At 42.8% G+C, this 1,153,433-nt stretch overlaps 2 protein-coding genes, 2 long non-coding RNA genes and 1 other non-coding gene across 33 annotated transcripts; 2 read left to right on the top strand and 3 right to left on the bottom strand.

The window, feature by feature from the left end:
- Positions 1–119,572: 119,572 nt before the first annotated feature.
- Positions 119,573–119,679, bottom strand: LOC132648171 (U6 spliceosomal RNA). The gene has a single exon (XR_009586548.1). It is a non-coding gene; the product is annotated as a U6 spliceosomal RNA (small nuclear RNA).
- Positions 119,680–217,594: 97,915 nt separating this feature from the next.
- Positions 217,595–1,001,790, top strand: Dlgap1 (DLG associated protein 1). Of its 24 annotated transcripts, none has more exons than XM_060368163.1 (16): positions 217,595–217,841; positions 329,660–329,821; positions 497,649–497,782; positions 616,129–616,217; positions 713,135–714,178; positions 782,746–782,859; positions 792,755–792,969; positions 848,835–849,012; positions 853,256–853,496; positions 900,145–900,174; positions 950,956–951,242; positions 956,895–956,986; positions 973,541–973,962; positions 992,690–992,781; positions 996,433–996,585; positions 999,290–1,001,790. In XM_060368163.1, the coding sequence occupies exons 5-16, from the start codon at positions 713,204–713,206 to the stop codon at positions 999,497–999,499; spliced, it is 3,009 nt and encodes a 1,002-aa protein (XP_060224146.1). In that variant the 5' UTR covers positions 217,595–217,841; positions 329,660–329,821; positions 497,649–497,782; positions 616,129–616,217; positions 713,135–713,203; the 3' UTR covers positions 999,500–1,001,790. The 24 variants fall into 24 exon arrangements, with proteins under 24 accessions (XP_060224146.1, XP_060224148.1, XP_060224143.1 ...); XM_060368161.1 differs by having other exon boundaries at positions 217,603–217,841; positions 497,654–497,782; positions 950,872–951,242; XM_060368159.1 differs by having other exon boundaries at positions 217,603–217,841; positions 950,872–951,242.
- Positions 916,836–945,026, bottom strand: LOC110558487 (uncharacterized). Of its 2 annotated transcripts, XR_009586409.1 has the most exons (6): positions 944,748–945,026; positions 944,221–944,597; positions 937,449–937,563; positions 920,783–920,933; positions 919,955–920,036; positions 916,836–917,235 (listed from the first exon to the last, which is right to left on the bottom strand). It is a non-coding gene; the product is annotated as an uncharacterized LOC110558487 (long non-coding RNA). The 2 variants fall into 2 exon arrangements; XR_002477015.2 differs by lacking the exon at positions 937,449–937,563 and having other exon boundaries at positions 944,748–945,022.
- A 25,084-nt stretch (positions 1,001,791–1,026,874) lies between the features above and the next one.
- Positions 1,026,875–1,036,104, bottom strand: Tgif1 (TGFB induced factor homeobox 1). Of its 3 annotated transcripts, none has more exons than XM_021653416.2 (4): positions 1,033,936–1,034,285; positions 1,033,511–1,033,827; positions 1,028,821–1,029,047; positions 1,026,875–1,027,965 (listed from the first exon to the last, which is right to left on the bottom strand). In XM_021653416.2, the coding sequence occupies exons 2-4, from the start codon at positions 1,033,524–1,033,526 to the stop codon at positions 1,027,390–1,027,392; spliced, it is 819 nt and encodes a 272-aa protein (XP_021509091.1). In that variant the 5' UTR covers positions 1,033,527–1,033,827; positions 1,033,936–1,034,285; the 3' UTR covers positions 1,026,875–1,027,389. The 3 variants fall into 3 exon arrangements, with proteins under 3 accessions (XP_021509091.1, XP_021509092.1, XP_060224141.1); XM_021653417.2 differs by having other exon boundaries at positions 1,033,511–1,033,688; XM_060368158.1 differs by lacking the exons at positions 1,033,511–1,033,827; positions 1,033,936–1,034,285 and adding an exon at positions 1,036,084–1,036,104.
- A 137-nt stretch (positions 1,036,105–1,036,241) lies between these two features.
- LOC132648046 (uncharacterized) lies at positions 1,036,242–1,052,969 on the top strand. Of its 3 annotated transcripts, none has more exons than XR_009586406.1 (3): positions 1,036,242–1,036,818; positions 1,036,932–1,038,002; positions 1,052,166–1,052,969. It is a non-coding gene; the product is annotated as an uncharacterized LOC132648046 (long non-coding RNA). The 3 variants fall into 3 exon arrangements; XR_009586407.1 differs by adding an exon at positions 1,038,109–1,048,953 and having other exon boundaries at positions 1,036,242–1,038,002; XR_009586405.1 differs by having other exon boundaries at positions 1,036,242–1,038,002.
- Positions 1,052,970–1,153,433: the final 100,464 nt, after the last annotated feature.

Here is a 1,153,433-nt window from a genome sequence, read left to right as displayed (position 1 = left end):
CTCATTCCAAGGTTAGGGACAGTGTCAGTGAAACAAGAGCTCAGACTTTAACACCTTGTAGACCTAGAATGCCAGGAGACAAAGTCTCATATAGAGGGGCTGAGAGCCTCTTTCCATCATGCCCAGCAGGGACTTTAATTTGCTTCTGATTAATAGCATTTACTCGCTGGGAGAAAGTGCATGCTGGATTGGCAGAAATAAGCAAGTGAGCTTCCTGGAGGCAGCCACTCTTTTTCTTTCTTTCTTTCTTTCTTTCTTTCTTTCTTTCTTTCTTTCTTTCTTTTTCTTTCTTTTTTTCACAGCTGACGAATGGGTGTATCCCTGGTGTAGGTAAGGCCCCAAGGATTTTGCCTCAAGGTTGCTTATTGTTGCTGTACTGCCTTTAAATGCTTGTCTCATGTATCTGGCATGGCAGAGACCCTCACTGCTCATTGCTTTACTCTGTTGGGCACATTTCCTGCTGATTATTTTGAAGATGTACCTTCATAGTGCTGTTTAAATGAATTAGTGATTTCATAACCCCTGGTGATGATTTTAAAGAATTTCTGACTTGATACAAGTAATTTAAAAACCTTCCTGCAGTATAACTGAAACTGCTAGGAGCTCTGTGAACCTCTATATGTCAAGCTTGATTTACATTTATTCTAGGTTTAATCCAAGGATAAGGCTCAGGCATACACCACAATAAGAAAGACCATATGAGATCAGGAAGGGGACTGATTCCTCCATATTAAACCAGATAAGTTGTCCAAGGCAGCTGTCTCCAGTAGAAATGCAGAAATATATGAAAGTATTTATTTTTGAGACAATGATATATTTTCAGGTAGTCCTATGGAGGAAACTTCCAGCAGGAGGGGAGAAATTGTGCGAAAGAGAGAGAGAGAGAGAGATTTGAGGTAAAGTGAGAGACTTTAATAATTGAGAAATAATATAAGAGGGAAACTGAGAAGAGTACAGGGGAAGCATATACAATAATATAAGAAAATAAACTATGAATACTATGAATTATGTGTGGCTATTTACAGAAGTAATAGTATGTATCAAGTGCTGTGACGGTAGTATGTGATATGTACTACTCTGATTTCCTTACAAGTCATCATCTATGTTTCCTGCAATAATTGCAACTTGTAGCATTTCTACTTTAAAGATGAAAAATCTGAAATCAACAAAATCACGCAACTTTCCCAAAGTCAAGTAGGTAGTAATTGACAGAAATCTGACTTAATTTTGAGTCTAATTCTAAAACATGGGCTTTCTCCACAGCACATTTCTTTTTTATTTTTATTTATTTATTATTTATTACAATTTATTCACTTTGTATCCCTTCTGTAGCCCTTTCTCTTGTCCTCTCTGAGTCCCACCTTCCCTCCCTCTTCTCCCTCTATGCCCCTCCCCTATTCCACTGAGAGGAGAGGACCCTCTGCCCTTTTCTATCTGACCCTAACCTATCAGGACTCATCAGGACTGGCTGCATTCTCATCCTCTGTGACCTGGCAAGGCTGTACCCTCCAGGGGACCCCCTGCTCAGATGTGCTCCACAGATATGGTTCACAGCTCAGATGAGCTTCACGTTTCTAAGCATCTCTTTGGTTTCTAAGCATCTCTTTGGGGCTGTACCAACAGCTTCCTTTAGAACCACCGACACCCTTTAGCATTTTCTGCATATGAAATGCTAAATGTTTACATGTTGGCAACAACTGAGACAATACTTCAGGGAGCCTTCATATTCTGCATGTCCTGTGTGAACTGGAGTTTGAGCTCTCTTTCCAAGAATTAGTGTTTAAGAAGCTAGCTCTTTCTGCTGCACACAGCAGGTTCACTTGGTATTCTTTATAAAGGAGACAGTGTCTCTCTTCAGGATGAATATCTGTTGGGTTTGGTTACAGTCTGTCATGAAATGTGAAGATTCCCACAGCTCAAGTTTCCTGAGTTGAGCTGTGAAATTCACTGTGTATCACACCCACTGGCTCTCCCCTGCACCCTTCTCCTTGGTGTCTGGTACAAGGGAGTTTACAGTTTGCTGTGCTCTAAGAACAGCGCTTGGTCTCCGACCTAACAGTCTCTGGGTTCCTACAAGATGTCAGACAAGCCAACTTGTTAGGCTGCCAGTGAGATGAAACCTCAAGCTCCACAATTCTGACATTAATTCTTCTCTCTTCATGATTGTTATTAAACTAATAATTGTGCCTTCGATTGACACATTTCATCCAGTTGTTCTCAGACATACTTTGAAATGTTTGAACATTGACCCATCCTTTTGGGTGCTTTTTTTCCCCCTTCATTATGCTTCCTCTTTGCTCTTAGAGCCTTTGTGTGTGTGTGTGTGTGTGTATTTATCTTCTTTTCACCTTTCCCTGAATTTTAACTGTAAAAATTGTATCCATTGTTCACACTTTAAGGTAAAATAAATGTGTTACCTCTCTTAGAGATATTTGCATTTTCAGTCTCAGTTTTAGATACAGACTCTGTCTCTGGAAATAGCAATTTAGGAATTTTTAATAAGTGAGTAGAAGAAAATTTACTGTGCCAGAGATTAAGATTCATTCTCTTTACTTCTGAACTCAAAATGCTCATTGTTTTCAGCTCTTTCTATAAGTTAAGAAATTTTTGGATTAACTCCAAATTTCGCTCTCTACAGCCATACTCAAGGGCTTTACTTCTATGGGTTTGACCAACTGCACATCAAAATCATTTGGGAATTTGTGCTTTCTTGTACTGAATATGCCCAGATTTTTTTTCCATTATTCTCCAACTAATGCAGTAGAGGAACTATGCCCAGCTTCTCCACTATGTCAGGTCTTGAGCATCTGCAGATGCTGTAACGTATAGAAGTGGGGTTTTCATATCCAGGTTCTATGCGAATTTTAAAACATTGCATCTGCAGAGTTTGGGCATTTGCGGATTTGGGTATCTTCTGGGGTCCTGGCAACAACTCCCAGGGGTACTGAGCAATGACTGTATTTACCACTTGGAAGTGTGATGAAAGTTTCCTTAGCTGAGCCAAGCACAGCTTGTTATTATAATACAAACTTTTGAAATTCAGTAGGCTAGTAAAAGCACATTTCTTATTCACGCTGAGAGCAGCGTGTGCTTGGCTGCAGATCTGCCTCATGGTGAACCTGGCCTCACAGGCTCCTTCCATTCATGGGGCGGATAGACGAGGGATTCCACAGCCTGGCCAGACATCTTACTCAGCACCCAGGCGGACTGAACGTGTTTTCCCTCTTCTCTTACTCTATTGGCCGATGTTCGTTCACGTGACTGCAGCTACATGCCGCGAGCTCCAGCCCAGAGAGCTCAGCCTCACGACCAGAAAGAAAACGACACAGGTTGAATTGAACACAGAGCTACCCCTAGCACAGGATTTGTACTCTCTGTTCCAGAAGAAGCCAGCAGCTCTGGATATTTCTGACAAACGCTCATGAATAATTCACTCTGACACAGTGAGGAAATGCCATATGCTGCTTGTATTTGTGGCTTCTTCAATTTCAAATCAGTTTGCTTCCTTTTCTTGCGGCGAAAATAATAATAGTTTACACTCTTTCACTTAACATTAAATAAAAACTCAGCTTCGCAAACAATTTGCATAGTAGATACCATTATTGTAAATGTGGACTGAGTTCACAAACGACATCTACAAAGAAAACTATCAGAGTGTGTCAGCAGCCCATTCCTTGGCAACAGAAACCACTTCTGCTGTCTTATGTGTTCATGTAGTTTTCTGGAAAAAAAAATATATATACAATTAGAAAAGCAAAAATATTTCTATTTAAAATAACAGAGACCGGCTTAACATGTGGGAGTTAGACTAGGGTGCTCTCACACTCCCGATTTTGTTGCTTAAGTAAGGCAGCATTAGGAGAGTTACACCCACTTTGCAGATATGAGACCCCGAGGCTGAGTTGGAGGAAGAGCTTGGCCAAGAGTGCGCATCCAGAACTAGTCAGCCTAAGACTTATACCCACATTCCGTTTTTTTTTTTTTTTTTTTTTTTTATTTCATCACGTCTGTCTGCCCCCTCAGCATGAAGTTGACTTCAGGAGCCTCGGCAAACTAGTGTGCTTTTGATTGCTCCAGCAGCTCTTGATTTCCATGGCGGTAAAACTCACACGTGAACTTCTCTAAGGAATTCGTCCGTAGCTCTTATTAGACAGACACACATAAAGTGCTTTGGTGGCTTGCCCTACAGCGTGAGGCAGACTCACGTGAGGAGAAGTTTTGTGAGCTTTTAGGTGGTTTTGAGAGAAGGCTCTTTGACACAGAAATTACAGCGTTAGTAGCCGTTCCTCTGTATTTCCAGCGGCTTAACATAGCATGCTCCTAATGAACCCTGGGTGCCTCCCCGCCTCCCCCGCCCGCACGGCAAGGATTAGAAAAGTTGCCAGCCCGTCTTGTCAGTACCACATCAGATCCAGATGGCTCTGCAGACTCCATTTTTAGTTCCTATTTTGTTTTCACCTCTCAGGGTAAAAAAGAACAGCCTGTAACATTGCTATGGATAAATTTCTGGAGCAATTTCTGCACAGCGACTACATATGAAAGGCAGGGTGGCCGCTATATTTCTGTGCTAATTAGCCTCTCGCTGACATAGCCATCAGCACCCTCCACCTGTCTGGTACTGAGAAGTGGTACTCAGGGGCTACTGGTAAGAACCAGAGAAGATTCAGATGAAGAGATATTTAGCTACAAAGATGCAACTTGCATTTAAAAAGCTCATGCAGACACTGAAGGACATAGAGAAGGAAAATAAAACAAAAACTACGCCTTCCTGAGAACTGGTGTTTGGCGTGGGCTGGTAACTAGTTATTACATTAGTCAAATGGTATGTCCAATCCAATGCTGGTGACAGGTTAGGTTAGTGGCAAATAAATGTAGTCAAAGCCTTCTTTTATGGCTCTCTCCTATAGAGTTCGGCCCCATCCCACACTCTCTCTCCCTTTAACCTTTTGTCAGTACTGTTGCATTATGGCAGAGGGTGGCAGAGAAGCTGTTATCTTAGGTAGCAGGATAATTTTGGTCCTCAGAGCTCTCGTGTTTCAGCAATGCTTCCTGGGAGCACGAACATAATGTATAAAAAACGAGGAAATGAGAGCGTTGACTCTCACTGAAAGCTGTGGCCAGTGAGACAGTCAGGAGTAACTCTACAGATCACAGGGCGATTATCTCAGCGTCACCGAGAGCAGGTCAGGCATGTGTCACCTTCCCTGAAGGAGACACAGTGTTTCTGACTCTTAGCTTGAATAGTGAAGCGATCCCAGAAAAAGTTTTTAGATAATTGTCAAACCCTTCAAAGAGTCAAAATAGAAATTATCCACACGAAGATGACACAAAGTAAAACAGACACATACGAGGCAGGAGGTTTCACACCTGCCACACTGACCACTTGATGAGTTACATAACATGTTTCCTTAATAATTTGCAGGCCTGTCATTACATCAGAACGCAAGAGAAGGAGGAGGTGTGATGTGCCCTAATTTCTAGAAGAAAATCATCTTAAGGCAGCTGTGCACACCAGATGTTGTGGAGCAGTTACAGTGCCTGTGCATACCATGTGATGCTGTTGAGGTTTGTGATTAGAAAACCTGTGTTTAGCGAATAAAAATGAGGCGGCCCCTTTGAAAGTTAGAGCACAAGACCTTGGCCTTCGTTCTGAGGTAGGATCAAGCATTACTGAAAGGAAATTATTGGTCCTCATTATGAAAAGGTGCAGAGACCTTTGTCCAGTTCTTCCTTGTACCATCCAGTTTGCACTATGAGGGCACTGTAAGATGCATGAATGCTCTTGATGAGACGGTTGATAAAGGGCATGAGCCGATTCTCAAGACCCAGAGGTTTGTGCCCCTTCAAATGATGGTGCATGGATTCTAGTCATTTCTGGTTTGCCCCTTATAGATTTCCTGTCCTACCACCCTCAAAACCATTTCTAGATATGACTGTGCTATGTGTGGAATTAGTGTGAAGAGGAACCCAACGATCCAAGAACTCCAGCTCCATAAGTAAAGACCAGTGTGCCTTGAAGGTGGCCTGTCTGAGTACCACTCAGCACTGTGTAGAGAGGAGAGCTGGTGTTAGAACACAATACCAAAGCATGACACCATGGTACAAGGGAATGGTCATTCACACCCCCTCCTTGCTGGTCTTGCTTTTCTCCCATGGGGACCCATGAAAAGAATTATGTCAATCTGCTTTGACTTAAATGTGAAATGTTCCTCATAAGCTCATGTGTTTGAACAATTGGTCCCCAGCTGGTGTCACTTTTTTGGAAGGTTGTGGCATTTTGTAAAGTGGAGCCTTGTTCAAGGGATTGAAGCACTAGGGATGAACGGCCGGGCCTGCTCTCTAGTTTGAATGTTTCAATGCAGCATTGTTTTTCTAGTGCCTGAATTCAGGGGCTTCATAAGTACCCATTTGTTTTTGACTGATTCACCATTACACCTTCACCTTTTCAAACTGTCACTTCTTTTGTTTGCTTCCTCAGAAGTGATGTACTATTTCACTGCAGCTGCAAATGAAACGCAAATGTAACTAACTCTACCTTAGTTGTAATGTTTCAGCATTTGAGGATATATGGAGCTTTTTCAACTGAGAACAGCATCAACTTCTTTGGCCACTCCAGTCAGCTTCCTCATAATTCCTACTCAACTATAGCCACCAGGCAGAGAGAACTTACTGTAAATTTTATGTTGTGCGTCTAGTCTTTATTTTTTCTCGTTCTTTTTACTATTTTAATTAAATGCTTCTTAAAATGTTCTCTTCACAAATGCTATTTGTGTTTATTACTTTTCTCCTTGCTGTGACAAAAATGTCTGACAGAAGCAGCTTGAGGAAGGAAAGGTTTGCTGTAACTCACAGTTTGTCACAGTGGGGGGTCATGGAGACTGGCTTCTGAGACAGCTGCATTGCAGCAACAGTCAAGAAGCAGGGACAGGAGGAGGAGGAAGAGGAGGAGGAGGTCAGTGTTCATCTTAGTTTCTCCCTTATATGCAGTCTGGGAAACCCAACCCACGGAGCAGCACTCCTACAGTTAGGGTGTGTCCTTCCTATGTCAATTGACCTGCTGCAGATAATCCTTGACGAATGTGCTCAAAGATACATCTCCATGTTTATTCATCTTATCAAGTTGCAAATCAAGAGTTGAACCATCACACCATCTACCCCCCGATGAGACAGTCTTCTCATTGACAGCTTTTCAGAGAGATTGTCTTTGTTACTTGTGGAATACTGCATCTGGCCCAGGATCATTAAAGAAGCATGTGTCACGCAAGGAAGCACATGTTAAATAATAGCTAGCAGTACGTTCTGATTAAGAAGTGTCCCCAGATTCCACACAGTGAAGACGTGGGTATCTGTGTGTATCATTATTGAGAGGCAAAGCAAGCCGTAGGAAATGAGGCTTCGGGGAGGAAATCAAGTCACTGACAGAGTACCTGTGGATAGAATGTCAAGACCCCAGCCTCTCCTGTGTCTTTCTTTCTCTTTACTTTCTGACGAGCATGAAGTGAGCAGTGTTGTTCCAACATGATATTCTGATTAGATGGGAGGCCTAAGCCACATTGAATAAACTTCTGGAGCCTTGAGCCAAATAAACCTTTCTTTCTTACAAACTAATTGACATCAGGGGATTTGTCATGATGACAGAGACTCACTATTACAACTCAGTTGTATTTACGAAGCATGTGTTTGAATCATTTTCATTCCTTTCCATGCACCTAAGCCCAACGATGACTTGGTGAAAGTGGTATTCTCACAAATGTTAAATGAGATGTATTGCGGTCCTTTGGTTTGACTAAGCCTCAGAGCCCTGCCCTGCAGCCCAAGCTGAAATCGAGGTAAACATGGTGAAGTTCATGCTGCCAATCAAAAGTAAGGTTTTTATTTTACCCCCCAAGTATCAGGAAGTGAATAAAAGCCAAATCCCCAAATAGGCTGGTTTATTTAACATGATAAGCAAAGCAATGTTGAGATGTCCTTAAAGTTCTAAGTTTCTCTTCCTTAACCCTTTATTTATGTCCTTAAAGATATACTCTTTGTTTATCTCATTAGAACTCTCATTTTATTTTGTAAGCAAAATGATGCCACAATCTAGAATTTCTGTTGGAGCCTTTAAAATAATTCGTAACATGTGTGTATGTGTTTGTATAGTGTAAACATGTGTGTGCATTTGTGTTGTTTAGGTATGCTCATGTGTGAAAGGATGGAGGCCAGACATCAGCATTGGGTGCCTTTATCTATTGTTATTCACTTTTCTTTTTGAGATAGGGTCTTACCTACCCCGGAGCTCACAGTTTCAGCTCGACTGTCCAGAGAGGTCCCGGTATCTGTGTATCTCTGCTGTTCTCAAGCACCGCCCTATGATCTTATACCCCCTTTTACCTTATACCTTATACCTTATACCCCCTTATACCGGGCTTTTTGCTGGGTGCTGGGCAGCTGAACTTACATGGCAATGACTTTATTCACTATTGACCTCACTAGCTGTAATTTGACCCTTTGATGGCGTTGGTATCTCCACTGTACACAAAGAAACAGAGGTATCAAAGGACTAGAAAATTTACCAAAGGCCACAGAACTCAGAGGTAGATGAGGCTGGATAAGATGCAGACGGTTCAGTTCTAATATCAGAAATGTTAATTGTTAGTATTTCTGTGTGCACACATTCTAGTCTGATTTTGCAGCTGTTAGCCATATAGGGCGCTGCACTATGGATATCGTATCAAGCTGCTTATCTCTTGATTAGCATCTGTGGCTATTTCATGGATGCTTACACTTACTATGAAAATGGAGCAGGAATGAAGTGTAGAAACTGCAGAAGATATAAAGGGAACATAGCAAGAAATGAAGCTGAAAGACTACTTATCAAATGGTGACTTGTAGTCTTAGAGGACAAACCATATGTGACTTGAAAAAAATGATCTTGTAACTATTTCAAAAGTAAAACTAGAAAAAGATCAGGTAACAGAGAGACTAAAGGCAGATTATTCAGTAAGCAAAAAGAAAGCACTGAATTATGTTCTCTTTATCTATTCATTTAACAAATGACTATGCCAAAGCAAAACTGGGATGGAGACAAGAAGTGAGAAAACAACTGGGCAAAAATTTCTTCATTTATGAAACTTAAATTCTGTTGAGATTAATATCAAGAAAAAAAAATGGAAGAATGAAATGGTACACTTTCCTAACCCATTTCAAGTTTGTGGCTGAGAGGCTGTAATAAAAAGGAGGTTAACAAAAATTAAGACATAAAACAAAAATTAAGAATACAAGTTCTGCAAGACACAAGAAACTTTGTGGAGATGAGCCCATTCTCAGGGCTTCACTTCTTAGTGAATTATTTTTATGCTCATTTGTGGTGAGCAGTGGGAAGTCTTGGACGAACATAATCAGAGGGAGAAATGATTTGATCAAAGACGATAAGCAGAGGCAAAGTGACTATCAAAGCATGTTGTGTCAGGGTTAACTGAGTCTAGACAACATTCCTCCTTTGGGTACTGGATGAGGATAGCTGCTAGATGAGGGTCTTAGGAGGAGAGGAGACTTGCTTTCCTGGGTATAGCACTTTGAATGAAATGGCCTCCAGAGCCCCATAGAGACTGGCACTATTTAGAAGTATGGCCCTGTTGGAATAAGTCTTTCACTGGGGGTAGGGGGTAAGGGGTAGGGTGGGCTTTGAAGTTTAAGATGCTAAAGCCAGGCCCAGTGTCACTCTCTCTCTTCCTGCTACTTATGGATCCAGATTTAGAATTCTTTGCTTTACATCTCCAGCACCATGTCTGCCTGAATGCCACCATGTTCCTGCCATGCTGACAATGGGCTAAACCTCTGAACTGTGAGCAGCTGGCTCAATTGAATGTTCCTCTTTATAAGAGCTGCTGTTGTTATGGTGTATCTTCAGAGCAATAGAACCCTAACTAAGACACTGGGTCATAACCTGAGTATCCTACTCCTATAGTTTTCTTAGTTTGTGAGGTGCCATGTTTTCTATAGCATTTCATCCACCCTACTATAAGGCAAGCATTGTGGTAAGTATTTTGTGACAATGAATGAAAAGGAAAAGGAAAAAAAATGAGAAGATTTTTCTTGCCATTGATTGCCATTGAGATGGGGGTTAGGATAGCTTCCCTAAGAAGAAGCTATTTCAGTGAAAAGCATGAACATGGAAGCCTGCAGCTCTCTCATGTCAAAGCAAGGAGTTTCGAATGAGTTCACAGTTTCAATGCCTATAGCCAATCACTGCTCAGGTCGGGCTGGTGCCTGAAGTTACTTGTGAGGTCACTTTCCTCCAGTTCCAGTGAAAAGGGCTTGGCTTCTTTTTCATTCCTTTCAGTTTTCCTTTGTTTTTAGTTGCAAATGTATAGCTTTATGAAATGCTTTATTTTTAATAGTAAAGCTGAACAATAAGAGTAAAAAAAAAAAAAAACCCCGTCATTTTTAGCAGTTGTTATATAATTGCACAGAAGCCACCAGTATATGAGAACTAACTTTTAATAGAAAAAAAGTAACTCCTTGTAGTTTAGGAATCCTCTATAAGATTCTAATCTTATGGGAAAATAGTAAGACCTAGAGTTGGCGACTAAACTAGGACAGAGTATGACAGTGTACTGAGCTCCAAAGCTAAGCTTTTCACCTCAAAAGCTATTCCAGATTGACTTCAATTAAAATCGCCCGCAGATCCTCTTCAAACTTCCCTTTCTCATGGTGCTGATTCCTTTAATAACTGTACACTTCTTGTCTACAGCTTTTCAGCTTGCTCTCTGCTGACCAGTCCTCATGTTTTCCAAAACATCCGCTCTGGTTTTTCCTTTTGAAAACATCACAGTAAACATGGCTAAAAATGAGAAACAACAACCATGCCACACCCTGAACCTCATGCCACCTTAATTAGTCAGTTCCCTTTAAATGCAGTCTCCTACAAAGTTTCTAGACATTGATGAAATATAAGCAGTTTCAATACATAATACAAATGGCCTCAAGCCCCTGGATTTTATAAATTTTTTGACATGTGATATCAGAAATTATTTCTCTAGTGTTAGATATGATTTTCTTTATATTTATTACATTTAATTTTTTTAATGTTGGAATCTACACACTAATGTTTTCCACCAAAGTTGAGAAGTTTCTAGTTTTTTTCAAACATTATCTTTTCCTTTCATTTAAACATATATTTCCACTTGTTTACTATTTCTCAAATAAGCTCATTTCTTCATTATATCTATGGATCTATCTCCTAGTCATAGTAGTCTATTTTATTCTATTTTTATTTTTATAAATTAGGGTATGAGTAGCATAAGTAAAACTTTTTTGCATAACTTAAAAACCATTTTTTTTTTGTATTGCAGAATAACATGAAGCCTGTAAAACAAGAGCTTGTCACCAGGCAGCTCTGATAAGACCTAGACCTCAAAGGCAATATCTGATGAGTTAGTTAATGGACCAACCACAGCAGGCCACAGCATAGCTTAGACACTAGCCAAGTCCATGACAGACCTGGACATGCCAATGAACTAACCCCAAGGTCCACTGATATGTTACTGAACCAGCCCCAAGCTGTAATCCTTGATATTGCAAGGAGGTGACCCAATGAAATGATATGATAATTGAAACTTTGGAAATGGTCTCTATGATCACGGCGTCTCTAGGAAGATATAGCCTCTCTATCTTCTGTGTAGGTAATTGAAACTCGGTGTGTGGCCCTGGCCTCAGTGACTACTGAACCTCAGGCACTTTTGCTGAGTAAACATACACCCTCCTGTCAACACAAGCTTCTTCTGATGTTCTCAAGGGCCTTCTGGGACCTCTGTCAGTGACATACCTCCCCAACCTGTTGTGGCTCTCCGGCACTACCCCCTTTGTCTCTTAGTAAGGAAGCCTGGGGTTGGGGGACACATGACTCAGATGGCTGTGAGCACCACAGAATGACCTGTGGGATCAGCTGCATGAAGGCAGATCAATTTTATTCAAGGTGAAGGAGGGTTATATAGAACCTTGGGTATGGAGTGGGATTTCCAAGATGGGTGAATGCCAATGACAGAGGGCTAAGGTACTGAGATGCCTCATTTACATGGGGAGGCATTTCAGGAATCCCAAGTGCTTCCTGAACAGGTTCTCCTGGGAGAAAGGGAAATGGGCCTGTAATTTTCCTAAAGACTATATGTCTCAGGTCAAGGAAGCAGGGATTCAGGGTCACCTAGGGAGAGAAAAGGAAGTTTTGTTGACAAAGGAAGTCACCATTTTTGCACTGAGCTCAGGGCTTTCCAATCTCAACCTTAGCACTGTTTCCTAACTGCCTATCATGGTGCAAGGACTTCATGGGAGATGTGGGTTGAGCCTGCAAGCTCCCAAAGTGCCATCTCTACAATGATTCCCCAGTGGAATCCTGTTGCATCATTTTCTGCCTGATCAACTGTTCCCTGCTTGATGAGAAATCTGTTTAATTTTTATATTAGCATGGTATTACAAGGAAGGTTTGTGTGAATAAATCCAGCAGAATTGGAAGACAAATCTTGTTTGGACATCCTAACTGCCCAAATGCCTCACAGTCCACAGTCCATTTACCCTAGACAGAGTCTCACTATGTATCCCTCGCTAGACAAGAACTGTTTATGTAGACCAGGTTGGCTTCAAACTCAGAAACCTGTTTTCCTCTGACTCCTGAGTGCTAGGATTAAAGGTATGGGTCACTGTGGCTGGCTAGTCTTGCTAATCCTGTTTGTGATAGAACTAGAAAAAGCTCTGATACATGGGGGTGGGGGATTAATAGATTCCTACATGGTACCAGATCTCAAGATAGTGATGGATGCCAGCCAGTTGGGAGAGGGAGAGATTGATTCAGTAAAGAAAATCTCCATTGGCTATCATCAATCTAGTTTCTTTCTACTTTCTAAGCATGGAATTAATTTGTGTGTGTGGCTACAAATGCCTGACAGAAGCAATCTAATTTGGAAAAGTTGCTTTCTATTTGCATTTTCAGAAAATTCAGACCATGATTGCTTGGTCCCATAGAATAGAAGGGGCTATTCCTCTCGTGCTGGACAGGAAGCGGACAAAGTCAGTCCCGAAAGGGACCGAGCTAGTCTCAAAGGACATTCACCTAGTCTCAAAGGACATTCACCTAGTCTCAAAGGACATTCACCTAGTGAAGCAACCCACTTCCTCCATCTAGGTCTACTTTTTGCTGCTTCTTAACATTGCTGTCGAATTATGCATCAGTCAAGGGGCCAAATCCGTTCACTAGATCAGAATGCTTATGATTTTACTGGGTCTTGAAAGTCTCTGACAGACCTCAGCAACATGCTTTACTTACCCCCATGAGTTTCTCGGTTGAAGTCACACTAATCATCATGTCTTGCATCTTTAAATCTGACTATACCCAGTACATATAAAAGCCAAAGCAATCTCATAAGATTAGGATACAGTTTATACGAAATCTACAGCTTTCAACTGTTGGTATTAAAAACAAAACAAAACACGTGCATTGAATTAATCAATATCTTCTCCAAGTTCACTATGTTTTCTGTAGGAAGTATAACTCTTTCCCAAGGGCTAGATAAAAAGAGATGGGATAGAGATGGAGATGTTTAAACTATGCTGGCCACATGTTTTATATAATATAGAGAAGGTAAATATGCTATATTGGATTAAATGAAGTAAATACGCTTTAAAATTCTCAAAAATTAGGCAGCAAAGCATTAGCATTCATTGTTATCCTCACACATGGCAGCGCAGCCTTGTCATCCCCTGCTGTAACGCACTAGCTTTACCTTGTAGTTTCCCAGTACAACAAGATTCTCTTTGAGAGTGTTGCTCCCTTATGAAATTTGGCAGAAGAAAGCTCAATTCTTATTCATCTTAAGTATTCGTTCTTCCAATTACCATCACTCTGCTCTTGAAACAGCAATGAAACTTCCAAGTCTATTTATGTAGCACAAAATTAGACTAGGAATATTGACTTTCCAAATGTTTTTTTTTTTTTTTTACAATATTCAACATACATTTTAAACACTTTCGTTCTGCATGAATGTTTCAAAGTTCTGAAGCAGGAAGAACTTGGGTTTTGAGGGAATGCTGAGTTCAGGGTGATATCGACGAGGTGGCGTAGAGCATTGTAGAAGCCTGCCCAGACAGACAAATGCCGTATCCTGGACAGCCTCACAGACTATCAGTTTTGTATTTTGTTTCAAAGTGATCATGGCCTCGAGCAAGGGAAGGACCCCTGGCCAGATTGTTGGATTCATCGGGCAAATGGCAGAGTCGTCTGCGCGGGCAAGAGCTGTGACTGAGTCTACAGACACTACTGAGAAAGGAGGGATGAAAGGTCACCTCTCATGTGCTCCCGTTTGGACACTGAAAGAACCTATTCCTGGGGTGATGTGAGTGTGAGAGAAAGCAGGAAGTGAGGGATACGTCTTGCCCTGCTCTGGTGACGAGTGCATGTTCGCCCGCTATCTTAAGGAAGACCACAGAAGGCAGAGTAACCTAACCCGTTCTCCTCCCTAAGGAGGTGTTGTGGGATAAGCCAACATGCTAACATGGTTTCTAAAAACTGAACAGCTCAGCCACGTTGCATAGAGTCTGCTGGTGACTGGAACGTGGCCCTGGAATGAAGAAACAAACAGACACTCAGGCTAGTGTGTATCTCCGCAGGAGAATACTTGTCTGCCATGTGTGAAACACACTTTCGCCCCACCAACCCCAACACAAAGAGAATTTTAATATTTTTATTTTTTTTAGAACAGAGGTGCCTGGAAAAGGACTAAGCGAGAGTGTAGGGTGAATGACAGGGGAAGACAGATTTCTGTATTGGGGGTGGAATGCATTCAAGTCAGTACTCACCAGGAACAGAGAGACCCAACTTGCCCAGCTGGGATAGAAGCTGAGAGGTTTGTTCCAAGGTGTGAAGATTCTACTTAATAGATCTGGTCACCCTGGAATTAGAAAAAGGAAATTTGACAAGTATTTGGTAAATATTGAACTGCAGTTTACACACAAGTAACATATGGCCCGAGCAGGTTGTATTTACGTCTTTGGGAATGCACATACATACACACAGAAACACATACATATATGCATGTTTATAACCCCAACTACAGAAAAAGAAGCCATGAATCGGAGAGAGAGCAAGGTGACTGGGTTCATAAGAGAGGTTGGAGAAAGAAAAGGGAAGAGGTAAATGATGTAATTATATTATAATCTCAAAAAGCTTTAAAAATAGTTTTTAAAAAGATCAGGACCCGGCCCAGTGTTTGGGCAGCGCCAGGGGCTATCCCGACCATTGCAGAGTCAGACGGGAGTGTGACACCAAAGAAACAGAGTCAGGGACTCTCTTAAGCCATGCTACTGTGCTCCTCCCTGTTAGGGGCAAGTGCGGGGTGCCGGGGGGGGGGGGGGGGGAAGCAGGCCAGCCACCTGCAGCTGGGGAAACGAGGTCATCTTCCTTTCTCCCCACGACTGTTGGCACCTCACCTTCGGCCCCGCCCTCCCCACAATGCCTTCTTGTTCTCTCACCCACAAAACCCGATGACTAAACTGCTTGAAAATGATGCCCCTGTTGCAACTCGGTCACACCGCTCTAAAGTGTTGCATGCAAAATGCAGCCTTCCTCTGGGAAAACAGCAAAGGAAAATGAGCTAGTGAAGGGGAAGGCGTGTAGCTGCAAACGCTACCTACCAATTTCTCTTTATATATCACGGACACCATTTGGCCGACGTCCCTCCCCTGACTTCATTGGAAATTCACTAGGAAGTAGTAGCCAAGAAGCATGTTGAAAACCTCCGATGTAAAAACTGTGAAGCGATCATGCATTTGATCAACAGTGGAATTTAGGGGTCAATGATCCCCTGAAAGCAATCATACAGCAAGTCGGTTTCATTTTCTTGAAAAACAATGACTGTGCCTTCTTTGATTTTCTCTGTTCGTGGTGTTTTGCTTGTTTGTTTTTTAAAATTGGGTCTTGTGTATAAACACCCTGGCCTCAAGCTTACTGAAGCTAACCTGACTCTACTACTCTGGCCTCTGACTGAGCTCTAAGTTATAGATTAAAACTACTAGTGTCTTCTCTCTGATTTTAGAAAAACCTCAGGTAGGACGGGAGCTCAATTTATGTAAGTTTAGTCCTCAAGAGGATTCCTGCAATTATTAGAACTCTCCCCCTTGTGTTGTTTTCTTTCAAGGGTAATTTATGGCAGCTTGCCCTGTGACATCTCTGGCTGGCTCATCTTCTTCACTCTATGTAGATGGCTTTGGTCCTCTCTTTCTGCTTGACCTGTGCTGCCAAATCTTATTTGCTCCCAACAACATCTCCTTAGTGTGAAGGATCATCCTGGAATTGTGCCCTTGTGGGAAGGCAAGGGGATAGAAGAGTTTCCTGAATGAGTTCCTAAAATTAAGTAAAAGATTGGAATGCCTTCTCTCACGCTCTAGTCTCTGAAAGATTATATAAAATGGGAGCTGGGCAATCAACCCCTTCCCACATGTTCTATGAGTTGTAATTACTAAAAAGCCTGGCCTGCTCCCAGAAAGCAGAAAGCCTGACATAGTGATCAGGACATTACTTCAGGTCCAGAACGTCACCCTCCCACTGTCAGCTTTCCCAGAAGAAATCCAGGTCCATCTACGAGCAATAGGAAAACAAGTCCATCACCAGCTTCTTACTTGGATCCTAAGTGCTTTTTTTGTGATATACTTGCCCTGACCCTGCTGTGCTGCAGCTCTGGGCATCACAGCTTCCAGCAGGGAATCAGAGCGGAATGAAGAAGAGAACAACGAAGCAAAAATGCAGCCAAGAAAGGATTTTAAGTAACAATAATATTTATTTTTTGGTAGAATTGTTTTGTTTCTTCCACTTAAAACTAGAAATGTCATGATATAAATAATGTGATTCTGGAATAGTATAGTTCTCTGTGAAGTTTATTTTCATATTCAATATATACAAGGTTCATTGTGAAATATTGAAACAGCACCTATGAGAATATAATTCTCTCCCATAAATTTCTAAGTTTCTTGTACATGTTGAAGATGTAGAGGTAAGTGTATAAGTCAGACTATGATGATTTAAATATGCAAAAGAGAATAAGCAACACGAAAGATAGTTTTTTTTCAGCAAATACTACTAGAACAACTTGACATCCATATGTAAAAATTAAAGATAATGCAGACATAAAATGCAAGGCTCTCTACAGACATAACTCAAAATAGATTAAAGTGCTAAATATAGAGCTCAAACATACAAAATAAGATAGCATAGATGACAACATAGATGAGCTTTAGTCCACCAATGTCTTTCTGATACAATGTCAAAGAAAAATCCATAGAAAACAATTGATACATTGTATTACTGTGGTTTAGATGCGTCTCCCAAAGGCCCACGTGCTAAAAGCTTGCTCCAAAGCCATAACACTGTCAGGAAATGATAGTGCGCTGAAACCTGGGGCTGCAGAGAGGAAGCTGGGTGGTGGCAGCCATGCCTTTAAAGGAGATTACAATTCTCAAGTTCTTGATGCACCTCAGCTGTGAGATGAGCATGCTTCTCTATGATGGTGGGCTTCCAACAAAACAACACACACACACACACACACACACACCCTACAGAACCACCTACCTGTGGCGTGAAAATTCTGAATGCTGAGCCAAAACGAATATTTTCTTATTGTGTTCTCTCATGTTTATGTTACAGCCAGAAGGTACTCACCAATGTGGACTTCATTAAGATAAAAAATGAAGCGAATACTCAGACAAATACACTTCTATTGCCATATGGCTCTTGTCAAGGGAAGACGGACGTGAAGACACAGCGCCAGTATGAGACACAGTGATGGGAAAATAAAGGCAGAATTGGAACGGAAGAAGAAATGTTTGATGTATAATAATGTCCTGTTCTTCAGAGCTGGCTCATATCTGCAGAGCTGATGCTTACGGCTGAGGTTTATATATGAAGGGATCCTACATTCAGGACAATGAACTCGATGCTATGGTCCACACAATGAGGAGTAGAAATTCACTGTATAAATTACCCCGATCTTCTTATTTTCTTTTCTTCAACCTAATACTATAGTACATAATCCAGGTTAGTGTTGGTGAGTATTTGGCAAATTTCACATTAGAACATATTATTACAAAATATTCATATAGAAGATATTTTGTTGGCAATTTTGCAAACTCCATTTTGGCTATCATGTTTGTAGTTTTTAAAATAAGTTTAGACAGGACATATCCCCACCGGACACGGGAAATTTGACAACCTTCTAAAATCCAAAAAATTAATGTCTCTCCATGAAGTGGGGGAGCTCTCTGAAGAGAATGCAATAGACCTCAGGCATGTCTGAGTTGCATAAATTATATGAGCACAAATTAGTTTGATAGTTTTACTTATAAACATGTAAAAGTAGTTTTTGGTTACAACAAAAGCAAAGATATACTCATATTTCTATAGTAATATAAATCCTGGAGATGTTTTCCAGGCAGTCTGTCTCCTAAATTACTCCCTGGATGTGACTTCAGAGGAGATCCATTGGCTCACTGAGTTCCCTCGGAAGCTTTCAATGAACGTTGGCAATGATAACCGTGAGGCTGGAATGCATCATCCCAGACCTGGCCCTTAGCAATGGTGTATTGAGTGGTGGCCACTCAATAGATGTACACTGCATTCCAGCGAATGAATTAGAGCCGGGTCGTACCCTAGTCAAGACACCCTCCTCAGTAGGAAAAGCTGAAGAAGAAATGAACATCGAAAGTAAGTGAACATACACTGAGAGTGAGCACAAAACAAAACAAAATCACAAAACAGAACAAAGCATAAAAGTACGTTCTGACACGAAGTCCTAATGAATGAGCAGCAGGACAGTGAACACTTCAGTGATGTCTGACATAGTTAAAACAACAACCACAACATCTATTCAAACCAATAGTCCCATGCTTGTGCTGTCCAGCAGTGATCTCAAATGAAATATACAGAAATGTACTTTCATAAAGCTGTTGGAAGTTGTCCTGTGAAATTGCCTGGTGTTGAGCTATCATTCTAGCATCCTGACTGAGGGCTAACACAATCACCTAAGAAATACTGGAAGAAAACTCACTAGCAGAGGAACATAGTCAGTGCTTGGAGAATTCTGCAATATGAAGAGTCCTTTTATGATTTTGGTTTTTGAGAGACAGTTGTTGTGTAACCAAAGTGACCTCAGATTGCACTGGTCCTCAGTCTCTTGCACATTGACATCACAGACATCGGCGAGTGTGCTTGGATTTTCAGCGTTCTTTGCCATTCTGAGTGGGTGTTTCTTTATGAAATTCACTGATCTTCACTCTACATTGGAGCTACACAGTCAGGCTCACATCTACCAGAAGGTTGGCCCTGACTGAAAACTGGTCCCAGAATAGCAAGGTATGTGTGTGACATCTTTCAAATATTAAAAAGCTTTCACAATTAAAAACCTAACTCAAGTCTGGAGGGTCTAAATGTCAATTCAAGTTCTTAGTGTATGATTGTTCCGATGTCAACTTCTGGTTAAAAGCAAACATGTTACTGTCATCGCCACCCCTCCTACTATTACCAAAAAAAAAAAAAAAAAAAAAAATCAGTGGATGACAGTGGACTAGGCACTAGCAACAGCACTGGAAATCCCATGATCTATTCAATGAGAAACAGTCATTGTCAATGCTCACTAGAATGTGTGTATTCAACTTCTAAAACTTTCCCAAACTTTGCTCACTCTTTTTCTACCAATACCTTGATCTTCTACAAGTTGCTTACTCCCACTCTTGCCACCCCTTGATTAATTTCCACACTCAACCCAAACTCTTATACAAAAACCTTCCCTTTATAGTAGCTTTTGATTCATAATAAAATGGAGAGGAAAGCTGGAAGATATCTGATCTGTGTTCTGTCCCTATACATCTGACTCTCCCCCCCTACTAACCTCCGGCACTAGTGGTACAGTGGAGAAGAACCTTCACGGACCTTCCTGGCATCACAGTTTATATTAGTAGACATTCTTGGTAAGTCCTATTGGTGTGGGCAAGTCTGTGATGGCACATTTCCCCCTACAGTGCCACACAACGTCATTAACACTGCCCTAATGCCTACTGTCTGTTCGTCTTCCCTCCTCTCTCCTCCAATACCTGGCGATCACTGATCCCTATAATGTGGCCACACCTTTGTCTTCTCCATAAAGTCATATAGCTGGAAACACATCATGTGCAGCCTTTGAAGATTGGTATATTTTACTTATTAGCATATCATAGCCTATATCAGCATATGAAGTTTCAGGACATCTTCATGGCTGGAGACCTTGTTTCTTTACATCACCGTATTCTTCATATCAAAGTAATAATCCATTTTATAAATGTACCATGGTTGATTTACCTATCCAAGTGAAAACTCTGAAAGACAACTGGTTTCTCCAAGCAGGTAAAGGCATGGTTGCTAAGTTGGATCAAGGGCCACAGAAGCCTTTTATAAGTTAATATACCCTAAAAAAAAATGCATGCACTGAGAGCATTTCTCTAGCCCAAGTTACAAAAACTTTGCCACGCAACCAGAGTTTAGTGGTTTCCTTGACCATGATTTATCCTGTCCTACACTAAGAACAGCTCTTGACATTTACCACACCAAGGCAAAGTCATGCCAAAGCATACTGTTACAGCTGCTTCACGAGGTGGCGTCTTCCTTTCGAAGTTTTGTGACATTGGCTCAATACATCACACAGTATGGAGACATGGTGGCACTGCCTTTCTCCTCTTACATGTAGCCGTCTGAAACCCTGCAGAACGCAAAGTTAAATATGGCCTCTGTCCTGTCTCCTTTATCTCCTTTTGCTTCCTTCTCCACTACACACATGACTGCTCCTGGCAGCCAGCATTGTACCCGCCTTACTCTTCAACTGTTTGTAACACAGATATCTTTCCTTGGTCTGCAGTGATTATCACGATGGAGGCCAGTGACCCTTACTTGTTAGGTAGTTGCTCAGAACTTAGCTGACTGAGCTGCTGTTGACACTGGACCCTTCTCTCATGACGGAAGGGTCTGAACCCTATCTCTTATTTCCCTAGTAACATTAATTTTTAAAAAGGAAAATGTCACGTGCGATCTTCTTAGAGCTTGAAATACCATGTGAAAGGAGTAAGGAAGCATCCAAAACACCCTCCCTGAAGACAAAAATCCCATAGTAAAGAGAGCTGGGTGGAGGTGGAGAGCTTTATAAGGCTCATTAAGGAAAAGCTATTTCTTCCTTATAAAACATGGGTATTTTACAGATTTTTTTTTAAGGTAAAAAATATTTAGTCTACTATAGTACATGATTTTTGGTCAAAACAGGTTCTGAATCACATCTCTGGCCTTGGTGGAAATGCCATTCTAAACAGTCCAAAGAATTATAAGTTTATAAATTATTGTTGTTCATTCTTCAAGATGAGTGAGGCTGTCAATCACCTGAATAGAAAACTATCCAGCAAGACAGCTGCCTGTCCTGTATAAAAGCCATGCTGAAAAGATGGAGGAATTACCATCCCCTCAAGAGACTCATCCTGACCTGTTCCGTTTTCTCCCTCTTCCATGGAGCCTATCACAGAGGGCCTCTGAAAGACTCCACCCAGCAGTGTATCAAAGCAGATGCTGAAGCTCATAGCCAAATTTTGGGCAGAGTGCAGGGAATCTTATGAAAAAAGGGGGAGATAGAAAGACCTGAAAGGAACAGGAGCTCCACAAGGAGAGCAACAGAACCAAAACTCTGGGCTCAGGGGTCTTTTCTGAGACTGATACTCCAACCAAGGACCATGCATGGAGATAACCTAGAACCCCTGCACAGAAGTAGCCCTTGTCAACAGGGACTGTCTCTGACATGAACTCAGTGGCTGGCTCTTTCATCACCTCCACCTGAGGGGGGAACAGCCTCACCAATCCACAGAGGAAGACAATGAAGCCAGTCCTTATGAGACCTGATATAGACTAGGGTCAGATGGAAGGGAAGGAGGACCTCCCTTATCTTTGGACTGGAAAGGGACATAGGAGAAGAAGAGGGAGGAAGAGTGGGATTGGGAGCAGCTCAGAGAGGGGGCTACAGCTGGGCTACAAAGTGAATAAACTGTAATTAATATAAAAATAAAAATTAAAAAAAGAGTCTCGTCCTTCTGAAGTCTCTCCTTCAATGCCACTGCTTAGGGGCCCTCACTGCTTGCTCACTTTTCTGAATTTTAACATAGAAATTTTAACTTACTTGACTCCTTCCCATCTCTTACCCTTCTGTAGGTAGCCACCAAAATTTACAGTTTATCTAGACTATTTCTTCTTTTTTTTTTTCCTCTCAAACCCCATGGAAATTGTCCTTGTGTTTGCTCTGTTTTTTTGTAAATTCTGTTCACCTTGTCATCATGTCCCGTCTGTGTGAGCTATCATAACCTGTTAAATTCACTTGTCTGTGGGAGGAAGATTCTTACAGGATTCCCAGTTCACTGGTAACAGACAGACAGGCTCCTCCTTCCAATTGTGTTTAGTGACACCTTCTTCAGCGTGGTGGCCTTGCATCTAATATGCCCCATGTTTAGCAGAGGTGGCTTACGTAAGTGTCTATGTGCTGTTGAATTCTGCAGTTGACCGTTTCTCCTGCTGTGAATTGTCATCTGTAACTTAAATGTAAATATGGGGACTTTCATAGCGTCCACATTCTAACAATTCAGAAATTAATGACAATGCAGGGCACAGAGTGCTGGTGCAGGCAGCCAGCGAAATGCTGAAAAGTAAGAACCAGAGAGTGCAAACACCAGAACACTGTATGCATGGCTGGAGAGATGAATATTTTCTCCAACTGGTTTTTCCATTAGAATGCTCCTACTAAAGTAGCTATGAAATGCTTACTGTATAAATACTCAGTTGGAAGCGGAAAGAGGTTTCTGAAAAAAAGTTGATTATCTCTGTAATTTATAATTAATTGCTTGCATTTTTTGTTGGAGGTTGGTCTAATGTTAATTACTAGCACTCAATATTTGGTTACTGCCAGCCAGATAACACCCAGCCTTGTTTGTGTAAATCTGCCTAAAACGTTATCCCTGATTGGTTCATTAAATGGCATTTACCAGGGCAGGGCAGAATGGGGTAGGCATGGCTAGGTTTCTGGGCTTTTGAAGGCAGAAGAATCACTAGAATCACGAGACAGAGAGAAGGGAAGAGAGGAAGAAGGGTGATGATGGGTTAGCCCAGAAAAGAAACCTCAGCAGGCCGGGAGGAAGGACCCCAATAACGGTGTGAAAGGCCCAGATGAAGAATAAAAGCAAGTATTTATAAGCTATGGATGGAAGATAGGATGGTTAAGGAGGATGGCATTGGATGGGGGCTGGGAGATGGGTCGTGATGTGATTCAGACAGTGCAGGTATAATATCTGCCCAGCCCAAGGTAAAGAAGGCAATGATAAAATCTAACAGGTGTCTGTTTCATATTATATATGCTAGCAGGTTAGGTAATACCACCACGATAATCTTTGGGCAAATAATAAATAACCCACAGCCCAATATATTATTAGTAAGTAATAAATCATATAAACATTTTTTACTACATTTTTTTCTTTTTTAAATTTATCTGTTCTTGGGAGACGTCAATCACTGGCTCTCTGGTATGAGTTGCTGACTATTGAATCATTCTCCTGTTAAGCAATTTATCTTAGATAGATTATAAAATGGTTATTTTGCTTAAAGCAAGAAAATGAGACCATGTCTATGCTCTTAGATCCAAAGCAGCAAAGTAGTGAATCTCACAACCTCCAAGACAGTACTTGTGCATTTGCTGTGCTCTGCTCATGTTACTGACATTTTCTCTGTATTTTACAAACTAATACAAGGGAAAAAAAAACTTTATAATTTAACAATTGTCATTTCTTTTCGGATGTGCTTCTGATAGGCTGCTTGTGATTCTGGGGACAGCCCTATATCCATGCACAAAACGCCTGGAGTAAGCAGACTCAAGTGCATGTGAAAAATATCCATACACAAAACACCTGTAGTAAGCAGACTCAAGTGCATTTGAAAAATATTACGTTGACACTGGGAGGAAAACACGGTGTGTGGGTATGGAGGAATTTGAAAAGGAAATGGGATTATGTTTGTTTAAAACATATTATATCCATATCTGAAATTTTCAAACAACGAATTTTAAAAGTGTGAGCAACTGAGATATCTATGGTTATTAATATGAATATAGGATGAGTCGGAATCATCTAAAACATAAAATTAAACATAAACTTATAAACATAAAATGGGTTAGATTTTGATAACAGAATTCTCTAACCCTTTTCATATCAGTTGCTATATATTTAGAGACTTTAATCAGGTGAGATTTCTTTCTCTTACAGAAGCTGTGAGGTTCGTTTTCTTTCATACTCAGCAAGACATAGAAGCATGTCCTCCAAACACGCAGAACAATGGAAGGCATTGTACTGTTCTGCTTATACAGTTATGTCAGCACACTTTACACCTTACTTTCTTGTAGTACCTCTCTTTATATTCGTTTGGCCAGCATTTTCAAACTCTAGCATCTTGATATAAATGCCACCAAACAAAAAGGGAGACGAAGGCAGAGAAAAACTGTATTGTGCTTTAACATACATTCTATCACCACAATTCATCAAGGTCTGCTCTGCTTTTTCTACTTGGTGACCCAGATCAATCCTTGCTGGGCATTACAATTCTGCTTATATTAAACATAATATAGTTACATTAAAATTTTAGTTAAATATTTTGGAAACAATTCAAGAATTGAAAACTTTGAACAAAAATTAAATAGAACACAAATATGCCCTTTAGTGCTTTGAATGAGAATGGCCTTCATAGGCTCCTGTGTTTGAATACTTGGTTCCTAGTTGGTGGAACTGTTTGGGAAGGATTAGGAGGTGTGTCCTAGTTGAAGGAGGTGTGTCACTGGGGTGAGCTTTGAGGCTTCAATAGCTCATTCCATTCCTTAGTTTTCTCTGCCTCCTGCCTCATGGTCACTATCACATGTCCACTTAGTTTTAGAAAGTGCTGGTGCTTCTGACTTGACTCCACCTTCACCTTTCTGCGAATGGACAGCTTTTTGATTATACCCACTCCTCATTTGCCTGGCACTTGGAATACTTCCCTAGCTATTTAGTACTGGCATTGGCCTATAAAGTGATAACTCAGTTAAGTCTAAGGGAATAACAGATCCGATTGTAAAGAACATAAAATTTGAAATTATAACTGTTTTTTTAATTTTTGAAATTATAACATAATTTCACCATTTATAAATTCACCCCTCCTTTTCTTCCCTTGATGTTCTCATGTATGCCCCTCCTTGTTCTCACTCCACTTTGTAGCCCCCTTTTTTGTTAACCGTTGTTACATATACTTAAATACATAAGAGCACCCTGATTGGTCTGTACAGTGTTATTTGCATGTGTATGATGTCAGGACAGACAGTAAGGTGTTGGATAACAAACAGATATGATCTTCCCTGGGGAGTATTTCTCCTGCTCTTGGCGCTGATTAGTTGCCTGTAGTTCTTTGTATAGGATGAGGCCTCATGGGCTTTCCCTTGTCTGCTTTAGCACGTCTATTGTTATCCCTATTTAGCTTATGTTTAGGCAGACATGTTCGTGGATTTCATAGGTGTAGATTCTGGTATTTCTAGGAGACACAGTCTCATAGCAAATTCCATTTCTCTGGCTCTTACAATTTTTCCAACTCCTATTCTGAAATAGTTCCTGAGCCTTAGGAGCAAGAGTTACATTGTTGTGGATGTATCAGTTGGGATTGGGCTCCACAACTCTGCATTTTGGTTGGTTGTTGTTCCTTAATGGCCTCTGTCTGTTGCAATGAGAAGTTCTCTAAACGAGAGCTAAGAACTGCACTTATCTGTAAGTATAATGGCAAATATTTAGAATGTAGGGTTATGCTGGTTTAGTAAAGCGACAATGTAGGTTCTTCTCTAAGATCCATGGCTTCACTAGCCTTGGGTAATTGGATAGGTTGTCAGGCCAGTGTGGGATGATATAGAGACTGAGATATCAACTGAGGAACATGCATTGTCTGGACCTAGGCCCCTGCACTCATGTGGCCAGCGATCTTCATATGCGGCACCTGGCAACTGGAGGGGGCGGGGCTGTTTCCAGCATGGACTCTATTGCCTGCTTTCCTATTACTTCCTATTACAGCCCTGGCAGGCCTGCTTTGCTGGGCCTCCAGGGATGAAGACATGCTCAAGTCCCCATGTGACTTGATGTGCTGGGGAGGGTTGATCTGAAGGGAGGGGAGCTCTCCTTTTCTGGGGGAAAGGGAGAGGGGAAGGAGGGGAAAAACTGGGAGGAGAGGAGGGAGGGGCACACTTGGGATGTAAAGTAAGTGAACTTAAGTAAAATAACAATTAAAAAAATAATACTTTCTACGATATTTTTCTCCTTTTAAAAAATCTTATTGAACTTCTGATAGGCAGAAATTACAGCTTTGTTTCATTATTTATAGCTTTGTTTCATAAAGTGCTTTTTGCTTTGGTCCAGGCAGAGCTGCATATTTCTTGCTTTATATCTATTCTTCCTATAGTTAGGAATGCCTGTGGTTCAGCTACCACGGGGGTTTGTCAATTTCCTCCAAGGCTTGGTGTTTTACCTACTGCCCCTGATAAGTAACCAACAGATTCTCTTCAGGGGAAGTGTGGCTTCCCTTCCTTGGAGATCGCCATAAATTCTACCTGACAAAGCCCGTACATATCCCTGTTTCTGTAGCCGAATGAAACCATTTAGTCTCATTCTCTGTTACTTGTTGCTATATTTTTTAAAAATTAATTAAATGTTTTGTTAATTACAATTTATTCACTTTGCATCCCAGCTGTAGCCCCCTCCCTCTTCTCCTCCCAATCCTACCCTCTCTCCTTCCTCTCCTCCCATGCCCCTCCCCCAGTCCACTGATAGAGGAGGTCCTCCTCCCCTTCCATCTGGACCCAGCCTATCTCATCAGGATTGGCTGCAGTGTCTTCCTCTGTGGACTGGTAAGGCTGTTCCTCCCTCAGGAGGAGGTGATCAAAGAGCCAGCCACTAAGTTCATGTCAGGGACTTCTGTTCTCATTATTAGGGAACCCACTTGGACACTTAGCTGCCATGGGCTATATCTGGGAAGGGGTTCTAGGTTATATCCATGAATGGTCCTTGGTTGGAGTATCAGTCTCAGGAAAGACTCCTGTGCCCAGATTTGTTGGTTCTGTTGCTCTCCTTGTGGAGCTCCTGTCTCCTCCAGGTCTTTCATCTCTCCCTTCTTTCAAAAGATTCCCTGCACTCTGCCCAAAGTTTGGCTATGAGTCTCAGCATCTGCTTTGATACCCTGCTGGGTAGAGTCTTTCAGAGGCCCTCTGTGGTAGGCTCCTGTCCTGTTTCCTGTTTTCTCCCTCTTCAGATGTCCATTCCATTTGCCTTTCTGAGTGAGGATTGAACATCTTACCCAGGGTCCTCCTTCTTGCTTAGCATCTTTAGGTGTACAGATTTTAGTATGTTTATCTTATATTATATGTCTAATATCCACTTATAAGTGAATATTACCATGTGTGTCTTTATTCTTCTGGGATACCTCACTCAGGATGCCTTTTCTAGTTCCCACCATTTGCTTGCAAATTTCATGATTTTCTTCTTTTTAATTGCTGAGTAGTATTCCATTGTGTAAACATATCACAATTCCTGAATCCACTCCTCTGGGCTGTTTCCAAGTTCTGGCTATTACAAATAAAGCTGATATGAACATGATTGAGCAAATGTCCTTGTATACTTAAGCATATTTTGTATATATGCCTAAGAGTGGTATAGTTGGACCTTGAGGTAGCACTATTCCTAATTGTCTAAGAAAGGGCCAGATTGATTTCCAAAGTGGTTATAGCCCCCTCTCTCATCCCCTACCAATCCCACCCTTCCTCCCTCCTTTCCTCCCATGCCCCTCCCCAAGTCAACTGATAGGGGAGTTCCTCTTCCCTTTCCCTCTGTCAATAGAGGAATATCGAATGGCAGAAAACCACTTAAAGTTGCTACCTTTGATACCACTGAAATAAATTACTATTTAAGAGTCCATCTTAAGCATCAAGTCCAGTTTGTTCTGTCCATGCATTCTTGGATGTGTGCCTTCCCATGGGGCGAGATTAAGCTAGTAGAGTTCACACTGATAAGGAAAACTGGCCTTCTTCCAAAAGGCAGCCATTGCCAGCATTTCTCAGGGCAAGACTTTACCCCCTCTTCCCTTTCTGTGAGGGAAGGAGTTGGAGCAAGAGGGTCATGGGATCAAAGTACTTTCTACAAATTCTCAAAGAACTAATACAAAAATATAAAAATATGAAAAAAATTTAAAGAGACCGTTTAGTTGAGTTCATTAGAATTTGAGCTTTTCCTATTTATCAGTCTGTTAGCTACTGCACCATTTCTCGTTTTTGTCTGAAGAATCCCAAGAGCTACTTCCTGAAGGTACTGTCCTCAACTGTTACTCAATTCTCTTGCTGGGAATAACAAGCAATCACCCTGTATCTGTATAAGCACATGTATAAGGATAACAGTCACATAGAATGACATAGAGTGAAAACCCCCCAAGTCTCAAGGCTTGGCCTGTCTCTTGAGCATCATTATAATAACAGCAGCTACAGCTCAAAGAAGCCTCCACCTCAGCAAATCCTAAACCACCGTATTTACTTGCTGTCTTATTCCCCCCCAAATATTCCCTTCAAACAACAACAACAAAACAACAACAACAAAACCCACATTTTGTTTGACACACAGATCTTCATCCAGACCTTTACTTAGCTAAGCAATCAGTGAGACATTTTTATCCCAGTATTATTTAGTGAAGTATTTGGGCAGATTAAAATATCTGTACCTAATTTTCCCTTACGATGGGCTCCTCTCTGCTTAAGTCTTGCTTCCTCCACTGTCCCACTTCACTTCTCTCTTTTAACCTATAACCCGGCGTGCCCCTCCCTTAGCATGACCCTTCCTCAAAGGCCTCTTTCTACTTTCCTGACTCCCACCTGTGCTCCAGGAAAAACGCACAAAACAAAAAGATTTGAATCGTGGATTCCATACGAGAGCAAACATGCTACACTTTGTCTTTCTAGTCCTGATTTACCCCATTCGGTATATATTTTCAACAACATATATTTCTCAGCAGGTTTTTATGATTCAATTTTTTTCTGCTGAGCATTTATTCAATTGTTTATATGTACCATATAATTTTATTTTTTTGGTTTTGGTAAATAGTTTATTTGTCCATCTCTTCGTGGACATCTAGGTTGACTCCGTTTTCTCAGTGTTGTGAATAGGGAAGTAAGGAACATGGCTGTGCAAGCGTCTCGGGAGACTGTCAGGTACGGTCCCAGGTGTGATGTAGCCAGGTTCTATGGCAGTTGTATCTGTATTAAGAAACCTCCAGAGTGACTTTCACAGTGGTTGTGTTAATTTATACTCCTACCCACAGTACATAAGGATTCTCCTTGGGCCACATTCAAACCACTGTTTGATTTCATCTGTATTCCTGATAATGACCGTTCTGAAGGTGTGAGCATAATCTTAAATTGGTTTTACTCCGTATTTCCATGGTGGCTAAAGACGTTGAGCACCTTTTAAATTTTTTCCTAGCTGTTTGCATTCTTCTGGGAAATTTCCATTCAGTTGCATTGCCTGTTCTTAAATGTGCTGTTTATTTTCCTGCTGTTAGGGCTTTTTAGCTCTCTGTATAGTCTGCACATTAATCCTCGGCTGGATGGATACCTGGAAGATTTTCTCCTATTATCTGGGATGCCTATTGGTTTCTTTCACATTTCCTTAGCTTCTTAGTTTGGAGAGATCCCATTTGTTGATTGTTGGGCTTATTTTCTTTTCTATGTTATCAGAGTCTTATTCAGAAAGTTCTTTCCTGTGCTTGTCAGTTGAAGAATGTTCCTTACATTTCCTCTAGCAATCTCAGGGGCTGGTTTTATATTGAAATCTTTGATCCATTTGTAGCTGAGCTTTGTGCATAGTGAGAAATACAGATCTCGTTCCATTTTTTTTTTTCTTCATGTTGAAATCCATTTGTCCCAGCATCATTTGTTAAAGATACTGGCTTATTTTTCTAGTGTTATATTTTTAGCATCTTTAAACAAAACCAAATACCTGTAGTTTTATGGGTTTATATATTGGGTCCCTAATTCTGTTCCATTGTCCCATGTGTCTGTCTTTGTGCCAGTACTATGCTGCTTTTATAACTATGGCTTTATGGCATAATTTGAGATTAGATATGGTAAAATGTCCTGAATATTTTATTTTTTAATGTTTCTTTATTATTTGAGAATTTCGTGCAATGTACCCACTGCGTCTTGACCAAATTTGTCCCCACCCTAATCTGCTGCCATTGCCCCATTCCTCACCACTATTTCCTCCCAAGTTCTTGTGTTCTCCTTTTAAACTGCGTAGTCCACTCAGTGCTGCCTGTATGTGCACGTGTGTAGGACAGCACTAGAACACGGTCACCTCTGAGAGAACATATCCCTGACAAAAAACCCTCTCCTCCTCCCAGCTGCCAACAACTACCAATAACTCCTCATCCTCCACTAAGGGTTTGTAATCACCTTCCCAATCCACGTGGGGCTTTTGTCTGACTTGATCTTGCACAGATCTTGTGCACACTGTCACAGCTGCTATATGTTTATATGTCCAGTCTTCCTACTGTGTCCAGAAAACACTGTTCCACTGTAGTCATTCATTTCCTCTGGCTCTAACGGTCTTTCTACCCACTCTTTCTCAATGCTCTCTGAGCCTTGGGAGAAGAGCGTGTGATATTGATATCCCATTTAGGGGTGGGTGCGCTAATGCACAGTCTCCTAGTCTCTGTGTGTTGAACAGCTGGGGGTCTCTGTGGTAATTATCATATAATGAGAAAAGGAAGCTTCTCTGATGAAGGCCGAGAGAGGTACGAATATCTGGGTATAAGCATACATCATTAGGAGTTGCTCTAATACCATAGTCATTTAACAGAATAATATAATAATAGTAGGCTCTTTTCCAGGGCCAGTACCTACCCAAGCATAGGTTGTTGGCCTTGTTAACAGTACCGAGCATGAGTTCCATCTTACAGAATATACCTTAAGTCCACTCACTGAGTGGTTGGTTACTCCCGCGTTGTTCATGTCACAGTTTCACAAGTGGGCATGGTTTGCTGAGCCACTCGCTGCTGTGGCTTGCTGGATTGATTGATGACTACTTTTATCCCATTGTAGAATACACAGCACCTTCTAGTGGTGTGGAAGCTAACCAGTAAGGGTAAATGATGCTTCCAGGTTGGTACCATCTTACTTTCTTCATGTGACTCCAGCCTGTGTTGTCTTCAATTGAACCTCATTATCAAGTTTTGCAGTATAACTAAGAGCAATGGCAGTAGCCTGTAATGTTTGTGGGGGTTCTATGGGATCCCAGTGACCAACAACTCAAACCTCACTATGGTGGTTCAAATAGGGTTAGCCCCCACAGACTCATGTGTTTGAGTGCCTGGACCATAGAGAGTGGGAGGTGTGGCCTTGTTGGAGGAACTGCTACAAGGAGGTGTGGCCTTGTTGGAGGAACTGTGTCATTATGGGGATGGGCCTTGAGGTCTCCTATGCTCAAGTTCTACCCAGTATGACACAGTCTTCTGCAGGCTGTCTTCAGATGAAGATGTAGAATTCTAGCACCATGTCTGCCTGCATGCTGCCATGCTTCCCACCATGACCATAATGGACTAAACCCCTAAAACGGTAAGCCTTCCCCAACTGGATGTTTGTTTTCATAGGAGTTGCCTTGGTCATCGTGTCACCTCACAGCAATAAAACCCTAACTAAGACACCACAGTATTCATTTTGCTTGGGATTTCCTTGGCTAGCATTGTTTGTTTGTTTGTTTTTTGTAAATCCACATAAGTATTTGAATTTTCATGTGTAAAAATAATTGCTTAAAATTTTAATTGGGCTTGCATTGCTTTCATGATGCCAAAAAGGTATGCTGGATGCTGGGAAAGGAAAGATATCATTATCCTCATCCAGTGCCAGATAATGTATTCTATAATACCAGCCTGTCAGGAAAGATGTGCTTATAGGTTCAATAGTTATGAGGTAACTAGCAGCTTTCTGACTGGATTTAAGGTATGATTCACAGGAGGGAATTTCATAATTTCATTCTTGGTACTGAATCACAGTCCAATGCCTATATCTGGACTGGTCATAGGCCTTAGGGTAGAACCTATGATTATCATTTTGCTGTTAAATTGACTTCTGAATATATGTTTAGACCTGTAGACCTTGGGCAGAGAAGCTTCTTATAGAACGTCAACATAGAGAGATAATAACAAATCAAATGCCGAAACTAAAAAAATTTAGTTCTCAGCCCTAAACAGGACATCCATGCTAAACCTGCCACCAGAAAGGCTCAGGGATCATTACCAAAGAAGGGACAAAAATCATGTAAGATTCAGAGATGGAGAGGAGTGTGATGAGGCTCTATATTCTTGACATGACATGGTTATTATATTCATAAATGTACAGACCTATACAAGAGCATCCCAGCCAAGATTCTTGCACAGAGTAGGTAGATGGACTCCAGGGCCCACTTCTAATTGAGTATTGATTGGCAGTAGATAGCTTCTTGGGAAAAGATGTGACTACTGGTATGTTTTTTCTTGCTCCAGTGGGTGGCCTCACTCCCATGAGCATAAGGCCAAAATTAATTAGACATAGTAGAGTATCAAAAGGTTGAAAGGAGGAGACGGAAGAAACAAAGGAGGAAGAAGAATAAGAAAAAGAGAAAGAAAGAACATAAGAAAGAAAGAAAGAAAAAGGAAGAAAGGAAGAAAGAAAGAAAGAAAGAAAGAAAGAAAGAAAGAAAGAAAGAAAGAAAGGGAGGGAGGGAGGGAGAAAGAAGAAACAAGGTTTAGAAGGAAGATATAATGGGGGATGTGGAGAGGGCTGGAAAAGAAACAGGGGTAAAGGATGATCATATTCATTGTATACCTGTATGAAATTCTGAAAAATAAAGAAAAAATATAACACTATGTAACATAAATGTGTGTATATATTATATATAATGTATTATATATGAATGTATTACACATACAAATATTTTTGATGGTCTTTTTATTATTATTATTAATTACACTTTATTCATTTTGTATCCCCCCATAAGCCCCTCCCTCCTCCCCTCCGATCCCACGCTTCCTCCCCTTTCTGCATGCATGCCCCTCCCCAAGTCCACTGATAGGGAAGGTCCTCCTCTCCTTCCTTCTGATCCTAGTCTATCAGATCTCATCAGAAGTGGCTGCATTGTCATCTTCTGTGGCCTGGTAAGGCTGCTCCCCCCTCAAGGGGAGTTGATCAAAGAGCAGGCCAATCAGATTATATCCGAGGCAGTCCCTCTTCCCATTACTATGAAACCCACTTGGACACTGAACTGCCATGGGCTACATCTGTGCAGGGGTTCTAGGTTATCTCCATGAATAGTCCTTGGTTGGAGTATGAGTCTCTGCGAAGTTCCCTGTGTTTCAATTTTCTTGTTCTGTTGCTCTCCTTGTGGAGTTCCTGTCCTCTCCAGCTCTTGCTATTTCCCACTTCTTACATAAAATTCCATTCACTCTGCCCCACAGTTGGCTATCAGGCTCAGCATCTGCTTTGATAGTCTGCAGGGCAGAGCCTTTCAGAGGCCCTCTGTGGCAGGTACCTAGGTTACTATTTATATACAATTATATTACATAATTATAAATGTATTAATATATAAGTATATAATCTATTATATATATGTGTGTTCACTAGTATTAATATATAAGTATATAATCTATTTTATATATATGTGTGTTCACTAGAGTGGTCCATAGCTACATGTGACTTTACATGACTTGAAACATAGATGTAGCTTACAAACTAAATTTTAATTTTAACTTAAGCTAATTTGTGTTTAAGTAAGCACTTGAGGCTAATGGCCACTATATTGATTGTTGTTCGCCATCATGACCCCAAAAATGCATTTTCCACTTAATATCGATGTTGATGGGTTCCCTAATATATACATAAAATGTACACATGCGAAATAAAAAAAATAAAAAGAACAACAAGTGGAAAACATGGAGGGAGGTGGGCATTTTATGGTACCTAGGATTTGGTAATGTAGGTGAAACAAAAAGTAATTATTTCTCTATGCGGACTGTAGCCTTATGATTTTACATGAAATACAAAAGAAAATCAAAGAGCATACAGGATGTCTGAGTTTAGACACATTTTTCTAGCATATTGGTCACTGTTTAAGAAATTTTGGACAAAGTTGGAAAATGATGCAAAAATTCTTCATTTTCTTTACTATATACATATTCAGTGATCAAGTCTTAGTATACCCAGTTTTTTATTAAATTTTTATTTTTTATATTAATTATAGTTTATTCACTTTGTATCCCAGCTGTAGCCTCCACCATCATTCCTTCCCAATCCCACCCTCCCTCCCTCATCTCCTCCCATGCCCCTCTCCAAGTCCACTGAGAGGGGAGGTCCTCCTTCCCTTTCATCTGACCCTAACTTATCAGGTCTCATCAGAACTGGTTGCATTGTCTTTCTCTCTGCCCTGGCAAGGCTGATCTCCCCTCAGGGGAGGCGGTCAAAGAGCTAGCCACTGAGTTCATGTCAAAGACAGTGCCTGTTCCCCTTACTAGGAAGCATTGTATTAAAGTAGATGCTGAGACTCATAACCAAACTTTGGGCAGAGTGCAGGGAATCTTAGAAAAGAAGGGGGAGATACTATGACCTGGAGGACATAGTAAGACAGGAGCTCCACAAAGAGAGCAACAGAACTAAAATATCTGGGCACAGGAGTCTTTTCTGAGACTGATACTCCAACCAAGGACCATTGATGAAGATAACCTAGAACTCCTACACAGATGTAGCCCATGGCAGCACACCCAGTTTTTAAACAATTTTCACATGTCATTCCTTACTTACATTGATTTTTAATGGTTAACCATAAAATAATGCTAAACAATTGTGCTCAACACTAAAAACATATTCTCATACAGCTCTCAATGAACTATTTACTCAGCATTTCCATACTGTGTCAGTTACTGTTCTATTGCTGTGGTGAGACACTGTGACCAACACAACTTATAGGGGAAAGCATTTCATTGGATTTCATTGGGGGCTTGCTTACAGTTTCAGAGTGAGTACACGATCATCATGGTGGGAACACAGAAACAGGCAACAGGCAATGTTCTGGATAAGTAGCTGATACCTCACATCTGATTCACATGTTGCAGGCAGAGAGAGAGGCGGGAAGATAGAAAGAGAAAGAGAGAGACTCAGCCAGGTATGGGCTTTGAAACCTCAAAACCCAACCCCCCAGCAACTTACTTCCCCCAAGGCCACACTTGTTTTAGGCCACACCTCCTTAACTTCCTAATCCTTCTCAAATAGTTCTACTCTCTTGTTACTAAGCGTTCAAATGCCTATAACACCACAAAATGACGTTATCTGAATACATTTTAAGCACTGCACCAAATCTATTATCAGCTTTGCATATGATTACTTTTTAGAACTGAGATATGTTCCTTTTGAATTATTCTGCTGACTTCATGTACAGTTGAAAACAGTTTGTTCTCATTTATTCCTTCCTGAATGCTAATTGTGTTGATGAATGTCAAGTCCATACAGGCTGTTCAGTTCAGTGACATGAAGCACTAGGGATGGTTTTAGTACTAGCATTCAAAACAAAATAAAACATGATTTCTGTCTCAGTTTAGTAGCTGAATTCATAAGGGCAGGTATTTTGAGAAAAATTAATTATAGCTCACTGTGAGGTACTGACTGAATAGTTCACCAACTTCTCTGTAAGGCATATTACCGGAAGAAAATATTGATATGTGCCATCATGACCTTCTATGTTTTCTTCATAAAACTTTCTATATAGAGCTTCTTCCTATGTTTTTTTAAATATAATTCATGTGTTCTCAAAGAAATCACTGGAATGAAGCTAGCTCCCTTTATGCTTGCTTAAAATTCTGCAAACCTCAGTCATGGACTCTTAGGTCTAGAAACAAGCCCATTGCCCACATTTCAACATTTCAACATGTTTTCTCCTGAGCTGTGTGGTTTCTTGGTCTTGTCTTGGGTGTCTCACCTTTAGTTGTCAATTTATTCTTATCTCTCACCCTCATGAACACGTGAATACTTAAAATAGCTAAATGCAGAACTGTTTCATTCATTCATTCATTTGTTTGGTTGGTTGGTTTGTTTAGGCAGTAGTGATGCTTGATCCCAAGGCTGTGTGCTTGCTAAATAAGTGCTCCATCACTGAACTGTCCCCTGTCCAAGCTTTTAATTTTAAATTTTTCCACCGCTTCACTTTTTCCTCTACCTTCTTCTGGCTTTCTTGTCACATCCTATTTCTTCAGGTCAGAATTAAATTCCCTTCTGATTACTATCATTTCTTATACTCCATCTCCAGCAGAAAATTCTTTCTTCTTTCTATAAATCCAGTAAAGGCATCTGATACTAGGAATGTCATCGTAATCTTCATTGACATTGGGGTTATTTCTCATTTTACATAATTATCTGAACATATTCCAACATCTCAAAAGCATGCGAAGCTGACATTTTTCATATAGTTTTTTTTTAACCTTACAAGAATGTTCTCACCTTAACTATGCTTCTGTCAAGTTTTATTTCTTCTGAGAAAATAATTTTTCTATTAAATTTTTAGACTCCTTTTCTCCCCCCAAACCTTGATTAGATCTTATACCTAAATGTTATCTAGTGTACCAACACACTTTCTGGTTTGTTTGTTTATATTTATTTTATTTCTAGGCTGTAGTTTTAAACAATAATAAATTGGAGCCCTTATATTGAAGAGTTTAGCATTTTTTAAATAGGCATATTAACATAAATTCCCTGTGATTTACAATACCACATATTCCAAGAATTTTTTTGTGTGAGTGTAGTAAAAAATTACCTGCTTTTGTAAATAATCTTTCCAATGTTAATTAGTGTGAAAGCTACAAGTACTGTTTTCATGTTCTTATGTTGTTTGGAAATGAGCTGGGCATCTGATCTTTACTCAGAGATGTGTTTCCATACTGATAACAATCATAGGTAGATTCTACTTTATTCTATCTTTTGCATATTTATGTGCTCTCCCAGCATTCTCCAGTTCTTCCCTTTGTCCTCCAATTGCTTTTTAATCTCAGTTTGCCATAATCCTTCAGTCACTGGACACAGAGAGAAGCTAAGGTTATAGCTTATGTTCTCCTGTATTTGACTCTGTCTCATCCATAGTTGCTTTAATTTCCAAACAAACTTCAGGCAAAACTGACTTCTAAAGGCATGTTTTACCATATACATTTTTCCATAAAAGAACAGAGTTTTGTTTTGTTTTGTTTTCCTACTTAACTCTGGCTCAATTGGAATTACTTTATTTTCATGTCCTGGCTTCCATCTTCTCAACCACTGCATAAGAAAGTGTAATTTCTTCCCTGCAGTTCTTTCTTATTGTTGTTTCCTGGTAGAACTCCAGTACATTTGTCCATGTGTGCTTGATAAGCTGAAGTTTACATTGTGAAAAAGAACCTTAGATCTAAAACAGGCAGAACTGAGAGACTGTATCCAATGCTCCAAAGAGACACTGTCTAGCTTGAGGCAATCACATAAACTTCTGGATAACAAGGGGCTTGCAACATCCCGTGGATTTGTTTTTTTCTAATGAGCTTGAGCAGTTATGTGAGAAAATGCTTAGCCTAATTCCTTGCACACTGTAGCTTTACACAAGTACTGAGTGTTAACCAGGTGAAAGGAAGGAGCTCTGAATATGCGCTGAGCTCATACAGAGGCATACCTTCACCTGTGTCATTTCCTTCCCTTTCGTCATTTCTTTCAGGATGCCTCTGCTGTACTTATGAACATTATGACTGTAACTGTTCACATGTGACATTTAAAATAACAATTTAAAGTTTTTATGGCTATATATTACCTATACATAATTTACTGAGCCATGTATATGGCAGTCTGCTGACTGTGAAACTCCAGGTAGCTCATTTTCTAGCAAAGGTGTGCTACTATATGAAAAAGCCCATATCCCAATGATCTTGCCCTGTTTTAAACTTCCTATAGTTTGACCAAACATCAAGCCAGCTTGTGAACTTTACTGGTACTGGTCCTTTGTCATAGTGCTTGATTTGTGTCATATGAACATCCCAGTCATAATTTGGATCTTGTATGAACCTCAAGGGCATTGTTTGGAGGTGGTAGAATCCATAGGATATAGAATGAAGTAGGGGATGAGGTGACACAGGATATGAACAAATAGGGGATATCTATGCTCAGGCCCTGCCTGTTTTACTTTTTGTCTCCTAGGTGAATGAGGCCTCTTCTGCCAGGCAAACTCACCCTGATGCACTGTCCCACGCCAAGTCCAGAGTAACAGGGCCAAGCGAATCCTTTAGGCCAGGCTCAGGCACTTTGTTATGGTGGAGGGCAGGTAGCTAACCTGAGCCACTACCTCAGTTCTGAGGCTATGAAACAGAACCTTGAGATAAACCATGTCTTCCTGTAGTCCTTTTCTTCTCTTTGGCACAGAATTTAAAACTCACTCAGTAAGTTGGTATCAGAGGACCTGGAAGTCCTAACCAAAGCACAGTAGATCCTGCATTCTAGTTGGGGGAAGCCATAGAATGAAAAATATATAAATTACAAGGTGTACTATAAAAATGCAAGTCATTGCCTGGAAAAGGGAAACGGTGAGATCAGGAGTTTTAGGCCTGGAATTTCAAACAAGGTTGTGAGGCTGTGGCCTTTGAAGCATGCGTGTATCTGATGGGAGAATATTCAGGCAGAGGAGAAAGGATATAGAGAAGCCCTGCATGAAAGCACCCTGAGTCTAGAAGCTTTGTGAACAGGTAGCCACGGAGGGGAAGCCACGGGGACACTCATGTAGGTAGTTGGATGTGGCCCGGGTGTTACTCCAAACTGGACGTTTGGAGTTATCCCTTTGCTCTGAGTAAACCGATGCTTCTGGAAGGCTCCAAAGAGAAGATGACATTTTTGACATGGAGCTTGAAGTTGGTTGCTAGCACTACAATAGAAAATTCAGTTTCACTCTTTTTATAACATATCCTTCTTTTGTTAATAACAGGCTTGATTTTCACAGCACCATCATGTTTAAAAATTACATTCTCTACTGTTTTATGCCCTGGTAAAGGCCTAGACAAAGAATCTCACTGGTGGTCTTAGTAAATGGGTTGACAAAGCCTGAAAGGTTATTCTTAGTAATTAAAGAGAGTGATTCTGAAAATTTGATTAAGAACAGAGTAATTCTGTAAAAACTATTGATAAAATTAGTGTAGTATAAAATCAGTAGACAACAGATGCAATCAAATTTATACATAATGAAATATAAAGAAAATTTCAGATGGAAGGGGAGAAGGACCTCCCCTATCAGTAGACTGGGGGAGGGGCAAGGGTAGAGAAGAGGGAGGGAGGGTGGATTGGGAGGGGATGAGAGAGGGAGCTGTTGGGATACAAAGTGAATAAGCTTTAATTATTAAAAAAAAAACTAAACAAAAAAAGGAAATTTTCAAATATACACAGGAATAGCAAAATCACTCTTACCATAATCACCAGAAGTTAAGAGAGCCTCATTCATGGTCAAAGTGGCAAATGTGGATTACTCAGCCTTACATGGCTTCCAACCAAGGTGTAGGGAAGATCCTGGAGGACAGGGCCAAAAGCATGTAAGATCAGGTAACAAGAGGTGTGTTTCTGAAAGACTTCTTCTGGACATGACATGAGCTCACTGCAGCTGCAGAAGAGTGAGCCTGTCAGCATTTCATCATGGGTGAAAAGGTGGCTCATGAGGCCCTGCCCCACCTGGACAGTTGCCAGTTAACGGTGCAGGGGAGCATGTCACTGTCTTTAGACATGAGCGCCACGGGAAAGCTGCCTGTGCTCTAGGACATACTCTTCTGGTCATGCTTGTGTGAGCAACTCTAATTAAACTCTAAAGCACGCATATACACACACAAGAAGCACACTTGCACCCAGACATGAAGCACACATGCACCCATGCACACATACAGACAGACATGAAACACACATGCATACACAGACATGAAGCACACATGAATACATACACACAGACAAGAAGAACACACATAGAAATGAATCACATATGCACCTACACATGAAGCACACAAACACACAGACATGAAGTACACATGCACAGATGCACACAGACACGAAGCAGACATGAACAAAGCCATGAAGCACACATACAAACAGACATGTAGCACACATGCACACACATGCACACAGACATAAAAATGGGAAGAGGAGTTACTGGGAAAATATGTTTCATGGGGAGAGGGAAGGAAAATGAGAATGAGGGGGATAATCATGAAAAAATTTACTACACACATGCATTAAAATTTGAACACAGGGGTCTTCCCAGAGACTCATACTCCAACCAAGTACCAGGCATGGAGATAACCTAGAACTCCTGCACAGATGTAGCCCATGGCAGTTTAGTGTCCAAGTGGGTTACATAGTAATGGGAAGAGGAACTGCCTCTGACATAATCTGATTGGCCTGTTCTTTGGTCACCTCCCCCTGAGGGGAGAGCAGCTTACCAGGCCACAGAAGATGACAATGCAGCCACTCCTGATGAGACCTGATAGACTAGGATCAAAAGGAAGGAGAGGAGAACCTCCCCTATCAGTGGACTTGGGGAGGGGCATGAGTGAAGAAGGGGGAGGGAGGGTGGGACTGGAGCTTCTTCATATCAATGAAGACCTTCTATTAATACATAAGAAGGAGGAGGAGGTAGGGGCTTATGGGGGGATACAAAGTGTATAAAGTGTAATTAATAAAATATAATTTAAATATGTCAAAGTATAAAAACTTAAAACTAAAACTTAAAAAAGAAATCACTGGGATGCTGTTTATGGCATATTTATTATGTTATTCTTTTTTGTTTGTTTCCCGGAAGTAAAGACACAACTTTACGAGTTGTGTGTGCTCCAGTGGGTGACACTGTTTCTTTAGACCTCGTTGATCACCTCTGGCTACATGTCTGTTTGTATGTGTGTTTCATGGCTTTGTTCATGTCTGCTTCGTGTCTGTGTGCATCTGTGCATGTGTGCTTCATGTCTTTGTGTATGTGTGCTTCATGTGTAGGTGCATATGTGATTCATTTCTATGTGTGTTCTTCTTGTCTGTGTGTATGTATTCATGTGTGTTTCATATCTGTGTGCATGTGTGCCTTGTGCAATGCCTACACAACAGCCACTGTTCAGAAAGTGTCAATAACAGAGTTAAAATATAAGTTCCAACAAGTTCATAGGCTTTCTTTGCTTTGACAAGCACACAGAAAACTAACTTTGTTATATTCCGGGAAACACAAGAAAGCTAGAAGGAAAGAAAAGGGAGAAAACATTATGCCAGGAAAAGATTGGGTGACAGAAGAGCAGGAAGAGGGTAGAGAGGAAGAAAAGAAGGAAGGAAACTGTGGAGTAAAGAAAGGTAAGAATGATTAATAATCCATGAATTCTAATATTTATTGAGTGCTCAAGTTTGGATACATGGAATATAGTAATTCAGACAACTTTTCTATACTTTTATTTATAGTTTCATGAAACATGAGTTAGATGTTTCTAAGACTGACAACTAAATAGCATTTAATTAATTTTTCTTGAAACAGGACAATGTGGCAAAAAAAATTCAAATTCTTTTGGAGGATGGTTGGGATAAATTTTAATTCAAAGTTTCCTACTGACTCTATGAGGTGGGTAAACCTTGTCAGTCAAAGTCCTATTTGGAACTCTCTCTCTCTCTTTCTGTTTCTCTCTATTTCTGTCTGTCTGTCTTTCTGTCTCTCTGTGTCTCTCAAAAACAAAAAGAATAAAAAAATGAGGCCCAAATGAAACAATAAAACCCAATGAGTTCATTTTGTGTTGGCTAACTACTCTTTGGCATGGGACTTTCCCTGGAGTATGGTTGGTAAATCAGTGACACTCCACTGGAGGACACAGATTTTCCCTTAGCAATATAAATTGCAAATAGCATATGTTAGGGAGGCACCCAGTGTCTACTTCCCTCCTCTGTGCTGGAGTCCCACCTGGCTTGAACCTGGCAGGTCTTCAGCATGCCACCACGGCCTCTGTTAGTTCATATGTGCTCCAGTGGGTGACATTGTTTCTTTGGACCTCGTTGATCACCTCTGGCTCTTACATTGTTTTTTCCTCCTCTTCCGCATGGATCCATGAGCCCTGGGAGGAGGGCTTCAATGAAGACCTTCTATTAATACATAAGAAGTTGCGTTACCATGCGTCCAGTTCTCAGATGATATGAAGGACTTGGTGGATTCAGAATTAAAATTCAGCTGCAAATTGTAGCCCTCTTCCAATTCCATTGTGCATACATCTGCACAAGGGAACAAAAGACACAAACCAGCATACATCTTTCCACTTTTATTTTTTTTCCTTTGTTTCTAATTTCTTTTAAACTTTCTGCTTTCCTCCTACCTCAAATGATGTTCCTGCTACCTGGTGTTCTAATTCTCTTGACCCAGGAAGAGCCCCAGGAGGCTCAGCCCCATGAATCCCACCTACCCTTTTCTTTCCTTGTGACAGACACAGACTATGAACCACATACTAGAAGTTTTGTGTTCACCCTCCTCTTACTTGCACAGTACAATGAAAGCCATGTGAAGAAGCAGGAGTTTGTGTCACCACGATTACTGGCCTGAATAGACCTAGGTTGCTCATCTCTCGAGTGAGCTAATTGGTCTAGGTAAACACTAGACTTCTCCACCCTAATAATTTTTAAATTTCGTATCAAGAGCTGGTTGTCATAGCATCTTGCCCATTCCTTATGAAAATCTTGTGAAGTTACCTATTCCATTATATTCTTTTACATAAATTTTTTCTCAATGCAAAGTTAAATTCTGTTCACTATGTAATGTTTATAAAGAGTTCTTCGGAACAAAATGACAGCCTATATCTGATACAGGGCTAATATCCAGAATACATAAAGAACTCAAGAACTTAAGCAACAATCAAGTAATCCACTTAAAAAATGGGGAACAGAGCTAAACAGAGAATTCTCCATAGAGGAATATCAAATGGCAGAGAAACACTTAAAGAAATGCTCAACATCCTTGTCATCAGGGAAATGCAAATCATAATAACCCTGAGATTTTACCTTACGCCCATCAGAATGGCCAAGATAAAAAACTCAAGTGACAACACATGCTGGAGAGGATGTGGAGAAAGGGGAACCCTCCTCCATTGCTGGTGGAAATGTAAACTTGTACAACCACTTTGGAAATCAATCTAGCACTTTCTCAGACAATTAGGAATAGTGCTACCTCAAGATCCAGCTATACCACTCCTAGGCATATATCCGAAAGATTCTCAAGTATACAACAAGGACATTTGCTCAACCATGTTCATGGCAGCTTTATTCGTAATGGTCAGAAGCTGGAAGCAACCCAGATGTCCCTCCACTGAAGAATGGATACAGAAATTGTGGTACATTTACACAATGGAATACTACTCAGCAATTAAAAACAAGGAAATCATGAAATTTGCAGGAAAATGGTGGGAACTAGTAAAGATGGTCCTGAGTGAGGTATCCCAGAAGCAGAAAGACACACATGGCATATACTCACTTATAAGTGGATATTAGACATATAATATAGGATAAAGATACTAAAATCTGTACACCTAAAGAAGCTAGGTAAGAAGGAGGAGCCTGGGTAAGATGATCAGTTGTCATTCAGAAAGGCAAGCAGGACAGACATCAGAAGAGGGAGAAAACAGGAAACAGGACAGGAGCCTACCACAGAGGGCCGCGGAAAGACTCTACCCTGCAGAGTATCAAAGGGTATCAAAGCAGATGCTGAGACTCACAACCAAACTTTGGGCAGAGTGCAGGGAATATTATGAAAGAAGGGGGAGATAAAAGACCTGGAGAGGATAGGAGATCCACAAGGAGACCAACAGAACCAAGAAATATGAGCCCAGAGATTTTTCCTGAGACTGATACTTCAACCAAGGACCATGCATGGAGATAACTTAGAACTCCTGCACAGATATAGCCCATGGCAGCTCATTATCCAAGTGGGTTACCTAGTAATGGAAACAGGGACTGTCTCTGACTTGAGCTCATTGGCTGACTCTTTGATCACCTCCCCATGAAAGGGAGCAGCCTTGCCAGGCCACAGAGGAAGACAGTGTAGCCAGTCCTGATGAGACCTGATAGGCTAGGGTCAGAGGGAAGGGGAGGAGGTCCTCCACTATCAGTGGACTTGGACTTGAAAAGGGGCATAGGAAGAGATGACAGAGGAAGGGTGGGATTGAGAGGGGTTGAGAGAGGAGGCTATAGCTAGGATACAAAGTGAATAAACTATAATGATAAAAAGTAATTTTAAAAAAGAGAATATCCCCAAACAATGCCCCAGAATCATGAGCACAGCCCTATGTGTAAATCATGCCTAAGGCACAACACCCATACCTGGAAAATTGGCTAGAAGAGTATCACAGTACAAGTCACTATGGAGGAAGAACTTGCTTTTCATCTATCTTTATGCTCTGAATTGTTAGTGAGTACTCTTTCATATAACCAGACTTTGGCCAAGAGAAAATAACAGAAAATAACTAACCTTCTGTAATGCAGCCAATACAGTGATGTATGATCTGACGAAGCTGATTCTGTAGCACTGAAGTCAGGTCCATCATTGCTGTAGATAGATCTAAGCAATGTATATTTGAGCCTTGTCACTTTTGACATTTTTCCTCAAAATCAAATGAAGTGCTTTCATATTGAGAAGCTGCCCCGGCTAAAAGCACAGCATATCAACTTTCCGTCGTACTTTTTCATTGTTTGCTTCCCTACATTTGTCTCACAACTGAATACCCCTACTGGTGTAATGGGGACCTCCATCCACATACATTGCTTGGGCTTGAATATTTGTCTCAGAAGCATCTAGGGAAATCAAGACCAGCAGTCTCTTAGGCTGCTGTGAGGATTACAGGATGAAAAGTATTTCTGTCAGTGCTGAGTCCAATAGCAGTGACTTGCCAGCATTTCTTATTATAAGATGGAACTCAGCGCTGATGGAGACTGGTTTTGCTACTCCAGGCCCAAGTCTGTGAAAAGTTCATGTCTTCTTCGTGTCTCTGTTTTATGTGTTATCTTTTGGCTTCAATGCTCTCCATTTTTGAGGGGGAATTAAATAAAGATGAGGTAGGAGACAAAACTATATCAAAGATGGACAGACTTCTCCAGTTTTTTGTGGAAACCATATTTCTGAGTAGTTAATTCTAGGACATTTGTGGTAGTTAAATTTTATGAACTTGACAGAACCTAGAATCATATAGAGGGCAAACTGCTGGGTATGTCCATGAGGGTATGTCTAGACTGGGCTATTGAAGTAGAAAGACGCATCCCAATCGGCAGCAGAACCATTTTGTAGGCTGGGACCCAGATGAGAACAGAAGGGAGAAAGCAAATGGAATACAAACACTAACCTCTCTCTGCTTCCTGACTGAGGATGCAATGTGTCCAGCCACCCTGTGTTACTGCTCCCGTGCCAACCCCACTGTGATGGACGATACCCCTAAAATATGAGCCAAACTAGAGCACAAATTTCTTAAGCACCTTATGTCAGGTAATTTTTCAAAGCAAAAACAAACAAACAAACAAACAAACAAACAAAGCAATAGATTGAATATCCTGTGAAATAAAATACTTTCTTGAGCATGGCAATAGTTTGTCCAAAAAACAAAAAAACAAAACAAAGCAAAAAAAAGAGTTCTTTAAAAGCTTATGTAATACAAATAATCCCAAGCTCTCACCGTGGAGTGATAAAAATCTCATGAGTTTAACTTTTCCAATATATGTCTTCCTTATGAGACAGCAGAATTGTCTTTTCACTCACCTCGTTTTCTGTAATTACATGCCAGCATGCTGCCTTAGTTTGGAAAGTTAATAATTTGGGAGAACTGCCTGAACTCCCTGCGATTGCCTGATCCCCTGTGCATCTCCCTCCTTCCAAAGGACTCTGAAAACAGCTCATTGTGTCCTCCAGCACTGTGGGAAATGCCACATAGACACCTCACACTCCCCTGTTAAAGCCATGGAGGCACAGACACGTTCACAGCCTTCCTGGAGTCGTTTAAAGATGTTTGTCCAAGATTAAAGTAAAAATTACTCTTTTTATGTTACAACTATCCTGCTTCTAAAATATGTCAGGTTATTTTCACACAATGGTAAGATAGTAGCCCCCAAATGCATATTTTACAGACATCATCTAGAAAAATCAATGACTTCTAAATGTTAGGCAGTGGTGGGCATTTTGCTTACACTCTCTCAAATTCTGCATTGAAATGCTGAAAATCTGTGTTCAGGAATATAGTCTAAAATACTGCTTCTAGAAAATCACATTTCCCAAAGGAAAGAAAGGATGACCAGAGAAAAAAATCCACATCATGCCATCTCCCTCCACTCCTACTGTGTTTAAGGCACTTACACAGCATCAGGGATTTGAGGCTGTTCAGACTTTCAAAAGACATTACACAAATATTCTCCCAAATTGGCTACACACTGAGCAAGTTCAATGACGGCCTCAAAGCTGAATAGATCTTTGAAATTGTCAATTACAACCCAGCTTTAAGGGTGCTGGTCAATAGCAGCAGTGTGCCAACTCTGCTGTTGCTGTTACTTGGCACTTTGTGTTAGGAAATCCAACACTCAGGCTGCCATCTCTAGCTAACGAATCCTGAAACGCTCAAGCATTTGTTTTCCTGGCCTCATTCTTATTCACATACTGCTTTAGTTGGAAGAAACCCAACCCATACTGCTGCACGTAACCATAGCAAAGACTATAACCAACACATTTTTTTTTAAAAGCCCCTTTCAAATGTTCAGCTTCCACCTGAAAGAGAACAACATCATTCAAAACGTATGCAGGCAAGCTTTGGAAAGCGTTAAAGGGTCACTAGATCTCACTGCAAATGCCGCGTGGATATATGTGCTCATTTGAATTTACTCTCCACTCAAACATGTGGAAAATTAGGGCCAGAGAGATGGCTGTGTGGGAAGAGGTGTGTGGCATAGCTCTCAGATCCCACAGGGTGAAAGGAAAACTGACTTCTGTACCTTGTCATCTGACCACCACATGGGTCCCTCCACTTACCCTGCCTCACATGCACAAAACAAATAAATGTAAACATATATGTTAGAGCACTCTCTTCTTTTCCTAACTTTTCTAATACCTCTCCTTTTAACCTTTAGATGATTTTCCTTTATGTGCTTCACTTTGTGTATTCTAAGGTCCAGTTCCTCATCTGTTTCATACTCTTCTACTTTCAGCTTCATGCTTTTATTAATATTTCTCACAGGTAGATTTAGGTTTCCGGGGTATCTTTGGACTAGCGGCTAATTTGTAAAGCTTACATAGTCCCTTCTTATTATTTGGGGATACAGAGCAGAAGGCTCCTCTCCCAGTCAGATAGAAGCTAGAGTTGTTACTCCTTGTCTCCACTGTAGACTCTAATACCATGAAAAGTATGATGCTCCCAAAATGACAACCGACAGATATTTTTCAAGTGATTTGGGAAACAACTTACATAGAAACATTTGAACTATCTAATTTACCAGTAAAGGTTTACTAGGTGTGCAGTGTGAAACATGATACTTTGCTGTATGTGTACCTTTAAAAGGATGAAATCCATAACGCAACTCATCACCTCAAAATGTACTCTCTTCAGCGGCAAGAACATTAAAAATTTATTTTCTTGCCAATTGACACAGTAGTTGCCATGCTGAGCAGTGGCTCTCTAGAATATGATGCTTTGGCTGGGTTTTCTCCATCCAAGCCATCAGTTTCAAGTTTTGATGGTTTTGTATTGATATTTTAATGCCACGAGAACCCAAACAAATGCCTACCTGTACTACGCCATAAAGAAATATCCCATTATCCTCATCATTAAACTTCTATTGCTAAATATAGACAGCCAGTAAAAGAACAAAATGAATACACCATAGACATGAAAATTAAGCAAATTCAACTCACAAAGGCAAGTAGTTGCATTTCCCGATACTCTTAAAGTGACTGAGACACCATGTAAATACATGTTGTCAATTATAAATTAATATTGATATCCAGAAATTTCGATGCATTGCTCTGTTTTCAAACAAAAGAGAAACATATACCAAAGCATTTTACGTTACTCTCCTTACAGGAAGGAAGGCTTTCTGAAATAGTGTACCTCATCCCAGGTCCTATTTGTACTGAATTGAAAAATGTTATGTGAAGACACTCTTTAAAAAAAAAAAAAGCAGAGCAAAGGTGTTGGAGGCCAAAAACTCATACATGCTTAACAGTATAGTAATTTTAACTCTTAGGAAAGGAAGGCAAAAATAGATGACCTGAGCATCCCGAAAATTAATTGAATCATGCCAATCCATTCCTACCTTGACCCTTTTCCCTCAAAGAGACATTCTAATTGTGTCCCAAAATAGTTTTTCTCTGCCATTTCCCTCTCTGTCTTTGCGCTGCCATTTCCTCCTGAAATCAATGCTAACCCTTCTGTCTTTACAGACACTAAACAGTCTCCAATCCAGAAAATGTTCGTCATCTATGACAGCCAAAGCTTTTATGCAACCAGAGGTTGTATCCGGTGCTCATTGACTTATTCACTGACTTGTTCATTCATTCCAGGGCCTGTTCAGCCCATATACAGGGGAAGAAGTACATCTCTGCTTCCAAGTATGAGTCACAGTGTGATGCAGAGAACAACACAAAAGACAAGAGAAAGGAGTCCTTACGTAGAGCGCATTGTACCATCATCTAGATGTCCACGTGGAGATGTTCTGAGCTCTCAGGGCATGCTGGGCAATTCTATATAGTCGGAATTGTGTGTTTGTGTGTGGGGGGTGGATTATTTGCCTTAGCAGATATTTAAATTTCCTTTGAGCTTCACTTCTGTCTGGTGACTGACATAGGAGATGCATAGACCTTCTGCCCTTCAGAGGTAGCATCACGTATGAACATGTGAGCAAAGCCAGCAGCAAATTGACTTGGATACTCATGTGTAGAGAGAGAGAGAATCAAATTGATGCCTTCCCCCTACCCTTGAGATCAATAAAGATCTGCCCGAGTTAGCACCGAGTCCTTGGCTCGTATCTGTAGGCTGCCATTTATACATTTAGGCATCACAGGTGTATTTATCCCTCAGGAGTTGGTGTTGGGAGTCTTCCTTTGTTCATCTTCACCTTGTTTTTGAGAAAGGATCTCTCACTCACCAGTTGCCTGGATTGGCTGTGGCATGAGCTCCCAGGATACTCCTCTCTGCCTCCTAGGACTGCATGCCCACATCTGTCTTTTTATGTGGGCACCAGGGTCCAAACTCATGTTTGCCCGACAAGCAACCTGCCCCCAAGCAGCTTTCCATGCCTGCCTGTGAGGCTTTGTTGAGCTCTCCTGGTTGTCAGGATCCAGATGGAAGTGAGCCATCTCTGCTCCAGGTCTTGAGCCTGTCTCTCACTGTACAGATATTGGGACTTAATGGATCCAAAATGATGAGAGCCAGTTTCTTATACTGTCTGTGGCGGTATCTCCTATTTTTCTAGAGTACCCTGGGGCATGCAGGCCTAGGTAACCGTGTGCTCTCTTTAAAAATAAAAATTAAAATTAAAAGTAGGTCTTCCTTCATGAGTGAGCATTTAGGCTATAGTTCAGCGTTCCACAGGAAAGGAAAGACCATGGTGACAAGGTGACAGAGTATGGTCTACTTCCTACAGAGAGTAGAAATCTGTACAGGATATTTCCTGTAACTCACAATGGGATTATTTCCATTTCCTCAGCATTTCTTAAAACAAACATGGCCTCTGTTGCCCACTCTTAGATCACTGCCCCCTGGTGAGGCAGTATTGCCAGGCCACAGAGGAAGAGGATGCAGGCAGTCCTGATGATGACAGGCTGTGGTCAGATGGAAGGGGAGTACTGAGCTCCCCCTTTCTGTGGACTAGAGGAGAGGAATGGGAGGAATAGGGAAGGAGGGTGGGCCCTTGCAACTGGGAGGAGATGAGGGGGCTACAGTTGGCATGAAAAATGAATAAATCATAAAAATAAATAATTTAAAAATTAAATTTATAGATTACATGGGGTACCAATTTTACAGATACAGAATAAAAAAACTTTAGAAATGTTTTTATTAAAAAAAAAAAAGAAACCTCAATCTTATTCAAAATATCCAGATGGCAGGGTCTTATCTAATTTCCCAGAAGGAGCAATGGGGTGTCCATTCTACCTCTTGCCTGTGCTCTTCCTATTATGATACCTACTCCATATTTCAGTTACAGGTGGGACTTTGGATAAACTGAAACGAGCCTCTTCTGTACCATAACTGGCGTAGGTGGCCCACCACTGTACTGATCAAAATTAGTTGTGCATTTCAGAGGAGCAGTCTGCGGTAATTATAGCCTGGAAGGAACAGCCTCATCATCTGCATTTAGATTTCCTTTAAAACAATCTGACAATCTATTATAAAGCCTCTGGTGTCTCTTCCAGTTCTTTCCTTTCAAGAGGTTCTAGGAGATACCAGCACTGATGAACCATCCCTCCTTAACTTCGTTCTGCTTAAGTCAGCCCCCACTATGAAGTTATGTTTTACTTTAGTGTGGTGAATACAGTGGTTGCATAGCAACACAATGGGGAAAAAAAAAACATCATCAGGTTTTCCCTATTTGCAAACCGAATGTCTCGGTGCCCAGCTCAGCATCTTTGCTTGAAGAACAGGAAAACCTTCATTGACTCACTGAGCAAATGGCACAAAATCTCAGAGTTGTGTTCCATAATCCCAGGCCCCAGGAATGGTTGTGTGGGAGGTCAGTTGGTCAGGAGAAGACACAAGGCCATACAAAAATTTAGAGGGATTTCAGGTCAATTTAAATAATGAATGCAATGGTATTTCATGAATTGTATGTGCAAAGCAATTGATTCCTGGCCCTTGTGGGGTTGGTAGAATTACAAGTCTATTAGAATATGCTGATGAAGCTGGTTTGACATTAACTATTCCAAATACTTGTTATGATTAGTTTATAAAGGGAAGAGATTTATTTTGGCTCCTGATTTTGGGTCAGTGCGTGGTTCGTTGGTCTCATCTGCACTGTGATCAAAGGGAACACTACAGTGGTAGCATGTAGTGGAATTGTTCACCTCATGGCTAGAATACCAAAGAGAGAAAGAAGAGTCTATGGTCCCAATCCTCTTAAAGGCATGACCCCAGTGCCTAGATTCTCTCTCTCTCTCTCTCTCTCTCTCTCTCTCTCTCTCTCTCTCTCTCTCTCGGCTGCATATCCTGATGTTTACACAGGATATGAAATGGGCTATGAACTGTTTACCAAGCATTAATGCATTGTCTTTGGGGAGAGAGTTCTGCAAACCATAGCATCAGGTGTAGGGCTAGTATCCTTTATATTCCTAGGATACCCAATTCTTTTATCTTTAGATTTATTTTTAACTAAAAGTTTTAAATATGATAAAGCCTTGAATTTTCAGTTCTCAAATAAAATATAAGTTTTTTTTTTCTAGAGAATTTGAGATACAACATGAAATGCTATATTCAGCTGCATAAGAAACAAAAAAAGTTACACCCGGCTTTTATCTTCAGGAAGTGTGTGTCAGGCTGGAAAGGGGCTCAGTGGTAGAGCATTTTCTGGCTCACACAAGGCCTTGGATTTGATCCTCAGTACTAGAAGAAAAAAAGAAAAAGTCTAACAGATATGCCTGTTATTGTTCTGACTTGCAAACCATTTCCTTTGAGGTTATACCTGGAAATGCTCTTCTCTGTGAAAGCTTCCTGGAGGCTTTCCACACAGCAGACTTCCTCTCTCTCCTTTATTTTCAGCATCCCGTTCCTCTGTCCTTCTCTCCCTCTATTGAATCCAAACATCACTGGTACAAGAAACCACTAAGCACAAAGACGATGATACTTTTCCTTTAGTTTTTGCTGTTTTCTGAGACATCATCTTTTAAAAACATCAGTGCGTTTAACCACCACAGTTACCTCCAGTTACACCAGGTAGTCTTCCTCTCTGCAATTTGCAGAGTTTTGGAACACCAACAAAGTGTCCAACTATTTCAGGGACACCGCTTTTGCTGTAAAGCAAGTACTTTTTTTTTTTTTTTCTGAGCTATGTTGTATTCTGTAACGAACAACCAAAGCTGCTTGATCTGAATTCTAGGTGTTACTTTGGGCAGTGGTCCAAAATATGAGTGTGTAGTTTTCAACACTGTCTGGTCATCTTCCAGAAAAGAGGGACTGGGTCTGTTAAAGTCACTCCATTGAACCATCAACCAAACAATTAGACTTCCAACAAAAAGTAAAAAAAATGCAGCTATTACCATGGAGGCTCTGATTACACACAGGCATCCAGATAACCTGTGAATGCTTTGTAGCTTTAATTAACGCGAGGGAGCAAGCTGCTTGCCTCACCCCCACCGTTGGTTTGCTGCTGATCCAGAAATATCATTCTGTAAACAGATTTAATATGTATTTTCTGGTTATGCTTTCATAGAACAATGTTATAAACAAGCATTTACTGTAAGAAGAAAAATGATTTTATATGTTACATTTTTCTTTAATTAATTAATTTACTTTGTGTCCCAGTAGAATCTCCTCCCAGTTCCTCCTTCTCCTCTCCCCTCATTGTGGCTTCCCTCTCTTTTCAGAGAAAGGGAGACTTCCCATGCGTATCACCCCACCTTGGCATACTAAGTACGACAGGACCCATCTTCCTGTACTGAGACTAGGCAAGGGTGTCCTGTTAGAGGAAAGGGATCCAAAGGCAGGGAATAGCATCAGAGGCAGCCCCTGCTCTGGCTGGATTAACAGACAATCCATATATCCGTTACATATATGTGTGGCCTAGAACCACCCCTTGCATACTCTCTGGTTGGTAGTTCAATCTCTGTGAGCTCCTACGCGTCCAGTTAGTTGATTTTGCAGGTTTTGCTGTGGTGCCCGTGACCTCTCTGATTCTTTAAATTGTTCCCCCAGCTCCTTTGTAAGATTCCTCAAGCTCCTCCTAATGTTTGGCTGTGTGTCTCTGCATCTGTTTTCACCAGGGACTGCGTGAAGCCACTCAGGAGATGACTGTTATGCTAGCCTCCTGTCTGCAAGAATAACAAAATATTATTATTAGTAGCAGTGGTGGTGTCCCTCTCATGGCATGAGACTCAGTCATTGATTTGCTGGGTGGAAGGTTTTGTGTGTGGGTTGATGTCCCCTCCCTCCACTGGAAGTCCTACAGGAGGTGGCCACTTCAGGCTCCATATCCCCTGCTGCTAAGAGTCTCAGTCACAGTCACTACCATAAACTCTCAGGAGCCTCCCCTGTCTCACAGATGCGCCCTCTCAACACCACTGATTTCAGTTCTCTTTCCTAGCTGTTGCCTTCTTTTCCCCATACCTGATTCCTATCCCCATCATCCTCCCCACACCCTCTCTCACCCAACTCCCTCCCTCTATCTACCTTAGGTGTCTATTTTATTTCCCCTTCTGAGTGTGATTCAAGCATCTGGCCCTCTTTGGCTACTTTGGGTCTGTGGACTGTAGAATGGTGATCCTGTACTTTATGGCCAATATCCACTTATAAGTGAGTACATACTATGCATGTTTTCTGGGTCTGGGTTACCTCACTTGGGATGATTCTTTTCTAGTTCCATCCATTTGCCTTCAAATTTTGTAATATCTTTGTTTTTTTAAATAGTTGAGTAATATTCTATTGTATAAATGCACCACATTTTCTTTATCCATTCTTCAGTTGAGGGAGAGCTAAGGGTTTTTTTTTTCCAGTTTCTGGCTATTACAAATAAAGCCAGTAAGAACATAGTTGAGCAAATGTCCTTGTGGCATGGTGGAACATCTTTTGGGTATAGGCCCAGGAGTTGTATAGCTATGTCTTGAAGTAGAACAATTCCCAGTTTCCTGAGGAATTATCCGATTGATTTCCACAGTGAATGTACAAGTTTGTACTCCTACCATCAATGGAGGAGTGTTCCCTTTGCTCCACAACCTTGCTAGCATGAGCTGTCGCTTGAGTTTTTGATCTTAGCTATTATGATTGGAGTAAAATGGAATATTAGGGTCTTTTGATTTGCATTTCCCTGATGACTACTGACACTGAGCATTTCTTTAAGAGTTTCTCAGCTATTAGAAATTACTCTGTTGAAAATTTTTTGTTTAGCTCTGTACCCCATTTTTTTATTTTCATCATTATTATTATTATCATTATTATTTATTAAATTTATCAATTTATTTACTTTGTATCCTCGCTGTGTCCCCCTCCCTCGTCTCCTCCCAATCCTACTTTCCCTCCCTCTTTTCTACCTATGCCCCTCCCCTAGTCCACTGATAGGAGAGGTTCTTCTCCCCTTCTCTCTGACCCTAGCCTATCAGGTCTCATCAGGACTGGCTGTATTGTCTTCCTCTGAGGCTAGGCAAGGCTGCACCCCCCCAGAGGGAGGTGATCAAAAAGCCAGTCACTGAGTTCATGCCAGAGAAAAGCCCCTGCTACCCTTAATAGGGACCCCACTTGGACACTGAGTCTATGGGCTACATCTGAGCAGGGGTTTTAGGTCCTCTCCATGCATGGTCCTTGGTTGGGGTATCAGTCTCTGCAGGACCGCTAGGGTCCAGGTTTTTTTTTCTCTGTTGGTATCCTTTTGGAATTCCTGTCCCCTCCAGGTCTTTCTATCTCCCCCTTCTTTCACAAAATTTCATGCCCTCTGATCAAAGTTTGACTATGAGTTTCAGCATCTGCTTTGAAATCAGTAGAGTCTTTCAGAGGTACTCTGAGGTAGGTTCCTCTCTGTTCCTTGTCTTCTCCTGCTTCCAATATCTATCGTGTTTGGTCTTCTGAATGAGGGTTGAGCATCTTACCTAAACAACAAGGGTCTTCCTTGTCTAATAACCGCTTATGAGTGAGCATATACCATGTGTGTCTTTCTGTTTCTGGGATACTTCATTCAGGATCATCTTTTCTAGTTCCCACAATTTGCCTGCACATTTCATGATTTCCTTGTTTTTAATTGCTGAGTAGTATTCCATTGTGTAAATGTACCACAATTTCTGTATCTATTCCTCGGTTGAGGGACATCTAGGTTGTTTACAGATTTTGGCTATTGTGCATAAAGCTGCTCCACATATGGTTGAGCAAATGTCCTTGTTGTATAGTTGAGCATATTTTGGATTTAGGAGTGATATAGCTGGATCTTGAGGAAGCATTATCCTAATTTTCTGAGAAAGTGCCAGGTTGATTTCCAAAGTGGTTGTTCAAGTTTTGTTCCACCAGAAATGGAGAAGGGTCCCCCTTTCTCTACATCCTCTCCAGCATGTGTTGTCACTTGGGTTTTTGATCTTAGCCATTTTGATGAGTGTAAGGTGAAATCTCAGGGTTGTTTTGATTTGCATCTCCTTGATGACTAAGGGCTTGGAACATTTCTTTAAGTATTTCTCTGCCATTCAGTATTCCTCTACTGAGAATTCTCTGTTTAGGTCTATACCCATTTTTACTTGGTTTGTTGATGTTTAACTTCTTAAGTTCTTTATATATTCTGGATATTAGCCCTCTGTCAGATATAGGGTTGGTGAAGATCCTTTCCCAGCCAGTAGGCTGCCATTTTGTTCTAAAAACAGTGTTCTTTGGTTTACAGAAGCTTTTCAGTTTCATGAGGTCCCATTTATTCATTGTTGATCTTAGAGCCTGTGCTGTTGGTACTATGTTCAGGAAGTTGTCTCCTATGCCAATGAGTTCCAGGATCTTCCCCACTTTTTCTTCTAACAGGTTTAGTGTGTCTGGTTTTACGTTGAGGTCTTTGATCCACTTGGACTTTAGTTTTGTGCAGGGTGATAAATATGAATCTATTTGCATTTTTCTACATGTAGACATCCAGTTAGACCAGCACCATTTGTTGAAGATGCTATGTTTTTTCTATTGTATTGTTTTGACTTCTTTGTTAAAAATCAAGTATCCATAGGTGTGTGGGTTTATTTCTGGGTGTTCTATATTCCATTGATCCTCCAGACTATTTTTCTGCCAGTACCATACAGTTTTTATTACTGTTGCTCTATACTACAGCTTGAGATCAGGGATGGAGATACCTCCAGAAGATCTTTATTGTACATATGTTCTCATGTCACCTGCAAATAGTGATACTTTGACTTCTTCCTTTCCAATTTGTATCCGTTGGAGCTCTTTTATTTGCCATATTGCTTTAATTAGAATGTCAAGTACTATATTGAATGGATACAGAGATCATGGGCATCCTTGTCTTTTCCGTGATTTTAGTGGCATTGCTTTAAGTTTCTAATTTGATGTTGGCTATAGGCTTGCTATATATTGCCTTTATTGTGTTTAGGTGTGCACCTTGTGTCCCTGATCTCTCCAAGACTTTTAACATGAAGGGGTGTTAGATTTTGTCAAAGGCTCTTTTAGCATCGAATGAGATGATCATGTGGGTTTTTTCCTTCAGTTTGTTTATATGGAATATTATATTGACGGAGTCTTGTATACTGAACCATCTCTGCATCACTGGGATGAAGTATACTTGATTATGGTGGATGATATGTTCTGATATGTTCTTGGATCCAGTTTATAAGTATTTTATGGAGGAATTTTGCATCAATGTTCATAAGGGAAATTGTTCTAAAATTCTTTTCCTTTGTTGAGTTTTTATCTGGTTTAAGTATCAGGGTGACTATGGCTTCATAGAGTGAGTTTGGCAGTTCCTTCTGTTTCCATTCTTTACTCTGAGGTAAATGTCTATCTTTGTTGCTGATGTGTGTTTCTTGTATGCAGTAGAATGCTGGATCCTGTTTTCACATCCATTCTGTTAGCCTGTGTTTTTGTATCAGATAATTGAGTATGCTAATGTTGAGAGATATGAATAATCAATGATTATTAATTCTTGTTATTTTGATGTTGATGGTGATTGTGTGTGTGTGTTTCCCTTTTTGTGGTTTTGCTGATGTGAAATTATTTGTTTTTTCTTTGTTTGTTTGTAGCAGGATTTTTCTGTGTAGCCTTGGCTGTTCTTTTTTCTTAATATAATTTTTTATTTATTACAACTTATTTACTTTGTATTCCACTAGAACCCCTCCCTCATTCTCTCCCAATCCCATCCTCGTTCCCTCCCTCATCTCCTCCCATGCCAATTCCTCAGTACACTGATAATTGAGGACCTCCTCCCCTTCCATCTGACCCTAGCCTATCAGGTCTTATCAGGACTGTCTTTCATAGTCTTTCTATGTGGCCTGGTCAGGCTGCTACCCCCTCAGGGGGAGGTGATAAAAGAGGCCTTGGCTGTTCTTGACTTGATTTGTAGTCCAGGATCTGCTTCCCTGAGTGATGGAATTAAAGGTATGTTCCACCATGCCTGACTGTATGAAATATTTTTTTTTGGTATAGTTAAAACACTTGTGTTGGAGTTTTCCTTCTAGTGTCCTCTCTAGGGCTGGATTTGTAGAAAGATATTGTTTAAATTTGGATTTGTCATAGAATGCCTTGTTTTCTCCATCTATATTGATTGAGAGTTTTTCTGGGTGTAGTAATATGGCATCTGTGATTTCCTTTTTTTAATTTAATTTTTTTATTATTAGTTACATTTTATTAACTCTGTATCCCAGCTGTATCCAGCTCCCTCATTTGCTCCCAAACCCTCCCTCCCTCATTTCCTCCCTGCCCCTTTCCAAGTCCACTGATTGGGGAGGACTTCCTCCCCTTTCATCTGACCCTGTTTTATCAGGTATCTTCAGGACTGGCTGTAAAGTCCTTCTCTGTGGCCTAACAGGACTGCTCCTCCCTTGGGGGGTGGGGAGGTCAAAGAGTCTGCCATTGAGTTCTTCTCAGATATAGTCCCTGTTCCCCTTACTATGGGAAACCAATTGGTTACTGAGCTACCACAGGTTACATCCAAGCAGAGGTTCTAGGTTATATCCGTACATGGTCCTTGGTGGAGTGTCAGTCTCAGAAATGACCCCTGTGCCCAGATATATTTGGTCCTTGTGGAGCTCCTATCCTTTCCGGGTCATACTAACTCCCCCTTCTTTCATATGATTCCCTGCACTCTGCCGAAGGTTTGGTTATGAGTCTTAGTATCTGCTTTGATACACTGCTAGGTAGAGTCTTTCAGAGGCCCTCTGTGGTAGGCTCCTGTCCTGTTACTTGTTTTCTTCTACATCCAATGCACCTCCCATTTGTCTTTCTAAGTGAGGATTGATCATCTTACTTTGGGTCCTCTTTCTTGTTTATCTTCTTTAGGTATATAGATTTTATTATGTTTATCATATCTTATAGGTCTATATAAGAGAGTATATACCATGTTTGTCTTTCTCCTTCTGGGATACTTCACTCAGAATGATCTTTTCTAGATCCCACCATTTGCCTGCAAATTTCATGATTTCCTCATTTTTGATTGCTGAGTAGTATTCCATTGTGTAAAAATACCACAATTTCTGTATCCATTCCTCTGTTGATGGACATCTTGGTTGTTTCCAGGTTTTGGCTATTACAAATAAAGCTGGTACAAACATGGTTGAGCAAATGTCCTTGTTGTGTACTTGAGCAAATTTTGGGTATATGCCTAGCAGTGGTATAGCTGGGTCTTGAGGAAGCACTATTCCTAATTGTCTGAGAAAGTGCCAGACTGACTTCCAAAGTGGTTGTACCAGTTTACATTCCCACCAGCAATGGAGGAGGGTGATTTCTTATAGACTATAGGCATCTACCCAGGCCGTTTTGGCTTTTAGAGTCTCTATAGAGAAGTTAGGTGTAATTTTCAGTGAAGATACTCACAGTAAACTTTTACTCTAATCCAACAATAACAATAGAAAGAAATGAATGAATGAGTGATGAGGTTTTTATTAAAATACATCAACATAGTTATTTAAAAATTTTATCAATGTGTAATTTAATTACTCTCCAAGACTTTAAACATGATGGTTCAAGAAAATCGATATTCACTTAAGAAAATAAATCTGTCCTACTATTGGACATTCACTCTGGTCTCCTACATCTTTCTTCTGAGATATCCATGTACTTGAACCTTCTTGTCCAATTATAAAAATTATAATGTTTGACTGTTGAATAGTATTTTCAACCAGATTTTTAATTCTAGGAAGTTGGGAGTCCAGAGTCTTGATGCTATTTAAATAATTTCTTTTAATCAAGAAATGTTTCCTTTTAACCAATTTACTTAAAATTTTTGTGAACCTTCTGCATAGCAGATTATTCTCAAATATCACATCTACAATGGCTTTAACACTTTCTTTTACCCCTTTGATAATAGACATCTGTGACATTATGCCCTAAATTTTTTTTTGTGAGTCTTTGTTCATCCAAGAAAAATCTGCCAGGAAAACATAATTAATTTTTTAAGGTACTTTAAAAAGGAGATTTTACCACCACACTCTTATTCATTAGTTTTCAGGATTTATTTACATTAGAAAATACCATTGAAGCATCTTGGAGAGGAAAACTGCACCCATTTCCTCACCCTCTGTATTTCCTAGGAAATACATTCAACATAATTAGTTTTCCCCACTAGCCTCCTTCTTTGTCTCAGTTATATGCTGCACACAGCTAAGAGAATTGAATGAATTTCTATTTTCCACATGGGCATATAGGCTTATATTCTCACAAGTTTACAGTGTGCATTTTTTTTCTCTTATAATTTCACCAAGAACTTAGACATCTTCTGAGTCCCCAGGAAAGTACTCAGAAACCTGCATCAGCACCTTCTCTGCACAAGTAACCCACTCACTTCTAGGGTGGCTCTCTTCCATGTTTGGAGCTTGTCTTGGACATCCTCAGCCAGGACAGCTCTCTGGGACTTGCTTTGCAGGGACTACCAGTCCCAGAAGGCATGGGTTTTTCATCTGGCAGTAGAGATTTTGTGAGGAAGGTCCAATTACACAAGACTGTCTGAATCCCACACTCTAAAGCATAGACATTTATTTGTGTATTTATTGGCCAAGGCAAACCAAGAGGTCACACTTTTTAAAAACCAAAGGTTCCTCCTGCTTCTTGATGGAGTATCTCAAAGTTGCAAATACTGAATAAAGAGCAGGGTAAAAAAAAGTGTTTCCATCTGTAAGCTGTCTTTCCACCAGCACTTTATCAGCTTCATTCCTATCCCTTTCCTTAGGAAAATCTGACAAAGAGTGATTTCTGTGTTCTATGACTTACATTTTCTTCTTTCTTCTTGCTTGTTTGTTTTCTTCTCCAGCCTCTCAGATGTGCTGAGATCTGTACTGGTGTGCCTGGTTTATGTAGGGCTAGGGACGAAACATGGGGCTTAGAGCATGCAAGACAATCATCCTACCCACTAGGCCACACTCCCACTCCCCCTTTGAATGTTGTTTGCTTTATCTAAGCTTGTGGCATCTTAGCTATTTGCCCTGTTTTGTAAGGAAAAAAAACCCTTATTTTCTTCATAGTTCATGGGTACAGTTCATTGTGAGAAAAGTCACGGTGGGAGGATATAAAGGAAGCAACTGGTCAACCAGCATTGTGTCTGTGGCCACAGAGCAGAGACCAGCTCTGTTCAGGTTTTTTGTTCAGTCAAGGACCCCATCCCATGTAATGTTTACACATATTTAAGATGGTTCTTCCCACCTCAACTAAGCTAACAGAGATTCTCTTTCACAGCCTTGCCCAGAGGCTAGCCTCAACTAAACAATCCCATTTAGACATGACCAGGTTTGTCATGTCTAAATTGTCACCAAACTGACAATTTTAACCGTCACTTCTCCCCCCTTTTTTGACTTGATACCCCACAATACTACTTTCAAGCCATAACGTTCTTCCTATGTTTTCATGGGTTTATGTTCATTCCATAGTGCAAAATGTATTCAAGTACAACTTCAAAAGCCTTCATAGTCTTTAGCACTCCCAGGTCTATTTAAAAATTTAAGCTCTTGGAGCTGGAGAGATGGCTCAGCACTTGCTACTTTTCCAGAGAAGCCATGTTCAGTTCCCAGCAACCACATGGCAGCTCACAACCATCCTGAACTCCAGTTCCAGGGGATTCAACATTCTTTTCAGCCTCTCGGAGATAAAATATGCACGTGATCTATATATCCCAAGCTTGTGCGAGGTGCATTTACACTCATGCAGGCAGATACTCATACATAAAATGGAAATATTAACAAATAAATAAACATTCAAGACCTCTTCAAGATAAACCCTTAAGTGTGATCTCTTATTTTTGAATATCATAGTCCATAGTTCTCATATACAAAGACATGGCCCCATCCTAAAAGAAAAGAAACTAGGGATATCAAAGAATGATCAAACCAAGGTGACCAACACCAGAAGGCCTGCTAATGCTCCCATGGTCTCCTTGGTTTGCCTGTGGTGTATATGCAAGATTAGAGTCTCACAACAGCGTAATGCAGCCATGACTATTCAGGCCTTTACAGCCATTGAAGCAGGACAGTCTCCCCAAGCATGGTTGGCTACCATAAAAAGCTAAAATGTTATGCTCAGGATGCGAGGCTAAGCACTGCACTCAGGGTCAGCTGCTTTCAACCCAGAGAAGAGCAAGTCTGATTACATGCGGGTTGATGCCCCAGGTCCCGCCTCTGAGAAAAAGGTATCGGACAGGTCTGAAGCTCTTTGGGTGGATGACACCTAAATAAACATCGGTACAAAGTCCCAATTTATTTCTAATATCAGAGATCAGACCTCTACTCTTGCCTGATGTGTCTAAAACAAAAAGGGAGAACTGTAGAGAGCTGCGTAATGCCATGCCTTAAAGATGGAGCTGGTTTCTGCCTTCCACCTTCCCGATGGTGAGTGCTCTCTGTCACAAACAACTCCACATTTGGCTAAGGCTGAGGATCTGGCTTGCTTCCATGTATGTGGATCTATCTGCATTGCCCACGTGGCACGCCCGGGTTGGCTACCCAGAGGCTATTAAGCTGTGGGCTGGCTTTCCCCAGGGTCAGATGATTGTTCAAGGTTCCTGAATAAACTGCATTGAAAAAAAAAAAAAAAAAAAAAAGAATGATCACACCAAAGCCAGATCAAAACCCAAGGGAGCAAAAGCCACATCCTGAAGCTCCGTGCCAAGTGTCTTGAAGTGTCCATGCTTGTGCTCCAGATGGCTTCAGTAGGCTGCTCCCCAGCTCTTGCACCATCCGCAGCCGCTCTCTTTGGCTTGCTTTTCTCTGTGCTTGCATTTCTCCTTGGCGACTGTCCGATGATCAAGGCATCTCCAATACCGTGATGACTCTATTGCAACTTAGGCTCTACTTTCGCACCTTCACACAACACCTTCTCAGGGCTTTCTTGTAGAAACTCTGATCAAGCTATACTCTCTGGCCTCAGCAATCTGAAGTCATGGATCAAGTCGATGGGACTCACTCAATCTTGCATATTTCCCACAAAGCTAGTATTATGTGGACAACAATACCAAGTTCTGCTATGAGTTTAGGATGGAGCCTGGCCTCCTTGGGGCCCCATTTACAACAACCTCCATATGCCTTGGTGGCTGATCAGTAAAATCAGGTTTCCTAGGAAGTTATTTTCCAGCAAGGAAGCCCTTCAGGGGCCTTCTCGGCATAGAATTTCTCCTTTGTCATACATTTACATTTTTATAAGTTAGCGCCTTTGATGTGTGGGGTCTCTCCTTCAGGGTATCTTTCCTATAGTGTCAATGAGGAGACCAAGGTTTCTCTTTAAGGGCTACTGATGCTTTGTCGTCTGCATTCTACTTATGTGCAATTTTAAACTTGCTTCACTACTTTCCAGGCTGAACTTAATTTTTTTTTTAATCTCTCATGGAAGGTGTGAATAAGAGCTCAGAGAAGACTAACTACAATGCTGTCTTGAAGTTTCATCTGGCAATGAAATTAGTCTGTTACATTTAAACACAGTCTCACTCAAGTTCTAAGGACAGGGGGAGAATGTAGTAAGGACGGCTACTAGGCAATAGGCTCCTTGTTCTCCCCTGAAAGCTCCCAATACACGCTTCTTTGCATGTGTTTGTCTCCGACTCCTGGTCTTCTAAACTACCAGAGGAACAGACAGACCACTTAGCTCCACTTGCACTATTCAAGCGCTTCTCTAGCCTAATATTCCAACCTCTTCCACATTAATTTTGCAAACCAGTTCCAAATGCTCAGGAACCACGTGGTGTAGTCACACTTATCACAGCAACATGCAAATTTTTCCAGTCTTAGTTACTTCTCTTGCTCCTGTACCACAATACCCTGATGAAAGCAACTTGAAGGTGAAGAGTATTTGGGCTCACAGTATAATGGTACAGTCCGTTGTGGTAGGAAAGTGGCAGTGAGACCGTGGCAGTGGCAGGAGACAGATGGGCAAGCTGGTCACGTGGCACTGTGGCACTCATTAGTCCTGAGGCACAAAACTGGGAATGTGGCTGGTTTCCTCTTTTTATTAAAAGATTCCATCCCGTGAAATGTTCCAACCACAATTAGAGCTTCCCCCCAACCTAATCAAAATAACTTCACACAGGCCTGTCAGTGGCTTATCTCGAAGGTGATTCTACCCTTCCAAAGAGACCTTCAATAATGTAGGGATTTTAAAACAATTTTAAAAGTATTTATGAGGTTTCCAAGTTTCCTCATTTTTTTTTTTTTTGAAATCTAATTAAATTTCATTGTGGTCTACCTGAATGATTCAACCTTATAAAACTTTATCAGACCGGCTTTATGTTCTAGCATTTGTTATATCTTCATTAACTCACCATGCGCTCTTAAGAAGACTGTTCTGTAGCTTGAGCTGTCTATAGTTCTCATTCAGAAAACATGGCTTAGCGCTCTGTTGTGGTGGTTTTCTAATATTCTTAGCGCCGTTGCGCTTAATTAATATTTCGGTCATTAGGCTGGAAATTTCGAGTATTTACAGGGTTCACTGTTGAGTTGTCTAAGAATCTCTTCAGTGTTGTCATTTTTGCCTTATGGATTCTGACCCTCTGTTGTTTGGTACATATGTGTTTGTGTGCCCCGACACCATCCCTTTTCCATTATAAGATGTCCTTCTTTGGCTGTGACAATGCTTTTTAATCTTGAAGTCTACTTTCTCTGACTTCATCACCATTCCAGCTCTTTAAGGGTAACATTATATGTAATAGACTAGAGACATAAACACATATTTCCTTTTTTACTGCAGACTCCTTGTGTCCTGGCAGCTAACATGTGTCTCTCATTGACAACACGTAATTTGATGGTATCATTTTTAGCAGTAGTTTCAACTGGATGGTCTCTTAATCTTTGTGTATTTGTCTATCTCTCTGTGTGCATCTGTCTGTCTGTCTCTCTGTTGTATGTTTATGTATAGCATGAATACTGGAGTGCCCACATGTATGAGTTCAGGCAAGCATGTGCCACGTTACATGCATGAAGGTCAGAGGATAACGGTAGGTGTCTATCCTCCCCTTCTACCTAGTTCGAGGCAGGATCTCTTGCTCTTCCCTGCTGCATACACTAGGCTGTCTGGGCCATGAGGTCCTAGGTTTCTCCCATCTCCAGAGCTCATCACACTGTAAGAACTCTGCTGTTACAGATGTGAACTGACACATCTGGTTTTACATGGCTTATGAACACAGGTCCTCAGACTTGCATGGCAAAATTTAACCTATTGAGCCACTTCTCCAGTCCTATTTAGAATCTTAATACTTTGTAGTTTAATGCAGTTACAAATAGGGGAAAGTTCACATCCGCCATTTCATTAGTGTTGTGTGCATATTTTTTTTCTTCTCTTCGTCTATCACTTCTTTCTTTGGGTGTTAAAAACGTATTTCCTGGTTTCCCATTTCAAACACTTTAATTGTCTTTTTACTGTACTTTTGAGTTGTTTTTTGAGTAGGATTTTGGAAACCTACTTCAGATTACTGTTAACTAAAATCTAATCATTTATTTTTACCTACCTGTATAAGTATAAATTATCATCTAACCCTTTATTTTCAATCTGAAATATTCCCAGTAATATTTCTTATTTCTATTTACAGATAGTTTTATTCTCTTACTATTTTGGAAGATAATACTGATAAACATAGAGTTTTTACAGACATTATTCTTCTTTGAGCTCTGATTATGTCATCCAATCAACTCTGGCCTCCATTGCTTCAAATAAGTTTATGAATGACCATATTGATGCAATTGGCATAAAATGAGTTATTTTCTTTCACTGATTTCAAAACCTTTTTGTGATAGATTTTCAAAGGTTGATGACAAATTATCCCTAAATTTGACCTGTGTAGATTAAGTTGGGCCATATATATTATGATTTTTATAAATTTTGAGAACCTTCTAGCAACATTTATTTTATGCATTTTCCTGCTGCTTCCTTCCATCCTTCTTGAACTCCACACCTGTATGTTTTAGTTTATAAACCAGCATCCTACAGGCTTCTGAAGCTATGTCCAGTTTTCCTTTTCCTTACTTTAGTCCTCCTGTTTGTCTTCTTCCTATTCTTTCCCCTTATCTTTTCTGCCCTCATCTTATTTTTTTTTCCCTGAGACTGGGTGATGTCTGAATCCCTATGAACTCACCCTCACATTGTAAGTTGCTGATTTTGCAATCCCAAATGGAACCTATCTACTCAACTTCATGTTTAGATTTTTGCTTTCATATTCAGAACTTCTAGTAGCACTAAAACTTTTCTATATCTTTATTCATGCTTTTTATTCAGTTAAATATAAAATTGTCATCTTTAATCTTTTATTGTGTTTTTTAGTTCTTTGAACATGTTTATAGTTGTGACTTAAAGTCCAACAGGCACCCTTTCTTTCCTCCCTCCACCCTCTATATCCTTCCTCACACATCTTCAAATTCGTGAACCCCTTTATCACTGTTACTGCATGCACGTATGTATATATTCCAAATATAATCTGCTCAGTCTGTAAAATGTTACCCAGTTTTCAGTGCTGAACACTTGGCATTATAGAGCCAACTGATGTGCTCTTCCTGGAGAAGGCCATCTCTCGCACTCCCGGTTTTCCTTGGTGGCCTATAATTCTTTGTGTAGGCTTCTCAGCTTTCTTTATCCACTTTGGCTAGACCACTGCTGTTGTCCTTGTTCAATGCACATCTGGGCAGTTACACTGGTGAAACTTTATGGGTGTATCTTCTGCTATTTCTAGAAGACACTGTCTCACAGAAAACTCCCTGATCCTCTGGCTTTTACAACCTTTCTGACGCCTCTTCTACAGCATTCCCCTAGCCTGGCTGGAGGAATGTTCTGTAGATATCTCCATTGGAACTAGGGTCCACAAATCTGCATTTTGATTGGGTTGAGTCCTTTGCCCCTTGTGTATAAGCTAGAAATTTTTTTGTGCCTTTATTTGTGTCTTATATCATGATGGATGAAAAGGAAACAGTTGGAAAACTATGCTACAACATCCTTGGAACCAGTTTCTTCCTTAGCACTTGCTCTTTAGTTAGTCTGAGATCACATGTCCTCACAGAGTGCTTGCTGAGTCCTTTGCTCCCTGTGTTTTTAGCAAAACATCTGAAGCTACATGTTTTACTTTATAAAGAGAATTACTTGCTTATGACTAGAGCAGTTAGAGCATGCAAAGAGTATGAGACTAGCATACTAGTAAGAATTCCCTGGCTGTACAGCAGCATGGCAAAGAAGCAGAAAGGCAAAGGGATATGTAGAGAAGGACTCAGATGGTAAGACAGAAAATTAGAAGAAATCAGGGCAAGGCTTGCTTTTTTTATTTTTTAGTAACAGCATACTCTCATAAGAAACAATAAGCTCCATCACAGGATTACATCTGAGCCTCCTCATGGCTCAGATGACCCAAACACCCAAACAGCTCTATGACTGAGAGACTTCATTACCTCACCTTCGTCCCTTGGACCAGGTTCCCAGCACTGAACCTTAAGGAAAATTGGTTCTTCCTCTCTCAGGAGCCATCCACCATCAATAGCTCTCAGCCTGAGATAGGAGCTTCCCAGCCTCACCCTTCTTCATGTGGGAAAGTTGCCTAGCTTGATCTTGTTCAGTTTTTATGCTATTTGATCACTATTCTTGCTGATTTTATGGGGCTAGTCAATGCACTGGGGTCATTCCTTCATTAACAGAAGAAGTGAAAACCTTTGTTTTTTCCTTTGGAAGAAGATAACGTTACTAATAAATAAGAAACATCTCTTACTTACTTCATCGGGAAGAGGCCAAGCACTGATTGAAACATCTTTGTAAATGAAAGTATATTTCATAATGCCTAGTGATAACTTTTCAACATTTTACTTACAGTATCAATTAGTAAAGCATACAGAATTTATGGCAACACTAGGAAAAGTTTCCTTGATCACAAGAATATGAAGATTTGTAAGGATTTTATCAAATACTGAAAGAATTTAAGTGGCATGCCTTTTTGTATGTGAGATTGAGTTATGTAGTATTATGACCTTATGTTCACAGTTTTTCCCAAGTTAATACCATAAAAAATATAACACACTACATTCATGACAGTAAAGGCTGTGCTATATTCAAAATATTATTTGTAAATATATGATATATATTTTATTAAAACATACAAGTTAGTTTGCCTGTGGAAAGGCAACAATGTATGTTAACTAGAAAAACATAAATAATATTTTAACTGATAGGTTTTTATGTGAAGAAAAAAATCCATTCCATCATCAGGGAATTTGATTTTTTTGTTTTTTTGTTTTTAATAGATTTTCTCTTAGAAATTCAATATTGAGGCTGAAGAGATGGCTTAGTGGATAAATTCCTTCCCGTAAAATCCTAACAGCTGGAATTCTGATCCCTAGAACCTGAACAAAAGCCAATCTCAATAGTGCACAAGTCAATAATCCCAGAAGCCTATGGGAGATGCAGATAGAAAGCCCCCCTGGGGTTCCCAGCAGTGGGCATCAAGAGAGACCCTGTCTCAAAGGTAGGTGGAAGCAAGGCCTGAACCTGAGGTTGTCTTCTGATTTCAACATGTATGCCTTCTCTCACACATGCTCACACGCGCACACACACACACACACACACACACACACACACTGCTTTCAAAATAATTCAAACTTGATGCTTGATTTTGATCAACTAAAATTCTTCAACATAAAAATCAGTGGCAAAGTGTGCAATTCTCCCCTTTTTTCACCCCCCATCTTTCTAATTATATCAGGACTCCTCACAATATCAATATTATCATCCATGCAAAAGGTGAAAAGCTTTAGTCTAGAGGAATCACTCTGCTACTCTTCTTTTCAGCCATTGTTGGCAGAGTCTCAGGGAAATAGAACGAAGCCCTTCGTATCGCAAGCTACCGGAAATCTTCCAGAAAGAGGAAGACCTTGCTGCACTACTTGACCTTGTGTGTGCTGTGTCCTCGGATGGCATCCTCAGAATCCGAGTGTCTACGTAACTCATCTATTAAACAGGCGAGAATGGCAGCCGGCAGGATAGCATTCCATCAGCTCAAGGAAGCGTGCAAAGCACTTAGCAGATTTCTCACACCTCTGAGCTGAACATTCAGCACCAGAGTAGCCGTGATCTTGGGAGGAGTTACTAGGTTTTAAAGGAGAACAGTTTTAACCTAAGGACTCTTCATACCAACAGTCAGTAATGTGTTACTAGTGAAACAGCAGCACAGTAAGAAAATGTAGAATTTAAACATATACACTAACACTGCTTCATCCAAGGGTAAGGGACCTTTGCTCTTTTTTTTTCTGAAGATGATTTTATTATCAGATATCAGAGAATTATTATCAATGATTGCCAGCTGCTGATTATGAATAATGATTAAAACCTACATTATCTCCCTATAAAGACTGTAAACCCACTGGAGGCAGTCATGCTTTTAGTTTGCTCTGAAGAATCAAAATATAGCAAACCAGAAAAAACAATACTTGGAAATTTAATCAAGGTCTATGTTTCGAAAAGTAATGATCAAAATTAGGACAAAACTAAAAAACAGTGAAATGGAATCTATCCTTTCGTTCCATGAAAAATGTTTCCCAAGGTAATGACTTATTCTGATAATGAGAATAAAACAATCTATTAATGTGACTCATGTCAGAAATGTAAGCATGAATGCGTGATTATAGTGAAGCAGACTGACATGCCATGTCTTATTAAATGTTCTCAGGACAACTGATAATCTCAGTAAAGACTTGTCTGTGTGGGAAGAGGAGTAGACTTGAGATGGAGGTTTCTGAAATCTCCTTATTACTTTTACCATAATATTTCTCTTAGCCAGTCTTGTAACCATTAGTCCAGATTCACTGGGCAGCATAATGAGGAAATCATGATTCTCACCATCGGATCCATTGATGTCTTTACCTAGTCAATCTCCAGTGTGTTCATGCCCGAAACAGCACGCCAAATGCTTCTTAATTACCAAAACAATATCTAAATGGTTCTTTTCAAAAGCAAGTTTAAAAGTAGGTCTGGAAAAATTATACAGTGAGTACACAATGACATTTATTCAAAAGAGTGACATTCAGTAAGCATTCCATGTATTACAGAAAGAAAGCCTCTGGACAAATGGGACTCTCTGAATGAAGACTGTTCTTTGGACAGGCAGGACCTTGTACTCACAGTAATAATGTGCCTTCTATTCTGCATATCAACATTGAAAAGACTCACTTTACCTGCCTCCACAGACTAGCTTTCTGAAATGCCAAACAGATCCCGGTGACAGTTGAATATAAGAATTGATGCGAACGTTCTCCAAGTTTCGGTCACATTTCAGCCTTCATCAAATCCCTGCATCCAGAGACCTGAAATAACCTGGCAATTTTCCATCCAACGATGCTACAGAAAGGACATAGAAAGATCAAAATAAACATAGCCACACAAAGAAAGAAACAACATTTAGGTGATTTAGCTCTGGAAGAAATTCCCAATATATGAGGTAGAAATACCCTGTACGTGAATATATGTTCATGTGGATATAAGTGTGTATGCACTAGCCTATATTATATATGTTTTTTCTATCCTTTGCCGGCAGGATTTCTTTCCAACTAAACAATTTAGTGTCAGTCTGCCAGGCAATGTGGGAAAGAAATGAGATGATTCTACCCTTCACATTAGGTAATAAACTCAAAAGAGAAGTGATGGTCTATATTATGACCAATAACCCAGGGGGAGTGAACTCTTGACTGGCACCGAAATTTTTCTTTAGTAGGAACAGCAGTGTTCACTAATGTGGGAAGTTCCATCAAAACTCCTTTTAGGAAGACCCATTGTTAATTAGCTTACAAACAGGTGAGGTTCCATAAGCCTTTTTATTCCCCATCCCTACAAGTCATCATAAACAGATATGATTGATATTTCACTGTAGATTTGGTTTATATTTTCATGCTGGGTAATGATACGGGACATCTTTTTATATGCTGTTGGCCACTTCTGTATCTTTCTGGAGAACTTAGGTGCTTTTCTCATCTTAAAATAAGCTATTAGTGTTGCCATTATGATGATAAGTCCTTTATGTATTCTGGATACATCCCATTTTGAATTTATGGTCTACAGACATTTTGTGCTTTGTCTCTCATTTTCTTGATGGTTCCATTTGAAGAACAAATTTTCATTTAATGAAGTACATCTTAGTATTATTTTCTTTTATCCCTTATACTGTTTTATTGTTTCTAAGAAGCGTTTGCCTAACTCAAGATCATTAAGATTTACTTCTAAGAATACTATTTCCCTGTAACTTTTATCCAACATCAGTTACTTTTTAATTTTTGTTTCCAACGGGTGTGACTTCATTTTTTGCTGGTTGTTCTGACTTGTTTGGTTAAAAGAACAAAATTTCAACTCAGCTCAGTTTTCCTGGAACCTGTTTCCAATACATTTTAATTAAATGCAGAATAATTTCAGTCAAGCATGAGAATATTCTTGATCAGAGTAGTGATATAAAGTGCCTAATTTCTCTCTTCTTTTCCAGTTGCTACTATTATGACTGTAGACCCTTCAAAACCAGAATGTGAATTGCTTTATAATCAATAAATATAGTTAGAATACAGTCTTGAGTAAAAAGCCATTTTATTGGTTTGTTTAATATTGTCCTTGCTCTTGAGTCCAAAATGCAGGCAGCCTCTCACGGAGCCGCTCAGTAAGTGGCCTGATGCATAAGCACTTCAGTGTTTGATGCCATAATATCATCCCCATCATTAGTTCCATTATGTCCACGTCAGCTGAATACAGATAAACGTGATGAACGACTTCTCAGACATCCTGCAGTACCAGATGGAACTCATTTCCCCACAGCCACTTAATCCACAGCGGCCTGATACAGTCCTCGTATTGTTCATGTGCCACAGACAGAGCACATTCATTTGCAACAAGATTTACCCATGACAGAGAAAAGTACCATGAACTGCGGTCCACTGTAGCAAGTGGATTTCTTCAAGACCTTCAAACACTCTACATAGAACCCAACCCAAAGCAAACATGGGAGGTTTTGAAATTATTGTTAGGCTGAATAAACTTTATTTCTCTGGGTATCTTTAAATTATAAGAGCACAAATTAAAACTGTATTCCATGAGGACTGTCACTCTTTGGATTAGTAAGGAAAATACCTCTAAGACTAACTCATTAAAATATAATACAGCCATTTGAAGAAATATTTGATACTAGATTTAATCTTTATTTGTAAAACAAAACACAGACAACTAATCAAAAATTCATGATATGAAAATTTTAAAAAATCACTCTTGAGGGAATTCAAAACAACCTATACAATAAGAAAAATATTTCCAAATCATGTACCTGATTTGATACTGAAATAGAAAACCCATAAAGAGCTTTTACAAACTTAAGAACATGACAGCCCAATTTAAAGTTGGGTAAATGACTGGAATAAAAATTTCTACAAAAAAAAAAAAAAAAAAGCAGTCATGTGGCCAGTAAGCACACAGAAGTGTATTTGTTACAGTCAGTGATCACTAGGGAAATGCAAATCAAAACTACAGCAAGGTGACACTTCATATTCATTAGATAACTATTATTGAAAAAGCAAAACAGAAATAACAGTCATTGGCAAGGATGTGGGGGAAACTGGCGCCCTTGAGTGCTGCTAATGGAAATGTGAACTGGCACAGTCACTGTGGAAACAGTATAAATTAGACAAAAAAATTAACATCTCAGCTAGCAATTTCATTGCTGGATATCTATCTCCAAAGAAGTGAAAGTGAATACTTCAACGGATACTGTGCACCCATGTCCCTGGCAGCTTTGTTTATAAGAGCTGAAACTCGAAAAGCACCCCATTGGCCACTAGCATATAGCGGATAAGCAAAATGTAGCAAATACACACTGGAACATTACTCCACCTTAAGAAGTACAATTGTGTCTTGTACCACATGAGCAAACTTAAAAGACGTTGATTTGAGATGGAGTTGATACTGTACCTTTCTGGTTAAGGGTCACTTCTAAAACTGATCCGCTCATGAAGACAGAATCATAACGGTGATGTGGTGTGCATGGACAAATAACCCTCTTTTTTTTTTTTAATGTTCAGTCATTTAGCTCAGTTTGTCAGTTAAGTAATAGCTTCATAGCCCTGTGTAAACTCATTCATTCTTCTGAGCTGAAATTTCCAGCTTCTTTTATTTTATGTGTGTGGCTTTTTGCCTGCATCTTTGCACTATGTGTGGGCATTGCCTGTGGAGTCCAGAAGAGGGTGTGGGATGCCCTTTGCCAGTGATGGAGCCTGCATCTTCTGGAAGAGCAGCCACTGCTAATAACCACTGAGCCATCTCTCCCTCCCACCTAAAATTTCAAGTTTCTTAAAGCTACCAATCCCTTCAGAAAACTTTTTAAATTCTAGTAAAACACACTGGTATCTTTTAGCTATCAGCTATTCTGAACTGCTTACCTACTAGAGAGAATTCTAAATGCTTGAGGAGTGTTTTATGTGCTACTTTTCTGAAATTATATATATATATTCAATATATAATTATATATATTTATATAAATTTATACTTATATTTATATATTTATATTTGTAATTATATATAATATATAACAACAAACCAAACAAAAAACATGTTTTCAATTATTTCTTATTGTGTTTTTGGTGACTATGAAAGGAATATATCTTCTTTTTCTCTAATTAAAACTCTAAGGTTGTTAGGTATGTGACACTATTCCCAGGATTGAGAGGCAGAGACAGGTGGATCTCTGAGTTCCAGATCACTGTGGACTATATAGCAAACTCAAGCCATTCATGACTACATGATAAGACTGTCAAAACCACAAACACCCCTTCCCCAAATCCCACAAACAAAACCTGCACTGTCTTTATCTACCTGAGGAGTTTGCATTAAATGTTAGCACAATGATTGTTTTCATGTGCCTTCATTTGGAATCAAATTGAGCAGAGAAGATGAGTTGGGTAACTATGGCCTTTGGTCAAATTTCAAAACTTTAGGGGCTGGGATAGTGCATTTGACTAGCATGGAGGACTTCTAAGGTATAATGCCTGCTGTGCGCATGTATGTGTGGATAGTACACACACACACAACACACATGCTACATTATATTTCAACATCTCCATAATTAAATACACATGGTTTTCTTTAATGGCCTTTGATCTAGTCAACATGACATCTAATATTTAATATGAGCTCCTCTTGTCGCCTTGGGCCCAGGGCAAACACAGCCATGAGTTAAAACATGAACAAAATAGGAGTGACAATATCCTCCTCACTCTTACCTTGTGAGGGAGAATGACTGCTGAGTCTGAGATCTCCTCTCTCCCCTGAGACAGCAGCACATTCTTCTTGGTGCCATGTAAATCTTGTGCAGGCTTAACTCTGTCAGGGGACATCTGAAGATGTCAGTTAATCTGAGTGAGTGGAAGAAAGACTCTTGCTTGCAGGTGTGTGTGTGTGTGTGTGTGTGTGTACATTCATGTGTGTGCCACTGTTAAATAAGTGCTGGCACATGTAAATATTCAAAATACTAAAAACATTTTCTTGGAGGTCAAGTGTATGTGTCTCCTGAGACAGCCTTCTAGTGATGATAGTCATAGCAATGATGTAAGAATGAGATGAGGATGGAGCTAGTCATTCAGTACTTTATACCAAAGTAGGAATGTCAACCCGGGTTTTGCTAAAAGACCAAGCCAACTTCTGTGCTATTTTAGTTATTAATGTCTTAATCCGGATTCTCTTCTTCTCAGTATTGTTTTTTTTTTAATTTATTTTTTTTATTAGTTACATTTTATTAACTCTGTATCCCAGTTGTATCCCGATCCCTCATTCTCTCCCAAACCCTCCCTCCTCCCTCATCTCCTCGCTGCCCCTTTCCAAGTCCACTGATTGGGGAGGACCTCCTCCCCTTTCATCTGACCCTGCTTTATCAGGTATCTTCACGACTGGCTGCAAAGTCGCCCTCTGTGACTTAGCAGGGCTGCTCCTTCCTGGGGGGTGGGGAGGTCAAAGGGCCTGCCATTGCGTTCCTGTCAGATATAGTCCCTGTTCCCCAATTGCTTACTGAGCTACCACAGGCTACATCTGAGCAGAGGTTCTGGGTTATATCCATACATGGTCCTTGGTGGAGTGTCAGTCTCAGAAAAGACCTCTGTGCCCAGATATATTTGGTCCTTTTGGAGCTCCTATCCTTTCCACATCATACTAACTCCCTCTTCTTTCATATGGTTCCCTGCACTCTGCAGAAGGTTTGGTTATGAGTCTTACTATCTGCTTTGATGCACTGCTAGGTAGAGTCTTTCAGGGGCCCTCTGTGGTAGACTCCTGTCCTGTTCTTGTTTTCTCCTACATCCAATGCACCTCCCATTTGTCTTTCTAAGTGACGATTGATCATCTTACCCTGGGTCCTCTTTCTTGTTTATCTTCTTTAGGTGTATAGATTTCATATCTTATGTTTATCATATCTTATAGGACTATATAAGTGAGTATATACCATGTGTGTCTTTCTTCTTCTGGGATACCTCACTCAGCAATTAGCACATTGTATTCCTTTTAGCTATGACAAGATGCTGCCACTATGATCCAATGTTCTTCCTCTTCCAAGTTGACACTGAGAATATAGGAGCTACTGACTGTCCTCCATTCCAGTATCAGGGCTTTGCTTGCCTCACTGTCACATCTTATTAAGGAGGATGTATGATGTGAGCTTGAAGAAAATGCCATCTTGAAAAAAGACTCTTGAGGGCTAATTGCACACAAATTCAAAACAGAGCCTGGTGGCCCCTTGCTCACATGGTAAATGTTCCTTGGAACAACCACAAATTGAATTTCATCTTTCCTACTAGTTTCAGTTGGCAGAGAAAGAGCTGTTAAAAATGTCCCATTTTCCCCACCTGGACTCGGTGAACGAGCTGTGACCTAGCAGTCAAATTTAAAAGCCATCCCATTCCAGTGGAGCAGGCTTGGAATACTCATTTCTAGCATACCAGCATGGGAACTTGGGTGGAAACATACTCATGCAAGTTAATCCCCATCTCTTTCCCTGTCAGGGCACACTGCGGTAGGGAAGGCTTCCTATCTGTGGTGTATAAACTTACTGAAGAAGGACATTTTCTTTTAAACTATTTCCTAGTGAGTTTTTGTTGTCATTTGGCTCTCTCATTTATATAGACATCTCTAGACTCCTAAGCAAATGGACAAAAGCCAAAGAAAGAGAAATTCGGTTTCTATGTTGCAGTTTAGGATTGCTATGGAAGCACAGAGCCAACTGGGGGAGTAATGTTGAAGAATCAGGAGGAAATTTTAAAAATCTCCTTTTTCATGATATATGCTGGGTTTGTGATTCCGGCATCGTAGAGAGGGAAAGAGGACACTAATGACATTCGGTTTGAACCACTTCTCTATTCTGACTCTGATAATGCCACCTGTTCTTCAAATCACCTCCTGAGAGGCCCTGCAGACCATGTTAAGTTTCCTGACTTACAAACGACGTGCTCACAGTCACAGGCTTCACTGTGGTGGTTCTATGGGGCACCTGTTCTCTCATCTTAATTTTGAATTCAGCTCATCACAATAGAACGAGAAGGTGCTGTGTGTTCAGTGGTATCCCCGGGCTGACACACAGAAGACAGACCACAAGCGTTCATTTAACAAATGTATAGATGGCAATAGGTTACTCATGAGCTCCATCCTCCAACCCACGTCCTGAGCACTGTGAAATTTTGCTTAGCACAAAATTCAACTACCAGAGCACAAACATTGTTCATGTGCTTTAAGGAAAAACTAACTTTTCATATCATAATTTCCATAAGCTCTCTATAATATAGGAATAATTTAAGTTCCTATAAATATAAGTGGTATTGTCTTTCAGTCTGTCTCTTTTTAAAATTAAACATATATATATACATAATCTATATGAATTTTTAGACTATAATGTTCTTTGCATTTTAAATCTGAACAATGGATCTCCTTTTTGCACTAAAATGAAAGGTTTTTAACGTTGTTAATAGTGTTTATCTTAATGATTAAAGATGCTTCCTCTAAGGAGACAGACTAAACACCCATGCTTTTGAGTTTGTTCTTTAAATCGGGGCCTCAGTCTCTACAGCGTTGACTTCCAGGGCTCAGGGGGTGTTTTGCTCTGGGGTTGTGCTGTGCATTGGAGGTTGCTTAGCAACATCGCTGACCCCTGCCCTTTAGGATCCAGTAACCCCATCCCCCCACAGACAGTCATGACAAGTAATTGTGCCCATAGATGTTACTTGGTGCTGCCACTCGGCAGAGTCACCCCTAGAGCTGAGTACAATACTTGGGTATTTTCCGTACAATTGAGCTCCGAAGAAGTCCATTCTAAAATGAATATTTAAAGGGACACATTTTTGTAACAATTAAATGAACAAGTTTAGCAATGGTCTTGCAAAGTTGATGTCAAAGTGTTCTCCAGGGCCCACTGATGTTACCTGCTGTCCCGTTCACCAATTGCTAATGCTTTAAGAGTATAGTTTTAGAAGCAGAGCTCTTATGCTTGTTATGAATACAATGCTCCCCGGAGGAGTTTTTCCGTTGCTTCCCAGGAAAGCTGTGAAAGTTACTGGAGTTATTTTTGGTTCAAATAACTCCTGAAGGAAGGAACCCTTCATCTGTCACAGTCATTCCCATTTGTCTTGGGCTTTCAGAGTCCCTTTTACATTAGCTCCATCCTGTTAGAATGTAGATGAATAAGAACAAAGCTCCATGGCAAAGGTGAGAGAAGTTGAAGGGAATGTCATTTAAATTGCCTTCCTTCACCTGCTGTGTGAGGGAAAGTCTCCCCTTTTTAGTACAATGTCGCTGTTATACAGCACTTACATTTTAGTCATGGACCGAAATAATAGAATTCTGGAAACCCAGAATAGTCTGAGCCAGTTTTGTTTCTCTTTTTTTTTAAATAATGCATTGGAGTAATTTTCATAATACCATAGAATACAGCTGTATGGATGAGTATGAAGTCTCAGATGGCAGCGATAAAACAGGCGCTTGGCTTCCAGGTTTTGCAAAATCGATTTCTTTGCCTACGGGGAAGCCCTGAGAGGGCATCACCCTGGTCATAACTCTAGCTAGGTGCAGGGCTCAGTTACCTGATGCTACACGGAACAGGGCAAGGGGCTCCATTCTTCCTCTGCTGGGTCACAGCCAGGATTAGCTCAGCAGAGGAGATGTGGGCAGCGTGTAGCTGCACTCGGTGGTGATTACCACTGGGCCGTCCCCTTCTTAGTGCAGGTGACAGCCAGGAACACGTATTTATTGCTGGTGGAACCCATCCAAGCCTCTAGGCCTGGCTGGCTTCTGGTGTAACCTTTTGTCTCAGGGGTCAGCAGCTGTACAAGGAGAGGGCCAATTTGCAAACCTTTGTTTCGGTATCATTTATATGAGGATAATGGCACAGAAGACGTGACTATCTGCTCTGAGCATCCTTTTTTTAGAATGTCTCCTGCAACCATCATGCAATTGTGCTCATTTGGGAAATGAGTGCCTCCTGACAAGATTTTCACACTTTCAGATCATCCAGCTGAACCCCTCATTCTGAGGGGAGAGCAGGTGTAGCTAAGTATATATGACTTATGTTTGACAGAACTTGTATCGTTTGATACATTCCTAAATATAAAAGAAATGCATCTTAGCATGCCTTGATGACATCGGGCAGAGGCTACTTTAGTTAGCTAGGGCAAGAAAATTTTCAGTATTACAGCCCAGAAAGCCGAAAGTCTAAGATACAAGTACCAGAATCATTGGTGTCTAGTGAAAGCATGTGTATGTGTGTATGTTAGTGTGTGTGTGTGTGTGTGTGTGTGTGTGTGGTGTGTGTGTGTGTACATGTGTATGTGTATTTGTGTCTGTGTGTGTGCATGTGTGTGTGTTACTTGCATGTCGGTGTCAAAAGTCAGCATTAGGTGTAATTTTCATTTACTCTCCAACTCAATTTTTTGAGACAGGGACTCTCTCTGAACCTGGATCCTGAGTTCTAAAGCTTGTGACTGCATGGCGTACATTGTAGGCTTAGATTGTTCATCCTACCTGCCTTATAAAAATAGCTTTACCAATACATGAAGCGTCTTGTCAGCTGAGCCACTTCCGCAGCCCCAGAGCCGCCAACCTGTGGTCCCATACAGCCATTCCTTAGTTCTGGTAAATGGACAAAGAGAGGGGTCAAGCTTCTGTTGTTCCCCTGCTCCTGTGATTGGATATAAACCTAATCGTCTCCCCCAAACCTTTTCTAAACACTGTCAAACTGTGCTCAGAGTTTCCGAGTAGTTGGGGAAGCACTATTGAGTCTGTCCTAAATGGGAGGAAGAGTTTGGTACATGACTCTCTTCAGAATTGGACACACAGAGGGAGGATATTTTAATTATTTGAACATGGCTGCCAAAGGTAGAGGTGTTAGCCAAGGTAGCATAACAGTATATAAGGCAACTTTGACAAACTCCTTTGGGGTCTGCTGGAAATCACTGCTGTACAAAAGAGAGGGCAGCTCACATCTGCTTCTGCTGGCCTCCACCCATGGCCACACCTTCTCACTGGAGTTTAAACAGCGACTCTCCTTTCTCCATCCTACCACACCCCCAATACTCTTTATTTTTAAGCAAAACAAACCAGACTTCTCTTACTATAATGGCATTATCTCCATCTCATTGCAGTCTCCTTTTTTGCAAGTTGGTGTGTTCGTGTACTTCTTTCTTCTGGGAGCCCTGCAGAATTACCCAGTTGGGTGGTGGCAAATAGCCCCCTCATGCACTGGAAGGCATTGTACCAACCGCAAAGTGCCACTAGGAGGGAGCTGGTGGCTGCAGCACAATTAACATCAGCTGGGAGTTCCCATGGGGCCCCTTCCCTCTCTTTAACTCCCTGGAACTCCTGTTGGAGGCCCTTATTGAAGAGCATAGCTTTGATACGTTTCTGCCCTACTTCTATCCTTGCGCACTGTGCTTATGTGAACATACTCTTATTTTTATTATTTGAAGCTACCCAAAGCCTGGATCCTTCCTTTCAAGATGATATTTGATACAATCATTTCAGAACTCATCGTTACTCAATTTTAATGCAAAGAGCCTTGGAGAAGTACACCCAAAATATACTTGTCATTTTGAGAGTCTGAGTGTGCCCCAACAATGTGCTTTTCTGGTTACTTTTGGCTTTTATGTTGTCATCTATAATTCAGACAAGTGTTAGTTTATTCTGTTAGGGCACAGAGAATGAGTTGGGCAGGCCATCAGTTCTGAATGCTCTAAATTCTGGTTCTACTGACTTCACTATAAATGCTCTTGCCAATTGTTTCTGCCTGGGTCACTGTTAGGATCTGTTCAGCCACTCACCATGAAACTCCCTTCTTTTCATTCAATAACAGTCGAGGTCACTGCAAGCACACCCTAACTGCGCTCAAGAGCATCTGTCCCTTAATCGATCGAGATTGTTCCCACTGTTGCCACTGACCCTATTATCTCAGGCTCTTTCTAGCATTGTTCAATTCAGCCTCTGCGAACAATAGGCACCTCTGTACCCCCAATTAAGAATTGCCTGGGTTTGCACTCTGCTGCATGGGGTCCTAACAGTTACTCTGAGAATAAACACAAAACTAGTGAAGGGTGGAGATAGAACATTGGACAGAATGTAAGACAGGAAACAAATAAGGCGTTGACTAGAAAATAATCAGTGTGAATGCTGTAAAAGAAAACTTAGGTAGTATAAAAGAATTGAAAAGCATAGCTTTATAAAATATAGTTATTATGGATATAGAATTGGAAGCATTTATTTGTTCAGCCAGTCTTGACAGTGTATCCATTCTAAGCTGAGCACCGGGCTCAAGGGCTCAGAATGCAGCCAAGAACAAACAGCATGACAATGTCTCCAAAGACAGAGCCTGCTCCCATTGTCAAGAGGCCATGACACATTTTAAGTTTTAACAATGATATTAGACTCCAGAGCATGCAATGGCTGAGCAACAAAGAGAGGGAAACATAGAGGGCTTTGGGATTTCGGCTCTATCGGTTATGACGTAAGAATTCAGGGCCCTCATTTTCCATCTCTGTAGTTGTTTCAGTATAGCACAGAGCCAATGATGCTTAAGTGACTCATAGAAGTTTAAAGTAGAGCTTGAAAGAGAGTAAGCATTAAAGAAGACAAGAAATATCCAATGCAGGAAGTTTCTGAAGTAGTGTGTGAGTTTGACAGGAGAGGTCTTCATGCTTGATTACTAATGTCTGCAATGAGTATAAGCAATAGTGGTGTATGTCCTCTTTATCTTCTCCTTTCAGTTCCTTATTTTGTAGATAAAGACACTGAAATGTTGAAGGATCAACACAAGGAAGTTTGGGGACATGGGTAATTTAACAGCAGAGCTGGGTTTAGAATTTAAGCCTACGATAATTAGCTTAGCCCAAAAATCTTTTATTAGATACAAACGAAAGATTTCCAGACAGGACTAGACAAATAGTTTATTAAACAAAGATGAGAAAATAGCTACCAAATATGTATTAAGACAGCTATACACAAATGAACTAAGGATAGTTTGCTTGGCTTCTTGAGTTATACAGTTTAGAGACTAAGGGTAAGGACTTAATTCTTGCATTGATTCCTTAACAATTCAGTTTTCTTTACCATGTCTTTTAAATATACTTGTCCAAATTGAACCTAAAGTCATTTCACTTGCTTTTCTATGATGCTAGGCAATATATCCAAAGTGTTTTACATTAAAAATTCCAGAGTCATAACATATACTAGCTGCTTCTCCTGTTTAGGTTTCTGTATTCTAATAGCCTTAAAAGCACAGACATTTTGTAAATTACAATATATTAGGTGATAAATGTCATTTAAATTAAATGGAATCATTAAGCCTAGTCATTGCAACTTTATTCTGTCTTCACACACACACAAATAATTCTTTCTTGTTTGTAACAGGGAAAAGACACAGAAAACTGGAGTTTCTGTGTAATGATCCACAGGAAGCAGAAATAATCCTACGGAAAATCTAGCAGACCTTCAACCTTGCAGCGTCATTTTGGCTGCCCCACTGTATACCCCTGGCAGAAACATGGGAAATCCAAGGGTTAATATTTGTAAGGCAAGACTGTTGTGTTTCCTTTTCACAAAGAATAACAGTATAATTGAGAGCTCATCAGTATGTGAGCTTAAACCTATTTTGTTTAAGCTTGTAGTTTAATAATACAACTACAGGTTTGCATTGGATGCTAATCATTTATTATTAAATTCAAACATATGATGAGTTGTTATTTGATTGAAAAGAACAAAAACACAAATATTTTACTTCATTTAAAGTTAGTGAACAGGACCTGGTGAGAAACTCAACTTAGGTAAAATGCTTGACATGAAAGAGTTGAGTTTGGTCCTATATCTACGAAGAAGCCAGGAGCTGTAGGAGTGCTTGGATTCCACTCTGAGGGGGCAGACACCAGTGGGTCCCTGGAGTTCCTGGCCAGCCATTCTTGCTTAATTAGTGACCCCCTGGGTCCTGATGAGAAACATGTCTCAATAAACAAGGTAAATGGCCCTGAGAAATGACACCTGAGGTTGACATCTGGCATCCGGATACATATGTGAACATATGTGAGTGCACTTCCCAACTATACACCTGCAAACACACACACACACACACACACACACACACACACACACACACACACACGGGGCTGGAGAGTGGATAAAAGAATTGAAGACCAAAACACTGATCTCTAAAGCCCATGGAACTTATTGACTATTCAGTGGTAGATTTGTTGAACCTGTTCAAACGAACATACAAATAGAAGGGCGAGCTGCCTCATCAATATTCTTTATTAAACAACAACAAAAAAATCTTAGTAAATGGTAAAGAATGTGAAAACTTCAATAATTGAAGTGAAATGTGGATTTTTGAATAGATTCCGCTCCACTACAATATCCCGAGGGTTTAGCATAAGCTCCCAGAGAACAAAAGTCCCTGTTTTATACACTGATGCTGGCACCATTGCTGGTGGTCCTCCTCTTGAAGATGTTTCATTTCCACACAGCCTCCTCATACAGTGTTGGTGAAATGGTCTCCTGACCACCTGTACTTTCAAAGGGAAACACATCCTGTATGTCTGCCTGCCACCATGGAAATGAACTTTTCCAGCACTGGCACTTGGCATCAGACTAAATGGATTCCCTCTGGGATGCATCTGTCAGAGGAGGAGGACTCAGGTCCAGCAGCAGCAGCACGGGCCACAATGTCTTTGATGTGTTTAGGAAGCCACATCTGCTATCTTCATTTTTATTGTTATTATCATTTATTACAATTTACTCAGTTTTTATCCTAGCTGTGGTCCCCTCCCTCCTCTCCTCCTCCTCAATCTCATTCTCCCTCCCTCATCTCTCCCATGCCCCTCCCCTAGTCCACTGATAGTCCTCCTCCCCTTCTCTCTGACTCTAGCCTATCAGGTCTCATCAAGGCTGGCTTTATCATCTTCCTTGGTGCACTGGCAAGGCTGCATCACCCAAGGGGAGTTGATCAGAAACCTGCCACTGAGTTCATGCCAGGGAAAGCCCCTGCTCCCTTTACTAGGGTCCGCACATGGAGACTGAGTCTCTGGGCTACATCTGAGCCAGGGTTTTAGGTCCTCTCCATGCATTGTCCTTGGTTGGGGTATCATTTTCTTCAAGGCCCCCATGGCTCAGGTTTTTTGTTTGTTTTTTTTGTTTTGTTTTGTTTTGTTTTCCTTGTTTGTTTTTGTTTTAGCTATGTTGACATCTTCTGGAGCTCCTGTCCCTTCTGGATCTTTCTGTCTCCCCCTTCCTTCATAAGATTCCCTGTACTCTGCTGAAAGTTTGGCTACGAGTCTCAGGCTCTGCTTTGATACCTCAATTAGTAGCGTCTTTCAGAGGCTGTCTATGGTAGGCTCCTGTCCTGTTCTCTGTTTTTTGCTTCCAATGTCTGCGGCATTTGTCCTTCTGAATGAGGATTCAGCATCTTCCCTGGGTTTTCCTTGTTGTTTAGCTTCTTTAGGAATATGGATTTTAGTATGTTTATCCTATACTGTATGGCAAATATACACTTATAAGTGAGTATATACCATATGTGTCGTTCTGCTTCTGGGATACCTCACTCAGGATGATCTTTCTAGTTCCCACCATTTGCCTGCAAATTTCATGATTTCCTTGCTTTTAATTACTGTGTAGTATTCCATTGTGTAAATGTACCACAATTTCTGTATCCATTCCTCCATTAAGGGACATCTAGGTTGTTTCCAGATTGTGACTCTTATGAATAAAACTGCTACAAACAAGGTTGAGCAAATATCTTTGTTGTATAGTTGAGTATATTTTAGATATATGCCTAAGAGTGGTATAGCTGGATCTTGAGGTAGCACTATTTCTATTTTTCTGAGAAAGCACCAGATTGATTTCCAAAGTGGTTGTACAAGTTTGCATTCCCACCAGCAATGGAGGAGGATTTCTCTTTCTCTACATCCTCTCCAGCATGTGTTTTCACTTGAGTATTTTATCTCATTCATTCTAATTGGTGTAAGGTGAAATTTCAGGGTCATTTTGATTTGCATTTCCTGGATGACTAAGGACATTGAACATTTCTTATTTTATTTTTTATATTAATTACTGTTTAGTCACTTTGTATCCCAGCAAAACCCCCCTCCATCACCCCCTCCCAATCCCATCCTTCTTCCCTCTTCTCCTCCCATGTCCCTCTCCAAGTCCACTAATAGGGGAGGTTCTCCTCCCATTCCATCTGACCCTAGCTTATCAGGTCTCATGAGGACTGGGTGCTTTGTCTTCCTCTGTGGCCTGGTAAAGCTGATACTTCTTCAGGGGGAAGTGATCAAAGAGCGAGCCATTGAGTTCATGTCAGAGACAGTCCCTGTTCCCCTTACTAGGAAATCCACTTGGATACTGAGCTGCTGTGGACTACATCTGTGCAGGGGTTCTAGGTTATCTCCAAGCATGGTCCTTGGTTGGAGTATCAGTCTCAGAAAAGACCCCTAAGCCCACATTTTTGGTTCAGTTACTCTCCTTGTGGAGCCCCTGTAACAGAATAGGAACCTACCATAGAGGGCCCCTGAATGACTCTACCCAGCAGTGGATCAAAACAGAGCTGAGACTCACAGCCAACCTTTGGGCAGAGTGCAGGATATCATATGAAATAAGGGAGAAAGAGAAAGTCATTGAACATTTCTTTAAGTGTTTCTCTGCCATTCAATATTCCTCTATTGAGAATTCTCTGTTTAGCCCTGTACCCTAGTTTTTAATTGGATTACTTGGTTTACTGGTATTTAATTTCTTAAGTTCTTTACATATTTTGGATATTAGCCCTCTGTCAGATGTAGGGTTAGTGAAGATCTTTTCCCAGCCAGTAGGGTGCCATTTTGTTCTAAAAACAGTGTTCTTTGGTTTACAAAAGCCTTTCAGTTTCATGAGGTCCCATTTATTCATTGTTGATCTTAGAGCCTGTGCTGTTGGTGTCCTGTTCAGGAAGTTGTCTCCTATGCCAATGAGTTCCAGGCTCTTCCCCACTTTTTCTTCTAACAGGTTTAGTGTGTCTGGTTTTACGTTGAGGTCTTTGATCCACTTGGACTTTAGTTTTGTGCAGGGTGATAAATATGGATCTATTTGCATTTTTCTACATATAGACATCCAGTTAGACCAGCACCATTTGTTGAAGATGCTATGTTTTTTCTATTGTATTGCTTTGACTTCTTTGTCAAAAATCAAGTATCCATAGGTGTGTGGGTTTATTTCTGGGTCCTCTATTCAGTTCCATTGATCCACCATTCTGTTTCTATGCCAGTACCATACAGTTTTTATTACTGTTGCTCTATAGTACAGCTTGAGATCAGGGATGGAGATACCTCCAGAAGATGTTATTGTACAGGATTGTCTTAGCAATTTTGGGTTTTTTGTTTTTCAATATGAAATTGAGAATTTTTCTTTCAAGTTCTGAAAAGAATTGTATTGGTATTTAATGGGAATTACATTGAATCTGTAGATTGCTTTTGTTAAAATGGTCATCTTCACTATGTTAATCCTAGTAATCCATGAGCACTGGCGATCTCTCCATTTTCTGATATCTTCTTCAATTTCTTTCTTCAGAGACTAGAAGTTTTTTTCCTGCAGGTCTTTTATTTGCTTGGTTACAGTCACACCAAGTACTTTATGTTATTTGTGGCTATTGTAAAGTGTGTGGTTTCCTTAATTTCTTTCTCAGCCCCCCCTTTTTTTTGTATATAGGAGGGCTATGGATTTTTTTTTTCTTTTAGTTAATTTTGTATCCAGCCACTTTGCTGAAGGTGTTTATCAACTGAAGGAGTTCTCTGGTAGAATTTTTGGGGTCATTCATGTATACTATCATATCATCTGCAAGTAGTGATACTTTGACTTCTTCCATTTCAATATTCCCTTTACCTCCTTTAGTTGTCTTATCCCTCTAGTTAGGACTTCACGTACTATGTTAAAGTGATACAGAGAGTGGGCAGCCTTGCCTTGTCCCTGATTTCAGTTGGATTGATTCAAGTTTCTCTCTGTTTAGTGTGATGTTGGCTATAGGTTTTTATATATTGCCTTTACTATGTGTAGGTATGTGCCTTGTATCCCTGATCTCTCCAAAAGTTTACACATGAATGGGTGTTGGATTTTGTCAAATGTTTTTTCTGCATCTAAGATCATGTGGTCTTTTTTTTTCCTTCTGTTTGTTTATGTGGTGAATTACATTGATGGATTTCCGTATATTGAACCATCCCTGCACGCCTTGGATGAAGCCTATTTGGTTATGGTGAATATTTTCTTTTATGTGTTCTTGGATTTGGTTTGTGAATATTTCATTTAGTATTTTTGCCTCAAAGTTCATAACAGAGATAGGTCTGAAGTTCTCTTTTTCTGTTGGGTCTTGTGTGGTTTAGGTACTAAGGTTACTGTGGCCTCATAGAATGAGTTTGGTAATGTTCATTTTGTTTCTATGTTGTGGAATAATTTGAAGAGTAGTGGCATCAGCTCTTCTATGAAGGTCTGGTAGAATTCTGTGTTGAAACCATCAGGCCATAGGCTTTTTTTGGTTTGGTTTGGTTTGGTTTTTGTTTGTGTGGTTTTTTTGTTTTTTGTTTTTTTTTTTCAGGGAGACTTTTGATGACAGCTTCTATTTCCTTGGGGAATATAGGAGTGTTTAATCTATTTACCTGATCTTGGTTTCACTTTGGTAGTGTCTGTCACTGTGGCAAAAGTGTGTTTCTTGGATACAGCAGAATGTTATATCCTGTTTCCACAACCATTCTGTTAGTCTATGTCTTTTTACTGTAGAGTTGAGTCCATTGATGTTGACAGATAATAGTGACCAATGAATGTTAGTTCCTTTTGTTGTGCAGTTGATAGTGATAGTGTGTTTGTGTGTTTGTATCCATTTGATTTTTTTTCTTGTGAAGCTATCTATGTCCTCTCTTTTCTTGGGTGTAGTTGATTTCATTAGATTGGAATTTTCCTTCTAGTATCCTTTGTAGGCTGGGTTGCTGTGTAGATATTGTTTAAGTTTAGTTTTGTCATGAAATAGTTTGTTTTCTCTATCTATGTTGATTGAAAGTTCTGCTGGGTATAGCGGTCTGGTTTGACACCTGTGTTCTCTTAGAGTCTGCATGATATCTCTCCAGGCCCTTCTGGCTTTCGTGGTTTCTGTTGCAAAGTCTGGTGTGATTCTGATAGTTCTACCTTTGTATGTTACTTCGCCTTTTCCCCTTGCTGCTTTTAATATTTCTTCTTTGTTCTGTAGATTTACTTTTTTGACTATGATGTGACATGAGGCGTTTCTTTTCCGGTCTATTCTATTTGGTGTTGTGTAGGCTTCTTGTATGTTTAAGGACATCTCTTTAAGTTGGGAAAATTTTCTTCTATGATTTTCTTGAAAATATTTTCTGGACCTTGGAGCCTGGAATCTTCTTTTTCATCAATTCCTATTATTCTTAGATTTTTTGTCTTTTCATGGAGTCCTTGATTTCTTGGATGTTTTGTGTTTGGGACTTTTCAGATTTTATTTTTTTCTTTGTGAAATGTATCAATTTCTGCGAGTGTATCTTCAGCACCTGAGATTCTCTCTTCCATCTCTTACATTCTGTTGGTGATGCTTACCTTTGTGGTTCCTGATCTTTATTCTAAGTTTTCTAGCTCCAGGGTTTTCTCTGTTTGTGTTTTTGTTGTTGTTATTGTTGATTCTAATTGTTTTCATGTCTTGCACCATTTCCTTCATCTGTTTGAGTGTGGATTCCTGTCTTTCCATGATGACATCTATTTTTTTATTCATTTCTCTTTTACATGCCTTTATTTCTGTGGCTAAATTTGCCTGTATTTCTTTGAGGGTTTTGCTTGTTTCCCCTTTATGTGCCTCTAATAACTTAATAAGCATAGTTTTAAAATCATTTTCCTGTGTTTCCAATGAATGAAAATATCCATTGATTTTGGGGGTTGCTGGTGAAGCCATAATGTCATGATTTTTGTTGGATGTTTTCTTATACCTGCCTCTAGCCATCTGATGGTCAGTAGCCTTTGCTGTTTGTTCCTGAAATCTGTACTGCAGACTGGGTCCATTGTCTCTGGAGTCTGGAGTATTCTTCAAGAAGATGGGAGAGGTCTACCAGTTTGAGAGTGGGTGTTGGTGTTTCAGATGCAGGTAAGGAAGGATGGTTGCAGGTGCAAGGGCACAAGCCCAGGAGAGTGTCTGGAGGAATGCCTGCCTGGAAGGGTGAAGTGAGAGGGAGAAGCTCAAGCATAGGTGCAGGTGCCATTCGCATGTTCAGTGTGTTTGCACAGGTGCCCTGAGTGGATCAGGGGCCCACGGGCCTGTCTTGCTATTGTGGTCCAATCACTCATATCTGTCTGGACTGTGCCATCTTGGCTCAAGGATTTGTTTGGCTAGACTCCACTGGGAGACCCACAGAACAGGGGTTTCAGTGTTGAGAATATTGTCCCAGAGATCCCTCTGTTGCCCACATCAGGGGTGTGGGTGGGAGGAATCAGCTGCTAGCATAGAGGGACCCTGATCTGGGGCTCTGTATGCACTCTCTCACAAAAGCACTCACTTGCAGGCATATGAGGAAAGTGCAGAGGGCCTGTGAACTCACTTGTAGGTGTATGAGGTAAGTTCAGCCCAGTTTTCTAAACTCAGATTTGGGTCCCCTATTTGGCCATTAGAATAAGGAGATGCCCCTTGCCTGGGGTTATGCACCACCCTGCTGCCGCTGCTGCCATAGCCTTTGCCACAGGAGCTAACAAAGGTGCAGTTGAAAGTGCAGGGGTTGATAGTTTTCCACTCTCAGACCCTGGAGACTTCTACGAGATGGCCTGGATCCAACCTGTCCCAGCTCACAGGTTGTCCCCTCTCACTCAGGAAGCCTCAAAGTCGATGCTCTGGCTTCAGCTGCACACGTACTCACCAATTTTGCAGTTTTGGATTGTGTGCCCCTCAGAAACGGTGCACACTGGTAGCCGCCATCTTGGAGTCCCCCTACACTATCTTTTTAATATCTTGTGGTGGTTAACCTGCCTTGTCAATTTGCCTGGATGTGGAATTACCTACAAGATAGTGAGGAACACTGTGGATGCCAGTGTCTCCAGAAAGGAATTAAGTTAAAATATTCTAGTAAATGCCAGTCTTTGTAAATTTACCACCCTGTTTTTTAAAATATTTTTTTCACATGAATAGTTTCAAGATCCACTACGTGAAATGTTGCTTGTAAATTTTCAAGAGATGTTAGTTAACTATTCCATATAAGGAATCTTGTATGTATTACAAGAGTTATGGGCCACACATGATCTCTGCAGAATGCTTTAAAAACAACAACAACAACAACAAAAAAACACTTTTGTTTTGTTTCTAAAATGTTTGGAACCAAGAATTAAACATGCCTTCAAAATGTAAGGAGGTGATGTCATAAGTGACCTGTGTTCTGTTTGGGATTCATTACCCCTCACTGCCCAGCATACAACATTTCAGAAACAACGTTTCAGTACATTATGCCTGTTTATGTTTGTTTTCTATAGCAAACGTCATCTCATTCTTGTTGCTTCTAGTTCAGATTTCATAAAACCACCCTGATTTCCTTCCGGTCTCGCCATTCTGGGTCCTACCAATTCTGTGAGGTTAAAGGCTCCATCGAGGAATTTCCTTTGGCTCCACTGAATAGAACAATCTCCTCAGATAAAAGCCACAGCTCTGTCGACGTGGAGCACTCGAGCAGAGCAGTCTGGTTATTTCCTGTGCTCTAAGGGAGAAGAAAAGTATCAGTTAGAAAAAACTTCGTGGCAAAAATTGTATGATTTTGGTTTTGAATCATTTTTTTTCTGAGAAAGCAATTTAATTTTGAAAAGATAATCATATACAAATCTTATGTGTAAGACATGTAAGATTTATAGACATTTAATGAAAATGTACCCACAACATGAACATGTACACACACATATATATGAGCACCAGATTTTTGTCTTCAGTCGTTTGATGAGTTCGGCCATCAATCACGCTCATTGTCCTTGAGAAGACTTTAGACATTTCTAGACTTATCAAAACTGTAAGAACTTGCCTAATTTGCTTTCCACACTGTCAAAGCCAGGGGCCATTTAAAGAACTAAGCCGCGAGCTGTATAAAAATAGCTTTTAAAGAAATAGAAACTGGCATCTCTTTCTCTTTCCATTAAACTTCTACATTCAGAATATAACTACTTAAAGTTAGAGCTTTGAGGATTTCAAAGGAGAGGGAGAGATGAGAATGTAAGTAAGGCGCCTGGCGGATGATGAAAAGAAATGTCTGCATCTAGGAGTGAGTGTTTGACCAATAGCTCCAAGTCTATGACTAAGGGGCCACAGTGACCTTGACTTGTAGGTGAATAGAAAACCACAAGAGAAGACTAGAAATTCAGATTTAAATGAATTCTTAAGCATCTGGGTTGAAGGCTGCAGCAGATCCTTTATCAGTGAGAAAGTGTTCCTAGAGATCCTTTTCATGTGTTCCTAGAGCTAGGTCCTAAAGCAACTGATAAGGAATAGATTCTACAATCTTTCAACAAATGGATCTTGACAGCAGCTACTTTAGAGCACGATGGACTAAATGAGCCGTTTTCTCAGGGCACTGAGCTAGTGCCTGACAGTCCCTCAGCCTGAGCCTTATACTGCGAGGGAGGACTCTGGACTTCTTGCCACCTTTGTTAGGATTCCAGGCTGTCTCCAGCAGAAGGGTTCTCTGGAATTCCTCCCTCTAGCCTTAAACTCTGTTTACCATCAAAACCCCTCACTATGTTAACTAATCTTAGGGTACAAATCTCCATTACTCCCTTTTTGGGCTATCCCTAAGTATTTACCTGCTCTGATTCCGTTTTGTCCTGCCTGCCCCACCCGTTAGTCAGAAGTGAGATCACGAACCTTTCTTGCCTATTATTCTCTGTCACATCCCACCTCACTCGCGATAAGCAGACTCTTGTGTGCCCAGCAGTGCCCCAGCCTGGGGCTGATAGATACACACCGATCTCAACTCCTGTCATCTCCAGGGTGCTTGGAGATCTTCCGTTACCTGGCCTTCCTCCAAGCTGATCCTCAGTTTCTGCAGACTGCTCCTTCCTGAGGGCCTTTACCCGACTCTCCTCGCTCACCTCACTTTCAGAAACTGGTCATCTCTCGAGGAAACACACTAATCCCAAACCATCCATGGAATCATTACCTCTCAGCACCCCCGCCCTTTTTCTTTCTGTGTCTCCACGAATACCTCAGATTTGTTCCTGAAGCAATTCATGGCATCACTCCTCAGGGAAAGTGTTATGATATGCCCACAAAGCATAAACGATAGATTAAAATAAAAAAATAAAAACATAAATATGGCCCTAAAAAAAAGGAAAGTATACATGTGTGGGCCTCACAGATGCTTTGCTTCCCAGGGCCTCCCAGAAGGCACTGCGGCCATTCACCTAGTTCCCCTCGCCCTATTAATCACAGAAAACATGTCTCTCCTGTGGTAGCCATCTTCTTGCCAGGTACCTGACAGGGCGTGGTAGTTTGTGCTTGCCCTCTGGAGTCCTCTGACAGCCTTGAAATCTATGTCCCTGGTAGATTTCCAAGGACATTTTCTGCCTGTAGAATTTCTACATCATACCAACAAATCTTGCAGATCTATTATTTATACTTTGCAAATTATTGATAGTTTTATAAGAGCGGCTTCCCTTCATTAGGTGAGGTTGAGACTCATGTCTGACTCTTCTCAGCGAGTGAGGCCAACAGCTGCATTCCATTCCGTGTTAAAACAAGGAAAGGCAGTTAAAAAGACCAGCCGGAGCCACTGCTGTTCTATTATATTTAAATCACAGATAGTTTGAGATACTTTAAAATCTGTTAATAAAGAACTGGGCAGGGTGAGCTACCTAAAAAGTGGCATATTTGTTAGTTGAGTTTGCTAATATGGTAAATGACAATGGAATAATAATAAAATTCAGGAGAGAAATGCTTTGGCTGGGGAATTTCATGAAGGCAGGAGGACTACAGATATTTCTGCGTTGATAGAGGCCACAGTATTAGGTATAACTAGAGCTAGATAGACTTCAAGTACACTATGATTATTGTATTTTCCTTTATGCAAACACAATGAAATTTGCCCTTGACTGCAACATGAAAAAATACAATGGAAATGTCTATTTGTCTACTTGGAAAGTTGTCTATAATGTACTGTTTAGAGAATAAAGCATGCTGACATACATATTTATACATGGAGGACATGAGCTATTCATAGAAAATGCCCTGAAAAGATACATACAAACAATCAATATTTACCTTGCTTGGAACAGCAAATTTTAGGATGGCATTTTAAAATGTGGCTTCCCTTTGCAGTACCACTTAAACTAAAACAGCATAAAATGTACAAGATACAGGGACAAACTCAGGCAATCGCCTCACTCTGAAGGCAGAAACAGGAAGGCTGTGAGTATGAGGTCAGCCTGGGTTACAAGGAGAGACCCTATCCCAGACAAAAAGTATTTTTGCAATTATCATAAAATAATTTTAAGTATTGAAAACTTGACTCCAAAATTATGTTTTTGGCAGTTGAGTTCTCTGATGTACCGGATTTCTTTGTATGTATGAATGATGAAAGAACCCTTTTTCTAGCAACTAATGGGTGGGGAAAGGTGGGTTCTTCCACTCAGAGCATTACTAGACCTCACCCAGCTTGCTTGGGCCTTAATCTTTAATAATAACTGCTCATTCCTCCCCTTCATTTGAAGACCCAATCTTGTTTTTTACAGATATGACCCTTTGTATTTCATAGATTTACCTTTCTACGCTAGAAACTGGCCCATCTCCCTAGAGAGGGACACCAGATCATTAATGGTTTGGAGACTTTCCAATAGTCAATTAATTAAAGATCCAGCATTTTGACCAATAAATGCTTGTCAGGCAGGAATCGCCCCTGCTTTGGGTATGCTGGGAGGGACCAGAATCTTTAAATCACCCAACTATCCTCAGCAAGGAGCTTTTGGCCCTCACTACTTTGGTGTTAGGGGATGAGACCCCAACTGCAACTTGTAATGATTTCTAATAAAAAGATCTTCATGTGGTTTAAAAAAAAAAAAAAAAAAAAGAACCCTTTTTCTAGTGATTAGTTCTAGTGATGGGAGTTCACAGAGGATCCCCAGGTTCTAGGCTTACTCATGCCGTAGAATTTAAGTATGCTTCATGTCAGTGACCTGCTTACTCAGACTCTTCAACTGCGCTCTCGGGCACTTGATGGCAAAGGCTGTCTAGATCACCGTGCTTCTGATATTTGGCTGATATAGTAGTGTGTATATAGTAAGAGATGACTGAAAGAAAATAATGATAATGGGTCTTGATACGCTGAACTTTAAGTGTACATGTGATTGATTGGTGAGAGAACAGATTACTGTAAGTCAGTAAAGCAGGAAACTGCATCTACAAAGGCAAGACAGTTAACAGTTTGCTTTATAGAGGTGGGCTGTGTCAGGAAAAAGGCTGCTCATATGCTACGGAGGAAAAAAAAAATCAATGGTGCTTGGAATGGTTTTAAGTAAGCAGCCAGAATCAAACATGAACTTCAAATGATGATCTCAAGTAGCGGAACAAAAGTAAGGACAAGAGGGAAAGGACTGTGTGTGAGGATGTAGTACCTAGATGTGAGTCAGGGATGGCGCGTTTCAGGGATTGAGAGGCAATCAGAGAGAAAGGGAACGCAAGCCCAGGCCTAATTGGATCATGGGTTCACGGTGAGGCTCACACGTATCACTTGCATGGAGCAGATCACCTCCGTGTGGTGTTAGGAAGGCTTTGTCGTAAATGAGCTTATGTTTGGCCTCTATTGATGGTTGGGTGTGAAGGCTTCATGTGGCACAGTCACTAATTACAAAATTGAGGCTGAGACTTATAGTTCCCTTTCAAAATTTCTCAAAACATTAGAAATGCATTACTTTAAAGAAATGCAGAGAGTAGGGAGATACAGGAAGGGGGCAGGTGTTTGAAGCCGGTCTGGTCTTTCTTCTGTGATCTATTGGCTGCAAAAGGAAGAACATACAAAAACCAGCCACCAGAAGCCTCACATCTAGCTTAGAATAGAAACGGCTACCTCTTTATTCCCTACTTTCTTTTGAATACCTGCCCACTCTCAATACAACAAGTATCCCTGTCCCTAGCTCACCTACACAGGAGAAGAAAACAACTTCATAATCTTCCTTCCTGCCTCCCTTACTCCATCTAGGCCATCTCCTACCTTCTCATCATCCTGGCAAATCCAAGGATCCCCTGAAGGACTAAGCGATGTGTGTGGGAGTAGCCGAGAGCCAGGCCTTGTGCTCTGCATTCACAGCCCCACCTGCTTCCTCACTTATGGACACCTCAGGGTTGGCTAGGGGCCACTGAAGCATGAAACTCTTCCTATGCCATTTTTCTCTCAAAATAGTGATAGATTTGCATATATCACAAATAACTTACTAGACTCAAACAGCTTGTTCACTTCAATGTAATGTTTACCTTTTCCTTTTTATTCTTCCTTTTTTCATGAAACCATTTAGTTCATAGAGTAGGCAATCAGCACATACAGCACAAGGAATTCTAATAAACTAGTTCATTCTAAACTTTCTGAGGGCATCTACGAAGGTAAGGATCGTGCAGTGTCCACAACGTGGTATCCTCCTTTCTGTGACTAGCAGGACAGTAAAGACTATCTTCGGCCGTCAGTGAGATGTAAGCACTTACACATTGTACTAACGATCACAATACCTCTCCTTTCCAAACTGATGATTTAATACCGAATAAGCTGCCAGTTTCAATTCTATGTACCATGTACTATATGTAAGTAATTTTACTTACATATGTTCTATTACATGAAATAATAGCAAAAAGCAGTTATTATTGTATATTTTAAATTAATTCTTATCTGTTAAAATGTAGGCAGGGGGAAGGCTCAGAGTAAAAGTCCTTGCTATGTAAGTATGCAGACCCAAGATCAAATCCCCACAGCTCACATGAGAAGCCAGACACATAGCACAAACATCTATAATACTAACCTCATTGCTTCTTTGAGGAGATGGGAGGCGGAGACAGGAGAATTTCAGAAATTCCTGAGATGGCTAGCCTGTTTTACACAGTGGGAAAACAAGGGAGAAACCCTGTCTCAACAAGGTAGAAGGTAAGAAGCAGCATGATGGCTTGTCCTCCGTTCTCCCGTGGCACATTCACACTGGAATCCTCACACACGTGGGAAGGAGCACACATGGGAGAGTGAATATACATGGGTGCACACGCGTGCACACACACACACACACACACACACACACACACACACTACATCATATACACTTAAATAAACAAATGGAAAAATAAAATAGCTAATTTTATTTTATTTTTGTTTTGTTTTCTATTATTATTATTATTATTATTATTGTTATTATTAATAATAATTTGTTCATTTTGTATCCCAGTTGTAGGCCCCTCCCTCATCTCCTCTTTGTCCCAGCCCCCCTCCCTTTTCCTTCCCTATTTCTCTCCCCTAGTCCATTGATAGGGGAAGTATTCTCCCCTACTGTCTGACCCTAGCCTATCAGGTCCCATCAGGACTGCCTGGATCCTCTTCCTCTGAGGGCTGGCTGGGTCATGCTACCTGGGAGAAGTGATCAACGAGCTGGCAACTGAATCCATGTCACAGACTGTCTCTTCTCCTCTTACTAGGGAATTACATGGAGACTGAGCTGTCTCTGGACTACAATTGGGGCAGGGATTCTAGGTCCTCTCTGTGTATGGTCTTTGGATGATACATCTGTCTCTGCAGTGTCCCCTGGGTCCTGCATTTTTTTTTCTTCTATAAGACTCCCTGCTCTCTGTCTAAAGTTTGTCAGTCTCTGCATCTGTTTCAATTCCCTGCTGGTTGGAGTCTTTTTGAAGACATCTGTGGTCAGCTCCAGTCCTGTTTCCTTCTTCTACTGCTTCCAGCAACTATCCTGTTTTAACCTCTGAATGAGAACTGAGTATCTTCCCTAGGATCCTCCTTGTTGTTTAGCTTCTGTAGATTTTAGTATGTTTATCCCATGTAATATGGCTGATATCCACTTATAAGTGAGTATATACTATGCATGTTTCTCTGCTTCTGGGATACCTCACTCAGAATGACTTGTATTAGTTCCATCCATTTGTCTGCAAATATCATGATTTCTTTGTTTTTAATAGCTGAATAGTAGTCCATTACGCAAATGTACCACAATTACTGTATCCATCCTTTGGTTGTGGGACATCTATGTTGTGTCTATATTCTGCCTATTATGAATAAATGCTATAAATATAGTTGGCAAATGTCCATGTATGGTTGAGCATGTTTCAGATATATGCCCAGGAGTGGTATAGTTGGGTCTTGACATAGCACTATTTCCAGTTTTTCTGATGAAGCACCAGATTTATTTCCAAAGTGGTTGTACAAGTTTACATTCCCACCAGCAATGAAGGAGGGTTCCCCTTTCTCCACACCCTCACCAGTATATGCTGTCGCTTGACTTTTTGATCTTAGTCATTCGAATTTGTGTAAGATGAAATCTCAGAGTCGTTTTGAATTGCATTTCCCTGATGACTAAGGATGTTGAGCATTTCTTTAAGTGTTTCTCTGACAGGATCTTCAACAAATGGTGCTGGTCTAACTGGATGTCTACATGTAGAAAAACGCAAATAGAACCATATTTATCACCCTGCAAAAAACTAAAGTCCAAGTGGATCAAAGACCTCAACATAAAACCAGACACACTAAATCTGTTAGAAGAAAAAGCAGGGAAGAGCCTTGAGTTCATTAGTACAGGAGACAATTTCCTGAACAGGACACCAACAGCACAGGCTCTAAGATCAACCATCAATAAATGGGACCTCATGAAAGTGAAAAGCTTCTATAAAGCAAAGGACACTGTCATCAAAACAAAACGACAGCCTACAGAATGGGAAAGAATCTTCACCAACCCTATATCTGACAGAGGGTTAATATCCAGAGCTAATATCCAGAATATACAAAGAACTCAAGAAGTTAGACACCAACAAACCAAGTAATCTAATTAAAAACTGGGGTACAGAGCTAAACAGAGAATTCTCAACAGAGGAAAATAGCTAATTTTAAAATGTAACATCTTTTAGAAAACTATCAAATTTTTTTTCTTAAGAATAGGTAAAAGTAGAGCCTGTGTTACATCCAAAATTTTCAGTGTCATATGATGGTTTTGGCCAGGATAACAACCAAGAAAGAGAAACTTTTAAGGATTTAAAAGAAAAATATATATAATGTCAATATGTTGAGGCCATTGGTGCTTCTATGAAGAAGTGACTGAAAAAGAGAAAAACATGTTAACACAAATTGTACAGTGAGAAAGAGAAAAGAATCTGGAGATAAATGCATTAGAGCAAATGCCCTGAGAGATAAGGGCGACACTAAAAATATAAAACCACAATGACAAAAAGGTACAGGCTGAGCAGACAGCTCAGCTGGTAAATCATTAGCTGCTCAAGCATGAGGACCAGAGTGTGAAGCCCATCACCCATGCGAGAGCCCGGGAAGGAGATCGGGGTTCTTAACCTAGGGCTGAGGAACAGGAAGCAGGCAGATCGCTGGGTCCCAGTACAGCGGGTCTGCAACAGCAAGGCCATGTTCAGTGAAAGACCCTTTCAAGGGAAGTACAGTGGAGAACAATGAAGGAAGGTAGGTGTGCCAAACTCTGACCTTTAGATGCACACACACACAGGCTAATGCAGCACACACACACCGATGCACACACATCCACATCCACACACACACACCTCAAAGAAATGGGGAGAATAATGAGCTGTATATGTGTTAGATCCTCACTGGTCAATGTGTCAATCCCATCTGATTTATCAAATTTGGACTTCTTAAGAAAACCTGAACCATTCTATTTTGTTTTATTTTGAGTGAAACATGGAGGGCTTATTTTGGAATGTGAGTGAATAGAATGCAATTGTAAAATACCAGGGAGACTCTCCTAAGAGCTGACTAGACAGCATCTGCAGCTCTGGGCTCCAAGGCACAGCGTCAAGTTACAGAAGTAAAAATGTAATCTTAATATAGTAAACAACACAGATGCACCAGGAGAGAAACAGACATGACACATAGGGACACCTGGCTTAAGACAAAAAAAATCATTGCAAAGTGGGACATCTTGGAAAGATGTTTGAGCAGTACAGATATCCACGATAAAATTATGAACAAATTTCTACCATGCTCCTTGCGTATGCACTAACCCATGGAGGTCAATAGTTGAATTGTTTTGAAATTAAAATAACAAAGCTACTGGAATATGACATAAAATGGCTTCATAACCTATAGGTGGGAAATATCAAAATAAGTCTCAGAAGGCACTAACTACAACAGAAAAAAATCATAAATTTTACTATATTAAAATTCATATTATAATCTTATCAGAGATAAAAAGAAATACACAGCTTGTGAAAATCTATTTTAATAAAAAACCAGGAAAGGAGACAACACTCAGCCCAAGAACATATCTCCAAGGTCAATAAGAAAACCAAACCAATCTTGTCTCATACAAACAGTCGATCACCTGAATGGCATCAAATAAGACCTCATGATTTTCGGCAGAGATGCAAAAGTATCACGTCTCAGTAGTACAGTGAAGTCCACATTCAAAGTCACAATGAACAGGCCATAGCCATGATAGCAGTAAATGAACCCACCGCCTCGGTAAAAATCTGTGTCTGACAGTACCAAAGCTTGGCAAAGAAGTGGAGCAGCTCAGATTTTTGTGAATCATTGAAAGGAATGTTACTTGTAAAACCTCTTCAACAGAAGCATTGACAAACCCCGAAGAGCCGCGTGACCTTTTTCATTGATAGTTTTTTTGTAGCCCCCAAGAAACATTTACTTCAGGGTACCAGATTATATCCACAGACTGGCCACAGAAAAAGAGTTCAGAATGGGTTTGGTGAGAAATAGTCAGGTGTTCAGCAATAATAGAAAAGATAAAATGCTGTGCCCCATGGAAAATTCTGGGACATGCAGTACCACCAGTGAACTTCAGAAATGGATGAATGAATGTTGAAGACACAGCGCTAGAAGACACCAGGCCCAGATGAGTGAATCGTCCATGTTAGCTCACACTGTGATCACAGAGCACCATCGACTGGAGGGCTTAGACGACAGGAAGTTACTTTGCACAGCTGAGGAGCTGATTTCTAAGGTCACGGGGCCAGCAGATCTGTGCCCGATGGGTTTTCTGATTCACTCTCTGTCTTCACACAGTACAGGAGTGAGGTGGCTCTTTGAGGCTTCTTCTGATAAGACTCTGCCCCCTCCATGGGAATTTTATGCTATATAATCTCTACCAAAGGCCCAATTTCTTAAACTACCACTGGGTGCTACGCTTTGTATGCTTATTCTTTGTATAAGTGTTACCCAGGCTTAAAGATCAGCAACTCATGACATTATGGGGAACATTTGAGTTCTAGGAGCTACAATGTTCTACTGGGAGAACATTGTCAGTGATAACGCCCCCTTGAGGGGGTGCTGATACTCTAGCCTCTTCTCTCTATGATTGGCAGCCACTCTGGGCTGAGGCAGTTAAGCCATTCCACTCCACACTAACATATGCTGCCTGGGCATAAGCCCCAAAGCAACAAGACCAAAACCTCTGGAACACACAGCAAAAGCAAACCTTTTCCCTATTTAATTTGATTATCTCAGGCAGTTTGTCACTGTAGTGGAAAGCTAAGACAATAAGGTTAGCATTTCTACATATGAGGACACAAATTCTTTTGAACCTATTTCCCTGCATCCCCTTTCCTGGTGTTTGGTATTATAGGTAGGTGCCACCGTGACCATTGTCTAAAGTCCTAGGGATCAAACCAAGCTCCCGGACATGCTAGACAAGCACTCTGTCAACTAGATTCATCAACAGTCACGATTTTAGAAGATTTTAGAATAAACTGAGATCCAGGTATGATAGTATATGCCTATAGTCCCAACACTTGGGAGGCTGAGATAGGAAAATCATGAGATCCAGGCACATGAGGATTACATAACAAGTTCAAGGCCAGCCTGTGGTGTATGCAGTGAGACTCTGTCTCTAAAATAATATAAAGTAAAATATGGCTCAGAAAGTTAGAGAAAGCACTGAAAGCAAGTGACAAAGCTGGGGCTGGGTCATTTTTTTGTTTTTCAAAGCATTTTCCTGGCAATGATCTGGCAAGGATAGGTCATAATGAACATGGAAAACATTCAAGATTATAAAAGTCTCTTTCAGACTCCCGTATGTAATTGACTGAGTTGGACAGAGAGTGCCTCAGTGAACCTGCATTCTGTGCAGGGGTTTCAGGGGCAACCTTGAATCACAATGAGGTCCAAAACCAGTCACTGTAAATCACACCCCATCTTCCTCAAAGGAGAAAGAATTACTAATCCATCCCTGCTGATGGTCTCACATCTTTGTCTTCATTCTGGAAAAAAAAAAAAATACTGACAGTTTGAGAAAAGATACCGAAGCGTCCTAAGGCCAATCACAGATGTTCAGTGTGTGTAGAAACTGTCTCTGAATCTGGAGTAAATGTTAGAACAACTCAGAAGAAAGACATTACAAACACTGACCGTGTGCTGAGGTGGCCTCTCCCCTGTCTGGATCCAGTCAGACATTCTGTTAGCATTTGGATATGCTATGCATTGTTTCTGAGTCACAGAAAAAAAACATTCTTAGGAATTCTGTATCTACTTTCATGTACACCCTTGCTAAATCTCCTTGAGTAGTCCAGCATGCCACAGCTTTCCCAAAGTTAACTCCAGGTCAAAGTGCCAAGGGATGAAACTGAAGGCATGTTCTCAGATGCTCCCTTCGTGAAGAGCACCCCGATGGCTTCCCTCTCACCCTGACCTGGCCTGCCAACGAGAAGTGTGAGTGGCGAGGACCCAGATGACAGGCTGTGAAAAGTGATGGGAAACATCGTGCTGTAGCCTGGCGAATGTAATTTCTGAGAGACTTGTGGATGTAGGAGGAGCACAGGTGCACGTGGATGAGCCAGACAAGAATCCAGTGTGACTTTCAGTTGAGTTCTGTGGCTGCAATGTAGGCTGACGTTTTTCAACGAACCTACTTTATTTAGGGTTCTTAAACGCTTCCACCTCCCTTCCAGCCCATTGACCAGAGGTAGGGGAGGATGAAGGTTAGTAGGAAAAGTGGGTTGTAGTTCCTTGAGGTGAATCCACTCTTTGTGTCTGGATACCAGCAGTCCAGTCCAAATGCCAACACCAAACAGCAACACAAATCAGCAGATCGGGACAAGTCAGCGAAGCCACAGGACTTGGTTTACCCGGAGAAGTTCTCTGGAGCGTTTCTCTTTGGGAAGTGAACGGCCAAAGAAGAAAGACCAGCAGAGCGATGTCTACCATTCTCTCACTGTCTGTGGGCTTCTGTATAGATCACTTCCCCTCAGAGTCCATCCATGGATGTTGACAGCTGGCCAAAATCACGCCCCTCACACAAGACAGCTCGGGAGAAAGCTTGCAGCAAAACGTCACGTGACACAACTGAGTCGTCACAGAAACCATAAACTTCCACTTCACGTCAACTTCGCCACGAGATCAGGCCACGGGCAATATGGTTTCATTAGAGTGGCAGAGCACACAGACACCTGGAGCCTGAGCTAAAGCACAGCGTGACTGCCCCCCCCCCACTCCCCAGAGGGTAGGGGGTGCTCTGTTGGCCTCACATTGGAGAAAGACATTAATGACGGTGTAGGGCGATGGCTGAGGGTTCAGCTGTGCTCTGCTCCTCTGCACCGCAGATGCGGGGGTCCGCACTCTGTCTAGCAGCTTTACACTTGCGGCGGTGCTTGGGTTGACTTTCCATTCTGAGTCTCTGAGCATCTCAGCTTTGCGTCTAAGAGGAACGCTACGCGTTGACACAGAATCCACCAAAGCCCATGTGTGGAAACCTTCCTGCACAGCAAGGAGCCAAATCATGTTGAATGTGACTGCTGGGCTCATGGGCACTGGGCAGCGTAATTATTTTTATTTCCAGAATACTGATTAAAAAACAATCAGACATTTCCAAGGCAGAATTTTATATTCTTATGGGAAAACTTTAAAAATAGATGTACGAAGAATAGGCTACTTTGAACTAAAATTCTCTGTTATAACTCTAGTGAGAAAACTATTGGAGAGTCTTGATTAGTTTTTAAGAACAGAATATGCATTTGATGTCTGTCATAAATGTGCTAATTTTGAATGAAAAATAGAAATCTTGAATGAACCTTACAGGAGGCCGGTAGTAGAACGCAAGTACAATGAAAGTAAAGTTGGGCCTATTGGGGTAGAAGGGGAATGGTTAGTAGATGAAGATAATAGGGTGACAGAGGAAAGAAGGTATAATAAAGCCATGAAGAAACCTAGCACCTGCCTTCTAAACCAAATTAACCATTATAAAGGAAATTTTGAAGGGAAATACCCTATGTGGCTGTATAATGTTGCTTCTAGAAGCAGAGAAATGCGCAACAAAATTCTCACACTAGGTGTGGGAAACCTCTGTAGGAGTTTGAAGAGGCCCAATGGCATTTTCCCCAACAGTGCAGAGGTCGCCTTTCTGCTTGATTGAAAACTAGAACTAAATGATAAGACTTTTTTGTTTTTTCTTTCAAAGACACCCACACAGCAAGGCTAAAAGATACAGAGAAATCGAGCTGGAACTGAGCTCAGCCTCTCCTTCCTGCTGGCTAGATTTCAAGGCGCGTTAAGGTCCAGTGAAGACTGCTGGGAAGGGCACCACTGGCTGACTCCTCGTTGAACTCCGTGAACCACAGCACCCTGTGGGCCCACATGCGCAAAGGTGGCATGGCTGTTACAGAGACAGTCAGCTGCTCTCTGGTTGCGTTTGAAGCCTGGTCCATGGCAGGGAAGGGATCTCATGCTGGTTCTCTAAAAATTCATGCCTCGGGAAGGCACAGGTACCTTAAGGATTATTACTGCTGATGTTAGCTAAATATACACACTGTGAAACTGCTTTCTAAATAGGTATGTTAATGCTCTCAGACAAAGGCTATTCTCAACCCCAACCAGAGAAGCTTCTATTTGCAGTGAATGCAGAGGCTCATGGCTGCCTAAAGGCTGAGAATAAGTGACAGATGACAGCTTAGCCCTAAACAAGTTATTTACCCCCTCCTCAAAGGAAGGCTCAGGGACATCGCAGAAGAGGAGATGGAAAGAATTTAAGAGCTGGAAGACAGAGGGAAGGGCAGTGAAATCCCCTTCTCTTGACAAAGCACAGCTGATGTAACCATGAACTCATAATTACTGTAATTACGTGCACTGGGTCTCTACAAAACAGGCCCTCTTGACAATCAGTCACAGGTGGGGGAGAGGCTCCTGGGGCCCCAAGCCTGCTGCTGCACTATAGGATACAGATAGAATCTGCGATATGAGGAGTCAGATCCTTCAGTTGTGTGCCACTAGGCTCCAGTAGATAGTTCTAATTCCATGGCACAGAAGACCCTGGTCAAAGCTAGAAGGGAAAAACCAAACCAGAAAAACGTGAAAGTGGGAACAAGAGTATCAGGAAATGGGGATGTAGGGTAGGGAGGGAGATAAGACAAGATGGGGATGAAAGCAATCAGAAGATATCATACATATGTGAAATTGTCAGAGAACAAATTTTAATAACTTTTTAAAAGAGGGGGGAAGGAGAAGTGGAATTAAATTATATCCCACTCATATATTAATGTTTCTAAAGCATAATGCTTTTTAAGATGTGCCCATAAACTTTCTGGAATGAAAAGATAAAAGTAGTGTAATTTTGTTTGTTCAGTAGCAAATACAAGGGAGCTGCGGATGACACAGCAATAATGTCACCATCTCACTTGGAATGCTATGATGCTCAGATGAACCCCACAGTAATTTCCTCTCCTCATTGACAGATCTGTAAGAGATAAAACAAAGAAACTAGGTTAGCTCTGTGCCAAAACATACCCACCGGCTATAAAGTGCTCAATGAATGTTCTTTCCAGAAAAAAATAAAAGACTGAGATGCTTATGAGACATTGTTTGTAAGAAGAAAAAGAAAACTATTCAACTTAAATTTGTTTCCTATAGTGTTAAAATTAAAGGGATATCTCTAACTGAATGCAACTTGCTACTTGAAAGGCAAGTAAACTTATCTAGACAGCACGTTAAAAAGCAATGGACATAACATTGTTTGTTTGTGTGTGTGACCTTGAGAAATCACCCCCCGGTTCCTACTTTGGACAACCAGGCACTGGAATAAGGCCCTCTAGCGCCCAATTTCATACGTGTCAAATGTTTCTGGTGACCAACTTCAGGATTTTGCATCATTTTCTTTGAAAACTACACCTTCCACCATGGCATCTGCTCCTGATGGGAGATGACAAACATGGCAGAGACACACCATAGGATCTGCACTGTTCTTGGTAAAAAGGGCTGTGTCTGGGACACACAGGAGACTCCTCCCGAAAGGCAGGGAGTATGAGATGGGTTCTCCGAGGAGCTGATATTGGGCTGACCATGATACAGAGCTAAAGTAACTGATCCAAGGGCAAGAGAGGGGGGTAGGTATGGGGGGACAGTGGTCACACAGTGTTCCCAGCAGTAGCGAGAGCACATGCACTCAGGAAAGAATGATATTTAGAAAGCCTTGGCTTTGTTCGTAAAGATATGAGCAACTCTTGAGAGCAGAAATGAGCCCAAATCAAAAGCCTAATCTTACAACGATTATACTAAATGTACTGTGAGAAATGGAGGGAGGACAGACTGAGTGCGTGAGGAGTGAGGGGGACAGCTTGTCCTTAGGAGAGGAGTAGTGAGGTCCCCTTGCATGGAGCAGCAGGAGGTGCCCAGCACCATGAGGTCCGTGGAACTTTCTGTGCGCTTTCCAGGGATTGCTGGGACTCCAGCGATCTCTTGATGTTTCCAGGGTCCTCATGGCTCTTTAGCTGAGCTGAACACACCTGGGTAGAAGTAATTTGCAGAATGAGATTGGAAGCTTTGACTGGAGGTCAGCTAAAGTAGCTGTGCCTCTCCAATTCACTATTCAAATCCCTGGCGAACGGTTGATGCGGAAGTGCTGGAAGTCGAATTAAATGTGACAAGATGAAGTTTCTGACAGGTCTTAGCATCATGACTGGGAAGTTAGCATTCCCTAGGGAATTTTTTAGAGGTATGGGTGCTGTTATCAGGGGTCATTAGAGGTAAGTGGAAGCAATTTGCCTAAATTATGGCCCACGTGCATGTATATAACCTTTTATTTTTTAATGCCATCAAAGTTAGGTAACACTTTAGTTAGGTAAAGTTTAGTTAGATTAAACTGGGACATCTATTCTGGAAACCATCAAGCTCTCACTGTCCTCTTGAGAACTTATGGCTTTTCAGAGGTGACCGCCCTCTCCTTTCTGTCACTCATCTCTTCTCACATTCATCCTATTATTTTTTTATCCATTTTATAAGCTAAGTATTTACTCCAGTTATAGTAAAGACAAATTATTATTTCTCTTTATGGCTTTCAATTTTTTTAACATCATCTATACAGCCTTGGTCACTGAGGCTCAGACCTGAATATCATGGGTCCTTGTCATTGCCACTGTATTCAGGCTTCTTCTATCTATCTGAATGATGCAGTTCTTGGGATCAAATCTAAGGCTTTGCATGTATTGGACAAATGCTGTGAGGTATATACCAGCCCTGAAGTGCACTGAATTTTTGCAAGACACATAACTGTAAAATTAAAGTTTTTTTTTCCTTGCCTGCCCTAGCTCCCAATAATGACACAAGACCTTTTACATTTGTTATTAAGTTTCAAGTACTGTATCTGAGTTGTTGTAACTTCTCTATACTGGCCTGGACTACTTCCTAGTCAATTAGACCAGTACCTGCTGTCTTAGTATCATCCTGGCTTCTCTGCTCCACCCCTGTCCTCATGCCAACTCCCTCATGGTGACTGCTCTCTCTTTCTCTCTCCCTCTCTCTGTCTTTCTCCCTCTGTCTTTCTCTTCTGTCTACCTGGAAACCCCCTCTCTGGGATTGGAAGTCCTGCCCCATCTCTCCTTTCCAACTATAGACTGTTCATCTCTTTATTAGCCAATCAGAGCTGATGGAGAACAATTTTTACACAGCACTAAGACAGGAGATGCTTCATAGACATTACAAATGCCAGGACTGCAACCAAAGCTCTGGTATAGAAATGAGCATTGGAATAGACAGTGCACAAAAGCACCCTCCAACACATGGCTGTTTATTTGTTATCCTATGTCTCAGTTTTCATTTCAGGTAAATATGCCTGGATATGAATGGACACAAGTGTCTTTAGAAAACGGAGTCTAAACACTCTAAATTCTTCAATTCCACTCTAAAATCTGGAAAGCAGTTCTCTCATGTTTCTACTTATCATTCTGCTTTTCTGTTCATCATTATCTTGGCTCACCAGAGAAGCCCTGACAAAGTTACATTGGCTTGTTCTCAGTCTTGGTTATTTTTTTGTTGTTGTTGTTTTGTTTTTTGTTGTTTTTGTTTTGTGTGTGGGGGTGTGTGTATTTTCCCCATAAGTGTCAGGGATTTTGTCTTAGGAAGTGCAGAAGCCAATTAGTCCACAAACACAGCCCACACATTCTAGCTCTGTTCACTAGAGATCAGGAAAGATTGGGACAAAAACTTCAGGACAATGCTGTGACTCATTCTTGACTCTCTCTTATTACTCTCTGCCAAATGCTTCCCATGAAGAATTAATTCTTGGAAGAGTTACTATGGGGTTAGTGAGTGTCTATCCTTAGGTTTCTTGGTGGTAGTGCCTTTTAATAAAAACAGAAATTTACCTCAATTGTTGATAAAAAATGATGATGTTTTAGTGTTAAACAGTTTCATGCATTATTTAAAAATTGGATTATGATGGCTGGAACTCAGGGAGTCAGAGGAGAGGAGAAAGCCAGGCCTATGGGTTAAGGGTTCCCAGATTATACAAGGTTTCCCTATTACACCTGATACCACATTCTCTCTTAAGAGAAATAAGTGGAATTTTTTTGAAAGGTAAGTGAAATTATTATTAGCCTCCCAAGTGAAAAAAATTATTCACATATACATACATACTACATAATAAATAAATAAATACAGACAGACAGAAGATTTGAGATGAGGTCTTGCTATATAGCTCTCACTAGCCTGGAAGATTCTGGCCTTGGGATTTTGGCTCTTCTGTCTTAGCATCCTAAGTGCTGAGATGACAGGCTATACAGACATGCCCAGCTAAAATGTCCTCTTGGTGGGAAGAACCATCCTGCAAATTTTGTATGCAGTGCTGAGGACTGAATCCAGTGTTTTTTGCTTGTTAGGAAGCTTCTATATATCTGAGCCTCACCCAGTTCCTTGAAGAAGAATACTCTAGGCTTTCTCATTGATGATTAAACAGCTCTCAAATAATTGTTAAATTTGTCATATTTCATTAGTTCATTTATATGTTCTTGTTTATTTTTTCTGATTTATTTTCTTATTTACTAATAAGATACAGAGAATGATATTTTAGAATTTATAATTACTTCCAGTTTTGTCAATTTCTTAAATTTTTGGATGATAGACTCAGCATGTAAAATTGTACAAAATTTACCTTTATTATGAAGAGTAACAACCTTAACAAATGTGAAAATCCACAGAATTCACAAGACAACAAATACTCACCTACTATTAAAATAACTTTGTAAGGTTTGTAAAATGAATTCTTTTCTGTCTTTATACAAAATGTACAAGGCAGACTTCTAAAGTCAATTGGAAACTGTGTCATCATTGGAAGAATGTGGAAGAGATACTAAGATTTTGTAATCTCTTTAGGAACCCACCTAGCTCTCCAAGTCATTGCAATTCTCTGTTAGCTGGCCCGTGGGGATCCATAAAAACAGTTATGCTTGAAAAGCTCTAACTACTAGTGCAGAAGAGAATTGTGTCGGTTTATTTAGTCATGACGCGGAGCCTTGAGGAAGGCAATAAAATCCCTGGTGCTTTCCAGAAAAGCAGAATCTTAGCACACAAAAACAAAGTTCTAAAAGGGCCTTTACTTCTGGCTCAACTACTTTTTAGAGAGGAAAGCAAGAAGCCATGGAATAAGGATATCTAAGGGCATTACATCACCCTGTAGATAACACAAAGAAAATCAGGCTAATGAAAACTGGGGAAAGGACATTATAGATGGCCAGAAAAAGATGATCGGTGTCGTTCATCACCAGGGAAACACCGCCAATACAGCAATGAGCTTCTGCTTACATATGTTAGGATGACTAGAATAAAAAAACTGCAGATGGAAACACGCATCAGTGAGAACACTCAGATACTCAAATCCCTTATGCTGCTAAGAGAATATAATGAGCACCTTTTGAAAATGGTCTAGTACTTCATTGAATACTGAATGTAGAGTGTCCTTATGTGTCTGTGATTATACTCTGACACATTTACCCAAGTGATGCAAAAAGAGGAGCTGTAGTGATGTTTAAGTGCTTAGGACTCCATATTCACTGAGAGACTATCTCAATAAATAGAAAAGTGATAGAGCAGGATATTCAAAATCCCCCTTTGACCTCTCTGTGGATGTACACATCCTCACATACATGTGTGCAACACATATATACACACACACAGCATAAAAAGATGTCTACACAAACTTTGTTCATGAGCTGGGCATGGTGGCACATGCCTTTAATCCCAGCAACAGAGAAGCAGAAGCATGTGGCTCTTTGTGAGTCTGAGGGCAGACCAGTCTACACAGCAAGTTCCAGGCCAGCCATAGCTACATAGTGAGACCCCGACTCAAAATAAATTAATGGATTTATTCATGATGGAGTGATAGCACCATTGTGAAGAGCATGCTCTGCTCTTGCAGAAGACCCATGTGCATTTCCCAGCATATAAGTCTAGTGGCTGCTGATAAACCCTGCCATAGGGATCAGATGACTCTGGCCTCCAGGCACCTGAACTTATATACACATACTTACCCTCACAACAAGTGTCATTAAAATTATAAATAAATCTTTATAAAGCATTGTGCATGAATATGCATGGGTGATAGCATTATCTGCGACAGCCACAAACCAAAGGTGAATAGAAGTCTAATTAAAATAAACTGAAAATTGTACATAGTCTATATCTACAATGAAAAATTATTTGGCCACAAAATTCTAATAACTGCTACTTTTTGAAAATATGACCCCATGTAATGTCAGTCACGAAAAGCAGCAAAGTTTATTCATTCCACTCACATGAAATGTCCTAAATTAGGGCACCTATGCATCTGAACACCAACTAGCAGTTGCCTTAGGACTAGGTATAGAATGTGGATCTAGAGCGGCAGCTAAGGTTGTAGGATTTCTTTTAGAGGTGATGAAAGCAGGCCAAAACTATAGCGATCATTCCACAAGCCCAGAAGACTACAAGCCATTGAACTTCACACGTTACTGCTGCACGGGAAGGTAAATTATTTCTGAGCAATGTTTCAAGAAAAGCTCTTTGGGGAGAGGAAGAAAATTAGCCAATTTAAATGACAGTAACATCTCATCATGCTTAGCCTTAACTTTGATATGAATCCTAAAGTAAAAGGGCGTTGATAGAGAATCACCCTGATCATGTCCTTGCGACACAGTGGCCAAAGAGGTAAACGCCTTCAAGCATGACAGCAACCGTTCCAGAATGTGTGCAGAGCACAGCCTGCAGACTGAGTGAAGAGATAAAAAGTACTCAGGTACGTGATGCCAGTCTAATCAACAGTGGAAAGTGAACCAGAATGCCAATTCTAAAAACAGAATCCTTCTTTTGAGGCCTGTAAACTTTCCTGAAAGGCAAACATTAGATCAAATATGAAAAAAAAAAAAAACACCACCCCTGAATATTCTGTTTTTTTGAGTGTTAGAATTTTATGCTTGAAGGTCAGGTGCATCTTCTCTGTTTTCATCTTTCATTATATTTTCATTATATCCGTAGATATAATGCATTTACCAACTCTAGTGCATCTACCAACTCTCACTAGAGGGCCTTATTCACAGTAAATGATAGAGATAAGTAGTCAACATGCAGAAAATAAGACCTCGGAGAGCTCAGCTAGAAATGGAACAAGCACATCTCCCCACCCTGCCAAGTATCAGGATTGTCTTGAAAGAGGTGGGGGGGGGGTGGAGATTTTAAGAACCAGAAGCGGTGGTGCCTGTCCTAAAGCAGTGTCCAGCATCATCACGGTGGTTGAACACATGCATCCTTAGTAGCTCTGACGGCCCGAGGAATGCCTACACACTATCAAGCCAGCTCAAACCCCAGCACGGATCAAGGAGGTCTCATGAAGTGCCAATCCTAGTTCAGGAGCTGTTGGCCAGTTATGGCTACTGAGGGAAGGATGGATCATTTTTCTTCAGGGAGTCAGCCCCTGAGAGGCTACTCATGCTCCAGAAGATGATCTTACACACAGTGCAGACAGGGACCACTAAGGGGATGGAGTTGGTTTAAAGAAAAAAATAGAACATTAAGCTAGAAGGGGAAAATGGAGACAGTAGGACATGGGCAAGGAATGGGAGAGAAAAGGAGTCAGAACATATTATATGCATGTATGAAATTCTTGAACAAAACTCAAAAATGCTTAAAAACTAATAACTTTATAACCGTTACCAAATAAAAGTCCATGTCAGCAGCAGAATCTTGCACACACAGTGACACTGATAAAGACAGCCTCATGGTTGCTCAGTCTCCTGTTCCTCCCCCTCACTTCCTACTAGGGACAATCAGCATTAACCTGCCAGAACTCAGGGAATCCCTCTTCTCAAGCTGGGCTCTTCCCTGAGAATCTCTTATTGTTGCTGTTACAGTAGCTGATTTGTGCTAAAACATTTTTCCACCCAGAAAGTGAAGTTTAGAGTTGCGTATGTTCTTGACCAGAGCCCTTTCATTAAATAACAACAACAACAACAAAATCTCCCACAGAATTCCATTCAAGGCATTTCTCTGTCATGTTTTACAAAGCGCTACTGTCCCTGGGTGCTTCTACACAACAGTCTCACAACAGCAGCTCATGGTGTACAAAATCTTCCAGAGGCATTTCATGACATCTCCTGTTTGACAGTATCCCTCCTGGGAGCCTGTTCAATGTAACGTTACGCTTGTTCGAAAGGATAACATTGATCTTATCGAAACAAGTAATCAACCACTTATCTTTGTAAAATGTCTCACAGAACATAGCTATCGGGTAACATTGCAGAATTAAAAGATGATACGCGATGCCTGAATTAATTTTAATTCAAGAGCAGCTCCTCTTATTTTACTTGGTTTTCTTTTAACACAGTGGCTTGACACTAGCACAAGTTGGAAATTGCAATGACAATTTTATATGCAGATTGTTCTGGGACTATCTCCATTTCAAATTACCAGTTTCACTGTCTCCACGTATTCATAACTTATCAGGAAACATGTCTAAATTTTTCACTTGTAGAACACGATCCTTCCACTTGCCTGAAGCAATTGGATACTGAAGTTCGTAAGTGCAAACGGTCTCTAGATATATAATAAATGATACAAATTCATAAAAAGATACAAAGAATTTAATTTAGTTTGCCAGATTTTTTTTTTTAAATCTCAAGACAGTGGAAGACTACTCCTTGATAATACCAAATTCCATAACATAGAAGCTGGTATTCTGGATTCTTTTCCTAAGTCTTCTTTTCATTCAAGGGTGGGTATGGTGTGTGTGTCCCAAGATGCCTGGTATTCCCTATAGTCTGAAAACCTCCTACAATTCTCCATTTTGTAATTTAGCTCCAGCATGGAAATGCTTATTTCCCTAGACAGGAGAAGTGTATACTCCTCATTGATTATCCAATTAACGTTTATTAAGGTGAGTAAGTTTTTATAAATTTCCCTGTCATTCTTGCCCAGCTACTTATATAACTCTTCTTAAAATCTTAGTACTTGGAAGTACTAATCTATACTGAGGCAGGCCCTTCCAGGGCTTAAACTTTGGACGTTCTCGGTTAGGTAGTTTTAGAAGCTATCTGTACTCTTTAAAACCACGAGGGGTCTCTTTAGTAAATAGCTACTTCTGTGCTAATTTGCATGGCTGAGTTGCTCTAATTTTTGCATGGGATGGGAACCTGGGAGGGCATAGTGAATGAGCAGAGCTGTTATGAATGGCTGGATGTGAATGAGTCAAATTGCTCCAAGCTGAACATTTTGGAAGACTGTTGTAGCGTGTGGGAGGCTTGCTATAGGTGATATTCAGGTTGAGGTGCTGAAGCAAAGGTACTTTTAATTTAGTGTTTCAAATAAGCCCTATCTATTTTTTCACTTACTGATTATGGGAGCACACAATAGAATGATGAATCAGAGGAGAGAACAGCCCTGCTTGTGAGCGCTTCCAGGGACTGAAGACTTTTCTTTCCTCATGTTGTGCTGGATTTTAAAGTGCTGTCTTGAGCCTGGTTGAAACGTCCATTTTTTTTTCCTACAGTTTCCTTTTTTCTCTATAGTTTCTTGTTTCATTTAAAATCAATTATAAGCTCGTGGATTCTTTAGCAGATGCGGGAAGGAAAAACAAGCAATGAGAAGAGGAGAAACCATAAAGGCTACGCCCTCCAAGTAACATTTGGAGAGCAAAAACAGACTTACAAATACATTCATTCAGGCATTGAAGAAAGGCATTTCTTAAGTGGGTTAGGCATTTTTAAGACAATAGAAACTAAGTAAATATTCCCAAATTATCTTATTTATTCCTAATGAAAGTAGACAAAATAGAGAAAATTACGTTCTCTAGTATAATTTGTGCCGTGCAACCCCCCCAAAAAAACAGCGTTTCCCAACATTTCAAGTACATTAAAAGTGCTGGGAAAAAATCATAAGCTGATATTGTTATAAGCTGAAAATGGACCAAAACTCTAAGAAAATTAACAAGGTAGAAGAAGGCAATGGACTTCATCACATGAGAGTTTGTCTTTCAACTTGGAAATAGAAAACACAAACCATATACGATTATATATAACTGAGGAAGAATTTAAAATTCTTAAATAACTATGATCCATTTAAACAAGTAGGTAAAGGAGTAAATGAAATATATATATTATATGTATATTATATATATTAATTATATATATAATTAAACTGTGATTCATAAATTTGAAAAAATATTTTGTGGTGCATAAATTACTGACAGGAGAATTCTCATAAGCATCAATAATGGAAAGGGTGAACACTCAAGTTGAAGGAGATAACAGAAAGAGATAATTCTCAAACAGTCCCCAGATATACAAAATACATTCAAAAAGAGTATACTGAAATTATGATCTGTAATTTATATTTTCCAGGCATTTTTTCATATCTACCTTTTGACACCCTGCAATGTCATCCTTGTGTCCTTCATGCTCAGTGTCTCTCAGCAAAGTGGGAAAGGGAAACTGCAGGAGAGAGCTGGGCGCGTTGACCTTGGTCGGATGTACATCTTTCCTCTGTTGAGCGGAGAGGGCTGAGAAGCATCTGTGATGTGCGAATGGAGGGATTCAGGGAAAAGAGAGTTCTCTGAGGTATTATCTAAAGCGATGGGACCCCTGGGGACTTTATCCATTCCATTAGCTGCCGATGCTTAGTTCTTTTGACACCTGCCTTGCTCTTGGAGTATAAGCTGTGGTTGAGAGCCTCATAGATCTTCCACATTTGCTGAGACTATAGAATGTAGTCATTAGTCACATTGAAGGAAGGAAGAAACTAAGGCAAGAAGAGGACGGGACAGTAATGTTTTTTGTTTTTGTTTTAGTTTTTTTTAACTGTCTTTTTCAAACAATTATGTTTTATATTTTAAACAGCATTTATTTAGTTTTGTGATTCATCACTCAGAAAAATATAAAAAAATTAAGAAGACAATATAAGACACTTTAAAGTGTCTTATAGAGGTACTTTTAGAGGTGCACTTTGCTTTAATGTATATTAATAGCTATTTTATACAAAATTGGGAAGTTGTCTAAATAAGATAATCTGCTAGACTTTTCAAAAATAAAACTTTATCTTTTTAATACTAATACTGATATTTGTGTTTACTCTACATGACTCACATTCCAACATTTTGGCTTCAGAATATTGAAAAATAAAATTTAAATTGTGTTTTTTTTAATGTAGATTGTAGCTTATTAGAAGTTTTAAATTGAAAAATGGAAAAAACATCTTTCTTTTTTTTTTTTTTTTGAATTTTTCTTAACACTTTATTTATTTTTTTTTTCAATGCATTTTATTCAGGAACATTGAACAATCCTCGGACCCCGGGGAAAGCCAGCCCACAGCTTAAATAGCCTCTGGGTAGCCAACCCAGGCGTGCCACGGGGGCAATGCAGATAGGTCCACATACATGGAAGCAAGCCAGATCCTCGGCCTTAGCCAAATGTGGAGTTGTTCGTGACAGAGAGCACTCACCATCGGGAAGGTGGAAGGCGGAAACCAGCTCCATCTTTAAGGCATAGCATTCCGCAGCTCTCTACAGTTTCCCCTTTTTGTTTTAGACGCATCAGGCAAGAGTAGAGGTCTGATCTCTGATATTAGAAATAAATTGGGACTTTTCTATAGGCAATTTTTAAACTGCATCATCTAATTCTACCTTAATTCCATTTTCTGAATTTATCGAAGACTTTCTCATCACAACTCCACTCTCTTGCACTTTCTCTGAGACTTCTGTCAAGGCCCCCACAATGAAAAATGATAGCCCATATGTTCCTGAGCACTGCTATCCCAGCCTGGTGTGCTAAAAATGTGTGCACCGATATTGTTTGACAGATACATCTTTAATGTACAGAGCCATCACAGCAAATGGAAAGTGTTTGCTAATGATGCTGCCTGAAAATCTACATGGAACGGAGAAAGGAGATGAACTGTGTGCTGTTCATCATCAAATGCTAAAGGTCATGTTAACTTTGGGGATTTTTTGTTGTTGTTGTTGTAGTTCACAGAAACGTATAAAGACAATCTCACATATGGCCCACTCTTTTAGTGTTAAGGCAAAACTGTCAAATTTTAAAAGTCAGGAGCACGTTCTTGCAAGAAGCTTTAGGTCAGACAGACTATAACAGAGCTGATATTTTGTCTTGTTGTTTTTTGTTTGGTTGGTTGCTTGGTTGTTTTTTCAAGACAAGATTTCTCTGTGTAGTCTTGGATGTTCTGGACTCGCTTTGTAGACCAAGCTGGCCTTGAACTCACAGAGACCTGCCTGCCTCTGCCTCCCCGAGTGCTGGGACTACAAGTGTGTACCACCTTGCCTGGAGTGCTGGTATTTTAAAATCTGAAAAATGTCTGCCCATCCATGAGATATCATAAAAGTTTTTTTCAAGAGGGAAGTAGTGACTTGAGTTTTTGATCTTAGCCATTCTGATGGGTGTAAGGTGGAATCTCAGGTTGTTTTGATTTGCATTTCCCTGATGACTAAGGATGTTGAACATTTCTTTAAGTGTTCCTCTGCCATTCGATGTTCCTCTATTGTCAATTCTCTGTTTAGACTCTGTATCCCATTTTTTAATTGGGTTACTTGATTTGTTGCTGTTTAACTTCTTAAGTTCTTGACCTGAGGTAAGATGCTCAATCTTTATTCGGAAAGGCAAATGAGACGGATATTGGAAGAGGGAGAAAAGGGAACAGGACAGGAGCCTATCAGAGAGGTCCTCTAAAAGACTCTACCTAGTAGTGTATCAAAACATATGCTGAGACTCATAACCAAATTTTGGGCAGAGTGCAGGGAATCTTATGAAAGAAGGGGGAGGTAGAAAGACCTGGAGGTGACAGGAGCTCCACAAGGAGAGCAACAGAACCAAAAATCTGGGTCCAGGGGTCTTTTCTGAGACTGATACTCCAAACAAGAACCATACATAGAGATAACCTAGAACCCCTGCACAAAAGTAGTGCATGACAGCTCAGTGTCCCAGAGGGTCCCCAAATAATAGAAACAGGGACTGTCTCTGACATGAACTCATGGGCTGGCTCTTTGATCACCTCCACCTGAACATCTTTACCAATCCACAGAGGAAGACAAAGAAGCCAGTCCTGATGAGCTCTGATAGACTAGGGTCAGATGGAAGGAGAGGAGGACCTCCCCTATCATTGGACTGGGGGAGGGGCATAGGAGAAGAAGAGAGAGGGAGGGTGGGATTGGCCAGGGATGGGGTAGGGCACTACAGTAGGGATACAAAGTGAATAAACTGTAATTAATAAAAATAAAATTAAAATTAAAAAAAAGAAAAAAAGAAGGAAGTAGTGAAAGATTAATGACCGTTTTGCAATACATCCTGGGTGTTGGGGAACACAGAAAGCATCTAGCAGTGTTTAGAAGCAGGAATAACGATCCCTCAAACCTCAAGTTCAGTCATCTATCACCAAGCACGTTCAAAGTCATGCTCAGAACTATGCATAGTGTTCTGCCAGTGTTCAGTGCGTGTTTCTGTGTGCTACTTACAGTAATTCTATGACATAATTACAAGCTAATAGTTCAGATACAAACAAACAAATAAAAACAAAAACTTAAAAAAAAACACTTTTCAAATTTTTGAAGTAACAGACATATTATCTGCCACAAATACTCCTTTCTAGAGCAAAATAGACTTTTCCCATTTACTTTGGTTATAATAGGAAAATATGAATAAAATTAATTCCATTAATTTTTTTAAATTAACTGTTGTTCCATCCATCCTGCCTGCAGATTCCATGAAGTCCTTGTTTTTAATAGCTGAGTAGTATTCCACTGTGCAAATGTACCATTCTGTATCCATTCCTTGATTGAGGGACCTCTACGTTATTTCCAGATCCTTGGAACTGGAAAGACAGGAGGGAGAGGAAGCTGAGATAGAGCTATAAAGTAAATAAAAAATTAATAAAATATGTGGTGGGATATTGTCATCTCAGAAAGAAGACTGGAAAACATTAAACCACAAAGTGGGTTTTTTGTTGTTGTTGTTGGTTTTTGTTGTTGTTGGTGGTGGTAGTGTTTTTGTTGTTGTTTTGTTTTGTTTTGTTTTTTGTTTGGAAAATGTAAAATTTTCCTGAGGCCTACATAAGAACAAAGGAAAGTACAAATATTTCCTTATTTGGAACTTTGACATAATTATGAAAGAAAAATCATGGCTTAATTTATTCATAGAACTTGCTCCCTCCTCCCAATCATTCTTTTGTTCTATTTTTAATTCTTTTTTTTTTTTAATTATAGGATGTATCAGTCAAGGTTGAGCCAGAGAAATGAAATCAATCCTGCCACATATTAAGAAATTTCATTTAAAAAAAAAAAAAAGAAATTTCATGAAGAAAATCACTCACGTGATCATGGGGGAGGAGAGACTTGTCAACATGGAAATCCTAGGGCAGCCAGGGAAAGAACAGGCTAGAACTCACGTGTGAGCAGATACATAGGTGGAGTTGTTACCTCGGGAGCTTGCAGCTCTCTGTGAGGCTTTTCAAGTAACTGACACAGGTCACAAGGTATGTAGGGTGGCTAAGGATTGGTTCTCTTAAGTTGTTTGACTACAGATGTTTAAAAATTGTGGAGCTATTTAGAATGCCTCATAGATCTAATATGGTAAATTAAAAAAAAATACTCGACTCAGTCGAGTAATATATTCACACAAACACTGTACATCAACCAACAAATAAAATAACAAAATAATAATCCATAGTCTGACACAATTTTAGAATACTTCTTAGGATTGGTTTCAGTCCAAGATAAGGTCTTTAGAAAACACAAGCTTATTTCTCATTCACATGACCCCACCTTGGATATAGACCAGCTAGGCTATCATGATAGCTGCTGTCTCATTAGTGACTTACTTGCTTAGGCAGATCTCCATCAGTCAGGTTAACTGACCACATCTTTGTTGCTATACTCTAAGTGACAAAAAGGGCAAGGAGCAGGAAAACCTGACCCTCTCCCCTTTAAGGATCTCCCTGGAAGTCCCACCCTTCTGTCTATGCTTCGCTGGCCAGTATTTGTCCACACATAGCCACAGAGAGCTGTAAGGTCGGGCATGAAATACAGTCCCTGCTTCCAAGACATATGGACACTTAGCATCATGGGTCAAGTTGAGAAAGAAAGGAAAATGGATGCTAGAGTAAGAACCTCCTGCTTTACAATGGACTTGCAGTACTGACAAACATGCTACATTTGTGTGCCCTTTAGGTGCCCGGGTATTAAAGAATCGATGCCTGGTCTAACACTCAAGGAAAGTGTTTCCACACTAAGGCCTAAGTAAGGCCTGGGCTACTAGGGATGTACTATTGAAGGATATTGGGTACCGTTTCTTTCTCTTTATCACTTTTCCTTCCTAACCCATGAAATGTGCAGCACTGTGCCAGCATGTGTCCCGGCCAGGCTCGGCTGCCTTCCTCAAAGCCACAGAGCCAACTCCTCCCAGCCATGGACTTCCTAAACAAAACTGAAATAAACCTTTCTTCATGTAACTCAGTTATCTCAGCTTGTTTTGATGGTAAAGGAAAAAAAATACGTAGTTAACAACAATAGTTGGGATATTTATGCTAGCATAGATGATTTCTGAGAGTGAGCCGTGCAGGTGTGATCTGCATGCTCTTTAGGTATACTGGGTTTTTCCTCTTGCTTTTAAACACCTTGCCAGGTCAGCAAATTTTGAAGCCTCTTGGCTCTGAGTCTGTGCTGACTCTGACAACTAAATATTTATCTTGTTTTCAAACACACTCTATGACATAGTCACTTTGTTTTACATGAATGACTGTATATATATATACACATGTGCATTTTCTTTTACTTTTCTTTTTTCATTTTTATTTATTTATTTTTATTATTAGTTACATTTTATTAACTTTGTATCCCAGCTGTATCCCACTCCCCCTTTCCCTCCCAATCCCACCATCCTTCCCTCATCTCCTCCCTGCCTCTTTCCAAGTCCACTGATAGGGGAAGACTTCCTCCCCTCTCATCTGACCCTGTTTTATCAGGTATCTTCAGGCTGCTAAGTCCTCCTCTGTGGCCTAGCAGAGCTGCTCCTCCCTTGGGGGGTGGGGAGGTCAAAGAGCCTGCCATTGAGTTCCTGTCAGAAATAGTCCCTGTTCCCCTTAGTAGAGTACCCACTTGGATACTGAGATACCATGGGCTATGTCTGAGCAGAGTTTCTAGGTTATATCCATACATGGTCCTTGGTTGGAGAAATAGTCCCAGAAAAGACCCCTGTGCCCAGATATATTTGATCCTTGTGGAGCTTCTGTCCTCTCCAGGTCATACTGCCTAATTCCCCCTTCTTTCATTTGATTCCCTGCACTCTGCTGAAGGTTTGGTTATGAGTCTCAGTATCTGCTTTGATACACTGCTAGGTAGAGTCTTTCAGGGGCCTTCTGTGGTAGGCTCCTGTCCTGTTACCCTGTTTTCACCTACATCCAATGCCCATCCCATTTGTCTTTCTAAGTGAAGATTGATCATCTTACCCTGGGTCCTCTTTCTTGTTTATCCTCTTTAGGTGGATAGATTTCAGTATGTTTATCCTATCTTATAGGTCTAAATAAGTGAGTATATACCATGTGCATCTTTCTCCTTCTGGGATACCTAACTCAGAATGTTCTTTTCTAGATCTTACCATTTGCCTGCAAATTTCCTGATTTCCTTGTTTTTAATTGCTGAGTAGTATTCCATTATGTAAAAAAAAATATGGAACGCTTCACAAACTTGCGTGTCATCCTTGTGCAGGGGCCATGCTAATCTTCTCTGTATTGTTCCAATTTTAGTAAATGTGCTGCCGAAGCGAGCACTTGTTTTCAGTCTTCTTTAGCCTCGTCCACATATATTAGACTTCACTCATCCAAAGGTGGTGGCGAGTAGTTCTGCCCTCCTCTTACCAAAGCATCCTTAGAATTTTGTGTGTTTCTGATAGTGCTAAAGAACTTACTGTGTGTGTGTGTATATATATATATATATATATATATATATATGTGTGTGTGTGTGTGTGTGTGTGTGTGTGTCTGTATATGTCTGTGTCAATACGTGTGTGTATTGGTTTCTGAAAGCTATTTGAAGGCTTGCAATGTACAATATTGTCACTTCTCTTTCTTGATGTTACTCAGAAAACAATCTGTGTCTCTTTAAATACTGTTATAATATTATCCCTTTTATGTCCAGTGAGGGAGGTTTAAACACAAGAATATAGCAATGAGCCATGAGGCGAGTGGCAGTATTTTGGGAGGAACAAAAATTACCTTTATTTTTTAAAGCTGCAAGGAGGGTGTAGTTAGCGTGCAGAGGAGAACACTCACTTCTACTAGTGTGAGGACAGGCCTCCTGTGCTCACACCTGACTCCCTCTGCTAACATTGGAACTTCCGGGCTATGCACAGAGAGCCTGGGTGCCTTTTCCTTTCAGCAACTTGTGATCACTTACAAGGTCGTAGAGTGATAATTTTATTATTGCAGTTAGAAGATGAACCTGTCAGGAAATAAAAGTGACCGAGTGTTCACTCCTTACAGCACTGTAAGGAGAACGATGAGGCCAGTCACTTCTTTCCATGAGATGTTGGCCTTTAATTGGTAAGTCTGGAGTACAATAACAGCCAGCAGAGAATGGCTTAAAGCCTTTGTTTGCCCCAGATGGTCAGAAAAGGACTATTGTCTTTGTATGGTGACCATGGTCCTTCATAGCTGCATTTTTTTTATTCTCTATAATTTTAAGCATTTTCACATCTTCCTTTTGTCACGATATATTCCTTTTCTGGAACCATCTTTGGGAAAACCCTGGCCATTACATTCACTTCATCTACTCTTATTATATAACCACCTCATAAATTTATGCCACTATTTGAGTATTATGTTGTTTGAGGGGTTTTTTCCCCTCCCTTTCAAAGCAGAATTGACTCATTTCAACTCAGAAATGGAGCCAGCAGCCTAAGGCAGCACTCTGTCCGCTCCAATAGGAAAAAAACAGCAGAATAAACTACAGACTAATAACCCTTCCCAAACTCTGTTTGCTCTCCTTGAAATCATGACCTATTTTAATAAATTCTTATTATGTTCATATGTCTATGTATATATACATACATACATACATATATAATCCTACATATAACCTGCTCATATTATATAATGTTACTTGTCTGTGCATGTTTCAGAGCCATTTGATATTAGATAATTCATTGGTTTGCTCTTCCGTGAAGAAGACTATTCGTCATGGAAGAAATGTTATCTCTGACTCTCAGAATTCCTAAACCTGCCAAAGAGGAGGTGGAAAAATGCAGGCACCAGAGGATCAGGAAGTTTGATGTGAGGCGGTATCTCTTAGTAATGTCTGAAGCTACACCAATGAAATCTCACCAACACAACTTCGCAGACTGAGCAAGGATGACATCACGCCAATGTGAAAATTTCTTGATGGGAAGCTGGAGTCTACTCCTCTGCATCTAATCCAGTTATGTAAAATATTGGAAGATTATATCAGAGTAGACACATTGGATTTGGATGTGCATATGATAAGGATTTACAGGGCTATTATGAAGAAAATGGACTGACCCATTCCAGTTCTCTCTCTCTCTCTATGTGTGTGTGTGTGTGTGTGTGTGTGTGTGTGTGTCTAGTGCGGTGTTCTATATGAATGACCACATTCCATGGCCCTAAAACTTTGCATAATTATCAGGCATCCAAGAACATCATCTTCCTTACTCCTGTGATAAAAAGCTGCACTGTGGCTCTCCTTGGTGGTTGTTTCCTAAGCCATGGGTTCTGGGATCTACTATGTCTGAGTTTAAATCCTGATACTAAATCCTGTTTGGCTTCGTGACTTTGGTTAAATTATCTGTCTGTCCTCTGATGCTCTCTTCTTAGGATGGACATGGTAGTGTGCACCCTCTCCATTTCTGGATGAATAAAATGATATGCCCAGAGCGGGACAACACCTTTACACAGTGAACACTATACTGTCATCCATGGTCCAGTTGTTTTGGTACCATTATCATATTGTATTCCTATTTTTTAAGCTTACATAATACAGACCATAAGAACTGAAATGCCATAAAATGCTTTTTTTATTTTCAGTTAAAAAATAAAAAGAAAAATAGAGTTGCCATTCTTATAAATTTAACTTTGTCACCTACATTCAGGAATGGAGTTAACAAGAACAGAAAAAAAGAGTGTTACAGGCAAGAAATGGTTACATAACAGAAAAACAAGTCCCCAAACACTGAGCAGTTTTCTTGTCTGACCTTGAGTTAGGCTGTTTGTGTCACAGAGTTTAGACACTATTGTGGTAGTAATGGCATGTCAGAATTAAAGGGATAGGACACTTTAATCATCCTCCACAAGTTGATTGTAAGTTACCACACGCAGATGTTAACTAATGACTTGTTAAAACCCCCAGAAAAGGTCAGTCCTCGTGCTTTATTGCCACTCATCTGAAACACACAGACACTATGCTCTCAAAAGGCCATGCTCAATACAAACTGTAGAAGTTCAAAATGAATATGGATGAAAATATCAATCAATGGAAAAATCTAGGTTAAAAAAAATCAGTCATCATTACTTAAATTTTGATGAGGAACTTCTACTAGGGAAAAGGTCTCTTCAACAAATAGTGTTGGGACAACTGTATAGTACTTGCAGTTGGCAACACTGGACCCTTACTTCTTACTGTAGACGAAGCTAATTCAAAAGGGACCACTGACTTACGCGTCAAGCCTACTACACAAGGTGCTTTGATGAAAACACAGACATGACTTTTTGTGACCTCGGATTAAAAATGTTCATAGCAATGACACCAAAAACACACATGTCAGAAAGTCAAAAGTTTTTGGGGTACAAAGAATCGACCCATAAAGTGGAGAACCCCCACCGGTTGCTGACTGGATAAGAAGCATGTGTCCACAGCCTGAGAAAGTGTGTTATAACTCAGTAGAAAAAGAAAAGTAACTCGACCAAATATGGGCAAATGGTACTTATGACTGGTCTTAGCTACTTTGTAGGTTCTCCTTTCTTCCACCCTTCTCTGCTCTTTTTCCACCCTTTCAACCCCCTAACACTAGCTATGAAAGAGAAAAAAAAAGAATACAGAGGAAAGAAAAAAAAATCCCTTAATAAAGTCAGAGGAAGAAAATGGGGTGATATTATCATTAAGCTACTTCCTGCTGATTGGGATTGTTGATCTCCTTTGGGCAAGTTTGATCTTCTTTGTCAGGATACCTAATTTCTTGTTGTTTCTTCACTAGGCACAGCTACTTAGTGAACCACAACCAACAGTAACTACCAACCAACCAACAACCCACTTACCAGGCTCTGGCATGTATACACCCTCTGAAAAGTTCCCAGAATTCCAAACATCGCACAATCACAGAAACTATCTGCAGCTGGCAAAACCACTCCCCTGCATGAGGCAAATTGTAGTCAGCTTCTGTAAAGCAGCCCCATATTCCCGCACCTGGGATTAAAATAAAAACATACTCTTATAATATGGCTGTGTTTTTAGAGAAACCGAAATTCCAGAATTCTCACTACAGGCACTAATCTTTTGTTCTAAAGCAGTCTTACGAATGATCAATTAACATACGGAACTATGACTGATGTCACTATTTAGATAATAAAAATTGAAGCCAGGATGAGATATTACTTTATACCATATCTTTGGCAGCAAGGAAATGTAGTTAGTAACAAGCGTTAGTGAGAATTGTGGAATTTGAAATAGATGCTATTGATAAGAATATAAAATGAAGCTGCCAGTATAGAAATCAGGACAGTTCCCTAAAAGGTTAATCATGGGATTTCTATTGATCCAACAGTCTACTAGACATATACACAAGAGGACTTAAAACATCCTTGCAACATTCTGTACATGCATATGCAGAGCAACATTTGAAAAAAATCTGAAATTAGAAACGACCTATGTGTTCAGCTCATGAATATATGAATAAATGTGGTATGTCCACAGTAAAGTTAGCACTGTCTCTGTTCTCTTAACACGGTCTCTCACATAAACATTTTTAAAAACAGAAAGGTTTGTTTTGCCTCAAGGTTTGGAAAGTGCAGTCAGCATTGATCGGCCGCTTAGCTTTGAGGTCTGTCCTATGCGTTGTTTTGCATGCAGCATGCAGCAGAGCAGAACTATTCACCTCCTGGCTGGAAACTGAAACAAGAGACCAGGGCTTCCATGACTTACTTCAGGGGCACACTTGCACCTTTCCTATGACCCAAGATTTCCTCCTAGGTATTCGCAAGCATGTGTGTGTGTGTGTGTGTGTGTGTGTGTGTGTATGTATGTGTGTATATCTGTGTGTTATGTGTGCATACGTGTGTATGTCTACGTATGTGTGTGTGTTTGTATGTATGTGTATGTGAGTGAATGTGTATGAGTGTGTATGTGTGTGTATATACCTTCTCAAATTTCTGTGAACCGCATGTGTGCAGGGGTCCAGGGAAAGCAAAACACAAAGAACAGTGAGAAATCTGCATCCTCTAGAACTGGAGTTATGGGCTGTTGTGATCCCCCCGATATGTTTGCTGGCAACCAGTTCTGCATCCTTTACATGACTGGTCCACCAAGCCTATCTCACTTCTTAAAGGTCCTTCAGTCTCCCAACAGTGTCAAACTGGGGAACAATCCTTTAATATATTGGCCTCCAGGAGACACAGATGATCAACATTGCAGTAATATTGAAGTGAATTGTGGATGCACAGTATTACTTAGATTAAGCTTGGAAATGTTATGCCATGAGGAAGAAGTCAGTTGCAAAAGGCTGCATTCTGTATGAGTTTATTTATAGGCCATGTCTACAATGAGCAAGTCCATAAGAAGCAGAAAGTAAATGAGCAGTTGTGTGTGGCTAGGGAGAGAGGAGTAGGCACTGTGTAAGAGTTCTCAGAATGGGGTTTACACACTCAGAACCCATGGGGACCCAGCATGCCCTAAGTTTACCCCCAGGGAAAAGAAGCAAAATACAGATTAAAATAAATTTTAAAAACAAAATCTAGTGTTAAATCCTGGTGTGGTAGTGCAGGCCACTACTCCAAGAACTTGAGAGACTGAAGCAGGAAGATCAAGAACTCAAGGCCATCCTGACTGCGCAGTAGGTTTAATGCCAGCCTCCAGGCATGTTCATGTTCAGGACAACATGAAATCCTGACTTAAAACAACAAGAACAATTGCTCATATTTCCTTCTTCACACAATTAAAAACCTACCAAACTATTAATTTACAAATATATTTACAAGGTTTATAGGTTTATAGTTAAGATAGTTACATTCATTTATATTTTAAGATCATCTTTTTCATGGATCTGATATAGTGCCATATAGTAAACAGATTTTCTGGCTGTGTGTTTATGTAATCTGTGGGGAAGCAAAGTAATATCATTATAGCATTATGATCATCATAATGATGATCATCATTAAACACATGGCATAAATACACACATGGAAACTCCTTAGAGAAAATGAGGAAGTTTGTGGTGTCTAATGTAAATCTTTTCAGGAACATCATTCTTGGAGGTCAGCAGTGAAGAGTGTTCTCTGCTCTTGGAGAGGTACCAAGTTTCGTTCTCAGCTCCCATGCTGGGCGGCTCACAACTACATCCACACGGGGACTGCGTCACTGAGCTCACAAGCGCACCCCCACCCCACACCCACACATACATATGATTGAAAATAACGAAAAGAGATCTTAAATAAAGAAAAGGAAAGACATAAAAACCTTATTTACTGAATCATCCTTGAGGGAGCATGCAGTATGCTTCAGCACCTTCTCCCTCTCTCAGGGCCGTCCGCAAGACTGAAGAGGCCAGCTGTACTCACTTGGAACATACATTAAAATTCTGCTGTTTGCAATACCATTAATTCAATTTTTTGCTTTTGCTGTAACAGAAAATATAGTCATCTGGGCTAGCAAGACGGCTCAGTGGGCAAGAGTTCTTGCCTAATTCATGTACCTGCATGGTGTGTGGGAAGATAATGGACTCCAGGAAATTGTCCATTGAGTTCACACAGGCACACACACACACATACACATGCACACACACATGCATGAACTCACACAATTTAAACGGTTTTACAGAGAATAATCTCATGTTTTGTCTTGTAGATTGCTAAACCATTCTTGGTTCTTACACATGTGTTCTTTGGCAGAGTTTTTTTCTCAAGCTGTTTTATGCGTGTTACACTTGTTTCAATCTTTTTCACTCTTACAGCAAGTTTCCTGAGACCCTACTGTGCATTTTCTTGTGTTGTCTGGCTCTACAAGGGGAGATAATAGAACCCCATTAATGTGAGGAAATTATTTTCCCTAGTAAGATATGCTATGGATTTGAGCATCTTGGGCAACTCTGTGAGGACAGTCTCCAGTAAGTGGGCTAGAGAACTCGAAGGACCACAGCTGAGCGTTATTCTTGCAGCCACCGAGCCTAGGTGAGTGTCTTCCTCATCCACCACTATCAATTGTTTGTACAGATGGACAGATTCCAAGGATAGCATAAAAGTCATATTTCTACACATTGGCATCAAAGAAAGTGAGAAGATGTAGCTTCTGCTGATTGTCAGAGAGAAGGCAAGAAAAGAATATCAAAATCCAGAGAGTGATGATATTATTTGATGATTTTCTTTACTTTGGGGATTTTAATGTCTTGAGCATTTTCTCCTGTGTTATGCAGTAATTCCATTAAAATCTTTTTATGTATTTTAGGAAGCTTCTACGGTACTATATTTCCATATGGCTTTTCAAAGGGCCTTTATTAGTTGTCGCCCCATCTTTTCTCACTTACCCGGCTTGCCCATTGCATCTCCACTTAATCTTCCAATTCTATTTCTCCTTTTTTTTTCTTTATATTCTATTTCCCATTCTTTAGGAGATTTCCTCCTCCTGCCCAGTCTTTTACTAGCTACCTAACTCCATGGTTCTTTGAATTGTAGCACACATATCAAAGGCTTGAAAATTAATATTTATCTCTTGGGAGTTGGGTACCTCAATCAGGATGGTTTTTATAGCTCCATATATTTACTTTCTACAATTTTTATTTATACTAAAAGCTGAATAATGTTACATTGTGGAAATGTACCGCAGTTTCATTATCCATTCATCAACTGATGGACAACTAGGCTGTTTCCAAAGCATGGCTATTAAGACCGGAGCAGCAATGGACATGGTTGAGCAAATGTAGAATCCTTTGGGTATATGACCAACAGTGGTGTACCTGCATCATGAGGCATCTCTATTCACAGCTTCCTGGGGAGCTGCCACACTGATTTCCACAGTAGCTGTACACTTTTCCTCCCTGCCAGCAATGAGTAGGTGTTACTTTTTCCCAACAACCTCACCAGCACGAGCTGTACTTTGTTTTATGGATCTTGGCTATTTCTGACTTGCTTAAGATGAAATCTCAAAGTAGTTTTAATTTGCATTTATCCAATGGATAAGATTGTTGAATATTTTTAAGGTGCTTCTTGGCCATTTGTGTTTCATTTTTTGAAAACCCTTTATTTTGATCTACACCCCATTTTAATTGGGTTATTTGTTTTCTTGAGGCTCAGTTTGTTTGTTGGTTAGTTTTTTTCAGTTCTTTGTATATTCTGGTTACTAAGCCTCTATCTGATAAATACTTGGTGAAGATTTTTACTCATTCTGTAGGCTGATGTTCAAATGATGGCGTTCTTTAATGTGCAGAAGAGTTTTCTTCATGAAACCATATGTATGAATTGTTGGTCTTAATTCCTTCACTATCAGAGTCTCTTAGATGTGAATTTTATAGTGGCATTTTTTTCAATTAAGATTTCTTCTTTCCAGATATGTCTCGGTTTCTGTAAGGTTGACAAAAAACAACTGACACCTTGTCAAGTTAACACAAAACACTAAACCATAACTTTTTCTTATTTATCCCCAAGGTCTCCTTTAAATATCATAATATTCAAATAGTATAACTTTAAAAGTCCTACAATTCTCTAAAACCTTAAACACTTTAAAAGTCTCAGATCTCTTTTTAAAAAACCAACATCTCTTTAAAATATTCTATGTCCTTTAACTGTGAGCTCCTGTAAAACCAAAAACAAATTAAATATTTCTTATGCCCCAGGGCATAAGAATCAGGAAACAGTCAGAGTCAAACCAAAACAAATACAATTTCAACATTGTAAATAGCTAATGTGTGATGTCTTGAACCCTCCTGATCTTCTGGGCTTCAAGGGGCCTGAATGTCTCGATCCCCTCAGCTCTGACATCCACAGCGTACACATATCACCGCACAGGCTCAGCCAGTGCCACTGCTGGTGCTGTCTTTAGCTGTCATCCCAATGTACTGGCATTTCCAATATGCTGGGGTCTCCACTGACACTTAGCATCTTCGCCAATAACTTCTCCTGGCTGTGTTCTGGGACTGTGACCCTGTCATATGGTGGAAGCCTCAAATTCTATCCACGACTCCTTCGATACGGTAACTGAAGCCTCACCTTTACCAGTAGTCTCCTCTGGCCTCTCACAGTGCCAAGCCTCAGCTGCTCTCCATGATACCTTCAAATCTTCAAAACCCTGAACAGCCTGGGACACTCACACATTTCCAGGTTCAGTTGCCAGTATGAGATACATACAGCCTTGCCTGTCTTTGGACTACAGTTTCTGTGTGCTGTCCTTGAGGAGACATTTGCTAGTGACTTTTTGCCTCAAGGATGATGGTCTCACTCACAACTGATTCTACATCCCCAGACAACCAGAGTTTTAACTTTTTTTTTCAAATTATTATTTATTACAGTTTATTCAATTTGTATCCTGGCTGTGGCCCCCTCCCTCATCCCTTTCCAATCCCACCCACCCTTCCTCTTCTTCCCCTATGTCCCTCCCCTAGCCCACTGATAAGGGAGGTCCTCTTCCCCTTTTTTTGACCCTAACCTATCAGGTCTCATGAAGACTGGTTGCATTTTCTTCTTCTGTGGTCTAGCAACTTAAAATATCTATCATTCCAATGGCTCTGATAGAATCTTTACCTGAATTGGAAACTTCACAAGCCAGACCTCCGTTGTCTGCATCTTTTTATGAATTTCTAGATTTCAAGTCCCCAAATAATCACAAATTAAGTTTTAATCTGCAATGAATTTTCTAGCCCAAATGTCCAGACACTCCCACAGTTTGGACTGGGCAGGTGGTCAAGGTCGTATAAGAAAGCAGGCTGAGCAAGCCATGGGGAGGAAACCAAAAAGCAGCATTTCTCTGTGGTTCTCTATGGTTCTGCATCAGCTCCTGTCTCCAGGCTTCTGCCTTGAATTCTTGCCATGACTTCCTTTGATGATAAGCTGTGCTGTGGAAGTGTTAAGATGACATAAATCTTTTCCTCCCCATGTTGCTTTTGTTCATGGTAGAATAAAAACTGTAAGTTTAGATTCTTCACCAAACCTACTTTATTTAGGGTTCTTAAATGCACTGACCTCCATTCCATCCTCCCCCCAAACCTTATACAGATTAGTAGGGAAAAGGGATGTAGACCTCTTTTATCTACTTCCTGCTGAGTAGGGTCGATGGGTCTTTAGGGATTACCAAACTCAAATAGTCAGGATACCAGCAGTCCAGTCCAATGGCCAACACCAAGCAGCAACACAAAGTCAGTGAAAGTCACAAGACTCAGTTGGATTGCCCCAAAAAGTTTCCTGCAACTTTTCCCTCTTTGAAGTCAAGTGTCAAAGCACAAAGATCAGTGCAGCAATGTCAATCCAAAAAGCTATCCCTCATTGTTCATGGGATTCTGTATAACTCCTCTCCTCAGAGTCCACCCCAGATGTTCTCAGCTGGCCAAAGTCACACTCCTTGTACAAAAGAGCTCCCAGCAAAACATCATGTACCCAGCTTGCAGCAAAATATCACACTGAGTCTTCAAAGAAACCAGAAATTTCCACTTCATATCCCAGTTCCTGTTTTTTTTTTTTTTTTCTTTAACATCAACAATCTACACACAGTAAGAACAATTCTGGGAACTATGAACCTAGAACTTTACATCAAACAATAGTCAAACAAAATAACATTAAATTTCCATCAATATACAATGATTAAACAAAATAGTTTTTAAATTTCCAAAGTTACACAAAATGACCTTGAGTTTCTATCAACATACATGAATCCATACCAAGGTAAAATAATACACCAGACAACCAAAAACATCCTCCCCACCTTTTGGGAATGCGGAAGTCCTGTAGGGGAAGACATCTTTTGGGTGCCCTGTGAAAATTTAGGATATTGGCCAAGTCCCAGAAAAGCTAGCTGTCTCTTTTTCTGTCCATTTTCTATGTTGTCTGTCCAGTCTTTGCGTTGTCTGTCCTTTGGGCTGGCTCGTTTGAAGGTGATTTGCTTGCAGATTTTGGAAAAACTGGTAATTGAGGAAGTGTGAGAGTGAGTCACCTGGGATATTTGCTTTGTGAAGCCATTCACGTCTCCGATGATAAAGGTTTTCCCGGTAAGATCTAATCTTTGTAAGTTTTGCTGGTAACCATACTTTGTCATTTCCTGTAGATACATGAGCATAACTACACCCCCACCTCAAAAACTATTGCAGGTTGCCACTCCAATGTTACCACATCCTTATAGTGTATTGTTTGTCCTAGTTCTTCTGTTTTGTTTTTCTATAACCCAGTGTCTCTCAGCTGCTCTTGTTCCTTTTTCACCAACATTAAGAACATTAAGAGTTAACAAAGCATTATTTAGTCTTTCCCTGGGGTTTTTACTCTTTTTTGTTTAATAAGCATCTCTTTTAAGGTACGGTTGTCTCTTTCTACCACCGCTTGTCCTCTAGGATTGTGTGGAATACCCATAACATGCTTCATATTGTAATATGCAAAGGTGTTTCATCATGTGAAGACATCCCCATAGTTGCCATTGTTTCTAATGAGTGTGCAATTACACAATCATTGTTTTCAGAACTTAAAGCAGTTGCCCATTGAAACCCTAAGAATGTGTCAATGGTATGGTATATATACCATTGTTTTCCAAATTCTGCAAAATAAAAAAACATCCACCTGCCAGATTTCATTTTACCTGATACCCCTAGGGTTACTGCCAGCAGGTACCAGAATTTGGTTGTATAGTGAACACATAGGACTTTTTTATTATAATTTCTTTCGCTTGTTGCCAAGTGATAGATATTTTTTTTTCTTTAAACTTGTCCCAAACATGATATTTCTCATGAAATTTGGAGGCTTTTAACACATTCCCTTATAACAATTCCTCATTTCTAACACATTGCCTTCTAACAATTTCCTTATTTCCTTGTGCCAATGGACTTGGCAAACCTGTATGAGACTGAATATGAGTAATATATAATGGATAGCTTCTACTTCTGATGGCCTGTTTTAATTGTATAAAATCCTGAGTTATCAGGAACAAATTCAGCAGTCTCTATAAGCAAAACAACTCTTTTTGCATATAAAGAATTGGTAATTATCTTAAAAGATTCAGGAAAAATTTAATAATGCTGTAAGGTGTGCATACAGTTCTGATTTTTGAACTGAGGTGTTTGGACTTTTGATCGCCTTGTCTGACCTGCCATCCCCATCTTGTTTACAGCAGTATAGAATGTTGGTGTCTCTGGGATTGGTGTTCCCTTTACGGTATGTGGAAGAATCCAATTCGTTCTCTTTATAAGCTGAATATGTTTGCTTTTAGGATATTTATATTATTAATTTCTCACAAGTAGTTACTACAAGCTCTTTGCCAGTCTTCATTGATCACCCACAATGACACGATCTCAGTTTTAGTAAAAGGTGCCACAATTTTGGCTGGGTCTGTTCCTGAGAATCGATGTAGTCTGATTCTACCTTTTATGATTAATTCAGAACTCTTTTCTATGTATGTCTTGATTTTTTTTTTACTTTGTTTATGTGCTAAGAAAATCCATTCCATAATACTATCTTCCGTTTGCATAATGAGTCCAGTAGGAGATGAGTTGAAGGCAAAATGGCCAAAAAACAATGAAGTTTAGGATCAATTCGATCCACAACGCATCTTGCAGTCTTTGTTCTACAAGAGTTGACTTTTCTGTTTCAGCTGTTAGACATCTTGGACTGTATAAGTTTGAATCTCATTATAATGTCTGAAACAATTACTTAACTCATAAGTACTCAATCTAATTGTAGGCCTCAGCAAGTTAATATCTCCCATTAACTTTTGAAAATCGTTCAGAGTTTGTAATAGGCTCCTCCAGATCTGGACCTATGGTGGTCGATTCTTTTGTTGACCTTTTTTTATAACCCAAATAACTAAATGAATCTCCTTGTATTTATTTTTTTTCTGGAGCAATCTGTTACGTCCACCTTGGCAGAATCCTTTATGTTCCCTTAAACATCTTCCCTAAAGTATCTGCATGAGAATCAACAACAAAATATCATCTACGTAATGATGGATGATATTGAGGAAATTGCCTACAAATTATTTCTAACGGTTGCCACACAAAATGCTGACCTTACGATGAACTATTTACCATCCCCTGGGGTAACACCCTCTATAGTCTCTCTATTGTTCAGAGCAGGTACTAAGAAAGCAAACCCTTCCCTCTCCTGCTCATGTAAGGCTATGGTGAAACAGCAGTCTTTCAAGTCAATTATTATTATAGGCCACGGTCTAGGGAACGAAGAAGGTAAAGGAAGTACAGGCGGTAAAGCACCCATTGCTTGAATTACTCCAAGAAACTCTAAGGCAATATGGGAATAAACAAACGAATGGTCGTTTGCTTGTTGAATACACCCTCCTTTGAGGAAAGGTATACTGAGTGAATGAATCTCTGTAAATTACATGCTGTTGTTGTTCTCTTAGGCTGAGAGCAAGCCTCCGGAGGTGCTCTGTGGCTTGCACAAAGATGAAGTCTTTTTCTGCCACTGGTAAATCTCCCGTCTGGAGTGTAGTTCTCCTAAAGCAAATGTTTTCAGAGCACTTCCTCCAACACTTGGTATTAAATTCCTCTGTGTGCCTTAGCCTAATTTGCATGTTGCTCTCTCTTTCTGTAGATTCCATCTGAGGCATCTAAACTATTATCCAGGAAAAAAAAAATTATTTCATGCAATCTTAATAGAGCACCACAAAGGTTATCTAGCTCAATTATCAACATAACTTTGAGGCATTGTGTGAAGCTGTATTATCACTTGAAAGAACAGAGGAAAAGCCATTCAAAGGAAATGCATGAACAAATACAGCATCTTCAGGGGATTTTACTTCATGCCCATGGTTAAAATATTCTGATTCATTCCGATTTTGTTTTTAATCTACTCAAATTAAGATGGGCAAATGAATTATGATAGGACACAAGCAGCAATGAAAGCAGGGATTTTCAGAAATGCTGAGATAATAGAATATATGTAAAATACCAGTTATTAAGCAAAAATTTGTTTACCATTTCTGAAAATAATTTTTTTAAATTTATCTTTAGTTTTAAGCCTATTTGCCCATTTGTTTCCATTTCTTTGGAGTCTTATTTCATTATCATGTGCCTCTCCCAGACAGGTACACATCAAAAGCTTTATGTGTACATTCTTCCTAAGAAAACAATACCAACAGGAATATTGACTCCAGAGCCATGTGATGGACTGGATTGTGCTGACTAGGCAGGTGGGCATCAGCTCTCTAAGTGCCAGACAACCCATAAAAGGTAGAAATGATTACAGTTTGTTTCTCCGAAGGGAAAATGATATACACTTTAGAGTGTTTGCTGAGGTATCACCACACCAAGTGATCAGCTTTAAGAACAAATTTTTTATTACTGTGCAGTGGAATCCTTGTCTGTTTTTGAAAATGTTTACAAAACTGTAAATTTATAAATATTTTGCATGAAACAAAAGGTTTAATTGCACAGTCACATTCTCCCAACTTATACTTGACTAGAATTCAAACAGTGAGAAAACGTTCTGTAATGGTACAATGGACATTACTCACTCACCAAGACTCAGGCATTCTCTCCCTTTAGCCCCGAAGACTGTTTCTTTCCATCTTCAGGTTTTCATGCATCTGTGGGTATTTTACTGGGAACATGTGCCTGCACCTGTCTCTCTTTGGTACAAAGATCATATTTTTGAGTTTTACCACTTATATGTGCAATTGTCACTTTCCTACACCTGTGACAAAGTACTTGAGAAAAATACTTCAAAGCAGGGCAGGTTTGTTTTAGCTCACGCTTTCAGGTGTTCAGTCTATTTTAGGCCTGTTCCTGAGGACCTGTGTGGAGAGCATGGTGGGAGGCAGCTGCTTCCAATCATGATAGCCAGAAACGGAGACGGGGAAAGGCAAGGGCCAGGGACAAATGCTCCCTCCTCGTGAGCTGCTTGCTTCCTCCGGGCTGAATCTCCAGAAGTTTCCACACATCCCAGCAGCTCACTGAACTGTGACTATATCACCAGTCCATCCCTGCTTGGGATCAGAGCTCTCAAGGTTCAGTGACTTCCCCAAGGCCCCTCAATAAGTGCTGCTGCACAATCTTTTGGGATATATTTACTATCCAAACCCATCTGCTCGTATGAAATTTATAGCTTAGTATATAATATGTCGGTCAGATTTCATGTTATTCAGATTTCATCAGCTATTCTAATAAGACTTTACAGCTGTTTTAGTATTTTCGTTTTGATCTAGAACCCAAATGTTAACTTGTCAAAAGTTACTGTCACTTTTGTCTCTTCATCCAGGTAAATCCCTGAATGTCTTTTCTTTGACCTTTGTGATATTAGTTTCAGGATCATACTATCAGCCCTAGATCAATACCCTGCAATGTGAATTTATCTGGTTCACTTTTTGTTTCTACATCTAGGCTTTAAATTCATGTTCAACTTTCCATCAAGAAGCCACCATCAATGGAACTTGCACTTCTCCAAGTGTCACAGCGAGGGGCCTCGTGTTGTCTCTTTCTCTGTGACATTAAAGTATGGTCTCTGGGAGTGTCCCATCTTCAGAGGACACCATGCACCAGGGTCCATGCTCCTTTTGCAGTAAATAATCTAGGAAGTGGCATCCTGAGAACAAGTGTCTCTTATTCTCCAGACATTTTTCAGCAAACAAATTCAGCTCTGAATTACAGTTCTTGCCTGAGTCGCTTTTTGGTAATAATTCTTGCAAAGTTGGGGCTTTCTAATGACCCCTTTCCTGCAGTTTTAAGTTACTACTGTCCTGTAGAGAAAGGACCGATGTTGTGTTGGCGTAGACTCACCATCAACTCACTCATCTTTGAATGATCATATGAGTTACAGTTAATATGTTCAGGACATGAATGCCAAGTATTTCCCCACTCTGTAAGATAAAAGCTGTATTGCCCCTGACGGCTCCGATCAGTGACTTGAAGGTCAGAACAAAAGCATGCTGTGACCGACTTAGAAGGAGCTTAAACCTGATGTGAACTTTTGAGATGTATGTATGCTTCGTTGATAATTTGCAATGCTATTGCTCTTTAGATGGACAGAAGACCAAGTTATTCCTTAAACATAAATCTCTATCAGTTGTACATTACATAGGTTACACAGAGTGTCATTCTTGAGACGTAAAACACAAAGAAGAAAGTAACTCCAGAGCTGAGTACTCCAACCCCGTAAAGTGGCAGGCCTTAAGTAAACGTTTATGATGATGATCACTGTGCGATTCAGATGGCATCTTCAAAATAATGATTTGTTCTGCTCACAGGTGAAAAACAGATTACTGATCAAACGGTGGGGCTCTTGTTGGTTTCCACTACTGATATAATGGAAGTTCTGGTTTCTTTGTAAACTCAGATATGTTATGTAAATATGTTTTTGTTTTAATACTAAGTATGGTTTTAGTTTAGCTATAGTTTGTCCACACCTTTTGCCAGCTGGTAATGGACTTCCACTTTCGGTTGAGAGAGAGAGAGAGAGAGAGAGAGAGAGAGAGAGAGAGAGAATATGTGGCCTTTGGTGTTGGCATGTGGCATGTAGCAGTTTGGAGAGAACTGAGGAAAGGATGGTGTGGTGGTTTGGAGCAGACAGGAGGAGAGAAACCCTTCAGGGCACAGCAGCATGGAGGAGACTGCTGGCTGCGTCTGCTGTTGATGGAGTTTGATCTATAGCCCTAAAGGGTCCATTGACCCAAAACAGCCGGGAAGAGAAAAGGGATCCTCTTCCCCCTAACCTTCTCTCTCCTATGTAGGATTGGGAAGTTGGAAGAGCGGTTGAGGCCTAACCACTCCAAATAAAGCAGAATTTTAATACTGCGGAAGTGTTTCCAAATTCTACTGAGGCTCCCAACTTCACATTTTATTGTGAGAAGTTATTGTTAACCGTGTTGTCTAAAACTATAGCTATTTCCTTGTAAGCACTCCGTTTTCCCTTTGGGTCTGCCCAAGGCTTGTTCGTGCTCTGTTTTCTAAAATTCCCACAGGAGGCATCCTTTTGGGCATCTCTGTTTTGCTCTTCACTTGCTTATTGCTTCTTATGAAACCGCTTTCAGATACACAGTTTAGCCTTTTAAAACATTTATTTTTGTATTCATTTTACATCCTGATTACAGCCCCCTCCTCCTCTCCACCAGGTCCCACCCTCCTTCGCTCTTCCCCCATTCCTCCCCTTCTCCTCAGAAAAGGGAGTTCTGCCCCCATTCCCCCCCCCACACACACACACACGCACCGGCACATCAAGTCTCATTAAGACTAAACGCATCCTCTTCCACTGAGGCCCAACAAGGCAGCCCAGCTAAAGGAAAGTGATCCAAAAGCAGGCAACAGAGTATGTATTGGAGAAAGCCCTCTCTCTACTTGCTAGGGGACACACATGAAGACCAAGCTGCTCCTCGGTTACATATGTATCAGAAGCTTAGGTCCAGTCCATGCATGTTGTTTGATTGGTGCTACAGTCTCTGTAAGTCCCTATGGGCCTAGATTAGTTGAGTCCAACGGTCTTCTTAAGGAGTTCTTGTCTCTTCCGGGACCTTCTATCCTTCCCCCACTCTTCCGCAAGACTTGCTGAACTCTGCTTAATGTTTGGTTGTGGGTTTCAGAATCTGTTTTGATCTGCTGCTGGGTGGAGCCCCTCAGAGGACAGTTATGCTAGGCTCCTGTCTGCAAGCAAAGCAAAGTATCATTAATAGTGTCAGGAATTGACTCTTTCCTATGGGGTGGGTCTCAGGTTGGGCCAGTAATGGGTTGGCCATTTCCTCATTCTTTGCTCCATCTTTATCCCTGCACATCTTGTAGGCAGTGTAAATTTTGTGTCTAAGGTTTTGTGGATGGGTTGGTGTCCTCCTCGCTCCACTGAGAGTCCTTGCCTGGCTAGGAGGTAGTCACTTCAATCTCCAGGTCCCCCACAGCTACGAATCTCAGCTAGAGTCACCCCATATCCTCCCAGGAGCCTACTCTGTCACAGGTCTCCAGCTTGTCTCAGAGATGCCCTTCTCCTCAGTTTCCCTTCTCTCTCCCAGCCCTCTGGCCTCCCACCTCCACTCTCTCCACATCTGATCCCCATCCTCCTTCCCCTCCCCACACCCTCTCCCTCCCAGTCCCTCTCTTCATCAACTTCCATTGTCTATTATATTTCCCCTTCTGAGTGAGATTCAAGCATCCTCCTTTGTGCCCTCCTTGTTACTTATCTTCTCTGGGTCTATGGATTGCAGTATAGTTATTCTATACCATATGGCTAATATCTACTTATAAGTGAGTACATACCATGTGTGTCTTTCTGGATCTGGCTTACCTCACTCAGGATGATCTTTTCCATTTCCATCCATTTGCTTGCAAAATGCATGGTGTTTGTGTTTAATAGCTGAGTAGTATTTCGTGTGCCACAGTTTCTTTATCTATTCTTCAGTTGAGAGACATGTAGGTTGTTTCCAGTTTCAGACTATTACAAATAAAGCCACTATGAACATGGCTGATCAAGGGTCCTAGTTATATGGAGGAGAATCCATATATATAGCTAGGTCTTGTGGTAGATCTATTCTCAATTTTCTGAGAAACCTCCAGATTTATTTCCAAAGTAGTTGTACGAGTTTGCAATCCCATCAGCAATGGAGGAGTGTTCTCCTTTCTCCACATCCTTGCCAGCATGTGCTGTTGCTTGAATTTTTTATCTTAGCCATTCTGACAGCTGTAAAGTGAAATCTCAGAGTCATTTTGATTCATGTTTCCCTGATGACTAAGGATATTGAGCATTTCCTTAAGTGTTTCTCAGCCATTCGAGTTTCCTCTGTTGAGAATTCTTATTTAGCTCTATGCCCCATTTTTTAAATTGGATGATTTGGTTTGTTAGTGTTTAGTATCTTATTTATTTATTTATTTTACTTATTTATTTATTTTCTATTAGCCCTCTGTCAGATGTTTTTGTCCGTGACATTCTTTATCTGTCTATGTTTACTGCCTCTTCACTGCCCTGCTCAACATTCTGTATTTAACTTTTTTTTAATTTGGCAATATTTTCTTTTTTATATTAATTACAGTTTATTCACTTTATATCCCAGCTGTAGCCTCCTCCCTCCTCCCCTCCTTACTTTTTCCACCTCCTCTTCTCTCTTGATCTTTTCATCTGTGTTTAATGCAGGTAACTATATTTGTCTGGATTTTCAGTTATACATTTTCAGAGTCCTTTGCTTTTGCTGATATACTATTTTATTTTCTGTAGAATGTCATTTTTGTTTTTTACATCTGGAATTTATTTTAAAATACTTACATTTTTATTCCTTACATTCCCATGCTCTTTTATTAAGTTCTTGGTATATTTTTGTAACCAAGTATATAGTATTCTTAAACACTGGAAGTTTATGGCTGTGAATTGATCCTTGTTGGGCTTCTTATTCTGTAATTCTATAATGTGAAAATCTAGGATGGAAAAATTTCATTAAATAAATTTTAAAAAAAATCTCTCAGTGACTCCTGTGCCCTAAGGAGGTCACAAGACAGATGACAATGTTTCTTCATGGGATTCTGCATCAAAATGAAAATACAAATAAAATTATATAATTTATAATGATTATATTATTATTAAGGTGGCCAAAAAAAGTTGAATATGGTCTACTTTCCAAGAAATTATGCAGTTTGAAGCATAAATACCACCCCAAAGCTCATATGTTGAAGGTTTAAGACCCACCACTGAGCTGTATACAGGTGGGACATTTTGGAGATAACTGGGTTATGGCTTTCATCTTAGCCAAGAATTAATAACAAGTAGGTCCACATTTTTTTTTTCTTAAGAAAGAGTTTTTCTGTATAGCCTGGGCTGTCCTGGACTCACTTTGTAGACCAGGCTGGCCTTGGAGTCACAAAGCTCCACCTGCCCCTACCTCCCTGAGTGCTGGGATTAAAGACGTACACCATCACGCCCAGCGTAGGTCCACATCTTAATAGTCTCTTGGAAGGCTATGGAAACTTTAGGAAGAGGGACCTCATGAGAGGATGCGGGTCATTGGGTAATTGGGGCCTAATCAGATGAAGAGGGCTACTGGTAGGACTGCCCTTAAGGGAATTGTTTGTTCTAGGACCCACTTTTTTCTTCTCTGTCTTCTTCTTAGCTACCAGGAAGAAAGCAGTTATCAAGTCTTTCTTGTCTGGAATGTCCTCCTGTAAAGAACAATTCCTTTTTTTTTGAAGGTTCTACATTTTATTACTGGACAAACCACATCCCCAATTTAGACATGGCAAAGTCTCCAGGTTAAAAATGTCGAACACCATCTGGTAGGATTGATCAATGACCATCATTCATTATAAACCTTCACTGTTGCCATTGTGTGAATCTTTATAGTCAGGAACCGACTCTTGTAATAACGTCTTGGATTTTTTAAATTTGGGTCTATAATATAACACTTCTCCCTTCCCTTGCCTTCTTCCAAGCTCTCCCATATGTCCCTCTCTGCTGTCCTTCCAATCCATGGCCTCTTAGTTCATTAATTGTTATTACGTGCATATATGGACAAACATATATATCCATAACATATATTCCTAAGTAGAACCTGCTCAGCCAGTATAAGGTTACTTGTGTCTGTGTTTTCAGGTCTGATTATTTGGCACTGGACAACCCACTGTTGTGCTGTTCCCTGAGGAAGGCTGCCCTCCTAATCCCAGCTTTCCTCAGTTGCTTGTGCTTCTTTGTGCCAAGGTCAGAGTCTCAAAAGAAACCATCCATTAAAATGTTAAAAAGAAACAAAACCTTCACCACTTTCCTAAAAATGGAGGTGTGTATGTGCAGGTGTGTGTGTGTGAGCGTGTGTGAAAGTATATGTGTACACATGTGTGTGAGTCTATGTGTGTACACGTGTGTGAGTGTATATGTGCACATGTGTGTTAATGTGTGCACATACGTGTGTGTACACCCATGTGTGTTCACCCATGTGTGTTAATCACTTTTTAGAACATTCTCCAATGAGACGTCTATCTTAACACAGTTTCAAAGATTGAACCCTCAGCCCTTTGGCAGCCAAAGTCCAGGTCCTAAATCATGCAACACTTTATCATGACTTCTGACTTCTGTAACATGAATGTTGACCGTTCTGCCTTGCCCTTGTCACTGAGTATCAGTGGCCTTACAGCTCTGTATGCATCTCCATGGACAACATTGACTCGTATTCCTTGATTTCGCAACAGGGTGGTTTATGAATAAAGGAAGGTTACTTGGTTTTCTTGGAGTTTCTTTATGTTTTTAAAGTTTTCAAACAATGCCATTAGATGTATTGTTACAACTACTTCCCATTGGTCACCTTAACAAGACCTTCATGATGCTCATATCAGATGACATGCCAGTATATATGGGGAGGATAGTAAAGTCATACCCTTAGGTGACAAGAAACGTCCAAGTAAAAGCTGCTAAAAGAAAGAAAGTCAAACTTCTCTAGCAGCACAGGAAGAGTTGGAAAGAAGACAGAATAGGTTGAAAATGACATAAATGAAGAACTCATGTAAAAAATACTCACTAGATCTTACTATTTCCCACTTCTTTCATAAGATTCCATGCACTTTGCCCAACATTTGGGCATAAGTCTCAGCATCTGCTTTGATAGTCTGCAGGGCAGAGCCTTTCAGAGGCCCTCTGTGGCAGGTTCCTAACTTGTTTCCTCTTTTCTTCTTCTTCTGATGTCCATCCTCTTTGCTTTTGGGGATGGGGATTGAGCATTTTAGTCAGAGTCCTCCCTCTTGATTAGTTTCTTTAGATGTACAGATTTTAGTAGGTTTATCCTGTATTATATGTCTATATGAGTGAGTATATACCATGTGTGTCTGTCTGCTTCTGGGACAGCTCACTCAGGATGATCTTTTCCAGTTCCCACCATTTACCTGCAAATTTCATGATTTCCTTATTTTTCATTGCTGAGTAATATTCCATTGTGTAGAAGTACTAAAATTTCTGTATCCATTTGAAGGGCATCTGGGTTGTTACCAGCTTCTGGCTATTACAAATAAAGCTCCTACAGTGGGAAATAGTAAGATCTGGAGAGGACAGAAACTCCACGAGAAGAGCAACAGAACCAGAAAATTTGAACACAGGGGTCTTTCCAGAGACTCATACTCCAACCAAGTACCATTCATGGAGATAACCTAGAACCCCTGCACAGATGTAGCCCATGGCAGTTCAGTGTCCAAGTGGGCTCCATAGTAATGGGAAGAGAGACTGTCTCTGACATGAACTGATTGGCCTGCTCTTTGATCACCTCCCCCTGAGGGGAGAGCAGCCTTACGAGGCCACAGAAGATGACAATGCAGTCTCTCCTGATGAGATCTGATAGACTAGGATCAGAAGGAAGGAGAGGAGGACCTCCCCTATCAGTGGACTTGGGGAGGAGCATGCGTGAAGAAGGGGGAGGGAAGGTGGAATTAGGAGGGGAGAAGGAAGGGGTTTATGGGGGGATACAAAGTGAATAAAGTGTAATTAATAAAAGTTAAAAAAAGAAACAAAAACAAAAGTCACATGCAAATTAAAAAAAAGAAATACTCAAAAAATAAAAATTAAAAAACTGAATCAAGCAGTAATGCCCACTGTTTTAAACACCAGTCACTTATGATCAGGGAAGCCACTGTCTTGTAAGGAAGATACGCCAACAGGCAGGGAGTATAGAAGAGTCAGTTCAGAGGGCACGGAAGGAAGTTTGGCTGAGAGGACAGCATAGCAGAAGGCAGGAAGCAAAAGCAATTGTTAATGTAACAGAACATCGGGTAGTGTGGGTCCTCAGTATGCAGTTTGTTCACCCCTGTGCTGCTAAATGCAATTGCTAATCACCTGCTTCTGCCTCTGCAACTTAGACACAAGACATTTGAAGCTGCATGCTTTTTAAAAATTTTTATTTTATTTTTACTAATTGCAGTTTATTCACTTTGTATCCCAGCTGTAGACCCTCTCTCATCCCTGCCCAATCCCACCCTCCCTCTTCTCCTATGCCCCTCCCCCAGTCCAACCATAAGGGAGGTCCTCCTTCCCTTCCATCTGACCATAGTCTATCAAGTCTCATCAGGACTGGCTGCATTGTTCTTTCTCTGTGGCCCGGTAAGGCTGCTCCCCTCTCAGGTGGAGGTGATCAAAGAGCCAGCCCATGAGTTCATGCCAGAGACATGGCCTGTTGACCAGGCCTTCAGTCTAGTTAAATAATTGTTGATTGCCTCTAAAATATAAGTACCATTGTTGTGCATTGGTTATATCTTGTCCTGCTGCTCATTGCTATGCTTCCCTGTAGAATTGTTAATTGTTTTCCCCTTTGGAAGCTTGTATACTTTCAATACTAAGCAAGCTAGTCCTTGGGGAAGAGGCTGCCAGATAAGCCAGCTCCTTCCTCCAAGACTTGCATCCAAAGTATGGGGTGTCTTACTTTAATTTCTGTGGTGTGTGTCATGCTTTAAATAAAATAACATTTGCAAAACGTGCACCTGAACAACAATGAGCTTTCTATGTTACCTACGAGTGTTTAGGCTTGTACCCGAGGTTTCCTTAGGGAGCTGCAAGTGGTTAAGTAGAATGCATAGCTAACTTCATTGTTTTTCTTTTCCTTCTAGTTTTCAGTACTGTCACAGGGCTCCTATGGAGCTTTAGTATTAGCCAAGTTGAGGGCAGAGCAAACCTTTTTACAATCCATGGCTTGATGAAACAATGGCTGCTGTAGATAGAGTCTGTGAGCAGCGTCTCCCACCATCAAAGAAAATGGTTGCCCTAACATTTTATCTCTACTCTTTAATAAAATCCATTTTTTTAATAATATAAATCATTCTAAAACTAGAGAAGGCCACCCAATTTATTTCCTATGTTTTGTTTGTTGTTACTGTTTTGTTGGGTATTTATTTATTTATTTATTTTTCTTTTCAAAACAGTCTTGGCTGTCCTGGACTTGCTTTGTAGACCAGGCTGGCCTCGAACTCACAGAGATCCACCTGCTTCTGCCTCCAGAGTGTTGGGATTATAGGAGTGTGCCACCATGCCTGGCTTATCCCCTATGTTTTAATAAATATGTGCTTCCTTAGTATAAGGAAGTCTACAATATTTCAGCCTGATATTATGTTTCATGAGGTAATAGATGTCAGATGTTCTACTAGCTTAATTGTAACACCAAGTTTTAATGAATTATTTAGTTACTTTTTGTCACAACTGCCAATACTAGAATTGGCCTGGGAATGGATCTTATTGCCTTATACAGGCTAACTAATCAGACCACGAGCCTAATCAAGGGAACTTGTGCCACTTTCTTCATTGGTAGGTGCACTTGGCTGTGCTTGAGAGAGACAGCAACGTGTGCCAAGGAATGTCCTGGATTGAAGGAAGCCCTGAGAGCATTACTTTTCTACATACCAAAAAGGGGAGGTTCCTGTGAGCGAGCACTGCAAGACAGAGACCAGGTAGATAACTGCTACAGACTTCAGCAAGACTGACATACTGTAAGACTCTGATAACAGAAGGGCATGTTTGATCTTATTTGAATCATTTAATTTCTACAGGCAAAATTCTGCAAAATTTTTGCAATTTAGTCATTAACTGCAGAACACCAAGGATCACCTCGTGTCTGAATAAAACAATGGAACAGTTTAATCTCTTTTTCTGTATACCAAATAGCAACTGACGTAGTCAGGGTCCATTGCTGTGTGGCAAATCACCCAAAACTCAGGGGCTTCTGCTGCTGGCCATGCTGATTTCACTATGTATCTGTAGTAAGCAGGCTCGGTATAAAGAACAATAAAATGTCAAGAGTAGAACCATCTACAGTTCTAGTCACTCACATGCCCATCTTGACACTGAAGATATGCTTTCAGCTGGGTCCATCATCAATAGCACCTTATCTAGCTTCCCAACTTGACACGTGTGTGCACAAGCATGAATGTATGCCCACACACTTGCTCATGCAGGTAGCATGGAAACCATAGGTTGATGGCTGAATGCCCTCTGTTGGCTACCCATCCTTTTTTGTCTAACTTGGCCAAGTGTTTGAGTTGGACTTGTTGGTGAGCAAGACCCTGGGATCTTCTTGGCTTACCCCAATTCCTAAGGCAAGAGGAACAGGCCACTTGTCTGTAGGTGTCTCAGATCACAAACTAGCATTCTCCAGTTCAGGCATAAAGCACTTTACTCTCGTATTTCAAATCCTTATCACCCTATCTAAGTTTCTTTAAAGCAGAAGTCCAAGAATGAGTGTCCCCGCAGAAAGAAGGAACCTAACTGTAAGCCGAGTCACCATCTATGGCTCAGCACTGAAAGTCATACTTGGCCATGCCTGCCACATTCTGTTTGTCAAGCTATCCGCAGAGCCTCACCACACCGCACTTGGGAAGGGATTGCCACTGTTCTGGAAGAACACATTAGACCAGAAAAATCGCTGTGGTTATTTCAGGAAAACATAATATGCTTTCATCTGCCCTCTGGCCACAATTTACATCCCTCCCACGCACAAAGTACATTCCGGTGCATTTTCTATTTGTTCTTTGATGAATTTGTTACTTCTCTGCATTTTTATTTGCATTAATATTGAATTGTATTCTTTTGCTTTTTAAATTTAACTTTTCTTTTTTTGTTGTTGTTCCTTCCATGGTTTTTTGAAGTTATACACATTATTCTCTTGAGTTTTGAAAGTATACGCTCTAGAAGTTTTACATGCTAATTTAGCAGATTTTAAAATTAAGGAGCAGCTCTACATTTATCACCAGAAATGCAATTTCTTGGCACACTTTACCCGTGATTATCCCTTTACCCAACCTGCCCTGGTTCAGGCTGTAGAAATCAAATGCTTCGATCAGGGAGGCTGGCTTAGGCTGAATCTAGTATCTCTTCACAAACCATGTGTTAAAGTATTAACCCTACTCACTAACATTTGGAAGACACTGAGCATTAGGCAGAGACTTGAAAATGGAGTCAGTACCTTGTCAGGGTTCTGAGAGAATCCTTCAATGGGTATATTTTAAGAAAAGTCACTTTATGGAATGAGGCAGCAATAGGGGTCAATAAAAACTGGTGTATGTATTGATATAGACAAGAAAATGCAATGATTCCTTTATTCCATAAATGAAACAAAGGAAGCCATTGGTTTCCTGAAAAGGAAATACTGCAGAGTACTTAAAACATCAGAGTTTGAAGCAAGCTTTGTATGTATGTAATCAAGCCCACTAAATTTGTGGATTTAGTTTATTTTTCTTTCAGATCCAGATCTCCAATTTAGAAAGCAGGAAACATATAGAAAGAAAAAAACAAACCTTCTTTCCATAATGTTGGCAAAAAGCGACAAATAACAACAAACAAGACAGTCACACTCTTGGTCTGCAGCAGGTTCTACGGGGCAGGGTAGGATTCGGTGCATTGGCGTCACAAGCTTCATCTAGGGGAGGCTTCACAGAAGCCAGGCCTCTTGTTAGAATTTCACACATGCGAAGTTTTCAGTTCAACTGTCTAGTGGCAAGTAGCGCTGTGGGATGGAGATCTCACCACCAGTCTCCAGCAACCGGATCGTCCTCTCTCCCCATGCAGTGCCAGCTCCTGAAGAGCTCAGCTTCCCTGTCAGCCCTGAGCTGCAGCTCCCATTTGCTGTCCCTGCTGATTCAAGCAGGACAGCAGCTGGAGGCTATTTCTGCACAGAGAGAACTGTCATCAAAGGGTAGTCTCTGCCATCGACTTTCTTTGTTATGTTGGAAATAATTCCAGTTCCTCTGAAGTTCATTTTTCTATTTTTGTAAAACCTTTTAAAAAATTATGGTAATAATGTTCCTTTAGGTTGGCCCTGGAGTGTGTGCTGTGACCATAAACTCTAATAAGAAGATTTAACCCGGTTTTTACTTGATTTTGGATTAGAAGTTATATCTTTAAATGTGAATTCCATCATGGTGGGCCAGTTGTATATAATTACCTAAGAGAAGCTAAATTGTTGGGTTCTATCCCAGTACGTGACCAACTCACATGCTTCAAATGTCTAACCTATACCGAGCCAAAGACTGCTTCCTGAAAGAGTGTGCAGTATCGGCTCTTGCTTTGTTAACACACCACACCACAAACCAGTGTCTTAAAATACAGTGGTCATGTGTCAGTTTTCAAAAGCCCACAGGACATTTGGGGGTTCAGCGAGGGAAGTTCGACATACTCAGTCTCATCTAGAATCTCTAATGCACTATTGTCAGGGGTTTGCCCAAGGTTTAGCGACCTAAGGAAGTCAGGGCTAAAGTGTGAGTGCCTGGGATAACTGTTTCCTTCACATGTCTCTGATAAGCCTCCATCAGGCTAGGCCAGAATGTCTCTCAAGACTTGAGGGACAAGAAGTAAGACTGAAAGGGGACAGGGAGAAGAGGCCATCTTTTCCTTAAACCTGGCCTGGTTCTGACATTCTCTCACCTCCTGCTGTAAAGCAGGTGGCTCTGCCCTGCTCAGGTCATGCCTTGTAACCTTAGGTCCAATATGGCAGTAAGAGGAGGAAGGTCCTGGAATTAGCGAGGACGAGATGTGATCATAAGGGCAGTGCCTCTGTGACAGCCTCAGAGCCCTTGTAAAGACAGGCCAGAGCTTCCCTTCTCCTCCATGAGAGAATGCTGTTGATTGCTTTGCAAGCCAAGAAGAGAGTCATGAAAAAAATAAATCTAGCAATTTGACCTTGGATTTCTCAGCCTTCCAAACCATGAGAAACAAATGCCTGTATTTTGGTCTTCGACAATGCTGTTGTGCTAAGGCAGAATGAGCTGAAAACCCGCTTCTGTTGATTGACAGGATGCATCACTTGCTGAGTTCAGTGTGAAAACAGAGAAAACTATAGGGCAGAGGGCAAAGGACAGACACGGTAGAGCAGTCATGGCGGGGAGCTAGAATCGATCAATACTCACTCTCTGCATCTGCCCAGAAATCCTATAGCCTTGGGACTTTTAGGGCTCTTATGTAATTGCTCTTTAAGCATACATAGCAGGAAGTTGATAATTAGTCGCTATTATTATCTCTCTGGTGCATGTTGCTGAGTTTACCTAGTGATGACATTTTACTTTTTTTTATTATCTGTTATTTTTTTTTTTTAATGTCAATGCTTTAAGGATTGCAGGAGATGCAATAGGAAATGCTAAAAACTGATGCTGGTTTTTTCAGCAGCTTTAAAAAGTTACAGGATTTTTACTTAAAAGTTAAATTTTAAACTCTATTTTTTAATTACCTAGTCACTGTAGGGAACACAGTAAAAAAAATCACTTTTTCACGGAAATAAATACATTTAGAATTTTTAAAATTATTTTTTTATTCATTTTACATCCTGGTCTTAGCCCCGTTCCTCCTTCTTCTGCCCCCCTCCCCTATTCCTCAGCAAAGGGAATGACTCCTTCTCATCCACCACCCATCTACCACAGTTCATCACGCTGTATCAGACTTGAGTGTGTCCTTTTCCCCTGTGGACTAGCAAAGCAGTTCCTACAGGGGTAAGTAATTGAAAAGCTGGTAAGAGAATCCATGTCAGAGAGAGCCCCCACTCCCATTATTAGAGGACCCAAGTGAGACCTGAGCTGCCCATCAGCTACATTTTTGTAGGAGGACTAGGTCCAGCCCGTGCATGGTTTTTGTTGGTGTTTCAGTCTCAGCAGGCTCTTCTTGGCCCTGGTTAGTTGGCTCTGTTGGTCTTCTTGTGACTCTCCTATCAGCTCCAGGTACTTTCCTCCTTCCCCCACTTTTACACAAGGCTCCCTATACCTCATACAATGTTTGGTTGTGATTCTCAGCATCTATTTCGTGGTGCTGCTGGGTGGAGCCTCTCAGAGGACAACTCTGCTTGACTCCTGTCTGCAAGTTTAGAAGAGTATGGTTAGTAGTGTCAGGGGTTGATTCACTCCCATGGGGTGAGCCTTGGGTTGGGCCAGCATTGGTTGGATCTTCCCTCCTTCTCTGTTATATCTGCTCTATCTTTATCCCTGCACATCTTGTAGGCAGGGTGGATTTTGAGTCAAAGTTTTTGTGGCTGGGTTGGTGTTCCCCTCCTTCTACTAGGAGACTTGTCTAGTTAGAGGGTGTTCTCTTCCGTCTCTATGGCCCCTGCTACTAGGAGTCTCTGCTGGAGTCCATCTCATACCCCCTCCCAGGATCCTGCTTTGAATAGGTCTCAAGCTTGCCAGAGAGATGCCCTCTCCCACAGTTTCACCTTTCTCTACAGGCCTTTTGTCCTCCCGCACCCACTCTACCCAGCTCTGATCTCCACCTTCATATCTCTCTGTGTTTCCTCTCCTATCTTGTTCTCTCTCTTCAAGCACTACCTCCGTCTATTCTATTTCCCCTTCTGAATGAGATTTAAGCATCCTCCCTTGGATCTTTCCTGGTACTTATCTTCTTCTGTCCTGTAATCAGTTTATCCTGTACTAGATTGCTAAAATACACTTTTAATTTAGCACATACCATGCATGTCTCTCTGGGACTGGGTTTCCTCACTCAGGTTGATCTTTTCTAGTCCCATCCATTTACCTGCAAATTTCATGGTTTCTTTGTTTTTAATAGCTGAGTAGTACTCCATTGTGTAAATGTACCACAGTTTCTTTATCTGTTCTTCAGTTTAGGGACATCTCAATAAGGCTGCTATGAGCAAGTGTCCTTGTTGAATGGTGGAGTATCTTTTGGGAGTGGTGAAGTGGTAAAGGAGTGGTAAAGCTGCAGTGTAAAACATATAATATGCTTCCAAAAAGATGTGGTCAAACTCCCAGAATAAGAAGTTCATTCAATATAAAAGAACAATATATTTCCATATATACATTTTCAACTTGCCAGCACCAAAGTCAGCAGTTTGTCAATCTACTAAGTGATAATGAAAGTTTTTCTTACTAAACTTTATCAAGCTATCTTTAAATCTTGTCATAAAGTAAGCACGCTTCATGTCTTAAAATGTACAGAGCCGAATGAGGGAGTGGGATACAGCTGGGATACAGAGTTAATAAAATGTAACTGATAAGAAAAAAATAAAATTATAAAAAAAAATGTACAGAGCCATCATTTCCTTCTACCTACTGGCTAATATCCACCTTCTGAGACTAAAGAGATATATCCTGCTATAGAGACTAAACAATTACTTTATGGAGCTATAATTATAACAGTATTTGTCTGTTTTATTTTGTTTTATGAGCATGCACTTGAACACACACCTGTATGTATGTATGTATGCATGTATGTATATATACACACCATATGCTTTCAAGAGACCAAGGTGATCAGGAGGAGTTGAAAGGCACAATGTAGGTGCAGAAAACAAAGTTTGGCTCTTCTGTAATACTGGTATATACTTTTAACCATGTAATATATATATAATCTCAAGATTTGTTTGTATTTTTAAAAGATATTTTTCTCTCCAAGGTGGTTGTACAAGTGTGCACTCTCACCGGCAGTGGAGGAGAGCTCCCCTTTCTCCACATCCTTTCCAGCATGTCACTTGAGTTTTTGATTTTAGACATTCTGATAGGTATACGATGGAATCTCAGAGTTTTTTTTATTTACATTTCCCTGATGAATAAGGATGTTGAGCATTTAAGTGTTTCTATGCCATTCTATATTCCTCTGTTGAGAATTCTCTGCTTAACTCTGTACCCCAGTTTAATTGGGTTATTTGGTTTGTTGGTGTCTAATATCTTGAGTTCCTTATATATTCTGGCTATTAGCCCTCTATCAGATATAGGGTTGATGAAGATCCTTTCCCAGTCTGTAGGCTGTCATTTTGTTCTGCTGACAGTGTCCTTTGTTTTACAGAAGCTTTTCAGTTTCATGAGATCCAATTTATTAATTGTAGATCTTAGAGCCCGAGCTGTTGTATTTCTGTTCAGGAAATTGTCCTCTCTACTAATGAGTTCGAAGCTCTTCCCCATTTTTACTTCCAATAGATTTAATGTGTCTTGCTTTTATGTTCAGATCTTTGATGCCCTTGGGCTTTAGTTTTGTACAGGGTGATAGATATGGATCTATTTGCATTTTTCTGCATGTAGACATCCAGTTAGACCAGCACCATCTGTTGAAGATGCTATCTTTTTTCCATTGTATAGTTTTGGCATCTTGGCCAAAAATCAGGTGTCCATAGGTGTGTGGGTTTATTTCTGCATCTTCTATTCAATTCCATTGATCCACCATTCTGTTTCTATGCCAGTACCATGCAGTTTTTATTACTGTTGCTCTATAGTACAGCTTGAGATCAGGGATGGAGATACCTCCAGAAGATCTTTTATTGTAGAGAATTATTTGAGTTATTCTGGGTTTCTTGTTATGCCATATGAAGTAGAGATGGTTAAATCTCATTCAAAATGACAAACAGGATAGATACCAGAAGCAGTGAAAGAGAGGAAACAGGATGGGAATCTACTATAGTGGGTCCTCTGAAAGGATTAACCCAACAGGCAATCAAAGCAGATGCTGAAGACTCAGGGTCAAACTTTGGTCAGAGTGCAGGGAGTCTTATGGAGGAAGACAGGGATGGGATTAGAGGGACATGGAGGGGACAGGAGCCCCACAAGGAGGCCAACAAAGCTAAAAGTTTTGAGCCCAAGGGGTCCTGCAGAGACTGATGCACCAACAGAAGACCATTCATAGGGAGGACCTAGACCACCTGCTCAGATGTGGCCAATTGGCAGTTCAGACTCCGTGTGGATCTCTGAGTGAGGGGAGCAGAGCCTGCCTCTATCATGAACTCAGTTGTCTGCTCTCTGATCACTCATCCCTGATGATGCAGGCTTGCCAGACCACAGAGAAAGAGAATCCAAGCAGTCCTGATGAGACTTAACAGGCTATGGGAAGATGGCAATAGTGGAGAACTCCCCTTTCAGTGGACTAGGGGAAGGGGATGGGGGAAAAAGGGAGGGATGATAGGACTGGGGGAGTGGAGAGAGGGGACTTCAATCAGGATATATAATGAATAAATTGTGAAGAAAAAATAAAAAATTTAAAAAAGATATTTTGCTCATTTCCAAAATAGCTTTCTGGTTTCATGTAAAATAAGCTTAACATGGTTTACTTGAAGAATTCTATCTTCCTCACAAAACTACAGTTTTTACGTATTCTACTTAGAATGTTATCACATTTTAAGAGCAAAATTAATGCACATTAAGAAACACTTTTGTGACAACACATGATGAAGAGGTTGTAGAGAATTGGGAACCCTCCTCCACTGCTGGTACGAATGTAAATTTGTACAACCGCTTTGGAAATCAATCTGGCACTTTCTCAGAAAATTAGGAATAGCGCTTCCTCAAGATCCAGCTATACCAGTCCCAGGCATATATCTAAAAGATGCTCAAGTACACAACAAGGACATTTGCTCAACCATGTTTGTAGCAGTTTTATTCATAATAGCCATCTGAAAACAACCCAGATGTCCCTCAGTGGAGGAATAGATACAGAAATTGTGGTACATTTACACAATGGAATACTACTCAGCAATTAAAAACGAGGAAATCATGAAATTTGCAGGCAAATGGTGGAATCTAGAAAAGATCATCCTGAGTGAGGTATCCCAGGAGCAGAAAGACACACATGGTATATGCTCACTTATATAGTCCTATAAGGTAGGATAAATATACTAAAATATGTGCACCTAAAGAAGATAAACAAGAAAGATGACCGGGGGTAAGATGATCAATCCTTACTTAGGAAGACAAATGGGATGAACATGGGAAGAAGGAGAAAACAAACAGGACAGGAGCCTACCACAGAGGGCCTCAGAAAGATTCTATCTAGCAGCATGTCAAAGCAGATGCTGAGACTCATAGCCAAACCTTCGGTAGAGTACAGGGAATCGTATGATAAAAGGGGAAGTTAGTATGACCTGGAGAGGACAGGAGCTCCACAAGGACAAAATATATCTGGGCACAGGGGTCTTCTATGAGGCTGTTCCTCCAACCAAGGACCATGTATTGATATAACCTAAAATCCCTGCTCAGATGTAGCCCATGGTAGCTTAGTATCCAAGTGGGTTTCCTAGTAAGGGGAACAGGAACTATTTCTGACACAAACTCAAGGACTGGCTCCTTTACCTCCTCCTACCTCTGAGGGAGGAACAGACTTGCCAGGCCACAGAGGAGGACATTGCAGCCATACTGAAGATACCTTATAGGCTAGGGTTCAGATGGAAGGGGAGGAGGACCTCCCCTAGCAGTGGACTTGGAAAGGAACAGGGAGGAGATGAGGGAGGGAGGGTAGGACTGGGAGGGAATGAAGGAGGGGGCTACAGCTGGGATACAAAGTAAATAACCTTTGATTAATATTTAAAAATAAAAATTAAAAAAGAAAAGAATAAATTTATGTTACATTTAGTGTAAAAATAAAAGTCCAATGCCACTGTGTTTAAAAAAAAACACACTTTTGATTTTTTGAGTTATTTATTTATTTACTTTTGTTATGTAGTCCAAACTGACCCCCAAGTTATGGATGCTATTGCCTCATCCTTCTGAGCACCAGGGTTAAAGTCTTATGTCCCTCTTCTTCGATGGTCCAGTTTTCTGTTATAGGTGAACCCAGCTACCCCTGGGTATCTTCATATGTCTGCCTTTTTATATTGACGTGATCACTGTAGCCAGAGTCGCCTGGGAATCTTTTATGCTATACCACTCTGCTTTCATTAAATTGTATCTCACTCTGACATATGAAAAATTCAAGACGTGAGGGGACATGTAAAGGATAATATTTAAAAATTCATGGCATGCAGCTAGTTAGATGTGAGGAGGCTTGGTGGATACTGTGGCTTCCTTGGTGGATACAGGCTCCTCCCACATAGTCAGGACTATAAAACAAACCTGGCTCTGCAGACTCTAATTACTGTTCAGAAGAGTAAGAACTGAGTCTAGTCATTAGCTCTAAGAGGAGACACGGCCTCCTGAGGAGTTCAGAAGGTCGTTAATAGATAATTATCTAAATTTGGCTCTGGAGCCCCAAGGCTTATATAATTGCTATACATCAAACGACGTTCTGATTTATGACAAGGATATACCATTGTACCATTCTGTAGGATTCGCTCCACATGGACCGGCCAATTACAGGGACAGGACAAAGATCCCCAGGAAGAACTGGTTGTTCTGGACACTCTAGCAATAGCATAAAGCCTAAAATGCAGATTGGCACATGGTCCATTTGTACTTCATTCATTCTTACTATTTGAGGATACATCTTTTCACCCTGCATTAAGCTTGACCCGTCTCTGATACTACTGTCTGTGTGTCATCTGAATGCCTTCAACAGTGACTGCAGGCAGAGGGAACAAAGGAAGGCCGGACAGAGATCTCAGCGATAACCAACGTAGTTAACATATCAACAACATGTGATGATTGCTCACGGCAGGAAAATCTATGTAGCAAAATGATGAATCTCCCTTTTGCATTTTAAGAAACCAATCCCATAAGTGTGTGGGTTTATTTCTGGGTCCTCTGTTTGGTTCCATTGATCCGCTATTCTGTTTCTATGCCAGTACCATGCAGTTTTTATAACTGTTGTTCTATAGTACAGCTTGAGATCAGGGATGGAGATACCTCCAGAAGATCTTTTATTGTAGAGGATTGTTTTAGCAATTCTGGGTTTCTTGTTATTCCATATGAAGTTGAGAATTTTTCTTTCCAGGTCTGTAAAGAATTGTGTTGGTAATTTGATGGGAATTGCATTGAATCTGTAGATTGCTTTTGGTAAGATGGCCATTTTTACTATGTTAATCCTGCCAAGCCATGAACATGGGAGATCTTTCCATAAAACGGTCAATCCCCATCCTGAAAGGCAAAGAGGATGGACATCAGAAGAAGAAGAAAACAGGAAACAACCTAGGAACCTTCTACAGAGGGCTTCTGAAAGCCAGAAGAAGAAAACAGGAAACAATCTAGGAACCTGCCACAGAGGGCCTCTGAAAGCCTCTGCTCTGCAGACTATCAAAGCAGATGCTGAGCCTGATGGCCAACTGTTGGGCAGAGTGAATGGAATTTTTTGTAAGAAGTGGGAAATAGTAAGAGCTGGAGAGGACTGGGTCTCCACAAGGAGAGCAACAGAACAAGAAAATTTGAACACAAGGAACTTCCCAGAGACTCATACTCCAACCAAGAACTATTCATGGAGATAACCTAGAACCCCTGCACAGATGTAGCTCATGGCAGTTTAGTGTCCAAGTGGGTTACATAGTAATGGGAAGAGAGACTGCCTCTGACATAATCTGATTGGCCTGCTCTTTGACCACCTCCCCCTGAGGGAGGAGCCGTCTTACCAGGCCACAGTAAAGGACAATGCAGCCACTTTTGAGGAGAACTGATAGACTAAGATCAGAAAGGAGGGAAGAACCTCCCCTATCAGTGGACTTGGGGAGTGGCATGCATGCAGAAAGGGGAGGGAGGGTGGGATTGGGAGGGGAGAAGGGAGGGGCTTATGGGGGGATACAAAATGAATAAAGTGTAATTAATAAAAAATTTTAAAAAAAGATAAAAAAAAGAAACCAATTCCCCTTCCCATGATTCACAATAATAATGCCAAATTTTCTCCAAGACTGTGAGGTATTTCATATTGAAATGCATGCCTTTTAAAAGATTTCTTAGAAGTCTTATGACTAGAAAATTATTTACCTTTGACCAAGTAATTTCAGAGCAAGTAATTAAGTACTGGCGATGTAAAGGAATGTTTCCCCAAATGGCATTAGTGGTTATTAAACACTACTTGAAGATCAATAATAGAATGTTCAGTATTAACTTAAAAAAAATATTCCACTGAATTCTGCACTAGTGGTAAAGGATCTCCCTTTAATTTTCTCTCAGGGGTTCCTACATAACTGATGAATTAATGACGCAGCTGCAGCCACTTCCATGGTGCCCATTGGAACAGCTGCCTGAATTTGTGATGTGCTAGGCTGATATCAGACTCAGAAACAGAGAGAGAAGAAGGGAGTTTGTCATAGCTGAAGGAATTTTCACTTCACTCTGCAGAATCCACACTGGAACCATGACCAGGAATGAAATAATTGCCCACTGACAGTGACTCTGTTCATAGTTTGGGAAGCATACCTGCCTAAAAATGCTAGAGTAAATTTCTGGAGGCCCAGAGAGTTAATGGAAATTGCCCTCATTTTTACTAAAAAGAGATGACAATAGAAAAAGAATGAAAAAAGCAGATTCTGCATTTTGAGTTTATTTTGCGTGTCAGCTGTGGCCAAATTCTAGGAAAATGAAGATTCATTATTACCAGGCTCTAACAGGATATTTAAGAGCAATAAAAATGAATAAATTTGATTTTCATGAAGCAATATGGATGAGACTGTCAGAACTAATTGGCAAGGATAAAAGACAGGTTGGAAGAGACTGATTCAATTCAAGCACAGTTCAAAAACTATGCAATAAGTATAGCTATAAAATCCTTATAAATATCTGGGGAGATGTGTGTACATGCAAGAAAACTTAAAGTTCGAATTAATCTATTATACAATGTTTACAGTATCACTGTATAACAATCATTTTGTTTATGATTTCTTTGATATTTGAATTTTCACTTCTGTAGAGAGCTGTGATCTATAAAATCACTGTTTCAGATGTCTGTCTGTGTGGTATGTTTTCCTAAGATAAATGAGCTCGTAGGTTGATAGTTCACAGCAGATCTCATTACCTTTCTATGGTACATGCTGCAATTATTTTTCTTGGATTTGGGCTTGCCATTAGAAATATATTTTTAATGTGGAAATATTTATATCATTGGATTTATCACCTTTCTTTTCTTATTTCTAAATCTGACATAAAATTACAAAAGCATTATACCCTCCAAGATAGTTACAAAAGTTGTTTTCTTTTCCTGATATTCATTTTTTAAACATTTCTCAGTGATTTTTGTCATAGGTACTTCTATCTCAAGCACTACAGATGACATTTTCAACATGCACTCATGTTTTGATCTATGTTTTACAATTGTGATATTTGAAATCATTGGATTTACTTGAATAATTTAATTTTTCATCTTCTATTTTTATGTTAGATGTCTTTTTTTAGTGCTTGGCTACCATTATAAGAACAATTATAAGAACAGATACTGCACTTTCATTGAAAGGCAGATATGTGAGGTTCATAGCTATGATCGTATTGTTATATTACCACCTCTTCTGCATTAAACATAAGTACTATTTGGCATTTCTACCCTTAACCGCTTCCTTCAAACTGTCTAAAGTTACTTCATTTTCTTCTTCTGTCTCAAACTTGGAAAAAATCTTGGAACTTTAAAACATTCTGATCCAAACTTATCATTATATTTCAATACATTTTTAATTAAAATAGAATTACATACCTTCTACTTACTTCCCCCCCCCCACACACTCCTCTCAGATACTCTTCCACCAACTCCTGGCTTCCTCCCCACTCTCAAATTGATTACCTTCTTCTATAAATTTGCATGTGTACATATACATATATATAATATCTAAATAAAACCTACTTTGTCTGTTTTTGTTGTTTGTGTGTATATGACATTGTGTAAACAAACAATGTCAAATGCTTATTTTAGCATGTTCTTTTCTCTAAGGTTTGTAGATAAAACTTAACAACATTTCCTGACGGTTACTCATCTACAAAGCTAGCATTTGTTTCTTACACCTCACCCCCATCCTTGTTGCTTCTTTCTTTGTTCGGTTTTCTTCTTGTCGAGTAGACATTTAACAGTTGTTTTAATGAGAGTCTGTGTGGGGGATAAATTCTTCCGGTAATTGAAGGCATAAAAGTTCTGCACTGTTTCTTTGCACAAGAGTAGCGCGTTCTTTGTATATACAGTTCCTTTATCTCCCTTTAACACGTCCAATATGTTATCTCACTGTCCTGCAGCGCTTGGGCTTGTTGGTGCTGTGCACTGGTTTGATGGTGCTACTCCCGCCATATCTTTGGACTTGTCTCTTCTCCAGGTTCTACAACTCTGTGCCTGTGCATCCTTATACCGGTTCATTCTGTTCCGTACTTGAAGTGTAATTTTGATTTCAGAAAGTTTCAGTAATCACTTCTTCAACTATTACTGCTCTGATGTGTTCCTTTCTATACTTACTAACTAGGGCAAAAGTGTGGGTCTTACTGTGTATCCATGTGGCTTTCTCGAGTGGCATGGTTGTCTGTGTTACTGTAGTCTTTCGTGGGACATTCTAGGCAACCTCGGTGTTGATTTCTAATTGAAATTCCTCTTAGAGGCTGTCCTGCCTAATGTCCATATCATACTGTCATCACTTCTGCAAAACACAGGGCGCTCTTTGATATTTCTACCCCACGACTTTTCAGTGTTTTTTTGTTTTGTTTTGTTTTGCTTTTAAGAACCTAAGCCAAGTGATGTTGCCTTGAACTTGGAATGTGGCCTTGGTTACTTCTTTGTGATTTATGACAATTAAGTCATCAAAGGATGAGCTGAGTACAATTCAACAGTCTAGCATTTTATACTTGCTTTGCAAAGTTCTGTGCTATAAAAACTTGCTCAGAGATTTAAGATTAAACAATAAAATGTACATTATCTGCATTTTATTGCCTTCAATAGCCCAAACAATGCCTACATCAATACTGAATACAAGGGCAAAACATTTTAAGACATATGGAGATAAAGTTGCTAAATGCTTAATTAGCTCATTCAACAGATGACATTATGAGTCAGTATGGAAAGCACCACACTTTGTTCACATTCCTTTTTTATAATATTAACAATTATTCAGACAAGAAGACGAAGTTCCTAAAATACTACAAGTTCTTCCGAGACTGCTTTAATGCCTAAAAGATGTTGTCTGTCTCCATTGTGTTTTATTGCAGAAGGTCTTATAACTTCTGAAGTAGAATCAGCTCATATCCATAAATTACACCAAATCTTTTCATTAAGTTTGTAAATTGCCGTTGATGATTACTGCCTAACTCTATAAGGCTATTTTTAAAAGTAGATTCCTGTGTTTATGTGCACTGCGTGCCGTTTCACTAGGAAATATGGTTGAATGTCTATGAAGTCAAAAGGGTAACTTTTGGATTAACGCTGTTTGTTTCTTAAGATTTACGCTCCTATAAAGTTATGTTGCCATTGCTATCACTGATCCACTCTTCTAAATAAATAAAAGGGAAGGAAAAAATGAAGAGCAGCAATCTCCCCTCACAGTTGTCACATCAGTGAGTGAGCTTTGGCTCTTAAAACAGGTGAAAAGTTCAATAATTGTATTAGCCACTATGGACTTTTTGTTCGTTTAATCATTCATGAGCTCATTCTTTCTTTCAGCATATTTTTAGCATATCGAGCTCTGTCTTAGCTACAATGAACTAAATGGTTGAACAAAACAGACCCTAAATTTCTCACCTTCATAAAATTTAAAAGGCAGTAAGATAAGCATTTTAAGTCATTCTATAAATAGTTTTGGATCTGCAATTGTGATTAGACCAAGGCTGAGGTAAATATCCAACAGCAGATGTGACATGTTTGGAGACCAGAACCATGGAGAGAGCGGAGAAGTGAGTAATATAAAAAGGAATGAAGAGGCTAGAGAAAAGTTTCAGTGGTTGAGACCACAGGAAGCCCTTCCAGAGGACCCTAACTTCCAGTTCAAAGACTGCACAGTGGCTCATAACAATCACAACTCCAGTTCCAGGGACTCCATCATCTGTTTTTTGCCTCTGTAGACATTGAATGCATGTGGTCATAGATTTACAGGCAGGCAAAACAATCCATAAACATAAAATAATAAAAAAAATGGTAGAGTGGGGTGGGCCAGGGCAGTACAGGGAGAAGACAGAGAGTGCCTCTGAGAGCCAGGGGATATGTGGGTACCTGGGGCACAACAGCATGGCAGGTGTGGGCAGCATAAGAACATAGGAAAAGCAGGAGCAATGGGGCCTGTAGGGCTGGAGAAGCAGGCAAGGCTCATATTTCATATGAGCCTTGTGTTCATATTTTTCAAATATTTTGCATGTAATAAATTTTGATCATGCTTTTCTCCTTCTCCAACTTCACTCAGAGTCTCCCTGAGTGACGAACCCATCCAACGTTGTCGTTTTTCTCTCACTTTTTAAATTTTTATTTTTTTATATTAATTACAGTTTATTCACTTTGTATCCCAGCTGTAACCCCCTCCTTCGCTCCTCCCAATCCCAGGCTTCCTCCCTCATCTCCATCCATGACTCTCTCCAAGTCCGCTGATAGGGGAGGTCCTCATTCCCTTCCATCTGACCCTTGTCTATCAGGTCTCACAAGGAGTGGCTGCACTGTCTTCCTCTGTGGCCTGGCAAGGCTGCTCCCCACTCAGAGGGAGGTGATCAAAAAGCTAGTCACTAAGTTCATGTCAGTGATAGTCCCTGTTCCCATCACTAGGGAACCCACTTGGACACTGAGCTGCCATGGTCTACATCTGAGCAGGGGTTTTAGGTTATCTCCATGCATGGACCTTGGTTGGAGTATCAGTCTCAGAAAAGATCACTGTGCCCATATTTTTTGGTTCTGTTGCTTGCCTTGTAGAATTCCTGTCCCTTCCAGGTCTTACTATCTCCCTTTTCTTTCATAAGATTCCCTCCATTCTACCCAAAGTTTAGCTATGAGCCTCAGCATTGGCTTTGGTACACTGCTGGGTAGTCTTTCAGAGGCCCTCTGTGGTAGGCTCCTGTCCCATTTCCTGTTTTCTTCCTCTTCTGATGTCCATCCTGTTTGCCTTTCTGAGTGAGGATTGATCATCTTACCCAGGGTCCTCCTTCTTGCTTAGCTTCTTTAGGTGTACAGATTTTAGTATGTTTATCCTATATTATATGTCTAGTATCTACATATAAGCGAGTATATACCATGTGTGTCTTTCTGCTTCTGGGACACCTCACTCAGGATGATCTTTTCTAGATCCCACCATTTGCCTGTAAATTTCATGATTTCCTTGTTTTTAACTGCTGAGTAGTATTCCATTGTGTAAATGTACCAAAATTTCTGTATCCATTCCTCTGTTGAAGGACATCTGGGTTGTTTCCAGCTTCTGGCTATTACGAATAAAGCTGCTACGAACACGGTTGACCAAATGTCCTTGTTGTGTACTTGAGCATGTTTTGGATATATGCCTAGGAGTGGTATAGCTGGATCTTAAGGTAGCACTATTCCTAATTGTCTGAGAAAGAGCCAGATTGATTTCCAAAGTTGTTGCACAAGTTTATATTCTCACCAGCAATGGCGGAGGGTACCCCTTTCTCCACATCCTCTCCAGCATGTATTGTCACTTGAGTTTTTGATCTTTGACATTCTGATAGGTATAAGGTGAAATCTCAGAGTTGTTATGATTTGCATTTCCCTAATGACTAAGGATGTTGAGCATTTCTTTAAGTTTTTCCCTGTCATTCTATATTCCTCTACAGAAAATTCTTTGTTTAGCTCTGTACTCCATTTTTTAATTGAATTACTTGATTTGTTGCTGTTTAACTTCTTGAGTTCTTTATGTATTCTGGATATTAGCCCTCTGTCAGATTTAGGGTAGGGAAGATGCCTTTCCCAGTCTGTAGGCTTTTTCGTTTTGTTCTGATAACAGTGTCCTTTGCTTTACAGAAGCTCTCAGTTTCATGAGGTCCCATTTATTGATTGTTGATCTTAGAGCCTGTGCTGTTGGTGTTCTGTTCAGGAAGTTGTCTCCTGAACCAATGAGTTTAAGGCTCTTCCCCACTCTTTCTTTTAACAGATTTAGTGTCTAGGGCTTTATGTTGAGGTCTTTGATCCACTTGGAGTTTAGTTTTGTGCAGGGGGATAAATATGGTTCTATTTGCATTTTTCTACATGGGGACATTCAGTTACACAAACACCATTTGTTGAAGACACTGTCTTTTTTCCATTGTATAGTTTTGGCTTCTTTGTCAAAATTCAAGTATCCATAGTGTGTGGGTTTATTTCTGGGTCTTCTTTTTGATTGCATTGATCCACCAGTCTGTTTCTATGCCAGTATCATGCAGTTTTTATTACTATTGCTCTGTAGTACAGCTTGAGATCAGAGATGAAGATACCTCCAGGTGATCTGTTCTTGTACAGGATAATTTTCCAATTCTGGATTTTTTGTTTATCCATATGAAGTTGAGAATTTTTTTCAAGGTCTGTAAAGAATTGTGTTGGTATTTTGATGGGAATTGTATTGAATCTGTAGATTGCTTTTGGAAGGATGACCATTTTCACTGTTAATCCTACCGATCCACAAAATGGGAATCTTTACATCTTCTGATATCTTCTTCAATTTCTTTCTTCAGAGACTTGAAGTTTTTTCCAAATAGGTCTTTCACTTGCTTGCTTAGAGTCACACCAAGATACTTTATGTTATTAATAGTTATTGTGAAGGGTGTTGTTTCCCTAATTTCTTTCTGAGCCCTTTTGTCTTCAGTATACAGGAGGGCTTCTTATTTTTTGAGTTAATTTTGTATCCAACAACTTTGCTGAAGGTGTTTATAAACTGAAGGATTTCTCTGGTTTAGTTTTTGGGGTCACTCATGTATACTATCATATAGCATCTGCGAATAATGATACTTTGACTTCTTCCTTTCCAATTTGTATCCCCTTGATCTCCTTTAGTTGTCTTATTGCTCTAGCTAGGACTTCAGGTACTATGTTGAAAAGAGAGTGGGCAGCCTTGCCTTGCCCCTCATTTCACTGGGATTGATTTAAGTTTCTCTCTGTTTAGTTTGATGTTGGTTATAGGCTTTTTGTATATTGCCTTTACTATGTTTAGGTATGTGCCTTGTATCCCTGATCTCTCCATTACTTTAAACATGAAGGGTGTTAGACTTTATCAAATGCTTTTTCAGCATCCAAGGAGATGATCGTTTGTTTTTTCTCACTTGGTTTGCTTATATGGTGGAATACATTGATAGATTTCCATATATTGAACCACCCCTACAAGCCTACTTGGTCATGGTGGATTATATCTTTTATGTGTTCTTGGATTCAGTTTGCAACTACTTTATTGAGTATTTTTGCATCAATGTTCATAAGAGAGATAGGTCTGAAGTTCTATTTTTTTTTGTTGGGCTTTTGTGTGCTTTAGGTATCATGGTGACTGTGGCTTCATAGAATAAGTTTAGTAATGATCCTTCTGTTTCTATTTTGTGGAATAGTTTGTAAAGAATTGGAGTTAGCTCTTCTTTGAAGGTTTGGTATAATTCTGCACTGAAACCATCTGGCCTTGGGATTTTTTTTTAATGAGACTTTTGATGACTGCTTCTATCTCCTTGGGGTATATAGCACTATTCAATCTATTTACCTGATTAGACTTAATTTTGGTAAATGGAATCTATCAAGAAAATTTTCTAACTCAATGGCTGGCTCTTTGACCCCTCCCCACCCCAAGGGAAGAGCACCCTTTCTAGGCCACAGAGGAGGATATTGCAGTGAGTCCTGAAGAGACCTGGTAAGCCAGGGTCAGATGGAAGGGGAGGAGGACCTCCCCTATCAGTGGACTTAGAGAGGGGCAGGGAGGAAATGAGGAAGGGAGGGTGGGATTGGGAGGGAATGAGGGAGGGGGCTAGAGCTGGGATACAAAGTAAATAAATTATAACTAATATAAAAATGATAATTTAATTAAAAACAAAACAAAAATAAGCAAGAAATCGAAAAAAAAGAAAAAATTTTCCATTTCATTTAGATTTTCAAATTTTGTGGCATACAGGCTTTTGTAGTAAGACCCAGTGATTGTTTGGCTTTCTTCACTGTCTGTTGTTATGTCCCCCTTTTCATTTCTGATTTTGCTGATTTGGATAGTTTCTCTCTGCCTTTTAGTTAGTTTTGCTAAGGGTTTGTCTATCTTGTTGATTTTCTCAAAGAACCAGCTCTTGGTTTCATTGATTCTTTGAACTGTTTTATTTGTTTCTAATTTATTGATTTGAGTCCTGAATTTTATTATTTCCAGCAGTGTTTCTCTCTCTCTTTTAAATTTTTATTTTTTACATTAATTACATTTTATTTGTTTTGTATCCTAGCTGTAGTTCCTTCCCTCATTTCCTCCTTTCCTCCCAATCCTACCTACTCTCCCTCATCTCCTCCCATGCCTCTCTCAAAGTCCACTGATAGGAGAAGTCCTCCTTCCCTTCCATCTGACCATAACTTTTCAGGTCTCATCAGGACAACAGGACTGGCTGCAATGTCCTTCTCTGTGGCCTGGCAAGGCAGCTCCTACCTCAGGGGGGTGGTCAAAGGGCCAGCCACTGAGTTCATTCCAGAGACAGTCCCTGTTCCCCTTACTAGGAAACCCACTTGGATACTGAGCTGCCATAGACTACATCTGAGCAGGGATTCTTGGTTATATCCATGAATGGACCTTGGTTGGAGTATCAGTCTCAGAAAAGACCCCTGAATTCAGATATTTTGGTTCTGTTGCTCTCCTTATGGAGTTCCTGTCCTCTCCAGGTCTTACTAATGCCCCCTTCTTCCATATGATTCCCTGCACTCTGCCCCAAGTTTGGTTAAGAGTCTCAGCATCTGCTTTGATACACTGGAAGGTAGAGTCTTTCAGAGACCCTCTGTGGTAGGCTCCTGTCCTGTTTCTTGTTTTCTCCTTCTTCCCAATGTCCACTAAATTTGTCTTCCTAAGTGAGGATTGATCCTCTTACTCCAAGTCCTCCTTCTTGCTTAGCTTCTTTAGGTATACAGATTTTAGTATGTTTATTCTCTCTCTTAAAAAAGAAAGATAAACAAAAAAAATCAAGAAACACAATACTGTTCACTATAGTATTATAGAATAGGTTGTCAATCATAAGCCTCATGGAAGATCCTGGACAGTCATTACAACAACAAGAATTATTCACTTGTACACACTTCATGTCAAAGGAAGAAATTCCTGGCCATCGGACATTTTGTATTTGTTTTGGTTTGTGCTCAATTTAATACACACTTGTACCTTGTTCAGTCAGCTGACTCATTCTCCACTACATTCTTTATTTATTTACATTTATATCATGTCTGTGAGTGTTTGCCTGCATACATATGTGTACCTGATGTGGATGCCTGGTACCTGTAGAAGCCAGAAGAGGGCATCAGATCCCCTGAAACTGGAGTTACAGACAGTTAGAAGCTGCTGTCTGGGTGCTGTGAACTCAACTTTGGTCCTCTGAGAGACCAACGGGCGCTCATAGCTTCGGAGCCTTCTCTCCAGCCTTGTGCTGTGTTCTTGTTTGCTTACTAATGCTTTCAAGGCATTTGGCTATTTCTTCAGTAATCATTAACCTACTATGCCTTAATCTTTTAATTATCAAATTCACTCTTTGCTTTCTTGTCTTACAACTACATGTTTTGCAAGTAGAACAATTGAAAAATGCTCACTGTTTGATAATTTCATATATAATTTCAAATTTGTGTTGTGTGTAAAAAAAAAAATGAATGAGCTCTCTCATGAGGTGCAGTCACCTAGAGTGGGAAAGAATAGGGATACTGAAGACAAGGTGTCAGCACTCAGAGTACTGAGTCCTTGAGCAAGGCTTCCTAATCTAACAGTTCCAAGAGAGAGAGAGAGAGCCCACAGATATAAAATCATTGTTTCACATACGTTTTAAGTGTTACTTTCTTTTCATAGCTTTGACTAATATCAAATTGTTAGCCATAAAGCAATCATTCAAAGTGCTTATTGGAGAGTGATCTTGAAGTGAATTGGTGAGAAATATCCGGGGAATAATTAAAGCTGTTTTGTGTCTAGTTTACAACATATTTGAAAAATAAGGACTGTCAGAAAACATTTTTTTAACAATAAAGTAAGACCTAGTTAAAAATCAATTAAAATATCTCTTTGCTTCACATATGTCAAATATTTTAAAACAGTTTAAAAGTAGAACTCATAGGATATTTTCAGTGGAGATTCTATAATATACTCAGAGTTTATAAACAGTGTAGTTGGTTTGCCTGTTGGCTAGCTTTAGCTTTTTGAAACAGTTTGTGTCTACACAGGCCAGACTAACTTCAAATTTCTAGTCATCTTGTTTCAACACCTACTGGAAGGGTGCCTCGCAAATATGAGCCACCAAACCAGCTTAAATATTGCTATATGCCATTTTTCGTTTGCTATTCCACATTATCAGCATTTTCTACTGTAGGTGATGTAAATAAATATCAGTTCTCTGGTGCTCATGTGGTGTCTCAATTTTTCAAGTCTAATGGCTGTTTGGAAACTACTGTGGGGAGTGACCGTTCATTTTCCTGTCTATTCCCTATGTTATCTCTATTTTATTAGTTTACTGAGTTTTGCATATTTCAGTATCTTCTCCCATGTAGTTCGTAAATGGAAGCCTTCATTTCAGTATCTTCTCCCATGTAGTTCGTAAATGGAAGCCTTGCTGCTTCCATTTACGAACTTGTTTGCTCTTTCTGTTGTTAGTCTCTTGCTTCATATGTTTTAATGCTTGCATCTGGAGCTCTTTTCATTCTGCCCTCATTATTTTTTCTATGTTATTTCCTTTTACATGGACAAGCTAATGAAAAATTCTTTTGCTTTTTCATTGCTAGGTTAAATTTAAGTTTTAAGTCAACAAACTCTATACATTCAGCATTTAAAAATATAACTTAATTATTTTCTGTTCTCTTTTATGTTAGTTGAGAGGTCAGTGTTTGGACTTTTTCAGGGGCCTTAAAAGCAAGATGACTTTAGTCTTCTCGTCTTTCAGAGTTTTCTCAATCAGGATGATCTTTCCTAGTTCCATCCATTTGCCTGCAAATTTCATGATTTCCTTGTTTTTAATAGCTGTGTAGTATTCCGCTGTGTAAATATACCACTGTTGCTTTATCTATACTTTGGTTGAGGGATGTCTAGGTTGTTTCTAGTTTCTGGCTATTACAAATAAAGCTGCTATGAACATAGTTGAGCAAGTGGCCTTCTTGTAAAGTAGAGAATCTTTTGGGTATGTATCTTTTAGATACAGCTGGGTCTTGAGGTAGAGCTATTCCCAGTTTTCTGAGAAAGCATCAGATTGATTTCCAAAGTAATGGTACAAGTTTACACTCCCACAAACAATGGAGGAGGGTTCCCCTTTCTCCACACCCTCACCAGCTTGTGCTGTCACTAGAGAATTGGATCTTAGCCATTCTGACAGGTGTGAGATAAAATCTCACAGTCATTTTGGTTTGCATTTCTCTCATGACTAAGGAATTTGAGCATTTCTTTAAGTGTTTCTCGGCCATTGGAGATTCCTCTGTTGATAACTCTTTGTTTAGTTCTGTGCCCCATTTTTTAATATTATTTTGATTATTGGTGTTTGATTTCTTGAATTCATTATAGTTTTTGGATATTAGCCCTTTGTCCGATGTAGGATTGGTGAAGAGCTTTTCCCAATCTGTTGGCTGTGATTTAGTGCTATTGATGGAGTCCTTTGCTTTACAGAAGTTGTTCAGTTTCATGAGGTTCCATTTATTAATTGTTGATCTGAGAGCCTGAGCTGTTGATGTTCTGTTCAGGAAGTTGTCTCCTATGCCAGTGAGTTTAAGGCTCTTCCCCACTTTGTCTTATGATAGATTTAGTGTACCTGATGTTATATTGATATCTTTGATACAGTTGAATTTGAGTTTTGTGCAGGAAGATAAATATGGATCATTTTGCATTTTTCTACATGTAAACATCCAGTTAGATGAGCACCATTTGTTGAAGATTCTTTTTTCTATTGTATAGTTTTGACTTCTTTGAAGAATGACACACATGGCATATACTCACTTATAAGCATATTTTAGCCATATAGTACAGGATAAGCATACCACGAGGCACAGACCCAAAGAAGGTCAGTAACATGGAGGATCCAAGGGAGGATTCATAAATCTCACTCAGAAGGCGTCATAGAATAGACAGGAGTACTGGCTGAAAAGAGGGAGGGAACAGGGTAGGACAGGGGGTTCAGAGAGATAAGAGGGTGGAGATCGGACATGGGGTGAGTGAAGGCAAGAGGACAGAGGCCTGTAAAGAAAAGAGAAACTGAGGGTGGGTACATCTCTGAGACAAGCTGGACACCTAAGTCAGGGTAGGCTCCTGGGAGGATATGAGGGGTGCTCAAGCAGAGACTCCTAGTAGCAGAGGCCATAGAAACTGAAAAAGACACCCTGTAACTAGACCAGTCTCCTAGCAGAGGGATGGGAACACCAACCCACCCACAAAGTCTTCGACCCCAAATTTACCCTGCCTACAAGATGTGCATGGTGAAAGAAAGACAGAAGAGTCTGGGCAGAGATCGAGGGAATACCCAACCAATGCCTGGCCTAACCAAAGACCCATGCTATCAGAATGCCAACCCCTGACACTATAAGTGATACTCTGCTAAACTTGCAGACAGGAGCTGTCCTCTGAGAGGCACTATACAGAGGTACCTCCAAACAGATGCTGGGATTCACAGCCAAACAATTGGGCAATGAGTAGAGTGGAAAAGTGGGAGGAAAGAGAAAAGGACCTGGGGATGACAGGAGCTCCACAAGAAGATCAACAGAGCCAACTAACCAGGGCCCAGAGGGGCTTGCTGAGACTGAAACATCAACCAAGGACCCCGCAAGAACCAGACCTAGCCCCCGACAAAGATGTAGCGGATGGGCAGCTTAGGCCTCATGTGGGTCCTGTAGTAAGGAAAGTGGGCTTACTTGTTAGATAGCTTTTTGATCACTTGCCCTGGCAGGACTGCTTTGCCAAGCTACAGGGGAAGAAGACACACTCAGTCCTGATGCAACTTGATGAGATGGGGTGGGTGAGAAAGGGAGCTCCCCTTTTGTGAGAAAAAAGGGAGGTCAGGTGGGACTGGGAGGGAAGAAAGGATGGAGCTACAACAAGGCTATAAAGTGAATACAAAAATATTTTGAAAAATTGAGGAAAAAAGGTTTTCTCAGGCTTTGGGTTTCTACTTTGTTACTTGGATATACTTTCTTGTAATTTTCTGTTTTACTGTGCTTGAGATACAGTTCATTTTTGTGGTATGCAGCTGATATTTTATCAGTTTTGGGGAACTGCTCTCCCATGTCTGGTCACATGATACTATTATTCTAGTCTCTCCTCTCCTTTATGGAACCCAACTATTTAGCATTAAAGACTCATAACTGGTTTAAATGTCTTTTCTCTTTAGATAGTTCTGTTTGGGCATATTATTTTGACCCATTTTTCATTCTACTCATTCTTTCTTCAACTATATTTTATATGCTTTTTTTTTAGTTTAATATTATGAATGCTGTGACTTCCAGTTGGCACTTTGTAGAGATTCTTTTGCCTGTTGGTCTGTTCTTCATATAATATTTAGCTAGTCTCCTGATTTAAAATCTGTTCAACAATCCTTTGACCTGAAACTCCTGTGGTTCTACTCACCGAATCTCCCCCGCTCCTTCTTTACCTTTTTTCCCTTTCCTGCATTTCTTTCTCTTTTCTCTTTTGGCTCACATGATCTTATTTACTGATATTTCTAGTAATGTGTGATTGAATTCTTGACACTGTGAGTGAAAATTTGGAAAGATGATTGGAGACTCTGGCTGATATGATATCCTACCACGCAGAGATTTTGGTTTTGGCTCTGTCAGGTATTTATGTGGACAAAGATTCCACTCACAGAATCAGAGACTGCGTTGATGTTTTAGCATGTTTGAGGCTTTGGGGAAAGTGGTATTAGTTGTATTTCAGCTCTATTACTGGAGTGACAAAGATTCTGACAGAAAGAAATCTTTTGTTTGGTTGCTTTTTTTTTTTTTAAATTGAACATAGATTTTAGCATGACTATGTTTAGCATGGTGCATGGCTTTAACCCCAGCACTCTAGGGTTGTGGAGGACAGAGGTAGGCAGATCTCTGAGTCAAGATCAGCCTGGTCTATCACACAAGTTCAGGATAGCCAAGGCTACACAGAGAAATCCTGTCTCAAAAAAAAAAAAAGATTTTTTTCACACAACTGTTTCTCATCCCTCTACTCCTCCTTATTCCTCTCTCATCAGGATCCACCCCTTTCCGTTTCTCATTAGAAAACAGTCATCCAAGAAATAATAGTGAAATGAATTTAAAAGAAGAGAAATTAAAGTAGGACAAAACAAACAGAAGGGATAAAATCCCAAGAAAAGGCACAAGAAATAGAAAGAGACACAGAGACCCACTTGTTCACAAATTCGGGAATCCTATAAAAACACACAACTGGTGGCCATAGGAACCCTAAACAAAACCTGCAGAGTAAAAATAAATAGATGATAGGTATATGGATAGATAGATAGATAGATAGATAGATAGATAGGTGATTGATGATAGAAATAAAGTAAAAAGTTTTAAAAGGCTCTATGACATTATAAGACAAGGAACAGAAAAAAAAATGTTGTCCTTAAGAATAGTTTGTTTCCCCACTGAGACTCCCTTGGAAAAAAAATTGAATTTTCATTTGCAAGTGGTTTTTAATCAGACATAGCTTTTGGGTTAGGGAGGAGCCCACATGTCCACTTCTCCTTTCAGCTCTAGAACCTCATCTGGTACAGACCCGTGCAGGCCCTGTGCATGCTGCCTTAATCTCTGTGTTCCTAAGAGCACTGGGGCTGCCATGTTTAGAAGACTTGTCTCTTGGTGTCCTCTATCCCCTTTGGATCTTACTCTTTCCCTCCTGCAGTGTTTCCCAAGCTCAGAGGGAAAGGATTTACTAGTGATTTCCCATCCAAGGATGAATGTTTGAATGTGTCTCACTGTCTGCATATTTTCTGGCTATGGGTCTCTGTATTTTCCCATCTGCTGCAGGAGGGGGCTTCTCTGATGATGGCTGTACAAGACACTGATCTGTGTGTATAGCAGAATATCATGAGTAGTCATTTTATTGCCGTGGTTTTTGTTGTTGTTCTTTTTGCTTTTAGAACAGCATTATCCCTGCCCTATCTAGGTTTTTGGTCATCTAAGCAGAGTCCTGTATGGGTTCTATCTCGTGGGGTGGACCTGAAACCGATCAGATATTGCTTAGTTGGCTCCACAACTCTTGTGCTACCACTCTTTGCCCTAGCATGTCATGCAGGCAGTACACCATTGTAGATGAAAGGGCGTGCAGAGGATGGTGTTTATGTTTATCGTTTGATAACATGCAGCCTACCATCCTGAACCAGAACACTAGCCAGAATGGGTGAAACCGTGAGGTAGGAACCATCTCAACTTCTCTGAATTTAATAAACTGTGTAGGAGTTATTTTCAGCAATAGAGCCTTGACATCAGTTTGTGGAGAGCAGCATCAAGTTCGTGCAATGGCATGAGTTGTTTGGGGATTCTCATGGGACCTTTTTGGTCATGAATGGGTGTTGGATTTTGTCAAGGGCATTTTATGAGTCTAATGAGACTATTAATGTAAGGATTACACTTATTGATTTATGTATTTTTAAATTTTTATGTATTTTCTATGATGTTTGAATGTATTTTATATAGATTTTTACATCTATATTCATAAAGGAAGATAGTCTATATGCTTTTTCTTTGTTGGATCTTTATTTTATTTAGATATCATGGTAACTGTTCTCAGGAAATTAATTGGACAATATTGCTTCTGTTCTGTAGATTACTTTGAAAAGTACTGACATTAATTCTTCTTTGAATGTCTGGTAGAATTCTGCACTTAATTCATCTCCCCCAGGCTTTCTTTTTGTTGGTAAACTTTAAACAGTGTTTCTATTTCACTGTAAGTTATAGATATGTTTAAATTGTTTATCTTATATTTATTTAATTGGTCAAGTGGTACGTATGGAGAAAATTATGTATTTCTTTTTTATTTTCCTATTTTGGAGAACAGCTTTCCAAAGTATGTCCTTATGATTCTCTGTATTACCTCAGTGCCTGTTGTTATGCCCTCACCCCATTTCATCTCTAATTTTCTCAGTTTGTATCTTTTCTCTCCTTATTTTGGTTAATTTGGCCAAGGGTTTGTCAGTCTGATTGATTTCCTAAAAACAAACAAAAAACCCTCTTTGTTCCTTGGTCCTCTGTTGTATTATGTTTTTCAGCCCTGTGTTTTATTATTTCATGCCATCTATTCTTTTTTTGCACTTAGTACTATGATCATGTCTCTTAGAACTGCCTTCATTGTGTCTTATAAGTTTGGGTATGTTGTGTATTCATTTTCATTCAATATCTAAATTCATTGAATTTCTTTCTTTTTTTGTTTTTTTTTTTTAAATTTTGTGTAATTTATTAGGTGTTTTTTTTTCCCTTTTTTTAAAATTTTTCATCAATTACACTTTATTCATTCTGCATCCCCCCATAAGCCCCTCCCTCCTCCCCTCCCAATCCCACCCTCCCTCCTCCCTCTGCATGCATGCCACTCCCCAAGTCCACTGATAGGGAAGGTTCTCCTCTCCTTTCTGATCTTAGTCTATCAGTTCACATCAAAAGTGGCTGCATTGTCCTCTACTATGGCCTGGTAAGGCTGCTCCCCCCCAGGGGGAGGTGATCAAAGAGCAGGCCAATCAGATTATGTCAGAGGCAGTCCCTCTTCACATTACTATGTAACCCAATTGGACTCTGAACTGCCCTGGGCTACATCTGTGCAGGGGTTCTGGGTTATCTCTATGAATAGTCCTTGGTTGGAGTATGAGTCTCTGAGAAGTTCCCTGTGTTCAAATTTTCTTGTTCTGTTGCTCTCCTTGTGGAGTCCCTGTCCTCTCCAGCTCTTACTATTTCCCAGTTCTTACATAAAATTCCATTCACTCTGCCCAACAGTTGCCCATCAGGCTCAGCATCTGCTTTGATAGTCTGTAGGGCAGAGGCTTTCAGAGGCCCTCTGTGGTAGGTTCCTAGGTTGTTTCCTGTTTTCTTCTTCTTCTGATGTCCATCCTCTTTGCCTTTCCGGATGGGGATTGGACATTTTAGTTAGGGTCCTCTATCTTGCTTAGTTTCTTTAGATGCACAGGTTTTAGTGGGTTTGTCCTATGTTGTATGTCTATATGAGTGAGTATATACCATGTGTGTCTTTTTGCTTCTGGGACAACTCACTCAGGATGATCCTTTCCAGATCCCACCTTTTACCTGCAAATTTCATGATTTCCTTATTTTTCATTGCTGAATAATATTCCATTGTGTAGATGTACCACAATTTCTGTATCCATTCTTCAGTTGAGGGGCATCTGGGTTGTTTCCAGCTTCTGGCTATTACAAATAAAGCTGCTACAAACATGGTTGAGCAAATGTCCTTTTTGTGTACTTGAGCCTCTTTTGGATATATGCCCAGGAGTGGTATGGCTGGATCTTGAGGAAGCGCTATTCCTAGTTGTCTGAGAAAGCGCCAGATTGATTTCCAGAGTGGTTGTACAAGTTTACATTCCCACCAGCAGTGGAGAAGGGTTCCCCTTTCTCCACAACCTCTCCAGCATGTGTTGTCACTTGAGTTTTTGATCTTGGCCATTCTCATGGGTGTAAGGTGAAATCTCAGGGTTGTTTTGATTTGCATTTCCCTAATGGCTAATGAGGTTGAGCATTTCTTCAAGTTCTTCTCTGCCATTCGGTATTCCTCTACAGAGAATTCTCTGTTTAGCTCTGTTCCCCATTTTTTAAGTGGATTACTTGGTTTGCTGCTTTTCAGCTTCTTTAGTTCTTTATATATACTGGATATGAGTCCTCTGTCAGATAAAAGGTTGGTGAAGATTCTTTCCCAATCTGAAGGCGTTTGCTTTGCTAGAGCAATAAGACAGTTGAAGGAGATCAAGGGGATACAAATTGGAAAGGAAGAAGTCAAATTATCACTATTTGCAGATGATATGATAGTATACGTGAGTGACCCCAAAAACTCTACCAGGGAACTCCTACAGCTGATAAACACCTTCAGCAAAGTGGCCGGATACAAAATTAACTCAAAAAAATCAGTAGCCCTCCTGTATACAAAAGACCAAAGGGCTGAGAAAGAAATTAGGGAAACAACACCCTTCACAATAGCCACAAATGACATAAGGTACCTCGGAGTAACCCTAACCAAGGAAGTCAAACACTTGTATGAAAAAAATTTCAAATCTCTGAAGAAAGAATTAGAAGAAGATATGAGAAGATGGAAAGATCTCCCATGCTCATGGCTTGGCAAGATTAACACAGTAAAAATGGCCATCTTACCAAAAGCAATCTACAGATTCAATGCAATGCCCATCAAATTACCAACACAATTCTTTACAGACCTGGAAAGAAAAATTCTCAACTTCATATGGAATAACAGGAAACCCAGAATTGCTAAAACAATCCTCTACAATAAAAGATCTTCTGGAGGTATCTCCATCCCTGATCTTAAGTTGTACTATAGAGCAACAGTTTTAAAAACTGCATGGTACTGGCATAGAAACAGAATGGTGGATCAATGGAACCGAACAGAGGACCCAGAAATAAACGCACACATTTATGGACACCTGATCTTTGACAAAGACACCAAAACCATTCAATGGAAAAAAGATAGTATCTTCAACAAATGGTGCTGGTCCAACTGGATGTCTACATGTAGAAAAATGAAAATAGATCCATACTTATCACCCTGCAAAAAACTGAAGTCCAAGTGGATCAAAGACCTCAACATAAAACCAGACACATTAAATCGGCTTGAAAAAAAAGTGGGAAATACCCTAGAACTCATTGGTACAGGAGAAAACTTCCTGAACAGAACACCAACAGCACAGGCTCTAAGAGCAACAATCAATAAATGGGACCTCATGAAACTGAAGAGTTTCTGCAAAGCAAAGGACTCCGTCATCAAAACAAAACAAAGTGAATTTCTTTCTTAATCACTGTCTTGACCCATTTTTCATTCAGTAGAGAGTTGTTTAGTTTCCATGAGAGTTGTTTAGTTTCTTTCTGTTATATCTGTTGTTTATACTCATCTGATCTATGGTGGTCAGATAAGATGCGGTGTGTTATATCAATCTTCTTGTATCTGTTGAGACTTGCTTTGTGTTAAAGTATGTGCTTAGTTTTGGAGAAAGGTTCATGAGGTACAAAAAAGAAAGTATATACTTTTTGTATTTGGGTGGACAGTTCTGTAAAAATCTGTTAGGTCCATTTGGTTTATGACATCAGTTAGCTCCAGTGTTTCTCTATTTAGTTTTTAATCTGGATGACGTGACCTATCTAATGGTGGAGTAGGGTGTTGAAGTTTTGAAGGTCAATCTTTGATTTAAGCTGTAATAATGTTTCTTTATTAACTTTGTTGCACTTGTATTTGGGGCCTAGTTGGTAGGAACTGAGATGCCAATTAGTGGATTTTTTTCCTTTGATGTGTATGTATTGTCCTTCTCTATTTCTTCTTTTTGGTTTGAAGTCTTTATACATTCATAGTGATTGAACATTTTATTGGATAGAGTAGCATAGGCTGGCTTTTGTGGTCTCTTAGAATTTGTGGAATATCTATCTAGACCCTTTTGGCTTTTAGAGTTTTCATTGAGAAGTTGGGTATTATTCTAATAGGTCTGCCTTTATATTTTGCTTTGCCCTTTTTCCTTGCAGCTTTTAAAATTCTTTCTTTTTTTTCTGTTCATTTAGTGCTTTGATTGTTATGTACCAAGGGTGATTTATTTTCTCGTTTGGGCTATCTGATGTTCTGTATGCTTCTTGCACCTCATTAGGAATCTCCTGCTTTAGACTGGGCAAGTTTTCTTCTACGACATTGTTAAAAATACTTTCTTGTGCCTTTGACCTGGATTTTGTGTCCTTCCTTTACTCCTCTTATTTTTAGATTTGGTCTTTTCATAGTGTCCCAAATATCTTAGATGTTCGTGCTTAGAGTGTTTTTTAAATTTAATATTTTCTTTGACTGAGGTATCTGTTTATTCTGTATTGTCTTCAATGCCTGAAATTCTGCCCTCCATCTCTTACATTCTGTTGGCTTGCCTCTGAGCTTCCTGTTCTAGTTCCTAAATATTGATTTCCAAATTTTTTTCAGTTTTGCCTTTTGGATTGATTTTATTTCCACTTTCAAGTTCTTCCTCCTTCTTTGTGTGCTTTTCACAAATTTCTTTCATTTTATTTTCAAGGACCATTATCATGCTCATAAAGGCTACTATAAGAGATGCTGAGCCTGATGGGCAACTGTTGGGTAGAGTGAATGGAATTTTATGTAAGAACTGGGAAATAGTAAGAGCTGGAGAGGACAGGGACTCCACAAGGAGAGCAACAGAACAAGAAAATTTGAACACAGGGAACTTCCCAGAGACTCATACTCCAACCAAGGACTATTCATAGAGATAACCCAGAACCCCTGCACAGATGTAGCCCAGGGCAGTTCAGAGTCCAATTGGGTTACATAGTAATGTGAAGAGGGACTGCCTCTGACATAATCTGATTGGCCTGCTCTTTGATCACCTCCCCCTGGGGGGGGAGCAGCCTTACCAGGCCATAGTAGAGGACAATGCAGCCACTTTTGATGTGAACTGATAGACTAAGATCAGAAAGGAGAGGAGAACCTTCCCTATCAGTGGACTTGGGGAGTGGCATGCATGCAGAGGGAGGAGGGAGGGTGGGATTGGGAGGGGAGGAGGGAGGGGCTTATGGGGGGATGCAGAATGAATAAAGTGTAATTGATGAAAAATTTAAAAAAAAGGGAAAAATAATTTAAGAACCTTAAATGACTTTCAAAAGTGGAGGAAAACATGGAGTTAGTCAATTTACATGGAGCACGTCTCGCCCCTGGGGGCAATGGTCTCCTGAACCTACTCAGAGCTCGGACACCACCACTGCTAGTTCTAGAATTGATGCAGGATGTTCCAACGAGGGGGTTAAGGCTTCTCATAATATTTCCTATAAGCCCACACCTGTTTGTTTATATCCCCCATTTTTATTCATTATTAGCCAGATAGAGCTAAGTAATTGTGGTAATGATACTTGCTTTTTTGCCCAATGCTGGAATGCTAGTGAATTTAGGTATGCCCTGGTTACTCGCATGCCTCGCTGGGTGCCTGTGCCCGTTGATGCCCCTCACGCTATGACTCTCTTCAGACAAGAAAGGGATCTTGGAACTACAGCCGCCATTGTTACTGCCATCTCATTGGCGGCTGTTGGAGCTACCACCGCGGCATTAGCCATGAGTCATACTGTGCAGACTGCTCAGACCCTGAATAATCTTTTAGCCAATGTAGCTCATGCCTTAGATGTACAAAAATGAATTAATGCTCAACTAAAAGGAGGCTTGATGGTGTTCAATCAGAGGATTGACCTCATGCAGGAGCAAATTGATACCCTATGGCAAATCGCTCAACTTGGCTGTCAATGAAAGTATGCTGGACTTTGAGTGACTAGCGTACAACATGAGAATTTTTCCTGTGCTGCAAATCTGTCTAAACAATTGTCTAGCTATATTTTAGGTAATTGGACTGGAGAATTCGATACTACGATGGAGCAGCTGAGAGTGGCCATTGTCACGGTAAATTCTACCAGAGTGGATGCAGGACTAGCCACAGGATTATCATTATGGATTGCTGCAGCCATGAATCATCTGAAGGAATGGGCGGGCATGGGAGCGTTAGCAGGCCTTCTGGTGTTGGTCTCCTTTGTTTGCCTGTGGTATATATGCAAGATTAGAGTCTCACAACAGTGTGATGCAGCCATGACCATTTAGGCCTTTACAGCCATTGAAGCAGGACAGTCTCCCCAAGCATGGTTGGCTACCATAAAAAGCTAAAATGTTATGCTCAGGATGCGAGACTAAGCACTGCACTCAGGGTCAGCCGCTTTGGACCCAGAGAAGAGCATGTCTGATTGCATGCGGGTTGATGCCCCAGGTCCCGCCTCTGAGAAAAAGGTATCGGTCGGGTCTGATGCTCTTTGGGTGGATGACACCTAAATGAACATCGGTACAAAGTCCCAATTTATTTCTAATATCAGAGATCAGACCTCTACTCTTGCCTGATATGTCTAAAACAAAAAGGGGGAACTGTAGAGAGCTGCGTAATGCAGCGCCTTAAAGATGGAGCTGGTTTCTGCCTTCCACCTTCCTGATGGTGAGTGCTCTCTGTCACAAACAATTCCACATTTGGCTAAGGCCGAGGATCTGGCTTGCTTCCATGTATGTGGACCTATCTGCATTGCCTACGTGGTACGCTGGGGTTGGCTACCCAGAGGCTATTTAAGCTGTGGGCTGGCTTTCCCCAGGGTCAGATGATTGTTCAAGGTTCCTGAATAAACTGTATTGAAAAAAAAAAAAAAAAAAGAGCCTTGTCTTGTGCTTTAGCTATGCTGCATTTTTCAGGACCTACTATAGTAGGGTTCCTGGGCTGTACTGTGAAGTTGCTACTGGTTGTGTTTTGTTTTGTTTTGTTTTGTTTTGTTTTGTTTTGTTTTTTCCGTAGGTGTCCAGGTTTGAGGTGATTGTAATTCTAAGTGCTGATATCCGGTCTTGTTTTTGTTGGGTGGGTATTTTGTTCTTTGGTTTCTGTGGCTCTCTTTGGTTCTTAAGAGGATGTGGTAGCTGTGTGTGAACTGGTAGGAGATGATTCTGTAAACCCATTAGGAGTTTCTAGGTATTGGAAACCAATACTTAAAAGTGAGAATGGACTAGAAGGGAAGACCTGAGATGGTCCATAGGAGGAAGGGAACCAGGGTGTTCCACAAGAATCTGCTTATTCTCCTGAGAATGGGGACAATGAGTAAGGGGAGGCCACAGCAGGTAGTCTTTTACAGGGGTGAAACTGAGACTGGGAGATTGGACTTGGAGGAAAAGAGGGAGAGTGAAGATCTGAAATTTGCCACTTACCTGCTTCACTGGCCAACTTGCTTCTCTGGCAAGCTTGGTGGAAGGGTTTCCAGTAATTCATGCTGGAGTTTGGGGCTGAGACAAAGGGACAAGTAGGGAGGAAGGTTGGAGGAAGATATCTGTGTGGTCTGCTATAGATGGGACAGAGAGAAAGGAGAAGCTGCAGGAGATGTCTGCCGTAGAGATGGACATAAGACCGAGGGTTGGATTTGGAGGAGAGTGTGGAGAGCAAAATCTGTTTCTTGTTAGGTCGTGATCTTCAATTTTAGCATGTCAAGACAATAAGACTGTGGGATTCATACTCAGCTTTTAGCTTCTCCCTGTGATTCGACAAAAGGCCAGGCTAAAATCAGGTGCTTATGGGATTTTCATATCTCTGGTACTTGCTGCCTGGTTGGCTTTTGATGTTGGCATTTGCTTTTCGTCTCCAAAAATTACAGCTGATCTCAATAGGAAGATTGATCAGCAGGAAGCTGAGCCTGCCTCTACTGGATATGTAAACATCCTAATTATATTTTAATGACCATGTTTCTTAATTTGAGAAAATACAAAGGAATATTTTGATTAGAACTTTGGGTGTGTTCCTTTTAACTTTTTTTTTTTTATTGCAAAAGCTGTAAACTTTTAAGCAAATTTTTGAAGAAGGCACATAGAAAAACAACAGAAAACAACAAGGCGCTTTCCACATGATCTTGCTATTTCTTGGGAGGCTGTCGGCTGATTCTGGCCTCTGCTGTGGCTTGTTCACATGGTCTATGAACTGTTTTGGACTCCAGACTGACTTTCAGAAACTACGGCAATACAACGTGGTAGAAATGAACCTGGCATCAGCGTGTTCCTGTAGGCTCTTCAGCACTTGTATTTGTTGAATCTTCTACATTGTGTAGATCAATAAATTTAAATTTGGGTGATTTGATATCACTGTATAAGCAAACTGGCTCCCTGCTTGAATCCCAGTCCCTGCTTACGGAAAGCCAGACTCCCTTCTTGCTCTGTGTGCTGGACGCTGTCCTCCCATTGTAAGAGATGGGTATGCTCACTGGTTCCTCTTTATAGCCCATATCTTACACTCTGCATTTCTAAAAGGGGCAGTTTACATTGTCTATACTGTTCTCCAGTGAATGAAATCAGAGGAATTGTTCCAGATAATTTAAATGCATCGCTGCTCCTCCTAAGGCCACAACATTGGTGGTGGCCTGACAAATATCTTTAAGGAAACTGTGAACCTAAGGTTATAAACATCAAAGGCATTTCTACTTGTGATTCTGTATGTCAGCAATATCTGTTTATTCTCAGTGACCTTAATGCTATTAATGGAATTGACTCATTCCCTTGAATTACTCCCTAACTAACCTTACAGTTGTGAAATTCATTCTCCTCCTACTATTTGAGTGAACTATCTAAAGCATGAGTCAGAACATATTACTATACTTTATTGATATGTGTACCAAATATTTACACAGAATATATCAATGTCCTTCAAGTATATCACTTTATATTTAAAAAGTTGATTTTTTTTGTCTTATGTGGTCACCTCCTTTCCATCTAAAAGTATGCTCAATATACAAATGAACATTGCAGCTATAAAACAAATATCCACATTCACACGATCATATGATCCATATGTATAATCACATCATATAGGCTTTGCCATCCATCTGGCAGAGCAAGGTTATCCCTTGCTGGCTTGATGGACATTCTATGGGAATAACCATGACAAGAATTGTAGAGGGACTTAGCCATGGGAAATCTAGAAAGGCTGATGGGAGTAAACAACTGGATTCTTCCCCAGCCTGGGTAAGCTTGGAAATACATCTATCCTGAGTCAAGTTTCTGATAAGATCACAGCCAAACTTTGGGCAGAGAGCAGGGAGTCTTCTGGAAGAAGGGGGGGGTAGAAGGACCCAGAGGCGATAGGAGCTCCACAAGAAGACCAACAAAGACAAAAAAAATTGGTCCCATGGGGGTCTGCAGAGACTGATGTACCAACTAAGGTCCATACATGAAGAGGACCTAGGCCCTTTTCTCAGATGTAGCCTATAGACAGCTCCGTCTCCATGTTGGTACCTTAGTAAGGGGAGCAGGGGCTGTCTCTGACATGAACTCACTTTCCTGCTCTTTGATCACTTCTCCCTGTTGATGTGACCTTTCCAGGCCACAGAGGAAGAAGATCCAGGAAGTCCTGATGAGACTTGATAAGGTAAGGTCAGATGGCAAGGGAGGAGAACTCCTCTTCTCAGTGGACTAAGGGAAAAGGATGGGAGAAGTAGGAGAGAGGGAGAGACTGGGAGGAGGTGAGAGAGGGGTCTACAATTGGGCTATAAGATGAATAAAATTGTAAAAAATATTAATTTAGGAAAAAAAAACAATAAAGATTTAGCTCTTGATATTCTTTAAGATGGAAACCCTGAAGCAGAGAATTCTCTTGAGGCAGACCTAACTCCCATCCCACCCAAGCAAGTGCAGTGACTTATTTAAGCTGCAGTGTCTATGGGGACATAGCTACAGAGCAGCAGGGACACACGCCCATCATGTTATTTCCAAACCATGTGCGTTTTACCTTCATGGGTCCCTCATTTTCAGCGATGCCACCTACCCACGTCTGTTCAGCTAGTGTTCTCTTTTTCCGTTAGCTTTCTGATGAGAAAATTAGTCATTCCCACAAAGCCTGTGAATTCCTTCTTGAGCTTTACAAAGCACAAATAATTATTCATGTTGTCGTATAAACTAATTAGTTAAAATGTTCACTTTTAAAGGTTTCATACCAAATCAGTGCTAGTGTTTAGGGAGTATGGCAGGGCTGAGGTGGTCTGACTTTCCGTGAAGAGCCACTGGAGGAGTGTCATCTTCAGTGTCACAGGACTCTACCTCAATTCTGCTGAAAGGGCTGTTACAGTAAGAACTGTTCTAGCCCATTCCCACCCCTCTCTCTGGCTTCCTGTCTTACCTTTTAGCTCTTCTACTAGCATGTCCTCCTATAGTGACATCTGTGGTCAGGAAATCTAATCAAAGGAGTCTTCTGAGAGGCCATATTAGTAAGTGCCACTTTAGACTTTTAGCCTCCAATACTATGAGCTAAAGAAAGGTCTTTGATTAAAAATTATTTAACTTCAGGTATTTTGTTACAATAATGGAAAACAGACTTATACAGTCAGGAATGATTATTTTCCGTTGATTCAACTTGAACACAAAGCAGCACCATAAGTAAATTTTTTTTTTCAATTTTTTTTTTCAATGCAGTTTATTCAGGAACCTTGAACAATCCTCGGACCCTGGGGAAAGCCAGCCCACAGCTTAAATAGCCTCTGGTTAGCCAACCCAGGCGTGCCACGGGGGCAATGCAGATAGGTCCACATACATGGAAGCAAGCCAGATCCTCAGCCTTAGCCAAATGTGGAATTGTTCGTGACAGAGAGCACTCACCATTGGGAAGGTGGAAGGCGGAAACCAGCTCCATCTTTAAGGCATAGCCTGCCACAGCATATGGAACTATATGTATGAAAACACCCCTACAAAATTTTTATCATATGTAGTACAAGCTCTCTGCCTTTACTCTTCATATCACTTCCTTTGGGTTGTCCTTTCTATTCTTTTCCCTTTATGTTAAGCTAATTTCTCATTCAAGGCAAGCTATGCTCTAACCATCGCTCACCATCTTTGAATACATATGCTTTACGCTTGACAGCCCAAACTTTCATGACGAAGAAAAACTGGACCATGTTTACAGAGAGTAGAGCTGTTGCCTGGCTTTCTTAGTGTGCTCGCTGCTCATTCTACATGCCACGCTGAAAATAAATCTTACCTGTTATAATGAAGCAGGCACCGGATGAAATTTACCTTCTACTCCTTCCCTACGCGAAACTTCCTGTGTTTAATCACTCCTGGTTTTTGAGAGAAACCAAACACAACTGCTTTTGCTTGAGTTTCCAGAGCATAGAGGCTAACACATATGAGACACCGATAGTTCTGTGATGTTGTTAGAGGAAAAAGTGTATACTGTAGCGCGAAAAAATTTTAAAACAATAAGTCATTGGATAATGGATGAAACACAGTCAATTCACAGAAAGATAAAATCATATTTATACAATTATTCTGGGAGTAGAGGGGACACAGTGCTGGCCACCACTCAGGAGTCACGTAGGACAGCACAGTGCAGAGGCTACCAACAGAGGCTCACAAGCAATAACAATGCATTTTTAAGGGCTGAAGTGGAAATTAGGTAGATTAATATCTAAAGTGCACCTACAGGAAGCCCAAATGCTTATTAAAGTGGGTGTGTTGAGCTTGAACGTCTATTATAGAAGAAACTGAGGTTAGGTTACTGGCTGAAGAAAAATTACTATGTTGAGGCATAAGCAATGCATCAGATCCCAAATCTCAGGATAGTAACATTAAACTGCAGTGACTTATAGTCATTTGCAAGAGGTTATTCTAAAGAAAGAAGTGTAAATTAAAATAAAGGACTATTTCTAACAGGAACTCAATGGCTGGCTCTTTGACCTCCCCACTCCCAAGGGAGGAGCAGTCCTGTTAGGCCACAGAGGAGGACTTTGCAGCCTGAAGATACCTGATAAAACAGTATCAGATGAATGGGGAGGAGGTCCCCCCCCATCAGTGGACTTGGAAAGGGGCAGGGTGGAGATGAGGGAGGGAGGGTGGGGTTGGGAGGGAATGAGGGAGCTGGATACAGAGTTAATAAAATGTAACTGATAAGAAAAAATAAAATTATTAAAAACATAATGGTAGTTCTTATTCAAATTAGCAAAGATTCGAAAATACAGGAATAACCTCAAAGTACCTTGTAAAAAGAGAGCCTCTGAGATTCCTGGTTTCTTGGGTTGGTGGTAAGAATTTAAATAGTGAGGCCCTGAGGACGGTTAATTCTGTTATGACACCTAGATTTAACGGTTGTCTTACCATAGATTTATCTACCCTAACTGGGAAAAACAAAACAGCACAGATATGAAGACTTTGACCACTGTATAATTTGTAATACTCTTGCGTATATGGAGAGAACAATTGTTAAAATATAACTCTCATATTACTGTAATATTTGCTATTGAGTGAAATGCTCACTATGTATGCTATCATATACTTGTTACTGCATGTTGTGATTATAGAGAAAAATAGATAAAATAATGTTATTTTTAAAGAGTATTTGGATCAACTGTTTTTAATAGTCAATTAAGAGATAATTTTTACATATAAAATTAAACATAGAGAATACTGGTATTATAATGGAATTAACATTTGTCTATATGTATTTTAAATGAGTGACATTTTCATTTTTCTCTCAATTTTTAGTTACCATTAAATTGTTATAATGAACATATGTTGCTTTTAGACTTTAAAGAAAGACTGTTAAGTATTATCTAAAAGTAATTTCAAAGCCTACATCTAGTTTATGAAGGATCATGGGATAGGATCAAAGCGCGGAGCATAAGATATGGAATGCAGACTCTGTGTAAGCCATCCACAGAGATAACAGTGCCATGCTTCACTGCCTTGAGATGACCACGTTAGAGATGAGCAGTTAGGTGCACTGCTCACCTCATGATCCCAGGAATCACAGATGGATGCTGCAGAGGAAGAAGGGGTCGTGTGCAGCGCAGCCCATACTCAGGTCTGACCATTCCTGCTTCCTTCTTTCCTTCCTTCCTTCCTTCCTTCCTTCCTTCCTTTCTTTCTTTCTTTCTTCTTTCCTTCCTCCCTTCCTTCTCTCTCTTTTTCTTTCTTTCTTTCTTTCTTTCTTTCTTTCTTTCTTTCTTTCTTTCTTTCTTTCTTTCTTTCTTTCTGTATGCTAATGGTGACTGCAGCCATAGCCAAACAAATATCTTACAATCACGGAAGAGCCTCATAGCCAGTGAGCTCAAATCACAAGGGAAGCTCATCTATAGTCTCTGTGCTTAACACAGATCATAGCTGAGACTTTTTATTGGGGCAACAATGCTACCCAGGAGAAAACAAGATGCAAAATATTCCTGTTTTCTCAAAATACCAGTTGTCAGCATGTACCACAGCTTCCAATGACTTAGTTTGATAAAGAGCAGAACACATCACCTTGTTACTCTGGCATAGCAAATACCATGAATCAAAAATAAATAAATAAATAAAAATAAAGAACCTTTGGAGTGCTCTTGGCAAGAATCCCTGGCTCTGCCTCCTTTGTAACAGCTTCTAACACATTCAGCGGCTCTAATGATAACAAACAGCCTTCCACTTCTGTCACTAAAGAAAAGCAATTTAAGCCGATTTTTACCTTCTGGGATCTAATGGAACATTTTAACATTAGAAACGATCTTTATATTGCTTTTTCCTGTGGACGGCATCGGGTCATTGTCTCACCTGATTTTAGTGCAGCGTTTGACACTGACGATCAGTTCCTCTTAAAAAAAAAATCCCATCTGGCTGACTTCCTAGCAACTTGGGGAACTGATTTGTATTCTTTAATCTCTTTTTTTATGATTGCCTTTTCTCTCTCTGCAAGTGATGTCCTGCAATATGTATGATACCACAGAACAGCATCAGCTCATTCTCCATGAACAATGGCATACATTTATTTGGATTCACATCTTAAAGTGATTTAACTTTGCTCCTAGGCTCAATATTTGAAATAGCTCATTTCCCACCTTGACATCTTCATTTTGAATTTGTACAGGGACCGTATCATAGTCATTTTCTGTTCTTATAACAAATTTTCTGAGACTAGATAATTTCTAAAGAAGAAAAAAAAAAGACCCATGTAAGTCATTAGTGTGGAGTCTAAGAGCACAGTGTGGGCATCTCCTTGGTTTGTGGTAAGGGGCTCACGGGACATGCTCAGTCAGGGAAGAGAAGGAAGTGGATGCTGGCAACATGCAGAAGTGTGTGCGCTGACCTGCTTCACACCTGCCCACCACCGTGACGCACACAAGGCTAATCTGCCTTAAAGAGCTCAATACTGAACACAGCAAACGTGATGATTTGGCTTTGTGAGTGGGCTGGGCGGGATACAGCCTCGCCGACTTTACTGAACACATTGTCCTTTTATATAGTTCCCATAATAGACTGAGACAAAGTGCCCTTTTATGAAATGATACTCTTCAAAAATTCCAACAAGGACCTACTAATAACTGCAAAAAAGAAACAACAGACATGGCAAGGCCAATAGGGTTCTCTATAAAAAAAAAATGAAGTTAGTTACACTTTATTTAAAGCAGGTAGGAAAATGGGCTTTTGACAACACTACAACTGGAAAATACTTTTAGGTAGCTGGGGAGATGTCCTTATGTCCTTATGTGCTTGTCACACATGCATAAGGACCTGAGTTTAACCCTCACACACACACACACACACATACACGAAGGAAGTATGGGAGGTGCACCCTTGAACAGACACCCCTCCTGGGAAGGCATGCCGTGGAATGCCATCCTCTGGGCTTCCCCTCATGAACTCTCAGCAGCCATGCTTATCTGCACAAGGTCACACCTGTCAGAAGTTACAGCACGGAGCATGGAGGGTTTCTCAGGACCACACCCCTAACTGCAGAGTGACTGGCAGTTGGGGGCTTCCCTGAGAGGGTCACTTTTGTTTGGATGTGGCTACTGAGGGGGTGACCATGCCTTAATGCCCGTTCTATAGCCACGCACACGTACACAGCACTAGCTGTGGGCTGTTTTGAAAGCGCATGGCATGTAATTTGGATGGAGAGGTGAGGCGGAACAGAGGGAGTCAGAAGAAAGCCATGGGGGAATATGACTAAAATACATTTTATACATATGTGAAAATTTCAGGAAATGAGAAGATGTGATAAGTGTTCATATGAAACACAAATGTTTTTAGCCATGAGTCATAGAAATGAATGTGATTTAAAGATTCCGAGCAGAAGCACAGTGCCAGCTAGTGAGACCCTTACTCCTGTTTGGCCTGTGATTTAGCATTACAGCATCAGATACATTTATTAATCTCTCTGAAAGCATTTTTATCTGATGTAAACTTAGGTTAGTAGCAGACTGCCCGGTGGGACACTTATAAGGATGAGATGGGGCCTTAGCTAAGCCTCCTACAGAGCAAATGTCCCTTGCTTGACAAGTGACATTGAAATTTGTTAAGGGCTAAAGGAATAAAAATGAAAAAAATACTTGAGCTAAGGTCACACAACATGAATCAAGATTACCCAAACTCAGGTTCGTGACTGCTAAGATTACAGACAGGTGCACTGGAATGCCAAGACAAAGACGATCTAAACGTGTTTAGAAAAGACAAGTGAAGGCCCAAGAGTGGCCATCAGTGGCGGGCTTGTGTGAACTGTCGTGGGAAGGGGGCAGCTGATGGGGTTTACTGCTGCCCTGTGCCGTCGCTGTCACATGCTCTGCTCCAGCAGAGGAGCTGTCCCTCAGCTGTGTCACAAGGGTGGTTTCGGCAGTTGTGACTTTCAGGTGTCCCAGCAAGGAGCAAGTTCATCCCCCAGCCTCAAACTGGAGTAGAAAACGGCTTGTATTTAGTTTTCAAAATTTCCCTCATGGTTGAAAGACAAAACAACAAAGAAAAGGTAAGCAGCCACGTGTGTCCTTTACAGTCGTTGCTTCTCTGCTAATAAGCTGTCCCGATACAAAGGCAGTTAGTTGGCTCTGACGTCATTGCTGCCCTTCCCTGGGACCCCTCTCCAGCTCTTCCCACTCCCACACCAGGACGAGGCCTTCCTGGTCAAGGTCTGAGGCAGGAGGGTGCAGGCTCCTCGGGATTTTTCTTTTTCTCCCATTCTATCCTTGTGAGTTTCTGGTTTATGCGAATAGATTTCCTGAAGCTTTTTATCTGCTCCATTTTATAGTCAGCTTCTTTCCCACCTTTCTGTTCAATGCAGTTTAAGATCTGGTGATGAATGAAAGAATACAAGCTTTATAGATACTGCTTCATCACCTCCCACAATCTCATTAGCCAGTAGGCATGTATACTGCAAACACACACACACACACACACACACACACACAAGCACACGCGCACCTACTTACCTATCTAAGGACTTGGTTCTTTGCTGGTACAGCATTGTGTGATAACATAGTCTGTTTACTGGTGTTGTGATTGATTTTTACAAGGAACTGTACCATGAACAGTGACAGTGGAAATTTCCCTGTCAGTGTCTCCAAATATGACAGCAAATATATAATAACCATGCCATGCAAACATTTGCGTTTGTCTGCTAATTTCCTTATCACTTCATATCATAATTGATCTATGAAATAAATAAGCAAATGGATGCCTGAAAGGATGGAAATTTTGAAAGTAGATACAAATAACCATTTGAAACAATTTATGTAAAAGCAGAAGTGTGGCTTTTTTGTGTCTATCATAGTATATGTTTACCTATAGTATCAGAGGCTGTAACACTGCTTAATCTTGAGGACAAACCACGTATCTTTTAATTTCTCTTGTTAGTATTAAATAGGTTTGCTTTGTAATCAAAACAGACTAGAACAGAAATACCTATTAGTGAAATTCAAATCATCACCTTTCCTTCCTACTTCTACTATGATAACTTTGAGCTTGGCATCAACCAAACTGGGTTTCTTTGTGTAAAACAAGGGGAAAACCCTGTAAGAAAATTATACAAGTGAATATTCTGAACTGTATCCTTTATGCAGAGAAACTATTCTTAGTTTGCATCATTTCTTTTTTCCCATACAGGATTTGCTGTGCTGCACTTGTGTCCATGGTAACACCCATAGTTAATGAGTAGATCACTACTGGTTTGCTGCCACCACCAATCATTGCTGCCTAGAAGCCAGGGAAAGTCCTTCCTGACATTGGTGTGTATCCCTCTGCTCTGATGAGCAAGACTTGAACCTTCACCACCAATGTTCAGCATCAATACAGCATTGTTTGTCTGTTGTCTTATCTAGCTTACCATAATAAAAATGGCAATATTTACCCACAAATAATTAGACAGATGAAGAACTCTCATGTTCTTTTTATATAACAAGTAAAAAAATACATTGGCATATGTCATGTGTATGGAAAGCATCATGCATCGTGTGCCATTTTGATGAGTAGTCATGTTTTTTTCAATGAAAACCTAAACTATGAAAATAAGCACATGAAATAAGCATGAAATTAATAAAATGACACGTTGGGTGCTGGTAACTATCTGAGAAAGGATTCTAAAGCCATGCTTTCTTCATACAAACTATTTCTGTGACTGAGTCTTAAAACTGATGTAGATATTTGTGGTCGGCCCTTTTGTGACATAATAAAATAAGGTAGAAGAGACACATCATAAGTGGTAAGAGTTATATAGAGAAAGAATAAAATTTAAAGTATATGCTCCACAATTGTCATCACACACACAATAATAATTAATAGCATCAAATGGTGTTTAGGCTCTGGTCCTCTGTAAAGTCCCCTGAGAAGGCAGTTCAGCCAGTAACTAGACGTTCATTTGTTTGGACATTCCGAAAAATGGCTCACAGATAGACATCTATTTCTCTAACAAAGTTAGCATGCTTTGCATTCACTAGACTTCCCACGTTTATTTCTTAGGAATTTCCTAACAATTTACCACAAAACAGGTGGCGTGAAAGATCACTCTCTTACAGTTCATGGGAGAACTAAGTTTAAAATGAAGTTGCTGTGGAGATCAAGCTCATGCTCCAGTTTTGGGTGACAGACCCCAGTTCTTGGTCCTCCTAGGTTTGCGTGTAGATGCTTCCATTGTTTGTCATTATACAGATATCTGCCTTTGTGGTCCTCACATGGCCATCTGCTCAAGCCACTGCGAATTTTAAACTCTCTCCGTCTCAGCGGTAATCTCCAATTCCTGGTGCCGCCGAGTTTGTATCTGAATGCGGTCAGTTGCTGTCACCACTTAGTGTGTCCTCCGTCACCTCTCTTCTTATTCAAGCCAACTGAGCTTCTAAGGGAATGACTGACCGGATGCATAAATGGCACAGCTGACCTCTGACGAAGACATTACTCAAAAACCTTCGACCATGTTACTAGGGCAATCTAGCTAAATAGGCAGGATTTTCAAATAGTTGGGTTTTGTTTGGTTTTTGATTAGCAATTCCTTCCTCAGTACACTCCTTTCTCATTTTTCTTGTTAATCTTTTCCTCCACATTTTGGTGTTCAGCACTACAATTATCCATCCAACAGCTGAAGACAGTTTAAGGAAATCTCAGCACTTTGAAATGAAGATGATTCCAACACTGGTCCATAAAAGGTCCTGGTGTCAGCATTAGAAACTGAATCCATCACAGTACAAAAAGTATCTACTTTGTGGTATGCTAAAAACACCACACAAGACATTTTCCACTAAAAAGAGTAAAATATTCAAATCAGAGACATTTAAATGTTCAACTATACAGAATTTAAAGTAACTATTTGGCATCCTAGTGTAAATAGCTTGAATTTTTAAGAAAGAGCATCTTTATACAATTGATATTTATAGCTATCATTCAGCTTGAAATGTTTTAACTAATATTGTCAATACAAATCAACAGAAAAGAAACATTTGGCAAAAGTAATAGATTACCTGTCAACTTTATTTACAAAAAGTCACTTTCAGTGAAACTTAATTATATGTGTGCAGGGCATGTTAGATTTTTAACTCTATATTACCTAGCACAGTTCCTGACGTGTGAAGTGTATTTTAAAATGATAATTTATGTCATGTAGCAAAATAAGTGGTCCTCAGGCATTTCCTGCCTCTCCACTAGCTTTGTAAGAACAGGTATTGCTTTGTTACAAATTGACAAGTTATTGTCATTAAATACTTTCTACTTTATTCTTAATATATATATATATCACTTTTGCATATCTTTAGATTGTGAAATGCCTCTTAACTTCTCCTGAAGAAATTTTTGACAATCTGTCTGAACTGATCTATTTTTATTACATGACTTCTTAGAAATCACACTATTTTGACTATAATATGAAGTGTTAGTAGCACCTTAAGCAAAAAATGAAATAAAATAAAATCCAGGAAAACAATTCATTAATACATGAAAATCACTGAAATAGTAGCTTGAAGATTATGAACTGCACTGTAAAATTGAAACTGCCCTGACTGTTTATCACAGTTTTGATGGTTTTTAGGTAAGTACATGACACAACAACAACACAGCAAACATAATGTCCCCTAAATAATGAGACACACACCTCTGGTGGAGCCAAATAAAATTTAGCCAATGAAGACAACCATCATCAAATAAATAACATCTTTAAAATAACGTGTGATAGCCAGGGTCCAAAAGTTGTTTCCAACAAACTTTGTGAAGTTCGTTATTTTACTTCATTGCCCCCTTGAATAGAACCAGTCCTGTGATTTCCTTTAACTCATGTAACGCGGCAGAGGTACTGTGCTCTTTCTAGATTCAGTTCATAAGAAAGCTGAACCAAGTCTAACTCTGATTACGTGGCTCTAAACCGTCGGTTGGGAAACATCTCTGTCTTGCCATAGACAACACAGGGAGGTGGAATAGGAGGTCAAGGAAGGAGTAGAATTCTGAGGGCACGTGGATGGAGAACAGAACCGAGGCTTCCCAGTTCCCAGCTGTGCCTAGGATCCAGCTATCTTTGCCAATGCACCGTCTGTGTAGATGAAGAGATCTTGATATTCCAACTTCAGAATAATGAAAAAGTAGCATGCACCTGATGTGAGACCAAGAGACTTAGCCAACTGAATCAACTTCAATTAAAAGAAGCACAGGGTTTTTTTTCCCCTTTTAACTAAAAGTCTTACGTGTGCACAATATATACTTTATTTCGCCTTCTCTCCCAGCGCCTTTCATGCTGTGCCCACTCCTTTCAAATTCATGACTTCTTTATTATTAACACATACTGATACTCATATATAAGTAAAGCCTGCTGAGTCCATTTAGTGGTGTGTGTGTGGTATGGGATAACCAATTATGAGGTTTATCCCTGGGGTGGAGGTGCTGACTTTTTCCTTTCTCAGTAGTCATTAATTGCCTGTATCTATTTGTCTTCAGGAAGGGAGTTATGAGGTTTGCCACATTTAAGCTGATGTATCAACTGATGTTGTCATTATTCAGCACCCGTTTAAGTAACCATACTGTTCTGAGTTCATGAGTTTGGCTTTCTGGACATCAACAGCACAATCTCCGTTAGATGTCTTGGTTCTCCGATTCCTACAATCCTCCTGTTGTCACTTCTGTGTGGCCTCAGGTATAGATGCTGTGTTGTAGATGTATCCTTTGGGGCTGGACATGCTTGGTGGTCCTCTGTATTCAGATCAGTTGCGTCTTTCTACATGGCCTCCCTTCGGTAAGTGTCTAGAGCTACACATATCTATAGGTATAATATTAAGGATAGGATTGAGGGTTGTACATTTGGGAAAGTGGTAGCACTAGGCCATCCTCTAGAGTACATGGCTTACCCAGCCATGGGTAGTTGGCTAGGGTTACAGTACTCCATATGATGTCCTGCCTATTGAGTGAGCCTTCTGTCCAACTAGACAGAATTTGGTTACTGTCCCTATATAAGTGACATGATTGCACCTTTGCACATATTTTGCCTTTCTGGTCATTGTTGTTGTTTATAAAATCACAGATGTCTAGGATTATTGAGTACTTTTCTCCCTTGACTGCTTGCATGGCACCTTTTGGTCCTATGAAACTAGTCTTCACAGAGGGGCTCTTTAAATCAGATCCAGATTGACTACTCCATACCCTCCTGTACCCAAAGTATGTGGTGTCTTAACTGTGTTCTTCGAGTAATTTGTTACAGTGCAGTAGTTGGACAGAAAATAGTTGTGTCAAAGCATATACTCTCAATGTCATATCAAAGAAGGAAGCAAAGGAAGGAATAAGGAGAACAAGGAGGGTCTCCTGGAATTTCCAGCTGACCTAGTGATGCTTCTGTTAAAGAGGGTTAAAACATCTACCATATTGAGCAAACAGAATAGTGTAAATAACACGGATTTCTCTCTAGAACTTTTAAATATTTCACTTATAATCACCCTGTAGATTTTTTCTAAACATAGTTTAAATCACCATGTCTGGAGGTTGACAGTCACTGATTATATTTTAAAAGTTATAACCACCCATGATTATAAGCTTATTTTATTATTCAGTAATTCTGCCATATATGAGGAATTTATGAGAAGTATAGCCACATAGATAGATTTGAAAATGTGAATAGTGATACTGATCCTATAAATCAGTGATCCTATAAATCCTATATATCAGTGATACTGATAAATCAATAATGTCCTCAAAACATAGAAGACCTAAGCAATGAATTGCTGCAAATTTCATTAAAATGTATAGTATTATATCTAATACCACTTCATTTAGGAAAATTAATTACATCAATTTTATCTATGAGCAGCTATCAGTTGCAAACAGAATCTGGTTTGGGTGTGATTTTGTCTGCTTTAAACTTATGAAGCTTTACATCCTGTCATGGTCTCTGGGTTCATGTGTGCACCAGCCATATTATGTCTGAAGATGCTTTTTCTTGAAATAGTCCACCATCTTGCAATCTGTAAGTCCTCTTCTGCATACATCCTTGCATTAGTCACTTCTGTAGTATGACAGAACTTATAGAATGAACACACACACACACACACACACACACACACACACACACACACACCAGAATGACTCATAGGCTGCCGTTCAGCTAATCCAACAATGGCTGGCTGTGAACAGAAAGCCCAAATATCCAGTAGTTCTTCAGACCACAAGGCCGGATATCTCAGCAGATCTTTATATGTAGGCTGGAAACCCAAAGAGTTAATTCTAATGCTCGCAAAGGCTAACAGGCTAAGAACAAATGCTTCCTTTCTCCATGTCCTTATAGGCTTCCAGCCGAAGGTGTGGCCCAGGTTAAAGTTGTGCCTTCCCACCTCAAGATCCAGATTAAAGGCATGCCATCCTAACTCAGATCCAGATCAGACGTGGATCTCCGTACTTTAAATTAGGCAAAAATATCCTTCACAGATGTACTGTCCATGTTGAGGGTTTTAGTTCTAGATGTAGTTGAGCTGACAACCGAGAACAGCCATCACAATCCCTGAGCATTGAAAGCTGTATCTTAATGAGTAGATAATAAATGGTTATGGTTGATCAAAGCAGAAAAACAAATTAGCTGAGATTGTTCTGAGGAAAATAGTATGCTTCCTTTATTGGAGAAACAGCTGATTCCCAGCCTGAAAGTAAGTCTCCAACATCTTGTATTATGAACAAAGAAGGACTTGAGAAAAGGAAGGAGGAGGAAGAGAAGGAGAATGAGAGAAAAATAGACATGATGTAAGGAGGAAGAGAAGAGGAACAAGAATAATAATAATAAGAGGAGGTAAAGAGAGATAGAGATAGAGAGAGAGACTCCTCAAATGCCCATTGATGGATTTTATTTTTAGGAGCAAAGTGAATAAAGTAGGGTTGGAGTTATTTTAGTTATAATCAGTATGAATTCATAATGTTACATACGAGTGAATAATTGAATAAATACAAAGAAATGGATCTGGAATAAACATTCCCAAGTACTTTGTACATACACAGGGCCATGGGAAAGTAGAGCATAAGATCCTCACTGATAAAGTGTGAATTGTGCCTGATGACTCCCTTCTGATGATGTATCCACAGGGAAAGAAGCAACACAGATCTCTTTTTGGAGCACAAAGCCCTACCAGCATCCTCAGATGGTGCAGAGTTCTATAACTTAGAGGGAAGCCATGCTTGGCTTCAAAGCTCCAGAGCGCAGGCTGACTTGCTGGAGGCTAATGAAGCTGTTGACTTTAAGTTGAAACCTATGCTCATCTACCATTCCCAAATTCAGGGCCCCAAAGAATCTGTCTAATCTCCTCTGCCTGTGCTCTGTAAATGAAACAACAAGGCCCAAAGATAGCACATCTGTTTACAACATGGCTTGCTTAATATTTTAAGCCCCCTGTTGAGACTTACCACTCTGAAAAAAAAAAGATTCTTTTCAAAATACTACTGTCATTGACAATACACCTGGTTACCCAGGAGCTCTGCTAGAGAGATGTACAAGATTAATTCTGTTACCTTGCAGTGTTCACACAACGGTCATTCTGCAGCCACTGGATGTAGGAGTGATTTCAACTGTCAAGTCCCATTATTCAAGAAGTACCGCTACAGTGATTGGTCTGGTGGACAAAAAAATAAACCCCAAACCTTTTGGAAGGGATTTATCCATACTAGTACCATCTAGAACATCTGTCATTTATAGGAGGAGGTCAGCATAGCCCCACTTTGACGAACAGCCTCAACTGGTCTCTCTTCAGGAGCTCTGACTCTACCACAAGGTGCCAAGCCTCAGCTTCTTTCCGTGACCGCTTCCAGCCTTGACCTTCTACTGCAGCAGTTGCACTGTCACCAGTGGCCCCTCCCTTCAGGGACTCCAGTCCTACTAGACAGCACCAAACCTCAGCTGTTCTCCACGACCCCTTCATGCCTTCAAAGCCAGTACCACCTGGGAGACACTTACATTTTACCAAGTTCTGCTGCTAGCATGAGATGCAGCCTTGGCCTCCTCTGATCCCAGTTCCTGGTGCTGACCCTGAGGGAATACTAAGATTTTACATTAATGATGCTGTCCTCCCCTTATAATTAACTCCTCAGCTCCAGCTAACTAACATTGATTGTCACAGCAAAACAACCATTTCACTCTTGTTGTTTTTAATTCAAAATATCACATAACTGACCTTGAAGAATCTTTGCTTCCTTCTGACACCTCACAAGCAGGCCTCTGTATCTGCAGTGCTTTAGCATTACCTTCAAATTTGCCGTAATAGCACCTCCTGAAGCTCTGAACACTTGATGGCTTCTCTCCGCTAAATTTCCAAAGTCCTTCACAATCCTCCCCCAAGACACACGGTCAAGTCTGTTCAGCAATATTCCACAATCTGGTAATGGGTTTTTGTTTTAGGGTTTCTATTGCTGTGATTAAACAGTATGGTCAAAAGAAACTCGAGGAGAAAAAGATTTATTTCGGCTTACAGCTGTAGTCCATCAAGAAGAGACGTCATGAACATGCAGGCAGAAACTGAAGGAGAGAGCATGGAACAACGCTGCTTCCAGCTCCTAAACAGCTTCCTCTTAATGGCTTACTCAGTCTGCTTTCTTAGACACGCCAAGACCAGAAGCACTGGCTTCCCAGCCAAGCAGTTGGCTGCTTGGCACTGGCTTCCCAGCCAAGCAGTATCCACAACCTGCAGTTGGCTGCTCCCTTCCACATCAACCATTAATCAAGAAAATGCCCACAGGTGTGCCTATAGGCTGGTCTTCTGTAAGGCATTATCTCAGTTGAGGTCCTTTCCTCTCAGAAGACTCTATGTCACCTTGACAAACGGTCCGGCCAGCACACTGTGTAAATAAATGTGTCCTTTACATAAACTGGGGATCCGAAAAAGTGTGTGACTCACTTCTTGGGGTATAACTTTGATATCAAAGAATGAGTCATCACCAGATGTATGGTGGTTTGAATGAGAATCAGCCTCTCAGCCTCATATATTTGAATGTTTGGCGCCCAGTTTGTGGAATTGTTTGGGGAATGATTAGGAAGTTGTTAGAGGAGATGGCTCACAGGGAATGGGCTTTGAGTTTTCAAGTGTCCGTGCCATTCTCAGTTAATGCTCTCTCTTGCACTCTGTCTCACCCTCTCTCCCTCTTCTCTCTCTGGCCCCAACTTGAAAATAAGATGTAAGTTCTTGTTACAGCCCCATGTCTGCCTGCCATGATGATCATGGACCAACTCTCTGAAACTGAGAGCAATAACTGTTTTATAAGTTGCCTTGGCCATCGTGTCTCTTCATTCAATAGAACAATAAACTAAGGCAGGCTGCATTTATCAAATATCAGCTTGGTATTAGCAGTGGTGTTTCCTGTTATTTCGATTTAATAATACAAATTTCCAAAATCCCATTGTGTTTTATAACCTCAGCCACTGGGCCTCAAACAACAACAACAACTCTTGCTTGTCTGGAGACCAGCAGTCCAGTCAAATAGCAAACACCAAACAGCAACAGGAATCCACAGCAGGGGCGTAATTCAGCAGGAACAGCAAGATGCTGCCGAATCACCATGAGTCAGGGAAAGCGGCAAGACTCAGTTGGAGTGCCACAGAGAAGTTCTCTGGATCTTTTCTCTCTGAGAAGTGAAGTGTAGAAAAGCAAAGACCAGTGAATCCATGTGAACCTTACAAAGCATAGCAGTGCAAAACCGTTGTCTATCTGTGGGCTTCTGTTTATCCCTTTTCTGAGAATTAACATGGCTGTTTTTCCAGCTGGTAAAACCCACGTTTCTTGTATGAGACCGTTTCCAGCAAGACATTACAAGACCTCTCACCTGTCTGTTTTCAGCTGACTGAGATCATGTGCCCTTTCATGAATTTGTTTTCAATTGAGGATGAACTAAAAATATTTCCGCATCCCATATTTGGGACCAAAACAAAAAACACATAAAAGAAACCAAAATGTTCGCTACACATCTTCCCTCGGCAGCCAAAAGAGCAGTAAGTTAAATGTTCAGAATCAACCAATACTGTCAAGGTCAGCTGGCAGAGGAGGGTCAAGTTCAGTCAGGAGGACCTGAGGCTAATCATGTCTGAGAGAGAATCTAAGCCAAACCACATGCAAATTAAGAAAGAAAAACCGCATTGCATTGAGTAGACTATCTCAGTTGTTTCAAGTGACTTGCTCTGTTGGGGAATCTGAAACTCCTTATCGATAAAAGCTGTACAAATTAAAACTGCATATTGCTTTAACTTAACAAAGACTCTTTATTGAAATACAAAACAACTAATAAAATCATTTGTGATGCAGAATGAGCCACAAAGCATGTATGAAAAAGAGGTTTTACCTGAGCAGCACCACCAATTTTGTGTGTTCATCCTAACGGTTTGCCTATCCACACTTAAATAAACTTAGTTGAATTCTCCCAGGTAGACACTGTATGCCTCAGGAGTTGCTGGAGCATAAAATACAGCAGATTCAACTTAATGAACTTATGATTTGGGGAACATAGAGAGTTGTAAAATAGGTATATAGTTTACCCAGTGGCAACAAATGTTGTTCCCAAGCCTGTATAACTTCTGTTTAAAGCAGTAAAACCTCTTCTGAGAAAAGACAGACAGCACATAATCACCCCATTAATTTCTCCCTCTTTTTATGTTAAGCAATCAAAATTCAGTCCTTTTTTCTACTGGGAATTCTTTGCACAAGTACTCTTGTACAATGTTAATTTTAAGGAAATATTATTTTGGAGTAATAATACCCTATAATTCTATCAAATGAGTTCCAATCATATGCCAGGCATAACTCTGTTATCTTGTGTTTTTACCATCAGTGGCAGGACATAGAATCTTGATGAAAATTTGATTTTCAAAACTGGCTTCTATGGTCCTCAGATGTATCTGTTTATGTGCATACCGAGGGATGACTGCATGTAGAGCCTTGTATCTCTAAAAACTTCAGACCAAGTCAAAGAATGTGAAAGGGGCAGATTGGCAGAAACTACATTATATGATGACCTAGGAAATAATAACAAAATTTACCTAAGATCTTTCAAGGAGCTACTCATGGTGAAGTTAGAATTTCTCTGTTTCTTTCTTTTATTTTGAAGTTTGAGATTGTGACATAACTTTACTCTTTCTCTTTCCCTGTTCCAAACCCTCCCATATACTTCTCTTTGTTCTCTTGAATTTTTTTTTTTTTTTTTTTTTTGAGACAGGGTTTCTCTGAGTAGCTTTGTCTGTCCTGGACTCACTTTCTATCCCATTCTCCTGAAAATTTATGGCCCCTTTTTTCATTAATTGCCATTGTATACGTTGATGTATGTGCAAATAGGCGTATTTTCTAAGTATAACCGTGTGAGTCTGTATAATGTTACTTCCATGTTTGTTTTCAGGGCTGACCATTTATTCTTGGATTGTGTTGCTGTGCTCTTCCTTGGGAAAGACTCTTTCTCTTGCTCCCAGCATTCCTTAGTTGCGTCTAGTTCCTGTGTACAGTTGAGGCCTGCTGGGCTTTTGGACATCTCTTATTGTGTCTATTGCTATCCTTGTTCACGTTCAGGCCACCCCTATTAGCATTTCCATTGCTATTTTTGTTCATGTTTAGGCCATCCCTCTTAGCATGTCTATTGCTATCCTTGTTCGTGTTTGGGCTGCTGTTTTAGTGAGACTTCATGAGTGGAGCTTCTGACATGTATAGGGTAGTTGAAGATGTTGGCCTGGATTTCCAGATGTTCCTTGATTTTTAGCTTCTGAAATATGCAACAGCCATAAAAATAGAAGACAGTCTCAAGAGTTCCATTTTACCTCTGGGCAGATTTCTGCTCCTGTATTTGTCATCACGGTGACAAAACAGTAATGTCACATAATCCAGAACCTTGCATCTATGTCCTTTTACTTTGTTATTGTAATGACATCTTTATGCAGTTAATATATCAATTGCTCCTCCCTTTTATTCCACTCCTAATATGAAAGCAGAGTTGACTTTCCAATCCTAGTGACTAAATATCTTCAAACTCTCTGATACCAGATTAATATTACTATTTTCTCATTTAAAGTGTCTTCATGTATATCATCACCCTTCTTAAACATCAAAATAAATGTGAAATATTATCCCACCAGCTGGTGAAAACCTATCTTATCTCTAAGTTCGACATCCTCAGAGCCCTTGAAAAAGCACTCTGTGGTTGGGCTCATGCTTTTACTTAATAAAAGGAATGATGGCGACAGCATTGCCTTGTGAATTCATTAGAGCATCAGTTGGAAGAGAGTGAGTCCTCATTACATACTAGCTATCTAGATACAGATAAGGCAATGCAAATGCAAGCTCAAAGAAAAGCCTCTAATTTAGGTGAAGTCCCTTCTGAGAAGGTAATTTGAGTAGCTCCTTATGGATCAAGGGACAAATCGATTCAGAGGGTCATTTTGTCAGAAAGTTTATTCACAGAGAATCTTGACTGCTTTTTGTATGGTTTAGTTCACTACCAAGTATCCCAAGGCAAAAGCAATCTTGCTTGAGGTCTCAAAAATTATAGATCTTTATCAAGACCCAAAAAGAAAAAGAATAATAACAGAACACCATTGATGTGACACATTTATATGTAAAAAGATCTAACTTATCTAAGAAGACAAGAATTAGTCTTTTCATAAGCACCTGTTGAGTGATGTCAGAGGCACAAATGATACAGGATGACCATTTTCTAGGCTGACATTTCCCAGTGATCAAACTCATATTCTAAAATATGAATTCTACTTCATGCACCATTCATTATCCTACTACGAACATATTCATATCTCTTACCAGTTTTCCAGAGTACAACCAGCAGAGTGAATTCCAGCCATTGACGGTATAAGCTGCAAACATTTGATGTGTTAGTTCCACAACTCATGTCTTCCAAAGAGCTTTATTTTGCTTTAGTTTTTTTATATAGGCAGGCCTACTTTTGGTTTACATGGAGCTTGAATTTTGCTTACAAGGTTAAACACAAATTGTTGGCAATGTTCCCTATATATTTCATCAAATCATCTTGCTATAGCTCATTGCTCAAACAAACTAGGAGTTTTACGGGTGGTTTTTCAGTCCTCTAATGATATCTCCTTGGCCATGGTGAATTACAGATTTAATTCACTTAGCTTTATTCAATCAAGTTACGTATTGTAAGAAGGCTGTGGGGGAACCTGTTGTATGTCACTGTTGATTTCTCTAGGTTCTTCCTCGGTGATGAACATATTACAGGAATCATCACATGTGGCATAAAAATGTACAAACTGACATGATTCAAGCAGTCAAAATGAGAACTTAAAACTGGCCAAAGTCATAAGAGTAAGTGAATGCTCAGTGCTCAGTCCTCAATAGGATATCTATGCCAACAATTTGGAGGCTCAGGAATATTAAAGACGAGGAGTTGGAAGGATTTGGGGGTCCAATGATGAGAGAGCCTTAACAAAGTTCTATCTTCCGCGTACATCATCAGCACTGTAAACACTAAAACACAGAACCTGTAAATTCCTGTAGGAGGCAGGAATAAAAAATGGAAGAGGGAAGGAGGAAAAGGAGAAGGGAAGTAATAGGGAGAGAAGGAAAGAGGGGAAGAGAGAGAAGGAGGAAAGAGAAGAGAAAAAGAAAAAGTGAGGGCAGGAGGGGTACTGGACGGGAAGAGAGCCAGTGTGGGGTGGGGAAGAGGGTAGTGACGTTTGCCTGTGATCACTACATTGTGATCAAGCATGACATTGTCAAGCGTGTAAAATATTTAGTGAAAAATGATGACCTTTTTCAGTTAGCAGAATACATTTAGGACCCACCTGTTCTGCCTGTGTCAATAGTGTTATTTCACTACTGACTAATATTCCACTGTATGGATGTACCACCACTTGGTTTTTCTTTCCCCAGGTTAAAGACCGACTCATTTCAAGTTTTGGACAAGTTGGAATATAATGGTGATAAACACTCTCAGATATGTTAGCTGAACATATTTCATTTCACTGGATTAATACACTGGAAGAAATCTGCCCTGGTAAAAATATTTTTGAACATAAATAAAGTCGTTATATTCTTTACAAAGACTGAAGCACTTTATTCCTGCCAGCCATGTCTGCTGTTTCCAGTTCCTTCATTTCCTCCTCAGCATGTATTTTCTTCATTGTTTTAAACTTTAAATATTCTCTTGGCATCACATTATGATTTTAATCCTCATTTCTCTGATGACTAATGATCTTGCATTTTTATTTGTGGGCTAATTTACCATCTGTGTATCTTTAGCAAAATGTCTGTTCATATATTACAGCCACTTTGTACTTGGGTGTCGTCTTTCTTATTGCTGGGTTCGAATTTTCTTCATGTGTGCTAGATACACCACCTTGATCAGCTATTCACTGCACAGAGTTTTTTCTCCAAGCCTGTTCTCTTTTGTTTTCATTGGCTTAACAATGGCTGACACTGAAGAAATGTTAAATTTTGGTGAAGTCTTCAGTGCCTGACTAACAAACCAAGACAGTCCACTCAAAATAAAGTCCTCGAAACGTTCTCCTCTAGAGGAGAAAGTCTTTTCCTCTAGAGGATTTTATAGTTTTAGGATTTATATTTTTTTTTTTTTTAGAATTTCATACACAAGAGCACCATATTTACACAGCCCTCAGTCCTCTGTTGCCCTCTAACTTCACCTGTGTCTCCCCTACATTCTCTCAACTCCATGACACACACTGGGCTCATATGTGCATATGTGTTTAGGGTTGACTTCCTGGCATTAGACTAACAGTGGGATCGTCAGTGGAGAAGACTGTATCTGTCTCTGTCAGCAGCCATTGATTTCTCATAGCTCTTCCTTATCTAGGAGTGGGACCTTGTCCCCAAGTACACTGGCATGTCACCTGGTGAGGTCACTTTTTAGGCCTTGTTTAGACAGCCATATTATTTAACTCTCATGGGTATTGCTTCTCCTTCTGATGTAGAGGACAGTATTTGACAACATCACTGTCCCCTGTATGTTATGCTCTTCCCACACTCTCTTTTGTGATGGCCCCTGAGCCTTAGGTGAAGGGGTTGTTTTAGATGGGCACCCTAAATGTTTTAGATGGGTCTGCTGTTCTCTGAACTTGGACCAGTTGGAGCTTTCTGTGATTGTCTCTTTCCTGCAAAAACAAATGTCTGTGATGGGAATGAGAGCTACTTTTATCAATGGATATTTAGAATGAAGTCAGAAATTGTACCGGTTTAGGAAAGTGACAACAACAGGGTTTCTTCTAGGGTCTTTGACTTCACCAATCATAGGTCGTTGGCTTGTTTTGCAGTACAAGGCATGAATTTCCTCCTGTAGACTGAAAATGAAGTCCAGTTAGACAGCTTTGGGTCACCTCAGGATGCAAATGTTATTGCTGTGCCATCAGAAGTATCTTGCTGCTGGTCATTGCTGTGTTCTGTAGGCTTCACAGCTAGGTGGGGCCACTGGCTTGGTTTCTCCTTTGGTAGCTTACATGTCAACTTCAGATACTCTAAGAGTTGATCCTCAGAGAGGGGGTTCCGGGTCAGTTTCAGCCCTGTTTCCCCAAGTTCCATGTCCAAAGTGGGCAGCATCTTCAGGAATGGGGACTTACCTTTAGTTTCGTGGAAGTAACCAAGGACAACAGCAATAGTCTATGTTGGTTCCACAGTCCCTTGGACCCCCTGATGAACTCCAAGGGAGGTTTCCTGTGCCTGCAACTGGGTTAGTGTTAGAAAGTCTATGGCTCTTGGGATTAGTAGTAGAGGCGTGTGTGTGTGTGTGTGTGTGTGTGTGTGTGACATGTATAGGACTCACCACAGGTTCCAGAAGAGGAAGCCAGAGTCCCCTGGCACTGAAATTATAAGGAGTTGTGAACCACCTGACATGGTTCCTGGGAGCTGAACTAGTTTCCTCTGGAAAACACGATACATTGCTAACCACGGAACCATCTCTCCAGACCACACACAGTTACAATTTTAGAAGTACAGTATGATTTTTAGTTTAAGAAATAAAGTGTTGGTTCTTCAGAAAGAGCTTAGATCTTCTCGGTGTTTTAAGCATTGTTGACGGTTATACCCTTGTTTGAGATGCTTTACTTGAGTATATAAGATACTTGGTGCTAACATCAGTAGGTGAAACAAATCATTTGCAGTATTCAAGGTTGATCTGAACCAACATACGCAGTACACTAGTAGGACCAACAAAGAGAGAGGAAACTAACCAAATAAACAGACAAAAATGGAAATCTCACAAGTTATAATTGCTGATTAGATGTCAAACTGCCCAGAAGGAACTTCATGGCATCTTCCCTAAGGAACCCAGCCATGTTCTGTAGGAGTAGTAGAAAAACTTGCTTACCTGCTAGTGTCCCAAGACATGTCACTCTTTATTCTGGCTTTGCAGAGGGTTAGGGAGACGGGAGTACTGTACAGAACCTGACCTGAGGTCGGTTGCTGGCTATCCTAAGCTGTGACATGGAGCTGGAGGACAGAGACGGAGTCATGGACCAGGTGAGTGAGAGGAGAGAGCAAGGCCACAGGGAACAACATCTGTATTCACTAATCTCTAATTTAACATGAGATCGTGCATCCATCGAGTATGCGGCAGTTGAGAGTTCTGATAACTACAGCTTCGTTTATAAAACTCACGAAAATTTGCAACCACCTTCTTTGTTTCCATCCTAAACCTTTTAATTGCAGTCTTCATTTTAAGATTTTTCCACACCTGGTTTCCTCAGGGACCGACATGAGGACCTCTCACAAATGAATAGCCTTCTGATCTTTTCTTTACTCTCATGTCCTTACGCCTTACTTCATTAGCTTTTATAAGTCATAGAGCCCTTTCTTAGGGGGGAAAAACACTTTTTTTTAAACTATTTATTTATTTATTTATTTTTCAATGCAGTTTATTCAGGAACATTGAACAATCCTCGGACCCCGGGGAAAGCCAGCCCACAGCTTAAATAGCCTCTGGGTAGCCAACCCAGGCGTGCCACGTGGGCAATGCAGATAGGTCCACATACATGGAAGCAAGCCAGATCCTCAGCCTTAGCCAAATGTGGAGTTGTTCGTGACAGAGAGCACTCACCATCGGGAAGGTGGAAGGCGGAAACAGCTCCATCTTTAAGGCATAGCATTCCGCAGCTCTCTACAGTTCCCCCTTTTTGTTTTAGACGCATCAGGCAAGAGTAGAGGTCTGATCTCTGATATTAGAAATAAATTGGGACTTTGTACCGATGTTCATTTAGGTGTCATCCACCCAAAGAGCATCAGACCCGTCCGATACCTTTTTCTCAGAGGCAGGACCTGGGGTATCAACCCACATGCAATCAGACATGCTCTTCTCTGGGTCCAAAGCGGCTGACCCTGAGTGCAGTGCTTAGCCTCGCATCCTGAGCATAGCATTTTAGCTTTTTATGGTATCCAACCATGCTTGGGGAGACTGTCCTGCTTCAATGGCTGTAAAGGCCTGAATGATCATGGCTGCATTACACTGTTGTGAGACTCTAATCTTGCATACCTTAGTTGTACATAAAGGAAATAATGCTCAACTAAAAGGAAGCTTGATGCTGTTCAATCAGAGGAGTGACCTCGTGCAGGAGCAAATTGATACCCTATGGCAAATCGCTCAACTTGGCTGTCAATGAAAGTATGCTGGACTTTGAGTGACTAGCGTACAACATGAGAATTTTTCCCATGCTGCAAATCTGTCTAAACAATTGTCGAGCTATATTTTAGGTAATTGGACTGGAGAATTCGATACTACGATGGAGCAGCTGAGAGTGGCCATTGTCACAGTAAATTCTACCAGAGTGGAGGCATGACTAGCCACAGGATTATCATCATGGAGTGCTGCAGCCATGAATCATCTGAAGGAATGGGCGGGCATGGGAGCGTTAGCAGGCCTTCTGGAAAAAAACACTTTAGTAAAGGATATAGTCCCGAGCTTGGAAAAGAAAATGCCTCCCCAAACCCATCTACAGCAGGGTTTGAAATAACAGTAGCAGCAATGAAAGGAAATGCGATGCCAGAAAACGTCAAATCAGTGTTCAATATGCCAAGGACAGAGACCACTACTCCCCATTAGCTGAGGAGGTACCGGTGGAGTTCAGCAGATTGCAGACAAGTGGCATCCGATAGCATACCGTGTGCCCGAGCACTGCCGAAGAATACTAGAAAGCAGACGGATGGAATGTAGACTGATGGCCAGCCAGGGTAGAGCCCCTTTTGTGCTTCAGTCGGGGATGTGTATGAAGCTTCACTCTTGACCCTTCGTTTTTAAAATTAACTTCTCTATGAAGCTTGTGGTCTGGGGTCAGGCTACAAAGGGGCCATTGCTTGTGTGTGGGGGGTGGTAACCACCCAGGAAAGAGTCAAATGTTTCTGAATGAGATATAGACATCTGATAATACTGTACAATTTCAAACGTTAATCTTATATTTCACATATTCATTCCTGATGATAAAGTAAGCAGGTTTTTTAAAGCTGAATTGGAGCCATCATGTGTTCTGTACAAAAGAATTCTATAAAAATGGTGTGTTTCTTGGAGTATTTTAAAATGTGAAATTATGCTCATTTCTACTTTCTCAATTTTTTTTTAATTGTTGAATTGTGCTGTGGTTTAAAGGAGAAATCTCCCTTACAGGCTCAGGCATTTGAACATATGATCCCCAGCTGGTGGCAATGTCTGGGGAGGTTAGAGAACATTTAGCAAGTGCAGCCTTAGAAGAGTGAGTAAGTCTCTGGGGGGTTGCCCTAAGGGCTTATAACCTGACTCCACTTCCTGTTCTCAGCCTACGTTTCCTGTGTGGAGATAAATGTGGTCTGCCAGCCTTCTGATCCTCACAGCTATTGCCATGCTGTGCCTGGCATTATGGACTCCAGCCTTCAGGAACCATAAGCGAAACTAAATTCTTTCCTCTTTAGATGGCTTTTGGTCATGGTTATTTCATCACAGCAACAAGAAGTAACTTTTTAAAAAATAGAAAAGATAAGAGAGAAAACATTCTGCCAGAATGTTTTGAACTTACTGTTTTAATGTCCTGCCACATTCAGTTTTTCTTCAAGCCAAGGTCGGCTCAGACATAATGTTCTGTGAGAATTGTGTGTCCCCACTGTTGATGTTTGCTTCGTTCCTAACAAAATTATCTCTGGAACAGAAAGGCCTTCAAAACCTCTCTTTCTACTCTTCACCACTGCTAGTTTTGTTTTTGTTTTTGTTTTCTATTCTTTTCCCCTGCTTTTTTGTTTGTTTGTTTAGGGAACAAGCAGGTGGACCCTTCTTCAAAGCCTCATTTGAAAGGAGCCCTCTAAAAAATGTATCTTTTAAAATATTTGGTTTTTGTTCTTCTTTTGTTGGTGCTTCAGTGATGTGATTCTGGGGTTCTTGCTGCGATTGACTTTAGTACCCCCAGTCCTTGAGGAAGACACCTCAGAAACTCCTGATTGCTAGTGCCCTCGTATGTAAGTTCAAGCCGCTCGGAGAGGTGGAAGGCATGGCCTCAGGAGCTACAGCTGGTGTGCACAGTGCCACCTTGACCTTGTTTCTCTAAGGGGCTTCTGAGAATTCAACATTGTATTAGTGACCAGAGTCAAGGCTGCTTCTTCGTTGTGAAAAAAAAAAAAAAATTCGCACATCTACCCAAACCTCTTTCCATATGCCTATACAGTGCCTGCATCTGACTGACCACTGAGGTTCTCCGAGCTTCTTTGTGAAGCCAGCTCACAAAGAATACAGCTCACGTGGATATCACCAGCCGTAAAGGAGGAGGAAAACCTGAGTAGAGGCAGCGCTGTCATCTTAACTTAATGCCCTCAAATAATTGCAAAGAGAACAAATCTATGCTACTGGTTGCAGTCTTGATTGTATCAGATTCCTAAGAACTTAATTAGTAATAGGCCAAAGAAAGAAACAAGGAAGAAATAGTAACCTTTAAAAATACAATGTACTTCACTGTGCTAGTATCTGTTAGAATCCTGTTAGTATTTTAAAATTAGATTTTACCCTTTTCCTTTTATTTTTTGAGATTTCAGTGTGATTGTAGCCTTTCCCTTCCCTTTCCTCTCTTCAAGCCCTCCCATGTGTCCCTCGTTGCTCCCTTTCAATTCCATGGCCTCTTTTTAAAAACTGAAATGCAGAAACAAAATAATTATATATATTTATGGTGTACCATGCGCTGCTTCAATACATGTACACATTATATAATACTGAGATAAGAATACATACACCAGGCCTCTCAACCACTTCACGTTGCCTTAAGAAAAGTACAAAAATCCTCTGTTCTTCAGCCATAATAAGTAATTCAATCAGCTCATTTGTAGCAACATGGATGCACTGGAGATCATTATGTTCAGTGAGATAATAAGCAGAGAGCCCGAGACGCACAGAATCTATTCATGGAGATAATTTTCTTCCTTTGTCACAAGGTTAATTGAATGAAAATTGTTAAATTTCTGGTAAACATTGACGGTCCTCTGGGGGGCTCCGGCCAGCAGCAGATCCACACAAATGCTGGGACTTTTAGCTAGGCATGGGGCGGAACTCGGAGGGTCCTGTAGAAGTTTGGGGAAAAGATGGAAGGACCTGGAGGGGACAAGAATCTCATGAGAAGACCCACAACTACCCCAGTCCTTTGGGGACTTACAGAGATTGCGTTATCAGCTAAGGAGCATGCGTGGTCTGGACCTAGGGCCCCTGCACACATGTGGTCAACTGGAGGTTTGGTCTTCAAATGGAGCACTTTGCAAGTGAAAGGGGGGGCTGTTTCTAACATGGACTCTATTGCCTGCTTTCAGATCACTTCTCCCTGGCAGGGTTGTCTTGCCTGGCCTCATAGGATGAAGATATGCGCAGCCCTGATGTGACTTGATATGCTGGGAGAGGGTTGATGGGTGGGGAGGCTCCCCTTTTCTGGGGGAAAAGGGAGAGGGGGAGGAGAAAGGACAGGAAGTGGGGGGTGGACTGGGGGGAGGGAGGGGCACCCTCAGGATGTAAAGTAAACAAACCAATATAAAATTTTTAAAAAATTCTAGTAAACAAAACACATTTTTAGAGTTTCCCATACACAGATTACCACCCTACCCCTGGTGTTAAAAGTTGGCCACATATTACAAACACAACCTCTGATACCAATAGCTCCTTCCTGATGGTATACTAGTTTAACTTCAGGCATCCACTCTCCAATAAAATAAATAAAATACTGTCCGTGGAAGATTAGGTAAGTAGTAGACGCTTGGAAGCTCTTTGAGTCTTTTCTTCATATTTTACCCTACTATTTAACTAATCAACCTCAAATCCTCACTCTATGCTCATAGCCATAGAAGACAGTAGAGATGCATAGGTACACATGGTTCGGGAAAGCAAATTGCTTACACGCCCAAGAAGCAGCTAAACTTCAGTTGATTGGAGAAAGCTGGTGCACTCCTCCTACTCTCCCCGAGCGATGAAGATCTAATGAAAGCACAAATGAGCCTGAAGTGTGATAATCACCACTGGTGCAGACAGCAGCAGCATTGAATGTTAACTTACCAACGACACACACCACATCGTGATTAATGTTTACCAATATTATTTTTTCTCCTTATTTCATCGTGTGTGTGTGTGTGTGTGTGTGTGTGTGTGTAGTTCAGGGGTCAGGGCTGAAGGTCTCCGGTGATTGTACCCCTCCTTATTTTTTGAGACAGTGTTTCTCACTGAACCTGGAGATCATTCGGTTCCCTCATTTGGTTAGGGTGTCTATAAAATTAGCTTCAAGAATACACCTGTCATCACCCCCACAACCCCTCAAAAACAGGCTACAAATGCCGCTACCGTAACATGCTGTTAACATGGTTGATTAGAATCCAAAACCAGGTCCTGATGCTTTCAAGAGGCTGGTGAGTAGACACTTTACCCACTGAGCCTTCTCCGAGCCCTGTCAAACTTAATCTTTTAATTTCTTCTTTAGAATGGAGAATTATTAGAGACTGAAGACATACCTTGTTCTTTTCTGTGCAAATCCCCTGGTATCACATAGAATAAGAATAGACTATGATTAGGTTTTTTTCTTTTTCTTTTTTCTTTTCTTTTTTCTTTTAAGAATGAATAAGAGAAATAAAATTACCCAGCAATCCTCAAGAATTTTATTTCAGTCTTTCTAGTGTCCCAGACCTGAGTAGATCCCACTTTACTTTTTGATATCTTGCAAATATGTTAGCATAGACATTAGTATTAAAATACACAACTGGATGTGATGCTTCTTAGCATTCAAGATATATCTTTTGACAGATGTAGCTCTAAAGAACCTGATTCGTAGGAGAGTATAGTTTACTCACGGAATGCTCCATGTGTGTCTTTTCCATCTTTTTATGCTGGCGCTAGGCAGTTGCTTGTTTCTCTTGAGCTACACCCACTTTCGCTGATAGAGTTTTTCTTATCCTCTTTGTATAATAATGTAAATAGCACGAAGCAGCAGTTGAGTGTTCATCGCTCATTGACTGTATAATTGTTGCCTTATTCTGCTTTTAGGTCATGTATGAGTTCTTCTTAATCTGGATTATCTCCACTGAGGGTTGTGTTTAAAATCTTTTTTCCTCTAACAGTGTATGAGTAAAACCACTTAACACAGCAAACTGTGTGAACTGGAGTTGGAAGGATCAGGAAAACAGATTAAATGTAACACGAAAACAGGTTGCTCTTAATAATGATGTGATGACTCCTGGGTGTATTGCCTCAAAAGGATCAAAGGTCAAATCCTCCTGCTGTTATTTGTTCTTGATGGATTTTACTTAAGGTAATCTGTCAAGCACATTTATGTCTGTACAGAAATTAGAATACTACAGGATTATACAACTTTATTCAACGGGTTAAATATCTTTCTAAATTAAGTAGCTTAAAGTAGAGTTGTTAGTATTATAGTTCCTTGACATAAAAATATGAGATTTTACTCCTTCAATTTTTCGTAATAGTAGCTTGTCTTTGCTATTACATGGGCTTCTGGTTTCTCTCTCTCTCTCTCTCACTCTCTTTCTCTCTCTCATGTTCACTTCTCTTTTGCTGGTAACCTTATATGGTAAACATTCTAATTTTTAAAGTAACTTTCCAAAGATACCCTTGATTTTTTTTCTTATCAGAAATTGTTATTTCTAATGTTAAAATGACTTTAATTAAATTTTTAAATACAGTCCAAGTCCAAAAAGTGATTCCACTCAACTGAATTATTTTGATAATGTAACGATGATTGTGAATGACTGTGCATGTCATATCTAAGATTTTCAATGGTATCTTTAAGAGAGAAGAAACTTACACAAAGTTTAAGGCATTGGACTGAAGTAAATAGCTTCTTGTTTCAGGAAACTAAGAACATTTGGTGATTAAGTAGATGTGGCAGTAAGGCTGAAGGAAGATGCTCAGCGAGATGCATCTCTGGCTTCTGATTTCTCACCTGGAGTCCAGTTATGGTTAGTCATGAACTTATGACTAGCTCATTCTGCCATGTGAAGACGCTCAGTGGATGATGGAATCTGCGATTGGGGTGGGTGAGACCCCGCTAGCACTATGCAGAAGATAGCTCGGTTGCTCTGTGGCGCTAAAGCGAAGATATCTTTGCATTTCTTTCATACAGGAGTACAGAAATGAGGGTTTGAAGCCCAGGCTTGGTGGGTCTTAAATCTTAAAGTTCCCGCATTCTTTGGTTATGTTGACTGTCTTTCTAGATCCCCTCCCACATCTCCAGTCTTGAGCCCTGCTTCTTCTTTCCATGGTGATTGTGAAAGGGACTCCCAAAGTCCAGACCATGAATTCCCCTTCTGAGGGCTCATCCTCAAGAATGGCCTCAGTTCCTATTTAGGTACAACTTGAGAGGAAGGGGAAAGGAAAATCAGGACACAGTGAGATACATCACTGAAGTTCCTAACTGCGGAACACACACATTGTTTGGTTTATTAGTTTGAGACAGAGAGTCTCTACACAGTCCAGTCCGGTCTCAATTTATTATCCTCCTGCTTCATCTTCCTGATATTTGTGATTGAAAAATATGTGTTGCCATACCCAACAACCTTCTGATGAAATGTTTTAAAACAGATTATTGCTATTCCAAAGCTGAACGAAGCCAAAGCAGATCTGCCAATGAGGATGAGCGATCAGAGGAAGATGTAGAGCAGTTCATCCGTTGGATTCCAGCACTAACGTTTCTATAGACTTTACTATCTTTACTATCTTCACAAAATAGTAAATGAAACAGAAAGCCAAGATGCTCACTGAAATGAACTTGACACTGAAAACATTACATTTCATTGCTCTGACTATCTAGTAAAAGGGAAATCCGGACAGAGTATCTAGTTCTCTTCAGATTTGCTTCGTTGTTGCTGCTTTTTTTTTTTCCCTTGGCTTTCTTTTTCAACTTTATTTTAATTATTTTGGAACTTTATACATGAGTACGCAGTGCTTCCCTCTTTTCCACCTCTCCCCAGCTCCTCATGTTTGGCCCCGCTCTTCTCAAATTCTTGACCCTTTCTTCTATAATTGTTATTTTTGCAGGAGGCCAGTTAGTGTTGCTCTCATATGAATGCTTGTTTGGAGCTATCCGCTTAAGATTAGGAAACCCACCTAAGGGCTTATCCTCGAAGAAAAGCGATCTTCCCCCCCCCCCGCCCCCAGGAGCCACTGAGTAGCTACAGCATTTTATCTGCCGCTGGGGCCTCCTCAAGTTTCCCCACACCCCCTTTGCCCTGTCCACTGGTGTGGTCTTGTTCAGCGACTGTTTCACTGAGAGTTCATGAGTGCAGCGTCCCTGTCCTTTCTAGATGACACAATCTCTTGCAGCACTCATCCTGGTCCTTTGGTTCTTACAGTCTTTCTTCCCTTCTCTCATGATGTTTCTCTAGTCTTAGGCATAGTGGTTGTATTGGTAATGTCCCAACTGGGAATGAGCATACCATGATCACTTACTCTTTGCCTTGTTTTGGATATCTGTAGTAACTCCTGTATGTTATGAACAGAAGTTGTCTTTGGTGAGGGGTGAGAGAGATGTACTTATGTATGAATGTTAGGATAGGTATTTAGAATACAGCTGGAGGCTATAGTAATTTAGGAAAATGCTAGTAATAGGCTCTCCTCTACGATCCATGACCTCTTCAGCAATGATTTTTCACTATATATATATATATATATATATATATATATATATATATTAACAGGCATAAGTTACTCCATATCAAGTGGGCCTTAGTTCCAATTAGATAGCTGTTGGTTTCCCCCAAGACATAAGTCCCACTATTGCTCTGCCGGGGACATCTTGTAGGGTCAGCTATTTTCATGGTTTTCAAGCTTTATAGCTAGTAGGACTCTTAGTAGCATTTTTCCCCTTGGGCAGTGTATATAGCACTTTCTGATAACATGAGAGCTACCCCTTAGAAAGGAGTCTTCCAAGTCAGTATCATCAACTTGATTCCCCCAAGTTCTAAGACCAAAGTGTGTGACATCGTAAGCAGCAGAGTTTTTTACCTTCAAGTTTTGTAAAGCAACCAAGTGCAATATTGCCTATTGTGCATTGGGAATATATAGCCTATTGTACATTGGGAATCCTGTGCATTCCTTGATCAGTCTCTAAGGGAGGTGTCTTGCTTGGCACAAAGTTGGTTTTGTTTGTTTGTTTTAGTTACTCTAGTTCCTGGATTCGGGGGAGGGGTGCACTAATACCACATATGAAGTAACTCATTCAACACACATGTGTATATAAAAGTACATAATATATAACATATATATGTATATCACATCTGTGCTTTAAATAAATATAAAAATAATTAAAAGGATGTTTGTTTTCAAACATCCTTAAGCATCACTTAGCTCTCCTCCCTCCCTCTTCATCTGTGCTACCCTTCTTCCCTCTGCAGTTGAGTCCCCTCTAATTTCTCCATTTCCTACACCATAATATCTATGTCTTAATATCTCTTCTCTAGAGTTTCTTCTCCCTCTTCCTCAATGACCTCTTTCTTTTTCCTGATTTATGCCATTACTCTACTTCATACACTGAAAAAGATTGGATTCTCATTTCCTAGACATGTTAAGGGAATGGATTTTAAATTTGCCAGCAGGTTAATATTGTATCACACCGACCCCTATTAAATCACATTAAGACATATACTGACATCATAAAATACTCGCAAAGCTGTTATGATCAATTGAAATTGCAAATATGTATCAACTGTGGAAAAACAAGTGCTAGGCTAGCTTTTGTTGACCTAAGTAGGCACGGAATCTCGGAAACATAACCCAGGCTACCTGACCTTTTTAATAAGTAATAGGCATGGTCAGCATTGGTCAGCATTGGTCCAACCCCAAATTTGTAAAAATAGTTTACTTGAAGCCACTTTTGACATAAATATTAGTCAACAAAGAAGAGACATATCCCTGAGAGAAAATCTGAGATAGTTACACTCGTTTGACAAAACTCATCACATAAATGGTAGTAGAGAGAGCAATTCTAACTGTGAAAGAAAATGTACAAACCATGTACGCAGAGACCAAGGAAGAAGGAAGAAGCAAGGACATGGAGACTTTGCACATCATGATGAATACTTACACTTTATAGAGATGATTGTGACTATTAAAAACTTTAAAGTAGTGCAATCACATGACCAAAGTTGTGGTTTTAACATGTTTTTAAAAGCTATGCCATTCGATTTGGAGAAAAGGAAAACCCAGATTAAAGAAAAGAGATTAGAAAAGATATTATAGTAAACGACAGGGGAGGCTATGGATACCCAATAGGTCTGTACACTAGAAATGGAAACAGAGGACAGACTCAAGACCTGTTGAAATCCATCAGTAGTTGTTGATTGAAGCTGACTTGTTAGTATGAAATCTAGTGTAATTCACAGGTTTCTGATATGAGTCCTGATGATGTGGTGGATGATATCGACATGGGTGAATTCAAGAAGTTGTCTTTATTTTTATATTTTAAATTTTCACTACTGTTTTGAATCAAAGACCTCAGATGTGCTGGAGAAGTGGTTTATCTCTGTGCTACACCATCGCCAGGAAAAGAAATAAATTTGAGTGGAGGGAAAGAGTAGATGATGGATTAATTTTGATCTATTAAGTCTGAGGTATATGAAAAATGCAGGTGGATTTTTTCAGAGGGTTTTGGAATTCACAAATCTTAGCGGAGACGAAAAGACTGAGAATATCTGGATCTAGAAATCACCACTTCAATGTTATCTAAAATAAGGAAAATATTCGAGAATGCCCAGTTAAAATAAAGACATGTCTTTCATGTTTACTTTTCAAATAGGTCTTCGGGTTCTTTGGTCACTGTGTGGTTATTCACTTGGACTTCTACCTGCCTTCATGTGTCATGGCCAAGGTGGAAGGCCATCATTTGTTTTAGACAGAATATGAGACACTCTGCAGCAGAAAGCCTATCTGCCTGTGGTTGCGAACGTTCTGTTTGTAGGGTCAGGTTTGCTTATTTAGCCAACCCTGAGTAAGCTTCTCTAGAAGTGGATACACCTTTCTGGTCTTATATGGCTAGAACATTCTCATGCAACCAGCTAGCAATAGGGGATCTTCAAGAACATGAGCACTGGGCTAGGTGAAGGCTTTATACGACTTGTCTCTGGCTACTATTAAGGATTACTACAAAACTGGTGGCTAGAAGACACATCAGGTTATCAGAAGTCTGACCTCAGTGGGCTGAAATTGAGATACTAGCAGATCTCTCTAGGTAACTCTGAGTGGTACCTCTCTCTCCATATGGCTACAGGGATAACAAAAATGCAGAATACCACCTTTCCTCTCTCCTTTCCCCTCTGATAATAACTGTTGTCATTAGAAAGACTCAAAAGAGTAAGGGTGATAATCTTTATGTCTCAAGATTTTTTAACTTAATCTTAACTAAGTTCCTTTTCCCACGAAAGGCAGCATTGACTAAAGACATCTTTTCATGCATTATTCAGTTAACACACTGTGGTAGAAAGGAATATAGCTGACTAGCTGTGACGTGTATACTGCTTATATTCTGCTTATATAAATAATTATTTTATGGTAGATAATAAGTAACATTCAAAACATTCAAAAGTCAAATCAAAAGAAGCATATGGACAACAAAAAGAAATGCTATCAGTTTTCCTTATAAAATATGATTTGTTTCAAAGTAACTGTAAGAACATATAATGTAAATTATATGTTATACATGTACACAACGTGTTAAATTACAAATCCTGTAGTTGGTCAGTGAACTAGACATCCTGTTTAAAAAAAAAATCCCAGTATCTAATTCTCCTTCTTTTGAACTCTCTGATCTTATTTTGATGAATTAACTATTTCTAATCCCTCGTGGGACTGAAAGACTGGTAAGTCCATGTATGTAAGTCATGGACACTGAGGCTTCCGATGTGCTCTTGTCCCTCCTGGTGTAGCCAGGCAGTTAGTCCCTCTCTGAAACCTGGCTGGTCAGACTCCCAAGCCAGTGACGAGAAGTCTTGGCCCAGCAGTGGGAGCAGAACCAGCCATCAGTGTTCTCTCTTTGTGACTCTGTAATAACAAAATAAACTCATTGTAGCTTTCCTGATCTCCACCCCCACCCCAACTCCTGCTTGTAAGCAATGCTGGGTGCGAGCCCATTCTTTAGTTCTGGAAGTTCTTGCTATCTTTCTGATGAACAGCTCTCAATTATGTCAGTCATATTTGGTTTCTAGTCCACTCAGAAGATACTCATAAAAGTGATGGGATAGGAGCTCCACAAGGACCAAATATATCTGGGCACAGGGTCTTTTCTGAGACTGACATTCAACCAAGGACCATGTATGGATATAACCTAGAACCTCCACTCAGATGTAGCCTGTGGTAGCTCAGTAACCAATTGGTTTTCCAAAGTGAGGGGAACAGGGACTATTTCTAACAGGAACTCGATGACTGGCTCTTTGGTCTCCCCACCCCCGAAGGGAGGAGCAGTCCTGTTAGGCCACAGAGGAGGGCTTTGCAGCCAGTCCTGAAGATACCTGATAAAACAGGATCAGATGAATGGGGAGGAGGTCCCCCCCATCAGTGGACTTGGAAAGGGGCACGGTGGAGATGAGGGAGGGAGGGAGGGAGGGACTGGGAAGGAATGAGGGATCGGGACACGGCTGGGATACAGAGTTAATAAAATGTAACTGATAAAAAAAAATAAAATAAAAAAAAGTGATATTGTATGGACATTATTCTCCTATTAGAATTTTCTGCAATCAACCCCTGAGCTATGCAGAATATGTTGTATATTAAAAAAAAATTTTTTTTCCAAGTCCACTGATAGGGGAAGACCTCCTCCCCTTTCATCTGACCCTGGTTTATCAGGTATCTTCAGGACTGGCTGCAAAGTCCTCCTCTGTGGCCTAGCAAGACTGCTCCTCCCTTGGGGGGGTGGGGAGGTCAAAGAGCCTGCCATTGAGTTCCTGTCAGAAATAGTTCCTGTTCCCCTTACTAGGGTACCCACTTGGATACTGAGCTACCTTGGGCTACATCTGAGCAGAGGCTCTAGGTTATATCCATACATGGTCCTTGGTTGGAGAAATAGTCTCATAAAAGACCCGTGCACAGATATATTTGGTCCTTGTGGAGGTATTGGGGGGGGGGGGATGAGGGAATGGGATAGAGCTGGGATACAAAGTGAATAAACTGTAACTAATATTAAAAAAATTAAATAAAAAAAACTATTTTCAATAAAAACATAAAGGAAATTTGGTTTCTGGCAAGGTATTTTTATTTTTTTACTAAAGTTTTCTAACTAATGTTAGGGCTTAACAATTATGAATGTTTTCTTAAATATTTGGTATCACATAAAAGCATCTATGGACCCAACATATGCATAAGCCCATAAAAGGCCTGTAGTTACCCTTTCCGAATTATGAAAACTGTTTTCACGGGCCTTTTCAGGGAACCAGACAGGAAGCCCAGGCACCAGAACATTGTCATTCTTGAATTGGCTGGGGATATCTGTTAGAAAGCTAAGAATTTACCTCTATTTAATAGCTTAATTATTTCTTTTCTTTCTTTAGTGGAAAATCAGTTAGTGAAATTGTGGAGATTATTTATCTGAGTCATAATTTTATGGAAACTGCGTTTCACTTCCATGCATTTTTAGAAGTGTTTTCTTTAAAAGGGGCTATTCTATTAATATTTATAATTAGATAGCACACAAAACAGATGCTAAATCTTATATTGTAACTCTCCGGGTACAATTACATAAAGAAGATTATATACTTTTCATCATCTCCCTGGGTGCTGAAGAACAAAAGGCTTTCTCTGTGAACAAGCCATTTCTTTTTTGGGGGGTGGAAGCAAACAGGAAGATAGCGATTAAGCACAATTAACCATTTTAGCATGCTAGTGTTGGTCCTGAATGTCATACATAACGTCTAGTGTGGCACCGAGAAGGGTGTGTTCGTAATTGAATGACTTGTTGGTCTTTTTTTTTCTTTCAAAACTTAGTTTTCAATTATCCTGTTTACATTATTATCCTGGTCCTTCTGTGACGCTGATGGGTCTATGGTATGGAGCTCAATATCCACGAACGTGAAAGTTGCTGAGGTCAGAGAACAGAAGGAATAAAATTCATTTCTGTTCTTTAGTTAGAATCGTGAGTGAATGAAACATATATTGTCCGGTCTAATCCACATAACCCGCCCAAGAACTGCTGATGTGGAAGATGAGGAAACTGAGTCGCCAAGGAAAACCGGTTTTGAGTGTTGGTGCCAGGTTTGGTGTGATGTGTGAGTCCCAGCCTTTCTGTGTGTTTGTAGGAAGTGGTTACTTCCAGAGATCCTACAGTGGGCTCTGGGGCTGGAGAAGAGAGCTTTCCAAAAACGCCCTTCGCCCACAGACAGGGTCTCACGGGTGGACCCTGCGCTGAGTCCTCTGCATAGAATGGCAGAGCAAGGAACCAGCGCTGGGCAGACAGGAGCGGAAGTTTACTTCCCCTCAAGATGCTGCGCAAGGGTACGGCTAGGTCACGCCCACTAGCGGGTGGCCGCTCCCGGGCTCCCCGCTGGGATGCTGGTGTCCGCTCGGGCTGAGGCGCGGACACACTCGCCGCGGGAAGCTGAGCGGGAGAGAGCGCAGCCCCCGGGGGCCGCCGGCGCCTCCCCGCGGCCCGGGACGCGCGTGCGGGAGCCAGGGCCGAGGCCGGCGGCCGCTCCGTAGTAGCCGGGGCGGGTGGGAGCGCCTGGCTCCCGGCCGCGGCCGCCGCCCGCCCGCCGGCTCCGGTGGTTGGGCGGAGGAAGCGCGGGACTCCTCCTCCTCCCCGCCGTATTAACATGCACCCAGGGGCGGGTGACCAGCCCAGCCTCGCCGCCCCTGCCCGCCGCGTCCCGGCGCTCAGCCTCCGCGCCAGGGGCGAGCCTTGCGCTCCGGGCGCCGCAATCCCGGGGACGCGGCCTCGCAGACACCTTCCCCGCCGCCGGGGAGCGGCCGCAGCCACCTCGGCGCCTGGCCGGGCTCCTTCGCTTCACCCCGCCGAGAGGCGTCCCGGACTGCGGGGCCACCGCCGCTCCGACCCTCGCCCCGAGGCTCGTGGGACGGACTGACGGACGGACGGACGGACGCAGCCGGCGAGGAGCGGACTGCGGGCGGAGGCAAGGTAATGCCGGGCTGCGCGGCGGGGCTGGGGCATGCTCGGCGGCGGCGGCGGCGGTGGCGGCGCTGGCGCTGGGTGGCTCCGACTCACCTCCCGCTGCGAGGTCGAGGCTGCCCCGGCATCCCAGGGACTGCGGGCTGCCACCGCTGGCCGTCGGCCTGCGCTCTCAGTTCCCTGACATCTGCCCCGGGAGCGTGTCTGGTCCCCGTAGTGACCCCGGGATCCCCGGGGCCAGCGTACCCATCCTCGGGCTGAGGATCTTCGCAGCCCCCTTGGGTGTTGGAGAAGGGACAGAGATTTTTAACTGAGACAGGGTCCCTGGAGGAGGAGGGGAGGGCACAAGGACAGGGGTCCTGTGTCTCCGGCCCAGTTCAGCACCTTGCGGGCGAAGGCAGCTGCTCACTGCGGGGGGTCTTCACCGCGGGCGCCCGAGTCCTTTGGCAAAGCAAGTTGTTGCACTCTTTTTGTGTGACATTTTTGGCTTTGGTTGTGAAGAGCGACCCCTTCCCTGTGCGGGGGGAAAAAGGGAGCCAGAGAAAGAGAGGCACAAAGACAGCGGCACAGAGAGGCGCACACAGAGGAGAGGGTCCCAGGGGGTGGGGGGTGGGGTCACCGGAGAGTCGCTGAGGCCAACTGCCTGGGCATCGCATGGCGGGCGGCGAAAGCCTGTGTTCTAAGGACAGAATGGGTGACGCTGGAGCCGGGACGAATGGGCACCTGTCCTTGCTCCGGGCTGATAACACATTGCACTTTGATGATAGGAGCGGCTGCAGCCGAGGAGGGGTCCTTAAGGATTCGTGTGGAGATGGAGACCCCGCAGGCAGCACCCGCCCAGAGCGGGCGGTTGCCGTCCAGTCCTCATCTGGTCCCCGAGGCCGTGGGAAGGGGTGGCCGCGGTCCCTGTACCCGCTCCAGAGACACTGAGCGCCTGTGCGGGCGGGAGGCGCGCTGGCCCCGGATGCCTGCTCACCCCTTGCCTGGCCTGGAGCGCTGCGGAATTTTCTGTTTGAGAAGGGGGGTGGGGGCGTGGGGAAAGGAAGGGGTTGCAGGTGGCAAGGCAAGGGGGACCAGCTCGCTGTGGGGTGGGAAGTTATGTCTTTAATGGACTCGGTGAGGGGCGGGGGGAATGTTCACTCCTCTGTAGGAGAGGCAGAGAAACTGGTTCTGAGCTCCCAGAGGCTGCTGATCACGCCTCCTGGCCTAGCAAGTGAAGTTACAACAGAATTACAAGATAGATAATAAAAGTCACAATTAAGGACACACCTTTAGCTTGTGTGGTCTTCATGAATGACTTCTTAGAAGATGGCATGGGCTATTCTAACAGGAGTGAGGAATGCTTAGAACTTAGAACTCAGAAAAGGCATTTAGGGCCAACGGGGCAAGTCTGACAATCCTCTCCCAACCCCCTCTGGTTCTGCTTCGTGTTTGTTTTAAATCAGAAAGGACGGGTGTCCAGAATAGCTTTTCGGACAGTTATTTATGTCACAATTTCAGTTTCAGGAAGCAGCTTGCTATTGGCCCTGGCCATTTTGGGTAGATAGCAATACTGTTTATTCCAATTTAGATGTTTATTCCAAGTAAGCGAGGAACGATGCAACCGTTCAGGTTTATACAATACCAGAGGAAGTGTTGTCTTTGTTTAACGGTGTTAAAAAGGAAATGAAATGCATTAAAACATATTTGCACACATGTTCGGAATTTAAGTGCTTAAAAATTTAAAAGCTACCTTTGGGCCTAGAAAATTAAAACTTTGGAATGAAATGAGGTTGATAGAAATCTGGTGTCCATTGCTTCTTCGTTTTATTTGGGTTTGAAGGTTCAGCTTAAAGTTGTGCAGACCACTACCTTAAGATATTTATTCCAAGTTCTAGGTCTAAAATTCTGAGAAAAATCTGAAGCTAAGCGACTTGCTTGAGAGAAAAGGTAACATTGCAAGAGAAAACACTTGCAAATGTAAGCTAAGGTTTAAAAACTACTTTTGCATCTTTCTCTCCCTGTTATGCTAAGATTTGCTGTTAAATAAAATATATGCAACATAAGGATGGAGTGGGAGATGGGTATGACCAAGATATATTGTATATTTGTATGAATTAAAAAAAAAATAAATACAGGCAACATACATCTTGGCAAAATGGACTAGCTAGCAGACATTTTAAAAGATCCTGAAGTACTTTTCTGACAAATGTTTCAAATTATATTCAAGCCCTTGTGCTCAGTGGGAATGACACACAAACGTTTGACCTTTCCCTGTGGGGACTTTAATGGTTTCGCACCTCTGATTTCTCCATCCACCGAAAACATGGTGAATCACATGAGTGATTATTGAAAGCAAGTGGACAGAGGACCTCAAAATATTATGCAGAAAGAGACCACAAACCTACATAACATGCTCTGCTGCTCTGCTTTCCAAATTCTGATGTTTTAGGTTTCTTACTGAATCCAGATTTAGGGACAGAAGCATTGAGACTTGGATCTACTGAAAGCATAGCTGTGTTCCAGATAGTCATCAAGACTGATATTTTATATAACACTAATACTGATAAATGGCCCAGGGACACACAGCAGTGCTGTGGCTATATCTTGATTGAGGTATGCATCATAGTTTTTTAAAGAAACTCTCTTCCTTCCACCTAAGACTTTGTAATCAAGGAAGAAAGTACAGTGCTGCCCAGTGAGCATTTCTGCAGTGAAACTTGCACATTCAAGCTGACCCACATCGTGTTACTTTAGTGATTGTTCTCAGCCACTGTTTTAACCCTTTTCATAGGAGAGAGAACTAGTTTTCAAGTGAGAGATTTCCAACCGGAAGACTTCATGAAGATTTCATTTCTTTAGAAACTGTTCCTCCTGATTTAAGGAAATGCTATAGTTGTGAATTCTTTTGTTATTTCTCTTTGCATTGGTGGGTTGGTTTTCCTTTTGAAAATCACCATTAAAAAACCAAGAAGGTTAATTAGGGTCTTTAAAAACTCAATACTGACATCCCATGATTACAATTTATGCCTATTGTATGTTGGTCTGTTGTTAATTTAAAAAACATTAGGTTAAGAGCACACATAGCTCTTGCAGCAGGCTGTATTTAGTTCCCAGCATCCTTACTAGGCAACCAATAAGTACCTGTAACTCCAGATCTGTGGACTCCAGTGCCCTCTTCTGGACTCTGTGTGTATATGCACCTAAGTGCATATACCCACACATGAATCCACAATTAAAAATATAAATCTTTTTAAAGTTAGATAACTATTCTAGCAGGAAGGCCTATTGCTAACATTCTAAAAAATTTTTGTGCTGCTAAGAACATTGGGGTTTGAAAACACCCCATGCTTGGGCTGCTTTTTATTCCAAAAATTCTAAGTGCTTTCAGTTCTCTGTTTTCCAGGAAAAGAATCATTATAGTGCCCCTCAAGACACTCTTCATGGTTTTAAATCATAGGAGACTTTGCAGCCTGATTCCATTTCATTGCTGGTGAAGGTTACTTTCACTAGATTTGGTCTCTGTCAGGAGTTATCAAGATTTGTTGCTAGGAAGACCTGAAACATTCTCCAGAAGAAGGTTTGGAAGTACCTTCTAAGATCCCCTCTAACTTAAACAACTGCAGAGGACCAGGGGCATGAGATGCCAGATGCCAGAACCTTATCTCCAACCCGTGTCCATTTAGCTTTATAATTTATATTTACGGCTTCCTTCTCTGTAACCTTACAACGTACAAACTTACATAATAAATGGGATTCAGAAGAACAACTGTATCCAGGTGTGGTGTTGCATGCCTTCAATCTCAGCACTTAGGGAGGCAGAGGCAGGTGGATCTCTGTGAGTTCAAGGCCAGCCTGGTCTGCAAAATGAGTGCCCAGGACATCCAAGGCTATACAGCGAGACCCTGTCTTAAACAAACAAACAAACAAGCAAACAAAAAAGACAACAACAACAAAATGGACATATATATCAGACAGTTTGAATGGTGAATGAATGGCCATTCCTTGAGGTACACTGTTTCATACTCTGATTTTGAAGGTGGTCTTGCACAGAGTTGCTGATTCAGCAGTTCCCAGCCCTTCAATCTCAATCTATGGATATTTTCATCCTTTAATAACTTAAGATTTTCCTGGTTGATATTTATTATTTTCTGCTTATTGTAGAAGTTAATAACTACCAAGAAACAAGTGATATCCCAATTAGGAAAATTGATGCACACAGCACTCTCTCTCTCTTTCTCTCTCTCTCTCTCTCTCGACTATGATACAAGCCAGGGTGGCTGGGATGTGTCTGCATATTTTAGTATTCTACTTTTGGTTGCAAACTAGATAGCAATGCCCTGAATACACAAAGGAAATGTAAACACACCCTCTTCTTTTTTTTTTTTTTTTTTTTTTTTTTTTGCTAGAATTTGCCAGAAACGAAATCATTTATTTTCATATTCACTTATAACTTGAGTCTGTTGCCACTGACAATTTCTCTGTCTTCTCTCAATGTTTCCTGTCAGATTAGTAAGCAAGTACACAAAGCCCAGCTATGAAGTGCGTCGTTCGGAGCTGCCCATCCTCGTCAGGTCTTCTTAGTATTCAGCAGCAGGATGAGCTTTGTGGAAGCCACCGCTACGCAATTAGAAAAGGAGGGTTGTGCTGTGGCCTCCTTTATCTCCCCGGCCTTGACTCTGAACCTTAGCACCAAGATTGTCGAGAGACATTGAAAGGGCCGCCTCAGGCGGCTTGTGAGAAGGTCTCCCTGGGCACATTTCCGGCTCTGCCGCCTTACTCTGTGGCATGGTAAAGCTAATTTGAAAACATCTGCTAGAGTAGCTTCCCTGATAGCTCCACTACTGGCAAGTGCCTTTGAGGGTATGATGGTCGGATTGGCGTTAACCCCTACTCTAACTCATGACGACTGCCCTTTCCCTGGAGACCCTTTCTGTCTTGGTTTCAATTTCAGTGGGAACTCAGTTTTGTGTGAAGTCTATTTCTGGACTAGAAATCTCCCTGCTAGATATCACCCAGATTTCTTTATAAGAGCACGTGCTGCAGTTGGCAAGGAAAATGGCGTTTTGATCTTGTCCCGGACTCTGCCAACAACTGCTCTTTGATGGGATTCATCCCATCATACACTAGGAAGACCGCAGGACTAGCTCATGTCTGTCAATGCTATTTTCCTTCATCTCTTAACCCAGAATTCATGGCAGTCTTCTCACTTTCCAAGCAAGGATGTGCTTTCCTCTTTAATTGGGGAGGGCCTCTGGGGGATCAGGAAGCCCCGCCACGTCTGGAACTCCACTGTGTGAACTCAGCTAATTCAGAGGAGGCGCACGTGACTCTGTAGCTTGTGTGAACTGTGGTGAAAAGTCTTCTCTCTCTCTCTCTCTCTCTCCCTGGAACCCATTTTCTTCAATTGTTTCTTCTTTCATACCCCTCAGCTGAAGAGTCATTTAATTAGAGGCTCGCTCCTGCTGGGTATAGTTTGACGGCTTTGCAGCCTCTTCACCGTCCTTTCACAGTTAATCAGGAGATGTTACCTGATGATGGCGTGACGGAATGACAGCCGCCGCCGCCACCCCGCTCCCACCCCGTCCAGAACGGTGTACTTCCTGTGATCTCAGGAGCTAAAGATGACACGCTCGTCAATGCCACCGATGTCCAGCCCAGTGCAGGGCACTCGATAAACAGTCCGTATATACCAGCTGTGTGAACGCTTGAATAATTGAATAAACGAGCGAGTAAGTGTGGGGTGTCTTCCAGCTGTGCGGAGACAGTAACTCCATAGGTAATGTTTCATTGTTTTTGCATGGCTCACCTTGCTAGATCAGATTCTGCATTGTTTAGTCTTAGGCTTATTTGAATAATACCTTTGAGAGACAGATGAGCCCAGAGTGGCCAGAGTATATAATATTAATGGCTGTGTTTTCCAGCAAGGGGCCTGCACTCGTTTTATGAAAAGAGGTAAGATTCTAGATGGAATAATTAATAAAGGGTCTCTTCCTTCCTCTTTATCCACAGCAAACTTATCAATTTTAGCTTTTTTTTTTTATTTTTTTTTCTTTCTCAATTTTTCCATTTCTTTCTGCCTCATCTGGCAGATCTTTTTTTTTTTCCCCTGCCACCCACCATAGGGAATCTGGTACAGGTGTGCCTTTTTATTCTGTGGTTTTCTGTTTCTGAAGGCCAGAAGTTCAAGGGCTAACAGAGCTAGTGACTAGCATACGACTGCCCACGGAAGGAAGCAGAAGTTCACTGGGGCCTGGGCCGGCTGGTCTGACATGAAGGTGACACTAACTAGAGTCACCTGGAGAGGGTGCCTCTGTCAGACTGGCCTTTAGGCACATCTTTGTGTCGTTTTCTTCACGGTTCATGTGGGAGGGTCCAGCTCACTGTGGGCGGTGCCACTCCTGGGCAGATGGTCGTGGGAGTTGTGAGGAAGGTAGCTTAGTGTGAACCTAGAAACAGGTTGGAGTAGTGCTTCTGTGTGGCCTGTTCAGTTCCTACCTCCTGGTTCCTACCTGGGTTCCTGCCCTGACTTCCCTCAGTGGTGGAGGGTGACAGGGGGAACTACACGCCAAGCCAGATGGATGCCTTCTTCCCAAAGCTGGTTGGTAGTTTTGGTCACAGCAATAGAAAGCAAACAGGACAGGGACTGAAATAGTGAACCCTGTCACAGCACTGAGAGACAGACATAACACCTTCACTGACTTTCTGAGGGCTGACTTCTGCGTAAGCACCACGATGCCCCCATTTATGGATTATAGTCAAACCCAACATCTCAAACTAAGTGTGTGGGGGGGTGATTTTCTCTGATTTATCCAATAAACGTTTTTAAAACTTTTTTAAAAATTAGACATAAAGATCTATTCCTCCCAAATCTGTGCTTCTGGCATATTTGAAAACTAAAGGCATAAGGTTCAATCAAAAGGATAAGATTGAAACACAGGAAATACTGGAAGGATGAAGTAGGGTGATTGGTATGAGTTCAAGGCCAGTCTTAAGATCAAACTCAGTTTCAGGCTAACCTGGGCTACAGAGTGAGAACCCATCACAAAATCAACAAGAGGATGCAGGAATAATTAGTAATAATACATTAGGTGATAGAATAAAACCAACTGTTCAAACATAAGGGACTACAGATCATATTTATTGTGTTTATTTTCACCATCTATGTATGTGTGGGGCTTATCAAAGAATCAAAACATTCTGGGCAGAAGAATCTTAAACAGGAGCCTCATGGATTGGTAGGAATTAAGACAAAGAAAATGATGACTTACAGACTCAGTAAATATCTACAGAGATGTGGCAACCTGTGATCCCAGTCTAGGGAAATGGTTCTTAATTCTTGTACCCAGAAATTTGATTTTGGAAGATGGTGACACTACAGATGAAGACCTTCCACAGAGGGCTTGATAAGGGTACAGGACTTGTTAGGAGCCACTCAGGGATCCTAAATAGACAGTAATTGGAAGAACTGGTCACCCAGAAGTAGACCAACCATCTCCCAGAACTAGAGCAGTATATTAGGGAACATTCTTATATTTTTGGTTGTGAGCCTAGCTTTTTACAGCTGAGCCATTTCTCTAATCCCTTAGTGATATGCAGGAAATGTATGTGTTTTTTTTCTCCCACTAATTTTTGACCATTTTTCACTTACTCTGACTCATGTATTTTCAATACCAAAATTCTATTATTACAATTTCTTTTCATTCGCAACTTCTTTTTTTTCTTATAACAAAATATTTTAATGGCATCCAGAAAATGAAGTAGCATTATAGTGAATACTTTACGCCTGCCAGCCAGAATCTGAAATAATCTGTTTACCCAGTGTCCTGTGGACTGCTGACACTTCCCAAACATACTGCCCCCTACGTGTACGTCGTATGCTGTTTTGTGTCCTTACCATTCCCTTGTGCCTTGTATGCTCTGCTGTGTGTAAATAGACATACAAACAACATAGTTTGGATTTGGGCCCCTGTAAGAATTGTGACATTCTTCGTATTCTTCAGCTCTCTTTTATTGTTTGGACATGTGTTGTGCACAGGCTCAGTTTGTTTGTTTTTACTGCTTCATAGTATTCTACTCTGTGGCTGCATCACGATTAATGTGTCCGTCTTGATGGGTGTTTAAGCTGCGTCCGAATAAGGCTGCTGTTCATATTCATGCTCTTTCCTTATTCTAACAAAGGAGAGCTCCTTGGGGTATCGCTGGAGAGAGCAATTGCAGGAGGAAGGCATTTTACCTGCATACTTGGCAGAATGTGCCTGATTAAAGTTGGTAGCATCTATTTATACTCCACCCAACAACCCATATGAAGCCCTTTTGTTCCCTGTTCTTGCCAGCACTTGATGGTGCGTTTTGTTCTTTACTAAGCTTGTGAGTGTGAGACGGTGTCTCGTTGTAGCATTAATTTGTTCCCAGAGACCGCTAGGAATCTAGGAATGTTGGCCAGTTTTTCCTTCGTAACATTTTGGTTTCTGGGGGTTGGCTTGTCACATACAGTGTCTGCTTTCTTCCTGATACTCATGTAAAGACAGTGATTTAGATACTCTGGATGTCAGATGTTTCTTTCTCAGTGACATGAAGATGAGTTCTCACTAAGTTAGTAGCTTCCCTTTTGATTTTGATGCTATCTTGTGGTGAAATGTTTGTTTGTTTGTTTGTTTGTTTGTTTTTTAAGTTCTACAAGATGCAGGTCTGATAATTTGTTCCTGTAGGTAGCTTATGAAACCTTTTCTGAGTCTGAAGTGATAAAGAAGTTATCCTTTCATGTCTCATAAACTACTAAAGCTATACCTTCCCATTGAGTTTTTTTTAAGACTTTAGCATCTATGGGTACTTTATAAAGCCTTTAATTACATCCCAGATTTGCAAGACACACAATTTTGTCTTGCTCTTAATTTATTCCTCATTAAGTTAGAATGAGATTATCGGATATTTTAAAAATGAATTCTGACTTCATTTTATGGCTGGAATGTACAGAAGCTTCTAAACTGGATTTTAGCCCCAAGGTTTTTTTCCTTTCCTTTTCCTTTTCTTTTTTCTTTCCTTTGTCTTTCTTTTTTCCTTCATCCCTCTCCCCCTCCCTCCCTCTCTCTTCTTATCCTTCCTTTAGTTTCTCTCTTCATTCCTTCATTTTCCCCCAAACCTGTGATGTAGGGTTTTGCAACATAGCCCAGGCTGGCCTCAGCCTCACAGTCCCCTGCCTCTGTTTCCCAAATATTGGTATCACAGGATTACATCAGCATTCCCTGCAAGATTTGTTTTTCTGAAGTCTCATGAACACTTCTGAAAAACACATTCATTCTTACTCCTCACTCATCTACCGCAGCACCAGGAATGTGCTGCCCATATCATGTGCTGTGTCACTGGAACATGAACCATGGAACATACCAGGCTGCCTTTGTTACTTAGCCCCACTTTTTAATTAGTCCTCTGTATTAAATTCTCCGTAATGGCCACCATGCCTGGCCACAACTTTGCCATTGTCCATTCTGGCTTCCTTATTTGTTTCTCTGCTCATCATGTGTTTTTATTCTTCCTATTTGACAAATTATGGCAGCTGATTCACCCAGATCATGCCAATGAGAATTAGGATTCTCTCTTTCTCTCTCTCTCTGTCTCCTCTTCTTCCTCCCTCTTTCTCTCCCTCTCTCCTTCCCTCCCTCTGCCCTTTCTTCTTCTGTATGGATTACATTGCCATGAGCAAACATTTCTTTTGAAATAATTGTTTTAGAGCACAGACAAATATTACCTCTCACATGAAACATTTATGGCCCTTTTAGCTGAGGGCTAACTCTCTTCTTAATTTCATTTGTATTTAACTGGATCATTTATTTTATGACTTACACATGTGGATACCGCTAGATGTTAAACTCTCTCAGTGATGAATTAATTTATGTAGTTTTTGCATCTCTGGGCTAAGCCTAATATCTAACAAAGTGGTTTTAACGGGGAACAGCTGCTTTCTTGATGATTGGTAATTAGTTATTGGAGATGACATAGGCTAAATGGAAACTTGGACTCTGAGGTTATTAGGAATAGGAACGTTACTGGGACATGAAAGGATTTGAAATCATGAGCACATTTGGAGTAACTAAGCTATAATTTGCTTGTGATATTTAAAAAGATAGAATCTCTCCTGTAAGTAAGAAAAAAATTAGACCTGAGTTTCTGACATGATAAAATTTGAGATCTTAATTAGAGGGGGGTCAGCAGGTTTTTGGCATGAGCCACCATTTCTGTGTTGCCCGTGGAAAAAGCCACACCTCTCCGCAAGCATGACTCATGAGGCCAGCCCCTTTAACTAACTACATGACTTTGTGCAAGCTAATTTCATTGAGCCTAGTTTTCTCATCTGAAAAATGAGGATCATTAAACCTGGATTTCAATGTATTTGAAAGGAGTAAATGAGCCAGCCTGTACAAAGTATCTAGCTCAAAGCTGGACCCATGGCGAGCAATTAAAACATGTTCTTAATAGTGTATTTTATCCACAGGAACTAGCTTTCTGGCCATCTTTCTGCATCAAAGCGATACGGGGTAAAGAGCTTAAAAATGACTTGTCTAGGTGTGAAACACTTCTCTTCTCCTACTAAAAGCTAACCCCGGGATCTGAGCATTTCATGTTCCTTTATTACCCACTCACATCGACATTTGTTGAGCAACTTCACAAGAGCTAGTGTTCATTGAGCACCATGGTCTTTGTACTCAGTCAGGATGCAGCTTTCCTGTGTCACCTGCACAGGATGTAGGTTCTGAATCCACAGGGTAGCTCCCACGGCCCCCCAGCCCCCCAGCCAAGCTCTGCCTGACACTCTACCATCTGATGTGAGGAGAAGACAATGGAACAGACGTAACTTTCTCCCCGAGGAAGATTTAACTTTGATGTGAGGATGTGAGGAGATATCCTCGCAGAACAGTTTGCTGCACCTGGAGCAACACGCAAAGTAGAGATTTTAATTACTTTGGTTAGACTGTGCGTTTCCCAAGGTGGGGTGAGACATGGGGAATGGAGAAACCTGGCAGGATGGGGCCATTGTGTCTTGATTTCTATGGAGGAGATTCTTCCTGTTGCCATATAGCTCCTGGATGGCGCCATTCTCTGATGGCCTTTGCTTGTCCACTACCAAAGCCCACATAGTCCTACACTCAGTCAGCTCAGTTTCTCTCCTTAGAGAGAAGACTCTATAGTTCAACTATCCAACAAGACAAGTGAGAGCTTTCCATAGATTGAGTAGAGGGGAAACCCACTGCTTTTATTTCTTCCATTAAAAGGAAACACTCTTAAGAAAGCTGTATCTATTTGGGACATCATCTGTTATAATAACCCCCACACCAAATATTTGTTGTTTGGATTTAAAACATGATATAATATTTTTTATTTTATTTTTTAATATTAGTTACAGTTTATTAACTCTGTATCCCATCTGTAGCCCGAGTCCTCATTCCCTCCCAATCCCATCCTCCCTCCCTCATCTCCTCCCTGCCCCTTTCCAACTCCACTGATGGGGGGTCCTCCTCCCCTTCTCTCTGACCCTAGCTTATCAGCTTTCTTCAGGACTGGTTGCAATGTCCTCCTCTAAAAGACTTTTTTTGTGAACTTATTATTCCAGAAATCCGGTTAGGGCAGAGATGCTGGCATTCACAGAGTGTCCCGAGTTCTCTGTAGAGGGCAGATGAGTGCAGCACTAATGGACTGTGTTCCCATCATGCACTGATAAGCTGAATAGTTTATTAATTTTTAATTCTTTCTTTTTTTCAAAATATAATTCAATTATGTAATTTTCTCCTTCCCATTCTTTCCTCCAAATACTCCTGTATACTCCTTGCTCTCCTTCAAATTCATAGCCCCTTTTCTCAGTTACTGTAGTTATATACATACTCCTAAATATGTCCACTCAATTTGAATTGTGTTGCTTGTGTGTATGTTTTTAGGGCTAACTATTTGGTATGGGATACCCAGTAGGTGTCCTTGTCCCTGGGGAGACGAGTTCAACTACTATCATCATTTATTAGTTGATTGTAGCTCTTGCGTAGGCTTGAGGCCTCCTGGGTTTTCCAGCGTCCATGCTGGCATGGCTGCTGTTCTTCTCATTCAGTACATGGCTAGGCAGTCATGAAACTACTTTATGGGTATACCTTGTGCCGTTCTCAGGAGACATATTCTCACAGAAAACTTTACAGTTCTCTGGCTCGTACAATTTTTCCACCATCTCTTCAATGATCTCCGAGCCTTAGGGGTAGAAGTTGTATTGTAGGTATATCCCTTGGGACTATCCTTCTCAACTCTGCATTTTGGTTGGTTGTAGTCTTCTGTAATGGTTTCCATTTGTCACAAAGAGAAGTTTCCTTGATGAGGAATGAGACTACACCTAACTGTGGACATGAGAACAAATATTCAGGGATTATACTGGCTTAGTAATTGGTTGTTGTAGGTTCTCCTCCAAGATTCAGTAGCCTTGGGAATTTGTTTACAGTTAGAGAACTATTGGTTACTGACCAGGTGTGTGTGCCACTATTTGTACCCTCAAGGTTATCATTTTGCTGGTTGTCATTGTGTTACACAGGCATCCTAGATAAATAGGACCGTTGGTTATTTCCCTCCTTTGGAAGATTACATAGTGTCTTCTGTTACCATGATGGCTAGTCCTTATGGAGGAGGTTTTCAGGCCAGTTATAGCTCAGGAGAACTTTGGACATTATATCTGGAGGCATGGCATCTTTAGCAATAGTGACTTACCATCTATCTCTGTGAGGTAACCAAGCACAAGAGCAGCAGCCTACACTGCTTTGGGAAACATTGGAGAATCCTGGCCATCAACTCAGAAGAGGGCTTCTCATGCCTGGTATTGGAGTTTTTTGTTAGATGGTATTTGACCCTTAGAGGTAACACCGCCAGCTTAGATGGGGAATTTTCATCTAAACTATGTATATTTATTTATACATCAATGTACACATATATTGTATGCATTCATAGGCAGATCTTTAGTAATATGATTCCTTATTCCTTATTCCTTTTTTGGAATCCTGTTAGTTTAACCTCTTCCCTGTTTCTGTTTTTATCTCCCTCATGGTCACTAATTAGAGGTTCCCTGTTCTTCCCATTTCCCTTTCACTCCCTATTGATCCTCCACACCCAGACCCTAAAATGGCCCCTTTACCTTACTGAATTCTGCAGTCATTACAAGGTCTATACTCATATCTTCGGATGAGAGAGAACATTCATTGTTTTTCTGAGTCTGGGTTATCTCCCTATGTCTGATCTTTCCCAGTTCCATCCATTTACCTACAAATTTCACGATTTCCTTTTTCTTTACAGCGAACTAGTATTCCATAGTATATGTGCAATGCAATTTCATTACTTACTCATTTGTTGAGGGGCATTTATGTTGTTTCCATTTCTTAACTACTACCAATAGTGTAGCAGTGAACATGGCTGAGCAAGTATCTATGGCGTAGGCTGACAGAATGTTAAGTCCTTTGAGCAACTCAGAATAATGTAAGGGAGTACTTTAAAACCTGTACTCTATTAAGTTGGAAAACCTAAAAGAAATGGATGAATTTCTAGATTCAGCCAACCTACCAAAATTAAATCAAGAAGTCAACAGCCTAAAGAGACTTACACCAAATGAGCAGATTTTACCCATCCAGCTAAAAAAAAGTTCAAGGCCAGATGGATACCCAGTAGAATTCTACCAAACAAAGAAGAAAATATCTACACCCCATCCAAGAAGGAGGAGGAGGAGGAGGAAGAGGAGGGAAGAAACATTCTCAAACTCCTTCCATGAAGCCACTAACACTCCAATACAATGAAAACATTTTTGGTAGGTTGTTGTTGTAAATATTTTTTCATACAATATGCTCTGATCATAGTTCCCTTCCCCATATCCTCCCAGATTCTCCCCATTTCCCTACTCATACAATGAAAACTTTAACCCTTTAGTGTATATATATATATATGTACATATATATACATATATATATGTATTCTAGAAAATAGATACCTATCCTCATGAATTGATAGGATTACTATTGTGAAAATGGCTAGTTTACCAGAATCTATTTACAGATTCCATGCAATCCTCATCAAAACTTCCCACCCTGTTCTTCAAGGAAATGGAAAAGCTGTTGTAAACTTCCCATGGGAACATGAAAGCTTAGCAGATGCAGATGAAGCGGGCTCTCCCCTTTGAGACTGTCTTCCAGCTGGTGACAGCTTCTAAGGTAGCTGTGCATAGACTCTTTTTGATGCATCTTCTATAAGCCAAACACAAATGCACCAATGAAAGTCATAAATTTATGAAGAAACCCATTCTAAAGCAACCATGGCCACCCGCCATACTGTGTTCTGTGAAGTATGGCTTGCTCTGGCTCCGCCAGTGAATGTCACTGTGTGATGCTGCGTCATCAGCTCCCATCGTCCAGATCTAGTACCAGAACTGAGTGAAAGCCACGTACAGCTCAATGCATTGATGTTGCTGCCATTAACCCTGCTTCCAGAGCCACCATGTCTCTAAGGCTGTTTGGGAGTAAAGTTTCCAGTGAAGTTGTGGGTAGTAACTTAGGTACTTTTTGTTAAATCTTTTCCTATCACTTCAAACTTTGAAGATGCCTACTCTTAGATGATGCCCATTATCCATTCATTCCTTCATCCCTCCATTTTTAACCCAACGAACAATAATATATTCAACACATATTTTGTGCTCTTCACTACTCTGAGTTCTTTTAATTTAGCCTTGAATAATAATAAAATAATGTTGGAGTATGGTCTAGTGCTTTGCACTTGTTAATTGCCTCCCTCTCCCCCCCCCCCCGTTTACATGTAAACTGTCATGTAGCCCAAGTATTGTTGTTTAACCTAGCCTAAGACTTTATTCCTGATTGGCTGATTAAAAGACCTAAACCTGGGCAAGGCTGAATGGGGTAGGTGTGGCTAAAGTTGGGGGCTTTGTGAGAAGAGAATCAGGGGAAGGAGACAGAAAGAGAGGAGGGAAGAGGAAGCAGCTATGGGTTAGGTAAAGAGAGAACCACTTGGGCCTGGAGGAAGGACTCCAAGAATGGCATGGATGGAGGAAGCGACCCAGATAAGAACATTAGCAAGTGTTTGGAATTATGGAGGTTAGCCTAATTAGGAATGGTTAAGGCAGATGGCATAGGATGTGGGCTGGGAGATGTGAGATAGTATAGATGGAATTATCTGCCTAGCCCAAGGTGAAATAAGGCAATTTTAAAATATAACAACTGTCTGGTCTTTATTTGATTGTCATGGCGGATTAAATAATACCGTTGTAATAATAATAAGTTTAACAATAAATGATAGCCCCATATCATTTATTCACCACAACAAAAGAGTAACAAAATATGTAAATCAGGATCCTGCAGATGTCTGGTCCTTATATAGGATGGGAAGAAATGCAATGCACATGTCTTTGTCTTCTATCTTAAATACATGGTCTTCGTATGTAGCCTCAGCTTTACTTTAAGTAGCTGTTGTACTACCTCTGCCTTCTCAAAAATGAGATTATACATGTGTGTAGCCACAGCATACTTTGTAGTTACATATTTCTTCCAGCTATGGAAAAAAGAATAAAATGAAGTTAGCAGGGATTAGAATACTTATCATGAATGAAAAAAAAAAAAAAAAACAACAAACCTTTGTATCTCTGCTTAAATTCAGAACTTCACTCGACATGTCCTAGCTTTAGGATTTGAAAAGGTTCTATGGGAAGTGTGGGATTCTTTCACTGATGGTATTATTTTGTCCTGTTCTCTTTTTACAGTTGTAGACATGCTCTCAAATACAGTGTTCACCATTCTAACTATACATTTCTCTTCTCTCTACTATTTCTAAGTGCTAGGATTGGCACATGCTAGGCACATTTCTGCTTCTGATATGCTTGTCTCCTGCCCTTGCCTGGTCTCTTTTGGAAGTTGAGGTCGGACATAGCTCGCTAGGAATCCCAGGCTTGCCTGGAACTCATCATCTGTTTGCATCTGTCACCAAGGTTCAGGGTTCACAGGGACTCACCATAAGACTAATGTGACTTTGGTTTTTGATATCCTAGTAGACCATTAACTCTAGCATCAGTGAAATTCCCTACAAACTTATATTTCCGAAATAATAATAGGCATTCTGTTTTACTGGATGTGATTTATACACATCCAGTATATCCATTATATACACCCATTATATCAGTAACTGTTTTTTATATTCGCACTCGCCTTATGTAGACAGTGATACAGTTTACTGAATGTATTCTTGAATTTCGGAACTCTCACCGATGGAGTTGATAATCGAACTGGGGCCTGTAATATGGTCTGTGCCTCCCTGGCGTCTAACCCATTGCCCAATTTTGAGTGGCAGCTAAGAAATATAGAGTGAAATGGAAAATGGAAAATTAAAAAAAAAAGTATCATATTGCAAAGTTGAGGGCTATCAGAAATGCGTTTCTAGCTGCTTGAAAGACACACTCTTCTTGGTTTAAATGATTTCACTTTGAAGCTTGGAAGGCCCAGCAGGTGGTTATTTGAACATTTTAGAAAGTGGTAACTTTATTTTTTTCCAGCTCCCTCCAGCCGTTGCCATACGCATATAGAGAACATGACGGACATGAAATTACTTCTATTAAAATGCTGTTCTTGGGCACTTTCCTACCTGTGTGCCCAAATAAATAACTGACTGAAAGCAACTTCACTGAAGAAAGAATTCTTTTGGCTCCTGGCTTAGAGGGTACCCCCTGCCAAGGCAGGAAGGTGTGTCAGCGTTTGTGGTAGCAGCGACATACAGGTGGGGACTCCTCCCATCTGGGAATACCTGGAAGCCTAGCACCGGCCATGTCTGCCGGTGTTCTTTTTCATTCAGTCATTGTCTGTGGCACACAGATTGCTGCCACCCACGTCAAGTGTGGGCCTTCCTTTCTCTATTTAGCCTCTCTGGAATGTCCTCATGGGTATACTCGGGGGTGTGTCCCAGGTGGTTCCACATCCAGTCAGGTTGAAGATGAAGACGAACTACCACAAATGCCAAAATCCCAAGCTTCTGGTTTAAAGGTGAAGTTACTTGGCTCTCTAATGCCAGTTAAAAAATAATAATTCTTTTATTATTGTTCATATCTGTCTTGGGATTTTGACCAGTCTCTGCTTCAGTGGCCTATTTTGGGACCTGGGCTATTTTGATGAAATCAAGAACAAAGTACATAAATAGGTTGCATTTGGCTTGCCTTCCTTCTCTGTGTGTATTCCCATTTGTCAGAGAAATCCTGCATGACAGAGGTGAATCTCTTTGGAAATTTCTAGGGGTGTGACCATCTGCTAGGCCTGGAGAAAACTAGTGTCTTCTTTCCAGGGAAGGATCTGTCAGCTGTAAAGTAACTTCAGCTCTCTGCTTCCCATTGAGCAATCTGTTTGAGGGAGTAAATAAGTACAGATCTCAAAGACAAAGGGACACAAGCGGAGATTTAGCCTGCAATAAAGATGTAGTTAAGAGAGCATAATTAACTGGCCAGGCACAACCTCTACAAGGATCAGATAAGGACTTCCATAGCAGGGGAGAGCAAAGGATATCCACTCGCCCTCCTAACACAAACCTGAAAACTGCATGCTGCTTATCTTCAGGCTCCTTTGCAGCTCAGCTTGGTGGAATTAAAACATCAATCTCTTTAAATAGACATTGGCAAATCAGAGTTGCTATTCAACTTGAAAGCAAGGTTATTCAACTTGTCCATAAAATGCTAAAGCAGTACTGTAGTTTATTTTCAACTTTAATTTCTTAGCAGGAAAGTGAGTATGTAAGTATCCTTATAACCATTTATAAGAGATGTTTTGCTCATGTATATTGACAAAAGCTGCAATGAAGATGATTTCACATGGCAGAAGAGCAAGTGTTCTTTATAATGTCCTTACTGTCCCTGTAGCATCATAGATGAAAAATATATTTTATGCGTTAAATATCTCCATTCTTTCTTGGTAAACTTCTGTGAAGGTTATTTTTAATGCTATCATTTTGTTTTGAATCACCTGACAGAGAATAAAATTGGAATTTTTAAGGTACTGAAAAAAGTAATGTGCTGAGCTGCCATGAGCTACATCAGTCTCCAAGTGGGTTCCCTAGTAAGGGGCTGTCTCTGACATGAGCTCAGTGGCTGGCTCTTTGATCACCTCCCCCTGAGGGGGGACCAGCCTTACCAGGCCACAGAGGAATACAATGCAGCCAGTCCTGATGAGACCTGATAGGCTAGGGTAAAATAGAAGGGGAGGAGGACCTCCCATATCAGTGGACTGGGGAACGAGCATGGGAGGAGAAAAGGAAGTAAGAGCAGGTTTGGGAGGAAACAAGGGAGGAAACTACAGCTGGGATACAAAATGAATAAATTTTAATAAATTTTAAAGAATAAATAAAATAATAAAAAGGCAATTTGCTACCAACCAAGGACTATGCATGAAGAGGACCTAGATAGACCCCTTGCTGAGATGTAGCCAATAGGCAGCTCTGTCTCCATGTGGGTTCCCGAGTAAGGAGAATAGGAGTTGTCTTTGACATGGACTCAGATGCCCTCTCTTTGATCACTTCCCTCTGGTGAGGTGGCCTTGCCAGAGGAAGAGGATCCAGGCAGTCCTGATGAGACTTGAAAGGCTGGGGTCAGATGGGAAGGGAGGAGGGCTCCCCTTTTTTGTAGTGTAGGGGAGAAGGATGGGAGGAAGAGAGGTGGAGGGTGGGAACAAGGAGATGAAGAAGGGGGCTCCAATTGGGATATAAAGTGAATAAATTATAAAAGTAAATAAAAAGAAAGAAAAAAGTAATGTGCTAATAGTAATGCATTGTTTTATTAGAGACAAGAACTATGGAGTCAAATGCTTTACCACACTTAAATCATAATATGCCATGTGCTGAAAGTCAAGGTCAACTTGTTTATGTTTTTTTTTTATTTTTATTTTTAGTTATATTTTGTTAACTCTGTGTCCCGGCTGTGTCCCGCTCCCTCATTCCCTCCCCAACCTCGCCTTGTTTATGTTTAATATACTGTCAAAATCAATGTATCTTGTATTGTGTATACATAAGTAAAATGTTTTATTAGAAATCGTGTAATGGAAATAAACAATCACACATTAGTCATGGTAGATAAGATTATTACCTGAGATGCCCTGGTCCATCTCCTAGAAGTTCATCCCCTTGGTGAGTATATACTCTTTTCACATGACTGTTTCTTCCTCATTAATGTAACTATCATTTGTAAAACAGTTTCACCCACTCTGTTCTCAGCTTCTATTTAGTATACGTATTTGTCAAATATGTACACTAATAGTTATATTCAGAGGGCGGACATGAGGTAATAGCTCAGTGATTTAACCTTCTTGCTTATGATAACAACTGTACATGATTTGAATGATTGTCAGTTGAAGCTGATCATGAGATGTTGACTTTAAGCTTGAGTTTTGTGATTATGTCAGTTCCTCACATGCACTGGATATTTGCTGTTGGAAATGACACCACCATTGTTTATTGACCTCACTCATCAATCAGAAAAATCAAATAAAGGTTCTACCATCCAGTATCATGATGAGCATCAGGGAAGTGTGGGAGGTCTGAAGAGCTCACTCAACTGAGCAGACAGATTTACCAGAAGCGGGGATTGGGGTGTCAAGGGAATTGAAATGGTGGGATAGAAGTGTGGATCTTCCAAAAGCCTTTTAAGACAGTTTTTGTGAAGCTCACCATTTTCAAGCTCACCATCTTCCCAATGTTACGTTGCTAACAACAGCTTTCTGGGGCCTGTAATATGCTCTTTTTTCAGGGTCTATGTACAACATGTCTCAACTCACAGGTACAAGTCACGCATGACTTCAAAGTTTCCACAAAAACTGTGACATCACTGTTATCAGAAACATGGATGAATATAACCCACAAGTTTAAAGAGGAAAGTCAGCGAGCTTTCAGAAAGAGGTCTTCCTGAATCCAAAAAGGACTTCATCACTTACTACTTAAGGTTCTGACCACATGCATTAGTAACTGGGAACCACATTTACACACTGAATTATCCAGGAACATTCTAAAAAAGGTAGCTGTTATCTACCTCCCCAATGTGCTGGCTTAACCATAAGGATATTTACAAAGCTGGTCCAGTTGTTCTGGCCAGCATCCATGGATGGGAGCCAAGGACTCAGAGTTGTGATTCCCATTGTAGTCCCTTGAGCATCATCATCATCTCACTTGGGACTATGTAGTAGTACCGGTTCTCAGGCTCCAGTTCGGACTCTAAGGGCAGGTCCCAGAGGTGGGTATTTTACCAAGTTTTCCAGGTAATTTACTGACCCATACATCAAGGTCTCAGAACCACTCACATTTCAGTTCTTATCTCCAGGGAGATACTTATTCTGAATACCTCTGCCTACAGGTCCCATGACTGAGAATATGTACTATTCAGAAGAGAAAACTAAAAAAAAAGTAAAGGTCACTGATTATAGTAAGAGACTCTGGCAAGTACCATGATTGTTTTCTGAGTGGATTACCATCTCCCTGGACTTCTACAAATGTTTCTCCAAGTTTCAACTCTTCCTTTCACTTCCAAATACCTCTTGAATAATTTAAACTACAATGATGATTAGCATTGTATTCTGCCTTTTTTTTTTTTTTTTTAGCAACAGACACATATAATGTACAACAAGCGCATAAGCATTCGCTCTCGTGTGCTTACACTTCCTCCCCAAGCTCTTGGTGTATATGCAGAGTGTCCTCTGTTATCATATTATCCTGCTCTATGCTTGTGACTCACTGATAACTTGGCTTAGGGTGCTTTCAGTTTTAACTTCTCATGTCTTGGGAGAGGAAAGTGAAAAAAAAATTCAGAACCTGAGTGTTTTTTCATCTCCCCAGCATTACCTTTTATTACAGAATGTTTGTATTACTGTGATTAAAGAGTTAGGAGTTTTTTTTAGAACATCTGGAGCGATTGCACTCAAATGCACAAAAAAATCTCTTTCTCAAGTCAAATTATGGATGCTACTAAATCACGGTAATTTTACATGAATATTCCCTCTCCCTAGCATAAGGATTGAGCTCTGATTGAATGTGGCTGCCTCATTTATTTCCATTTTCACTAACCCACCTCAATTTCTTCTTCTCTTCTGCCTTTTAAATTATTTTCCTGGGGTCTAGGAATTCCAACTCCCTTTTCTTTCATTTTCATTTTGCTGTACTGTATCATTTTCACTATTGAGATTTTTTTCTTTTAACCAGCATTCAACATGGCTGTAGCTTCTATTTTCTACCGATTATCTTTGCAGTTGCTCAACCCAGAAGCATAAAGAAAAAGCCTATATCTTTACTTCCCCACACCAACTCATCAGATTTTATTGACTAACTGCCTGGGTTTCTCTCAGGTTAACTTTCTACATCTTAGAAATGTCTACCTTACTGGATGCCTTTAACATCCTTATTACCTCTCAAACTTGGAGTACCTTAACACTCAGTGTTCAATTTCATTCTCCTTTGAATTTTATTTTGAAGTTCTATTCTATAAATCACTTTGAAAAGTTTATTCAAGTTCCCAAATTGAATCATTTGTTGTCTATCGCCCCCATGATCTATGAGCTAAAGCTGGAAGTTTGTAATGTGCATGGCACTGGGATTTTTCTGTAACTCAATGAATACAGTTTTGCAGCCTTAACTCCTGACATCACTCAGCTTGATGGAGTTTTGTACTTCTGGCTATTTAACTCATGGTTTCCTAAATGGCACCATCTTTTATAATGTTCCTCTCTGTCTCGCAACAATTGCACCCTCTCTTCAGGATGTCCTTGCTTTATTTTCTGCATGACAGATCTCTAAATGTGTTTAAGAAGAGCTTGAGGCACCCCTGGCTTTCCCTGGGAAGATTTACATACAATCTCTTATATTTCCAGAAGTATTTCATGTATTCTTCATATAAAATATTGAAGGCTTTTCTATTATGTTGTCTCTGCACGATCTCCTCCGAGAAGAACGATCATTTTCTGGCACAGGGGATGCAGCATTCTTCCTGCAGAGGAGTTGAAAGGTAGGAACACCAGAGGATGTGGGATCCAAGATGGGTGAAAAGGGCGATGGAGACCATGCAGCACAAAGGAAGAAATAGAGATGTTGTTTAATGTGAACAAATTTAAGGAGAAAAGGAATTTAGTAATGAAGGCTCAGGAAATAAAGCAGAGCTTAACCAGTGACTCAAGAGAATAGAAAGTGTTGAGCTTTGGGTGTCAAGTCACTAAGCCTTAGTAGTTAGAGACCATGAACAGGTATTTTATCATCCTTACAGATTCGCAAATTCAGACAGACCATCTTGTTTTTGTGGCAGATATAAATACATACATACACACATATATATACACACACACACATTAGAGTCTGATGTTACACAGAAGAAAATGCTGTTTTATACAAGTGACATGCCTTGGGAGCGTGGAGCAATTTTTAATTCATAGGACGGTATAAAGGCAAGCATTTACTAAAGAAGTGGCTATTAGGTTCCCTTTTCACAAACGAGTCTGTACAGTGGCCCAGATTTAAAGGCTGAGTTAGTGGAAGAAGTTGACTAGCTCACACTGAGGATGTGTGAAGTTGGCTGTAGGATCTGTGGCTGGATGTGATGTGGTGAGGAAGTTGAGAATGTGGGTTGGAGAATTTGATCTTGTTCACCACACAGCTGAGTATCATTTAGGACATCATAACGGGCAAATGGGTAGGGCCTCGTGGGTAAGGGAGCTGTACGCCAAGCCTGACAACCTGAGTTTGATCCCCTGGACCCACATGATGTAAGGGAAAAACTAATTCCCATTAGTTGTCCTCTAACCTCCACGCGTGCACCATGGCTTGAGGGAGCCCCCCCCCATGACAATCAATAAACAAAAACTTAAAAAAGCGCATGAAATATCATGTACTTGAAAGTTGTTAATATCAGATCTCAAAACACACATACATACACACAAATACATATATATCTATATATACACACAAATATATACACACACAAACACATGTACATACACACAAATGCATATATATCTCTATATGTACACAAATATACACACATACAAAATACATACAACATACACACAGCATATACACATACACACAAGCACACAAACATACATATATACAAACATGTACAACATACACAAAGACACACATACATGTATACACATAGATATACACACATACATACACACAAATGCATACATACATACACAGCATACATATATAAACACGGAATACATAAATATACACACATGAAAAACTCATTCATACAGCATACACATACACACAAACACACACATATGCATGTAAGATGGATATATTAATTAGCTTTTCTCTCTTGACATGACCTAAGAGGAAAACACGGGAGACGAGTATTATGTATAAAGTTTGTGCCTGAATGTCAAACAGGAAACTGTAAGCACCCAGGGAGTCTGGGTGATGAACATATTATTGCTTTGAACCCTCCAGTAGTCTTTCAGAAGGGACTCTTTTTCCCTTTTTATGTTAAGAGTCTAAGTTCCGTGAGTATGAGAGCTGCTGTGTCTATGCTGGCTAGAAAATGCTTAGTGTATTGATATGAAAAAGCCAAATTTTCATGTTCCTTAATGTCCCTCCACTAGAGGATCTACCCTTTTCCCTTCAACTTCTTAAAAAAAAATCAAAGTTAAGTAGATTTTAGAAGTTTTGTTTGAGCCACTGACTTCTATCGAATGCTTCTTTGACTAGCTAATTATTAGAACAAACAGAAACTCCCAAGAGCAAACTTGAATTAGTAGAATTATATTAGGCTGGAACAGGAAATGTTGCCAGAGAGTATTAGTCCAGACCTTATTACAGATGAGCAAACTGAGGCTTAAAGGAACCAAGTGACTCATCCAGGTCACTCAGACTAGCTAGTGAAGTGTTGAAGCCAGGATTAGGAGCCCATGCTGATAACGGCTGTGAATTTTTCAGTTGCGTTACAACGCATAACGCTTTAGGCTCAAAAGTCAAACCTTAGCTTGAATTGTAGGGACAGTTTTATTTTCTCTGCCTGTATCAAAATCCTAGAGGGAAACCCCACTTTGTGTGACTGCTTAAAAAAAAAAATGTCAATCTTTGAGTTCTTTGGCAGAACTCAAGAAAGGAAAGGAAATTGATGTTACGATGTTGTTGAGTAGCTCAGTGGTTTGTGTTGGTATGTGTGCACAGGTACATGTGCCTATGTGCACACACACTGGTGTGTGGAGGTCAATGGTCAGCATCCAGTGTCTTTTTCACTTGCTGTCCATCTTGGGTGTTTCAGAAACAAGATCTCCTGAGATGGTTCGTCAATTCTGCTAGACTTGTGCAGCAAGGCCCAGGGATGCCCTTGTCCACCAGCGCAGCCCTGGCTGACTGCTGCACCCTACACATGGCTTATTAGACAAGTTCTTGGGGTAGACAAGTTCTTCTGACAAGTTCAAGTCAGTTTCTTGTGCTCAACAAATGCGCCAACAGAGCAATCTCCTCAGTAACTATCACCTTGTTGCCATAACCTCATGAGGGCCTGTTTTTGAGACTTGGGTTTCCTATTGGGGTAGAAGGCTCAAAAGGTCTGTTGAATTACAAACAGAGTCCCTGGGATCCCGAGGGAGGGAGAGTGCACGCACTAAGCAGATAGTCAAAGCTTGCAGAAGTTTGGAGGAGTGTGCACTAGGGTCCGCTGGGTAGAATGGTGATTATTCTTGACAATAACATGGTTTGCTTGAAAACAGTTAAAGATAGTAGATGGTATTTTTAACATTTCTTAATTAATTAGTTGGTTAATTAATGCATATATATGCCCTCTGGAGATTAGACATCTTGCCTGGGTTGATTCCTGGCTTCCACCGGGTCAGTCTGCGAATCAAATGCAGATCATCAGGCTTGGTGTCTGGGAACATTTACCCCAGAGCTCTCTCACTGCATCAGAAGAGCAGGTCCTAAGTGTTTTATCACGAATATACTATGAGGTGATGGCTATCTTAGTCAGATCAAGTGTAGCAGTTTGGTTGTTTTATATACAGCAAACATACTTCTAAAGGTATTAAATTTACTTCAGCATGTAGTTTCACTTTCTTTTTTGTCTCTTTCAATTTAAGATATAATCGCATCATTTCTCTCTCCTTCCCTTTCCCTCAACTTGACTCCTGTCTGACTTTCCCTTAGGAAATTTTTATTTAAAATTTTTAAAATTATATTTGCATGTTTACTTCTTTTGTATGTATACATGTGTCTCTGCTCATGACAATGGGGCATGCATGGAAGTCAGAGGACAAATTTTGGGAGCCAGTTCTCTTACTCTACCACGAGCATCTGGGGGGACTGACCTGAGGTCTCATGCGTTGTAGCTAGTGTGTGTAAACACTGAGACCTTTCCCGGGTAGTTCTTCTTCTTTGTTAATGAAATTCATTATTAGGAATGGAAAATATTATTAATTTAGCAAGTATTAAGTACTGACAGTAGATAAAGTTGTTGGCTCATGCGTTTATGAAAGTCATTTTTAATAGTGAAAAGATCTGGCTATATTACTTAACTGAAGAAAATATCTCCTAGCTATTAATTTTTAAGGATATCACGTTCTCATTTTGATATAATTTAACATTTTTTATCTAATTACTGATATGTCCACCATAATTTTGCCAAGTTTTTAGCCTCCCTATCATGTATGAGTTATGACTTTTGCTCAGAAATTCCTGTGAGAGCAGGCTGGAGAGATGGCTCAGTAGTGAAGAGTGCTTGCTGCTTCTCCAGAGAATATTCTGTCCTCAGCACCCAGGCCAGGCTCTCAGTGGCCGTAATTCCGGCTCTGGGAGATTTAACAGCCTTCTCTGGACTCCAAGGGCTTCTGAATACGTGCGGCACACAGGTTTGGTGTGGGTACACTGCATGTGGGCGCACACGCACATACACACTCACACACAAATTCTAAACAAAAAAGGGTTACTTAAATGAAATCTGTGTTTAAGATCACTTTATTGTGATGATACTATACATCAAAGCGTTGCATAGGTGACTTGAGGAAATCACTGAAACACTCGCTCAGCTTGTCCCAAACTCCGCACCTCTCTCATAACTTCTAATCAGTTAGAATGTCCATTTTGAAACCATGGAGTTTTTCTTAGGCATTTACACTTGGACTACCTTAATCATTCATCCAACACAAAAAAGACACCGACAGCATTGAAACTAGAATGGTTTCTGCTCCTATAATGCTCTTGTGCCTTTTGTGTGCATTCCATCCTTCCTTTTATCTAGTACTGCCCTTTCTTGGTCTCCTATCAAAATGTCACAGGAAATCCACATACATATTTGTTTACATATATACATGTATTCATTGTAGCGTAGCATCCATATATGAGGGAAAATGTTGAGACTTGGGTCACCTCAATATATTTTCTTAGTCCATCAATTGTTCTGAAATTTTCATTTTATTTATATCTAAATAATGCTCCATTTTTTTAAATATTTGCCACATTTTCATCATCTGTTCATCTGTTTGTGGGCTTCTAGGTTAGTTCCATTTCCTTGCTGTCATAAATGCAGCATCCCTCTGTCAGATGCAGGGTTGGTGAAGATCTTTCCCAGTCTGTAGGATGCTGTTTTGTCCTGTTGACAGTGTCCTTTCCCTTACAGAGGCTTCTCAGTTTCATGAGGTTCCACTTGTTGATTGTTGATCTTATTGCCTGAGCTATTGGTGTTCTGTTCAGAAAGTTGTCTCCTGTACTAATGAGTTCAAGGCTCTCCCCCACTTTCTTGTCTATTAGATTTAGTACATCTGATTTTATGTTGAGATCTTTGATCCACTTGAACTTGAGTTTTGTGCAGGGTGATAAATATGAATATATTTGCATTCTTCTACATGCAGACATCCAGTTAGACTAGCATCATTTGTTGAAGATGCTTTCAGAAATAATACGATCTGCAAGCAAATGGATAGAACTAGAAAAGTTCATCCTGAGTGAGGTAACACAGACCCAGAAAGACATGTGTGGTATCTACTCACTTTTAAGTGGATATTAGCCTTAAGGCATAGGACAACTGTGCTACAATCCACAGACCCAAAGAAACCAAGGAAAACCCAAGGGAAGATGATAAATCTCATTCAGAACATGAAGTAAAATAGACATCTGAAGTAGATGGATGGAGGGAATTTGGTGTGAGAGGGAGTGGGGAGGATGATGGGGATAGGGACCAGGTGTGCAGAGAGAAAGATGGGTACATGGGGAGGATCTAGCGAGAAATGGAAATCAGTGGGGTTCATTTCTGGGGCAGGGGAGGCTGACTGGAGTCTATGGGGTTTTCCTAGTTGAGACTTCTAGCAGCAGGGGCTTAGGAAGCTGAGGTGGCTACTTTCTGTAGCTAGGTGGGATTTCCAGTGGAAGGAGGAGGACACCAACCCACTCATAAAACCTTGGTCCCAAAATTTGTCTTATATACAAGAAGTGTGGGGTTAAAGATGGAGCAGAGATTGAAGGAATGGCAAACCAATGGCAGGACCAACTTGAGACCCACCCCATGGGAGAGAACCAACCCCGTCACTGTTAATGACACTCTGCTATGACTGCAGACAGGAGCCTAGCATGACTCCTCTGGGAGGTTTGATCTAGCAGCTGATGGAAACACATGCAGTGACCCACAGACAAATATTAGGCTGAGCTCTGGGAGTTCTATGGAAGAGTGGGAGGAAGGGTAGAGGGAGCTGGAGGGGTCTAGGACACCACAAGAAGTCCTTCAAAGTCTACTAACCTGGGCCCATGGGGGCTCACAGAGACTGAACCACCAACCAAAGAGCATGCATAGGCTGGGCCCCTTACACCTATGGTGCAGCTTGGTCAATATGTGGATCCCCTAATGATGGGAGTAGGGGCTGTCTCTGACACTCTTGCCTGCCACTGGATTCCTTTCCTCTAGCTGGGCTTCCTTGTCAGGCCTCGGTGGGAGAGGATATGACTTGAGATGCCTTGGGTGGGTTGATTCCCCTAGGAGGCCTCCCCTTCTCTGAGAAAAAGAAGAGGGGGGAGTGGAAGGAGGGAGCCTGAGGGAAGGACTGAGAGGAGAGGAGGGAAGGGCCTGGGATCTGGCTATCAAGAGATTAAATAAATATTTAAAATTCAGTATCAGTAAGCATGGAAATCTCTATGGTAGGATAGAGCCCAGGACATCAAGCAACCTTGATAAAGCTAAATGATGGATACAAACCAAATGTGGTTTCTACATAATTATAGAATTGTGTGATAAGTATGACCATCTCACCTTTTCACTTGGCAAAAGAGTAATGTGGACCCAAGGTGCCACGTTATTGGGCACTGTCACTAGCTGTAAATCACAGCATAACTAGTCTGAGGAAGTAGAAGTGTTCATTGGTAGAAATGTTGTCTAATGTAGCAGGTTGTTTTCTGCACAAAGAGAATGAGAAAACACTTTCTGAAATTTGTTTAGAATACAGTTCTCTTGATTGCTAACAGTCTCATCTCACTGGCTTAAATGAACAAATGCAGAAAACAGAGCTGCTCCTTGACTGGCATCACTTTGCTTGAACCAGAATTCTGTTGATCCAAGTGATAATCAATGATGACTTTAAAGATTTATTAATGTGTCTCCTTTAAGCCAAGGTAACATTTCAGCTAATAGGGGACAGTTCTGCTTGCACATTCTTCATTGCTCTTTACCTGAAGAGAATTCTATTCTTAAAGCATTATTTGAATAAAGTTTATACTAAAATTTCATTTCCTCTACAGAATTAATTCAGGTACATAGGCTACAAATGACAAAGTCAGATTTTTAAAAGAAAACAGTATAGTAGATGCTAATTCATAATAGCCGTCAACAGATTCAATAAATATTTTTTTCACAGGCTTAAAAGTTACCGTAGTCTGAGGTCACAATCAGTAAGATTCTATGGCATGATCAGATTCCCAGCACAGTGCCTGGGCCATACTGTGAGGAATCCAAAGAAGAATCTTTAGTTGGTGCTTTCAAGATGCCTTCAAGAGACATGCTGTCCTGGTACTCTGTTTCTTTGACAAGTTGAGACATACGTAACAATAAAGTACCTATTGAACAAGCTACAAACCTCAGCTTGACCCTGGAACACACATAAAGCTGGAAGGGGGAACCTGGCATCAGAAAGCTGTCCTCTGCCTGTCTGTGCTTCACGCACCTCTCAACACACCACACGATAATAATATGTAACATTAAAAAAACAAAACAAAACAAGAGTATTCTGCACACTGCAATCCACCATCCTCTCCCTCCCGTTCCTATTACTGTCCCCCAACATGTTCCTTCTTCACATTCATGTCTATTTTTTTTTTCTTTGAGATTCACTGAGTTTAACTGCGATTGTCTCTGTGACCGTGAATTTGGAAAATGACATTAAGTATATGGCTGAAGACAGCAATTGCCCCTCTCCAGAACCCATCTGCTGCCAGTCACTCATCAGGGGTGGGTAGGGCCCCAAGAGCCCTCGTGGTCCATGTGTGATTGTAGACACTCCCACTTCCTGTGCAAGCCACTGCTTCTGTGAGCTCACTGGCTGTGCTTGGCCCATGCGATGGCACTTCATAGCCCTTCTCTTTCCTAGTTCTCTCGCTCTCTCTTTTTAAACTTAACTTTATTTCATTATTTTATTTATTACAATTTATCCATTGTATATCCTGATTGTAGCACCCCCTCCCTCAACTCCTCCCAGTGCTACCCTCCTTCCCGCTTCCCCCCATCTCCTTCCTTCTTAACACTGAGTTATTACTCTAGCCCCTTACATGACACATTTAAAACCACAGTATGACAGTTCCACGTGTAGTAATGATAGGAGGCACAGTGCCTCAGTGGGTTCATGCACACAGTATCCATCTGCAGATAGACCATCATGAGCCATGACCAATACCCGTGAGTCCCCTGCACCCAACCTCAGGCCCCTCTTGAGGACATGAAGACCTCTCCTAAACTTTATTGCACATGCTGGAGAGGATGTGGAGAAAGGGGAACCCTCCTCCATTGCTCATGGGAATGTAAACTTGTACAACCACTTTGGAAATCAATCTGGTGCCTTCTCAATTAGGAATAATGCTTCCTCAAGATCCAGCTATACCGCTCCTAGGCTTATATCCAAAAGATACTCAAGTATACAACAAGGACATTTGCTCAGCCATGTTCATAGCAGCTTTATTTATAATAGCCAGAAGGTGGAAACAACCCAGATGTCCCTCACCGGAGGAATGGATACAGAAATTGTGGTACATTTACACAATGGAATACTACTTAGCAATTAAAAACAAGGAAATTATGAAATTTGCAGCCAGTCCTGATGAAACCTGATAGGCTAGGGTCAGATGGAAGGGGAGGAGGACCTTCCCTAGCAGTGGACTGGGGGAGGGGCATGGGAGGAGATGAGGGAGGGAGGGTAGTATTGGGAGGGAATGAGGGAGGGGGATACAGCTGGGGTAAAAAGTGAATAAACTGTAATTAATATAAAAATTAAAATTACAATTAAAAAAGAATAAAGATTGTTTATTTAAAAATAGCAAAATGTTTTCTTCTGAGAGTTGTTCTCCCCCTTAGCTGTGTGCTTCCATATCAGTGTGTGGTAGGGCTCATGTGAATGCATTTCAGCAGTCTACCTATAGCAGCCTAAGATCTACAATGCATTTTACCCATTTTCTCATTTCTGTGTGTTTGATTCAAGAGTTTCTTTTATTTTTCCTACTGGTGAGCAGTCTTCCACATACACTCTCCTTCATATGTCATGACATGTATGTGCAAGAGGCTTGGCTGTGTAGAGTGCCAGGTTCAGAAGACAGTGCCTAGATGTTTGGTAAATTGACTGTGCCAGTTTCAACTCCAGAGAGCACTGCATGAGTCCCTAGAGTTCCCAACTCTTGCCAACACCAAGTGCCACCAACCAGCCCTGTTAATTTTTGCCAAGTTGGTGGGCTGGCATTAACAATGAAGTATTATCTTTTTTATATGGTTTGGGGAATAAGATTGTTCTGTAAGACATCTATTCACAATGTTACATGAGGATGCAAAAATCAGCACCTTGTATTCACTTCGGGTCTAATAATTAAGAAAAAAAATTTCACATTTACATGCAGAAAGCCCCAAGTTTTTGTAGTTGGAGGGGTGTTTTCACACATTCAGGATGATAGTTGTTGCTGAGCTCAGCAATAGCACCTTCAGGCTCATCAATATTTAATGATAATCTGGAATTAATTAAATGAAGCTCAATTTATGCATATTGATTCTGTCGTGCTGTTTTAACTCATCCTGTAAGAGAATGCAGGGAGACAGAAATGACCCATGTGTCTGTACAAATGACTCAGAATGAAATCATATAGTGACCTAAATGGATTACGCTAAGAAGGTTGACAGAAACGACCACAGTCTAACTCTTAGAACTGCTGTGAAAGTTCTACAGTGAAAAGGTGTTGGGGGGGGCGGTGGCTGGAGAGCACCCTGGCTCTGTTGGCTGACAGACATTTAATGGTGCCAGTGATGTGTCATAGGCATTATTGTTTGTTTGCTGCCCCGGTGGGTCCTGATAAAATAGTGTCACCTTCCCATTTTAATACGTGGTGAAGCTGAAGAACCCCTAGAAGCTGTTCTCACCCTCCCCTGAAATGAAGAAAGCTACTTGCTTGAAAAATAGTTCCTGGAGTTTGGCTAAGTACAGGGGTACTTGTCTGGCATGCTGAAGGCATCTCAGTTTGAGCCTCAGAATCATTAAGTAAATTAGCAAGTAAAGAAATAAAATAAATAGATGAGCAAAGTTGAACAAGTGTTCAAAAATGTTTTGGTTAGAACCCAGTCAGCACGCATCAATGGAGGTTTAATAGCCATATCTTCCTCTGACCGCTAATCTGATTATTTCGCGTTCAAGTTAGACAGTAAAGATTGTTTTGTTTTATAAAGCCGTGTTGCAAAGAGACTCTGAGCATTGACATAATGGGGTCACTTCAAACATTATCGTTTGCATAAAGATATCAGGCTGCCAATGATTAGTCATTAGAGGGGGGGGTAAATTTTAGGGACCAGCTGCTTTTTTTTTTTTTTTTTTTTTTTCAATGCAGTTTATTCAGGAACATTGAACAATCCTCGGACCCCGGGGAAAGCCAGCCCACAGCTTAAATAGCCTCTGGGTAGCCAACCCAGGCGTGCCACGGGGGCAATGCAGATAGGTCCACATACATAGAAGCAAGCCAGATCCTCAGCCTTAGCCAAATGTGGAGTTGTTCGTGACAGAGAGCACTCACCATCGGGAAGGTGGAAGGCAGAAACCAGCTCCATCTTTAAGGCACAGCATTCCGCAGCTCTCTACAGTTCCCCCTTTTTGTTTTAGACGCATCAGGCAAGAGTAGAGGTCTGATCTCTGATATTAGAAATAAATTGGGACTTTGTACAGATGTTCATTTAGGTGTCATCCACCCAAAGAGCATCAGACCCGTCCGATACCTTTTTCTCAGAGGCGGGACCTGGGGCATCAACCCGCATGCAATCAGACATGCTCTTCTCTGGGTCCAAAGCGGCTGACCCTGAGTGCAGTGCTTAGCCTCGCATCCTGAGCGTATCATTTTAGCTTTTTATGGTATCCAACCATGCTTGGGGAGAATGTCCTGCTTCAATGGCTGTAAAGGCCTGAATGATCATGGCTGCATCACACTGTTGTGAGACTCTAATCTTGCATATATACCACAGGCAAACCAAGGAGACCAACACCAGAAGGCCTGTTAACACTCCCATGCCCGCCCATTCCTTCAGATGATTCATGGCTGCAGCAATCCATGGTGATAATCCTGTGGCTAGTCCTGGGTCCACTCCGGTAGAATTTACTGTGACAATGGCCACTCTCAGCTGCTCCATCGTAGTATCGAATTCTCCAGTCCAATTACCTAAAATATAGCTCAACAATTGTTTAGACAGATTTGCAGCGCAGGAGAAATTCTCATGTTGTATGCTAGTGACACAAAGTCCCGCATACTTTCATTGACAGCCAGGTTGAGCGATTTGACATAGGGTATCAATTTGCTCCTGCAAGAGGTCAAATCTGATTGAACACCATCTAGCTTCCTTTTAGTTGAGCATTAATTCCTTTATGTACAACTAAGGAATCCCCATCCAGAAAGGCAAAGAGGATGGACATCAGAAGAAGAAGAAAACAGGAAACAACCTAGGAACCTACCACAGAGGGCCTCTGAAAGCCTCTGCCCTTCAGACTATCAAAGCAGATGCTGAGCCTGATGGGCAACTGTTGGGCAGAGTGAACGGAATTTTAGGTAAGAACTGGGAAATAGTAAGAGCTGGAGAGGACAGGGTCTCCACAAGGAGAGCAACAGAACAAGAAAATTTGAACATAGGGAACTTCCCAGAGACTCATACTCCAACCAAGGACTATTCATGGAGATAACCTAGAACCCCTGCACAGATGTAGCCCAGGGCAGTTCAGAATCCAATTGGGTTACATAGTAATGTGAAGAGGGACTGCCTCTGACATACTCTGATTGGCCTGCTCTTTGATCACCTCCCTCTGGGGGGGGGGGGGAGCAGCCTTACCAGGCCACAGTAGAGGACAATACAGCCACTTTTGATGTGAACTGACAGACTAAGATCAGAAAGGAGAGGAGAACCTCCCCTATTAGTGGACTTGGGGAGTGGCATGCAAGCAGAGGGAGGAGGGAGGGTGGGATTGGGATGGGAGGAGGGAGGGGCTTATGGGGGGATGCAGAATGAATAAAGTGTAATTGATGAAAAATTTAAGAAAAAAGGGGAAAAAATAATTTAAGAACCTTAAATGACTTTCAAAATTGGAGGAAAACATGGAGTTAGTCAATTGGCATGGAGCATGTCTCGCCCCTGGGGGCAATGGTCTCCTGAACCTACTCAGACCTCGGACACCACCACTGCTAGTTCTAGAACTGATGCAGGATGTTCCAACGAGGGGTTAAGGCTTCTCATAATATTTCCTATAAGCCCACACCTGTTTGTCTATATCCCCCATTTTTATTCATTATTAGCCAGATAGAGCCAAGTAATTGTGGTAATGATACTTGCTTTTTTGCCCAATGCTGGAATGCTAGTAAAGTTAGGTATGCCCTGGTTACTCGCATGCCTCACTGGGTGCCTATGCCCATTGATGCCCCTCACGCTATGACTCTCTTCAGACAGAAAAGGGATCTTGGAACTACAGCCACCATTGTTACTACCATCTCATTGACGGCTGTTGGAGCTACCACCAGGGCATTAGCCATGAGTCATACTGGGCAGAAGGCTCAGACCCTGAATAATCATTTAGCCAATGTAGCTCATTCCTTAGTTGTACATAAAGGAATTAATGACCAGCTGCTTTTAAGATCTACTTGGAGTTCAGTAATTCTCCTCTTACGTAACTCAAACCTGTGCTTTGCTGGAATGTCTCAGAGCAATGAATGAAAGTAGCTTCTGTTTTTAGTCAGAAGCCAGACTGAGCACAGACCCACCCACCTCCCATTGGCTAGAGCCTTTAGGGTAGCAAGTGGCAGAATCTAGACTTCAAACTGTGAGCATTGGAAGGAGCCAAGGCAAATTATGAGTGTTCCCCAAAGCGGCCTTTCCTAGCCCCCAGGTTTCCCCCTATGCTCTCTGAAGCCCGACTGAAGATCTCGGGTTTCATTTATTCTGCCTGGGTTTTAATGTCAAGATCCGATGTTCGTGTTCACCGTTGTCACAGTCCCCTCTGGATCCCATTCGTTATTGCGTAAGTCCCCTCAACGCCATCGCCAACCTTCTCCCAGGGTGGAATTAACCCATCTGCTTGTCACTATGTCCCCATTTATTCTTCATTTCCTCTGTGTGCGGCTTTGCCCAATATGATATCACCAGCTCGGAAAGGCAGTCTCTCTGCTCCATTTGGCTAATTAATCTCCGACTGTGTCTGTGGTTCACCTTGTACTTATGTTTACAAGATGATAAAACTCTGAAACTTTCTCACCTTGGTTTCCTTTCACTTTCACACAGCACTCCCACTGAACTGCAAAGTACAAAGTTTGGTTGGCAAACCATTCTATTTCTACTTACGTAAAACCCCTAACTCCCCCAACACCAGAAATTTCACAATCTTACCTCAGTATTGTGTTGCTATTCATTTCATGTGCTTATTATTAAACTCAACATATTTCCCCTTCATTGTTATTTTGTGCCCGTCCTGGCCACTGCTTTTTGTTGTTATGTAAGACGCTCCATCTCATTTGATTGGTTTTACATGATTTCATATCTAATTGAGGAGGTAAGTCAATTAGCAAAAGGAAAAGGACAATTTAATAATGTTCCTCACTGAGTGGGGTCCTGTTTTGTTGAAGGCAGGTGAAGGTTTGATAATTGTGTTATGTTTAGTACCATTTAATTCTCACAGTAAGCTCTGATAGAATGTCTGTATCATTTTATCGATAGGAATACCATAACACAGAGCTGTTGATGACACCCTGTGGAATGAGTAGACCTGTGGAGTCCGGCTTTAGATTTAGCGTTCTTTCTTTGCCTTCTGTGTTGAGACAGGCTTTCACCATTTCCCCCTGACAGTCTCAAACCCACAGTACTCATGTCTCAGTCTTCTGGATGCCGGGGTTCCTAGACTCTCACCGTGCCTGGTTCAGTAACAGCATTCTCACTCACAAGCCCTTACCGTTTGAAGTCATCAAACACATGCTTTTTCCTCTTGTTAGCCCTTCTGAACACAACAGTCCTGCTGAACGAATAAATCTGTTTCTTGGCACAAGGGGATGGGGAGAACGTGGTCATCAATGAAAAGGCAGAAATTAAACAAACAAACAAACCCACGGCTGACATTTTAAAAGGGCTTTCTGCGTTTTATACAGAGTGCATGGGTAAGACAGGGCTTACAAACACCTCCTCAAAACAACAGGGGAGAGGCCTCTGTGTGGGGAATGGCTCCCCCTGGGGTGGCCTTAAATTCAGCCTGATTGATTTCTTCCATGCACTGGAGGTTTGAGGAGAGGGTTGAGAGGGGCAGGACTATGCTTGAGGGTTAGTCGAGCAGTGCATAGCAAGGTACTTGATAGGGGCTTTCCTAGAGAATTTCTAGCTGCATCTATGTAGCTTCCTAAGAAAGTCCTTTCACTATTGCTTATAACTGGGAGGGTATTTGGCCTTATGAGCTTTGTAGAGAAAAGTGTTTAGTCTATGTGCATCACTAGGCGGGTGACAGAGGAAGTTAGACAGGTATCTGTCTGTGACACAGAGATTGACTCTTATGGTAGGAGAAAATACTGATTCAGTTCGGTGGCTTCAGGGGAATCTTAGTAGGGGCCTTATGAGGGCAGCTATGAGACCTGTGTATAGTTTGTTAATCTTCCCAGGGATCAAGGGGAAGAGTAGGGCGGTACTGATGCCTTCCGCCCCTCCTCAGTCTGTCCTGTTCCGTGGGGGTCGTGGGCGTGTATGGCTTTGTCACCCCTGTGTCACCCGCCTCTGGCTCAGTGCCCAGCCTCCAGCAGATGGTCCATAGAGGTAGAGAGCGTAAATGCAAGTCTGTCTGGGGAAAAAGGGAACTCGGCACGCTGTGAATAAATGCAGATAAAAAAATGTGGAACTCTCACAAAATAACTAAAAACAGAAGCACCGTAGCGCCCAGCACTCCCACTGCCGGTGTACTCCCAAAAGGAAGGCAAGTCACACGGTGAGGAGACGGCTGTACGGCTGTGTTCGCTGTAGGGTTGTTCACAAGATAACGTGTCAGGAAAATATGATACACGACGCGGCGCTTCAGCCAGGAAAGGTAGCAAGTCTGTGACTGCAAAGGACATGACATTAAGTTAACGAAGCCAAGCGCTAAAGAGCAAGTCCAGTGAGAGACTGTGCTCTCCCTGTGAAATCTAAGCCCTGCACCTCTCACAGAAGTTGAGAGTAGAGTGGGGCTGGGAATTGGCTACATGGAGGAAATAAATGTTAGTGGTGAGTAGCACACTCGGGGAACCCAGACACCAAGAACATGCAAATTTCAAAGTAGAAAGAAGAGAAAATTTAGAGTATTTTACCGTGAGGAAATGTTCAGTCCTCCCAGGCCCCATAGGCCCCACCCTGACTCTAATCACACGTTAGCTCTATATTTCTACAATTATTGTACGTCTATTTTAAGAAAAGAAGTGTAGGTTGGAAACGAAAGGGAGATAAATCTTTGTCAGTTTTGAAAGCAGTGCAATATGTCTTGTCTGTGTTTGAACGGTCCAGGTAGCACCTTTGGAGAAGTTGTGTTCAGTTAGTAAGGTTGTATTCCGCGTGCCCAGTACCTGGGAAGTGGACCGGACACCTTCCTGCAGGTCAGCATCAGTTCAGCTTTGGCCCGGGCAAAGCACATGAGTCGATTAGTCACCGGTGTCCAGTATGGTGTGGCCAGAATAAACAGTTTTATAATTGGACTTCAAAAACTAATCTGCGGTGTTTTATTTTGGTCTATGAGTCATCTAGGCTTCATGATGGTCATTTGTGGAAGCATTTCTCCAAACATAATATTTTAATGGTTTTCAAATACTTTTTGTTAACTTTGAATTTGCAGAAACAACAGTGAAAAAGTTCAAGGATATCCATCCAACGTTAGCCCCTGGAAAGTGGATAGCTGCTTGATTTCTCTGGAATTTTGCACAGAGTTTGGTATGCATTGGTTATTGGAGGTGCATCGAAGTAAAAATAAATAAATAAATAAAACTATGTTTTAGATTTAAAAGAAGTCTCTTCCATTAGAACAAACAACATGCATGCAGCTCAAGGAATTTAGCAACAAATTGGTTTTATGTAAGTCAATAAATGAGATGCTGACTTAGTAAGCTTCACTGTCATCAATATTTGTACTATCTTTCTGCAAACATTAAAAAAGGAAATATCATTTTAAATAATAAATATTTAAGCACACTATTTTTCTGTTGCAATTTGTGATGACAACTCTACATTTTCTGATATGCAGTGAATTAAATAAGAATCCCACAGGGAAAAGTTGGGTGAATATATGGTCACAGTGTGAAGTCATTTCCAGATGGTTTGAACAACAAAACAGCATTATAAGAGAAGGCAGTATAAATTACCAATTTTATCCTTTAAAATATTAACATTCCTTCAATCTCAGTAACTGTGGTGGGTTATCATGTATCATCTTCCCATTGGAGGTACATTTTGTAAACATATATTAACATATTTTTCATTCTAAAAATACTGAAAATATGGAAGAAGAGGCATAAAGCAGAAGATATTCCTTCTGGAAAAATTTTTTTGGGACCAAGCTTTGTCCAACCTTGAAAAAAATTTAGGGTGCTGAGATTGGGGTCCCCTAGCACATTGTCAACACAGTTGGCCTTGAATAGTATGGTCACAGTTTGAAGTCATTCCCAGATGGTTTGAACAAAAAACACAATTTTAAGAGAAGGCAGTATAAATTACCAGTTTTATCCTTTAAAATTGGATCCTGTGTATGCACCACCCTTTCTGCTATGTTTTTGGATTAGAATATTTAAGACTCTTAAAAAGGAACAAAGTTGAAATCATTGCCTCATGGCTATATTCTGTAGTAAAAGAGAGTCCTTTTATGGGCTCATTCTCTGAATGACAGACGTTGGAATAAATATATGTGAGTTTTCTTTAACATATTGAAATAGACTTGTGAAATATTATTCATAAACATCAGTTTGGAATTTTTTCTGTTTGATAATTTAAGATGGCTGTAGAAAGTTGAGAAATATAATTGACAGCATTCTTGGTATAATTAATTAAATTTGCTGCAGAATTTCTCGCACTTAGTTGTCAAGCTTTCACAGAATGAAGTAACAAAAAAATTAACAACTGATGAATTTCATACCTGGTAGATTAATTGTGCTCTGTCTCTCACCTTAATAGGAATGCAAAGTTTCTGCTTTAGAAGTCTCCATTATTCATTTTATGATGAGCCACATAAAGTTCCCCATAAAGCTTTAGGAGGACATTCTTTGATTAATCCATTTTCCAGGTGAAAAAGCAAATACTGCTGGAAATATTTATTGCATTCAGCAGAACTAGTGGATCGCATTTAATGACAGCAAAATGTAGTTCCGTGAATTTTTTTTTTTAGGTTTGAGCTATAAAATATACTATGTCTTGGTAGTATATGAAACATCATTATTTTGTGATTTATATATAAATCAAAGTAAGTGCTGAAATATTCATTTTGCAGAAAAGAACAGTACTAATCATGGTACTTAGATCTCTTTCAAAACAATTAAATTTAATAATTTACGCATATGATTTAACTTTGTAGATGTGGTTCATTCATAGTCCTATTTACCAGGCACACATCATTTACTTTTAAGTGGCTTCCTGGCTGTGTTTATAGTTATAGACTAGCTTTTCCTTAAATAATGACTGTTTATTATATTCAGTGATAAAGGAGATTTTATTCGGTTGCCAAGATATAAATAATTAATACTAGCATTAATATTTCCAACTGTAAATTTTTTATTTTATTTTTATTTATTACAATTTATTCACTTTGTATCCCAGCTGTAGCCCCCTCCCTCATTCCCTTTCCAATCCTGCCCTCCCACCCTCTTCTCTCTTGCCCTCCCTCAGTCTGCTGATAGGAGAGGTTCTCCTCCCATTCCATCTGAACCTAGCCTATCAGGTCTCATCTGGACTGCCTGTATTGTCTTCCTCTGTGGACTGGTAAGTCTGCCCCTGCCCCCTCAGGGGGAGGTGATCAAAGAGCCAGCCACTGAGTTCATGTCAGAGACAGCCCCTGTTCCCCTTACTAGGGTACCCACTTGGACACTGAGCTGCCATGGGCTACATCTGTGCAGGGGTTCGAGGTTATCACCATGCACCAGGTGTTTAACATCAGGTGTTTTTTTGGATTATCAGTCTCAGAAAAGACCTCTAGGCCCAGATTTTTTGGTTCTGTTGCTCTCCTTGTGGAGCTCCTGTCCCCTCCAGGTCTTTCTATCTTCCCCTTCTTTCATAAGATTCTCTGCACTGTGCCCTTTTGGCTATGAGTCTCCATATTTGCTTCGATACCCTGCTGGGTAAAGTCTTTCAGAGGTCCTCTGTGGTAGGCTTCTGTCTATTCCCTGTTTCTTCCCTCTTCCAATATCTATTCTGTTTGCCTTTTTATATGAATATATTGAAGGAAAAGTTATGTGTTTGACAAACAAATGTAGGTTTTACTTTCATAAGAAAATTAGAAGTAAGATCACTGGAAGAAAATTAAAACTCAAGGACTAAGTCAAGCTCTGGTGATCCTACATAGCCTACTCTAAGCCAGTTTACCAGATTATTTTAGGTTCATGTTTGTCCTTAAACATGATCATAAAATGTGTAGCATTTTTACAACCTTTATTTTAATAGCTAAAGCAGTCACATTTCTCCTTCTAGAGAAAATAATAATAATAAATTTTGACACATGGAGAAGAAGACACAGTGAGGATAGGAACGGGGAGAAAGAGGCAGACGCTAGGGTTTAGGTAGAGATAGACAGCAAGGTGGGGACAGAGGCTGTAGTACGAGGAATGCCAAGGACCCTCAACAACCGAGAAAGCACAGGGATAGGATCCTACCTGGGGACTTCCAAGGGGTGATGACCCTGTTATATCTCTATTTTTAATATCTGACCTCCGATATCAATTTACATAGTTAAAGCCAGCAAGTTTGTGGTGTAGCACTCTGCGTGCCTGAGGGAATCAGTGGCGTGCTGTGGAGGTCTCGGGCTTTTTTTAAGAGATGCAGTTGCACCTGTCATGTTCCTTTCTGTGTTCACATGAAGCCTGAAAATGTTAAGCGGAGAATTCTGGAAATACCTTGTGAGTTTTAAGTTGTGAGTCAGTCTGAGTAGTGACGAAATCCTGCACGCCCTGCCCCACTCACACGGGTACATAATTCACCTCAGTTCAGCATGCCCACCCTGTGGAAGACCCACCTGTTCAGTAGCCACCTGTGCTGTTGGATAGACTGACAGTTTGGGGTGCTGGTGTGTGTGACTAGCTTGCTTCTACTCAGTCATGGACCCAACATGCAACAGTCATGTGTTTAGTACTCTCACTACTAGTGAAATGCCATGCACATACTACTTTACTATGTTCAGTTTATGTTAGACTCTCCCATAATACTTTTTGGGAAAACACAGTATATGTAAGGTTTGGTACTACCTGAAGTTTTAGGAATCCACAAAGGACCTGAGGATAGATACTCTGTGGATAATGGGAGTTCTGTGGTATGTAATATCTCAAAGGCAAAAACCTGACCCATAATCTTTTTTTTTAATTTCATTTTATTTACTTTACATCTCAAGGGTGCCCTCTTCCTCCTCGTCTCCTTTCTCTCTCCCTTTCTTCTTAGAAATTGGGAGGCTCCCTTCCTCCATATCACCCCTCCCCAGCACATCACGTCACATCAGGACTGAGCATATCCTCATCCCCTGAGGCCAGGCAAGGCAGCCCCGCCAGGCAGGAGTGATCCAAAAACAGGTAACAGAGTCCATGTTGGAAGCAGCACCCCCTACCTCCACTCTCCAAGTGACCCACATGAAGGACAAGTTCCCAAATGTATAGAGAACCTAGGTCCAGCCCATGCATGCTCCTAGATTGAAGTCTCAGTCTCTGTAATCCCCCATGGGTCTGGGATAGCTGTCTCTGTTGGTCTTGTGAGGTTCCTGTCCCCTCCACGTCCTTCCATCTTTCCAAAGGACGCCTGGAGCTGTGCCCCATGCTTGGCTGCAAGTCCCAGCAAGTGTCTCCTTCAGCGGCTGGGTGGATCCTCCCAGACGATAGCTATGGTAGGCTCCTGTGTGCAAGCATAGCAGAGCATCATTAATAGAGTCAGGGGCTGGCTCTCTACCGTGGATGGTTCTCAGGTTGGGCCATTTATTGGTTGGGCATTCCCTCAACCTTTGTTCCCTCTTTATCCATGCACTTCCTGTTGGCAGGATAATTTTTGAATCAATGGGTTGTTGTTCCCCTTCTTCCAGTAGTCTTGCCTGGCTAGGAGGTGGTCACTTCAGTCTTCATGTCCTCCCTACTCCCGGTTAATTCAGCTAGAATCACACCCATGTCCTCCCAGGAGCCTACTCTGTCTCAGGCCTCCAGCTGACAAAGAGATGCCCTCCCTCCCAGTTTTTCTTCTTGTCCCAAGCCCTCTCACCTCCTACCCCCTTTCTTCCCACATCTGATCCCCAATTGTTTTCCCCTCCATATTCCATCTCCTTCCCAGTTTCCTCTCTTTATCCACTTCTGCTGTCTATTCTATCTCGCCTTCTGAGTGACATTCCAGCACCCTTCCTTGGGCCCTCCTTGTTACTTAGCTTCTTTAGATCTATGGATTGGAGTGTGGTTATCCTGTACTGTAGGTCTAATGTGCACTTATAAGTGAGTACATACCATGTGTGTCTTTCTGGGTTTGGGTTACCTCACTCAGGATAATCTTTTCTAGTTTCATCTGTTTGCCTAAAAATTTCATGATGTCCTTGTTTTTAATAATTGAGTAGTATTCATTGTGTAAATGTGCCACAGGTTCTTTATCCATTCCTCAGTTGAGGGACATCTAGGTTGTTTCCAGATTATGGCTATTATGAATAAAGTTCCTATGAACATAGTTGAGCAAATGTCCTTGTTGTATGGTAGAACATCTTTTGGGTATATGCACAGGGGTGGTATAGCTGGGTCTTGATGTAGAACTATCCCCCATTTTTTTGAAAAAGCCCCAGGTTGGTTTCCAGAGAGGTTGTATAAGTTTGCACTCCCACCCTGACCCATAATCTTTTTTTTTTTTCAATGCAGTTTATCAGGAACCTTGAACAATCCTCGGACCCTGGGGAAAGCCAGCCCACAGCTTAAATAGCCTCTGGGTAGCCAACCCAGGCGTGCCACGTGGGCAATGCAGATAGGTCCACATACATGGAAGCAAGCCAGATCCTCGGCCTTAGCCAAATGTGGAGTTGTTCGTGACAGAGAGCACTCACCATCGGGAAGGTGGAAGGCAGAAACCAGCTCCATCTTTAAGGCATAGCATTCCGCAGCTCTCTACAGTTCCCCCTTTTTGTTTTAGACGCATCAGGCAAGAGTAGAGGTCTGATCTCTGCTATTAATCTTAAGAATTATCAATACCATCCATATTTTCTGTGAGAAAGTAGGTTGAATCAGCGATGCAGAGCAAGCCAGCAAGCAATGTCTGTGTATTGCTTTCTACTTCAGTTTCTGTCTCCAAGTACCTGCCCAAAGTTCCTGTCCTGGCTTCCCTGTGATAGAATTATAAGGTAAGTTGAAATAAATCCTTTCCTCTATGAGTTGCTTTCAGTCACGGTCTCTTATCACAGCAGTAGAAAACGAACTAAGATAGATTGACTAGAAAGTTAGTTCATGACTACCTTTAGGAACTCAGAATTGTACTTACATAGGGCCTTTTTCTACTTCTTAGTGTTCCATAGATATTAACCAAGCCTGTTTCATGCTTCCTAGAGTGAACATTGTATGTTCTACAAATGTCATCCAGTTGTTTTTACTTACAATAAAAGCTTATTGACATTACTGTGTTTTTTCAATTTGTTTTTTATAAATAAGAGCAACTCAAAGTTTAAAATCTATTGTTAGTAAAACTGGACCATTTGATCTTCTTTTTAATGTAGCATAACTCTTATTAATGGCTTCTTACTGTCTTGCCTTGGCATAATCTCTTCTATGGAAGCAGGAGCCGCCTTAATATATTCACAAAGAACACAGCAGCCATGGCATAGGACAGTAGGTAACGGTAGTACAGATAATAGTGAAAGATGTGGTATGAACCTAATCTTTATTCCTTCCTAAACACCATTGCACCTTTGTGGAATTTCATGACATATTAATCTGTCACTACACCTCTAGGTCCTGAAGTGTAAAATATCTTCTAGCCAGAATGCTTGGCAAGGAATAAGGGCCAAGGCCTAGACACTGCAAAGTGGTTCTTAAACGTTGCAGACACAGTGGATAGGGCTACAGGTGCGTATTTTGCATTAGAGTGTGAAGTGATTAAATCAGAGGGAGAGAAAGAACATAGAAGTTTCATAAAAACTCAGACTTAATCATTTCTGGGAACCCAATGATGAGTCATAATACAAGTGTCGGGCTATGGCTTCCTCCTTTCTTGGACTTCCTCTGTTTTTCTGTGCATTCTGTGTTCTTTCCTATCATTAGTTGTTCTTCAGAATTACAATATGAAAGAAGCGATAAGCCCGTTGTTCGGATGAAAGCTCCCAGGTGCAGATTGATTACAAAAACAAAGGTTCAAGGGCTTGAGAGCTGGCTCAGTGGTTAAGAACACTTGATGCTCTGCAGAGGGCCCCGGTTTAGTTCACAGAACCCACACACTGACTTTGGGGATCTTATGCCCTCTTCCAGACTGTGTGAGCATCAGGCACAGATGGGGTGCATATCATATGTGCAGGCAGAACATTTAAACACATAAAATAAAATTATAAAAATATTTTAAAAAAATTACTTCAGGATGCAAGGTTCTTGAATGATAGTGGTCAATTACCAGCATTTATTAACCACATAGTTATGGGTTTCATAAATGCAATCGCAAATAGATAATGCACCTTGGTTATATTCATCCCTGCAAAAACTCTTCTTCTCTCCCTATCCTACCTCTTTTTTTCTGTGGTCCCCTCCGCCCCCTGTCTTCCCTACTGCTTTCAAGTCACAAAATTATTCAATGACAGCCCTTATTTTTGATGTACAATGTACAATGTATCCCATTTATATTCTTCCAGGCTGATTTTTGCAGAGGTAGAAAATTATTGAACCAGAAATACTTGAAGAATTTTGTTCTTGGAAACTTGAGTTAAATTTGTTGCTAAAAGGCAATTCAATCTGCTGAATTATGTCCTGATTAGCTTTGTAAATCTTCTGCCTGATTTACTGCATGCAAGCATTCTTGTAAAAGTTTTCACTTTTGAATGCTTATTTTATGAGGCAGGCAATAAAGTAGCTTTTAAATATTACAAATAGTGTATTATTTTATAGATTATATTTCATAAAACATTGCATATAATTATATTTGCTAAATCACCATGACTCTCTTCTCTTATAAATGCTAATCAGTAAAGCTTTCAAAACATGGCACTATCACTTCAGTCCTGCTTTTTGTTCCCATACTATTTGTATCTCATTTATCAAAATTGCGTGATGTATAATTCACTACTGCTCAGCCCGTGTGCTGAGCATTAAGGTTTCATGACCGTTGGCACTCAAGATGCCTTTAAGAACTATTTATTGGCTATAGATTATTATTATAATCTCAGAGGCCACCATATAAACATCTGTTCTTGACCAGAAAAGGAAGAAGATATGGAAATTGTCTGTTTAGGTTGACTCAGTATTGCAAGCTTGATTTTATTTTCTCTAGTATCACATAAAACCTTAGAGTAAGTATCGTCTCCTTTACTGTAGAAATGAAAAAATAGCAAATGAAAAGCAGTTTTGGCCGACAGATGCTGCTAACTCAAAATTTCTACATAAAAGTGTCAATACTTTGTATCGAGTGTTCATTTGACACTATGAAGCCACATACTCTTGTAAGAAAATATAGTATCTGCAACTGCTTATCAGTATTCTTGTAACAGATTCAGTATTTGTCATAATAATTGTTTTTATGTGCAGTGTAATGTCATGTACTAACTATAATTCATCATTATGCATACTCCTACTAAAACAACAGTAACATTTACATTATTTATTTAAAATTTAATTACATCATTTTTTTTCCTTTTTTCTCTCTCCCAATTTCTCCTGTGTCCTCTACTGCCAAACCTCCTCCAGTGCCTCTCCAACTCCTTCTCAAATCCATGGTCCTCTTTTCTTTATTATTATTACACATGCACACACACATAATACATGAACAAGTATACATACACATATGAACACACATACCTACACACACATGCATGTGCACACACACAAGTGTACATACATACACACACACAAGCATGCACACACACAGTAGCAGCACAATTGTAAGTGTCCAGCTTGATGGATGTCTAGGTCATCACATCTCTGTCAGTGGCATCTGGGTAAGAAATACAATGTTTCTTGAAAAGCCTTGTTATCCCCATATTCTAGCCACTATCCTCGTCTAAAGGAAGGCTGTCCTTGTATCTAACATACATTTTATTTCTGTCTGTGATCAGATTTTATAAAGGCAAAGCAACTTCCCCAGACCTGATGCCTCAGTGGTGGGCGACGCCCAGGAAGGCTGTTAGGGAGCCCTCCCAGTGGTGTCCTAGGTTGAAGGAGGGAAGGCAGGATGTTTCATCCACAGGAAAGGTTGAATTGACACACAGTTGTTCCAAAGGCCACCCACAGTCCCGCTCAGAATTCCGAATTGAATGTCACTCACCTTTCCCTCCACCACTGCAGTTAGCTGCCCATCATAATGTCACTAATACGGGTCTCGAACTTGGCTGTAGGCTTCCAGGATTCCACTGATCTCCTAGGTCTTGGCCAAAGCTGGTCATATGTTTCTCTCCATGTTTCCAGGGTCCGTCAAAGCACCCACTTATGACAATTGCAGTATGGATGTCTGTGCGCACTGTCAATGGTTGTAGTTCATGAGTGAGTGATGTTCCTTGTCCAAGGGACTGAGCATACAGCCAGCCCTAATCCCCAAGCTTTGTTCTCTGGGCTGAATCAGGTTGCTGCCCTTTGACTTAGGAGGTACTGAAGACTGGTAATGGAGATTCTGTGTTCATACTCAATCTATTTTTCCTATCTAGAAAAATAGATGGAAATTATTTAATTTAACTGCATTAAGATAGCATCTTTTTATAATTAAAGAAAAAAATCTCAACAGTCCATTAGTATTATCAGAGAATTAGAACTAAATTTGCAGTACCCCTAATTTTTTTGTTTGTTGGTGAAAACGTTACTTTTTTTTAATTAATTTTTAGCTAAACTGTGTTTGTCCATTATTGTTTCTAGTTGGTAAAATTAGAATTGCCAAAGTGGTATAAAATTTAACTGTTAGTATTCAAGAGCCAGAATTACGTAGAGTAAGCCACCTTCTTATATAAAACAAATAGACCTCGTGGTTTTAGCATGCGAATTAACCTGGAGTGGCAGGGACAGTTTTAGAAGCAAAGATCCTGATGACTACCATTTCATGACATTTTTTGAAGAGGCCACAGAACTTGCATTTTGTTCAAACTATGAACTTAAAATAACATCATGGAAGTATATTGTGTTAGTCAGTGTTCTGTGCCTACTATGAAAAATAGTTTTATTGAGAGAAAAGGTTCAGGTTGGCCCAAAGCTTTGGAAAGGTCCATGATTCACTGGCCCCACAGCTCTGGGCCTGCAGTGAGGCCCACACATCACGGAGAAGTATGGAATGGACCAGATGCCACTATCTCATTGACAAGGAAAAAAATCCTAGGTTTCACAGTCTTGGGAATATGGGCAATGACCAGAGAACTTCCCATTGGGCCCTACCTCTTCAGATGCCAAAACCTGTCATTAGCGCCACCCTGTGGATGAAGTCTTTAGTGGCTGAGACTTGGGGAGTATCCAGTAACTAGACCAAAGCCTATGTCTGTCTCGCTTTTAGCCAGATTCTCTTTACATCCTTTCATGGGGTCATGATTTTGTATTTTTTTAGTTTTGATCATGTGCAAGGCTTATTCTGATTTCTGTACCAGTTGGTTCTCTTGTACCTCATTTGTCGCTTGTTTGTTATGTACTTGAGGTTGACGGTAGAGGCGGACGGTAACTGGACCTCTGGCCCCCACCTGAGTCTGTGGTGCGACGATCCCGAGCATTCTGCATTCAGTCTATACTAGAGTCTAATAAAGGACATCTGCTACTCTGAAGCTTGTCTTCCCCCCCCCTCCCCCGGTGGAAAGATGCTCATCTTCTCCCGGCAGCTCAGCCGTGCACATTCACTGGCCTCTGCCGACCTCGGTGTCCTCCGCTATAAAGAACGGCCGTCCCCCACAACTGCACAGATCTGTTTCAGAGATCAAAGCTGTCTTACATCTACAGAAGGCTTCAGAACAAATGGTCAGATGTCCCTCTGGCTCTGATTTTGTTCTAAAGAACTATCAAAGGAAATGTCTGATCTTATCCCAAGATTACCCAGCGAATGGCTGATTGCCGTACTTGCATCTCTGTGTGGTTCCTCTTATCGGCTCTTGCTCTCTGAGCTGAGCAGCTGATGTCTGTACCCCTGCTCCATCCCTGCGAGGCTTGTTGATTCTGTTCTAGCTGATGATCCACTGGGATCAAGAATGATTCGTTCAGTTTTGTAGTTAAACTTTCTGATTGACATGTATTCGTTGTCCATCTTATTTGGGGCAGCCGTGGGCTGCGGTTGCTTCTGCTTTTTCAGTGCACAGGCCTTCCTGGGTGGTCGGCGCATTATCTAAGCCTAGTCTGGATACCCAGTTAGTGACATTAGTTCTAGTGTTTGGAGCCATTTCCCAGGATTAATCTCTGTCCCAAAATAGTCTTCAAGGTCAACCAGTTAGATGGCCACAAATGAAAGACACTTTGTGTGACATGTGACAGGTCAGATGTGAGCTATTGTGTCCGCTCAGCATGTGCTTTCTTCAGTCTAATATCTGTATATCTCCCGGTAGACATACAGTATCTAGAGCTTTTGAAAGAAAATATTCACTTTGTTTCAGAATTGCACATGGCAGGGCACTAACATGGAAGCACTATGGGTTCTTCAAGAGCCTATTCCCTAATGCTTCACGGTGACCATTTCTGGGAGTTGACCAGACTAAAGCAGCTTTCCAGAGAAGAGGATCATAGGTATTATAAATGTATTTGTCCTAAGAAAACATTTCCTGGGAGAATGAAAGAGAGCAAGCACCTGCCTCTGGATCTTGGGCACCTTGAGCAGTGACTCAGGCCTTGACAACCCTGCTTTGTTGCAGCCTTGTTTGCTTTCTGACGTACGTGCAGTTTTGAGTTGTGGCTCATAATTAATACAGAAATGCCACTTTCCCTTTCAACTGCTAACTGATCCAAGTGCTGAAACCTCACTTGAAAATGTTAATGTTTTTCCAACTGTGTGTAATTGAATGTACTTAATCTTAAGTAGAACTCTATTATTCTTGGTTATTTTATTTTATTGTATAATGAAAGAACCATTCTTCACCAGTTATTCTTGGAACTATTTACTCAAAGAACTAGTAGAATACAGTTATTCCTATTTTTTTTATTTTAATTTTTATATTAATTACAGTTTATTCACTTTGTATCCCAGCTGTAGCCCCCTCCCTCATCCCTTCCCAATTCCACCCTCCCTCCTTCTTCTCCTCCCATGCCCCTCCTCTAGTTCACTGATAGGGGAGGACCTCCTCCCCTTCAATCAATCTGACCCCAGCCTGTCAGGTCTCATCGGGACTGTCTGCATTGTCTTCCTTTGTGGCCTGGTAGGGCTGCTTCCCCCTCAGGGGGAGGTGATCAAAGAGCCAGTCACTGAGTTCACATTAGAGATGGTCCCTGTTCCCCTTACTATAATTATATCATTTCCCCCTGTTCCTTTCCTCCCTCCATCCCCTCTCACCTAGTGCTCCAATATCCTATTCCCATTCTCTTACACATTCATCACTCTGATCTCTTGTTATTTAATGTGTGTATGTTTGTTCCTAAATATATAAATGTGATATGCTTAGTCCATGTAATATTCCTTGTATAGATATGATCACATGATTTCAGGGCTGGCCAATTGATATTTCTATTTTTAGGCTTTCTTTTGAGAACATTAGAAGACACAGAGAGAAGTCATGTTTGGTTTGTCTTTATTCAGAAGGCAGATACTTAAACAGCTCCTGTATGACATGTGTGTATGTGCATGTGTGTGCGTGTGTGTGTGTGTAGGGTTCTTTTTCATGGAAGAATTTTCAGTGCCTTTACTACATTTTTGCAGCCCTTTCTAAATTTTCCACATAATGTTCTTCCTTTAGTTTCAGTTTTTTTTTTTATAATTTCTTTTGTTATTTGTTTTGAATAATTTGACTTCACTTGAAATGAAGCTTATACAGTAGAATGATTTGCCTCCAGTGTTTTCAAGCATGTGATAGGCCCCCAGTATTTTAAAATTGGTAAATGAAAGAATAGAAATGCTTAAAGCAAGATCATGAAAAACTTCTGTGGAACAAAAATCTACAGTGCATTGTAATTCAGTAGCTCTCTTTTAACGTTTACACATTACCAGGCAGCCTTTTGCTCAGTCCTGTGTTTATAGCAGTCAGCTCATGACTTAGACATTCTGTCGTGGTTGTCACACACATATCCCTCATCGGAATCTTTGAGACCAGATTTTCTGATATTTAAAAGATAGTCAGACTTTGGAATATTTCCATACAAACGCTGCTGATTTATCTTGGAGGTGGGAGCCATGTTGACAGATGAAACTGATTTGCATTTCTTCCATACCTTACGGCCTGAAGGTAGCTTTATAGAGTATTTTACATAATTCTGTAGATAAAGATTAATTCCACAGCTTGAAAAATTTAACTTGTAGCAGCAGGTTGACACCCGAAAACTTTGAATTTTGCAAAACTTCACATTTTAGATTTTCATTTAGGGAAATTCAGCCTGTGAACAGTTTATTTTAGCTTATTGCTTTAAATCAACATTTTCTTGTTGTGTCCGCAACAGTTCATGTGTCCTTGAAATCTGTTCCCTCTGTTAATGAAGTAATTATTAAAAAAAAAAATGGTTTCACAGGAAGAAACCCAAATTTGTTTGGAATTCAGTACAAGCATACTTCTAATTATCTAATGATATTAAATGGCATTTCGCATATCTCCACTTATTGATGAAAAAGGTTCCTATTTCTTCTGAGAAAAATGAATGGGAAGGTAAAAAAGAAGTAACTATTGACTGCAGAACATGCTGTTCCCCATATGAAGCTCTGCATTTTCTCTCCTTCAAATGCCCCGTGGCCTTGGTCTTTGGGGTAGAGCCTCCTCACCCAACACTGGCCATCTGCGGCTCTCCAGGACCTAGTCATGAGGGCAGGGTAGCAGAGGGGTTTTGACTGGACTGAGGAGCTCCACAGGCTGATGACTAGAGAGCAAATGAGGCAGCAGCTGAGTTAAGGAAAAGGGGTGAATCAGAATGAACTAGGATGGGGGAGGACAAGTGATACCCAGTTCTCTTTAGTATTGTATACCCCAATGTGCATATATGTGTATATATATATAGATATATATGCATATATGTGTATCTATACATACCTATGTATATGTATATATGTATACACATACATAGATATATGTATGTATATATATACACATACACATTTTTCCCAGAGCTTCATATTGGTCTAAATATTAATCTGTGTCTTTTTACTGTTAGAGTTTGGCAAGGGAAAAGATAAAGGGAGAAGAAAGGGAGGAAGAAGGGTAGTAGGGGAGCATGATGGGCTCTTTCCAATAGAAAAATATGGCAACATCGAAGAAATATATGTTGAAGCTGGAACAAAGTTCCCCACTTCAAAACACAAAATATATTTATTTATATAAATAAAACAATCCTCAAAACAAAAATTAGAATTTGTCAGGAACGGAAACTTGACATGGTAAGGTCGTCATCAGAATGTTGTGTATGCATAGTGAGATTTTCAGGCATTGCTCCCTTTGGGAGTGTTCAGTTACCAACACACCTGCTTTCTTTTAACAGTGGATTGCTTCAAACAGCATTGGGAAAGCTGTGTTTGCAAGATGAAGTGTCCATTGTGTAATGACAATTGCTATTATGCTAGTGACATCACACATTTTAGTCTTCAGAATTTAGCCTGTATGTTACAAGCATTAACAAGTAGCTTGTCACAGGAAGGACTTTTTTGGTTGACCTTTTCTACATTTTTTGCAGACTACAGAAACATTGCATTTTAAATTTTTTTTATTAATTACACTTTATTTACTTTGTATCCCCCCTGTAGCTCCCTCCCCCCTCCCCTCCCTATCCCTCCCTTCCTCCCCCTCCTCCATGCATGCCCCTCCCCAAGTCCACTGATAGGAGAGGACTGCTTTTCCTTTCTTCTGACCCTAGTCTATCAGATCTCATCAGGAGTGGCTGCATTGTCTTCCTCTGTGGCCTGGTAAGGCTGCTTCCCCTCAGGGGGAGGTGATCAAAGCGGAGGCCAATCAGTTCATGTCCGAGACAGTCCCTGTTTCCATTACTATGGAACCCACTTGGACACTGAAGTGCCATGGCTACATCTGTGCAGGGGTTCTAGGTTATCTCCATGCATGGTACTTGGTTGGAGTATTAGTCTCAGGAAAGACCCTTATGCCCAGATTTTTTTATTTTGTTGCTCTCCTTGTGGAGCTCCTGTCCTCTCCAGCTCTTACTATCTCCCACTTCTTTCATAAGATTCCCTGCACTCTGCCCAAAGATTGCCCATAAGTCTCAGCATCTGCATTGATAGTCTGCAGGGCAGAGCCTTTCAGAGGCCCTCTGTGGCAGGCTCTTGACTGAAACATTGCATTTTAAGTGTCCACATTAATGAGCAACTACTTATACATTCAAAGGACGTATTTTTGGTTTAATGATTTTATTATTGAGACCCTCATATATAAGCACACATAGCACCCACCTTCCCATTCCCCTGTAATTCCTCCTATGTGCCCCCTCCCAAATTCATAACCTCTTCTTTAAATGTAAGTATGTATATGCATACATCTATGTATAACATATTGAGTCTGTTTATCTTTGCCTGTATGTACATTTGTCCAGGGCTGATCACTGTCTGTATTTGGACAACCCCTTAGGAGCTCCTACCTGGAAGAGATTAACTCTCCTTTTCTCATCAGGCATTGAGCATCTGTAGCCCTTCACCTGTGAGTGTAATCATCTGGAAAAGGAAGTTTTTAAATGATAATAGAGCACAGAGTTTAAAAAATACACTGGCAGAGGTGGTGCACACCTTTAATCCCAGCAGTTGGTAAATAGAGGTAGGTGGATCTCTGAGTTCGAGGTCAGCCTGGTCTACAGAGTGAGTTCCAGCCTGGGCTACAGAGAATGCCTGCTTCAAAAAAATCCATATATATTAGATAGATAGATAGATAGATAGATAGATAGATAGATTATATATATATTTAGTTCAACTCTAAAATTGGTCAGTATTTCCAAATCAGGACAAATAGTACCTAAAGTTGGTTAATTTTGGCAATGACTATTTAGTTTGAAATACTTTGCAGAAGAAGAGAAATGGTAGGATACTTTTAATTCTGATATTATGCTGGTTTTTGTGGTGCAGGCCTGTTCTTGCTTCTCAAGACAGCAAGGGAGGGAGGAAAATATCAAGTTCAACTTAGCAAGATCCTGCTGGAGACATTGCTCCATGGTGAAGCATGTGCAAGGACCTATGTTTAATCCCCAGCATTGCAAATACACAATATGATATTATCCATAGCCAGGTCCTAGCGACAACACTTCCTTCAGCTCACATAATCAGGTATGATAGCCTACAGCTCTGCTGAACTTATTAACACCTATAAATCTGTATAATCTCCATCAAGACTGTCCTGCCCTGTAAATATGCTAAATCATGTTCTTTGGAGACAGAGATTTTGATATTAGACCTGGTGAGAAAATAAGTCAGACCTAATCTACGGATGGCTACAGAATTTTTAGTTGGCCTATATCAATTGTTTTACAACTACCTTCCCTTGAATTAATTTAGTGCCTTTAAATAATGATTTTAGAAAGCGTTTTGCAATGACAAAGTCCTGCTATCCAGCAACAACTTGTGTTTAATGAGAAAATGTCTTCATCAGATTGCCTTTTGGCAAGTCTGTGGAGGTGTTGTCTTGATCAATGGTTTTTGTTGGTGGGTCACTTTCAAAGGGAATTGTACCACCCTGAGGAGGTGTTTGTAGGTGCCTAAGAATGTTGGCTGAGCAAACCATGGGGAGCGAGCTAGTAAGCAGTATTCCTCCAGGGTCTCTGCTCTAGTTCCTGCCTTCAGGTACCTGTCTAGAGATCCTAATTTGTCTTCCCCTAATTGTGGACAGTGAAAGCCAAATAAATCATTTCCTTTCCCCCACCAAAAAAAACCCTGGATTTCAAACCTGATTTGTAAATGCTGCTCTCCTTTGTCCCCCAACTGTGAAACAAAATGAGCCAGGGCTTTTTTGTCCAGCTCCTACAGTTTTCCTGAAAGCACATGTATCAACAGATACTACCTATTGTGAGAAAAGACTTTGTTAGATGAATGTATGAGGTTTTGTTAATTTAGTTTCTAGCATAATAATACAAAGAGAGATTCTGTTTCCAAGTGGTGTATTTTGTTCAATTCAAAATAACTTCTGTCTATCTAGTGCACCTTAGAAAACATACCAACATAATTGTGAGTTAAATTGTAACATTTAAACATGTTAGTGTCTGCAGAAATATTAAAAATAATATCAGCTAGATTAACATAGTTACTACATGATGTACTCGTGCTTTTTGGATCAAAGAATAGCCAAGTTCAGCCACTGGAAAAACAAAAACAAAAAGAAACAAGCAAACAAAAAATTAATTTCCCGTCCCTTAGAGCTATAATCAAGAGCCTTTGCTCCTAGCTTTTTCGAGTGATGACATTCATTTCCTCTGTCTGTGTAGGGAAGCATATAGTGTGGTATACGCATGTGTGTGTGTGTGTGTGTGTGTGTGTGTGTGTGTGTGTGTGTGTGCGCATGCGCACTTGTGTGCATGTGGACTCCAGATGTCAACCTAGGGTGTAGTTCATCAGGTACTATCCAGCTAGTTCTTTGAGATGGTCTCTCATTGTCCTGGAACCCACGTATCAGGCTAGACTAGTTAGCCAGCGAGTTTTGGGTTCTGCTTATTGCTTCCTTCCACGTGCTTTGGCTGTAGGTGTGCACCACCACCAGGCATGGCTATTTCTGTGGGTGTCATGAGTCAAGCTGTGTCCCTTTGCCGATGGAACTGTCTGTGCCTCTCTAAGGAGCCCTGAGCACTCCACTCTGTTTGTCTGTGTCATGTGAGTGCTAGACATTGGCTCACTGCAATCCTGACTCCTGGGCCCTTGCTGCCTTTATGGTGTGACGATTACAGATAAGATAGACTTCCACCTGCTGCAGACACAGAGTCCTGATGAGGTGTCACCAGATTCTTTGTGTAAAAACCTTTATGCAAAACCAGCCGCTGGTAGTTTGCTTTGGGTTTTGTTTTTAATTGGCAGTCAGGTACCATGTCCAGTACTGCTTGGTGTCTTACCTATGCGGAACAAAGGAATGAAGAAAGGACAGGCACACATACAGAAAGGCAGGGTGAGGTGGGATCTGTGCGTTCTGATGGAGTGGTGCCCACTACGAAGAGCAACAACACCAACCTCAGTGTGTTTATTATGTCCAGCAAATAGGGGGACGGCCGGGGGTCAGCTAGGCTCAGGAGGCATTCTCTGTCCAGGTCCAGCCACCTGCTTCAAGCAGCTGTGGTTGCTGCTCTTTGCACACACTGCCAAGACTAAAAGGGGACCAGAGGAATGTTTTGACAGTTCTAAGCCTGAGCTGCATGGGGGAGACTTTGCCAGTTTCCCATGAGTCTGTGCGCATGCCTGTCTTGATATGGCTGTGCCCATATCAACAATACACATTCACTAAAGGATTTCTTTGCTCCCTGCAGTCACGCTTAACTCTTTTTCTGCTGTTGTTCTAGCCAGGAAAATCGTCATTAAAAAAAGAAGAAGAAAAATAAATTTAAAAAAATGTAATGAGGAATTTAAGAATGCATACTTTTTTTGTTTTTTTGCAACCCAACTGGTTCACACATATCAACTTAGATATTATTAAACTCATTTTGATGGAATGCTGTTATGGACTATGACAGACACTGACTTAACTCAATCTACTCTTTGGCACTGGGATTGTTGACCATATGGTTCATTGACATTAGTGATGGTGTGTATATGAGTTGATTTTTGCTTTTAACTTATTTTATCACGGCCAACTCTGTTGTGTCCAACAATGCCTACACTCTGGAGTCACTGGGAAGGTTTTGCAGTATTATAAAAGTGCCTAATGTAAGAACTAATTTGTGTTTGAACTTGCAAACAAGTAACCTTTGCTGTTTCCATATAACAAGCTTTTCAGGTATGCACAGACTAAGGTAAAGGAAAGGAAATGTTTGAGTATTTGAAGCCAGTATCAACTATGACCCCAGAATATTTCTTCAGGTTCTTTTTTTTTCAACATTAACTGACATTAATCATTTAATAAGCCAGACACTTCCATTTTGTATGAATCTTCCTGTTTAAGCCCTACATAGCTCACGAGGTCCTCTTTATCAGCATGATGTCACTGAGGAAACTAAACAAAGGCGTTAACTAATTTACATAAACTAATAACACTTAGTGAGCGGCAGACTGTAGAATCAGTGGACTTGATATTTGTGGAACATCAAGTCATCCCATAATTATATAATTGGAGCCCAGGGAGAGGCTGGAGAGCTGCTGTACTGGGGCCTCTGGCTGAGGTTTCGCTTCTGGCTGGAGGTGGTTCTTGAGCCCTCAGATGTAGCCAGCCCTTCAGTCTTCATAACCTTCATTGCCAGTTACAGTGACACCACCGGTCCTGTGGTTTCATTAAGTGGGATCTGAAATGAAGCCTCTGCATTAGATTTCTTATGTGGGGAAGCAAGCGTTAAGCCCGAGGTCCTCGCGCGTAAAGATCGTCCTTTTGTAATTTATTGAAATATTTGATTTTTTTATTCTTTTAAAATGGAAAATAACAAAATAATGGAAAATATTATTGTATTTTCCTCCTAGAACCTACGGCTTCTCTTGACTGTCATGCTTGTCCCAGCCTACTCCACTGGCTTTGTTTCGTTTACTGAGTTTATTTATTGAGCGGGCATATTCCATGACATGCCTGCAGAGGACAGAGGGCAGCCTGTGGGAGTTGGTTCTCTCCCCTCACTCTGTGGGACTCCGGGAACTAAACTCAGATGTCAGGCTGGGCAGCGGGTGCCTTTCTTTGCTGAGTCGTCCCTCCGGCCCCTGCTTCTGCTAACAGCGCCACTTTGTTATGCCACGGCTGCTCTGCTACACAGCCAGCAGCTCTCGCCTTTATTCTGCTGACTTCTTCCTCCCAGCAGCATCTTCTTTGTGTTTATGTGCCTCATGCAGGTGGAACCTCAGTTACATGTATGGAAAATCAGGGCCTGGGTTCGCCTGGGTTCACCTGGGTTCACTTTACAAGCGCCTGCTCCCTAAAGTGCCTTCTCTGAATGTCTCCATATCTTAGCTCATGTCCTTTAAACTTAGTAGTGTATGTGTGTGAAAATATGCCTAGGTAACAGCGACAGCCGACCCGACAGTGTGATTCTCTGGGCTCAGACCGGCCCCCTGGTGACAGAAGCCTTCCCAGAGTGCCCAGCCAACACCTGCCCGTTAACAGCTGTTGTAGCAGCAGGTTCAATAACTTGCCCTGTCCTTTTTCTGTAATAATAGCAAGAAAGAAATGTCCTTTCTGTTACATAGATTCAAACCTTCAATACGTGCATAGAACAAATCAGAGCAGCTTTTCTTTAGCTAAAATCAACATTTGTTTTACAATATCTATCTCCTTTAGCTCAAATAAAGCAAGGGTCCTATGGGCGCGGTGCAGACCCCTCTTCGCATCTTGTCTTGCTGGCATGATCCTTGCAGCCCTCCACTTAAGGCTTTGATGAGGGGTGCTTCCCAGGGCCATTCTGAGACTTGACAGCTCAGGCCTTTCACCTAACCCAGTGCCACTTAATGTGCATGGTAATTAGGTGGCACTCACACACACTGTCGGGCAGCCAAGGAGAAAAGCACGCCTTGGAAAACACGGGGCACTTACGGAATAATTGGAAAGATTTTCTTCCCTTCCCCTTTTCTAATGGCTGCCTCTCTCCATGCCTACCTGCTTTCTCCACCTGCCTCACTTGAGAAAGCTTGCCTCTACACCTGTAATTTAAAAGAAAAATATTAAGCATCGAATACTTTAGGATTAATTGGACCGAGGCAGATTCCTGGCTTTATTTCTGTTTCAACAAAAGATTTCTGTGAAAAGTGGGGAATAATGGTTGCCTAGAACATCATAAATTTGTGAAAATTTAAATCCTTAAAAGGCAGCTGCACGGCTCCCAGTGCTGAAGCAGAGTGGTGCCTTGATCTTATGAGCAGGAGGCCAAGGTGAGCAAGCACAGTGGGACAGCACCTCAACAGCAAGAACCAGAACAACAAAGAGCATCAATACAAGCCAAGAAAAAGAAAATATCAGTTATTTTGTATATGCTTTTGTTTTTCTATTTGTTCCAAATTTAACTGTGAACATACTAAGCTTCTGGTCTCCAGTTCCATTGCTTCAAAATGAGATGATAGTACTTGTTTTTCTGCATGTTTTTGCTTCTAACTATAATTAATATAAACTAAAAACACTTAAGTAGCCAGTGGATATAGTTTATTACTTACATTATTTTAGGAATTTCTGTTCATTATAAAATACTAAACTCATGTACAATGTAGACACAGTAATTTATTTTGCTGTAATTTTTTTTAAAGGTAGAAGTGATTATTTTTTTTTTTCAGTTTGACATTTGAATTGCCAAAGGATGTTTTCAAATGAGTCTATCTGAGAGACTTTAAAATAGGCCCCATTTGATCTGGAATAGACTGGATGTTTTAGATGGTTAAACCCAAAAGATGCTACTGTTTTGACATTTACTGTCTTATCTTTGGCCTAATGGACATACAGGAAATAAATGTAACAAGTGAAAGCAGAAGAACTTTAGTTTTTTTTTTTTTTTTTACATTTGCCAATTGTCAGTGTTTCTGAAGTGCTTCATAATCCTTTCAACGCTCATCTCCAGAACCACCTTCGATCGTTTTAACATAATTTCTCTAATATCTGCTAAGTTAATAGATATCACCAGCTTGCCACGCTCCAGGTGGTGAACAGTTTACGCGGAATGGAGTAGGAGTAGGATTGTGTGACTTCAGACAGCATAGCTGCAACATAGTCCCTAAACCCAAAAGCATCTTCTGCTTTGACTGTGGTTTACTGTGACATCTATTTTAAAAATGGGGAGTGATGTTTCTAATATTATTAAAATGCTTTATTAAAGTCCTTGTCTTTATGCTCCTGAGGAAAAGCATCAGGGCACAAATTGGGATTTTTGTAACATTGGGTATATTGATGTTTCAATATATAATGCTTTAGTTTTTGTTTGTTGTTTACTGCTGTCTTCATGTGGGCATGCCTTTCACCCAGGCTGATTTTATGTTCTTGATAGTTCTGAGTTTACAAACACTTGTTAACTTTAGTACTGATATGTATTCATAGTTCTAAAACCTACCTGGCAAAAATAGCATGTATTTGAGAAATAACACATACTTGTTCATGATGCTGGTCCAGTCTCTTTTTAGAATTTACTCCTTAAAAAGCCATTTAATCTTGAAAACAAAAGTACACAGTAAATTAAAGTAGCCATGAATAATCTGTAAGGAAGCATATTTTACTCTAAAATCTGCTTAATTGTCAGGAAAAAATATCTAGGAAAAATAAATTTGGACCACTTTATCTCTAGCTAATTAATTTAAATTATGAATATTACTAGCTCCTAAAATATGGTAAGATTAGGAAATAAAGTCTGCTATTTATTCTTTGGTGTCTCAGAATTTAGTCTATTAGAAATGTGGTAATGAATGAAGTTACTGCTTTAAGTTCTAATAACTCCAGCTTCAAGGCATTGAGCCCCATTAGCTTGTAACTTATGTTTAATGAATGGCTTTCTGTGGGCCAGCCAGGGCAAAGGATAGAATCCAAGAAAATATGGTCTAAGCATATTCTGGTGTAATGTAAAAAAAAAAAAATTCCTGTGAGTAATTTGAAGTCAGTGTTTATTTGAAGAAAGTGAGCACAGGGACTATGTAGTGATTTGATACAATGTGTGGCTTCTAAGTACATAGACATGACAAATGAGAGATCTAAAGTGTTACAATGTAGAGACTTTAATAACTCTAAATGGTTTGTCCAATAGTGAGTGTAGTTAGCTCTCTGACTGCTGTACATTACATGACCATGGATTCAACCAACTGTGGATAAAGATATTTAGATAAAAAGTGTGTGAAAACTGAATATGTAACTGTTTTTTCTTATTATTGTTGTTCAATACAATATAACAACTATCTGCAAAACATTTTCACCAAGTGGGCATTTTCAATAATCTAAACATGATTTAAATATGTAGGCAGATATGAATAAATTATTAGTAGTTTTTTCAGTTACTTTTTTATTCATGTGACAGAACACCATGATCAAGGCAATTTATAAAAGAAAATTTAATTTAATTGTGCTTACAATATCAGAGGGTCAAATTCCAGAGCGGTAGAGCAGAGGCAATGTGGCAAGAACAGCTGAGAACTCACGTCTTGATCTGATTGTAGGAAGCAGCAAGAGAGGTAACTGAGCCTCATCACACCTCCAGTGACACACCTCCTCCAGCAAGGCAACTCCCAATCCTTCTCAAACAGTTCCACGAAATAGGACTAAGTATTCAAATATGTGAGTGTATGAGGCCCATTCTCATTCAAACCACCACACAATTATCATTTCATTTTATATAAGGGGTTGAGGAGTTCTGAAATTCAAGGGAGGAATTCTTTTACAACTGGGTACACCTTGACTTTGGTATCAAAGTTGTTAGGAACAATACTGAGCCTTCTAATGGCTTAGGAGTTGTGGCTGTTGAGGAAATCATTCTGAGTAACAAAGGCCACGAATTGTTACACAGTAAGTACTCTAGTAGACCGCTTATGTAATATGTATTTATGAGTGAAGAATGAGGAACTTCAGGAGCATTTCTTGATCACGTGATCTGGTAAACAGCTGTAAGGACAGACCTCAGGAGTTGCTAGCTCTACTGGGAGACTTGGCATTCTGACTCAACCACTTTATTTCTATGATTGCTTTTCCTGTCCCTTTTGGTTATTTCCTCATTGAAAACTTGTACATGTGATATATATTCTCATTAGCCCATAGAGCATAGTATGTATTATAAAATTTGGAAACTGTGGGCTAGAGCAACTTAATCCACTGAATTAAGCCTTCCCTCTCAGCCTGTGGACTCTTTTCACCTGACTGGGAGATGAACTCACTGGCTCTGACTGGGTAGAGAATAAGGGATTTCTTCTTTCCTCTTTCCTTTTGGTCTCTTTTGGATGTTCAAACCACAGTATGGGTTCTTCTCTTCCCACATGGGTACATTCGGCTAATGGTGCTATCACTTTGTGTTGGTCATACTCTTTCACCAAGTGAAGAGAAGGGGCCTTGTCATGGTATGGTCTTTGTAGATGCCTTTTTATGTGAGAGCAAAATCTGTCTTCTCTCTTGCTTACTTTATTCTCTTCTTCCTTAGAATTGTAATTGAGTTATTTTGTAGTTTTACCTTATTGAACACTGAAGGCAAAAACCCCAAGGAGAGGCTACCTAGCATCTTTTACACATACAAAGCATTTCCTCTGAATACCTCCATGCCTGTAGATTGGAGAGTGAGATATTAGCATATTCTAATTAAGCTCAGGGTATTTTTACCATTTATCTAGGATCTATAGGATATATATCTTTGGGATACATTGGTTTCCTGAGTCTGCCTCAGCAACTCTAATTTTCCCTAGAGTCTAACATCAGGATCCAAGATATCTTTAATTTGATTTTATTCTGATGGTTATAAAAAATTATAGTAATTTCTGCTCAAGCATTCAGTGATAGCTAAGCATTTGCCTGCAAATGTTTCCATATATCTTCCTGTAATTTAGGAGTGGTGTTTTGTAGTCAGACTTCAAAAATACCTTGAATTTATCTTCATATACCACAAATAGTCTCTATTTTATCTGCCCTGCCTCTATCCATATTTGTTAATTAATAGCAACTCTTCATAGTACTGATGTTTGCCCACCCCAGCAGATTCCCTGGGTCAGAAACCATCAGTGCCAGGTGTTACTGTGTGCTGAGATTTTTAGTATGTACTGAAGTAGACACTAAATTGGTCACTGTGAGAGTAAGCTTAAATCTTATTTTAAACCTACTCTTTTATTTTAAGTGAGTTTATCTTGATTTCTTACGACCCAAGAGGGAGCAACACTCATCTTCCTTTTTTTTTTTTAGAGAGAAAAATTACAGAAATATAAAATGAAAACTGGTAAGATTGAGTAAAAGTTATTGTTCACTGGGATTTTACCATCTCCCTCTTGTTTTATATGGTGCTAGGAGAAAAGTGTAAGCTCAGCTAAATAGTTCGAAATACAATGTAGTATTACTTCCAACGTGTATTTTGTGAGAACGTTAAAAATGCACACCACACTAAAGAGGCTGCAAATGGGACACTGGAGGATTAATAGTGAGAGAGCTTGGTTGTTAAACTTGTTTTTGTAAGACTGTGTTTGTTTCTCTCTCTCCCTCTTCACCCAGCTATCACACAAATAACCGAGACTCCATTATATTATTTGAACTGGCTTCACAGCACAATCTTGAACAGTCTTAATTCTATTTTTCATCCTCTAAGCTTCCTGCCAGTATATATCCCAGAGATACTTGCACTTTGTGATTTTTCTCTGCTAAGCTCTCTCTGCTGGTCTCTTTAAAGCATCTTGCCCCTGGCTGAATCCCCTGCTTCCTCCTCTAACTCTTCCTCGCCTGGCTGACAGGAAGTCCAGGCCTGTTCTCTCCCCTGCTCAGTGATTGTCTGTAAGTTGCTTTATTGGCATACCAGGGGACAACTGGAGAGCGGTATTTACACTTCATTGAGACAAGATATTCTCAGAAGAAGGATTGCAACCAGTTAAGGGGAGGATCTGAAAATTAGCATTTGAATTACACAATAACCTTATGCCTACACCTGGTGAGCAGCCAACCAACCAACCCAACCAACAGTTGCTGTTGCTTGTTTTCTCTGACCCATTAAAATTTTATCCATTTCTTAGCAAAAATAAAATGCATGTCATCTAGCAGAAGGAGACTCTCTCTATGGATCACAGAATCATGGGTAGCTTGCTTCTTTTTCTGTCTCATGTCCTGTGTCTGGAAACTTTGTCACACTGCCTTATTCAGCCATGTCAGTATTTTCACACACCTTCATTCAACACTGTGTAGTGTAGACCTCTACATTTTTGTGGCGTTAGGGAATGTGGACACACAGTGGATTCGATAAAGGTCATGAACTGTCTTAGATGACAGTGGAGTTCCTCCACGAAATTCCTCTCTTAGCTTGGCCTCATGGAACATGTTCATGCCTTCTTTTATTCCTTTTATCCACATTGCAGTTCTTTCTTTCTGAGATAAACGATATTTTCTTAACATCCCTGTCAGTCTACACAGTTTTCAGATAATAGGGGCTTCTAATAACCTGCTCTCAAACAACAAGTCAATAACACACATTTATTTTATTTATTTGTTATTGTAAATAAAGAGGGATGGTATCATAGTTATACATTAGATGTGTAGAGTTGAAGCCAGGATGTTTCTGTTGAAGTGATCCACTGCTCTGGTGAAGTTCAAAACAGCCTGGGCTTAGTGGGTGACTCTTCAGCATGAGAACAGGTTACTGGGGGCACACTTTAGCAAAGGGTAGAGGTACCTTGACCACAGGACAACATTCAATCAGTGGCTCTACTTGCACAACCCTACAGATTGTGGCTGTCAGGAAGGATTTGTTTATTTAAGTTGCAAGCTGTAATTAAAGAATGTTGCTATGGCTGTGTGGCTGCCTTTGTAGTTTCTTTAAGCTAGTGGGCTCTTCAGCATAAGAATCACTGGAGTCATCAATAGCAAGTGACTGTCAGCTGTTGGTTGAGACCGATATTAGTCAGTATTGGGAATATCAAGGAAATAGCCAACAATTAACTCTGTTGCAGCAAAGCAGGTCAATAAGACCCTTGCCTCAGGAAAGACTTTGTATGTTGAGAATGTAAGGAAATCTGGTTAGTCCAAAGGCAAAGGTAGTCTGCAGAAAGCAGATTTTTAAGCATAACCTTAGCCCATGGACTGCCATTTTTCTTGAATGAGGGAGTCTCATAATCATAGAAGACATTCACCTACTGCCTTTGTCTAAAAGAGCAGCAAAAAGACCAGCAGATTTATCAACAAATGTACTGGACTCCTGGTGACATAGATGGATAAGCTTATCATTCTTTTCTTTTATTATCTAATTTAAAGCAAATCCAATTTCAAGGGAGAAAACTTACATGACTAACTCTCAGTCAGGACAGACTAAAATGTGACGAGGTAACAAAGTATGTTACCTATGATAAAAAGCCCCTTTTCTCTCCTTGAGTACTGGTAGGTAGATCAATACCAGGATTCCTTCCCCCTGAGTATAGAGTGTGTGCAGGATAAGGAGCTACCACTGGTGAACCTGCTCAGAGGAGGTCAGAGAGAGGGGGAGTCCAAGAGGCATCCAGAACATGAATGACCCCATAAAGCTCTGCTGAAAGGGGCTCCAGAGCCCCACAGGGATGTTTATCTAAATGTTTCATTCAGATCTGTCAAAACTTAGAGGAACCAAGAAGTCTCAGTGACAAACTGAGATATGTAAAGGCTGTTATATGCAAGTCATGGAGTGACACAAGGAAGAGAGCTAGAAAGCTCCAAAACTCCGTGCAGGAAACAAATGAATATTTTATGGCAAGCGAAAAGAAGTCAGTGTGGAAACTAAAAGTAGTATCCCAAGTCCAACTGCGACTACTGGAAAACAGAAACATCACACACACACACACACACACGTGCACACAAACAGCTTTTGGTTGCCAGGGGTGAGGAGATGGAGGCAAGGTGAATGGGGGAGTGTAGAGGATTTTGCACAGGAATGCTCTATGAAGCTGCAAGGGTGCATATCCTACCTTGGAAGCCAGAGCACCAAGAGCGGCTTCTGCCGTGAACACTGGGATGCTGGCTGTGTGTTAACTTATTGAGTTCCACTGGGGTGTGATAGAACAGTGGGAAGGATGTTGTGTACCTGCAAGGACAGAGGCCACCAGGAGATTTACACCTTTTCCTGAGCTTTTTGTTGAAATTAGAGCTGTTCGAAAATTGTGCTTTATTCACGAATGTGAAAAGAATACTCCATCACTTGTTGAACTCACCGGTCAACAGAATATGGATAAACGTTGTTTCATTAAAGAAAAACACAGAATAGTACATTCTACCCTAGCAACCCGTTTGTTAAGGTAAAACCTATTGCTCATCTATCTTGTAAGCAGTAGTGTCTTAGGTGTACTTGGTGTTCAATGAGATTTGATTAGTTTGCATCCTTCAAGAGTTATACAAACATGAACGAGGTTGTCAGGCTTAATAATGAGTAGTATCCATCAGCAGTAGTTAAAGAACAGACCGTTTATTTATTTATCTTTATTACTTTGAATTTATGTGTATGTGTGAATATATGAGGATGGGTGTGGGCACATGAGTGCGGGTGGCAAAAGTGTTGGGTCCCATGAGCCTGGGGTTTCAGATGGCTACGAGCCTCCTGGCATAGGTACTGGGAACTAAACCCTGGTTCTCTGGAGGAGCAGCAAGTGCTCTTAACTGCTGGGTCTTCTCCACAGCCCTGTGTATGTTGTTCTTTATGCATTGTGCCAATCGACATGCCTTTTAATAGCTATCTATTCTTTATCCATGGCAGACTCATGGCACACAGCGTGAAAAACATTAATGCAGTCAACTCTGAAAGCATGCTGAAGTTCTACCCTCAACCTGGCTATGTGAGATGGTCAGGACAAATTTGTTTTAATGACTTCTATTTGACTTCAGAAGTGAACATCCCATTGCAGTAATTTGGGATGATACATGGAGAAGAGGAAAATCATAGTTGTTCAATCAGTGAAAGAAAAATCACTGCAAATCTGGGTTGAGTTGCCTTCTAAATTTTTTTAGTCATGAATGATATTTTGAAACCAATCATAAATTTAAAAATGGCTGCAGTAAAACAAGTGCCAGCTAAAGTTTATCATCATAGTCATTTTTTTGGTGTAATGGTCACTGCTGTTGGACACATTCACCCCATCTCCAGAAAGCTTCCTTCCTGTGACGCTGGAACTTGAGACCACCTCTCTAATGTCCGTTGCTATGGATTTGACAAGCCAGACGTTATATGATAGATTCACGGTATATTATTTATGTCTGTGTATTTTAGCAAGGCATCCTCTGGGTTCAGCAATGCTCTAGTACGTGTCAGGAGGCTTTCGTCTTCAAGGTGGGGCTGAATATTAATCCACTGTGTGTGTGTCATTGTTTATTTCTTCATCATTCTTGCTTGCTTCACTTCCAAGCTTGAACTATAATTGTAATGCAGCCATGAAGTACCTGGGAAAGAATTCATTTTTATTTCTTTCGAGCACGAATCCTCACGTGGGATTATTAGATCTTTTATAATTATTATTATTTTGAGGCCCTAAATGCCCTACTATGTTCTGTTGTGGCAACATCATCTTTTAATTTCCATTAGTAGTATTCCAAGTTTTTAAAACTTAATACTTACTTTTTTCTGTCCAGAGGGTTGAAATGATATTTCATCATTATTTATCTGCTTTTTGATAGCCATGTATGCAATAATGTAACAAATTGTGTTAAATCTGCCGTCGATTAGGGTGACATTCACGTGGTGGTGTGAGACGTTTTGCTCTGGTTAATGGGATGCTTGAGATTGGTAAAAACTTTGTCTAAGACAACAGAGGCAAATTATCTGCTAGTAATTACCATACTGTATTGCTCCCCCTTTCCTCCAGTAAATATCTTTGCCTTTGCGTGAGGTTTAGGATGGCCTTATGTTCCTGGAGTACATTTTGCAGAGTCTCAACTTAGTATCCCCTGAACACATGCCCCAAAGTGAAGTCTGAACCCCTCCTTCACACTCATGTTAGTTTCACTGTCCTCTGATCAGAAAACTGAGATTCGTTCCAGAATTTTCCATCTCCATGTTGTCCTGTTGATTTACCTTCTTTACCTTGCGCATCTTGTCATCTTGTTAGTGGATGCTTACCGGTTGCTTTGTTCCTACTTCACAGCACCTCTTTGTACAAGGATCTCTCCATCTATTGTGATGTTCTCACCTACTTTAGCATCTGTCATTGCTAATTCAGTTTCTATTCCTTAGATCAACTTGTGGGTTTACATTAAGATTCATAACAGCAGCAAAATTACGAAGTAATGACAAAATTAGTTACATGGTTGGGGTCACCACAATGTGCGAAGCTAGAGTAAAGGGTCATAGCAATAGGAAGGCTGAGAACCACTGCCTGAGACGCTGAGGGTTTTTGTGGTAAATGGTCCAGCTTCCTGAGATTAACACATAGATCATTTACCTAACCACTTGCAGTCATACTTTCCTTAAATGTAATATAGGCTCTCATAGCTGTATGACCAAACAGTTCTGTCATTGTATAAGCATCATAGCATATCCTTATATAGAGTATTAGGACTGCAGTGTAACTGGGGTATGAGATCTTATGGAACCGCATTCAAACATACAAGTCATCGTTGACCAAAACTTTGTTAGGCAACTAAAATCTCGTAACTGTTTTCACTAACTACATAAATTTCCATTACATTTGCTTTCAGCGACATTTCAGAACCATCATCTGGCCAATGATCTGGCTACGTTTTAGTCTTTATTACTGTCTACAAATTACTTAAATGAGGCCATGTTTGTTTTATTTTCACTCTAATACCTCTTACTTCCCAATTACACAATGGAAATCATTATTACACCCCAACTAACTAACTAAATGCCTCGTAGGCACATTTGTAATCCAGGCTCAGTAAGTGTCTCTTGTCTGATTAAAGTCACCTACCTTTCCACTCAAACATGCCCCATCATTTTCCACTCTAAGCTTATCATCCATCCCTACTGCTTTTATTGCCATTCCAATGAGCACTTATGTACTTAGAAAACAGTGGGTGTTCAATAAATATTAAAGAGGAACAGCATACTTCCCATGCTCAGTAAAGTCTAGTCTCATTTCCAGGCATGCTAGAAAGGTAGTTTAGTCTTATTTATCCATGAGTAGTATTGAGGAAACAATTCTCTTTCCCTCCAAACACTTGCCTCACCGATTTTTATATCCTAATTATCCTTATTATACTGCTTTGATGCTTCCCTGTTTTTCTCTCCTCACCTCATTTCCATTGTCTTAACTGGCATCTCCTCAAATCCAGCATACTTTCTTGGAATACCCTTTCATGGATTCGCAGCATTTCCACAGACTGTTGTTCTCCGAGAAAGGTACCATCTGACGTCCACTAGTGACTGTCCATTAGCCCACTCCTTATCAGTGCTGTGCTCTTGTGTTATCCCTTTTACTCTTAGATCCTGGGAATATTCCTACCCAGATCGTCCTGTGTTCACCAACATTGACTCGTAGCCAGATCTTTGACCTTTGGGATATTTGTTGGCTTATCCAGGGACTGATTTAAAAATGCTCAATCACTGTCAACTTTTTCTTTCACATCTTGCTAATGTAACATTAACTATGATTAACTGCAGCTCTGTTTAGTGATTTGCTATGTTCAGTGGACTGTGTACCTCCTGAAGGGGGTTTTAAGTCCCAGAGAAGTCATATCCATCACTGCAGTCACCCCTAAGCACTTATCTGGTCAAAGACGCACTTAAATACTTTTTGAGGAAATGACCCTTAGCTTTAAAGGTACTTCATCAACCCACAGCAGTGTTCTTTTCCCTGCTTGAGGCAGTTAACATCCTGGAACTCATTCTGTGGATTGCATCTGATTCTCTCTGCCTGGAAAGCTTTCATAGGATTTCTTCTGAAGACTAATAAAAAGTTCCCACCTCTGCCAGAAGAAGAAAACACTTGAACAACAGCGTAACATTATTGTCAATCGAAGGCCTATTTATCTGTGCTTTTTTTCTACATTGTTCTATAATTAATATGAGGTTATTCACCACTAATGTCATAGAAGTAAAATGTGAAGTCTAAATTGACTGCTGTTGTATTATGTATATGTGTATTTTGGCACATATTTTTACAAATTTCTGGATGATGTAAATCTTGAACGTATTTTTATTACTGAAGCACCCTGCCTTATGGTTTTGCAAGATCCATATTGCTCATTCCAGTGGTTCTTAATTAACTGATTTGTTTATAATTTCATTTAATGCATTTGTTTACAGTATGGTACATCATTCCTTTTCATAACCAACAATTCTGTATCTCAAATCAGTTGTGATGAACAGAAGAAAGGCTTTCTGTTAAGATGTGGACAGAATGAGTATGTTTCAACAATGTAACTGGGAAAGAATGAGAAATAACATCCAGTGTGATGTTAGCTTCAGTTTAACACAGACTTTGAGGAAGTTGAAGACACTGTAAGAACTTTCTTGAACATAGTGGGTGTACGCCATATGCATTCTTATGTAGTCACAGGAGTGTTTCATTGTCTGCCATTACTTTGACATCCTCTGTCTGCATGCTGCCTGTTATCATCTGAAAATGAAAGTGATAAAAAAATAAAAGTGAAGTCTACTGGTCTACTTAATGTTGGTGTATTCTATTTCTGGCTCTGTCTTCCCTTCTTGGCTGCAGTACAGGCTGCCTAAGCTTTCATTATTACTTATTTTATTGCACTGTATTGTTTTTTAAAGTGATTATTTCCATGGCAACGAGGCACTATTCCAGGCATCAGGGACGGATAACAGCCACAGTGGAGTTGGAAATCAGCAAAGAGGATAAAAAAAAAAAAAATGGAGAGAACATGAGGAGGACCCACAAGAACCTAAAGCAGAAAGGCAAGATGGGACAACAGATCATTGTATATGCCCTCATTTCTTATATTAGTTACTGGAAAAGTTTGCTTTCTTCTTGTTTACAGGGTCAGAGAATAAAATACCTAGATTTATGCTCGTTTTCTTATAGTGCAAACTAAAAGGATCCTCTTAGGAAGTCAGCAGTACACAGTCCTCCTGGTCTATCTGCCATCTTTAATCTTCAGAAAAGTTCATTGTCCAAAGGCGATAGGAAGTAGTTACGTTAGCATAAGGAAATGAATGAAGTACCAGCTGTGGAGGTGGCCCTAGGTTAGAAAATAAGCCAAAACACATTACATGTTGCTTTTCAGAGAGCAAAGACTTGGATTTGTGACTATCAATTAGGCATTGCTACTGCTTTATGTGATCAAAGTGGACCGTGGTGATTACAAAGAAAACAAAAGTAGTTGACAGGTAATCATAATCACAAGGATCTCAGCTTCGACCAGACAGAGGCATGGGTCTTACTTCAACATGTTAGCTTCTCCTTGTTGCTTTCCTGACAAGAAGGAGATGCTCTGGCTTTATGACTAACATTTTTAATAAACAGTTAGCCTTTGAAATGTATTCCCTACACCACAGATCTGGAAAAGGTCTTGGATGGCACACTTGGAATACAAAGGATTCAGGAAGTACAGAATGTGCCATATGTTATTCATGAGAACTAACATTGCAAGACACATTTGGCTCTGTCGTTAGCACTTTGCCTTGTAGGCAGCCCCAAACTGCTGACCTAAGCTGCACATCGCCTGTTGCCGAGAGGATAATTACGGTTTGGTGGTGTAACTGTTGTCTCTGGGTGTGTTTTGACTTTTGAATATTGTTTTAGACGAGTGAGCTGTGTTTTTTTTTGTTCATCTCATTTTCACTGAGCTCAAGAGTTGCTTTATTTCTTATACGGCAGCTAATGATGTGATCATGCTCATCTTTCTCCTCAAACTCACGATTTCCATGTGTCCATGAAGCAGCTCTGAGAGGAAATGGAATATTAGCTTCTCTCTGCCAACCATCATACTATAGAGGTCTGCTCTATTTGTGTGCCAAAGAGGACCACATAGTCATGTTATTTCAGCTCTTTTATTCTACACAGTAGTAGTCCCAAAATGATTCCTCTAGACCCTAAAAAGTAAATATTCCTAGGAGTGCACTGTATTTAATGAATAGAAGTGTTGAAGTTTATATTGTTGTGCATACAGTTTGTTTAAGAATTAATAGATTCAGAACCTGGATGTCCTAAATCCAACTCTAGTACATTCCCTTGACAATAAACAAGGTATCTGACATCCCACTTTCATTAGGATTTTATTATCAAAATTTAATTGTGAACGAAAGTGAAAATGAACGCTAATGAATACCACCAAAGTCTTATTATTATATTGAATATTTTGAGATCAAGTGAATAATATTTGACTCATTAATAACTATGCTTGCAGTGCAGTTGAATTTTAAAAGTTATACTTGTAGCAATAATGACCTTTCCATTAGATGAATAGAAGAACGTTATTCCCTAAGTAATAGTTTAATTTTTTTGTTTGTGCTTTTGTTTTATCTGGAAGATGTTTCAGTAATTCTTACGACATTTTGCCTGTGTAAGAATAAGAAATGAGCTAATTAACCTTAAATTTCTCTGTTAAACTTGTCTAGCAGGCAGATCTGTTACTTGACCTCTTATTAGACAAGATAATATGGTGAAAAAAATGGCCAGAAATTCTCCATGAATTCTAATCAGATTTCTATAATACTGATTTCCCCTATGCATGTACCTTGGTTTGTCAGGAAATTAGTTGCCTTAGATTTTTTTCTTTTAATTAAATTTTTTCAGTTTATTTACTTTACATCCCAATGTTGCCCCTTCTTCCTCTCCTCCAAGGCACCCCTTTCCCCTTCTTACTTCCCCTCCTCATTTCCCCCCCAAAAAGGAGAGCTTCCCTCCCCCTGTATCAATCCTCCCCAGCACATCAAGTCACATCAGGACTGAGCATATCATCATCTACTGAGGCCAGGCAAGGCAGTGCTGCCAGGGAGAAGTGGTCCAAAAGCAGGCAATATAGTCTATGTTAGAAACAGCACCCCCCACACACTTGGCAGGCGCCCCATATGAAGACCAAGCTGCCCATCGGCCACATATGTTTTGAAATAATTCCTTGTTGAAATATAAAGTCAGTTTCACTTGATTTAAATGGCTTAAGTAAATGCATTCAATGAACCTTTCATAAGAATACCCATTATGTCTCAGGTGCTGTATGAAATCAAGGTTCTGTACATGCAAGGCAGCATGTGTAAAAGAAAAGTGTCATTTATTGAATAATTTTTATGTACTCTCTTCCAAATGTGGAATGGCATTCCTATTCATGGTGGCTAGCAAGTGAATGTTTTATTTAAATCGTAAGCTAAGGTCTGGAAATCTGCAAAAGAGAGGACTTCTCTTAGATGTATTGTAGATGTCCTGGAAAGGGACTGCTCAGTGGACCACATACAATGTAAGCAATTGTGGCTGCACGGGATTACATCACCCAGTAACACTGTAGCCAGCTCAGTTTGTGTGAGTGCACTCTGATATTCGCATAGCAAAACAGTCTAACAACACATTTCTGGTTAGATGCTGATGGTTGCCTGCGGTTGATTCTCTCTGCCAAATTTATCCCTCTGATCTTATCAATATTTCATTCAAGAACTTAATTTTTTTTTTTTTTTTTTTTACCACCAAGAAGTGCTTTAAAAGTAGCACAACCGTGTGGCTTTTCTAGCAACATGGCATTTATTTTTTCACAATTTATTCATTCTATATCCTGATTGAAGCCCCCTCCCTCAACCACTGGAGACTTATCCTCCCTCCCTCTTTCTCCTATCCCCTTCACCTAGTCCATTGAAACAGAGAGTTCTCCTCCTTTGCCATCTGCAAAGTTTATCAAGTCTCATCAGGACTGCCTGGATCGGATCCTCTTCCTCTGTGGCCTGGTAAGGCTGCATCATCAGGGGTGAGTGATCAAATAGCAGGCAGCTGAGTTCATGACAGAAGCAGCCCTGACCCCTTACTCGGGAACCCATCTTGGAGACTGAGCTGCCAATCCACTCCATATGAGCAGGGGGTCTAGGTTATTTCTACGCATGGTCCTTGGTTGGTTTAGCAGTCTCTGCAGGACCCCCTGGTTCAGATTTTTTAGCTTTGTTAATCTCCTTGTGGCATTAAAAAAAAAATCTTAGTCAACTTAATAAGTTTTTCTTTGAGGAAAAGTTAAAACATAGAAATGCCTTAAAGACTAGTGTAGTCTGGTAATGGCTAGTCTTTATTGATTCCCTGATATTTGAAAGTATGCAAGCCCAAGAGATGACAGCTACACTTAGACTCGTCTCATCACATCTGTGAGGAAATTGAAGCTCAGTTGTTGTTGTGTCCAGTGGACTGCAGAGCCTGGGGGTCTTGGTCCTCTCCTCCACTTGTGAGAAAAGCATGATTGGAGTGCCATGTTAGAGTAGTATAAAAATAAAGGCATCCAGACACGCTGAGTAGGAAGACACTCCTCAGATTCAAAAAAGATATGATATTGGTCGGGCTTCTTAGAGTGAAAAAAAATAAACTTACATATTAAGGAGTAAGAAGGCAAGATGCCAAAGAAGTAGGAAATGAAAAAGTTTTACTAACATAAAGAATGAGGATGAGAAACAACATTGAATACTACAAAGTTCGAAGTGCATGAGAGACCATACACAAAAAACCCCAGAAAGACACATTGTTGCTACTAATCCAGAAACTTTTACTTTATTCTGTAGGAGATTACTTTTGAATATCCTAGATGTATCAGATATATGAAATCTTGCCTGTGAACTGTCATTTTCAGATTGTTTCTCTAGTTTCTGTTTCTTGAGCATCATTCGACTCCAGTTTGTAGTTTAAACGTTCTGCTGAGCTTCAGATTATTCTTTCATTTCTAATAGCTTGACAGGGTCTCAGTATATAAACTCAGACTGGGTTTCAGACTGACAGTCTTCCTCCCTCAGCCTCCCTGTCGCTAGAATTATAGCTCTAATGAGCTAAGCCTGCAGGCTTCCCGAGTGACAGTATAATTCATGAATATTCGTGGTTTTGTTTCCTCATTTATTTGGTTTTGCAGTACTAGGGCATGAACAGAGTCTTGAACTCTGGAAAAGCACTCTACCTTTGAGTTATGTACCCTTTCCTTGAAAAATTGTCGTCTGTCGTCTATTATTTACCTACTTACTTATCTAAGTGGTTGCCACCCATTCGCCATCTCTCTAATATTTTTTATCATACACACAGTATGTATAGCACCATGACCATCTGTGATATTTGATTTTTCATGATTTCCCAACTCTAAGGAACCACAGATATTGATTCCATGTTGGCACCTATGGCAATTTTGATTGGACTCTTTTTTCAACTTTTCTTTATTATTATTTATCATTATTATTATTATTATTATTATTATTACACTTTATTCACTTTGTATCCTGGCTGTAGACCCCTTCCTGCATCTCCTCCCAGTCCCATGCTCCCTTTTCTCCCCCTATGCCTTTTTCCTAGTTCACTGATAGTGGAGGTCCTCCTTTCCTACTATCTGACCCTAACCTATCAGGTGTCATCAGGACTGTCTGGATCCTCTTTCTCTGTAGCCTAGTTAGGCCATATCTCCAGAGGGAGATGATCAAAGAGCTGGTCACTGATCCCATGTCAGAGACTTCCCCTTACTAGGGAACCCCCTATGGAGACTGAGCTGCCCATGAGCTATATATGAGCAGTGGTCTGGGTCCTCTCCAACCATGGTCCTTGGTTGATCCATCAGTCTATACTGGACCCCCTGAGCCCAACTTTTTGACTCTGTTGGTATCCTTGGGGAGCTCCTGTCCCCTCCATATCTTTCTATCTCCCTCTTCTTCCATAACATTCCTTGCACTCTGCACAAAGTTTGCCTATGAGTCTCAGCATCTGCTTTGATACCCTGATGGGTAGAGTCTTCCAGAGGCCTCCTGTGAAAGGTTCCTGACCTGTTCCCTGTCTTCTCCTACTTCTGATGTTTATTTTCTTTGCTCTTCTGAATGATCATTAAGCCTCTTCCCTAGACTCCTCTCCTCAGAAAATTAGGAATAGTGCTCCCTCATGATTCAGCTATATCCCTCCTGGGCATGCATCTGAATGATGCTCAACCATACAACAAGGACATTTGCTCAACTATGTTGATAGCTTTATTCATAAAAACTATGTTCTGGAAGCAAACTAGCTGTCCCTCAACTGAAGAACGGACTCAGAAATTGTGGTACACTTATACACTGGAATACTACTAAGCAATTAAAACCAAGGAAATCATGAAATTTGCAGGCAAATGGTTGAGAGTAGAAAAGATCATCCTGAGTGAGGTAACCCAGAACCAGAAAGACACCCTTGGTTAAACTCTTAAGAAACAATTTGACTGGCTTCACCTATCAGTAATAAGTTGAGTATTGAGTTGGAGGCAATCAGATATGATGACAGAGGACAGGAGACCTCTTCCTGTGAAAACAGAAAGGGAGAGGCTCATTCTTTCTTTGGGTCAGGGGAGATAAAACTCCCCTATGAGTCTGTATAATCTCCATCAAAACTGTCTTGCCCTGTAAATATTCCAAATTAAGCCCTTAGGAGACACAATTTGTATTTCTATTGTAGTAGGTATCAGAAGTCTTCTAGAGTTCTTTTAAACTAGGCAGAGTGAGTCATGTCAGCTATATACAGTTACCAGATGTTTTGTATAAGGAAACTTAATATATTTGAAGCTTGTGATATATCCACGGGATCCTGGAATTGATCCCTCGTGGATACCAAAGAATAAGTACATGATGCTCATATCATACCATAGTATGTATTCAATGTAACCACTCCCATGAGTGCTTGGTCAATAATAGTTAAAGAAATTGTCCTTTAATAATGTAGTATTGAGCATTTTATTCAAACTTTTTTGGATACATAATTATGTTTATACATGAAGGATTCTAATAGACTTAGAATTATACAATTTGGGGATCAAAGATACATGCTCCACAGATTTTGTTTTTATACAGCCAAGTGCCTTTGCCAAAAAGCAGCACCACCAGGCGCTGCTGTCAGTGGTAGAGAAGCTGCCTCTTTTCTACTCCTCCCCCAGTTTTTTTTTCTTGGTAACTTTTGAACATGTTTTATTAAATCAGTGGTGTTGATTATATCTTTATTAAAAGGTAAAAATATACATGGTACAGTATGAAAATGATGTAATAACTTTTCTGAGTTATTGGAGAGATCAACCTGAGGAGGGTGATCTCTCAACTGAACAGTATCCTCCCGAAGGAAATGGCCATATTTCAGGGAATACCAAAGTCCGTGTTTCATAGAAGAGTATGGCCCAAAACGGAAGGTGTTTGAGCTTTTAGAAATACTTGACACTTGGAAGAAATGTATTTGCACAAGGAAATTAACTCAGAGTCAGAAATTAGCGAACTTGAGGGAATGTTCATGCTCTGTTCATTTTGAATGTAACACTCTTCTCTCGGTGATTAAAGAAGTAGCAAATATTCATCCCAGTTTACAAAAGGAGAATGAATAATTAGCCCTTCTTTTCTTCCTCTTCATCCAGGTCTTGGGGGAACATCATCCACAGACATCTGTCCCTGGGCCATGTATGTTGTCTGTGTGTGTGCACATATATGTGTTCATGTGTGTATACAGTCATATGTGTTCATTAGTGTGTATCTTCATGCTCATGCCTGTTTGTGTGCATGTGTGTGTGTAATAAAGTGTAGCAGGGATATGGGATATTCATCTGACCTTCTAGAAGTCTCTGGGTTGTGTGGCAGTGCCACAGACCTTTAAAGGTGTTATATGTTTACTATGTGCAGTGAACTATCTCTCCTACCCAGTCACTATGTGGTGTTAGAATTTAGTTTACTGGCTTCGGGTACTCTACCATATACATTATATAGGTAAAGCTGTCAAGTAAGTCATATTTTTAGAGTGCTCAGGAAGGTTATAAATTAGTTCTTGGATGCATAAAGTCAGCTGCTAATATCTGACACCAGGCTGTATATGTAATAGTAAACACTTAAGGTGCCTGTTAAATAGACCTGTTTCACCTCTGTAAGGGATTTGGCAAAAGAAACACAGCCAATTAAAGGAGTTTTTGACCAAGTGCTTAGAACCATTTTTCAGGTGTCCCAACTTTCTTGTCAGGTTGGCTTTTCAAGATGAATGGCCTTTTTAATTTCTTCTGACTTAGAAATTTTCCTGTTGACACAGTGACATTTTAGCTAGCATTAGTATTTCTTAAATCATGGTATGCTTTCAAAAGAAACAACAAAGATGACAGTCCTGAGATGAGGACGGCGTGGGGGATGGTACCAGCTGGTGCTGAGGTTAAGATTGCATCGCTTTAAAGGAGCATCCTCTGTAATTCAAATTCCTTGCAAGGGCATCAGGATATATGAGATAAATCAGTGGAAGGGTGGAGGGCTTGGCTACTTCTGCGTAGATCTGTACTGAAGGGGCTCTAGTTTTCCCTCATGGGAAATGTAATCAGATTGAAAGCTCTTGAGATTGACGATACCAGCTATGGAACTCGAGTTATGTGCCAACAGTAATTACTGGGTTTACTGCAAAACAATTTTAGTAAGTTGCGTAGGAGAACACAGTGACATGAACAGCTGGTTACTGCCTTGGCCCTCATACTGTATTTGAAATATTACCATTACATATGCCAAGCATTATTTATGCTGATGGTGGCTTTAGGTAGCTGTTAGGTACTTTCTATGGTCAGATCTAATTCAGTGTTTTTAGTTTGCTTTCCTATCTCTTGAAAGAAGAACCTGCAGATTTGCCTTTTTTTTTTTCATTTAGGTATCAACAAAGTATGTATTTTAAATTAGTACCGGCTGGATTTGCCAAGTTTTCAAACATGAACATTTATAAACTGTGAGCTTTAACTGAAGAGAGAAAAGTCATTTATAGCTATAAGCAATGGACTTCCCAAGTGGAGAAAGTCTTAAATATTAAGTACACATAAGGAATTGCCTTGGCAGTGATAACATTTAACTCTAAAGTCACAGTTTATTTTAGAAGATTTTATTCTTCGACTTCTTACTCATTCTGGGCCTTCTGCAGATAGATCTTGGGTTCCCACATCATTTTTTTTTAATTTATTTTTTATTTATTACATATTTGTTCACTTTTTTCCATTATTATTTTTTAAATTATACTTTATTTACTTTGTATCCTCCCTCTAGTTCCCTCCCTCCTCCCCTCCCAATCCCTCCCTTCTTCCCCCTTCTCCACACACTCCCCTCCCCAAGTCCACTGGTAGGGGAGGGGTTTGTTTGTTTGTTTGTTTGTTTTCTTCCTTCTGATCCTAGTCTGTTAGGTCTCATCAGGAGTGGCTGCATTTTCTTCCTCTGTGGACTGGTAAGGCTGCTCCCCCCTCAGGGGGAGGTGATCAAAGAGCAGGCCAATCAGTTCATGTCAGAAGCAGTCCCTGTTCCCATTACTATGTAACCCTCTTGGACACTGAACTGCCATGGGCTACATCTGTGCAGGGGTCCTAGGTTATCTCCATGCATGGTACTTGGTTGGAGTATGAGTCTCAGGAAAGACCCCTGTGCTCAAATTTTTTGGTTCTGTTGCTCTCCTTGTGGACCTCCTGTCCTCTCCAGCTCTTATTATTTCCCACTTCTTTCATAAGATTCGCTGCAAATGCTCAATCCTCACTCCGAAAGGCAAAGAGGATGGACACCAGAAGAAGAAAACAGGAAATAAGTTAAGAGCCTCCCACGGAGGGCCTCTGAAAGGCTCTGCCCTGCAGAGTATCAAAGCAGATGTTGAGACTTATGGCCAAACTTTGGGTTCCCACATCTTTCAGAGGCACTAGAATGAGCTTGGGCATCAAGGAGGGCCCAGAGACTGATGTGTCAACCAAAGACCATACATAGAGAGGACCTGGACCCCCTGCTCAGATGTAGCCCATAGACAGCGCAGTCTCCATGTGGGTTCCCTAGTTACGGGGAGAAGAGACAATCTCTGACATGATTTAGGTTGCCTGCCCCTTGATCACTTCTCCTTGATGGGGTGACCTAACCAGCACAGAGAGGAAGAGGATCCATGTAGTCCTGATGGGACCTGATAGGCTAGGGTGACACAGTAGGGGAGGAGGATTTCCCCTATCAGTGGACTAGGGAAGAGGGATAGGGGAGGAAGAGGGAGGCAGGGTGGGACTGGGAGGAGACGAGAGAGAGGGTTACAACTGGGATACAAAGCGAATAAATTATAAACAATAACAACAATGGTGATAATAATAATCATAATAATAATAATAAATAAATACCAAAAAAAAAAGAGGTGTGATCCAATGTGTGCATGAAATTAGGGCTTTGTAGTGGAGTAGGAGCAAGAGGGCAACACCGCTCATTGATGGTGATGTTGAAATCCCAATGGTTGTGGAAACTCATGGATCAAGCAGTGCTTAGAGGAGAACACCTAAGAGGAGAACACAGATTCCATCTCAGCGTGGTCTTTCCCCAAAGGAAACAACTGGCTTTGGAACTGTTCACATTTGGGTACATCCAGATGTGCGCAGATGGGGAATGTGTGGTACCTAGGTTAACACGTGATTGAACGCCAGGGCCAGGCCTCAGTTCCTGTTGAGCTTTGAGTGGGTGGAATGAGTCACCGGGCTCTGCAGTTTTGGGTTAATTTAGTCCACTTAATCCAAACACCGCTGTATGAATTTCAGATGAGGTCTGACCTTCTTCTGTTTCCCAATCTGCATACATTTATTAATATTTCAGTAAAACATCTTTGGAAGGCCCCGGTGAAAGCTATCAAATTACAGAAAATCATGCCTCATAAGGAGAGGAGAGCTCACAGCCTCAGACTCCCGATACAGCTTAGCTTCCAGGGTTTTGTCACCAAATTATGTGGGCTGGCTTGCTTTCCTGCGAATTAAATACAAAATCAGTCAATCCTCAAAAAAAAAAAACTGAAAGAAAAAGTGACAATTTAGCTCTTCTGTTTGATCCTTTATTAATAGAAACTAAAAGTTGTTCCTTCCCTATATTTGCAAATTAGTATTTATAGTTAAACTAGATTTAAACGTGGCTATGAGTCACATCTCATTAGAAAATATTTTAATTTCCTAAATATGATCAATGTTTAAATAAGTGCATTTTCTTTATCTCATTAAACTACTGTGGAATAGATTCAGTGTCATTTCTGTGTCAGCTCTAGCTGTTCTGTTTCTCTTTGGGGTAATTGTAGATGTTTTAGTAATAGGTGCCCATGAGGAATATCATTAAGTGCTTCTGCAAAATCATGAAGGTTGACATGTTGCTCGTGTAATCTTCACAGCATCTTGGCAGAGTATAACCTTTATATTCTGTTTTTTCAAACGTTAAAATGAATCCTGCAAGCAACACTTCATTGCCCTGTGCACAGTGATATACTGGAAAGCCGGTCATGCTTTCCAGTTGCAGCTGTGTCTGTCTGGCTAGTTTTCTAAACATCTCATTTTTGCAGTTGAGTAACTTTGGTAGGGTTATGTCTCAGTTTGGGCCATTTCTGTGACCAGTTTTCTCAGGGGAAAAATGTGTCCTTTAAACCTATGGAGAAAAATATAATTTTGGCTTTCTTTAAAATCCCCTGGTATTTATGTTGTTTAGAAACTTTAGAATTTTTTTTTTCTTTTCTTCTTTTTCAGAGACTCTGTTAGAACAAATTCACTGTTTTTACTCCCCAAATTTACTTCTGGGGAGACATGTATTCCTCTTGTAAAGATCTAAAAAATGGGACCCTTTGAGCAGTTCTGAGATGCCACCCATGGGAAATTCCATACCATGAAACTTTATTTTGTTAATAAAACTATTAAAAACATGTGGAAATATTTTTCAGTCTATGTATTTCTACATATTGAAGCTGCTCATCAGACATAAATGAGTTGTGTGGTTTGACTTGTGTCCCATCCCCATGATAACCCATGCAGGTATTCCAAATTCTGTTAAAGCAAAACCACAAATCACACACTTCTGATGTAAAGCATTTCACAAGAGGTGTGCACAAGCTGCCACTCACCTTGAGCCATTTCACTTCCCGTCGTGAATATGCCTATGATCTGTAGCCATAGCCCCTCAGTAAGTAAGCCATGTTAGTGTGTATGAACCATGCCTGCCTCATCTTACAAGTCTGTTCATTGGGTGCAATGATATTACAGGGGTTTCAGGTGTATCTTTATCAGCTTGACCGTTGACATATGCATGTGCTGTAGAGTGATTTAAAACAAGGTTGTGTTTGAAACTGAGAATAGCAGCCTTGTCTTGATACTCCATCTTTAGAGAGACAAATCAAATTTTAGGTAAGGAATCAACATCTCTGAGAGGAAATTGACCTGGCGCCACCTTTATCTGAATTAGACCGCCGCCGTGGGTTCCATTAAGTACTTAGTCACTGGTCAGGAGATGTAAATTCAGAAAATAGAATTTCTCTGTTCATCATTTAAACTCCCACTAATCCTGAATACCACATACTTACTCTCTGGTAAAGGCTTTATGCATTTGTAGCATTCCTGCAATTTTATTCTGAACAGCAAAGATGCATGAAGTTACATTTTATTAGACAGTGATTAAGGACTCGGGTTTATAAGAGAAGTGATAACGGTGACTTTAAAAGCTTAGAACAGGACAGCAGAGCAAAGAACCTTTGAAGGTAGGAAGTGTTGAGTCTTCCACATCAGCCAGTTGAACTTGACAAAGGATCTGTTTACATCAAAATACGGGGTTTGTGATCTAGTCAATGTTTTGTGGATTGACCGACAACCAAGATGCTTAAGAACAGGACTCCAGGCATGTTGCTTCTGTCTGGCAGAGGGCCCAGTTTCCCTATGCCCCGTTCTCTCCAGTTGCTCCTTTGAGCCTTGCTTTTGATCACCTATGCTTGACTTTGTTTCAACTTATTTTCTTACTTATATCCTGGGATTTGACTATTGCTTGGGTGGACTGAGGTATATAAGTGAGACCAGTGTAATGGATTGTCCACTGCATGACACAGACAGTTGATCTTTCCTAGTGGCTTTGCCCATGCTACCGCCATTTTCTCTGTCTTCCTATGTTTCTGTTGATTTGTTACTGAGTGTGCACATGTGTGCTGCCTTGTTGCTACGTTGCCATAGTTTCACCTTTATTTGGAATTCATATGTCCCTGCAAAAAGAACTAGTTTTTAACCTCAGTTAGAAGAAGATATGACCAGTGCTTGATTAATTTGAATTAGCTAATTAATTAGTGAGATAGGTTCTTGTTAGGCAATGCAGGCTAGACTTGAACTTGCTTTATAGCCCAGGCTGGTCTCAAAATCACAGTCTTCCTGTCTCAGCCTTCTGAATGCTGATGTAAGTTGAGCCTCCTTTACTCTCTGTCTCCTTTATACACATGACTTTTCATGGATGGAGTAGTTCTGTGTTAATTTTGAAAAGCAAAAAAAAAAAAAAATGCACATGTGTGTACCTATTTCCAGCAGCATTAGAGAACAGGAATGAGTGGGGTGAGGAACAAAAAACCCATCTTCAAGGCACCTTTTGTTTCCCGTCTATACCCACATCCCCCTAGATGAGGTGAGGTGTCAAGGTGGCTTCATTTCCGTTTTGGGGGAGATGAGACTGTAATTAGCTTTTAGTACAGTTTAATCCTAAAGCATAATTAGGTATATGATGTTGATGAAATACTTGGACAAGAGGAAAACTCAATGAGAATTGCTTTTATCACTGCATGGCCTTCCCCAGTACAGTGGTTCTGACGGCCTGATCATGCCTCCATGAACCCCAGACCAAGGCATTTAATAGACAAGAGAGTCTGTATCTGGATATCCCACTTGAAGCCAGTAGTGATGATGTCACTGTCTCTCTCCCATTTTCTGTCCCCACTTGGTCTGTTTTCCCTTGCTAGTTTAGCAGAAACTACGGCTGCTTCTTCATTCTGCCCATCTTTTCCTCTGGTTCTAGCTTCAGAGTTGTTTCTCTGATCCAGTTCATTCCAGCAATTTCAATGTAAGAGGCTGATTTTACCCAAGGTTTCAGTCAACTGTGGATGGCATCAAAACATGTATAAACATCACAGTAAGATAGATGAGGTGTAGACACATACATGCACATAACATACTCACATGTACACACATATACTTGGAAAGATATATATAAATAGATGCATACACATATACACATATGTACATGCACATGTGTATACATGGATAGATATCCAGATATGTAGATGAACACATGATATATGCATGTATATGCATATGTATATATACTTATATACATGGCTAGATAAATAGATACAGACAGGAAGGCAGATATTTATCAATAGGTCTACTGTGACTAATTTATCAACAGACCTCATTTATAAACTGGTGAGAGCACATATGACAAGCGTTACATACAAAGATCTTAGTACCCCCTGTGAGTTTTGGCACCCCCTGGCGTTTTGGAAGACGTGAATACAGAGGAGTGACTCAGTGTATCTTCATCCTAAACTCCAACCCTTGTCGTGTCTGTTCCAGGTGCAATATGGCTTCACACTCTTCTTTGCTCACATTCCTCCTTTGCACAGTTGTAAGGATGGTCTGGTCACAGGAAGTTCACGCTCTCTTCCAAACTGCCTCACTCCCCTAGTCCTTTGGGCCATAGGCCAGCCTTGCTCTAGCTCCATCACCCAGAGCACCATTCTTTTTTCTTAATACTGAGGCTCTCTCCTTTGAGACTTCAGCTTTGTACTGGGTTTTGGACCCCCTCCCCCCCCCCCCCGGGATTTCTGCTCTAACAGTTGTTGACAACAACAATAGTCCTCCAGTCTTCTCCACACACTCCTGATGCCTTTCACCGCGGGAGACTCCCGTCCTCTGGTCCAGAGTCTAGGGCCATCTGTCCATCAAATGCTGTGGACAGTGTGACATTTACCTCAGTTGCTCACTATTGAACCTTTAGTTAACTGGAATTCAAGAGTAAACAGTAATGGAATATTTGTGTTATTGAAAAAGCAAAACAAAACTTGTGGGTAATTAGGAAATTACGTAAAGATTTCCCCTGTACCTTTTTTTTTTTGGGGGGGGGTGTTATTCTTGTTTTGGTTTTGTTTTGCTCTTTTTTTAATTTTGTTTTTGTTTTTTTGAGATGATGGCTCACTGTGTTGCCCTGACTGACCTTGAGCTGGTTTGTGCAGGCCTTCCGCCTCAGGTCTTGAGTAAGACACTACGTGATTATTTCTAGTTCTTGTTTGAGGTTATGCTCTGAAGCCTGAGGATTTTTGTCAGCTGGAAACAAAATGGAAGAAAAAAAACAGTATTACATAATTTTTGTTTCAGTTTGATGTTTGGGTGTGAGATTTCAGTATATTGCTTAGCATGGCTTCAGGATTATAATCCACCTTTCCCTATCTCTGAAGTTGTGAAATTACAGACATGTGGCATCACATTTGTCAGAGCATGACTTCCCATGAAACACACATGTGAATATTCAGACATGTATTTTCAGTCATATGTCTATGTTTGAATTCACACTTATGTTTGTATTGTATCTTAGGGAAGAAGAAAGGAGGTGTCATTTCCCCTGAGCAGTGCATGCTGGGTACAAGGAGAGGCAGTTATGTTCCTGCCTCCTTCCTCAGAGATTATGTGATCTCAGAATTGTCTTCCCTCATCCAATTCTGTTTCCCACCATGAAAAACAATCAGCTGCCCACCACTGTTGGCTGCCGGCTGGCTGGAAGAACCTACCTATGAGAGAAACATTTGCATTGTCTGTCGATCCATTGACCTACCCACCTACCAACCCATCTATCTGTCTATCTACATACCTACCTACCTACCTACCCATCCATCCATCTGTCCATCCATCTGTCCGTCCGTCCATCGTCCATCCGTCTGTCTGTCTATCACCTATATAGCTATCATTATATATCTTCTATTTACCTATTTTATCTACCTGTGTATCCATCTATCAATCCATCTAGCTATCCGTGTATTCATAAATATATGCATTCATCATCTATCAATTTTAATAACATTTTATTTTAAAATAAAATTATTTTATAAATTTTAGTATATAAAAATTTTTATATAAAAATTTTATATAATAAAAATAATAAAATCAAATTATTTTAAGTCACTATTTATTTAAAAACTCTAGTGCTATTATATGACCTTTAAAATGTAAATAGTTTTACTTGTGTGTATAGGAGACAGAAGGATAGAGAGGGAAGGAGAAAAATAGAAGGAAGAAGAAAGAGGAAGAAAAGAGAATGTCTTATGAACATGGGAGGAGTCAGGCTGAGAGGGTGAAAATGATCATAATATACTGTATAAATTCTCATAAGAATTAATAAATATTTTAAATATGAAAAGTAAATATGCAATTAAGTGATACCAAATAGTGTGGTATGCAGTAAGAAGGGGCATTGAAGTTTATGTATTTAAGATCTGTGACATTTGCACGTGGTGAAACTGGATGATGACGCTTGCACAGGGCATATTATGGTAGTTGAGAATACCAAAACTGGATGGCTTGTGAAGAATGGCTTTATCTGGCTCATGACCAGGTCTCTGACTTGTGTTTAATGTTTGCTGAGGGCCTCCTTGCATCACCCTCACGTGACAGAGTGCCATCTTGAGTGTCTCTCTCACACACATGCCAATCCCGGCCCTGTCTTCCTGATCTCCTTTGACCCTCATTATCTCTTCAATTGCCTCAAAATGCTGTAGATATGTTATTTCACAAACAGCAGGCTTCCAGGCAATGAATTACGGTGTGAGGCACTCAGGGGTTACTACTGTTGGTGTTGATCTCTGTTTTAAAGAGCGTTGAAATGGATGTGTCACTAATGTTTGTTTGTTTATTTCACAAACAAATGTCAGTATAGTAAAATTCATTTAATTCTTTCACTGAAAATTTTTGAGTAAAATACATAACCGATACTAACACAGAAATGCTGTTTCAAAAACTCCCTAAACTCTTGAGAGAGATAATTTTCTATTTCTGTGTTCTTTCTATTTTGCACATAATTTGGGGGTGGAAGGTTTAAGAGAACCGCTGTCTTTGAATGGGATGGCTGCATTTCTTGGTAGTTCATGCATTCAATTTAGCAGAGTTGCCATGTTTTTGTTTTTTGTTTTTTTGTTTTGTTTTGTTTTTACTGTGGAAGAGCGCTTACTTGGTGAGGGAGGATGAAATCGATTAAGGTAGGCCAACAGTAATGACGGGCGCATTTCATAAATTAAAACAATGAGCCAAGTCCAGCTACGATTTCATGGTGAGTGGTTTAGCGTTTCAGTATTTCTGAAAACCGAGTGCCCGCGAAGCCCTCGGAAATTACACGGTGGCAGATCGTCTAACGCGTCTGCGCTTCAGAACAGCCCAGCACATTAGGTGTGAGATGTAATTAGTGGCTAAAATTAGTGTGCCCAATGGTCTTGAAGCCAATCCTTTATAATTTAGGTCAGCAGAGAAAATGCCAGTGCGCTCTATTAGGACCATCTTCACCATCCACACCCCTCCAACCCCTTCTGGCAGCTGCAGGATAGGAAAACAAGCCCCGCCCGGCAGTGGGATGGACTCTCACATCGATTGTAAGAGTAAAGATCAGAAAGTCAATTAATTCTCAGTCGGATTAGCTTACTGTCTGCCTGTACGTCATTGTTGTCCAATGGACTCTTGTTCACGAAATGAGACATGCTCATGCGTCGCCCCCACAGAACCTCTATCGTTGAAGGAATACAGGTCTAGCGGCTGACTTAGTATCTTAGCGGTAAATACCACGTATGAAGGTAAATGTTTTTAAAATTTAAGACAGCGCCCAGTTGCTTAATGTGAACATTCCTTTATATATATATATGGCCTTACGCAGAAAGAAATATCTTATTGATTATAAAAAGGTGAAGATCGGGGAATAAATACTTAAAAGTTTTAAAGCCACCCTCTTGCTTACCACTAAATTTGATTTAGCGACGTTGAACTGTATTTATTTGTGATAACACATGTGCATGTTTTTCATTGCCAATTAAGTCATTATGTTTCAGTGGCCTTATTGAAGTTAAATCTATTCATTTTAGTTATATAACCCAGTGACTTTAAGTACCTTTGTAAAGTTACACAATTACCCTTGCAATCCATCTTTAGAAAATTCTTTGGCACCCCAGAAGGATACGTACAGCCTGTTTTCAGTAACCCCTCCACCCCATGCCAAACCCCAGGAGATCATTAATCTATGCTCTGTCTCCATAGGCTCTATTTTGGTTGCCTTTTATAATAATGGAGTCTGCTGGCTCTGGCTGACTGGCTTCGCCCATTTTTGGATGGAAAATTTGTGTGCTGATCCTACATCAGTCTTTTCCAACATTACCCTACAGAGATCTATCTTCCTCCTTACTAATGCCTCTGCTGATTCTAATAAAGGGTGATACCCTGTATCCACATTCACGTGAACCACATACACCACAGTAGCTTTTTTTGTTGATGCTAGACAGCAGGCTTATCGTATAAATGCAAGGAATAGTACTTGCACAGTGATGGAATCATCAAGTGGTCATGTGTTTCCTGGAGTTTATCTCCATCTTCAGGCTATGAATAACTGTAATTCTGATATTTCTGAAATGTCCTGTTTGAATCAGTTGCTTTGGACATGTACTAATTACCAAATATTTATAGATTCCTCAGCATATTTCTGTTGCAGATTCCCAATTTTATTATATTGTAGTCGCTCACAGTATTCATATGCTGTGATTATTATCCTCCTAAATTTGCAGAGATGAATGCAGGGCTCAGCATAGTTCGCTGTATATGTTGGCTTGTGAGTTAGACTTTTCTGTAAATGTGAATTAACCCAGTTAGTTGACAGTGACATCCAGATCTTCCCCAGGCTTGATCTGCTGTCTAATTCCATCAGTAACGGAGAGTGATGTGCTTAGGTTTCCTACTGTTATTGCTGAGAGAAAGTCCTCATTTTGATTCTGTTAGATTTGATTCATTTATTTTGATTTTTTAATTTACTTTTTTTATGTGCACAGCTGTTTTGCCTGCATGTATATCTGTGCAAGGGTGTCAGATCTTGGAGTTACAGACAATTCTGAGCTGTCATGTGGGTGTTGGGATTTGAACCTGGGTCCTCTAGAAGAGTAGCCAGTGCCCTTACCCACTGAGCCATCTCTCCAGCGCCCCATTCATATATTTTGAAGCCTTGCTAGTAGTAATGCATAAGTTATGATTTTTATGTGTTTATTTGAATTGATTCTGTTACCATAATGAACTGTTCCATTTGCCTTTGTTTTTATTTCTCTCTCTCTCCCTACTTCCCTCCCTCCTTTTTCTTTTTGTCTCTCTTCCTGCCTCTTGTTTGTGTCTGTGCTTACACACCTCCATGTTCCAGAATATCTGTGAAGTAGAGGGCAGTGGACAGCTTGCAGAGTCAGTTTTCTCTTTCCATGATTTTGGTCCTAGGAAACGAACTAAGGATGTCAGCTGTGGCAACAAGCACATTTATTAGCTGAATTACCTTAATGGCCCAAGGGGTCTGATATACACTTAACCTTTCCAGCTGTTTCATAGTTACTATTTACCTATATCTCCACATCTCCACCTCTAACTCCTATCCTCCTTGGGCTTTAAGTGTAAAGCAGGTGACATGTAGTGGGGTCCTGTCTGATTTGTTTTCTAAAGTTCCACCTTAAGCCTTGCTCAGAATTAATCAAAATCATGCGCCCTTATGATCACAGCTTTTAATCATCAAAATCATTTGTTTTAATAATTAGTTCCATATAATTACTGATGTACTTGGATTTCTTGTTTTTAATTACTTTTCTACTGCCGTGACCAAACACCATGTCCAAAGCAACTTATGAAAAAGGAAGTACTTAATTTAGGGGTGCACTGATCCAGAGGGTTAGAATCTATGATCTTCATGGCAGTGAACATGGCAGCAGGTAGACAAGCATGGCACTGGAGTTGTAGCTGAGAGTTTACATATGACCACAAACAGGAAGGAGAGAGGACACTGGGAATAGCCTGGGCTTCTGAAACTCCACTAGTGACACATCTCCTTGAACAAGGCCACACCTCCTAAACCTTCCCAAACAGTTCCATCAACTGGAGACAAAGTATTCAAGTATATGAGCCTAAGGTGACATTCCTAATCAACTATCACATTTGTTGTTTTTCATTTTGCTGTTTCTTTCTCTTCCTTCATTGGTCTCTTCCTCTTACGCTGTTCTTGTTGCTAAATGCTTTTCGGTGTACTGTGTTCATATTTTGTTACTGTCTTTACAACTTGTTTATACTGTTTTTTTTTAGAATCTTAGTTGGAAATCACAATATACACCTTAATTTACCAGCCTACTTTATGTGAGTATTAACTTAATTCAGCGAAATTTAAAAGTATTTTGGCAATATTGCTTTCCCTCTCCTTTTATTATGACTACCTTACTTTTACAGCTTTATCATTCATAAAGCTAGCAGTAGAGTTTTAAATTCTTACTTTATGCAGCTCCTTTTGAGGTCGGAAGTGGGGGTAATGATATATTAATATACTCCTTTGTAGCTTTTTGCAGTTTTCTTTTGTGCATTTGAGCAAATATCTGCTATGATATTCGTTTATTCCAGATATCTTCTGTCAGTAATTCTTTTAGGATGGGTGTGTTCATGATGAATTATCTCAGTGTATTTTATTTGTGAACATATATTTTTGCTGCTGTGTTTTGTTTCTTGATTTGTTCATTGTTTTCTTTTTTTTAAAGACAGTCTCACTATTTTTTTAGAGATTGAGATAGCCCTAAAATCATGATGTAGACCAGGCTAGCCTCAAACTCAAAATAATCTACCTGCCTCTGCTGCTCAGTGCGTAATTTAAAAGTGTGTGCTCCAGTACCCAGCTTTATCTGTGAATATCTTTTATTAATCTATGTTTTAATTTTACTTGTGTATATATGTATTTGTCAATGTGTGTGTGTATACCATGTCTGCTCAGGTGCCTGCAGAAGCCAGAAGATGGTGATAGATCTTCCAGGACAGAGTTACAGAGTGATGGAATCAAAAATTGTATCTTTTGTTAGAGCAGCAAGTGTTCTTGACCGCTGAGCCATCCTTTCAGCCCTCACCTTCATTTTCTTAAAAAAAAAAAAAATACTTTTGCTGAATGTAAAAATCGCAGTTGAGAGCTTCTACCCCACACTCTGAATATGTTGGTTTGCTTTCTGACTGTGTTGTTTCTGATAAGAAATGGGCAGTCCATTATGTATTTCTCTCCTGTATTTAGCCAGTCATTTTTATGTCCTTCAAGGTACTATCTTTTTCTTAGGATTGCAGAAATGTTTTAGGTTGTTCCTAAGTGCATAACTCCAGTTTTGTTATTTGAATGACATACCAGAGAAGGCTGATTTTATGAAGGAAAGGTTTGCCTTATCTTGTGGTTCTGGAGATGAACCATCTGAGGTGCTCACCTGATCATTGCTGTATTGCTTGTATAGTGCTGTTGAGATGGGGGATTCAAGCGTGTGAGCGAGCATCTGTCATGTCCTCTAGGGTTGATGAAGCCGTGGGGACTCACCCATGAGCGCTCTACCATACTGACCATAGGTAAACCCAAAGGCCCTACCTTTAATCACCATAGTCAGATAAATTCTCACCCTCTTCGTACATGCCAGTCGGGATCAAAGTTCCATACATGAAAACCTCAGTATTGAAAACTGTCCAAATAAAAGCAGGAACTGTTTTATTTTTTTTCTTTTTCCTCTGTTTGTTTTTAAATTTATTCTATTGGGTATCCTTTGAGGGTTTTTATGTGAAATATTTTATGCTATTATTTAAGACATTGCCAGCCATTATTTCTTCAGAACATGATGCCTGCCCTGCTCTCTCCCTCTCTGTGCACTTTCTGATGGACTTGGTGCTGTTCGTGGGTCCCTATTCATTAATCATTATTTTTCTTTTTGGGGATTACATACTTTCTGTTTTGCTGTGTTCAAGTTTGCAGTTTCTTCTACCTCAAGAACGCTCTGGTGCCCCTGTGGTGAATTTTATTTGTTTTCTTCTCTCTTGAACTCTTGGGTTGCTAGTTTCTTTTTCTGTAATTCCTGCATTCATAGCCCATATTTGAAATCTGACACCATGCTGGCTTTTACTTCCTCACTCCCGTTTTCTTTGGTGCTCGAATTTATATGAACAACTTTGTAGTCTTTCTCTTGCTGACGTCTACATGTGGGTGCTGGAAGAATTTAACAAACCTGTTTGTTCTTTTTTGTTCTCTATGCCTCTATTTCTGGTGAAGGACATTTTCCTCTCAGGTACAGACCAAACATCTCTCACATAAGGGCCTTATGACCTTCATCGAGAGGTCAGAGAATCCCTTCTAGCTTTTATGAACTCAAGGAATAAAGGGCAGAGTGAGTTGTTTTTCTCAAGTGCTACGTGCTGTTTTTGAGGTAATGGCTTCCGAACCCAGTTGTTCTTTGCTATTTTTGCAATTAGTTTATTCTCCTCTGCAAGTCTGTCTTCAGACAGAGGTTGGGATGACCTAAACATAAAACGGATCACCTTATCTCTTGTTTGAAAACTAAAATAAGTGTTTCTTTGGAGTGAATGATAATTCTACTGTCACCACTAGAGTTTTAAAGCAATGAGAGGAGCCAAAGGAGCCAAACATGGAGGGCAGAGTGTCTTCCTCATTGCTGGGGCTCCTAGAGAGTGCAGCTTAAGAGAATCAATTATGAGCTCCGTGCTCCTGCACTAGGATCGGGCATACAGTCCAAAGCTGTGCAGCACTGATGCCATGAAGGTGACCCAGTCCTCAAAGTCCCTTTCCAGGCTCTCAGCTCTGCTCTGGCAGAGCAAAGGGAATGGCCTGGCCTCTTTATGCCCAGCTGTTACTCTAAAACCCACCAGTCAAAGTTCTAGGGCAAGAGACAAGCCTCCAGCATTGGTGTGGAACCCTGCTTCCATACAAAGAAGACATTAGGAACAGAGATGCAGTATTTCATTTTACAGTAACATTTTGATGTATCTTTTGTCTAGAATGAGACATGGCATCCTCAAGTGGGATCAGTGGGTTGAGAGGCTCTTCTGTTGTATCCACCAGTTCTGACTCCCTTGTCTGCAGCTGTGCTGCCAGCACCCTGGCTTGAGGTCTGTTTCTCACTCAGGCCACAGGAGCCCCCCCAGAAGCCTTTCTTCCTTTCAAGGATTTCTCTACATTCTTGGACAGTTTTAGACCTATTCTTGTTGTTTTAAGACAATGTCTCACTATCAAGCCCAAGGTAATCTTGGAATCATTTCCCTTCTGCATTGCCTCTTGTGTGGTGGGATTTTAGGCATGTAGCATCTTGCCTAGTCTATATTTGCTTTTTAAATTTACAGCATCCAGCATTTTTGCCCACTCCCATTTCATCTGCTTCCTCCCCTACTCCCTCTTTAATTCACCACCTCTTCTTTTTTAACTACCGTTACACAGTCACATACACGAACCTTACTGAGTTCGTTGAGTGTTGCTCGCGACTGTACGTGTGTTTAGTGATGAGAACATGAGACAGGATAACCTTTCAGGGAGCTCATCCCTAAAGAAAGTGGATTCGCTCTCTGTTTCAGCCATTAAGTGCCTGAAGCTTTTCATCTAGGTGTGGGACCTTGACAGTCAGAATGGACTAAGACACCTCCCCTCTTCAAAAAAAACAATAAAAACAACTGACAAATGCTGGTGAGTCTATGGAGGAAGGGGAAACTTCGTTCCCTATTGGTGGGATTGCAAACTGGTGCAGCTACTGTGGAAACCAGTGTGAGCATACTCAGAAAGTTAAAAATAAAGACACAGTGTGACCCAGCCCTACCACTTCTTGGCACAGAACTCAGGAATAGAAATATCACCTGTTATTCCTGCTCTAGTCACAATATCTAAGACATGAAAACTACTTGAACTTCATTTATTTTAAATATTAGTTAGCATATCTTATGGCATACAGATGTGTCATTACAATTAGTTTCAATTCGCTCCCCTCCACCACTGTTTTTCTTATCCCCCTCTTTTTATCCTCATATAGTACTCCTATGTTGAAAAGTCTTGTCAACTTGAGGCAGAGTCATCTGGGAAGAGTGGACCTCCGTTAAGGCATTGAACCCATCAGCTTGGCCTGAGGGGCATTTTCTTGATGGCTGATCAGTATAGGGGGGTCTAGGCCACTGTGGGTACTGCCAGCCATGGGCAGGTTGGTCTGACTTTTGGAGAAGGTAGCCAAGCAAGTCAGAGGAAAGGTAGGAAGCAGTGTTTAACTGTGGTCTCTGTTTCAGTTCCTGCCTCCGAGTTCCTGTCCTGACTACTCTCAGCTCTAATGTCTAATCTGGAATAAACCTTCTTCTCTCCGGGTTGCTCTTGGTAAGGCTGTTTATCACAGCAAAAGAAAGCAGAGTCGAGCAGCTTCCTCTGCTTTCATGCCTTGTGAATCCCCTTATCCTTAGTTTTTACCCATCTTCCCACTTTCTTACCCTTTCTACTTGTATGCTTGCCGCAAGCACACACCCATGTGCACACATCCACCTCTGGATTTAAATCTCAGTTCCACATATGAGAGAGCAAGTGGTGCTTGCCTTTCTGAATCTTTTGCTTAAATAATGATCTCGAGTTCCTTATATTTTCCTGAAACTCACGGGATTTTCTTTTCCTTCACTGAGAATAATGTTTCATTGTGTGTATGCACCATGTTTTCTGTATCCAATCACTTATTGATAGACCTTTCGTCTGGTTTTATTTCTTAGCTGTTACAAACACTTTAACAGTCATATAGATATGCAAGTATCTCTGTGGGAGATTGACCTCAGGGTCTTTGGGTTTATTTACAGGACTGATAAGACTGCCCATACTGTCATTCTTCTAGTTTCAGGATTTCTTTTCTTTTAATGTCTCTTCTCCTTCCTTCCTTCCTTCCTTCCTTCCTTCCTTCCTTCCTTCCTTCCTTCCTTCCTTCCTTCCTTTCTCCCTCTCTCCCTCTCTCTCTGTGTCTTTCTTTCCTTCTTGAGAACTGGTCTGTACCAGTTTATATTTGCATCAGCAGTGTCTCTCTTTCCTCTCCAGTGTTGCTTGCATATGTTTTCTGCATGAAAACATCTGGCTTGGGTGAGATGAAACTTCACAGTTGCTTTAATTTGCATTTTTCCACTGGTTTAGGATATTGAATCGGCTTTCAGTATTTTTTTTTTTTTTTGCCATTTGCATTTCTTAAAATCTCTCTCCAGTTCGCTAAGTTCACTTACCTTACATATTGTGAATGACAATATCCTGTCTGAGCTGGACTCACAAACATTCTTCTCACCTTGGCCATCTCTCCTCATTTTCCATAGTAGTTACTATTATTAGACACACACACGGATGTGTGTAAAACCTATTGAGTCCATTTCATGTTGCTCATGTGTGTATGTGTTTAGCATTTTGGTTTTTTTTTAATTTTTGTTTTTTAGAAGTTTTTTGATGTCATATGATCCCATTTTTCAATTCTTAGGATTATTTCCTATGCCATATGCATCCTCTTTAGATAGAACTTGCCAGTGCCTGTGTATTAAAACGTTTTACCTGTTTTCCTTGTGCTATTTCGAGGTTTCGGCTCCTACCTTGGGACCTCTGAACATGTCCTTTCTCCAATGTTTGCCTTCACAGCTTGTCAAAATGTAGGTATCTGTACCTAAATTTTAATTCTGGGCCCTCTCTTTGGCTCTATTGAATCACATGTATGATTTAGTGCAGATGCCTTAATCTTCCATATTATTCCTCTGTACTTTCTGGGCATTTGAGATCAAATACTGAGGTGCCACTTTTGTTACCCTTTCTGCTTGGGATGGCTCTGTCTTTTGGCTATCTTGTGTGCTTCTCTGTAAATCTTATGGCTGGTTTCCTAGGTCTGTGGAGACTACCATGGGAATTTTGTTCGATGTTCACTGAATCTTTTCAATAATATAGTCATTTTCATAATATCTCAGGTTGGGAGGGCTTTCTATCTTCTAATGTCTTCACGTGTTTTGAAGTTTTCATTGTAGAGGGGTTCTCACTTATTTTATTTAATTTCTAAGCAGTTTTTAGAAGCCATTATAAAGCTGATTTCCCCTAAAATTCTTTTCCAAGCAAGATCACTTGGAAAAATGTATGTGGTTTGTACCTTTCTACTCTTTTGAAAGTGGGCTGTGAGTCTCAGAATTGTCTGAGGAAGTTGAAAGTATTCTGGGTATCAGATTATATTATCTACAAGATAGAATGACCTTTATTCTTTATCTCCTATTTTTTAATCTCATTTATTTAGTTAGTTAATTTCATTACTCCAAATTTTTATATACTATCCTGAGTGAAAGCAGAGAGTGGATAACCTTATCTCATTCTCAATTCCAGATCAAATGATTGAAAATTTGGCTCCACTTAACACAGTATTTACTATAAACCTGTCGTGTATAGCCTTTGCTGTGCTGAGATATGCAAGTTCTATTCCTGGTGGCTTCAGGGCCTTGATCACAAAGGGTAATTGAATGCTGTCTCTACTGAGAGGATCATGTGACACTTGTCCTTAAATTTATTTATGTGGTTTGTTGCGTTTATTGATTTGTAAGTGTTGAACTAATCTTGTGTCCCTGGGATAAAAAAATCAACTTAGTCATGGTATGTTATCTTCTTAATGTGTTATTAAATTTGGTTTGCCAGTATTAAGAATCCTCACATCTATGTTAATTAAGGAAATTAGCCTGTAGTGAGAATATTTGTGTTTATGGTCAGGGAAATTAGTTATAACTTTCTTTCTTACCGTGTCCTTATTTGGCCTTGGTAGCAGGGTAATACTGTCTTTCAAATGACTTTGGTACTGTTCCTTGCAGCTCTATTTTCTAGGACAGTTTATGGAACATTGGTGTAAGCTCTTCATTATAGCTTTCCTAGAACTGGAGAGCATAGTCATTTTGTCTTCACTTTTGTGTGTGTGTGAAAATTATTATTGCTACAGTCTCATCACTTGTTCTGAATCTGTGTAACTTACTTTCATCCTGTGATTTAGCTTTGGTATCTCATAAGTGTCTCTCGATTTATCAACTTGTTTTATCTATCTATCTATCTATCTATCTATCTATCTATCTATCTATTTTTTGGTTTGCAAATAAAAGTTTCCAAAGCATTCCCCAAGCATCCCCCAGGATCATGGTAAAGTTGAGTAACCTACCTGTTATTTCTCTCTAATTTTATTAATCTACAGATTCTATCTTTTTTTGCTACTTTGGCTAGGACTGTTTATCAAACTTGTTTTCATTCCAGTGACCCAGTGCTTTACTTGGTTGACCCTATACATCATTCTCTTAGTGTTTCAGTAGATCCCCACATCTTTAGTATTTCTTGCTGCCTGTGCTTTGGGTTTGGCTTGAGTTATATTAAAACTTTGAAGTCTATCATTGATGTCTTTATTTGAGATCTGTGTCAGTGAGTTTTTTCTCAGCTTGACAGGAGCTCGGATTGTCTAGAAGAAGGAATACCAATTTTAAAAATGGCTGTATTTGGCTGACCTGTGGGCAAGTCTCTGAGGCATTTAATTAATGACTGATGTGAGAGGGCCCACCCACTGTGAGTAGTGTCACCCCTGGGATGCATAAGAAGTAAACTGAGCAAGCTGCAGGGAGCAGGAAAGGAAGCAGTGTTTCTCTGTGGCCTCAACCTTAGTTCCTGCCTCCAGGTTTCTGTTGCTCATGTTCCTGCCTGCCTTCCCTAGATGATGGATTGTGACAAGGATGTCTAAGCCAAATAAACCTCTTCCTCCCCCAAGTTTCTAGTCATGATGGTTATCACAGCAAAAGAAAGCAAACTAGAATGGGACCGCTCTGATTTATAACGTACACTCACAGCTGTAAATCCGCCACCCCCCAGAACTAGCTACGCTGTAACCCAAAGATTTGGTTGTGCTTTTATTTTTATTTTATTCTAGGAATTTTTCATTTCCTTCCTGATTTCTTCAGTTGACTTAAAGAGTAAATTTTTGGTCCACAGGTATTTTTTGTCTAGATTTGATTTCCAGATTTATTCATCTATGGCCAGAGAAGAATTTAAAAATGTAACAATTATTGGCATTTAATAAGAATTATTCTGTGGCCTTGAAGGTGGCCTAAAGAGAAGATTCCTTGAGCTCCTGAGTGGAAAATCACACCGACTGTTAGACCGTTAACCAACTTGCATCTTCCATTCATTTGTCATCCAGTCAGTTTTACTATTACCTAAAATTATATTGTTCCTAAACTGTTTGTGTGGATTGCTATTTGTTTCTCTCCAGCTCAAGAATAGTAATTGTGGTTTTGATCTCTAATTTTTTCTTGGGTCTAGAAGACCTACTTCTTGGCAGCCCTTTATAAACAGTTGTAGAAGGAATGAACGGACAGTTACGTATTGTATTCTTCCTAATATTCCAGCTCTGAATGAGAAGCTTTGACTCAGGAAACCGTATGTGCATGTGTTTGTAATCTACTAATACTTAAAGTAGCGTAAACCCAGAGGTTCATGCTTCAGGTTACCACGGGAAGTGGAGATAGGGAAGTGTGAGTGGAAACAGGGAACTATGCTTCTTTTGCCCTCAGTTCTGTAGGGCCCTTGGGATAAGATGGGTAGAATAACATGGGGGGCTGACTCGCCTCTCAGTGCTCCGTGACTTAAAGACCTTGCAGATAGGAGAGCATCAGACACCATGACCTGAGCAGCCACAAAACAGAAGCGTTTCTCTGTGGTTTCTTAGAGTTCTCCAGGCATAGGCCACCCAGCTATCCTTTTAGAAGGAGAGCATAACTAGTTAAATAATGTCTTTCTGTAATTACCGAAAACTCTATGTATTCTAAGGATAATTTTTACACTAGAAGCATGGAAGTGGAAAAACTGGCAGAGACAGATCCAACCAAGGACCGTGCATGGAGAGGAACTAGACCCGCTGCTCAGATGTAGCCCATAGGCAGCTCAGGCTCCATGTACATACCCTAGTAAGGGCAGAAGAGGCCATCTTTGACATGGACTCAGTGGCTGGCTCTTTGCTCCCTCCCACCCCAGGAGCAGAGCAGCCTTACCAGTACACAAAGGAAGATAATACAGCCAGTCCTGATGAGACCTGATGGACTAGGATCAGATATTAGGGGAGGAGGACCTCCCCTATCAGTGGACTACGGGAGAGGCATAGGGGGAGAACAGGGAGGGAGGGTGGGGTTGGGAGGACATGAGGGAGGGGGCTACAGCTGTGATACAAAGTAAATAAATTGTAATAAATAATAATATGAATTTTTAAAAAAGAATGAAAAGAAAAAACTCAGATAAAACTCTCTGATCCATGAAGTTTCTATTCTAATTGGAATCCATAGATAATAAATATATAAATGATATATATTTGTGTGTATATATATGATACATATGTATAAAATCATATGTATGAGACATACATATACACATATATGTGTGCATGCATATATATCAGTCATGCACACATATGTAAGTCACAGACACACAAACAAATAATAGATAAATAGGTAATTAGTTATGCATACACATCTATATTACTCATAGACATACAGAGATAAAGGGTTACACACACATGCATTTCTCCTGAGATGATGTCAGGTAATAACACTTTGTGTCCCTACAAAAAACATCCTACCTTGAGTAGCTAGTTACAATGTGAAGAGGGTTAACAATGTGAAGGGAGATTTGTTCAGCTCCCCATTCTGTAAGGTCACAGTCCAGGTAGGTCAGCACGGCTGCACCACGGCGAGCCCTGCTTCTCAGCTGCTTCACTTGCTGGCACAGCTAGACGTGTCAGGACGCATTCTTCAAGTTTCATAAAATTTATCGTGACATACCTGGAAATAAATGAAAACATAAGAAAACTGACCATATCCAAAGTCTCTGCTCGAAGGTATATGAAAAGATATATCTCACTGTACTTCTGTATAGTTAGAATAGGCATTCAGAATGGAGGCTGTGGAGCTTTGTGTTAGGTTTTACACTTTCAGTACTGGATATGTTTTACACACTTTTCCATACCTAGGTTCCATGACAGAATTAGAACTAGGAAAACCATCACCTTGCAGACAGGTACACCTGTGTTCATTGCTGATTCACCCTGCAGACAGGTGCACCCGTGTTCATTGCTGGTAGCACAGCAAAGCACTGAACTCAGTCTACTTGTCCAACAAAGTGAATGGATAATGAAAAATTAACATACTTATAAACTAATGCCACCAACTCTAAAAAATAAAAATGATAAAAATGAAGTTAAACATTTGCAAGAGAATAGATGGACCTAGAGCATATAATGTTAGGCAGGAGGAATCAAAGATGAGGTGACTGCATCCTGAATCAGGAGCAGAGCCAGATCTGAGAGGGACTCAAGGGGACTTCATATGCCTTCTCCTGAGGACCACTTCTCAAGAGCATCTCCACAGTGACCCACACATCTTCAGCTGAAGTCCGAAGATTGTAACACTGCAATGGTGTCAGGCTGGAGACCAAGCCTTCCGTCATGACTTACACATTCAAAGACGCTCAGATCCAATCTAGACCTGTCTGTCATCTATCTACCTAGTTATCTTTTCAGCCATCTGTGTGTCTAATTACTATCTACCTACCTACTTTTTGATCTTATCTCTCATCTATCGATCATCTATCATCTATCTATAACACCTATCATGTTTCTATCATCCATCCATCCATCTATCTGTCTATCTATCCATCCATCCATCCCAGCACTGGTTTGTGAGTCCTATGGGAAATGGTAAGGAATTGTAAGAGACATCCATAAGGAGATACAAACAAATGTCTACTCATCCCAGATAGGAACCAACTTGTCAAATTTAGGGACATTTGTGTGCTGATCTTCCACACAACAGTAAGAACAGAGGAGAAAGATTAAACCTGTTACAAGAATTCAGACTAAAATACTGATGGACCAAAACAGGATAGTGAAAATCAAAACAGTAGGGTATTCTTCAATTTAGGATTATTTTTGAAGGAGACAACAGCATAGATTGGGTGTGATAGGAAAAAATAATACCACTATTTTGACTTGTTTTATTAGAAATACAAAGTTGTTTTAATACTGAATAGAAAAAAAATCCTTCAAAAGACATGTTTTGTGGGCTATCAGGGTTTCATTTTGAAATGTATTAAGTGAAAGATATAATTTTAACTCACCACATAGAGACTGTCCTGGTCAGCCTCATCTGCCAACTAGATACAACCTAGACTCACCTGAGGAAGGAGTTTTGACTGAGGCAGTTCTGAGATAAGTCTGGCATGGCCATGTGTGTGAAGGATTATCTTGATGATTGGTGGTTGTGGAAGGGCCCAGTGCACTATGGCTTTTGTCACCTCTGTTCAAGTCCTTCTGGGCTGTATAAGAACTCTATAAAGCATGAGCAAGAGAGCAAGCAGGGCAACAGGCAGCCTGATTGTGAAGAACTGTTACTTGGAAGCGTAAAATGGAGTAAGCCCTTTCCTACCCCACATTGTTGTTATTGGTGTTTATCATGGTGCATATCATAGAGCACAGTTGGATTGAATATGTATTAAGTAAAAATTTGAAATAAAAAAAAAACACTATTTGGACTGGAGACTCGTGTTTGGAAGTTTGAGGTCATCATATGTAACCTTAGGAATATAAATAGCTTTGCCGAGTGAAGAGAAACCTCAGAGCGAGACAGAGAAGAGCCTCATGATGGAAATTAAAAGCACCACAGTGCTCCATGAAGTGAAGACAGCTCCACACCAGCTACTGCCTGATCACTTCTGTCAAACGTGGGGCTGACAGCTAGAGCCTGGGCTTAGAACTGTGATGGCGTTGTCATGATGACAAGGAGAGTCACATGACAGCCGGTGGGTGGGTCAGAGCACACTGCCGCAGACCTGTGGCAGGATCACCCAACTGGTTGGAGACAGAACTTTGGGGATTGCTGCGAAGAGCATGGAGGAAGGTATGACTCGGGAGCTAGCTGTGCTTGGGAAATCAAGGAAGACACCTTAACTTTATAGCCTTTTTCTTTGAAATTATGGATTCATAGGAAGTTACAAATATATACGTAATATACAATGTGTTTGGAGTTCCATGTATCCCAATCCAGTCTTCCCAAAGGTGGCAACTTGCATTGCTATAGTAAAATGCCAAATACAAAATGGGCATTGCCATCCATAGCGGTTCTGACACTTCCCGGACATGAATACGCTTGTGTATATGTGTTCTGTTAAATCACAATTGCAGATTTGTGTGACCACCTACACATTCCATTGGTTTGTGTGACTACCTACACAATCAAGATCCAGACCTTTCCGTAATCATATGATATGTGCTATCTTTTTAAAACCATCTGCCTTCCACCCCGAATGTCTAACATTTTTTTTATTTTATTATTATTTTTTTTATCAGTTACATTTTATTAACTCTGTATCCCAGCCGTGTCCCGATCCCTCATTCCCTCCCAGTCCCTCCCTCCCTCCCTCATCTCCACTGTGCCCCTTTCCAAGTCCACTGATAGGGGGGACCTCCTCCCCATTCATCTGATCCTGTTTTATCAGGTATCTTCAGGACTGGCTGCAAAGCCCTCCTCTGTGGCCTAACATGACTGCTCCTCCCTTCGGGGGTGGGGAGACCAAAGAGCCAGTCATTGAGTTCCTGTTTTTAATGTGTTCTCTATCTCTGTATTTTTTGGCACAGTCTCACTGTAGCCTCAAGTACAAAGAGACATGCCTGACTCTACTTGGTGGATACTGGGATAAAGGCATGAATGACCATGCCTGGCCGTTCACAATTTTGAATTCAGGAGTGTTGCAGATGGGGACTCATGTGTTGTGCTATCTTTGAGCTCTGACCACTGCACTCACCGTAATGCCCCTGGGAAACATCTAAGCTATTACCGTATCAAATATATACAGATCTATGTGATGTACAGACATATGTGATGAAAGCTGTCTAGGCTATTTCTAGGTTTGGGCCTCTGTAAAGAACTGCTATAAACATTTGTGTGTAGGGTTTTATGGAAACATAGATTTTCATTTCTCTGGGAGAAATGCCCAAAAGCACAATTGCTAGGTTTTATGACAACTGCATCCTTCATTTTATAAGACATTACCATGAATTTTCCCAAAGTAGTTGTACAGTGTTTTCCAGCTAGCAATGTGTGTGTATTCCGGAATCTCCACATTCTGGCCAGCACCTTTATGTTAGGTATTCTTCCTTGTTGTTTCAGCCATTTTGATGTGCATGTAGGGAGAGGTTTACTTTTTAAACTGAAAAAAAGGTCAAGAGGCTCTCTCATTCATTAGCTAAATTTTTAGGTAGTTTAAAGGTTGTTCATAATTCTGGCTATAATTGTATAGCACTGTTTGCCACATTGGTACTTAGGTTGTATTGCATTTTGTAGATTTGGACATCCAGATACTGGAAAGGGACAAATATCTTGTCTTTGTCAAAGAACCTTACGTGTGTCATCTGCACCAATATAAGCCCATTGAGGCTGCTGATATATGTGCTTTGGAGGAATGTGTCATTCACCCCAGTGGTATACATCGAGGCACTAACTCCACTCATCCTCTAGAGTGAACCTACAGGTGATAGTCTGAGTTCTTTAATGGCTTATTTACTCGTTCACTTTTCAGAGAGATGCAGAAATCCCCTTCCAATGTGTCTGAGTGTTTATACAGGCTAACAACATTAAGTACTGGTGAGCTGAACAGTAAACTTCAGGACAGAACAAAGTATTCAGAAACATAGAAGGAAATGTAGATATAGGAAGAAAGTAATGTGAAAAATATACATGGGTTTGTGATCACTGCATATATGTGTGTGTGTGTGTGTGTGTGTGTTATAAGATAGTATTCCTTATACTCTTTCAAGATTCACACACATTTTTAGAATAAAAAATTCTTTGTCTGAAAGCACCTTGTTTCTGTAAGCCAAATTTGTCCATGAGGAAAACAACAACAACAACAACAAAAAACATAATCAGAGCACCAAAGGCCAAGGAGGGTTTCATACAAGGAGGCATAGCGTAGCTTAGGATGACGGAGAAGCCACAGAAAGCCCCCAGCCCCAGGGAGTCATGCCTTCATTACACTTGTTTTGCCTACAGAGGGGTTCTGTCTCAAAGCTGACTACGACCACCTGACTGGACAGACACAGCAACTGCAGGTCATGCCAGCTTGGGAAGAGTGATCCTAAAGACGTGGCTGCCTGACCCTATTCATTGGGAACCGTTTGTTAAGAGCCAGCTTCTCGTTTGGGACCTGTAGAGAAAGGAAGAATGATACAGAGCAAAGTGGGGTGTCGGGTGGGATGTAAGCGGCTGTGTGTTCTGGGGACGGTGACACACACCTCCAGTTCTTTCAGCTCCTGATTTGTGGTGGATCAGTTAAAGTAGAGGCAGTGCAGACAGCAGGAATGCTTCTCCAGGTCCTGTTGTCTCACATGAGGTGACTGGGTGATTCTATACTTCTGATAGGCTGTTCTCTCCAGAAAACTTTTTGAAAGAGCAGGAGGAACAGGGATTACCTGGGTGCATGCTTGCCATATCCACATATGGTGTTTGTGCTTCATTTTACAGTGTAAATTACCTGAATGGGAATTTTCACCTGCATGTGTAAGAGGCATGGAGGGTCACCAACAGAAAAATCACTGGCTGAAGACTAATAAGTCGGATAGGGATAAGATTTAAACAAAGATGAGACAGTAACAGGATTTCAAAAAAGGGGATGGTGACTGTATGCTTTGGCACCTCAGGGAGCAATGAGGACAGAGCTATAGGGGATGGATGTTGGGGTAATGGGATAATAGCTTTTATTAATTTAAATGGAACAGCTGCTGGGAAAGATAAGATGTTAGAAACAGGTGAAAAAGAGGAGAGAATGTCTTATAATGGAGGTTACTTGATAAACAAGCACCATGGGACATTCATCTCTGTTGAACAAACAAACAAACAGTGACATTCACAAAGCAGATACTTACTCAGCAAATGCTATGAGCTTGATCAGGGAGGACCAACCCAGCCATGGTGAGGACAATCAGGGTTGAGTTTGTAGACTCACAAAGAGGTAAGATCATAAGGGAAGGGGACCGTGTGAGCTTTCTCTGAAGTCGGGAGTTCTTTGCAAAGATAATAAAATTCCATATATAATACAGAGAGAATTATTACTCAGGAGCTCTCTATCCTTGGGTAAAGGTCTTAGCCTAAGTTTAGAAATACCCTTCCTGCAGCATCTTCCTAGACAAAGAAGCAAAAGGAAAACAGTGCAAAGTTGAGGGAACGTGTTAATGAAAGCGGTGTTCAGGGCGGGGTACTGCGCAGGAAAAAACAAAGGGCAAGGCTAGAAAAGAAGCAAGAACTGACGGCCTCAAGGCTTTGTCCACTGAGCCTTTTATTGAGTTGAACATTAAAAAATCATGTGGTCTTCCCAGAATAATATGAGTCTCTGGAGTGGCAACTGTTCTCTGACTGCTTGGGCTAAACAAGAAAAAAGAATAATCAATCATAATCTATTACTGTAAGTTTTAACTTTGTGGACAGTGTATTCTGTGTGGCTAAAAACTCGTTGGTGTTCCAGAGGTAACTGACTACTTACTAACATGACTTTACGTTTTAGCCTTTATTAGCTTTGGGCTTGCAAGGAGCATCAGGAGTCTCTATTGCTATGAATTTACCCTTTAGCTTTAATTAGCTCTAGGCCCAGAAAGCATTGTGTTAATGCCATCAGTTTACTCTGGTTTTGCAGCCAGTATGAAGCCCTGTAATTGGCTCGTCCTTTACCTAAGACTGGCAAGTCCCAGTCTGCCCCTGTATTTCCTTTACAATGCAGCATTGACAGGCAGTTGAAGGGGGCTGCTGAACTGTGTTAGATTGTTCATGTTTTGAGTTCCCTTTTGAGAGTCTGCTTTCTCCCTGAAGGACTCTAGAAACTTCATTCCACTCTTGACCGTCAGGTTCTCAAAACGACAGCCAAAGTGAAGTAAGACAGCAAACTGGATGACGTCACTGATTTAAACAAACAGCCTGATGCTGTTCCGGAAGTTGTGCAAACTTTTCTACGAACCATTTTGTTTTTGCAAATGGTCCACTTCTGTCAAACATTTCAACACCACAGTTTTATTCCACGTTCATAAATAAGTTGTGGCCTGTGTGACAAAACTATTTCTAGGTATCACAGAAAAAAAAAATGCACTTAAGCGTTTCATAAATGCCTAAGCAAATATGCTACTAAAGAAAAAGAATATTCATTTGAAAACTAAGCAAAATTCAAACAAAACACATAAAATAAATAATAAACTTCAGCACAGTATTACTTAGATTAATGATTTCATTTGTAGCATTGCCTTTGTTCAGTGAAACTAATTTATTCAGGATGAAACTCCTAATACATTGACATGATCATCTTTTCAGACTTAATCCTTATTCAAGAGGAATCAGAGAAATTGTGTCATCGAAGGCAGAATGTAGTTGTTGATGCTGGTTTTATTCAGTACATTTTGATGTGCCATAGATTTAAAAATATTTTATGGTGCTCTTTGTATATCCTCTTAATTAGAAGAAAAAAAATGAAGTCTAGCAAGTAAACATTATTTTGTGTTTTGAGACAGAATGAGCTAAGATTTTTAGCATGTCTAACAAAATTATCACAGAACTATTAAAAACTTACAAATGTGACCCTGGGTTCTACCCATATGGCTATTTTTATGAATTCTTGCAGACCAGGAGACTCCTCCCCCAAATATGCCAGGCTTAATTTTCTGCTCTGTGGAGCACAGCTAGCTGGCCAGCAAGGCCCTGTGGCATCTCCACAGCTTGAGTTGCCAACCACTAGAAGCCCGTGGCAGCGCTTAATCCACAGTGTACAAGCTGACGATTGTGAAGACAGGTTTATGTAATTCTTGCTAATATTCCTCGCTGGTGATGACATCACCACCGGAAAACTGTAAAGGCAGAACCGGTGAATGTCTAAGAAGCTCTTTCCTCTCATTATAAGCTGGTACTCTCTTTCCATTCTCCGCCTTGCAGATTGCTTGCGATAACCTCTGAGTTTTTGCTAAATGCCTGAAATCATAAAGCATATTTGATTGTCTTCAGTATGTGTGAAGGGTGTGATTTCGGTCATCAATATTTCTACAAAGTGGCCTACATTCTGACGTCTCCTGAAGAGGTTTAACTAGTAAAATAAAGGCATGCTGCTCCCTGGATTCTAATGATGTGGTAATTAGATCAAACCTATAATTTGAAGAATTTGTGATGACAGCAGTTAAAGTCAGTGGAACTTAAAAACTTTATTTATTGCATGGGTAGAGTAAAATATAGTTCAGAATAGAATTCTCTGCTGTGTTATGCTCAGAAGTATATGTGTATCACCAAACACCGCTGAAGTTTGAGGGAAATGTAATTGTTCAAAGTCATACTGAGGCACCTTCATTTGGCTCTAGGACCTATAAATTACTCTATGTATACACAGTAATAACTCATTTACCTGGCAATGTGTTGATAAAGAATGATAAATAGGTAAGCATTTTAGCTAGCTGGAACACATTTGTGGAGTCAAATTTAATATTATGTTAATTTCTGTAAAAATTATTGATGGTTTGTTTACTTTTTGCCCTAGATGTATCATTACCTTTCAGAATTAAAAAATTCACACATAGACGTCTGTCCATTATCTTCAGAACCAAAGAATGCACATACAGTATGTCCATGATAAGAGACCACCTTACAGGACTTTTGGGTGGCAATGGAGAGGCACAGGAACTCTCAGCATCTGGGATTCTCTTGGTTGAAAGTGGTATCTGTGTGACTGGAACCCACATTTATTCATCAGTGATAGGCTCACTTATTTTTCTCAATAGACTGTGAAGTCCCCAAGGGTACGGTGTGTGATATGTAGAGAAGAGGGCCTCTGCAAAATTTTAAGAGTGGGTGCCATTTAAAAGATTATTCAGTTCTGTTCATTCAAACTAATTGGTTGGTAACTGGAGTAGATCCCCTCAGAAAACTCTGACATTTTATAATTATGCAAGAGATATGTGATTGCATTTGCTTTTAAGATCTATAAAATAACTTTTTAAAATGACACAATTTCCACAAACTTTGTACCTTCACCAAATGTCAACCCCTTACATAACTATGATATAATTTTAAAATCATGAATATTGATGTTATTTATAACCTGCATCAAATGTTGCAATCATGATACACTTGTTGTATTTCTTGGCTGGCTCATCTTTTTCAGTTATTCTCTTGGATTCATCCTTCTTTGACTTAGAGAAGTCCCTGAGACTGTTTCTTTCTTAATCTTGATGGTATAAGATTGTTGGCTTGTTGCTTTGAAGAATGTCCACCATTTGCTTTGCAAAGATTTCCTTTCTGGCTAAATTCAGGTTATTCATTCTTTGTCTGAATATCAAAATATACTTAATTACATTTCTACAGCAATGCATAAAGCTTCCTTTCCCCATATACTCAACCAGCACTTGTTCTTGGTTTTCTTGATAATAGCCATTCTGATAGGGTGAGGTACAATATCAGTGTAATTTTGACTTGAATTTTCTTCATGGTTAAATGTGTTGGCATTTTTTATAAACATATGATCATTTGTAATTTTTTTTGAGAGCTATCTAGTCTATTTGTCCATTAGTTGGTTGGATGTCTGGGGAGGGGAGGGCTGTGTACCTGAGCTTTCAGGGTTTTACACATTCTAATTAAATATTAAATATCCTGTATTGAATATCTGGTGGCTACAAAATTTTTCCTATTCTGTGGGCTGTCTCTTCTCTCTGTCAGTTGTTTCCTAGGCAATATGTTTCATTAATTCTTGTTATTAATTTTATGGGTTACTGATATTCGTTCCAGAATTCATTGTCTGTGCCTAGAGTTTAAAATGTTTTGTATTTCTTCCAGAAGACTTGGTCTGTTCTGTGAAGTGTTTTCCTGGAGTGATTTCACAGTGTCATGTTTTGCATCAAAGTCCTTGATCTCTTGTCATAACTGCTTTGTTCAGAGAAACTTGTGTGCTTTGTCATCAGTATCGTTAATCAATTGACCAGACTTCAAATGCTCTCTAAATAATTTTCACAATCACCGTTTTATACCACTATGAAAAAAAACATCTTTGCTGAGAATATGGCATGTACACAAAGATTTTCTTATATTTAGACTTGGCATATTTAATCACAATCATGTCTTTGGAAATTACTTTGTTTACCTCCATTCTTTCTCAAATTCTTAAGTGTGACTACTTAAATGTAATACAGGGTACATGAAGACTGTGAATTTCTCAATTTTATATGCTATGGTCTTGATTATTTAAATACTTGGTATTTTCTGCTTATTGTTTTCTGATTCATGTCGCCTGTAGGTACAGATATCTCTGTCTCTTCCCTCCCAAATCAGTTTTTCTGCATTTCCCTTGAAAATTGTCTAGTTTATCTTGATTTCACACGTGTGTGCATAGATACCTAAAGAGCAATTTTTCATAATTTTACTTCATTTTCTTTTTCATTAGTTAGTTCCCATGTAATTTCTCATTTGTTTTTAGCTTTGCTATTTTTCTTCCATTTTCTGTTCAGTTTTATGTTTTACTGGTTTTGTTAATACACAAACAGTGTATTAATTTTTGGGTTCCCTCTTTCTGATTTACTGTTGTTATTTTCTATTTCTGTCTTGGCTATTTCCTCTGATATACATTGTTTTGTATTTACCTAGAAATTCGATTTATTACTCTTGTCATTTCGTTCACCCTTGTAGAGTATTTAATTCATCTACAGAAATAATGTAATATGTTTTGATTAAGCAATATTTTTTTCATGGAAATTTAACTCATTGTTTTAAAATTAGTATATTTCCCTCACCCATGGAGGACTCCATAGCTAGGAATTGTGAAACGTGCCTGTAAGCCCATCTCTGGAGGTGAGGACTGGACAATTACAAGTTCAAGATGGGCAAGTGTTACTTGGCAAAATCTTGTCTAAACTAAACCAAAATCAACGTCCAAAAACATGAAAAAGTAGCAGGGTTGGAGGAATAAAAGAAATTAGACCAAGAAATAGCATTGGACCTTGAAGATCAGACAGGCGTGAAGCCTCAGATCCACTGTTTCTTGTCATCTGACTCTGGCATATTCTGAATTTGCTGAGTCTTAGTTTGTTTATTTATTTATTTTGTAAAACAGAAATAAAGACATCTCTTATGCGTAGTGAGTGATTTCTAAAAAACAGCAACCTAAGGCTTTTTATTTTACACTCCATGAATAGCCCCCCCTTTTCCTCATAATATTTTAAGCAACAACAGGAGAGAGAAAAAGAGAGAGAGAGAGACGGGGAGAGAGAAGTCAAGAGAAAAGGAGAGATAGAAAGGAAGAAGGGAGACACTGGGTTACAAATAGATACAGTAAGTGTTCATTAAATATTATAAAGTGCTTGACTTGAGGCAACTTAGTTTAGTTTCACAGGTGACTGCACAGAATGTGCAGTTTTCCCAAGAGGTCAAATACTTGGCTTAACTGTCACAAAGTGATTTGAACCCTGGGCACATGACTGTAGTCTTTATTTTACTTACAATACAAGGTAGTCTCCTCTTATTGATACTTGCACTGTTTATGCAACTTAGCTGGTCAAAGGCTAAAATATTAAATGGAAAACTACCAAAATTAATATCTTGTGAGTTTAAATTATTCTGTTCCGTATAACATGATGAATTATCATGCTGCATTGATCCATCCTGCTTGGAGCGAATTATGCTCTTGGCTTTGTTAACTGAGTTGTGTATGATATCCACTTTTTGGCTACTTAGAAACCATAGAGTGTCTAGTTTCACAGTGTTTGTGGTGCAGGTAACATTTCTTTTACATAATCATGGTTCAAAGCTCAAGTGATGTGATACTGGATGTTTTATCAGAGTAAACTGTCATTATGACTATTATAATAGTTATTTTAAATTCTTACATTAATGTATAAACTGAATGTAGGTTAATGTAGGTTAGGTGTGTAAATGAACAACAGCTACAACTATAGTTCACTATTATCTGAGGCATAATGCATCCATTGGGAATCTTAGAGTTATTGCTACTTTTTGTTTGTTTATTTTTACAATTTATTCACTTTATATCCAGCTGTAGCCCTCTCCCTTACCTCTTCCCAATCCCTCCCTTCCTCTCTCCTTCCTATGCCCCCAGTCCTCTGATAGGGGAGGTCTCCTCCCCTTCTTGTTTTTTGCTTAATGTTTTTGTTTTTGTTTTTTTAGAATTTTTCTTTTTCTTTTCTTTCTTTTTAATTTATTTTTTATTAAATGCAGTTTATTCACTTTGTATCCCAGCTGTACCCCCCCCGTTAATTGTCAATTCCCAAACAACCCTCCCTCCATCCATCATCTCCTCTCATGCCCTTCCCCAAATCCACTGATAGGGGAGGTCCTCCTCCCTTTCCCTCTGACCCTAGCCTATCAGGTCTCATCAGGACTGGCTGCTGCATTGTCTTCCTCTGTGGCCTGATAAGGCTGCTCCCTTCTCAGGGGAAGGTGATCTAAGAGCCAGCCACTGAGTTCATGTCAGAAACAGTCCTTGTTCTCACACTTGGAGACTGAGCTGCCATGGTCTACATCTGTGTAGGGTTCTAGGTTATCTCCATGCATGGTCCTTGGTTGGAGTATCAGTCTCAGAAAAGACCCCTGTGCCCAGATTTTTTGGTTTTATTGCTCTCCTTGTGGAGCTCCTGTCCCCTTCAGGTCTTTTATCTCCCTCTTCTTTCATAAGATTCCGTGCACTCTGCCCAAAGTTTGGCTATGATTCTCAGCATCTGCTTTGATACCCTGCTGGGTAGAGTCTTTCAGAGGCCCTTTGTGGTAGGCTCTTGTCCTGTTCCCTGTTTTCTCTCTCTTCGATGTCTGTCCAATTTTTTCTAATTCCCACCATTTGCCTGCAAACTTCATGATTTCCCTGTTTTTAATTTCTGAGTAGTATTCCATTGTGTAAATGTACCACAATTTCTGTATCCGTTCCTCAGTTGAGGCATCTCTGGGTTGTTTCCATATTCTGGCTATTACGAATAAAGCTGCTGCAAACCTCCTCCCCTTCTATCTGACCCTAGCCTATCAGGTCTCATCAGGACTGGCTGCATCATCGTCCTCTGTGGCTTAGCAAGGCTGCATCTCCTAGGGGGAGGTGATCAAAGAACCAGCCACTACGTTCATGCCAGAGACAGTCCCTGTTCTCCTTACTAGGCTTGGAAACTGAGCAGCCTATAGGCTTCAACTGAGCAGTGGGTCTAGGTCCTCTCCATGCATGGTCCCTGATTGGAGTATCAGTCTCTGCAGGTCCCCCTGGGCCCAGATATTTTGGTTCTGCTGCTCTCCTTGTAGAGTTCCTGTCCCCTCCAGGTCTTTCTATCTCCCCTTTCCTCCATAAGATTTCCTGCATTCTGCCCAAAGTTGGGCTATGAGTCTCAGCATCTCGATCCTAGATACCCTGATGGGTAGAGTCTTTCAGAGGCCCCTGTGGGAGGCTCCTGTCCTGTTCTGTGTAGGTGGTGTTGGGCTCTGACTCCGTAGCCTTAGGCCACCTGCCAAAGCCCACCTTTATTTTTAGTTAACGTGTAAAACATACAGCATTATTGACTATACTAGCCTATTTGCTAAGAGATAAGCCACAGGAGTTGTTCTGTTTTGTAAATGTATCCATTAGGACTAGGCTCAACAGTTCTGCAGAAGGTCATTGTGGATAACATAAAGACTGAGCAGGTTATATTTAGGAATATATACATAAACACATATGCATGTGCCAACAGTTAATAAGAAAGAGGCCATGAACTTGAAAGACAGCACAGAGGAGTATATCGGAGGGATTGGAGAGAGGAAACAGAAATGATGCAATTATCTGGTAATATAAAAAATAAGAGAAATAATATAAAAAAAAAACCAGAAACTCTAAGGTGTTAAAAATGACAAGCTGCAACTGCTTTGTGGATAGATGGGTACATGTAATGTTGAAGGAACAACTGAGGAGCTCTGTGAACAGATTCCCATTCTGATTTTTTTTAACCACCTTCTCTATTTCAGAAAACTCTGAGTGGTTCTGTTGGGCCACCTTGAGTGACTACTGCTCAAACCTGTTTCTTGGACCCTTTCTTCAAAAGACCAGCACACACCCAGATTGCTCAACTGTAATCCCAAATTAATGGAGTTTTTCTAAAGAGGACTACATTAGTCACACCAGGACTGGTAAGAGCTTAAAATACCTTTGCCCTGTTCTTATTGATTGTCAAGATCTGTTCTTTAAAAGCATTGATGCATCTTTTTCAGTATCCAGGTAAATGCTGATCTGTTTAAAGGAGTTTTAGTACATAAGAATACTGAGTTAACATTTAGTGTAAGTAGAATTTCCTAACAAGCATTCTTTTTTGCAGAAAAGTGATACAATGTATGAAACGTCTAATTGCCACAGTCTCTTGGTGTTCCCTCTGTAAAGGTAATAGCTGTAAAATGGGAAAGCAAGTTCTTTAAAATTGGTTGTGATGAAAATGTGTATCTTGTAGTTACCTATATTCAAATTCTTCCCTACCTGGGTGTCCCTCCTTGTTTTTGCTAGTGTCTATAACTTATTCTCATTTCTTTCTTTAGGTTTGATATATTTTGTTATAATGCATAAAAATGCCAGCTACTTTAATAAGGGATAATTTTCAGAGAATCGGGGCTGAGAAAAGAAAGCGAGGTGGGACCAGATGGTAGAGCAGGCAGGGCCTTTACTGCAGGGACTCCTGAGGGAGACTGGATAAAAATGGCTGTGAATCTTCTGGACACACAGTGGCTCCCTGAGAACAGCAGCCTGGGGATGAAAACCAGTGATGGCTTCAAACCAATAGGTTGACAGATGTTGGGAAATGGAAGCCATCCAAAGGGTTTCCTTCTCAAACATCGAAGTTATTCTTTACCTCTCATATCTGATACTCAACATCTAAATGAGTGCCCCTGAGACATAAATCAGGTGGAAGACAGTCTTCTGAGGTTCACATTCACCTACAGTGTCCAGCAACTTTTCATGTATTTTGTGGATGACAGTAAGAAATTATTTCCCCAAAGTTTATTAGTAAGAAAGCCCTGGAAAATGGGAACTTGAAGGTTGAAGGTGTATAATTGCCAGTGTTCAAACATGGTGGGTGAGTTCTGACCCTGCTACCTTCTGGGCGTTACTTCTGGGGTAGTTTTGAAAATAAAATAAATTAATATATAAATATATAAATAGAGTCTAATACTAGGTCTTGTACTCAATAAATGTTCAATAAATAGTTGTATTTTATTAAGCCATTGTACAAACATTTAAAGTGATGTTTTGGGGCTAATTGGTCTTGATCTTAATTTCCTTTTAAGTTTCTCATTCGAAAACTCCATTGTGCTGACTTTTCCTTACTCTCACACAGCCATACGCAGTTAGAACACATTACCAGCATTCCCAAGAGTAGATCTGAGAGTTTTAAATATGATGAAAATATCTCTGAAGACTATTCTAGTTTAAATTTTATCATCATTCCTGTCACTTCTAACATCTTGATTTACTGAGCAGAGTATCTAACTTTTCTAGATTCCCTTGTCTTTGAAACAAGCACAATAGAATATTTATCCCAGTGGTCATAAATAGTAAAGGCTACAGTTCACAGGGCATGCACAGAATTAACAAATTCGGATTAACCACAGTGGATATTGCTGTCCTCATGGTTATGATTGCTCTTCCTTAATACACACTCAGCTGCCTTTGCTGTGGTTGCTGATGTGTTTAGTCTACTTGGTTCTACTGTGGTAGGGTCTCAGGTAGCTCAGGATAGTCTTCCATTACAGGTGTTGTTGCCCAGAAGTTGTTGCTGGCCTTTAATTTGTGAAGCTGAAAAAAAAACATCCCATAGTGCTTTTAATTTAGCTTTTGAAAAATGCCGCCGCTGCATCATTTAGACCTTTATTGTGGTATGTTTAGCTTAAGCAAAAATCTCATCTTGTGATGCTACTAATTCTTCTCTATGGAAAGCTACTCATAAGTTTTCCAAATGTTATCATTTCCAGAGAAAATTATAAAAGATTGATTTTTTTTTGTGTGTGTGTTGCCTTACGCTTTGATTCCCAAGAGCAGGTTTTTCCAGTTCCATCCGTATTTAGAACTTTGAGACAGTGACTCAACCTTCAAAGTCACAAGATAAACAGGCTTACAGTAAGCAGGATGCCACCAGATCCCGCAGCCCTTTCTCTGTTTGGTCTACAAGGTCTTGGACACTTAGAATCTGGCTCTGTATTCTAACCTTAAAGTCAGCTCTCATTTGGTTTATGATTTGCCACTGACAGATGAGTTTTAGAAAGCCAAAACCTTTGAGTCTATATCTTATGCTAAAGTCTGATGTGACTCACCCAGAACTGAGCAGCAGAAATTTTTGGAAAGAACACAATCACAGTTTAGAGGGTTTTTTTCTTACATTCAATGCTGTTTGTTTCCTTTATATTGTTAAGTAAGTTAGTTACAGGAACAAGCAGTCATAAGAATTATCCTCTACATCTCCCAAGATGTGTCCTGAGATTTATGGCTTATCTAGCATTAAATATTGTAATCTTCAGTAGTGTTTATTTACCTATTTATGTAATCTGGGCCTGTGTTGGATTTTTTTGACAGGAGCAATGTAATTAAATTATTTCATTGAAACATGCATAACTAAGTAGACTGTAAGCTCTTTCAGTGTAGGTAATGAGGCTGCATGAGACCATATGCACAAAGTTGCAAAGTTAAAACCTACTTTCAGTGGAAAAATTAAATCCATTTAGTTTTAGATACATAAAATATTTTTCAACAGTGTTTAAAATGTAAACATCAATAGAGTATTTTTTCTATCTATATTATTGCATCTAGTCTTTTATGTTCCAAAAAATACAGAGAACCAATTTAATTATAAGATTTTTGGCCTTAACAAACAATAGGGAATCCCACAATCAGCATTTCTAAAAACGCCAACTGCCAAATTCGGAACTCAACACGAGCTATAGTCTGAGACTGTATCACCAGATGTTGACTTGTAGGGCTATTTACGCTATGAACTGGAGAGGACAAGTCATGTTTAGTTAATCAGTTCAGAAGATGATGTTATACGAGTCCAATTATGGGAATTTCTTAACGTGACATGAAGAATAAAGTAACTGTCTCAAAGTCATACCACCAAGAAATGGAGAGAGAGACACAGAGAGAAATAGAAAGACATATAGAGATAACAGGGATAGGGGTGAAATGCAAAAGTCTAATCTCAATCAATTCCAGATTGTAATGTCTTACAACAAAATGTAGCATGCTTTCCATTTAGTGATCTATGAAAGGTTCTGAGACAAGATTTTCCTCCAATACAAGGTCCAGACTAAATCTTTCTGGGATTTTACATCTGACTGAAAATATGTTAATGAGAAGTTTCTCAAATACCACGACCAAAATTTCAATCTCTCTCTCTCTCTCTCTCTCTCTCTCTCTCTCTCTCTCTCTCTCTCTCTATGGGAACTGTCTGTATTGTTTCTGGAGTAGAGTGGCAGGGTAGGGCTGGAGAAGGAGTACAGGGCAAAACTTTACATGACCAGGTGGCTTTCAAGACATTCTACTATGTCCTCTGAAAAGAAAAAAATCTTCACTAGTGTTTTTGATTCTCTAAAGGAAACAAAAGGCTTCATATTGGTGGTTAATAAAAGTTTTAGACACAGTTAACTTATGCTTTTTCACTGGGTCCATATTTATTCAGCATTGATACTAACAATTGTTGTTCCCTGATAATCCACTCATTTTATTAAGATGCTAAAAGTGATCCAACCTTTCCACCCAAGCAGATTTTGCACATCCTTCTCTAAACTGACGTGTTGCTTGACACTCCTATATACCCACATTCCTCAGTCTACCAGATCTTCCCTGGTTCCCACATCCGGCGTCCCCAGCTTAGTCTGGCCACTATTGGCTGTACTGCAGTCAGCCTCAAAGCTTCTCCCAGGACCTGTCCTGCCTGTCTCCCAAACCAGAGGCCACTCACATGCCTCATGCAAGCTCTCTACCCAGCCATCGACTCCCACATGACAGGCTTGGATAAAGCCCACATCTTGTAACCAGATTCCCTTCTGTTCCCACACAACTTCACTCTACAGAAGCCTTTCAAACTCTAGTCTCAACTTACCTGCTTATCCTCTCTTCTGCCATGAGCAGCTCTGTTTACATCAGGCACACAGGTAACAAGAGAAGTGCACATGCTCAGATCTCATTTCACAATGTGAAAGATCAAGGTAAAAATCTCCCCTCCAAAATCTAGCAGTGTTGTAGAAATGTTGACCAATGATAATTACCTAGATGAGTGCTGGGACATATATTTCAAATCATATATATGCACATACACATATGTATATATAATTCACCATAGAATTCAAGGAGTTTGAAGAATATACAAGGAAGTATCTCAATGAAATTAAGGAGGGAGTAACGTAAAGAAAATTAACACCTGAGTGGTGACCAAGAAAAAACAAACATAAAGTGGATAGAAATGACAAAGCCAATCCAGTTCTTGAAAAAGGAATCACTGAAGAGAGACTCATGCTGAAATGAAGATGGAATTAAAAATACAGTACACCAGGTAGAAAAATCAGGGGAAAAACTTCCAAGTAGAATGGATGAAGAAAAAGAGAGAATATTAGGTCTCATAGATAAAGTAGAGAGTCTAGGACACATAATCAGGGATTATGAATTTTTTAAACATATGAAAGAAACACATAGGAAACATGGGACACCTTGAAATTTCCAAACTTTTAAATTATAGGCATAGGTGAGAGAGAAGATTCCCAAGTCAATGACATAGGCTAGCTTTTCATAAAAGCCATAAAAGAAAACTTCCCCAAACTAAGGAAAGATATACATACAGACACAAGCACACAGAACACCAAATAGACAAGAGCAGAAAATAGAATTACCACAGCATATCATAGTTAAAACACTCACTATATAAAACAAAGGAAGTATATTGAAAACTGCAAGAGAAACAAAAGCAAGTCACATATAAAAGAAAATGCATCAGAATCATAGCTTATTTCTTTTTTAATATTTTCTCCTTTTTATTTAAATTATTTATTTAAATTATTTATTCATACAGTATTTTTTATCATGTTTTCTTTATCTTTTCTCAGTTTCTCCCCATCTACTTTCATGTTTTCTTTCTCTCCCTCTGAATAAAACCCAAAACAAACAAAAAACAAAAAACAAAAAAAACAAAGAAGAACCTCAACTGAGGAAGAGGGGTCCTCAGTTGAAAAAATGTTTCTATTTACTTGGCTTGTAGTCAATCTGAGGTGCATTTTCTTGATTGATGATCAATGTGGAAGGACTCTTCCTATTGTGAGGAGTGTCAGCTTTGATAAAGTGGTCCTGAGGTATATAGAAAAGTAGGCTGCTGAGCAAGCCATAGAGAGAAAAATCACTAAGCACCATTCCTTTATGGTCTCTGCTTCAGTTCCTGCCTCTAGGTTCCTGCCTTGAGTTCCTGTCCTGACTCTCCTTTAAGATAGACTATAAATTATAATTTGAAACAAAGGTTTTAATTTTCAAGTTGCTGTTCTTTTTTTTCTTTTTAAATTTATTTTTATTAATTACAGTTTATTCACTTTGTATCTCAGCTATAGCCCTCTCCCTCAGCCCCTCCCAATACCACTCTCCCTCCCTCTTCTCTATGCCCCTCCTCTAGTCCAATGATAGGGAAGGTCCTCCTCCCCTTCCATCTGACCCTAGTCTACCCAGTCTCACCAGGACTGGCTTCTTTGACTTCCTCTGTGGGCTCGTGAGGCTGCTCCCCCCACAGGTGGCGGTGATCAAAGTGCCAGCCCATGAGTTCATGCCAGAGATGGTCCCTGTTCCTATTATTGGGGAATCCTCTTGGACACTGAGCTGCCATGGGCTACTTTTGTGAAGAGGTTCTAAGTTATCTCCGAGAGATTTCACCTTACACCCATCAGAATAGCTAATATCAAAAACTCAAGTGACAATACATGCTGGAGAGGATGTGGAGAAAGAGGAACCCTACTCCATTGCTGGCGGGAATTTAAACTTGCAGAACCACTTTGGAAATCAATCTGGTGCTTTCTCAGACAATTAGAAACAGTGCAACTTCGAGATCCAGCTATACCACTCCTAGGCATATATCCAAAAGATGCTCAAGTATACAACAAGGACATTTGCTCAACCATGTTCATAGCAGCCTTATTTGTAATAGCCAGAAGCTGGAAACAACCCAGATAACCCTCAGTTGAGGAATGCATACAGAAATTGTGGTACATTTACACAATGGAATACTACTCAACAATTAAAGAGAAAGAAATCATGAAATTTGCAGGCAAATGGTGGGATCTAGAAAAGATCATCCTGAGTGAGGTATTCCTAAAGCAGAAAGACACATGGTATATACCCACTTATAAGTGGCTATTAGACATATAATATAGGATAATCATACTAAACTCTGTACACTTAAAGAACTAATCAAGAAGGAGGAACCTGATAAGATGCTCAGTCTTCATTCAGAAAGGCAAAGGAGACAGACATCAGAAGAGGGAGAAAACAGGGGACAGGATAGGAGCCTATCATAGAGGGCCTCTGAAAGACTCTACCCAGCAGGGTATCAAAACATATGCTGAGATTCATAGCCAAACTTTATGCAGAATACAGGGAATCTTACGAAAGAAATACCTGGAGGGAACAGGAGCTCCACAAGGAGAGCAACTGAACCAAAAAAATCTGTGCACAGGTGTCTTTTCTGAGACTGATACTCCAAACAAGGACCATGAATGAAGATAGCTGATTTCTTAACAAAAATTTTGAAAGTCACAGAACCTGAAACAATAAAAACAAGTTCGAAAACAAAACATGGCAGCCAACCTGAACTAAAATGGCTATTAAATCTATCTATTATATGCATCATATAAATATATGTGCTATCAAATTCACCTAAAACAAATACAGGAAGCAATTATTTCAGGCTAAAGAGAGAAATGGACATATCCAAGAATCCGCAATTAGTAAACCAGAAAGTACACTGAACCCCCCCCCAAAAAAAACATCAAAAAATCAACACCATGATTACAAATTATAACACAGATTTCAATAACAATTATAAATACATGATTATACACTATGACCAAGTTGGTTTTATTCCTGAATCGCGGGTATAGGTCAATGTACAAATGTCAATAAATTTCACAATATGTGTAAATGGACTTAGATGTAGAAAAGGTCTTTGGTAAAAATCTGACATCTGTAGGGTAAATTGATGTGGCGAACACAGGGCTAGAGGGAGCATAATAAGAAACATAAGAAGTGTTGTATATGAAAAATAAGATGTGTACATGAAGTTTCACAAGCAACAGCATCGTAAATGGATACAGAGGAACTAATTCCACTGAAGTCAAGAATGGTGCAGAGGTGTCCTCTGTCCCCACTCCTTTTCAATACTGTGCTTGAAGCACTAGATGAAGCAGTAAAACAACAGAAAGATAGCAAAGGAATACAGATAGGGAAATGATCAGTCTATTTCTTATTTAATAAGTCTATGTAATAAACTAAATAAGTGTATTAAGAAATTACCCCTCTTTCCAGATGACATGATACTCTATACATTAGAGATCCCAAAGGTTCTACCAGAACTCGTCTAGAAGTGATAAACAAATTCAGCAAGGTGGCAGGTTAATTATCTTGCACAAATAAATGGCTTTTCTTTTAAGCCAACAATAGTCATAGAGAAAAGGAAGTCATGGACCCCCTCCCATCCACATAGGCTCAAAGACAATAAAATACCTACAAATAAACCACACCAAGGATAAGAATGGCATTTATAACAAAAACCTTAAATCTCTGAAGAAATAGAAGGACGCCTATGCTAATGGGTTCATAGAATTAATGTTGTGAAAATCAGTATCTACCAGATGCCATTTACTGATTCAGTGCAGTCTTATTCAAAACTCCTATTTCATTCTTTGAAGAAATAGGGAGAAAACATATCCTAAAATTCACGTAGAACCACAAAAGGCCCAGATCTCCAAAACAGTCCTGAAAGCAACAAACAAACAAAAACAGTGATGGAAGGATTGCTGTTTTATAGTGAGAATTCTTGCCAAAAAAAGATGGTCTAGAAACTTCTTTGGCATTTTAATATTTATTTTAAACCAGAATCTGGTGATTACATGTGAGGAAAATGTCAATTGAATTCACCATATGTGTGTGTGTGTGTTTGTATGTGTTTTTATGTGTATGGGTGTGTGCATGTATGTCAATATGTGTGTGTATATGTTTATGTGTGTCCCTGTGTCTGGATGTCGATGCCCATACCCAGGACTGTGCACATGCTGGACATAAGGTCCAGCACTAAGCTTCACCCTACCCACAGTGGATTCACTTTCTAAGCATGTCTAAGCATTAGGATGGTTTGTCTTTGAAATCTCTCTAATGCCTCACTGAATTGTGGCTATAAAATGCTTCGACAGCATCTCTTTGAAGTTGAAGACTGTAAGACTAGTCCATGTGTGTGTTGCTATTGCCGGGCTATCTTTAACATGAATGTTAATATGTTAATGTTGATAGAACTCCATCCTTTAATATTAATGGAGTTCTATCAACTCTTTTACAAAATTCCCAAGAGAAGCCTTTTCTGTGGACTCTAGCCCATATGGAGTTATTGTTCCCATGTTGAAGTTGGATGCCTCTTCCATCTGGAGTTCAGTGGTGTGGCCTCATTGCAGAACCTGCTCCATCAGAGTAAATGTTCAGTTTTGACTTTCACCATTTTATTATTAAAATTTAAGTCCACATTGGATTGCTGACTCCTGCATTGGTATCTGTGATTATCTTGGGGGGTTGGGTACAGGATATTTTTTTGGTGGTTTGGGTTTTTGTTGGTGGTGGTGGTTTTAGTTTGGTTTGGCAAAGTTTAGTTTGGTGAGGCAGAGTCTAACTATAAAACCCTGGCTGGCATAGACTCAATATGCACACCAGGCTGATTTTGAGTTCACAGAGCTCCATCTGCTTCTGCTTCCCAACGATTGTGATTACAGATGCTCGTCACCATGTCTGGCTTCTCTCAGTGGGATTTTAAGTGAAGAATACTTTTAAACAAAGAATAAGCCTGTCGTTTTTAGTAGGTCTGGTAATAAATATATTTCATGACATACCAGAAAACAGTGATGGATGTATTATGATACGATGTCTTGAAATATAGAGAAACATAGTCAGTCCTAGCCTCCCACCCAGAGCAGGGACTGTTAATCAGTGCACCTGACAGAGACTGCCAGACAGAGGCAAGAGCACATGCTTCCTGCATGTACAACCAGGGCACGTATTCTGACACACTAGCACTCTACCACACTGCGGATCTCTGTGGGAAACCTTTCACTGGAGCCATGGTGTCTTTCACAGCCCACTGGGTAGAGGTGCCTGGGTGGCATTCCAGTCTTTACTGACTGCTCTCATATTCAGGTGGCCCGCTGGCATTTGGGGAGAGGACCTTTTCTTCCAGGAGAACAGCCATCTTTACCACAGCCACTAACATGTCCAGCCCTCTGGTTTCATCATGCTTAATGGCAAACAGGGATCAATATCTGAAAACAGTGAGTATAGGCCATTATTTCCCATTCCAGGACAACAGGGTACATGGCAGTAAGCTCAGGATACACTGGCCTCTAGTCCCCCAGTTCTACTTCACCTTCTCTTACATGGTAGAATGGCATAAAGAGTGCTTTTAATAGCAAAAAATAAAAACAAAAGTTATAAAGAATTGACCAACTACCACTTTTTCTGCATGAACTATATATTATTTTGTTGCCAACAAGAAACACTTAGATATAAATGAAAACTTGTCCCTGAATGATTAAGGTTGATGGAGAAAATGGTAATTTATTGTTCTGCAGTCAAAATTCAGTCCCATCTGAGCCTAAAGTCTAGGCTCATTTCTAGTTACAACACATTCTTATATGTAGCATAGGAGAAGTCAGTGTGCTGACTCACTGTGGCCAAATACTTGAGAAAAGCGCCTTACATGAGAAATCTTTGCTTGGCTCACAGTTTCAAGGTCCAGTAGGGCTGAGAGAGTGGAGCAGAGGAGAAAGAGAAAAGGGACAGGAAGAGGTGAGGATCAGACAGCGTGCCTAATGACACATGGGGTGTTCTGTCTCACATTTTATCTCTCATTCAACAAGGGATTAAATTAGCAGGGGATATCTACGAGACTCTGCCCATCAGGGTATAGAAGCATATGTAGAAACTCATAGCTAAACTTTGGGCAGACTGCAGGGAACCTTATGGAAGAAGGGGAAGATAGAAAGACCTAGAGGGGACAGGAGCTCTACAAGAAGACCAACAGAGCCAAAGATATCTGGGTTCTGCGGGTCTTTCAGAAACTGATGAATCAACCAAGGACCATGCTTGGAGAGATCCTAGACCCTTTGCTCAGATGTAGCCCATGGGCAGCTCAGTCTCCATGTGGGTCTCCTAGTAAGGGGAGCAGGGGCAGTCACTGGCATGAACTTGGTTGCCTGCTCTTTGATCACCTCCCCATAGTGGGGTGGCCTTACTAGGTGACAGAGAAAGAGGATCCAGACAGTCTTGATGCGACCTGATGGGATGTCAGTGGACTAAGGGAGGGCATGGGGGAGGTGAGAGGGAAGAAGGATGACACTGGGAGGAAATAAGGGAGGGGGCTACAGCTGGGATACAAAGTGACTAATTTGTAATAAATAATAATAAAGAAAAAGTATTTAAAAATATTATTGGAAAAAATAGAGCCCTACTAGCCTAACCCTGTCTGAAAACAGCATCATAGACGACTCCAGGCAACAGCCTTACTACCAGCCTCCTCCTCATTTCTCATCTGAAGCAACTACAGTCAAGAATAACTGTCCACTAGTTATGCAGTGCGGGAGTATCTTGATATCTCGGACACAGACTACATTGCCTGCTTTTTGATCACTTCCCCCTGATGGGACTTCCCTACCAGGCCACAGGGGAGGAAGACAAACTCAGTCCTCATGTGAATAGAGGAGCTAGGGTGTCTGGGTAGGGGACTCCTGTATTCTGAGGAATCAGGGAGAGAGGATGTGGAAGACAGGGTGGGTCTGGGAGGAGAGGATGGAGGGATCTATGACCAAGATGTAAACTGAAGTAATTAATAAAAGAAAACATTAAAAAAATAACCACCATAGCCATTGGCCTGCAGGATGTTAACTGAGGGCTCTGTCTTTATTAGCTGGACACTCAGTGCTGTATAAACCGTTGAGGATGTGTAATGAGCTTTTTTTTTTTTTTACAGAAATTTTAAATATGCAAGCAGGCAAGACATTTTTTGAAGTCTTGCTTTAACTTGAGGCTATTTATATCTAATAAATGTCTTAATTATTGCCTTAGTGAGCTATAAAATGACACACAGATGACTATAGTAGGAAATATCGCATTTGTATAATAATCTAAGAAATGATTCTCCCACCTTGTATTAAATGCTGGTCTCCTTGATCTAAGCTTGTCTTTCCGGTAGTTTCAATTCTATCAAGTGTAATAGTTGAGGGTTACAGATGTAGGTAAGTGTTATCCTCTCAGTTTGTCAGATATCCGGGTACCACTCTCTGTCTCTCTGCATACCATGCTGGCATCATGCTTTGATGCTATGATCTGAGAGTAAAAATGGGAAAAAAAGACACAGTACTACAATTGTTCCTTTAAACTGCATTGTCTATATCAAGTTTTGGCATTAATATAAAATCTAAAACAAAGGAAAGTTGACATTAAGTTTTAAATTATCTATTGCAGCTCCAGTTGCAAGAGAATATTTATTTTTATAAGAATATTTTGTTAGGAGGAACATAGGTGTGATAATTGAATCTTTTATAAAATATTTTACAGGAACTCACCAACCCTTTGGGTAACTGTACTCTCTTTGACTAACCTTCTCTGTGTCTCTTTTATTCTTTCTGTGAATCTGTCTTATCTCTATCTTTCTACCTTCAGTCCTAACCTTTTATAGCTTAATGGCTCCAAAAACATAATTTCTATAGACTTTCTAGATTGATCATTGAGTGCTATGTAAATTGCTTTCCTCATTCCCATCAAAATACTCAAAACGTTTGACAAAAGTAATTAAAGGAAGCATGGGTTTATTGGGTCACAGGTTGAGGGTGCGTACCATTAAGGGAAGGCACAGTGCCAGCTGGTCACATTCCATCCTCAGGAAGTGCCATGGGTGCTGGGTTTATGCTCACTTTCTTCTTTTTCTTCAGGCCAAGATCCCAACTCTTGGACTAGTCCCACTCATACTTAAAGTGAGTCCTTCCCCCTCAACCTATCCAGTCTAGAAACTCCCTCACAGATGTGGCCAGATGTCTGTCTTCTGGGTGATTCTAGGGCCCATCAAGTTGATAACATATCACCAGAAGCACCAAGTGAGTCTCTGTGGATTGTAATAGATTCCTGAAAAATATCAGATTTATTTTCCTGGAATCAGCTGTTTGTACACAATTCACTAAGCACTAATGGGAATAATTAGTGCTATGTGAAATATACATAAGTGAAATATACATACAAATAGTGCTATGTGAAATATACATAAGCTTATTTTCTGCAAATACGTAGTTAACACACCTAGCAAGGGAGGTGTGAAGTGGAATGTTGCTAGCACCTACTCATCAGCAGACTGGGATGTACAGGATGAAGGTAGGCAGGTTGGCCTGTGTGGTTTACAATGGTGGCTTTTAGGTGACAGGTTAAAAGCTTATCTCTTGATGCATCAGCTTATGCTGTAGTGGAACTGGAAACCAACCGATAGTTACAGTTCTGAACCATGAAAATATCACAAGTAATTCATGGCCTATGCACACTTTAAGTACCTGCATCTGATAAGATGCTGAGAGAATTTTAATTCAAAAGCCCAAGGGCATTTACATATCTTAAAGCACCACAGCATTTCAATTGCTAATTTCTTCTTCTAAAGTACATTTTGCACCACAAGTTTCAGAGTATTTGGGTTTTGAGGGCTTAAAATAGGAAATGAGTAATTTTGATCTCTGTTTTTTATATTCTCAAGTTTGCTGTACAGTCCTCCTTTAGGATCCATTGGGGGGACTGCTTCCAAGACATCCTTCCGGACTCCAGACTTTGAGATGTTGATATTCCTTATACAAAACAACACAGTGTTTGCATCAAACCTTCTCCACCCTTGCATGGAGGTATTCAAGGTCGTGTCTAGGTTACTTATAAGGCAGAACACAGTATCAATAGTTGTTGCAGTATGATGTTTAGGGAAAAATGACAAGGAAAGTCTGTATTTCATTGTGTGGTTTTACTTAGTTTTTGATACTATTGGATACTGTCTGCTGGACATTTTTGACCCTTTTCCTACTTCCCCCAAGATACACCCCATTCCACACCTTCCCAGCTTCGCGGACCCCTTTTTTTAACCCCCTGAATCTCATCAATGCTCACCAGAGCATGTTAGATTGATCAGGAGCCACGCTCCTCGAGAAAATTAATAATGCTGTCTATTTTTCAAATATTTTAGATATATAGACAGTTGGTGTGACATTAGTGTCATCAGTGTAACAAATAGAATCATCTGGGAGACAGCCCTCTGGGTGTGCCTGTAGAGGCTTATATGTATACCTCTTCATCCTATGGGCAGACCTGCCACTGTGGCCTCATTTCCTGGCTTGGATCCTGGGCTGTATCAAGGGAGGAAGCCTAGCCGCTCTAGGCTTCTAGTTCTCTTTTCCCACTGCACATACTGGATCATTTTGACCAGGTGCTTCGAGCTCCTGCCCCCTCCACTTCCCTGCCTACTCTAAATAAACCCTTCTTTCCCAAAGTTGCTTCCGTCAGAAAAACAGCAACAAGAGAGACCAGCGTCTTGGATTTATGGGTGGAGGGCGCATTATCTGGAGAGCCAGAGACCTGGGGTTTGACATTTAGCCTGAGAGAGACTGTGTTCTTCCATCACTGTTGCTCTATGGCCTTGGGTTGCTTTATAGAGCTAGGTAAATCTCTAGGTCTTTCAGTTTCTGTTCCAATTTTCAACTAGTATTTAACCCCAATAATTCAAGTCAAATCACAGCAGGCATTTCTGGTATGGTGAGGCTGTTTAGCTCTTTAAACAACTAGATTCGGTATTAACAGGTTCTATGAATTTTACTGTGTACAGCAGTGAGTTCATTGCTGAAGGCAGAGTGGGGGCCCTTGTTTTGTCTCTCACTCAGTGGCTGGGTTATGAATGGGAGGGTGAAGGAAGTGCAGCTTTATCCCACTCAGGCCTTTAAGTTTGTCTTTCTCTTCGCTCTTTAGGATGTCTTTGAAGCCAACCACAGAAGTCTTTCTGTTTCTATTTTGAACATTTCTACCATTTTGCAATCTTGCCTAGTGAGATTTTTTTATTGCTTAGTCAACTGGATTTTCTCCTTTATGAATTAACTGTGTGCTGCCTTATTCAACCCAACTGTAGCCATTTAATCTGTAATTCAAAAAGAGAAATTCTTCAACCAAAGATCTGTTTTGAATAGTGTTAGGGGCTCGGTACATAAAACTGTCTGGAATGATATATAAATTCACATTAAATTTTAACAGTCATACAAAGCAAATATAAATTACAGTGAGGTTTGGAAATACTTTATGATGTTTCTCATTGTCCCATTGATTTTTTTTTCCTAAAGAATTAGACTCCTGCTAGAATGTACTACTATAGCCATAGTTCCTATAATTTATCTCAAATCCGGGTGGAGATGAGTGTGGGTCTGACAGTGAGGAATGATGCAGTGCTGCTAGTGACCCGAGCTGCTGTCATTTCCAATGCCTTTCCCCTTTAAGCAACATGAATCTTCTGCGCTTTCCTTCCCAGGAGAAGGCGAGGTGGCGTTCATTCACAGCACTTCTGAGGGCACACAGCCCAGCCTTAAATACAGACTAAGATCTTTTCACAAGCTGCTGTTGTTTTATGTTTGTTTGTTTGTTTTGTGAAGTCAGGATCCTTCCGTCACCTGTTAGAATTCAGGGATTCCAGGTTGTTCCTCAACAGTCGGAGCCTCTTGCAGAACCAACGCAAAGTAAGCCAGGATTCATGCTAACAACTTGAGTCATACCATTTCTTTTGATAAACTCACATGCAAATGCTACTAAAATGCCACCAAAAAAAAAAAAAAAAAAAAAAAGCTCAAATTACTGAGGTATCAGATGAACACAGATGCAAATATCTCATTTTTTGTATTCAGTTTGGGGTACCTTTTGTGGGTGGCAGTGATGAGTAGAATCAAAGAAATTATTATTACTTTGGGTTTTTATTTCTGTTCATCTAATAACATAATCTATTGTAAAATACACACACATAAATTTATAACTCTGTGTAATTAACATATCTCTTCTCAAAGGGGGCTGTTTTGGCCAATGGGACATTCATTCATAGCACATCGTTGACCATACATGCACAATGAAGGCTATGTTTTGATGATTGAGGACCCCGTATCATGTAGCCTACTAGATGATGAGAGATATGTGACCCAGTCCCTAGCCAGCTTCTACATCTGTCCACATGTCCATCTGGACCAGGAGACCTGTCTGATCCTCAAATGCTCCTCAAAAGCCTATGCTAGGTTTTCTGGGTTAATGAATCCAAACTCAGACCAGAAAAACTACTTGACAGAATCTGGAACAAATTAATTGAATACAATATTAAACCAGTGAAACAGTCATGGTTACTAAACACAAAGAGCTAATGGATAAAGGAAATGAAAATGATCCATTTGTAACATGAATGAAGATAGAAAAGCGTAGATGAACTATAGGCATGGACCACTGAGTGAGGTTTTCAAATATCCCATTTTTTTATGATCACTGAATCTATCTCTTCTCTATCTACATTAAAGGAAGAATGGAATTGCATTACCATATTTGGAGAAAACCTAATATATACAGTCTTGAAATACAACTATTTCTTATTTCCCGTTTTTATTAAAACAGTCTCTATCATCTTTAATTTAGTCTTAGGAATCAAATGTTATATGTTTTTCGCCTTTGTTGTTCTTAGATCTTACGTAGATTCATAAAATAATCTGTGCATATGTGGCATGAAGACATGGAACTAATGGAAAAAGGGGAACTAATGGAAAGTGGGAAGGAGCAGGAAAAGGTTAGGTGTGCGGTGAGCAGAGGAATATGTTCAATATAAAGTACACATGGTATAAAACATGTTTAAATTAATGGAAAGAAGACAAGGAGGACAGGAACCAGTTCCATACTTGTGCAGAGATACCCAGTCTCCTGCTGTGACTTGCTGAAGGCACTGTGCTTTCCATTGTCTGTTGTCAATGACTATGTTGAAAAGCAGTGGACAAACGTGTGGTTGCATTTTAGGCTTTGTTTCTTTCTCCATTAGACAACACATCCGTTCTAATGCCAGGGCCGTGCTCTCCGGATGACTGGATCTTTGTCCTGTAGTTTGAAATTAGCTCTTGTCATATCTCCAACATCATTCCTTTTTCTCTAGTTGACATAAAGCTTCCCTACCACCTCCTCATTGTATTGCACAGTGCATAGGCTCAAGACCTGAGCTAATTGCTGAACTAGGGAAAGCTCTTACAACGTGTTCTGGGTTCTTTCTGTTTTGTTTTCTTGTTGGATTGAATCAACGTATACTCTGGGCTATGTGGGTTTGCTTTGGGTTCTAGGGATACTTGGAAGTTTTATGTCTCTATAGATTCTAAGTTTATTTTTAAAGGGACAGTGGTATTGGGATGGGCTATGATGGGTCAGCTCTTCAGTTCTGTAAGATGCAGCTCTGCCACTTTGCACAGTAAATATAAATGACAGAATGTCCCATCCTCAGACAGGAAGTGACTGAGTAATTTTCTGTATTTACATCTCCCCATCAATAATTGGGTGCTGTCAACTGTGAACATGAAGCCCATAAACTTGGTAAAATTATAATGACAGTGTATTATAATGTCATTAATTATGTAATATTTCTTATGACTAACACAGATTGAGCCTGTGTAAATTATCCCCACCACCTCACTTTCTGTTAACATTAGACTCAGGTATTTATGAATCTATATTGAATATTAACTGTTGACAACACAAAAGAATCTCTCATCTTGATCCTGCAAATTGAAAATGATGTTTTTATTATCTATACTTGACTGCTTCATCCCCAGACAGAAGCAATGAGAGAAAGGTGACTGACGGCATGCCTTGAAAGATAGTTTCCTTTTGTGAATGATAGAAAATTTAATGAATATACTTTTGAAATATACCTCGTGTCATGTACTGAAAAATGTCTGATTTTTTAAATTTAATTTTATTTATATATTGATTTATTATAATTTATTCACTTTGAAGCCCCTTCCCTCTTCTCCTCCCACCCACCCTCCCTCATCTCCTCCTATGCCCTTTTCCTAGTCTCCTGATAGGGGAGGACCTCTTTTCCTTCTATCTGATCCTAGCCTATCAGGTATCATCAAGGCTGGCTGCATCATCTTCCTCTGTGGTCTGGCAAGGCTGCATCCCCCCAGGGAAGGTGATCAAAGAGCCAGCCACCGAGTTCATGTCAGAGACAGCCCCTGTACCCCCCCTTACTAGGGAACCCACTTGGAGACTGAGCAGCCAGTGGGCTTTCTTTGAACAGGGGATCTAGGTCCTCTCCAGGAATGGTCCTTAGAGTGTCAGATCTCTACAGTTGTCATCCCCCCCGGTCCCCCCGGCCCTGGGGCCAGGTATTTTGCCTCTGTTCTTCTCCAGGCAGAGTGCTGGAATCCTTATGGAAGAAGAGGGAGATAGAAAAACCTGGAGGGGAAGGAGCTCCACAAGGAGAAGAACAGAGCCAAAATGTGTCTTTTTTTGTCTTAAAGCTCTGGAATTCAGAGTGTTGTGAAGGCTGTTCATAGGTTACCACTAATAAGGATTCACTGAATTTATTAATATCAAAAGTTTTAAGGGTAACTGTGGTCTTTGTTGAATTTTCACTTTCTTTAGACAAAAAAATTTACAAGTAACTCCCATTGTTTAGGGTTTTTTTTTCCAGTTATATTCTTTTATATGTGGATGGAATCATAACTAGTGTTTCTTCATGTTGTTGTTAAAGCTTGAAAAGGGCCCCTGTAATTCATTACACATGAGGGCAAGAGTGAGTGAAAATGAGAGCTTTTCATTGTGTTTATAAGAAAGCTGAAGGGGTGGTCTCAGACAGATTCATTTGGTGGTTCCATGTTTGATGGATCTCCCATTGGCTTTTTGGTTTCACCTTCTACTCTGTTTTGCTGTTGACAGCTAAGAAGACATTCATTTTATAATGTGGGAGTGTGTTCAAGAGAACAAGAGAGTTATAAATCATGAGACAATGGTGAAATCATGTCATTTATTGAGCTATAATAAAAATAATCCATTTGATTAAAAAAAACAGTTATTAAAAAGTGCTTACATTTGCTTTATTCAGTTTGAAGCATCTACAGAGAAAAGGGAAGGCAGACATTCAGGCATCTTGTGCATCTGGACTTTGTACTTGTCACTCCCCTTAGCCCAGTAGCTAAAATGACTCAGTGACTGCCAAGCGGGTAAGGGGAAGGCAGAGTGGAGACAGTAGCCATTACACAGTGTAGACCTCCATCTTCCTCATGACCACCCCATTTCTAAGCAGGCCCCTAGAGCCTTCTGCTGTGTTCATATAATATTTTTGAGATGATTCTTCTGGCATTTAACGAGAACTTAACTAGCAAAAGTTATATTAGTAGGAAAGGCATGGAAGAAGTTCCCTTGAGCTCCTTGAGAGAGAAGGAAGTGATGGATCCTTTCTGGGAGTCAGAGCTGAGAACGAGGTGGAGAATGGATCTTCCTCAGAATCCGGTAAAAGGAAGAGAGGCCTTCGTGTACACGGAGGAGTTCAGGAAAGTCCTCTAAGCGCTTCTGAGTCCGCTTTGTAAAGCTGTGGTCTTCTTTTGCTCTTCGGAAGTGCTGGGTGTAAGCCTCATGAGGATGGAGCAACAGATGGTCAGTTAGTGCCCTCTCAGCAGTGTTCCTCATTCACACTCTAATGTTGTGCTGTGAAAAACAGAGTCCAGAGCACAGCAAATGCTTTTGGACCTTTTCAGTAATTCCATCCTTGACCTGAGCTCTGTCAGATTTTATCAAATCATCAGGACCCGGTTGAACCGCTCCCAACATTCCCTAGTGCTAAGACAATCACCTACAGGTGTGGAATTTGACTTCTCCTGCAAGGGAGTCACTATTGATTATTAATACATCTCTGATAGAGCTTGCCTCGAGTGTTGATTTTATCTGTTTGAGCAAGGCATAGGCACCTTTTCTCCAAGACTATGACCCAAGTCTAATGTGATAGACCCTCATGAAGGAAGGGGAGAACGAAATTCCTCAAGTTGTCCCTGACTCTCATATGTATGCCCATATACAAGCACACCTGCACATAATCACTCACACACACACATTCATGTATACATTAATAAGTAAATTAATTAAAGACCACTTCAGTTTGCACCTTCATTATGAAATAAAGTCCTCAATATAAAACCAGACACACTAAACCGCTTAGAAGAAAAAGTGGGGAAGAGCCTTGAACTCATTGGCACAGGAGACAACTTCCTGAACAGAACACCAACAGCACAGGCTCTAAGAGTAACAATCAATAAATGGGACCTCATGAAACTGAAAAGCTTCTGTAAAGTAAAGGACACTGTCCTCAGAACAAAACGACAGCCTACAGATTGGGAAAGGATCTTCACCAACCCTATATCTGACAGAGGGCTAATACCCAGTATATATAAAGAACTCAAGAAGTTAAAAAGCAACAAATCAAGTAATCCAATTTAAAAAAAAATGGTGTACAGAGCTAAACAGAGAATTCTCAATAGAGGAATATCAAATGGCAGAGAAACACTTAAAGAAATGTTCAGTGTCCTTAGTCATCAGGGAAATGAAAATCAAAACGACCCTGAGATTTCACCTTACACCCATCAGAATGGCTACGATCAAAAACTCAAGTGACAACACATGCTGGAGAGGTTGTGGAGAAAGGGGAACCCTCCTCCATTGCTGGTGGGAATGTAAACTTGTACAACCACTCTGGAAAGCAATCTGGTGCTTGCTCAGACAACTAGGAATAGCGCTTCCTCAAGATCCAGTTATACCCTTCCTAAGCATATACCCAAAAGAGGCTCAAGTACACAACAAGGACATTTGCTCAACCATGTTTGTAGCAGCCTTATTTGTAATAGCCAGAAGCTGGAAAAAGCCCAGATGCCCCTCAGTGGAGAAATGGATGCACAAATTGTGGTATCTACACAATGGAATATTACTCAGCAATAAAAAAACAAGGAAATCATGAAATTTGCAGGTCAATGGTGGGATCTGGAAAAGATCATCCTGAGTGTGCTATTCCAGAAGCAGAAAGATGTACATGGTATATACTCACTCATATAGACATATAATATAGGATAAACCTACTAAAATCTGTACACCTAAAGAAACTAATCAAGAGGGAGGACTCTTGCTAAAATGCTCAGTCCCTATCCAGAAAGGCAAAGAGAATGGACATCAGAAGGTGAAAAGAGGGAACAAGTCAGGAGCTTGACACAGAGGACCTCTGAAAGGCTCTGCCCTGCAGACTATCAATGCAGATGCTGAGACTTATGGACAACCTTTGAACAGAGTGCAGAGAATCTTATGAAAGAAGTGGGAAACAGTAAGATCTGGAGAGGACAGTAACTCCACAAGGAGAGCAACAGAACCAAAAAATCTGAGCACAGGGGTCTTTCCTGAGACTGATACTGCAACCAAGGACCATGGAGGGAGATAACCTAGAACCCCTGCACAGATGTAGCCCTTGGCAGTTCAGTATCCAGGTGGGTTCCACTATAATAGGAACAGGGACTGTCTCTGACATGAACTGATTGGCCTGCTCTTTAATTACCTCCCCCTGAGGGGGAAGCAGCATCACCAGGCCACAGAAGAAGACAATGCAGCCACTCCTGATGAGACCTAACTGACTAGGATCAGAAGGAAGAAAAAAAGACCTCCCCTCTCAGTGGACTTGGGGAGGGGCATGCATGCAGAGGGTGGAGGAAGGGAGGGATTGGGATGGGAGAGGGAGGGAGGGAACCACAGGAGGGGGATACAAAGTGAATAAATTGTAATTAATAAAGAATTTTTAAAAAGAATAAAAGTCTTGTAAACAAACAAAAAGAGTAGAAGTCTCAAGCCACCATATTTTAATTTTTATAAAACTTCAGTGGTCTTGCGAACTTAAATAAGGACATTTCATGACAAATCACCTTTTATGATTCCATTATTTTTTCTTTTTATTAATATTATTATTTACAATTTATTCTTTTCATATCCCAGTTTTAGCTCCTTCCTTCATCTCAGGTCCCCTCCCCCGCTCTTCCTACTCCCGGTAGTCCACTGATGGAGGATCTCCTCCCCTACTATCTGACCCTAGCCTATCAGATCTCTTCTGGACTGTCTGGGTGCTCTTCCTGTGTGGCCTAGTAAGGCCATCCTACCAAAGTTGGGTGATCAAAGAGCCAGCCACTGAGTTCATGTCAGAGACAACCCCTGCTCCTCTTACTAGGGCACCCACTTGGAGACTGAGCTGCCCATGGGCTACATTTGAGCAGGGGTTCTAGGTTATCTCCAGGAATGGTCTTTGGTTGATGCATCAGTCTCTGCAGGACCTCCTGGGCCCATAATTTTTAGCTCTGTTGGTCTCCTTATGGAGCTCGTGTCTCCTCCAGGTCTTTCTCTCTCCCACTTTTTTTTCCATAAGACTTGCTGCGCTCTGCCCGAAGTTTGGCTGTGTGTCTGTGCATCTGCTTTGACCCCATGCTAGGTGGAATCTTTCAAAGGACATCTGTGCTAGGCTGCTGTCTTGTTTCCTCTTTTCTGCTGCTTCTAATATCTATCCTGTTTGCCCTTCTGAATGAGAATTAAGCATCTTCCCTAGGGTACTTGAGTAGGCATCTCACCAACCCCAAAAGTACGACATTTCAAAAGTAAAGGAAATCTTGTCTCTCCCCATTTTCTTTGCCTTAAGATGTAACTTCCATATTGTCTCCAGAAAAGCTTTTGTGTTCTCTACTGATGCTTGCTCCAGACTCTTCTCTCAGGACTGGAAAGAGCTCCATGTTCTGCTCATGGAGACTCTGAGAATTGGCATAATCCTCATTCAGTCTTCAGCATGCACCGCACATGGCCTTTAATTTTAATATCATATTACAGCTTTCAGATTTCCTACTGTCTCTCATGCTGTGCATTTTCGTGGTTCAACAGTTCACATTTTAATAATTCTTATTCTGTAAAATAAAGCTTATTAATGATGCTGTACTGAGCAGTACAAAAAACCCTGACTTTTCTTACAAGTTAAAAGTGGTAAAGCAACATAGAAACACTTTAGCTTTGTTCTGAAATTAAAGGAATCCTTGGAAGTGTTTGAGCCAAGGAACCATATCTGGGCAATGTGGGATAACCTTCTTTGTTAATGTTACTTTCTCATGGTAGCAAAGTAGGACTTTTAAATAGAACATTTCCAGTTCTTTCTGTATCTTTACTTCCACACCCAATGAAGTACAGCAAACATTAAAGTATGTTTGATCAGTTGTGGCCAGAAATCCTCATTCTATGTCTGTTCTTCGTCTTTTTCTCTAGCCTAGATTCTACTTGCGACCTTGGAGAACAAGCATGACACAGGTAGAGGTAACATTTGAGCAAGGTTTTGAAGCTTCTTAGCTTTCCAAACTTTTCAGTTCATGAATGGGTCACCATGAGACCCTTGGAAGCATATTTTTCTCCTGATCTTTTTACTCCCAAATTTAACAACAGAACATGGAATAAGGAATGGATGCCCTTACTGTAACAGTGACCAGGAAACCACAGTAATGCACAAAACCTCAAAGGTAACTCATGGTATATCTTAAAAACTACCCATTTCTGCCTTGACATAATTAATCTTGTCCTGTCAAATGTTATTAGATAAAAGCATTAAGTCCAGTGCAGTGAGCCTTTGGGAAGATGGAAACAGATGAGGCATTATATAAGCAGCTGAGCACCTCTGTAACAGTTCTGACAGGGAGTGAAGACTATGTCTCCCAGCAGGTGGGAGAGCATCATAGCAAGGCACCCAGGGTCACTGGCATAAGAAGGAACATATACACAAAATACGAAAGCTCCCAGCATTATCCCTTTATTCCAAACGTCTTTCAGATTTTATAGAGAATCTAAAACTTGGTCTACTATTAAACAGACATGTACCATATATGCCCAGTATCTCACACCTTGGCTGTCTCCATTGTGGACCTAGCTGGTAGGTGTGGGTACAGATCGTACGGTCAGAATGGTAGACATGGGAGAGGGACTTCTGAGGGGAAGGGGTGGTGACATTCCTTTATTTCTGGAAAACGCCAGCAATTGTGTGTTCATGTTCCTGTCATAGACCAAGTGGGGGCCTCAGCAGGGACATAGACATGGAGTGTGGAGATTCTTGGGTTCAGTGATAATTGTGGCTGGTATACAGCCACAAAAACCTGGCAGCAGGACAGTTAAGGTTTGATAATAATGTGAGGCAAGCATAGGTTTCAGGCAGTCTTTACTCTGCCCTTGGGATGTGGCAGTCATGGTATAGGGAGATTTTGCAGTGCCTTTGTTGTCACCTTTAAAATCTTCTGTCGTTGGTGGCCTTTTTACTGCACCGAGAACCCTCAGAGCAGTTGTGGTAGGGACAGCCAACCGTGGTTTCCCAAGGTAGCACTGTGTATGACTGACTATCAAGTGTCTTGGTTAGTCACTTGAGGGTTGCTGATTATCACTGTGTGATTTTGTCCCTGACAAACGTTCATTCTCCCCATGAAACCTGTACCAGCAAGTTACCACGCCACAGGAAGCAGAGAGCAAAGCTGCTTGTTTTTTTGTGTGGTACGCCCATGCATAGTAAATAGAAATGAGACGTCGTTCACATCCAACATAAACTCTAAACAGCACATAGTTACTTTGTAAGGTGCCCATGTGGTTTTCCTCCCCCCCGAGACAGCATAAGCTATAAAATAAAAAAGAAAGTTCAAATTAGTGGTCCAAAGCATAGGAACTATGCTGTCATCTTCCTTCAATCTGCCCTGTCTTCAACAGGAAAAAAAGAAATCCTAAACGGCAGCAAAAGAATATTCCAGATAGTTTTTCAGTTCGTCTACATTCCTGTCATATTTTCTCTGTGTTTACGTCACGTGTATGGAAGTCATTGCTGTATTATGTTTAATAACAACAAATAACAGTATCTTCAAGCACTCTTTAGATCATTGCACCAGCTTTGAAATATCATCAGCTCAGCCATTCATTCAACTAATCAATTGTATTGAGCACTTCTGACATCTGAATCTTATACCTCTCGGCTCATTTGTTGGACTCAAAGCTACTGAGTTAGCATGAAAACATTAGAGACAAAGAACTGGAATGTATATCAAGTTTATTTCAAGCATTTACATAATTTTGTCAGCTTCTTCCAACATCTAGAGCCTGAATTATCTTTCTTTAGTTTAAGTCTAAAAATCATTTCATTTTTCCTAATTACTGACCTCCAGATAGGTTTGAAATGTTTAACTGGGATGAATTTGGGGATTATAAGGATGATAATTATCAGTGTATACATAATAAACAAAAGCCTATAACTTACTTGTCTATTTCTATAAAGCCTTTGAGGTAATTTACAGTTTCAAAACTACTATAATCAAAATAATTAGACTGATCACAGACATATCAGAAGCTAATTAAAAGGCAGTGACAATTGACAGGCCCCAAGGAATATTTTTATGGCCACTGAAAATTTAGCTCACTTAGAAATGTCTAAGTTTGTGCCATGGACGTCTGCATGGTATCAATTATTAATTAAAATTACATAGACACTAAAGACAGAGATAGACAGCCTATCACTGTCTGCCAGGAACTGTTATCAGTGCCTTATCTCTGCAGCTTAATTAAACTCTCACAATCCTAAAATTCATGATACTATCCCAGTCTTTCCAATTGAGAAACTCAGCTGATGTCACCTGTCCGGCTCTTAAGGGCTCCAGAGAAGTGGGTAGGTACCACTCCAGATGTCAGATTCCAGCACTCTTGAGTTCACAAATATTCCTTCAGATTATTAACTTAATTGCTATATGTGGATTGTATTTTAGTACAATGTGTAATAAACTCTAAGAGTTCCCATAGTTACATGTTTGGAAAAATAAAACTATTGTTTCTCCGATGGCCATGTCTCATGCTATCTCACTGTAACTGTGCTGCCTTGGGTTCAAGAAGTTATTAGTCATTTGAAAATAGTACATTGTCCTCATATCTTTAAACTTTATGATCAGTATTTCTGCTTAGCCATTGGTTCATTTTTTAAATGTTTAATTTCCCTATGGTCAACTACAGACTGAATATCTTTTTCTTAATTTTTGAGATAATAATATAATTATAACATTTATCTCTATTTTCCTCTCCTTCTAAAAACTTCCATCTACCCCTTCCTGTGATCTTTCAAATTCATGGCCTTTCTTTTCACTGATTGTTATTGTTGCATTTGTATGCATATTTGTGTAAACACATGCACACACACACATAATTTCCTTTTTTGTTTGTTTTGTTTTTCAAGGCAGGGTTTCTCTGTATAGCCTTCTCTGTCCTGGAATCACATTGTAGGCAAGGCTGGCCTTGAACTCACAGAGACATGTCTGCTTCTGCCTCCCCAAGTGCTTGGATTACAGGCATGCAACACCAAGTCTTACACAGTTATTCCTAAATATAGTCTGTGCGGTGTGTGTGTGTACATATTTTTTGGGGGGCTGACCATTTGACACTGGACCACCACCTCTTGTGCTCCCAGCGTTCGTCCATTGCCTGTAGATCTTTGTGCGCAGTTGAGTTCTCAAGAACTTTCTGAATCTAGCTTGGCATGCTCACTGGTGGCATCCTTCTTTAGGTCATGTCTGGGTTGTCATGTTGGTGAGACTTTATAGGTGTAGATTCTGATGTTACTAGGAGACACAGTCACACATACATTCCTTTATCCTCTGGCTCTTATAATCATTTCATCCCTCTTATGCAATGTTCCCTCTACCTTAGGTGCAGGAGTATTTTTTAAATATATCCATTAGGTCTGTGCTCCACAACTCTGCCTTTTCATTGACTGTGGGTTTTTTGTTTTGTTTTGTTTTGTTTTTTTGTTTATTTTGGTTTTTGTTGTTTTTGTTGTTGTTGTTGTTTTAAAGAGTTTTCTTGATAAAAGGTGAAGACTGCTTTATCTGTCAGTATAGTGGTAAATGTTTATATAATATTATTAGGGATTATGATAGTTTAGTAAATTTTCTTCCAATAGTTATGAGTTCACTACCTCTGGGTACTTAGCTAGGTTTTTAGTCCCTGGAATGGTATCCCTCATGCTGTGAGTGGGTCTAAACTCCAATTAAATAGATGTTATCTTAAAATGGTTGAGAAGAAATAATCTATAAGCTTTATATTGCATTTTTTTAAAGTAGTGTGTTGAAATCTAGACCCATCTATTGTGTCCTCCCAGGTGCCTGGATCAGTCCTTTGTAAAGGGACACCTTATGTGCTACCCACCGACTGTTTACATAGTAACCCTCAATTTTACTGGATTGTTTGTCCTGGTGTCACCATATTTGTAGCAGAATTAAGCTTACTGAACAGTGGTCCCAAAGCACAAAACAAGTGATGCTGGTCAATCATACATCATACTAAGGGGAGACAGAGTCTGCTTCCTATAGGGAAAAAAGGAGAAAGGCACATTTGCATGTGTTAATACAGTATATTGTTATAAGTGCTCCTGTTTCTCTCCATTGTTAGTGACTTGCTGTGTCTAGAAAGTAGTTACATTGTGTAAATGTACCACAGTGTCTGTATCCATTCCTCCCTTGAGGGACATCTGGGTTGTTTCCAGATTCTGGCAATTAGGAATAGAGCTGCTGCGAACATGATTGAGCAAATGTCCTTGCTGTATAGTTGAGCTTCTTTTGGATATATGTCTAGGAGTGGTATAGCTAGATCTTGAGGTAGCACTATTTCTAATTTTCTGAGAAAGCACCAGATTGATTGCCAAAGTGGTTGTACAAGTTTACATTCCTACCAGCAATGGAGGAGGGTTCCCCTTTCTCCACATCCTCTCCAGCATGTATCACTTGAGTTTTTTATCTTAGCCATTCTGATGGGTGTAGGTAAAATCTCAGGGGTTTTTTGATTTGCATTTTCCTGATGTCTAAGGACATTGAACACTTCTTTCAGTGTTTCTCCGCCATTTGATATTCCTCTATTGAGAATTCTCTGTTTAGCTGTGTATGCCATTTTTTTAAACTGGATTACTTAGTTTGTTGTTGTTTAACTTCTTAAGTTCTTTATATTTTCTGGATATTAGCCCTCTGTCAGATATAGGGTTGGTGAAGATCCTTTCCCAGTCTGTAGGCTATCATTTTGTTCTGAAGACAGTGTCTTTTGCTTTGCAGAAGCTTTTCAGTTTCATGAGTTCCCATTCATTGATTGTTGCTCTTAGAGCCTGTGTGTTGGTGTTCTGTTCAAGAAGTTGTTTCCTGTGCCAATGAGTTCAAGACTCTTCCCTACTTTTTCTTTTAACAGGTTTAGTGTGTCTGGTTTTATGTTGAGTTCTTTGATCCACTTAGACTTTAGTTTGTGCAGTGTGATAAATATGGATCTATTTGCATTTTCTGCATGTAGACATCCAATTAGACCAACACCATTTGTTGAAGATGCTATCTTTATCCATTGTATGGTTTTGTCTTCTTTGTCAAAAATCAAGTATCCATAGGTGTATGGGTTTATTTCTGGGTTTTCTATTTGATTCCATTTATCCACAATTCTCTCTCTATGTCAGTACAATGCAGTTTTTGTTACTATTACTCTATAGTACAACTTGAGATCAGAGATGGGGATATCTCCAGATGATCTGTTGTTGTACAGGATTGCTTTAACAATTCTGAGTTTATGTTTTTCCATATGAAACTGAGACTTGTTCTTTCAAGTTCTTTAAAGAATTGTTTGGGTACTTGGATTGAAGGTCTAGATTGCTTTTAACAGGATGGCCATTTTCACTGTGTTAATCCTAATGATCCATGAACATGGGACATCTTTCCATCTTCTGATATCTTCTTCAATTTCTTTCTTTAGAGACTTGAACTTTTTTTTCATACAGGTCTTTCACATACTTGGTTAGAATCACAACAAGGTATTTTATGTTATTTGTGGCTATTGTAAAGGGTGTTGTTTCCCTAATTTCTTTCTCAGCCCTTTTGTTTTTTGTATACACGAACGCTACTAATTTTTTTGAGTTAGTTTTGTATCCAGCCACTTTGCTGAAAGTGTTTATCAGCTGAAGGAGTTCTCTAGTAGAATTTTTTGGGTCACTCATGTATACTATCATATCATCTGCAAATAGTCATACTTTGACTTCTTCCTTTCCAATGTAAATTCCCTTGATCTCCTTTAGTTGTCTTATTGCTCTAGCTAGGACTTCAAGTACTATGTGGAAGAGATACAGAGAGAGTGGGAAGGCTTGCCTTGCACCTGATTTTAGTGGGATTGATTTAAGTTTCTCTCCGTTTAGTTTGATGTTGGCTATAAGCTTGCTATATATTGCCTTTACTATGTGGTACATTTACACAATGGAATACTGCTCAACTATTAAAAACAAGGAAATCAGGAAATTTGTAGGCAAATGGTGCAAATTAGAAAAAATCATCTTGAGTGAGGTAACCCAGAAGCATAAAGACACACTGGTATACACTTACTCATAAGTAGATATTAGCCATATAATACATGATAAACTTACTAAAATCTTTAGTCTTAAAGAAGCTAAACAACAAGGAAGACCCTAGGGAAGATTCTTAGCTCTCATTCATAAGGACAAATGTGATAGACATCGGATGCAGGAGAAGACAGGGAACAAGACAGGAGCCCACCACAGACAGCCTCTGAAAGACTTTATTGATTGAAGTATCAAAGCAGAGGCTGAGACTCATAGCCAAACTTTGGACAGAATGCAGGGGAATCTTTTGAAATAAAGGGGAGATAGAAAGACCTGGAGGGGACAGGAGCTCCAAAAGGAAAACAATAAAGCCCCCCCCCGCAAAAAAACCTGAACTCTGGGGACCCTGAAGAGAATGATACCCCAATCAAGGACAATGCATGGAGAGGACCTAAAACCCCCTGCTCAGATGTAGCCTCAGTCTCCATGTGCTGTCCCTAGTAGAGAAGGGGCTATCTCCTTCATGCAGTCAGTGGCTGGCTCTCTGATCACCTCCCCCTGGGAGGGGGGTTGCAGCCTTTCCAGGCCACAGAAGAAAACAATGCAGCCAGTCTTGATGAGACCTGATAGGCTAAATGTCAGATAGAGCAGGAGGAGGACCTCCCCTAGCAGTGGAGTAGGGGAGAGGCATAAGGGGAGAAGAGAGAGGGGAGTTGGGATTGGGTGGAGATGAGGGAGGGGCCACAGCTGGGATACAAATTGAATGCATAGTAATAACTGATAATTAAATTTTTTTTAATGTAGTTACACTTGTATTGCACGAAGTGGCATGTATATATAGGATATCCATTGTGCTTTGTAGGACCGTGTCCACCAGACAGGGTAAGGTGTGTCATATCTGACCTGACTGTCCATAACCTGCTGCCTGGGCTCTTTGCAGCTGTTGCTTCTGTCTTTGCAACATTCACATGCAGCTTCACGCCGAATAAGAAGCCACAGTTGGTGCCACAATCATTCTGAAACTATCTTCTGGATGTTCCCATTAATTCATTTGAGAATGCATATCATCTGTCTAGGCACTGGCCTATGTCTGGTGGTGAGGACAAGAAGAACACGTTTCACTCTTAGCTTCCATCACACATCCATCTGACTCTCCTCACGAGAACAAGATTTGTTACTTCAGTTTAAGTGATAGAGGTATCCTTAGGTGATGAATGCCTTGTGCAGCTCTTCAGCCGCCCTCCTCCTGCCTTCAACTCTCTAATCACTAATCGGGGGTCGAGTTATCTCAGGTCGCAACGTCCCTGACTTCCTTTCTCCAGACATCTCTATTCACCTCCCGGTATGTGCGTCCTTTCCTCTCTAACAAATACCATTCTCTACCTGCTACAAATACTGTTTTTTTCCTGTAGGTGTGGTAATGTATAATAATTGCCGTGAGTAAACATGAATGATTGTTGGATGATTGAACGCCACACACAGAGGACGTTAAGAACATAGTATTTTCAGTAGAGAAAAAGGTCACTTTTTTCATTGTTTTTGGTTTTCTTTTCTGGAAGCCTTTGAAAGAGCACACTAGCTGAAGTGATAGTGTGATACAGAAGGGCACAGCTGCAGTGACTTTATTTGTGGAAGTCAAACAAACATATTTATGCAGCTAACGGGAAGATACTGCTACACAAATGCACTTAACAAATGACTTTTATTTCTCCCAAACAAATTTCCCAAGTGCCTTATCGTACTATAAAAAAAAATTTAGATTATAACACACAATAGAATCAGGTAGAAAAATCTGCACACTGGCACAGATATGATCATAACCAAATATTCAGTAAGTATATGATGAATAAAATAAAACAAGTCTATTGGGAGAATACTGTGTTACATTTACTGATTGTCACCTGGGTGTTTTTGTCAGTTTCAAGTCTTCGGAGAAATATTTCCTTATTTACTACTTACTCTATGTATGTATAGGATTTTTGGTTAAAACATGTTCAAATTCTAGACCTGTGCACACGTCTTAGATGCTGCCTCTTCTCAGCTGTGAAACAGTCAATAAAACTGTAAAGCATTTCTGTTTTTATATATAAATCATGAACATTCCCTGGCAAATTCTTCTACCCAACAATCCCTCTGAGAGAATCTTAAGGAGATGATTGACATTCGATGTAGAGAAACTCAGATTCAGATGTTGACTTAAATACCAGAAAGCCATTGCTAAAAGTGTTGCGAAGAGAAAATTCTAGATGATATACTTAATGGCCTGTAATTTCTAGAGCTGGAATCAATATTGAAACCAAGCAGAAGTAAACAGAACTTGACGCTAATATAGCCCCTGGACCACTCCAAAGGATGCTACAGAAAGACGCAAACCTAGTATTACTGCTTCACAGATGCTCAGTGTCTGTGAGTCAGTGCTATAGATAGAAATTGCAAAGGCACCCCTGGCCTTTTAGGCTTATTATCTAAATAAAGCAGACATGACTGAGACAGCGGCTGCAATTATCCCTATGGGCCCTCTAAAATAGTGAAGTTGGTGGATAAATTAGGAGGTTTTATGAATTAGAGGCTAAAGAGCTTTTGCCTTTGTCAAAGTTTAGCTGTATGCAGTAAAATGCTGAGTAGTGGCACTTCAGTTAGTATCCAGTACCATTGGCTGTAGATGACTTTGCCCAAAGAGAAAAGGAATTCTTCTCAAGTAAGGCATCTGGGTCTACTGTGTTGGACTGTGTGTTGACACCTACCTGGGTTGCTTTAGTATGGTGTGGCAGAACCTTTGAAGTAGGTTTTTACTGCTAGGTCTGGGCTTTAAAGGGAACGAGGAGTCAACATTGTTCACATGCAAGCATAAATGGTCACTTCATGGGAAGGAGGGGAGTGCAGTTCTTCCAGGCATTTAAAATTGCAGTTGTCAAGTTGCTGTGAAGAACGAGGCCAGGAAACCAGTCACATCTGAGAGTGATTTGGAGAATCACAGAACCAAGAACGAATGTGTTCCTTCCAGGTATGGTAGAGCGGGTGTGCAAAGGGCAAGGGCAGAATGGCATGTCTGTTGTTTCCAGAAAACATGCACAGAATGTGACATTATATGCCAGGCAGTGAAACAAGGGGACAGATAGGGAGAGAGGATTCCTGCTCTACAGGAACTCATAGCACCTGGTGAACAAGAGCATAAAAACAACTGGTTTTGACCTCTGCAAAAATAACATATTATTTTTGCGAAAACTGTTGTATGTGATTTGACTAAAGTGTTTATTCTAACACTGTTTCATTAAATTACAAAATCATGAATAAACCACAAAACGTTTAGTCCTCAAATTAACAGTGGCATGTCTGCCAAGTGTGGAAACCTTCCCATGTTAAATTAGAGGTCTATTCCATGTCCCCTCTCTAAACTAAGAAGAAACTCCATGAAAAAAAAGGGGGTGAAGGTTATTTTATGGACATTATTTTCAAAAATCATAGGAATGAATTCATGCTAAGTCTATTTTAGAAAAAATAAAATCTTGACCTTAGATGGAGGTCACATGCCCTGGGGCACAGAGCAGAAACTTGCCTTCATTCCTGCAAAACCTAAGTACTGTTCTGTGGCACAGGTGTTGTTGCTGTGGCTTTTGTAATTCTTTTCCACCTGACCACTGTTCTTGAAAACACTGGAGAAAAGTAAAATGATCCCCTTTGTCTTGGGACTACTGTGAAGTTTGGGCAAAGGAGGGAGGTAGCTCTCAGAAGGAAGTGCTGAAGTCTTAACTCCTCCTGTCACTCGTCCTTCCTTGTGCTTTATCCCCCAATCCTCTCAGATCAGCAAAACTTCATGCAAATTTTGCTCTCTTGCTATTAGACCTGTTTCAGCACTTTCAAACTTTTCTTACCCAGTCCACAAAATCACTGTTGGCTATACTCTGTCATACTTTCAGTAAAAGTATTCTCTCTCTCTTTCTCTATCTTGTGTGTGTGTGTGTGTGTGTGTGTGTGTGTGTGTGTGTGCGCGCGCACACACAGGAAAGCCAGAGCCATGTGTCATGTGCCTTCCTCTGTTACTCCACAGTGTATTTTCTGAGACAAGGATCAATGGACTTGGAGCAAGAGCAGAGGGACCTCCAGGTACCCTCCTGTTTCTGTCCCCTACACGGCCAGTGTTATACCTGCATGCTGGGACCACACTCAGCCTTTTTACCCCTGTGCTGGGAACGCACCTCAGGTCTTCATGTTTGTACAGCAAGGACCGTTCTGACTAAGCCACCTTCTCCGGCATTTAGCAGGACAGTTTTCCCCATGGACAGTTTGCAGGCCGACAGTACACATGAGCTGGGTATAATCTCCTTTCGACACAGCCCGGTGCGGCACAGCAATGTGAACACTCATTCCTGTACAGCGAACCACTCTACAAGAATGCATAGTGACCACTAAGGTCACAGGTTCCATTGTTTACTAACGTGTTTCATCTGGTTGGCATTTTTAAAAGGTGGAATTCATTTTGCTTGGCTGGAGTGTGTGAGCACAAGCCCCTTTGCCTGAGGCAAATTAGGGCTTGGTTCAGGGACCTTCACTTAGACAATGATGCTATTTCTTATTGAGCCCACCCTGCTCCTGAAACACCACTAATGTCCTTTTTTTGTCTAGGGTTTAATCCTGATCTATTACTGTTTGCACAAAATCAAACAATTTGTGAACACAAACTGATCTTACTTTGAGGGTCAATTGTCAGGTATAACAAGGTTGGTTCTTTGTTTTTATTGATAGTCAGATGAGTGCTTTTGGAGTTTTTCTGTGTCCTGTTACAATAAGGCATACAAAGGTAGAAAGACAGTGCAAAAATAGAACACTGATTTGAGGCACACAGCCTTCTTGTTCAATTTACCATCCATTAAATTCAAAATGCTACTGGTTATAAAGACTGTTGCTTAAAATATGTAAATGACTTTAAAGAGCAAAGGCAGTGGCTTTGCTCACTTTTTCATGTCTGGCATATTGCTATGTTTTTTTGCAGTTCCAAACACACAATTATCAAGTATTTAGGTGGAATTGAGATAGGAGAACAGTTGTAGGTGGCTGTGGATGTTTGGCTGTCCTGAAGAATTAAATGCAAAGCAGAAGCTCAAGCACAGTGGTCAGGGGATTGCTTAGACTCTTGGGCAGAAGAGTCCCTGGCCACTTGGCCATCTGACCTCTTGTCACATGTGTGGTAGTCTTCAAGTAATATTTCTCCTTGCATTTAGTTTCCTTAGCCATGTGTGAGAATAGCTACCTTGCTGGTCAACTTGTGTTAAAGTTCAGAGGTGACTACAAATGGGAAACCTGGCCCTTCTGCTGGCCACTATGTGGCAGTCACTGGACACAAAGCTAGGGCTACAGTGCAGACATCAGGGTCCGGAACCTGGCCTTTCTATTTTCCAGTTCTTTCTCTTGGAATATCATTTCCCCAAGCATGAAAGAAAACAAAGCAAAGCAAAACAAAACAAAAAAACCCCAACAACCATAACTAAAGCAGTTGTACTGGAGTGGTGGTGTTCTCTGTGTAAATGGGATAGTTTATGTCTGGGATGCTGTATGGCATCCTAGACTATACTTAAGCCATACTCCAGGATTTAAGCCTATTTATTAATGCTTAAAAATAGCAATCCCAGTGTCTATCCTATGTCTATTCTGAATGTGGATTAAACATCTTCTCTAGGGTTCTCCTTGCTGTTTAGCTTCTTTAGGGCTATAGATTTTAGTATGTTTATCCTATAGTATATGGCTAATACTTATAAGTGAATATATATCATTTGTGTCTTTCTGCTTCTGGGCTACCTCACTCAGGATGATCTTTTCTAGTTACCACCATTTGCCTGAAACTCTCATGATTTCCTTGTTTTTAATTGCTGAGTAGTAAACAGGATACATATCAGAAGTAGGAGAAGACAAGGAACAGGAGAGGAACCTTCCACAGAAGACCTCTGAAAGACTCTACCCACCAGGGTACTGAAGGAGATACTGAGACTCATAGTGAAACTTTAGGCAGAGTCCCAGAATCCTTCTGAAAGAAGAGGGAAATAGAAAGACCTGGACAGGAACCCCACAAGGAGAACAACAGAGCCAAAATACCTGAGCCCAGGGGGCCCTGCAGAGACTGATACTCCAATTAAGGACCATGCATGGAGAGGACTTAGACCCCCTGTTCAAAGGAAGCCCATTGGCTGCTCAGTTTCCAAGTGGGTTCCTTAGTAAGGGGAACAGGGGCTGTCTCTGACATGAACTCAGTGGCAGGCTCCTTGATCACCTCCCATTGCAGGGGGGGGGGGTACAGCCAGCCTTGATGAGACCTGATAAACTAGGGTCAGATAGACGGGGAGGAGTTCCTCTAGTATCAGGAGATTAGGTAAAGGGCATAGAGGGAGAAGAGGGAGGGAGGGTGGGACTGGGAGGAGACAAGGGACTGCAGTAGGAATATAAAGTGAATAAATTATAATAAATAAATATATAAATTAAATTTTAAAATTAGTGGTCCTATGAGTGTGTATTTGTTTTCTTACCTTTCTTACCTCTGTTCTCCCAGTCACTCTTTCTCCCCGTATTCTCTTGTTTTTCTTCTCATATCCTCCTAATGTCACATATCAGATGCTTTGGAGAAAGTTATGGATGCTCATTAGTCTGGACTCTTTATATAGGCTTTCTTTCTGTGGCTGTACCTGCTTTCCCAGGACCCGGGGATAGATGAGGTACAAATGATTGGCAAGCAAGAATTCCTCACTCAAATCTTACATAAATTTACCATTCTTCTAATATCTATTGCTTTTCTAAATATAAAACTTATTACCACCGGTCTGTTTTCTCCTCTGTAATTCTTCTCTGGTGAGGGGATTGACATTCCAGGAGTGGCTTCATTAATGACATTGATGTCACTGTACTTAGTAACTTGCCCCAAAGCACAATTTAAAATTCCTGGGACAAAAAGAAAGATTATTTTAGCATACTTCCCTATACCCCTTTCCTTATTTTCATATGCAATGTGCATTATTTTACCATAATGTTCTCATTTTGTTGATTTGTTTTACCACTGCGAGTGATATGTAATGTGTTTAAACCATAGCTCTTTAAGTAAAACAAGATAAGTGAAGAGAATCACTAACAACCAGTCCCTCGGGGTGGAGAATGTTAGTGAATGTCTCTGAGCTTTGACCATTTCTATGTAGAACAGCAGAGCTACTTCACTAGGACAGTGGTTTAAAGGCTTACGTATATATATATATATATATATATATATATATATATATATATACACATCTGGAGTCAGTGTGACCAATGGTTTTCTTGTTACTGTTAACATTCATTCTTATACTTAGCTTGTCTCTCTTCCCTCTTTATCACTAACTCATCCCCATTCACACATGAATACTCAAATCATGAGCTTTTGAAACTCAGAATCATATAAGAAAAAACATAATCTTTAATAAATAGTTATTAAATGAATGCAATTCCAATCTACATATTTCTATATATTTCTGTTCACATGTCATAGCACATTTATTAATGTATTGAATAATATATTTAATAATGTCAAAGAAAAAAAAGAATGGGTGAAGAGAGCATCTGTAAGGAAGAGATTGAAATGAATTATGTTGAAATCATTCACAAAGACTTTGCTCTTATTAGTGGCCTGCTTGAAAAGGACCATGACAGTAACTTTGGAATAGGCTTCCTAAAACTTCAGCAGTATTAAGGGGGTGGACAATCAAAATAATGAGAGGAAATCATCACATTCTTGTCACATTCTTCCAAACTGAGTTTTCTCATCCGACATCTGTGTGGAATGCTAAGTGCACTCGCATTGCTGGATAGCCATCACCACCATCACCTCCAGAGCCCCAGTTGAGACTCAGCGCCCACCAGGCTGCCCTCTACTGTGCCTTCCACCTGAGACCCAACAAGCACAAAGCTACCCCTTCCTGCGCCCTTCTAACTGACTTCCCAACAATCTGTAATTATTTTTAACTAAAAAAAAACTGGGAATATTAAGATCAATAACTACTTAAATTCCACAAAGCTACCCACTTACTGTGCCCTTCAAACTGACTTCCCAGTTCTCTATAATTATTTTTAACTCAACAAAAATGGAAATGATTAGATCAATAACTACTTACTAAATATATAAAATGGGAGGAAATTTGAATTCTCTATTGGGAATTAGTTAAAATACTTGTAACTTTGCAACAAAATATGGGGGTTTGTTTTTTCCTATCTTGAGATAGCATCTTTTGAAAACTTTTCAAAAACCAAAGCCCAAAGCTTGTCTAGAATGGAAAAATAAACTCAATAGAGGAATATCGTATGGCAGAGAAACACTCAAAGGAATGTTCCGTGTCTTTAGTCATCAGGGAAATGCAAATCAAAACGACGCTGGTATTTCACCTCACTTGTAGAGTTTTAATAACAACTTTTTATTTCTTTCTCATATGTAACTTATATACATCAGCAATGGTTTTACATACACAGAGGTATTGTTATATTAGATACTATTGGGCACTAATGTACAGGGTACCCGTGGGAAAAGAAGAGGGATCTTCAGGGTCCACTAACAAGAATCCTTCCTGTTATGTTGCAAATAACCCCTATTTAATTTGTCCAAACCTCGCCTTCCTAATGGGTAAAATCCGATGCCTTCTAAATGTTATTGTTGACAAAAAGAACATTTCCTGGTACATCTCTTACCTTTGAGGTGTTCAGAAATGACAATAGTAATTGACATTAGTTCAGAACTGTTGTGGTACCCTCTCTAAAGTAACACAGAAACTCATTAAGCAGCCAGTTTAGATGAACTACATACATGTCAGGTTCAACTGGGGTAGTTGTCCAATGCCAGAAAAATACATCTCGATGATGCTCTGGATGAGGAAATGCAGTTGGGTGATTAAAGAGGCTGGAGGTTTAAATCCACCCCAAGTCTATGTAGGAGGTGTTGTCTTTGCCAGGCACAGGGGAGCAACTTGGTCAGAGGTCACCTGTTCTGCCCGTTCAGTGTGCAGATGAGAGGAGAAGAAATGGAGATATGATTTCCTATGGAGAGTGCCTGGCCTCAGGAATTTGCTTCCACGTGGTTGTTTATTCTTTTGGTGCTGACTGAAACTGTCAAGATCAAAAGGTAAAGAACGATTTTGGAACACAAAATGTTCTATCCAACAGAGAATGTAGACATCACGGTGCCATTAATCAAGGCAGTCAAGCTGAAAGTGACTTTAATGACAGGGTTCAGAAGACAACAGAACTTGGATCTGACTATAAGATGACTCACTATTGTAGGACGACAACCTCAGCTGAACTGCAGATTTTAAAAAGTCAACAAATTGTGGCCGAGGTACAGTAATTCAGTATTCAGATGGATATGGTCTGCTTGGATGGTTCAGTTTATCTGCTCAAGTCCTGGCTTGATTATTTATTTATTTATTTTTTTACTCATATCCTTCCATGGAACTAGATCATCACCCCCAACCTGTGTATTTGTGTGTGTGTGTGTGTGTGTGTGTGTGTGTGTGTATGTGTTGCTTTTGTGTAGACAAGCTTAGGGTTTGAATGATATGAAGCTGACAGACATAGTCTGGTTTTGAGTAATTATAGTGGGAATGTAAAGTGAAGTGATGTGTCAATGTATAGTAAGGCAGATTCCAGCAAAGTCAAGACACAGGTAGACTGGGCCAGAGCATGTGACTGTCATCATAGGTGCTGTCTGGAGTGTTGTGTGTTTGCTAAGGGACCAGGTCATGAAGTGGTAATAATGGATTTTACTTTCTCCTTCCTGACCTGTAGCCTATTATTTTCCCATCAGTCCCATCAGACTCATTATTTGAATCAGTAGTATCTACATACAGCCAATAAGAGCCTTTCTGACAAGCATAGCATGAGGTTTCTTAGGCAGTGGTGAGATAGTATTTATTTATTTTTTTAATTATTTTTTTATTTTTTATATTAATTACAGTTTGTTCACTTTGTATTCCAGCTGTAGTCCCCCTCCCAATCCCACCTTCTGTCCCTCATCTCCCCCCATGCCCCTCTCCAAGTCCACTGAGAGGGGAGGTCCTCCTCCCCCTCCATCTGACCCTAGCCTATCAGGTCTCATTAGGACTGGATGCATTGTCTTCCTCTGTGACATGGTTAGGCTGCTTTCCCTGTCAGGGGGAGGTGATCAAAGAGCCAGACACTGAGTTCATATCACATACAGTCCCTGTTTCCCACCTTTTGCCCATAAATTTCATGATTTCCTTGTTTTTAATTGCTGAGTAGTTCATTGTGTAAATGTACCACAATTTCTGTATCTATTCCTCTGTTGAGGGGCATCTGGGTTGTTTCCAGGTTCTGCTGTTACAAATAAAGCTGCTATGAACATGGTTGAGTAAATGTCCTTGTTGTGTACTTGATTGTAATTTGGATATATGCCTAGGAGTGGTATAGCTGGATCTTGAGGGGGCACTAGTCCTAATTGTCTGAGAAAGCACCAGATTGATTTCCAAAGTGGTTATACAAGTTTACATTCCTACCAGCAATGGAGGAGGGTTCCCCTTTCTCCACATCCTCTCTAGCACGTATTGTCACCTGAGTTTTTTTTATTCTTTATTAATTACACTTTATTCACTTTGTATCACCCCCTGTGATTCCTTCCCTCCTCCTGTCCCAATCCCTCCCTTCCTCCACCCTATGCATGCATGCCCCTCCCCAAGTCCACTGATAGGGGAGGTCTTCTTTTCCTTCCTTCTGACCCTAGTCAATTAGGTCTCATCAGGAGTGGCTGCATTGTCTTCTTCTGTGGACTGGTGATGCTGCTTCCCCCTCAGGGGGAGGTAATTAAAGAGCAGGCCAATCAGTTCATGTCAGAGACAGTCCCTGTTCCTATTACAATGGAACCCACTTGGATACTGAACTGCCATGGCCTACATCTGTGCAGAGGTCTTAGGTTATCTCCATGCGTAGTCCTTGGTTGGAGTATCAGTCTCAGGAAAGACCCCTGTGCTCAGATTTTTTGGTTCTGTTGCTCTCCTTGTGGAGTTACTGTCCTCTCCAGATCTTACTGTTTCCCACTTCTTTCATAAGATCCCTGCACTCTACCCAAAGGTTGTCCATAAGTCTCAGCATCTGCATTGATAGTCTGCAGGGCAGAACCTTTCAGAGGTCCTCTGTGTCAGGCTCCTGTCTTCTTCCCTCTTTTCTCCTTCTTCTGATGTCCATCTTCTTTGCCTTTTTGGATAGGAATTGAGCATTTTAGTCATAGTCCTCCCTCTTGATTAGTTTCTTTAGGTGTACAGATTTTATTAGGTTTATCCTATATTATATGTCTTTGTGAATGAGTATATACCATGTACATCTTTCTGCTTCTGGGATAGCTCACTCAGGATGATCTTTTCCAGATCCCACCATTGACCTGCAAATTTGAGGGTTTTTTATTTCCTTGTTTTTTATTGCTGAGTAATATTCCATTGTGTAGATATACCACAATTTGTGCATCCATTCCTCCACTAAGGGGCATCTGGGCTTTTTCCAGCTTCTGGCTATTACAAATAAGGCTGCTGCAAACAGGGCTGAGCAAATGTCCTCATTGTGTACTTGAGAATCTTTTGGGTATATGCCTAGGAGTGTTATGGCTCAATCTTGAGGAAGCGCTATTCCTAGTTGTCTGAGCAAGCGCCAGATTGCTTTCCAGAGTAGTTGTACAAGTTTACATTCCTACCAGCACTAGAGGAGGGTTCCCCTTTCTCCACAACCTCTCCAGCATGTGTTGTCTCTCGAGTTTTTGATCTTAGCCATTCTAATGGTGTAAGGTGAAATCTTAGGGTCGTTTTGATTTGCATTTCCCTGATTGCTAATGAGGTTGAACATTTCTTTAAGTGTTTCTCTGCCATTCGATATTCCTCTATTGAAAATTCTCTGTTTAGCTCTGTACTCCATTTTTTAATTGGATTACTTGATTTTTTGCTGTTTAACTTCTTTCATTCTTTATATATACTGGATATTAACTCTCTGTCAGATAAAGGGTTGGTGAAGATTCTTTCCCAGTCTGTAGGCTGTCATTTTGTTCTAATGACAGTGTCCTTTACTTTACAGATGCTTTTCAGTTTCATGAGGTCCCATTTATTGATTGTTGCTCTTAGAGCCTGTGCTGTTAGTGTTCTGTTCAGGAAGTTGTCTCCTGTGCCAATGAGTTCAAGGCTCTTCCGCAATTTAGTGTATCTGTTTTTATGTTGAGGTCTTTGATCCACTTGGACATTAGTTTTGTGCGGGGTGATAAATATGAATCTATTTGCATTTTTCTACATGTAGATATCAAGTTAGACCAGCACCATTTGTTGAAGATGCTATCTTTTTTCCATTATATGGTTTTGGCTTCTTTGTCAAAAATCAAGTGTCTGTAGGTGTGTGGGTTTATTTCTGGGTCTTTTATTTGATTCTATTGATCCACCATTCTGTTTCTATACCAGTACCATGCAGTTTTTATTACTGTTGCTCTATAGTACAGCTTGAGATCAGAGATGGAGATACCTCTAGATGATCTGTTGCTGTACAGATATAGTATTTATTGAGGACACATTTGTGGTTCATACTCTGCTGAATAATTTATTTGAGTTTATAAACAGAGTAGAGCTTGTTTTTATGCCCAGTTTACATATAGTTAAGTAGAAGTGAAGAATAATATAATTTTCCCAGGCCACAAGACCTAAAACATTGTAGAGTCATGTGAAAGAGCATGTTGTATGACACCGCTCCTGGGAAGGTGGGAGCAAACAGCCATTCATTCACCTTTGACAGGGAGCCAATGACAGCAAGGTACAGATGCTGCCGGAAGTCTACCTCCATCAGTGAGTTTTTTTTAGAATTAGTTACATGAGTTTGGAAGGGGGATTACCTACCAGAGCAGAAATGACTCAAAGACAGCTGTATCACCAAAATCGCCAGAATGGGAGACAGCTCACCAAAGCTGGAAACCTGGACTGTACCGTATGCAACCTGTGTGCATCCTGCAGGCAGTTCCATGGGTGGTATAGTGTCCTTCCCAGGGAGCCCAGTTCCTCTGAGCCTCTTCCCGGCAGCTGGACCACTCTGCTTCTTCCAGCATCCTTTCCATTTACTTGTGCTTGGAGAGGATGGAACCCAGTGTATCTGGTGAGTTTCAGGGACTTCCTGAGGTCTTTAATTTGTTTACCTCCGGAGCTTAACATGTTTCCCCAGAATTACTGCATATTTAATCTTTCCTTACAAAACCCCATTGTTTCACCTCTTTTCTAACATAAAGTGTCTTAACTAGCTTTCCTTCAAAATGAAAGAATTTAACCTCAGAGGGAACTTCTCTACAGCAGAATGCTAGGTCATTTAGAATTAGAGGCTCTTGGTCTTCATTTTTTTCATCCATCCATTTGTCCTTGTTGTGATTCTGTCCTTACACCTGTAATGTGCTAAATATTTTATTATCTCTCTTCCTGTTCTTTTTTTAAAAATTATTTATTTATTTATTTATTTATTTTTATTTTCATTGGTGTGGGACCCCTTGGAACTGTTACAGCCAGTTGTGAGCTACCATGTGGGTGCTGGGGATTGAACCAGAGTCCTCTGGAAGAGCAGCTGGTGCTCTTAACCACAGAGCCATTTCTCCAGCCCTCTCGCTTTCTGATCTATTCATTCAGTACTCTAATGGAGAAACGAGACATGATTGCAATTCAGGAAGCAAAATTTGATTCAACATTGCCAATGTTTGTTGAGACTCAGTAAAAACGAGGGACAGGATCACCATTACTCCCCTGGGAACAACATATATTACCAAGGAAGCAATTGTAACGTGGTGGCTGCTGGGACTCAGTGTGGACATTCTGGGGCCACAGGGACAAGAAGAGTCAAGGATTTTAAGTGCTTTGCCACCACTGCATCAGTAGATGCCACATTGAGGCCATATGTCTCCCCATGCAAGCCGAGTGAATGCTGTCACAAAACCTGAGGCACTTTCACTGCAGCTTGATGGGTAAGTGTTAAATAGCCCGGAAGGCATTTTATCTGGACACATGACACTACAGATGTGATCAGATATGGAAAGAATGTATATAGTTTGTCTTGATGAGTGGACATGTTCAGAAGAATATAGGGGGAGTGAGCTATGGAAAGGTGTTCAAAACAGATTGATAAAACAGCTGTGAATGTCATATCAAAGGCAATTCTTGATCCACAGATTAATATGGAAGATAAGTTATGTCCCAGATGGAAATAAAAAAGGGGAGAATAAGGAAAGCTTCAGTGTTCTTCTCCTTTAAACCCATGGGATTTATATCGCTCAGATTTTCATATAGTTTGAGATGAGGGAAATAGGATGGGCACAAGTAATCCTATTAGCATCAACTTTAAGAACATATTCTTTCGGTAAGCCTGCGCTTGACTTGTCCTCAAAGGTAGAATATTAGTTCACTGGTTTGTTCATTGTGATAAATCATAAGTTTTCCCCATAAACTTCTCAGCTGCTCCCTCCTAAGAGTTCTGGAAGTCTTCTAACCTCGGACTAAATTACATAAATAAAGTAAAGATATGTTATTCTGAAATGATTTTTCTTGTTCCTAAATGCTTGAATTCTCTCTTGGCTGGGGGATGGCGGGTTGAAGGAGAAGTGTGGGGAGAGAAAAGGGTTGGTCAGAGATTGGCTAGGGAAAACTACTGAAATGGCCCATTATCCATTTTTTTCTAAGCTAAAGCTTTTTATCATAAAGACATAAAGACATAAAGTTAATCTATACTCAGAGAAACATATATCATAAATAGAACCTCTGTCAATGCAAAACACACCTCTCACCCCAAGAGGATAAAGAGAATGTTTTTTTCCCCCTGAGCCAATCTCTGACCAGCATGCAGAAGGCCATGGGGGATTCCCTGTACTAAACAAACGAACAAACAGGTGAATGAGTGCATTTCAGGGCCTTACAGAGGGATCTGTAAGTGGTCGTCAGCGGGCCAGGTTAGCTTCTTTGGAAGAGACCTGCTGCCTACAGCAGCTTTGAGCCCCTTCCACACACTGCTTCTACCTGAGGCTGTTCTCCACCAGCTTTCTAACACTCTGCTCCCTTTTATGGCTTCTATATTTGAGCAAGGAGAAATATAGTCCTTGAAATTAAATTTTGCATGGCCTAATTTACTTATAAGGAAGTGTGTGTGTGTGTGTGTGTGTTCAGACTGTATGCCACATTCCTAAAATATATTAATTCATAAGTTGTAAGGAAAATTTTACCCTAAAGATGTCATTCAAAAACAATATTTGTAATGTACCTTTTTTCTCCAAATTTAATTAAGAAGAAATTAGTAATGCATTTTCTAGTATTGACAAAGATGAACTGTGTATTGCAGTGTTTTAAGAGACTAGTGCAAAAGAAAATATTGCTACATTATAATATAATATTACTACATTAAGAAACTTGCTAAACTACAGTCTAATGATCTCATTTAAATATATATATGTACACATGCATGTACACACACACAAATAAAAGCAAAGTGTTTAAACATCAGGAAGAAAAATGGGAACAGTGGTACTGAATGATCATGTACATAATGGATAGCTTTTTTGGCCTTTTACTAATGTTTCTTATTTTCCAAAAAAAACTGTACATTGAAAATATAATTAGACAATGCCGAAGAGGATGCTTTTCACAGAGTATCCATTTCTAAACTTTCTATTTTTGATAGTTGGTAGTTCCTTGTGTTAATGCTGAATTCCTTATGTTAATGCTCTGCTTGAGTGTTGAATCCACTAATGGTAGAAAACACGTTGAAAACACCCATTTACAGTGGTTTTCATGAAAGCACATTATTTTAACAAGTTCACGTTTGCATTAGCTTTGTGCGCTGACTGCTCTCACCTCCCACCTTTCTGTCAGCCTGCCCGCCCTCCCCTTCCATCCTGACTGTCTCTCCTGCAACTGTGTCTGTTTGTTTTGTTTCATATCCTTACCAGGATTACCCGGGGCCATCTGCGTGTCCACCCATTTGAACCTATCAGCTGGAGCCTGGTAGGCTCAACAGATGCTCCACAGCTGAAGAACACAGACCCTTTACCCTCTTAGAATCCACAGAGACAGCCCTGCTGTGGCTGAGTGCTGATGGGATGGCAGTGGGCGCCGGGAAGGTTGGTGACAGTGGTCACAACAGCCCTAGCAAGTGGGGCGTTTCCTATCCCTCCAGCCTGCTGTCCAGCTCTCGTGTACTCCTCGTTCCCTCTTCAGCAGCGTTCCCTGGTTCCTGAGCCTTAGAGTGGGCGGTGTAGATTCATCTGGGGCTAATAGGATGGCTCTTTTATATATTGTGTCTATTTCTCTCGCTAACTTTCTGTAGCCCTGATCTGTCTAAAAACTGAGACCCCTTTAGCAGTAAATGTGAACATATGTATATGTGAACTGACCAAAGCGCACACACGCACGCACAAGCGCGCACACGCACCCACACAATCATACCTGGTAAGAATTGGAACTTGAAAAACTGATTTTCAAACCATTGAACTATTTTGTCAGGACAAGCTAAGTAATGTGCTGTTGAACATCTAATCAAGAAAATATTTGTATTTCATAATTAAACAGAATCACACCAATATGCGTGATGCCAAGAACGGATATCCAGCATCTTCCAAGGTTCCCAACCTTCAGTATGCTGTTACCTCAGCACGGCTGAACCAGAATCTGTCCTCTGTGCTGACAGGCTGACCTGTTCCTCCCTCCTAATGTACAGTGAGTCTTGGCTCCTACCCCATTAGAATTTTGCTCTCATCTGTGTTATCTTCTAGAGGACTGAGAGCAATAGCCTGTGTTTTCTGCCCCACTGATGTTATTCTGTATGCCATGAATGCTCAGGTCGGGGTCCTTTTATTTTCAGTGTCCAGCATCTTAGGTGTACATGCAATAGCTGTTGCTCTGAAATAAATCCAGACTCCTGTGTCTATCCTTTCCTCTCTTTACTGAGCTTTTAAAATTTAATCATGGACTCTGCACCTCGGTCTCTATTGTCTCCTTTTAACAGACACACAAAGCACCTCCATCGCTCCTGGAAGGGCAGTTGGCGTTAGGCTTCTAAAATGCTCGTTAAAGACTGAAGGAGTTGGTAGAGTAGGAGGCACACACGTTTGTTTTCTCTGCCCGTGTAAGGCCGGAATGCCCTGACTTTGCTTTTGGAGCACAGGTTGCCTGATGTTGAAACAAGACATCACTGGTAAACTGTAACCCCGAACACCTGAGGGTTGTTGATTGACATCTCAAACATGTGACCTCTCCTCTGGTTTGGTTTTTCTTGGGTTTTAATTTGGAACTTACATTGTTCCTCTTGGGACTCTCGGTAGCATTCCTACTCTGTCAGTCATTAGTTAATTATTGAAGATGTCATGACAGACTGAACCTCAGCCCTGCAGTGGCCATGAAGCACATAACAAGAGCTGCCTCTTCCGTCAGGGAGTCTGTTTCATCTGCACACTTCACACTCAGCCGTTGTCTCCTGCTCCCCTAGAAAGGAGGGCTGTTGATTTGATTTCATACATCAGCTCAGCTAAAATCATTTTAAAAAACGTTCAGTTCTGATACTCATATTTTTACAGTTGTACCTACAGAATACATTTTCCCCAAAATAATTTTTAATGACAAGTACTAATGCCTTATTCATCCATTGATTTTTTTTAGAAATTCTGTACTTAGTAATGGTTCTGGGTCCTTTTCCGCTGTGAAAATCACCATGATCCCAAGCAGCCTGGCCAGGAAAGGGCCGACTTGGCTTCTACTGCCAAGTCATAATCCAGCATTGAGGGAAGTTGGGGGAGGAACTGAAGCAGAACCCACAAAGGGATGTGGCTGGCCATCTTACTCCCAGCTCTCTGCTAGCTTTCTTATTCAGTCCAGGCCTACCTGCCTAGGAATAGTGCCGCCTATGGTAAGCTAGCTCCTCTCTTGTCAACCAACACTTGAGCAGAGGCCAATGTAATTTAGACAACTCATCAGCTGAGGCTCCCCATTCCTAGGAGAATCTTCAATTGACAGCTGAAGATAACTAGGACAATCCCTACAAATATTAACGACCATCACTCACCTTTTCTGGAAACAAGAGTAGAGAGATCAGGTGCCTCACAGCACTTAGGGGCAGGCCCCAAGCCCTGTAGAAAATGGCTAAAAAGCACACTCAGTGGTTTTCTTGTAGACTTTTGTTTCGTTTTTCTTTGTTTCAATGTATTTTTCTGTCTTCCTGTCTTTTGCTTGTATATTATTGTCTCCAATTTAGAGTTTTTGTGGGAGTTTTCTTCTGTGGGAGCTTCTTTGTGTGTGTGTGTGTGTGTGTGTGTGTGTGTGTTTGCTTGTTTGTTTTCTGAGTAGAGCAATAGAAGAGCCTCGTACTTGGGTGGGTGGGTAGGTGGGGAGGATGTGGGATGAGTTGGGGAGAGGAAGGTGTGATCAGAATATATTGAATGAAAACAGAAACTAATAAAACAGAAGTCTGCTTTTGCAGGAGAACGAAGTGGAAAGTCATGAGGTACACATGATTTGCCACAAGCAGCTTCTGGTGTTGCTTGATATTACTTCCTTTTTCATATGATGTCATATAAAAATAAGCTGAGGTGATAGAATATAGATCAAAAGATAAAGAGTCTCAGAGATAAGCCTTGAAAGGAAATGGGAAATTTCCCTTAATATATGAGTGCTATGTTTGGGTACACGAGTGCTTTATAGTAACTTGTAATTATATAAAATCTAGGTTATAAAATAGGTGTATTTTTCATGGGTGCAGACTAAAAGGAATTTAAACTCATAACTCTAGGACATATTTCTTGTCACTTAAAGCTTTAAAACTAGGTTCATTCATCTCTCTCTCTCTCTCCTGATTTTACTTTTTCGATACATTTCTTTTTATTTTTATGTGTCTGAGTGGTTGCCTGCACTCAGGTCAGGGCAACACGTGTGTGCCTGGAGATAACCAAGGCCAGAAGTGGGTGTGATGGATCCCTTGGGAACTGGAGCTGCAGATGTTTGTGAGAGACCTGTGCCCAAGAGATCCTGGGTCTACTGGAAGGGGAGCAGTGCTCCTAACTGCCGGGCCATCTCTCCAGCGCCCTCCTTCCCTCTTTAGTAGAACCTTCCAGAAGTCAGCTTCATTATGTTTAAGGTCTCCGGAAGGAAGTACCCATACGCTCACCCCTAACCTCACTGACGATCTTGCATGTTTTTTCACGACTATCTGGGCAGTCGAGGAATGAAGTTAGACCCGGGGCATTTTGTAGAGATCATGAGTAGAATCAGCGGTCACCTCCTGATTTGTGCAACTTAGTCCACGTTATTCCATATCATCACCAGTACGTCATCATACATGCCCACGCCCACTCACGCGTGCATACGTGTACACATACATGTACACTCACACATTCAAACATACTCACACATGTGTGCATGTACATTCAGTGCATGCACATACATATGCGTGTACACACAGACACACTTATACACACATACAGGTACACACATATGCACACTCATGCATGCATAGATGCACAGTCACACACAGACACACTCATGTGTGTACACACAAACGCCACACACACAGTCATACCTGAGCATCTCTTAGTCTACTAAGAGAACACTTACCTGTGTTCATTTGGCCAAGTCTTAAGTGTTCCTCGCTATGAACAGCTTGCCTCAGAAGACTCGGAAACAGAGCAGGGTTTTATTTTGGTGTTCTCAAGACCACGTCACACCACCGGTTAGCTGTTACTCCATTCTGTTACACTGTACTCCCGCTGTTAATGCAGTAGAGTAAGAGGACGGAAGGTTCACAGAGAGTCTCCCTTCAGAGATAGAACGCGCATCAGCAACCACAGGAGACCTCAGTGGACCTCCTTACGTCATTAGTTAGTCCTCTCCAGGAGAGGTTTACGGTAAAAACGGAGGAGTCACACTGACGGCTGGAGCCCAGCTTCCCTTCCCTGCTCAGTCTCAGGCAGCTGCAGAACTGAACAGCCTGTGAGTAGATGGTAAAGGGACTCCTAGAGCGTTGTGTATATTTATGTCACCTTACCAAGTGTCTGGCGCTCTTTCATTTTACCTTTTGTGTGTGTGTGTGTGTGTGTGTGTTTCACAGAATATAGGAAATCATTACAATATAGGGCCATCGATACACTTTTGAAAGCACAGACACATCCCTGGGACCTAGGCTGCTTATCTCAGAATTTATGTGTGCTGAATTTTAATACGCAATCACAGATACGTCAGCTACCACTTATAGAACAGAAGAGGCCTCCTCTGTCACTTAGAGGATGTCACCTCACGTGTGTGTTTGTTTGGTTTTGCTTTAATGCTTCCTGGGTGTCAAGCTTAGCTTCCTGACCTGACTCAGTTTCTTTGCTTGCCCTAATGGCTTATTCATGCCTACCACCTATTTACTGGGCTCCCGGTATGCCAAGGCTGAGGGTGTACTGTGATGGCCTCCATTCACAGGGTGCTCTGCTCTTTTACCTGCCAGTTCTCATGGCTTGCCTCCGAGTGAACTCCAAAGTGCGGAGGACACATTTCTGAATGCCCGTGAAGTTCACACCTTCACTCTTTCGTGTGGAGTAACAGTAAGCCACTGTCCTGCAGCCTCTGTTTCAGTGCTCGCTTGTCTCTACCTAGATGCACTTCTCTGTTTTGCTTGTTTTTTGCCGTCTGTGCTGAGATGGCAATTACGTAAGGCTGGGGTTTCTGTCTTTTAGGTTTTGTTTTTTTTGTTTGTTTTTGGTTTTTTTGTTTTTAGGTGTCCTTAGCATTGTGGCTGGCCTTGCCACATACCTTGTGAGTGGCTGACAGAATTATATGTGTCTCCCTACCCAGACTCAACACACTGACAAGGGTCAACTGTGCTCTTCTTGCCCTGAATTTCTGGAAAGCCTCTGAAATTTGTGGTCATTCTCAGATGCCCAACTGACCATTTTCTGATACTATTTGCAGCATGTGTCCTAATGAGCCCTGACCCTTAGATGTTTGTGTCCATTCGGCTTTGAAGACCCCAGGCTGAGGACTAGTCCGTTTTGCCTCTTTGTCATGAGGATGCTTCTTTGGTTCCTTTCAGACATGCGAGGATCACTTTCAGGTTTGCTTATGGGATGCTCTTACCTGCCGCTTAACAGGACCTGTGTCTGCTATCGCATGCGTGTCCTGGTTCACTTGCACAGTATTTGCTCTTTCTTTATGCCCTCTCAGTCTGGACCTTTCCCTTCCATGCCTCTCTCCATCTTTTGCATGTCCCCTCAGTGAAGGACGCAGGAGTGCTGCACTCCAGATTCACTTGGGTGTCCTTCGACTTTCCAAATACATCGACTCCTCTGAGCGGGACAGGCTAACCATCCTTCAAGGAATCAGGCCCCTTCTACCCAGGCCACCCTGAAAGTTCAGAGCACACACACTCTCCTTGTTTTCCCAGAGAAGACTGTCTTACCTGCCTTACATTTTCTTTTTCTCTGAGAACACTTTGCTCTTGTCTCTCGACTCTGCTAAATTGTACCTTCTTTGCCATCCCCCCGACTCCGGTACTGATAGACACTTTGCTTCATTGGTCCATTTCTCCTTGAGTCACAGAAGGATATCCTCAGGCATGCGAGCTGTTTCCTCATCCCTTCTAACTAATGGCAATGGTGCAGCGTGTTGTGTATTTACTTACAGAGGAAGCAGCCAAGATTCCCTTCCTCATATGTTGTTTAGTAGGAACATGCTCCAGGGTCTGGGCCTTGGGTGACCATGATCAGGACTTATGACGTGAACACCCAGAGTCAGCCTGGCACCTAAGAGGCTGCCACTGGGTAAATCCTGTCACCTGAATCCAGCTCCTTACTTTAAGTCCTGAACTGACTAAGGCAGCCAACTGGGTATCCGAAATAGTCCTGGTAATTCACTTGTAAAACGGAAGAAAACAAACTTCGACATCATGTGCAGTTGTCCTACTACCGCTTGGGAAAGGCTGCAGTGGAACCCACGAGACCTACACCTACCCCATTAAAACCCACAGTCTACTTGAGGTTCACTAAATTCTAACTTTCTGTGCTCCCAATCAAGCTCTGATTAGTACCTCCTGGGGAGATGGTTCGCTTATCCTAATTCTCCTTCCATAACAATGCTTTGATTCCTGTGTGCCTTCCCATCCTGACCCTCTTCTAGCCTGCCCTGCCCTTAGGAAGAGGAGGGAATTCTGTGCTGCTGAAGGGCTTCTCCCTGCTTAGGAGGCTGCAGTTGGTCTTCAGGTGGAACTGACCTCTCACTAGTGCCTTTGAATGCCCCATTTGGGACCTTTGTGTGATCCTTTATTCTCACCTCCAAACCTCCTCCTCCTTAAAATTCCACTAATGTGCCAATCAGAACCCATGTTTCTTTCATCAGATAAGAGCATATTTACACAGCAGTTAGGATGTGACCACACTGTTGGAAATTAATGACATATTTCCTACTGGTTTCCTTAAGTTAAATTGTATTCAGATACCTGGTTGGCATCTTGGAATGTATACAAAATACATATTCATGATCATGTGTGTTTTGTGTCAAAAGATTCTTCACCCCAAGGCCGTTCTTTCTCTTCATTCTTACATTGCAAAGCCTCAAGATGAAGATGCAATTTTCCCTCTGGCGTAAAACCATCCTCCAAGTGTCATTAAGAAAATACCACATGGAAGTAAATAATGAAATTATTTTCACTGGTACTGTCAATCTCTGCACTTTCTATTTCATGTTTGTTTTCTATACCCTTTACCCTCTAGTGGTTGGTCACTCATTAACTATCACGTTAATAATGCTACTTCAGGATGTCAAAGTAAATCTAGTCTTTCTGCTACGTAAAACTTCTTGAAACACAGAAAGTCTCAAATAATTCTGTAGTCCCCATTTTTTATGGTAACCTCTTCTAGCTTATCAGTGTTTATTTGAGAACTGACTCAGAAATCATCACATTACCTCAGAGTCTGTGTTGCCCACAGAACAGTTGTTGCTCTTTGTTATTGAGGTTAGTGTTCTTTAAAATAGAGTTCAAACAGTCTTCTCTGCCCCCTAATATTTCATTAACTCCTTTTGATCATTTCTGCATCCTAATATTTCATTAACTCCTTCTGACCACTACACAAATCATAAACCATATAATTCTCACTCATACTCCCTATAGCTTGTCTTATTCCTTCTTTCAGAACAAGCTTCCCAGATCCTATATGGCTGGGCTTGACATGTTGGACAGACCGATTAGTGTTTTTGGAACTAATGTTTTCCCAAATGACAAAATTGAGACAAGACCATCTAGACCATCCATCATGGTGTTTGCTAATTTATGACATATTTCCTAGAGCTGTTTGCTATTATCAAATCTATATTTTAAAGGCCAAACTCTGAGTCAGAGGTGTGCTGCCAACGTACAAGAGAATATGCTGTTTCCTCTCTTTTTTTACCCTCAAGAGTTCCCAGTTGTTACTCACATAAGAAAATCCTTCTCTTATGTGCAGAAACTGAGTGAAGCTTCCTTAACATATGCAGGGATTTGCTAACACCTCCAAATGAAATGCTTCTTTTGAGATCTGAGGCTTTCACTCTTCAGTGCAGAACCTGCCCCACACGTGTCACTCAGTCAAGTTGGAAGGAAGCCTAAGATCTTCCTTCAGATTGCTGCACTGCTCACGTCTATGGTCACCTTCGTAACGGTGGATTCGTGAGGATTTGTCATCGTTAGTACTTGTCCATCCTGTCCATATACTCAAGAATTATTGTCTTACTACAAAGATGCATTTATTTTGTTATTGTTTGAGACAGTATCCCACTGTGTAGGTCTAGTTGGTCTGTAACTCACTAAGTAGACCAGGCTGGCCTCAAACTCACAGAGATCAGCCTGCCTCTGCCTCTGCCTCTGCCTCTGCCTCTGGAGTATTGGGATTAAAAGCAAGTCCTGGCCTGTTTATTAATGAATTCATTCATTCATTTACTTACTTATTTACTTACTTACTCACTTACTTCTTTAATGAAAACATACCGTACAACAGTGAAAAACACCGCTCATTTTTATTGGTTCCATCCAGAGTTCTGGAGTTGACCTCCAAAGCTTAATGAGGTCATGAGGAGGGAACTTAAATCAAGTAAATTCATTGTGGAAAAGCCAGACTTAAAAAAGAAAGCCTTTAATATGCTTGGGAAGACCAAGGAAGTGTGGGAAAGGAGGCATAGGTTTTCATAGAACCCTTGAAACTACTTCTGTACTTCAGAGGGAAGTGGTTTCTGAGCCTCAGCAGATGAGAGTAGTGGCAGATGTTGTTTCTAAGGCTTGGAACCATATGAAGAAAAGAACTTGAAAACTAGTGGCCGAGCAGAAGTCACACAACCAAGCAGATAGAGCCAGAGCAGCTTGTCTCCTCCTCAGTAAGTTCTGTCCCTGTAATATACCTGGGAACTCTGGGTTAAAATCATGGTGATAACAGCACCTAGAGTAATTAATGCTAAATAGCCCAAAGAGGATAAATGTATCAAGCCCAGTTACTTTATATACAAGGTCTCTTCTGGGAAAGCTCCTTTTAATGTAGAAAAGAAATATTTTATGGCTGATATACTAATCCATTCGACATATTTCATTGAGCAGATGACATATATCTTCCCACACATGAAGCCTACACAAACTATTCTTACTTTTAGAAAATTTGCAAATACACCTTGAGTTCAGTGTAACCATGACATCCAGAAGTGATCAGAAAAGGAGCATAGCCCATTGATGTGTAAAGATGTACACAGAGAGAGAGACAGACAGACAGAGGCAGAGAAAATTATCTTCTATTTTCAAAACTTACGTCTAAATAAAAATTTAAGAACCCTTTTAGGAAAACTTAGAAATTCCATGTCTTTCCTGCAAGAGCCTCAGCATTTCTAAATCATGAAGGCTGGCATGGCACCCTCGCCCCAGTCAGAAAGATTGTGAAATATGGGCATTTTCTGACTGGGGCGAGAGACTTCGTATGGATGTTCATGGCAAGAATGTTCTTGGAGGTGGGGCACCCCAAGCAGAACTGGGACCTTCTTAAAGTAGCCAGTGTGGCTGGGGCAGAGTGGGCGCACCAGGCACTAGAGACCAGATACAATGAAAATAAGAGTCAAATATCCGTAAATATGTTTTTATGCATTCATGCACATTCATTCACATTCACAATTGTTACTCTAAAGCCTAACACAGAGAAATTGATTATAATTACCACTAGATTAATGTACCAGTTTTAAAACTTTTGTATTGGGTGAGAAATCTTTGCAAGGACTTTGTATTAAACTTCAAGACATTATTTAGTTTCTTGACACCAGCATGTTGGACTTTAATGATCAGGGAAAGGTTTTGGTCATGGAGTAGGTTTACTCAAGAACCTGTCGTATTGTCTAGATAGATGTTGGCTGATTGTATGCTGCTAATGAAGTTGCTTTGTTAGTTTTATGCTTCTTATGATCAAGTACATATCACTTCTATACATTATCTGTTGAGAGCTGCGTCCAAATACTCAATGGTGCTTGAGGCATGGCTATAGCATTTGCTGCCTGTGGAAACAGGTGATGGAACTCTTCCAGAATCAGCTGTGTGCTTGGCAAGCAAACCTCAGTAACTGTAGAGGGAAATAATGCAGGTGGTGTCCTCTGCTCCCTACAAGTGCGGCTAAAACTAGAAATGAATGTGGAGCAACCCTGGGAAATTCACAAACACATGGAAATTATACCTGACACTATGAATAATTAATGAGTTAATAAATAAATCCAAGGGAAAATCAGAAAATATGCTGAACTGAATGGAAGTGAAAAGGGCACAGAGAAGCGTGAAATGCAGACGAACTATCACCTAGATGGCTGAATGAATTGCTAGGAAGGCCTGAATTTGACAAGAGGGAAATGTGAGATCAACCACTTCCTCGCCTGCCCTAACGTAATGTTGGAGAAATGTAACTAAATCTAAAAGATAGAAAATATATGAAGAAAGATGTGAACAAAGACGTTATTTTTACATAAATTGGTGAAAATAGAACAGGAAATGGGCAAATTATAAAAATATGCTTGATGGCAAAAGTCAGAAAAATTGCCAAGCCTTGCTCTTACCAAGAAAAGGAAGGGATCTCAAATTACTGAAGTTACAAATGGAAGTGCAGAGGTCACGAGTGGACTTACAGAAATCATGAACATTGCGTGGCAGGCACATAGGCAGTTGGAGACACTAACAACCTGAAGGAAACTGAGGCCTTCCGATAAGATGTTTAGTTGTTGCCTCTTTGCGGCCTGTTCTTCTCTAATGAGAGACAGAAAGGTGGTGGATTTGGAGGGGACCGGAGGTGGGGAGAAACTGGAAGGAGTAGAGGTAGGGAAAGCCATATATAACATAAATTGTATGAGAAAATAATCTGTTTTTAACATAAGAGGAAATATTTTGAGAAGACAAAAAAATGTATCAACCAAAACAATTATAAGAAAGCAGAACGGGAAAGCCGTGACGCTGAATCTTGCAATGGGTTTTTGCACATGGCATCAAACACTGGAACAGCAGCACTGTTAAACTATTAAACAACAGTTCATTAGATTTTAAGCAAAATTAGAAAATTTATAGCTCAGTGGGCACCATCAACTAAGTGTAAGGCCAAATCATAAAATGGTAGAGAGTTTTGAAAATTGGATGTCTGGTTAATGATTTGAATCTAGAATATGAAGAATAAAAACTCTTTTAAGATTCAATAATAAAACGTAAAAATTGGAGAAATTGTTTCTCCTGAACAAGTTTACAAGTGGCCTATGAACCCAAGCCAATCAGTCAATATCAGTAGTCATCAGGAAAATGCAAATCAAACCATAATTGAGTATTTAGTGCCAATTTGCAATTGAACCTAGGGCCTTGTGTTTGGGGGGCAGGGAATTTCATGACTAAACCGTTCCCTAGACTCCTTATGGATTTCTGATGTGTACCTTAAAATTACACAAGTCTATATTTTATATAATACTGTCACTACCATTTATTACCATTGAGACTATATTAACGATATGGTGTCATTATGTATTAGTCTGATGCCATAAAATGTAAATAAATTCTATACAGGTCGTGAGCCTGTGAATGAAAATCAAGATAGAACACCTTCAATAAATCCACACTGACTGTTTTTTTTTGCAATGGGTTCTTTGACTTATCTTCTAACACTAAATTGTTCATTACTTCACTGTTTCAGTGTTGGAGATACACCTAGGCACTACATGAAAATATGTCACTTCTTGGGTATTCCAGGCTAACACTCAGACATTCTGGTCTGATGTCAGTTCACAATTAGGCATCATGATATTGAGAATATTACCAGAGTGTTCCTGGGCAAATAGTTCCTAATGCCACAACTGTATGTGGTATTACTTTTGTTACCCCTGGTGCCTCTAGTTGGAAACTTTGTGAAATCCTGCTGTTTTGGGGGTGTCATGTCCACAACCCTCCTAGTCTCTGTTGGCTCATTTCTTCACAATTGGATCACGCATTTGAACTGTGCACTGCAGGTTCCTGGCCCCTCTGTCATGCAAAGACACTCACTGCTAATGAGTATATATTCGGGGAGTACAACGCGAAAACATCTCAAAGATACATTCTAAATGTTCTTTTAGTTCTTTTATTCCAACTGATATTCTAAGCAATGTAGCATTTCAGTATGTGAATCCCCTCCTTATGTAGCAATAAAATTCTGCTCGCTTAAATTGTTCTTAATATAGCCATGCAGGAGAGAAAGAAACTAGTAAAAACTCCACTAGGAAAATTGCCAGTATCCATGTTCTTTATCATGTAGGGCAGACATCTGTTTCCACAGAGCGCCTGCAGACGTGTCTACATCATTGCTGGTCTTGATGTAATGTGCATGATCACCTGTTTTTTCAATCGCCACGTTCTTCCCAAGTTACATTAAGTCATTTCAGCATAATCAGTACTGACATCATGGCGTAGAGGCCGGAAGGGCAAAAGCAAAGGCAAATCAGTGGATGAAGTCACTTCGCGGCACTAAGAAATAATCATGGGGTCAGGACATTAAGGATCACCGCTTCCACGAACCTTGAGAGCTTCCACAGCCAGTTAGTGGAAGCGCCTAAACACAAAGCAGGGTAATATAGTGAGAGACACTGAGACTGACCGTATGAAGAAAACACCAAGGTTAATAGATAGTCGTCTCTTTGTATCCACAACCAACCACAGATGAAACTAATGTATAAAATGAGCATGTGCCGAAGTCAGCATTTCTGCTTATCAGTATTCGCTACCCAATACCAATGTTGCCTATAGTGCACTCATTGTTTTAGATCCCATGAGTGATGCAGAGATGACTTACGGTACACCGGATGGTGTGTCCAGGCTAAATTCCATTTTATTAAAGTACTTTAAAAAGTCCATGGGCTCCAGAAACTGCACGTGGCAGTTCTCCACTCAGTCCCTCAGTGTTACAGAGGAAACACAACTGTGTTTTCTTCAAGATACAAACATATGTAATGTTTGCTAGGAAGATTTGTAGTAGGTTTGCTTAAACTTCAATAGCTGACCGATGATAGGCTAAATCTCTATGACCCGGTGAATTCTTCCATTCAGATCAATAATTTTCAAAAGTATGATGCAGATGATGTGTAAGTTACGTCACCCTAATACTGGTCAATTCATATAGGAAAAGTGATAGTATTAGGGAAAGTGTGATCTCCATGTAAAGTTCTTTGAATATCTTAAGGAGAGGTTCCTAATCCGTGTTTCGTTTCACAGCAGTCCTTGGGCCCTTATTCAGGTCAGTAAAACCAGGGTTTCTAGGGATCGACCTGGGCTTGGTTCTGAACTTGAACTATTTGTAAATCTTTCCCAATGGTTCTAGTGCAGAAGAAGCTTGGCGAAGTCTGCTAAAAAAAAAAAATGAAATGAGGAGGGCGGGAAGGAAGCAATAGTAGGACTCCCCCCAAAGACTGAACCACAGTGTACACCTTTTAAACAAGAATGACATTTTGAATCAATGAACAAGATGGAAGGCCGTCAGTGAAGTCTTGTGCCTTCGCCATAGAAAACAATCCACAGGGAATGGAAATTTTCCCGACGAAAACTGTTACTCAGAGCTGTAAGAGCACAGGGATGAAACAAGAAAAAGCTGTGGTGATCAAGAATAGCACTCGCCATGCAGACCATGTAAAGTGTGTGCCGACATCCGCGAACAGCAACAGAGATGCGCCCACACGGAACGCGTTACTGTTGTCCTCTTGAAAAGCGTTCTGGGAACTTTACTTTTGAAAACTAAGCTTATGAAAAGCCTCTGATTACTGAATTAAAATTTGTTCTGATGGAAATATGCACGAAACTTCTGCCAGAGCTTTCAGAAGCTTAATTTGGGAAGGTGTAGGCAGAGAGTTTGGTGTCATAAGTTTTCCAATTTAGTAAATAATCTAAATGATATTTCTTTCATTAGAAAGGAGCATTATTAATCTCCCCTCTCTTATATGGGTTTTTCATAGCTCTTTACTTTTGTATTTTTTAATTGAAAGTAGAATCTTCTCTCATAGAACACATCCTGACCACAAGTTTTCCTTCCCTCCATTCACCTAAACTCCCCTGCCCAGCTCACCTCTCCACTCGATCCACTCCCGCTCCATTTCTCTTCAGAGAGTAGCAGTGCTCCATGGGAAGACAAGCAAATAGTACAAAATGAAATACAATAAGACAAGGAAAAAGCCCTCATATGGAGGTTGGACAAGGCAGCCCAAAGGAGGACTAGAGTCCCAAGAGCCCACAAAAGATTCAGAGACGTACGTCCTCCCACTGTTAGAAGTCCCACAAAATACCATGCTAAGTGCTATTACATAAAGGCAGAAGACCTGTACAGACCCATGCAGGCCCTGTGCTTGCCGCTTCAGCTTCAGACTCTGTGAGCTCACGTGAGCCCCGCTTAGCTGATTCTGCAGGCCGTGTTCTCCTGGCATCCTCCATCTCCTCTGACTCCTATAAAGTTTCCTCCCCCTCTTCCATGGTATTCCCTGAGATCTGAGGAGAGGAACCTGATGAAGACCACCAAGTATGCTCTGTATTTACAATAAAAGTGCCTCTTAAGAAACAATACATTTAAAATTCGAAGTTGGTAGTTTTCTGTGGTAAAAAAAAAAGTCAACATGGACAAATTTTGCTGAAGACTCATTCATGAAGAAATTATAATACTGAAAACTCTGAGCTCAGATTTTTGACTTGACAGGACATTTGTTCTGCACCACATATTCTGAATGCCTCTAAAGTGATTCCATCAGGGATTTGGAGACCAGCCTAATAGGATAAGCTGGAAGTTTCTTCCTAAGAACAGTGTCTCTGGAGTAACAGCAAAGGGAGGTCTTGCTTCACACTTTAACTGTCCATAGCTGCAAGGGAGACAAGAGGAGATTGCATCGTTGAAGGAGGTGGGTCCGGGAAGAGCACCGAGTTCATGAGTTTGCCCCTGGTCCTCATTAAGTACCACACTCTGAATAATGGTGTGTTCTCTCTTCCCTGAGGGGGAGTCCCCGGAATGTGAAGGAGAGCTGGTGCTTCACGGGAAGAAAGTCCGCCAGCTTTTCTGAAATTGAATTTTAACAGTGAACTTTAAAAGAGACGGCCATTATTATCTATGTGTGAGTGCATGGTGGCGGTGAGTGTTCTTGTGCCAATCAGAGGACATTCTTGGAGAGTTGCTTTCCTTCCGCATGTGCATAGGTTTGGTGTCCCAGGCATGCCAAAATAAAATAAAATAAAATAAAAAAAGGTGCCTTTCATGTGAGCCAACTGACTGGCCCCAAGCCTCGACTTTAAAACAATTAAGATGGTTTTACTATAAAAATCACAGGATCCTACCCCGAAGGATGAGTCATTAGTGTAATAAATGGAGCAGCTGCTAAAGCCCAGGTGGAAGAATAAAATCAGTTAACAGTTTGTCATGCAGCATTCATGGTTAGGCCCGGCACCTTCTGTACACTCGGGCACACTTGTGGAATGGTGAGGTTGCCCCTTACCTAGATGCGTTTGCTGCTGTTAACTTCATCCTGGTGATAAGATCTGCAAATTATGTTAATGGACCTTTCCGATAGCTTTCCTTTTTTGTGTGTGTGAAGGTGCAATGTGAATAAGAATGGTTCTCATACGTTGTTTCTGCTTTCAAGGAGTCAACATTTTAGTCAGGATTAAGCAGATGTGAAGTAGACGTATGGACAGGCCAAAACTGGATGCAGTTGGATTTACTACCCATGATGCACCACTGCAAGTAGGCAGAAATACAGCAAATAGCAGCGGATCTACTTGTCTTTGAAAGGATGCCCTAATATTATAAAACAGTTTATTCTGATTTACCAATTTTTAATAATCTGCCAGTCTGGCCTACATGTTTTTGGCAGTACTAAATAGCTTGTTGAAATCATCTCCAAAGAGTTTCTGGTCCGGAGGCCAGAAATGAGTTGTGTTAGACTGTTGCCTCTCACTGTGACAAATTCCCAAGAATAACTGAAAAGAGGTTTATTTTCACAGGGCAGGGTTCAGCTGGGGCTCATAGTGTCAAGATCTTTAATCCATTGTCATCTGTCCATGCTACTTTGGGCTGTGGTAGAACAGTGTATTACGCTAACATGCAGCAGGAGAATTGGTCACTGAATGTCATCTGGAAAATGAGGAAGAGGGGGACAGTGCTGGGACTTTACATCTGCAAGAGCACACTCCCAGGGACCTAGTCTCTGCTCACTTGGCTCCACCCATTAAGGTTCGGCTGCCTCCTCATAGCTCCACAGACTGGGGACCAAACCTTTGGCATTTGGGCCTTTGAGAGAGCACGTGAGATCCAGGTCGGATAATGTCAACACAGCACTGGATTCAAGAACCCTTTAAATGCCATTATATTCACGGGGTGCTCCCCCCTCAGTCACGTGTCCCTTCTTCAAACTGAAGTGACACTTTGGACCCTGCAATGATCTTGAAAAATATGAAATACTTTTATTTAGTTCATTGGTGCTTGTTTTTGGTAACAAGCAGCAAACACATGAACTGTTTAATCTTTAAATCAAGAATAGCTGCTTCTGGAATATTTCAAATTTCAATAGTTATTCCTTCCCAAAGTTAGTAGTTATAAATGTTGGTGTCAAATATCCTTGTAGAAATCTAACCCTGCCCTATCTCCGTGCTGGCCACATAATCTCGGTTGTCATCACAAGACTATATCTATGGCTATCGCATACCTTTTACTGCTAAAACTACAAGACAGGAAGCTAGCCTGGAGCTATGAGGAGAAAAGAGAAGGGATCAAATTAGGACTGGTATGGTAAGAACAGTGGGATAGATCACTGTCTAAATATCTGCAACAGCATTAAACAATCATTTGTTCCTGTCTATCAACGACTGTGTCTCTGTTTCTTCATTCATCCATTCTTTCTCTCTTTCGCTCTGTTTTCTATCTGCACATACCATTGAAAATATTATTTGAATATGCTGTGTTTGCTCATTTGTAAAAGTTGTAAAAGTGTCATTCAAATTGAAATTTTTGTATTTCAGCAGTTACATATATACCAGTAACAAGTGAATTGTGTTTTGGTATGTCCTCTCCACTCTTACGAGGCTGGCTTGTAAGTGGGCTCCACTGCTACGGGGGCTAATTGCGGAGAGAGAGATTGCACTGCCTTCATGCGAGGCTGCCTCTGCGAAGGCCTTCGTTGACTCACCTTCCTGACATTCGTGTCGACACGCATCCCTGTGGCAACTTCTAGTACAGTCACGTGTAAGTTAACAGCAGTGTATGTTCTTAGGAGTCCTTTGGGCGATTTGTCATTGAGACTATAAAGAGACTCCTTATCCCACCCTAGATGGTGTAGGTCAGTCATAACTTGCCGCCTGATGCGGCTTAGAGACACAGTGAACAAGGGGCATGTGTGGCTCCTGCCAGCATGACGCATCACACTGTTTCATGGTACGTTTTTATATGCAGAAGTGCTCTCAGAACTCAGAGTAAACATTAGAGCAATTGCCTAGACCAGGAACAGTCATTACTTTCTTTCTTCTGAATGGCATCACAGTCGACTGCTCTTACCAGTGTGGCCATGAAATTATGAGTGATGCATTGCCCACAGCACAGTGAAGTCTCCATCTCTGGCAGTGGGAGCTGTTCAGCATCATTAATCATGGTCTTGGGGAAACATCATTGTATACATATGTTCCAGTGTTGGCTGACTGAAGTGTCATCATTCACACATGACTAATCTTATGCGACAAGTAGAATTTCATTTCTGGGGCTAGAAGGTAAAAGGCACTGTCCATCCTCACTGGCCAATCTCCCTCACATGCATGAATCATCCAGTAGGAAAACAATCTTTGTACTGCATGCATTCCTCAGGGAACCTGTGTTATTGCTTGTTTGTATGGCTTCAGGGCTCATCACTCTATCCTGCACAATCAGAAAAGGGGCTCATCCCTGGAAGAGGCCAGTTTTTCTCTCCTAGTCAATAACTGTGCAGCTTACCTCTTGATGGAGTCTTAAGTTCCCCCTCCCCCGACAAGGGGTCACAGGGCTGGAGCTCTGTCCTTAGCTTTTTTCGCTGGTTTTCACAACTTTGTGCATCTCTTGCTCTTCCTCTCTTTGGATAGAGGATTTTGCTTTGTTTTCTTATTTTGGTTCTTTTTCATTGGTTCACAGACAGGCAGCTTCTAGTATGCTATTTTACCTGGAAGCCATCTTTACTGTTTCTCTTGTTTATTTGTTTTATTTTTGTTTATATTTTTATAGTGTACAAGACCAAACCTAGAGCACCATCCTTGGTGGACAAGGGCTGTGCCATGAACTACATCTCCAGCCTCTAACACTGTAGTTTTTTTAAAAAATAACATATTTTGACAAATCTGCTAAAATAAAAAAAATCTCTCATGTCAGATTATTTTTTAAAATTTATGAATGAATTTCAGATTTAGCGACATCACTGAGTTACAAAGCATTAGAGTTCTTCAACTAAACAATATAGTGTTGGCTGTTTTAACCCAATGAGTAGTTCCCAGAAACATTTAAAATACACTGAACAAAATTCTCAAAGGATTAATAAAAAATGTTTGATAAAAAAAAGAGTTCCCAGAAGCCTGCTTCTTTGAGAGAGTTTTGATGGATGAGCCAAGGAAAGGAAACTGCATTTTGCAAAGCAGCCATATGTTCTGAAGTATTTTGGTTTCCGTATGTATTTATGCTTTGGAAAACTGTTTATTTACTACATTAGTCCACCTGTTGTTCAGAAGATTTCTTACGATGCTTAACTTTTGTAGTTCTTTTTGTATTCTGGATGTGAATCCCCTCTCAAATGTGTTTCTGGCAAAGGGTTTTCCCTTGTTTGGTAGGCTGCTGTGTACCTAGTGATATTTCTCCTTGCTCTGCGGAAGCCTATTTGTCAACACCTGACATTGTTTTCTGTCCCTTTCAGGTCATTCTCAAATCACCTGTATCTTGAGTCAATGTTTTGCCTTTGAGGCTTAAAGAAGCTTTCAGGTTCCAGGTCTTATGTTGTTGTTGTTGTTGTTGTTTAATTTGTATTATTATTATTATCATTATTTACAATTTATTCACTTTGTATCCCAGGTGTAACTCCCTCCCTCATGTCATCCCAGTCCCACCCTCTCTCCCTCTTCCTCCCCTATCCCTCTCTCTTAGTCCACTGATAGGGGAGGTCCTCCCTTACTGTCTGCCCCTAGCCTATCAGGTCCCATCAGGACTGCCTGTATCCTCTTCTTCTGTTGGCTGGCTAGGTTGCCCCACCAGGGAGAAGTGATCAAGGAGCAGGCAACTGAGTTCATGTCAGAGACTGTGTCTTTTCCCCTTACTAGGGAGTCCACATGGAGACTGAGCTGTCTGTGGACTACACCTGAGCAGGAGGTCTGGCTCTTCTCTATGCATACTCTCTGCAGTACCCCGTGGTCCAAAAAACGAGGACATTTGCTCAACCGTGCTCATAGCAGCTTTATTTGTAATAACCAGAATCTGGTAACAACCTAGATGTCCCTCAGCCAAAGAATGGATACAAAAATTATTGTACATTTACACAATGGACTACTACTCAATTTTTACAAACAAGGAAATCATGAAATTTTCAGGCAAATTGATGGAACTAGAAAAGTTCATCCTGAGTAAAGTATCCCAGAAGCAGAAAGACATGTATGGTATATACTCACTTATAAGTGGATATTGGCCATGTAATATAAGATGATAAACATACTGAAATATACAGGCCTAAAGAAACTAAAAACCAAGGAGGACCCTAGGTAAAATGCTTAATCCTCATTCAGAATAGAAAACAGGATAGATACCAGAAGCAGTAAAGGAAAGGGAACGGGATGGGAGCCTACCACAGATGTCCTGTGAAGGACTCTACCCAGCAGGGGATTAAAGCAGATGCAGAGACTCACAGCCAAACTTTGGGCAGAGCTCAGGGAGTCTTAGGGAAGAAGGGGGATATAAAAAAAGACCAGGAAGGAACAGGAGCCACCCAAGGAGACCAACAAAGCCTAAAAAAGCAGGGCCCAGGGGGGCCTGCAGAGACTGATGCATCAACCAAAGACCATACAATCGAGAGAACATAGACCCCCTGCTCAGGTCGTATTTTTAAGGCCTTTTCTCTGTTCTGAATGGATTTTGTGCGTGGTGAAAGGCGTGTATCAAGTTCTGTTCTTCTGCAGGTGGACAGCTAATGAATCAGTTGCTGTACTCAAGCGGCTGTGGCTGTGGCTTTATTTGTGGCTTCATTCTGTCAGTCTGCAGGTCAGTTTTCATACCAGTCCTATGCTTTTCTCTTATTGTGGCCCTGCGCTATAGTTTGGGATTGGGTTCTTTCACACCTCCAGTATTACTCTTGCTGTTTATGGTTTTATCGGCTAGTCTTTTGTGCCGTTATATGAATTTTTTAATAGTTTTTGTTCTTCCGTGAAGTACAAAAAGATTTCATGGGGTTTGCACTGTATCTGCAGACTGCTTTAGGTAATACAGCCATTGCCTCCATTTTCACTCTTCTAACACACGGTCCCACCGGAAGAGCTGACTCTCACCGCTGTGTTCTCTGCCATGCACTCCTCAGTGTTTCTTGCATTGTAGAGCTACTTCACTTCCTTGTTAAGTTTATCCCGAGGTATTTTTCTTAGAGCTTAATATGAACAGATTTTTTTCCATGACTCCTGTCCTAGTAAGTTTGTTATTAGTATAGAAAAGCTACATCTATTTTATTCTGCTATGTACATAAAAGTGTTTACCAGTAATAAGCATTTTTGATGAAAATATTAAGGTCTTTCCTAGTATAGGGCCATGCAGCTCCCAAATAGGTATGATTTTCCTATTTGTATCCCTTATATAAAGTCTTCTTGTCTTATTCTTGCAGCTAAGACTTCAGATTCTACATTGAAGGAGAGTGAAAACCACGGGCACCTTTAACTGACATTAGATCGAGGGCATGTGGCCTCCATTTTCCTTCCTTCGGTAAATGCTGGCTACAGGTTTGCTCTACATGCTTCTACTGCGTAGGGTTTTTATCTGTTTCATTTCTAGTTTCTTCAGTTTCCTCACGAGGGAATGCTGAACTTTGTTGAATCGTTTCACATTTATTGAAAGGATTGTGTGATTCTATCCTTCTAGGGTTTCTATTCCATCCTTAAACAGATAATGTCATTAGAATGTAGTTTCTTTGTTGTTCTCTTTCTCTACTCAGGTCTCATTCTTCTGGCATTAGCTGCCTTACCTCCTCCTGGCTCTTAGTAGAGGTCTATTGGTACTGTGTGTGACTTATTTACCTTTTATGGAGCTGGACATTTAGAAAGATAAATATGCTCATCTGAGCAAATATCTATTCATAGCCACTCATGCTAGAAAAATAAAAACCTTGGGTCATCAATTTACCTATAACAGAAGACAGAATTGGAATATTTAAATCACTATATTCTGTAAGATGTGGGCAAGAGACAAGGACTGTGTGGAACAGATGGGGGGGGAAGAGGAGGAAGGTTTAAAAAGTGTTTTCTGAAATAGATGATTGCATCCTGTGATTGGATAATGTTGAAGCTGCACGATCCTTGAATGCACAAAACCATTTAGGCCTCACATGAATGATGCCCTGAATGATTTACAAGCAAATAATAGCTAATGTAAGCAATTTATAATCAACGTTTTATTAAAGAAAAATTAAGGCTAACCAATTGAAGGCACCAGCCAACCTATATAAGCAGTAAATTTCTATAAAATAAGATCAAAGATGATCACTTAATTACAACAAATCATATATATTCTTTGTTTTTCATATATATATATATATATATATATATATATATATATATATAAACCTGATTTTGTGTTTCCTAAGTGGAGTTCTAATTCATGTTTCTGCAAATAAATTTTTTATGTTTTTGGTTTGTTTTCAGTTTACCTTTTAACACTTAACATAATCTTAGTCCTTTGCAAATAGAGAAGATAATGTAAACTTGTTTATTTTAAGCAAAGCTAGAAACAATATTATATGCAATCAGCCACAAAATAAAAGCTCCTTGATTTCAATTTCCATATAATGAAATGAAATATACTAGTTCCCTGAATTCTAAGCAAAATCTTCTCTACTATTTTAATGTATTGAAACAACTCCTCATAAAAGAAGATTTTTAGCTTCAACATTGTACACTAAGATTAGTAAAAAAAAATAATAATAATAAGTAATGGAGAATTTAATGAAGTAGAATAATAAAAGTTAGCAGTAAACCTAGAAAGGAGCTGCTTGTTTTGTATTTTCTGTTTCAATAACACACTTGTTTTCTCTCCAAGGAGACAACAGGCCCTTTGGCAGGACTCTGTTGTTCTGGGTTCATTTTGCTTTTGTTTATACTGTCTACCAAAATCCACTAACTTTGCTGCTGAGAACGGACTGTTGCAACATTCTATGAATATAGGTCAATACCTAGCCCAGAGACTCTCAAGGCACTATTTAAATGTCTAAGGCAATGTTGTTTCTACAGCTCACATTTTTTCCTCTTTCGAACCACAGCCACTGGTTACTTAACTTCAGGTTTGTCTTCTGTCCAGCCTTTACAGTGGATAAGGTTGGCTAACTGAATGCTCATCAGCCCATTTCTTCTGTACCGCAGCCTATCGGAAAGTTTACCATGAAGGCCCAGACATACTTTGTGGTTTTCCAAATGACTTTTGAGAGATATCACCGAGGGATTAGGGAAGGGAGCAGTCACAGAGCTTGATGCTTAAGCACGAGGGACTGAGTTTGATCCCCTGTACTCATACCCCACCCATCCCCCAAATAGGCCATGGGAATGACACACCTGTAAGCTCCGGTGCTGGGCACATGGATGGAGATGGGAGATCCGTGGATCCCTTTGACCAACTAGGCAAACTGACGAGCTCTCAGTTCAGTGAGAGGTCCTGCCCACACACATCAAAACAGTGTTAGACAGAAAGCAGGAAGCCACTTGATGTCGGTCTTTGGCCTCTGCATAAATGTGTATACACGTACACACACACACGCACACACACACACACACTTGATATCTCAAAGAAAATTTCCAGGGCGTATTTGTCATTGTTTTCTCTGTATTCAGTGCTTACACAGACGAGGGTACTGTTTCTTTTCTCTCTTCATCTCCTCTTTTGTCCCCACGAGTTTCTCCCTAGTGCAGCAGGTCCGCATCTGTTTGCCTCCCTCGTAGCCTCTGGGAGGTGATGCTTATTACATATCTTTAAGTCAATTTGGTATGCCAAGAACTGTTCAGAGCTGAACTCGGGGACAGTGGGCTCCAGAGCACAACTAATGTATTCAAATGATATACGTAATGGCTCATAGTATGTAAAAGCTTTCACAGGTATGTCTTCTCGGCAGCATTTCTAAGATGGGAAGCAGCTGTGTGATCAATGTTTTATAGAATTTATAACAGTTCGAAAAAAAAAAAAGAAACAAGCACAAGGGCTGTTTTGCCTTGATCCTTCCTTTCAAAGATCACAAGACTTTGGGTACCAGGGTTTTTAATTCATATCCAAAGACTAGAAGAAGACATGTGTTCAGAAGTGTGGAGAACCCTCTCCACCTCATGCTCTTCCCTTGGTGGTCACTGATATGTTGGTTTATACTACCATGAGGAACATGTTTCTGTAATGAACTGTGAGTTGAGAAATTAAATTTATTAACTTTTCCAAATTACAGTATAATTTGTTTTCAGCATGCACCATTTTAATATTATCTATGTTTTACTTTTCTTGTTTGACCAAATGTTTCTGGTTTTTCCAGTTGGATATAGAAACGTACATAATCGTATTTTTGTCCAACGCTGTATTTTTCACATTTGTGCACACTTAATGGGAGTGCATGATAGTAAAATGGGATGTAGGGGAAAACAAATATAAAATAGGTTTCTAATCCATATCAAAATATTTTGCCTTTCAGAAAAAGGAAACTTTGGAAAAGGTCATTCACTAAGTATAGCGTTGGCTGTTATATGAAAAATAAGAGTTTTTATCTTTGGCTATCATAGGGGATTCCTTGAAGCCCACCTAACCTGAATCTTTAGGGTGATCATTACCTATTGCCCGAGTTACATAGTTGTCCAAACCAAAGTCTTGCTTTTCCTGACAGAATCCAATGCAGATTCCTGGTGCATGTGTGACTTCTGTCATCATATAGTTACTCTGGCTTTACACAGAAACAGAAAATCAGGTGGCCAGAATAGCTGTGCTTTGTTGTTGGTATCTGTTAGTTAGACAGTGGTTATTCCTAAACCATTTGTATACCCAAATCACCACACAGAGACTAGGATTTATTTAGTTAACCTAGAGTACAATGCTGGGCAATAGTTACTCCATCCTAAACCTCCAAGCCCACATAGTTTCCTCCTGTTCAGATTTCCCACATTATACTTGCTTTAAGTCATATCTTAGGTCCAGTTCATCTCTCCTCATGGTTCCAAGTTCTATCCTGCCGATCTTCCTCTCCCCCTCCTCTCACTCGCTTTCTTCTCTCCCCTCCGGACCAGGATGTCCCACCCTATTCTCTCCATTGCACAGCTTTGGCTGGTTCTTGTTTTTCAATTTTTTTTAATTAAAGTTTATTTACTTTGTATCCCAGCTATAGCACCTTCCTCATTCCCTCCCAGCCCCACCCTTCTTCCATCATCTCCTCCCATGCCCCTCCCCCAGTCCACTGAAAGGGGAGATCCTCCTCCCCTTCCCTCTGACCCTAGCTTATCAGGTCTCATCAGGATTGGCTGCATTGTCTTCCTCTGTGGCCTGGTAGGCTACTCCCCACTCAGGGGGAGGTGATCAAAGAGCCAGCCACTGAGTTCATGTGAGAGACAGTCCCTGTTCCCCTTACTAGGGTACCCACTTAGAGACTGAGCTGCCATAGGCTACATCTGAGCAGGGTGTCTAGGTTATCTCCATGCACGGTTCTGGATGCTGATTGTTTAACTGACAGTTACAGAGAACAAACGGTGGTGTGTTTACAGAAACTTGAGACAGACATCACAATGCAATGTACAGACTGAAACCAGACAGTGGGGTAGAGAAATCAGCATTTAATGAACAAGGGTAAATTATATACATTCCACAAGAACATTATACCAACAGTGCTTCTAGAAGCAGAGCTCGTGCATTTCTAGCAGAGAGACTTGACTGACACATGCAACAGTATTTGACAAATCCCTTTGGTGAGTTTGTTTAAAACAAGTTTTTGTTAGAATTCTAGTCTTGTAATGATTCAAACTGTTTTTATTTACCCATGAGGTAGAATGTACACTGAGGCATTTGTCCATTCCCGTGTTGTAGGCCTAACAACTTAACCCCCGGGCCTCAGGGCTCAGTTAAGTGCCCTCGGCAGCCCAATCAGTGGTCCATCATAGCACAGGGATGCTTTGGGCTTCCACACACAATTCGGACATTCCCTTAGTACTTTATTTCCTTACTGTAGCTCATGAAAGCCTTCTCCCTACTTCAGCAGCTCAGAGTCCTGCCTTCTCCAGAGGTCTTCAGTAGTTTTGAAACTCTGAACAGAGTTCAGCCCTTACTCTGCTCTCTGTAGAGGGGCCACACACACTAGAGCACTCAGTAATGTATAATTTCTGTTTCTTCTCTCAGTGAGAACCAGTGCCACCATCACTGTGAGTGATGACCGTGCTTTGTGATAGGCTGGGGCTCAACACTTCATCCCTCCCCTTTTCTAGCTGTCTTTGCCCTTCTTGATAACATCACGTTCCTGTATCCTCTACTTCTGAGGGATCCAGTACCACAGAGTGAAAAAAAAGGCGATTATCTTTATAGCCTGTTCTACATTTAAAGAGATATATTATTCATGTATATGTTTATAGCATAGATAGGTGATGTATTTCTGCATTTGTAAGAGAGGTAGACAGATGGGGGAGAGAGAAACAGAGACAGAGAAACAGAAACAGAGAGACAGAGACAAAGAGACAGAGAGAATGAGAATGTTGTTCTAGGAATCCCCAGATACCTAAATCAGAATTTACATATAGCCCACGCACATCCTTAGTTATATATAGTACCCAATACAATGCAAATGCTATGAAAATAATCAAATCAGTATTTTGGGGAATTATGACAGAAAAAAGCATCTGTACATGTTGAGTCTGGACACAACCAACACAGCCCTCTTAGTCCTAACTCTATAGCTCATGTCAGCAAAAGGATATGATTCGTGGATTTTTTTCCCTTTCTCAGTTTTTATTTATGTGATATGCCTGTTTACATGTGAGGCACATGTATGTAAGAGAGGAAATGCACATGGGTGCCCATGCATGTGAAAGCCCAAGGTTGCTGCTGGAGATCATCTTTCTATGCTTTTCCACATTTCTTACAGAGGCAAAGTGTCTCAGTCAGACTCAGAGCTCAGATGTGTGGCCACTCTTGCTAGGCAGTGTGGCCTGGAGAGTCCTGTCTGTGGCTTAGGAGGCTGAGCTCACAGGTGGTCACCACACTTCCCTGGCGGTTTGTGTGGGTTCTGGGCATCGGAACTTCCACGCTCATGCTTCGCTTTAACCACGGGGCCATCACCCTCATCCTTTACTGGTATTTCTGGTCTCAAGTTGGTTCAGTCTTGAGAGGCACAGCTAGAAGTATGGAGAATGTATATGTGTGTATGTGTAATCCCCACCCCTCTAAAGAGTCGAAGTTGAATCAAATTTAATATATGTATACATATATTCGTATATATAATTTAATATATGTATAGATATAGTCTCCGAAAGAAGGCCAAGTTGAGCATGTCTGCATAGATCCTAGGAATCTAACAAAGCAAAACAAATCCAGGTGAAGCGGGGTTAGTGCGGAAGTATGATTTTCATTACTAATATAGCTTTGGATTGGTTGTCGCCACAGGGCTGGCCAAGAGAACCACACATCAGATGATTGGTGTGTGGTAATGCAGAGAGTCAGCAATTCAGCTTGGATTAACGTCTCCATGTGTGTCTGTGGCCATGAGATGTCAGACTCTTTGAGCTTCCCTTAGTCCTTCTCCTCGCACATAATCAAACAAATCACCAATCTAATTAAAGAATTCTCTCGCTCAAGAAACTAAGTTAGGGTTGAAATGGGAATCTCACTTGTAACCTGCTTTTTTCCTTTCCAAGCACATGCACATACCCACATGACACACATTCACAGGCACATGCACATGCACACACATTCGGGACATGCTCATTATGAGCCCTTTATGCCATCTTAGTTTCTGTTGCCACTTTATGTTGTATTATGCTATATACTCACATCTGATCATTTGGAGCTGGACAGCACAGATGAGAGAGAACAAATAGCCTTTGTCTTTCTGGGTCTGTGTTACATGACTAAAATAATACTTTCTAGATCTACCCAGTTCCCTGAAAATTTCATGACATTTCTTTAGAATGAGTTGGAAATTTCCATATTAGGAAGTCTCTAATGTTTTACAGCAAACTTAATTGTATTTGTATCTTTTTTTTTACAAAAGTAAAAATAAAGCTTATAATTAGTATATTTGGGGAAAATTATTTTATATCACTTCACTAAAGTTTTAAGTAATAATTTATTGGATTTGGTTTCAGCTGTGATGAAGCAAACTATAATTAGGAAGATCTGGAGGGAACAGGAGCTCCAAAAGGAGACTAACAGAGCTATAAAAACTGAGCCCTGGGGGCCCTGAAGAGAATGATACCCTAACCAAGGACAATGTATAGAGAGGACCTAAAACCCAGGCTCATATGTAGCCCATAGACTCAGTCTCCAAGTGGGTTCCCTACTAAGAGGAGTAGGAGCTGTCTTTGGTATGAACTCAGTGGCAGGCTCTCTGATCATCTCCTCCTGGGGAGGTGCAACCTTGCCAGGCCACAGAGGAAGACAATGCAGCCAGTCTTGATGAGACCTGATAGACTAGGGTCAGATAGAAGGGGAGGAGGACCTCCCTTATCAGTGGAGTAGGGGAGGGTCATAGAGGGAGAAGAAGGAGGGAGAGTGGGATTGGGAGGAGACAAGGGAGGGGGCCACAGCCGGGGTACAAATTGAATAAATTGTAATAAACAATAATAAAAAGAGATGAACAAAATAATCTTAGCTTAAGGAGATACCAAACAATGGTAGGAAGACATTCGTTCCATTTGTGAATCACTAACAGTGGGAATCTGCTGCTATGGCTGCACGCACGCACACGTGTGCGCATGGTGGTGCTGGGGTTCACAGGAAAGTTGAGAAAAGGAACACTGCAAGATGATAGAAAGGCATTGTTCTGTTGAGTAAAAGCCTGCATGAAGAGCTCAGAAATCTGAGGCCGGAGACGAATGGAAACTAGTGCTGTGTTCATTTGTCTGCTGCCTTGTTTCCACTTTCTCTGCCCAATTGCTACAGTCGATCATGAAGGGCGATCTAAAGGGGAGAGGAGCTGGATCTCGGACTCCGCTCCATGGTGCGTTGAGTTTAACTGCCAGTGCTAAGTTTTGATCTAGCGTGCTTGAAATGACGGCCACGCCATGCTCCACTTGGCCCCAGCATCTCTTCCTCGCTTTGATCTGATCACTGTCCTCGCCGGCCCACTGTGCTAGACCTCTTAGCTTTTCTTCCTAGATCAGGCTTTCCTGAATTCCGCTCCAGGGAGTATAGATTAGCAGCACTCTGCCCTGTTTCATTTCCTGGTTGGTGTGGCCGCACTTCCTCATCAAGGAAGCCACCTTAGGTCACATTTTTCCTCTTTCCTCCTTGGGCTGTTGAAGCATTGAAGACACAGCAAAGCACTCTTTGATTCTTTCTGAAGACAGAAGTGAAGTCGAATGGGAAAAAAAAAAAATCTTCACCTCAACTTTCATAACTGGGACAGACCAATGGTAAAACATACAGAACTTTCTATGCTTTTCTACTTCTTGCCCTCAAACTATGGTTTCCATGTGTTCAAGGAAATATAAAATACTGTGGTTGAAGGCATTATTTTAGATTTCAGATAATGTCCCCAAATGCAGGACAAGATTCGTTGTGGTAAAAGCAAAATCTTGGGTAAGTCCAGATTGAAGGTGGTAAAATATCAATACTGATTTGACCCACAGACCAACTGCTGGGAATCTCAGAATTAAAATCTTGGGCTGTCAATTTTCTGCTTATAAACTGGGAGGCCTTGTGCCTTCACTGGATGTGAGTGGCACCAAAATGGGGCATTTGGGGGCACATTTCTAATCCCAGAGTGTTCATTTAATTGTTGGTAAATGAGTCCACAACCTGAGATCATGTTTATGATCAATGTAGGGTACCTATGTTGGGACATGCAGAGAAAACAAACATGTCTAAGAATCAAGAATCGCAATTTAGATAATGAGAAGAAGATTTCTCAGGAAACATTTGTCATACATGAACTGTGTCCTCTCTCTTATTCTTCATCCCTGCCCTGCCTTGCTTGACACAAGATGAGAAAACTGTGTGCTGATGTTCAAAGTTACTGCGTGCCACGGAGTATCCAGAGGTGAAAGGAACAGAAGAAGGCAGGATGATATATAGGATGATATGTACAACTCCTGGGTTTTATGTTTTCTAAAGCACACGTATTTCAGAAAGTTTGAGAGAGGAAGCCTCCCCTAGATATGGTAGATAGGCACCAACAGCAGGAAGCCAGATAGTTGAAGCAACACACAACACACTAGAATAAATGGTAGAAACTGAAATTGGTTGAATCCTCCCAAATTTTAGTCTTCTCTTTGACAAAACCATCCAGGAGTTAAGCAGGTACTTATGTTCATTCTGTCTCAGAGTTATTGGTACGTGGGGCCAAAATTAATGATTAACTTGGAAACTGATCTGTGTTTCTCAGTAGAAGTTCTAAGAACAGGGTGTGCCATTTGCTTCATTAGAATTTTTCTCAGTAGCATTTTCTTTTTCTCACTGAAACTTGTCTTTGGGTCTCTCATACACCAACTGCTTATTCTCATCCTGTATAGCACCCGACACAATGTAAATGCTGTGTAAATAGTTATTAGACTATTGTTTAGGGAATTTGGGTGAGAAAAAAAAAGTGTTCATGTTGAGTATAGATATAACCATCATAGCCTTAACCACACAGCGTGTATCAAGCATAAAATGCCTTTTTACGGATGCTTTTGATCTAAGGTAGGTTCGATGTGTGGATGGTCACCCTGGGAAAGACCAGCGGGAATAGACGCAATGGAGGCGATTGGTCACAGAGCCCTGTTGCATGGTGCTCGGTGTGTCTTTGGGGTTTTTCCTTCGTGACTTTCCTGAGAAGTGAGTGTCCCTTTGATATTTTCTCAGGCAGAGTGAGTTAGTGAGTGCGTCAACTTCATCCACTTTGTGCTGCATCCGTGGCCTGCGTTTATTCTCCCCCAGGAATTTCAAATACCAGCCAGCAGCATTAGGCCATGGTCCTTTGAGTCAAAATATCAGTCCCTAAGTGTCTCAAAAGCATTCTGCTTCCAAGTATCTTGAAAATAAGAAAAAAAAAAATAATGTGGCTCTGTCTGAGAAAAAACAAAGGAGTCTTGCGCTTAACAGCAAGGCAGTGGTTGATTTGTGAATTAAACTCTGATGTTCCGGTCTGGGGTGATAAATCCCAAGGACCTCTTGAGCAATGTTCCCTTGTTTCATCATCAGTAAATGTTTTATCTTTGGTGGCTGCATTTGAATTCTGGAAAAAAAAAAACACTATTATTTTTGGAAGGGAAGGGAAAGCTAGCTGCATTGTTTGTTTTGAATATTCTGCTTTTCTGTTCTGGAGTGTTTGTTTAAAGGGAAATCACAAGTGTTTTAAACACCTATTGCTGCAAGTTTGGTGAGTAGCCTTTTGTGTAAGGCAATGAAGTTAAAAAAATAATGCTGTGTGGAGACACAGGCTGCTGTCTTTCTTTCTTTCTAATTTTCTTTCTTTCCTTCTCTCTCTCTTTCTCTCTTTCTTTCTTTCTTTCTTCCTCCCTCCTTCACTCCCTCCCTTCCTCCCTCCCTCTCTTCTTCCTTCCTCCCTCCCTCCCCCCCTCCCTCCTTCCTTCCTTCCTTCCTTCCTTCCTTCCTTCCTTCCTTCCTTCCTTCCTTCCTTCCTTCTTTTCTCATTTCTTCAGTGTAAGTATACAGGGCAGCGATCCTCAGCTTCAACCTCAGCTCACTGCATCAGTGCTGACAGAGGTTTCATTTAGTTTCACTCTGTTTCGCTCACTCTAATGCTCCCCTAAGGCTTCTCCTTGCAGAAGTCTAATGGAAGAGGCCTGATTTGCACACTCCCAATCACAGAGTGATGGAAGTAAGACAGAACATAGAACAGAGGACTCTGAAGCCCCACAGGTTCCTTCCTCCATAGGGGAGGTTTACAGGGCTCTCAATGTAGTCCCTGTAAAGTGACACTTGCTTCGCTAATGACTTGAGTAGCTTCCCCAAAGGCTCCTTGTTGCTTGAGTGATATAGGGAGTCCTGTTTCTCCGTATAATCTTTTTGTTTCTAGGTGCCTCTAACAGCTCACAGAGAACCAGACGGGCACCTGGGACAGGAAAGGTTTTGGGACAGAACCTGGGGTAGTTCATGAGTGGGGACTCCACCCCAGAATTAAATGCAAAGGGTTAGAGGGGCGCCAGAAATAATGACTGCTTTGGACATAAATTGTGTAGTAAATCGTGTGCAAATTACATAGCTCATGCTGGCTTTGAACTCATTATGCAGCTGAGAATCGTCCTAATCTTTGAATTCTCCCAACTACACTGCACTCACCACGTGCTGGAATGTCAGCTCTCCTTCAAGCTGACGGTGCCAGATGATTCCTAAATATTACTTTGCCTTACAAATAAAACCTGTGTTTGAAATTCTCTGTTTTCATTGGATTTAAAGGAGGCTAAGCTCCCATAAATATCCAGACATCAATCTATCAAGTGAGACCCTGAGTTCACAGACTTGACAAGGTCTCAGAAAATTCTAGGACTTTCCATGGCATCAGTACTAAGCCAATTGTGTCTGACACAGGCTACTGGGGCAGGGTTGGGCCTCCCGTGGCCGAGCTATACTTCATTGCTCACTAAACCTCCTCCGGGTGTACTATCGCCTCTGGAAGGCAAGTTCTTAGACTAAGTGAACATGACAGATATTCTAGCTCGAAAAGTTATGTAAGCTGTATCTGGAGAACCTTCTTAAGACAAAAGCAAGTAATTTAAAATATGAATATATGAAGATTTTTAAAAGAAAAGTACAGTCTCTGTCTCTTTTCTCTCTCTCAGTGTGTGTGTGTGTGTGTGTGTGTCTGTTTGTCTGTCTGTCTGTCTTTCTCATGTTTTCCTGGATACTGTGAATATTTACAGTTCCCTTCACCTCTGTGTTTCTATGGTGTGTTACGTATTTGAACATTTCAGCTTAACTGTCTCCTGAGTCCTTTTAGATTTTTACTTTGGCAAATTCTTCTCCTAGTTTTACACCCTCCTTCCACCAGAAGTCGAGAGAAATCTGCTTGTTTTTACATATGTATGTGTATGTTTGTTCATATGTGTGTTCATGCATATATTTTGTATTCAGCATATTGCTCATAGTTGCTGACTCAGTTTATATGACCATATTCTTTCCAAACCACGGGGTTTAATTTTTCTTCTGCGCCACGGGAATCTGCTTTTAAGTCAGTAATTTATGCCGTGGAATTTCATTTTGAGGTCCTGTTTTATAGTCCAGCTTTACCTGTCAGAATCTGTTGGATGTAAGGGCATATTTTCACTCGACTTCACACTGGGAAATTGCATAGAATTTATATCAAGACAGCCTTTCTCCTAATTTGAAGTCATTTTTCAGTAAAAATCCTGCTTAAGAATAAGGAAAGACCTGGAGGGAACAGAAGCTCCACAAGGAGAGCGACAGAACCAAAATATCTGGGCCCAGGGGTCTTTTATGAGACTAATCCTCCAACCAAGGACCATTCATGGATATAACCTAGAAACCTGGCATAGATGTAACTCATGGCAACTCAGTGTCCAAGTGGGCTCCCTAGTAAGGGGAACGGGGGCTGTCTCTGATATGAACTCAGTGACTGGCTCTTTAATCACCTTCCCCTGAAGGGGTATCAGCCTTGCTAGGCCACAGAGGAAGACAGTGTAGCCAGTCCTGATGAGACCTGATAGGCTAGGGTGAGGGGAAAAGGACCATCCTTATCAGTGGACTAGGGGAGGGGTATGGGAGGAGAAGAGGGAGGGAGGGTGATATTGGAAGGGGATGAGGGAGGGGCCTACAGCTGGAATACAAAGTGAATAAATTATAATAAGTTTTAAAATAAATTAAAATTTTTTAAAAAGAACAAGGATAGCAGGCAGAAGAAGGTGACAAAAAAAAAATGTTCCCAAGGTGGAAGAAAATAGTCTTTAGAAATTAATGAAACATAATACATAAAATCACAGAACAATCATTAACAGCTGTTCTGTCCACCTTGCTGAAATCAGGACTTTCTCAGGTACGTTGAATGTGTGACCTGGCAGCCCATGGGAGTATTTTATTTTATTTATTTATTTTTTTGTTCCGTTAAGTGTTTGGAGGAGGTGATAGCTCTGTGGTACCCAAAGCAAAAATATGCTGGGCACAAATTATCAACACCAAGGTTAGTCATATTTGTCTTATGTAACTGCTATTGGCAAAGAGAAAGGAAGATCCAGGAACAAGGAAGAGAGCATCCCCACGCACCTGAAGACTCAGCTTTGCCTCCAGCCGAGACCAGCATCTGCCAGGTTTGCAAGTGTGAGTTGTTTGGTGCAGTGTAGGCTCTAAGGAGGCAGGGAGTAGGAAGTGGCCTGTTTGAAGAGAGGGCTGGAGAACATAAGTAGTGTTAGGTATAATCGTGTGTAATGGAATAGAGGGGCAGGGGAAGAAAGGTCCTCCACCGCATGCTGATATAGAGAGGCTGAAACTGAGAAACTGTTCAGCCGTCATCATTATTGAAGTCTTACCTGGCTGACTTCGGGAGAGGTGTTGCCTGCCTCTTTGGCTAGGAATGTCTCATAGGCACAGACAGTGTTGACTTGCTTTTTCTTTGCCAGAACATTTACTCAAGCTGTTAATTCGATGGACTCTTTATTACCTCCAAATGCCTAGGTATACATTTAGTCTTCGCACACCCAGGCTTCTCTCTTTATTTTGCAAGATTTAGAATTTCACTCATTCAGAAATCTACGTTGAGCTTTCACTGTGTGCCAGACAGTGTTCTCTGCTTTGGAAATAAGTTGTAAAGAAAACTGACTACAAAAACTTGTCTTCATCCATTTAATATTCTAGGGAGAACATATAGTGAGGAGTGATATATTATTACATGTACGTCTGTATACTGTATGGTTGTAAGTGGAACAGAAGAAAATTACAGCAGGGGAGCGTGAGTGGGATAGGGCGGGATTTCCATAGATGGCATAACGGTACTGTCCCTCAGGGAACAACACCCCTCTACATAGCTGGGTCTTACACGCTCAGCAGTCTCTGGAGGTGGACATGTTACAGGCTGAGGTGGCACACACACAGTGGAACAATGTGCTGAGGCAGGGGGACCCATGAGTATGCATGAAAGCAAAGGGGTACCTCACCATGTAGAGACACAGGATCTACTGCGAAGAGTTTGCTTTTGGTGAGTAAAGAGGAGGCCCCTTGAGACATTTTATGATAAGAGTGGCAGAGTCTGGGTGACTTTCAAAGGATTGCATCATCCTCTTGAAGTTAGACTTATAAGGAGAAAAAAAAATCAGAGGATATTTATAAACTTGTAGACATCCAGGTGGAAGAAACCAGAAACCACATGGACAAGACTGAAGTCCATTGGCGCCTTCCATTGTACTTTTCCTCTCCTTTGTTCATGTTAAGGGTATCTAAATGTCTCAACTCTTCCCTTGAATTATTCAGCAGATTAGGCAATCTCTATAAAGAAATGATGTAACAGGCAGTTATTTTAAAAAGAGAGCCATTTGCAAACCAGTTGTGCTGGAAAAATAATTGAGAAGTCAAAAAGAGTTTTGCTTTAGGATAGAGTAAACTTTATCGAGTGAAGTAAAAAGCATACCAGACTCAAGATGTAAATACCATGAAGAAACTGAAGAGATGGTCCCAGCTGCTACCCTCATTCTCCCAGGGAAGGTGAGAGCTTCCTTTGGGTTTTAAAGGTCTTGCTGTCTACTTAGCTTATTAGTGCAGAGTTGGACCCAAGCTAGATTTTGCAAGAGGCTGAGCCAGTCTGTAGCTTAATCATATTTTAATATAGGCAAGTCTGCTTAGAGGCCCACTGAATTTTGGGACATCGTGGATAAGACATGTTATAGGCCTTCCCAACTTTGAAATATGGTATCATAATGAAAAAAATTATTCTTCTGTCCTTTCTCTGGTCTCCCCTAAAGGAAGCAACAAAGTACAGTGAGTTCACAAATATCACTGAGAAATTTAAAGAAACTGCCATGGTCGTTATCTATAACCACTGTTGTCTTTGCTTCACTTGCTTTATCCTATAATACACTGACAGGAGCCTGTTTTCTATTCCAAGTAGTTTTCCTCAAGATTAAAATCCCCCAAAACAAGGATCTATGTGGTGGGACAGAGGTGGTCGTTCTGAGGTGTCCCAGGAAGCACTCTGCCCTTTCAGGCTGAGCTGGAACACAGGATTCTCAGCTGTTGCACCCCTGAGTAGGCGTGAACCTCTCCCTGCCATGAGAGCTGTGGCCAGTCATCTGTGGAGCCTTCAGCACTTAGAAGAGATGTTAAAGACAGGTGCAGTACCAATTCATCTATTAAAATATCCCCATGCTCTGGGTGTTCAAGAAACATGGCCCACTTATAAAGCAAACAAGCAAAAAACACGGTAAAATGTAATGTTGGGGATAGAGATTAACTATCAGTTCTTGGATAGCAGGATGGAATGGTTTGAAATAGTAGGAATAATTACGTTGAAATGAGAATACATGAGGTCATCCACAAGAATACATGTGCTAACAGTGCATTTAACATGTAGCCTGTTATCGCTTAAAATCATGTACACAATTAACAGATAGTCTTCGTTCTAGAAATCATAAATAAAATTTGTTTGGCTTGCTCAAAATAACGACTGCTGTGATATTTCTCCAACAGAGACTGAAAAATTATTTAGAATATTTTAAGTATCTATGCTAAGAATTTCATAAACCTAATATATTTTATTAGATTTTCTAGTTCTTTTAGGCTATTCTTACTAGCCAACATAAGACATGTGTCCTTTAGATACCCTAAGACACAGATGGATGAATAGACAGACAGACAGATATACACACACACGTATACACACATACTACCTTTCAATAATAACAAACACACTGTTTAGTTATAAGACAAAGACCTTCTAAGAGTGTTTCTTTCTACTCAAATAATGGAGTAGTTGTAAATTATCAGTGGAAGTACGTGAATTTCAGGGACCTGAATGTCATGAGAAGGGTTCCTCCACCCTGTGATGCTGACTTAAAGTGGGGCCCTGCCCAGCAGGCAGTGATGAATGAGGGCCCTGCCTTCAAGCCTTAGCATGCACGGCAGCATGTTGGTGTCATGTTAATAAAAACGTGTTTGCATTTCACTGGTGTAAATTCTCCTGGCCTTGCCTGAACTAACCGCAAAATCAAATCTTACGTCAAAGGAGGCAGAAAGCTTCTTGGCAAAGTGGTGCTGCCCAAGCGCATTCTGGTGATACGGCATGGCTTCCTGCTGTAGGTCAGTGAATTTCTCGGGGACGCTGGGTGACTTCCGTGCTGCTGTGCCCTGGCACTGGCTGCTCATTTCATCATCGAAGCCTATTGCTCATGTTAAGGCTCTGGAGATATTGAAATGTTTGTTTCACTGCATTAAAAACAGAGCAGTAAAAGCTGCAGAAACAGCAAGATTTGCTCTCTTTCCAGTAAGATCCCTTACTTCACTAAAGAAAGATACCGGAGAAACATACGCTTCTGAAACAGGGCATATGTCTTTCTTGGGCTTCATGTCATAGTTTTAGCACACCATGAGATATATATTCACAATGTGCTATCCACAGAGTGTTAGAACATCAAGGATAATTAGTATGGAAATATTGAGTCTTTATAGATTTAGTAATTACAGTGTTCTCTTTAGGAATTCAGTGTTGTCTTCCTCATCATATATACAAATTACACAGCTGTTGATACTGAGATAATGTTTTGAGTAATGTCAGCAGTAGATAAACACGGTAAAACTATGGGAGATTCTAGGTTGAACAATATGAAATTGCTATTATTAGATCACTCTAACATGTAAAATGATTTTATATCATTTAACCTTACTGTATTTATACCAAGAGTAAGAGGGAATTATCTGATGCTTATTTGATTACTTATTTGATGATCATTTACAAAAGTGCATCACCAAACACCCGTTACATTGTGAGAATAGCTCCTTTACAATACAGTACACCGTTATGGCGCTCTTGCCAAGACTGTTATGTTACATTGGATGACAGTAGATAATATTGAGTCACATGTGGCTTAGGTTTTACTCTACACTATTGCCTGTGAACGAAGAGTAATTTCTTGCTACCTCGTTATCCTTTTACTGTCTGTGTGATACTGAAGGTGATATAAAGATGACTCTTACATAGTATAGGGTCAAAAGACTGGCCAACATTGTTCTGTTGCCATTGCCAGCCCTCTCCCCCCCCACCCCGGTCAGTAATAGAGTGACGTAGTTTTGATTATTCTGACACATTTAAGCAATGCTTATTCTAAAAATATACTAAACAAATTGCTGCAATAACCATGAACTACTCATCAAATGTAAATGGGCAAATTGTGCAAATAAGTGTGCTGAAGTTTAGCAGCAAAACACTAAGATATTCAAACCAGCTTGAAATGATGCGGAAGTAAGATTGCAAGGATCACCAAAATAGCCATAGCTGTTGAACTCAGATGATTAACTTTTCATCGCTATGAACTTTTTATTACTATTATTATTTATTACAATTTATTTACTTTGCATCCCACTGTAGCCCTCTCCTTCATCTCCTCCCGGTCCCACCCTCCCTCTTCTCCCCTTATGCCCTTCCCCTAGTCCCCTAGGGGAAGTCCTCCTCCCCTACTATCTGACCCTAGCCTGTCAGGTCTAGGATACACATACTAAAATCTATAGTCTTAAAGAAGCTAAACAACAAGGAGGACCCCTGGGGAAGATGCTTAATCCTCATTCATCAGGGCAAAATAGGAAGTTCAAGAAGAAAGGAAACAGGGCAGGAGCCTACCACAGATGGCCTCTATGAATTCTCTAAAGTTCATTTGAAAACTACAAATGTAAGGAGAGAATATTCCAAGGAATATAGCTTCCATTCGTGCAGATCACTTAAATATCACTTATGTTTTTAGCCACGTGTACAGTCACCTATCAAGGAAAAATTGGATATTCAAACTTATTGTGGATTAGGGAGTGAAATCTCAACCATATTATGCACCGTGAAGTGACCTTTCAATAGTTCTTTATGAGATCACCGATGAAAAACCTCTCCAGTGGGATGGAGTCTCTTCTCATGGTGCCCCAGCAGCATCAGGTCCTGGAAGGATCTGGCAGCCAACAACAAGAGTGGCGCGGCTCTTCTGGTAGTCGCTGTTTGTTATTTGGCAGATGCCTCTGTGTGCCCTAGCAATGGCTGGGTGCTTGGTTTCATTTCAGTGTGTGGCTAGATGCCCATGCTGTATTGTGAACAGTTTCTGAAGAAGGAATAACATCCAGTCTACAGACGGGAGAAGTTAAAACATGAAGTCTTTTAGTTGTGTATAATAAAGCCATGTCACATCATGAGCTCTGCCCGGGGTGGGCGTGGTACGGTGATTAGCTGAGCATTAGCATAGCCACAAGCATGTGGCTTGTGACACATTTGAATCAGTGTCCCTCTAGCCCTTATCGTGTTCCTAATTCCTATAACAGATACCTTCTGGCTTTCCCCTTTTCTTGCCTATTAACCTAATATTTCTGAAAATCATGTTTGAATGAGAATAAAGCAGAGATCACTGTTTTGCCTTTTCTCAAAGGAAAGCATGACTGTTCTTTGAAAGAGAAAACTGAATTTTAATTTGGAGTTTATGAGATCAAATCTGCCCTAAGCCCATGAAATAACTAGGTGTTGGTGAAGTTCCTTCATTTCAGATCTATCTATCTAGATATTTTTGTTGTATTTTGAGAATTTCATATACCTATGCAATAAAATACATTTTATCATCTATATTCCCTATTCTTTCCCCTAAATCCTCCCAGATCAACTCACAACCCCACACTCTCTAAACCTCATGCACCCCTTGTTAAGGATAGCCCACTGAGTCCAGTTTGTACTGCCCATGTAGACGTGTGTGGGACCATCTGCGGGAGCATGAGCAACCTGTCAGAAGCCACAGCTGTGAAGAGAGCTGGCTCTCCCTCCCCTGGAAGCCATCAGCTGTAATCAGCCCTTCAGTTAGGAGTGCCGATGGCGAGCCTGCACTCCACGGGAGAGTGTTGGCCAGCTTTGTCTCGTGCAGGTCCTGTGAGGGCAACCAGAGTTGCTTCAGGGTGATTGGTGTGGTGGTCCTGTCTCTGGCCCGCACAGTAGTTCTGAGCCGTCTTCCGTGGTGTTCCCCGAGCGTGGGCGTGATGCAGACGCAGCATTTGTAACTGGGCACTGCACTGCCTCTTGTTTTCTACACATCGAGTTGCGAGTTTCTGTGTCAGCCACCACCTAGGACACAAAGCAACTTCTCTGATGAAGTCTGAGGGCTGCACTTAAATCTGTGGGCGTAGAGATAGGAATCTAGAGGGCACTTTGATGTTATGTCCATCTAACAATATAAATCTTGATACTGAATCATATGGATAATATTTGTATAATCTGTCTTGAAGAAATAACTACAGTTCTCCTAAACAAAGAATTAAAGTATATTTTAGTATTTGTGGAAGGATACTTTCTTCAAAAAAAAAAAAGAAACAAACAAACAAACAAAAAAGAAGAAACAGAAACATATAATACTGAAATCATTAAGGATACAGGTAAACCTATCTGTCACCTTATGTTTTGTTTTTTTTTTTTTTTTTTTTTTGTGAGAGAAGAATCCTAATGTACCCCTTCTTTACATAGTGGCCAGTGGAAAACATGGTAAATAGGAGACCGTTTGGTTTAGCAATTCCACAATATGTAAACACCCAACAAACTGTAAGGAATATTGTGCAATGTTTATTTATTAGCTTAAAAATCAATTTTAAGAAGTGTTTTTAAATAGCTGCATAAAAAAAATAACCCACAGGAGAAATATCTTTGGCTGGTCAATATTCTAGCTAAACTATTGCCTGAATAATATTCCAAAATATTCATGAGCTTACCAATGGGTAATAATGTAGTGGTATTCTTCCAAATTGAGTAGTTTTGACAGTAAAATAAAAGGAAGATAAGTCTCACTTTTTGTTGGTAGCATCACAAATCTTACAGCCAGTGCTGCTGAATTTTGCATTTTTATTTGTTTTAGACTGATGCTAAATTATTTCATTTTCTTTTTTTATCCATTTAACAAAGATTTATCTCATTGTAAGCTCTGGGTAATTTGTCATGCATTTGCATTTTGTATGAAACCATTGTTTCTAAGAGCTGTGTGCAGACCTGACATAGTGCACTTTATTTTAATTTTACCTATGGATTCACAGTCAGATTTCAACATCCTAACAAGCTGGGGAAGAAAAATAGCCTATGGTTCACGCTTTGGTTCTGTAGCTTGAGTGTGCTCTCCCAAATTACCACATCAGCACCACCTGGGAACTTGCTGGACCAGCAAACAAACATTTTAATCTTCTCAGTTCTTTATACGGTCTAGATATTAACCCCTTGTCTGACCTATAGTCGGGAAGACAACTCTCCCTTCTCAGCCATCTCTCGAATCTGATGGGGGTTTTATTTCCCATGCATGTAATTTCTCAATTTCATGAAAATGTTTGTCCACTTTTGAGGTGATTTCCTGTGCAGTATGAGACCTTTTCACAAAATCTTAAATAGACATAAATATTAAAGTGTTTTACCATTTTCTCCTAGAAAAAAAAAAATCTCAGTTTTAGATATTCTAATAAGGCCTTTGATAATTTCTAATTGACTTCTTGAAGGGCCACTCAGAAAAATGGTCTAGTTTCAGTTGTCTACATGTGAATATCTGATTTTGATTCCAAGTTGCTTCATCTTTTTTTGACACCTTTGTTAACTTAGAAAGCTGTATCTTTGTAGGTTTGTATCTGGCTATTCTATCCCATTGGCTGCATGTCTGTTTGGGGGCCAGTACCGTGTTATTTTGTTACAGTTGACCCAGAGAATAATTTGAGATCAGGCATTGTACTCTTTCTGCTCAGAACTGCTTTGGCTGTTCAGGACCTTTGTGCTTTCATATGAACCTTAAGACTGTTTTTAGTTCTCAAGTGAAGATCCTTGGAATTTTAATGAGGATTGTGTTCTATCCAGAGAGTACATTTGGTAATGTACAATATTGGTTCTGCCAACCCATAAAGGTGGAATCCTTCTGTTTTCTAAAATTCTATTCAGTTTCTTAAAGACTCACTAGGAAGTTCTTCCACCTCTTTGCTCAGTTCTTACATAGTTTTTATTTTCACTTTTTTATTTTTAAGTTATTCTGAATAGTATTTCTTTTCTAATTACTTCCCAGCAACTGAATTTCATTGCTGTTGAGAATGAAAACTGGTAAAGCCACCATGGAAGTCACTTTAGAGGTTTCTGCAAAAACAAATGATAGAACTACCATCTGGTTCAGGTGGGCTTCAAGAAGGTTCAGTCAATCTAGTATATTTTTACATATCCCTAAGATGGACCAGCCTATATGTCCACCAGTACATAAATGGATAAAAGTTATGTAGTACATATATATACTGGGATTTTATTCAACCGTGAGGGAAAATGAAACTATGGAATTTCCAAGAAACTAAGTGAAACTGAAAAATCATTTAAAAAAATCATTACGAAGTGAAATAAGACACTCAAAAGTTAATTGCAACATTTCCTTTCAAATGTAGAACTTATGTGTTAATTGTATCTGTTTATGTATATAAAGGGAACTAAGCAAGAGACCAGGTTGGGGGTTTCTCAAGGAAGTAGGTAGTGAGGGAAAGAACTCCCCTCCCCAAAAGAGAGGATCCTGGAATACAGGTGTCATAGAGACAGAAAGAGGACATTGAGGAAATGGGACAAGAAAGAGAGAGATGGGGGATGAAGTTGGGGTAGAAAGTCGGGAAAGTAGCAAAAACAAAAAAAGCAAAAACAAATTATGTATGAAAATGCAGCAATTCACTTATTACTTTGTATAATATAAAAAAATTATTAAAGGGCATAAAAATGTAAAGTTAGGTTCTCACCACAGACTTCCTGACTCAAAAGCTCTGGGACTAATCGTGACCCTTACTGACTTAAGAATGATCAAGGTGATTCATCAGGACTTGCTGAATTTCAAAGCGACTGAATTACAGAAATAAATAACCAGTTACGGAGCTAGTTTTGTTGCCTGGATCCAGGTCACATTGCACTGGTGTTTAATACACCCAGGATGAACTGCCCAAGTTAGCAAAGAAGAGCAGAAGGTTGCCACCCTCTCTCTGGTGCATGCATCCTTCTGAGCATGGAGAGGGGAGAGCTGGTGACTCATGGATCTAGTGACACTGGGGTCAAAGGGCATTTGCCCCGTCTGTTGCTCTTACCATCTGCCATCAGTGAGCCAAATGAAATGCTGTAAGTTCATATTTCATGTGAACCATTTGGAACTTAGGAGCAGGGCAGCATTTGTTCCTTGAAAAAAAAATACAGAACTTATGCCAATTTCAAGAGATTTTCTAGTAGTGGAATATTGACTTTTTTAGGAACATATTTTCAAAGAAAATGTACTTAGGGTTCTATGTTCCTTTCAATTCTTGGTTTCTCTAAGCTAATGTTTCTTTTACTTATGTGTTATCTGGTCGTAAATTTGATAGTCATGGCTCACTTATGCTGGAAAAGATGACAAGAGTTTCCTTAAGTCTAGGTGGAATAAAATACATTGTACTTCCTCAAGGGCCTTAAGGAAAACTCCACACGAGAAAACTACCTAAAGAGATGATGTGATCCAAACAGACAGCGTGCTTACCAAGGTGACCCTGCCTATTGAAAAACAGCAGCTCAATAACTAGTTTACATTTCAGGAAAGAAATGCCCAGCTGAGAAGAGATTTAAGTAGACAGAGTGTGCGAAAGAAGATGAAAGAAACGAGGAGGAAATATCTGGTGGGAGTGAAAACCATGCTCCCCAAGTTGAACCACCTCGGGCAATCTTCTCTGAGGGACCTAACAATCTCACATTTTAACCTTCTAGGTTAGAATTATTTTGGACTCTGTGACTGAAAATTTCCACAAGGCAGGCCCATTTGCCTGCCTTTTACATGAAGACAGTTGGCTTCATATCTGACTTGAGGAAATGGGTGTTGAGGTGCAGCAACTCCGACTTAGGACTCTTAGGGCCTCTCACACACTCACACCACTTCAATGTGAATAAGACTAGTTTTTGAAATCAGTTTTTAGTAAATTTTTTATTAAAATATGATTATATCACTGTCCCCCTCCCCTTTTCTTTCTCCAGCTCCTCCTGTATACCCTTCTCTTTTTACATCTTGAAATCATGACTTCTTTTTCTTTAGTTATTGCTGATATGTGTATGTTCATTGATATGAATATATATTTGTATGTGTATATTCATATATATGTACATACATAGATATACCTAACCCTAATAGGGATTTGTATGCATCCATATATTATGTCCAAATATATAAATGCGGTATGAATACCATCTTTTCAGTCCATTTACTGTTTTGTAGGTATAGAGTTTCATGGATGACCACTTAATATTGGCTAGCCAATTAGGCTCATTACTGGAGACAACTGACAATCCATTCTAGGAGGCAGTCCTTAGTTGCCTGTAGTCCTTTGGCCATGGTTGGACCCTGTGAGAGGCCTCTGCTATGTCAGTGTGTCTGTTGGTGATGTGCCCTTCAGTCTTATTTAGGCAGTCAGGTTGGTGAGTGACCATCAAGCAGTAACACAATTTGGGGTGCTGAACCCATAATGAGGCAAAAAAAAACATGGGTTTTTATAACATTTTTCCCTTGAACAACTGCACCTGCCAAGCTGCAGGTCTCAGGGGATGAAATCATTTGTAGTACATTGCTGTCTAATATTTCTGAATAAAGGAATTTGTCCTTTCTTCAACTCCCTGGTTTAAAGACCTGAGCTTCAAAAGGAATGAAGCGAATTTGTTTTTCAAGATGATAATTGATTTAGGATTTAAGGAGTCGATCAAAAGATGACCTTTCATATGTTTTATACTTGGTGACATTGACAACGTGGGTGTTTAAAAATGCAATGGTCCAACATTTAATTACTGTGTATCAGTCGTTACTTTTGGTATACGTGACTGAAAACGTCATACAGTGCTTCATAAATATGTACAAGCATATGTGTCAGTCCAAAAATTTAAAGACCGTGTGTGAGTGGGATGCATTCCCTCGGTTGCTATTTTGGTAACTCTTCCTGGTAATGACCTCAGCCTGTCCAGGTCCTGTACAACACACACTGAGACACAGCAGTCTCTGATACTTTTAGTGCACAGCATTGGCTGTTGTTGCTTTCTGTCTTCTCGGTGATAAAGTCAATCAGAAGTCATCTCAACTATGTTCGTGGAAACCATACGGGAGGTTTATCACTGGCGTTCATTCCTACTCTTTCATACTCTAGAAACTCATCCATTTCATTTCACAAATCAGCTCTTTGGAAAGTTAAGCCATGTCATTTAGATGCAAAGGACCTAAGGATTACTCTTGTGAGATCTTTACTTGAAAAAGTACCTGTTTCTAGCATTTGTACAGTTCAGCACCTCATTGCCAGCCTACTTACTTTTAGTAGCCTATGGTTATTGCATAGTTTGATTAGAACTAATAAAGACAATGATGCTATAAGTGTTCAGTCCCTCATGGCCTTCTATCATTCCTGTGTTTGTTTGTTTGTTTTTTTTTTTTAATGCAATGGACATCCTCTGTAAAAACTACAATCTAAAAACAAAACAAAACAAAAAGCCTGCCTTCTTTTCAAGGTACTACACCACAGTTATTAAGTGTAAGAGAGGGGTAATATTTCTCAAAACCTCACCTGTGTATCTGCATAATTTTAAGACATTCCAGTACTAAGAAGCATTTTCTGCTTCTATTTAATTAAAAGAATATGTGCTTCGTCAAAACACTGCCAGGAAACTGTCAATTGATTTCCTAAGCTAGATTTGCTCTTCAAGTCTCAGTCTTTAAATGTTTCTCTGAAGGGCCAAAATTGGTTTGAATAGGAAACAGTTTGTAATGTCTCTTTCATCTAGGATCATAGTTAATGTGCATTCTCTTAAGAATGGTCAAAGGTATTGTCTCATTTAATTCATGATCCTTTGAAGACTGTGGTCCCTCTCATTCACACATAATGAGAATTGCTTCACAGACTGAGGTATACTCTTCATGACATATGGCATCTGGAGACTGTTTTCACAGGTGGAATATCCAAATGAGGTTTTTTTTTTTTTTTTTTTTTTTTTTTTTGCTTTGCGTATATGCGTATATAACAAGATTGCATCATAATATTTCCATTATAGCTTTATAACTCATAGTAATTCATTTGGTGCTAGGCATGAATGATGACATAAAATAATTGCAAAGTGATTCATGTCACTATAACTTAGATTACACTGGAGCCATTTCTCCACGTTGTATTTCAGTCAACTCATAATGTGGGCAGCAGTTGCTTCCTTTTCTTTCCCTCAAAACTGGTGAGGAATAAGATCAGTTACAAATTAAAACAACAACAACTGTAGGTAACATACTCGGATGAGGACTGTTTTAGAATGAGCTTGGAGAAGTAACAAGTCTAGAGAAAAGGCTGCAGAGTGTCGGCCCTGGTGGGATTTTTGTCGGGGACACAGACTAGAGTCATTTAAGAAGAGGGGGCATCAATTGAATGCCTCTATCAGATAGTCTGCAGGCGAAGCCTCGGGTGCATTTTCTTGATTGATGATTGAGGTGGAAGGGCACAGCCCTCTCTGAGCAGTGCCATTCCTGGGCAGGTGATCCTGAGTGTGTTAGAAAGAACACTAAGAACGCTAGGACGAAGCAAGCCAGTAAGCAACACTCCTCTGCGGCCTCTTCTTCAGTTCCTACTTCTAGGTTACTGCCCGAGTCCTTGGCCTGATTTCCCTCAGTGATGGACTGTAATGTTGAAAGCCACTGTCTCCCCAAGTTGCTGTTATTTTCTTACAGCAATAGAAAGTATACTGAACCAGTACTCATCTCTGATAAAATAAGACACCGCAGAGCTCTTGGGTGTGAACACCTTCCTTCGGATGCTGAAGCAGCCACTTCCTCTCTTCCCTGAGAGTAAAGCCATTGACTCCACTTTTGCTTTGCCTGTTCCACTCAAACTCTTACCATAAGAAGCTCAGGGACTCACTGAGCTTTCAGTATTTAAAATCTCCCTAAGATTATATTTGATGGAGGAGAAGAACCTCTCTCAAGAACTAGGTGTCCTATTAGGGGAAATGAGTAACATCAATCAACAATAACAAGAAAAAGTATCTGCTAGGATGTTTTGAGAAAGGAAAATAAACAGCTTCTCCATAAGTCCCTGAATTTGTTTCATACATACATACGTGCTATAAAAGTGGACACACACACACACACAAACACACGGATGTATGTGAGCTGGTGTTGGGGAGAAAGAGAAAAGAGGGGAGAAAGAGAAAAGAGCAGAGAAAGAGGCACAGAGCTTAGAGATGACAATGTCACCTGCTTGAGGTACCAGCTGACTGGAGAATGCTGCTGTGTTAGAATTGTAGCCAGGCAGGCTGTTCAGATGTCACCTGTTAATGAGACAGAGACTTCAGCAGCTGGTGAGCCCCAGCACACCCCAGGGGACCGGTAACCAAATGGCAGCAAGTAGATCGACCCCATCACTGTCAGGCAAGCCCAAAATGGAGAAGGCACACGTGCTGAGCTGGGCCGACTCCATCCTCCTGTCATCCACTACAATGTCACCCTTTATCATCGGAAAGAATAACAGGTGAGTAGAAAGAGCTACCAAAACTTTCAGAAGAAATGTAAAATTTAGAATTTGGGGTTTCCCACAAAACAGGATCCAGTATAGTTGAATTTTATATCGTCAAAGTACATTATGCACAGAATAAAATTCATCTAGAATTCTCTAAATAGAAAGTTAAACTTTTTCATAACATGATAGTCCTTTAATTAGCTACTGTTATCATTTTGGCGTGGACAGTGCTTTCATTCTAGATGTCTATTTTGTTGATTAATTTCATGTCATCTTAACACAAGCTAGAATCACCTGAAAGGAGGAAAGCTCAATTGAAAAAAAAAAAAAATGCCTCCATAAGATCCAGCTGTAGGGCATTTTCTTAATTAGTAATTGATGAGAAAGGTCTCAGTCCCTTGTGAGTGATGCCGTTCCTGGACTGCTGGTCCTGGGTCTATAAGAAAACTGGCTGGACAAGCCGAGGTGAACAGTCTAGTAAGCTGTACCCCTCCATGGCCTCTGTATCAACTCCCAGTTTCCTGCCTGAAACGAGTTCCTGTCCTGAGTCCCTTACTATAGCAATAGTAACCCAACAAGGATATTCTAGATATACACATCTGCATCTTGACTTATATTGTAACACAAGCATCCAAGTCAGGCTTAGAGCTTTTCACTACCTTCTCATGCTGCATGTTATTTTTTTTTAATAAACAAGTTCTTAAAAGCAAACTAGGCACTGTAGAGAAATGATCGTTTATCAGCACATTCTGTATACAACATTTTATCTCTGTTGCTTTATCTTTATGCTGAAGGACAGGAATCATCTGGTGGTATTATCTGCAGATTGAATTTTATCTGTTTTTGGTTTCTCTTTAGCACCACATTGTATTGGAACTAAACGTCACTCAATACTTCCCAGAATATGTGAGAGTAAAGGATATAGTCTAGGATTCTTTGTTGCATTTGGGCTGGATACCTGGATGCTATGAATGTACAATGCTGAGTACAATCATGAGTTACAATTATAATATTATTTATCTTTATAATAAATCCATAGAGCAGAACCTATAATCAGCAGAGATTGAGAAATCAAGTCATTTCACAGATGGGGAACCACTGAGCCACACAGATGTTGTCAACGGAGATAGTCAGTCGATGAATCTGTGTATTTCAGTATACTTTGAGAGAGCTTCCAGTGCAAGATCTACAAATCTTTTCCCCACAGATTGTAGTCAAGGATCATAGTTCAAATATCTCTTGGTCATGTAATAAGCTCAGAGCTAGTGAAGTTCCCATAGCATTTCCCTCATTAGGGCTTCCTCCATCTGAACACAGAGGAATTTAATAACCTCTGTCACTGTCCCCTGGGAAGTCCAATAGTGACAAGCTTAGTCTTGACGAATGCCACAGAGCTTCAAGTTCAGACTCTACCTAGATCAGAAGAACTGGGGGCCACAGAGAATGTAATTTCCAATGACAGGAGAATGTTGGTCTCCCATGCTAAGATATGCCACTAACTATATCTTATTGTATTGTTCAGCAAAGAGCCTTTAAGATGGTTCAGTAGGTAAAGGCATTTGCTACTAACCCTGAAGATCTGAGTTTGATCCCTAGGCTCCACATGTGGAGAAGGGAAAATCAAGCCCTGTAAATTTTCCTCTGACCACCATACATGTGGCGTGGCACACGTGTCCCCACACACATGATAGCAGATAAATGAAAATATAAAAAGGAAGCAAAATGTGTTAACTATTCAGTGCATGTTTAATGAAAATGGTGGGGCTCTATCAAAATAAAGGGCATTTAATGTCCCAGAGACTAGCAGGAATGTCCGTCTCACATCTTTAGAGTTCCACTGGAAAGGCAAATGCATAGAAAGCGATGCTTTATGTTTGTGTGATAGAAACTATCCTTTCTAAGATAAACATTAACGTTCAACATGAGAGTTAGACAAAGTGCATTAAAACGTTAAGATGACTCATTTAAGAGGGGGAAACGCCAAGTTCTGAGGGTCTGAGCTGTGAGATACGGCCTAAGTAAGGAGCCCATTTTGACTGGCGTTTGAGAACGTCAGTTCTCGCTGGCTCCACTGGCCCACAAGCAAGCAGATCTCCGAGCACACTCTGCGTTAACAGTGCTCCCTCTGCCATTCTCTTGGGACCCCTCCACAATATGCACTGGGGTGTCCAGGGAAGAGCGTTAAGGGCCTAAAGTGCTAGAACTCTGTTTTAGTCCCTCTGTGAGCCAGTCCATATGGGAGTGCCTTCTTGCGTGTTACATAAAACCGCCACAGAATCCTCAGGTAGGGAGTATTTATCCCTAGTGTGTGACCTTAGGTAAGAGATTTCCAGTGTCTCTTACGTAACTTCAAGCTGTGATTGAGGCACAGTCTGAACCCAGGAAACATCCTAAAATCCATAGCTGTGACTGACTGAACAGTACACAAGGAAATTCTCACGTTTTGTTAAAGGAAGGAAAAGAAAGAAAAAAATGAAAGAAGGGGGAAAGCTGTTAAAATATGTAAGAATGTAGTGAATGATAATGTATATAACTTTGATTTGTCCTTCAGTTCTCCAAATAGTAAAGGAATTTGATGAATTTAGACAGGAGAAGACATTGCATGCAAAGACGAAGATGCAATCAAAAACTTCCCTCAAAAGCTGTGTTCTACACTGTGCTAAGAGCCAACCAGCAGACTTAGATCATTGCAGGGATGACAGTTCCATATGCAGAGCAGCTGCTATTTCATGGTCAAATAGAAGCAATTTTCCTCCATGGTACTCATGATGTTAGTCTCAAGCTTCTGTCAGGAATCACCCACTGTCCGTCTCCACCACCGGCCTTCTCAGAACTGAGAATTCCTCAGGCTGCAGTTCTCTGCTTCCTCCTCTTCTTTTGTCGTGGGTGAATGTCATGGACTGTAATGTCCTAATTGTGCCCCTTCACTCCCAGCTCATGCAACAGCTTCTTTGAACCTAACCTTTGCCCAAGCAATTCTATATGTGGCATTTTGACATGACCAGAAGTCACTCTTATTCAACCCTCTCTTGTTCTTATTGCCTTCTTTCTCAAACAAAACATAAACCTCTCTCTCTCTCTCTCTCTCTCTCTCTCTCTCCCTCTCTTTATATATATACATACATATATTCAAATGCCTTTTTGAATAAGTTTACTTCCTACCTGGAAGGACTCAAAGTGCTCTGGTCCTAACACTAAATCAAACCAAGAACTCAAATGTGCTCTCTCTCTCTCTCTCTCTCTCTCTCTCTCTCTCTCTCATTCTCTCCCTCTCCTTCTCTCTCTCTCTCTCTCCCTCCTTCCTTCCCTCCCTTCCTCCTCCTTTTGCCACCTTTTTCTCTCTCTTTCCCATCCCCAGGCCTGCTACATGGTAGGCAAACCCAGTTCCACTGAGCTGTTCCATCCTACCAGGTTGTTTTTTCTACTTGTGCTTCTAAGCAGTTGGAGACACCAAGCAAAGGGCTGGGGCTGAGCCACACCCCTGGGCAGCACCAATGCTCGGAGCCTTCGTTTTCATAGTCTACATGGAATAGGAACAGTAGCTCTGGATAGTCAAGTTCATTTCCTTTCCACTGATTTTTTTTAACCTCCAAATTTTATACATTGACTGTATGCAATTTAGAAATTTCTGAAAAGAAAGGATGTTCTATAAATTCAATTTAATAAAGTTAATGAATAGGCACTGTCCACCGTGTAGTGGCCACCATGGGGGAACAAGATGAATGTGCCATGCTTTACAATCTTATGAACTTCTTCATCAAAGGATAGAATATGTGCTTTCATGGAACTAAAAGATGGTTTCACAGTTAAACATTAGAAAGAAGGCAGAAATGCTCTACAGCCCACACTAACAGAGCCAATACTGACCTGTGGTGAAGGCAGGGAATTGTTCGCAGATGAGGCAAAACTGGCTTTGAAATTTTATACTTTCTATTTTAGTATTTCTTACAGAAAAGGAGGAAGGGAAGAGAGGGTGGGGGAAAGATAGGAAGGTAAGGAGGGAGGAGAAGGATACTAAAATAATAGTGTTGGAGTCTACATGCACTTGTTCTCTGCTGCACCTCTATGTTGCTTTGGAATTCTTTGTTTAGCTTTATCTTTATGGACTATAAAAGGCTATGAGGAATGCCGGCATTTAGCCAAGTTACCATGAGAATAAAAGGGCATGCTGAGAAGTGGTGATGGAACTCCTTCTCTACTTACATAATAACTCTAGTTTTCAAACTCCTACTAAATCTGTTTGCCTGTTATTCTCCTAAGAGAATATATGTTTTCTAAAATAAAGTTCAAAGAAGTGCTGTTTTGATAACTGTGTTGTACTAAATATTTCCCATTGATAGGGCTTTTCTATCAAACTCAAACTTACAAATATTTCAAAGAAAATCACTGTGGTATGGAGGGAAGAGGCACAAGTTTATCACTGAAGGTGGACAGGCTGGTGAATATTTAGGGACACTGGAAGTGGACCCTACCTCAGCATTGCCACCAGACTTAGCCTGGGCTTATTAAGAACTGTTAGTCCAAGAGCACTTCCTTGGTGAGTTTTAAAGCACTTGTCATGCTTTATGTATAATTCAACATATAATTAAAATAATACTGTTAGCGTCCACATGCACCTGCTTCTCTGCTACACACCTTTATGTTGTTTCTGAATTCTTTGTTTAGTTTTATCTTGAATTTCAGTACTACTGATATAACTTTGTACTGTAAAAATAGACTATATGGGAAACTTCAGTACTTGAAGGTAGTTCGATACCCATTATTAATATTTACTGGATACTATTGTCAGAATAATCTAAAGGGAAAGAGCTGATACAATGAATATAGATAGATAGATATTATATTGAGATATTATATGTTATTACATATGTTATATGTTATGTTGTGAGATTATATATATATATGAAATATATTAGATTGTCTTGTGTGATATCATCCAGCAATAGCTGACTCACAGTAGTGAGGTGAAATTCTGTTGCTCAGGCCACAAGGCTGGATGTATCTGCAGTCCTTATCTGATACTGAAGACCTGGGGGATTCCTAGGGATTCCTGATCTTCAGTCTGTGTTGGAAGCCTGAAGAAGGTGGTTCTAGTACCAGTGAAGGAATGCCACAGTAACAGGATGAGTTAAGAGTGCTGTCAGGCAAGCAAAATGCAAAAGTTTCCTTCTTCCATGTCCTTTGATCTGGGTGGTCACCAGAAAATGGCTCTTCCCACTTGAAATAATATGCTCGATAAGGTCCCTCATGGAAATAATGAGAAGCTTCTGTTTTGGTTGCTTCAGTCAATTTAACAACCAAGTGTAGCTACCTGTAACAGTGATTAGAGGTTAAGCCTGTTTGATCTTGTAACTGGGACAGACAAGACAGATAAAACAAGAGTATGTCTTTTGCCTGGAGAAACTTGTGCATGGTTTTTATATATATATTTGGAGTTCTTTTATTTTTTTTCTTTCAAATTGAGTTAGGGGAAGGGAAAATTGGGACACTTGGTATCTACTCACACTCCTGAGTTTCAAAAAGAATTTTTGAATTTTGCTCTAGTAAACTTATAATAAAAAGTATTATATTTTGAATATGTTTCTTATGTGGAAATAAGAATGTCTCAGCTGGTCATAAGTAGATGATGGAATCACGAATGAGGCTCTGTGGCCAGTAGAAAAGGACTTGCTGGCAAGCTGAGAGCCAGCAGGCAGAGAGCAAAAGCTTCCTCCTTCGTGTCCTATTATAGGCTTCCAGGTGAAAGTGTGGCCCAGATTGAAAGTGTGTCTTCCTACCTCAAGGATCCACATTAAAAGTGGATCTTCCTACTTCAAGTTAGCAAAACTCCCTGCAATTGTGCCCTTTATTTTTGCTGCAGTCAGGTTTACAAACAAGTAGCCTTTACACCACGAGTCCCAGTGATCAAGCTCGGGCCTTTAGGACAACATGAGAAGCACTTCTACAGGTAACATAAAAGAAGACATCACATAAGTTCTATCATTTTGTTTTGCCTACAAGAGGGTTGCAGCTTCTGACAAACACCTTTTTTGTGGTGAGTAGCAGGAATTCTTAGGACATGATGTGTATCTTGTGTTCATATTTCTTCTTTAATAAAATAAGTCTAAATGGGACAAAAGAATTACTTGGTTTTCAATAATGTTTTATTCTAAGATGTTTAGCTAATTTCATGATAACCTCTAGGTTATGAAGTCATAAATATTTAATTTACATAGTAATCGACCATTTCTGCTGATATGGCTACTATCCTGACAAAAAGCAATATATGAAAGGAAAGGGCTTACAGTGCTGAAATACTGTCATTTCAAGGAAGAAATCAGGAATTTGAGAAGCTGATCACATCCACAGAAAAGAGCAAAGAGGGAATAAACAAATGCTTGCTTTCTTGACTTCATCATTTCTCTCAGATAATTTCCTCATCCTGTATACCATTTGAGGATACTCTGCCTAGGGAGTGGTGCTGCCCACAGTAGGCAGGCTCTTCCTACATCAATTAATAATCAAGACAGTCATCTACTGACCAGCACACAGACCAATTTGATCTAGTTTATACTTCATTAGGACTGTCTTCTCAGGTGGTTTTAATTTGTGTCAAATTAATTGTTGAAATGAAGCAGCACACAGTCTTAATAAGTTAGATGAGTATGTGTTAACATTTTCAATGAAGGGGCTATTATTGCTGGTTGAACCAAGCATCTATCTATTTCCAACTACAGTATATGTCTTTCATTTATACTAATTTGTATATCGTATAAACATTTTATATCGCTTCTTGCCTAATGGTGTGATATGTTGGTTGTGTTGTGACTGCCTTGAATCAAGTATGGGCCTGTCAGGGAATAGGACAAACATGGTTGGCTTATATGAATAATTTCTAAATGAAAAGTCTATTTATCAAAGTCTGTCTCTCTGTCTCTGCCTCCCTCTATGTTTCTGTCTCTGTTTCTGTCTGTATCTCTCCTCATCTTCCTTTCTCCCCCCTTCCCTCTTTTCCTGAATATAGCCAGAGACAGAAATAGCTGAAGTATTTTTCTTTCCTTTAATAAGGGAATAAGTCCAAAAAGAACTGGAAACTCCCCAAATAGATTACCCAGTGGAAGTGCTAGTCTTTAAAATACTGAACTGTTTCATGATACTTCGGTCAAAACAATAAGATGGAGAGAAGGTTTCAGTTTTAGGTTTTTTGTTGTTGTTGTTGGTCCCTTCTGATAGTTACTTGCTCTCCTAAAGACAGTCCAAGTGCATGGACAATCAAATAGAAACTAGTTAGCTTTATTCTGTGCTATAGACTTGCTGCTACACCCTCTAAGACAGAACATACAAATTTGGAAATGAGGATAATATAAAATAAGCAGCATACCTTCATGAGAAGACACCTCATTCTATGGAATTCATTTTTTGTAAGTTTTATGTAGAATGTGCTTAGATATAAAGTTGTGAAGATTTTGTCCAAAGAGCGATATAAACTGAATAATGTCATTATTTCTAAACATAATGCATACTTACTCTCAGGAGACAGTCTATTTCACAAGAAACAAGGAATTAAAAAAAAAACATACTTGATAGGTAATTGTTTTGTTCATTTACATACATATTGAGTAAATAATGAAGCAAACCCTAGGGACACCCTCTCCGGGACGGTGGACAGATTCCAAGTGGCTGCTCTTTAAAGTTCCAATAGTCCATTGAGCTTAACCCCATTACTATGGCTCAAATTTCCCAAGTTGTGTTTAAATTGTTGAGATAAAATTTTGTTTAGTTGTAAAACGATGTTATGAAATTATAGGTAAGAACTGTAGTGTGATGATTGGGCCCTTAAATGCAGACCCTGTTCCTCACATAGATAGTTCTGTGGGAGCTGAGGACAGGTTGGTTCTTGATGTTGTTTCTGTGTCCTCAGTGCAGACTGGGAATAGCTGAGCTCCATGCTACGGAAATGGATGTCAGAGAAACCGTTCTGTTTGGACTACAGCTTCAAAAAAATTACATTTCTAACTCGAATACTTAGTGTGCTGCTTCCAGAAGTAGAATATTACAAAGACCTAGTGGACTTTGTAATATGAAGCGTTGCTACATGACCTTGAGATTTACTGAAGTAATTATGCATAACTTCAAAAACATTTTCCCACCAGACTCTACTAAGCTGTGAAAGTTCAAAACTGGATCAGTTCTTGCTGTATTTCTTCAAGTAAACAAATAGGAGGAACAGCAAGCTAAGCCCATCTTACCCTCTAGTGAAATGCTGTTTTTACTCTGATGTAAACATGTTTCATAATTGTAGGGATAAGAAGTTACATATTTATTTTGTTAAATATTAATTATGAAACCTAAAATTTATAAAAACATCACTAAGACATGAAAAATAACAACAACTAAGCACCATACAAGCCACAGTTTAAAAGTAAGATGGAAGCAGCATCCTGAGTGTATCTTCATCAGCCCTTTGATTTTTTTTTTTTTGCTTATACTTGTACCGATTTTGAATTATGTTCACATCTTTGTCTTCTTCATTTTAACATCCCTAAATCTAACACTGCTCTGATTTTGTTTAGTAAAGGCTTCTATGGATTTATTCTTTATTGTGTCTTCTTATTCTTACAAACTAGTTTCTAACCAGGACTGATTTCATATGGTCTAGAATATATGTTTAATAATTCCCTGTACAAAGCTGTTGCATACTGTACATAATCTTGAGTTTTTATTTATGTAAAAATGTTCTTCATGCTAGTTTGTTCTCAAGAGAATATACACTTATAAGTTGGATGTTTTAACTTGCAGCCTCTTAAGTAAATTATTTAATTGACTTCTGCCTTCCATTGTACTGTTAACAAGTTAACTGACTGTGGTCAACCATCAAAACAACTACTTTGAATTTTTAACATCATGTTAAAAATAACATCCGCGCTTCCACTATGATGTTTGTGGCTGTTAATTATTTTTATCTTTTGCCATGCTTGGACTTCCAGATTCTTCAACATCAAGTACAGTAAGGTTCAAAATGCGCCTTGTATCTGTCATGTCATGAATAAGTGCTTGTGAGTAAATGAATGAAAATAAAATAAATAACAATATTTTAAAACCCAATAAATAGCATACATTAAAAACAGGAAAAAAATAAGAGCAAAGTTTTAAGAGCTTAGTGTTAACAGCATTATATTGAGGAATGTTGAACATAATGTATCCTAAGGTATTTGAATAATGATATAAAGTAAGAACTTTGCTATCCTAGAAACTAGAGAGATGTTTGGAATATATAAAATTGAATATCACTACCATCAGGGTATAGAAGGAGATACTGAAATGCCTAGCCAAACTCTGGGCAGAGTGCCAGAATCCTTATGGAAGGAGAGGAAGATAGAAAGACCTGGAAAGGACAGGAATTCTACAAGGAGAACAACATGCCAAAAAACCTGGGCCCTGGGGACCCTGCAGAAAATGATACTCCAACCAAGGACCATGCATGGAGAGGACCTAGACCCCATGTTCAGAGGAAGCCCATAGGCTGCTCAGTTTCAAAGTGGGTTCCCTAGTAAGAGGGACAGGGGTTGTCTCTGACATGAACTCAGTGGCAGACTCTTTGATCACCTCCACCTGGGGGGTACAGCCTTGCCAGGCCACAGTGGAAGATGATTCAGCCAGCCTTGATGAAACCCTGATAGGGTCAGGTAGAAGGGGAGGAGGTCCTCCGCTATCAGAGGATAAGGGAAAGGGCATAGGGGGAGAAGAGGGAGGAAGGGTGGGACTGGGAGGAAATGATGGAGTGGGCTGCAATGAGATACAAAGTTAATAAATTGTAATAAATAAATATTTAAAAAGAAAGTTAGAAAAATGAATAAATTGTAAAAAAAATTAAGAAGGAAGTTTAGAGTGATGGCAAACTTTGGAATGTGAGTCCAGAAGTAAAAGTAGGTGGACGGGTGGTTTGATCACAGTGGCTGAGAGGTTACATAAGCTAATTACTTATATATGTTAAAGACAGTCACTGTCATAGCAGAAAAGACAATCTGCAAGTGCTAACATCGCTGATGAATACACACTTTTCACCTGAAGACATAGAAAACAGGGTTAAAGTGAGGATGGTGCCTGTCATTATCTATTTCATCCATGGACTGATAGAATTTGAAACTGATACTGAATAGTTATATATATGTATGTGTGTGTGTGTGTGTGTAATATATATATATATATATATATATATATATATATATATATATATATATATACTTTCTAGATACTACCTATAAATATTTGAAATGTTGCCTAAAAATTATATGTATTCATATGATCCAAATAAGAAAAATTACATTGAGTCTAAAACTATAGATCTAAATAATTAGTGACTAGAATAGACTATTTAGATTAATTACTGCAGTTAAAAATGTCAGTTCTTAGCACAACTGCAGTGAAAAACATCCAAGCAATTCATACTCTGGAAGTTTACCAAGTGGTTCTGAAGTTCATATGAACAAGCAAAGTACCAAAATAGTCAATGCAGAAAGGGAGACAGAGAGGCTGCTGACTGACAGTCGCTACAGACGCTGACTAAAAGCTCTAGCAATTAAGCAGGATGCTGAGTGAATAGAAAAAGAAATCAGTGAAATAAAACAAAAGAGCCCAGAAGGAAACTCAAGCAAATGAAGTCAAATGATCTCTGTCAGAAGAAGCAAAGCCAATTCAATGGAGCAAAGATAGATGTTTTAACAAATGCTGCTTGAACAATTGGGTAAGCACATGAACAATTCTAGACGGATTTTGTCCCATTAATAATTCAAATTAAAATCTGTGCTTGGGTTTTGTCTGGCTGGAGCTTTTAGAGGACTTGTGTATGCTGTCAGTCTCTGTGAGTTCGTGGATGTGTCAGTCCTTCTGTGTCTGGAAAATGCTGTTTCTGATGTTGTCCTCCACCTCTGGCTCTTAACAGTCTTTCTGCCTCTTCTTCCGCATAGATCTCTGAGCCCTGAGGGGAGGGGTGTGACAAAGACATCCCATTCAGCACCGAGTGCCACATCACCTCCAGCTTTCTGCACATTGTCCATTGTCCATGTTAATTCCCATCCGCCACATGAAGTACCTTCTCTAATGAAGGCTGAGCAATTCGCTCATCAGTGGGTATAGCAATATGTCCTTAAGAGTCCCGAGTGCAAAGTCTTCCCAGAACCAAGAAGCGCTTTGAAATGGATAGCCAGATAGCCACTGGGAGTGGGAAAATCAGTTTTCTTCAGTTTACTGACACTGGGTCTATACCTATACCTCAGGTATACCTCAGGGAAGATGCCTGTGATCAGGGGTGATTGGCTAACACAAAATGAATGAACTTCATGGTGTGTGTGTGTGTGTGTGTGTGTGTGTGGTATGTGTTGGTCTGGCTTTTTTCTTTTTCTTTGTTTTTTTTTGTTTTTTTGTTTTTTTTTTTTTAACAGAACATGAAATTGCATGGTTCGGGAGGCAGGCAGAGGAGCTGGGGAAAGTTTCAGGAAGGGGAAGAATGTGATAAAATATATTAAAAGAAATTTTCGAAAGATACCAAAAATTAAATTAAAATTAATAGTAAACCAGCTTGTTAATTTGAAAACTGAAACATACAGACAATAACATATTAGAAGGTTAATATAATACCAAGAGAACAGTCTGTGAACGGAAAAACTCATATTTTAGTATTTTAATTAAATTTCTCTGTAAAAGACAATTATTAGAATAAAAACAAGCTAGACACAGGGAGAAAATATTTATTAACTACATATTAAGCACTTAAATCCAAAATTATGAAAACTCTACAGTAAGAAAATAATTAAAATTTAAAATGTGAAGTCTGAACACATGCCTCACCACAAAAAGACACACAGATAGCAAGGTGGCACACAAAGATAACAAAATTTTTACATCTTGGAACAGTGAAATAAAACACAATGATACTGTAAACCTTCTAAAATAACCAGGATACAAAGATCAGACAGTACCAAGTGCTAACAATCTAGAGAATAAAGAAACTCTCGTTCGATGCTGGTGAAAATGCAAATGCTTGGAGCATATTTTGACTCTTTCATAAAAATATGACTATTCTGTTCCAATGGTCAAATTACTAAGTTCTTGTGCAAGTCAGCTGAAAATTTATCTGCACATAAGATGACTGTGTGTATTGATATTAGCCTTGTTCACATTTGGTAAAAACTGGAAACAATCATGATACCCTTCGAGGAGTGAAGGGATAAACAAACTGTAGGAAGTCAATACTGTGGGGCATTGTTCACCTCTAAAAGGAAATGAGCAGGCATGCCTCAAAGAGACAGGGAGGCATCTCACATTTGCCCATCACTGAAGAGAAGAAGTGAGTCTAAAATTTCAGCGTACTAACTACACACTCACTAGCGTATTACATTTTGGAGAAGAAATGAATCACAGACAGTAAGAAAGACTTGTGGCTGCCAGGAGTCCAGTGAAGGAGGAGGGGAGGGTGACTGTATGGAACACAATTAATATTTAGGAAAATCAACCTGTTTGATATAATGTAATGATGAAAATATAACGCTTAACAGCTGTCAAAACTGATAGAACCAGAGAAAGATGAACGTTCACATAGACTATGGGTCTGAGTTAAGAATATCAATCTGGATTACCAGTTACAACAAAGATCCCACATTCATGCAAGACAGCAATAATAGAGAAAATATTGGTAACCAATGAGGCCATTAAAATATGTTTTCTACTCACTTTTCCAGGCAAGCTACAATTATGATGAAAATAAGTTCCATTGGATAAAAAGCACATTAATCTAATTTAACTCTGTGAAAGAAATTTTTATTCTGTATGTTTTGTGCTTTTTTTGAACATCCAAATCCTACAATGACACCTAAAGGATAAATCTGAAGACTTGGCCATTGTTTTATTAAGCTAATAGACAAAGGATAAATCTGAAGACTTGGCCATTGTTTTATTAAGCTAATAGACATTTATTAATCCTTCAAAACTCGCATGTTCCTGTGTGGCATGCTCACATACAACGTGTCATCTAAGGGCTGTGACCGTGAATATAAATAAAGGGTAAGCAGGAAGAAAAATCTAGAGAGCAGTCATTAAAATCAGTTGGTAAGATGCTGAATTTCAAGGATGTGATATATTTGTACATTCTAAAATTACTTCGTAGTTATCTGTTTTTGTCTCTTCCCTCAAGTAACTGTTGACCTTGTTCCTTGAGTTTCCAAGATCCATCTTCCTTCCCAAACCTGTTCCTGTCCCAGCTTTTGGCAGGACAAAGAGGCACCTGGGTTAGGGACAGCCAGGTTGCCAGGATGTAGCAGTTACTTTTGCCATGAGAGCAGCACCAAGCTTATTTTAAACACACCAAACAAGCTCTTACTCAGGTGGCTTAAAAAATGTACCAATGTCCTTGGCACAGAGAGGGTGCCCCAAATTAATTCTGACCCCCTTTGCTTTGGCTGGTAAATGAGTCCATCTGTTTTAATGAAAAGGGAAAGATTGTCTCTCTCTTTGGCCACATAAGCAGGCACAATCATAAGCATTGCACAATCAAGCAATGACTGCTCTCCTCCCAAGAGTATTTACTACCAGGCTTCATTTGGTGAATCAATCAATCCAACAAAACATGTCCGGGTCTGATGGGAATGTTGAACACAGGAGAGGAACCTGGATCACTAAAAATATGAGACTGTTTGCCCTCTGGCTGTTTGTGAACGCCTTCACTCTTTCTCTTGAAAATCGTGGGAGTCGTGTAAAGTCTGTATTTAAGAATGGACAGAGATAACGGAGAGCAAGGCACTTGGTGCAGGCCTTGGCACAGTGTCACACACGGCTTTTATTGGCAGATTTGTTAGTGGATATCTAGAGAAGTCCATTGTGTCGTCGTGTTGAATTCTTTTTCCAGTAGTGAATGATGCTGTTTGTACAGTAAGAGTAATTAGTATGTCTGAGAAATTTTCAAAGTATTTTAGACAAGGCTATCACTTTCTTTATCCGGCACATATATATTCAATAGAACACAAACTTTTGTTTCTTCCTATGAATAAATAAGCCATCACAAAATATAATGTAGTACCAGAAGAAGGCCTTTGATTTTTATAGAAAATTAACCTGAATATTGCATGCTACTCTCTATAACTATTTGCAGGTCTCATATGTCATCCTCATTTAATTACATGTTGTTTTACCAAAGGAAATACACACTCTGAAGGAATGCATTAAAGTCCTAAAAACCAAGGGGAAACGGCATGTGGTTTTTGTTTGTTGTTTGCTTTTCCTGTTGGGTTTTCTTCTCTAAATGAACCAGATAATTAATCATGATCTCTGGAGTAGAAAATTGGCCTGATTAGACCAAGGTCAGAATGTAGCTCACTGCTGAGGTTAATGAATTCCAGTCCCCTCCCTAGTTTCATAGCTACGGCAGTGGTCAACATTCAGGATATAATGTTTTGTGATTGTATTAGAGAAGGTAGGATGCTTTAGGTTGATTTTCATATCCAAGAAACAGAAAAGCATACAGAGTTCTTCTGCTGTCACAGCTCACTGTGAGTCAGCGCTAAGATCATCATCATAGATGATCTTGGATGATGGCGGTATGTTACACCTTCCATCCTATCACCATCACATTCCCTTCCTTGTGGGAAAGGACCCCGCTCATAAGATCACTACATGCACTGCATGATTTTCAGAGTGCCGGCATAAGCTAAGGCTTAAGTCAGTCTTTCTGTGTGACTAGAAAATGTGTCTTCTCTGTGGGTGAGATCTAAAACGTGAGATTTTACACTGAATAATACCAATACAAACCCTCACCTCTTCAACCTGCACACCTTGATCTATCCACAGTCCTCTGTTCCATTTTCCACAGTCACCTTTGTCATCTATGCATCAGGTTGCCTTGTCATTTAGTTTCAACCTTATTATTTTTTTTCCCTTGGTCTCTTTTTCATAGTATTGAAACATTTCTATCTTCAAGACAAAAGATCCAAAATCTTCTTTGATCCTGTGTCCTACTTTTCAGTCTTTACAGTGATGTTTCTTGGGGGTCATCTGTTGTGACTACGCAATGCAGGGTACTATGTTTTCATGGAAACTTCTTTGGCTAAGATATAAGAAGACCCCTTAGTCCTATGTCAGGGGATCTTACTCAGCAGATTCTGAATTAACAAAGTCAGTTGTGAATTTGTCAATGTCAAAAACATATGTCCTAATCTTTACTCCACCCCTTGCTTTTCCTCAAACTTATCTGGCTGTTTCCCAATCTTCTTGTCCAGAATCTCCCAGCCAGGAGTTAATCGTGGAGAGGATGTATCGTAAGGTGTAAATGGCTCTAGTGGTATTCATGGTTCATCAAGTGGCATTACAAAAGCATCATGTTCAATGACATTTGGAAGTGGGTCTCCCCCGCCCTTCCTGTCAGTGCTGAGCATGAAGCAGCACATTGCTTTCTACCTGCCCTTCTGTGGCAGTTCAGTCTTCCTCAGTTCCAAACACTGGAAATCTGTTTCTCCTGTTTTGCCTTGTTCCTTTGATAAGCCTTGCCCTGCAGTCGGGTGGGTGTTCCCACACTCTTCTGTGCTTTTTCATAAGAATGTTTGTGTTTGTGTAGCTCCCACTCAGACACGCCAGGATTTCTCCACTGACATTTCCCATAGATGTCATTTTATCGCAACATTTCTAAGGATCAAACCGGGATGTCTGCAGGATTACACATCTGTGAAGGCTGCCATCTTAGGCTTATCTGGAGGGCTGAATGAAAATGCGAGAAGAGTGCCCCCTTCTCACATCTCAGAGTTATGTCTTTGATGTCCACCAGGCCCCTCCAATGTTTCTCCTTTTGCCATTATTCTCTTCCATCAATATTAGTTCAGTAGACCTGCCATGAATCACGGCTCACCTGAATTTCAGTGCTGTTTCTCCAGTAGGACCTCCAGTCACTTTCCCAGCTAATCCTCATTAGAAGGTCACTGTTCCCCTCCTACAGCCTCTTCAATGTCCTTCCATTGCCTTGAGCACACAGATGAAATTTCTTATGATCAGTACTCATGTTTTGGTTCTTACTTTCTCCTGGAATATGCTTCAAGGATGAGCAAATGTGATCACTGTCACCATCCTCATTAATTGTGCTGATTTATTGCGCCTTCCTAGAAAATGTTTTGAATGTTAAAAGCAGTGTCCTTGAATGTGATATCAGCAATGGGATTTTTAAAGATTCTATTTTTTTCTTTTAATTATGTGCATATGTCTGTATACTTGGAATAGTTCACCAGAGTTGAGGACTCAGGGAGACCAGAAAGGAACATCAAATCCCCTGGAACTGGAGTTATAGGAGGTCATAAGTACCCCAATATGAGTGTTGGGAACCAAAGTTCGGTCTTCTCCAAGACCAGACATATAGTCTCATAACCATTGTTTCATCCCGCCAGCCTCAGTAATGGAATATTTATATGCAAAAATAATTTATAGGGCTGGTAATATAACTCCGAGGTGCTGCATTTGTCTAGCATGCTTGAGGCCCTGTGTTCAACTGCCCAACACAACAAAAATAGTTTACGTGTCCAATACATTGACTTCAGATGACCTAGAATATTTGTATTGTAAACATTTTTATTAAAAATATGTGACAACAATTAGATGATTTCAGAAATATCCCCATTATGTGGCATAATTATAAGTCCTGTTCAAGGAACCTGCATTTCCGGGTTAATAGCAGTGTCTGTCTGTCTGTCAGGCAGGAGTTGCTGATGAAGAGGATTGCGGTAAAGCATAAATGGCGCTCGTGTTATTTAAGGCTCAGCCAGAGGCATCACAAACTCTTCTTGTTCCTTGACACAGTGTCCCCTGTCCCTCCTGCTTGAGCTGTACACTAGGCGACACAATGCCTGCCTGCCTGCCTTTCTGTCACAGCTCAGTGATATACAATTTAACCTGTGCAGAATAGAATGATTCAGAGAAAACGTTTTCGTACTAGGACCGTCTCCATTAAATAAAGAGAGAAACACGTGGGAAGGAATCGTCTCATACACACTATGGTGAAGGGAACAGTTTTGGAAACACAGACTAGACATGGGTTAAGTCTGCTCAGACAGGACAGGAAGTCTGGGTTCTGCCCTGCTGAGTTGCGGGTTGAGCTGAGAAGGGATCCTGCATGCAATGAAGCAAAGCCTGAATCCAGAAAAGCGTTGTTGGTTCAAGAACTTACGCTGGCTGCAGTGGGTTTGTCCTGTCACCAAGTCCACCTCTTCATCCTTGTCTCAAGACCCTGATGTCTGTTTTCTCTGCAAAGACGTGCAGTGTGATTGCTGCTGTCTCTGGGTAAATGTAGGGCATGCTGTCTTCCCTCTAAACCTTTCAATAGGATTTCTGCCTGTCTGCACTAATTCTGCTGAGATGATCTAGAATATTCCATGAGGAGAATACATCAAAGAACAGCTCTGTCCTCAGCTCCCCCTCGGCATTAAAGGGGTATCAAGCCATCTAATGTTTCTCGGTTTAAAATGAAGACCCTACCAAAAATTAAAGCTGAACCATCTCTTCGATAATGGCAGTATTGAGTAATGGCAAGATCTGATGGGTCCGTAACCCATCAGTCTCATCCGTCAGGCCTTTATTGGCCAGCCCATCCCTTTTATTTTGTACTTAGCGATAAAGAACAGATGTTTACCATTCTTTACAAACTGCCTTCTGACCGATGTCATTAAAGCTCGTCCCTCGGCACAAGGCCCCGCCACCTGCAGGCTCTTGAAAGCCACCACAGCTCTAGAAAGTCAATGACTTTCTAGACTTCCATGCGTGTGGCTGCACCTCACTCCCATACCTCAGTGTGGAGGTAAGGAGAGAAATTTCTACCTCAGACTTCACAACTAGGTTCTTACATGTTGATTGAGATAACAGTTTCTTTCAGCTTAGGGTTGGATCCTGTCCCTCTCCAGAACCACTGTGGGAGCACCGTCCTTGGTGCCTGGAGTTGTCCTGTCTCTACCATCAAGCTCTCCCTGGATGCTCTGTTTCCTAACATGGAGGTAAAATTGCTGCACTCACATGAAGGGTCATTCATACGGCAGGAAATAGACTCACAGACGCAGCTCAGATATAACGGATCAGGGGATTTCTAAATCTCAACTGTGATGTGTCTATTTTTCTATCTGGGAACCTCTGGGGTAAAAAATAAAATAAAAATAAAGAACCTTGTCCACTCAGCCCTGGAATTTTATGTTTATATTCTGATAGGCTGTCAGATCATTAAACATAATCTGCAACATTTATTATTTCTCTGGCTCACTGTCCTGGGGGATACCCGTGTGCAGTTAAAATTGTATCAGACACAGCAGTAAAAATTATGAGAAAAATGTTTGCTCCATTTGAGTCACCTTTCCTTAGTCATGCTTCCACGGGGTTTAATGAAAATGCTTGAGTCCAGTTTTGCAATCAGTAGTGTTACACAAAAAGATATTTAAGTCACACTGAGTCAGCTACAGCCCAGCATTTCCCCTTTCATCCCCTGTCACACTTCATTTTGAGTCTACTGTTTCTGAGCATTGCTGTATGGTCATTTTTTCAGTCACTTATCTATCAAAAACTTACCTAATCCTTAGTAATTACCCTTCACAGAAAATTGAAGTATATGGGTTCTAATAAAAGATATACAGGTAGTGAACAAACTAAGAATTCTTACAAATGAACAATGACATGGATCAGGCCATGAGACTCCATGAAAGGGTAATTAACCAATTCTGCGGGTCTAGGAATAGTTTTCTCATTAACTAAATTTTAAGCTCAAAGATCACTGCAGAGACTGAATTAAGCTGATTTGGGGTCTATTTAAGTCATTTTAAAGGTTTCTGAAGGCTCTATGTATAAATGGAATAGAGCTGTAGTAAAATCGCAATGAATTGTGGAATAAGTTGGAGGTCCGGAAGTGTCCATATGAAATATTTTGTGTCCTTCTACTCCTCGTCTGTTCTCTTTCAGGAACTGATATGTCCTCTTCCAAACTCTGCAGTGCCAGTAACTGAGTGACCATTTTGGACTCACTCGTAGGGGGTGAAGCTCTATTCTCTCTAATACTACTGAGCGGTGAGCTCCTACAAGCCAGATAGCACCCTGTGCTTTGGATCTTCGGTGTCCAATTTTCCAATGGAGCTAAGCTAACATGTGCCCCTGCCCACATTTCTCCGTCTTCCTCTTCTGACCCCAAGGAAAGCATTCTCTCACCTTTATTGCCACAAAGTTTTTCTGGTGGGTTCGCTTGACCCTGGGCCTGTTATGCGTTCTTCCTCATCCATATTCAAATCAACTTCTATAAAATACAGACACAATGCACTTGTTCCGTTACCAGAGGGTAGAGGGTAGCATTCTCTACTTTTCTTCTATTTCTAGCTTGCACATACTTCTGATCAATACATTTTCCATTCTAACAGGCAGAATATGGTTCCTAAAAATGTTTTAAACAGGCAAGAAATTATTCCCTTACACCAAAAGGTTCAGAGATTTATGAAAGAAAGAGAAACTGAACATTGTATTCTCACTCACAACCAGCCTCTTTGTGATGGTCTGTGAGGCATATCATCCCTTTATCCTCAGGCTAGTAGCAAAAGGTCAGTACCTCTCAGTGTCCAGTCTGGCCACATTCAGAAGAAAAAGCAGGTTTGGTGCTCCTCTTTTTGCCTTTTTGACCAGAGACCATTTTTTTCCCAAAGACTGCTAGCACACATCCACTCATAATCATTACCCACCAATGAGAAAGGACAAAAAGTTACCATGATTGACATGCTTAATGAGAATGTAGCTGATGATGCTAGACCACAAAGGTCTGAGATGACTGCCTGGATGGTGCTGCCAACTAGAAATGGCATTTGTTGGTGGGGGGCAGCCAGTGACGAGTACCACCCTGATAACTTTCTTGAGCCAGCTCCTACCACTCTTTCCCAAGGCACAGGTGCTCTCTGGAAGAGTGTTCTCTATCACCCTTTCATGTGGCTCGGTCTGGCCTCTCCGTGTTGGGCTCTTATAAATCACCTTTCATAGAAACTCCTCCTCATCTCCTGAGTGATGCTGTGTCAACCTCCGGTTCTACTGCTACAACCCACCTCAAAATAGAGGGTGTTTCCATTTACTTATGCTGTGCTTTCTTTTCCAATAAGGCAGGAGCTATATCTTTCTTACCTATCATTATACTATATTCACACCTAACAGATCACATATGCAAGTACTCATAAAAGTTTTGTATGATAAATTAAACTTTATAAATATATTTCAATTATTAAATATTAATCAATGTAGTGTCCTGTATTGATTTTTATTTTATTTTTGGTTCTTTTGAGATGGCTTTTTTTTTCTAACAGCCCTGACTGTCCTGGAACTCTCTCTGTAGATCAGGCTGGGCTCACACTCAGAGAGACCCTCCTGTCCCTGCCTCCCCAGTGCTGGGACTGAAGGCATGTCCCCCCATCCCCCATTTAGTGTCCTGTTTTATAATGCATTTGTTTATTTGCAGTTTTCCCTCCCAGAAAGGATCTAAGTTTGATATAAAGCTTTCATCATAAATATATTTAAATATAAACCAGGCAATCTTTTTTTATTTTATTAAACCAATATAGAGAGTTATATACTTCAAACAGCTACTGGCTATATCGATTTCAATTACTCAGCTTGGAGGACCTATTAAAGAGAGTGCTTTGCAACACTTTTCAAGATGGCTCAGCTAGTCACACACTCAGCAGGACTGAACAACATTCTGACTTACATGAATATGGCTCTCAGTGAAAAACTGATATTTGTCCTTATGACATTCATCTTCTGGCAAGGATAAGTTTAGCTTGCTTTGTTTGGTCTCTTTCCATGGCTACTGTTCTTGCTTCTTGGCAGATCCCAGGCTAATTGTGATGACTCACAAGTGCTATGAACCTAATCCTGTGCCTCTCAAGTAATACAGCAAAGGGAGCCTCTAGTCTTCTGCTGGATGTTGTGGATGGGTTGAATTCCTCAACTGAGCTACATCCTCAGCACCAGTGTGGTGGTTAACCCTTCTTCCTCTCCCTGTGATGGAGACAGCACCCATTTCCTCCCTACCTGAGAACAGTTAATGTCATCTCTTCCATTGCCTAGCAACTTAATTGCCAGTAATTGTTGCTAGGGTCACAAGGGTGCTGTCTCTCTACTTTTCTACAGGTAATGAATTTGGTGCCTATTTTAGCTGCCATTTTAGCTTCCTCTTGAGTTCATGGTTAGATGGCTGGCTCCTTCCCAAGGCTCTCATTCTCTGGCTCTCTCAATTCTCTCCTTTCTCATTTTTCTCCCTCTAACTGACTGCCTCTTAGTTTTAGGCAAAGACAGGGACATCGTGATTATCTGAAGTCCCATATTGGAGGAAAACAAAATGTATCTCAGAGCTCAAGAGCTATTTAACCATCTGTTTCTGATCCAGCACCCTCAGGCATCAATCAGACTTTCCCTACTGCTGACTGGTCTCTTATATCCTGAATCCAATGAAATGTTACCAGCATAATGGAAATGGACCAAAATAAATGTCCAGCTTCACCCCTGGCTCAGTCTCCAGCAGAGGATTAGGCCAGGCTTTTCATAAGATCCAATAATGACAAAGAAAAAGGAAAACAGATCGGGATTCCAGTTGCTGTTTTTCCATTATTTCATGCAAATCCTGGTATGTCAAGTATATTGTATATTAAATTTGCTTTTATGAGCTGTCCCAGAAACCTAATTATAATTTGTAATATTTTTCCATGGAAATCGTGTTCTATGTTCCAAAGTACAGAACTTACAAGCTAATTTCTGAAACAGCCTGCTTATAAGGTGTGAACAACCTTTTCAGGAAATCAGAATGGTGGGAATTTTATCTTCTACCTCTTCTTTGTTGTATTAAGCATAAGCAGGGCAATTTTCACCGTAAAACTTAATTGCATAGAAATTTTGTCTGTGCAGTTGACCTTTTACGGAAAATGAAAAATATTTTACAGATGAGGATCCTTAGAGTCAGGGAAGAGGATAGGTACTTAAACAGACATGGAAATCTGGTACTAGAAATGGTAGCCTATTGGTTGTTTCAAAAAAAAAAAAAAAGACATGTGTGATTCTGGTAGACTGACAATTTGAGACACATTGATGATTTAAAAAAGAAACTTTAGAGCACAAAATAAGCACTCAAACTGATACAAGCATATCTCTAAAGAGAAATACTAAGCATGGGTTATATATCTACAGTACAGAGAATGCTAAATGAAAGGTAAGTGACTGTGGAGTTCCAAAGACTAAAAGTTTCCTGTTGAGAAGGGTGTGATTGTGCACCTGGGCTTGTAAGATTTCTGTGGACTTCAGAGAGTTGGGGAGAGATGGGAGGGGATTAAGAAGTACCATCAACCATGGTGTGAAATAATTCTCTGCTAAGCACCTGTGTGCTGATGTGGGCTAAGCCCAGATTGATGCATTTTAAAGACTAGAAGCCATAACTTCTTTCCTATGAACTGAAAAGTTGTTCATTCTCTGCGGGCATCACTGACCTCAATTATTTGGAGCTAGATTACATGGAGGAGCAGTGGCCAATTGCTAGTACTCTTAGCTGGTGCAATTCTTTTACGTTGATATTTCGTAGAGAGTAAATGAAGTCCTCTTACCTCCATGCCAAGCCTTTATCTGCTGTGAATTAGATTTTTTTTAACTGAGAATAATCTCCACTGAGCCAGACTTTTGCTTTATAATCAGCAACTGAATGTTGCTCATCCATATTAGAAGCAGCACAGTTTATTGGCATTTTCGGCGACTTTGGGAGCATTTTCTATCTGTGTTGTCCAATGCTGCTACCATTAGTTTCTGGTGGCTGTCGAGCATTTAAAGGGTGGCCAGTTCAACTGAGTAACTGAATTTTTGTTTGTACTTATTTTTAATTGAAATCAAAGTGGCTGCTTGTGGATCTTGACCATTACAATGCACATTACATGTCTAAAGGAAAAAATATAAACTATCTGATGTGGTATGTGCAATCTTTATGGGCAGTCACAGAGTTCCCATCTCTACCCTATCAGCTGATGTAGTATGCTGCAGTCCCACAGATACTCACCCTGTCCCTGGAACTCCTACATGCTTGTCCTCTGGCTTCCTTCCTTTGTGAATTGGCTTACAGAGGGTATGTAACTGTCTTTCATAATCTCTCAGAAACTCCCCAGACCCTACAAGCCCGTGTTCTGTGAGGTTTCCACAAATCCTTCTCTTGAGCTCCCATCAGCATCTCTCTGGGGAATTCAGTGACTGTGAAACAAGTTTCTAAATTACTATAGCAGGTAGATAGCTAACACGTTTCGGGGAGAAGAGTTAGGTTAAACTTCAAAATCAATTAAACTTAATGATGGCACATGTAATCCAAGCTTTTAGGAGGATAGGAAAAGAGGATCATGAGTGTGAGGCCAGCCCGGTCATACCCTATCTCAACAAGGAAAATTAAAACAAAACAAAGCACAACAACAACAGCAACAAACCCCCACATTTTTTCAAGTAAGTTATGAGAGATAATAAATAATGAAGAGGTAGGGAGATGTTCACTGACCATTACAACCTCTGTATAGTGCAACGTGTATATGTCTTCTGAGAAGACATAAAGAGAGAAGTTGAGTTTGACCTTCATAGAACATGAACATTTCCCTTTGCAATTCTAAATTGAATCCTTTCAGCTCTTCCTTCATTTATATTTCAAATGTGTTCCTGTTTGATGTCAAATCTCTTAAAACTAATTAAGTAATAGATTGCCCGTTGAGCACATCATATATCTTTCAAGGTTAAGCAAGAATAAAACACTTTGCCTGGGTTTCCCATTGTGAAATTGCTGGTGAGGGGGAGGACCCTTTTAAAGTGACGCACTTCAGTAGGAAAAAAAAAAAAAAAAACTCAGTTAAAATTGCTAGATACAGCCTGCATCATAAATGTTTTATAATCATTGTAAAAAAAAATTGAAGTGAATTAATGATAATTTAAAATGTTCCTTTGGAAAATGCCCTTTTTCTCATAGAGTTTTCTTGGAAAAGGTCCCACCTTTGAAATTACTGGGGAGTGAAGCGAGCCATATCCTTGTCCTGGTTTTATGGGGTGCAGAACAATCTTTTCTGTTTTGAAGAATGCTAATATTACCATTTAAAAGAAAAGTTGTTTAGAAAAATGTTCTCCTTAGCACCTATTCAACTAGTCTCATTGACACTATTATGCACAGACAGCTGAATGAGTTAGAGCTATTAAAAAGAGTGGAGTATTGTGAGAAGGGAATGCATAACGAATAGGGTTTTGTTACTTCCTGTTTTGATTATGAGGACCATCATCAATTAGATTTCTAATTATGGACTGCGTGGTGTTTGACAGTCAATCTAGAAATATTGGTGAATCCGAAGCCTCTTGAGCTTGTGAACAGGAAAGCAGGGGAATATCCCGAGAAGGAAACGAAGCATTAGCTCAGCTGCCTCATCTTAGATTTTATGTCCTCCCTTTGGTCAGTGGAAGCCTGACTGTGTGCTCAGGCATCTGTGTGCACTCATGTTCACCACTCAACATGGGAAATGTGTTCAGATGTGCATGCTTCTGCATAGTCAGGGAACGTGTCCTGGTCACTTCCTTCAGGACCCCCCATGTCGCTCTGGCTGAATAGATAGAGTACATGTTTGAGGGGAGGAGAAAAGGAGGAAGGGGTGTGTATTTTCTGGATTAACTGGGTGATGAGTAGATTGCCATTAAATTTTGTAATCTCTGGAAGTTCTTAAACTTTGAGAAAACTAATGGCTTTAAAATATGTTGAAGAAAGTAAAAGCTCATGGGAAGTAAGGTATAGTGGAGTAGAATATGCCCGAAGTATATCATATTTTTGTATAAAAGTGTCCTTGTATAACCCAAAACCATGTGTCATGAATTTATGCCAAGAGAAAACGAAAACAAATAAAAATACACAATTTATAAAAGTTTTGACAGGCTTGTATTTTCAATGATAGCTTGATTACAGTTTCTGTTTTAAAGCCCTGAGAAGCAGAATCAGATTCTGCCCATTAAAGCTAATCCCTCATGATAAATTCACAATCTTAAAAATTGGGTTTCGGAATTCTGGGCATAGAACACAGCTTTGCACATATTATGCATATATTCTAATACTGAACTAGACATGCAACCAGAATGTAATTCATATCAGAGATGCATTTGCAACCAAAGAGAATTTTATGTTAGATTTGTGCATTAAAATAACTGCTGTGCCATCTCTCCAGACCTCCCCCACCAAAAAACAAAAGTTCATTTCCTAACACCCATATAAGATTATAAGATATAGGATAATCATGTTAAAATCTGTAAACCTAAAGAAGCTAAGCAAGAAGGAGGACCCTGGGTAAGATGCTCCATCCTCATTCAGAAAGGCAAATGGGATAGACATAGGAAGAAGGTGAAAACAAGGAACAAGACAGGAACCTACCACAGAGGGCCTCTGAAAGAGTCTACCCAGCAGGGTATTAAAGCAGATGCTGAGACTCATAGCCAAACTTTGGGCAGAGTGTAGGGAATCTTATGAAAGAAGGGTGAGATAGAAAGACCTGGAAGGGTCTGGAGCTACACAAGCAGAACAACAGAACCAAAATTCTGGACCCAGGGTTCTTTTCTGAGACTGATATTCCAACCAAGGACCATTCGTGGAGATAACCTAGAACTCCTACACAGATGCAGCCCATGGCAGCTCAGTCTCCAAATGGGCTCTCTAGTAAGGGGATCAGTGGCTGGCTCTTTGATCACCTTCCCCTGAGGGAAGCAGGAGCAGCCTTACCAGGCCACTGTGTAAGACTATGAAAGACAGTCCTGATGATATCTGATAGGATGGGGTCAGATGGAAGGGGAGGAGATCCTCTCCAGTCAGTGCACTGGGGAAAGGGCATGGGAAGAGATGAGAGAGGGAGGAAGGGTGGAATTGGGAGGGGATGAAGGAAAGGACTACAGCTAGAATACAAAGTGAATAAATTGTAATAAATAAGAAATATATTAAAAAAATATAAGAGAGCTGACCACTGTCTTTGGCTCCCACTCTGTGGGATCCTATGCCCTCTTCTGGCCTCCACTGGAACTGACACACACACACAAACGCAAACACACAAACACATAAATATAGTAATATTTTTAAAGATAATACCCTTTTATAACAATTTCATATTTTAATAGAATGACTTGAAGACCATTTTAGAGATAAAAATCTGCCCGTATTCGTATGTACCTCCTAAAATGTGACGGTGCTTACGTGATTATCTTTCTGTCAAATGTTTGATGGAAGAGTCAGGCTGAAGTAATAGACACTGTGCAGTCTGCACATAAATGAAGTTTTCCCTGTTGGTGTTGCCATGGCCTTGCTACATTTCTTCTGTCTATGAGTGCCAAATTCTAGGACATTCTAGCTAGAAGATTACAGTGCAACTCAGTTAAGTCTACCTGTCCAGGAATGCACCTACTGTGACACACCTCACTACATTGTCTTGACATCTGGGAGATTTGGTGGATTTGCATCTGCAGCTGTAGAGTGGACCCACACAGTCACTTTTGCTTGTTAGTCTGAGAGTAAGCTATTTCCAAAGGTTTGGCCTAATTTTGGTAACACAGTTGGTAACTACCCTTTCAACTACTGGATGCAGCTTTTGAGCCCTCAGGGAGGTTGAAACCACTGTCCTGAGCCCTCACAAGATATAAGAATAAATACTGGAGAATATCAGTTTGATAGAGCATTGCTTTGTTTATTTGTTTTAGTGTTGTCATGGTGAGCAGAGTTTTTATTTATTTATTTATTTATTTATTTATTTATTTTAAATTTTTCATCAATTACACTTTATTCATTCTGCATCCCCCCATAAGCACCTCCCTCCTCCCCTCCCGATCCCACGCTCCCTCCTCCCTCTGCATGTATGCCACTCCCCAAGTCCACTGATAGGGGAGGTTCTCCTCTTCTTTCTGATCTTAGTCTGTCAGTTCACATCAAAAGTGGCTGTATTGTCCTCTACTGTGGCCTGGTAAGGCTGCTCCCCCCCCCCCCCCAGAGGGAGGTGATCAAAGAGCAGGCCAATCAGACTATGTCAGAGGCAGTCCCTCTTCACATTACTATGTAACCCAATTGGACTCTGAACTGCCCTGGGCTACATCTGTGCAGGGGTTCTGGGTTATCTCTATGAATAGTCCTTGGTTGGAGTATGAGTCTCTGGGAAGATCCCTGTGTTCAAATTTTCTTGTTCTGTTGCTCTCCTTGTGGAGACCCTGTCCTCTCCAGCTCTTACTATGCAGTTTTTAATTTACTTTTAATTTCATATATAGCACTGTACTCGTACCATTTCCTCCTCCCTCTCTTCCCTTGAGCCCTTCTCCTATCCCTTATTCCCTCTCAAATCCATGACCTCTTTTTTAAATTATTATTTGTATACACACACACAGAGAGAAATATATAATTCATTTTAAACATTCATCATTAAGTACAAATCTGTGTTTGCTTTTATTTTATTATGCACAATTAGAGATATTTTCTAGTATCTTCTAGGTTGCCGGGTGTGTTGTTCTTATCACCATCAGTTTTAGCTACAGTTTGTCTTTCTACAGGATATGGTCTGTCATTCTTAGTCAAATTGCACTGTAAGGCTAATAGAGGAATGTGTCAGAGCAGATCCAAATCGCGAAGTTGTGAAGGTAACGAGACAACCCTAATTATTTGTCTAAGACCTTCAAGCTTAATGAATTCCATACCTCCTCCTGGTGCTCTGCCATAAATGCTTTAGTCAGAAGAGCAGACAAGCACTTAGGATGATGTAACACCACCAACCACACATTCTCCTTATACTTCAAAATCGAGAGGCAGAATTACCGTAATTTCAACCTGCACCAAGGATAAGCAATTATAACTTACCTGTGCAATGTTGAGCTCGTAGCCCGAGTTCTGTCTACAGAACCCACAGGGGCAGCACAAACATATAATCACAACTCCAAGGAAGCAAGGACAGGGCGGTCACTCACGATCGCTAGCCAGCCTGTGGGCCTTACGTGGTGAGTTTCAAACTGTCTCAGGAAGAAAGGTGGGCTGTGCCTGAGAAGGAAAACTCTAGGTCAGTGGTTCTCAGCCTTCCTAATTACAGTTCCTTGTGGTGACCCCCCCAAACCGGAAAATTAGCTCTGTTGCTACTTCATAACTGTAGTTTTGCTATGCTTAGGAATCATAATGAAAATATCGGTGTTTTCTGACCATCTTAGGTGACCGCCCTGTAAGGGTCATTCGATCCCCAAGGGTTCATGACACGCAGATTTCGAAATGCTGCTCTAGGTCAGCTGCTAACCCCCAGCTGTGCCTCCACACATACTTCCTCACACACAAACATGTAGTGAACACACGTGCACGCACACGCACACACACACACACACACACGCACACACACACACACACACACACACACACACACGCACACACACACACGCACTAGTAGGCAATCATAAAAATAAGAATATTGGTCCCACTTAAATTATCTGGGATTGCTTTGAAATTTCTGGCCATGGCAGCCAGCAAAACATGAAGTTGTAAACTCTTGAAAAGCTGTATATAATATTATTTCTCTGTGATGTTACGGTGCAGTTTTTAGAGAAGAATGGATCAACTCAAAAAAAAAAAAAAACCCGTAATTCATATGATGTTTGTAAGTTACAAACAATTGTAATCTGTGATTATTTTTAAATATATAAAATGGAGGATATTTACTGTAGCAAACTTGTGTAAAAATAGCTTGCATTTATTTTGATAAGATTTTTCTGCATGACCTGAGAAAAAGCTAAAAAGTCTGACACTTAGCATATATATTTCAGTTTTCTGTGATTTGACAGGTTTATTGCAATGGTAATAGAAACTTCAAGAGTCTCTTTTTAATAAGGTGACCAAATATTTCTAAAGTATGTCAGAGATATTGAGAGAGAAATACAAACATACAAAAAAATGAGTAAGAAGGTCATGAGAAGAGTGACTCCGACAGGATATTTGCACAGTAATAATTATTAGAAAGGATATATTTATTAGCCAAAAAAGGTACTGAAATATCCATAAAGATTTACAATTCACAAGAATTATCACAAGTTTCTGAGGAAGAGAAAATGATCCAATATGTGGGATGAGAATAATTAGAAGACAAAAATCTCTAATAAAGTCAACTGAACTCCATTCGAAATACCACAGTGAAACAAATCTCAGACCGGCGAGATGGCTCAGCAGGTAAAGGCAGTTGCCACCATCCTGACCTCCTGAGTTGGATCCCCAGAATCAACACGGGAAGAAAAAAACTGAGTCCTGTAAATTGTCCTCTGACTTCCATGTGCACCACGACACTTGCACGCACACCCAGACACACAAAGACAAACACAGACACACGCATGTGCATGCTCACACACACACACACACACACACATGTGCATGCTCACACACACACACACACACACACACACACACACACGGAAAGCCAGAATTAGAGCTGATTGTCTTTGCTCAAGCACTACATGAATGGAATTGCTACTGTTACAAAAAGCATCTGAAGAACCGGTGCACTTGTTCTACGGAAATCATGAAAATATGTAGCCATAAATATGAGAAGTCATATTTCTTTTTAAATGGTGTTTTTTATTATTTTTATAATTTTTCATACACACAAGCTGATTCTAAAGAAACACTTCAAAATACACAAGTGCTGTGAGTTTCTATTACCACATTTCGGAAACAATAGAGAAAAATCACATGTGAAATATGATCTATGCATATATTATTATGTAGCTACTGAAGATGCTAACTGATGGAGGGTGGATAACAATCAGAAAATACTTGTGATGCTTACAAATAAATACATAAGACACAAGATGCAAATTGTAGATACCCTGTAAAGTGTAAAAAATGGTTATGAAAGAAAGCCTAGAAGGAACAGAACCATACTATGAGCGGACAGCTGCGTGAGTGATTGCATCTGTCTGTTTGACTTTGACAATGAGAAGTATCTGCAAATGTGAGACCTTCTGAAAGACGGAGTTACTCATTTAAGTAGACACACCATCTTCGTACTCCTTAATTGCCCATAAAGCTCTTAGAAAAAAATACTTCCTCTCATAACGAAGCTGCTATGTCCCTATTATGATATACAAAGAACTCTCATTTTCAGTCAGGAAAACCAGCTCTGAGCATCAGCAGAAGTCCTCATTTCTTCCCTTAATCTGAAACATGGGCTTAAAGCTAAAATAGTTTCCCCACCAGGCATCTTTCCACAACGGCTTGATTTCCGCTAGCCTATCTGGGACGCAGAGCCTCTCTGTGGCAATGTGATGGTTTTTACGACACAGTTAAGTCGAACCCCCTACGCCAGTTGTCGAACCCCAGGTGGCATTGGCACCCCTGCAGCATAGCATAAGACAGCCCAGGATAATTTAGCCTTAATTCACCCACTGGCTTTAGCTGTGACATATATAACAATCATAGACATTACAGTATGTGCCACTGAGTCAGAGCACAAAAATGTCCTGGGGAAATGATACAGTGGGCAAGAGCTTGCCGTACAAGGATAAGAACTGGCCTCCATGTCCCCAGAACATAAAAGGTGGCCATGGATGTGCTCTTGCAGTCCCAGTGCTGGGAAGGTAGAGATGGGGAATCCTGGATACACTAGTCAAATTGGTGAGTTCCAGGACCAGAGCAAGAAAGACCCTGCCTCAGTCAATAAAGTTGACACCTCATGTCAACCTCAGGCCTACACACAGAGAGAGGCATGTATGTGCATGCACACTCACATACATGTGCTCACACACATGTATGTCAACCACATACGTGTATATACATTATAAAGAAAAGCATATATTTATAAGCAGGTGAGAAGCTGTTGATTGCCGAGTCATCCTCTTTTTGCATGTTAATAAGGTTTGAAAGTGCATACTAAAATTAATGGACCCATCGACATTAACACGATCAGAGTCATTCCCCTTTGCTCAGGAGATGTCGGATGGCAAGCAGGAAGAGCTAAAGTTTTCTAGTACCGACATAGATAGGAGGTTTGCCTCCTCAGGGACTAAAGGTCTGGGTAGACCACAGTGAGTGTAATGCTGCCTCCAGCAGCTTGCACACAGCTTACACCGAGGGTCAGTTTGTTCATTTTATATCCACAAATGCTTCCGTCACCATCGACTACCTGTTGAAAGCAGGAGAGGCAAGGAATAAGGCCATTTATGAGGGAGGCACGCATCTCCCCATGTGTACCCTCTCTTAGGATTACTGGGCACTGGTGTGTGTTCTTCGTTGAGATGTGTGCCTATTCCTGAACCCCTGTTTTCTCACCATTCTGGTGCAAGGTGAAATAGAGCTGTTATAACCTGATCATTAGTCTACCTTACTTACTTCTTTTCTCCTTTAATTAATTTATTCACTTTACATCCTGATCACAGCATCCCCCTTCTCTTAGTCCCCACACCTCAAATGCTCCTCCTTCCTCCCCTCTCCTTCTCCTCAGACAGGGGGGATGTCCCCCAGGAGTACCAACCTGCCCCCACACATTAAGTTGCAGCAGGATGAGGCGCATCCTCTCCCACTGAGGCCAGACAAGGCAGCCCTGTTAGGGGAACCGGATCCAAAGGCAGGCATCAGAGTCAGAGAAGGAACCCACTCCAGTTCTTGGGAAAGCCACATGAAGACCAAGCTGTGCCTCTGCTACATATGTGTAGGAGACCTAGGACCAGTCCATGCATGCTCTTTGATTGGTGGTTCAGTCTCTGTGAGTCCCCATGGGTCCAGGTCAGTTTACTCTGTAGGTCTTTTTGTGGAGTTCTTGCCCCCTCCAGCTCCCTCAGTTATTCCCACAATTCTCCACAGGACTCCCCGACCTCTGAGTACAGATTTGGGTGCTGGTCTTTGCATTTGTCTCCATCAGTTGTTGGGTGAAGCTTCTCAAAGGAGTTAAGCTAGGCTCCTGTCTACAAGGGCAGCAAAGAATAGGGTCCAGGATTGGTTCTTTCCCATTGCTTTAAAATATATCATTGAAAGACCATCACCTGTGTTTTGAGGTACATGTAGAAGGAATTTAGGGGAAATATTAATTATACAATTTGAAGCCAAATAATGTAAATCTCTTATTCTTATTCTTGTTAGTGATCGAGCAAATGAGGTCATGTGGAAGGGTTACTGTAGTAAACTGCAAAGTTGGAAATTCTTGCCATAATACGGTAACGTGAGAGTCACATAATTGTCTGTAGTTCCTAGCCAACTCATTCTATTTAATTAAATGACTTTACTTTTTCAGAGTTCCAAATTTTTATAATATTGGCTATGGCAAACAGAATATTGTTCTGAATTTTTTAAGCAGGCATTATTCAAATGTGACCCCTCGTGGTCTCCACTGTTATTTAGTAGAGGTATTTTTGGTAAATAATGGAAGATCGGGAAATACACAGGAAAAGGGCTTGGCTGGCTCAATTGGTAAGGCTCCTGACCCCGAATCTGAGAAAAGCACACAGGAATGTGGCATCTGTGGCTCTCACCTCTCATTGATGTCACTGTTGCTTGAGATCCCTTGGGCTCTGGCTCTCTTTGCAGACGCATGATATTTTTCTAATGGGCTGTGAGCCTCTCTTAGGAATCTGAAGAACATGTTTTAATATCTTTCTCTGCAAAAATTTTCAGCCTTGTATGGTTATAATAACTATGTGGACACGGGGAAGCAAGTGCGGGCTCCCTTTCTCCCTCAGTCAGATCTCCTTCGTTACATTATGGTGTCTGTGGGTTTTAGCTAACTCCTGGTTATAAATGATTCTCAGACTTTGTATCCTAACCTCTCTTAGAATCTCCATCCTTAATAGATACGCTGTTGGCCAGCTTGAAGTCTGGATGTCTTACGCGGTGCCCATAATCCCTTTCTCATCAAGGCATGCTTTCTGTTATCTCTCTTTTAGAATGCTACATGTGCTCAGTAGTAGTATTAGTCAATGTTCTCTAAAGAAACGGAAAGGATAGAATGAATAGAGATAGATAGATAGATAGATAGATAGATAGATAGATAGATAGATAGATAGATAGATAGATGAATTTATTACAGTGCCTTACAGGTTATGGTCCACCTATTCCAATAATGGTTGTCTCCTGATAGAAAGTCCAGGAATCTAATTGTTGTTCAGCCCAAGAGACTGGATTTATCATCTGGTATTCAGTATATGCCAGAATCCCAATAATGTAGGATGCAATACCAGTGAAGGAATGATCTTGTAAGCAATAATGAGGGCAGACACACAAAGAGCAAATGCGTCTCTCTTCCACGTCCTTTATATAGGCTGCCAACAGAAGGTGTGGCCAAGATTTAAAGTAGATCTTCCCACCTCAAAAGATCCTCATTTAGGGTAGGGTCTTCCCATTTCAAAACCCTTTTGCACCTGTTCCTGGATGCTTGGGGTTTAGTTGGTTTCAGATGTAATTGAGTTAGCAGCCAAGAATAGCCACAGAGGCTACAAAGCATTGTCTGCCACTTCCCACTGCCACCATGGGTCATCACTGTGTGTGTGCCATCCTCCATGCTCGGAGGAGAATGTTCTGGAAGAGTTGCTGTCCCTTCCTACTGACTTTTCTGTAATTTCCCCTTACTAGGCATTTTCTTGAACCACTCATTCCTCTTCCCAAAGTGCGTGTCTGTCCAATGATGTGTATCTGCACGAAGGAGAAGTAATGAATGAGAAAAATAAATACGTGCATAGCACAAGCCAGGCACAAGCTTCCTGTTTAAACAAACACAGTGATAGGTTCTGAGCATTTGGTGATGCCTCTTTGTCACCAGGATTATTCCCACCTTCCTCCTGAGTGCCCTCTGGCTTTTATTTATCCCTTTATCAGATCACAGTTGATCTTACTGTGTACATAGGAGCACACCCTTTTGTCCAGCTAATGAACAGCTGGCAGCAGAGGGCACGCCACTTTCACTGCTGTATTTTCAGTGGTGCAGGGTATTGCTGCTCATGCAGGAAACATGCGGTGGATTGTTTTAGAAATGAATTGAAGTGAAACTGCAAATAAAGGCATTTTTTAAAAAGTTGAGAGCTAAGAACTTTTCTCTCATTCTCTAAATGGTGTTTGTGGAAGCCTTGGCTTTAAGCAGGCAGGGTCAGCTTCCTAGCTTCCATTTCCAGGCCATCTCTCATGGCCCCTTTTCACTTTGTAATAGATTATACATGGGAGTGTGGTGTTTTGTTTTTTTGCTTTATTTTTTTTTTCTGTGTCTCCTTTGTATGAGGTCAAGGAAACTAGACACCTGCCTGTGCCTGTCCCTTTGTGGGCTGTGGGAAGCAGTCAGTGTCAGGTACCGAATGCAGTGCTGGGTCAAGGCGACGGTCGGTCCCATGACTGTTTTCATTCACTCACTGTGCTGCCTGTAGCATGGACACTTACTTCCCAGCTCACAGTAACAGACCAGAAGTGTGGCTTTTCAGTGTTCCTAATTGCACACTCTTAAGGCTTATCTTGGGGACTACAAACCCTTCGTGTTTTACGTGTCAGCTGCTGTGATGAATGGTATCTTCTTTACAAAAGCATTTAATGGAAGACAACAGCACTTGTTGCTGTGGATGGAGCTTCATAAGACAGCACTAGCCCAGCACCCATGAGACCCATGGGATTGACAGCACCTCATTCTAGGAAACCATGTTTTCACATCTGACATTACAATGATGATTTTTTTTTTTAATTGCAACAAGTAGCCTTCGAGTGTCAGGCCCTCCACCGGCTGCCATTTGTCATTGCTAGGTGAAAGCATGAAGACTGACTGGGACTGGGCTGCAAAGGGCACAGCGTGTCTCACACTTCCTCCTCTTGTGCCTCAGCACACATTACGAACTTCTTAAGGACCCATGATGTTCTATCAAGTGACTTGTCTCCCCACAGTCTCATGTGGCAAAGCCTCATTTGCACAGTCTCTTGTATGCGATGTTTCATGAGTTGTGAGGTGAAAATATACTTTGTTTGGTTATCTCCCAGTGAACACAGAGGTTTGTAGATTTCTAGACAATGATAAATCACTACTGTTTTAAACTATATCCTAACTCTAGAACAGTGATCGTTACGAATGGTAACTTCAGCTATTTTTTTTTCTTTTTATTCAGGAGATATTTTTGTTTTAAAATATCTCTAGTAGAAAGAATTGGTTTGGGTATTTATTGCACAGTTAATAGTAATGTATTTTTGTCTTTCAAATAACTGTATATTTAAAAGTTCTAACCACAGAAATTACTAAGTAAAATGATGGCTGTGTTAATTAACTGGACTTAATAGACTGTTTCACAGATCATACATATATCAAAATATCAAATTGTGTCCCATAAAAGTCTGATTTGTTAATAAAAATAGCAGTAATCCAAAAGTAAAATTCCCCTATAAACTCAATTAAATAGTACAGTATATTCTTGCATTTAATCTTTTTTTACCTTTATTTATTATTTTTTTATTTCACTTTATTTACTTTATATCCCAAGGGTGCTCCCTCCCTCCTTTCAGTCCCCTTTTTTTCCATTTTTCCCCCAGAAAAGGGGAGCCTCCTCCCCCCATCAACCCTCCCCAGCACATCAGGTCACATCATACTAATATCCTCATCCCCTGAGGAAAAGCAAGGCAGTGCTGCCAGGGGTACATGATCCAAAAACAGGCAATAGAGTCCATGTTAGAAACAATGTCCCCCTCCACTCGCCAGATGCCCCATTTGAAGACCAAGTTTCCCATTGGCCACATATGTGCAGGGAGCGTAGGTCCAGACCACACATACTCCTTAGTTGATGTCTTAGTCTCTGTAAGCCCCCATGGGACTGAATTAGTTGTCTCTGATGGTCTTATTCTGAAGGTCCTGCCCATGCCAGGACGACCTGTATTTCTTCCAAGACTTCCACATGACCCCTAGAGTTCCGCCTCATGCTTCGCTGCAAGTCTCAGTATCTGCCTCATTCTGCTGTTGGCTGGAGACTCCCGGAAGACAGTCAAGTTAGGCTCCTGTCATGTGCGTCTGTCTAGGTCTGAGTTATTTCACTTAGGACGATCTTTTCTAGTTCCATCCATTTGCCTGCAAATTTCATGATTTCTTTGTTTTAAGTAGCTGATTTAACAAAGAAATTTCATGATTTCTTTGTTCTAAATCACTGTGGTGGCGGGCTTTGAGATCTCATATGCTCAAGCTATGCACAATGTGACACACAGTCTCCTGCTGCCTGCAGATCAAGATGTAGAACTGGAGTAGGGACTTTTTCTGGCATGAACTCAGTGGCCTGCTCTTTGATCACCACCCCTGAGGAGTGCAGCCTTGCCAGGCTTCAGAGGAAGACAATGCAACCAGTCTTGATGAGACCTGATAGGCTAAGGTCAGATGGAAGGGGAGGAGGACCTCCCCTATCAGTGGACTAGGGAAGGGGCATAGGAGGAGATGAGGGAGGGAGAGAGGGTGGGACAGTGAGGAGATGAGGGAGGGGACCATATCTGGGATACAAATTGAATAAACTTTAATAAATGATAATAATAAAAATATTTTAAAAAATAGATGAGTAGTATTCCATTGTGTAAATGTACCATGATTTTTGTGTCCATTCTTCAGTCTTAACACCAATCAGGATGGCTAAGATAAAAAACTCAAGTGACTACATATGCTGGCTAAGATGTGGAGAAAGGAGAGCACTCCTCCATTGCTAGTGAGAATGCAAACTTTTACAAGCTCTGTGGAAATCAGTCTGGCACTTTCTCAAAAAAAAAATGGGAATAGTTCTACCTCAAGACTCAGCTATACCACTCCTGGGCATATACACAGAAGATGCTCCACTATACATCAAGGACATTTGCTCAACTATGTTCATAGCAGCTTTATTCATAATAGCCAGAAATCAGAAACAACCCAGATGTCCCTCAACCAAAGAATGGATACAGAATCTTATATTTTAAGTTGCATATAATTTTATATTTTGTTAACTATAAAGACTAAAACTTAAAATGTGTGTAGAGTTTTTCATTTCTAGATTTGGGTTCAAAGTCTTTGTTGGAACATATTCTGAATAACTTCAAAATTGTTTTTGTCTTGAACTCACTAGCCCAAGTAGACTTCAGCAAAGCTAGTGACTTTATTAGTATAAGACATATATTTTTACTTTTGTCTTTTTCATTAACAAAAAACATCCCAGAATTTTGTTGCAGTTTCATTGTCTGAAACGTGGTGAATGAGGAAATCTAATTTTAAAAAATGAGTTACTGGCACTCTAGCCAAGGTTCGGCTATGAGTCTCAGTCTTCTTCGATACCCTGGTGGGTAGAGTCTTTCAAAGGTCCTCTGTGGAAGACGCCTGTCCTGTTCCTTGTCTTCTCCTACTTCCGAGGTCCATCCTGTTTGCCTTTCTGAATGAGGATTGAGCATCTTCCCTAGGGTCCTCCTTGTTGTTTAGCTTATTTAGGAGTATAGATTTTAGTATATTTATCCTATATTATATGGCTAATATCCACTTATAAGTGAGTATATATCATATGTGTCTTTCTGCTTCTGGGATACCTCACTCAGAATGATCTTTTCTAGTTCCCACCATTTGCCTGCAAATTTCATGATTTCCTTGTATTTAATTGGTGAGTAGTATTCTATTATGGAAGAAGAGGGAAATAGAAAGACCTGGAGAAGTCAGGATCTCCACAAGGAGAAGAACAGAGCCAAAATACCAGGGACCTGCAGGGGCCATATGATACTCCAACCAAAGACCATGCATGCATGGAGAGGACCTAGACCCCCTTGGAAAGCCCATTGGCTGCTCATTCTTCAAGTGGGTTACCTAGTAAGGGGTAGAGGAGCTGTCTCTGACATGAACTCAGTGGCTGGCTCTTTGATCACCTCCCCCTGGAGGGCGGGGTACAGCCTTGCCAGGCCACAGAGGAAGATGATGCAGCCAGCGTTGATGAGACCTAATAAGCTAGGGTCAGATAGAAGGGGAGGAAGTCCTCCCCTGTCAGGGGACTAGAGAAAGGGCATAGGGGGAGAAAAGAGAATGGGGGTGGGGCTGGGAGGAGATGAGGGAGGGGGCTGCAACAGGGTTACAACGTGAATAAATTGACAAATAAAATTAAATTTAAAAAAATGAGTAACTGAAGATTACTTTCTTCTCTGTCTATGTTACTCTGTTAAATATTCAAGCTTTTACACTAGAATTTGGCCCTAAGTCATACAAAGTCCTTCATATTAATGAATGTGTTGAGCTCAATTTACCGCATTTTGAAAATACTCTCCAAACGGAAGCGGCTGAGTGTTCCTGTACATGAGGCATGCAAATCCTAACTCTTGGCTTTGTTTCTCTTGATTTCTTCCTCAACGTTCTTTACTGCCTTCATGCCCTTAACCAACATCTTAAAATGAGTCATGCTATCATCACATTTCCATTCACAAAATTCTGCAACATGGAGACATCTCTAGCAGTGAGCCTCTTCAGCACACCCACAAAGCTGCCCCTTCTTCTTGCTTATTGTGTCACTCTTTCCTGAACTCCTGTATTCTCTTAGGCAGAAGCTTTTCTGCCTAGTATTTGGCCCATTTTCTCCCAAAGCCATTCCTTAGGGAAAGTGTCACAGAGCTGGAATATGCGTCAGTTTCAGCACTGCTACCACATATGGCTTCTTCAATCCTTCGCACTTGGACAGAATGATTGCAAACTTGTTATGCACTATTAACTCTACTTAGCTGATGATTTTAGCTTTGACCCATTTCAATAATTTATGCATAATTTGGAGGATATAAAGGAAACATACTTTAAAATGACATCAAATATGAATTCTAGCCAGAGCTGACCATGTCCCAGTCCTGAAATCCAAGCCAGGCCCTCATCCAATACAACCAATTGTCTTCAGCATGCCCCAGAGAAGCTGTGTCATATTGGCAAAGAGTTTGGCGACAGTAGTGTCCTTAGAAAATCTCATGGGGACTCCTAATTGATTCAGTAGCATTGACTGATCAGTGTCCCTTAGGATAGCTGAGTCATCAATGCAGAGATGGCACGAATAGCAAACACGAGACATGGAAATAAAACTCCACCAGGGAAGATACAATCTCCTATGTTATGCACCTTTCTATTTACCCTTCATAAATAAGCAGATTAAGGTATTTTTTCCTGGAATTCATTGTAAATGCCTCCCTTCGATGAGAAGCTAATTTGGGTCTTTGCCTTTCTTCCCACATTACTTCTATCAGCTCTCTTATTTTTCTATTTATTTTATTCACTTTACATCCTTGTTTTTGTTTTTTTTATATAATTTATTTATTTTTATTTCCTGTGCATTAGTGTTTTGCCTAAATATAGGCCTGAGTGAGGGTGTTGGACCCCATGGAACTGGAATTACAGACAGTTTTGAGCTGCTGTGTGGTTGCTGGGAATTGAACCCAGTGCTCTTAACTGCTAAGCCATCTCTCCAGCCCCACTTTACATCTTTTTTGTAGTCCCACCCCTCCTTCCCTCCCAGTTCCACTCTTCTTCCCTCTCTTCCTTTGCCCCTTCCTCTCTTGCTTCCCCCTCCTCCCTCCTCTATTCCTCAGAAAAGGGGAGCTCCCTTTCCCATCCACCCCAGCTCCCTCTATGTTTTATTTTAAAAACTGAGCTTATACCTCTTTGTTACTTTTATTTGTGTCAAAAGGGATAGCTTGATAGCTTATCCCTCTACATAATGAATTCAATTTTATTTTCTGAGTATACAACAGTTTGTTTATGCATTTATCTGTAGAAGGGCTTCTTGATTGATTCTAGTATTGAAAACCATGAACAAAACTGCTATAAATTACATTCATGTACAAATTCACTGTAAGCATACGTTTTCAACTCATTTGGTGTCTTGAATGTGATTGCCGTGTGAACCTGTGTGTGAAACTGCCAGAGTGTCTTGTAAAGCGACTGCACATTCCTGCAAGGAATGCATAACCATCCCTGCAGCTTCTAAGAACTTATTCAGTTTTCCTTGTGATTATCCAGTATTTTCAACTCTATTTGTTGACTCCATGCTTTTTTTTTTTCAATAAATTGCCTTTCCTAGTTTGCCAAAGATAAATTGACTTCATTTGTGCGGGTATAGTCCTGGGTACTGTGTTTGCTCCAGTTGATTTATTAGCCTGTTCTGTCCCAAATAGTACACTCTTTCTCTTACTGCAGTTTTGCAATAAACGTGAAGCCCAGTCTTGGATGTGGTTCTTCTTCAACATTGTGTGGTGGCAACTCTGTTTCTCTTGCCGAATTAGTTCTCTATAGGAGTAGAAGTGACAGAATGGATAAATTAAAAGGGGACTCTTCACATTCGTTTATATCACACAGCCCGCGCAGTCTGACAGTGACTGCCTCCTCAGTGGAGAGCCTGGGAATCCCTAGATCCTCAGTTCAGGAGGCTAGATGCCTCAGCAGGGCCAATATGGAGCACAGAGCATTGAGTATTTGTAGGAGCTCATTGAGCATTTCTAGGTCTTTGGTCAACAATGGAGATGTGAAGAAACTGGATTCTTATATTAGCATATAATTGCAGAAGCAGTAAGATGAACTTGCAAATAGAGTAGATGAAGTGACAGTGAGATTCAAAAGGAAAGAAACACTTTTTTTTCCCTGAGAACTTTTATCTGAGCTTCCACTTGAAGGTGACACCCACATTTAGAATGGGGTTCCCCACTTTAGTTAACTTGATCAAGAAAATCCCTTGCAGGTGTACTCAGCCACGTATCTTAGTCCCAAATGCAGTAGATCTGACAACCAAGATTCTTCACTATCAGCCTTGCCTTTCATGGAAACATTGAAATCAGTGTATCAGCCCCTGTAAAATAATATGCTGGGGTTTTAATTGAGTGCACAAGACCTAAAGATCAAGTTTTTTAAGAAGATAAAATCTTAATAACATTAAGTTTCTGTGGTATTTGGGTCCTTGATTTCTGTCATCAGAGCACAATGTAGATTCTGTGCATAAGTTAAAATCTTTCTGTCTAAATGAGGAGAAATCTGTACCTTAAGCTTACTGGCTTGCAATTAGACTATCACTGCTTCAGAAGATATATCACCTAGTTAATAAAACAAAATTTAAGAAAAAAATGCATCTCTAGAGGTCATATTGAAATAAATATTAAAACTGCATGAAAATAACCAAGAATTATAAATAAATGGTATCTTAAATATTTTATCCATCAAATACATTATCATTGATGACAAGGAGACCCTACTTTCAAAGATGCTATAATAGTACAAGATATTCATAAAATTGCAGTTTTTACTCCTGATAAAATGGATCCTATGTGCATATAATGCTCATTGCCCTAAAATTTTGAAAAGAACTTGGCAAACGTGGTAGTTCCTGATTTGTGAGGCTGAATTAACCATGAATAAATGTGAAATCATGAAACATATGGTTCAGCTGCACATTTGTTCACATGTGGTCCAGGCTTCCTGACATTGGGCCTTTTGGACCTTGCTTGGTGTGCAGAGACACAACCTCCCATTAAAACAGCAGTCATGGGGGTTGCCCTAAGTATTTTGAACCTCCCTGAACCAGCCTTTTACCTAGAAAATACATTATGTTTCTAACAAAAACAAGAACCACCCTTATTACAAAATGAAAGGGCAAAGGGCATTTTGACATTTTGCCCAAGCAGAAAACCACGTGTGATATGTTTTTCTTTCTGTGTGGGCTTACCAGTACTTACAAACACTATTATTAAGTGAGTCTGCTTGCCTGTTTTTGAGGACCATGTATAACCCTAATGGACTGAATAGATTTAGGGTAATGGCCCTATATATGCAATGAGAAATTTTTCTCTTCCCTGGGTAAACTAAAGTTATCACTACCAATGGAAGAATTCTTGACCTTTAGAACAATAATTTTTAATGTGTTAGCCAGTAAAGACTTGATTTTTTAGTCCACCAAAAAAAATTATCTTCGTCTGTAGATTAATAAATGTAAATAATTATTCCACCCATGGTAATTCGAGGATGGCTGTGGCCTGGTGCTCTTCCCTGAGGGCTTTGGTTCAAGTACCCAGTGCTGCTCCATGAACTGTGCAGAAGTTAATTTAGGTCATGATCAATATGAGCAATTAAAAAGCTGTGCAAAGTGGCTGAGGCTTTGAATTCGTTTAATTATTTTAAACCCACTGTGGGAAAAGAAAAGGTTGCTTTTTCTCTTAGAGTTTATCCACAATTATTTCTAACATTTAAAGAATTTTCTTCTTTTTCTGTGCGCAGTACAGATCTGCTTTGCGTAAACCAGTGCTATTGGTCTAAAAATAGACACTGCGTAGAATATTATTAACTTTTCTGCGTGGGTACTTGTGCACATTCTGTGCTGTCACTCTCTGCAGCAAGACGAGAAAATACCCTCAGGTTTCTCTACCTTACTGTGAAAGCATTCCAGAAAAATAAAGGCAATCACTTCTTAGACCACAGTGGATATTAAAAAGGATACAGGGTTTTCCACTCTTTGGGGAGATTAGAGGCAGAATCCATGTAGAAGAATGACCTAGGCTTGCTGTTGTTAAAGACATGACTGTGTGACTCCTGGATAAAGGTTATTTAATGTATGCTGTGGAACCCTGAATGGTACCAAAGCCTTCTTGGTTTAACACAGATGGTGCAATCCTTGGGTCGGCACATTTTATGCCCAGGTGAGTGGATGAGTAGTCATGTAATCTACGCAGAACAAGGACTAAGGAGGCTAATAAAGAATAAAGCACAAGAAAGTAAAACAATAGTATAAAAATTACTATAGTCAACCTTCAAATTTGAAGGTGGTATATATACGTATGTGTAGGCATATACACACTTAGTATATATATGGACATGGATAAATAAATAATGTACATCGGAATTTTCTCTTTCATCTGCTTGTGCTCATGTACTTTATGAATTTATGAACTCTTGATAAATTCCTCTCCTTGTAGATATTGACTTCCTTGGCCGAACACAATGAATCCCTCAGTGGTCATTTTATTTTGTGCTCTAATTGAACTAGTCTATTAAAGGGTGCCATTAGTGAAAAATGCTTGCTTCATAGACATCGAGTTATGAGAAAGTAGAATTGATGACTTCACGTTTGGCTTGCATTTTAAGGTACCAAGGATTTGATTTAAGTTTTTTTTGGGGGGGGGATTTTTGTTTGCTAATTTACTTGTTTTTGTTTGTGTGTGTGTGTGTTGAATAGCCTACTTTAACAGTTTATGTTTCTGTGAGTCTCGGCCATCACCCTGGCAGAGACTTGCTTTCAGTTGCTGTTTCTGAAGAACATGACTGTGATCGCCGTTATTGGAACTCTTTCCTTTCCTTGTTTACAGCTTTCCCAAACACTGTTCTGCCCTGTGTCTTTATGAAGTGAATCCAACTGATTAACCTTCAAGTCATTTTGGTTCGCCATCCAGGTAGCAGCCTCAGTAAGGACACACTATTGTTTCAGACTTTATTTTTTTGTCATACAATATATTATGATCTAATATATTTCTCTCCCTCAACTTTTCTCAGATACTCTCACCTCTCTACCCATACAACTTTTCTCTCTCTCTCTCTCCCTCCCTCTCTTTCTCTCTCACATGTCTCTCTCCAATAAAAAATGAAAATAAATAAGACAAAAAGTACCAAAACAAAACAAAGCCCTTGTACTCTGTTTTGTGTTGTCCAACTACTTGGCATGGGCCCTATCCTGGAGTGTGGTTTTTATACCCAGGGACACTCCCTCCGAGAAAACTGAGCTTCCCTTTACAAGCAGATATCAAATGCAAATAGCTTCTTGGTTAGAAGTGAGACTTTGTGTCTAATTTCCCTTCTCTGTCTGGGACTGTTTTGTCTTGTTTTTCTGGTTTCAGCATTGTGCATATCAAGAACAGCACTTTCCAGTGTCACCTATGCACCATCCCACAGTAAGCCATAAACACAACCCAGAGAGCCTTATACCTACAGGCAAGCCAGGTGACGATACATAACTGATTTAATGAAGATCATAGATGTTTATTAGCAAGCATTTTTTATAGTTCTAAGGGTGTGCCCAGAGAATGAGTATAGCTTCAGAAAGGTAACATTAAATCCCAGCATACATGGCATTCTCAACAATGACAGTATGCTTTTAGGACTATGAAAACTGAAAGGAATCTATGTTTCTAGAGGTGGTAGCTGACGTGGACCTGACTGAAAGGTAAAGTCCAGCGAGTGACTGACTTTGATGGAGATCCTTCTGCTGCCCTCTCCTGATCGCTAGTATCAGAAGCTGTCCACAGTTTCTCTTTGGTGGAGAGGGACCATGGAGTAGGTTTTGCATATGTGAAGGTGTGGCCTGCTTTTTAGACAGACAGAGGGAACATGCTGAGCTTTCTGTATCTGCTTCTTCCTGACTGCCTTCCTCCCAGCTCACCTGTGTGCATGCCAAAGAGGCATGCCTTGGCCACCTCTGTGGTGTGTGTGTTTTCTGCATGGCCAACTTCCATATACTAGAGAATCTTCACAGCCCTCTGCTGTCGAAAGAAAGAGGCATCCTTTACCCAGCTCATAACCACCCACCTCAACACTCCACTCCAAGATCAAACCCATATGTGAGGCTTTGTCAGTCCCTCTACTATCTTCGTCACTGAATGCACCCACAGTTCAGACCAGAACATATGTGTGTTATTGCTGTTTTTTTAATATCAGAATACCCTTCTGTTCGTTGGTAGTATTGCTACAATGTTCTCAGTGTAAACAGAACATTATTTACACCAACAGCAGGCTATAGATATGTTTGTTTATTAGAATAATGGGTCAATGCGACCAAAATGAAAAAAACATAATCTGATTGGCCTGCTGTTTGATCACCTCCCCCTGAGGGGGGAGCAGCCTTACCAGGCCACAGAAGATGACAGTGCAGCCACTCCTGATGAGATCTGATAGACTAAGATCAGAAGGAAGGAGAGGGAGACTTCCCCTATCAGTGGACTTGGGGAGGGGCATGGGTGAAGAATGGGGAGGGAGGTGGGACTGAGAGGAGAGGAGGGAGCGGCTTATGGGGGGATACAAAGTGAATAAAGTGTATTTAATAAAATAAAATTAAATTTAAAAAAAAAGAAAAAAATGAAAGTACCCAAAATACTAGATACTTTCTAAAAGTGTTTTCCGTCAAGGTAGAAGGAACTTCTTCTCACATGTTGACATCCATTCTACCATCAGAGTTAATCACTGCCACACTCTCTCCTTTATGCCACCATAATATATATGTCAGCCAAGTGTGAAATTAAAAGCGTCTCCCAGTAGCAGTTGGATCCACTTTGATAGTTTGTATCTTATCAAAAACCGTTTCAATGCCTCTCTGGTGACATTTCAATGATAATTGAGAACAGGTTCCCAAAGCTTCAGGAGGCAAGCTTATTTTTCAGTTGCTACACACTCGCTCATTGTAACTCTGTCAGGAAATCAGTCCATCATATAAGCAGAGCTATTATTCTTTAGAGAAAGGGGGCTTAATTTTGATATTCTACTTATGAATATGATAGGGGTCCTTTGATTTTTTTAAAGAATTATAGGTACAAAATTTCTAGCCACCAGTAAACTTGTTAATTGGAGTCAAATTGTAAAAGAAATGTGAAATTATCTCTCTAACCTGGAGAGCAATAGAATATTAGCTTATTTCCACTCAAATCCATCAGCTCCTACTGCCCACTCATTGAAGAGCTTACTTTAGTCCCACAGCAGCCTCTTCACAGGGTTCTCGCATCGGTTTTCTTTTTAGACCTTAATACACACCCTTATAACTGTCATTGTCCAAAAGTAGTGCTCTGTATATTTATAACTTCCCAAAAAGTGCTTTTTCTGAATACCAGTGTCCAGTAACTCTTCGAGGTGAGAAGTGACTTCTTGCTTGTCTTGGCACATGAGGGTCAGATGAGCTCATGTAGATTAATTGAGTAAGTGTGGTTCAGAGGATGGAAGTGATGAAGGGAAGAAGCCATGCCAGTACCAGGAGCGTCTTTATGAAGGATGTGTGCATGGTCATTGTAGTAGTCTTTCAACTTTTAAATATATTCCAAATAAATGCTTTTAGAGAAACCTTTAACAAACCCAATCTGTCATACTCCATGATAGTTCTCCTGTGGATGCCAACTCTTCTGATTTTAGCAGCTGGTTGTGGTTAAGTCTTAAAGGTACACAATTCCTGATAAGAGTACAAACAGAAAGTCTAAATACACAGAAACTTCAGAAACTATGATTTGTTTGTGGGGGCATTAATAGTGTCTCAGTGTACTATGCAGTTTAAGCCAAGAAGGGCACATCGGTCACCCTGCCCTGGGCCACTCTGAACAAATGAAGCAGAAAATGATGGTGCAGAAAGAAAGACATTTCTGTTTTATTCTGTGGACAATAAGAAACCAGACAAACAGGAGCCTACCACAGAGAGCCTCTGAAAGGCTCTACTCAGCAGGGTATCAGAGCACAGGCTGAGAATCATAGCCAAACTTTGGGCAGAGTACAGGGAATCTTATGAAAGAAGGGGGAGATAGAAAGACATGAAGGGGACAGGAGCTCCACAGGAAGACTAACAGAACCAAGACATCTGGGCCCAAGGATCTTTTCTGAGACTGATACTCTAACCCAGGATCATGCATGGAGATAACCTAGAATCCCTGCACAGATGTAGCCCATGGCAGCTCAGTCTCCATGTGGGTTCCCTAGTAAGGGGAACAGGGGCTTGCTCAGTGGCTGGCTCTTTGATTACCTCCCCATGAGGGGGAGCAGCTTTACCAGGCCACAGAAGAAGACAATGCAGTCAGTCCTGATGAGACCTGATAGACTACGATCAGACAGAAGGGGAGGAGGACCTCTCCTGTCAGTGGACTGGGGTGGGACATGGGTGGAGATGAGAGAAAGTGGGTGGAGTTGGGAGGGAACAAGAGAGGGGGCTACTTTGTATCCCAACTGTAATTAATAAACTGTAATTAATAAAACTGTAATTAATAAAATAAATAAATAAATTTTTAAAAACTGGAAAAAAAACAGACAAGACTCTCAGCTACAATGGGAGAGAGCTGTGTTACCAAATGTGTGTTGTTGACTTGGTTTCTTTTCCTCTTGCTGTGATAAAATATCTTGACAAAGCAAATTTAAAAAAAAAAAGGAAATGTTTATTTTATATCACATTTCAAGGCACTGTTACTCATGGAAGGGAGATTAAAGCAGCAGGAGCTTGACACAGTTGTTCACATTGCATTCACAGTCAAGAAGCAAAGGGCAAAGAACATATGACACAGAAGTGCAGCTTGTTCCCTCTTTATGTTACAGGATTCTTTGCCTAGGGATTAAGACAGGCCTTCTCATATAGAATATTGGAATCAAGATAATCCTCCGAAGACATAGCCAGAGGCCCATCTCCCGGTGATTCTGTCGGGTGGGAACATTGAGCACCACAGTTGTGTTAGAAGGAACTTTAGGGTACAAGCGGTTGTGCACTGAGGAAGAGCATGTACAAGGTGTGGGTTGTTCTGTTGTTTGAAGATTCTCACTGCCTGCTGGGTAAAGTCCCTTAGCTCAGAGTAGAAGACACGCTTGTGAGGACCACTGTCTCTGCAGGGAGTGTCACCGACTCTCCATCACTTCCCAAACAATTTCCAAAGTCAGTGCTACCACATTCAGCTTTCAGGTGTGGACACTGATTACCAGAAAGGTGAAATGCCTCCCAAAGGGCGCTCAGTCACAACTGGCCGAATTGGAAGTCACACCAATGGCTGTCTTCAAAATTTTCATCTTCTATTCCATTTATTATTCACAGCCCACACCCCATGCCCCCACGAAAGCCTTATACTGACTACACAGTTCTACTTGAACTCCTCAGACATGGACATGTCCTGATGTTCTGCCCACGTAAAATCTCTCTATCATTTAATGATGCTCCTTTGTGCAATCCTCTGATGTTCATCCTGCTAGAAACTTTTATTTCCATTGGTAAACACCTGACTTATTCTGTCTGTATCATTTATATAACCTTTCCTATTTGCCCATTGCTTGGAATGGCATAATAGTTCACAGTGTGTCTTGGGTTTCAGATGAGAGATTGGGATCTGCTTCTGACATAGGATGTGTGTGATCTCAACCTCTGGTCTTATGCTATATGAGCTTGTTTTCTTTCTTTTTTCCTTATAATTTATTATAAGGAATTTATAACCTAATTGTAGCTCCCTCCCTCATCTCCTTCCAGTCCCATCTTCCCTTCCTCTTACTCCCATCCTCCTCCCCTAGACCACAGAAAGGGGAGCCCTCCTCACTACCATCTGACCCTATCCTATCAAGTCTCAAGAGGACTGCCTGGATCCTCTTCCTCTGTGACCTGACACATGATCAAAGTGATCAAAGAGCAGGACTCAAAGTTTATGTCAGAGATGACCCCTGCTCCCCTTAATAGGGACCCACATGGATACTGGACTGCCTTTTGGCTAGATCTGAGTCCTCTCCATGCATGGTCCTTGGTTGGTGCATTAGTCTCTGCAAGGCCCCTGGCACTGGAGTTGTTGTCTTTGTTGGTCTTCTTGTGGAGCTCCTGTCCCCTCCAGGTCCTTCTATCCCACCACTCTTCCATAAGACTCCCTGCATTCTGCCCAAAGTTTGCCTGTGAATCTCAACATCTGCCTCAATCCCCTGCTGATTGGAGTCTTTCAGAGGACATCTATGGTAGGTTTCAGTCCTGTCCCCTCTCTTCAACTGCTTCCAGTGTTTATTCTATTTACCCTTCTGAATGAGAATTAAGCCTCCTCTGTAGGGTCCTCCGTGTTATTTAGCTTTTTGGGGTCTGTGAATTTTAGTATGGTTATCCTGTATTATATGGCTAATATCTACTTATAAGTGTGTATATACCATGTGTGTCTTTCTGGTTCTGGCTTATCTCACTTGGGATGATCTTTTCTAGTTTCATCCATTTGCCTGCAGATTTTGTTTCTAATAGCTGAGTAGTATTCCATTGTGTAAATGTACCACAATTTCTGTATCCATTCCTCAATTTAGGAATATCTAGGCTGTTTCCAGATTCTGGGTATTACAAATAAAGCTACTATGAACATAGTTGTTAAGTAGAAATCAACAGAAGATATTATCTATAGGACTACTATAAAAATAATCATTACGAAGATAACAAGAACTAAACCATTGTCTCCAATGAAATTTCAAAGCTCTTAAGGATGAAAAATAAAAACCTTCAAAACTGACGTTTCCATTTTCAGATACTAAGGACTATGGCTTAAGTATATAAGGTAACCAATGTGCTTGCTTAACGAATAAACCAAGGACCTTGGTATAGTATGTTAGCTTGGGAGTGGGTGCAAATAAAGATTTTTTTAAAAGAATAATGAGATTTAATAAGCAGCCAAACGTGTATTTGATGGAGCTGTTGAAGAAAGAATTAAAATCAATTATGTTTCAATTCTTTGACAAAATAACTAAGTGCTAAACCTAAACAGGATAGTACTGAGGGGTCAAAGTTGAAATGGACCTTGTATTCTGTGGCTTAGGATAATGTACTGGATATTGCAGCAGTGTGACCTTCAACAAAACCCCCTGTCCCTCAGTTCCTCTGGATTTTTACAGAATGGGAATGTTATCTTCTATAATTACTGTAGCCCAAGACCATGACCCCTGCCAAGTTTTAATCTTCCAGACCTCAGCAAGGATCCATCTTTTAGCCATGTGACCTGGCAGTGGCGGAAGAAATGGAGATTTTTGAGAAAGTTATCGGTAAGACTCAGCCAGTTTGACATAGTGTGACCCAGTGTGTGAACATATTATGTATTAATATCATGCATGTAATAAGAATTAATGAAAACAGATCATGAATTTGAAAAGAGAGTAAGAAGGGGTACATGGAAGGGTTTAGAAGGAGGAAAGGAAAGAAAGATATGGTAAAATTATAGTATAATCTCAAAAAATAGTCCAGAAGACTGAATGAGTTTTCTTGTGAAGGGAACAGTTTGATTTTATAGATAAAGAAGAACTGAAGAAACAAGAAAAAGAAGAACAAATATAGATAGGTCATTTCAACGTTACTTTCCTTATAAAAATTAAGGTAATGCTTTTTATCATGCTGGCAAAAACTCATTTTGTTAGGCGTTGTCTATCTCTCCTTGTCCCAATTTCACAGGAGATCAGACCCACACTTAGTTTTGGCCTGGAGATATAAAATGTAAGCATGGATAATTCCATTTTAGTTTGGTCAATTTTGCCTAGAGCAAAAACTCAGAACAAACCAATTGCTGCCTCCTGGGCCCTTGCCTTCTATAAGATGAATCGGTAGGCCCATTTCACGAACCCTACCCTTCTAGTAATAATGGAATTGAGCCTCCCCCACCCCCGACAAGTAGACTCACTGCAAGCTTACGGAATTTAGAGAAAACGGCAGGGATGCCTAGTGGCAGTATTCTGGCAGAAACCTTGAAATCCATGTGGATCACATTAATGTGCTGATGTGTCCAGTTTTTAAGTACATGCTCCTGTTGGCCCAGCCAGCTCACGTTATCCCATCTTCATGGTTCCTGGACCCCTCGGGGTGCATTCTATCCTCAAATCTCAGAGACTCACTGGTCTTTATCTGGGTTCTTCCTCCAAAGAATTTGGCTCTGGCCCTTCCTGTCTTGGTTGACGCTGACCTTTGATACCAAGGAGAAGAATCTGAGCTTCCCAACTTCAGGAAATGTCCTGCGATTGTGTTTGTTCATGATACATACCCATCATAATGAAATTATTCAGCTCACATCCTTCAAATCCTAGTTGTACAGGCTTTTATTTCAATCAATGTAAAAATATTTATCTTAATGAAAACAGTACATTATGGATCTTAACATTGTTCAAGCGCTAATGAAGTAGATTCATAGCGTCAGTATATTTTATTTTAAAGTGATCCTTTCAAACAGCAGAAAACCTTTTATCTTTGAACATAATTGTAGATTGTTCTCCAACATTGCAAAAAAACATATCAGTCTGCGTGAGAACAGTTGGCGAAGATTTAGATCTGTAGCACTTGGGCCTGGAGCATGCAGTCAAGGCAGCTTTCATCTGGCACTAGAGTGTCTTCTAATAGTGAGTAACAGTGTTGCTTAACACCCTTACTCTCACTGCCCTTTATGAAGGCGAAGTGAGTCCATGACTTGGGCATGGAATTAGAATATTTCTTCTAATTCTTCTGTGCTGAAGCAGCTGTGGTTGCTATGCCATCAGCTTCGTTGCTATGGGGGATGCCTTGAGTGTTTGCCAGCCTATGATTGGTTATTTCAGAGACCTTATGTTCAGCAGTTGACATTTTTCTATGGTGAATCATGCTATTTTATTTTAATTTGAAGGGTAGTCTCAATAATGTTGGTATGCTTTGAAAGAGCTGAAATTAGATAGGAAAGGATTCCACGACTTTATCTTCTCAGGAAACACTAAAAACCCGAATGGGCTGCAGGGGAAACACACACGTCTATAAGAGCATGCAGAATTAAATGGAGATATATTTAGAAGCTCGCCTGTGTGCAAGGCGTGTGACTCTTAGGTCGTGAGATCTGGAGAAATGAACAAGGGTAAATGTTGGCATCTACGCAGCTACCCTAAAACAGAGAAATCATTTCAAATTGGAGGTGGCCATATCCTGTTAACGTCAGTGACAGCTATCAAAATCAACACAATCACTGGTGTTTGGGGTACATTTTCTATAAATGCTGCTCTCCTATGTGCCAACAGAAATAACCTTTGAAAGACAAGATCCGGGAGATTCTGTGCCCTGTTGCCTAGTCACTAAGCTGTTTAAACAAGGCAAGACACAAGTTTGTAACATTTCCCAATAAACACTAAGAAGGGGATCATGAAGGGAATGTGAATATGCCGGCTGAACACTGAGTAGTCGAGATTTTGCTACCTAGAAGCACAGAGGGATCCAATTTTAGAATCATCTTTTTACTATGGAATTTATACTCCTCAATGTCTGATAACACAGACATTGGTGTATGAGCAAATGTGGCATTTCTTTAATAAATTTTATTTTAGGAAATAATTGAACCCTTTTCTGAAACATTATTCTCAACTTCATAGTGAATGGGGATATTTTGTTTATGTTTTGGTTTTTTTTTTTTTCATTTCAATAATTTCCCATTTCACAAATACCTTCCATCTTTCGTTAGGATAGTGCATGCATTTGTGTTACTTGGGGTACAGTTTAACATTGATTTCAAGCAGTTATTTATTAAGGGTTTTTTCATTTGGGTGACATATAGATGGATAGATACAGATACATTTTCTAATGAGAAGTAAAGTTTTTCTCATGCTTGATCAAATGTGATAACTGAAGAAGACTTTAGAATAAATTAATTTTCATGTACAGTTCATGTACAGGTCCTGATACAAATGAACATAGACTAGAAGGTTTAAGTCACCCAGCAAAGCGATGCTGTATCTTCCTTCCCATCCTCCATGCCCTGAAGGGAAATAAGCAAAGACATCCTTTACAAAAAACTAATTGATACCTTTGTCAAAATTCAGGTGTTCATATGTGTGTGGGTTTATTTCTGGGTCCTCTATTCGGTTCCATTGATCCACCATTCTGTTTCTATACCAGTACCATGCAGTTTTTATTACTGTTGCTCTATAGTACAGCTTGAGATCAGGGATGGAGATACCTCCAAAAGATCTTTTATTGTAGAGGATTGTTTTAGCAATTCTGGTTGTCTTGTTATTCCATATGAAGTTGAGAATTTTTCTTTAAAGGTCTGTAAAGAATTGTGTTGGTAATTTGATGGGAATTGCACTGAATCTGTAGATTGCTTTTAGTAAGATGGCCACTTTTACTATGTTAATCCTGCCAAGCCACTAGCATGGAAGATTTTTCCATTTTCTGATATCTTCTTCTAATTCGTTCTTCAGAGACTTGAAATTTTTTTATACAAGTCTTTGACTTGCTTGGTTAGGGTCACACCAAGGTACTTTATGTCTCTTGTGGCTATTGAGAAGGGTGTTGTTTCCCTAATTTCTTTCTCAGCCCTTTTGTATTTTGTGTACAGGAGGGCTACTGATTTTTTTTTTTTTTTAGTTAATTTTGTATCCAGCCACTTTGCTGAAGGTGTTTATCAGCTGTGGAAGTTCCCTGATAGAATTTTTGGGGTCACTCAGGTATAGTACCATATCATCTGCAAATAGTAATACTTTGACTTCTTTCTTTCCAATTTGTATCCCCTTGATCTCCTTCATTTGTCTTATTGCTCTAGCAAGGACTTCAAGAACTATATTGAAGACACGGAGAGAGTGGGCAGCCTTGCCATGTCCCTGATTTCAGTGGGATTTCTTTAAGTTTCTCTCCATTTAGTTTGATGTTGGCTATAGGCTTGCTGTATATTGCCTTTACTATGTTTAGGTATATGCCTTGTATCCCTGATCTCTCCAATACTTTAACATGAATGGATGTTGGATTTTGTCAAATGCTTTTTTAGCCATGTAAGGAGATTATCATGGAAAAAAGATAGCATCTTCAACAAATGGTGCTGGTCTAACTGGATGTCTACATGTAGAAGAATGCAAATAGATCAATACTTTTTCACCCTGCACAAAACTAAAGTCCTAATGGATCAAAGACCTCAACATAAAACCAGACACATTAAATCGGTTAGAAGAAAAAGTGGGAACAGCCTTGAACTCATTGGCACAGGAGACAACTTCCTGAACAGAATACCAACAGCGCAGGCTCTAAGAGCAACAATCAATAAATGGGACCTCATGAAACTGAAAAGCTTCTCTAAAGCAAAGGACACTGTAGTCAGAACAAAATGACTGCCTACAGATTGGGAATCTTCACCAACCCTATATCTGACAGAGGGCTAATATCCAGTATATATAAAGAACTCAAGAAGTTAAACAGCAACAAATCAAGTAATCCAATTTAAAAATGGGGTAGAGAGCTGAACAGAGAATTCTCAATAGAGGAATATCGAATGGCAGAGAAACACTTAAAGAAATGCTCAACATCCTTGTCATCAGGGAAATAAAAATCAAACCAAACCTGAGATTTCACCTTACACCCATCAGAATGGCTAAGATGAATAACTGAAGTGACAACATATGCTGGAGAGGATGTGGAGAAAGGGGAACCCTCCTCCAGTGCTGGTGAGAATGTAAACTTGTACAACCACTTTGGAAATTGATCTGGTGCTTTCTCAGAAAAATAGGAATAGCACTTACTCAAGATCCAGCTATACCACTCCTAGGCATATATCCAAAAGATGCTTAAGTATACAACAAGGACAAGGCTCAGCCATGTTTGTATCAGCTTTATTTGTAATAGCCAAAAGCGGGAAAGAGCCCAGATGCCCCTCAGTTGAGAAATGGATACAGAAATTGTGGTACATCTACACAATGAAATATTACTCAGCAATAAAAAAACAAGGAAATCATGAAATTTGCAGGCAAATGATGGGAACTGGAAAAGATCATCCTGAGTAACCCAGTAGCAGAAAGACACACAGGGTATATACTCACTCATAAGTGGGTATTAGACATATAATATAGGATAAACATACTAAAATCTGTACACCTAAGGAAGCTAATCAGGAAGGAGGACTCTGGCTAAGATGCTCAATCACAATTCAGAAAGGCAAAGAGGATGGACATAGGAGTAAGGAGAAAACAGGGAACAGGACAGGAGCCTGCCACAGAGGGCCTCTGAAAAGCCCTATCCTGCAGGGTATCAGGGCAGATGCTGAGACTCCTAGCCAAACTTTGGGCAGAGTACAGGGAATCTTATGAAAGAAGTGGGAGATAGTAAGACCTGGAGAGCTCCACAAGGACAGCAACAGATCCAAAAAGTCTGGGCACAGGGGTCTTTTCTAAAACTGATACTGATACTCCAGCCAAGGACCACTTATGGAGATGACCTGGAACCCCTGCAGAGGTAGCCTATGGAAGTTCAGTATCCAAGTGGCCTTTATAGTAATGAGGACAGGGACTGTCTCTGACATGAACTGATTTGCCTGCTCTTTGATCACCTCCCCCTCAGTTGGAAGCAGCCTTACCAGGCCACAGAGGAAGACAACACAGCCACTCCTGATGAGACCTGATAGACTAGGATCCGAGGGTAGAGGAGGAGGATCTCCCTTTTCAGTGGACTGGAAGAGGGACCCAGGTGGGGATGAGGGAGGGTGGGATTGGAAGGGTAGGAGGGAGAGACGTACAGGAGGACACAAAGTGAATAAAATAAAAGTGTAATTAATAAAAATAAGTAAATAATAAAAAAGAAAAGGAAAAAAAAAACTGATTGAATGCCAGTATTCTTTTCCAACTATTTACAGAATGCCTTAAATTCCTTTTTTGTGGGAATTATTTGAGGGGGCAGTATCTAATTTTGTTCTTACATAAATAATGAAGTTAATATCATTTGTATCTGTAGATTAGGTAAAAATGCACAGTTTCATCCATCTTTTCCCATTCTAATTTGCCATTCCCACACTTGGGTCACCTCTATCTGCTGATAGGACCGGGACTGTCGGAACAGTTTTTGAATCCTCTGTGGTCTGGTGCATGTTGTCCAAAGGATTAAGTTACACTCAACTCTTTTGCGTCACTTCATCACTCCATCCATGTTTTTATCTTGGGTGTTACTGTACTCTTCCCTGGGCTTTATCTTGGTTTCCCTTTTGCTTCTGTCTCCATCCCCTGGCCTCTCTAGGCATTTTCCCAAAACAATACCAATAATCCCTGCTTGCTATTTATTCTTATCTGGATGTCTAATAGACCATTAATAAATGTAACGTATTGACATTGGAAGTAGGAGAAAACAAGTAACAGGACAGGAGCCTACTGCAGAGGGCCTCTGAAAGACTCTACCTAGCAGTGTATCAAAGCAGATGCTGAGACTAATAACCAAACCTTCAGCAGAGTGCAAGGAATCATGAAAGAAGGGGGAGTTAGTATAACTTAGAGGGGACAGGAGCTCCACAAGGACCAAATATATCAGGGCACCAGGGGTCTTCTCTGAGACTGTTTCTCCAACAAAGGACCATGCATGGATATAATCTAAAACCGCTGCTCAGATATAGCCCATGGCAGCTCAGTATCCAAGTGGGTTCTCTAATATGGGGCTCAAAGATTATTTTTGACATGAACTCAGTGACTGACTCATTGACCCCCCCCCCCCCGCAAGGGAGGAGCAGCCTTGCTAGGCCACAGATAAGGACATTGCAGCCAGTCCTGAAGATACCTGATAGGCTAGGGTCATATGGAAGGGGAGGAGGACCTCCCCTATCAGTGGACTTGGAAGAGGGCAGGGAAGAGGTGAGGGAGGGAGAGTGGCATTGGGACAGGAAGAGGAAGGGGGCTACGGCTGGGATACAAGTGAATGACCTGTGATTAAAATAAAATTAAAAAAAAAAAATGTAACATGTTGAAACCCAACAATTGAGTTTCCCAAATACCAGGCCTTTTTCATTCTCAGTGGGTTTTTTCAATCAAGGTAAAACACGCTCTATGAATCTATTTCTGAAGCGAAATGCGCCGACCTTCTTAGCCTAAGTCTGTCTTTTATGCCCAGCCCTCAATTGAAAAAGCAAATCCCATTGGTCCCTATGAGAACATGTAGAGTCTGCACATGCGTTCTCTCTTGTCCCCTCCCAATCCCACTCTAAAACCTGCCTGATGCCCAGGCATGACAGTTGTCCCCAACAGTTGGCGTGGTCTCACAGTGCTACCCACTGTCTTTGATTCTAAAAGTCCAATGTAAGTAAAGCAGGGTAAGTGGGATGCTTTCATGTTTTAGAATAAGGATCTAAAAGAGTTTCCAAGTTTGACCTTGAATTTAAGATAGAAGTCAAGGCCCATTTGTGCCACCTAACTCTCAGACAACTCCCTGTACCATAATATCAAACAAACAAACAAACAAAAAAACAAAACAAAACAGTAACTCCCACTGGAAACCAAGTGCTCAAATAAATCAGCCTGTTCAGGATAATTCACACTGACTATTCCTGGAACTTTTTTATTAGTACAAACAGCAATTTTACCCAGAGAGCAATAGCATGCCCGTCTTCCCAGTTCCTGGTAACAGTTAGTTTATTTTATTTTATTTTATTTTTGTCTCTATGAATTGTCTTATTCCAGAAATCTCACCTCTCTGAAATCATGCAACATCTGGGTTTTTTTTTTTTCTCCTCAGCATTTTTTTTTTTATTTTGCTTAGCAGTAACAATTTCATAGTTCATAAGAACTTATAACATTGTCAGGGTAATATTGATCTGTATGTTTTTCTTGTATTTTAACTATTTGTGCTCATGGACACATGGGCTGTTCTCTGCCTGTTGGCTATTGTGAGTTAAGGAGACCATGAACATTAACGTGCTAACATCTAGCATGGGTCTGTAATTTCAGGTCTTTTGGGTTTATATTAAGATGCAAAAGGTCTACATCAAATGATACCTCTATGGTTAGCTTAACCTTATGAGGAATGCCATACCATTTTCCACAACAACTGTACCACCGTACATTCCCACAAACAACCCTAGAGAAACTCAGTTTCTTTACTTCCTTGTCAACACATTGTATTCTGCCTGTTTCTTTTCATATTCGAAATATCAATGTTATGGTGCCTGAGAGGCAGAATATTATGGTTTTGATTGGCATTTATCTTGCATTTAATGGTATCACATATTTTCCTGTGTGTTTATTGGCCTCATATTTTGTTTTGAGTCTGGTTGTTGAAACAGGGTCTCTCATAGCCCAGGTTGGTTTCAAACTCAATTATGTAGCTGACCATAGCCTTGAACTCCTGGTCCTCATGACTCCTCCTTGCAGGTCTTGGGATTATGTACCATCATGTGCAAATTTTTTATTGGCCATTTGCGCTTTTTTTAAATTGCTATTGATTTTCCCATTTCTCACATTTAATTAAAATGTTTTTGTTGGTTTTGTTTTCATTGACTTACCTGTATCTTTGTATAGTATAGATAGTGATGTCCTACCAGCTACGTGACCTGAAAATGTTTATCTGTGATGGTTTTGAGTATAACTTTATGTCATTTTCATAGAAATCTCTCTGAGTATTAAAGTAGACAGATGTGATTCACCATAATCCACTGATACCAACTTTAAGAAATTCTTCCACATCTGCCTTTACCAGTGCGTATGTACCATTACCCTGAGTGTCCACTTCATTTCAAAACAACCTCCATCAAGTACGGTTTGTAAGTAATAGGACTGTTTACTTGCATATTGTGGTTGCTCTTCTTGCCCTTTTTCATACATGTCAAAATTATTTTATCTTTTGTTTAAATTTGCATCTATTTTTAATTGAAAATAAGAAAGTTATTTTTTGCAATAGCTTCTGGTCATGCTTTCCTGGTCTCCAACTCCTCCCCCTTCCTCCCTGTCTTCCTACCGATCCAACACCACGCCTTTCCTTTCTCTCTTTAGAAAACAAGCAAAAGAAGAGAAAAAGAAGCACACACATGCACAAATAAAGCCTAAAAGAAATACAAAATAGAAAGTGTAATGTATAAGCAAAATAATAGTAAGACAAAAAAAATGTCCAAACAAAGCAATACGAGGTAAAAAGTATACAAAAATACAATTATAACTTTGAGTTTGTATTGTTTTGTCTATCTACTGCTAGGCATGGCCCTACCCTGAAGTAGGTTAATATACCCAGTGAGATTCCATTGGAGAAAAGTAATTTTCCTTTTGTAAGTGGCTGTTCATATGTGTGTCAGTCCTGTTTTATCTGGAAGATAATGTTTTCTTAGTGTAACACATCCCCTCTGGCTCTTACAATCCTTCTGCATCCTGTTCTACACGGCACCTGAGCCCTGAGGTGTCTATGAATACATCCTAAAACTGAGTGTCCAACATCTCTCACTCTCTAAAAATTTTCTGGCTATGGGTCTCTAAGTAGTCCCCATCTACTGCAAGAAAAGGCCCTCTGGCGATGGCTAAGAGAAACACTGGTCTATGGGTATAGCAGAATGTCATTAGGAGACATTTATTGTTGTGTTCCTTTAGCCAAATAATAGCACCTGAGCCCATAGCCTAGCCAGTCTTGTGGTTATAACTTCTGTATTTTTTTATGTCTTGATTATCCTTTTTTTCTTTAAACTTCATTTAACCAATTTTTAGATTTGTTTTGATAGCTTACAGATACTTGTAGTTTACCCTTGTAGTATAGTTGACAGATTTTTTTCTTTTATTTTCATATTTATATTCTAATTTGGTTTCCTTCCTACAACTTCTTCAATATTTTTAATTTTCCATGGTAGAAGAGTTTTGCTCATTCCTTTCTTGGGTAGAGTTTTGATAATTATAAACCCAAAGTTTAGATCCCTTGTTCCCTGATGAACATTTTTTTTTTTTCAATTCCCTCTGGCATCTCTGGTTTCACATGAAAAATCTGCCATTCTTCACCTCAGTATCTTTCCAGGGAAATTATTGTTTTTCTGTGGGTATTCTAAAAATATCTTTCTTATCTGTCTCTTTTAGAAGATTCAGTATAATGTGTGATAATATACATTTCTTTGGGTTTATCCTATTTGTAGTTTCCCTAAAGTCTTGGACAATGATACACAAGTTAAGTTTTCTATGATTGACCTGTGCGGCCTTGAGGCCTTTGTTCAGCATTGCTAAGAAGCAGTTTTCTTCTTGGCTCCTCATATTTGGTGAATGAAACTGATCTGACTTCACATTTACCCATTCTGTCACCTCTCCTCTTTTGAGTTCATCCACCAATTCTCCCTCTAGTTTTTTAGTGTATTTTACTTTTAGTCCCACAATTTGGGTTGTTTTTTGTTTTTTTAAATAATGTTGTGTGAATTGTTTTCCCTTTATTTCAAGAGAATTTCTAATTAATGGAATATCATTAGGATAATACCTTAAAATCATGGTCACATAATTCATCATTTGATTCATCTCAGTATGCTGACTAATTTTATTTCAACCTGAAAGAAGCTAAAGTCATAAGAGAGGAGGGACCATCTGGCTATTGACAAGGACCTTTTGTTAATTAGTGATAGAAGGGAGAGGGCCCAGCCTATTGTGGGTGGTGCCATCCCTGGGTTAGTGGTTCTGGGCTCTATAAGAAAGCAGGATGAGCAAGCCATGAAAAGCAAGCCATTAAGCAGAACCCTCATGGCCTCTGCTTCAGCTCCTGCCTCCGGGTTCCCGCCCTGTTTGAGTTCCTGCCCTGACTTCCTTCAGTGATAATGAAGTGTAAGCCAAATAAACCCTTCCCTCCTGGAGCTGCTGTGGTTATGATGTTTTATCATCACAGTAGTAACCCAAGCTGGAACAGGGAATTACGCCATGTCCTTCCTCATACAAGTCAGATTTTGCTGATTTCTGTGTGGACAGGTGTGGGAGTTCTGCTTTGTGTTGTTCTTAATTATATCCTGGGCCTTTTGTTTGTTAAATCAAGGCCTCAGATTGTATTTACCTCTCTTTATTTTGGCAGCAGGTCTCACTTTTCAGGGTTAACAAGAGGGTTCTATCCTGCCTTACTGGAGCACCTCTAGGGGAGATGTAACCCCCAGTCTTTCCTTTGTTCACCCATGGCTGATGTTGACTGGAACTTCCTGTCCAGGCTCTGAGACCTCTCCTGAGGGAGGAGCCTCTTAAATATGCAAGGACAGAAGATCCTGAACTAAGCTACTGATTGTCAGAAATTAGAATTTTATTGAAGGAAATTTAAAATGATACCTGGAAAAAAGAAAAAGAAACTATAATGGAAATTGGCTACAAAACAAACAAAAACAAAAAGAGAAAATGATTCAGGGGAAGAGTGAATGCCTTCACAGCCTTCTCTAAAGGTTGGCCCTAAAAGCTTTCCAGCGGTGGTGGTGACAAATGACATGAAAGAGGGCTCCCCACATTCCTGTGCATAGCGTTGGCCTCTGGACCAGACCATCGCGCTGCATTTTCCGGTTGGTGGCCGTGTTGCCCTGTGCTTTGAAGATGGCTTCCATGATGACATTGACACTGGAGGGAAGGGAGTCCACAGCCAGTACCGGCTCTTCCACAGTTGTGAGCGTGGAGGAAACTTCTTAGACTGGGTGATCACAAAGCTCATTGCTTTCATTTGCTACGCTTTATAATGTGCTTTCACATGGATCAGACCTCTAAAACGTCACTGCCCCACTCTCTCAGACAGGATGGTAGCAGGGACAAATCACACAAGGCATCCGGCTGTAGTTGCATTTTAAGTCATCCACACATTGTCTTTTCTGAATGGGACCATGTACCTTTGCCCCACCAAAGCAGCAAATAAGGAATTCATTATAGATGAAAATGTACTTTTGAAAAGCATGGTAGAGGGTTATTTGAAAATGCATCTTCAGCAATTCAACATTCTTTGTAAGCAAAGGTCAAGGATTATGGATTTGCAACAAAATTTATTACAACCTTATTGAGATATATTCATATATTTTTTGGCTTTTCTATGGCTGGAAATGAGTGAGAGTGTCCCGTTGGCCTTTGGTGGCACTCTTCAGGCAACAATCTATCCCTATTTAACAGTGTTACTGAATGACAGACTAGAGCATTAACATCTGAAGAAGAGGAATGCATACTTTGTGATTAACTTAAATGTAACAATATAATGTTAAAAACCTCTATTCACTGCAGATAATTGTGTGAGTTGACACCATAACATATTGTGGTTAATAAGTTTACTACTTTAAGCTCTAAGACTCTTGGTTTTCATTATTAAATGGCTTTAGGGTACTTGCTTTCAGACTGATGGGAAACGTTACCAGCCTTAGTGGCTGAGCACTCGATTTTATCACTCCATTGTTATAATGGTTGGGGGGGAAGAGATTATGTGTCAATTTAGAGGCCAATTTACATTTGGATTTTATTTCTCTGACACTGAACATGTTATAAAAATTAGTTATATGACTTTTTAAAGACTATGTAAGTCAATTTCAGACTTTTTAATTGGAATTGGGGATTTCAGGTTATTTGCTTAATTATTGTTATAACTGATATAGTACAACAGCTCTAGAGAATGATTTTTAATTGTCACAGAATAAAAGGCACTGTTAGCATGTCGAATTTTCCTAAAGTAGTTTGATATCAGAAGAAATATACCTCTAGAATCTACATGACTTCATTTCATTCTTGAAAGCAGGACTGCATTTCTGCCTTCCCATTGGTCCTTTATAATCCCTGGATCCCTATTTATTCATCCCACTGTAATGTCTGGGGTTTGATTATATGTGCAAACCTATAAAAATGCTGTTTAAGTCTGCATCCTGCAAAGACAGACCCATGAGGGAAGAAGGGACAGGTCAGAACTGCCTTAGAGATGATGGAGAAGTCCATGCCAGCTGGGGATGCTTGGAGCTTTAAGTGTGGCTCAGTACCAGGGACACCAGGAGCTGATGCTCATCAGGAAACAGAAGCTCCACAACCCCAAATGGCTGCTGCTGTGTGTTCTTGAGCTCACAGGTCAAAGAGTCTGGAACTGTGATATGCAAGGGCAGGAGAAATGTTGGGCCCACTCCAAGAGAGACAACAGCCTGCCTTTTGCCTGTCAGACTAACTGCTGGTTGGATGATAGCCACTCACATTGAATTTTACGATCGCCCTACTGACTCTCAAAACCTGAGATAGTTCTTCATTCGCTCAGATAGACACCGAGCATTGGCATTGCCCATAAACTAAACAGCTCTCATCCTGAACCAGCAGCTAGATTCAAAGAAACTTACATCATAATATGTTCTTTCTTTAAAGGTGATTGCTTTTCACTATTATGACGCCAGGATACAAATCTGAGTGAAAACAGGAAAATTTCCATGCTGTCCGCTATGCTACCTGAGAACAGTATTTAATACATAGTAGACACGTAACAGTGAAGAAGAGTATTTCTTTCAACATTGTAAGAAGAAACGACCCTGTAGGCTGCCTTTGTTGTGCGGGACCCAGATTTTCCGTGAGGAAATGCCAGGAGTTGTCCCAGCCCAGCTCTGCACTCGCTGTGTGGGCTCCTTTACCCCTCTACTGCTCTCTGTCATCCCTCCCAACTCTCTACAAAGTGAACAGATAATGTTGATGAACAGCAAATTCCAACCTGGCTTCTAAAGTGTTCGATTCACTGATTCACCAGTGACTCGCCATGGGAATTCAGGAGGTATCTTGGCTGGGAGTAGAGCTGCAGTTGGTGGTCGTGGGACCAGCGTTGCCAGCTGGCATGCAGAGGCTTACAAGTAAGACTTTGTCTCTCTGGCAACTGAAGATTTGGCTCTAATATTTGAGCTAGTCACCAACATGTTTCAAAAACCAATAAGGCTCTTCTATATTTTGGCAGCAAACTTGATTTTTAAGAATACAGGAAACTAAATCTAAAACAGAATAAAACAGGAAATAGTGATACATAGAACTATAGTAACTCCTGGCTCCGAGATTTCCTGTGAGTCTTTGGCCTTATAACTTAATCTTTATGCCTCAATTTTGGCACCTGTAAAATGGGATAATGATAACAACACCTAAACGAAGTCATTAACTTAAAGCTTCAGGGACATGATAAACTTTGTAAGCTTGACAGCCAGGTGAGTGTAAAGATATTGCATAAGTGGGTGGAAATGATTCGTGAAGAACAAATTGTAACATTTGTCTGGAGACAAACACTGAGCAATGAAATTGGGACCTCTTCTCCCTGCACTGCAAGCTGGCCAATTTCTTAACATCTGTGTCACGCTGTGTCAGTGATAACAGCTGCCTCAAGGGGATCATGAACACCAGGTCACCACTACACTGTCTTGAGAGCATGGTCGCCACGTGGTCTCCATATTGTAGCCATTTTTTTTATTGTGTATGCCAACGCCATCCAGAAAAGGCATGATCAAAGACGTGTAGAAAGCATTCAGCAAACGAGGAGAGAGTGATGGGATTTGTCTGCTTGGCCACATAGGTTCTGAGAATCTGGTGGGGTTTTTTTTTTCCTATACAATAGGAGAGTATGTACAATCATATGACATTGATGAGATAGGAAATAAGCCTATCTATCACCCAGTGATGGATACGCCATTTTCATTTGGTGGGAAATATTGAGATAGGTTTGAACGTACATTACTTCATTTTTGTAATGTGTTCACAGTTTGGAAAGAGACATCCGCATGTTCCTGAAAGTGGATTGTGGCAGAAGGGCCTTCTTAATAGGAATAAATAGATGGTTCTCACTCCTCTTTTAAAACATCACGTCTGGCTGGGGCAGTGACTCAGTTGAGGAAAGTGTTGGCCTTGCAAGTTCAGGGCCTTAGCATCCCTGTGAGTGCCTGGTGGATGTGGCTGCCTGCCTTGCCATCATAGCAAAGGAGGGAAAGGATAGAGGGAACTCCCTCAGCAAGCTGACTGGGTAGCCTGCTCTTAAAGCCAGCATGGGGTTCAACTGAGAAACCCTGACTCAGTAAGTGAAGTAGAGCGTAATCCAGAAAAATTACTCATTTCAGCCTTACACCTCCACATGCATGCGCATGACAAGTGCGCCTCACATGCGTGTGTCTCTACACACACGAAAACATGCTCACAGTTGTGCACAGCATGCTCACGTGGACATACACAAAAATATTTTAACACGTCAAAGTCATCTACGCTGGGAGAAAGTGCATGCAGGATTGGCAGAAGTAAGCAAGTGAGCTTCCTGGAGGCAGCCCACTCTTTTTCCTTCTTTCTTTTTTTCCACAGCTGATGAATGGCTATATCCCTCGTATAGGCAAGGCCCCAAGGATTTTGCCTCAAGACTGCTTATTGTTGCTGTACTGCCTTTCCATGCTTGTCTCATATATCTGGCATGGCAGAGACCCTCACTGCTCATTGCTTCACTCTGCTGGGCACATTTCCTGCTGATTATTTTGAAGATGTACCTTCATAGTGCTGTTTAAACGAATTGGTGATTTCATAACCCCTGACGGTGATTTTAAAGAATTTCTGACTTGATTCAAGTAATTTAAAAACCTCCCTTCAGCGTAGCAAAAACTGTGGACCTCCCTGTGTCACGCACTTGATTTATGCCAAGAGGGAAAAAACAAGATAGAAACAAATTAATAATCAAGGAAATACATTCATTCTAGGTCTAGCCCAAGGATAAGGCTGTACACAACAATAAAAAAGACCATACGAATGTAAAAACAAAGAATAAATGGCTAGCTATACAAGACAAGATGGACACCTGTTCCTTAGAAAAACCTTGATATAAAATACTTGCTTTGAACACATAATGTACATTTGAAATAAGAAGATAAAACTTCTGCTTTGAACTCATGAGCATATAGATAAAACCACTGCATTAAACTTATGATAAACAAAGCATCTAGTTAGATATTAGGATCAATAATCTTACTGTAACTCCCCTTTTATGTATCTATGTTTGAATGATGTAGTTTTTCCATAAATAGAGAACCTTTTTATTAGAGATATAAAAACCCAAGATAGAATTAAACATGGATTGAAGCCTCCTGCTTCATCTGAAAATGTCTGTCTGTCTAATTGTCTGTATATATTGTTTATATGTATATATGTGTGTGTGTGTTTGTTTACATATTCGTACGTGGATGAATAGTACCTTTGAAAGTTCCCTTGTTTTGTCTGTTGTTTGTATGTGTGCATGTGTGTGTGAGGTTTGTAAATATCTGCCTGTTTTGTCTTCCAAAGGTATATATTTTTACATATTTCTAAATTATTAAGTTTAGTAGTGATAAGCAATCCAGGGTGTTTTATCAGTCTTAATTAGGACTCTACCTTCCAATAATTCACTGTTCACTGCTGAGCCATTAAGTTAAAAGGAACTAAGGTTTTTCTCCTTATAACCCCTTGTATTTACAGCAAGGAGCTGTCAGGGCTGTGGCCACTTCTTGTACTCTTAAGCTAAAGGATCCACCTGGCTGAACTGATTAAGACCTCCTGCTGTCTTGTTCTTTAGAGGCTCTCGTGACCAGCGACCAGCGGCCCCTGGGAGTTAAACTATACATATAGAATTAAACTGTATATATATAGAGAGAGCCCCAAATAGCAAGGCCACCAGGCTGAAAGATTAAAGTGTAGATTAAAGTATAAGAGGGAACACTAGCCATCAGCTGGCCATCGCTGTGACCCACCTTGTAACCCATGCTGTATGCTGGAGCTGGTCTCTAGCACATTTGGGTCTAACGAATTCCTAAAAACATTTTATTGAGGTCAGCTTGTGACAGGAAATAGTTCATAACTTTGAAATGTGCAGTCTGAGGAGTTTGGACAAACACGTTTTAAGATGTGACTAGTCCGTGAGAGTATCAGGTTTCCATTATTTACTACTTAGAGTAAATTTCTTTTGTTACTGCCTGTCTCTGATAAGTGTTCCGCCAAGAGGGAAATGAGGTTTTAAAGGGGAGATTTATGCTAAATTAGAATTGAACCAGCTTTAAAGCTGAGGAACTTCTGAAGGGATAGTTTAAAATTAGGAAATTTGGTCTAATATCCAGGGAGTCACTTGGTAAACCAGGGGAACATGCTAACAAGGAAAGCAGAAACTAAACTGATTTACTTTGTAGTCGCGCTGCCATTACAGGCATAGCTGGACCAGTTCCAAAGTCCCCTATTTAATGCTAAAGCTCTGATTAACACCCGCAGCGCCTGCAGGAGCCTGCACCAGTTCCTTACGGTGGGGTGAGCATTAACGGCCCTGTAATTTTTAGGGTCCGGGGCAAAATGAAAGCAGGTACAAGGGGCCACAAAAGGTGCTAACATACAAGCCATTTCCTGAATCCTGCCAGCTCTCTTGATATAGGAGAGCGAGTGGCTTTGTTTGCTATTGCCTGTTGTTCTGAGTGAAAACGAAACTCAACAGCATGAATTATTGGCGTGAGTTTTACCATTAGCCTTTGTATTGTGCAGTGCGTGTTCAAGATCACCTAATCCTCACAAATCACACATGCGTTCACATGTTGATCTCATGCACCATGGATATGTGCTTCGCTCTTACCAGAACAGTGAACATCCACCACAGACCTGTCCTCACATCACTCTCAAATGTGTGCCTCTTCTAGCGCCTACCTCCCTCCGGCTCACTGAGGAGTAGGCGGATTGCAAGAAAGAGGCATGAGTGCTTTTTCTTCCTTCTGCTCCCTTTTCTCGTCACTTCCACTCTGTGGTAGGATAAAAACGAGGGAAGCACGTGATAGGGAGAAGGTGTGACAGGTCTCTTTCTTAGGGCGCCTTTGTCTTCTTAATCATTTGGAGGGAACTGTGGTCTCCAGTGAAAGCAAGCTCCCTTGGCCTGCAAGCTTCCCTGCTTACTCTTAGAGATAATGTGCTTGCTCAGCCTCGCCTACTGAACCTCGCTCAGCTCTGTTGGATGCCCGTCAGACATCCTACCCTGGGAATGAGTGTGAAATGAAGCAGTAAGGAATATTTACACACCTGTGTAGCCTGCATACTTTCCTGCTCCCAGCACCTTCAAGTCCTGTTGGAGTTTGCCCACACTTCACTCTCTGCATTAAATGAAGCATGAGCCTTTTAAACCCACAGATCACACACCCAGGAAGCCAGCCTCACCTGAAGGTTTCTCATCCACAGTTGAGGAATGGCTCTCAGCAGTGTGGTTTGCCACGGAGGGAGAAACTGTTTGGGCTTTCTTTTATATTACATGATCTAACACTGCCGTGTGGGGAGTCACAAAACACAGGCATTGTTCTGAAGTTCATGCTGCAACTGTCAGGGTAGGCTGAGGGGACCACCAAGCAGGTAGGTACTGTAATAGGTCTTTTATTGGTTTTAGTGTAAGATACAAGTGAAAATTTCAGATGAAAATATAACATTTTCCAAGGCATGCTGTTATTGTATAAAACAGATACTTGAATGAAAACAAACTTAAACGAAATTATGAGGAACGGGACAGTTAAAAGGAGAAATAAAAGACCCAAAGGCTATTCCTGGCTTTGCCATCGGTTAATTGTAGCCTAAGAAATATGGTTTCATCTTCCTAGTCCCAAAGCCTTCATCTGTAAAGTAAGACTTGAGCATGGACAGTTTCTAGTTTAGTGTTTATTCAGTGAAAGAGGTGTTTATGCCACAGAAACTGCAAGGAGACAAGGTAGATAGCACCTATAAAAAATTAGGTGTAGGAAAGGACTTAGCATAAAGTACTGCCTTTGCCCAGGCACGAAGGCCAGTGATTGGTAACTGGGCCCTCATGAAACTGCAAAGTGTCTGTATGGCAAAGGATTGTAGTCTTTTAAAGAATTCTTCCCATGGTTACAAAAGGCTCTGATGCTCGGCATGTGTGGTCTCCGGACTGTTATGGGATCTGTGGTTTGAATATTCATCTGTCATAGTCCATACATTCCTTATCATAAAGGTCTATTGATTGTTCTTAAATAACACACATGTAAGTAATAGCATATCAAATAAGCAAGACGTGCATTTAAAGAGAGACAGGGTGAACAAGATTTAATACGACTTGGGAGACTCTTCCTAGGCTAATTTCTTTTATTTTTCTTTGGATTATTTTTCAACTCTTGTCCAAGGTAAACTTTGCCTAGCTTCCTGGGAAGTCTAGTCAAGACTCATTGAATTATCTTCCTTACATTTAAAAAAACTGACAAAAATAAAATAGAGCTTTTTTATTATGTGTTGTAGAAGTTTTCACAGATAAAAATCTTATAGTGTAGTCAACAAAAAAAAATAAATGCACAAAATAAAGTAAGATTCATTGAGCTCCTATACACACCAAAAATGATGCTTTACATATATTGTTCACATCTCTGTAGAATCATCTTTGGTAAATGGAACCTGAGAATACTGCTTGTTTCTTGAGCTAATTGCATCACCAACCTAGTCCATGCCTTTTCCCAACATTCCAGTATTGTGTATCCTGCTACCTTCATGACAAACCAAGTAGGCACTGACATCCCAATTTAACACTTCATCATATTTATTATTTCTTTCTGCTTAGTTGCCCCCACTAAATTGAAACGTCCCCAGGTATATTCCCACAATTTAGTAGTGCCTGGCATATTATATGATATGCCTTTGTGGAATGGTGTGTGTGAGTGAATGTGTAAATGAGAGAAGTGTTGGGCATTGTACTGTTCCAAGTTCATCCACAGGTACTCTATAAATAAAGGGATTCTATAAACAATTTCAAACAAAAATTGTAATCCCAAGAGACCTAGTTATGCTGACAAGTCCAGAATCTTTTAAGAAAAAGGGGTAAGATTGAGGGAGACTCTCAGCTGAACCTCCTCTATCTATCATAAATATAGTTTACAAAAGTACAGGCATTCCATAAAATTCAATGCATGTGTAATATTCATTTCCATTTCTGTACCCTCAGGCAAAGTTTTTAAATAAGCTCTTCTGAAAACTGGAAGTGGTTTGCTTATATAGTAACTCCCATGAAATGAGTGGTATTAGCTACATTAGTTTAAACTTTGACATCAGAGTTAAAGAAAAATTCAACACGGTTAGAGTAATACAGAAAGCTAATTTTAAAACAATTTTGTTGTAGAAATAACCCAAAGATATTTCAGCTCAGGAAAATCACAGGATAAATGTTAAGAGAGGAAGTGGGAGACTAATGAACTTCAGGAATTTCAGCTACAAAGTGCCGGCCTTCCTCCTCCCTCCTCTCTCCAGAGTTCAGCAATCTTGGAGTCTCCACTCATAGAAGACAAGGTGTCAGAGCCCTGACCATCAATTTCTAAACCAAGGCTGCAACTTGTACTTTTTTTCTTGCATGCTTGCTTGGTGGGTGGGTTTATGTTTTGTTTCTTTATTCTGTTTGGCCTTTTGGGTGAGGTTTCCAGATGAAGCCCAGGAGTAGTGCTTCCTCAAGATCCAGCTATACCACTCCTAGGCATATATCCAAAAGATGCTCAAGTATACAACAAGGACATTTGCTCAACCATGTTTGTAACAGCTTTATTTGTAATAGCCAGAAGCTGGAAACAACCCAGATGCCCCTCATTTGAGGAATGGTTACAGAAATTGTGGTACATCTACACAATGGAATATTACTCAGCAATAAAAAACAAGGAAATCATGAAATTTGCAGGCAAATGATGGGAACTGGAAAAGATCATCCTGAGTGAGGTATCCCAGAAACAGAAAGACACACAGGGTATATACTCACTCATAAGTGGATACTAGACATATAATATAGGATAAATATACTAAAATCTGTACACCTAAAGAAACTAATCAAGAAGGAGGACTCTGGCTAAGATGCTCAATCTCCGTTCAGAAAGGCAAAGAGGATGGACATCAGAAGAGGGAGAAAACAGGGAACAGGATAGGAGCCTGCCACAGAGGGCCTCTGAAAGGCTCTACCCTGCAGGGTATCAGAGCAGATGCTGAGACGTATAGCCAAACTTTGGGCAGAGTTCAAGGAATCTTATTCAAGAAGGGGGAGATAGTAAGGTCTGGAGAGGACAGGAGCTCCACAAGGAGAGCAACAGATCTAAAAAATCTGGGCACAGGGGTCTTTTCTGAGATTGATACTCCAACCAAGTACCATGCATGGAGATAACCTAGAACCCCTGCACAGCTGTCGCCCATGGCACTTCAGTGTCCAAGTGGGTTTCCTAGTAAGGGGAACAGGGACTGTTGCTGACAAAAACTGATTGGCCTGCTCTTTGATCAGGCCTCTCCCCTCTCCTGAGGGGAGAGTAGCCTTACCAGGCCACAGAGGAAGACAATGCAGCTACTCCTGATGAGACCTTATAGTGTAAGATCAGAAGGAAGGGGAGGAAGACCTCCCCTATCAGTGGACTTGGGGAGGGACATGGGTGGAGAAGGTAGAGAGAGGGTGGGATTGGGAGGGGAGGAGGGAGGAAGCTACAGGAGGGAAACAAAGTGAATAAACTGTAATTAATAAAAAATAAAAAGATAGTATCTGAGAAATTAAAAAAAAATTCCAGAGCCTCCATATGTGGAAAATCAATAAGATAGGAATGAAAAAAAATATATCTATGTAAATCTTCTAGCATTGAGTAGCTACAGTTGTTCTTTTGCTCTTCTTTTTCTAGACTATCTGGACTAAATAACTCCTACTTAACCAAAGCAAATTTTAAGGGGGTGGGAGGATAGGGCCTCTTGGGATATGGAAAAGGTGAGAGTACCAGAGAAACAGTTCTGTATACTGGACTCAGTTTCATCACCAAGAAGCAAATGCCTGGAGCAAGTCAGTGCTCTAGGCTGTGTAATGAAGATGGTAAAGACCCAGGAGCACGCCCAGGAGTAGCTGGGAGCCATTTCAAAATGCAGGTTCCCCTGACTTAGCCAGGAATGTCCCAGCTGGGGTGGTTGTGCATGGCTAGGTGTGGTGGTTTATACCTGCAGTGTTACCTACCCAGGGGACCGACGCAGAGGATGCAAGGCCAGCTGGGTAACATATTAAGATGCTGTCTCTAAATATTTGATTAAAGGTGAAATTTCATAGTCCCATGATTTGCATTTTGGAGAAGATTTCGAGGTGACAATGATAGCTAATCATATTTGGGACTACACTCTACATGGGGTAGTATTTAAGATTTCTTTTCCTGTTTAAAATAGATGTTCACCTAATAATTATATAATTTTCACAATGATCTATTTGTACTGAAACTTATTTTTTGTTCATACTCTGGTATCCATTTTTACAGATTGCATCATCTCTCCACTTTTTAAATGATCAGCACCATTTAGTTGAATATTTAGACTCTATTGAATACAAAATAAAGTCTCAATAAATATTCATGAATAGATAAGTGGTCAAGCTGTTTGTTTTGGAAATCAGTCTTTATTCATTATCTTTAAGTAATTCTGTCCTCACATATATGGGAAGATGTTCTCCTCAGACTTTGATTTACTGGAACATTGAGAATGCTAAGCAGGATAATAGTTCATAAAGCAAGGCTTCAAGTCTTCAAATTGTAACTGATAATGGAATCTCATTCTGTCTTCTCTAGGATGGAGAAATGAGATATGTGTCCTTCATGATGTCTCTAGGGTGCATTATTAAGTGTTGTGTAGATGATCAGTGTGGTTGAGTTACTGTTGATCTTGTAATCCATTGCCAGTGGTCTTCTAATACCCATCAGTTTTGCCAGCCTCAAAATAATATTAACAAAATGATGTCATCCATGATCTCTTTGACCATCCAGTGTTCATTTTGGAAATTAAAGCCCCACAGTGCTGGGTGGCAGGACTCTCAGGCAGAAGCCCTGGGATGTAGTTTTTGCCTTTGACAGCTCCAAAAAAGTGGTCAGACCACATCATCTCCAAGACCTCTAAACCCTGTTCTAAAACATGAACTCTGTATTACAGTTCTTACAGAGATTAGGTTAGAACAACAGTCCCAGTGCTGGAACACTGAGGCTTTATAGGAATACTCAGAGGTTAGCTGAGGCTCCAGGTTACCTTGCTGGGCCCTCTGGAACTTCCCTGGGTGTTTCATCTGAATGTCAGGTTCACTTGCTAAATCTGTAGCTTCCTCAGACCAAAACTCGTGATAAACTCAGTATTTTCCATCACCTCGTTAAGTGAATGCCGTACTGCGGTCAAGCTTCTGGCTGCAAAGAGGTTTGTCCCTGGAGATTCTTCCCAATGGCTCTTATAAAAGATAACACATTTTTAAGAACAGTGGTAACCACGAAATCAAAATCTGTCGCGGCTCTGCAGAGTATAAATGCTTGTCTAGCTGTACAGTTATTCCACCTCATGGTAAACATAAAGACACCCACAGGAGCTTAAGGACAGGCTTTCTGAACAGCACCTCAAAGCTCTGAAATGCCTGTCTCTGGTACCCTCAGTGATGGGGCAGCTCAGATTCAACACCCTGCTGACATGTACAGAAGTGACCTACCCAATCCCAACATGCTCTCAGCCAAGTTTCACCGTTGGAGGATCCAGAGGAAACACAGAGGAAAAGATATGGAGCTCCCTCCGCCATTTATGAAGCCCTCCGTCTTCCTGACATCAAGTTTTTTTCCTAATGTCTATGCCTCACTGATGGGGCTGTGCATTCTCCCTGTGGTGAAAGCTGAGAATGAGCAATGAGTGCTATGAAAACGGAGGAAAAGTGTCTCAAAGCAGAGTTGCGGGACACTTTGCTTAACATAAGTCTTGATATAAAACATGATCTGGGTTGTTTCCAGGTTCTGGCTATTACGAATAAAGCTGCTATGAACACGGTTGAGCAAATGTCCTTGTTGTGTGCTTGAGCATATTTTGGATATATGCCTAGGAGTGGTATAGCTGGATCTTAAGGTAGCACTATTTCTAATTGGCTGAGAAAGTGCCAGATTGCTTTCTAGAGTGGTTGTACAAGTTTACATTCCCACCAGCAGTGGAGGAGGGTTTCCCTTTCTCCACATCCTCTCCAGCATATATTGTCACTTAAGTTTTTGATCTTAGCCATTCTGATAGGTGTAAGGTAAAATCTCAGGGTCGTTTTGATTTACATTTCCCTAATGACTAAGGACGTTGAGCATTTCTTTAAGTGTTTCTCTGCCATTTATATTCCTCTCTAGAGAATTCTGTTTAGCTCTAACCCTGAAACAACCCAGATGTCCCTCAACTGAGGAATAGACACAGAAATTGTGTAAATTTCATTTACACAATGGAATGCTACTCAGCAATTAAAAACAAGGAAATCATGAAATTTGCAGGCAAGTAGTGGGAACTAGAAAAGATCATCCTGAGTGAGGTATCCCAGAAGCAGAAAGACACACATGGTATACTCACTTTAAGTGTATATTAGACATATGATATTGGGTAAACATACTAAAATCTGTACACCTAAAGAAGCTAAGCAAGAAGGAGGACCTTGGGTGATATGGTCAATCCTCACTCAGAAAGGCAAACAGGACAAATGGAAGAGGCAGAAAACACTGAACAGGACAGGAAGCTACCACAGAGGGCCTCTGAAAGACTCTACCCCCTATCAAAGCAGATGCTGAGACTCATAGCCAAACTTTGGGCAGAATGCAGGGTATCCTATTAAAGAAGGGGCAGATAGTAAGACCTGGAGAGGACAGGAGCTTCACAAGGAGAGCAACAGAACCAAGAAATCTGGACCCATGGGTCTTTGCTGAGACTGATACTTCAACCCAGGCCCATGCATGGGGATAACCAAGAACCCCTGCACAGATGTAGCCCATGGCAGCTCAGTCTCCCAGTGGGTTCCCTAGTAATGGGAACAGGGGGTGTCTCTGACATGAACTCAGTGGCTGGCTCTTTGATCACCACCCCCTGAGAAGGAATTAGCCTTACCAGTCCACAGAGGAAGACAGTGCAGCCAGTCCTGATGATACCTGAAAGGCTAGAGTCAGATGGAAGGGGAAAAGGACCTTCCCTATCAGTGGACTTGGAGAGGGGCATGGGAGGAGATGAGGGAGGGAGGGGGTGCTTGGAAGGGAATGGGGGGGGAACAACTAGGATACAAAGTGAATAAACTGTAATTAATATAGAAAATAAAAATAATAAAAAACCAACAACAACAACCAAAAAAAAACATGATCTGGATTTAATGGTGGATACACATCAAACTCTATACAAACTCTGTACAAACTCCTCCTACAAATAATTCAGAAACCATTGAAAATACCTAAAAGATTTTTTTAAATGGCTGTTGTCTTCTATTTTCTGTTTGGAATAAAAGCCTGTGGTATAGTAGGGCCAATTAATCACTGCGTGCCTCGCTGATAAACCTCAGGTGAACACTTCATTAGCTATTGGTAACCCACGTATTTCGATGGCCCCTGTTTGAACTCTCATGCTTTCAATACCTGTCTGTTCATCCAGAAGTTGGCATTGGGAGTCCCCAGATGCTTCTGTGCTAGTGGCACTCTGGAATTGTTTTAGTTAAAAGTTGTTTTAGGTACAACATCTTCATTGTGGATCCAGTAGTCAATTACTGAGTTATCAGGCCTTTGGAAAATGAGTTGGGTGAGAGAAATACATTTGATAGTGTGTTACCATGAAGTATACCGTTGACCTTTGAATTGTAGGAGTTGCAGGTATTTAAAAATCTGTGGCAGCAGTGCTTGGAAGGCAGAGGCACAAGAATCATAAGGTTTAGGCCAGCCTGGGCCACACACTGAGACACTGTCATAGATAGATAGATAGATAGATAGATAGATAGATAGATAGATAGATAGATAGATAGATAGATAGATAGATAAAAGATAAACAAACAAACAGAAATGAAGACTGTGGTGGAGCCTAGTGGTTAAGCTTCAGTACTGCCAACTGTGTGACGGGCAGTCATGGGAATGACAGGTTTGTGAGCTCAGCCTGTGGCTTTCACGTAGATTCTGTCAGGACGGAAGACCCTCAAAGAAACAATTTACGGTGGGAATGCAGAGCCAGGCCCTGTTCTCCACCTTTGGTTGCTGCTGTTTACATTCGTTTATTGAGCCCACATTTTCATAGGCCTTTTCACAGGAAAATTCACGTCTGCTTCGTGGTGAAGACAGACCCAGAGGCTATCCACACAGGCAGCAGTGGACTGGTCTGTTTTCTTCTTTTTGCGTGATTATGTCTACTGCCTCGTCTTGATTTATGAGCAAAAACCTACAAAAATAAATGTTTTGTGGTTTATCTAAAAAAAAATATAATACAGAAAAATGTTTTTGGTGAATAAAATCAATTTTGTATAGTTCATTTCAATCTAAATAAAGTGCTGATTTTGTTTAAAAAACAACAGTCACATTAATCTCAATTGTGAATCTGACTACATTTTTACTTATTGCTTGAATATATTTTTCTCTTCTGAAAGTATTTTTATATGCTACCAAGGCACAGAGAATTATGTTGCTTAAAAAAAAAAAAAGAAAAAAAAAACAAGAAAACAAGAGTGTATCTCAGTGTACCCCAACACTGTAAAACATCGGGCCATTTGTGTGATGAGCTCTGTCTGTGACCTGCTAGAAAGGAGAGTCACAGCTCCTCTCACAGCATGTGTTGTGATGTGAGGGAAGCTCTGTCTCACAAGGGAGCCCAGATATAATTTCTGTGTAGCCACTTTGTAAGAAAACATCATAGATCATCTCGTGAATGGCTTGGCTTAGACATCAGAATGCGCACAGTTGGACACTTGGGAATAGTATGCCATGTTGGATCCTGCTGTAAGGTCAAAGAAATAGAAATCACAATGGGAATAATGCCAGTTTTTACTCCTTTTAAAACCATAGTTAGTTACTTGCAGTATTAATAAGATATGTAATTCCCAGAAAGTGACTGAAATCTTGTACATATGCTGTACCTTACAAAGTCATGTATTTGATACTCCTACTTCATTACTTTTTAAAGGCTTATGTTTTTTATTTTCAGTTGTGTGTGTTTGGGGGCGGGTCTTTGCACATGAACGCAGGTGCCTGCAGAGCCCAGAGGCCTCAGGTCCCTGGAGCGAGTATTGCAGATGGCTGTGAGCCTTCAGATGCTGGGGTGCTAGGACCTGAATTTGTGTCCTCTGCAAAAGCAGAATGTGCTCTTAACCCCTGAGTCATTCCTCCCTACCTCTGTTTATTACTTTTTAAAGAGAATATAAGTGATGATTATAGACAAGCATTTTGTAGAATATCAAACTTACCTATAATAGTGACATAAATGTTTTTATTTTCTGGTTGATTTGATTTTCTGAGATGCATAAAGATGCCGAGTGCAATATCGTCACAAGAACCACCATGTAGATTTCTTTGTCTCACATCAGTGGATTTAATGGCTCCCAGTGTCATTTTTATGAGATCAGTCCTCAGTGAGTTTCTGTTTTGAATGAGTCATCATGTCTAATTATTGCATTTGTTATTTTTCAGAGCAGTTGAACATCACATACCAAGAGTGACATCTGGCTAACAATATCACAACAACCTGAAGTTAGGATCTTTTTTGGAAGCGAAAAAGGAAAAAAGAAACATTTTTTTTAAAAATGGAGGAGTGATCGTCAAAGGTAAAACTTCATTTCCTTTGTATAACCCACTTCTACAACTCTCTCTTACGAGGCACTACATGAAACAGTTCTTCTCTTTTTATAATGTGATATATTTCTACCTTAAAGTTCCAAAGCCATAGGAGGCTGAAGAATTTAAAGTCTGTTTTTTAACTCCATGGTTACCTGTACAGATTTTGATCAAGATAGAGTTCGCATCTGTAGTGATTATTGTTATCAATCTAGAATGTCAGATCAGGCAAATGCAATTTTCAGGACTGGGAGATAAAATACCGGACCTGAGGTTAAGCATGGAATGAAAGAAATTGATGGCACCGAATCACTTTGTATTTTCTTTGCGTGCTGTACAAATTTGCATTCATCAGCACAGGCATGCCCACTGCGATGTAAATCTGGTAGGAGAGGCAGTGAAAATGCTGATGCCCATGCTACCATCTCCACTCTCTTTCTTTCATGGGCTCTGTTAGGAGGAAAAGACCATAAAATATATAAGTCAAATGTGTTCCATGTAATGTCAGATCAGAGGGGGATTAATATTGCTGAATACATTAGTAAGCTACTGTCCTGTTTGGGTTATTTGTACAACAAAGACAAGGACTTAAAAATGGCACTTTGCTGGGAAGGTGATCCCATGAATCCAGATAAGAGCAGCTGGGCCTTCTTACTGGTACATGAAGTAATTTTCAGGCAGAAAATACAGAAGGATAATAAGATTGAGTGTAGACTGAACTGCATAGCAACATTTTGCTGACATTATAAAGGCAAAGAGAACCTGATAGAAATGTCCATCTCTGCAGCTGTGGCTGCAATTGCATGTGGTCCAGAGGTCTTATTCAGCCAATCAACGACTTTGTTACACCCCCTTTTGCTGGATTTTTAAGCAGGTCATTTTTCTCCTGGATGAAGCATCGAGAGGAAAGAGCTTCGTGTCAGGGAGCCAAACTGAACAGTTCCGAGATAAACTTTTACCAATAGATCTGTGATCAAAATGAGAGATGCATTTTGGCATACGATATTTATATATATATTAATATATATAATATATACTATTTATTCTATAAATATATATACGCACAATAGATTTCAAAGTGTGTTGAGCATTTTAGAAATAGTTATGGCTAATGTAATAACATTTAATGGTACTTTGGAAGTTACTTACTGGGTATTATTCACAATGAGAGTGTGCACACACGTGTGTTTACTCTTTGTCTCTCTCCCCCATCTCTCTTTCTCTCTCTCTGTCTCTTTCTCTCTCATCTCTAGAGGATCATTTGAGGGAGTTGGTTCTCTCATTCCACCATATTTAGTATATGAGCTTCCCGTTAAGTCCACTTACTAGCTAGTTCATCTCACTGCTCCTGACTCCTTTTTTCTTTTTTCAGCATTAGAATGTTAAACAAACAAAAAAAAAGTTGGATAAAAACAGTGGTTTTGTTAAAATCTATAAAATCACATGGTAAGTTGTGACTAGAAAGGAACAGCTATGAATTATGTAATCTACAAGGAGACATTTTCTGCAAACATCTCAACTAGTGCATGGTGATACACAACTTTCTAGTGAGAGCAGTGAAAATGGCATGCAAGGAGCATTGGCAGGAGGTGATGGGTTGTGGGGCCAGGGAAGTTGTGGCAGATGACATGGCAAAAAAAAACCAAAAGGACGAGACTTCATTGACAGTGGGGAGGTGTTGCTCAGATCAAGTCTGTTCCTGAGGATGAGATGCAAAAAGAGTGAATTTCCCCGGGGACTGTGAGATGGCAACCATCTCCTTACTGCACTTGCAGCCACCTCTGTACCATCACAGCTTCCTTTGATTTCTGTTCTTCCAGTGTGAAAGCTCTGATTACACCTGGTTTTAGCTCAGGACAAATATTCTCAGATTCATCTCTCTATTGTTATCCAAACTGCTAATTCTGAGGTTTTTAAAGCCTGCCACTCAGTTTTCTGGCTTACTTTTACTCTTCGATTTCACTCACCAGTGGTGTAACGCACTGTCTACAACTATCTGTGGTCTATCAAGCTTTCGATTGTGTTTGTGGGTCTGCGGTTGTCTGGCATAGATCAGTGCAGGACAAGGTCACAAATGTGCACTTCCAACGAGCTTTGAGCAGGTGCCTACCTGTTTGTTCAGACACCTGACTTGGAGAGCCGAGCTATAAACAGAATGATCCGGGTGGAACTATGATGCTCATGTTACAGACTGAGTTAGAGAGAGACGAGGTTCATATTGTGGAAAGTTAGGTTAACTTCAGACTGGATCTGAGTCTCTTGGAATGAAATGAGATTTAATAGCTGGGCATGGTGGCACAAGCCTTTAATCCCAGCACTGGGGCGGCAGTGGCAGGGAGGTTTCCTAGTTCAAAGCCAGTCTGCTCACATACAGTGTTCTAGGCCAGCAGCCAGTGCTACAAAGTGAGACATTGACTCAAAAAAGAGGAAAAAAAGATAAAAATACATAAGATCCTTTTTCTAGATGATTTATTTTTTCTTTTTTATGTGTATGAATGTGTGCCTGCATGTATATATATGCACAATATGGTTTCACTGCTCATGAAGGCCCCAAGAGGGTGTCAGATGCCCTGGAACTGAAGTTATACATAGTGGTGAGCTACCATATCGGTGCTGAAGACCAAACTTGGGTCCTCTGCAAGAGCAGTAGTTACTCTTAACCTCCGAGCCTTTGCTCCAACTGTGAAATAAGATCTCAATATCATGAAAGTTTGCATACTAAGTTCCCAGATATATCTCCTGTCCTCTACTGCAATATAAACTTTGGAGAATAATAAATATTGATGGATGGATGGATGGATGGATGGATAGATGGATGGATGGGTGGGTGGATGGATGGGTAGATGGATGGGTGGGTGGATGGATGGGTAGATGGGTGGATGGGTGGGTGGATGGATGGGTGGATGGATGGATGGGTGGATGGGTGGATGAGTGGGTGGATGGGTGGATGGGTGGGTGGGTGGATGGATGGGTGGATGGATGGGTAGATGGGTGGATGGGTGGGTGGATGGATGGATGGGTGGGTGGATGGGTGGATGAATGGGTGGATGGGTGGATGGGTGGGTGGGTGGATGGATGGGTGGATGGATGGATGGGTGGGTGGGTGTATTCAACAAGTGACTTCATACAAAGAAATCTCTGTGGGATTCGTGTAAAGAGTGACAAGATTTCCTTTGCAGGGAGTCTTCCTTAAATGACACTCAACACAGAAGGCTTCTTAAGAGAGGACTAACCCTGCCCAGTGCTTCTGGGTAACCCTGGGCATCTCTGTGCTCTTGATAAGCACAGCCCTCCATGGAAGACAGCTTGCTATCTGATTCACTACAGTGATAGAAATGTCATCTTATCAAAACTAACTGTACATTTTACTTTATGAAAGAGCCACTGGGTGTGTGAAACGGGGAAATCACCTCAGTTTAATAATTTCCTTTGTGAAACTGTCTTCTGTGAGTTTAGATTTTGCAGGGCAGGTTGGTCCAAATACTCATTCACTCCAAGGACAAAAGCACATTATGGTTCCTGCATTGGAATGTGTTCATGATCAATATTGCATGTTTTCTTTCCACATCTTTATCTGCATTTTTCAGACCATGATTAGATTGGCAAACTTATCCAACTTTTCTTGCTAAATAACTTTCCCGACTGTCCATTTTCTGCCTGTTCTTCAATTTATTCCAGGAAGTAGGCTCAGTGCCTACTTTCAAAGCTCAGTATAAATTTTCTTCTGTATGCTTTAAGAAAAAAGTCCCATATATTTTGTTCCTGTGTATTTTTGTTGTCTACTAAACTTAAAATACATCCATGAAAAAGCTTACAATTGTGTATTACCATAATTAACCATAGAAGATGATGAACATGAAAATTTATCTTTAAAAATATATATCATAACTCATATTAGTAGTAGAAAAATTAGTAATTTCATTTTATTTCATAGCATGCTTCAGGTGAAAGCTTAAATATTAATTAAAGCAAAAAATCCTAGCTTCAGCTTTATTTTTCTATGGATGTATTTACTTGGCTGAGTCCTAGACTTCCTACCTCAGTTAGAGAAAGAAGCAGTTGGTGTTGGGGGGATACCTCAGTGGCTAAAATACTCACCACACCAATGTGAAGAGCAAAGTTCAAATTCTCACAGCCAATATGAAGCTGCACCCGGTAACCCATGTCTATAATCCCAGCACTCCTAATGGTGAGATGAGAGGCAGAGACAGGAGAATTCTGGGAAGCTCCTCATGGATGCCCAACTATGTATACACAGAGAGGGAGCAGGGGAAGACAGAGAAAGACAGAGAAAGACAGACACACACACACACAGATACAAACAGATACACACACACACACATACACACTTGACTTTAAGAGAGAAGAAGAGAGGGCTACAGAGATAGCACGGTGATTAAAAGAGAAGCACCTTGGCTTCTCTTCCAAGGCACTTGCTTTTTGGTTCCCAGCACCCACATGTCAGCTCACAACCACCTGTAACTCCAGTTCCAAGGGATCCAGTGCCCTCATCTGGTCACTGTGGGCACTAGGCATGTACATGGGGTACATAGAAATGCATGCCAGCAAAACACATAAAATAAAAATAAATAATTTTTTTTAGAAAAGGAGAGAAAAGAGAGGTGGGAAAGCTGCTTAGGTCAAAAACCCTGAGATTCATTCCAATGACCAACTTCAATCTGAGGGTATATAGCTCATGCAGTGTTACCTAAAACTAGCTTCAGAAGTATGAAAGGGTCAATCTGTTGACTGCACACAGTTTGAAGGAGATGTTTAAAGGCAGGGTTTAAGACTGAAAAATATTTTATTTCAACACTCAGATTTTCTCTTATCTCAGGGCTGCCCTTAAACAATATTCCAAACCACATTACATACTTAAGTATCTCTACCTGTAAAATGAGTTTTGTATTTTATTATTACTCTTATAATTGGGATTATGACTTTCACTTGTAAGGTTGTCTTGAAAACAAGAAATAATGTACAAAAAAAAAATCTAGAATGTAGTTAAAGCTCTAACAGCCTGCTCAGAGCTCAAGCTCACTAAACCCAAACTAAGATTTCAGAAGTAAGTAAACATTTCCTTCTCTTCCACCAGGCTAAGGAAATCTTTGCTTGAGACTTTAAAAGATGAGTACACTTTAGAAAATGTATCCAAAATTTAGTCAAGTGAGTCTTGAACAGCTAATGGAAGAATTCCTTGTGCATTTTAATCTGGATGGGATGTCTCTGACCATTCCCCATACTAGCGAGTATAGGCAGAAAGCCATGCCCTTTACCTCAACAGTCATTCCTTCCATGGGATATGATGTATACATAGACTATCTCAATGCTTGAGAGGCCAAAACAGAAGGATCAGAAGCCTAGGGCCAGCCAGGGATATATAGCAAGTTCCGGACCAAACAGGGCTACCAAAAGAGACCCAATGTTCCCTTCCATCCATTCACCAAACAAACAAAAAATATGACTCCTTAATCTTTGAGTAAAAAGTCTGCAAATGTCATCCTGTGTCCTCGCTTGTAATCTAACCACAACTTTGGATTCCACAAACCCAACCTAGAGGTTTTACAAACCACAGAGAATCGTCCTAAAAAAAATGTCCGTATGCTTAGAATTTAGATATGATTACAGTATATGCAAAGTCGTTTCTTTTTCATTTCTCAAAATAAAAAGTTCATTTTCACAGCCAATTTGCCAGGTGCAGCTTCATCTCCAGAGGCAAAAGAAATCAAATTTTGGTCGATAGAAGATTCATTTGCTACAAGAATCATGTTCACGTTGAACATATTTCTGTTTTTCAGAAGTTCTTGAGGTTGAATTGTCTCTCTGACACTGGTTAACCCCAATACTTCATCATCAGAAATTCAGAGTTGCATACTTAATAGACAATCAATGTAGCTTTGGATTTCAACCTCAGCATAGGATTTCATTCTTTTCTTTTTTTTTTTTTTTTTGTTTTGTTTTTGTTTTTTTTTTTCAATTTCAATGTCCTATAAATTTGCTGTAAGTGAATGTCTGGAGTTAATTCTTCCTGTTTAGTCATCTGTCCCTTTTATGGCAGAAATAATTTATAAGCTGAAAACCGCTATGCCCTCTGGAAAGCTTGATTCATTCAGATAATTGTAAGAAACTGAAATCTAACTGTGGGATACTGTGTGCTGTGCTGGTCATGTCTCACAAATATCACCATCAAGGTGAAAATCCTGCTGATGGGGGTGTGTGAAGGTTTATGGGATAAAGATAGATTATAGATAGAAGGGTAGTTGATAGGGATAAATATAGATGATTCATAGATAAATAGATGACAGATAAATAGAGTGAGTGAGAGAGACAGATCATAGAAGGATAACAGATTTAGTGAATGGTGTGAATTATGATATTATTTATTTAAACAACCCAATATTTCCCAGTAGAGCAGCTTTTTCACTATACCAATTATTCATGATATATAAAAGCAATATACTATATAACCAGATAATTTGTTTTTAAATAAACCATAATGAACTTTATTGCAGTTCACTGCTTGTAGGTCTTTGCTTACCTGTGAGAATACACGGGAATCAGGTTTATTGCATTCAATGGATACAGCTTGCCAAGAATAATGAGAAAAAAAAAAAAAAGACAGGATTGCTGGCTGAGTTTATTTCATCTTTGTGTATCCTTAACATATGCTACGGATTTTCGCCCAACAGACCATGTTCATTAAAAGCTAAATTTGGGGAAATGCTGATACTATGCTAAATACCTAACTTTAGCACTGGCATTTCCCATCCTTCCAGTGCAATCTGGGAACTGAAAATCAAATAACATATAAGTTTGACAAAACTCTAGGATCCACGAGGTCCATCTCTCTGACATTTCAAATATCGGGGACGTTTTATTGAGACATTTTCTATGTGGCCCTAACTATCAGGAACTCCCTATGTACATAAAGCTGGCCTCTAACTAATGATTAATATGGGAGAACCAAGCCCAAGCAAGCAGTCCTGGATGTTGTAAGAAATTTGGCTGACATAAAATTCCATTCACAGGGGAAACAAGCCAGTAAACAAACAGTAAACAGCCTTCCTTCATGGTCTCTGCTTCAGTCCCTGCCTCGAGCTCTGCCTTGGCTTTCCTTGACGATGGACTCTAACCCGGAAGCTAAAATAAGCGCGACTCTCCCTGACTTGCTTTTGTCACAGGAATAGAAAGCAAACGGGGACGGGGACGCAGGGCGAGAGCTGAGAAAGTTCGGAGAGTGCCGTGCTTCGGTGATGTTTCCTAATGCGATTTCTGGCTGCGCGATTTAATGTCCATGTACAGTTGTGGGTTTGCTTCCGCAGGCTGGTAGTGACGTTAGTGGTGCTGCTGAGACTATACAGACATGCGGAAGATTTCTTATTTAAGAGCTGGAGGGCTTCGCTCTCCACAGAGGTGTCATGTGTACTGATAGGTACAGGCTATTGCCAGTGGTAGACATGTTTCAGCAATGTCTACCTTTTAGTTAGGTCACCGGGAAGCATTCTTTACCCTGGCCAGGCCCCTTTCCTACTCAGACTTCCTGGATCTTAGTAAAAACCCCAAGTGCTTAAACCTGAAATGTATAGTGGGGCTTAATTAGGCGTTCACTTAACTATCCTTTGGGGAATTAACCACCTCTAAATGTTATACATAAGAAAGTATTTCATGAGCGATTTGAGAAAGGTTTCAAATATTCTGTTAAGAAACATTACCAGTAACTAACATTTACATGGGTATGAAAAGTTTTTAAAATGTATCCTTTCTGAACTTTGAAGTTACTGCTTCTTTTTAAATATATAATTATCATTTTTTTTTCACTCCAACCTGTTTCCAACCATGGAAATGTTTTTTATTTCTTTTTCTTTTTTCATTTATATTTTTTATTAATTACAGTTTATTCACTTTGTTTCCTACCCGTGGCTCCCTCCCTCCTCCCTTCCCAATCCCACCCTCCCTTTTACTTCTCCACCAATGCCCTTCCCCAAGTCCACTGATAGGGGAGGTCCTCCTCTTCCTTCTGATCCTAGTCTATCAGGTTTCATCAGGAGTGGCTGCATTGTCTTCCTCTGTGGCCTGGTAAGGCTGCTCCCCCCTTAGGGGGAGGTGATCAAAGAGCAGGCCAATCAGTTCCTGTCAGAGACAGTCCCTGTTCCCCTTACTAGGGAACCCACTTGGACACTGAGTTGCCATGGGTACATCTGCTCAGGAGTGGTAGGTTATCTCTATGAATGGTCCTTGGTTGGAGTATCAGTCTCAGAAAAGACTCCTGTGCCCAGATTTTTTGGTTTGGTTGCTCTCCTTGTGGAGCTCCTGTCTTCTCCAGGTCTTACCAATTTTCTTTCATGAGATTCCTGCACTCTGCCCAAAGTTTTACTATAAGTCTCAGCATCTGCTTTGATGCCCTACAGGTTAGATTCTTTCAAAGGTCCTCTGTGGTAGGCTTCCTGAACTGTTCACTGTTTTCTCCCTCTTCTGATGTACATCCTCTTTGCCTTTCTGAATGAAGATTGAGCATCTTAGCCAGAGTCCTCCTTCTTGATTAGTTTCTTTTTTTTTTTTACCTCAACGTGCTTGTTTTTATTAAAATATGAACTTCTTTTGAAGCTAAGGCAGAGATCCTTTGCAGCGATTGTTTCTGTACTAAACTGAAGGGAACTTTATTAGGTGACGAATATGAAAACCAAGATTAGTTTCTTTAGGTGTACAGATTTTAGTATGTTTATCCTATATTATATATCTAATATCCACTAATGAGTGAGTATATACCCTGTGTGTCTTTTGGCTTCTGGGATACCTCACTCAGGATGATCATTTCCAGTTCCCACCATTTGCCTACAAATTTCATGATTTCCTTGTTTTTTATTGCTGAGTAATATTCCATTATATAGATGTACCACAATTTCTGTATTCATTCCTCTTTTGTGGGACATCTGGGTTGTTTCCAGCTTCTGGCTATTACAAATAAAGCTGCTACAAACATGGTTGAGCACATGTCCTTGTTGTATACTTGAGCATCTTTTGGATATATGCCTAGGAGAGCTATAGCTGGATCTTGAGGTAGCACTATTCCTAATTGTCTGAGAAAGCGCCAGATTGATTTTCAAAGTGGTTGTACAAGTTTACATTCCCACCAGCAATGGAGGAGGGTTCCCCTTTCTCCACATTTAATGAAAATATTATTACGTCATTTTTCTCTTTTCATTTCCTCCCTACTACCTTTTCCATGCCCCCTCACTTACCCCTTCTCAATCAGTGGCCTCTTTGCTTTAATTGTTACTGTTAATCAGTCAGAGGCTCATCCTTCCTCTCTCAGCTGCCCTTGGTTGTCTGAGATTCTTTGTCCAGATGAGGACGCCATGAGATTTCCTCCTTCCACAATAGCATATCTGTTGACGATGTGCTTGTTCAGATCTTGTTCAGACAGCCCTACTGTTGAGGTATCATGGGTGTAGCGTCTCTGACATCTCTAGAAGACAAAATCTCATAGCTGACTTCCTGGTCGTACAGTCTTGTCACATCCTCTTCTGCAAGGTTCCCTGAGCCTTAGGTGCAATGGCTGGACACTTGTTGGCAGTTGTTCTTTGCTTTTTGAGCAGTTGTGGTTTTCTGTAATGGGGGCCATCTTCTGCAAATAGAAGCTTCTTTGATAAAGAGAAAGGAAAACAAAACAGTAAGATATACACTCTTCTATGACCTTAAGGATAAGCGTTCAGAATTCCATTCAGGGCTTGTGCTGGTCTCATAAAGCGGTGGCAGTTGGTTTTCCTGTAAGACCCATGACCTCACGAGTCCTGGGCAGTTTGCTAGGTTTCCAGTTTTAGTCATGATATTTTCCTGATGATGGGTCTTAAGTCCAATTACATAGTTGTTGTTTACAGCCAATATATGGGTACTGCTATTGCCACCTTTTGATATTTTACCATGTTGGTCATTGTTGTGGTTCCCAGACATCATAGTACAACTATTGGTTGCTCTTTGTTGCTTGCATAGAACCCGTCTGGATGATCAAAGGTAGCTCTTTGATAACTCACATCCTCCAAGTCCTGAGTATGAAGTACATGGTGTCTTCAGCAATAGGGACTTAACCTCAACTTCAGGGAGGAAAACGAGGACAAAAGCAATAGTGTATATTATTTGAGGAGCTCTCAGACTGCCCAGATCAATAACCCAAAAGGTGATTTCTCCTGCTTGGTACTGGGGTTTTTGTTAGCTAGTCTGTGGCCCTTGGGAAGGAATATTATCAACTCAAATGGCATAACTCAATTTAAACTATGCATATGTGTGTATACTTAAAATGTATTATATGTAATTTTAGGTAAATGAGAATTAATATGATTTCTTATGGCCTTTTCAAACATCCTTAGTGCTGTTTTCCCCTACTTCCTCCCTTTCCTTCTGTATTGACCAACTTCCCTTTTCAGTGTAATCTTTTCTAGTTCCACCCATTTACCTCCAAACTTTATTATATTTCTTTATTTTTTTTTCTCCACAGCTGAATAGTATTCTACTGTGTGTGTGACCACAATGTCATTATCCATTTGGCAGTTGAAGGACATTAGGTTGTGTTGTTTCCATTCCCCATTAGCTATGGAAATTTTTTTTGTAATTGTAATATGGAAGAAGATGCTTTTAGGCAAGAATACTGAAGTCCTGGGGCCGAATAGGATATGAAGAGGAAGTTGACGCTTAGCTCAGCCCATCACCCCCAGGACAAACTGCCAAAAGGGACAGGGGGTTAGATCCTGGGCTCTGGGAAGGACCATCCTGTAGATGATAGGAGAAGATGGATGTCAGGGTCAGAGCCTGGGTACTGAGATGTTTAGGGATGGAGAATTTTTTGCAATCCAGACTAAGACAGAAAATTTTGAGATCCAAATGGGGATTTTATTTTATTTTATTTCATATTTCATTTTATTTTATTGCTGTGGTGCTAAAGACTGAACCTAGAACCTTGAATGTTCAGGGTATGGATAATGTCTCTGAGCTATACCCCACTCTTCAGAGTAGGAAATTTAATTAATATGAACTTATTCTTAAAGTAAGCTTAATCTGAGCTTATTTTAAGCTTAGAAACTTCTTTCAATTGTGGCATCTGTCTTCAAAGTCTGTATGATTGTAAATTGCAAAGCTCATTCACCCCAACTCCCTGATCTGACTTTTTGAAGAACCATTGTTGTTTCAATGTCAGAATCTTGAGACTTGCCCTTTATTTTAGTCCCACCTTCTTCTCTGACCCCTCACTAGGTTTTGTTTATGTTTTCTGGTTCTCTCATTCCCTCCCTCCCACCAGCTCCCTTCCTTATGCTTGAGCCACTTCATTAATACCCTTACCAATGTCCGGGCCTCATGTGAGCCTCTCATCACAGTTTTGTTTTGCAAGCTGTTTTTGTATTAACTTCTCCCAAATAATATCATCGCAGATGCGTTGTTTTTATTTTAACTGATACACAAAAACAGAAGTTGAACATACTTCTGAGGTCACATGCAAACTGTTATATATATATATATATCACATATATATAGTGTATATATATATATATATATATATATATATATATATATATACACACACTAGATAATCTTTAAATCAGTTATCTGTCATGTCTGTGGTAAAATTATTTTTAAGTCTTTCTAGCTTTTTGAGTTGTACAGCCTGTGATCATTATCTGTCATCATTGTTCTGTGCAGTGATACCCTGGAGCTTTTTGCTTCCATCTGGTTGTAATTTAGTGCCTGTTGGTCAACCTTTTCCCCTGACTCCTCGCCTCTTTGCAGCTATGGAAACCACCATTTATTATCAACTTCTCCGAGATCAACCTCGTTACATTTCGTATATTAGAGATGTCATGTGGGTCTTCTCTTGTGCTTTTTTTTTCTCACTTAACAGAATGCTCTCTAGTTCTATCCAGTTGTCACAAATAACATGGTTTAATGTTTTTTTTAATGAATGAATAATATTCCTTTGAGTGCAAATACCACATTTTCTTTGTTTATCCATCATTTGAGAGACACTGGCATTGCTTTTATTTCTTGGCTATTATGAATAGAGCTGCAATGAACATGAGCATACAGATATCTGCTCAATGTAATTACATCTGTAATGTGTACGCCCAGCAGTGGGATGATGTATTTGCAACAGTAATTTTTGTCTAATCTGATGTGCCAGACACCATGCTAAGAGTTTTAACTTCCTTTTGTTTTTACCACAACTTCAAACAGTAGGTGCTGTGATCATTCCTGTTTTATATATGTAAAAAGAAAAAAAAATGCTACTGAGAGAGTTTTAGAAAATATAACCCAAGGAGGAAAGTTTAGTGCCAAAGCCCAAGCCAGTAACATTGTGTCATAAGACTCTCTATCTGAGTAGAAGAAAATGATGGCCAGACTCCAAGAGATAAGCCTGGACAGATTTTAACTGATTGTGAATTATCCTTGATGGGCAAACACTGACTCAAGAATTTTAATGACCCAACAAGGGATACATGTGGCTAGAGGCCATAGTCCTAAGTAGTTCTGATGGGCAGATGGTGAGATCCAACTTTCTTGGAAGTTGGATCTGCAGAGATCCTGGCACCTTCTGTGTAGAAGCAATGTCTGTGTCACTCTTATGAGCATGTCGGGTTCCCTCACTCTAATGGGAGGAGCTGCCCTCTCCATGAGACATGTTACTGACTATCTCTAGTTCGCATGCTCTGCCAAGTCAGTTCTGTATGGCCCACTGCCTGGGGAAAGCATTTCCTAGGCTTATGACCTCTATTCAAGGGCCTCTATGAAACACTCAGCGTGTAGTTGCAGGTTATGTAGCTAAGCATCACGCATCCTCTGGCTCCCAGGGCCTGTTGGGGTATCCCGCCCACGTGTCAGGATGAGGGAAGCAAAGCTCAGAGCTGCCATGAGAGTTTCCTGAAACACCTTCAGCTCATATGTAATACACATAGTAAATGTTCAACGATACACGTAATACAAGCACTGATTGCTACATCTGTTAAAGCCGCTTATCAAAACAAGTTAAAGCTCCCAAGAAGTAACACTATTCAAAGGTTCGTCACCATCACATGAGTATTTCCAGAACAGACAAAGCTACTTGCTTTACTTATCCAAATGTTTTCATTTTACATCATTTCCTTTTCCATTTTGAAGAAAGATGCCTTCTGGTAGAATGTTAGGTGAGTTCTGCCTTATGTAGTAATCAGTAGGATACCATGCCTTGGTGGAGAACCATTTGTACCCTAGAAACGTGTGACATTTCTATTTAATACCTGTGTAGTAAAGAGAAGGTGCAAATTAAAATAATGTTAACAACATTACCTTTCTTGAAATTTGACCATGAAAGAGACAGAGTGCTTTATTAGTAGCATATAATTTTATTCTTTTAATACTTAACTGAGTGCTTTTTTATATATATTCTCATTTTACCAATTTGCAAGGAAGACACAGAAAGTTTTAGTAATTTCTCCCCAAGTTTACACAGCTGGTAAATAGGAGACTAAATTTTGGATCCAGGCACCATAGCTTAGAGAATTTCTTTTTTCTTTTTTTTTTTTTTTTGTCATTTTCTCTCTTTTTTTATTGATTTATTATTATTTAGTTTATTCACTTTGTATCTTGGCTGTATCCCCTCCCTCATCTCCATCCAGTCCCACCCTCCCTTCCTCTTTTCCCACTATGCACACCAGCCCAATCCACTGTTGGGGAAGTCCTCCTCCCCTTCTATCTGACCCTAGCCTATCAGGTCTCATCAGGACTGGCTGCATCTTCTTTTTCTGTGGCTGGCAAGGGTGTCCCCCCAGGAGGAGTAATCAAAGAGTGAGGCACTGAGTCCATGTCAGAGACAGCCCCTGATCTCCTTATTAGGGAACCCACATGGAAACTGAGCTGCCTATGGGCTACATCTGAACAGGGATTCTAAGACCTCTCCATGCATGGTCCTTGGTTGGAGCATCGGTCTCTGCAGGGCCCCTGGGCCCAGAATTTTTGGTTCTGTTAGTCTCCTTGTGGAGCTCTTGTCCCCTCCAGGTCTTTCTATCTTGTCCTTCTTCCATAAGATTCCCTGCATTCTGCCCAAACTTCGGCTGTGAGTCTCAGCATCTGCTTCAATACCCTGCTGGGTAGTCTTTCAGAGGCCCTCTGTGGAAGGCTCCTGTCCTATTCCGTCTTCTCCCACTTCCAGTGTCTAGGGAAGGTGCTCAATCGCCATTCAGAAGGGCAAACAGCATAGCTTAGAGTTTCTGTTCAGATACTCAATGAATAAACGGGCAGCATACACTCTGCTGTATGCCAGGCATGTTTTTTGGACCTAATAGGTCATCAGTGAATGTGAACTTAGTGATTGTGCTGTGTGAGTGCTCAATCAAGATATCCATTGGCTGAAAGCAATGTCTGAGTGGCAGTTGAGTCATTTCAATTTTCTAAAATTCATTGCCTGAAGCATCCATTTTTAGTGTTCAGATTTTACATGCTGTACCAATTCATCCTCAATTAAAAGAAAGTAATTGCAAAGTGCTTGGGAAAGAGTCAGTTATTGTCTGAGCTGCCAGGTTTCAGGAATCAGCATTCTAGAATCTGCAAAAATGGTAAACTGCAAAAAAAAGAAGAAGACAAAAAATTATCATTCACTGTGTTGTAGTTTAAATTTTGGAGTCTTATAATTTCAGATTTGGATCAGAATTTTGGATTATCTGTGCCAATTTGCTACCTCCTACCAGAAACCTTCACACAGCATTTTAAAGATAAAATCTTTGATAAATATTCCTCTAACCTTTGCGTAACATCAATAGAAATAGTGATAGGGGTTTTTGTTGTTGTTGTTGTTTTGGTTTTCTTTTTTTCTTTTTTTTTTTTTTTACAATGCCATATTGCAATGAGCCTATGGCTAGTATAGTATTAGGATAGCCAGCCAGTGAAGTCCTAGAGAAGTCAATATACTCTTTCTTTTCATACCTACATTTTAAGGCTCTGATTTCTATTATTTCCAGAATTTTTAATTTAGACGTTATTTTGTGCTGACTTCTGTTCTTCTAAAGCAGAAGTCAGCAAATGTTATTCCCATCTAGCTTTGCTCTTATTGCTGAAGATAAAGTTTTTATAGCACTGACACATGTGCTCTCTTGTGTCCTGTTTGGTTTGGGGGTGTTGTGTTGTGTTGTTTTACTGTGTTACCGAGGACTGAAGCCAGGGCATTGTGAACCGTGAGCAAGGATTCCAACATCAGGTGTAACCTAGTATCTGTGACCCTGTGTTTTATCTGAAAAAGCCAAATGAGGTGGTTGCAGGGAACACAGCATTGTCAAGAAAGACTAAATCACTGTTATCTGACACTTTGAGAAAATGTCTGTCAATCTGTGCTATAAAATGTTGCAATTTTTCATGTGTTCTGCCTTTATCTCCTTTATCCTTAACACATTTGCTGTGTGTCCCACCTAGGGTCACTGTTGCTCTGAAGAAACACCATGACTAAAGGTTTATTTGGCTATTGCTTCATTATGCCAGTTCATCCTCAGAGGAAGTCGGGACAGAAATGCAAACAGGGCAGGAACCTGGAGTCAGGAACTGATGCACAGGCCATGGAGGGGTGCAGCTCACTGGCTTGCTCTTCATAGCTTGCTCAGTCTGCTTTCTTATAGCCCCAGGACCACCATACTGAGGTGACCCCACCCACAATCGGCTGGGCCCTCTCATATCAATCACTGATTAAGAAAATGCCCCAAATTGAAGCAAGGAGCCAGCTTGCTTATAGCCAAATTTTTCCTTTTTTTTTTATTAAAAATTTACTTTACATCCTGATCACAGCTTTCCCTCTCTCTTTTCCCAGTTTTTTACTCTCTCTTCTCCCCTGTGCTCCATCCTCCCTTTCTCCTCAGAAAAAGGGAGGCCTCCATGGATTTCAACCCACCTTGGCAATCAGGTTGTAGTAGGACTAAGAACATCTATTGTTGCTAGACAAGGCAGCCCATTTAGAGGAAGAGGATCCCAAAGCAGGCAGCAGAGTCAGCCCAGCTGACCCCTCGTCAGCTTGACACGCAAACACATCACTGTTAAACCTCAACCATTCCTTTTTTGTTCTTCCCCAAGATCACACATTAACCAAGACATCACAAAATAAGACATTTTTGTAAACTTAAAACTTCTCACAGCCTTACAAATTCAAACAGTTTAAAAGTTGTATCTAAAAATATGTGTTCTCCTTCAAAATCCATAGTCTCTGTAAAACTCCAGAATTTCTCTGTTTTTTTGTTGTTTTTTTTTTTTTTTAAGTTCAAAGTCTCTCAACTGTGGGCTCCTTTAAAATCAGAAATAAATGCTTTATTTCGAGAGGGAAGAACCAAGTCAAGAACAAGAGCACAGTCTCAATTTGTACAAGGAAAACCAGACTCATACAGCGTAAATAACTCAGTCTAATGTCTGGGATTCACTCGTTGTCTTCTGGGCTCCTCCAAGGAACTTGGCTCATTTCTCCAGCTTCATCCTCTGCAGCATACACATCTTGTCTCCTAAGCTCAGGCTGGCTCCACTCTACCACTGCTGCTGTTCTTGGGTCTCATCCCAAGGTACTGGCATCTCCAAAACGCTGGGGTCTTCTGCAACTGAGCTGCACTTCCCTCTTCCTAATGCCAAGCTCAGCTTCTCTGCATGACCACTTCAATCCTTGGCCTTCAACTGCTACTGAGGCTGTGCCTTCACCAATGGCCTCTCCTGGCCTCTCAGAGTACCAAGCCTCAGCTGCTCTGTTAGTTGTGGCACATGCAGGTAGGATTTTCTGGAAAAGGAAGAGGCAGGAGGATTCGAGTTCAAGGCCAGCTTGGGCTACACCCTTCCATGCCTTCAAAACTAGTATCACCCAGGTGACTCTTAAACTGTGCAGTTCAGCTGCCTTCAAGAGGCGCAGCCTTGGTTGCCTTTGGAATATACCTTATGTCTGTCTCTGAGGAGACACTTCCCAGAAGGTTGTACCTTAATGATACTCATCTCTTCTTAGTCACCAGGAATTTCTCAGCTCCAGCTGACCAGTGTCAACTGTCCCAGTAATGCATAGTTTTCACTTCAGTGATTCTGACTTCCTGTTAATCACAGTTGGGTCTTCACCTCCAGCTGTTCAGAACCACAGAATCTTAATTCAAAATAACAAATGACCCTGGTAGAATCTCTGAACTTCTCTCTGAAGCTTCACAAGCCAGGACCCTGCATCTGTCTGCACTGCTGTCAACATATGTATCTTCCAAGCTCCTAACAGAACACTGAGCTCTCAACACTCAATGGCTTTTCTAGCCCAAAGTCCTGCCATCCTCCCAAACACAACATGGACAAGTCTGTCACAGCAATACCCAACTCCTTCTACCAATTTCTGTCCTAGTTAGGGTTACTGTTGCTGTGATGCAGCACCATGACCAAAGCAATTTCAGGAGGAAAGGATTTGTTTGGCTTATGGCTCATCGTCATGGTTCATCATTGAAGGAAGTCAAGGAAGGAACTCAAACAGGGCAGGAACCTGGAGGCAGGAGCTGATGCAGAGGCCAGGGAGGGGCGCAGCTTAGTGGCTTGCTTCATACTGCTTGCTCAGCTGCTGTCTTTTAGAACCCAGGACCACCAGACCAGGGATGTCCTCAGCCACAGTTGACTGGTCTCTCCAGATAAATGAGTGAGAAAAGGCACTATATGCTTGCCTACAGCCTGATCTTATGGAAAGGTACTTTCTCAATTAGGTCACCCTCCTCTCAGGTGACTCTAGCTTATATCAAGTTGACATGAAATTAGACATCGTACCATGTGGTACAAATTTATTACCATGATTGTAGTAGCCTGAATGACATGAGTACAAAGAATACACACAGAGCTTAACTACCTTCTCAAAATTTAATAACTGTTCACACACACACACACACACAACATACATGCTTCTAATTAGCTAGGGAAAAATAAGGACTTTTTCTTTCTTCAATAAGTCAAATGCCTGCAATTGCCTCGGTTATAGCATAATGTGTTTCTGGAAACATAAAGAAGAATATAGTTACAACTATTAGAGACACTAGCGTTACATGTATTAGTGACTTTAAATTTTTAATTATACATAGCTACCACTGCCCATCATCCTTTCCCTGGCTGACTCCTGGACAACTGGGGTGAGTAATTCCCTTAAAGGTTTTACAAAAGACCAATCTCTGGCTACTCCTGCTAGATATTCTCTGGTCTTCTTCCTGCCTCTTGTATCCTCTGTGGATTCTTTGCTAAATGTCAAAGCTGGTGTCCTTGGCTGTAAGTCTCCTGGAGCTCCTCCCTGAGACTTTGCTAACACAGCACTAAGTGCACACTTCGGTTTTGTGTGTGCCTGAGGGATGGGAGGGAGTGGTACTGCTCTTTATTCCGCAGCAGCAAGGGCTAAGGCTAGCTAGCTCACCACTGCCTCTTCTAGTTTCTAATTTATTAGTTGCTTAACAAATATATATATATATACCTATATATATCAAACACAACAGTCCTGAAAGTATTGAAATAGCAAGAGATTTTAAAATATATTCATATTTCTTGAGAATCTTTGTCCAACTTAGTGAATGAAGTCACTGTATGTTCACCATAATCCATTCCATATCATTGAATAAGCTGTATCCCGGGTACTGTGTATATGCGTCCCTAAGTAAGGGTGACGTGGCTATACATGTGTCAACAATGTGACTGAAACTGACTCGTTCAGAAAATTTGGAAAATAGGAAATAGCCATGTACTACATCACTCATAAGCTTGTGTAAACAGTACTTTTTTTAAAATTTTTTCATCAATTACACTTTATTCATTCTGCATCCCCCCATAAGCCCCTCCCTCCTCCCCTCCCAATCCCACCCTCCCTCCTCCCTCTGCTTGCATGCCACTCCCCAAGTCCACTAATAGGGGAGGTTCTCCTCTCCTTTCTGATCTTAGTCTGTCAGTTCACATCAAAAGTGGCTGCATTGTCCTCTACTATGGCCTGGTAAGGCTGCTCCCCCCCAGAGGGAGGTGATCAAAGAGCAGCCAATCAGATTATGTCAGAGGCAGTCCCTCTTCACATTACTATGTAAGCCAATTGGACTCTGAACTGCCCTGGGCTACTGTGCAGGGGTTCTGGGTTATCTCCATGAATAGTCCTTGGTTGGAGTATGAGTCTCTGGGAAGTTCCCTGTGTTCAAATTTTCTTGTTCTGTTGCTCTCCTTGTGGAGACCCTGTCCTCTCCAGCTCTTACTATTTCCCAGTTCTTACCTAAAATTCCATTCACTCTGCCCAACAGTTGCCCATCAGGCTCAGCATCTGCTTTGATAGTCTGAAGGGCAGAGGCTTTCAGAGGCCCTCTGTGGTAGGTTCCTAGGTTGTTTCCTGTTTTCTTCTTCTTCTGATGTCCATCCTCTTTGCCTTTCAGGATGGAGATTGGACATTTTAGTTAGGGTCCTCTCTCTTGCTTAGTTTCTTTAGATGCACAGTTTTTAGTGGGTTTGTCCTATGTTGTATGTCTATATGAGTGAGTATATACCGTGTGTGTCTTTTTGCTTCTGGGACAACTCACTCAGGATGATCCTTTCCAGATCCCACCATTTACCTGCGAATTTCATGACCATTCTGGAAATCAATCTGGCGCTTTCTCAGACAACTAGGAATAGCGCTTCCTCAAGATCCAGCCATACCACTACTGGGCATATATCCAAAAGAGGCTCAAGTACACAAAAAGGACATTTGCTCAACCATGTTTGTAGCAGCTTTATTTGTAATAGCCAGAAGCTGGAAACAACCCAGATGCCCCTCAACTGAAGAATAGATGCAGAAATTGTGGTACATATACACAATGGAATATTACTCAGCAATGAAAAATAAGGAAATCGTGTAAACAGTACTTTAATTTAGATTGAAAACCAGAAGCTTGTTATGGGTTCCCCTTAAGCTCAAATTCTCTGACAGTTTTCCCCTACTTTTAACTATGAATACCATGCGGATAGTTTTTCCTTCTATGGAACTTGGAAAAAGGACATCCTCATTTTCTTGTTCAGCTTGCGATGGGCATTAATTGGGCTGTGACATTTCTGTAGCCTTTCTTCAGAGATCAATTAGCTAGTTTTAGACCATCCTGCGCTTAAGGATGGTCATTGACTGCATATGCCTCCTTTTTCCCCCTCCACTACAAAAGCCAAAGAAGCTTGCTCCCTCTGTAGGTTTGTGTTAGGAATTTCTCCTGAGTTTATTTTAGAATAGTGAGTACAATATTTCAGTGAGAAATTTGTGGGCATTTGGGTAAAACTGCAAGAAAGAGCAAAAAAATAATAAACTACCTGCCAGTGTTTCTCAAAACTGAGTTCCATTTAAATTCTTTTGGGATCATTAAAACACCCAGGTCTAAGCACACATATTGCAAACAATAGTGAAGTATTAAGTAAATTAATAGATATTCTCAAAACTAATTTAAGTAGTTTTCATTTCTTGGTAATAATCTCTTTGTTTCTCCTCTTTTTAAAGTCTGTCTTATTTATTTGTTGTCCTCAAGGAACTTTCTTTATTAAATTTTTATTTTTTATATTAATTAAAGTTTATTTACTCATATCCCAGCTGTAGCCCCCTCTCTCATTCCCTCCCAATCCTCCCATTCCTCCCTCATCTCCTCTCTGCCCCTCTCTAAGTCCACTGATAGGGGAGGTCCTCCTCCCCTTCCATCTGACCCTAGCTTATCAGGTCTCACCAGGAATGGCTGCAGTGTGCTCTTCTGTGGCCTAGCTAGGCTGTTCCTCCCACGGAACAGCCATTGAGTTCATGTCAGAAATAGTCCCTGTTCCCCTTAGTAGGGTACCCACTTGAATACTGAGCTGCCATGGGCTACATCTGAGCAGGGGTTCTAGGTTATATCTATGCATGGTCCTTGGTTGGAGAATCAGTCTCAGACAAGACCCCTGGGCCCAAATATGTTTGGTCCTTATGGAGCTCCTGTCCTCTCCAGGTCTTACTAACTCCCCCTTCTTTCATATGATTCCCTGCACTCTGCCCAAAGTTTGGTTATGAGTCTCAGCATCGGCTTTGATGCCCTGCAGGAGGAGAAGTAGACATTCTCTGACTAATTAAACAAAACAGAGCTCTAAGTACCATTTGTCAATTATTGGAGTGGACGTTAATCTTCTTATTGTCATGGACCAATAAACCTTTGGCAGTTAAGAAGAGATTTTCCAAAGTGCAGAACAATGCACAACAAAGTATTCCAAAGAGAGGAATGACTTCAATAAAAATGAAGACCAAGAGAAAAAAAAAAATACCCTGGTCACTATGGTCCAAATTGCCAGGTCTTGTATCTGTTTCTAACTTGATCATTGACTCTGACCTCAAGCCTGGGCTTCACCCTCCACTTTGCTAGATGCTGCCTTGACAGGAGGTTCTGTGAAATAACTTGGGACTTTGCCAACATTATGCTTCCATTTCCTGAACGTCATGCAGGCTTTAACCTTTAAGAACCCAATTACCTTTATGAGGACTCCGTCCTTAGCTGTGGTGGTTCCTATCCAGCTGTTTTTCCTTTACTCATTTGAATAGCCTGTGAGCCTTGTAGTGCATTTATAAAACAGAAAATGGTGTGCAAATGGTATGTAGATAGTCATATTCTCATGTGTAGAATCAGCATTGTGGAAAATGGACCATTGCCTATAGTGACATAGAATGCTCTCAGTGAACTTGGTGGCTTTTTGAGGGAAAATAACACGTAGCTAACAAAGGGAGGGGAATTCCACTAAAAACAAGGCTTATCCAAATTCAAAATGCTTTTTTTAAGAAACCTCAGCCTACACTTTTCTTTTCACAGTGACTGGATGGTTTAAACTAATTGGATAAGTCAAGACAAATGACATAGCTAGCTGGGATTGTGGCTTTAATTTTTTTTTCTGTCTTTCAGCCCTTATTTTCAGAAGTTTTAATTCACTATTACATCAGAAAAGATATTAGCGAAAAATAATATTGTAATACCTAGTTTCCTGTTTTGAAGCAAATATATGATCCTCACAACTAGGGTCAGCTGCGTTTCTTAGATAATGTGTTTAATTCTGAGAAACTGGCCTCATTGGCTCAGTGGTTGATGATCCCACGTATTCCTTGCTGTTGACAGACATTTTTATTTCATGGATGTGCTAATGAAGTAGACGCTTTCAAGTATACTCTTTTACTATCCTTTCTCCAAAGTTGAAATCCCTTTTTTTACCTTTCTTTTCCCAGATCCTCTTTTCCCCTGTTACCCTTATGCTTGCCCCATCACATTTTTACACAAAGTTGACTAATTGCTAGTGAAAGTTGTAATTGTCAGCTACCATCGATATAACAAACACCTTAGGTTTTCGTTAGGTGCCTGATTAAGAGAATAGGATTTATTTTGACTCACAGTTTTGGAGTATTTGCTGTCACACACACAAGGATAGTTCTGTCTCTATATTAAGAAATATAAATCTAAAGTAAAGAGAGGGTGAACTTTTTAGATTAAAAAGATTCAAGGAAAAGAGGGAAGAGCATTTGGCCAGATAAAAGGACTGAATAAACCCTTTCATTGGATTGCTGGAATAGTCCAGGTCTGGTAATTTTTCCATTAGTCATGAGGACATGAGGATGATTATTTTTTCTGAATGTTTTGAGTGTTACTTTTTAAAATGTTTTGACATGTTTTTGCTATGTAGCCCAAACTGGCCTCAGGTTCTCTTGCCACAGCCTCTCAAGTGCTAGGAACATATGGGGGGATGGGGAAGGAAGGAAGGAAGGAAGGAAGGAAGGAAAGAAAGGAGGAAGGGAGGAAGGAAGGAAGGAAGGAAGGAAGGAAGGAAGGAAAGGAGGAAGGGAGGAAGGGAGGAAGGGAGAAGGGAGGAAGGAAGGAAGGAAAGAAGGAAGGAAGGAAGGAAGGAAGGAAGGAAGGAAGGAAGGAAGGAAGGAAGGAAGAAGGAAAGAAAAAGACAGGTAAGGAGGGAACAGGAGGGGAGGAGAGGAAAGGAGAGGAGAGAAAGAACAGAGCCTGATATCCTAATATCTTTCTTATTTAAGAGAAGGGTCAGTAGCCAGTCCTTTGGGAACAGCAAGGTGGCCCTTGCAGCTCCCTGGTTTCTATCATTGCAGAAAGAGTAGGAGTGATGAGGAAAGGATGTGTCTCGTTCTACGTAGTGTTGGCAACTAAGGGACTCTGAATTTACTGGACAACAGGATCTGAATTGAGGCCTGAGAATGCATTTGCCTTTTGCAGCCCGAGAGATCCTCTCTGCTTTGGCTTGATTGGCCCCATTGCTTATTTGCCTGTACAATCTGGTACATTGTGGTCAGGAAAGTTTGGTGAACAAACCTGTCCGACTAAAAACCAGTTAATTGGAGGGAAAAAGGAAGGTTCTAAGGCTTCTCTGGCTGTCCAGGCTACACCCCCGCTGACAACATGCCCCATTAGCCCCGCCTAGCACAGATTCTACCTTTTCCCAGTCAGCACCATAGTCTTGGGTCTCAGCCATTGCTGCATATCTTTAATAGTCATTCCGAATGCTAATTCTAGCATTAGGAATTTCCCTGTTACACCGAGAGGAAAATATGAAATAGTGACTATTTTCCTTGTGGAACAAGTACTCATTTTTCCTGCAAGGGTGCTGTAGACTGCCAATCTACTTTCTGTGGTACATAACTGCATCTGTGTTATGAAGCATATGTGGGCATGTGCATGGCTTTGGATGAGCTTGAGGGTACACAGTTTCTGTTGCTTGTCAGAGTTCTCACCTTACAAGTCAGTGCCACTTTGGTGGCACTTCCTCTTGTTCTTCAGAAATTATTCCTTGGAAATTCCCGTAGATAGTATAGTATTCTGGACCAGATCACCAGGGTTGCAAAAATATCATCATGCCAATATTGTTCCTCAGGGTAGAACAGATGGGCTGGTGCTCCAAGGGTGGAAAGAATAGAGTGACAGAAATGCGCTTTCTGGACAACATCAAGCCACTTTTGGCTCTTTCTTGAAGGATGTTCCCATTTCACCAAGGGAGGACGGTGGCATTAATCTGGGACAGCTACCTCAAGAGGTTTTATTCCTTTCAGAAGTTGCCTTTGAAAGGTTTCTTTGATAGTTACATGTCCGGGTTTCTGTGATTTAGATTTTCTTTTAAATCTTTCAACATCACATATAACCACTTTATTAGGGTTGCTGCTGGGAGGGACACAGTAGTCTCATGGCAAGTCAGAGGAAAAGCCATTATAGGATTTCCAAGCAGCTATAATTCCCTACAAAAATGTTCAAAAACATGCATTGTATTAGAACCATAGAAATAATCAACAACATAAAGAGAGAGATGTAATTATCTACTTATAACACACACACACACACACACACACACACCACTCCATTTGGACATCTATATAATTAAAGCAAGCAGATAAAGGGGTGTTTTAACTGTGCCATGCATATTTTCAAATGGTACATTTGTGCATGGTAGCTAACAGGTTAACTCTAAGATGGATCATTAACGAGCTCTGAATTTTCCTGGGAGACATGGGCCTGGAAGTCATCCCTCTATAATTGTGAGCAAATGAGTTTGTGTGCTGCTGATAACCCTACTGCTGTACTTAGGGGCACAGCGGAGTAATCTCAGAGACGAGTGTTTAATGATGGTGGAGAATTCCACTGTCTCCGTGTTTGCCGGGACTCGTATCTATTTTGCAATATGCTTTCCCAACCTGACCCATGAGAGGATTCACTTTACAGAACTAGAGCTGTGTCCCTGCTCGACACGGGCTCTGCCGGCCAGGTGCTTCAGATAGCAAGCTTCCATCTATGAGCCTGGACCAGCTGTGCTGGGATTGATCCCTGCCACACAGGAAACAAAACCGAAAGCCAGAACTAGGTCAGAAAACTGCCTCCCTCATCAACTCATGCCAACTCCAGCTTGTGTCCTCATTTCCTTCCTTGCTGACGACTGTCCCCTGTCCTCTCTGGAGTCGTGTGGCCTCAGTCACACTGGCCCTATAGAGGTTTGTAAGCATTCACCTTGTGGCTGTAACACCACACTGGACTTCAGAATGGTTCTTGGTTCCAGGCTAACACATACAGAGCAACCAATGGTTAGCCAGGAAATGAGGCGGTCGACATCTCTTCCCGCAGTTCTAGCATCTTTGGTCTACTTTTTCCAACATCCCTGTGGTTAGAATTCATGCCTCATGTCCTCAACTACTTTACTTCTGGATTGATTGGTTTGTTATCGTCCACAGCTCAACTGTGCTGGGATTAGTGTTCTTTTCCTGGCCAAACACGGACATGTAAAGCTGACTCTTGAGAGTCCTCTGTCCCAGCCCTGTCTGTGTAGCTAGACACGGGGCTGGGTACTTGGGTGATATTGTTGGATCTCAGCAATCCATAGTTACAGAAGCTGAAACTCTTCTTCCATCCCCAATTCTAGAATGCTTTTAATTTCTGCACCAGTAGGACTCAGCTCAGGCATCCATTCTCCACGGGAACCTCTGTGGTCTCTCTTCCTACCCCTGAGGTAGGCTGCATGGCCTTTCTTTGGACTTTCAGAAGGGCTGACACATATTTCAAACATGCACGACTATGAATTACAATTGTATAAATAAATGCATATCTACCATTGTCTGTGGGCTTCCCATGACCAACAAAATGCCTACTGCTACATGCAAGTGTTCAATTGTTTCCAGTGAATGAATGAATTTATGACTTATATTTCTGCATCCCATATCTGCATCCCTTTACCTTGTTCCTGTATACTAACGCTCAACCCCACTCTGTTACTTATGTTCACTGGCTATAGTACTTCAACTATGACATTTGACCAACAACCTAGACCTAATATTTGTATTTGCCTTTAATTCTGGTCAGTGATGAAGGGTCTTCAAGAAAATCCATCAAAGTCTCTACTGTTTTTGTTTTTGTTTTTGTTTTTGTTTTTTTTTGATAATGGCTGGAACCCTGGGACAAATGCATAGCAAATACTTTTACTTTTGTGTCTAGACAGGAAATAGTGTAATTCTCATAAAGTCTGAACCCAGGAGAGAAATGCCAAGTGCATCAACCTTTCTTCTTGATGGGAAAGTAGAAAGGATTGACTAAATTGCCTTTAATACCTTTAATGATGATTAATGAGATGATGAAGTATGATGAAGAATTTCTGTAAACCCAAAACCATTGTTTGAAAATTGAGCTGAGTACGGTGTCAGCTGAGATCCAAGCTCTGCCTGGATCAAAAGCTGCTCTGAACCCGATGAGTCAGGGGCACTGACCTGTCATTATGTATGGTCTGAGGCCTTCTACTGTGACTTTCTTTCCCTTGGCGCATCAAAAATTAATACACAGAGTGATTTAAGGTTGGTAAGACATACATACATTCCTTCTTTTAGAGGCAGGAGAATTATTCAAACATTTTCTCCAATGATGCTAACTCCTTGTAGGATTTCTGTGGGGATAACATCATCAAAGATCTCCTTTGTGAACAAGACCCTGTTGTGCCCAAAATCTCTTGGGCCTTAATCTTCTCAGTCAGCATCTCCAGCTACCTCTGTGGAGACTGAAGAGTGGATCAGCATTCGAACTGTTCTGACCATGTTGGACACTTAGATTCACATGATAACGAAGTGAGCACAGGAAAGGGTGGTCATTTTTAGATCTCACTGCCAGAACACCATTTCCATCGTACATACTGAGTCTATTCTAATAAACATGCTTTTTAGGCCTTCCTTTCGTCTTCCCGCCCCTCTTCTGTGCCTCCTTGTACAAACTGTAAGAGTCTACAGAAAGACCTCCCTCTCTCTCTCACTAGACATATGGTTTGCCTTGCCAACATTCAAATTAGCAGTTAACTTTATCCTCGTAACCCCAGAATTCCTGCACCTGGGACATAGGGAGAGAAGGAGTCTGAAATTCTCCAGTCACTAAAACTCTCAGCCTCCTTTTGCCCCAGCTACATACTTAAATGACTGCCTAAGTTATGTCTCCCCCATCCCCACATTGCCACAAGAGAGAAAGGGATGGGGGGTAGTTTTCAGTAATAACTTTTATTAGTATGAACAGAGATGAAAAAGGGAAGGGGGAAGAGGAGATACACAAACATTGGAAGAGTTGTTTGCATGGCCCTGTTATTTGAATTCAGAAGAAAGAAAGCAAGAAGAAACAGTGGTCCATTACTCTACTATTTTCTGATCTTGTCAAGAGAAATACTCAGACCGGGCTTCCTTTCTGTCACGTGCTGGATTAGATGCAGAATCTTGCTATGTGTTTCCTTTGAGCAAAGCTTCCAACTTCAGCCCTTCCACCAGGCTGCTGCCTCCACCAACCTCCAATGATTTAATTGGACAAGGTAATGCATGCTGTAGCATCTTCTCGCTCTTTTTAATACTTGCAAACATAAGTGTCTGAGCAATGAAGGAGGCCTTAATTTCATGGGTGTTTTTCGAACAATGGACAGTTTTTAAGTTTACTTACTAAGTGGCATCACAATTAATCTTTACCGGCTTCAAATTAGTTATTGGTTTTCAAAATAGTTATTGGTTTAAGGGAACTTCTTAATTAAGTAACAAGTATAATTCAGTACAGTCTTTTTTTTTTTTAACTCAGCCAGCCCCCCTCTTCTGTGAAAAGGTTGCTTTTTGTGGGTGTTTTCCCTCAGTGGCATTATTAAATCTCAAAGAGAAATTCATTATTGTATCAAATAAAGAATAGTTGCAAATATCAAGTAATTTTGCCACTGAACATATTTTATATATATATATATATATGATGATGTCTTATTTCATAGACAATTTTACCGTAAGCACAAATTTCATCATGCAGAGAAATAATTTCCAGATTAATGATGATACAAACCTCCATGGGTAAATGTAGTGCCATAGACAGTCTTAGCATAAGCACAAAATTCATCATGCTGTTATCAAATTAAAATATGCAGAGAAATAATGTCCAGATTAATAATGATACAAACCTCTGTGGGTAAATGTAGTGCCACTCCAGGCAGAAAATAAGCATGTTTTAAAAGACTGCTCCTTGTTAAGGTCTTCTAGGATCTGATTGCCAAAGTCTCTCTCTGCTTTGGCAAGGCTCCAGGGTCCAGTGTAAGATCTGGGATGGGATGCCGAGTTCCCTGTTCACTTTATCTCTTGGGTCCCAGAGCTGATGGCTCAGGCATCAAGCAACCAATCATGAAAGATGATTGAAAGAAAAAGAAATAGGGGAGGGAGCCCAGGATTCCTTCTCTAGATCTAGGGACTGGCTATACTGCTACTAAGGAGGAAAACTTTAACTGGTCACCTTTTCTTTTCCCTGCAGCCAGGACTGTAAAAGGATTCTAGCCAAAACTGCAAGGAGTTGTAAAAAGGGGCTCTTTGATCTGAGATTTGCTCCTGCACAGGAGTAGGCTGCTGTGGAGGCCTCCACAGGCTAAAATAAACTTTCCTGCTTATCGTAGGCTGATAGATCCTGAATCTGCTAACTTGCTTGTAAATCACTAAGAACATGAAAGGAGGAAAGAAAGTAAGCAAAGATCATTCAAGCACCTATTCAACGGACAATACAAAAAAAGCTCCTTACATACAGAGAGACAATTGACATACATTCATGTAACATACATACAAAAACAGACAAATAGACATATTTACATGTAAACACATATCTATATACATATTTATGGCACATGGATAAAGCGATTCCAGCCAGCATTCATTCAATGGGCTTCTACCACCTGGCTTCTGCCAACAGAGTGTATGTGAGATCTACCACATACTGTATATTGTGTGGTCTTTTATGCCTCTGAGACAAAGCTCTCAGAAAAGGGATTACCTCATAGTCAAAAATGACAATTAATCACAAAAACATCTGAACTCTAAAATACAACAGGGTTACATGTTTTAAAACTACACATTCCTTATTTATGTACCCATGACATAAGTTCATAGTAAGTTCAGAGTAACAAAGGTTGACAAGGCCTAAAGGTAAACACGGTCCAAAAGTTACACGAATATATGTCTTTTCAATTAAGACTGACCTGCTCATATATTTTTCAGGTATCTTTGGAATGGTAATCTTATCTGTCTTTCATTCCAAGAAACAAAGTAAATGCAAAATGACAGCATATAATGCCATAAGGTAACAAGGTATAAGGAATTATAACAGAACAGTTTGTATGTAATGACATAATTTGGGTTCAGGGGAAGCTTAAACCAACTTGCCTATATTTATGGTGTATATCAGGATTTGTGAGTGAAGTCTATCTGAGGTTACAAATATGCCTTAAGTCTGTCTCTAGTGAGGCAAGCCGAGGTCCACAAAGGTATTTATTGCAGCCATAAACTTCCCAAAGTTGTTTAAGAAGTACTGAAATAATTCAACTTTTAAAACGGTTTAAATCAAATCAGAAATTCTGTAATCAAGAATTAATTCATCTGAACAGCAGTAAATGTCCAGACAGTGATAATTCACACCATCCCAGATTATAGGGAGATGCAGCCATGCACAGAGAATGAGTGTCAGAGAGTGGATGCAATTTGGGGGTATATCATGGTACAGACCTTGCAAAATACCGGATCCCCTGCCAGAACGCCCACCTGCCTAATGAGAGCCCCCTTAACAGAATGGCTCCTGACAACTCCCCACACCCTTGTAGGGGATTAAACAGGAGGGCTCACATGTGTTGAGCAAGTGCCCTACTTCTGACTATACCTTCAGCCTTAAAGAAGTGTACATAAGAACCCTGCTTATGAAGCACTGAGGTGCTCTTACACACACAGGGGCATTAGGAGAGTGCAGTTCTTCTCATCTTTCCCATCTTCCTGACTGGGGCTATGGATTTATCCTGGGAATTAAGGGATACCATTATTTCTCATTTCCTTCAGCCCTATTTCATTCCAGGCAGGGGAAAAAAAATACATCATCTTCTTCTTTGTTTCAACTCACCCCAATTTATAAGATATAAGTTCTCCCTAGGAATACCATCCCAAAAATATGGGGACTTAATCACCCTCCCCCCACAGGTTACTGACACCAACATTTCACCTCCAGAAAGGACACCAAGAAAACAGAGAGCACCTCTCTCTCTCTCTCTCTCTCTCTCTCTCTCTCTCTCTCACACACACACACACACACACACACACACACAACAGAGACTACATCTGGGAGAAGCAAGCACTTAGTGGTGGTAGAGAGGAGAGACACAGTCCAGGGAAGAAGATAGGTCTTCAAGGATAAACTCCATAATTCTGCCAGAGGGTACTCACTTTATTTAGAGCATGGAGAACTCCATGCCCAAGGACATTGTCAAAATCGCTGAACATCTTGGTGGGGAGCAGTTAGGAGCACTTGAGGCTTTTTGATGTAAGCTGCAGAAAGCAGAACAGCAGGTCAGCCAGCTAAGGGAGAGAACAATGGACAGAGGGAGCCACAAGAGCGCTCCCACCGTCCCTATAACCTGCGGCCTGAAGGCTGATTGCAGCGCTAGGCTGTGCTCAGAGAGGCGAATTAGGACACAGTGCGAGGTAACCTGAACGCCTGTCTAAGTTGCACATGTGTCAATCGGCACAGGGCGGAATGCTCCCTGGTGTTAGAGGCTTATCACCAAAATCTAAAGCCTTAGCTGCTCCTACCCAGAGGCAACTTCTAGAAAAGTAAATGAGAAAACAAACTCATATCTGCCTGAAAGTCTGCAAATATGCATAGGTCTGTGCCTTCTCAGGGGAGATGGGATGATGGGAATCCAACCTAGGAGTAAAAGGGGGAAATCCAGGCCAGAGATCCTTGGCAAGAAGTGGAGGTGAGGTGAACACAGAACTATTTAAACTGTGATAACAACCAGTAAGTCATATATAGATCAAACGATAAAGAGTGAAAAGGTGTGTGGTTGAGAAAGTTTTCTATAATGCATGTGTGCTGTGCTGACCAAAAAGAAATCACTAAGTAGCCAGACTACAAGATAGGAGCAAGCTGGGTGCTATAGAACACACCTCTAATCCTAATGCTTGGGAAGCAAAGACGAGAGGGTCATGAGTTCTAGGACAGCCAGGACTACATATTAAAAACCTGGGTCAAAAGAAGGATGAGGAGGGTGCAGTAGAAGAAGAATGAGAAGAAGAGAAGGAGGAGGAAGAGGAAGAGGAGGAGACATGAACACATAAATTACAAAAACAATATTACCGACCCAGTAGAATAGAGAGGAGGTGAATTGATTTGTTACAATGTATTATGCAAAAATAACAAAATTTCAACAAAAATTAAAGACATGCAGAGAAACAGGGACTTGTTAGCCTGTGTTAGTTTGCTAGATATTCCTATATCTAGACTGGGTGGCTTAAAGAACAAAAATTGTTTTGTTTTGTTTTGTTTTGTTTTGTTTTGTTTAATTCTAGATAGTAGGGCTGGAGAGACTGTTCAGCCATTAAAGGCTAGGCTCACAAGCAAAGCATCCAAATTCTGGATATCTTCATTCCAAAATCAAGCTGCCAGCAGAACTGTTTCCTTAGAAAACCTGTATGTTCATCTCGTTCACCTCCCACAAGCATCTTCATCTATTTTTCTTCTTGTGCTTGACTGGATTACAGACCAAGCCTGTCAACTCATGTTTCCTTAGTCACCTCCTTAAAGACCCTGTGTACAAATACAGTTACATTCTGAGGCTCTGAACGTAAGTATTTTAGCATTTAAGTTTTTTGTCTGAGACCATTGCACTTACAACAGACCCACCAGAAGAATAAAGGCAGGAAATGCCTTTTTTAAGTGACAGAGTCTCATGTAGCCCAGGATGGCCTCTAACCCACGTATGAAGCCCAGGCTGGTCTAGAATTCCTGGTCTTCCTGCCTCGGCCTCCTGAATGTAGGATTTACAGGTAGATGTCAACATGTTCAGTTTAGAACATTCCTTCTGAAGGAGCCTAAATGGCTATTCCAGCAGACCATGTCATCAAAGCAGGCATCATAAACTTTTCCAAAGAACCAATAGAGATAATGTCTGAAGAATCGAATGTCTGAAGACAATGTCTCATTAAATACAGAAAACCAGAGGCAAGTGACTCACGTATCAAGACTCCAGACCAAAGGGAACAATAGGAAGTCTGAGCTCCCACAGGCAGAGAAAATAAATCTTCAAAGATCATATAGTCATTTAATAATAAAAAAGGTGAGGAACGTGAATAGTGTTTAGAGAAATGTGGGACACCGTTCACCCTACCGGAGAACACATAGAGGAGTACCAGGAAGACAGGATCAGGCAGGAGATGCTTAAAAGACACAGGTGACCTACATCTGCAAGAAGTTCAGTCAGCTCCAAATAATCAACAGAGAGAAATCCACTGCCAGCCACACTGTCAAAAATGCTCAAAGACCAAAGGAAAAATGAGTCACCATTGTGGACACGGCTTGAGAATATTAGCCCTGACCTCTCCTCACAGGCAGCCCAGACCACGTGAGAGTGACACAGCCACAGCACCGAAGGGGAGAACATTAAGAGCCTAGACAAATTCTCTCTATGGAAAATAACGTTCCCAGATTTTAAAAAGCTGTTGGTTGGCGTGACTCATGGAAGACTTGAGCCACCCGTCCTGCTCTGATCTCAGGAGCCAAGTGGAGTTGGGCCTGCTGAGGTACCTGGATGGGACAAATACTCAAGAGAGGTTTTCATACTTTAAAAAATCATGCCATAGGGAGAAAAGAGGAAGAATACTGATAAATCTATTCATGTAGGTAAATTTCAAAGACAGTCCAGTTGAAACTGTTCTTCTGTGAACTGCTTCAAGAGAGAACCTGCATCAAACATGCCTATCATATCGTCGAATCTGTAGCAGTAGTAAGTAAAGAAGCGGCCATTAATGGGGGAAATTTTGAGGAGTGGAAAAAGGGGTGGGAATGATGTAGACAGTGCTTAATGTGTGATGTTACAAAGAAACAAAATTTAATAGATATGACAAATGTAGATGACATGGAGAGAAGCGAAGGTCCACTGGGGTAAGAAGACAACACGAGATGGTTACATGGTTGCTCATATCCACAGAAATGAGGACATTCCCAGCTGCTGTATCAGAAGTTCTGTTGATATACTTCCTTTCTTCGCTGTGCCTTGAAATACAGGAGATTTTACAAAATGGAGCACATAACAATATATTTTTGGTTCACAGACTTTGTATCCTAGTAGCTGTACATACAGCATCCAGTAGCAGCCAAGGAGAATTTCCATTTCCACAGCCGAACTCAGGCAAGAGGAGTGAGAGCAGGTGATACAACCTTTCTGCAGACGCTGCTTTCTCGGCTTCCTCCACCTCAGACTTCCATGAGGCCTCTTCAGAGAGCTGCATGAGAAAGTCCCTCAGGCCTTGTGAACCTGATGCAAACTTAGAAAACGATGTTGTTAGCATGCTACAGTGTCTCCTCTTCCCCATCCATACATTTTCAGTGTTTTGAGAAAAATAGGAAAGCAAACATAAACACCAAATGGCAGACTAAAAAAGTTAAAGTGAAGTGCAACAGTCAAATGTCCCTGAATAAGTGAGACCAAGCATCCCTGTGCACGCCATTACATGAACTACTGTTGTAGCCAAAGAGAGAGAAGTCCTCTTCTTTTTAGTAGCCCTGTTGAGAAATAATTCTCACTCCAAGCAATTCTCCCATTTACAGTGTGTATATAGTTCAGTGGCTTTTCATTTGTTCATTCACTCAACGTCATGCACTTATCACTACAAACTAAATTTCATCTCCCCAGCAACAAATGTTGAAATCCTTTTGTTTATCCTGGCGAAGCGTAAGGCATGATAATCCATGTGGGGCCCATGGAGGGAAAGTGGAACAAGCAGGGGGTAAGGGGGGTATGTGTTCTCTGTAGATCACTTGGGTCTCCTGGGCCTCAGCTAGAAGGCAGGTATTTGGGAAATGCTTTTCCCTAGCAAATTTAGCTTGCAGAAAATTCACTGTGTGGTTCCACTTAGGCCTAATGGGAGTGTCAGGCCCCATAACATGGCTGAATTGTGAATTACATTCCTCCCTGCACCGATCCCCAGTCTTTTCCAAAGGGAGGCTGAGAGAGAATTTGAGCTCAGTGTGTGTTTTGCTTCAGCAAAGAAGCAATTGTAATCAAGTGGTGCTGTGTTTTAGCTAGGCAATCTTAAAACAAATACTTGATTTTAAAAGGCCTGTGCAGTTTTCTTTCATTTTCTTCTTTTGAAGTTTCAGGGACCAGAGTCTGTGAAGAAAAGCTAGTGCAATTTACCTTACAATAATTGCTATGTGACTAGAGTGTACAGCAGCCACAAACAGCTACATCAGAATACCCGTGTCTGTTCCTTTCTGTGAGTGATAAACTCTGAATTGATCTAAGAACTAACACCAATGGGGGTGATGTGACGGCAGCTAGAATCAGCTTGTATCGTGCTTTTGCATTCCTACCTTTCTGTGGGTAAAGATTTCCATCTGACTTTCGAAATATGTTCTTCTGGTCTTAAAAGTCCCAGTAAATAACCCTTTCAAAAGCAGATTTCTAACCACCCCTACCTCTCCTTCCCTCCCTTCCTCCCTCCCTCCCTCCCTCCCTCCCTCCCTCCCTCTCTCTCTCTCTCTCTCTGTGTGTGTGTGTGTGTGTGTTTGGGGGGGAGCAGGTAGGTTTTGCTTCAGGTTTTTTTCTGTGAAGACAGGTAGTGCTTTACCAGAAGTTTACCATGCATTCCTCTTCCCTCTGCCGGCTGAAGAGAAGTATTGCCAGCCTGTTTCCCGGCCTGCAGAGGAACAGCTAGATGACATGCAAAAGCAATCTTTACAGTTTCTGAAGACAAATGAAGTGTTTCTACTTAAGCCTCCTCTTGGCCTCCTGTACTGCGAGCAGGATGTGGAAAGGTGACTTGCACAGGGATTGCCGGTACGTGGCAGCCATGGTCGGAGCCAAAAGACAGCCAGGCAGTGGATGACAAGAGGGGTGATCTTCCCAGAGGAAGCCTTGACAGGAGAGCTCGGGAGTGATCTGAGAGTCTGTAAGGACCCAGAGCCCTGGAAGTCAGTTACAGTATTGTAGGTAACCACGATTAGTGTGTTAAGTATCCCCCCAACCAAAGGCCTCCATGTTGAAGGTTTGGTCCCCAGCTTGTGGCACTATTGCCCAAAGGTGGATCCTTAGGAAGAGGGATCTGTGGGAGAAACTTCAGCTTTGTGGGGCCGACATGCTGAGGAGGAGATACTGGAATCTTAACACAGTTCTCTCTCTTTCTCTCTCTCTCTCCCCTCCTCCCACTCAGCTGCCTTGAGAAAGCCAGTCACCACACTCCCCACTGTAGCAGGTCGGCCTCACTACAGGGCCTGAAGGCCGAGCCCACTCGCCGTGATCTCATGCTCTGAGCTCATGAGCCAAGGGAAACAGCTGTGGGCTGAGTCTCCTCACTTTTCTGTCGCAGTGACAGAAAGCTGGTCAGCACAGGGAGTGGTGTGTGTGCTGCTCATTCTGGTCCTCTGGGAAAGGTGATAGGACTATGTCATCTGTCTCTGACACATGTTGAGAAAGTCTATTCCCATGTCCAGTTACTGTCTTAACCTCCCATGAACTCAGTGGCTGGCTCTCTGATCACCTCCCCCTGGGGGGTGCAGCCTTGCCAGGCCACAGAGGGAGATGATGCAGCCAGTCCTGATGAGACCTGATAGGCTAGGGTCGATAGAAGGGGAGGAGGACCTCCCCTATCAGTGGACCAGAGAAAGGGCATAGAAGGAGATGAGGAAGAAGGGTGGGACAGGGAGGAGATGAGGGAGGGGGCCAGAGCTGGGATACAAAGTGAATAAACTGTAATAATAAATAAATTTAAAAATAAAGAAATGAGGCCAAGGTGTGCGGGGGTGGAGTGGGCATCAGCTGAAGATATGGCTGAGCCGATGAGTACTGGCTTCTCTCCTAAAGGACACGGGTTCAATCCCTGTACCACACGGTGGTCAAAACTGTTCCTAACGAAAGCCCCAGGGTTTCCGATGGCCTCTTCTGGCCTCCCTGGGCACACACAAGCTGCACAGACATTCCTAGAGACAGGACCACCCCCACACAGAATGAAAGAATATCAATTGTTTGAACAATGGAATGAACAATCAGGGAGGGGGAAACACACCAGGAGAGCTTCTGTTTGCCACGTGGGAAACAGTTTAACCTGAACAGGGCAATAGCAGCAGAATGCCAGACACTTGAGAGAGGCTGGTGGCACTGAAGCTGTACACCCGAGAGCCCAGCCAAGAGGGTGGCAGCAAAAGCTCTCAGCTGTCAGTTTCTCACAGGGTCTTGGGGTGCCACCCGGAGCAGATCTTGCACAGAAGAGAGATCACCAATGAGGTAACGCTGCAGTGTGCCTCCTGTGTCAGTCAGGTCTCAAAGGCTGAAGGAGCCTTTGCCTTTAGTTTCGTACGAGCGACCTCACCAGGCTCCACAGGAGTGGGGTGATCACAGGTGGCCCTCAGGCGAACCAAGCGAATCACAAGACAAAACCAAGTGTGAATCCAAGAAAAGAGTCAGTGGGGAAAGAGGGACAGTTTATAGGAGAAAGAAAATAATCAGAGTTTATGATGTACGCTTACAAAATTGTCAGAGAACAAATTTAACTGAAAGGGTGGGCTGCAGGAGTCTCTCTGCTTACAGCTGAGGAAGCAGCAGTCACAAGTGGAGGCAAGAATGACGGGTCTCAAAGCACCAGTGTCTCCCAGAGCAAGTTCCTCTGTCTAGAAAGGTCTTCAGTAGACCTGCCCCTTGCCGGTCTCTAATAAACCTCTTGGAGCTGAGCCCCTGGCTGAGAATTGGATTCGTGCTTAGAGCTGGCCCCTGAAGTCTTCCGGCTTCTACCTCTAAAAAGAGGAGTGGTTAAGAGCCTGCTGGAAGTTGGACTGGTGAAGAGCCTGTGTGTATTCCTTTCTGTAGAGTTGGGTCGACCCTGGATGGTGAGATGGTGTTCGTATACAAATGAGTCCTAAACTAGGACCAACCAAGAGAGAATTGTCAGACCTAGAGGGGAGAAGAGAGACCCAAACTGCCAAAAGTGATCACATCTTATTGCCTTGGCAATGGTCGACAACCAGCTGTCTAAAGGGTACCAGGGGGTAGTGGACAACAGGCAGTCTGTGTGCTTCCAGTTGCCGAGATCCCTGCTGACTGTGGCTGTCCCACTGGTGTCCACTGACAGTCTCATTAGGCAGCCCAGTCTTGGATCCTAGTTGCAGCCTGTCAATTGCAGCCTGTGTCTGGCTTTGATTGTGCTTGGGGTTTTTCAGTCCAGCAGGTTCTGAAGCTTCATTCCCACCTAGTTCCTGGCTGCTGCTGTCATGACAGCTGGGGCCCCATACATCTCTGTCAATATTATCACCAAGCAAAAGACCAGCTGCTGCTGCTGCCTTAGAAGAGGAGGAAAAAAAGCTATGCTTTAACTTCACCGCTTTTTTTCTTTAATGGCTTACCGCTTATGTTAGTTTGCTGTTACCATGACAAAATACCTGAGATGAACAAATTTTTTTTAAAAGATGTATTTTGGCTCACCGTTTCAGCGGTTTCTATCCGTTGACATTGCGTCTATGGTTTGAGGACCTTACTAAGCATCATAGTGAGGAGTGTATGGTACAGTACAGTCATTTACCTTGTGATAGTTAGAACTCAAAATGGACAGAGAGGAAAGCCTGGGTCCCAACTTCACCTCATCAGGGCCTCTGTACGAAATGTTCCACCACTTCTCAGCAGTGCACAAGCTGGCCAAGAGCCCTCAGTGAGCAGCCTGGGATACGTCACACCCAATAGTCCAGGTATCTTCTGTTGCTAGGTATGTTGGCTCGTGCTTTTAATCACAGCACTTGGGATGCAGAGGCAGGCAGATATCTGAGTTCAAGGCCAGCCTGGTTTACAGAGTGGGTTCCAGGACAGCTGGGGTTACACAGAGAAATCTTGTCTTAGAGACCATAACATAAAATAAAACAAAAACAGATTGCTTCTGTTCCTTTCCTGGATTCTAGATATTAGGATTAAAGAGGCAATTTTCAGAAATAGATTGTACATGTCTTAAATCATTTTTAAAATTATTTTTATCCTTTATGTGTTCTTTGGGGGAACACAAAAGTTCAAAGGCTAAATTAAAATGGCTAAATTATAATTATGAACTCAATGATAAATTTTTATAATATGACTCTAAACAGTGTTGCTAAAAGCATCAAAAAACACCTAAAATTTTGATATGTAGACTAAATTTACAGTTTTATGGAAAATGATATTTCTGGATTTGTTGGTCTGCTTGTGGAGCTCCTGTCCCCTCCAGGTCCTTCTGCATCACTCTTCTTTCATAAGACTCCTTCTGCTCTGCCCAGAGTTTGGCTATGAGTCTCTGCATCTGCTTCAATCCCCTGCTGGGTGGAGTTTTCTACAGAACATCTGTGGTAGGCTCCCATACTGTTCCCTCTCTTCTACTGCTTTTGGCATCTCTCCTGTTTTCCCTTCTGAATGAGAATTAAGCATCATCCCTAGGATTCTCCTTGTTTAGCTTCTTAAGGTTTTAGTATGTTTATCCTATAGTATATGGCTAATATCAGCTTATAAGTGAGTATACACCATGAGTGTCTTTCTGCTTCTGGGTTACCACACTCAAGATGATCTTTTCTAGTCTCATGCATTGCCTGCAAAGTTCATGATTTCCTTGTTTTCCTTAAGATACTGATGCATCAACCAAGAACCACACATAGAAAGGACCTAGCACCCTTACTCAGATGTGGCCCATAGACAGCTAAGTCTCCATGTGGGTTCCCCAGTAATGGGATCAGGGGCAGTGTCTGGCATGCACTCAGTTGCCTGTTCTTTGATCACCTCCCCTTGGTGGGGTGACCTAATTAGGTTGTAGAGGAAGAGGATCCAGGCAGTCCTGGTGAGACCTGATAGGCTAGGATCAGATTGTAGGGAAGGAGGACCTCCCCTATCAGTGGGACTAGGGTAGAGAGATAGAGGAGGAAGAGGAAGGGAAGGTGGGACCAGGAGGAGATGAGGGAAGGCACTACAACTGAGATACAAAGTGATAAAATTATCTTTCTACCTCTGAAGTCAAAATAGTACTTCACATCCCATTTTGGTAAGTCTTAGTGGTACTCTTCTTTCTCAGCAAATCATTTCTGAAATTCACAAATATGTGCGACACTAGGTTTTTGCCTGTCTGCCTCCTTGCATCACGTCAGAGCTTGAGGAAAGGCTTACAACCCAAGATCATGTGGTAAGGTTGAGTGCTTAATGACCCTTGTTGGGTTGGTGCTTTGCTTCATCCATTCTGGGGTCACTGGAGATGGATGGCCCCTGCTGAGCATCTATCCATTCCCTGACAGCTTGAGTTTATTTCAGAACACTTAGTACATTCCTCAGTAAGACACAGCCTTTGTGGGTCACATACCAGGCCTGTGCCCACACACTGTATATAGGCACCTTTTACATAGGCACAGTATTTCAAAGTCACAGCACTTAGCCCTAGGAAGATGGGGGTGGGGAGAGATGTGCACAAATGTATGCATCTCAATCCTTGCTCACTCTATGAGTAAAGCTGATCCAAGTCTCAGGCATTTCCGTTGGTTCTTGTTGATAATGGTGGTGGTGGTGGTGGTGACAGTGTTCCTTTTAGATTTTAGTTTTGCTTGATTCGTAATCATTGAAGATATTCATGGATTCCTGTGTGATGTTCTGAAGCACATGAACATCGTAAAGTTATCACATCCTGTTCACCACCTCAGTCATTTACTGCCCCTCTTCTAGCTATTTTAGTGTTTCGGCAGTTCCTTCTGTGGAGAGTTAGTGTGGAGGCAGGACTAACCTAGTAGAATTGGAATGGCATCAGAACTGTTGTGAGAACCACAGAAACACACTTGATGATCCTATGCTTAAAGGAGAAGCGAAAAATTTTTGCTTAAAGCAGAGAACATTGGCTGAGTTGTCAAGACTATGACCTTCTTATTTTGTCCTTATTTCTAGTATAGATGATTAGATTTGATGGAGGGGAGATACGATATCATGTATGTGATCTTAAACTAGAATGTATAGGAAAAGTGACATCGTCAGTTTGAATAGTTCCAAAATGTAAGGGTATGAGGCAGAAATAATCAAAGCGTAAAAGTAAACAGTACTATAGAAAGAACAATGAATCAAAGCCTGCATTCTTAAAGCAAGCCTTGAAATTTACAGGTTCTTAGCAAGGCTGATCAAAGGGAAAGACTGATGGCAGCAAACAATGTTAGACACAAGGAAAGGGGAACTACAGCCAAGGGGCTCTTTACATAGGGAATACTCTGTACACACGTGGAAATGCCACAGTGTCCACTCAGTTATATAGATATAGATATATATATATCCAAATAGGCTTCCAAAATAATCTCTGACTAACCTGTAATTTACTGTGAAGACCAGGCTGGCCTCCAAATCACAGATTCCTTCTGGGTATTTTTACTAGGGTAAAGGTGTGCTCTCTCCACCATGCTCATCCAGGAAAAGGAAATTTAAATTTAAAAGAGCAACAGTTATAGAAATTATATAGTACAAAATGTATCCCTAAAAATAGGTATAAGAAGTGAATAAATTGTGTGGTGTTTAAGAAATATTTAAATAACATACTGTTAAACTCTTAAAAACCACATCCAGGTTATTGAAAAGACTGTCAATATTCTGACTGATTATGACATGCTAGAAAACTCTGATACTCAACTGGATGAGTGAAAGAAAATGGAAAGTCACACTCACTTATAGATTTGGATGTGAAGTTTCTAAATAAATAATTAGCACATAATACTTCTGCAGAATTGAGCATGTGGAATAAGCATTGTGTATACCAACCATATAAACCATCTCAACTGAAAGTATCTTTTAAAGCCACTATCCATTTTTAAACAGGGGGAAATGTGTGATTTGTTCTGAAAAAAAAAAAGTATTAATGCAATATAGAACTCATTAGAGATTTTCAGAGCAGTAGAAAACAACGGAGGAAGTTTACTGTAGCCTGCTGTTATTACCCAGGCAACATAATCAATTGTAATACACTGAGGAAATAGCCATACAGGAACGAGCTTTGGATATATGCTGTGTCAGATGTTTTCTACACAGTATAGTTTCTACCCAATAAAATGAATGGAGAGGAGTAAATTTTTATTATTTAAGATGCTGGAGAGGGGGTCCTAGAGAGATGGCTCAGAGGTTAAGAGCCAGTGCTTGTCTCCTCTTCCAAAGGTCCTGAGTTCAATTCCCAGCAACCACATGGTTGCTCACAACCATCTATAATGCAATCTGATGTCCTTTTCTGGCCTGCAGGTACACATGCAGACGGAACACTGTATACTTTAAAAAAAAAAAAAAAAAGAGATGCTGGAGTGGAGCAAATATTTTTAATATTTAAGGTGTTGGAGAAGAGCACATTTTTATTATTTACGATGTTGGAGAGAAGCAAACATTTTTATTATTTAAGATGTTAGAGAGGAGCAAATTTTTATTATTTAAGATGATCGCATCATCCATGTGGAGTCAAAGGTCAAGAGCAAACGGTTAGAATCAGTAAAGATTCAACCAAGTGTGTCAGAACTAGTGAGGGACTGACATAGAATGCCCTAAAAAGGTGCTAACAGTGGAGCAGGCGCAGCCTCAACTACATCCTTCTTCCCTTCATTTCAACGCAGGCACCAGGCCACAGGTGATGTTCTCGCCTCAGGAGGAAGCCGAGAGCGCAGTTCTCTCGATCCCAGAGGCATGGCATGAGAACTGTAGTTTCTCTGTAATATGGCTCTCTCCCCTCCCGAGAGAAAGGGAAGGCAAGATGGAGGTACAGCAGGTAAGTCGGGCTGTACCTCCGGGAGCTGGCATGAAGCACTGGCGGAAGCATCACTCAGGTCAAAGGGTTTAGATAGGAACACGGCGTCCTTCGTCCTTCAGAGAATCTTCATGTTTTCCTCCTGCATTAAAGATGGTGAGCTCAGGCCACCATAACAACACTTACAATAAAACAGCTTAAAGGGAGAGAGGTTTATTTCTCTCTTCCATCCGAATCTGAATCTCAATCTGTATCACTCAGTGGCTTTGATCTTCATAACCATGCAGGTCCTCCTCATCATGTCTGGGTTTGGGTTTGTAGGGATAAGGGGAGCAGGGAAGAGGCACCTGTTGCCTCCAGGCTCTGACTCCAGGAAGCAGGCAGCCTGGAGACTCCGTTGGTAAGTACTTGGTCACGAAGCTGCATTCAACTGGAAATAAGCTTGGAAAACATGATTAGGCTGGATCATGACTAGGTTGGACCTGCCCACTTGTGAGGAAGGGGAAATGGATTCTGGTGGAAAATTGGCAGCCCCTGCTTATGGCCCTGGATTCAGCAGTTTGAGGATAAGGATGGCTCATTGACACCCCTGCAAAATATGCCAGGAGACAAAGCTTATAGGCACACAATGATAATAGAAAAGAACAAAAAAACACAAATGCCCAAAGGCAGAAGAGGAAAACCTACTGGGTATACTCACACATAGGAACAAAAGTGAATGAATCAATGGGCACAGTTGGGAGGGGTCATACAAGGTACTTCTAAGTGATATTAATGTTAGCTGAGTGGTGGACTCTTGTGTACTTTTCAATATGCATATTTTATATCCATGCACACTGTAGACCTAAAATGAAAAGCTTGGTACTACATAATGAGTTCTCTCTAACACAAAGGCAGAGTAGGCCTTACCTACAATACTTTTTGGCCAAGAAGTACTTTGAGTTTTAGATTTTTCTCAATTTTCTGAATGAGGTGGAAGTTCCGGGGCTCAGGGACTCATTTATGGTTCACCTTGAGGTGATTTTGTTTGTAATTTAATTTCATGCACATGCGTCTAGTCTGTGACCTGTCACATGACACCAGGCTGAGAAGTTCTATTTGTAGTACCGTGTCAATGCTCAGAAACTTTTAGAGTGAAGCAGGTAGGATTTTAGACTAGGAATGCTGCATCCCCATAGTTAAAGACAAATTCAAGTGCATGTGTTTGTTGTGTAATAACAGGGCACGCCTTTGGGTGTGTCTGTGAAGGCTTTCGTACAGAGCATTAACCAGGAGGGAAGGAGCAAGGGAGGGAGGGTGGGATATTTATTAATGTAAATGTTGATTCTCACATCTGATTATTTTTAACGTTCCAAGTATGTTGGTAATTGAGATTACTAAAGTGATCTTTTGTGTGTGAAAACTTTGTGCACCCTTGGTCCTTCATAACCATGGCTTCACCATGTGTGAGTTAAACAAACCATGGGCTGAAACATAGTTATGTCTGTGTTGGTTACACCTGTGGGGAACATGCATGGACTTTTTCATTATCCCCTGCACAGGACAATATCACAAATACTCACATGGTCTTTATGTTACATTAGGTATTATAGATAATCTACGCAAGATTAAAACACGTGGCAGGCTATGTCTAGGTTGTCTACAAATGTTACATAATGTTCAGGAAGGGATTCGAGAACCTGTGGATTTGAAGGGGCTTCTAAAACCAAAACCCCAAGGACAATGTTTATATGCATTCGCAAATGAATAAGCACTTATAAATATACAATATACTTATATGTACATATCATATTTATATGTCTTTACAAATATGTACTTGCACTAGGAAATACTATAAAAATAAATGGAAAATTAGTTAAATATAGTAACAAGCAAACTTTCAATGTTTGTCTTTTAATGTGGTTTTGACTTTTATCAGCATGTAAATGGACATTCTAGCTTTTGAAGTTTAGAAAAAGGAAATCTGAAGCAGCAATAGATAAACATACTTATAACGTATCAGAAAGAAAACCTCTGCTGGAAAAACCAGTATCTGTCCCCACTTTCTCCGATATTCCCCGAGTTGTAGATGTCGTGGTTGCTGTGTAGATGTGTTAGCTGTGGTCAGGGTCCCCACCGTCCTCTGCACTGTCATCAGATACGGATTTCTGTAGGTCTCCATCCATTACAGAAGGAAGCCTCTCTGATAAGGTGAGATCTGCGCTTGTCTTGGGTACACGGGTTCTCTGTGTGTAGAACAGAGTTAGAAACTGTGCTGCTTTTTAGTGTAGCAGTAGTTATGTTTTCCTCTAAGGTCCGTGACCTCGGTACCTGTGGGTAGTTAGCTTGGTTTATACTAGCAGATGTGGATTCCCTGATACCAGGACATCTGCTGCTATGCGGTGGTGTCTTCTCTGTCTGACAAGGAAGCTGCATCTGTGAGACATCAAAAGTAGACACCTAAACGAGACCTGCAAAATGACAATTCCAGGTGACACGCCAGCATTGATGGGGGAAGGGGGAGCGTGAATCTCACATGTCCCTACATCTGGAGGAAGAGGTGCCGGCAACCGAAGGCTGAGGAGAGGCCAATCAGGCTTTTCCAAGCCCCCGATAGGTTATCCAATCCCGTGGACTTATCCCGGGGCACAGTAGTTTTTTGTTGTTGTTGTTTTGTTTTGTGTGTATGATTGTAACAACAATTTTAAAAGAAAATACTAATTTTAGGAGTGTGTGAGGCACAAGAGAAGTTTGAAGGAAGGGAGGTGCCAGAAATAATATGAATATGATGCACATGTAGGAAATGCTCAAAAATGAGAGCTTAAGTCGCAATTTTGTTTTTTTAAAGCTTTATCAAGGCCGTCGATATTTTTAATTGCTTATAATAAAATAATCACTTAAACTCAGGTGTTGTGTGAGATATCCAGTGAATCTCTGAGTTTATAAATGTGGATGAGGCAACAATCTCTGTGGATGTCTCTGTATTTATTATAAAGAGCTCAGCATCCTAAGAAGAGACATGTACCTCAACATGAGAAATGAGCAGAAGTCTGCATACAGCTCTGCTGAGCACTGAGTGGAGCTAGACAAGCTGGGCAGCAAAAACACCTGTTTCTTTAGAATTCACCTATACGTTGACAGTGTCTAGGTTGTCTTTAACTGGATAAAACACCACGTGTGCTGGCAGAAAACGTAGTCTGACCTCTAATTTCAAGTGCGAGGGCCTCTGGAGCAGGCCTGATGTTGAATAAAAAACTATTAAAGTGTTTTTTTTATCACATGCCAGTTATTCTAAGCACTTTTTATCTTTTCATTCCCACTGCAAATGCAGAAGATAAGCATGGATGGGAAAAGCAGCTTAGAGGAGTTAGTTGAAATAATTTACAGAGCTGGCAGTTCAAACAAACGTAGTGCCAACCCAAAGGTGGCTTACACCAAACCCAGCTCCCGTGAGGGACCCTGGTTCATGTGCAGGCTTCCCTGCTTGGTGCATTACAAAACCTGTGAGCAAAACCACTGTGAGCACCACAGGCTCTCTGGAGTCATCAGACAGAAGGATGAAAAACTGTAACACACCAAGAATGTCTGATGTCGCATTGAAATCTGAACTATTTCCCATGTGTTGCGTTACTTTTTTTTTTCTCACTATTCTTGCCCCAGGCATCCTTGATACATCCTGTGTCTGTTTTCCATACTTGTGTAGTTTGGTAATTATCTCACTTCCTTAGGATTAAAATATTGTAGCTTCTCAAACATGTAAGTTTCTCTCTCTCTCTCTCTCTCTTTCTCTCCCTCCCTCTCTCTCTCCCTCCCTCTCTCTTTCTCTGTGTGCATGTATGTGTGCCATGTAGTCTCCATGCCCCATGCCCCATACATTTTTTTTCTCTAACATATCTGCACCTTTTATTTCCTTTTTTGGTTATTAACAAATATAATTTTAATTTGTTTTCTTTGTTTGAGTCACAGTCTTATTTAGAACCCCATCTGAGTCACTAAATACACTATAATGTCTAATACGTATTAAACCTAGTAAATTGCAGTATATATTTAATCCTTTGTCTTTGGACCATCATTCCTAGCATGACAGTCTTCTATAGAAGAGAAATCTGAGAAGTTATTTGATAGTGGTCTGGTTAGAAGTAAAGGAACATGTTTTTAGTATGGTTCCTTCTTTAGGATAGTCTAGACCTGTCAATCTTGAAATCACTCCTAACATCAAAGGTATGGGGCTAATGCTAACTACTCTAGAGGCAACGTTAGAAAAAACTAATCCTTCCTGTTTTCTGTAGTTGGAAGGGGAGATTTTCTCAGTTATGATCTTCCACAGAACACTTCTGAGTAGTTTCCTTTATATTGCTATCATAAAACACACCATGACCAAGGCAAATTACAAGTGAAGACATTAAATTGGCTTCCAAAGGTTAGAGTAAATGATGGTAACAAAAAATTATGACAGCAGGAAGAGCTTAGAGATCGCATTTTGAGGCCCATACAGGAGGTAGCAAGTACAATGTGCATGGTCAGAGGCTTTTAAAAGCTCAGCATGTGCCCACGTGACACACTACTTTCAAAAAGGCAACACCTGTATGGCCCTGTCCAAAGTGTTCCACCAGCTGGAAAATAAGGATTTAAACATATGAGTCTATGGGAGCCATTCTCATTTAACCAGTAGATCTTTCTTCAACTCTTAGACAGTGAAAGCTACTCCTTATCAGACCACATTCCACTCTGTCCTTACGTGAGCCTGCTTCCAACAGGCAGCTTCACAGAATAAACAATCCTATTCCACAAAGAATGAGGACACAGCAAAAAAAAAAAAAAAAAAAGAACAGACTGAAACAAGACCCAAATCCAGCAGGGAAAACATCAAATATTGTAGCTCCTTGTTCAGCTACTTGAAATTATGATGAAATTGCCTAGATTCTAAAGAATGTAGATATTCCCACACCTCCAGATCTGTCACCAGAGGTGACATAGCGTCTTTCAGGCAAACTCCACGACCTTTCTGCAGCTTTCCTTAAAGATGGTCCTCGTAAACCTAATCTCTTGTGAATTCTTGTCTATTTTATTAATTTATTTATTTTTTATTCACTTTACATCCTGGTGGTAGCCCTATTCCTCCTCCCCTCACAGGGCCACCCTCCCTCCCACCACCATCCCCCTTTGCCTCTTCCTCAGAAAAGAGGAGCTCTCTTTCCCATCCACCCCAGCTCATCAAGTTACATCAGGGCAGACTATGTCCTCTTTGCCTGTGGTTTTTGTTTGTTTTGTTTTACTAGACAGGATTTCTCTGTGTAGCCTTGGCTGTCCTGGATTTGATTTGTAGACGAGGCTGGCCTCAAACTCAGAGATCCACCTGTGTCTGCCTCCCTGAGTGCTGGGACTTCTGTCCTGCACCACCATGCTCGGCTTCTTGTTTCCTTCCCTCCCGAACCCCGCCAGCATATTTTTCTTTATTTTTTTATTTATTACAGTTTATTCACTTTGTATCCCAGCTGTAGCCCCATCCCTCCTCCCCTCCCCATCCTGCCCTCCCTCCCTCTTCTCCCCTGCCCCTCCCCGAGTCCACTAATAGGGGAGGTCCTTCTCCCCTTCCATCTGACCTTAGCCTATCAGGTCTCATCAGGACTGGCTGCATTGTCTTCGTCTATCTGGAAACAACCCAGATATCCCTCAACTGAGGAATGGATATAGAAATTGTACATTTACACAATGGAATACTACTCAGCAATTAAAAACAAGGAGATCGTGAATTTTGTGGGCAAATGGTGGGAACTAGAAAAAATCATCCTGAGGGAAGTATACCAGAAGCAGAAAGACACACATGGAATATATTCATTTATAAATGGATATTAGACAGATAATATAGGATAAACATACTAAAATCTGTACACCTAAAGAAGCTAAGCAAGAAGGAGGACCCTGGGTAAGATGATCAATCCTCATTCAGAAAGGCTAAGAAGCTGGACATGAGAAGAGGGAGAAAACAGGGAACAGGACAAGAGCCTACCACAGAGGGCCTCTGAAAGACTACCCAGCAGGGTATCAAAACAGATGCTGAGACTCATAGCCAAACTTTGGGCAGAGTGCAAGGAGTCTTATGAAAGAAGGGAGAGATAGAAAGACCTGGAGGGTACAGGTTGGATTATTAACCAAGGACCATGCATGGAGATAACCTAGAACCCCTACACAGATGTAGCCCATGGCAGCTCAGTGTCCAAGTGAGTTCCCTAGTAAGGGAAATAGGGCTGTCTCTGACATGAACTCAGTGGCTGCCTCTTGTTTCCTTCTTTTTTGAATTCTTTTTTTTTTTGTTAATTATTATTATTTATTACAATATATCCATTTTATATCCTAGCCAGGCCCCCCTCCCTCTTTCCAATTCCACCCTCCTTCCCTCTTCTACCCCTATGCCTACTAGTCTACTAATAGGGGAGGACCTCCTCCTCTTCTATCTGACCCTAACCTATCAGGTCTCATCAGGACTAACTGCATTGTCTTCTCCTGCACTAAAGTCCAAGTGGTTCAAAGACCTCAACATAAAACCAGACACACTAGTCTTGTTTGCTTCTTAATCCTTTGCCACAAAAGAAGTCCAGACTTAGTTACTGCTGCCCCTCGAAGGAGGGAGGTGACTAGGGAAAAGTCACCTCCCTGCTCTCCAGCTCTGTTATGTCTTGGGTATTAAAGCCTTTTCTTATATTTTACTTCACTCAGTAGCATAAGAGTTAATGAATTTACAGTGTGATGGCAGAACTTTCTACCATGTTTCTGAAATACTCTTATTTAGAGTTCTTACTTTCTTTTGATTCTTGATACCAAAGTCTATAGCCATTAATTATATATTAAGCCTTGAAGTAATGCTAAATGATTAATGTCACCATCTTCTTTTGTAGAAAAACATGTCATTGTATTTGTTGATGTTCAGTAAGTTTTGATATGTTGTGAGGAAATAGACCTGTCTGAATTTCTTGTTGAAATATCTTTTAAAAAAAAAAGTTTTTTTTAACAATTAAGAAAACTTTCCTGTATTTACTTTAAATGTATGGGGAGGAAGTTTGTGTGTTGTTATCCTTAACCTAAGCTTTTATATGTTGGTTGACAACCAACTATTGAATTCTCACCACATAAAATGTATGCTGCTGTCACTTTGGGAAGCATGGGTATAAAGCAGCTTAAATTCCTGCCTGTGAGAAGCCTGGAGTCAGAGGAAGAGAGTCACTACCTCTACTGCTGTAGTTTTTAGTTCTGTGACGTTGCAGTTCCCGACAGTCGGCTAGATTGAGACGAAGAGCTGTTCTGCAAGAGGATGATGATGGCGGAAGCATCAACTAGCACAGAATAATTACCTTGGGCCAGTTTAGAAAGCCAAGCTCTTTCATTAACTGAATTCACTTAATTTCACAAGTTTGTGAGGTGTCGCTGTCTGCTGAGTTTTATACATAAGTAAACTGAAGTACTGAAAAGTAAATAAACGTTGTCAGCATTAACGTAAAGTCAGGACAGCATGGACAGGGCAGCATGCTAAGCTACATAGTCTGAAGTTTCTACTTCAGCCAGTCATACTTTCTTAGAACACCCATTACAAACCAGAATGAGGTTGGAGACTCTGGCCCTATCAACTTGTGTCCCACTGTGAGAGCTAAGTGGGCAAAGCTAACAGCCTTCTGAAGAAAGGTGTAGGTAGGTATTTGTCCATGGACCACAGGTCAGTTGCTTGCCCTTTCTCCATTCAAGAATAAAAGGGATGAAACTTGTGAAAAAGAACCAGAAAGGAGAGGAAAGCATGAAGAGCTTTCGTAGAAGAGAAAGCCTGCCTTTGAAAGGACATCTCACAGCACAAAAGAAACATGTGCGTGCTTTTTAGACAAAACAGAAAAGACATGGTGTTGTTATAAGCAACAATAAACTAATATTAAATTAATATAACCTTCTTTACATTCCTATAGCTTAATTTGATTCTTTTCTAGACATTTTCCTTAAACCACTAAAATAAAAGACCCAAATGTTTATAGATCAGTAATTGAAAAAAATTAAAAAGTAATTTTTTACATGAAATCCATTCTGTGTATAAAGAAAAATGTTAAGAATAGATGCATATTAACCATGACATGAAAATACCATGCAAATGCCAATGAAAAGAAACCTGAATTGGTTATATGGGCAGCTGGTGACACAGAATCAGAATTAGAGTATGAAGAGGCACCAGAGGAGCACTAGCATTTCATAATAAGGCCATGGAGAATTCCCCAAGGGAAGTTTACAGTCTGACATATGAGTGCGTCTAACAACCAATCCTCAAATACATAAGGCGAAACCTGACAGAACCAAAGGGAGATAAAACAAATCCATAGTTATATTTGGGAAATTCAACACTTCTCTCCAAGTTAAGTAATAGAGCAAGACAGAAGTCAGCAAGAATATGGAAATATTAAACATCACAAGCAGGCAACACAACCTGACAATTACAGAACTCTCAACCCAACAACAGCTGTCTGTCTATTTCTAAATGGTACACATACCAGAAACAGGTCAGGTTATGGGCCACAAAATAAATATTGACACAATTAACATAATTAAGGATATACTGCATGGAACTAAATCTCCAAACATTTTTAGGATAAATAACTATGAACTATATAGCTCACAGGAAAAAAAAAAGCCACACTTACTTTCAAGATTCCCCTGATGACTATTTCAAGAGTAGAGTTCAATGCTTCAGACTCAAAGCTAAGCTCTATCTTGGGCTCTCCTCAGTACCATCATAGTTCAACTCATAGCTCTAATCTGGCATGGAATCTCCATGAGGTGCAAAGAAATGGGTACCGTGTGTGTAACCCACATTCTGATACTGCCACCAAATTTACTGAGTAAATGCCTTGACTCTTCACTCTTCGTTTTGTGAATATGAAATGCTCATTTGACCACTTCTGCATTGGAAACCTGTTGGAGGTAGCCAAGTTTTTCTGTTCCTTGACCAGGGTCACTTATATTTGGCCCAGAGTAGAGAAATAAATAGGGTTGAGCCTTCTGCCTTCTCCACATTTCAGATACACAAAAGCATAAGTGGTTTTATTTTCCTGCCTCTGCCCAGTGTAATTTTCATTTATGTCACCAAAACCTTAAACCAAGTTGATAACAAAATCAATACTGTCTTAGTCACTGTTCTATTGCTGTGGAGAGACACCATGATCACAACAACTCTTATAAAGGAAAGCATTTAATTGGAGGATTGATACAGTTTCAGAGGTTTAGTCTATTGTCATCATGGCAGGGAGCATGGCAACAGGCATGGCAGGCATGGTGCTGGAGAAGTAGAGAGCTACATCCTGGCCACAGGCTGGAAGAGGGAGAGAAAAACTGGGCCTACCATGGGCTTTCAAAAACCCCAAAGCCCACCCGCAGTGGCACACTTCCTACAACGAAGCCACACCTCCTAATCCTTCTCAAATAGTGCCAGTCCCTGATGACTAAGCATTCAAATATATGAGCCTTTGGGGGCCAATCTTCTTCAAACCACCACAAATAGTTACTTCTAGGAGAGCTTCCCGCAGGAGGCTGAACGAGATAATGCAGAATCCTAACAAAAGGAGAAAACTCCCTGAAAAGTTGAAGAAAGAGATGAAACCGTAACACCATCATTTCAGATTGTTGGAGTAACCAGGTAATTACCCTCTGTGGCCATCTAAGAAAAATAATTTCTGTTTAGAATGTAAAACTACACTCTATTCTCCTTAGGGGAAAGGATTGAAATCAAGTAGGGATGAGTTGACAACAAGACCAGGAATCTGAAGGCTCCTTCAAAGGAGCACAGGCACGAGGCATTCATAAGGCAGGTTTCACTCTTCAGCTAATTTTTATCCGAAAAGTTGTTTCTAAAATTTAGTACCTAGCAATTGCAGACTTAGATCTATAAGAACCTAATGCCCTAATACCCAAGAAGTCCCTCTTGTGGTAAGGGATGGAGTTCGCCTCCATGGCTGCTTATGATGTAAGCTTGGTTTTCTGAATTAACACAAAGGAAACAGATTCTTCAATGAAGATAAAAGCCTCTAATTAGTGTGGAAGTGAATGGGAGGCTGGCACCTCTGAAAACAGTCAAAACCCATGACTGCCCACATTTGTTTTTCTGTCTTGCTGACTTGACTACATGATAAATAATTAACTTCTTGATTTGTAAAGAGGCTGGCACTTGGGAGATTTTGCAAATGGTATTGTCCCTCTCCGTTTTCATGTCCTCATTTAGTTCTGCTACCTGGTCACATAGAGACCGCATGGCCTGCTGTAAAATTTTTCATATGTTATAGAGAGCAGTATAGGATAATCTGGGAGGATGGAAATTCTCTTCACTCATATGCTTATAATTGGTAGGTGGACAGTGTGGTATGCCCCACCATTAACCACCCTGAATTTAGTTGATGTTTTTTTCTTTGGGGCAGGTTCTTCTTGACTTAGAATCAGTAAGAAAAAAGATTTAGGTGGATGTGGTGGCTTACACCTATAATCTCAGGACTTGGGAGGTTGAGGCAGAAGCAGCAGGGGTTCAAAGTCATCCTCTGCTACACCAGGAATTTCAACCCAGCCTGGACTACATGAAACCTGGTCTCAGTCCGTCAAGGAAGGAAGAAAAGGAGGGAGAGGGGGAGGAATACAGTATTTTTCTTCCACTGTCTTAGCATACTTGCCTGTGTCCAAAATTAAGACTGAGAAAGACGTGTTGTCAGGTTTGATGTGCATAGTTCAATTCATAGATCTATATGGCATGGAATCTCCATGAGGCACAAAGAAATGGGTACTGGGCATAGTTTACACTAAATCTGATGAAACGGGAGGGTGTGGAGAAGGTACATCCGGTAAAAGGGTGGGATTGCATGGTAACCACACTTGGTCAGGGCAATGGGTTTGGGGTCTTCTCTGCCTCTCTGTATCAGAAACAAGGATATTCCTTCCCTCTGGGTATAGGGCAGGCATCTCTCATATGTCATTTGCTGTGTCACGGGGGAGAAGGTGGGAAATTGGAAACTTTGCTTCTGCATCTGTCTCAGGTGACTCGGGCCTAAACACTCAGTATGCCAAGGACTGTATTTGCACCTAGTTCTCCAGTGGTTTTGAAACTGCAGCAAGAATAACTCTAAGCTTTTGATAATAAAAAAGTTATTAGACAGAATGTGATATAGCATCGTTTTTCTCTAAAGTAAAATCCTTAGACTAAATCAAAATGTAAAAAACTTATATATTCAAATTCATATCATAAATTATCTGTTCCCAGTAGATAGGTGATAGATCACGAGAAAAATAGGCATGTGCATAGATTTGGACCATCTAGTCCCATTTTTGTTGCATTGATAAGCACTTTGACCAAAAGCAAGTTAGGGGAGGTAGAGTGCCTGGGGACACACACACACACAAGCACACGTGCACACACACACACACACAACAAATAAACCTAACAAGTGCTTAAAGACAGAGGACTAGCTCAATGGTGGTACAATGGTCTCCAGTGTCAGAGACTGTGGCCTCCAGAACTCCTTTCAGAAAAAGTCATGCTTAAGTAGCATTCGAAAAGCTCTAGTATCGTGTTTGACACCCTGTAGTCAATAAGTTATAGTATCTTTCGATGTTCCCAAACATGTGTTTTCTCCATGTCACCAAGAGGGAGACATTTTTTGCAACTCTTGTTACCATTAATCAGGTCTCAAGAGCACCACTGTGTGGTGTAGTAAATGGAATTTATAATTAAGGCCATTTTACTCAGGCAAAACGCTACAGCGTATCTATTTTTAGCTAAAAGAGAAACTTACATTCTATTGCTCCCTCTTTTCAAATTCCTGGCAAATGGAAGCATAGTTCTTCCACTATGTGCTATAAAGTGCTTGTAATTTGACAAAATGGAATTTGAAATTTTCTTTAAAATTGGAAACTACCCAGCAAAGGGAGGAAGGAAATGCTTCCTAGGTAGTTCGCACTTCACTTTATTTTGCTTCTGAACATAACGGAGAATTGGATGGACACACACTTAATGCTCTGAGTTAAACCATGACAGAACTCTATCATGAGAGGCATGCCTTCCTGTTAATGTCTTTGGAGCCACTGCCCCAAAAGACTGTACAAGCCTCGCTCGAGGCAGCTACAGAATCATAGCTCTGTGTTTGGACTCACTGAGTCAGAGACTCTGGAACGAAACCAGAAATCTCATTGTTAGTAAGCCAAGGACTGTTACCTACAGGGAAGCTGCTTGGCCAAGCTCACGCAATGTCTTTTCCATGTGGCGACAGATGGGAGCAGAGGGAGGTGGTGAGTTCCCACGAGTGCCAGGAACAGAACACAGCTTGCTTTCTGCCTTTTTTCCTCTCCTCTCCAGACAGATCTGTTTCTCACCTACAATTCCACTACAAATGCAGGATTTCTTACTCCGCCATTCCAAGACTAAGCCTACAAGTGAATAAAGTGAACCAGAAAGAGACCATTTCCTTGATGTGCATGGCAAGACCTTACACACACACACACACACACACACACACACACACACACACACACACACGTTCTCTCAGATTTTCCCATGCTGGGTGGCCAATATATAGAGTCGCTGAAGTCTGCCCCGTTAGTTTTGTTTGCTTTCGATTTATATGGGAAACCGACACTCTGCTCCTTCTCCACCTGTGCATCAAGGCTGAAGCCAGAAGCTGCTGCTCTTTGGCTTTTCAGACCACGTCTATTCACCTAAGCTTTCTGACTACGAACGACTGTAAAACAGTCAAAGTTGCCTATGGTGGTCTGAATGAGACATCCCTCAGAAGGGGCAAGCATTTAAATACTTGGTCCTTAATGGGTGGCTCTCTGAGGAGTAGGGGGTGTGGCCTTGCTGGAAAGTCTATGCTGGGGCGCTGGGGCGGGCTTGAGGATTTAAAAGCCACATTACTATTTCTGGTAAGCCCTCGGTTTCTTGCTTGTGGGTTGACAAGTGAGTACTCAGAGGCCAGCTCCAGCTCGCTGTCTGCACCATTATGGACCCTAACCCTCTGGAATTAAAAGCCCAGATACATTTTTTTCTTCTGTAAATTTGTCTTCATAGTGGAGTTTTATCACATGTTTATACATTTAGGAAAGTAATTAACACACACATGTAACAGATATACAACTTGGTCCTCATGTGGATGCCCTAACAGAAGGAGCAGGGGCTACCGCTAACTCTGCTGCCTGCCTTTCGATCCCTTTCCCCTAACCTGACAGCCTTGCTTAGCCTCAATACAAGAAGATGGGTCCGGTCCTAGTTAGTGTCCCAAGGCAGGTTGCTGTCCATGGAAAGTCTCCTCCTCTCTGAAAACAAAGGTAGGGGGATGCAGGGGAAGGGAGGGCGGATTAGAGGGAAGGACAGAGAGGAGAGGAAGAGGGGGACTTCCTGCCAGGATGTAAAGTAAATAACTTAATTGATTAAAAAATACGAGAAGTAGTTTAATACATTGAGGACTATAATAATGGCCATAAAATCGAGAGCTGCAGTCTACTCCATGTGAGAACTGGTCTGAGGTCTTTTTATCATCATCCCTGCCTAATAAACATGCAAGTGCCGAGGCTCTGTTACCTAAAAGGCCTTGATTTTCAAGGAAGCATGAATCCCTGTGTAAATCCCATCATTTTTCCCACATCCCTCCCCCTGTGCCCTCATTCTTCCCCACAAGAAATGCTGAGAACCAGGTGTACGGATTGTGAGAGCATTTCGGGGACAGGCAGCATGGCTCTGCTTTGTAAACCTGTGGTGTCAACTCTAACATCCCTGTTTGCACACCACTTCATATACCATTTCTTTTCCTCTGAAAGAACTTTTGAGAAGTTGATCCCATTCAGTGTGTAAAGCATCTCACACCGCACTTTTCATTTACCCTGTCTGATTCCCTGGGTGGGGAGTTGGGAAATGGCAATCATCTTTTCCCAAAAGTTCTTTGGGGAGCCATTAAAAAAAATACTAGTTTATAGGTCCATCCCTGGATTTTAGAATGGGATTAAAGGCCTCTGGTTTTGTTTGGTCATCATCTTTCTTGTGGTACAGAATTAAAATAGGGTCTCATATATGTCAGGGAAGCAGGGCCAGATCTCATTCAGTTATCTCCGTCTAAATATAAATGCATAGAACTTTATGAGAGCCTGAGATTCTAATGTATACAGAAAAGTGTATCATCTCAGTTCCTCTAGTTTTGGTCCTGCCTCTCTTAGTGATTGACAACATTAATCCTCCTCATGTTAGTTTAACTTTATAGCTTTTTAGAGTAATACATAAATAAGCTAGTTTAGATTCCATCCTAACTCTGCCAAGTCTCTGAAACTAATAATTGGGGCAGGGCATGTGTGTGTGTGTAGCTGTGGTAACCTTGGGTGTCGTTCTCAATGATGTCATCCACCTCCTTTGAAACAAAGTCTCTCATTGGCCTGAACCACACCAATTAGGTTAGACTAGCTGGCCACCAAGCCCTAGAGCTCCTCTTCTCTCTGCCTCTCCAGGGCTGGGGTAGCAAGCACAAGCCATCCCATGAGACGTTTTTATGTATATTCTCTGAGGATCAAACTCAGGTCCTCATGCTTGCAAGGCAAGCAGTTTACTGACAGAACTGCCTCCCTATCCCTGAAGCCATCCTAATGTATGTCCCTGGGAAAGGATCTTGTTTGTTAGAAATTATGTGTCTCGTTTTCTTTCTTGTTGTGATAAAATACTTTGACAGAACAACATGGGGAAGAAAGGTTTATTTTAGTTTGTAGTTCTGGGTTGCCGTCCATAGCTATTGGGAAAGCAAGGCAGCTAGAACTTGAAGCAGGTAGTCAAATTCACAGTCAAAAGCAGAGAGATAGAGAGAGAGAGGAAGAGAGAGAGAGAGATCTTCAAATCCCTCCCTTCAGAGCTCAGGGATCCCCACAGAAGAAGAGGTCGAAAGAGTGGGGAGATGAGTTGGAGGACACAGGAGAACAAGGACATCAGAAACAACTGAGCAAAGTTCACATAAACTTCCAGGGACTGAAACAGAAATCACAGGCTTTAAAGGGGTATGCACCAGGTCTGTTACGTATATACTACAGCTTGAAGTTAATACTTTTTATGGGAACTCTGAATGTGAACACGTGGGTCTCTGATTCTTGTGCCTTCTCTTGGGGCGCTTATATGTCTCCGTTGGCCTGGCTTGTCCAGCTTTGATGTGATGGGCTTTGTTTTATCTTAGTATTTTATCTTGCTACGTTTTGTTATCTCTTAGCATCCTGTTCTTTTCTAATGAGAGACAGAAAGGGAGTGGATGGGAAAGGAGGTACAGGGGAACTGGGAGGAGTAGAGGGAGGGGAAACTATAATCAGCTTGTATTGTATGAGAAAAGAACATGTTTAATAAAGGGGGGAAGAATGTGAAAAAAAAGAGCACAGAGAATGCATGCGTGCTTGCTACAGTTCAGCTAGCATTCTCTATTTTCATATCTTCCAGGGCCCAAACCCAGGGAATGATGTCACCCACAGTAGGCGAGCCTTTCCACCTCGATGAACAGAATCAAGCACTACTTCACGTAGACTTCAGAACACCTTTACTGAGACTCTCTCCCAGTTGATTTTACATTGTGTCAAGTTTGCAACTAATAGTAACTGTCGCACTACATATACCCAGCATAGCACCTGGCTTCTCCATGACTCAGAAAACTGTCTGACGTTGAAAACCCCAGAACACTCCCAAACACTCACACTGTCTGAATGTAGTCTAAGTCCCGGCTGTATTCCACAGCAGGTTTCAGCATCCCTGCTCTCTATACTTGGCCTGTTTGTATTCCCACTAGGTGAAGTGATCCTCCCTAAGACTCAGAGCTCTCAAGTACCAAATGCTTTCTGCACCAGAGCCTAAGGATTATCTAATAGATAGTTCAAATTTGCATAGGACTTGGGGACCTGCACAGTCCTAAGTGGGTTGCTTTACCCGAATCATTGTTAAGATTTAGGAAGCTCATCTGGAGAGATGGATCAGTGGTTAAGAGCACTGACTGCTCTTCCAGAGGATCTGGGTTCAATTCCCAGCACCTACATGGCAGCCTGCAACTGTCTGTAACTCCAATAAGTAACACTCTCACAAACATACGTGCACACAAAACACCAATACACATAAAGTAAAAATAAAAGATTTAGGAAGCTCAATGTGACTTGGAATGAGTTCACACATTGCTCTTCTCTGCACTGAATCCCTTTTTCTTTGTCCCTGCCTCCCTCATTATCTGTGTATGTCTTACAAACATACATAGAGAGAAAGAGGGAGAGGTGGGGAAAGAGAGCAATACTTAGCTCTTATTCAATCAATCCCTTTAATATACTTACATTAATTGTGCTTTTTGATGTCAGACTACTAAAAGGAATTAAAATATGACCCTTTCACCATGACTACTGTGTGGCATGGGGTGGCTCTAATCTCTTTATTCATTAATGCAATTAACTCTTGCTGGAAGTTCCCTGTGCAAAATGGGAGTTGGCCCATGTTCAGGAGACAAGCATAAGCCAATGAGCCATGTAACCAACAGTATTGGGTTCTGTGGAGGAGAGAAGCAATGGGATTACTGCAGAGGATGAAGACCAGACATGGGGCACTAATGCTTTGTTTTCCAAGACAGGTTCTTGTTCTTTAGGGTTTTCTTCTGGATTTTTCACTTCTTCATTTCCGTCATTCCTATACATTCTGGACATATATTTGACTTTCTAAGTAAAGATTTTAGTGTGTCTTTGTTGCATCTGCCAATCTTATGCCACATTCAATTGAATGGACCAATTACAATGAGCTCTTTTCCTTTACACATAAAAGTTTTTAATAAAATAAAATAGATAGTGTGTCTCTAAGGAGACCATTAAAAATGACATATTTCTGAGAAGTGTACCGAGCTGCCAAAGAAAAGCTACAAGTCCTGTGCTGTACTCTTTGAAGACACACTGGAGGCATGAGAGCTGTGTGTAGGATGGTGGGAGAGCAGGAGACACTTCTCAGAAAGCAAAGCACTGGAAATTCAGTAGGCATGGAGAGAGAGGAGCAGAGGGACAGAGACAGAAAGACAGACAGAGAGACGCGAGTTCTCAAGCACAAAGTAACCCAAGAGCTGTGGTGGGGTTGTTGTGACTGACAATTATCTCCATTGTGAGACTAAGAACAAAAGATTCTGATTAAAATAACAACTCTCTTCCCTTAATCAGCATGTGTCCCGCAGAGCAGGATAAACGCCAGTCAAGTTAAGCGCCACTGAACAATGCACAGCGCTAACAGCTAACAGTGCCCAGCTCTGTGCTTGGCTGGACAGTCTCAGAGAAGAAACACTGGAGTTCTCTCGCATCCTTACATCCCAGACAATGAAATAGCGTCCCCTGCCTGTGGTCGTTTTCCAGCAGAATGAGGCCGTACCTACGGTTTGTTCAGTGAGGTCTTTGCCCCTGGTTATTCTGCCTTTCAACAACAGCGTACTTAAACTGCATGGGCGCCCAGTTCATTTTCCCTCCGTAAGTGTGGTCAAGCAAGGGCCGGTGCATTCACATCATTAAGTCCTGACTACACTGTGTATTTCCTTCTATAGCTGGTTTGGGTGTCTTCCACCTTTTTTTTTTTTTTTTATCATTTTGTTGTGTTTTTGTAAGAAGAAAGAGAAAATATCTTCACTTGCTCCTTATTTATTTCTTTTTGTGCAGTAAAAGAGGATAAGCCCTGCCTTGTGCCAGAGGACTGGAACCAGCAATCATTATTAAAGTGTTTAGACATTTTTTTCTATTACTCACATTTTTCTATTAATTGGTTTTAAAACAAATTTAAAAAAATCCTATCTGGAGAAACGACTGTCATCATTTTAATTTTTTTTTAACATAATGGCACTTAGAAGGCTGTTTAATGTCAAGTAACTGCCCTGTAAAATCAACAACAGGAAAATTTCCATCAGTAAATTTTGGTCACTCTCAAGGGAAAAGGTTCCAGTCATTTTGTTGTCAAGAAAACTAATGATGCTAAAGCTCTGACCTTCAAAAGGTTAGATTAATGGAAAACACAGGAAAAAACATTCTCAGCAGGAAAACATAATCTTTTAAGGGTGATTGAAAATTTTAATCTTATGACTTGTGCCATACATGTCAGGAATGAATTTATTCAGATATCCAATGAACACTTTTTATTTCTTTCTTTATTTATTCCAGTTTATTCACTGTGTATCCCAGCTGTAGCCCCCTTCCTCATCCTCTCCCAATTCCACCTTCCCTCCATCTTCTCCTCCCATGCCCCTCCCCCAGTCCACTGAGAGGGTAGGCCCTCCTCCCCTTCCATCTGACCCTAGCCTATCAGGTCTCATCAGGACTGGCTTCATTGTCTTCCTCTGTGGCCTGGTAAGGCTACTCCCCCCTCAGGGATAGGTGATCAAAGAGCGAGCCCCTGTTCCCATTACTAGGGAAACAGTACCCACTTGGATACTGAGCTGCCATGGGCTACATCCTAGCAGGGGTTCTAGGTTATATCCATGCATGGTCCTTACTCAGAAAAGAACTCTGGGCCCAGTTTTTTTTTTTTTTTTTGGTTCTGTTGCTCTCCTTGTAGAGCTCCTGTCCCTTCCAAGTCTTTATGTCTCCTTCTTTCATAAGATTCCCTGAACTCTACTCAAAGTTTGACTGTGAGTCTTAACATATGCTTTAATATACTGCTGGGTGGAGTCTTTGAGAGGCCCTCTGTGGTAGACTCCTGTCCTGTTCCCTGTTTTCTCCCTCTTTCAATGTCTATCCCATTTGCCTTTCTGAACGAGGATTGATCACCTTCTCTAGGGTCCTCCTTCTTGCTTAGCTTCTTTAGGTGTACAGAGTTTAGTATGTTTATCCTATATCATATGTCTAATATCCACTTATAAGTGAGTATATATCATGTGTGTCTTCTGCTTCTGGGATACCTCCCTCAGGATGATCTTTTCTAGTTCCTACCATTTGCCTGCAAATTTCATGATTTCCTTGTTTTTAATTGCTGAGTAGTATTCCATTGTGTAAATGTACCACAATTTCTGTATCCGTTCCTCCATCGAGGGACATCTTGGGTGTGTCCATCTCCTGGCTATTACGAATAAAGCTGCTACGAACATGGTTGACCAAATGTCCTTGTTTTTTAAATATATGCCTAGGAGTGGTTAAAAAAAAAAAACAGAATTGCTAAAACGATTCTGTACAGCAACAGATCATCTGGAGGCATCTCCATCCCTGATCTCAAGCTGTACTACAGAGAAATAGTAATAAAAACTGCATGGTACTGGCATAGAAACAGAATGGTGGATCAATGGAATGACTACAAGACCCAGAAATAAACCCACTCAACTATGGATACTTGATTTTTTACAAAGAAGCCAAAACAATACAATGGAAAAAAGATAGCATCTTCAACAAATGGTGCTGGTCCAACTGGATGTCTACATGCAGAAAATGCAAATAGATCTATATTTATCACCCTGCACAAAACTAAAGTCCAAGTGGATCAAAGACCTCAAGGTGAAACGAGACACACTAAACCTGTTAAAAGAAAAAGTGGGGAAAAGCCTTGACTTCATTGGAACAGGAGACAACTGCCTGAACAGAACACCAACAGTACAGACTCTAAGATCAACAATCAATAAATGGGACCTCATGAAACTGAAAAACTTTTGTAAAGCAAAGGACACTGTCATCAGAACAAAACAACAGCCGACAGACTGGGAAAGGCTCTTCACCAACCCTATATCTGACAGAGGGCTAGTATCCAGAATATATAAAGAACTCAAGAAGTTAAAAAGCAACAAATCAAGTAATCCAATTAAAAAATGGGGTACAGAGCTAAACAGAGAATTCTCAATAGAGAAATACCGAATGGCAGAGAAACACTTAAAGAAATGCTCAATGTCCTTAGTCATCAGGGAAATGCAAATCAAATGACCCTGAGATTTCACCTTACACCCATCAGCCCATCAGAGTGGCTAAGATGAATAATTCAAGTGACAATACACGCTGGAGAGGATGTGAAGAAGGGGGAACCCTTTCTTTTGCTGGTGGGAATGTAAACTTTTACAGCCACTTTGGAAATCAATCTGGCACTTTCTCAGACAATTAGGAATAATGCTACCTCAAGATCCAGCTATGCCAGTGAATACTTTCTGAGGGCTGACTGTGTGCAGATTGAAACTGTCTTTGTGCCTCAGTGAAAACAGGCACGTACAGAACAAGGCAGTAAGACAAGTATGTAGTATGCATGCTCTCACCTGCCATTTTCAGAAAAACTGCATATCGAGGACACTGATTGATCTTGGTGACTATAGTTCAATTGTCATGTACCACTTTAAAGAAAATGCTTTCTGAAATTCCTTCAGATTTAGTTTAATATCCGTGGTTACGTCATGTCTCCACCGTACATCTTAATCATTTTATAACTTTTGGCAATTTATTTGGCTTCCAGAATCGAGACTTAACATTAAAATATCTTCCAGAAGGGCAGGCTAAAATTTTAGAGGCCTGATAACCCTGAGAACCAGTAACGGATTTATTCCTGAGATAAAAGATTGTCCCTTCCTCTCTTCTTTCTACATAGAGCAGACAGCCATTTGCATCAAAATGTAAGTCAGGAAACCTTGGGGCTCTAAGGAGCCTTGACCACATGCCTGCAGAAAGTACTAGAGAGACAGAAAACCTGAAAATATTGCATCCATCCAATAATCTGGCAAAAAGAAATTGTGATCACTGCCCAGAGGTGAATGTGTGTTTTGCCTCTGGTATTCCATCTATATCTGCCAGCTCCTAGGACAAAGAGTTCATTGTACCTGAAGTACTTGCACATCAACCTCACTCATACTTCTTTTTTTTTTTTTTTTCTTTCCACTCATACTTCTTAAGAAATATTTAAACATTTTCAACCATCAGTTATGGGTAAAACGTTTTCCACTTGCTTTTTTCAATTAATCCATTCCTATAAGTTAGATTATCAGTCCGCAAATACGTACCACAAGGGTCATCCTGCGCCTTGCCCTTCTCTATGTGAACTGGTTGCAAACACTAAGCTTGTTTCCCTCCTTTGGCCTTTGTTTGAACTCTAAGAATCTTCCTTGGCTGGTTGACTGCGGTGTTGGATTTGTAAGCTAAGAAAGTCTGTACCATCAGTGATCAGAGTTTTGTTGGCTTCCTTCACTGAGGGTTTTCAAAGTGAAGTGATGGCTGATGTCGACAGGCCTTAGAATAAAATAGTCAAAGGCAAAGACAGTCTTTCCTATTTTCTCCTGTCCAGCTCATGCTGAAAAATTCTTCCTAGGAAATTACTAGAATTTCTATCTACTTAGTTCACATGGCCAGGTGTGGTGGTGCACACCTTTAATCCCAGCACTTGGGAGGCAGAAGCAGGTGAGTTTGTGGCTAGCCTGGTCTACATGGTGAGTATCAGGACAGCCAAAGCCACATACTAACACCATGACTGACAAAAACAAAAACTAAGATAAAGAACCTCTTTGCTTCTGCTTTTAAAAGAAGATCATTTTGAAATATCGCCACATTGAACCATATTTGTGGGGAGTTATAACTGTCTTCTATCTCTTCGGTCCCTCCATTATCCTCAGAGAGGATATGTAGGTAGTTTTTAAATTTTACCTTAAATCTGCTTTCCATCAGAAATAGTGGATTTCCCAAACACTGGCCTTCATTCATTATTTGAATTTGGTCATAGATAAAAAGCCTTCTGATAACGCACCGTGAAATGACAGCACAGGTAATCCCAGCACAGGCTAGAATAGCAGATGTTTTTAGTAAGTCCAACTGACCTCCTCTTCCTCAGCCTGTCTTCATCTCTGATGTGTGTCCATCAACATGGGAAATGTTTCCAGAAGAGGAAAACAGTTACAGGGAGCTAGGACACTTGTCTTCAGTGACCACTCTTAACAGGGGATATAGATTTCGAACTTAAAGACTCTTACTCCAGCGCCCATGTTTGGACTCCAGCACCACTAGCTCTGTGACCATCTGCAATCTGCACATAATAATACAACCTCTCTCACAGGGCTTTTGAGTTAAACCAGTTAATTTTTACCTAGAATTCTGAGCAGTAGTAGCAGATATATACATAGATAGATAGATAGATAGATAGATAGATAGATAGATAGATAGATATAGATAGATATCTATATATATATAAAACGATAGTGGTGGTGGTGGCGACAATAAAAAATGACTGTGATTGATAATATGATTAAGCCAGAAAGTGATCAGGAAAAGATACATGGAGAAGAATGTTTCACCGCTCTCAACAGTAGAACTTCAATAAAATCATAGCCAAGGTTTTGTGCCACTAAACGGTGAAGCTCCTTAGAATTTTGGAAAGGATGCATGCAAGTCGAGGCTTGAGTCTTCCTTGCACGTGGCTGAAGATGGAGAGGACTGTTGCGTCACCATTTGTTACTTGTTATTCTCTCCCCACTGTACTGGCGGGGTGGGGGGGAGGGGTGGATAGGCACAGCATACATCCTCAGTCTTGACAACAAGTCTTCAGGAACCAGGAGGTGATTACAGCTGGAATACAGATCTGTGGACACATTTTCTATACTTTGTGGGAGGGAATGCTGAAGAACTGCAGGGCCCATGACAGGCACCACGAGAACACAAGAACGGGGATTTGGAACCCACCAACTCGAAAGTCTCCCCGTAACAGGGAACAAATGTGTGAGAAAAAGCAGAATGACAGTTCTCAAAGAAGGAGGCTGCCATTGCCTCCTCCTCTCCTCGCTTAGAGCCCTTCAGACAGCCAGAGCCATCCTTTGTGGCCAATTAGGACGTCAAAACAAACTTGTTGCATGGGGATTTCAAGGCAGCACCAGTATTCTCCATTGTGGGCCAGTAAGTACGAGAAGAGTGGGACGTTTCTAGGGGCAGTGATGGCCTCAGATGTGCTAATGGCGACGTCATCTTCCTGCTATGACACAGGCTGGATGACATACCTTTCTTGGGCTCTCTGAGGGTTGCTGCTGCATCCGGAGGACTGAGATTTGGCTAGCTGTGCTTAAAACTATGAAAGGGGATTGTGAAGCATCAGAAGTAGAAAACTGGCAGTTGGCCATGAGATAGTTAAAAAATTACAAGGTGTATCATTTTCATGTTCATGGTGTTGGCTCCTTATGAAGTAAGTGATGGCTGAGTTAATATTTTCTGGAAAAGATAAAAAAAAACCTCAGACACCAAGTGTTGTTCAGGAGTTTTGCTTTTCCATTAAGCATGTCATTTGAATGTGTGTGTATGTGTTTTATTTAATGTGTCACTCAAAAACTTCGTAATAGAACGTGTCGAATATTTGCATTTAAGGTTATAAAATTGTGTATAGCAGCAAAGAGATAAATACGTGGATTTGGAAAAAATAATCATTTGCTCAGTTTCCCTTATTGATGAATTTTTTAAATCATATTTGCCATGGGTAGTGGCATACACCTTTAATCCCAGCCCTTGGGAAAGAGGATCGGGTAGATCTCTATGAGTTTAAGGGCATCCTTCGATTCCTGGTGAGTTTCAGAGCAGCTGCATAGCAAGGCCCTCCCTTAAGACAACTGTCACATTGCTGTTAAGTTAGTGGGGCCCCAAGGGATTTCTCAACTGAACAACTGAACGGAGGCGAGAAACACTACAGCCTCACAGCCGTTCCAGATGTGATGTGAGGCTAATTTTTGATGGCTTGCCCTCCCCTTTTTTTTTTTTTTTTTTTCATTTTATGAGGTAGGATCCACTGTGTAGTCACCTTCCTCCATCCATTCCTTCTGCTTGTTGTGTTCTTAGGTGATGCAGCTTTAATAGGAAGCTATTAATGTTCTGGAAAAAAAAAACACACAAACAAAAACGGTGTCGTTTGTCTGTAAAGAAATGCCATGAAGAGTGATGTCGCACACTGTGATGTCTTCAGCTGCTCCCAGCCTCCCTCCACTGTTCTTTTTTGCTGCCTTTGACCCTAGGCTCTGCAAACCTAGATTATTTGTCACTGGCAATGAGTAAGAAAAAAGAAATTGTGGGGTTTGGTTTTGTTTTGTTTTTTGTTTTTTTGTTTTTCTGATTACCATCACTCTAAGCTTTGTAAAAATGAGAAAACACTTCATAGCCATCATGTTTTGGAAGTGTTGTTACACAAAACATGCCCTTACCACTAGCATTCATGTAAATTCTCCACGCCCAAATTCTCCCTGGTACATGGGAACCCTCATTTCAAAGATGGATTTGTTATGAACGTGTGCTTTACAGGAAGGGACTTCAAAAAGACTGGTCATTAGCTGCAAAAGAAATCAAGGTAAAAACACAGAATTAAACTTTTGTTTGAAAACTGAACTTGAATCAAAGGCAATAGGTGTGAATATTCTGTAATATTAGACCTATAAATTAGGATTTGTGTGAAATTCACTGGCACAGTCACCAATTAGGAGCCCTCAAGAAGCAAATTGAAGAGACAAACTGGTCAATGTTACTCGCACTTTACGAAACAGGTTCATCTATCCACAGTACACAGCTTTCAGTGTAACCGGGGGAAAATGTGTGAGATGCTTCAATTCCCCTTCACGATCTTCCATGTAGTCGATGTGAACCTTTTAAGTAATTAGTATGAACCAACTGCTTTACTCGCCCTGTGTCATTAGTATCTTCGAGGTAAAATGCCTTTGCTGTGGAAGGGCCAGCCGTCTAGTTCCTCGGCACAATTAGACGTGCTGTTTGCCAGGTGATGGAGATAGTCTCACAGCAATCGTACAATGCAAATATCACCAGCTCTCAGAAGGTATCATGTAGAGGCCATGCATGAAAAGGCAAAACTAAGCCTGACTCCAGAACTCACACATAGCTCTTCTGTGTTCAGTCCCGCTTAGAGAAAGGCATGTGACAAGCTGCCAAGGAATGCGCTTTTTCTCATCTCTGATTTCTTACCTATACAGCTGTAAATGGATCAGGCAGCTTCTAGAGTTCTTGTTAGTGGCTGAGGTTAAATGTGTTCACTGTTGTTCTATGTATGCACAGCAGATGGTGCTATAGAGCAAGGACCAACTAGCTTAGCACCTTCCTTACTGGCCTGGTGACTTATGTAAATAATTCCTTCCATTCATGTTACTATTCCATGAATAATTACTGGAAAATCCTTTTATGGTGATTTGAACTGTAAAAACTATTATATCATTAAAGTACGTAATTGAACATCATTTATCAATATCTCTAAATCAAACATCTAAATCATCTCATGCTATTGTTACAGTTTTAAATCTGAAAAAAAAATCAGAAGAGTAAAATCCTTATTTAAGAACATAAACAGGATCTGTTGAGATGGCTCAGCAGTTAAGAACATGACGCTGTTCTTTCGGAAGACCCAAGTTCAGTCCCATCATCCACGATAGTTGGCTTACAATCCTCCTGGAGCTTACAATCCGCCTAGAGCTTACAATCCGCCTATAGGGATACCTGGAGCCGATGCCCCCATTGGCACCTGGACATACGTGTATACAAAATGAAATAAATGTATGAAAATATGTGTGCAAACATACAAACAGATGCACAATCTGTATAGTATATTCAGACATGTAATATACAGAAATATGTACCACAGTGTATAATTTAAAATGTATGCCAAAGCACAAAAAATATCATTACTGCATTAAATATTTATTTTAAGCACATACAGAGGAACTTTTATAAGCCTACGTGAGCAAACAGCTAATCGCGTACTTCTGTGGCCTGTGTTCCATTAAGAAAGCAATGATTTGGTAAAAAGAAAAAAGTTTCATATACACAGTATGTCAGATTATAAACACAAAGGAGAAGATAACACAGAGATAAGCACGCCACTGTGGAAAAAAAAACCATATAAATGAAGGTACTGTATGGTGCTATTTTTTAATTAAAATAAAGATCAGTTAAGGAAAAAAAATGAGGCAGAACCTATGTATTAGGTTTTGTGAACAGAAAAGTTCCATAAAATATCAGATCAAGAGCAACAAAATGTTGAAATGCTCTTAGTAGATTTGGAGAACCCAGGTGGGTGAGACCTTCATTCAGGAAGGGCTACATTTGAAAATGCATTTTAAAAGTCTTCCCATTCTTTCTGCTCGGTAAATATTGAGTTCTTCCTGAACAGTTCCTCACAGACTGTAGCGAGTGTCAGCGTTGGGTTCCGGCAGGAGACTGAATGGCACGGTGTTTCGATGACATGGCTCTGCAGTCCATACCTGACTATTTCCCCAACCCAAGTCCTTTAACTCCTTCCCTGGAGAATTCCACTCCTGTGTCAACCACCCAGAGACTTCTGTTTGGGTGCCACAGCTATTCCTACTGTATAAACTCCTTTCCTATTTGTTTTTTAGTTGAACATTTCTAAGGAAGCGTACATATGAACACACACTCTATTCCTATATATTCTTGCGTGAACATACGTGATCACTTGGATCGTCTGCTGGCAGGGGAGTAGCTGTCTGGTTTAGCTATCTGTTGCTCAATTTATAAATATAGGATCTTCTCCCCGTGTTTGTGTCAACCAATGACTAAGCATATCAGAATTACAAAGACAAACTCACCGTCTTCAGGAGACTGTGGCCTCCAGACCTTTTGTCAGAATTCCCAGCCTGCCCTGCATCCTGAGACCTCTCCTTGGACCTTCTTCCCCTCCAGGCTGATCTACATATTCTATATGTTTTTCCTGCCTTCTCCTGCACCTTTCCCACTCATCTCTTGGATGTCTAATCCCATCTTCAGCATCTGCCTCATGGCAGCTTTGAATTAACACATCACATGAATATAGATCTGCTTTTAATATTAAAACAATCAACCTCTCCCATGTCATTAATCTTTGATTAACACTGAATCGGCCCCTGGCAGCAGGAACCACGAGGATGCAACTTTCCTACTTATGACAATGTAATTAATTCTCGTATTATAAGGCGTTTAACCAGCATGCCTGATGGCGCAAAGTGATACTTTCTTGAGTAGCATATCACTCTCTATTCACCTCAGTGCCATTCACTAGCTATTACCAGTTCCCCCTCAGGGCCCACAGTAGAATTATACTCCCAATGTACCTTAAATAAATGTAACCACAGAATTTGGCTATTGAATTTATCTTTTGGGACAGTAAGACATGACCCAAAGCATCTCGCCTTTGCTGAGAAGAAACATGAGTAGGCCATGTGCAGGCCTGGTCTCTTACCCCTGTTGTGATGAAAAGCCATTCTGATTTAACCTACCTGCCTCTGTTCTACTGTGACTCGGGTACCGCCCCTCACCAGCTTCACTGATTCACGGACCATGGCTTGTGATCAAGGACAAGACTTTCTCTGATCCCTGGGATGTTTGAACTTACTTAACCAGGATCGGTTGGTGTTTTATTTGGCACTGGCAATTCTAATCAATGTTCTGTTCTCAATATCCATAAATCAGTACCTCAGAATAAATACTGACAGTTTGATGAAGCCATAGTTTCATCCAATTTTGAGGGCCTTACCACCTCAATATAAAACATGAGTTTCCTTATCCATTTAAAGACTGTTTGCTTTAGAAAGCCAATCCTCAAATTAATGCTCATTTTCCTTGAGTAAAACATAATTAAAATGTAATTAAAGTAGAAATGTTATAATGGCTTTGCCAGCTGAGCCACCCTGTGATGCTGTGACCCGTGGGAAACATGGTGTTGCATAAGGACGGCCAGGACTCATGGCTACCCTTATCCTTCCCGTGTACCTACTTGGGATAACTGGAGAGAGGGAAGCTGCAGAGAGCTTTAAGTGTATTGAATTAATTCTCATGTCTTCCGCTATTCACGAAGGAGTGGTTGAACTTCTTGGTCCCTATTTGCTCACCATTGTGTAGTCAAGATTTAGATCAGGGGATGTCGACAGCTCTTTCTGGAGCTCCTCCATGACCTGAGCTTAAAACCACATGGATTAGGCATTCTTTTCCACTTTGAAGAAACACGCACTTTTTAAATATAGCTCAATGTCTTACTTTCCCATCTTGGGAGATTTTCAATTAAAATTTTTGAGGAATAAAATCTAATTTTAAAAGAGCCCTCTTTGTTAAGTATTTTAGAGTGTTCTTCCTTGCCAACACAGTAGCCCTCTTGGAGCTTGAGAAGTTCATGCTAGTACTGCTCAGAACAGCCCCCCTCCAACTCCAGACAACAGTTACACAGACCTAATGGCTCAGAGGGCAATCGAGAACCACTAGGAAGGAAGGCATGGGCCATCTATAAAAGTAGCAGACAGAACCCATTGACAGTGATACAGAATAATAAGGTGATGGCCACAGCTTCCTGTGGACACCATCTCCATGGTTAGCAGAGTGTTCTGTGCTTAGAAAACTAAATAATTACAAAAAGAGGAACTAGGGCCATACCTCCATCAGTACAGTGTGTGTTCCGTGTTCTAGTCTAGTTTATGTCACGGTGGTAAAACACCATGACCAAAATGACTTACAAAAGTTTCCCTAACAGCTTCAGAGGAAAAGTCCATCATAACAGGGAGACAAGGCAGCAGGCAGCCGGATCAGGAAACCAAAAGATCACGTCTTAAAATGCATACACACACACACACACACACACACACACACACACACACACACACGCATGCATACACACGGTGGGGAGGGAGGGATAAACAAACATGAATTCTTAGATATGTACAATGTCCTTGCTTCAACATAGTCAAGACATCCTAAAAATGCTTCAAAATATGGAATTCACATAAAAATGCAAAATCCCATGTTCACATTTTATTTTAACTTTGTAAAGTTGGACACCAGACTTGATTTAAAAAAAAAATATTATAGAAATAAGGTAAATGTAGAACTTCTGCTCGGATGTGGCCCGTGGTAGCTCAGTAACCAAGTAATTTCCCAAAGTAAGGGGAACAAGGACTATTTCTAACAGGATCTCAAGGGCAGGCTCTTTGACCTCCCACCCCCTCCCCCGCAGAGGAGGAGCAGTCCTGTTAGGCCACAGAGGAGGACTTTGCAGCCAGCCCTGAAGATACCTGATAAAACAGGGTCAAATGAAAGGGGAGGAGGTCCTCCCCTATCAGTGGACTTGGAAAGGGGCAGGGAGGAGACCAGTGAGGGAGTGTGGGGTTGGGGAAGGAATGAGGGAGAGGGATACAGCTGGGACACAGAGTTAACAAAATGTAACTAATAAGAAAAATAAAATAAAAAAAAGAAAGAAAGAAGGTAAATGGGAAACATAAAGTAGAACAAATTTTTTTTAGAGGTAGTTTGACATCTAAAAATTTATTCTAACAGGTTGACTTAAGAAATGAAGTTTATCCCCCTGGAAGTGCAGCTTTGCCAAGTTACAGAGGAAGAGGATACAGGCAGACTTGATAGGCTGGGGTCCGGAGGATGAGGGGAGGGGAAAGGAGGGAGAGAGGGATGGGACCAGGATGAGATGAGGGAGGGGGCTCTGATCGGGATGTAAAGTAAATAAATTACAGGAAATGAAATTTAAATTAAATTAAATTTAAAAAAAAGAAATAACATTTATTTGAAGAGATGAAAATAAAGTAGGTAGACTTAACCAAAATAAAAGAGAAAGCAACGAATGACACATGAGGATAAATTCTGATGAGCCTGACTAAAGACAACAGATGACAGATGAATGACCTAGCTCCCTAGCGTGAGGGGAAGGGGAATGCCAGGACTGCACGTCAGCCATGCCTTACAGTCACTGAGTGTCTTTTGGAAAACAACGTTCTGGGAGCTCCCTGCTCTTCTCTCAGGGTTTAGGAATGATTTCACATCTTTCAAAGGAAAATAGGTGGATTCCTTTCCCCCATCCTTTATTAGGTTTATAGATTAAGGCAGTGAATGTTTAAATGGATGATAAACTGACACTTTAGAGTTCTATGCTTACTTTTTGCCATCCCCTTTGGAGCAGGTAACATGCCAGGATGGATGGATGGATGGATGGATGGATGGATGGATGGATGGATAGATGGATGGATGGATGGATGGATGGATGGATGGATAGATAGATAGATAGATAGATAGATAGATAGATAGATAGATAGATGGATGGATGGATGGATGGATAGATAGATAGATAGATAGATAGATAGATAGATAGATAGATAGATAGATAGATATGGTAAATGTCTATGTATATATGTATATGTATACATACATGTGTATATATGCACAATATGTGTGTGTGTATATATATATCTTCTTCTTCTATATCTTCTAGATAGGCTGAGATTAGGCCTATCTTATGACACATTGTATCTCTAGTACTAAACTAAAAGTGAAGAATAAATGAACGGAAAGGGTAGAGAGATGGATGGATGGGTGGGTACATGGATGGGTGGATGGACAGATGTTTGGATAGAGAGAACACCCTTATGATGGTGTATATGGACTGTCAACTTGACAAGATCTGTAATAAACATGGAAATAAATCTCTGAACACATCTTAGATTTCAGTTCAGTTCAGTTGAGGTGGGAAGATCCATTTTAAATGTGAACAGAATATTCATCCCATGGGCCGGGTTCCTGGACTGAATAAAAAGGTGAAAACAAACTCAGCCTTAGCGTTTATCTCTCTTCTTCCCAACAACAAGTTCAGTGTGGCCAGCTTTCCCAGCATCCATTTCTCTTCTTCATGCTTTCGGTGCCATACCTTCTCCACCATGAGGTATGTACCCCCCAAAATATGACACAGAATAAAATGTTCTTTCCTCAAGTTACTTCTGTCATGTATTTTGATGACATCGGTGAGAGAAGTAAATAATATACTGGTTTTTTTTTGTATTTTTATTTTTATTAATTACTGGTTATTCTCTTTGTATTCCCCCTGTAGCACTCTTCATGGACAGTTTTGACTACAATCTAGAAAACTGTCAAACCTCAGTCACAATCCGTTCTATCAAAGCAGATCCTGAACAGTGTATGGAGTGGGTGCTCAGGGGGCTAGCCCAGAAGGCATCCCACATCTAAGGAGTCTTACATGGTGGAGTGCTAGAGAAATGACGATTTAAGAGTGAGAGAAGGCCTTGGATTTAGCAAAAGATAAAGTCGCAGAGAGGACCAGGTCAGTTGCCCCTTCTCCCAGAAGAGAGGCTTATCAGCCCTTTCGAAATAGTTTATCCTGAGGAGACAGAGACATGATCCTGACATAATGAATCAAAACCTCGTTGGAAACCATGTCTGCAGCATAGGTTTGAGAGCAAGGGTGCAGTAGACAGCTAGACTGACAGGGAAGCTCAAAAGAACAAAGGTTTGAGACATGCCAACCAGTGAATGGGAGCAGGAGAAGGGAGGCCATCCGCTCCTAGCTAAGACTGACTCTTAGGCTAGGAAATTGTTCATTAGAAACAGTGGAAATTGCTGTCTCTGTTTGCAACCTCTTCCTACTGACAGTGCCTTGACAGTTAATCATCAGCCTTCCAATGACCGCTGACACTTGGAGACAGAATTGTTCTCATGCCCCCAGCTGGGTGGCTCAGGACTGATCTGGGAAGCCACAAGTCACTCATGACTAGTTCTTGTCTTCTTTTGTTCCACATATCTTCTGAAATTTATACAACAACTGTCAAGGAAATGGAGAAAAGAAATCTCAAACCCATCCAAAGTCTGGCTTTGATTATTATACTGCATGAGTGAGTGGGCATCGTCTGACAGGCAGGCCCATCAGGATGGATCCCACTTCTGACCAAAAAAAGATCTGGCAAACTGCATTCTCCATGCTTCATCACGCTGTGAGAAACCCCAAGTCATTTAGAATCAATATGGGATAGAAAATTATAAAAGGCAAAATTTGAATTTCATTACTTTGAAATGTCAAGGATAGGTTCTGAAGGCTTAGATTGGTGTTTTGATTCTTCATCTTAGATCTAACTGATTATATTTCACCCAGAATCCGTGTAATTTTTTTTGAAAGTGGCCAAATAAAGAGCTTTTACAGCCTGTGTGGATAATGTAGTTCACACTTGTACATTTTATTAGTTTTGTGAATCTATTGAGATGAACATCGGACACTGAGAAGAGCAATCTGCTGCTAACTTAAGTAAAAACCTGCTTTATTTTTGTTCCCTCCATGCTAGCGATTGAACCCAGGGCCTTGTGTACACTAAAGACCTATTCTGTCTCTTGCCTACATCCCCAGCCCTCGTTTTAGTTGTTCAGTTTTGATTGTTTGGGGTTTGTTTGGTTTCTGTCTTGAACCAAGTACTCTCTGTGTGGTTCAGGCTGGATTGAACTATCCCTCTTCCTCCCAGGTTCAGGGAGTATAAACATGTGCCGAGCTTGATTAATTACCAACGTGAGCGTTGTAATAGGGTAACCATTTCAGTCTATAAGCAGACCTGTCTCGGTGTGGGTGGGAAGAGGTGGCCAAGAGCATCCTGTCAGACAATGAGTGTTCTCACGCAGCTTCAAGAAATGAGCTGAAGGAGACAACCTTGCTAGTCACCAGCGCCTCCATCACTCAGAAACTTTGTCACTTTCTCAAAGCATGGAAATCCTTTGTGTTCTGCTCCATTGACACTCCCCATGTCATGCATAGAGCAGGAATGCCCTGTGTCCTCTCTTGCTGCTCTCAGCTGCTCTGGAGAAAACTTAGTCATGAAGTTGCTGCATCGGCCGTCACAATTTATACTTGTAACTCAAGTCTCACAGCTTTCAGCTCAGTGGTGGTTATATCATTCCTCTCCAGATATGAATGCTCTGATAAGTGACAACCGTTTACTTTATTTTTGGACATGTCTAGGTTCCTAGGCTATTATACGTTCATTATGATACCACAACAGTCCATTTTAATTTCTGGAAGAAAAGTCCTGAGACAAGGACTTCACACACACACACACACACACACACACACACACACACACACACACGAGGGGATAGGCCAAAACATTTGCAAAAAACAATGGGAATTCCCTTTTGGTGTAGTTTCAAAGGAGGTGTAAGGAAGATTTGATTTTCATTTTTTTTCTCGAAATAAAACGATGCGGTAAGTTATTAGAATAGGCTGCAAAATCCAATTTACTCTAATTGTACCGAGAAAATCTCTTGGTCCAAAATTAGATACCTAAAAGCAAAAAAAAAAAAAAAAAAAGCCATTAGCATCCTAGTCTGACATCACAGTGTTCGTGCTCCAGCCTGCTTGAACCTCTGTAGTGCTGCTCTGTCTGCAGGGTTGCACTGGAGGCGCTGTTCTCACAGCTCTGAGCTTCCGAACTGTGTATCCAAGGCTCCCTTGTGCTCCACAGAGGCACGCAAACCATAGTTCTCTCACGACATGGAGAAGGCATCTTCATTCAGTGCTGCAGCGCTCGCACAGCACATCCAAGACCCCAAGTTTGATTCCCGAGAGCCATAGAACAACAGCAAAACAGTTTCACATGAAAACAATTCGCGCTCCGCAAGGATGGGTACCCCTTTGCGCCAGAAGGCAGGACAGTCTGTGTCTTCACATGTTTGAATCTAAAGATGTAAGATAATGTGATTACTTTGCTATATATATATAGCAAATTTGTCTTTTCAAGGACAAATTATTGAGAGCACTCAGGACACTGTGCTAACCAAACATTTGAGGGAGATAGAAGAGGATAGTACCCCAGTACACAGGACAACTATCCTTATCTTCAATCTCAGCTTATTTTCCAGACTTATGTTAAATACCTTATAGCTTTTCACAAGTGTATATGATTTCTGATGAAACACTGAGCCCCAGGTACATTTTAAGTTTTTATTTTTGTTATCACAAAAAAAGGTCAGTCAGCATGCTAAGTGAGATGGTGTTGTTTTCAATCTACGAAGGGCAGGCCTGTTAATTGTTTATGGTCACACTCACTCCAGATGATCCTGGTCAAATTTGGTCAATACTACTATTGAGATTTGTCCAAGAAATCACATGCAATCTTTAACTCTACCCACATCGGAACAATTTTAGACTAAGCAGCAGGTGTTCATATTTACAAAATCAAAACTTTGATTTTTCTCAGTCACAATTTGAAAATAATCAGCATTTGGGCAATGATGTTCAGTTGGCTCCTCTTTATCAAGAAGACAGATGCTAGGTGGCGACATGCCGGCTGCAGAAGCTTCTTTGTCTAGATTTTTTTTATTATTATTATTAGTTACAGTTTATTAACTTTGTATTCCAGCTGTAGCCTCCTCCCTCATTCCCTCCCAATCCCACCCTCCCTCCATCATCTCCTCCCTGCCCCTTTCCAAGTCCACAAATAGGGGAGGTCCTCCTCCCCTTCCATCTGACCCTAGCTTATCAGGTATCTTCAGGGCTGGCTGCAATGTCCTCTTCTGTGGCTCCTTCCTCAGAGGGGTCAGGGGTGGGGAGTCAAAGAGCCAGCCATTGAGTTCATGTTAGAAATAATCTCTGTTCCCCTTATTGGGGTATCCACTTGGATACTGAGCTACCATGGGCTACATCCAAGCAGGGGTTTTAGGTTATAGCCATACATGGTCCTTGCTTGAAGATACAGTCTCATAAAAGACCCCTGTGCCCAGATATACTAGGTCCTTGTGGAGCTCCTGTCCTCTCCAGGTCATACTAACTCCCCCTTCTTTCATATGATTCCCTGCACTCTGCTGAAGGTTTGGTTATGAGTCTCAGCATCTGCTTTAATATGCTGCTAGGTAGAGTCTTTCAGAGGCCCTCTGTGGTAGGCTCCTGTCTAGAATTTTCTAATTCTTGGGACGTAAGGTAAATTTGACTCCTGAGAGGTCACTACTATTTTTTTTAATTTATTTATTCGCTTTACATCCTGATTGTAGCCCCCTCCCTCTTCCCCCATCCCTCCTCACCTCTTCCTCAGAGAAGGGGAGACCCCACACACACACCAACCCACCCCAGCTCATCAAGTCACATCATGACTGGGCACATTCTCTTCCCCTGTGGCCTGGCACTTCCCTCTGCCAGGGTGAAGTGATCAAAAGCAGGCAATAGAGTCCATGTCAGACTTACTAGCGCACCTACATGGAGCTTGAGCTGCCCATCAGCCACAGCTGTGTAGGGGGCTAGGTCCAGTCTATGCATCGTCCTTGGTTGGCGCTTCAGTCTCTGCAAGCCCCTCTGGGTCCCATTTAGTTGGCTCTGTTGCTCTTCTTGTGGAGCTCCTGGCACCTCCAGGTTTTTCTATTCTTCCCCCTACTTTTCCACAAGACTCCCCATGCTTCACCCAGTGTTTGGCTGTGAGTCTCAGCATCTGTTTCAATCCGCTGCTGGGTGAAGTCTCTCAGAGGACAGCTCTGCTAGGCTCCTGTCTGGAAGCATAGCAGAGTATTCTTAATACTGCCAGGGGTCGGCTGTCTCCTATGGTATGGATCTCAAGTCGGGCCAGGAATTGGTTGGACATTCCCTCCATCTCTGTTCTCTTTTTAGCCCCGCACCTCTTATAGGCAGGGTAAATATAGGGTCAAAGGTTTTGTGGGTGGGTTGGTGTTCCCCTTCCTCCACTAAGAGTCATGTTGAGTTAGAGGGTGTCCTCTTCAGTCTCCATAACCCCTGCTACTAGGAGTCTCAGCTAGAGTCACCCCCATATCTTCCCAGGAACCTGCCCTGTCCTAGGTCACCAGCTTGTCACAGAGATGCCGTTGACCGCAGTTTCCCTTCTCTCTGCAGAGACCCTCTGTCCTCCTGCCCATGATCTCATCTCCACCCTGGCTTCTCTCTACACTCCATCTCCTACCTTAGTGCCTCTCTTCAACCACTTCCAGTGTGGTTTCTATTTCCCCTTCTGAGTGAGATTTAAACATCCTCCCTTGGCTCCTCCTTATAACTTACCTTCTTTGGGTCTCTGAATTGTAGTGTAGTTCTCTTCTATTATATGGCTAAAATCTGTTTATGAGTGAGCACATAACATATGTGTCTTTCTGGGTCCGGGGTACCTCAGTCAGAATTATCTTTTCTAGTTCCAACCATTTGCCTGCAAATTTCATGATTTCCTTATTTTTAATAGCTGGTTAGTATTCCATGGTGTGAATGGGATGGATAAACCATTCTTTATCCATGTTTTGGTTGAGGGACATCTAGGTTGTTTCCAGTTTCCAGATTTTGGCTATTACAAATAAAGCTGCTATGAATGTAGTTGAGCAAGTGTTCTTGTGGTATGGTAGAGCATGTTTTAAATATATGTCCAGGGGTGCTATAGCTGGGTCTAGAGGTAGCATACAGATATAGTCCATGGCAGCTCAGTTTCCAAGTGGGTTCTCTAGTAAGGAGAACAGGGGCTATCTCCGACATGAACTCAGTAGCTGACCCTTTGATCCCCTCCCCCTGGAGGGTGCAGCCTTGCCAGGCCACAGAGAAAGACAAGGCAACCAGTCCTGATGAGACCTGATAGTCAAATAAAAGGGGAGGAGTGGACTAGGGGAGGGGCATTGGAGGAGAAGAGGGAGAAGTATGGGATTGGGAGGAGATGAGGGAGGGAACACAGCCACGATAGAAATTGAATAAATTGTAATAAATGATAATAATAAAAAATGTTTTAAACAATGGGAGGAGAAGAGGGAATGAGGGTGGGGTTGGGAGGGGATAGGGAGGGGGCTACAGCTGGGATAAAAAGTGAATATATTGTAATAAATAAAATAATAAATTAATTTTAAAAGGCTAATGAATTAAAAAATAATAATTAGAATGCAATATATATACACATATATACGTGTGTGTGTGTGTATATGTATATATATTTACATAAGACAAGGGGAAAGCACAAAGAACAGATAATGTCATAAGCATGTTACTTAGAAGTAGTGCTAGTCCCAATTATCTAAGAAAGCACCAGATTGATTTCCAAAGTGGTACAAGTTTTTTTTTTTTTTTTTTTTTTATCAGTTACATTTTATTAACTCTGTATCCCAGCCGTGTCCCGATCCCTCATTCCCTCCCAGTCCCTCCCTCCCTCCCTCCCTCATCTCCACCGGGCCCCTTTCCAAGTCCACTGATGGGGGGGACCTCCTCCCCATTCATCTGATCCTGTTTTATCAGGTATCTTCAGGACTGGCTGCAAAGCCCTCCTCTGTGGCCTAACAGGACTGCTCCTCCCTTCGGGGGTGGGGAGACCAAAGAGCCAGTCATCGAGTTCCTGTTAGAAATAGTCCCTGTTCCCCTCACTTTGGGAAACCAATTGGTTACTGAGCTACCACAGGCTACATCTGAGTGGAGGTTCTAGGTTATGTCCATACATGGTCCTTGGTTGAATGTCAGTCTCAGAAAAGACCCTGTGCCCAGATATATTTGGTCCTTGTGGAGCTCCTATCCTTTCCCCATCAGACTAACTCCCCTTCTTTCTTATGATTCCCTGTACTCTGCCAAAGGTTTGGTCATGAGTCTTTGCTTTGAAAACACTGCTAGTTAGAGTCTTTCAGATGCGCTCAGTAGACTCCTGTCATACGTTCAATGCACATCCCATCTGTCTTTCTAAATGAGGATTGATCATCTTACCCCATGTCCGCTCAATTGATTATCTTTTTTAGGTGTATAGATTTCATTATGTTTATCATATCTTATAGGTCTATATAAGTGAGTATATCCCATGTTTGTCTTTCTCCTTCTGGGATATTTCACTCAGAATGATCTTTTCTAGATCCCACCATTTGCCTGCAAATTTCATGATTTCCTCCTTTTTGATTGCTGAGTAGTATTCCATTGTATAAAAATACCACAATTTCTGTACCCATTCCACCGTTGATGGACATCTGGGTTGTTTCCAGGTTCTGGCTATTACAAATAGAGCTGCTATAAACATGGTTGAGCAAGTGTCCTTTTTGTGTACTTGAACAAACTTTGGGTATATGTGGTACAAGTTTTTAAAAGTGTTCTGCCTTTCAGAGAAATAAGCACTTCTCATTCTTATCCTTCTCCATGTTTTGGTCCCTTTGACCAATGTGCCCGCTAAATGTAGTGATTACTAATCCTTAACTTTCTCTTTTCAATGTTTTAGTTGAAAGGAAGAACTGTTTTGTATTGCCAATTTGTATTTAGTACTGACTTTACATGCTTTTTTAAGTGCACAGTGATAACATTTACCTACATGACTACCTATTGCTGGGAGCATTCATATATTTTACCCAATTTCCCAACTTAGTTTTGATTTACTAACACTTGATAAAATTATAAATTAGGAAGTATCTGAATAGTAGGATGTCTAATCAGCATTCTCTCTGCCTCTTCCTCTCAATTTTCTGCTGTTTGGCCAGCCCTGTTTCTCCATCATCTTTGAAGATAAAAACAAAGCATCTGTGTGGATGTTATAAATCAGGCCAGCAGTTCATAAAAGCTTGGCTGATGTAGCTGCTTTGCTTATTACATGAAGACAGGAATGCTAAAGTGTCACCGTTGAAATGTATCTATCTCTCAAACACAAGACTCAGAGATGAAAGCAGGAAAAATAGGATATAGGTTTCATCCAAATCCATCATTGTTTTGAAATCTTTTTTACAATTTTTATTGAAATTGATTCATCTCCCATACAAGACGTCCTAACCACAGTTCCCCTCCCTCCTCTCCTCCTAGATCCATCCTAACTCCCTTCTTCCCTACTTCCACTCCCCCTTCGTTTCTTTTTTAGAAAAGAGCGGGTCTCCAAAAGACAACAGCCAAGCAGAACAAACCACATTCTCTCCCAGACTGTACTAAACACAGTGTCTAGGTTGCCGGGGAAGGTTTAGTAGATACATGTGCTACTGTTCATCTGAATCCAGAAAGAGATTTTCCCAGAAACCAGGGAGTTAGTTACTGAGCTGACTGACGTGCTTCTTCCCTCACAATTTTCTGTTTAATACCAGACATTTGATGATTAATTTCCGGTTTGTCACCTTCTGTAGTGACAAACATAAAGTCCAGCCAGGCTGTCCATGCAAATGCTCTCCACTAATTAAATTCAATTGTAGTCCCTGAACTGAGGATAGAAATTATATTTACAATGAATATTTCCAGTAGAAGTTACATGTGAATAAATATTGGTACAGTAATGAAACTCCTGTGGTGAGGTCCACCTTTCCCCTCCTTCCAGAATCAAGAGAAAATTGAAGTCTAAACTGGGGATGGCAGAGAAGCAAACATAGTTTATTCGTTGAAGAATAAAGTGTTATATTTTGTCTCAAATGACTTCACATAATATAAAAGAATCTCTTTAAGGGGAGATAAATTATGATATGTTCTACAGTTCTTTCTCAATCATATATAGTATTGACATTTTCTAGATGTTTAGTTAATAGGATGATTGAGGAAATTTTTTGGTGTTTCATTACATAAATTGTTTAGGGAAATGTTAAGATTGTCCACATTGCTCTACAAAGCCAGAATTCATATTAGTTTTCTATCACAGAATAACAAGTTTGTCACAAACCAACACACCATGACTATGATATCTTACCTTCTGTGGGCCAGAAGCCCAGGCAGATGTGGCCAGATAGCATGGTACTGCAATTGAGAGGTATACTCACTTTTGCTCCCTCATATTCTGAAGTTCATTTCCTTTCCAGATGTCTATCAAGGTTTGTTTCCAATTCATTGGCAGGTGACCCCATCGGTCTTTGAAGCCAATCACCTCAACCTGCACTTATATTTTTTCCTCTAATTTCTAAAGTACATCCTCTCCTGCCAGAGGGCATCTGCTAGCTTAACATCACCTGGAAGGGGACTTCGGGTGCTCAGTTCCTTCATAGCACTTGCCTGCATTGGTATTGATTCAATAATCAATTGCTAGGAGCCTGGGGCCATCTCCAGCCCTCTCTCTTCCACAGCATCTCATAACAGAATCCCCCAAAACAGTCTTGACCAGAGACAAATAGAATGATGGAGAATGTGAGCCTTCCTGGTCAAAACTTTACAAAACTTTAGAGTATTGGCAAATATTATAATACAGTGCTTGAAGGAATTTAGAAAATTGTAAAGTGTTCTACTAAACCACAAACTTGAAGTCAGTTATGTTTTATGGGAATGAAAAAAAAAGGTTATCACTACCATTAGCCAAGATATCTGGCGCATTTGATTTTTTCAAGCCTTCCAAATGACTATCGTTTCACATTATAAAACTCACCAGCCCAAAACTGTCGAATCTAGAATTATAGAGAGAATAGCAAATCTAAAAGAGTACATCAGTTATAGACATATTTAATTCTTCCGTTGCTCTTCTTAGAAGAGACATGTCCTTGGAAGAAATGTGGATCTCTTCGAGACATTTCTGTGACCCAAGGGAAGGAAAGAAATATTTTCTATAAAAATGTTTCTGCCATTCCACATTTGCACCTGTGGCCCTAGTTAATCTAAACTAAGTTTCAGTATTTGCCCTTGTTACTGACCTCATTATATCTTATGTGCTCGTTAATGTGTTCGCTGGTTTTGTTTTTGTGTATGCTAGGCAAGTGCGCCAACAGTGAGCTGCATTCCCTGCCCTCCAAAATTATTAATTCCCTAGAAGAGACAAAGAGCAATGGGTCGTTTGTCGGTGTTCTTCGTTTTAGTACCCTCAACAGGAGAATGGATGCCTTATCCATGTAGGATGCTAAGAAAGCTGCAAAGCTGTATGAATGAAAGAAAAATGAATGAAAATGTTCTTTAGTCATGAAAACTATGCTAACTTGAAAATTACTTTGGAGGGGAATATTAATATTTAAGGTACTTTTGAGTTAGAAATGGTTCCTTTACAAGAAAGAACCTCTGCTCAGAATGTAGGACATTCTATAAGATTGCCATCTCCTGGTGTGAGAACTCTGCTAAGTCTTATACCATACCTCTGTAACTGCAGCCAAGAGGTACTCACGTCCTATACACATCATTCATCCCTACGAGGGGTTCTCAGAGCTGATGTGATACAGCAAGTCTACACATCAGCAATTAACTCCGAGTTACCAGTAATGCATCCGTGTCACACTGAGGAAGAAAGAAAGGCACTTCTGCTTGAAGTCACTTAACCAAGAGAGTCCAGTTTGGAATTCTCTACTTCTTGTTTCTTGTCTTTGGTCCTCTGTTTCATGAGTCTTAAGATCTGTGACTGCCTGAAGGTTGCCTTTTGAATCTGTTCTTCTACCTGTATCTTCTGTTTCTGTTTGGATGAGTCTCTCTCTCTCTCTCTCTTTTTTTTCTCTCTCTCTCTCTCTCTCTCTCTCTCTCTCTCGCGCGCGCGCTCTCTGTGTGTGTGTGTGTGTGTTGTGTTTCTGTTTAATCGTGTGAAGATTCAATGTCTCCATTTTAAAGGTGGGAATTAAAATTAAATGTTCCCCATGATTTCTCCCAATGGCTAAACTTCAGACTGATTTTCATATTCTCCACACACCTGGTTTCCATTAGAAAACATCTGCTATTCGTAGATGCTTGCATCGTCAGCCAGCTGTTTTCTTTCTAGTACAACTTCCTATCAAGGACTTGGTTTGTACTATAGTGTTTAATCTGCTTAATAAAAAATTCTGAGAAGCTGCCATAGCACCAGATGCAGTGGCACATGACAGAAATCCAGCACATGGAGACGGAAACAGAAAGTCAGGGGTTCAAGGACAGCCCTGTGTCAGACATCTCCCACTCCCACTAAATATTGTCATAAAAGATATCTGGCCTGGTATCTGTAAGTAAGAAACAAATAACTGCTTTAACCTTTTCCGAGTGGCTTATCTGCGGCATCAAAGAAGTTGTACCGAGTCCGTTGTCACTAAAATTAGACTGACAGTGGAAGGAGGACCTCTCAGATGCTGCAGAACAAGCAGCAGCATTTTGGAACGGAAGGAACCGACAGACTAGGATGGAGTTGGACAAGGGCTATCATTCCTAATTAAAACAAAGAGAATCGATTCCTCAGCCAGAAACCATTAGCAACCAGTGTGACGTCAAGTGAGTAGGTGTCTGGTGGCAGCGTGAAAGCTTTTTAAGTGTGTAAGTGGCAGTTTCCTGGGGTTCTGAGCTCAACAGACTTATTTCTGGAGCACCTCAGGAGCTCAGAACCTATGAAATGAATGTACACTGTCTCCCTCCACCTAAGATGTCATCTTCAGGGGAGCAAATAGATGACTGGCTTTTGAGGCTACATCCCAGCAGGTATTTTTAAATCCTTTTCTTTTTCTGTTGACAATTCTGTAATGTGAGACATTACTCACAACACCACCTTAGAACACAGCGGCTGATTTTTATTCTTTTACCTATTGGTATGTCCGTATTTCTAATACTAAGTCTATTGCCACATAACCTGAGCTTTGAGCATTCTTTTCTCTATGTAAAGACAGTGTATTTTAATCAAGTCGCTGAGAAAGGTAATCGGAAATTGTGTGTAGGTAGCAGAAACAATCTTCCGATTGCATTTTGTGAACCATTAAGTATACACCAGTGAAATGTTTCTGCAAGATCACCAAAGGTGGATGACGCGAGCAAAGTGTGACAATAAAAAGAAACATCGCTGTGTAGGGCACCGTTCACAGACATTAGACTTTACAGAATGCCGTTGTCGAAGAAGACATGACATGGCCGCATGGATGACAAAGGAAATAGTATAGCGGGAAATAATCGGAGATGGACAGGAAAGAGAAAAGGTTGGTCAGTGGGAATGGAGTTACAGATAGTCAGGAAACAACAGCTCTACTGTGTGTCCCCGCGGTGGAGTGCCACACTGGTAACGATGCGCTGCAGGCTTCAGAAGGCCGGCAGAAAGGACTTTGAACATTTTGCTATAAAAATTAGAAATGTTTGAGGAGGCGTGTTTAATGTAATTTAAACATATAATCCATATGTATTGAAGCATCGACTGTTATTTCATAAAACATTTATGTTTTGTAAGTCAGTTAAAGTTTAACTTAAATGCTAAAAATTAAATAGCTAACTTAATGGGAATCATTATGCTAGCTTTTCTTCAGCGGAAGAAGTGATGGGACTAAGGCAGTGTTTGAGGAGAGAAGGTCTGCGCCGGCTCAAACTTGAGGAACTTTCAGTCCTTGCACACTTCACCTGGTTGCTGTGGGCCGAGGCAGCAGACCGCTGCACATACAGTGAGAGTGAAAGGCATGCACCCGTTCATAGAAGCCCAGGATTGATAAAGAAGAGGAGAAGGAACGGCCCTGGTACCCGCTTCCATGGAAACCTCCAGTAGTCTAACTTCCTTCCACTTGCTCACACCTTCTAAAGATGCTGTCACCTTCCTGTTAGAACCACAGGCTGGAGGCCCCTCCTTCAGAGCATGGAACTTTAAGAAATGTCCCAGACCCAAACTCCAGCCCTAATACAAATACCCAGGCTGAAGAGATCACAGATGAGGTTTGCACTGATGGGAACAGGCAGTGTTCCTTCCCTGTACCTTTAATCTTAATTTATGAAGGCTCTTTCTATTGGATAGGTTATGATTCTAAAGCTGCTGTAAGTCATGCTCACCTACAGAAGTACCAAAATGCTTAGTTTTATAAATTTCTATTAAAACCTAATAAAAATAACATAAATTTCAAGTGGGTGCAGAAACATTGAACTATTCAGTGGAGATTGTCTTTGTCTCTCAGCCCATCTCCTTCCTCCTACTCTAGACTTGCTTACATACTCATATGTTCTAATTGGCAAGAAGTTTTCCACCAGCTTTAAAGGCTGCATTCTGCTTTTAATGGTCTCGATCTGCTCCTGGTAAAATAAACAGTAAAGTAAGATAAAATAAATGGAAGAAAACTAACAGAATATTGAGTTTTTCTGGACTCCTACCAAAGTTAGGAGAACTTAGAAGTTAGGAGAATGGAAGGCATTGTCTTGGGCAAGAGCTCTGTCATCCAGGTGTTCCAATGGCTGGGTCATGCTGTCATTGCCTGGCACATCAGCCAGCCAGGATATCCTGCCCACTGTTGCATTTTAGGGGCAGCAAGACGCTTATGTCTTCTGGTCTGCATGCCTGTAGAAGGCAGGGCTGAATCATATCTGTGCTCTAGTGTGATACAGCCTCCTCTTCATGGTACTCAATAAAGTAAGTTCATCTAAAAGAAAGAAAGGAAGAAGAAATGAAGGAAGGAAGAAAGAAAGAAAAGGTTTTTTTTCTAGCTTAATAATAGAAAATTACTTTGGTGCAGCATAAACAAGAAAAAAACTACTTCTGAGTAAAGCAGAAATATATATTGCCATGTCAATGACATTTTGTTAAATAAAAGCAAATATATGTATTTTACAAGAGCTTAAGTATCCATGACAAATATGGTTTAAAAAAATGAAGATCTGCGTTTCTTTTATGTAATAGTTTTAACTTCACAACCCTGTTCTAAAGTTATTAATCACAAAATATGTAGTATTACAACGGAAAGGGGGAAAGATGTTAAAGGATCTTAACCATGCCAGTGTGTCTCTGCTTATCCTCCATTACTCAAATGCTGTCTGTATCATTCAGTTTTGCTTATAACAGTGAGACAGGAGGGAAGTGTGTATTTCTATGTCAGATAAGTCAATAGTTAATTTTTACAACAGGGCCACCATAGTCCAATCTAATGTGTAGGGATTGTTTTACTTACTTGTCTTTTCTTAATATCTGCACTTGGGAAGAATGTTCAATTCGTCTGCTCTGATACTCTTGTAAAGTACAAGAGCATTGACCCACTCATCCATTCAGCCTTCCTGTCACTGATTCCATGTGTTTTCATCTGTTCAGCGCCATAGAAGTTCCAGCCATGGTGTATTCAAAGGTGACCATCAAGAAGCTTAGAGGCTAAGAGCATAGACACAGGAGCTCTCACTCTACTGAGTACCATCACTAAGAAAACAATTCTCTAATGGTGAGCTGCACAGAGTATCATAGGAATACAGGGGTTCAGAATCTTTCCTAGTCACTTCTAGCTCCAACCTATATACTCTAGGACTTTGGTTTGTACGTGGCTTATTTCCAGGAAGAATGACACGAATGCATCTGTTTCTGTATGTGACTCAACCTGGCTATGAAAGGTCTCAGTGAATGGCCCCTAATTAATGCCTCCCTTTTCAAAATCTACAGACTGACTCACATTTTTTGATGTAAGGTCAGTCTACCTTGACTGCTTTCAAATACAAAGCAGTGTGACTGAAGCCACTCAGCCTCCTCCTTTCTTTTGTTCAGCAACTCATAGGAGAACAACTGAAGTCAATGTGTGCTTGCTGCCCTGTCTCTCATGGTACACTAGAAGCTCCTCGGGAGATCAGTGGTTAGACTAAAAAAAAAAAAAAAAGAAAAAAGAAAATGGCAGATGTTAGAATGTTATCATGGAAAATTCAACTAAGTCTCGTTGAATCATTTGTTTCTCTAAACAAGTTTTCAGAGCTTTACATTAAGCTCTTGATTACTATATCTTGAATCTTCCATGGGGCTCAAATGTTATGTATTTTTATGACCTTTTGTTTGTGAATACCACCGATCTCACTGGTAAGATCTGGAAAGAAAATCTCTTTCAGATGCGAGTCTGAAGCTGCCAGTAATCATTTTCCCTCTGAAGCAAACTATCTTGAATTATCTTTGGCAAACTGTCACTTCTGCACCAGGATCAATATTTTGTTCTGGTGCGTTATCTCTAATAATATTGAATTTCAAAACTAAGGAAATACAGAAAACGAATCATCTTATTATTACTCATTGTAGATCCTTTAGAAAGAATTGCATGTTTTGTGTGCCTACAGCTTCCACATGTGGCTTTGTACATGTGAGTAATTCAATTATTATTCATCCCTCATCTCCTCCCATGCCCCTCTCCAAGTCCATGGATAGAGGAGGTCCTCCTCACCACCCCTCTGACCCTAGCCTATCAGGTCTCATCAGGACTGCCTGCATTTCCTCCTCTGTGGCCTTATAAAGCTGCTCCCCTCTCAGGGGGAGCAAAGAGCCAGCCACTGAGTTCAGGTCAGAGACAGTCCCTGTTCCCATTACTAGGGAAACCACTTGAACGCTGACTGCCATGGCCTACATCTGTACGGGGTTCTTGGTTATCTTACATGCAATGTCCCTGGTTGGAGTATCAGTCTCAGGAAAGACCTCTGGGCCCAGATATTTTGGTTCTGTTGCTCTCTTTGTGGAGCTCCTGTCCTCTCCAGGTCTTTCATCTCTCCCTTCTTTCATAATATTCCCTGCACTCTGCCCTTAGTTTGTCTAGGAGTCTCAGCATCAGCTTTGATACCCTGCTGGGTAGAGTCCTTGGGTAAGATGATCAATCCACACTCAGATAGGCAAACAAAGATGGACATTGGAAGAGGGAGAAAACAAGGAACAGGACAGAAGCCTGTGGTAACAGGGGGCCTCTGAAAGACTAAAGCAGCATTTTCTACTCAGCAAATTACTTCACAGTTTCTTTAATGAGTCAGGATCTTCCAGTTACTTCCTACTCTAAAACCACGAAGGGGTGTCTGAAGTTCATTAAAGCATCACTGCTTTCCCTCCCAACAGATTGTTCATGGATTCATCCTCCTTTGCAACTTATTGTCATAACGTTCTTTTGTATAACTACTTGCTTAATAGTTATCTTCAAAATACCCAAAACACCTTGAGATTTCTACAAGTGGTTCTTTTTTTTATTTTTTCCTTTTTTAATTTTTCATCAATTACATTTTATTCATTCTGCATCCCCCCATAAGCCCCTCCCTTCTCCCCTCCCAATCCCACCCTCCCTCCTCCCTCTGCTTGCATGCCACTCCCCAAGTCCACTAATAGGGGAGGTTCTCCTCTCCTTTCTGATCTTAGTCTGTCAGTTCACATCAAAAGTGGCTGCATTGTCCTCTACTATGGCCTGGTAAGGCTGCTCCCCCCCAGAGGGAGGTGATCAAAGAGCAGGCCAATCATATTATGTCAGAGGCAGTCCCTCTTCACATTACTATGTAACCCAATTGGACTCTGAACTGCCCTGGGCTACATCTGTGCAGGGGTTCTGGGTTATCTCCATGAATAGTCCTTGGTTGGAGTATGAGTCTCTGGGAAGTTCCCTGTGTTCAAATTTTCTTGTTCTGTTGCTCTCCTTGTGGAGACCCTGTCCTCTCCAGCTCTTACTATTTCCCAGTTCTTACCTAAAATTCCATTCACTCTGCCCAACAGTTGCCCATCAGGCTCAGCATCTGCTTTGATAGTCTGAAGGGCAGAGGCTTTCAGAGGCCCTCTGTGGTAGGTTCCTAGGTTGTTTCCTGTTTTCTTCTTCTTCTGATGTCCATCCTCTTTGCCTTTCCGGATGGGGATCTTTGACGAACACTGTCCTGGATTTCCAACCAGGGACCTTTGAAGAAGCTTCTTCAAATCCCTACTAAACAAGAGGTGACCGTGGGTGGGGCAGACTGTGTACCTGCTGGGCATGCATATACATGGGTTTTCATACATCGGTCACCACTGTAAGTAAAATGTAGTTTCATTGATGGTGCGGCCACCAGTGCTTCCAGTGGTTTGACAGAACGGTATTAACAGCGTGGGGTTTGGCACCTGACAGGAAACTAGCTTTTGCTAAAGATCAATCGACTAAAATTTCCCATTGTTTTGCTTTGAGCCGGGTTTTGTTCTGTTATTAAAACAGAAAAGAAATTAACTGATGAATGCATTTATTGCTGAGTGTTACGCAGTAGTCCCTTCTGTCCTCCTTTGGAACAAATTCCAATATGTCGACAGATACCTGAAGCCAGAGACTCCCACTGTCCATATGCTTGATTTATCTAACTACCTATTAAGTTACCGAAGTTAAACTTAATTTGTTAATTAGACAATAGACAAACAACAGTAACAACATAGACCATCACAGCAACATACTGTACTCTATTTAAAACTTTTGAGATTTTAAGATTTATTCTTATGTATGTGTATGTGTGTGTGCGTGTCGATAGGGTATGTGTGTCTGTGTGCACGTTCATGGGGTATATGTGTGTCTGTGTATTCATGTCTGTAGGGTATATGTGTATGTGCATGTCCATAGAGTATATGTGTGTGTATTCATGTCCACAGGGTATATGTAGGGTGTGTGTGTGTGTGTGTGTGTGTGTGTGTGTGTGTGTGTGTGTATGTTCACAAAAGGGAGAAGAGAGTTTTGGAGCCCCAGGGGCTCAAGTTACAAGCAGCCGTCCACATCCCAACATCAGAACTATGAATTCAACTTAAGTTCTCTGGAAAAACATCCAGTGCTTTTGCTGCTGAGCCATCTCACCAGACCCACTTAGAATTTTTTTCTAGAATTTTCTATTTAATGTTTGGGCTACAGTTGCCTGCAGGTGAGTAAAAACAAGAAAATTGAAGCTAGCTGAAAAGGACACTGTTGTGATACCTCAATCATACAGAAATGGAATGCCTGTTCAGTTTCAGTCACAGAGTGATGCCTTGCTCAAATATTCATGTAAAACCTTTAATACTCCCTGATCCTACCACTAGGGATACAGATGAAAAAGAAAATTAAGAAGTCCTTTACACTGCAGTAGAAGGGACAGAACAAGAAATGGTGTAAAATAGAGCAGAGAATGTTAGAAGGTGCTGTATGCTACAGAGAAAAGACTGAGTCAGAGCAAACCAAATCAGAGAGAGGAGGTATGGGGGGCGGGCAGCGGGTTCACCTAGGACCTCTTGGGATCACCTTGTGGAGAAGATGAATGAGGAAAGCCCTGCCACAAGGGAGAGCAGGAAATGCACAGATCAGTTGTGGGGTCAAAGACAGGTACCAACAGTGCAGCCTTGGTGGTTCTCCTCACCTACGAGAAAGAACGCTGAGATGTTCTCTGCATTGGCGGTTAACTGAAAGCAGGTCACCTGCATATAAACAGCAGGGACCCTGTACGCCTATGGTAGGAATGTACCATAGGTAGGAAAGATTACTGTACCATTATCAAAACACAAACTAAACACAGAGCTATCGCCAACTCCGACCATCCATCCACTGGGCAAGTACCGAAAAGAAATGTCACTGTTTCCGAGAAATGTCTTCACGATAGCACCAACACAATAACCAAGGCATGGAGTCAGACAAAGCATCTACTAATAGATGTAATAGATAAAGAAAATGTAATTTCTGTCTCTCTCCCTCTTTTCCTCCCTACCTCCTTTATTTCTCCCTCTTTTCCTCCCTCCCTCCTCTCTCTCTCTCTCTTTCTCTCTCACTCTCTCTCTCTCTCTCACACACACACACAGGGTGGTAGGAGGGTAGAAGGAATAGATGGATACTGTTCAGTGTTAGAAAAGAAAAAGTAGCTATATGTGATATTGAAAACCTAGGAGAGTTGGGCTATGTGAAGTACAACAGGTACTTTAGAAGGGTAAATACCTTTGCTATTACAGATGGGTGAGATCTGCAGAAACAAAGGGAGGAATGTGGGGAATCAGGGAGATGTTGGTCAAAGGATACAAAGCATAAACAGAAGAAATAAATTCAAGAAATGTGTTTTGTAACATAGTGACCTGAAACACATTAAGAAAGAGAATGAGACCATGAGAGAAGAGAAATTAAATAGTATTTAAAACATTGAATCGGCAAAGTGGGGAAATACTAGATTCATTAAGGAGAACTCTCCAGTACAAATACTTACAAGAAAAGGATTCATTCCTTAATGTTAAATTTGGGTAATCTGGAAAATCTAATCCTGCCAACACCTCATCCTCAGAAACCCATCAAGAGTGAGGCAGAGTGACATCCATGAGGATGCACACCACAGCTGACACTTTCCACAGGAGAGTGCACATCTGTGTTTGTTCAGTATGCTCCATCATTTCAACATTTGCTCTCATATTGCCTTATAATGGTTTTGCATAGAGACACAACGAATTGTTAGAGATATCTGGCCTGGGGAGATGGCTCTGTCAGAGAAGTACTCACTGCACAGAGATGAGGACAGGGTTAAAATCCCCAGAGCCCATGCTAAAACCTAGGCCCAGCACTCTGAGCGATGGAGCCAACACGGGAAGATCCCCAGGGTTGCTGACAAGCTTCTCTGCCAATCAGTGAGCTCATCGGTCAGAGCTAGACTGTCTCAAAACCTTTAGGTGGAGATGCAGTTGACAGAGACAGCCAACATCACATGCATGTGCGTTCATACAACATACGTACATCTATGAAGCAATGTATGAATATAAAAAGTGTTTTTAAAGTTACACACACTTCACTTACACATTCACAAATGGGAGACTATTGACTATTTATTTACATGTAATCATGATTTTAAAAAATTCTATGGTCAAAAAAAATTTTTTCCTCTGGCCAGACACCATCTTAGACTAATGGCAGTTCATCGGTGAAATAAGAAATAAAGGTATCGGACGGGTCTGATACTCTTTGGGTGGATGACACCTAAATGAACATCGGTACAAAGTCCCAATTTATGTCTAATATCAGAGATCAGACCTCTACTCTTGCCTGATGCGTCTAAAACAAAAAGGGGGAACTGTAGAGAGCTGCGTAATGCCGCACCTTAAAGATGGAGCTGGTTTCTGCCTTCCACCTTCCCGATGGTGAGTGCTCTCTGTCACGAACAACTCCACATTTGGCTAAGGCTGAGGATCTGGCTTGCTTCCATGTATGTGCATGCATGTGTATCTGCTTCCATGTATCATGCTTCCATGTATCATGCTTCCATGTATGTGCATGTGTATGTGTATCTGCATTGCCCACGTGGCATGCTGGGGTTGGCTACCCAGAGACTATTTAAGCTGTGGGCTGGCTTTCCCCAGGGTCAGATGATTGTTCAAGGTTCCTGAATAAACTGCATTGAAAAAAAAAAAAGAAATAATGAGGTTTCAGATTCTTCCTCGCAATTTGGGATTCATTTCTAAGAGTTTTCTCTGCCACCACTTTACAGATTTCTAGCAAAGAAACACTATTTTTCTTCACTCCGAAATGTTTTACCCTTTATATCTTTATTGAGGCAAATAGACTGTGATGATTGGCTTGCGGAGTGCCATCTGGGAAGGTGCTTCCGTCTCGCGCTACTGAAGCAAAGCCATCCTGAAGGCGCCACGGGAGAATTTGGGTTAAAGTGTAGCTCGAAGAGAGGGAAATCAGATTCCAGGTCATTTATTACTTGAGGTCTCCTGGTACTGCTGCTCTTGAAAACAAACCGTGAGCGTCTGCATCACCTGGGGTTTTGTTGTCTTATATTTTACTCTCTCTAGGTTTTGCATCCATGAAATTCTGACCTTAGCTTATATTAGAATTCTAATGTAAGGGAGCTGTATATTTATGCAGTGAGTGAATCTTATTACAACTTTATAGGACTTACTTTCTCCTACAAAGAGGAGATGGTGAGGGAACTTGGTACTTTGTATGATCCTCATTCTGTATAGATAGGTAAGAGTTTTGTATAATTTAATATTTCTACACCTGTTCTAATTCCTGTTTTAAAATGGGGGATCTGAAACTCTGAGACATTGTGTAATTCATCATTTATTTGCCGGTCCATGGCAAGGACCTTCAAAAGTACTTTTTCTAAGGAAAAATGTGATTCCCATTGTCTAACTCCAGATAGTTTTCCATATAAGTAACTTTTATGCTCCTGCTTTAATTGCTGTCTCAGAAGATTATTGTCTCTGTCTGCCTACCTAGGCCTAGTCCTTGAAGCTACTAGCCTCCATACAATCTAACCTAAAACTAGAGCGTTTTCAGCCTCTGAGTGAGAATTACTGCTTAAAAATCTTATCCTTTCTTGTTCTTACGGAGCTCTGGGCTGGCTGGTTCAACTCAGCTCTTCTGGGCTTTTCTCTCAGCCTCTGAATTGCTCTCCTTGGCCTCAAACTAACTCAAGCAATCTGCTCTCATCTCCTGGTTCCTTCTCATTCTCTGGCTCATTTGGTCTTCACCTGAGTTCATTTGTTCTCTGTCTCTGTCTCTGTCTGTCTCTCTGTCTGTCTCTCTCTCTCTGTCTCTCTCTCTCTCTCTCTCTCTCTCTCTCTCTCTCTCTCTCTCTCCATCTCCCTATTACCATCCAGGTATAACTGCTTTCTCTCTCTGTGCATTGCCCCTTAAGTAGCTTCCCTTTCCTCTCTGTTCTCCTGAGAGTTGGTCATATCCTATTCAATCAAGACTTTCTCTGATTTGCCACTATTTCTGCCACTCAATTAGACATCACTTTCAAACATGGCTCTTTCCTTTTACAAACTAACTTTACCTTCATCGTTAGAAATTAAAGGCATGTACCACCATACCTGGATCTAAGCTTTTCTTTACCTGAAGCTTGCTCTATACCAGGCAATTCTTGAATTCAGATCTGCTTGTCTCTGTCTCCTAGATTAAAGATGTCTTTGTATTCCAGCTGTATCACATAGACCTAGATCTTTGGATGTGATCTCTTGCCAGAGCAGCCCTGTTCTGAATTAAAGTTCCTCTTCACTTTCTTTACTTTTTTCTCTTTTCTTTTTTTATTGCCAGAATTATTTCTTTTTTTATTAATTACAGTTTATTCACTTTGTATACCAGCTATAGCCCCATCCATTCCCAATCCCACCCTCCCTCCCTCTTCTTCTATGCCCTTCCCTGAGTCCAATGATAGGGAGGTCCTTCTCCCCTTCCATCTGACCATAGTTTATCAGGTCTCATCAGGACTTGCTTCTTTGTCTTCCTCTGTGGGCTGATAAGGCTGCTCCCCCCTCAGGTGGAGGTGATCAAAGAGTCAGCCCATGAGTTCATGTCAGAGATGGTCCCTGGTCCTATTTATTACTGAGGAAACCTCTTGGATACTGAGCTGCCTTGGGCTACCTCTGTACAGGGATTCTACATTATCTGCATGCATGGTCCTTGTTTGGAGTATCAGTCTCAGAAAAGACCCCTGTGCCCAAATTTTTTAGTTCTGTTGCTCCCCTTGTGGAGCTCCTGTTCCCTCCAGGTCTTTCTATCTCCCCCTTATTCCATAAGATTCCCTGCACTCTACCCAAAGTTTGGCTATGCATCTCAGCATATGTTTTGATACCATGCTGGGTAGAATCTTTTAGAGGCCCTCTGTGATATGTTCCTGTCCTGTTCCCTGTTTTCTCCCTCTTCCGATGTCCATCTCATTTGCCTTTCTGAATGAAGATTGAGCATCTTACCCAGGGTCCTCCTTCTTGATTAACTTCTTTAGGTGAAAAGATTTTAGTATTTTAATCCTATATGTCTAATATACACTTATAAGTGAATATATACTATGTGTGTCTTTCTGCTTCTGGGATATCTCACTCAGGATGATCTTTTGTAGACCCCACCACTTGCCCGCAAATTCCATGATTTCCTTGTTTTTAATTGCTGAGTAGTATTCCATTGTATAAATGTACCACAGTTTCTTTATCCATTCCTCCACTTAAAATATAGTATTTTTGTTAATTCTTTCAGAATTTCATGCAATGTATTTTAATTGTATTTACTGCCCACCCCTCACAGATCCACACTCCTTTCCATACCCTTCCCAACTTCATGCCCTCTTTAATAACCCACTGAGTTCATCTTGTGCTACCTACTTATGGCTTTGTGACTGTCTACTGGAGCACAGTCAACCAACCACAGGCTACTCCTTGAAGCCAACAACTGCCAGGAACTCCTCAATTAGGGGTGGGGCTTGTGAACCCCTCACCCTCCATGCTAGAATGTTGACTAACTTGATCTTGTGCGGGTCTCATACAGGAGTCGCCACTATGGCGGGTTCATGAGTACAGTGGTCCTGTTGGTTCCAGAACACACTGTTTATGTCCAGTCCTTCTTGACTTCTAGCTCTTACAGTCTTTCTGCCTCCTCTTTTAAGATGGTCCCTTAGCCTTGGGAGGATGTGATACAGATGTCCCATTTATGGGTGACCACTTCACTGACATTTATTCTGGCAATTTGATCTGTTGTTTGTTTCTGCATTAACCACTGTCTGCTCTACAAAGAACGTTCTCAATGTGGTCTAAGAGCTGCACTAATGTATGGGTATAAATTTAGAGGGCAGTTTACTACTTTGTTTATTTACTATTTTAGCTACAGATTTTACTGTTTTAGTTAATATGACCAAACCTTAGTATCCAAAGCAGATCGTTTCTAGGACCCACAGAAATACCAAGTTCTACCGATGCTCAACTCTCTTCAATGAAGTGGCATAGCGTTTGCATGAAGTCCATGCAAGTGTTCCTAATAGCCAAAATAACCTTAAGATTATTAATAAGACCAGTGCAGTATAAATGCTGTGTAAATGGGGATTGTACTGTATTGTACAACATAGGAAAAGCAAGGAGAAAAATGTATTCACATTTGGTTCAGATGCAGGGTTTTTTCCCCAAACATTTTTATTCTGTTAGTGGTTAGTTCACAACTGTGAAAGTGCAAATATAATGGATTACGATCAAATCCATGAAGAATGCTGTGGCTGGAGTAGAGTTGGGGTACACAGGATGCCCTTTCTGCACTTGCAGGGGTAGAATGATTATTCAGAGTAAGTCTCATTTGTGCGGCTGAAAAGAAAAAAAAAATCCTTATGATTCATTCCTTAATGGAAGCTGGTTCCTAGGCCTTGGAAAGTAACAAAACCCTCAGGCTGCCTCAAACAGCAAATGCCAACTTCCAGTGTGTGTTTGAGATACACCAAGAGTGAGACTAAGGAAATGGCTTTTGCTGTCTTTGTCCTGGCAAATGGTCTCACTGTTCATCTGACCCAGGAGCACAGAGACTCCGTGTGACTGAAAAGCCGACACTGAACGCTGCTGAAGGGAGCTGGTGAATGGCGCGACAACCTCCTGATGCGTTTTCTCATTGTGAGACCCAGAAATGATTGTTCTGACTGGGAGCTCTGTCTCCTGAATGACTGTTGAGGAGAAAACTCCTGTATTCCTGCCTGCTTTCTTCTAGCATGTTTCTCGCCTTACAGTCACACCTGACCTCCAAGTGCTCCTTAGCAGTGTGTTCTGAGGCTTCGGTGTTCTACCCCAAATTCTTGAGCAGGAAGTGCTGGATCTGAATACTCACCGAAGACTTACGATGAAGCAGAACATAGGAACCTCCTTAGAGTCTGGACACAGCACTCCGTAATTTAACTCTCTTTTCAAAATGAATGTATAATTCAAAGAGGGGACATTTATTGACCTTCTTGGTCCCTTAACATTGTTTTCAACAATTTAGACACCTGTATCTACAGCATCATGAACTCCATTCAACTCAGCCCAACTGCTGTGTGGATGTGGCTACATGCATGAATGGCAGAGGTCAGGAGAACTTCTCCTGACAACCTCTTCACCGAAGGCACTGACCCAGCCTCGGGAACCCACCAGCATGCACTGACATCAAGCTACCACTGCTATAAAGCCGGGAAGAGGGGAGAGCAAGCAATATTTTGACATTTGGATTCAATTCCCTGAAGCAAAGCCAGATTCTGATTTAATTATCCAATGACTACCTGTGTTTGGCAGTCTAAGAGATGAGACAGCTCTTATTATAGCAAGAAATTGTTTCAAATCAAAGTAACCATTTTCTAAAAATACTTCCAATAGATTTGCTTGGCATTTTTAAATGTCAATTTGAAGAATCCCTTGGTGGTCATGAAAAATGTTCGGGAAATGTCTCATACATACATGGCTTGAATTATTTTCAAAATGTTGTAATTATCAGCACTCCAGTTGACAGAACTCCAGTAGAAAACATCAACCTTCGAAAGTGGAGATTTAGTCCAACTGTGGCACACATGTCATCCCGGCACTTGGGAGGTTGTGGTGGGAGACCAGCTGTTCATGGCTGACCAGCCGGTGCCTCTGTCTGACTTAGAAGAGAAAGCCTTGGGTGGGTTGGGAGTGCCACATGAAACTCCAACCTGATTGTTTTTCTGTTCAAAATGGCGACATTGTGAACCAAAATTGGAGTGGAAACAGTCTTTGTCTGCAGATCACACAACGTCATCACTTCATCATATCACCTCAGCCAGTCACTTTTCTGTGACAAACCCATGTTGCCTGTTAGTGAAATGGTTGGACCGAAAACTTTCATCCCACTGAGTGCTTGAATGTATCACATGACACATGTATGTGAGATCTGTAAAGCGAGGCTCAGATGGCTGACTTGTGATGGGAATCTCTCTCCTGCTGCTTTCAGTGGCATTTTCTGATTGTTATTCCAGTCTTTTTTTCCTGAGTCCTTAAGTGTAGACCAGCCTGTCACTTGGTGCACACGAAGTTCTTATGAGTATGGGAGGCAGGCACCAAGTGTTTGTCTCAGCCAACCTCAAAGGATGTGTTTTGAGCTATGCACCACCTGTATCTATACTTTTTCTATGACAAAAACAAAAGTTGAAAATAAGAAAAAAAACGTCTGTTTGGCACTATTACACTTAAATTTGAACTGGTCCTGTATCCCCTAAGGAGTTCTGAGTGTCTTCCCGCTTATACTAGGAAGGTATGTGGTTGGTCCAGGGACACCTACAGTCTTGTAGTTTGAAAACCACTTGTGGTTCTCTGGTGTAGGAACATGTTTGTTTCCACAAAGACCAATTTAAAAAACAGGAGGAGCATTTTTAAATAAAGGTGGATCATTTTTCTGGGGAAAATAATCTTATTGATTTATTTGTACAGGGCTCCTTCAAAACATCTTTTGAATTAGGTTCTGACAAGGGAGACATTAAAAATGAAGTTAGTGATAACTTTGACATTAAAAATTTGTTCCAAAGAATAGAATACAATATGTTCTTTGAATATTGGGTTCCATGTCAACTTGGGCTGGCAGTTTCTAAACACCACAGCATGAAATAAAGGTATACAGGCTTCGGGGCTTCAAGAAAAGCTAAGGTTGCTCAGTATTGAAGGGTTTTGACAAAGAAAAGACATTCCATGTGGCTCATTTTCTGAAACAAAATGGAGGAGAAAAGAAAAGGAGCATAGGAAATGTCTCTACTCTGTGACGAGGTTGCTCATAGAAAGAAAAGCCCACATAAAGGAGATGCAGACATAAAGATGTGCTTGGACCTTCCAGAAATCAGGAAAACCTTTGTCAAAGCATCAGTCATGCGCCATCTAAATATAATCTCGAGTTTAGCAAAAACTAAAGTGTTGATAGCAAATGTTGGTTAACATATCAAGACACTGAGAGCCGGGCCTATGCTTTCATGTAGCTGGAAAATATGTTCCCCTGATCTGTGACTTTAAGTGTGTGGACTCAATAGTCTGGCCATCCCAGTACTGTTGCTAACCTCCAGAAAAAAACATGGGCCCAAGTGGAAATGTGTGTGGCAAGGCTGCTACTGTCAGCTGACTTGCCAACAGCGTGTGACTGGTATAACACATGACGGAGTCCATGAAGCAGTAGCTTAGGGCTATGTTAAATATTGCGTGCAGAGCTTCATAAACAGTATTGAACAGGAAATGTTATAAGCAGGAGCGTATTTGCCGTGTAAATGTGAGCCGAACACACTTGGTGGCAAAAGCTCAAAGCCATGTGTGTTTATGGGTAGAAGCACACACTAGACCATATGTTAAATTTCAGTGTAAAAGCAAATGTAGTGGAAAGGAATCATGAAAGATAGGACAGAAGATAAAGAAAAAAGTTAATCTCTACAGCATAAACTGACGGGAGCATTCTGTGCACTCACAGTGACAACTCGAGTCTTTGATCATCTTAAATTTGTGGATCTGAGGTGCACATTTTAATTTTTTTTCTAGATATTTAACAGTTGAAGCAAAATCTGGTTAAGACATGGATATAACACAGTGAAAGTATCAACTCTATTTGAAAGTTTTCTTGGCAGCTGAGCTTGAATATTTTTTTTAGTTTTAAAGGGTAGTAGCACTCACTTAGGCAGAGAAAATAAAATTTTAAAAATGTGTCATGGTCAGAGCAGTTGATGGACAGAATGATGTAACATTCATTTCAGGGCCTCTTCCTAGTCTCTTGCATCTAGTAAGTATTCAATAAAAATCTGTAGAAACGTAATACTACTCTTACTCAGAGAGAAAAATGTTAAGCCAAACCTGAAAACATGGTTGCTGCTCCTGCTCAGTAGAAACTAATTGGTATACCAGTTGGACTTGAACCCAGCAAGCTGGTGCCACTGCCCCTGGAGACCAGGGCAGTTTGTGTCCTGACTTATAGGCATTAAACCTTCTAGAAAATGAATACAGATACGAAATCCCTTTTAAATGAAGACGGAATAAGAGCAAGGCTTAACCGAGCACTTAATTTAATTTATGATTGCGTGAAAGAATGTTTTTAGTTTGAAATTTGATGATTCTTTCATTGAAAGCAGAGTCCAGGTTACTAATAGTTGCATAGTGATAAAAGTTAACTACGGAGGGTCACTGGTGCCAGCGTTTATTTTCACTCCTGGACCAAAGAAGTCCATTCTTCTTTTATGCTTGCTATTGATAGAGATGATTAATTGTATATTATTAGATTTTGCATTACTGTTTAATTATTATATATTTTGTAATGTCTCTCTGTGTTGAGGCATGAAGGAGGCAGGTCTCTGGGCAAAAATTAGTACTCTTTCCTCTGTAACAAGTGGGAAATAACTCTCCATTGAGCCCCTGCCTCCCATCACCTTAATGACACCCTATTTAGGAATATTTTAGCAGGGAACCACAGAAAGAGCTAATCTTATACAAAGGGTATATAATTTGCTGGTGGTAGAATTTCAAGCTTCCAGAGACTTGTGCATGTCTGTGTATGGCAGGTGTGTGGGCGTGTGCATGTGTGCTTCTGAGCCTTCATTCCCTGGGGAGGTATAGTCACTGCTCTGAGTAATAGCTGATCTTGCAACCTACCAGAAGCATCTTTTTTTTTATAACCTCATCATCCGAGCAACAAATTCCCCAAATGACCTAGCATCCTAATCTAAAAGCACTCATGAGGCATCATGTGCAAATTCATGAACCATCACACATTCATCCCATGTAGAAAAAAAAAATATTTTCCCACAAGCACATTAAACGAAGTGTCAGATGGACGTATCTGAAAAATAAGCCACTTCAGAATAAGCAGTGAAAAAAAAAACAAAAACAAAACTTTTCTTTGGACAAGATTTTTTTCTCATTTGTTTAACAATTACATCTTCTAAATACATTAAATATTAATCCATACTTTTAATCAGATAAATCTTAAGAGACAGAAATTCTTACGAGCTAAATGTTAGATAGAGTCTATCTTGATTCAAGAGACTGAGCAGGCAGATGAAGCCAATAGGCTGCTCAGTTTCCCAGTGGGTACCCTAATAAGGGGAGCAGGGGCTCTCTCTGACATGAACTCAGTGGCCAGCTCTTTGATCACCTCTCCCTGGTGGAGGGGAGGGGTGCAGCCTTGCCAGCCCACAAAGGGAGATGATGCAGCTGCGGCCAGTCCTGATGAGACCTGATAGGCTAGGGTCAGACAGAAGGGGAGGAGGCACTCCCCTATCAGTGGGCTAGGGGAGGGGCATAGGGGAGAAGAGGGAGGGTGGGTAGGACTAGGAGGAGATGAGGAGGGGCTAAATCCAGGATACAAAGTGAATAAATTGTAATAAATAATAATTAATTAATTAATTAATTTTTTAAAAAGAGACTGAGCTTTAAAAAAGGATATCTATGGTAGGCTCCCATCCTGTTCCCTTTCCTCTACTGCTTCTGGTGTCTATTCTGTTTTCCCTTCTGAATGAGAATCAAGCATCTTCCCTAGGGTCCTCCTTGTTGTTTAGCTTCTCTAGGTCTGTAGATTTTAGTATGTTTATCCTATATTATATGGCTAATACTCCACTGCAGCAGGGGATTGAAGCAAATGCAGAGACTCACAGCCAAACTTTGAACAGAGTGCAGGGAGTCTTATGGAAAAGGGGGAAATAGAAGGACCCAGAGGGTACAGGAGCCCCACAAGAAAACCAACAAAGTTAAAACATCTGGACCCAGGAGGGACAGCAGAGACTGATGCATGAACCAAAGACTATGCATAGAGAAGACATAGACCCCCTGCTTAGTCTCCATGTAAGAGGAGAAGAGACAGTCTCTGACATGAATTAGGTTGCCTGCTCCTTGACCGCTTCTCCCTGGTGGGAGGACCTAGCCAGCCCACAGAGGAAGAGGAACCAGGCAGTCCTGATGGGACCTGATAGGCTAGGATCAGAAAGTAGGGGAGGAGGACTTCCTCTCTCAGTGAACTAGGGGAGAGTGATAGAGGAGAAAGAGGGAGGGAAGGTGGGACCAGGAAGAGATGAGGGAGGGGGCTATAACTGGGATACAAAGTAAATAAATTAATAATTATAATAATGACACTGAGCAAAAGAGACACGTCTTTGTCATTTCCATGCAAGCCCCTATTTTCTGTAACTCCATCTACTGCAGGAATTTGTAACCTTGAGGAAATGCCTTTGTGATTAAATTGCTGGCTGTAAGGTATTTCCAGATGCTTGGAGGAGGAGGATCTGTGTCCTTAGTTGAATAGAACAGACTATGCTTAGATAGAGCCTTCTCACAAAACTTGGATGATTTTAATAGTTAAAAGGCTCCGGCAGAAAGAGTGCTTGATTTTTGGAACGATTCAATCAGTGCTGCTTTTCAGTTCTTTCCTGTTTTCTGCAAACTAATAATTTCCTTTTTAAAGTTCTAAGGTTTTCCATCAAACTCCTACGTAGTAGACACGGTTGCCCTTTGGCGGTGAGTAGGCTATCACGTGCTCAGCTTCAGATCATAGCTCCTTTTGGGTCTTTCCTGCTATGTTTGCCCAAGGCTTAGCAGGTTCAGACTCTGAGTAATTGTAATGACTAAATCAGTTGCGAGCATCATAAAGCAGATGCCACAGCTGGCATCTGAGGACTGATTTGGATTACTATCCTTTGTTATTTTTCTCTGACCCTGTTTAAATCCCTTCTGATGAATTTTAAATCAGTTACTCATCATTCGTCCCTCATAACTACTTATTCATTAGCTTAGCAAATACTTACTCAATGTCCTTTATATTCAGGCAGGTTATAGAGAAAAATGCTCTCTCCAGAACAGTTTATTGTTCAGCTTGGCCAGTTTGGGCGAATGTTGTTGGTAGCCACTCACTTGTCCCATTATGACCAAGGATCTTATTTCATTGGCTATTGGGGTTCCAGCTGTCGATTGTATCCCTCTGTGAACATTAGCTTTTGTTTGTGACTTCAGACAAAGGTATGTTTTCTCTGACAAGGAACCCATGGTCAATGACTAGTCAATGGCAGGAATACAGGGACCAGACTTCTTGCCTCAGTGTCCATCAGTCTGAAAGATTATGCAGATGGAGACACCAACATGTTCTTCTCCTGAATCCTTCCTCCCTCAAGACAGTAATGGGCAGTTTTCCACAAGTACATACCAGGGAAACTCCACAAATCTTCATATCATAAGCAAAACTCTATGTTGGCAATCCAAGACTCAAGTAGGCCACAGGGCATCAACTGTCAAGAGGTTATTCTTCAAGGTTCTTACAATTACTGTATCCATTATCTCAGCTAGTAACCAGGAAAACAATATGATTTGGTCATTAAAATATCCAGTGCTTATCAGTGTGCAGGAATTTGAGCAACAACAAAAATATCTGGCATTTCTTTTTTAGTATTTATTTTTGCTTTATTTCAATCAAATATAATCACATTACTTACCCCTTTCTTTCTTTCTTCCTTTTTCTTTCTTTCTTTCTTTGTTTCTTTGTTTCTTTCTTTCTTTCTTTCTTTCTTTTTCTTTCTTTCTTTTTGTGGGTGGCTGACTACATGTGTCTTAATATTATTCTCTTTATTTAAATGTATTGTTTAATTTATTTATATTATATGCTGATTGTAGCCCCTCCCTCGTCTCATCCTGGACCCACCCTCCCTTCCTCTTGCCCACACCCATCTCCCTCCCCTAGTTCTCAGAAAGGGGGAGCCCTCCTCCCCTACCAACTGACCCAAGCCTATCAAGTCTCATCAGGACTTCCTGAACCCTTTTCCTCTGTGCCTGTCAAGGCTACCCTAATGAGAAGATCATTGATTTTTTTTCTCTCAGTTTGTTTATATGGTGATTTACATTAATGGATTTTCATATGCTGAACCATCTCTGCATCCCTGTAATGAAGCCAACTTGATCATGATGGATGATGTATTTGATATGTTCTTAGATTGCATATTTTATCGAGTATTTTTGCATCAATCTTCATGAGTGATATTGGTCTGAAATTCTCTTTCTTTGTTGAATCTTTGAGTGGTTTAGGTGTCAGAGTCACTGTGACTTCATAGAATGAGTTTGGCAATGTTCCTTCGGTTTCTATTTTGTGGAATACTTTGAGGAGTATTGGTGATTCTTTGAAAGTATTGGACTTTCTTTGAATTCTGGTAGAATTCTGCACGAAAACCATCTGGCCATGGGCTTTTTGTTGTTGTTGTGAGACTTTTAATGACTGCTTCTATTTCCTTAGGGGTTATAGAACTGTTTAAAATGTTTACTTGATTCTTGATTTAGCTTTGAGAAGTGAAATCTATTGAGAAAAATCCTCCATTTTCTTTAGGTTCTCCAATTTTGTGGAGTACAGGCTTTTGAAGTAAGACCTAATGATTCTTTGGATTTCCTCAGGGTCTGTTTTTATGTCCTCCTTTTCATTTTTGATTTTGTTAATTTTGATACCGTCTCTCTGCCATTTAGTTAGTTTTGCTAGGGTTTGTCTATCTTGTTAATTTTCTCAAAGACCCAACTCTTGGTTTCGTTGATTCTTGGCGTTGCTCTCTTTGTCTCTAATTTATTGAGTTTAGCCCTGAGTTTGGTTATTTCCTGCCATCTACCACTCTTTGTTGTACCTGCTTCTTTTTGTTCTAGAGCCTTTAGGTGTGCTTTTAAGCTGATAGTGTGGGAACTCTCCAGTTTCTTTCGATGGCACTCAGTGTTATGAACTTCCTGCTTAGCACTGCTTTCATTGTGTCCCATAAGTTTGGGTGTGTTGTGCCTTCATTTTCATTGAATTCTAGAAAATTTTTAATTTATTTCATCCCTGACCCAGTGGTCATTGAGAAGGGAGTTGTTTAGTTTCCATGAGTTAATAGATTTGCTGTTGTTTCTGCTGTTCTGCCAAGGTACAATGGGTTATTTCAATCTTCTTGTATCTGTTGAGGCTTGCTTTGTGACTGAGTATATGGACAATTTTGGAGAAGGTTCCATGAGGTGCTGAGAAGAACATTCTTTTGTGTTTGGGTGAAATGTTCTGTAGATATCTGTTAGGTCCATTTGATTCATGACATCTGTTAGTTTCATTATTTCTCCATTTAGTTTCTGTCTCAATGATCTGTCCATTGCTGAGAGTAGGATGTTGAAGTCTCCTACTATTAATGTATGGGGTTTGATGTGTGATTTAAACTTTAGTAATGTTTCTTGTATGAATGTATGTTCCTTTGAGTTTGGGAAATAGATTTTCAGAATTGAGACATCATCTTGATGTATTTTTTTCTTTGATAAGTATGAAGTGTCCTTCCCCAGTCTCTTTAGATTAATTTTGGTTGGAAGTCTACTTTATTAGATACTAGAAAAGCTACTCCAGCTTGCTTTCTGGGTCCGTTTACTTGGAAAACGTTTTTCCATCCCTTTACTCTGAGGTAATGGCTATCTTAATGGCTGAGGTGTGTTTCGTGTATGCAGCAGATTGATGGATCCTGTTTCCACATCCATTCTTTTAGCCTGTGTCTTTTTATTGGGAAATTGAGGCCATTGATGTTGAGAGATATTAATGACCAGTGTTTGTTAGTTCCTGTTATTTTCATGTTGCTTGTGGTAGTGTGTGTGTGTGTGTGTGTGTGTATGTGTGTGCATGTGTGTGTGCTTTTCTTTTGGTTTTATTGATGTGGGGTTATTTATTTCTTAGGTTTTTCTGGGTGTAGTCTACCTCCTTGGGTTGGAGTTTTCCTTCTAGTATCTTCTGTAGGGCTGCATTGGTGATTAGGAACTGTTTAAATTTGTTTTTGTCATGGAATATCTTGTTTTCTCCCGCTATGGTGATTACAAGTTTTGCTGGGTATAGTTAAGTCAGGGCTGACATCAGTGGTCTCTTACTGTGTATAAGATAGCAGCCCAGGCTCTTCTGGCTTTTAGAGTCTCTTGTGAGAAGTCAGGTGTAATTCTGATACGTCTGCCTTTATACCTAAATTGTTTTGTTTTGTTTGTTTTTTCCTCTTACAGCTTTTAACATTCTTTCTTTTTTTTTTCTATACATTTAGTGTTTGGGTTATTATATGGCAGGAGGATTTTCTTTTCCGATACAATCTGTTTGGTGTTCTGTAAGCTTCTTGTTCTGTAAGCATCTCTTTTTTTAGGTTGGGAAAGTTTTCTCCTATGATTTTGTTGAAAATATTTTCTGTGACTTGAAATTGGGAGTCTTCTCCTTCTTCAATTCCTATTATTTGTAGGTTTAGTCTTTTCATAGTGTCCCAGATTTCTTGTATGTTTTGTGTCAGTAACTTTTTAGATATAACACTTTCTTTGACTGATGTATCAACTTCTTCAATTGTGCCTGATGGTAGTTGATCTGTAGGATTGTAAGATGGTAGCGGTCGTCTGGCTCTCCTGGGTGATAGCAGATCTATGGGAATAGAACTGCTAGTCTCTGATGGAAGCCAGTCTCTGGGATTGTAGGTGGGGATAGGGGATGGGACCTACTGGATGCTGTTAGTCCCTCATGAATGTTGGTCTCTGTTGCTCCCTGATGGCTTCTGTTCGCAGATGATTTTCTGCTCTCCGAGAATGCAGGTGGAAGTGTGACCTGGGAAATAGAGCAGGGTGAAAAGATGGTGCATTTCCAAACAGAAACCTCTACAATCTAACTTGGGTTTGTGAGTTAATTATCTGAGTGACTGTATTGTGCCTAGAATGAGATCAATGCCCTATGCTGACTTTTTATTTGATAGTTGTTTCTTTTGAAAAATTAACTGAGTCCTTAGTGTCTCTAGCAGAGGGTTTATATGGGACTCCTCCATTGGTAGGACTTTCTCACATCAAACATTAAAGTAGCCTTGACTGAGCATTTTGCCCATTAACAGAGCAAACTCTGGTTACTGAAAAGCCATTGCTTTACCACTCTTTGTGTCTATAACACAAACAGAATACTCTCTCTTTTTTTCTTTCTTTCTTTCTTTCCTTCTTTCTTTTTTGTTCTTTGTTTTGTTTTTGTTTTTTCATGACAAGGTTTCTCTGTGTAGCCTTGGCTGTCCTAAATTCACTTTGTAGACCAAGCTGGCCTTGAACTCACAGAGATCCACCTGCCTCTACCTCCCTTAGTGCTGGAATTGCAGGCATGTGCCACCAAACCCAGATAAGTGGAATGTCATCCATTTAGACTGCAGAGAAAGGGTTAAACCTGTCCCTACCCCAAAAAGTTACTCTCTGCCTGTGGGTCATGGCCCACTTGGCAAATCTGTAGCTCCAAAAATGTTTACAGTACAGTTCATAACAGTAGCAAAAGCACAGTCATGAAGTAGCAACAGAAATAAGTTTATGGTTGGGGCTCACCTCACTCGAGGAACTGGATCATAGGGTCAGAGCATTAGGAAGTTGAGAATCACTGCCCTACAAGGACCTGGAAGCAGATGGGTTCCACCAGGGTGACTCTGCTCCCTGTGTCAACCACATTCACCCTTGCTGCAGTGTGCCCCCAGCTGCCGGAGCGCTGTCCCCATGGCTGCACGGTTTTAGACTTCCAGTTTCGCTTTGTTGGAATCTTCTTGAGGAAAAGGAAGAAAGATCTAGCACCTTCCTTATGATGGAGAGCTGGGACTTCCCTCTAGTTTATATGAAAAGTAATCATGCTCATCCCCAGACTCCAGGGAAAACAATGGATCAAGGCCTAGAACTTACTATTTTCTTTCTTGGTGTCCAGTTCAGCTTATCAATTATTTGATGAGCACCTTGTTTATATAAGACCTGTTCAACACATGTGGGATGCACCAATGAACAGAGCAGACATGGTCCTTGCCTAAACTCCTGGCAGTGGCCCACTGTCTTTTCCATCCTACCTTGTAGGAGAAACCCTGGGTTTAAGGGAAGGAAATAGAGATGATGTAGAGCTGATTTCTAGATTTCTGTCTGGACATGCTTCTGAATATTCTGTCCCATTCAAGACCATGTGGCTCATTTGCTTAGCATATATGCTTGTTTTTAGTTTGACTACTGAAATATAATTTTTTTTTTTTTTGGCTTAAACAGGATGAAAAAAAATCTCAGTTAGGGTAAAGAGAGGCTGAAAGTGAAGGGAAACCACATCATAGGCAGCCATATTAGCTGGGCCTTGGGACTTGTTTGGGGAAATTATTTGAGCTAATCATTTATGTTTATTAAAAACGGAGGACTTCTGAAAACCAGTGTGAATCTATACTGACCGTATATTCTTTAAACATTGTGTTCTTTCTATACTTATTTAAGTGTATAAATTTAAAGGCTAAATATCTAACAGAGAAAAAATTTATTCAGTCATACTGGAGAGGGCCTATGAGATGAAAAGATTCCGTCAGTACTTTAATTACCAGAACACTTAAACCTGCCAACAGTGGGAAAGTTTATTTCTCTTCATTTTTAATTTTATTTATTTATTACAGTTTATTCACTTTGTAACCCAGCTGTAGCCCCCTCTCTTCTCCCCTCCCCAACCCCATCCTCCTTCCCTCTTCTTCTCCTATGCCCCTCCCCCAGTCCGGTAATAGGGGTCTTAATGTTAAAGTGAATTAATCTTTTCTGGAGCCAAAGTAACTTTTATTTTTCCATGGGAGACGTAAAATATTGACAGAAATACAAAAGTGCCTGTTGACTTTTATATATTCCACTCTGTTCTGCCAAATGTTTTAAATAGCTGATAGGATCCCTGCCTCAATGAGGTGACAAAGATCAAGATATTAAAAACTGGTATCCTTGTATGACAAACTTTGTATCAGTGAATATAGTTACTGATATTAAGTTAGTTTTGCTGAAAGTCAGAGGAAAACTTTGTACTCTGTTGCTCATATTTACCCTTAAAGAGTAGCATTCTGCAGGAAGCGAAGATTCTCCTGGTGCCAGGGTTTGAAAAGAACTCCTTTTCTATATCATAATTTTTATGACAGTTTGTTTATGACATTATAACAAAATGTGAAGTCGGATGTCACAGGGAGTCTCTAACAACCAAGTCCAAGTCAGAGAGCTAGTCGCTGACTCCATTAGAAAGGTAGGCTACTGCACGCAGCTTACTGGCCTTCTGCATTAATTTGGGGTTTGCAGTGCTAAAACCATAGCTGTGCCTTACCTAGAAGCAGGGGCTGCTAAGCAGTCATAAAACTGTGCTCTGGTTAGAAAAAAAGTTGACTCAGACTCACTTCAAACGAGCGTTCTTGATCTTCATGTAGGCTGGCAAAACTGAAGTCATTAGAGACCAGAGGTCACAGAACATACAACCTCTAACCTACACATCCATTGTTCTGTGTATGTTGCTAAATATATATTTTTAGGACAAGAGTTGAGAGTTTTCAATCCATAAAAGGGTCAAAGTGAGGAACGTGCTGAGCACAGGTCCTTTGCTATTTCTGTCAAGAGCTTTTAATATGTGGAAAACAGCAAACAGTTCACTGAGATTCTGAAGAGTCTGGGGCTGGTGTTCTGAGCTGCTGATCAAAGGCAAGGTCAGATACACTAAAAGTCAAAGTGCGCATCAGCTTTTGCATTCTTAGAATGCCCAGGAATACACCTGACACCTGCTTGTACCTGGAGAGGGAAACAAATCACTGCAAAGCTGACCAAAGTATTTCTAGGGCATGTGCCCTTCCACAGATGAGCATATCAGGCAGAGCAGATTACTGGTTAGTCAGACCAGGCCGATTTTAATGGTCATTAACAACTAATTCCATTTCTGTGATCAGCTGAGAAGCACAAATAGCCCTAAAGAATGGTCTGGCAGCTGATACATCATCAACACAGTCCTGCACCTGAGGCTTGGGCATCGTTTCATGAGAGTGGACATAAAGACTGTAAGAGCCAGAGGGCCTGGGAGTTTGCTGTGAGATTGTGTCCCCTAGGAATGTCACAAGCTACACCCATGAAGTCTTAGCCAACATGGCCACCTAAACATGAGCTGAACAAAGATTACAGCAGCTGATGTACCAGAGTAGACGGGGAACAGCCTAGGAGGACTCATCCCTACACTAAGAACTACAGGAACTGAGGCATGCTCTGGGAGTGGGAGACGTGGTCTTCCCTGGGGAAGAGCACACAAGTTGTTTATTCAATATATAGAATGGCCATCCCTTAAAACATGCATACAAGTGGCGTTATACAGAGTGAGCAGGCTCTATTTATGCATTTAGGAATATACGTAGAGTGTGTGTGTGTGTGTTTGTGTGTGTGTTGTGTAACAATTAATGAACAAAAGGCTATGGGTTGGAAAGAAAGCAAGGAGGTATATGGGAAGGCTTTGAAGGAGGAATGGGGAGGGGAAATAATGTGACTATATTATAATCTCAAAAAGTTAAAACATAATGATACTTTTTTAAAAAATGGGCCAAGCGCCACAGCAAAGGGATGAACAGGTCTCCCAAATTGCTGCCAAGCATAACCAAGTGTGCAGTATTGACATTCACAGTGTTTCGAGCGCTGAAAATCATCATGTTACATTTGGAACGGAGAGATGCATTATAGTACGAGCAGGTGTCAGTTCTTCTTGCCAGCTTAGAACTCGAGAAGCGTGCTGTGTGTAAATGTGCTTACAGGAAAATGTTCTCATACTCTAAGGATCGTTGTTAAAGTTATCTTTAACACATATTTAATATTTATTCACCTTAAGATGAAGCCACACTAGCTGATAACTTCTAAAGAATTCCCTGTGTTTTCTTCATTCTGTAGCAGTGATCATTCAGATGTGCTGGGAATTCCATCTGGTGGCTCCAGTTCCTCCATGAAGGAAAATGAAGGGAAACATGTTTTCAGGACTCAAGGAGAAGAGAGCACATCCAAAGTTTTCATTGTGGTTTCTCTCCTCCACACCACATAGGACTTTTCCATGAGCTAAACAGCCCAATGTCTAAGTTTTGGCCTTTAAGGTACATTACACATTTGAAATGCCATGCACTGTACGATGGGGTCAGACTGTCTGGGTTAGAGCCTACCTCCGTCAGTTCTTAGCTGTGTGGTCTTGAGCGGGTGACTTCCCACTCCATGCCTCAGTTTCCTCCTTTCCTTCTTCTTTTTAATTTCTGATTTTTCCCTTTTTATTTTAAACAGATTCTTCTCTCATACATCCCAACCACAGTTTGCCCACCTTCCACTCCCCCAGATCTACACCCCTTCTATTTCCTCCTTGGAAGACAGCAGGCCTCCAAGAGACAACAGCCAAATAGAGTGAAACGAAATATAGTAAGATGAGGTGAAAGCCCTCATATCGAGGACAGACAACAAAATCCAAAAGCAGGAAAAGAGTCCCAAGAGCAGGCGAAAGAATCAGACATATACCCACTCCTAGGAGGCCCACAAAAACAGCAAGCTAACAGCCATAGCATACATGAAGAGGACCTGGTGTAGCCCCATGCCAGCCCCATGCCAGCCCCACGCCTGCCCCTTCAGTCTCTGTGAACCATGCGAGCCACAGTTTCTTTATCTGGGCAATAAGACTAATAAAAAACCTTAGACAGGCGTTTTAAATAGGAAGTGATTGAGTACATAAATATGCCTTGTGTTGGTCTGCGGTCTATGACTGTATCAAATTCCTGGGATACACAACTTTAAAAGAAGAAAGGTTTCTTTGGCTTGGGATTTGGGAGGATTCAGGCCATGGTGACTTTTCCTGTTGCTCTTGGACCGATGGCAACATGATGGTGGTGGACATAGCGTAGAGAGCTGCTCATCTCACAGCATCCGGAGAATGACAAAAGGAGAAAAGACCATGAGCACATGGGCCATTGTAACTCCAGATTCGTTTGTCTACTACCTGACTCATGGTCAGCAAGGGCTAGAGATAACAGTTTACAGTAAACAGACAGCACTGAGATGGCAGCTACAGCGAGTGCTCTGGTTAGTGACCTCCACAGAAATACGTAATTTTTTTTTAAACCATCAAGAGAACTTGTAGAATCCGGAATTTAATATTACTAACTTGGTATTTTCACAGGAAACTGGCAAGAGAGCGAATTTATGAAACAAGAATGTAAAACAGAAGGCATTTGTTGGCGAGATAATCACCGAATATTTACAGCATGAAAAATCATGCAGATCTCGAGTCCATAGAAAACCAGTTCAGGAGATGCACAGCCAACGGCTACTTAGCAAACTCCACAGTCCTCCTCTCGCACGACAGCTAGACTGTATTTTCCAGTCACTGATGCAGATCCCCAGCCTAGCGCATAGTTCATCCCCTGCAGTGTTTGGGTTGTGAGACAGTGGCTTGTTGGGAACGCAGCAGTAGTGGGACCCTTGTGTATCTAAGAGCATGGCGAGGGGTGGGGTGAGGAACGCAGCAGAGGTATCAATTACCCCACCCTACAGCCAAGATGAGTCTAAACTTTGCCTTCATGCCGTCAGGATATACCAAAATATGTCTATCCCATTGACGAGGTATTTAAAACACAAATGCATTTCATGAGAGTCACTTCCTTTGGATGGAGGAGGGCAGAGGAAGTGAGAAGGAGCCTAGATCTAGAGCAGTTAGGATGGCTGCACCATCAGCAAGTGGATCTGGCTGATAGGGCAAAATTTCAACACAGCAGAGGCAAAGAGGGCTGATGGTGGGAGCAGAAATGTCACAGTAAACAAAGGTGGGTGAAGATGTCAAGTCATGTGAGGATGTGTCATGGCTTTGGGATTCTTCGGTGCCTCTAGCTTGTTTAGTAGCTTGAAGACTCTCATTGGCAGCCAGTTGTCCATCACTGCCTGTCCTAATTGACTTGCTGTTTCATTTATCCCCGATGTACAGGTGCTGTTTCCTAAGTCTAGAATGCACACATGTCCTTACACAGCTGGAGTGTCCCTAAAGAGGCTTTGTCCATAGCAAGCATCATTAAAGGCTCCTACCCTTCAGGCACTGTTAGCTGTGTCTGTCTTGTACCTTCTGTCTTCCATTTCTCCTGCCTCTGCGGTGCTTCAGAAAGATAAAGGGTCAGGCTTGTCATCTCCACTGCTAAGTAAGGGATCTTTTGAAGTTGGGAATTTGTTTTTCATTTGAGGGGGAGAGAAGAAAAAAATTAAATGAGTTTACTAGGTATGGTCATGTTTACCTGTAGAGCCAGCAAGTGGGGAGGCTGAAGTAGGAGGATGCTAAGTGTAAGGACAGCCTGTGTGGCATGAGGAAAGTCTACAGTTTTCCATCTGGAGTGTTGGGTAAAGCATGTGCTGCTTGTATTTAAGTAATCACCAGAGCTTGGAGTGTGGTTCCATAGCAGAGAACATGTCTAGCATCCATGAGACCCTGGTTTGCTCCTAAGCAGCAATACCCAAAACAGAACTCACAAAATGAACAAGCAGACGCTGGAGATGCAGCACGGTAAGTAGAGCAACTGTCTAGCATTCACAAGGCCCCGAGTTTAATCCTCAGTATCACGTAAATAAGAATGCTGACATGCATCTCTAATCCTAGCATACACCTGTAATCTTAATATATGCCTGTAATCCTAGCATGCACCAATAATCCTAGCACTCAGGATGTAAAGGCAAAGGATTAGGAATTCACATTGCTTTGGCTACATAGAGAATTTAGGGCCACCCAGGAGTACATTCGATGTTGTCTCAAAAAACGTAAATATCTGTGTGTTCCTTACTTTTAACTGTAGGGTTGGCATAACCTAGAATTACCTAGAAATTGAAAGGATTATTTTTTATGGTTCGGTTTGGGTTTTGACAAAAACATCCTCACAGCTTTTAATTCTTTTGAAATATGGCAGTCTACACATTCACATCAGATGTAAACACATTTTATTGTGTTTACATCTGATGTGAATGTGATAGGACACAAGGAGTCTTATGAAGAAAGGGAGGGGTAGAAGGACACGGAGGGGACAAGAACCCCACAAGGAGACCAACAAAGCCAAAATATCTGAGCCCAGGGGGTCCTGCAGAGACTGATGCACCAACCAAGGACCATGCATAGAAAGGACCTAGAACCCTTGCTCAGATATAGCCAATTGGCAGCTCAGTCTCCATGTAGGTTCCTGAGTGAGGGGAGCAGGGGCTGCCTCTGTCATGAACTCAGTTGCCTGTTGTTTGATCACTTGCCCATGACAAAGCAGCCTTACCAGGACTCAGAGGTAGAGAATGCAGGCAGTCCTGATGAGACTTGATAGGCTATGGGCAGATGGCAGAGAACTCCTTCTGAAAGGGGAGAACTTCTTCTTTCAGTGGACTAGGGGAAGGGGATAAGGGGGAAGAGGGAACAGAGGGTGGACTGGGAGGAGTTGAGGGAGGGGCTTGAATTGGGATATATAATGAATAAATTGTAAAAAAAAAAGTTAAATGAAAAAATGAGATAGGAAACTATAATAATAAAATTACTTAATGTAAAAGATGAAAAGAAAGAAAAAGTTACTAGATCAGGTGAAAGATTCTAAGTTTGCATATAAGACTATAGTAGATTTCTGTTACTGTTTTGACGAGTTCAAGTTCAGACACACTCTCACACATACATATACTCTCTCTCACACACACATACCCATACACACACTCACACACACACATGGTAATGTGGTACATTTTCAAATTTACTATCACTCTGTCTTGTCTCCTGGATATCTGAGCTTTGGTTGATCCACCATTGACACCTTTCCACTTAAACATGCTGTTCTGGTTTCTGTTTCTGGCAATTTCTTCTAGTACATGGTTGTATGAAAATATCATCACTTCTTAGTTGTGTGCTGACAGTTATTTCCTTTTTTAACAAAATAAAATATAATAGGATAAAACAAAAAGCCATCACCCTGAAGTTGGACAAGGCAAAACAACAGAAGGAAACAATCCCGAGAGGAGGCAGAAATCACAGAGCCACTCCCTCTCGCAGTCAGGAGTCCCGTAAAAATACTAAAAATACTAAGTCCTGTAAATACACAGAGGACCTGGCTAGACCCATGTAGGCCCTGTGCTTGCTGCTTCATTATCTGTGTGTTCATATACACTTTGCTCAGTTAATTTAGAGGCCCCTGTTGTTTTGGTGTCCTCCATCTCTGGCTCATACACTCTGTCCAGATCCTATTCAGTAATCTAGAACAGACTGGGCTGTGGGCATGCCTATGGCAGATGGTCTTGGTTGTTGACTGATAATGAAAAGCTCAGACCACTGTTGGCAGTACCATTTCCTAGGGAGAGACTCCTAAACAGTGTGAAGGTGGAGATGTGGGGAAGCAAGCAAGGAAGCAACTAGAACTCCACGTATTTAATTCTCTGTGCTCTTGACTGTGGATGTGATGGGACTAGCTAGAATCCTGCCTTGACCTACCCTCAGTGATAGACTAGAAACTGAAATTAGAAACTGAATAAACCCTTTCTCCCCTAATTTGCCTTTAGTTAAGATATTTTACCACAACAACAATAAAATCAAATTAGAACTCTTTGTGAAGATAAGTACTTTTGTTTAAGCTTAATTGAAAGATTAAAATTAGTTGCAGGATTTTTGTAGATGACAAGTTGGGATATATTTTACACAAGAGTTGGGCACGGTAATTGTGTGGTTTCTATAACAACTCCTAATGGTTTGAGAGGAAACCGTTCCACAGGACTTGCTAGTGACTGATGTCACTTTTAGAAAACTCTTTATGTGGCTAGTAAGTAAATGAAATTATAGCGTCCCAATTTAAATTCTTAGTTTGGTGAGGACTGAACCAGCAGCAGAAGTGAAGTCGCTGTAACCAACAAAAGAGTAGAAAGCAAACCTACAACGGCGTGAGGGGATAGCTAACTTGTTTGGCCTGATCTCCTGTGTAAATACTGACTGGGATCCAAGTCATTGGTACAATAATCATACAAGCTTTGCTTCTATGCACCACACAGGTTCACAGGAATCGGTGAGTCATTTCACGATTGAATAATAATACTGTTTTAATAAGAGAAGGAACTTGTGTTCTCATTATAACATTTGTTGATGATGTGAGAATTTCACACAATGCATTTTGATCCTATCCAACCCCTAACTCAGCACAAATGCACCCCTGCAAACTATTGAGTCTACTTTGGGTGCCACACCAACAACAGAAGCATGGTTAAATCTACCAGGGACCACACTCTTAGAGAAACTAACTTCCTCCCCCCCCCCCAGAAACCATTAATTGTCCACAGTGACTCAGATCCGGAGCTGGGGGCTCACGGGCCTTTTCCCTCTTCTAGCTGGAATGTTGACTGGCTGGGTCTTGTGCGGCTCTCACGCAGGCAGCCGTGGCTGCTGTCATGCCCCGGAGACTCTCTTTCACTCTGATCTGCCTCCTCTTCTGCACTGCAACCCATGTTTTAAAGCACCTGGAGCATCAGCTCACAGCTTCTATTCATCTGTAATCACCAGGCATCATTGTAGGCTTTTGCTTGGGGACCTGGGGAAAGCTAAAACTGAACATAGAAGGAAAACAGCAGTGAGAGAAGAGGTCTGTGCAAAAGGGTGCTAGCCATTCCCCAAGCCCAGATCTTTCGAGTCACGGGAAGGAAACTCTGATGCTCACAGCCAAAACCCATGCCAACTCTATAACAGCCAAAATTTGAGTCCCAGCAACCCGTGTTCTATGACAAACATCCCTACTTGTGCTGTTTATTAAGGATGTTTCTTGAAGAAGCCACTTCAGTTACTCAGTGTATGTTTACTACTTTTTCCTCTGTGAAGTAAAGCTAATCAAAATAAAATGCTCTCTTCCTAAGCGAATGAACTAAATGGCATTGGCAGCTATGCTTTGTTCATTGTAAAGTACACCAGTGTTATTAATACAGTTAAACCTGTTCAAGGGGTATTTCCAGAAGTATTGTGATTTGAAGGGAAATTCTAGAGAGAGACTCACCAGACCTGCTCAGGAGAAAGCATGTATGTGAATGGGAGTTAAGCTCAGCAGCTTGACTGACTGAGTTGGCTCAGTCAGTAAGGCCAGTTGCTGTCAAGTCTGATGACCTCATTTCAGTCTCTGGAACCCCGTGCTGGAAATACAGAACCAATTGCAAAAGCTGTGCTCTGACCTCTACACGCATGCATCAAACACTAAATAAATACAAGAGACATATGAAGATAGATAGATAGATAGATAGATAGATAGATAGATAGATAGATAGATAGATCCTGTGTTCAGCTAGTAGGCTAGTTGCTAGCTCTGACATTCTCTAACTCTGAATTAGAAGCAAGGTAATTGAATGTCTGTGCCTCTGTCTCCTGGTCTATAAAATGGTGATTAGGAATGATACTCTCCAGAGTTATAAAGTGTAGCATCACATAACAAAGGTGCAGTGCAGGGGTGATGGGATTGTGTGTCTAACCAGACGGCTTTAAAATGAGAAGATTATTCCGCATCACCTCAATGGATTCAGTCTAACCACATGAATCCTTAAATTTAGAGATGATTTAATGGCTGAGGAGAAAGAAGAGTTGAAAGAAGAAATCTAAGACTGCAATATGAAATTCAGCCACCATTCCTGACTTTGGAGACGGAGGAAGGTAGCATAATCAACAAGAGCATGTTGAAGATCTTTTATATCCAGCACATGGTCTGCTATGCTGGAAAAGAAAACTCAATATACTCTCTCCTCCCAGTGAATGTGCAGAGAATCGTTTACAAAAAGGCATTCACAAAGAATGTGCAAAGATAAGCATGACCAGGAGTAACACAGCAAAAGATGCTGCTGCGGAGTTCTAAGCTTCTCTTCCCCCATTGTTCACAGAAGAATAAGGCTGCTTGAAGCCCTGAGACTAAGTGTTGGGGGAAAGTAGGTGCTAACGCTGGGCAGTTCATTCAATAGGCAGATCTCGATCCTTGGGAGAGGTGAAGGAGAATGAGGCATCAGACCTTAGGGATTAGGATTACATCAAGACCTTAAGACATCCCTACAGGAAAAGATCCTGGCCAGCTAAGGGAAGGCAGAGTGCGGAAGTGTGTGATTTTTGACTACTGACAGTCATGGACCTATATAGCTAGGAAAAGAAGAGAGGAAAATCATTTTTGCAGCCTGACTGCACATCGGAAAGCCATGTGAGCATTCCACAGGCAAGCTCCTAAGCGTCTGTGGCAGAAACAAATAGACCTTTCCCCAGATTACTATAAGGGATGTTAATGCTCAGCCAGGGCTGTGAAGTACTAGTGCAGGGTGGACAGTGTGGAGCCAAACTGAGAAGCTTCTGAACCTCAGACCACTGGAAGGCGCTGAGCTCTTGATTGCTGTGGGCCTGGCATGAGGAGGGGCCTCCCTGCCAGAGCAACCAGATAGGGATGATGCCAAGAAACCAAAGATGCTTGTGCACCCCCCCCCAGGTGGGACAGGAGGAAGAGAAAACGCAGTCAGCAGCCCACTGGATGGCTGTTCCTGAGGAACACTACCTCCACCCCAGGGGACCCAGTTCTGAGACACATAATGAACTTTGAACAAAAAAGTGTTCATTAAATACTTAAGTTAACATGTGAAATGATATCTGGAAAGCTGGGGTAGAATGGAAAACCAGTCTTTCACCAAAACAAAATAAGCAAATTGAAAAGGATAGAAGTTGTGGGAGGGGAGCTGAGTTTACTTTCAGGCTTATGGTAAAAAAAAAAAAAAAAAAAAAAAAAAAAAAAAAAAAAAAAAAAAAAGGCATGATTTAAAAAAAAGAAAAGGTAGTTCAGCGTATGCAATCAGGTGTGTAGACATGAGTCGTGGGGCCTCTCAACCGTAATTCTTGAAATGCCGTCAACCTCTCATGTTGTATTTGCATGAGACAAGCAGACTAAAGGATGAACTGTGCTTCTGACAGGTTACATCTGCTCTGGGACCTGCTGTCACCTGAAGGCCCCTGTGTCTGCTCTAGAGAACTCCCGTTGAATGACAAAGACGCTAAGAACAGTAAGTCCAAGTGGGGAAACGGTGTGGGAGGAATGGGGCCTGTGAAGCCCAGCCATCCTCTACTAAACAGAAAGCAGCAAGGTATGAACTGCACCCCCAGAATTCACCTGCTGACTCCCACTCCATTTCCCACATGCTGTGTGCACACACCACCAACACTACCAACACCACTATCACCACACCACACCACCACAAAATCAAAACTCTCCTGTTTCCCCAGGCTCTGATCCAACAGTATTACTTTAAAGATACTCCAGGTGTGGGCATAGAGCTCAGTGGTAAAGCTTGTCTATCATGTGCAAAGCCTTCGGAATCATACCCAGCAGGATTTCTTGGTGTTTTTATTTAATAGCATTGGAAAGAAAAAAAAAAAAACATTCAGAGCCTGCCTATTATATTATGTACAGAAATTAAAAAAAAAAAACAAACAAACAAAACAGGAACTGTTCTCTTTCTTACTGGTGCCTTTTCCAACTTTTGAAGATCTGTTGTTCTTTTTTTTTTTTTTTTCTTTGCTAACTTAATTCTTACAGGACTACATAACATTAGCATCTATGAGAAGACGGCTAGGTACATTCAGTACCTAGGAAAGATGGAAAGATGGGGAGGGGAGGTCCAGGGGCATGACAGGCTGTCTCCAGAGCTGTGTTTTGCCATCATGTGTCCTGACACATTTAAGAGGCAGAAGAAGAAAATTATATTACAATATATAATAATATATTCACAGTATATTTTAAAATATTAATGCCATAGCAAAGAACTGAGTTTGGGTGACCTCAATTCCTAGGTTCCTTGTTTCAGTTGTGGAAGAAATAGTATCTGAAACACAGAAAATAACGAAGGCTCATAAATATAAAAGTAGCTATTGCTCTGGTGTCAGTGTGGTAATAAGCTTACAGAGGGAAAGTTGTCGAATCCCTATATGTGAATTATTTATGATTTGGCCTTCTGTTACTAATATGCCTGCACAATAGAGTTTCTGTGGACTCTATTTTTAACCATTGTTTCTTTGACTCTTGATAAACTTTGAGCCATATTACCAAACTTTTGAGGCGGTTGGTTCTAGACACTGGGCAGTATGGTCCTGGTGTCTATGTAGACTATTATGTGGGAGAGGGAGGGAGGGAAAGAGAAAGAGAGGGGGAGAAACTGGCTGATTGACTGCTGATGTGTCAGTACACAAATAAAACAAATGCACTGTAGGTAGGTTGATTGGCAGAACTGATAGCTGTTTCCACCATGCCTGAATGTTTGTTCTCTTCCCTAGTGGAACTTCCTTCCTGGCCCGTAGATCCTGACCCCTGGCCTTTCTTCTCTCCTATATTTTCCCTCCGATTAAATTACCATGGATTTGGAATTATTTGTCTTTGATGGAGGTACTTTTGCCCTAAATGTCACCTTTTTTTATATGTTCCTAACTATAAAATGAAAGCTGACTTTCGTTGCGCATCCTTCCACATAGTGAGATAGGATAACTGTAAAGACCTTAAAAATAAACTGGTTTCAGTCATGAAGCTGCCTGAACGAGGCGAATTTAAAACAAAGTTCTGTGTTCAGGCTTCCGCCTGCCTTCTCCTCTTTCGTCTCCTAATCTCGGTTGGCCAGTTCCCAGTCCTCTGCCCAAGAGTGCAGAGGTGAGCTGGACCCAGGGCCCCTCCCACTGTGTTCGGTCTTCTCCACCCAGAGCCAGCATCTAAGAAAAAGCCCCGGGGCCTCTCACGCCCACGTTAGAAGTTTTCATCCCACTTGTGCCGGCTCCGAGTGAGTCATTTCCCTCCCTGGTTTATATATTAGGGCCACCTGGATCCGAGTCAGTACCAACAACTTGTTGACAATGAAGAGAAAGAGATGTCTGGGCCTGACCTGGTCATCGGGCAGGAACCCCTCCCATATGTGCCTCCTGATAGCCTCTGTGGCAACTTCCAGGACTGTTCTGTCAGCATGCTTCCCAGCAACAGTCAAGATAGGCAGCTTCCTTTTATGAAAATAGAGTCATATTTTTTTGGCTCATAGTATTAGAGCTTTCTGTTCATGATCAGTTCTCCCCATTTGGGAGTGGGCTTCACAGCGGGGAAACAGAGACAGACGGTGGAACAAAGCAGCGCATCTCATGGCCAAGAAGAAAATCGAGGGAGATAAAGAGACAGTAAAGACCCAAGCATAGGTGAGCATAGACACTGCAGAAATAGTGGGGGAAAGCTGCTTAGAGACTACAGAATGGGAAGAGAGGAGGCGGCAAGTGGATGCAAACAGACAGGTGGACCTCCCACCATGGCGGTATTACAGTGGAGCATCCAATTATTAAGACATGTGGACTGGGCAGGACCGCATTGTTTGAGCAATGTATCAGTACTTGCCGTTGGCTTATGATTTTGAAACTTTGAAGTACTGAAAATGCTTGCCTATCCTATGATCAGGGTTTTGCTTTCCATACAGTTGGTATTTACTAAATTATATGGCATACTCAGCATTTTATTATGCACTGGATTTTCTGTGTGATTTTATCCAACTGTAGGCTAAAATAAATACTCTATGTGCTTTACGGAAGAGGAGGCCAAGATGGTGGTTAGGTTAAGAGTGTGAAAGCCTTTGTTGGTCTCCTTTTGAAGTTCCTGTCCCCTTCGTGTCCTTCTATCTGCCCCCCTGCCCCCGCTTCTTTCTTAAGACTCCCTGCGCTCTGCACAGTGTTTGGTTGTGGGTCTCTGCATCTGCTTCGATCCTTGGCTGGCTGGAGTCTTTCAGAGGACCTCTGTGATAGGCTCCCCTCCTGTTCCCTCTCTTCCTCTGCTTGTGGCGACCTGTTTGCCTTCTGAATGAGAATCAAGCATCCTCAGCATCCTCCCCAGGGTCCTTCTTGTTGTTTAACTTCTTTAAATCTGTAGCTTTTATTATGTTGATTCTGTATGATATAGCTAATATCCACTTATAAGTGAGTACATACCATGCATATTTTTCTGCTTCTGGGATACCTCACTCAGGATGATTTTTTCTAGTTCCAATCATTTGCCTGCAAATCTCATGATTTTCTTCTTTTTAACTGCTGAGCATATTCCATTGTGTAAATGTTACACAATTTCTGTATCTACTCTTCAGTTGAGGGACACCTAGGTTGTGTCCAGATTCTGGCAACTATGAATAAAGCTGCTATGAACATAGCTGAACAAATGTCCTGTATATTGTATGGTGGGGCATCTTTGAGGTATATGCTCAGTTGTGGTACACCTGGGTCTTGAGGTAGCACTATGCCCAATTTTCTGAGAAAGCACCAGATTGATTTCCAACATGATTGTAAAAGTTTGCACTCCCACCAGCAATGGAGGAGGGTTCCTTTTTCTCCACATCCTCTCCAGCATGTGTTGTCACTTGAGTTTTTGAACTTATCCATTTTGATGGGTGTTAGATGGAATCTCAGAGTCATTTTGATTTGCATTTTTATGACTAAGGACATTGAACATTTCTTTAAGTGCCTCTCCACCATTCAATATAAATTGAGAATTCTGTTTAGCTCTGCACCCTATTTTTAATTGGATTATTTGGTTTATAGGTGTTTAATTTATTGAGTTCTTTACATATTCTGGATTTTAGCCTTCTGTCAGATGTAGGGTTACTGAAGATCTTTTCCCAGTCTATAGGCTGTTTGTTGTTTTGTTCTATTGACAGTGACCTTTGCTTTACAGAAGCTTTTCAGTTTCATGAGGTCCCACTTAGTAATTGTTGATTTTAGGATCTGGGCTACAGGGGAGCCAGCAGAGACTGATGCATCAACCAAGGACATGCATGGAGATGACCTAGAATCCCTGCACAGATGTAGTCCATGACAGCTCAGTCTCCATGTATGTTCCCTAGTAAGGGGAACAGAAACTGTCTCTGACAGGAACTCAGTTGCTTGCTCTTTGATCACTTCTCCCTGGTGGGGCGAGCTTGCCAGCCCTCAGAGGAAGGGAATGCAGGCAATCCTGATGAGACTTGATAGGGTAAGGTCAGATGACAAGAGAAGAGGGCTCCTTCCTTCAGTGGACTCGGGGAGGGAGATGGGAAAGGGGCGAAGAGGGAGTAGGGTGAGACTGGGAGGAGATGGGGGAGTGCTACAATCTGGATATGAAGTGAATAAATTGTTAAATAGATAAACTAATTAATTAACTAATTATAAGATGTGTGAAGTTCACTTTGGGGTTCTGTATTTCGATAGTTTAGTAGGCTATCACAGCTATGAATGGAAGGACATCTGAAGTGCTTCATAAAGCATGCTAGAATGAAACAGGTGTGCAGATGCTAATGACAAGAAGGCTGTGGCTCTGGCTACTTCATCTGAAAAATATTGCCAATGTGACAAGAATTTTTGCTTTATTAGACCACTCAGTGGAAGCACAGCAACTAGAAGAGCAAAAAGAAAACCGGGCAAACTCTGTGACACAGAAGTGGCAAAATGCACCCCACTTGAACCATCCTTTTAGTACACACGGGCTGCACAGGTTATTAGTGGTACTAAGGCATAAATGGTTTTACAGAGGGCAAAAAGAAGGCACGGGGCCTCCTGTTACCACCAAAAGACAGAGACCTTAAAGTTGCCAAAAGCCATCACCACAAAGCTTGGAGGGTCAGTCTGGGAGGACCATCTGAAACCTGCAGGTCTCTCTGGCTCCCATGTGTGGATGGACATGGAGAACCCAGGTGGGCTGGAGTAGTCCGAGCTCCACAGACACTTAAGTGGGACTCTAACACGCCTCTTCCAGCCAACCCCAATGTTGAGGAGTAACTGCTGGAAATAGAACCCAAACTGAGCAGGAAGATGGTTTAGGGGCAAAAGGACAAAGAAGAAAGCTAGCTGGATGTGGCGGAAGAGGAAAGAGGCCAGGAGACACTGAAAATAAGACAATAGAGAATGACCCGTCAGCCATGGGGCTGCTGGATCCATCTAGATGCACTGTGATGTCTTCTTGTAGACATAATGACAGTGTTGAGTCCGTGAACCTAAAATCGTAAGAGATTGATAATAAACCAAAATACAACAATGTATCCATATTTGTTTCTCTCTCCTTGTTTCTCTGCTGACATTAGGCAAGTAGATTATTCAGCATGAACAACCTATAACCTATAGTAAACAGTGACTCTTGTTCATGATTGGACGAAGCCAGACAATGCAAGGGGTTGTTTTTAGTGATAGTTCTTAGAATAATGCCTATTTTTAAACTTCGGAAGTTTATTTGGGGAAATTTTCCCATATAATGTTTTTGGCCCATGTTTGACTGTGGCTAGCTGAAGCAGCAGAAAAATGAATCCTAGACAAAGGGAGACTGCTATGTTTGTAAACTTGTCCTGGTATGAGGCGAAGAGGGAGGAGCCACGGGTCTCAGAGCCATCTGTGGCGTGCTGTCTCTCACACCCTGAAAGGCCGGTGACGAGTGCAGATCCACAGTAGTGGCGCTGTGCGCAAAGTCATCCTGTCTCCAAATGGGTGACAGTGTTTAAAACGGCTGCCTATGACTTCACCTGTTTCCAAAGAATTCATTTTCAGGTTGCCTAATATGAAGTCAAACCTGCCATGTCAGTTAGCACACGGGTGGTAAACTCTTCTCTGCTGAAATAATAATATGTACTCCCTTTTCCAGGTAGACAGGGGTCTGTAAAATATGCCAGTATTTCTCTAATGAAAGAGTTAAACGGGCAGATAGAAAGTAATGTTGTGTAGCAATGGACTAATGAAAAGATGTCACAGCATTTAAAAACTAAACCTGTACCCTCAGGCAGAGGAAGGAAACAGAATAAAGGAGAGGGGTCTGAGCACTAAATTGATCTTGTAAATCTGACTTTAGAGTCCCACAAAACTTCACGCCACCGTGAAGCAAAATTGAATTTGAAGCAATCCGTAACATCGTCATCAAATGAGAAAACAGTGCCCGTCTGTCCAGTAGGTGGCACAGAGGAGATGCCGATGACTTCAAGGCACAGGTGTCATGCATGCCCCAAGCTGACAGTCACGCTTAGGACAAACACGACTGCAAGGAATTGTAAGCTGTCATCGTGGGATTTATTCTCATGGTGTCATGTGTGCGAGCGTTATGGATAAAGCTAGAGAATAAAGGTAGTCATCATCAGAAGACTTAAATTTGACCGAAAATAAAAAATAAAAAAAGGAATACAGTTAAACAAACAAACCAGTCCTCCACTTGGGTTTGAATAAGAAGTGTCATGAATTTGTGCAGGTTGCTTTATTAAATGAGCATTTCTTACTTTTTGTTCTCAGAAAGATTTAGAAGGTTTAGACCCTCACCATGAGACCATGGTCTCTGCCCAGTGTCTTCACTGTTGGGCTTGACGAGGGTTCCTGGGAGAGTGATGAACCACAGGTCTGGGGGAAGGAACTGGAGCCTGGAGTGACTGTCCTAGGCTAGCTGGTACTGAGCCCTCAGGAAAAAGTGCTGGGAATGTTTGAGCAACAACAGATATAACAGCTGTAATGGATCAAAGCCCAACAGACTTCTTGAGCTCTGTAAATCTCTAATGGAATGGTAAGCATAAAATGCTGCTAATGATGCTGTAAACATAAAATGCTATCACTGTGCTCGGAGAAGGTGCCAGGAGACAAAAATTCTTTCCAAAACCAGCAAACAGCCGGGCATAGTGGCATTCACCTTTAAACCCAGCACACAAGGAGATAGAGGCAGGCAGATCTCTGTGAATTCAAGGCAGCCTGGTCTACAAAGCAAGTTCAGGTCAGCCAAGGCCACACAGAGAAACCCTGTCTCGAAAAACAAAAACAAAAAAGCTAAACAAAACAAAACAAAAACCAACAAATGAAGGGGATCAAACACCGAACCTCCATGCAAGCTGTCTCAGGTAACCGAAGAAGTCATTCTGACGTTTCTCTCTGGGAAAGTGTCACATCTCACACGTGAAGACACAGTGTTTACATTATGTCACCGTACTGAGACCTTCAACAGCACAGTGGATTCAGACACTCACAATCAACGATAACCAGTGTCACAGCCAGCCTCGGCAGCTGGCTGCTTCAAAACAGAGGGATACAGCGCCGTAGATGGGTGTGTTTACCAGAGTCGATGGGTCGGCATTACTCAATCCATTCCAGCCACAGCGGCTGCCCACACTAGACATGATGACAGATGCCCGGCAAGAACTTAACAGTGAAATGAAAAGTGTGTTTCAATAGCTTTTAATTATGACTATTTACTCATATAATATTAGGAAAATAAGTGTATGGGATGAAGACTAATTTTAAAGTACTCGTTACATTTTTTGTTATATTTGTGCCTTGTGTTAGATTCCTACTGGATGGCACTAGTCTACTCTAAGCACAACGTGCAGGAAAAGCATTAGACAGAGGAACTGGATCAGTGACACCAGGAATCAAAGTCTAAGTTTTCAGACACAGCAAAATCTAGACGTCAGGAATCGCAGACATGTACTTTATTTTACTTTGTTTTATTGTATTGCATTTTAGTTCTTGGGGGCGGGGCCTCTTTCAGTAATCCAAGCAGGCCTGTGACACGTGGCAATCCTTCTGCCTCAGCAGAAGGCTTACACTTCAAATCACGGAATTAAGGGCACCTAGGCTTGACTTTTAATGCGCCATGTCAAATGCTGGGTGCCGTTCATTAAGTAAGAAAGATTACTTGTTGGCATCCAGACTTTCACTTCTGTCCTAAATTGCCAATTTAAAAAGTCATGGTGGCTTAATGTCACTTAAACTCTTATATATGCCCCAGATATGACATATGCCTAACTAGCCCACAGGAAGAAATATTCACTGTCAAATAAGAATACATTGACACCTGGTTTGTGATGGAAACAGGTTTAAAGTTTTACCCACATTGCAACAACAGGAAAGAACACCAGGGGGCAGTGCCGTTCGCACAGCGCTCTCTGGGGACCGGAAAGTGGCTCCGCCGAAGGGTAGCATAGCAACGTTTCTCCGGCCGCCTTTTGAAATTACGTGGACAGTTTGCACAGTCCATCACCTCTTGAAAAGACCCTTCGCTCAAATTCTGAATTAGTTCATAATCCTTTTGCAAGTGCTCCTCCTGTTACAAAGAGAGAGAGAAAGTGGACATGGTTTTTTAAAGCACAGTCTCTAAGGCTGTGCAGAAATAGCACCTATTTGCTGCTGCATTTTTCTCTTGTATTCACCATCCTTGTTCATCCGCCCTTCCAGGTGTCTTGGCGACACTGTCGCTTTCGAGAGCATTTAACAATAGTTTCCCATCTCAGGCTTCATCTTTCTTCCTCTCCATCCATAATTCAACTCAACTCGGTTTAATTCCAACTTTAAATAATTAAATTAATCTATTAAATAATCAATTTAGATGCTAGCCCACTACCTGCAAAAAAAAAAAAAAAAGAACAGAAACTAAAATGTCAAAACTAAAAGTCGAGGCCATAAAAACTTACTTACATTTTCTAAAATTATATTTTACCCGTTTTTGTTGGTGGCGTTGGTGATTGGTTGGTTGTTTTTTGGGAGGCTGGGTCTTTTGACGTTTCTGTTTGTTTGTTTTTACTCTTGTTTTGTTTCTGGGACAGTGCCTTACAGTGTAACCCAGCTGGCCCCCACTCACCCATCCTCCTAGTTCAGCCTCCCAGGGCCGGAGCTGTGAAAGCGAACCACCATTCTCCTCGGTTTCCAGGCTCACTCTGAAAGCTCACTATTCTGTCGCCAGCGATCTTGTGGTAGATCACGCAGTGTTGGGCACAGGCCACAGGTACTTCATATGTGGTGGTAACGTCAGCATTCTATGCTCAATTCAGAACCCAGCCGAGTCCCAGAGCTTTCTGAACATGCTGCGCCTTCTAATACTCAAACAACAGATGATTTTTTAAGTGGACTCCGTGAGTACTACATGCGCTGTGTTCTGATCTCCGCTTTGACCTATTTAAATTCTAATTCCTCATTCCTCACGGTTCTCCTGATTCACTTCTCGAAGTCTCTCGAGAATGTGTCATTAGCAGCAGGTGGTGGGGGTGGTCATGAAAATACGTGATTAATACCATTAATCCTGCTTGATTCTGACTCATTTCTTCAGGTCCTTTGTACCTGGAATTTCTACAGCCTAATACTCTAAACATTTTATAAATAATAAGTGGCTTGCTCTCCTGTGCATAGAGGCAGTTTGGATCCAGGTTTCTGCAACTGAGAATTTCAGTTTATTGCATCTTCTTTCAGGATTAAAATAACTTTGGTTTCACTATACCAGCCAGAATTCCATGGGGAAAGAGACTCACTTTACAAGCAGGTTGCAGTGAATTTAAACCGGGGGCTCTTTTCACGGCCATGGACAGGTTGGAAAGAGAGCAAAGGCAGAACACTAAGGAAGCGGTCACCTCCACAGGCCTAACGGGACAGCCAACAAGAAGCCGGGTAGTTCTTTAAGAAGCACAGCTGTGATCCCCACAGGAGCTGCCATCCCGGGAGAAAAAGAACCACAACCCACTGCCAGAGCAGAGTAGGAAAGAGCTGAGACATGAACACCCAACCTCCCTCCACTGTGCTCCGCCCCAGACAGAGCCTGACCTTGGCCGCCCAGAGTGGAAGGGGGAGAGGGAACCAGGTGGGGCCTGTAGCCATGGAGAATAACAGACCGTAGGTGCTGGACTACTTCAGTCATCTTTTGCTCACCAAATCCAAGGGAGGCAGGAAAGCAGGCCTTCAAGGAAGGTCCTCGGCAATGCTAGGCTTTCTGCTCCCTGCGTCATGTCTGATGCTTTTGTGAGGTTCAACAGGAAACATCTGCCACTCCGTTAAAATGTGGAGTTTCTTCTCAACACCACAGGACAAACTTTTAAGTGGGTTCAGCATCCTTTGATGCTGCAGAGCTCAGACAGAGATCCCAGGGAAAGGAGCACAAACCAGTATCAGAGAGCAAACTAATAAATCAGAAGACATTTAAGGGATTTTTTTTAAGCGCTGTGGCAAGAAACCAAAAAGAATAAAAGGATATTTCTGCATAGTATTTTATTAATCTAGATTTCCCTTATGAGTGAGGCAGCTGTGTGGTGTGGTTAGGCATCAGAGAAGAGGGAGACTGTGATATGAGAGCCAAGTTGCAGAGATAAGAGCTTTTCATCTGTCATTTTTAGGAATATCTACAAAAAAATATATATGCATGTTTCATGGCCTCCAGTACAGAAATAATATCGAGCCAGCACCAAAATAAGAGTGAAAGTAGTTGTGATGTAATATAGCCAATGGTACCACAGGAAATGCCGCATGTCACACCATGTTCTGATTATGAGTGAAAGAGTCAGAGGACTTTCCAGTGCCTCAGCCCAGGGTAGGTGGGACATTAGCATATTAAAGCAAGAATGTGTGACAGGCACAGCCTGTGTTTCCAGCCCCCTCAAGCCCATCCTGAGCAGCTCTGAGGGAAGGGTGGTGCCTGCCAGAAATGGACTCCAGAGTTCCCAGGCCAAGGAGGTGGAAATCTTCCCCAAAAGACTCCAGGGGCCCTTTGGTCTGCCACCATTGACCCCGTGGAGTAGGTGGGGCCGCCTTTGTCCTCTGTGATGTGATTTCCAGGACCCCACCCCCAGATTCCCATCACTCCCACTGAGCCATGTCTCAGATTCCTGACAAAGTGTCCTCATGAGTAGAGGCTTTGACTCCTATGAAAATCAACCAGCTCCTTTGCTCTGTTCTCATACTCCACCACCAAAAATACAGAAATAAAGACATGCAAGTTCAAACGTTTAAGACTTTTATTTAAGTCCAGGCATTTGAGTCTTTATTGAGATCATTTGAACATGACAGACCAGCAAAACTCAGAATGAGCTAGCACTTTAACAAGAAATGAAGTGGGGAGCTTCAAGGTTTTTTGTTGTTGTTAGGGAGGGTGGTTTGTTTGTTTGTTTGTTTGTTTGTTTGTTTGTTTGTTTGTAGTTAAAATTGGGACTATGGCAAGTTGATGTTTGGTTTGGGAAGAATAAGATAAACAAGGTGAAGTCTGGGATGGATGACTAATGCTGCCGAGAGCTCCTGTGGCCAGCCCACATATCTTTGAATTCATTTCTCGTCCATGATGAGCCATTCCACCATCCTGAGAGGGCCGCCATGTTCGGGAAATCCTCCTTCCCTTCCACTATCACCCAGCTCTGGAAAGGGCACTAGTGAGCTCTGTTCCAGCCCCCGAGAGACTATAGGAATCAGCGAAGTCCTTCTGGATGCGAGTTCATTTTGCTAAAACAGGAAACCCCAGCGACTCCTCCCTCCTCCATGAAGCTCTGCTCATGTTTCTGTTTCCCACCTCCTGTGTGTGCACTCACTCCCCGAGAGACAACAGCACTCTCCACATTCTAAGCCAACCTTGCCTAAACACTCTTCCCTGACCCAGAAACCCATGGATGGGGCCCTGGGAGACAGAAACATCAGCAGATCCCGAGGGACCCAGGATTCGAGTGACCCTGTGCAGGATGGCTGACGGGGACAAACATGGACCTGCCACCTCTCCCCCAGGCCCACATGGAAAGGACAGTGAAAAACTTTCTGCTCTGTTTCGCACCAGAGTTTTATCCCAGCTAAGCTGTCGAAGTCACCACGTGACACTCAGAAAATGTCTGAACGGAATTACAGCTACCCCAGGCCCATGTCTACGTTAAAGACTGAAAATAAAGAGACAAATGATGAAAACCATAGAGAAAGTACATTTGTACTTCTGCTGCTGAGGCTAAGTTTTTTAGCACGAAGCCTAAAGTTAAAGGCAAAATGTTCTATAAAGTATGCTTTGAAATTTGTAATGAGGGTACATAACAGAGACAGTATTATGACTCGCATTATATTCAATAATCATTATGTGAATATTAGTTTTGGATGAATTATAACTTGAAATATATATCTAAGAAAATGTGAAGGTGAAAATAAATATATTTGGCTGTATTCTTCTTTAGATTGTAATAATTTCCATAATGATCAAATCAGGTCATCAGCTTATCCTGTGGATTAAATGGGTTTATATAGTAAAGCACAATGCCTTATTTGTAGTAGGGCCAATGGCTAGTGTTCTACACATGTGTTTTTTTATCATTGTGATTATAATTGGATTTTAAGCTTTTAAAGTGAAAGATTAACCATCATTTAAGCCTGTATTTTTCTAACTTGTCCAGGTGGGGGAGGGTTGTTGGCTTGTTTTTGTTTTGAAACAGAGAAACCTATTTCCAAAATGGTCCCTGAAAAACAGAGACTTAGGCAGATGATGAGCTGGGGCCCAACCTTCAGAGGGCCACGTGCCTACTGAACAGAAGTTTCCTGTGGTGATGACTCTGGTAGACAGAGAAAAACCGAGCTGTGGCCAAGGTCGATAACTTCCACCGTGCTCTTGTTCTCAAAACTAACACTTTCAGACTGCTGTAGGATAATTGATAGGGTTAAAAGTTACTTAACTACAAGACAGTGGCCAATAAGTAATCTGTATAAGTGTTCAAATGGCGCCTGGTCCAGGTGAGCCATCCTGGGTCTGGAAGGAACCCTTTATGGGAATAGGGTGTGGCAGGGAGAAAACACCAGCAGATCCAGCAAGGTACAGACCTCTGGATGTGTAGTAGCTAAATGTCAGCTCTGGGCATTTGAACCTGTCTTGTAAAGGCTGGAAAAGGTCCACATTTGGGTCGGAATTCTGCTGAGAACAGTTAGATTATAAAGGGAACTGAAAACCTTCTTACTTGGTCTTCCTAGAATTAAAGTTCTCCGGGATCTTTGAAAGCATATGGGTATTTACTGTCTTCCAGAAGTAGGAGTCTTCTGATGATCTTGGCCACTAATAAGGAGGATTACTGTTCAGTCATACCACTTTGGCCGGGGAGAATAAAGCAAACCAAATACCCATCCTAGCGAATGAGTTTGTCTATAATAAAGAAATGGTTCTGTTAAGGTTGGATAAAAAAAAAAAAAAATCAACCCAAGTAATCGTAGACAACTGAGAGCACTTGGAACAGAACTCAGAAGTGCAGGGCCTGTGAGCAACGCACAGAATAAGATGAAGTGATAGCAGAGAGTTACAGGTTATAGGCATTGAGCCGCGCCTCCATCTTTACCCAAGAGCACTCGGCATTCCCTGTGCTTATTGAAATAAAGAAGTGCAGGTGGCTCTCCACTCAGACTGTGCCTGCTCGGCAGACAGGTGAGAGTGATGGAACATACAAGAAGCCCAGTGTCTGCTGAGTGGCCCAGATGGGAAGAACTGGTTCAAATAAGAAGAGGGAGGATGTTCTGGAGCTGTCCGCAGACAGGCAGGAATGGTTGCCTAGCAGGAGCAGGGGTCAGGGAATAACCAAAGCACAAACAAGCAACTACTGTCAGCATCTAGGGGGAATGACAGGGTCAGACATAGCCATGTTCTAGGGCAGCAGAGCTTAGAGCTTCGTTGGGTGAACTGGGCTGGGAATGGCACACACTGAAACCCATAACAGACAGTAGGGAAACTCACACTGATTTTCTCCTAAGTGAGAAGACAATGCACATCCAAGCTTTGACTTGCATTTGCCCACTGTCCTCTCTCTGCCACCTTGAGCAGCCGCAGACCTGACATTCTCTGAGGTCAAATCCACTTGAATAGCTTGCAATGTATAGTGAAGGACATGACTTAGTTGCCAAGTCCAGATCTTGTCAGTTTTGAGAGTTGTGAAGGCTACTTTGTGTGTTGTTAGAAGTTGCCCAGACAAAGCACGTGCACACACTTAGTGCGTGTGTGCGTGTGTGTGTGTGTGTGTGTGTGTGTGTGTGTGTGTCAATGCCAGATAAGCTAAGGAGCATCGGTGCATTAACAGAAGAGTGACATTTGGAGCTAATGAATTATTGCTAATAAGATATGGCTCTGCCATGAGAGGTGGGAACCATAAAGAGCAGCAGTGAACATGTTCAGAGGATGTTCTGATTTGTCTGTCTGTTTCCAGACACTAAAAACAGAAGTTTTCTCATGCTACGAAACATTTCATGATTTCTGCTCTCCCCGGGGTGCTTTCCCTGCCTTTCTCCCTTCTCTGATCTCTGACCAAACAGGACCTTTGGTGACACTCTCTCTGTTCTGAGTTTCAGATCTCTCTTATCCTTTCCCATCTCTACTTCAAATCCTAGTTCTGTGCTCCCTGCTACCATTTCAGTGAACTGCTGTCATGACAAGAGCTTTTGCCTACAGACTTCCAGTGGCTACTAACCCTTCCGTGGCTTCTGCTGGTTCTGCCATCAAAGAAATACAAATTTCAGAGGAAGATAGTGAGTTTTCATTGTTCTTCTAGGCCTTAAAGAATCCTTCCTCAAAACAGAGGACTCTATGAGGAGCGGGCTCTGGTTGTTTGGTTCTTGAAAAGAGAGTGGGCTCTGAGGAAGTCCAGGATATTAATATTAATTATGGTGTTGAGTGTCCTTTGCTCAGTTTATGGTTTGTTTTGTTGTTTTTTTTTTTTTTATAGATTTAGTCAACTATTTAGCTTCACTAGCAAATCTAAGCCTATTTTTCTTTTTTAGGTAACTAAGTCTTGGGTAAAATCCGCTAGTAGAGAATGTTCGTTTTCTACATTGCTTATTAAGCACGAATATCGAAGTCCAGTGCTTCAATGTATCTAGCTGAGCACCATTTGAGAAAGGAAGTTTGTATTCAAAAGAGCCATGATCTTGTCCTGAGGAATAGTATCAAAAGCTAGGTTTGGTGGCATATGTAGGAAGCTGACACCAGAGGGTTATAAGTTTGAGGCCAGCCTGGGCTGCAAATAAAGATTCTGCTTCAAAGGAAGTAAAATAAAAATTGAAGCTAAAATAACACAAAAATAGGTTCAAGAGATTTGTTTTTCGTATATGAAGATCACAATAATGATGACATACTGCGCACTTGAAAGCTGGGGAGAAAATAGATGTTAAATGTGAGGTGCCGCCTACACTAGCTAGCTTCAGTGAGCCAACCCATAATACCTGACATATTTCAAAATAGAGCATACACCATAAATATGTAGTTGCCAATTAAAAATAAGCAATTTTTAGTTGCCAATTAAAAATAAGCAATTTTTAAAGTAGTGAGAAAGTAGATAAAATTTAGCCCTCGACATACAATCTGGGCCCGAGAGAAAGGACTACGAGGTGAAATTGCTGCACGTGCATTTTTCAGAGAACAGTAAGAAAGTTACGCAGTGATGCTCTCATACATTGGCAAAGCTCCTGCTTCTCCCAGAAGTGGGAGAGACCCTTCCCCTGCACACCTGCAATCCCACAGGGCCCAAACCCCCAGGAGAGTTCAGACTCCTCATTTCCACAGCGACCACTACGATACATAAGCATTTCCAGGCCTTGAACTGTCGGCCAGCTCCCAACCTGCTATTGTGCATTCCTCACTAGCTGGTATCCCCATTATCAGCTGGGCTGTTGATCTCAGGTCCCACCACCTCCAGTAACCCCAAACTTGTCTGAGTCCACGCATGTTGCCTTTCCGTGGACCAGAGTCCTCCTCACCCAGCTCTTTCTTCCTCTCCCTGTTTCACATTCTGACTTGGTGCAGCCTCCTCACCCAGGCAGCCATGTCATTCTCTCGCTCCCTTGTTCTCCCCTGCTTCTGAAGGCTCACTAACAGTGCTCCTCCAGTGTCCAGCCTTCTCTCTACTTCCTTACCTCCTAAACTCTTTGCTGCACACTGCAGTGAATCCCAAGTGGAAGACAAATGGTACATGCAACGTCACGCCGTGAGGAAACCAGGGGGAGGAGCAGAATCAGCTTTGCAAGTTCTAGTGTGAAAACAGTTTTTAAAAGAAGAAACCATAAAGTAATTAACATGCTGATTGCAACACATAGCTACCACTTTAATATAGCTTAAAATAAATACAGTGTTAGCAAAAGGTGATCAATATGTGCAAAGGCTGTTTTCAATTTTTTAACTTTTTAAAAGCAAGCTATAGAGCTACTAAAGCATTGTGGAGTACATGGTGACAATTTCTTCCCATTTTGAAATTGTTTATGGCACTGAGGGAGTTTCCTAGCCACTCTCTATATTCTCTTTCCCCTCCTTCCTGTCCACCACAAGGTCAAGAGCCTCTGCTACATGTCCGTGTCATAGTCCTGTTTTGCCCAAGGACATAGATCTTAGCAACCATTGACTGAACTTGCTGAAACCATGAGCCAAAATCAGCCTTTCTTCTCCTGAAGGTTTTCCGCCAACTATTTTGTCACAGCAGCGTAAGAGCTAACTAACACAGGGGTCAAGAGGATGCCGCCTGCAGCTTCAGTTATGGGGAAAGTACCACACATCTTATGCCGGGCGACAGCCAGGGCAGGGGAAGCCAGGGTAGCTTCCCTCAAACTTCCTCATGTCCGCATTAGTTCCCGTTCTGGGGCTGTGGCGAAATACCGTGACCAAAGGCAACTCCTGGGAGCAAGAGTTTGTCTTGGCTCCCAGTTCCAGAGGGATAAGAGGTTATCATGCTGGGAGGCGTGGCAACAAGCCTCAGGATTGGTGGTGGGAGCAGGAAGCAGAGAGGTCACACTCTCCAGTGCAGGTGAACAGGAAGTGGGGCGGGACTGCGAACACCCAAAGTCCGCCCTCAGAGACGAACTTCTTCCAGTAAGGCTCCACCTTACCCTCTCCCCACCCCAATCCCGAGATTCTACAGTCTCTCCAGATAGCATCACCTACTGGGAACACAGTGATCAAGTACCAACCCATGTGACACATTCTCAGTTGAACCCTCACATGCCCTGAAGATGCTTGGCAGCCCCTCAGGAAAACTGACCCCTTGTCAGAGCTAAGCGCTCCGCTCTATAGTGGTGCTCGGGAACTGTCTAGCACAGGGTCTGCACATAGTCACTTCCTAAGCAGCTTCCCGGATATGTCCTTACATTGTTACATATATTCCAAGCACCGTTGCAAGTCTGGGACTGCCAGACACAAAGTCAGTATGGTTTCATTCAATTACTAAATAACTGAGGGGACAGAAGACAGAGAATAAACCAACAATAGAACTAGAGATCGGGAAAGCATATCCATGAACTGATACATATGCTAAAACCATATGCCAGCTTTTTTGCAAACTGATCAAGGATAGGTTTTCACTGTACACACTGAGGTGTTGTATTCATAGTATGTCAAGTGTGTCCCAGTATGCATGTGCTCACTCAAAAATTAACTAACAAGGTTAGGTATACTGTTTCTAAAGAGAGCATCATAAATATAAATGCATATCCTGAAAAGCTGAACCCCTTTCAGTTGAATGACTTTCTTACTAGGTGGACATTGTAAAATGATCCAAGCTATTTTGTTACAAGGAGCCCATCAGAGATGGCCACTCAAGTATAGCATGTAGCCGATTGAGAGTCCTTATTCTAGCAGGACTGGATTGCAGTCCAGTGTTCAGATGTAAGCATGGTGCCTGAGCATTTAGACCAAGGGCCTTTTAAAGGCAAAGCTTGATGCTGGTACCTTGCTCAGCAGCTGCAAGGGGAGGTCAGCACAAGCAAGCAGGATAACAGAATCTAGAAGTTAGATGTAGCATCTTGGCCTCAGGTAATGGAAGAGAGTTGGATAATTTTCATGGCATTCTCCCTCAAGAAAATCAAATTCTAGTTAAACCTGAAATAGCCTCAGCAAGAATACAAGATGGAGGAACTGTCTTGCCCTGTCACTGTTTGTGCTCTTGTGATAAGAGGCTGAGGGAAGGGATTTTCTTAGTCACCTCAGAGAGGTCTAGTTCACATAGAACTCTGTGACTATTTAAAAGCCTAGTTTTGATTTTGTTTTTATGACCCCCTCAAAATCCATGACTACCAGTCTGAGAGACTATGACTTTTACAGTGCCTGTTGATAGAGAATTTCCCAAACTGATTAATGAAGAAAGCTTTATGTAGGATCTGCTAGGTTTAATTTTTATTGCTCTTTCAAACAGCAAGGTTTGCTAAACTTGGTTTCCTAAAACAATCAGGCAGGGATTTTCTGTGAGTGTTCCAATAATATCTCACCTCATCCTCAGTGGAGCTCACAGTGCTGAAGAATGAGTCTTAAAATGAGCCCTCGAGAAATACATTTCAAAATGCAATCTATAAGTCCTTATGGCAGATTGTATATCAGTTGCTATGAAAACAATTCAGAAGAAATTAAAGAAGAGAGTAAGCAGATTATAACTTTTCAATGAAATTTGTCATCCATGTATATACATTTTTCTATAGGTGGAATGTACATGTATCTCTTACTGTCAGGAGTAGCCCAAAAGAAATGTTATGTGATAATTTAATGCAGAGCAATATTTGGGAGAATAAAACGGGATTTCTGTAAGCTCAAGGTCAGGCTGGGCCACAGGGTGAGAGCCTCTCTTAAAAAAAATAAAAATAAAAACAAAAAAAATCAGGTCTTGAATCTCAGTTCAAATTGAAGAAAAACTTTCACTCCCATATTTTAATGTTAATAGTAACAAGATGTCGTTGCTATGGTTAAATTATCAGATGGCGTTAGGTGCTCTACTTCAGACTTGAATGAGTGATCATTAACTGGAAAGTGAAAGTAAGAACTCTCTTCTTCACCATAGTAACAGGAGAAGATGCTCCTGTCCTCCCCCCACCCCTTTGTTTTTCGGATTTGCTAGGTACTTACCTCCCCATCTGCCTAGCTCTGCTTGTCAGCTCCCTGCCTCCTGACAGGTTTCTAACAAGCTGTAACAAAAACACTGTTGTAAAAAGTAGCGCTTGCCAGCTGCACTTGGACAGCTGAGACCCCCTTTCTTTAGAGGCCTTTCTGCTGTTGTTCTATGACTAGTCCTCATAGCTCCAGTAAAAATTCTGGGCAGGAGTGGCTGATGATATTTGTTTGGCTTTAATTGACATACTTTGCTAAAGCTCTTTGGGAGTGAAAAATCAAAGAAATCGCCTTTCTTTGTTCCATATGAAATTCAACGCTAAAGCTATTAATTAAAATAAAACTCAGTGAAATAATATTACACTAAACACAGGAGGAATTAAGTTCAACAACGCTCAACTCATCATGGATTCTGCATTTTTCCTTTTCGTCATCTATCTGCTTGGTTCTTCTCGGGGAAAACGGTGTTCTTTCCCTTGGCCTGTAGCAGCAAACATTAATCCTGGCACCATTATCAAGTGCTGACCAAATGCCCACACCCTAACACAGCAGACCTGAGAATTTCCTGGCAAATTGTAAATACAGGCGAGACAGCCTTCAGGCAAATCCCAGAGTCACGTCCCGTGCACACTGCGTACATGAAAGGACTTTACGTGTACCACGTTAGAATTCAAGCAAACGTCATCTTTGGCTTGAGCTCAGTAGCTACACGCTGGCACAAATAGACTACTTGGCAGAAGGGATTTGGCACTCTTACTAAGGGCAATAACTTTGATTTTACATAGAGTTGAGGAGATTCGCTGCTAAAATATAAAGCTGAGAGACTGACTGCATCTGTGCTAGTTTGTCTGAATAATTTTTAAAACTGAAGCTCTTGAGTAGTCATATTCCAGTTAGCATTGTCTTCGTCTGAAATCTCTTATGTTGGTTTATTTTAAAGGACCCTTCTTTCTATGTGTGTATTTCTGTGTTAAGAGCAAAAACCTTTCACTCTAACATTCTTTTCCAATGGCTGGGCCCGTCCAATGGCTGAACACATTAAGCGCCAACGAAGGAAAATATGCAGCAGGATGTTTTGTGAAAAACTTATGGACAACCTTCCTGTGAGTCTCTGTCATTTAGTCTTCAGAAAGGGCTGAGTGGTGACAATATTTCTTCTTAGGTGAGAATCGTTGGGTGAATCGATGGAGTAGGTGCTCCTTGGTGAGATTTAGAACAGCTTTGTGATATTAGGGTACTATTAAATCTGACACAGACATATTAAAATATTTTGACCTGGAGAATTAAGTTTCCCTGATAGTCATTTTGTTCTTTCCAGTTCCTCTATAGGAATGAAATAAACAATCATGATTTAAAAAAAAAAAATAGGATTGCTCTTATAGAACGTAGCCCCCTGTTTCCCACACCTGTCATTCTCTAGTGGCCCTTCACCACCTGTAGCATATAAATACATGTCTTTTTAAACAATAAAATTGGAGGGGAAATGTGGTGCAATTTTCTTCCAAACAAAAATAATCTATTTTGTACTGATTTCCTAGTGATTTTTCTTAGTGTTGTAGAATATTTCACCTATTTTTGATTATTAACTACATAAAGCTGGGCAGGAGGGAGGAAAACTGAAGTTCCTTTACAAAATGCTGCTCGTTTGCTGTTCTGAGTAGACACTTGATTGGGTAGGACAACTCAAAGTTTAAAGAAAAGAAATTTTCCTTGAATTTCAATTATCCCTACTTGTTCTGGGTAATATTTGCACATGTAATTGAATACTGGTTCTCAAATTGTACTTAGTTACAGTGTTCTGTCTAAAAATTCATCAAACTGGTATTGTCTTTTGAGGAGCCACAATAAAATAGGAGCACACTGACTAAAACTTCTGGGATCGTATGTTCATCTCTGTAAACTGATGTGTTTTCACCGCTTTAAGTATGTATTTACAGTCCGCCATTTTATCCAGCAAAGGCTCAGTAACGGCCTTTCCTGAGTGAGTGACATGACAGGCCGGTTAAGAAGGATGAAGAGAGCCAATTAAATAAGTGCAAGAAATCCCATCAAATAAAATTAAAAAATTGAGATCAGTTGCTTCTATAAACTGTGAAATTGAGATAAGATTTAGTTTTGCTTTTTTAAGATGGAAAGGTTCATTATGTGAACACAGAACAAAGAACAAAGGCCAGTGAAAGGCATAGACACAGTGAGAGGACCGGGAGAAGGTGGACTCGAGATCAGATTGGAGCCATTTTAATTCCTTCATCCGAACACGGATCAGTGGAACAAGATATGAAGGAATTAAGCACGTTTGCTGGATTCTTTTCAGGAAGTTGCTTTGATCGGGACTGATGTCAGACGGTTTTTCCAACAACCTGTTTAGCTGTGAAGACTCGGAGTTGGTAGTGGTAATCTAAGTCAAATAGAACATTCCAGTCAGCTGCTGGAAAATGTGCCGGGGGCTGACAAGGAAACAGCGTGGGTGTACAAGTTGAATCAGGCATCTGATGTCGTTGAAAGCCACATATTTATTCTGTGCATTTAGGCTGGGACCAAGCTGCACAGTTGGGTGACTTTCTCAGAAGCCCTCAGCAGCTTCACTTATGTAACAGAAATAAATAAGCTCAAAAACATTAAATTGCTCCCCTTAATATGAAGCCAAAAGTAGAATCAAATTTATTTTGAGCCAAAATAATGACGTATGGTTTTTAGAGGAGAAACAGAGCCATAAATACTGCCATTATGTCAGTATTTGCGTATTGGGGGGAGGGTGAGTGGTAGTTGTGGCCTTGTGTAGCTCCCTGGGAGTATTTGCCTGTAGGGATAGGCTTTAGAGTCGGGTGTTGCTTCTCAAGAGCCATCCATGTTGTTTTTGAGACAAGATCTCTCACTGGGACCTGGGGCTTGCTGTTCAGAGAGGCTGGCTGGCCCCAGGATGCAGCCAGCTCTGCCTTCTGCACACTGGGAACAGGAGCACACGCCACCGTGCCTGGCTTTTTGTATGGGTTCTCGAGAACGAACTCAGGTTCTCAGGACTGTGTCAGGACTGTGTCGCTAGCCCTTCACCCGCTGAGCCATCTTCCCAGCTCTCCCTTGACATTTCATGTTCTCTTTGAGTCAGTACAATTTGGCAATCAAGCCTTCCTGGGCAAACTCTCGGGGTAATGACTGCCTCCTATCAGCAGAGGCTTCCAGATTTAAACTTACAGTTGGAATCACCTGAGTAGCTTCTGCGAACCCCAGCCCCCAGAACCTAGATTCAGTAGCCGAAGCTGGGCCCCTGGACTCTCATATCTGACAAGTTTCCGGAGGCAGCTCTTGCCACAGGCATCGCCATCGTGAGAATCACTGCTGTGAGTTAAGCTGCAGCACCAGAGTGAACAGCTTAAACTCACTGCTGGGGCCACACAGGACTCCCCATGCTGTCCCCCGTGCTTGCATTTCATCAGCACCCAGTAGCTGCCGTTAGGGAGGAAGGTTGTCTAATTCACGTCGAATACCCTCTATAAGCACCGCTGGCACTTTCTCTGAAGCGGTGTAGCCTAGCACACAGCTTAATGCAAGCGTGTTTGCACGCTTCCACATCCAACGAACTCTGAGTTACATACATGCCCACACCTCCTAAATTACTTAGGATATGAAACACAAAGGATTAAAAATAGAAATCTGGGGACACTAGTAAATGTCGCAAACTATGACAGCTGCCCTTGTTGCCTGTAAATACACATGTTTAGTGGTATGATCCCCATTTTAAGAGAAATCTTAGTAGCTCCTGCATAGCTGCTGGCTGAACTAAGACAGAAACCATGAACTCTCAGTTCTTTCAAGGTTCCCACTAGAGCAGGTCTTGCCAGGTCCCTTGGCAAGTTATATTTAGATCCACCATTTATTTCTAGGTGGTCAGGAACTATAGAGGTTCACACATTCACCTGAGGCCCTGGCTCAAACGTATTTCCAGTGATTATAGGCCTAGTGATGCTCAGCTCTGTGAGTCCTCAATTCAGGCCACAGGAAAGAAGCAGAGAGAATACGTTCCTCCCACCGGTATACAAAGCAGCCTGCTCCCCCCCCCCCCCCGCACACACACACTTAAATCCTATTACTATATCATTACAAACAAAAGGAATCTCCCTTTGGATGGGAGCTTAAGATGGGAAACAACCTATGATGGTTAATTAAGTCTCCAAGTAGAACGCACAGGCCTAAGAGCAGTTCTCGTCTGTCACAATGGAAACAAACACAAAGCCAGAACCCCTTGTTCTAGCGCGCTTTGCCATCTCCTCCTCATCTTTGTGTGCCACCTCTTAAAAATCTGGATTTCCTGTGGGACTTGGGAGGGGAATTGTGAGAAATAAAAGAGGAAAGAGAGAGTCCCCTTAAGGTAGTTTTAATTGTCAGCCTGACATGACCCAGAATCAGCGGCGTCTCAGTGAGGGGTCATCTTGACCAGGCAGTCCTCTGGGATGCCTATTGTCGGTGTGACTTCCCCACAGTGATGAGCCAGAACCAGGGAATCATGAGCGAAAGGCAACCTTTCCACCCTGACACTGCTTTTGTGTGGGCATTTTATCACATCCATAGCAAAGGCTACTAGAACACACTGATAACGTCTCCCACTGACTATGGCCTGGGGGCATTGCTGACTTCCTGAAGCACCCGCTGTGCAAGCATGAGGACTTCACCTTGGTCTCCAGCACCCATGTAAGAGCTGGACGTGCTGGCACATGTCTGTAATGCCAGCACTGTGGGGCAGAGACAGGCAATTCCCTGGAACTTAATTGACCAACCAATCTAACCAAATCCATGAGTTCCAGGGTCAGTGAGACCTGTCTCAATAAATAAGGTAGAGGGTATCAAAGAAGATACCTAATGTCAAACTCTAACCTGCACACACACATGAGTGTGCATGCACATGAATACATACACATCACATACACACACATGTGCAATGTGTAACATCCGGGGCACCTAAAAGGCTGCCAGGCCCTGGGCTGAACGTCTCCATAGTTCTGAAGTGCTCTTGGAAGGAACCAGGAAAACTGAGTACCTCCCTCGTGCACAGAAAAGCCTGGAAGCTGTAGCACTTTCCTTCTGGCTACGGACCTGTTCTCTCAACAAAGGAAAAGTTTGCTTGCTGCCGCTGTGGGTCAGGAAGAGCAGATTAGAATTTACAGTGAAAGGGGGCTTTGGCCCCAGCTTATGGCTCTCAAAGCATTTTCTAGAGTGGAGACTAACAAGGCCTGAAAGGCAGTACTCCACTTGAGAAGAAATTTCTCCCTAAGCTCCAAATCGAAGCCCCTTTCCCATCCTTCCCTCTCTTGCTTACAGGAGGTAGACTGCTGGAGTCAGAACACTAATTAACCCAGCAGCTGACAGGATTCCTTATTCACACTGAAGAAACACATTCTGCAATCCACCAACAGGAACAGACAACCAAGAAACCACTAAGCTCTAAAAGAAATCAAACTGAAGATCTCGCCCCAAGGAAATATTGTCAGTAGAAGATACTATTTTACAACAATGGGATTAATTAATTATTTTCCTCAAGTACTTAATAAAACACAAACAGGCCACTTGTTTTTCAATTCCTAACAAACTAACACACACACACTCAAACTAAAACAAAACGAACACAGCTAAGAGAGTGCATGTTCCAGAAAATACCATGCAAATAAACATACATGGGGGGCGGGGAGCAACAGGAAGACAGGTAGGAATGAAGGAAACATGTGACCACCAGGAGCCTCAGAAGAAGAGACAGGACTCCTGGAGAAGAAAAGACTAAACAAATGATGAGAAACTATCCCTGAACTGGAGGCACAGTGAGGTTAAATATACCTGACCACGTAGAAGGCCCCATCGAAGGCTATGGAGAGTGCCAGTCAAAGGGGATGTCACAGGAAATGAGCAGGGGGGACTAGATATTTCACTTATGGTTGACTTTGCATGCCAACAGTCACTGGATCAGCTCTGCTCCTGCTCAGACACAAGAAACACTGGCTTGTATCTAGTCCCAACCTGAATTTACTATAAAAATAAGTAGGGTTTTGGACATTTTACCAAAGGGCATCCTCTCTGAAAATGTAACTGGGGAATTTGTTTCATCAGATGAACCCAAAAAGGGAGGGGCAAGGTGGGCATTGAAAGTGATGGTAGACAAATGGTTATGTTGCTGAATGTCTGATGGAATGTGTGGGTTTAATTCATAAAATAATTCCAAGACGTTTTCTAAAACCAATGTGCTGTGGTCTACTTTCTTCTAAGTGTGTGTGTATGTTTATATATATATATATATATATATATATATATATATATATATATATATACATTTGTGTTTTGTGTGTGCATGCATAGCATATTTGTGTTTGTGTCTGTGTGTACACATGTATATGGGTACATGTATCTTGTGCATCCAAAGCCCAGAGGTCAGCATTGGTTGTCTTCTTCAGTTGCTTTCCATCTCTTTTTGGTATTTTGCTTTGTTTGTGTTTTATGAGGCAGTGTCTTTCACTGAACCTGCAGCTCAACATTTCTGCTGGTCCTGCTGGCAGGTGAGTCCAGGAATCCAACCTCCTGTCTCTACCTCCCCAGGAGGGACTGCAAGCATGCTGATTCATGCCTGTGTTCTCTGTTTTTTTTTTTTTTTTTTTTTTTTTTTTTTCTGATGTGGGTTCTGGGGGACTGCACTTGGGCCCTGATGCTTACAGAGCAAGCACTTTATCTATGGTGTCAGCTCCCCAGCCCTTCACTTCTATCATTTCTCATTTGTCAGGGAAAGGAAATTGAGAGATGGAGTTGAGGGTGGTCACAATACAAGAGAAGGCTGTGGCGTGGGTGAAGGCGGAGAGAAAGAACCCCATAGAAAGCGGCACAGATTACAGGCAGGGAACTGTCCCTGTGAGGAGCTTCCTGAATACTGCAGGGTGAAGCAGAAGAGCCCCATTCATGCATGTAGTCACTACTCATGCTGGGCAGCCACTGAGCACCCGAAAGGAGGCTCATCTCAGCACAATGGGCTATAGATGTAAACTGCACACTGGATTCCAAGACTCAGGCATGTAGGGGAAGGAACACACGATGTAATCCATTAGCAACCTCATACTATGGATATGTTGAACTTTTTATATTAATATAGCAAGTTAAATAAAATGTTACTACCATCATTTTCTCCTCTTTTGTGTTGTGTTGTGTTGTTTTGTTTTTGTTTTTTTTCCAGACAGGGTTTCTCTGTGTACCCTTGGCTGTCCTAGACTCGCTTTGTAGACCAGGACGGCATGGAACTCAGGGAGATCCACCTGCTTCTGCTACCTGAGTGCTGGGATTACAGGCATGTGCCACTGCTCCTGGCCGATTTTCCCTCTTTTTAGTTTTAATTTTAACTCCTTGAAACTTCTTCAGTTACTTTTGTGTTTCTCATTTGTTTCTCTAGCCAAGAGTACTAAGAAGTCTAAAAGTTTGAAGAGAAACTGGGTGAAGGAGAGTTTAGGTGACACAGGCAAGCATGGGAGATTAAGGACAACAGCGTTCATAATTGTTTCAAGATCCTCAAGTTAAATTTTTGTCTCAAATTAACTGGGAGGAAAATTAACTTGAGAGCAAAGTGAAGGCATCGTAAACACGAGGAAATGGCTGTTGAGGCTTCACTGTTGAGGCAAGGACGCCTGGGAAGGGCTGTGGTGCCGGAAGCTCTTCTGTGTTCACAAGAAATCCTGGATGGGCTGTGCAAGCCTCAGGAACGAGCATTGCCATGGGCTTGCCTTCTCTCATTCTACATTTGAAAGGGTAAAAGTCAAGGCTTAAGAATAGGTTATCCTCTCTTCATCCACGACCTCTCTCTATTCCATCTCCTCTTCAGAGTGATATTCATGCATCCTTGCTTGGGTCCTCCTTGCTACTTCTTTGGGTCTGTGCCTTGTAGTATGAGTACCCTGTACTATATGACTAAAATCAGCTTATGTGTGAGTACATACCATATGTGTCTTTCTGGGTCTGGGTTACCTCACTCAGGATGATCTTCTCTAGTTCCATCCATGTGCCTGCAAATTTCATGGTTTCTTTGTTTTTAGTAACTGAGTCGTATTCCGTTGTGTAAATGTGGCCCAGTTTCTTTACCCATTCTTTGATTGAGGGACATCTAGGTTGTTTCCAGATTCTGGTTATTGTGAATAAAGCTGCTGTGAACATAATTGAGCAAATGGTCCTTGTTGTATGGTGGAGCATCTTCTGGGTATATGCCTAGGAGAGAGAACAAGGTAGGAGAGGGAGTGCAGAGAGTTAGGAGGGTGGAGAACAGACCTGGGGAGAGCAAGGGCAAGAGGGCAGAAAGACTGTAGAGAAAGGAGAAACTGAGGGTGGGGGTATCTCTGTGAGAAGCTGGAGAACTAAGTCGGAGTAGGCTCCTAGGAGGATATGAGGGGTACTCAAGCAGAGACTCCTAGTAGCAGAGATTACAGAGACTGAAGAGGACACCCACTAACTAGACTAGTCTCCTAGCAGAGGGAAGAGAACAGCAACTTACCCACAAAACTTTGACCCAAAATTTGCCCTGCCTATAAGATGTGCCGGGATAAAGATAGAGCAGATAGAGTAGAGATTGAGAGAATGCCTAACCAATACCTGGCCCAACCAAAGACCCACCCTATCGGAGAATGCCAACTTCTGACACTATCAAAGATGCTCTGCTAAACTTGCAGACAGGAACGTGACAGAGTTGTCCTCTGAGAGGCGCTACCCATCAGCACCTCAAAACAGATGCTCAGACTCACATCCAAAGATTGGGTGATTTGTAGAGCATCTCATAGAAATATGGGAGGAAAGAGAAAAGGAGCTGGAGGTGACAGGAGCTCCACAAGAAGACCAACAGAGCCAACGAAACAGGGCCCAGAGGGGCTTGCTGAGACTGAAGCATCAATAAAGGACCATGCATGAACTGGACCTAGGCGCCCTACAAAGATCTAACAGATGGACAACTTAGGCTTCATGTGGGTCCTCTAGGAAGGAAAGTGTGGACTATATAAGACATAAACTTACTTGCCAGCTTTTTGATCCCTTTGCCCTGGCAGGACTGCCTTGCCAGGCCACAGGGGAAGAAGACTGATAGAACTTGGTGAACTGGGCTGTGGAAAAGGGAGCTCCCCTTTACTGAGGAAATGGGGAGGGGGAAGTGAAGAGAAAAAGAGGGTGGTACTGGGAGGGGAGGAAGAATGTGGCTACAACAAGGATGTAAAGTGAAGAAGGAAGAAAGGAAGAGAAAAGAAAAGAAAAAAGGCAAAACAAAAGAAAAAGGAAGAATGAGGTATGCTACCATATTAGTTTCATGACTCAGTGCCAAAATAGATAGATAGATAGATAGACAGACAGACAGACAGACAGACAGATAGATAGATAGATAGATAGATAGATAGATGTCAAAAATAGAAGAAAAAAGAGGGAAGGAGCGAAAGGGATGGAGAGAGATAGAAGGAAGGAGGAAAGAAAGGAGAGAGAGGGTGCGTGATGAAATGCAATTACCCAGTAGATGCAAATTTCAAAATAGTACACAGTATTTACTACATATATAAATATTCATAATTTCTATGTATCATCAAAAAGACAAATTTTATTGAGAAAAAATAATTTTGAGGTAGAAAACGTTACTGATTTTTTTCAAGGGTAACTTAAAAAGAAGTAGAAGTGTGGTTACTAAGAAATAAGTGAAGGTGTTTAAAATATCTAAGACACGTGAAAATCTGCTGAGTACATCACTTGATGTATAAATGTCATACTCTGAAGGTAAGCATATTGATTTCCTATTGCTACTGGAATGAATTCCCACAAATTTAGTGGCTTACAACAACAAGATTTATTACTTCACAATGATAGAGGTCACACAGCCAAAAATGTGTTTCACTCAGCTAAAATGATAGCATCAACAATGCAAAAAAATCCTTCCCAGTGATCTAGAAGAGAATCCTCTCCTTTGCCCTTTCCAGCTTCTTACAGCCTTGGGGTTCTTTGTCTTGCTGTTTCTTCCCCCATTTTCTATAAACAAACATCACAGCATCTTGTATTCAAGACCCTCCTGCCAGCCTTTAAATATCCTCTGTGAATACACTGAGCCCACACAGTTCATCAAATAGGATGTCTCCACCTCCAGATCCTAATCTCATCTGCAAAGCTCCTTTGCTTTGTCTAAAGTGACTATTCACAGGGCCTGTGGATGAAGACATAGGTAACTTGGGGACCAGTTTTCTCTATCACAAAGTGAAACATTTATCTCACCTGTGTTTTGAACAGGTGAGATCTTTCTCATGTAGATCTTCAGGTATGAAGCAAGCTGGGTCTTCTCACTTGCCTTATGCCTATGAGACATCAGTAAACATTCTTGCTTTTATTCCTCAATATAGAGCATCTTTCTCTAGTTACTCTTAAGAGGTTTCCTTTGTCATTGCATTTAGACAGATTGTTTGTAGTGAGCCTTGATGTAGTTTTCTTTGACAGGTTCATCTTCACTAATAGCTCACATGCCTGAAGTTGATTGAGTGAGGGCTGGTTTGTGTATATTTTCCATCAAATTTTAGCCATTCTTTCTTTTACATCCCCTTAGGGGACTCTAGCTACATATATAAGGTTGCTTAATGCTGTGCACAGCTCACCATTGCTCGTTCATTTGTGACATACTCTTTTATTTTACTGTTTCATTTTGGACAGTTTCTAGTTCCATGTCTTCAGTTTCACTAATCTTTTCTTCACCCTGTCCAACATCAACAATTACATCCTGTATACTTATTGTGTATACTCACACATTATTTCCCTCTCTGGATGTTATATTTGAATCACTTTAATATCTTCTCTGTTTCTACTTCTATTTTCTTTCCTTGCTTGATCAGTTGGATTTGTTTTTTGTTTGTTTGTTGCTATAAAGTATCTTACTATGTAGCCCAGACTAGCTTCAAACTGACAACCTTCCTACATAAGTTTACCAAGGCCTAAAATTATAAATGTACATCACCATCCCTGGCTCTATTTAATTTTTCTAAGATTAATTTTATTTAATTATGTGTTTATGGTGTGGTACAGATGCCTGTGTAAGACTGATTATTTTAACTGAATCTGGGAAAACAGTCTTGAGTACTGTACCCAATACCCTGTGAATTCTGATTTCTTTGATCAGCAAAGCCCTGTAAATCAACAGATGATGTTCTGCAAACTGTTCTTATGGCTTTTTTCCCAGTGTGCCTTCCTTCACTGCTCAGACCCTCTGCATATCACTGGTACTCAGCTGTCCTTTGTCCTCCTGCATTCTGTCATCCCTGTGTGCTGTCCTCATAATCCTGTTGGCTTCACAGAAGCCCTTCCAATTTTCTTTCCCTACATCACAGCCCAGAAACATCCTATCCTGTGTGGAGGTGATAGCCAGACTCAACTCTTTATCTTCTCGTTTCTCGTGGCTCACTGTCTTCATTGCCAGTATGTCCAATGCTCTGGAAGAGGTTATTCCATACATGATTCCCAGTATCATTAATCCTTTCCAGTAGAAAATAAATATGTCTGCCTTTGACAGCAGCTTGAGCAAAAGCATCTCAATCCTTAGCAGCCAAGGGGGGCTTCCTTATATTTCTTCTTACCATCTTAAAAATCTTCCTCCCATACAGAGACTTTGAACTTCCTATTGAGGTGACTAGAATGCTGTGTTTCTCAAGAGGTTAGTCATGAAGCCTTTTTGCTTTAAAATCCATAAAGTTGATGAGAACTTTGTGGTGTGAAACACTCTTCTTGATTCACTCCTTAGCAGAAGTACTGTTTAACTCTCACTGAGGTACAGCAGCCACTTCCTTATCCTATTATTCATCGTCAGATGTGCCAATTAAATGCCATCTGTTCACGCCACTTAACAGTAGAAATCCTGTTTTGACAGTTTAATATCAGTGGGTTCTGAAGTCCCACAGGGCCTTTTATTTCTGTCCCTTTGGAGGCATCATATGAACATGATTCTAATTTATCAAGAAAGAAGAAAAAACGTAAGATAGCTTTTAAAGGAGATAATTTAAAGAGATTCTGGGTGGCTCTTGAAGTCTTCAGCTTCTCCACATGGCCGTTGCGTACCGTGAAATGAAACGTCCCTTTCATGTGTAAGTGATAAACAAGTGCCTGTAGCCTTTGTATGTTTAAAATAAAAAACAACAACAACAACAACAAATATCGGTGTTTTCTGAATAGCAGAAGCAAAAATTGAAGTGTCTTCCTATAACAATAACATTAACAGATGTGTGTTCCTCTGTGTGATGTGACAGTGCTGAGAACCAAAGGTTCCAAGCCAAGCACCCTCACCTCAGGCTGGAGAGCGTCCCCAGCCACCTTTCTTGTATATCTGAGGCTAGACCTGCCACAGAAGCTTTGTGTGTGTTTCCACGTGGGCTGGAATGTGAGCATCCTTGCAGCCCTCATGCATGCATCACGAGTTCAGTCGTTAAATTTTTCCAGAGTGGAACTGGGGCATACCGGTTCAGGAGTTGGGCAGGTGAACGAGAGAGTTAGTTCGGAATTCTGAGATGAAGACATTTCTTTTGATAGTTCATTCTGTAAGCACTCGTTCTCTGTGTTGTAAATCTGCTGTGCAGCTGATAGATGTGGCTAGAAACTTCTAACTTCTCGTGGCAGAAGAAAAAAAAATTAAGGTTAGTAGAAAGTTCGGGGCTTGCACGGTGAAATCCTTTCCCACGTCAGCCCCTGAATGTCCTAAATCAACAGGACCATATGCAGCAACCTTCTCTGAACGATTTAAAGGGAATCCACGAGCTTGCTCATCCATCAGAAACTGCCTCTTCTTATGCTTGTATTTCATTGCCTCAGAGTCTATCTGTAGAATTGTTTTTTTTTTTTAGTTCTAGAAAATCACCCATTTTTATTTTACCCAACAGCCATCTTTTTTTATGTGAGACAGTCTCCTTGAAGCTTAACGAAGGGGTGTCTGTTCTATTAGATGATCAATATTTAATTTATCTTGTTTTCTGTGAACATCATCCCCAGTGGTTTTGTTCTTGTCCTGGGCATACTCTCTGTCATGTCTTAGCTGAGTCTTGTTGGGACAGAAAGTGGGTGGGTCAGGCAGCCTCTGATCTCCATCCAGGCACCTGGGCACTTTGAATCAGAAAGGGAGGGGCAGCCTTTGCCATCTTGGGAAAGTTCAAGGCTGTGATCTTGGGAGCACAGAACCAGAGAGTCAGGGGTGAGGAGGCACAGTAGTGAGCTAAGGAAATTACACTAATCTCATTGATATTTCCCCCTGGCAGTAGAAAATAATAGCAGCAAGCAAATAGCATCCCCCAAAAGGGGGAAGGTTTTCTTTATTTCGAGATGTGATCTGAGGCATGCTAATGGGCGGTAGTCAAGTGCTCCTACACTTGGCTCTAAAAGACTCTTGTCTTCCAATCTGACCGAGGACTAACAAAGAGCATCTGGTAGCACCCTGCCTTTGTTGCAACGTCACCTCCTTATACTACCTGAATTTTGCGGATAATGTCTCAATAAATACAATAGCCAGAATTGTTAAGAAAAGTAACAGTAACTTTATGGGTCCAAGTTTTTAAAATTACAAGAATTTAGTGGGTACACTGAAAAGTAAATTCAGTTAGAGAGTCAGAGCAAACACCCACTCAATAGAAAATGAAGATAAAGCAAGATGAAGAAGTAGTATGGTAGTATCAAGATACTTGTGACTATTCTCCAAAAGTTTCTAAATAATTAAATTCATTTTACAAGATGTATTTTATACCAGAATCCAAGGCCAGCCATGTAACAATCAAAAATATATATATAGAAATATATATATATAATATATATATATATACACAAACCAAAAAGTAACTCAACTGTATCAGATAGTCTCTTAATACATAGTTTCCAGAACTATCTGATGGTGAGGATACATCCTGAGAAAGTGCTCTTGGGCATCCACCACTGTGCGAACACCACAGGGTACAGGCTATGTGACCTGCTCTTCCTGGACTGCCCTTCTAATGCGCTCTCATTGATCCAAGCATCATTTTCTTAGCACATGATTGTGGTTGCATGTTCCTGTGAGGTAATGCTTTTAACTTTGCACTGTAACGAAGTTCTGTCCTAGGCCACTGCTGGTCACATTTTAACTCACTCCTTTTCTTCTGGCTGGCATGGAATGGTTGGATAAGCCCTAGTTAAATTACATTCCTCTTAAACATATGACATAGACGTAGAAACACGTGAGCATTCTTTGATGGCTATCTAGGTCTACCAATCCTGAAACAATTGGTTTTTATATATGAAGGGCAGATGAGATAGAGTCTTATCTGAACAATGTTTCACTTCCAGTTATGGGCCGTCCCAGCACCTCCTCTCCTAGATTGGATTACTCTGCAGGCTTTTCATTTTTGCGTGGATTTCTTATCACTTTGCGTCTTTTCTTTGCGTCTTTTCTTATCACTTACTAACATTGGTACCCATGGGTATCTTTTAAGCTGCTGACCTCTCAGAATGTCTTTCACTACTGCAGTGTTGCAGTTAGAAAATACAGTAAACACACAGTCCTTTGTAGGGGCTGGCAAGGAGAAGATGGTCTCTGCAGGGCTGATTTTCCTCAGGCTCTGTCAAATAGAAGCCCAGTTCAGAGGAGCCATGGAGCTCACCCATCAGAGACAGTTCCAGGCCTCTACACCTCAGAGGTACCCATCGGTCGCTGCGCACAGGTGCTATGTTGTTAATTTATTTGTGCTCTTTACCAGGAAGATGGTCACGGGCAGCATTAGGAACAGCCACTGCTCCACCAGGTCCGGCAGGGAAGAGCAATGCTAATCTAACAGTTCAGCAGGGAGTGTAGACTTCACCCAGTGTGTGCCCCTGGGGCAGGGCTGTCTCCAAAGATGCCACTATTCTAGAGGGGATCTGACTCCATGGCAAGGTGCCCATTGACCTTACATAGGAAGGATGGAAGACATCAAGGAGGAGACGGAGCATCATTCCAAGTGGAAGTACTGACTGTGTGTGGATATTGTGTGAACTCTGACGGGTGTGCGCCTGTCCCTTAACTTGGAACCAACAGAATATTACCATGGCTCTCCATAAATTATGAAATATGATCTCTGCTCCCTCAAGAGGGAGTTTTGTCATAATTATCTACGCTTAGAAGGATTTTAGAAGTGATGAAGCTATTATTCATTAAGTGGTGAGTGTAGTAGGTGAAGACCCTTTATCGAATTGTTCCTGAACATGTAAATGTTTGTTGATGTGAAAATACCTCGAATGTGGAATGTACTTCTCCCTCTGCCTTGAGTTCAGAGTTTGCTAAAAGACTGTGGCACATCTGGTGCGTTCTGCAGCTCCTGTGTTGCAGGACTCTTGTAAATGAATTTGTTTCCCATAGAAAGACAGAACATCATTGTAGACTGCAAAGTGTGTTCACAGGTGGTCTTCAATAAGACATTTTCCAAGGGCATTCATGCTACTCTTCAGTACAATTATTACTAGCTCCGCATTTAGGTTATGAATGATCTCAGAAAGATAGAAGATAACATATTTCCCTTTGAGAAAAAGGACAAGCTAGTATTCATACCAAATGATTAGTGTGGTGTTGAAAACAAACAATTACACATTGTGTTAGGTCATTCACATAAATACAATTCAATCTGATATGACTTAGAGATGATCCTGTGTGTGTGTGTGTGTGTGTGTGTGTGTGTGTGTCAGAACAGTGTGTACATCAATGCACGCACACACATACACACACATGCCACTTTAAGCCTGTGGTATGCTTCCATACGTGGAGAAAAAGCACCTGTATACATCAAATAAAAATAAAGAAAGCTTTTAAAGCCTGGATTGCTAGCTAAATGTTTGCAGATATAAAAGGAGTTTCGTTTGTGTGAGATGTCTATAGAGTTTTAAGTACCTCAGATGGCAGTCAACGCAAGTCTATAGGACACCCACTCCAGTACTGCCAGAATCAGAACCACGGTGACCGAGCTGGGACTAGAGACTGCAGGAGGAGGTCACTGAGTCCCAACCTCCCACTCCCCAGCTGCCTGCTCACTGCTGCAGGTCCGCTCAGAAAATAAACCGAGAACGTTAGCCCACTCATCCTGAATGACCTCTCCCTAAAAATATCATGTGATAAGGGGAAAGACTATAAATATTTCTTCAAACTAAAGCGGTGATGTCTAAAATCATATCAGTATAAATGAAATGGATGATGCAATATGTTAGGTTTTCTTTTTTTCCTTTCAGTGAAAATTCTATGTTAATTTTAGCAATGACTCAGATGGCTTCTGGCAGCCTTTATTAGCAACAAGTCAGAACCTTTAATTAAGAGTAACTTCAGGGCCATAAAGAAAATGATAGGACTTTTCAGAAAGATTTTGATTACAGGTCTGATTATTTTTAATATTTAATCATTTTTTCCAATTAAAAAAAACTGTGCTTTAAAGACTGGATTTGTTATGGTTGGAGAGATGGATAAAAACACTTGCCATTCCAGCATCCATATCTGGAGGCTAACAACTGCATGAACACGGGCGCACACACACACACGTAAATAAAAGTCAGACCTTTTAAAGACTGATATTGTTACTCATTGTTAATTTTATGAAGTCCTTCAAACTCTCTTCTACTCATTTTATAATGTAAATAATTAAATTAGTTATTAAAGCATATATGTGCACATATGACGAAATATATGCATGTATGTGTATACGTGATCAAGTTTATTCGGGGTTGGAGTGGGAGATGATTCATTTATTAATGTTCAACTTCATGTATAAAATGCTAACTCTTATTTACTTCATTACTGCTTATGGAAACTGTATAACTGGTACGTTACTGGGTGTTTTGATTTAGCTGGTCTGATAAATAAGTCAAAGCTCATATTACACATCTGTCGCCCATATTGTCAGACTTAGCCATCCATGAATCAGAGGACATCACGTATTGTCATGTTACTGGTTGTCCTTAGGGATAACAGTGAAGAATAAGGCCACTCTGGTGGCAGAAGGTTATTATTTCTCATCCTTTCAACTCCAGTTATGAAAGCAGCATAATCAAGGGATGAGAATGAATAAACTACCCAAGGCCATGAGCTCCCCAAACCAGAAAACTATTGACATTAAATATACGTACTTTAGATGTCTCCTGACATCAAAAGCATTACTCAGTGTTAAGATTCCAGTTCAGAATCAGTTCTCCCCAAGATGGCCTTAACAGTAGGTTCAGAAGGGGCAGAGTTCAGAGCTCTAGCCCCAGGAACTGGATCCAGTGGCCACACCTGAGAAGACAGGACCAGTCCGCTTGCATTGTACTTTTGAATTAGCAAGTAGAACCATTGAGAGAGAAAGAATGGGAGTGTGGAGCGCTTGGTTTGAGCCCTTTCTTTGTCGTGCCAGGTTTTCTCAGGTGTGGCATATAGCGTCCTTATCCTCGGGTTGTTATCTGCCTTTCCACCAGGGTTGACCAATTTTACTGATTTGCAAAATTACAAAAGGCACAATCCCGTGGCCAGCCCTGCCAAGTGGAGTTCCTTCCCTCGTGCCAGGCTGGAAATGAGCACATCTCTTTCACAGCAGATAATCTCCATCTTTGTATCTTGTCACCGTTCAAACCTGGGCATGAATAACCTCTTTGATGAGGCCAGATTTTAGTCTTTCCCCCACTAAACCACTGCAGACCAGCCACTGTGAAGCTGAATGTCTAAATGCCCAACATCCAGGTCTGGTGTGGTGCTTTCTTTTTCTTTTCTTTCTTTCTTTTTTTTCTTTTTTTTTTTTTTTTCATTTCTTTCTCAAAACTACCTGTTTGTCAATTTAGATGCTTTGATCCTTGGAAAATGGCAGAGGTGCCCAGATTTAGACAGGAAAGATGATAAAACTCAGTGAACTTTAAGACACAAGATTGACCTCCGAGAACTAAATAACAGGAAACGGGTGTGAGATAGAAAAACCTGAATGGGAACAAGAATGAATTCGGGAACCAATTCTCTTTGAAGTGAATAGGAAGAAAGTGGGAAATGAGAGCGCTGGGGCTTGGCTTCAGCAGCTGCAGCGTGAGCTAGTAGAAGCAGAAAGAGCCTGAAAAAGTCGCTATTTCTGATTCCCATCCTTGGCCCCCAGCTGAGTCCTACTACCTGGTAAGTCTTGTACCAAAATCTAACTCTGAACACTGCCTATATTTAGATGGGGGGGGGCAGCCTAAGATTCTGGAAAGCCAGTAAATTCCATAATAATGTAAAAATACTATTTTGATTTAAGAAACATTTATTGGGACATATGTGTTAGTTCCAGGTCAGACTAAATTTGTACTCCTAAGCAAAAAGGGGCTCAGAACAGATGGTGCCAGGCAGGAACTCTGGCTTTAGGCTGGCTCACTCCTCAAAGAGCCACTGAACTTCATCCTGGCTTCCCTTTCATTCGTTATCTTTGGACCAATGGGAGGCTGATACCATAGTCTTCTCCTAAGGCAAACTTGGTCACCATCCTCTAAGGCATAATGGATTTGTTCATCCTTCTGGGAACCTACTTCCGAGGCTGAATGCCATCCGTGGAGAGTCTCCTCTGCCTCTAGGCCCTTCCTGTAACATTAATGCTCTGCAGTTTTCCTCTTCAGATTAGAGGTCACAAAACAGAACCAAAGCTCAGCTTCTGTAGTCAGAAGCTTTTTCCCCCCAAACACAAGCCTTCTAATCTTGATGTCTTGGACAAATGGTTTAGCATCCGAGGCTGGCAAGATGGCTCAACAGGTAAAAGTAGTTGCTATGTGCGTGAGTTCCATCCTCTGAACCTATGTCCATGTGGAAGGAGAAAACCAGCTCCACAGAGTTGTCCTCTGACCTCCACAGGTGCACTGTGGCTTGCTTATACCTGCACATACATGCACACAAATGCACACACACACACACACACACACACACACACAAATATTTTTTTTTTTAAGATGTGGTCTCTCTGCCTCAGGTTCTTCGTAAATTGGAATGACTTCAACACTCAGAGGAGTTACCTGAGTTTATGTTGTGTTGCTATACTAGAATACCACAAACTGGATAATTTATAATGATGTAAATATAATAGTATCCTTTACTGTAATATTGTTATGCCAACTTATTAGACATTGAAATAAATTACAAGTATGTCGTGAATATTTAACACATTTAATTACATTTTCATTTTTCGTGTTCTAGATGATAGGAAGTCTAATGTGCAGACGCCAGCATCAGGGCTGGAGAGATGGTTCAGCAGTTGGGAGGGCTTTACTGCTCTTGCTGAGTACCTGAGTTTGGTTCCCAGCACCACCTTTGACAGTTTCCAACCCTTTCAACTCCAACTCCAAGGGATTCAATGCCGCCTTCTGGCCACAATGGCACTTGTTCTTAAGTGCATATAATACCCATGTCCTTCTTTTCTTTCTTCTTCCTTCCTTCCTTTCTTTCCTCCTTCCTTCCTTTCTTCGCTCCCTCTTTCCTTCCTTCCTTTCTACCTTTCTTGTTCCTTCCTTTCCCCAGCATCTCATTTCTGCCCATCCACACACCTGCAGTCTGAGTTCTACAAGCTAGGGATTACTCCTTCCCTTGACTCAGTGGGCTCCTTTTCCTCTCCTTTCCCTGTCCAGTACACATTCCTTTTACACTCCTGATTGTCTGACTTGCTAGAATTTAACACTCTACTTTAGATTTGGTTGTTTTTTAATAATGTGGTGGGCCAACAGGAAATGCCAAACAAGGAGGAAAATGCCGTTCTTGCTTCATTGTCTGCAGCTTTCTCCACTATGAGGGAATAAGGAGTTCATTCGCTCCAACCAAGTTCCTTACTAACCCACCCCTTCCCCCACCACCACCACACACACACCCCACTGTGGAAAATTTTCAAGTTCTTACAAAAGTCAGGAAATGAGACATTATTTCGCTGACTTAAATAATTCTGCTCATTATATGTACTATAGATTCTTTTTTTAAAGATGCTGTGAAAAGAACAGACAAGGTTTCAAAGCCAGGTGATTTTCTAGAACTCTGCATGAATTAGAAAGGGTGTTTTCATGGAAAACAGTGTGTAACCTTGGGACAGACTCATCTCTTTAAGGATACTTCTAAAGTTACCCACAGTGCCAACATTTGATTTCTTAAGGACCAATTTCACAGGACTTGATTTTTACTGAACCAGGTGCTACTTATTTTGATTAAAATTATTGCTTTTCACACCTCTCCCATCAGAAGGAAAGGAGACCTAGCGAAGAAGCATCTGAGGCAAACAATGCTTTCCTTTCTTCAGATTCCTTAGTAAGGCAGATCTGAGTTCAAAGACTGATTCCAAGGGCTCCAGTTAACAACAGCATACAAACTACCCCGAAACTGGACAACTTAAGGTGACAGTAATTATTTATTGACCCCAAACAATTTCTGTGGGTCAGGAATGGCTTGTGTGGGTGTTCCGGCACAGCGTCTCATGAGGCTGCCATAAAGATGTACATAGGAATACTCTGAGACAGTCAGACATGTGGCTGGAAAACTCAGGATACCTGTTCTCAGCAGGCCTTGGTTTCTTATTGTGTGGACCTCCATGGAATGGCTTGAGTGTCCTCATAGTATGACCAGTAGCTTCTCCAGAGCAAAGGAGCAAGAGCCTGAGATATGATACAGCCTTGGTGGCCATTTCCAGAAATCCCATTGAGTTATAGGTTAGCCCTATTCCTGAAAGACAGGATTCATAAGGGTGTGACAGTCAGGAATTAGTGATCACTGAGGGCCACTCAGGGGGCTATGGAATACATACACCATGAAAAGAGGGAGTTTTATAAATAGAAGATCTCATTTAAAAAGTAGACCTAGATGAGCTTTTCTAAGACACGTTAGACTTAAAGGCTTTTTTTCTTTTTAATGTATGTGAACAGAATTGTCCTCGGGCCTTTTTCTGAAATGTATGGTCTACGCCACATTGTAAGCATATATCCCTTTATTGGCATATCTAGGTCATTACCTCGTGGTTTTCAGTTATGCACATCTGCTTGTCTTTCACCTATCCAGTTCCTCCCTGAGAGCTGCTTAGCTCTTTTCTGCATCTCTGCTTCCCCCAAGTTACACTACCACTTTTACCATCAGTGTACATCTAGGCTTCCTGCCTCCTGGCTTTTGTGTGTCCATTCTTGTCCCCCAGTGATGTGATGTGAGGTGTTCCCACCAGGAGCCAGCATGGCACTTCTATGGTGTGAGTCAGATCACGCCGGGTATTGACTGTAAGGGTCTGCTTGCCTCTCAGCATCCTTAGGGTGATACCAAAGTCCTCCCTGTGGAGTCCAGAGTCTCCCGAGGTCCGTTCTTGCTCTCCTGACAGCCCTCACTTCTGCTCCACCCATCCTTCCTTCCAGTGCGATGCCCGCTCTAGCCTGTTTACCTTCACTCATAAATATTAATTAAGCCAACATTTTCTGCCAGATGTTCTCCTGGTTTCCTGGGGTATAGTGGTGAATGACATAGACAAATGAGTCTCCCTCATGAAGCACGTATCCTCATGACCCCTGAACACACACACACACACACACACACACACACACACACACAGCTTTGCCACAGCCCCTCCATTGCCAAGAATGTTATTCTCCAGGGCTTTTACTTAGTTAGCACTTAGCTCCTTTCACTTAGCACTTAGCTCTAGAGAGGCTGCTTCCCTCTTCCTTGGCCTGTGCGCAGCTGCATTTTCCCAGAAACCGACCTTTCCTGTCTGATGCCGAGCGGGCACCTGTGAATGCCAGGATCCCGTACTAAATGAGAATCTCATTGACTTCCTAAGCCCCACATTGTGGATCTTTTCATAAATCCCCGTGTTGTTATGAACACCTTGGTCAAGTGTAGCGGTGCATGTTCCTGCGAGCTCAGCACTCAGGTAGCTGCGGCAGCAGTGTCCTAGGGTTCGATGCCAAATGCCTGACATCATGGTGAAACACCGTCTCCTAGAAGCACATCTGCCTTAGCTCCAACATGTGATTTGTGGTTTGAGACCCACTAAGAGCTTAGAAATGACAACTGACCACCACACACCTCTTTACAACAATCCTGTGTATACATGCAGTCCAGTACTATTTACACCGCACAGGCCAGGAAAGTCAGAGAAGCCTGTAACAGGGGCCTCAGCAAATGAATGTCAGAGCCAGATGACGGTAAATGCAGTCTGCTTCAAGGCCTATGGCGTGCCCCTTTCTAGATAGGTTGGCTCTGTCTCAGTGTTGGGGTGGCATCTCCTGCACAGACAGGGCATCAGCTCTCATGTGTGAGAGTTGTGATTACAGCCCCCCACTTTGGGCAGAACTGATGAGCACTGCCAAACTTGGTGACTTCGAATTTAGCACTGTCTCTCAGAGATGGACATGTTAGGTGTGTAAATTGCTGTTATATAAGCAAGAGTTGCAAAGGGGCGATGGATTCACAGGTGACGTCATGGCCCTAGAACACTCTTTTCCCTTTCTGCCACCATTGTAAAAGCTGGCACCTCCGGGGCCATGCTGTGTCTCAGCTTCCATTCAGAGCTTACTCCCTCCATCACACAACTTCCTTGTGCTTCCTCTGTAAACTAGCTTTTAATAGGTGCCGAGGAATGTAGCCTGTGAGTCAGATATGCCCGATTTCCAACACCCACACAAGATGAGCGTGTACCTCCCTGTTCCTACCTGGATTTCAGCATGCCAATAGGAACATCTCTGTGTTGGGTCATCCTTCCTGTTTCTTTGATCTTTGGCAAGCTAACAGTTACCACCTGATGCCATATGTGCCTCCACACTGTGACTAGTTTGTAGACACGTGAATGCTAGAACTTTCTAGAATGCTATTCAAGTAGAATACGAATGTTTCCTTTATTCATCCGTTCATTTGTTCATGCAAACATCCTACTCAAATATTTATAGTAGACAAAAAAAATCATACAAAATAAAACAAAGCTTTACTTTGGGTGTTTATAATTACACATAGTGGGTTTTAGTCTTTTTATTTTCTACCATTTAACAGAATACCCAAGGTGGAGTAATTCATAAAGAACGGAGGTTTATTTAACTCCTGGTTCTGAAGGTTAGGAGGACAGAAGCATGGGTGACATTCACTGCATGGTAAAGCAATGCACGGCATCACACAGTGAGACAAGGGGTTAATGTGAGTCTCTTGTCTTCTAACCAAACCTCTAATTGCAATCATTGGAAGGCCTCTTGCAGTCATTGGATGTCACTCTTGTGACATCGTCTTAGCCCTTTTAAAAGATCCCATCTCCAAATGCTGTTAACACAGGAACTTGAGAATCAAGTTTCCAGTGAGTGAACCTTTGGGGTACACAGTCAAACATGGCTAGCGAAAGTGGCTTCAAATCACATTCCATGGTGTGCTGCAGAAGATGCCAGAAATGCAGAATAGGAAGGTGATTGGGTAGAAACAGTTATCCCAGGACAAAAAGCTCTTCCTTTGCCAGAGAAGGACCTACTGAATTGGAGAAGTAAGAAGTTAACTATATGGGGAAAGGAAATACTCCAGCCAAAACCAGTAGGATCTACAGAGAAGAGTAAGAATTTGTGTATTAGTCAAAGGCAAATGGCATGCAAGAAGTCCTTTGCACAAGGACAGGCAAAAAATAATGTTTTGTTTTCTAACTGGCATTAGGCTCCTTCAAAGGGGATTAGGACTCTGCAAGCTAGCAGGAGGATTCTTTTGTTGATAGCATCGATGGAGCAGACAAAGGTAAAGACAGTAGATAGAGAGAGATAAACTCATGATGGGAGTTTGATGCTGATGTATATTTTGTATAAAAAGTAATTGTTTCCTTTGCCTTGATGTGAGACAGCTGTGAAAAATGAGCGAGCAAAAGACAAAGACTTTGAATAAGCAGCAGATCCAGATCTGCATTCCAGGCGCAAGTCGTGAGGGTCGTCCTGCAGAAGAACTCCAGAGATTCAGCTTTTCATATTTACATAGCTCAAATAGCTGCCGCTGCTCACACCTGCTAACTAGAATGCCTGCACTATCGTCATTGTCATCTTCATTGCTTTAGAAGGGAGGGAGAGGCAGGAAGGGGCAGCAGGCGGACCACGGCACAGGTCTCATGGGGATGAGGAAGTTCTGTCTGATTGGATCACCACCCCTCAGTTGTTACAGTAAGTAGCTCTTCACCTTTGAGGCTGACCTCAAAAAAAATCCTTATTCCATCGACCTACCACTTTCAGGTCAGGACCCCTCACCACCGCTGTTCTTTCATTTTCTATTCTAGAATGTTTGCCTGTTTCCCATTAGCTACAAAGTTAAAATTCCAACACATTTCCTAGCCCTTAAGTCTCCAGCATAACCACATTGTTTTTCTACTTTCACTCTTTTGTCCTGCCTCCCTAAAGAGGTGAGGTAGAGTTGAAATCTTATAAGACCTATAAAATGTGAATATTCATACCTGTCTTATTCATTTCACAGGTTGTGGTGAGAAATTAATGATAAAATGCCCATGGGAGTTCTTTTTTGTTTAAATGATCTGAAAAAAAAGATGAGAGCATGCATAATCCTCCACTTGGGCATCTATTTGGGGCCTAGAATCTGCTAGGCGAACATTTCTTATTGCCATACAGCAGTAACTCTGTTAAAGATTTTGTTTGTTTCAAATATTAAAAGAACCAGGGCCACAACAAAGTGAAATCACTGCTCAAAAGTAAAGAGTTTTCAGGAATGGAGGAGGCATCTTTTAAGAAGACCCCCCCCCATTGCAGCCAGGTTGACCTAAGGACCTTTTTGTCTCTCCTTGTTACCCAAATGTTATCCCCATCCATAGTCCTGCCTTCAACCTGCCCTGGCTGTGCCTCTGCCAAACAGTCAATGTCACTTCTCCAGCCACTCAATCATGGTGTTGCTAGCATGAGAGAGCCTTTGTCCTGTTGTCTGCTATTACTCTTGACTTTAAAAGCATCACTCTGCATGTATAAAGTTATAATGTCACCAGTGAGTCTATTGGAGTTTTGAAGTCAGAGACAATGCCTATTGCATAATGTTAGAATCTTCTACCTTATTTCTCCCTTTCACCCTCTTGAACTATCACTATCTACCCATCCCGCATCTGCCCATCCCTCAACATCAGCATATAGTAGCTATCCCTAGATATGTAACCATCCATTCACAGAATTAAGAATGACTGAGTCAATGCTGCTGAATTTGAAGGGCCTCATCCTTGTTTGCCTTGTTTTGGGGGAGCCTCCCAGCTCATTTACTCTAGTTAGACCTTAAAGACATTCTTTTCAGGTCAAGAACCTTTAGGGAAATTCCCACAGTCTACTATAACTCTCGTGACTGTGGCCACTAATGAAAACAAATGAATGGAAATAAATGCCTGCCCTTTGTCGCCATCTCTTCTTAGTAAATGTGCTTCCATTTTTAGAGACGAGGCAAAAACCACTAAGTAAAACTGATGCTTAGATAGAAGATCGACCCAGAGGATCAGCCTTCTCTATAAAGCTGCTGCTGTCTGAGTACACCATAGGGACCAAATCCATCAATTAATTTTTAAGAGACCACTTGACTGCTTCAAATGGCCTCCAGTGACCAAGGACACAGCAACCTGCTGGTATCTTCAGACTGGTGTGTCTGCAAAGGACTAAAGAGGAAGATTCTTCCTCCTCCTAGAAGCCAGTCAACCTAATAGGTACATCAGTGTTCAACAGTACTCTTGAGTCTTTACGTTCACTGAACATAAACAAGAGTAGTGACATAGATGGAGCATAGCCTCTGAAGCTGAAAGACTCAGATCCATTAAGCTCCTTCTATGTTTCCCTCAATTCCGTATGAATGGAAAACAGATTGCAAATAACAGGGGTCTGAGATCCATCCACACTATGTCCTGAATCCCTCTCGCAGAGGATACTGGACACAAAAGACCCGTAGCCAGCCACCTTCAGGGTCAGACCTTCAAAACAGAAACAAAAGCAGACAGGAAGAGTAGACTTCTGTCCAGATGCATGCTCCTGTGTTCTTCTTGCTCCCAGATGCAAATCTAGATTAAAAAACTGACGTGAGTAGCAAGGACTGACAAAAGTCCTCTCCTTAACAAATTTTGAATGAATTAACTCTGATGTTTAAATTGAATACAAAATTAGCAAAAAGGTTGTGGTTCTCCTCCTGTGAAGGGGCTGCGTCCCAGCAACCCACGAAATCAAGAGGTGCAGGAGATGACAAGCATGCCCAGAATGGCCATCGAGAACCGTACAGGGATCAGAAACCCCAGGAACAGCTGATGGCTAGTTCAATTTTACTTCCAGAGAACAAAGTATATCCCTAGGGGAGTGGTTGGGGGCCTCCACGAATAGGTGAACATAATTTGGTTGAGACTAGGCACTTTGAGGATGCCTGGTTTGCATTATACAGCAAGCTCCAATCCTAAGAACAGAATGTCGGCACTTGATTAACACGTGAGCACAGGGAGGAGAGAGCTAGCAGGGAGCTGTGTCAGAGGCCATAGATCAAGTGTGGCTAGGAGAATCTATTTTTAAAGGCACTCTTCAGAGAGCAGGGGACCCCGCTGAGGGGAGGGAGTTCTGCCTTTAGCGCCGAGCTCATAATGGCTATCTGGTCCAGGCAAGAACTGCAGCCTCAACCAGCAGGTTATCTCCAACAAATGTTGTGAAAAAAGAACCCTCAAACTCCTTAGTAGAAAGAAACAGGGTCTTGAGGGTAGATGGAGTTAAGATATGGATGGAACATTCCATTCCCACTACCTAAGTCTTGACTAATATCTGACCTCTCTATGAATTCCATTACTGTTTCATGCATTTTCATTTTTCTCCCAGATTGTATTCTTCACAGTGGTAGAGGCCATCTGAATTTTCCTCTCGTTTTCCCTCTCAGCTCCCAGCTCAATGAGTACACAATGCAATGAGAAGGAGAGTGCTAAAGCAAAGGGCATACAGAGCTTCTGAAATTGAAAGGCAGCCCCAGCAAATATTGACTTCCAGGGTCAGGTGTGTTGCAACTGAATCTAAGGGGATTGAATGTGTGTCTCTAAGTAATAGCGCCCACATGGACAGCAAGCACTCGCGGCCTGCAGCTTCCCTCTCCCCCTTCAGGCCCATCCCAAGTCTGCTCTTTGAAAGTACCTGTGGCAGGAATTAGCTGCTACATCCAGTCTGCCACGCCTGCATTCCATGCTGCATCTCAGTTGCATGTTCTCCATGCCCAACTGGTGTCTTTCCTCCTGATTTTTATTTCTAATGTTCTGTGTAGCAGCTGATGTGTTTCTAGCGAGGTAGTGTCTCGCATCAAGTGTTTGGTTCATTCTGGAATGCGCGCTTAGGGGTAAGAAGAGCCATTTATAGAGGAAGTTTTGTGTTCCTACTTCCGATTCTTGCCTTTGGTTCCCTGTTAAGCTGTAAGACATGTCCTGGCAGACATGAGAGCCATCTCTCCCAAGGGTGGCCCTTGTCTCCACTTCCGTTTTAAGTTTCAATACTTAACTTTGCCATCAGCCACGCCCCCTTTGGTCACGTGGGAAGCACCAGAAGTAGAGGGTGTGGCTTCCTGGCGACAGCAGGGCCTGAGCTGGGTGTTTTCTGCCTCATTCCAGCCTGGAGGCTGATCTCGCAGCTTCATTCTGGCACAAGCCTTGTGGGGGTTGTTCCCATCTGCCACTGAGCTACAGAGGATGCAGATGAGCCCTTTTTGTTTGTGCGATTGGCTAGGACTCTGGGAGGGGGAGAAATGCGCCAGAGAACTTTTTGACTCTTGCAGTCTGTGGGAGGTGGGATGTCATGAATTCCCGGGTCTGGGCCTTATGTGTTCACTAGCCTAGCAACCTCAAGATGCTGTGAGAACCTCTGTCTCATGTGGAGTTTGCAAAAATGGGAATCAGCCTCCTTTGATCTAGCAATGTGTATAGGACCGGAAAGGAGCCTTGTTAAGTAACTTCTCTACTTGCAGGCAACTTTTCCACTTCTATGACAGGACTTAGAGATGTCGAAAGAGTTTCGTGGCAGCCCTCATTCTGAGATGTGCAGGTAGGGAAGTAGTCCAAGAACTAAGAAGGCAGGGACCTGCAGAGAAGAGGCTGGGGACACAAGCCTGTGCCTACACCGGCTGCAAGACATAGACTGTCAGCCTAGCAAATGCTGAGCGAGGTGAGCTACCGCAGAGCCAGGGTGCTATGAGAATCCACAAGTGTGTGCTGCCAAATGCCTGACAGGGCATGTACTTATCAGCTGCACTTTGAAAAGCCAGTCTTACACATGGTATGTGCTCACTTATGAGTGGATAGTAGACATACAGTATAGGATACTCACACTAAATCTGTACACCTAAAGAAGCTAAGCAAGGAGGAGGACCCTGGGGAAGGTGCTCAATCTTCATTCAGAAAGGCAAACAGGATGGGCATTGGAAGAAGGTGAAAATAAGGAACAAGACAGGAGCCTACCACAGAGCCACAGAGGGCCTCTGAAAGCTTCTACCCAGCAGGGTATTAGAGCAGATGCTGAGACAAACTTTGGGCAGAGTGCAGGGAATCTTAGGAAAGAAGGGGCAGATAAAAAGACCTGGAAGAGTCTGGAGCTCCACAAGGAGAGCAACCAAACCAAAAATCTGGGCACAGGGTTCTTTTCTGAGACTGATACTCCAACCAAGGACCATTCATGGAGATAACCTAGACCTCCTGCACAGAGGTAGCCTATGGCAGCTCAGTCTCCAAATGAGCTCTCTAGTTAGGCGAGCAGAAACTGTTTCTGACATAAACTCAATGGCTGGCTCTTTGATCACCTCCCCCTGAAGGGGGAGCAGCCTGACCAGGCCACAGAGGAAGACTATGAAAGACAGTCCTGATGAGACCTGATAGGCTAGGGCCAAATGGAAAAGGAGAAGGACCTCCCTTATCAGTGGACTTCGGTAAGGGCATGGGAGGAAATGGATGGAGGGAGGACAGGATTGGGAGAAGATGAAGGTGGGGCTCTATCTGGGATACAGAGTGAATAAATTGTAATAAATTTAAAAAAAATAAAAATCAACTTAAAAAAAGAAATGAAAAGCCAGTCTTTCTTAACTGGTCTTAACTATTCTAATACTTAATTTGCATTTAAAATAACCCTCCTTTATTAAGGTCCTATTAAGCTGCTTCTCCGATATGTGGGAAGAAGGATGTTGGGATCTTTAGATGATTTGAGCTAAAACAAATAACTCTTCCAGTTCTGCCTCAAGACATCATTTTCCATGCCAGGAGGACTGCAATAGAATTACCTCCTTCAGAAGTATTAATTAAATAAAAAATCAATTGATTACTTAATTACAAACATAGAGTCTCTGGTCCTGTCTAGTCCTATTGAGACACTCTGGAACAGAGCCCGGGAATTTAGATTTAACATGTGTCCTAATTTATTCCAAGGCATAGCCATCCTTGCAAATGACTTGAACAGTTTCTCATCCCTTGGCTTTGGTTCTCACAGGGGACATGTGATCCTACAGAAAGCAGGTAGCTTCTTATTTCCAGGCACATCCTCCACGTGAGTAGAAGAGGGGCCCTATGAAGAGCTGCTTCCTGGATTTCCATTGGCCTAAAGGGACAGAGCCAACACTGATGGAAAGGCTGTTCTTCTCCATTTAGTGCCACCTCTCAGGCCTGGAGGATGACCCTTGCTTCATGCAAAGCAACATAGCGACTGCCCGCTGGCCAAAGTGAGTTCAAGCAACAGGATGTTTGTGGCAAGTTGAAACTTCGTGGAATGGATGAGCAGGAGAGGACGGTGATTGAGTCGTAGGACTAGTCCATCAGCTCAGCATAGTGATTGCCTCCAGGAAGTATTAAGCATCCCAGTGGTCATTTTGGAGAACACGAACAGAAAGAGAGTAGTTACAAATAGTTGGTCCCATGACTAGATGCTAAGAGAGGGGACATTTAGACAAGTGTGGCACAACTGTGGCAACAGGGTGGGACATTTCTAAAACTATATCCAGTGTCTCCATTTCAGGGTTCTTCCAGGGAAAATAGGTGCTGCTGCTCTTCCTGGACCACAGTGCTGTCTGGGTATTTGCTCACAGATGCTTAGATAAATAAATGTCCAAGAGTTCCTTGTGCACTCCACACACCTTAGTGCCCCTGAAAGACAGCTTCGGTCCCCCTCAGCATGCCGGCCCTCATGCTTCTGTCCTTTGGGATTCCTGGCAAAGGTAGGAACAGAGGGGTCTAATCCTAAGGTCACCACTTGTGCCATCGTGTCCGGGGTGGTGCCTGTGCTTGTGGTGCTGTCATGACGAGACTCGGTCACCTTGTTAAGGAAGGACAGCTACCAAACTGCACATCCGGGGTCAGCCTGCTCAGGCTCTGCACCCCAGTCCCCTTCTCAAGATGCTAAACGCTAAAGATGAGCTAATGCAGGCTTCCAAAACAGACTGCTCCAAAAATGGCCTCAAGAAATAGGAGTGATGATTTCATCTGAGAGTATTTTAAAACACAAACCACATGGGAGAAGATGTGCCGTGAATGTGAGGGCAAAGGGCTTAACATAGCACCAGGCAGATCGTAACGTCTGTAAGTAGAAAATACGTTTTATATATGCGAAACTGTCCTCAAGACTGAGCTTTGTACACATCAATAATAGGAGAGGTGTCCACAAGCACACAATTCACAAAAAGAAGTACCTCACAAAACATCAAATAATGTATGCAGCATAAATCAATGAACCCTAAATTAAACTAACTCACCACCACTTCCCCACAGAACTGGCCGTGTTTTGTTCCCCTCTGGCCAAAGCGATGCCTAGACAAGCCTCACAAGCTAATGCTGGAGAGATGGCCTGCTTTGTAAGCTTCCTAAAGTGAGCTGATAATTTTTGTGACCAGAGTCCAAGCTCCAGAATGTTCACATAGAGACTGGTGCAGAAATTGCACTTCTAGGGAGTTTATTCTGAGGGATAAAAGATGAGTGCAAATATTTATCTGTAGAGTGTCCCTCACATTGTTTTCTGAGGAAAAGCTCTGTGGAATACGGACAGCCGTTCTTGGTAGACAATGAAGAGTCATTGCACAGAATTTGATGTGCAACTGAGAGAACAGAAAGTGACTCATTTTTTGGGTTTCTCCTGCTCAAGTATACATACCACGGTCTGGGGGATAGCCCAGTCGGGTGAGTGCCTGTCGTGAAGGTGAGAGGACCTGAGTTCAGTCCCCAGAATGCCTGTAAACAAGCCAGAGGTAAGGGCATCCGTTTGTAATCCCAGCACTGGGAGGCAGAGACCAGTGGATCTCTGGGGCTCACTGCCAGCCAGCCTGTTCTAATCAGTTGAATGAGAGACTGTCAGAAAAAAAACAAGGTGGCTGTCTCCTGTGGCCTTCCCATACACACACACACACACACACACACACACACACACACACACACACACACATTTGTGTGCAAATACATACACACACACATACATACCATGTGGATAGAATATGTTTGCATGGCTACATCTTCCCTCAGAATGACTGACACACGCTTCTTTCTGTCTTCCAGACACCATACTTGGTCATGAGGTGGCTTGCCAGAGCACCTCCACTCTGTGTTCACATTAGAAAACCCCAAATGTAGCTTTGGCTCTTGAATTCAAACTGTAGTTGGATTGAAGGCTTTTGTCTTCTGGTTTAGAAGGCAGTGAATTGACCTGCAGACCTTGCTGGAATGCCCAGGACTGTGGGTGTCACTGGCAACTCATTTCAAATTCATGTCACATCCAAGAAGACAATAGGCTACACCTTATTAAGCTCAGACTTCAAGTTCTTGCTTAGATTAGGTAACAACCCTACTTTTATCTGAAATTCCTTTCATCTAAAAATGGAATTATACCCCATAAAAGGAGGCCTTTTTTTTTTTTCTGGTGTGGAAACCACATGGCATAACTCAGCAGCCTGGGTGAGAACCTCCTGCCTGCAACCAGATTGCCTGTGTTTGGCCCAGATTTTAAGACTTGCCTACAGCTTTGCTGCGGACATGCCCCATTTCTCTAGCTCAGCCATCTGTAATTGGGAGGAAGATGCCTGTGCGTCCTCCCCAGCATTACCAGTGCTTAATGATCAAGTGCATCAGAGGTCCCTGGAACTCTGGGCAGAGTAGCCCTCATTGTCATCACCATCCAATTATTGTGCTCATTGTTATTAGTGTAGCCTTTTTACTTTTCTGAAGATGATAATGTAGAATAAAAACTCTATTTTTATTCCGATCTCCTGTTTTGAAAGGTCTTCAGATGTACAGTAGTTGCTCCTAATTTGACATACTCCAAGAGCTCCAGTGAGTGCCATAAGCCACAGAGTGCAGGACTTGCATATAGGTCCTGTGGAGTGTCCCATAGTTGGCTTGATAACTGAGACAGCTAAGTGGGTACTGTGCACAGAATGAACAGACTATGCAAAGGGACAAGCCAGACAGACAGTGGAGCAAAACCACATGACATGTCACCATGCTTCTCAAAGACACAGAACTTCAAATTCAGGAACTATTTTTGGACTTTTTCCCATCAATATGCTCAGACAGTGGTGTATTGCTGGTAACAGAAGCTGTAAAGCATAAAGCCACAGGTAAATGTGGGCTATTGTTTTTTTTTTTTTTTATGTCAAAAAATGCTTGGGTGTTTTTCTTTTCCTTTTTTTAAAATATTGATCTTGGGGGGGTGTTATATTATAAAGAGCACTATAAAATAGACTTTCAGTATCGCCACTGGAAAGATAAATATGTCTGCATTCAAATGCTCCTGCAAGCAACAATGCTTAGACACTGACATGACAACTTAATGGCCAAAGAGGATGGTCAAGGGTCTTGTTTCAACAAGCCACACTGAGCTTCTTGAAAACGAAAAAAAAAGAGACACTGGTGTCGTTTAAAGAGATGCACAAATACTTTAAGTGTCCACATATCTAGGATGAATGTCCAAAGGAAAAGAGCAGTGCAAACAGAAGACCAGGAAGAAGAAAGAGGGAAGTTAGGAGCAGGGGGCAGTATAAGCTCGGAAGTGCCGAGAATATGGGAGAACCGAGGGCAGTATGGAGGCTTGCCTTTCAGAGTGGAGGACGATCCCCCAGCAGATGACTCCCTAGGTCTTTTATTTTACAGCGTTTGCAAGTCAGATCACCTCCGCTTTGGGGAACATAGAATGTTATAGAAGAGAAGCTGCTTTTATAGGTCAACACAATTATAAATGAGCCTGCACTGAATTCTGGAAACGTTCATGCTGCTTAATGTTACAAGGCACAATGAGTGTGCTACAATTGCTGTTCTGTAATAATAAGCTCCCATGCCACTAACCCTTGTAATTGGCCATAGTGGAACTTCTTATCAAAACACTCTGGCTATAACAGAATAACTCAAACTTGCCTTCCTTATCATACCAGTAAAAACGTATTTTTTCTGCATCTAAATCCTAATTTTATGTATATCTGAATGCCTAACATTTAAAAAGTCTCTGCTGATATAATAAAATTTTGTTTAGACTAAAGAAAGTCACAGCCAGCTGCTTTGCTCATATGTCAAAGTGGCACATTCATGACTCACGTTGATGCAACAGCCGTATATCTCAAGTAGTTGGAATATAGCATCCCTTCAGTTAACAAATATTTATTTTACCAGGCTTGGGTGCTGATCAGTATGCTTATATGTGTTCATTTGAGTCTGTATGTACCATAATTTATACATCTGCCTCTCAATTGTTCAATAAAATCCTTTGCACAAGAAGACAGTCACATGTTCCTTAGTCAAGACATTGGTATCTGTCTTACTCAGGGTTACTATAGACGTGATGGAACACCATCACCAAAGCAACCTGGGGAGGAAAGGGTTTATTTGGCCTTGCCTTTCACATCACAGTTCATCATCAAAGGAAGTCTGGACAGAAACCTGGAGGCAGGAGCTGATGCAGAGGCCATGGAGGGGTGCTACTTACTTGCTTGCTCATTGTGGCTTGTTCAGCCTGCTTTCTTATAGAACCCAGGACCATCTGCCCAGGCATGGTACCTCCACAATGGGTTTGTGTCCAGTGGACATGAAACTAAGCAGCAGAGCATCACAAGAATTGTAGAATGTAAATATACTTTCGTTCAAACACTGTTACCTTCACATTAAGCATCCATTGTTTGGACACCCCTCAAACAATTACCAGACTGTGTGATCTTCTAATAATGAACTCAGCGTATCTACATTCATTAATAAGATTACTAATTAGGTAGTAAAGAACCTTCTTCTTCATGTATGCATTTTTATTTATTTATTATTGGCTATTGCAGTCTTCAAGAACCTTTCAACCTTTCTGAGAGTTGAACCCAGGGATCACTCATGCTTGACAGCTACAGTCTTTGGCTGTGTATCTTTAACATAATTAATTTTGTTGCCCAAATTTCTGACATGTGCTGCCTTATCACATTTGGTAGGAGGTGTACCTTCAGGCAAACCCCAAGCCTTTGTTGTGTGACCCGCATCTTTTTGAGCTGTCCTTTACTTTCCTATAGAAGAAGGTGTTGTTTGTCTTCATTTCCCCTGCTCCAGTCCAGGAGGAAACCATTTCCTCAAGGGACCATATCTCCAGGCGTGAATGACTGTTAGAACCCAAGTCCGGGGTTCTAGTGATGCTAAGGAGTTATCATCCCCAAAGCCTATTGAGACAGAGTTGGAAAACATATGAATAATGTGCAAACATAACATGTTTCAGTAATGTGCACCTTACATCCCCCACCCCCTAGGGCTCATGTAGCAAAGACTTAGTTCCCAGACACTGATGTTGAGAGGTGAGAGAACTGTTAAGAGTCAGGATCTAGTAGGAGAAATTTCAGACATCGGGGTCCTTCCCTGGATGGAGACACTCTGTCTCTCTCTAAGCTACGATTGGGATATAAAATGTTGTTTCTGCAGATTTGAGATTTGCTATAGTGATCTGCTCTGCAGAGGAGCTGCTGGGATCATGAGAAAGTGTGGGGAACGTAAACTGAAAACCCAGAGAACCTCAGGAGAGAACAGGGTCTCAGGGATGTTGGAGTCTCCTCTTACCAAGAAGCTTGCACCAAGGAAGACAGGTGATGTTGGTCCTGTTAGCTCACCTGCATCTCCCTGTGCTTCCTTCCAGCCCAGCTGATCCACTTTTGTCCATGCAAGATGGTGCAAGGTTGTTTTCCTCTGCGCCAGAGGTGATCCTCCAGCCCTGTATGAGATATAAGATGCAGTAGTTGACTGTTCGACTCCTTGCAGTCTCAGTGTGACCCCAGGAAACAGTCCCTGCTTTTCAGAGCATCACTGATGCCTTGAACTAACACTCAGGAAATGCCCTGTGCCTGCAGCTCAGGCAGGTAGGGCACTCACATTTCCACCAGCGAATCCGAGCTTCGAAGTCAGCACGCTTGCTTTCTGTGCCGCCATTGTGTGCACCAAACATCACCGTCTCATTTGAGATGGCTTTGCCCGGACTTTATGTTTTCGTGCTTCTCCTGTATCTTTATAATTCAAGTTAATAAAAGCTAATTAGCAAGAGGACAAAATGTCTTCAAAAGTTTAATATTAAATCAGAAAGATCACTGATTTAATGTAGAAGAATATAGAGGACCTACATTACAACAATGTTTTCAGATAGCAAAGGGATTTCTGAAACAAACTTGATCTGAAAGGTTAAGAAATTTTTGAAATCTTAAAAAATGAGACTTTTGAAATGAAATTTTTTAAATTTTAGTGTGTGTGTGTGTGTGATGTTACATATTTGGAGGTTCAGAGGAAGTTTGTATGAGTGTCCGCTAAACTTTTTGATCCAACTTTTCCTTGGACCACCAGGGCGCTGAATCTGGGGCCTAGGTCATCCAGCTTGGCAGCAAGTGCCTTTGCCAGCTGACCCATCTTGTTAGCCCTAAAGGGATATTTTAAAATCAAGTTTGGGAGGACTTCTATACACATACTATGAAACAAATCTTGAAGTGAAAGACTTACAAATTTAACTGAGTAAAAACAAACAGATTTTTAAAAGAAGAAATTGGAAAACACATGTGCAATACAGGACTTGCAAACCATTAATTTCCCAAGAAAAAAGGCCACAGAATTCGTACAAATAAAAAAATAATATAATATAAACATGAGCAAATTTTATAAGTAAATAATTTACAGAAGGAATATATATAGAAATTTGGCAATTGACATGAAAAATCTACTGACTCCTACTAACAATGAAATGACAATTAAGATGAGGTAGTTTTTAAAAGTACTATAAGATACTATTTCATCAAACTAACAAAATATGTGAAGCCTGATCCTCTTCAGGACTAGCAAAAGTAAGGAAAGTTTCATTCTTATATACTGCTATTTTGAACAAGATGAGTGAATTTTTTTAAAGGCATTTGATAATATTTATGCAATTTTATCTGTCCATATCCTTTTACCCAGAAATAACTCTATATGTGGTTATTTGGCCTATGGAAATGTATATTTATGAAAACAGCTGCATGTTACATTAGTAAGACATGACTCAAATAACACAAAGGGAAAAGCAGCAAAGGGTTCTTCATAGAGGACCAGTTAAGTGATGACAAATGCACTGAGTGAAATAATGCGTCACCACCTAAGAAAGTGCTATTATGGAGCTGGAGAGATGACGCAGAGGTTAAGGGCACTTAATGCTCTTGCAGAAGACCCAGGTTCTGTTACCAACGCCCACATGTTGGGTCACACCCGACAGTGCTATTCCAGGAGATCAGGTACTGTATAAACAAACAAAAATTCACACATAAAAAAAAAATGAAAATAAATAAATAATAGGAAAGAAATTAAAATTTCAAAAAAAAATGCTGTTGAGGACTTGCATGTAACTCAGTTTGGATATCAGTTAACTGGCAAGCACAGAGCCCTGTTGACTCCCAGCACCCCATAAACACGACTATAGTCCCGGCAATGGTGAGTCAGGAGTAGAAGGATCAGAAGTTCAAAATCATCCTTAGTTACCCAGAAAACCAGAGGGCAGCCTGAAAAACAACAACAGCAAAAGAACAAATGCATCTCTGTGATAATTTTCATGGAGACCCAAGATTATACAACATTAGTGACATAAACATATCGTGGGTTACTTTGTCAAGGATACCAATGAGGAATAAATTATTAGCAATGGTTATTCTGGAAAGTAAAACTCAAAGACTGGAGACTTATTTTCCAGTCATCCTTATGGTTAGAAAAGAGAAATCACAAGCATTTTATTTTAAACACCCAAAATTTCAAGTAGCTGCTGCCCACCCCTCATCCCGTTCAAGGATTGTAGTTGGGACGCTATCTCATAGATTCCTCCCTGAGCTCCAAGGCTTTTCATTTCTTTGCCAAGCCTAATGAACAGCATCTGGAAAAAAGAGCCAAAAAGGAGTTTCCTCATTTATTTTATTCTAATTTATGCTTTATTCAATTTGAAACTTTTTAAATTACAGTAAATCTGGACAAAAGGACACAGTTGTCAAATTAAATAGTCATTTTCAGTCTTGCTCTTAAAATGCCCTCTCTGTGGTTTTCTTGCTGTTGAGTAGTTGTTTCACTGGGAGCTACAGGCCTGATAATTGCTTTAAACGCTCAGTCTTTGCACCAGTGAGATGACTCAACCAGAAAAGGCCCTGCTGCCTAGGCTGACAGACAGAGGCTGTTTCCCAGGACCCACAACCTGTCCTTCAAGCAATCCTCTATCCTTCCAACACATGGGGAAGTACAGGTATATCCTCATGGGTAAGCGTGCACGTGCGTGCACACACACACACCAAATCTTAGACATCCCTGAGGCCCTGTGGCAGCAGATCTCCTGCTTCTGCGCTTTGAATTTTCAACCCTCGATCTCTCTTCTAAGCCCCAGAAGAGTTGGAGATAGCACACTGTAGAGCAGGGTCCTCCTTGTGGCCACCTTAAATTCATCAAGTCCAAAGGCAGCCACAGATGAGCTCTGAGGAAGATCCAAGACCTTGATAGAAGTCTCTCTCTCTTCAGTGAGTCTGAAGGTTGGTGAGAAGGTGGCTGCATATACACACAAATATGCATACATACAATGAATATACATACATACATGCATGCATAATGACTTATTTCAGTTTCAGTCGCTGTGGCCTGTGCTTGGACACATGTGGTCCTAAGAAAAGCTCACATGAAGCTCTGTGGCCTCTTCCAATGCTTATATCTGTCTTTACCATGTGTATTGATGTTACAAAAATACCTTATTTTTCTGACCATGGTATCATGCTTTTGTTATATTTTTTTTAATTCATTATCTTAGTAACATTTTCAGTATCACACACACAGAGCCAGGTGGCCCCAGACTTTGAACCTGGCTGTGAACCTCAGAGCCTCCATGCCCAGGGAAAAGCTAAGGCACTGGAGCAGCAAAAAGCAAACCTACATACACACCGGGAAAGATACTTTGCATAAACTGGGCATGGCCAGAGGCAGCTGAGGGGAGGTAGGATGGCCCACACCAGTTCTCGTAAGTGTGCTGGTGGCCTGGTTTACAGTGTGTCAGGGACCCTGTGAAAACAGATAAACACAACAGATCTGTTCTCTCTTTCCAGCTCTGCCTCAAAGCATTTCTAAAGGAGCTCTTATATGTAAGATCATTGATGGGGAAGGAAAGGTCTCTTTTCTGTGATATACACAGAAAATCCATCTGGAAAATAACTCCCAGCTCCTGGGTTGCTGTCTCTAAATGGATGGCCTCAGTTTCCCAATGCCGCTTGAACCCATTTTTTTTTTTTAATCGTTGACATTTTGGTAGCAAACCGGCTGATGGCACAGGTGTGAGGCACCGAGAGGCCTCCATTCAGTGCTGGCTTTTCCACTTACTCTGCCCTTTAGTTTGTGGTCCTCTGTTTACTCTCCTACAGAATGCTATTGAGACTGTTGTGGAATTAGTATTCCTCAGTGAAGGTGCTGGAGGCTTATTACCTGCCTTTCTCATGGCTCTAACCAAATACATGATGAGAAGAGACTAAATGGAGGAAGGGTTCCTTCTCACCCATGGCTTGAGGCCACAGTCCATCATGGCAGGTGGTAGACCTCTGTGCGTGCGTCAGGAAGCAGATGAAAGGGGTGCCAGCGCTCATTTGATCTCTTTTTCCCTTTTGAATTCAGTCTGATCCTGAACCTGAATTCTAGCACCAACTGCCATCTGAGTGAGCGTTCCCTCTTCAGTTAATAGTGTCTCAAAAGCGTGCCTAGAAATGAGTCTAAGTCTGATCTAGTTGGCAATGGGCATTGACTGCCCCAGTAGGTGAAGCCACCGAGTTTGCAGAGTACCAGCTTGTAACATGCATTCACTCTGGATTAACAGTCTCATCACCCATATCTCACTTGTTTCAACAAGTGACTATTTGATAGCAAGAGTCAAAACTTCTCTCCTGACCAGCGCATTTTCTTTCTGGTGCCCTGCCGGCATGTTCAGAGAACATTGTAATTAGGGTCTCACCCACCCCATGTGCAAAATTATCAGGAGCTCCCTCTTACCAATCCAGTCATCTCAAATTCACTGGGAATCTCTACGCTTTGTGTGGTTGTGGTGAACTAAAGGAACACTGGCTTACACATGAGCACTTCTGGCCCTGGGTGGTAGAGATGCTCTCAATTCTTTACCACTGAGAGAAAGGTACAGAACTGCCCATAGGAGACATCAAACGGAGCTAAAAATGTGTGAATCTAGAGTGTTTCCCAGTTGCCAAAAACAGAGCTTAAAATTACCCCACATACTTATGAAACTGAGTACCAGAGAGAAGTCAAAGCTACTTCGCCATATTTTATTTTCTTACAGCATTGAGGGTCAAACCCAGAGCCTACACACACTGGCAAAATGTCTCTAGCAAACATCCCCTGCTCAGTCTTCCTTGATCAATTCTGTGTGTGTCTACAAATCTTCTTAAAATGCCATTAATGTAATTTTGGCACACCTCTGAATGTGTCATATAATCTGACATAGTATAGACTATGCCTATGTGATGAGACCATTACAGAGTCAGCACTGTCTGCTAACCTCTGAGAAGGTAGGTCCCAAGCGAGCCATCATTAGTGTTTGCCATGTTTTGGTTTTTTGTTTGTTTGTTTGTTTGTTTGTTTTCCCATGAGCTCCTCTCATCCACTTCAGCATCGTAGTTTTCATTCATCCGATCCTTTCCAGGCCTTTGCCTCCAGAACTTTGTCACTAATGCCTTTGACCTCTTAGCATAGGCAACTTACTGGTTTCCTGCCCTCCACTTCTTCTTAATGTCTCAGATCCCCCAAAGGATGTCCTCTGCTTAGAAAGAAAATGTTTGGGGACATCTGTCACACAGGGAAAAATCTCCTTCAGCTGGAGATGTAGTTTGGTAATAGAGCACCGCCCTCACTTCTCCAGGGGCCTGCCTTCAGTGCCCAACAATGCAAAAGGAAAGGAGAAAAGGAAAGCAGGTGAGAAGGGGGAAGGATTCTCTCAACAGAGAAAGAAATGAAGAGAAAGGGTCCAAAAACCATATTTAAATGTTTTACTAACAACCTCTGACTCCTAAATCCAAAGCTCTGTGCCTCTTCAGCATCTTGTGACATATCCCTTTTTAATGCTTTGTTTCAGTTTGAGTGGTTGTTTTCTGCCTCTCCACACCTAATTGTTACAGGCGAGAGAAAATGTGGAAAACATCTCACAGTTTTTTTTATTATTATTATTATTATTTCATAGGAGACACCAAGGCTCAGAGATGCTAAATGACTTATTCACTTATTTATTCATTCAAAACTAAAAGTGTCCTACGTGTCTTTCTACCGTGTTCAGATAATGTGCTTGAAACCTTAGTCTGGAGTGCTCCGTTTTCATGGCAACAGACACGATTTTACGAGAACAACAAGCACACACCTAATCCACAAGCCCGGTAATAGCAGGTACAGTGCATTTCAGCTTGAATAGAGATGATTACAGAAGAATCAAAGGAGAGCAAATGCGCCAGCTGTCAGCCTCCTTGAGAATTCTAATACCCAGGCCCCTCCTTTTCTATCAGAACCAATGGTTTATTCACATCAAACATGAAGAAACTGGTAAATCATTCCTACCTCCTTACTAGTGATGGTGGCTCTAAAGGAGGGACAATGGAACTGCCTCCTTAAGACTGGGGGGCTAAATCTCCTCTTTGCAGTAATCACCACCACCATTGTACATCCTTAGTCTAGAAGAGAAGACATCTTGTTTGCACAGTATTGTTTGCCTGAAGGTTTGTCTTCCACAAGTACTGATTTGACAATACATACACACACATATATGCATATGTGTTTATATATTCATATTATATTTGCATATTTATAGCATTTAAAATATAAGCTGGAATAATATCACTGTCACTACGCTGGCAGAGTATGTACTGCAAGCCAGTATTAAACACTGCAGCAGAAATCACTCAAACTACGATCAGTAGTTGTCTAATCCAAAGTCCTTTTTTTTTAATTCTTTAAAGTTAGATTTTATTTATTTCTTGGGGCAGGAGCAGGAGGATGTGCACCACAGGACATGTGTGGTGGTCAGAGGACAGCTGGCAGGAATCCGTTCTTTTCGTCCTTCCTCCATGTAGGTCCCAGGGATTATATTCAAGTGTTCAGGTTTGGAAACAAGCACCTTTACCCACTGAGCCATCTCACTGGCCCCAAGGCTCTTCTCCTGCAGCTTATCTAGTGGGAAGTGATAGTTCAACAAAGCATTCCCTGGATTCATACCAGGTGCATTGTCTAATGATGTCACACATTTATAAATGCTAGTGCAGACCATTACTCCATAAAAGTACGTAGGATATAGTAGAAAATAGTGTAAGAGGGTTCTCCAGAATTCAAGACAAAAAAAGAGTTGCAGAAGTGCCTGTGAGATGGCCGTTACGATCCTTGAACTAGAGTGACCAATCTTGGGGTCCTCCAGTTCCTCCAACGACTTGCCTGTTCAAGAACAGGATGCCATTGGCTCATAATGAAAAGCCCTGCCTTCTCCAGTGGGTGTTGTACTTCGCCGTCTGGTAGAGTCACTGAAGTGCATATAAGGCAGATAGCCTGTGCTCTCCATCCCTGCCCTTCTTCTCTGGGCACACATCCCCACATCCTGCTGTGAGCATTAGCTCCCAGATGGGGTGGGGGAGGGGTGACAGCAGAGACTCTGGAGCCATGCTTCCTTCCCCGGATTCATCATCCCCACCACATACCTAGAGCACTAGTTGGGGTGAGGGACTTTGTCTCTCTATGTTACAGTTTGTCATTTGGAAAACAGGGAAATTATCAGTAATTACCATGCCGAATTCTTCTAGTGACTTTGTGAATTAGTGAATATAAATAACTTCAATGAGATGTCTAAGACAGAAACTATCTCTCATGATGACCTCCTCAGTAACTAGTCAGTTGGCAGGGATTTTGGAGAGGTACTGAGTTTCAAAGACCATAATGATCACTCTAAGGGTTTCATATCACATCCATTGCCACTATTATTGAACTTAGGAGCCATAGCCTATGACCCAACAAGCCAGGGTCATCTACTCATCCTTGATAAGCCAACTAAAATAGACAAGCTAATAGCTAAAGGCCAAAAAAAGAGAGATGTAGTCAATGCAGCCATATTGAAGAACGAGACAAAGAGATACAGAAACTCCTCCAGTCTGTTTTCCACGACCCTGGGGTAAAGTTACTTCTTTAGTAGAAAACCAGAGTTATGCATGCCTCAGAAGTTCTGATCAAGCAGTGGTCCTCCCCATCACTGCCCTTCTTTGTTTTGGCTCCACTCTTCCCCTTGCTGGGCTGAAAAGCTGCACATCTCCTTCTGGGAGAAGAGTTTCCTTCTGGCTGATCCAGCTTCTTCAACCATCAGACTCCTTAGGGAATTGGGGGTCCATTGTTTCCAATAGTCTGGTAGCCAAAGTGAGGGGACATGGGAGTCTCTTTGGGATGTCTTTATCCTGTCTGGCCAGTTATAGGACATCCTTGTGTGATAACTGTATGTTTTACACCATTTCATTTGGTCATTTATTGATGTTTGTCCAAATCCAAAGAAAAGATCAGATCTGTGGGTGATGATGGTAATACTAGAGGACCTAGGGATATAGCCTGGTTGAGCGTGCTTGCCTCGTGTGCATGGCATGAAACCTATAATCCCTGCCCTTAGAAGAAGGAAGCAAGTCAGAAGTTCAAGGTCTTCCTACACATCAGGGTCAAGGCCAGCCTGGGCTTGTCTCAAAAATAATAAAATATAAAACAAAAATTTAAAAGGATGCAAGAAAACTCATATACCTGTTTCCTAGAAGAAAAAAAGTAATAATAATGCCCACTGCCATTTTCTTAACTTCCTGGCTAGAACACAGGCAGCAGTAGAAAGGAGGAAAATATGTGTCTGAGTCCCTGGATAAGGAGCGTTCATCACTGTGATCTTGGAAATTAGAAGTACTTCAGCAAGGGGTTTTATTTTTGTTACAATAACAATGATGGGTGGTCATGTTATACAACCTGAGAGTGAACGACCAAGCTCCATACACACCAGCGATAAACAAGGATGGCTTCTCCTCGGTGGCATATGGGTAATGAGAGCTTTGAGCAGAGCTGAGAGGGTTTGAAGCCAAGCTGCATGCGCTGCGTGGCTTTTCGCCATTCGCCATTCCCCATTCCCGTGAGGAAGCTGTCCTTTTCTCCTGGAGCAAGCAGACCCTTTGCTGTCCTTGTCTGGGGCCAGCAGACCCTTTGCTGTGGAAAGCTTTATCTCCTGAGCACTGACGCAGACTGGAGCTGCACACCCTGTCCTGCCCACTCCTGACAGATGGCAGGGAGCCCAAGCCCTCCATATGCTGCTCTGTTCTCCGGGAAGGCACGGGCATGCAAGCTGACTTGGCACGTGCTGCTGTGACTGTGGGTGTCTCTGAAGCAGCCAGCATCACTGCCCTTGGGCTCGTTGGCACTAGCCAGGCAGGGTTGCAGCGGAGCGAGCATATTCTGAGGTGCCCAATGGAGAGAGCAAATCAAGCCCTCAGGTGTTGGAAGAAAAATCCGTCAATGTCTTTGGAGATTTTCATTTGTTTACTTTATCAAGAGAGATCACAATGAGCCATAGCATAGGTTTCTAAAGTATTTGTTTCTCCTGTTGGGCACCTTGTCCCAGCAGACAGTGGGGAATTTTCCATTTTCGTTGACTTTCTCTTCTGGGGTCTAAGATTTACCCAGTGTGTTTTCTTTCTAAAGGTAGTAAGTAGTTCACAGGGAGTGTCCAACAAGGAAAACTCGGGAAGCGTACACCCGTGGGGAACTGGCACTTGAGAAGCCGCATGGGAAGCTGAGCCCGCCTGGCTTACATGTCAGTCCTCTTTGCAATCCTCGTTTTCCAGAGGCAAACATTTGAGTCTGAAACGCTGCCATTTCCAGAAGCCCCAAATAGGTCAACTGCATAGCATGTGTCAGCGGCTGTCAGTTTCAATCTTGTAAGTTTCTGATCCCAATCACATTACAAGTTGCGGTTCAGCCACGTGCCCCTTAAACTCCACCGCGGGAACAGCCATTTTATACGTCACCCACAACTTTAAATCTCAGGAAAATTCAGCTCTAAGAATTTAGTGTCAAACTTCTTCTTGTACACTGTCAACACTGCTGATCTCATGAAGTTCAACCTAAAATAAAACTTTTACATATAAGTTTTGAAGCCCATAGTTCTCAATAGCAAGAAAACTAATAACCAGGGGGAAATTAGTAAAACCTTGAACAGAGTGTTCTCAAAGAGGGCATTAAAAAGGCCAGTGAATACGTAGGGGTGAGGTGCTCTCAACATCCTTAACAATCATGGAAATAAGCCACAGTGAGGAGTCACCTCACACCTGTAAGAGTAGCTATTATTTTTATTAAAAGGTAGATACGGTGATGATGATGGTGGTGTGGAGAAAGGGGGAATATTTGTACCTTGTTGATAAGAACATAAATCAATGCACTCATGGCAGGAAAAGGAACATCAAGGTTCCTCAAAAGAACTTCCTTATGACCCCTTTAATCTCACTTCTGCACATATACCCAAATAAAATGAAACTAAGTCTGTTGAAGAGCTTTCTACAACCCCATATCCATTGTAGTACACCAGAGCAGAGGAGGGATCAAACCAATGGTCTCTCAATGGATGGGTAGACAAAGGAAACGTGAAACACACATGCACGCACACACACACACACAGAGAGACACTGGTACCATTCAACCTTTTAAAAGAAGGAAGTCCTGGAAATTCTATGAATGGAACTGGACATAATGCTGAGTGAAGTAAGACAGGCACATAGAGAGACATATTACATGAGACCATTAAACGTGGTATATAAGAATGCTACACTCCTAAAAGAGCTTATGAGATAAATAATGTTTATCGGGGCCTGAGAAAGCAGAGGTGGAAGAAGTGAGTGGAAGGACACAGTTTTCTTACGTGCAGTGAACAAATATAGAGAGCTGTTGTACAGCATAAAACCTGTTAACAATTTATGCATGAAAATTACTAAGAGAATACATGTCATATATTATCACCAAAGTAACTGATAAATAAATATGATTACCTGTGGATGGCAGAGAGGTGAAGTCTTGGTACCAATTGAAGGGCTTTTCTAAAGATTTACTTTTTATTGTGTGTTTATATGTGTTTTGACCACGTATGTGTATGTGTTCCATAGGCATGCAGCACCCATGGAGGACAGAGAGGTTATCAGGTCCTCTAGAACTGCAGTGACATACACTGTAAGCTACCATGTGGGTACTGGGAACAGGACACAGGTCCTCTGGAAGAGCACCAAATGCTCTTAACCTCTGACCCATCTCTCTAACCCCAGTCGGAAGGGCAGAGTTGGTGGCTTGTGTCCAGTTGTGCATGGTTGTGACTTAAACAAGTTAAAGGAGGAAGGCTTATCGTGTATACAGTTTCAGAAGTTCTAGTCCATCCTGAGGAGGACACTTACTGAGGAGCATCTCACTACTTGAGGAGAGGGAGAGAGGAGAAGGTGTCTGTATCACCCTAACCACTTTCTCTTTGAGACCTTTGGGCCTCAGCCTGTGAGATGATGTTGCCCACAGTAGGGGCCAGGTTCTGCCCTTTAGTCCAGTCTCTGGGAACGTCTGCACAGGTGTGCCCAAAGGTGCGCCTCACTCATCTTCACGACTCTTCTCAGTCCAATCAAACTGAAAAATCCAGACTGACCATCACTTTACAAGAGTAAAATGTGATCACTTTCAGTTCAAACTAGCAACGAGTCTCCCACTTGTTTATTTGAGTACCATTCTTTTGGTTTCTTCTTAGAGGAAAAAAAAATCATCCTTATTATAATGCTTTTAGGCGAGTAAGCCATATGGAAGTGGATTAAGGAGAGAACATCATTTCAGTCACAGTATATTCATAAATAGAAGGCTAACTCAAAAGGTAAATTTAGCTTAGGGAGCAACACTAATGAGGATTTGAACCATAAGATACTTTTCTCCTTTCAGTTAATGTTTGACCTATTTTAGAATTTTGGTCCACCTCCAAAAGCATGTGTACTTCTCTCGATCCAGCCGTAGAAGGAGCAATTGGTTCTCAGGAAAGGAAGAACAAAAGGTAAATTTAGTCCTCCTAAGGAAAATCCAGACATTTTTATAGGCCATTCTGAGTCTTAAATAGAAGCTGTGTTTAATAGAAATATTTATCACTTACCTGTGAGCTCCATAAAAACTTCCTGTCAAGAATTCCAAGTAGTGCCTCCTCTTAATGAATCCTCCCTGAACCACACGAGGAATTGAAGACTATGGAACCATAGCTGTGACAACCCTAAGGGCGTCTTGTTCTGTGGTGAGATTCTTTTTCATCTGCAGAAACCTTTTTACAAACAACGTTGCTTGGAGATGAGCTTGGTAATTCGTGACTGGAATCCAAATAATGGGGAAGTTGAAATGGAAGGACTGTGAGTTCAAGGCTTGTCTGACCATATAGGGAGACCCTAGCTCAAAACAAACAAACTAAAGGGTGAAGGTGTATTTCAGTGGTAGAGCAGTTATCCAGCCTGTACAAGACCTTGGATTGGATCCTTAGCATTGTAAATAAAATGTAAAGAAGAAAAGAGAAGAGATTTACATACAAAACCTGAGAAATAACTAGCCGAGTGCTGTGTTGAGCTAGAGATCTCCAATTTGGCATCTCCAGCCCTTTGAGCTCAGCAAAGAATCGTTACAAAACTGGAGTCTAGCCCCATCTCAGACTAGTTTAAAAGCCAGAAACACACACAGGAAGGAGACTTGACTTGTCCATACTCACCTGCCCAGCCTTGGAATTGAAGTGGGCCATGATCACTCATGGGCATCTGAGACCAGTTAAAGTTGCCCTACCTACAATGAGAAAACATGGAATAGTGTTAGGGTTGTTGGGAATAAAAGAAATTATATTTTGGTTTACTAAAGCTCAGATAGTTGTACAAAGTGGATAACTATGAAACAATCTTTTTAAGGTATGGGCCTAAGAGGAATGCATGTCCAAAGGTTAACTGCAGACTTAAACACCACATTTCCGTGGTTTTCAAACTTTAACATATCAGCTTGAAAGACTCAACGGTGTTCAATAGATCCGAGTTGGAAAACTTAGGTTCAAACAGGGTCTACGGTGACACTGACGCTGTGGGTTTGTGGAGAACCAAATACCACTAACCTCATTGTCACATGGTAGATGTCAAGTAAATTTTTATCCCCAGTGCATGCTGAATGTGCTGCAGCTGAGAGACATCATCCCTTCACCTCTTCGGCATCCTGGCTGCAGTTGAAGAGAGGAAAGTTCAATGGTTCCGTGAAAAGAAGAGCGTCTTGTTTCTTTCAGTTCCTGCCATGTGGCTCACAGAAGAGCCATCAGTCAACTCATTAATAAATAGACTTGGACTCCATTTCTGTGGAACGGAAAATGTCTGGCGTTTGATTGCTGGGCTGTTCAGATAAACAACCATACCATGTGTTGCCTCACAGTGAGCAATATTCTACTCACCAACCTTGGGTAATGGTGGAGCAGAACCAGTGGGAGTGGCCAACCAATGACTGGTCCAACTTGAGACCCACACCTCCCACTGCCTGGAGGGACAGGGGAAAAAAATGAGCAAATGCTTCCTTGGCCATTCTGAATGGTCTGACATCAGCTGGCTCATTTTGTGGAATATGCATCTCTGTGGAGAGGTAGCTTGCTGTAAGGATCCCTCTTGCTCTTCTTCTAATACTTCCTACTTCTCATACCTACCCTCAGAGAGAGGAGGTTTATTTTTTTTTTGTATGAGATAATGTATGCAGAGTCAATTCATTCAACAAATATTTATTGAATGCTGCTGATTAGCTCAACACTCTGCCAGGAATAATCAAATGTACATAAGAGTCAGACTTCATCCTACAGGATTAGACAGTGTATATCAAACTGACCCCAGTGAGGCACAAAGTTGGTCTTTAGTGAACTTTCTGGTTGCCAGTCAGAATGCAAGTTTACCTGGAGGCATTTTCCACCCACAACTTTCTAATGGGTTTGCTCTACTTGTGCTCATCTAAGGCTTTTCCAGCTCACAGCTGGAGAAACGAAACACTTGAGTGTTTAACTGCCTCATCGTCAAGCAATTCATGGGTCAAAAATCAAGATTAACACCATGACTCCCTGTCATTCCCAACAAGCAATGATCCTTGTAGGTTTTAAAGAAATCATGTCTCTTCATTGACGTCTGCTTTTTGTACTCTGTTGATGCCATCAGAAAGATTCCTGTTCTCACTTCATCAGCATTTTCATATATTTAGAGCATGAGGCTTATAGCACGTGGGGCTCCCAGACCAACTGCTCAAAATCTGCACAGGCCAACATGGCAGGAGATAATTATTCGCAGACACCCCTGCCATTTATTCCAAGAAGCTGTTTTTGGTTCTAATTGTTTCAGAGTCCACTATGAAGATTTTGAAACTCTTGCCCGCCTGAGGTCATGGAGTCAGTGCTTGCTTTTTGTGCTACCTTTCTGTTTGAACATGGCCTGTAGGAAGTAACAGAACTTAACGGTCAAAAATCTTAGTCTGAAAAATGCAACAAACAAAAATTCAGCCACAACTTAAGGCTTTGTCTTAAATCACTGAATGTCTCCCTTGGCTTCCTCTCATTCTACAGTGGGCTATGCTAACAGATATTATGAGCAATTGTGTTCTATCTTCATTTCTTTGAGAGTAGAGGTGTAGGGGAGAAAACTGTCTTTGCATATAATAAGATACCAAATCCAACCTCTGCTTTTGTGAGATGTTGCTATTCAGAGAAAGACATGGCAATGCACATGCATCCTAGGAAGCAGAACTTTAACCATTCAAGAGTAGCTAGGAGTACTGGAGAGCAAGTGGCATTTGTTTGTTCTAACGTCCTATTACCTGTAAGTTTTTAATCATGACTAACACTGCAAGCAATGACTTCCTGTCACCACACTGCTAGAAAGATCCCAAGAACATCCCACTGACCATGGTAGAATTATCAGAGATCAAGAAAGCTGCAGTTTCAGCCACGTGAACACTGACTTCACACTGGCACCAGAAAGGGAGAGGGGGCATAATTTCTCCCAGGAGACTCAGAGATGGTTACACACACAGTATGATATTTAGTCAAGATATAAAGGCTTGTCTGTGCAGTTCCTACCTCTAATACGGATGTGTTCAGCAATCTCAAGGAGAAGATAAAATTACCAAAAAGACACCTTTGCAAGTATGCAACAGCAGGCAAACAGTTCACCTGTGTGTACCACTGGAGGACAGCTGTGATCTGGGACTTCTATGGTCCCCGTTCAAGGACCTATTCTCTATTGACCTGAAAGAACCAGGAATAAAAGGTGTCCATAAAGGTGAGCTGCCACAAGATTCTACTGGATTTTATTCAACTGCTCTTCTAGCAGGATACAAATAAAGATTATCATCAATCACTTAAAAAAAAAAAAAAAAGATTCCAACAGTGATGTCAAAAACTAGCCTGCAGAACGTATGGCATTGCTAGTGCCCATTCTGTCCATTTTAGACCAGCCTGAGAACAATGCATGTGGCAGACACCTGTTAATCCTTGCTCCATTCAGGGTGCAACCCGTAGAATTACCGTTACATAAAAGTTCAGCTTAGCTTTATCCCGACTCAAACTGAAACCTGATTGCCATCCTGGACAGCTCTTTCTCAGTTTATGCGATCTTCAGCCTCTCTCTCTCTCTCTCTCTCTTTCTCTGTGTGTGTATCTGTCTGTCAGTCTGAATATATCTGTCTGTCTGTATCTGTGTTACTGTGTGTCTGTCTTGTCTTTCTGCCCTCCCCCGTGTGTGTCTGTCTGCCTGACGTGTGTGTGTGTGTGTGTGTGTGTTTCCCTGGGGATTGAACCTAGAACCTTCACAAGCTAAGGAAGCACTATTACTGAACCCCAGACTTTTTTTCTTTTTTCTTTTTCCTTTTCTTTGTACTTTTTTTTTCCTTTTTCTTTTTTTTTTTAATTTTGAGACAAAGTCCCACTAGTTGCATAGACTGGCCTTGAACTCACTCTGTATCCTCTTTCAAGGAGCTAGAGCTGCAGGCCTGCACCACCAGTCACAGCTGATCTTGTTTTTTATTTAGTTAGTTAGTTTTTTATTAATTACAGTTTATTTACTTTGTATACCAGCTGTAGCCCCCTCCCTTGTCCCCTCCCAATACTACCCTCCTTCCCTCTTCTCCTCCCATGACCCTCCCCCAGTCTAACTGATACAGGAGGTCCTCCTCCCCTTCCATCTGATCCTAGTTTATCAGGTCTCATCAGGACTGGCTGCATTGTCTTCCTCTGTGGCCTGTTATGGCTGTACCCCCTTGAGGGGGAGGTGATCAAAGAACAGGCCACTGAGTTCATGTCAGAGACAATCCCTGTTGCCATTACTAGGGAACCCTCTTGGACATTGAGCTGCCATGAGCTAGAACATCTGTGCAGAGGTTCTAGATAATCTCCATACATGATCCTTGGTTGGAGTATCAGTCTCAGAAAAGACCATGGACCCAGGGTTTTTGTTTTTTGTTTTTCTCTGCTTGTGGATCTCCTGTCCCCTCCAGGTCTTTCTATCTCCCCCTTCTTTCACAAAATTCCCTGCACTCTGCTCAAAGTTTGACTATGAGTCTCAGCATCTCCTTAGATACCCTGCAGGGTAGAGTCTTTCAGAGGCCCTCTGTGGTAGGCTCCTGTCCTGTTCCCTGTTTTCTCCCTCTTCCGATGTCCATCCTGTTTGCCTTTCTGAATGAGGATTGCTCATCTTATGCAGGGTCCTCCTTTGTTTAGCTCGATTAGCTTGATACAGATTTTAGTATAATTAGCCTATATTATATGTCTAATATCCACTTATAAGTGAGTACATACCATGTGTGTCTTTTCCCTTCTGGGATACCTCGCTCTGAATGATCTTTTCTAGTTCCCACTATTTGCCTGCAAGTTTCATTATCTCCTTGTTTTTACTTGCTGAGTAGTATTCCATTGTGTAAATGTACCACAATTTCTGTATCTGCTCCTCAGTTGAGTGATATCTGGGTTGTTTCCAGCTTCTGGCTATTACAAATAAAGCTGCTATAAACATGGTTGAGCAAATGTCCTTGTATTCTTGAGCATCTTTTGGATATATGCCTAGGAGTGGTATACCTATATCTCAAGGAAGCACTATTCCTTAATTGTCTGAGAAAGTGCCAGATTGATTTCCAAAGTGATTGTACAAGTTTACATTCCCACCAGCAATGCAGGAGGGTTCCCCTTTCTCCACATCCTCTCCAGCATGTGTTGTTACTTGAGTTTTTGATCATAGCCATTCTGATGGGTGTAAGGTGAAATCTCAGGGTCATTTTGATTTGCATTTCCCTGATGACAAGAATGCTGAGCATTTCTTTAAGTGTTTCTCTGCCATCGATATTCCTCTATTGAGAATTCTCTGTTTAGCTCTATTTTTGAATTGGATTACTTGATTTGTTGCTCTTTAACTTCTTGAGTTCTTTATATATTCTGGATGTCAGCCCTTTTGACTCCAAGAATTTAGGGGATTAAAACCCCACCAATATGATACTTCCATGCCATGTTTTGCCTATGGCTGAAAATCTCCTGTGGAAAGATCAACAGCTGCTTCTGATTTCTTAGCACAGGGACTACTTTATTGCTCTTTGCCTCTTACGGTAAAAGACTAGTGCGGCAGTGAACACTCCTGGGAGCTAAGCCGGGAATCACCGCCATGACCTAGATCTTCCCAGGTGAACAAAACTTGTCTCCAGATTGTGCTCATCAGTGTTGCCTTCAAGATTTAGGAGTCCCACTCCTACCAGCACCTCACGTATACTTCCATAAATTTAAAACTTTGCATATAACTTACTAAAAAATAAATTCTGTGTAATGCAAAATTAGTTGGTAAATACTAATAGTACAGTTAAGGACATTTTCCTGCTAGGGGGAAAAAGACGTTTGAGAATTTATCAAAACACTTTATCGCCTTTTAAAGAGGTCAAACAAAAAAAGAATTCGTATAATCTTTAAAAAAAAAATTACTCCTGAGACATGAATTGAACAAATGACAAGAACAATAGACCTGCTGAAGCGGACCAGTAAGGCAAGGCTCATGAGGCCTCAACCCTACACAGAGAACTGCAGGCAAGTAAGAAATACTGAGAGCAGGAGAAACAGTCTTCCCCAGGGAAGAGCAGGCCAATTGCTTATCCAATACCAAATGGTCAGCCCTGAAAATGTGCATGCCAGTAACATGCTACAGACGGAGGAGACTGTTTTCACATGTTTAGGAATATATACATATGTACATCTATGTGTGTAGCAACCACTAATGAGAAAATGGACCATGGTTTAAAACAGGGTTAAATAGATGAGTTGGGAGGAGGAAAGGGAATGAGAAATGATGTAATTACATTATGATCTCCAAAATAAGAGAAATTAAGTAGAATAAATAAGTCAAAATACATAATGCCTTCTATGGAAGTGGCCTACATCAGATATCAAGAGAACATTTTAATGATTGAAAAAAAAAAACACATTTTCTGGACTGAGAGCCAGGAGTCTGTAATTCAGGATCACTGGTGAGGAATCTCAGTCACAGCTAGCCAAAGCTGAGACAAAGGCTCTGTAGTTGGATGCCGTTTTCAGGGTGCTGAACCAGGAATGAGCATGCACAGCTTTTAATTCTCATACAGCAATTACTTTCAACCAGTACAGCACGAGATCACATTATTCCCTGTCAGTATGTCCTTCTCCCTCAACACACTGTCTCTGCATACTCTGTCCCTCTCACTTTGCCTGTGAGCCAAGCGAACAGGGAATTATGTCTGATTCTGTGTTCAGTCAGTACAATGCCTGGAACATTGGCACTGAGTACATATTAAAAATAACAGCAGGAACTGCTTGTTGCTTTCATACACCAACAAATCCCTTCAGTGCAGGTAGAGAAGGTTTAAAATTTACAGGCACAGATCACATGTTCAGTCGCATAGCATTTTCTACAACTGAAGCCACAGTTAGCTCTTGAAGACAATTCCAGTTAAGTCAGTGTAAACTCCTAGTCTGCCGCTGCCCACAGGGGCACGGGCCTCCCCAGGGTCTGTCTTTCAGCTGAGTGTTTAGTCATCCTGAATGCCCCTGTCATCCTGAGAGCCTTTCTCAGCATCCGTGACACATATCATCCTCACAACCTGTGCTCCTGGACATATGAACAGGGGCTTTTACCATTTCCTCCTTGTCACTGGCATATCTACTGAGAGGCAGGGAGCCCGGGCTGCAGGTTCCCTGAGCAGCCACTAGGTGAAGATACCTTTGGTCCTGGAGAGGGGGGGGGGGGACACAGGTGTTCCTCACCCACCTTTACTTTCTCAGATGCTTCCAGCACTTCCACACCTGCCCAGAAATTATCACCTTCCTGATACCCTAAACTGAACCAAAGTCACTTATTCCACAAGCTGTCCCCAGCCCCTCACCAAGGACAACTTGACTCAAGCCTAAAGAGTTCTCCTTTTCCATCTTTCCAAGCTTGGGAACTCAAGCAAGACCTGTCTTTTGTAAGCATCTTTACTTCCACACCCTGTAGGTGTGGACAGGGTGAGGCCTGGGTTTCCCTGTGGTGTCAGTTGCTATTCATAGTGGCTTCCAAACCGAGGTCAAGAAATAGTTTAGTGTTCAAGGCCAGCATCTTTAGCTAAGTATCTTTAGTTGTGTGGGCTTTAGTGGGGTAGGATGGTGCGGAGAAGGGCATCAGCGTCAAACATCTGAGTTCACACAGAACAAAGGAGACTGCTGTGGCGCTCTTTTAAATACCAGATAATAAAGGAGATTACATTTTACGGTTCGTCCAGTCAAAAATAGATCAGAAATAAATTGGTAACAGATGTGTTAATTGGATTTACTGAATCTCTCTTTGATACATACATGGATCAAAACATCACATTGTACCCCGTAAATATGGATAATAATTATTTGCTGATTTTAAAAAATGAAATTTTTAATGGATCTGTAACGTGCTCTCCTGTTTCTGTCCTTTAAAAACACTTTCGGTCTCCGAGTGGAAATTCTCAGGGTCCCACTTTCCTAGTGAGAAAGGCCTGTGGAATCGGCCCACGATCTCCCTGAGCAGTGCCAGCCACCCAGTGCTACAAACGAGGTCCCGTCCTGGGTGACGGAGCCTCTCCCTCCTGTACCTGGGCGTTCTGCTCATGGGTTCCTCAAACCCCTCTGCTATCACGCCTCCCTTAGCTGGTAGGCCTTGCCCCCCAGTCTAGCTCAAATTGTAATGGAAGTTAAGGAAAAAATAAAAATAGAAAACAAAATAAGAACAATTTGAAACTTGCCTGCTTCCGTCTCCCACTCGGGGTAGCCTGGTCCACTGTGCACCTAGCTGGGCTGGAGCAGGCGGGGCGGAGGGAAGGGGGAGGCGGAGCTTCGCTGGAGCGGTAGTACAATGCAGAGTCTGGGTCGGCGTGAGTGTGCAGGTAATGAACACACCAGGGAACAGCTTCAGAGAACTGGCTCATTGAGGGGGATGGGGTATTTATGCCCCTGGGGAGGTGGCCAGGGTGTCTGGGGCAAGGTTAGTGTGGCCGTGCCCCATTGGCCAGGGCAGGGGTGTTGGGAGACGCTTCCTCTGCATACTGGGCTATAGGGTCAGAGGTGGGGAGCCTTATAAAACCGAACAAGGAATGAAACCTGAACTGTCAAAGGAATGAATTCTTACTAGGGTTGATGGTGGGGGAGTCGACTTTATGGAGCCAGGTTGGGAGGGTGAGGTAGCCAATTCCTGCCATCCTCATGTTTGAGGTGTCCATGGTTGAAGACCCCTCAAGCCTTGCTCTGTAACCTGGGCCATTATGGTCCCACGACTTGTCATGTGGATCCTGGATATGTTTAAATGTTAGACATAAGCTGACAAGCCCCTAAGCCAATTTACCTAACTAGGAGTCAGCTGTTCATAAACGTTCCGTGAAGGACACTTCAAAGAACCCTGTTAACCTAAAGCATAAATGTATAACTTTCTCATTGAAGAGCAAGACAAGAAGAACAAGAAGAAGAGAAGAAGAAAAAGAGAAGAAGATTGCTTGGCGATCAGTTACCTCCTGCAGTATCTACAGATGTGGATCTAGAATCTGAAGTCTTAGTTTCTGTAGATGTGGGCATACAGAGCAGTTTGAATACAGCCTCTTTGTAAATGCTCATTACATAATTTGTGCCATTCATAACCACTTCTGTAGCAATTCTTAAAAACTTATTTGAAATGTTCACACATGAGTATTCTGTTTCTGTGTTACTTCTACCCCTGCCTCTCTCCATTCCAACTTCTCCCAATCCTCATCACTCTCTCAAATTTGTGATCTCTTCTTTCGTAATTCTTATTACATACATATACACAAACTGCATATACACAGTCATACAGAAACTGCAAATATATGCACACACACCACACATGCACACACCTCACCTATATGCGCACACACATACACAGCCACACACATACACACATGACACACACATGCTATTCGCTCCAACTGTATGTGTTTGTTTTGGTCTGACCACTGAGGACTGATGTCCCAATGCTGAGGAAGAATGGCTCTCTCTCCCTTCAGTGATTCCCTGTGGCTCTTTCTCAGTGTGTGCAGCAGTGTTTGGAGCTCACATCTAGCTGCCTTTGCCCAGCTTTCCCGGTCACTTTTTGGAAATCAATCTTCCGCACTCATGCTTCATCTTTCTCACATAGTTAATTAAGCTGCATAGTTATAACTGCGGGTTAGATAGCTCAGCCTCAAAACCTCTTAGCCATAGTGACCCAAAGTTCTTTCAGGAGTGTGAAAGTGAGTGTGAAAGGAGTGTGTGAGTGAGGCAGAAAGAGAATGAATCCCAATCTGGAAAAAAGAGATAATCCCAATCTGTTCCCTTGTTTGCAGAGCGGGAGGCTCAGCAGGGACTGTGATTCCTCAGGCATGCTCAAGAACCATCCTTCCGAAAGGCAAGGACATTTCAAAACTGCTTTAACATGAGTGAGGTGTGACTCCCAGCACTATGGGGGAAGTGCAAAGATCTGATAACTCTGCACAGTGGCAGAATGAAAATGTTAAAAGGGTCTTTACTGCAGCATGCCACTATCTTTGAACAGGCTACATGGTGAACCCCCCACCAAAAAAAAATTTCACCGTTCGTTTGTTTGTTTGTTTGTTTGTTTGTTTCCTCCTGTGGACTGCCCCTCAAGACCTAAGAGCAACAGGACATGTGGAGAAACTTCTGTCTTCGCTATTTAGGGCCCGCCTCATCCAAAGGTGGACTTGAGCTCAGACCACGGCCCTGCCCCACTGAGACTTGTAGTGAGCTAATTGTTAGAAATTGCCAGTGACAGTGGGAGAGACAGCACCATTGATACAGTGCTTTCTACACAGGCTTGAGGACCGGAGTTCAGTTCCCTGGAGTAACAAAAATCCAAGCATGGTGAGGTACACTAGAAATCCCGGGGCTGGGGTCCCCATGCCTTGGGGCTCACTTGATTAGTCAGCCTCACCTACTAGGCAAATTCCAGGCCACTCTTTGCTTCAAAGTAGGTGGCCACGGGCAAGACGCCTCAGTGTGTAAAGCCATTTGCCACCAAGCCAGAGTCCCTAGGTCCCACATGGTAAATGAAGAGAACTGACTGCAGCAAGTTACACACACAGGCACACACATACATACATGCATACAACACACACATACACACTACACACACATACTCACACACCACACTTACATACATGAACATACATACATACATGCACACAACACACACGTACACACTACACACACATGCTCACACACCACACTTACATACATGCACACACACATACATACATGCATGCACACACCACATATACATACATGCACATTCACACAAAGAGAGAAATTGCCAGAAGAATGTGTCATTTTTAAAAGACAAAACTGGAATTCCATCAGATAAGAGGATGGAGAACTGCCAGAGCTTTTTTTGGAGTCTCTCACTTCATATCAAGTGGTCGACATGCCTCAATGTTCTATTAATAAGGAGCATTTATATGATATGTGTATTAATAACTTCCAAATTAGTTTTATAATTTATTGGATTCCTTCTGCTACACATGTCTATTTCTAATGTCCTGATTTATATTTTAAAGTCGCTGAAAGATCTACACAGAGAAAAAGGAAATAATTATTTTTTATATAATATTTTTTAAAATAATAATTATTATTTATTTTCTTTTCCTTTTTATTATTTCCTAATAATAATGATTATTATTATTATTATTATTATTATTGTTATTATTATTATTAAAGAACAGGATTGTTAAGGAACCTTACAAACCCTCATTCAGGAGTCCAGATCAAATGAGTAAGGTACAGGGTTTTGTTCATTTTATGCTTTTTGTACAAGATGTCAGTAAACAAAATGGTAGCTTGAAAGACAATGAAGAACACAGACCTACTGAAGTAGTTAAAAAAAACAAAACAAAACAAAACTTGAGCCTTATCACCTAGCAATTGTATAAATTATCTTCCTTTGTAGAAAGCAAAGTAATTGCCCCTCACAGCTTTGCTTGGGTTGTGAGAGCCATCTGTTTTTAAGCACTGATTCATTAAATGGCTGAAGAACATGAAATCAAATTTTCCTTATTTGAAGAGATCCATTGATAATAGCTGAAGACTGAATGGCAACCCCCAAAAACAGTTATGACTGTGGCTGCCGTAGTCCAGGTTGGTTGAATGAGGTTCTAAGAAGACAAAGCGAAGTCTCTCTTGGAAATCAGACAAATAAAGGTTCCCTGAGGCCAACATTCATCTGTAGGATCAAGTCTTTAGGTTTGGTTTGGTTTGGTTGTTGTATTATTTGCTACTGGTTCTAAGCGTGATAGTGTCACTGACATTACTGCCTAGGCCATTTCAGTATTCATGTTTTTCTAATGAGATATGTATTAGTTATTTTCTCTTGCTGTGACAAGACACCAAATCAACTTATAAAGCCTCCACCATGGAGCTCATGGTTTCAGAGAGTTTTGACAGAACAAAGACATGGTGGCAGAAACAGTTAACGACTTACCTCTTGATTCACAAGTTGAAGGCAGAAAAAAAAGAGGCTGGGAATGGTGTTCTTTTGAGACCTCAAAGCCCACTCCCCAGTGACACATAGGTTCCAATAAGACACCCCCTACTCCTTCCCAAACATTTTCACTAACTGGGGACCAAGTATTCAAACATAGGAGCCCAAGGGGACCATTCTCATTCAGCCCAGAACAAGACATCTGGTTATGAAACAAAACAAAGCAAGCGACGCTGGAAGTAGCGTTTGTAAGAAGGACTTTCTTTTATATATATTTTTTCATGCTCATATTACTCTGAAAGGAAGGATCACCCGAGAAGACAACAGACACCTCAACCTCTGTAGTTGCCAGGAATCATCCAGCATGGAGTAGACCCAGTGGAATCTGCTGTGAAATGAAGATGTAGTGCTTCCTGTTCATCCTCGAGCAGAAGGCTAAGACAGCACCCGAGCGAGCGTGACTCAGCTGAAGTTTGACGTGTGCTACAGGCTCTTCTCTCTGCTTCGGTTTGCTAGTCAGATACAAATCTGTGTTTTTATATACAGTATTAAACTTGTGTTGTCTCCATTTTCTTTGCTCTACGATAAAGGGATTTGGGCTAAATCACAGGTACTTTTTAATAAAGTAATTTAAATTTTCATTACATTTCTCTCTAAGAGAGAAATATGTCCCCATGGCTAGAGTGGGTCAGTTACCACGTTCAAATTCTTAGTGGATTTGTGTGGGGTTTCTGCCCTCTGTGCCTTCCTCGTAGGTGACATTCATAAGAACTGCACCAACTGACTGCACTTCTTCTCTTCTCAATATCCTCTGCTGTCTCCTCTCACCTACTAGCTCAGTCTTCAGAGTACTCAGTCGACAAAAGAAGAATTGGGACTGTATGAGAATTGGGTCTTTCCTTCTCAGAGTCTGCGTTCTAAACGAAGAACTAGAACACCTAAGGAAATGTTGGAGGGTTCTACTAAATGTAAGATACACACAGATGTCCCCACACAGGCGAAATGCTGCCAGGGCTTAAGGCACAGACAGGCACCTTCCTGTGGAATGAGCTAGGAAGGCATTATGCAAGTAGGAGGACCTGAATGGACACAGAGGGAGAATCAGAGCCAGAGAGCAGAGATGGCCCAGGAACCAGAGCTGTCCACAGGGTTTCTGTAGTGGAGCTTGGGATGGTACATTTGTTCTGACAGCCTGGAGCAAGCTTTTGGAATGCCTAAAGGCACCTCTTTATGCCAAGTGGAAGGGAGCCCGGCGTGTTTACAAGTAGGGGACACTAGGATATGGAGCAGTCAAGAGGAAGACGAGGCAGGAAGGAAGCTGCGGATCTAGGTCTAGTAGAACAAACGTAGGCTCTACTGAGGCTACAGAAGCTGACAGAAGAGAGGAGCTGGGGAAGACCCCTAATCCACGACAGACATGTCCTGTGTAGCTGCCCTGTCCCAGTGTCCCCCAGGCAGCCATCCTCGACGTACTAGCTTGCCACATTTCTAACTGGCATTATCTTACAGTTTTTCTGCTCGTTTTATTTCATTTCAATATATTTATTGTCTACAAAGAAATTGAATATCACTTCTATTAGCTCTGTCATTTTAGGTAAAAACTAACCATAAAAATAAGAACTGAGGATCAAAAAAAATGTTATTTACTCCTAAAAGGTAGTGCACCTTACTTAAAGGGATATTCAAAACAGATCATCCATGAACAGGATTTTTTCTGCTCTAACCGAACTGGTTTGAGTGAGAAAGACCTGTAGTGGAGACAGCATGCCCACTGCACTGGAGACATCAAAAGCAGCTGCATTCACCTTACTATGAGCCTGAGCAGGAAGAAGAGCAAGGACAGCAACAGACAGGACATAGTAGCTCAAACTGAAAACATCACTGTGCTGTGACTTGGGTGGTTCTGTTGGCCGCCCAGGAGGCTGAGGCACTCTTGTAATACTTCTGCCCCAGTTCAATATTGTTTAGAGTTAAATCTTATTTCTGGGTTTTAATTTAATTCTCACCCCACGTTGTGGAGGGGAGTGCTTTCTTCCTATTGCCAAAATCTAGAGGCCCACCTTTAGTTGCTAAAAGAATCAAAAAAGGGGCAGTGTGTCTAGGCTGAATATAAATGCTATATACAATGAAAGAAAGTTGTTGTTTTAAAGAAAGACATTCCTGATTGTTCGATTTTACCAATAAAGACCTGGGAGCCAGATAGTGGTGTGAAAATCTGCTAGCTCAGAGAGGTGCTCAGAGAAAGCACCCAGGTGATCTTCCTACTCTGACATCCCAGAAGGAAAAAGCCAAAAGCCCTTCTTCTCCACACTCTTACATACCCTTCAACTTAAAGTCCTTTCTGTTTAATTCCTGTCATCCGCTTACTTGCTCTGCCTCTTGACCTAAGATTAAAGTTAATACTTTATTTAATCCTGTTTACAAAAAGCTTTTGGATTATGTGTGCTAGGGCTGAGCCACACAACAACCACCTGTTTACAATAAACAAAAAATTCTTGGATTAAAGATGTGTGCTAGGGCTGAGCCATTCCACAAATAGAAACAGGTTTTTACAGTTCATAGTCTTGGGGTTCACAATGGGATCAAATATTCTGCAGCAGTAGGTGGTAAAGTATTTGGAGGATGAATAAGCATTTTTGAAACAGAGAAGAGCATTTCCCATGCAGAGGAAATGAATCCTGTCCACAGTATCATGAGGGAAGGGGAAAAGGGAAAATGTTAAAGAAAACTATAAGTCTTATAGTGATTGTAACAAGGGAGATAATAGATCAGCAAGGGCTTGTGGGGATGAGGCTTGACCACACAATGTGTCTACATGATGATGGTGATGGTGGTAATGACTGAAATATATATCATTTTGCACAGAGAAGTAGCGTCATGAGTTTAGGAGATCAGAAAGATTGTCCAGGAGGAGAAACAAGAAAGGCTCCTTGGGGACCTTTGTATTGATTGCTCCTGCATGACTTTCTTCTTGGCCCTTCCCGTGGCCCTTTTTGGCACACTAAAAGGGTGTCCAAAGGCAGGACTAACCCATGTTAGAAGGTACCTTTCTGAGCCTGAATTCCTTTGTCTTCTAGCCAGTCCAGTCATGTATGGAGGGAGCCTCTCACACCCCAAAGCTGTGCTATTTCTCTCTTACAAGTCTTGGAGGATCCACCTAATTCATCTGCAGGACCTGGAAATGAGCCAGCAGTCTGGTGGGTCTCCCCTTCCTTCTGTCTGATGTACTTAGGGTCAGCTGAGCTCTGGGCAAGTGGATAGATTCTCCTTTGGAACAAAAACAGAACAATAATCATTAACATCATGCTTAGAAGGTGCTAACCTGTTATTTCCAGGAGACTAGGAGTAAGGGAAACAGTGCAGAAAAGAAAGATAGCAAGGGTCCTGGAGAAGAGCTGCGTGGCATCTGATGAGAAAAATCAACAATGTCAGGTATTGGTAAAATATCAGCATGAGTTACCTCCGATGTCTGGCAGCACACAGGAAAGACAAGCTGTATTGCCAGTTAGACTTAAGGTCTCTGATGGACTTGGCAACAGAAGTGGGTGTTTCCAGAGCAGAGCTTGGGTGACTCCCATTGGGACTGCTTGCTACTGGGTCCTCCTGAGTTCCTTTTCACACCTGAAATTGTTCGTTCGTTCGTTCTCTACAACTTCTTTGTTTGGATTTATTTTATTATTTGGCTTTAGTTTGGGGTTTTTGCAGGCTTGTAGTGACCCAGAGTAATTCTCAAGTTCGAAACAAAGGTAAAACCTGAGAGAAAGCTCTTGTTAAATAATTCGAAAACAGTTGCCTCACCTTAAAGGTGAGGAAAGTTGACTGTGTTTAAATAGGCAATGGCACCATTTGTAAAAATCCAGCGCGGCCTCACCCCAGCGCATGGGCAGTAAGGTGTAGGGGAAGGGCAGCCCAGACTTTGGCTCATCTGACTCATTTCCTAGGCAGGCAAAGGCTTCATCAACATGAAAATGCACTGCTTTCCTCTAAGCAGCTCCATTCACACTCCCTCCACTTGCCCTTGAGAGCTGCCTCTCAGCTGACTTACATGCCCAGCGCTCACCCTGGCAACAGGCACTCCTGCCGGCTGGATCTGCGCTGCAATCGCAGGCTACCCATTTAGGTGGTGGGGAGATGAAGCATCCACTCGCATTTAGATGGATGTTCATCTTGACACTCGTGTAGGGAGAGAAAATGATGCTCTTTTAAATGTGTGTGTGTGTGTGTGTGTGTGTGTGTGTGTGTGTGTGTGTATGATTATATGCATGTGCCTGAGTTGTAGGAATGAGCACATAGGAGCCTGTTGAGGTCAGATGAGGCATTGGAACTCCTAGAACTGCACCGGCAGCCAGGTTTGGACCAAAAGGTTCCTGTCTTCAGAGATGTACAGAAAATGTTCCGCAATGGTTTCCTCAATTATTGCTATTGTGGCCAGAGAGAATAACTGCTGAAGTGGCTGAAGGAGGATGAATGAGCCTCCTCCAGGCAGCTGCAGTGGGTAGGTGCAGATTGATGAGCGAGCAAAGTAGGCCGGAGCCATTTTCATCAACCGTGGCTCAATATTCAACAATTAGCCGCATGTCTCCGCTTTGTGTGACACCTGTACAGAAAATACTCTGTTCCTAGAATGATGACGCTCACTTTATTTATAAATTAATACATTATGAGGAAAAGGTGTTTCACATTCAAAAGACTTCCAATCGTGTTCGTTTGGCTAACCGTTTGCTGAGTGCTTGTGGTACTCGACGGCTTACCTATGGAAATGTGAAAAGAGCATTAGCCCTTCGTTTCCGGCAGAACTGCATGGTCTGCAAAGGTGCATGTAGGGGAATAATTTATGGCAGATATTCCTGGAGCCTGACAAAAGGAGAAATAGTGGCCCGTAAGAAAACACCAGAGGCACATGTTAGTTCTTCATCTTGCATTCAACAAATGCTTCCCTAATCCGAATTGTTGGATTTCCCAGCTCCCATCATGTCCTTATGAGACCATTACAAACCTTGCCATGGAATCTGTTAATTCTTAGGAAGCACCTCATAAACTGAGAGTGGATCCAGCAAGCAGGGTCTCAACAGGTGTTCTGTCTGATTCTGATGCACACTCCGTTACATTTGACTGGTGATTTCCTGCGTGGGGAAGGACATAGATCAACATTAACAAGCACAGAGCTATCTAGACAGACCTGGGTTTGTGGCTCCATGTTAGACATTTCCATGAGGGGTTGTGATGCTCACAAGAGTGTGTATCATGACATCGAGCAATAAGAAGAGCTTAAGAAAATGTAATGCAGCTAGGCTAAAAGTGGAAAAGCAGTGGAACCACTGCTGTTATTTTCATGAATTCCCAATAGCCTTCATGGTGTTCAAGCTGAAGGGCCCCACTGTAGCTGATCTGGAAACACCCTCATCCTACAGGAATGCTATACCTCCAAGTTGAAAGGCTGGTGCTGACACAGATCTGCTAATACTAAAACCCGATTGGGATTTCCCCATGCATCTCATTCAAGTCCATCTTTGCTGAGGTGCGTGACATCCCTACAGGGAAAAAAAAAAAAAAAAAGCCCGTGTAGCTATTTAGAGAAGGCCCTTCGTGGAGAGCAGTGGCTTAACATGCAAGAGCAGTTCCATGAAAGGAGCTCAGCAGGACTAAATGCTAAATGGTGTCAGATTTGTAGCTCTCAGAGGCTCTACTCAGTGCATTGGTGGCAGTAACAAAGACCTCATCACAGGCAGAAATGGAAGCACTCAGAACTTCAGAGGAACCTAGCATGGTGGCACATGCCTACAATCCTAGCTCTGAGAAGCAGAGACAGGGCTTCACCACAAATTCGAAGCCAGTCTAGTCTATACAGCAAGTTCCAACCATAGCTATGGCTACATAATGAGAACTCGTCTCTAACATAAAAACGACAAAATCAGATGAAAAAAATGAAGCAATGAGGCTTGGAAATACGGAGAAGCAGCCACACTGCCCTAAGAACCCCATCATCGGGAGCATCTGCTGCTGAGATTTCCAGATTGAGATGCCTCTGTACTCCCGAACTTCTGCATCTTCCAGGCTTCTTTTCTCCAAAAGCTTTTCACTCACCACATTACATTTGCAGCACGTACCACACTACTCGGCGCTTGATTAGATTCTGACTTGTGCTTTCCTGTGATTGTCACATCTGTGTGATTTATTTTTTCACCTAAATGATAAATTAGATAGGGCCTATCATTTCCGTGTTTCCCGCAGCCAACGAATGTTTCAGGGGGAGGCCATACCTGCACCTACTCAGAAGAAGGAGTGGGAATCCGCTTGATGAATGGAAGTGAGTTTTGCAGAGGCATGCAGCAGGGAGGACAGAGTATCTGGGGAAGGGCACAAGGAGTAAGGCATTGCCCGAGCTTGAGAAGGGCTGAGAGGAGATAGGAGATAAGGCTGTCTGGAGGGCAGATGGCAGATCACAGAGCCGCCTACTGTGGGCCGGATTGGAAGACTGGTATTGTATTCTATGGGTATAGGGAAGCTATTAGAAGTTAGAGTGATATAATCAAATAACAAATAACATACAATAAGCCTGCTGTTCGCCTCACCAAAGACTGGTGTGTGTGTGTGTGTGTGTGTGTGTGTGTGTGTGTGTGTGTTGCTGTGGGAGTGTGTGTCTGAGAGTATGTATGTGTGTCAAAGGTGTCGTAACATACTCGTTGAAAGCATTATGCATTCAAACGTTACTAACTCCTGGTCTTGAGTAAGTCATTTAATTCTCAGAAATCTATTTCTTTACCCAAAGAGTACAATAACCACCCTTTACACACTGTCTTAGTTAGAGTTCTTTGGCTGTGAAGAGACACATGACCACAGCAACTCTTAGAAAAGAAAACATTTAATTGGGGCTGGCTTACAGTTCACAGGTTTAATCCGTTGTCATTATGGTGGGAAATATGGTGACATTCCAGCAGAAGAAGCTGAGGGTTGTTCTAGGTCTGGATCCTCAGGCAGCAGGAAGAGACAGGGAGCCACTGGGCCTGGCTTGAGCTTCTGAAACTTCAAAACCCACCCCCAGTGACACACTTCCATCATCAAGGCCACTACTAGTGCCACTCTCTATGAGCCGATGGGAAGCCATGTCCATTCAGACTAGCAAACACAACAGTTCCAATTTTCACAACTTCAGCTACTCCGCAGTCAGCTGCCGGAAGTGCTGAGTGAACTTTTTAGAAATAAATAGTTGGTGAGTTTTAAATCCTCTGTTTGCTTTCCTGAGTGATTTGCTGAAATCTCTTGCCTGCTTCATCCCACCTACTGTATGAGTCATCCTTTCACCCAGGATACTCATGCTGTAGATACGCACGCCCTGATTGTTGGCCGCTTAGCAGTGTCTCAGTTATCAAACGAGGGTCTTGAGCTACCCCAGTAACAGTAATCCTTAATTTATAGGTTTTAATAATTCCCTAAAGTGCAAGAGTAGAAATGGTGGCAATCTAGATATGCCAGATAGAAGGAGCTAAATGTTTCCTCTAGGTGAAATTTATTGGCATAATAATAACAGGAAAAAATTATATTCTGGGGTTACAAATAACTAATATTTTATTGTTGTTAGTTTCATATTGTTCCCAATTTATAAGTTAAAGAAGAAACCACAAAATGTACAGGGTTCAATGCTATCAAAGATTCTAGACAAGGATCTTAGAATATACCCTACTTGGGTATATATGGAATTCTAGAGTCCCTACTATATAGGATTATTTAATAACTGACAGATATCATACATTTAAAGCATTTAAAACGTGCTGATATACAGCTCAGAATGTTTACTTGGTAGGTGATTAATGGTGGCATAGACCCCAGTCCTCTTTATCAGTTAGCTTTTATTAGTTCCTTTTTAAGCAAGTTGCTACAAATGAGGCATGAGTGAGTACAGGGATTCAGAGTATCTGTGATCCACTGTCAGTGGTCTGTGTTCAAGTGGATACAATGTGAGTCCTAAGTGTGAGCCCCATTGGAATTGGCTAAGGTGTCTTCATGTGGCCTCCCACAAATGTGAATTTACCACATTCACCGAGTGTGATAAATTATGAACACTCCTTTAGATTTGACACCCCTCTTGGAGAGTGCCCTCTAGTGCCCCCCTCCATGACAAGGAGATGTATTCGGGATGGTATTTCTAATAGGCTTTGAGAATAGAGTTCAGTTTTTGCATTAGTCCTACCCCCAGGGACGCTCGGCAGCCTCTGTGTAAAAGGACAAAAATGTGGTGACATCTTTCTTTGATTTATAGTGTACAGAATCAATAAAGTATATCATAGAGTAGAGAAGACGGCAGAATGTTTGACCTGCTGTGCCTCATGAGCTGATAAGACTAGAGAAGAGGAAAGACTTGAGAAAATAGAAGTTAACTTGAGAACTGGCAGAGACAGGGAAAATGGGAGTAAAGGAATATGAGAAAAAAATGGAGGAGGAAAAGTTGAGAATGTAAAGTCAAGAATACTCAGTTTCTTTTACAGTGCTCAGAGTACATTCTGCAAATAATAGTTTCTTTTTTATTAAATTTTTATTTTTATATTAATTACAGTTTATTCACTTTGTATCCCAGCTGTAGCCCCCTCTCTCATTCCCTCCCAATCCGACCCTCCCTCCCTCAACTCCTCCCATGCCCTTTTTCAAATCCACTGATAGGGGAGGTCCTCCTCCCCTTCCATCTGACCCTAGCTTATCAGGTCTCATCGGGACTGGCTGCATTGTCTTCCTCTGTGGACTAGTAAGGCTGCTCCCCACTAAGGGGGAGGTAATCAAAGAGCCAGCCATGTCAGAGACAGTCTCTGTTCCCCTTACTAGGGAACCCACTTGGACACTGAGCTGCCATGTGCTATATCTGAGTGTACATAATTTCTCACACTCAGTGGGATTCTAGGTTATATCCATGAATGGTCCTTGGTTGGAGTATCAGTCTCAGAAAAGATCCCTGGATCCAGGTTTTTGGTTCTGTTGCTCTCCTTGTGGAGCTCCAGTACTCTCCAGGTCTTACTATCTCCTCCTTCTTTCATATGATTCCCTGCACTCTGCCCAAAGTTTGCCCAAAGAGTCTCAGCATCTGCTTTGATACACTGCTACGTAGAGGCCCTCTGTGGTAGGCTCCTGTCCTGTTTCCTGTTTTCTCCTTCTTCCAATGTCCATCCCCTTTGTCTTTCTGAGTGAGTATTGATCATCTTACCCAGGGTTCTCCTTCTTGCTTAGCTTCTTTATGTGCACAGATTTTAGTATGTTTATCCTATATTATAGCTCTAGTATCCACTTATAAGTGAGTATATACATGTGTGTCTTTCTGCAGCTGGGATACCTCACTCAGGATGATCTTTTATGATGTCCCTCAACAAAGGCATGGATGCAGAAATTGTGATACATTTACACAATGGAATACTACTCAACAGTTAAAAACAAGGAAATCATGAAATTTGCAGGCAAATGGTGGGATCTAGAATAATAGTTTCTTAATAAATAAATGATTTATATGTGTTGACATGCCAGAACACTGAACAACATATGGACATACAAACTAATGCCTTGCTGGCTATCAAAACTTTAATCCTAGGACTTTAATCCAGAAATGAAATCCTTCTCTACGCACAAACATGTTTCTAGAATGTTTAGTGGAGATGAATTTGTTTGTTTAAACTTTAAGATTGGGCATAGGAATTCTCAAGAGAAAAAAGAATTGTTGCCAAGATGAAAAAAGTGAAAAAGAAGTTTGGTTGTTGCAAACAATGCTTAGAAGCCGAGCACTTTAAAAATTACCCAGTGATGGGAACAGAAGGAAGGAGCTGGGGAGTGAAAAGTCTGATTAACCACTGGAGAAGTCAGGGAAGCTGAACTCACCAGAGGAAAGTGAGTCTGTCGGACCCTCAGAGTGGCTGCTCCTCTCACCTCCTCAAAGCCTGTGGTCATCTCCTTGTCATGGAGGGAAGCACTTGAGGGCATTCTCCAAGAGTGGATGTCAAATCTAAAGGAGTGTGCATCATTTCTCACACTCAGTGAATACGTTTGTGGGAGGCCACGTGAAGATACCTTAGCCAATTCCAATGGGGCTGACACTGAAGACTGACACAGACCACTGACAGTGGTTCTGGCCAACCTGTGGTTACCCCAACGTTAAAGAGGGCTTCCCTTTATATATGTATATAAGCTTTTCTGGGCTACCATGTTTCTGTCACAAACTGCTGCAAGATCTCTGCCACACTGGACAGGGAACTGACTGCCTAAACCAAAAAGATGTGGTCCACATTTGTTCTTTTGTGTATTCTCAAAAGATACAGATTCTGGACTTATTCCTCTCTACAATCCCCCACACATACTGTGTGTGTGTGTGTGTGTGTGTGTGTGTGTGTGTGTGTGTGTGTGGTGTACATTTGTATGTGTGTCTCTGTCTTTGTCTGTATTTGTCTCTGTGTGTCTTTGTGTGTGCGTGTTGTGGTGCATGTATGTGTGTGGAAGGTATTTGTATGCGTCTCTCTGTCTTTCTATTTGTCTCTGTGTGTGTTTGCAGTGTATGTGTGTGTGGTGTGGTGTGTGATGTGCGTGGGTGGTGGGTGTGGGTGTGTCTAACTGTGAGGGAGCTTGTCTAGATCGCGCCAGCACATGCTCGCCAGACCGTTTCACTAGTTATGAGTACAGACGGAAAGAACGCCATGTTTGTCAGAGGCTGTTTTCCACTGCTTTTTCCAAGTTGCACGTTCGCGTTGCGTTAGCTGTCCTTCTTTCCAGTTTTCCCATCTTCCATCACAGCTGGCTTTTCCTCCCATTAAATAGCTCTAATCTGCCATCATTCTTTGTTTATTCTTGATTAAGCAGCAGCTGCAAGTTTTTCCCAACGTCTTTAGTGGATTCTGGTGGTTTTTCGTCTCCCCTGCCAATATTCTCAAGATCATCTTACACCGAAAGATAAAGTGTTCCCCTCTCTCTTCCCTGCTTAGACCCTGTGGAAAGAGCATCCGTTGACCATTGCTGATCAAGGTGATCGCATTCTCTTGGCCCACGCCCAGGGTATCCCTCTATAATAGGCTCAGATGAGACAATTGACCTTGCCCCAAGAAGCCAGTGAAAACAGCCCCACAAGGAGGGTACACCCCGGTTCCCTCAGAGTAAAGTCAGCCACCTTCTACCTCTGTCCGTCCCAAATAAATGTGGCATGTTACAATTTGCCACCATAAAAAATCTTCCACTAGGCTCAGTGATCTTTTGCCCAAACAGCAGCCAGCCCACAGCAACATCACCAGGGGCCCGCCAGCCTTCTCAAGGACTCATCCCCGCCAGTGATTCTCAGAAGCCGCTGCGAAACTGCGTGCCTCAAGCTTCGTGAGGCGACAGCGATGCGCTGCCTCCTGTGACTAAATTGGGGAAGGCTTCAGCTGTTTGTTTTGTTCGTTTTACAATGCCAGATCTTTTGGAGAGAGAACTGTCCCTGGTTCAAAGAGGTATTCACAAACGGAACCAAACCGCAGGTGATCGGACAGCAATTAATGTTAGTGGAAGGCAAAGAACATTCTGTATGTGTGAAATGGCTTGTCATTGTGCTTTGAATAACATAATTGGAGGATTTCATACACTGTGTACTCGAGGGCGCTCCACTCATACCTGTATGCCTTTAAGAACGCAATGCCACCTTTGCTGCTACAAGGAAATACGTTAGGCTGGGTGCTGGTAAGGAAAGGAAGCTTCTTGAGTTCACAGGCCTGGAGGCTGCTCGTAGAACTGGGTTTTATTGTGAGTAGATGAAAACTAGCTAGAGAAAGCTGGATCCACAACACAGAGTATTTTGTTGTTTCTAGAGAAAGGTACAGGATGTGTTCAGACTCTGGTAGGAGCATCCCCGTTTGGCTGAGAGATCAGGAAGGGCGAAACTCCCCTGCTAGCCAGGACATCGCCATGCTCCTATGGGGTGTTCCTTTCTCCCCCTCGTTCTTTAAGGACGAGCACAGCAATCTTGTAGACACACCTGAGTATACCACTGCCCTATTCAAATCTTCCAAGTGGGGTACCGCCCACTGCAAGCTATGGGTCTGCATCATGACATGACAGCCATGGCCTCGGTGACTGGGCCTCGGCTACTCTGATCTCATTCAGAACCTGGTTCCCAAGGAAGTGGCGCAGTGGCGTGAGCCAAACAGAAGTCTGTTTCCTCTCGTGGAAATAAGATGCTAGGCTGAGAGGGCGCTCCACAGTGACAGGGCCTTTATTTGGTACATGCTCATCGGTGTGGGCGATTCCCATCATGGTGCAAGATCACTGCTTGACCAGCCCTCAGATCTGCGTTCCAGTCGAAGGGCGAAAGAGAGCAATGCCCTTTACTTCTGAAATCTTTTGCAGAAATTGCACACGCCAGTTCCAATTAGATTCAGTTAGTGGGAATTAGTCACCTATACATGTCAAGGGGCACCAGGAAGTGTGGTCATTATTCAAGGACTAGGTTGTTCTTTTTTTGATGGAATAATCTTTTATTTCTTCTTACTTGAATGCAATGCCCTGGCAGGAGAAAGTCACAGGCAGGTTGAGGAAAGCCAAAAAGGTAGTCTGACCCCATAAGAATTGATAAGGATTTCCTCTTCCCACTGCCTTCCCAAAGCAGAGCAGGACGCTCTCTTTTCTCTTAGGCAGGAGCCCCCACATTGTCTGTGACACAGCTGGTGATTTCTCGCCTGCCAGTCCTCACTGAGATGGCCATAGGCCTGTGGTTGACACTTCCCTGCATGGAAAAGGAAAATCTGAACGAGCAGCTCTCAATAAAGACATACACGGAAACTGAAACAAAAGAAGAAATCACCTGCTTTGCAGGGATATTCTCCCCTGTCAGCATATTCAAATCTGTAGTTGGTTTGTGTCTTTCCTTGGGTCTCATGAATTACCTAGAGATTTCCCTCTGCAGCGCCTAATCATTCTTGCTTCAGTCATCATCCATGCAGCGGTACGTCTGTTCCAGGTGCAGCGACTCAGGAAAAAGAGTGCGCCTGTCACCGTAAGCTCATCACACAGTCAGCCGTGCAGCAACAAATTCTCCACTCCCAGCATTGGGAGCATACGACCTGACGGCAAACCTGGACCTAGAGAACAACAAAGAATAATTTTGAAGTCATAGTGAGCAAGAAAGAATTATAGATAGTCACAGGTATCCATAGAAACCTTCCCGAAGACGCGTTGACCACACTCCACAGCCTTTGCTCAGAGAGAAAGGCAAAGGAGGCAATTTCCCTTTCTATTTTCGGAAATTGTTACAGCCAACTGAAACCTAATTCAACCACTCACAGCTCCCTTCCCCAAGAATGCATTAAATAAGGAGAATCGTGAGTTACAGCTTCTCATGGCCAGATCATAGCTTTCTCTCTGTGCATTTGGTTACATTTGCAGCAGAAAGCCCTAGATTTTGCACATGAGCAATGCTCAGTGAATACATAATACTTGTGTGTTGTAGGCCATACCACAGGTGGGAGACAGTGGTGGACACGGATGCCACTTAGAAACATCAATTAGGAGGGCAATAAAAAGGAATCAAGGAGAGAGAGGTGTGCTAGAAAATGGAAGGTATGAAGAATGACGAAAGAGAACTCAGGCTCTCCAGGGCAGATGCTACCCACCACTATCTCTCCATGGTCAGTGACATTAGAATGGTGACATCATCTGCCTTGTGCAACAAGGAGTTGCCAAGTGTGCTGCTGTAATTTCTTTATTCAATTGCAGCTTCCCCTCCCTCCTGTCTTTCCAGGCTCTCCCTCTCATCTCTCCTCCCCATATCCCGCCCTCCTTTACTCCTCAGAAAATGGAAGGCCTTGCCTGTATATCAACCCATGTTGGCATAACAAGATGCGATAGGAATAGGAGCATCTTCTCTTATTGAAGCTAGACATGGCAGCCAAGTTAGAGGAAAGAGATCCAAAGGCAGGCGACAGTCAGAGACAGGCCCTGCACCATTGTTAAGAATCCTGCATGAGGACCAAGCTGCACATCTGCTCATCAGTGTAGGAGGTGTAGGTCCAGTCCATGCATGCTCTTTGGTCGGGGGTTCAGTCCCTGTGAGCCCCTGTGGGCACAGGTTAGTTGATTCTGTAAGTTTTCTTGTGGTGTCCTTGACCCCTCTGGCTACCTTCAAACTTTCCTCCCCCTCTGCCTCATCAGCTGCTGGGTGAAGCCTCTCAAGAGGACAGTTATGCTAGGTTTCTGTCAGCAAGTATAGAAGAATACCATTAATAGTGTCAGGGGTAGTCTCTCTCTCTCTCCCTCTCTCTCTCTCGTGGCTTGGGTCTCAAGTTGGGCCATTTCCTCAAATTCTGCTCCATCTTTATCTCTGTACAACTTGTAGACAGGACGAATTGCCAGTTGAAGGTTTTGTGGGTGGGTTGGTGTCCCTATTCCTCCACTGGAAGCCTTCCTTAATTATAGTATGTGGCCTTTTCAGGTTCCCTGTCCCCTATTGCTGGGAGTCTTAGCTCGGTCACCCTCATAGATTCCTGGGAGTTTCTGTAGGCATAAAGTTATTGTGTAATTCTAATGCTGATTTCTGTATCCTGTATATCTGGTTGCAATCTTTGTTCCCTCTTCTTCCTCTAACTTCTCCTCCCCTGGCTAGCAGGAGGTCCAGCCCTATTCTCTCCCCTGCTCAGCAACTGACTGTAAGCCGCTTCATTGGCATACCAGGGGACAACTGGGGAGCAGTGTTTACATGACACTGAGACAGGAGATTCTCAGAAGGATTGGAACCAGATACAAGGGGTACAGAAATCAGAATTTGAATTACACAGTAACCTTCTGCCTGGAAGTTTCCCTTGTCCTAGCTTATCCCTTGGCCCTTGTTTCTAGCTTGTCCCGGAGAGCCCCCGCTCCACCAATCTCTCTCAGTTCTGTCTCCCACACTTGATCCCTCCTGTTTTTTTTTTCCCTATCCCCTCTCCCACCCATGCCCCTCCATCATCCACCCAGATGTTTATTCTGTTTCCCCTTCTGAGCGGGATTTAAGAATCTTCCCTTGAACTTTCCTAGTCACTTAGCTTTCTTTGGGTCTATGGATTATAGCATGGCTATCCTGTACTATATGGCTAATATCCACTTATAAGTGAGTAGATGCTATGTGTGTCCTTCTGGGTCTGGGTTACCTCACTCAGGATATTTTTTTAGCTCCATCCGTTTGTCTGCAAATTTCATGATGTTCTTGTTTTTAATAGCTGAGTAGTATAGCATTGTGTAAATGTACCATGTTTTCTTCATCCATTCTTTGGTTGAGGGACAACCTAGGTTGTTTCCAGTTTCTGGCTGTTATAAATAAAGCTGCTATAAACAGTTGGTCAAGTGTCCTTGTGGTATGATGGAGCATCTTTTGACTATACGCCCAGGAGTGGTAGAGGTGAGTCTTGAGGTAGAACTATTTCCAGTTTTCTAAGAAACTGCCAAGTTGATTTCCAAAGTGGTTTCACAAGTTCACACTCCCACCAGCCATGAAGGAGTGTCTCCCTTTCTCCGCATCCTCCCAGCATGTACTGTCACTAGAGTTTTTGTATCTTAGCCATACTGGTGGGTGTAAGATGGAATCTCGGGATCATTTTGATTTGCTCTCCCTGATGGCTAAGGACTAATGACTTCTCAGACATCAGAGCTTCCTTTATAGAGAATTTTCTGTTTAGACACCAACAAACCAAATAACCCAATTAAAAAAAGGAATACAGAACTGCTGTAATTTTTAACCACAAACTGATCTAGTTTCCCTTTGAAATGGCAAGACATTATAAGATCTTCTACAGAAAGAGCCAAGCTGATAATTTTCTTGATCTTAACCAAAAAAAAAAAAAAAAAAAAAACAAATTAAGCATTTTAAAACATTTACAATAGTGTAGTGCCATTATTATGACCTTATTTACCATGACATAGAGCTGTGGTTTTCAACCTTCCTAATGCTGCGACCCTTTAATATAGTTCTTCACGGTGTGGTGACCCCCAACCATAAAATTATTTCATCGCTACTTCATAACTTTAATTTTCCTACAATAATAAATCATAATGTAAATATCTGATATACAGAATATCTGATATGAAACCCCCGTGGGGGTTGTGGCCCACAGGTTGAGAACCTAGTAACATGAGGGAAATGAGTAAAAGTTCAATGTCCCTTCACAAGAGTTACTGTATTCAGCAGATGAAATGTTCTAGCCTCTCAGGATGTTTAAGTGCTTGTCCCTGTGATGAAAATAGCTCATGTAAAGTTTACTAAATACCATACTGGGTATGCATAGCTTACATAAATTATCATTAGTTACATGACTTAGCCGTAATTCCTCATTGACGGTTGGAAAAAGACTCTTTCCTCTGCCTGTCCTCAGGTACTATCCTAGTCCATAAAACATTGTTCCTGCATGGAGATGATTCATGAACACCCGACTGAAATAATACTGTACATTTTAGAGGAAATTTGTGTCTTCAGCTCTTGGCAATTTCGTTCAGCACAAAATATCTACCCAAGACACAGCTGCTGCAGAAGGCAAGTTTGAAGTCTCATCTTGTGAGACTTTGTATGTTCAGAACCAATTCGGTGTGGCCCCAAAATGCTTTCCTGTGTGTAAAATCCTCTAGGACTATCCCCCTCTTCAGTTTGATGGTTTACATTATTCATTCAATGCCGTGCTAGAACTGAACAGAAGGCGCCTCTCATGCTAGGCAGCCACTCCACCACCTAGCTGTTTCCTTCACTCCATCTTTACTGTTAAGACCGTATTTGACAAAACTTTCTTCCAGGATACATGGCTAATAGAGAAAAGCTTTCTCGAGTTTTCTTGACCATACCCTGGCCAAAGTGCTATATAACCCTCTAAATCCCTTCTTGCCATCATCTACTACTATTATCATAGGTTCATAAAAAGATTGTCCCAGGGCTGGAGAGATGGCTCAGAGGTTAAGAGCACTGGCTGTTCTTCCAAAGGGTCTGAGTTCAATTCCCAGCAACGACATGGTCGCTCATAACCATCCATAGTGAGGTCTGGTGCCCTCTTCTGGTTTGCAGGCACATATGCTGGCAGAATATTGTACAAATAATAAAAAAAAATATATCTTAAAAAAAAAAAGATTGTCCCAGGTTTTTTTTTTATTAGCACCTCTTCAGTAGAAAATATTATATTTATAGGCTTTTCCTAATCCATGTCTATCATGAGTTTTGAATTCCTTTTGGTATCTTTATCTCTCTGTCTTTCTTTCTCTCTCTCTTTCTCTGTGTCTCTCTCTCTGTGTCTTACTCTCCTTGTCTCTCCCTATCTCTTTGTCTCTCTCTCTCCTCTTCTATACTATATTTGTATAGACATCCTTTGGTCATTGGGCCAGACAAAGTTGCTAGGCTCTAAACAAGTAGAACTCAGGAGCCATGGCACGGCAGAAGCAGAAATCTCAGAGATGCTCACCTGCCACCTTCTGCCTTACTGAAACCTAGATGACTGGGAAATGGCTGTCCCAGCATTCTCTGTTCAGCCACCCTGTTACATTTTCACTGAACGACATCATGGACCACCTGGGGAAATTCTGCATGCATACATTATCAGTGACTATGTGTTTATACTGCACTTGATACTGAATAGACAAAAGTGAGTCTCTGCCTTCATAATTTAGCGGACTAACCAATTTCAAAAGACTGGTGGTTAAAACCTACCATCAGTAGTGTTGAACCAATGAGCCATGAAATGGGTGAGATCACCTGCTGACATGTTCGTGGCACTAGGCTCAGCCCTAAGCACCAACAGAAAGAAGATGAGGAAGTGAGGACTCTGCAGGCATAGACAGGGACAGTGTTGTCCTGGAGCTCACAGGTGTCATGTGTCTCCTGGAAAAGGCAAGCTTTGAACTCTCTAAAGTCCATGTCTTTCTTCATGGGGCCAAGGTGTGTGCGTTTAATTCTACCCTATATGTTCACTAGCCATTTATCTTTCACTTTTTGAAAATCTGAAATGACATTTTTGAGTTGTCTTTCCAGAACAATGCTTAAAATGACAATTTTTACTGTAGGAAGCTTTCAAAAAGAAAAAAAAAAGTTTAAACAGTCTGTCAGGATGACCTTAGTCAGCTCCTGAAGAGTACACTGTGTTAAAGTCAAAAGAAAATAAGGTTTCCTGCTGGAGCCACAGCCTGTTTTCAGAGCTTGGGGACAACCTGAGCTCAGATATGAACTCAGTGTGAACTCCCACTCCATGGACTGCAGGGACAGCCTCTCCTGCAGGCTAAGCTGAGCGCAAAGCCCAGAATCTTCTTCTGTCGACCTCCTTAGGGGCGAGAGCCTTTCCCCTGCTCATTCTGTTTTACTTGTGACCAGTTAGCAAAAACCTTAAGCCGGTATGTTAGCCTTCCTGTGCCATGGCAAAATAACCAAGAAGATCAACTTAAAAAAAAAAAAAAAAAAAGATTTGTTTCATCTCCTGGCCTCAGAGAGATGACATGCAAGATCACTTAGTCCTGTGGGTTTTGACCTGTGGTGAGGCAGCACGCCATGGAGCTCCACACTGTGACAGAAATACATGTTGGAGGAAGGGATTAAAAGGCAAGAGCAGGAAGGAACCTAGACTTCCTCCCACTAGGCTTCCTCTACCAAAGTCTCCATGACCTCCCAGTTACACCGCAGGCTGGCAGCCCGGCCCTCAGCACACTGACCTTTGGGGCTATTTAGGATCCAAGCCATAGCAACCAGAAGAAAAGATGGCTTGAGACTCAGCCAGTGCCGTTCCTTACCTACCCTGTTTACAGGACACTTGGCTCTCGGAGAACAGAAATACACGGGCAGGTTTTGCCACAGCTCTGACTGTTTGCCTTGCTATCTGCAGCTCATTAATATGCAGACTTGCTTGTGTATTATAGGTATTCCTACAGAATTCCAAAGAGGAAGTTGTGACAGACAGAAGACACCAAGTCATGTCCTAAAGATGTGCCACGGCTTTCTTTGGTTCATCTTGTTTTTTGTATTTGTTTTTGTTTTTTAATCTCCGCTTACAGAATGCTTTCTTTGTGCCTATAGTAACAGCTTGTTGATGGATAGGAAGATGTAAAAGTGACAAAGCATTAAGCCAGGCTGCAAGGAACTTTAACCAGGAGAGACAGAAGCAAATAATCCCGTGGGTTCTAGAGCGTGGATGCCATAAAATCACAGTACCATAACTGACTCTCTGCCATCGGTACCAGGAAATGCTTTCCAAAGAAACATAGCCCTTTAGATACACTAAATCCGTGATTAGTGTGTAAATTGGGGTCAGAGGCTGAATACTGCTCAGTTCAATTTCCGGTGTTGAATTTGGGCAGCTCACAACCAGCTTCACTCCAGCTCCAGAAGCTCCCATATGTGTGGTTTCAACTGGCATCAACACGTGCCGACAGATAGATAGATAGATAGATAGATAGATAGATAGATAGATAGATAGATAGATAGATAGATAGATCCCCACATCCACACGTAGGAGAAATAATAAACTATCTTATTAAGAATCATGTAAAGAAGAAAAGCAAAGGGAAGCTACGCTCAGCTGCTGGGCTCATAAAGGAAAACAGTTACTGTGTCCGAGAACTTGGAAAAGATTTCACCGCAGTGGGTGGTGCTCAGTGCTTTCGCCTCAGTGTGGTGGTACTGGCTGATGTCAGCCCGCGAGGTGGTACTGCAGAGGGATCCCATCATTCAGAGGCGGAGGCAAGAATGAGTGCTCTAGCCTGGGCTGTGTAGCAAGAATCTGTCTTAAAACAACCGTCGTCAGTAAGATTGTGTTTCCTTGTTTCCTTGTCCGAGTGAGCCTTATACCTTTATAAAGGTGAGAGCGACCTTTCCAATAACGCGAGAAAGCTGTTTTTAGGAACAGCCTGAAGTCCCCCAGAAACCCAAGAGGGGTGTGCAGTCACAGAATAGAGTACTATACGAGAGCTAACACCTTGTCTTATTCTTCATCCCTCAGGTCTTTGCCCAAGACGGGTCTGGAACCTAACGGGGTTCCCATGACCCCTGCGCTTGCTTCCAGTCAGCAATGAAAGGGTTATCAGGTAGCCGCAGCCACCACCATGGAATCACCTGCGAGTCGGCCTGTGACTCCCTGTCACACCACTCGGACCACAAGCCGTACCTGCTGAGCCCAGTGGACCACCACCCTGCAGACCATCCCTACTACACCCAGCGGAACTCCTTCCAGGCCGAGTGCGTGGGCCCCTTCAGCGACCCGCTGGCCAGCAGCACCTTCCCACGCCGGCACTACACCTCGCAGCAGGAGCTGAAGGACGAGAGTGCCCTGGTGCCACGCACCCTGGCCACCAAGGCGAACCGCCTCCCCTCCAACCTGCTGGATCAGTTTGAGAGGCAGCTGCCGCTCAGCCGGGATGGCTACCACACGCTCCAGTACAAGCGCACCGCCGTGGAGCATCGCAGCGACAGCCCCGGCCGCATCCGGCACCTGGTCCACTCGGTCCAGAAGCTCTTCACCAAGTCTCACTCCCTGGAGGGGCCATCCAAAGGCAGCGTCAATGGGGGCAAGGCCAGCCCCGATGAGTCGCAACCCGTGAGGTACGGCAAGCGCAGCAAGAGCAAGGAGAGGCGTTCAGAGTCCAAGGCCAGATCCAACGCCTCTAACGCCTCCCCGACCTCTCCCAGCTGGTGGAGCTCGGACGACAACCTGGACGGCGACATGTGCCTGTACCACACGCCCTCGGGCGTGATGACCATGGGCAGGTGCCCCGACCGCTCCGCTTCGCAGTACTTCATGGAAGCCTACAATACCATCAGCGAGCAAGCCGTGAAGGCCTCCCGGAGTAGCAACGACGTCAAGTGCTCCACCTGCGCCAATCTTCCAGTCAACCTGGACGCCCCGCTTCTGAAGAAGAGCGCCTGGTCCTCCACTCTCACCGTGAGCCGAGCCCGAGAGGTTTACCAGAAGGCCTCGATGAACATGGATCAGGCCATGGTGAAGTCTGAGGCCTGCCAGCAAGAGCGGTCCTGCCAGTACCTACAGGTACTATCTGTGTTCAGTGATAGATGCTGTGAGGTAGTTCACCACCTGGTCGGGGTTCTGGTCTTGGCTCTGTTCTGAACTGTTCATATAAACGGGAAATTCAAGGAGGCAGCTCCTACCAGCTTTAGCTAGCTCCATTAACAGGACGGTGCCCTGCAGAGGTGGACACAGAGGCAGTTTAGGGACCTGCTAAACACAGCTGCAGAAGCCCAGGGAGAGGAGGAGGGCGAAGGGGAAACGCCTGTGCGGTAAAATACAATTAGTGTCAGCGGGTAAGTCCCACACACAGCCACCAAGGCAGGCTGCTCTTCTCTTTCCACGCCTGCTCCTCTTTCTCCTTCTGCCTCCAGTTCACTTGAACGAGATTCACCTGGATAAAAATACTGGCGCAGACAGGCAGAGCCGCCTTTCCTCTCTTCCTCCCTCCGCGTTGCTTTTTCCTAAGACACAGGGCTGCCTCGTGGCTTCCTCCCCACCCCCACCCCCTTTCAGTGCATTTGTGTCTCCCTTTCCTTCTGGCTGGCCCTATCTCTCCGTGAAAGTTTTTACTAGACCCTAAAAGCACAGCACACTCATCTCCATTCTCTCCTTCAGAAGAAATGCAAGGGGAAAAAAAATCCTCCAGTGAGAAGGTGCTTATTTTTCCTTTTTTAAACTCTTTCTGACAAATATAGCTTTCTTGGGAGTACCTATCCTGACCGCTGAGAATATTCTAGGCGGCCAGTCCTGAGCAGGGACAGGGCTCATGTCCAAAGTTTAGCAGAAGCTACTGTGTCACAAATACTGTCCGTATCTCCCACTGAAGGTAGGATTTCCTAGTTTACTATATGATCAAGAGAAGCTGGAGAAACTTCTCGGAGGTTAAGAGCACTGGCTGATCTTGCAGAGGACCCAGGTGCTGTTCCCACCGTCCATACGGTGTCCAGCAGCCGTCTGTGATTCCACTTCCAGGAGTCGGGACACCCTCTTCTGACCCCACAGGCACCAAGCACAGGCACCAAGGGGTCAGACAGGGCTGCAAGCAATAACTATTAGCTGTCATCTGACCCACTGGGTATGGAAAAAAGTGATCTCAGATAAAGGCTTCCTGGGCTGCACTGTTAACACGTGGCAGAGATAGGACACGAACCCAAGTCTCTTCACTAAACGATCATTCTGTGTGCTGCAGGTTGAGGATTTAGAAGATCTTTAAGAACATAAATTGTATCTAGCACTGAAAGTGCTTTGATTTAAAAAACTGTCGTGAAGAAAGGATGAGTAAGGAGATAGAGATGTTTTAGAAACTGGCATGCTTTCTATGAAAAGGCTGTCTCTGGTGACTGTGAAAGCCTGTACTACAGTGAGTCCTGGCGAGATATGAGAAATGAGGAGAATGAGCCTGGAGAAGGACACTGTCTATGCCTCCAACACCAGCCATTCTTAGTTATACAATAGCTTGTACAATAGTTCATGTTCTTCCTTCCTGAAATTTATTTTCCTTTCCTTCTTTATGCCTTTTAAGTCCAAAATCTCAAAAAGTGGTAAAGTGAGCAAAGGTAGAGAAAGGAAGAAGAAACTGGACATTAACTGCGAGGTCACTGTGTATCAGACATGGTGATGAGCATGGTCCATCTTCACAGCTCTTCTGAAAGCTGGGTTGATAGAACTGTTGGCAAAAGAAGAAACTACTGCTCTAAAATATTGAGGGAACTTGACCTGTGACCTGGAGGTAGAAGGACTGAAATTTGGGCTATTCCCACTTCATGCCAAAGCTAGGTAGAAAGGTGAGGGAGGAGAAAGTAGGGTTTTCAAAAGAACAATTTTGAACATTCTTCAGTAACATCAGAATGAGATCTTTAAGATCAAAGTGTGGCAGTTAGTTGTAATGACTAGAAACGTCTACCTTCAAATTACTTCCCTTCCTCAGGCTAGTTTGTTTGTTGTTGTTGTTTTTTTTTTAGTAAATAAAATATTTAAGAAAGCTATAAGCAAAACTAATCTGAAGCAAGTACTAACTAATGTATATATCATCCAGTTAGAAACACTAATCATGAGACACCTCAGACATGCTCCCCTCTGTCCCATTCCTGTCTTGCTACCTATAAAAATGTCACTTTTTCATCCTTGAAACTGTTAAAAAGTTAATATTCTCTTTCATAACTTGGACAAGGATTAATCCTGGACCATATTTATTTATCCTTTCAAATGTACACTGAAATCTGCATTGCAAAATACTTAGTTAAACGTTGGCATTGACTGAGCTCCCGTTCTGTACATGGCCTTCAAGATGAAAACGTAATGACAATCCTGCGTCTGGGGAGGGGATACGATTATGTTCTTAAACAGTCAGCATGGAGGACCACAGCCTCACCCTGTGCCTGTGCTGAGGTCGGTGTGTTCCTGCACAGAAAGGGAGGGCAGAACTGAGTATCGGTGAAGAGGGGTCCAGTAGGAGGCACCTCTGAGACCTGAGTCCCAACAATTCTCTTGCTTCTGGAAGGAGACAGAAAGGATCTGACATCCTGCGGATACTCGTCTCAGAAAATAGGATTGACTGGCTCCCATCACTCTTGTGGGACGATTTCACGGATAAACTCATTCCTAGAGGCAAATTTGGGGAAACAAAGAGTCGTTTTGCTTGCTTTCTAATAATACTACTCTCGAGGCTGCCCGATTTAAGGCTGGATTCAGAGTGTGTTGGCCGTCACCGTTACAGCGAGTGGTTAGCACACGGTGCTCCATTCCGCGGGGAACGCTAGGTCTTCACTCCCTATGTACCTCCAATGGGGGTGTTGCTGGAGCCAGCCTTTAAATTTTGGAGCCCCCTTCATCCTCTGAGAAACGAGGCACTTGGTTTTAGAAGCTGCCATCTCGCTGCACGTTTTTAAATTGAGTATCTCAGCGTACTAATTGGAGCAGTTTCCAAGAGTTGGGAGGCCTGTGACTCTCGCTTCATCAGCACACGCCCAAAGCAGATGCTTCTCAAATGTTACTTTCATTTGTTCTTTAAAATTTTTAAAGCACTTCGAAATAGAGTCAATAGAAAAATAGACTTATGGAAACTATGTCTAATGACTTGGCCAAGGGCACACGGCTGTTTGGTGAGCCAAAACAGTCTTTTCCCTCAGAAGTCTGAATTCTTCTCGTTCACCAGGCTCAATGCCTACACTCCCCACTTACAGACAAAAACCTCCGCCACATGTTCTTTATCTGTCAGGAACCATCTGGGCCTCACTTAATATTCAAAACCACTGTGAAAAATATTGTATTTGCTTTAAATAGTCTCACAACTTTTTCTTGTACAAAAATGGGTTTCTGTTATGATATTCATATTCATCGATCGTTGATATTTTCATTCATTTGCCTATCAAGCTCCGATCATAGTCATGCTCTATTTCCCTTCCGCCATTACCCCTTCTCTTCTCAGGAATCCTCCTTTGCTTTAGCTTTATAGACAAAACTGACAAGAGGCACGAGGAATGCACATAGTAGGGAGGGCAGCCAACAGATGGCCCCAGGTCTGCCCAGTTCTGTCACGTGTTTCAGATGTAGATGGTAATCCACGGATTTATTTTATTATTTGTCTCTGTCGGAATCAAGCTCATGTGCCCTTTCGACCTATAGTATGTCCATGACCGTAAAAGAATGCAAATGTGAAATCAGGCTGCCAGTGGAAAAAAAAGCAAAATCCCTAACTTGATTCAAAACTAAACTAAGATCCACTAATTAATAATGATAAATAAGCATTCACTAAACAATAGAACGTAAACACTAAAGAGCATCTTCTGCCTTTAGAGAGTTTCAGAGTGACCTTAATGCAGCAGGTTCTTGCCAGGACTGTGTTAAGACTTGAGGGGTCTGTATGCTTTTAACCTGTACCTGACAAGGGCTTTCACGTTATCACTGTAAATTCCAATCAATATACTCAATGGGTGTTATGTGCTCACTCACAAGCTGTTTTAGTTAATTAAAAACAAAAAAACCTCCCCTTTTTCCCAATATTGTTATTTTTAAATGTCAAGAATCAGATGTCTGCTGTTGGGAACTGTTGTACGGCTGCCAGTGACTGCCTGTATCAGGGCTTGGAGCAGGAGCATGGATTTGAAGACATTAAAACTGTTTAATTCCCAGCTGAGATGTGGTTGGCTTCTGTACATTTGGAATAGAGCATTTATGGCACATCTCAGGGTAAGTGCTAATAGTTAAGTAAACAGAATAGGCTCAGAGGGAGGGTTGTTTTCTTTTCTTTTTTTTTTTAAGTAGAATTCTTAGTTGTGTTTATGCCTCTTTATATAAATGCTCTGTGTTGAGTGAGTGGCATATTAAGTCATTCGGGAGAAAAAGATTTTAGATTTCCAACTGTTCATCTAAGAAGAAGGGAAAAATCCCTTCGAACTGTGTATTTAGCATTCATCCTTCATCCAGAGGCAGAAACAGAGAAGGAAGCCTCTCCTCTCTGTGGAAGTAGAGAGACGCACAGAGGGAGAGAGAGAGAGCTCACACACAGACCGAGCAAGCCAGAGCTCTCAGAGATGAAGCTGTAGACAGCAAAATGATCGACCTTTTTAAAGCTGAGTGGGTTTCTTCGGTTTGTGTGCAAGTTTCAAGAAATGGAAGGACTGACCAGGTTTGGGTATAAATAACTCTTTTATTACCTTGTATTTCATGAATGTGAGCAGTTCGTTTGGAAGGGGATTTTGCAAAGGGCGAGTGTGGAGATAGTTTGATTGTTTTGTTATTTTCCTTCGTCTCTATAAACAATGCCGAGTGTGTCGGACAGAGCTAGCAAACTAATGTATGCACAGATGATAAGAAACAGGTGGAGATGTCAGGTACCGGAGGCTCCGGGGAACCCTGCTCCCCGTGGTCCTGAGGTGCTTGCTGAGGGCTAGAGGGTGTTAAATGCATGGTGATTCGGATGCCATCGGTCCTTTTCCGACCGAGAATCCTCAGCACTTACTGTTTCTTTTCAGAATTTAAATTTCTGGATGGTGGAGTGGCTTTTGTTTTTTTCATCTGTTTTTTGCATGATATCCCACAAAGATCTCTAAAGAAGCATTTCCAGCAACCGCGAGCTTAAGGTTTTATTTTAAAGTCTAGGTACCCTTATTTTTCAGATCTGTCTCAAAACTGTTTCCATCTCTGCCCAGTGGGAGTTTTCTTTCTGTGGCTGCGGTTTTCTTTTTCTTTTTTTTCTTTTTCTTTTTTTCTTTTTCTCTTGTCTGAAAGCAATTTAAATTATACTAATTCACTTTTAACTACTTTATATGAATTTTTATAAAACTGCCAGTTCTGTTTGACTTCTCCAAGTGCAGTGTTGCCTGGCTGCCTTGTCTAAGAATGTTATCAACCACATTGATAGTTTTCTTTCTTCTTAATTTGTATTGCTAGGGAACTTGAGTACATTTTATGTGTGGCATAGACAATCCTCTCCCTGTTTTGTTTGTTTGTTTGTTTGTTTTGTTATTTTTGTTCTTTTTTTTTCTGATCTTTGAAGAGATGCCTCTCCACTGAGAGACAAGAACCAGGTTGCTCCAGTCAGGTGCTAACTTGGAATGTGGAGGCCATGACCACCGACAAAGCCCTGGGGATACTGCCACCCTCTGCCCTCTGCTCTGGGTGCCGGCAGCTCTCACTGTGGCTTCCATTCTGTTAACAGGGAGAGAAAAACAATTAGCAAAACACTCTAAGAGTCCAGAAAGATTCAGCAGTGGAAGAGGGACACCTCCACAGAATAGGAAAGCCCTCTTAAAGGAAACTTCCTTATTCTTGGTCAACAGCTCCTTGCTCTGATATCACTGTTAGCAGCATAAAACACACCTGGCAGGCCACAGCCAGAGGTTTCTGTGTGCCTGTGCTTATCTCATTGAATTTTAACCTACTAATTAGACAGGCGACATTGGTTCGGAAAGTGGAAAAGAGAGAATGCAGCCTTGGGTCACTCAGGGGCCATGGACTTGATTTCTTTTTCTGCTCTCCCTTGAGAATCACCTAGTTAAAGATGACAACACAGTTGCAGATGACGACTCACTGTTCATTGTGTCTTAAAGAGAAAAAGATCCATCTTTAAACCCCAGGCATGTGAGACACGGCATAATGGGACTTAACAGGATGATGTGTGAATAACAGAATACATCGGTTTCTTGTTCCAGGTGTGTGTGTGTGTGCATGAGCACACTCGTGTGTTGTGATAGTAAGAAAAGGATCTGTGGAGCAGTGCTGCACTGGCTTTGGTTTGGAGTTTGGTATATTCTTCTCCATTTTGGAGCCCGGTGTCTCTTAGTGGATCATTGTGAGTTGCAGTTCAGTGAAATCAGCCTTTCAATTAATTAAGCTCAATGTCATTTCTCTCATTCTGGAAGAATGTGGTTGCTAGGGTCCATGACCACAGAGCACCAGCAGGGTTGACTCACGTGGTGATGCCATCTTATAAGGGCCTAAGACACAGAAATCTCAAATGCCATATTTTCCAAATCATGATACCGCCTAACAGATTTTCTATCATGAGCCGGGGAAGTTTGGTGGAGGGGGGAAAAATCTGCCTTTTCAGGTATAACTGAGTTACTATTAATAATTTGCATTAAATTAAGGGACTTTGCTGCAATGTGTGTCATTCATCTAAAAAGTTAAACCCAGGCTTTGGTCCAGGGGGAAGAAAGCACATAGGCTTAGAGCTTTGCTTACAGGACTCACATACCAGTTTCTGCAGACCCTCTTGCTGGCCCCACCAGAAGACCAGGAACTGTCACAGCATAATAATGCTGAAGGCATTTTGTTCTTCTGCATATGAAAGTGATAATCTATGTTCTTAGCCTAGAATCACACTGGGAAAGTGCTTTGATTTCTTCCAGTGAACAGCTCCCAGTCGGAATGACTTCCACGTTAGCTGATTCTCCAACAGCTGAGCCCCCTGTTTGTAACTATAAGATGATGGCAAAGGAGTTATTTGATTACTGTTGGCACAATCAAAAGAAGTAAAGGTGAGAATACAGAAAGGCATCATATATATATATATATATATATATATATATATATATATATATATATATATGTTTTTTGGACCACTTCCTTTTTCTGCTATTTTAATTCTTTTGGAGATCACTTGCATGAACAGAGAAGACGTTTCTCAATGATGATCTCATCCTACACATGTAAGAAAATGCAGAGTTTGCTTTTAAAACTGCTTTTCTTCACTTGCCAAAGTTTAATACTTACACCATACTTTGTATGCCATACTCTAACTATTGCGAGTTTTCGAGATGCACAGGTGTTTGTTTCTTGTATATTAGAGCACTGTTCTCGATGAACTAGGAAAGCTGAACTCGTGCTTATGAAATGGAGAAACTATCTGTGAAGCACAGTCAGCACAGACTCTATACACAGTCACTGTGTATAGAGGTGTGTGGAGCCTCCTCACCTCCTCACCTCCTCACCTCCTCTCCGGCACCTGGGCGCCCACACTTCTGCATATCACATTTGAGCTTTTGGTGCCTTTGATCTCTGATGGATGAAATTAGATCTCTTTTTTAAAATGGACCACTTCGTATACTCACTTATAAGCGGGTACTAGAGCTATAAGATAGGATAAACAAACTAAAATCTGTACACCTAAAGAAGATAAACAAGAAAGAAGACCCAGGCTAAGACGATCAATCCTCACTTAGAAAGACAAATGGGATGGATATTGGAAGTAGGAGAAAACAAGTAACAGGACAGGAGCCTACCGCAGAGGGCCTCTGAAAGACTCTACCTAGCAGCATATCAAAGCAGATGCTGAGACTCATAACCAAACCTTCAGCAGAGTGTAGAGAATCATATGATTTTGGGGGAGTTAGTATGACCTGGAGAGGACAGGAGCTCCACAAGAACCAAATATATCTGGGCACAGAGGTCTTTTATGAGACTCTTTCTCCAACCAAGGACCATGAATGAAAATAACCTAGAACCCCTGCTTGGATATAGCCCAAGGTAGCTCAGTATCCAAGTGGGTTTCCTAGTAAGGGGAACAAGGACTATTTCTGACATGAACTCAATGGCTGACTCTTTGACATCCCACCCCCCCGCCCCAAGGGAGGAGCAGCCTTGCTAGGCCACGGAGGACATGGCAGCCAGTCCTGAAGATACCTGATAAGCTAGGGTCAGATGGAAGGGGAGGAGGACCTCCCCTATCAGTGAACTTGGACAGAGGCAAGGAGGAGATGAGGGAGGGAGGGTGGGACTGGGAGAGAATGAGGAAGGGGGCTACAGCTGGGATACAAAGTAAATAACCTGTGATTAATATAAAAAAATAAAAAGAAAAAAAGGACCACTTCACAAAAGCCATGGAAGAATATCCAGGAAGTACACATACACACCCTTTTTTATCAATCCATTTTTTTTTAAAAAGCCCTTACCTTATGTTTTCAGTCTTATTTCAGATCATCAGTCTAGGCATGCCCTGGCTCCCTGGTGTCATGACTAAGCCAGTGCTGGTCCTTTTAATTCAAAGACCTATTCAACAACCATGAAATAAACAAAACAAAGCAAAAAGGTCTTCTGCCCCCTGCAGCCTTTCACAACCCACAGTTTAATATCACCCTTCAGGACTGTCCCATCCCCTGATTTAACTGTCTGGAGGCTGAAGGTCTTATTTTTATTTTCCTCTAAATTGTCATTATCCGAACAACAGGAGCTCATCATTGTAATCCTCCCCGTTCACAATCTCCTTCCTACAGTCTGGATGCTGTAGCTTCCTTCGTAGTAGTGACCATCTTTTAAAAGAAACTTCTGAAATTATCAAATTTTACTGAACTCTCTTTTCAAACGACAGGGAAATCCTTGACAAGATCTGTCACTCAGAAGAGACCTCCACAGCAGGCGGACTCTGCCCGTGGGCCTGTGCGCTCTGTTCCCGGCTGCCTCTCACATTCTGCTAAAGCCTGAAGGCTCCTTTCAGATTCCCTCTCACACACCTGCGCCACAGTTTTCAGAGGCAATGGGTCGGTGATGAAGAGGGAGGGTGGTAGGAGAGTCACCTGTGAAACATGCCCCTTCTTTAAAAGGCTCATGGGAGACAATGATACTTGGCAGCTAACAGTTATCTGCAATTTGTAACTCTGTAGTCACACAGTGCGTGTTGTGTTTTCATTTTATTTACTGTGGTGTGTGTGTGTGTGTGTGTGTGTGTGTGTGTGTGTGTGTGTACAAATTCACACCTGCCACACTTGCAGATGGAGATCAGAGTACAACTTCCAGGTGCTTGCGCTTTCCTTCCTCTGTGGTCCCAGGGGTAGAACTCGGATTTTTCTGCTTGCACAGCAGATGCCTTTATCTGCTGAGCCATCTCAATTGCCCCATGATAATATTTTTAACTTTTCTTTGACCACCTCCCCCCAGAAAATGGATATGTTTCTCCTGTTACAGGTTGATCCTTTCTGTATCCTGGCAGCTTTACTAGGGGTGGGTTATGGTCTGGAAGAAGAAAAACAGTGCAGAATTGGCTTGGGATATGTGATCTTTAGTTCCAGCACATAGGGGTCAGAGTCTAGATTCTGAAGCTATGTGCTCCTCCCCAGCATCCTTTGTGTCTTGGCAGTCAGTATCCTTTACCTCACTTCATCAGGACAAAAACTGTCCTAGCTATCTATAGCTCCAAAGGGATATGCAGTGTAACACACATATATGGCATATGCAAATTACATACATATAAATGAGACATAGGATACTATACATTAGGACAAATGAGAGCAAATATACTAGATCCGGGCAACTGCACAGAAACGAAGAGATCCAGCAAAAGGCGGGAGCTGACCGCTTGATCATGTGTCCGAAATTTAAAAATGGGCCACTAAGAAAAGATCCGCCTGTAAGGTCTGAAACACTACCTTTCACAAGACAACATGCTGTCTACATGGGTACCAGTGACTCCAACCATACCCCATTCTAAGCCTGTGTAGAACCATTTTAATAGTCATACATCATTGAATATCTATCAGTGCAGTTTAGAGGTAGTTCCTGTGACATGATGTGCACAAGAATGACATTAAAGGCGTCTGTAAAGTGAGTGTTTCTGACATCAACCCAAGAGATTCTGATGACAAATGTCTGGGGTGATTCCAATAGAATTAAGCCAAGAACCACAAGTCTGCTCTAGGTAACTGTGGACTTAGTGTCTCATTGCTTTACTGTAGGGGGCAGTAGAGTCTAACTGATGGAAACATGGCCTTCACATGCTCAACTTTGGCATTATCACTGGCTTCCTACATCTCTGGGCTCCCTCTACCCAATGCTTCCATTTATTAATCTGTAAAATGGCATGAAGATCTGACTGCGTGTGTGCTAGGAAAGAAAGTTGAATCTAAATGTAGGAATCAATTAAAACTGTAGTGTGAAAGATTTGCAAAGTATACACGTTCAGAAAGTAATATGCTTTGAATCTTCTGTTTGTTTGTTTGTTTGATGTATTATAATACCTTTTCTTTCCTTTCTGTTTTGCTCAATATAAACAAGGTTAGCATAGACATGCCTGATTCCATGGACAAGGGAAACCTCCCCAGGCCAGCCCCATTTCCCCCTCCCCCATGTAAGATGATGGTAGTTCTTAAACACAGCACGAACCTATAACACTTGGGTCTGTAAGTGGGGAGGGTAATTTTTTTTTGCTTTTTTTTAATTTTTATTTAACTTTTATTAATTACACTTTATTCATTTTGTATCCCCCCATAAGCCCCTCCCTCTTCCCCTCCCAGTCCCACCCTCCCCCTCTTTCTGCATGCAAGCCGTAGGGAGGGTAATTAAGGGCTAGTTCTGATATCTTAGCCTCAGTGGAGCAGATTTTCATGCAGCTCAGCATTTGCTGGTGGAACACAATTCTGGCCTCCTCAAGTGTTTGTTCACATGAGCCTTGCTTTTACTTTTATAGCTTTGCTTTGCCAACCCCCCACTGCCTTATTCCAGGAAAGCTGGTAAATCAGCGGGATGCGTTTAATGAACAGCAACAGCTGTGGGATATGTCTGCAAGGTAACTCACCCCACCCTTGCATCACATCCTTTACAGGCTTAACCAGTTCTATGAGGAGTAGCTGTTCGATGGAAACCAGACAGGTATGAGTGTCACAAGAGTTGAAGGATGGCAGTAACAGGCCGTAGGCCATATCCTCCATTGCTGCTTCCCAAGGCCCTCGAATAACTTTGCCATTCGCTGAAGCCAGGTATATCATTTTTTCAAAGTTGTAGAATTCCAAAGAGCAAACACATGCTGAAGGCAGGTCCCTCTCAGGACCTCCTTCCTACAGAGCCATGAGAAGCCTGGGCTTTCCTCAGCAACCATCTGTCTTTTGGCAGAGACCCCAAAGTCACGGAACCACAGTTGCTTCCCGTGGTCACCCAAACAGTGAAGCAAAACCCATAGGATACACACAGAATTTCATGGAATTTTTTTTTCCTGCCTGTAAAAGCACAAGCAAATGGTCTTGCCATTTTGTTTCATTGTCGTTATTAAAAGTGAAGGTGAGTGGTGATAAAGCTCATCCTCTAGACTCAGCAGGACCCTGTTAGGACACAGGGATCTGCATTCTATTCTTAGAAACCCACCTGCTTGCCGCATTTTCCATGGGCATCATGTAGCTGGCAGCTCTTCCATCAAGGATTGGGTGTAGAGAGAACTGTTCCCCTTTAAAATTTCTTTAAGGGTTCCAACTTCTTGTAATACTTGAGGAATTCATGGGGTTTCTCTTTTTTTAATTCTTTATTAATTACACTTTATTCACTTTGTATCCCCCCTGTGCTTCCCTCCTCCTCCTGTCCCAATCCCTCCCTTCCTCCACCCTCTGCATGCATGCCCCTCCCCAAGTCCACTGATAGGGGAGGTCTTCTTTTCCTTCCTTCTGATCCTAGTCAATTAGGTCTCATCAGGAGTGGCTGCATTGTCTTCTTCTATGGCCTGGTAATGTTACTCCCCTCTCAGGGGGAGATAATTAAAGAGCAGGCCATCAGTTCATGTCAGAGGCAGTCCCTGTTCCTATTACAATGGAACCCACTTGGACACTGAACTGCCATGGGCTACATCTGTGCAGGGGTCTTAGGTTATCTCCATGCATAGTCCTTGGTTGGAGTATCAGTCTCAGGAAAGATCCCTGTGCTCAGATTTTTTGGTTCTTTTGCTCTCCTTGTGGAGTTCCTGTCCTCTCCAGATCTTACTGTTTCCCACTTCTTTCATAAGCTTCCCTGCACTCTGCTCAAAGGTTGCCCATAAGTCTCAGCGTCTACATTGATAGTCTGCAGGGCAGAGCCTTTCAGAGGTCCTCTTTGTCGGGCTCCTAACTTGTTCCCTCTTTTCTCCTTCTGATGTCCATCCTCTTTGCCTTTCTGGATAGGAATTGAGCATTTTAGCAAGAGTCCTCCCTCTTGATTAGTTTCTTTAGATGTACAGATTTTAGTAGGTTTATCCTATATTATAGGTCTATATGAGGGAGTATATGCCATGTGCGTCTTTCTGCTTCTGGAATAGCTCACTCAGGATGGTCTTTTCCAGATCCCACCATTTACCTGCAAATATCATGATTTCCTTGTTTTTTATTGCTGAATAATATTCCATTGTGTAGATGTACCACAATTTATGTATCCATTCCTCCACTGAGGGGCATCTGGGCTGTTTCCAGCTTCTGGCTATTGCAAATAAGGCTGCTATAATCATGGCTGAGCAAATATCCTTGTTGTGACTTGAGCCTCTTTTGGGTATATGCCTAGGAGTGGTATAGCTGGATCTTGAGGAAGCGCTATTCCTGGTTGTCTGAGAAAGCACCAGATTGCGTTCCAAAGTGGTTGTACAAGTTTACATTCCCACCAGCAGTGGAGAAGGGTTCCCCTTTCTCCACAACCTCTCCAGCATGTGTTGTCACTTGAGTTTTTGATCTTAGCCATTCTGATGGGTGAAAGGTGAAATCTTAGGGTCGTTTTGATTTGCATTTCCCTTATGACTAAGGACATTGAACATTTCTTTAAGTGTTTCTCTGCCATTCGATATTTCTCTATTGAGAATTCTCTGTTTAGCTCTGTACTCCATTTTTTAATTGGATTACTTGATTTGTTGCTATTTAACTTCTTGAGTTCTTTATATATACTGGATATTAGTCCTCTGTCAGATATAGGGTTGGTAAAGATCCTTTCCCAATCTGTAGGCAGTCGTTTTGTTCTGATGACAGTGTCCTTTGCTTTACAGAAACTTTTCAGTTTCATGAGGTCCCATTTATTGATTGTTGCTCTTAGAGCCTGTGCTGTTGGTGTTCTGTTCAGGAAGTTGTCTCCTATGCCAATGAGTTCAGGGCTCTTCCCCACTTTTTCTTCTAAGCGGTTTAGTGTGTCTGGTTTTATATTAAGGTCTTTGATCTACTTGGACTTTAGTTTTGTGCAGGGTGATAAGTATGGAACTATTTGCATTTTTCTACATGTAGACATCCAGTTAGACCAGCACCCTTTGTTGAAGATGCTGTCTTTTTTCCATTGAATGGTTTTGGCATCTTTGTCAAAAATCAGGTGTCCATAAGTGTGTGGATTTATGTCAGGGTCTTCTGTCCGATTCCATTGACCCACCAGTCTGTTTCTAAGCCAGTACCGTGCAGTTTTTAGTATTGTTGCTCTATAGTACAGCTTGAGATCAGGGATGGAGAAATCTCCCGAAGATCTTTTACTGTAGAGAATTGTTTTAGCAATTCTGGGTTTCTTGTTGTTCCATATGAAGGTGAGAATTTTTCTTTCAAGGTCTGTAAAAAATTGTGTTGGTAATTTGATGGGAATTGCATTGAATCTGTAGATTGCTTTTGGTAAGATGGCCATTTTTACTATGTTAATCCTGCCAAGCCATGAGCATGGGAGATCTTTCCATATTCTGATATCTTCCTCTAATTCTTTCTTCAGAGACTTGAAATTTTTTTCATATAAGTCTTTGACTTGCTTGGTTAGGTTCATACCAAGGTACTTTATGTCCTTTGTGACTATTGTGAAGGGTGTTGTTTCCCTAATTTCTTTCTCGGCTCTTTTGTCTTTTTTATACAGGAGGGCTACTGATTTTTTTGAGTTAATTTTGTATCCAGACACTTTGCTGAATTCATGGGGTATCTTACTCTCCCTCTCCTCTTCTCTCATTAACAAGTAGAAGTTTAGCTGGTTTCTCTGAACATCAGGAGAAGTAACTGTTACTTGTTTGCAAATGAAACCTGAGCTTTCTGCAAAGGACACCCCTGCAGAACCATTCCCCCATAACACTCCTCCAACCTTCCAGTTGGTTTTAGATCGCTTCCTGTTCTCCCACCTCTTGGAAACATTCCATTGCACACTGAGCAGACACTTTTAGTCAAAAACGACTATAAATAGCTGATTTTCCCTTCCTACTGCCTTCTCTCTGAGGCAGTCACAAAGAAGGTGAAACAAATCCACCAGAAACAAGAGCTCTGTGAGGGATGTATGCTGAGGCTTAGGCCAAAAATTGTCATGTGCGTTACTCTTCCATATTTGACCTGTGCCGTCATGGCACAGAAAAAAAAAAAAAAAAATGTTGAATTTTGTGCCAGGTGATCTCATGAACCGAACAAGCAATAATAAAAATAAAAAAAAGTCTCCTGTGAACGTTAATGTTTTGAAAATATGTATTTGGATATATAGTTGGACCTTGATGCTACTTTAAGAAAAAAATACTAAAGCCTACAGTTACTTGTTAGATTCTATCTGTAGGTCTGAATAACTGACCCCTGTGGCTAACTAATCCTGAGTGGGGAATTTGAAACTGTGATCTCGTGTCTCCTCCAATGACAGATCTTTGACTGGCTGGCTAGCCTGATCTCTTTTCTCACATGCTCCGGCAACCATCACCAGGCTTCCTGGCATAGGAATCAGGGAATCCTTGGAAGGCTGTACCTGCGTTGAGAGGGAACTTAATATCTTCCTTCACTGATTTTACTCAAAACAAATCTGATCTATTCAATATTCTGGTTACTCCTACTCCCTCCCACCTCTACCCCTGCCTCCTATACACACTCCTAAGCAGAAGAGAATGGAACCCAGCGAAGTTTCCCTCTTCCTATGGCTTCATCTCTCTTGCTCCTCACTTTTTTATTTCACTGAACAGTTTGAGATAGAAGACTCACCCTAAGTCAGCCATTTACAGACAGTTCTGGAAAGACCTCTTTGTCATAGAGAGGGGTGGAACTGTAGAACTGCAAAGTCTTCCTTGGTTCCTCCTGGCTGGTGTGGTAACACTCCTTCCATGGTCACGGGAGAATCATCCAACTACCGTGGTGATGCGCACGATCAGGAAATGCTGCCCTAACCCAGTGTCCTGTGTCTCCCACCCCGCCATAGCTGTCACACACAATTCTCCAACTTGCCATCGATAATCTGTGTTCACGAAATTGTCAACCATCAAAACAATTTTGGAACGTTCTGTCACTCACAGAAGGAATTTCAGGTCAATGTAGTCCCTCTCCATTCCTTCCCTCCCTCCTCGCTTCCTCCTCCAACACCTAGTGAGCTCTTATACCCCACGTGGTGTTCTCCAGATTAGGATGTTGTCACAGAGGACAGGATTTTATGCCTTCTGTGGTCATTGTATGTCGACCATGTTTCCTTTATCGGTTTCTAGGTCAGTGGGCATCTTGGGTATTGAGATTATGGTAACGGTCAGTGCTTTGAGGATGTCTCTTCTAACATGCAGATTGATGTGTCTGAATGGTTTACGGGTCATGTGTAGAGACACTATTGTAGCAGTTCCTCTTTTGACATTGTAAGGGAATCTGTACTGTTTATGATAGCTCTCCAAATTTACATTCTTGCCAACGTGTAGTATTCCCTTCCCCCTGATTTTTGCTGACACTTATTTGTTGCCTTTCTGATGATAATAACTATCCCAGCAGGCGCTCAACCTCAGCTTAGTTTTATTCGCTGATAATTTGTGCTGCTGAACATGTTTTGGATACCTTTTGCCACTTTCCTGTCTTCTTTTGAAGATGTCTGTCTTTTGATCTGTTTACTCTCAAGTGTTTCAGTTCCCTGCAAATTCTGTAAGAACTGGTCAGATGGGTGGTGTGTCTGGGCACTTTCAAATGTTTTCTTTGCTGAGCCAAGGGCTACTGTTTAGTCTCATGTAATCACATTTCTCCCCTTTGCCTTTGTTGTCTGTGCTTCTGAGATCATATCACAAAGGTCATTGCCAAGGTCAGTACCATGGCAATCCTCCCCTCCTTGTTTTCTTCAAGTCATTCCATAGTTTTGAGAGTAACAATTTAGGGTCTAACCTATTTTTAGTTTTAGATAAGGGTCTATATTCTTCTGTCTGTGAAGATCTTCAAGTTTCTCAAGACCATTTCTTTAAGCATCTTTCCTGGTCCCCATTACTAGACCCTCTGTCAAAACCAACTGTATATAAATAAGTTCATGGGCTTATTTCTGATCCCTTGTTCTAGGGCATGTTTTCATGCCAGTGTTATGCTGTTTGATGACACGGCTTTTACTGTATCACATAGATTTGAACACTGAGTTTTCATTTTCATCCATCCATAGAAAATTTTAAATTGTCTCTTTAATTTCTTCATTGACCCATTTGTTATTTGGCAAAGTTGGTTGAACCTCCATGAATGTCTACATTTTTAAGTAAGGTAATGTGATGTCTCCATCTTTGTTCTTTCTGCTCAAGATTTCTCAGTGCATTGGGATTTTTCTGGTCCCGCACAAATTTCAGAATTACTGTTTTCTATTTCCATGAAAAAGTATTACTGGTGTTTTGATAGGAATTGCATCAAATCTGCAAGAGCATTAAACAATATTTATGTGTCTGATCCATTGAACATCAAATCTTTCTATTTGTGTCTTTTTCAGTTTCTTTCATCAATGTTTTATAATTTTCAGTGAGGGGACATTTTGAATAAATTTATTCCTAAGTATTACTTTAGCTATTGGACGTGGGACTATTTTCTTAATTTCTTTTCTTTTTTTTTTTCCAAATGGTTTACTAGTCATGTGCGCTACTAATTTATGGGGTTTCTGGTTGGTTGGTTGGTTGGTTGGTTTTGGTTTTGGTTCTTTTTTCCCCCTGAAGCCTTACTGAATGTATTTGTTAGATCTATCAGGTTTTAGTGACATCTCTAAAGTTTGTTTTTTTGTTTGTTTGTTTGTTTTTAGTATAAGAATATGTTAGCTGCAAATAGGGACAATTTAGCTTATTTCCTTCCTAATATGGATACCATTTTTTTTTCCTTTTATCTAGTTGCTCTGGCCAGGAATTTTCTTTGAACTTGGTAGGTTATGTCTCCAGGAATTCATCAAATTCTTCTTGGATTATCCAGATTGTTATAACTCTCAGTTATTTTTCCTGTTGTTATGACAAAATGTTTTGGTGAAAGCAAATGAAAAAAGGGGCTCATTTTGTGTTGCAGCTCCAGGGTATAGTCCATCATGGTAAGAAAGCCGAAGCTGTCCACATTTCATCTACAGTCCAGTAGAAGGGAAAGAACACGCATAGTCAGCTTGTTTTCCTCTTTTTCTGCAGCTAGGGCATAGTGAGTCTTCCTGCCTCAGTTAACTACCCTAGAGCATTCTCACAGGTGTGAAGAGAGGCTTGTCTCACCTGTGATTATAGATCTCATCAAGGTTACAATCAATGTTTGCTATCACATACTCTGCTACCATCCTTCATGCTTCTGTTGTATTTACTGCACTGTCTCTGCTTTTATTCAGTCTCTGAATTTATTTGATTCTTCTCTGTTTTCCTGGCTAAACATTTACTGGTCTTATCCTGTCATTACTTTGGTTCATGGCCCTGCATTTTTCCTCTAGTCTGTAATTCATCTATTTCTGCTTTGAACTTTATTATTTCCTTTCTTCTGCTCATTTTGTTTGGGCTGTTTTTCCTATCTTCTTACTTTCTGAGGTCCAGCATTAGGTTATTTATTTAAAGTCTTCCTTTTTATGGAGATGTTTATTGCTTCAGTCTTACTTTCTAGAACTGCTCTTGCTGCACCCTATTCTAGTTACTGTTCTGTTGCTGTGAAGAGACACCATGACCAAGACAACTTAAAAAGGAAGCATCTAACTGGAGGCTTGCTTACAGTTTCAGGGGTGAGTCCATGATCATCATGGTGGGAGCATAATGGCAGGTGGCAGGCAGGCACTGGAGCAGCAGCTGAGCGCTCGCTTCCAGATCCCGAGGCAGCAGGAAGAGAGGGTGAGCAAGACTGGGTCTAGACCAGTGGAGGCCATTCTCACCCAAACCGCCACACATGCCAAAGATTCTGGAGTAGTGTGCTTCTATTTTCACTCGTCTAAAGAATTTTCTTCCATTTTTTTCTTGAAATTCATTGACCCATTGGTCAGTTGGAAACGTGTTGTATTTAATTGTAAAGTTTCAAAGATTCCTCGTTACTGATGTCTAGTTTTTTGGTTTTAGTTTGGTTTGATTTGGTTGTTTTGTGGGGGGAAAGGAGACTTAATGTGACTGCAGTCTCTTACAGTTGTTAAATCCCAACAGCAACTCTCCTGGTGACCGCTCCATGGCACTCATTGCCAGGTATTTTGGTAGAAAAATCTGAACTCAGGTATCATTCATGCTGAGCTGATGGAGTCATTGGCTACCAAGTACTTTTAAATGTTTATTAGCCACTTGCAAGTCTTCTTCGAGAACTCCATCTTCAGCTCATTAACCCAGCTGGGTTTTGTTGTTGTTTAGATTTGACTGGTAGGGTTTTGTTTAAATTTTGCAGTCCTCGAGTATTATGCCATATCTGACATACAGCCAGGGAAGATTGTCTGCCATTCTATAAACTGTATGTTCTGGTTCCCTTTGTCTACAAAGCTTGCTAATTTTGTAAAATCCCAATCATCAGTTCATGGGGTTTGTCTCTGTGTTATTAGAGACCTATTTAGAAAAGTTCCTATCTCTGCCTATATTGTGAAGTGTTTTCTTCTAGTAGCTTCAGGTTTTAATTCAAGTCTTAGATCTGTTTTGTTTGTTTTTTGAAAGAGGGTCTTATCATGAAACCCTGGAACTCATTATGTCGATCAGTGTGGCCTTAACCTCAGAGATCCACCTGCCTCTGCCTGACTGCTGTGTGCTACCAGGCTCTGCTTTTCTTCTATTTTGAATTTTTTATAGGATGAGAGATATGGATCTAATTTCATAATTCTCCATTTATGGGTTTCATGTCTGATTTTGAATCAGTACCAAGCTGTCTTTGCCACTATAGCACTGTAGTAAAACTATAGGTCAGAAATTATGGTACCTCCAATAGTTCTTTCTGCTTAATGTTGCTTTTGCTGTCATGACCGTTTGCATTTCCATATAAATTTTATTTTTTTTCTAGTTGTTAATACTGTCACTGTAATTTTGATGATGACTGCATTTATAGATTACTTTTTAAAACTTAGTCATTTTCATGTTAACTCTGTAGTGTCTTCTAGTGCAACTCTTTTTGTCTTAAAGTTTTCAGTGTAGAGGTCTTTCATTTCAGTGGTTACATTGCTTCCCAGATGCTTTGTTTTCTATTATAAATGTAATATTTTCTTATTTTCTTTTTTAGCAATTTTGCATTTGGTATATAAAAAGCTACTGAAATTTACATGTTAATTTTGTATCCTACAATTTTACTGGTTATGTTTATCAGATGTAAAAGTTTTCTGATAGAGTCTATGGAATCCTTTACGTATAAAATTATGCTGTCTACATATAGGGATAATTTGATGTCTTTCTTTTCTACTTGTATTCTTTTTATATCTTTATATCTTTACCCAGTCTAAGACAACATACACTATATTAAGAACAGAGACAATAGACTCACTTGTTGCATTACAAATTATTCTTTTGAAAATGATCTCAGTTCCCACCACTTAGAATAGCATTGGTTTATCTAACATAATCTTTATTTTGTTGAAGTGTGTTCTATTTATTTCTTATTTCTCTGGGAATGTATCATGGCAGGGGGCATTTTGAATTCTGTCAAATAACTTTTGCACATTTACTGAGCTAATCATATGAGTCCTTCAGTGTATTTATATGGCATGTTACATTTATTGATTTATGTATATTGAACCAGCTTTGCATCCCTGGGACGAAATCAACTTGATTGCGATGCATGACCTTTCTAATGTGTTCCTGAATTCAGTTCACAGATATTTTGTTGAGAATTTTTGCAGCTATGCAAATTTTAGTTTCCTTTTTGTTGATGCTTTTCCTGGTTTGAGTATCAGAGCTATGCTGGTTTCATGGAGTGAACTTGGTAGTCTTCCTTCCCAGCCTTTATTGTGGGACAATTGGAGAATTCTTTATTCGTAGTCTGTGTGGTCCTTGGCTTCTCTCTATGGAGACTTTTTGTTACTTTTCAATCTCACTGTTCAGAATCCTCCATTTATATCATTTATATCCTCTGGATTTAATTTTAGTAGAACATACAATTTTTATCCATTTTTATAGACATTTATCTATTTCATAGGTTTTCTAGCCTTTTTAAATATAGGTTTTCCAAATATTCCTTTATAATCTGGATTTCATTGAAGTCTATTCTAACAACTCCATTTATCTCTAATTTTATTAATTTGTGTCTTCTCTTTCTTTGTGCTAGTTTAGCTAAGGGTTTTCAAGTTCATTTTTTGAAAGAACTTTTATATTCATTCTTTGTAGTATTATTTTATTCTCTGCCTCATTATTTTCTGCCCTCTTCTTTATTATTTCTTACTATGTACTGGATTTGCTTTTGGTGTCTTCTTGTTTTTCAAGGACTGTAAAGTGCATCCCTCTCTGATGTGATTATGTACAGCTATAAGATTTCCTCTTACGACTGCCTTGGCTATATGCTTGAGGTTCAGGTACATTATGCTATGACTTTCATTTTATCCTAGGACATTTTTTATTCTCCCTCTAATTTCTTCAGTCAACCACTTTTCATTCAAATATATATTGCTTAGTCTCCAAGTACTTGGTTGGTTTATCAGGTTTGTTTGTTGTTTGGGGGATTGGTAGGGTTATTTGCTGCTGTGTTTTTATTTTTCTTCTACCAGGATCTAGTTTACCAAAAAACAAACAAACAAACAAACAAACAAACAAAAAACCGCAGAGAAAACAGGCATTGCTTTAATATCTTTGTACTTGAGACGGCTGCCTTGTGTCCTTTATCCGTATCCTTCCCACACAGAGAGATATTTAATCTCTTTCTTATGTATTTGTTGACTGGATCATGTGCTAATATGATAATTTTGGGAAAAAAGTTCCTATGTTATCGAGAAGAATGTTTATTCCTCATCTGCCAGGTAGACTAGTCAGTAGACATCTCTTAGTTTCCTTACAGATATTTAGTTTGAAAGACCTACTTAAACATACATACCAGCCCTCACTATCCATATGTCAAGACCTATGTGACATTTTCTGCTTTCTATAAGAGGAAAAGTAAAGGGGTTGAAGTTGTGAGAGGTAGTGGAGAGGCTATTGTAGATGTATAAACATTTGTATGTAGGAAGAGGAAAAAGACAGGTAAGGAAGTTTCCTCCCACAACCTGGAAGTTAAAACATGAGAGCAGAACCCTTCAAGTCCGAAGTTTTAAATAATCATAAAAATTAGAAAAGAGAAACACCTAAGCAACGAATGCATACAAATCAAAATAGGCAATAACACAAAATGGAAGGTATCATTCTATGCTCTTGCACCATATTTTCTTATCATTGGGGTGATATGGTTTCTCCTCCCCTTGCCGTGCTGTTGGTATCAATCTTTACTGTGCTTCAGTCCAGTCTCCATGTTTGCCCTTCAAAGACCTAGACTTTTCTGTCTGAATTCCTATAAACTGTTCACTAGGAGAGACAGTTGGTGTTGACCATCAGTGGCATGGCTGAGGTGGTCCCAGTTCGCATGACAATGGCAGCAGCCTGGGTTCTTTCTGGGGAAAGTTAACTGGTGAGCACAAAGGATGCCAGTCCACAAGTCAGGAAGTGGGTGTGGCCTGCAGAGCACTCTGGTATGGTAGCCCTGGTTCTTCTTATTGCAACTGTCTTCATCTAGTCATTCAGGTGACACGTTTAACCCACGGTTTTTTACTCTGTGTTATTCCTAACAATCACGTGTGAGTGGTATAAATGGCTCAAAAGAGCTTAATTACCAAATGTTCCAACTCCATCACAGCATTTTCTCCCACAGAAGCAGCATCACAGAGTTTCATCTTCAGTTTATCTTTGGATATATTTCATTTTATAGATTTATAATTCTTATATCCTCTTGCTAATCTTTTACTATAATGATTTATATTATATTTACATTATATTGTATAGTATAAATATTATATCTTTATTATTTAATATAATTATTTATATTATTATTATTGTGAGTCTTTTTACCGTCTTAAAATTTATTCAATTTGTCTAGGTACATACATACAGTTAGGACTACTCTCTTTGCTTCTTAACATTTTTCCATCCATTCAGTCCTCTCTGTAAAAATCAGTGTTTTGTAAGCACCATATGGCTCAATACTGTTTTTTCATCCGTTTAGATGTCATATGTCTTTCTGTTGGAGAATTTAAGACATTTATATTTGTTGTAATTATTATTACATAAGAACATATTCCCATCATTTTCTTAATTGGTTTTAGATCCTATTTTTCTTTTTTCCCTCTCATACTAGCATATAGATTCTTATGCTGCATTCATTCTGTTTTTCTCAGCTGTGACCCAAAAAGAGGAATTGACTTTTTCAGAACACACACGCTCCTCGCTTCCCAGCTGAAGACTCATGAGATAACACTACATTAAGAATGTTTTATTTCCATCCCACGTTGAATTCTCTTTGGTGCGATAATGACTGCTCTGTGATCAAATACCCTGACAAAACAGCAATTTGTGGAAGAAAGGAGTCTATTTCTGCTTAACAGTTCCAGATTATGGTCCATCATTGTGGGAAAGAGGAGGCACAAACTTCAAACCACTGTTCATATCATAGCCACAGACCAGAGCAAAAAGAAAGGGGTGTGTGCATGCTGGCTTGCCTATGCTCAGCTCAGTTTCTTTTTTCTTATATAGTTCAGGAGTTCCTTCCTAGGGAACAGAGCCAACTACATCAGCTAAATGGTTATTCCCACATCAATTAAATTAAGACACTCCTCCATAGACATGCTCATAGACCAACTCAATATAGACAAACTTTCATGAAAACTCTTCCCTTGTAATTCCAGGTTATATCAAGTTAGCAATTAAAGCTAACCATCATAGTGAATAATGGTAACAATAAGAATCTGAAGAGGGAAGAAGAAAATAAAAGGAATAGATAGAAGAGTTAAAACTTGCCAAGAAGCTGGGCACGGAGGCACACAACTTGTGATCCCAGCGCCCGGGGAGGCAGAGGCAGGAGGATATCTGTGAGTTCAAGGTCAGCCTGGTCTATAAAACAAGTCCAAGGCTGCACAGAAAAAAACCTGTCTCGAAAAACCAAAAAACAAAAATAAAAAAAATAAAACAAACAAACAAACAAACAAAAAACTTGCTGACATAGTTGTATGGACCTGTGTTTGACATCTGTTCCTATCATGTTGCTCTTATTTATGAAAATTTTGGAGTAATTATTCTTTCTCTTCTTTTATTAAAAAGGAAGGGATATATTTGTTCAATATTATATTGCTACTAAGTGATAGAATTGAAATTCGTGCCCCAGTATGTTTGATTCCCAAGTCTATTCACTCTATCTGCCAACCAGCCAATGCCGTTTCATAATCATTTTACAAGAAGTAAATGATTATGTCTTGTAAATTGTCTTGTCCTACAAGACATTTTTCTTCATGGGAATTTATCTTCTTCATAGAAATTAATAACTTTGAATTTTAAACCTAGGTTCTACCTATATGGTTAGAGGTAAAGCTCAGCCTGGTTTGAAAAAAAAAATGGACATGTTTGAAAGCAAGAGCTGTACGAAATTCACATGGAAGGTCATATGTGTGAAAGTTGAGCTGCAACAGAACCTTCATGTCGCTGGAAAACCACATCTCAGCCCGTGAAAGAACCATTACTCACGGCTCTTATTACTGATCTGTTGGTTCATCTATTCATTTCAGAAAGAGTCATCATGATTGAGCCAAGGAAACTGCTTCGTTGTTTGTAGTCATAACTTAGTCCTCGAGTTCCTTGTGCCCAAATCAGTCCTGCCCAGTGGGTCGCCGTGCTCAGCAATGCTCATTTCTATAAGCAGCAGAGTCACGGAAGTAATGTAGGAATCCCCAAATCCAATTCATCCATATATCAATACGACTTTATATTTTGTCCTATATATTTGTTCCTTTGTGGAACTTGCTTATTATCTTTCAGATGTATTATGAATCAGAATTCTGCCTGGAGTGATAATTCCTACAAGGTTAGCTAAATATTTAAGGGCTTCATCAGCTTTATAATATGTCAAATTACTACAACAGGTCTGAGGGAAACAGTTTCTGTCAAAGGTCTATTCATAGAATACCACTTCACTGACCAGAGAAGTATAATAGTGAGTCATGTAATTTCCAATGTGAGGTAGAGTATGTGCTAAGTCCTTAGAATAAGCAATAATTTGTAGGAGTAAAGCCTTGGAAATATATCAGGATAAAGAAGTCATTTCACTAAGGACCAACATAATATTTATTGCCTGGCTTCTTACTTGTTTGAAGTTTTCCTTGCATATATGAATCACATTACAAATAATTTAGTATTCTGGCAAAACTCTATTGAATACTCTTTTTTTGTTTGTTTGTTTAAACTCAGATAAACTTAATTTGAGATGATGAGCACAGTCATCATATATTCTACAGCTTCTACTTTCTCTCAGCTCAATATTTTTTAATAAAATATCTCCACATATAAAAAGGAACTGTTAATCATTCACTTAAGAAGACTTCATAATGGATGAAAGAATTTGCTGAAATTCGACCATGTCAATTCAATCTCATTTATGTTTTGAAGTTATTATTAGCTAACAAGTAAACAGAATATAACATTTTTTAAGCTGGTAAAAATGCTTAGTTACCCTAGTGCATAGTCTTTTTGCATGAACTGGTCCTCAAGGATATAATGAAAAAAGTCCAAAAGTTTAATAAAAGTGCCATTCTGAACAAATCTTTCATTCAAACAAGATTTATTGCCTACCTGTTTAGCCCAAACCAAATGCAGGTTATAGGTGGCTAGATAAAAGTTTAAAATAAAATAAATAGTTTGATTTGTTTGAGAAAGAGTGAACAGGCACCCTAATAGCCCAGCAGGTAGGATAAATAACTTAAAATCGAGATTTTTTTTTCTCTAGCTTACAAGATGGTATGTTGTTTCATTTTTTTCTCAAATGCACAAATTTCTTAAAGAGGAACAATAATGTGTATCCAAGTTGCCAAACCCAGAGCAAGTAAATCTGTGGGCACAGTTTCTAAGGACGTGAGGAAAAGAAAAGAGGCAGACAGCACCAGAGGCAATGGGGCTGACCGGAGGCCAACAGCAGAGCACTGGCAGTGGCAGAGCACTGGCAGTGGCAGACAACAGCCTCTGATTTACATCACAGCACTGTGGTACTGTGACGCTCACAGCCAGTGGCTCCGTGATGTAGCAGTCACACATGGAGCCCTAGAAGATCACAGGCATCACAAGGCCTCAGACAGAGGTTGGGAGATAACCCCAGAGAACAAGTAAAATGTTTACCACTCTATCCTAACCTCGCTTTATCCCCAGCTCATAGCACTGGAGAATATGGCATGAGGTGATTTTTCTAGCAAAGGTATCAAATCCAGAGTGGAAATCATCATGTTGTTTAAAAAACAAAAAACAAAAAACGTGCAGTCAGAGACTAGATGAAAACTTCCTGGGTAGAGCATGCTATATTTCTGTGTATCCATGTAGAGACAGAAGAGAGGTAAGTTGAATTCTGACTCATACTTGCTATGCAGCATTTAACTGTTCTTACCTTGTTTCTTTGTTTTTCAAAAACCTATTTTGAGCTGTCTGTGGGCCACATCTAGGCAGGGGGTCTAGGTCCTCTCCATAAATGGTCTTTGGTCGGTGCATCAGTCTCTGCAGGCCCCCTGGGCCCAGCGTTTTTGCTTTGTTAGTCTCCTTGTGGGGCTTTTGCCCCTCCAGGTCCTTTTATATCCCTCTTCTTCCATAAGACTTTTTGCACTGTGTCCAAAGTTTGGCTGTGAGACTCTGTATCTGCTTTGATCCTCTGCTGAATGGAGTCTTTCAGAGTACATCTGTGGTAGGATCCCATCCTGTTCCCTCTCTCTTCTACCGCTTCCAATGTCTATCCTGTTTTCCCTTCTGAAAGAGAATTAAGCATCTTCCCTAGGGTCCTCCTTGTTGTTTAGCATCTTTAGGTCTGTAGATTTCTGTATGTTTATCCTATATTATAGTCCATAAACATCTCAGTGTCCGTATAGGTCCCCTAATAAGGGGAGAAGAGACAGTGTCTGACATGAACTCCTTGATCACTTCTCTGGTGAGGTGGCCTAGCCAGCGCACAGAGGAAGACAATGCAGCCAGTCCTGATGGGTCCTGGTAAGCTAGGGTCAGACAGCAAGGGAGGAGGATTTTCTGTATCAGTGGACTAGGAAAGAGGGCTAGGAGAGGAAGAGGGAGGGAGAATGAGACCGGGAGGAGATAAGGGAGGGGACTACAACTGGGATACAAATAGAATAAATTATAAATAATAATAATTAATAAATAAAAACAAACACTAAAAAAAAACTTATTTTGATGGAGGGCCAGTGGCGCAATGGATTACATGTCTGGCTATGGATCAGAAGATTCAAAAGCTTATTTTGTGGAATGGTCTTCAGGGCTCAGTTATTTAAAGCACAATTTGAATATCCCTCATCAAAGCCCTAGGGACATAAAGCATTTTAGATTTAAGACTTAAATGGGTTTTTGGCTATTTTGCATATATAGATGAAATGGTATGTCTTGGGGTAGAATCCAAGTGTAAACGTGAAATATATTTGTTGTTATATACACTGTGTACTGAAGGCGATTTTATAAGCTATTATTTCGGGTGCCTATGTTTCTGCTGCAGACCTCATATGAAACTTCCCATCTGTAGCCTCACATGGCTGTTCAAAAAAACTCAGATTATTGAGGTATTTTTGGTTTTGAATCTTTGGACTGGGAACGGTCCTCCTATTTCTTTGTTGAAACAACAAGTCTGAAAAACTGCTCCCCTTAGAGCTTATTTGTAAATTGTAATGGTTTGTCACTTGCAAGAGCTTTCTAGAGGGGTGAAAGGATTCAGAAGTTGGCCTTGCTCAGTCGGGTCTACTGTAGCCTGTCACAGGGCAGGGTGGCTGACGTAAAACCCCTCCCCCACCCTCAGGTGGCATGTTATGAAAACACTCTTAGAGGAGACAGTTTTGCCCACTTCATATGCTCGGCCTTTGACCAAAAGGAAGAACCTTCCAGAAGGACCCTGGAGTTTGAGTTAGCCATGATGTTACTGGCCCCTGAGTGCCAATGACACCTAAGCATGTTGTTCTGAATTATAAGTGTAATACTTCGATATGTAATCCAGGAGAAGCTGTTTGTGTGTACTTGCAACAATAAGCAAGGCGTACTTTTAAATTCAGTTTCTTTTTGGATTTGGCAAAAAAAGAATCTCACTGTAACCTCGTTTTCACTCACCAAATTTCAAAATTTGTTTCTGATATTGCTCCCCACAACCAAGTCTGGCCATCTTTCAGGCTTAGTGAGAGGGGTTGCTTCCACCTGGCAAGTCAGGAAAATGCCACTGGCAGCAAGTGCATCCATCAAGTCGTAATGAAAAGTAATTCATCAGAAACCAATGAATGGCGAGGCTGCAGGACTTGTATGCAGAGTTCTAAAACAAACGCTTGAAATAGACACCACACTGAGGCCTGTCTCTCTAACACAGCCGTGAGCAAAGGATGATTTCAGTCACTGAAGCATCCCTGGGGTAGCCCTCACACAGCTGGGAGAGCCCAGAGCAGGACTGACCAGACTGAGCTTTGAGTGACTTCTGAAGATACCCTTCCTGGAAAGGGGAAGAGAAGGGAATGGTGAAAGTACACTATAGGACCTACCCTCCACCTAATATAGATGTTCCTGTCAGAAGCTGGGAGCTCCTGGGAGAGTCTGCCTGTGTTCATCGTCTTGGAAGAAAACCTATAGCTTTTAACATGGCCCCCAGAAGAAAGGACTCATGAGCCAGTTTAAATTATAATATTATAACTTAAAAATTTAAAGGTTTTTGTTGTTGTTGTTGTTGTTAAAAATTTTAGTGTTGCTGACTTCTCATCTTCTTCATGGAATGCATTCTCCAGAAAAGAAATTATATATAGGTCTTTAAAATGTTTATGATGTGTGTGTGCATATATGTGTGTGTGTGTGTGTGTGTGTGTGTGTGTATGTGTGTGTGTGTGTGTGTGTGTTTGCGAGGGTTGGTATGCATGCCACAATGCATATGTGGAGTATAGAGGCCAGCTTTCAGGGGTCAGTTCTCTCCTTCCACCACAGAATCCACGGATGGAACTCAGATGATCAGGGTTACGTGGTAGAAGCTTTTATCCACTGAGCCATCTTACCTACCCAGAATATTCAGGTTTTTTTTAAAAAAAAATTATTGTTAGTGGTGAATAGTTTCTGAATAAGTAGATACTCTGTTCGAAATTAGAAATGTATCTTAAGTTGTCAGTCCAGTTCAAATAACAAAAACATGAGTATCTCTACAGAGTCAAGGGTTAAAAGTAAGAGGAGAAGGAAATTTAATATTCTGTAAAACAATGCATTCAAATAACTTAGAGTCTAGTGTATATTAAGTGCATCAGAAGAATATAAGGAAGATTTCTGAACAGAGTATTTGAAAATTTAAAGGATGACAGATTCAAATCTGAGTTTAAGAAGGGAAGAGCAAAGAGAAATAACTGTTCCTGCAAAGATAAGCTTCCCCTGTAAACTTTACATTTATAGACTCACCTGGGGAGAAAGTCTCTGCGAGTGATTATGCGGATCAGGTTGGCCTGTGGGCATCCAGAGGGAATTATCTTGCACATTGAGAAGGAAAGATCTGCCCACTGTGGTTGGCTGCATTCCTTAGGCAGGGGATCCAGAACTGTGGAAGAGCAGAGAAAGCCACCTGAGCACAGGCACAGCGGAAGCGTGTTCATTTCTGCGGAGTGAAACACTGACTGTGGGCATGACTCCATTTAAGTTCCCACCCCCATTGACCTCCCAACAGAGATGGGCTAGAACGGGGAATTACAGACTAAACTAGACCCTTCCCCGCTCAGTTGCTTCTGTTGGGGCATCTTACCACAGCTAAAGGAAGTTAACTAAGCCACCGGAGAACTGTCCATGAGACTTTGGCAGCATTTGCTCAGGATCATATTGAAAGAAATTGCCTTTGGTGTTTTCCGATTATTCACTTCTCCCTCACTAAGTAAGCCTTGCACACCCCACACCTAGTAAATACAGCGAATGTGTGAGTGTGTGGGTGTGTAGATGAGTGGATGAATGAGTGAGGAGAAAGGAAAACAGCAAAAAGAGGTGATGAACAGCTGAGAAACAAAGAGAAATGTAAGAAGAAAGAGATTACACAACATCCCAGCGAGCTGTCTCAGGAGCCAGCTCAGCTCAAGAGTCTCATGAGAAAGCAGTCATGTGGTGTGAGAAGGTGGCTCAGCGGTTAAGACAGAGCCCTGAACTTGACAGGTGGCCTCAAAGCCTGTAAGCCTAACTGTAAGGCATCTGATGTCTTCTTCTGCACAGATCCACACACAGACACAGGTATATGCGTGTGGTTAAAAATAAATCTTGTTTTGAAAAGAAAGAAACCAGCTGTGGAGCAGATCAGAAAGGTAGCCGTTCCCATGGCTAGAAGCTCAGGTAAATTATACAACAAAGGTCCCTTCATCTTCAGGCTGACAATAGCCAGATCTTTACTTTGATTTAAATGTAACTTCTGCCACCAACTCTTTGCCCTCGGCCAAAGAAACTTCTTTTCATTTCGTGGTGGGAAAATAGGTAAAGCATGAGCCAGTTGCTTTGAGGGTACCTGTTATTATGGTGGACACACCCGGATTAACCTGTTAAGTTGCCTCTTTCAGGTCTCGAATACTGAGTGTTCTTTTGCTCAAGGGCATCATTCAGTGTAGCAAGATGTGTGGGGTCAAAATTGTATCTGCTACATTAGTAACCAGCAGATCCACCGGAGATGCTTTGCTGTGAGGGCCAGCCTCCTTGAAAGCTGTGCAGGTCAAGGCTGTGTGGTGTTAGTTCTGGAAAGGCAAACACAACTTTAGTGCCAGGGAGTTGTGTTCAAATCATGTATTTACTGATTATATGGAAGAACTATTTAGCTTCTCTCATCCCTGGTCCTCTCCTCTGTAATGTGGAGACAAAGAGCGTGCCTGTCACCTGGTAGTGTTGGAAACATTAAATGGATGAGCATGAGTAAAACAGCACAGAGCACAGGAAGACAGCATTACACAATGGCTTGATTAATACTGTTACTACCAGGCTGAAAGCATGGCGCCAGCAGTGCGAACAGAAACGAAAGGACAGATGTGAGGGGCTGGAGAGATGGCTCAACCCTTAAGAACACTGGCTGCTCCTCCAGAGGACCCTGGTTCGCAACCAGCACCCACATGGCAACTCACAGCTGTGTATAACTGCAGTCCCATGGCATGGCATTCCATGCCCTCTCCTGGAATCCACGGGCACTGCATGCATGTGGTACACCTCATACATACGTACACATCTTAAAAAGAGCAACAACATACTTCTGAAAAACTGCCGTTACTGTGATAGATCCCCATCCCATTTGGTCTGGAGTTTAAGAAAATGAAGTCCTGCCTCACTCGTGTTAGCTTCTTATGGCTGCTAAGCCCTACACGCCTGGGGCCTTTAAAACAGTACAAATTCAGGGCTGAGAGATGGCTCAGTGGTTAAGAGTAGTAATTGTCTCCCAGAGGACCCAAGTCTGCTTCCTAAACCCAAATCAGGTGGTTCAAGGCTTCCTGTAACTCCAACTCCAGAGGATCTTATGCCCTCTTCTTGCCTCAGCGGGTACCCCACACATATGCTCACAGACATAAACACATTGCAATTTTTAATTAAAAATGTATAAGTGTCTGGATTTTTAAATTTTATTTTTATTGGTATGCACCACTTTTGCATGAAAACATGGTTCCATTTGACACTCAGCCAGGCATATAATGTTCACATCAAATCAAAACCAGGTCATCTGCCCTCCCCACCCTTCCCAACCTTCTGCCAGTCCTTATTTTATACTCGTTATTGTTTATGACTGAATAGCAGCCCATTGTAAACCAGCACACATTCATTATCTTGCAGTTCTTGAAGTGGCTCTCACCAGGCTGAAATAAAAATACCAGTAAGGTAAGACATGTTTCAGTGGGCAGAGATCCTTGCTGCTAAGTCAAGCCTGAGGACCTTAATTCACTTCCCCAAACCCACATGATGGAAGGAGAGAACGGATGTTCAGAAGTTGTCCTCTGCCCTCCGCATGCACGCCATGGCATGCACACACACACACAAAATGAATAAATAAATTTTAACGTGTAGGACTGAGCCCCCTCTCAGTGTTGCACAGGGCTCCCTTGCATTTTTAAGCATTTGGAAGCTGCCCATTACATCCTGGCTCTTCCTCCATCTTAAAAGCCAGCAGTCACTCCACTTTGGTCTCTGCTTCTGCTGTCCCCTGCTCTTCTCAGACTCTCTGGTCTCCTTTCACTTAGAGAGGCCCTCATGATTATGTTGAACCCATTCAAATAAGTCAGGATAATCTCCCACTTTAAGATCACTAATCTTATCACATCTTTAAAGTCCCTTCTACCAAGTAAGGTCTGATTCAGATGTGGGTATCTTTAGGGAGCCGCTGTTTTGCCTACCACAGAATACACAACTGAATACATAGCACATCTTTAACCTCATACGGTTCTCTTGGGACTAGAAACAAATCCAGTGCTGTGTATGCTAATCCCATGCTCTACTGAGCTACACTCCCAGACCACCCTTTTTGAACTTTGGGGTGAGAATTATATAAAAATCATTCACACATAAGCGAATATATGCACTGAAATCTTGACACCCTGAATATAGATAGGAAATAGAAAGCTCAGAAATTTCTGGGTTTTTTTTAAGATTATTTTGAAACAATGTCTCCATCCAAAAAATCACCATATCAATCCAAAGCCCTTATAGAGTATCTCTGCACTGCAGCCACTAATTATTGCCTATCATTTTTTGACTCACAATTAACTTGTCAGTTTCTGTTAAACATTGCCACTTTCTATGTATTCTCTTCCTTATACAGTATATTTTAATGAAGGGGGAAATCTCTATGGTATCTAAGTTTTATTGGTCTCACTTCTTGAAATATAAGCATGTAAAAAATTAAATAAATAAAAAAGAAACATAAGCGTGCGGTGGTCTCACGTGGTCTTCCTCTTATGATAACTCTCACTCTCTGCACCGTCTGGGGGCAGTGCTCATTGCCTATGACAGCTGTCCTGCAACAATGCTGGCCACTGACTGCCAGTGGCTTCTCAGAGTACAGGGGTGTTATGCTAGACAATGTTGCCTCCGCTAAGTCCACACTCTTTGACTATGAGTTACATATTTCTAGCTTCTTCTTATTTGCAATTTTATTAGTCTTTTGCTCTGTAGTGAAACACTTAATTCTTCATCTCACTTGAAATCTTCTTCTCAGCCTCTACGGATTGAAATACAAGGAACCTCTAAATTGTGATGGTCTCTCTTAGAGTTCTTCAGCTGCATGATCCTGTGAAAGCAATAAGACTGGATTTGTATCTTTTCCCAGGCTAGAGAGAGAGGTGTGTAGTCCTCTCCCTGGATGCTGGACAGCAGCAGCAAGCTGTAGCTCTGGTCAGTCAATCAAAGAGGATGTTACTTCACCACTGGATGGGATGTCCAGTAGGTCAGGATGTAATTTCAACTTACAGTATTTTCATGGGTTTATCTGGACTGAGTCCTCTCCTAAGTCATGGAACATATATGCATAACATTTTTCGTACTAACAATTTAGTTTGTGTTACGGTTTGAGTCTGTAGGGTCTCTCAAAGGCTTCCGGTTGGCATGCTTGTTTCCTAACTGGTACTATTTTAGGAGGCTGTGGAACATCTTGGAGATAGAACCCACCTGGTAGAAGATGACAGAATTATGGGAATGGATTTTAGAAGGTTATACCCACCCCTAGCTTCTTCCCCCATTCGCCACCATTTGCTTCTTTATGAGTTCCTCTTTCTCTCTCCCACCCTTCTCCACCATCATTAAACCCTTATTAACACTAGATCTGAGAAGAAAAATGATGGAAGGGTAAAGAGGTGAAGTTATCATTGAACTGCTTCCTGTTGATTAGGGACATTGAGTTCCTTGGGGCATGTTTGGTCTTTGCTGTCAGGATATCTCATTTCTTCTTCTCATTTCTTTGCACGTGACTATTTGATGACTACAACCATCAACATCCACCCACCCAGCAGCCAATAACAGCTACACGGCCTGTCATGGCTATAGCACTTATCTATCCTCTGAAAAGTTCCCAGAATTCGAGACATCACACACATGCAGAAACTATCTGCAGCTATCTGCTGGGGTAAGTCATAGTCATCTGCAGTGAAGCAGCCTCTTATCCCCACACCTGGGATTAAAACAAAAACATATTCCCATAACATCTCTGTGTTTAAAAAAAAAAAAAATACGGGCTGGAGAGATGGCTCAGAGGTTAAGAGCACTGTCTGCTCTTCCAAAGGTCCTGAGTTCAATTCCCAGCAACCACATGGTGGCTCATAACCATCTATAGTAAGATCTGGTGCCCTCTACTGGTGTGCATGCACACATGCAGGCAGAATACTGTATAAATAATAAAATAAAATAAAATAAAATAAAATAAAATAAAATAAAAATAAATAAATTACAAAATTATCACTACATTCCGCCCCCCTACCTCTGCTGTTTTAAGCCACTGATTGTGCTGGGTTTAGTAAGAAAGTATAAACAGAGACATTTTCAATGAAGTAAGCACTTTTTGGATCAGTACCCAAGGTTTTTGGGAGACCTCTCCTGCTTAATTCTAATCTTTATACGTTTTCATGGCAGCCACAGCTTTTCATTTCCTATGGAAACATAAGCAAATCTACATTTCCAACACAAAACTTTTGCAGATTTCCATTCTAATGTTAACGTATCCCTATTATATATAGGCTAATTTAATTCCATTGTTTTTTTTTTTTTTTTTTTTTTCTGTATCCTGGTGAATTTTAGCTGCTCTTATCTGAAGCAGCTCATGCTTTTTGCTGCAGGGCCCCCAAAGCTATTTTCTACCGGTAAGACATTGTCTTGGGTGTCTCTCTTAGACCTACACTCACTGGCCCAAAGGCAGTCCTTAAACACCACATCACCTGCCCAGCCCTGAAAGCCTAGCCTCTCTTTCTGGTTTATGTTTAGAAAAACCATTGCTGCTAGAAATGGCTTGTTCACTATTCCAGCACAGAGAACCATAATTCTCACATTTAATGCACTGAGTATTTTGAGATCTAAGACCTTTAGTGGCTTGGTCATAGTCTCTTCGTGAATGACTGAACTTCCCACAACTGAAGCACCAGACATTTGATATCTGAGACTTTTAGCTGTCGGTTGGCCTATGATATTAGCCTATGTTGGCCTATGGTACATGTGAGAACTAATACTGGATATTTTCCTTATCCATTTGTCCATAGATGCTGCTTAAGCATTTAATGGTCTAATAACATTTTTACATTCAGTATTCACAGTTTCCTACACCAACGTTTCTATCAACATCTGTCCTGTGTCAGAGTCTGATATGGCTTTTTTCACAGTTGAGGCTAATATTTGTAAAAAGAAAAAAAAAGAAAGAAAAGAAAAGAAAAGAAAAAGAAAAATTCCATGAAGTCTCCTCCACAGCCTTGTATAATCTTAGTAAATGAGGTCGCCCTTTTCCCAGGCTCCTCAACTTTGTCACAAGCTCTTAAAGCCACTCAGTGACCTTGTTCTATAGTGGCCTCTTCAAATCGAATGTTCTTGTATGTCAGAGTACCTTCACCAAGCAAATGATCTTTATTCATTCCCCTCACTCTGTTTTGTTGTTCAGAAATTGCAGCTTCTTCCCTCTACCACGTTAATCACTGCAACTGCGGACCAGCTCCTAGAACGGTTGTTACTAATCCCTTTCAGTCCTGGGGAATAATTCTATTTTGAGTTGCCCAATTACTTAGAATTTGTTTCACATAAGGGGAATGCATCCCATAAGAAATCATGGGCTCTTTCAAGTGCCTTAGATCTATCATTTCTATAGGATGCCATCCTAACTCATCCTAACCTCATTCCACCCCATCAGGAGTCATATGCTATATGACTACTGAGAAAGCTAATGGTGATGGCCTTACAACCCCAGGCCGCCTGTGCTCCCACGGTGATGGTGGTGTCTTCTTCTCCTCCTAGCTGTCCACTCAGCTCTTTACCCCACCCAGGGGCTTTGGGGACTAAAAACTGAACATGCAAAATGCCAGATGGGGTCTCCTTACAGCCCAGATTTGTTTTGTTTTGTTTTCCTTCTTTCCTCCTGGAAGAAACTACTGCCTCTTGCTCAGTTATCAGCTCTGAGCCTTTTATTTTTCTCTTTTTTAATATTTATTTTATTTTTATTAATTACAGTTTATGCACTTTGTATCCCAGCTGTAGCCCCCTTCCCATCCCCCCCCAATCCCACTCTCCCTCCTTCTTCTTCTCCTATGCCCCTCCCCAAGTCTAATGATAGGGGAGGAAGATAGGAGAGGTCCTCCTCCCCTTCCATCTGACCCTAGTCTCTCAGCTTTCCACTTCCCAAATGTTTCTGCCTTTACCACAATTCTTCCAGTTGCACGCCCAACTCTGAAACCCTTTCAGAAACGAGAGAGCAAAGCAAACCATTTTGTTTTCCCATTTCTGCCACTTTTGTTTCTCAGGTCCCTCCATTTCTACCCACAGTTTTTTCCAACTGCTCAGCCATTCTCCAAACCTATTTTGCGATAGAATTTAGGAAGAGGAAAAAGGAAAAGAAAATCCCCTCTGGGAGCAAAGTGGGAGATAAACCAGTGGAAGCAACCACAACAGATTTTTTTTTGTGGTGTCTTGAAAAAGAACATCCCCTCCTCCTCCTCCTGCTGTTTCCTCTGTGGCATCGGAAACCAGATTTCCCTTTCTGCCTAGCCAAATGGCAGAGTACCACCTGCTATAGCTAGACTTTTTACTACTTTGTGGGTTCTTTTCTCTTTTCCACCCTTATTCACCCTCTAACACTGAATAGGAGAGAAAAAAAGGATAGAGAGGAAAAGGGGAGTTACTGTCCTACATCCTACCGATTAGGGGCATGGAGTTCCTTGGGGAAAGTTTGATCTTTACTTCATGATATTCAATTTCTTCTTTTCATTTCTTTGCATGCGAATGCTTGACAAACTGCAACAAACCATAACCAAAAGCAACCAACCAGCCAATAACAGCCACACCACCCCTAAGGGCCATAGCGTTTATATATCCTCTTAAAAGTTCCCAGAATTCCAAATTCAGAGAAACATCACACATTCAGAGAAACTATCTGCAGCTGGTGAAACCACATCTTTGCTAGAGCACAGGGCAAATCATAGTCACCTGCTGTGAGGCAGTCTCTTTTCCCCACATGTAGGATTAAAACAAAAGCATTCCCACAACATTTCTGTGTTTAAAAAAAAAAATTACAAAATTCTCACCATACCCCCTCCCCAGCTCTCGATCTGCCATGTTGTGAACTGTTTCTACTACCTCTGTAGCCTGTCCTTTCCCCTATGATGGACTGAAACTGTGCCAGAAGACACAATTGAAAGCCAAGCAATAAATCATCGTCGTTCAGAATATCTCCGGACGTCATAAAGACGGACTGAAGAATAAATAGCTTGAGCTATGCAAAGGTATCCTGAAGGTGTCAAGTTCATCAGGAATTAAATGGGGCGGGTGAGAAAGAAGTAGACAAGCAGGTAATTAAATTATGATTTCAGAGTTCAGGAGGCTGTAAAGGTTGGGAAAAAATATATAAGATTTTGCATGTGAGTGAGCTCCTGCAGGCAAGAATAAGTCAGAAGACATGGTAGCTAGCTCCCTGAGCTAGAAAAACAGCAAATAAACAGAAAACAATTAAAAGGACAGAAGGATGGGAGAATCTGGTTGGAATACACAATGTGTCCACAGGCTTATGATTTGGATACTTGATCCTCAGATGGTAATGCCATTTTGGAAGGTTCTAGAAACTTAAGGTAACACTGACTAAAAAGAGGTGGGTTGGTGGGGGATCCTTAGGGTTTTCGTATATCCCTACCTGCTGCCATTTCAGTCTCTGCTTCTGATTCAGCCACAGAGTGACCAGCTCTGCTTGGCACCATGGTTTGAATGAACAGCCTCACTTGGCTGGACCCTCTTGTTATCACGATTTGAGCTTTGCTGTGGAGACATAAGCATCTTTTACATTCCTTTCTCACCATGACAGCTTGGGCCCAGTGAAACGAAACAAAATAAACCCCACTGCCTAAAGGTGTTTGTGTCAAATTCTTGGTCACAGTGGCCAACAGTCAATGACACAGGAGAAAATTAGAACAGCGGAGAGGACGTGGGGACTCAAGAAATAAACACTTTAACAAAGTCAGCTCCCAGAGCATCAGTCAGACAAGGCAGGAGAATGGAAACTGAACTTGGCAGTTGGGAAATAACTATTAGATATGAGTGAAGCTCATTTCATGCCATTTTAATAAAAGATTGTTATAAGGATAATTTTATTTCATTTAATGAATGCATAACTACTAAAGTATGCAAGTACACCATGACTAGTCTGTTTGTAGATAAATCATTTGAAATTTGAAATATCCTTACAGCTTTTCATCATTACAAATAAGCTTAATTGTCCATTTTCAATAACAGACCAAAAATTTGCTGGTTTTGTTTTCAAATATGAAGTATTCTTCAGTCTTAAGAAATGTGAGTGAATCTTAGTATCCTAAAATAATTTAAGCCTTCTAATTTTGCATAATTATTATACAGAGATATTTTTATACTTCGTTCTATTATTTTAGGCAGAGGCCACACAAATATCTCAGCTGTTGTCTAAAGTGCACAGTTCTCAAGCGAGAATTTTCCTCTTGCTGTCTATCAAAGGCCTCTGTCAAGCAGCATTGTAAGATATAATACGACACAGTTCCCTTTCTACTGTTATGAACAGTTTAATTCCCATCATGCTCAGATGTCTTCCACTTCAGATGACTGATACCCCACCCATCAGCTATTTCTGCTGGCCTCACTTCACTAGGATTCCTCCAGCTCATCTTAATTTTAGCAATCACAATTCTCTCGTCTAATTAACCAAAAAAATGGGTCACTGCCTCAGTGGCCTGCATTCAACCTTATTTTGATTGGCAATTTTGTAACACTGCTGAATTATCTCCCCACTTCTGTACTTTTAATAGTATTTTCTTTTTGTTTCATCTTGTGTGTTCTTTCTTTCTGACTGTCTTTGCTCTCATTCTGGGGTGTCATTGTTCGGAGGGGGTTGCCTGTTTATTTCACATTTCTTCATTGCATCCATGTATTTACCTAGTAGTGCTGGTTGTATTTTGTAGAGCTGATACCTTTACAAGATTCTCTGTTTTTACCCAACTCAGAACTATACAAAATATATCTAAATACTTTCTGCATGGCACTCCTTAACTGTTCGATAAAAACCTCTCTGCCTCGAAAATCCTGTTGTATTCCACCTTCATTGGATAGACTTCCTGCAACGATGCTTTAGCAATGGGCCTTGAAGTACTGTCAGTACCACTCCAACAAACTGTCTCATCCCGAGAAAACCAGACATCCCTCTTGCTTATACAATGGTGCCAATGACATTTCAGTTAGGTTCAAAACTTGACAGCGTCCAGTGAAAAATCTATACCTCTGATTCTCCCACTTCTATCAATTTGCTAATAAGTCTGGCCACTACGTTAGCTTGTCTTGTGTTCGGTTAAAATTTCTAGGCCCATTTGTTTTTCACATCAGCGTGTTGACCTGTTTCTGCACTCTGTGTTAAACATTTTTTCGGGGCTTAGTGTGATTCTGGCACCATTCTCAGCACTAGTAAGTGTTACTGTGCACACGTGAATGCACGTTTCTCTCCCCACCCCCCACCCCCCACCGGCCACAGTTCACTGTCGCGTGGTTGGCACCTTCACCTCTGCGGGTAATCGCTGTTGTTAGTGGTCATGCAGTCATGACTACTTAATTACCCTACAGTTCCAGCAGCGAGCAGAAGACAGGTGGCTCATAATTTACACACCTAAAAGAGAAGACTGGACTACCAAAGAAAAAAAGTTTCACTGTCAAAATTAGAGAACATTAAATGTGAAATCTAATTAACATCTTCCCAAGATTTGTTATACTGTAAATCTCATCGTCTGATCTATCAGCATATAACTTAATGAGTTTTTAATCATGGTGGATTTTAATTTGTTTGCCTATACATAAATCAGTAGGAAGACACTACAGAACCCACTCATCATGCAATGGTAGTCTTTGAAAACTGCCTATCCCTACCAGGCTGGAAGTGTTCTCTGCTCTATAGTCTTCCGAGAAGGACCCTGCCATTGGCTTAGAGCATTCAGAAGCCCTCAGAGCATTGCAAAGTGTTTGCATAGTATCACATCTATCTACTAGATGCTATTTTATCTACTATGTAGCAAGCAACACAAATCATAACAGCAACAACCAATCTCTGATGCTCACACCATTTGACGCCCGATTTTGAAAAAGAAAGCAGTATCAGTAATTTGTCTCTGCTCTGTGAGGAAAAACTGGGGATATCAACAAGAAGCATCTAAGCTCACACATGTGGGGGCTTTGGTCGGTTGGTCCTGAGTGGGGCTAACAGCTGTAGCACAGCACCACCGTAGCACATCGTATACCAGCATGAACAGGGGTGTGATGAGTCAACACACGGTAATGTGACAGCTTCACCATTTTGAACTTAATGATCTTTAGTAAACATTCAGAACAGGACCAACCCTTGGTCATAACCTAGACACTGTCCTATTTGTCATGAGGGTATACCAACACTGCCCCAGCTTTGGTTTAAAACTGTGGTAAAAGGGACTAGCACTAAATCTCAAGTTGGCAACAGCATTCAGATGGTGCTTGTTTTTCATGAAAATGTCAAGGCTTACAGGGTCACGGAGGTTTGCTCCAAGGTTCCAGAAATCTTCTGAGGAAAGAAAGACAACATGTACCATGTTCGGGTTCCCTGCAAAGAAGGCGACTCTTATTCAAGGAAGGCTTTCTGAACTGTGTTTTTACCATTTTTATTTATTCTTGGATAATTATAATTGGTGCTGCCCGTGAATGGGGGGCCTCCTACTAGAACATGGACAGCTCATCAAGGAACCTAGAGGAAAACTGATTCTAGCTCTTATCAGTTGTCAGTGGCTTCCCATCTAGGCATGTGGCTAAGGGAGCTTCTTCCCTGGGTTCTGGCGGTCTTACTGTGTGAAACAGTTACTCTGTTACAGAAACAGTAGCTCTGTTTGCTACTCCATTAGCTGGGAATGGACTTTGATACTTAATCTTCTTTGTGGCATGTTTTCCCAAGTGGCTTTTCGTTATTTACAAGAAGTCTGTGGCTGTTGTTGCTCATATTAGCTTTGTGTTTCTCCTATTTGAATAAGTTGGATTTTCCTAGAAAACTGGAAAAGAGGGTCTGCGGAGGGAGTGGGCTCAGTTGCTGCTGCTGCTGCAACACTCCTATAAAATCTTTCTTTATAATGTGATGCATTCCTTTTCTGGTGCTCAGAACCAAGTTGGCTCCTGCTCCGCAGCGTCTTCATGGTCGGGCTTATGTGTGGCCTGGTGTGTGAAGCACAAACTATGCAGCATTTTGAGAGACATTCTAGAATTTTTTCCAGCCATTTTTTTTCTGCCTCTATAGCACTCCGGTCTCTTCAGATCATTTCTGTCTCAGACTAAAGCCTAGCCTTTGGGAGGCAGATTTCTCTTAGGTCCTCTCTGGCCAGGTGCTGCTGTGCCTCTTGCTTACAGTGTTGTTGCAACTTCAGACCTTAGTTTCCCACCTAACTGCGACTTAGGAGCTTATAGATGCCTCTGCTTGATTTGCTGAAAATGGAGTTTGCATGTGTTTCTTTACGTTCTGTTGTGGCACTTTTGTTCTCAGAGTGGAGTCCAAGAAGGAAAATTTAGTCTGGACAGAAACATACAGAAATAATTTTAGCCCAGCGTTTTGTTCTGAAGGTGATTTTGCACGTGGAAGCTTGGTACATTCATTTATGTATCAACCAGGTTTATCTCACAAAGTGAAAGGTAAAGCCAAGCGCGGGCAGGTTGTTCCATTCCTTAGCACCCCTAGCCCCTAGCCTGCTTTTCTGCCTACGTGTCCCGAGAGCCTCCACCGAATGGCCTGTTCCGGGAGGACACAAAGCACATCCAAATATCACATGTGAGACGTTTCTTTTTGAGGATTCAGATGCATCAGCATCTTCAGGAGTTTTGTCGCTGTCACTGCTGCTGCTGCTGCCCGTTCTTTTACTGGTCTGTGATTACCCACGCTGCAGAGCTGGGGAGATGAGTCAGTGGCTTGAAGTACCTGGCGTCATTCATTCAAAAAAAAAAAAAAAAGACTTTGCAGCCAGTCCTAAAGATACCTGATAAACCAGGGTCAGACGAAAGGGGAGGAGGTCCTCCCCTATCAGTGGACTTGGAAAGGGGCAAGGAGGAGATGACGGAGGGAGGGTGAGATCAGGAAGGAATGAAGGAGGGGGATACAGCTGGGATACAAAGTTAGTGATCTGTAACTAATATTAAAAAAAAAAGAAAAAATTAGTAACTGCTTACTCTTACCAGACCCTGTGTGATTGTAAAGGTTGCAGTGATGACCAGAAACAAACATGGCTTCCCCCTCACCTGCCCCTGTAGTACAGCGATGAGATAAAACATTAATCAACCACCCAGGCGAATGCAAATTTAAAGGACTCATGGTTAACCGCTCTGGGAACTTTTCTGTGGTTCCCTGGTAATGTATTGTCTAAATTCCAGGCAACACTCTTCCTGCAGATAGGCATGAGACGTCCATGGACTCCAAGGTAGAGGTGACTGGCACCCCTAGCCCCTCCATCAAAACCAGCACACAGATCAGGCTGGGTTCCTGAACCCAGAGTGCTTCCCCTGGCCTACCTTCCTGACAGCATACCCCACACACACACACACACACTTTCCTGGCCAACAGGAACTCATGTCTCTCTAATGAACATAATGCAAAGATTGATCCCAAGAAAGTCAGCTGGAACGTTCCAAGAACGTAGTGACATGTGCGACTTTTAGTCCTGCTGCTGCTGATTAAAGGCCTCCTCCTCGCTATCACTTGCATTAGTGCTGTAATAACATATTGATGAGAAGTACAGCAAGGCACAGCCTAGAAAGCAATGGCTGAGGGGAGGTTAAAATGAAGAACTGGTATAAATTAGACAAATCCAGGGAACCCTGTCTCAGCAGAACAACCAAAAGGATGATAACGCAGCATAGATAGATTGCCAAGCTTGGGGGAAAGAGATACAAGACTTATCCAAGACCCCAGAGCTCGAATTTAACTCTTTATATCTTTGTTTAGTAAAAGAAAGGCTAAGGTAGGTATACACATTACACTCTGAAAACATCCCTCGGCATGGCGCAGGAAGAGAAGAGCAAGGGAGAGAAAGACGAAACACACCAATCCAAAGCATAGAAAATGGCAGCCCAAAGCCAGATGTGCTAACCAGAGCCTGAACTCCCAGCATTCGGGAGGCAAGGCAGGCAAGTAGAGCTACTTGGTGACAGCCCAGGCTACGGCGTGAGAGTCTATGTCAAAAAAATAAAAATAAAAACAGAAACAAAAAAAGAACATAGTAGCCAGGACAAAGATGACAATCCTGAGGAAAGTTTCCAGACATTCCAAATCCATGGTTTAGGGAAGTGCCCATAGGACGCTTATTCAAAAGATGGTGGCTGCATTCACGGAAACAGGAAACTTTGGAATTCCCCAGCGTTTACTCTGAGGATGAAGTCCAGAAGCAGAAAAAGTCTGATCTTGAAGTACCTAAATGAAGTTATCAAGTACCTAAGTGCATGGGTATTGTGGAAAGGAAGCACCTCGCTCCTTCATCTACTCTGTTCAGTGCAAATATTGTGCCCCTTGACAGGAAAAAAAAAAGCAGAAAGATAAAGGTTTAACAGCTTGCTATTTTGTCCTTTCCCTCTTCCTCCCCACTGCTCCTCTTTTTCTTCCTCCTCCTCCTCCTCCTTCTTCATCGTCTGTTCACATTGGACCATCTGGACCAAGCCTTTGCATTTGGCCTCTCCTTCTACTTATTTCAAGTTGTATGTTTTAAAAGACCTTTAAAAAAAAAAAACGTAAAGGCCTCATTTCACTCCTTTTCTTAGTCCTTCTCTTTCAGTTCTTCTGAAATTGAGAGGTTGTTCTCTGCCTTCCTAAAGCTGCCACCCTTTAATACAGCTCCTCATGGCGTGGTGACCCCAGCTGTAACAGTGTTTTCTTTGCTACTTCATAACTGTAATTTTGTTACTTTTATGAACTGTAATGTAACTATTTTGGAGCCAGCGGGTTGCTGATGGGGTCACGACCCCTAGGTTGAGAACCACTGTGCTCACGCTTACCTTCCATTCTCCTCTGACTCTAATTCAGCTGGCTCTGTTTAAGACACAGATCCTTCATCTGAGCGGCGTAAGACCCTCAGTGAACAGTCTTGTTTTCTCAGCATCTCTGTCTTTGTCTTCGGCCTGACCACGAACGTCATCATGATGAAAGCCTGTGGCCCTGCTTTCCTTCTTACATTAGCTGCACTTTCACGTTATCTTATCAAAACCCAGTCTGGAGCCAGTGCTCTGGGTAAGGTGCTTAAGGCCCTAGATTCAGTCCCTACTGCCAAGAGAAAAAGGGAGGAAATAAAGAGAGAAGACAAGTCTCCACCATCTTCTTCTTCAGCTTTGTCATTATTCTCCTTGTCTTTTCACCCTCTTCTTCTGACTTCTCTTCATCATCTTCTTATCTTGTTCTCATGTTCTCACCTTTTTTAATTCTTAATTTTTCTTATTGAAAATCAGTCACAAGTGAAGTCTGGAGGTTTATGCTTGTGATGATTCCAGGTACTGGAGAGGCTGAGGCAGGAGGATCACAAAAAGGGGAGGGGAGGAGAGTTAGCTATAAGATAGGCACAGTGGTACCTGCCTATTATCCTAGTATTAATAAGACTGAGGCAACAAAAACACGCTTTTAAAACCAGCCAGAGCTATATAGTGAGACTATATCTCAAGAGTGGGAGGAGAGAGGAAGGGAGGGCAGGAAGGAGGCAGGGAGTGGGAAGGACACAATTAAATACCACATAGATGTTTATTTAGCTCTATACACATCTCTCTAGCCTCAGGAGTCTCCATATTGGAGTCACCTATTTTTTCCTTTCTTCCTTTCTTCCTTTCTACCTTTTACAGGATTAATTACATAGGGATAATCCGTGTGACCATAAGCATTAGATGACAATGATTCCATTTTCATCCGTGTAGAGTCTGCATTCACAAACCCTGAAGTAACCTATTTAAAACGTGTGATAGTTTTAGAAGAGCCCCTACGTTGCGAAGCCTTCACTACACTCCTAATAAAGGGGGGTCTCTTTTAAAGCTTTTATTCTTAAGGATTTATTATTTATACAGTGCTCTACATGCATGTATCCATACACACCAGAAGAGGGCATGAGATCTCACTATGAGACACCATGTGGGTGCTGGGAATTGAACTCAGGACCTTTGGAAGAGCAGACAACGCTCATAACCGCTGAGCCATCTCTCCAGCCCCTAAAAAAGGGATTTCATCCCTCCAGCCCTGGTACCATTTACTTCCCATCATGTCCTATCAAGCCTAACACAGCCATGAATAATCTGTGTACGGGGCCTGTGGAGGCCCCTATTCCGAGCATGCCATTACAAATGGACATGTAAAATATATCTTTTCTAGGGGATTGCCACTAATGTTATACTCATCCTATTTACGACATGTTATCACTACTTCATTTCTTATGGATAGACCCTATGTGTTATTCATTTATTAGTCGAATGTTAAGGGTTGTTTTTCCTTTTGGCTGTTGTGACTGTAGCTCCATAAAAGCCTTTGTATACAAATTTCTGCGTGGACATTTACTTTCATTTCTCCTGGACTGTACCCAAGAGTACAGCAATGATGTCAGATACTAACATGCCAAACGTTTAAAGATAAATAGATCCATCTCGTTAAAGGCAGCAGCATTCGTTAATTCAGAAGCAAACTCTCAGATGTGACATTATGTGGTGACAGGAAGAAGAAAGGTGGAAAAGAGTCTGTGCTCTGAAGTCTCAGGCAAGTCCAGACATCCCAGAATGACAACATCTGTAAAGTTCACACTGAGAACCACATAATCAAGTTACCAAAAAAAAAAAAAAAAAATCTCCTCAGACCTCATGCCTGAAGAAAGTTAATGATTTCATCCTGAGCACATTCGTGGGTATTGTGTGATGTCTGTAGCCCCCGGGGTACACGTTGGCACAGCTGCTTGCCTCGCATTAAAAGGTGGTCAAGTTATCCTTGCCCACTGACAGCCCAGAAGTGCTCTTGCTGTCATGATTGTAGAATTTGATTGAGAAAGCTTAACTTCCATCAGTGTTTGTTGCAGAGAAAATTCAGGAGTAAAGCAATCCCATTTCGTTGTTTGTGTTTGTTTCTCAGTAAAAGGAAAGGGGGACTAATGTGCAGAGAATGTGTAGCGGTTGTTATCTTACTGCTGGACCACCGGGGTCTCTGTGTATCTCTCAGGCGACTGTAATGGCCACTCAGTGTGTGCACACCCTTATCTTCAAAATCAGGGACTGCATCTCTCTTTCCACTGTCACAGAGACAGTCAGGCATTCTGCGGTTCGCAGATTGCAGGGACGAGAACCCGGTGTGGACTTCTCTGTGACAGAGTAGAATCACCCCCCTCTGTGCTGTCAGGTGAAACAGTACCCAAGAATTCACCCGAGACAATGAAAGAGAGCAACGTGACTCTGCTGGGGCAGCGACATGGAGAGCAAGCCCCCTCTCCGATGCTCCGAGCCTTGCACAGTTAAACACCTGCACTGGGGATTCCCTAAGTGACAACTGTCCGCAGGCAGAAAGATTTGATTCCAGCTTCCTGTGAATGGGACTGCAAAGTTGCGAGTGGGGAGTTGTGAGCGCGTGGCCGCTCACTCTGCCTCCACCCCCCACTCCTGTGTTTACCGCCTGAGTCGCACACTTTGCCTCAGCAAATCACAGGCAGAAGCTGGAGGCTTTCAGCTGCGCACACCAAATCAAGGCTTGACATGAATAATGAACTTAATTTTCCATAAGGACATTCTCTTTGGTGTTTCGGCTAATAAGGTAAGCTAATAGAAATTCTGGGCTGGAATTGGAAATGGTGTCTTCATTCTTGATTTCTGTGTCAATCCGTGGTTTGTTTGGTTGTTGTTTTTTTTTTTTACGTACTAGAGCTAATCTCAAATTTTATGATGCCTATGAATTTGAGATGAAAATTTTGTAACGAGTTTTCCCATTGTACACTCTGGAGATGATTGCTTAGGATACCAGAGGGGCAAGGGAGAGACACAGCTTTTAATAAGAATGATACCGTATTTTTTTTTCTCATCTGTGGAATGAGTTTAGTGAAACAGGAAAATAGATTCAGCCACGACTGACTAAATTATCTAAGCATTGGCTGTTGATGTTTATCAACGGTGTAATATAAAATTGACGGGGAAATTTGTTCTCAGGAAAGCAGGCTGTCGACATCACATTGTTTTCTGAATCATTTCATTCCCAAGTATGTGTTATTCTAGGAAAGGTGATAATTTTCAGTTGCTAAAAATTACTCCATGGCTTTGGTTTAGGTGGGTCTTATTTTGTGAGAATATATTTTTGAAATAACAGCGTGGTGGTAATGTGGATTTTCCTGTAACTTTCTTGACTGTCCATGGCTGCGATGATATCTGTACATAGGGGGAAATGTAGCTGTTCCCGAGTTCATGGAAGGAGAAGCTGGGAGGTCCAAGACTTTTCCCACCAGCTTGGCCAGCATATCTTATAAACAAGAAGTGAAGGCGCGGTCCCCAGGTTGACCTCACTTACCAGTTCTGATTTTTGGGTGTTTAACATGGGGGATGGGGTTCTGTTTGGATCTTCCCACAAATCCCTGAAATGAACAAGGGTTTATCAGGGTGGAGAAAAATTGTTATCTAGTGTATGGGGGAGGGGGTGGCGAGAGTGGAAAATATTACCAGGGTGTGTATCTGTAGACATCCTGAGCTTGCACTGCTGTGTCATCTGAAAGCCAGACTCCAGTCTCCCAAAGTAGGTGACCTCAAACGGTATTAGAAGGTCTAATCATAAACAGGCGGAGTTTGGGGAATTCTGGGGAAACAGAAAGGAACTGCTCTCCCACCCCTCTTGACTCATCTTCCTGCTGACTTTGTGCATGGGACATGAACTGGGGGGCTCGCAGGTTTCGCTCATTTGAACTCTCTAAACATCACAAAGACTTTTTAGGCCAGGCTCTGTCACTTCCTCCCCATAAGCTCTGGACTCTCTCTCTCTCTCTGTCTCTCTCTCTGTCTCTCCCCTGGAAGTATAAACAACATTCTGAGAGTGTGGACACACAAGTATTTATTTGCCAGTAGTAACTCACCTAAAACATCACCAAGGCCCACCTACAAATTCTAGGCACTTCCTTTGGGGCGCCTCTTACTAATTTAGTAAGCAGGAGCATGGAATTTCAGCCTCTCGTGAAGAGCACAACAACACATGTTACCTATGCATGTTGCACAGTTTTAAAATATGTTCACCTTCACAGATATTCCGTGCATACAGCTGTGTCGAAAGCACAAGAACTGTAGCTTGTTTGGGATTTGAAAAATATTCATTTTACCTTATTTTTCTCCGTGCTCACATCTCATGTCTCTAAAATTTCCTTGGCTATCCCAGGCATCAATTCTTACTTTTCCACCCACAGAGCTCCCTCCCCGCCTTCCTTTCCCTTCAGTACCTCTACTTCAGGGTCTATAGATTGCCCTGTGTCCATCAGAAAGTTTTGGGAAGTAGAAAATCACCCTCTGTAATCACCAAGTTGTTGCATTCAGTCTCCTGCCACTGGTGCCGTCTGGCTTATACACCCCGTGATTTCCCGTGCTCAGTTGGTTCCTGAACCCCACTCAGTGATTGAAATGAGCAAGACTGGTCAACAGCTCTCATACGATCTCTTCACTAGAGTGCCTCTAAGACATGGAAATGTCAGCCCTTTAAGGAGGTTTTTGTTTTGGTCTTGTTTTTGGCCACACCACATGCAAGCCATGTGTTATCCACACGGTTGAACATTAACTCTTTCCATAGCATAACGGAGAAAAAGACAGAAAACCCCCACGTGCATGACACACACAAAGACCAGGAGCAGCCTCCAGCTGACGACAGCGGTGGTCAGGTGGCACGTTGGTACAGATGGTCCACCTTCATAAACAGTTCTTGGCACCTCGGCCAGGCAGCCTGACAGAAGGCGGCAAACAGATTTGTTCCTGATCCGTGTGAGGCCCATTCCTGAGCACAGTCGGATTCAACTAGAGGGAGGACAGAGGTGGGCAAGGCTGAGTGTCACTAGGCTGGGTTACTATTGGTAGTGTGGCCTCATTTGCCTCCACAGGCTCTGCAACCCAAGGAGAGCAGGCTAGCTACAAAACTGAAGCACCTCACGTCCACAACTGCAACTGGCATCCTCCATCAAAGCCTCCTACCCTTTGCATCCTACCTCTCTCCTTGTCGCTCTTTAATTTGAAAAATAGCGGTTCTCAGTGTGAGATTTTCATACACAGATATCATTGTATATCATTCTCACTCATGACCTACCCTCTCTTGATCTTCTCCACCTCCGCCTTGCTGGTTCCTTTGCTCGCCACACCCCACTTTTTCAGTCCAGAGTATGAAACATATCTGACAACTCCTTCCTTTAAGTTACTCTCATGCCTTGTGTCCACATCACTTAGAAGGGCTGAAGGAATTATGAATTCATGGGTGAGTGGGTGGGTGAATGAATGAATGAATGAGAAAAACCACCAAACTCTGTACAACTTACTCGTTTATTTCTCCCCACTCTTCTGAGTTAAATCTCTGCCATGCCTAGATTACTTGGGCGGGGAAGGGGAAGATCTTCATCTTAGTTTTTCCTCAAGCTACTCCACTCTGGAAACTGGAACCAAACAATGTTTCTGAAATACATGCAGTATCATTAAACTATTATCATTCAGTAAGTGGGACATGACGGCAGATACCCAAGCCCCAGGACCAAGAGACCGTGACTGCACGAGCTTACTGTCACCTTAGTCACACATCAGGCTTGAGCAATACAGTGAGGTTCTCACGCATGTGCATGCACACACACATGCATCATTGAATGGTCCCTCTTTACCCCCACAGTAAGACTGAAATTCCATAATATGGCTTAGGACATGATGACACGACTGGGAACGCGTTATCTTACCCCACATCTCCTTTCTCTTGCACGTCCACTCAGCACTCCTGCCAGCCTTGTTTCCCTCCCAATCTCACCCTCCCTCCCTCATCTCCTCCCATGCCCCTCTCCAAATCCACTGATAAGGGAAGTCCTCCTCCCCTTCCATCTGATCCTAGCCTATCAGGTCTCATCAGGACTGGCTACACTGTCTTCCTCTGTGGCTTGGTAAGGCTGTTCCCCCATCAGGGGGAGGTGATCAAAGAGCCAGCCACTGAGTTCATGTCACAGACAAGCCCTGTTCCCCTTACTAGGGAACCCACTTGGACACTGAGCTGCCATGGGCTACATCTGAGCAGGGGTTCTAGGTTATATCCATGCATAGTCCTTGGTTGGAGTATCACTCTCAGAAAAGACCTCTGTGCCCAGATATTTTGGTTCTGTTCCTCTCTTTGTGAAGCTCCTGTCCCCTCCAGGTCTTTCTATCTCCTCCTTCTTTCATAAGATTGCCTGCACAAAACTTCAAGTCTCTGAAGAAAGAAATAGAAGAAGATATCAGAAGATGGAAAGATCTCCCATGCTCATGTCTCAGCAGGATTAGCATAGTAAAAATGGCCATCTTACCAAAAGCAATCTACAGATTCAATGCAATTCCCATCAAATTACCAACACAATTCTTTACAGACCTGGAAAGAAAAATTCTCAACTTGATTTTTCGTTTGGAAGTGCGGTCTGGTATGCCAGGGAAGGGATGGCAGCAGGCGTGTGAGTTGGCTGGTCACATTGCCTCACAGTGAGGAAGCAAAAGCATGTCGGTGCCCCGTCACTCTCTCCTCTTTGTTCAGCCCTGGCCTAAGGATGGGGCCACCCACACTGGAGGGAGCCGGGTTCCATCCTCAGTTAACCTCACTAGAAACACCCTCACAAACACGTTAGGCAACTCCAGGTCCAGTCCTGTTCACAATGAGGATGGACCAACCCAGACACTCTCTTTCACTATGTCCCCACAGCATCCATCACTTCCTTGCCGTGGGCTTTCTACTGTGTGTGGAATTGGCCATTTCACGTCTGGCTCTTCCACTAGCCTAATGGTTTCCATGAAGGCTGGGACCTGGTCTTATTCATAGATGTGGCCCATGACCAAGCACGTTGCTCCACACATAGTAAAACCCATCTGAATATATAACAGCTAGCTGCAGAGCTAAACAAGCTTGCCTGTGGTCTTCCTGAGGCTGAAGAAACAAGATGTTATTTATTGCTGGAGAGACTAAGCCAGGATTGTTCTTCTGTTTGTTCTGTAAATGAACATTTATAGGACATTTCTGACATTGCTATTAAAGAATTTCACCTTCAGTGTGTTTGAGGGCTGGATCTTCTATTCATCCTACCTTCTTAGAATGAGAGAAAGGGGGGAATTCTTAAAGTATTGTGGTCATGGAAAAAGCCATAATTTCCCACTAGCTACCAACATTCCTTTACTTTCTAACATCCAACAGTGTGCCTTGGGTGTATTTCTCCCTTATTGTTGGTTGGAAAGTACTTTTCTTTGTGCCATAGCTCTCTTTGTGCTCGCTCTTTCTCCTCCAGCCCCTATGTCTCCAGGAACTTCCAACCTTCCTCACTTTCTGTACAGAGGAAGAAGCTGAGCCCTACATTTGTTTCATTTCCATTTTCCTCCTGTTCAGGGATCATTTTACAGGCCTTGCCCTGTGATTACTCTTTGCAAAGCACTTTTGCCCAAACTCAGTTGGTTCCCAGTGCTTTTCAGCCTCAGCCTAACTACAGAGCATCCACTGCCCTTTATTGGAGAAGCAAAGGGTTGTTTGTTACCACCGTACCACCTAATTGGCAGTGTTCTCTGTGGGAGAAACTCCTAGAAGTGCAGCTAGGGAAATGAAATGTGCAACGTCTGAAAAAAAAAATTCCATTCTGTGTTGACAACGATAATCTTTGAAGTCCTTGCTGTGCAAACCAACGCACACAAGAAGGTGGTCAGAGACTGTAAGAGACAGTGCAGAGTGTGTGAGTAAGAGCTTTGGGGGGGCATAACTAGCTTGAAATCCTCTATATGAACTGACCAAGCTACTTGACATTTCTGTGCTCCAGTTTTCTCCTCTGCAGTGGAGATGACACTGATAGCTACGTCATAAATAATGGCCAGCATAGAGTGAACAGCTGGTGTGAGTGGCTACAGTAAGTAAAGCAAGAATAGTCAATGAGGCCATATCACAATCTTAGGAGAGGGCATTTGTTAGTTTGTGTGGTAAATAGGGCTTTGTAAATGTGATTCCATTAAGAACCGTTGTGAGAGAGATTATCCTAAACTATCTGGGTGGACACTAAATAAATGTATGTGTGTGTTTATATATATATATGTGTGTGTGTGTGTACATATATATATATATATATACATGTTCATATGAATATGTATATATTCTTGGCCATGAGCCAAGCTTTGCAGCTCTAGGCAGTTAAAGATGCAAAGAAGGACCCACAGCCCTGCCTGTATGGGCTTTTCAGCTCATAAACCGATGTGGACTTCTGACCTACAGAACTGTGTTTGGCGTATTTTTTTATTCTCCTTTATTTGGGCTCTTATATGTACCACTCTTCTCCATCCCAGCACCAGGTAGGAGAGACAGAAGGTTAGTCGGGATAGGGGGCATTGAGTTCCTTTTTGACAACTTCCTGCTGATTAAGGGTGTTGAGTTCTTTGGGGCAAGTCCAATCTTCATCTCATCAGGATATCTCCAGCTTCTTCTTGTCTCTTTTCCCTTGACCACTTGACAAACCAGCAACAGCAGCAGCAGGAGCAAGAACCAGCAAAAGAAACAGCCGCACCTCCTCTTTGGGCTCATGTCTTTTAATACCCTCTCTGGAGTTCCCAGAATTAAAGTATCTTCAGCCGGCAGAATCACAACCCTGCCAGAGCCCGCATGAGGCAAATGGTCTGCTGCTGTGGACAGTCTGAAGCAGCTCCATATCCCATACCTGGGGTTAAAACAAAAACATGTTTACATGATATAACTGGGTCTTTGAGGACACCAATATTTCTCACTACAGCTGTGAGGGAATAAATGTGAGTCGTTTGCTAGTTGAGCTTATGGTGACTGATACAGCAGCAGAGGAAGCTGATCCAGCGGGTGGCATTTTGAGAAATGAAAGATGACTCTCCAAATGAGCTGACGGAGGGAAATGAAGCATCAATATAAGGTAGATGACATTGCGTAAGTGGTGGTTTGGGGTACAGATGTCCCGAAGATTGCCAGTGCATGTCAGAATATGTGAAGGGATGACTCAGTGTACCTCAGCCAGAGAAAATGTGGTGTATGGCAAGGCCATTGGTGGAGACCCTAAACATTAGCGTGAGTAAACTCTGGTGGAGAAGAATAAACATGAATGGTAGATGAGGGTAGAATCACAGGGAAGTGTGTTTGGCCGAGGAAATGGGGAAATGTCCTGTTCTATCCAAGAAAGAAAATAAAAAGGTTTTGTTTGGGGAAAAATTCTCTAGACAACAAGGAGGAATCTGAGAAAAGGAGACCTATGCCCCAGAAACACACAAACCAAAAAAAAATAGACATTTTCTGTTGTTCATAGTGCATGATTGTTCCAAAGACAGTTCAGGGAATGATAGTTTTAAAAATACCTTTTAGGATCAGGGATGGAGATACCTCCAGATCAAGCTATACTGTAGAACAACAGTAATAAAAACTGCATGGTACTGGCAGAGAAAGAGACTGGTGGATAAGTGGAATCGAATAGAAGACCCAGAAATAAACCCACACACTTATGGACACCTGATTTTTAACACAGAAGCCAAAACCATACAATGAAAAAAAAAATAAAATAAAGAATAGCATCTTCAACAAATGGTGCTGCTCTAACTGGATGTCTACATATAGAAAAATGCAAATAGATCCATATTTATCATCCTGCACTAAACCAAAGTCCAAGTGGGTCAAAGACCTCAACATAAAACCAGACATACTAAATCGGTTAGAAGAAGAAGTGGGGAAGAGCCTAGAACTCATTGGCACAGGAGACAACTTCCTGAACAGGACACCAACAGCACAGGCTCTAAGAGCAACAGCTAATAAATGGGACCTCATGAATCTTAAAAGCTTCTGTAAAGCAAAGGACACTGTCAACAGAACAAAACAACAGCCTACAGACTGGGAAAAGATCCTCACCAATCCTACATCTGACAGAGGGCTAATATCCAGAATATATAAAGAACTCAAGAAATTAAACACCAACAAATCAAATAATCCAATTAAAAATGGGGTACAGAGCTAAACAGAGAATTCTTCATAGAGAAATATCAAATGGCAGAGAAACACTTAAAGAAATGCTCAATGCCCTTAGTCATCAGAGAAATAAAAATCAAAATGACTCTGAGATTCCATCTTACACCCATCAGAATGGCTAAGATCAAAAACTCAAGTGATAACACATGCTGGAGAGAATGTGGAGAAAGGGGAACCCTCCTTAATTGCTGGTGGGAGTGCAAACTTGTACAACCACTTTGGAAATCAATCTGGCGCTTTCTCAGAAAACTGGGAATAGCCCTACCTATACCACTCCTGGGCGTATACCCAAAAGATACTCCACCATACAACAAGGACATTTGCTCAACTATGTTCATAGCAGCTTTATTCGTAATAGCCAGAATTTGGAAACAACCTAGATGTCCCTCAGCTGAGGAACAGATACAGAAATTGTGGTACATTTACACATGGAATACTTCTCAGTTATTAAATACAAGAAAATCATGAAATTTGCAGGCAAATGGATGGAACTAGAAAAGATCATCCTGAGTGATGTAACCCAGAAGCAGAAAGACACCTTTGGTACATACTCATTTGATAAGTGGATATTGGACATATAATATAGGATAAACATACTAAAATCTACAGACCTAAAGAAGCTAAATGACAAGGAGGACTCTAGGGAGGATGCTTGATTCTCATCAGAAGGGCAAACTGGATAGGCACAGGAAGCAGTGGAAGAGAGGAAACAGGATGGAAGCCTACCACAGATGTCCTCTGAAACCCCCCCCCCCCATCAGGGGATCAAAGCAGATGCAGAGACTCACAGCCAAACTTCGGGTAGAGTGAGGGGAGTCTTATAGAAGAAGGGGGAGTTCAGACTCAGAGGGGACAGGGGCTCCACAAGGAGACCAAAAAAAGCCAAAAAATCTGGATGCTTGCAGAGACTGATGCATCAACCAAGGACCATGCATGGAGAGGACCTAGACCCACTGTTCAGATGTAGTCCATAGGCAGCTCAGTCTCGGAGTAAGTCCCTAATAAGGGGAGCAGGGGCTGTCCCTGACATGAGCTCAGTTGCCTGCTCTTTGATCACCTCCCCCTGGTGAGGTGGACTTACCAAGCCACAGAGGAAGAGGATCCAGGCAGTCCTGATGAAATTTGATAAGCTGGGATCAGATAGTAGGGAAGGAGGACTCCCCAAATTCAGTGGACGAGGGGAGCAGGGGAGGGAGGTTAGGACCAGGAGAAGATGAGGAAGGGAGCTACAATCGGGATATAAAGTGAATTGTAATAAATTAAAATAAAAGTTAAAAAAGAAAAATACCTTTTAGGTATTTCAACTATGTTAAGACTGTTGTTAGCACAGGTCTGAATAATTTCCATGCAATCTAGCAGGACTGTCAAGGCTCCAATGGTCTGAAGTGGCCTTTGCTTCCTATGTGTTCTCCATGTAACATATACAGTTTGCATATTGTGCTGGAAATACACAAGTTCCTGTCTGCACATGCTCTTTCATTTTCTGGTACACCCTTTCTTCCTTTACTTAGCAGGCGACACTTTGCCCATCTTTCAAGTCTCAAGTCAAGGAAGACTTTGAACTAGCTTCTCTGCCAATGCTTTAAACTTGTCTTGATTTTCATCAGTTTCTAGTGCATTTGCATACTGTTGCTCCCTTGCTCTGCAGTAATTCCACCTCTTCTTTCGGTGGACAAAAGGATTCCGTGAACACTGTGTCTTCTGCTCACGCCTCCTTGGCACACCGGAGGGACTCCGAACAATGTGGATGAACTCAGTGTAGTCACAGTTATCGCAAGATGAGGAAAATAACAAGGTTCATGGCACCCCGTCAGTGTCTAAAGAAAATAAGTCCTTCCGGCAACCTAACCTGCTGAGAAGAAAACATGACAAAAGGGACTGAAGTTTCCCAATTTTTTTTTTTTTTTGGAAACATAAATTTGTTATGTTCAATTCAAACTTTATATGTAGATGTAACTATTTTGGCTTCATCACAAAAATAAACAATATGAAAATGACATGCCTCATTAATAAGATTGCCTTTATCCCACTCTATGACTTTCCTAAGTCCAGAGTACTGTCCCAAAAGAACACCCAAAGTGAAAATAAAATTATCAGTTATTTCTAGTCTTTTTATAGTTCAATAATTTTGAAATCTTTATTAAAATGAGGGTACATTTGTATAAATTGCAGGAAAAGTTGTATCCATCACTTGCCAAGATTAATACCTGAGTCATGAAATGTAGGACTAGATACAGTGCTAAGAGAAAACAGCCAAGAACCTTCACATCTCTAAGTGAAAATGAATTTTGAACTAGTCAAATAAATGTATGTGTATAGAAAATAAACAGGCTAGGTTATTGAGGGTAGAGGTCTAATTTATCCCAAATGCAGGTTCAAACATAAGAGGAGAAGAAATAAAATGACATACGCTTGGATTTCAAAATCCCATCTTAACACCCAAATTGGAAAGAAGCTGGAAACACATCTTCGAAGCCTGTTCCTCACACTTGGCTCCAGGACACCAAATTCCTGCATTATTTGACTAGCACACGTGTTCACGTCTAACAGCTGGATCTAATGAGAGTTTGGCTGCATCTTGCCTTTGTGTTCGAAACGGTTTTGTTCTCCTCCTCACTCTGAGTCCTCCTGGAGCCCCAGGGACCCAAGAGCCTGCTAGGTTGTTCATCATTAGTATTTATCACTTTTGCAAAATGCCACAGGGTGCTCAAAAGTAGACCAGGCGATTGAAAAGAAAACACAAAATCCCTGCTCTTAATGGGGGCACCCAGACCATTAAAACGCATTTACAGAATCTCAGAAAAGGAAAACAGGAGTGATGAAACAACGCGTCAGGCAGGAGGCCACTTAGGCGCCTCTGTGAGGTAAATTCTAGAGGGGAATGGAAAAAAGGAGCTATTGAGGGCTTTCTTCCCTGAACCTGGCCGCTCACTGAGATGGCCTTGGGTAACCAGGCCCCCTCAGGAAGAAGCAGGTGGTAAATCAAGTCATAGACCAGGAAGGACAAACAGTTCGCTTTCTCCAAAATGGGCCCGTCTGTCCACCCGTATGTGAGTGACAGTTCCTAGGGCAAGGAGCATACTTGATGAAGGAAGATGGATCTAACCCTGTAACCTTTGTCGGGTACTCAGAAAACGCTGATAAAAATGGAGATAAAAACATTGCCCCGGGGAAGGCCACATCAGGTTCGTGGCACAGACCTGATTTCCTCCTTCATATCACCCAGAAAATGAAATTTTCCCATAAAGTATACCTTTTTAATAAATAAAATCAGTAAGATGGTAAGATAGGTGTGTTGTGCTGGGTTGGAAAGCAGCGCTTTGGGTTTCATTTCCTCCTGGCCCTGCCCTTGGTCATCAGCAGTGCTACTGGGCTGGAACTGCCATTTCAATATTTCAGATTCCTGTATATCTACCAGTTTGATTATCTGATGACAACACACCGTGAGTTCAACATATTTTAATTCTTGTCCTGGTTTCCTATGGTATTATGTGACAATGGGCTTACGGTCACTATTAATCTTATCCTATTTTTGGCAGATTGGTACAAATGTTCTTAACTACACAGGTTCGTAAAATAAGTTAAAATAAAACTCAGCATCACCTTGAGATTCAGTTTCATACTCCAGTGCTTACTACGTAGCAGACTCTCGGTAAGTAGTTTATAAAGTGATGGGTAGAAATCCTGTAACAAGGAGGACGACCAAAGAAAATAATCTCCACATACTACTAGTGGATTTCCATTACGTTAATTATAATCACCAAGTTGTGATACTCAGCGGGCAAGCCCTCGGCAGATGCCATTGGCTCCCGAGATCTGTCCTTTACCTGTTGGGAGGAAGACTGTTATCTATGAAGCCTCTATTTCATAACAATTTGCCACTCTTACATAATAGAAATGAGAAATGTGGCACGCTCTGCTCCTCTTTCCAATGGGTACTTTTTTAAAGCACCCACAAATGTCATGCCATCTATTTTTAAGCAGGGTGCTGCTGGGTAAACAGCTGAATCGTCTGAACCCAATAGGGAAATTCAAAGTTTAAATAAGCTGTTTTATCTCATTGAAAATAAGTGGTCCAGACTGCCATACAGCCTGTGGGTTCTTGCGTTCAGTCACATGTAATGTTCCTTGCTTTGGATGTAGAATTCTAGCCGTAGATATTGGGACGCAAAGTACATTCTCTAACACTGATTCTCTTAAGAGTCAGTTTCTCGCTCTCCATTCTCAGTGTCCTGTGAAAACCCAAACTTTCCTTAGCTCTTTGAACATAATGGGGTTTTTACCTCTGGGCTGAGACTACATGAAGACAGCATGAATGCTAAGTCAACAGACTGACAGGAACTATAAGTTGAGAGTTTTTCCATGTAATTCATTTTTTAATAAAAGTTGTGCATGCTAATTGTGAAAAAATCAAACAGTAAGAAATCACAGAGAGATGCACGTTAAAAAAACCTCCCACCTGCACTCTGCTCCATCCCAACAGTAGCATTTCTTCCCGATATGTTCTATACGTATGGCTGAGTGTGTGTGTGTGTGTGTGTGTGTGTGTGTACGTGTGTGTACATATATATGTACAAGTACGGAAATGTAGCCTGATGTGCCCATTTTCGGTTGTCTGTATGTGGCTTCAGAGCTGACCACTTTGTCCTGGGTAACCAGTCAGGGGCCTCATCCCTGGTAGTGACTGATCCTCCCTCTCGGAAGTCACTGGTTGTCTAGGGATTTGTCATGGGGTTTTCTTCCTTCAGGACAATCCATGACGGCGTGTGGTGCCCCTGCGTGTGTGGCTTCCGCACTCCTCCTTTAGTGTGAGGTAGCAGGGGGCTTCTGTGTGAGATCTGGGACTTTGTTTTGCCTGGCTCTGTGTTCCCGTTACCTGGGTGTGTGCTCAGCACGCCCTAAATGGGCAGTAAAGGTTTGTTAAATGAATGAACTCCACCACACAATCAAGAGCTCCTAACTTTATGAGGTGGGTTGAAATACTCTAACACGCGACAATGGTCAGTTCAGGCTACTGAGTGAGAAAGGCCAAGGGCTGGGCATGTGTGATACACAATCCCACCTGGTTAACATGGAAGACAGTGCATGTCTGCATATACAGACACTTATGTCTTTGCACTCCCATGTCTACCTATGTCATATATGCATATTTATGTGAATATTTGAATATATTCAAATACATTGTGTGTATGCGTGTGTGTGTGTGTGTGTAAAACAGTAGTAAATAAAAAAGAGGCTATCAGTTTGAGATCAGTGGACCTGATGGGGGTTGGAAAAGGACCACATGGGAAGGGCTGAAGGGGAGAAAAGGAAAGAAGAAAAATACATAATTATATTTTAATTAACAATATATTTAAAAATTTTAAAATTAGAAAAAAAGAAGTGCTATGACAGATTATCTCATAAATAAATATTTTAACCACTTAATCATCTTGTAAACAAATCTCTTAACCACTTAATCATTTAGACAAATTGCCAAAATCATTTTTATATATTCAGCCTTTCCATCATTTTTTTTTTTTTATCATCAGCGCCTTTAGAAATGGATTGTTTTATCTTGTTGCTCGGGTTCATGCAAGAGTAGACTCTTAGCACTAAGACATGCTGTCTTTTGTGGTCCACATCTTTGTTAAAATTAGGAGGTGCATTACAGTTACATCTAGACTAAATCCTCCTGGATGAGCCTGTGATAATGTTTCACGCAAGAATCAGGTCAGGTGTCCCAGTTTCCATCGACTCTTATTGATCACGTGTGCTAGAAGCTTTTCATTTAACTACTTCTTGGTATTCATACACCTCCCACAAAAAGTTTGTCTTTCTCCCTCTGGTTACTGTGTTAGAACAAAAGAAAATGTGGCCTCATAAACACGAGACAAATCCATGTCTTCATTCACTGGAAATTTTGACTCCACTATAATGACAGTTTTCTCTAACGGAGCCTCACTGGGTATACAAACCACACTTGAGGTAAGGCCCCATGGCCAGCAGCAGATGCTAAAACAGACAAACTCTGGGATTTCTGTAGACATTTTGTCCCATTTATTTTGCTTGGGCATTAATTTTTTTTTTTTTTTTTTTTTTTGTCTTTGTAGCCTTTTACTTGTATATTACTGTTTCTGATTTTGTGTTTGTGTGTTTGGTTTTTTTATTATTATTGTATGAGAAAATATTTCAATTCAAGTATTTTTTTTTTAAGAAAATCAACTGCCATCTGTCAGATCCTGCTGCCCTCTGGGAAGGAAGAAGCTGCTTCCATGTCTGCCCCTCAGACCCCAGTAGGCCCTGTGTTTCAGAGCTCTTGCAATTACGCTGAGAAATTTGTCTTCCTTGTACAGAAACTAAGAAACAACTTGGCTTTTGTGTGTATATTATTTAGGACATAGCTCCTTAGAAATAATTGTTTTCTGTCGACATTTCATGAGAAAACAGGTGTCTGGGGAGTCAAACTCTGGGTTCTACCCCAGAGCCAAACTCCCAGCCCCTCAAATGTATTTTTCTGGATGATTGTCTAATTCTAACTAAAAAAAAAAAAAAAAAAAGACTTCCATAATTCCATTATCACATCCTAAAATATTCCCTTTTGGAAACTTAATACTTCTCTGCTAATCCATAGACCTTTACTCTAAGCAAACACTTGCTAACATGCATGGGAAGCTAAGAGCCCACCTGTCTCTGCAGTGAAGTGTATGGACTGCAGGGAGCCAGTGCTGCCACTGGGAGGTGGCAGGGATATCTGAAGAGCTCTGGTATGGCCAGTATGACTCATTAGCAAAAGATAAAGGGAAAAAAAGACAAAGCCTTTCTCTTGTGAAGTGTACCTGTGCTTTTGCTCTCTGTAGGTTAGCTCATTTGTAAACTGTTGTTTACAAAATGTGCTGTGGATTCGTGTGTGAGAGAGAGAAAGAGAACTGGGTTTTTTAAAGAGAGAAGTAAAAGCATGCGTGTCCAACTAGCAAGGATCCTGTCTAGTTTCACATCCAAAGGGAATAATTTTTAAACATAAACTGGCCCTTCTTGCGTTGTCATTTTTGCCATCAAAATGTTGGCACAGGGCTGGGAAGGTTGCTTGCAAATGAAGTACCTGCAGTAACAAGTCTGAGAGGCCGGGTTCAGATTGCCAGCATCTGTGGAAAAACCCAAACATACTGATATTCCTATCAGTGAAGAGACAGAAACAGGGGGATGGCTGAAACTTGCTAGCAAACTAGACTTACCAAGTCAGAACAGGTAAACTCCAGGCTCACAGAGAGACCCTGGCTCAAAATCTAGGCTGGAGAACAAAAGAAGACATCTGACATCAACCCCCAGCCTACATACACGCATGCACACACATGAATATTTGCATGTATCACATACAAACACACACATACACACACAAATACTAAATGAGTATTAGCATGCTCATACTTACTTGCCTATATAACTTCCTTGCCTATATAACGCTGTTTCATTTACACTAATAGCTTGGAAAATACAGATACTGGCACAGACGACACACATTCTAGGATCCCAACACTGGGTTTGGTGGTGATTCTTTTTCTTGTATATCTATGTAGAGAGATCAAAGCCATTTATTTCCCAGACTGTTGAAAGTATTAGTATAGATGAATTGATTTCTTCTCTCTTTGTGGAGTTTAGCGATTAGATAACCCACTGAGGTGTGGGTGGCTATGTGTAAAATGCACTAGCCCCAAAAGGATATACGAATTCTGACTAAATCCTACTGCTTACTAGCCATGTCAACTTTAGTTACATTCTTTGCCCCGGCATCTTCATTTGTAATTGCTGAAGCTGACGCTTACTGTGGGGTGGCGTGAATACTTGTAGTCACATGAAGGATACAACAAGGCTTCTGAGACTGGGTGCCATGCTCTCACTCCTATCAGCAAATGTCCTGGACTCGGCACGAAGCAAGCAATCCCATACTCAGCATCTCCAGTCCTTGGAAACCTCTTCTACAGAATATGTCAAAGGGTTGATGATAAGCAAAATGTACCTTGAAATACCCTGGTTGAGGTGACAGTTTTTAGTTTTACTCACTGGGCCTACTCAGACCTGGTGCCTGATCAGTTGGCCCTTTTGTGAGATGTAGCTGTGGGTCCCTGAAGGTCGCCATGGAAACAAGCATGCAATTTCTTGGATGCTCCCAATACCTCTCCTTTGAATGCTGCCCTCCTCCCTTTACATACACACACATGGGCACATATCAGCTCCTCCATGCAGAAACATGATCTGCTGAAGTCCCTGCTACCCGCCCACTTTGGATGCCAAGTTTCTTCCCCATTGTTGATAGAGGAAAATCCAGGATTAAAAGTTCCTATATGTCACTTCTCGGTTGGTTAATAAATTAGTTCTAACCCAGCAGAGGAAGTTAAGCATGAGCGCTTTTATTTCGCTCTATGGGCCTCTCACCTTGGAACTGAGATCGCAGGTATGAGTGACAGCGTCTATGAAAACAAACACCGTCTTTCCTCTCAGGCTGCTCTTAGATGAGTGGGTAAGGAGGACCTCTAAGCAAATGGAGTTTAAACAATACAATCCATATTTTATAAGCAGTGCTCCAAGTTCTTAGTAAATCTTGATTTCTGTAGATTATCTCTGTATTTATTTTATTGGGCTGGGGCATTATGAATTTCTGGTCTTCGAGGAAAAAGGTTTTGAAGGAAAGTTAGGCTCTCGGATTAGTTCTCTCCATTCCGTCTGGCACGATGCTTCAGTTCACTTCCACGTTTTCCTGTTTGTTAACAAGAAGTAAAGAAAAACTGTTAATGAATTTGGCTGGCCGGGCAATCTGCCAGGCGCTGGGTACAAAGGAGATTTGACTATCGATCCCTTACAGCATGATTTTCACACAAAAATGCCTTCTGGAGCAAGTTCCCCCCATCCCCAGAAAACCCTACAAACTTTAATTTGGCGGATGTGTCTCTGTAATATTTAACAGGCATGTTCTGTATATTATTATTATTATCTAAGTTATTTTATATTCATAATGTCTTTATCCTTACAGTAATATCCCTGTAAGTCTCAACATTCTCATTTTATATTTGTAAGCCTGAAGTTAGAAGATGGTCATGTAATTAAATCAAAAAATCACATATCTGACCAGAAGATTTGTGCCATCTGATTTCAAAATCTGCAGTCTTCGCTGTAGAGTATTTCTTCCTGTAAGTGGTGAGCTGCATGAGGAAGAGTTACATGGCAGCAGGACACTCCCTTTCCTCGTGTCCCTGTGTGTGTGTTCTGCATGAAGCAGTTCATTCCATTCCACACTTACTGAAGACTCACTACGGGCCAGGCTTTCATTGTAAAGATTTATGAGTGGCGTGTGTAGGTGAATCACATGTCACCTCTAATCCGATGTTTTAAAATTCTAAGACACATTGGTACTCATAATTTTCTCCAGATCATTTGTTTCAAATTGCAGATAATTGTTAGAAACTTTCCCTTCTGTTCTGAAGGTGACAGACATCTCATCTTGACATGAAATACCGTGTAAATTACAATATTAAAAATAAGATTGAAAAAAAAAATAAGATTGTTCCAAAATATTGAGATCTTTTCTTTTAGACTATAGGATGGCTAAGGGGGTGGCTTTATTGGTTTGATTTTTACCTTTTTTAAACTTTATTGCATTTATTTAGGGGGGAATTTCCATATGGCATGTGGAAATCATAGGATAATTTTCAGGAGTCAGTTCTCTCCTGCCATCACGTGCGTCTCAGGGATTGAACTCAGCTCCTCAGGCTTGGTGGCAGGTGCCTTTATGCCCTGGGCCAGACCCCAAAACGTTAATGTGCAAGAACATACAAAGGCCTGCAGAGCTGTCTAGCTTTGCATGTAGTAGCCGTAACCCAGCTAGTGGGTATCACCCAGAGGGTGGGCTTCTCTGCCTCTTGCAGTAGCTATTTAAAGAGATTCAAATCTTCTGTAGACAAAGAGCATTGAGGGAACTGTCTTCTACACAGGGTACAATCAATAAAGTAAAGGCAACACAATCCATAGAGCTCAATTCAAGAAGCGTGACTTTAGGGTCTCAAAGCTATTCATTCAATAGGTATGTGGAAAGCACTGATTTTGCATAAGGTTCACTGGGAAAAGTAAAGATGAGTAATATTATCTTTCTGACTAATGATGAAGTTGGCCAAGACCCTGCCGTGTTGCTGTGAAAAGCTGTTTTCCAATACTCTGGTCATGACGAATTAGCAGTTAGTGAAATCAATTTAGTGGGTCAGGAACAACATTATTTCTAATTAAGTAGAAGACAATGGGAGAGAATAGAAAAGAAGATAGAGTTTGTGGGGAGCCAGAAGGTTAAGTATTTCTTCCTTCTTTCGTGTGTGTGGGGGGCACTGGGTTTCCAAAGAAGGATGCACTCTTCATTGCGGAAAGTAGTCAAAGAGTTTGAAGAGAGAAAAAGAAGAAAACAAAAGCAGCACTCTCAGCTGCCACTTCCCACTGAGAAAAGGAAGCTAATTAATGGCAAGCAGTCTCTTGTATGAAGCAAAGAGTGACTAAGAGCTGAGATGAATGTTGCTATTCTAGCATCCCAGAAGGCTGGGGCAGGGTGGAGCAGTTCGTCCTCCATCTTTAAGCACCTTTCCTTGCTCAGCTACCAGGACCAAGATTGCCTTGCCGTCTCTGCACCCCCATTCTCGCTGTTTCTTGGTTCCTTCCTCCAAAGATGGAAGGGAAGCGGAGTTGTTCATAGTGTTTGGGCCACTTCTCTATCCTACTAAGAGCCATTCGCCGTTAGTATCATTCACAATCAGATATGTAAGTGCCACGTGCACACCCACATGGTTTTCCCGCCCGGATTGATGGCCTGCCGCGTGCAGATGTCCAGATTCCCTCTCAGCTTCTCTTCTTGGATGTCTCCCAGGCATGTGCCAAGCATGCCCGTCTGTTTTCCGTTTGTGCCTATCCACTCTAAATGGTGCTGTCTTCGTTAAGAAAGGATTTCTCCAGTATATGATGTATCTCGACCACAGTCATCCCCGAGATCTACCATCTCCTTTCGCCCCACTTCCCCACTGGTCAATCTCTTTAGACTAGTCTCTCCCTTGTGTACATATATAGGATTTTATGTTTTGATGTAAAATGTAGAATCTGCAGATGAGAGAAAAGATGGACTATTTTTTTCTTTCTGGATCTTGCTCTCTGACTTAATATGATGATCATTACTTGATCTATTTTTTAGCAAACAGCATAATTTCACTCTTCTCTGTGTGCATTAGACTTCATTGTGTACAGGTACTCCTTTCTTTGTATCCATTCATCCAGTGGACACCTCGGCTGATGCCTAGGATAACTTGGCTGTTGTGAACAGCACCACAGTGGGCACCAATGTTCAGCCTTCCCTGCAGTGTGTGTGTTGACTTAGAGTGCGGACTGACTCTTCCAACCCTAATCTGCTCCTCTTGGGCTTCCTCATTCCAGCCAATAGTAATCCAGTCCTTGCAGTCAGTCAGGCCACAAGCATTGGGGTCATCCAAAGTGTTCACACCTAATCATCATTAAGAATTCTCTCCTCTCCCCACCACAGCCCCCTGGCTCTTCATCAGATGTGTCATCTCCAATTCTACCCTTGTTTCCCTTTAGTCAATCCCAAGTAGAAAAAGTAAAGGAGTCTTTAAGCTAGAATATGTCTGCCCCTATTCAAAGCCTCAGCCACGGCCTCTACAACAGCCTGATAAAATACTGATAAAAATAGCTACTTGGCAGGCCATCTGTGCACATACCTGTTATAGACATGTTGCTTTCTAAAGGAAGCACGATGGAATAGAGCAAGGTTCAGCTCCTCAAGAGAAAATGTCACTGTGCAATCTTTAAAGTGCAATTTTGTCTCACCTATGTACATGAAGGTACAAAGTGTGACTCTATCCTGTTTAGATATCAAGAACGGGATTTGTGTGGCTTCATGGTGTTTCGTTGGTAGAGAAGGAAAATTCCACCATGGTCCACTTACATGCGGGTACCTCTGGGTGCTGTGACTCTCCACTGGAAAAGAGTAAAAGCACCAAGAGACACGGACATAGCAATCAGTGAATGGTGAAGAAGTGCAAGAATGCACACCTTCGTAAATGCGTTACATTTCCCTCCATTCACTTGTCTGTAGATGTCAAAGGTTAATTCCATGATTGACGAGCATAATTAGCCATAGACTCGTTTGAGAAGCAGTATTTTGAAATTAATAAAAGTACTCTAAAGGGAAAATATGCTCTGAAATTTATTTCAAATTTTATGTTTAACTATTTAGTGAATGGGATGATTGCTTTATGGGCTAAACTTGTACCATTTTAACAAGATTATCAGACTTTCCATTCTAAGAGGAAACATCTATATTCATAAGCATTTTAAAATAACTGTACTATTTGTTCATCCCGTGTTTCTCAGGCTTCCTGTTGCAAAGAAATAGAACCACAGCCTTACAAACTAGACAACTGACAGGCTGGCTGAGTGGTTTGTGGGATTTTAGCAAACGGCGTGGTTTGCTCTTGGTGAATGTCATGTCCCTTTTGGGGTTCCTGCAGAACCCCCCCGCAGGAAGACCACTGACCCGGCTCCATCTCTGCTTCTCAACACCCAGCTGAGAATTCTAGCTCTCCTCAGAGAGCGGCATTTTGGAACTAGGACTTATACTTAAAAGGCACACACAGCGTGGTGGAGAGACAATAGTCCACCACTGACTATAGCGGTGATGGAAGAACTCAATGCTCACCTTGGCCATTCTGAGCCAACGGCTGTGCCTTCGTGGACCCAAAAGCAAACAGCTTAATGAAAATTACTAAGGGCTCCAAATCATCCTCTTATGTATCTGGTGGAAACGAGTTTGTCTGCCACAGACAAACCTTGGGGCTGTTGATTTTGAACTCTTTTAAATTGTTTGGGGTTTTTCTTTCCTTTCTTTTGCTACATCTTGAAGCTAGTTATAGCTCCTGGGTGAGGTGTGTTCTGTGTCTGCTACTTCAAGCTCTTTGGGTCTCCCAAGAACTTAATCTTCTGAATTGTCAGAGTTTTCAGTTTGTTTGTTTTTTTAAAAAAAAAAAAAAAAAAAAAAAAAAAAAAAAAAAAGGTATTTCAAACTATATCCTGAAAATTTAATTCCTGAGTCTCATGATTAATGAAAAATTGCTGAAGTGAAGGTCAGGATCTCATGGGCCTGTAAAAGAAATGAGGTTGTAGAAATATGACTGACCGTCATAGATGACATTTAATTTACATCACTTGATACCGCAAAGTCTCAACATTCTCATTCTGGCAATGGGATTGATAGTAACATAGAGTTAGTAGTATACTAGAAAATGCCTGTATATTTGTGGCTATAAAATGGCTATGTACAGGGCTTAGGGCTACCTGCTTCTCTCTTGCATTACTCAATGAAAGAGAAAACACTTTTGCCCGGGATTCCAAATAAATGTCCCAAGAACCTCATGCACTGAACACACACACAGCTGCACAGCAGTGCAGTGAAGCAAAGAACAATGAGCAAAGCAGCATACAAACGGGCTTAGCATGAATTCCAAACCAATCTGAAAATACATGAGTCCCAAATAAAGGAGGACGTTTCCCCAAAACAAAACCAGTGTGACGTGACCACTAAAGCCAGCAGTGGGGTTTAGAGAGCAAACTCTCTCAGTGTCCTTTCTAGTCAAAGTACTAGGGTGGACCACTCATAAATATTCCTTTTCCAGGGCCTGGAGAGATGGCTCAGTGGTGAAAAACACTGGCTATTCCAGAGGACCCAGGTTCAATTCCCACTCACCCACTTACTCTACAGGCACCCAGAAAACAAGGAGGTCAAAGACATACATGCAGACAAAACACCCAAATATATGAAATAAAAATAAATAAATTCTTTAAAATGTTATGTGTATATACATATATAGATATATAGATCTATTCACTTATCTTCCTGCCCCTTTGTATAGCCAACGGGAACCCAGTGTCTCACCTACTATTTCCTGATGTGATGTCACAAAATCTCTGCCTACTAGTTCCCTTCTTGCGTCAGCTGACTCCTTCATAACACTTCCCAGCATCCCCCAAAGGCAAGTGCTGATGTAAGAGCCTTTGAGTACTCCCACAAATACAACGTTTCATCCACTAGGAAACAGGGCAGGTTGGAACAAGCTCCAACAACGGGTAATTCAGCTGCACCAACTCAGTTTGACATGGTTTAAGTGTATTTTTTTATCTTCCCATTCATCCAACTCCAAGTCTCCTGATCCACTTAAAACTTGTGAATTCAGTTGAGCCAGAGCCTCTGTCTTATAAAATGCTTTGGACATGTTTACCCAGTACTTTTTATGGTGTCAGGCCCCCAAAAGACAAGTATAAATGTTTGTGGGCAAAAATCATCTCACAGAGTCACTCAGTCAACATATCGTTGCTTACAAAGCTCTCTTCTTTCAAGAGGATTTCAAAACATTTAGAGGGGGCTTTGACAGGGGGTATAACGCCTATTTTACACAAGGTGGGTATTCATGCTTGTCCTTTAAAAGGTAACTGTAAGTCATTGGAACCAAATTCAGCTGCACTCCAGCCTTGGGCTTCCAAGGGAGTGGCAAAGGGTGGTTGCTAGGGAGATCAAATCCTATATGCATAAGGACAGTCATAGGGACATCCTAAGGATGTGCATGTCATGTCATTGTAATTTTCCTATTCCTGCTCTCTTTTTCCTTCTGCCGCTTTTGCTATGAGAAGAGCAAGCTAAAAAGGCTACAGGGACACTTAAGCCAAGTCGTATTTGTCAAGGTGAAAGCTGTGTGGAGCAGAAAAGCAGTTCTCCCAGCTGCAAAGAAGATGCGGAGGAGCAGAGTGAGTAGGGAATCTGAGAGCCACTAAAAGTGCTTAGAAGGCCGGCACGCACGGCAGCCATCTCCACGGGCAGCTGCCATCAGGAGCTTGATCTCCACAGCCAAGCCTTCCAGCCAGTGCCAAAGCACTGCTGGGATGCTCAGAGGCCTCCAAAGTTCCCGCTGTGGCTGTCCTGAAACCTTCCAATCCCCTTACCGCACTCCTTCTCACACACAGACAACTGACCACTTTTGCCCAAGCCATAATGCAGAGAATTAATGGTAACAACAGCAACAGAGCTGACACAAATGCTATCTCACTTCCTACTTGAGTGCTCACTCTTTTACCAATGCTAAAAAAAAATTAATGACAAGATAATACTTATAATTATTTTAATAGTTATATTTCACTTTTTAAGTGCAGTTAAATGGGAGCGTGCATACCATTCTCGCTTTTCCTTTCCCCTTTTGTAGTTTATTTGTTCATCGCTCGATCATGATGGATTCATCAGAGGCTGCGTGATGCTGTTAAAAGCTTTGGTGTCAGACAGCAAACCCCTTGTTCATTATGATGACCTTGGAAAGTCATTTCACCTCTTTTGAGTCTCGGCTTTGCAAGGACAAAACAGAAATGGCGATGGGTGTCGTACAGGATTGCTGGGTGGTGCTGCTCCCGGGCCTCCGAGATTATTCCATAATTGTTATATTTTTCTATAGACAGCAGATCCCCACCTCTTCTTTCATTAATACAGGCTCTTGTCCTGCAATTGACCTTTGATCATAAAGCTCACAAAGGCTCGTTCTGTTGCCTCCTCAGCCAAGGCCAAGCACCATTTACCTGATTGCTGTCATTGAAATGTTCTCGTCCACAGTGCTAAGTGGGCACCTTGCACACACAAGCCTACTGATGGCACCACTTTAATCCTACTTCTCCTTACTTTGTTGTCTGTATTCTATCTGCTCAGCCTCTCTGATGAAATATGCTCTGCCTTATGTGCCCACAACTATCACATCACACCTCCCATTAAGAGCACCAGCCTACCCCTGTGGATTTCAAGACATACACTCCACTTCAGCTGTCCGGGCTTTCTAAGTGTCTTCCTTCCTTTTGTGGCTCTCAGATTTCCCCAAATCTCACACATTTTCATTACTCCAAACCTCACCATCCAACTCTCCATCCTGAGATGTTCCACTCTCAAGGATGTGCACATGGCTCCATCTCTCAGCCATTGGACCATCATGGGCACTGAATGTCTGACTTGTCCTACTTGCAGATGAGTCTCGGGACCAGCAGCCGGCTGAAGCAGAGCCTCAAGCTCTTATGCTTCGCCAGGGCCTCTTACAAACATGCCTTCCTCTGTCAGAAAGAGTAGCTCTTGTCATCTTTATTCCAAATAATGTAAACGGTGGTTTGTGTGTTAACTTGTTTTTCTCGTAGGCTGATCTTAAAACCACATAAAGTTAGATTCTTTTTAATCTGAAATGTGTACTCTGTAGATTATCATAGAATAACAATTGTGTGCCAAAAAAAAAATATTTATCAATAATAGAATAAAAATTACTCCCTAAAAAGTGGAATCTAGCTCAAGTATGGGACTCTACAACACTGGCTATTAACCTCTCCATACCCCAGTCTCTTTGACACAAATTATAATAAGAAGTATAAAAGATAACTCTTACTACCATCCAAATTAGCTATCAGAATCATAGATATTATATGAGCATATAGATGTGGGTTTTTGCTGAAACATAACACAGGTGAGTGCGGAATACAAATGACTAAATATGAACATTAAGCTCTGTTTTTACAGTTCCTTTTCTTGTTCTTTTCATATATATTTCAAAGAGCTGTAAGTTGGTCCTTAGACCCATCTTTTTATATATTATATTATTATTATTATATATTACATATTTATAACTTCTGAGATTCAGTGTATAGTCTAGAGCAGCAGAGTTCATTTCTTACCAGTCTAAAAAGGTGTGAGGATGTCTGCACTGGTATCTTAGATTCAGAAAACTGAGGCATCTCAGCTTAGGAAGGTAAGGAGAGGTAAATGCAGGCACACCCATCTAGTCAAAGTGGGAAGTTTGTTAACTGAGCAGAGAAAAGGCTCAAAACATCTCTGAACTTTGAGATGACTAGAAGGAAGTAGTAACTTTGACTTAGAACCTTCCAGGGTTCCATCTGTGGAAGATCTTAAAGCACCCCTTTTTCTGATTGCCCAGGACTGGTGCGATGCTCCTTTAACTTCATTCAGGGAAACCTAAGGGTGAGGAATAAAAATGTCAAAAGATGGTCCATTTCCAAAAGGCTTACAAGATGGATAGATAGAGAAATACTTTTTGATACCCATGGCCAATTTAGGAGTGTTATGTTCTTACCGTAGAAGAAATGCTTCTGTTTTGGCATGTGCTTGTTTACATAGTCACATGTCTGTGCTTGCACTAGAATATGTAATATACAGAAGTATATCATCTTAAGAGGTCTGACACCTTGCCCTCTCCAAGATATTTATGGATGGCTGTATTTAAAACATTAATAAGGCACTTAAATTCATGAACTAGTTAGATAACTGTTATCATTCCCACTTTACAGATGAATAAAACTGAATGAGAGATGTGATTATACAAATAGTTACACAATAGTAAGTGAAAGCTATGTTGACAATTACATTTACACAGAAACTTCATGAAGTGTGCACTGTTCTGGGCCCTGGAAATAGATAAACAGTGAGACACTTGTACCTTTGTTATTCTGCCCTCTTTCACATTGATGACTAAGAGCAGGCGAGAGCCCCCTGAGCAGATACCAGCCTGGAAAACCCTTATATGTATCAAGTACACAGGGCTTAGGACAAATGTTCTTTTGAGAAATCTTAAAATAAGCCAGGCGTGGTGGTGCACGCCTGTAATCCCAGCACTCAAGGAGGCAGAGGCAGGCAGATCTCTGTGAGTTCGAAATCAGCCTGATCTACAAAGCAAGTCTAGGACAGCCAAGGCTATACAGAAACACTTGTACCTTTGGTATTTTCCTGTCTCAAAGGAAAGAAAGGAAAGGAAGGAAGGAAGAAAGGAAGGGAGGGAGGGAGGGAGGGAGGGAGGGAGGGAGGGAGGGAGGGAGGGAGGGAGGGAGAGAGAGAGAGAGAGAGAGAAAGAAAGAAAGAAAGAAAGAAAGAAAGAAAGAAAGAAAGAAAGAAAGAAAGAAAGAAAGAAAAGATCATATATATATATATCCCACTGTGGTTCTCCTACCCTAGAGTGTCTAAGCCCAAAGAGACATTCTTGAAGAGTCACTGGGAACCAGGAAAGCCTGTCTGCCTGAACAGGAACAAGCCCAGGACAAACACCTTAGGAATACTTCCTGGTGGGGAACTATAGCTCAGAACCCCTGGTGTCCACAGTCCATTCTGACTTTATACCTCTATTTAACATACTCAGTTATTTTTGAGTCTGCATTATCAAAGAATGAGAGTAGACAGGTTCCCCCCCACACACACACAAACACTGTGGACAATTTCTCACTACCACACAGTTTCGCCCTTATAACTCAAAGCCAGCCATAGGCAAGATATAATCACCGGCCATGGCTGTGTTTCCAATAAAAACACACACAGGACTCTATATTTAGTCCCCGAGCTATAGCTCACAAACCCCTAAGAAAACAGACCAGATGTATAGATCCCACCGAAAGAAACTAATTCTGGCCGCAATGGTTAAAGGGGGGCTTTGGGAAGGCTGAGTTCATCTCTGGAGGAAAACGTGAGATGTATTCATAAGATGGATGCAACTGGCCCTGCCCGCGGGCGTCTTCTGTGCTCAGTGCTCTCTGCCCAGGCCCACACTTTTCATGGCTTGGCTTTTGATTGCCCAGGCTTGTTCTTATGCTATAGACTTTATGCTGGCTGGACCCTGGTCTTTCTAAGGCTGGCTGCTATGGTTCTCGGATGTCACCCTTTCCAGACAAGGGAGAAACAAGTTAAGGCCGGCCACCCCATCCCCTCGTCTCATCTGATTTCCCTACCAAGTCTATGCTTTCTTAGATTATCTTAGTCATTTGTCTCTCTGCTTGTCTGTTACGGCCTCTTCCAGTGGTCTGTGAGTTTGAATCGTGTGCTGCTGGCAGACAAACACTTAAAACCGCTTGCAGCAGGGACAGAATAAGAGCAGGGGGCAGGCAGGAAGGCATAGGAAGTTACGGCATGCCTGAGTTAGGTGCTCAGCTCCCCACTCTTGATCCTGTTCTATGGCTGAATAGAGTTTGCCTCTGTTCAGGGCCTGAGATGTCATTTTAGTTCAGAAGACATCCATGTTCTGTGCGGAGGTTGGCAATATCTGTTTGCCATCACTGTTTGGTGGGTGATGAGACCATCAGCTTCTCAGTGATGGCATGTGGTCTCAGTTGCAGGCTTTCAACAGGAACCCAGGAACCCCACATTTTGTCACAACTCTCAGACAGGCATGGGGGTGGTACCTGCAGCTACAGCACTGAAAGGGAAAGCTGACACCAGAGGATTGTGAGTTGGAGGACAGCCTGGGCTACACAGCAAGTTTCAGGCTGAACTAAATAATGAGACCCTGCCTCAAAATCATTTTTTTTTAAAGGCGGCTCTTGATTAGAGTGTTGGTGCTTAAACACAAGCATTAAAAAGCACATAATCTTTCCTTGCGGTCTATCACTATTATCAAACTTGACTGTGGGACACTGCCTTTGTGTGTCACTTCTTTAGGGTTTGTTGGGCCCAGCTCACTCCTAGGGATGGTTCAGACATGTAGATCCAGTGCTTGTCTCACTATCCACAATGCCTGGGCCCTTCCCCTTCTGCCCCATTTTTAACATATCTTCCAGCCCTCAAGACTGTCATCGCCAGTAACAACATAGCTTTTCTCAGACAGTGGGCAGAATTAACCTTCCCTTTAGATTTCTCTAAATCTTTTTCTCTCCAGTCGGGAGGGGGGGAGCAGTTAGGAGCACTCAAGGCTTTTTGATGTGAGCTAAAGAAAGCAGAACAGCAGGTCAGCCAGCTAAGGGAGAGAACAATGGACAGAGGGAGCCACAAGAGCGCTCCTACCATCCCTGTAACCTGTGGTCTGAAGGCTGATTGCAGCGCTAGGCTGTGCTCAGAGAGGCCAATTAGGACACAGTGCGAGGCAACCTAAAAGCCTGTGTAAGCCACTTACATGTCAGTCAGCACAGGGCAGGATGCTCCGTGGTGTTAGAGGCTTATCACCAAACTCTAAAACTCTAGCTACCCCTACCCAGAGGCAAGTTCTAGAAAAGTAAACGAAGAAACAAACTCACATCGGCCTGGGAGTCTGCAGATGTGTGCAGGTCCATGCCTTCTCAGGAGAAATGGGGTGATGGAAATTAAGCTAGGAGTGAAAAGGGGAAATCCAGGAAGCACAGCAGCCTTTAACTAGGTCACAGTAGTAGCTGCTACCTCATAACTGTCCTTTCTTTCTGAACAAAGGAGGGTCACTCTGGTCAGAAAGGGTCCTTTGGTCAAAGGGTCACTGCACCCTCTGAACCCTACAAAACAGTATGCTTCCTTCCAGACCTGTAAACCTCCAAGATGGCCATCTTTTGCTTTGAAGTGTTAACACACACACTCAATTATAGCAATTTTGCTGGTCATAATAGATTAGCAATGGTATTTTTCTTGTCCAGATTCTACATTTTATACATCTACATTTTTTAGAACTAACCTCTTTGTTATTTTATATGAAATCTTGCTGTATGCTAGCCTAGGGTAGATGGATAATACATTAATATTTATGCTCCACTCAAGGGAAGTCAAATTGGTACAATTCTTTCACCGCTATCATTTGAAAAGGATGATTAATTGAAAAGCATACAGATTAAACACTGTGCAGCCTGTTCCCCTAGCAACAATCACAGACTATTTTTCCTGAAACCCAGGTTTCTGCCTTGAGCTAAGTTTGCATAGCTCCTGAACAGAAATTGGCATATCAGCTAATCAGTGCATCATTCATCTCTAACATATCCCAGAGAGCAACTCTGGTGAGCTTCACATCAGTGATGAGAATGGCAAGTGACGGGTCATGGGTGACCATGGCTTGTTGTGAACTTTTAGGACACCATTGCAAAGCTGATGAGGAGGCTCTGAGCATGATCGTACCTATGCAGTGAGTCACTTTCCAACTGAAGGAAAACAAGGTTGTTCTCATCATTTATAATTTTCTGAGAAATCCTTGTTGCTGTGGTGATCCCGAGGCCTTTCAGCTTAGAAAAATGGAAAGTCTGCATTGCTACTAGCATGGCTCGGAAATGACAAATATATTGTAGGTGGTGGACTATGATGGTGTCAGAGACCTAACTGGACAATTCGACAGGAGCAACAAAGCACAGCCCAGAAAGAAAATGTCCATCAGATACTGGCCCCTGGAAAGGCTCAGAGCTGTGTATTGATAACGCTGCTGCCCCAGCTGTAACATAGGCTAGTCCCATAGCCTGAGGTCCCTCCATTGTAAAACGAGGCGAAAACAACATCACCTCTTAGCTGGGTGGACAGAGCATGTGTCAGACAGCATCTGTACACCGTGGGCTCAGCATCCAGATGTGGAAGTTGTCATGGGAAGACTCTGCTGCCGCAAGTACCACACGCTCTGCTCAAAGCAAAGATCACAGGAATGACACTAGTATTGACCTCGAAGCTTCCTCCATGCTTCCTGCCTTTTAGAGTATCAGAGAGTGCTAGTTGGGCTGCCTGAGGAGAAAAGCTGTCAGTGAGGTTACCCAGCTGTGAACGTAATGACCAGCCTCGCAAGATAAGTCCATTGGTACAATAGTGGCATTCATATCACAGAGGTAACCAACAGCTTTCGCCTTGGAATTTAAGCCTACTCCAAAGAAAGGAACTCATGCTTTGTATTGTAAATGGCCAAAGAACCCATGGTTGAGGAGTTCTTAGGCCCTAGGAATGAACCTATTACCCTTATTTTGCTTAGTGTACATAGTATCAAGCTGTCTTCCAAAAGGTTATGGTATTTTTCCTTTCATTGAAAACGGATTCTTTTCTCACACAATATACTCTGATTCCGGTTTCTCCTCCCACTATTGCTCCCAGTTCTATCCCACATCCTCTCCCATCAGGAATTATTCCCTCTCTGTCTCTCATTTAAAAAGAACATGCTTCTAAGATATGGCCCAAAAATGTAAAGAAATCAGAGACCCACTCATTCACACATTCGGGAGTCCCATAAAAAATACAAAACTGAGAGCTATATATATTTTCAGAGAACCTGATACAGACCAGTGCAGGCCCTGTGCAGGCTGTTTGAGTCTCCGTGAGCTCACACAAGCTTTGCCCAGTTGATTTAGAAAGCCCTATCCTCCTCCTAGTGTCTCTCATCCCCTCTGGCGCTTGTACTCTTCCTGCCTCCCCTTCTACAGGATTCAACTCTCAGCCTTCATTATGGAAACTGCTTTTTCCACCAGATGGCAGTTAATGCAGAGATTCACAAATGGTCAAAGTGTAGCGATTAAGTGACTGTAGAGCCCTCAGACTTGAAGTTAACAGTGTCTTCTGGACGTGGAAGGCTGTTGCACTCATGGCTCAGGGCAGCTCTGGATGCCGACACAGGATCAAGCCCATCAACATTCCGTCATGGACAGGGGAGAGACTCACAAGGCCCCACCTCTGGAAGGGGCTATTAGCAGTGGGTGGCGTTTTTTATTACACAGAGAAGTACATGATTTCAGAAGGAAAGAACAGTGTTTCTGAGCGTTAACGTGTAACTTCACTATCTACAGTGGATAGTGTTTAGGACCCATGTCTAATATATACACGAGATTAATCAGAGCCAATTTTCTTAACACTTTTAAGTTTCAAACTCACAGACTATTTTTCATTAAAAAAAAAAACTCACTGTGTTCTGATTTTTTTTTTCAAGCTCAACTGGAGCACTCTTTTATGTTTCACAGTTTTTCCCAGCTGCAGGGTGTATGTTTTTTTTTTTTTTAATTTTTTAGTACAATATATTTTGATCAGGTTTCTCCTCCCCCAGATCCTCCCTACCCACTCAACTATAGCGCTCTCTCTCTCTCTCTCTCTTTCAAAAAACAATATATAATAAGGAATATTAAAACAAGCAAACAACAAAAACAAGACAAAAATTGCCAAAACAAACGGAATAGAAATCTCATGGAGTTTGTTTTGTGTTGACCAGCTACTCCTGGACTGTAGCAAGCAGGGCATCTTGAATCCCAGGGATCCCCTCGTGTTCTTTGTCCAGTGACTTCAGCTCTCTGAGCTCCAGTTCTTCAATGGAAAATTGCAGAAAGAAAATAAAAGCACAAAGATGCACTGGGAAAATAAGTTACTGTGAGCAAGTTGTTTAGCCTCATGGAGTGTGGCTGTAATGCTTTCCAGACACGGGAAATTCTCAGCATCGAAATATTTAATCCCAGCATGCAAGGGCCAGTGGTGGCTCACACCTCTGATCGCAGAACACAGGAGGCTAAGGCAAGTAGAATGAGAGTTCCAAGCCATCTTGGGCCACAGTGAGCTACTGGCTTGCCCATGAGACCCTAACACACCAATATACATGCATGCATACATACATACATATGTGTGTATACATGCATATATATATGTGTGTGTGTGTATATATATACATATATATATATGTACATATATATTCATTTTCTCTTCTCACTGTAAACCTGACCACTAAGGGAGGCCCTCTAAGACTGTTCATCCCATTTTCATTACTGAAGGGCCATGCTTTTAGTGTCTCTTTATAGCGGGATATTCCATATGGGGCAGCACCTTCAACCTGTAAGCATGTTAATTTAGAGGTGTTCCCGTGTTTATGTATCTACACCTGCCTGTTATATTCATGTCATCAGTAAGAACAGCCTCACACTGGTCTGTCTCTTTTGATTAAACTCTGTACAGGGCACCATGCTTTGCAAGCTCTTTTCACTTCTTGAAGGTTAAAGCCAGTGATTGTTATGTGTTTCTTTCACCGATGGAAGAAGAATGATGCTAAGTAGGAATTGGGTTGAGTCCGTGCTGTAGTAGAAAAAGGAACTGAAATAGCCATAATTTAATAAATGTAAAACAGAATATGTAATGCCCTGCGCAGCTTAGCAGAAATGGCTGTGGAAAACATGAGAAAGTGCACTGACAGAATCCTCCGGTGTGGACTCCAGAGGGAGGAATGTAGAACGATCCAGCAGAACTGGAGGGGAAAAAAATGGCTGGTAGCTACCCCAAGTTGTAGGGCAAGCAGGAAGCCAAACAGGGAGGTGCCAACAGCAAGTGTGCTCTGGGTGGTGCGTGTGCATGCTGGAGAGGCCAGCAGACACAGAACCTGAGAGAAAGGCAATTAATTGGCTGTCGTGAAAACATCACCAGAAAACCTCCCAAAATGTGTTCTAAGCAGCGACACCAAGGCCAGATATAAATTAACAAGAGCTCAGGAAGAATGGGTGGGTGGACAGTAAATGCAGCTAGAACAGAGCAGTGGTCCTGAAGAAAACAAAGCAGACGGGGGATGGCACAGATGAAGTCAGAGAAACCAGGATGAGGCAGGGAACATCCCTGACTCCGGGTGGTGATGGACAAAGGCCAGTTTGAGTCAAATGGCTCTTTCTCACAGTCTTCCACCTCAACTGTTAAAAGTGTAAGAAAGATGAGAAGTGTAAGTTCCCGGAGCCAGTGGTTCCCATTTTTCCAGATGTTCGGTGCTTGTCTAAGATTGCAACCAAGATCTGCATGTGTTAAAATTATTTTCAAAATGGTTACAGTAAGACTTAAATATAAAAACTAATGTCTAAGGGTTAGATAATTAATCTCTGTTGTCTAATAAAGAGTCGTTTTAAAAAAGACAAGGAAAACGTTTTAAAGTTCAATTTTAATTGAAAGTAAACTTTCTGTCTTATACCTGACTAGGTTCCCCAAGATGAATGGACAGGGTACACGCCTCGCGGGAAGGACGATGAGATTCCATGCCGGAGGATGCGAAGTGGCAGCTACATCAAGGCCATGGGGGATGAGGACAGCGGGGACTCGGACACGAGTCCCAAGCCATCTCCCAAAATGGCTGCCAGAAGAGAAAGCTATCTCAAGGCTACACAACCATCCCTCACAGAGCTCACCACACTCAAGTAAGCGATCCTACCTCTGTGCTTTCCTGGCATTTGCACCTAGGCTTCGACTGATAGAGTGAAGCAAAAAACATCCTTCAGATGCAGTGGTGTGACGACTGAGTGTCCTGCGGATTTTCACATTGAATTTGACTGGTAGATACCAATGTCATCAAAGATAGCGAGGGCAGGTAGACACTTAGCTCCCAAAAGCAATCAGAATGACTTTTGAAAACACATACACACAATTTCTGGTCAGTAAAAAGGTCTGCATATATATATATATATATATATATATATATATATATATATATATATGTAATATAAAAAATGTTCCATATATATATTTAAGCTACTAAATATAGAAGTAAACTCTTCCTTAAGAGATGTGGATTCTCAAAGGATTGATGTAATGTGATGGCAATGGTTATATCGGAGAAGTTTATAGGATGTGGTTATGCTGGGATATTGGGTAGTACATGACAGTTCTTGATATGCATGTTTGAATCTGAAATTACAGGTTATAAGACCTTAAAAGTGGTTCTTGTTTGTTTTAAAAAATATGAGAAAAACAACTTTGCTAAAGGAAACAACTAGAACTGACCTTTTTTTTTTTTCTTTTTTTGAGACAAGGTCTCACTCTGTTACCCTGGCTAGCCTGATGCTCACTGTGTAGGCCAGGCTGGCCTTGAGATCTGCCTGCCTCTGCCTCCTGGGCTAGGATTAAAGGCCTTTCTACCATACTCGGCTCAGACAATGATGATTTCAAACAGGCCTGTTGTTTTTTATATTATTTATAGGGAGTAAATCAGAGCCTTGAAATATAGATCCATTTGGGCCAGAAAGATATATTGTAGGTAATTAGTGTTTTCAAAGTGTTCTCTTTATAAGATGCATGTGACATACTATTTATGCACTTGAATTGGGTTACAGAGTGAAATATTAAGAGACAAATAAAACAGAAAAGGACAAAACAGTTAAGTTAAAAATACAAATCAGATTATTGATCAAGAACATTGAAGAGCAGCTGACTGATATAACAAGAATTATTTAAATAGTGAAGGACATAAAGAACTGGACAGGAAAATCTACTCTTGGTTCCTATCCAAGGAGCCATATGGTGTTGCTCTGAAATCTTTTTAATTGAAAATTAACATTGATATATTAGTTAACTAACCCACAAAGAGAAGCTCTTCTTTCTCATCTTCCCATCCCATGTTCTTTCACTTTACTTTTGTGTGTTAATCTTAGGGCTATCGTCACAAACTCAGCACAAACAACAAATTTACAGCTTCCTAGCACGAGAAGGTACAAGTGTGGGGCTGTATGCCTGCCAAAACCTGCAGAGGTCAATCGTTCCTTGTTTCTTCCTGAGTTCCGGTTAAAGGCAACACTTGGCATCCCTTGACTGACATTACCTGCAGCTAGCTCATCACCATCATAGCATCAGGGACCTCCTACACTAGCTTTATGTTAACTTGATTAAATCTATAAGACCTCTTCATGCTGTAAGCGTTCACAAATACTGGCAGTGTATCTATTTGGGGGATATGATTCAACCTATCACATGACTCAGTTGGGGAAATTTAAAAGGAGAAACAAATCTCTGTTGAATTTTGACAAGACTGAAAGAGGCTCAAAGAATCAAATAGTGAACTGGTATTATAAAAAATGATAGTAAACCGAGGTGTTGTGCAGTGAGGGCAGCCTGAGACCCTGGCAATATGCGTAATGTATTTAATTACATATTAAATATATAATATGTATAGGTATTATATATAATTTGTAGGCCTTAAAATATCTCTCTGCAAGAGATAGTTATTGTCACAGCCATGGTGTCAAAAGAGACAAGTGAAGGCATGCAGAGGGCAGGAAGTCCCATTAGCCTTTCAAGCTCTTGGGTTAATCTGAAGGGAAGAGATAAGGATGAGCAGCCTCCAGCATTCTCCCCCATCCACAGCACCCTGTCAGGTCATCACCAGGACAAGCGGGACACATCAGCTGAGTGACACGTTGTGTCTTAGGTGATGGGCTACAGTGATTGCCACTGTTCACAGCAATAAGCAGGTACGAAGCAAAGAGTCAAGAGAAGGGCTGTGAGGATAATGAAAAAAAGCTTTGGAAAGGCTGGGAACAAACAGATGCTGAAGTCAACATTCACAGTTTTGCACTGGGGACACTCTGCTGAAAGCTCTTCCCAGAAACACATCCCTTGAAACTAATTCTCCTTTGCCTTCCACATAACACTTCTTCACTAACTTTCTGGGCCATTTCTAGACAGCCACACTCATTTGTTCTCTAGAAGGTTGAAGGGCAGAAAGAAGCAGACAGATAGTGACTGCTGTCAGGTGTACAACTTGGAGACATCGTGACATGCTGCCATCTACAAAGTCCATGTCTGAGAACCATGGAGCTGAGTCACCCAAATAATAATGACAATAACGCCTTAGATAGATACATGTATGCTTTGTGTGGGAGCCACACTCATCTGAGGTATGTGTGGTCCACGGGGCCCCAGGGAGGTTACTCCTGGAGGAGAATGGTCTACTTCAGTGAGGTACTCAAACTGAATGTGAGTCAGGGCTCTTTCTATTCTCCAAACTAATGGAAATTCAAAATGAAAACCAGTTTACTCACAAATTTAAAAACATGTCTGTGTTACTCGGGACAGAATTTCAACAGGCCGTCTGAGCATCCACTCCTATTCCTTAGCATGCCGGAGAATGCCTGAGTACTATGTCACCATGCCTTTCTTCTCTGTATGACCACGGCCTTCCCCAGTATTCCCAGGTCTGTTTATCAGCATGTGTTTCTTCCTGTCCTGTTCTGTGAGTGCCATGCATTACCCCAGTCTATGTATCATGTTTCCACCATACTTAGTCACATGTAATCATTGACTAATGACTAATGTAACCATGTTGAAGAAGAGAAACTCGAAAGTGTCATGACTTGGAATCAATCCTGTCTTAGTCCTTGATGATGTTTTGACTGGAGCCATTATTTTTCTAGAAGTTTGAAGCTTTCAGTCCCTTGTGTGAAAAAAAGATCCCCAGATCCTGGAATTCTGGTTCCCCCAAAAAAGAAAACTATATTTATGTTCCTACTTCTTTGACATTTAACTCAATTTTTTTTCTCCTTCCTCCTCAACAATTCACAGCTTTAGGGATGAATCATAGCCATGAACTAAGATAACTAAAATGAGTCAAGTGGGACGGGTACAACATTCTGTTTGAGGCTTTCCACTCCCCTCCTGTCTCAGAAATGGAGAAGGCACTCCTACACTTTCTCCCATTGTTTTTCTTCTTGTTTTCCAAAAGCATCTTGAAAGTTTGTTTTATGCGTCAGCTACTTAATGTTAGTGATTGAGTCTTCAGCACACAAAGCCTAAGGGCAGGTGAACATTTTGAAATCATCAGAGACTTGGCAAATGAAGTCCATCTTAGGGCTTTGAGAGCTTCTTATAGCTCCTGTCTGAAAGCCACTGCCTTCCCCTGCTCCCCTTCCTCTCCACCCTGCTGACCCTTGACCTCATCACTAGCTTCTCCTCCTCCTGTAATCGCCTAACAATGCATCTGAAATGGCATAGTCCCTAGAAAACTATTATAATGTTTTCCAAAGAAGCTTCTGAATATTTAATGATTAATTTTCAGGCAACTAAGGGAGCGCTTTGGGAGAAAAAGCATCTTCAAAACACTTCCCACAGTTTAGCTCTGAAAAAGAACATAGGTCTTTTATTTGGATTCTTTATGATTTTGTCTGTTTTCGGAGCTAGACTACAAACAGCCATGATGGTTGCTTAAAATCATGCCCAAAGCAGTCTTGAGTTTACTTCACTCAAATATACTACAGAAGGACTGTTCTAAAATGATCCTAAGTGAGCTGTGATTTAAAACATTCTAAAGTTGGGTTGGGTGCAGTGGTGCATGCCTTTAATTCCAGTAGTCAGGGGGCAGAGGCAAGTAGATCTCTGTGAGTTCAAGGCCAGCCTGGTCTATGTAGTGAGTTTCAGGCCAGCCAAGACAGGATCATGAGATCCTTTCTCAAGAATAATAATAATAATAATATGAAATATTCTAAAGTTAAGTTCAAGTACCCAGCAATCCAAAGCAAATGCTTTAAAGTTTCTTCATATTTTTTTTATCCCCTCATCCAAGCATTAGGTGAAAAAAAAAAAATTCCCCTGTGGGAGAAATAGCTTTTAAAGCCTCTAAGAAAGGCTCCAAGACTTATAATGGGACCAGTCAGAGCTCTTAACAGTCTAAATAAAGCATCTAACCAGATACCTCGGGGGATTATATTTCAGGTGGTTAATCCTCGTCTTCATTCATTTCCCAACACCTCGCCTTTTAAAAGATAAATTAATTACTTTTCTCAGGTGACAAAAAGCAACTCGAGGGAGGAAGCTTGTTTTAGCTCACATCTCAGAGGGCACGGTCCATCCTAGCAGCTGGAACTTCTTCCATCTGGACAGTCCACAAAGCACAGAGTTGTTGAAGTTTATGCTTAGCTGGCCCTGGCTCCCTTTTGTTGTTGTTGTTGCGAATGAGAGTCCGCTCTTGTGAGTGGGCACAACCCTCCAAGTGGGTGGGTCTCCCTTCCCCACTCAACCTCACTGACATCATCTCTATGGGTGTGGCTCCAAGGTGATTCCAAGCCCAGTCACGATGACGATGAAGGCGAAACACCCAAGCGGCTAATGGCCCAACATCTGCCTATAAGTCTCAGACGTGCAGAGTGAATGGGATGCCCTAAGCTGACACCTGACGCTCCACGTCTAGGCTGTAGAAGCCAGCATCAGCAGATCCCAGAATAATAGATGAACATTAGCTTCCCTCATCCTGCACTCACTGACCCTTTTTGTTTGTGGCTGCCATTGCACATCTACATGATGGGTCTCTGAGGAACTTCTTGACACTGATTGGAAAAAAAAAAATGTAAGGATGAAGCATAAAAAAAAAAAACAAAACCTGATTACTCACAGTTTAAAGACGAGAGGAAGCAGGACAGGCAAGTGAAATGCTTTCAGGGTGCCAGCAGGGTATTCAACTTTAAAATTACGGTCTGCATCAAGAACATAAAAAACTTGTCTTTGTATAATTTCTTCTTTCTTTCTAGACTCACTGTGTCCCTGATTTTTCCTCACGCTCCGCATGCCCCTCCTACCCACCGACTGTTCTTCATGTTGTTTCTCTTCCCAGAAAAGGAAGAGGGTGGAAGATATGGGAGCACTGCTATTTTTTTTTTTTTACCAAATATATGGCCATATTTAAGAACATAGCAATATGCATCATCCATCTCTGTCCTTGCCTCTGCTCTTTTGTTGTGTGTTTTCCCCCAAATCCTTTCCCATTCCTCTCCTACCTTTCCCAGAGTGTGATTGTAACATAAACTAGCAAGCACCCTGTACAATGTAGGGAGGACGGATAGACACTAAAACATTGTGAATTTATATCCCCAGCAACAACAGTACCTTCTCTTACTGTCCCCAGTTTTTCCAGCTCCCTTCTCGCTCTCCAAAATAATAAGTTGAAAGTGTTAAAGCAGGAGCATCATTCCTTCTCATAGACAAGTTAGCACTGCTTGTAGGCAGAGACCTTTAAAACCCCTTCGGGAATGAGCCTGACCGAAGAGGGGAAACAACTGTCATGTGCCTGTTGCGTCAGTCCCTGGTCACCAGGCCAAGCATCAAAACCCGGTCCTTCCCTGAAGGGGAATGCCCACCTTCAGATGCTATTAGTCTGTTGAATGCCATGGCCTGTGCTCTATCTGATATCCTACTATGTGGTTACTCTGTTAAAAGTCCATCTTAGCCTTCTAAGATGCATGGATTGAGCTGTCATACATGACCTTGGTCAGAGAGGAGAAATAGGTGTGGGTGTTTAATGGGTGAAAAGAAGTCTGGAGTCTTTACAGAGAGCTTGAATGCACAGATGAAAACACAGAAATATATTTACCTCTTCTTAAAGGTTTTTTTTAAAATGTTTTTAATTGTATGTGTGCATGTTGGGGAAGGTATGTGCACATGAGTGCAAATGCCAGCAGAGACCAGAAGAGGGCGCCAGATCTCCTGGCTCTGCAGTTATAGATGGTTATGAGGTTCCCTGATGTGGATGCTGGGAACAGAACTCAGGTCCTCTGGAAGAGCAGCAAGAATTCTTAACCACTGAGCACCTCCCCAGCCCAGATACGTACATTTTCACAAAGTTCTCAGGACACAACTGAGTGCAAGAGTTTTACACACATGCTTTCATTTTAGTCACCACCACTCTTTATGTCTAATTTAGATACTTTTACAGACAAGGGATCCAAGTTTTGTTGAGACTAAATAATGTATCAAACATTAACTCTGGAGTATAATAAGAGTTAAGACTTGGGCCTTTGTGCTGAGTGAAGAAAACATAGAGTTGGGTGGAAAACTTGCTAAAATCACAGTGAACTGGTTTTTAAAGGAAAGGAAAGGAAAGTCAAGTGACCTTAAACAGCCCAGGAAAAGGAGACAAACAAATCAGATAGTAATGTTGAAGATCGGATTCAAGGTGGCGTCAGAAGCTTGGTGAGGTAAATTCTGACCCATAAGTATAAGCAGAAGATGTGCACCTATGACAAGAAGGAATTTGAGAATGTTCTGCCTCGGGCTTCTAGGATGGAAAGAGAAAGAACCAAACAGCCAAAGGCTCAGAGGGCAGGAGGTGTTAACTGACAGAAGACAGGAACAGAAGAGGTGGCCTCCTGGGGCCTGCCTTCAGCTTTATGGGGACAAGTACCTGACCTTCCAGTGCATGCCAGAGACATCTTCAAATATCTGCAGACTGGCATTGCATCTCTGACAGACTGCACTGAGCTATACAAACAGAACCAGGATAGCAGAGAGATGTGAGCAAGAAAGAAACTCAGAGTAGGGTTCTCAGTGAAAGTGCTCTGTTCCCCCAGGTATAGCTGGTCAAGGATGCTGCCCACTCTCCTGTGAGGAAGACTGCTACTTGCAAAGGGTCTTAAAGTCTCCATGCCTTGCCTATCTGCTTGCTGGCATCCATCAATGCAAAACCTATACCCTCTGTTGGAGTACAGTGTACCCATGTAAAGAAAATACCCTATTTCCAATCAGGCTATGTCCATATGCTCCACTCATTGACTCACGCATTACACATATATCCAGGACCCGTAATGTTTAAATCATTTATACTTTTGTTTCAATACATGCACTAAATATGTTATTAAAACCTGATATTCCAGATCACAACACATACACACACACACACACACACACACACACACACACACACACCACACATACACACACGAGTCCAGAAGATCAGCACAACAGCGTGTACGCAGCTTGAAATTCAGAGGCTAGAGGTATCGGTGTTCACATGTGCCTTACTGCGTTTTCTGTTGCTATAACTGGACACCACAGGGTAGTGAATTATTAAATTTGGAAGTTTTTAAAACATAAAATTTGAAGTTATTTGGCTTACTAGTGTGGAAAAATGGGAAATCCAGCTACACAGTACAGCATCTAGTTTATATCATAACATGATGGGACCATCACACACAGGGAGAGGTATGGCAGGGGCACCATGGAGAAGGACAAGGCCTGGTAGCTACAGTCCCTCTTCCTCATCTGATAAAGCCACTAGCACCACCAGGAAGGCCCCACCCTCAGGACCTCATCTCATCCTCGCTACAAGATATCATTAACACATAACCTTGGAAGCTGATGCCAACTCATGAATATAGCTTGTCAGGAAAAGAAGAGGTCAGATCATAACGATGGTTTGGTTTGAAATTTCTCTGGCATGGGAAAGGGAATTTTGGTATCCAGGGAGGGCAGTTTGTTTTTGTCTTTTTGTGCTATTGTATGAGGATAATTGCAGTTTTTCTAGTTTTGCTTTTCTCTTCTATCCTCCGAGAAACCTCTGTCCTCCTCGAGCAGTGGCTATCAACCTATGGGTCAAAACCATTTTGGAGGTCAAATTAACCTTTCACAGAGGTCACACATTAGATATCCTGAGTATTAGATATTTGCATGATGATTCACAACAGGAGTAGCAAAATTAGTTATCAGGTGGTGACAAAAATAATTTTGTGGTTGGGGTTCACACAGCATGAACTGTATTAAAGGGTGGCAGCATTAGGAAAGTTGAGAACCACTAGAAGGTGAGACATCACTCAAGACCAAAAGCTTCTTCAACAGGAAGTCCAGCCAGTCATATGCAAAGCAGCCTCTAGCCCTCGTTAGAAGAAAGTCTATACAGATGTGTCTTAACAGAGGATGCCTATGGAAGAGGAAGACTGTCCAAATCCCCATGTAGGAAACAGGAGAAAATCAGCACCACAGCCCAGAGGTCAGGTTGCCTACGAGAAAGAACAATCAAGTCAACTGTTAGAGAAATCTCCTGAGCAACCATGTAAACACCCTATGTTATGCTTCCCTGAGAGCTTTTGCTAATTTTCCTTGGAGTCTCAAGTGTGATAAAACGTCTATGTAAGAGTCTTCCAGCCTGAGGAGCCTAAGATGTCAGCACGGGGCCAGTCAGCACTGTCCCCGTACCATGAGCACGAATCCTGCATTTCCAAACTGAGCTTGTGGGAAGACGACATTTCGGTTCCCTAAATATACCCATCTCTTCTTAGCTCTCTTCTTTCTCTTGGTGGAATTACCTCTGTCCAAAAGCGACAAAGCATTGTGGGTTTCGAGTCTAGCATCTTTGAGCTCTATGGCTTCACTATTTCTCACTTGAATGATTCCAATGAGCCAATTTTTCTTGCTGCTGGGAGCTTCTCTCTCTTCCAGCTCTTCCCAGGGCCTTCTTATGAGGTTGCTGAAATCTCAGAATCTCACTTTGCCTATGTACAAAGTCCTCAACAGAGCATTCCAAAGCACCAACGTCCTCTCTCCTCCACGCTCTCACCTTGTATCCCTCTGCACCGTTCCCAGGTCTCAACCATGGGGAGAGCTAGATTATTCTGGATCCTGCATTTAATCTAGGTTTTAGATAGACTAGATTGAGGTGGGTCTGTTGGAACCGGAGACTTTCAACAGCTGCAAGTAAACACACTTGCACACCACTGCGTGTTCACCTGGGATCATTAGGAAACTCTGCTCACCGTGGTTACCCTGTACCATGTGGATACTCCACATCGGAAACTCTCTAAAGCTCTCCAAAGAAGAGCGAGAGCAGAAGACCATAAAGCTTGCAATTGGGAGTGAAGCAGGCCACCTCCCTTCCCATTCCATCGACCAAAGCTGACTTCAAAGAGCCAGGCAACCTGACCTGTGCCAGGACAAGACTGCAAACACTGTCAACAACTCTAAAAACCACCAAGGTCTGTCATTTTGGACACTAAATATTTAGCCTACTCTGTCCTGAAAGAAAAATAGATTCATACTCACCACCAGAGGGGGTGGGGAAGTCTAGAATCTCCATTCTTTCCTGGAAGAATATCTACATTAAACTCTATATCCTGTGGCAGATGTGTGGCGGTGTGTACTAAAGAAAATGAGGCATGGTCCAGATGGGTGTTTGTGACATATACACCCAAAAGGGCAAATGATCTGCCTCCCATATATCTGATATAATTGTAAAGTAATAGAAAAAGACCCTAATCAACACTTTCATTAGGAAGGAAGAAGACAGGATCACAGTATACATGGGCCCATGCAGTCCTACTGGGTTGCTGGGACCTTTCCTTGGGGAGGGTAATGTTTCTTGATGATGCTACAAATCCACTCCCTGGGAACAACTTCCTGTCTAGTGTCCTCCCTTTCTTTGTACCTCTTCCTTGGAAGGACATTTCTGTTATCCTCCTTGACTGTATCTATAGTCCGTTCTGAGGAACATTTGTTCCCTGGGAGACCGAGTGGTATTTCAGGACTCCTCCAGAGACGTGTCCTTTGATCTAATCTTGTGGTTCCTTGAACAGTACAGCTCCGTTATGCTGCAGGCACCCTCTTATCTCTTGACGCCAGTGAGTCTGTTGATTATCATACTCACAGGATCCACGTAGATACAGTTTCTATCTGGACTTGGATTGCTGGCCTGCTTATCCACTTGCCTCCATCTTGGAGACTCTCAGCTCATTGAACCAGGTTAGAGAACCAGATTTATTAACTTCTTTCTTCCGAATAGTTTTGTCTAATCAGAAGGATCTTCTTAATTGAATCTTATTCTAATTTCTCTGAGTCTTTCGGAGGGTTAAACAATGGGAAAGGTGGCCATGTCCTTGGATGGAAGTTTGCTAGAAGAGGTGAATGTCACATTCCTTCATCCTTCAAAGTTCCTCACGTTTTATTTTCCCTTCTACAAGTTAGTTTAAAACCAATTCCTTCTTCCAGTCTAGCAAGCTCTCAGATGTCTATCCTGTCTCCTCCATGGCTACTTGAAAGAACAGCCCCTTTTTTCTCTCAGTTTATTTCCTTCCCAACATGAAATAGCCTGTCAGATGTTGCCAACAGCAACCAACATGTTATCAACAGTATGTTTCGAGTTCATGAGTTACATCATCTCTTCCAGGCTGTACAAAACCATTTACAAAATGATTCGCTTACTGGGGAGCACGAATCAATACTTTTTCCAGCCTCTAATGATAATTATTTTGCTGATGACCAATAAGTCCTGAGACCGTAAGGCATATACTTCGAGATTTTTCATTCTTCTGTTACAGGGATACCTTATTCTGTTACAGGGATACCTTATTCTGTTACAGGGATACCTTATTTCTTATTAAAACTTATGCCCCAGCAAGGACAGGTCAATCTGTGCTCTGCTGATAAGCCATTCCCTGGTGACCCCAGTTGAACTCCTGCTGTGTGTCAGAGGACAGGAGGCTCTGCTTATTGTGGTCTCTCATAGTCAGAATAGCGGCGGCTCTACTTCAGCGCCTGCCTCCACAGTTGCCAAGTAACAAAGGGAACGTGGTGGATGGAGCACTGTTTCCTAGAGGCGAGACACAGCTTGGGCTTATATTTCACTGCTAAAGCAAGCTGCATGGCCACACCTCATTTCAAAGAGCCGGGGAAGAGGGGTACTGCCATAAGCCTAGAAAACTGAGACCTGGGGCAGATTGGTGAGCAGCAGCCACCACAGCTCAAGGTCTTCCCTCCCAGCTGCACACACTGCCCTTGCTCCCCCCCCCCCCGTTCCCCCCATGAAACATCCGAAAACACAGCCCGGACTCGGAGGCTAGATATCTCAGCTCTGTCATTCCAAGTCTCATACAGGGAAAATGATTTGACCGTTCTATGCCTCAGCCTCCTCATCAGTGACGTGGGGGTCGGATCGGTAGTTGTGGAGGTGATGTGTGTGAGGCACCTAGCCCGTGGGAGACGCTCTCTGCAGCTTAGATGCCATCAGCATCTCCTCAGATCCTTAGAGTAACCAAGAATGGGCCAGATGGACGTTTTCTGTTCTTTTAAATCTGCAACTTCAATGTAAACACTTTCCCAGGGCCAGTATTTCTTCTTCCTGAGAATTCCCAGAATTACCTGCGAAGGTAATTAGCCTTATGCCCTTTTCTAGTATAATTTCTTTCTCCTTCGTGTAGAAGACAAGCATTGTTTGTGCAGCCTTTGGCACAGGACCAGCCCCGTGCAGATGTGTGCTCACTAGGCCACAACCACCCCTGCGTGTCTAATGTAGGTGGGACAGGAGCTTCACCCAGTGGGCATCAACCCACGTCCTCAGGGTGGACGGCCATCCAGCCTCCGCCAGGAGTCTTCCGGCTGTGTCTGCTCTCCCTCAGATTCTTCGGCCTTCCCACGCTTCAGACTCTGTAGTTCTCTGGAGAGCTGTTGCCTCTCAGCCCTGCTTAGCACTGCCAGCCCACCTGGAGGTTGGGAGCTCAGTGTGTCAGGTACACATTACCGTGTTAAAAATATCTACACAGCCGTCCCCAGCATTGTCACCCACTCTGAACACTGGCATAGTGCCTTTAGTTTATCTGGGGGATCCCTACGATTCTATTTAATTAAGGAGTCCTTTTAGAACTGAGAGTGGATCTTCTTCAATGTCCCCACTAACTGCTCGCTACTTTTAAAACTTGTCTGGAAAATCCACATAAGCCAGAGAAGGGGAGGGGCATCTGGTCATCTATGCTGATGAATAGCACTATTTCCCTTCTCCTCGGTGTCTCTCTTTCCAAGATTAGCAGCGGCAAACAACCGCCTATTCAGAATTCTGCGTGCATCTTGTTTGATCCCAGTGTTCTCAAAGGGACTGTGGAGCTGACTTCAGCAAGAAGATTCCTGGGGTTTCTCCTTATCAGCCGGTGCACTGCTCTGCCCTCTGAGCTCTGGCCCTCTGCCCTCTGTGCCAACTTTCTTCATCTAAGTGACTCATGGAACAGTGAGGACTTTTTCCTGCAAGCAATCTGGGGACTGCCTGTACCATCTGGGCATTGTTCTTGACTTTCAGCCTAGAACCTTCTTTCAGTTCTCTGGATCACTTCTCTTTCCCAGAAAAAGCAGGGCCGAGTGTTCTTGGCATAGACCTAGGTTACCAATTGCATATGAAATTGCCCACACCTGAGTCATTCCTGGGCCAGACTTCAGAAGTTTTTACTCTGCTGATGGTATAGGCATCTAAGATTGGACTTATCCTGGAGCCTGTCCTCTCGGAGCCTTAGATTAAAGAACTAACTAAAAACCTCTGGTGGGGCTTCCGTACTCCATGAAGAAAGGTTATTCAGTGGGTGAAGACACTTTCTGTCAAGCCTGAGGACCTTAGTTTGATCCCCAAGACCCACATAATGGAAGGTGAGAACCTCCTCTCCCAAATTGTTCTCTGACTTCCACATAGATGTTGCGGCACATTCTCAAGTAAGTAAGCAAATAGACAGATGATTGATAGGGTTTTAAATGTTTTATTAGTATATACTAATTGTCCACAATAATGGTTTTCATTATTACATTTCCATACATATATATAATGTTTCAATCGTATCCCTCACTTCTGTCCCCTGACTGCTCCCAATAATCCCTTTTATCTAAAGGCTCCATTCACCGATGCCCTAACTGCTTATTGGTCCAGTCAAGTTGATAGTCAGCATTAACCAACCCAATCAGCTTTTCATCACTGTGACAAGCTACCTGATCTATGTGGCGTACAAAGGGAAGGCGTGTTTGGGCTCATGGCTTCTGAGGTTTTAATGCCTGGTTGGATGGCTCCATCACTTTGGGGCCTGTATGAGGCTAAGCATCATGGTAGAGAAAGTAGCATTAGAACCAAACCGCTTACCAAATGGCTACATGGAAGCATGTGGGAGAGGATAAGAAGTTACTAGTATCCCCTGTAGTGTCGCCCTCCAACAACCCAACATCACCACAGGCCAGTGACTGAGTCCTCCCTGCACGTGTGACCTTTGGGAGATGTTTAAGGTCCAAGCCATAGCACTGACAATTCTCATCAAGCCCGAGACTACATTGCCACAATGCCACTTCACAGAAATGTGTCTAATCAGCTAACGAGAGCCATCGGGGACATCAGCAGCCCAGCAAGACCCAGAAAACAGAGATTATGACCCCACATGACACGAGCACCTCTATACATAAAAACACATGGCCTTTCCGACATGTTATGAACAGTGTGTGTGTGTGTGTGTGTGTGTGTGTGTGTGTGTTGCATTTTCTTTGCCTTTCTTTTCTCTTCAGGGGTGTGGGTACAAGCTCTTTTCTTGACAAACACACCTTAAGTATGTTTTCTATGAGTGCACAAGACTCCTACATTTTTCTATTTTCATGTGTGTGGTGTGTGTATATGTCTTAAAATGTGTGAGGGTACATGTGTGGGGAGCATTTAGGGCCTTAGATTGATGTCGAGAATCATCCTTCACATCATTTCCACATTATTCACTGAAGTAGGGTCTGTCAGTGAACCCCAAATCTCGCCAATATGGCTACTCTTTCTAACCAACTTGTTCTAAGGGTCCCCTATCTCTGTCTTCCAAAGAAAGCTAGAATTTCAGCTACCTTTCCACTCTTGCACAGCATCATGTGCATTCTAGGGATCCAGACTCCACTTCTAATGCTTGGTGACAAGCACTTTGACCACTAAGCCACCTCTCCTTTGTAACAATTTCTGGATACTCCATTGTGTCCATGTACCATGTCTATGCAACCAGTATCCTCTTTAAGGAACATTTGTATCCAGGGTTATGGCAGGCCTAATCCTAGGAACATGAGATATTCATTACGTATCAAAATGGTCATGAAACTGTAACCTTTGCATGAGAGTGTAGGAAGAAGCTGAGATTAAAAAGTAATTTCAATAAACATAATAGCTTAGGACCTTGGATCACCGAGTCATTTAAAAGCAGGGAAAATAAAACAGAAAGCATGATATAAAACAGCAAAATGCTTTCCCAGCCACTAGGATGATACAGGCTGATGACAAAGCCTGCCTGTTCTGCTCCCAGCGGGCAAACCTGCACTCCAACCCTGTCACTTGAGGGCAGACATAGTAATCTACCGCTGGGAAGCAGCTAGGGCACCATCCCTGGATTTGTTGTTTGGTTTTTCTTTTTAAGCTCATGTCTCACTGACATTTCACCAAATGCTTAAAAATAAAAAATAAAAATAAAAGAAAATTCTAGCATCTTTCCTTTCTGTACATCTTGAGAATGGGCTGCATAGACAGTGAGAGCCCCACTCCCGCTGTTTCCTAGCTTTCTTTCCCTGTCAACTGAAGGAAAACCTTCATTTCAGGTAGAGGGAGCCCCTGATAATATTCAAGGAAGAAGTAGTGGCCCTTGTGGAAAAACATGTCAGTTGTTTCGTTTGTTTTTTTCAAAATTGGGCAAATTCATTAAATCCCTGTGCTCTTCAGTGCTCACTGCCCTCATACCCCCCTGGGTTTATTAAGTAGTTGCCTATAGCAACCACCCACATCTTAAGGAGCAGAACTGGGTATTGTGGAAATAGCCAGTCGAGCATCTTCTGTCTTGGCCTCCATGCTTAGTCTCTGAGCCCTGGAGGCAACCGCATTAAAATTTAAATAATATGTTAAACATGTAACCGTGGCTTCTGCTCTTCTTTGCATTTTTAAGGGTGCTACTTTTGGAATAACACACTAAATGCTCACAGCTGCTATCGTCAGGGCCCACTGGTCACCCTCAGTCCTGACAGTGATGAAACAGTGTCTAGAAGGAGAGGAAGCTCAGGCCAAAGGCACAAGAGATCAGCCGCCTCCTCTGCTCCTCTCACCCTTCATGGTAGCACCCACATTTCTGGGGTCCCCCAGGGACCTCAGGCTGAAGCGTTCCCCAGAGAAGGTTCCCCGAGAGAATGGGGAAGGCAGCCAAGGGTACATGGGTGGACCTCACCATTCTGCTTCATCCCGTGAGGTGCTTTGTTTCTCGCGGGTTCGTGTGAAAAAATGTACCTCTTTACCTATGTAAATATCTGTGAAGATCAGCTGTGCTAATGAAGGTTGAATTACTGACTTAGCACACTCTGTGTGGACGAGGTGTCTCATCTACCAGGAACAAATTTTATTTGAAACAAACAACCTTAGTGTGGGGAGGGACCACCCGGCAGTTAACGGACACACTGCTCTTGCAGCGGGATCAGAATTTGGCTCCAATGCCTTCCTCCCACCTCCATGGACATCACACTCAGATGCACACACACAAACACACACACACACAAACACAAAGATGAAAGTGGGGTAACTGAAAACCCTATAATGCATTTATTTAGAAAGACTAGGTCTTCCCCTATCCCGACCCCGTACACACCACAGTGCACCAGGCATAACCATGGAGAGCTGCCTGGCCCTGTAACTCCTCCCCCAGACCGGTAACTCCCCCTGTTCCATTCAGCCTAAAGGACTCTTCTAGACTGAGCCAGCACCACTCTGACACTACCTGTTCCCTTTCCTCCCTGTCCCCAGAAGGGAGGCTTTTCTCTCGCCGACCCCAGAGGCTCGAACGGCTGAACGTGAAGTGGTCTTCTTTTTCATCCCTGTTCAGTTTTCCCCTCTGACAACAGATCTGTCCTCTCTCCCTGACTCCTCTCCTTCATAGGGAGAATTCCCTAGCAAGTCGCAGTGACAGATGGACAGACAAATGAAGCCAGGCGTGTTTCTAACCTGGTGGCTTTGCTGTGCTTGTAGGAACTCAGTGAGTCGGGGAGCGGGGTCAGGATGGTCCAGATCCTTTGTTCTCGTACGCTGTGGCACACTGAATCATTGTTGCGCATGACCAAGGTGGGTAAATTATGCACGCATCCCTCTGCAGTAAAAGAGGTGGAAAAATTAAGAATACCCAGCTTATGCGATCTCTTATGCCTTCGATGGATGGTACAGGACTTTCTTCACTTACTGTCTTTATTTTCTACACTTCAGTCTGTTCTTGGTAGTGTGCTGAGGGGTCCACAAGACACGGCAGACAGGGCAGTTAAAACAACAGAAACCTACTTTCTCCCGGTTCTGCAGGTCGGAAGTCTGAGACAAGGCGCCCTTACCGTCAGAGAGACTTCCTCCGATTTCTCTCATACAGAGAGCTGCTGGGGACACAATGGGCAGTCTCTGACAAGGACGCTAATCCCATCATGAAGGCCCCACCCTCATGACATGATCTAAACCTACTGACTCCCCCCAGACTCCTTCCCTTGGGATGCGAGGCCTTCGGCGTGAACTGGAGGAAACACGCTTTGTTCCACAGCACCTGACATTTTAATATGTTAAAAAAAAAAAAAGTGTTGTTACATTCTGGGAAGGAGAAACTATTTGCTAAAGTGTTTTCCAGATACCAGTGGCTCGTGGCTATGGAAAGTGCTTTGGTGGCACAATGATGAGACTCAAATTGGTCTCATCTTATGCCAGTTTCAGTGCTTTCTGACTGAGCAGTATGACCTATGGGTCTGTAGCACAATTGTGAATCTCATTCAGGTGACACAGGTCTGTATAGCTCAGTGCATGGACCCGTCTTCCTGGCTACATCCTGCCTGCCCATGGAGTGTTGTGGTATAAGAAGACATACTCCATATGCAATAGCTATCGGTGAGTGTGTCATGGCTGTGTGCTTTCTGCCGTTGTGAAAGTTTATCACTTGTTGCTCATTTGATAGTTGAACAGCCTCCTTTTAGGCAGGAGAATTTGCTCCACAGTGATAGACTGTGTTAGCTTTCTGTTACTATTACTGAAGGAAATGTTGATAATGCTGATAAAGAATATGTTTATAGAAAGGAAGGATCTGTGTTTGGGTCCACTTCATGGGTTCCAGTTCGTGTTGATTAGCCCTGTTGTTTTTAAGCTTGGAACAAGGTGTCTCGCAGAAGGAGCACATGATGAAGTAACTCACAAAATGAGAAGAAAAGAAAAGGGCTAGCATCCTACTCCTCCCCCAGAAGGCTGCACCCATGACCTGAAGATTTCCCCTCAACATCTTAAAGGTTCTATCCTACCCCAGGAGTGCCACGTAGGGGACCAAGGTTTTACCAAGTGGATCTTTGGGGGTTACTACAGATCCAAAGCATATAGTTGAGATAATGATCCATACCGGGGTGCAGCCCCATGGCCGGTGAATTTTCTGTAACACTAATTGCCAGGGGGGGGGAGGGTAAAGGAGGTGATTTTGTAGAAGAGAAAAGGAGAATCGTTTCCTCTCTACATCTGCTCTGAAAGGTTTCCCAGACAACCCTGAGCCTGGAGTCCTTAGTTCCGTGCCCATCTTCAGAACAGACTCATTTTTTTTTCCTCCCTCTGTCTCTGCACTGCAGCACAGGACAGACGCAGACGAGTGACGTCTCTGTGTCACTGACGTGTGCCCGAGGTTGCTGGGGAAACCTGGCATCACTTGGCAAGAACCCACCGTCCCGAGTCCTGTGAAGCCTTTGAGGGTCAGACCACATGTCCCCACAGCTGACCAACACCTTTGGTTTGGTTCATGCCACAGTTCCACCTTGCAACACCGCCAGATGCCCATGAGACACCATGGAAAGATCTGAGTTATGTCGTAGGTTTGGACTGGTGTGTGGGAAAAGAGCATTTGTGCTTCGCTGCTGCGATCTGTATTCTACAAGCCATAAAGCCATAAGAAAAGAGATGCACAAAATGGAGAAAATACATTTATTTAATGCGTCTACCCTAGCCCCCAGTAAGAAAATCTCCTTATCGATTTATGTTAGCTCTTAAAGGCACGCCAAGCTACCTTTTATATCAGAAAATATTTAACGTATTTTTGACAATTACTACTCAAAAATAGAAAGGAGGGGGAGAGGGAGAGAGAGAGAGAGACAGACAGACAGAGAGACACAGAGAGAGAGAGTGAGAGGGAAATCTCCTTACCTATTTCAAGCCAAAGTTTTTTTCTGGCTTTTTATGGCATCCAAGTTTCCTATTTCCTCTGACATTCATTAAGTGGGCCCATGACCTTCCTTTGGCCTGCCAGAATGTCTGTGTATATCCGCCAAATACTGGGGCCATGCCACTTTGGAAATAAGTGACCAACTCACAAGGGAAATTTGCTGAAATGAATTTCCCCTTCAGTGATAAATGGGTTTTCGCTGATGTAATCTACAGCCTCTAAGACACTGCAGCTGAGAATGAAGTGTAGGCTTTCACCGTGGAAGGCTAGCATGCAGCGATCTGGCAGAAGTCAGTGGTGGGGGAGGGGAAACGAGGGGCACACTCACCATAGGTTAGGAATCAGCCAGATCCTGTGCTGAGAATCCACAGCATTCTCTCTGTCCCTGGGTACCTAGTCTGTGACCCACAGCCACACGCCCAGCTGGGCAATTAGGCAGAGTCACCTGCCAACTTCTTCAATTCTGCCCTTTGGAGGCAGTTGGCCAAGTCACACCTTTGTGTGAGCTGGCAGGGGAGGGAGGATGATTGAATGACTGAACCCCCGATCTCTCGTGTCATCCTTTCCGGTACCCTAAAAAATCTCAACTGTTAGAAGACCCCCCTTGGCACACAGAGGAACTTGCCACTTGGATCAGAAAGAAGCGCAAAGCAGGATACGTCCAGTTGATTATTCACCGTTTTGCCACACACACACACACACACACACACACACACACACACACAGGCTTGGGTTTGACTGCCTGGCCATAAGGAGCGGCACCATTAGGAGGCGTGGCCTTGGTGGAGGAAGTGTGTCACTGTGGGGGCGGGCTTTGAGGTCTCCTATGCTCGAGCCACGTCTAGTGTGGCACAGAGTCCCCTTCTGCCAGCTGTAGATCAAGAGGTAGGACTCTCAGCTCCAGCACTGAGTCTGCCTACACGCTGCCATGCTTCCCACCATGATGATAATGGACTAAACCTCTGAAACCAGCCAGCCCCAATGAAATGTTTTCCTTTATAAGAGTTGCTGTGATTGTGGTGTCTCTTCACAGCAATAAAACCCTAACCAGACCAACAAGGTTTCAGAAACGAGATTTTTTTTTCACTTTGAATTCTGAAGTCAGGAAGATTTTTTTAATTTAATTTAATTTAATTAATTACACTATTCACTTTGTATCCCCCCATAAGCCCCTCCCTCCTCCCCTCCCGGCCCCACCCTTCCTTCCCCTTCTGCCTGGGCCAGCCGGGCAGAGTCGAACGGTTCTTGAGTTGGGTGTGAGGATTAAAATTAATAAAATAAACACACAGCACACAGGAAACTTTTTAAAGGTCCAGACTCGACAGCTTTTGCAAAAGGCAGACTGCTGCAGCAAGCAGCAAGTCTCAAGTGCTGCCTCATCCTCTGCCTCCGGCCTTCTGACCCCTTTATTTATTTTGAGGAGTTACTTTAGCCAGTAAAACATCTCAGAACAAAAGGTCAATTTGCACAAGGAGCCTGAGGAAGAGGTGTAACCCTCACAAGCTATCCCACCTGTTGTTACAAACAAAAGAAGATGGACTTGCAAGTTCTCCTCTGCCATTAGTAAAGACCTGCTAAAAGCCATCTCTCCGCTGAGATTTAAATATCAAAGCAGGCCGCTGAGTCACGGCTCCCGACACCCTTCTTCACGAATGCCCCTCCCCAAGTTCACTGATAAGGGAGGTCCTCCTCTCCTTCTTTCTGATCCTAGTCTGTTAGGTCTCATCAGGACTGACTGCATATCATCTTCTGTGGCCTGGTAAGGCTGCTCCCCCCTCAGGGGGAGGTGATCAAAGAGCAGGCCAATCAGATTTTTAAAAAAAAAGGATTACTGCCTAAAAGTTAAAGTGGACTGTGAACAAACGGCACACTCACACGTGCTGACATCTCCCTGGAGTCTTATTTATGTTGGATCCCAGGTGACAAGTTTCTTGTCTTATTACTGATCTCTGGCCAGCCAACAACACCATCGGTGCTGTGACGGTTAGAAAGCGACTAAAGGCGGAAGTGCCACCACCTAGGAGATGCGATGGCAAGCCAATCTAACCGACAGTCTGGGACGGGTGCTGGCAGAGGAGAAGAGGGCGACCCATCTAGTCACAGATGAAGTTCTTGTGTGCACATGACATGCTTATTCATGCGTGTGTTCATGGAAAGCCAAAGATGTCCTGGGTACCAGACTCTTCCAGGACTTCAAATAATGTACTCAATCAGCTCTGCCCTGTGAATCCTCTGTTCTGGAAGGACAGATGCCAAAACTAGTGTTGACCATCACCAGGCCTGAGCACCTAGTCTACTTTGGACCAACAGATATTAGAACTACTAAGCCAAAACTTCTCTCCTTTGGTCCATTCCCCAGGGCATCTGACCACACAAAGCAATGACCAACATATCCAAGAATTCAGCCTTTTTTTTTTTTTTTTTTTTTTTTGCCATAAGTGAGGGGTGAATTAGGTTTGAATATCATCAGCAGAGCAGCAAGGACCGTAGTGGAGTATGTGAATGGGAAGATGGGTTTTACGGCACCCCGCCTGTGATAGATTGCCCTTGTACAAGGCACTATTGCCTGCGAGTCATGCTGTCTGTCATAACCCAGACCCCAGAAAGTGGACGAGAGTCAAACCCTCCAAGTGCTTCTGCAGAACGGCTGAGAGGGAGTGGAGGCAAGACAAAGCAGGTAGAAGTAGGCATTACCAGAGCGAACAAAGTGTTGGGGGCAAACAGAGTGGCCATTTGGTCACATGCAACGTCTCTGGATGAGCCATTGGAGCTAATGCAGACCTGTTTACCAGAGAAAGGGCTGGAAACCTACATGCCAGTTCCTTCCAGGCGTCTATCTGCTTTTGCCAAAGCTTCTGTGGGCCCAGGCTTCCTGGGGACTGGGTAAAGTAAGGCCCCATCCTGAGAAGGCCAAGAGGTGTTCAGTGCCCAGGGAATGAAGACAACAGGGGTAGACTCTACCCCTAGCAGTGGCATGAGCCATCCCGCGGCTGCTCTCAGTTCAGGAAACGGGGCAAGTGTGCAAGCGAAAGGGTCAAGCAAGACCAAAAGCATCAGAGAGCCGCATAAACTCAGCCCAGTATGACATCTCAACAGTTCAGCCAACTGAGGCTTGGTCTGGACTCTCACTGGTGCTGGCAGAGGTGGTGGGCTGGGGGCGGGCGGTAGGGAGGGTAGCTGCAGATGGTAGTGAGACAGGCTGAATCCTCTGCTTCCTCCTCCGTGGGCTGAACCCTCACCTGGAGTTGCAAGGTCCAACCTCCTGGGTGAAAGGGTTGAAAATCAGGAGGAAAAGTCTGTGGCACTGGACGGGAACTCCATCAGGGAGACCAGCGTGGCATCAAAGCAGAGTGTCTTGGCTCCAGCATTCACGAGGGTTGCTGCTCTGTGATTGTTCAAACCAACCATTTCTGAGGCTGGAGTGGGGTCCCCTGGGATAAAGTATGCCCTGGGCAGAGCATCACCCAGCCAGGTCCAGGTGAAGAGCCTTACTGTGCAGATGGGAAACAGATAGGGATTGACCGTGACTTTCTGACCTATACGATAAATTTAGGCAATTTTAGGTTTTCATGTGGGTCTACATATGTTCATGTATGTATGTTCATGTGAGAGAGTGCAGGGGCGTGAATGCATGTGCATGTATACATGGTTGTGGAGGTCAGAGGTCAACGTTAGGTATCACTCTTTCAGATCCTATCTACCTTGTTCTTTGAGGCAGGGTCTCTTATCATCCTAGAACTTGCCAAGTAGGGTAGGCTGTCTGGCCATGAACCTGAAGGATCCCCAGTGCTAGGGTTACAAGTAGGCCATCACACCTGGCTTTTATTTGTTTGTGTTTGTTTGTTTGTTTGTTTAGTGTCAGTTCTGGGGATTGAACTCATATCTTCATGCTGTACAGCAAGCGCTTTGCCAACTGAGCCATCTCCCCCATTCCCTCCTCATTTGCCCTTTTAAACTGTTTTTTCATTTCTGCCATGCTAGGATGATGTCATTTAATTCACATTAAAAAGTATAGCTATGAATAGTATCACATATTACCTAATGATTATCATTGACTCCTCAGTAATGATGTGAATGAGAATTCTCTCTCTCTGTATCTCTGTATCTCTCTATCTTTCTCTCTCTCTCCCTCCCTCTCTCTCTCTCTCTTTCTCTCTCTCTCTCTCTCTCACACACACACACACACACACACCGCATTGCTTCAATAAATGAAACCATGCAACACAGATGAAATGTTAGCAGCCCTGGATTCAAGCCAACTCTATGAATCTAGAACTCATTTTTTTTTCCATAAGCCTCTGAGTATTATGACTCCGTTGTAATAACATATATGTATGATGTTATGGGAGGAAATGCTATTCTCCTCTACTTTCCATTCACTGATGGATTCTACTGTATCGAGCCAATCTGGCTCAATTATATCACACCTTGAAAAGTTGTGTGAGACAAGACGTTTCTTGAATGGATTATTACGGTGCCCACACCTACTTTTCTGAGAGATACCATTTTTCTTATCCTGGTGAGCTGTCATCTGTTTCCCACTGTTCTCGAGAACATCATCACAGCTGCCAGGTCTCTATTGCCTCAGCCTAGAAGCCGTGCCCACGGCACACACCTGAGATGACCCTGCACTAACTGATTGTCATCCGTAAGAGCCAGCGACTACATCCCTAGGAGCCTGGTTGGTGCTTAGCTTTAGTGAAGCAAAAGTAGCTTCTGTGTTTGTCTGCAAAGTGGCAGCGAGTTAGCTTGGGCTGAAAGCAAGAACAGGTCCTTCTGAGAAGCTGAGAAGCTCACAGAGCCACGTGCTGAAGGCCTGTGAGCCCTTTTTCACAACTCCCTCAGAAGCACCTGACCCATTTCTTCTATTAGAAAAAAAAATGCATCAATGTCTCAAACACTACACTCCAAGAGCTCCTTTGAGGATGTACCCTATGTAACAGCAGCCAAGCAGACTTCTCTTTCTGTTTCCTGTTGTGCTCGATTACATCGGAAAATGGGAACCACAACCAAATCCTAATTCCTCGGGTCAGAGACCAAAGAAAGAAAATAGCTGGGAGTAAGGATGTACACCACAGACCTGAACTCCAGGTACTGAGGCTGGGGGACTGTGAGTCTGAGGCCAGCCTGAGCTATAGAGTGAGACCCTATCACAAAGAAGAAGGAAAGGAGGAAAATCAAGAGGAGAGAAAACAGGGAAAGGGAGGAGAGGAAGAGGAGTCAGAGGAGAGGAAGATGGTAAAGGACTGTGAAACTATCCATACAAAGATATGACCCAGACATCCATTCAAACACTTGTTCTGCCGCTAAACAAAGAGATGATAAAGAAACAAGAATTAAATTCCTGGTAATCCGAGTGTACCCTCTGAGGACCAAAAGGCAACTTTGCAAACTGAAAGCTGACAGAACTCAGCTGATATGCCAAAGCCATGAAGAGCTAACCCACATTCGTGTGCCCAACATGTAAGCTAAAGTAGTTTCCTTAGAAACTAGATTATGGAATAATTTGTGTACCAGAGGTGTGGCTCTCGATATTTCCCAAACATTGTGTCTGCAGTGTGAGATCTTCATTGCTGATATAGTTCCTACATTCAAGTTTTTTTGTTGTTGTTGTTGTTGCTTGTTTTTAATTACTTTAAGCCTGTTTCATGTAATGTATATATATAATGTATATAATATCTCATAATGTCTCATATAATATGTAACACTGTCATCTCTTTTTATTTGTCATTAATTCGTGGATCCCTGTCACTCTTCACAAATGCCACAGTTGGGATAGTTCTGACTTCTTGTCTTTTTTTTTTTTCCGACACTTCTGTAATATCTTACACTGTTGATCTATCTTCGCAAACTCTTCTGTTGACCGACATGATACATTCGTTGGCCTCCTTTCCTCCTTGTCTCTCAGAGGCCCCCATCTCCCACTGTCCTCTCAGGTGCTGATGGGTTATGTGGTCTGACCTTGATCTGTCATTGTATGTCAAGGGCTCAATGGTGATCTTTACTCTCTCATACTTTTCCCTGTTCCCATGTCTCAGCTGCTGGCTCCCTTCCCTCAACTACTATTTTCATAGGCTAGTAATGTCTGTTAATTATGCCTGCTAATATATTTCTAACAAACTCTTCATCATCAGATGCTTCTTAGAGACCCTAGTTATGGAGTATACTCATTGAATCATCACTACTTTTCCAATCTAACTCTTCGTAGGAAGAACTAGGCTGGACTGGAAAATGAGACCTGTGGTTTTTTTCCCATGGCTTTGCAGTGTTTTGACCATCAGTTTACACTAGTAGGGAGTCCCAGTCAAAAGAACATGTAATTTTGCGTTCTGATTTTTTGCCTTTAAGGTTGATCTCTAATCATCTTGCCATCTACTTATAAGGGTTCTGGTACCATCCTTTATGATGGCTGGATTCTATGGCAAAGGTCACTCTAGAGTGACAGGGATGGGACTACCAAGTCCAGCCTCATGTGGATTGCATCTGAGATACAAAGCTGAGTGTTGGATGCTTCTGCCAAAGCCTAACAACCTTGAAAAGCTACTTAACTCAAAGAGCAAATTTTCTCATTTGCCAAATGAACCTAATCATAGTTGTTTGCCATCCTCAAAGTGTGTTGTGCAGTGGAAATGGGATTTAGTATTTTACAGACATGCAATACGCTTGCAGGATAGAAATAACTTGCTTCCCTTTGTCTCTTCCTCTGAAGGGAGGGCGGGTTAATGATCACTTACCTTTCCCAGGCATCGAGGTTTGAAAAGACTAAGCAGGGCAGACAAGACAAAAACACTGAGCTTCCATTGTGTTTTGGAGTCATCTATTACCATCTTTTAAAAGTTCCTTCCTGGGCTGGGAAGATGGCCCAGAGGATAAGTATGAGAGCCAGAGCTTGGATCCCCCAAGCCCATGTAAAAGCTGGACAAGCACCCGCCATCCTGATCCTGATGAAGCAGAGATAGGAAATCCTCAGGGCAGGCCATCCAGCTGGATTAGTGAGGATCTCTGTTTACTGTGCAACCCTGACTCTATAAACAAATTAGAAAATAGAACATACCCACTGTCCTCTTCAAGCATGTGGACATGCATCCACACACATACAAGTGTGAACACACATGTACACATGAACCCATACTACACATATACACATGGAGAAACAAAAAGAAAGGCTAGAAGTTAACTCCCTGCTTTTCTTTGCCTGAAATGACAACATTTTGAGATAGTCAGGAACCTGAGGACTTGCCCTTGCCCAACTCTCATGTCTCAGATGAAGCCAACGGGCTGAGAAAGGGTGAAGCAGCTTGGGAGCCCAGGCATCCATGAGCAGCCTCAGGCCCTTCCAGGGTGGCCTAGTCTGGGAGAAGTTTAGAACCAAAAACAACACGAAACTTTGAGTAGGCTGCTAGTCATAAAAATAATAATAATAATAATAAAACACCAGATTGGAAAGGAAAAACATTAGTGAAATGGCGACATCACATTTGTTCTTGCAGAATCATTATATTAATATGACTCAAAGCTAAGAAACATCAACCTCACCTTACGGAATCTTGAATATAAGTTCAATTTCCTCTCGTTTACTTCTTGTTGTTGCTGTTGTTTTGGGATGGGGTCTTACAGTGTAACCTTGGCTGGCCTGAAGCTTGCTCTGTGGATCAGGCTGCCCTTAGGCTTACAGAGGTCTCCCGGCTCTAGACTCCTGAGTGATGGGATTAAAGGAATGCATCACCACCTCCAGATTCCTCCCGTGTACTTTACTGTGATAATATATCTATGCCAAGGTGACATCCACTGTCTGATGTTCATACTTTTATGTGATAATATATCTATGCCAAGAAGGTGACGTCCACTGTCTGATGTTCATAAGTTGATCAGAATCTTCCTGAGCTTATTTCCAATACTCACCCATCAGTTACATGAGGGGGGAAAAACTGTCTATTCTCCATTTTAGCCTCAAAATTCACAACTTGATGCCATCTGTGGCCTTGCTAAAAATGCACGGTGTATTCCATCTCATCTCTCTTTACTTCCTTTCCCCGTTGACAGACATTCTTTTTCCTCTGTTCTTTGGCCCTGAGTGACAAGCCAGAGCCCATCAAGAAAGTAGAACTTTCGTGGCTGCACCCAACACTGTTGAACCCACAAGCCTCGTTCACCAGGAGGTACCAAGCGCCACACAGCTTCTGACAGAAATAACACTGGTTCAACCTGAGAGTCCATTGCCTGAGCTTAGGGTAGAAATGAGTCTTTCTCCAATGAGGTATTTAGGTTTTTACCTAGGAGGGCAGGTGACTGCCCAAATGCTGAAACTTCCTCAGTAAAATCAGACTCACAATCAGTGGCTTCCTTAGTGGCAGGCCACACATATAGTCTAAGCCTGAGGATACACAGCCACAATGGTGGCCTTTTCTACTGGAGGGAGCTTCCTGTTTTCAGGAAGGGATTTGCTTAATAACTCAGGTCTTGCTTGTGCTAATTTTTGGAGGAAGGTGGATTGTTTCATCTTCCACCTTATAGTCAATCCATCATCTAGGGAAATCAAGGCAAGAACTCAAAACAGGGACTTGAAAAGAGGACCAGTGTGGTGACAGGACATCTTAGGAAAGGGAAGCAGATAAGCCTGAGTCAAAGAAAGATAACAAAGCAGAGGTTAGAGAGAGAAAGAAGGATTGGAGAATGCTAGGTTGCTAGCTTTGAAGATAGAGGACAGACCCAAGGAACGCGGGCTTCCTCTGCAAAGGCAGCAAAACAGATTTTTCTGAGGGATAACCCAAAAGACCCATCTCGTACTTGCAACCTCCAGAATGAGAATAAACAGGTGGGCGTGATAAGCCTCCGAATTCATGCTTCCATTGCAGCAGCAACAGAGAGCTAATGCAACTCTGGTTTGGTATTATTTCTATCAGGAATAGCAGAGCGCAGACATAAGACTGGGAGAAAGGATGCATTTGGCATCTCTCAGTCTATGAAGTGGGGTAGATTTTATTTTAAGGGCTTGACTTTCCACTCATAAAGCCAGAAGGTGCTTGTTGGCATGATCGGAGCACAGACAGACAACAATGAGAAAGCCGGTGGCTGCCAGAGACAGAACCGGGTGAACATGGGGCATGAGGCCCATCCCATTCAGGTCCACAAGTTTCACCAACTCCCACGGTTCGTTAAAGTTATTCTTTTTGAAACAGGGTCTTATGTAGCACAGGCTGGCCAGGAACTCACTACATAGTCAAGGATTACCGTGAGTCTCCAATCCTCCTGCTTGTGCCTCCCAAGTGCTGGGATCACAGGCGTGTACCACCACACCCAGGTGGGGCATTTTTGGCAAGTTCTCTGCCAATCTGAGCTGCATCCCCAGATCCTTGTTTTTAATTTCACGGTGTGCATTTTAAAGTCTGTTACACCGTGCGTACCCCAGGCTTGCGATGTCGTGTTTTGAAGTGCATTCAGACGGTACAATGGTTACCATGGTGAAGCATAGTTTTGAGTCTACCCTCTCCAAACAGTCACACTCCACTCCACGGTAAAATCTGCTGGGGAGATCGTGACACAATACAGTTTTATCAGCTTTGTTCTCGGGAGGTGCATTAGAGGCTCTTGATACACTTTTTAGCAAAATCAAGCATCGCCAGCACTCCATACTGAGGCTCTTGTTGCTGCACTAGCTGCAAAACACTCCTTCCAAAAAGGCCCCTCTCCTCCACAGCAGCTTGGTGTGGGCGCCCTGAAGAGCCTCGCAGGCGGCCGAGCTGGGCAGGGATCCGGCCTGTCATTAAGAAGCCAACGTGGGGAACACACTGACATTGTGGGTGGGTTGTCGTTGATTGGGAGAGAGAGGAGGCTTCTTCGTTTGGACACCTGAACATATGAGTAAAAATAGATTTTTCTAAGAAAAACACAAAGCCATCTCAAATCTCTCCCAGGACTGTAACAGCTTGAGGGGATGAAAAAGAAAGAAGAAAAAAAAAATTGAGACCGAGCTTTCTTAATTGACATGTTTTAATTGTGCATATTCATAAGGTTTGATGAGGTGGATAACAAGTGCATAGAGCACATAGGGGTCCAATTGGGGTAGTGGTCATTGTCATCTCTATCGTTTTTCTCTGTTCTAGAATTTCATAAACTATGCAGCAGATAACTGTTAGCCATGGTCAACCCACTGGGCTTACAACACCAAAACATAGTCCTTTTGTCTAACTGTCTTTTCCTCCCATCATTCACCCTAGCAAGATATGCAAGTGCCCCAGCCTGGCCACACATGGCACTGCCTGTTCGTGGAGAAACCCATACAGGAACAGCCTCTCCCAGAAGAGGGTTGCACGTCCATTGGCTTCTGCTGGTTTCTAGCTAAGGGAGGCCCCGCAGTTGAAGGGAGTCAGGAGGAAATTGTCCAGGCAGCATATCCCATACTGGTGCCTAAAACCAGGCATCCAGCCACCTCCAGGAACCCAGGGCATAGCCCAATGGCACATGGAGTTTCAGGGGCTGGTATTTCTCCCTTACCTGATTTACCAGCCCCTCTCTCCTCCATGGTGGAATTGATCCTGTCCACGTCTTGTTAGGTAACCACAGCTGCCTTGAATTTATGAGCACAGTGGTCCTGTCATGTCAAAAAGACATTGGCTTTGGTCCTCCCAGACTCTGGCTCTTAAAACATTGCTTCCCTCTTTTCGACAATGGTCTAGATAGAGCCTTAGGTGGATGACGAATGATGTCAGTGTCCCATTTGTGGTCGACCGTTCCACAGACACTTATTCTCTGGACTATATAGATACAAATTTAGAGGGGAGTTTAATACTATGTCCACTTAGCAAGAATAATAGTACTAGAATTACCACTGGGGCCTATGAGCTCCAAGCCATGGATCCTTTGCCAGATCTACAGTAGCAGGTATGTGTTTCTTCCTGTGAAACATCCTTTAAATCCAGTCAGAAAGCAGTTGTTTTCCCCTATGATGTTTGTGCCACTGTTGCATCCATGAGCATCTTTTGCCATGCTCAGTTATTATAGCCTCCAGGGTCCATGTCTGGGTCAGACTCTTAATGTCTCTTACCCCACTAGCATGCATACCGCCTCTTACTTGTGAAAGCTAGCCTTCAGGGGGAAACTTCCTGGTCAGTGCCTGCTTGACTTCTCCACATCCTGTAACTTCAGCAACAATGAAACATCTGTCCCAAGCAATTCTCTGAAACGATCAGCAGCACCAAGCGCCTCTCGGTGATATTGAAGATGTACAAGATAAAATATTAAAAAAAAAAAAAAACAAAGTGTGGGACAGATGGCATAGCTCAATGGTAGAACAGTTGTAAAGCATGTGCAGGGGCCTGACCCCCAGCCACAGGCCTACAGAGAGATGCTGTATTGTCTACACGGTCTATTATACTTTTTAAAGCCATATATTAAGAATATACTGGCAGATGTATATAAAATAGGAAGAGTATATAGAATGAGCCTGTTTGAGAGAAAAAAAAATATCTTCCAAAATCCCCCAAAGATGTCCATAAAACTGGAACTTATAATACGTATCTATCTGGCAAAGGGTAATTAAAGTTTCAGATAAAATTAAGCTAGCTAGTTTAAATAGTTAGTAAGGTGGGTATAGTGGCAGCTACCCAAAAAGCTGAGACAGAGAGATCCCTTGATCCAAGGAGTTTGAAGCCAGCCTATGAAATATAGTAATGTGTGTGTGTGTGTGTGTGTGTGTGTGTGGTCTTGAATACCCAAGGAGCCTTGAATATACGAGGAGCCTTGTAAGTGAGGTTGCTCAGCATGACATATTCAAATGTTATTACAAGTTTTGAAAATGGAAGAAAGATCAAGGAATGGAGGCAGACTTAATTCTGGAAAAGGCCAACAAATAGGTTCTTCTCTGCAGACTCCAGAAAAGAACACACACTGTGCTCCTTTTGATTTTATGCCAGTGACATCAATCTCATACGTCTTGTCTCCAGAGCTACATGGTAATTGTCTTAGTTAGGGTTTCTGTTGCTCCAATGAAGCACCATGACCAACACTCTCATGTGAGATACGGGGCAGATCAAAATGAAGGGCAGTGACACTCAGTTGTCCTGTGTGATGCCCAGCAGAATACAGAAGTCCAGCCTGAGCAGGCACATAGGTCTGACCTTGGAGGACCCCTGCATCGTGCTTAGATGAACTGCCGAAATTTGAACTTAATTTAGTAGTCCCTGAAAAATCAATGATGTGTTTTTTTTTTAAATTTCTTGTGGGAGAAAAAATGGGTTACATTGTCTCTGGAGATAAATCATTCAGCACACAACAAAAGAGCAGTGTTGTTTCATTGGCACTTTGTAAGCCACACAGGGCTTACCTGAGCTAAATGATCTAGCCGTCTGATGTTAGGACAGAGCCACTATAGCTCTGTCTGAGAATTCTGTGTTGGCCTACAGCTATACAAATGTACAGGGTTCCAGTTATGTAAATCTTAATTAGACAGTAGTTGGGATACAGTCCTGCTAACAAATTACTTGTTTATCTGAAATTTGGACTTAAGTGAACAGTAAACCTTAGTGACAAGTTGTATGTGGGAATGAAAAACCCAAATGAGAGACATTTGTGGTTCTTTGTGCAGAATTTGCTATATGTAGCAAGGAAGACAGACACCATCACTTGCATTTGGCAGACAATGCTAGGCATGGGAGAGAGAGCTTTGTAATGGGGGGATTGGGAGGGATGGCTTCCATACGCCATGATTAAAGGCATTGGCCTAAGGAAATTAAAAGCAGTTTCACAAAACCAGATATCCTGTGTGATTGGCTGCATCAAAAGATTTGTTCTCCTCTAATCAGTCCTAAAGTTTAAGAGTGAGGCAAGAGGGAGGTTGTTATTCGCCGAAGCAAAGTCCTGATCACTCGGAGCTAGCTGTGGATTCCTAAGCCATGCAGCACAGATGGTAGTTTAGCTGCAAGACAGGTTGCAGCGGAGGTTATAAGAGACAAGGACATGAAGAGATATTTCATCAAAAAAAGATATACAACAAACATATCAAAAGCATTTGGCATTAATAGTCACTGGAGAAGTGTAAACCAAGACCAAAATGAGCTGAAGATTTAGCCTGGTAATAGATGGCTTCACAAATAGTGAAAGGGAAAGAGAATAAGAGCATGCTACAGTGGCTGCACCTGAGGTCAGAGGACAAGGAAGGAGCCGATGGGAATGTGGAAGTCATTATGGAGCTCTGCCCGTGTTGATCGGGACCAGCTAAACATGGGCAATGGAGTTGACCTGTCAAAGTAAGACTAAGCGTGAATGTGGGAGCAGGCGGCGACAGTGGTGTCCTGAGGGCCACACAAGCAGGGCATGGAACAGGAATGGAACAAGGCTCTGCAACTGGATGGGACTTAGAAAGACACAGTTATGTCTCCATGGCAGGGTCTCTGTTCCGTGGGCAGTCCATCCCTTCCACTTACCACTGGTTATCTCTTTGATAATGAGTTGTTATTCATCCCCACAACCATGTAGCCCGTTCCGTCTTAATTTGCCTCTGACGTCTTCCACTTACATGAGTTTTCAGGGTGCACCTTTTCTATGAAATCATGTGCTCCATCTCACTCCTCTTCTCCCCTGCCCCCTGTTGAACTGTTCTCTGAAGAGATCCCCAGCCACCCAAGTAACCCATTACACACCATGTTGCAAAAATCTGTCTTTACTGCTAACCTAGAACCTTCCATCAGAAAGTCTTCTCTTCCCTACAGCTGCTAAAATGAGAGCCATGGCCTTGATATGCACCATAAGCGCTAATTAGTTCAAGACTCTGATATGCACAATTAAACTTTATCTTATAAATATAATGTGTTTAATCAGAAATGTTTCAGAGGTGAGTCTCATTAACAATAATGTGAGAATGGGGGCTGGCAAAAAAAAAAAAAAGCAAAAATGGGGGAATGCAAGAGAAAGGCTGTATACTTTGGGAAGATTCCTTCCACAGACATATTTTTATGCACAAGCCACCCACCCGTGTTTGAAGAAACCATCCCTCAGGCACTCTTTTACAGCTGATCAGAAGAGCTCCTTCTGGTCAACCTTTTTCCATGGGGCCTGGGAACCAATTGCTGGCTTAGTTGTATAATTATGCAAAAAAAACAACAGAGCTTGATAACACCAATATGCAACATTTCAATATGGTGGCCCATTCAACAGGACACACACACAAAAAAAATTTTTTTTGAGAAGTAAACTTGTATAACCCATGTCCCATCTTTCTGGCCACAAACACGTATTCTTCGTGATGAAATTACTTACACTTTTTCCTCTTTGTTTCCTTCCTTATTTTATTTTTTAGGGTGTGTGTGTGTGTGTGTGTGTGTGTGTGTGTGTTCATGGTGTTGAAGAAGAAGCAGAGTTATAGTTGGTTGTGAGCCGCTGGGAACATAACTTGGGTCCCCTGCAAGAGCACCGAGTTCTCTTAACCACGGAGCTAACTCCGGCCCCTCTTCTTGGTTCCAGTGTGTTCCTTGCCGTGCATTTCCTGCAGTTTTCCACTTTGGAGGGCACCTGCAGATACTTAAATGACCCTTTTCTGTTAAGGAAGATGTAATTGGAGAGTTCAGCTTTCTGTCTGAATGTCCTTTTACACTTCCTCCCTTTTCCCTCCAAATATCCCAGCCACATCTATGAGTGGAAACTTTGGACTATCACTTACATACTATGTTTTTAGTGTATAGAAGCTTGAAAATTATTTTACAAATGCACAAATAATATCATGTTCCTAATGACCTGTGGCGTTCTTTTTGAGATGGTCACTGAGCAAACGCCGTGCGATTTCCTCTCTATCACATTTGGGGTAAAGTACTCAAAACTCCTGGCTGGTGCTGATGCAAGGCAGGCTGTGGTGAGCAAAGACAGTAGACACAGTCCTGAGAGTGGCCAGAGTCTGTGAGCAAGGGTGCTGAAAACTGGGACAATATGAAAAGCCGGCATGTGTTTGCTCACCCCCAGAGGCTCCTGTCTTATAGGTTGACAACCCTTTGACATGAGTGATGAGGAAGTGTGGGAGCGTTCTCTCTCTCTCTCTCTCTCTCTCTCTCTCTCTCTCTCTCTCTCTCTCTTTCTCTGAGGATCCATTTTGAGTGTGTCCTGCGGACAGAAGTGTCCCCTCCTGAATTTCCAGAGTTGCTCTCCCTGGAAACAGCAAACTCCTAGTGATGCCTGTGGTGCTGGGGACCAGTCTCAGCCACAGTCAGCATTTGCTTTCTAATGGGTCACATCTTCTCTTCAGAAAGCCTAAGGACTTGGATCCCCCCTTTTGAATTTTATGTCCAGTCACCTTATCTGCCCCTCGGGGGCCAAAGACCCGGTGTAAGGATTGCTCAAAGCTTCCACTCTCTTCTCTCTTTGTCCCTGGCTGGTCTGTGGCCATTCATTGTGTGCACGGCGAGGCAGGAAAACTCACAGCTGAGGGGTAAGTTTCCTTGGGGAAATGTACAGTGAAATCAGGTTGGTTCTAGATTCCAAGGACATGAGTTCATCCTGTGCCCCTTCCACTCACCACGTGACTACAGAATGTGATGGGGGCAGACGTGTGCTTGGGCTTAGGGGCCAGGCATTTTCTGTCGCTCGTGGCTAAGGGATTGTGGATAGATAACGGTAACAGACATCACAGCTGGACCCAGTCCTGAAGAGTGATAACTGGCACTTGCCTCACAGCATTGTGGTGAGGCAGGCGATGTGGTACACATCAGCCACCAGGTCTGACAGGACACAGGTGAGGATTATTACCATGCGTCATAGGGAATGCTGTTTTGACAGCCGTACAAGATTAAATGTGTCTTTAATTGTCTGTTACTGGTCCTCTCTAGCTTTTCTCACTTTGCAGAATTGTGGGAATTACTGCACTGGGGAATACGAAGGCATGGTGCATACACTGGCCAATCGGGTGTCAGTTGTAGCAAAGACCAGGAGGGCAGTGAGAACCCCACGTGCTACTCTGGGAAGCTATTTAGCATTGCGTTCCAAAGCTTAAGTTAGCGGAGGGTGGAGGCGCACCTGCAGGCCCAGCCCTTTGGAGGTGGAGGCAGGAGAACAGGAGTTCAAAACCAGCCTCAGGTCCATGGCGACTTCTAAGCCAGCTTGGGCTTCATAGCTTTGAGGAAAGCAATCACCTTATGTAACAAAGAAAAGAGGTGCAGCTCCAAGGTAGAACATTTGTCTAATATGCACAAATTCCTGGGTCCAAACCACCCAGGGTCCAAAAAAATTAGAAGACAGACCCCTCCCTATGGAGTCCGTGAAGTATCATGAGTCAGGGCAAAACTGGGGGATGGGGGGAGGTTGAGTGTATTTGTTTTTTCATTAGCTTATTAAAACGCAGGTTTCCTTAAGGCGTTTTTCATACACATTTAGTTCCGGTTGGCCCTCCCTCTCATCTCTTCCTGTGACAGTTTTGGCTCGCAGTAGGAACACTGGCAAGTCTATCCTTGATCTGACTTCCAAGCTCTCTGGACCCCAAGGAGAGCCACTAACACAGAAGATTATGCCACTGAGGGCACAGAGGATAGGGCCCAGCACCTTTGGTCACCAGCAGTAAGCCTGTCCCCTTCCTCGAGCTGTGAGTGGCAGTCACATGCAATGTCCGAGCTTGATCGGTTTTTGTATAACCAGCTTCAGTAACTGCTAAAGGGAATAGAAATGGCTTGAAATTAAGATATGGAAGGATGGCGGGAGTCCAGGTTAGATGGTCACAGAACAGTAACTTCACTTCTAGAAACACAGCTGAAATATCACACACAGTCGCGCGCGCACACACACACACACACACACACAAGCGTAAAATATTCATTGCAATGTTATTTTTAACCACTGCAAAGTGGGAATGTCTATCAACAACAGAATAAATTTTGGTAAGTGCTTAGGAATGGGCAGAACCCCTGAGATTCCTTTTCTCTCCCCATCACTATGAATCGTGACTTTCATGCCTTTTTTTTTAATCAAAGATACATTTTATTATTTCAAATTCTGTGTGCATTGTTGTCTGTGTGTGGAACTTGGCACATGTATGTAGGAGCTGGAGCTGGAGTTACAGGAAAATTTAAGTTGCTTGACATGAGTGCTGGGACTGTCCCTCTGAAGGAGAAACATACATTCTTAACTGCTGAGCCGTTTCCCACCCCGAGACGGACTCCTTCACCACAGAAGGCGGTTAACAAGAGGAAGGTGTGTTGAGTTTATTTAAGCAGAGTCTTACACGGCATAAAAGCCTTCTGGAGAAAAAAAAAAAAAAAAGACCTCAGAAACCCTGGCTATTTGGGGCTTCCCTCCAGTGAAGAACAGGCAGGTGTATGGGACTGTTGTGGACTCAAAGGTGGGGCTGAGCGGTCAGGGTCCCTTCCTCCCCCTGTGGTGAAATGGGAACTGTCTTGCTCTTGTGCTAGAAGTCGCAGCTGCTGTGAGTTCATGGGGGAAGCAGTTCTTTCACGTCATGGGGTCCCCTTGGGTCACATCCTGCCTGACCTGTGACTCGTACACTATTGCTTCCTACACACACACACACACACACACACACACACACACACACACACACTGCACTGTTCCCTGGTTTGGAGAAGGAGAAAATGCAGTATAGATGCCCCACTGTGGCTGAGCATGCTTCAGTGCTCTCTGAACATTGACCAAGTTGTAAGTTTCTCTGCTTCTTTGATGGGGTCCGAGAGCTGAACTAATATGTGGGCATAGAGAGACATGAATTTAGTTGGCAATTTGATACTATGTCCATTTAGTAAAATAATAGCAGTAGGTTCATTCCTGGGGCCTGTGAGCTCCCTGACCTCGGGTTCTTGGCCATATTTATAATATTAGATATGTATTTCCTCCTGTGGCTTAGATCTTAACATCCAATCAGAAAGCATTTGGTGTCCCCCATAACAGTAATGTCACGATTACAGCTATGGGCCTATCTTGCCCCACCGATCATTATGGCAGTTCACAGGGTTCATAGCTGGATCAGACTGCTGTTGGCTTTTCTGCCCCATGAAGCCTGCACGGTGCTTTCTGTTCGGAAGCTTCTTGGCCAGTACCAACTTGATTTTTCCATATCCTGTTGCAAAATGAATGGTATCTTCAGCAATAGAGTATTGCCGCCCCGTTTTGATAGCTATGCAGTGGTAATGGCGGCACCCTGTATTGTTTGGGGGTCTCTGGCATACCTTTGACTAATAACTCGAGGGGAGTGTCCCAAATCCGGCACTTGGCTTTGTCTTTGGTGACCTGTGGCTTCCAGGAGAAGCACAGTCCCCTGTGGTTAGACTCCTTCATATTAGTAAACATACCCAAATATTTAGGAATCTGATAAAATAGTGGGTTTTCACACACACTTTAATGTTAGTTATCTCTGCCCCCGTTCCTCTCCCCTTTCCTACCCACCCATCCCTCTCCCCAGTGAACACTTCTCTCCCGTTACTCCCTTTTCTCCTTTCACGTCCCTGTTATCCCCCTTTCCCCGGGAGGTTTGTAAAGGAAGTTAGAGCAAATGAAAACAAGAGGGTGTCTGGGCTCATTGGCACCAATTCCCTTCCATTATCAGATTCTTCTTCCAGCATCCAGAGGAGAGGCAGCGATCCTCAAGCCAAGCCCTTTCCCTAAGATGACTTATCTCTTTCCACTGCAAAACTCCAGCTTTCAGGAGGAATGAAACTTCCTCAACCACCCCAGACACAGACTATTCTAAAAAAAGTTAAGAAAGGCTATCACTACCATAAATAACCACGTGAAGGGACATCACTGGGGCTCAAGGATGGCTCCGTGGGTAGGGTGCTTGCTTTACAAGCATGGGGGTCTGAGTTCAGAGCCCTGCACCCACGGAAAAGATAATTGTGGCATTGTGCACTGATCGCCTCAGCACTGGGAGGCAGAAACAGACAGATCTCTGCAGTCTGTTTTCTGGCCAGAGTAGCCTAAAGGATGAGCTCTCTATTTGCCAGGAGACCCTGACTCAAAAAATAAGGTGGAAAGTAGTCGAGGAAGGCACAGTGTCAACTTCCGGTCTCCGCATGTGCACACGTGGGCTGCCGCAGCCCTACAAGCCTACATACACTGAACATCCATGTAGACAAAGGATGTCACCGAAAAGGCCCGGGGCTCAGTAATAGAGTACTTCTCCAGCACGCCCATAGTCTTGAGTTGGATCTCCAGAATATCGAAGAGGAAAAAATGAAGGACATATGGACAGTCCATCCATCCATCCATCCATGGCATTCCATGTGGCAAGCACAGCATACGTGGCTTCTCAGCATCCTGGCTTGCCAGACTCTCTGGTTGCCACTGACCACTGCAAATTCTTCCTGACAAGTTACCTTGTCACTAGGAAGATACAGCTAAGCTCCAAGGCTTAAGCTCCAACTTCCACCCCTCGACTCTGAAACCTCCTGAACATTCACATGCGCACATTCACTCACCTGGACACACATACACAGAAATTTAAGTTCAAATGAAGTCTTTCTTTAAAAGGAGAGCTGGGCACAGTGACGCACACCTGTAACCCAGCACTCAAGAGGCTGAGGCAGGCGGGTCTTTGGGATTTCAAGGCCATCGTGACCTACACGGAGGATTTGAGGTCAGCCAGAGCTGCTTAGTGAGAGCCTGTCTTTTAAAGGTGAGGGGGGAGAAGGAGGAGGAAATACCTTGGGCACCGGAAATCCCGCGCCGTTGGCCAGGCATGTCTTATGACGTAAGCGGAAAGTCTGAATTTTGGTACCCTAGCACTCCCCGAGGGAAACATCCTGGCACGGGCTTATTTGAACAGCTTAGAGAAGAACTAAAACCCTGGCGCTGCAGCGCTCTCCTCAAACAGCTACTGAAACCATTGCTAATGCGTGGGAGGGAGGGGGTGGGGTGGCAGCTGCCGGCCTGGCAGGGAAGGAAAGCTGCCTAACCTGGGGTAGAAAGAGTAAGCCACGAAGTCTTCTTTCCTGGCTTGGTGTCCCAATCCCCGAGAGAAAAAAAAAAAAAAAAAGTATATTTTGGTTCTTCTTGTGACTTTTAAACTTGGCAATTCCTAACGTGTAACATCTGGGCTGCACGGAAACAGGAGCAGAGACTCTTCGACTCTCTCCCTCTGTATCGAGTTAACGTATCGCCTGCCTTCGCCGCTCCCAGAACAGAATAAAACCCTTTAAAAATAAACAACACTTCCCAATCTGTTCAAGCTGAATTTGGCAAGACTTTCATCGGTGGGGCAAGGAGTTATTTAAGAAAGTTGCAGCTAGTTTGGCAGAAGAGCTCTTGCAGCTAATTAATTGTCACTGTCTCCAAAAGCACGCTGGAAGGTGGGGCCATCAATCAAAACTGGAGTTGTTCTAGGAACTCTGTAAACAATATGTAATATTTGTCCCCGGAGATTTTAACTGCCCACTCATGTGTGTTTTCTCTGATCATGTGTGTGTGTGTCGCTCCCGGGCTGTCGGCACAGAGCGGGTCACAGGACGTTGTGTTGAATGGACACTTGGGCTAGTTACCAAGACAGAGGGAGAAGGCGTCACACGTCCTGTTCTCTCACAGGGAGTGGGCCCGTCACGACCTCCTTCCCGGGCTCACAATGCAGTAAAACCCAACTGCTCTACAGACTCTCCCAACCTTTCACGTTAAAAACTAATAATAATTAAAAATAAAAAATTGATTTTTTTTTTCAGAGTAGTTGTAGGTTCAGGACAAAATTGAGAAAAAAAAAAAAAAAAAGAAAGGCAAAAGCTCCCGTCTGTCTGCCCACCCCCGTGCCCAGCCTTCACTGTCATGTTCAAAAGGCCCTGCAGATAAATGATGACATATTCGACAATTGTTCTGTCATGAGGAGCAACGTCACTGCCCTGTAAATCTGTGTTCTGCCTTCTTGAACGTCCCCTCACCCCCAAGGCCTTCTCAGTCACTTACTTAGACACTGTCTAGCCTCATCTTCTCCAGCCGAGCACAGTCGAACATGTTTATTGCTCTTTGACGTTTTCGGGTTTCTGTCACCTGGTAGCGTGCGTGGAAAGTCCTTCCGGGGCCTTTAATGCCAGCTCCGAGGGAACCTCTTGCTTGTCTCTGCGTATACATTTCACACCCACAGAGAGGCGAACACAGAAACACACACATCTGAATAACATAAAAACTTTTTAAAAATAATAATAAAAACAACTATGAAAAAAAGTGCCACCTCCCCTACGGGGCAAACACCTCAGAAGAATAGCAGGTCTTTCGCCAGGAACCCCAACATCCAGGAGAGCACAGAACAATATATTTCAAGTCAACAATTGCCAGCCAACACTGCTATATCCAGCAAAGCTAACATCTAAAATTGACAGCAAAATAAAAGGCATTTTTAAAACCAAGACAAAGGAACCAAACTAGAAATCATTAGCAAGAAAATTAACAGTCACTACACACATTCTTGGAAACTGAGCAATGTACTGTTGAAGGACAGATGTGGCTTGGGAGAAATCAGGGAGGAAATGCTACAGTTCCTGAAATTAAGTGAAAATGAAAGTCCGGCTTACCAGAAGTTCTGAATCCAGACAAGGCAGTTCTCAGAGGAACATTAAAGCTGCATGCGGTGCTCACATCAGGGAGATTTGACAGTCGGGATTGGGCACCTGTGCTCGCTGGCTCTCAAATTTCGGCGGCTGTGGTTTTCTTCAATGGTCTCCTCCTGATATGAAGAGAAGTCACTTTCGTGGGGGCTGAAGGCTGTACTAATCTGTGGGGACAAAGATAGATGTCTGCAGCACAACTCCTGCACCTGAGACTCGGGAGACATGGCCGAAGAAGGGGTGGAGAGAGCCAGAGGGTCAGGACTGTGAGACTGTGTCTCTAAGGGATGACAGCAAAGCTGCACCCATGACACTTCAACAGTGTGGCCGCCTGGACAAGACCTGAAGAAGCACAACGCCAACTGAAATGCTAAGGTCCCAGTGAGCCCTACCCACAGACCAAGACTACAGTCAGCTAAGAACTGCTGAAGCCGGAGGAAGTCTTCTTCAGGGATGAGCCCCTAAGTGGTGATCCAACGTCAGGTGGTCAGACACCCTGAAACCACGGGTACACAGATAACACTAAACAGACCCAGCAGGACGCGTTTACATATTCAGGCATTCTATGTGTGTATAGGTACATATGTGTACATAAATGATTACATGCATATAAAATGCAGACAATTTAAATCATACAGTGTGTATGTCCTGATCAACAGAATTGTACTTTAATTAATAATAGAAGTATGAAAATAATTAATAGTGATAACTAATAATAATAGAAATATGAAAAACCACAAATAGTCAGAAACTATGAAAATGAATAATACATACGCCAATGAAGAGATTGCAGGGAAATAAATATATTAAGTGTGTGTGTGTGTGTATGTGTGTGCATAGAGAGAAAAAGTGTGTGACAACAGCAACTAAAGGAAAAGAAGACATGATTTTGAGAGGGAGCAAAGGAGGGTGAGTACTTGGGAGAAGTTGGAGGGAGGAAAGAGAATCGGGAAATGTAATTATAATTTAATTTTTAATTTTATTACTTTTTTAAAGCCAGGAATGGCTGAGAGGGGTAACACAAACAGATCTCTATGGTCTATATAGATTCTGGTCCACACAGTAAGTTCCGGGCCAGAGCTCCCTAGGAAGAGCTCATCTCAAATAATTAAATAAAAACCAGGGGTGTCCCAAATAACCAAACAATATACTTTAGTGTCTCAGGAAAAAAAAAAAAGAAGAAGAAAAAGAACAAGCTGAACTCAAATGCATTAAGCAGCAAGAAATAATGAAGGTCAGAAACTAGTGAAACAAAAAGTACATGAGCATTACTTGCAGGACCGATGGAGTAAATTTAAATTTCCTTGAAAACAAACGCAAGACCAACAGACCCTGTGTCAAAAAAAAAAAAAAAATTTTTAAAAATATATAAAATATATATGTGTGTGCGTTTGTGTGTACATATATATGTACATATACATATGTATTTATGCAAACACACCTCCAAGATTCCCTACAGAGAGGGAAAGAGAAAACGAGCAATAAGAAAACCTTCGTTTATGCCTTTCACATCAGACCCCGTGGAAAACAGCGAAGCCCTGCAGCACGACCATGATTCCGCCTACCCTCGGTTTGTGTTTTCTCTGAAGGCTGTTGGACACTCTGGGTCTGAGTCACAGAAGCGCTGGCTGGGGAGTGGGAGAGACGCCAGCCTGGCCAGGGCCGCTGCCCACGCTGCTCAGGAGCGCTGAGACCCCTGCGGCTCCCCAGCACCTGGACCCTGAGCTTCCGAGTTTAATTCCTCATCTGGAAGGCTTAATTCCCCACCTGAGAAACCGACGCCTTGGAAGAGATAATCACAGAAACCCAACTTCCTAACGTCCTCTGCCCCTTTCATTAAATCGCCCATGGGGGAAAAAAATTCAAAATTGAGAAAATAACCCTGCATCTGCCTGAAGGTCCCTCTCTGGCTGCGCCAAGCCTTGCTCATGCCTCGGCATACACCGCCCCCTGCGGGCGCTCCCAGGAACTGACACCGCAGTGACATCCTGGAGGCCAGAGGGCGTCTCCTTGGAAACACTTCTGTATCCTTTAGACCTACAGCAGTTTCCCCAACACCCGGCTTCCCTTGGGCACCAGAAAGAGGAGGACAGAGCATAAGCGCCTCTTTCATTAGAGAAGAGACAATGGCCAGTTGATAAAGACCGGCAGAAGAGGAAGGGTTCTCAGGGCCAGAAGAGGAAAGGACAGAGCGAGTGCTTCGTCTAGCTGCCCTGTGTGAAAGGGGGGCTTTGTGTACGAACTCAGGCTCCCCTCCGAGCCCACTGCACGTGCGTTTCATGCCCTTTACTCACCGTGGTCTTGGAGTTTTCTGCAGCAGAGTATGTAGAGTCCGCTCTGTTGCTACCATAGCAGAAAACGTTTAACCGGAAGGATCCCCCCTTTTCATGTAAAAGGTTCTTCAGTGATTCTCTGTGGAGAGGTTAATGCATATTCAATAGGTGAATAGCATTGTCCTGTATCAACCTGATGCAAGCTAACGTCAAATGCCACCATAAAACTGGGCTTACAGGCAAGCCTGTAGAGCTTTGTCTTAATTAATGATTGGTGTGGGAGGGTCCAGTCCACAGGTAGGTGGTGTACCCCTGGGATGGTGGCCCTGGGTGCTATAACAAAGCAGGCTGAGTAAGGGTGATCAGCAAGCCAGGAAGCAGCACCCCTCCCTGGCCTCTGCACATCAGCTCCTGCCTCCAGGTTCCCGCCCTGCCTTGTCCGGAGGTCCTTGTCCTTGTACATCACTTCCTTCAGTGATGAACAGTGATGCGAAAGTGGAAGCAAAATAAACCTTTTCCTCCCCAAATTGCTTTTGGTCGAGGTGTTTTCTCGAAGCAATAGAAACCCTAACTAAGACAATCATCTTTTCATTTTTCTGTCACCCAAAGCACAGGAAATTAGTACAAGTTACCTAAACATGGAATTAATAAAAGTGAATGGAAGCCATCTTCACAACACAACTGGGGAAATCCAGCGAGACTAGTTATTATTCTCTTTGTAACTTAATTGATTTAGTCAGAGTGCATGTGCTCATTTAAACACGTTTTGATTCAAGCGATGGTATACTGATCATATTTCTGTTTCGCTCACAAATGCTTTAAAGTGTGTTTCTGCCCCGGCTCATGGGTAGAGACAGCTCGTGTTCGGATCTGTGAAGCCGACAGCTCTCCACGTGTCCCGTTTGTTGTCACTCAGATGAATGAGCTCTTACTTCTCTGAGTTTCAAAGCTGCTGCTAAAGCTGAGGGGAAACGCAGTGGATTTGTGTGCACTAAACTACGTTGAAAGTTGTATATAAAATGCCTTTTCCTGTGGCCGTCTTAGGTCTTTTCATGTCTTTTTTATTTTATTTAATCATTTTACAGCCTGATCCCTGGCTCCTCCCTGCCCTCCTCTCAGTCTCACCCTCAAGCCCGTTTCTCCTCTTCCTCTCAGAGAGTGGGAGGCCCCCAAAGTGTACCAACCGAGCCCAGTACCACAAGTCACAGCAGGACTAAGTGCATGCTCTCTCACTGAGGCTAGACCAGGCAGCCCAGCTAGGGGGAAGGGATCTACAGACAGGCAACAGAGACAGAGACAGCCCCAACTCCCATTGTTAGGGACCCACATGTGGACCAGGCTGCACATCTGCTACTTAACAGGTAGAGGGCCTATATCCATCCCACGCATGCTCTTTGGTTGGTGGTTCTGTCTCTGTGAGCCCCCATGGGCCCAGGTTAGCTTACTCTATAGGTCTTCCTGTGGTGTCCTTGACCCCTCCTGTTCCCTCAATCTTTCCTCCCACTCTTCCACAAAACTCCCTGAGCTCCACCTATTGTTTGGCTGTGGGTCTCTGCATCTCTTTCCATCAGTTGCAGGATGAAGCCTCTCAGAGGAGTTATGCTAGGCTCCTGTCTGCAAGCCTAGCAGATTATCACAGCAGATTAATAGAGGAAGGGATTGACTCTTTCCCATGGGATGGGTCTCAAGTCCAGCCAGTCATTGGTTGACCATTCCCGCAATCTCTGCTTTATCTTTACCCCTACACTTCTGCAGGCAAGACAAATTTTGGGTAGAAGGTTTTATAGGTGGGTTGGTGTCCCTCCTCCCTCCATTGGAAGTCCCACCTGGCCACAGGAGGTGGCTACTTCAGGCTCCTTAACCCTTATTGCTAGGAGTCTCAGCTAGGGTCACCCCCATAGACTCCTGGGAGCCTCCCCTGTCCCAGAGATGCCTCCCTCTCCCCTGCCAATTTCCATTCTCTCTCCCATTCCTCCCTGGCTCTCTGCACCCCTGATCCCCCACTATCTTTATCCTCCCCACCCCTCTCCCTTTATCTACTTCAGATGTCTATTTTATTTCCTGTTCTGAGTGAGAATCAAGCATCCTCCCTTGGGCCCTCCTTAGCTTCTTTGGGTCTATGGATTGTAGCACAGTTATCCTGTACTCTACGGCTAATAGTCACTCCACTTATGAATGAGTACATACCAGGCATGTCTTTCTGTGTCTGGGTTACCTCACTCGGATGCTCTTTTTCAGTTCCATCCATTTGCCTGCAAACTGCATGGTGTCTTTGTTTTTAATAGCGGAGTAGTATTCCATTGTGTAAATGTGCCATATTTTCTTTATCCATTCTCCAGTTGAGGGACATATAGGTTGTTTCCAGTTTCTGATTATTACAAATAAAGCCATTATGAACATAGTTGAGCAAATGTCCTTGTATAATAGAGGATCTTTTGGGTATATGCCCAGGAGTGGTATTGCTGGGTCTGGAGATAGAACTGTTCCCAATTTCCTAAGAAACCACCAGACTGATTTTCACAATGGTTGTGCAAGTTTGCAATCCCACCAGCAATGGAGGAGTGTTCCCTTTTCTCTACATCCTCTCCAGCATGTGCTGTCACTTGAGCTTTTAATCTTAGCCATTCTGATGGGTGTAAGATGGAATCTCAGAGTCATTTTGATTTGCATTTCCCTGATGTCTAAGGATGCTGAACATTTCTTTAATTGCTTCTCAACCATTAGAATTTCCTCTATTGGAAGTTCTCTGTTTAGTTCTGTACTCCATTTTTAAATTGGGTTGTTTGGTTTGTTCATGTTTAATTGCTTGAGTTCTTTATATATTTCAGATATTAGCCCTCTGTCAGATGTATGGTTGGTGGAGATCTTTTCCCAGTCTGTAGGCTGCTGTTTTGTTCTATTGACAGTGTCCTTTGCCTTACAGAAGATTTTAAATTTCATGAGGTCCCATTTAGTAATTGTTGATCTCAGTGCCTGAGCTGTTAGTGTTTTGTTCAGGAAGTTGTCTCATGTGCCAATGAGTTCAAGGCTCTTCCCTACTTCTTCTTTATTAGATTTAGTGTGTCCAGTTTTATGTTGAGGTCTTTGATACGCTTGGAACTGACTTTTGTGTATGGTGATAAGTATGGATCTATTTGCATTCTTCTACATGCAGACATCCAATTAGACCAGCACTATTTTTTTAAGATGCTTTCTTTTTCTAATTCTGTGGTTTTGGCATCTTTGTCAAAAATCAGATGTCCGTAGGTGTGTGGGTTTATTTCTGAGTCTTCGATCCAGTGTCACGTGGGTAAGCCAGGGACAGTGTTCAGGGAACCAGTCTGGTCATTAACAGCCTCTAGTCCCTCTGCTTCCTGACTGTGTGAACTGCCCCTTCACACTCCTGCCACAGGCCTTTCCGCCATGACAGGCTGTAGCCCCTCTTAGACCAGGAGTGAAATAAATTCTTCCTCAGTAAGTGTCTTTGTTGGGTATTTTGTCACAATAGCAGGCAGAGGAACCCACTCAGCTCTGAAAATGTATCTACTCTGCTCCTCACACAACTAAAATAGGGAGGAAAAGCCTCTCTGTCGTCAACTCAAAATAGCATTTAGGTCATTATCTCCATGCCCTGCTAAGAATTATCATGTGGGCTCTTATTACCTGATGCATAGAAAATGATTTCATTTGTAACCACAAAGATTGACACGGCTCTCCGCAGTCTCTTGGCCATCTTGTGGGATTACTTTTGCTGGATGTTTTAACCATGGCAATATATCTTTAATCATACTATGTCACATTTTAATTACATTGCTGTTTTTCAATTGCTACAGCAGTAAAATGATACTCCATTTATTTCTGGCACTATCATTCATGGGCTCTTCATTTAAAGATTCAGTGAGCTGTGGATCAGAAATATTTTCAAAAGTGTTTCTGCACTGAAAAAGCGCAATCTTCTTTTCTTGCCATTATTTCCTTAGAAGTACAATAGAATAGCTGTTTACACTGCATTTTCTTTTTCTGGGTATTATGAATAGTCTAGATGTGGATGGAGGTGAGAGGGAAGCTGTGTATACATTCACATGCCTAGATCAAGTATCTGCAGATTCTGGTGGCTGTGGGACCCAGCAGCCAGTCTTCTGCAGGCATCAGGGCTAACTGTTCTGTCGCATAGACTAGAGGTATCTTTTTCTACTTTTGCCATAGCAATAGTCATTTGTGAAACACTACTGTATTATTTAGCATCCTTAAAACTTGGAATATATAATCCATGGAGTGGCTCCTTAGGGGAAGGTGATAGCTTGCTTTTATTGCATTGGTCCTCGAATAATGTGCTGGTAGCAAAGCTGATAGGAAATGATATGGAAAAGAAATAAGTACTTCTAAGGAGAGGTTTCTACTCCCGGGCATATAATCAAAAATAAATAAATAAATAAATAAATAAAAAGCAGGGACTCAAGAAGGTATGTGTCCACTCATGTTCACAGCAGCGTTACGCAGTGGCTGAAAGGTCAAGAGCAGCTCCAGCACCCACCCACAGATGGGTCCGGGGAAGGACAGCAACGGGGCCTCCTGCTAATGTGGCTGAGCTCTGAGGGCATTGCTGGGACCAAGAGCCAGTCGCAAAAGGGGCGTACTGCTTTGCATCATCTGGAGGACCTACCTAGAGCTGTCAAGCTGAGAGACCTGAAGGGGAGGGATGGCTGCTGGGGCTACAGCAGGAGGACGGGAGCGTGTCAGTCATGGGAGAGAAGAGGTCTGGAGAAGGGCGGAGGGTGGTTGCCCAAGGAAGCAGATGTACTTGACACCGCTGAGCTGTGCACCCAGAAATGGCAACAGTGGCGATGCGTCACTTTTCACTGTGCGTCTTAACTGTCCATGTGTTTCCGTGGTTGTACACAATGTCCACTGGACCTGTTCCACCCCTCACCTCCCGTCCTCTCGCTTGTCCTCCTTCTCTGATTCCCGATGCCGGTTCTCGTGGACTTTGACGACAAGAGTAAATTTTACGTTGTCTGTATTTTCTCCTCTGTGAGGGAGAAAAGATGCTTCTCAGGCACAAATTCTCTGGGCTCGAGAAGGTAGACATTATTACTGTTTTTTTGTTTTTGTTTTTGTTTTAATGATGCTCTCAGACAAGCGGCTCACGGTAAAACTCCTTATGTTAAAGGCAACTTCCGCCCAAGGCATTTCTCCCTGGATTGTTTTTTGTTGATTTAGTGCTTAGTTTGGGTGCTATTTTGAGATAATATATGACAATTTCATAAAACAGACAACCTGGAGCAGAGAAAACACCAACAGGGAGGCGCCTTGCTCTGCTCCAGTTGTGGGTCAATGGCGAGTAGCGATTCCTGTCATTAACCCCGTTACGTAGGCACCTTTGGTGGCAAGCTGGTTGCTTGGAAATACCTCTCTGCACAACCCCTGCTCTGTCTTCAGCCAACCCCAGACTCTGCTGAGTGCATTCAAGTCTCACAAAGGGTGTTTCCTTTTCCCAAAGAAAGAACCAAATTCCCCTGGACCTGTGTTCTTCCTAGTGGGGAAAAAAAGTGTCACCATGCGCTTTCCTTCATCCAAGGGCAGGGCTCAGGACTGCTCCCTGGGTCCGTGCCCATTCTTACTGTCTGTCCTGCACACCCTTGCTGGCTTCTCCTTTGGTTCTCTGCTTCACTTCATGACCTCATGGCCTCCCAGGGCCTCTTGTCCCAGTGTCTGAATGAGTCTTTGCCCCCTACCACCCTCTCCCTCTCATGCTGTTCAACAATTATATGAGGAGGTCTTAGTGAGTCAGGCCTGGGCTGAGGCTGGGAATACAGTGCTGTTTTCATTCTCTTACAGGGGCTGCTGTCTTTGGGAACCTCCAGTGTGATGACACAGACAGGCCAGCAGGCAGTTATAATGTGTATAGTCCTCCCAACTGCTCAGGCTCCCTCTCTACAGCCCAGCTCCCTGTGTGTCTGCTGCTCTGCTGTTGAGAATTTGCCCCACAGTTCCCTGGTCTGGAATTCCCTGTCTGGTGCATCTTACCCAGTAGAAATCCCATCACTCGGCTCCTAACTCTAAGTTAGCTTCTCTCTGAAGCTGTGCTCCACGGTCCAGCTGAGTCTCCGCCTGTCCTGTTCCCACTGTGGCTTCCCTGAACTGGTGAAAGCTTAACAAAGGCTCTCTTGAAGCTGGTTCCGCACGTCTGTCTCAATCTGAGAACTGAAGTTTTAGCAGGCACTATTCAACTGTTCTTCATTATAGCCAACACAAGCCGTATGTATGGCTGACATCCTTTAATTGCTTTATGTTCCATGCTGTGTTATCTGAAAGTCTGGGGAGTACATTTGAGTTCTAAGAATCACAAGAACCTAAATGTGATGGATATAAGCACAGGACAATTTGCTATTAATAAGTTCTAAACGCGAGATGGTTTGCTGTTAAGCATGCATCTGCAGACTGGATGAGTCTCACCTTACACCTAAACCAGTGCCTAGCACATGGCTTCACATAGACAGGGCCTTTGGCTCTCCATCAGTGTATACATCTGCGCAGTCGGATAATTCCAAACGAAATCAGTCCCTTTTCCTTTCCTGCAGAGAAAAGTTAATAGAGCAAATGAAATACCACAACATTAAATGCGTCTCCAAAACATCCCCTTAACTTTCTATGGCCAGAGAGAGCCCTGGGGCCTCTGGGAAATAGGAATGTCTATAGCACTTGACAGTTGGAATGTGTTGCAAGTAATGCTGACATTTATCTACCAAATGAAACATTTACGGAGGAAATGCAGCAAAGACTGTAGCACGGACCTATAGGCATCTTCTCCTTAATGTGTTTCTTATTTTTCACAAGTTGCCTTTGTCTATAAGCTGTTGCTCATAAAAAGGCTGGGCACTGGTAAACTGAGCCTGTTCTGAAACTTATTCTATGGAACAGAAGGAAAATTAATGAAACAATATGGCATCACAAAGAGAGCAGAGTTTGAAAAGGCTCTCTGTGCCTGGAAACCCTGCTGTCTTCTGTAAATAGCTATCGGCTAATGATGCTCAGTAGCATTCCTATAATGACGTTTAAATGATGTTTATATAGTGGCTATGCTATTAAGCTCTATAACTATGCTAAGAACCAGTGAACCAGAGACTTTTAAGGGTGAATTATATCATGGGCATTTTTCAAATCTTTCTGCGCACCGTTCACATAGCCCAGTCAAACAGCCTAGATCCCCACCAACAGATGAATGGAAAAGGCAAATGTGATGTGTTTACATAATGAAGCATCAGCCGGAGCGAAGAACAAAATCGTATGATTTACAATGAGATGCAGGAAAGTTAAGCTAAGCAGAATAATCCAGACTCACAAAGAGAAGCATTGCACACACCGAATATTTTTTTAGGCATGAATCAGGAGGAGGACTCCTAGGGAATGACAGCAGCTGGAGGAGAAAAGAGGTACAGATAGCACCAGGACAGAGATCAGCACGGGGCTCTGCACTAATAAAACCGCATGGGAGATCTTAATAAGTGAAGAAAGGTTTCAAAGAAAACTATGGTCTACAGTAATGATAATTATGTCACCCTCATTTGTCATACATCATCCATTCACCGTCTAAACACAGCCCATGACATGACAGAATTTCTAAAAACTATTAGCTAGTCCTATTTGTGACTTTAAGCTTAAACCCCACTGTGTGTGGTGGTGCCTGCATGCCTAATGAAGCTGGGGAATCACAAGTTCAAGGCTAACTTGGCCTTCATAGCATGCCAGCACGTGACAAGGAGGCAATACTGATTCTGACATCTAAGATCTGAAAAAGCCAAAGAGTATATAAGCATGTAAAAATGAAAATAAAAGTAGCTATGAAGATGGGAAACGGATGCAACAGACAAAGGAAGAAGGCACTTACAGAGGGGGACTTTGTGCAGTCGGGGGAGAGGGAAGGAGGCTTCTAAAGATAAATCTAAACGGAGAATGTCAAATAACAACCCAACGAGGGAGGCGGAAGCCTCAGAGGGTGTAGGCTAGTGGCAGGGGACCTGGTTAGGAGAATCACAATGAACGCTGACCTGAGCATGTCTGTGGGAAAATGAAGCAGGGAGAGATGCTGGTTAGCAAACGTACACACAAAGCAAAACTGAGGAAGTGAAATGACCAACTGGGTTTTGAGGAGACAGAGTGAACTCCTGGATTTCTGATTTGCTTAATTGTGTAGATTTTAGTGCATTCATTAAAACGTAGACTAAAGGACAACAAGAAATTTGGAGGGAAGAGGTCATGATGAGTTCTGGTGATAGTGGAGCTTCAGGTAGAATGGCACAGTAGGTAATGGAAATATTACTGTTCGGGTCTTGGAGGGAGATAGGAACTACAAATAGATCCAGGGAGGGTGAGTGTAAGATCAGTAGTAGAGTCAGATTAAGTTGTCCAATGAACTAATGTAGAGTGAAAAGAGAAAAGAGATAATTGTGATGGCACGGTGATCATATTTCAAAAAGAAGATAAACAATTGTAATGTCAAGGGAGAAAGAAGACATTTAAGGGCAGGTTTGAGGAAGAACAAACGCCAATGATTGTCCAGACAAGAGTTTCTAAGAAGTAGAAGGGAAAAGAATAAAGATGGATGCCTTACTCATTGTTCAATTGCTGTTAAAAGACACCATCACCAAGGCAACACTTACAAGGTAAAAAAAAAGCATTTAATTGAAGGCTTGCTTACAGTCTCAGAAGCTTAATCCATTGTCATTGTGGTGAGAACAAGGCATCAGGCAAGCACAGTGCTGGAGAAGGAGCTGAGAACTACATTCTGATCCATGGGCAGTGAGAGAGAGAGAGAAAGAGACTCTGAGTAGGCATGGGTTCAAAGCCCACTCCCAGTGACACACTTCCTCCAACAGGGCCACACCTCCTAATCCTTCCAATCCTATCAAGGAGCTCTACTTCCTGGTGAAGAAGCAGTCAACTGTATGGGCCTGTGGGGGCCATTCTTATTCAAACCACCACAATGGAGAAGTCAGAAATCAAAGGCTGTGTTTCAGTTACTTTCAACAAGCTGTGCTGGGTGTCACCTGCCTATAATCCCAGCATGAGGGAAACTGAGGCAGAAGGCTCTCAAGTTCAAGTCCAGCCCTGTCTCAACTCAAATTTTTATAAGTAAATAAATTATCTTGAAGACTATGTAGACTCTTAAAGGAGTGGCTTCTTTATATGTAGAGGGGCATTAACACTACCTAGGTGTGTAATAAACAGTAACAAATATCAGGTGGAAATCATTCGAGAGGCATTGGTCCAAGAAACAGCTTGACCAAAAGATAGACCATTAAGGCATTCCACAGTAGAATGGGGGCGGGGGGAGTTGGCCTCAGTTTTACTGAAGCAGATAAACTCATGAAGGAGTCTCGAAAACCATAATCAAGGGCAGTCACTCACTAAAGCACCAGTAAAGCCCAAGGAGTCAACACCCCTCCATTTAAGCCATAAACGTTTGTGAGCATAGTTTGATGAAGGTGTCATGGTCAAGATCAAATATCTTCATTGTCAAAATAGAATAAAGACAGCAGGAAAAGACTGATCTCATTTCAGGAGGCCAACACTGAGAAGTAATTAATGTCTCTAACATTTCTGAGTCTCTAACATTTCTGAGTGTGCATCCCTCCCTTCAGAGAAGACCAGCGGTCATGGGGTAGGAGGGGGAGAGGCAGTGAGCACAGTGTGTTGGCATTTCTTACTGGGCTCTTCTGCACCAGGAAGTGCAGGTCCAGGCTGTCCTCTCCGCGTGGAGAGCTGCAGCCTCTACCCTCTAGATGAGATAAAGTTCATTTCCTCATGTGTGCTGGTTTGCTCAGGTTTACATTGTCTTATCGGAAATGACTCACCATAACAGAACCATCCAGTTCCTTCTGGATGATTTGTTTTCCCACTTTGAAATTTTGGAATGAGGCCTTATTTCATAGCAAGTGGCCAGGGTGACTGATTGTCACAGCGATGCCTCATTTCCCCATCTCAGCCAGGAGACACTCACTTTTCAAAACCTGGACTTTTGTTTCTCCTTTAGACTGTATTCTGTTTATGAAGGCGCCATGCCCATTGCTGCCCGGATGACTATACACAATGGCATCATCATTTGTGCTGGGAAGTGCCATTGCTCTGGGTCGTTTTGCAAAATAGCCAAAGAAACACATTTGTCATCATGTGCTCAGGTTCTGAAGCAGAAATTAACTTTAGCTTATAACTGCTTCAAACATTCTTTGCAGAAAGATCCTGGAGAAACTGAACTGAAGTTAGCTAGTCCGGTAGAATTCCTGCTGTGGCATTTGCAAAATGACCTAGTATAAGTCACCAGAATAGCATGAGGCACCTAGGAAATATCCACTTGCCCTGGCAGAGATGTCTTCATGCTTGAGAGCTGCCCAGAAAAAAGAAATCATAGGACAGGTTTCTAGAACAGTCTGTTTCTTTCTTGTAGTAATAAAATACAAAGTTTCCTTCGGACATTTCCTCCTTCATCTGCCTTTATTTCTTTGTTTGTACAAGTGGTTAAAAAGGAAAAAAAAAAAGCTGCTAATCAAATCCTGTGGTTCAGTATTATCCAGAATATGTTATTCAGCTTTTAATGAGCAACTTCATGTAAGCATTATGAATAGGTGTGACCTTACACGTAGCCTCTTAAAGGCCATTTGAAATGTTCTCACCTCCTGTGGTGTTCGGGGATGTGCTGTGTAAATATTCATCATTTTTAAAGCCAGCATTTTCCTGGTGTCCAGTGAGACTGCACACCTTACCATGTGCCAGGTAGCAGAAAAACTTGTTTTCTGTGAACATGCATATTTATTTCCAGGCAATGAGCTCTAGATAGCCTTTGCCCAGAATTGACTATATCTGACTTGTATTCATCATCACATCTACTTAAGATGCTTCTAATATTCTTATTTTTAATTTGCATGGATGGCAGGAATATGTTTTCCCCAAAAAGAATGCTCAGCTGCTTTAATGTCACTAGCAACATTTGATTTGAGCACTCATAGATGTGACACCATCCAATGAAACATGATCAACTGACCAGCAGCTGTATTTTCTGAAGACAAAGAGCTCCCCAGGTCGAAGCAGCCATAAACTGTCAATAGCTCCCCACATAGTGCCTTGTAGGGCCCCTCCCCGACCTGAACACAGCATCTCACAGCATTCCTTCCCCTCTTCCGGCCCTTGCATTCTTTCTGGCCCCTCTCCCATAATGTTCACCGGATCCTGGAGGGTGTGGTGTAAATGTTCCACTAAGGGCTAAGCACTCACCAGCCGCTTAATCTCAGTGCTTCCACAAGTTGAGAGTCTCTGCGTGGAGAGCTGCCCACTGCAGTGTCCTCTGGCTGAGGCTGAGATCAGCACCACTCTCTGGTTATAAACAAAACCACTTAGAAGGCAGTTTGACAACACGTCTACTTGGTGAGACAACAGTTGTAGGTTCCCCTGCCCCCCAGGGCCTATGACCCCCAAACATGATTTCCTCCTGTGTTGGCCTCAAAGCCAGTCAGTCATGCCACTATTTTTCCAGTAGGCACATCTTGTCGGGCAGGTCAGCACTGTATCGTACAAGGTCCGCTGCTGGATAAATCTTTTAATAAATTTTCTCCCACAGTAGCCTTCACAGTACCCTTTAGCACTGTAAATCATGCTTAGCTTTCTATGCGGGCCCCAGCGATCCAAGCTCAGGGTCCCAGGCTTGTTTGGCAGACACTTTGCCCAACTAAGTCGCCTCCTCTTCCCTAGCTTGAATTTTTCAATGAAAAATTTCATACTTTATAAGCAACTAATACATTTTAGAAGAAATCTATAGGCTAAAAGGTATGAGAAAAGTTCTCCTTATAGATCAAACTCAGGTATGTATGCATTTTCAGTGGCCAGGATTTCAATTTCTTTTCACTAAGTTCAACCTCAATTACATGGGAGAATTAAAGGTCAGCTAGACAACTGACTTATTGAGTGAAAGAGAGACTGATTAATGCATAAACATGTATAGATACAGACCTACTTGCTGTTACTAATCTGAAAAGACAAGAAAGAAATACATAAAAAGGAAAATCTTACATGTTGCAAAACACAGAATTCTGTAATAGATTAGTCACTGCTATTTTCTTCCTCCTGAGGGTGTCTGAGTGTTAATGGTGGGGAATTCTTCATGGTTAAGGAGACTTAATTGTTCTCTAATGTCATCAAACCTTAATGATTTCCTGAAACAAGATTTTCTTCTAAGCTGGGTGTAATGACACATATCTGTCGTCTTAGCATTTGAGAAGTAGAGACTAGAAAGAGAATCAATCGTGAGCTAAAGGACAGCCTCAGCTACATGCCAATCTAGGAGTTTCCTAAAACCATGTCTTAAGGGAGGGGAGGATTTTCTTTTGTGAAAAGGGGGGAAATCTCACACCCTGTTGGTGAGAATGTAAAATCATGCAGCCATCACAGAAAACAATGTTAGCCCCTGAATGGAGAAGAGATAAAGCTATCAGATAAACCAGTAGTTTCACCTGGTTATCTATATGCAAAGAAAACAAAATTAGCATGTTGGGGCATCATCAACCTTCTAATATTGTTGCAGTATATTAATACTTATTATCAATATATCTTTTAGTTAATCAGCGGTTATTCCTAAACAGCTGTATAACCAAATCACCACACAGAGACTACAATTTATTTAATTAATCTATAGCACAATGCTGGGCAATAGTTGCTCCATCCTAAACCTCCAAGCCCACATAGTTTCCTACCATTCAGATTCACCCACTATACTTGCTTTTAGTCATATCTTAGGTCCGGTTCATTTCTCCATGTGGTTCCAAGACCTCTCCTGCAGATTCTCCTCCTCTCCTGCTTCCTTCCTCTTCCTCCCACTCTGAACCAGGATGTCCCACCCTATCCTCTCCATTGCTCAGCAATGTGGCTGGTTGTTTTAACTGACAATATAGAGAACAAATGGTGGCGTGTTTACACAAACTTGAGACAGGTGATGCTTATTCTAAGCATCTAATGCAATGTCCGGATTGAAACCAGATGGTGGGGGAGAGAAATCAGCATTTGAATGAGCAAGGGTAAATGTGTATACATTCCAAAAGAACATTATACCAACATAATACTTATTGTGTCTTCATTCAAAATAGCCAGCATCTAGAATCAACCTAGATGTCAATTCATAAATTGAAGAATGAATAAAGAAAACACAGCGCTAAAGAGTATCATTTGCGGCTATGTCAATGGAACTGGACTGTGTTCTTAGAACAAATCCTGATTGCTCTCACTTGCATGTGAATATGTAAAAGTCAACTTTATAGAAGTTGTGAGTAGACACCAGAAGCTTGAGGGAGGGAGTAGGGAGTAAAGAGAGGATGGCTAAGCCATTCATAGGTGTGGTTAAATGGGAAAATAAAATGCCCTGGGGGATAGTTAGTGCTTATGATTGACAACAATAAATGTACATTTGAAATAGTGAGTGAGGCTTTGACTGTTCCCCTCACAAAGAAATGACAAATATTTGAGGTTATGGTTATATCAATTATCTTTATCCAATTGTCCTAAATTAAATACATGCATTATATTATCACACCATGACGCCTGTGTATTATATAAAATGATTATGTGTCAATTAAAACAAATTTAGTTAAAAAGAAAACAAGAATAGAAATTAAAGGTTTTCCCCTGAGCCACCATACAGGACTTTGGCAATCGTAGAAATCAGTACCGTTTGTCCTGGTGTTTCGGGTGCTTTCCATTGCTTATCACTGCCCCATTGAGCAAGACTCTTCCAGGACCTCCACTGAGCACTCACACAGATGCTTCCATTGTTCTCTTCCAGGATCTCCAATGAACACTCACCCAAACTCCAGATCCGGAGTCACAGTTACCTGAGGGCAGTAAGTGAAGTCTCCATCAACAGAAGCCTGGACAGTCTCGACCCTGCAGGCTTGCTCACATCGCCAAAGTTCCGCTCCAGAAATGAGAGCTACATGCGAGCCATGAGCACCATCAGCCAGGTGAGGGCCATCAGCAGGCGCCATTATCACTGAGACCTGAGAGGGCAAGGGAGCGGGTAGTCACACCTACATGACCACTGATGGAGTCCACAGGAAGAGCAGCTGGAGGCTGCAGGGGAGACCATATATTCATCCCCAGCAAGCTCCTGGTCCTGATGGTCTAGAGAAGAGGGGCCCCTTGCAGGTGGAGTGGGTACAAAGAGGGAACGCTTGGAAATTCATAACCTGTCAGGGAGGTCCCAGCCACTTTTCAGGATGGTGTTGATTGATGGAGGAGACTTCAGCTGCAGTGTTGCTCAAGGGGTCCGTGCCTAGGGTAAACAGCCCTGGGAAAAAACATTCAAGTTCTACAGTTTGGAGCAAGGCTTACACACAGAATGTACCTGTAGGCTTAAAGTTCTTGTAAAGCTGTTTGTGGTAGCACACACATTTAATCCCACACTCAGGAGGCAGAGGAAGGCAGAACTCTGTGAGTTGAGGCCAGCCTGGTCCACATAGCAAGTTCCAGCCCAGTCAGGACTAGATGGTAAAACTCTGTCTCAAAAAAATAAATAAATAAAATAAATGGTGAAAAAATATACACATTCATAACTTTATAACTTTCATGGGTTTAGAACAGGGGAACATGTCAGGAATCCCCGAGGGACACTGTGCTGTTCAGCTGGCAGCTTCGCGTCCCTGTGCTGTGGATATGACCTTCCTTGGGACATCACTTCCCAATTACAGCTTAGTAAGATACCAAGCATGGAAAAGACTAATGCTGTCTGCAGGTCAAATGCTGCAATTCCACAGGGTAGTCATTTGGCCTTAAGTTAAAAACAGAAAGAATGACCATGCTTAATGGAGTCCTAATGGCACATCATTCCTCTAGCACCAAATTCAACTTTCAAATAACACATTATCTCTGAGGACAATTTCAGACTTCCTGTTACGGTCAAAATGCTGTCATTATTCAGAGAACAGTTTCTTCTTCAAAGTCACTGAAGCATAAACTTTTTAAAATGGAGTTGCTTTTGTGGGAGTTATTCTCTTACGTAGTATTACTTGTCTATATTAATATATATATAAGTAGAAGAATAGTGTTGAATGTAAGCACATGGTACTCTGTTCCTATGTAAAATCTGACATTATTCACCAAAGGCTCCAAAGAGGGATCCAAGTAAAATTTGTGAACGAAGGACTTAGACTTTTTAAGCTTTTGACCATATGAGCCCTTTGTGCTTGCAATTTTTTTTCATGCAACTCCAGGCACATGAGTGTATAAAGTAAGTGTACGAAGATGCTGAGGATGAAGTGTAAAGTTATCTTAAAGCAAGTCTTCAGTATACATATACTTGTACCACTTATTAAAGATGAGGGTGAGCTGCCGTGCTGAAGATGGTACAAAGCACCTACTCTTGGCTCAATATTCGATAGCAGGAAGGAGAGTGTATCCACTGTTTTCCAGAGTGTGTCTCCGTCAGTGCTGAGCGCACCACTTCGGAGAGACAAGAGGAACAAAACGGCAGAAGTAGGTCTCAGGCCATTAGGAAAGTATCCTAATTGCAAGCCAAAAAAAACCAAAAACAAAAAAAAAACAAAAAAACCAAAACACCGCTTAGCCACTTATGAAACTCAAATAATGATATTTAAAATAAAGCTTTCTAACACAATACAATCTAAAGATACACTAATCAATACTTACATACTGAAGACAATTCCCACAGCTGTCTTCTGAGCATGCACACTCTCTGGCACACTCACACCCACACACAACACACATACACAAATGAGCATATGAATATATACAAACGTAAATGTAACTTAATTTTTAAATAAATGGTGTAGTAGACACCTCTAATGATGATAGCAGTTGCTGAGCATACAAGAGGCCCTGAATTTTGATCCCTTCAAAACCCTATGTGTCAGATTGTCTTCCGTGAATAAGCTGTCGGGCCCAGGGATTCACACTTGGGTGAACAAATCTTTAAAATTGGAAAAAGTAAACTTTAGAGATGATTTGTTATTACGATAAGGCATGTGGAGGGCTAAAGGTGGCTTGGAAATGTCCTTTCTTGATATTTTACTATTTTCAAGGATATTTGGTTGTTGTTATTATCTGTTAAGTTAGACATTTGTTTCCTTTGGTTTTCTATGTCTGTGTGGGGAAAAAAGGACAACCCTAGTAAGAATGTATGTGATTCAATAAGATAAAAGCAAGTTACAGAATTATGTTTGCTGTATGATTCAAGTTTTATTAAAACTAGGAAACAAAGTATATAAACCCTCTGGAAAGATAGAAACCCAAGGTTAATGTCTACAACCTTGACAGAGAGAGATAGGTCACTGTTTCTTTGTGATATTTGTTACAGCAATAATCGAAAGGAAAAAAAGAATGTATAGTTTGTGAGTGCATCCATGGATAAATTGCTTTGAAATCATTTCAGACTAAATGAGTCACAAACCCCTGCAGATCCTTAACTCAGATTCTGATTCAGTGACCCAGAGAGGTAGGTGGCTCAGCAGGAAAAGGAGCTGGCCACCACGCCTAATAACCCGGCTGATACCTGAATCCACATGGTGGAAGGAGATTATCCAGTCGGACAGGCTGTTCTCTAACCTCCACAGGCGCACAATGGCGCCTACAGGTGTAGGCACACGCATGCATGAAGTAAAGATAGATAGATAAGCTGACAGACGGACAGATACTTTATTAAAATCAATACAGAGTCAGAAGGCTAGAGTCATGGCTTAGCAGTGAGGAGTATTTTGGTGTTCAATTGTTTGAATCCCCACACCCACGTAACAAGCTGTGCAGTCTGCACATGTGTGTAACCCCAGGTCTGAACTGAGAGAATATAGGAGCAGAGCTAGGTCAGCCACGAAAGTATTAGTAATAGGTTCAGAGAGACCTGCCTCAAAGGAAGAGGCAGAGAGCTCAGTACGTAGCCTTGAACTCACCTGCCTCTTCCTCAGGCGTGTGCTGTCATATTAGGCTAAAATCTGTTGTTGCTGCTGCTGTTGTAATTATCTGATTTTCATTTTTAAAGAGGGTCTTGCTTCAAAGATCTTCAAGAATGTATTTGTAAAGAGTTTATGGATGAGGTCAGGCCTGGTGGTTCACGCCTTTAATCTGAGCATTTCAGAGGCAGAGGCAGGAGTATCTCTATGGTTTCACGGCCAGCCTAGTCTATGTAGAGAGCTCCTGGACAGCCAGGAGAACATAATGAACCCCTATCTCAATTAATTAATCAATGTTAATTAGATAAGTTTATGAACTTATTTTTATAAAAAGTGAATCCTGTAAATAGTTTGAAATCTTGATGCTGCTTTTTGAGATTTCTGACATTTCTGGGCTTAGCCTATTTTAATACAGACTATCTCTTGCAAAACAAAATACAATTTAAAATGTATGTTTCATGTTCTGCATTCAGTCATTATTTGATGAACTAGTCACTTCAAAAGGCATAGTAAAATAGCTTACAAAAATAATAGTTGCCAAAAAAAAAAAGTTTCACTGAAATACATGAAATCTTACCACAAACTAATAAACTTGCTCTTTAAAAAAAAAAAGCCCCAGTTACGAATGAGGAGGAGCTAGAGAAAAGAACTTTTGTGATGAAATGCTTGCCCGGAAGGAGGCCCTGGGTTCCGTCCCCAGCAATGCAAAAGAAAATAAAATAAAAAAATGTGCTGGAAACTGTGACAAGAATTATCAAGGAGGCATTGGGCAAACGCTTGCTTCCTTCCCGGCATGCATTTCTTCACTGCTGTGGAAACAGAGCTCTCCCCTAGAGGGGGCAGAAGAGGGTGCATTCACCCACGTACGCAGGTGTGTGTTCAGAGCAAGCGGTAGGGAGCGTCCTCTGCTGCTCTTCACTTTGTTTTTTGCAGCAAGGTCTCTCCTGAAACTGGGTTTGGCTGGGCCGGCTGGCCAATGCGCTCCCGGGATTTGCCTTTGCTGCTCAATGCTTCCCTCGGTGCCTCTGATACAGACACAGGTAGCCATGCCCTGCTTTTCACACAGGTCCTGGGAATTCGTACTCGGATCCTCTCACCTGTGCAAAGCAGGAGTTCTCACCTACTGAGATGTCTTCCCGGGCCCCAGCACTCTCTTCCTTTAAAATGTCATCTCTTCAGTAGCTGGCGGCCATCCGCTTCTAATCTGTGACCCAAAGGAAGTAATAACACGTTGGCAATGCTCCACAGCCGGTGCTGCTCGCGTGGGCGATGTTGGTGTTTACGGCCCCGCCTCTTCCCGCAGGTGAGCGAGATGGAGGTGAACGGGCAGTTCGAGTCCGTCTGCGAGTCGGTGTTCAGCGAGCTGGAGTCGCAGGCCGTGGAGGCGCTGGACCTGCCCATGCCCGGCTGCTTCCGCATGCGGAGCCACAGCTACGTCCGGGCCATCGAGAAGGGCTGCTCGCAGGACGACGAGTGCGTGTCGCTGAGGTCGTCCTCCCCTCCGCGCACGACCACCACGGTGCGGACCATCCAGAGCAGCACCGGTGAGTCCCGGGCTGACCGCGGCTGGCGCGGGTGGCTTTGGTGTGGTCACGTGGTCGATGGCAACGCAGTCACCTGCCCTACCCACCCTCCCGCCACGCTCACACGCCCTCCCCTCCATCACCATGGGAGAATCCACAGGAGAGACCTAATCCAGCATCTTCCTGTTGACCCCGCCCTACTCAGACCTCTCAATAAGCAAGCTCTGGCCTAGAACTAAAATCATGTGCTTCTTGGAGTCAGTTAGTCAGTCCTAAAGTGGCCACAGCGTGACTCTTCCAGGAGACCAAAAATACCCCGTTAAAATGTTTTTAAATTAAATTAAAGGAGGGTGTATGGACCAGTGATATTGACTAGGCATGTATGAGTTTTAGTACAACAAAAAACAGGTTTATTTCATCAGTTTAAACCCTGCCGTTTATGAACAGTCTCTTCCCCTACGCTGTAATTTTGCAGAGGAACTGTATTTTTGTGTGCAGATTTTACCTTTGGAGGCATGGGAGAGAAAGGTCAGCCAGTCTCCAGGGCACAGAACCTGCACAGTGTTACAGCCTGGGGCTGTGTGTGTCTATGTGAAAAACGGAGCACCAAGCGGAAAAATCCCTTTCTCTCAACCGGGCTTAACTTTAGGACTGAATTCAGCCTAGCTCCAATAAAGTAATTCTACAAAAAAAACCACCATCAGAGTCAAGATAAACAATGATGAATTAGAGACACCTACACCAGAATATCGTACCAATAGATGGTGGAGCATGCCTGTAATTCCAGTCCTCGGGAGGCTGAGTCAGGAGGGTTGTGGGTCTGAGTCAAACACTTCATACTAAAACCTGTCTTAAAAAAAAAAAAAAAACACTTAAAGGCAGTAATTATCATTCATTCTAGAAATTTTTAAGGGTTTAGTGATAAGTCCTCCAAAACGCCAACTGACTGGAGATAAACAACTAAGGTAAGGACTTAAAAAAAAAAAAAAAAGTCTATGAAAAACTGAAAAATGCTGCTAGCAGGAACAGCTCAGAAGCAAGCTGGGCACTGTGACCCTGGCCATTCAGGTCCAGACCCAAGGCAGTAGATTAGACCTACCTTACCTGACAGGAAATTCCCCAAGAGCAGGGTCAGACGATATTCATGAACGAAATAGAGGTGATTCGTGAAGTGTTCAGAATAATGTGCGTTGAAGATCAGTCCCGGCGCACTCTGTTTGTGTGGCGTCTGCTGTGTGCCATACGTGTGGTTTTGAAGGTCTGCTCGCCTACAGCTTCTCAGTGTGTGTCCGCTGTGTCCCATCCCCGCCCCCACCCTCACACAACCCTTTCCCGGGGATGGGCCCGTTCTTCTGTAAAACTTGTACTGCTTGCCAGCCAAAACCGTTCCTCAAAGACAGACAAGTCAGAGCATGGCCACTTGGGCCGGGGGAGGAACTGCAGAAGGAGAGGCTCTCTCAGGCTTTCTCTGGAGTGAGGTGAGGTGATAACCTGGCCACGACCTCTAGGCTCACCTCACAGAACAGCGAGTCAGTCAGTGGTTCGCACTCTCCCCTGGGGTTCTGCTCAGCCCTGCAGACACCCCACAGTGACCTTGCCGATGACCTCTCCCTGGAGACCCCAAGAGTTCAAACAACAAGGTTGACAAATAAAATCCAGGCTTCCCGGCTGACTGCAGGTAGAGAGTGGGTACTTCTGTAAGAAACCCAAATATTGGATACGAAAGGAAAACAGAACCTGGGATCTTGGGACGTAAAATGGGTGAAAATAAGATTCAAACACACACTATAAACAGAACAGGCTTTGTATTAGATCTTCCATTCCTACTGGCTGACTTCAGGCAGAAGGCCCAGAGGTGACCAGGCAATTTGCTTGGACAAAAAAAAAAAAAAAAAAAAAAAAAAAAAAAAGACTTTTGTTAATTATTACTTTTTTTTTTGAGAATGGGGTAAGGCTTGGTAAGTTGGTTATAGGCATGGTTTTAATGGATATTCTCTTCTTTATGTGCAAGCATCCTGCCCTCTACATTTGCACACTCTCAGGAAGAAACTTAAAGCAGCAGCTCCTGTTAACGCAGCATCCTGCATCAATGTCCCTCAGGCTGAGGTCTAGTCATAGGACTGTTAGGATTTTCAGAACTGTTAAGTCCAGTCCCACCTTGCTGGCATCATAGTGGCTTCATGGTTTGGTTTGCCACTCTGATAGGGTTGGCGGATTGTAGGTGCTTGAGCTGGCAAAAGAGAAGAAGGACAGGACAGAATAAATACACCCACTCCAGGGAATAGCAGACAAGAATCACCCTGCATTATAGTTTTTGGACAAAACGTTTCTCCAGGATCAACAAGGCTAAATGCAGAGCTGAGCAGAGTGTGATGCAATGGTTATAGCAACAAAAGGGACAAACACGACATGAAGACACGGACACCAGGCCTTTTATCCCATTTTAATCATTAGAATTTAATCACTGGACATTAGATAGCCACGGACTCTAGGAAAAGAGTCAATGCTTTAAGCACAAGCCGGCTCCTGTTTCTGAGAAACAGGACAATTATAACCCACAGGCCAGAGGCACTATCTCCAGCAACCCGGAGAAGCTGACAATTCACTGCTCAGCTGTGGGACCTCCGACGTTAGTAACTGTTAGTCAGCTCCACACAAATGCTGGGATTCTGCTAGGCAGGTTGTGGGTGTCTGAACAGAAACTGGAGGCTTCCTAGTGGCATTTGGGGACATGAGGGGTTTTTTTCCCCCTTGGTAGCAGTTGGCTTTGTCTTTGTCACTGTGTGCCCACCTCAAACCCTGCTGGGTTGAGCTTGGTCATAAGGAACTCCAGCACTTAACATTCCGGCTTGTGGCCTGATCTGCTATTGGACAGCCATGATGTTTTAAAGGTCCAGAGCTCATTTGTCTTGCAGCTTTACGGTGATCCCTGCCTACGTCAGGAAATACCTACACTGTGGCAGTATTTGGAGTCCTTGCTGGAATGCAGGAAGCTGATTAGGACATGAGTGAGGCCTAGAGGGCATCCTGTGTTGTCTCCCTGAGGCTGAGTTGACCCCAGGGAGCTTTAACAGGAGGGCCTGTTAGAGAAACCTCCAGGACAGGGAGATGAAAGCCACAAAGACTACTGCACCTTCTCCCCTGTCCTGCCTGTAGGCAACATCCTCATGCAGCCCTCTGGGTGGGAAGGCTGCTCGCTCTGTGACTCAGCCCAGGTACTGAGAGATGTGTACATTGTGCCACGTTCACACAGGGAAGCCACCAGCTTCCCTTTCAGTCATCAGACCAAACATTAACTAAACATTATGGGAAAATAAGCAGATTCAGCAAAACCGTTATAGCGGATTCCGAGTAAATCTATCTGATACATAAGAGCACAACATGAAAAATCCCGTATTACAGTTCACAGTCTCTATATCTCATTGATCGGTTCTTGCTGAAAGGGATCAGTAATTTACATTACGAGGTGCTTTGCCCATTGTACTCCTCCACCTCCTTCCCATGTCCTTCTCTTTTCTCAGAACTAACATATAAGGGAGTTATTGTTTGTTTTCACTAGTAGCTTCTCTCTCACACTGAAGCAAACACAATTCCCTGTTTTATTGTTTGTTTGTTTTATTTTTTATATTAATTACAGTTTATTCGCTTTGTATCCCAGCTGTAGCCCTCTCTCTCATTCCCTCCCAATCCTTTGTCCCTCCCCCAGTCCACTGATAGGGGAGTTCCTCCTCCCCCTCCATCTGACCCTAGCCTATCAGGTCTCATCAGACTGGCTGCATTGTCTTTCCTCTGTGGCCTGGTAAGGCTGCTCCCTCCTCAGGGGGAGGTGATCAAAGAGACAGCCACTGAGTTCAAGTCAGAGACAGTTTCTGTTCCCCTTACTAGGGAACCTACTTGGAGACTGAGCTACCATGGGCTACTTCTGTGCATGGTCCTTGGTTGGTGTAGCAGTCTCAGAAAAGACCCTTGGGCCCAGATTTCTTGGTTCTGTTGCTCTTCTTGTGGAGCTCCAGTCCCCTCCAGGTCTTTCTATCTCCCCCTTCTTTCATAAGATTCCCTGCGCTCTGCCCAAAGTTTGGCTATGAGTCTCAGCAACTGCGTTGATACCCTGCTGGGTAGAGTCTTTCAGAGGCCCTCTGTGGTAGGCTCCTGTCCTGTTCCTGTTTTCTCCCTCTTTCGATATCCATCCCATTTGCCTTTCTGAGTGAGGATTGATCATCTTACCCAGGGTCCTCCTTCTTGCTTAGCTTCTTTAGGTGTACAGAGTTTAGTATGTTTATATGTCTAATATCCACTTCAAAACCACCCTGAGATTTCACCTTACACCCATCAAAATGGCTAAAATCAAAAACTCAAGTGACAATACATGCTGGAAAGGATATGGAGAAAGGGGAACCCTCCTCCATCGCTGGTGGGAATATAAACTTGTACAACCACTTTAGAAATTAATCTGGCTCTTTCTCAGACAATTAGGAATAGTGCTACCTCAAGATCCAGATATACCACTCCTAGGCAAATATCCAAAATATGCTCAAGTATACAACAAGGACATTTGCTCAACCTTGTTCATAGCAGCTTTATTTATAATGGCCAGAACCTGGAAATAACCCAGATGTCCCTCAACAGAGGAATGGTACCACAGAAATTGTGGTATATTTACACAATGGAATACTACTCAGCAATTAAAAACAAGGAAATCATGAAATTTGCAGGCAAATGGTATGAACTGATCATCCTGAGTGAGGTATCCCAGAAGCAGCAAGTCCCTGTTTAAGAAAGAAAGAGAGAGAGAGAGAGAGAGAAAAGGAAAAAAGAAAACTACACTCATAGTATTTACTAATGTTCTCAAGGATGCAACTTTGCTGTGGTGTGATTCCCATGTATACTGCCTGTCTTCTTCAGGGTTAGTGAGCATGATGGAGATTTCTGACTACTCTTCCTTTGCTCATTATTCTTGGACACTCAAGAATAGGTTCTGTTTTGGCTACACATCCTTTATCCGCAAGAAACACTTCATTTTTGTCACCTGCGATTAGTAGCTGCCATTTTTCTGAACAGCAGTCCTACGGGCTAAGACCTTGACTTTTACATCTGTCCATTTTAACACTTAACATGTTCAACAAAATGTTCTATTGATCCTTTCTCTTCCAGCCTTGCCCTTTATGCATATTTGCTAAGCTAAATCACAAACAAAAATCCACAGAAGATTCTTATGCCGCCATGGAAGAGCTGTGCGGATGAGCTCAGCTGTAAATAGCTGTAGGGGCCTTCTAGATACCATGAGGCAGGGAGGGAGGATCACATCTGCTCAGATCGAAGTGTGTCAGGGATTTAATGACAGATCTTCAGGCTTCCTCTGACTTACTGACTTTCTAGTTTGTCTATGAGATAATCACGTGTTCTCTGAGCCCATAATTGACTTCAGTTGTCCAGATCATTCTCAATCCCATAGATTGGATAAATATCTAATAACTCTAGATGTATGTGGGATGCTCTTTAATGCTTTGATATAAGTGTGTATCGTGTCATCAGTTGTGACAATTAATGTACCTACAGAAAAAAAATGTTATTGTTTTTTGTTATAAAATATTCTTCTGAACTGGGCATGGTGGAGCACATGCCCAGCACTTGGAAAGCAGAGGCAAGCAGGTCTCTAAGTTCAAGGCCAAAGCAGGCTCCAGACAGCCAGGGCAACACAGAGAAACCCTCTCTCAAAAACAAACAAACGAACAACAACAACATTCCACCTGTTTGAAATACACAGTATCTGTTATGTTACAGGTGGCCTGCTATGCACTGGGGCTTTGGAACTTCCCCTCCTGCCTGTGTTAACTGCAACAAGCCAGACATAAAAAGTACAGATGTCACATGTCCTCAGTCATACATGGGGAGTAAAGAAGTTGGATTTCACAGAAGTAGAGAATGGAACAGTGGCCAGCATGGGCTGAGAGGACAAAGGATGTGGGCAGCACTTGCCCAACAGGAAGAAACCTGTCTAAGGTTTTATATAATCCACTGTTGCTTAAGATCAAGGCCATGATAAGAAAGTAAAATGAAAGCGTGAGATAATTAGCTTCAGGGCTGAGAAAAACAAACACTGTTGCTTCCTTCACCCGAATATCATTGATAATAGCAGACCTTGCTGACCCAGATAACTGTGACGTGTCCACAGAGTGATGGGCTGAGCCTGCTTCTGACAGAGGTCACCCAGGCAGAGGTGTGCACTCAAGGGCAGGCCTTCTTAGGTGGGCAGACTGACGTGGGAGCAGGGGCTCTGTGTCTGCGCGCAGACTGACTTCTGATGATGCCAATATCCTGACTAGAAAGAAATATAGCCGTATGTGGCCGCACAGCAAGGTCAGAAACATGGTGATAAGGATGAAAAGAAAAGTCAGTACCAGAACATGCCTATCATCTCTACACTCCAAAGGCTAAGGCAGGAGGATTACAAGTTCAAGACCAGACTGGGCTACACAGGAGACCTTGTTCCAAAGGAGGAGGAGAAGGAAGATAAAGAGGAGGATGAAGAAGATGAGGAGGAGGCAAGTGGCAGCAGCAAGCATTAGGGCTCCAGGTGGATAAAAGGTCCAGTCCTTCAGAAAATAGCCCTTTTCACCTACAGATCTCTGCTCTACAGATGATTTATTGCATAATTATAAATGTAATATGAATTTCTTTGTATGTAAAGTGAGATCAGAATGCAGCTTCTCAGCTTTCCGAGTTCACCTCTTCCTGCCAGGCACCAAGTTAATGAATAAACTCTTAAGAAGGCAGCCATGGAAAGTTCAGAAGCACACAGCCACATACCAAGCAGAAGCCTCCCAAAGAAAGCCCCTTTGTATTCTCTTCAAGATAAAATCGAGTAATAAATGTTTGGATATCGCCTGGCCAGGTTCCTCGTCCTCTGCTAATGACATTTCTGCCTTTGAATCTCTCCACACAAAACTGGACAGCTTCAGAGGCTGAGACTCAGCCAAAATTTGGGCAGAGTACCGGGAATCTTATGAAAGAAGGGGGAGATAGAAAGACCTGGAGGGGACAAGAATTCCAAAAGGAAACCAACAGGGTCAAAAAAAAAACTGCTCCCTTGCGGCCCTGAAGAGTATGATACCCCAACCAAGGATGATGTATGGAGAAGACCTAAAATCCTGGCTCAGATGTAACCCATAGACTCAGTCTCCAAGTGGGTTTCCTTTAAGGGGAGCAGGGTTTCTCTCTGGCATGAACTCAGTGGCTGACTCTCTGAACACCTCCTTCTGAAGGGTGCAGCCTTGCCAGTCCACAGAGGGAGAGAATAAAACCGGTCCTGATAAGAACTGATAGGCTGGGACAGATAGAAGGGGAAGAGGTCCTCCCCTATCAGTGGACTAGGGGAGGGGCATAGGGGAAGAAGAGGGAGGGAGGGTGGGGTTGGGAAGAGATGAAGGAGGGGGCCACAACCAGGATGCAAATTGAATAAATTGTAAGAAATTATAATAATAATAAAGGAAAAAATTATTTATGAAAAAAAAACTGGACAGCTTCCCGTACACACCTTGAGAAACTTAAGCAAAAAGAAAGGAAAGGGAGCAAAATGTCTGGGGTGGCTCACTCCACCTGTGAGATAACCCACCCCAGACTATTGTGTATCCGAAAAAAATTGACAGCGACAAATCCCAGAAGAGTTTGTGTTAACTTCCCCTTTTGTCTTTGGAGCACTAGAGACAGATTCCTTCATAATATTAAAAAGCCCTGGAACTGCAAACATCCTGGCTGACGCTGAGCATAATTTAAAGTCTGAAGAGATGTTTTCATCTCACCTGGGTATTCTAAAGTACGGAAGTAATCTCTTGACAGTGGAGAGGCCGTGCCTTATGGAGCCAGCCAGGAGTCCATCTTTGCTCAGGGAGGATTGTCAGGGGCCGAGAGTGAAGGGTTCCCCGGGGCTTCTGGAGTGATAGGAAGTTCAGTGATGCTCAGAGGAGATTAGAGGGATGCTCAGAGGGAAGCGCTACGCAAATTACACACCAGAATGCCCCTACTGTGGCTTTGACTCCAAAGCTCTCACTCTGCTTTAGTTTATTGATAATGACCATAGTTAATCCTTGCACATACACTGCTTGACACAATCATTGTGAACCATCTGCATAACTATCTCCTGAGAGCCTAATGAATACCTATGACATGCATGTGACATTATCTTCATCATACAGTTAAAAAGAATAAAGGTGAAAGGGATAGCTTTGCAGGTAGTAGCTTGTTAAAAAAAAAAAAAAAACATGAATTGTCTGAAGATCTGAGTTCGATCCTTGGAACCCACTTAAAGGTAGAACAAAAGAAACAAATCCACAAAGTTGTCCTCTAGTCTCCATAAAGACCCCCAGGGCACTTATACATACATACGCACACACAATAATAATAACAATAATAATAATATAAACATAATGTTAAAATTTTAAGAAAATTAAAAGTTTATATACCTTAACCAAGTTTCATAGATGGCAAGTGACAATGAAGGCTCTCAAATTATTTATATAACATCTATAAATATTTCAACAAGTAAAGTACACTCTGAAATAACAATGTCTGTTTCTGTAATGAGAAGCCCAGGAGATTTTCCCCTTCTTCTTTCTTCTCATAAATATTCATTTAGCTGCTGCCACGTTTGAAAACTGTATTTTCCTTAAATTTTTCTGAAAACCTCTCTTCTGTAGAGAAAATATTTCAGGCAGAGTTCTGTGAGTATGAGGCCAGCCTGGTCTATATGATGAGTTTCAGGACAGCCAGAGCTACATAGTAAGACCCTGTCTTGGGGGAAAAAGAAAAAAAAAAGGAAAAGGAAAAGGAAAGAAAATGTTTTGCCCACATATTATTGTCATGGGCTGCCTTGTTGCTTTGCATGTGAAATGACTGTTTAAAGTCTAAGTTAAAGGTATTTTAAAATAGACAAAATTCTAAGTGAATAAAGAAACAGCCTATAAAAAGAAAATACCCTCTGGCTTTAAAATCTGCTGCCATATTTTGTTGTGTTGACAGTATGATGGATTTAAAGATCAAATGCCCAACCCCTGTCTAGCCACCGTGCTGTCAGGCAGTACCAACTGGGAAAAGGGAATTTCTGTCAACTAGTATGTAAACCAAGCAAATGGCAAGTGCTGCTTTGTGGCTGTCGAGAAAAAGACAAGGGTCTCTCTGCCCTTGTGTTAAGTAAGAAAAAAGGTTCTTGTAGTCGTTTAATCCTGACAGGACAGGTCTCTTTATGGAGTCGGAGAGCAAAAACACAAGATGACCCAGTTACAAAGGTCAGAGACCACAAATTACTAAATTAAGGTCCTTCGACGTGATGATTTGTCTAGACAGAAAATTTCTAAACAAAACAAAAATAGTAATATGAAAATATAGTACCTCAAAATCTCACCATTTTATGTTGATGTGTCTGTAGATGTTATTCTAAAACAACAGAAACTTTTTTGACAGGGTCTCATTGTAGCCCAGGCTAGCCTCCAATGCACTGTGTTGCCAAGGAGGACCTTGAAGTGGTCCTGACGCTACCTCTAGGTTTGCTGGGGTGCAGGCATTCAATGGCACAGGATTGTGGAGTGTTTGGGATCAAACTTAGGGCCTTGTATATGCTAGGCAGATACCTTATGAACTATGCTCAGAAAAGGGCTTAATAAAAAAAATTTCTACCAAAGACCAGCAAGTGAGAGTAGGGAACATAGGTACATATGGGATGAAGGATGAAGTCTGATACGTATGTACAAAAACGGCATATGGAACTCATTACTCTGTCTAACTTTAAATGATTTTAAAAATAAATAAGTTCCTCCTGAACTCTTTATCTAAAAGATAGATAGATGATAGGAAGATAGGTAGGTAGGTAGGCAGGCAGGCAGGCAGGCAGTTCACAGTCAGTCAGTCTAGACTGAACTGGTCTAATCCACAGTGAGTTTTAACAAACTCAGCAAGGTAGTTCAGTTGGGAACCTTACCTGTAATTAATACTGATATTAAACAGCACTCTAAGGCCCCTTGGATAGCAGTGGGCTTAGCTCCACGGGGTGAAATCCAGGCCTGAGGTTTTCAGTTTCTGGAACTCCTCCCAAGAGTTACACTCCCAAGAGCTGACACTCAGCTGCTTAGGTGAGCCTTTGCAATACTCAGTGTCCTGAACTGAAAACGGGGAAACCAAACGAGCAGCACCAGGACTTTGACCCATTGGCGTAAGAAACGCTGTCATATTCATTTAGTGACAAATAAGGCTGTGCAGCCACGGTGCTCTGGAGCACGCTCTGCTGGTATCCTGATGTCATACCCTGTTCTCACGCCTCTTTCTTCCGGTTCTAGTATCACTAGCACACTCCAATAACACCAATTCCACAATTTCTAACTTAAGTGACAGAGCATAATAACTAGTCCGACATATCTCTAAAAATACGACACGCTGTCAGAATTGAATTTGTGTGCCTAGAGTTATTTTATGACTTCAAGAAGATAGTGATATTATCAGCCTGCTAAACCAGTTGCAGTTTTGGGGGTGGATCGGATCTCATTAGCATAGAGGCTCATCCGAATTCCTGGGCAGGGTTAGCACCCTGTCTATTTAAGACAAAACTTGAGTTTCTTTTTCATCCATTTTCTGTATTCCATTATATAACCCACCCACCCCCAGTACATTTTAAGAGAAAGGTTTGTTTTGTTTTGTTTTTCTCTCTCCTCTAAAATGTCAGTCTGTGACCAAAGGATGATAGTGATCAGAGGATCATAATGAGACTTTAAATGTCTGCTTTTGTTATTTTTATGGAACCTCTTTCTGTCCTCTTTTGTGTTGATTTTTTTTTATTTAGACATAAATATGGATTGGACTTGGTGTGATGCTGTCTGTGTTCTTGTACTCCTAGCAGTTGTGGGGCAGAGGCAGGAGGATTGAAGGTTGGAGACCGCCATGTCCCGTGTCAGTCTGCACCACGTGGCTAGACATGATCTCAAAAAAAAAAAAAAAAGAGTGAAACAGGGAGGGAAGGAAGGAGGGGGAGGGAGGGAAGGCAGGAGAGGAACTGTGGCTTTATAGGAAATTACAAAAATCACAGAGATCGCTTACAACTTTCCCAGTTTCCTTCAACAGTAATGTTATATGACCCCAAATAGTTCTGTGATACCACAGCAGGACAGTGATGTTGGTGTGACGGGAATGAAGAATTTATATTTTATCACTGGTGTGGATTCCCATAACCACCATGCCATCAAGATACAGACTGATTTCGTTAGCATAAAGATCGGCCAGTGTCCACATTCTGCCAGTTTGAATAACAGTCACCGAGCATATGTCTGGCGTGCTCCAGGAGCTAGGTTAATACACAACAGCAGAAGAAGAGGCAAAAAAAGGAGAAAGCTTTCATAATTCATGATTAACTAAAGTCCCTTGGGTTTGGTACCTGGGCAGGGTAACTGAAGATGCCCACTAGAAATATACTGGCTTTGTTGTTGTTTCTCGTAACGATAAGAATTCAAAGATGAGTCAAAAAAATGTGATGGTGGAAAGCAGAATATAAAGGTTTCTTCAATGTGTCTACATTACAAAGAAAGATAAAGAGATCCTGCGACTCCACTGAATCTTGTCTTGGTCGTCAGTGTCCAGAAGTGACACTGAGTCAGGGATATACACATCTAAGTGGTTCTGGTGGAGGTGTGGTCTTGGCCACCACTCCCTCAATGACAGGCCTTTGGGCTCTTCCTATAGAGAGTGCTCCAATAAGATGTTAAGACCGTGAGGAATCTGTTTCCCAGAGCTGGCCTTTTCCCAGCATCAGATTCCTAGGGAAATTCCCTTTCATTTTCGGTTTGTTGTTTCTACGGTCTGTTTGAGGCCCCAGCCCTGTTAGCACCTCCATCCTGAGGTGGAATATATCTAGTCTGCAACAGTGTAATAATCAGAATGCAAGTAGGGGCCAAGGCCAGAGCACAGTCAGTGCCAGCTGCCCATGCAGAGAACCGTCCTTCATGACCTCTTGGCTTTTAAATTCTCTGGAGGGGGCTGACACAGGCGACTCAGTCCTGACGGTTTCAGACAAGGTCTCGTCAGGAAGCCTAGGCCGGCCTCAAGCTTACAGTCCTGTTTCTTCGTCCCAAGCGCTGCTTAGAGATAAGCACCACTGCACAGGGAAATCACTTTTAGAGCATCCTTCCTCTGTCCTCCCTGACTCTCTTGGTGCCAGCTGTTGAGGTTGTGTGGATTTGGGAGGGTTTTTTTTCCCTTTAATTGCCAGTGGCAGTTGACTTACAAACCGCAGTGGCAGGTAGCCTCGGAGATGGGCTCAAACTACGTCAAACCAGCCCACAGTGTCTCGGAACCATAAATCCATGCCTTTGTAGTTCTTGCTGTGACGAGAGTAAAAGTTCGCAGAGACGTGTTCTTAGGTTTACCTGTGTTCCAGCCGGCAACGCTCCCCAAGCAATTTCAGAGATCCGTGGCCGTGCTATAACATAACAGTGTGGGCCACCCGTGTTTTCAGAGGTAGGAGAGAGCTTTCTGGGAAATAGAAAAAGGGAAGTTGCAGAGTGGGGATGTGGAAAACCGTTGCCACTGTTATTCGCCGTACGATGGCATAGCTGGACATGGAGCTCAAAAGCAGAAAAAGGGAAAGTAATGTTGATACATCCACACCACAAACAGCACTGAAGAATCTCTCTTCGTGTGACACGTCAAGTAAGCACAGGGTGGTGCTTATTTAAATCCTGCACATGCTTGTGTGCAGCTCTGCGTCTCTGCGAGAAGAGTGCTCCTGGCTAGGGAGCACCATCCTCTACAGCTGCTCTGCCTCACCATCTCAGACCTTGGCTTTGCCCCTCCCTCCACTTCCTCCGTCCTTTCCCAGGAACAGCTCAAGGGCATTTGGCCATTTCTCACACATACTGACAGCTTGCATGATACATATCGGGGTAACACAGATAAATAAAAACAAAGCCATGCTAAACTGTTTTCCGCATTTCTAATATACGTGCTTCCAGAAATCTCTGTTTGAGAGAATATGGCATAGAGAAGACCCCAGAAATCAACAGTAACAATCCCTCTAATCACAGGCTCACATTTCATCAGAAAAGAAAAAAATCACAGATGGCTGATGTTTCTCAGCCAAATCTTGCATGGCAAGTTGCTTCAGTAGCACTGTGAATCCTTCATCCAAGCAGAGAATGTATAACTGCATGTTGTGCACTGGGTTTCATATTATTGTATTTGGGGGTGGGGTGGAGATGATCTATACATCTCTGCAGTGGTCCGTGCGAGCAAACACGGATGTCAGAGGTCAACATCAGGTTGTCCTCTCATTCATTTCTCCACCTTATAATTTTTAAGATAGGGGCTCTCTCTGAGCCTAGAATTCACCATTTCAGCTAAACTGGCTGGCCAGCGTACTCCAGGGTCCAAATATCTCCACCCTCAACTCCGGAATTGCAGACATGCACAGCACACCAAGCTTTTACATGGATACTGAGGATCCAAGTTCTGGTCCTCTTGCTTGTCTAGCAGCCATCTCCCGACCTAGCTCCTGAACCATCTCGCCAGCCCTCTGGGCTTCATTTTAAAGCCCACAGGCAGTGTATCCATTGATGCTTTCAGGCCTCATCTACTGTGAGTGCTCATATTGCATGTGTCTAACACAAGGGATTCATTCATGGGTGGCGACCGTGCCACTCTCTGCCCGTGCACATCGTGGCCTTGCCACTAACTTGAATATCAGCTTTTGTTCTCACCCAGAGCCTCGTTTGGGGGGATATAGCTCTCTCCACTGACAGCACTAGCCCTTCATCCTTGTGTCAGACAGCTTTCTGAGAAAATCAAGTTAGAAGGAGAAAAACTTTGTATTGGTTCATGGCCTCTGGCTGGTTGTCCTTGTTATTTTGGGCCCATGGTGAGGAAGTACATCATGGCAAGAGCATATGACAAAAGGAACCTCTCATGTCATGGTCAGGAAGTAAAAGAGAAGAAGAAAATGGATTAAGGTCCAGAGTTTCCCTTGAGATCAAACTCTCGGTGAACTGAAGTTCACTCACTCCACACCTTACTGATTCCACTCCCGGCAGCACAAGTACCAAGTTGTGTGCTGAAAGACACGGGTGCTGGGGATGCTGGGGGTGCTGGGGACTGAACCTGGGTTCTCCACAAGAACCGGGTTTTCTTATCTGTTGAGCTGTCTCTTCAAGAGGCAAGGAAGGTGTGGGCCTGAGGTGATGTACTCAGATTATATTTATTATTGACACATCTATCCATCGCCCCTCAAACGTACCAACATTCTGTGTCTTTAGAAAGGTGTTCAGTGGCTGGAGACATGGCCCCCAGCTGCCTCTAACTCCAGCTTCAGGGGAATCCAACCCCACGGGCCTAACAGGCACCTACGTTCATGTGTGCCTTCTCACATCCATGTCCACACACACATTATTAAAACAAATCTCTTTTTTCTCCATTAATTAATTTAGTTATCCACTTCACATCCTGATCCCAATCCTCCTCCTCTCCTCCCAGTCCCCCCACACATACACCCCTCCCCCACCCACTCCCCTCTTCCTCCGAGAAGGGGAACTTCCCCCATGGGTACCAACCCGCCCTGGCACATGAAGTTGCGGCAGGACTAGGAGCATCCTCTCCCACGGAGACCAGACAAGGCAGCCCAGTTAGGGGAACAGGATCCAAAGGGAGGCGTCAGAGTCAGAGGGGACCCCTGCTCCAGTTGCTGGGGGACCCACGTGTTGACCAAGCTGCACATCTGCTACACATGCACAGGGGCCCAGAACCAGTCCATGCATGTTCTTTGGTTGGTGGCTCAGTCTCTGGGAGCCCCATGGCTGTCAGTCAGTTGACTCTGTAGGTCTTCTTGTGGGGTCCCTGAGCCCTCCAGCTCTCTCAGTCACCATCCCCCCACCAACTTGCTTTTTTTTTTTTCCTAAGGGTTGGTCTGACAGACTCCAGATCAGCCTCTCTCCTGAGAAGCTACATCAGGCGTTACCATCATCACCGTGCCTCCACAGCAACTGGGCATTCCAGCATAGCTCTGGATGCCTTTGCTTTCCCACACGATTCAAGATGGAGAGTCACTTTCAAAGTCGCCTCTATTTTTGGACCTATCAAACATTCATTTTCTGTTTCCATGTCTGCCATAGGCTAAAGGATAGACTCTGACAAGCAACTGAAGATTGATTTAAAATATCAGTCCTGAGCCTTCTGCAAGACAGTCAGAGCGTGGCCACCCACTGAGCAGCTGCCGCTCACCAGGCCTCCCTGATAGCATGACTTAGCATCACACAAATGTCACACAACACAGCCAATGGTAGACTACCAAATACTTATCATGTGATACAGGCTATAATTGCGGGGGGGGGGGGGGTAGGAGGTTTGCAGGAGACTCAAAGCAAAGTCTTGGTTCTAAGAATGAACATGTAAGCAAAAGTGTAAGTCAACCACTTGCAGATTGCTACAGATCTCTCCAAGTCTTCCCTAACACCATATACCTGATTTCATCCAGAGAGGCAATTACACACGCTCACCATTGGAGCTGGTGACAAGCTGTAACATTTGCTCACTCCCCCTTTTAAAGCAAACCTTCCCCTGGCCTGCCAGATCTTCCCAGCTGTGTCTGAAATACTTGTTGCCTGAATATTATGTTCACGGGCCTCAACTCCATCTATCTTCCACCGGACCTGGCCTCACCCTTCTCTCTCCTTACCTTTTTCAGGTCTCTGCCAAAGACAGCCAGGGGTTTAGACAGTTGCGGGTAGATAACACTAGCCCCAGCTGCTACAGTTGTGGATGCAGAGAAATGAAAAAGAGACCGGAAGTCAGGAAAACTGTCAGATTCAAAGGGAAGCCTGACTGTACTCCCAGAGTAGGTCTCCTGTGCCCAGATCTGCCTTCTTGGATTCTGTCTAGTGGGCCTGCTTAAACCAAAACCGATTGGCTAGTTGGGAAAAAAAAATACCATTGCACAGATATCAGCTCTCACCATGGAGGTTTAATGACACCATCAGCTATTTCAGGAGAACTGTACAGGGACTAACAGGCAGAAGAACAGGAGAAGCAGGAACCCTAGTAAGACTTTAAAGCGGAAGCCCTAGGTGGCGACCTTTCTAGAAGGGAGAATCAGACCAAGAATGCTGAGCTGCTAGAAGCATAGGTCCTGCAGCAGTCCCGGGCTCCATGGGTCCATGTCTCCAACCACAGTGTCCTCTAGTATAAACCTTGCTACGGACCAGAGAATTCTAAAAAATTAAGAAAGAAAGATGGGCCCATTTTCAAGAGGAACCGACGTGAAGCGCAGGGAAATGCATTTGGTAACTGTTCATCCTGACTCAGTGGTAGAGGAGAGCCTGTTAGAAACCAAACTTCTCTCCCTTAACTGGCCATGTCCCTCCCTCGGGCACAGTGAGCCATAGAGTCTTCAGACCCACATGGCCATTAGGTATTGTGGGGGACTTGGGCTAGGACCATCACGACCCCAGTAGCCGCCTATTCAAAGGGCACGCCCAAGCCCCTTAGCTTACACAGCATCGCATTTACACATAAGCTATGCACACCTTCCCGCGTGCTTTCAGTTAAGTCTGAAATACTTATGATGCCTAGTGCAATTCGAGTGCTATCCAAGTAGTGCTTATAATTTTATTATTTGGAAAATAACATTCAGGAAACATGCAAGGTAGTAGTGAATCTGCAAACATGGGCAGTGACATGTATATTGCCTTATATGTATATATGTATGCATACGTACATTCCTCTGTGTATATTCTTTGTGCTACAGTAGCAGGTTCTGCCACTATACCAAAATGACTGAGGCAATCAGCTTCATCGGTGGAAAGGTTTACTCAGGCCCAGGGTTTCCATGTGTGCTCATGTGCCCTTTGGGCCTGAACAGCCCAGTACATTGGCCCAACGATTTGAAGGGTCTCTTCACTGTGTGGCAACTGGAAAATAAAAAAAAAAAAAAAAGAGAGAGACTCAGGAAGAAGGTATTCTTTTTCAACCAAACTTCAAATATTCGATTTTACCAATAAAGACTCTACTTGGGAGCCAGATGCTGAGTGAAAGTCAGCCAGCTCAGAGAAAGCAGAGAACGCACCCAGCTGACCTTCCTCCTCAGCCCACATCCCAAAAGGAGAAGCAAACTTCCTCCCCATGCCATCTCAAAAAAACAAACAAAAAAACAAAAACCCACCTCAACCTGAATGTCCCTCCCTTCTACTTCCTGTGCATCTCTCTATCCACCCTCCGGACTTCCTCTTATTCTTTGGTTTTCTCCTATCTTTACTCCCGCTCAACTGGTTGCTTGCTCCACCTCTTGACGGATGGTTGACTTTATTTAATCCTGTTCAAGCAGAAAACTCTCAAATTAAAGGTGTGTGCTAGGGCTGAGCCGCACCACAGCTAGAAACGTGTTTTTCCAGTAAACAACACAATGTCAGAGTTCGCAGTGTGATCAAACACCCTGCAACAAGAAGGGAGCATCCCAACCCCACAGCACCAGCACCTAGCATCCTCCAACCGGACCCCTCCTCTTGAAGTTTCCAACCACCTCTCAGGCTGGGGCTAAGCCTTCCACGTATAAACCTTTGGTGTCTGGAGAGAGGGACCTCCCTCCCAACAGCCCATCCTCAGTCCCCATCCTAAAGTCACATGACCACAATCAGATGGATTTATGTCTTATTCCCAGCCACAGTCAGCAGACTTTAATCATTTGTAGGAGCTGGTCTGTGATGATAGCAGGCAACCATTGGCATGTGTGAGCATGTGTTGTATGAGGAGAACCGGCTCCAGGCATCTTCCCATACTGCTCTGTTCTCAGATCTTAGAACCTCGACATCTGTACCAGATTTAAAACACACACACAAACAAGGAGCCAGCACTTGTGGTTTATTCCTTTAATTCCAGCACTCCAGTGGAGGCAGGTGTCTGTGAGTTTGAGGCTGGCCCAACCTACATAGGACAGCCAGAACTACACAGTGAGAACCTGCACCCCTCAAAAAAAAAAAAAAAAAAAGCTCTTATAGAGTTCCTGAAAACCATGTGGAAATAAACTCTAGAATTCCTGCCTCTTTTTGTCAAGGTTTTTAAAAAAGGAAAGAAAAAGATAGAGAGACCCACATTCCTTCTGCAGAAGGGAAGAATGAAAAAGAAAGTGACATAGGCCACCTGGAAATCCACAGGGCAAGGTGAGACTTTTGTCTGACCAGAAGAAGGCATGAACCACAAGCCTGTCTTGTCATCTTCTCTCAGCGTCCTCTCTTTTCTGTAAATGTAGGATGAGAGAGCATTAAGCAGTCTCAGTTCATAGTAGTTTGTCCCTCCCGGTGTAAAATGAAGGACCGCCGGATGTGTGTTCACAGGCAAGCTCCATGCAGGTTCTCAGCTGCCTGTCCTAAACCTGACAACACGGGAGCTTCACTCCCTCCACCACAAAGCTGAGCAGCTGGTCTGGCTGTCCCTGAGGCCGCAGTACCGGGGGGTAACTCATTCTTAGTCAGTCTGTGCTTTTGCTTGAGATGTTGATTTAGGAAGAAAACCAAATTCTGACATGTGTTGACTCTTGGGATTTCAGAGACAGGAAAGCATACCTTTGTCCCCACGTTGTTCCTGATCCCAGTGTTAACTGGGCCTGGCAGATATAGAAATGAAAGGAGAGAGGAATGCCAAATAGTGTTAACCCTCTGTTTTCAGGACACACAAACACACCTCCCTACTGAACCCAGAGATGCCCAAATCCCTTCTATAAAATACTGTTTATTACCATATAACCTACACACTTGCTCTAGCACCTCTAGATGGTTAGAATATAAATAGTATCCAATACTATATAAATGCATCTACACACGGACACTCAACTAATTCAACAAATAATGGCAAGATAAACTGTTCTTGCTCAATGTGAACATTATCTTTTCCCAAATATTTTTAATCCTGGTTCAAGTGGTTCAAAGGATACAGAACCTGTCACTGCAGAAGGTTGACTATATTGTCTAATTACTCAGACTAGAAACCACTGAGCATCACTCTGTGCTGAACTCTTCTGGTTCAAGACTAGGAAGCCCAACATGGTAGAATCCTGACTGCAGATGGAGGGAGCCTGGCAGAGAATCTCACCTCTTCTTAATTGCAGCAGGTACTAAGTCCTCAGTTCAGGCGCTGCGTTTCCATGATGGCAGAGCCCTGCAGGACCCAGTACAAATGTACATGTCCTCTGCACACTGAATAGGGTCCGGAACCCATGTATTGCCTGACTCCCTGAATCATGACAGGTTTGCACTGTTGACTGGCACCGTTATTTCAGCTCCATTGGCATTTGGTTGGAATTCAACTCCAGCTTATTGGCTCAAACAACTTGACTTGCTATTGCTGACTGACTACCAATGTACAATACCTATGTACCGTGATGGGTTCTCAGAACCCACCCTTCTGAGTCATAGGCAGGTGCTGATTGGCGTCTTTGGCAACTAGCTGGAGATAAACAGACAGACCGAGGTTGAAGAGTTTGGTGAGTTTACTGTAGCTTTTGGCTCTTATTTAGGACCAGGACAGAGATTTGAGTTCCCTTACAGGTATCCTTTAGATTTCTTACCATTATTGGCAATTAGATATTCATATGATTGATTTTTTTTAATTTATTTCTTTCTTATGTATACAGTGCTCTGTCAGTATGTGTGCCTGCAGGAGAGGGCACCAGATGTCATCATAGATGGTTGTGAGCCACCATGTGGTTGCTGGAAATTGAACTCAGGTCCTCTGGAAGAGCAGGCAGTGCTCTTAACCTCTGAGCCGTCTCTCCAGTCCCCATATGACTGATTTTAAGGAGGGCACTACCATCGTCTGCCCACTGTGGGTGCCTGGCAGGTATTTGTTGAATTAAGTCATTAAACAATTCAACTTCATAAACTGTGCAAACTATATTCAATCAAATTACAGCTTCCCAAGGTCAGGGGCACACTGGCCATTTAGCTTATCACCCAAACCAGAACATTTTTGAAAGTAGGAGAAAAAAAAAGCGTCGTTAATAACTGTCTTGGGGTAAAAGTCGTTTTGAGCCTAGAATTGTATTAATGCTGAAGGTCTGCCGTGACACTGTGTCCTGGCCCTCCAGTCTCTTATAAGAAACCTCACTGTGACTAAGAAAGGTGACACGTTCAGGGCTATGTTTTTTAGCATACTATCCAGACAAACGCCTTCCAGCAGGTAATACTGGTTAATTGTGGCCAAAGTAAAGTGAGATTTCATTTAAGCCCCTGGGTGTTTCCCGGTGAACAGTCTGAAAGGTTGAAAATGTTTCTTTCCCCAAAATAAATTGGATTAGTCCCGTCATTTATTTTAGATTCTCTTCAGATAGCCCCACAGATGGTTTTCTGATGTCGCCATGCCAACAAGTTTGTGCTGCTCAAAAAAATTAAAGTACCCTGTCTTTCTTTCCTAATGACTATCTGGATTTCTTAGTTGGGTGTGGTGGTGCAGGCCTGTAGTCCCAGCACTTGAGAAGTACAATCACATAGGGCCAGCCTGGGCTGCATGGGGACTGCATTCTATCAAATGGCTCAGGTAGTAAAGGTACCTGCAGCCAAGCCTGACGACCTGGGTTTCATTCCCAGGACCACATGGTAGAAGGAGAGAGACTGGCTCTCCCAAGTTATTCTTTGGCTCCTACAAGTGCACTGTGGTACCCGCACACACAGATGCAAAATGAATGAATGAATGAATGAAATAACTTCTATAGGGATTTTTCCATACTCATTAATCACATTCCACCCAGGATTTTCTGAACTAGGCCACAGAAACAATTCTTTAGAGAGTCACACCTCTGTCGTCTCTTATCTTATTCTACAATGCTAAAATATAATACCGTAAATGTTGACTATTCCATTTGCATGCATCAATGGCCTCTGTCTTTAGCTAAGTAGGCTGCCCAAAATATCCAATACCACTAAATACCGCTAGTAATAAATCCTGGAGGCATTTGTCCTAATCGCAGGCATTCCTCCAGGTCTCAAAATTGACAGGAGCTCAAAAAACGCGCAGGGAAAGCTCCAGCGAAGAGTCCGGGTAAACCCCAAGCTCCCCAAAGCAAGGTCTCTGTGCCCCCGGGCTGCTCAGCTAGGATTGCAAATCCTAGTATTCTCTTGGACATTTTAATTCAGATTTATTTAGAGGAAAATTGAAAGAAAACCTAGCCATGGATTTCCAAACTGGCTGTTTCTCTCTGGGTTGCGAAACGAAATTTTTCTTTAATCCACAAACACGGAGGAAGCCGTGCGTCCAGACCACGCCAGCTTCCGGGGCCCCTTCCGGGAGCTCTTTAGCCGTACCCCGCACCATCACCCCTAACCCCCGCAAACAGCACGTGGAGACACAGTAGGGCGAAGCAGGTGCCTCTGTCCTCCCTGTGAGCGCCACGTGCTGCTTTTACATTGCAAAAGCATCTGTGCCGAGGCGCTTACACTTTTCCAAAGCAGCCAGAATGTTCCGGGTGGCGCCGTTGCGCACCGAGACCCGTGCCTGGTGCCCGGGGGACTGTCAGAGGGGAGGCCTGGCGTCGTGGGGAGCAATTTGTGCAGTGTGGGGCGCAGTTTCCCGGAGGATACGCTTGCTTGCTCGTGTGAAAGATCGCCCTCTGGTGGCCTCTGCGTGTATATCCATGGGGAAAGGGTGAACGCCAGCCACAAGGCGTTCCGATTAACAGGATTGATTGACAGACGCCATGTTGAAGATTCTGCAGTTTGAACCCAAGGGCCTTTGGGTGCCTAGATCCACCATCTGGTGTCTGGGTCCCCGTCCTCCCCCCTAATCCTTTTCTTCAATGGTTATAAGCAGCCTTCTCCTATAAGGCTTTCTCCTTCTCAGGTACCTGGGCCGTTCCGCGCTCACAAAACCAAAAGCACCCACCCAGTGGCCCTTGCTTCTGCTTTTTCTGGAAGTGACCTAACTGTTTCGAAGGCCAAGTTCCTAACTTGTACTCTTTCCTGGGACTCGGGCCTCTGCCTTCCTACCCTGTGTTCTTGCTTCCTGGGTGGGATGCCTGGTACCCAGGAGCCACAGGAGCCAGCGCCAACCTATCCCTTGCCCATCCATCTCTTCAGTCCTGGTAATGTTGGCGCAGCCAGCGGGCCCCCCTGGATTCCCAGTGGTTCCAGTTTGCCCTGTGGCTGTGTCCTTCACTTGCCACCCATGAGCTTTTCATAAACCCTGATGATGTGCTACACATCAGCCACTTGTAGCAGTGGCTTCCTGAGTGATGTATCAGTTCCCGTGGCCTGACTCACTCTACTATTTCATGCTGTATAAAAACCTCACACCCCTTACCGCGCATGGTGATGCATGGCTGTAACCTCAGCATTCAGAAGAGAGGAGGATCACGGTTCGAGGCCAGCGTGGACGCTATAGCATGATCCTGTCTCAAAACAGCAACAACAGTAATGAAAGAAAGAAAGAAAGAAAGAAAGAAAGAAAGAAAGAAAGAAAGAAAGAAAGAAAGAAAGAAAGAAAGAAAGAAAGAAAGAAAGAAAGAAAATGCTTTGACCTAGGGATCCATTATTGCTGAAAACTGAATTTTTGTCTGCCATCCAGCAGAAACACCAAGAGAGTACAAAATACAAAACCTCAGTTTTTACTTCTCTAGCAAGGTATATACAATTCAGTACCGTCAGCATGCCTGTTGTTTGAGACCATCAACAAGGATCTGGTCATGTGACACAATGGCAGCCACGGGACAGTCGTATGTAAAGAGTAACGTTAAATGTATACCTCAGCATCACACTGACAGCTTGGCGTACATCTAGACTCTGGAACTGTCACTTGCAGAATGTTCTATGCTTCAGGCCGGGTGTGGTGGTGCACGCTGTTAATCCCAGCACTCAGGAGGCAGAGGCAGGTGGACCTCTATGAAATGGAGGCCAGCCCAGTCTACAGAGAGACTCCAGGACAGACAAGGCTACACAGAAAAACTGTGTCTCAAAAAGCAGAAAGAAAAGAAAAGAAAAGGAAGAAAGGAAGGAAGGAAGGAAGGAAGGAAGGAAGGAAGGAAGGAAGGAAGGAAGGAAAGAAGAAAAGGAAGAAAGAAAGTTGTGTGCTTCTATCAAATCAAACACAGGCACACTATCAGAGACAGACAGAGAATATCCTGTGATTTCTCTGGCTCTGCATTCTTGAACTCACACTCAATATCGGCCTGTGAGCGTAGCCTACAGAAACTGCTCCTTTTGGCTCACACAACCACTCTATCTGTGGCACATGGCTTCATCACCAAGTAGCCACAGTCCCTCCTGGACACAGTTCCCTGAGCCTCCCGCACCAGTCTTTTCTCTACTCCAGGCCACTCGGCTTTTTCCTCAGATTCTCCAGACAAAACTCGAAGCCCTCAACGACGTCCGGCCCCTTGCACTCCCACCTCACCCAGCTGCCACTGAACTCATCCTATAAGCATGGCTAGAATCCTGCGCTTGTCCTACCCCCGTGTCGTGATTCCCATGGCCTTTAAGGACCAGAGTCTTCATCTCTGTGTGAGGACAGCCATAAGCCCTTCAGTGGGTCCTCACTCTGTCTTCTCCCATGAGCAGAGTAACATGCACACAGACACAACCGAATGACTAGACGAAGAGTGTGCTCATCTTGAGTGAGAACGTTGGTTTATTTTTTTTTCTTTCATTTGTAACCTTGCCGCTGTGGTAAGATTGGACAGTTGGTACAGTCAAACAGGCAACATTGGGGACTGGAGGATAAAGCGCTTACTGTACAAGCATGAAGACCTAACTCATACCCCAAAAATCCACGTGGAAGCCAGGCACGGCAGTGCACACCTGGAATCCCATTGCCCAGTGGGTAGAGATAGACCCCTGATATTTGCTGGCAAGTCGGTCTAGCCAAATTAGTGAGCATCAGGTTGAGTGACAAATTAAGGCTGGGATATTGAGGAAGACACAGAGGCCGCCCCTCGCTTCCACATACACACAAAAAAAGCTGATGCAGGCAGTACCAGTGCTGGATGTTGGATGCTCATGACGCTGAGCCGCCATACCCAAATGTACCCACCGGGCTCCTCCACCAATGTGTATTCTCTACTGTCATCTTCAATAAACACGTTTTCAGCTGATGAAAATCCTTCCACCTTGAACGCACAGGGGCACCGTGACTTGGGCCATAGAACTACAGAGGAATCATGCCTGTGCAAAATTATATACCAAGCTGTAGTGAGTCCCCTGTGCTGGGCTATCAGGCCTTCCCTTCTCTCTTGAGCTAACCATCTTTATGAGGAACCTGCCCCATTCATCTGACTGGCATACGCCTCATACTTATTCCTTGACCTTGGCAGTGCAAGGAAACATAGTGGCTTTCATAAAGAGGAGCTGAAAATACATCAAGCGAAGAGCTGAAGTCTTGATAGCCATTCCAGATGTTGCTTCCGTGATGAGCAGACTGCATGGCTTTTCTTACCGTGAGCAGAGCCTTGAGATTCTACACGCAGAACCCGCAGTCTGGAGCCCAGAATGGAATTACTAGAGAAATGGGCTGGAATGCCGGGGACCCTTCTTCTTCCTTTGCCAACGGAGAAGGGAAAGTTGGTGAAGGAAGTCGGCTGGAGACAGTAGCTCATAGCAATCGTCTCCCTGTGGATGTGGAACTCAGTCACAGAGACTGAGTTTGAGGCTGCTGAGCGGTTAGCGAGCAGCTCCCCATTTACGCATCAGGATGTAACCACAGAAGCCCTCGACTGAAGAAGTAAAGTTGGCTTACCAGGCAGAGCCCCTGCCAGGGTAAATGAGTAGGAAACAGTACTGAGCGGCCTGGCAAGGCTAACAGCTCTTTATCTCACTGTACCTTGATACAAGCTACTCTGAAGCCTGCTAAAAGAATAAACTCCTAATTAAAACGACAAAATCGGGTCTGAACCCTGAAGACGACAGTAAGAACTTTCTAATTGCCTCTTCAAGGGTACTCTAAGGTTCGGATTCACAGCTGGTAATGGTAATGGGAGAGGGAGGTCCATTCCATTTCGTGTTAACAATAAAAATACTTCCAAAAGTACACATAATGGGAATGATTACTTCTCGCCTTGGCTAAGAGGCACTTAGCCTTTGCCCTCGAGCTAAATTACATTGCCCAGGGGGCAGCATGCACACAGGCAGTATGCTCGTTCCCTTGGGTGTTGTTTTGGTAATATGTTAAAACAATTAGTAAAAATTTCAAAGTTCTCCTAAGGGTAGCTTCTTCCAGGTGAAATGAGGGGTGGGACAGTGGAGAATCCAAGCCACCAACCATTAGCTTGGCTTCAGTCTTCTCGTCGTCGTCCATCTTCCTTACAGGAAACACGATAGGACTGACTCTTCAGTGCCTTTTTAAAAGGCTGCGGAGTGAGATTATGAATGGCTCCTTCTCTGAGAAACTCGGTGTTCATTCTTTCACAAAAGCAAACGCAAGCTCCGGAGCCCGAAACCCCTCGTGAAGTCATGATCACACACATTCAGCCTCGCTCATGTTCATCCCACTCATGTTTTCTCTAATTAACTCATCAGAGAAGCTCAGAGACGGCTCAGCAGGTAAAGGCACTTGCCGCCAAGCCTGATGACCTCAGTCCTGGTTTCTGAGAACCATACGTCGGAAGAAAAGAACTGACTTCAGCTGCCCTCATGTGTGTGTAACACACACACACACACTTTTATGGAGCTGGAGGGACAGACGGCTCACTCCAGGTGAAGAGCACTGGCTATCCCTTGCAGAGGACTCAGGTTTGATTCCCAGCACCCACATGGCAGCTGGGTATAACTGTAACTCCAGTTCCAGAGGATGCCCACTTCTGGCCTGCAAGGGTATCAGGCGCATACATGATGCACGGACATACATACAGGCATAAAAGAAAAGGAAAGAAATCTTCAACTCATCAAGTGGGGCGGTCTTCTGGACCTGTATCACCTGCTCTCCTTGTGGAGGTGATTTAACTTGCCTTTCTGCGTCTCTAACGGAAAACCACAACTGATCTCGGCACGCATGTCCTGCCCAAGGCCGGGGTAAATGGTTCCTGCTCTGGTCTGCTTCCCTGAAACCCTAGGCCAGACCGTGTTTCCACTGGGCCTCCCAGAATTCAGGAACTAAAACTTCAGAGTCTCCCCGGAAAATGAGGCAGATTGGGGGCTCGTGAGCCTTTCCCAAACTGTGTCCAGGATGTCAGGATGCCTTCCAGACTCAAACTTTAGAAAGCAACAAACCTCACGGCCATCCCATACAGTAAGCCTCTTAGGAAGTCACATCCTTATTACCTTACTGAAAGCTTTTAAGAATTTAGGCCAGACCTGGTGGCACATTCCTTTAAGTTCAGTACTTGAGAGGCAGAAGAGGGAGATCACTGTGAGTTCAAGGCCAGCCTGATCTACAAAACAAGTCCAGGACAGCCAAGGCTACACAGAGAAACCCTGTCTCAAAAAACAAGAAAACAAACAAACAAAAAAGAATTGTCTTTAATTCTTCGAGAATATTCTAAGTTCCTTTAACTACAAGTTTTTGTTTATTAACTAACTAATTAATTAATTAATATTAATTTGTTTGTACATTCTTTTCTGTTTCTCAGGATTTGACTTCCAAGGCAAAAAAAAAAAAAAAAAGATATTTGACCATCCGTCATACCACGCTGGCCTGCTATGTTTGTGTGGGCCCTGGAAAGCAGATCTTTCTATCATCCATGCTTTGGTTTGCTGAGGTCAGTAGCAATTCTCAGCATATATCAGCTTTCCGTTGAAACTGTGGTCACCTTTCTTCTTAATCGTGCCATTTAGAGGAGGAAAAAAGATAGGTCTGCTTTCAGAGGACACACGATCTGTGTTGTCTGATAATCACAAGGACAAAGATTACTGAGAGTGCCATCAAAGCCAGGGCGCGATGACCCTGGTGCCGGGAAATCTAAAATGACATTTCTCAACTCCAGCAGCAGTCCAGCACAGAGAAGGTCGGCTTCATGGGCTAGGTTTCTAACTTCGTTGCTCCAGCCGATGAAAAGGTTTGTTGTTCAAGGATATCAGTTATAGCCTGAGGTTTGGGACTAATATGGTTTGAACATGAGCAGAGAGATAAATGCGTTTAAGTTCTTCCTGGAAACCACAGAGCTGACTTTTCAGATCACACAGCATTAGGGGGTACAAAGGATCTGCTTCAATAGTGTTTGGGGGTTTTCGTTCTGTTTGTTTGTTTGTTAGTGTAGTGGACACCGTCCAGGGCAGTAGCCTATAAAAATATCAGTCTTAGAGGAGACTGAACACGAAGGTTGGGCCTTATAATCTGTGTACAGGGCTAGGCAGGCTCCTAGATGGCAATGTTTGTGCTGTGGTCTGCTTGCTATTAGCATGTTCCTGCAGCAAACAGGAATTCTCAGGAGGGAAGGACCTTGGAAGGCTCTGGGCAGCAGGGAGAAGGCTACAGGGAGGAGACAGCATCGGGCCGTCCTCCTTGAAGCTTCCGCAACTACGTTAAGAACCTGTGGGGGCGGGTAGACAACCCATGCCAGATGTCCCCCACCCCCACCCCACCCCCGTTCTGTAGCCATCCGGCGTCTCCCTCCAAGGCAAACCTTTCTTACTTTCATTTTGCTTTGGCTTTTTTTTTTTTTTTTCATATCTAAAGTCCAAGACCTTTATTTGATGAAAGAAATGCAAACATTATCCACAATAACATCCAAAACTTCACTCATAGACATTTTCCGAAGCCTGTTCTCTTCTCTTTCTATAGTTTTTCAGCTTGAGAGTCATACTTTCCTTTTCTTTACCTGGTTGAGGTACATCCATTTTCAGGCTACCTTCTCTCTGCTTCCTTGATTACGGATTTCTACTTTGCATCTCAAATCTATGTCTTAGGTCTTGGAATTCACATTTGGTAACTACTAACCATAGTCACTTTGGAAGGAAAATAGTTCTGTCTAACAGTATGACTACATTTTAAAGGTCTCTAAGGAGTGGGATCATCACAGTTATTCTTATACATCTGCTATTTGGGCCAGTTTTCTTTGACTATCTTTTTGGCCATTGGTTTTCTCTAATCTTATAGCATACAGCTATACTCCACCTCCTAAAATGATATGTTTTGCATATATTTTTGGCATTGACTTCTCAGAGGTTTTTTTTTTCCTGTGAAAATGTGACATATTTTTACCACCCACTGTTAATACCTAGCTACAGTGTAAATTCTTTGTGTCTTTAAAAGTACTTTTTCATTATGATGATTTTATGTAATTTCCTAACAAGGTCTGTTATGTTCAAAGCCCGGGAACCTTTCGAGGGACCAAGAACACAGTTCGGTGGTAGAACAATTACCCAGGATGCACAAAGTCCTGGTCCCATCCATACAGGTGGAATGGCACAGGCCTGTAATCTCAGCACCCCAGGGGTGGAAGCAGGAAGATCAAAGATTCAAAGTCACATTCAACTACATCGCAACTTTGAGGCCAGCCTAGACTGAGTAAGACTCTGTTGCAAAAAAAAAGATAAAATCTAGGCATGGTTACTCAACACCTTTAATCCTGGATCTCAGGAGGCTGAGGCAGGCAGATCTCTATAAGTCTGAGGCCATCCTGATCCTGTGTAGCCAAGGCTACACAGGAAGACCTTGTACGGAAAAAAAAAATCAGTCAATAATAGTAATGAATTAAGATAAAATTCAATTCCCCATCTTAAAAAGTAAATGTTGTTCTTGATCATTTTAGGTTTGAAACCAATGTCTTGGCAGCTCTGATACTGTCAACATCATGTTGAATCTGAAGCAATTAGAGACTTGGGCGAAATTAGTTTTGCTGCTATGTTCCTCACATGTGCTTATGTTATTAGTATTGGTAATCCTTTTCTTTCTTTCTGAGGTGTGTCTGTCTCTCTGTGTTTATGTGTCTGTCAGACAGACAGACAGACAGACAAAGCAAAAGAGAGGGCGGAGTTTTAAGGTGCTTGCATCAAACCCACTGCCTGAGGCTTGCAAGGTAAGACATTCTAGCAACGTAACTGCATCCCTTGCCACATCACTTATCCCCTTAGACCACCTAGCCCCATTCAGAGAAAACATGATAACATAATCAGGAGGGAACTCTTGCTAGCCAGGCAGCCACAGTCAGAGACGCAGCAAAGTGAACCCAGCTTGAGCCTGAGCATGGAACCTGGTTTCCTGGTTTCCTACTGTGGCTGTGACCCATCTTCACAGAAATGGCAGCTGAGAGCAGCACACGTGTACTGGCATCGAGTACTCGAAGGTCAGGAGTCTGATGTGGCCCCGGCAGACTGAAATCGTGACGCCTGCGGGGTCGAGTTTCCTCCGGAGGCTCTCGGAAGAACCCCTTTCAGGGCCTTTCCCAATTGAGATGAGGCCCACCCCTCTAATCCAGGATCTTTTCCTCATCTCAAGATCCTTAATTGCTCCTATGGAGTCCCTTTTGCTAGATGACATTTACAGTTCCCGGGGATGAGACTGTAACATCTTTGGATCCTTTACTCTGAGGCCAAAGAACTTCTGGCACATATTCTCTAGGCAGGATCCCAGCTCCTGGGCACTGCTGATTTTCTTTGATCTGGCTAGCTGTTCCTTCTGAGGCAATTCATCTCTTGTTCCTGTAGGGGAAAAGAAAAATTGCAGGGAAGAAACACTTTCATATAAAATCCTGAGGGCTATCAAGCATTGACATAAGAGAACACGTGGTGTTTGCCCATAGCCTACTAAAATGAGTAAAGAGATGGGATCGTATTACCATCATTAACAAAGTCTTTAAATAATGCTGTTAGGGGCCGGGGAGATGACTCGGCAGCTAAGGGCACTTGCCATGCAAGCGAGAGGGCCTGCGTTTGAATCTGCACTACCCACGCCAAAACCAAGCATGGCCGCGTGTGCCTGTGATCCCAGTGTGTGGGAAGCAGAGGTAGGCAGATCCCAATAGCCTCATGGCTAAACAACATGGCTGAAACGGTGAGCTTCATGTTGGGGGGGAAAGTCCTGTCTCAAAATATAAGATGGAATGCGGTAAAGGAAGACAGCCAGTGCCTTCCCAAGGTCCGCCACGCAAAGCTGCACCCCACAGTGCAGCGGCAAACACCAAATTCCGTAAAAAGATAGAATAACAGGCAAAGTGTGTTTTGCTACAGTTTCCAAAAGAGTTGCACTAACAGACTTCTCTACACTTCCTTGGTCGCTGGTAGAACTTCCTGGTTTGTTTTGAAAAGGGCCTGGAATTTCACCATGATCGGGCTCCCAGGAAACACCCTTACGCGGCTTCCCAGCTGAACGTGCTGTCACACACGGCGACAGGGACGTTGAGGCAGTTGTTTCACATCGTACAAAGAGCTCTCAGGTTCTTGCTCTGTGCTCGCCCTATACTGAGGTGTTAAAGCCAACACCGTCGGCACAGCGACGTAAAACTGAAGAGTAAAGAAATGCACTTTGCTATCTTCCCGCGCCCTTTCAATTGCCTGATGCACCCCGCTTTAATTCTGTTCTTCTCTGTGGTAAATTTACAAATAAACCGTGTCAAGATAATAACTAAACTGAAGAGCAAGGAAGACAGTTAATATTTTCAAGGTTACACGAGCTTCAGAGCAATGTTGTCTTTGTTTCAAGTGCTCAGAGGGCAGAAAAAAAGAATCAAAGCTTTAGAAATAATGCCAAATCTCATCCTGTGGCTATCAGAACACCCAACATGAGAACACTGTTTGGCTGCAGTTTCCTTCTAGTTTCGGCTCCTTTGTCAAAAATCAAGTGTCCATAGGTGTGTAGGTTTATTTCTGGGTCTTTGATTCAATTCCATTGATCCACCATTCTGTTTCTACGCCAGTGCCACTCAGTCACAAACACACAGCAACCCTGCAGAAGACGTTTAAATGGTCTCCCTTTAGCCATCTTAGTCTAGCTATAAAATGTTAGCCTTTTTTTTAAGTGGTATATATTTTTCCATCAGCACAGAGGCAAAATTTCAAAGCTGCAACAAATAAATAAATAAATAGTTATCAGTGGGGATGAGTTCAGGAGATCATTTCTCTTTGAGATCTTCCCAGCAGCTGATGGTTGCTAGAGGAGGAAGACATCTTCTTTCTTTCTTTTTAAAATTCATTTATTGTGTGTATGAATGTTGGCCATATATGTGCCTAATGCCCACAGAGGTCAGAAGAAGACATCAGATCCCCTGGAACTAAAATTCTAGAGTTGTAAGCTGTCATGTGGGTGCTGGGAACCAAACGTGAGCCCTCTGCAAGAGTAGCAAGTGCTCTTAACTACCGAGCCATCTCTCCAGATGGCTAAGAGACCATCTTCCTTCTTCAGTGCAGTCATCTAATGACTATTGCCCACGTTCCTGTAAGCAACCCTAATGTAAAAATAGATAGATAGATAGATAGATAGATAGATAGATAGATAGATAGATAGATGGAGAAAGGAAACTAGATGGGAAGAGAAAAGGTATGAGTAAGAGTGGAGGGAGTAAAAGAAGGGAGGGTGGAAATGACCAAAATATAATCTATTCATATATGAAAATATCAAAACAGACTAGATAGTGGTTTGAACAAGAATGGCCCCCACAGGCTCATATAGCTGAATGCTTAGCCACTAGGGAGTGGCGATATTTGAAAGGATTAAAGGATTAGGAGGTGTGGCCTTGTTGGAGGAAATGTGTCACTGAGGGGTAGGCTCTGAGGTTTCGAATGCCCAGGCCATGCCCAATCTTTTTCTCTCTCTCTTTCTCTCTCTCTCTCTCTCTCTCTCTCTCTCTCTCTGCCTATGAGTCAGGATGTAGCTCTCAGCCACTGCTCTAGCACCTACCTGCATGCTACCATGCTCCCAGCTATGATAATGAACCAAACCTCTGAAACTATAAGCCAGCCCCCGGTTAAATACCCTCAATAACGGTTGCCTTGATTATAGTGTCTCTTCTTAGCAACAGAACAGGAACTAAGACAGAATCCATGACTGCGTATAATTAGTGTGTACTTTCAAAAAGAACAATATTTAGAAAGAGCTAAACTAGCCTCTGTTACCTTTAGAACTGGAATTACACAATTCAGTGAGTCTTTATCTTTATTTAACAGTTAGTTATCTGACGCTGCTGATGGTCGGCCTTTGTGCAGACATGCAACACAAAGGCTGAGGTGTGGTGGCTCAGTGGTAGCATGTCTGCCTGGCATGCTCAAGACTTTGCTCTCCAACACGACAGATAATACTCTCTCTGAATGTTAGTCATTACTGGAGGATTCTAACCAACGAGTTTGTGACGGCTTCTTAAAGAGAATGTCCTGCCTCAAAGTGCCAAACGAGGACTGAAAGTTAGCACGCTGGAGTTTCATATTTGGCCAAAGACACAAAAGAAAAGCTTTTCCTCTTTTCTCTTAGTTTAGTGCTTGAAGAGCTCCAAATTAAACTCACACAAGACAGATGAGCACCAAAAGGGGGAGGGGCTTTATTCATATGCTTGTGGGAGTTTACAGAAAAGTGTATCTGAGAAAAAGCTTACAACTTGGGACTTTGAAACCATCTTCAGAAGATCAGTGAAAGAGAGGACCTATGGAAACAAAAGTTACCTACAGCAAGATAAATGGGGCTAGAAAGAAGGCTCCATGGTTCAGAGCACAGGCTGCTCCTCCAGAAGACCAGAACTTGGTTCCCAGCACCCTCAGGTGGCTTGCAACTGCCTACAACTCTGGCTCTGGGGGATCCAATGCCCTCTTCTGGCCTCTGCAAGCACTGGCATCCATATGCACATACCCACACATAAATGCACACTGGTACACACAACTTAAAACTTTTGGAAGGAGGGAAGGAAGGAAGGAAGGAAGGAAGGAAGGAAGGAAGGAAGGAAGGTACTAAATAGTAAGACCCTGTCAAACAAAACATAACAAAAAAAACAAAAAAATTTTAAAAAGATAAATGGATATTTAGGAAAACAGATGGGAGAGATAGTAATTTGTAGCAACCGTTGAGGTGTGTAGCTGACTTCTCTCTGAAGATAATGATGCATCTTCACTAGTTAATTCTGGGGGGGAAGGGATTCAAGAAAAAAAAATTCTGTGGTCAGATGTCTCTGGTTCTCGACTGTGCTATTGTCACAGTGGCATAAACCCTGTACTCTGTACTCCTTCACAGGGGCCAGATAGAGAAGACCCTTTATCCTGTTCTTAGAAGCCCAGCCCTGGGATGGAGCTGTGACCTGGAGTGGGAGAAAAGAGGAGTCTCCCCGGCCAGTGCACACCCAGAGGGCAGTAGTGATCTGCTTCAAAGAAGCGTGTTCCAGGTTTATCCCTAGACCAGTCTCAGGGATGCTACCAGCACTGGAGAAATGTCACAAGCTGGGCCATCTCTCCACCTTTGGGAATGTTGTTATTCCAGAGTGTGTTTATGTGTGTGTGTGTGTGTGTGTGTGTGTGTGTGTGTGTGTGTGAGCATTTACCACAGCACAGATGTGGAGCTCATAGGACGACTTACAGGAATCTGCTCTCTCCACACATCATGTTGATCCTGGGAATCAAAGTCAAATCCTTAGTTTCAGCAGGACACACCTTTGCCTGCTGGCTTCATCCTCAACTGAGGATTTAATAGTTCCTTAGAGAGTGGATTTGAGCCTCACCCCTCAACAGTCCAGGATTTGTGGGTTTGTTTTGTTTTTTCTTTGCTGGAGATGGAACCCAGGGCTTCGCACATAGCGGAAAAGAACCCTAGCGCTCAGCTACAACTCCAACCCAATTCAGAATCTTGTTAACCTCTGCTGGTAAAACCTCCATTAGCCAACGCCTACAAAGCATAAAGCATTTAAAAGGCCCCAGGCTGCATATACCGCTAGTATCAGCCTCACCTTGACAGCTGAGGAAAAAGACACAAAAAGAATAAGTGACTGTCTCAAGGCCCCATGACTAACAGTCAACACTGGTGTCTGTTGATTCAGTTTGACTCTAAAAACCCAAGCCCTTGTCAACCATGAACTGTGCCTATACTGTGCCAGCCTTCTGCCTTGAAGATGTTTAATAAAATAAACAGGTAACAAATGAGCAGAGAGGGCACAGTGACAAATGTCTGTCATCTGAGCTCATGTGCAGTAAAGGCAGGAGGATCAGCAGTTCTGGGTCATCCCTGGTTAGACCTGGAGGCCAGGCCAGGCCACCCAAGAGCCTGTGGTAGCAGTAACATCATCTACAAAACTCCTAGAAATGCCGGTCCGGAGGACATTGTGATCTCAGCAGCTCAGCAGCGAGGAGGAGATGCTGGGGATCTCACGGAAACCATTCTCTTGGGATGCTTCAAGGCCAAGTCTAAACAGCTTCATGGAATTCCAGCCATTGCAAATAGATACTTTCCACTTTTATGTTATTCTAAATATTCCCCTAAGGAAGCAAACAAACAAACAAACAACGTATGTCTTCAGTCTCAGTGCTCAGAAGGAGCCCTCGGCAGGCCTATCTCTGTGAGTTCAAGGCCAGCCTCGACTGCCAACCGAGTTCTAGGACAGCCAGGGATACACAGAGAGACCCCTATCTCGAAAAACAAAATGAAACAAAAATAAAATGAATACTGACTGGGGAGAAGGTTCTGTCAGTAAGATGCTTGCCTCAGATTTGATCCCCAGAACCCGTGTAAATATCTGGGCATTTGTCATCCCTGATACCCAAGATGGGAGTCAGAGGCTCGCTGGACAACGAGCCTAGCCTGCTTGCGCAACCTGCAGGCCATGCATGCTCCCACAGGTGAACACAACCCTCTGCCCCACCCGAGAACCTGCCTGGGATCGGGCTGCTGTGTTGGCTGGCCAAGCAGCTGATGCTTTTAGAGTTCTTACGTGTGGACAATATGCGGCTTTTTTTTTTTTTTTTTTTTTTTTTTTTTACTGGACACTTTTTTTTCCACACCAGCCGCAAACACAGATCTGGGATATTCCATGCCCTTGCCTTTCCATTCATATGGGGAAGCCTCACAGCGGAGGGGCATCCCTCACCTGTCAGTCACGTGGCGGCCACTTCTGAGCAGGCGGAGCGCAGCAACCACGCGGCCAGCGGTGCTAAAACCAACCGGCAGGTGCCAATCTGCCTGATCCTTCTTTTCAGAGCCTCTGGAGCATCTCAGAAGACCCGGCTCAGAGTGGAGAAGGAAGGACTTTCGTTCCGAAGTCCCCTCCCAGGTCTGCCTTGGGGCTTAAAACTGGGTTCCAGTCCTGCGCTGCCAGACCTGCCCCGGGGTGGGGAGAACTGGGAGCTGCAACGTCCCCGGGTGGGATTAACCGGCTCCGGCCGCGCGGGCAGTGGTGTAATGTCGCCACAAGGCCGCCAGGGGGCAATCGAGTCCCGCCGAAGACTTGGGAACCTGAGCCGTCGGTGGCATCTTGGTGCCAAGGTGGAATCTTTAAGAAGTTCCGTGAAGGAAAGAGAGCGCGCCAAATACCCTTTCTAGAAGCGCCCTGGAGTCCCTGAAACAGCCAGTCGGTGCTGGTGCCCAGCTGCCGTCTTCTCTGCAGCGTTTGCTGGCTTTGCGGGCCTTTCCTGGCCTCTTGCCTAGGAAGTGGGTGCTCTGGGCGCCCCAGCCAGCCCCGGCCTGTTGTCCTTGATTTTTTTAACGAACGTGCTTTATTCAGGGTTCTTAAATGCTTCTACCTCCCTTCCAACCTCCCCCACACCCCCAGCACCGGGGAGGGCAGGATTCTCTCTGCTACTTCCTGCTGGGTAGGGTCATAGGATTCTGTTGGGGGCAATTCCAGTATCAGTTCTCAGGAAATCCAGAAGTCCGGGGGACCAGCAAATCAGCAAACAACAAATGCAGCAGCAGGACGAGCCAGCAGCAAGCGGCCAGCTCCCGCAAGCAGCTGCGCCTTCATCCTCAGAATTCAACTAATTCCACCCGGCAAAGACCCACCTATGCACAACACGCTTAACAGGTGTGTGACAACTAAACTCCCCCCCCCCCCCCCACACACACACACTTGGAATTGTTTACATATCATAAACCAGAACATCCGCAACATCAGCCAGCCCCAGCCCCATCGTTCAGGGTGCTGCCTGGAGCCAGCCCCTCTACCTGCAGCCAGCCCCTGCTGCCAGCCCCTGCTGCCAGCCCCTGCTGCCAGCCCCTGCTGCCAGCCCCTGCTGCCCCGTGCAGCCTAGTGAGCCCAGGCAGCGGTTCAGGCCATTTCCGGTTCAAAGCCACCTGGTGTCTGCCCTCCCTTAACCGGCAAGGATGAAAGATCAAAGGTGTGCCTACATCTGCGGCCCGTCCCTACGCTTTCAAACGTTACACATTCAAAGGGACAAATGCAGCATTGTGCACCCCGAGGTGGGGGGGCACCGTCTCGGAACACGTGACTGTTAGAAAATGAGGCACCGGAGGACATCTTCACTCTCAGAGGCTTGACGTTAAAAGATCAAGACTTACTTGGGTGGGTGAGACTCTTCCTACCTCCAACTAGAGATTTATGCTAAGCTCGCTTCATGAAATCGGGTCCACGGGACCAGTTAGCGAGTGTGGCTCAAAGGAGGAGAGCCGGCCTAGTGAACTGAGTGCCCGGGGAAAGAGAAGTAAATAAGTAAACTCACCGTGTTAAAGCGTCCACAAGGCTAGCCTGGCGTGCCCGTGCCTGCGAGAGACGGTACTACTTGGTGAAATCCTGCCTTTCCAAAAGAAAAAGGAAGAAAGAAATGGAGGGAGGGAGAGCGGAAGGGAGGGAAGAAGGGAAGGAAGAAGGGCTTCCCTACAAAGCTTCGTCAGAACTTGGGATTGTGAAAAGTTAGAATGCTGTGGATCTAGAGCCCAATTCCCTTGGGCTATCTCTAGCCCCTTAGCAGTCATTCATTGCCCATTGATGTTTGACCTAACTCTCACAACTACTCAGGTAAATCCTTTGGAATGTACTAACAGCCCGCTAGCTTCCACCAACCCGGGGGCTAAGAATGCCATCAAATAGCATGTGTGTCCGAAGGCTGAGTTATTCCCCTTGGCAGTCATACCTAATGTCCTCACCAACCTATTTTTTAAGTGTCTTGATTTATGAGTTTCTTTGTTCTGTGTTCATCAAGCTACTAACACGTTGGAAGGAGGTCTTCAGGGTAGCCCTGGACCATGGTCACTCATACCTGGCTCCAGAATGACCTCTCATTCCCTTTGAGCTGAGAGCTGTGTTTCTGTGTCAAGGCACTGGATTCCATGGCCTACACAGTGTGTGTGTGTGTGTGTGTGTGTGTGTGTGTGTGTGTGTGTGAAATACGGGGGTGAGAGATGTAAAGGAAGGAACTTTTCACTTATAAAATGGAAGTTATAAGGACACCAGCAGAGACTCACATTTATTTCACTAATGGGAACAAGGGTGACTAAGGGATGTGGGAAAACGCTGAGAGCCATTTTGCAGCAGAGCTACTATTTCCCACATGTAGGACCAAGAAGCTGCAGTGGGGCAGTTACTGTGGAAGGTCACTTTGCCTGGCCCCAAGACAGCAGCTTCCTTCTACTGTAGATAAAGCGTGCCCAGCAGCTCCTGACCCAGCAAGAAACAGTCCACAGCTTCCACCGAGAAGTGCTTCAAACGGTCTGAACGCCACTAACCTTTGAGGACTCCCAAGAAGGCCTCTAAGTTCCCAGGACTCTCAAGAAAGCCCCAGCCCCACCCCATCTCCTCTTAAACCACAAATGGGAAAGGGCACAAATTGCCCCACCCCAATTCTTGCCATCCCGAACCCACACATCTCCGGGGAGCTGTTCATGGCTCTTTTTCCTGGGCTTATAGTCTTCGGGGGTGCTCAGCTGTCCTCAGAGACCACAGCCAAGAGGTTAATAAGTCACAGTCTTGCCCAGTTCCTGTGGCTGCGAATCCAGGTTTGCACAGCACATGAACAAGAAGAATGGTGGGGAGTGATTAAGGCTGTGGCGAGGAACGGGTCCTTATCAGCGGCATCAAATATTTCATTCATCTGCTTCACAAATATTTATCCAGCGCTTGCTCTGTCCAGCCACTGTGCTGAAGCCAGGAATTCCAGTGATCAAAGGGAGTCTCGCTCTCTGTTCTCATGGGATTTATAGAGGTGAGGACCGACATGAATCAAATCATCAAAGATGATTGCTCTAAGGGAAAAGAACTCCGTGCTGATAGGAGAGTCACCACAAGGAAGCAAGCGAAGGGCGAGGCTTAAGGGGAAAACTCCTGGAGGAAAAAAAACCTCACATGCTAAGCAGGCCGTGGACCGATGAAGGGTGGGAGAAAGCTGCAGCTAGCTAGCATTCGGGAACAGGGAAGGGTGGCATGGCCAGAGTGTGGGAAGAGTAGGAGGTGAGACAAGGGTCAGAGGTCCAGTTGGGTTCTTGCTGAGCTGCTGTTGTGAGGCGTATCATCCTGCAGTGCACAGCAGCTCGTACACAACCATTTTTATCAGACTCTACATTGTAATTTGGATAAGACATGCCCCACCCACCCAGAGTTTCACGTGTGAAGCCTTAGCCGTCAGCCTGTGGCTCTCCTAGAATGCAGCAGAACTTTAGAAAGTTGTGAAGCATGCTCCTGAAGGAGAGAGATCCCAGAACCCCGCCCCCTAGTGCCTTTTGTTGCGTCTGTCTCAGTCTCTCATTACTTCCCTCCCTCCACCCTGCTTGTTTTTCGGCTGCTTTTTCGGCAGTCCTCCTCCACTGTGTCGCCCAACATGACACAGCATGCTGCCACAGCCCCACAGCAATATAGCAGAGCAACTGGGAACTGCAGCCGTGAGCTAAAGAACCCCTTCCACCTTTTAACTTGGCTCTTCTCCAGGATTTTATCACAGAGATTGGAAACTGCTGTCAAAAACAGTTTTGTGAGAGGGGTTTGGGCAGGGCTGAGCGGTGAAGCTGGAATGCTAAGTTTCTTCAGAGCTGATTCACTGATGAGGGAGACGGGGAGGTCCCAGCCTCTGCAGCCAACAGCAGATCTGGGGATATAGTTCTAATGTGAATCCGAGGCCTCGTGAGCAGGTGATCAACGATTTGAGTGCCAGACTAAGTGTGAAGGCAGAAGAGCAGTGTCCCAGCAGAGAGAGGGGAAGAAGTCATCCTTTAGCCCTGTGTCCACCTTTAGTCCTATGCTGGCCTTTTGAGGGCCACCCACATTAGGGTGGGCCATCTACCCAGTCACTGATTCAGATCATTAGTATCCAGAAAAGCCCTCGAATATACACCCAAAATAGCACCGGACCAAGCATGCGTCTATCGACACGCCCCGTCAGGCTGAGACTAAGGCTAACCACCTCAGCAGCCCTGCCTACACCAGGGGATCATGGTGGTATCACTCATGTGCCTGGCTCCTTGGTCTGGATGGCTGGAGAATAGGCTCACCTGCCAATGCTCACTGATGCTGTAAGTGGCACATTGTGCTTTCTAGACTTCTAACATGTCACGCTCAGGACCCTCAGAGAGAGCGTTCATGACAGGATGTCCTAAGGTCCAAGCCCAAATATCAGTGGTCACGTTCTCCCTATTCTGTCGGTCAAAGCAGTCACGGAGCCCACATCTACCAAGAGGAATGACCAAGAGGACGCCATTTTCCTGTGGGAAGGCAGCCACAATCACATCTTCTGCAAAGTGATCTGTACCCTCAAGGATCTGATAACTTCCGTCCCAAGCCCAGGTTTGAGATTCAAATGAGGACCTAAATCTTTGCCAGCCAAGTGAGGTTGAAGTGCCAGGAGCATTCCTCCGAGGCAGTTGCCTAGTGTAATTTCTCTATATATAAAAATATGTGAGCTAAAGTTTTATGACCCACATATACCAAACAGAGATTGATGACGTGGGAGGAGAAAAATCCATTGAGCACTGTTAGTCAGCATTCCGTCACTGCACAAGATAGTTGAGAGGAGGACTCAGTTTGGTTCACGGTTACAGAGGTGTCTGTCATAAGTCGTCCGGCTCCATTGCTATAGGTCTGTGGTAAGGCAGAGCGTCACAGCAAGCTCACCTCACAGCAGCCGTGGAAACAGACAGACAGAGGAAGAAGCTGGAGAGAAGATATACCCCTTGTCTTCTTAGCCAGTGTGCTATCGCTGTGAAGAGATGCCATGACCACAGCAACTCTTATAAAGGAAGACATTTAATTGGGGCTGGCTTAGTTCAGAAGTTTATAGTCCATGATCCTCATGGTGGGAAGCATGGTGGCAGGCAGGCAGCCCAGAAGGGGGTATCTGAGAGTCCTCCATCCAGATCTGCAGGCAGCAGGAAGAAAGAGACACACTGGTCCTTTCTTGAGCATCTGAACCCTCAAAACACAATCCCAATGATGAACTTTCTTCAATGAGGCCACACCTACTCCAACGAGGCCATGCCTCCTAATAGTGCTGCTCCCCAGGAACCTATGGGATCATTTTCATTCAAAACACCACACCGTTCAAAGACTCACCCCCTAATCCAGTGTCCTGAATCCAGACTCCACCTTTCACAGCATCCACCAGCTCCCACCAGCTCCCATTCAATTATGAACCCACCAGTGGCTTGAAACACTGATTGGTTAGCTAAGTGTCCTTGTGACAGGCCTTCCACACAAGTGCCTTTGGAAAGCATACCTATCCAAGTTGGAGCAAACACGTCTCCTCAACTTGGAAATGGAGGCACCATAGTAATCAGAGACCACAGCAGTTCCGAAACTCACAGCCTTCAGAGTCCTCAACTGAGGGACCCAGGACCTGCTTCCTGAGAGTCATCTTCTACAGCTCTTGGGTCTGCTCATCCAAGTCTTGTTTCCTACTCTGGATTATTCACTTTTCATAATCTCCTCAGCCCAGTTTGTGCCTGTGCACACCAAACTCCCCCTGTCACTTTGTCCCTTTGATGATGTGGTCCTGGTCTTCTCTTTTGCCTTCATGGCCTGCCACTGGAATTAGACATCTCTATGGCTAGACAGGACACATCTATAGTTCTCTTTAAAATGGAGCTGGGGAGCAGAACCTTTGGAATTCCTAAAAGTCTTTTTCTCGATTTTAGGAACTCTAGAGGACATATGCTTAAATGTTTCTGATGTAATAAAAAAAAAAAAAAAAGGAACATACTGTCCCATCTCTTGAAACACAGGACCGATAGCTCGTTTTTCATATTTTCACTTTGCTCATGTGCTTTGGCATTGCAACTCCTGGCTCTTTTTATTTCCTACGTGTTCCTTGGTTTGATTGTTTGTTTGTTTTGTAAACTCTTCTTTCTCTGCCTGGAACTCATTACATGGCTCTTAGAGGCAGGGGGTATTTTAAGCAATGAAATTAGAAATCCTGTGGGCTGAGGGTAGCTCAGAGAGAGGGCCTGGTCCCTCCCTGGCACTTCTGAAGCCCTGGGCTTGGTTCCTACAACACAAGTAAACCATGCATTTGTTCGTGGCTGAAATCCTTCCCACCACGCAGGAGATCAACTTCTCTGTCTCCTGTGATGGCTTCTTGTCCATCTCTCCTGCCCCTCACCAACAAGTGCTGATAGCCTCTGCTCTCCCATTCATCAGCCTTCACAAGGCCTCTCCATCAGAGCATTGTCAGGGCTTCTAAGCCCCAAGACAGGAAGAGGGCACTGTCGGCTTCCTGAAGCTGCTCAAGGGGTTGGCAGTATCCTTCCTCTGTCTTCTGATATTCAGGGGAGCTTTGAGCAGCTTCAGGAGCCAGGAGAGTCCCTGCCTCTCTGTGGAAGGAGCGAGAAATAATGGATAGCTCTTTTATGCTCCTGGGAGCAACTTCCTGAAAGGTTCCAAAACTCCCATGGAGATTTTTTTTTGTCTTCATCTTAAACACAAGTGAAACACCACTGAAGAAGTCTGAATTGGTGATGACCCTCCGAGAGGCCCTGCCAGCTGCAGGGAAGCGATTAATTAGGAGCAGGATATTAAAACTGAACGGTCCTCAGCCAGGTGTGGTGACACACACCTGTGACCCGGCCCTCGGGAGACCCCAGCCACGCTTTTTGAGCCCTTCTTTTCTGTAGCCACACCTTGACAGGTGAGCTCTGCTCCAGTTGGGAGCAGGGTTATGGTGCTGCAGAGAACTACGGACTCTTGAGGTACTTGGGCATGAAACTAATTCACTGATATTTCTTGGCATCTAGTTAGGGCACAGTCTTGCTATAAGTGACCGGCCGATCAGATTCCTTTGAGATCTTGTTACTGTTACAAGTAACAGTGCCTAACGCCTACGAAAACATACATATTCTCTTTCCCACTGTGAAGGGGTTGGACCATCCATGTGAGGGGATTTCAGCACTGAGGCTTCGGTCTCCCAGGACAACTCTCTCTCCACCCAAAGACCAGTCTTCTCGTGGAAACGAGCAGACAATGATCAACACAATGAACTCTGAGGGTCTCCCTCAGTACTACCCACTGCTAAATAATATACTGGGGATACTCTTGCTGGAACTGAGAGGCTCCTTACTGCAGAACTTGGCAATGATCACTCTGTTCATTCAATATGCAGTTACTGGACGGGCAGAGGGGCACCTGCCTGTAAGCCCCGCTCTTGGGAAACAGAGGCAGGAGGATCCCAAGTGAGCGGGCAACGTCAGCCACAGGCTGAGTTCGTGGCCAGACGGGGCTACGTGAGTTCCTGTCTGAAAAAGTAAAATATTCTAAAGGTCCTTCCTGGTGGCTCATTTTATGTCAGCAATTGTACTGGGCAAGAGATTCCAGAAACAAACAAGACAGGAGGCAGGCAGCTGTGAGCCAGGGCCCACGTGAGAGTATTTTAGATAGAGAACTCTGCCCATTGGGAGGACTCTGAATGAAGAGAGATACAGGAAGTTTCCACAGTTCCGGTGGAGCAAGCATGGAAGCGCACAGAGAGAGGGCTACGAATGAGTAAACGCAGGGAAAGGAAGGATGTGTCCTCAGACCCTGGTGCTGAGGCCGGAAGCTGACTCAGTGTTTCACCAGCAGTGAAATGCCATTGCAGGAGCTTAGCCCATTCACACTTCCGTATGATTTAAGCATATTCTCTCTCCTATGGATTCTTTTAGAAGAGGTGGAATCAGTCATTGGGGATGGAGATCAGGGTTGTAGATCAATGGTAGGGCGTGGACTATAATATGAAAGCCCCCTGGGTTTAATCTTCAACACCAAAAAATGTCGGGGAGGGGGAGCCATTCAGTGCATCAGTGGAAGCAATAAGGGAAGATGGGCCTGGAGGCCTGTGATCTAAAATGGAGGCTGGAGGATTATAAATTCAAGACGTTCGTCAGCTACAGAGGGAATTCAAGGCCAGCCTGGTGATCTTATAAAACTATCTCAACGTAAAAAGAGAGCCGAGGTCCTAGTACTGGGGACATCAGTGCTGAGACCCCCTCTCATGCACAGCGTGTTCAACCCCTAGTCCTGTGAGCTAGTGAGCAAACACAGCCGAGGGAAGGCGTGCAGAGAAGAGCAGGCTGCTTTCAGAACTGGCCGAGCGAGGAAGCAGGCGGACCTGGCTGGCCGCCGGCTCCCACGTGTAGGACCGCGATGAGGAGGGCTGCACAGAGCTCCGTTCAGCTAGGCCTCGCTGAGATAGCTAGTCCAGGGCCAAACAGGTTTCTCTTCTCTTCATCTTCTTAGCTTTGGCCTTTACTTTTCAAAACCTTCTGCAGCCTGTGGAACTCAGTTGGGGGTGGCAGGGTCCATGCTCTGTGTCTGTCTGCATCGCGTACGTGCTGTGGCAACGTCAGCCTTGGCTGCTCGCAGCTCACGTCTAGCTTGTGTCCCGAAGGTCAGCGACACCGTGTGTACTCTAAAACATCAACACGAGTCACCTCTTAAGGTTCCAAGACTTTTAAGTATGAACATTAAAAAAAAAAAAAAGATACCCTTTCTGTCATTCTATAATCAAATATATTATGTTCATATCAGCCATCTGCCAAGATGTAGTTGAGCTTGGATCGTCACTACAATATAGTTAGGTTACAACAGAAAGATCTACACTGATGTAGAGAAAATTCTAACTTCCTGTTCGAAAAATAAGAAACATCCATTTGAAGCCAATGATTCATTAACGCTTCTGTGAAAATAATATTCGTAATGGAAGTTCTAAAATAGGGCTACTGTGGGTGGGTTTGGTTTTTTTTTTTTTTTTTTTTTTGGCTGTTTTTTTTTTTTAATTTTTTTAATCACATTTATTATATGTGAGGGGGTGTGCAGGCTTCTGTCCCCCGGAGTGGGGTTCACAGACACTGGGAGCCACCTGACTTGGGTGCTGGGATTTGAACTTTGGTCCTCAGGAAGTACAGCACAAGCTCTTCAATGCTATTGTTTGTTATTTAACTTGACATATTTTTCTCTCGCTCAGTGAGCTCAGTCCCCTCGGAGGCTGCTCTGGACTGGAATTGGTTTGGTTGTTCTTCACAGGGGGTGTCTCTGCACACACTTAGTGTGCATCATTTTAGTGATCGACATTTGCTGACACCACAGGTGCACACACAAGGAAACACGGCTGAGGGATGAGCAGGACGACTCAGTGCGGAAGACGCTTACAGTACAATCCCGGTGACTGGAGTTCGGCTCCAGGAACCCGCCTCCACTTAAGGAAGGAGGGAACAGAACTCACAAAGTTGTCCTCCGACCTGCGCACACACCCTGACACACATGCTCAGGCTCACGCATCATGTATACACAACAGGAATAAGAACTTTAAAATTCGTAGTGGATACAGCTCCTGGGGAAGCTAACTTTTAAGCTGTGTAAAACCCCTACTGTTCCAAGCATGGTGGATCGTTGATGAGTGTGTGTAATACGCAATGTGTGTGATGCTCAGACCCGACCTTGCCTCTTCATTTAATTGTCTGACCACAAAAGGGGCAAACCCACCTAGTGTTTGCCCTGACTGGATGTCAATGACCGTTGCTTCCAGCGTGCTGAATGTAAAGGTAATTTCATGCATCTGACAGTTTGGAGAGTCTCCTGACCAAACCACGGTAAATGCTCAGTTGCTCACATCTGGCTTGTTCGGTTACGTTAAAGCTACGTCTGAACATTAGCAGGCTTTCTTCTCTGAACCTGAGTGGCGGGAATGTCAGTGTCAGTGGTGCCAGGGGGCTGGCTCCTCCCAGCGGCTGCTGGGAGGAGCCAGCCCTACAATCCTGGCCTTTCCAGCAAGCCTGTGAGCTCACTGTTGCAGTGCAAATCATATAAACTCACAATTAAATGAGCCACATTAAAAGCGAACGTAAGGGCTGGTGCGATAGCTCAGAGACGCACAGTACACTTTAATGCTCCCAAGGACCGAGCCTCGGTCCCGTGAATGCCAGCCAAGCCCTTGACCGCTGGCCTGCACTTCCCAGCTTGATGGTGTGTGCTCCATCGGTGCCCAGCACGGTTGGGACAATGCAGATTACAGAGATCCTGGATTCCTCCCCTCCTCCCCTCCTTGAAGTTATTTCTTGTGTGCATCCACTGCCTGCTTCCTCCCAGCCCCACGTGGGGCTCCTCATGGTGACAGGGTTTACAGTCCTCAAAACTAAGCAACGTTTTAACCTAGTAGAAACGATTTACATGAGGGATGGATTAAGGTCGTAAAAATACGATTGTATGGTATATAATCATACATAATCAATGTATGGTTTTGAGGTGGGCAGAAGTTGTGGTGTGAAAGATATAAGAATATCATGAGAAAGATCGGCTGCTGTATGGAAGTTGCCTATCCATGTGCCTTCTTCATCAATTGTAGGTCAGATGCAGTGAGCACAGGTACATACAGGCAGGCCTAGAGGGCAGTGTGCAAGCTGACTGGTACCAGCTGAGGCATGGTGGTACTGGAAAGACTTCTGTTTCCATTGAAATTAGCAATTTTTCCAGTTGAAAAGAGAAGTGCGTCCTCAGCCAAATAAGCACATTGGCGCTGTGTAAAAGGTCACAGCTGTGGCACGGAAATTGAAGAGTATAGGGTGCTATAATGACCCATGTGCACTTCTGGTACAAGGCTGAGGACCTGACTTCAGAGCCCGAGAATCCACAGAAAGCTTATTCGGTAGCGTGCATGGTAATCCCAAGGCTCCTGGCAAGGAGGGAGGCAGAGAGTCCGGAACACCCCAGAAGACACGAGCCAGCTGGCCTGGCAAACAGAGCACAGGGCAAGATACCTTCTCCAGGTAGAAGGAGAGGACGAACGCATGAGCTTCATCCTGACCAAGTGTGCAAACCTGTTCGCGTGTGCACACATGAACTCAAACACACAAGGCATACACGCCAAGGTTTTAGAGAGAAATTGGAGAACGTGAACTATTTATAGCTTTGGCTTAAAAAAAAAATGGCTTAAGTCTAATTTCTGGACCAGGTCTAATTCACTTTATTTTAGCATTTTCACCTTTAAACTTGGGGGAAAACGAGCAACAGTCCAGTCGTGGGTAACACCTACTCTGTCCATGATTTGACATAGCCGGGTAGCTCACCCATTGCTCACCTGCCAGGACCAAAGGTGAACCTGAAGACTGAGCAAACAGCGTCTTCCCCAGCCAGCTCAGAGAAGGGGCTGAGAGGTAGGCCTGGGTTTCCAACCACCTGTTCTTTATTTCAACGCAAACTCTGTCCCAACAGGTGTAAAATGCTCCTCAGACCGAGTCAAAAAAAAAAAAAAAAAAAATAGGACGTGCTGATAGCTGCTGTCTTTCTTTTTTTGAAATTGTTCGGTTAATTTCTCAAAACGCCAACAACAACAAAATCCGGACCTGAAATGTACATGTATTATGTGAAAACTGGAAAAAAAAAAAAAAAGGTAACGGGGGTCCATTATATAACTGCCATCTTCTGTTTTTATTCAAGGTGTCATAAAACTGAGTTCTGCCGTGGAAGGTACGTTTTGTTTTACAAACCACAAAATCGGTACTGTTCTGCTTGGCGGCTGCACAGCGTGGCCATAGCTAGCAAGCTTCTGTGGCCGTGGTGTTGGACGCCATGTTCCGCTTGCCAGCTGTCACCATTTTGTCTGCGTTTGCCCCTCGTTCTGGTCATGTGATCGCACAAGCCTCTGGGCCTCCACAGCGGCCTTAGAGGCCCTGCCAGGACCGCGTCAGGAGAGCCCGTATGTGTCTGCCTTTCCTTGTGTGGTTGCCTCAGAGCCGCAGCTCCTGAAGAGCCGCTGGCTCCAGGGCCTAGGTGGATGTGAAGGCCTGTCGGGAGCCGCCCCCTTTAGCAAGGCCTTGGGCAGCAGAGCCCTGGTCCTTGGTGAAACCTGTGGGCCCGAAGAATCATTGAGGCTCTTCAGGGCCCCTATCAGCCTAACGGCAAGTGTTTGGGCACTCCACCTGCCGCACCATGCGGGGATGACCCAACATGGTGGTGCACGCTGGAAACCGTAGCACATGAGAAATGGCGGCGAGGAGGGTCCATGCATAATTGGAAAACAGCCTAGGCTACTGAGACTGTCTCAAAAAAACAAAAACAAAATAAGGTGAACAAAGGATGCTGTGCGGCCAGCTTTGTGTCGCCTAGTTAATGAGTAGCGATTTCCCTCTGCTGCTTACTACGTAAAGACCCTGAGCTTTTTCTCTGGCTCCAAAACAAAACAAGTAGTAGATAAAATACGACAAAGAAAATTCAAACTCGCTGGGCAGCAGCACTTTTCACTGAGGGATGCCCAGGACTGCTACAAATAACTCATCGCTTCCTGTAACCCCAGCGCTCAGAAGGCCGAGTAGGAGAATCAAGAGTTTGAGGCCAGCTTGGGCCACATAGCGAGCCCCTGGTCAGCCAGAGCTGTGATAGCTAAGGCCTGTAAGAGCCGAAAAAGGCAACCACAAACATCTCTCATTATCTGGAGTGATGGTGATTAAGTGGTATTTAAAAAAAAAAAAAAAAAATGATGCTCTCACCTCGTAGTTCAAACCTACAGAGTATGAACTTGCTTTTTGTGAGTCTTGTGTTTGTTCTGGGGTGTGTCCTGTTCGTTGGGAGTGTGCTAGTCTTGCCCACGAGCTGTCTTCATCCTCTCGGGGGAGGCTGCTTGAAGGGAGTGGTGGGTTTCAGGCAAGCTTTGCAGCTTGCAGGGAAATGTGGCCTGGTGAGTGGGGACCGCCCAGAGCTGAGGAGAGGCCTGAAGGAAAGAAGAATGCAGATGGCTGGGTCTGAAAGCTAGAAGCCGAGAGAGGAGCTTCGGAACTCACTCAGGAGACCTCGTGGATTCAGTGCCTCCACGGGCTCCGATGCCAAATCCCAAAGGCAGGGTTTGACATTGACCATAGTCAGGGAATAACACGGAGGGGTTGCTATGGAGCTCGGTGGCAGGGTGGTACCTGGTGTATGCAGGGTCACACACACACACACCATCACACCATCACACCATCACACCATGAAAATAAAGACCAGGTAGTATGCTCCACAGGACAGAGGAAGAGAGCAACATTAATCACGCCCAGTACAGCAGAGAGCACACATTTCAGGCCTCTGTGTGGCCACATCAATATAGAAAGCCTCTCCAGTCCGTTCCACGCCTATCAAAGTGCAAGAGCCAGGGCCGGAAGACCTCAGGGATGAGAGTGCTCAGGGATAAGAGCACTCGTTCTGTCCCCATGAAGACCTGGATCTAAGCCCGGGACCCACATAGAAAGCGGAGCATGGCTGCAAATGCTGTAACTCCAGCACTGCGCGGCACGCATATCAGAACACACCACGGCCGGCCACCCTGGCCAGAGCCGTGCCCTCCCCTTTCAGTGAGAGGCCCTGACTCACAGCTATTAGGGCACGGGGCAATAGAGGAAGATGCCAATGCTCTGTTTTGATCTCTTACACACACACCCCCACACACACACTCACATACACACATGCATGCACTCATACACGCATGCATACATACACACACATACACAAACAGGTGTGCCTACCTGAACTCATCATACACATATCCCACACACAGAGACACACATTAAAACGAATCATAATGACACACAGCACAATGGCACTCTGGGCCTGGAGGCTCAGTTGACTCTGCACGGCAACAGGGCAGAGTTGGTCACCTGAAGCCATCACAGCATTTTCTGAAAGAATCAGAAGCCTCATCTCGTTGCCCAATTGACGGAAGCTCAGTATTCCCCTCCTCACACACAACAATAGGACACAGCCTTCCTCTGCTAGAGGCTAGTGCTGGATGCAGTGCTCTTCCTCAGCGCCCCAGGCAGGCACATCCCCCGGAGGAAGATGAGGCGGTGGGGGAGAGTGAGGGCACCAGCAGACTGGCCGTCCAGAGCGTGTCAGGCAGCTCCTGCCTACCTCCCCAGGGTCACAGGAAGTTCTCTCACACGTGTAAGGCACCAGAGGTCACTGCTGCTTGGGCGTCTCATTGGCTGAGTGCTGTGAAAGCTTGCAGGCTCACAAGCATGCTGTGTCGCAGCTGTGTTCAAGTATCTGTGTCCGGGGGCCGTTTGGGACTGCGTTGTTGGGGTGGGGGGGGGTGGAGAGGGGGAGTGTGTTCAGTGCATGCATTCTTGGTGCATCCAGAATGGGAGGCTCTTAGGAGCATGCTCAGTGGAATGTGTGTGTCACATGACAGCCTCTTTCTTGTTGGGCAATGAAGGGTCAACTGTTGAGTTAATTGCCAGACTTGCTGTTTTCCATCCATGGAATGTACTCGAGGCAGCTTCTGGGAGCTTCTCTGGGGCCAGGAATACGCAGGTCCCTGGGAGAGGCCTGTTGTCAGAAACAAAACTTCTTTCCTTTTCTCTAAAAATGACTCTTCTGAATTGTCCTAGAACTCTGAAACTAGTGTTAAGATTTTAGGTACGTTCTCATCTTTTCTGCTTTTTATGGAAGAACATTGGGGAGGGGCGTCAATTATTGATAAATTGTTTGCTTAGAGTACATGGGGCCCTAGGCTCAAGTCTCACCAAAGCAGAAAAAGAGAGACTTTGAAAGTCATCAGAGAAAACTCTACAGAGGCTCCACTTGCTTTCTCTTACTAAGAATTCCGTCATATGCTTTCGTAGTTTCCATCTTCTAGAACACTGTGTCTCCTTCAGCATTTTGTAGCTTCGTGTGAGCAGAGAGGGGAGAAAGCTCTTTGTCACATTGGCGGCAAACTTTAAAGTGAAATGTTCTCAGAAAGATTTAAATATATACCTACACAGAAACACACAGTAATCCTTTATTTTGCAATGAAGAAAACTGTTTGAACAGGAAAAAAAAAAAACTTTTTTAACTACAATATTTTATCATTATCCTTGATCGATCATTGCCTTTAATTTTAAATTGATAGTTCCAAACTCAGGGCTGGGGAGTTTGGAATGGTGGAGCTTTGCTTAGCACCAAAAGGCCCTAAGTTCAATCTCAGGGAAAGAGGGAGACAGAGACAGAGAGAGAAATGGGAAGCTCAGCACATACAGGCACTTCCTTCCACACCTAAGGCTGATTTCAAACTCTGGGACCCACCTGGCAGAAGGTAAAAACTGACATGAGCTCCTCTGACTCCACGCATGCGCGGTGTGTTTTCATTTTAAAATTAAAAGAACATCAGATGTCTAGTTCCAAACTCAGGAAAACTGTAGGAAGAGAGAAAAGACTAGAATCAACACCTGAGATAAAATCGGGGCAGTGGCGTGGGAAAGAAAACCTTCCATGGCATGCATCCCAGATGAGAATCTCCCAAATGCCCTTCTTGAAAGGGATTTTCTCTCCTGAAATTGGAGCAGACAGGAAAAGAGCCTTATCAAGGAGCAATCGGGACTAGTCAGGGCTGGACAGCCTGAGCCAGACCTGGCCCTGACAGCGGACAGGCTGCTGTGTCTTCCCAGGAGGCCTGGGATGGTACCTTCTTATGCTTGACTCAAGTCAGGGTGTTCTGGTCGCTGACAGCCCACAGGACAAGACAAGGCAGCCGCGCTGTCAGGTCATACAGACTACTGCGGATAACCAGGCGTGTTCTGTGATAAGATCCCCTCAAGGGTCATTTGTTGAAGCCTTTACAGGTAAGAATTCCAAACACCAAAAGAAAGAAAATTCTTCTGAAAGTCCAGAGGGAAGTGTGCTCAGGAAAGGTCCTATGACTTTAAAACTATGAGTAAATGAGCTATAATCCAAGCTTTCCCTTCCCTCCCTCCTCAAGGGGGTGCTGGAGTTGGGGTGCCGCATTTATACAGTCAGAGTGAGGCTGTGAGTACTTGTAGCCATGACTCTAAGGATGAACACTTCAGACCCCTAAGCAGAACCTCCCCTGGGCAAATTCTCAGAAACGCTCTTTTTCTTTTCCCTTCTCACGTCATCCTATTCCGATATGTAAAACTGAGTATCTTACTGCTGCTAGGTGCGGTGGTAACACCCCTGCAACCTCAGTACTCAGAAGGCAGAGGCAGGTGGAGCTTGGTGAGTTCAAGTCAAGCCTAGTCTACATGGTGAGACCCTGTCTCAAACAACAACTATAGTACTTGTAAAAACAGTAAGTTTCTTTTTGTTCCCAATGATGGAGGATGAGTATCCCCACCAGAGCAGTGGACTTTGGACTGTCATATCCAAGGTGATGCCTGCTACAGGTTCATGGACTCTGGACCATCAAATGGAAAGATATCTCAAGAGAGTAAAAACAAGGCCAGAGAAATGGTTCAGTAACAGGCACTTGCCTCCAAGCCTGATGACCTGAGTTCAATTCCCAGTACCTACGTGGTAGGAGAGCGTGGAGTTCCACATCTATACAGCTGCACAGGTGTGCGCGCGCGCGCGCGCGCGCGCACACACACACACACACACACACACATACATACATACATACATGCCTTTTTTAAGGAAAAGGAAAGGAGCCTGTCATGGTGGTGCACACCTGCAATCCCTCCATTTGGGAGGCAAAGGCAGGCAAATCTCTGAGTTTGAAGCCAGCCTGGTCTGCAACGTGAACTCCAGAACAGCCAAAGCTACACAGGGAGACACTGTCTTAAAGAAAGAAAGAGAGGGAGGGAGGAAAGTAGGGAGCGGGGAGAGGGAAAAGGAGGAACAGTAAAATAGGTTTGGAGGGAGGCAGAGTGTAGCATGTGCAGGTCCTGTCTTTGAACCCCAGCACCACAAAATAAAGAAATTCAACAAGTGGAAAAGCTAAGATAATTAAACCCGGGGAGTGGCTGAGTTGGCAGAGTGCTTGCCTTCCATGCAGGAGGCTCTGGGTTCCGTGCTCTGTACCACATAGACAGGCTGTGGTAGTGCGCTCAGGAAGCATCAGCACTCAGCAGTTGGGAGAGGGAGGACCATCCTCAGAACCCAAAGGAATTGGAGGCCAGCCTGTCCTGTCTCAAAGGAAACAAAGCCTAAAGCGTGGCCTAGCCTTCCCTTTGAACGCCACCCTGCCTCCTGCCCGTGTTGTAATGGGTGTAAAGAAGGCAAAGAAGAGCTGCCTTCCCAGTACGGGACTCTGACCTGCGCTCGCGTGCCTGTCAAGAACCGAGGTATAATTCCCTTTAGTTTCCATATTATGACCTGCATTGAATCCAGAAATTTCCCAAATACGGTTAACATTTTAAAAGCCCTCAACCAGTACGTAGGCATCTAATCTTAGCTACCAGGGAGGCTGAGGTAAGGGTATTGCAAGTTCAAGGCCATCCTGGGCTCAATTTCATGTCTTGGGGGGGGGAGCTGGAGAGTGTAACTCCATGGCTGAGTCCTTGCCTAGCACTCCAGAGGCCTTGGGCTCAACTGAAACCAATCAATCAGCACATTCCGATCAAATAGTGCTATTGTCCCTCATAGGTGAGGTTTGCTGTTGACGTTGTGTCTTACTTTTTAAGGGAAGCAGCGTAGCCGTGGTAGCCTGTGTCGACCAGATGGGAACTGAGGGCTGACTTGTAGTAGGAAATTGAGAGTGAAGTCTCAGCACTTGTGCAAACAGAAACCAACATGTCTCTTCAGACCTCCAAAGTAAAAAGTCGAGAGGGCTGGTGTAGCACTCTCTAGGGAAGGCGCTCTTCTGTTCCTCCGTCCACCAGAGGGGAAGGCGGCAGCTTGAGGGCTGAGAGACAGAATATTGTAGAAACCGAAGACAAGGTGCAAAAAGTTACCTCCACAAAGCAGCTCCAGGCTCCTGCTGGGAAGGTGGCCTGCAGGCTGGAGCACATCACCCAATAAAAATACACCTTTTCAGGTGTATTTTTGCAGAAACAAGTCATTGTCCTCTTGATAAAATTTCCCTACAAGACAGTCATCTCAGAGGCAGAGAGTGTAGCTGGGGGGGGGGGGGGCGCAGAGAGTGTAGCTTGAGGGGAGAACGCTCCCCTAATATCCTGGGTTGAATCCCAAGAGCTAGAATAAATAAATAATAAAAATGTAACTAAATAAATGCTAGTGTCTCTGCAAGAAGTACATTGAGGATTCATCAAATACCTTTGTCAGTCAAGAAACAGAGGAGTCCTTGTCTAGGACTCACGTGGATACAGAAACTCCCAGATACTCACGTTTCAGAAATGGGACAATATTTCCATCTAAGCTGCACAGGTCCTGCCAGAGGCTACCATAGCCTTCAGTGCTAGGGGTGAGATATGACACCCAACACAATGTAAGGGCTTTGTAAATAGCTGCTTTTCCACACACACACGTACACGTAACTGGGCATGGTGGGGCACCTGCCATCCCAATACTCAAGAGGCTGAGGCATGGGTGTCGGGGGTTCCAAGTCATCCTCAGCTACAGAGCCAGTCTGAAGCTAGCCTGGGCTACAAGAGCTCTAGACCCTGAAAGAAGAAGCTGGGGTGGCGTGGGGGGAGGCTGGGTGACAAGATAGCTCATGGTGAAAAGAGCCTGAAGCCTTGAGTTCCATCCCCTGAGCTTATGTGGTAAAAGAGGAGAACGCTGATTCTTAAACGTCGCCCTCTGTCCTCCACACACATACACACTCACGCCTGCATGATAAAACTGTAACAGCTTGAAAAAAGAGAAGAATTTTTACTAAACCAACTGTAATCCAAGAATTCAGTAAATGGAGGCAGGAAGGTTGTGAGTTTAAGGCAAACTTGATCTACAAAATAAAACTTTGTCTAAAAAAAAATAAAAAAAGACGATAAAGAGACAGGCGGACAGACAGACATTCGATCCATAGTACACTGAGTCCACTGTAGAACATACAGACACAGAGAGCCCACTGTAGCTTCGTGAACCTGGAACTATCTAACCTATCAATGGTGTAGCCACGTGAGGCGGAGACCAGAAAAAGATGGCTGGAGGTCAAGCTCTGCCTCCTGGTGGTCAGTCTTGTTTTGCCTGCAACAGGTAACAGGCCGCTCGCTCTGCAGGACCGTGGTCAACATTTCACAGCTGTTTTTCTTGTCAGTGTCTCTTTCCCCGCGCAGCCACCACGCGGAGGAGGCCTTTCAGCCGTGGAGCGCTGCCCAGTAACCGCATGGGTTGGTGGCTGCTTTAATGCACTAACCATTAAGAGCGCTCCCTCTCTTTCGCAGGAAGGCGGTCATGACTGAGGGAAAGACTTGCGGAAGGCACACAGCTGGGTGCGGGGATGTGCCTCCGTGACCCCAGAGTTAGGTGGAGACAGGAGGACCTGAAGTTCAAGGTCATCCTTGGCTATAATGCCAAATCTAAGGCCAGCTGGGACACAGACACACTGTTGAAAGAAAAAGAGGGGAGGGGAGGGCGAAGAAGGTGAGAGGTGGGGGAAAGAGAGGGAAGGAGAAAGAGAGAGACATAACATGCTGTCTAGGGTACAGTAGGTACCAGGGAGCTCTCTTTTCTTTTCCTTTTTTTTTTTTTTTTTTTTTTTAAGACATACTCCCACTATATATCCCTGGCTGGCCTCGAAATTGCAGAGATCTACCCGACTTTGCCTCCTGAGTCCTGGGATTAAAGGGGTGAGCTACAGGGCTTAGCCCACAGGGAGCTCTTTTTCTTTGTCTTCTCTGCTGATCTCACACATCCTCTTCCCAGAGGTCAAAGATCTGGTGAGCAGACGACGGGCTGGGGTATAGCAGACCGCTGCCTGCCTCATTAGGAGCAAAGCCCCAGACAGAGGGACAGAGGCGGCCCAAACTCCCCTTCTCTGCTTTGAGAACTCAGAGGGAAGCAAACAGCTCCATACATGGGACAGAGCTCCTGACGTCCTCTCTTGGAGATGTGACGTGTCTGTTCAAAGGGGACAGGCCACACCAGGAGCCAGGTGCCAGCTACATTTGAAGTGTTCAAAGTTGATGTGATGGTCCCCACTGTCTCTCTACCTGTTTTACATTTCTAAGATAGAGTTTTCAGGCCGCTACGATAAAATCCTAGCTAGAGGCTGTTTCCATTAGTGTTCAGGATGTTTTACTACAGAGTAGTTGATCGTCCAAAGCATCCCCCAGCTTGCCACCATTTGTCATCTTTCTTCATATCTTGGTGTAGCAGCTCTCTTCAGAGGCTAACCCACGGAGACTGCCGCGGGTTCAAAGTCAGCCCCGGCTACAAAGTAAAGAGGGTGAGGAAGGGAACGAGGAAAGCCAAGACTCCCCACTCTCTATGGATAGGGAACTTTGTCCTTTACCTCTTTAGTTACTTGTCTTAATATCGTGACAAAAGCCAGGCATGGCGATACACACCTCGGATCCTAGCACTCAGGAGGCAGAGGCAGAAGGAGCTCTGAGATCGTGGCCAGGCTGGTCTGTAGAGTGAGTTCCAGGGCAGCCAGGGCTACACAGTCAGACCCAGTCTTGGAGAGGAATAAAAACCCCAACAACAAAGATGGGAGGGAGGGAGGGAGGGAGGGAGGGAGGGAGGGAGGGAGGGAGGGAGGGAAAGAAAGAGAGAGAGAGAGAGGGAGAGAAAGAAAGAAAGAAAGAAAGAAAGAAAGAAAGAAAGAAAGAAAGAAAGAAAGAAAGAAAGAAAGAAAGCTGACAAAAGTTAAAGAAGGGTTTGTTTCAGGTGAGGGTTCAAGGGCATGGTTCATCGTGCAGGAAAGTCAGGGCACACATGAAGACCTGAGACAGCCAGTCTCATTCCGTCAGCGCTCAAGGAGGAGTGCCCAGCTCACTTTCTCCGTTTTCTTCAGGCTGGGACCCGGGCCCATGGATCAGCATTGCCCACAATCAGTGAGCCTTCCCACATCGGTTAACCTAACCTAGTTCACTGCTCTCAAACCTGCCCCAAGGCCTGCGTCTTCAGTGACTCCGTATCCTGCCACGCTGAGCTTCACCAACCATTGCAGCACTGTCATCCCTTGGTGGAGCTGCTTTCCTGGGGCAGAGATATGGCTCAGCCACTGGCAGTTATGACATAAGCCATGATCAGGGTTATGTGAAAGCAGATAAATGTTTCAAGGCCTGAAAACACAGATGAATGAAACAGAGGCTGTTGAGCTGGCTCAGAGGGTAATGGAGCCTGTTCCCAGCCTGACAACCTGAGTTCAATCCCCAGGACCTACATGAGAGAGGGAAAGAACTGACTTCTGCAAGTTGTCCTCTGACCTGCACATGTGCACCATGGCATGTCTTTTGCATGCACATACACACACGTACACACAGGCACACACAAATGAACAATCACACTTTAAATTAAAAAAAAAAAAGTATGGAATTTTACAGGGACTAAATATTATAAGGACTAAAAATCAGTGTGGTTGAAGTAAGTCATCCTGACAGAAACATTTCATAAATCTGTGATTTATTTTTTTAATCACTCCAAGCTCATGAAATCCGTGCTGAACCTGTAGCCTTGAGCGTTGGCAACACATGGGCACCATCCAGAAGAAAGTCCGCACACCCCAGCTCAGTGGCCTGCCACCTTCCCCAGGGCATGAGCCACAGTGGCTGTGAAGGACTCTTCCACTTCAACCCACTGCTTCCTCTCCCTTTCGTGGTTGAAGAGCACAGGTTTTAGTATCTGCCGATCTGTTTTCACCATTTCAGCAGTCTGCTGGAAGTTTTCTGTGTAAGTAAGACGTTTGCCCTTAACCAGCTCTGATTTGTTCCACAGGAAGATAGTTCTTTAGGACAGTGGCCTAATTATACTTCACAGTCAGGCCTGCGGCGACGCCAAAGCCACTCCTACTGTTTCATCCCCAAATTTACAAAACTTTTCACTTTTTTTTCAATCTAAAATTAGAGTGTGACCATCCTGTTAGCTTTGGGAAATGCCGTAACTGAGACACTGGCTCAGGTCACTGAATGCTGTGGTCTGAAGGATGACTTCAGAAATCTGCAACTTAAACTACCCGCTGCACCCAGTACAGTCAGGTGGAGAAGCTGTTTATTGTTTATTGTTTATTGTTTATTGGTGCTGGGTACTCGGCTGAGGGGGTCTACAGAGCCCAATGCTGCCGCCACTTATGCAGCTGTTTGGTTGAATCCATGCAGCCTTAGGCGGAGAGACATCTGCTGGGATTTCTTTTGGCTTCACAGAGTTAAAAAGCCAAAGCACTGTCACAGTAACAAGCAAAATCAGCTACCCGATGGGAGGAGAAGGGTTCTAGAGATGTACAGTTTAAAGGGTCCCCTACTTAGCACTATGATACACAGAGCTGAGGCAGGAAGAACTGGGCTCATCCCACAGACTACAGTATTTTTAAACTATAAGAGATAATTTCACTCTAACTATTGTATAGATGGCCTCAAAGATAAAGTTAATAGTGGTTTTAGAGCAGCTGTAGTGGAAGAAAGTAGAGAAGAGTGCAAGAGCCTGCACTGTAGTCCAAAGGGAGATAAGATACTCTGTGTCAATGGGCTTTGATGGCTCGGTTTTGTCTTGTCACTGTAACAAATACCTAAGAGAAACAAGTTAAAGGAGGAAAGTTACTTGTGGCACACAGAGGATCTAGTCCATAGCTGGCTGGCTCAATGGCTTTGAGGCTTGTGCAGGCAGGGCCGTCCATCATGGTGGCCAGCACGGTGGAGGAGAGCTACCCAGTTCATGGAAGCACAAAGGATGTAAGAGGAAGGGGCCAGGGTAAGCCACACCTCTTACAGATAGACCCTGCGACTAACTTCCTCCAACCACATCTTCCTACCGATCTCCGGCAAGGCTGTTTCACCCCTACATCCATGGGGGATTTATACATTGATTAGGTCAGGTTCCCATAACCTCCCCTCCCAGTGATCGGGTCGACATCTTCAGACCATGTCTTCAACATACTAGCCCTTCAGGGGAACATTTCATGTCCAAACTATAATATTCTCTGAACCACACCTTCCTCATCTGTAAAATGGGGTCAAAACTGCTTACCATTCCAGATGTTTAAGAGGCTTAAGTGAAATGAGATAATATTAAGTACACAGGTTAGCATGTAGGTACTTGCTCTATCATCTATCTATCTATCTATCTATCTATCATCATCATCATCTATCTATCATCTATCTATCTATCTATCTATCTGTCTGTCTGTCTGTCTATCATCATCATCTATCTTTATCAATGTCTAAGGATCAGATCCAGGACATTACACATGTAAGACAAATGTTCTATCACTGAATCACATCCCTAGTCCAGCAGAAAAACTTGGAAAAAAAAAAACAACCCTACACTTGTTAAGTGCATGTATGTATGTGTGCGTGTGCATGCGAGTGTGTGTGTGTGTGTGTGTGTGTGTGTGTGTGTGTTTATGTGCACCAGAGTTGGTTCTTTCCTTCCATCACGTGGGTCCCGGAGATCAAGCTCAGTTTTCAGGTTTGGCTGCAATCACCTTTACCTACTGAGGCATCTCTCTGGCCCCTTAAAAACAAAAACAAACAAACAAAAAAAAAAAAACCAACAAACAAAAGAAAAAATTGTTGAAAATATAAAATCATAGGGGCTGGAGAAATGGCTCAGCAGTTAAGAGCACTGGGTTTGGTTCTCAGCACCCACATGTCAAACTCAAAACCATTTCTAACTCTAGGTCCAGGGGATCCAATACTCTTTTCTGGCAACTGCGGACACCAGGCATGCACATGGTGCACAAACATACATGCAGGCAAAACACTCATATACATGAAATAAAAATAAATAAATAAGTCATAAAAAATACAATCACAGATATGAGAACTTGTCTCAGAAGCAAAGTATGACTGCTCCTACTCAATACACCTGTTTCTAAAGACGAGACAAGATGGAGAGTTTTCAAGGGATATCCAACAAAAGACTAAAAATATTCCTTTGAGTCAGGTTCATGAACTAGCTGGCCATGAACTAGCTGTGTAGCTGCGGATGACCTTGAACTCTTTCATCCCCCTGTCTGCCTCCCAAGTTCTGGGGTTAAAAGTGTGCACAAACATACCTTGTGTTGGGGTGCTGGTGGTTAGACCCAGGGCTTCATACATGCAGACAAGTATTGTACACACTGAGCTGTATTTCCGGCCCCCAGCTTCTGCATTTTATCTTACTGGAGTATAGGTTTTAAAATTAGGAAAAGCCCAGAAATCACCAACAGCTAATTCAAGATGAACAATGGAATCGATGTGAAACATCAAAACAGCAACTTGGGAGGGAGGGGGAATAATTACAAATAAATACGTAATATCAAATCCAGAAAAAAAAATTTAGGAAGAAGTAGGCAGTGAGATGGCCCTGTGCATAAAGTCTTTTCAGCACAAGCCCGATGACTTGAGGTCAATGTAGGTCAATACCTACTACACTGAAGAAGGAGAAAACCAACTACAGATTGTTTTTGAGCCACACATACATGCATACATGCACAGCACACCCAAATAAATGATAAATAAATATAAAGTATTTTAATTAGTAACAAGTGAAACTTCTTGCTTAGCCTTTTCCTCATTCACTGCCCCTGAAGATATCCATAAATACAGAATTTGAAACACACATGACAGTAAAGGGCAGAGGAGCCCACCTATGCAATAGATAATCAGGAACATTCTAAGGTCCATTTTATTCTTAGGAAAGTGTCAGCAACATTTGTGAGACACAAAGTATGCAAAAGTGTAGTGATAAAACACATAGGAAGCCAAGCATTCTGCAATGTCTCTATTTGAAGATGAATGAGATGTTGGTTCTGCCCGGCATGGGGACAGGAGGAAATGAGAGGCAGGAGGATAGAATTCAAGGCCAGCCTGAATTTTATGTCCAAACTTCGTTTCAAAAACATAAACAGAAAAAAGATGTAGGTTCTGATATGCTCTCCTAAGAAGATGGCTTCAAAGGACTGAGAAAAAAAACAGGGGCAGTGTGGGTAATTCAGGAACTGGCAAAAGGCATGGTAAAGAAAAGGATGGTAGCCAGGCATGGTAGGACATGCCTTTAACCCCAGCATCAGAAGGCAAAAGCAGGCAGGTGGAGATTTCTGCAAGCTCCAGGCCAGCCAGGGCTTCACAGTGAGGCCCTGTCTCATAAAAAGGGAAAGAAAAGGGTAGGGAGAGGATGTGACTCAGCATTTGGGTGCCTGCCCAGCATGGGAGCGGTCCTAGGTGCTTGTTGATGCATTACACACAGACACACACACACACACACACACACACACACACACACACACACAATGGACCTGCAGGGAGAAGGACCTGCAAATCAGGAAGCAAGAAACCCAGTAGTCCCCACTTACCTGCGGGTTTATTTTCTATACTTTCACTTAACCAGTCAACCACAGTATAGCACTATCACACGGAAAATTCCAGAAATGAACAAGTCATGAGCCTTAGGTTGAACCTTGCTCTGAGCACCATAGCATCTTACCCTGTGCCCACCTAGACACGAGTCATCCTATGTCCAGCATGTCCAGTTAATAAGTCCTTAGCCACTTAGTAGCCACTTAGTTATTCATTTAGTAGCTCTCTCGGTTGTCAGATTGTGCCATGGTATTACATGCTGCTGTTCAAGTAATCTTTATTTGACTTAGTAATGGCTCCAAAGCACAAGAGTAATAATGGACTTAAAACAGGGAAGAACAGATTAATTCTGGTTCTGTGTAACGATGGACACATGAAAAAAAGAAATAGTACAGAGGGCTCTGTGTTAAGTGGGTGCTTCAGGCACCTGCCAGGGAGCTTAGAATATGTCCCTGCTAGCTAAGGAGGTGCCCTGGCTAGACAGAGAAACAGATGACAGACAATTGATAAGTGGTAGAGAAATGATGATAGATAGATAATAGATAGATGGTGATAGAAAGAAAGATGGATGATAGATGACAGAGATGATGACAAATGATTGATAGATGGTAGGTAGATAAATGATGATAGATGGTAGTAGATAAACAGAGAGATGATAGAGATGATAAATGACATGATTGGTACATGGTAATTAGATAAATGATGATAGATAGATAGATAGATAGATAGATAGATAATTAAATAGATATATAGATGATAGATAGGTAAGTAAATGATAATAGATGATAGATTATAGATGATAGACAGATGATAGGTCTCTATTTCATAATGGTTTAAGGTACAAATGAGCACGAGGCAGAAGATCTGCTATGAAGATTCCAATAAGGAATTTAGACTTCATCTGTGAGACGCCATTGAGAATCGGGGAAAAGTAAAATTTACATTTATGTAGGAGGAGGTGGGACACACGTGGATATCAGGAGACAGCTCAAGGGAGTTGGTTTTTTCCTTCCACCCCGTGGACTCCTGGGATCAAACTCAGGTCATCAGGCTTGACAGCAAGTGCCTTTACCTGCAGAGTCATCCAGACAACCCTGCTGAAGATTTATGAGCCAGCTAATGAAATAATTAGCCTATTGTCTATTCAGTCAATACATGCCTAGTCAGGAAATAGCCCTGCCTGAGGCACAGTGAGACCCACCTGTAATCTCCGCTCTTAGAGTGGAGGCTCAGGAGGATCAGGAACCCAGGTATCTTTGACCACACAGGGAGCTGGAGCAGACTAGAGTATAAGAGCTCATCTCAAAACCAGAAAGGAGAAGCAGAGTATGTTAGACAGCTCAAATTTAGATCCAGAGAATCCAGTGAAGATTTGGAAGGTCAGTGCCATGTAAACGATCCATGGGATGAGGGAGCTTGGGCTCAGAGCACTAACCGAAGCTTGAACACAGATTATAAGAGAAAGGAATGTGGCTTCCGGGCTGGATAACGCTTGTTTCTTCATGTTTGAAGGTCAGCACTCAGTGTAAGAGTTACTGTGCGGGGTTGTATAAGCTTGAACATAGGAAGGTTCTTGGCAAACAACTAATCGCCACAAGCCAGACACAGTGGCCTTTTTCTGGCTGAGAACCCAGGGAAGGGCCATCCCTGGCCACCAGAAGAGGTGTCCTGAGCCAGTCACCATGGGAGGCTACACTTCCTCCTGCTGGTGTGAGTTGGTACATCTTAGAGGGAGCCTACATAGACTGCCAGCAAAGTTGACTTCCCAGTCGCTGACAGATGTGACAGAGCCGGAGCTAGTTTGTACGTGTAGCTTTCTGTGGAAAGGAGTTAGATCATTTGGACGTCTCACGCACCTCTTACTTGGTGATTTCTGTAATCATGAACACTCTTCCATTTCGTTCTAGACTACCCTAATGAAAGCAAGAAGTGTCTCTTTTCTAGTGTTACCCAGCATGCCTCATGCCAGGTGAGAAAATTAAAAAGTTGTTCTGATTTAAAAACAAAACAAAAAAAAACAAAAAACAAAAAACAAACAAAAAAAAAAAAACCAAGAGCAGACAAAGTGCCTTATGGTCCCAGCACTTGAATGGGAGTTGCCTGGACCAGGCCAGGTCGTGCGCACTTGTAAGCACATAACTTGGGACTTGGAAACAGAAAAATCAGGAACTCAAGGTCAGCCTCAGCTCGACAGTGAACTCATAGTGAGCTTGGGCTCCATGAGACCCTACCTCAGAAAGTCAAAATCGGGTCCGGAGAGATAGCTCAGAGCGGTTAAGAGCACTTGCCAAGGACCTAGTTCAATTCTCAGCCCCAACATGGTAGTTCCCAAGCACCTGTACTAACTCTAGTTCCAGGGGCTTCTGGCCTCCTCAGACACCAAATGCACGTGGTATGTACACAGACAAGCAGGAACACTTACATACACATACGGTAAAAACATTAAAATTCTAAAAGCCAAAAACATTTCAAAAAATGTAGCATCAGAGAGAAATAGCAGATGAAAATTTTAATGAATATGGGGATAGGAGTTATTTTGTACACCGCCAAGTAGATCTACCTGCACAGCTGTATGCCACAGTCCCTCAGCATGTATAGAGGGTGGTGGTTTGACTGGGAATGGCCCCGTAGACTCCTATGCTGGACGCTTGGCCTCGTTGGAAGAAGTGTGGCCTTGTTGGAGGAAGTGTGTCCCTGTAAGGGGAGCTTTGAGGTCTCATCTGCTCAAGCTTCCTACATCCCAGTGAGGCTCACGGTCACCTGTGCCGCCTCAGATCAAGATGCAGAACCCCCGGCTTCTTCTCCAGCACCGTGTCTGCCTCCACGCCTCCACACAACAGTGGGCTAACCCTCTGAAACTCTAAGCCAGCCCCAATTAAATGTTTTCATGATGTCTCTTCACAGCGACAAAACTAAGGCCCGGGTCAAAGGTTGCAGTATATAATATAGTGTCTTCCCAGTGACTCCTCTTGTGTGGCTGTTTACCTCTCTAAATGGCGTGAGAACTGGGAGAAGGGAGCTGATAAATGAGTCAGACTAAAGTCTCATGAAATAGCCAACTTTATTCAGAGCATCAGACAATTTATTCTCTGAGGGCTAAGAAGACTGACATGAATAAAGTTTACAATCACCAGGACAAGCCAAGCATGGCAAAAAACAAACAAACAAACAAACAAAAAAACACATGTTTTTCCATAGAGGCATATAAACAAATAATAATAGCAAGTTGTAATAAATAATCTGAAGTAAACTCACTCCTATCTGGTACACCTGGGAGAGACATGAAACACATTCCAAGAACAATTCATGTTCTGAGAAAACTGAGGCCACGAGACTCTTGGTTTCTTGGCATTTTCTCACAAGCACCCAGAATTCTCACATGACTTCATTCTTGGACTGTGTGCTGACAGCTGACCAAGGCAGCATAATTTGAGTCAATAATCTACAAAACAGTTGTATAAAAATCACAGTGTATGACTTAGTAGAAATGAAACAAGAGAACTCATGCAGAAATTTAGGCAATATCCTAAATATATTTCACAAATGTCTGGGTTTTACTCATTTAATGTTAGGGCATTCCATAGATATGACAAGTGTGTTGCTGGTGGATTAACTTAAGTGGAAGTGTATTTAGCATGTGTAACCCCAGTGACCTTTCCCAGAAGAGGAGAGAGAGAAGAAAAGGCAGGGAGGGAAGAAGGGAGGGTGGGAGGAAGGAAGGAAGGAAGGAAGGAAGGAAGGAAGGAAGGGAGGGAAAAAGAAGGGAAGGGGAAGGAGAGGAAGAAAAGGAGGGAGGGAGGAAGGAAAGAGATGAACTGAACTCTGAAGAGAAGGAAAGGTCGTAGCTGAGAGGTAGAAAACTTGGTTCTTATGTGTGAACCCCTTGACTTGATACCCATCACCTCATAAACAGACAAATAAAATAGATTTAGCCAATGACCCGAGTCTGGTCCCCAGCACCCTCCTCTGGCAGCTCACAACCTTCTGTAATTTCAGCTGTAGAGACTCTAATATCCTCTTCTGGCCTCTGAGGTACTTGAACTCATGTGTGCACACACCCGTTTTAGACACACAAATGCACATAATTAAAACCAAAATAAAACATTAAAAAATAAAAGAGAATTTTGGAGGGTGTCAAAAACTGCAGATATATTTAGAGTTTCTTTTCTTAACACAGGATCTTGCTGTGTAGCCCAGGCTGGCTGACCTAAAACCCCACATCCTCCTGCCTCAGCCTCCTAAGTGCTGAGGTTACAGGTATATACCACAATGTCTGGCTCTGCAGTTATGTTTCATGTTGTCACAAAAGATAGACATAAAATTAATCTTTCACAGACAGTAGAGTTGAATAAACGTGAATGTCAAGGAATGTAGAGAGAGAATCGAAAAATTCACTAAAATTGCTTACAGTTGTAGGCATGCCTGAGGGTACACACCTTAATAGAGGCAGGAAGATCTTTACGAGTTCAAGGCTGGCCTACCGCATAAGTTCCAGGACAGCTAGGCATACATAGTGTCACCCTGTATCTAATTAATTAATTAAATTTAAAAATAAAAAGCTGGGCATAGTGGTGCATATCTTTAATCCCAGCACTGGGGAGGCAGTGGCAGTTGGTTATCTGAGTTCAAGGGCAGCCTGGTCTACAGAGTGAATTCCAGGACAGCCAGAGCTACATAGAGAAAGCCTGCTTTCAAAAAACAAAAGAAGAGGCTGGAGAGATGGCTGAGTGCTTAGCAGCACTGGCTTCTTTTCCAGAGGTCCTGAGTTCAGTTCCCAGCAACCACATGGTGGCTCACAACCATCTATAACATGATCTGAAGCCCTCTTCTGGCATCCAGGCATATATGCAGATAGAATGCCCATTAATGTCAAATAAATAAATAAATCTTTAAAAAAAAAAAAAAGAAAAAAGAAAGAAAACAAAAAGATCACTTGCTGCTCTTCCAAAAGACTCTGGTTCAATTTCCAGCACTCATGTGGCAGCTGGCAACCATCTCTAGTTCTAGGGGAGCTGGCACCCTCACACAGACATACATGCAGGCAAAACACCAATGCAGGTAAAAAGAAAGGAAGAAAGACCAAGTAAATAAATGGGGAAAATACATTGTAGTTCTATGTTGGAAGACTCAGTATGTTCCCTTTTCATCACTGTGACAAAATACCTGATGTAATCAGCTTAAAAAGAGGACGGGGCTGGAAATATGGCTCAGTGGTTAAAAGCACAAGCTGTTCTTCCAGATGGACCTGGGTTCAAGTCCTGGCACCCACATCGCAGCTCACAGCCATGTGTAACTCCAGTTTCAGGGGAGCTGACGCCTTCTCCAGGCCTCCCCAGGCACCAGGCATGTACATGGTGTACTGACATACATGCAGACAAAACACTCCTACATATAAAATGAAAGTAATGTTTTTAAAGAATTAAAAAGAGAGAAGGTTTACTTTGGTTAAAAGTTTTGGAGATTTTAGTCTGCGATCTAGTTTTGAGAATGTGGTAAGACAGAAGATAACAACAGGGAACATAATGGAGCAAAGCTGTTCACACTTGGCGCTAAGAAGTAAAGAGAGAGAAAGGAAGGAAGGAAGGGACGCCAGGCTTGGTGGTACATGTCTTTAATCCCAGCACTCAGGGAGGCTGTGAGGCCAGCCCAGTCTACAAAGAGACTCCAGGACAGACAAGGCTACACAGAAAAACCCTGTCTAGAAAGGAAGAAAGAAACAGAGGGAAAGAAGGAAGGAAGGAAGGAAGGAAGGAAGGAAGGAAGGAAGGAAGGAAGGAAGGAAAAGGAAGGCACTGAAGTCTTGCTGTTCCTTCAAGGCATTCCAGTGATCTAACCTTCCCCACTAGACCCCACTTGCCAATTTCACCACAGTCTGGCAACAAAGCCATTAACTATGGGGTGGAGACACACACACACACATACACACGCACACACACGCACACACAGAATCATAGCTCTCACCTCAGAAAAGGAAGAGAGATAGTTTATTCTGTAGTCAAGCACAAGCAACCATGGCTGGGAACACCAAACACCGCGTTCTAACACACTAACAGCTTCCTGAGGTCTTACTGTGACAGAACAAAGCCGTAAACCAAACACAGCTGAGATGCGATGGTGGGTACCTCAAGCAGAGAGCTTATGCAAAGCAGGGAGGTCCTCACCTGACTCCAGATGCTATCTGAGGACACTGAGATTCTGGGTTGGTGGAAGGCAGGGTCTGATCTTACAGTCCACAGGATGTACCTAATAGAGACAGGATGTTAGGTCACACACAGAGCTGGCAATAAATGGTTAGCTAAGGATTAAGACACCTAGCTCAAGGTATTTGGTTCTGGATTGTCAACATTCCAAGCTCTGTACAGTCCCTGAAGTTCCGGTCAGTCATTGCAGCTTCTTTTCAGGAACTTAAGCTCAGGGAATCTGACATTCCAGATCCAAATCCTAACACCCAAAATCATAAGGGTGTCGATTTTCTTACTGTAAAGTCAGTGTGATCTCAATTAAAAGCCTAATTTATTTTTGGTTAGTTTTGCTGAATATAGCCAAAGTATTGCTGTTCCTTTTGGTTTTTGAGACAGGGTCTCACTATGTAGCCCTGGGTGGCCTGGAACTCACTGTGTAGACCAGGACGGCCTTGAATCACAGAGTTCTGCCTACCTATGCCTCCTCCTGAGTGTTGGAATGAAAAGGTTCATGCCCCTACCCAGTACTCTTAAAAGACAAGACCATGCATCAAGACTTAAGTCACACCGTGATAAGGTGTGTGGTCACAAGGACAGGACAGTGACCAGAAAGAGCCCTGTGCACGTGAGAAGCCTTAAGAGCCCACTGTGCTGTGGGGAAGGAGGGAGAGACGAAGGGATTTAGATTGTACCTTTGTAGAATTCTCCAGAGAAGCAGAAATGGAGATAGAGAAAGGGCCTGGTGGAAGGAGGTTGAGAAGAGAGAGGAAGAAAAAAGGGAGGGCAAGAAGTCTCGGGAGCCTCTACCTTGCTGAGTGTGAAGCCAGCCACTTTCCGCATGAACATTTCTTCAAATTTAGTATCCGGAACACAGTTGGTGTAGGCAGGCAATGACTGGCTTGGAGGCTTTGGTTTGTCCCGGGCAGTGGATCCTTTGAGGTTTGCTGCCCTGCGGAAACTGACACAGAGGAAGCTGTGAGCATCGCCTGCGCCCGTGTGTATCAGCCGAAACAGCCTCTCCACACTGTTCCGCAGCCGCGCGCGCACACGCGCACACACACACACACACACACACACACACACACACACACATACATATATGGAGAGAGGGAGAGAACACTCAAGCCTAGAACACACTATATATCCAAGGCTGGCCTTGAACTTGATGTTGATCCTCCTGCCTCAGCTTCCTGAATATTACAGGTGGGAGCTGCAGTGCCCAGCCTGCAGTTTTTCCTGAACAGAATTCAGCAGTCATAAATGGGCGTGTGCTGTGGGTGCCACAGGACTGAGGAGCCGATGAGTTAGAGCGCCCCACAGACATTACCTCACGTCCTCAGCAGGGGGAGCAGAGGCTCTGGGCCCACACTTCACAGCCAAGGCCCGAGGGCCGCTTTTCTCTCCATGTGTGGTAGGAGGACTTCCTCCCGGACCATCCTGGGGGAACCATGGCTACGTGTGGGGGTGGCGATTTATGTTCCACTTCTTAGTATTCGGGTTCTTTCCCTCCTGAGGTACCCTTGGGTGAGGTAGCCCATCCCACCCTCTGGTTGGCTCAGTGGTTCTCAACCTTCCTCATGCCCTTCAACACAGTTCTTCCTGTTGTGGTGACCCCCCCACCATAAAAATTATTTTTGCTGCTACTTCAGTAGTGTAAATTTGCTGTTGTGAATCGTAACGAGGATCATTTGTTTTCCGATGGTCTGAGGCCGACCCTTAGGAAAGGGTCAGGGTCAGGGGTCACAGCCCACAGGTTGAGAACCCCTGAGTTAGCTAGAGGAACTATAATAGAAATGGTTTTTTGTTGTTGTTGTTTCTTTGTTCGTTTGTTTGTTGAAAGCAGGAAAGGCTGTTTGTGTCTGTTCGTTTCCTCTGTTCTCTAACTGTGGGCGGAAGATGACTCCTGAGAAGGCTAACCGCTGTAGGGAAAATGAATGGGCTTGTAGAACCGAGGGCAATCTGAAAGCCTGTGAGACCCAGGCTCTGAGGGCCGCCCCACAGCTCAGGGCAAATGACGCAGCAGAAAGGAACCTGCCAGCTGGGCCAGGCTGTCAACGTTGAAATCCCAGGGGCCCCGCCCAGCCCTTCCGGTTTCCTGGAATGCTGTCCCTGTCACATGGTGGCTGCGGAAAAACCCTGCCACAACCGGGAAAGCTGGAGTGACCAGGGGACAGAGGAACAGTGACAGGCAAAGCCACGCGCTTACCAGGCTGCACCCCAAGGGGGGTGGGGGTGGGCACGGTGCAGGCAGGCTGGCTCGCCTGGCACCGGTCAGCCCTACCTTGGCCCCACTCACAAGAGTCCACTGTCTCAGCCCAGGGCTTGAGGCCACATCACACAGGTCAAGAGGCTCACTAGTGTGTCCTGAGGAAGGTGAGACAGAGGTGACCCGGGGAAAGGCTGTTTGCCCCAACACTGGCATGCGGATAATCTCATTTTAAACACTGTCACTCACGCAGAAAGGCTTCGGCCTGCCTTCCTTCCGCTGCTGGAGCCCTGGAATGTGGCGGTAGCTGTCAGGGAGGCCCAGCTGAGGTGGAGGGAGGAAAAGTACCAGCCCTCAGAGCCAGAGGTGCGCTAGCTGGGAGCTAGCTGCCACCAGCCCCAGGTTCCGCTGCACCCCCTTGTTACTGAGAAGAGCTCCAGGAGATGGAAGTTGCCAGGACACTTTATTTCCCCCGGAGCTGGAGTGGAACCCAGGGCCTGTGGCATGCTAAACAAGCCGCCTACACCAAACTGCACTCTGCCCTGGTGCATTCTGGGTGATGCTTCAACAGAAGAGTCGCTGGGGCTGGGGGTTGGGGGTGTGCAGCGGTAGAGCATCTGCCTGGCATGTGCAAGGGTTTTTGGAGCTCAGCGTCACAGAAAAGAAGAGGAAGAGAAGGAGGGGAAGAAGGAGGGGGAGAGAGGAAGAGAGAGAAGAAAGTATTAGCCCCCTCGAGTAGGAGTGTACGTGTCTGCAGGGACTGTGGAGCCACAGGAGGCTTGCATCCCAACTGGGGACTTCGTGTCAGCCTGTACAAACAAGACTACTGACTGTAGCTACTTGCACTAGTGTTAACCTCTCCTCTCTCTCCCCACCCCCACCCCCTCACCCCGTCAGCATACTTACCGTCTCCATCATACGCACTTGCAGCATGTCCGCTATACAGACGGGAAGACAGAGCCTAGGCACTGTGAGCACCCAGCCAACCTGACGCAACCAGTTCCAAGATTCCAATCAGTGTCTCTGTGATTCAGCCTTCAAGCTGGGGCTGAAGGAATGACCTCCTGTGTGTGTGTGTGTGTGTGTGTGTGTGTGTGTGTGTGTGTGTGTGTGTTGAAAGTGAGTGCGGTATCTTTCCAGCCAGCCAGTGCAGGGTTGCCTGAGGCAGCAGGTAGAGGGGAAAGTTAAGAGGAAATGTATCCCTTCTCCTGGGCCTGCTGGGCCTGCTGGGACAGACAGGGCACGGGGTGGGGCTGTCACTAGGATGGAATCTCGCTGGCAGGTAGAGCACAGGGCCCATCCCTGAGAAAATAACTTGGCCTGTCTTTTCAAATCCCAAGGCAAGATTATATCCTGAAGCAATCCCTTTAACTGTGCATTTCAGTTGGAACACATGTGCCCAGCACACACGCACACCACACACATACATACATATACCACAGGCACATGGACACATCGCGTGCATTCACACCACACACCCAACACAGGCACCTACGTCAAACGCATGTACACACCACATGTACCATGCCATACACACTGTGCACACGCCGTGCCGTACACTACACACCACACACACATAGACACACGCCACACACACACCAAAGCCCAGCAAACAACCTGCAGTTCTGTAGGTGAGAGGAACATCTTCCAGCCCTGCCTCAGCCTCTTCTCCCTGTAACGCACGTGGCTGTGCCTCCAGCATGGTGCCGCCTGCTCTCACCCTCCTGCTCACCTCACCACACTTCCATAAGGACTCTTCTCATCACGCAGACCCCGTGCAGATGGTCAGTAAGCTTCCCGTTTTAGTGGTGTTCAAAAACACCTTTTAGTTACATTTGCTTGTGGGGTATGGGTGTGGAGACCAGAGCACAAATTCTTTAGCTAGCTGTTCAAGGGAACAAACTTGGGATTGAGCTCAGTCATATTTCTCTCTCTCTCCCTCTCTCTCTCTCTCTGTCTCTCTCTCTCTCACACACACACACACACTCCATTTTAAGATTCTTGATCACATCTGCATAGCCCCCTTTGTCACACAGGCAAAGATGAGGAGATGGCCATTTTTCTTTTTTCTCTTTCTTTCTTTTGGGGGTTGGGGGTGGGGTTTTTGAGACAGTGTTTCTCTGTGTAGCCTTGGCTATCCTGGACCGGGCTGGCCTTGAACTCACAGAGATCCATCCTCCTCTGCCTCCCTGGGCGCTGGGATTACAGGCATGTGCCACCACGCCCAGCCATTGTGTTAATTTTCTGTGGCTGTAATAAAGAAGAAAGTTTATTTTCTATACAGTTCTATACAGAGGGTTAGAGTCCATATAGCTGGGAGAACATGGCAGCAGGCAGCAGCAGGAGGCTGGTCGACCATATCCTGCATCCACACACAGGAAACAGGAAAAGCAATTGGAAACTGGGCAAGGCTGTAAACTTTCGAAGCTCTCCCACCCAGTGATACAGATCCTCCAGCAAGGCTCCCGTTCTAAAAGTTCCATAACCTTCACCAACACTGCCAGTTTGACCAAGCCTGTATGGGATGTTTCTCAGTAAAACCATCCCAACCATCATTCCAGGCTACTGTTCTGTCTGCTGCCCTACCATTGTACCACCTATATGAGCTCCAGCAGCCGTCTCTCCATGCCTTATTACTCCTGCTTCCCAAAGGAAAAGAAAACAAGGTCAGGATCTATACAGTGGGGCTCTGTCGGATGGGAACAGCCAGTGTCTCTGTTGTTCTGCCTGGTCTGGTAATGGAGGATGAACAGGAAGACAGTGTCTAAGAATAGGATGGGAGGGAGAAAAGTTGTGGCAGCCAGAAGAGGAGGGGAGGCTAACGAAATGCTTGTCACCATGAGCCCTGGACCCCACAGACACCAGCAGCCTCTCCACTACTTCTTGGACAGTCCAGAACTTTTGATTACTCTCAGTGGACTTGCTGAGGGCCAACACTCACCCTGATCAACCACTATCATTGTTTTCCAAATCTATCATCAGCCATTTGGGAAGATTAAAAAGATTGCCTCCAAGTCAAGCCAGGCATGGTAACAAACACCTGTAATCCCAATTCTCAGGGGGGAAGAAGCAAAAATGAGCAGGAGTTCAAGGTCATCCTTGGCTAGATATTAAACTCAAGGTCAACCTGAGCTTCCAGAGACCCTGTCTTAAAATGTACTAAAATATATACGTGAAAAGCAAGCAAACAAGCATGTATTCCTTTCCAGTGTAGCAGGTGGCCTGGATGTAATTGGGCAAATATGGACAGAGAGGAGAGCAAGCTATCAACTTCAAAAGCGTACCCCACAATCAGAACTACATGTTCATAGCTTCCTTAGCTTAGGGATGTGAAGAAGGCAGAGGCCAAAGAACCTCCACCTCGGCCTGTGTAAGCGAACAGCAGCAGGTAGAGCACACTCTCCCAGGGACGCCTCCTCAGGTTTATGTATTTCATATGAAATCATTACATGATTTCACATCAGGTCCTAGAAATTCCATCAATGTACATTCTGGACACCGGAAATTAAACAGCAGGCAGGGCTAGTTCATGTGTGGACCATATGCAAGGGCTGTGTGAAAGAATACGTCCTGGGCAAGGCACAGAACTAACATGGAAGCCACACAATGCGCATGTTAAACACACCAGGGTCTTATCTGAGTCGTGGGTGGGTTAAAGCTGTTCAAATGGCTGCTGTTAACAAGATCCTCCTCTGGACATGTGGCTTCCTAGACTCACAGGAGCTAGTTTCAATATATAAACATACTTAAATAATAATGATGAACCTATTATCTATAGTAAATATTGTTTATTAGTCTATAATGTGCGCACATATGTACTTATGTGTGCATAGAGATGTGGGTGGATGGATGGATATAAGTGAAATAATTCAGTCACAGTAAAGGACAAATACTGTTACAGTAAAGATAGATAGATAGATAGATAGATAGATAGATAGATAGATAGATAGATAGATAGATAGATAGATAGATTTTGGTAAGGAGAACAGAATCTATACATTGGGTAACCATCTAACCTTCTAAGGTTGTTTGCTTGGCCGAAGAACCATCCCTAGGAAAGCAGCCTCACCTTAAACCATGCTAGAGAGGTGGGATCATTAGTCCCTTAATTTCCCTCCCTAGAGCCCCAGCCTCTGGTGCAGTGGCCTGCTGGCCACAGGCTGCAGTGCCCCAGGCATGCAGTTTGTAAACCTTCTGAATTATGAAGAAAAGTCCAACCTTTCCTTCTCTTCCTAAGCACACTTTGCTTAATGCTTTAGGCTTTTGCCAACATTTTGGGCTTCCTTACTCATCTCTAAAGCCTGGGCAAGCTCATGGTCCATAAAGCCTCCTTATGGACCATGTGGCTGCTTGTCCACCCCATATCTGACCTCCATGCCAGCCTAAATGGCATGTCCTTTTTTCCTTCTGTCTTCCATTCCCTCCTCTGGCCAGCTTTGCCTACCCTGTTTTTATCTCTAATAAAATCCCCCCAAGCTTCCGTTTCAATCCATTCTTTAAATTCTTTCAGTAATGAGACTAAGAACCCCAAGAGGGGCCCCAGTCTCCCCTGTATCCACATGATATGATTCTCCTTATCTGAAGAACCTGGAGAATAGTCGTCAGGGGCTAAAGGGAAGTAGATGGGGAGAAGTCTGTTTACATGTTGGTTTGTGCTGGGGACTGGATCCAAGGCCTCAGACTGTCTTTGCTAGTGAGCTGCACCCTAAGTCTAGGCGTTATTTTAATAGGTACACAATTTTAGTCTTACGATAAAGAAGGTTCTGGAGAGAGATGGTGATGGATGAATAACAGTGCAGATGTACTTAAGATACTTCTGCACAATTCCAAATGGCTAATTTAAGTTTCGTGTAATGTATATTATAGCACATTTTCAAAGGTACTAGAGGAAGACCATATAATAGAATATATATATATATATATATATTTGCATTCAAGCCAGTGTCACAGGGAGCCCAACAGAGATGACCACTCAGTTTATCAATTGAAAGTATTTTTTCTTTTTCTTTTCTTTTTTTTTTTTTTGAAACAGTGGTGTGTGTGTGTGTGTGTGTGTGTGTGTGTGTAGCCCTGGCTGTTCTGGAACTTGTTCTGTAGGCAAGGCTGGCCTCAAACTCAGAGATTCACCCTCCTCTGCCTCCTGACTGCTGGGATTAAAGGTGTGCACCACCATGCCCAGCCAGCAGAAACCACACTCAGGTATTCAGGACCCAGGTATAATGCTAAGTGTTTAGGGTTTTTTTTTTAAGGGGGGAAAAACCCACATTCTGGTGTTTTTCTTGGCAGCTACAGGGGAAAAGTTTTGTGCAAGCAAGTAGATTAACAGAGGGCAGGATGAATAATTAGCTGTTAGGGGAGGTTTGCACAGATATGAAGTTTAACAGAAACTAAGTTAAGTTAGCTACAGTGTCTTTTTTTTTTAACACAGGGTTTCTATGGGTAATTCTAGATGTCTTGGAGCATGCTGTGTAGACCAGGCTGTCCTCAAATTCACAGAGATCCACCTGCCTCTGACTCCCAAGAGCTGGGGATAAAGGTGTTCAGCACCTTGCTAGTTCATTGTTATCTCAGGTTCATAAAGTAGAGTTGTGTAATTTTCCATGCGATTATCCACCAAGGAGATCAATTTCAAGATAAACCTGAAATGGCCTCAGCAAGAATGCAAGACGAAGGAACCTCTGCACACTCTTGCCAGTCACATTCCCCACTGGTTCTATAGGCATGGGTTGACTCAGCCTGTTCTAGGGAATCACAATTGGTTGGTCCTAAGTATCAGTAGCTTAGCTGAGTTTTTTCTCTGTTTGATGTAGTTGGCCATACAGTTGAAGATGCAGAGTCCCATCATACACCCAATCAGAATAAGAATCAATGGTGCAGCTAATGCTGACATTAAGGTGGTCCGCCATGGGGACCAGGTAAACAGAAACTGATGCCAATTATCTCATCTATGCCTCCTTTCTCCCCTTTTTGGGAGGGTTACCCTGACTATGGCAAAGTTTATCCTTAATTAAAACTGACTGGTTGGCATGGAAAGAGCAAATTTCTCCTAAGGCCATGCAAAGTCCTGTTTCATAAAAAGGAGGTCTAGCCTCCTTCAGTTCTGTAGGACCACTTCTGAAAGGGAGTCCTCAACTTAGCTCTCCAGCCCGGAAATAGAATTCCCCAAATGGCCTAGTCTAAGTCTGTCTGGGAACTGAGTTCCCTAAAGTTTCGGTTTCCAACAATCAAGGCTGAGGTGCCTCTGGCAGTCACACTGGCTATATCTGCCTGGACTAGGATTGAGTAGAATTTGGGACCTTTTGACCTTCATTAACATTGAGTGAAGGCCAATATGAGCTCTCCCCTCTTCTCCATTATGGGCTTATACCTGGGGAATAATATACACTAGAGTAGGGATGTGGATTTCCAGTGAGTTGAGGGAGGCACATCAAATTGTTAGTACAAGCAAACGAGGTCACTTGAGCGCATGACGTAAGTACCTTGTCCTTGGCAGGATGACTCACCATTGGCAGGGCATGTATGACATTTTAATCCCTGAAGGCCTCTTTCTAGCTAGTCTTCTCCACAACCTGATTTACTGGCCCCTGACCCTCCCTTAGATCCATACAGTTCTACCCTGGAAGGAACATAAGAGAACAGAAATCCATCCAAAGAATAATTTCCTGTCCCCGTTTTTCTGAATTCCGAAGTCCAGGTTTGGCCCCTCTGTGGATAGGTTGGTAGAAATATATAACCAGTCACCCTCCCAGACTGGAAGGAAGGATGAGTCTGTCATCCAGCACCAGGGATTTTCAAGATGGCTGAAATAGATCATGGAAAATTGTCTGCTTTCCTTCCTCTAGGTTGTAGCCTTGGTATGTGACCTGAGGCACACACAGTTGTGCCCTTTTGGCTGATACTCTGTACCCCCCAGGCTTAGAGGATTTCTAAAAGGCCTTTTGATGCCTGTTGACATTCTTCCTTAGTGGTCAAAGCTATCAGGAGGTCATCTACATACTAGAGCAGGGTCCTTTGTGGATATTTTTGTCTAAATTTCAACAGATCTGGACTCAAGGCTTTACCAAAATATATTGGTGTGTTTTTTACCCCTTTCTTCTTGTCTAGTTCACCTATTTCTTCTCTTGTGTTTCTCAGAGGACAGCATTACTGCACAGAATTTCTTTCCTCATCTGTCTTTGGCTAACTCTTAGGTGTTGTAAATGTTCTGACCAATTTCCAAAAGTTGAGACCTATTATCCCTTCAAATCCTTTAATTTCTGGAGCTTTCTCCTTATGTCTGGGGCTGACTATATGACAAAGGCAATATAAGTGCTTGCTGGTCTTTGGAAGCTTCTGGGTCTAGAGGAATAGATACCCAAAATGTCTCTCATAGCCTTTCCAGAAACTCAGTGAGCAATTCATCAGGTCCTTGAGTAGGTGGACTTGCCTTGGGTAAGCTGATAGGTTTTCTTGCTGCTGATTTTAATTCTCCCAAGAATTTTCAGTAAAAAGGTGTCCAATGCCCTCTTACCTTAAAACCATTTCCAAAAGGCTGGTAAGAGCCTGGGACTTCTCCAAAAATAGATGGTTTGGCGTCCTCCAATTATACAAGTCACTGAGACACTGAGACCTAAGCCATGAACAGGGAAGGAGCTGAACTTCCACCTTTCCTCCTGAAGGAGCTACTTTCCTCTTCCTGGGGCACAGCAAGCTGCTTAGAGCAGGTGGAGGAGGGAAAAGAGAGAGTACACACCTTGAGGAACTGTTTCCTCCTCCCTGTGTGTATACTCTGCTTAGAAAGCAAGGAGCCCCTGGATGCGAGGCCTGGCCCCTCCCTAGCTCAACACAGGGAACAGGACCAGGACCTTGGAACCACAAGTAGGAGTTATGTGAGTAAACAATCCAAAAGCAAGGGGAGCAGGAGTGTGGGGAGGCCAGTTTCCTCTGGTAGGTCTGAGAGAAAAGATGGAGGTCTTTCTGGGCCAAAAGAACTCAGGTCCCCAATACAAGGGCACCGGTGTTAAGCCAAAGAAAACCATGGGTTACTGCAGGGAAACTGGTGGCTACCACTGTGACTCGGGAAGCCAGGGGTCCGGGCCCCTAAGCATATAAGTCCAGTCTCTAGGGAATCTCACTGGTGCTTCTAAAATGTCACAGGAGCCCACCAGAAATGACTACTCAGACACAGTTTATAGCCAACTGAAAGTCTTTATTACAGATGGCTGAGAGTACACTCAGGTATTCAGGATCCACCAAGTGTTTATGATAAAGGTTTGTTGTTTTTGTTTTGTTTTGTTTTGTTTTTAAGGCAAAAACCACATGCTGGTATCTGGCTCAGCAGCTGCAGGGGAATGTTTTATGCAAGCAAGCTGTGTAACAGAAGCTAAGTTAGCTGAGGCATCTTGACCTTGGGTTCCTGGGGTTGGATACTTTTCCACAGGATTTTCTTCAACAAGGAGATCAAATTCTAGTTAAACCAGAAATGACCCCAACAAAAATACAAGATGGAGGAACCTATGCACTGTCTTGCCCTGTCATACTAATTAGGTTTAGACCACATCTCTACCAATCATTAGTTTAAAGGCTATGGTGTGGGTGTGTGTATGTGTGTGTTTTGTTATGTAACAATTCAACCCCAAATTTGGCAATGTAAAACAAAAGCAAACATTTTTATCAGTTGTCAGTTTCTAACAACCAGGAATCTGGGGAGGGCTTTGGCTGAGTGGTTCTGGCTCAAGGTCTCTCCTGGTCTTACAGTCAATGGGAGTTAGAACATCTGGGAGCTGTCTGAACATCTCTCCTTCTGTCGGCTCAAGGCTTCCCACAAGGTCTGGCTCACAGGCTGTCCTGGGCTTCCTAACAGCATGGACAGCCTCAAGACCACTGAACTGCCAGAATTTGCATCACATTCTCTGCTCTAGTATGGAAGGCCGTGTAGTATAACTTCCAACTGCATTAGTTACAAATTACAAATTTACCTACATTCAAGGGAATATGCATAAGATTGTGCTCTCCGTGTGTATGTTGCATAGGGGTAAGGTCGTATTAGAGACAGAACCCTAAACCCAGTCAGTCCCTTGTGCATCCTTCAGACTTCATCTCTGAAGGGAAATAGCAAGATTCTAGGGTAGAAATTGACCAACTGAGTCCTTCAGACCAATCTAGCTCAGTTGAAGAATGTATGCCTATTCATTTACATATTAAATATAATGTTGCCAAAGTGAGAGTAGTCTTGACAGAGCCTGAATACATACCACTCACAGAGATACATAACACAAACACATAGACAAACACACAGACACACACACACACATGAAAAGGGAGGAAAGCTAATGAAATGGATTTTTATTAAAGAGCCAGCTAGACGGAAGAAGATATAGGCACTATCATCCTGAAAGCCCTATCTTGGGAACTCAGAGTACAAAGGGCTTTTGTGGAGAGGGAAAGGAGGGAGTAAGGAATGCTGGGCTGAATGCACCTATATTCCAGGCCATTCCTGTCCTTCTATTCCCTGGCCAGCATGTTGAGCCTTGGTGCTGCTTCTTGTAGTTCATCAGACAGATTACTTTTCTGGGACTCACACCCCACAAAACTTTACATCCATGTGCTACTTATGCACAGAACCGAAAAAAGCATAAGGAGTACATTCTCATGTTTGCTGACAGTTTTCATATGGTTTGGTGCCTGTAAATCTAAAGATTCTGTAGCACTGAGCATCTTAGTCACTCGAGTATAGATTTAAAACTTAAAGAGTGCCAAGCAAAAGGAGGGGAGGAGGCCTTGCCAAGGACTGCTTTCAAAGGAATGGCGGGCACAGGCCCAAAAGGAGGGATTTCTGCTTGTTGATAATTTTGTTTTCTAGTGTGTTTTATCTAAACCCAAAGGCGAGTAAATAAGATAGTCTGTCCCTGACAACAGAGGATTCTTTGCTATAGTAAAGGAAGAGAGAAGGAGAGAAGGGTCACATGAGCCAAAGTTACAGCTTTCTCTCAGTGTGGCCACTGGTGCAGACACTGGAGCCTGCATCCTGAAAAGGGCACCAAACAACTCTGGCCTCTTTGGGATGCTGTGCCAACACAATGTGTCTGGAAGCAGAAAATTGTTTAATCTTTCCCTTTCAGCTGTATTTTTTGTTGTTGTTGCTGTTTTACTCTTTTTTTTTTTTTTTTTCTTCTCATGTGTGGGATAGGATCTAGCTACATAGTCTAGCCTGTCCTGGAACTAGCTGTATCAGCCAAGCAGTCCTCAAACTCGCAATCCCCCTGTCTCAGTGCCTGGAGTACTGGCACTGAGTGTCAGTACATGGTGGCATGCACCACCATGACCTGTTCGTTCACTTTTAACTCTAAAGGGACCACAAGACCATCTTCGTAAAAAACTTGGATTTTCCCAGGTAGGAATCCATTATGGATGCTGCCATTTGGGTGTATGTGTGTGTGTGGTGGTGGGGGGGGGGGGGTAAGCCCATCTTTTCCTTAATTTTATGAATTAATTATATTCTTTATTAATGTTATCATATTATTTACTGATTGGTTATGGTATTATCCTGGGTGTATTGGTTAATTATGGATTCTTTTATAACCTTGGTAATGGCACCCAGTTTCTTGGGTTCCTCCCTTTCCCTTTGGTACAGAATGAACCTAGGTTTTCAACCAGAGTGGGCAAAACCTAGAGAGCACCCACACAGTGATGGAGGCCTGTGATCCTGACACTTGAGAGCCTGAGGCAAGGATGTCTCGAGTCCCAGGCCAACTGGAACTGCAAAAAGGGATCTTGTCTCAGAGAGGTGGGGATATAGCCCAATTGTAGGGCTTTCTGATTTTTATTGTATGGTTGATTACTGGAATGCCCGTGTGGCACACTGAATATGTGGAGGTCAGAAGACAGCTTTTGGACCTTGCTGTCTCATTGCAACATGGGTTCCAGGATCAAACAACAGAAGTGCTTTTGCCCACTCAGCCACCTCACTAGCCACCATCTGTAGAATTCTTGCCTGGCATGGCCGGTGCCTGGATCTAATCCCCAGCATTCCTAAAGTCAACAAATTAAAACCTACACAGTGTTGATTTCCTGCTCCTAAAAACCTCTTTGGGCTTGGGATGGTCTCTTCACTTTTCAGTCCTCTGAGACCCAGACTGGCCTCAGATTCACCACATAGTAGCCCAGACTGGTCTTGAACTGCTGATATTCCAGTCCCCACTTCTCAAGGGCTACCACACCCAGCTTGAAAGAAAACCTTTGGTATCTTTTCCCAGTCCTGGCCCCTGCATTCCAGCTAAACAAATTAATTTTGAAAGTGTGGGAGGGAGTGTTAGTCTGAAGGCTGAAGGTTAGGACAGTGCTAGTCTGAGGGCTAAAAGACAGGACAATGCTAGACTGAGGGCTGAAGGACAGAACAATGCTTCTTAACAGAGGCCGCTTCTAACCAGATACCTTGTGATAGAAGGGAAGATTATTTCATGTGTTACATCATGCTGGTCAGGGCAGGGATTCCTGGAATAGGGTTTACATCTCTTTTCTGTCCTTATGGAGTTTCGGGGTGTATCATGAGCCAAACGGATGGTTACAGGAATTTTGCAAGGTGCTATGGAGATGCCATAAAGGTCAATTAGCTGTCACCTCTGCCATGTTGGTCCTGGCTGGTTCTGAGTAGTCTTGAGTTTACTGTTATGCTCCCACACGACACCCCGCTGTGAGGCGGTTCTGACCTGCTTCAGCCTACGGCTGCCATGACTATCTTACACATCAGTTGTATAGTAGAAAAGTCTTTCCTCCTTAGCTAAGAGGAGGAAGGAGAGTGCTGAAAAATCAACTTTTCAGTCATTGGGGGTTGGGAGGTTACAGCCAAGTGAGAGAAAGATCAAAGTAACCTAGAGAGAAAGCATCCGTGTCTGTTCTGGGAGTGCCTGAAGGTTGTGCTTCTCGGGGAACTTGGGTACTGCCTCTTACTGCTCCTTTTGTGGTCACCCTCTCCCCAGCCATTGCCAGGACTTTGCAGAAGGCTTTCTGGAGTGACCCTGGCTGCATAGCAGATCCATCCGGCTTTGACCAGCTCCCCTGAGGAGCAACTTCAGGCCTACAGTTGCCCTCTCCACAGAGAAAACCAAGTATAGGGTGGAGTGCAGGGTAAACCGGTCACCTTGGCAACACGCCAGGTAACAAATCCTCCAATGGAATGGCCACTTGCCGACCTAAATTCAGAAGGAATTAGAAAGACAACAGGATACAGTAACTGCCTGGTCAGGCCAGAAGAACAGAGCTTCTGGGAGGAGAGGCGTTTGGAAAGCCAGTGCAGATGTCTTCTAGCAGGTGCTGAAACTATGCTGTTGGACCAGGACGGGGAGCAGGAGGGGCAGGAGAGGATAGGAGAAAGTAGGAGGGGGCAGGAGGGAGAAGAAGGGGCAGAAGGAAACAGGAGAGGACTGGAGGGGATAGGAGGAAGAAGGAGGGGTAGGCAAGTCTCAGCAGCAGGAATCTCAGGGCAAACTTGACTGCCCGCATAAACTAAAGTACGGCTGGTCAGGTCTTGAGGCCTGAGGGCTAACCGACCGGAGGAGCAGGAGTTTCTCTGCCCCAGATGGGAACCTTCCTCTGGGGAACATTTGTAAGCCACAGTGACAGGCTGTGCGCTCCGCATTTTCACCGCAGCTGCCTGTACAGCGGTTTGGACTCAGGGACAAGGCACCCAAGACAACCAACTAGCAAACACTTTTGACAAATGAAAGCATTTGACCCATTGCCTACTTTGAACACAGATCCGGACAAACACGCTTCATGCAACAATACTTCTTCTAACCGTGCGGCGCTCTGGTATTTCTATTTAAACGTTTTCCCTTCTGAATAGTGAAACTGCATGACTCACCTCCGTTGATCTCATGACTCATTAATAAATCACAGCCTGGAGAAACCTGAGCTAGGAAGTGGCTGAGACACTCCAGAGAAGAATTAATAAATAGAAAGGTCCAGAGACCCAGAAAGGGGCAAATGGAACACAATGATTCCAGAAGGACCCAAGAGGCTGACGGGTCGGAGAGATAGTAGTCAGGGTTGTGGCTTGAACAACCCTGGGTACACAAACATCATGGGTTTGGGGCTAGACGTGCTAAATGGGAAGATCTCTTAGGAAGATAAAGATAAGGAGGTTCTTTAAAAAAAAAAATCTCACCTCCTTTTTTGGTAAACCCAAGTATCTTCTGTAATTCAAGGTAATGGAATAAAGAACAGCTTTGTAGAGTTCCAGGAATGTTCAGGCTTTATTAAGAGGAATCAGAGTGATGGAGCTGACCAAGAACTCTGAGGACAGATGTAGGTGTGAGGACTACCCGAATCGAACGACCGGCTATTGAAGACTCAGCTGTGCTTGGCTGTGGTGGGATAGGACTTTCCAAGGCTGGGAAGACTTAAGTTAGGTGACCAGGGTGTGTTGACAGAATCCTGTTGACAGAAGTTTCCGAACGGAGCTGGCAACAGATCTAGACCTCACAATCACCAGAGGGGACTCTTTCCTCCATTTCTTAGGGGGCAGATGTGTGTATATACACCATTAGGACCATTAGGTTTCATTGCATGAACCCTTGGACAGCCAGGCTCAAAGGACATTGTTTTTCCATCTCTTTTCACAGCCTCCGCAGTCCCAGGCTTCCTCCAACCAAACCTTTTCTTTTGCAAAGCCTTGGGGTGACAGTAGCCTGTTGCTAATGGAAGCTTTCTGAACAATGGGTGTTTCTGAGCCGGGTTTATTGAGCCGGTCTTGTCTGTGTCCCAGGGGAGATTGTAAATGAGATGTCAACAGGGGCTCTTTTGTGTGGATGGCATTCATCCCTCCGGAGAGGAATTCCCTCACAGAGCTGGGATTTAAAGTCGATTTCGGTAAACTTCTTATCCAGCGGCCGGAGTGGAGCGGACAGCAACAGATGTGCCTGTCGGGGCTCCGGGCACTTCCTTCCCCGCTTAGCAAACCAATGACTCGGCTTTTTACATTTGGAAGGGAAACGCTCGTTCCTTCGAGTCGCTGGGATTACTCTCAGCAGTCAGCAAACCGCTTAACCCCGAGCGAGGGAGCCTAGCACCCGGGCTGTTTTTCTCACTTTCTTTTCCCCTTGTTTTGCCAGCTTCCTCTCTCGAACCCCAGGACAGAAACAAGCGCCCTAAACCACCTTCCCTTCCCCCGCCCCCTCCACGTTCCTGGGTCAAGGACTGCAGTTCTGGAGCTGTAATTACTGCAGGCAAAGCTAAGGCTTTATTGCCTCTCGGCCAGGCGCCCAGGGTGACAAGGCTGGCCTTTATCTGGGGGCCTGACCACGTTATCTGCAACACACAAACGGACTGAAACTAGGCGCAGCGGCCACCAAAAAGGTCCTCTCCCCGCAGCTTTTATTGGTAGTTAGTTGACATCTCCGCCCTTTCTTGCCTCGGGTTTTTCCGCATTCCCCGTCCCAGATCTTTTCTCCTGCGGGTTCCGCTTGGAACCAAAGTCACAGTGACTGGGCGGTTTTCAGGTGTGAGCAGAGTCAGCGTGGAGCCAGTCCCAGGGCCCAGCGCTACGGCACCCGCGTATTCTAGCGCACCCGGGAGATTTGAAATCACGGTTGCCTTCCGGACTGGCCATTTTGCTACTGAAAAGGGGGACCCCAAGGTGAGAGGCCACTTTCGGGGCTGTTTCTCTCTTGCCCTGCAGGGTCCAGGGATTGAACGCAGGTTAGCAGGCTTGGCAGGGAGTGTGTGTTACCCACTGTGCCAGCTTGTCAGCCCAAAGTTATTATTTAATAAAATCTAACCTACGATAATAGAAATCCGAAAGGGGGAAAAAAAAAACCACACGATTTAACTGCCCTTCATTTTTATGGTTCATTTTAAAAACAAGAACATCATCCACACCAGGAAGTGGATGCAGGGCTTGTTTGGGGTCATAAAAATGTCGAGCGTTTGATCAGTCACCTGTGCAGCTCAGCTAGCTCACCAACATCAATCTGTCCACCCACACGTCAGTTTGGAAAGATTTGTTTTGGCGGTGCTGGGGGTGGGGATCCCCACATGCTAGACCATGAGCTGTGTATACCTGGCCTCAGTTTACCCCGCAATTCAAGCTGTGACCATTATCTCGGAGTGGAAAGAAGAGCCTAGAGCCATGCCTTTAAAGACCGTCTCCAGACCCTGTCTGTTGGTGTAGAGCTTTAACGACTGAAAAGTTTGTTTGCAAAAACAAACCTGTAGCCGGATGGTCCCCCAACAGAACCTCCTGTGGACCTGCCCTCCTGTCTGTTAAAAAAGGAAAGCTGCTTTATTTACTGTGCGATCTGTGAAGTTGGCCTGTGGGTACAGACAGACAGCAAATCTTCTAAACAGACAACGTTTATCTCCCTGGACACCGCAGGCAGTACCACTTGGAATCCAGACCATCAAGCTGTGGAAAGAACACAGTTAAAGCACGCTTGAGGTACTCCTACCATGACAATAAAAACTGAAGAAGTATATATCTCCTGTGCTGTGTACTGTGCGCTGGTCAGCTAACGGACACCCAGAACAATACCAGCGAAGTGTTATCAAACCTAACTGCACAGCGGCGGGGCATGCTGAAGTAGCAGAGGCAGGGGGATCAGGAGTTTTAGGCCAACCGAAACTGAAATAAAGGAATGAGCTAATGGCAAGTTACACATAAATGACTGCAGGTTTGTTGGGAGTGGCTTTTGGCCACCATGCAGGTGGAGAGGGAGGGAGAGAGAGAAGAAAGAGAGACAGACAGCAGAGCAGGGGGGTGTCAGGGGACCAAAATGCCTGGGTTATATAGTGAAGGGCCTCTGGGAGCCTGGAAGCTCCACCCCCTGGGCTAGAGAATTTGGGGTAGAGAGCAGGGTATGCTGGCCACACCCTGCAGCAGGTAGGGACCCAGGATGTCTGAAGCCAAACGGAAATGTGGTGGCTCATGCCTTTAATCCCAGCACTCAGGAAACGAGGCAGACAGATCTCTCTCACTCAAGACTAGCCTGGGCTACACAGTGGCATTTTCTAGGCCACCCTGGGCTACATCGTGCACAGTGAAACACTGTCTCAGAATAAGCAACACAAAGCTAAAATATAAAAAACCTTGGACACCCACTAGCCTTTATGGGTGGTACCACTGCAGGGCGCCCTCTCCCGGGAGCTCTGATTGCTAAAGGAGGAGTTGGCATTGTGGGTCTGAGACCTTAACTCCTCCAAGCAGGCTTCTGAGGGTCATCACTCAAAAGTCTGACCCAGAAACTGTTAGACCTGAGGAAAAACGACCAAACGGTATGACTTCACCAGAGTTTCACAGCTCCTATCAGGTGTTGCAGCCCTGTGTATCAGCTGTGGCAATCCCCAAAACCAAGCATTCCAGGAACTGTTGGCTGAGTCTCCAACCTGAGCTCCTGGCAGCACTGTTCTCACAGGGATTCAGAGAAAAATCTTTTTGTTGCTGCTTTGAGACAGTGTCTCATCTAGCCCAGGCTGGACTTGAACTCACAAATGTCGCTGAGGTTAGTCCTAAACCAACCCTGATTCCTCTGCCTCCATCTCTCCAGTGTTCACCCATCCACTGTGACCAGCAGGTACAGTGACATGTCTTTGAAAACTAACTCGGCTTTGATGGCGGGAAACAATTTCCCTATCCTGGGAGAGCTGGGGCAAAGCGACCTCTCGGCCTCTCTTTTATCTGCTGGCCACACCCTCCTCTGCAGAGTTGTTTTGGGAATCTAAGGAGACCAGCCTTGGGTTCATTAACGCTCAGTGAATAAGGGTAGAGGTTGCGGTAACTCGATACCAATTTTAATCTTGACTTCAAAAGGATTGTAAGGTTGTTGGCTTTTTTTTTTTTTTCTTTTCTCTAACTGAAAATTTGGCAAATGATAAGCGTTCCTGTTCTGCCTGTCTGTTTTTCTCAAGCTAGAGATATATCCCTGCAAATGGCAGGTATGTGCTCTACCGCTGAGTATGCCTGAGGGCGGCAATTTAAGGGCAGCCTTCCAGGGATACTCCAAACAGTCATGTGGTCGGAGAGAGGCCTGAGGGCCACCAGGACAATTCCTCCCATTTGTGTCCTCAGCTGTCAGGGACACAGCAGAGGCTGTCATTACAGGGCTGCTCTTGCTGTCTGAGTACGGCTGAGGAACTGGCGTGGCGTCCTTTCTGGACCGTGGAGGCCAGCGTGTCCTAGCCTGGATAGTTTTCCCTCTGAAAAAGGAGGGTTTCTAGGAGGAAGGAAAGAGTGAGATGAGTAGCCAAGGGCTCACCTACACAGTCCCCGGTTGCTTCACTTCCCACCGTCCCCCCTTCCAGATCCTGCACAAACAGATGGGACTTCCGCACTTCAGCACAAATCCTGTTTGCAGAGGCACCGGGCTTCCTGATTACGGTCCGCAGGCCGCTCTCAGTGCCCAGGCACGGGGATGGCGAAGCCTCACTGTCAGTTAGGAGGCCTGGGCTCCCGCAGGTGGGATGCATGTGTGTCCTGATTTGTAAGCAGGCCCCTCACTTGCTGATGTGCAACACAGAGCAATGGCATGTACTTGATTCTCTCCTCCAACACGGGAGGTTCTACAACCACCCCTCGTGGCCTTGAAGCAAATGCCGGCCGGGGTCTGCTTATGAGACCCCGGCAGGCAGCCATTTGGGGGTTCCATTCAGGTTTGTCCTAGTACTCAGGACTCCAAGCTGGTTCTGTTGAGGTGAGGTAGAGAAGGGTTCTTGGAAAGATGTCATGATAAAGCCCAAACCACGTATGCTAACATAAAAAAGGTATTTACAAACGGGGCTAGAGATATAGCTAAGTTGATAGAGTGCCTGCCTACTATGCACACAGCAGTGCCTTCAGCCCTCAATACTATGTGAAAACAAAAAGAAAAAAAAATAGGCTTGGTGGTCTATTCCTATAACCCCTCTTTAGGAGGTGAAAGCAGGAAGATCAGAAGTTCGAGGTTATCCTCAAATCCCAGGCCAGCCTGAGCTACATGAGACCTTACCAAACGAATAAATGAAATAAAAAAGATTTTTCAAATATAAAGAAAAAACAACAAAGATTCTCAGAAGGGGAAGCAAATACAGTGGCATGTGTATAATCCTTACGCTTGGAAAGTTGAGGCTGGAGGATCAGGAGTTCAAGGTCAGCTTCAAGTACATACTGAGTTCTAGGCTAGCCTAGGCTACAGGGGACAAAAGCCCGAAAATGATGAGTATAAAGAATTAGCGGGAGAAAATGCAGTCACACAGATATGGGATGTTGAGTATGCTGGGCTACTCAACAGCCAGCTCATGTATTCTGAGTATGACACCCAGCAGAAAAAAGGCTGTTAGATGGACAAACCCCAGGTGATCCCTGAAGCTACGATTCTCATTTTGATGGTGCTGAGAACGGAACTCCAGGCCTCAGACGTGCAAGGGTCACGCTCTGTGGCTGAACAGCCACCTCAAGCTCTTGACGCTGGCGTTTGACATACCAGCTCCATGGCAAAAGTTGGCTGGTCATGAGCCAGCGCTTGGCTCGTGCAGACAGAAGTGGGCCCTGGTGCTAGCAGACGGGGTGGCCGCCCTTTGGTGTCTTTGGAGGGTGTGTTCTGGATCACCCTCTTGCCCCCTGTGTTCACCAGACTATTCAGCTACTCAGATACTTGTATGGCATTTGCATATAATCTATGCAAATCATGCCACACACTATAAATCATTTGGAGATTACGCCTAACAGAAACACAAATTACGTATAATACAAATGCTTTGTAAAGATCATTTTTTATTTCTGTGGTTCCAGAGATATGGTCCAGGACCTGCCCCATACTAGCTGAGCAAAATAATATAGACCCATAAATATCTATACACACACACATATATATAATAACTATTTACTGTATATGCAGATACAGTATACTGTATGTATATGTAGATAAAGACAGGGTCTTACTTTGTAGCTCTGGATGGCCTGGAATTTGATGTGTAGACTGGGAGAACCTCAAACTCACAGAGATCCTCCTGCCTCTGCTTCCCAAGTGCTGGGCTTACAAGCAGATGTTAATTTTTTTTTTTTTTTTTGAGACAAGTATTCAGCTTGTAGCCCAGGCTGCCTTTCCATTTGCAATCCCCCTGCCTCAGCCTCCTGCATGCTAGGATCATGTGGATGTACGCCAGGCAAATAGTTGTCATACTGTACACAGAGAAGAGCAAAGAGAAGTCCTTGCATGGTCAGTGCAGGGTGGATGGGTTTGCGCTTTCGGATCCTTTTCATTCAGAGGGAGCTGGGCCCGCAGGTGCTGAACTGGAGACTGCAGGAAGGGAGGGCTGGGTTGTGACACCCAAGGTCACAAAGAATGGCTTTGCTGTCCTGTTACCTCTGCCCTGGTGACTCTTCTTTCCCCATCGTCCCATTTCCTTTTTCTCCAGGAAGTCCGTTCCCACTCTCGTTTATTCCTTCATGTAACAAATGTTTACTATGGCCTGACTGTGTGATGTACCTGTCCTGAGAACTTCAGTGTCGTCTGTGAACGAGAAAGGCAACAGTGCCTGACTGTGCCCTTCTCACCTTCTGTCTGGCCAATTGAAAAAAATTGAATTTTTTTTTAATTTCTATTAATTGAAAAAGAATTTTCAATTAATAGAAATATAGGGTGTCGTTTTAAATAAAAGAAATTAGTGTTGGGCTATATAATTTTTATTATTAGCCCTAAAATTATTATGGCTGTATTTGCTAACCCCTTATCACAAATAATAAGACACAGACACCTATTAGATTTTATAATTGCCTTATTTACCTTGGGCCGGGCAGACACTTCTACCTATGCTGCCTGGACCACATCACCACCCATCTCCCAGCCCCCATCCAGTGCCAACCACCTTAACCATCCTATCTGCCATCCATAATCTTATAAACACTTGCTTTTATTCCTCATCTGGGCCTTTTCCTGGCATTATTGGAGTCCTTCTTCCCAGACCCTTCTTCTCCAGACTAAGCCACCATGTCATCCTCCTTCTTCCTCTCTTCCTCTCTGCCTGTCTCCCGTGATTCTCTCTGTCCTCTCCAAGCCCAGGAACCTTAGCCATGCTTCCCCTATTCTGCCCTACCCAGGTATGGGCCATTTAATGACCCAATCAGGTACGTTTTAGGCAGGTTTACGTAAACAGGGATGGGTGTATCCAGCAGGACAGTAACTAGACCTTGAGGGCCAGTAACTAGCTTTGAGACCAACCTCCAACAAGAGGGTTAGCCAAATGGCTGAGAGGCAGTACCTGAAGAGAAATGAAAGCTGGCAGAGGAGAGCATCAAACAGTGATCTCTTTCCTTGTTCCTGGCGTCATTTCCACAATAATCTCTTGGTCGTTTTGAATTTTCTACACAGCTATGGATGGCATGACCTTGAACTTCTGACATTCCTGAATGCTGTGTTATAGGCGAATGCCACTCCCCCCTCCAACTGGCGTATGCCTTTCATCCGTCCGCCCTAAATGAGGGTAGACCAGCTGCCCAAACAGGAAACCTTATATAATTCTGTAACCTTGACCTTGGGCCCTAAACCTTCCCTTTCTGTAAACAGTCCATTCAACTCAGGAAGACCTGTAGGCAGGCTGGGACATATTTTGAAACACACAAGATTACAAATGAAGAAGAAGGAGGAGGAGGAGGAGAAGGAGAAGGAGAAAGAGAAGGAGAAGGAGGAGGAGGAGAAGGAGAAACAATCCCCTGAGTCTAAGAGGAAACGGTCTCTGAGTCAGTGGTAGAAATCACTCCACACAGTCATGGAACAAAGGAGCTGCAGTCATCTGTGTGTGCTGATGACTCAACAGCACCTGTTAGCAAAGCCGGGAAAATCAAGTGTGAACTCTAGATCAAATTCCCAACTGGGAGCAATTCTCACCGCCCTGGAAGTTAGTAATCCCGAAGGCGGAGCTGTCCCGATGCCAGTACAGGTGCCCTGGCTCTGAGAGGGCTGTGTGGTTGGTTCACACAAGCCAGTGACCGAGCCATGCTTACCCAGACCCCCGATCCTTGACCTGAAATGGTCTGGGCAAAACACTACTCAAACATCTCCTGGTTGCAGGCACGGGCTCTTTTCACATATGGTAACTTTCAGCTTCCAGTATTATTTGATTGCTTGTCAACCTCCGTTAACGCCTGTGGTACAGGGCTCAGCCCTTAACCCCTGGACCTGGGCCTGCTGAAGACACGCCTCCTCTCCCCGAATCATTCAGCGTCCTCTACCTTAGTTAATTAATGAAAGTTTCTGAAAAGAACAGTTACTTTGATCTGAACCTCTCAGTTTCCTGGTACCGTTGCCAGATGCCGAACTGGAGCGCCAGGTTCTGTGGGCTGAAGGCAGCTCATGACTCGGCCTCGACTCCTGCCCAAGGGGAAGGGGGCGGGACAGTCTCTAAGAGGCTCAGACAGACAGCCTGAAAACACCGCCGCTGGCATTTGCCTGGGTGTGGCTTCAGTCTGGGAAGCTGGTCGGGCCCTGTGGAAATCTCCAGTAATCCTAGCAGTAGGAACCCAGCAGGGCTGATTAGGAAGGCTGCCGGCCCAGAGGTGTTTGTATGCAAAGTCCGCGTCAAGACAGACTGGGGGCGGGGGGTGGGGGGGTAAGCCCAGCAGAAATCCCGTTTTGTTGATGCTTCTTCAAGATAAAAAGTCTGACAAAGGAGCCAGGCTGTTCTCGAACCCTCATTTCCCCACAGCAGCCTCTGGAAGAAGCAATCACAAGCCCGAGCCACCTGCCAGGCTTACTCAGACACCCACGCCCAGGGTTTGCCCTCCCTGATTCCAGTTCCAGCATAGAAGTGGAAAATTTGCTTATGTGCTTAAATAAAAATGATGTTCTGGAGCTGGGTGTGATGGCGCACACCTTTGACCCCAGCACTTGGGAGGCAGCGGGGATAGATCCGTGAGTTCGAGGCCAGACTGCTCTACAGGGCGAGTACCAGGGCAGGCAGGACAACACCAGAGACACCCCATCTCGAGAACAGCAACAACGGAAACGAAGGCATTCTGGATGGATTCCAGCTCGTTACGGTAGACGAGTCCTCAGGGCCACCCCCCGCCACCCCCTTCCACAACGCCACTTACCAGCAGGAATTGCGGCCCGAGACCCGAGCACGTACGCGTTGTCCCGATCTTGGCCACCAGGGGATGCCCACGAGCAGGGCAGCCGCAGCGCTTAACTTTGTTTTCCCAGACTTTGGAGTTGGGAGGGAGGAGGCTGGGTGCGGGGGCGGCAGGAGAGATGCAGCTGGCAAGAAAACAATGCGTTCGCTCCCTGACATTACCCCACTGGCCGTTTGAGCAGGCAGAGGTTGCCACGTTACCTGTTGCCAGGTTCCCGGGAGTGCACGGGGGGAAATGTGGCTGACGAGGGCTCTCCTCAGGCCTGGTGGGTCTCAAGCTTTGCCCAGCGCCGGTGCTGGCGTTTTGGAGAGCAGCGCCGCATCGTTTTGGTTGCAGGTCTAACGGAGGAGTGGCTGCGTCTTACATCATTTCCAGGCATCAAGTGTCTGCCGCCCCCCACCCCCACCCCACCCCCACCCCTTTCTCTTTTTAGTAATGGCTCTTAACTGTTCTGATTCCTCCCCTCCCGGAACGTTTATACAGCGCACCCTCTGTGCAGAACAGCCTCGCCTCTGGAAGCCCAAGTTCTGTAGCAAACTTTTAGTTGGGGACCATACATATATATGACATATATAATATATCAGATAAACCCCAAGCCTGTCCTTTCTTCCTGCCAGAGACAAGCCTCTCCTTTCTTCCTGCCTTCTGAGAACAATGTTTTGTTTGATTAGCCCGGGTGCTGGGGCTCTCCCTCCAACAGGCGGGGCCTATCAGTTGAATAGATCTCCGAGCCAGACATGCCGAGGCTTGGGGCATTTGTCTGGCATTAGGAAGTGTCTGGGATCCCCGTAAGCACCAACTGGCGCGGGTGCAGATGACGGCAAGAGTTATTGCCAGCCACTCCCTCCCGGCGCGCTCAAAGCCTCCTCTTTCTCCTTTTTTTTTTTTTCCTTCAGTGACAGGGAAGTGTTTTCCGAGGAAGATGCCGTGAGTGGATGTCATTCTCGCACGGCTGCCTCCCGAGCGCCAGAGCTAACAGGGAGAGAGTACTGTGCAGCGCTGTGTACCTCGGAGAGCTGGGCTGGCTAGCCAGCGTTCCTGGCTCTCACCACAAGCCACCGCGATCTCTCTAGGTGGCCTGGAAACGCGGAGGCTGTAAATATTTTTGAAACAGGGCAGTAACTTTTCCATGTGGACTCCCTCGGGCAGAGCTTCTGTAATGTTTTGTTAATTTTTTAAAATTTATGTATGCGTGGGTAATTTGTCTTTTTTTTATTTTTTTAAGTTTTCATTTATCATCTATCTATCTGTATGTCTGTCTGTCTATCTGAGGATTGAAGGTAGACCTTTTTGAGACACTAGGGTTTCTGGGTAGCCCTGGCTGTCCTGGAACTTGTTACATAGAACAGCCTGGCCTCCAGCTCACAGAGATCCACCTTCCTCTGCCTTCTGAGTGCTGGATAAAAGGAATTGGCTACCACTCCTGGCCTCCCCCCCCCTTTTTAAACTCAAAATATTTCTATTCATCCCCAGGACACTACCACAAAACCCCTTCTCTGACACACCCCAGTACTGAGAGAGATTTGTCCACACTTCTGCACCTTGCAGGAGCTCCTTAGTGGTTTAATGATTGTCTAAGTTTGAAATGGCTCCCAAGAGATGCATGAACTTTGTAGCCCTGGTTTCTTGGGGGGCTGAAGCCTTACTTGAGTTTTCTACTCCAACCAAGGCATCATGGTGAGCCTATAGCTTGTTGTTGTTTGAGACAGGGTTTCTCTGTGTGGCCCTGGCTATCCTGGAACTTGGCCTGTAGACCAGGCTGTCCTCAAACTCACAGAGATGGAGAGACGGGTCAGCAGTTTAGAGTACTTGCAGAGAACCTAAGCTGGCTTCCCAGCACCCACATGGTGGGCTACGACCTTCCTACCTCCAGATGAGGGAAATCTGGTGTGCTTTTCCGATCTTCTCAGGCACCGGGCATGCGTGTGGCGTGCGGGCATACACAGAGACAAAAATCATACACATAAAATCAAATAAATCTTTAAAAAGAAAGAAAATAGAGTGATGTGTGCTTGCACACTCCTAGGAACTGAGCCCTCACTACCGAATGAGGTCCTTACGCTTCATGTATGAACAACCCATGATTACAGTTTGTAGATTTTTTTTTTGTTGTTGTTGTTCTGGGCTTAACCAAGCCTGACTGTTGCTGTTCTGCTTTCAATTAATATTGCATGTGTTTATTTATGTATTTTGCATATATGTGTGTGTACGTGTATGGCCACATGCATGCCATGGTTCGACTGACAACTTCTGGGAGGCCGATTTCACCTTCTACCATGTGGGTCCTGGGGATTAAATGCAGCTGTAAGGCTTGGCAGCTGCTGTCTCTACGGTTGGGCCTCTTCACAGACCGTGTTAGCTGCTGCTCTCTTCAGTTTCTTTCATCCGTTTGTCTTGCATGCACACGTGTGATCTCGCGTGCACTCCGTGGTGCGCATGTGAAGACCAGAGGACAACTCGCAAGACCCGGTTCTCTCCTTCCCGTGTGGTTTTAGGCTGAACAGGTCAGGGCACGCTTAATGACAGCTTCAGGGCAGAAGCAGGCTGGGGCTCAGCGGCAAAACACCGGGTTAGCAAGCTCATGGCCCTGGGTTCAAAGATCTAACACCACAGCAGCACCAGCAATAAAACTCCCATAAGACAACGTGTTTACGTATGAAAGGGCTCATTGACTACTGTGCAGCTGACCTTGGTGGGCCTTTTTATTTGTTTCGGTTTGGGGCTTTTGCTTGTTTGTTCATTTTGCTTATTTTGAGACAGCGTTCCACACAGCTCAACCTGGTTCAGACTCACTGTTTAGGCAAATTCTGGGCTATGATCCTCCTGCCTCCACCTTGCTAATGCTGAGAGTATGTGTTATCACGTCTGGTTTTGAATGACTGACCCTGGCTAGGTAGATTGGTGAGTTTTATGGCAGTCCACACCAGGGCTAGCAGCACACTGGAGCAGAAGGATCAAGAGTTCAAGGCCAGCTGCCTAGAAAGACCAAGGCCATTCTGAGCACATGAGAGAGATGCTGCAAAAGAAAGAAACAGTGTTAAAAGGTTGGCTAAAATGATAGGAACTTGCTGTGTGTAAAGTCTTGATTTGACTCTCTGTCTGTCTTTCTTGCTCTCTCTCTGTTGTATGCACAAATGTGTCTGCAGGTACAAAGTACCCGAACACACAGAGGCCGGAGGAGGACAATGGCTGTCCTGCTCCATAACTTTCCACTTGATTCCCTTGAGACAAGGTCTCTCCCTGAACATGAAGTAGGTGGGAAGCCAGCAAGCCCCAGCAATGCTCCGGACCCTCTTCCTTGAAGTAGGACAATCTCAAATTCTGATCACCTGCAAGTGTAGGAGCTGCGGCAGCATGCCCCCAGTGTAGCCCACGAGAAAAGTTGCAGCTGGCCTGGCAAGTGTGTGTTCCTTGCAAGAGGCAGGCATGGCTACTGCACTGGAAATACTGGGCTTTAACCATGGCAAGCCTTTTTCCGTATATTGTAGAAAATGAAATGCTTTTTCCCTCTGCACGGATTTATGTTTTTTTGTTATTTAGAGAACACTTTATTAGTTTCTGAAATCAAACCCATCTAGGCATACAGACAGCCAGTTTGATTATTGGCATACAAGGAGAAAGCAGGAGGAGCTCAGAGAAAGCAGCAAATTATTAACCTAGAAGAGCAGACCCTGTGTGCTGGGGTGTGCCGTTTAGTTTCTTTGTAAAGTAAATGGACTGAATGTCCTGAGATTTTTGAGTGAAATAATGATTTCACATTGTGAAGACCTGTCTTAGAAGTCATGTCCGATCTGACGTCATTGGGGTCACACGGAAGTGGCTATTCTAATTAAGGTCCTCTCCCTTCTTGAACCTCTCTGGCGTCAAGATGACTGACTCTCTGGGTTCGAGGTGGATGACGGAGACAGTGGCATCACAAACTCAGCTGCCACGTTTACCTCCGAGAGGCAGAAGGCAGCAAGGTTACAAGTCCATCAAACACCTAGACTGGGACAGCTCATCAGTCCCCTCCAGGTTTACATGTAAAAGGAACTTTTATTCGCCTGTTTCAGTTGCTGTCTCGGAGGCTTACTGTCTCCTTCTGCTAACCTAGGCCTAGTCCTGGAAGCCTCCAGCCTCTGTACAATCTAACCTAGACCTAGCATGTTTTCAGCCTCTGAGACTTACTGCTTTAATAAGCTCACCCTTTCTAGTTCTCTCCGAGCTCTGGGCTGGCTGGTCCAACTCAACTGTTCTGGCTCAAACTCCTCTCCCAGATGACTTATTCAATCTGGCCTTTCTCTCTGCCTCTGAATTGCTCTGCTTGGCCTCAAACTAACTCAAGCAGTCTGCTCTAATCTTCTGGCTCCTTCTCATTCTTTGGCTCATTGTCTTCACTTGAGTTCTCTCTCTCTCTTTCTCTGCAACCTGTCTCTCTATTACTGTCCCGGTAAAAACTGTCTCCTCTTCTCTCTCTCTCCCTCCCTCTCTCTTTCTCTCTCTCTCTCTCTCTCTCTCTCTCTCTCTCTCTCTCTCTCTGCATTGACCCTTAAGTAGCTTCTCTTTCCTTTCTCTTCTCCTGATAGTTAGGCATATCCTATTCTGTCAAATCTTCCTTTGATTTGTCACTGTTTCTGCCACTCAATTAGACATCACTTTCAAACATGGGTGCTTCCTTCTACAAACTATCTTTATCTCCATAGTTTGGGAATAAAAACATGTACCACCATACCTGGACCTAAGCTTTTCTTTACCTGAAACTTGCTCTGTACCAGGCTGACCTCGAACTCAGATCTGCAGGTCTCTGTCTCCTGGATTAAAGGCATGTCTGTGTTCCACCCAGATCACACAGACCCAGGTCTTTGGATGTGACTTCTTGCCAGAGCAGCTGGGTTCTGAATTAGTATTCCCCTCCATGACCTAGTGGGAGGCTTCGAGCCAGTGGATTGAGCCTGAGCCTGAGTCTGAGTAGGTGCTCCCCCTGACCCTGAAGGCACAAGGGACTTCTTCCAGTGGAATCTTCTGCTAGTGGACTTATTTCTCAGAAGCAGTAGTAAAACAAAACAAAATGGAAACGAATAACGGAAGTTGAATGGAATTGCTTATTACTCACTGTTGAGGTTTTAAGGGGATCCGGCGAGAAGCACGTGTGGAAGGTTGCATAGGTAGTATTTGCTGATCACTGGACTACATAACTTGGTGACCTCTTTATAGCGTGTGCTCACACTGCCCTCCTGCCAGAGCGGTGGTGTGACACGACAGTGCGGGATTCCTTCCTTTGGTTCTCAGACAATCCGTAGGAAGAACAATGCCAGCGTTGCTGTTACTCTTTTGTTCATGGTTAAGGAAATCATCCCAAATCACAGAGCAGTGGAGAGCAGGGCCGCAGGAGAGGCAGGACCCTCTTTTTTAGGAGTCATCATACGACTTTTTTAGTGGCCTTAGAGAAGCCTGGTCAATACAGAAGTGAGTAGTTTACAGAGTGAGGCGGTCCAAGAGGCAGGTAGGACCCAAGGCGATACGGAGGAGCTGTGTGGGCTTGCTGTAACCACGGAGGTGCCAGCCGTGTGTATGCGCATGCACACGTGGGGCAGGAAGAGGATGGAGAAGTGGTGGGAACAGAGATCAGAGCCTGCACAGGGCCAGTGCTTCACCGGCCGAAGGTCCTGCTTGGAAATGGTTCTTTATCTCCCTTTTTCTGAATGGCGCTCCTGAGCTGAGAGGCAGGCTCTGCTCTCCAGGATGCTCAGAACTGTGGCCGGACGGTTGGAGAGGGGCCGGAGCCTCCGAGAGAACCCAGACAAATGTCGACCTCGGGTGACCACATTTAGACTCTTGGCTTGGTGAGGGCGCCCCAACGGAAGGCATGATAGGGACCAGACAAAGGCTCCGAGATGACCTGTAAACGAGCGTATAGTTTGTATGTGTGGATGTGTGCGTGTGTGTGGAGGGGGTGGGGTCATCCTTTCAGCGAGCAGTTACACCCGGCAAAGCTTCTGAACAAAACTGGATACAGTGAGCACCTACACTAAAAGGAAAACAAGGGTGGGAGGGCCAGGGACGGAAGGCAGGTGGGTAGGAAAACATAGAAGGCACAGTGGATGAAAGGGAGGTCCAGAGAGGCGGGGAGGAGCCTAGCATGGACGTGAATAATCCGGGAAAGCTAGGGGGGCTGTCCTGGCCCAAGCGTGTCATGAGTACTAGGATCAGAGTGCACATGCTCCAAACCTCTCTTTTCACTGTCAGCCACCAAATTCGTCGTTTGGCACTGGCTGTATTTACTGCGCCCCGACCCCCACCCCGGAAGGCAGGGCCTCCTCTCGCCTTCTCCCTTGCTTCCTGAGACAGTTTCTGCAGCTGACCAATCCCGTTGGTCATGATGCTTTAGAGCCTCCATTTCGGAGGTGGGTGACTTCCAGTCTCTCCTGCTCGCTTTTGTGGGCGCGTGACCCCGTAAGTGGTACAGCTGTGACCCCTCCCCCCAACCCCGACCTCACTCATGGACTCCGCGTTCCATGTGTGAGGTTGAGTGTTCCGTGGGCCCCGGCTCCCAGCGGCTGTCACTGACACTATCAGAAGCTTAAAAAGCCCCCGTGCGGAAATCACAGCGTCTTTGTTCTCGCTGTCTTCCAGTGTCGTCTTGCATTACCACATATAAGAAGACGCCACCTCCAGTCCCACCCAGAACCACCACGAAACCTTTCATTTCTATCACAGCCCAGAGTAGCACTGAGTCTGCGCAGGACGCATACATGGACGGACAGGGCCAGCGCGGAGACATGATCAGCCAGTCTGGCCTCAGCAACTCCACCGAAAGTCTGGACAGTATGAAGGCCCTCACGGCCGCCATCGAGGCGGCCAACGCCCAGATCCACGGCCCCGCGAGTCAGCACATGGGCAATAATGCCGCGGCTGTCACCACCACCACCACCATAGCCACAGTCACCACCGAGGACAGGAAGAAAGACTTCAAGAAGAACCGATGCCTCTCTATCGGGATCCAGGTAACCGCTCCCCGTGCCCTTGAAATACCACCCCGACGCTGGGAAGAAACACCTCTCCCTGTTTCTTCCCCAGGTCGCCACTTTGCCTCGGGGAATCAGAGAGCCGTGTGTAGGATGAGATTTTCACGTTATTGGTGCTGACTCTTTTCTTTACCTTGCTCCATGTGACCAGAATCACAGAGATGCTTTATCTGAAGCTCTTAGTGGCTAAAGGGAAGGTGTGGGACAGGGGGCGGTTGCATGCCTGTAATCACTGCTCTCAGGAACCCGAAGGAGCAGGGTTGCAAATTGTGGTGTCACCAGTCGTGGTGACACAGACTTTTAAGCCCAGCACCAGGAGACAGAAGCAGGCAAAACTTGGTGAGTTCAAAGCCAGCCTGTTATTCTGTCTCAACACACACACACACACACACACACAAATACACAAAGGAGGGTTGCAAGTTTGAGGCTATCTTAGGACAGTTTCAGCTGCAGATGCCTTTCTTAAAACAAATCAACATACTAAAAAAAATAAATAAATAAAACAAACAATTGCAGCTGCGATTCCTTTGCATGCTAACCCAAAATGCACTCAAGTCTCTCAGGGGTAGGTTGAGTCTCAAAGAGTCCAGGAGCTGTATCGTGGCTAAGCACACTTGCAGAGGACCTGCGTTTGTTCTCCACACCCCCGCTGGTAACTCACAACCATCTATAACTCCAGTTCACGAGGATCCAGTGCTCTCTTCTGGCCTTCCCAGTCACTCACGTGGCACACACGCATACAGGCTGGCCGGCTCTCATACACATATAATAAAATTAATAACTCATTTTTTATTAAAAAATGTTTTTTCATAGGCTGAATTCTAATCATGGTTTCCCACTGTCCAGCTTCTCCCAGATACCTTCCCACCTCCCCACCCAAATCCATACACACACACACACACACACACACACACACACACACGCTCACACACACACGCTCACTCTCTCTTTCTCTCTCATTAGAAATAGACAGGCACATAAAAATAAAATAAATAAAGTAGAAGCAAACAGAGCAGAATAGGACAAAACAAACAATAAGGGGAAAAAAAAGAGCTAAAGAAAAAGCCTAGGAAACACACAGAGGGGCTGGAGAGATGGCTCAGTGGTTAAGAGCACTGCTTGCTCTTTCAAAGGACCCAGGTTCAATTCCCAGCACCCACATGGCAGCTCACAACTGTCTGTAACGCCAGTCCCAAGGGATCTGACACCTTCACACTAATGCACATAAAATAAAATTAAATAAATTATATTTAAGAAGAAACACACACAGAGGCAGACATGCATTTGCACATACCGAGCTCTCATACAAAACACAAAATCAGAAGATATAATGTATAGGTAAAAGATCTGTAAGGTAAGAAAAAAAAAAAAAACACTCAGGCAGGGGGCTGGCAGGGCCTGCCATTGAGTGTGGCTTGTACAACCAGAGAGACTCCATTGGAAAACAGATTTCTCCTTTGCAGGCAGTGTGCACTGGAAATGGCTTCTAGGTTAGGGTGGGGGCTTGGGCCCACGTCTCCCCTCAGCACTGCTGCCATCTGCCCCAGACACATGCAGGCCTGTGCATGCTGCTAGGGAGTTCGGTGTGTGCTGTGACTGGAAGGCACTGTTTTCTTGGTGTCTTCCATGTCAAAGAGTACGAAGGTAGCTCAGTGGGAAGAAGCACTTTCTGCCAAGGCTGGCAATGTGCGATCAAGCTACAAATCCAGGAGGTAGAAGGAGACCCCCCCACACACCTAAAACAGGTCATGTCACCTCCACACACATGCCCACACTCACAGACACACTCATACCCACACTCACTCATACTCAACAATACTCACCTTCATACACACACACTCATACACATACACACACACACAATACTCCTACTCACTCGCACTCAACAATACTCACCTTCACACACACACACTCAAACACACAATACTCACCTTCACACACACATACACACACACACACACACACACACACGATACAAAAGTCTGTAAAGGAGCTACAGTCATCAGGTGGCCTTATGCCCGATCCGATTGAAGTATCACGTGGCAACACACTGTGACTCACGGTTCACAGACGTGGGCGGCCAAGGGCAAAGGGACGGCTTTGGGGAAAGCAAGGACGGACCCCAGCATCACGAGGAAGGAGTGTGATCAGTCTCGGGGTCATTGTTGGCTCTTTCTTTAATCATGCGTTTCTTGAAACTACAGTGGCCAGCTCTTCTCAGATGGCTGCCCTCCTTCCTTTCTCCAGAGCCTGTTCTACATCGGGACACCTAAGGGACATCGTTTATTATGTTAGAAGTTTCCTAAAATAACACCTAGCTAATCTGCTTTGCTTTTGTTTGTTTGTTTTGGTTTTTTTCATTAGTTAATTAATTTATTTACTTTACATTCCGGAAGGAAGTTCCACTCCCTCCTCTCCTCTCAGTCCCTCCCTCTTCCCTTTCCTCTTTTCCCCTTGTGCCCCTCTCAGAGAAGGGGAGACTTCCCCTGGGTATCGACCTGCCTTGGCATCTTGCTTTGGTTTTTTTAAATTGTGTGTGTGTGAATATACACACACACTCCACACATATGCACACTTGCAACAGCACACACACACACACACACACACATGGAGGTCAGAGGGCAACTCTCATCACTTGATTCTCTCCTTCAACCTTGCGGGTCCTGGGTATGAAAGTCAGGTCATCAGGCTTGGCGGTAGGTACCGTTCCCCAATGGGCCACTTGAACACCCATGGGGTGACCTCATGCAAATTTCCTCTTGTCAGAGAAGATGCCTCCGTGTCTGTGGTGCCTTCGGCCGGTGCCTGTTGGAAGGTCATTTCTTGACACGGCAGTGAGTCCTGGCCACACTGAACCCACTCTTGGCACATCCGAAAGCCAGGACGGAGAAGTCAGATGCCCCCCGGTAGCCCCCAGATGCGAGTGGTCAGGTCTCCCAAAGGGCGGGCCACACTGAAGCCTGGGAGTAGATGACCACAGAGGAATCCAGACTGAGTGTGAGCCCCTGACCACCTCCCCCTGTTCCCTCCCACAACCAAAGGGTCAGATCCTCCTGTGCTTATGCAGCAAACGGTGAGATTACATTACCAGCACTAGGAGAGAATGGAGATTTTTCATTTTTCGTTTTTCGTGCGTGGACGAGAGGAGTGGGAAGAATATGTGTGCCGAGGACAGACGTACAGGTCAGAAAAGAACTTGCAGGAGTCTTGCTCACCCAAGAATGGCTTCTTCAGACCTCTAACTTCTGGGCCTGGGAGAAGGCTATCTGGGGGCAGGGGGGCGAAGGCTCCCAATCTAGGCCTGATCTGCTGAGTCTGAGTCCAGCACCCAGGGCAGAAGGAGACAACCAGCTCCTCCAAGCTGTCCTCCCAGGGCCAGGCGAGCACCGTGGCAGGCCCTGACCCACACCACAGACACACACAATCCACGTTCCTGTGAGGGCGGCTGTCTGGTGGACACAGGTCTCTGTTTGGGATGCCGGGCATTTCTGCGGTGGCCATTTGTGGTGGCGCACAGTTACGTGAAGGTGCTCCCTGCCGCTCCACCCTGCACGTCACCGTGGTAAAACACACACCTCACCGCGGTGGTTACAACGCCTGCCTTTCTATGTGACACTGAATGAATGCCCTGGAATGGTGGCGTGCTTTTATTTCCTCGGTTTTCAGTCCGTTCCTTTTTCAGACTTCTTCGTTCGTGTTGTTTTGGCTAGGTGACGCGTCTTTATCACCCCAAACTCAAAACACTGCTTAGATTTTGTTTCCTTGATGTGTGTGTGTGTGTGTGTGTGTGTGTGCGTGTGGCTGTGCCTGAGCGCGTGTCTGGGTACCGTGTGCGTGTAGGAGCCTGCAGAGGTAAAAAGGAGGGCATTTGGAACTGGAGTGACGGGCCGTTGTGAGCATGCGGATGCTCTGCAAGAGAAAGTGCTCCTAACCTCAGGACCCTTTCTCTAGTCCCCAAAACTTATTTAAATAATATATATAACAACAAGACTCCTCACCAGTGATGATCAACAGCCAATCAGTTATTTTTTGGGGGGGGGAGGAATCAATATACTCAATATTTTATGAATATTCTAGCAAATATGTTTTACTTATTTCTCTCTCTCTTTTTTTTTTTGCTCTGTTGTTGGCACGCACCTTACAGTATTCTATACTTTGCTTTGATTTGTTTGTTTGTTTGTTTGCTTGGGTTTGTTGTTGTTGTTGGTTTTTCGAGACAGAGTTTTTCTTTGTTGCCTTGGCTATCCTGGACTCACTCTGTAGAGCAGGCTGGGCTTGAACTCACAGCAGTCCGTCTGCCTCTGCTTCCCTGAGTGCTGGGATCAAAGGTGTGTGCCACCACACGAAGCCGCTTTAGATTTTTTGCTTTGCTGCATTTTCCTACATTCTCAGGACCGCTTATTTGTTTATTGTGTGCATGTGTGTGGCAGGCTTCCTTCGGCCGTGGCCTGCTCGCGCAAGTCAGATGACAGACTGCGAGAGCTGGTTCTCCCTTTCCAGCACACGGGTCCTGGGGATTGAACTCCAGTGGTCAGGTCGCAGGTGCTTTTACCTGTTGGGCCACCTCGACAGCCCTCCTTTTCTCTTTTTTCTTTTTCTTTCTTCCTTTTTTTAAGACAGAGTTGGCTTCTCTGTGTGTGCCCCTGCCTGCTCTGGAACTCAGTCTGTAGACCAGGCTGGCCTCAAACCCACAGAGACCTGCCCGCCTCTACTCCTGAGTGCTGGGTTCAGAGGTGTGCGCTCCGCTGCCCAGTCCGGCCCATCTTTGTTCCGGTAGCGTGTGTTCGTGTGTTGGGTGTGGTGTGAAACAAGGTGTCGTGTAGCCTCAAATGCCTTCCAACTTGCTGTGTAAAATTAGACTCCTGGTCCTCCCACCTCCAAATCCCAAATCCTGGGATCACGGGTCTGGGTTACAGGCGTGCACTGCCACACTGGGTTCATGTGGTGCTGAGGAACGGGTCCAGGGCTTCACGCCTGCTAGGCAAGCAACCCGCCAACGGAGAGCTACATCTCCATTGCCCTTTCGGTGTTTTCCCTGGTAATTTAGAACCTCCAGGAACACGCTTGTCTGTGACACTCCCTCCTAATAGAGTGCTCACAAGAAATTATACACAGTTACCCCTCGATATTCATGTGTCTGGAACACACAGCATGCTTCCGGCTTTGGAAGTAGATAAGAACTGTATTTTGTAAAAGCGCAGCAGAGTCGGGGCTGGCAAGATGGCTCAGTGGTGAAGAGCGCCTGCTGCTCTTGCAGCGGACTCGGGTGGGTCCAGTTCTAGCACCGACCGGTGGCTCACAACTGCCTGTGACAACAGCTTCAGGGGACCAGTTACCCTCTTAGGCCTCCTCAGGCATTTGCACATACTTGGTACACATACACACACTCTGGTGCACACACGTACACACACACACAAAAAGAACATGTTCTCAGAAAAGGTTAGTAGAATCAGAGAGCATGCGAACACTGCAGTAACTGCTGCTGCCAAGTACACAAACATGGACCAGGGGGGTTAGAACTCGCAGACCGGTCGGTCCTGTCACCTCCCAGAGGCCCGAGGTGAAAGCACGTCTGCTTCTCGTGTGAGGCGTGGAAGAGGACCAACTCTGTTTGCTTGGTGGTTTCTTCAGGTGGACGATGCCGAAGAGCCTGAGAAAACAGTGGAGAACAAGGCGAGCAGCAAGTTCCAGTCGGTGGGCGTGCAGGTGGAAGAGGAGAAGTGGTGAGTCCATGGCGTCTGCGCTTCCGCTGGATGCTGGGGGGGAGGGGCGGCTCCGTGGGCTCCCTCCCCGTGATGAGCCTGCAGCTCTCTCCGATCCTTGCACTGAGGTTGGGGGTGCTTAGAAAGTGCCAGTCAGCACTCGGTGTCCAGGCTGGCATCCTGGACAGCACACGAGTTTGAGCTCTGGTTGCAGCAGTAGCTGAAGCGTGTGCTTTCACACAAACACTGATTGGAAGTGTGGAACTGCCCAAGGGCCCTCTCCACAAAACTTTCCAGCCGTTTTTTTTATGCTGCTTTTATTAGTAGTGTCGTTTTGCTGCTGTTGTGAAGACAGAGTTGCACTCTGTAGCTCTGGCTGACCTGGGCTGTAAACGAAGCTGGCCTCAAACTCACAAAGACCAGCTTGCCGCTGCCTCCTGAGTGCTGGGCCTAAAGCTATGCACCATTCCCAGCCACTCTGTTGTTTTTTTTTTTGTTTGTTTTTTTGTTTTTTTTTTTTTAAATTGTATGTGTCTGGGTGCTTGGGAGTACAGGTGCACTCTCACACACACACACACACACACACACACACATACGTGCATGCACAATAAATAAATGTAAAAAAGGTTTTTGTTTGTTTGCTTGTTTTTAGTACATGGGGTCCTTCTTTACACTGATGTTTAAAGCAAATAGTGTATAATCTTAGTGTTTGGAAGTGGGAAATTTAGAATTTCATAATATCACAGAGTTCCATTGCTGGATGTCAGTATGTTATAATTTTTAAATGAGATTCTGTGATGCTATGGCCTCATCTGTCCTGTTGCCACAGAGCTGAGACTGAACAACATGCAGGACCAGTTTGAGTTCCCAGAACCTACAACCTTTGGCTCACTATTGCCTGAAACTACAGCTCTGGGAGTATAGCCATATGCCCTTCCCCCACTGCTTGTATCCAACCCCAAGCCTGAGCTGAGGGGCCTTGACCATAACCCTTCATACTTGTGTGCTTCTAACAGTCAGTTTCCCAGGATTCCCTGAATTTCAAGAGCTGGGAAGTCACCACTGTGCCCTTCTAATAAATAAAAATCTGAACAAGCCAAAAAAGCTTGTCCTAAATCTACTAAAGGAGCAAAGTCATGTGGAAAAATGTGACCGGACCCCTGCTCCACCTACATACACACGCACACAGTCCAAATTAGAGAAACGGAAGACAAAAACCAGACACAGACAATCACAACTATGGGAGGGAAGGCAAGCCCACAAGCAGAAACCAGTTCTGGGGAGGGGAAAACCGGAACTGTCACCAAATTCCAGGCACCTCAGAGAAAACTGTCCAGGCGGAACTTAGGATGCCACCATTTCTTTGTAAATTTTACCTCCAGGAAGTCTCCTGGGTCTGCACACTGAGCACTGAGGGACAGAGTTGGCAGCAGGAAGAGGAAAGGGAAGGGAACCATTTTGAAACTAGCCTGCATTCAGCAGAAACCATGTCTTGTGGCTTCTCTGTGCTGGAGCTCCATCCTTCTGGGAAAGGGAGAGTCTCTGCCCCCCTCAGCTTCTTGCATGGGGGAAAGGATAGCCCAGCCCCCACCCCACCCCACCTCACCCCCTTACCCATCTTATCCCAAATAAGAGAGAGAAATAACTTGAGGAATTCCCATGAAGCCACAGTCCAGGGGACAGGGCACCAAGAGGGTAAGACAACACTGGCTATTGGAACAAGCCTCTTCACCACACACCTTTTCAAGACTGACTCGGGGCCCCATGACTGTGGTTCCCCTCATACTGTACATCATGCCCACTTGTTAAGACAAGGTAATGGTGAAAGACATGGTGTGAAAAGAATGGGGGAAAGCATCCAAATGAAGGGAAGAGGCAGACAGGCTGGAAACACAGACTAGACTATCTGACTACTGTGACACAAGGACAAAGCAAAGTATACTTAGGCGTGAAACACCAGAGAAGGGGACGGGGAAAAGAGGACAGAAATGGCATTTGAGGCAATAACCGCCAAGAAATTGTCCCATAGTAATGTCAGACATCAGACTACAGATCCAGTAAGTGCAAAGAGTACCAGACAAGAGATGGAATGGAGCGTTTAAGGTGTTGAGGGAAAACCACCATGGACTTGGACAGCTCTATGAAATCATCTCCTAAAGTTAAGCTAGGCCAACTGGCACAAGCCAAGAGTAATCCCAGCTACCCGGAGGTCTGATTCATGTAGATGGCGAGTTAAGGGTGTGGGTGGCCTGCACAGTGAGCTCGAGGCCAGTGTAGACAAGTTTTGGGGAGCCTGTATCATGAGGCTACACACCTTTAATTCCAGCGTTCAGGAGGGAGAGACAGGTGGATCTGTGTGAGTTGGAGGCCAGCCTGGTCTACACATAGGGAGTTCTAAGCCAGCAAGGTTACGTAGTGAGACCCTGAGCCACCCAAAAAACAGATAAAAGATGGCTCCGTGGTTAAGGGCACTTGCTGCTCTTGCAGAGAACCCAGGTTCAGTTGCTAGTGCCTGCATGGTAGCTCCCAATTCTCCATACCTCCAGTTTCAGAAGACCCGATGGGCAGCGGCCAGATCTCGGTGCTGGGGAAGGAGCTGAGAGCCCTCCATCTTGGTCTGCAGGCAGCAGAGGGAGACTGTGTGTCTCAGCGGGTGTAGCTTGAGCCTAGGAGACCTCAAATCCGCCCCCACAGTGACACCTCCTCCAGCAAGGCCACCCCTCCTACCACAGGTGGGAAGCAAAGGAACAGAGCAAGTAAGACCTAAGGAACACCATCATCTGGTAATACGGAGGTGCCAGCTGCACCAAATATAATTGTGGTGGAGGATTTTGATGAGGGTGCTATGTATCTAAATGAAGAGGGACTTCATGGGGGAAAAAAAATCTACATTTTATAGAATTTTGCTATGTGAACTCCAGACTGTTCCCCGGAACTTGGATCTATTAACTGTGAACGAGAGGCTGGATAATGTCAGCATTGGCGGTTGTCTTGGGTGTGCTGTTTATCAGAGCGGCGCCTGCAAGGAGGCTGCTCTCCTCGCTCTGCTAGTATATAGGAATGGCCACAGAGAATAGCTGTAGAGACCAAAGTCGTAAGAAAGCAGGGCTGGCGAGATGGGCCAGCGCACACAGTGTCACCTAGCCTGCTGACACGATGCAGGACAGCCGCCTCCAACTTCCACGTCTGGACAACGGGTCACACGCGCATGGGCCCCCACAAACACTAAATAAATGCAATGACATTTTTTTTTAACCAATATTAACTGCATGGTATTGACGCATGTCTTTAACCCCAGCATTCAGGGACAGAGGCGGGTGGATTTCTATGAGTTTGAGGTCAGGGTGGTCTACAAAGCTACTCCCAGGACAGCCAGGGCTACACAGAGGAACCCTGTCTTGAAAAACAGAACAAACACAAACAAACAAAGGAAGCAATAGGATAAAGACCTCTTTAGAAACAAGAGAAAGGGCTGGAGAGATGGCTCAGAGGTGAAGAGCGCTGGCTATTCTTCCAGAGGAACCAGGTTCAATTCCCTGCACCCACACAGCAGCTCACAACCCCCTGTGACTCCAGTTCCAGGGGAATCTGATGCCCTCCTCTGCCTTTCATGGGCACCAGGGAAGTCCATGGTACACAGACATACATGCAGTCAGAACACCAACACATAAATTAAAACAATAATTTAAAAAGAAAAGTTCACCTCGATCTTAGATTTTTCCCTTCAAGAACAGGCAAGCACAGTCAAGCAACCTGTCTTCCTAAATCAACACCCTGGTGTTGTCCCTCTGTAAGAAGGCTGGCTGTCGTAGAGCAGTGGCATGCCTTGATAGGAAAAGGCTTTTGCCACACAAACCCGATGATGAGTTCAGTTCCTAAAACCAGGCTAAAAGTAGAGAAAGAGAGAGATCCATCTTCTCTGACCTCAGCAAGCCACACACGCACTCTCTTTCTCTCTCTCTCTCTCTCTCTCTCTCTCTCTCTCTCTCTCACACACACACACACACACACACACACACACACACACAGTAATTTTTAAAAGATTTATTTTTAATTATGTGTGTGCACCTGTCTGGAGATTTGTGTCCACAGAGACCAGAGCCATCAGATCTTCCGGAGCTGGGGTTCTAGGCAGTTGTGAACCATCTGACTGGGGTGCTGGGAACTGGTTCCTCTGGGAGAGCAGTATGAGCTCTCAACTGCTGAGCCCTCAAAGCGCTTTTTTGAAAAATTATTAAAGATACTGGGTGTGGCCAGGCAGTGGTGATGCACAGGCCTTTAATCCCAGCATTTGGGAGGCAGAGGCAGGCAGATCTCTGAGTTCGAGGACTGCAGAGTGAGTTCCAGGACAGCCAGAGCGACAGAGAGAAAACCAAAACCACTAAATGAATAGACAAGCTAATTAATCCCCTGGAAGGGCTGACAGTCATTACAGTGCCTAGCCTTCTAGAATATCTTCCCACCGGTCACTTTGTAGTTGGCTTTTCTGTGAAGTAAATAAGCATTTCAATGCCTGTTTCTGAAGGAGCTGCTTTCATCTCCTGTCTCTTATAATTCCTTTTTATGATTCTGCTGGTGGCAGTTCATTTAGATACCTTCTTACAAAGCAACGTTGGGCAGTTGAGATTCCGTCGTGAGGACTGGGGACGACCCCCACCCCCCAATTATTCAGTGTTAATGAGGAGCCAGCTGTTTTCACACTGAATCCCCGATAACAACAATCCGGGCTTCCTTCCCCAAACACGCTGACAGGGTAAGAAGGGGCAACTCCACAAAAACTGAGAAAACAAAGAAAATAGAGGCAGAAGAAAGAATGAAAGGAGTTTGTGGGCGTTCAGGAGACTCCCTACCTTTTGAGTGGTCACAGTTTAGGTACACAAACAGCCTTTAAAAAAAGAAAAAAAAAGAAAAAAAAAAAAAAACACCCACCTGGCTGATTGTTTACTGAGCGGGAGACTTCAGAGCTCCGAATTAAAATAAATCAGTTCTTAGTCAATAGGTATAGAAGCAGGATGTGCGAGGCAGAGAGGTCTGCTTCAGGAAGCGGTGTGGACGTGGGCCAGCACAGAGCTGTCGAGCAGCTGGCGCATCCTCAGAATACCGTGGGTAGGGACCATGCCCAGAGGAATGCTCTCCAAAGGTCATTGCTTAAATGGCCTGGGTTGTTTTGCAAGGAGACTGTTCTCTTCAGCTTAACTCATCACCAGCTATGATCCCCAGCTCCCTCTCCACGCTGCAGGCCAGCTAGTGGCACTGACCGACAAGAGCACAGGGTACGTGTGTACACACACCCAGAGCGACTCCTGCAGACCTGGGTGCAAGCTCTGCTGCCTCTGCCCCATCCTCTCTCTTCCTTTTGACTGCTCTCAGGAATCCCTGTGAAGTCTTCTAGGCTTTCAGGCTGATAATTAACAACTCCAGGAAAGTAATCCTTTCTGTGGACTAAGGTGAGAAAGCCCAAGGCTCCCAGGGGGCTCCCCTTTCCCCGAGTAACGACTGTATTAACTCAGCGGCTTTAAACTGCCCTTTGTTACATGAGCCCACTGGTGATTCTGACCCCAGCAGCGAACACAAAAAGGGGAGGTGATTACTGTCTTCACGATGAAAGGGCTATGCAAATTTACTCAGAGGCAAAGATATAGTGACACGGTACGTTTATAACTGGTAGGCTTCAGAGTTAATTGGAAAAACAAAAGCTGCCTGGGTCTGTGTGCCTGTGTCTCTTCTCTTGACATTGTCTTTTAAAATAAGGATTGTGTACTATTGAATAATTCAGTTAACACTAACAAAGGGGGAGGGGGCAAGAGCAGTGAATGTTCTGGCAATTGCCGTGGGTTTGATTCCCAGCACCCATATGGCAGCTCCCACGTGCTCTAACTATAGTCCCAGGGGATCTGATACCCTCTTCCGGTCTCAGAAGACATCAGGCACACACGTGATACACAGACATACAAGCAGGCAAAACCCCATACACATAAAATAATATTTTTTTTAAAAAAAAGAACATCACAACCTAAGTTTCCTCTTTATTATTAAAAACACATGCCAATTAGCTCAGCACAGGCTACTGAGCCTGAAGACCTGAGTTTTATCCTTGGAACCTATATGGTCCCTAAAGAGAACCAAGGTCCATAAATGGTCCTCTGACCTGTCCACATACATCCTGGAATACATGCACACCTCCACACATACGTCCATAAACACATGCAAAATGAACGTTTAAAAAATGTAAAGCACGGACTTGCTAGTTTTGGTGTCACACAGCTTTGATCCCAGCATTCCAGAGACAGCGGTAAGAGGACCTCTAAATTCAAGGCCACTCTGTTCTACACAGTGAGTTCAAAGACAGCCAGAAGGTAAAGACTGACTCAAAAAAGAGAAAAATAGAAAGAAGCCTCCTCCTCCTCCTCTTCCTTCTTCTTCTTCTTCTTCTTCCCCTCCTCCTCCTCCTCCTTCTTCTTCCCTTCCTCCTCCTCCTCCTCTTCCTCCTCCTCCTCCTCCTCCTCCTCCTCCTCCTCCTCCGTCATCTTGGTGGATGTTCAGTGTTAACTCATTAGAGCTTTGATTTTAATTTCTCTAATGTATAATGAGTTATTTTTTTTTCATGTGTCCATTGGCCAATCTCTTTGGACAGTCTCTATTCAAGTCGCTTGCCTTTTTATATAAATCGAGTTGTTTCTTCTTTCGTTATTCAATATTTTAAGAATTCTTTGCATATTTTACACACCAGGTCTTTATCAGATTTAAAATGTACCATTTTCCCATACTCCATGAGCTGGCTTCCCAATCTCTGTATAGGGTGTTTTGAGGCAATAGAGTTTTATTTAGTTTTGAAATTGTTTTTATTTCACGTGCATTCATGTTTTGCCTGTATGTATGTCTGTGTGAAGGTGTTGGATCCCCTTGAAACTGGAATTAGAGGCAGTAATGAGCTGCCATGTGGGTGCTGGGAATTGAACCCAGGTTCTCTGGAAGAGCAGCAAGTGCTCTTAACCTCTGAGCCATCTCTCCAGCACTGGCAATAGAGTTTTTAATTTTGAAAAAAGTCCAGCTTATCTCTTTGTTTGTTGCTTATATTTTTAGTATCCCACTTAAGAAATCATTACCAAAGGGCTGGGTAGGTGGCTCTGAGATTAAGGGTACTGGCTGCTCTTCCAGAAAACGGTTTAATTCCTAGCACCCACATAGCAGCTCACAACCAGGGGATCCAATGCCCTTTTCTGGCCTCCCTGGACACCAGGCATAAATACAGTACACAGACATACATGCAGACAGAACACTCACACTCATAAAATGAATTCATTAATTAGATTTCTCTGTGTAACCTTGGCTGTCCTTGAACTTGCTCTGTAGACCAGGCTAGCCTCAAACTCACAGAGATTCACCTGCCTTTGCCTCCCAAGTGCTGGAGTTGAAGGCATGCACCACTGCCTGATTGATTTTTTTTTTTTTTTAAAGAAATCATTACCAAACCCAAGGTCAATATTTGGGTATATATATATTCTTCCAATACTATTATATCCTTAGATCTTAATTCAGTCTTTGACTCATTTTTTTAATGTGAGTCGAGGTAAAGATGCGAGATTATTCTTTTTCACGTGGCTGACATTCGCTGATTTGTTCATGTATTTACTGGAGGCGGGGAGGGAGATAGCTCAGTGGTAAAGGGCACTTGCCGTTTTGGCAGAGGACCCCAGCACCCACGTGGCAGCTTCTCGTGTGGCTTCAGGAGACGTGACACCCTCTTCAGGTCTTTGAGGGCACCAGGCACAAACAAGGTACACCTAACACGCGCAGGCACCCACATACACACAGGGCATAAAAGCGAGTATATTCCAATAAAATAAGTAAATAAATAAATGTACCTGTTTGTGGAGGGAACGGGTGTCACTGTGTAGCCCTGGCTGCCTGGAAACTCGCTAAATACACTAGACTGGCCTTGAACTCACAGAGATCCTCTTGCTTCTGCCTACTGAGTGCTGGGATTAAAGGTGTGTGGCACCACATCATCTGATTTTTTCTTTTTAATGTTAACTTGACCGTGTATTCCAGTTTTGTCATCCCGTATCTTTTCCACATAGCTTTGAATTCGATTGACTAAAGTTTAGTTGCATTTTTGTATCTATATTCATGAGGGATATTGTTCTGAAGGTTCTTTTGGTTTTGTTGTTGTTTGCTTGCTTGCTTGTTTGTTTGTTGGGTTTTTAAATTTTGTTTTGTTTTGTGTGCTTTTGGCAAGGTCTTTGTGTCCTTGGTATCAGAATAATGCTATTACTGAGTTAGGAGTTAGTTTTTCCCTTTCGGCTTTTTGCAAGATTTTGTGTAAAATTTACATGTTTCATTACATTTTATTGAAGTAAACAGTATGTATTTTACTTATTTATCTTGTAACCATTCATTTGAAGTAGAGTCTCATTATGTAACCCTGGCTGGCCTGCTTTATAGACCAAGTTAATCTTGAACTTAAAGCAAAACTTTTGCCTCAGTCTCCTGAATGTTGAGATTTCAGTGGGCATCACTATACTGTCTGTATGTACACACACACACACACACACACACACACACACACACACATACATATACATATATATGTACATCCATTTACACATATATGTATATGTGTATATATGTAGGAGTAAAACCTGTAGAATTTAAGAAGCAGGTTACATGCCTCCAACATACAACATCCTAAGGAAAAGTGTGGCCAAGAGGGATGAAGTCAAAGCAAACCCCAACAGGACAAACACTCAGTCCTGTAGCTCCATGTCTGAAACATGCTGAGGTGATGAGCACCCCGGCAGGTTTAAGGAGCCCCACCTCTGCGGCCCCACCTCACAGGCCACACGGCCTCTCTCAGTGAGCATGGCTACACTGGACTTGGAGTGCCTTGGCGGCTGTGCACAGTGAAATCACTCCTTAACAAATCATGTCTGTGGCAGCCCTGTGCAAACAGAATGTAAGGAGGCACCCTCTTGTCAAGGGAAAAGCTTCAAAAGCGGCTACGTTTTTCTACTCTTGAGCTTTCCATGGTCTGATCAATTCCTGAGATGTCCCCTAAGACATCTTTCTTATTGTCCCAATGCAAAAACATCTAGCTCCTTTTTAATGACAGTAAGCTCTTCAGAAACTACAGACTTTTAGTTTTCTTTCAACAGGATCTTACTCTCTAGTTCTGAACTCGTGACTTGTGAGTAGTCTTGAACTTGTGACAGTCTTCCTATTTCCGAAGTACTGGGATCACAGCATGAGCCACGAAGACTTAGGACAGACAAGATACAGACTAGTTCTTTGCCTGATGCTAACATGAATAGCTTCTAGTGGGTTTCCCAATGGACTCTTCATTCTCATCTGAAACATCACAACATAATGTTGACTGTCCACATTTGTGTCAATACTCTGGTCTTCTGAATTTTTATCAGAATTGCCTGTTTGACTCTTCTGGTAATTGTGGGGATTCTCTGGGCTGCAGGTCCATACTCTGCCAAATTCTTCCTTCAAACCAGTTTCAAAGGCTTTAGAACTACATGGTCATATTTTAGTCACAGCAGTAACCCCACTTCTGGAACAAATTTTTCTGCATTTCTTATGTCTTCTTGCTTATCCGTGTTGCTTTGATCAAAAAAATCTCAGAGACCAGCTTCAAACAGCAAAGATTACTTTTTCTTACAGTTTCAGGAGAATCAGTTCATGGCTGCTTGGTCCCATGTCCTTGGGCAGGGCTCTCACTGTACTGGGAACATGTGATGAGGTCCTTCAGCTCATGGCAGACAAGAATAGTGGTGTTCCCCCCCCCCCCCCAGTGACCAAGCTCCCAAGCAAGGCTCTATTTCCCAGAGTTTCCATCACTTCCCAAAACAGTTCCTCAGCCAGGGATCAGGTATCCAACACATTCCCGATTCAGGCCATGATTCTGCTCCTACTACCCCTTTCCCACTGTGCTAACTACCTCAAGAGTATGCTGACTATAAGCAAGAAAGCTAGGCTGGCATTAAAATGTGCTTGAGAATTGCATATCTGACTGTAATCTCACACATGGGGGTTATGAACTTGAGACCTGCTTGGACTGCATCGTTAGATGCTCTATCAAAAAACAAATCCACTTGCGAATGATGGCTGCCACTCCGGCAGATCTGCAAACACAGACGTTGTCGAAGAAAGCACTGCTCATCTGTAGTGAGAGCCAACTCTTCATCTGCAGGAACAAAAGCTTCAGTGAACAAACAGAATTCCCATTTGATAGTTTTCTATCAAAATTGGCTCCTTTTCCATCAGGGTCAGGAGTTCAGGTTCAGCCTGAGCTGCATAGCAAGCCTGAGGCTACATCTGAGCCCGTGTATTCGTTTGCTTAGTGGGCAGGTGCATGTGTGACTGTCAGGGGAAAGCTTACAGGCTTCGTCAGTTGGTCCTCTCCATTGTATGGGTCCCAGGGATTCAGCTTAGGTCATCTGATTTGGTGGCAGGCGCCCTCACCCAGGGAGCCACCTAACAAGCTCCCAAGACCCTATATTTCAGAACAAAACAAACAAAACAAAAGAGCTCAGAGCAGACTCATAACTGGGCGTAACAGGCTCTATAGAAACCGCACTGTTTCCTTTGACCACAATGACAGCTGCTATAAAAGATCCCCCCTTTGATCACAGGTGACTTCAGAGTGTAAATATTTGAGCTTTTGGTGATTTCATCTAAATGAGATATTAAAACAGAAAGTAAAAAATGAGGGGCCTGAGAGAGCCTTCTTAAGCCTAACACTGTACCCCTGTTTTGCCCACCCAGAAATTTTGGATTCATCCCACTGCTCACGGTCTCATTGAACAGCTACTAGCCAGTACCCACCGTTCTTAGGCTCTTTCCTTTGCTTACCAATGATGAAACCTAATCAGGCAGTTCCTAACAGTACACCCGAGTTTTAAAGGTGTGACCCTCAGCGGGTTCAAATTTCAAAAGCCTGAGATTTAGCCCAAACCCAAGGTGGCCTCAAAGGTATGGCCCTTTCTGGAGCACCACTCCTGACCCGTCCTCCTTCTCTTCTTTTTTCTTTTCTCCTTCCCCTTTTCTTTCTTCCTTCCTTCCTTCTCTCCTATCTTCCCTCTTTCTTCCATTTTGCATGTTTTGTTTTGTTTTTAACAGAAAGAGAACAACTAACTATGACTTTCATGTCAACAAAACGGTGTCAAAATGTGTCACTGGGGCTGAAGTAACAGCTCAGCAGTTAAGAGCGCTCGATGCTCCTGTAGAGGACCTAGGTTGGTTTCCCAGCACCCACACGGGGGTTAGCAGCTCTCTGGAACTAGAGTTGCAGGGGATTTGACTCCCTCTTCTGGCCTCCTGAGGCTGTAGGCAGTTAGTATACACAAGGCACAACCAATACATCCACAGACATGAAATAAAAATAAATTCTTCTTAACTGTTAGTGAGACATCTCACTCCTCTGTTAGTTACCTTGGGTCAGGGGCCAAGGGCTGGGCCCAGTTCTGGTCACTAAGGCAGAACAATTTCTTCTGGAACTTTCAAAAGAGAAACAAATTTCCCCATAGTGGCTGCCATCAGGGATATTCGCAGCTTCCCAGCTCATCCTAAAGGAAGACCGGCCATGCACAGGTCCTCTCAAAACCTGGTGGGTGCTCCCTTGCCCACTGTCCTTACTCCCCTTCCTCTGCCTTTGCTAGTGTATCACTCTTAGTCAACATGGAGCCTGTCTTCATGTTGGAAACCCGCACCTTTTTCTTTGGCTTAAGGGCCTCTCTGGGCGAAAGAGTTAGGTCCATGGAATTCAAGTGAGCAGTGAATGCATCCCATGAGGAGCTTCACAGTCTACATAGAGCAAGAGTCCACATAGAACACTCTTGTTTGATTCACTCACGGGGCGGTGCTGGGGTCGGGGTGGGAGGTTATCTGAGTAAGCGATACGTCACAGCTGAGTTCTGCTGTGCTGAGTTTTCCCTTGGAAGCTCTGACTAGAGAGAGGATATTTGTAGAGGAGTTTTGACCCCAATCTACCGCCCCTTTCTTTTGTCTTTTCTTTTGTATAATGAATTGTGTCGTATCTTTACCGGAAATGGTACCAGCCCACAAATAGCCAAGGGGGCTGTGGCACAGGAGGAATACATTTCAGATCCCACATAAGCCTGGAACAGGAGCTTGGTGGGGGAAGGCTGAAGGTTCCTAAGAAGACCAGCCCAGGATCCACATTTCCAACTCCGTGGCCAGATTTAGGTCTGAAAGACACCTGTTATGTAAATAGAGGGATAAAGCCAGGCGGGGACCAGGGGCTGGGGGCTCTGCCATGGAGTGACTTAGTCTCTCTTAAAATGCCCAGGTGGCTTGAATGCCAGTAGCTGAATGCCAGGCAGACCCAGACGGTAAACACAGAGATGTCAGGATGAAAGCGCAGTTCTGTAGGTGAGCACCTGACTAGCACGGATGGCCCAGGGTTGAAACTCTTCCACACGCACATACTGAAGATGGCAATGCTTAGCTGTCACTCCCCACCGCCCCCACGAGAACCTGTGTGTTCCTTTGTAACCTGCTCCATAGAGAAACATGGTGGCAACGGCCTAGAAAGTCCTTTAATCAGAAACACCCACTTGTTAACCCAGGCACACCAGGGCCCCAGGCCAGACTGCTTCAGAACACACAGGGCATTGTCTGCCTGCATCCTAGGTCTGCACCCTGGCTGGGCCCATTCAGCAGTGCGGTCGCCACACACCGCCTGCAGGTCAGCGGGGAGGAAGCGCTTCCAGACCGGGACTCGGTCGGGATCGGGCTCAGCCTTTAGGGTAACCCCTTCACGGAGACTAATCCGAGTGACCCTTTCCCGTGTTCCTATCAGCAGTTTAGAACAATCACAACTTGGTCAAGCCCTTCACCCACGTGCGGCTCCGCACTTGAAAGACTCGGGAGCAGTTTTGTGGTGCAGAACGTCCTTTGAAAGCTCCGAGTGGAGGAAAGCGTTTGCGTACCAGGAGTTTAGGGGTGGGAGGTACAGCTTGCGAGGGACGCTGGAGTTCAAAGGCGCCGCCTTTAATCCCAAACCGTTTTTCATTTCGCTTAACTTTTATTTCTTTCTGGGTGGCTAACCTGCAAACTTCTATAATCTACTGCCAAGTCATTTTTCTTAAGAAGGTGGATACATTACCCCATCCACAGCCGGGGGACGGCCCTCAGGAATGCTGGTAGGACAGCGTCGCGCGGCTAAAGGCAGAGCAGAGAGCAGGCCACTGTTTTCTCTAGGCAGCAGATTCTTTCCCTCGCCAGTGTGCGCTGCCGGAAGGCAAGTGGGACGAGTAAATTTGGAAATCCGATCCCCTGGCAACCAGAGATATTGGGAAGAGGAGGCTAAATGGTTCTGCGGTTGCAGAACAGCCAGAACGTCAGCCGTGGCGATGAACACTGTCCAGGTCACACGCAGGCGGCTGACGACGAAGCTCAACGTTAGGAAATGATGTTTAGGGACAAAGTGGAAGAAATACAGAAACAGCCAAGAAGTGAGTGGAACATTTTACGCAAAGTGTTCTGCCCTTCCTTGTTAAAACTAAGAGATGTCTTTGTTTTTTTGTTGTTTTGGTTTTTTTGATCAGTTAGGGCCATAAGCTGGCCCTAGGGAGGCCAGACTATGACACCAGTCTGCTTGCTTCTTTCTTTCTTCCTTTCTTTCTCTCTTTCTTTCTTTCTTTTGTGAGACAAAGTTTCTCTGTTTTATCTCTGGCTGTCTGTAGACCAGGCTGGCTTTGAACTCAGAGATCCACCTGCCTCTGCCTCCCGAGTGCTGGGCTTAAAGGCATGTGCCACCTCCACCCAGTTTTGTTTTGTTTTTTTTAAGATTTATTTATTTATTTTGTGTATATGAGTGCTCTATCTTCACATACACCCGTACGTCAGAAGAGGGCATCAGACCTCAGTACAGATGGTTGTGAGCCACCATGTGGTCACCGTGAATTGAACTCAGGACCTCTGAAAGGGCAGACAGTGCTCTTAACTGCTGAGCCATCTCTCCAGCCCCCACAAAGAGACTTCATAACATTACTTTCAAACTTGCACACTATACATGACCTCCTACCCCACCTCCCACACATATGTACATGCTTTGGCTCTTTAGAGTATTAATAACTTATAGAAGTAACCAAAGCTGATCATGTTAATAGATTGGATTTCTTTTATTTCGTGTGTATATAGTGGTGGAAGGCGGGGCTGGAGAAAGCTCTGGCTGTTCTGGACCTCTCTATGTAGACTAGGCTGTCCTTGAACTCACAGAGATCCACCTGCCTCTGTCCCCCAAGCACTGGGATGGATGTAATTTCTTAAGAGAGTAAGTGGTGAGGTGGGCTAACCTGAATGGACTAGATCTTGATGTATATGACTGTCTTTTCTCTTTTTTGTCTGTCTGTCTGTCTGTTCACTGAGACAGGGTTTCTCAGTGTAGCTCTGGCTGTCCTGGAGACTTCCTATGTAGACCAAGCTGGCATCAGACCCACAGATAACCTGCCTCTCTGTTTCATAGTTGTTGGGATTTGAGGCATGTGCCACCTCCGCCAGGCACATCTGTCTTTACTCTTAATATCAGCACAGACCAGTCCTCCACACAGCTTTTCCTTCTCATAATTCTCTAGAGAGAAATGCGGGGTGTTTTTGTGTGTGTTTGTTGTTTCGTTCTGTTGGTTTTGAGATAATGGCCACTTGATTTAGCTTGTTCCTGTGCTGGTTGGACCGTTCTTGTTTTGGTAGACTGCAAGCCTCAGCTTTAATTGGCTTCCGCGGGGTAATCCGGGAGGATTAAGTGAAAGTCCGAGACGTTGATCATTTCGAAGACTTTGCCTAGCGCACCGTCCTTTAACAACTGGCACACGAACTCACAAAGTGGCACAGTTAGGAGCTACCTGAGGAAGCTTACCACATCCTGTGCATCAGAGCAGCTTCAGAAAAAAACCAAGGTGCTGGAGAGGCGGCCCAGGGGTTAAGAACACTGGTTAACAGTGGTTGTGCCCCTGTGGGGAGGACTCAAGTTTGACTCCCAGCACCCGCCTGGTGACTCACAGTCATCCACAGTGCTGGTTCCAGGAGACCCAACACCCTGGCCTGGCCTCTGAGGCCCCCAGGCATTCTCACAGTGCAGGCAAAACACTCAAACACAGAAAATAAAAATAAATAAATCTTTTTTTAAAAATGTCTGCTGCTTAAGCACGAGGACTTGAGTTCAAATTTCCAACACCCGTGTGCCTGCCTGTGACACCAGCACTCCAGGGGCAGAGACTGGGTCCTCTTTGCTCCCTGCTGAACTCCAGGTTCAGCGAGAGGCTCTGTCTCATGGGCTTAAGGTGGAGAGTGATGGAGCAGGATGCCCGGTGTCTCCCCCTTGGACAGTGGTTCTCGGCCTTCCTAATGCTGAGATCCTTTAATACAGCTCCTTGAGTTGCGGAGACCCCAAACCATACAATCGTTTTCGCTGCTACTTCATAACTGTAATTTTGCTGCTGTTATAAATCATAATGTAAACGTCTGATATGCTTGATGTTTAATCTGTGACCCCCGTGAAAGGGCCATTGATTCCTCCAGAGGGGACACATCGAGACCCCCAGGTTGAGAACTGCTTTGGACAAGTATGTGCCCCACACATATGCACATATATCAAACATGTAAACACACTCATACACACACACACACACTACGGAACAGGAGGTATTAATGGGCTATAGAGGAACTGGTACTTGAACCCACCACAATCCTCTCACAATCCACACTGGAGACAGGCAGAACTATTCAAACAAAAAACACTGTTACCGTGATTATCCATATCCAGTGCTCAGGAGGCAGACGGTTCTCTCTGAGTTCAAGGCCAGCCAAGGCTACTCAGAGAAACTCTCTCTTGAAGAGAGAAAGAGAGAGAGTGCCCAGGTTCAGTCTGAACCTGTTAATAAGCAGTTTTTTGCCACCTTTGAAGAATAATTGTGGAAAAGCAGATCAAAGGCATTTGGGAGGGCAGCCATGGAGAACTCTAGAACTCTAAGCTGATCTTATCCTGAAGACTTTGAACCACATTATTATATGAACCTACAGGACTGACAGGTGAACGCCTCCCAAGCAAAAAGGTTTATGATTTTAAGGGAAACCTAACAAGTGCTTAGAAAAACATCTTTCCCTAAGAGGTATCCCTGGGAAAACCCAGGAATTATGGCAGTCTTGGCCAAGCCTGTGTTGCGTTCCTCTCCCCATCTGTAGGAAGATACATAAAAATTTAATTGAAATGCTTTGCTTCCCCAGTAGCCATTCTGAAGGTCTCCCTCTCCCTCATCTGGGGAGGAAGTCAGACACTGATCATCAAGGGTGACTTCTGTAGTTCCACGTTTTCTCCCTCCTATAAAATTGCTCTACACATGCTTCATTTTTTCATATTTAACCAAGATTTAGATGGGTGGCAACCAGAATATTCACCTCACAGATCACCCCCAGCTGTTCCTCCAAACACCCAGAACGGAGAAGACAAGGGACGATACCCCTTGTCACACCCACCAAAGCACACAGGATACAGTCACACTTCAGTAAATATCCTGGAACCGAATCTCTTTTCTCTTCTCTTCCCAGCTTCCGCAGATTCACTCGGTCCAACAGTGTGATAACCGCAGTGCAGGCTGACCTGGACTTCCATGATAACCTGGAAAATTCTCTGGAGTCTATAGAGGACAATTCGTGTCCCGGCCCAATGGCCAGACAGTTCTCCCGGGATGCCAGCACCTCCACAGTCAGTATCCAGGGTTCAGGAAACCACTATCACGCCTGCGCAGCCGACGATGACTTTGACACGGATTTTGACCCCTCTATCCTGCCTCCTCCGGACCCCTGGATTGACTCTGTCACAGAAGACCCTCTGGAGGCCGTTCAGAGGTCCGTGTGCCGCCGGGATGGCCACTGGTTCCTGAAGCTTCTCCAGGCAGAGCGAGACCGCATGGAGGGGTGGTGCCAGCAAATGGAGAGAGAAGAGCGAGAGAACAACCTCCCAGAGGACAGTAAGTAGTGCCGCCACCGCCCAGGTCTGTGACTGTGGTGTGGGCCACACTGGTTTGTGCTGGTGGGCTTTCCTGTTTTTGTTCCCGTCAGCTCAACCTGTGTGACCTTGTTTCACCCTCCAAAGCCAAATCTGTGGAAAGGCTAGGCGGTTCCAGCTGAAAGAGCAGGAACTTCTAGACAGCACAATAAAGAAGAGAGCCACAGGGCAGATGCTACATCCTCCAGCTCTAAGATCTGTAGACCCTTCCCCCTCTGAAACACAGGCAGTGCCCGCTGGCCATGCATGGTGGCACACACCTCCAATCTCAGGACCTGGCGCAGGTGGTTCACTGTAAGCTCATTCTCCCCGTGATTCCCTGCTCCCCAGGATGACCTGGAAATGTATCTGATCCTAAAGGGCTAAAATTAATTCTAACTAGTCTTGAGGTCTAGCCCCCTCAGGGTTACTGTTGCTGTGATGAAGCACGGGGACGAAAGCAAGTTGGGGAGGAAAGGGTTTATTTAGGATCATTGCTCTGCCTCGAAGGAAGTCAGGACAGGAACTCAATCAGGGCAGGAACCTGGAGGCAGGAGCTGATGCAGAAGCCATGGAGGGTGCTGCTCACTGGCTTGCTCCTCATGGCTTGCTCAGCCTGCTTTCTGATAGAACCCAGGACCACCAGCCCAGGGGTGGCACCACCCACAATGGGCTGGGCTCTTCCTATCAATCACCAATTAAGAAAATGGCCTACAGGCTTGCCTACAGCCCCATCTATGGAAGTATTTTCTTAATTGAGGTTCCCCCCTCTCAGCTGACTTTAGTTTGTGACATAAAATTATCCAGCACAGGGTCCATGGATGCCTTGGTTCTTTCTGTTACTGTAATAAAATAGATGAAAGCAACTTAAGAGAAAACGGGTTTACTTGAGCACACAAACCACCATTTTGGGGAAAAGTACAGCCGCAGGAGAATGAAACAGCTGGCCACATTATGTCCCGGCGATCCATTGAAGAATGAAAGTATGCATGTTAGTGCATAGCCTGCTGTTTCCTCTCCTCAGGATCCCCTGCCTAGGGGATAGGATCCCCTGCCTAGGGGACGGGCCTCCGCAGCAGGCAGGTCTTGGAACCTCAGGTAACATAATTAGGATAATCTCTCAAAGACACACATGGGCTCATCTCCTGGTTGATTCTAAATTCTGTCAGGTTGATAACACTAGTAGCTATCATGATGTATGTGTATATGTGTGTGTATGTGTTGGGCAATTATAATCTTTATAGTTTTGTTAGTCTTATTAACATACAGTATTAAAATTACAATAACGTATAGTCCAGTAGATTTTTTTTCAGCTGGTTTGTTTGTTTTGTTTTGTTGAGACAGGGTCTTTCATAACCCAGGCTCTCCTGGAGCTCAGGAGCAAAAGATGACTTTGAACGAGCTTCTTCCTACTTCTACCAAATAAATGCTGGGATTCTAAGTCTGTGTTGCCAGGCATGACCAGCTGGCCGCTCCTCTTCCCCCCACCCCACCCCACTTTTGACACAGACTCTCACTGTGTGGCCCTTGCTGCTCAGGACTTTGCTCCATAGACCAGGCTGTCCTCAAGCTTACAGAGATCCACCTGCTTCTGACTCCCGGGTGCTGGGATTAAAGGTGTGTGCCACCATGCGTGGCCAGCTAACCGCTTTTCTTTTTCAAAGGCTGAGTTTTTAATTCCTATGTGTGTTTTGTCTGCATGTATGTCATGTGCACCGCACGGGTATCTGGTGCCCATGGAGGTCAGATGAGGGCATGGGGTCCCCTGGAGCTGGAGGTGCGGGTGCTTGATAACCTCGGACGGATACTGGGAACCAAACCCGAGGTCTCTGTGAAAGCACCAAGTGCCTTTAGCTGCTGAACCATCTCCCCAGTTCCATAGCTGGCCACTTCTGACTGGTTGAAACTAAACTGCTTTTTTGCCAGTCTATTGACATATATATATAATATATAACCTAACATAGTTAGGTTACTATTCCCTCTGTACAAAGTATCCTCTAGGGTAAATTTAGAGCTGTGCAGGAGGCAGCTTCAGGCCAGACTAAGTTCAACTGCACACCAATAGTAAGAGTGTGGCTACCCAGGCCTGTAATCCCTGCGCTAGGAAGGTGAAGGCTAGAGAATCAGTCTTCACCTGCATAGTGAGTTCAAGGCCAGGCTGGTCTGCAAGAGACTCTGTCTCAGTGTACATAAACAGAAAACTTGGCAAGAGAAAGTCACTAGATCACCTTAGGTCTGAGCGCTCTAAAATGGGGTAAGGTTTACGGTCAGTGTGTATTTTGACCTTCTGTGCTTCTTATTCCCCAAATGAATAACTGTTGGTTTTGTTTTCTTTCTTTCTTTCTTTCTTTCTTTCTTTCTTTCTTTTCTGCAGTTGTTGTTATTTTAAGATAAGGTCTTTTAGAGCCCAGGCTAGCCTCTAACTTGCTGCATCAAAGATAGCTTTGAACTTTTCAGCCTCCTGTCAACCTTCCAAATGCTGGGAGTACAGGGTACACTTCTGTACCCATTTGTGTAATACTGGAGATAAAACCAGACTCCAACCATGCCAAGCCAGCGCTCTGCCAACTGAGCTAGATCCCATCCCTGCTGACAGTTCTGAACACGAGAGGTTTAGGCTGCTTCATTTTGTGTGGGAAACCTCCAGAAGGGTACTGTCATGATGTAGACTCTATGCTCATTTCTTAAACAAGTGCTTAACTTTGATGGTGAAGAAACCCAAAATGTGAATTGAAATGGTGATATTTTTCTATAGATCTACTAGCTCACCTATGGACACCCACCGATTTTATTTTCTTAGTGTTATTTCTGACATAGTGGTTTAGAGATCATCCAGACATGGTGTCACTTTGTTATGTAGTTCACAGTTTTGAAAACATTAATTAAACATAATCAGGCAATTGTCATTCTTAATAAAATTAACAATTTATTTGGGGGGGGGGGGAAACAGAACAGGGTTGTGCTATATTGTCCAGGCTGGCCCCTAACTCCTGGGTCCAAGTCATCCTCCTGCCTCTGCTTTCTGAGTAGCTGGAGTGACAGGTGTATAACCCTGCATTTAGCACACAATTTCTTTTTCTTTCTTTCTTTTTTCCTTTCTTTTTTTTTCTTTTAAGAATTTATTTTTGTCAGATGGTGGTGTCACATGGTTTTAATCCCAGCACTCAGGAGGGGAGGCAGAGGTAGGCAGAGATCTCTGGGAGTCTGAGGCCAGCCTGGTCTACAGAGTGAGTTCCAGGACAGCCAGGGCTACACAGAGAAACCCTGTCTCAAAAAAAAAATTATTATTTCTATTTTATGTGTATGATTGTTTTGCCTGACTGTGCCTATGACCAAAGGCGTGTGCCACCTGCATACAGTGCCAGAAGAGACCAGAGCAGCACTCTGGTCCCAAGATCTTCTGGCTTTGGAGCCACAGACAGTTGTAACAGCCACGTGAGTCTGGGAATCAAACCTGGGTCTCCTAGAAGAATAGCCAGTGCTCTTAATGGCTCCATCTCTCCAGGCCCCACAATAACTTCTTAGAAATTAGATGTTCTTTCAGAGAACCTGAATTCAGTTCCCGGTACCCATATCAAGCTGCTTGAAGTTGCCTGCAACTCTAAAGAAGGCCCACAATGCCTGCAACCGTACACACAATGACATTATATGAACTCAACAGGTTCATATAACGTTCATATATGTTTAAGAATATATATTTATATTCAGAGACGTAGCTGCATACAATAACAATTATTGACAAAAGAAGCCATGAATTTGAAGGTGAGCAGGGAGGGGTGTATTGGAGAATTTGGAGAAGGAAAGGTGAAGCGAGAAATGTTTGTTATTAAAATACAGTCTCAAAAATAACAAAAAAAAAGAAAGAAAGATAGAAAAGTGGAAGGAAGAAGGGATGAACAGATGGGAGGACAGAAAGAATAAAGCTACAAGTCATTTCAAAGGCATGACTCTAACGGGAGCACCGTGAGTGCCTGTTGATCCAAGCTCAGTCTGTCGTGAGGGTGTGCTGGGTGTGGCTCCCTGGACTTTTGGGGTACCTTACTATCCACGGGCACCCTCAGGCACTTCCAGCCTTACTGTATCGTAGTTTGTGCTCTCATTTTCACACAGGAGGGAAGTTTTACAAAGTTAGAAGTTGTTGCTTCTCTCTTTCAGTTTTTGGTTTTTTATTTTATTTTCTTTTTGGAGAAAGGCTCTTTCTACGTAGTCCTGGCTGTCCCGGAACTCTGCAGCACGGGCTGCCCTTGAGCTCACAGAGTCCACCTGATTTTACCTCCTAAACGCTGGGATTAAAAGCATGTAAGCCCCCACTCCGGGCAAGAACTTCTTTTCATCTTATTCTCCTTCACGGCCCCAGCCCCTGTGCCACATAGACGGGATAAGTGTACCTCTAAATCTTTGACGTATTTCACCTTATAAAACTTTAATTTTTTAATTTATTTACTACCTATGTATGGGTGTTTGGCCTGCATGTATGGACCACTTGCACGCCTGGCGCCCTCAGAGGCCAGAAGAGGGAGGTCAAACCCCCCGGAACTTGAGTTCTGGAAGTTGTGAGCTGCCTCGTGGGTGCTGGGAACCAAACCCAGGTCTTCTGCAAGAACGGCCAGTGCTCTGAGCAACTTAACCCATCACTCCAGCCCCCACTTTTTAGCTCAGCCACACCTTTCTTCCTAGCTGGGGTAAAAAGCACTCAGTAAGTGATGCCTGCATCTAGTCAAGCTGCAATAGCAAAGGACCCTAGACTGTGAGCCTAAGACCATGGCACTAACAGGGTCACATTCTGCCTCTAGCACAGGACCTTCCTGAAGCGTTCTCAGATGGCAGAAGGGTTACACACGCTCCGCCCCCCCCCCCCCCTGACGCCCTGCCTCATTTAGAAGGTCATTAATCCTATTCATGAGAGTCCCAAGCACATGACTTGATCATCCCTCTCTGGGTCTCTGTCTGTCTCTTTCTGTCTCTCTGTGTCGGTCTATCTCTGTCTGCCTCTCTATTTCTGTCTGTGTCTGTCTCTGTCTGTCCCTCTCTGTCTCTCCCTGTCTCTCTGTCTCTGTCTCTCCCTGTCACGGTTCCTCTGGGTAGCTTTGGCTGTCCTGGAATTCTGTAGACCAGGCTGACCTCGGCCTCAGAGATCTGCCTGTCTCTGCCTCTCAAGTGCTGGGATTAAAGGCGGGAGACACTCTGCCTGGCTCCTAATCATTTTTTCTGGCTCTTACCTCAGTGAAGAGTTTCAACATAGAATTTTGAAGGGATACAAACATTCAGATTACAGAAAGTAACTAGCAGCTATTGCTGAAAAAAAAAAAAAAAAAAGCTTCAAGGATCACCCCCTTGTGCGATGTGGCCTCCTCTGATTGGAGGATAGTTTTGGTATGGGTGTGAGCACCAAGTGGGTAGGATAGTCTAGGTGAGCCCTGACCCCTGTCCAGCTCCTAAATACAATTTCATCACGGAAGCACTTGAAATGGGTCTCCATTTATCTTTTGCCTCAAGCGATACTTTAATCTGCAGTCATCCCCAATTTATGAACTTGGCTGGTAATTCCAAAGACAAAACATTGCCAATTTCAGATGAAGCAAATCCAAGTTAGTGGGAATCAAGCCCTCTGTGGCAAGAAGCCTGGGAGAGAACCCGCTGTGTGTTCACAGCCCCTGAGAGTGGACTGCCTGAGACTTTGACAGGTACCATTTTCTTTGCCCTGCAAACAGCTCCGTGGCAGTATTTTGTCTAAGGTCCCGAACACAGAAATGTCTGATAGAACAGACAGAACACGAATACCCTTTGACAAGAAAATGACACTGTGTGTTGCCTGGCAACACCCTCAGTATTTGCCCCTGGCTCCTAGGCAACTGCCCCTCTGCAGTTCTGAGCCAGTCTGACTGGCTCAGACTGGAGCTACGAAGGGCTTCCTCTGCGTCCCAGATTCTCTGCTTCTGTCTTTCTTCTTTCCTTCTATCCTCCCTCAGTCCTTCTTTTCTCCAGAAGAAGAGTAGTAAGGAAAGATGTCAACCCCGCTTTGCAGGGAAGAGCTAAATTTTAGGTAACCAACTCTTGTTTGTTTTAATCTGTACACACCAGAAAAAAAAAAAAAAATCAAGGCAGGCAGCTATACCTAGCTTGTCTAGATCACCTGATGTGTTCTTTGCCTCTTATGCAAAGAAGGCATCTCTTCAGGGGTCAGGGGAAGTGTCCTTTGCAGTCCAATACCGCCATGCTTAAGTTATACATTTTGTGTGTCCTTTTTCTTGTAGCAAAGGATAAGATGGCTGTTTATCGAAAATTTCCCAGGAGACCCGGTCTTCATAGTCACCATGGACAGTTACAAAGTGAGGAAAAGGGAAATTGTGAACATACTTGCTTCTTTTTCCTTTGAAGTCCCAAGAGTATCCCAACTTTTTGTTTGCTTTGTAAATTTTTATTTAATTTTATTAGGGTCAGGGTTGTGAAAAGTGTTGGGTTTCAGGTGAAGGTTAAAGTTAGAATTACAGTTAGTCATAGTGCTAGGGTAAGGGTTAGGGTGTGATTTTACAGTTAGGACTAAGGTTAGAGTTAGGTTAGGTTTTAAGGGGTTTTTGTTGTTTGTTTGTTTTGTTTTTTGAGAGAGGGTTTCTCTGTGTAGTCTTGGCTATTCCGGGCCTCATTCTGTAAACCAGGTTGGCCTCAAATTCACAGAGATTCACCTGTCTCTGCCTCCCTAACCCTAAGTGTTGGAATAAAAAGTGTGAGCTCCCATAGCCAGCTATTTGTTTTTAACTCTAATAAGCTTCCATTTGAATCTATTCTTAAATTCTTTTAATAGTGAGACTGAGAACCCAGGAGGGGCCCAGTCTTCCCCGTATCAACACATTATGATTCTGCCTATTCGAAGAACCTAGATTAATCAAATGCATAGATGGAAAGGAGAATGGTTGTCCTCAGGGACTGAAGGGAAGAAGAATGAGGAGAGAGAGAAAGGGAGAGAGGGAGGAAGGAGGGGTTGAGGAGGAGAGAGGGAGATCTGTGATTAGGAATCTGTCTGCTGGCTCCATACTTGAAACAAAGCAGAGATTTGGGAGTGTGGGTAGCCAGAGTCACCTATGTTAGAGAAGGAAAGATCCATCTAACTTGAAAAGCTTATCCACTTACCAATTACTCTAACTCTGACAGCTTCTCCCTGGGATACAGTTTTGGCATTCCCAGACCGGACAACCGTTTCCAGTTTACCTGGAGCCCAGGGAAGACAGAAAATAAGCCAGCTGGTGTTGGAAGAGCAAAACCATAAATTCTTTGGGTGTGTGGGGCTATTATTTCCCCCTGATAAAAGCAAAGCAGAACAAAGACTTTGGTTCTTGATTTAGGCCTTCAACCCTCCCAGTCCATAGTGGTTTGAGGCCAGATAACAGAATAATGGAAGTCTGCAGTGGGCGAGGCTTCCTTCAAGGGCAGCTGGCAGAGTGCTTGTCTCCCCAGCACTTGAAGGAAAATGATACCAGCTCTCCTCAGACAATGCAGCCCTTGTGTGAAACAGCTGTCCTGGGGAGATGGCTCAGTGCTGTTTGACAGTGGCTGGCACGTTACAAGGATACGTCTGGGATTATCTAACAGGGAAAGAACCAACCAGATGGAACTGTCCCCCTCCCCACTAGGAATGCAGCCTCCGGCTGTGGGGGTGGGGGCAGGGGGAGCCAGGCTCAGGTTTCGTTGGCTCCAAGGATGAAGTACCGGTTTGTTGTACTCGGTAATCTATCTTTGCCTCCTGAATTGTGGACAACTTTTACGTGGAATTTTCAGGCTTTATCTGAAAGAGACAGATAAACAGCGTGTGCAGGAGGCAGGCTAATTCCACTCTGATGTCACCTGGCAACGGCATCCAGGGTGGTGGATCACACACACACACACACACACATATGCAGAAGGCTCCTGAGTTTGGACAGGGAACTCCAGGCTGGCGATCAAACCCTCAGCAAGCTCTGCCCGCTTTTAGGTTTGGTTACGGAAGCTGTACATGGTCATTATTGTGACCAGCTATCGGTGCCATCACGGGGTTTCTGTCCAGGGCTGCCTCTGCCGCATCTGTGCAGTTCATCAGCTAGGAGGTGGCAGACAAAGCTACACTCTGTGAGGCCTGCCATTCATGGGCCTGGGTGCATGGCCAAATGGGTGGCTGCAGGGGCATCCAGGCGGGGGGTGGGGGAGGGGGACAGGAGACAGAAACACAAGGAGAGAAAGCATGTAGTCTGTTTCCTAAATCCTGGCTAACCTGAAACTCCTTAATGACCATAGGAAGTGGCAGCCGTGAAAAGCAGGTTGTGTGTAAAGTGCTTTATGTTCAGCTTCTGAGATGGTTTTCCTCACTTTGCTTGGCCCACCTGGCACTGCGAGGGCATCAGAAGGCACCCTGTAGTGGTATCCTTCTTGGGGTGCTGTGTGGAGCCTGAGCAGGGCGCTAAGTCATGAAGAAGTGATATAATAAAGGCACGACACGACAGACTGAAAACAGATCCTCAGGCAGCTGGTGGGAGCCGGCCTTGTCCCACGGGCTACGGAGACTCCAAGCGGACAGGCTCAGGGAACAAAATCCCTCACTGCTTTCTCCAACAAGAACTTTCTGTGGAACAAGTGCAGGGAAAACATACAGCTATTGTAAAAAAAAACACAAGCAATTCTTTATGTCACTCTGGCTGGAACTCATCTGGAGACCAGGCTGACCTTGAACTCACAGAGATCCATCCACCTGCCTCTGTATCTCCCATTCTGGGATTAAAGATATTGGCCTCCATGCCTGGCCAACTGAGTGTCTTTAATTCAGTTCAGTTTTGACACTATCTGGGGTGTCAACTCTCACAGGTTGAAGGTCAGTTCACCAAACAAACTCTTCTTTTCCTCCCAAATCATACACACACACACACACACACACACACACTGCAGAAGACAATCTCGTAGCCCAAACCTTTTTTATATATACATAGGCTGGGGACTAGAGAGATGGTTCAGCAGTAAAGGGCATTTAATTTCCAACACCTACTTTGAGCAGCTTACAACCTTCCGGAACTCCCACTCCAGGGGATCAGACACCTTTGACCTCTGAGGGAACTTGCACCCATGTACATGCCTCCACACAAACATAAATATGCATACATTTAAAGATATATACATAAAGAGAGAGATACTGTAAATCCCAGGCACCCCTTTTCCAGGTTCAGTTCATTTGCTTTAGTGGCTCACAAAACTCAGGGAAACGTAAATTCATTACAAAGAACATTAGAAAGGACAGGCTAAGGTCTGGGCAGGGGACTATCAGTCAGTAATATTCTTGCCTCTCAAGCAAGATGACCTAAGTTCAAAGCCCTGGAACTCAACAAAAAATATCAGGCATCATGGTGCCCTTGTAACCCTACCACCAGTAAGGTGGAAGCAAGAGGACCCGCGGAGCTTGCTGGCTGGCCATCTAGCCTGACTGGTTGAACTCTTGGCCAATGAGAGACCCTGTGTCAAAATCCAAGTTGGATAACATCCCCAAGATGACCCTAGAGGTAGACCTCTGGACTCCACAGCAAGACCTGAACACACACACACACACACACACACACACACACACACACTCACACACACACTTTTTTTAATTTAAAATTTTTGCTTAATATGTATGAGTGTTTGCCTGCATGCTTGTTTGTTTTGTTTGAGACAGGGCCTTACTATTTAGCTCTGGCTGGCCTGAAGTTCTCTATGTAGACCAGGTTAGCCTCAGACTCACAGAGATCTGCCTGCCTCTGCCCTCTTGTTACTGGATTACATTTGTGCACAACCGTGCCCCCGCTCAGAGACTTTTTTTTTTGTTGTTTATTTTGTTTTTCCAGACAGGGTTTCTCTGTGTATCCCTGGCTGTCCTGTAACTCGCTATGTAAACTGGGATGGCCTCGAACTTGAGATCTTCATACCTATGCCTTCTGAGTACTGGGATCAAAGGTGTGTGCCACCACCACTCCCAACCCTCTACCATGTGGCCAGAGAATTTCTTTATGGCCAACTCTGAGAGGGAAGAAGATTTGAGTTTCTATGACTTTCCTTGGGAAAGAAAAATTCTATTTTTAGCAGGCTGCTTTAGAAGAGGAGTTGTAAAAACTCATAGTTTTGTATATACATATATATATTGACATACTACATATGTGTATATATATACACACACATATGTAGTATGTCAATATATATGTATACACACACACACATGTATCACAAAATAGGAACTGATTTCATTTAGTTCGATTTTTCTTCTCTTTGGGGGTTTCTGTTTGTTTTTAATTTTAAGTTTATTTATTGGGATGGAGGCAGGTATGTCCCACAGGGTGTACATGGAGGTCCAAGGAAAACTGTCTGGAGTTGATTCTGTCCTTCTTCCAGGTGGACTCTAGGAATCTCACTGAGGTGGTCAGGTTGGGTGCTAAGCAGCTGACCCTCTGAACTTCTCCCCGGCCCTGCTTGTTTTATTTTCTTAGACAAGGTCTCACTTTGTAGCCCCCACTGGCTTGGGACACAGGGCGATGCTCTTGCCTCAGCCTTCCCAGTGCTCAGGTTACCAGGGAGCTGCCACACCTTGGCTTCATTCAGCTTGTAAAGATGCCTTCTTTATTTGTGTAGGCGATACGTGATGTTAACAGGCTTGTGGCTGATGAATGTTGAGCCAGGCTCTAACTACCTTTAATCCCAGCACTCAGGAGGCAGATCTGATCTGCTGGGGAGTTCAAGATCAGCCTGGGTTACATAGAGTGAGTTCCAGGACAGCCAGGGCTACACAGAGAAAAAATCTGTCTCAAAGAAACAAAGAAATCCTAGCACCTCGTGGGGTTGTTTGAACTGGGGAAATCATGAAACTCAAGTTGATTTTTGTGACCCCTCTGAAACTCATGATGTTCGCCAGGCTGCTCTCTGATTCTTGGGCCCAAGCGACCCTTCTGCCTCAGCACAGAGTGACTGGAATGACACGCACATAGCATCCCATTCAGCCTAAGCCCACTTTAAGAACCCGAAGTGGGCTGGGGGCGTCAACTCAGGCAGCTCTCATTAATCACTAGGTCATGCTTCAGCAGCAGGTACGCCAGGCATGGTGGCACTGGCCTACGCTAAGAAGAGGCAGGAGTTCAAGGTCCTTCACGCCCCTGCTCTTAGTGTGGACATTTGGTTCTTTACATGTTAGCAGCCGCAGTTTTGACTCCTGACCAAAGGAAAGCATGGGCTGGAGAGATGGCTCAGCAGTTAGGAGCACTGGCTGCTCTTCCAGAGAACACAGGTTCATCTTCCAGCACCCACCTTGTGGCTGACAGTTATCCAGAACTCCAGCTCCAGGAGACCGACACTTTTCCACCCTCTGTGGGTACTGCATGCACATGGTACACAGTCACACATGTAGCACACATCCATACACATAAAATAAAATAATGAATTTTTTTTAATGGCAGTTACAGGTGGATACAGCTCTTGCCTAGCTATTCAAGGCTGTGACTTCAGTTCCCAGCACCACCACAAATACCAGTAATAGTAAATTTTAAAAACAGACGGTAATTCTAGGACTACAGCACCAGGCAGTAAGAGAAAAGACAGGACTGTGTAACAGAGACACCCCGTATATGAGACGTGGCCTCTTCGTCAAGGTTTGATGAAATTGCCACAAAGATGCATCCTTCAATGCGCAGATAATCTCAGCCTGAAGTCATGCAGATACAAACTGACAACAAATCCATGTGGCTTTAAAACAGGGAAGGACTCAGTTTAGTCCCCACACTCCTCTCCTCCTTCATCCCAAAGGTCTACAGAATGAAAAGAGCGGGGTGGCCAAGGAGAAGCCCAGACTTGAGCACAGAGAGCCTACGATGTCCAGTGGCATCGGTAACGGGCATTAATTCCACGATGCTTTGGGATTCTGACTTCCACCTTTCCTGAGCTGGTCATGCTCTCTCTAGCTGGAGTGAAGCAGCCACCTGCTCCCGGCGGCTTGCCAGTCGGGAAGGGGTGGGGATGGGCATGTAGTTCAGTTGGTAGCATGCTTGCTTGGTGTGCACAAAGCACTGTGTAACCCAGGCACAGTGGCATAGGCCTCACTCACAGCACCAGGGAGATGCAGGCAGGAGAGTCAGGAGGCCAAGGTTACCTGTGTAACAAGTTCTGTATGTATGTTCTTCTTAGTGTCTGAGGCCCGACGTAGAGGCGTGGTGGCTGTGGAACTGGGCACAGCCGGGAACAAGCCAGCCATCGTGGCTTTAACCCTAGCACTTGAGACATAGGAGGCAGAGAGGCAGGTGGATCTCTAAGAGTTTGAAGCCAGCCTGGTCTATATAGTGAGTTTCAGGCCAGCCAAGCCTATATAGTGAGACTCTGACTCAAAAATAAAAATTATTTTTTTAAAAAAAGAAAAAAAATAAACTACTACTCTGACTTTTGAGATGTGGAGAATGAATTCTCTTGGCGTATGGAAGGGGGCAAAGAGTTACTGTGCGTAGGAGTTGAACACACTCATCTGTTGTGTATGTGTGTTTCTGTTTGTGTTTTAGAGGCTCAGGACTGAGTTCAGAGCTTCACACATGCAGAGCTACACCTTCAGCCCTGAATTTTTGATTTTTGACTCAGCAAAAAGGCCAGGCATATTCCCAAGGGAACTGGTCTTTGTTTTGGCTTGCTGGCACCAGCATACTGAAACCCCTCATAGCAATCACAGATCCCCTGGCAGGGTTGACGGGGGATTCTTCTCACCCCTGTGTCTTTTACACCATCTCTATGCTCCCAAAATAAAAACCACATCCCACACAGGCGAGTGGGAAAAGAGCAGATTTGTTCTTTTCTAAATGTCTCGGTCTTTAATTCAATATAGCCAGGGGATTTCAAAGCATAGTTGGCATAGAACTCGTCCTCTGCTTCTCATTATGACACATGATCTTTAAAGAAAACGTGGGGCTCGTGATTTACTCTAACCATGTCCGTGGCGTTAGCCCCCGACCCTCCACTTTCCTGACAGCTGAAACGACAGTGTGCTCAGCCGCCGCCGTGCCTACTTCGCTCTCATCTTCAGATCCCCACAGTGGTGCCTTCCACCCCATCCTGCAGTCCAGAATCACTGTTGAGAAGGTGACTGTTTCTGATTAGCTCTGCCCTTTTCTGTCTTGAGACAAGGTCTCACTGTGCAGCTTGGCTTCATCCTACCTCAGACTCCGAAGAACAAGCTACCTCTCCTGGTTCTAGAACTGGAATGTTACTGAATGGAAGGAAGGAAGGAAGGAAGGAAGGAAGGAAGGAAGGAAGGAAGGAAATAGCCTGCAACAGATGTGTGACTCAGAGGACACTATGTTAAGTGAAATAAGCCAGTCACAGAAAGATAGGTACGAATGCTTCTACTTACATGAAGAGCCTAAAGTAGGGAAATTCAAAAACGGGTGCAGTGAAACACAACTGGAATACCAGACACTGTGGAGGCTGAGGTAGGACGAACTGGCTGATTTCAGGAGATTGAGACCAACCTGGGCTGTGCAGTAAGACCCTGGTTGTAAATAAATCAATAATAAAATAAAATATGGCAAATTCATAGAGTGGGTCAAAAAGCAGAATGGAAGGAGAGATGCTATCTCAATAAAATAAAGCAAGGAGCTGGGTATGGTGGCACATGCCTTTAATCTGAGTACTCTGAAGGCAGAGGCAGGTAGATCTCTCCGAGTTCAAGGCCAACCTTGTCTACATAGTGAGATTCGGGACACCAGGATTACATAAAGAGATCCTGTCTCCAAAAACAAACCAAAAGAAGAAGGGGGAGGAGGAAGAAGGAAAAAAAAAAACAAAGGAAGGAAAGAAGGAAGGAAGACACACAAACACAGAGGGAAAGAAAGAAAGAAAGAAAGAAAGAAAGAAAGAAAGAAAGAAAGAAAGAAAGAAAGAAAGAGAGGTGGCTCAGTGGTTAAGCGCATTTGCTGCTTGCACAGGACCCAGGCTGCATTCCTAATACCACATCAGGAAGTTCACAATCCCTCAAAACTGTAGCTACAAGGGATCTGATATCCCATTCTGGCCTCCACAGGGACTTGCACACGCATGATGCTCAAATATACATTTAGGTACACACACACACATACACATGAACAAAATCAGTTTTAAAAATGGAAGAAGAAAGGAAGGTGGGGAGGGAGGAAGTAACGCAGAGCTGCTTTCTCTCAAGCAGAGGCAGACCCAGTTCCGTTAAAAGTTGAGAGCAAAGGCAGGGGCCCACCACCACACGGATGCTGGAGGTGGTATGCCAGCCACAGTTTGAGCCAAAGTTGTCACAACTGGTCTGTAGTTCTCTGCCCCGCCCCACATGGTTCTGGGAGTAGCCAATCCCCAAGAGCCAGGCAGAGCTTAGACATGCAAGTCATTTTAGGACGTGTGCTTTCTGAAAAGGACTTTCCTGGCCTTATGCAGCTAATCTAGGCTTCTTCTCTCCGTTGGCATCTTGGATAGCGTCGATAGTGGAGCACGTGGCTTGGAAAACTCTTGCAGGCAGGGAGTTTAGAAAGAGAAGGCCAACATCTTTCCTTAGATTTGTTTTTATTATTTTATTTATTTGTATTTATTATTATTGTATCAGTGTGTGGGTGTGTACATGTGAAGTCAAGTACCCAAAGAGCTTGATCCTTCTGGGGCTGGAGCTACAGCCGGTGGGGAGCCACCAGACATGGGTGCTGGAAATGAGCCGTGAGGACTGTTAACTGCTGAGCAGGCCCTTAGGCACATCTTAACCAGAAGGAACTTCATTCACCATCAGGGGCCGCCACCACCGGCCTCTTCCGCTGAGAGAGAGACCAGCAAGGGGAAAGGAAATGAGGGAAAAGGTCCACAGGCTTCCCCCAACTGGTGGTCGGCGAGGCTTCAGAGACTGCACTTGCTTCCATGAGAATAGCTGCACAGCAAAACAAGGCTTTCTGAGTGTTTGAGGGTCACAGCAAAAACTGTCAACCTCATCCGTTAGCTTTCTGTGGCTGTGACAAAATGCCCTTACTGAGGAAAACAGCTCCGTAAAGGAGAAGGTTGCTGCTCAGAGCCCTCGGTGGCAAGGCATATCACGGTTGAGGGGATTGACTTTACGGAAGCTGGGAAGCCAGAGGGAGAAAATGGCTGCAGAACCATGTCTCCTTCTTGAATTCGGCCTAACACCAAGGCCCAGCTTCGCACGTGTCTGACACCTTACGGGCTTATGAAGCCTTTCAGCACACGGGCCCGGAGGACACGCAACATGTACATGACAGCACACAAGGCTGCCGGAAAAGGAGGCCAGCTACCCGGGACCCAGGAGCAAGCAGGCTTCAAATGCCCCATTCTGACATTTAGAGGGAATCTGCTGCTTCAGCCATGTCTCAACTCTGTTAGTGGGATGGGTCAAATCCAGTGTTCTTTCCGGCCCTTTTGTTTGTTTGTTTATGAAATTATGGGGCTGCAGAGATGGCTCAGTGGTTAAGACGGCTCGCCGCTCTTCCAGAGGACCCAGGTTCAATTCCCAGCACCCACATGGCAGCTCATATCTGTCTGCAACTCCAGTTCCATGGCTCCTGATAACCTTCGCACAGACGCACACGCAGGCCAATGAACATAGAAACATCAGTGAATGTAATAAAATAAAATAAATTGGGTATATTGAAAAAGGGTCTCACTGTGTAGCCCTGGCTATCCTGGAACTTAACATGTAGACCAGGCTGGCCTCAAACTCACCAGCTTCTGTAAAGGCTGGGATTAAATGCATGACCACCATTCCCAGCCCTTTGAGTGCGTTTAAAAAGGCTCTTAGTTTTCACCTCTCCAGGACCAGAGGGCACCTCGGTGACATCAATAATAAGCTAGAAGAGCCTCTCTCTGTTTTATTGTTCTAATACTTTCCTCAGGGGAGGAAAAGGAATGAGTCCAGAGGGAAGAACCCACAGTAGAGCATAGAACTGTGGGGATAAAAAAAAAAAAAGGGTGGGGGTGGGGGTGGGGGTGGGGAGAGAAAATCGGTTCCTTTGGCAAGAACATAGATAATAGATACTTGCTTTGTTTGAATGGAAAATTATCAAGTCCTTGAAAATATTTTAATGTGTTTCCAAATTTAAAAAATAGTGGCAAAAAAAATCATTAAATAATAAAAAGAGGGGGCCAGTGAGCTGGCTCAGCAGTTCAAGGAGCATGCTACCAAGCCTAGTGACCTGAACTCGGTCCTCAGGGCCCACAGGACTCTCACCACGGAGAGAGATCAGACTCCCGCAGATTGTTCTCTGAACACCACACACCACGCACTGTGGTATGTGTGCTCATGCATAAACACACACACACACAGTAAGTGACATACATAGATATAATGAGGTAGATAAAATCATTAAATAAAAAACATTACGAAATCAAGGCTATCGAGACAAACTGTTTAAGCCAAAGTCAGCTTCCACATGGTAGCTGAAACTCCGGAGCGCTGAGGTTGTTGCTCAGTCTTCTTTGGAGAGAGAGGAAGACTCTCCATGTTGTCTCACTCGCAGAAGGGGTCTGCTTTCCCCTGCTTCTGCCTTGTGCTTTCTGCCAGGGTGCAGAGCCCAGGAGGGCAGAGACTTTGTCTTTCTGACCGCCGCCGTATTCCTGTCTACGCTGACGCCTGCCCTGCTGTACCCTCACTAATACAGGCTGCCAGGGTGAATGAAGGAATCCGGAGCCCGCATGGCCTGTCCCTGCTCTGCAACCAGACTCCACCAGTCCTGAGGGCTCCTCTGACCTCTCTGGCCTTGGCTTTGCTTCAAGGCTAATCGCCACCTTACTCCAGGACAATAGTGAATCCCAGAGTGGCCTTGGGACGAGGTCTGTGTGTAGGCCTGCCCCCAACTCTCTAGCACTTATATCATTTCTCTCTACATTATGAGTTGCAGATCACCTTGGGCTACAGGAGCCCTCTTAGGGTATGTGTGGGGGAAGACTGGGGGAGGGCTCTCTCTAATCCTCTTCCGTTGGTCTGACATAGTGCAGATATTCAGAAGTGGCTGAGATCTCTTAGCTCAAAGTTTTGACTCATCCACTGTCAAAACTTGTCCAGGAGGCCTGAACTCTGAACTCTAGTCTCACCCTATCCACTTTACCTTGAGGTACCAGGAAGGGGAGAGCAAGCGGGGCATGGTGGTTCAGGCTTCTAACCCCAGCAACACTGGAGACAGGCAAACAGATCTCTGCGAGTACAAGGGCAGCCTGGTCTTACTAATTAATTAATTTCTAGAGAGAGGAGATGTCACTCAGCTAATATTCTAGTCAAAGAAGAAAACAGCCATGGTCTGAGAGGATTTTAAAAGCAGACTGGAGCAGCCAGGCATGGTGGCACTCGCCTTTAATCCCAGTACTCGGGGAGGCAGAGGGATTGCTGTGAGTTCGAAGCCAGCCTGGTCTACAGAGTGAGTCCTGGACAGACAAGGCTACAGAGAGAAACCCTGTCTCGAAACACCAAAAAAAAAAACCCCAAACCCCAAACAAATAAAATAAAATAAAAACTGACTGGAAAAAATAAAAAGCTTCTAGCTACATAAAGGCTTGGAGCTGCAAGTCAGGGAACAGTGTGGCTTGACAGAGGCTGCAAATGTGTGTCCCTGAGCAGTCTGGCATGATGGGGACATGTGAATTTAGAAATACTCTGACTTATAGGTGTGAATGCTGAGGAATTTGCGCAGAACCCAGTTAGAATTCGTATCACGAACCCTCTGCGGCACTGTGAATCCAGTACAGCAAATTCCTAGAAAGCCCTGGGCAATGCACATCACTTCTTTTGTTTTCTCCTGACTTTGGAGGTTGTGTGGTTGAAAAAAAAAAAAAACACAAGGAACATTGAGGCCAGCAGTGAGATTGCGTGAATCCCATACCGTCTCTTCCAGGCAGAGTTCTCAGCCTAGTCAAACCACAGCGGTTCTGGGTTCTCTCTAATCTTCAGTTGTGGGAGGTTTCTGTCCCCTCAGGTACAGGAGGGTGAAGCCTAGGCATGACAGAGTTCAGGGGGAGTAGCTGCAAGAGCTGTGGGTTCCGGGAGAGCCCTGGGGACACTCAGCCCTGGGCCTCTGCTGACACAGTCAGAGTCCGTTTCCTGAGGCCAGAAGTCACTTTCTTGCAGAGGCGAAGGCTCCACGCCAAACCAATGCTCCTAGGACAGGCAGCTGCAAAGTGGAACTCTGGCTCAGCCCCCGTGTTCCCCCGGCAACAGGCTGCACCCCATCAGTCCCTAGCAAATCCACTTGTCAGCAAACACCAGTGGCTGAACTCTGGGAATTACCCTGGGTTATGGGCTGGACAGGGTGAGTGCCAGGAGATTCCTCGGGCACAGCTAGCATTGCTTTTCTTGTCCGTGAATACGGGTTAGAAAATCAAGCCAGCAAATCAGGATCACTGACTCCTTAAAGCTGAAACTGCACTGGGAAACGCGCATGACATTTGTGTGAAAGGACGGCTGTCCGTCTCTCCCTGTGATACGGCACAGTGCTGTGACAGAAAACTCCAGTTCTCCCAAGACATGAGCGCGATGAATGCGTGTTTTTCCAGGTTTACTTTATGCTTGCAAATCCGGCAGCCTGGGGTTTCACGGACCAACAGAGCGTCCATGCAGTGGGCGTGGGTACGCGACATGTGCTGTTTTCCCAAACCCTGACGGCCTAACCTTCTCTTCGCTTTACTTACCAGAGTAAGTCTCAACAAGGAGGCACCGTGTAACTGCCTATGTCTGCTCTTTTCAGTTCTAGGGAAAATCCGAACCGCGGTGGGCAGTGCCCAGCTTCTCATGGCGCAGAAATTCTACCAGTTCAGAGAACTGTGTGAAGAGAACGTGGTAGGTACCATCTTGTCCTCAAGACTGGCCCAACCGAAGCAAAACTCAGCTTGAACTGAGTTCAGTCAAGACTCACTGGAGTCTTTCACAGAGGAATCTGGCCTCCCACTTTTCTTTAAATAGATTAATTAATTAAAAATAAAAACACTTTATTCTACACTTAAATAATCTTAGGGCAGAATCAAGTTAACACCCCATTTCTTGATTTGCAGTCTTGAAAACTTTCCATGTTCCATGGTTTTCTTATTCTTATTAAAACATGGAGCAAACTGATATTTCCTAAATACTGTTACAGGGGTGATGACTTTGGCTCATGGGTCTCTTTCTAAAATATTCATCACTAACTGTGTCTCCTGACCAGAGTTTTGTTTTAACTCAAGGGCCAGAGGTCGAGGGAATCACAAACTGTAGATTAGAAAGACCGAGACAAGCAATGTCCCATCTACCTCAGACAGACAAAAACAAAGCTAAGGCACCGCTTCAGACAGCAGCAGTAGCAACAAGAAAGTCTGCAAAGTTGGCAGTGAAACGGACATCAAGAGCCTCTCTGAGGAGTCTTTAAAAAGGCCTGTATCCTCTACAAACACAACTTTTCAATGCTCAGTGGTTGGCCAGGCTGACTCTAAGACAAAGGGAACCACAAGCATCTCTCATCCCCAAGATGATCTGGTTTGGGCTCAGAAAGACTGGTACATCGACTCACACTCTCATGTGGCTGCTGGATACAGATGGCTGGTGCCCACACCCTCTTCGTTTCCTCCTTTAGGGGCAAGGCCAGGTGGCCCATGACACAGAGTGAAGCAAATCTAAAGCTTAGGCTGCTGAACCATCAGTAGAACATGCCCAAACCAAAAAAAAAAAAATATATATATATATATATATATATATATATATATATATATATATCCAAAATCAGAAATGCTCTAAAATCTGAAACTTTAGGGACATTGAGGCACAGATGCCGTATACATCTGACCTCATGTAACTTGTAACAGACAAAATACAGGGACTCTTTAAAACTATGTAGTTACCTTCAGATGTGTGTATAAGTTGTATGTGACATATATAGAATTTCACATTAAGACGTGTAGTCTGTCTCCAAGACATCTCACGGTGCATGGGCAAACATTCTCAAACCTTAAGAAGTCTGGTATCTCAACATCTGCTCCCAACGGGTTCAGAGAAGAGATGATCTGGATTATTTCTTTCATTGGTGCTAAAACAATACAGCAGTAAAACCTGTGACCCAGAAAATGTCACTGAAATCTAAAAAGTGAATTGCTTAGTTTTCCATTATGGACAAGGTTAATTATATTGTGAAATCATAAATTATTAGGAAGTGCTAATTAGGAAGTCAAAGCTGCCATCTATTCTGAATGTCGAGGGGTCTCTTTGCTTGTTTGCTTTATCCCCTTTGGTCTTGGGTTGTTTTTGCTGCGCAGCCTCGAACTTGAGACGCTCCTGTGACAGCCTCCTTGCTAACAGACTGCTGGTGTCTGGCACCATTCCCCCTGAGGGGCTCTTGTTACAGTTGCTGCCTACAATGTCAGAACATTAGGAAGAACCCCTTTTGTTCATTCAAGTATTGCTAGATCTTTTTGTTTTGTTGTATTTACTTTATTTTGGTTTGTTTTGGCTTGGTGCTAAAGATTGAACCCGAGGCCTTGAGTATGTACCACTAAGCCACACTCATTCTCATCCCTAGAACAGACTTTAATATTGAACCAAGCACTTAACAACTCTAGAATGTATCTACTCTAGAATGTAACTATGAGTAGCTTCAGAATGCTACAGAGAAGTACAAACAAGGTCAGTCATCCTGGACCAACCTTGGGTATAAATGTTGTTTCCAGCCTTTAAACAATTAGACCATCATCAGCCTTTACACTTTCTGAAATTCTGATGGTACCATTTTTCTTAGGGAGAACTTTAAATGTACAAGCTGCCCCAGTTAGCATAAGACATGAGTTGTTTGTAATGCTAAGGAGTATCTGGCCAGATGGACACGTGGGAGAAAGGGCACTCTGGCTGCATGTGGTGCCTTCAGCAGCTTTTGCAGTCAGCGGTGGGTGATGACAGTGACACCAGATTACAGGGACAAAGACGGCAGCTCTTGAGCCAGACATGATAACATGCACTTGCAATCTCAGCACTCAGGAGACCCAGGCCTAGGCCAGCGTAAGTTACACAGCAGGCTCTCAAGCCCACAAACTAACAAAAGTCAGTTCCTGGGTTGACCAGCTGGCTCTCGTGGGTAAAGGTACTTGCTTCTCAAGCCTGATGACATGAGTTAAATTCCTGGAACACCCACAAAGGTGGAAGGAGAGAAAAAACTCCATAAAGTTGTCCTCTGACCTCTACATGCATGTTGTGGTATACACACACACACACACACACACCATAATAATTTTTTGTTTGTTTGAAGTTTTCTTCAAGACATGATTTCTTTGTATAACCCTGGCTGTCCTGGAACTTGCTCTGTAGGCCCGGCTGGTCTCAAACTCACAGAGATCCACCTGCCTCAACTTCCCAAGTGCTGGGATTAAAGGCATGAGCCGCTATGCCCAGCTGATAATAATAAGTTTTATCTAATTCTTTTAAAAGTCAGCTCTTTTTTCTTTTTTTAAGATTTACTTATTATATATACAGTGTTCTGCCTGCATGTGTGCCTGTACTCCAGAAGAGGGCACCAAATCTCATTACAGATGGTTGTGAGCCACCATGTGGTTGCTGGGAATTGAACTCAAGAACTCTGGAAGAGAAGCCACTGCTCTTAACCTCTGAGCCATCTCTCCAACCCCTAAAAGTCAGCTCTTAAACATGGAAAGATTTATTATTCTAAAAAGGAAAGTATTACCAAAACACATATGTATGTGCAAAGATAATGTTTTTCTGACATTTGCTATATTTAAAACCAGCTAATTCCCAATGTGTCACATGATAAAATTGTTCTATTTTATATATACTAGTAATATCTCAGTTACTGAATATGGTAATTTCAGGGACTAGGTATGTGTCTCTGTGGCTAATCATTTGCTTCAAATATTCAAACCCCGGTTCAGTCTCCAGCATCAAAGAAACATCACCACACAAGTGTTTTGAAAATACCTTATTTCTTGTCAATTCTGCACGCTAGTGTTTCACTCAACATTGGTGTTAAAACTAATTATATTCTGGAATTTTCATCTGTTCTCTGAATAAACTGTATGGCATGAACTTGTAAGTGAATAGATGGCATTTTCACTTAAATACAGTGTCTTTTGTTAACTCTTTATTAATTACACTTTATTCACTTTGTATCCCTCTCCCCCGTGGTTCCCTCCCTCCTCCTGTCCGAATACAGTGTTTTTAAATACATCCGGTAAAAGATAACACATTCAGGGATTTTTCAAATGTTTAGACTCTCCCCACTTATCAGACTGAAACAACCGTTCATTTGTAAGGTCAGAGGAATTTTGCAACCTTGACATTTGAAAATCATGGGCTGGGATGGGAGCATGTATAAAATTGTAGCTTCACTTTTATCTCTTATCAAAAAGGCAAAAGGAACTCAGCTTCCTTAGTCTCTTTGAAATGTCTGAAAATGCCTTTTTGGCCGTTTGTTGCCGTGTTGCCTCTAAAGCACCAATATTTTTCTCTCTTTTTACACAGAATCCCAATGCTCATCCAAGACCCACTTCCCAGGATTTGGCGGGGTTTTGGGACATGCTGCAGTTGTCCATAGAAAATATTAGTATGAAATTTGATGAACTTCATCAGTTAAAGGCCAATAATTGGAAACAGATGGATCCTCTTGACAAGAAGGTAGAACAATGTAGATTTTGTATGCTTCATTTAAAAACCTGCACAAACACTGGACAGTCTAAGTAGGCTGCTGTGCTCAGTCCTGCTGTTTACAATGTGAAATGGAGCTGCCATCATATTCATTCCGTTGTACCGGCAATGTTTACATACTAATCATTTGGGATAGCATCTGTAATATGTCTCAGGCATATTTTTGAAGAAAACCTTGTCTTTGTGAATTGGAAAGTGGGAATGTGGCTTTTCTTTATCTTTTTCTTTTCCTTCTTTCTTTCTTTTCTTTTCTTTCTTTCTTTCCTTTCTTTCTTTTTTTTTTTCTTAATTAAACTTTAAGTTAAATCACCTTAGACACTGGAAGGAGCTGCCTTCAGTTTCGATTTCTAAACTAAAATAAATGATCTCTTCAGTGCATGGTTCCATAGAGCAAGAGTTCAAATTCCTTATGCCCTCAGGATGTGTTTATGAGAGAAAAAAATAGGAAATCCTAAGACGTAACTGACTGACAATCATCTCATAAATACAGTGATAAAGAAGTCACCGATGTTCAAGTCTAAAATGCTCACTTTGAGGCTTATAGTCATTGGAAACATTGAGGTTTTTTTCTTTTCTGACTTATACTTTTGATTGATTGCCTGGGGGGATGTTGTCCCCTGGATCCTCATTCAACAAGTTTAGAAATAAAGACTTAAATTCTTTTAATTCATCAATAATAATATCACATTTGATCACTGCAGTTCTGCTAGGCTTCTGCAAGTATCTACTGTCTGCCTTCTCAGGCTGATTGGTCCTGTCTGACTCTTCCAATGAGTTTTGTTCCTCTATGACCCGAGGTCAGATAGTTCCAAGAGATACCTCTGGAAATGAGGGATGGCTATTCCCTTGGAGCAGGGAGAGCTCTGCCCTTCCAGGTCTCCTGACCCACACAGAGCTAACAGCAACCCATCATTTCTAAGTGTACAGGGTCAGTGGGCATCAGGTACAAACCCAGTCCCCAGGGACTGTCTATAGGAGGACAATGCTGTCGCCACTATCACCATCTCCAGTTCTATGACCATCCAACTGGGGAAACGGGGGGGAGGGTTAGAAGCAAGTTTGAAAGTACTGTTGGTATGTGTGTGATGTCTCCTTTGAGAAGCCAAACATTGTGCTTCATCTAGTTTTCTTTATGTCTGAAATCATCTGCTGGCAAGGCTTTTAAACTGGTCTTAAAAGTATACACAAGTGTATACACACTGGAATTTTAGTACTGCTCCATCTAATTTCTCCTTCTGATTCTTTAATATTATTGTTAAAAAATAATAATAAAGTGTGCAAAGAAAGAAAAATGACTAAAAAGTTTCCACTATTCATACTGTTAAAAAGAAATCTACCAGTCACCCCACAATGAAGATTTTAAAATGTCCCGAAGAAGTGGCGCAAAGAAATTGTTCCAAGTGACGTATTGGTAGGTGCCCTAGTGATAAATTATCAGCTTAATTTTTAAGTTTTTTTTTAATGCATTTTACCTATGACCAGAGCTTTTCATCATCTTACGAACATGACAGGAAAGAAAAATAATGAAGAGACTGAGGTGTTTGGGAGACTGTTTGCGCTCTGTCTTCTCCCTCTTTGTCCTTTCAGAGAAACACAGGCTCCACTTTAAACAGCCATGGTTGTGTTAATTCTTCACTCCGCACTGCGCCCTGGGAAGGAAGGAGGAGCTGCTGTGCTAAGCATCAGTGTTAAGTCGGAGACGCAATGCCCGTGTCATATTTGGTTTCATAAGGATGCGGGGTCTTCTATTTAAAACGGGGATGTGGGGACCTTTTCAAAGCCCGAAAGGTCAACACCTCCCTCCTAACAGCATCCTTCGTTCTTTCCCGCTGTGTAGGTACCACTTGGGCGGGGAAGAGTGGCTGTGTTAGAATAGGAAAGATCTGAGACCGGTTCAGAGGCTGCCGATAAGAGGGACGGCCTTTTCCAATGCCTGTGTTCCGCTCTGATAACACGGTTTCTGTTGGGATTGCCTTCTGAGCCACTGCAGGTGTGCTGAAACCGCCAGGGACGGATGGTCTGGGAAGATCCTCCCTAGAGTAGGAAATACCAGTCTCCCCTCCTGACCTGTGAAACCTCTGCCCCACCCAGCTACCCGCTCACCCCGTGTACTCCAGTGTGGTGTTCAGAGGGTGCACCTCACCACGGCACCCTCGAAGCTGAGAAGCACAATCTTACAGCCGCACCTGGCTACTTAGCAGTGGGTGGAATGGGAGGTTGGGTGGGCCCAGGGGGAGAGTGGGGAAGCTTTCAGCCTTTAAACCAAGCTCCCACCTGACTGAGAGTCCTAAATGAGTCTGTAGCTGCCGAGCTCTCCTGGCACTGTGAGGGGCAGGGAGCCTTTTGAGGGGTGCATTTTAAATGCCCACATCCTGCCATGGAAAGACCTTGTCCTTCTGCGATCCAGCTTTACCCTCGGCCTTAAGCGTAAGAGATTATGTGTTGTTTTGGTTTTGGTTTTTTTCCGGCAACTTTTGAATACCCAAACCAGAGCAATGAAGAGAATTCATTTATACAGTGTGCAGATCAGAACTAACCATCCTTAGGTTTTGAGGGAAGAAAAAGAGCAAGCAGAAGTGTGAGTGTGTGTGTTTCGAACTACTGACCTATCCCAGTCTTTCCCAAGCTTGTCCTGAGAAGCTGTGTAATGTCCTGAACCTTCTGCTTTGATCAGGAGCGAAGGGCCCCTCCTCCAGTGCCAAAGAAGCCGGCGAAGGGCCCCGCGCCGCTGATCCGGGAGCGCTCGCTGGAGAGCTCGCAGCGCCAGGAGGCCCGCAAGCGCCTGATGGCCGCCAAGCGCGCCGCGTCGGTCCGCCAGAACTCGGCCACCGAGAGCGCCGAGAGCATCGAGATCTACATCCCCGAGGCGCAGACCCGGCTCTGAGCGCCGCCGCCGCCCGGCCCGCCTCCCCGCCCCTCCGTCTCTCAGCTCCGTGGCCGTCCTGGCGCAGCCGTCCCCCAGACCGCCCCGCTCCCCGGACCACTCGGCCCGTCTTCTCCACCGAGCTTCGCGCCCCCTGTCCCGAGGCCTCGCGCGCACATCCAAACCCTTTCTTTTCTGGGCCAAGCAAACCCACTTGTGTAGAGACGACACCTGTAGGTCCCTCGCCCTCCTCAGTTCTCTCAAGCTAGCGCGTCCCTAGAACTCAGCAATATAAAACCGTAGGGTAATTCAGAAACCCAGTATCACACGGGGTGATCCTTGGGGACTTACCGTCTTCCACGTGAAAGAAACGAGGGCTCCGACTCCCCTTTATTTGCCCCAAACGGTTATCTTTTACGAGCGGAGAGCGCTTTATTTCTAATCTCAGAAATCACACCATCTCACGGGGATCAGTGGTGACTAAGAGAGAGGGGACCGAGCTGGCCTGGGGTTGGGGGCCTGGGTGTGTAGGAGGGAAGGGCGAAGCGCGCAGGTACCCCGCATCTGCGCCCTCGCGGCTGCACAAACTGCCTCGCTGGTACTTCATCAATCACAGCTTCAAACGTTTCAATCAGCAGAAGATTGTAAATCCGATCTTTCAGGGAAATTAACCTATTCTGAAAGGCAATAAAATGAAGAAAGCTGAGGGAAAGGAAACACCGGTGGCTTAAGATCCTACATAAGGAATCTATTTATTATTTATCCTATTAAGAAAATTTAGGCCTGAAATGTCTTATCAACTTTTTCTTGTATTCTCTGTATTATAATGTCACAGCAGTGGTTTTTAAACGGGAGGGGGAACAAGGACCTGGTTCTGTTACCTTAGTGTCCATCAGGGTAGGCCCACTTAGAATTTCCCACAGGTAGGAAGGCTTCTACTTCTGAGAGACGGCAAGGCCATTTCCAGAGGAGAGTTCGGGTTCTCCTGCCACCCCTTTGAATGCCACACACCCATCGAGCCTAGCCCAACACTTCACACTTGAGGGGCGCTTTCTCCTTCGGTCCTCCTCTCACTCCAGTACAGGGTTCGCGTGTTCCCCAGCACAGGGTTTTTTTTGCTCCATGTCAAATGAATAAAATAAAAGGTTTTCTACCCCAGTTGACATGCTGCCTCGTTCCAAAGAGCTGTCGTTATGATCCTGGAGTTCCAGATAGTGAGAGAAGTCATTGGATATGCCGGGGTCAAGAGCTAAGAGGAGGGGGAAAAGTCGTCATTGAAACCGCTGATAGGAATCCAAGCTTTTGGTTGGATACAGGCTTTCTGCTGGCTTGCAGTTGAGTCGTGGTTGATGGACTGTTCACTGGCATCCTGCTGAAGTCTTAAACGCCCTTACTTGTAGCAGTTTAAACATTCTGAACGTGGCGATCTGAAAGGATCAGCCTTTTAATATGTCAAGCTTGCAACCTAAATAATTAGAAATTTGCCATAGAAAAATGAAAGACTTAAAAGAAAAAAAAATGCTTGCACCAGAAATGCTTTTAAAAAATAACTCTCATAGCCAGGTGCTAATTTAATTTTCTTTACAAAATTAAGAGAAGCGAAGGGTTCTGGCAACCAGTATTTTCAGACATATTCTAAAACCTCTAGAGAATTTGCTACCTCTCAGAGCCATTGATGCTTTGAGTTACCTTTATCAACAGGGCACAAATGTTTACTGCTGTGGTTTACAAGAAAAGGGCTATAACTTATTCAAAACAACAACAACTTTTAACTAGGGCAGACAAAGGCAGCGCTTTGTCCAACTGGAGCAGAGATTTTTGAGCTTTAGGAATTTGCTAGTTTCAGAAAAAAAAAAAAAGACGCTTTTACTTTACAGAGGAGCAGCAATGAAAGAGCACATGACATAGGCAGGAGTAACGCCAACCGACCGTCACCTTGGTAGCCCGTGATCACATTCATCCGAGACTTGGAATTCCCAGGAAGCAGCATCCATTCTAGACCCGCTCTGACCCACTTTCACCACTACAGCTCCCTGCCCTGAGGTAGGAGTGAGATCAGTTTCTAACGTGACTCCAGATCCTTCTACAGTGTTTTCTTTGGGAACTGATTTAGCCCAGGCTGTTTTAAAGAGAGAAGAGAGAGGCCTATTTATCTTGTCTACATGAATGGCATTTGTATATTCATAAGCTATTTTTGGTAAGAATTTTAAATCTTTTAGCTGAACGCCTGAAGGGCATCACAGCCTTTGCCTTCCTGGAAATCACAGTTCAACTGTACAAACACTTTATAAAAAAAAAAAAAAAACAGAAAAGCTAATTATTGATCTTAGGACACAACCCCACACAATACAGCGTGTTATCTACTGGAACCCAGAAACTGAATCCGTGAGCATAACCTTTGTTGCATTATTCTTTTTGATGTAATTTGTAGAGATGTTATTTAGTTCATAATGAACAGTGTATGTACCCTGAAAATTACTTATTTTGTTTAACTTTGGTATAAAGGTGTTTGGGCATTTTCTTGGGGTGGGGTGGGAGGGAAGATCACAAAAGAAGTTTGTTTCCCTCATCAAAAACAACAACAAAAAAAAATACGTTCAAAGAAATTAAGTATTTATTATATTTTTTGCAGACGTTTCCATACAGTTCACATAACCTTTTTGTAAAGAGAGATGAAGAAATGGATTAAAGATTTTTAATATTTGAAATGGTAAATAGAACTAATTTATTTGTAATATATTTCTGTTATTTATAGATGTTCCCTTAATGTTTTACTGTGCAGTACTGCTTTAATTTAACCCTTATCCTTGTGAATTTACCATTTCTTTTTTAAGAACATGTCTAGATGCATATTTTAAATAACTGGAATGTAAATCATTAGCATATCTGAATTCCCTAATGTAATTTTTAAAAATTATTTTGGTTTGGGGAAAAAAAAAAGATTCATTTGAAAGCCTTCAGATGGAGGGGTGGGGAAGATTTTTATGGCTTTCTGAATTGGTATTTCATAGGCTTATTAACCTAGATTGTGTGTGGACAAAAATAAAACAAAACAAAATAACAACCTGTAAATAGATGAATGTTTCCCATAATGTACAAAGAAAAAATTAATAAAATAATCAATGCACTGCTTTCAGGCCTATGTGTTTTCACTGAGGCCCCAGTCTTCCAAAACCTAAGCGGTTTTCTTTGGAAGCGGGTACTCTCACTTTTGCTGTAATGACACACTGTGTTCCCTAGATGCTGCTGCTCAGGTTGTGAGGGACCCTGTCTGAAGATTGCAGAACTGAAGTCTTTTACGCTGACAATCACGTGTGCTTGGAGACTCCGTTCCGGTGTTGGTGTTGCTGCCGCTGTGTTACACCGTCAGATTATGAGTGAAGCTATAAGCCCCTCACACACACATTTTAACCACTTTCTTTTTTTTTTTTTTTTTTTGCATACACATCTTCTCCCGCTGTCATTCCCCCCCCCCCCCAACACACACACACAGTCTTAAGGGTAGAAGCAGGGCTGTGCTTTGTGTCTCTAATTCCATCCCCACAGTAACAGAAACTGTGTCCTTTGGGATTCAGAGCACGTGTCAGCAGCAGAGAATGTGCTTAGGATCTAATCCCTGTTGCCACAGAATAAAGGGGGAGAAGAAGAAGAAGAAGAAGAAGAAGAAGAAAGAATTTTTTGCTCACCACCTACTTTCTTGCCATCGTAACACAAGTACTAAGGGAGAGATCTGAATCGAAAATGCAGGCCTGTCTTCAATACCACCTCTATTTCCATAGTCATTTTCACCTGGGTTTTATGCCTACCGAGTGGACTCACGCTCACCAATTGGCTGAAAAAAACTGTCAGCTGTGGCCATGGTGCCTCCTCTCCAGTTTCCTCTAACTTCCTGGCCCAATTCTTCCACCTGTATGAAACAGACTTGGAAACGAGCATACAGATAGCCATCTTCTCTCATTCTGGTCCTTAAGCAGTATCTATACCAGTTCCCAAATAACACAGCATGCCTTTGAAACCGATTCAGAAGCAAGAGGAGCAACTGACAGAATCTCCAGGGGCCATGGAGAGGCAAGGACTTGGACATATACTCACACTACTTACACAACCTGATCACATTGCCTTTTCACCAATTTCTTCTCATCCAGGCTCCTTAAATATTTCAGCCAATCCCCAAACAGAGTCTGCTTTTGAATGCTGGATTCTAAAGTTGAAGAACTCCAGCTAAGGCAGGAGGGTCAAGAATTCAAGTCCATTTGGAAGAAGAGACAGGTGGATCTCTGTGAGTTTGAGGCCAGCCTGGTCTACAGAGTGAGTTCCAGGACAGCCAGGGCTACATAGAGAAACCCTGTCTTGAAGAAAAGAAGAAAAGAAAGAATTCAAGTCCAACCTGGGCTACATATAAAAATGAAGAAAGAGGAAGAAAAGGAGGTGAATGAGCAGGAGAAAGAGAAAGAGAAGGGGGATAAAGAGAGGACAAGGAGAAAGAGATGGAGGAGAAGGTAATTTGAGAAGAGCATTTTCCTGTGTTTGGGTCCAACCCTCTCCTGGACAATGTAATTTAGTTTTTTAATAGAAATTTAAAAAAAAAGTAAGTTTGTTTAGAACATGACTTTTTTTTTTAATCTTTGAAACCCACTCCATGAAACTCTAAACTAATTTCGGTTTAAATAAATGGCATATGCATTAAGGTCCTGGTGTGTGTTTGTGTTCACTCTCCAGCGTTGAGAGTTAAAGGTGCTGAAGTTTACCTTTTGTTTGTTCAGTAGCTGTTTGACTTTCAGCTGCGAAACCAAGACCCAATCAATCCCTATTGCAAACAGAAACTAGTGACCCTGTTTGAAATGCCTCCCTCTCTTCTAACTAATTTTTAAGTTTACAAAATAGCTCCTAAATTCCCCCTGAGTCATTCACTGTCTCCCACGAGGCAGGAAGAGATCAAGGCTACTTTAGGAACGGCATGCTTTCCCTGTGAAAGTCCTGATGTCATTCCACGTCTGGGTGTAGGAGGCCAAGGGGTTATCTGTCTCCTCAACAGATGAGCACAAGCCTGAACTTAGAGTGAGCGTGGCAGAAAGCAGGAGATATTTTAGTAAATGGCAAAAGCTAAGCTCTGTCCTGTCACAGACCCTCCTGTCAGCTGCCTGGAATGGTTTTCACAGCACTGAGGAAGATGGTCTAGTCCCCGTTTAGACAAGTAGACGGGCAAGACCTGGAAACCAGTGTTTAACACCTGGAAACCAGTGAGGAAAACCAGTGCCACCAGGCCGCTGCTTCTGAGACCTCAGTGAGGAGATTCTCCAGTGAGAGACCCTGGCCTTGGGAAGGGAAACAGAAAGAGGGACCCAGGGGGAAATGCATTCTTCCCAACGGCTCTTCAAGGAGGTTGTAAATGACAACACCTGTTTTCTGTAGTCTCAAACCCCGACATCTTGAATGCTCCAGATGCCAATGTGCTACAAAGAAAACATCCCTGCATAGCCGGGGCTTCTGAGTTTTGCACAGTCAGCCCTCCTCACCCCTGGGTTCCACATTTCCAGATTCGGCCCACTCTGAGTCAACAGTATTTGGAGGGGTTGACAAGATGGCTAAGCAGGTAAAGGTGATTGCCATCAAGTGGGACAACCTGAGTTCAGACTCAGGACCAGCGGTGTGGAAGGGGAGAGACAACTCCTGGGAGTTGTCCTCTGACCTCCACACTCAAACCACATCCACAAGCACAGGCACTAATAAACAAACTCAATAATACTTTCTTTAAAATCTGTTTGGAAAACAGCATCCATACTGAGCAGGTATAAATGTTTCCTTCCGTTATTGCCTGAACAATTCACCACAACAGGGCCTTACACAATCATTGTGTTATACTGAGAATCTAGAGAGGAGGGCACAGCAGGCTGTAAATTCTACACCATTCTGTACGAGACACTTACACGAGCGCATCACTGATTCTGGTATCCGAGGTTTGGGGCCCAGTCGCTCACAGATACCGTGAGAAGGCTGGTTGATGGAAACATTCTTTTTCCGGGGGTTTGGAGTCTAAAGCCTACCAACGGTTTCAGCGGTGCAAGAGATCTGAGTGACTAGGTGACACTGCACGTGGCCCCATCCAGGCAACAACACGACTCCCTGGATTAAAATGAAAATATTCTGCTGACTGGGGCAGAGGAGATGGCTCGGTGAGTCACAGTGCCGGTTGCCTTTCCAGGGTTTGGGTCCCAGCACCCAGGGAGTGGCTCACAATCATCTGTAACTAGTTTAATAGAATTTGACACCCTCTTCTGGCCTCCAAGGACACTGCACACATGATGCACACTGCACACACATGTGAAGGCAAACATTCATATATATAAAATGAAAGTGAATGCATATTTGAAAGCATATGCTCTACTAACAGAAAAATTGAGTCTACTTTAGGGAGTAGATTTAGGTACTTTTTTGAGGTTTATTTATTATGTATACAGTATTTTGCCTGTGTGTACACCTGTATGCCAGGAGAGGGCGGGCACCAGATACCATTATAGATGGTTGTGAGCCATCATGTGGTTGCTGGGAATTGAACTCAGGACCTCTGGAAGAGCAGCCAGTGCTCTTAACCTCTGAGCCATCCCTTTAGCCCCCTTACTTGTTATCTTAGCAAGAAACCTCTTGTTTTCTAATGTGTTTCACCACTTGAGCTCATATAAGCAAGTGAGCAAGAAGGCTGATCCCAAAGGCTGAAGATTTTATTTATCTACTTTATGTATATGAGTGCTCTATCTGCACGTACGCCTGCATGCCAGTAGAGGGCATTAGAGGGTATAGATGGTTGTGAACCACCCTGTGGTTGCTGAGAATTGAACTCAGGACCTCTAGAAGATCAGACAGTGCTCTTAACCGCTGAGCCATCTCTCCAGCGCCCAAAGGCTACTCTTGGACAAAAGTAAAAATGAATAGTTTGAATGATGCAGCCTTGGAGTGTAAGTGACAACATTTCTTGGGGAGCCCTGCTAGCTCCCAGCACATTCAGCAGAAAAGCCTCACTACCTGGGTGGAGCTCAGGGCTCACTCTTTGCCTTCTTTGTAGCTTGGCCTGCCAGGAGCCTTGATCATCCTGCCACTTCCAGCACTGGCCCTGTTTGTTGACCTTAGCAAGCAATGTAGTGAGTCTAGAAAGACTGAAGGGGGTCCCTTTTCAATGGGAAGCACCTTTGATTCTGGTCTTGGATAGGCGCACAATGAATGCCTTGACTGGGCAGGGAAATCTGTGAAACCTCAGAGGGCGGAAACTCAGGTCAATTGTGTAAAGGTTCCAAAAGTGGGGAGGGGCCGGCACAGAAGAATGAGATTCCAGACTGAATTGGAGTGAACACTGAAGCCTTTGTAAATCTTGGGGAATGTGAGAGAGTAACTCTTCACAAAAAGACAAAATGGCTCTGCACAGACTTAGGACGGACCTAAAATGTGTTGGCCTCAACCTAGTTACATTCTTGCAGAGGCCGAGTTCATGGTCATTGGAAGTTGGGCTATGAGAAAGCTGGGGGCCATCTCTTCTTCCAGCACAGAAAACATGTTAGGACAGGGCTAAATGTTCAAGAAAGAACCTGGGCTGGTAAAGTGATACTTAACCTGAAGAAAAGGCCCGGCTTGTCTCCAGCAACCACACATCCTGCACAGCCTCATTCACCTGGACGAGCCTGACTGCGGAAGGCAAAACTTAAGTCTCCCTACCCCGCGAAGCCTACCGGCTTGCACCTCAGCCGCAATTCTGCCAGCCACGGGCTCACAGAGGCACTGGGAAAAGCCCCCGCAAGTTCCACCCAGCGTGTATTCCACCCCCGTAGTTAGGTAGGGAAGCATTGCCCTCAACGTATGCTCACAAATATTCTTTTTTTTTTTAAACATATACTTTTTATTATTTATACAGAATTCTGCCTGCATGTGTGACTGCAGGCAAGAAGAGTGCACCAGATATCATTGTAGATGGTTGTGAGCCACCATGTGGTTGCTGGGAATTGAACTCAGGACCTTTGGAAGAACAGCCAGTGCTCTTAACCTCTGAGCCATTTCTCCAGCCCCCGCTCACAAATATTCTTCACCGTCCTCTTAGACACTAACTTTCCTGGGGCTCGGTAATAGTTCAGGTTTAAAGCACGCCCCTCGTCTGAACCCTGACCCCATCTTTTACTGGCTGTGTCTTCCTGGGCGGGTTATTTCATTCTCTGGCTACCGGATTCTAAGTCTGTGTGGTTAAAATGGAAATGGTGGTCCCCATGGCCACGGAACTTGGAGAGGACTGTCAGAGCACAGTATGCAAAACCCTAAGCAGGACGCAGCTCATCACTAGCACTTAATAATCACTAGCACTTGATAACTGCAGCAGCAGCAGCCTTATCACTGAGCTCTTTGGATTTCCTGAGAAGGCGTTTGGCTGGGCTGTTGCTTCTGAGTGTTTTCACACACACTGTGATGTTCTCTCACTACAACTCTGTGAGGTGACCTGGAAGGGCTGAGAGGTAGGCGGACCAGCAGGCAATGTGCCTGTGGTAAGAGCATGAAGAGGACGTGAGTCTGGGGGATGGTGAGGGTAGGAGCGGAACAAGCGAATCTCTGAAGCTCATTGGTCAGTCACTGTAGCCAAGCAGTGAGCTCCAGGTGCAAAGAAAGCCCCTGTCTGAAAAAGAAAAAATAATTAGGGTACAGAGATGGTAGTACCTCACTCAGCTCATGGGCACACAGGTACACACTGGCGTGTGCCCACACACGTACAGGAATACGAACTCGTATGTACAACAGGACACTCACACACACACACACACACACACACACACACACACACAGTCACCCAGTAATTCAAGTCGCTGGTAACACAGAACTACCATTCAAATCCAGTCTGACATTATATGTGCAGAACAAAGCATGTTGACCATGTTGTTGGGTTTTTTGTTTGTTTGTTCCTTCGTTTGTATTTTAGCTAAAAAATGCACTAAAATGAGAATTTCAAGGAAAAAAGAGTAAGCTCGGAGTGAGGCTGACCTTTCGTGACAGTCCTTCTATGTGAGAGTCAATGTATTTGAGTGGTTTATTGTAGGCGTGTTCTGCCATCATTCACTTTTCAAGCGTGGAAACATTTTCCTCCACCAAATGGCAGCGCATGCTGAAGGCTCCTGTCTTACTTAGTAACCTATTATTCCGTTTCAGAACACCATGACTCACCTACTCACCTGAGTGGCTCAGGATGTTTCCCTTTGAGGGACTAGCCATAACATATTTTTTTTTCCCTTTTCTTTTTTTTTTCTGGGTTTTCAAGACAGTGTTTCTCTATATCCCTAGCTGTCCTGGAACTCACTATGTAGACCATCGGAGACCTGCCTGCCTCTGGAGTTAAAGACATGGGGTACCATGCCTGTTCATGATACCCTACTAAGTCCTCTTATGGTGAACTTTTCAGCTATTTCCATCATTTGCTGTGATCAAAAATAAACTAGAGTTAGTGGGAGATGGAGGGAGGGGAAGCCTTTAAAGCCAGCACTTGGGAGGCAGAGGCAGGCAGATCTCTATAAGTTGGAGGCTGGCCTGGCCTACATAGTGAGTTTCAGAACAGCCAGGAATACACGGAGAGAGCCTGTCTTAAATAAACTGAAGCAAAGCCATTTTACCGTGTGTTTAATGTAGGTGTGAGGCATCCAAATCCTCACGCTGTGCGGCAAGCAAACGTACTGACTGAGCCATCCCCGGAGGCTACCAAACTCCATTTAAAAGACTTCAAAATGCCTTCTACAGTTAAAGCATAAAACTGAACAATATTTTTTTTTTCATATTGCTGGGGACTGGCCAGAAGTCCTTGAACTATTTAGTAAGCATTTTACCACTGAGCTACAACCTGCAGACCCAGAAGCAAAGTTTTAAGTGAGGAAAGGAGTCAATAGATTACCCAGAGCTCCCAGACCCCCACAGAATCCCAGCTGCAAAGATACAGACCTCTCCCTGGGTTTGCTGGTAGCCAGGGAGGGTTATCCTGAATTTTGAAATCAAATTTTAGTCAATTTGGAGACAGCAAAGAATGTAAATGTCTCTTCTGTGCTCAAAGTACCCCCAGGATGGTTGTGCAGGCACCATAGCCCTAAGTGTGAGCTCACAGGGGCCATGCTACTTCCCTACCACAAGTGACCTGAAGACTGAAGGACAACCATTGTCTTTATAATCAACCCTTTTTTACTTAACTATTTGAGACATTTTGGCTTCATAGCCAACAAACGGTCTGAGGGTGGCAAACTTCTGCTATTTTTGTAAACTCTCAAATCCTCTGGAGTTCTTTAGGAAGAAAGTAGTAACTCAAGGTTAGGCTGTGGGGGGAGTGTCTCTCATTTTCTCTTAAAGCAGACCGGATGACAGATAAGAAGTTCTGAGTTCCCTGTTGGGACAGGGTCTTTGCAGAGCCTGTCACTTTCGGAACCTAGTCAACATAAGAAAACTTCTACCCCATCCCCACACCCTAGCCCAACACCCCACCCCCCAGCCCTCTGTCTGGCTAAAGGCTGCTGCCCTTTCTCCCTAAAGTCTTCACGGCTCCTTGCTAGTAGAAAACCGGAAGTTGCTGCTTGTCCGGATATTTAACCTGGAAAGACTAGGCTTTGACCTTGAAACTGGACTAACTTTCTCTCCATCATTCATTCCTTTCTCTCTCCCTTTCCTTCCTTCATACTTTCCTTCCTGTCACCTTCTTTTCCTGGTGTCTTTCACACACCAGGCAACCATTCTACCAATGATCCATACAATGATCTATGTTTCAGAAGAGGTGGAAAGACAGAAAAGAATGCAGGCCACAAATGTGGTAGAAACAAACCAAACAGCACTTGGAGCTGAGGGCCTAGAGAGAGATGGTGGTAGATAAGAACATTTGCTGCACTTGCGATGGCCTGGGTTTGATTAGCTGTAACTCCAGCTCCAGGGGAGCTGACATTCTCCTCTGGCTTCCTTGGGCACGCGTGTGATGCACTTACGTAGTGTATGCAGGCAAAACACTCATACATAAAAAATAAAAACGTATATTTGAAACCAGAAACCCAAGCCAGGCACAGTGGTGCATGTCTCTAACTTCAGCGCCCAGGAGGCAGAGGCAGGCAGATCTCTGGTTAGAAGCCAGCCTGGTCTACAGAGTGAGTTACAGGCAGCCAGAGCTACATAGTGAGACTGTCTCATAAAAAAGGAAGGAAGGAAACAAAGAGGAGCCTTAAAAATGGTGGCTTCTGCCACCTCTGCAACCCCAGCACTCAGGAGGCTAAGAAAGGAGTGCAGGTGTGAAAGCCAGTCAGGATGACCACCACAAGACCCTGTCTCAGAGAGAACAAACACCTACAAAAACCACATTCACAATATCTTGCCCTTACAAAACACTTGAACAGACTCTCTGCCATAAAAACAGCAGAGTAAAGAGGTAAGGGCTGTTCTGCGTGAAGTGGGCATGATCCACAGGATTTTGGCTGCCCTGGGCACCAGCATTCTCAAACATGGGTGTTCTAAGGATCTCTTGGGCTCTCCCCATGCCCCTTGAGATGCTGAGCTGCCAGCTGCTCTGAATGGCTGCCTCCAAGTCTAACAAACTCATCTCCTTGAGACACCTGCCAGTGCCTGGAACACTGGAGAAACAGCCATCTACTGGTTTTCAGCTTTGACCGCTTGGTAAAACCTGCCACAGACCTGGGGGATTTAGCCCAGCCGCAGATCACTTGCCTGGCATGCGTGAGGCCCTGGGTTGGGTCCCCAACAGCCCTACGCCGAAGCAGAACAGGCCTCTGTGTGACAGACCAGCCACATTCAATACCAGCCAAGGCCTAGGAAGGAGGACGTCGGTGTTGTGGGGCGTATTTTCAGGCAGCTCCAGTTTGTGCTCACATTTTGGCACTTGAACCTCAAGGAAAAGTGACCAAAGTGTGGCAGTGTGTGAGTGGCAGGAAAACAGACCCGGCTAGACAGACAAGCTTAGCACAGAGCAAAGACAAGTAGGAACTAAAATAGTGTGTACATAAAGACTTGACCCTCATAGCCTCACTCCAAGGTTTATCACACACACACACACACACACACACACACACACACTTTTTTTAGTGGTCCAGGGCACAATTTTTTTAATGTACGTTTAAAAAACATGGATGGGGATGGGGGCAGGCCATGAGGAAACACCCCAGTGTGGTGTGAGGTTTCCATCCATGTTACACGTCTCCATCAGTGTAGCTCGTTGACGACATTGTGGAAATGTGAACCCAGAACCGGAAAGCTCAGTCCTGTAGAAGTGCTCCTATCTAGAAATCACAGTTAATCTCTCTAAATTCCAATTAATTCTAATTACAAATATTTATTCTCTAAAGACTGTGGGCCCTGTGAGAGTGGAGCCAATAAATGAGTCCGATTGAAATCTTATGCCATCGCCACTTTTATTCAGAGCATCAGACAATTTATGCCAGCGGGAGAAGGGTTAGCATGGCGGGGCCACAGTTGCCAGATGCCACGGATGCCACGCCCCGTCCTGTGCTGGCCATGTTCTCTCCTGCTGGAGCCCATCAGGCTGCCCTCAGTGGACAGGCCATGCACAGTGGGCACAGTGGGCAGGCCACATGTGGTGGACAAGCCACGCACACAGCGGACATGGTGAACAGGCCACGCATGTTAGACAGGCCACAAAGAGGGGGCAGGCTGCACACGGTGGACACGGTGGACATGACAGAGGTGGTGGACGTGGTGGACAGGTCATCCACAGTGGGGCGGACGTGCCGCTCGGGAAGAATGTACCACACACGGTGGACATGGTAGGCAGGCACGGTGGACACAGGACAGGCCACGCATAGTGGACATACTACAGAGGGTGTGATGGATGTGCCGCGTGTGATGGATGTGCCGTGTTCAATGGATGTGCCGCATGGTGGATGTGCCGCATGTGATGGATGTGCCGCACGTGGTGGACATGGCTCGCATGGTGGACGTGGCAGACAGGTCATGCACAGTGGACATGCCACAAGCTGGGGGGTGGACGTGCAGGGCATGGTGGACATGGTAGGCCACGCAGTGGACATGCCACCCACGGTAGACATGCCGTGAACTGTGGGCTGGACATACGGAGAACAATGGGGTGGACGTGCCGCGAAGGAAGAACGTGCCGCGCGTGATGGACGTGCCATGTACGGTGGACACGGTGGACAGGCCGCACACGGCCATGTGCGGCATAACCACGTTTTCTTCATAGGGGCATATAAACACGTAATGACAGCCAGCCACAAATACTGTGAAGTAAACTCACTCCTCCCCACTACGCCTGGGAGAGGCACATTCCAAGAACAAATTCCAAATTGTGTTCTGAGGAAACTAAAGTCACAAAACTATTGTTATGGTTTTGTGGGGTTGTTTGGTTGGTTTTACAAGGTCTCTTTGTGTAGCTCTGGCTGTTCTGGAACTCCCTTTGCAGGCCAGGCTGGCCTTGAACTCAGAGATCTGAGTGCCTCTGCCTCACGAGTTCTGGGATTACAGGCCTGAGCCACTGCTACCCAGCCTCTGGTTTTCCTGGCGCTTTCTCACAGGCCCTCAGAATCCTCCTCACGTTACTCTGTTCTTGGACTTTTCTTACTCCTACACGCCTGGTCCGTGGAGTGCTTGGGTGGGAAGCGAGCAGACCTCAGCTGCAGCAGCCTGCACGGCCAGCCTTGACCAACCGCACTGTCACTTCCCTCCGTGCGTCACGGCCAAGCGACAACCCCAACGCCAGCTCACACATGCCTGAGAGGGTAGCAGGGCTGGCAGTGAATAGGGGCCAGAGAAGCATGTTATGTCTATACCTGGGTAACCAGACATGACAGTGATAATCCAGAAAAGGAGAACTTTCCATCCAAGCGAGGGGGGGAGAAAGAAAGAAAAAGAAAAAGCTGATATTTGAGAAACACGAGTGAATGAGGAACCCTGCCACATTCCTTCCTGCTCCTGTGACTTCCCCGTGTTAGCCAACAATGAACAAGAAGGCGAGGGCAAGAGGGCTCCCCGTGGGCTCTCGGACTCAGTTCTTCCTGACTTGGGGTGTGTTGCTTAAGATATGAACTGATTAAGTCCAGAAAAGGAACACAAACAAACAAACAAACACCCAACTTGGGTGCAGCTGATGTAACAAGATAGGAGGCCTGGGTAAGAAGTGGAATTGACTTTCTCCAAACAACTCCTAAGTCTAAGGTTTGGTTAAAAGTTTACACCCACATAAACAAAACATCTGGCTCTGCTATTTGGTCCCTGCTGTAATACTTGACAGAGAAAACAGAGAAAACTTTGAATGTTTTCCCAAACCGAAGAATATTCAATTTAGACTCCCAATATATGGCTTCTTCAATGGACCAAGCCTCAGTTTCAATGACGTCTGCCTCAAAATGGCTCCAAATGATTTCTGTACTGCAAAATAAAGCCAAACTCTGGGGGGAAAAAAGTGGAATTGAAGTTTGTAGTTTGGGAAGTTCCACATATAATAAAATGGTCCTGGGGGCTGAGAGATGGCTCAGAGGTTAAGAGCACTAGCTGCTCTTCTAAAGGTCCTGAGTTCAATTCCCAGCAACCACATGGTGGCTCACAACCATCTATAATGATACCTGGCTTCCCCCCTGCTGGCGTGCAGGTATACACACAGACAGAACATTGTATACATAATAAATAAATCTTTAAAAAAAATAAAAAAATAAAAATAAAATAAAATGGTCCTAATTTCTATTTAAAGCTGGCAGATGATGAGAGATGGTGAAAACCCACGCTAAGGGTTTAATTGTTAGTCTTTTCTACTGAATGAGTCAAAATCACAGTTGGGGGGGCTTTGGACGCTGCGCTTTGTTTTGTGTTTTTGAGACAAAGTCAAATGTACTTGAGGCCGACCTCCAGCTCAGTGCATAACTGAAGATAACCTTGAATTCCTGGTCCACCTACTTCCTCTTTTGTTGTCATCTGCATTTTGATTGTTGTGTGCCAGTCGCCCTTTTTGTTGTTGTTGATGTTGTTTTTGTTTTTTTTGTTTTGTGTTGCGTTGTCTACCTTGACTTCGAACACCTGGGCTCAAGTTCCGGCCTCACCCATTCAGGCTCAAACTCCTGCCTCACCCATTTAGGGACCTAAAGTATGCACCCAAGCACTTGAAGACCTCCCCTGGTTCTTTTACTTATTTGTGAGGCCTGGGCTGGGCTCATACCCCTCTGCACGTGTGGAGGTCGGAGGCCGAGTTGAGGGAGTCAGTCTGCTCGTCTACCTCCTGGGTCCTGAGGAGCAAACACAGGTCGTCAGGACTGGCAGTAAGAGCCTTAACCTGCTGGGCTGGCTCACTGGCCCTGATGGTCCCTTTGGAAGGGGACCCACGTCTGTATTTCCCACTGGCAGGTGCAGAGCTGGCATGGGGGGCTAGTGGGCACGTGGCCCACATGCTCTGGGCCTGTTTGGAGGCTTTTTAGGATCTGACTCCGACCTGCCCCTCACGCTCACCCAGCCCCTTCCTGCTTGGGCCGTTTTTGGGTTCTCGCCAGCCTTGCCCCTCCGTGGCTCTTTTCTGTGAGATGCCCTTCTGAGGGCATGTGCAGTTTTGCCCAGTGCTTGCCCTGACTTAGAGGCTGTGCCTTTTATTTCTTGTAGTCACAGCCTCTTTCCTCTCCAGTCACCAGATCTTCCTCTGGCTTCGTGCTCAGTTTACATGGATACAGTCCAGTCAATTCCCTAGTTGGCTACAGGTTCTACTGGAGCTCTGAGGGTCTTCAGGAAACTAGTGGGGCTGCAAGTGTAGCTCAGTGTTGGGATGAATGCTTAGGATAGACAAGACCCTGGGCGTTATCCTAAGCACCAAGGAAGGAAGGAAGGGATGAAGGAAAAGGGGAAGGAGAGGAAAAAGAAAGAAACACTGTAATATTTTAGGATCTTTCCGTCCTCCAGTGGTCCGCCAGCAGACTACGCGGCAAATGCGAATTCCTGTTCCTACTCTGATCTGTCCTCAACCCTCCGCTCTGCACTCTTCTCTACCGACTTCTTCAAGGCACACTGTTTCTTGCATGCCAATTACTCCCACCTGAAACAGAAACCTTGACTCTCAGATTTAATGTTTTAACACAGATTGTTCTTTTCCCTGAAACGTCAACCCCAAAGTTTGCAAAGACCCCTTTGATGGTTTTGTCCAAAGACAGACATCATTTCTGGTCAAATTTTCCGCGCTAGTTAGTTTTTGTCAACTTAACACAAATTAGTGGGAAGAGATATTCTCCACTGAGGAATTGCCTCCATCACGTTGGCCCAAATTGCTATGTCTGTGCGGCATTTTCTTCACTAATGTTTGATTTACTAGGGGCACACCCCCTGTGGGTAATACTACCTCCGGGGCAGGTGGTCCTAGGTGGTGGTGTAAGAGCAGGCTGGGCAAGCCATGAGGAGCAAGCCATGGACTCTACTTCAGCTCCTGCCTCCTGGTCCCACACTGACTTCCTTAGTGATGGACTGTGATGAGGAAGTATAAGCCACATAAATAAGCCCTTCCCTCCCCCAGTTGGTTTGTGCCAGCGTTTTATTAGAACATCAGAAATAAGCCTAAAACACACACACACACACAATAAAGTTACAAAGAGTAAGTTCTTTTGGTGTTATTGATTTTGTGGGGTTTGTATGTTTGTTTTGTTTGTTATTTGACAGGGTCTAACTATGGAGCTTTAGCTGTCTTAGACCTCGCTCTGTGGTCCAGGCTAGCCACAAACTCAGAGATCTGCCTGCTTCTGCCTCCCGAGTGCTGGGATCTACGCCAAGCAAGAACGAGTTCTTTTGAGCACGACTGAGCTGCTAACAAACAGATCTTCCAGTGACTCTTCCATGGTCGGGTCAAAGTCCTGCTTCCTCTTACTTGCTTGCGGGCAGATGTCCCAGCCTCACTTCTGCCTTTTGGCTCCAGTCCGGCCCTGACTTGTTCATTCCTCAGCCTGCTCTTCTCCAGCTTCTATTGACACAGCAGCGAAGCTGCTCCTATTTCCCTAAGACCTCACAGGAGGAAGTAGTGTGAGGGCGTCAAAGATGGTCACAAGCTCTAGTGAAGTAGTCCCTTCACTGAGAGTTTTTGTTGTTGTTGTTGTGTTGTGTTGTGTTCTTGTCCTTTTTAGTGCTAGGATCGACCATAGGGCCTTTCCCATGCTAGGCCAGTGCTTTGCCGCTGAGTTTTCCCAAGAAAACCCCAGTCCTTTCATTTATTTTATGGGTACCGGTGTTGTGTCTGCGTGTGTTGTGTCCACTCTGGTGCCCTGCACACGCCGGAAGACAGTACTGAATCCGTAGAAGCTGGAGTCACAGCCGGTTGGAAACTGCAGAGTGGGTGCTAGAACAAGGGTCCTCTGCAAGAGTAGCCTATGCTTCCAGCCCCCGGGCCTTGGCAAAGCCTTTGATTTGCTTTCACCGGCTCCCTCTACCAGCTCAGGTGGGATACTTAGAAGAGACCTTAGTTTACCTTCTGTGATTTTTCTCAACAACTTTTAAGTTTAGTGGGATCTTAAGGAGGGCAGTAGTGTTGTTTTAGATACCAAATTGTAGATAAAGAAACCAAGGTTTTCAGAGATTCTGAATACTTTTCCTTGGAAGGCTCTCTGTTTCTATGTAGCTTGGGGGTGCGGGGGTTGCCTCACAAACTGACAGGGTTCTGAGTTCAAGCCCAAGTACCAAAGAAAAACAACAAAAAGCCTGCTTAAGGCTACGCAAACAAGTCATTCTCCAAACAAGTCATTCTCTTTCCCCCTGAGCTGTCGCAATATAAGCCATCAATCAGGGCCAGGAAGACAGCTCAGGAGTTAAAAACGCCTACTGTGAAGCCTGAGGCCCTGAGTCTGATCTCAAGAGGAAAAGGAGAACTGACCCTGTCAGGTGTCTGGGTTCTGTGCACTTGCCAAGCTATGCACAGTTGACACACACAAAATAGATCAGTGTTACATTTTTAAAATTCACTGTTTGGATCCCAAACATGACTATGATCCCAGAACCCAAAATTATGTGTGCCTTGAAAGAATAAGAAAATACAAAGGCAAGTAGGGAGGAAAATGGAGAAAGAAGAGGGGAGGGAGGATGTAGAGGTCCAGGCCAGCCAGGACTATAAAGTGAAATGTCCCAAAACACTAGATGATAGATAGATGGATAGATAGATAGATAGATAGATGGATGGATGGATGGATGGATGGATGGATAGATAGATGGATGGATGGATGGATGGATGGATGGATAGATAGATAGATAGATAGATGGATAGATGGATGGATGGATAGATAGATAGATAGATAGATAGATAGATAGATAGATGGATAGATAGATGGATAGATGGACTGACTTTGTTGGTCAGTTTTGTTGTAGTTTCTGGATAAAAATCTCAGCCCACTGACAGTCTGTGGAAACACACTGCACTAACATAGCTGCCTTCTTGGCACACACTTCTCCCAAACTGGCTATGGCTTTTCACATCCAGCTTCAGGCCGGCCAGCCAGCATTAAGTGACATGCCCATCTCCACATCCCTGTAAAAGAGCCTGAGCCCAGGCCCTCCTCTGGACGAAACCTGAAGTCACCAAGTGGTCCGGCGCCCCCCCACCCCCACCCCCGTAAGCGCACACGGGGTTTGCAGTGACTGCTCCAAGCAGGACCGGGGACAATGGTCCTGTGGGAAGCCTGGCGGTTGAGTGAGGACCCGGGGGTGGGGGTGTGGATGGGGGGACACCAGGCGCAGGAACAGGAAGGCCGAGATTACAGTCCATTTTACAGCTCTCTTTTGAAGTTGCCGGAGCCAGCTCGGGAAGCCCTCCGGCTGCGAGCGCGCTGATCAAAGGTCCCTCTGAGGGCTCAAATTAACACGGAGCTGGCGAGCCCGCGCAGCACCTGCGCGCGAAGAGCAGCGCCGCCGCGAACCGGATCATCTTGCCCAGAGGTGAGCCTCTCAGAAAGCTTGCCCAGGCCGATTACCCTGGTTCCGTCTGGGGAGGGGAGGGGCGTGGTCTGTTTTCTTTGCGTAAAGGTATTTGTTGATTTTTAAGATTGGTCTTAACACCACTAGACTTCCCCGGCTCTCTTCAACGCGCGTCCCCTTTGCAAAAATGGATGGATGAGTTATGGATGGGAGAGGGAGGGATGGCTTCATCATAAGCCCCGTAAGGCAGCGGGGTCCCCTTGTCTCTACTAAAAGCCAGAGTACGAATAGAGAAAAGATGAGAGCAGAATTAGAGGATGAAAACAGAACAAACTCACTGGAGAACAAAGGCTCAGACAGCTGACGCCTGGAAGAGAAAATGAAAAGTGTTGAGCGGTTGGGCGAGCGTTAGTACTTACACTAAGAAGGCAGAGTTCACTAGAAGCCAGGAGGATGTGCCTCTTGCAAGTCTCCGACCAACACGAAAAGGGGTGGAGGAGGACAGGGGGTAACTTGGCAGGCAGAAAAATAGAGCTATTTAGGAAATAAAATTGTAAAACAATCATTTGCCAAGGCAACTCCAAAATCTTTATGAAAGAGTGTGGGGTGTTTTTGTTCCTTTGTTGTCTTTTTGAGTTATTGCTTTGCAAGTCGTTTGGTTTCAAGTGCACACACAGCGTGAGTGTGCAGGATCCGCGGTGACTGAGGGCCGAGTTCCAGCCAGTAACCGCAGACAAGCTGAACCCTGGGAGTCAGTCAGCACTACCCCGGCAGTACCCCCCTCTCACTGGGGTTGCGAAGTCTCAACAAGGAGCTCAATAAATACAGTGAAATAAATGGTAACAGAATGTGTTCAGTAAACAGGTTTCTGCTTTTAAATTAATTTGAACCTTGGACCCTGTGAAAGCACAGAATCACTGACCCGAACCCCACCTCTTAATCTGACATTTCACTATCCTGGAGTTACAGAAAATATTAGAAAATTTCTACAATTAGAGTTATTTTAAAGTTTATAAAGTCCTTACAAACACTGTGAAGAAAAAAACTGCACATATTTGTGATATGTTGATCTGTGATATAAATTGTGAAATGATTGGATTGAGGTAATTTACATATCAAGATTATTAATAAGAATAACTTAAATAAATGGTGTTTTTGATTGTGTAGATTTGCTGTGCACATAGCCTTCTTTATGGTTGTATTACAGCCAGATGAAGCTGTCATAAGTTTCAAATATTCTAATTACAAAATGAATTTTGGGAGGGGCATAGGAGAAGAAGAAGGAGGGAGGGCGATGAGAAGAAGAGATTGGGAGGGGATGGGAGAAGGGGCTACAGCTGGGATACAAAGTGATTAAACTGTAATTAATAAAAATAAAATTAAAATAAAAACAAAATGAATTTAATCCAATTTAGTCTGGCCTAATTTTTGTTCTTTTGTGGCGTTTTGTTTGTTTGTACTTACTGAGGATGGAAAAGCCAGGGGCTTGCTCTTCCAATTGAACACCTTGTTTGGTTTTTGGGACGGGGCCATAAACCTCTGCTGTCATGTGTAATGTATGGAGCTCCTTTATCAAAACCATCTCAACACAGTACTACACACCATGGTGTCACTTGTTTTCCTTCATGATCTGTGGCTGAGTGAGAGCTGTGACCCAGCATGGCTGCCCAGACCGGCAGGGCCTTCAGCAGCTGAGACACCAGGAGGATTCATACAGAATATGTTCTGCTTTCAGATCACAGGTAAGCCAAAAACTGTAAATTAACCACCGTGAATCAACACCCATCTTTAAAGTGCTCTCTCTTGACATGTGCATATCCCAAGACACCTTTTTGGATACCTGAGGTCATTGGTAGTCATTGAATCCTGTCATATATAACCACTTTTTCCAAACTATGTATGCACAAGTATCGCCTGCCCTTTATCTTAGCTAAGTACTTGTCATGTGCAGCTTTGTGGTGGGATGGCCAGTGTTAGCAAGAACTTCTGTTTCCTCCTCAAGCTTCACAGGTAGATGTGATCTTCCCTTAGAACTGACCAGCCACAACATAGGAATTTTTGCTCACCTTATGGAACTTGCACCTTTTCACTCACAGGAAGAACTAACTACTCTCTAACATGCTAATTGCCATCGTGGCTCTCTGCACTTGCATTCTTGTATTATGAACACTAGCACTGGAGGCCATTGGTCCATTCAGTAACCAACAGGCAGGCAGGCAGAGCATTCCCTGTACAGACCAAAGGGTGAGTCACAGGCTAAGACTGCACGAGATTCCATCATGCTATTCAGAACAGCTCGAAATTTAAAACATGAGTTGTTTATTTCTTGAATTTTCCATGTAATATTCCTAGTCCTTGTTTGGCCCTGAGTAACTGAAACCCCGAAAAAGTAGATAAGGGAAAACTAGCATATATTGGCTTTCCATGGAGTCATTCAAATAAACTTCAAACCAAAGTTCATTAGAAAGAACTTAAAGCTACAAAAATATTATGAGGCCAGGTGATGAGACAGATAAAACCAGAACAACAACTCTCTGTTTAATTTCAATTGATGATTTCACATTAAAATTTACATGGAGAAAAACGTACAGCTTTAGGATATATAAACATATATGTGTGTATATATATATATGTCATAATTTCACATAACTGTCCCAATATAAATTTGAATGATCTTATCAAATGTCAACATATTCAAGTTTCAGTAACTTTATTTATAAAGATAATATCGAGCTAGTGCCATGGCTTCATGAGGAAGAGCTCTTTCTCCTCACCAAGCCTGATGACGGAGGTTTGTTTAGAAGGAGAGAACTGACTCCCCCCAAGCTGTCCTCTGACCTCCAGACGTGGGGTGGCCCACACAGGTGCACGCACACACATCCCACACAAAATTAAAAGAAGTGAAAGGGAGCTTGAAATGTTTTTGTAAAGCAGAAAAGCTTGCCAGGCTTCCTAGGCTGACGACTGTCTCCTGAAATCTCTGCACGGTTTTGCTTTTACTTACCTGTGTGTGCTGTTTGCTAAATGCCTGCCTGCAACGCTCTCAAAAGGCCAGGTGAGTTTCCATTACGGGATCTGAGTCATGTGCAAGTCAGCCTCGAGCTACCCAGGCTTGCACCAGCCACTGGTATTGGTAAAACACTTCATTCAGAAACCCTGTTTCCTTGACATTTGCTAAATCTCTGTAAAACTTGCCCCTCTTACTCACAATCGCGCTTACCCTTGTTTGTCTGCTGTGCTACTGTGACCATTGGCCCTAAGCTATATTCGAAAAGCAGTTGTTGAGCGTTCTCTTTTCAACCTCCGAATCATAAAACCCAGCCCACAGGGCAGCCTGTTTTTAATTACAGGTCCTGATTTTCAGTGGCCAAGACTCAACATATTCTCCCGTTAATGACCTTAATAAGATCTAAAACTCTGATCTTAACACATTATTATTATTATTATTATTATTATTATTTTGGTTCTCTGGCCCTCTTCCAAAGATACGTATTAATTTGGGGGTAGATAAAAATGAATGCTTAACTTCCTGCAGTGTTTTCAGGGCTAACAGGGGTGTGGCTTCTCAAGGGCCGTGTGACTCCCATCTTATGAGGCCAGTGACAAATATCAAATTTCTAATTAGCTGAGCAGCAGTGGCACACGCCTTTAATCCTAGTGCTTGGGAGGCTGAGACAGGTGGATCTCCGTGAGTTTGAGGCCAGCCTGGTTTACAGAGTGAGTTTTTAGCAGCCAGGGCTACACAGAGAAACACTGTCCTAATTGCAAACTCCAATACCCTGCGTGTGTGTGTATGTGTGTGAAGGCCTTTAAGGGGCTAGCGAGACGGCTCAGCAGTTAGGAGCACCTGAAGACCTGGGTTCAGATTCAGGCAACCACAGTATCTTAGTGCTGTTTGTAACTCTAACTCCAGGGGACCTGACACTCACTTCTGAAATCCTTGAATACCAAGCATACAGGCAAAACGCTTTTAGGCACAAAATAAATCTTTAAAAGGAAAGAAATGATCAAAACTGGGTGTGGTGGTGGGCAACTGTAATGAAGAGGCTGAGGCAGGAGAGTATGTCTAAGCTGCTCTGGGATTTTCAAAGTAGCCCTGCTCCTTCCTCTCCAGTTTCCAGGAATGGCGGACTCTTTTCTAGACTAAGGCGTTCAAGGCTGACAGTGAAAAAATAGGAGCAGAATGTTTAACAAATAAAGATCTGGTTGAGTCAGACTGATGGCACAGCCTGTGACCCTAGCCTGGGAAGCAGGATGCTGAATTGAAGGCCAGGGAGTTAGAGACCAACCTGAGCAAATAAGACTTTCTCAACCTCCCTCCTAAAAGTAACCGAGCAAAAAGAAACTGTCTCCCTTGAGGGACGGTAACTTAAAGATATAGTCGTTTGTAACCCCAGTCTTCATAGAACTTAAAGCTACAAAAATAGCAGTGGTTGAGGACTGCAGCCTCCATGGCTTAAGGTGTCATGGAACAAATCTTGAGCTCTGCAGTTTGCTCTCTAGGGCTCAATTCCAGAACTTACACGCACACATGCAAGCAAAACACTCTGAGATATAAAGTAAGTAAATTTAAAAACATTATTTTTAACCTGTCATGGAAAGATTTGGGAGTGGACAAAGTAGTTCTGAAGGGTTTGGGAGATGCTGTGCAAAGAATGCTGTTGCAGGGACAAGTCCCAGCCTGTGCCAGGGAGAGTACAGCTCTCAGCAGGACAGTGAAAGAGTAGGTTCAGGCTTCAGCTGCAACCAGGAGAACTGCCCGAAGACAAAAAACAAAGCAACAAACAAACAGAAAACCAACTCTTCAGAGGAACGTCATAGAACTGAGTATTTAATCACGTCACATCCACAATGTCCAGTGTATGTATAAAACACACACACATACAAAACAAACGAACCAAACAAAAAATCCCGCTGGACCCCAAAATTCACCTCCTACTGAAGTAAAAGGCTTAGTCTATTAAGACGCGTTATAACTGGCAGACAGTTGGTTCCGAACCCCAGCACCCACCGTGAAAGCCAGCTGGGCATAGCAGCCCAGCTGTAATCCCAGCGCTCAGGAGGCAGAGCAGGTGATCTTCAGAACAGTGCTGAGGGAGCTCCAGGGTCAAGAAGAGTGCCTGCCTCAGTGAACACTTAACTGTTAACGTCAACCTCTGGCCTACACACACCACAAAGGAGAGAGAGAAAAAAAAGACAGAACCAGCTTACATGGAAATAATATATAATTAATAAGCCAGTGAGAGATCACAGCGGAATAGGAATGGCTTTTCAAAAACAAGAATAAGGCTGGGTGTGGTGGTGTGCTCTAATACCAGCACCCAGGAAACAGGCAGGACAACCACTTCAAGAATCAAAGAATCAAACGGGAGGCTGGGGTGTAGCTCGGTGGTGAAGTACTAGCAGAACATGGGTGAAGCCCTGGGAGTCCCAAATTCCAAATGAGAATCTATATGTAAAAAAAAATACAACTCAAAACGTCCTGGGATAGGCCCAGCAGCAGACTAAAGACAGAGAGTAAGCTGAGAATTACTGAGATGAATTACCGAGTTTGACATAGTAAACATATACAAACCTTATGAACATGCATGATCTAACAGAAGTTTATTAGCATTTTAGGGGAGAAGAAAACAGAAAATTTATTTTAAAAATCAGTGGCCAAAACTCCAGTGATTTTGTGTAAAGCTAATAAAAAGGGAAGCAAACTTCAACAACCAAGATGGTCAATGAACTCCAAGACAATAGAGCAAACAGGCCCTACAGTGTGAGCTCACGGGCCAGAGGACCCAAGAGAAAGGGGTCCCAGTGAGGTGTTTAGAGATGGAAGCTCTGGGAGAGATTAAGGAATTCTGGCTCAGGAATTCACACCAGGATCTCAGTGTGAGGGCTGGGAATGGTCAAACCTGGCAGGAAAACCCATCGCTGGTTAGTCACAGTAAAGGTGAAAGGATGATGCTATAATGATGGTTTTGAGGACCATTTTAGGCTTCAGTCATTTTGGTTTGTTTTTCCGGGCAAGGTTTCTCTGTGACAGGAAATTCTAAATCCAAAAAGGAAGAAGGCTCAAGGTACCTTAAGGGGTAGGTATGTGTCATCTCTGCTTGATCTAAGAGCCCTGGGAAATGCTGAATGTGCTGTTATGGTGCTCCCAAGGGAGAATTCCAGAGGACCTTACCATGCACTATTGAGTGTAGACTGTGGGGAGTGAATGAAGTCCCTGGTGGCTGTATGTTGTTGACATGGACTTGTCAGGGGCCCCAGTGCCTCAGCCCCTGGTCTGAAGGGAGGCAAAGCCTCTGTCTGGCCTGATTGGGGCAGTGTTTGCATGAATGAAAACAAACAAACAAACAAAACACAAAAAAACAATGAAGCGAGAACTCCTCCCAGTCACACTAAGACTTGACTGCTGAAATTCCAAAAGAACACAGCATTGCTTGTAAGGACAAAAGGAATGACAGCAGGTGTCATCGCCAACAGAATAGGGGCAGAGGCTATATACACGCTAAAGGAAAACAAGTAGCAACCTAAGATTCTCCGTAAGTGAAAGCACCCTTCCAAGACAACAGTAAAATGAAGTAAAGTTCAATAGAAAAAAATTAAATGTTCTCTCTACAGGTGAGCCCTGTGACGTGAGCTTAGGTTAGTCAACTTGGTTTCCATGGAACCGTTTCACATGGCAGGCCTTTAGGAGATTCCTCAGGCTTCCGGGGAATGACACCGGAAGTCTCTTGAATCTACAGGAAAGAATGGGAGGCACTGGACAGACTCCAATAAACTGAAGATGCTGTGCTCCCTGCAGCCACTCAGGTAACAGCAAAGCTGAGTGCCTCTGGTTGCAGAACTCGGGAGGCAGACGAAGGGGGTCTCGAGAAGTTCAAAGTCAGCATGGTTTGCTTGGTGAGCCCAAGAAACACTACAACTGAACTAACAAGTATGGTTCATAACTGGAAAAAAAAAAAAAAGGCTAGAAAATACCAATTAAAATGAAATATGACAAAACGGAGGCAAAAAAAAAAAAACAAAAAACAAACAAAAAAACAACAAAAACAAAGGCAGGGAAAAAACAAACATACATATAAACAGATAACTGAGCTCAGCGGTGGCAATATTTTGGGTGTAAAGTACTAAACATACTGATTGTAACAGGACGACAGAACCCAGTCAACCACAGGCTAGGCAAGCACCCTGCCAACTGAATTACTCCTTATCCCCATGAATAACTTTGTTTTAAATAGGAGTCTCAAAATGTAGCCCAGTATGGCTTTAACCTTCTGATTTTCCTGCCTCTTCAGTGCTGGGATTACAGGGTGCCACCACGCCAGGCCGATATGAAAGCATTTCAATTCCATGTTTCAAAATACTGGCTTTTATTTACCATATATCAGCCTCTAGCCTTCGGTCACCTCCCTCCCCAGCTCGTTTTTTTTTTTTTGGGGGGTGGGGGTCCTTTTCACTTTCTTTTAATGTGAGCAGCACCTTAACATGGACAGGCAGTCAGGATTTATATAGCAAACCTTGTGACCTTTGATCCAGCTTTGAAGTAGGCATAATTCTTTACCTGCCCTCGTTCATTCGTCATGTGTCAAGTGACTCTGAGAGAAGGCAGCTGGAAGACCTTCGCTTTGTTGCACTTCTAGGCTCTTCACTGTGGGTTTTTCTGTTTCACTTACGGAGTAACTCATTGAGTGTATCTTTTCCTGTCTACAGCTGTGACTTTCCACACTTAGAGGCAAACCTGACTATGTAAGAATTTCCTACTCTCTGAAATGGCACCTGGGCTACCTCGCACCCTCCACTCACAGCCTTGGGGGCTTTAACAACAAAGGGACCTCACACTAAGTATCACTTTGTAAGAATGATTCTGTGGCTGTGACAAGGGGAAGGACCACAACCAACTCCCCTCTGGCCGAGCAGGCTTTGTAAGGAGATTTCTATCCTAACAGACTCCCCTTGTACATGGTTTTCAAACCTCCGACCTTGGGAAGTTCAATAAACTCAAAATCCTATCAAAGGCAGGGCCTTCTTGGTCATGTCATCCTTCAGGAAAAGGCTCTTAAAATGTGTCAAAGGTCACTTCTCGGCAACCGAGTGCTACCCTCGAGTGCAGAAGCCTTCCCTAACGGTACCACCAGTTAGACAGGTGAAAAGGGCTTGTACTGGCTACTTGGAAAGAGGTAAGCTATGACCAGTTGCTAGAAGCCTTTCCTTTAACACCCAGCCTGTCTGAAATATTTGGCAGCTTCCTATTGATGTAGGGATGAAGTGAACACTGACACCACAAGGCAGCTTGCCGTTCATCCCTAAGCAAAGAAGGAAAGGCAGGCTCCCCCTCCAGTCAAGAGTAAACATCACGCATCCTGTGTATTCATCCTGGCTTGTTGTCCACAGCTCTTCAAAGCACACCCCCCCCCCCCAGGTCACTCTGCCCTGCCCGTGTCCTGCTCATAGCAGAGCTGTATTCCTACTGGGTTCTAAGGACTTCCTACAAGAAAACGCTCTTCATTGCAATAACTTTTAAAGAAAATACTTTATTACATCATGAAAAAGGTATTCAACAACTAGATTCATACTTGCTTGAATCTTAAAAAAAAAAAACAAAACTGAGAGTTTATCCGTTAGACTGTATGTGGGCATCCTGATCCACATGGGAACAGAAAGATGCTAGCTAGGGCCTTCTACGTATTGCACAGTCTTAAAAAATAAAAAAAAAATAAAAATAAAAAAAAAACATCACAAAAAAGGAGTGGGGAGAAGATCACATGATATTGGGAACCATCTCACATTGTAAAAAAAATTCTACCAAGAAACATTTTAAAAAGAAAACCCTTTGTTTCTACAGTAGCTTTAGTCTGTAGTTCCTGGAATGACTGTATTCCATTGAAGACATCTTAGTAACAGGAAGCTTCGTTCGAGCAATCCCATGTGCAAATATTAATAGAAAAATATATAAAATAATGCATCTCTTGCTATCACCCCCGGCAATCAGGACCATACTTTGGAGAACTGTTTTAGCTGGAAAACGATTAAGCTGTGAGTTTGGCCTGGAGCTCCATCTCTGCCGCCCGTTTGAGAGCGACATCCACTAGAAGCTGGAATCCGCTAAAATCCTGGTTGAGGTCGGGCGGGGTTGGGGGAGGAGTGTTGAAAAGACCGCTCTGAGGGTTTGGACTCGGTCCAGATTTGCAAGCGTCCTCTGGGTACATGAGAGAGGTGTCTGTAAAGTTGCTGGCCGCTATTTGCTGTACATCTGTGCTCTGTCCCACACCGACCGGCTGGCAGAGAGAGAAAGGCCCATCTTTCAACGCAGTCACAGTGGTATGGCAGATCACTGATGGGCGAGCCAAAATGGATCCTGGGGAGGAAGGTTTGGGAGACGCTGGCCTCCCTAGGGTTGGGCTGGGTCCAGCTGAGCAATGAAACGGGCTCTCTTCTAGAGCTGGCATGAAGTTTTTGATACCACCCATTGCAGCTTCCATAGAGCTAGCTTCTGAAATCTTGGCCCCACGGCGGGAAATCGTGAACTGATTTGGATCTTTGCCATCCTTTCTCAGCATGTCAGGGAGGAGCCTGCGGCGGGCGTTGATGAACCAGTTACAGACCTGAAATCACACAGGGTCTGCTTCAACACTTTCTCAGTTCACTTGACAAACAGGTTCTGAAAACGGGTGCCTGACTTCAAGGAGGCATAAAAGGGCTTATGTGGGACTAAAGGAGGGAGGTCAGTGACAGAGCATTTGCCTACCATGTGAGGGGCCCAGCAATGACTTAAAAACAACAACAAAAAGCAGCAGCTTCCCTGGACTTACAAGCTATTGTATTAGGAGGCCCAAGAAGCCAGTCATAAGCACAAATTTGCTTTGGAGGTGGCATCATCCAGAAACCTTTCAGAAGCAAGGAAAAGGTACAGAATCCCGAATACCTGAGAATAACTTTAAGGAAGGTTCACCTTTAAGTCTGTTTCAACCTACTGCCTACTGCCCTAGCATTCAAGTTAATCAACTACAGGAAAGCCTTTCCTGTATAAAAGAGGCCACACCCCCAGTAACTGATCTCTCTCAGTTCAAATGACTGTGTCAACAGACACAACATGAATTACCTCACTGAGGTCTGTCCTTGTTTAAATATCAAACCAGTTTCCTGGGCAATAGAGTGAGGTTTAACCTCCTTTTCAATCGGCAGGGCATAGGTTCTTTTGGGCATTGAAGGAAATGCTTCCTGACAGATGAGTGTCAAGTGTTTCTGTCCTCTATAAATAGCCAATTATTAGCTTTTCACACTATAACGTTCACAATGAAAGATCCTGTTTCTCTCTCTCTCCTAGGTGACTAAGGACACACAGGAATGCTCTAAGATGTCTAATGATGAAGGAAAAAGTGTACATATAGGTTAGGGGGCAGAGCTTGAACCCTGGGTTGAGGTGAAATTCTGGCACTAACCTCTACTTCTCTCCTTACCTGTAGCGTGGACAGGTGGGTCTGCTGCGAGAGCAGCGCTTTCTCGTGCTCCGAGGGGTACGCGTTATATCTGTGCTCATACAGCCAGTCCCGCAGGATCTGGACTGACTCCTTGGGCAGGTTGCCCCTCCTCCTTCTCTTGCCTGAGGCTGCTGAAGAGGAAAGGTCCAGGGGAATGTCCATGCTGTCTTCATCCTCAGTTTCACTGCCGGATGCCGCAACAACGCCTGAGAAAGGACAAAGGCCCACTGTCACTCACTTTGTCAGCATCTGAAAGCTCATTCATTTGCTTAGACTATTCCGCGTCCTTGTGTTTTCTCAACTTCTGAATGTGAAGTTTTCAGTCTTGCTGTTGCAGGTTGGGATATAAGTTCCCTCTCTCTCTCTCTCTCTCTCTCCTTACAGGGAATGAGCTATTCCACCTGAGTCAGGAAGGATGCCAGGCAGTGTGGAAACATATCTCACAAGCTTGTCTTTGAGGCCTTTCTTCTTTCATGAAAGGCTTTCCATAAAAGCAAGCACTGTGCATTTTTATATACTTCAAGGTTTTCTTGGGTAGTCAATTAGATATGACCCGAGAACTCTACCCATCAGCCTTTAATTCTTACATGACAAAGAAAATTGAATATGCAGCCCACAAAGGAAGCTATTTTGGTGGTAAATACTTTAATCCTACCAGAAATGTTAAGAATTCACAAACCCTACAGAGTATTTAAATCAGAGTTCAGTGAAAATTCAGGCCAGCTTGACTTTTACAGACATCATTTTGAACTTTAGAACGGTTTAACTAACAAATGCTATTAACTCCTTTCAAATCTAAAAGTTGACAATATAAACTTTATAATCTGCGACTCAGTGTTTCTATTCATTTCAGGTGTATCTTTTTTTTTTTTTAGCTTTGTATAGCTTTTTATTCAGTCCTAATTGAGTGCCTTTACTGATCTAGGAAATGAAAACAATATTCTTCACATTGATACATCAACTCTATAAATTTTAAAGAATTTTTTTTTTTTTTTTTACAACCAGAACTTTGTTGACACATTTTTAGCTTTGGACTGCAGGGGGCAGAAGGTGCTAGAAGGCCTTCCTACAGGAAAAGCCCAAATCCAGCAAAGACAAAGTAAAAGCAGGTTCTAACAAAAGAGGCACATGATCTTGCAAATTCACTGTAGCTTAAGGCTTAACTGCCATAAATAAGCCACAAGAACCCTCCATTTTTAACTGCTATGTAACTGAACAATTCCTTCCTGAAGATGCACTTCATCTGTTTCAAGAAGAAAAAGTTTAAAGAAAGGGCACTTTTAAAACCGAAAGTGCTTTCATTGTACAGAATCTGAGAAACTTTAAAAGCCCCCTATTGAAATTTGGGGGGAAAACTATCAATTACCAAAAATCCTGATTATAAATGAGTTCCTGTTTCACATTTGCTTTAGTAACCAAAGAAATCTCGCTTTTAAACATGTCAGATTAGTGGGGTAACTAAGCGCATTTGAATAAAGCAATTTGCTTCAACTCCCAACTTCAGAAAAACCAGACATTCTTCAATGCTATTTATCCCCTTCCCTCTTTTCTTAAATGTAGGAGGGGCAAAGTGTGAAAATTTGCTCCTTGAACAGTTAATTCCCAACTGTAAAGTGGTAATAACAAAGTGATTGAAACAAAAAACCCCTAACGCCTGCCCTTTGATCTGCTCGCTGGAGTTTGACAAGAAGCTGATCTTTCAGCATAGGTTAGGGACACAAAGCAGGTTTCAGTTAAGCAACACCAAACTGCCAGCTCTGTTCATTTGAGGAAGAGAGAGAGAGAGAGAGAGAGAGAGACAGAGACGGAGAGAAGAAAAACCAAAGCCAGCCAGCCAGCCAGGCCCTGGACCTCTTCACTAGTGTTTCCAAAGCGTGCACAAAGGCTGAAGGAACAGGAAGTTGGGACTCGGCCTTGGGTGCGCCAGCTGATAGGTTCAGCTCTGCTAGCCCACGTTCGCTACTGTCAGGGCTATTTTCATTAAAACTCCCTCCCGATGAGGCTCGACTTGGAAAAACAAAGACTTTTTTCCTTGTTACTCATTTCCTACTGTAACAGAGCTTTTGAAAAGTTTCCCAGTTAGGACTTGTTTCCAATCGTCTCGCTTTGCTTACACTCTGAAAAAAAAAAAAAAATGCGGTTGGGGAGGGAGAGAGGTGGGTGTGGGACAGAATCACAAACATCTTACTCTATCCACACACAAGAAAATGCTGTTTAGAAAGCCACAAGATGGCCTGTGGATCCCATGGCTCTAAGAAGCAAATCTTGCTTCTTCACTTTCTTTTTCTGAAGCTATGAAACACCGAGGTTGGGGGTGGGGAGAGCTTGGGTTTTAAACAATATATTGGAGACTAGAAAAAGAAATGTGGGGAAAAGATCAAAGAAAAACCAAACCTAAAAAGTCTATTCCCTCCGACAAAAAAACTCTGGAAGTTAGTCTGGTTACCAAATCTACAGGTCACTGAAGGGACCCAGCCAGGCAGCTCAGCCCTGAACAGACTCAACAGGATTGGAGACCCCACGAGGACACTCTGGAGTATTCCTTGTAGATCCTTCTCCTAGCCCGTTCTGCGGACATTTTTGGAGCCCTTTCCGGCAGTCGGGGCTTTCTACGAGAACACTTTAGTTAGCCCATACCAGTCTCCGTTTTAAAGAAAACTGAAAGGATGTGCACTCTCCTAAGCCAGACAATAGGCAGGACAGGTTTAAGCAGTCCTGGCCCCAGGACAGGGAAGCTCGCCCTCCCCTCCCAGGTAGTCTCGGGCGGGGTGGGGGGGCGCCGAGGGGGGAGGCTGCGCTGCGGAGGCTCGCTGGAGAGGGAGGAGCCGGAGGAGAGAGCCGCTTTTGTTCTTCAGAGTTCTTGAGCCCCAACTGCAGCCCGCCTGCTAACTGTACGTACAAGTTAGCAACCGAGCTGGCCCTGGTCCCCAAGGAACTAGAAACGGGGCGGCGCAGCTCACATCCTCCACAGTCTGGCCCCTACCCGGACCATGTGCTGGGGACGCCTAAAAAGGGAAAGGAACCCGGACCGTCTCGGCACTCTCGGCTCTCCCCACGAGAGGCTCAGAAGTGGTCTCTGTAAAGTTTCCTCTCCAACACGTCACCATTCATTGTTTCCGTGAGTTGGGGGTTGACTTGCAGGACCCACGCGCTCTGGGCTGGGGACCGCTGATGTTTTCCCCAGGCCTCGCATCTGAGGAAGGGGACACCCAGGAGGTGCTACCTGAGTGGGAGGCTAGTATCAGCCCCCCCACCCCCCCGGAAACCCAGCTTTGCATTCCGTACTCTGGAACCACACAAAACCAAACTACCCTCATTTAGGTGCTATTGGAGCAGGACGCCTCGCAGGGGCCCAAGACCTGTCAGTCTCGGCAAGGGGTGGCACGGCTCTCGGAAAGACTGCCCAAGCCTTCCCCAGGGCCCAGTTGAACTGTCCCCAACTCTAAGCGTCCCCATTCTCTTCCCAGGGAGGAGATGGGCAAGGAGGCCAGCTCAACCCAGTACCCGAGGTCTTCATGAGTTCTGTGTCTCAGGGTCTCCCACGGAACTACATCCACACAACCCTGTAGGGAGCGGGGAGAAACCCCGCGGGGCGTGTGTTCGGCGGCCGCCGTAACCGTGTTCCGTTGGAACTGCAGTCGCGGTCTGGGTCTGAAAGAATGTGGAGTAACAAACTCGAGGAAGCTCCTGGGCATGCGCAGCAGCGCCCCCCTCTCGCCAGCTTCCCCAAGCGATTAACTTCTGTTTTGAACCACTCCACATAAATCACAACAGAAAAGCCAACTCCAGCCCACGGACTGAACACTCGAGGGACCTCCCAGCCAGGGACTCCAAAGTTAGCTTCAAAAGGGACTTCACAGTCTTTGACCTTTCGGGTTTCTTTTTTTTTTTTTCTTCCTCTCCTGTGTATTTTGTTTTTTAACCAGACTGACGGCAAGTTTTTGTTGTAAAGCTTGGTGGAAACAATGACAGCCTCGCTCTTTGCACTTACAACCAAGCCTGCTTGTCACACTTGGACACATCCTGACTGCACGGTGCCACCAGCCCACTGTCCTCAGCTCATCATGGGAAAACTTTCAGAAGCTGGTCGTTTAAAAAGTCCAGCTTTCCAAAGCTGTGCTCGCCCTCATAACGTATGATCACATTCCTTTGATAGTGAAAACCACCTCATCCCTTAGAAAACGGTGCCAGGATCCGGTGGGAGAGAGGGCACCCGGAACCACAAACTTTTAAGACAAAAGGTAAGGCGGCTGGAACGCGCCACGGACCCCCCACAGGGAAAAACGAGAGTGGGGGGCCCTCGGACACCCACCCCACGCCCCTGCCCCAGAAACGCCACTGGGAACCACGCGGCGGCTGGGCCGAGCGTGGGGTGTCAGGGAAGACAATGAAACTTAGAGGCGCACAAACAAGGCGCTGAGCGTGTTTCCTGACACCGTGCCAGCAGCGTGGCGAGGCGAAGTCTCCCAAAACAGCCCCTCGCGTTGTGTCTAGAAGGAAAAGAACACCCACTGCCCTTCGGGACACAGCCTCAACAAAGAGCGCGGCCGCAGCTCCAGCCGGGGGACCCCGCGCCGGAAAGTCCGCCAAGTCCGCGTCCCCGGAGCCGCCGCGGCCCGCACATGCCCCGCACCGCTGCCCGGCTGCTCGCCGCCCGCCGCAACCTTACCCTTCTTGCTTTTCATTCTGGAGCTGGCCTCCCAGCGAGAGGTGCCGCCGGGGTGTCGGGGCCAGCAGCCGGAGGGGCTGGGGCGGGCGACGGTCCTCCTTCACTGGCGCTCCGGCAACTTACGGGAGACTACTCCAGCCACTAGTTAAACAAGGTGCTCGGCCCCGGGCGCTGCCTCCTGGGTTGGAATTCAAGTGACACTTGGGCTTCCTCCAGCCGGGATCTTCTGGCAGCCAGCCGGGGGCTCTCCCTGGCCCAACTCTCTCCCCTCCCTCCTCGGCTCCTTTGTTTCCCGCTCCACTCCGCGCACCTCGGCGCTGTCAGAGTGAGAGAGCAGAGGGAAGGTACAGGAGGTCCTGCCTCCGCCCCCAGCCGCCCGCCCCATCCCCCGCCCGCCCCGCCGCTCCTCCGCCCCTCCCCCGCACCTTCCAGCTCCACAGCCCGGGACGGGGGCGACATCCCCGGCCCCTCGCCGGGGTGGCGGAGCCCTGGGACCCCACCAGGCCTGCCCGGCCACGGAGCGAGTCCGGTCGGCATGCCCAGCCCTCCGCGGCCACGCCGGCTTCTCCTTCGGGGCCTTTCCTCCTGGGGCCGGCGGAGAGTGCGTGTAGTTTGCAACAGATGGGGACAGGGCTAACTAAGCACGTCTCCCCCGGCCCCCCTGCGCCCTAGGGAAGACACCCCGACCCTTGTTTTTGACAGCTGCCCAAAGCCCCGCCGTCCCTGCTCCAGCCGCCAGAGGCAGCGGCTTCTGAGTCAAGGGGTGGGGCACCAGAGGAAAAGTATTCCGGACAAGAACCAACTTCTTCCAGAAGGCGCAGCTGCCATTGACACGCGGGCGGGCGCGGCGCACCCTCCTCCTCTCGGACTCTTCTTCCAACGAGGACAGTGGGGGGGGGGGGGACTAGACGTGGGCACCCTGGGCGAACGTCTGTTCCCCCTGGCTAAAGCTCCGAGTTCCGGATTGGATTGCAAGTTTCGAAATCCAACACGTTTCCGATAGACACTTGTCATGCTCACATGCTCTTTAAACGTCTCGGCTTGGGGGAGACGGCGCGTGTGCGCCCTGCTGTGACATCCCCCCGCCCCCATGCGCACCCCCGGGCTTTTCTAACCAGATGGGTGACCACGCCGGGCGGCCGGTACGTTTCGGTAAACAGTGTCCCACCAGGGAAGGACCCCCTAAGCCCTTAAGAATTTCAAACAGAAACTAGCCATTAAGTAAACACTCGTTCCTATTGGTTTATTTTGCGTAAGAGGGGCGCTCCGGGAGGAGTTCCACGAAGATGCCTCCTACCCCCCCTCCAACCCCGAAATACAAGCCAGATGCTGTTTTGGCCGACTTCAAGACGCGCATGCCCGTACTTTCTGGGTCTAGTTTTCACCTATGCCGGTTGTAAAAAGCAAACCAACTGTCACATGTCACGGAAGACTTTCCCCAATAACTTAAAAAAAAAAAAAAAAGAACCCGAAGGGGGAAAAAAAACGTAAATAAGGTGAGCGGCGACGTCAGCGCCGGTGTCTGCCTCCAGTTTCGACTCTGTGGCTGTTTTCTGGTTTTGTGACCTCGGTGGAGATCCGGCAGGAGGAGACAGACCGGTGAAAACAAGGTTAAAGCCGAGTCACACTTAAGGCGGCCACCGAGTGACCCGCTAGACTTTGGAGCCTGTTTACGGTTACGCTGGAAACGAAAGCAGCCTCCGCTGCCGCGCCCCCTTCCCCAAAGACAGCCCCTCCGGGAGCGCGCAAAATAATAACAATAAAAACCGGAGTTAAAGAAGCGTGGTGTGCTTCTTCCAAAAACAATCAACTGAAGGAGAAGCGTCACCGCAAGGAGGGAGGAGCCTCGAAACGACAACACCCCCCTCCCCAAATCCTGCGCTTCTGCCGAGGGCTCGGCCGGGGAGCACACGCGGAAGCCAGCGCGGGAGGCGGTCGTGGCGCGGGGTTCTGGGTGCACCCGCCGGCTGGCGAGCCCCTCCACCAACTGCCCGGGGCGCGGCGCCTCCCGGGACCCCTCGCCCAGGGGTTGACGTGGGGGGACTCGGGAGAGGAGGAGCCGGGCGGCGTGAGTGGCCAGAGCCTGCGGGTCCGGACGCCGCGGTGGCCGCCTGGACGCTTTGTTTGCTAACTTGGGGGGGACAGTGGCTTCGGGAGGGGTCCCCCGCTCCACGGAACCCGGCCTCGGGTCCGCTTAAACCCAACCCAGAGCAGCGCGAGGCCGAAACGTTCCTTCCCGGCGGTTACCCGCGGCCTCGCGGCGCCTCTCGCTAGGTACACAAAAGGTAGCTTTTGCTTTTGCTTTTTTTTTTTTTTTCTTTTCCTTTTCCTCCAAGTCGGCCTGGCTGATGAATGCGAATTCTCAGGCCACGGAGATGGAAAGCGGTTTTACGGTTTGAAGAAAACAAACTTTACAAGGGCAGGCAGGCGGGCGGGAGGGGGTGGGGTGGGGAGGGGGCAGGAGTGGGGGTGGGGATGGAGAGCAAGACGCTTCTCTCGGACTAGGAGGGGAGGGGGGGAAGGGAGGAGAAAAGAGGAAAAAAAAGAAAGAAAAAAAAAAAAAGAAAACTCACCGTGACGCGAAGGCCAGCCGGACCCCGCCAAGGCGCACCTCGGGCTCGTGTAAATCATCCCGAGGCCGTTAGGAGGGCAGGAGCGCGCGGGCCCGGTAGGGCGATCGGCTGGGGGCCGTCCCCTCCCCCACCCCGCAGCCCCGCTAAAGGCCGAGCTCGGCGTCCCGGGGTGGGGGGGACTGTCCACCCCAGAGGAGGGAGACGACCTCCCCACCCCCCCAGCGCGAGCCCCCAAGACCCGCTACAGTTTTCATCCGCCGTCTGCAGGGCGGGGGGATAGCCCCAACCAAACGAGCTTCACCGCCGCCTGCGCAGGCTCGATCAACGTCTGGGGGGGGGTGGGGGCCCCTCCGAGTACCTGGTCCCACCGGCCTTGGGTTGGTTGCCGTCGCCACGTGCTATCGCCGGACGCTGGCGCCTCTTAAAAGTGTGTGAGTGTGTAACCCCGGGGTTGCCCTGCGCCCTAGCCCTGACCGGTATCTTTTTCTTTTTTTTTTCTTTGCGATACACACAGTCCCGTTAGGTGTCTTTGAGCTGAGCATAGCCTCCGCGGCCTGCAGACCCCCACCCCACCCCCCAGCCCCCACCCGGAGCGCGCAGACGCTGGGGTGGGTGCGCGCCTGGGAGGGCCGAGCCGACGGGCCGGTAGCCGTGAGTGTCGTTACTCTGATTGGCGCCAGGTCCGTCAAACGCTCGCTCGAGGGAGGTGTTTGTTCCACCTGGACAGTTGCTTAGGTATGATTCCCATCAGGGGCCGCGCCGCGTCGGGGCGGGGGGAGGCTGACTCACGCAGTCATCGGATCTCTCTTGCTGGCAGCCCAGCGAGGGCATATTTATAAACTATGCAGGCTGCTGCGCTTCCGGCGCGGCGCGAGCGACCTGGGAGGCGTCCTGTCACAGCAGGTCTGGGAGCACCGGTTGGGAGCTAACGGTTGTCTTCGTGGTGAGTTCATCAGGCTATCTTCTTGAAGTGTGAGTTAAGGTAGCTGTCACTGTGCTCACCTCCAGCTCAGCACCGTCTCCTCCCCTCCCCCCTCAGGGCAAGTCACTTTTCTTTACCTAGGTGATTCGGACTGAAGTTCGTTGAGGAAGCTACCCCGGTACAGTGATTCTGTACGCCGGTTGCCTGGTTGGGGAGAGTTGGAATGATACAGATCCAGACCCAAGTATCTCAGGTCCTCTTCCTGGTCACTTATCTGTTCCTTTGTACCTGGACCACCCTGTTTCTGGCTGTCACTTAAAATCTTCGGAAGGCGCTAACTCAGCCTACCAGTCGCTTCCGCCCACTCAGGTCTACGAAGGCCACCGGCATGGGAGGCTTCTCTGTAACTTGCCCCCGCCCAGCCGCACCTGTGTGTTTGGGGCATACGTTTATAGCCCGGTCTGTGGCTAACAGTGCATGTGATAACTTACATGGTGGAATGTGTTAGGGTCTACCCAAATCCGGGTGCCCTGGGCCACCATCACCCTCGGATTTGCCTCAGAAGATCCATTACTGTGTTTGGGACTGAGAGCCCTGGTTTTCCTGTGGCCTTTAGGATCTAGGGGACTGGGGGGAGCTAACTCGCTGACCCCCGCCTCCTTCATCCCCTTGATTTTCAGTGCTCTGTAGTTTCATTGTGCTTCATAGTTTCTGAAACATTTAAATGCTCTCATTTAATAACCAAATTAGTCATCTATGTTCTATTTTTCTTAAAGTCAAGATAACATGAACATCACATCCAAATGCGGCAGAGCTAGGAGGCCTAAATCTGTCACTCGAGAGGGTCACACAGGTTATGAAGCAGAGCTTGACCTTAGACATCAGAGACACCAACGTCCAGATTTTGCCAAGGTGTCCTCCAAAATGTCCTACTGTGTCCTAAGAGCTGCTGACCCTGAAGCTGCTGGTTTCCTTTTGGTCTCTCTCTTAGATGAGGGTAAGTTGCATCTAGTGTTTTTTAGTTTATTTATTTATTTTTTTTAATTTTGTGCCCACGGGGAGGGAGGTATTTGCACGTGAGTGAGTGCAGGTTCTCCTTGGAGGTCGGAAGAGGGCTTTGCCCCACCCTCGCCACCAGGCCTTACTGAACTTCTCTGGACGAGCAGGGGAGTGGCTCAACCAACCAGCATCTCTCCACCTCCATCCTTTAAAGGTCAAATTTCTGTGTTCAAAGAAACGCAGCTCATGTGTGCATATATTTGTCATTTTCATTTCTTCTTGCCAACTCATAATCATAGCCACATTTTATTTTATTTTATTTTTTATTTGTTGTGTGTGAGGGGGAATGTAATATGGATCCGTGGACATGCAGGCCGCATCATGTAGAGAACAGGAGCTGGTTCTCTCTCACCATGTTGGGTAGGGTCTGAGGATTGAACTCTGGTCCTCAGGCTTGCACAGCAAGTGCTTGAACCTACTGAGCCATTTTGCTGGCTCTTTCTGCCAGATTTTCTATGGCATCTTTAGGGGGTGGGGAATAAACAAGGGTTTCCATATCCCTGGCTGGCCTAGAACTCGCTCTGTAGGTCATAGATGAAACCCAGGCAGGGCCTGTGTAGGCAAACACTCCACCACCACTGAGCTGTACCTGAGCCCTTAAAAGCTAGTAAACGTTCATTTGGCAAAAAGCAGTGAACAAGTATTTATAATTGCAAGAGGAAAAATGTTCTGACTTTTCTTTAAACATTGTTTGAGATAAGTACATATTTTTATGCAATAAAGGTCAAACACCTCAAGAGTTGTTAACTTCCTTTAATCCCATCAAAAGGTTAATCCATTCACATGTTTCTATTTATCATATTATTGCTACCCAAACCTGAAGAGGAACCACTTACAATAGCACACATTGATATAATATCTAGAAATAAAAGTAACAAACATTTCCAGGGTTTACAAAGAAAACATTAAGGCCCTACTGAGGAGCATGAAGGGAGACCAGAAAATAGAGAGGAAACAGAGAGGCAATTTTCCTTAGTGAAGTTACAACAGCAAAGGATACGTGAAGTTTGCTCTCCCAGCATCACTTTTAAATTCAGAGCAAATTCTGTGAAATAGTAACAGTTTTCTGTTTTGTATTTTAATAGGCAAACAGTGCTACAGTGCATGTAAATTCTAGAAAAGGAGAGTTTCATTAAAAATAAAGCTGGAAGGCTAGGCACGGTGATGAAAGCCTTTATCCCAACATTTGGAGTCAGGGGCTGGTGAACCTCTATGATTTCAAGGTGAGCCTAGTTTACTTAGGGAGATCAAAGACAGCCAGAGCTATGTAATAGAGAGCCTATCTCAAAAACAAACAAGCAAATAATTCAGGAAATACTCGCTCAGCTTCTTAGGAAGAGGCAGGAGAATGGGTTGAGCTGAATTTGAAGCCACTCCTGGACAATGTAGTGAGAAAATATGAAAATTAATATAAAAATAGTATGAAAGTTAAGTATGCTAGCCAGGCATAGTGGCTCATGCCTGAATCCCAGCAGAGGCAGGCGGATCTCTCTAAATTTGAGGCCAGTCTGGTCTACAGAGTTCCGGGACAGCCGAAGCTATACAGAAATCCTGGAATGGAAAGGAGGGAAAGAAAAGACAAGGCTTGGTGGTGCACGCCTTAAATCCCAGAACTTGAGAGGGAGAGGCAGGTGGAGATCTGTGGGTTCAAGGACAGCTTGGTCTGCATAGTAAATTCCAGGACAACCAGGAAGGTATTTTAAAACGCATAGAAGTGTATTGTACTGGTGCTGCAAAGAATGTGGCCCCGTTCTAGAAGGAGGCATAAAGAACTATGTAATGTTGGAACTACAAATTAGAACACAAAACACAGAAATGATAGAGATCTGAGTATGTATTATGTCTTTAGTGTGGTGTGGCTGTAGGATATGGGAGGGACATGTGAAAGAGGACAACCAGGTGGAGTTGGTCCTCCCCTTCCACCTTCCCCTGGCTTCCTGAGCTTGAACTTAGGTCACCAGTGAACCAGCAAACACTTTACCTGTTACTGATCCTCTCACCAGCACAAAATACACACGTTCACATGCATTTCACTCAGTTATATGGAATAGAAGGAAAATCCAGAATGTGTGTTTGTTTTTATTAATGCACAGCCAGGCATGTGGGGCATCCCATAATTCCAGCACTCAAAGAAGTGGACGCCCTTGAGGTCAGAAAACATGGACTGCATAGGGAGACTTTGTTTGAAAAGCATGTTGTTTGTCCATTTTCTCACATGCACGGAAACCAGAGTAAGCAGTCAACAGCACTCAAGACACAGACTTAGTTCCAGAAGAGATGGCACAGCTGTAAGAAAGAACCACCTGCTTCTGAGAAGTGGGACGGGCCGGAGAGATGGCAAGGTGGGTGAGAACACTTGCTGTTCTTCCAAAGAGGACTTAGGTTCAGTTCCTAGCACCCACTTCAGAAAGCGCAAAACCACCTACTGTGAATCCCTGGGACCTGACGTCCTCTTCTGGCCTCTTTGGGCATTCACAGGTGCATGTCTCTGTGTGTGTGTCCACAGGGGAAAAAAAAAAAAAGTAGTATTAAAGTTTAACAAATCTACAGGTTAGAAATTTACAAAAAAAAATGCAGATTACTAAAAAACATTGGGAAAGACATGATAACTTGCTTTTGCTGCTATGAGAGGGTAGAGGGTATCAGACTGATTCATCAATTAACAGTGGCGATACATTCAGAATCGTGTTATTGGGCAATTTCACTGTGCAGATATCATGCAGTGCCCTTATCCAAAATGGATGTGATATCACTGGGCCACTCTTCCTCTCCCCCCCCCCCCCCCCGCAAAGAACAGATCTCCCTATGTATCTCTGGCTAGCCTAGAACTCACTATAGAGGCCATGCTGGCCTGGAACTCACAGAACTATTCTGCCTCTGCCTTTCCAGGTGCTGGGATTAAAGACGTGTACAGCCACACCTGGCAAGGCCATGCAGTCTTAGGAAACCACCACCATCTGAGCGCTACAGCATTGACTATATGGCCCGTGGCTGTACACGCACACACTGTAAAAACAACACAAAGTCATTTTTCATAGAATTTTTTCTGAATGCCTGCGTAGCTTAGAATGACACTTGAGAATATTAAGGGCAGCTACTTCTGTAGGTGACAGGAGATTGAAGGCTGGAGTGGTGCCTGTCACGGTGTCGCGGTAATTAACTCTTTGAGTAATAATCTGACCCGCTATAGCTTAGACGCCACCCATCTCCATCAGGTGTGTGAGTCTGGTCCTCTCGTGGGTTAAGCTGAAGAGTCCCGAGTGAAGATCTGAAATGAGACTCTTGTGTTTTAAGACTTTCCGGTCAGATCCTGTATTCTAGAGCTAGTGGTGGTTAATCTCTAGCTGGTGTGAATGAGTAATGACAGCAGAAACTAATTACCCATCACCCCTTCCAGCAAACAAGAACAAGTGCTGTCATAGCCTGGGAATAGGTGACCAGATGTAAAAAAAAAAAAAATTAAACACATTTATCTCAATCTAGGTAGTCCTTAAAGCCCACGTGTTATGACGTGGAAACAGAGCTGGATCATTTTCACCAAAAATGAATTACTAGACGTGTGGGTGAGGTTAGGGTGCTCCTCGGAAGGCAGGAACTCAGCTGATGGAAGGCTTTCCAGTCCAGGGCTGCGTCTGTGGATGGAGTGAAACTCAGGGCGGCCCGCACAAGCCCAGGCAATCCCTTCGTATTTTCTTCAGACACGGGAATGCGTTCTCCCTTCCGGCCAGCCCACGTGAATAAATTTTATTTTCGTATTTATTTATTTATTTGCCGCAGTGTCAGGAGTTGAATCTAGGACTTCCCCGTGGGAGGCGAGTGCTGACCTCAGAGCTACGCCTCAGCCGTGGTCAGCTTTAAAGTCTGGCCTCTGTGCTGTCGTTTACTACGCTTGATGTATAAAGATCGGCACATTGCATTTTAGTTTTTCATTTTGACAGCCCTGTAGCACACCTAGAAAGGATGTAACATAGACCTGTACTAGTCCTGTGGAAACCCTTTCCTTTTTTTTAATAGTAGTTTTTATGTGTCTGGGCCTCGTGCTGCATGTGTTCTGTGTTTCCAGTGTGTGCCCGGTGCCTTGGAGGCCAGAGAGGACTTTGGGTCCTCCGGACTTCAGTTATAGCTGGCCCTCAGCTGCCAACCTGCGAGACAGCTGAGTAAGCGCAGGTGCAGCAGCTTCGCCTCTCCCAGAGTGGATTTTCTGCTCTTTAACTCCTTTATTTTTATGGGCATGTTTGACTTTTCCACTCTCTACCTCAGGCTCAGGGTGGTGTGGGAATTCAGCGGGTAACCCAGACACGCAGCACTCCTAGCAGTCCTCCTGCCTCAACCTGAAGAGTGCTGGCTTACAGGCAGGTATGGCCGCACCTGGTTCTCTGAGGAGGTAGGAACGGGACCCAGGGCTTTGTGTAAGTGCTCTACCCACTGAGCTACATGACCAGTCCATGAGCTAGTGACCCTTGAGCTGTCTTCTTTCCTGTACAACTTCACACTTTCTTCTTGCTTCTATTATTTGATATAAATCCCAGATATCATGTCACTTCTGGATCAGCAGTTAGGATTAAAAGTTCTCGCTTGCCTCATCAGCAGCGCTGCCAAAATGACTTATAAATAGGGCGGGATAGTCCACAATCACACACACCACTGTCTTTTTCTAGCTGTTTTCTGCTTCTAGACTTAAGCTTTTCTTCAGAGAACAATGGCATTTTGTCCTTAGTTGGTAATTTAATGCTTGTAGTTCTAGTAGCCCAATATTTAGGTCAATAATGAGATAAAATTCCTCCTTTGGACAGGCCTATTCTTAGATACTCATTTCCATTCTTTGTGCCGGCACGCTGTGGGCTCAGTTTGTTCTTGGTTGGTTGGTTAAAACACATTCACATCTCTACATTTTTTTTTCTTCTGGTGCTGGGAATTAGTCACTGTACCCAAATCCTCCACAGAAAGCAGTTTAAGGGAAGAAAGGTTTATTTTGTATCATAATTCAAGTGGGCATGTGTGCCCCCTCAAAGAGTTAAATGCTTTTAGAAAGACAAAAGCTTTCTTCCTTCCTCCCTTCCCTGCCTTCCTTCCCTTTTCTGTAACACACACATAGTGGGGGTGGCCCTTCAGGTTACGGAACAGCTTCCCGAGTCTCCCTCCACCTTGTTTCTGGCACAGAGTGAGTCTTTCCTGCTGCTTCCACACTGAGTCCACCAGGCTGGATAGTCTGCAAGCCTGACTCAGGAGTGCCGGGATTCTAGCTGCGCCCAATTCCCTGAGTTCTGGGGATCAAACTCAGGCTCCTGTCCCAAGTGCTTTTGCCCATCCAGCCATCTCCATGTCTCGAGAAGAGATTGTCACTAAGGGGGAAGAAGTGACACTGTGTTCATAAAAATACAAACAAGTTTTTCACTTGACGTTTTTAAAAAGTTTCTACAAATTCAGGCTTGACTGTGCCTTGTATGCGTGACAACTCCTGTGTGTGGAGTTCAATGCTGTACAGCTTCTACGGCCACTGAAAAGCATGTCACCTTAACAAGAAAATGAAACCACTTCAGGTCAAGCTTATGACAGACTGTACACTGTTATCTTTAATTATTTTTTTATTTTTTGAGACTGGGTCTCACTGTGTAGCCTGGCCAGCCAGGAACTCATTGTGTACACCAGGCTGGCCCAGAACCCACAGATCTCCCTCCACCTGTCTCTGCCTCCGGAGTGCTAAGATTAAAGGTGTGCCCTGGTCTCCAGCTCATGATTTTTAACTTTAATATAATTCCAGCCTTACAGAAAAATTTAAGAACGGTACAAAGAAATCCCATATGCTCTTTTCCCACCGGGACTCCATCGTTCGTGATTTTCCACAGACACATACGCACACACACAGAAGTACTCTTCTCCCTTTCCAGGATTTCTGTTGATTTGTATGTGCAGGTGCGGGCAGGCCTGAGAAGGACAAAAGAGGGCATGGGCCCCACCAGAGCTGGGATTCCCGTTGCCAGCCACCAGTGTGTGTGCTGGGAACTGAGGGGGAGCCCTTTGGGCTAATCCACACTGGGCTTTCAGAACCTTGGCTGGCTGTTCCACAGCTAAGTCCGATGTCTTCTCCTGCCCAGATTACGGCCCTGCGTTTTTGACAGACATGGTCTGAAGGGACCTCCTGCCCTTGTCAGCATAGGTGTCAAGGAACACGTGATTTCAGTATTGGCTTCTCTTATTAACCTCGATCTCATGGTTGAGATGAATGTTACCCAAAGCTAGCCACGATGGGTATTATTTTTACCTTTGTGGTTGATGAATCTGTCAAATGTACCAAAATAGGTGGATGTCCTGCCCTTCAAGCCTCCACCCTGTGCCTCGGCCACACCCCGTCACACCTTCTCCATTTCTTCCGCTGCGGTGGTTCCCCTTCAGCTGCTTGTGTTGCTTTGTTTGCTTCCAGAAGCATGAGTGTCTGGGGTCCTGGTTCATTAGTGCATCAACCGCCCGTTAATACTGTTGTTAACGATTATGTTACCCAGAGGTACCCAGGAGTTCCTCAGATTGGCTTACTAGTTAGATCTGTTCCTTGACAATGTTATATCGTCAATGAATTCTGAGATTCTCACCCGCCTTCTCATCTCCCCTCTGACCCCCGTCAGTCCCTCTCCCTACAAGTCCCTTTTGTCTTGTTCATGTCTCTCTTCTTTAATATGTAAAAACTTGTATGTGTGTGGACATTTTCCTCACACATGTGCTCTGTGTGTGCCTGCTGCCTGCAGAGGCCAGAAGAGGGCATTGAGTCCCTGGGAACAGCCTTAGGATGGTTGTGAGCCCCGAGTGGGTGTTGGGAAGGGAACCTGGGTCTTCCTCAAGAGCAGCAAGCAAGCATATTGCAACCAGATTTATGACTATCTTAACCTCTTTATGACTATTATAACACTCTTAACCTCTGAGCCGTCCCTCCAGCCCCTCGTGCCTTTCTGTTTTGTTTTGTGACTCACTGAATCTAACCACAGTGGTTCATGTGATTGTGTGCGTGGAACCTCTCATTCTAGTGGTGGTAGATTCACCAGTGGGTTCAAAGTTGAAGACAGAGACACCCCTATTGGTATAATGTTCGTTTGGAGTGTAAGCACCTTTCCCTTGTTCATTAAAATGCTGATTTCTCTCCCCCACTATCTGGTTTCAGTCCGGACATTGCATTGTGATACTTATTCTAAGCATCACCTGTCTCAAGTTTATGTAAATATGCCACCATTTGTTCTCCAATTTGTCAATTAAAACAACCAGCCACAATGTTGAGCAATGGAGAGGATAGGGTGGACATCCTGGTTCAGAGTGGGAGGGGAGGAAGGAAGTAGGAGAAGAGGAAAAGTAGGAAGGAGAAGAGGAGCAGAAGCTGGGAGAGCAGAGGCTGGAGAAGAGGTCTTGGAACAAGGTGGAGAAATGAACTGGACCTAAGATATCACTAAAAGCAAGTATAATGGATGAATCTGAATGGTAGGAAACTATGTGGGCTTGGAGGCTTAGGATGGAGTAACTAAATCCTAGTCTCTGTGTGGTGATTTGGTTTTACAGCTGTTTAGGATTAACCACAGCTTTACTAAAAGATATATCAATAGTAAATATTAATGACAAACTACAACAAATGGCGCCCAACTAATCTAAGTATTCACACCCTTTAAATCATACTTTATCATAATTTGGTGGGGAGAATAAGCTCCAAGTGATACAACCCAAACTTAAAACCTAAAAACTCCCAGGTCAAGACTCTTAAACAGGCTCTGGAACAAAAGACAGCCTACCGTGGGCAGACCCTGAGACTTAATAAAACTGGCTGCAGCTACAGCCTCACAGGTCGGGTACTTGAGCATGGCTTATTCATACTATGGCTGCCTCAGCTCAGCTCAGCTCAGCTCAGCTCAGCAGCCATGGTGGGAAAGAAAGAAATTGGAGGCAGATAAACTTCTAGACAGAGTTTGGCCTAAAACTGCATCTAAAATAAAAAATGCCATGGCAGAGGGTGTTTTAATACCTTGTGGCTTTGTTTTGGTTGTCATAGTCATAGATCTGGTTGCAATATGTTTAATGGTGATGGTTCTTCTCCATACCTTCTCCAAGAAAGTTCAAGGAGAAAACGGGGGAAAGCTAAGCAATTGAATACTAAGTTACACATGATAGAAAGGGTACTCTTCATAATAAAAATTGGATTAATAATGGCTAAAATTCCAAGCTGTCTGGCTGCAAGATACTTATCAGCTCTTTCTGGTAAGGGTCTGCCAATTCACTGAAACATGAACTAAATTCCAAAAAAATAACCAACTGGGCTTTGCTTGCTACAGGGTAAATTGGCACGACTGACCCAAAACTTAAATTTTTCTTGTCTCTTTGCTTGATTTTCATCTAAAGGCTTTGAGTTACAACGATGTTAATTTGAACAAATTGGTGAAGGCATATGCCTTTATTCCCAACACAAAGTAAAAAGAACCAGGCAGATCTCGGAGTTCTGGATAAAGCTAACTTACATGATAAAAGCCAGGATGGCAACTCCTGCTGTTTAGTCACTTGCAGAGATAGTCTTAAGATTCAAAATGACAAAATTGTCTTTAAGGTTACCATATAAGTTGGATTCACATCAATTTTAGGTTTATATAAAGAGAGATGATGTCACACTGCTCTAAAAGCCAGCTTATCCTTTCGAACATGAGACATTTTCACCGGGACAAATGTTGGTCATGCCTGATACAAAAAAGACATAGGAGGCTTACAGATGGCAAAGTACATGCCAACCTAGTTAAGTCCTAAAAACTCAAAAATTATAATTCATATGTTTAAAAAACAAAACTGTCCATCCCATATCAAAAAGGGGGCAAACCAAAGATAGTCAAAAGCAATGTAAAAACCCAGGTATGAGATGCCTAGGATATACTTAAATGCTAAGGGTAAAAGAAAGTTCATATAAAGTTTGGCTACAAAGGCGTAATGCCCATTCTTAGAAGAAAAAAAAAAAAAAAAAAAAGGCAAGCCAAAAAATAGCCACAACCAATGTAAAACTCCGGGTACAAGATGCCTAGGGTATGCTTAAATGTTAAAGGTAAAAGAGAGATTAAATAAAGTTTAGCTATAAAGGCATTACTGCCCATTCTATATAAAAAAGGGGATAGGACAAATAGCTACAACATATATAAAAACCTAGGCCTAAACCTCTAAACAGGTACTAGATGCCTAGGGTATGCTTAAATTCTAAATTTAAAAAGGAATTTATATTACATTTACTTAAAACATGCCCTTTCTATTGCTCAAGGCAACCAGCTTGTCTTGATAAAGGGAGGCCTTCTCTTGGGAAATAGATAACAGCTTGGCCTAATATATCAGGCGGCCAAGAGCCCAAAAAAGTTATTTTGATCTATACAACCTTGTTTTGATCTCAACATAAGGACTGTATGTTCAATAAAAATGGTAACTTATATTGCTGATCCCTTTATATGGAAACAACTCTAAAACTAACTGAGAGATAAAAAAAAATATCTCTAGCCAGAACTCCAACATTACATGACCAAGAAATCCTTGGCTATAATATCCTCAAAATTTTTGTACCATTCTTTTAATTGGCATAGATAAAATTGGTTTACAGTTTAGTTTCATCCTGCACATCTCATACATTTATAATTTTAGAACTGAATAATGCTTGTGAGAAATTATGTTTGCAGAACAAAAAAAAACAGACACTGGTCAAGACGCTGGATCAAACCTGACAGAATCCTCCTTCCAGCATGCTGAGACACTGACACATCTGTTTCAGCATTCTGCTTGTTCCTGCCTCAACTGCTTCAGTTGCTGTTTCTCATCAAAGCCTGCTCCCAAGAGAGCTTTGAAGAAAGCTACTAATCTTAATTGGTCCAGCATTTTAGACTTTTATTAAGCCTGAAATTTCTCAACATTCAAAGACTGGACCACAAATGTTATTGCTTGCTTAATTAACCGATTTTTCCCAATTTTCTTTGGGCCTTCTAACGGGATTTCTGTGTGTCCAAAATGTCAGCTAGAAGAAATCCATGAGAACGACGTCCAATTTTCCTTAAAGGGGGTTGGGTGTGTTTTTGGTTTTCTATGGCTACGAATTTTTATTGTCATTGGGAGATGTTTATAAATTATCAATGGTCTTATTCAAAGTGAAACAAGGTTATTCTCAGGGATTTCTCTCTTTTCCTTTTTCTTTTATCTATCTATCTTTCTTAGATAAGGAGAAAAGGGGTTAAAAAGAAAGAAAGGCGTATACAGGGATATTTTATAAGAATTAGACAAAAGGTAGATTATTGAATCTACTCAACTTAGGGTTTTATTTGTTATTCTCAAATAAGGTTATTTTTAACTCTGGTATAAGATTTTGCATATTGATGCAAAAATAAGTCTATTTTTGATACATTGGTATAAGCTTTGGTATATTGATACCAATTCAAGGTTACTTCCAATACTTTTAAACTGCTATTAAAAACTGGTTAGGTTATTAGGTAATGCAAATTAATTGCTAGTTAATCAACTCATAGTCATGTCAGACACTAGTCTAATTTATCACAGGAGTATACATCCTAGGTTTAACAGATAGATATGATTTTGTAGACAGATCAATTACATAAAGATAGGTAGCCTTCAAAAACTTCAGAGACCTACAGAATGTGGCATTTAAAAATGTCTTTATTATTTTAAAGATTCTTTGACAATGAGACAGGTCATCTCCTGGCAGCAACCCGCCTACCTCAAAGATGATGATGAGCATCGAAGACCCTCCATATGGAAATGGCTTCAAATGTGGCAAATGAGCCACTCGGGTAAAGAGAATACCCTCGCTTCACAACAGACAGAATTCTGCCAAAAATGGGCAAGCTTAAATGCAGGACAAGTCGACTGCTGAACTCTGCCAAGACAGGGTAAGCAAGTCCTAACTAGTTCCTGCTTCACATATATGTCTGTCAAATATACTGAGCCAGAAGGCTGAAGATGATGCTCCAATGTTATAGAGAGTTATGGGTGACTGTTCAGGCAGCAAACTGTCTCTGTCAATTTTTTAATTTTTGGAAGCTGCTAATATGCACTTCCTATTTAATTAATTTTATTCCTTCTCAAGTCTCTGATGGGGTTGAAGACCAAATAGTTATTGTGCCACAATTAAGCTTAAGTTGTTTAGAAGTTAAGAAATGCTTTCATGTAGGTAATACCAATAAGGATAAAAGTTAATTTAGATATAGAACTTTAAACTTGTTATATAGGATAATCAGATACTTTCTCCTAAGTTGCTAAATACACATGTAGGAATTACATGTACATACTGGACATTACACATGTAGATTTTACCTAACAGTTTTCATAATTATTATTGTATTGAAAGAAAAGGAGCCTTTTATTGGACTTAAAGGGGGAAATGTTGGTATAATGTTAATATTAAAACCCAAATACAACACACCCCCTTCGCTGGCAGCATGTAGTAGCCAATAGTTCCTCAGACTGCTTTCTTTATCCTTTCCTATCATTCTTAGAAGATTTTCTTATTGTCTGGTACAGTAATATGTTTCAGGTACATGTTGCAATTTCCCTGCTCCAGCCCAGAAACCCTAGAATTGGCCATTTACCCAGCAAGCACTGGCTCTTCTTAGTGGAAAAGAGAATTGTTTATAGATGCCATGTTGGACTCCAGGCTGGTGCATTGCTACTGGACCCTGAGTTTCTCAAAAGAAATAAACACACACATTTACACACACACTCTCTCTCTCCTCTCTCTCACACACACACATCCTTATGTTGAAAATCCATTAATTCAAGCAGGGTAGGATGGTAAGCAGCTATATATAAGTTATAGTTCCAGTACTTAAAAGACAGGCAGGGAGATTGGGAGTTTGAGGCCATTCTGGGCTACCTGGGTGAAAGCGTATGTGGTGAACACAATCTGAAAAAAAATGTGTGTGTGTGTGTACAGGGGGGAGGGGGCATATTTTGTTCTGTTGCTTCCAATTTCAATCAAACACTACAGTACTTAGTTGTATTTCCTGCTTCTAATGCTTGTGCCTTTCCTTTCAAACCGTGAGAAGCCTGCTTCCCATCACCTCAGGGTAACTAGCACTTGGTCCAGCAGGCAGGTCACTACAGAGAGCCATAAAAACTATGCTACAGACCTTGGCTGCTGCTCTGAGGTTGTTGACATTCCCACACAGAAAACAAGAGGTCTGCAATGCCCCATCTTACTGGGGTATAGCCAAAAGTCAGTTCCACCAGGTGACTGTTTCAAATGTAGCCAAAGGGGACACTGAGCCTGCAGCTCCTCAACAAGCCATGGCTGCCTGCTGGCAGACTGGCCTCTGGAAGTCAAAATGCTTCTGTGTATGCCTGTCCTCTATGCCCAGCCATGGAGGCTCAACCAACACAAGAGCCATAGACACTTCCAGCCTTCCAGCTCCTAGGCCTGGTGGAGGACAAATGGCTCCTAAATCCAGCAACCTCCACCACCCTTGTCCAGCCCAGGGAAACATTTCAGGTCTGTGTGGGCCTCACACTCTGGCCCCACAGACATACTGCCAACTCCTGTGTTGGGAGACTTCAGAGGCCTTCTCAGTTCTCTTCATATGCAGGAGACCAGGCCATAAGCCTTCTAAAGCTGTTACTGTCAGGCCTAGACACAATATGCCTTGTTGCCAGACTCAAGAAACAGGCCTGAATGAAACCTTTTACCATCCTGTTAGCTAAAGGACAATATAATGTTCATAGCAATCTCACCTATGTTTCATGGTAAATAACTAGATACAAAGGCCTCAAAAAAAAAAATGTAGTTTGAGAGTCTAAGAAAGTGTTTTAAGGTTGGCAAATGCAAGTTTTAAAGGTTGCAAGGTCTAAGGTGATTTAAGGTATCCTAAATAAGTAAAAATGCTTAATATTTCCTCCTGTTGCTATGCTACTGTTATATTGACTGTCCAGAGTTTTGACCAAAAACATTCCACTCTACCACCCACTAGCACGGTTCCATGCTCAAGATTTTGAATCTCCATAATGTGTGGTCATACTAAAGGTTAAGATCAAGCGAGCTTTTGTCCCTTCTGCTTCATGAAAGGCCTCTGCCTTTTCAGAGCTCACCTTAAAGAATGCTTATGCTGTTAACACAAATGTGTTTTTCTGCTATCTTTTTCTACAATGTATATTTCAGTGCAGATTACAATTGTGATGCTACAATTGTGATGGCTAGAATTTCACCTCCTTTGTAAAACTTCAAAGTAACTCTTGTAAGCTGCAGGAAATCCACCCGAGTCCACCTCTCAGGTCAACGGGTTCCAGATAAGCGCTGCACTTATTGCCTATCTCAGAGGTGGGATTCCTCCCCCTTCCCTGGTTTTGGGACTTCCCTTTCCTGGCTACTTGATTGCTACATGCCTACACCCAACACCAGCTCATTGGTGAGTTGTCCCTTCTGGTTGGTATCAGTTCCTGGCTACCAACTGCTACATTCGTACACCCAACACCAGCTATTTGGTGACTCTTCACTTCTGGTTGGCACAAACGCTTCCTACTGCTCTCGCCAACATACATTCAAACCCTTCATCTAGGACCTCCTCCCTTGGGTAAGATTTTTCCCTCTAGCTGCACAGTTTCTCTCCCTCCCCGTCTTCGCTACAAAAATCTTGTCTACAAAAATCCTAGCGCTAGGTAAACCATGTCTGCTACAGGCAGTTGTGCCCTTGGTCTCTGGCCAACGCTGACGAGCTGCTGGAACAGACTGTACCAATCTACTGAGTCAAACCTTCCTCTTGAGATGCCTTGACAGGTCACGGACTCCTCCCTGCCCAATGGGAATAGTCCATTTGTCCATTCCTCCAGACTCCTCTGGGATGTCTTCTGGAGAGTTTCAATTTTTTATATCTAGCACCTGCTTTCAGCACCTCTAATCTTATTATACAGCTCTGTAACCAATTTCCTTAGATGACAGAGCCAAAGCAAAGCCTTTTTAATTACTTCCAGTGATTGGGTAAATGGAGGTTCCCATGTTCAAGTCTCTTTGATCCAAACCTTCCACCCAAAAGGTTTACTCTCCCAAAAGTTTTAAATGTACACCTAAAGAAATTTTCTCTATAACCTACTTAACTTTGTCTTCTGCCTATAGATATGTTCCAGTATCCTGCCAGACCCAGGTGTTTCCTTTAGCCACACCGCCAAAGCAGCTGCCACAGGTGTTCCAGTCTGACCTCACAGACCTCAGTCAAGCTGGACCTGCACTTTCCCTCCCAGGCATGGATGTTCTCATAGGCCCTGGACAGCATCAAAACAGCCTGTTCTTCCTGGACTTGGCCAACATTTCAGCCTTTTGACCTCCCCACAGCGCCCCAGCATCAGCAGGAAGTAGCCAGAAGAGAATCTACGCCCGTTATTCACCTTTAAACAAAAGGCTGGAATGGTGTGCTCCAGGACCAGGTTCCCCCAGCATGCCTCAGTCCCTACCTGCTGCCTTGTGTGGCTGGCAACTCTTTACTGGGAACTCTCTACCCTGAACTTTCCAGGGCAGGGAATTCCCCTCCTCCGCTTGACCATGTAATCTGGACATTTTGTTGCTACTGGTTTTTTTTCTCTCTCTTACCCGCTTGCATGGCAACCAAGAGATGATTCCTAAAGAACCTAAATTTATATACTTTAACTTATGTGAGAAGCAGCCCAAGCTCCTCATTCTTTAATTATAGAAAAAGGGAGGAATGTTAGTATTTAGGCAGCCTGCTTCTGGGTTGCCTAGCAACCTACGATGTCATCATGTGTTGCCTGCCAGGTGTGCCTACCTGGCAGGCATGGTTAAGTTTCTCCTTAAAAGGACCAACTCACCACTTTGTCGCTCTCTTGCCCTCTCCCCTTCCATGTTTCACTCTCTCCTCTCTCTCTCTCTTCAAGGCCATCTAATAAACCTCTCATATAAAATTTATTGTGTCCATCATTTCATTGGTCCTAACACTTTTGAATTATATTTAAGCTTTTTAAAATTTGTATTCTATATTGTGTCTCTCCCCCACTCTTCTGACTCTACAATTTTTTTCTTGCATTTGTACATGTAGCACAACTCTGAAGTCTGCACTAAGTGAGAAGTTCACTCAGACACCAGTCAAACCCACAGATTGCACCCACCCTATCTGCAGTCACTGCTAGAGGAGAATTATGAATTCAGGGTCTTACTCAGCTACACGGAGGGTTGGAGGCCCCACCTGGGATATATGAGATCTTGTCTTCAAAAAAACAAAGCAAACTAGGATCAGATGGAAGGGGAGAAGAATTTCCCCTATCAGTGGACTTGGAGAGGGGCAGGGCGAAGGGAAGGGAGGGAGGTTGGGATTGGGAGGGAATGAGGGGGAGGGCTACAGCTGGGATAAAGTAAATAACCTGTGATTAATATAAAAAAAATCAAAACAAAAAGACCAACAAAAACTGTTCTATATGCTGGATTTGTGTTTAGGGTTCCACTTCTGACAATAATAATAGCGAAAACTATATCAGATTTTGGAAGTCTTATTTTTATAGTTATCTATTCCTGTTAACAGAATTTTAAGGATCAAAGCCCAGGGCCTGGCAGCCCTAACAAGCTAGGCTTGGCGGCCTGTCTACCATGAGCCAAATGAAGAGACAAAGAGAGGGAAAAGCAGAGAAAAGGTATTTATGTGAGGTGTCCACATTGGGAACAGGAACACGTTAAGAGGTCCAGTGACCCCTTATCTCCTCTTCAGGCTTTTGACATGCACTTTAGGCTTAAAGAGAGGGCAGGAGCCCTGCACACCTTAAGTGTTCCTGGCCAAGGTGTGTGTCTCGCATCATTGGTTCATCCTTGTCTTGGCTCCAACCTGTCTCGCAAGGTGGCCTGAGAGTTCTTCCTCCGCTCGCCCTGTGGCTTCACAGTCCCCCGAAGGTAAGATTCCTGGGGAAATTCCAGTTCTCTGGAACACTTGTCTCCACAGTCAGATAGCCACGGGAAGGGGCGGCCTCCAGTTCTCTCGAGGAGAGCCTCACCCCTTCCGGTGTGGGTGTGGTACCGTACTGCTTCCCTGGACCACAGTTTAATTCCTCCTTACCTGTTAAGATTTCGGCTACAGTTGTAAACAGCGCTGCAGTCAACAGTCACATTCACAGGTATTTTCACATCTCTGCGTCTTTGGGCACGCCTCTTACACACTGTTTCATCAGAGAGAAGTGTGTGTCACTGGTGAGATGGTCCACTGTGTGTGGGTACCTGCTGGAAGCCTGACCCCTGACTTCCATCCCCAGAATGAAAGAACCAACTCCCATAAATTGTGCCCCCCCCCACACACAAACACACTGAACAAATGTGGGGTTGGAGGAGCTTCCAGGCTAGGAATATATCACAGATGGTCAAAGAGTTTGATCCCTAGCCCATACCTGTAATCTCTATGCCAGGAAGGTAGAGGCAGGAGGATCTGAAGTCCTTTGTCAACTTGGGCTACGTAGTGAGTATGTGAGCTACATGCTAGCCTGTCTCCAGTAAATATCTTAAGATTACCTATCACAAGCTCGTTCCTGAGCTTGTTGTAGTCAACTAAAATAATATATAAAGTTTTTAGTACAGATAGAGGTCTGCCAGATAGATGGATAGATTGCTAGTGGAAATCTCCCATATCAATCAGAATCTGACCCGATCAGAGCTGGGTCAAATCCTCTCCTGGGACCTGTCTAGGACTGAGGTCCCAGTCTGTCTCCTCCATTAGGAAATTCCAAGTTGGTGCCCTCCCCATGACCTTTCACCATAGGCCAACCAAAGCAGCTTTCAAGGACACTAGAGAAACCAAACTGTTTCTCCTAGTAAATTCTTGACAGTTCGGTTCTCACAGGAAGACACCAGTCTTGAAACTTCCTCTCACCTACACCTACCCATCAGCTATAAGCCATAAACCAGGGCACCCTTTGCTTTGGTTAGTTTGGAGAAGAGTTGAGACAGCTCAGGGAAGTGCACTTAATTGCCTTTTTGCTTTTATAGAAGGCACCATGAAGGGTGCTGATAAACAGATCATCAGTTCTCTACCTGTGGGTGGAGACTCCTTTGTGGGTTGCCTATGACCATGGATATTTACGATTTCATAACAGTAGCACAATTACAGCTATGAAGTAGCAACAAAAATAATTCTATGGCTGGGACTTACCACAACATGAGGAACTGTAGCATAGGGTCTCGGGTTCAGAACCACTGAGCTAGACAGGAGGAGTGGTACAAGGGGTTGAAAGCCTCTCCCTCTCTGAATGCACTGCCTTCCAAGAGAGTCCCCATTCCCCAGAACCCTGCCCACTGGGTCTTCTGCAGGCTTTATTGTTTATTTCAATGATTTAGTCACAGGTGTAATTGGCTTTCGTTTGAGATTCTGACTGGAGCAGTCTCCCTTTTCCTGAAAGGAATGAGAAACCCATCCCCTGCTCCCCTGGGCAGTGCAGAACAGTGGGGTTTGTGAGGTGGAAACAAGGAAACAGAAAAACCGAATCACCTGATTAACATCAGATGAAACCTGATAGCTCTTTGTGTGGGCCCACGCTGAGAGCACTTCCTTATGGAGTTGATGGAGGAGATTGGAACCTCCAATTCCGGGAGAAAACCTGTCTTTTAGGAAACTGCTTCTTTTACGTCTCAGCTCGAGTCAGGATGGGTGGCTCTATTCTGGTTTGGCCTGGTAAGAGAACATGGCACCGGAAAGTCAGCGTGCTTGCTGAAAAGCATTGCCTCCTCACCTGGGCCTCAGGTAAGGAAGAGCAGGTGAAAGTCGGACATCTGCATTCCACTCTCACTGGCTCCTTTGCTGGAGGCAAAGAGATGAGTCACTGTCCTCAACTTTTCCTCTTGTGTCCCTTTGTATTCAGAAATGTCAGAACCTCCCTGACAAGGCACTGCATTCCCCAGGTGAGGACAGTTATCAGTGGCCATGAGGCTCTGGCCTGGAGAACTGCTCTGTCCCCTCGAGCAGTAAGGACGGTCTTTAGATTTCCAGGGAGACAAAGATCAATAAGCTCACACCCAGGCCAGGACTCTTAATTACACACACTTCTTGTGCCCCCCCCCCTTTCTGTCCTTTCTCTCCTTCACCCTGGCTCAAGGCATGCCTTAAAGCAAGGAGGCTACAGCCCCTCCCTCTGCTTCCCACCATTCCCTTTTCTCTGACTGGCCCAGGTAGAGGGGGCGTTGGCTGAGCCCAGTTTGTTGGGGCTCCAGCAGCCCGGTGCTGTGACCCTAAAGCTCTGGGAGCGGATGTTGGGCCTAGTACAGGAGCTCAGTTCAAACGACCTGCCATAGTTGTTTAAGAGCAGGCGTTGTTTAGGGTGTGGTAGCGCATGCCTGTGATCCCAGCACTCAGATAGGTGGAAGCAGGTGGATCTCTGTGCGTTCCAGGCCAATCTGGTCTACAAAGCGAGTCTAGGATAGTCAAAGCTACACAGAGAAACCCTGTCTCGGAAAAAAAAAAAAAGTAGGCATCGCTACCGGAGTTGTTAAGGTCAAGCAAGCCCTAGAAGCCCTCAGTGAGGTAGGCTCAGCTGCCTGTTGTAAGTAGTAGTGAAAGAGAAAACTGAAAAAAAGGTACCTGAATTGGCTATGTTGGGAAGAAAAAGAGGCCTAGGAAACACCCCACCTAACTCAAGCTCGACTTTGGACGCCTGACCTAGAGTTTAGGCTTAAACAGAGGGCAAGAGGTATGCACACACAGTCCTGGTCGAGGTGTGGTCCTGCCTATCCCTGACAGTCATTGTACCAACTCCTGCTTCCAAGTCGGTCAAAGTTGTCAACGTGGACTGAAATCCTCTTCCCAGAGAAAATCTCACCCCCTTGCTGACACCGGGGCAATAGCCTGTTCCTTTCCCAACCAGGAGCCTCTGGGAAAATTCCAGTTCCTTGGCATCCGTTGTCTCAGCAGATAACCAAAGGGAGGGACACACGTCTCTCTTAAGAATATCCTACGATGGATGAATTTACAGGTTACCTGTGATCAGCCTCGCCTCCCACCCTTCCACCAAGACTGAGGAAGTTTAACTGAAACTTGAAACCCTCCAAAAGTGATTGGATGGTTCCTGCAGACACCATCCATCTGAGGCTATCCAGGAATTCCCCATCACCCAATTATTAGCATAAAAAGAAAAAAGAAAAGCTTATCCTTTGGAGAGTCCAAGTTTTTGTGTTTTGTTGGCTTGGTTTGGTTCGGGTTTTTGTTTATTTTTGTAGTTGTGTGCCAGGAAAGGAAGGCCAAATGTCTGTTTCAAACATCACAACAGAGAGATCTGGCTCACACAGGTAGAAATGAGAACAGCCTCCCTCGATGTTGACTTCCTTATTTCCTGACCCAGATCCCACAAGGCTGAACTTCCAGGCCCCGTGCAGTAAAGATTTACTGCGTGTCAGTATGCCCTGGCAGTGCTATGTGTGCTGATCACTTAAGGGGAGTGGGGGTGAAGGTGGAGCCGTGGCTCAGCTGTTAGGAGAGCTCGCTGCCCTTACACAGTCAGGTGATTCACCTGCACTTACAGCTCCAGGGGACTGGACGCCCTCTCCTGGCCTCCACAGTCACTGCATGTGCACACACACCAGCACACACACACTTCTGAATGGGCTGGGACTACGCTCAGTGGTGCAGTATTTGCCTAGCTAGCACAGTGTTGTATTGACCTCCAACGCTGAGGGGGAGGGAGGAGAATCATCATTAACACAAATGGTTACAATGAGATACATACATTAGTTAGGCTACAGCCTGAAAGCTGTCACCACCTAAGCCCTCCAGGCTGGCACACAGGTGGGTGCTTATTGGAGACTCAGGCTGTTTGCACTAGCATGGCTGTTCTCTTGCTAAGTACTATTCCCCCTCCCTTCTTTTCTCTGCAGTTCTAGAGATGAAACCTAGGTCTCCTACACACGAGGCAGCTGCTCCGCCACTGAGCGCTTCTCGCTTCTCACGACCTCCGCTTCCCAAGCCAATGCCACACAGCAACATCCCAGCCAAAACCAGGCCACATATACGCCAGTGGCTTGGGAGATTACTCATGTCAGCAATGTTAAAGAGACGGGAGGGAGATGCCAGGAGTGGTGGCCCATGGAGTGGAGGCAGAGGCAGGCAGGCCTTTGTGAGTTCTAGGCCATCCTGGCCTACACAGCAAGTTCAGGCCTGCCAGGGCTACACAGTAAGACCCTATCTCACACAAAACGAACAACAAAAGGTAAAGGAATGGGAAAAGATAAACCATCCCAACACTAGTCAAAAGAAAGCAACAGCTACCCCCCTTTCAGACCTAATTGACAGTTCACAGACAGCTAGCTCCTGTCCCAAGGGAGGGCTCCTGGCCTGAGTCAGGGTTTACACAGACTGACTGCTTTTTCGCCAAGTCCTATGAGACTGATGAGCCTGGGAAGGAACCAGGTTGAGAGCGGGTTGCAGTGGGATACAAGTCTTCCGATGTGAAGCCTACTCCACACGTTCCTTCACCAAAGGCACTAACTACAACAACAACGATGCCTTTCAGACTAAGGCTACTGCTTTAGGCGCCATTACAGAGCATCCATTAGAAAGCTGCAGCCCTTTAATAGGCTTTCCTAGGTGGTGGTGACCCCCAACCATAACATTATTTTCAGTGCTACTTCCTAACTGTAATTTTGCTACTGTTAGCCTCTGAAGGCCGTATCAGACAAGATCTACAGCAGTGGTTGTTGGTTGGTTGGCCAAAGGATTCAATAAAAGGAATGGATTGAGCCACTCATGGGCACACGTCTTTCATTCCAGCACTCAGGAAGCAGAGGCGGAGAGACCTCTGAGTCTGAGACCTGGTCTACATACTTTGTTCCTGGACAGCCAGGGCTATGCGGAGAGACTCTGGCTTCACTAAAACTAAAAGAAAAAGGGGTGTGTGTGCGTGGGGGGAATTAATACCAAAACTCTGTCTCCTAAAGCGACACCTGTCAAGCCCCAAATTGAACTGCAGGACAATGGAATCCTTAACACCATTTCAGATGCGGCTGTTGGAAGAAATCTCTGTAAACACATACTGATGCCACAGAGGACAGTGGGCCATGAGAATCCTCGACAGAGTTGGGGCCAACACACTTGGCAATGGCCAGTGGGAAATGTGTGCAAATCCAGCTCACAGGATGTCTCAGGGCAGTAGCAGACCAGTGACTGCCTTCTTCCACCTTGTCTCCACTTTCCTCTAAAAGCATTCTGACTAATGTGCTCCTAGGTCATCACTCAGGTGGGTAGAAGTAGAAAGGACAGGTACCTCACCCTTCAGAGGTCTTGGTGGAGAGCCACAGATGAGGAGGAAGCTTCTTTTAATGTTGCAGTAGCTGGTTGGAACTTTGCATTAGAGTTCATGCCTCTGTGTGCGCATATTCTGTTCTCTTCATCTAGCACATGACCACTGTCAGAAAACCAAAATGACAACAGCTATAGATGAAAGTGTGTGTGTGTGTGTGTGTGTGTGTGTAAGCAGGCAAGGATCAATATCAGGCAACATCAGAGGTCCAGCTCAATCATTCCCAACCCATATTTTTTAATTAAAAAAAAAAATATATATATATATATTGCCAGCACTTGCCCACAGGCCTGGCCATATATATATATATATATAGCTGGTATATATATAACAACTGGTATATATATATATATAACTGGTATATAGATAGATAGTAACAACTCCAGAGGAGCGAAGTCTGGATTTCTGAATAACTTTGGATTTAGTTTCATTGTAACAGCGCAGAGAAAAAAGTTCCCATCTTTTAGTATTCCTTTACCAATAGCCCTCACAGCAAGACCCTATCTCAAAAGACATGAGCTAGGGTTCAAACTCCGTGATGGGGCAGTTGCTTAGCACATTAGTCATGATCTTGACTCCTATACATCCCCTGACAAAGACAATGTAAAATGTACCATTCTGCACTGTAAATCTGGGTGTCTGTTTTAGTTATGATCAGACTTAGTTTATGGAGGAAAACACAGACTTTCTCAAAGAGACTCAGCAGGTCAAAGAATGAGTCAATAGAAAAAGCCAAAATTTAGTTCACTCAGTCAACACTGACATTCCTATCTAATCTTTTATTTATTTTTTTTCTTTTTTAAATTTTATATGTATCAGCATGAAGGTGTCCAATCTCTTGGAATTGGGGTTGCAGACAGCTGTGAGCTTCCATGTGGATGCTGGGAGTTGAACGCAGGTCCTGTTGGAAGAGCAGACAATGCTCTTAACCACTGAGCCATCTCATCAAACCTTTAATGAACCACATTCCCTGCCAGATGCTGGGAATGGGACACAGGGAGGGTGAGGCTATCTGGATCACATTCTCCACCAGCTGGGCTACTTGGTGCTTCTGCCCACAAGAGAAGAACAAGGACAGCGAGAGCCACATGTCACACAGCTCCAGCTCCCCTGAACCATCGAGCCATCCTAATTCCCAGCTGCAAGAGTATCCAGGGCACAGAGAGGCCTGGCCCTTTGCCACCTCTGTAGGTAGCCTCTTGCCTTGGCTAATCACTGTGGTTCTGCACACCCTTTTCTCCTCGTAGCAGATACAAGGACTTTGAAAGATCCCTATGTTTCCTTACGATAAGCTGACTTGTGTTTCCTGAGTCCTTCTATCCTAGGGTGAAGATAATATTCCCCTGGAGAAGAGGGAGGATGTGGCGAAGGGAAGTGCTCTTTCAGACAGGAAGGAGCTTCAGCCTTCTCCCTGGGGTTGTTGAAGATGGAAGGAAGAGAGAGGATACCAACCAGCCATTCCCAACTTCTCTTTCTGGGGGTTGAGATGAGGTCATGAAGTATGGTCAAGGCAGACAGTATCATTTCCCAAAGTCATCAGACCCGGAAGCTCTCACACGTCCCACAAACTGGAGACCAGTGGTGACTGTCTTGAGAACAGAAGTGTTGTGGGTCCCAAGGAGACAACGGGAAGAGACTTGAAAGAAGACTTGGGTGGGCCTGCTGTGTGAGGGTGTGGCTGTGGCATGGGCTCTGAGGAACTGAAGGGCCCAGATCACAGGGCACTAACCAAGCCATGAATTACTTCATAAGCTGGTTTCACCCTCAGGACAAGCTGAATGGGGCAGTAGCATCTGAGGCTGGAAAAAGCCAGGGGAGACCTGAGCTACTTCACCATTGAAGTTCCTTTATCCCACAGGCCTGGCCAGGACTCCCGGAACAAGGAAGGGGTGGGGACTAAATTTAAGGGACAGAGTATGGATTTTATCTAAGGTAATTTACTCAAGCAAGATTAAGATATTAATTGGACCTAGTAACGAGTGAACTGTGAATGGATCAAATGTTTGCACTGAAATGAGCTTGAATTAATGGGAAGAAATGGGACTCTTACTAAAAGCAACCAAACGCAACTCTCCAGCAAGGGCTGGAGAGACGGCTCAATGGTTAGGAACACTGGTTTTCCTTGTAGAAGGTCTAGGTTTAGTTCCCAGGCCCCATATGGTAGCTCACAGCCATTTGTAACTCAATCATGAGGTCCAATTCCCTCTTTTGGCCTCGGAGGGCATAGGCACACACGTGATATACCTACGTACGTGTAGACCAATGCTTCATACACATAAAACAAAAACAAATCTTTTTTGTTTTGTTACACAGAGTCTCTTCTTAAAAATGATTTGTTTTTATTTTGCGTGTATTGATTTTGTGTATCTATGCTTGTGTGAGATTCTTTAGAAGGAGCCACAGACATCTCTGAGCTGCCCTGGGGCTGCTGGGAGCTGAACCTGAGTCCCCTGGAAAAGCAGCCAGTGCTCTTAACTGATGAGCCATCTCTCGAGCTCCGAGACAGTGTCTCTTGATGTATCTCTGGCCACCCTGAAACTCACTATGTAGACCAGGCCAGCCTCGAACTCACAGAGATCCTCCTGCTTCTGCCTTCTGAGTGCTGGAATTAAAAGTATGTACCACCATACCCACCTTTCAAAAATTGTTTGTTTTGTTGTTGTTTTTTTTTTCCAATTACAAAAATGGAGTTTAAACACCTCAGTTGACTCTTGCTTGCAATTCCTGAATCATTCCCTACAGTAGAATAAGAAAATAAGTGTTTTAATGAGCCGAGCAGCTCTAGAGACAGAAAAAGGAACGGGGATTTACAGTTAGTCCTGGAGTGCAGAGGAAGAAGACGCCATTATCTTAGGTTACTACCGAAAGATCAAGGAAGCCGTTTGATGTGCTCATGGTTGCAGACCTATCCTCTCACGCTGCGTGTTGACTTCCTAAGTGTGCCGGTCGGAGTTACTGGCTAATTACATAACTGAGCCTAATTGTCTAGCAGAGTACTGGCTGTGCTACCCTAAATCCTAGCCGCTCCCTGGGGCACCTCCAAAGCATGTCCCCGTAGCACCTCAGGGCTCCACCAGAAGCGACTTGTAAGCCACACTGCCTTCAAACCACTTCAACCTCGTCCAACTCCCGCCTCCAGCATTTGGCACCAAAGCCCAGAGATCCCGACGGTGTGTTACGGGAAGCTGAATTTAAAGACGCTTTACCTGTTGCTCTCCTAACAACAGGAGTCACTGTGGCTGTCTGAACAAGAGCCGGGGCCGGAAGTATCATGACTCCAGGGACCAGAGTGCTCACCCTCAGGGTCAGAGCTGAGTGGCTCGTGAGCACTCTCCAGCTGAGAGCATCCATTATCCTTCAAGACAGTGTGCTGCCCCCGCCCCCGCCCCCGCCCGGCCCGGCCCGAATGAGAAAGAGGCTGACGGAGGCAGCGCTGCAGAGTGTGACAGCCACAAGGCTGCCAGCAGGCTGCTCCCAGCTGGTTCCCATTGCTTGGCCACAGGCGTTGCCGCGCAGCTATCCAGAGGATTATGCCAATGAACGAGGGTCCTTTGTCAGAAGTTCCTCCCCATTCAGCCTCTCTCAAAGCTGCTTCCAGAGGCTGGGCTGGCTGAGGCTCTGAAAAAGCGTTCTGGTGGCTTCTGCGGGACAAAGCGGGAGGCTAGCGTTAGGAAGCTTCATCCCCGCATTGTACAGCCTTTCCGGTGGTTTCATTTTAAATGTCTGCTAGCAAAATTTCCGTCATAAGTATTTCACGTGCACCCCTCCCCCCCTCAAGCACTTTTGGGGGGTGTCTGGGGGCATGCAAGCGCATGTGGGCTGCAAGCATCTCTGAGGAAATCAGAGGATGATTTATGGGGGCCATGTGGGTTCCGAGAACAGAGCACAAGCCGTCTGGTGGCACAACTGACCTGACCCCCTGAGTCATGTCAGGCCCCTCAAGCACGTTTATCCCCCCACCCCCAAAAAATTCCCTGTTCTGGAGCAGGCTGCCCCAGAAAAACAGCTAAGGGTGTTAAGCAGCTCTGAGAACAGCTAAAAGGCGAACCATTTGCAGCCATTGCTTGTCCCACGGCGTAAAGATGCCGGGCCACAGAGACACTCTTAACCAGTAGCTCCTCCGCCTGTATGCCTGCGTGGCAGATGAGGGCATCAGATACCATTATAGATGGTTGTGAGCCGCCAAGTGGATGCTGGGGCTTGAACTCAGGACCTCCGGAAGAACAGCCAGTGCTCTTGATCACCGATCCGTTTCTTCAGCCCCTTCATCGCCCATTTTTGGTCTTCTGCTTGCTGTCTCACTAAATAATGTGCTAACATGGATGACACCCCTTAACTCAGCGTTTTCTGAAGTTACCTACTGCTGTTCTGCTCTGAAGGATGGAAATTTGCTTCATATGGGCCGATGAGATGGTCTGGTGGATAAAAGGCACTCAGTGCCCAGCCTGAAGAGCTGGTTCCATCCCCAGGGCTCAGGCACTAGGAGAGCACTCTCACCCTCTCAAGTTGCCCCCTCACCCTTCCATGTCCATGGTACCCATCTGCAACACACGTGATAAATAAATAAGTGTAATTAAACATGGAAACTTTAGTTCATGTATACGCAACCCTTCTGCTGATAGTTGCTCTTATTTTGAGTTTTGGTTACATTTATAATTTTCAGTCAATGGCTTCATTTCTTATTATGTCAGCTACTGAATTACCTCCATTCTCCCCCAGTTTCTTTTCTTTTCTTTTTTAAGATTTATTTATTTATTGTGCATTAGTGCTCTATCTGCATATACACCTGCACGCCAGAAGAGGGCATCAGATTCCAGTATAGATGGTTGTGAGCTGCCTTGTGGTTGCTGGAAACTGAACTCAGGACCTCTGGAAGAGCAGACAGTGCTCTTAACCACTGAGCCATCTCTCCAGCTCCCCCACCCCATTTTCTTTTACTTTAAAATTTTCACATTTTCTGGGCAACGATGACAAATCCTAGAACCTGGGAAGGAGAGGCAGGTTGATTTCTGTGAGTTCAAGGCCAACCTTGTCTACAGAGCAAGTTTCAAGATAGCCAGGACTACACAAAGAAATCCTATCTCAAAACAAAACAAAATTTATTTTAAAAAAATGTTTTTAACTACATGTATTTTTGTGTGTACTCTCATTAATATGACTGTCCACAGCTGCCAGAGGTGTTGAATCTCCTTGATCTGGGATTACAGGCTATTCAGTGTGGATGCTGGGAATTAAACTCAGGTTCTCTAGAAGAACAGTATTTGTTCTTAACCACTGAGCCATCCCTCTGGCTCTCAAAATTCACTGTTTATTGGTGAATTATGATTGTATGTGTTTCTGGGGCACAATGTGATATGCTGATGTAAGCAAAGTGGAATGGTTAAACCAGACTAGTCAGCATGGCCATTTCCCCACATCCTTATCCTGCATGTGTGTATGTGTGTATGTGTGTGCCTCTGTGTGTGTTGGGGATTTCTGTAATCTGCTCTCTTATCACTGTTAATCACAATCACCACTATGACTATATCCTAGACTTAAAGATGTATTCCTCCTGTGTACTTGAAGGTTTTACTGTTGGGGTTCAGAAACAGATAACACCCTAATTGCCTCTTTGGATGTCAAACAAAGCACCTGAGAAACGGCACGAAAGGGCTTTCCAGGAGGTTCTGATATGTGTCTGAAGGATGGCTCCTCCAGAAGGTGTCCTCTCACCTGTGTCCTTTCCCAGGAGAGATTGGCGAGTGGCAGGAGGGAAGACCGGCAGCCATGCCATGCAAGGGTGCAATGAGCAGAGCGCAGTGACCCAGGATGCCCCATCCTTCAGACTCATTCATCTCCTCTAAGATTGTGTGCACTAACCCCTCTCCCCCGTGAAGAATGCGGGGAAGCTTTGGGCTGTCACTGGGCGTCCTAGTTACTTTTCCGTGGCCGTGACATAACAGCATGGCCAAGCCAACCTGAAAGGAAATATTGAACTTGTGGCTCACAGTTGCAGAGAACGAGCCCGTGACAGTCACGGGTGGGGGTGGGGCCAGCAGGCAAGTGTGGCACTACAGTAGTAGCTGAACGCTTACGTCTTGAGACACAACAGTGAGTGTGGGCTGGGAGGGGAAGGGGGAAACTGTGACTAGCATAGGCTTTTGAAAACTCGGAGCCCACTCCCCAGCAACACACTTCCTCCAAAACACCCTTACTTCCTAATGCTTACGAAGCCTCTCCATCAGCTGGGGACCAAGTACTCACGCACATGAGAGTATGGGGACCATTCTCGTTCAAGCACTGTGCTAGGCTGCTGGGCACCGCGCCGTGATGCCGCTCTTCAGTTGGCCTGTTTGTCTCGCCTCCTATCCACCTCTCTTCCATCCATCTATTTCAGCAGGCTTGTGTTAGGAGCTTTGAGAGAGAGAGAGAGAAATAGTTTCCTTTGACCAATGTCTTTCCGCTCTCTCCTTTTCGTGTCTGTTACCCAGCCTGCTACCCATAATTCTATTAATGGTCGTCACCTCTAAATTCTATTCTGAAGCCGTAAGTAAACATCTGTCTCTGTGTTTATTCTAGAAGGTGAAGATATGGACTGTACTGATCATAATGGTGGGAAATAGTCTACATTTATTCTATCCTAACAAAACCCCTGTTTTCCATGTGGCTATAAATTTTAGAGGGAGCCACTGTGTTCTTATCAAGAAAGGAAGACTCTACTGCAGATTACTCGGTGCCCCGTTTTGTTTGTTTGTTTGTTTTTTGAGACAGGGTCTCTTCATATGGAACTGGCTGTCCTAGAATTTGGTAAGTAGACCAGGCTCTCCTTGAGATCACAGAAATCTGCCTGCTTCTCTCTCCTAAGTGCTTGGGATTAAAGGTGTGTGCCTGGTTAATTGGTGTGTGTGTGTGTGTGTGTGTGTGTGTGTGTGTTTCTTTGGGAATTTCATAGAATGTTTTCAGACCATATTCACCCTGCACTCGCTACTCTAACTCCCTGTAGATCCACCTCTAATCACTCCTCTCCCTAACTTCTCAACCTCATTTTTTAAAATAATTTATTTAATTTTATTTTATGTGCGTTAGTGTGAAGGTGTCATATCCCTTGAATTGGAGTTACCGACAGTTATGAGCTGCCATGCGGGTGCTGGGAACTGAACCCAGGTCCTATGGAAGAGCAAACAGTGCTCTTAACCACTGAGCCATCTCTCCAGCCCCTCCACCTCATTTTTTGTTTGTGTTTTTGAGAGAGGGTTCTACTAGGTAGCTTTGGTTGCCTGGAACGCACTATGTAGACTAGGCTGTCCTGGAACTCATAGAGATCCTCCTGCCTCTGCCTCATAAGTACTGGGATTGAAGGCATGTGCCAACACACATAGTAGCCTTTTCCTAAAACAAACAAACAAAAAACCAATTTGTGCTGCCTAGATGCTCATAGGTATGGAGTCACCTACTGGAGTACAGCCAACCTACCAGGAGCCACAGCCTTAAACAAAACTGGCTCTCCCTTCCAAAGAAAACCATGAATTCTCACCAGCTCCTCAGGTGGGGTGGCGCACACAAGCCCTCCTCCCTCTGCAGCAGAGTGACCATTGGCTTGATCTTGTGCAGCACAGGTTACTGGGAGTTCATGAGGGCAAAGGTCTTGTCATGTTCAGAGGACACAGTTTCGCTCTGGTCCTCCGTGACCTCCGACTCTGGGAATCCTTCTATCCCTTCTTCTGCACCAATCCTGAAGCTTTGGTGGGTTGTTGGCACAGCTGTCACATTTTCGGCTGACCACACCACTGGCACTTTGACCGCACCTGACGAGATGTGAGTTTCTGTCGTAACTGCTGTCCACGGCACACACGACCCCCATTCGGTCTGAGAGCCGCACCAGTCTGGGGTGCAAGATGATAATGGAGAGGGCAGTTTGATACTATGTCCACTTAGCAGAATAACGGCGGTAAGCTTGCCCCAGGGGCCTGTGGGTAACCTGCTTTTTAAGCTTAGTGAACAACGGAATGACCTGGAAGGCTCTTGAAAACATGGGATTTGGGGGCAATGTGAAGACGTTCTAACTTGGTAAATCTGGGTGCACAGTGTAAGGATTTGCACATCCAGCAAGCACCTGATGGTGCAGGCTACAGACCCTGCCAGTGTAGACCCTGGTTGAGAAGCTCTGAAGCTTGGCCATTTCAGCAACCAGGATATGCTGCTTTAATAATGACTGAAAATAACTAGAATCTCAAATTAGGAGACCATGTAAAGAAATTCTGTATTTTCCTTTTCTTCCTTCCTTCCTTTCTCTCTCTTTTCTTTTCTTTGGCTTCTCAAGACAGGGTTTCTCTCTGTAGCCCTGGCTGTCCTAGAACTCACTCTGTAGACCAGGCTAGCCTCACACCCAGAGATCCACCTGCCTCTGCCTCCTGAATGCTGACACTAAAGGCGTGCGCCACCACCGCCTGGGAAGCAAATGTCTTGATGAGAGAGACTTGGGTTCTGGGTTTCTTCTGCTTAGGATTCCGGCATCTGCCGGAGCGGCTGCCGCTGACCTGTGCCACCAGACCCTGCTGCGCACGAGTGAGACAGACGGCAGAAACTGCTCTGCCCGTAGAGCCTTAAAATGTCGCATGGTGCATTTCTTACTGTTTTTTCTTTAATTATTTTTAAATTTTATGGATACGGGGGCCTTGCCTGAGCATACGTCTGTGCATCATGAGCATGCCCAGTGCCGGCAGGGACCAGAAGAGGGTGTTGGAGCCTCCGAAACTGGAGTTCTGTAGCCCACCCTGTGGGTGCTGGAAATCAAACACCTCTTACTTTTTTTTTTTTTTTTTTTTTGGATACAGGGTTTTGCATGCCTCAGGTTGGCCTTTGAGCTAATCCTCCTGCCTCTGTCTCTCGAGTGCTGGGATTACAGGTGTATGTTATCGCACTTGGTTTATGTCATGTTGGGGATTGAACCCAGGGCATCATGCATGCTAGAGAGTCGCTTCCCAGCCACCTCCCCCCTGTTTCTTGTTTTTTATTTCATTGTTATATGAAGATTAAATCATTTTAATTGAGCAAGCATCGGTGGCTCACAGCCATAATCCCAGCACTCTGGGAAGCAGAGGCAGGCGGATCTCTGTGAGTTCGAGGACAGCCTGCTCTACAAGGCAAGAACAGGACAGCCAAGGCTACACAGAGAAACCCTGTCTCAGAAAAAAAAAAAAAAAGAAAAATCATCTTAATTGGAAATATGGCTTTCTGATTGTCTTTCCTTTCACCATTTTGATGCCTTTTTTTATTATTATTACATGTATTTATTCCTGTGTTTGGGGGTGTGTGGGTGCACATGTGTGCAGTGCAAGTGGAGGTCAGCGGGGAGCTTGTGTGAAGTTGTTCTTTCCACCACGTGGGTGCTGGGGACTGAGTTTGGCATCAAGCACCTTCACCCACTGACCCACCTCGCAGGCGCTGACCTGCTTCTGGCAGGTCAGCCAGTCTAAACTCTGGCGGTCAGCACAAGAGTTTGAAAAAACACCCTGCTCTTCCTCCTAAAGTAGCTTCCTCCTGCAGCCTCTGCTGCTTGTCCCTGATCTGCCACACAGCTGTCAGCCAGGGATTGCCCTTAACGACTTCGCTTTCTCTGGATCCAGTTTCTTTCGCTTGCCTTCCTCCTGTTTAGCTGAGACACACCACATTCTAAGAAAAGGTACCTGGGAAGAAAGTGTCTCGAGCCCCTGGTATGTTGGGCCCTACAGAAGGAATGGCTGTCTTCTCAGGATGTGAGCTCTGTGTGCATTCTTGCGGGTAGAATTTCTTCTGTTAGGGAAACAGAGCTTTATTTTTAGCCCTTTAGAGTTTTTGAGTTAAGCTTGAGAGCTAAATTTACTTTATTGTCTGTTTGTGTGTCTGTGTGTGTGCATGTGTGCGCAGTCGCCTGGGTGTCTAAGTTAGGGTTTCTGTTGCTGTGGAGAGACACCATGACCACAGCAACTCCCGTAAAGGAAAACACTTAATTGGGGCTGGCTTACAGTTCAGAGGTTTAATCCGTTGCCATCTTGGCGGTGGGCAGGAAGACATGGTGCTGGAGAAGGGCCTCTGGGTTCTGCATCCTGACCAGCAGGCAGCTGGAAATGAGTGCCACACTGGGCCTGGCTTGAGCATCTGAGCTCGCAAAGCCAACCTCGACAACGGCACGCCCACTCTTAACAAGGCCAGACCCCCTGACAACACCACTCCCTGTGGGCCAGGCATTCAAACACAAGAGTCTATGGGGGCCATTCTGATTCAAACCACTGCACTGGGGAAGAGAGAAGAGAGTGTCCCATTCCCTGGAGCCAGGGTTACTGTGGTTCTGGGCTACCTGGTGTGGGTACTGGGATTTGAACTCAGGTCCTTTGCAAGAGTAGTCAGTATACACACTTAGCCACTGAGGCATCCCGCAGCTCTACTCCTGTTTTTATTCACATTCTTCTGTGTCTTCTTTTTTGTTCCCAGGCTTCATGCTACCACTGAAGCTCTCTTTGGAGTTCCCTTTGCCTCCCCTAGATAGGGACAGAAGATGGGGAATTATTTTATAAACAGTGATATCATTGAACAGCCAGAAAGTGCGGGTGTGTTCTATTGCTTTGTTGATATATGAGGCTTGTGATCTAACCCCCTTTTCCCAACCACACACATAGTTTTCCCCCTGTTCCATCTAAACAGTGATTTCCCAGTTTGTGTTTATGGATTTATTTCCTCCTTATCCGTAAGATGAACCTTCCTCCAAATATCGAAACATGCACGGGTGTGAGTCGGAGACAACAGTGGAGGGGGTGTGTCCTGCAGCTCATTTACAGGCTGTGGGGGTCCCAGAACACCAGCCACTGCCTGAGACCCAGGAGAGCTGGTGGCTCTGGAGAATGACCTCAGGACTTTGGAGTGGGGAAAGGGAAAGGTCGCCAGGCGCTTTCAGGTTGAACCTGTTTGGTGTCTTTTTGCTGCAGGGAGGCAACCACACACACAGTCTAGCGTTTGCTTTCTCTGTGCCAAGTTTCAGAGCTTTCGCCACGAACGTGGAGGAAATGTGTCACTATCTAGACAGGGGGTGCTTTGTAAGCCAAGTGGCTAGCCTAGGATTCTGGCCAACAGGGGAAGGTTCTCAGAAAATAGAGCTACTTGCAAAAGCCTCTCCCTGCTGTGCCGAGTCACAGACCAGTTCTGTAATGCCCAACAAAGGATGCTAACTCTGCTACCAAATGTCTGCCCCCCAGAGCACAAAGAGCCTATAATGCTCTCATCCTTCCTGGGATCCTGTGTGGCTCCTGGTCTGGAGACTCTCATCTGAAACCGGTGTGAAGAAACTTATGTTTTCTTTCCTTGCTTTCCAGCTGCTCAGATTTCCCCCGCTTTTCTCCTCTTTTGCTTGACCTTGCCCTCTGACCAGATGAGATGCACGGCCGAGTCCACTCACTGTGTTCCGTATGAAGAAGCTTCACTGTACTTGCCTTTGTTTTTTCTCCTGGTGTGTTTTAGCTGCTCTCTGTGTTATGAAAAACTTTTGAAAACATAACTCCCCTTTGCACATTTATCTGCATTTATTTTGTGCTGAGTATGTTCCCAGGCTGTAAGTCTTTGCCTCCTCTGTGTCTTTGGGATATCTTTTCCTTCAGTGTCGTCTCCTCTCCTGTTTCAGGAACAATGTGCTCCTTGTTTTTCAGTGAGGGTCCTCAGTGTGGCAGGGGCGGCATTCGGGCCGGTGACACGGATGGCCCAGGGAGTAAAGGTGATGGTGGCCAAGCCCAATGGCCTAGGTTCGGTTCCCATGACTCCTATGGTGGAAAGAGAAAACCAACTCTAGCCAACTGTCCTCTGGCCTTCACTCATGCACAGGGCGAACATGCATATAAACATGCATGTGCGTGCACACGCTCGCGCACACACACAGAGTCAGAAACAAATGTAAGTTTTAGAAGTCAGCGCTCCTTTTGGTCCTTTGTGCCCAGCCCCACCTGGCCTGCATACACAATCTGAGTGTCCCTTTACACCACCAGGACGGCGCACACTGCTTCTGTGACATCTGTCAGGCCCTTGGGGACTCCTATGATATACAAGCCCTTGAAGGCAAGGACACTTTTATGAACAGAAAACAGACAAAAAGAGTTGACCTGTAAACTTGCATGGTTGTGTTGGTTTTTCTGGTCCAAGAAAGCAGTGAACCATTTTTTTTTTCGCCTCAGGCTATGTACAGAAGAACTGACAACTCAGCTCTTTGTGGCCGCCATCTCACGTTGTTTCCAGTCGTGTGTCTGTGTACACTGACACACTGAAAATGTTGAAGATTTACTCTCTGGGCGTGGTGGCGGACACCTTTAATCCTGGCACCCCAGGCAAAAGCAGGCAGACCTCTGTAAGTTCGGAGCCAGCTTGGCTTACATGTCAAGCTGTAGAACAGCCAGGGCTACGTAGAGAGGCTCTATCTCAAAAAAACAAACAAAAAAAGAGCGACGCCAGCAGATGGCTCAACAGTTTATACAGCCCACAGCTTACAGCTGCTCATCTGCAGCCCCAGGGGACCCAATGTCCTCTTGTGGACTTTGAGGACACTTGCATATAACATGTGCACATTCACAGACACACGTTTTCACATCATTTAAAATAAAATAGTCTTGTCTGGAAACACTCAGTAAGTTTCCAATAGTCAAGAGTACTTGCTGCTCTGTCAGAGGCCCCACCTCACATCCTCAGCACTCATTTTTGGTGGCTCCCAATCGCTTGTAGCTCTAGAACCAGGAGCTCTGGTACCCTATTCTGGACACACCCACCCACACACTAAATATTTTTAAATACAAGTATTATAAAAGATTTACTGAGAGCATTTAAGATGGACAGCACCTTTCCAGTGTGTGCTAGCCATGGCGCTGCATGCTAGACCCCCAGAATCTACTCATTTCATGACTGAGAGCTCACACTCATTGACAGACATCTCCCACATCACCAGACTCCAGCCCCGGGAAGCCACCATTCCATTCTCAGTTAGGAGTCCCGCTCTGTTGTTGGCCACGTACAAATGAGATCACGCCACACGTCTGTCCCTGGCTTCCTCCGCTCACTCACAGGGGCCAGGCTCACTCACGGGGCCAGGGCTTCCAGTGCTGAATGGTTCTCTGTTATGTGGGAGTAGCGCATTCACCTGTGGGTATGCCTCCCCCCCCCACATCTTCACCCACCCACTTGTGGATATGCCCCCCACTCCTTCATCCACTCCCCTGTGGATATGCCCCCCCCACACCTTCACCCATCCACATGTGGATATGCACACTGGCCATGTCCTGTATCTGTTCTGGGTTGAGGAACGCTGCACTGAGTGAGGACAGGTGCCTCATCTTTCCTGGACCCTCCCCTGATCTTTAACTCCTTTAAATCTCCTTGCTGGAGCTACAGACTGCTGAGAGCTGCCGTGTGGGTACTGGCACTGGACCCTGGGTCCTCTGGAAGAGCATCCAGAGCTCCTAAAAATGAAGATAATCATACTTACCCTACTGTTTTAGAATGTATTCAAGATACTGTATATAACATAAGTGTATATAACCTAGAACAGAGATTTGTTTTTTAAATTTTTATCTTTTAGACCAGGAATCTCTGGCAGGCTTGCCTTAAATTCACTATATAACCAAGGATTTCTTTGAACTTTAAAAATAGCTAGAAGGTTATTTTAATCATGCTATGGGTCTTCGTATGGGGATGTGACTGGGAGTACTGACGGCTGAGGAAGCCAGAGGGCTCAGATCCTCTGGAGCTGGAGTTAGAGGCCGTTCTGAGCCGCTGATGCCAGCGCTGAGCTCAGGTCCTCTGCAAGAGCAGCACTTACTCTCAACTGAGGTCATCTTTCTCACCCCTGCCTTGAACTTCTGAGCCTCCTTTTACTTCAGGATCACAGGCGTGTTCCACCAAGCATGGCTCAGGCGATGCTGGTGATGGAACCTGGAGCTTTAAGCAAGCTTAGCAAGCTCAGCTTTACCAGCTGAGCCACATCCCCAGAACTGTGAGTCTTTTCTCAAATGGGAATAAAGGAAGTAGAACCTTGAAAAGTCACTACTTATGATAAGGAGTGGAGCATATAGAGGAAATAAAGGATTGATGCAACCCGGAATTAGATTTTGAGCTGACGCTCAGGCTGCCTTAAGTTCTCATGACTGCGTCTGGTATTCCGAGCCGTGCCTGGCAGACCCCCAGCTCTCAGTCAGCGTGTACAGCTCTCTGTGAAAAGCTTCAAAGCAAGGTACTCCTTGACTCCAGGACCACTCAGTTACCCAGCTGACTGAGCGTTTTTACACATGAAATTGCCCTGTTGTTGCAACTCACTGAGCTTTTGAGTGTAAGGTCACCACAGCAGTCATAATTTCATCTGGAAAGCTTAGGATTTGTGAGGTCGTTTTCCTTTTAGTCTTTACCCCTATTCTTATTTTTTTCTCACTTGCTTTTCAGGTCCACCATGTCTCAGAGGCAAGCAAAGCAAAGGTCTTTCATGAAGCCACTTGCAACGGTTGCTCCTTTTCCTGGAATCACTAAGAAAATAAAAAGACAGGAAAAGCCAAGCCAAAAGACCTCCATACCTTTTAAAGGATGCACACCCTGATGTTTGAGTGTAAAGGTTTCCAAAGCTCCTTCAGCTAACACTCAGCCAGAGGCAGGATGAGCCAAAGGAGGGCAGCAATACTGCCAGGGCGCATTTCCATACCAAAGAGCGTGAGGTGTGGGACAGCTGTTGCCTTTGTCTTGTCAACAAAGCATCCCTCTTTACACTGGAGACTTGGTCTCCCCAGATCCCAGATGAAACCCATGGGACTGGCTACTGAGCTGGATACATGATCCGCCCCATCCAGTCATGCCAACCCAGCCATGTTTACACAGTGCAACTGGCCATGGTCCCAAGCAAGTCCAATCACCTCGCTTCCAAGAGATTTGCTGGAAAACCTGGGGAGGATCTCACTCTCCAACCATGAGTCATAGGCTGTTCATATGACTGCGGCAAGTGGGAGCCCTCTGCCTTGTGACATATGAGGTGCATGCTTGGATCACAAGAAAATGAGGCCACAAATAAACCTGAGAGGAAGAATGGGAAACACAATCTTGATGACATCATTTAAGCACCTGAATGCACCTGTGACTAAAGCCTTTGTTTGGTAAAGCATATTGTGAGGGCAGAAATGAGTTCGGAATTCCCACCTCACTCCCAGCTCCAGGCTTAATACATGAGTGAAGGCTTTTATTATTATTATTATCATTATTTAAAATTTTATTTTTAATTATGTGCATGTGAGTGTGTTTCTTACGGAGGCCAGGAGTATCAGACCCCCTGGAGCTGGAGTTACTGGGTGCAAGTTGCTGTGAGCAACCCAATGTTGGGGCTGGGAACTGAACACAGGTCCTCTCTGACAGCAGCATGTTCTCGTAACTGCTGACACTTCTCTCCAGCCTCATGGTATAAAGGTTGAAATAAAGGAAACTTACTTTGCGGATCTACAAGGAGAATTTGAACAAGCGCCAACCACCCATGATGGAGAGGATGAGGATCAAGAGCAGGAGGGGTGACTCCGAGAGAGAGAAAGAGTGGGGGAGGGAGGATAATAGAAAGCCACAAACCTTTCCATCTTAAGTAAATTCAAGTAAACAAAACAAAACAAAACAAATAATTTATATCCGTTGACTTGTTGGTAAAACCAAATTTAAAAATTTTTGTTGATTCTTTGTGAATTTTACGTCCTGCACCCCAATCTCACTCACCTCTCTGTTCCTTTGTTTCTGTCCTCTACCCTTGCCACCTCTCCCCTCAAAGAAAACAGCAGCAAAAACAACACAAAAAGAAAGAAACAAAAACACCTCACTGTGTAAGCTGCAGTGTGTCACACAGAATATCCTTTGGTCCAAACATCTCTGCTTGCAAATGTTCACTGCAGTGAGTCACTGGTTCGAGGCCTCCGGCTCCTGCTACAGCATCAATACTGTATCCTCACCGGACTCCTCTTGGATATCCTGTTGTTGCCCTGTGTCATGGAGATGCTGCAGCTTGAATCTGTAGGACCGACCCCTTCATGTGCTCTAGCAGTTCACAGATGGGATGGATGTTGGGGTGGGCCAATTCAAAGCCCTGGATCTGGGCCTGGGTGGTATCTGAGGTGGTGAGGCCCGCCAGCTCTCCTGTACCCACACAACCAGGGTGAGGTCCCCGGTACTGGCTCATCCAATGTCGCAGCCAGCAAGGGGCAGGGCAACCCTCCCAATCTTGTGCCCTCCAGGCCCTGTGTGAGTGTTTGTCTGCCTGGGTAGCTGGGGATTATTTGCACAAAGTGCCTACAGATACCAAAAGAGGGCATCGGATCCTCTAGAATTGGAGTTAGAGACAGCAGTGAGACGCCTAATGTGGGTGAGGGGAACCAAACCCAGGTCCTCTGGAGGAGCAACACATGCTTTTAGCTGCTGTACTGGCAAGCCAATTTTTAAACAAGTGAAACCCAAACAGGCGTAATTAAAAATTTTAGGTCTATGGTCTTTTATAGGTCCTGGATTGGATCCGTTAAAATAACCGATTAAATCCCCAACCTGTCCTTGCTGCTGCTAACGTCTGAATTACAGGTGTAAGGAGAAGCAGGAAGAGCTGGAACAGCGTGACGGCTGTTCCCGGCGAAACGGAAACCACGACAAAGTTAAACAGACGGAGCTTTTCCTGACAGGCAAGACTTAGTCTGCAACTTCAGACAATGTACAAGGGTCCTGAGAGTCAAGATTGATTGTCAAATCGATAAGCTCTAACCCAGGAGACAAATCTCTGGGCTATATGTGTCACAGATTCTTAAACTTAAAAATAAAATTGTGTGTATGTGTGTGTATGTGCGTGTGCTGCCCTGTCCACATGCCACACATGTGGACATACATGGAGGTCAAGAGTCAGTTTTCCCCTGACATGTGGGCTCTGGGGCGGAACTCAGCCGTCAGACTTCATGGCAGGCTCCTTTACGCACTGAGCCATCCGAGTGTTAAGATTCAGTTACTGAGGTGAGAACATCCTCCGCAAACAGTAGCAGCAACCACCAACTGGTGCCCCTCACTGAAAAAGAAGAGAGGGCTGTCTGTGGTGGCTGCACGCCTTTGATCCCAGCACTCAGGACAGAGGCAGGAGGTTTCTGTGAGATCGAGGCCAGCCTGGTCTACGTCCGGGGCAGCCGGGGCTACATAGCGAGACCTGGTCTTAAAAAAAAAAAAAAAAAAAAAAATCAGTGGGAGGAGTTGTAATAGGAAGCAACAGCAGATATTTTATTCGATCGAGCACAGGGATAAATAGTTATCACTCTTGTGTCTATTATCTATTGCTTCTCAACAATGTGATCTCAAGGGCTTCTGCAAGAAAAGTATTTTGGGGTGCTGGGGATAAGGGTCTAGTTCCCAGCACCCCTATGAATGCTTACGACAGTTCATCACTCCAGTTCTGGGGGCTGATGTCCTCTAGCCCCAGTGAAAACAGGTACCCTCCTCTGGCTCAGTAGGAAACACACACACACACACACACACACACACACACACACACACACACATACACACGATGCATATACATACTCACAGGCAAAAACACTCATACACATAAAATAAAAATAAATTCATAATAGTAAAAAAGCCAGGTGTGGTGGCATAAACTTTTAATCCTAGCACTATGAAGGCAGAGACAGGTGGATATCTCTGAGTTCAGGGCCAGCCTGGTCTATACAGTGAGTTCACAGACAGCCAAAGATGAAGGATGCAGACAGTGAGACGGTCTCAAAAAACAAACAGAAAAATTGTTTGTGTTATTTCACAGCACAAGAACACCTTGTCGGTAACATACTGAGGTAAAGGTTCCAGAGCATGCCAACAGAAAGCGAAGGCCAGGTAGCTGGATGATGATGGTTGACAAAAAACAGACATGACTGGTGAGTGTAGGTAGAGCTCGGTGCTCTGTGATGCTGCTATTGGAGGACACTGAGCTTCTGGGGTGGGGCAGAGTGGGAGGTCTTTAGGAGACTGAGCGAATACCACTGAGGGGGATTGTGGGACCTGACCCATGCTGTCCTTCCCTCTGCTGCTGCCGTTAGCCATCCTCGCCAAAGGTCCAAAGCAATGGGGAATCTCTGTATTATTCTCTCTCTGTCTCTGTATTTCTCTCTCTACGTCCCTCTGTGTCTCTGCCTCTCTGTGTCTCTCTCTGTCTCTCTGTCTCTGTCTCTGTCTCTCTCTCTCTCTGTGTCTCTCTGTCTCTCTCTCTCTCTCTCTTACAGTGTCATTATGTGCCCACAGCTGCACAGCTGACCTCACACTCACAAACATCAACCATCTACCAGCATTGTGGCGGGAGTCACAAGGTGTCAGAAATCAGAGTAAACAGAACCTGGGCAGGACCATGACACCTCAAGGCCCACCCTTCCACCCACTTCCTAGAGTATGGTTCTTCTTCCTGAAGATTCCAACAACTGACGTTAGTCCTTCCATGTTCCACGGACAAAAGATGCAAAAACAAACCCAAACAAAACCCGAAGCCCATGAAAGGGCACGAGTACAGCAAAGCCAGGAAAGCAAGCCGAGCCAAAGTAAATGTGATCCTGGAAGACACAGGAGCGTTTTCAGGACCACAGAGATGGGCACTGACAGGCACGAGAGCCTTCCTAGGGAGCCCGCCGCTCTCCAGACCCAGCCCGAGAGAGGGCTGGCAGTTCCCGCTTACTTCTCTGGGGACTATGGCAACCCAGCTGCCGTGCTGGGAAAAGCACAAGCCACACGGACTCGCCAAGTGCATGTCCAGCCAACAGCCCCGCTGAGCTGCCAGCTGCCAGCCTGCGTCCCTGCCAGCCGTGGGAAGGAGCGGCTGAAACAGCCCCGCCTAGCCAAATACCCAGATGAACGCAGCCGAGGCCCATATCGCACTGGCCCAACAGACCCAGTAAACACCCAGAATTGTTGGCGATAATAAAGTGGGTGCTGCTTTTAGGACTATTAAATAACAATAAGAAAGGAAAGCAAGGGCCCAGGGGCAATCAAAGCTAATGCAAGACTCTTCTGAGGTAGCCCAGGACAGCCTCAAACTCAGTAAGTACCTTGAAGTTCACATCTTCCTGTCTCTACCTCCTGAATGCTGGGATCACATGTGCACAGTACCACACCAGTTTACTTAGTGTTGGGGATTGAACCCAGGCCTGTTGTATTCAGGACAAGCATGAGCCATATCCCCAAATCTGATGTTTGATTTTTTTTTTAAATTACCTCTATTTTATGTGCATTGGTGCTTTGCCTGCATGCATGTCTGTGTGACAGTGTCAGATATGGAGTTACAGATAGTTGTGAGCTGCCATGTGGGTGCTGGGATTTGAACCCAGGTCCTCTGGAAGAGCATTCAGTACCCTTCACTGCCAGGCCATCTCTCCAGCTCCTGATGTTTGATTTCTATTCCTTGCCTAGCATCAAAGTAAGAGAAGATGGGGAAAGGCATTTCCTCATATAAGTAATTACAAATTCAACTCGGTATGAGAATTTCTTTCCTATAAAAGGAAAGGGGCAATTAAAAAATACAAACAAGGGCTGGCACTACAACGGTAGGTACTCATCTATTACATAGGAGGACCAAGTTCGGCAGCCAGCACCACAAAACTGATAATATTAAAACTTTGTAAACAATTTACACAAAAAATAAAGGAAAAAAAACCAAAATATTAACACTTCCCTCCAACTAGTAGGATTGGAGGATTTTGCCCATTCATTTTCTTTTCTTTCTTTTTTAAAAAAGATTCATTTATTTATTTTATGTGTGAGTGCTCTGTCTTCATGTACACCTGCACGCCAGAAGAGGGCATCAGATACCAGTATAGATGGTTGTGAAACACCATGTGGTTGCTGGGAATTGAACTCAGGACCTCTGGAAGAGCAGACAGTGCTCTTAATGTCTGAGCCATCTCTCTTGCCTCGTTTTATTTTCTTTGATTTTATCAATTCTGTGTATCTGTATATGAAACCAGAACCGCTGCTGAGTGAGCCGGCAGCCAGTGTGATGCTGAATTGTCTCTTCTCCCTTCTCTCCGTGCCCTTCCTGGCCTCTAGTGATCTCAGACCCCTGCTAGGTGGTAAATTTCTTTAGCTTCTGAAAGTGAGGGAGAGCATAAGGTGCTTGCCTTTCCCTAGTTTATTTGACTTGATAAAGTGTCTTCCAGGTTCATCCATGTGAAGTCAAGGGAAGGATTTCATCTCTGATGACTGAAAAATATCCCGCCAGGTAAAAATATAAACACGGGGCTGGAGAGATGGCTCAGAGGTTAAGAGCACCAGCTGTTCTTCCAGAGGTCCTGAGTTCAATTCCCAGCAACCACATGGTGGCTCACAACTATCTATAATGAGACCTGATGCTCTCTTCTGGCATGCAGGTGTACATGTATAAATAATAAACAAAAATCTTTAAAAAAAAGTTTTTTTAAAAAATATATAAACACAAACATTCATGCTTGGAGAGGAAAGCCCTCAGAAAGAACAAAAACAAAAGAATAAACAAATATGGCCAACCAATGTAACAAAAAGGATAAAATAGAAGCCAGGCATGGTGAGGCATGCCTCTAATCCCAGAACTCAGGAAGAAAGACTGAGGGGGCAAGGAGGAAAGAGAGGGATAGTAAGGTGTTCAGCCTAAGACAAAAGAAAACAGAAGCTGCTTAATATTAAAACTTCTTACAGACAATTAATATATAAGTATCACAAAGCCTTCTGCTGTTGGCAGTCACATGTGGAAGTATGGGCAGGAGGCCGAGTCAGAAACCTGCCTTAACTAAATTCTGACTAAAGAGAAAAATTAATAAAATACAATATAGATGGAAACAGGTGATGCGGAGGCAAGCCTGCACCCTGAGGGCTGGAGAAATGGCTCAGGGGCTGAGATCACTGGCTCTTCTTGCAGAGCACTGGGGTTCAATTCCCAACACTCACATAGTGGTTCACAACCATCCATAAGTGCAGCTCCAGGGCTGATGCCCTCTTCTGACCTCTGTGGGCACCAAGCACGGGGCACAGACAGATAGGCAGGCAAAACACACACATGAAATGCTTAAATCTAACTTCAAAAAAATTTTACAGCTATACCAAGAAAAAATTCACAATTGCCCCACTCTTTAGGAAATATAAGGTGTGGTGGCTCATGCTTTTGATTTCAGCATCCAGGAGGCTAAGGCTGGAGTTTTAGAAGTTTGAGGTTAGTATGGATTACACAGGGAGACCCTATGTACAGCTCTGCAACTGCATCCACAAAATTTAAAAATATATTATTTAATAAAAAAGTAGCTGGGTACAATGGCACAGTCCTGTAATCTCAGCACTCAGGGAGGCAGAGGCAGGTGTATCTCTATAAATTTGAGGCCAGCCTGGTCTACAGAGCAGGTCCAGGACAGCCAATACTACACAGAGAAATCCTGTCTCAAACAAAACAAAACAAACAAACAAAAAAGAAAAATAAATAAAAATTTTTAATAGTGTGAGAGTTAATAATATACATATTTTATATTTATAGGCATATAAAATTATATATACACATATATATCCACACACATATGTATATATAATACCAGAGTGAAAGAATAAGAAAAATATTAATGCACTAGAGGACTTGTTAAATAAATAACTGGTTTTTAAGTACAAGAGTGCTTGCCTGTAGTTTGTGAGTCTCTGAGTACCATTTCCAGCACTGCCTAACCAGGCATGATGGTGCAGACCTGTTATCCCAGGTGGATGCAGGAGATTCAGAGCTTCAAGGGCTTGTAGGGCCTGCCAGGCTGGGCTGGGTTAAAAGACTGCAGGCAGCACTATAGTTATCTCACGGCCCACCACTCTCTTACATACACCTCTAAGTTAAGAGGGAAGGAAGAAGAAGAAGGAGAAGAAGAAAGAAGGAAGAGAAGGAGAAGAAGAAGGAAGAAGTAGGAAGAGAAGAAGAAGAAGAAGAAGAAGAAGAAGAAGAAGAAGAAGAAGAAGAAGAAGAAGAAGAAGAAGAAGAAGAAGAAGAAAACCCTGTCCAATGGGTGGGATTAATGCTAGCCAGGACAGCCCTAGGTATCATAAGAAAACTTGAAAACTTCCAGGAGACGAAAGAGGAGAAAGCTGGAACCAGCTGTCTCGGTGCTGGTGCTGGCTTGTCCCCACTCCTGTGAAGATCTTCTTCCTCAAGCGTTCCATTTGGGGAGGCACAGCGCAGAGGCCTCTGGCGTCAACCTTCGCAGAGGAAAATTCTGAGAATGAGTCACAGCTAAAACAACAAACTGGCGTTTAATTTCAGCTCCTCGGGGCAGGATGTTTCCTTGGTAGCCGTCAAGACTGAGAGCTACAGTCGTAGTGAAAGCTGACTGTGAAGCCAGGCTTTGTCACCGGGAGAGACAAATCCCCAGCTGACCGGCTAGCAGCCACAGAACACCCTTAGGTGCAGCGTTGGAAACAGAGGAGGGAGCAACAGTGTGTGTAGCCTGGTGGCAGCAGGAGGCGGCTACTCCACACAGGCCCTGGGCCCTCTGGTGTATGAGGTCAGAAGGGTGGCTTAGTTTGTTCATTTTTTGCCCATCACTCCTACTTCTTATCTGGTATCTACTCATGAGTAAAGTACTTGCTGGCTTCAAGGGATTTGTTTGTTTGTTGTTGTTGTTTTGGTTTTTTGTTTTGTTTTGAGACACAGCCCTGGTTGTTCTGAAACTTGATCTCACAGAGATCTTCCTGCCTCTGCCTCCTGAGTGCCTGGGGTTAAAGCATGTGCCAATCGCGCCCAGCGAGTTTTCAGGGGTTATATGATACATAATGATGTAGCTAGCTGGCTGGGGCGTAAGTTCTGTGAGGACATCCCATCTCTTCCATAATAGCATGGTCACAACACAACTCTGTCAGTGCATTAAGGTTAATAACCAAGTTTATACATTACTTTCTCCATTGTTTTCCTGCACAATAGAACTCAGTCGGTAATCTGTGTGTGAGTACATAGCTATGCAGGAAGAAAACAGTGGCAGGAAGTTGCTGCTAGTATCTGGGTGTGTGAATACTCACCTGTACTTGCAGCTAAAATGCTGAATTCCGGCTATTTAACATTTAAAATCTCAGGTGCTGGAGAAACGTCAGCAGTTAAGAGCAATGGCTGTCCTGCCAGAGGACCCAGACTCTGTTCCCCGTGGGTAACGGCAGCTCACAACTCTCTGTAACTCTGGTTCCCCGGGATCCTAGAACTCTTCTGGCTTCATCCTGTACCTGGCACACATCTGGTACACAGATGTAGATGCAGGCAAAACACCCATACACCTTTAAAAGGTTGGGATTTAAAATCTCATTGCTGAGTCTTGCGTTGATGCATTACAGTCAGAGAATGTACTCTATATAATTTTGCTCTTAAATGTTATCATGATTTCCCAACCTGGGTCGGTTGGCCTCTTCCTCCTGCCCCCCACCAGGCAACCCAGAGTCTGATTCTCTGTTGACCTGAGGAGAATGTGCATTCTGCCTTGTGAATTTGGTTATTACGCTATTATAGCCCCCGAAATCCATTGTGTTTCCTCTGCATTTTGTCAAAGATAGAACGAGAAAAGCAAATGTCTTTAGAGTGTGGTCCACTGCTCATTTTTTCTTCTTTGGCTTTTATATTTGGACATAGTCATGTTTGTGCTTTCTAGGGACACAGAGCGCAATTTTTATTAACATATTTAGCAGCGGTTTCCTTTTAGAAACAGGCTGCTTTATGGTAAAGCTTTGAATTTTACAAACTTTGGGTTATCTCTGCTGCTTCTCAACTTGTTCGTGTATTTGTTTATTTCTTTACAGGGGAGATTCTGTGACCCAGGTTAGCCTACGTAGCTGAGGCCGGACTTGAACTCCTCATCCTCAAGAGTCTGCTTCAATTTAAAGTTAATTAAAGGAAAAACAAACACTCACCTGTAGCTGTTTGAGGCATGGGCCCTGCTTTCTCTGATATGTCACATGAGGCAGTTCTACTTGCTTTCAGATGGCATGACAGATCTCTATCTGTCTTTTGTTTTATATCAAACATTACAAGATAATTCAACACTGGAAAGACTGACAAGTCTCTGGCCCATCCTTTATGCAAAAACCTATGAGATAACCCAACACTGGGATACCTGATACTGCTATAATATAATAATAGCCAACAAGTTTGCTTATTTCCTTTTTAAGGTGACACATCTAAGAAAGCATCCAATGCAACTTAGATTTCAAGGATTAGGAAATTAGTTAAAAGAAAGCACTTTTTTGTTGTTGTTGTTTTGAGACAATGTTTCTCTGTGTATCCTTTTTGAGACAGAGTTTCTCTGTCTAGCTTTAGCTGTCCTGGACTCACTTTGTAGACCAGGCTGGCCTCGAACTCACAGAGATCCGTCTGCCCCTGCATCCCTGAGTGCTGGGATCATAGGAGTGTGCCACCATGCCTGGCTAAGAGAGCGCTTTTAATTTTTTCTTGTTACTTAATTTTAATGATGCCCCTACAGTGTTGTTAAGTCGTGCTGGGAGCCTCCTCTTTGCACTGGAAGTTTAGAGTCTATAGTCATTACGTAGAGAGTGAGCTTCCTATAATATTTTCTTTTGATGCACATGTCCCTCACAATCAAGGGCCATTCCTCCCAAGACCCCCATTCGGACACCACGAGCACAGATGCTCAAGTCACTTCTGTGAAACGATGATATTGAAACTCAACAGTCAACTTGAGACTGAGAGCACCCAAGAGGTCAGTAAAACTTCCCTCTGGATGTTCCTGTGAGGGCAAAGAGAGGGTTAACCAAAAGGGAAGGGCTGCCCATGATTGTGGCAGGTCCTATAGGCTGTAGCCCTGCATGGAATCAGGAAAGGCAAAAAATGAAACCCAAACAAAAGGCCTGCTAGCGCAGAATCCCAACCACCGACCACCAAGACAAGAACAGCTCTGCCCCACCATGATGACGATGATGATCAGACGGGGACTCGGGGAACTCTGGAGGCATGAGCCAACATCTCCCAGCATAACCTAATTTGCTTAGATATTTCATCACACAGACAAAATCCAAATCAACACACCTATGCACATCTTTTGGAATTTTAAAATGTTATTTTAATTTTTTTTAAAGACAGAGTCTTACTATACAGCCCCGTCTGGCCTTGAACTTCCAGAAACACCTGCCTCTGCCTTCCAAGTGCTGGGATCAAAGACCGGCACCACCGTGCCTGGCTACTGTCCCTCATTTTTATTCTATGGTACATACTTAAGTTATCGTAACTTGGTCATCCCAAGACTCTTCTTGTAGACCCTTGCTTTTTCTTTGTCCCATGTGTTTTCCATTGTTTTTCTTAAGGACTTTGGCATTTACTTAAACAAATAAAATAAAATGACATTTATTTGGGGAGGGGGTTGTAAAGGGTGTTCATGCCACACAATGCATGTGTAGGTCAGAGGATTAAGTTTTCTCCTCCTACCACACGGGTTCCTGGGCTTGAACTCAGGTCATCAGGCTTAGCAGCAAGCACCTCCACCCGCTGAGCCATCTCACTGCTCCCAAAATGTGTGTTTGAACACCTCCTTATCTCCTGGAATAAGAGTGATACAGGCCTGCTTCTAACCTAAAACTAGGCATTTTTTCAGGGAATCCTAAATTTTTTTTTGGCAGAAATGGCATTTAAGTTAATATGCTTTAGTATAGAATACTTTATATTCATAGACTAGTACTTCCATTGTGATACATGCATTTAGTCTCAAAGGCAGAGGTGGGTAGATGTCTGTGAGTTCAAGGAAGCTGCTCTGCATAATGAGTTCCAGGACAGCCAGGGTTAGCCACACATACACACACACACACACACACACACACACACACACACACACAGATCTCCTCCAACGTTGAAATGAGTAGCAGTGACCTCTACTGGAATCTTGTTGTTTATCTACCCGACTGATTCACTGACCGTGACACACGAGATAATCATTTCTGTTGCACTGTGGTTTTATGTCTCATGTAGCGACAGCTGTGTGCAACTCATGAGAAATGCTTCCTGAGCTCTGAGTCACAGGAACAGTTGTGTGAACTCTCCTTTTGTGTCTTCATGGTCTATTTAGACATTTAACAATAATATTTTAGAAATTTGGTCATATTGCTCTTTGAATAGAGGGGACTGGGAAGGTTTTCCTGTCTTCCTTCCTTCCTTCCTTTCTAATGTGCTCAAAGCTGGTCTTGAACACGCCACAAACCTGTTCCCTTCAGAGCACTGAAACAGCAGGCATGTACCACCAAACTCTATTCTTTTGATTCTTTGCCACACAGACATAGTAAAAGAATATATATTAAAAGAATATATACTATCAAGATTAATAACACTGGGCTGGAGAGATGGCTCTGAGGTTAAAGGCACTGGCTACTCTTCCAGAGGTCCTGAGTTCAACTCCCAGCAACCACATGGTGGCTCACAACCATCTAGAATGAGATCTGGTGCCCTCTTCTGGCATGCAGGGGTACACTATATACATAATTAACAAATAAATCTTCAGAAAAGATTAATAACACTTATTGGAACCATAATCCATACCCATAATCAAAATCAGTCAACTTCTTATGTTAAGCTCTGGAATATTCATCTTGTCCAGAGATGCTTGTGAATCTAGAATTCTTGTCTTTCAAGGCCCACTTAAACTTTGTATGTTTGTTTGCATCTTGGTGTAGAGATAAGAGGGGCATCTGGACCCGGTGGCTCACGCATGCTCGCATGTGCTCTACCACCGAGGGATACCTTCAGGACTCTGTGTGCTCTGGTGCATGATTGCTCCTGTGTGTTAAATGTACTTAACAAAGAGTTTCCACTTTACTACTCGTGTCTAGGTCTAACACGTCAGTGGCGTCAAACACCTGCACACTGTGCAGAGAGCAGGCTGTAGTTTAAGCCTTTCCTTGTGGAGGTCTGTTTGCAGTGCAGTCAACACAAGCCGGAGAAGGCAGTTTCAATCTGGAGCAGAAATATACATCAAGATACAAAGCGTCCCTTCTCGCCAAGTGTGGAGTCCAGCTGTGGTGTGCAGGTGAGGTGTCCAGATGTGGTGTGCAGGTGTGGTGTCCAGGTGCAGAGTCCAACTGTAGTGTCCAGGTGTGGTGTGCAGGTGTGGTGTCCAGCTGTGGAGTACAGATGTGGTGTCCAACTGTGGTGTGCAGATGTGGAGTCCAGGTGTGGTGTCCAGGTGCAGAGTCCAGATATGGTGTCCAGGTGTGGTGTGCAGGTGTGGTGTCCAGCTGTGGAGTACAGATGTGGTGTCCAGCTATGGTGTGCAGGTGTGGTGTCCAGGTGTGGTGTGCAGATGTTGCATCCAGCGGTGGTGGCACAGTGCAAATGCAAGCCCTTGGGAAACAAAGGCAGGAGGAATGCCACAAGTCTGAGGCCAGGCTGGTCAACAGAGTGAGTTCAAGCCCCCCCCAGGAATATACAGCAAATAAAATATAATTTGCCTTCTTGGTCAGTAGGTACTGTTCTTGTGAGAACAAATGCTACGCATTTGAAGTTGGGAAACTTGATAGTGAAACTACTTTTTATCACGAACTCACATAAAAGTAGACGATTGAGGTTTTTATAAGTAGGGGCCCCAGAGATGTCTCGGATGTTAAGAGTGCTGGCTTCCGTTCCAGAGCACTCAACTGCTTGTCCTTGACTGCAGGGGATTTGACACAGATCCCAATGGATATATATATATGAGTATACCATAAATAAAAATATATACCAGAAATAAAAATAAATCTTTATGTTTTTGACATAATATTTTATTGATTATTTGGGACTTTCACATAATGCACCCCAATCACCCTCTCCTGCCAGTCCTCCTTGGTCTGCTTCCCCCCCAGCCACTCCACATATGTTTTGCCCATGTGTGTGTTTGCGCATCATGTGTGTGCCTGGTGCCTGCAGAGGCAAGTGGACCTCTATGAGTTTTTAGGCCAGCTTGCTTTACAGAGTAAGTTCTAGGCCAGCCAGGTGCATAGGGAGACCCTGTGTCAACGAAACAAATAAACGAACAAAGAAACAAGACACAACAACCGCAGCCACAATTCCTAGCCTAGGCTCTCATCCTCACCTACTGTTTGCTGCTGTGTGGCTTTGTGGGGAGTTAATTTAAACTTGGTCTGTGCTTTAGTTTTTCTTTCTCTGAAAAACAGGGGTCATGCCCGTGAGAGTATGTACTTTATAAGATTATGGTGAAGATTAAAAACCAAACCACAGGCTGGAGAGATGGCTCAGTAGTCACAAGCACTAGCTCCTCTTCCAGAGGACCTAAGTTCAATTCCAAGCACCCACATGGTGGCTCACAACCATCTATAATGGAATCTAATCCCCGCTTCTGGTGTGCATGAAGATAGAGCACCCATATATATGTATATAAATATATGTATATATTTGTATATACTCATTCATGTATATATATGCAAAATATTTTAAAAAACCCAAATCACTATATGTAAAACATCACCTGATATCCAAGTGCTCACACACTGATCTCTTCCGGGGTCACAGACACTCGCTGTGGTCTTACTGAAGCACACTGCAGCGTGTCATAAGCATGTGAAAAAAGTCAATGCTCACCAACAAACGAATAGGTAAAGCAACTGCCCTCCCCCCGTGTGAGTGTGTTTACGCTCTGTGTGTTTGTGTGTGAGCGTTACCCTGCCCACCAGAACTGATGAAGTTCTGATCCTTGTTACAGCAAAATGAACATTAGGCTAAGCGAAAGAGTCAGGACACGAAATGCCACGTGTTGTGTGATTCTATTCATGGGAGCGTTCCAGAATTAAATCGATGCAGATGTTGGGCAGATTGATGGTGGCTTAAAGGAGAAAGAGTCCTTGGAGGATAAATGCCTGATGGGTTTGGAGTCCACTGGGAGTGACAAAGGTGTTTGAAGGGGAGGACAGCACACTATGGAGATGTTTCGGCTGATAAAGGTGAAGTCACTCACTGGTAATACCTCCACAAAGGAGAGGTCAAGTGACGCGTATGTTGGCCCTCAGTTGTGTTTGGCTTAAAGTGATCCTTTTGCAAAAGTGCACAATGGGACTTTGAGGTAAGCTGTATACATACTCAGTTATTAACAGAATTTGCGGTAGTAAGACTCAGTCGTAACCACCAAGCTATCTAGTATTTATTTTAGAGACAGGGTCTCACTACACAGCTCTGGCTGTCCTGAAATTCTCTATGTAGACCAGGCTGGCCTCAAACTCACAGAAATCTGCTTGCCTCTGCCTCCTGAGGGCTGGGACTAAAGGTGTGTGTGAATCATCACACCCAGCCTCACACCTCATTTTTCATTTAAAAGAAACAAATCCCCAAATCAAGCAGACTCTGTGTCCTACATCCCTAGAACCATCCCACGGACACAGACTGCAATTAGACTCACAAGCAAGGAGCAAATGCTAGAAAGAGACATCAGAGCTAATCAGTCTGTTGGGTTCCATCCTGTCACGTGATGTGGCTTCCTCACAACCGGTGCCCACCAGCCCCAGCCCCTAACGCCCAGGTCACTTGCAGAGCCAGAACTTCAACTCAGGCACACCTAGAGAGAGGAGAGAGAGAGACTGGTTCTTCAAAGGAAGGCATGGAGGAAAATCACTGCTTCCCTCATCATATTCAAGTAAACACATTTAACGTAACAAACTTGAACAAGTTCCTTCAGATCTCTGGGGTCAGATCTGCTCACTGGTGAAAGGCCAGTTGAAAGTCTACACTCGCTTTAAGGGTCCCAGATAGCCTCGGAGAAACCTGCACGAGTATGTTTTATTCCACAAAGTGGCCTCACGGCTAAAATACGGTGATAAGGGTATAAAAAGTTTGAATTTGTTCTTCGGGGCTCCCAAATGTGACACAGGAGCATCATAAAGGTGAGTTTTGTGATAAATGAGCACACCACAAACCCCCAACAGCCGGCAAGCATGAGGAAGGCAGCAAATGTTTTATGCACAGAGCAGTGGGCTGGGAAGCAGAAGAGGGAACTCTGCCTCTGCCTCTTCCTTCCAGAGTGGCCCTGGGCCCAACCTGAATTCCCCAGCTTGAAAAGGCCAGGGTGAGTCATGGGTCCCACCCTTATTCTGCCTTTTGAGGTGCTTGGGGCAAGCAGGGGCAGAGAGTGCCTGCACTCTGTACAGACTTAGGAGGCAGGCAGCAACAGGGAAGCGCCCACGAGTGCGTTTAATAGCGGTGCGTGGGCCCACACCTGTGAGCCCAGCCATCGGGAAGCAGGGGCAGAGCTGGGAGCTCCAGGTCAGCCTGAGCTGCCCAGAGAGCCGTCTCAAAGCGAATGAACAAACAAACGAAAACAAAACCCACGAAGAGAAGAGAAAATCAAAAGAAGTTTAATTCTGTATCCGCAGAGAAGGACCTAGACCTGGATACTTAGAGGGGCTTATTGCTTTAGCTAAACCCCAGGAAAGGCCTGAGACCCCTAATAGCTGATCCCTGAGCAAGGATGCTGATGGCAGTGACTCGGTTAGATAAAAACCCCAGTCCAAAGCCAACGCCATGCAGAAACTGAAACAACACACACAAAAAATTCTTCTTTGACTTTGATATCTAAAAATGGGTCCAACCTCAGGCAAACTTGGATGTTGGGCTTCGGGTGTGGCAGCAGACATCTGTAATCTTGGCCCTGGGGAGGCTGACACAGGAATTTGAGGCCAGCCTGAGCTACTTGAGACCTTGCCCTTCCCCAAAGCATGATACATCCCGTCTTGAGCTTCTTTTTTTTTTTTTGTGTACAGTCTGAACCTAGGAGTGATGTTTGCAGATACTCAAATATGCATTTGGACTTAATGGAATGGCTTGCAAGAACACAGACGCAAAACAGTTCCCCTCCACGAGCGAGTAGTGGGACTCGGTCTATGAAGCCTCAGCGAAGGAGGCAAGGCTGACGCCTTCACGCAGAGGCCGAAGGCCTAAAGCGCCAGTGGGCACTGGGGAGAATCTCAGAGCCTAAAGGCCGAGGAAACTCAGCCTTCAGACTGAGACCGGCAGGGGCAGAAGACGGCTAACGCAGAGAGAATCAGAGAGAATCGCTTTTTCTTTTGCCTGGGTCCAGCCCTGTCCTCCCAGGGAGCAGTTGGCTCACCCATTTGGCTCACTCTGGAAACACGCTCACTGACATGCCCAGAAGTGAATTAAGTAAATTAAGCATCGCTTGATCATGTCAACACCCCCACCCCACCCCCACACACCCATACACACACACCAAATTAGCCGCCACATGACTGAAACAACACGAATCCAGTTCAGAACAGCTAAGGCACCTTCAACCAAATGAGCTCAGCAAATGCTTCTTCCCTTCCGCCCTCTGCACACGCCTGGGAGGGTTACAGCTCTCTATCCCCGCTGGCATTTCGCTGGGGCTAGATGACTGGCATTGCTCCTCCTAACGTAGGAGTCGCGGCAGAAACCTGACATGAGCAAGCAGAGTCCCCACTTAAGCCTTCCTGAGTTCACAGCAAGAAACAAACCTTCAAGGCATAAGTCGCCACCCACCTCCGTACCCTGCCGCTCGTCCTCACAGAACCGACCGGGTAGTTGTTGCGCAGTCGCAAATGAGAAAACCAGGCTTTGCTCGTGGCCAGCACCACTCCAGAGCCGACCCCCATGTAACCAGTGAGCAACTGAGCTGGGGTGATCCAAAAGAGGGGGCACTGTCAGTGTCAACCACACAACAGGTTTAAAAAACCGTTCAAGAAGCCGGGGTTTGAGGGTGGTGCCTGCTTGAATCCTAGCCCTGGGGAGGCGGAGGCAGGTGGATCTCTGTGAGTTCAAGGCCAGCCTGATCTATAGAGTGAGTCCACGACAGCCAGGTCTGTCTTGAAAAACACAGAAAAACAAAACAAACCAAAAGTATGAGAAGAGAATGTAAAATATCTCATTAATAACTTAGGTTGGACTCGGGGGTCTAACTCAGTGACACAGCATGTGCTTACAGACATAACGCAGAGTTTAGTCTCTAGCGCCGTGAAAGCAGTGTGTCCTGGGGGCTGGAGAGATGGCTCAGTGGTTAAGGGCACCTGTTCCTTTGCGGAGGACTGGCGTTTGATCCCTTGCACCAGCATCAAATGGCCCCTAAAGCCCTGGGCCAGGAAACTCAATGCTCTCTTCTGCCCCCGCCCCCCATCACTGCATTCAGTTCAGTTACACAGCCCCAGATACACACATATGCGTCTAATTAAAAATCAAACCAGCCAGGTGTGGTAACACATACCTCTAATCCCAGCACTCGGGGTGGAGGCCGTGGGTTTTTGTGAGTTGGATGCTAGCCTGGTCTAAATAGTAAGTTCAAGGCCAGCCAGGGCTGAACCTCTCTCAAAATCCTTTAAGTCTTTAAGTGTATATTCATTACGTGATGAGATAATATCCTAGACATATGGGGTTACCTAAAATGTCATTTAAAAATTAACTCCACCTGTTCTTATTTTTAAGACTAGAGCTGCTAGACACATAGGATTAGGTAGCTAGCTGGCATGTATGAGCTGGGCTGCGCTTTCATTGGCTGGCACCGGTTTCCAGGGCACATGCTGAGAAGGCAGGGGCCAGCTCTCCCGAATCTAAATGCTGTGTTTCTGTAGCCTGTGACCCTTCCCCCGGACAGGCAACTGACCTAGTGAGGGCACCGTGGCTGCCTGCACACTTACGGATTCCTTTATACATTTATATGTTTAGGCATATTCATGGATCCGCACGACAGATATCTTTGTACCGTTGCTGCACATGAAGCTCTGGAGGAGGGGATGATGATTTTTGCGAGGCTCAGAACTCAGGAGTCCTGCCGGGGCTGAAGTTCTGTGCCTGAAATGTTGATCAACAGCCAAGCCTGGGGAGTGAATGAGATGCTCAGAGGAATGCCTCTCAGAAAGGGGAAATATGAACTGAGTCTGGGGAGTAGGAAAGAAAAGAAAAAAAGAGAAAAGAAAAGAAAAGAAAAGAAAAGAAAAAGCTATTGAAGAGCACAAGGCTCAACTTTAAAATGCAGTTTGCACTCAAGGTTTGCTGGTCAGCCTCAACCCATGGAAACCCAGCAAGTGCGTGTCAACTCATTTCTAACTTGCGTATTGACGGCGAAAAGCGAGCAGTCTCTTTAGACGTGAGAACTTAGCACTCAGGGAAAGATGCTAAGGAGTCTGCTTCAGTTTGTTCCAGTCGGACATTGAAATACAGTCACGCGCCGCACAGCAGCATTTGGTCAAGGATGGGCCCCGCAGTGTATTGACTGGTGGCTTTGGAAAGCATTTGCGTGAGCCGTTCTGGGACCCCTGCACAGTGGGAAGTCCTCGAATGATGTATTTCTCAAAAGGCAGCCCTTTTGTTAAGCAGGGAGGGCTTGTACCACCACCGCCATATCTCACAAGTGAAAATAACCAGGCAATTTTAAAGCTTCATTCTTCAGGGATTAACTGCTGATGGGAAGCTGAAATGCAAGACGTGGGCTTTTCGCCATGCCTTCATGTCCAAGGAGCCGACGTTTGTGTCAAAGCCTTCGATTGTTACCCATGTGTGTGTGGACATGTGTGCGTGCCTCTATGTGTATGTATGTTGCCTGCGTGTGAAGGTCAGAGGTCAACCTCAGGCGTCATTCCTCAGGACCTTCTATCTTGGGTTTTGAGACCAGGTCTCTCACAAGGACCTGGTGCTCCCCAGTGAAGTGAGGCTGTCTGACCAGCAAACCTTAGGCATGCCTCCACCTCCCTAGTCTTGGGATTACAAGCGCAAGTCACCATACCTGGTTTTTCGCATGGGTGCCGGGGATTGAACTCAGGCCCTCTCAACAAGTACTTTGCCAAGTGGGTCATCGCCCTGGCCAGTTTTCGTATCTGTTGGTGACATTTTCTGTGTCCTTCACAGGTGAGTCCCCTCCCTCCGTGCTTTCCCCCATGTGGACTGCAGTCAACCCCACATGGCTGGCATCAGAGTCATTGTCAGGGATACAGCCTGCTCCGACCAGCACTCTGGTGAGCGTGGCCTGAGAGCCTGACTCCTGTCCAGGTAGCTTCTGTGTGCGCTAAGCCGGAGAGAGGCGAGGGTAGGAAGTGGTTGAAGAGGCTTCCATTAGTCCAGGGGAGTGGAGAGAGTTATTCATCGCCCTCTGGTGCCAGGAAATCTGCAATTCCTACAGCTGTGGGCTAATGCATCTCGTGTTGGTGACCTGGCGCACAGGAAACCCTCCACCCACAGTGCCAGGAACACAAGACTTGGCGTCTTCTAAGCAAACAAAGCCGGGATTTCAAGTTACACAGGGCTTCTGACGTTAGCCATCTCTGGGGATGCAGGGACCCGTTCCAGCTCCCTGCAGATACCCACATCTGCTCTGTACAATACCATTGTATTTGTATGAGGCTCTCGGCCCTCCCATCTACTTACAGAACACAGATTACTTAGAATACTGAATACCAGATCAATGTTATGTAAATAGCTCTCGCACTGCATTGCTCCAGGAGTGAGGACCCCACCCCCAAAGTCCATGAATATTCAATAAAAACACATTTTTACCTTCAAATATTTTTCAACCCATAGTCTGTTAAATGCAGAGAGCATCTTTTCCTCCTTCAAGATGGGTGAGTATGCCTGGTTGTTTGCTTCCTTCCTCCAGTTTTCCTCTCCTCCCTTCTTCCCTCTCTTTCCTCTTCTCTGAGTCTTACACACCCCAGGCTGACTTCAAACTTCCTACTGTAGCTGAGGATGTCCCTGGACTTCCAATCCTCTTGCTTAGTCCTCCTAAGTGCTAGAGGCGTGAACCAGAGCCTGTTCATGTCAGGCATATACCTCTCACTGAACCGTCTTCCCAACTCCTGGAATTTCTCTTACAGCATACAGGAAATCACAGGGGAGGGGCCACTCAACTGGCTCAGGAAAATGGGACGGGTTCATTTCTCCCTGGTGACAACAGAGCAGCCTGGTAGACACCGGCTCAGCTTTTTATTTGTTGTAACATAAACTAGAGCTCTCGTAGGGCTCAGATCCCTTTGAGATCTACAAACTGATTAAGTTTTCCACACTCAAAAAGATGACATTAAAGTTGGGCTCCTTTCAGGTAGCCTGAGACCTGAGAAGACAGTGGACAACAGCCTAGAGATGAGTCTTTCATCTCATTCCAGCCAGCAGCTGATGTGGGGTGGAAGACGGAAGGGGAGGAGAAGAAAGGCAGGCTACCTTCCCCTGAGCTCTGTCCTGCCCTCTAGTCAGGTGCTCAGCCATATGCCGGAGACGTGTGGCTCCTGTATGCCTCTCATCAGCCTCTCATTCTGCCCTGATTCTGTGGGCGTTTGGATTAGTTTCTGCTGATATCAGTCTTGTACTGTTTCCTCCAGGGGAATGGCAGGGAGACATAACCCGGAACAAAGAAAGCTTTAAGAGGTTCATCTGTGTTAAGCTACTAATAACACACACACACATACACACACACACACACACACACATTCCATTTGGAATATGGAGTATAGCTGTGACACGACAATGCAGAATGTGAAAGTGAACTTATCTTGGACACATTTTGCTGTAGTTTTAGTTTTGTTTTTACATTCATTTGCTTTACCTTATGTGTATGTATGTGTACTGTGTGTGTTTCTTGGCACCTGAAGAGGTCAGAAAAGGGCACCAGATGCCTTAGAACTGGTGTCACAGATAATCGTGAATCTCCATATAAATGCTGGGCACCAAACCCAGGTCTCTTGTGAGAGTAAGAAGCGCTCTAACCCACCGAACCATCTATGCAGCCCCCAGCTTACACTTGGAATTGATTCTAGGTACACGGAACTTGCACCCCAGTACAGTTGATTTGGGTAGACTGTCCACTCCCCAGCTCCTCCCAGTGAGGACCATAGCACACAATCAAAACGAGATTTGAGGTTTATATAATATTGACTACTTAATACACTCAGGCATCATTCCTGATGGCTCCCCCAAACTTGCCTGCTGAAACCCATCTTTCTTCATATGAAGAAAGGAGGACCTTAAGAGTTGGTGGATGAGATCTGGGAAGGAAAACGTGCACCAATGGAATCGGAGGAAATAAGACGAGGCACCCTCTATGCAGAGCACACTCTCTGTGAGGAACACACCTTCTGTGAGGAACATACCCTCCCCAGGCACTGACTTTACTGATGCCTTGATTTTAGTCTTCCGAGCCTATCAGGATCAAGAGAACATACTTTGGCTGTTTGTGAATTTGCTATGACAGCTCAAATAGATTAAGATAGGCCCTTTGGTTCGTCTGGGGAAGATGGCTCAGTAGCAACTCTGGGAATGCTCAACACACACAAGGCCAGCTTGGCTGAAAACACTCTGGAATTTTCTCAGAGTAGGGACCCAGTCCTGTGGAAGCAAAGCCGTGGTTCCTTCTCCATGACCCTTAGCCATGCCTTCTTTTGTGCCTTGCAGTGACTTTCCCACGTCTGAGATTGAGAGTATGAGAGAGAGACATCTGTTAGTATTAGCCCAGCCTTGCTGAGTTTTGCCTTGTGTATGAAGTAAACTGCTTAAACTTGAAGTAAACTTTCTATGGTGTTCTGAATTTACAAATTATTTACTTTATTCATCCTTTTTGATCACCTTGGGGAATTAGGCTCCACCCTGTAGCTGGTATTTTATGAGAGAAAACCCTATCTTACAAAGTTGGAAGGTTCCCACCCTGGTGATAGATCGTTTTATAGTCTCTTTTGTGGTTTATACTCTGCAAATTTGCTTTCACCTTTAATAGATGGCAAACTTATATGCATGCCAAAGATTTGTTTTCAAATAAATTCATGATTATTATCAGTAACTGCTTGATTTGCTTCCTATTTATTTTTATTTTATGTGTGCTTTAGTCATTGCTCTATCACTTTTTGTGAAGAGACACCATGACCAAGGCAGCTCTTATAAAAGAAAGCATTTAACTGGGTGTTACAGTTATTTTTTGTTTCTCAGTTTCTCTCTTAAGTCAGCTATCACACAAATAATGGAGTCTTTTATATTTGTTTAATAATAAGCTTCGCAGCACAATAACTGAGCAGTTATTACTCTATTCTTAACCTTCTTAGCTAATTTGGCTTCTTCCCAGCCCACATCCCAGGGATACTTGTACTTTGTAGCTTTCCTTGTTCCAGCTTCTTCTCCTGGTGTCTCTTGGACTTCTCCCTTGGTCAATCCCCTACATCCTTCTCTAACACCTCCTCCCCCGGCTGGCAGAAAATCCGACCCTGTTCTCTCCCCTGCTCAAGACTGGATATAAGCTGCTTTACTGACACATCAGGGGACCCTTGGGGAGCAGTGTTTACACAACATTGAGAGAGGAGATTCTCAGAACAAGTATTGCAGCCAGATATGTGGGTACTGAAATCAGCGTTTGAATTACACAATAACCTTATGCCTACAACTGGGGGCTTTCGTACAGTTTCAGAAGGTTGGTCTGTTGTCATTATGGTGGAGAGTGCAGCAGCAGGCAGGCAGGCAGGCAGGATGCTAGAGCAGTAGCTGAGAGCTGCTTCCTAATCCACAGCAGTCAGGGAGAGACTGCTGTGGGCTTTTGTAACCTCAAAGCCCGCTCCATGTGACACACCTTCTCCAACAAGGCCATACCCAGTCTTTCCCAAGCAGTCTCTCCAAGGACAGGTGAGCCTATAGGAGCCATTCTCATTCAAACCACTACAAGGTGCATGTGTGTCTGAGTGTTTACTACGTGTGTGCAAGTGCCTCTCCCCGACCCCCTAAAAGGAAGAAATGCTCTTAACTGCTGAGCTGGGCTTGCCTGCAGAGTTGCATAAAAATTTCATCAGCAAAGAGAGGCTACAAGTGAAAAGAGTTTAAGAGGTCATGATACAAACTACTGATTTTGTATGTTTATTTTATATTCTGTAACCTTACTGGACTAAATTTATCAATTCTAATAGTGGGGTTTAAAATTTTAAATTTTGTTTGTGTTTGTTTTTGTTCTGAGGAGGCGGAGCTGAGGAAGTCCTGGGGGAGAGTGTAAAGGGCAGAAAAACTGGGAGGACCTCAGCTCCACAGGACTGACAAACCTCCCTCCACCCCACCACCCCGGTGGTGCTTAGAGGGACGGTAAAACCTTCCTCTGGTCTGAGTGTGAATGCTGGCAGTGTGCAAAAACTACCAGCCACGGCTTCCTCCTCCCAGATACTTACGGCCTGAGACTGCTGCCTTCAGAGACCTCCTGTGACAACTATGCACCCATCCCCCACGCTCTGCCTGCAGTTGGTTCGTCTCCATCAGAGCACACACAGTTTACCTGATCCCAGCTTTTCTGTACGTGTGTCTGTGTGTCTGTCCTTTCTCCATTCCTTATGCTCCTGGACAGGTTTCCAGAACCCAGACCACATGGGTCATGGTAGGGATGGCGTTAGAGTCTTTTCTCTATAAAATTGTGTGGTCTACAAACAGTTATTGCCTATTTGGATGCACTTACTGTCATCACTCAGTTCCTACACTTGGAGAGGGTGAGTAGCCTCCCAAAATGGCTTTCACTGTAAATCATGTCGGAGAGTTTCTTGCAATCAAATCTGACAAAAATAATAATAACAAATGAAATAAACATATAGTGCATTGTGGTAATTTTAAAAGTGCAAGCTAATACTATTTATTATTTGCCCTATCATTATTATGATAGGCATTATCTGACCTGATATCATAATCAGTAAAGACACAGACACCTGTTAGATTTTAGATTTGCCTTATTTCACCTTGAGCTGGGCAGATAATTCCACCTACGCCATCTCATTTATCTCCCAGCCCCCATCCCATGCCATCTGTTAAAACCATTTCTATCTGTACTACTTTCCATCCCTAATCCCAAAATACTTGCTTATATTTCTCATCTGGGCCGTTCTTTTCCACTCCATTCTCGGAGTCCTTCCTTCCTTCCGGTCCACATGGTTCCTCTCTATTCCATGGCAACTCTGTTTTCTCCTTTCTCCTCCTTCCCACGATCCTCTCTCCTCCAAACCCTTGAACCTTAGCTCTGCCCACCTCACCTTTGCCCTGCCCAGGTATAGGAAGTTTTATTTAGCCAATCAGGAGGCAAGGTAACAGGAACATCATTTTGGGGTGTGTGTAAGGGATTATTGGCAGAACAGTAAGAATCATGGAGGGGGGTAAGATAATTAACAATTAATACAAAGCACCAGGCCATGGCTCTATATATGTGTTTGTGTGTATGTGTGTCTATGTATGTGTGTATGTATGTATGGGTGTATACATGTGTTTGTGTGTGTGTGTGAATGTATGTATGTCTAAATTTCAATACAGTTTGCATTTCCTTAAGTTGAGCCCAGAGAGGGAGCCTCCTTCTGGGTACAGCAATGCACACCTGCAATCCCAGCACTCAGGCACAAGGATGGCCAGACTGAGGCAAGCCTACACTACATACATAGTGAAACCTTTGTGCAAATGGTGGTGGTGGTGGTAGCAGATAAAGAGTAAGAAAGGAGTTTCTCTTTCCTTCAACCTTCTTGCAGAGAGCTGTGGAATGTGAGAAGGGCCTGAAGAGCAGGCCTCTTAGGAAGCCCCCCCCCTGCCCTTCCTTGCAATGATGTCAGGGTGATAGCTGACCAGCTTTGGAGTGACAGAGGCCATGCTTGCCTGTGGTAGCCCTCATGTCAGCACCAACCTGAAGGACTCAGCTGAGCTGTACAGGTTTCTGGCTGGTTCTGTCCTGGAATAGGTCAATATGTAAGTTTTGCAGACTCTGCCTGGTGTCTGAGGGAGCTGACGAATGAGTCCCTAAGTGGAGTCTCTGCAGTATGCAGACACGTGCACTTGACAGGAAGAATGTGGAGGAAAAGAAATATGTCCTTTCATTTAATGCAGATTACACTGTAGCGATTTAGTACGTGATACTTGCAGAAACAATGCAACACATGAGAAAGATTCCAGAATAATTAAAAACTCAAAGAACTAAGTCTAGAAAACTATGTAGAACTCCTTAGTGTATTTACAATAATGCAAAGTATCGTATCATGTTCATAGATCCTACAGCTGGTAGGGGAATCATTATAGCTCTGGACCATATATCTTGACTTTTGCTATATTTACTGATAAAATTCCATAGGATAGAAGATGCCTGTAACAGTAAATACAACTTTTCCTGATAGATCCAGGAAAAAACAAAAAGAAAGTCAATGTAAATAAAAAGTATGTAAAGCCTGTGATAAGACAGCATGGAAGATGAAGGCTTTGTCTCCTGAGGCAGATGGGAGGGGAAGATGAGGTCGAGGCTGGCTGTTGATTTAGATTAATAGCACCCCAACACCCTGAAAGAACTTGCAGATGTGATCATAGGACGGAGGACTCAGAGTACAGAGATGAGCAAACAAGTTCCAGATCTTCCAGGCCAACTTGCAGGTCTGTGCACTGGCGGAGTCCAGTGCCGGGCTTGCACGGAAGATTAAAGGGAATTCTTGCATGTTTATTCCAGAGTGTGCTGACTCTGGGCCTTATCACAAATTCCCCAAATCTGAGCTCATTTTGTAAGAGAGCCCTAGTGGAGCAGGCAGATACCGTAGCCATTTATCTGGTAACATCCTTGTGACTGTGGTGACAGACTCTATTCCAGTGTTTACTTCATGGATCTCAGATTTAAAGGCACAGGGCAAGTACCTGTTTAGGAATACAGGCACACACACTCAGTCCCTCACACACACACACGCACACACAAACATACACATACACACACACAAACATCCTCATACGCAAAGCAAACGCACCTCCCCACACACCCAAAAGGTCATAAATTTGAAAGAAACCAAGGGGTCGGGGTATATGGGAAGGTTTGGAAGGATGAAAGAGAAGAAGGAAATGATGGAATTATAATCTCAAAAATATTTCAAAAGATTGTCATAACAGAAATACTTGCTTTAAAAAACTAAATGACTTTTTAAATGTTTCATTAACAAAATTCAATGAATTCTTGTTATGCAGACAACTGGAAATAGATCATTATTATTTTCTTAATCTTTTTTGATAAAAATTTGGATGCATTAAGGTGTAAAACAAGACATTTTAATATACTTATCTTGATATACACATACACACAAACATTATATACATATATATGTGTATATTTACACATGTGGTGGTACGGATGAGAAATGTTCTCACAGGCTCATGTATGTGAACATTTAGTGTCCATTTGGTGGTGCTGTTTGGGGAGGGTATGGAACCTTTAGGAGGTGGAGCCTCACTGGAGGAAGTGCATCACTGGGGGGTGGGCTTTGAGGGTTTAGAGTCTCGTTCCACTTCCTGTGTGTGGATGGAAAGGTGTGAGCCAGCTTCCTGCTCCTGCAGCCATGCTCCCCTGCCTGTTGCCATGTTTCCCCAACCATGATAGACTCTGTCCCTCTGGAACTGTAAGGCCCAATAAACCCTTTCTTAGTCGTGGCAGCTCATTTGTTTTTGTTTGTTTATATTTATTTACTCGAGACAAAGCCTCTCTTTGGAGCTCTGGCTGTCCTGGAGCTCCTTATGTAGACCAGGCTGGCCTCAAACTCACAGAGATCCACCTGCCACTGCCTCTGCCATGCCCCATCCTTGATCATGGTTTCTTATCACAGCAAATAAAAGAAGCAGATACAGTGATCACAAGACACGCTCCTGCTACAAAGCCAGCTCCCATGTACCCTTTGACCCTGTCATTCATCCCCCTGCTTCATCTCCTCCTCCACCGAGAGTCCCCATCTTATTCTGCTTCAACTTATTTTATTTTAGACTTGACACATGAGAGACTATTCACTGTTTTTATGTCTGCTTTCTTTCTTCCTTTCTTGTTTGTTTGTTTTGAGATAGGGTCTCTCTGTGTACCCTTGGCTGTCCTGGGCTCATTCTGTAAACCAGGCTGGCCTTGAACTCACAGAGCTCCGCCTGCCTCTGCCTTCCTAAGTGCTGGGATTACAGGCAGGCACCGCCGAAACTGTCTCGTCTGCTTTATTTCGTTTAAGGTAATTTCCTCTAAGATTTGCTTGAATAGATGAAGAATTTTGGGGGTGGGTGGTAATGGCAGTTGTGATACAATATGAACATAAGTGGTAAAGCTTGTGCACACATACACCTCTCCAGGAGAGTTGGCCACGGCATATTAGCCAAACACCTCTATTGACACTGAGTGTTGGCTCCTGCCTGTTTCCTATCACTTCAGGGGATCCAGTCACTCTTCTGGCTTCTGTGGATACCACACACATGTAATATACGAACATACATGCAGGTGAGACACCCAGGCACAGAAAATAGAAGTGAATCTTTATTACAAGACAGTCTCCCATTGGTCAGTGGTAGTGCATGACTTTGATTCCAGACTCAGGAGGCAGAGGCAGGTGGGTCTCTGTGAGTTCCATGACAGCCTGGTCTACAGAGCTAGTTCCAGGACAGCCAAGGCTCCACAAAGAAACACTGCGTCACAGAAAATGAAAAGAAAAAGAAGAGGAGGAGGAAGGCGATAAAGAAGAAGGAGAAGAAGAGAAGGAGGAAGAGGACAGCCTCCCAAAGGTACTTCCTAGGACTGCCTCTGTCACTGACCTGACCCTGCTCACCTCACATCCTCTGCAGAGGAGCCTAAGAAACCTCTTCAGGGGCACTTACCCAGAGTGACCACTGTGTTACAGAAGTTTTGGTTTCTTTAAAAAACTTGGTTATGTTATGTAAATGTGTTTGCATTTTAATCCCAAGCGTCGAATTTTAGCTTGGGCTGTGCACAGCGGGGTGTGTTCTTTGCCAGTGGGTAATGTCCCGCCTCATGTAGCATGGAGAGGGGCGTGGCCTAGGAGTGTGAGGAAGAGAAATTCGAGAGCCCAGAGAGAGCCCGGGTGACATGTGGCAGTTTGGAGAGACCAGACACGGACGGAGAGAAATGTTTCGATGTACCGGCTTTGAGGAGACCGCTGGCTGCGTTCGGTGTTGATGGAGATAACTGTCGATCCTAACCAGCCGGGAGAAGTAAAGGGGTCTGCCCCTCCCCACTAACCTTCTCTCTCTTACCTTAGGGTGAAGGGGTTGGTAGAAAGGAGGTAGAGGCGTAGATGCCCCAAATAAAATAGAGTTTAAAAACGAGCGCTACCCACTGCCAACCATGTGTTACAATGGGCACTCAAAGTGAGATTGGCCCGCTGAGTGTCCATTCTATAATGTATACACTTGAAATACGGCACCTACTCCCAAGAGTAGAGACAGTTATTTGTCAATTAAAATGTTTTGAAAATATGGCTGGCTCAAATCCACACGTAGTTTGCATCTATAAAACACGCGTGGGATTTCAAAGACTTAGTACTGAGGGGAAGATGTGAAATATTGTCCTTGTATATTGACTACATGTACAAAGGACCAGTACTTTGAACATATTATATTCAGTAGAATCTTATCAAATTCGTGTCGCCCGTTTTTCTTTACTTTTTAAAGCTGTCACTACTACAGAGCTTAAAACTATACAAATGACTCGCATTACATTTCTACCCAGCAATGATACTGTAGAATAGTCCTCCTGAGGACCCCTGGCTAAGCTGGGCATGGTGGCACACACCTTTAGTCCCAGTACTGGGGAGGCAGAGGCCATCGGATCTCTATGAGTTCAAGGTCAGCCTGGTCTACATAGAGTTCCAGGACAGCCAGGGCTACATAGAGAGACCATGTGTTCACATTGTCCCCCCAAACAAACAAACAAACAAACAAAACCCAGGTTTGGGAAATTTAACAAGAGGACAGAGAAAAAAAAATTCAAGAAAGTCAGGGGCCGGGGATAGGTGGGGATGAAATAAAAATGGCTCAGGAGTTAAGAGCACCTACTACTTTTGAAGAGGGTCCAAGTTTGGTTCCTAGCCCCCCGCATCAGGCTGTTCACAACTGCCTGTAACTCCAGCACCCAGGGATCCTATGCCCCTGGCACCTAAGAGCAGCTGGACACTCACATGTACCCTCTCTGAAAACACACGTGTATACACACACACACACACTCACAGACACACACACATATATATACTATATATTTTTATATAGCTTACATATGTATTGTGTATAGCTTTATATATAGCTTTTATATTCCCTTAAATTCATAGAAGATAAATAGGAACTGTCAGCTCCAACCAGTGTCAGCATCTACTTGAAGATCTTGCTGACACTTGGACTCAAATGTCATACACTGTGGACCAAAACCTGGAGAACCCATATGGCCAAAGATAGTGAGGAAGGGAGTTAAAACTGGTCTCTCCTACGAAAATGGCCCGAAGGGAAGAACTGTAGAAACTTTGAACCCTGTTCAGGCAGGGGTAGAAAGTTACCACTGCACTTCCTTACTCCTTTTACTTAACCTATAAGTGTGCTACGCTATGACTCAAGGGGGTTAATCTTTTCCCAGAAGGCTCACACGATAGTGAAGGACTAGAGGCAAAGGCCTTTGAACAATTGCTTCTTGGGCAAGTTTGGCTAAAGGATGAATGACACTGATCTCTTTCCCTCCCTCCTCCCGCCTCCCGCCTCCCCCTCTTCCTTCCTCCTTCCCTCCTTTCTCCTTCCCTCCCTCCTCCCCTCATCCCCCCTCTCTCTTTTTGATAAAGCTCAGACCTTGTTATTTTATGGTTGTTACTCAGTAGTAACCCTGAAGCTACTTTGTGCCCTTGGTGAAACTAAAAAAAAAAAACAAACGCTGACATACATTCTCTTTTCTGAGTCATGAAATTCCTGTGGCCTACAAAAGCCCACTGAGGGGTTGTCAAGTCAAAAGAACAGGAAGACCCCTAAAGGTTCCCAGCCAGCCCTTGCTGATCCTTAGAAAACTGTCTGGGGCCAGGAGGAAACACAAGGGTGAACGGGGTGGCCCCAAATCCCTACGGCTCACTCTTCAGTGCAGACAAAATGCAGGTGTGTGATGGAGGCATCATATAAAGTATCTCATTGTGCTCAGTAAGTCGACATGGATGCTAAAATATAAAGCTACAGTTTTGTTCCATCTTGTCATTCAGGCACATGCAACTCCCCCCCCGCCCCTCCTCTGCAGTTCCTCTTCAAGAACGCTGCCAAACATGAGCGGTTTTTGCCAGGATCTGATTTTCGAGGTAGACAAAGGAGAGTGACAGATAATTAGAGAGTCCAGCAAAGCAGAGCTGCGATTCCTTCCTGCTCGCCCCCTGCCCAGCTGTTCTTTCACTCGTCCATGTTGTTTTAATCAGGGACGGAAGCCACAACCAAACCCATCCCTTTGCTCAGACTGTTTCTTGACTGACTTCTGCCTTCTTGTGTGTGTGCGGCTGCCGGAGATGAGGCCAGAGATGGGGACACATGCTGGACACGGGCTGCTCACGGAGTTGTGGTCCTGCCCCTGCCCTCCATGCTCTCTCCAGGTTTGGTGTAACGACACTACCAGCCTCCTTTTTAAGTGCTGAGAGAAGGGTTGACAGATAGAACACAGGATAGCTTGTCAAACTTCAACTGAGTAACAACGGGGACATTCTTATTAAAAAATGCGTTCATTGTTCACCTCAAATTCAAGTTCTACTGAAGCCCTGTCTGTTTGCTGGTGCTGGCAGCCCTCTGGGGGAGGGGTCCAGCCCAGCTCCCCCGAGGAATGAGCCTGACCCTACCGTGGCCCAGTTATTTGGAGACTCCCATGGTGTGTGTGTAAAGCTATGTGAGCCTGGTGACATTCTCTCTCTTTGTCCTGTCTCTTCACCATGAGGATTGGAGGAAGAAACACAGCAGGCCCCGCTGCCCTCAATCTTCACCTTCTCTCCAGCCCTGGGGAAGAGATTTTGTGTCATATTTTCAAATTCTGTTTTGGATACATTTGGCTGGATTTTTAGCCCTTTGAATAGTTCTTAAGTCAAAAACACTTAAAAAAAAACTGTCAATTGTTTTCCATTGGGACGGATCCATGTGGACGTATGCCCTCTGTGCCACTTCCTGATGCCCTGGTGATGTCCTAAGGCTTTGCTGCCTTGAGGTGGGGTGGGGGTGGTGTTCATGCTGATGTGAGTGGCCACCTTTGGCCCTGTTGAGGCTCGGTCTGTGCAGCTGCTGAGGGCCACGAGCGGAGAGTGCTATCTTGATATGAGCAGTGGCCATGTTGGTGTCTGCCAGGGGCTACCACCAAAGCCCATGCTGATGTGTGTAGCCTGGGCTCCTGCTGGAAGCACAATGGCACAGGTGTGGGAGAGCCAGTCCTGCCCCTCTCCTGGAATAATGGCTTCTAGTGTGGATGCAGGCAAAGAAAGACTCAATCCCTTGGGGCGCTGGCGCCTAGGAATTTGATCATCCTCCAGTGAGTATATGGACAACACAAAATGGATTTGTTTTGTGTGTGTGTGTGTGTGTGTGTGTGTGTGTGTGTGTGTGAGATAGGGGGCAGGTCATGGGGGAAGGGAACGGACTTGGGAAGACTGGGAGGTAAATGCAATTTGGGTATGTGATGTGAGAGACAAAAAAAAATTACCCACACAGATGGTCATCAGCATAACGGCTCCACTCTGTGACTGACCCCTCTGACACCTGTATACAGCCAGGTTCCAAGGACAGTGAGTCAACCCCGACACCTCAGTCGTCAAAACAGAAATGCTTGTACTGTGGGACCAGAGAAATCGGTGACGGCAAAGCCCTTGAACCAGCACTCTCTGAACAAATGAAGGTGTTTTACACCTTCATGGCCCTGATCTCTTCTCCTCTCCACCCGAGCGAAGCCGTCAGTTAAGACGCCATAACTAATCAGCTTCTTGCCTTTCTCACTGTTGCGACAGCATACTGGACAAAATCAATTTGAGGGAAGACAATTTCTTCAGGTTCATGGTTTCAGGATGCGTGGAAGGCGTAGCAGAGAGGTGAGGAGGAAGGGGAGAAGGACAGAGCGACTCCAGGACAGCGAGACAAGGAAGTACACCTAGACTAGATCTTGAAGTGGCCATAACTTTCAAAGGGCTCCTGGTGGACTGTGTCTGTCAACACACCAAGGGTTCTACAGCCCCCAAGAGCAGCAGCCCCTGCTCAGAACCATACATTCAAGCAAGGGAAAATTCTGAGAGAAGGCAGCCATCCTTGGGGGAAAATACACATTATTTAAAGCATGGACACTTGTTAAAAACTCACAGACTTGGGGTTGGAGAGATGGCCCAGTGGCTAAGAGCGCTGACTGTTCTTCCAGAGGCCCCAGGTTCAATTCCCAGCACCTACATGGGCATCTGTTACTCCAGTTCCAGGAGCTCTGACACTCTCACACAGACACACACGCAGGCAAAAGGCATAAATTAAAAAAAAGAAAAGAAAAATTGGCAGGGTTTTTTCAGTGAGTGACAAAGAGGGCTATGCGGGGAGAGAAAGCACCGTTTGGGTGTGGCTGCTTTTCTGGGTAACAGGGAAATGCGAGGCTCAGAAGCGTGGAGGCACCCAAGCTACTAAGTGACAGGTCTGTTCTGGCCATTTCCGCCCCACTCTTCTCTTTCTCCCCTCCACGATATTATTATAGTACTACGCAGCTGGGGACAGTTTGAGACTGTGAAACCCAGCGCTAAGGTAAAAGACTCGTGTTAATATCCATTACTGGAACAAAGATAGCTGAGAAAAGTAAATAAAGGAGGGGAGGTTTGTTTTGGCTCCTTAGTCCAGTCACCTGGTTCCATCGCCTCTAGGCCTCTGTGTGATGAGACCAGTGTCCCGGCGGAGAAGCTGGGATGGAACAAAGTAGCTCAGCTCCTGATGGACAGAAGGCAGAGACGGACAGGCCCACACTGGCAGGCTTCCCCCTCCTGTTCCGTTCAGACCTCCCGGCTGTTGGATGGCGCCACCTCTATTCAGAGGAGGTCTCCCCTGCTCCATTTCCGTCCCACAGGCCAGGCATCCCTGGAAACGCCCACACAGACACACCCAGAAATGCGCGTCCCTAACCGCCCAGGCGGCTAGCTAACATTGAAGATTTACCGTGACCGGACCGCGGAGCTGTCAGGTCCCAACAGGCGTCGCTATGACAGCTTTTGGTGGAAACGCCAGGACATCCCTGCCTGGTTTGTTTTACTTTGGGCTTGTTTGTGTTTTCGAGACAGGGTCTCAGGTAGCACAGACTAGCCTAGAACTTAAGATGTAGCCAAGGATGAGCATGCAGCCTGTGCCCTCCTCACTCCCTCGTGCTTAGTTAGCTGTCAAGATTAATGAATTAATGCTCAACGTGGCAAAAACCCTGAGCCACCTGATTGGGGAAGGATGTTTGCGGCGGCGTCTGGGACGAGCCCTGCCTTAAACAACAGAGCGTGCTGGTGAGTTCTCAGAGCCTTAGCACGGACGTGGGTGTGCAGCCTGGACAGTCACAGAGAGCCTCAGCGGGTAAGCACAACCGGCTCTGCCTCAGCTCCCACACTTCCGTTACATTTTAGAGAAGACGGACTCACCCAGGAAGTGGGCCGTTTACCATTTCCGGTGTGTCCCATACTTGTATCAATCCTCTGTTCGGCTGGACGGGCACACTGCGCTCACTCTGCGCTCACTCTGCGTAGTTTGTTTCCTCCTGATTAACTCCTGTTGCTTTGTCAAGGCCTAATCTGAAGTACTGGATGCAGATAACTCTCAGCCATTGGATGGTTCTGTTCATGGACGCTTAAGACGCCGGCTTCAAGAACAGGAGGCCGGGGCTAGAACAAAGAGTGGCTCAGTAAAGAGCCCTTGTTACTCCTCCAGAGGACCCAGGCTCGATTCCCAGCCTCACTGGAATGTGGCATTCCAGTCCCAGTGCCCTCTTCTGGCCAGTTTGGGCACCGTGGTGCACAGGTATCAATGCAGGCAACACAGTCATACACACAGCATATCTAACGGGAGGCGGGAGCACTCTTTCTTACACAGCATTAGGAGAGCTGGGTGTAATGGTTAGCATTGCTTGAAGGATCTAGTGTCAAGAACTGGCTAACCTCTGCAAACATCTTTGTGGGATTATGCAGATTAAGTTGACTGAGGCAGAAAGGCTCAATCTGAATTTGCTCAGCACCATTCTTTGGACAGAGGTCCTAGACTGAATTTTTTTTTTCTTTCTTTATTTCTTTTCTTTTTTTTTTTTAAAGGAAAAACTGGGCTGGGGAAATGGCTTCAGTGGTAAGGGCAGTTGTCTTGCAAGCCTGATGCCCTGAGTTCAAATCCCAGAATTCACGTAGAAGTGCTGGATGTGGTGTCTTCTCTCTGTAATTTCAGCTATGGCAAGTTTGAAGCTGATATAGGAGAATTTTCTGCAAGCTCACGATGGCAGAAACAAAATACCGAGACCACAGGCATGTGACACTATGTTTGACTCAGAAGAAAACAAGATTTTAATAAAAATGAAAGAGAGCTGGAGAGATGACTCACTGGGACCCCAATTGGTATTACCAGAACCAATGAAAAAAACCAAAGCCATGAAGGAAGACACCTAAAGTTGACCTCTGGCCTCTGTATGCAAGCACTCCCGTACATACATTGTCCATAAACCACACACACACACACACACACACACACACACACACACGCACGCACACACACGTGTTGGCATACTTTTTAAAAACTCTTTTATTTATGTTTCTTATATCTCTGTCTTCCTGCTCCACCCCAGTCCCTTCCAACACCCCAATACCAGGTAGGAGAAAGGGTTAGTGGGAGAGGGGCACAGTACTCTTAGCTGCTTCCTGCTGGTCAGGGTAGTCAGGTTCCTTGGAGCCAGTACAATCCTCTTTCAGGAGATCTCCAAATTCTCGTGTCACTACATCCACAGCAACAGGAACCACAGCGAGGAAGCAGCAGCAGCCTGTTCTTTCTCAGAGCTCCTCCGTAGTCTCTACGCTCTGACATTTATTCTCTCTCCGGAGTCCTCAGACTTAAACTATCTGCATCTGGCAAAGAGCTCCTCTCAGAGGCCACATGAGGCAAATAGTTTGCTGCTGTGGACTATCTAAATCAGTCCCACATCCCACACCTGGGATTAAAATTAAAAAAAAAAAAGAAAAAAGTTTACATCCACAAAATTTTCCCCCTTTCTGTTTAAAAAAAAGGAGGGGGGGTCTTTTCTTTTAAAATAAATGAAACTTGCCATTGCTTTCTTAAAAGGAGATGATCAAGGAACCAACCCCTTTTTGAATCAATACTTTCTTTTATAACCTGATGACTCTCAGCTGTTCTTGTCCGGGTCAGCTCCTACCTGTTGCTGTTGTGCCCCGAGCTAGGTTCCTAATGCCAGAAGTTACCTAAACATTCTTTCAGAACCCAGTGCTGCCAGAAACAGCTCATTTTCTTCTCTGGCATAATGTACTGTATTTCTCAGTGTTAACACACTGACCATTTCAAGCCCTGAGGCTGCATTGAACAGTTCGATATGTAGAACTTTTAGTGGCTATTGGGGAAGTTAATTGTGATAATCTTGAAATCCGAGGCTGCTCCTCCGGCAGCTCAGTTTGTTCCAGATTAACCTGTTTTCTTGAAATGGGCTGTTTTTCTTGAACCCTTTTAACTTGTCCAGCCTTCTGCTCCTCCCTCTCCCCAGAAGCCCAGAGGCTGTGGGAACTTGTCACTAAAAGTACTCCAAGCAGGGCTGGATGGCGATTGTAGAGAGTTCCGGCTCTTAGTTACCAGGAAGTCACCCTTTACCAATGGCACTTTTGCTTTCCAAGCATTGAAATCTCTACCTGCACATTTTCCAGGTGCATTGTGAACTCTGCAATCCTTTCCAATCGTTCAACAGTTCTCCCAACCTTCTTTAAAGTGGAATGCAGGAAGACAATGAAACAAAACCAGAGAACCCTCTAGGAGTAAGGCAGGAATAAAACAGTGGTAGCAGTCTCAGTAAAACTTATGTTTATACCCTGAAAGATATATTTATCTTTCCATATCCTGCTGTCTCCACTGTGGCATTAGCCATTATTCTAACCCTGAAGTCTGGGTGCTGCTTGTTGGTGCACTTTTTTTTAAAAAAACTCTTATGGAAAAATAAACGATAAAAATGTTAGAAACATTGAAACTAACAAGAGTAAGTTTCATGAGACTTTGTTTTAAAATATACATATACGACAAAGCAATTGATAGATGATAATAAAGATGATAGATATATATTGATAGATGGTAGATAGATGGAAAAATATTGGTTCTCATGTAGGGGAAATGTGCTCCTTGCAGTGGTAATTTTTCCCAAAAGCGTGCAAAGATTATTTGCATTGAGAGCCCCACACTTTTTGTTTTTAAGTATTTTTGGATGCCTGCTCTGCATTGACAAATGTTCTGGAGATTTCAATGGAAGGAGGGCTTAGCAGACAGATAAAAGAAAATAAAGGCCAGTGAGGTGGCCCAGCCAGTGAAGGCATCTGCCTCCGCATGAAAACCTGAGTTTGATCAGGACTCATATGACGGAAGGAGAGAATGAGCTGCTGTCAGTTGTCCTCTGACCTCCACACATGTACCATGGCAAACACATGTTCCCTTCTTCCTGGCAAACTAACTAAATACACTAAATACATAGTGTAATGAGAGCCGACACACCCTGGCTCTCCCTCTTTTACGTGATGCCTTCAGCACTCAGCCATTCCAGACAGGAGCAGGCCCGGGGTTCAAGTCCTCCCATCCAAGAGGCTGCCTCAGCTCAGCTCCTGCCTACAGCCATTGCCTCTTCCTGCTCCATTGTTACCATCACCCACCCACATTCTTGAAATAACTATTTTGGTTTTTAATCCTCTGGTAAAGGTATAGATCATACCAAATACCATGCATTTTCAGTTCAAGGACACAAATGTAAAGAAAACCACAGAATGCCAGAGTTGGAAGTGATCCTGGAAAGTGTCTTTACAATTCCCTTATTTTCAGATGAAGAAACTGAGTTTCAAGAAGGCATGCTCAAGGCCAAAAACATTTTTCATTAATACCTGCGTCTCCAGAAACTTCGGTCATCTTTCTATCAATCCACTCAAGCTGGGTGTGGTGGTGCTTGCCTGTAATCTCAGCACTCAGGGCTTGAGTAGGGAGGATCAAGGTTTGAGGGTACCTAAACTAAATAGCAAGACTGTCTCATTGGGAGGCAGGGAGAATGAAGGGGTGAGGAGAGAAATGGGGGAGCAGAGCCCATTCAAAGAGACTGGAGAGGCTCCTTTTCCACACCCATTTCCTGTGAATAAATAGAGTCAGACTTTATAAAAGTAAAAACAAACAAACAAAAAGAAAACAACAACAACAAAACAAATCCAGGCATGGTGGTGTGCATCTTTAATTCTAGCACTCAGGAGGCAGGAGTTCAAGGCCAGCCTGGCCCATGGATGAGTTTCAAGCCAGCCAGGACTACACAGAGATCCTCTTTCAAAAACAAAAAACAAAGCATACACAAATGTTCCTCTCTGGGTACCTCGACAAGACTGTGGTTCTACAAAGAACGCCTGCCCCTCTGTCCAGTGATCGGTCAATCTGTGATGCTGTGATGGGAGTAGCCACTTGGGAGGACTTAATGCTCAGAACAGTTCATAAAAACATCAAAGGTCTTCATCTGTTTCTACTGATCCAACTGAGTATTACAGACCAGACAGTTTATAAAGATAAATGTTCAAGGTCCTAGACATCCAAGAACACATGCCAGTATCTGCTTGGCAGATAGTGAGGACCTTCCCACTGAGTCATGACGTACTGCAAGTGAGCGGGTGAGGGAGCAAGAGAGAGAGAGGAGGTGTGCAGGGAGCTTGCTTTTATAACAAAGCAACTCCTACAATAATTCACAAAACCACGGACTCAAGAATGGGTTAATCCGCCTATGTCTCAACCCTGTCTCAAAGGTTCCATCTGTCCTAACTTTTAACACCTAACAATGGGGATTAAAGCTCGCCTTGTGTTTTGGTATATATATTCAAACCATAGCAAGATGCCACCCCTAAATCAAAACTTTATTTATGAAGTTGTTTCTAAGTCTGAGTAAGTCTTTCTCTGCTTGCCCAAGCAGACAAGATCCCTTTACAGAGACAACAACCTTACTGTTTGTTTCACGAAACTCACTGCAGAAAGCAGGGGAAAGTCCAGGCCTTGAGTGAACCAGCACGAAGGTTCTGCTAGGCCTTTCTTTCTTTCCTTCTTCCTGTCTCTTCTTTTCCTCTCTCTCTCTTCCCCTTAACGTTTGATAACGTATTTACTTACTTAGTTATTTAATGGTGCTGGATCACGTGTCAGAGCACCCACGTGGAGTGCAGAGAACAAGTTTCAAGGGTCAGTTCTCTCCTTCCTCCACATGGGTTTAAGGGGTTGAACCTGCTCATTGGGCTTGGCAGTGAGCACCGAGAGAGGCTAGAAAGACAGAGAAAATCAAGGGAACATGGGAGAGAAAAGGAGCGCCTCGCTGGAGTCTCAACACTCAGAAATCAAGAATCATGTATAGATGCTACAAGGATTGCTTATATAAAGAAAATAACCCTTTTTTAGAAGGAGATATTTTGTTAATTTCTTATTTTCTTTGTATGTTAATGCCCATACTTACATCTATGCTAAAACCTTTTTAAATGGTTGTTTGTTTATTCTGTGTGTGGTGTTTTGCCTGCATGTATGATGTGCATGGCTGCTGCTTATGGAGGCCACAAGAGAGTGTCGGATCACAGGGACTGGAGCTACACACAGTTTTGAGTAGCCAGGTGGGTTCTGGGAATTGAACTGTGGTCTTCTGGAATATCTGACAGTGCTCTTAGCTGCCAAGCCCTCTCTGTAGCCCCACTGAAACTATTTTTAAATAAACTCCAAAACTTTGCTTCATATTGACCACTGTGCAACAGTTTCCTCTGTGATCAAAACCTTCCATCTTGGAGGAAAGATTATAAAGACGCAGAATGTTAAGGGGGAGGTGAAAGATCAGGGAGTAAACCCTATAGTTTTAGGAAGTCCCTGAAACTGACCAGATATAAAGACCTGCCTTCATCTTCCCCATCAAATATAAGCAGAAAGCACTGCTAAGGGACACACCCAGACAAGCTTGGGATGCCTGGAAGAGGCTCCGACCAGTCCCTGGGAAGGACATTTTCCAACCTGTGGCACTGCCTTCAGGCTGTGCAGTTTGCTGTACGTTTCCAGGTTTCATGAACTGTCACCCACACTGGGGTAGACTTCGGTGATACAGCTGTCTGTGAGTCATTTCTGTTCATCAAGTAAACCCTTATCCATATTCCTGTGAGTAACAATAATAAAACAAATTGGTTCCACCCAGGGAGGCAGAGGCAGGCAGATCTCTGTGAGTTCACGGCTTGCCTAGTCCACAAAATGAGTCCAGACAGCTAAGGCTACACAGAGAAACCCTGCCTTAAAAAAACAACAACAACCACCCCCCCCCCCAAAAAAAAAGCAAAAAACAAATTGGTTCACAAAATTAAGACTCTGGTGTTTTCTATACTTGATCTATCATGGGTTCCCTGTCTGGGGTGAGTAGCTGTTTATCCAGTTTGTGTGTGTGTGTACATGCATGTGTACAAGTGAAGGTCAAAGAACTTTTGGGAGTCATTTTCCTCCTTCAACCATGTGGGTTCTGGAGATCAGACTTGGGTTGTCAGTCTTGACAGCAAGCACCATTACCAACCAAGCTCTATTGCAGGCCCCTCAACATTCTTTTTTCAAGAAAAATATGTTTCTGTATTTTAAGAGCGAAAGAAATGTAAGGAGTCCACTGAAATGACGCAGAAGAAACAGTCTTGGCAGGCTAGTCAGAAGGTCTCAGCTTTGAGTTTCTTGCCACATCCTTTTTCCTTCAGTTAAGGAGGAATTGGTTTAGCAACCACACATGGTATTCCCTTAGTCGCCAAGGACCAAGTTAGCATCCATCCGGGTGGAATTCTGCTGCTAGACAACCTCAAGCTGTAATTATGCGGGAGATTTGCAGGCTGGATGGGAAGTATCTTATTACCCAACACAATTTGAGGGAACTAAACCAAACTGTGTTTGTACAGGGGCTAAGGAGGTGTCAATACTTGGTGTCATCTAAAATTGTTGTGTTTGAACATGATTGCCGTATTAGAATAGGTGCTTTGTACATGCAGATGTCCATCTGGATGATTGATACGGTCTAGTTCCTATTCAGGAGTGAATAATTGATGAGAACTTCATATCCAAATTAGTGCAAGTTGGATTTAATATATCAGATTTAGAATTACGTCCTGCTCAGGAAGCTTTAATTTATCAGAATCATGTAATAAAATCAGATGTACATTGACAAGTAAAACATAAAGCTCTGAAAATAATTGATTTTGCTTAGAAATAGGACTGAGCTTTGCTCCGAGCTCTCTTCATGCTGGGTATGGAAGGGCACACAAATAATCCCGGCATGCTTGGGAGGCCAGGATAAGAAGGTTGAAAGTTCAAGTCCAGCTGAACTTCCTCCGAACAAATGCCTCTGTACAATGACTGCCGAGGCTAGAGGGCTTATAAAAACAGAATTCATTAAAAGCAGGACTTAAAAGCCTGAGGAGGCACTAAGTGGTAAGATTTGTACTTTAATTTAGTGAGTATTAACTGTAAAGTTAAAACGTTTTAGGGCTGGCGACACAGTTCAGTGCTAGGTTGCTTGCCTGTCATATTCAGGGCCTTGGAGTCAATCTTCAGACCCTGGGGATCTGCCTTGCTCTGTCTCACCGTGCCCAGCTTTTTATATGGAATCTGGAGATTGATAGAAATCAGGTCCTTAGCCTCTAACTTCTTAGCCGGGGCTTCTCGAATGGAAAATAACCCATGTCATTATTGTCCATGGGGCTCCGGGCTGTGCTCTTCAGCCATTTGCAGGTAACGTGACCTCACTGGCACAGGACATCACTTAAATTGGCTAGAGAACGCTTCCTGAACATGTAGGCCAGAGCTGGGCTCCGTGCGCTTCCAGCCTTGTGTCTTTGGGCAACGCCCTTGGCCTGAAGGTTCACACTTCTTACGGAGTCGCTGCAGCCTGTAGAAACACGGGGTTTCAGTACCAGTTTCTTCGACGGCAAGACAGCATTTTTAGTCCCCGGTGACTAGCATTGCGATGAGGATGGAAGAAGAGTCCACGGAAGTATTTTGCAGCCGGGCTGCGCGCACAGCTGTTTCAGCGACTGTTATTTTCAGAATGCCGCACTGGACAGCAAAGACGATACGGGAGTGTTAGCCGAGCAGCTGGGTCTGAGGCTGGATGCCTCTCGCGGCCTCAGTGTCTGCTGTCTACACTGCCAGGTCTGCCCCAGAGGAATTAAGTTAGACTCTCCAAGGGTGGCTTCTCACTTGGGGGTCGCTGGACCGGCCCTGGGGTGCACACACAGTCCTGGTACTCAGGAGAGTGAGCAGGAAGATTCGAGGTGTAGGGCGACACTGTAAGACTCCGTGTCAAGAGAAAAAATATTTGACGTTTTTTAAAGGGCACATGGGGAGGTCACGGAGCACAAAGGGGACACTGGTTTGGGAGGAGAAGACGGGAAGGAGTTATGAGTTTCATCACAGACAGCAACACCCTGAGCGGGAGGCCCTCCTTGTTCCTGATTTTAATTAGAGAGACCACAACAGGCGCTTGACCTTTGTGTGTTGAATGGGTGTGTGGTTCAGGAGCCCAGGGCTTTTATAAGTTAGGTTATTGTTAAAAACGTCTTTAGAATCCTCTGGTCAAAAGCCTGGCTAGCTGCACGGTGACAGGGACCACAGAACTAGCCATGATTTTGTTCTAGAAAGACCCTTTGGCGGGGCTGGCTACTCACAGTTTAATTTCAAGTAGGGTGGCTAAGCAAACTGTCATTTTGTGAGCGCTCTTCACATATTTTGTCTATTTGAGGGTAATTTGAGGAGGCAGTTGGGATCTTGAAGCTCTTGGCAGTCTTCTTGTCTGATGAATATTTTAGACCCTTCAGTAGCCCTTCAAAACTGGCAGTGTTCCTTCTAAGGATCCATTCAGGCACACGGGATAATTTGAAATTAAATTACTGCCAGATTTTGCCTTTGTAAAAGCAACTTTGATAGCACAGTACCAATAAATGAATCTTGTCAGCCACAAATGGGTAAACACAGCTGTTTTCTTCACTCACTGAAAAGCTGGGAGACTGAAATCATAGGGTAGCCTATGGGCATAGTATTTAAATCTATATGCTGACTCTTCTAGAGTCCAAATAAATTAATTATGGTTTATTGGATTAAAGAAAGTATCCTGGTATAAAAATCAAAGGTTTTAAAGGACTTTCTTAATTTCCTAAGATAGTCAAATGGGTGCCCAAAGCTATTTATCTAATTTATATGAAATCCCTTGTTGAGTGAGTAAAAAAAGAAAAATCCATTAAACTTTGTAAGTCACGAGATCTCAAGGCACTATCTCTTCCTTTCTTTTTCTTTTACTAGCTACTCAAGCCTTACAACTGGAGTCTCTTCCAAATATAACTTGCAAAATATCCCTTTGTCCAAATGCCATAAAGCTATATTTATGTAATTAGAAATAGTCTCTAGACAGGAATAAGTCCTGTCTAGAGGATGAAAAATATATTTATACACAACATTCTCTTCAGTTTTATGTTTACCACATACTGAACTGTTTTCAAGTTTTAGTCTAATATAGCCTTGCTCGAGGGGTTGGAGAGATGGCTCATCTTTATATGAAGCTGCTCTTGTAGAGGCTCTGAGTTCGGTCTCCAACACCAACATCATGTGGCTCAGATGGGTGTAACTACAGCCGCAGAAGGCTCTCAGGCCTCTGGCTTCCTCCGGTGCTTATTAACAGGGTTTTAATCCCCCCATCCCAAACACACATGCTCATGATTAAAAATAAAATAAAATACTCAAAAGAACTATCCTACCCAAAAGATCTTAGCATAAATACACAGGGTATTTACATTTAAATGTGTTTTTATGTTCATCTGTGTAAGGTATGAGTCATTTACCCATTTGTTTAGTCAGTCACCTATTGTACTCATTATTAGTGAATTGGGGTTTTGCTTGTCTTTTTCCTTTTTTGTTGTTGTGATAAAACACCATGGCCAAAGCAACTGAAGAAGGAGTTTAGTTTATTTCAGCTCACAGGGAAGGCCAGACGTCCATAAGGGACACGTAGCAGCAGCTAGAAGATCATATCTTAACCACACACAGGAAGCAGAGAGAGCAAGCAGGAAGTAGGGTGAGGATGTAAACCTTCAATCCCTGCCCTCAAAGATGACTTCATCCCGCAAGGCTCCACATCTTACAGATTACATAACCTCCCCAAACAGTGCCGCTAACTAGAGACGCTGTGCTCAGGCACATGTGCCTCTCCCACAAACACTTAGGAACTGTAAAATACAGTAACAGCTCAGACTGCCTCACGTTTTACTCAGGGAAGACAGCACGTAAATAAACGACGTTATTTTATGGGGAGGCTATAGAAAGATTATTTCCAACGATCATGGAATGACTGGGGAAAGGCTTGTTGGTGTTGGGTGAGCGTCCCTGGGGTCTTCATAAAGGAAATTTGTTTCAAGCAGCCTGCAAAGGGGTAGGCCCTGCTTCTTGGAAAGAGTTGTGCATATTTACAATTTATATCTGAATGTCTTCCACATCTCTGTCTGTAGCCTAGAGTTCTCCTCTAGAGTGCCATGTGAAAATGGCCACAGAAAAGCTGCCTCCCACTTCAGAGTTCCAAACAAGACTTATTTCCGCATCTGCGAGAAGTGAATTTTGATGGTTGGTTTCAACAGATTAATAAATGCCTAAGAGATTGGAAGAGCACAAAGGTGGGTGTGAGTTAGCTTGTGAGGGCTGTAATCTCCAACGGAGGAATCCCTGGGTGGGTTCCTCTTTCTATGGCGTTACTGGGAGGTGGAGGAATGTAGGAGTGGGGCTTGGCTGAGGAAGACAGCTCACTGGATGCCCATCCTTAGTAGACATCTTGCTCTGTCCAATTCCTGCTGTGCTCTGCCATGTCCTCTAGCCACAACGCATGGAATCCGCCAAAATCCTGAGGCAAAAGAAACGTTTGCTCCTCTGACTTGTCTCTCTGAGGTCACAGTGATGATAACTGGCTAGTATACCACTCAAAGCCTTTTCTCCTCACAAATATCCTATCTCAACTACTCTGTCACCATTATCCCAGTCACCAAACTCAACACTGAGTTGTTTCTGTGTGTGTGTGTATGGTGTATCCTTGAAACCTCTTAACATTAAAATCTGTTTTATTTCTCATTCCGTGGGTCATTTGCAACCAAATGACTGTTCCTTGTTGCCTTTTTTCTCACAATTGAAATCAGATATTTGGCTGAGACTATACTTATGTCTAGACTCCATTGGATGAGATATTACATGGCTGGTGAGTGACTGTCAGCTAGGAGCTCAGCTGGGTAGCTCCGGCTTCTCACAGAACTTCCCAAGAATCTTGCTGACCAGGCCCTGGGTCAGTGTGCTTCTCGTGACTGGATGGCTTCACTGGGGACTGTGTTAACCAGCTCTGTCATGTCCGAGACACATACCTGACAGATGCTTAAACAACATACAGTAGGAAATGCTTCTTTTGGCTCAAGACTGCAGGGTGTCCGTCCATCCTGGTGAGGGGGGCATGGCAGAGCCAGGCAGTCCACCCATGGAAACTAGGAAAACAAAACGAGAAACCACAGTGAGGGCCAGAGCACAAGGGACTGACTTCCTTCAGCTAGGCCTGCTGTCTATGCTCCACTCATGTGAGAGGCCAAAGGTGTGCTTTATCAATCCTGTATATACTTATTTAAAGTGTTAGTCTTACTGATTTCATTATTTTCGGCTTTATTATTTTATGTTTGAATGTTTTGCCTGCATGTACACGATATATAGGTGCATACTGCATTCATGGGAGCTGCCCCTCCTAGTGACAGGACTAGCCACCACAGGAACAGTCTTCAGAGACCAGCGAGCACAGCTGGGCCTCTCTCTCCTCCATTTTCCTTTTCAGTCCTCTGTCCTCTAATGGAGGGCTGTTGAGCTGGTTCATGGGTTAAGGTGCTTGCTGTCTAGCCTGACAACCTGAGTGCAACCTCTGGGGCCCACAGGCAGAAGGGAAGGACCGACTCCTGCCAGGTTGCTCTCTGACCTTAATACCAGCGTCCTGAGATGCTTCCTGCTGGGAACAAGCAAAAGCAACTTGTTCTACCATTTCATTTTCAGACTCCATTTAATCAGAGGGAGAAACGAACCTCAAGGTCCCAGGCCCTAGAGGAGTTGGGGACTTCCCAACAGCTTCTATTGTAAGGAAACAGTTGTCTGAGTCCAGCCAGCTCAGGGACAGCTTGTAAGGAGACAGTTGTCTGAGTCCAGGCTTCTCAGGGACAGCTTGTAAGGAAACAGTTGTCTGAGTCCAGCCAGCTCAGGGTCAACGTGTAAGGAAACAGTTGTCTGTCTGTCTAGCCAAGCCATCTCAAGGACAACTTCTCCATCTTGCTGGCAGGGTCAAATAAGTTCAAGTTCTCATGCCCAGGAACCTACTCCTACCCTGACTAATGTAAACTCCCTTGCTCAATCCCTTATGTCAAAATATGATGGGACAATGCTACAGCCCACCCAGATCCTCCTTGCTTTATGGTTTCATCCTTTAAACATGCGCATAATGTCCCTTTGAGGTCACAGCTCAGCTCCCTCGTCTGTTCTGCAGCCCTGATCGATCAGCAGATTGATTTACAATAAAATTTTGTCACCTGCATTGATCTGGCGTTTGAGTCACGTTGGATTTAAATGGACCCCACAACACTCCTCCTCAACATACATGCATGTGCACACATATGCAAACACACACACTCTAAATAAATAAATTAAACTTAAAAAAATGCAACTGTGTACAGAAAAGCACCTCAGATATAAATGTTCAATAACAGAAGCTGCCTATGACCATAAGAAATAAAATCATGTCAATACCTCCTTACTATATCCTGTACTGATAATACCCTGGCCCACACCAAAAACAGCTTTTCTTGGCTCTATAGAAACACTTTTTATGCTTTGTCTCAGTCTTTTACCATCTAACTGTTCATTCTTAAAATGTATTTGTCTTGTTTGTTCCAAATTTTTACTTAAATAAAATGTCTAGTCTTTTGTTTCCAACTCTTCGTATTCTGAATGCAAAACCACAATGAAATATGAGTGCCTATGGCCTGGAATGCTATTCATGTTGCTTCAAGTTCGAGATTCCACTGTGGACGTGCTTATCTGAGATTTTGGGGGTTTGTTTTGTTTTTATAGACAGGGTCTCACTATGTAACCCCAGCTGTCCTGGAACTCACTTTGTAGAACAGGCTGGCCCTGAACTCACAGAACTCCTGCTTCTGCTATCCGGAGTGCTAGGATTAAAGATGTGCACCACCACACAGAGGTGGTTACCTGAGATTTTATTAGTTGTGGAATGGGGAGAATCATAAGTCAAGGCAGGGACTTCCCATAGGTAGTTACAGCAAAGCAGCATGAGGGGTGACTGAAGGGGCAACATGGCAGGTCTTCATTGTTGCCTGATGCATCCTGTCACACCTCCCAGAGTTGGAGAACAGCTTTCAAGTCTCAAAAATACCATAAAATACATTGTAAAGGTTTTTGGTAGCTGCAAGGATGTGAGGCCAGACGTGGGAGGGCAATGCAAGGGACTGAAAATAGCCCAGGATGATTGGGCTCTGGTCTGCAACATTTTAACTCTCCACGACCTTAACGTCCCTCCTTTGACCTTGTGGGATGCTCAACACAGGTGGCGTTTTTTTGCTTTTCCTCGAACTTTGAGTTTCCAGTCTCTGTTGCTAAATTCCGCTTTCACTGATGTTTCATTGAACACTTCCACTTCCCTGATCATCAGCAATACTGATCAGAGAGGCTTTTTGTTTCGTCTGTGGTGGTTTGTTTTGGGTCTGTCTTTGGCTTTGGCACTAAGGTAACACAGCTTTATACTTTAAAGTTCTGCTTTTCCACCTTCTGGAAGAATGTGTAGAATTTGTGTTAATTATTTTAATGTTTTGCAAATTTCTTTAGTAAAGCCATCTGTCCCCGATGAAATCTTTTTTTTTTTCCAGGAGTTTTAGAATACAAATTCAATTAAGAAAAACACAACATATAATGTTACTTGTTTCATATTAAGTGAGTTATGGTAGGAGCAATCAGTTCATTCCAGAGGTTTCTTTTTGTTTTTTAAAGATGTATTCATTTTTATTTTTATTTAAAAACATTTTATTATATTTCCTTAACATATTTTTATTCATTCTTTGAGAATTTCACATCATGCACCCTGATCATATTCATTTCCCCATCCTCCCGTGTCTGCTCTCTACCCTTGTGACCCCCCAAAATAAAATAAAAATTAAAAAGAGTAATAAATAAATAAACAAAAGAAAGCAAGTTCAGTTTGTGTTATCTGTGTTCTCACTGGAACGTGGTCAAGCTCTCAGTGGCCTGCCCCTTAAACAGAGCTGAGACCTTTGTCATCGTTGTACCCTCCTCTGTACCCCCTCTGTACCCCCCTCTGCATTCCCCCTACACACCCCCTCTAGAAGCCATCAATTGTGGAGAGCTACTCTTCGGCATCCTCATCACCTTTTTAAGAGTTCTCTTCCATGGCTTCCTGTTTAGGCTGCTGCTTACTTTTCGGGGGTGTGGAGGCAGTAGGGGTTGTCACAGAAGCCTTTCACGCCCCTCTTTCTCAACTATGTCAGCAATATCGACATCATTGCAAGAGTAGCTTCCTTGTAGTCAGAGGGAGCTCGGATCACGGGCTTCCTCATGGGTTCTGGCGACAGCGAAGACCATGAAAACTGCCCCCTGCGGTAGGAGCAGGGACCCAGACAAGGCCCTCAGAGGCAGCCCGGACCAACGACATCACCATGGCCTCAGGAGAGAGCTCCGGCCGCTCACACCAGCCTGGTCCTCACTGCCTTCTCGGATGCAGCGCTCCGAATGTCTGTCTTTCCCATCTCCCCATCACTTATTTGTTCATTGTAGTGGTACCCGCCGCCCACACCGCGCTGCGGGGCAGCCAGACTAAATAAATATTTTATGTGCACAGATGTTTTTCCTGCATGTGTACACAGTGCCCCCCAGACACAGAACAGGGTGCCGGACACCTTAGAACTAGAGTTATAGACAGGTGTGAGTTGCCGTGTGGGTGCTGAGAACTGAACCCGGGTCCTCTGGAACGGCAGCCAGTGCTCTTAACTGCTGGGCCTTTTCTCTAGCCCTGTTCATTTTCATTTTATGAGTACAAGTGGGATTCTGGGTCTATGTGCGTATCTCGTGTGTCTAGTACTTGTGGAGGTCAGAACACGGTATCAGCTCCCTTGGAACTGGAGTTACAGATGGTAGTGAACCTTCATGGGGGTGCTCAGAACCTAGGTCCCCTGGAAGAGCAGCCAGTGCTCCCAACCAGCCATCTCCCCAGTCCTGTCAGGAGTTTCTTATCCAGCCTTTGAGCAGTTTTACTTGTTCCCTCCAGCGCCAGCAAGCCAGGCTGAATGGAGACATCTTGATTTTATTTATTTTTCAGAAAACCAGCTACTTTCTTTGGTTGATTTTCTATATTCTTTTCTTGTTTGTTCCCCCCAACACAAAAACACACTAATTTCTGCTTTAAACTTCATGATTTTTTTCCTCTTTGTTTGCCTTAGCTTTATTTTCCTCTTCTCTCTGTTTTTGTTTGTTCTTCGTTTGAAGGTTTTTAGTTTGTTTCAGTTATTTTGTTGCTGTTTTTTTTTTTTTTTTTTGAAACAAGGTCTTGCTTTTATAGGCGAGGCTTACCTTAAACTCTTTTTTTAAATTATTTATTTATTTGTTTATTTTACTTATGTGTGTGTTTGTGCAACTGTATGCCACATATATATGGATGCCCATAGAGTCTAGAAAAGGACATCAGGTCCCCCAGGGCTAGTTTTACAGGCAGTTGTGAGCCACCATGTGGTTGCTGGGAACTGAACTGTGTCCTTTGCAAGAGCAGCTAGTGTTCTTAACCACTGAGCCATCTTTCCAACTCTTGTTCTTCCTGTCTCTGCCTCCCAAGTAATATATTTAGTTCTATAATTTGATGCCAGCATTATTTAACTTTCATATCACAAATTTTCATAAGCTGTTTTCATTTATATCTGCTTCAGCATATTTAATATTTCCCAGCCTCTTTGACTCGTTGATTATTTTATAAATGTGTTATTGAGTTTCCAAATAAATTGAGATTTTCCTACTGTATTTTATTTTCTTCTTTCTATAGAGGCCCTGTTTGGCTCCACTATAGTCAGAGATGATTTTTACCATTATTGATTACAGTTACTTTATTTGTTGAGGTATGTTTGATCATCTGTTATAATTTAATGTACACTGGGTGCTTGAAAACACTGCTTACTTTGCGCACATTGGGTGTGATGTACAACAGGAATTAATTCGTTTCTCTTGGGTGATGTGTGGATGGGTTCTGTATAATGACCAGTGGCTTGCCCGTTAATTGACACTACAGTGAGTTCATCTGTGTTGGGCATCAGTTCTACCAACCATTGCTTCACCGCCTTTGCTAATGCTGTTTGGCACATGCACAGTTAAACTCTCCGAGGCTTCCTTAACATACTTATTGTTCTGTAACATGGTGTATTTTTTATGTCTGATAATTTTTGTGCCTTCAAGTCTGCTTTACCTGATGTTGATACCTTTGCCCTCTTTTGATTGTTTTTATGATATGTATCTGTATCTTTCCTTCTACATTTAACATGCCTGTTATTTGATATGCAGGGACTTTATTGTAGATAGAATTTAGTTAGGTCCTGCAATGTTTTGTTTTTGTCCCAACCCACCCTTTAATCTATTTATTTATGCCATTTACATTTGTTGTAAAAACCAGTATTGTAGAGCTTGAATTTGCCATTTTATTTTCTGTACTTTTCCTTTGCTTTTTTGTTTTTCTGTTCTTATTTTTTTTTTTTTTTTTTTTGGTTTTCAACCAATTATATACTTCTTTTAAGATTCCATTTGACTCAGTTATAATGTTTTTAGTGTATCTATTTATAAAGGTTGTTTTACTCATTGTTTTAGGAATTGCATTAGGTATATCTTTCCACTCTGTATTGGAGTTGACTTTTTAAATGTTCAAACAATGTGTACAAATACTACCTCACTTATGTCTTTTTAACTCCCCACTTATAATTGTGCCAAATATTCCCTCTATCTACATTTATGATCACAGTGGCTGTTATAATTATCTGTACATTTAGCTTATTGTAACGAAGTAACTTGTTCACTTTTAATATTTAAAACAGCACCAGTGCAGGCTTGTGATTTCACTTACACAGATCACAGACCCCCTAAGCTGACCACCCCACCTTCCCTGAAATCAAGCCCCACTCTAGCTTTCTCTCTGGGACAGAGTTGACTAGAAAGCATTTGGTGCTGTGGCCTTCCATCTGTAGCCCCTTGTGGCTGCAGGATAAGTTTATGATCCTACCTAGGGCCTGCCTCTGTACCCCTTAAGGCTCAAGAGGTACTCTTCTGGAGGACCAGGGTTTAATTCCCAGCACCCACATGGCAGCTCACAACTGTGTGTAACTCCAGTTCTAGGGGATCCGACACCTTCACAGAGACATACATGAAAGCAAAACACCAATGTGCATAATAAAACAAATAAATAAGATCTATCTATCTATCTATGTCGGACAAAATTAGGGCTAGGAAGTACTACCATAGAAGGGTGCTTGCCTAGCATGCTCAAGGTCCTGGGTACCGCCACTATCACCACACACACAAAATTGCAACAGAGAATGCCAGTTCCAGGCATCCAACAGGACCATGGAGCCCAGGGTTCAAGGGCTTAAGGCATCATTAGGAAATAATTGTATTTGAAAAGGGGGAAAAAAGACACCTCAAATTACAAGAGTCTCTGTTAAATAACCCAGCTAAATATGACAAAGGAAAAGCCACGGAATCCAAATGTCCACTTACCCACCCAAACATCTCAAAGTCACCCTTTGCTGGCCCTTTACAACCCCATTTGTAAAAGCTGTTTGTTTGTTTGTTTGTTTGTTTGTTTGTTTCAGGAGAAGCTAACTGGTGGGTTCTGCCCATCCATATCTTATGATCAGTTACCGGATTCCTAGAGTCATTCTTCTTAACACGATGGAAGGTTCTCAACTTATTTTAGGGGCATTACCTTGAGCAGACTACAATGGGAAAAGAATCTCTAATTTAAAAGTTATTTGTATCCTTTCCTGTCTTAATAAAAAGTATATGTAGTCAATCCCCCATCAAGCTCCTGTCCTAGCAAAATCTGCTCCCATTGTACTGGAAGATGGAGGACAGCAGGCTTCTAGGTAGGGGTGCATAGAAGGCTAGCTTTCCCTCTCCTTTCTCTTTGTAGGGGCCCAAAGATTATACAGAATCTCTGTGCGACTATAGATAGCATTTACTGAAACGTATCTATGTTTTCTCTCTGCTTTTTTAATTAAAAAAAAAGAAAAAGCTTTTCCAAACGGGATTGTAAAGAGCCAGCGAAGGGTGGACCTGAGATCCAACCAACCTGCTAGCTCGAATAAAAGAAAGCAAGCCAGCTGAGCACCAGCCTTCCCCGCCCTTTGCTGAGCATGGATACAATGTGACGGGCTGCCCCAGCTGCTGTCACCGTGACTTTCTTAGCCATGATGGATTCTCTCCCCTCAAAGCCTCTTCTTCCTTCAGCAAACCAGTCAGTAAACATAGTCAGTAAACCAGGAAAAGCAGCTCCTCAATTCTTCCTAATGGCTTTATTCTCTCTCTCTCTCTCTCTCTCTCTCTCTCTCTCTCTCTCTCTCTCTGTCTCTCTCTCTCCTCTCTCCTGTGTGCTTGTGTGTGCATGCATGTGTGGGACCACATGTATCTGTGAGCTCATGGCTGCGGAGGTCTTGATCATCCTTCTACCTCACTCAGTGAGCTGGGGCTCTTATTCAAACCTGGCACTCACCAAGATGGCTACTTTTGCTAGCCAGCTTGCTCTGGAGATCCCAGGTCTCTGCCTTCTGAGGCCAGGATTAAAAGCAGGTCATCACACCCACCCAACATTTATGTAGGTTCTGGGATCTGAACGCCAGCCTCAAGACTGTGCAGCAAGTGTTCGACCACCGAGCCATCCTCCGGCCTTGAGATAGTCTGACTCCGTGGTCCAAACTGGCCTCAGACTCACAGGAATGCACCTCAGGGTTCAGAGTGCTGTGGGCTTACAGGCATGAGTCACCATAACCGTCTCAAGTCTTCTTTGTTAAAAAGTAATTTCTTAGAAAAATGGGTCAGTGGTTAAGAGCTCAACCTGCTTTTACAGAGGACGTGAGCTCAGTCCCCCGTACCCACACTGGGAAACTCCCGATCGCCTGAAACTCCAGCTCCAGAGAATTGGACACACTCTTCCGCATCACCCCCCCACATACAAAGATAATTAACAAATAAACCACGTCTGCTTTTAAAAGTTTATTTTTTGACCTGAGGAATGCCTGCAGCCGTCCTTCCATGGGAGGTCTGAGGTTAACACGTTAGTTTTCTTTTCTCTGCGAATGTTTTCACTTTTTCCTCATCACTAGATGTAGAGTTCTGGGTTAACAGCTCTATTCTTTGTTTCTTTCTGTTTGGCTGGGTTTCTGAGACAGTCTCTCTGTGTAGATGGTTTTCTGGCCTCTGCTTTTTGGAGTTTTCTTCCGTAGTTTGTGTATTGTGCTGGGGGGTGGGGGCTAGCACTGAGGTTAATGGGAGGGAAACTGACAACTACACTCCCTGAAGGAGATATCCCCCCTTCCCCACACCCGGATGCCACGTTTTTAGCAGGTAAAAGTGATCATTTAATTTGCTATTTTCCATCTTTCCACTAGAGCAAAAGAAAATTACATAAGGGCAGGGGCGGTGGCTCAGTAGTTAAAGCACTAGCTCTTCTTCCAGAGGACCCGAGTTTGAGTTCCAGCATACAATCTGCTACTCAAATTCCAGGGGACCCAACTCCTTCTTCTGGCCTCTTCGGCACCAGGCATTCAAGCCATGCACAGAAAGACACACAGCAAAACACCCGAACACATAAAAGAAAAGACAAAGAAAAATACATGGTAAGGGAAAGCCGACCCTGAGATTTTGAATTTTGTCTTTTTCTTCTTGGCTAATGATAAACAGTACAGAACGGATTCGGTGTTCACCTGGAAGCTGCTCCATGTGTTCTGACATATGTAAGGTGGGCTAATCTACGCTAGGATGTTTAATATTAAGCGTATTAAATGCATGCCTGCCCCACCCCGTGTTATGCAAAGAGCAGCAGAGCAGGGGCGGGGGTGGGGCAGTAATCTAAAAAAAATGGTTCGGTTTAGTTGGAGACAGTCTCCTCAGGTAGCACAGGCTGACCTAACACTCATGATTCACCTGCTTTCGCCCTACTGGCTTCACAGGCCTGCTCCACGATGCTCAGGCGGTAAAGGCATTTTAGATGCTTTAAATATACAGTGGGATTATCAGAGCGTAGCTCTGCCGTGCGTGGAGAAGCCTCTGCATTATACTCGCACCTGTCCTGCTTGGCTTTTGTCAGCTTGACACAAGCTCAGGTCATCTGGGCAGAGGGGAACCACAGCTGAGAAAATGCCTCCATCATAGTAGCCCGTGGGCTTGTCTATGGGTCATTTTCTTGATGACTGATGGATGTGGGCGGAGCCAGAACACTGTGGGGTGTGCTGCCTCCCAGCAGCTGGTCCTGGGGTGTAGAGGAAAGCAGGATAACTAACCTGTGGGAGCCAGCCGTCAGGGAAGGACAGGAAGCAGCCTTCCTCTTTGGTCTCTGCTTTGGTGCCTCCCTGCAGGTTCCTGCCCAGGTATTCATAAGTTGATGATGGACATGTAAACCAAATAAAATGTCTCCTCCCTGGGGTGGTCTGAATAAGAGTGGCCCCTGTAGGCTCATCTATTTGAATGCTGGTTCATTGGGGACTGGTTGTACTTGAAAGAAACCAGGCGGTGTGGCCTCTTTGGATGAAGCGTGTCACCGGGGGTGGGCTTTGGGGTTTCAGAAGCTCAAGCCGGCCCAGGGTCTGGCTTTTCCTGCTGTCTGCAGATCAAGATGCAAAACTCTCCGATACTTCTCCAGCAATGTGTGTGCAAGCCTGCCCCCGTGCTGTCCTGCCGTGATGAAAATGGAACAAACATTTGAAAACTGTAAGCCAGCCTCCATTGAATCCTTTCCTTGGTAAGAGTTGCTGTGCTCATGGTATGTATGGAAGCAATGAAAAGCAAGCTAGAACAGCACGCTAAACATCTTGGCAGTGAGCAGAGTGCCATTTTACACACTGATATTAACAGATGTCTTAAGAGAATATTTCGTATTGATTCATATGGCCTAGTTTGATGGTACACACCTATAAATCACAGATGGTGGCTAAGGCGGAAAGATTGTGAATTTGAGATTAGTCGTGTGTTCCAGGTCAGCCTGGGCCTTATAGCTAGTCCCTGCATCAAATAAAAGAAAAAAATAAATAAATAGTAGACCCGTTGTTCCACCCCTTCACTCTGTAGAATCTGGAACGCCAAATCAGGGCACCGTTCAACCACCATCAGAGAAGCCTCCTGTGGAAGATGCTGAGTGTCAGTGGCACTCAACTGGTCAATATGCAGAGGATAAGAAACTGCAGAGTGCTCAATCCTAAATGGAACGGACAAGTCACATTCCTCCCTGCGAGACTCAAGGATCTTCACAGAAGCGGAGGTCGATAGGTGCAAGGAAGCAGTGCTTTAGGGCTACAACAGGGAAGTGGCATGTATGAACTCACAACACTTAACAGTAGTATGCGCAAGGCTTCCATAACCTCAAGTCCAATAGAATCCAAGATTGGGGGGTGGAGGGCGTGGGCACAAACTCCTACTGCTAATTGAGAAGCTATTGGCATTTGATAACGGTTGGGATAAGGAGATCAGCTTTCTTTACCAGTGTGATCCTGTAGATCAGCCCCACTCTAGGGCCCCATTCCCAAGAGGAGTTGAACAACCGATATCACACTCAAAGTGGGGAGAAGAAGAGGGGGAGGAAGAAAAGGAGGAAGAGGAGGAGGTTTCTTGAAATTGTGTGGGTAGAGGATTGACCCGGAAAGAGTTTGGAGTACTCAATATGACTGAAGTATTAAAATTCTCAAAAACTAGCCAAAAATAACTCTAAAAGTAAATAGATACATGACCTATATAATGGTGAAATAATTTTGGCTGGAGCAACATAAATTGGAAAATAACTACTCATCTTCTACTACCCTGTGTTTTTAGCCTGGCTGTCTGTACTACCTGTTTTTTCATTGTTGGTTTTGTTTGGGGTTTAGTTGGGGATTGAACCCAGGGCTTTGTGTATGCTAGGTAAATGCACTACCACTGAGATATCCCCTCAGCTTCACCCTTCCCCTCTCTTTCTTTCTTTTTTGGGTGCACAGGCACATGTGAAATGCTGGGGTTTTCAGGGCCTCACATATGCTGGGTAACACACATAGCACCAAGCTATTAACATATTCCCAGGCCCCTTTCAGGCATTCTTCCTTCTTCCTTCTTCCTCTTTCCCTACCTCCTCTTTTCCAGTTTCACTGTGATTGTTTTAAGTATTGTGTCTGTGGTAAACACATCCTTCTCTGCTTTTTAGATTCTGGAGCAACAGATGCCTGTAAGCAAAGGCTGGAGATTCGCTTCTGGCTGATAGTTGATGGTTTTTTGTTTGTTTATTTGTTTGTTTTGGTTTTTTTTGTAGCTTAAAAGAAAATTACAAAGACAGCTGTGATCATTGGCACTTCCTTATGGGAATAGTGAAAGTAGGTTGTGTACAGTTATTTTTATTTTATCTATTTTTTCAGACTGGTTCTTATGTAGCCCAGGTTGACCTCAAACCAGCTATATAGCTGAGGCTGACCTTAACCCTCTGATTTTCCTGCTTCCACCTGCCAAGTACTGAGATTGCGGGTGTACGTGCAATATCCAGTTTTACGCAGCATTTGCCACTGAGCCCAAGCCTTCAGGAGCGCTAGGTAAGCACGCTCTTGATTGAGCAGCATTCCCAGCATCTGTGTGATCAGTTTAAAAAGTCTGACACTGCATGTTAGGTACGTACCAGTGTGGGAGTTTTACATTTATCACCTATGGCTATAAATAAACATGCTCCTGCAAGATCTGTTCATGGCAGTCTAGGAAGCCAGATACAAAACAAAACTTAGTTGATATTCAGCTATGACATTTCTGCCTGAAGCAGTTTAAAGAAAGGGTAGCACACGCACTCTGCCCTTCTGGGGGATTAGCAGGTTGCTGTTGAGATGAATGGAACCAGATCAGAGAAAAAGTCCACATGAGATCATCCGAGGAAACTGTTCGTGTTCCGTAGAGCATGACCTGTTTTTTTCCTTTCACCCACTTGCTCAGAGAGCGTCTCATGGACTAACATCCAGTGAAGTGTGCATTGTGTTCTCATCAATAACAGCCCAATCACAAAGGATGTGCCCATTAAGGGATATTTTATTAAACAAAACGCAGTACTAAAACATGAAGCAAATGTTAAGGTGAGTTTTGATGTTCTTGAGTCGCAGAAGCAAATTGGTTAATTATTAAACATCTAACTTATCATGGAGAAAGCTGATAAACCAATAATGAAAAACACTAAACAGATAAAGATGAGGCAAACCACTCTGTCAGGCCAGAGGCAAGGGAACACTGTAAGAACTGTGAATCACCTAATTTTGATCTTAAGATATATATCTCACAAATGTCTTATCTTTTGTTGACAAGAAATGTAAAACATTGATCCTGCTCAGGCTTGACAATAGAGGAAGAAAATAGGCCCTTTGTTAAGTTGGAAGATAAACTGAGAAGCTCTTTGGAATGTGTCCTAGTTTGATTTTTGATGCTGTGATAAAATCCTCTGATTTAAAGCAAATTGGTTTACATCTCCAGGTCACAACCCATTGTCAAGGGAAGTCAGGACAGGAATTCAAGACAGGAACCTGGAGACAGGAATCATAAATAAATGTTGTTTGCTGCCTCACTCTCTGATTCACCCACAGATCCACGATTAACTAGCTTTATTAGACAGCCCAGGATACCTGCTTAGGAATGGTGTAGCCCACAATGGCTGAACAGTCCCCCACAGAAATATCCACAGACCAACCTGAGCAATTGAGGCTTTCAATTGAGGCTTTCTTCTGAGGACAAACCAGAACAGAGGGATAATTAAACAAATTCTACAAATAATTAAACAAATTCAAAGTTTAAGATGTAATTATTTGATCCATTTGTTCTGCTGTGACATAGGCAGCAGGATGGCGTACGTCTTTAACCCCAGAACTTGGCAGGCAGGGGTAGGCAGATCTCTGTGAGTTTGAGGCCAGCCTGGTCTATGGAGTGAGTTCTAGTATGGCCAGGCCTACACATGGAAACCATTTCTGAAAACAAACAAACAAACAAACAAATAAACCAGAAAGGATTTTATAATCTCAGCACCAACAACTTTGGCCCAGCTGTTCAATGGCATGACCCTTCTATGACACTTCAGGCCTCTGTGGAGGGAGAGGCTGGCAGAGCAGCTCAGTTCATAGTGACAGGAATGTGCGGTGGAGCTTGAGGTGTCTTCAAGGCACCTCCCTACAGTTCTGATGGAAAGTATTTGGCTTCTCTTCAGTGGCACTAATTTTCTCTCTCTCTCTCTCTCTCTCTCTCTCTCTCTCTCTCTCTCTCAAAGGCTTGCTGATTTTTATTTTACATGGATGAATGTTTTAACGACAGGTATAGATATGAACCATGTGTCTGCCTCATGCCCACAGAAGTGTCAAATCCCCTGGAACTGGAGTTGGGGATGGCTGTGAGCCTCCAAGTGGGTGCTGGGAACTGATCTTAGGTCTCTTTTCAACCTCTCAGTCATTGCTTCAGCCCCATAGTACTGGTCCCTTTAACAACTGCTCCACAACAGCTTTAAGTGGGTTCCTTTTCTGGCCAAACAGTGTGGTTCTTACAACTTTTTGCCTTGCTTCTGCTTCCAATTCTCACATAAACCTGGCTAGATGTGACAAGTAATAACCATGCCACAGCTTGAATGCTATGCTGTTTTGAAATTTCCTTCATCAAATTAGTCAATTATTTTAAATACTTAGCTTCACTCCAATTTTCTGTGTGTAGGCAAAATGTAGAATGTTATTTTGTTGGGGGGGGTGTTTGTTTGTTGTTGTTGTTTTGCCTGCTGTCCCTTTCTCTTTAGAGGCTTTGTTCCTGTGTGAACCTTATGCAAATGGTCTCTACCATCTGAATTTTTGTTGGTGTTCTGTTCTTCTGCATTTGCACCACAATCACCTATCCATCTCCACCTATGGCCTTCTACAGCTTCTCTAGCCAGTGTCTCCAAACAACTTAAAATTGTTCCACAACCACTTCCAGAAGCCTAAGACCACATGTTAGTTATAATCAAGCAACCCCACTCTTGATACCGACTTTCTTGATTACTGACTTTTACATCACTGTAAGCTTGATACCTGACAGAAACGACGGAAGGCAGGAAAGATTTATTTTGGGCTCATGGTTTCAGGAGAGTTCAAGCCCATGGTGATGAGGATGGTTATGGAGAAGCATCTCAGTTCATGCAACATGATAAAGGCTTTTCACCTTACGGTAGACCAGGAAGCAAAGGTGCAAGGCAGGAATCAGTGGTGGGTATAAGCTTCAAAGACCCATCTCTAGTGGCCTACTTCTGCCAGGTAAGCCTCACCTCCCGAAGTTCCCACAACCCCTCCAATAGTGACACTAGCCAAGGAACAAGACAGGAGCCTGTGACAGCCAGTTCAGATTCAAACCATAATGATATCTTTCTGTACTGCTTGAATTGGCTCATTCAATTCAATTCAATTGACCACCCACATTTTTGGATTTTGTTTTGTTTTTCAAGACACAGTTTTTTTAAAAATTCATTTAATTTTTTTTTATATAATTTATTCACTCTATATCTCAATTGTAACCCTCTCCCTCATCTCCTTCTGGTACCACCCTCCGTCCCTCTTCTCCCCTTTCCCCCTCCCCATAGTAAGGGGAGTTCTCTTCCTTTCCCATCTGACCCTAGCCTATCAAATCTCATTAGGACTGCCTGGATCCTCTTCCTTTGTGGCTTGACAAGGCTGCCCACCAGGGGGAAGTGATCAAAGAGTGAGCAACAGAGTTCATGTCAGAGACAGCCTCTGCTCCCCTTACTAGGGAATCCACATGAAGACAACTATTGGCTACAACTGAGCAGGTCATGCATGGTCCTTGGTTGGTGCATCAGTCTCTGCAGGGCCCCCTGGACCCAGATTTGTTGGCTTTGTTGGTCTCCTTGTGGATCTCCTGTCCCCTCAGGGTACTTCTATTCCCCCACTCTTACATAAGACTTCCTGTATTCTGTCCAAAGTTTGGCTGTGAGCCTTAGCAGCTTCTTTGATCCTCTGCTGGGTAGAATCTTTCAGAAGACATCTATGATAGGCTCCCATCCTGTTCCCTCTCTTCAATCTCTTCTGGTGTCTATTCTATTTGCTTTTCTGAATGAGAATTAAACATTCTCCTTGTTAGTTAGCTTCTTTAGATCTGTGAATTTTAGTATGATTATCCTGTATTATATGGCTAATATCTGCTTATGAGTGAGTATGCTCCCACATACAACAAGGACGTTTGCTCACCTATGTTCATAGCAGTTTTATTTGTAATAGCCAGAACGTGGAAGCAGCCTAGATGTCCCTCAACCAAAGAATGGATAAAGAAATTGTGGTACATTTACACAATGGAATACTACTCAGCTATTAAAAATAAGGAAATCATGAAATTTGCAGGCACATGGATAGAACTAGAAACGATCATCCCAAGTGAACTAACCCAGAGACACAGTTTTTTTGTGTAGCTGTGGCTATCTAGAAACTAGCTCTATAGACCAGGCAGACCTCAAATTCACAGAAATCTGCCTTGCCTGCCTCCCAAGTGCTGGGATTAAACGTGTGTACTACCCCTGCCTGGCCTCTTGTTTTTTCTTAAAAAAAGGAAAAAAAAAAAAAACTTCACTCAATGGGCACAGTCAAATATCTGATACATTCAAATGAGTTGATCAAGATCAAAATATTATAGTCTATAATATGCAACTTGAGATCTTCATAAGAAAATTGAGTCATCCAGGCATGGTGGTGCATACCTTTAATCCCAGCACTTTAGGAGATAGGGGCAAGCAGACCTCTGAGTTCTAGGCTAGCCTGGTCTACATAGCAAGTTCCAGGACTACGTAGAGAAACCCTCTCTTGAAAATATCGATCGATAGATAGATAGATAGATAGATAGATAGATAGATAGATAGATACAGACAGAGAGACAGGTAGATGGAAGGAAAGAAAAGAAAGAAAATTGAGGTCTAGAACATTAGGTGGCTTGGGCCAAGTGATCAAGCAACAAGCAACGTAGCCCAAAATAGAAAAATAGAAAGTCAAGCCTCTTTCTCTCTCTCTTTCCCCCTAGCATATTGGGGATGAAACTAAATTCCGGGGCCTTGCACATGCTGAGAGAGCACTGCGGCACCGAGACACACTCACACCTTTACTTTTTGAGACAGCATCATGTAACCCAAGTTCTCAGGAGTCCTGGTCAAGCAACCGACTGCGTATCTTGAGGCTTCTGGAAAATTATTTCTAAGTGTCCCTGAAATTTAGATTTCATTGTTTTATTCGCCAACATTGAAGAGGCTTACACACATTGGAACAAAACCCCAAGTTCAGAGGGCGGTTGCTGCTGGTGGGCAGACACACCTCAGGTCCCTTGGTGATGAGACGTGCAGCCCTAAGAGTCAATGTTCTATTGAGCTCACAGAGCACCAATTTGGGCTGCGGAGTGGCCCAGAGCACTGCCCCAGGCCAACCAGGACCAGGCTCCTTAATAAATGAAAGCTGATAAACCCTTCACTAATTTTCAAGTCTTACGTGTTGAAGTGTAACTTGCCTTGAATAATGTTCCGAGTCACAGCGTTCAGCTCAAATCTTCACACGCAAAAGCCTTACGCCAGGCCCTGACCTCTACCCAGATCCAGCACCCAGCAGATTTCCTGTGCCATTCCGAGTAAATATACAACAGAGGTCTGTAACTGGCCTTTAACGCTAAAGATTTGTTCTCAAGTCTTTATTTTGTATTTTCTTACTCTAGTTTTGCTTCTCTGGGGTGTGTGTGTGTGTGTGTGTGTGTGTGTGTGTGTGTGTTGGGAGGTAGGTGTTAGTGTGTACAGGTGGAAGTCAGAAGACAACTTGCAGGCACTTTTGTCTCCTTTCTCCGTGTGGCTCCTGGTTTGAACTCAGGTTTCTCAAGTTTACCCACCATCTCTCCCAGCTTCTTTTACTGTTAAAATAAAAGTCATGCAGAGCTGGGTTGCTTAAGTGAAAAGGGGGCAAATGTGTTTTAATCTTGTTTGTTCTGTGAAGAAAACTTCTCACTATCTTTTAACTTATCTTCTGAGCTCAGTGTGTTCTTTTTAAAAACCATTATGCAAAAGATCTTAGATTTAATGCGTCTCTTTTAAAGAACTCTTCTAAGGCTTCTCCCTTGATGGTTTATTTATGCTTGAACTTTTGGCATGCTCTAGAGATCAGAGAAAAGCTCACGAGGTGGAACAAGGAGGTGAGGTACAGAAGGATTTTGATTTTTTTCCTTTTCGTCTGAGTTCTGTTTTTCCTGCCTGCTCTGTTTGCCGTCACCTTCCTCAGTACTGGCTTGTAGCTCTGCAAAGTCACAGAAATGCACCTCGTGTCTTGGAATATTATTGCTTATCTGTCATTTAGGGATAAAGGCAGGGACCTGGTGGAGGGGGCCTCAGTGTTTCACAGCGCTCATTTGCTCTTTCAGAAGACCTGGGTTCAGTTCCTACCACCCACATGGGTGTCTGAGGATCTGACACCCTCTTCTGGCCTCTGTGTGCACTGCATACACATGGCACACAGACATGTATGCAGACCAAATACTCATATGCATAAGTAAAAGTTTATAGAATTTAAGCATACAGACCCCAGGGAGGCAGGTCCTGGACAGATTTTATTTGGATTTAGGGAATTACTAGAGGCCCAAAGTACGGACTTAAGGGCTCCCAAAATTAGACTTCCTGTAAAGGTGTGTCTTGGGTGAGTCCCAGGGTCCTCAAGAAGGACTTTTGGCACCACCCAGCCCAGGGTTCCAGCTGGCTTCATGTGGAAACCTCCATCCACCGCTGCTGTTGTCTGTGGGGAATGACAGTATCCTAGTCCAGATCCCTTTCCACTGGGCTGCACGACACCGATAAACAGCCTTTCGGAGGCCAGAGTCAGCAGTGGCAAAAACAGCCCAGTTGCTACAGCCAGCAGCCCCAGCCTGACAATACGGTCAAAGAGTTGAGATGCGGTACAAAGCCTTCAAAAGCGATCAGGGCAGACTTCATTTAGTGTCGTGACAATACGTGGGTGTGGACGATGTAGGTGTGGTGTGAATTTACAGAAATGGTCCTCAAAAGACGTTCAGAATGTAGAAGCAGAAATAACAGCGGGTATTTACTTGAGGTCTTGACTGTCTCACTACACCACACTCTTCCTTTATCCTATTTCCTCCAAAGCACCTTGACTTATCAACAACGAATACATGACTGTTAGGAATGGCCCAGCAAACCTCAATTAGGAGTAACCTCTTGGAATGACAGGATGTGAAGTTTCACCCAGGAAGAGAGAAATAGCGGGCAAGGTGCCCAGGCTGAGCACCCCAGCTGCAGAGACATGGAACCATCAGGGGCAGAACCCCTTTGTTCTGAAGCTCCCCGGAGTGGGGGAATCCTGGGAGAAAAGAGGCCCATGGCAAAGCTCGCACTAGTCAACAGCGCTACCCTCAAGATTTCTGGTTCCATCTAAATTCCTGTTTAAGTCAGGGTTTCTGTGAGGCAATAAAGCAAAAGACAGAGCTCATCCTTGATCATGGAGGAATTTCCATGGGAACCACATGTGATTGCAGTTCAGTGCTAGAGTGCTTGGCTGCTATGGGGTTCTCGGTTCTACACCCTGTATCGAAAAAACAAGGGGAAAAAACCAACAGTCCAACAGGCACTATGGTTGACAAGATGTCTCAGAGGGTGAAGGCATTTGTTGCCCAAACTAGCAATATGAATTCTGTCTTCAGACCCACACGGAGGGGGATGGAAGGAGAGAACTGACTCCAGCCATTTATCTCTGACTTTTGCACATGAGCCATGGCACATGGTGGTAAGCAAGTAAATAAACAAATTAAAATAATAATAGTTTAAAAAGTGCTAATATATTTCATGACACATATTTTTCTGATAAAAATCTCTGCCTCCCGTTATATATCCAAAAGTAAGATGAAAACATACATTCACTCACACTCACACACATACACACACACTCACACACACACACACACACACACACACATGAAAACAAGCAACCATGTCAGTGACATTTCAGGCTGTTACCAAATGGTAGTTAAGGCCCTAGGAGACAGGCATGGATTGAAGCCTGGACTCAGGGTTAGAACTGAGAAGGCAAGTATGAGCACCTACAGCACAAGAGTCTGTTAAAGCAGAGAAAGGGCCTGGAGGAACAGCCCTGAAGAAACTCAAGCTATCATTGAAAAGGCTCCATCGAGGCCACTTATAACACTTCTCATTATTATTCATGCCAAGCGGGACTTACAAATGATCTAGACTGCTATTATAGGCCAGTTGGAATATTTTTTTAGGAGACATCTGCCTAAGGAGAAAAATATAAATCACAAGCATTTCACAATGAAATTAAATCAGCGAGTCTCCTCAGCTTCCCCAGATTTATTTAGAAATGTCCCAGAATATCTTCATTTACTGAGTGAAAACAGTTTCAGATGACCAAACCGTCAGTTAGGAGCTAAGCAATAGCCAGCAACCCCGACAGTGACAGGACTCTCCCTCCTTAGTAAAGAGCCACTAGTCAGCTTTTATCTCAGGTTGGCAAGATGGCTCCGTCTATAAAGCACCATCCATGGAAGCCTGAAGACCTGAGATCACATCCCCAGAACCCAGGTAAAAAGCTTACTGTGCGGCAGTCACCTGAGACCCTAGCACTGGAGGCAGAGGCATGTAGATCCCCTGAGCTCGCTGGCCAGCTGGCCTAGCCAAACTGAGGTGCTTTGGGTGCCATGAAACACTTAGTCTCAAAAACTAACAAACAAACAAGCGGAGACTAGCCAAAGAAGAGCCCTGATGTTAGCTTCTGGTCTCAGTACACACGTGATAGGGCACACTCCCTACACGCCCAATAGACACCAGTGAAAATGTATATGTCACCAGACAACTCATCACATGTCAGATTCCACCAGAAGAACACCAGAGGCTGGATGTGATGGCTCACGCCATTAATCCCAGCACTCAGGAGAAGAGGAGGCAGGAGAATCTCTCAGAGTTCCAGTCTAGCCAGGGCTCCACAGTGAAACCCTGTCTGAAAGGGGGAGTGGGCACAGCCTCCATTGCTCTAAGAAATTCTTCCTCCCTGCTTAATTTTCCATATTTATGTTTTAGGGACTTTTGAAGAGGGTAAGATGAAACGCTTTAAAGCCAAGTCGCAGAACATCCTGTTAAGTTAAATGAACAAAAGATAAGGCATGAGGCAAAGCCTGTTAGAGACACCCCACCCCCTTCCTGCCCTCCCCAGAACTCCTCCCTGAGTACCCCCTTCCAGTATCCTTGGTGCTGAGGATGGAACCCAGGGCTTCCTCCACACTAGGCAGGCACTCTGCCACCAGCTGAACTGCGTCTCCAGCCTTTTTATTACTCTTAAAAAAATTCCCTCACTGGATGAGCTTATACACGAGATTATAAAGTCTGCAGCTCAGGGGCTGGGGATGGTGCTCATTTGCAGGCGCAGGGCCTTTTGGTTCCATTCCTAGTGCTATGAAGCAAGCAGGCAGATCAAGCTTGCTGCTCTGTAACAGAGGCTTATTCTTGTGGCGTTTTTTTTTTTTTTTTTTTTGACAGGGTCTCACTATGTTATCCTGACAGCTTGGCCTGGAACTTGCTATACAGGCCTCAGATTTACAGAGATCTCCTTGCCTCTCCTCCTGAGTGCTGGCTGGGGTTAAATGCTTGTGCTGTGAAGGCCAGTGTGTGTGTGTTCCCTTAGAGCAGATGCCTAAGAGCAGCAGACCTTCTGAAACGCCCTTGAGACAACATGAAGCAGCTCTTACACTGGGTAGCGCCACTCACTTGCACTCTGGCACAAGGGCAGTTCCTGCGAGATCATCCTTGAGTATCTATCCACGTGTTCCAAGTCTACATGCCACAAGCGGAAAACTCGTTTGTCTTCGGGGTCTGGTATAAGGGGTGATTTATTTTATTCATTGTGTAATTCATTTCCTCTTATCACTTTGGTCCTATTCCTCAACACCTTTTTAAAATTAAAAAAAAAAAATTGAATCACATTTAATGATAATAAAGTGCTGCAAGGCAGGAGATTTGTCAGCAAAGCTTGAGGGGAATAGCTGGTGAATCTTGAACACTTGTAAAGATCCAGACAGGAAGTGGCTTGCCTGCTCCGCATTATAGCAGCCAACACCCATAGGAACTCTCTGAGATGTGAGCTAACATTTCTACATTTTTTTCTGGTGATGATAATTGAGCTTAAAAATTTTCAGGACCAGTAAGATGGCTCATCGGGTGAAGATGCCTGACAGCCTAAACTTAATCCTGGAACTGATACAGTGGAGAAGAGAAGCAGTTCCTGAACCTTGTCCTCTGGTCTCCGCAGACTTGTGTCTGCTTCCGCGTTAGGCTGGCTGACGGGGAAATAATGAGCGCTGGAGCTGGGGATGGATCCGTGCTGGGCTACGAAGGGGCATGTGTAGCTGGAAAGAGGAGAAAAGCTCAACAGCTAAGCAGGAAGTTTCCATTAGGTCCTTAAAAGCAATGCACGACTTCTGAGTGAGCAAAGCCCGAAGAGAGATTAAAATCATAACCTTGCTGTGCTCTGGTGCAAACAGCCGGGCCACAGGAGACAGCCAGGCCTAGATCAGAGGCCCGGGCTTCGTTTCATGCATAGTGTCTCAGCTCCAGCCACTGAGTTCACACAGTTCCCGTATTGCTCTGTCATTCCATCCAACCCTCCCTCCTCCTCCTCCGCCTGTGCTTATGACAGAAAGAAAAACACTGAAACTTGAAAATCATTCATAATTCCATGTCTGTTTTTCTTGTCCAAGGTCCTATTTCTTCAGAGCCTGACAACTAAGTTCATCTCTGTGATTGGTTTTGCTTTGTTTCTTTCCAGGCTGGGGATCAAACCTAGGACCTTCTGCCTGCTAGGCAAGCACTCTACCACACAACCCCCACCACCAGCAGCCTAAAGTTCATCTCATTAACCTGAAAGTCCAATACAATGGGAGTATGAATAAGTGCTGTGGATACCAAACTCCTTCAAAGTTTAATTCCCGACGGCATGTGAATGACTCCAGTGAGTTCACACCCCTGAAGACAGAGTGTCCACAACATACGAGTGTGTATTAGTTAATTTTCTGTCTGCAACTTATGGAGGACTTTGTTTTGCCTTAGGGTTCCAGAGGGATAAGAATCCATCACAGCAGGGAGGCATGCCAACAGAAGAGAGTGAACTAGAAGTGAGAGAGGTATATACTCTCAAAACCTGACCCACCCAACCCCCCGACATACTTCCTTTTGCACTCTCAAAGCCCACCCCCCCCCGTGATGTACTTCCTTTAGCACGAGGTGTTCTAATGCCTTAGCCTTTGGGGGTACATTTCTCACTCAAACGGCGTTTCAGAGTATTGCCTCGTGGTAGTGTACCGTGAGTGACAATCACAGGCTGCCCCTCTCAAGGAACGAGAAGGGGTCATCTTGAACGCCATCATCACAAAGGAATTATAAAGTTTTGAGGAAATAAATATGCTTAAACTGATCGCAACATTACACATCTATACATTGATTACGTTGATATGTATAAACATTTACGTCTGTGAATCAGGAGCACAATAAATAAATGAAGCCACAGTTAATTAATTACTAAAAAATTATATACAGCCATGTGGTGCTGGGACCTGAACTCAGTTCTTCTGCAAGAGTAGCTCGTGCTTTTTACCACTGAGCCACCTCTCCAGCCCCAGATAGTTTTTTTTTTGTACAGTGTTGGGTATTGAACTTGGGGCCTTGCTCATACTAAGCAAGTTCTCTTCCACTGTACTCTATTCGCAGCCCTATTAATTTTTTGCAGTAAAGTACTGGTTTGTGAAAAGCAAGAGAGCCTTGCCCGTAAGGACACCTGCTTTGATGCTTACCAACAAAAGGAAGGGCTGGCAGGATGGCTCAGTGGGAGCCCTGCCACCGCCAAGCCTGAGGACTGGAGTTTAATCCCTGGGACCCACACGGTGTAAGAAGAGAATCAACGCTTAAACGCTGTCCTCCTTCCACCACAAGCTTAATCCCAGCACTCGGGAGGGAGAGGCAGGTAGATCAAGTCTACATAGCAAATCCCAGGCCAGCCAGGATTACACAGTGAGACCGTGTCCTCTCCCCCCAATCTTTTTTTTAATTATTTTTATTTTTATTAATTACAGTTTATTCACTTTGTATACCCCCTGTACCTCCCTCCCTCCTCCCTTCCCAATCCTGCCCTCCCTCTTCCCCACCCGTGTCCCTCTTCCAGTCCACTGATAAGGGAGGTCAGGTCTCATCAGGAGTGGCTGCATTGTCTTCCTCTGTGTCCTGGTAAGGCTGCTCCCCCCTCAGGGGGAGATGATCAAAGAACAGGCCAATCAGTTCCTGTCAGAGACACTCCCTGTTCCCATTACTATGGAACCCACTTGGATACTGAACTGCCATAGGCTACCTCTGTGCAGGGGTTCCAGGCCATCTCCATGAGTGGTCTTCCCCCAATCTTAACAGTTGATTATCGCTGAAATTAGATGATACCTGCACAAGGGCTCACTATATTACTTTTAACAATGTCCACCCAGCACTAACTGCCTAGAGTTAGGTCAGATTTCACAGGTTGAAGGTGCAACCCCCTCATAAGGCCCTTCTGACTTTTGGTCCCAGCTATAAGCTCCAGGGTTCCTTGACCATTCATGATTCTGACAAACTGTGAATTCAGAGGTTCCCACTAGGCCCTCATGCATGGTGGTGCCCTGGAGTGACTCAGATAACACAGGAAAATGTCCTATTTAAGAGAAAGGTTTCACTACAACAGATGTGCGTGGGAGCAAGGGCAGACACTTTGGGAGCCTTGCAGCCCCAAGTCAAAGCTTCAAGGTGTCAAGGACCTATCACTCACTGCTACGCTGACCAGGATTATCAAGCCAAGGAGTTTGCCATTGAGCCCATGTTCAGGTGTGGACATGTAAGATTGGACTCGGTCTCCCCGGAAGTGAGCGATCAGCTGCCAGCACATGGCTGAAAGATGCAATCCTCTAATCCTGTGGCTGAACTCTCTGCTCTGGCTGGGCCCCATCCTGAGCTGTATCCTTAGCATAAACTCAGGTCTATAGTACAAGTACCTTCTTTTGTAGAAAGTTGGCCTTACAAGGTTGCTGGAACTGTAAAAAGCAATAAGAGTGATAATAGCCTCTAGTGATAACAGAGCCCAAAATCAAAAGCGTGTAGGCGTAGCTGGCAAGATGGGTAGTCCGCAGGAAACTCGAGAATGACCTTGAATCTGCAGCCTGAGGTAAAGCTCAGTCCGGGGCGAAGCTGAGTGTATTCACATCACCTCCTGTAGACAGCAGGGACCCTTTCTCATAGAATTGCTGGTGTTCCTTAGGCCTGAGAGCCCAGAGGCCCCCAAGAAAGGGCCCAGGGGAGGGTCGAGCAGACCCAGCCGCTGCTGTACCACTGAGGGGACACAGCAGATCTGTTCAGAGACCCATGGCTGTCGGTGTTCTGTCCAGCCTTCCACATTTCGTAAGAGGCTCCCTCAAGGCCCACAGCAGCCAGAAACAGGTAAGAAATGAGCTTGTGGGAAGTGAGGCCGGCACAGTTTACAAGGAGACCACGTTAAACCTACCAGGAGCACACATTTGCTAGGGCATACACCTGCCATCCTAGCACCAGACCAACCTGACTATATGGCAAGACTCTATCCCAAAAACAAACAAACAAAAAACTAAGTCTAAAAAACAGAAACCAAATGGGTCCAGTGAGCTGGCTCAGCAGGCTAGGGTGCTTGCTGCCAGTCTGAGGATATCAGTTGGATCCCCTGGACCAACATAGCAGAGAGACAACAAATTCCCATGAGCTGTTCTCTAACGCCTCCCCCCACATACTCACACATATACACACTTGTGCACACACACACACACTAAATGTAATTTTAAAGATGAATAGAATAAATAAGCAAGCAAGCAGAGCAATGCTTCATCAATAATTCTGTCTGGCTTAGACTTTTAAAATTCTTGTTGTTTTAAGAAATCTTATCCTGCGAAGCCCTGTGGCAAATGCATTATTCTCTCTCCTCTCCACTAGAGGCACATGTTAAGAATGGAACTGGTCAGGAGGACTGTGGAAGGCTGTCACTCCAGCCCTGGGGAGGCAGAAGAAGATGGGTTGTAAATTCGAAGTCAGTCTGGCCTACAGAGAAAGACGCTTTCAAAAAAGAAATAGGAAAAAAACCTACCATATTATTGTTACCTGTGTGATATGACTTTTCTGTAATTATTTGAAAACACCTTTTTATAAAGAAGGAAAGAGTCCCATCTCCTCCTCCAGGTGTAGTCCAGGAAAAGTGTAGTCTCTCCCTCATCAAGGTCTCTTTGCTACAGTCTGGGAACGTTAGAGAAAACGACAACTAATCAAAAGGCAGAGGTATGGAGGCCAGACCCAATGGAGAATAAAGAAAACTCAAGGCGCAGGGAACGCTGCAGAAGAAGAGGCAGAAGGATTGCGAGAGGCAGAGGATCAAGGAGTCTGCTGTGAAGTCGTGACTCCTGGTGCTGTCAGAAGCTATGCCCCGTGCCTCTCCGACAGCGAAGGGCAGCACTGAGTGTGCCCAAGAGAACAGGGGAAGCCACAGGCCTCAGACAACTACAGGCAAGTGGAGAAGCTGAGGGGGGGGGATAGTCTTTAGAGGAGAGCATACCCCAGTTACTTACTCGTTATTCGGTGGTCAGCCCTGAAAACACACATACAGGTAACAGTATGCAGACCGAGCAGGCTGATTTTAGGAACACATATATGTTACATATACATACATACCTGCATGTAAAGACAATTAATGAGAGAAGAGGCCATAAATCTGAACGAGAGCAAGGAGGGACATGGGAGGATGGTTTGGAGGGAAGAAAGGGAGGGAAGAAATTATGTAATGATATTATAATCTTAAAGAAAAAAAAGGAAAGAAACAAAAAACCTAAAGTACCAGGTGAAACTCAAAATATTTGTTATATTAGAAACCCTTCAAAGCCCAGGGTAGTGGCACATGTCTTTAATCCCAGTACTCAGGAAGTAGAGGAGGGCAGGTCTCTGTGAGTTCGAAGCCATCCTGGTCTACAGAGTGAATTCCAGGGCAGCCAGAGTTACATAGAGAGACCCTGTCTCAAAAACAAAACCAAACAGCAACAACTGACTAACTAACTAACTAATTAAATAAAAGCAGAGAGAGAGAGAGAGAGAGAGAGAGAAGGAAAGAGAGAGAGAGGGAGAGAGAGAGAGAAAAGAAAGGAAGGAAGGAAGGAAGAAAGGAAGGAAGGAAGGAAGGAAGGAAGGAAGGAAGGAAGGAAGGAAGGAAAGAAGGAAAGAAGGAAAGAAGGAAAGATGGAAAGAAGGAAAGAAAGGCCTTTAGGTTAAACATTGCACACATGTCTTACTGGCACAGATAAAAGGACAGGAGTGCTACTCAGAGGTGAGAGAGAGAGGTCAAAGGGCTGAGTGAGCCTAAGAGTTAGTCAGTCTCAGATCCTCTATCACACAAAATGGCAGCTGGATAAAATGTCAGATGTCCGTTGATGACAGCTACTCTTGTCTCATGTGACCTCAGCGTGATCGAAAGTACGGGTTGTACCCAGGCCACTCAACTTGAAAGAGAAGCTTGTGGGTTGCGCCTGGGTGCGCTCAGTCTGCCGAGACTCCTGATTCCCGCCCAGCTCGGGGCCCCTAAGCTGCTGATCGCACCATCAGGAGGAACTGCGGTCTTCCCCCGGCTCACACCGTTTCTTCGGGGTGACAGCCTGTGTCAGTCACCTCTTCCTTTTTCCTGCTGCTTTGTGCATTAAATTTACTCGGTGTGACGATTGGTCTATTGGCACAGGAAACACCTGGGAAGTAAGCGTTAGTGTAGGGCTGTGGAGATCAGGCTGTCCTGTGGGGCACTGGCTCGTTTGAATTCACTGATGTGGGGAGACCCGGCCTGAAAGAGAGAGGTCCAGCCCCTGGCGTGGGGTCCTGGATGGTACCAGGAATGAAAGCTGAGCACTGAGCGCGCATGCACTTATTGTCCTCTGTTGTGGATCTTGGACATGATGTGGGCAGCTTCTTCCTGCCTCATCGACTCTCTGCAATAATAGACTGTAGCCTGGAATTGTGAGTTAAAATAACAGCCTTTCCCCTTGCTCTGGCCGCCTGAGGGGAGGGAGCAGAAGCGGTTTTCAGGTGATGCACAGCCTGTCTGCTTCTTGATAACCTTCTTGCAGCTCATTTCTTTTCAACTCCGCCACTCCGTCCTTAGTCCACATCTTTCCAAGCACTGACAGGGGCAGGAAGGCGCCTCTCAGACCCCAAATTCTTACCGTTTCCCACAGCTCTACCACGAGAGCTCCAAACCAATGCTGTTCCAGAACCACCTGACACATAAATGCGCATCTGTACTTGAACATCTCAGTAAAGCCGTGTGCATAGACCTGCTACACCACCTCCCCCAGAACTGAGGGGACAGGGGCATTTCACTAACGTTAAGGAAAGGGATGAGCTACTCTAGGGAACTTCTTTTAAGTTTACCTAGACTTGTGAAACATGTTGCTTTGCTGGGAGAACTATGACATATTTTTGTTTTTAAAATTAGAAATGCAAGCATAACTTGCAAATTTTTAAATTGAAAATCTGATGACCTGTGCTGGGTCCCCAGGACCCACGTGGTAGAAGAAAACTTAACCTGACACGCCCCTCCCCCCCAACATTCACCAGCCACCAGCACTTCTTCCAATGTCTGTGAACTCTAGGCAGACTCTGTTTTAACATGTGGCCACAGGGTTCCGAATCTTCCTGTCATTTCTGACTTTGGTGATACAAGGACGTCCAAAGGAGAGAAGATGCCCTTGGCCTGACCTAGCCCATCCGGCCATCATCTCCCAGGCCCCACAGCCGAGGGTCCCCAAGCATGCCGCCTCTCTTCACCCACCAAGAGATATCCCATGTTATTTATTTATTTTTATCACATATGTCCCTCCAGTTCAGCCCGGCATGGAAGAAAGCAGGACACTGTCTTCGTAGGTTCTAAATCCAAAGCATCTTAAAAAAAAAAAAAAAAAAGTGTGCCACCAAGAGTTTTAAAATTGAGGTCTGTTCTGAGCATATTCAAGGCAGGTAGCGAGCGTGGTGGACATGGGGGTAGGGTGGGCAGGGGATGTAAAAAGAGAAAGATCACAATAAAAGCTACCTACTCAAGAGAACGTGCAAACGCTGAAGAGATCAGCACGGGTGGTAGCATTCTCAGCCTCCACAACTGCAGAGATCGGAGACATGCTAATTTGCCTTCTTTTAACTTGTCTGTTTCCTCTTGGTAACAATTTGATTGCATCCACATGTCTTCCGTCGTGTTCGTTCGCCCCGGCCCAGCCTGCCTCCTCGAGAGGGTCAGGACCATTTTTCTAGGTCTCGATGCAACCGCCTTAGACTTGCAATGGGCTTTGCCCCCTCAGTCTGCTGCCCTCTCGCCTTCTCTTTTCCCCTCTCTCCTCCACTCTCAGCATACATCATGCTCTTCCACATAGATGGAGTGCGTGCACTGTCTGCTCTGAGCGGCAAGCCTGTCACATGAAAGGAGTCTCTGTTCTTGTTGGGTTAGTGTTCTATGAAGAGACTGGACCATAGATCCCATTCATCTTTTAACACACTTGTGATATGATAGGAAATAAAACCAAAACACAAAACAAAAAATACATAAATGTGGTACAGATTAAGGAGGTTGTTGCAAAAAAAAAAAAAAAAAATCCCCGTTCTCATTTAGTTGGGAATTAACACACAAAATGGAGAAGGAGAAAGGTTCAGACAACAAGCATTTTGGCTTTGGGAAGAATTTCTCAGAATCAGTGATAAAAATTGGCTGGCATAGGAGTTTTCTAAGATTGCTCTGTTTATGGGGACAAAAAGCAGACACTGTTTCCCATTTGCCTCTGTGTTTGGAAACGCTTGTCTTTTCTTCCATTAAAGGCTGGGTTCTGTCATGGTTTTCAGAGAGAAAATGCCCCTCCCCCCATATGCCCTTGTGCTGAGGGCTTGGTTCCCGGCTGGTGGGGGCAATGTTGGAAGGTTCTGGAAACTTCAGCACGTAGTAGCTCCTAGCTGAAGGAAGTATGTCACGGGAGGCATGGGTTTGAAGACGGTTCTTGGTCTCCCGTCCCTCCTTAGGGCTCTCTGCTTCCTGTCCACCCTGAGGTGAGCATTCTTCTCCGCATGCTGTTCAGGACCAAGCGACCCCAGACATACTCCTTCTCCTCTGAGTTGTTCTTTCAGAAACTTTGATTATAGCTGTGCACAAGGAATTAACATAGGCCCAGACATGCAGTGCTGCCATACGCCTTTAATCCCAGCACTCGGGAGACAGAGGCAGGTGGAGCTCTGTGAGTGCGAGGCCAACCTGGTCTACAGAGTCAGTTCCAGGACAGCCAGGGCTACCCAGAGAAACCCTGTCTCAAACCAAACCAAACCAAACCAAACCAAACAAAACAAAAAAAATTGATGTAGGCTCAAAGGTTGTAAAAACACTTTTTTGCAACTCAAGTGTGGAACTCAAGCCAATTTCAGAATCATCCTCCTCCTTCTCTTCCTCCGCAGCAGCTCTGGTGTTGGGTAGGCAGGCCAGTCCCACCTCCTCATAGACTTGAGCACACGGGCCATGGAAGAGCCTGCAGAAGAGATGCTTCTGCTACCGCTGCCTGTGACATCACAAGGGAGAGCAGGGGACCCTGGGCTGTTAGTCTCCTAGTCTGAGAAGTGGGAGCTGCTCTCCCCAAAATGGATCCTGCCCCCAACTATTGACAAGGACTACCAGATACCTCTTAAAACCCGTGTCTGCAATGGAAATTCGATCTACAGCTTTCCCTTGTTACGTGTCTGGTTCAGCTCTCAGTGTTGCTGAGGTGACTGGCCAGCATGAAGGCCAGTGACGGGACTACAGAGGAAACGACTGTCATTCCCAGCAAGCAGATTTTAAGAACGAGCTTTGACAGCCTCCTGCGGTGTTACACGTTGCAGCTCAATAACAGCTGTCCTTCACGCAGATAAACAGACAACTGACATTCACTACATTGTATTAGGCAAAGAAACAGCGTGTGTGTGTGTGTGTGTGTGTGTGTGTGTGTGTGTTATGTCCCAATCCACTTCCGGGATACCATGCCACTGTCAGAGAGAAGGGTCAGTTTTAATAGAGCCTTTAACCCCTGAATATAACAAAAATTTCATTGGTGAGAACTTGGCCAGCGAATCACAGAAAAAAGGCTATTTGAGAAAGTATAGTCAGCCCTTGCGTGAGCCAGTGTCGGTCTGCACTGACGATCAGAAAGGCGAGCGTAGGATGTAGTTTTGCATCCTTCCAGAGTCCAGGGGGAAATAGACTTCATCATGCTCCTCCAGAAGGAGGGTCTGAAAGGAAGCGTTGTGCCCTGAGAACCCAAGACAGCAGGAGGAGGACTGGAGGGATTAGGGGGACCTCCAGGGGATACGTCAAAGACGAGTTGTCATATTTAAACATACCTCCTCATACACATCCCACAAAATATTCTAGCCCCCAGTTGCCAAGCCCTTCAGGTCTTTTATTCATTTGGTATTTGTCTGGTATTACTCTGATGCTATTTCCAGCAGATGGGGAGGGGGATCGCAATAAAAAGAAGCTGTCTTTATAAGCTATCTGTGTGGTCTTAATCAGTGTGGGTTATGTGACTTAGTAGACAGAGTACACTATATAAATTATTAAACAGATGATGCTCAAAATGAAGCATAATTTTGCAACACAACTTTATCCACATCTGCTGGCTTGTGGCCTTCGTCTTCCCTTCTCTAAAATAGATGTGACTATAGCAATGATGATGAAGACTTGCTCAACCGCTCACATGACCAAGGAAGTGGAACTGAGTGGAGAGGAGGTACATGCCCGCAAGCTCCAGCTACTTGGGAGATTACGGTAACTTGAACCCAAGAGTTCTAGCCAGCCCATAAAGGAGGGAGGAAGGGAGGGAGGGATGAAGGGAAAGGAGAAACAGAGAGAGAGAGAGAGAGAGAGAGAGAGAGAGAGAGAAAGAGAGAGACTCTTAGAAGAGCAAAGACCCCAGAGCTGGATTCTGGAACTTTCCAATCACATTAACAAATATTTATACATGAATTAATGATGGATGAATGGAAGGGGGGGAGGGAGGGACTAGCTATGGGTATCTGGAAAACAAACAAACAAACACAAGTCTCAGAAACTGGAATGTAGGGATGCATGAATTTCCTGTAGGGATGTTTCATAAAATTGTTCTCTCGAAAGAACTCTGACAAAGTTCTGACAAAATCGGCCACCGGGGCCAACGCTCCAAAGACAGTGAGGCAGTCTTCACGGGACGCTCAGTTGCTTAAGTTCCTTAAGGAATGGCTCACGGCAGTCCAGGAATAATAGTGACACCTAGTGACACTTGTCGTTATTGTCTCTAAACAATTGCACTTGGCAACTGTTCGTAAAAGAAAAGTCCGCTTCCACCAAGTACAAAGGGGATGAGTGTAATCTGCCACTGTCACCGTTTTTTCAACCCAAGACCCTCTCTTCAAAACTGCAGTATGTGGGCCAGCCTGGACTACAGAGTGATTTCCAGGACAACCAGGGCTACACAGGAAAAGCCAGTCTTGAAAAAAATAAAAAATAAAAAACACCAAAACCCAAACCAAACCAAACAGACAAAACAAAACACAAAGCTGCAGTATGTGATAAACGTCACATCCTCACTGGTTCTCGGACGATGTTCTCATGGGATCACCCCCTGCCAGGGCTTTCAGCTATTTCTAAATGCATATTTCAAGGATCGTGCTTATATTTTAAGGCATGACATTTTAGCATTGTTTTGCTTATGAGTATGGTGTTTCATCTGTATGTCTGTCTGTTCACCATGTACATACCTGGTGCCCAGGGAGACGAAAAGAGGGATCGATCACTTGGAACTGGAGTTAGAGATTATGGGTCTCCGTGTGGTGCCAGGAATCAAACCCGGGTCTTCTGCAAGAGCAACAAGTGCTGTCTTCCATGAGCCATCTCTCCGGTCCCTGTAAGGCATAGCATTGATAGACTCGCTTGTCGTGTTAGACAGTAATATAGGCATTGATCATGTTAGAGCTCAGAGGAATGATACGTACCCCACTGTGTCCTGCTTAAGAATGCTGACTAGGGGCTGGAGAGATGGCTCGGAGCTTAAGAGCATTGGCTGTTCTTCCTGAAGTCCTGAGTTCAATTCCCAGCAACCACACAGATGGTGGCTCACAACCATCTACAATGAGATCTGGTGCCCTCTTCTGGAGTGCAGGTACTCAAGTGGGCAGAATAACACATAAATAATACACAAACAAACAAACAAACAAATAAATCTTCAGGGTTCAGACTGAGTCCAGAGCAGCTTTTGCCCCAGGCTGTCACCTAATCCTCTAGCAGCTGCTCCCTGGAAGATTTTTATTTGTACAACAGGGTAATTTTTGTCTGCCACAGATTTTCTCCCTGCAGCCTTCCAAAACCTGTCAGCACCTCCAAGCTCCCTCCCAGTCCTCAGCCCCTGTTCAGATCCAGATGACAACCACCTGGCCTGAGTCTCTCGTGAGGCCTGCAGACAGGTTTTACAGTTTTCCTCTTGTTTGTCTATCGTCAACCTAGCCCAGCATCCTAGCTCATTTTATGTCAGCTTGACACAAGCGAGAGTCTCATCACAGAGAACCTCATCACAGGGAACCTCAGTGAGAAAATGCCTCCATAAGATAAGGAGACAGGCTTTTTCCTAACCACTGAGCCATCGCTCTAGCCCTGCAGGGCATTTTCTTAATCAGTGATTGATGGGAGAGCCCACTGCGGGTGGTGGCACACCTGGGCTGGTTGATAAGCAATCAGGCTGAGTGAGCCAAGATGAAGGAGTTAGTAAACAAGACAGACCCTCCATGGCCTCTGCATCAGCTCCTGCCTCCAGGTTCCTGCCCTGCCTGAGTTCCTGCCCTCGCCGCTTTTGACAATTAACTGTTAAATAGAACTGTGAGCAAAATAAACCCCTTCCTCCCCAAGATGCTTTTGGTCATGGGCTTTCATCACAGCAAGAAAGACAGTGAAAACTACAGGTGCCAATTATTTGATTAGGAAATTGTAGACTTAGTGTTTTGGGCAGAAAGCTTAGAAGCTAGCTTCTGCTCATGAGGTAAGGTTGAACAAGCAGGGTACGTTCTGTAGTTCAGTATTCTTACCTGTAAAATGAGATAACAGTGCCTACATTATCCATGACCTAGAGTTCTGAGAGCAAAATGTAACGACAAAAGCTTCTATAACTTCCGTACGCGGGTAACAAACTGGAGGTGTCATTTTTGACCATCGCCCTCCTGGGCCACTCCTGGGCACCACTGCCTGTGCTTAGATTACAGCCCGGCTGCTCACTAGCCGGCCGTCACCCTGGAGAAGCCACTCTTGTGCCTCAGTTCCTCATCTGTACAAATGAGGCCATGGAAACGCCAGCCTGGGAGGGTGGTAGTAGACCATGCTTAGCACGGAGTGGCCCCAGAGCAACCCGGCCCCTTCCTGGGGCCCCAGAGCAACCCGGCCCCTTCCTGGGGCCCCAGAGTAACCCAGCCCCTTCCTGGGGGTCCCAGTTTCATTAACAAAAGGGTTAAAGAACAGACTCACAGGGGAACTTAAGGACACCGTTAGTTATTAGAGTTCAGACTAATAACCCCAAGGAAGCAAGCTGCAAACCCCGGCAGCTGCCTGGAAAAGAATAGAGAAGAGAAAGAGAAGAAGCCACGCCAAGGTGACATAAGACTGCACCGAGGTGAGCCACGTGGAAGACAAGCAGCCACATGGCAGACAGGGGAGCTCTAGAGAAAGGGTCAAGAAACCCAGCGCCCCGGAAAGAGTCCACTCAGGCCCTGGCCAGCATCCAGAACAAAGGCAGAGAAGAAAAGAGCCAAGGTTGTGCCTTTCTGAGTCGGGACTGACAAAGCGGGCAGATCCCACAGAGCCTGTGACGGTTGGGGACAGCAGCAGCTGAGAGGATTCAGGACAGGACAAGTACAGCATCTCATTGGAGGGGTAATTAGTCCTCTTCAGCATAGCTCAGGATGGACCTGCCTTCCCGAGGGTTGGTCCCTTGGCGGAATGATTGACCTGTCCAGCCGGATTAACTTTTGTTTGTTTGACATAGGGTCTCACTATGCAGACCAGGCCACATAGTTTGGAACTCAAGCGATCCTATTGCCTCGGCCTCATGAGTGCTGGAATTAAAGGCCTTTGACGTCACACCTGACTCTGGATTAGCTCTTTTCTTCTTGAGAGTTGTCTTATTTCTGTGTCTGTGTGTGCATATGCCCATGGAGGCCGAAAGCAGGTAGCAGGTCTCCTGGAGTTAGAGTTCCAGGCAGTTGTGAATAAGCCGGGGGGAGTGATGTATGCCTTTAATCTCAGCTCTAGGGAGGCAGAGGCAAGGAAGATCTCTGTGTTCAAGGCCAGAGCAGAGGAACCCTTTCTAGAAAAAAAAAAAAAAAATAGCAGGGTAGTGCTCGGGATAGCAGGGTAGTGCTCGGGAGATGGTTCAGTGGTTAGAAGCTCTTCCAGAGGAACCAGGTGCAAGAAGAAGAAGGAGGAGGAGGAAGATGATGATGGAAGACAATGGCAGATTCTATTCTTTCCTGCAACAATAGGAAAATGCTCAGTACATTTTATCTCATGTAGCCCGGGCTGGCCTCAAACACTACATAGCCAAGATGACCTTGAGCGGCTGAGCTCCACCTCCCCAGTGCTGAGATCACAGGCCTGTGCTGCCACTCTTGTATTTTTACGTAGCATTGGACATAAAACCTGAGGCTTCATGAGTAAATGCTAGGCAAGAACTCTACCAATGAGCCACATCCTTGGGCCTCTGTGGGCCATTTAAGAA

The sequence above is a fragment of the Meriones unguiculatus genome, chromosome 15, assembly GCF_030254825.1.
Source record: "Meriones unguiculatus strain TT.TT164.6M chromosome 15, Bangor_MerUng_6.1, whole genome shotgun sequence".
NCBI classification, from domain to species: domain Eukaryota; kingdom Metazoa; phylum Chordata; class Mammalia; order Rodentia; family Muridae; genus Meriones; species Meriones unguiculatus.
The sequence above is the reverse complement of the archived record's forward strand: the minus strand, read 5'-3'. Positions and strand labels throughout refer to the sequence as shown.

What these genes read in the sequence shown, in the direction of transcription:
- Dlgap1 (XM_060368160.1), top strand. Translation starts at nt 713,204, where the DNA reads ATGAAAGGGTTATCAGGTAGCCGCAGCCACCACCATGGAATCACCTGC. An exon ending in GCCTCTCTATCGGGATCCAG is followed by an intron (nt 951,243 to 956,894) that starts GTAACCGCTCCC and finishes TGGTTTCTTCAG; the next exon opens with GTGGACGATGCCGAAGAGCC. An exon ending in TGGATCCTCTTGACAAGAAG is followed by an intron (nt 996,586 to 999,289) that starts GTAGAACAATGT and finishes TGCTTTGATCAG; the next exon opens with GAGCGAAGGGCCCCTCCTCC.
- Tgif1 (XM_021653416.2), bottom strand. An exon ending in CCCACCTGTCCACGCTACAG is followed by an intron (nt 1,027,966 to 1,028,820) that starts GTAAGGAGAGAA and finishes GTGTGATTTCAG; the next exon opens with GTCTGTAACTGGTTCATCAA.